Source organism: Triturus cristatus, chromosome 1_1 (genome assembly GCF_964204655.1).
Source record: "Triturus cristatus chromosome 1_1, aTriCri1.1, whole genome shotgun sequence".
Lineage (NCBI taxonomy): Eukaryota > Metazoa > Chordata > Amphibia > Caudata > Salamandridae > Triturus > Triturus cristatus.
Genome location: NC_140579.1, coordinates 318,863,925 through 320,017,357, shown reverse-complemented (window position 1 = coordinate 320,017,357; position 1,153,433 = coordinate 318,863,925). Strand labels below are relative to the sequence as shown.

The 1,153,433-nt window shown below is 45.2% G+C and overlaps 2 long non-coding RNA genes across 4 annotated transcripts; both read left to right on the top strand.

Annotated features, from left to right (window-relative positions):
- Positions 1–261,649: 261,649 nt before the first annotated feature.
- Positions 261,650–262,121, top strand: LOC146870180 (uncharacterized). The gene is made up of 3 exons (XR_014959253.1): positions 261,650–261,749; positions 261,839–261,930; positions 262,020–262,121. It is a non-coding gene; the product is annotated as an uncharacterized LOC146870180 (long non-coding RNA).
- Positions 262,122–569,594: 307,473 nt separating this feature from the next.
- On the top strand, positions 569,595–1,055,036 carry LOC146870179 (uncharacterized). 3 transcript variants are annotated; one of them, XR_014969777.1, is made up of 3 exons: positions 569,595–569,885; positions 1,044,851–1,045,025; positions 1,054,707–1,055,036. It is a non-coding gene; the product is annotated as an uncharacterized LOC146870179 (long non-coding RNA). The 3 variants fall into 3 exon arrangements; XR_014969783.1 differs by lacking the exons at positions 1,044,851–1,045,025; positions 1,054,707–1,055,036 and adding exons at positions 588,578–588,685; positions 591,355–592,402; XR_014969748.1 differs by lacking the exon at positions 1,054,707–1,055,036 and having other exon boundaries at positions 1,044,851–1,045,180.
- Positions 1,055,037–1,153,433: the final 98,397 nt, after the last annotated feature.

Here is a 1,153,433-nt window from a genome sequence, read left to right as displayed (position 1 = left end):
GTCACTGTATGGCTGACAACACAACACAGGTCACTCATACATACATGTGCAGGCAGGGAAACCTGTGGCATTGGGTACACACACCTTCCCCCTGGAGACAGCATGTTAGGCAGTGCATGACACAACCCCACACTCCCAGGCACATACTGCATCAGTCCAACTACATGTGTGCCCCCCTGCCCTACCCCACCACTGTTGAGGACTTACCACGACATTTGGGGCACCATATAGCCTTGGGTACTGTGTGAGCAACTCGTCCACCAGGACCTCCAGCTCCTCACCCGTGAAGGGACTGGCATGGATCTTTTCTGTCCTTTCCATCACTGTGGACATGAGACAACAGTGGCGGAATTGGGTGGTGAGAGGTCTCAGGGAGCAGTCCCTGGAGGCAGCAGCAGGTGAGGGGTCTCAGGCAGCAGCCCCTGGAGGCAGCAGCAGCAGATGAGGGGGTCTGGCAGCAGTCCCTGGAGGCAACAGCAGGTGAGGGGTCTCATGCAGCAGTCCCTGGAGGCAGCAGCAGGTGATGGGGTCTCTGGCAGCAGTCCCTTGAGGCAGCAGCAGGTGAGGGGTCTCAGGCAGCAGTCCCTGGAGGCAGCAGAAGGTGAGGGGTCACAGGCAGCAGGCTCTGGGAGCAGTGGAAATGTGAGGGTCACTCCCACACATATATAGCCCCCTGGGGGTCGTTTCAAAGGTGCCAAGCTGCAGCAATTGGTGGTCCAGGTCTGCTTCTTTCAAATGCATCCAATGACCGCCTCCACGGTGGCGGAGCACGCCTACCGTGATTTTCATAATTGCATCATGCCACCGCAATCAATTGGCTCTAGGGCAAGCTCCATGGCGGTGACACACCGCAGGGGCCCGGTGTGCGCTTCCGCAATTGTAGCGGCGGACCATGCCAACTTCCATTTCCACATGTCTCCATGCCTATCACTACCGCACTTGTGTGAATGGGGGTGCTGGTTACACACCGCTGGGGCCAGGCGGTAGCTACCTCAATATGGATGGTGGAGCATGCCCACCGCCATTTGGGCATGTCTCCATGCCTATCACTACCACACTTGTGTGAATGGGGGGTGCTGGTGACACACCGCTGGGGCCAGGCGGTAGCTACCGCGATATGGGTGCCATACATTGACACGAGGCACCGCAATTCAGGTGGCAGAGCATGCCCACCGCCATTTTCACATGTCTCCATGCCTATAACTACCACGCCTGTGTCAATGGGGGGTGCTGGTGACACACCGCTGGGGCCAGGCGGTAGCTACCACGATATGGGTGCCATACATTGACACGAGGCACCGCGATTCAGGCGGCGGAGCATGTCCAACGCCATTACCACATGTCTCCATGCATATCACTAGCGCACTTGTGAGAATGGGGGTGCTGGTGACACACCGCTGGGGCCAGGCGGTAGCTACCGCAATATGGATGGTGGAGCATGCCCACCGCCATTTGGGCATGTCTCCATGCCTATCACTACCACACTTGTGTGAATGGGTGGTGCTGGTGACACACCGCTGGGGCCAGACGGAAGCTACCGCCATATGGGTGCCATACAATGGCAATGGCCATCTGGTAAACATCAACAGTGCACAGTGCTCACATGGTCAATGGCACATAATTGTGCACACGATGCCAATGTTCCATTTACTCCACTGATGACTACACATGCCATGTTTGTGTATGTGATTTCGTAGATTGGCCTGTACTTCCTCACATGTCACTTATGAATTTGATGGTCGTGTAGGCAGGACAGTGTTGTCCTGGACTCTACAATGTGTACACATGTCAATGTGTTGAGGTGCAGTGACAATCACAGCAATGCTTGTTTCAATGAATGATGAACTTTTTTGCATGGTCTCTTATGTCTGCCATGCACACATTCATCATTTCTGCGCCGACTGTGGTCATTGTGTTGTGGATGTGTGCCAGGTTGAAATGATTCATGAAGGTGTGACAGGTACAGCAGCTAGGTGGAGACAGTGGGGTTGATTTTTTACACATATGCTGGATGCTATACTCCCAGGCGTGCCCATGTGAAATGTGGCCATATCCCTATGTGCATACACATTGACCAAGGTGGTGTTTGAGGTACTTGTTTTGTGTAAGTTGACATGTGTGCCCTTTGTGTAGCTGAAGGTGTCCCTACATGTAAGCTGGTCTGTAACTCAATTTTGATGGCAGTCTGTTGTAAAGTTTATGCTTCAGATTGTCAGCTGTCTATCATGGCTGTGATGACATCTGAGGATTCTAGAATGGATAAGAGAGCTTGGTGTGGGAGAGAATCTTGAGGAGTGGAGTAAGAGGCAGTTGGGTGGCTGAGCTGTTGTACCTTTATACTTATGAATAAAGAACCTATGGAAATCTACTTATTCTCATCTAATCTTTGATGGAAGAATCTACCATTTAACACTGGCGACGACTGGGAAAAGCAGCTCAACTCCAGCCTGGAAAATCTCCGTTTTAACCAAATCTACATTTCTTTAAAAAAAGACAAAGAGGGAAGACTGGCTTGATACTGAAGTTTTATCTGAGATGCCGTACTGTGAGGTAAACTACAGATACAATCAAGTACTCTCCGTTCCAGGAGCTCTTTCAAGGTTTCAAGTAAGACTTTCACTTTATTTGTAGCGCGCCCTCCAAGACTCACTTCGTAATCATCTCAAACTATTCTTGTCAGCTTTTGACTGGCTTTCAAGTAAGACTTTCACTTTACTTGAAGCGCGCTCTCCAAGACTGCCAAATATCTAAGTTTTTGTTTTCTTTTGTGTTACTACCGAACTTTCTACGGTTAAAGTTGGTTATTTTAAATTATCTTCTGTCTCACGCGCGTAAATGCCCTGTGAGTCTTGTGATGCGCGTGGAAGTCCCGTGAGCCCCTGATGCGCGTGGATCCCTCGTGAGTTACTGATGCGCGTTCATACTTTAGCATTCTCATATGATGTCTCTTCATTCGATGCCCTGTAATCCTTTGAGGTTTGTGGTCTGACGACGTCTTCCCATTGTCACTGGAACGCAACGTTACGCTACCTAGGATTCTTCTATGACCTATGCGCATGCTCGCGCTCTCATTGCAGATTGGTTGGTGTCTTCTCCGTGGTTACTTAGCAATGCAGACGCTCAGTGTTTGTGTTTCATTTGCGTGCTCTACGTAATCCAGAGAAGCCCAATGATAAATCCTGTCCCGCGTTAAATGCCATATGCACGTATTGTAAGAAAAGGGGACATTTTGTAATTGCTTGCAGAATTAAATCGTCCAAACAAGGTATTAATGAAATTGCGGTGGACAATTCGTGTGACCAACATGATTTTGAGTGTGGTCAGATTATTGTCCAGGTTGGTAGTGATGGACCTTTGGATTATATTCTTATTGAAGGTCATTAAACCAAAGTTTTGTTTGACTCTGGTGCAAAAATTACCATTGTATCAAGCAAATTTTTTGATGATAATTTAAGGTCAAAAATCAATCTGTTAAAACCTGACATTCGCCCCACAGCCTATGGTGGGGACCCTATTGATTTGAGAGGTTACTTTATGGGTTTGGTTGAATATGAGGGTCGCCTTACGTCTGGGAAAGTATATGTCTCTAAGAAGGGCGACAGTATAATCAGTTGGTGGCATCAGAAAGATCTAGGCGTCATGTTGGATCCTAACAGCTCTCCTCCTATCTTACTCAAAAAGAGGGAAACTGTTGAATCTGTAGATCATCATTCCCTTCTGCAAACTCAACTGATGGAGGAATATCCACAAGTGTTTGGTGACAAACTTGGATGTTTGAAAGGGTATTGTCACAAAATAAAACTGTCTCCGGGGTCCGTCCCAGTGTCCAGTAAGGTACGTAATGTTCCTTTCACTGTTAGGGAGGAGATGTTGAAGGAGTTAGAGAAGCTCAAATCACAGGGGATTATTGAGGAGGTTGAAGGAACGTCATGGTTGGCTCCGGTTGTGGCCGCAAGGAAGGCTGATGGTTCTTTGAGATTGTGTGTGGACCTCAGACAACTCAACAAATGTGTTCTTGTTGATAAATATCCTCTTCCAAATATAACAGAGCTGTTAAGCATGGTGAGTGGTGCTAAAGTGTTTAGCACGATAGATTTAACATCTGCGTACCATCAAATTCTGCTTGATCAGTCATCCAGAGATTTAACTGCATTCGTTACCCCGTTTGGTACCTTTAGATTTGTAAGACTTCCTTTTGGTCTTGTCTCTGCCGCTTCTGTTTTCCAAAGAGTCATGGAAAAGGTGTTAGTCAACGTTTCTGGGGTTTGCGTCTATCAGGACGATATTTTAGTCTATGCATGTGATGAATTAGAACATGGGAAAAGGGTCCGACAAGTGTTGGATAGACTTTCCGCTCACAATCTCACTATTAAGCGTGAGAAGTGCAAGTTCGGCCTTGATAAAATTGATTACTTGGGTCACACGGTAACAGCTGATGGTGTTGTCCCCAAGGCCGAATTGGTAAGCACTATTAAAGATCTAATTGCCCCCTCTTCAAAGGAAGAACTCATGCGCTTCCTGGGGATGGCGGAATATTACAACAAATTTATTAAGAATTTTGCAGAAGTTACTTTCAACATGAGAAATTTGCTTAAAAAAGGAGTAAAATTTGTCTGGAATGATTTGTGTGATAAGGAATTCATAGATATAAAGTACAAGTTACAGAATGCGCCTAATCTCCGTAATTTTGATCCAGCTAAATGTTCAATTATCTCGACTGATGCTAGTCTCAAGGGTCTTGGTGCTGTCTTATATCAAGGTGGCACGAATCCTGACAACACCATTATGTTTGTGTCAAGGAGTCTGAAGGGTGCAGAATCTAGGTACTCGGTCATTGAAAGAGAAGCCCTTGCTGTCTACTGGGCTATTAAGAAGTTTAAAAAATTTCTTTGGGGAACTTCGTTTGTAGTTAGGACGGATCACAAACCATTGTGTGAGGTACTAACGAGTAAGGGTATTGACTCAATTTCTCCGAGAATCTCCAGATGGATTGTTGGGTTGCAAGGTTTTAATTTCTCAGTTAGGTATGTTCCAGGTTCAGAGAACTTGGTTGCCGACACACTTTCAAGATTGGTCCCTGTTACCCAATCTAGTGACAGTTTAGATTCTGATTTTAGTCATTCCCATGATTTTGTGTGTGAAATTGATTACAAAGTAATTTCTCAAGATTCCTGGCTAAACGCTTGTCATGAAGATCAAGTTATTCAAGAGGTTTTGAAACTTATCCATGAGGGTTGGCATTGTAAGGAAGAAGGAAGTCAAGCTGTTAAAGATTTTTGGTCAGTTAGGGAACAGTTGTCCTGTTGTGAGGGAATGTTATGGAGAGGTCACCGACTAGTTCCTCCTTTGTCTCTAAGGAAATCTCTTCTAGATCTAGCTATGAGGCTCACTTAGGGATTTCTAAAACCAAAGAACGAGTGCGTTCTACTTACTGGTGGCCTGGGATGGACATTCAAATTGAGCGTTTGGTAAGGGAGTGTGTCCAATGTTCTCTAAGTGAGAAGAGTTTAAAGATCAGGACTCAGCCCATGGAAAAAAGGTCGCGCCCCAGTGGTCCTTGGAAGGACATAGCTCTAGATATTTTGGGACCAGTCCATGGTGATGGGTCGGATACTTTTGTTATTGTTGTCATGGATCTCTACTCTAGGTGGCCTGAAATTTCTTTCACTAGAAACACTAATACTAAAAGCGTTATCGATTTTCTGAAAGTGTTAATTTCAAGGGAAGGTATACCACAGACTTTGCTGACTGACAATGGTGTCCAGCTGGTGTCAAAGGAAATGGAAGACTTCCTTGTTAATTGTGGTATTGTTCACAAAAAATGTGCCTTATATCACCCTGAATCTAATGGCACTGTTGAAAGGTTTAATAGGGTCCTAAAAGACACTATTTCCCTGGCTAAACAGAATTGTCTTGACTGGAAGGAGGAGGTTTTTAGGAGAGTTGGTGTCTATCGCTTTGCGCCTCATACCATGACTGGAAGGTCTCCCTTTTCCTTGTTCAGGGGGAGGCAACCTGATACTTTTTTGGAACCACCGTGGGTTAATAAATGTATCTCGGCCAAGGGTGGTGTTCCGGATGTAAGCTCGTGGGAGGAAAGGGAGGATTATAAGTGTTTGAAAAGTAAAGAAAATTATGATGCGAGACATGCTGTTAGATCTACTAAAGTTTCTGTTGGTGACTTTGTCAGGATCAAAAGACCTGGTTTCTGTGTTTCTGGTGCCAAATTCACGAAACCTTTAAAGGTAATTAAGGTCTTTGGCAATGCTGTGAGGACTTCTGACCACAGAGTGTGGAATTTAAATAGAGTCGCTGTATGTGGCAAGATGCGTCATGTGAGTGATCTTTCAAAAAATATTGATAGCAATGATGGCTCACGAACCTTAAGGAAATCTAACAGAATTTCTCATACTCCTTCATATTTGAACGACTATGTAGTAAAATGATTTAGTCATATTTATATGTTAATTGTATAGTGTTCTTTTCTTTCTTTGACTTTTCGTCCAAATGTTAGTGTGTAAAGGAGGGAGATGTGTTGTAAAGTTTATGCTTCAGATTGTCAGCTGTCTATCATGGCTGTGATGACATCTGAGGATTCTAGAATGGATAAGAGAGCTTGGTGTGGGAGAGAATCTTGAGGAGTGGAGTAAGAGGCAGTTGGGTGGCTGAGCTGTTGTACCTTTATACTTATGAATAAAGAACCTATGGAAATCTACTTATTCTCATCTAATCTTTGATGGAAGAATCTACCATTTAACACAGTCATTGTTGTTGTTGTGTCATCCAGAACGTGAGATGCTGCGCCCATCCCATGATGTATTGCATTGACATGTGTCCACTTTCATCTCAACTAGGAGGAGGCCAAATCTGATTCGTCACTTGACAGTGCTGGAGGACATGGAGAATGTGGCAATCATCCAGAAATGACATCTGGATAGAGCCACCCTAAAAACTCTTTGTGATCTATTGGAGCCCCACCTGCAGCCTCGTCGGACATATCCAACAGCTTTCACCCCAACTTATAAGGTGATGGTGGCCCTGCATTTTTTTGCCACTGGATCGTTCCAAGAGATAGTGGCCAGCACTGGTGGGATGTCACAACCGATGTTCAGCATGGTGCTGCGTGATTTTCTGTCCGCCATGATGATATACAAGGTCAGATACATCCATTTCCCCAGGGATGCTGAATTGCCAGCTGTGAAGGAAGCCTTCTATCCCCTTGGACACATTCCCCATGTTGTTGGTGCCACTGATTGCACCCATGTCGGGCTTGTGCCACCACAGGCAAGTGAGCATGTTTACAGGAATCGCAAACATTACCACTCCATAAATGTGCAAGTGGTGTGCCTGGCAGATATGATCATCTCCCACGTGATTGCCAAATTCCCAGGCTCGGCCCATGACTCCTACATCCTGCAGAACAGCATTGTGCCCCAGCTGATGGCTAATCTGCTTCCCGAGAGTGCATGGATTGTGGGTGAGTATGCTTAGTCGTATGGCGTGCTGGGTGTGTGACCTGCTGCCCTCTGCCTCAGCGACATTGCAGTGTCTAATTGTGTTTGTCATACCTAGGTGACTCTGCATATCCCAACTGTCCCTGGTTGCTGAGCCCACTGCGGAATCCCAGGACCCCGGCTGAAGTCCGCTACAATGAGGCCCATGGGAGGACACGTCGTGTGGTGGATTGTACTTTTGGTCTGCTCAAGTCACATTTCCGCTGCCTGGACAAGACCGGAGGTGAACTGGCATACTCGCCCAGGAAGGTGTGTCAGATTGTAGTGGCATACTGCATGCTCCACAGCCTAGCCATTCGCAAGGAGATTCCCCTGCTCCTGGATGATGATGAGGACCCAAGGCCCCAGCCTGCAAACCAACCCGTGTCCAGTGATGAGGACAGTGGAGAGGAGGAAGGTGTTGACCTGCATGAACTGCTCATCAGCCGCTACTTCACTTGAAGGTGGGTGACAATGTACAACATACCCATTGTCTGCTGATATTGCTGTTGTTGTGAAGGGGTATGTGAGAATTATAACAGCAGCCAGTTGTAGACTCTGCAGTGGTTGGCAATGTTTCTGGGACAGGTCATTTGGGAACATCTACAGGACGTGTATGTTGACACTTGTTGCCCATTGTGACGTGTGCATGTTGGGTTATCTTGATGGTACGTGTTGTGTGATGTCTCTGATGCCACACCCAGACCAGTGAATGTTGTTCTGTTGTGTTTTGCTAGGTGCCTTCAACTTCTCCTTGCCTACATACAGTCCATACTCCTGGTACATTGTGATCATGTTGAAAACTGTACATCCTGTAATAAAGACAGAGCAGACACGACAACATGTGTATTTAAGGATTTTTTATTTGCAATGGTGACATGTGAGGGGCGGTGTACATTTCCATTGAGGTGGTGGAGCAGTGAGTTGACAGTTATGGTAAATGAGATAATCAAGTAGTCACCACATTGATGTGGTGACCCAGTCCAACAGACAGATGCCATTCACAAGGCAGTGTGGGGAAGGACAGCCCAAAAAGTCAATGCAGTGGTGAAGAGGGTTGCCATAAGGGCTGGCTCCGTGACTGGCGTTTGACAGGTGCTTTGCCTCCAGATACTTCCAGGGTCTTCTTAGGACAGCCCCTACGTCGCTTGGCAGGAGGGGGGCCTGCTGCAGGGCCAGTGGGGACTGAGGACTCACCCCTCTCTGTGGGCGCAGGGGAGGATGGTGAACTGTCATCCTGCGGCCCACCAGAGGGAGGTGGAGGTATTGGTTGTGGCACAGGCCTGTCCCTCAGTACCGCCACTTGCTGGCCCAAGAGGTCCAAAATTTGACCCGTTCGGGTGTCAATGGACCTCATCAGCAGGATGAGCTTGTGTAACAGTTCATCCGACTGGCCTGTTCGTCCCTGGGCCTGTTCATATGCGCCAAGGACTCTGGTGATGTGTTCCAGGGATTGGGTCCCAGCCTCCTGATGTCTGTGGGTGACCCTGCCCTTCCCACCTACCCTGCTGCCACGGACTTGTTGCCTCACCACTGTGGGCACCCGCTTCCTCTCCCTGCCCTCCTTAGTCGGTGGTGTGGGGTGGTCATCCTCTAGGACTGGGATGGTGTTGCAGGCAGCACTGGTGGTGGTGATGGTGGTAGTGGCGGTGGCCGCACAGGCCGTAACAGCAGGGGTCTGCAGTGAAGTTGTTATTGCCACAGATGTGGTAGGAAGGACGATGGTGTCCTGGGACATGTTGCTCCCTGGCACACCAGATGGGCTGGCTTCGAGCTCATCGTCCAGAGAATCCTGGGAGTCAACATCCGAGAGTCCATGTACCAGGGGGGGAGGGACTGGCTCTGCAGGTTGCTTGTGTTGTCCTCTGCAGTGAGTTCTTGGTCACCTGTGGATCAGATGGGAAATGGTCATTGTAGTGCACCCCGCAAGCTTTGTGTTAGCTATGTGTCATTCACCGTTTGTACACTGCGCAATTGACTGATCATCACATTGTTTCCTATGTGCACTACTGTGCTTCCTGACATGATGCAGTGGTACATGCATTACTTGTCCCCAGTGTGAGGTGTCAATGCATACCATGCGACCCGTGCATGATTTATGATTACAGGGACCTGTTGCCATCTAGGGACTGGCACAACAAGTTTTTCATTGCGAACTCTTTGTTGATTTGTTTGACCTGGCAGACGTCACATCTGGCCATGGACTGGCCATTGTCATCACCTGCATACCTTTGTCCTGTCATGTGCATATCTTGATTTATACCACCACACATGCTTTCTTATTTCTCAAATGGTCCTTGCTGCACTTGCCCCATGGCGATGCACATGTCAATAGGTGCTGTGCATGATTGTGCCCAGACTTTCTTCTATATGTGCATTGGTGTGTCACACTTTGGCAGCTGTGACAGTTTCCTTAGCTTACCTGTGTGCACACTGTTCATGGCAATGGGGTCGGTGTGCATATTTGTGCAATGGGAGGACTGGATTTGTCATATGGCACCATTTCTTTTGTGACAAATGTGTGGGTGCTTGCCTGTTACGTGCTCGCATTTGGCTTTGTGATGTGACACATCTGTGTGTGCGTGGTGGAGGCTTACATCCTGCTCAGTGGTGTCATAAGACCGAATGATATGTCTACCTACCTGTGAGTTTGTTAGGTGTACTGCAATGGCTTCCAACTGCTTCTGGGTGGGGGGGTGCTCCATCCTGCTCAGGTATGCACCAGGGGGCATGGTTGGAGTAGTGGTACAGGTCTCCAACCCACAAACACCCTCCCAGGGAAGATGGCTACCTACCTGTAAGTTTGTTTGGTGTACTGCAATGGCTTCCAATTGCTTATGGGTGGGGGAGTGCTCCATCCTGCTCAGGTGTGGGCCAGGGGGCATGGTGGGAGTAGTGGTACAGGCCTCCCACCCACAAACACCCTCCCAGGGAAGATGGCTACCTACCTATGCGTTTGTTTGGTGTACTGCAATGCCTTCCAACTGCTTCTGGGTGGGGTGGAAGGAGGGCTTCATCCTGCTGAGGTGGGGGGCAGGGGGCATTGTGGGAGTAGTGGTACAGGCCTCCTACCAACACCCTCCCAGGGAAGATGGTTACCTACCTGTACGTTTGTTTGGTGTACTGCAATTGCTTCCAACTGCTTCTGGGTGGGGTGGAAGGAGGGCTCCATCCTGCTGAGGTGGGGGGCAGGGGGCATTGTGGGAGTAGTGGTACAGGCCTCCCACCAACACCCTCCCAGGGAAGATGGTTACCTACCTGTACGTTTGTTTGGTGTACTGCAATGGCTTCAAACTGCTTCTGGGTTGGGGAGTGCTCCATCCTGCTCAGGTCTGGGACAGGGGGCATGGTGGGAGTAGTAGTGCAGGCCTCCCACCCACAAACACCCTCCCATGGAAGATGGCTACCTACCTGTAAGTTTGTTTGGTGTACTGCAATGGATTCCAACTGCTTCTGTGGGGGGGGTGCTCCTCCCTGCTCAGGTGTGAGACAGGGGGCATGGTGGGAGTATTGGTACAGGCCTCCCACCCACAAACACCCTCCCAGGGAAGATAGCTACCTACCTGTAAGTTTGTTTGGTGTATTGCAATGGCTTCCAACTACTTCTGGGTGGGGGAGTGCTCCATCCTGCTCAGGTGTGGAGCAGGGGGCTTGGGGGGAGTAGTGGTGCTGGCCTCCCACCCACAAACACCCTCCCTGGGAAGATGGCTACCTACCTGTAAGTTTGTTTGGTGTACTACAATGGCTTCTAAATGCTTCTGGGTGGGGTGGGGGGAGGGCTCTATCTTGCTGATGCTATGGGAAAAGGGGGCTTGGTGGGAGTTGTAGTGCTGGCTGCCTGTGGACATGCCCCCATGGTAATGTTGCTAGCTACGTTTGGGGTGGATGGGAGTGAGTGAATGTTGGATCTGTGAAACATGTTTTTGTGAGTGTGTGGTGCAAATGAATGAAATTTGTCCTAGGTGGTGTAGCTTTGTAGTTGTGCAAGACAGTACATGTCAGTGTGGTGGTAGTCATTTGTTTGTACTTACCAGCCTCCACTCCCCCAGTTACTCCTGTAAGACTCTCTGGATGCAGTATGGCAAGCACCTTCTCCTCCCATGGTGTGAATGGTTTCGGTGGAATGGGACGGCCACCGCCAGTCCTCTGAGCCAGCTCACAGTTCTTGCTTCACCTCTCTTTGACAATCCTCTTCAGATCATGACACTGCTTCATGATCTCCTTTTTGGATCTTGGGGTGGTCCCTACTGCATTGACCCTTTGGACTATCCTTGCCCACATTTGTGTCCCTGTGGCTAATGGTGTCTGATGGACCAGGCTACCAAACAGTTGTGGCTCCACTCTGACTATCTCATTTACCATGACTGTCAACTCACTCTCTGTGAATTTGGGCATTTTATGTGTTGATATGTTGTGTGGTTTGCAAAGTGGTTGTGGGTGCAGGGGTGTGAGTGGTGGGTGTGGTTGTGATGTGTATGGTGTGTGATGTGCAGGGTGTTAGTGGTACAGGTGTGGAAGTGGTGGTGGTGCTATGTGTGGTGTGAGTAGTGCTGGTGTGTTGCTTTCCCTATCCTTTGTTGAGGGTTGGTGGCTTTCAGTCTTGGAATGTTGCAAAGGATTGTGGTCAGGGAACGGGCTGGTTTTATACTCAGCTATGTGGGTGTGTCCAAATGGGGTATTGCTGTCAGGTGTGGTGTGTGTGTGTTTTCCTGGGAAATTTATTTTTCTTTTTGCCACGTGGTTGTGTCATTGGGGTGTGTTTTGTGTATTTGGGGGGCTTGGCTAGTTTGGTGTGTGCACTATTTAGCCTTATTGTGGGGTTTTTCCTTCGTCCGCCATATTTTTCACGGATCGTCCGCAGCGGTGGCTATGCTGCAGCTCTTCCGCTGGCTCTCCCATTCATCCCAGTGTGCGACCGCGGCGGTCAGAAACAGCAGAACGTTTCGCAGGACCATCGGGGATATCCTAGTTTCCTGTGCGGTGTCTCCGCTATGCTTGTGGCGGGTTGGTGTTTTTCCTCAGCGTATCCGACCGCCACGGACGGATTTTGGCAATAACCGGCCGCTACGGTTGGTTTTGCTTGGCCCCGTGCTGCCGCGGTCGGTGATTTTTGACGGATGATCCTAATTTGGCTGCCGGTTTTTCCACGGTGCCGGTGGGGGGTTGTTTTCCACTTCCATGGCGGTCGGGGTGGTTTTCCGACCGCCATCCTAATAGGCCCCTATTTTGTGTCATCTTTTCCATGTCTGTGGCTGGTATTGGGTTGGGGACTGTGGCCTCAGGGGCGTATGTTCCCTGAGTTTCTACCTCTGGGCTACTCTATTCACCCTGGAGTGGGGATCATGGACACCGTATACTTTAAGCAAACTTGCTTCAAGACTTAAAATGTTTTTCATCTTATTTGGACTCATTTAAGCAGATATTTCCAGGCATTACCCTGTTTAACCAGCTCACACATCTGGGCTATAATTACAACTTTCCTCAATGTGTTCACGAGGGCTTCAGGAAGGCTTAGGGAAGTGCTAACTCACTGCTTCTATGACAGTTATTCGATACAGATGTCTTCTCTTCATTTTGGAATATACAGCAACAGTTTTCTCTACCATCTACAGTCTTCAGATCCCTGCAGATGAGGCATTTCATCATTAGTCTTAAGGAAAAAGATCTGAGCTGTATTGTTAACCCCTGTCTGGACCTTATGAGAAATGATCCTCTAAAGAGAAACATCAGGCTTGCTTATAAGGCAATGTATTTGTCATTCCATGGTAACGTGGTTCATCTTTTCCAGCTGAGGGCAGATAAGTGGAGAGCTTTTCTCAGTACTTTGGTAATGGCTGCGGACCTCAGGCATAGCAACGTGTTGTTTCACTCTGCCTTGAATGTTTCTTGTGTCAAGGTACACCATTTGAAACGTATCAACTGTTGATATTACACCCTTCATCAGCTCTACATTATGAAGTTACGACCATAGGACCGTTGTTTTCACTGTGAATTGGCGGGAGCCTATGTGGCTAGTGTCTTTGCAACTTGTTCTGCATTGCTTTTCTACTGGGAATTTGTCTTTCGCAAGCTCTATGTTTTCTGAAACGTGGAGGTTGTGGCTGATCCAAAGCTAATTATGTTGGGACATTCACCAGCTGTTCCCCCCTACCTATTGGGCTTATACTTTTATTGTATCTTGCTAGCAAGACTGGTTCTGGCACGATTTTTGCTTTCTAGTGAGTCACCTGATCTATTGATCGGTTGGCGTGGATTTCTGAAAATAAGTAGACTGCAGATGTTTTTAATCAATAACGATTCTTGGAGGAGAAAGCTCAGTGAGATTTCGGACCCTGTCCGGGGAGGGAAACAGTCAGAACACCGCTGCCTCAGCCAAGCATGTTCCAAGTACGTAAGCGCTACCACGCTTGCCTTAACCACGCATATGCGTGGTTAAGGCAGTGCGCAGGCTCGCTGCTAGCTACTGGCTGGCGGATGCAGGAAGCTGCCAAGCAACAGGAAGGATCGGAAGAGGTTGTGACGCGGTCAGGGGAAAGCGGGTCTGGGGCCAGGTTTTGAGGGGTAGTTTGTATGGTTGAGGGGGTGGAGGGGGTAGGGGTAGTTTTCAGGGCTGAGGGCTTGGGGTAGTTTTCAGGGCTGGGGGAGTTCGGGTTAGTTTTCAGGGCTGGTGAGTTTCGGGGAAATTGTCAGGACTGGCGGTGTTTGGGTTCGTTTTCAGGGCTGGATGGGTTGAGGTAGTTTTCTGGGCTTGGGGTCGGGTTAGTTTTCAGGGCAGGGTAGTTTAAAAGGCTGGGGGATCGGGTAGTTTTCAGGGCTCGGGGGTCAGGTAGTTTTCAGGGCTGGGGGTTCATGGTAGTTTTCAGGGCCTGGAGGTCGGGTCATTTTCAGGGCTGGGGCATCATTTTAAGGGCTGGGGGAGAGGTTACTTTTTATTAGGGAGGGGGTTGTTTTAGGGATCAGGGCGGGGACAGGGATCGTAAGGGTAGTTTTTAGGGCTCAGGGGTGGTCGGGTAGTTTTTAAGGATTAGGGGAGGGCAGGGTAGTTTTTAGGGCGCAGAGGGACATTGGGTCGTTTTTAGGGGGTAGGGGAGGGCGGTGTAGTTTTTAGGACTGGAGACAGGGAAGTTCCTAAGGCTGGGGGGAGGGGTTTGGTTTTCAGGAGGGAGGGGGTAGTTTAAGGACACAGGGCAGGGGTCAGGGGGTTAAGACTTACCTGTCAAGTTTTGACCATGGATATGTCTTTACCATACATGCCTTAACAACGCATTATTTGTTGTAAAGCATGCATGGTAAAAAGCCATATTTGTGGTTAGGACTTGAGTTGCTGAGACTGCGTGGAAAGTGTGGTACTGTGTGGAATGTGTGGTAAAGGCTTGCGTAGTTCCATCACACAACCTTCTGAAGCTGGTTGGCCAAGGTAGCTTTATTACATGACTTGCCTGCCTAGTTATATTTTCTTTTTTTCCTTTTTTCTCTCTTTTATTTCTCCACGGTGCTCTCCTCCACCTATCCATTGCTATTTGTTATATGGATCTGTTTATCCTTTTCTGTTTTCTTTGTTTCAATTTATTTTTGGAATAAAATGTATTATTCTGATTTGTTAACTGGGTTGCTTCTCGATTAAGGTTGATAAGCAATGTATTTGGTCCCCTTGTTTCTGCTATTTTGTTGCTTTCTTGATCAGTTTGAAATCAATAAGAAATAATTTTTTTTAAAAATAGATAAACCTGGCTGCTCTGTGCCAAGCTATCAGAGGGTAAGCACAGGTTATCTTTTATTGTGTATCTGGCTTACCCAGACTAAGATAGTAGTTCCTGCCTGACCTGGGTCCATACCTCAGCGAGCTAGGAATCCTATTCCTAACATTCCCCATTACCACTCAACCTTCCATTAACCCGTAGCCTTTCTTGGGACCTCTTCTGGACCTAGCATTTAGATCAATATGACCCCTGAGTTCCTAACTTTCAATGGAGTAAGGGACTATGTCAAATAAAACTTTATACTTACCTAAATAAACTTTGAGACAGAGCAAACATTAGTCCCATACATTAAGTCATAAATATATATACAAATAGACTTGCACTGTTTCAAATGCACTAAACAGGAGATAGAGTATCCGAGGTCAATGGTTCTGGCCAAGAGAGAGTAACATATCATTGAATGCTTGTGGTACTTTCTCTCAGTCAGTTCTTCTTTTGCAGATCTTTGGATGCACACACATGATGATGCAGGAAGATGTTGTCCTGAGCAATACAACACTCTATGGGTCAAGGTGATAGTTTTTGAGCTTATGTGGAATAGCCTTAGTGAACATAGACATCTTGTGGGCAGGCCAGGGCACGTTCTCAATGATGGAAGGTTGCATATTTATCAGATGTTTTTCACAGGGTCCTCTGGACCCTTTGAAGGATTGGTGCAAAAAGAAAAACATTTCTCTGTTATACAATGTACCATTGGTAGAGCTGCGCGAGTATGTGTCAGATTTTCAAGACTAACTTGTATTATCCCTGTCTCTATGGACACAGATTTCTTTGAGATGAATACAAGCATGCCAAAGGTTCCAAAAGTCGTTCCCAACCTCAAAAGTTCAACGATTCATGAGCTCCTCTCTCTGTGCAGCACTCTCTTGGACATTTCATCTCCATCTCGTGACCTCCTGTGATTAGTATGTAGGCTTCAACATCAGGGTGAAGGCAGCACAACAGACCTGAGATCCCAATAAACCTGGACCTGATCAGGATGATAACTTTCCTAACTCTGGTTACAGGTACCTACTACAGCACATACTAAACTGAACAACTCTGTTTTATTCAACAGGAGAAGATGTAACTTCTCATTTTCTCGAATCTTGTACGATGGATTTTCATCTTTTCAATGTGTCCCCTACCACAGTTTACTCTCCTTTAGCCAGTCAGTTTCCAAAGCACCACCCACAATTCAAAGACACTTTACATATCCCAAATAGGTTGCAGTCACACATTTACTACAGGAGATGTAGACTACAAAACTAAACATGTCGCCGTGAGCACTAATGTAGACGGCTTTCAGTGCAGTATAGCTCATTCTTTAAATAGCTAGATCGTCAGGTCCCTTCAATAAACTAACCTTAAGCACCAAGCACCTAGTTAGCAATGCAAATGTGGTACCTCCATTTCAATTCTAAATGATCAAATCAGAATCTGTTTTCTCACTTTGTAGTTACAGTTCCAAAGCAATAATGCAACTGAATGTAAAGTAAATGCCTTCCACATATCAAATAATTCACTTGTTTTGAATATCACTTTAGGAGAAGTTTAGCTGTGAATGGCAAGGCTGCTTGCCATCAAACGGGTTGGAAACAAATGTCGGAGGCAATGTTAGGTTAAGGGAAGGTAAGTATCCAGCTTCTTAACACAAGAACATATATGACCAGATGGCGGGGCCCTTTGCATCGGTAAGGTTTTCCTGCAAATGCAGGCCTGCCTTGTGACATAAATGCACCAACCATGACAGTGCGTTCTGGGAAGTGGACAAGAGCACTCTATCCGATAATTCTCCATCAGGAGGGAAACTGTCCTTCACGGTGGTCGGTTGTAAGTTTAAACTGTTTAGGGTTGCACTGCACTGATTGCAGTGGGCTGCTGTCCAACTGGAAATGGCTGAAACTACAAGCTGCAGTTCCACTCCACGTCTATGAACGCAGACCAGCATCAACCTTAATGTGGTGTTCCCAGAAGATATGCGCTGCCTTTTTTCCCAAAGTGAGGACTAAGCCTGATGCCCTGCAGAAACTTTGCTGGAGACAAAAAAAAACTAATCTCACACCTTAAGAAGACTAAAAACTAATGGAACTGCAAAAGTCAATTTTACAAGGGAGCAACAATTTCTGCTAAGCAGCTCACGTTTTCTTCAGCCTTCAATTCACAACAAACGCTTACTGGAAGGTGGTTGTTACCAACATGCAAAATACTACTTCCAATATCTATCTATCTATCTATCTATCTATCTATCTATCTATCTATCTATCTATCTATCTATCTATCTATCTATCTATCTATCTATCTATCTATCTATCTATCTATCTATCTATCTATCATCTATCTATCTATCTATCTATCTATCTATCTATCTATCTATCTATCTATCTATCTATCTATCTATCTATCTATCTATCTATCTATCTATCTATCTATCTATCTATCTATCGATCGATCGATCGGTCTGTCTGTCTGTCTGTCTGTCTGCCTGCCTGCCTGCCTGCTGCCTGCCTGCCTGCCTGCCTGCCTGCCTGCCTGCCTGCCTGTCTGTCTGTCTGTCTGTCTGTCTGTCTGTCTGTCTGTCTGTCTGTCTGTCTGTCTATCTATCTATCTATCTATCTATCTATCTATCTATCTATCTATCTATCTATCTATCTATCCTTTTCCTTTCCCAGTAGTTCCTTGGCATGGTGTGATTAAGAGCCAACCACTTGTCTAGGAGGGCCTATGTACTAGCAGAAGTATGCCTCGCACAGAGGTTCCCATATATTCCCATGCAGTCCAGAGCTTTGGCAAGCAGCTTCCTTATGCCAGAGAGCGCAGTTAGTTCATGCATAGTCCTGGTGTATTCCCTAGGGTTTGTGGGTTCACAAGTCAATTGCTCTTTTCGATTATATAGCCATCTTCTGTATCTTGATCTTCCCGCACACTTAGGGCCTGATTCTGATGCGGTTAGGAAAGCATTCCCACCTAGGGCTTGATTACGATGCAGTTAGGAAGGCCTCCTAACAGCATTTGCTCCTTCCAAATCGGATCGGGAACGTGTCTTCCCGACGAGGGCCCAACTACGATGAGGTTAGGAACATATGCTCCCATTGAAGTCAATGGGAGTTCAACCAAATTGTATCTGGAAGCATCCGGATGCATCATACTCGGTCGGTCGGACTCTCCCGATCCGAGTGGGTCGGAAACCATTTCCAAACCGATTTGGTCGGGAAGCTTTCCAAACCGCATCAGAATCAGGCCCTTAATGTGAAGCCCTTGTCCTGGGCTCGGGAGAAACCTTGACCATGGGATATCAACTTTTCCTGGGAGCAGCAGATCTTCATCAAACAGGCACATTTGCCTGGGTAAATAACTACTGATGGCAAACATTGAGGCAAATGATTCCAGTGTGTGAGAAGTTGGCTTTGCTCCAGTCCAAATTCAACCATTTGCAATATATGTTTTTGTACTTTTACTTGGTTTGTGATTGGTCAGTGAACACACACCCGGTTTAATGACTTACAGTTTTGCTGACAGGATCACAATCTTATATTTAATGATCTTAAACACTCCATGTTTTGTGTGAATAGGTTGTTCGGTGTTGCAACTGTATTTATTCAATCTATTTTAACTCGTATTTTATTTGTTTTCCTGTTTTTTGGCTGGACATTGACATCTTATTGTAAATGTCATAATTGTGCTAAACTGTACCTCGTCTCAACCTTCTATTTGAATTGAGCTATGACTGCTTGAGGGATGCGCTCACTTAAAGCTAGCATAGGTAGTGCTTATATAAGACATTGCCTAACTGTTGGACTGACTGGTGTAATGAAGAGCTGTAACAGCTCTATTTTACCTTCTTAAACTGAGGCAACGGTTACTTGCCACAGCTACTCTAATGGATTTTGATGCTCCTAGCTGAAAATTATCAGCATGTTGAAATATTTTAGAAGTAAAGAACATGACACAAAGCGTACACAAAGTAACATAGCAACAGAATGAAAACATACTAGGCCACAACACACGAGAGTATAACAAAAACTCTATACCTTAACTACAATACAATACAACTACATCACATTGCAATAACGCAGCATAAAATTCAGAAGCACAAAAAATACATAACTAATCTTTGCCTTAACAGAATAATGTTTCAAAGAACAAGGGAACCCCAGTATTGTGATCAGGGGTAGTTAAGTACGTAGGAAAACAATGATTTGTTCCTGATCCGCGCTGAATTGCTGCGCTCCGCCTGCAGTTACCTTCAAAGATTTACTTCCCTGCAACCTTGCTTGGCGCAGTCCGACCACCCGCCCGGGACTCACAGGTTTGTTTTCATCAGCTGTGGCCCCCGTGTCCTCCCCATCCATGAATTATTGCCCAGCTCGACCTCTAATGATTCGGCGAGTACGGCCCTATTGCTAACTTCCAATGTGGCCTCAGAGTAATCGGAAGGCGTGCTCCTGATTGAATTGATATCCCTTGAAGATTCTCCATACCGACTTAACCGCCAACTCTGATTCTACCTGCTCACACTTTTTTCATCCTGATGATGATCTCACACTAATGAGATCGAAACACCGTCGACCGTTACAACCAAAACTCTATTACTACAGCTAACTAAATTGGAGTTCTGTGCAATATTCTTGTCAATGCGATGTCAATTTTAATGTCACAATCACCCCTCACGTCACACACTTCCACTTCTTGTGTGAGCACCAGAAGTATTTCTAGAATTATACTATGATACTCCGTTTATGCTGTTAATAAATGTGATGTCATACCAAACCTTGTGTCCCAGCATATACTGCATAATTAGTCCCGCCTGGACTACTTTGATTTGTTTTACCTGACTAAAGCTCTCTAAAATACTTCAGTAGCCTAGGCTACACGATGACCGAAGTGGTCTCATCTTGACCGATGTTAACAGAATAATGTCACACATCAAATATACACACCCATTTGCATCACATTTATTTACATAATTTTTATTGAGTGTTATATTTGAGATTACAGGCTAAACATTCAATCAACTTAAACTTCAACAATGCCACCATAGTTTAGGCAAGGGCAAATACAAGGAGGGTGTGGCCAGAGCCATAACGCCATCCATTGTGTAACCATGGCCAACTGCCTTGATACTAGGCCTGGGCAAAAATTTCGTTCCGTTCGCGGAAATTGCGATAATTTGACATTTTTGCGTTCCGCGGAGAGCGCGAAAATGTCAAAAATTCCGGTTTCCGCAGCTTGGCGATAATTTGTTTCTTGCTCGCGCTGTAAAATGATACATTCTCGCGCGCGCGCGATCGCCTTACCTGAATCCCTGCGTTCGCCGATAAGTTTTCTTGATCCGGTCGCGTTCTCCATGAGATGTTGTATTGTTTTTAGCCATTTGCGCTGTCTCGCGACAGTTCGCGCCCGCAGTGACGTCATGCGTCGCGCGATCACGTCTTTCTTCTCGCGATCATGCACCGCGAGAACAACTCAAAACAAGATGGCCGCGCCCGCAAGCAACCACATGGGTAAGTTGGCGACCCGCAACCATGCAGAAAATCTCGCGAACATGCCGGAAAAAAACTTCCGCATCTTTGCGATATTTCTGCTTGTTTGCGATAATTTTAAACATTCTCGCGATAATTTGCGAAGGTTAATTCCGCAAATTCCGCCCACCCCTACTTGATACATTATCTTCCATATTCATCATTGGACATATCAACAAATCAATATAATGTAGAAGGACGAAGAATACAACAACCTGAAGCAAGCTTGAGTTTATCTTGCTCTCAGCCGGTTTCGGACCCCAGAATAATTTCTCCTGACATGCCTATCTTGCTATTTATTGCAGTGCCTCGGTGCTGAATACCTATTAAGGGGCTACTTTCGCTTATGCATGGTGCGTTAAGTCTCTCCCAAAGTAGAAAACCTGTAGAGTTTAGTCCTAACAAGTAAGGCACCAGCTACCCGTCCATAGGGGAGGCGAATATCTGATTTGGCGTATACATTTTCTGAATAAGTATCCTATTTAGACATTTGCCCACTCTCGGCTCTCCTGCACCGAGGACCTGACAATACTGTTTTCTCTACATACGACAACATCAATATGTCCCTCAACCAGACTTGACTCAGGGAAGCCATTGCTGCCTTCCAGGACGTAGCTTAGTGTTTCCTAGCAAAGATCCACACCAAGTCAATGAAGGAACATACATGTTTGGATGAGTTTATATGGGTCATCAATCCTAAAAGACATGTTGCAGGGTCTTTCGGTATTAACCTCCATGTCAGCCCGATCAGACCAGTAATCACTTCATCCCAAAAAGTTGACACTCCTGAACAACTCCACACCATATATAGAAAATCCACCTGTTCCCTTCTCGCATTTGGGACATTTAGTCAAAGCGCCTGAATACATATGGCCTATATGCTTCGATGTCAAGAAAGTACAGTGAAGTAAGTATGGTGAACATAGTTACATTGGATGTACTGGAATGTGGAGCTTCCAGAAACTGATTAACATATCCCAGAGATTTTTTCAATTGTACCTCAAATATCTCAGTTCCCATATGTTATTCCCACCATTTTTTATCTATCACATTTTCCTTACAGAGTGTTGTAGACGTTCTGAACACAAGCAAGTGACCACCTCTTTCTGTCTGCTTGAATTAATATTACCTGAAGCAGGCATGATCTATTAGGTTTTCCACCTCTGATGTCTCAGTTGTCATTTGCTTGTATCACCAGTGCTCTATATTCTAAGATTTGCCCGGGGCCCACCTCATAGGTATGCCGCAAATCATCGAATGATCGTAAGACATCGTCCGTGTATAGACCTACAGGAGCAAATTTAATTTGCAAAAAAACTATTTTTATCAAAATGTGGAAAAATCTTCATTTAAATAGCACACATATTAAACGAAAATGTTGTATTAGGTAATCATACTTAGATGTTATAAGCTTATGGGTGAAGTAAATAGGTGTTGATTAAACTTAGCCTAACTTCTGATGCCATCTTAACGGAAGTTTCAGATTAAAATTGAAAGGCCCGTTTTTGACATTGAGCAGCTGTTTTGCACACGTTTTCTCTTTTGCTGCAAAAGCTGCAACTTTCCAGAAGCCTTCTGTTAGTTACTGAATAGGCATTTGTGTTGTATTAGACAAATGATAGTGAGGTTCTCACCAGAAGGAGAGGAACCAACAAGAAGGAGGACTCATGAGAAGAACTGTCTAGAACTGTTTCCAGCACCAATTTGTCATTTGTGATAATATATTCTATTTGGCTTGACCCCACTCTTTTCCAGACAACCAATCCAAAATCGGAGATCTGATTTTTTATTTCCTGTGTCCCTGGGTCAGCAGTATCGGTGATCCATTGTGTGGGCCATTGTAAATGGGCCTATTCGTAGTGCATTTTGTAATTAAGAGACCCTAGCCTCCTTCTGTTAGTGAGGTATATAATGTTATACAATGTTGTAATTGCGAATCTGCGTCTACAGCCCCCACAAAAAACAGCGTTGAGTAGAGACTGTAGTTCACGAAGAAAGTTTTTGTTGAGGATTACTGATATGTCGAAGAACAGTTATAGCAGCATTTTAGATATTGCCACTCTGCCTATTGTAGACAATGGCAACACATTCCAGAAAGGTTTTGATTGTCAGATTGTTGCTATTGCTTTACTCAGATTGCCATTGATGATGTATTTTTCTGTATGATATATGTTTACCCCTAAGCATCTAATAGTTTCCAAGGCAAATCATAAGCCCAATAGGGGAAGTAGTGGCAGAGTCCCTTGCCCTGTTTTAGCAAGGGGGCACAAAATGATTTATCCCAGTTGACTTTCAAACCAGACGCTATGCCAAAGTCATCCAACAGGGTCATCAGGGAAGTTAGAGTGTTCCCTTCCCTAGTCTCATCTTGGGGATAAATCAGTGCGTTGTCAGCATTTATGGAGATTATATACAATTTGGTGCCTATTGATATGCCCATTCTGGGTCACATGCATGAAGTGCACATGACAGTGACTCCATTGGCAGGCGAAATGTGATGGGCAACATTAGGCAACCTTGTATAGTACTCCTTCTAATCTCAATTGAGTTTCAGATCACACTAGCTTTTCAAATTCGTGCTAATGGTTCGGTATATAGTAGGTGCACCCATACCAGGAACTCAGGGACCAATCCCAAAAGGCGCAGCACGCCCATTAAGAATGGCCAGCTTGAGGCGTGAAATGCTTTTTCGTTATCTAAGGATGCGACCCAATGAATTACCCTGTCGCTTAGAACAGTATTGTTAGAATTTGGGTAGGTGGTTGTCCTAGTCAAACAGCAACCACAATCCTTGTCAGGGTAAGAAGCAGGCAAACCCTAAATGTATCTGTTCTCACCGTCTGGTAGCTTGACACAGAGCAGTCAGGCTTAACTTTAAAGCCAGTGTGTAAAGTGTTTGTGCAACAATTCAAACAGTACTTCCACACAAGAAAGTTCCACACCATGTTAGAAAAAAATGCTCAATATAATAAATAAAACAAGACCACAATGACAAAAATCCAATAAGTAGAACTTGAGACATTTAATTTCAAAGTTTTTAGGTAAAAATAATGTTAAGGAGGAAAAAGCATTATTTGGAATATCTGGGCATGCTGGACCAGGACAAATTCAAATGTTCAGGCCAATCCTGATGGAGTGCAGGCTGGCTGCAGAGGCCCAGTTAGACCCACTGAACAAAATTACCTTAATCCTGGCTGCAGAGTAAGTGCATGGATCAGCGTTGAAATTGTGTTGTGCAGCTGATGCAATGTGTCGATTTCGAGACGCAACAAGAGTCCGGTGTGAGGTCATGATACATCGATGCCAAAGATCCTGTTGATGGGGCTTGCAGTCTAAAGTCTGGTGTTGTGGATAAGAGGTGCAGCAGAGGCCTGTTTTTTTTAAATTATGGTAAAAGGTGTTTCCACCAAGCACTGCCTTACCAAGTACACAAAATAGTGCAAGTCATGAATGCTTTGTGATACAGTCTAATACGTCTTACGAAGTCAATGTTTTGTTGCAGACTGAGTACCAAGTTATCTGGTTAGTGGGACATGAATTTACAGTAACCCTGGGCGTAGTTCGCGTAGCCGCGCTTCGCGAAGCTTCAAGAACATGTACTTGCACTACGCGACCTTCGCGTAGCTTCGCGTGCTTGCGTAGTTGCTTGGTTAGCCCGTTCGCGATGGCTTTTTCTTGTTCGTGAGCGCGGTGAGCGTGTTCGGGGAGCTGTTTGCATGCTCGGGGGATATATCTCACGATCTTACCCATGCGGTCACCAACGGGCGCGGCCATCTTGTTTTTCTATTGTCCCGCCCGCTTGTGATGCCTTATTTCCTGTTCCGGGTCGCGGATAGCGTGTTCGCGATGTGCATTGATGTGTTCGGGAGCGCATTTTACTTGTTCGCGATGAATAGTACATGTACGCGAGAAATATCGCGCAAACTTACCCACGCGGTCGCGAATGGGCACGGCCATCTTGTTTTTCACTCTATTCTATGGTTCTGGGCCTACTTTTGTATCCTCCCTTTATCTGTTCAATCCTTTGTCTTTAAAACATTTATTCTGACTTTTTTTTAGTTATTATCTATCTCTCTCTTTGCCTAAGTTTATATTTTGCATTTTATTTCTACTTTTACTGTGTTTTTGTTACTTTTATAAAGTTCTTTCTATCTTCTTCCCCCTAACTTTTTTTTCCCCTTCTAACTTTTCTTTTCCGCCTCCCACCCAGCCCAGAACCATGGCCAAGGGCAGACCGAGTGGCAAGGGCAAGGGACCCGCAGGAGCAGAGAAGGGCCGCCTGCCTTGCGGCAGAATGCGTCCTGCAGGGGTGCAGGCCCGGCAACTGTTTGGGGAGGAGGAGGTGGCGCCCTTGTTTTTTTCATCCAGCGCCACCTCCCCTTGACCATGGCAGCAGGCGGCAGGCCCGGTTTCGGGTACGCTACCCAGGAGCGGCACCGTCTGTGGGCGAAGGTGCGCCGGGCCGTGTTCCGGTGCTCTGGGGTACGGCGTACCCACAATCAACTAGCCCACCGGTGGTCCGACATCCTGGACCGGGAGCAGGACCTGTTGGACCTGCTAGGTGTCGAGGTCATCGGGCTTGGTGAGTAACTTATTGTGTATAATATTATTGAATTTGATGAACAAGATTACTGCTGCGTGCCAAGCGTTGCTGGTAAATTAAGTTCCAAAAAGCAAAAAGTTCTTTGATTTAACTAGGACCCAGGTGCTCGGTGGTACTCTTACTTGTTTGCAACTTAGTTTGCGCTAGCTTGTGCTGATGCTGATTATATAAGAGTTTATTTTACAGAACTGAAGTTAGGTAATGCGATTTGCTAGAGAGACTCTAGTCCTTCCATTGTCCTACTGTGAAATAGTGGTGGATGGATATTGGATACTAGGTTTAGTTTGTTAGTATTAGTTAATAATTGTTTTATGCGGTCTGCGTGACGCCTCCTCTGTCACTGAGTGCTGCTTACCCCAGTCCTCCGTCGAACCTTTTGTACTTTGTTTAGTGAGTGGTAGGCTTAGCAGCATGGTCAGTCAGTAGCAGAACTAGATCAGAATCTTGCAACCAACCCACAATTGTATGTATGCACTAATGTATGCATGTGTCCTCCATCTCGCCTATACATTTGATGGCTGAAATAAAAAAGGAAATGCAGACTTAGTGAACAATTGGCCCGTCTGGAATAGGTGGTGTAGGTCAGGTGGTACTTACTAGGCTTCGTTAGTATTTGTAATCAGAATGATTATGGAACACTGGAGTGTTCCTAAATAAGTAGACGATCCGTGAATGCAGGAAGAAGCCAGTAGTCGATCCATCTGATTAGATAGGTCAATTTTATTGCAATTGTTGTTTCCTAAAATGTTGTTTGACTTATTTTTCCAAATGATTTATTATTATTTCTTTCACAGCACTCCTTAATGTTTGTCTCTTTCATTATTATATTTTACATGATCATCAGCACCACCCAGCGGCAAGAAGACGGGGTCGGAGTCGGTGGGGGAACCAGAGGACCGCTCCTCTACCAAGGCTCCTGCTGCTGGCCCCAGTAAGTCCTCCAGTGGTTATATTGACATTTATATTTCCCTAACTTTTACTGCATCTTTTTTTTCCGAACTATAAATTATGGTTCCACTTTCTAATTCTATTTTTTACAAAAGCTTACTTCTTTGACCTTGACAATCTGTTTCCAAATTCTGTTTATCCCTGCCTCTAACTAATTTGCTTCTAACTGCCTCTGCTATGACTCTCTGTACTACTACTACTACTACTATTATATTACTCTGTCTGTAGCGAAGCTTGCACAGTTGCCCACTCTTTATAGAAGGTTTTCTTTGGAATAATACAACTCTGATTGACCAATAGCTCTAGCCACTGTGTCCTGTCCTTTGGGTTGTCCTCTTCAAGTCTTCTCAATGTTGAGGCTTTGACAATTACCACAAACAAAATGGCCAACCAGATATTTGACTAGTATTTTTGATCGGATAGTACATGATACAACTCTTGTCTAGTGATTCTGCAGAGCCACATACAGAACTATGCACAACAAAATAGGATGTTGCTGATGGGAGGTTGGACCTTACTGATCACACCTCAGTCCGAAGAACCCAGGATCCCCTGACCGACTAGCTATAGTGTGAGTGTCTCACATCAGGGTCCCACTCCCGACCCCCCCACGAAGAAGATACACAATGTTGATGATGACTGAGACAGACAACCCAGAACACAATAACACCATTTTGCTCACTCACTTGTGTAAGTCCACCCCACCACACCAAATACCACAGAGTCTATGTGTAAGTTCAAAAGGTTTATTTGAAACAAGTATCAAACTCTGTACATCGTTAATATGAAATTTAATTTACTACAGCCATAGTCAATAAGCCAGCAAAAAGACAAAGATTAAAACAGTAAACATTTACAAGTGCATGACAACAAGAACAAGAGCCAAGATCTTTAGAATTCCGGAAGACCCCTCACCGTAGAACGTAGAAATACTGGTTACATCATCTTGCATCATAACATGTTCTGTAAATCTCTGGTTTGTAGAAGGGAATTATATGAGAAAAATGCTGCGAGTTAGCCGTTAGATAGTATACTGGTGAATGCTAGCATTTTGCAGTCATGGCAAAAAGTGTAACATGTATGTGATGGCTAAGCAATATGAACTAAACAAACTCAATAAGTGTTTTTTTTTCCGACCTCTTCACTTGTACGCAACAGTCAAGTGGCCTCAAAGGCATCTACTGCACATGTCAATAAGCTGGCAGGTATAATTAAATATGCGCAAAAAGAGTAGTAGTCGACATGATGAATCTAAAAGGGTTACACATGGCTCAGGCTAACTTTCAAAAGAGTAGAGTAGGGCTAGATGACCCTAGGAAGTGGAACCATATCACTACTACTAGTGTCTGTCTACTGACTGTACTTACTGTCTAGTGCGGATGTATGTTGTATTAACTTTTTTTTTAATGTTTCAAGTGAACACTTAAAATAGGGGGAGGTTTCCAGGCATCTAAAAATTTGTGATGGTTTTTTCTAGGCACACTACCATCCACCAGTGCCGTCGGGGCCAGCGATGCGGCCATTCCGGAGGGGGCAGGCGAACTGGCGGCACCTGCAGGAGAGACAGGGGGGGATCCAGCAGCAGTGGCCGGCGGCGGTAAGTTATATTCATTACTTCTTGACATTACTACTGGATGGAAGTGTGTTCACTATTTCACTGTAACGTGCGACTTATTATTATACAACGGTTGAAGAAGACACAATTTACTTAGCATTAGCAGCTTGAGTAGAGTAACCAATGGCCTCTTCTATTTGACTCCAAAATCAGCTGTGAAGGTTTTATGGAGAAGACAAACTCAGATCAGATGACCTTGATGGATGTGTTGAACAAAGAGGGAAAGAACTAAGGGTGGAAGGACGGACGAGATAAATAATATGACTAACTGGCAGAGAAGGATATTTTGTTGAAAGCATGCATAGGTGGCTGATAGTAATCAGATAAGATGCATGGGTTGTTGAAGGATGGGTGGAAGGTGAAAGAATGCCTGCCTGGGTGGGCGACACAGTATGGGTGGATAGTGCTAGATAGCAAAAATCAGCGTTGTTTGGTTCAAACTCAAAGCCAAGGCAAGTAAGGAAGGAGCGAAGCATGGGTGGTTGTTGGTGAAACCAACTAAGTATGAGAGATATAAAAAAGAAGGATAAACGTTTACTTTAATGGATGTATGCCTGGATGTACTATCATCAATATAGACAGTATAGGTGGAAAGTGTCACTGGAGATTCTTACTTTGAAGAAAATGTAAAAGAAACTGCGCGACAGTAGCAAAGCCTAGGGGAATATAGGTAGTATTTATCAGAATACAGTACACTTGCAGTAGTTTGCAAGCACGTCATATATATTTATATATATATATATATATATATATATATATATATATATATATATATATATATATATATATATATATATATATATATATATATATATATATATATATATATAATCAAGCGGAAGCCCCTTCCTCCCACTCTGGGGACCACTCCCTACCTATTATTATTAATGTATGTTCGATTGGGGCAGCCAGCCTGCAAAGAGTGGGCTATCTGTTGTTTATGGTTATTGGTTACACAATCAATGAAAGCAAAGTACCCTCTGCAGTAGCGGTTGGTGGTGGGAGTGTTGGTGGGCGGTGACATGGGGAGGGGACTGGTGGGTGGCACTGGCGAGTAAACTGTGTATTACGGCCAAATACAGGTAATAATCAACATAATAATACAGAAAATTGTTTTCAATGTGCGCACTGCACCGCCGAATGCGATGCAGTGCGTGCAACATTTTTTTTTAATGTATTGTTTAATTACCTGTGATTGTCCTTAATCCATAGTTTACTATCCCCACCCTGCACCTTCCCACATCACCGACTCACCGCCCGGCAGCACTCCCACCACCGACCGCTACTGACCTGATGTCGTATCGTATTAGCACCTATAATCTGAATATATAAGCAATGATCATTGGATCAGATAAATAATCAGCCTTTTTGTAGTACTCATGGCAGGGTGTAAGTGAAATTTTATAAAGCCAAGGATAGCTGTCAAGTATGATACTCGACAGCTACCCTGCTTGCACGGAATGCCGGATACAAGGTTTATATGGCACGTCCTATGGGAATCTCATTACTCCGAATGCGTCCCATCATTGAAACCGCATGAGGGTCCAATTGTATTAATTTATACATGGGATGACATAACACAAGGAATGTAATAATTTTCATATGCTCTATTAATTCTGTCTGCGACGTAACGAGCCACACAGGAGCACATACTGCCCTAGGAGTATCTTACCATATCTATATTCTACTCTTTTTGAAAGAGCCCTGATGAAGTTCCTGTACGGAACGAAATGCGTTGGCTGTACTTTGCTCGTGTCTGAGTGATCGTGGAAAAAATCTCAAGAATTAAAAGAAGAGAGATCTTATACTGTTTGGACTATTTGATTTAATGTGTCCGGACACAAGGAGTGCACCTTCCACCTTTGGCTTTATGTTTTGACTCATGTTACATCTCTGGATGACAGATGTAGGAAGTGGTTTTGCACCAATTTAACGGGTTGTCTTCATTAATTGTGTATTGGTTGAGCTGGACCTTGGTCGGTCATTCTTGTTGCTTCTGTTTTGTAAGTGAAATTTTGCATGCCATTTGCCCTCATGTAACAGAGTATGCCCAGTGCCAACGGCCGTAATGCGGCATACAAAAATATGAGCTTCCCCACCTGCAGACAGTAGTAGTAAATAAAACTAACGTGAGTCTGCATCATGTGGCTCATATCTGTTTCTCTTGGGTGCAAGCTTAGCTGACTGAAGTAGCATGCCGGCTACAACAAGGTTATATAATTGGGCTAAACTACAGATAAGAACAACACGACTGGTGTACCGGAGTACATAGTATGATTATATTTATAATGTCGGAAACTCCCACAAATGTTAGAGTCCAAGGAAGTAGGAGTAGAGATACTTACCACCAAATCACAAATGTTATGAACTGTGCTTGCTAGTGATACTGTGACACTATGTTTTGAATGATTTTAGTGTTTCTGTTTTTTTAAGAGTATTGGCTACAACATGTTCTTTTTCTTTCTTGATATAGATACTCCTTCCACATCCGCTAGGGCCTGCCGCCGGAAACTGGAGGCCATCTGCGAACATTATCGCCGGCTGGTGGCTCAGGCGGAGGAGGAGGAGGAGGCGGTTGCAGCTGCAGCCTCCTCCAATGCCCCGGGCCCCAGTCAGGCCCTGCCTCCACTTTCACGGCGCCGTGGTCCGGCATCCGCCCGCCACCGCGCCTCGATCTCACGCACTGCTGCCCCCCACCCTGCATGTTACTGCAGGGCATTTCGCCGCCAGCTGCTCCGCCAGATGGCCCGCTTAGAGGAGAACATGGAGGAGCGGGTAAAGATCCTGGTTGACAAACACCTTAAGGCCCGCTGAAAATAGAGGACCTCGTCATTTGCCCCTTTTTTAATTCGTTTTGTTGGTGGCTGGGTTTTTGGGCGTTGGGGATTCTTTCGGACATTTGGGACTCTTCAACTTTCGGTTTCGTTTAGTTTTGGACATTGGTTGGGGTTAGGGAGGGGGATGGGTTAGGTCAGAGTGGGATAGTTTATTTTTGTTAGGGGGGATTAAATTTTATTCTATTTACTTATACGATGTTAATGTTTTGTGGTGGGTTACAGTTTTCAGAATTCAATCTAAGTTACATGGTTTGTTACTTTGTTTCCGTGCTGCTGCATGCCCACAGCCAGTGTTTGATTTAAAAGATCTGCCGATTTTGTAACACACAAACCAATGGATGCAGTACCCCTCACTGGCTTATTTTTAGTTGTCATAATAGTACTGTCAGTCTCTCCTCCTAGTCCATACCTCTCACCAAACTTATCTTACCTGTGATTGATGAAGTTCGGCACACTGATGGCTGCATGGTTGGTTTCCCAAATTAACGGACAAGATGCCATTATTGTGGTGGTAGTAGTAGACACTGGCAATAGCATTTGAAAAAAGAAATAGAAAGTCACTTGACTGAGAGACTGTGGGAGGAGTAGTGGAACAGAACACAAAGTAAACTACAGCATGGGTGGGCAAGCAAAAGAAGATCCTTGCCCTGCTTTAGTTGAAATTCAATTAGTGTTGCTTTCACCACATCTGCCCCAGCAAGCGTGTGATCAATTGGTGTACATTTAGCAAGACATCACACCTCAATATAAATCACACAGTGGGGTTGTGGGAAAGGTTTGAGAAAGAAAAACAGACAGTATGCATGGACACAACAAAAGTAAAACACAATCTTGTAAGACAAGACGACCATGATCCATTATCAAATAAATCAAAGTATAAAGAGAGAAAAAGCAAATGCATGCATGCTGAGGAAGAGAGCTTGATGGTTAATGATAATGAGTTGTACTTACAATGACTACTAATACCCAATGAGACAGTACAGTCAGGGAAGAAATTTAAATTTGCCTTGCCTGTCTGCCGCCCTCAGAGCTCAGACCGAACCCAATTACATGCTGTACCGGGCTTACTTTTATTTTTCAAGCTAGCAAAGGAAATTAAAAAATAGTTGTAGGGATCAATTACCAAACAAACCACAACACACAGTCGTAATGATTGAAGAGAAAAAAGCAATCAAATAAATTTAAAGACGAATGATGAATGATACTAAAGTTGCTGTATTATCCTGGTCCAAATGTGGAATTGCATCATTCTCGTCATTCCTCTTGGTCCTCCCTTCCATGGACACTCCGCACATCAATCTTGGGTACCACTGCCTGCCTGATGCGGATTGGTAAGGTAAGTGTGAGTCGTTTCTCCCACTATAGCACAGGTTAAAGGCCGGCCTGTAAGTGTAGACGGAAAAACAAACGGGGTATTTGAAAAATTACTGCATTTAAAACAATAAACTCAATTACAGTGGAGTGCAAGACGAGAAGACAACACTCTGGAGAGAACACTTTCAGACTGAGGCAGCTTGTATAGGATACATAGTCTCTACTCTACAGCATTAAGGTACAGCAACAACGGGACAGGACTCAGGAGCCAGCACAGCCACAGAACAGGAGAACCGCGGCACAGGCCAGGCACCCTACCCCTTACTTACATTTTGACCGAGCCAGAGAAATGTCATATGCACTGCAGCAACCTAGCATTTTCCAAATGAAGTGACTAAATCAATGCGCCACTGTCCCACATACCACTACACTCTACTCCAGTCCACACGCACATCTAGCCTAGGTCTGCTGTGGTTCTTGTTCAAACTGTTTACCTTTTAGGTCAGGCCATGAAACGCAGTTATTCCATCAATTTTCTCCGATCCAACTGACTGTGTGCAAAGATAGTATGCTCAGCAGCATCATGATGATGACCGTGTGGTACGTATTCTCCAACACCAACTCAGTCTGTAGTGACTGATGATTAAGTTTATAATATATTCCATATTACAAAATTGCAACGGATAATGGCCGGCACCTGCAGTGGTAGGAGTACAATGTGGTTATTATTAAACAACAAGGAAACATTAACTGTCACCACACCCAATGCATGCCACCATCATTCAAAATAATCACTCATTACCTGTCTTGGTGTTCTCTTTGGCTGTCTGATCTGATGCCTGCCTAGCCTTCTGGCAGTCAGTGATGAGTTTCTTTCGGCTTGGAAACAAAATGGAATATAGCTGGAGTCACGTTTCACTTCTTATGGAGGGACTGTTAGAGGCAACATGTATTGTACTATTCTCCATCTCCATCCAATGTCTGGCTTGCTTGAAATGTACTTAGGGAGAGTAAGGAAGATGGAGCAGGACCCTGAGGAGTGGAGTGGACAGTTATGCACAGACGTGCAACTCCAATAGGGAAATAAAAAGAGGAGACTGTTGATGGATTTATTATGATTAGATTTTGAACCAGAAAAACAGATACACAGTCACACACAAATAAAGGAAGGGAGAACAATTTGAAAGCCTAGTTGTCAGGGAAGAGGAGCTCATCCTCAAACTCTGGTAGTTCGGACAGAAGTACTTCTAACAACCCACTACTTATGTCATCGAAGTCGCTCTCCTCTTCCTGCTGTGATTCACGTATTTTGTACTCCGGTGGCATAAAGTGTTGATTCATTTTGATCATGGTTAACCTCTCAACGCTTTTGGGCGAGAGACTGGTCCTTTTGACAGTAACAATGGCACCAGCAGCACTGAAAACACGCTCTGAAGAGACACTTGCAACAGGGCAAGCCACACACTTTATCGCCAGCCTGCTGAGCACTGGCCATTGGCTTCTTTTCCCATACCAATACACCAATGGGCTTTGCTCCATGAAGACCTCTGTTGTGTCATCTAGATAGGCCTGAATCATCCGCTCAATGTTCAGGGGTGCTCCGATTTCCTGGGCCTCTTTTGCCTTTGCATCAGTCATGGACGTACAATACCCTTTCCGTAGAAACCAATCACCTGCCATTTTTTTAAATGTGCCTGATGATCCTGTTGGTGCTGTTGATGTTATTGCTGGCAGTGTTGTTGACTGCTGGGAGGCAAACGCACTGCTCTTGGACTCTGAAGTAGAAATTGACTGTGGGTGCCCTGCAGTACTTTTTCTGCCCTGGGGGGAGGGTCTCTAATTAAGATCCTTTCGTTTTCAAAGTCAGTGGCTTCCTTAGCTATCAAAGTTTTGTACTGGGCAACATCCACTTCTGAAAAAGGAATTACTTCATTACTGTGCAGCAATAATTTGTAACGTGGATCCAAAATTGAGGCAGTAATGTAATGTGGATGTGACACAATGTTATTTTGAATCCTTGTATTGTCAGATAAGCGAGCGACTAAGGTGCCTGCCAAATAATATGCGTCTACTTTGTCATCCACACCTGCGTACATTTCTAACACCTCCTTCAGCTCTTGCTCTAGCATGTACAACAATGGGATAGCTTGGCCCATAGTACAGTTCTCCCTGCTCACTTCACGTGTGAAGACCTCAAAAGGAAGTAGCATCTCTGTCAGGCATTTGACGAGGTCCGATTGGGCCATCTCAACTCTCATGCCTTTCACTGTAGGATCCCCTGACCTTTTCATGACATAATCATTAAGTGGTATGTACTGCTCAAACAGACGCTCAAGCATGTAATACGTTGAGTTCCAACGTGTTGGCACCTCCTGGATGAGTGCTTTGACTGGCATTTTATGCTCACGTTGATTGACCCTCAGCTGCTTCCGGGCTTTAAAAGAATGGTTGAAATGTGTGCATATTCTTCTGCAGGTGGTCAGTAAGCTCCTGACTTTGCTTTCATTTTTCAGAAAGTCCTGAACAACAATGTTAATGCAGTGTGCCAAACATGGCACCCTGAAATAGCCACCATCTTTCATGGCCCTAACTACATTACTGCCATTGTCCGTGGCAACAAAACCAATGGTAAGCCCTCTTGGTCGCAGCCACTCAAACACCTTCCTGTTAAACTCATCCAAAATGTTTGCAGCAGTATGAGATTTCTCCATAGCAAACATGGCTACAGTTGCATGTTTGCGAGTGTCTTTAAAAATCTCAGCGGTGTCAACAGCACCGTCAGATATCTTATCTTTAACATCCGAAAAAGAGACCCAGTGTGCAGTGATGCACATGTAATCAGTGGTTTGGCAACTGGTCCACACGTCTGTTGTCAGGTGTATACTCTGAACAGCACTCTGTTTTAAGGCTTTTCCAAGCAATTCCAGCACGTCGTGATGTAGTGCTGGAACAGCAACTCTTGCGAAATAGTAGCGGCTGGGAACTCTCCATTTTGGGCAGATGGTGGTCACAAATTCAAGAAAACCCACCCCTTCAACAAAAGAAAAAGGGAGAAGGTCCAGTGCTAAAATTTTAGCCAGCTTTGCATTGTACAAACGTGCTATCGGGTAGTTGCGTTCGTACTGCCCCTCCGGCCTACTAAACATGCTAAGAATGGTAGGCTGCATGGTATTCCTTCCTGTGGTCAAGGTCGCACTTTTTTGGCCAGCTGTACTCCTTGGTGTCTCAGGCTGACTCTTACTCTTGTGCCAATGAGATGTGGCTGAGGATGTGGGCATTACCACTGCAGTGCTGGGGACAGGGCTACTTTGTGTACCACTACCACAGAGAATATCTCCCTCTTCTTCCTGTTCCACCGTGAGCGGACTTTGTACTCATTTATGCCCAACAGCAATGGTTCCACTTTTGATAAGACTAAGGTGCTCCTCCCACTGGATTGCGTGGTGTTTTTTCAGATGTGTCATTTGGCCTCCGGTACCATAGTTTGTACCAAGCTTACCACGACTAACAGAGGTATGACAAACGGAGCATATAGCAATGTTCTCCTCCTTTCAGCTAACCGTAAAGAAGTCCCACACTGGGGAGATTAACTTTTGTCTCCTGCTGGAGGTGCCACTCCCACTTCCAATGCCGGATGAACTAGGGGGTGTGTTGAATTTGACTCTGTGCAGTACCACTACCTACTTCTGCTGAGGTGGTGCTTGTGCTGGATGTAGGACGCTGCCGGCCCTTTGCTAATGTAAATATGGAAGATGGAGGTCTTGTTGGTGTTACCTGTGTTGGAGGTATGCGTGCTACATCCCTCGCAGCCATTTTGGATAGTGTAAAAATGTTGGTCTCCATCTCCTCATGCCCGGGAGTGATGTTTGTGATGACTGGCTCATCATCATCATCATCATCCTGCTCTTCTACATCAACATCCATAAGTGTAAGGCTTTCTGGAACCTTCCTTTTCCCATGCCTGCTCTTGTGATGTGTTTCCCTCTCAGACTCAGTTTGTGGCTTCCAAGTGGCATCTAGATCATCAGAAGGGGGGCTTGGTGAAGAACTTGATGTACTAACCCTCCTTTTCCTTGCTGGGGATTTGGAAGCCAATGGAACTTCTAAAGGAGTGGCTTCCTCTTCTTCCTCTGCATGAGGCTCAATTTCCTGAACTGCCCCTACTTCGGGAGGAACAACAGCTACTATTGCGGGCGGTGGCTGCGGCTGCGGCTGTTGACCACTTATCTACTGTGTTCCCTCCTGCGTTGATTGTGTACTACTTTGAGATAGCGATAAGTTTAGTTCAGGCTCAGCATCACTGCTTTCCACCATAAGGCTGGCTACCTCTTCCACACTCATCTGCTTGGGCCTGGGTTGGTGGGTTGGGCCCACTGATGTGGAGGTGCTGCCCCCAGCTTGGCTCCCCGACACCGCTGCTGCAGGCGTCATTTTTGGTGTCCCAAAAAAGGTTTTGGGAGGCACACCAGACTTAAGTAACACTTCCTTCTTCTTCTGTTCCTTCTTCTCCATGGCAACTTTCTTGGTACCGGAGGACCTGCTACCTGCTTTCTTTGGGGGCATCTTCAACAGATGTCAAAACAGCACTCAGTTGCACAAGTTGCAGAGATGCCTGGTCAGGTCACTGACACGTCACGTTGTGTACAGCAGCAGGACGTCGGTCTGGCACCACAACGGTGGATGATGATGACACACCTCCTCTGTCTTTTGTGCACCTAAAAGCAAAAACGCCAGAAGAACATCAGTCAAAAGATCCTTAATATAATATATAACGTATTAGTGTCTGGTGGGTGGTCACAATTATTAAATTTTATGAAGTCAGTGAACAACAACAGTATAGCCAGCCATTAAGAGACTGACAAGGCCAGGGATCCTGTTGTATTTGTACTGTGTACACTCAGGAAGAATAATAGCAAAGAACAAAAACATAAATGTAGTCTAGCCTGTTTGCCCTAAATAAAAATGTGTGCGTCTTATGGGATGGATGCAGCATCAGGGAGCAACAACAACAAACATATACACAAAAACTAAAAGCATTTATTTACAACACCCAAAAAGTGAAATCTACCCCCGTAAAAAAGTAAAGGCCACATTTTACAATTCAATCCAAAGCCATACATGATGTTGAAATTTAACGCACAACACAAAAACTGTTGTTTAAATTCCATGCACCCGTGATGATTGATGAGTAGTACCCCTGGGCCTACTGTACGACTAGGTCACAAGCTTGGAGGCCTATTCAAAAAGCACAATGCCTGCCACCCACCACAAATAACCAACAAGTGATTACAAAGGACAGGAACAGGAAGTTGTAGTGTCTGTGGGACTTACTTCCTCTCTCAAAATTGTTTTACAAAAAATAAAAGCTTCTCCGTGCTCCAAAACTACAAATGACAACCTGAGTAGTTTTTTTTGCAAAATGCACAAAATCAGCGTTTTCGAGAAGGATATATGTTGCTCGCGAGATATTGTTTGCGAGATTGCAAATGCTGCGTGTTCGGGATCGCGAACTGTACAAAAAGGCTTTATCGCGAACACGCATATTGAGAGCGCGAAAATGATGAAAACTGTAAGTCCGTGTTGTCGCGCTGTGCAGAGTTACCAAAAGTACGCGAGCTGAATCCCTAGGGTTACCTACTGGCTAAAAAGCCCTATTTATTTAACACACACCCAAAAAATGCTATTCCACCCCAAAAAAACACCTTTTGCAATAAAATCCAAAGCCATCCATGGTGTAAAAAAAAAAAATCAACAGACAAAACAAACTGTAAATTTAAATAACGCACCAAAGATTTGAGGATGACTACCTCTGGGCCTACTGGCAGACTAGGCCACAAGCTTGGAACCGAATGACAAAAGCAAGCACACTGCTTGGATGGCTCCACTAAATGGCCGCCACACACCCACATCAACAAGAAATGGAAGACAGTCAATGTACGCCTATGGCAAAAGCACAATGCCTGCCTTCCTAAAATGGCCGCCACACACATGCTCAGGCCACCCACCACAAATAACCAAAAAGTGATTACAAAGGACAGGAACAGGAAGTTGTAGTGTCTGTGGAACTTACTTCCTCTCATAAAAATATTTTCAAAAAAATAAAAGCTTCACCGTGCTCCAAACCTACAGCTGAATGACAACCTGAGGAGTTTTTTTAGAAAAATGCACAAAAAAAGCGTTTTCGAGAAGGATTTATGTTGCTCGCGAGATATTGTTTGCCAAATTGCAAATGCTGCGTGTTCGGGATTGCGAACTGTACAAAAAGGCTTTATCGCGAGCGCGAACACGCATATTGAGAGCGCGAACATGACGAAAACGGTAAGTCCGCGTTGTCGCGCTGTGCAGAGTTACCAAAAGTACGCGAGCTGAATCCCTAGGGTTACCTACTGGCTAAAAAGCCCTATTTATTTAACACACACCCAAAAAATGCTATTTCACCTCAAAAAAACTAGTTTTGCAATAAACTCCAAAGCCATCCATGGTGTAAAAAAAACAAATCAACAGACAACACAAACTGTAAATTTAAATAACGCACCAAAGATTTGAGGATGACTACCTCTGGGACTACTGGCAGACTAGGCCACAAGCTTGGAACAGAATGGCAAAAGCAAGCACACTGCTTGGATGGCTCCACAAAATGGCCGCCACACACCCACAAAAACAAGAAATGGAAGACAGTCAATGTACGCCTATGGCAAAAGCACAATGCCTGCCTTCCTAAAATGGCCGCCACACACATGCTCAGGCCACCCACCACAAATAACCAAAAAGTGATTACAAGGGACAGGAACAGGAAGTTGTAGTCTCTGTGTCCCTAGGGTTACCTACTGGCTAAAAAGCCCTATTTATTTAACACACACCCAAAAAATGCTATTCCACCCCAAAAAAACACCTTTTGCAAATAAATCCAAACCCATCCATGGTGTAAAAAAAAAAAAATCAACAGGCAAGACAACACAACCTGTAAATTTAAATAACGCACCAAAGATTTGAGACTGACTACCTCTGGGCCTACTGGCAGACTAGGCCACAAGCTTGGAACAGAAGAATGGCAAAAGCAAGCACACTGCTTGGATGGCTCCACAAAATGGCCGCCACACACCCACAGCAACAAGAAATGGAAGACAGTCAATGTACGCCTATGGCAAAAGCACAATGCCTGCCTTCCTAAAATGGCCGCCACAGACATGCTCAGGCCACCCACCACAAATAACCAAAAAGTGATTACAAAGGACAGGAACAGGAAGTTGTAGTGTCTGTGGAACTTACTAACTCTCATAAAAATATTTTCAAAAAAATAAAAGCTTCTCCGTGCTCCAAACCTATAGCTGAATGACAACCTGAGGAGTTTTTTTAGCAAAATGCATAAAAAAAGCGTTTTCAAGAAGGATTTATGTTGCTCGCGAGATATTGTTTGCCAGATTGCAAATGCTGCGTGTTCGTAATCGCGAACTGTACAAAAAGGCTTTATCGCGAGCGCGAACACGCATATTGAGAGCGCGAACATGACGAAAACTGTAAGCCCTATTTATTTAACACACACACAAAAAATGCTATTCCACCCCAAAAAAACACCTTTTGCAATAAAATCCAAAGCCATCCATGGTGTAAAAAAAAAAAAAATCAACAGACAACACAAACTGTAAATTTAAATAACGCACCAAAGATTTGAGGATGACTACCTCTGGGCCTACTGGCAGACTAGGCCACAAGCTTGGAACAGTCAATGTAAGCCTATGGCAAAAGCACAATGCCTGCCTTCGCATAATGGCCGCCACACACATGGCCAGGAGGACACAACAACAACAAGCATAAGCCAAGGGGAACAAAGAAAAGAAATGCAGGCCTTTATGGAAAAAGAAGCACAGACTACTAAACTACCACCACAAAATTACCACAAGCCACATGGGCACTCACAGTCACAACAGGCCATGGAAAACAATGAACTGAAGCAGGCCTATATATATTTGACCGGACAAAGGAGGCCTGCTAAACAACACAGCTTTAATACAAAAATGAAAATCAACAGGGCTACGAAAGGATTGGAAAGAAGTTACACATCAAGCACACACATCCAACAAAGGCATTTCACACACACACACACACACCAACAGTGAAATACACCACTGCCACATTTAGCATTTCAAATAATCCTATGCCATCCATGCCCTACATGATGTTGAAAATTCTACAGACACCACAAAACATGGACCCATGGGTACCCTACTGGCTGAAATTGCAGAGAAAAACAACTAGGCCCCTATTGAAAGCACAAGCCACCCGCCACAACAATAATTTTAAAAAACAATGAAAAACCCAGAAAAATGTAGGTAATACAAGCCCCAATGAAACAAACACACCAATTCTCCAACTTACTTGTAGTAAATTAAATCTCAAATCAAAAAGTCCTCAAATAAATCCAATCCAATGGTATGATGCAGCAGACAGACACAAAAAGTGATCCTTCCAGCTCCAAATCCAAATGAAAGTGAACAGCACATGCACAAAGCACTGGGAGGAGCCTGCTGGACAGGAACAGGAAGTTGTAGACTCAGGGGCACTTCCTTCCTCTTGAAAAAAAGAGTTAAAAAAATTAAAGGACTCCTCCTTACACAAAAGACTACAGCAAAATCACAATCTGAGGAGTTTTTCTGAGCAAAATGATCATTTTAGAGAAGGTTTTATGAAGATCGCGAGATATTCTTCGCCAGATTGTAGTTTTGCATGTTCGGGATCGCGATCTTACCAAGACAGCCGCCGAAAGTCAGCTTGCGCGCCCGAATGACGTGTTCGCACACTCTCGCGGGCTTGGGTAGCCATATTACAAATCTCGTGGCGCTCGCGAACGGACAGAAAAGCAAGTTGGCGATCGCAGAATCACGGTAAGATGTTACCGCGCGCGCGAGAATGAATATTGAGCGTGCGAGGAAGCTAAACCACTACGCTACGCGCTAGATTGCGTAGCAATCTGCAACTTCGCGCTCTGTGCGAATCGCGAAGTTGCCCTAAACTTCGCAAGCTCCGCGAACGGAGCGTAGTTTAACACCCAGGCTTAATTTACAGGTGAGGATAAAAAAAACTAATAGGTATTGAAGATCTTCTTTTTCTGATAGATCAACCAAGATCCATATAGATATGAGAGGATAATTTGCAGGGTAAGAGTATAATTTTGCAGATAAGATTTTAAGGGCAATGTTCTGTGAAAAAGTGAACCAATTTTGAAAGAACCAGGAAGTGGCAGAATGAGTTACAGGAGGCTAAAAAAAGCAAAGGTGCCAGCACTTATACTAAATTATTTTTTTTGCAACAAACACATTAATATAACTGATACCAGTGACTTTCGGGAAGGTGGTGCTGTCACATGTTAGTGTGGTCTATGTGTCTATTAAGGCTGCTGAAGGAGCAGAGTAAAGGTATTGTTATAGACAAACAGTTGGCGTGGTCCCTACCTCCAAATTAATGATTACCTTGATACAATTATCATTAGAAGAATTTCATTTTGTGAATTATTATATTGCTTCGAAAAACAAGTAGCTGGAATTTTCGTAGCTATTTTTCCCCATGTAGAGCTACCATGATTTAGTTCTGCTAGCAGAATAGTAAGAAAAATGAAGAGCAAATGATGCCTATCCTGATTTGTGCCAGGAGGTTTCTCACGCCCTGTGAGGAAATGCCCCTTAGTGAGTGCTCCTCCTAATTTTTTCCTGAATTCTACTGCCGAAATTTAGGCTCTGCATACTGGGGCACTGCTGTCCAGTGCCCAGTGTATGTGCTTTGGCCACTAAAACAGATAAAACTTTTCTAATCCCTGATTGGTGTTATTTACCTTTTCTATAAGATCATAGTATATGGCGTGGAAATGCATGAATGGCATGAAAATGTAAATATCACCCGTGGACTACATCACTTAATAAGTAATCCACTGGTGTGACAAAGTAAAACATGGCTTCAGGCTCACTAATGTAGCCTGGCTGCTACAGTTTAAAACCTACAGTGCAACCTGTTAAAATAACTTTTTTGAACAGATAAAAACCTCCCTATTAAATAGAAAAGTAGAGTAGAGTTTGAAATACTAATACTGTATCTCGGGATAGGAACCAAGTAGAAAATAATTAAACCATTAGTTTTAATAATTATCAAAAACCAAATTTAATGGTGAATTAGGATTTGTTTTATTAATACCAATGAAAGGTATCTTTTTCCTACCTGAGGTCCAGGAGGCTACATTGTATTGACTCTTCAGCTTCTCCCAGCCTGTGCTCAGCTGAAGTATAGGTGTGAAGTGCCTCCCAAGGGCAAACAATAGATAGACTTGCGTAGGCAGGATGGCGCCTCAAAACTACACATAACATTCAGAGTCAGAGTTGTGGGCATCCTGGTTGACATCACACTGTCAAATCCTGATTGACAGATCTGTTGAGCTCCATCTAACAGCTGGGGCACATATGAAATAGAGAGAACAGGATGCCAAGACAATTCTTGTGTATAGCTGCTAAAGGAGTCTGCTTTTCTCCTACTAGACTTCTGTTTATGAGTTTGCTCTGGGCACAGTGCCTTCTACAAATCGGATTTTAGAGTTAGATGTATAAGGACGCTAGTGATTCCCCCATGACACTCCCACATCCATCCCTCACAGCCCACATTTAGTGTGGTCAAAGACTTTCGCCATCTTCTAAATGCCCTGACATGACATTGTGGGCCTGTTTGCAGTACTACAAACAGGAACTACTGAAAACATGTGTGGGGTTGCCCCAGGGAGTTTTCACTCTTGTGGTTAGGGAGTGGTAAGAAGTCATTCCCACCCACTAGCTAGTGCCATGCCTAATTGTTTCACCCTGTCAGAAAATTGCTAGACTTGCAAAAGGATACCAGGTAGTCTGAACGTGCTGCAATTGGCATCTGTGACCTGTGAGAAGGACCTGAGAAGGTTGGACCCCTACTTCTTGAAATCAAAGGACAGAAAGCTTCTCACTGTGCATAAGGCTGATTCCCTGGGTGGCTCAAAAACATAACCAAGCTGAAGATTAAATTCCTTTGAAGAATTTCAGCTGACCAATGGCAACTGGACCTGGACTGTGCTTTGTTGTTGCCCTCTGCCTGACACCCTGCGAGCATTTAGGTTCTCCCCTAAGGTCCTGGGGGCCTTAGAAGTGTACTCCTATGGTTGTTTTGGCACAAATGGAAGTTTGATAACTTTTTCAAAACATTAGCTCCAGAGCACCAGAGGACCGATTGCGAAAAAGTATGTATCTACAATTGCTTTGGAATGAATGTTAGGTTTGACCTATATGAAGAAGAGTTTTTCTTCAGAAAAAAGTAGATTGGGACTTTGAACCTTTTTCGAACTACCCTACTCCCAGGCCATAGGAGGCCAGTCTACTTGGTGCATCAGACCTGTGTTCCATCGCAGTCTGTCTCAAATCACACATAGGTCCTGGTCTACCATGGCCATTGACTACCATTGGTTTATCACAATTCTTGGCTTTCTTCCCCTTTGAACTCTATAAAAAAAAAGTCACATGTCTGGTTCCCCTTACTGGATTTTGGTAGTTATAACATCATTTTGCTTACTAAGGTTTTCTCTTTTTTTATATAAGTTAGAGTGGAATTTTGGTTGTGTTGTGTTTTTCAATTTGTATCTGTTTTGGTATTTTTAAATGTTTTACACTTTTTCTCTAAGTTAAACCCGTCTACTTACTTATTGTCAAACGAAGTATGCAACTGCAAATGCAAGCCTTTTATATTGAGGGGAAAATTACACTGCAGGTTATTTATTTCAGTACTACTGGTAGGGAAGGAGAGGAAGGAGTGATGGTGATGGACATGGAGTTCTTTTTTAGGTCAGTGAGACTAGTAAATAAGAATAAATTAGAGGGCTTGGACATCTACATATTTAACTGTGGCAGGCAGAAGGACCTCGTGTTCGACCACATGAAATGCTGCTGAGAGATCCATCAGTTCTCAGATTAAACCACTCCTATTTTAGACCATTGTTTTTTGCTTCACAATATAACAGACAAAGGGTTCAATCTCCAGTGCTTACTGACCGAACAATAAAAACATATCCCACACTCTGTTCAAACAATACAATTGAAAGGCAAAGCTTATTTTTAACATGAAGGGAGATTCTGGTTTCATCTTGTGTGCAGAGATTCTACTCTAAATTATAGATATGGTGTAAGAGAGTCTGCCAGTTATTTCATGAAACCCAAATTTTCCATTGGCAGGTCTCACAAAATCAAAATACTGGCTGGTATGCCACTGCTCTGAAACATTGAACTGATGCCTATGAAGTTTAAATTGATGGTAGTTTGGGATGGGACTGCGATCGTCCCGTGAACTGATAAGTTCATCATCCTGTGCAGAATGAAGCTTTAATTATGTCTTAGTGTTAGTTTATATGGAAGCCCCAAACATTATCTGCAGTTAGGAAAAAAAACAATGGGGCGGGTAGCTTACTTGCTGCTGAATAATTTAACTTCGTATAGAACTGCGTAATGCCATCGTTGGGTTTCTGTTTAGACCAATTCCTTTTTTTATTCATATTTCATCACATTCAACAATATGTCCAACGGGACGCATGTTTATGTTTTGCATTTGTCACCGTTTTAATAAGAAAGCAAGTCTGATGTCAGTCACATTGAAGTACAGTGCCTCGTTTTCTGCGGCGGTGAGATTCATTGGCACAGGAGCCCTGGTAACACAAACCTTGGTGGGCCAGCACATATCTCTTTCTTCCTCGTACTCCAACATGGTAGAGCATTAACAATTCATCAACAGACCGTAACCATGGCTGGAATAGACAGCGCGCTGGAAGGTGGCTATCCATTCTGTGTGGCTCAAGTTCATTGTGTGGAAAGCTATCGAGTTGCCTGACTCACAGGAGGGCCTGGACTCAGAACGGCAGAGCCCAGAGCTCAGCCTTCCGGGAGGCAACCTTAGCCACAGCCACTTCACAGTGTGAGCAAACCTATCCATCTGAAGGACAGGGACACCGATCCCAACATTCACCGGGTAAACAGACCGTAAATTACTTGCGGCAAGACTAATTAACAAATACTGGGGCATTTCTACAAGACTAGGCGATAATTATCGCTCAGCGCTCTTAGCGCGAGGATAATTATCGCCGGCCAACGCTGAATTTTATCGTGGAGATAGCGTGCCATCAGCAACGCTTATCTCCAAAGCGATAAAATTCAACGCGCAAGCTGCCAACTGTGCGATTATCGCTGGAAATACAGCGATAATCGCACAACGTTTGGCGAAAGCTTGCTGATAGGGCAATGCAGACTTGCTCATGATATCCACCTTCCATAGGATATCATGGCTAAGTCAGTTGAAAAGCAGGTGTAAGGAAAGTAGCGGTAACCATGGTTAGCGCTACTTTTCTTATCGCTATGCTTGTCGGTTAGCGACATTTCTCCAGTTATTTCAGGAAGGAACGCCCACTTTGCATCTCATTAGAGATGCAAAGCTGGGCGTTCAGAAAACAGGTGCTAAGGCAAGGATTTATGCGATAGCGTGACCTTGCTGATATAGCGATAAAATTATCGCCGCTTTTCGGCCGAAAATGGCCGCAAAAGCGGTGATAATTTTTTAGCGCCGCCTTGTAGATATGCCCCACTACTAACATAAAATCACGGACAAGTTTAGTTAATGTGACGTCATTCACATAACACAAATGTCAAATTATTTCTTTCTTCTGCTGGAAACGTACACACACAATAGCTGAAATCTCCCAATATTAGTTTTACGAAAGAGTAAGTATATGCAAACTTTTGTGAGGAACTTTCACTTTATCTTTGAGTAGGAAGACAAACCTGGGGTATCCTAGAGTGTACTTTTATACCTTAAATTCAAATATGGGAACTGAGGGGCATATTAGCAAGGGCAATATCGCAGCTTCCGCTGCACTTTTTGCCGCTAAAGCGGCGATATTATTATCACCCTATCAGCAAGCTGTCGCTAGCAACTGTTTGCGACAGCTTTCTCGTGAAAGCGACCGTGTTGGGTGCCGCTTTGCATGTCAGCGATATTAATTGCTAATGACATGCAAAGTAGGCGTTCCCGACCCCAAGACCAGGAAAACAGCCTCTAACAGGCCTATCGCCTATTAGCAATGAGGCCCTGGCCCCGGTTAGCGATGTTAAAAGTCGCACTAACCAGGGTCATCGCTGGATTTTTAACACCTGCCCAAAACCTGACTAGTGCATACTTAACATGGGTGGGTGGATTATGCTGATACGATCACAGGGTTGCATCAACAAGGTTTCCCCTGTCCCCCATGCAACATCACTGGGCCATATTAGTAACATCATAGGGCCATATTTGCAAGAAACTGCGATGTTTATCGCAGTTTCTTGCTAATATGGCCCTATGGGGCATATTAGCAAGGGCAATATCGCCGCTTTAGCGGCACTTTTTGCCGCTAAAGCAGCGATATTATTATCGCCCTATCAGCAAGCTGTCGCTAACAACTGTTAGCGACAGCTTTCTTGTGAAAGTGACTGTGGGCTCCAATTAGCACTATCTAGGTTTGAGTTATTCTACCGCGAACATGAGCTCGAGGTTAATGTGGGGAAGACTAAATTTATGGTCCTCCGTGGCCCTCGTCCTGTCAAAGCTAGGGTTGATATGGGTGGTGTAAGGCTGGAACAGACTTCCACCTTTACATATTTGGGGGTCACTTTTAGCAACAACCTAAGTTGGAGGCCCCAGACAGAATTGCTTAGCCTTAAGCACTCACAATTAGGGGGCGCCTTACTTAAAGAACATAGGCAATCCTGCACAAAACCTGTAGCACCATTGATACAAATCTATGGGTCTAAAATTCTCCCAGCAGTTATGTGTGGTGCTGAGTTATGGGGGTTCAGTAATTTGGATTCTTTGAGGGTGGCACAAACAACTTTTTGAGGTCATTAGTTGGGCTACCCCTATCTACCCCACGTATCCCCCTGTTATTCGATTTAGGCTGTCAGCCTATTGAGGATATGGTCCGATATAGGCCTCTGGCGTTCTGGCGACGCCTTTGGACTACACCAGAGCTATCCCTTTATGTTAAGGCGTTGCTTGAGGTAAAAGACATGGGGGGTTCTTATAGAATTAGCTGGCTGTCAGAAATTAAACTTATTCTGATAGAAATGGGCATGGGCGATTTGTGGTCTAACCCCGTGTCGGCCGTCTTTCCCCCCAAAAAAATCTTTAGGGAAGCCTATTGGCAATGGTCATTACACAAACGCCATACTCTTTTGACTGGTAGCTCCTTGACTACAACTTATTTGTCTATTAAGGATCAACCCTCTCTTGAGGCATATTGGGATGTAATAACCAAAAAGCAGGATCGGAAATTATATCACCAATTTAGAATTGGGTCCCTTCCACTATGCTCCTTTACCTCAAGTTGGACCACAAATGGCACTGATAAATGCCCAACCTGTAAAAACATGGTTGAAACAGTTGATCATTTTTTATTTATTTGTCCGGAATACCATCAACCTAGAAGAGTTTGGTTGCGACCTGTGTGTCGTGAACTAGGTGTCAGATCAGCCCAGGCCGCTAGACGAATTCTACAGACAGATACATCTTCTCTTGTGGTTATTGGTTTAGCCAAATATGTTAGTTGGGCGTGGCTTTTACGGAGTAGACGAAATATCTCCAATCCCCCGTTCTTATATACTGAAGCTTAGCATTATCCTTATTACCGTGGTGTATGTTATAATTATCTTCAAGTCGATGTCAATTGAAATGTTTAATATTTTTTTATTACTGTTTTTTAACTTGTTATTTATTAAATGGTCTTTTTGTCCATAATGTCAATAATCTTATTCTAATTTTTAACTGTTCTGATGAAATATTAACTTGTCTTTTAAGATGAAATATTCGAAATAAAGACTGTTTTGACTGACTGACTGTGTTGGGTGCCGCTTTGCATGTCAGCGATATTAATTGCTAATGACATGCAAAGTTGGCGTTCCTGACCACAAGACCAGGAAAATAGAGGCTAACAGGCCTATCGCCTATTAGCAATGAGGCCCTGGCCCCGGTTAGTGATGTTAAAAGTCGCGCAAATCGGGGTCATCGCTGGATTTTAACACCTGCCCAAAACCTGACTAGTGCATACTTAACATGGGGGGGTGGATTATGCTGATACGACCACAGGGTTGTATAAGCAAGGTTTCCCCCGTCCCCCATGCAACATCACTGGTTTTGTAGCGATGTTGGCCCATTTCTCCTGCTATCGCTGGATTATTTATTGCCATGGAGCTAATTGCTGCTAATACAGCATTAGAGTGGCGATATATTCAAGCGATAGCAGGAGATAATTATTTTGCGCTAAGCGCGATCTGCGATGTTTATCGCAGTTTCTTGCTAATAATGCCCTATATTCCCTACACTTTGAAAATGGTATTATTATTATTATTAGTTTACGTAACGCAAGAGTCCTTCCTGCCGTGGCGTAAAGCGGGCCTCTGAAGCCACCGCGAGGGAGGGGGGGTGGAGAAGAGAGGGTAGGCGCACCCCTTCAGCGTGCTTCAATTCATCCTATGGCCAATGTATTTCTGTGAAATATGGGTGAGTCGGAGGGGGGTGGGAGGTGCATAAGTTTTCAACTGCTTTGTTGTGCAGAAGAACATATGAACTTTCAGCAATTTCCTTCACCTGCTTATTTAGACAACGCCACTGCCAGTGGACGTCTTTGCTTTTTCAATTCAAGACTTTTTTAGAGCCCCTTCCACTTTTGTTTCCAAGACCTGCAATGATATATAAATGCAAAGACTGCATATGCTTTTGTTTGGAACGTTCCACACTTTACCAATATTACCCATAGTCATCACTTGTCCTGATTTGGGACCAAAATCTTTTTCCCTTACGTGTGATGTGGATCGTAATGTCTTTGTTATAGGGAATTTCAGCTGAAAATCCAAGCATTCACATTAGTCCATTAAATCGTTTAGTTTAGTGTAGAGTCATGCTTCAGGCTAATAGGTTGGCATGTTCATTAAATAGGATCGGTTAGGTGACTAGTCCTCCTTTCTTTCTCCAAAGGTCATTGAATCAAAGCAAAATCTACTTTCACACAATCAGGGCCTGATTACGACTTTGGCAGTGAGGTGCCGGGTCCGTCCTACCTCCATACCACCAAAGCCGTGGTCAGACCAACCGCCAGATTAGCAGTTTCTACCTGCCTGGCCGGCTGGTTTTTGGCATTCTCATGGCGGTGCCTCAGAAAATAGGCACCTCAATGGGAACACCAAAAACAGTTCCTTCACATCATGGACTGGCATGTCCATGCTATGCAGGAACTGGGGTGCATGTACACGGGGGGCACATGAATGCATTCTCATGCGGAGGAGGCACAGGGGTCCCTGCATGGCCCCCTTTGTTTCTTCTTTGCCACAGTGTTCTTGGAGTAGGAACCTCCATGACGCCTCCGGCAGAGAGGAAACGCGTAATATGCTTGGTGGGACCGCGGCAGTCCCGCCAAGCATATTGAGGCTTTCTGACAACTGCAACACTGCCAGGTAATGGCTGTTCCCTCACGGCTGTGGCGGCCTGCCCATCTGAAGGGTAATAGGGCAGTTGGGAGACCACCACCACCATGCCCCCACAAGTCTGGCAGTCCGTGGACTGCCAGAGTCGTAATCGGGCCCTCTGTGATAATTGCCAAGATCATGGTAAATTTCTAGCATGGATCTCAAACCTTTGATCTGCAAATTTCTATATATTGGAGCAAAGGTCATGCACTTCAGTAGTGAATGAATAAGGGGTACTGGAACTAAAGAATGAAGACAACAATGTGATTAATTTTTAAATAATCATGGCTCGGAGGGAAATGAAAACAGGAATAGTTTCTCAGCTCTGAGTGGCAATTGTCGCTGTGCGTCTAGTGTATTAGTAGCTGTTGGACTTTGCCATTTTTGGCTAAAGTTCCTTAAACTTTTTGTTATCCCCTACACCTTTTTTCTGACATGGTGTTGCCAACTTAGATGCTTTGGGCACTTTGCCACTGCTGATCAGTGTCAAAGTGCAAGTGCTTCCTGTGTAAAGTGTAATGGTAATTGGTTGTCCATGATTGGTATGTTTGCCTTACTAATAAAGTCCCCAGTAAAGTGCACTATGTGTGCCAGGGCTGGTAATGCAAATGCTATATGTGGGCCTGCAGCACCAATTGTGCCACCCACACAAGTAGCCTTAAAGAGAGAACTCAGGCCTGCCACTGCAGTGCCTGCATGCAGTTTGTTAAACTCCCATGTTGTTCTCACAAGTGCACCCACTTGCCAGACCATACCCTTTTCTTTCTATGCACATCAGATACCCCTATGGTAGGCCCAAGGTACCTCCCTGGGCAGGGTGCAGTGCATGTGAAAGGTAGGATATGTACTGAGGTGTGTACCATGTCCTGGCAGTGAAATACTCTATTTTTCGTTTTTCACTGTTGAAAGGCCATCTCGCCCATAGGACAGACTGGGAAGGCTGTGTAATATGTTTCCAGCCTATCTTCCTAAAGGCTTAAGATGGAGAGGTGAAGTTTAGTATGCCTAAACTCACAATTCAATGACACATCTTTTTGTGAAGGTGGTTTTTGCATTATGTGTTAGAAACCACTCTTTTAGAAGTGGCTGGGTTTTTGTGCTCTAACATTTGTGTGTCTCTGCCTGGTTGTGGATTGACTGTCTGGATCTGAAAGTGATAGGATCTGTGGAATGTCTTGACACAGGGGAGGAGGTGAGACAGCAACAGGCTGACCTGCATCTGGAGTGTAGGGGGGGGAGTAGCCCCTGGAGGTGAAAAGTCCTGGGCTGCAACCATAAAACAATGGCTCCATCCCCTGCTGAGTGATTGAGGATCCAGACCCCCACTATCAAAGGAATAAGGTGTCACTGGCAAGGAGACACCCAGAACTGGTTTAGACAGGGGTCAGTGCCCCCCTGAACACAAAGACTTAAAATACATTTAGAGGTAGAACTTTGAGAGCTGAAACCCCTGGGAATTTTAATTGGATTGTTCAAGACTGAACAAGACTGAAACTACTTTGTGGTCAAGAGGAACCTCTGCCAAGGAAGACACAGCTGAAGAGACTGAAGGAAAGGATAGACCCTTGCTGTGTGTTCTGGGGCTGACCTGCAGTTTACTGCTTTAACCAACTAGAGGCTAAAGGGACTTTGCTGTGTGCTGTGTCCCCCTGCATGAAAGGACTTTGCTGTGCTGTGTCCTGAAGTAGCTTAACCCCAAGGGCCCGAGGTGAGCTGGCTCCCTGTTGTGGAAACGCAGGAACACACAAGTTTCCAGAAGTGTCTCAGCGACACTGTGTGCATGTGCTTTGTGCAGCCTGAGACCTTCGCAAGCTGTGCCCTGTGATCATGGGCACCTGGAGTCCAAGCGAATAGTGTGCCTATATCATGATGATTGTATTTAGATTATTCACTTCATAAAGGTGAGAGAGCAGCATTCCTAAAAACTTAATAACAAGCATTGGCAATGCCAATGGGTCTGACTTTAAAGGAAGGTTTTGTGGTAATGTGAAGCATACCAAAATAATTGTTAGAAATGGGGGTCTTTAGTTGGCAATGTTTTGCTAATTTATCCAAATAGGGACCCTTCCTTCTAGTCAGGATAGGGGGATACACTACTGAAGTTATGTTATAATGGACTTATACCGCGCACAAATACTCAAGAGTGTCCTGGCGCGCAAAATAAAGGTGATCCAATGCAACACGGCTTCAGCACGACTCTGGAAATAGGAAAGTTTTCAATTGTTTTTTAAAAAGTCTAAGATCCTGGATATTACGTAATTCCTGAGGCAAGGCGGTCCATGCCATAGCTGTTTTGACAGACAGAGACTGGCCCCCCAGCCGAGTTCTGCGGAAGCGTGGAATCACCAACCCGTCGGTGGGTGGCTGAACGCAGCACTCTATTTGGGACATAGAAAGCAAAACGCTTCCAAATATACATAGGACCAAGATCATGCAGCGCTCTATGCGCCAGGGTAAGAGCTTTGAATTGCACTCTCTGGGTAGCCAATGCAAGTCGCGCAAATATTTTTTTACGCTAGATCTCCCAGAGGTGTTAAACAGAAGTCTCGCAGCGGCATTCTGTATAGTCTGTAGTTTTTTAAGTAGGTAGCATGGAAATCCCCACATACAGAGCATTGATGAGGGCACGAAAAACCATTTCCTTAGCTGAACGCGGCTGCAAAGGAAGGAATCTTCTTAAAGACTGATGCCGAAACATATTCCAGAGAGTATCTTGATTTGTTGAGTAAACCGTAAGTCCTCTTCAAACCAAACCCCCAAGTTTTTTGCTGGGGCACCCTCAGAATTAGGACGAGGAAAGTCATGGGCCATAAAGATTCTCTAAAGGCGGATGGAAAACGGCCATACAATAGGACCTCTGACTTATCCTCGTTACATTTCAATTGGGTGGAGGCCAGCCACCTGAACACCGCGGATAGGCAGTTGTGGGCAGTCTCTGTTAACAGATCGGGGTCCTTCCAAGTGAAGAGAAGCTGGGTGTCATCAGCATATGCAATTGTTTTTGCACCCATCTCCTCAGCCAGATAGGTCAGAAGGGTCAGATAGATATTAAAAAGCAAAGGGCTCAAGGTAGAGCCCTGCGGGACACCGGTGGACATCTTCTTAGCGGTAGAGGAGAAAGGAGGCATCCATACCTGCTGGGTCCGATCTTCCAGAAAGGATTTCAACCAGTCCTAAGCTGGACCAACAATGCCGATGTTCGAGAGGCGAGCAAGAAGCAATTGATGGGGCACCGTATCGAAGGCAGCAGAGAGGTCAAATAAAATCAGGGCCGCTCTGCCGCCCTCATCTAGGCACTCCCAAATTGCTTCGGCCATTTCCACCAAAGCAGTCTCAGTACTATAGGATGCCCTGAACCCAGACTGTGCAGGATGGAGAAGACCAGATGTTTCCACATAGGTCTCCAGCTGACGAAAAACAATCTTCTCACAGACTTTGGACATGGCTGGAAGAAGAGAGATAGGGCGATAACTAACAAGCTTTGTTGGGTCTAAGGAAGGTTTCTTCAAAAGTGGAAGAAGTTTAGCCTGTTTCCAGCTCCTCGGAACAACAGCAGTCTGTAGGGATAGGTTTATAATCCTATTGGCCTCAGGAAGAACCACCTCAGTGACCCCTGCAAGCACCCTGGCAGGAATGGGGTCAGACGGGGACCCCGACTTGAGGGATTTGAGGATGGCCAAAGTATCGGGACCGGCTACGGGCACGAACTTCGTAAATAGATGGGTGAAGACAGTGGACACTAAAGACAACGAAAAGAGAGGATCACTTGGTGAAAGGGGATCCGATCCAAACTGTCTTGGATAGTCTGAATTTTTTCTATGAAGAAGGAGGACAGCTCCTCGCACCATTCAAATGAGGCTGGGAGGGCCGTTTGTTCAGAGACAGGAGACAGGAAGTAGCCCCTGCTCACCCCTTTGGTGCTTGTCATGAGCAGTCAGGCTTATCTCAGGGGCAGTGTGTACATAACCAACAGGAATACAGTGAAAACACCACAAAAGAACACCACATCAGTTTCAGAAAAATAATCAATAATTTATCCATGCAAACAAGGCAAAAACCGATACAGATTCACCATACACTTCTCAGAAATATCAATACACAACACTAGACTTGAAATACAGTTCCTTGAAGTCTATAGCTCCATCCAGGGCTATCACGGTGTCGTGAACAATAAATCCAAACAGGTCTGGCTGACCGTGGCATCTCGGTCAGCAATGGCGTCGGGAAGACCCGCAAAACAGTGCCTTTAGAAATGCAGGGCATCGGCGACCTCTCATTGAGTCCAGAAGAGCCTGCATCCACAGCCATCGGCTCAGGAAGTTGGTGCAGGAGTCATCAGGCCCTTGAAGTCACACGTGTTGCAGATCAAACTCCTCGGGTTGAAGTCGGGAGCCCCGGTGTCGGCAGGCATCGGGCTGCAGTGCAAGGTGCAGCGGTGCAGCCCCCATAGGTCGTGGTCCAGGCAGTGGCTCGGTGACGGTCATCCAGTGGTGTCAGTGAAACCAGGGCGGCGGTGCAAAGTGATGAGGTGCTGGCAGGTCACAGTGCAAGCAGCAGTGTCATCATTGTGAAAGCACTGTTGTCGGCTGACAAACAGGAGTGAATAGAACCGGCATAGGTAGGCCAAGGCTGCAGTGGGGATGGGGGCGGTGCATCGTGTAACTTATGAGTGGTGTTCTTGAACCACAGTGAAAGCAGCGGCGTTGATGTTGATGTGGAGCATCATTGTCGGTGATACCAGGGTAGTGGTGTGAAGCTTGGGGGTGCAGAGTGCAGTGCCCACAGGTCGTGGTACAAGCAGTGGCTTGTTGGTAGCGTCAAGCGCCATTGTTAGTAAGACCAGGGTTGCAGTGTGAGGTGCAAGGGTACCGTCTGTGATGGCTGCAAAGGCACAAATTCGGTAGTGGTGTCAGTGGCGGCGTCAGGTTGCTGTTTCTTTCTGTCGTAGCACAAAACACACTGTTGCCAGTGCTTTTAGCAGATGAACTTGAAGTCTTTGTTGTTCCTGAGACTGCTTGAACAGGGGACAAGCTCTATCTCAAACCCTTGGAGAAACTCGCACAAGGAAGTTGCAGAATGTTCAGTCCAGTCCTTTCACTGCCCAAGACAAAAGCAGCCACTGCAGGCCAACACAGCAAAGCACACAGCAAAGTGGTAGTTCCTCCTCACAACTTCTCCAGCTCTTCTTCTTGGCAGTCTTCTTGGTCCAAAAAGAGTTCTAAAGTTCTGGGTTCTGGGCCCCAATATTTTTGCTACATTTCTCTTTGGTCTCTTGGACAGAGAGTGTCTGGGCTTAGTCCAACCCAGTTTGATCCTCTGTGGCCCAGCTTCTTGGCAGGAGGTGGAGACAGCATTTTTCAAGGCAGACCAGGCCCATTCATGTGCAAGAAATCTACTTCACTCCTCTAAATGAAGCCCTGGTCTTTTCAGCCCAGCCCAGCCCCGACTCATCCGGAAATGACAGGACACACCTCGACCACCCCAGTGGCTGTCTGAAGAGAATGCACATCCCCAAACCCTTTCATCCCGAAGCCAGACAGTCAATCCACAACCCAACTGAGGCACACAGGATGGCTAAGAAAGAATATACAGACTTTCGAAAAGTTGTATTTTCAAACACACAATATAAAAATCATCTTCACCAAAAGATGCATATTTATATTCTGAGTTCAGGCATACTAAACTCCATCTTCCCATACTGTCCCAATGGGAAGTTATACTTACAAGATGTTATAAGTAAACTCCCATTCTATCCTATGGGACAGATAGCCTTTCAATGGTGAAAAACAAAATACACTGTATTTCACTATCAGGACATGTCACACACACCAGGACATGTCCTACCTTTCACATACACTGCACACACCCATAGGAGTACTTTGGGCCTACCTTAGGGGTGACATACAAAAACAGCATTGGCATAGCCAATAGGTCTGGCATTTGGGACCTTATAAGTATTTAATTTTGCAGCACAACATCCTTGGTGCAACATCAACTGTTGCATGGCTAAACACTTATAATGTCGCAAAGGCGAGGCCTATTGGCTATGCCAATGCTTGTTAACTCTGGCTATGTGTACTGCAGAGTTTATATTATCACTTTCAGTTTCTATTCATAACTCATTGTTTGGAATACCACAAAATGGCTTTTTGTTTTGCAAGTTGGGCACCATTCATGTTTGAGAATTGGGGGCCGATTCCGATCCTGGAGAAACCGGGTACGAACCGTCGGTCGGAGCGTTTTCTCCATCCGACTCGTACCCGGGAAATAAACATTACAAACATGCAAGTACGATTCGAACGGAAACACCATTTCCGTACGAACCGTAAAAAACACCGACCGACGAAAAAATACATACCAATGTGATCCGAGACAGCGCCGACGTGACGTCGGGACGCATTCAGGCTGCATTTCACGAACCAGGAAGTACGATCCGCACCGACGTCACCCCGCACGGATAAAAGGGGTGTGTGCCTATCACTCCCAGCAGTGCCAAGACATATGAGGGGTGGGTGCAGAGTCCTCCCAGCAGTGCCCAGACACAGGAGGGGTGTGTGACTATCACTCCCAGCAGTGCCAAGACATATGAGGGGTGGGTGCAGAGTCCTCCCAGCAGTGCCCAGACACAGGAGGGGTGGGTGCCTATCACTCCCAGCAGTGCCCAGACACAGGAGGGGTGGGTGCACAGTCCTCCCAGCAGTGCCCAGACACAGGAGGGGTGTGTGCCTATCACTCCCAGCAGTGCCCAGACATATGAGGGGTGGGTGCAGAGTCCTCCCAGCAGTGCCCAGACATAGGAGGGGTGGGTGCAGAGTCCTCCGAGCAGTGCCCAGACACAGGAGGGGTGGGTGCAGAGTCCTCCCAGCAGTGCCCAGATACAGGAGGGGTGGGTGCAGAGTCCTCCCAGCAGTGCCCAGACATAGGAGGGGTGGGTGCCTATTACTCCCAGCAGTGCCCAGACACAGGAGGGGTGGGGCAGAGTCCTCCCAGCAGTGCCCATGGAAAGAAAAGGGTGCAGTACCCACAGATACAATGCCCACAATTGTCAGTCAGGTGCTCAAAGACCCTGCAGAACACGTAACATGTGTGCGCAGCTGGGAGTACACACATGCATAGTGTGTAAAAGGGAACATGTCCACATGAAGTAACTTCAATATACTCCACACACAAGTACAGTGACCACCAAGGATGCCACAAATGATGCAGGTGGAGACATTGCCCAGCATGCATGGCCAAAGTAGAATGGATCCATCACACACCAAGGATATGTAGACACAGCTCAGCACAACATTTAGGAAACACCCTGCAGGGAAGATGTCAGGGTCCACAGAGGAAGGAACACACCTTGGGACAATGTCACCATGCAGTAAGAGCATACATGAACAAAGTTATTTCGCAAATACCTTGTGATGGCACACAGATACCAGGGTCCATCCCATGAGCAGCACACTACTACATTTGCCAGACACCTAACACATTATCCCCACCCCAAACATGGAGCAGCACCACCAACAGCAATACCAGCAAAGCAGTAGTGTGCAAAGGGAAAAAAAAACATAGCTTTATTCAGAATTAAAAAAAGAATTGTCATTAAAAGTTGAATATGTACAAGGCCCATAGGGCAGTCCATAGTCCAATTCCTGGTGGGGGACACATAGGGACGCGTGTCCCCTAGCTTGCCTGCACAGTTCATACCTCCTTTGCTTCCACAGGGGAGGGGGCATCATGTGGGGGGGAAGGACCAGGCACCGCAGGGACAGGAGGGGCAAGGGTAGGTGTTGTGGGTGCAGGGACAGAGGACTCCACCACAGGGGGTGGGGCAGCACCAAAGGTGGAGGTGAGAATGGCGCTGCACACGGTTGCGAGGTCCTCCAGCGTCTCCCCTGCACCCGAAGGAACCACAGGCCCCAAGGAGGGGGGGGTCGGAGGGATGGGTTGCAGTGCTACTGGGGGAGGGTGTGGACAGGGGGGGGGACTCAACCACCCTGACCGGGGACTCCTTTGACCGCTTGCGGGGTGGTGTCACTTTGGGGCTCAGGGACAGAGCGGCCATGAAGGATTCTTTGGTGGAATCCTGGCCAGGAGAGCTGAGGGGAGTGGATTTGGAGGTAGTGGGTTGTGATGAATGTGGACTCCCACTGTGGCTGCGTGTCTTCCGTTTGCCCCCCGACCCAGTGGGTGTGCCTACTTCACCCTGTGTGTGCGTGACAGGAGGTGTGCGCTTGGCCTTCCCTGGTGGTGTGGTGCCTGTGTCTGGTGTGGTGCGTGCATGGGTACGTCTGGGTGTGCTTTCGACAGGCATGGGAGTGGGAAGTGTGGATGGTGCAGGGGTAGGGGGGGGACGTAGCGCTGCAGGAGACCCACTGCTGCAGTCAGTGTCAACCAATGGACCTCAGCAACTGGCGTTGGTCAGACTGCGCAGCTGAGATGCCCTCCATGTATGCCTCCATCTGGGTGAGCACTCGTATTTGGCCATGGAGGACATTAAGCATCGCAGCCTGACCAACCTGCAACTGGCGCAGGATGTCCACAGACTCAGCATTGGCGGCAGCAGTGGAGACAGGGGCAGGGGGTGCGGTGCCTGGCAAGAAGGAGACACGTGGTGACCTAGCACGGCGGGAAGGGACCAGAGCAAGTGGGAGGCCGGTGATGGGAATCGAGGGGGCAGGTAGAGATCGAGTGCTGCTGTCAGCTGTGGGAGCAGCCTCCGCCCCCTCTGGGAGATCAGCCTCGGACCCGTCAGCGTCATAGTCGGTGGTGTTACTGGACAGGTCCTCCCCCTCACTCCCCTCGGCCTCCGTGCCACTCGATGCGCCAGACAAGACAGCACTGCTGCCACTGGTGCCTGCTCCCTCCTCACGGTACGTGCCAGTGTCTCCCTCGGAGTCCCCCGACGATGCTGTGGGCAAGGTGAAGAGACAGGAAATAATCAGACACCTGTATACATTTGTCACATGAGTTAAATCTACATAGATCACAGTGCATAGCCTGAAAAGCAACATGAGTAACATCTACAACACAAGGGTCACATGTAGGCCCTGCAACACACAGCTGGTTGACCCACCATGCCACTGAGAAACAATGGAGAGCATGACCCAACAGCAAATTACTTGATATCAAATAGGACAGAGGAGCCAGGCTCTGGGGACAATCGTGCACAGCATCTGTACCACACAGCGTTGACAAAAAAGGGATGAACAGGAACCATGTCTATTAACTTTTTGCACATGCTGCAAAGCTAACACATTAAAACATGCACAATATGACTGGGTCACTGCACCTTGAGTGTATGTCCAGACAAACATCACACACAGGCCAGACCTAGCAGGGAGACTTCAGAATTGGACATGTAGGCCTTTTCCGCACAAAGCACCCCCTACCTGAGACAATGTGATTGAGACAGAGGAAGTACTTACACCTCTTACTCTGGGATAAAAACACATGGCCTGCACTAAATCCTGATTGTACACAAACTACCCCTGGTGCGCCTGTCCACATATATCATTGACAATCAACCATCATCAGATTGTCGTTCCAAGACACACAGGCACTGCCCACTGTGAGTATGCACAAGCAAAATTGGGTCACACTGTACAGTGGACACATGTAGCACAGTTTACGTCAATACAGATGAGGCCAGGGTACAATGCCACAGAGCCCAACCTATGCCGAAGACACAGAGAATGTCCACAAAGTTGGATGACACACATGATACCTAGGAAAAGGTGCCCCAGGGCACGGTAGTGGCCACACACCTCCATGGTCCTGGATGGATATGACTGCAACTGAAGCAACCGTCCCTGCACTATGCATTACTCCCACTCATGGACATCATGTCAGAGGGCACAACATTGGACATGCATGCTGGAAGGCAGTACACTTTAAAGACACACTCCTATGTTGGGACTCAGCATCAGTGCCAACTGACATGGACCCCACAATGACTGAACTGGCCAGGGCACAGCCAAGGTCCCAAAACCTGTTACACTCCACCCCCACACATGATGCTGCAAGCATTGGGCACTTGGATTAACTGCCAGCCTAGATTACCTTGTGCAAGAGTGACTACACACAGACCAGGGAACACATGGCAAGGAGGGGAAAGGAGGAAGAACAGCACCGGTTTACTTTGGGGAACTGGTTATGCACTGCACATGTAAACCCTGGCAGTGTATCCATGCAACTGCGCACTTCCAAAAGCTGGGGACACACAACAAACACACATGTACCTACCCCTTCCTGCTGCTGCTTCTCCTGTAAGCGCCTATCCTAGTCGGGGAAGACCACCGCCAGCACACGCTTCTGGATGTGGGTCAGACGCCGGCGCCCATGGTTCTTCCGGCTCTCAGGTGAGTCCTCCAGCAGGACCCGTGTAATCCTCCTCGTCCAGCACCGGATATCCTGCCAGCGTTTCCTCACCTGAGCTAGGTGCCGCTTCCGACCCTCCGTCATCCTCACGGCACTGACGGCTTGCTTCCATATCTCCCCCTTGGCATGGACGCCTACCTGTGAGGATGCAAAAGTGAGAATACTTTAATTCACCTGAGCAATGACACAGAGACACACATATTAACAATTTGTCTTGTTTGAACAGGCCATGGTATGAAGGCAACTCATTGCACATTTGTCATAGGGACATAATCCACTGTGGAAGGCAAAGTACACAGGTGGCATGAGGGGTGCCACACAATCATTGACCCTGGATCACACTGTGCATCACAAGCTACACAAGGATTATGTACAGCACCTCAAAGCAGTCACATGCCCCAGCCCACTGATGCTACCTCAGCAGAGTACACAGACACACACAGGCACAGGACAATCACCTGCCATTGCCAACTGTGGGTACAAACCTCACTCTGCCCATGTGCCACTAGACTGGGGGGTGTTACAGGTGTGGGGCTGGCTCAGCATGGCAGTCACACAGCACTGCTCCCTGCTCACATCACATGGGCAGGGTATATCCATCCCTCATGCAGCTGGTGTGCAACACTCCCCATATGCACTCACCCACATGACAGGGGACTTACACACACACCAATGTCCAGGGGACGAACACATCTTTTGGACACTCACAGCACAGGTACACTGAACAAACACACATCTATGGGTACTGTCACCTGTCACACTGGGGGGACCACAGAATCACATCAGGACTGTAGCAACAACATTCCCAGGAGGAGTAGCCAGGCAGAATGTGGCATGCACCATGCATTGATTGTCACAGTAAGCACAATGCAAGTGAGGAGTGCACACAGGAACCATAGCATGCTCTGCATGGGAGACATGAGGCCTTCCCCACCCTGGGACACACTCGAAACAACATTGCATCTCTGTCACACAGGGACACAATGCCAGAAGTTACAGTCACAAAAAAGGGGCACAGTCTAAGCTAGTGGAGTCTGCACGCACCTGCTCCCCTGGTCGACCATACAGCATGGTGTACTGTGGGAGGATCACATCCACCAACGCCATATTCTCCTCCATGGTGAATGGCTGGGCCCTCTCCACAGACCTGGACATGGTGCCAGAGGAATCACGAGCAGCAGCAGTGTTGTGGAATGAAAGGATGTGCAGGCAAGTGCTCTCTCATGGGACCTGGCTGCCTTATATCTGCCTTGCTGGACTGTTTCATTTACAGGCGTACAGAGTGATTGGTCAGTCACATTAGCATCCTACGTTTCCTCCAATCCCTTTAAAGCTACCCCAGTGAGTGGCTTTGCATGGTTTAAAAATTGAGCATGATGTCAAGTCAACAACACAGCACTATACTCCTGAGGTGTGAAGCTAATAAAAGTATGATGAGCTGTGTACACATGTCATGTATGATGGTGCCCTATGTGCCACACATCCCCTTCACTCCTTTGACATGTGTGCATGTAGTACAGACTTGTTGAGCTATGCGTCACTGGCATGGCACAGTCACTGACACCCACAACTGTCCCCTGATGCCAGGTACATGGAATATTACCCCTGACATGTGAATGCCCGCGTTGCACGCTGTAACTATGTCATGTGTGTGTCATGTGTTCCCATAGGTTTGCTGTAGGTGTTTGGTCAAATGTAACTGCAGTTGCTGCAACCAACATGTGTCTGTGTGTAGATGGCCATGGCACACTGTTACGCACACCAGCCCACATGTGTAATCCGACGTAAGGTGTGTATGTATGCATCGACACGGAGTTTCAAAACAAGGACATATCTGCATACTCTCAATGTATGTGTGATCAGTCTTGACATGTAATCCTTCATGGCAAGGTGTGTGGTCTGTCCTTTTTCTATGACATGTGACCTGTGCCTCTAGTGTTCCGCAACCTGTCTGTACAATAAACATCCTTCTTCTGCACATGTGTGGATGTCTGTAACTCCTGCAATGCGTCTGCCTGTTCACTTACACTGGCCCACAGTTAGTTTCATGGCATGGCATATTGAGGTTGAGAATCAACCTTTGTAGCTGGCTCTTGGTAGGAGTGTCACCTGCCTGGCATAAGTGTCCAGGGCATATTGCACAGACCTGACTCTGTATGTAGCATATGTGTATTGCCTGTTGAACATGTGTTCAGTACATTGACATTGGTGGTGTACTGTACTCACTCTTCGTTGTCCCTCCTAATTCACTGCAGGGCTCCGCCTCTCCCTCGACCAATTCCGGACTTGGCTGACCTGAGGGAACATGACTGTATATGCCGCTACCGCTTCCCCCAACATTTGATTGAGGACTTGATGACACGGCTGGCACCACACCTCCAACCCCTACACAGGTATCCTACTGCACTGACACCCAAGATGAAGGTGATGGCAGCCCTACATTTCTTTGCCACGGGTACCTTTCAACATACCATTGCCCATGTTGGTGGCATGTCCCAAACCATGTTCAGCCGTGTTCTGCATGATTTTTTAAAGGCCATGTTGGATCACCTGGATGAGTTCATAAAATTCCCAACTCCTGAGCAGTTGACAGGTGTCAAGCGTGAGTTCTATGCCCTGGGAGGGATGCCCCATGTCATTGGGTCCATAGATGGAACACATGTGGCTTTGGTACCACCAAAGGCATAGGAGGTAGCATATAGGAACCGCAAGCATTACCACTCAATTAATGCCCTTGTGGTGTGTCTTGCCAACATGGTGATTTCACATGTCTGTGCTCGTTTTCCAGGATCAGCACACGATGCCTACATCATGAGGCGTAGCAGGGTGCCTGAAATGATGCTGCAGCTGCGCAACAAACTAGCATGTATTGTTGGTGGGTGTACTCTGGCAGTCCTGTATTTAACGTCATCTTCCTGTCTTACTGTTTCTCCTGACCCACTGTTGTCCATGATGTTTCCATGTAGGGGACGCTGGCTATCCCAGCATGCCATGGCTGATCACGCCTCTCCGCAACCCCAGCACGGCTGCCGATCACCGCTACAACAACGCCCATGGGCGGACCAGGCGAGTGATAGAGAGGACGTTTGGCCTCCTGAAGAGCCGATTCCGTTGCCTCCACAAGACTGGTGGCGCACTTCTCATATGCACCGGTGAAGGCCTGCAAGATCTTCCTTGTGTGCTGCATGCTGCACAACATGGCAGTGGAGAAAGCTGTGCCACTCATCCTGGATCCAGATGCGCAGGACCATCCACCCGTGGAGGATGAAGGGCTTGGTCACGAGGCAAGTGATGTGGAGGAGGAGGAGGCGGTAGAGGACATCCGGAGTCAGCTCATACGCAACTTCTTTGCTTAGTGGTGAGTTCCAGTGTCTGAGTGTGCACCCATTGGGCCGTGTGTGGCATGTGTTGCAATGTGTGTGTCCATCTGCATGTCTGCCAAGTGAGTCAGAGGTGTGTTTGGATGTGTCACTCGAGTGATGGTGCAATGGAAGAATGTTTTTCCAGAGTCCTCATTGTCACCTAGCATGTTGACAACCTTATACGTGTCGAGTACATGCACATGCATGCGGATGTGCTTATTTTGGCTGACTTCTGGTGTGTCTCTCATCCACAGGTACTTGCGCATGCTGTCTGCTGGTGGCATTGTTGTGCTCCTGCTATTCCTCATGAACACAGCAACATGTGCTGAATCAGGGTTACATGCACGGACAAGTTTGAAAATCTCCTTAGGGTAAGGGATGCAGCACGGCTTTTTGGGAGTGGTATTTTTTTTGAATGTGTGTGCGCTGCTCCTGTTCATGTTTGGATACTTTACATACATGTTGAATCAACATGGGGCACATGACATGGAGCTGAATTCACCTGAATTAATGGTCAGACTTGGTGACAGTCATCTGTAATGGGATTGTGGATTGTGATGAAGCCATCAATGTGTGTAACACTGCCCTCGGAAACATACGGGTTGCACCGGGTTGACATGGTGTGTGAATTCCCCATTAGGGGCTCAATGGTGTATAGCAGCCTCTCCGTGAGCAGCAGGGGGTGTTTAGCTGTAACCCGTCACTTGTGTGCCAGTTCTATGGATTTCCATTATCTGTGGTGCAAAGGGGGGTGCCAGTGTTGGTCCCACGTGTTCATCCACATGACCTGTGTATGTGTTGACAGAGTTGCATTAGCATTCCGACACACATGAGTAATAAAGGTGTCCCTCTGCCTCCAAGGTGCCTCATCTCTGTCAATGGTGGTCTGTTGCCACTGTGCATGCAGCATGTCTGGCATTGTTCTCAGAGCTGGTGCATATGAGTCTATGTGTAGAGTAGCAAGATGCAAGCTGTTTGTCAGGGATTAGAATCTGTATTGTGCATGATGTCCATGGCTGTGCAGGTATTGTGGCATGTCAGTATCCACAACGGCCACTGTGCTGCATGTGAATCCATTGTGTGTGTGTGTGCCATGTTGAACGAGATATTCCTTCCTTGACATACCCCTTTTGCATAGTTCCTTCCTGAGATCCTTGTGTTTGTGTGCTACTTGTGGCATTGTTTTCTTGACATGGCGCATGCTGCTGCAGGCCCTGCAGCAAGGGCACCCAGTGTCCACGCAAACGAGCTGGTGTCCATCATGGATTGCTTGCTGACAGGTGCTATGCTGATCAGCAGCATCTGTGCCTCATGCTGCAGCACACTCTGCATTATGCACAAGATCCCCAGTTCCATCCACCTCAAGGCAAGAGGGAGACCATCCCCCAGATCAACTACGACATCCGTGTCTAATCCTACCCTGCACTCTACGGACATGTGCGTTACAACTCCCATCATACTTGTCCACATCCAGGGTGCATCTGCACAGCTCTGCTTCTACATCCGGCGACCAGGCCACATCAACGTCCAACAGAGATGGGGGGAATGGATCACTGCCAGCTGCAGGATGACCTTCTCAATCCACGCACACACTCAGGATGCAGCCCACAACCACAAAACAACCTTGTGGCAGTGTGCTCCAACACCCCATTGTGCCATCTCCATGCATCCAACCTTGGCCGGCCCACCATTCTCCACATCCACCTGACTCAAGCATGCAGGACATGGTTCTGCCACGTGTCTACACATACCTGGGACTCCCACCCCAGGACACTCCACATGATCCCTGATCTCTGCGCATGACTGTTGCTCTTCTAAATAGGTCTGTAGGCACAGTTGTGCGGGCACCCCCTCAGCTGGTTGGGCCCATCATGGGTGAGTATGGTGCTCCATGTCTGTATTGGATGATACATTGTGACCCATGTGTGTCCTGTGCCAGACTCAGACCCCAGGGTATGGATGGTTGGAGTAACTTCTGAAATCAGGCATGGTTTGACTTTACAGCACACACATATAGTGGAATAATGCAAAATGACAGCATCATCTCGTGATTGTGATGATTTTTATTTGTGGTGGGGCACGTGTTTGGGGGGGATGACAAGAGGTGCTTGGCGGGAGTGTAGAATCCAAAGTTCACAGGGGGAGTTGGTATCCTTGCCATTGAAAGTCATCAGAGTCTATGCCACAGTCTTTGTCAACATTGGTCAGACTATGACCAGCAAGGCCATGTGGCAGAGAATGTCATTTGCTGATGTGCTGCTGTTGGGCCAGAGGGCCAGGTGCCAGGCCAGGTGACCTGGGAGATGGTGATGTTCTGCTGACTCTCACGGTCTTTTGCGTGGACGACCCACCCTCCTGCGGGGACCCTCAGAAGCAGGCCGTGACGATGCTTGTGATGCTCCATCGGATGAATCCTCCTCCTCCTGATCCCTCCCTGTGGGTGGTGATGTTCTTCGCCTGGTGGCACAGGGAGGGTTGCCCATGTTTTCGGCAATCCGACGGAGTACATGGGTCATGTCCGTTTGCACCGCCACGAGCTCAGCCAGTCTTGCCTCCACCCGTCCTTGGTGTCGCCGTTGACTGGCATGTTGCTTGGCCTGCAAGGTTTTCATCTCCTCGAGGGTGGACACAACCTGGCTGATGCCCCTGGTGTCACGCCGGTATGAGTCGAGGATGTTGCTGACGTGTGACATTACCGGTTCCTGAGCCAACTGGTCAGGTTCTCGCCTCCGCCGTCCTCCACTCCCACCACCCCTGCCCACTTGCGCCTGGCCTGCCGTTGTGGGCACATCGGGTCTCCTGGGACCCCTGAGGGATGGCATTTGCGGTGTCGCCTGCCTCCTCCTGGGTGCCCGGAGAACCTTGTCCCTCCTGGACAGACTGGCTGTGTTGTTGTGTGCGGGCAGGGCTCCTGGGTGTCTCCTGGGATGTGGCAGGAATGGGGGTGGTGGTTGGCACAATTGTACCTGACGCAGGTGCTGCAGGTGGTTGGACACCACAGGGGCCAGGTTGGTCTGGGTCATCCATGGAGTGGTGAGAGTCGTCGCTGCCGGTGGGGTCCTCTTCACGCAGAGCCTGGTCCTGTGAGTCTTCCCCCCAGTGTTGGGGGGAGATCGATGACGTTGACCTGTGTGTGAGAGAGACAGTGTTAATTGTGTTACATGCGACATCCATGTTTCATTCATTTTTGAGTTGGCACTGTTCCTCTGGGTGGTTGGATTTGGCTAGCATACCTCTCACAGTGCACTTGTGCATGGGTATGTCCCTTGGCCACAGCTTTCGACACTTTACCTATGTGTGACACAATCTTAGTTGATGCATCTTTTGGGATCGCAGTCAGCAGTGTAGTGAGCGGGCGTAGCAAGCCATGCAGAGCCGCCTTACGTGTTGCACTATACGTGGCCAAATGGTGTTTTTTCCATGCTATTTGAGAATGCAGGTAGGTAACTTAAGCATTTGAGACAGGGTTCTGACAACCACAGTGGGTGGGTATACTGGGTGTAAGGTTATGTTTGTGCCTGCAGCACGGATGTACTCGTGCACAGATTGACACATGGCCCAGTGTTTATCAAAGGTTGAAGGGGGGGTTCACGCACTGCCAAACCTTGTCTACATGCACACAGTCCACCCGCTGATGAGCGGACATGGCCACACCACCCAAGGGTTATTTGTTCTCCCTCTGTCTCCCTTTCTCCCTCCCTCTGTCAGCCTCCTCCCACTGTCCCGTCTCCCTCTGTCTCCCTTTCTCCCTCCCTCTGTCAGCCTCCTCCCACTGTCCCGTCTCCCTTTCTCCCTCCCTCTGTCAGCCTCCTCCCACTGTCCCGTCTCCCTTTCTCCCTCCCTCTGTCACCCTCCTCCCACTGTCCGTCTCCCTCTGTCTCCCTTTCTCCCTCCCCCTGTCAGCCTCCTCCCACTGTCCATCTCCCTTTCTCCCTCCCTCTGTCACCCTCCTCCCACTGTCCGTCTCCCTCTGTCTCCCTTTCTCCCTCCCCCTGTCAGCCTCCTCCCTCTGTCCGTCTCCCTCTGTCTCTCTTTCTCCCTCCCTCTGTCAGCCTCCTCCCACTGTCCCGTCTCCCTTTCTCCCTCCCTCTGTCACCCTCCTCCCACTGTCCGTCTCCCTCTGTCTCCCTTTCTCCCTCCCCCTGTCAGCCTCCTCCCTCTGTCTGTCTCCCTCTGTCTCCCTTTCTCCCTCCCTTTGTCAGCCTCCTCCCACTGTCCGTCTCCCTTTCTCCCTCCCTCTGTCACCCTCCTCCCACTGTCCGTCTCCCTCTGTCTCCCTCCCCATGTCATCCTCCTCCCACTGTCCCGTCTCCATTTCTCCCTCCCTCTGTACTGTCCGTCTCCTTCTGTCTCCCTTTCTCCCTCCCCCTGTCAGGCTCCTCCCTCTGTCCGTCTCCCTCTGTCTCCCTTTCTCCCTCCCTCTGTCAGCCTCCTCCCACAGTCCCGTCTCCCTTTCTCCCTCCCTCTGTCAGCCTCCTCCCACTGTCCCGTCTCCCTTTCTCCCTCCCTCTGTCACCCTCCTCCCACTGTCCGTCTCCCTCTGTCTCCGTTTCCACCTCCCTCTTTCAGCCTCCTCCCACTGTCTGTCTCCCTTTCTCCCTCCCTCTGTCAGCCTCCTCCCACTGTCCCGTCTCCGTTTCTCCCTCCCTCTGTACTGTCCGTCTCCTTCTGTCTCCCTTTCTCCCTACCCCTGTCAGCCTCCTCCCTCTGTCCTTCTCCCTCTGTCTCCCTTTCTCCCTCCCTCTGTCAGCCTCCTCCCACAGTCCTGTCTTCCGTTCTCCCTCCCTCTGTCAGCCTCCTCCCACTGTCCCGTCTCCCTTTCTCCCTCCCTCTGTCACCCTCCTCCCACTGTCCGTCTCCCTCTGTCTCCCTTTCCCCCTCCCTCTGTCAGCCTCCTCCCACTGTCTATCTCCCTTTCTCCCTCCCTCTGTCACCCTCCTCCCACTGTCCGTCTCCCTTTCTCTCTCCCTCTGTCAGCCTCCTCCCACTGTCCATCTCCCTCTGTCTCCCTTTCTCCCTCCCTCTGTCAGCCTCCTCCCACTGTCCGTCTCCCTTTCTCCCTCCCTCCGTCACCCTCCTCCCACTGTCCGTCTCCCTCTGTCTCCCGTTCTCCCTCCCTCTGTCAGCCTCCTCCCTCTGTCCGTCTCCCTCTGTCTCCCTTTCTCCCTCCCTCTGTCACCCTCCTCCCTCTGTCCGTCTCCCTTTCTCACTCCCTCTGTCACCCTCCTCCCACTGTCCGTCTCCCTCTGTCTCCCTTTCTCCCTCCCTCTGTCAGCCTCCTCCCACTGTCCGTCTCCCTTTCTCCCTCCCTCTGTCACCCTCCTCCCACTGTCCGTCTCCCTCTGTCTCCCTTTCTCCCTCCCCCTGTCAGCCTCCTCCCTCTGTCCATCTCCCTCTGTCTCCCTTTCTCCCTCCCTCTGTCAGCCTCCTCCCACTGTCCGTCTCCGTTTCTCCCTCCCTCTCTACTGTCCGTCTCCTTCTGTCTCCCTTTCTCCCTCCCCCTGTCAGCCTCCTCCCTCTGTCCGTCTCCCTCTGTCTCCCTTTCTCCCTCCCTCTGTCAGCCTCCTCCCACAGTCCCGTCTCCCTTTCTCCCTCCCTCTGTCAGCCTCCTCCCTCTGTCCCGTCTCCCTTTCTCCCTCCCTCTGTCACCCTCCTCCCACTGTCCGTCTCCCTCTCTGTCCGTTTCCCCCTCCCTCTGTCAGCCTCCTCCCACTGTCTGTCTCCCTTTCTCCCTCCCTCTGTCAGCCTCCTCCCACTGTCCCGTCTCCCTTTCTCCCTCCCTCTGTCACCCTCCTCCCACTGTCCGTCTCCCTCTGTCTCCCTTTCCCCCTCCCTCTGTCAGACTCCTCCCACTGTCTATCTCCCTTTCTCCCTCCCTCTGTCAGCCTCCTCCCACTGTCCCGTCTCCGTTTCTCCCTCCCTCTGTACTGTCCGTCTCCTTCTGTCTCCCTTTCTCCCTCCCCTGTCAGCCTCCTCCCTCTGTCCGTCTTCCTCTGTCTCGCTTTCTCCCTCCCTCTGTCAGCCTCCTCCCACAGTCCTGTCTCCCTTTCTCCCTCCCTCTGTCAGCCTCCTCCCACTGTCCCGTCTCCCTTTCTCCCTCCCTCTGTCACCCTCCTCCCACTGTCCGTCTCCCTCTGTCTCCGTTTCCCCCTCCCTCTGTCAGCCTCCTCCCACTGTCTGTCTCCCTTTCTCCCTCCCTCTGTCAGCCTCCTCCCACTGTCCCGTCTCCGTTTCTCCCTCCCTCTGTACTGTCCGTCTCCTTCTGTCTCCCTTTCTCCCTCCCTCTGTCAGCCTCCTCCCACAGTCTCGTCTCCCTTTCTCCCTCCCTCTGTCAGCCTCCTCCCACAGTCTCGTCTCCCTTTCTCCCTCCCTCTGTCAGCCTCCTCCCACTGTCCCGTCTCCCTTTCTCCCTCCCTCTGTCATCCTCCTCCCACTGTCCGTCTCCCTCTGTCTCCCTTTCCCCCTCCCTCTGTCAGCCTCCTCCCACTGTCTATCTCCCTTTCTCCCTCCCTCTGTCAGCCTCCTCCCACTGCCCGTCTCCCTTTCTCCCTCCCTCTGTCAGCCTCCTCCCACTGTCCGTCTCCCTCTGTCTCCCTTTCTCCCTCCCTCTGTCAGCCTCCTCCCACTGTCCGTCTCCCTTTCTCCCTCCCTCTGTCACCCTCCTCCCACTGTCCGTCTCCCTCTGTCTCCCTTTCTCCCTCCCTCTGTCAGCCTCCTCCCTCTGTCCGTCTCCCTCTGTCTCCCTTTCTCCCTCCCTCTGTCACCCTCCTCCCTCTGTCCGTCTCCCTTTCTCACTCCCTCAGTCACCCTCCTCCCACTGTCCGTCTCCCTCTGTCTCCCTTTCTCCCTCCCTCTGTCAGCCTCCTCCCTCCCTCTGTCTGTCTCCCTGTGTCCACCTCTGTCTCCGTCCCTCTGTCTCCCCCTCTCCCTCCCTCTGTGTGTCACCCTCTGTCACCTCAGCCCAGCTTCCTGGGCACACACAGTTTGCAGGTCTTTCAAAGGCCATTAGCTTGTTCATGTGGGTTTGTTTCTTATCTCCGGGCACCCATTGGGCGGAGTGTCTGAGTCTGCGCTGCTGCTGTGGTGGTGTGTGCTGACACTCTTTCAGGGTGATGCGTCTTCATTAGCTGCTGTTATGTGCAAATTGTGCCTTCATACCCATGTCATCCTGCAACGCGGCCACCATTAGCAGGCAACACAGTAATGTGTGGGGACACACTGTTTGTATGGCTGTGCCCTAGGCCATATGGGCTGAGGGCATTGTTGTGTGCTTCAGTGTTGCTCTATGTTAGTTTTGAGGCCCACCCTCCCGGCATCGGGGACATCCTGTCTTGTGTTGGTGTTTTGTGTGGCCTGTGACTTGGCATGGCCTTGCTTGGGGCATGGGGCATGGAGGCGCTAGTGGCATGTGTGTGTTTTTGGAGTGTGGTTGTGTCTGGTGCTGGCTTTGGGGGGGTTGCGTGCATTATTGGTATTTTGGTTGTGTATGGTGTTCCCCCCATGTGAGGTGAGTTGTTTGTGTACTCACCAGGCTCTCGGACTCCTTCTACTCCGTCTACTCCCACCGGCAGCAGCGTGGCCATCACCTTCTCCTCCCAGGGATGGTACTGTACCAGTCTGCGGGGCGGCCCTCCTTCAGTGATGTTGGCCTGGTTGTGCTCGTCCGTCATTTTGCGGAGGACCGTCCTCCGCAGATCGTACCACCTGGCTTGGCACTCATGCCTGGTCCTTCTGGTGGACCCAACAGCATTCACAGAATTGACAATCCTCTCCCACATGGCTGATTTTTCGGCTATGCTGGTCCGTCTGACCAATGTTCCAAAGAGCTGTGGCTCGACTCTGACGATTTCGTCGACAAGGACCTCCAGCTCCTCCTTGGTGAACTTTGGATTCTTGTTAGTGGGCATGGTGTGGGGTGTGGGTGTGGATGGTTGTTGGGGTGTGGGTGTGGATGGTTGTGGGGGTGTGAGTGTGGTTGTGCAGGTGTGTGTGTGAATGTGATGAGGGTGTGTTTGTGATGGTGGTTGTGTGAAGGAGTGCAAGTGTAAGGTGTATTGATGTATGTAGTATGGTGCAGTGCGTTGTCTCTGTGGTCTGGCAGTAGTGGATCTGTTGCAAAGGATCATGGTTCGTGTGTGCTGGGCCTTTTTATTGGTCCATTTGTGTGTGTGGCTGTGTTTGAACTTTGAGTGGGTGTGTAATAAGGAGTGGTAGTGGTTTGGGCCTCTGTTTAGCTGTTTGTCAGTTGCATGTCAGTGTATAGGATGTATTTGGGCTTGTTGGACATGTTTTGTGGTGTTGTGTGCATCGAATTGACTCTCCTTGTGTTTTTTTGGTTTGTCCTGGTTCAGTACGTTTTTTGCATCTGTACGGTGCGTACATGGGCCATGTTGTTGTACAGTGCTGTCCTTTGCTATGGCTTAGTACGACTCGTACATGCGCGATGTTGGGTGAGGGTGCTGGTGTGGGGGCCTGGGGTAGGGTGCGTACAGACACGGGCAGGGTGTTGGTCTGCACCGTCCATCGGTGGTGGTGTTTCGCACCGTACATACAGGGGGGGCTGGGTGTACGCTCCGTACATACACTGGTGGGGTGTTGGTATGCTCCATTCATACACGGGTGGGGGTACGGTCCGTACATACACGGGTGGGGAGTTGGTACGCTCCATGCATTCACGGGTGGGGGTACGGTCCGTACATACACGGGTGGGGGTACGGTTTGTACATACACTGGTGGGGTGTTGGTACGCTCCATTCATACACGGGTGGGGATACGGTCCGTACATATACTGGTGGGGTGTTGGTACGCTCCATTCATACACGGGTGGGGGTACGGTCCGTACATACACTGGTGGGGTGTTGGTACGCTCCATTCATACACGGGTGGGGGTACGGTCTGTACATACACTGGTGGGGTGTTGGTACGCTCCATTCATACACGGGTGGGGGTACGGTCCGTACATACACTGGGATGTGGCAGGAATGGGGGTGGTGGTTGGCACAATTGTACCTGACGCAGGTGCTGCAGGTGGTTGGACACCACAGGGGCCAGGTTGGTGTGGGTCATCCATGGAGTGGTGAGAGTCGTCGCTGCCGGTGGGGTCCTCTTCACGCAGAGCCTGGTCCTGTGAGTCTTCCCCCCAGTGTTGGGGGGAGATCGATGACGTTGACCTGTGTGTGAGAGAGACAGTGTTAATTGTGTTACATGCGACATCCATGTTTCATTCATTTTTGAGTTGGCACTGTTCCTCTGGGTGGTTGGATTTGGCTAGCATACCTCTCACAGTGCACTTGTGCATGGGTATGTCCCTTGGCCACAGCTTTCGACACTTTACCTATGTGTGACACAATCTTAGTTGATGCATCTTTTGGGATCGCAGTCAGCAGTGTAGTGAGCGGGCGTAGCAAGCCATGCAGAGCCGCCTTACGTGTTGCACTATACGTGGCCAAATGGTGTTTTTTCCATGCTATTTGAGAATGCAGGTAGGTAACTTAAGCATTTGAGACAGGGTTCTGACAACCACAGTGGGTGGGTATACTGGGTGTAAGGTTATGTTTGTGCCTGCAGCACGGATGTACTCGTGCACAGATTGACACATGGCCCAGTGTTTATCAAAGGTTGAAGGGGGGGTTCATGCACTGCCAAACCTTGTCTACATGCACACAGTCCACCCGCTGATGAGCGGACATGGCCACACCACCCAAGGGTTATTTGTTCTCCCTCTGTCTCCCTTTCTCCCTCCCTCTGTCAGCCTCCTCCCACTGTCCCGTCTCCCGCTGTCTCCCTTTCTCCCTCCCTCTGTCAGCCTCCTCCCACTGTCCCGTCTCCCTTTCTCCCTCCCTCTGTCAGCCTCCTCCCACTGTCCCGTCTCCCTTTCTCCCTCCCTCTGTCACCCTCCTCCCACTGTCCGTCTCCCTCTGTCTCCCTTTCTCCCTCCCCCTGTCAGCCTCCTCCCACTGTCCATCTCCCTTTCTCCCTCCCTCTGTCACCCTCCTCCCACTGTCCGTCTCCCTCTGTCTCCCTTTCTCCCTCCCCCTGTCAGACTCCTCCATCTGTCCGTCTCCCTCTGTCTCTCTTTCTCCCTCCCTCTGTCAGCCTCCTCCCACTGTCCCATCTCCCTTTCTCCCTCCCTCTGTCACCCTCCTCCCACTGTCCGTCTCCCTCTGTCTCCCTTTCTCCCTCCCCCTGTCAGCCTCCTCCCTCTGTCTGTCTCCCTCTGTCTCCCTTTCTCCCTCCCTTTGTCAGCCTCCTCCCACTGTCCGTCTCCCTTTCTCCCTCCCTCTGTCACCCTCCTCCCACTGTCCGTCTCCCTCTGTCTCCCTCCCCATGTCATCCTCCTCCCACTGTCCCGTCTCCATTTCTCCCTCCCTCTGTACTGTCCGTCTCCTTCTGTCTCCCTTTCTCCCTCCCCCTGTCAGCCTCCTCCCTCTGTCCGTCTCCCTCTGTCTCCCTTTCTCCCTCCCTCTGTCAGCCTCCTCCCACAGTCCCGTCTCCCTTTCTCCCTCCCTCTGTCAGCCTCCTCCCACTGTCCCGTCTCCCTTTCTCCCTCCCTCTGTCACCCTCCTCCCACTGTCCGTCTCCCTCTGTCTCCGTTTCCCCCTCCCTCTGTCAGCCTCCTCCCACTGTCTGTCTCCCTTTCTCCCTCCCTCTGTCAGCCTCCTCCCACTGTCCCGTCTCCGTTTCTCCCTCCCTCTGTACTGTCCGTCTCCTTCTGTCTCCCTTTCTCCCTACCCCTGTCAGCCTCCTCCCTCTGTCCTTCTCCCTCTGTCTCCCTTTCTCCCTCCCTCTGTCAGCCTCCTCCCACAGTCCCGTCTTCCGTTCTCCCTCCCTCTGTCAGCCTCCTCCCACTGTCCCGTCTCCCTTTCTCCCTCCCTCTGTCACCCTCCTCCCACTGTCCGTCTCCCTCTGTCTCCCTTTCCCCCTCCCTCTGTCAGCCTCCTCCCACTGTCTATCTCCCTTTCTCCCTCCCTCTGTCAGCCTCCTCCCACTGCCCGTCTCCCTTTCTCCCTCCCTCTGTCACCCTCCTCCCACTGTCCGTCTCCCTTTCTCTCTCCCTCTGTCAGCCTCCTCCCACTGTCCATCTCCCTCTGTCTCCCATTCTCCCTCCCTCTGTCAGCCTCCTCCCACTGTCCGTCTCCCTTTCTCCCTCCCTCCGTCACCCTCCTCCCACTGTCCGTCTCCCTCTCTCTCCCTTTCTCCCTCCCTCTGTCAGCCTCCTCCCTCTGTCCGTCTCCCTCTGTCTCCCTTTCTCCCTCCCTCTGTCACCCTCCTCCCTCTGTCCGTCTCCCTTTCTCACTCCCTCTGTCACCCTCCTCCCACTGTCCGTCTCCCTCTGTCTCCCTTTCTCCCTCCCTCTGTCAGCCTCCTCCCACTGTCCGTCTCCCTTTCTCCCTCCCTCTGTCACCCTCCTCCCACTGTCCGTCTCCCTCTGTCTCCCTTTCTCCCTCCCCCTGTCAGCCTCCTCCCTCTGTCCATCTCCCTCTGTCTCCCTTCCTCCCTCCCTCTGTCAGCCTCCTCCCACTGTCCGTCTCCGTTTCTCCCTCCCTCTCTACTGTCCGTCTCCTTCTGTCTCCCTTTCTCCCTCCCCCTGTCAGCCTCCTCCCTCTGTCCGTCTCCCTCTGTCTCCCTTTCTCCCTCCCTCTGTCAGCCTCCTCCCACAGTCCCGTCTCCCTTTCTCCCTCCCTCTGTCAGCCTCCTCCCACTGTCCCGTCTCCCTTTCTCCCTCCCTCTGTCACCCTCCTCCCACTGTCCGTCTCCCTCTGTGTCCGTTTCCCCCTCCCTCTGTCAGCCTCCTCCCACTGTCTGTCTCCCTTTCTCCCTCCCTCTGTCAGCCTCCTCCCACTGTCCCGTCTCCCTTTCTCCCTCCCTCTGTCACCCTCCTCCCACTGTCCTTCTCCCTCTGTCTCCCTTTCCCCCTCCCTCTGTCAGACTCCTCCCACTGTCTATCTCCCTTTCTCCCTCCCTCTGTCAGCCTCCTCCCACTGTCCCGTCTCCGTTTCTCCCTCCCTCTGTACTGTCCGTCTCCTTCTGTCTCCCTTTCTCCCTCCCCTGTCAGCCTCCTCCCTCTGTCCGTCTTCCTCTGTCTCCCTTTCTCCCTCCCTCTGTCAGCCTCCTCCCACAGTCCCGTCTCCCTTTCTCCCTCCCTCTGTCAGCCTCCTCCCACTGTCCCGTCTCCCTTTCTCCCTCCCTCTGTCACCCTCCTCCCACTGTCCTTCTCCCTCTGTCTCCCTTTCCCCCTCCCTCTGTCAGACTCCTCCCACTGTCTATCTCCCTTTCTCCCTCCCTCTGTCAGCCTCCTCCCACTGTCCCGTCTCCGTTTCTCCCTCCCTCTGTACTGTCCGTCTCCTTCTGTCTCCCTTTCTCCCTCCCCTGTCAGCCTCCTCCCTCTGTCCGTCTTCCTCTGTCTCCCTTTCTCCCTCCCTCTGTCAGCCTCCTCCCACAGTCCCGTCTCCCTTTCTCCCTCCCTCTGTCAGCCTCCTCCCACTGTCCCGTCTCCCTTTCTCCCTCCCTCTGTCACCCTCCTCCCACTGTCCGTCTCCCTCTGTCTCCGTTTCCCCCTCCCTCTGTCAGCCTCCTCCCACTGTCTGTCTCCCTTTCTCCCTCCCTCTGTCAGCCTCCTCCCACTGTCCCGTCTCCGTTTCTCCCTCCCTCTGTACTGTCCCTCTCCTTCTGTCTCCCTTTCTCCCTCCCCCTGTCAGCCTCCTCCCTCTGTCCTTCTCCCTCTGTCTCCCTCCCTCCCTCTGTCAGCCTCCTCCCACAGTCTCGTCTCCCTTTCTCCCTCCCTCTGTCAGCCTCCTCCCACTGTCCCGTCTCCCTTTCTCCCTCCCTCTGTCACCCTCCTCCCACTGTCCGTCTCCCTCTGTCTCCCTTTCCCCCTCCCTCTGTCAGCCTCCTCCCACTGTCTATCTCCCTTTCTCCCTCCCTCTGTCAGCCTCCTCCCACTGCCCGTCTCCCTTTCTCCCTCCCTCTGTCAGCCTCCTCCCACTGTCCGTCTCCCTCTGTCTCCCTTTCTCCCTCCCTCTGTCAGCCTCCTCCCACTGTCCGTCTCCCTTTCTCCCTCCCTCTGTCACCCTCCTCCCACTGTCCATCTCCCTCTGTCTCCCTTTCTCCCTCCCTCTGTCAGCCTCCTCCCTCTGTCCGTCTCCCTCTGTCTCCCTTTCTCCCTCCCTCTGTCACCCTCCTCCCTCTGTCCGTCTCCCTTTCTCACTCCCTCTGTCACCCTCCTCCCACTGTCCGTCTCCCTCTGTCTCCCTTTCTCCCTCCCTCTGTCAGCCTCCTCCCTCCCTCTGTCTGTCTCCCTGTGTCCACCTCTGTCTCCGTCCCTCTGTCTCCACCTCTCCCTCCCTCTGTGTGTCACCCTCTGTCACCTCAGCCCAGCTTCCTGGGCACACACAGTTTGCAGGTCTTTCAAAGGCCATTAGCTTGTTCATGTGGGTTTGTTTCTTATCTCCGGGCACCCATTGGGCGGAGTGTCTGAGTCTGCGCTGCTGCTGTGGTGGTGTGTGCTGACACTCTTTCAGGGTGATGCGTCTTCATTAGCTGCTGTTATGTGCAAATTGTGCCTTCATCCCCATGTCTTCCTGCAACGCGGCCACCATTAGCAGGCAACACAGTAATGTGTGGGGACACACTGTTTGTATGGCTGTGCCCTAGGCCATATGGGCTGAGGGCATTGTTGTGTGCTTCAGTGTTGCTCTATGTTAGTTTTGAGGCCCACCCTCCCGGCATCGGGGACATCCTGTCTTGTGTTGGTGTTTTGTGTGGCCTGTGACTTGGCATGGCCTTGCTTGGGGCATGGGGCATGGAGGCGCTAGTGGCATGTGTGTGTTTTTGGAGTGTGGTTGTGTCCGGTGCTGGCTTTGGGGGGGTTGCGTGCATTATTGGTATTTTGGTTGTGTATGGTGTTCCCCCCATGTGAGGTGAGTTGTTTGTGTACTCACCAGGCTCTCGGACTCCTTCTACTCCATCTACTCCCACCGGCGGCAGCGTGGCCATCACCTTCTCCTCCCAGGGATGGTACTGTACCAGTCTGCGGGGCGGCCCTCCTCCAGTGATGTTGGCCTGGTTGTGCTCGTCCGTCATTTTGCGGAGGACCGTCCTCCGCAGATCGTACCACCTGGCTTGGCACTCATGCCTGGTCCTTCTGGTGGACCCAACAGCATTCACAGAATTGACAATCCTCTCCCACATGGCTGATTTTTCGGCTATGCTGGTCCGTCTGACCAATGTTCCAAAGAGCTGTGGCTCGACTCTGACGATTTCGTCGACAAGGACCTCCAGCTCCTCCTTGGTGAACTTTGGATTCTTGTTAGTGGGCATGGTGTGGGGTGTGGGTGTGGATGGTTGTGGGGGTGTGGGTGTGAATGGTTGTGGGGGTGTGAGTGTGGTTGTGCAGGTGTGTGTGTGAATGTGATGAGGGTGTGTTTGTGATGGTGGTTGTGTGAAGGAGTGCAAGTGTAAGGTGTATTGATGTATGTAGTATGGTGCAGTGCGTTGTCTCTGTGGTCTGGCAGTAGTGGATCTGTTGCAAAGGATCATGGTTCGTGTGTGCTGGGCCTTTTTATTGGTCCATTTGTGTGTGTGGCTGTGTTTGAACTTTGAGTGGGTGTGTAATAAGGAGTGGTAGTGGTTTGGGCCTCTGTTTAGCTGTTTGTCAGTTGCAGGTCAGTGTATAGGATGTATTTGGGCTTGTTGGACATGTTTTGTGGTGTTGTGTGCATCGAATTGACTCTCCTTGTGTTTTTTTGGTTTGTCCTGGTTCAGTACGTTTTTTGCATCTGTACGGTGCGTACATGGGCCATGTTGTTGTACAGTGCTGTCCTTTGCTATGGCTTAGTACGACTCATACATGCGCGATGTTGGGTGAGGGTGCTGGTGTGGGGGCCTGGGGTAGGGTGCGTACAGACACGGGCAGGGTGTTGGTCCGCACCGTCCATCGGTGGTGGTGTTTCGCACCGTATATACAGGGGGGGCTGGGTGTACGCTCCGTACATACACTGGTGGGGTGTTGGTATGCTCCATTCATACACGGGTGGGGGTACGGTCCGTACATACACGGGTGGGGAGTTGGTACGCTCCATGCATTCACGGGTGGGGGTACGGTCCGTACATACACGGGTGGGGGTACGGTTTGTACATACACTGGTGGGGTGTTGGTACGCTCCATTCATACACGGGTGGGGATACGGTCCGTACATACACTGGTGGGGTGTTGGTACGCTCCATTCATACACGGGTGGGGGTACGGTCCGTACATACACTGGTGGGGTGTTGGTACACTCCATTCATACACGGGTGGGGGTACGGTCTGTACATACACTGGTGGGGTGTTGGTACACTCCATTCATACACGGGTGGGGGTACGGTCCGTACATACACTGGTGGGGTGTTGGTACGCTCCATTCATACACGGGTGGGGGTACGGTCCGTACATACACGGGTGGGGAGTTGGTACGCTCCATGCATACACGGGTGGGGGTACGGTCCGTACATACACGGGTGGGGGTACGGTCTGTACATACACAGGTGGGGGTACGCTCCGTACATACACTGGTGGTTGGTACGCTCCATGCATACACGGGTGGGGTGTGGGTATGCTCCATTCATACACGGGTGGAGGCATGGTCCGTACATACACAGGTGGGGGTACGCTCCGTACATACACTGGTGGGGTGTGGGTACGCTCCATACATACAAGGGTGGGGGTATGCTCCATACATACACTGGTGGGCGTTTGGCGCGTACATCTACGGCCGGGGGGCATTTGGCTCGTAGATGCGGGGGATGGGAGGGGGTTCGGCGCGTACATACGAGGGCTGGGGGGGTGTTCTGCGCATACATACGGGGTCTGGGGTGGTGTGTTCGGCGCGTATGCGGGCACATGTCTCCATGGTTGCTATAGAAGTTCGGTCCGTACGGTGTTTTCTCCATACAACCATTAAGTGGGTCGCACACCGCTCGTCATACTAGCAAGTAGCCCCATAGGATTCTGGACAATGAAGTAGCAGCGGCGAGTACACCTATGCTACGAGCGTTAAATAAATGCCATCCCTGGACACGTGTTTCGAGGTAGTTGCCTCTCGTCAGCAGGGAGCAGGTCTGTGTGTGGGGTGCCGGTAGACTGCCAAATATACAAGGTTAAATACCTTTCACGGCGCGCGGGTGCCTGATCCTGACTCGTCAGCCAATCGCTCGAGGGAGCTTTAAATTCAACCATTAAGTGGGTCGCACACCGCTCGTCATACTAGCAAGTAGCCCCATAGGATTCTGGACAATGAAGTAGCAGCGGCGAGTACACCTATGCTACGAGTGTTAAATAAATGCCATCCCTGGACACGTGTTTCGAGGTAGTTGCCTCTCGTCAGCAGGGAGCAGGTCTGTGTGTGGGGTGCCGGTAGACTGCCAAATATACAAGGTTAAATACCTTTCACGGCGCGCGGGTGCGGGATCCTGACTCGTCAGCCAATCGCTCGAGGGAGCTTTAAATTCAACCATTAAGTGGGTCGCACACCGCTCGTCATACTAGCAAGTAGCCCCATAGGATTCTGGACAATGAAGTAGCAGCGGCGAGTACAACCATGCTACCAGTGTTAAATAAATGCCATCCCTGGACACGTGTTTCGAGGTAGTTGCCTCTCATCAGCAGGGAGCAGGTCTGTGTGTGGGGTGCCGGTAGACTGCCAAATATACAAGGTTAAATACCTTTCACGGCGCGCGGGTGCGGGATCCTGACTCGTCAGCCAATCGCTCGAGGGAGCTTTAAATTCAACCATTAAGTGGGTCGCACACCGCTCGTCATACTAGCAAGTAGCCCCATAGGATTCTGGACAATGAAGTAGCAGCGGCGAGTACACCTATGCTACGAGTGTTAAATAAATGCCATCCCTGGACACGTGTTTCGAGGTAGTTGCCTCTCGTCAGCAGGGAGCAGGTCTGTGTGTGGGGTGCCGGTAGACTGCCAAATATACAAGGTTAAATACCTTTCACGGCGCGCGGGATCCTGACTCGTCAGCCAATCGCTCGAGGGAGCTTTAAATTCAACCATTAAGTGGGTCGCACACCGCTCGTCATACTAGCAAGTAGCCCCATAGGATTCTGGACAATGAAGTAGCAGCGGCGAGCACACCTATGCTACGAGTGTTAAATAAATGCCATCCCTGGACACGTGTTTCGAGGTAGTTGCCTCTCGTCAGCAGGGAGCAGGTCTGTGTGTGGGGTGCCGGTAGACTGCCAAATATACAAGGTTAAATACCTTTCATGGCGCGTGGGTGCGGGATCCTGACTCGTCAGCCAATCGCTCGAGGGAGCTTTAAATTCAACCATTAAGTGGGTCGCACACCGCTCGTCATACTAGCAAGTAGCCCCATAGGATTCTGGACAATGAAGTAGCAACGGCGAGTACACCTATGCTACGAGTGTTAAATAAATGCCATCCCTGGACACGTGTTTCGAGGTAGTTGCCTCTCGTCAGCAGGGAGCAGGTTTGTGTGTGGGGTGCCGGTAGACTGCCAAATATACAAGGTTAAATACCTTTCACGGCGCGCGGGTGCGGGATCCTGACTCGTCAGCCAATCGCTCGAGGGAGCTTTAAATTCAACCATTAAGTGGGTCGCACACCGCTCGTCATACTAGCAAGTAGCCCCATAGGATTCTGGACAATGAAGTAGCAGCGGCGAGTACACCTATGCTACGAGTGTTAAATAAATGCCATCCCTGGACACGTGTTTCGAGGTAGTTGCCTCTCGTCAGCAGGGAGCAGGTCTGTATGTGGGGTGCCGGTAGACTGCCAAATATACAAGGTTAAATACCTTTCACGGCGTGCCTCGAGCGATTGGCTGACGAGTCAGGATCCCGCACCCGCGCGCCGTGAAAGGTATTTAACCTTGTATATTTGGCAGTCTACCGGCACCCCACACACAGACCTGCTCCCTGCTGATGAGAGGCAACTACCTCGAAACACGTGTCCAGGGATGGCATTTATTTAACACTGGTAGCATGGTTGTACTCGCCGCTGCTACTTCATTGTCCAGAATCCTATGGGGCTACTTGCTAGTATGACGAGCGGTGTGCGACCCACTTAATGGTTGAATTTAAAGCTCCCTCGAGCGATTGGCTGACGAGTCAGGATCCCGCACCCGCGCGCCGTGAAAGGTATTTAACCTTGTATATTTGGCAGTCTACCGGCACCCCACACACAGACCTGCTCCCTGCTGACGAGAGGCAACTACCTCGAAACACGTGTCCAGGGATGGCATTTATTTAACACTCGTAGCATAGGTGTACTCGCCGCTGCTACTTCATTGTCCAGAATCCTATGGGGCTACTTGCTAGTATGACGAGCGGTGTGCGACCCACTTAATGGTTGAATTTAAAGCTCCCTCGAGCGATTGGCTGACGAGTCAGGATCAGGCACCCGCGCGCCGTGAAAGGTATTTAACCTTGTATATTTGGCAGTCTACCGGCACCCCACACACAGACCTGCTCCCTGCTGACGAGAGGCAACTACCTCGAAACACGTGTCCAGGGATGGCATTTATTTAACGCTCGTAGCATAGGTGTACTCGCCGCTGCTACTTCATTGTCCAGAATCCTATGGGGCTACTTGCTAGTATGACGAGCGGTGTGCGACCCACTTAATGGTTGAATTTAAAGCTCCCTCGAGCGATTGGCTGACGAGTCAGGATCCCGCACCCGCGCGCCGTGAAAGGTATTTAACCTTGTATATTTGGCAGTCTACCGGCACCCCACACACAGACCTGCTCCTTGCTGACGAGAGGCAACTACCTCGAAACACGTGTCCAGGGATGGCATTTATTTAACACTCGTAGCATAGGTGTACTCGCCGCTGCTACTTCATTGTCCAGAATCCTATGGGGCTACTTGCTAGTATGACGAGCGGTGTGCGACTCACTTAATGGTTTTCTCCATACAGTTGTAAAATCGAAAGGACGGGAGTGATCGTACTTGCGCGGTCGGACTTCATTTTTCTGATTCGTACGGTAAATCGTCCGGGGATGTGTCAGACACATTTTCCGACCCGAGGACGTGTGGGGAAATGTTCCGGATGTGATTCGCATGGAGTTTTTCCCATGCATGTCGTACTTGGCAGTTTGTACGCTACCTGTACGATTCGTACGGAAAAAATCCGGATACGATTCGTACGGGGGAAATTTTCCCAGGATCGGAATCGGCACCTTGATGTGTTATATTGTATGTCGTGACTTCATACGATTCTTCCCTCGACTAAGTATTCCACTGCACATTCTTTAATAGCATGCTCAAAACACCTGTTCATGCCGATGCCCTTTTAATGCGTTTTGAATGTTCTAGTTGGATTAAAGTGCTGACTTTCGTTCCGCGCGTCACGTGCAAATGGTGAAAGTCAGAGCATGCTGGCGCATCCTCGGGCTTCTGTGGTAGTGGTAGGTTTGCCGCCCAGGCGGTAAAATTATTTTCAAATGACTTGGGGCTTTCTAATCCGAAACATAACGGTTTCTGAAGAAGGAAAGAGCAAATGGCGGGAGGGTGGTGGTTGCGGAGGCCTGCCTCATTGGGGAACGGTGACTGATTTCGTCTCCCATTCCTTTTGTTAGGCCTGGAATAATAAAGACAGAAAGAGTCTGGCGCGGTGGGGAATGGGCCGAGAATCCTGTGAGCTCACGTGGAAAAAACCGGCCATGTTCCCGCCCACAGCTTTCTAAAGATAAATAGGGTGACGCGCACAAAGTGTTCAGGCGCTCATGGACACTGGCTCAAGCGATTTGAATTTAATTAGCATAGGCAGGAGAAATCTTCCTGGGATCCTCAAGGAAGAAAGGGAGGGGGCCCAGGGAACGAAGGGGAGAAGGAAAGAGGTTGGAAGAGGGAGAAAAAAGGTTGGGAGAGTGAGGATTGGAACCAGTGAAGAGGGTTAAGGCAGAAGCGGAAGTAACGAGTAATAGCGGGTGAAAACAGACTACAAAACAAGACGCAAAGTAAAACAAGATGCGCGGCTGCAAGACCCGCTCTGTGGTGGGGGTGGGGGAGGAGCATTGAGGCGCGAGCAAGACAGAGAGGCGGAGCGAGGTGCGCGCGCTTGGGAAAGCAGTCTGCTCTCCCAAGCGAGAGCGAGAGGAAAGTCAGATGGCTGCTATGCGCGTACCTGTGCGCCTAACTGCACGCTCTCAGCCAGACGAAAACGTGTACTCGGATTTTTAAAGCCCACTCACTGAATCTCTCGCCAGACCTAAAAAAGAAGGTTAAGGCTTGGCAAGTGGGTGCACTTGCCAGGTGAACATGGCAGTAGAAACAGCACTCAGACACAGCAGTGGCAGGTCTTAAACCTTTAGCGAGGCAGCGTGTGTTAGTGGCACAATCAGTGCTGCAGGCCCACTAGCAGCATTTGATTTACATGCCCTGGGCACACACAGTGTACTGTACCAGGGACTTAGTAATAAATCAACTAAGCCAATCAAGGAAACACTAATCCATAATAACAATTTACACTTGCAATTTAACACTGAACAGCAGTGAGAAAATGTGTTGAGACACTAAACCAGCAGAGTAAAAAACCAGGAGGTCAGAAAGCAAAAAGACAGGGGAAACATGCCTAAAGATGCCAGGTCTAACAATAATAATATAATAATATTGTATATTATTATATATATATCATAATATTGGTTAGCTTAAAAGGTCAGATCAGAGTTGCACTTTCAAGCCCCCTAAAACTCCATGTTGGGTATTAACCAACCTACTCCCATCTGTGCTTCTGACAGGAAACGCAACGTAAATGATCTAGTTATCTTAGACACTGTAATAGCATTCCAGTATCATGTGTGTGCCCCTGAACATTCAGGTTTAGGTACCTGGATAAATAAATAAAATGATCACATTTGCAAGAAGGCAAGCAATGTTTTTGTAGAATGACAAAATGTCAGCCAATCAGAACATGTACTCCTGGCTTCCAACTTGAGGGTGGAGACAAAACCCCTCTCTAGTGATGATCACATAATTGTCTACTTACAGTTGCGCTGTCATGCCAGACAATAAAATTCGTGTGGTTTGGTAACTTACATGACAACACACTTCGTAGAGATTTTCAGGTCAAACCCTGATAGCACTGGCAGGAATTGTTGTCTATGTAAACACTGACGATGGGTTGTCCAACTCATTTAATAGGGGTTCACCCCAACTACAAAAGAAAAGTATTGTGGAAAAAATTAAAGCCTTCTACTTCAATGTATGCATGAATCATGCATTGTTGCATTTTATATATTCTGTGTCAGCAAGATGGCTCAATGAGACCTCGCCAGGAAGACCCAGCTTTTTAGTCTTCCAAGGTAAATACATCGAGCTCGATTAAATTAGGTCATAATGGCATCTGGTATTTACCGCACTTGGGGGCATATCAGCAAGCTGGCGATAAAAAATTATCGACGCTTTAGCGTCCGTTTTCGGACGAAAAGTGGCGATAATTTTATCGCTTAATCAGCAAGGTCACGCTAACGCGGGATTCCTTGCTTTAGCTCCCTTTCCCATAACGCCCATCTATGCATCTCTAATGAGATGCAAAGTGGGCGTTCCATCCCAAAATAACTGGAGTAATGTCGCTAACCGACATTTCTCCAATTATCAAGGGAATCGCTAACAGGCATAGCGATAAGACAAGTAGCGCTAACCACAGTTAACGCTACTTTCCTTACGCCTGCTTTCACCATGACTTAGCCATTATATCCAATGTAAGGTGCATATAATGGCTAAGTATGCCCTGCCTTATCAGCAAGCTAACGCCAAAATGTGTGAGATTATCGCTGGATTTCCAGCGATAATCTCACTTTTGGCTGTTAGTGCGAGGAATTTTATCGCTTTTGAGATAAGCGTTGCTGATAGCACGCTATCTCAGCGATAAAATTCCACGATAGCCGGCGATAATTATCCTAGCGCTAAGTGCGCTTAGTGATAATTATCGCCGGCCCTTGATGATATGCCCCTTGGAATGGGATTTGAAGCACAATATAAAAACAAGTTAAATGTATGCCTGCTTTCTTGTCTGCAGTTTCCGTCATTCATAAAGGTCTACATGCCATGTTAATTGTAGAGAAAATTACATTTTGTAACCGGTGGGAGCAAAGTGAATCAGTATAATCGTGAATGACTTCAGGGAACAGCATGTTCTTCATGTTGGCATATTTCAGATTATGTGACTCACCACTTACCATTACTCGAGTTTCCTCCGAATCCGAACAGAGACGTTCAATTGTAATTCCAATTAAAGAGCTGGCTTTTCTGAGCTTTCATACACAAGCATGCTTCAGGTAATCTTTAAACATTCATTTTAGAACAGCTGGAGTATCCAAGTTGATATAAGGATATCTCATACTAAAGGTAAGGCTGGTTTTCGGAGGGAGCATATTATCTCTGTCGCAGCAGGGGCGGCCTTAGGCATGTGCAAGCTGTGCACCTGCACAGGGCCACCAAACCCCAGGGGCCACCACGAGGAATCGGATACAATACATATTCGTGGCAGATGCTACTTAGCAGCTCAACTTTTTGTCTTAAGACAAGAGAAGCGTCCTCGGGAGGAATGCTCACAGATTTCTCAGTGCATGTAGGGTGTAAAAAATACGATTGTTGGTAGTCTGGGGTATGAGGCCAGGTCAAACAGCAACCACAAGCACAAGCAAAACCCCAAATTAACCTGTGCTCAACCCCTGATAGCTTGGCACAGAGCAGTAGAGTAATCTTTAATAAATATAACAAAACCAAAACCAAAAGTATAGAATTTGTAGAATCGGATATATTGAATTTGAACTTTTTTAAAGAAAAAAGCTCTAAAAGGCATAAAGCACCAAGGGCCTCATGTAGGAAGCCAAATACCGGTCGGTAACGGCCGATTTTCGGTAATTATACCGTTACCGACCGGTATTTTGGCCATTGGTATGTAGGGGGACAAACTTTGCTTTCGGAATTTACCGAATCGGTAAAATTACCGATTCGGTAATAATACCGAATCGGTAATGTTACCGAATCGGTAACTTTTCCGAATCGGTAATTTTACCGATTCGGTAAATTCCGAAAGCAAAATCGAGATGTAGGGGGAGTGTGTGTGTGTGTTTAAGAGTCGGTATTTACCACCAACTTATAGTTGGTGGTAAATAATGAATGTATGTGTAAATGCATTTTTACGCGCGTAGCAGTGTGCAATGTGGCATACATACATGCCCTTAGGGCATGTATGTGTGCCACATGTGCACACATGGCCGAATCAGGGGTGCAACAGGGTGTCAATGTGACACCCTGCCACCCTTGTATGTGTTCCCCCCATTACCGAATCGGTATTTACCGATTCGGTAATGAGGCATACCTTCCCATCAATGGGAAGGTATGCCTCATTACCGAATCGGTAAATACCGATTCGGTAATTACCGACTAGTAACGATTCGGTAAAAAATACCGACTCATTACCTACATACCAGTTACCACTTCTAAAATACCGATTCGGTATCGTTCGGTATTTTAGAAGTGGTAACTGGTATGCTACCTACATGAGGCCCCAAGTGTGGATATCTGGTCATGCAAGACTGGGCCAAAGTCACAAGTTTAGCAAACACCAATGGAGAGCGGGTCGGCTACAGGAACCGAGGTAGGGCCGTTGAACAAAAGTACCTTCAATCCTGGTTTGCAGATCAATGCGTGGATATACGTAGAAGATGTGTTGTTCTGCCGATGCGGTGAGTTGGTTCTGAGATGCGGTGAGGCTGTGGTGCGAGGTCCTGTTGCGTCGATGTTGAGGATCCTGTTGACAGGGCTTGCAATGTGAATTCTGGTGTTTGGGATGTGACACGCAGGCAGGGTAATGTGTCAGTTACAAAGAGCTGCAAGGCTGCAATGGGGAGTCCATAGCCAAGGTTGCATCCAATAAGAGGTGCGTAGGCCTGCACCGAGGTGCATCACGCAGTATCGGTTCAGATTTGGACTTTGTGACAGGTCCAATCCACACAGCAGCGGCAATGTGTAATTTCTGCTCGGGTTTGCTCCACACAACAGAGGAGATGTGTCAGTTCTGCAAAATCCACAGTCTGGCAGAGCACCTTAGGCCCACTTCCAAGGGTCCAGGGCTGGCGTGGCACCATTTGGCAGGTTATACTGAAAGATGGCAGAGTCCAGGAGCAGATGCAAGGTTGTTAGAAGTCTGTTATGCCTCTGAGGTTTTAGATCAGGAGGCCAGCTGTTAGAAATGGGATCTCTGGTTGGCTAAGGCTTGCGCCAAAGTCAGGCAGAGACCACCACTCTAGTCAGGGCAATGGAGTTACACGCCAAAGATAAACCCTGCTCACCCCCTTGGTAGCTTGGCACGAGCAGTCAGGCTTATCCCGGTGGCAATGTGTAAAGCATTTGCACACGCACACAGCAACAACATCCCAGGTACACCACAAAAGGAACTCCACACAAGGTTGTATCAAAAATAGCCTTTGCATTCTCATAACACATTAGAATAGTAAACACATAATATACATGGTGCAACCTGGCACTAGGACATATTTACATGGGATTATATACACCTGACAGGGCCCACTGGACCACTGTCAGAACCATCACAAAGCGAATTTAGCAAAAGTAATACATCTCATAAACGTACAACCAGTACCCACTGGTAATCACTGTACTTAGCATCAGCCTGTAACATAAACCACATTATGCAGAGTATCACATTTAGGCGTGAAATACATTCTGTGCCAACCTCACCAGCATAAACACATTATGCCATCATCTCATAAGTCTAAACGCATTAGACCCTAACCTCCTAAGTATAACTCACATTTAGGAAATAATCTCAGTGGAACATAATCTCACTAGCATAAACCATAATATGCAAACCAACCTCATATTCATAACAACCACATTTAGAGGTATAAAACAGGGTGCGTAAATCATACTACGTGAATCACATTTTCTAGCACCACATAAATCACATTTAACACATAGTCTCCTAATAAAGACCATAGTAGACATAAATCACATTAGGGCCTGGCGTCCTACAAACCTCCCAGTCCCCTTGGCTAACTGGCCATCTCAAAGGGTCTCAATCGCCCTGTGTCCGGAATGTCAGGGCTGCTGCCTAGCAGCTGAATTCAATTGCGCCATTGCGCAAACCTAAACGGTGCAGCTGGCACTAAGTGCTGCGCAGCTGTGAAGATATGGGGCAAATAAGTGCATCTCTCTCCTAACTCAGACATGTCCCTCAAAGAAAAGAATGGCCTAAACTTTGCAGCTGCCCACTACTTGCTGGGCAGCTGGGAATCTCAAAATGAGGCCTGGCACCACTATGCCGCTTCTGTACCTCTCAGGGACTCCTAAATCAATCTGCGCCAACCGTGGCCGCTGCCCTCGATCAGAGGCGGGGCAGCGGGGAAAAATGGCCTGAGCCCTGCTCTGGGGCTCTTGAACAATGACACGTGCCCTCTCGGTGCAGTTGCCCGCTATCAGGTGGGGCAGCTGGAGAAATAAGGGTGGGCACCGTCCAGCACTAACAAGGGGCACGTTGGAGTCCGGCTCGGAGACTCTGAAATCACCAATAGTGCCCAAGCTGTTGCAGCGGCCCGCAACTGCGGCGCCGCTGTGAATATGAGCACGGCACTGGGGGTGGGTACTGACTCTGTGCCCCTACGCCCCCCTCCATCGAAGGATTCATCCCCACTCAGCGGGCTGCTTGGAGACGTCTGCGGCTCCTCCAGCGAAGCTTCTCTCTTTGCTGGGACCGGCATCGCAAGATGCCGCGCCGGGTCTCGACCACGCTACCTTCACCCGGGCCCCCTCCTGGGACCTGGGACTTCTCTATGGAGCCCGCGAGGCTCCATCGACACTTCCTTTCCGGTGCCGGGGCTCCACACAGCTCACAGGAGCACCGCGCAGGCCCGCAACTCTGGCGCCTCTTCCGGCCCTGCCGCCGGCCCCGCCCACGTCACAAGCAGACATACCTGACTTCCGGGTGGCCACGGCTAGGGCCACAGTGGCAACAATCTCTTCGGGCGACAATGAAGGGTAGGCTCCCTCGAAATTCAAAACACACAGCGGGGTGGGCACCCGCAGCCACGCTCAATAAGCGGGGTGGTCACCCATAACTTGGATATAAAAATAGGTAATTGTGGCATAAACAGCGGGGTGGGAACCCACAAGATCCCAACAATGCGGGGGAATCCCTACGCCGGGGATTTCTTCTAAAAGGGATCGCAGCCTAGTGCTGCAGTCTCAAAAACGGAGCGCTCCTCAGCAACAGAGAGCCAAGCACTCTCCCAAGTAAAAGTGAAGCGCTCACAGGATAAATACAGTGCTCTCCATCAGCTGGGCATTTTCAAAGATAGTGCTCCCAGGCGCTAGATGAAGAAAAAGGGGTAAAAGCACAAAGTCCCTTTAAGGTCCTGGAGGTCAGGAAAAGCAAGAGGGGTCCCAAGAGTCCTTTTGGCATAAAGGGGCAATGCAGGGCCCAGGGAGACAAGCCCTCATGGCAGCCCCCCCGGGCCCCAGCAGCAGCACGCCCCAGCAGGAACAGCACACCAAGATTGAGCAGGAACATTTTCATGGGGCCACAGCCCCTATATTTATACTACAAAATCCCATTGTGTCACAGCACAGGGCTTGAGGATACCAGTCAGAACTGGTTTAGGGGGGATTTGGAGCACTTTGTTTTGCCCAGCTCCTCTCCCCTTTGTCAGGTGGGGGCGCAGTGATCAGACACACCACAGGAGGCGGAGCCGGCATTGTGGAGGGAAGGTACAGCCCTATTCAGATCCCAGGTGCAACTCCTCCCTCCCATCTGCATGCAGATCTCTCTATTCACCACTGGGCTGACTCCCCCTGCCTCCTGGAGCAACCCACACCTTTCAGCTCCTCTCAATCACAAGCCAGACATGCAATTCACATCAGGCAGGCAGGCACACAGTACACAGAAATGCCAACTTCTAAAAGTGGCATTTCTCCACCAGACACCATAAATCTGTGCACACCATTGCGCAGCATTTATCCTCATGAGTTCATACATACTAAACTCACCCCTGCACTCTTCTCATACCAGGAATTACCATGGACACACATATCCCCCGTGCATTCCTATGGGAGGGCAGGCCGATCTCACCACATGCACTCAGAGCGCGCACACACTTTACTCTGGGCCACAGTGCTAAAGTGCCCAGAGGCCTAAAACCACTACCACTATGTCAGAGCTTAAGGAAAAAAGTTCACGGGTGAACCTGCCAAAAAGGGCCAAGTCCAACACAACCCCCTTCCAGCCAAAACGCAGGGCAGACCAATCACCACTGTGATGGACTTCCCTGCTTGGGGTGATAAAACGAAGACGCGGGCCCACACTGCAGGGACACCCTCTGGTTCTACGCCACTCTGAACCAACTTGGTTTCCTCAGAAAAAAAATTCTCAGGCAAAACTAGGCTACACCACTGGTACTCCCTAGTTGTCCACGGCCAGGACCAGGCCCTAGACCATCCAGATACCTTTGGTCCTTGCCAATCCACAGAGTGGGGGGCAGTAAACCCTGGCATCCAATAGCCATTCTCCATTCTCCACTCTCCCTCTCAGTGTAGTTCCAAACTACCACTGATCGTTCAACCTAGGGTCCGCACCCTCAGGCTGACCAGAGGTCACGGGCAAAGCGTCTCCTCACCCTACCTCTACTTCTGGGGTTCCGCACCCTCCCAGGGGAATCACCTACCAGAACACAACTCTCCCATCATTTCAGGACCTATCTCCATCAACTTGACTACCACCTGGGATCCACATTCACCGGATGCACCTGTGTCAGAGGTGAGGACTCCCTCCCTCTGCACCCCCTTCCAGAGTTCTGGACCCTCCTACTGTAGAGCAGGGTCCCTTCACTTAAGATGGGCCCCGCCTGCTCTCAGGGTAGTACAACCACACTCAGCCAGGGACCCTAAAGATCCTGGCTAGGCCTGCACCACCCCTTCTGGGAAACACAGGGTCTCTTCACTTAAGATGGGCCCCACCTGTGTTCACAGGGGTACCCCTAGAAGGCAAACCAGCCAGGACACTGATTACAGCCGCCCTGCCGTCCAGGTCAGGTAAACACCTGAACATGGCTCCCCAACCCAGGGACGCTACCCTTTGGTCAGATGCCCGGCGAACCAGGACTTCATGGGGAGCACGCATGCCCCCACGAGGGTGACACATAACTAATGTGTCGTGTGAAAGTCTACCTGGCGCAAATCTCACGACCTCCTGTCCATCTGACAGTGCGTGTAGATCCCCCAGGACAGAAGTGGTGTCACCATGGCCAATCATTGGCGACTTAGCCCTTCTGGCTGGCCCCTGACCCACTGGCTCCCACTGGGGACTCTTTCCCCCTCTCACCCCTCACACTGGACTTTTGCACCCTCCCAACTGGAGCGGTACTGCCAGACACCAGGACTGCTGGAGCTCTGATTACAGACACTCCATGTCCTCTAGACACTGGGAGATCCTCCTCAAATGGTCTACAAGTACAGCCTTGGCTCCCAACCTGGAGTTTCCTGAAGAAACCATCCAGGCCCTGAGACGGGGTTTCGGGCACCTGGAGACACGCAGTCCCACTCACTCCTTCTCCTCTGAGACAGGACATGAGCCCCTACACACCTCCCTCTACACCGGGACCTAGCTGGGCTACTCTAAACCTCTTTCACCACTCTTGGCTGGAAGACACCTCAGCCACTCTTTTTGGAATCACTCCCCAATGCCTCTTCAGATCCTCTAACACGGGGAGATCCCCCACACAGAACAGTCAAACAGGACAGACTAGGCTCCCAACGTGGTGTTCCTTCTAAGAACCATCCAGTGTCGGAGTCTGAGGCACAGATCACGGCCCAGTCTCACACCTTCCCCTGTGGGACAGGATGTGAGGCATTGCAACCTGGTCACTGTGAGGTCACCTAACTCTGAACCTCTTCCACCACTCTGGGTTGGAAGATACCTGCACCATTCCTCTACGATCACTCCCCCATGCAAGCTCCTTATTTCAGAGAACTCACACCCAATCGTCCAGTGCAACACACCACTCATCCACACACACACCCCGCAGACCGGTGAGACAGTTCCTTACTGCCCCTGAATCTCAACCTGCACCCCTGTTACTGAGCACCAGGTACCATACTCTGGGAACGGGAAGGGGACTTCATGCACTGGACTCACTTCTGCTACCACCACTGGATCCCACCCTTACTGGTGAATCCAGACAACTCATACTGCATTTAGGGGATAATCTACCCTCCCGAGCTTGTTACTCAATACCAATTAAGTCCCCACTGTAGGCCAACCCCAGAACTAACAGACAGCACAGGGGCAGTCACTCCTTCAGCATCATGCCAACCCAAGAACCCGCATCATGGTCCAAGGGCAGTCCCTCCTTCAGCTTCAGGCCAACCCAATAGCAGTCTGCACAATGGCAGTCACTCCCCCACATTCTCTGGTTTCTGTCCTTGGCAGGACACCCAACTCATAGTGCACAAGAAACACATTTCCAAAGAAATGACACTTAAAACAAACTCAGAAACTATAATCCCTTTCCATGTGACTATCTAAAATGCAGAGTTTTGTAATGCAGCCGGTTGTCGCTGTGCTACTACGCAAATGCAAGTCCGATCCTCACCGCTGACAACCAATGTTAGAAATGGGATCTCTGGTTGGCTAAGGCTTGCGCCAAAGTCAGGCAGAGACCACCACTCTAGTCAGGGCAAGGGAGTTACACACCAAAGATAACCCCTGCTCACCCCCTTGGTAGCTTGGCATGAGCAGTCAGGCTTATCCCGGTGGCAATGTGTAAAGCATTTGCGCGCGCACACAGCAACAACATCCCAAGCACACCACAAAAGGAACTCCACACAAGGTTATATCAAAAAAGCCTTTGTATTCTCATAACACATTAGGATAGTAAACACATAATATACACGGTGCCACCTGGCACTAGGACATACTTACAAGGGATTATATACACCTGACAGGACCCACTGGACCACTGTCAGAACCCTCACAAAGCGAACTTAGAAAAAGTAATACATCTCATAACCATCACATTTAGGTGTGAAATACATTCTGAGCCAACCTCACCAGCATAAACACATTATGCCATCATCTCATAAGTATAAACGCATTAGAACCTAACCTCCTAAGTATAACTCACATTTAGGAAATAATCTCAGTGGAACATAATCTCACTAGCATAAACCATAATATGCAAACCAACCTCATAATCATAACAACCACATTTAGAGGTATAAAAAGGGGTGTGTAAATCATACTACGTGAATCACATTTCCTAGCATCACATAAATCACATTTAGCACATAGTCTCCTAAGAAAGACCATAGCAGACATAAATCACATTAGGGGGCCTGGCGCCCTACAAATCGCCCAGTTCCCCAGGCCAACTGGCCATCTCAAAGGGGCTCAAATGCCCTGTGTCCAGATTGTCAGGGCTGCTGCCTAGCAGCTGAATCCAATTGCACCATTGCACAAACCTAAACGGTGCAGCTGGCACTAAGTGCTGCACAGCTGTGAAGATATGGGGTAAAGGAGTGCATCTCACTCCTAACTCACACACGTCCCCCCAAAGAAAAGAATGGCCTAAACGTTGCAGCTGCCCACTACTTGCTGGGCAGCTGGGAATCTCAAAATGAGGCCTGGCACCACTGTGCCGCTTCTGTCCCTCTCAGGAACTCCTAAATCAATCTGTGCCAACCGTGGCCGCTGCCCTCGATCAGAGGTGGGGCAGCGGGGAAAAATGGCCTGAGCCCTGCTTTGGGGCTCTTGAACAATGACACATGCCCTCTCGGTGCAGCTGCCCGCTATCAGGTGGGGCAGATGGAGAAATAAGGGTGGGCACCGTCCAGCACCAACAAGGGGCACGTTGGAGTCCCGCTCGGGGACTCTGAAATCACCAATAGTGCCCAAGCTGTTGCAGCGGCCCGCAACTGCAGCGCCGCTGTGAAGATGAGCCCGGCACTGGGGGCGGGTACTGATTCTGTGCCCCTATGCCCCCCCTTCATCACAGGATTCAGCCCCACTCACCTTGGAGTAACTCTGGATGCAGGTCCTGTCCTTCTCACCCAGGTAAGAGGGTAGCAGGCAAAAGGCAGGAGCCCAACCGAGTGCTGTCCAGAAGAGTGTCAGTCAGTCAGTAGCACATCAGTCCTTTTTCCTGGCAGAGTATCCACAGATCTAGAAGTGTACTGAAGTGGTTGTGTCTGAGGTCCATCTTTTATAGCTTGGTGCCCTGGTTCTGGATAGTGGGAGATGTTTCTTAGACAGTGGCTTTGAAGTGGAAGGATTCCCTGCCTCCCCCGCTATGGCCCCAAGCAGGCTGGAGTGATAATGCAGGGTATTTCAGCCCTTGGTGTGGAGACAGGACACAACCTATTCCAGCTTACATGAGGCTGTGTTCAGCTACTCCCCCCCATCCAACCAGTGTTGGCCCATTCAGTCACATCTAAGCTTCCATTGTGTGTGGCTGTCTAGAAAAACACGAAAAGTACAGCTGCCAACTACACCCAGTCATGTGACAAGAGACAGCTGCAGGCACCACATGGCTAAGGCATGAAAATGCCAACTTTCTGAAAGAGGGCATTTTCAGAATTGCAACTTACAATTCTACTTCACCTTAAGTTAGGATTTTAAATTGTTATGTTATGTTAGGAGATTTTACGCACATTTCACCCAAAGGTCTCAAAGCGCTAGCCTATCTCGAGAAGCAGTTGAGGAGAGGGAGTAAAGTGAGCAGGCAGGAAGGAAAGAACTCAGAACAGCCAGGTCTTAAGATCCTTACGAACTTTTCTATGGTCGGTCTCCATACGTAGATGCAGAGGGAGGGAGTTCCATAGGGTGGGGGCAAGATGTGAAATTGATCTCCCGCCATTTCTGGCGGTACAAATCATGAATGACATGAGTAGATGTTTATTGGCGGATCTGAGAGCTATGAAGGGGTTAAACCGGATCAGTTTATTTGCAACATAATGTGGTCATATTAATTGTTATGCGTTTCCTGATGGTAAGCCAGTGGAGATCTCTCAAACTTGGTATCGAGGGGAATCAGCAGGATAGATTTAATACCAGTCTAGCAGCTGTGTTTTGGAGGACCTGCAATTTGGTTAGGAGCTCTTCATTGATGGAGGCCATTAGGGTGTTTCCATAGTCTAGCCGACTGATAATTAATCCTTGAACAAGCGGCAATCGGGATGACAGTGGAACCCATTTGAAGATCTTAGGAAGACTGTGCATTAGTCCATAACAGATGCTGGCCACATGATTGACATGATCAGTCAGAGAGAGGTTACAAACTACCGCCTTGGGAGATGGACATGAGCCGAGATTTGAAGGCCACCAATCACTCAACCACAAGGTTTGGGCTTTGCCGAAGAGGAGGATTTCTGTCTTTCCGAAAATTGTGATTCCAGAGACACCAAAAGTGAACCGGTTATCTCTTCTGTGAGAAGTTGACCTGGTATATGCTGGTCACTAGTTAAAGTGGCCACCTTGCACCAGTACAATTCGACTCTTATGGTAGATAGGTTTAAGACAACCTTTTAAAGAAAGCTATCCTAGTGGTAGCTGTGGGGAGCAGCCTTCAGGCTAAGTCTCAGAGGAATGTAAAGCAGCTTGTTTTACCTTATAATCTCTTGAATCACTAAATGAAAGGACACCACACAGGTATATATATAAAATATATATGTATTTATTACTAGACACACTCTACTAATCTCTTTATGAGATTAGAAGTCAAGGACATATGCACAAATCAACATTTCACAACAAGTTAAGCACTTATGTGGCTGGGGCCCTAGGGGCGTACCAGACCATATACTAAAAAAGAGGTATAAGAAGAACGACTTGAGAAGGGAGAAGGCCTAAGGTCTTCAGAAGCGCTGGGGCCTCACTAATCCACCCAAGGCAGGTAAGTAAAGGACCCATGAGAGACGCATGCCGTGTGAGAACACAGCCGCGAATCCCAATAGTCTTCAATGGAGCAAGTCCTGGTTGGACTTTTAAAGTGTTAGGGTACTTCGGGAGAGTCTACAAGCAAGTCACTTACAGGGTAAGTAGTTCTAGAGCCAACACACACAGGAGCACCAGAGTACTCAAGTTACCTCACCCAGGGAAGCCGGGGGCAAGGTGTCTTTTGGTGTTGGGTCGCGGCGTCGTTTTCAATGGGATCCAAAGAAGACTTGCTGCTTGTGAAGACAGGAGAAGTGTCCGGTGGAATCCAAGGCTGGATTGTGAAGAAAGAAGACCTGAAAGCAGAGGAGACAGTGTTCAAAATCACTTGCCAGTGACCCGGGGCCAGGAAGCTGGATGTCCACAGTAGTCGGGTGATTTCAGGTGATCATGGGTGTCTTGACTCTTCAGCCACGAGGTTAAGAAGGCATCGACAACAACCACGAGCTGGATTCGGTTTGTCACACGAAGTCTGCAGCTTACTGAGGTGTCACAACCGGATTGGAGCCAACAAGCCTTGGCAACAGCAAGTCTTGTGGAAAGTGAAGAAAGTCAGCGGTGCAGACCAGCAAGGTCTGAGGGACTCACCCAGCGAGGGTAAGTCAGGACAGGACTGGATCAATCAGGGGGGCCCTTTGGTTCTGTAGAAAAGTCTTCTGGGGACCCACAAACCAACCGGCAAGGGATCGCAAAGACACCTCGGGAGGAATCACTCACCAGGAGTCCACGGTCACTAGGGACAAGGTAGGCCTCTGATCTTCGGAGGAAATCCTGCTGGAGGCTTGGGCCACACGTGGTCTAATGCACAAGTTCATAAAACATTGTGAAGGGGTTGCACTTGACAATAGTGCACGGTACCCAGGTATTGCTGTTCCTCGTCACTCGTGGAGTCCACTTGCCTCAGCTTCGCTGCAGACTCACGATGGCCGTAGAGAAGTCAGGAAATCCACTTCCGGGGCTGCAGGACTCCGGCAGGAGCGGGAAAGTTTGCGGCCATTGATGCAAAGTTTTGGTGCCTGCCAAGCAGGGGAGTTACTCCTTGACTCCAAGGGAGATTCTTCAGTCTTCCAAAGGTAGTGGAACGTCGAAGGTCCAGGATTCTTCTTCAGAGCGTCATCCAGGGATATCTAGTTTGCAATGGCAAGGGTGTCCTAACTTATACTACAAGGAGGGGAGGGACTAGCTCTGTGACCACTCCTACGGGAGGATCAGGGGAGTGGGTGGCTACACCCACTTCCCTTTGTCCAGTTTCACACCAGAGCAGGGGCTGGTAGCCCCTGAACCAGTTTGAGCTGGCATATGCACAGAGGAGCCTACTGCTCCCCCAGTGCAGGACTTCAAAGCACTCTAGGAGTGCACCCGTCCAGCCCCAATACACTAAATCCTGTCTGGAAGGTGGTTACACCTACCTGTGACAGAATGCCTATTGTTGGGCCTCCTCAACTGCAAGTTTCAATCAGCAACAGGAGGGCAGCCCAGTGTCTGTGCTGGTGGCATCCATTTTGTGATGCCAGGGCTCTTCAGGATTCTACCATGTTTCCACAGTGGGTACATGTCTACCCCTCTAGAAGGGTGGGATCATACTCCCACACCAGTTACTGGTGTGGGGGAATGATTCCAAAGCGTTTGACATCAAACACAACATGTTTTAATGCAGCCATCCCAAAGTTAGCATTTACCGCTAGGTAATAATGCACTTAAGAGTATATGGTTTAACCACATCCACAAACAGCTACAGAGAATGGACTCTGAGAGCTGTAGAGGGGCCCTGCTCAGGCAGAGGCACCCCCTCACATGGAAACCAAACACCCTGCCCTCAGGATTGATAGGGCCTGCCTTAGGGGTGACTGATAGGTTTATATGTGTGTGTAAGGTGAGATATAGGGAACCTATACCTCAGTGAGGAGTGCTAACACTACCTCACCCAGGCTGCAGTAGCAGGCCTGTGGTATCAGATTTAGTCTGCTTCCCAGGGGTGACATAATACATGCTTCAGCCCCTGGTAGGCCTGTGAAGTACCTATGCCCTTGGTACCTAAGGTACCATATACTAGGGGCTCAGAAGGTACCACAGTATCCAATCACTAGTGCATCTAATATGCACTCCAAGTTGTTTAGAGAGAACAGACAGGCTGGGGCCCTGATTAGCAGGGACCCAGCCAGACTATAGCCAGAAACCAGTGTAAACATCAGAAAAAAAGTGGGGGCAACATAAGTGCAGATCCTACTCTCCTACATCAACCCCCCCCCAAACGCAGGGACACTAAACTAACCTTGACCAGTTGAGTCTTCGTGTTCTAAGTGGAAATACCTTGAGAGTCCATCTGCATTGGCATGTTGGGTCTCAGGTCTATGTTCCACTGTATAGTCCATCCCCTGTAGGGAAATGGACCACCTTAAAGTTTTGGGTTTTCACCTTTCATCTGGTTAAGCCATAGGAGGGGCTTGTGGTCAGTCTGAGCTATGAAGTGAGTGCCAAACAAGTATGGTATCAGCTTCTTCAGGGCCCACACCACAGCAAAGTCCTCCCTCTCTATAGCTGACCAACATTTCTCTCTAGGGGTCAACCTTCTGCTAATAAAAGCTACTGGCTGGTCTTGACCTTCATCATTCAGTTGAGACAGTACAGCTCCCACACCCAGCTCAGAAGCATCTGTTTGGACAATGAACTTTGTGGTGTAGTCTGGACTCTGTAAGATGGGGGCAGTGCACATGGCATGCTTTAGGTCTTCAAATGCCTTCTGACAGCTAGCTGTCCACTGAAACTGTTTTGGCATTTCCTTTGAGGTAAGATCATTTAAGGGGGTCACTATAGATCCATATCCCTTAACAAACCTCCTATAGTACCCAGTCAGGCCTAAAAATGCTCTCACCTGTGTCTGGGTGGTTGGAGCAACCCATTCCATGATGGTTTGGATTTTGCTCTGTAAAGGCTGAACCTGGCCTCCATCTACAAGGTACACAACCTGACTCTGCCCTATCTGGCACTTGGTGGCCTTGATAGTGAGGCCTGCTTTTTGCAGAGCCTCCAAAACATTTCTGAGGTGGACCAGGTGATCCTGCCAGGAGGAACCAAAGACAGCAATATCATCAAGATAGGCTGAGCAATAGGTTTCCATCCCCGACTTTGTTCACCAACCTCTGAAAAGTGGCAGGTGCATTCTTCAGACCAAAGGGCATCACCACAAAGTGGTAGTGCCCACCAGGGGTTGAAAATGCTGTTTTGGCATTGGCATCCTCAGCTAACCTGATCTGCCAGTAGCCAGCTGTTAGGTCAAATGTACTCAGATACTTGGCTGAGGCCAAAGAATCAATCAGTTAATCTGCCCTTGGAATTGGATAGGTATCAGTCCTGGTGACTGCATTGAGGCCTCTGTAGTCTAAACAAAACCTCATTTCTTTCTTACCACCCAGGGTATGAGGTTTAGGCACAAGGACTACTGGACTAGCCCAGGGGCTGTCTGAAGGCTCAATCACACATAGTTCCAAAATTTTCTGGACTTCAGTCCTGATACAGTCCCTGACATGGTCAGGTTACCTGTAGATTTTACTCTTGACAGGCAGACTGTCTCCAGTGTCCACCTCATGGGTGCACCAGGAGGTCTGAAGGGGTCAGGCTAAACATATGTCTAAACTGTTGCAAAACTTGTCTGCACTCAGTTTGCTGATGATCAGTGAGGCTGCTTGCCAAAGCAACACCATCTACTGACCTATCATCAGGGTTCTGTGAGAGAAGGTCAGGGAGAGGGTCCTCATCAGTTGCCATGAGCAAGCCCATGTCAGCCCTGTCAAAATATGGTTTCAATCTGTTGACATGGAGAACCCTAAGGGGGCTCCTGGGAGTTCCAAGATTCACCAGATAGCTGACTTCTCCCTTTTGCTCAACAATTGTATGGGGGCCACTCCACTTGTCTTGGAGAGCTGCTGGGGCCACAGGCTCCAACACCCACACTTTCTATCCTGGCTGGTACACAATCAACACAGCCTTTTGGTCATGCCAAGTTTTTTGTAGTTCTTGGCTGGCCTCCGGGTTTTTAGTTGCCTTCTTCATGTATTCAGCCATCCTGGAGTGGAGACCAAATACATAGTCCATCACATCCTGTTTGGGAGGTTTGAGAGGTAACTCCCAGCCCTCCTTCACCAAACATAATGGACCTCTTACAGGATGCCCAAACAGAAGTTCAAAAGGGCTGTAACCAACCCCCTTCTGTGGAACCTCTCTGTAGGCAAACAGAAGGCAGGGAAGTAAAAGGTCCCATTTTCGCCTAAGCATTTCTGGGAGGCCTTTAATCATTCCCTTTAGGGTTTTGTTGAAGCGTTCAACTAACCCATTGCATTGTGGGTGATAGGGAGTAGTGCATTTATAAGTTACACCACACTCCTTCCATAATGCTCTTAGATATCCTGACATGAAGTTGGTACCTCTGTCAGATATGACCTCCTTTGGGAAACCCACTCTGGAGAAAACTCCAATGAGGGCTCTTGCCACCAGAGGGGCTGTGGTGGTCCTCAGGGGAATTGCTTCTGGGTACCTGGTGGCATGATCCACTACCACCAGGATAAACCTGTGCCCAGATGCTGTTGGAGGGTCAAGGGGACCAACAATGTCAATCCCTACCCTTTCAAAGGGCACCCCCACCACAGGTAGTGCCAACTGACTTGCCACTGGCTTGGCAAGTGACACAGGAGTGACAAAACTCTTTGGTATCCTCTGACATATGTGGCCAATGAAAATGTGGAACATGCCTGTCCCAGGTCTTGTTTTGGCCCAAGTGTCCTGCAAAAGGGATGTCATATGCTAGGGTCAAGAGGAACCCCCTAAACTTCTGAGGTATTACCAACCTCCTGGTGGCTCCAGGGGTTGCATCTCTAGCCTCAGAGTATAGGAGCCCCTCATCCCAATAAACTTTATGGGACCCACTAGCACTCCCAGCAGCCTCAGCAGCAGCCTGCTGTCTGAGGGGTTCAAGAGAGGGGCAGCACTGTTGCTCCTTGCTCAGATCTTCCCCCGAAGGTCCCCCTTCCCCCAAGAACTCAACCTGATCAGGCTCAAGTCCCTCTGGGGCAGTCCTTCTTCAGGACCTGCTTCTCCTCCCTCAGGAGGGTCATCTGTGATCTGAGACAGAGGGGAAGGCACTGCCTTAGCCCTACTGCTCCTCCTCTTGGGTAGCACCTGGTCCACACTTTCAGGATCCAGAGCTGGTTCAGTTTGATGCATTTTGGCCTGTGACCTGGTCACAGCAAACACCTCTGCAGGTATGCCCAACATCTCAGCATAAGTTCATAACTCTACTTCAGACCAGGCTGAAGTCTCTTGATCATTGCCCAATAGGCATTCGACAGGGAGGTCTGCACTGACTGCAACCTTCTTAAGGCCAGTTACCCCTCCCCAGGAGAAATTCACAACTGCCAGACTATGGTTGGTCCTGACATTGCTTGCATTGGTAACCTGGTACATTTCACCCAGGATGATCTGCCCAGGGTCCACAAGGTCCTCTGCCACCATGGTGACACTAGCACCTGTGTCCCTGAATGCCAAAGCCTGTTTGCCATTTATTACAGGCTGCTGCTTGCATTTGCCCAGATTACTGGGGCTCACTAGGAAGGGCATATCAATGTCTCCATCACAAATCAGCAATGCCTGAGTGGGTACTCTGACTAGGCCAGAGTCCACTTCAGAACCCAGGGTCAACCCTACTACACCCATATTCTGATTACCAACTCCACCAGTAGCTGTATTAGGGGGAACAGTTGCCTTAGGGGCAGGAGTGGTGGTGGTTTGGTCTTTGGACTTGTTACAGTCAGAAGTCCAGTGCCCATTCTGTTTACAGAATTTGCACCAGGGCTTCTTTTGGCCTTTCCCTTTGTTAGACTGTGAATCCCCACCAGATGCAGATTTGTGGGGCCCTTGTTAAGACTTCTGGTCTTTTGACTTATCTGCACCTTTCTCAGAGCCTTTAGGATCCTGCTTCTTAGTGTCACCCCCTTGGTTCTGGGTTTTCTGCCTCACCCTGGTTCTGACCCATTTGTCTGCTTTCTTTCCCAATTCTTGGGGAGAGGTCAGATCAGAGTCCACCAGGTACTGATACAACAACTGGTTTTGGCAATTATTAAGGATCTGTTCTCTCATCATAAGATTATACAATCCCTTAAAATCAGTAACTCTACTACCAACCAGCCAACCCTCCAGAGCCTTGGTTGCACAATCTACAAAGTCAGTCCAGTCCTGATTCTGTGCTTTCTGGGTGTCTCTGAACTTCAACCTGTACTGTTCAGTGGTTAAGCCAAACCCATCTATTAATGCACTCTTCAGGACTTCATAGTCATCAGCATCCTCTTCTCTAACAGTGAGGAGCTTGTCTCTGCCTTTATCTGAAAACGAGAACCACAAGATTGCTACCCACTGTTTCTGGGGGACCTGTTGTACTCTACAGGCCCTGTCCATGGCAGTTATCCATTTGTGGATATCAACCCCACTCTGGTAGGGAGGAACAACCTTTGACAGGTTCCTATGGTCTGGAATGTATTCTCTGACTCTAGGGACACTGTTGCTGCCACCAGGGGGTTCTAACCCCTCTTTTCTAGAAGTTCTCTGGGGCTCAAAGGCTTCTCTGTCTAATGCCAACTGCTTGGCCTTGAGGGCAACTCTTACTTCCTCATACTGCAGCAGTTTGTACATTCTTTCAGAGGAGGTCTCTCTTCTATTAAAGTATGGGTTCCTCTGCTGGACAGATTCTCTGCCAGAGTGATAGGAGTGGTCAGATTCCCTTGAAGGGGACCTAGGCCTCTCTTCCACTCTGTCAGCTCTCTTAGGGAGAATTCCTCTGTCCTTTTCAGACCCTTGTTGGTCTGGCACTTCAACCACAGAGTCCAGGTCATCTTGATCTTCATCATCTGACCCAGAGACTATAGCTGACCCACCCCCTGATTCAGACCCCTTAGCTCCTAGAATATCAAGGACAAGTCGATTTTGCATTACCATAGCACGCATGGCAACCATTTCAGTATTTACCAATAAGAATTCTCCAGTGGTGCTTGTTGACAAGCGATCCACTACTGTTGAAAGTTTTCTAATTTTGTTTGCATTCAGAGATATTCCCACTGCGGGTATCAGTGCTCCAAAAATGTCACCCACAATTTCAGTCCAAGATTCTCTCTTACTACATGCTAAATAACTACCTAAACTATGTACATCATCTTCTCCTCTATCCATGTGAAAAATCTTTGGAAAAACCAGGCCAACATAACATGTGCCATACCAATGGTCTGGCAAACGATAATATGCCCTGTTCCCACAAATGAAATACAGTCCTGGAAAGACTGGATCTCTTCCACCTTTAAATCCCCATCCTCCCATGATTCGGTATGTATCATGGCACTCACTATTCCCTCGAAAATAATTGTCATACGCCGTCTGATTCCTTCTTATACACAATTTCCCTTTCTGAGGCCAATCTAAAGCCATAGTTGAACTCGTCTCTCCTCTTAAATGTTTCTCCGTTTGTACATCCCAAACCGTTTTCTCCACTTTCCCTTCTGAAACATTCCTTTGCCTTTTCAATCTCCTTTCTTCAACCATATCCAAAAATGTCTTCCCCTCTTTCTTTAAACTGCAAGTCAAGTTATTTCTAAATATATATTCTAAGGTTAGTTCATTTGTCTCTAAGAAAAATTCACCTAATACCTTTGCAGGTTTTACTTTGTTTAGTTTGTTAATTGCGGGTACTTGTGAAAATATAGTATCTACATCTGAGAAATAATACTCTAATTTACCTGTTTGATAAAATAAACTAGCTATTACACTGCATGTTATTCCATATTTTACAGGAAGGTGATGATAAGTCACTCCTTCAGATACAGATGCAGGTAATTGCATACATACGTAGCAATCCCTTACATCCATAGTTTTTACATATTCATACAACAACTTTGAAAACACATTGTTAGAAAAATCTGTTATTGACCTGTCTTTATGTAAATAGTTTTTATCTATTCTAGTTGGAACTACCTTTTGATCTTTACCTATATTAGTTATGTTATCACTATGTTCTTCTAATGTATCTACAGTAACTTTAAATGAAATTAATAGAGCAAGAATACTCCAAAGAAGCATTAATAATCCTGTACAACAACACATTTTGCACCATCTTCTAAAAAAGGTACATCTACTTTTGCTACGTTCTATTTTTGCCATCTTTCTAAAATGAGCCGTGTCTTTTGACTTAGCCTCTTCTACTTCACAACTAGTTCCTAACCCAAGGCTTCTAAGCACCTACGTGGTTCTACCAGTTTTTGTCTTTTTCAGTATTTTATTGTTTTTCCATCAGTAATTTTCTTGTCTCATTCAGTTTGGCATCTCATCATCTTTCACCTTCCCTTCATTTTCAACATACAGGTTGTCCTGAACATCCGCTTCTTCTCCAATATCGGACAAGATAACTCTCAGGATTTCCGATTCTTCGTCTTCCTCAACCACTTCCGGTACAACCACCTCTGCATTTCCTTGGCTATCCGCCTCTTCCTTCACTTCAGGCAGGGCCACATATGTCCATTCCGGTGATTTATACTTCTGGTTAGGTTTTCTTGTTCTTTTGTTTTCTTTGACTACTGTCTGTTCTTCTTCTTTCGATTTTTACTGACTCGTTACTTCATTCACCTGTTCAGCTCTTGGCGAATTTACACGTGTCAGCCGATATCTCAGTCTCTTTATTTTGTTTGGCCACACCTCGTCTTTGGCCGCTCTTTTCAATTTACTCCCTTTATCATTCTTTTCAGTTCTCCAAGCTCTCTTTCTCAGAACTCGGCCTTCTGGTATTTCATCTTCGCTTTCCTCAGATTCTGTTTCAACTTGCTATTTACCTTCAACGAGTTCTTTTTCCACCTCTTTTGTTTTCCCTACTTCTGTCCCTCCTCGAATCTCCGTCACGCAATCTTCCTGCTGACTACTTGTTCCTGCTTCTAACTGGATGTTGGAGTTCCCTACACCTCCTCGGGGGTCTTCCGCAATAATCTTTCCCTTTCTCTCTGTATCTGGCACCTGTCCATCTAAAGGTGTTGTTTCAGGTGGAATTTCTCTCAATCTTTCATCTGGCACTTCCTTCTCACAGATTTCTTTTATTGTCTCTCCACTGTCCTTTTCTTTGTTCTTCCTTTGTTCTTTCTTGGATGAATGGGCTCTTTGTTCTGTCTCTGAGTCTGAATTGGATTAAAAAATCTGCAATCTTTTCCTCAGGGAGTTACTTCTGGGGACCAAAGTTAACCTTGGATCTGTCTCCCCCCTTTCAGAGTTTTCTCCTTCTTTATCTTTTGGCTATCCGTCATCTGACTCAGTACTGGATTCTGATTCATCAAAATACTCATTTTCTTTACAATCAACTGGATTTGGAATTCTCAAAGTATGACTTGCATGGATCCAGTTCTTCAATCCAGCACACTTCACAGCTGTTGTTGTAGTCAAGATGACTTGCCTTGGTTTTCCCCACCTGGGAACCAAACAGTTTCTTCTTCTGTGTACTTTTATCCTTACCCAGTCCCCTGGGCTCAGATCATGAGCTGGCTTCTTTTCAAGAGTGGTGGCATCCGCTCCAACCTGATGAAACACAGAATGAACTGCGTCAGCCAGGCTTTTACAGTATTCCAATACCATGTCATCAGTTATTGTCATCATTTTGTTGACTGGTATAAATACATGTCTCATTGCGCGTCCCATGAGGATTTCATGAGGACTCAAACCAGTAGTTCTGTCTGGTATTGATCTAATAGTCATGAGTACTAGAGACAAGACATTGGGCCATTTCATACCTGTGGCTAAACACATTTTCCCTATTCTGTTTTTGATAGTACCATTCATTTGTTCTACTACACCAGAAGCCTCTGGTCGGTAGGCACAATGCAGTTTTTGTCGTACATTCAACGCTTCACAAATCAATTTTATGATCTCATTATGAAAATGTCCTCCTCTGTCTGATTCAATTGTTACTGGTAACCCAAACCTAGGTATAAATTCCCTCAACAATAATTTTGCCACTGTCATTCCATCATTTCTTCTTGTTGGGAACGCCTCTACCCACCTTGAGAATAGGCACACCATCACCAAAACATACCTCAACCTGTTACAAGGAGGCATCTCAATGAAATCTACTTGCATTCTGGTGAAAGGCCCTCCCTCTCGACCTATTGTTCCTAGACTCACCACTGTCTTTCTTCCGGGATTGTACTGCTGACAAATTAGACACCTTTGACAAATAATTTCCGCCACAAGCCTAAACTTGGCATTATACAAAGTCTGTTTAAAAGACCTAATCATGGCTTCTCTCCCTATATGTCCCTGTCCATGATACATCCGTGCCATGGCAGACATCATGCTATCAGGCATTACTGGTCTTCCATCTCGATAGACCCACACATGATCTTTCTCTCTTGGTGCACATCCTGCTTTTACCCACTGTTTTACTTCTTCCTCTCCTGCTTCGTCCTGTAATTGTCTTACTTCATCCCATGTTCCCACAGTGTTAGTAAACATTGGGAAACAAGAAACCAATTCTTTTTCCTTTGCCCGATTGATTGAATTCTGATTTCGTGCACAATACTGTGCCATGTCATTGGCGAATTTATTTCCAGTGGCAATGTAATCACCACTGTGACTATGAGCAGCACATTTTACCACAGCCAATTGCCTAGGCAGCTGTATTGCCTCAAGCAACTTTCCAACCACTTCAGCATTCTTAATGGGAGTCCCACTTGAGGTCAGAAAACCTCTTTGCAGCTAAATTTGGCCGAAATCATGGACCACCCCGTAGCCATACTGGCTATCAGTTATCACAGTAACACTCACCCTTTTCCCAATCTTACAGGCTCTGGTCAGGGCAATACGTTCAGCTACTTGGGCCGACCTTACTCCTTTCAAATAGGATGCTTCCATCACTGCTGCAACTGTACATACTGCATATGCTGCACTTAGCACGCCATCATCTGCTCTCAAACAAGATCCATCAACAAACATGACATAATCACTTTCTGGTAAAGGGTCATCTTTTATGTCAGGCATTGGTTTTGTACAAAAATCAAGTACATCCAAACAATCATGATCTGCTTCATCTCTTACCTCCACATGCTCTACATCATGCAACAATGTTGAAGGATTCACATTCACACATCTCACAAGACTCACATTTGTTGCGCCCAAAATGACCTTTTCATACTTAGTCAGTCAGCTGTGCGTCATATACTGAGTACGACTCCTTTTTAGAAGAATCGCCACATCATGAGGCACAAACGCTTTCACAGGGTATCCCATCACAATTCCTTCACTCTGTTCCAAACTTCGACATGTAGCAGCTACTGCTTTCAGATACCCAGGAAGGGCTACAGCTACTGGGTCCAACATAGATGAAAAATATGCAATTGGTTTCCTCAGTTTTCCATGCTTCTGCACTAGAACAGAGAGTGCACATCCATTTCTCTCACTGCAATACAGATCGAACTCCTTCTCATAGTCAGGCATACCTAATGCTGGCGCTTCACACAATCCTTCTCTCAACTTCTTGAATGCTGCCAACTCCTCTTTGTTCAGATCAATTGGATCGCTCACATCACTTCTTGTCAGTCGTACCAAAGGTTTTGCAATCAGTGAGAAATTGCCTATCCATGGACGACAATATCCAACCATTCCCAGAAACATTCTCACTTCTCTTTGGGTCATTGGTGGACTCATTCTTTTTATGATCCTGATTCTATCTATGGTTATTTTCCTGTGTCCTTTCTCAATGCTGTGTCCCTAATATTGGACTTCTCTTTTACAAAATTGTAATTTTGATGGTGACACTTTTAGTCCTCCATCTGCCATATGATTTAACAAAGCTACAGTGTCTACCTCACAAGCTTCACGAGTTTTCGATGACACAAGTAGGTCATCGATATACTGGACTAGTACTGAATTCTCAGGCATTTCTAGACTCTCCAAAGACTTTTTCAGTAGCTGATTAAATATTGAGGGGCTTTCTGTATACCCCTGTGGAATTCGGCACCACGCCAAAATACGTTCACCGAAACGAAATGCAAAAATTTGCTGACTGTCATGGTGCAATGGGATGGAAAAGAAAGCATGGCACAAATCAATCACTGTGTACCATTCTGCGTCATGAGGGATCTAATACAAAACCACAGATGGATTCGGTACAATGGGACAACATGGTACAACAATTTTGTTTATCTTTCTTATGTCTTGCACTATTCTGAACTTCCCACTAGGCTTTTTCAGTCCCATTATTGGTGAATTACATGGGCTACTCATTATTTCTCTCAAAATTCCTTATTTTATCATTTTCTCAATCACAGGAGTAACTCCTTCGATTATTTCAGGGGTCAATTTATATAATGGGACATTTGGATAACTTACTCCTTCTTTTACAGTTATCTTTACGGGATCTACATTCCTCATCAATCCTACATCCTCTCCTGTGAAGTCCCAAACTTCTGCTTTTACTGATTGTTTCAATTCTTTTGGTAGTTTGTCAGGGTTGAATACAGCATAGGTTCCTGTAACCTCTTTCTCTCTATCTGCCAATGTCATTTTATACAACACATCATCATCTGGAGTTTCAAAGGCTATTCCGTCCGGAGTACAAAATATAGTGCAATTCATCTTGTGATACTGTAAAATTTGGAACCGTGTAGGTGGCATGGTCCCACCATGCCAATTCTGGTACCAACGAACCGCAAATGAGTAACGCGGTATGTATGAGTGTTTTCGTCATGTTTCACTGATGAATTCACCGTTCATACGATGCCATATATTGAACCCTTTGGGTTCCATTTTAGAATAGTAGCCATTTTGTGGTTGCCCTCACATAGGCTGCGCACTAAGGCCCTGCCTAGGCCTGAAAGACACGTACACCTTCTGTGACTTCTCTATGACCTGTGCAAACTGACTCCGCTGCCCGAGGTCAATCCTGTCCGGCCGATTCCTTTCCTCGCGGCCTAATGTGATTAGCATCAGGGCTCGGCCCATCATAAAGCCCCTGTTCGCACACGATCTCTGACTAAGCTATTTTCACACCTGACTCTGTTTCCTACTTTATGGCTTGTTTTACGAGCAGGAGGTGCCCGTTTTAATGGGGTCCGCTGTTATCTGATGAGGGTTCTGAGCCTTGCTGGGTACAATGACTGCATGCTTAATGAACTGAAATGTGGGATTGTCATTATGGCTCTGCTGTTCCTTTGAAACGAAAATATGAGAATGACCACTTGTAAAATAGGGGCGGTGTTGCCCAGAAGCGTAATATTCTGTATATAAGAAAGGACTGTTTTTTGGTTCAGGAGCAGTCTCCTGAGAACATACATCGTGTTGTACTTCTCGGATACCTGTGATTGGTCTGCAGCCAATAAATACGATCTTTGATTTCACCTAGAAGACTCTGTGTTTCTGTGGGTCTGAAACAGGAAGAATCCGAAGGCTTAGGGTGTGTTCCCCTGCACCGCTGGGTTCTAAAAACCCGGTACTTCAGTTGGCGCCCAACTCGGGGCGATTTCAGTGGTACCGGTCCAAGCCAGAGTTTCGTGAGGGACTTCGTGTGGAAATTCTGGAGGAAGGCCGCCACTTCATCGACCCCTGCATGTCGACGTGGTCCGAAAGTCTTTTCTGCGAGGTTCTCCGCGTCCCGACGGCTACGAAGGACTGCTGCCCTGATTAATCGCCCTGTTTTGGACCCTTGACGATTTGGTAGAGCGAAACAATTGAGAGAGTCTTCTGGTGAAGTCATCGATACCTCAGTTAAGTATAAGTGGAGCGTCTCCCAGTTTGTTTGGTATCCTTCGGGATTTTGGTATCCTTCGGGATCGCTTTGATTTGGGTCTTGCAAGTGCCAAAGCCAGAGGACTCGTGTATTCATGAGACTATCGTATTCGATAATCCTTTGAAGTTTGAAACTAGACTAGTGAGCGAAGATGCCTGGTTCTAGTATATTTGGAAATTTGTTTTGTTTTGGTTGTAAAAGGGATTCCCGATTAGAGGATTCGTGTCCGGTTCCTCCAATTGGAACTCCAACTTATGAGCTTTATGTGAAACATGGCGTGGGCCCCATTACGTATAATGAAGTATGGATCCGATACACCAGGAAGGATGGTGTTTTAAAATGGCCCCAAAATGGTAGTTTCGACACAGAGATTCTAGATAATTTAGAAGTTAAATTGTTTAAGAAGAAAGCCCGGCCGGCGATGTTTGATTCTTTCAGCCTATGGCGAAAGGAAGCCAAACAAAAAGAAATTAAATTAGCAAAGAAGAATAAAAGAGAGAGAGGTATGTCGATAATGCAAGCAGCTTTGCAGTTTAAGGATAATGAAGAGGACCAAATGAATGAGCAGTTGCACAGGCAACGCAAACTAGTCATTGATAAATGTTACCCTGTTTTGCCACCCCTTCAACAAGATGAGTCAAAAGAAAAAGAGAAAGACCCCCTAATGTCGCATTTGCTAAGTTCGCCACCCCCGTATGCGCAAAATGCTACAGCGCCTCCGCAACCAGTAAATGTACAGCCTCCAGCTAATGCACCGCAAGCTTTCCCGCAGCCGCCAGCTCCTCCTCAGCCGGCTCCTGTCCCGGTAGCACAGCCTTCCCAAGGGACGCCGATTTTGCTACCTACCACTTCTGCGCTCCCTGCGACTTTACCTAGCACATCAGCTGCCTCCCTTGCTGCCCTACCTGTTACTACTCCTGTATCTGTATCTACACCCGTTTTTCTTCCCTCTGCTTTTCACCCGGTTCTTGCCTCAACTTCTCCTTCTGCACGACAACGAATAGCTAGTGCAGTCACTAGTCTTATATCACCCCTCTTTGGGTCGTCTACTACGACCCCTGGTCCACAACGTAAGCAGTTACGTAGTCAAATACCTGGTTCTAGAGAGAAAGAAAAACTGGACCGCATGGCATGTAGATGGATTGTTTATCCTTCCAGATATGATGTAGAATCTGTTGTTAACGTTTTTCATCAGTGGGAAGCGCCACAACAGAGATACGTTTTTGAGAAAATGTGTGAAAACCTATGTGAGGAATTGGAAGATAATGATTTAGACTCCAGTCCGCAAGAGTTGTGTCAAGTGTGATTTGAATTTGGAAAAGGTACGATTGTGGGTTCTGATGTTGAGAAAGCAGTGGCGACACTGCTGTCTTTCAGGAATGGGGATTGTCAGCAGTCGTTGTTTGAACAGGAATTCCCTGAAGGGAAACAGGTAAAAGCGCGACAATACCCGATGCGTGAGGTTCCTCCAGTCTGGAGACCTGGTGATGCACAGGCTAATCCACCCGTTCTGCCACATTTTCAGCGTGTTTGGGTACATGTTCCCTGGAAACGATCTGAAGTTTTAGCGCTTAAGCAGACTCTACCTGACCCCCGTAAGAACCCTGCAGGATATTATAAGGAGTTATCACAGACTGCAGAATCGTGTGTCCTGAACCTGGCTGACATAGATATGTTGTTCGGAAATGTTGTTCCACAGCCTTTATGGGGATTGATTCGTAATGCAGATCATGCTGCAGAACTAGGTGACACATGGGCTAATATCATTAATGCAGACAATAGACAGGTTGGTGGTGCCAAGCCTGAGCCCGCGGTAGCAGAACTCCCTGGTAGAATAATTAACTATATGAAAACTTTAATGCCCGCTATACGTGTACATTGGGATAAATTATCCGCATGCAAACAGAAGAAAGATGAAACAGTGTCCTATTTCTTCACCAGGTTTGAAGAAACATTTATCGACCACAGTGGTCAGGACATGAGTACAGAAGGTGGCCAACGGTTATTTGTTGAAAAATTTGTGCATAATTTGCTTCCGGAGTTGTGTAAAAAATTAAAAGATTCGGAGAGTTCTTGGGCCGTTTCCTCTTCAGCGCAAATACTGGCTACTGCACAGTATTACGAAAATAGGGATAAAGATGAGAAGGATAGAACAGACAAGAAAACGAAAGAGTTGAAAACAAAGGTTCTTTTACAGCAGGCTTATCCGCCACGTGGCGGTCAGAATAATTATAGGCAAACCCAGGGTATCTATCAGCAACCCCAACAATTTCAGAATAATGAGCAAATGTATGGGTATTATCAACCACGTGTCCCTGTAGGTCCCAATCAGTGTTCATATTGCAAGGAGGAAGGTCATTTTAAAAATAATTGCCTTCGATTGTTGCAGCGCACGAATAATGCTTATGGCGCAAGAGGTAGAGGTGGCCAGCAAGCCCCAAGAGGTAGAGGGCGTGGAAATGTTCCCCAGAACGCGCGTTCTCTTCCGCCTCAAAATACGATGAATAGTTTTGATCAGCAAGCCAATGCAACTGGCAAGACAGCGCAGTACTATAATAATGACTATTATGTGGAAGATGATAATACGGAAGGTAATGATTACTAGGACAGCCATAGACAGAGAGAGGGAGTTGTTTCAGTGCCAGTGGATCAGAGCGGACCGTATGTTAAGGTGACCACAGCGGGTGTAACAGAGCCCTTTCTGCTGGACACTGGTGCTGCAAAGAGTTCTATTATGCGCTCAAAACTCCCTGGCGCGCCTTTGTCTGGCGAAATGAATATTTCCGTAGGTTTTTCTGGTGCCCCGGTTAGAAACCCGATCTCAAGTCCTATGGCCCTTTCTGTTGGACCTTGTGAGCTGAAAGCACCCCTTATCCTAACGACAGGATGTAATGAAAACCTGTTAGGATTGGATCTGTTAAAGAGATTACATGCGACATTATATTGTTCCCCCTCGGGAGTACAACTTACGCTGGGTAAGGAAGTGATTTCTCCCATGTATTTGTCAAAGAATAAACTACCAGCTGAATTGTCGTCTCTTCCTGATGCCCTTTGGGCCACTGGCCCTAATGATGTGGGCCTTTTTAGAAATACCCCCCATATGTTGTCACTTTGAAAACCAATGTTAAATTGCCCCGCATTCCCCAGTACAAGATCTCTAAGGAAGGTGAAAAAGCGTTGTTAGCAATTATCTATGATTTAATTGAGAAGGATGTGATTGAAGAGACAAGAGGCAACGTTTGCAATAGTCCGGTTCTGCCTGTTTTAAAACGTACTGACCCTTCTCAGCCACCTGTTTACAGATTTGCGATCGATCTTAGAAAGGTCAATAAGGTAGCTGTGCCACAGTTTCCAGTGGTTCCTGATATAACTGCCTTGTTGACTATGATCCCAGCTTCCGCTGCTTGGTTCTCAGTGATTGATTTAAAGAATGCTTTCTTTAGCATTCCGATTGCAGAGGAGAGCAGGGATATTTTTGGCTTTTGTTTAGGAGGTCGAAGCTTCCGTTTTAAACGTGCTCCACAGGGCTACAGTGAAAGTCCATCAATATACAGTCAGGCTTTAAAAGCGCAGCTTGATGCCCTTGTATTACCTAAAGGTGCTACCCTTATCCAGTATGTTGACGATTTACTAATCGCCGCGGATACTGAGGAGATTTGTAAAGGAGCTACATCATCATTGTTGCGTCATTTGTCTGCCTTTCATCACAAAGTGTCTCTCTCTAAACTGCAATATTGTCGACAAGAAGTGACCTATTTAGGTCATCTCTTATCGAAGGAGGGAAGGAAGCTGACCCCAGAAAGAATCCAAGCCATTGCACAGTTAAGCGTGCCAAGGACAAAGAGAGAAGTGCGTGCTTTCTTGGGCATTACTTCATACTGTAGGCACTGGATCCCGAGTTTTTCTTTGCTGGCAAAACCATTGCTAGCATTAACATATAAAGATATACAGAACCTTGTCCCATGGTCTGAAGAGTGTCAGAAAAGTTTTTGGGAATTACGCAAGGCATTATGTTCAGCTCCTGTGTTGGGTACCCCCGACTATAGTAAGCCTTTTACCTTGTATGTTTATGAAAAGGACGGTTGCGCATTGTCAGTGCTAACACTGACTTTTGGAGACAGACCGCGTCCATGCGCGTATTTTTCGTCGACTTTGGACCCTGTAGCGAGGGCATTGCCAAGTTGTTTAAGAGCCACAGCGGCAGCAGCTGCGTCTACTCGACAGTCTGCTGGACTAGTGATGAATAATACATTGATTGTAATGGTTCCCCATGCGGTGGACACATTGTTAAACAGGACCAAGGCACAGCATTTAACTAATGCTCGATTGTCAGGGTATGAATTGACACTGTTAGCAAACCATGTGCACATAAAAAGGTGCAACACGCTGAATCCAGCCACATTATTGCCAATTTCAGCAGACACAGATGAGGTTGAAAAGCATGATTGTCTGTTCAGAACAGAAGAAGAAACAAAAGGGAGAGTGGATCTTAAAGATTCTCCCCTGGTTGAATGTGATGGTACCTTATGGGTGGATGGTTCATGCTTCAAGCTTCCGAATGGTGATACGACTGCCGCTTATGCTGTCACGACTCTGCACACAATTGTTGAAACTGCACGCATACCACATAATTCAGCCCAAGCAGCAGAATTAATTGCACTTACAAGAGCATGCGTGTTGTCGAAAGGAATGAAAGTGAACATATATTCTGACAGTCAGTATGCTTTTGGTGTGGCCCATAGTTTTGGGCGTTTGTGGAAAGAACGTGGTTTCCTGACCTCGCAGGGAGCTAAGATTCAGAATGGTCAGTTAGTGAATGATCTCCTTGAGTCACTGACCTTACCGTTACAAGTCGCGATTGTGAAATGCAGCGCACACAAGAAGGATACCGATGATGTTGGGCGTGGTAACGCATTTGCTGACGAAACCGCGAAAGAAACAGCAAAAGATGTGACAACCCGAATGTATGTTGCAGGCCCTGCAAGATGGGTTGGTGATGTTGGAATGTGTGAAGACACGATAGAGAGTGTGACGTCCCTTCAAGCTGAAGCCACAGAGAAAGAATTGAGTATGTGGAAAGAGAGAGTAAGGGTAAATTAGATGAAAACGGTTGTTGGATTGATTTGTCAGAACACCGGCGATGGTTGTTACCTGATGCATATGTGCTTCCAGTGGTTACGATGGCGCATGGAATGGCACATATCAGTGTGAAAGGGATTTGTAAGTTGTTGGCTCCAGTATGGCAGAATGCTGGAATCCCTAAGTGTGCGGAGAATGTGGTCAAAAATTGCATGGTATGTCTGAAATACAATCCTGGTAGGGGAACCCCAACTCCACCTGGTCATTTTGCGCCTCCATCATATCCATTTGAAGTTCTGCAACTAGACTTCATCCACATGGAAAGATGCAACAATTTGAAATATGTACTGGTTGTTGTTTGCGCCTTTTCAAGATGGATAGAAGCATATCCCCTAAACGACAATACGGCCTTATCCACAGCTAAAGCCCTTGTCAAAGAATTTTTCCCTAGGTTCGGAATGCCGAGGATGGTATGGAGTGATAACGGGAGTGAATTTGTAGGTCGAGTGATGAAGGATGTGTGTGAGGGACTAGGCATTAAGCAGAAGTTCCACGCTGCAAATCACCCCCAATCAGCTGGATTAGTAGAGTGCTACAATGGCACTTTGAAACTTAAGTTGGCCAAAATTCAGGCGAGCTCCGGTCTTAAATGGCCTGATGCTCTGCCCTTAGCACTCCTATCAACAAGAATGACTGTGCATTCACGAGTGGGACTTAGTCCGTATGAGATTGTGTTTGGCCGTCCGGCCAATGTATGGGGAGTGCCAAGGCCGACAAAATTCAGTGAAATTGAACATCCAGTACTGCTTGATTATCTGTATGAATTGACGGCTAAATTGCGTGTCTTACACCAACAGGTTCACGATACTCTGCCCCAGGCCTCTGAAGCTCCAGGACACCCTATTAATCCTGGAACGTGGGTGCTAATTAAGAATTTTCAACGTACGAAAAATGATGCGCCCCGTTGGATCGGCCCCCACCTAGTCCTGCTATCAACAAGATCAGCGGTTCGAGTGAAAGGGAAAAAGAATTGGATACACTGCATACATTGCAAGAGGATCCCTGTGCCCCTACCGTATGATCGGTGGGTCCAGTAGGGGATCGCTGACTCCGAGGCTGACACTGTGCCTAGTTTTGTGCCTTTTAGCGATGCACGTGTAAAGGGAACAAATACAGAGCAAGAAAGTGACGACATTCTGCAAGAAGCTACATCGCCATCAATCCGATTGGACACCACAGAACCTGAACTTTTGTTTCAGGACCAGACAGTACCTGGCAGACATCGCTATAATTTGAGGCCAAGAACTATGGACAAATAAAAATTCTTTTTCTTTGATATTTTCAAAAGTGCAGCTCTCTCATCTGAAAAACTTTTTGACGTTTTGTTTTTCGAACCACCATCCGGGTTCAGCTGCAGGGTCGCGGTGCCAAGACTTTGGGGTACAAGCCAAAGACGTTAGGTCTACGGTTCTGGTTGGTCTAGGGCGTTCCCTGAACTGACAGGTGTACTCCTTAGCAGAAGATACTCATCCGCCGCGAGCAGCACGATTAGAGGATGGAGTTTTTCAGGATGAAGAGGCCCACCGAGGAAATACATTTCAAGAGCAGAATATGTAAAATAATGAATAGCAAATGTTTTGTAGTATTATGTCTGTTTGTGCTATCTAGCATAATGATGTTTTCTGTAGGTTGTGTACTATTGTCCTTCCAAGTGTCATTTGCACCCACTGTACAGCCCACACCTCTTCCTACTGTTTTTCCGCACTCTTTTCACCCTCTGCCAGAACACGAACAAGCTAGACGTGCTGAATTTGTAAACAATTCGTTCATTCAACTCCTACACCAGCACCAACTAGTTATGAATACAACAAACTGCTGGGTGTGTGGTTTGATGCCACACACCATTAATAAGGGTATCCCATATCTAGTACTGCCGTTTAGCTATAATGGTTCATCATGGGCATTCCAGACCATGTTTCTTTTTGCGCTTGAAACCTACTCCCAGCGACCACCGCGTTCCACTAGACTTAACTCGAACAATAAAGCCTTGATGAGAGGAGTTGCAGATATGAGTAGAGATATCGATGCATATACATCTATTCCCAAGGATGAGTTGCGAGCTTATGTAGGTTGGAACGCGACTGGGTATAGCATCAGTTTGGGCGAAAAACAGCGCAAAAGTTCATCTCCAATTTGGGTTGTACCACACATGGGTCGCCTTTGTTTACAAGGCAATGGTCAAAATCCAAGAGCTCAACTAGGGAAGAGTAACTGTACTGAAACATACACTTTTCCATCACAGTTTTCCCCTGCGTTTTTAGCTGCCAAGGGTACATACTTTGTCTGTAGTGATCGAGCATACACATGGTTGCCCCCTGATTTCTCGGGCACGTGTTATGTTGCAAATTTGCTACCGCCAACATTTACTGCTGCCTCTGATTATCACAAGACCAGAGTTGTGAGAGGCGTTGTTAGTAAGGAAGATACTGCCAGTCAGGAAGCGGGAGACTTTTTCCTGGGTTTCCTGCCGTTTTGGGGACCAATGGTCAATAGTCGGAACCTGAGACAACTGACTCGTGTAGTTGAATCCACTGTTAATGTAACGGCCGGTGCCCTTGTTAACTTGACAGCTGAGCTTCAAGCGGATCGCCTCATGACGTTGCAGAACCGTATGGTTCTAGATGTCATACTTGCAGACCGTGGTGGGGTATGCAAGGTTATCCAATCGAGCTGTTGTATTTTCATACCAGATAACGCTCCGACAGTCTACCGGGCCATTTCCAAACTACATAAGATTTCCGAATCCATTCACGTGGATAAAGGGGATTGGTCAATGATGGGGTGGTTCTGGGGACTGATATCAGCTTGGGGATGGAAGATTCTAATAGTCATTGGGATGATCTTAGCCATTCTTTTCCTGTTCTGTTTATGCATACAGTGTGCTCCTGTAATGTGTAGCCTCTGTGTTACATCATGTGTAAGGAAACCTGTATCAAGGGACAAGCTGAGCAGTAGGATGATGCTACAGCAACATCTCCATGACTTTAAGAACATAGACTTGGACTCAGATTAGTATAGTTCTTGCCTATGTAAGGGCAAAAGGAGGGTCTGTGGTACTGTAAAATTCGGAACCTTGTATGTGGCATGGTCCCACCATGTCAATTCTGGTACCAACAAACCGCAAATGAGTAACGCAGTATGTATGAGTGTTTTCGTCATGTTTCACTGATGAATTCACCGTGCATACGATGACACATATTGAACCCTTTGGGTTCCATTTTAGAATAGTAGCCATTTTGTGGTTGCCCTCACATAGGCTGCGCACTAAGGCCCTGCCTAGGCCTGAAAGACACGTACACCTTCTGTGACTTCTCTATGACCTGTGCAAACTGACTCCGCTGCCCGAGGTCAATCCTGTCCGGCCGGTTCCTTTCCTCGCGGCCTAATGTGATTAGCATCAGGGCCCGGCCCATCATAAAGCCCCTGTTCGCACACGATCTCTGACTAAGCTATTTTCACACCTGACTCTGTTTCCTACTTTATGGATTGTTTTACGAGCAGGAGGTGCCCGTTTTATTAGGGGTCCGCTGTTATCTGATGAGGGTTCTGAGCCTTGCTGGGTACAATGACTGCATGCTTAATGAACTGAAATGTGGGATTGTCATTATGGCTCTGCTGTTCCGTTGAAACGAAAATATGTGAATGACCACTTGTAAAATAGGGGCGGTGTTGCCCAGAAGCGTAATATTCTGTATTTAAGAAAGGACTGTTTTTTGGTTCAGGAGCAGTCTCCTGAGAACATACATTGTGTTGTACTTCTCGGATACCTGTGATTGGTCTGCAGCCAATAAATACGATCTTTGATTTCACCTAGAAGACTCTGTGTTTCTGTGGGTCTGAACCAGGAAGAATCCGAAGTCTTAGGGTGTGTTCCCCTGCACCGCTGGGTTCTAAAAACCCGGTAGTTCAATCTTGCACAATAAATCCCTACCTAACAAGTTCACAGGACTGGTATCGCACACTACGAATCTGTGCATTTCAGAAAATTTCCCCATACTAACTTTCACTGGTTCTATAAGGTAAGTTTTAATCTGTCTGTTGGAGACCCCAACTACTTGGATCGTTTCATCCGAGAGAGGAAGATTCTTAACATCAGCTGATCTAACAGTTGATCGAGTAGCACCAGTATCAACCTAGGAAAGTAATATTTTCATTATTAACTTTTCCATCTACAAATGGGCCTGTCTGGTCTACTTCTAGAGTTGCGCCAAGTACGCACTCTTCTTCCTCCCTTTGGCACCGTCAATAACCCTCTTCTGAATCGCTTTCATCGTGTTGTAGCCAATACTGTGAAGCAGCGCTAGCGCATTGCGGCTTATTTCCCTGTTCTTCGTTGTAGAATCCATTCTCCTTACTATAATTCTGGCAATTTTTGTTCTGTGGAAAAGGTGGTTTTGGCAACTGATTCTGTTGTGTTACACCCTGCTGTTGTCGTTGCTGTTGGCCACTCACCTCATTCTGCACCTGTGGATTCAAGGATGAATTTTCATCATTAGTACTTGGTGGATTCTTACACTCGGATTTCCAATGCCCTATCCTACCGCAATTATGACACGGAAATTTCTTTTTAGCTTCCTCAATATTCCCAGGATTAAATCTTGGTTTTGACCCAGCTTGTTCCACTAATTGTGCTTCCTGTCTCTCTGCTACTTTTACCTGTGCCCACATTGCCTTCTCTTTTAGTTTTCGCTGTTTTGCTTCAATTTAATCACTAAAATAATTAGCATGTCTCAATACTTCGTCTATTTTCTTGTTTTGCCAATCTACCGTATGCTGTTTGATCATTTCACTAATTTCTGGACGAAGACCATATACAAACCTGTATACAAAATGGCTCAAATCCTTGTCACTCAAATTTTCATCTCCACTGAATTGTTTAAAGGCTAAAATTAACCTCTCGTAATAGGCATGTACTGATTCTTTGCTTTCTTGATGCGTTCTGTCAATTTTCACCCAATCTGTCTCCTTAGGGGGTACTTTGTTCTTCAAGAATGCCATAACCTGTTCATATTTCTTCATTACCTCAGGGTCTGGAGCTCCTGTCTTTGGATCCCTTGGGTATTCCTGTGTCGGCCAATCTATTACTATTTTACATTCTGTCGATAGATCTGCTGGTACAATTATGTCAAACAGGCTATTCAAATCAATCCACAATACTTTGGATAATTTCACAAATCTGTCCACCTGTCTATACCACTCGACGGGCTTTTCACGCAGTCGAGGGAAGTCATTCGTAAATGACAAAATATCCTGTCTAGTCCATGGGACATGCACATATCCTCCTCCTGGAATCTCTCTCATAGGGTATTCTGTCACAACCTTCTCTTTTTCTCTCATAGGATAGGCTGAAAACGTTTTGTCTGAAACTTCGTCTCGCTTACGATACCATCTGCTCTTCCATTTGTCCACATCTCCCCATTTTCTCAACAAAATAATTATATCCTTAATCTGACCTATTCGTCCTGTGGTATTCATGTTTTCAATGTCTTTTTCGGTGAAATCTACTCAATAGGGTTTCTGTAAGGCTTTTACCTTTTCAATATCAATACCCATCTCATTTGCCACTTCTTCTAATCTTTCATGAAAACTTTTCGCTCTCCATGTTACTCTTTTGCACAGAAATAACAATTCCTCATCTTGGTACGTTTTTAACTTCTCTGTCGGGATAGTTCCTACTATTAATTCTTCCAGTACCATTCGTAATTATGCTACATCTATTGACTGGGATTCCTTGTCTTTCTTTTGCAAGCTTCTCAACCATTCACTCAACTCCTCTGTAGACGGTCCTACCGGCTTCTCTACATTTCCTTGTCCAAAATCTTTTTGTGTTTCTGACATAGTCTCTATCATTGTCATACGTTTCTCTGCACAGTACTGATCTACAAATGGGTTGTTTGAAAAATTTGGTTCAAGCATACTCATTGTCTGTCTCCATGGATTCTCACTCTGACTCATTCTTGGTTGTTCAACCAGTTTATTACTTTTATAAGGGACTGTCAAACAATGTTCGCTGTCTTTCTGTTTGTCAAAAATAGGCATTACTGGACCTATCGTTACTGGTACAGTTACCGCTTCCAGATTCTTAGTCAATTCTCTTATTTTCTCCGTTAATTCTAGGGTTGTTTTGGCTAATTCTGCTGAATTTTCTCCATCCAGTTTTCCTCCAGACTTCTTTTCTACCTCTCTAATAGGATTGTTTCTTCCCAAATCTTGGAACTCTGGTTCCGATTTTATGATTCGTACTGTTTCTTTCATTGGGGCACTCGGAGTTAATATTTCTGGTTCTGATCGGTATGCTGGTGGATTCTTATAGAACATATCATCAAGAACATCACCCTCGGACTCATTCACTCCATACCCTCTCGTGTCCACATTATGCCTCTTTTCTACACACTTTCGTCCTACATTCTCTCCTGCAGTTCTTACGGGAAACAAACCCTCAGTCATACTCGCATTCCGCCACCTTCTCATTCGATCATCATGCGTCTCATGTCCGAATGATCTGCCAAACAAGTACCTATATCCTCTACCATTTCTCTGTCTTTCTCGGTCATGCATTTCATCTTCCCACTCCGTCAAAGCCTCAAATTGAGTCGGTCTAGGTCTTGGTTCTAAATTCATCATTTTCTCTCTCAAATTTCTCAAAACGGTCAAATTAAATGAACCATGTTCTGGAAAAGCCAACACTCCGTCCTTCTCTGTATACTTAACCCAGTTGTCTAACCAAATACAGGTGTGATATCCATATTTCGCAATCATTAAGGATGCAGGGGTTTTTGGTGGAGGAAGTAACTGCCCTTCCCTAGTTTTGATCGGTTTGTCCTTCTTAAACCACTTCTTAATTTTACCAAACCATGACTTTTTCTCTATTTCTGGTGGATTGTAATACATTTTCCTTCTTTTTCGTGTCTCACTAGTTTCTCCCTATGACTGTACCACTACTCTGTCCAATCGCAGTGCGACTCACACTAACGCACTAATCCGGAGCGTCTACGTCACCCTGTATTTCTCCACTCCTAGTGCGGCGCACACTAACGCACCAATCCGGAGCGTTTTGCAGTTCTGACCGACTGTGCAATCCCAGCGCGGTCGTTCTGACGTCAGCAGCCGCTGCGGTAGCTCCTGCTTCTGTCTACCCCTCCTTTACAAACTCCGCTGTAAGTTTTTGTTTCAATTTCTACAATCCTGTTAGTAACAACATAAAAACGTCTCCATTGTCCGCTTCGCTAACCAAAGAATAGCAATAAACCTTTCTCACGAGAATTCCGTCTTTCCCGAGAGCATCGCTTACCTCTGCCCTACTACGGAATCGTTACTTCCGTTGATAAAGTAGCACATCCCTCTACTTCACCCTTCTAACAAGCATTAGCTAACTGTTTCTCTAGTATTTAAGACACACAGTTGGAGACCCAATGCTCCTGAGAAATAAACCCAGAGTTTCGCAATTAACCCAAATGTTATTTTGTTCACGCACTTTCACACTAGAAAATGTAGTACATTCACGCAGAATCCTGTCTTTCCCGAGAACAGCAAACAGTCTGTTCTACTACAGAATTATGACATATGCTAACAAAGCAGCGCTTACCTCTCCTTTGTCCTTCTAACAAGCTCAGTGAGTACCTATTACCTTTCCAGTGATAAGCGTTATCGGAATGCCAGTTGGATCCCTGGTACCTAAGACCGGAATTTCACAGGTAACCTTCGCTATCATACACACTTGTCTCGCACAGAAAATATCTCTAATGGCAACACACGGCGATGTCACCGAATCGAACCCAGACAATGCGTCGTGCAACTTCAATCGTCACACGTTTTCTCCAGTGTACCTACAGGATAACAACAATTCCGTCTTTCCCGAGAACAGCGCTTACCTCTGCTCTACTACGGAACTGTTACAAACTTCCGACTTCCTTCATCCCAGAAGTCGTGCAAACAACATAAAACTCAACACGACTCAACATAGAGTGTTAGTACATAAATCAATATCAATAACCAATAATCAATAAGCTATTTACAAGCAATAATCACCAAACCAAAACAATAAAAACCATCGTCTTGCTACCAGAAAACTGTTGCACCGCAGAACGTCAAATTCCCCTTTCGGCACAGACCAACTACCTCGGCATCCAATTCACTGAAATACATTCATTGGTGGGGCCCATAACACCAATATACTTACACTCAGTTGACCTGTTTTCTGAGGGAAAATACGTTTCTCAACGCTGACATGAGAGTAATATCTTTACCTTACCCTTAAACACATTGCCCTCAGACTTCTAAGATATCCCTCTCATAAGGAGATGGATCATTTAGTTGTTATACGTGGTTTTAATGAATAATGCTGGTCTATCTATACATTACTTCCTTCCCACATTTCTCTTATTCAAATAACTGACACAACACATTTGACAATTAATCAAATATTCTTTATCTAAATTATATTGCAAGAAAATTAGAAATCATCATTAGCATTTCAGAGCATCATATTTACCTATTCTGGCTAAAGTCGTCCTCTAAGTCAATCAGTCAAAGAAGAATTTATTCGGCAAAGTTAGGCCGCAATTCATTCTTTCAAAGATTCAGGATAACAGCTGTCCAGCAGTGTCACCGTCCTCTTCGTCAGCATAACGTCAGGAAATCGAGTTCGTCAAAGAAGAGCGTTTTTTTAGTTCAATTCCCTACCTACTTTTATAATGAAAATAATATCAAAATGTATCAAGATTGGGGTTTAGAGAGTCCGGATTGGTCAATTTGGGGTTGTGAGGTGAAGTTCTAACATAGTCCGCAAAATGAGGTCATCGCACTTGCTGGTTCCGGTTTTTACATCAAGCATTGTCCTTTCTCTTGGATGGGTTCCCGGAGCGTCCTTGGAAGGTACATGTTCTCCCGGGGTCAGGTCCAGGCCACTGCTGCTGGCGGTGACGTCTGCGCACTTCACCCAGAACCTCGTGTTGTCAGGGCAGTCACGTTTAACGTCCTGTTCAGCCATCTTGTATAGGCCAAAATGGTCAACTTAAGCAAAAGAAACACAAAAACGTAATTAAAAGATAGAAATTACTAATAAAATGTTATCCCCTTGCTAATACCCATATGTGTGTGTATTTATCTAGCAGAAGCAACACTCAGAGCGGTTTATACTCACTAAATAAAGCACAAATCACAAATACATCACTTAAAGCAACATATAACATGTAATATTCTAATTTTCTACTATTAATATGCGTACACAAGTTAATTCACAATTAATATAGCCATGCAAAGTGCAATTCCCACGTGTAATTCTCTTGTTAATATAGTTGGTGAGTTATCACTTCAAACCAATTAATAATATTACAATTAATTGATTATTCAGATTAATATAAACATGCAGAATGGGGGGGTATACAACATTTTGTACTACCCGCTCCAGCACTAACACTACCTCACCCAGGCTGCAGTAGCAGGCCTGTGGTGTCAGATTTAGTCTGCTTCCCAGTGGTGGCATAATACATGCTTCAACCCCTGGTAGGCCTGTGATGTACCTATGCCCTTGGTACCTAAGGTACCATATACTAGGGGCTCATATGGTACCACAGGATCCAATCACTAGTGCATCTAATATGCACTCCAAGTTGTTTAGAGAGAACAGAGAGGCTGGGGCTCTGATTAGCAGGAACCCAGCCAGACTATAGCCAGAAACCAGTGTAAACATCAGAAAAAAAGTGGGGGCAACATAATTGCAGATCCTACTCTCCTACATCTTCACATTTGGAAATTACACTCACAAAATGTAATAAGGCAAATCCAACGTTATCCTATGAGAGAGATGGGCCTTGCAGTATTGAAAAACAAATTTAAGAGGTTTTCACTATCAAGATATGTAAAGCCTAAAAGTGCATGTCCAACTTTTTTTAAAAACTTCGCCCTGCCCTTGGGGCTGTTCACGGCCTACACTAGAGGTGACCTATGTGTGTTCAAAAAGGAGGGTCTGGGCCTGGTAAAAGTTTTTTTTTGCCAGGCTGACATGGCAGGTTAAAACTGCACACACAGGCTCTACAGTGGCAGGTCTGAGACATGTTTAATGGACTATTTAGTTCAGTTCAATTTGCATTTATTTAGACCATTGGTCCTCAAACCTTACATATATGATTAAAATACATCTAAAATTGCATAACCTTAAATACACTAAACACATCTTAAAACACATACAATTAATACACCCTCCATTAAATAATTACGTCTGGGTGGCTTAAAAAACTCATTTAAAACCAATAAGAAGAAGTGCCTTTACTCTTTGCATGAACTTCCCAATAGCAACGGCAATGTCTAAGTGGCTCATTTGAGTCACCAAAATTACAGCCTGAGCCCCAGATTTTATCTCATATTTCCTAAAAATCGGTCTTAAAATAATAATTCGAATATCAAGAAACTTCTGGCAATCTATTAAGATATGTAACAAGTCACATGAAGTGTCCAAAGTGCAAATACATCTTCCCATCTTATCAATCATTGAGCTTTTTACCACATTATTTACATAACACTGGTTTACCCCAATTCTTACCTCTAAAACCTCTCTTCGCAAACGGCAATCGGGTAACCTGTCAACGTAGGGAAAGCATTGTTCATTTTTCCATGCCATAGTCATAAAGTGTACAGAGGTTTTGTTCGCTAGGTAGTTTTGATCCTGTGCCTGCGATATTTCGTTCCCCAACGTCCTAAGTACCTTCTTATCACAATTAATCATGTAAGTGATGGGGCGCAATTTAACCTTCATCGTACAACACAGTTTCGTCATGATAGCTCTAGTCTCTTTTGCCCATTTTATTTCGCTGTTCTGAATTTCGTTTTAACACCATTGTGATATTTTGGTGTTCTCACCTACCCCTAGGCGTTGCCAAAAACGGACAAGAGCCATACTGGCTAGAATGCCCCATGAAATCAATCCTAATTCAAGTTGTATTGCCTGTACCATTGCTGACAAGGGGAGTGAGAATAGGTTTTTTAAATATTTGCCTTCCTCAATATCCCAGCCCTTTTTGCCGCTCAAGTATAGAAGTTCCGCGCCATACAAAAACTGCGGAGTGAAGTACTGGGAATTTTAAGCCCAGCGGTGCAGGGGAACACACCCTATGACTTCGGGTTCTTCCTGTTTCAGACCTACAGAAACACAGAGTCTTCTGGGTGAAGTCAAAGATCAGTTTATTGGCTGCAGACCAATTACAGGCATCCTAGAAGTACAACAGCGTGTATGTTCTCAGGAGACTGCTAAAAGTTACAGAAACGGGCTTCTCCTTAAATACAAAATATCCTGCTTCAGGCATACATTCCTTGTTTTATGATATGGCCATATAAATGTATACATTACAAACGAAAAGGCAGAGTCATGATGACCATCCCACATTCCAGTTAAGCCAGCCCACAATTATTTACCCAGCAAGGCTCAGATCCCACATCAGATATCAACAGGTCCCAATAAACACGAGCATCTCCTGTTTGGAAAACAAGCCATAAAGCAGGAACAGTCAGGTGTGAAAGAGATTAGCTGGAGGCTCGTGTGGGATGAAAAGGCTTTATGGTGTGTCAAGTCCTGATGCTAATCACAGGTGGCCGAAGGACGGGGAGCTCGTGGGACCGGACTGATCTGGGGCAGCGGAGCCAAGCTGCCCAGGTCACAGAGAAGTCAGAGGAAGGCACGTGTGCTCTAAAGGCCCGTATTTGCTCGTAATATGTAGCCTATGTGAGGGCAACCATAAGATGGCCACCGCTCTAAGATGGAACCCACGTAGTCAATGTATAATAACGTATACATAGTGCATTCATAGCTAAAACGTTACACAAAGCACTTGTACATACCGCATTGACCATTCGCGGTTCGCTAATACCGGGATAGACAGGGGTAGGGCCCTGCCTCCTACGCGGTCCCAAATTCTAAAGTACCACAGACCCTCCTTTTGCCCTTACATAGGCAATAACTATGCTCACATTAATCCGAGTCTAGGTCAATATTCACGAAGTCATGGAGATGTTGCTGTAGCATCATCCTATTACTTAGCTCGTCCCTCGATACAGGTTTCCTTACACATAATGTAGCACAGAGGCCACATATCGCAGGAGCACACTGGATGCACAGACAGAACAGGAAAAGGATGGCTAAGACCATTCCAATGACCATCAGAATCTTCCAACCCCAGGCACATATCAGTTCCCAGAACCACCCCACCAGTGACCAATCTCCTTTATCCACGTGTATGGATTCAGATATTTTATGCAGTTTGGAGATGGCTTGATAAATTGTTGGAGCGTTATCTGGTATGAAAATGCAACAACTAGATTGGATGACCTTACATACCCCACCGCGGTCTGCAAGTATGACGTCTAGAACCATGCGGTTCTGCAAAGTCATGAGGCGATCCGCTTGGAGCTCAGCTGTCAAATTACCAAGGGCACCAGCCGTAACATTAACAGTGGATTCAACCACACGAGTCAGTTGTCTCAGGTTCCTACTATTGACCATAGGTCCCCAAAATGGCAGGAAACCCAAAAAGAAGTCTCCCGCTTCCTGACCGGCAGTATCCTCCTTACTAATCACGCCTCTCACAACTCTGGTCTTGTGATAGTCAGGGGCAGCAGTAAATGTTGGCGGTAGCAAATTTGCGATATAACATGTGCCCGAGAAATCAGGGGGCAACCATGTATATGCTCGGTCATTGCAGACAAAATATGTACCCTTGGCAGCCAAAAACGCAGGGGAAAACTGCGATGGAAAAGTGTATGTTTCAGTACAGTCACTTCTTCCATGTAGCTCTTGGATTCTGACCATTACCTTGTAAACAGAACCGACCTATGTGGGGTACGACCCAAATTGGGGATGAGATTTTTCGCTGTCTTTCACCCAGACTAATACTATACCCCGTCGCGTCCCACCCTACATAAGCTCTCAATTCTTCTTTGGGAATAGATGAGTATGCATCGATATCTCTGCTCATATCGGCAACTCCTTTCATTAAAGCTTTATTATTTGTGCTAGGTCTGATGGAACGCAGTTGTCGCGGGGAGTAGGCGTCTAGTGCAAAGAGAAACATGGTCTGGAATGCCCATGACGATCCATTGTAACTAAAGGGCAGCACTAGATAAGGAATACCCTTATTAATGGTATGTGGCATTAAACCACACACCCAGCAATTGGTTGTATTCATGACTAGTTGGTGCTGGTGCAGGAGCTGAATAAACGAGTTGTTTACAAACTCAGACCGTCTAGCTTGTTCATGTTCAGCCAGAGGGTGAAAAGAGTGTGAGGAGACAGTAGGAGGAGGTATAGGCTATACAGTGGGTGCAATGGGCTCTTGAGAGGAGAAGAATACAAATCCTACAGTAAACACAATCATACTACATAATATAAACAGACATAAAAATACAAAACGTTTGCTCTTCATTATTTTACATATTTTTGCTTTAAAGTTCATTTCCTCAGCGGGTCTCTCCATCTTGAAAAACTCCATCCTCTAATCGTGCCGCTCGCGGCGGGTGAGTATCTTCTGCTAAGGAGTACGCCTGTCAGTCCAGGGAACGCCCTAGACCAACCAGAACCGTTGACCTAACGTCTTCGGCCCATACCCCAAAGTCTTGGCACCGCGACCCTGCGGCTGAACCCGGATGGTGGTTTGAAAAACAAAAATCAAGAAAGTCCTTCAGATGGGAGCGCTATGGTATCAAAAAACAAAAAGGTAAGGAAAAGAATATTTATTTGTCCATAGGCCTTGGTCTTAAGTTATAGTGGAGACGGCCAGGTACTGTCTGATCTTGAAACAAGAGTTCAGGTTCTGTGGTGTCCAATCGAATTGACGGTGGCACAGCTTCTTGAAAAATATCGTCACTCTCTTGTGTTGAAGTTGTGCCTCTCACGCGTGCATCACTGAACGGCACAAAACGAGGTACAGTGTCTGTTTCAGAGTCAGCGATACCCTCCTGGACCCACTGGTCATACGGTAGAGGCAAAGGTATCCTCTTGATGTGGGCGCCGTGGATCCAGTTCTTTTTCCCCTTTACTCGAACAGCTGATCTTGTAGACAGAAGTACGAGGTGAGGGCCAATCCAACGGGGCTCATCGTTGCTTTTGCGCTGGAAATTCTTGATGAGCACCCATGTGCCAGGGTCGATAGGATGTCCTGGAGCCTCAGAGGCCTGGGGGAGAGTATCATGCACCTGTTGGTGTAAAACATGCAATTTAGCCGTCAATTCGTACAAATAATCAAGCAGTACTGGATGTTCGATTTCACTGAATTTCGCCGGTCTTGGCACACCCCATACATTGGCCGGGCGGCCAAAAATAACCTCGTATGGGCTAAGTCCCACTCGTGAGTGTACGGTCATTCTGGTGGACAGGAGTGCTAGAGGCAGAGCATCAGGCCATTTAAGACCGGAGCTCGCCTGGATTTTGGCCAGCTTGAGTTTCAGAGCGCCATTGTAGCGCTCTACTAATCCAGCTGATTGGGGGTGATTTGCAGCGTGAAACTTCTGCTTAATCCCTAATCCCTCACACACATTCTTCATTACTTGGCCCACAAATTCACTCCCATTATCACTCCACACCATTCTTGGCATTCCAAACCTAGGGAAAAATTCCTTCACAAGGGCTTTGGCTGTGGATAGAGCAGTGTTGTCTTTTAGGGGATATGCCTCTATCCATTTTGAAAAAGCGCAGACAACCACCAATACATATTTCAGGTTGTTGCACCTTTCCATGTGGATAAAATCTAGCTGCAAAACTTCAAATGGATATGATGGAGGCGCAAAATGACCAGCTGGAGTTGGGGTTCCCCTACCAGGGTTGTATTTCAAGCATACCATACAATTCTTGACCACATTCTCTGCACACTTGGGAATTCCAGCATTCTGCCATACTGGAGCCAACAACTTACAGATTCCTTTCATACTGATATGTGCCATTCCATGTGCCATAGTAACCACTGGAAGCACATACGCATCAGGTAACAACCATCGCCTATGTTCTGACAAATCAATCCAACAACCATTCTCATCCAACTTACCCGTACTTTCTCTCCACTTTCTCAACTCTTTCTCTGTGGCTTCAGCTCGAAGAGACTTTACACTCTCTATTGTGTTTTCACACATTCCAACATCACCAACCCATCTTGCAGGGCCTGCAACATACATTCGAGTCTTTACATCTTTTGCTGTTTCTTTCGCGACTTCATCAGCAAACGCATTACCACGACCAACATCATCAGTGATTTTCTTGTGCGCACTGCATTTCATAATCGCAACTTGTAACGGTAGGGTCAGTGACTTAAGGAGATCATTCACCAACTTGCCATTCTGAATCTTAGCTCCATGCGAAGTCAGGAACCCACGTTCTTTCCACAATCACCCAAAACTGTGCGCCACGCCAAAGGCGTACTGGCTATCCGTATATATGTTCACTTTCATTCCTTCAGACAACACGCATGCTCTTGTAAGGGCAATCAGTTCTGCTGCTTGTGCCGAATTTTGTGGCACACGTGCAGTTTCAACAATCGTGTGCAAAGTCGTGATAGCATATGCAGCAGTCGTATCACCATTCGGAAGCTTGAAACACGAACCATCCACCCATAAAGTACCATCACACTCAGTCAGGGGAGTATCCTTAAGATCTACTCTTCCTTTCGTCTCTTCTTCTGTTCTGAACAAACAATCATGTTGCTCAATCTCATCTAGGTCTGCTGGAATTGGTAATAGTGTAGCTGGATTCAACGTGTTGCATCTCTTTATGTGTATATGATTTGCTAACAGTGTCAGCTCATATCCGGATAATCGCGCACTAGTTAAGTGTTGTGTCTTGGTCCTGTTTAACAATGTGTCCACAGCATGTGGAACCATAACAATCAATGTATTATCCATTACTAGGCCAGCAGACTGTCGAATAGACATAGCTGCGGCGGCTTTGGCCCTCAGACAACTTGGCAATGCCCTCGCTACCGGGTCCAAGGTTGACGAAAAATATGCGCATGGACGCGGTCTATCGCCAAAAGGCTGTGTTAACACTGATAATGCGCAACCATCTTTTTCATGAACATACAATGTAAAAGGCTTGCTGTAGTCAGGGGTACCCAACACAGGAGCTGAACATAATGCATTACGTAATTCCCAAAAACTTTTCTGACACTCTTCAGACCATGGAATAGGATTCGGTGTGTCTTTGCATGTTAATGCTAACAAAGGTTTTGCCAGCAAGGAGAAATTTGGTATCCAGTGCCTACAGTATGAAGTAATGCCCAAGAAAGCACGCACTTCTCTCTGTGTTCTTGGCACACTTAATTGTGCAATGGCTTGAATTTTCTCTGGGGTCAGTTTCCTTCCCTCCTTCGATAAGAGATGACCTAAGTAGGTCACTTCTTGTCGACAATATTGCAGCTTTGAGAGAGACACTTTGTGATGAAAGGCAGACAAATGACGCAACAATGACAATGTAGCTTCTTTGCAAATCTTTTCAGTATCCGGGGCGATTAGTAAATCGTCAACGTACTGAATAAGGATAGCGCCACTTGGTAAAACCAGTGCATCAAGCTGCGCTTTTAAAGCCTGACTGTATATTGATGGACTTTCACAGTAGCCCTGGGGAGCGCGTTTAAAGCGGAAGCTTCGACCTCCTAAACTAAAGCAAAAAATGTCTCTGCTCTCCTCTGCAATTGGGATGCTAAAGAAAGCATTCTTTAAATCGATCACTGAAAACCATGCAGCGGAGGCTGGAATCATAGTTAACAAGGCAGTTATATCAGGGACAAATGGAAACTGTGGCACAACAATCTTATTAACCTCTCTAAGATCAATCACAAATCTGTAAACAGGTGGCTGTGAAGGGTCCGTTCGTTTTAAGACAGGTAAAACAGGACAATTGCAAACGTTGCCGCTTGTCTCTTCAATTACACCCTTTTTAATCAAATCGCTGACAATGGCTAACAATGCCTTCTGACCTTCATTGGAGATCTTGTACTGGGGAATACGTGGCAATCTGACATTGGCTTTTAAAGTGATCACGTATGGCGGTATTTCCAAAAGACCATCATCATTGGGACCAGTAGCCCAAAGGCCATCCGGAAGGGATGACAACTCAGGTGGCATTGCATTTTTAGACAAATACATCGGGGAAATCACTTTCTTACCTAATGTAAGTTGTACTCCCGAGGGAGAACAATATAGCGTTGCATGCAATCTTTTTAGCAAATCTAATCCTAGCAAATTTTCACCACAACCTGTCGTTAGGATGAGGGGTGCTTTTAACTCGCAAGGTCCAACAGAAAGTGACATAGGACTAGAAATCGGGTTCCTAACTGGGGCGCCAGAAAAACCTACTGAAACATTCATTTCGCCAGACAAAGGCGCGCCAGGGAGTTTTGAATGCATGATTGAACTCTTTGCAGCACCAGTATCCAGCAGAAAGGGCTCCGTTACATTTGCTGTAGTTACTTTAACATAAGGTCCGCTCTGATCCACTGGCACTGAAACAACTCCCTCTCTCTGTCTACGGCGGTCCTAGTAATCATTATCTTCTACATTGTCGTCTTCTGCATAATATTCATTATTGTAGTACTGAGCTGTATTACCAGTTGCGTTGGCTTGCTGATCAAAGCTATTTATGGTATTTTGAGGCGGAAGAGGACGCGCGTTCTGGGGAACATTTCCACGCCCTCTGCCTCTAGGAGCTTGCTGACCACCTCTACCTCTTGCGCCATACGCATTACTGTTACGCTGCATTCATTTAGGGCAACTATATTTAAAATGACCTTCCTCTTTGCAATATGAACATTGGTTGGGACCTACAGGGACTCGTGGTTGATAATACCCATTCATTTGCTGATTATTCTGAAACTGTTGGGATTGCTGATAGATACCTTGTGTTTGCCTATAATTATTCTGTCCTCCACGTGGCGGATAAGCCTGCTGTAAAAGGACCTTTGTTTTCAGTTCTTTCGTTTTCTTATCTGTTCTATCCTTCTCATCTTTGTCTCTATTTTCATAATACTGTGCAGTAGCCAGTATTTGCGCTGAAGAGGAAACAGCCCAGGAACTTTCTGAGTCTTTTAATTTCTTACACAACTCGGGAAGTAGATTCTGCACAAATTTAGCAACAAATAACCGTTGGCCACCTTCAGTGCTCATGTCTTGACCACTGTGGTCGATAAACGTTTCTTCAAACCTGGTAAAGAAATCGGACACTGTCTCATCTTTCTTCTGCTTACATGCGGATAGTTTATCCCAATTTACGCGCATCGCAGGCATTATAGTTTTCATGTAGGTAATAATTCGACCAGGGAGTTCTGCTACCAAAGGATCAGGCTTCGCGCCGCCAACTTGTCCAGCGTCTGCAGCAATAATATTAGCCCATGTGTTACCCAATTCTGCAGCGTGATCTACATTGCGAATGGATCCCCATAAAGGCTGTGGAACCACATTCCCAAACAGCATGTCTATGTCAGCCAGATTCATGACACATGATTCTGCAGTTTGTGATAACTCCTTATAATATCCTGTAGGGTTTTTACGGGGGTCAGGCAATGTCTGCTTAAGTGCTAACACCTCAGAACGCTTCCATGGAACATGTACCCAAACACGCTGAAAATATGGCTGAACAGGTGGGTTAGCAGCCAAATCACCAGGGGCCATATGTAGGAAGCCCAATACCGGTCGGTAACGGCCGATTTTCGGTAAAAATCCTGTTACCGACCGGTATTCAGGCTTTTGGTATGTAGGGGGCACGTTTCAGGATTCGGTAATTTACCGAATCGGTAAAATTACCGAATCGGTAATTTTACCGATTTGGTAAATACCGAATCCCGAAATGAGATGTAGGGGGAGTGTGTGGGTGTTGTGTGGATTCGTTATTTACCACCAACTAAAAGTTGGTGGTAAATGACGAATGTCTTTGAAAAAGCATTTTTTCGCACTTAGAAGTGTGCAATGTGGCAGACATACATGCCCTTAGGGCATGTATGTGTGCCACATGTGCACACATGCAGGAATCAGGGGTGCAACAGGGTGTCACTGTGACACCCTGCCACCCTTGATTGTGCTCCCCCCGTTACCGAATCGGTATTTACCGATTCGGTAATGGTAACTGGCTTCCCATAGATTCCTATGGGCCTCCTGGCCCATAGGATTCAATGGGAAGCCAGTTACCATTACCGAATCGGTAAATACCGATTCTAAAATACCGACCCATTCCGATTCAGTATTTTTTACCGACTGATTACCTACATAGCATTTACCACTTCATAAATACAGAATCGGTAAAATTCAAATTAATCAGGGCAGCAGTCCTTCGTAGCCGTCGGGACGCGGAGAACCTCGCAGAAAAGACTTTTGGACCACGTCGACATGCAGGGGTCGATGAAGTGGCGGCCTTCCTCCAGAATTTCCACACGAAGCTCCTCACGAACCTCTGGCTTGGACCGGTACCGCTGAAATAGTTCCGAGTTGGGCGCCAACTGAAGTACTGGGAATTTTAAGCCCAGCGGTGCAGGGGAACACACCCTATGACTTCGGGTTCTTCCTGTTTCAGATCTACAGAAACACAGAGTCTTCTGGGTGAAGTCAAAGATCAGTTTATTGGCTGCAGACCAATTACAGGCATCCTAGAAGTACAACAGCGTGTATGTTCTCAGGAGACTGCTAAAAGTTACAGAAACGGGCTTCTCCTTAAATACAAAATATCCTGCTTCAGGCATACATTCCTTGTTTTATGATATGGCCATATAAATGTATACATTACAAACGAAAAGGCAGAGTCATGATGACCATCCCACATTCCAGTTAAGCCAGCCCACAATTATTTACCCAGCAAGTCTCAGATCCCACATCAGATATCAACAGGCCCCAATAAACACGAGCATCTCCTGTTTGGAAAACAAGCCATAAAGCAGGAACAGTCAGGTGTGAAAGAGATTAGCTGGAGGCTCGTGTGGGATGAAAAGGCTTTATGGTGTGTCAAGCCCTGATGCTAATCAAAGGTGGCCGAAGGACGGGGAGCTCGTGGGACCGGACTGATCTGGGGCAGTGGAGCCAAGCTGCCCAGGTCACAGAGAAGTCAGAGGAAGGCACGTGTGCTCTAAAGGCCCGTATTTGCTCGTAATATGTAACCTATGTGAGGGCAACCATAAGATGGCCACCGCTCTAAGATGGAACCCACGTAGTCAATGTATAATAACGTATACATAGTGCATTCATAGCTAAAACGTTACACAAAGCACTTGTACATACCGCATTGACCATTCGCGGTTCGCTAATACCGGGATAGACAGGGGTAGGGCCCTGCCTCCTACGCGGTCCCAAATTCTAAAGTACCACAGGAGGTACAATGGCAGAATAAGCTTTTAACACTGGTCTATCTGACATCGCACCGTAGGTTTTGTTAAACAATTTCAAACCGCTAATTGATGCTGATGTTCTTAATTTTAACGCATCTAGATGGGTATGCCATTTCAAATTTCTTTCAATACACATTCCCAAATACCTATATTCTGTAACTGTTTCTACTTTCTCGGTCCCCAAAAACCATACGAATCCAGCTTTCCTCCGGCCAAATCTCAGGGCTTTAGTCTTGTCCATATTAACCACAAGTTTTTTCTTGGCGCAATAATCAATAAATATCTTTAGTTTCCTTTGCAAGCCGATTTCGGTCTGATCCATGATCACCAGGTCTTCCGCGTAGAGCAAACATGCAATATGCTTACCATCTTGTTTTGGGCTTGCCCCGTTAGCGGTCTCTAGGGTCAATGGTAAATCTGCCAAGAACAAGGAAAACAGCAGGGGGGCCCATACGCATCCCTGCCGCAACCCATTTCCAATCTCAATCTTCCTGGTTAAACTTCCATCCACATCTAAAATTATCTGGGCCCAATTCTTTGTGTGGAGCATTTGAATCAGACTTAGCAAATCTTTTGGGATACCATGGCTAATTAAGGCCTCCCACAATAGCTCCCGGTCCACCAGATCGAAAGCTGTGCGGAAGTTCACAAAACAACAAAATAAATTTCTCCGCTGTTCGATCGACTTCCGCGCTCTGGACCAGAGAGCAAAACAATGGTCAATTGTGGAATGGCCTGCTTTAAAACCCCCCTGTTCTGGGGGTATAATCTGATTTTCCTCCGCCCACTCTTTAAGTAGTCCCAAAATGACTTTTGCAAAGACTTTCTCCCCTACATCTAGGAGATTTATCAACCTATAGTTCTTCGGTAGTTTCCGATCGCCTTTCTTATGAATTGGTCTCATAATTGCACCCCTCCAACTTTCTGGTACAATTCCTGTCTCCAAGATCACTTGGTACATCTTTGCGAAAAACTCTGCCCACCATTCTGGTCTAGTCTTTATTATTACTGCTGGAAGATTGTCTGGGCCAGCGGCACGGGTGGGGTTCAAATTTGCTATAATTTTCTTTATATAACTGGAGGAAAATTGTTCTTTTAGGTCGTCCCTCACCAGTGACCAAGCTGGCATTCCAGCCTTATCTTGTATTGGCCAGTTCCCATATATCTCTCCCAGGTAACCCACCCAATCGTCCTCAGGGACCATACAGTCTAGGTATCCTGCTTTTCTACCCGCACTTTCTTGGACCAATTTCCAAAAACCTTTTACATCTCTGGTTTCAATTACCTCCAACATATTTGCCCAGCAGTTATCTTTATAAGTTAGTTTTTTGTTTCTAATTAATGTTTTATATCTTACCCTGAGTGACTGGAGGGACTGAGATATTTCCACATACAACCTACCCCTTAGCCTTCTTTCCTTCTGCCTGATCTGTGCCTTTGCTACTCGGCATTCATCATCAAACCAGGCATGCATATTTTTATTAGCTCTCTGGCTTCTAAGCCCTGACTTTCTTGATTTAAATTGTATCTTTAGGGTGTCCACTAGCTTACTTATGATGGTTTCGAACCAGATACTTCCATTTCTAGAATGGATTTCTTCTACCGGGATCATCAGCTGGGTTTGTTTTAATTTCTCAATGTGTTCCTGTGTTATCCTGGTTGTCAGCCGTTTAGGGTAAACCACATGTACCTGTAGAACCCTTTCTCTCTTCTTACTGCTTGCTAAATATAATTCTGTCCTCAGAGGGTAGTGGTCACTGCCTTCCATTTTCACCACCTCAAAATTTTTGATTAGCCCAAAATGCCAAGTATGGGCAAACACATAATCTATTGGGCAGAGTTGCTGGCCCTTCATAAAAGTGAGACTTGCTGGCCGATCCAACTGCATTCTCCCATTTAGACATACCATGCCTAATGAACCCATCAACTGAGAAAATGTTATATTCTGTGGAGAGGTCTCTCCTCTAGGAAAGTTGGCCACTTCAATAATATAAGATGTTAGTAGTTCCTTGTGCCAGCTAGCCACCCTTCGGGGATCTAATCTATGATTAAAATCCCCTAACACCAATAATATATCCTTCTGATAATTTTCACTTACGAACGCTATATCTTCTTTTAACTTCCCCAGGTTCTCCTTATATTCATAGTCTTTTCCCTTCTGTATATATACATTTATAATGCATATTCCATCATAACAGGGATCCAACTTCTGAAGCAGAACCCTACAGCCTAGTGCCCAAACACAGTTTAGCTTCACATTTTCGACCTTCCTACCTATCTGTGTAGAGATTAGTGTTAGTTGCCCCCCTGATGGCCTCCCCAAGGTGTTTTTCTTTGCTGCTTTTGAGTGTTGGGTGAATCCTTCTATAACTAGGGTTTCTAGGGTATCGTCACACAGCCAAGTCTCCTGCAAGCACACAATATCGTTACTTTTGATGAATTTGTCAACATTATCTTGAATCGATATTTTCTTTTATCCGTTTATATTCCACGATAGGATTGATAAGCTGTGTGACGACCCATGCTCCTAGTCGATTTCGCTCAGGAACCCCTCCTCATCATACTCCCTAAATTCTGGGGTTGCTAGGGCATTGTACCTGTTTCCAGCAAGTATATCTCTTTCATATCCTGCAATTTCATTATCAGTTATAGTTATTGCAAGATCCTCCTTCTTATTCCAACTTGAGTTGATTAATCTTACCTGCCGTAACCCTAATCCTGCATGTTTCGTAAGGAAGTGCTGCCCCTGGATTTCCTCCATTCTTACCAGTCTAATCCCCTCCTTTTGCAGCTCATTTTTTGCTTTTTCCACTGCGGCTTTTACCAAGGCAGAGTAAAAGAGAACCTTGGTTACTTCTCCCCCTTTACTACTCATAACGAACCCTACTTCTCTAAGGTCCTCTGTGCCAATGCTGCAGAGGCGTGCACATTTTGACAAGGAGAATAGGAGCTGTGATTGATTTAATGGGTTTAGTTTCCTAGCTTTTTTCCCGCCTTTACCCTGTCTGGAAGGTTCCAAGAAAACCCATAAATCAGGGGTACATTCTTGCCTTACACCATAGGGAGCCCCCGTTAATCTAGTTTCTCTTCTCTTTGACAGGATGTCTTCTTTATCTTTTTCCATAAGGGCCTTGCTACGCCTAGGGCTTCTAGATCCCAACTGGGCAATTATCCTCTTTTCTGTGTGTTTCCCCTCCGTTCTATTCGATGTTGGCATCAGATTTCTTTTACTATTCTTTGATCTTTCTAATGGATTCCAGCATTCTTTTTGTTCAGCTAGGGGCTTTACCTTATTCTGCTTTGCTCTTTGCGTCACTTTCCTCTCTTGATCTTCTTTTTTATTCCTTTCCTCTTTCCCTCTTCTCCCCTTCCTTTCTGGTTGTTTTAACAATTGTCTATTTCTAGAGGCGACCATCTCCCCCCTAAACCTCGGGAAACCCCTCATATTATATCTTCTTTCGCCCCATTTCCTTTCAATCATGGGCTGTCGAGATATATAAACACTCGGTTCCTCTTTTTGTAGATTGGGAGCCCTTAGCACAACTTCATCTTTCTCTTTACTACCTGCACCGTCCTGTTCTTCACCAACCGGTCTAACTAATGCCGGCATTAATCCTTTGATTTGTGTCAACTCTCCCAACATAGATTTAAACTGCTCCCCTTGTGTTTTTAAAATTTCATGATTTACTACAGATACCTCTAATAGGCCTTGCAGGGTTTTTTGGAGGATCCACATAACCTCAAGCATGGAAGTACTCGAGGCTCCTGTGACCTCCAACCCATGCAATGGAGAGTGCAGAGATTCACTCCCCATACCAAAAGAGCACTCTATGCCAGCGTTCTCCTTGGTTTGAGCAATTGTCCCATCTTTGCCTTTCATACTTAGTTCCTTGCTGCTTGGTGTTTCATCTTCGCCTTCGCTCTCAGTTTCATGCTCAAATAACTGCTGAAACATTTTTGGTGAAGAGGACAGCCGTGGGTTCAAAGAAGCTCCAGAAATATTAAAGATGGTCTGCATTGAAGAGCCTAACTCCACCTCGCCTATGGGCTCCGAGGTTGGAGGTACCAGGGTGCTTGTTTCCTTATCCATCGTGTCCATCGTGTCCTTCCCCTTAAAATGTCTTCCCAAAAAATCTTTGAGTTAGACACTGATGAACCACTGATTTTACTGACTGAGGTGTTAGCGTCAAGGATTTAGTATTTCTAGATACTGTTTTCTTCTTTCCGGTTGGCTCGCTTGTCGCCCCCTTTGGCTTACAAACACTGCTCACTTCGCCTACCGCTTGAATGTTCGTTTCATTCTTTTTCCCATTTTTTGGAGCCTTACGGGCTCTTGCTTTGGCTGGTGCCATCTTTTAGTTCCTTTCTTCTTTACCCGCCCTCAGTTCACCAATTCTGTAACCTGTTCACGGCTTTCTCCCTACTAAAACCTTCCCAACACAGTAGCTATTTGCTGCCACAATCACTTTTAAATTTGAGGTCCTTAATTATTTATTTTTTTAAATTAAAAAAAACAGGAACATCCCTTACTCAGATTAATTTATACAAAGTCAGCTGCTCCTCTCTTACGGTTACCGCTGCGCGTATTCGCTCTCCCAGCCCCTTGCTGCTCTCCTGTTAATGAGGTGCTGTCTAAATCTGCTAGTACCGTCAGCACTCCTTAGGTCCGCGTTTTTTGGGATTTGAGATTTCTTCTCCCGGCGCGGGGCTTCACAGACTTCATCAGTAAGCTCCTAAGTTCCTGTTTCACCACCCGGCCCTCGCCTGCACCTCCCTCTGGCCTTCCGCTGGGCACCTCGGGCCCCCGTACATCGACGTTCAATTCAGTGGCCCAGGAGCCGTCTCGGCGTGATCCTCAATGTGATCCTTGGGTGCGCCACACTCGCAGCGCCGTGTGGAGAACAAAGGGAAGCGTCTCCAACCGCAGCAGTGAAGCACTCGCGGCTTTACCGCGCCAAAGGAAATGTTTTGCGGCTCCAGCCGCAGCAGTGAAGCACTCGCGGCAGCTCCGCGCCAAAAAGGAAATGTTTTGCGGCTCCGGCCGCAGCAGTGAGGCACTTGCGTCAGCGCCGCGCCAAAAGGAAATGCTTTGCGGCTCCGGCCGCAGCAGTGAGGCACTTGCGGCAGCACCGCGCCAAAAGGAGATGTTTTGCGGCTCCGGCCGCAGCAGTGAGGCACTTGCGGCCGCGCCGAAAGGAAATGTTTTGCGGCTCCGGTCGCAGCAGTGAGTGGGAGATGGGTCAGTTTCCACGTCTCTTGCGCCTGGGCTATTTAACTGGGTGGCACCATCAGTGCTGCAGACCTACTGTAGTATTAAATTTACAGGCATAGGACATGAGGAGTGCTTTTTTACTGAGGACTTATAAGTAAATTATTCATGGCAATTGGGGATACACCAAAATTACCATGTTTAGAGAAGAGAGCATAAGCACTTAAGCACTGGTTAGCAGTGGTAAAAAGTCCTAAGGCCAGCAAAAACGAATTCAGCAAAACATAGAAAAACACAAAAAGTTTGGGGATCACCCTGCAGGAACCAAAGATGTGCAAAAGATGTGCAGATGTGGTGCAAGTGATGTTATGGTACAGGTCATGCCCCGTGTATGGTGTCCTTGTTACACCTGACGTTGATATAACTGATTCAGCCGTTGTCTGTCTTAGGAGAAAGCCAGCATATTTAATGTGCATTAAGTCTGACTCCTTGACATTCCAGTGTGGAGTAAAAGCCCACTGGCATTACAATTCTGCTGGTGTTGCTTGTGAGCATGTAGAGGACTCACGAACCTTGAAATAACATACAAGTTTCCACGCACAATATCTAATAACAGAGAATGCAATAAGCAAGCCCCTTCTCTTAAAGGTACAATGTCATTCTCAAGGCAGTTTGTAGTCTTTGTGCCATTTTAAAAACACACACGCGGTTCTATTCACACAAGTCCATAAAAAAGAGCGGAATCGTTGCTGATCGATTGCAGGTTTTCTCATATAATTAGTATGTGTATTTTTCAGTAAAATCAATGACTCATCACATATTAATAATCGCGCGATCGATCTTTTCCACTTCATTTCTTCCAGTGGGTAATGCTTTAAATAAAAGGTGAAGACAGATGAAATGATTATTTGTAATTTCGTGCGACACATTTTTTATGGCGGCACTAGCAGCTTTAGTATCTCTTAGGGTGATTTGTTGCAGTGTACAATATGGCGCACAATGCTTGTCTCTTTGGATTGATGTGTTTTTCAAAATGTATTATTGACACGGGTTGACCTCTGAACACGCCTTGTCAGCGGGAGACATATCTATTCCATTGTTTCAGAAGACAATATAACAAAAGGCACATCTCTTTATAAAATTGGAGCCCGCTGAGATATTTGTAGATTTTTGGAAAAGGAGAGGTATAACTGAATATAGCGCAGGTCTGTTGTAAAGAGAGCTAACCTCCGGTCACAAAAAACTGTAATTTTGACTCAAAAGAACAATTTTCTTGTGCCTCAGTCATTTAAACGTAAAATTGTATTGACAATCATATGTTTGCTGCTGAATATATATGTGCATTTATTATACTGCCGTCCTTCAACGGCTTAGCAATAAAACACATTGAGAATATTCATATTGTTAAAAAAACACAAAAACATAACATTTTGAGGCAGATGCGTTCCAATAAGTCAGTCAAATGTAGCTACTGCTGCACCTGGTGCTACAAGCAAGCTGCACACTCGCTAACTCTAACTGCAGCACTAGTGCTCCTGTGTGTCTCCAGACCTCCTTCAGTTCATGTTCTGGTTTTGGTATTTAGACAGAATATTGGAAACACAAATTTCGTGAGGCAAAATATTCTGTCAAGAATATCGGAGACAAAAATATTGTGAAGATAAGTTTCTATAGGTAAGCAAAGTTTTACTATCTATAACTTCACACATATGTACCAAGACGATATATATATCTCTTCAAAGTACGTAGATGTGGAGTTAAGAAAGGTATCTCTTTAGTCACCTATTTGCACTTACCTTCTCGATTTTTTTGTCCTCGATATTATTGACACAATATTCTGTCCACACGATTTTTAGGTCTCGCGAGCCAAAGGCTCGAAGAGACATTTTATATCTGGGCTTTTCAAAGTGCTGCCATGGCCTAAAGCTACAGTGCACGTGAACGTGCACGCGCGCAGCGCCATGTGTCTTTCCTCCGTAGCGATCGTAATCACGATCACTTTCACTTTCGCGGGCTCCTCTGTTGCTGGCATTCCCCCCTCCCTTCTCGCCCAGCCCTTCTTGTTCTTCGTGCCTCTACTCTCTCTGCCCCCTTCACTATCTCTCTTTGTTCTCTCGTCCTCCCGTCTCTCCACCCGCCAATCCGTCTTCTTTCCTGAACTGTGGCGTTTTTTCTGAGACTCACCCGACCCCTCCCTCTCTCAGACCCTGTCTTGAAGAGAAAACCTTTTCATGCATTGCTGCGCCAGCTTGTTTGAGGTTCTTCGTGACAGCTTAAAGGCATTGTCTTTCAGTCCATTTCCCTTATACGTAGGCGCTGCTTTTTGTTTTAACCCTATGCCCCCGTCTGTTTCTTGTTTGTTCTTTCACCCTGTGCTGCTCTGTTGATTTTCCAAAGCCGTCTGAAATTCGTCTGTGTGTTGAGCACCTCCTGATTGTTTCATCCATTGCTGTGTTTCTGCAGCCAGAGCTGTGCTTGTAGTCGGTCTGTGCGGAGTTCCTGCAGTCAGTCCATGTCATGCTCCTGCAGTGAGTGCGGCGCTCCTAAAGTCAGTGCGGAGCTCCTGCAGTCTGTGTCATGCTCCTGCTGTCAGCGTGGAGTTCCGACGGTCTGTTTCAAGCTCCTGCTGTCAGAGCAGAGATTCTGCAGTCTGTGTTATGCTCCTGTAATCTGTTTGGAGTTCCTGCAGCCAGTGCGCAGTTCCCGCAGCCAGTGCGGAGCTCCTGCAGTCAGTGCGGAGTTCCTGCAGTCAGCGCGGAGTTCCTGCAGTCAGCGCGGAGTTCCTACGGTCTGTGTTAAGATCCTGCAGTCAGTGCGGAGATCCTGCAGCCAGTACAGAGTTCCTACTGTCTGTGTCAAGCTCCTGCAGTCAGTGTCAAGCTCCTGCAGTCAGTTTCAAGCTCCTGCAGTCAGTGCGCAGATCCTGCAGTCAGTGCGCAGATCCTGCAGTCAGTGCGCAGATCCTGCAGCCTGTGTCCTGTTCCTGCAGCTAGGGCGGAGCTCCAGCAGTCAGTGCAGAGTTCCTGCAGTCTGTCATGCTCCTGCAGTCAGTACAGAGATCCTGTAGTCTGTCATTCTCTTGCAGTCACCGTGGAGATCCTACCGTCTGTGTCCTGTTCCTGCAGTCAGCGCAGAGTTCCTGCAGTTAGTGCAGCGTTCCCGCAGTCTGTTTCATGCTCATGCAGCCAGTGCAGAGACCCTGTAGTCTGTGTTCTGCTTCTAAAGTTTCTCCTGAAATCTTTTACACTATGCTCTTGCAGTCATTATAGTGCACATGCAGTACATCTTGTGCTCTTTCAGTCATGCTATGCTCCAGTAATCTGTGTCAAACTCTGCAGTTTGTGCTGCAGTCCAGCAGTTTTCTGTGCTTTTACAGTCTCTGGAAAATAACAGTATTTGGGCACACAAACAAAACTGATGGACAATCAGAGGCCGAGTCTCCGTAAAAAGGCTGATCAACAAGAGAGGAGGTAAAGATCCTGTTTGTACTCCTTTTTTCGCTTTCTGGTTCTGGCAACAGACCGCTTTAGCCGTCTCTCAAATATTCTCACTCATTTTTAAATAAGATAGAAGAGGATTCAGAGGAATACGCCTTTCCCCTACTTTGCTGCTAGCTGGCAGATGTCAATTCTGCCTCTAAGAGAGTTCTTGTATTGAAATGTATTAAATAATAATGAACGTTGAAGATATCTTGAAAAGAAGCGTTCTCCTACCAAAGGTACAACCTGGTGCATGTTAGGCATAAACCTGCTTGAAGTATGGTTATAGATCAGAATACGGTCAAGTGTCATTTGCAAATAGTTTTTTCTGGATGTGAAATAAAAAAAGGTTACATCAAATAAACAAATTACTTTATTTAAGCAAGCATTTGCAATGCAATAGGTGCCGTTTTTGTGAGAGTTTAAGCTGTTAGCATTGTAAATGACAATGCGTTTTATTTATGTTTTAACCAAACAAACAAAACATAAAAAAAAAAGGGATTGTCATTTACAATGTCAATAGCTCAAACTCGCGTAAATGCGAGACCTATTGCATTGCAAATGCTTGTTTTGTTACTGTCAGAGATCCCTGGTTTTCCCTCTGATATTGTTGCTGTTTGGCTGTTCTATGCATCCACTTCATGGTCAGATACCATGCGCTTAGTGCGTACCCTCAAACCTTGTGCTTAATTATACTTCAAGTTTTAGACCTGCTCGAAGGATTGAGCTCATTACCTTTACCTCAGACCTTAAATGCTTGTACACAACATGGTCAGACATAAATCCAAAGACAGACTGATGATTCACTCAATCCAGCTAACACCCGATGGAGCGGCTTGCTTTGAACGCTTTAGGGTCCTTCCCCTGCTAATGTATGGCTGCTACAATATAGGCATTCACATTCTTCCCTATTAGCATTTATAAGTGTACAAATAACTTCCTACACGTACGTTTTGCAGGACACCTTATGTGCTCCAGCTCCTCCCTGCCTTTTGTCAAATAATAGATCTGTCTCACAAGTGCCACTGAAAACTAAAATCAAATATTGCAAAAATGCTAAAAGCCAGCTGTACACTACCGAATTGCATGAATAGAGTGGAGTCATGGAGTCCTTGGTAGGTAATGAGCACCTGTCCTTCTCTAAAACCATTTCCCTAGCCTGAAGCCCATAGGAAAATGCGAAATTGGCAGAATGGCTAGTTCAGCCCTGGATGGCCCCTCACAGTCAATTCTGCACTTCTTGCATTTGTAGTGTGAACGTCTGCAAGAAGTCCATCTCGACAAACGACTTGAAGCTTTCCTGTCTGCATCCTGCTGCAAACCACATTGTCCCATAGCTCAAGAATCTCTACTTACAAGTGTGAAACTGTGTTCCAATGGTATATTCTTCTAAGCACCTTAAGCCTATGAAAAAAGAATCCTATGTTGAAAGATCTTAGCTAGTGTATCGTACCCAGGAAGATCAATGAAGATGCTTTTTAACTTAGGTCACAGTTTTCTAAGGGACAAATTATAGAGCAGGGTCCAGGGCCATTAACTCTATTCTGCTCTAATTGACAGATGATAATTCCTTTGATGCACACATAACAGAGATTTTGGATCTCAGTAGAAAGCGGAACACTTAAGCCATCCTGCATTAAAAGGGGCACAGACAACATTAGGGAAAATGTATGATTGGTGTCTCAAAGAATCTTACAGACTTGAGAGGTGCCCAAGAATAAAGAGCACAAGCAAATATGTGCATTTTTGTACTGTAGTCTATCACTGACCACTGATGTACTTCTAAAGTGCTAAGGTGACACACAGCAAACTCAATCAACTCAAATAAAAAATTAGTTTTGTCTCAGTTTGAAAGGACAAATATGGAGTTGAAGTATGAGTATAGAGGTCTAGAGATTTAAAGTCATTCTCAGTTTGAACCACACATCTTCTTCCCCCTGTAGTACACATTGACCAAACTGAGATATTTGTTTCCAAATCTGTGCAATGGCATACATGGAGAATGTTGTATTCTCAAATAGGCAGAGTATAGAGCAAAGTGACACTTAATAGCCCGGAGAATAAAAGTGACAAACTAATATTTACAATAGGGAGATCATTCACTTGTCTAGTTGGAGCAACACGCCCCCCGCAATACATGCAGTGCCAGATTCTAAACAAATGGGTTATAGTCTTACTGGACCAACAATAGTTCTTCTCACTTACAGCAGGGTACTCCCCCGCTTTACCCAGACTACTAGAGTTGTGGAAGCCTGCTTGAAGATATACTCTGCCAGGATCCAATCTCACAGTTGATGGAGTTGGATGTGGTGCACCTAATGGAATCCCCTCTCTCACACATGCCAGTAATACACAAGCACACAAGAATGGGGTCAATGGAACTTGTCAGGATGCTGTGGCAGTGTGTTTAAGAAGTGTTTTTACCATTCCCAGGAGACTCCAAGAGGTAAAAATTAGACAAATTTGTGTTACCCAAAATGTTATTCAATGATGTTCATGTGATGCAAGGTTCACACATTTTGAGAGATTTAACAAGTTTAATACATTTCTTTTCCTTGGGTCTACTGTTAACTAGTGAGGATGAGATTCCCTCAAGCGGTAGTCATAAAAAGCAGCAGTGAAGGCTTGCCTTCCAAGAATTTAAAGCATGTATTCCTCCATGAGAGGATCTACTCTCACTCTATCAGTTTCTCATCAAATAGTGTTGCAGGTCAGTACAGCGCTTTTGAGGGTATGTTCAGAGATACATTAATGGTTTTTGTATCCAAATGTATTTCTTTATTTAGTTATGCAGTTTTGCATAGCGCTGACATTACCCAAGGACGTTACAGCACTTTACAATAAAAGAAGAGGGCTTTCAGAGTAAAAACAAAAAATTACAGAAGGGAGAATAAGGTGAAGTTGAGAGAGGGATATGAGTGTCAGAGATGAAGAGGGAAAACAGTTCAGTGTGACTGAGTGGAAATAGCTTTGGAAAAAAGGGGTTTGAGATCATTTATGAACGATGCCAAGGACCAGTAACAAAATATAAGGCTGATGAGAGAGATTTCCATGTTGTTGTATCGCCGCCTGAGAAGGAATAAGCCACTGTATGCTCTTTTTTGAAAGCTGGGGACATTAAGAGAAACATTTCTTTACTGCATAGAGACCATTGGACACCTGATAAACTCAAACTCTGCTTGTTAGGTAGCCAAAAATGTCTGAGTGAATAATCTTATTAGTGATACTGGAGGTTGGGAATAGAGATAGGTTCTTGCATGGCTCTGGAGAGAACACACCTCATCATCGAGTCTTCCATAGCAAACTGTATCACACGCTGAAGTATTCCCGTTATATGGAATGAGGACTAGATTGGGCTCTGTGGTAAGGATGTCACAGCTTCTGCACTATCTGTTTAAAAGCAGTGACTACTGACATTACATCAGGCTGTATAGTGGCCCCAGGAGAAATTTGTATTACGCCAGCATAATTCATGTACTTTTGGGAACTTTGTGTTGTGCTTATTACAAGAAAGTCCCAAAATTATGTCATTATGTCACATCACGTAATTATGCCACCATTCTGAGCTCAAGTATTGTATTGTATTGTATTGTAATTGCATTTATATAGTGCTTACTAACCCTGACGAGGCGTCAAAGTGCTTTTTTGGCGAGAAGCATGCTACTCCAGTACCCATAGAGGATTAGTGTTGAATAAGTATGGTGAAATATGAAAGTAATTTTAAGTGATGGATAGGTTAGTCAGTTATTTGGATTCGGAAGGATAGCAGAAAGATAGAGGAGGAAAAAAGATTTTTATTTATATAGCGCTTGTTACCCCTGATGGTGTTTGAAGTGCTTTTTTTTGGCGTGTAGTACGCTACTCTGGAACCCATAAAGGATTCGTGGTGAATTAGTATAGTGGAATATGGAATTTGGGGAGTGAACATGTTAGTCTTTTAGTTTGATTGAAAAGGATAGTGGAGGGATAGGACAGTGAAGGATTTCGATTTATTTTTGAGGTTATCGCAGTAAGAGGAGGTTTTTGGGTGAGTAAAAAGGGGTTTGGAGGGGAAGGGTCAGAGGGAAGAGTTTAGAAGAATTTGTTTTTGGGGGCTTGGTATAGTAAAAGAGGCATCACATGATGCAAGGAGGGGTAGAGTAGGGGAGAGTCTAGCAAGGGTTATTTTGGGGATCATAGTGGTGGTATGAGGTTTGGGATAAATGAGAGAGTGGATGTAGAGGATGTATTGAGAGACGTATAGGCTGAAAAATATGGCAGTCACTGGAAAGAGTAGCATAAAGAAGTTTGAGATGAGTCAGAATGTTGGGCTAGAAGATATATTGAGAGAAGTATAGGCTGAGAAATAGGGTAGTTCATAGGAAATGCTAAATTAGAAGAAAGTGATACATATATAGATCCATAAGTACATTGAAAGTATATAGATGCGCAAAGGAGGTAAGTATATGTTGACTAAAGATATTGATAGAGGTGCAGGATGAGAAATATGGTAGTGCATTGGATATGCTTTTTCAGGAGAAAATTAACAAACACACAGATCTAAGTACATGGAAGTTACATATATGCACAATGGCAGCAAGTACATGTAGACCAAAGATGCACCATATAAACTCCGGCTTTCAAGTGTTATTCTACTTTTTTTTCACAACATAATTCTTTTACATGTTTATACAAAGCAATAAACAAAGATAGGGACATATCTATAGTGAAACTAAATGCTTATAAACAGAGGGATATGCAGTACATTTCTGTTTGCATATGGTGCTTATGTGGGGAAGAGCCAATTCTTGAGTAGTTTTCTGAAGATAAGGTGGCTGTCGGTGGATTTAATGTTGGGGGTAAAGAGTTCCATACTTTGGCTGCATGAACAGAGAAGGATGCGCTACCCATGTGTCTTTTTTCTAGTGTCTTGGGATTTTGAGGCGAGGTGCCCCTTTTGAGGAGAGGTTTCTTTGTAAGGGTGGGCGTAGTTCGCGAAGTAGCACTTCGCGAAGCTACGCAAAGTGAAGTTCGCACTACGCGAGCTACGCGTAGCACTTCGCGAACTGCGAAGTAACATGTTCGCACTGTGCAAGATGTTGTTTTCAATGATTGCACAGTGCGGACAAGCAACCGGCACTGTGCAATCATTGAAAATGGCATCTTGCACAGTGCGAGCTGTAGTTTTCTGCTGCTCGAGTAGATTTTTACTCGAGCTGCAGCTTTCTCAACGCGAACTGGTAGTTTCTCATCGCGAGCGGTCGCGAGCATACGCGACCCCTCGCAATGAGAAACCTGACCTCCTCGCGTTGGGAATCTCGCCGGGAGGTTTATTTTCCATGCTCGCGATCGCGAACAAGGGAAAAAGTCTCGCCAGGATGTCATTTTGCTTGCTCGCGGTCGCCAACTTGACGTTGAGGACCGCGAGCAAGCAAAAAATGACCGCAGCACTACGCAACACTACGCTACGCGTGTTCGCACTGTGCTACGTGCAGTTCGCGTAGTGCGAAGTAGCGCGAACTTCGCAAACTACGCGAGCGTAGCGTAGTGCTTCGCCCAGGCCTATTTCTTTGTTGAATGTGTTTGGTGATTTTATTCTTGATGAAGAGCGGTTCCATTCCATGCATTGCTTTGTGGGTGATACAAAGCAGCTTGAACGTTGATCTTCTGTTAACCGGTAACCAATGTAAGGCTTTCAAGGCAGGTGAGATGTGGTCTCGCGGTTTGATATGCAAGAGTAGTCTGGCAGCCAAGTTCTGAATCCGTTGTAGTCTTTTCAAGGTTCTTTAAAGGTGATCCGTGGTAGAGGCTATTGGCGTAATCGAGTTTGGACAGAACAAGGGAGATGGTAGCTTGGACATTGTGTGGAAATCCCAAATGAGGGAAAATGTATTGCAGCATTTTTATAGTTACAAAGCTTGATCTTGCTCGTTTGTCCACTTGTGCATTCATCGATAGCTTGAAGTCCATAGTCATTCCGAGGTTTCTTACTTCCTTCGATACTTTAGGCAGTGATCCCAGTTCATCAGGCCAGGCAGCAAGCGGGTCATAATGTTTCCAATCGGCACACGTGAGTATTTTCGTTTAGGAAGCATTCAATTTGAGATGGCTCCAAGTCATCCACTGATCCACAGCTCTGAGACAACTGAAAATAGGGATTTTCCAATGTCTTTGGGGCATTCCAGCTGAAGAAGTATTTGCCTGTCATCTGCATAGTTATAGAACGTGAGATGAAATTGATTGATCAGTATCGTTAATGACTTCATGTCGATGTTGAAAAGCATGGGCAAGATGATAGAGCCTTAAGGGACCCCTGCTTTTGTGGAGTATGGTTTAGACGAGAAAGGTGGGGTATGGATGACATTAGTTCTGTTTTGAAGGAAGGACTCAATCCAATCTAGAGCAGTTCCCTCTATGCCGGCTTCATAGAGTCTTTGTTTCAGAGTGTCATGGTCAACTGTGTCAAAGGCAGCCGAGAGGTCGAAGAGGAGTAGCGCAGCAACCCCGTTGAAGTCTACTGTGTTCTACAGGTCTTCCCAGATAGCAAGGAGGGCAGATTCAGTGCCTCTTCCCGGACGGAATCCTGTTTGGAAGTCTGAAAGCATGTCTTTCTCTTCAATCTCCCTGCTCCCATTCCCAGCAAAGGTCATCGAGAAGATAGTTAACACCTAGCTCACCCGTCACCTCGAAGACAACAACATCCTGGACCCCTCCCAATCAGGAAGCCGCAGCAACCACAGGACCGAGACCGCCCTCATCGCCGCCACAGACGACATCAGGATCCTTCTAGACAACGGCGAGGCGGCGGCCCTCATCCTCCTGGATCTCTCCACCGCCTTCGACACCGTCTGCCACCGCACACTACGCACACGACTCCAAGACGCAGGGATCCGGGAGAAGGCCCTGGACTGGACCACCTCTTTCCTCTCCGGCAGAACTCAGAGAGTCTGCCTCCCCCCGTTCCGGTCCGAGGCCTCCGAGATCATCTGCGGCATCCCACAAGGATCTTCCCTCAGCCCAACGCTGTTCAATGTCTACATGGCACCACTAGCACGCATCGCCTGACAGCACGACCTCAACATAATCTCTTACACTGATGACCCGTGGCTGATCCTCTCCCTCACCAAGGACCCTCTCACCGCCAAATCCAACCTCCACCAGGGAATGAAGACAGTCGCCGACTGGATGAAGGAAAGCTGACTCAAGCTGAACTCAGACAAGACGGAGATCCTCATCCTCGGGTCCAACCCCTCAGCATGGGACAACTCATGGTGGCCCGCATCACTGGGGACCCCCCCGCCCCCCACCGACCCTGCATGCAACCTGGGAGTCATCCTCGACTCAAAACTCACCGTGACCAAACAAGTCAACGCAGTCTCCTCCACCTGCTTCAACACCCTCCGCATGCTCCGCAAGATCTACAGATGGATCCCAACAAACATGAGGAAAACAGTCACCCAGGCCCTAGTCAGCAGCAGACTTGACTACGGAAACGCCCTCTACGCCGGAGCCTCGTCCAAGCTCATCAACAAACTGCAAAGAATCCAGAATGCCTCTGCACGCCTGATCCTCGACGTCCCGCGCCCGAACACATCACCCCCCACCTGAGGAACCTGCACTAGCTCCCCGTCGACAGGAGAATCTCCTTCAAGCTCCTGATCCACACACACAAGGCACTCCACAAGACCAGACCAGCCTATCTCAACAGTCGACTCTCCTTCTACGTACCTAACAGGAAACTCCGCTCTGCCGACCATGCCCTAGCCACGGTCCCGCGCATCCGTAGAACCACTTTCGGAGGCAGGTCCTTCTCCCACCGCGCTGCCAAGACCTGGAACACCCTCCCCCTCTACCTACAACAAACCGAAGACCTGCTGACTTTCAGGAGACAACTCAAGACCTGGCTCTTCGACCAGTAGCAGCAGCACCCCTCCCCCCCAGCGCCTTGAAACCCTTACGGGTAAGTCAATCAATCAATCAATCAAGAAATTTGTATAGCGCGCTACTCACCCGGAGGGTCTCAAGGCGCTGGGGGGGGGTCCGCTACTGCTCGAACAGCCAGGTCTTGAGTTGCTTCCTGAAGGAGAAGTGGTCTTGGGTGAGTCGGAGGTGGATGGGGAGGGAATTCCAGGTCTTGGCTGCCAGGTAGGAGAAGTATCTTCCTCCCATGGTGGCTCTTCGGATGCGTGGAACGGCGGCGAGGGCGTGGTTGGTCGATCGTAGTTGGCGGGTGGGAGTGTAGAAGGTCAGGCGGTTGTTGAGGTACCTGGGGCCTAGGTCATGGAGGGCTTTGTGTGCGTGGGTGAGGAGGCGGAACGTGATTCTTTTGCTGACGGGGAGCCAGTGCAGGTCTCTCAGGTGTCCGGAGATGTGGCTGTGGCGGGGGGTGTCCAGGATGAGTCGTGCGGAGGCGTTCTGGATGCGTTAGAGTCTTTTCTGCAGTTTGGCTGTGGTTCCGGTGTAGAGGGTGTTTCCGTAGTCTAGTCGGCTGGTGACAAGTGCCTGGGTGACCGTCTTCCTGGTTTCGGTGGGGATCCATCTGAAGATCTTTTGGAGCATGCATAGGATGTTGAAACATGAAGACGAGACGGCGTTGACTTGTCTGGCCATCGACAGGGAGGAGTCTAGGATGAAGCCCAGGTTGCGCGCGTGGTCCATTGGTTTGGGTGCGCTGCCTAGGGCCGGGGGCCACCAGGAGTCGTCCCAGGCTGATGGTGTTGATCCAAGGATGAGGACTTCCGTCTTGTCTGAGTTCAGTTTCAGGCGGCTGTTCTTCATCCACTCGGCTACTACTTTCATCCCTTTGTGAAGGTTAGTTCTGGCGGTGGCAGGGTCGTTGGTGAGGGAGAGGATCAGCTGGGTGTCGTCGGCGTAGGAGATGATGTTGAGGCTGTGTTGACGTGCAATGGCTGCGAGGGGGCTCATGTACACGTTGAAGAGGGTGGGGCTGAGTGATGAACCTTGTGGTACGCCGCAGATGACTTCGGTGGCCTCCGATCTGAACGGGGGAAGGCGGACTCTCTGGGTTCTTCCGGCGAGGAAAGAGATGATCCACTCCAGTGCCTTTTCTTGGATTCCGACGTTGCTGAGGCGTTGAACCAGGGTGCGGTGGCAGACAGTATCGTACGCTGCAGAGGGTCCAGGAGGATGAGGGCCGCTGTTTCCCCGTTGTCGAGCAGGGTTCGGATGTCGTCCGCGGCTGCGATGAGGGCGGTCTCGGTGCTGTGATTGGCTCGGAAGCCAGACTGTGAGTGGTTGAGGGATCCGTTCGTCTCGAGGAAGGCGGGCAGCTGTCTGTTGACGGTCTTCTCGATGACTTTGGCAGGAAACGGGAGCAGCGAGATGGGGCGGTAGTTCTTGAGGTCGGTGGGGTCTGCCGATGGTTTCTTTAGGAGGGCGCTGAGTTCGGCGTGCTTCCAGCTCTCCGGGAAGGTGGCGGTGTTGAAGGAGCAGTTGATGATGTCCCGGAGTTGGGGTGCGATGACGGTGTCGGCCTTGTTGAAGACGTGGTGAGAGCATGGGTCGGTTGGTGATCCGGAGTGGATGGTGTTCATCGTCCGGATGGTGTCTTCGGTGTTGACTGGGGTCCAGTTGCGGAGGGTGGTGGTGGGGGGCGTTGGTTCTGTGGTTGGGTGCGTGGTCTGTTCGCCGAAGCTGTTGTGTATGTCTGTGATCTTGTTGTGGAAGAACGTGGCGAGTGAGTCGCAGAGGTCTTGTGATGGAGTGATGTCGTTGTTTCCGGCGCTGGGGTTGGACAGCTCTTTGACGATGCTGAAGAGCTCCTTGCTGTTGTGTGCGTTATTGTCTAATCGTTCCTTGAGTGCTGTCTTCTTGGTGGTGTGGATCAGCTGGTGGTGTTTGCGGGTGGCGTGCTTGAGGGCAGTCATGTTGTCTGTGTTCGGGTTCTTTCGCCAGGCTTTCTCGAGGGTGCGGCAGTTCTTCTTGGAGTTCTTGAGGTCGTCGTTGATCCACGGGGCTTTCTTGCTTCCGGGCCTGCTGGGATGGGTTTTCAGGGGTGCGAGGTCGTCGGCGCAGTTGGTGATCCATTGTGCGAGGTTGTGGGCTGCTTGGTTGGGGTCCGTTGATCTGGCGGGAGGGTTTTGGTTCAGTGACACGGTGAGCTGGTCGGTGGTGATCTTGTTCCAGTTCCTGCGGGGAACCTGTTGCGGGAGGTGGTGAGTTGTGTTCTTTCTGAAACTGAAGTGGACGCAGCTGTGGTCTGTCCAGTAAAGTCCGGTTGAGTGGCTGAAGGAGATGTGCTTGCTGGAAGTGAAGACTGGATCAAGCGTGTGTCCAGCGTAGTGGGTGGGGGTGTTCACCAGTTGCTTGAGTCCGAGGTTAGTGAGGTTGTCCAGTAGGGTGGTGGTGTTGTTGTCGTTGTTGTTCTCCAGGTGGAAGTTGAGATCCCCTAGGAGGATGTAGTCGGCGGAGGGGAGGGCGTGTGGGCTGATGAAGTCTGCGATGTCTTCGCTGAATTGTGTGCGGGGTCCTAGGGGTCTGTAGATGAGGGTGCCTCTGAGTGTGGTCTTGGGGTCGGTGTGTATCTGGAAGTGAAGATGTTCGGCGGCTGTGAGGGTGTCTTCGGAGTTAGACGAGATGCGTATGGTGTTTTTGTGGACGATGGCGATGCCTCCTCCAGTCTGGTTAGCGCGGTCCCTCCGGATGATCTTGTAGCCGTCTGGGATGGCTATGGCGATGTCGGATGATGAGGAGGCGTTCATCCAGGTCTCCGTGAGGATGCGACATCCGGGGATGTGGTGTCGAGCAGGTTCCAAAGTTCCACGGCGTGTCTGTGGACGGAGCGGGTGTTGAGCAGGATGCACTTCAGGTGGTTGCTGTAGGTGCTTGGCTTGGCGGGTGTGGGTGGGTTGCGGGTCCGGATGCAGGTGAATTTGCAGGATTGGCAGGTGAAGGGTCCGTGGGTGCGTCCTGGGGTGGCTTGGTGGCATCCGGGGAGGCGTCTGGTGTTGAGTGCGCTGAGGGTGGCGGCGTCGTTCGTCCGGCGGGTGGGATGGCATCTGCGGGGGCCAGGGGGTCTGGCGCTGGGCACGGTCCAGGCGCAGACGGGCTTGCCTTTGGCGCGCCTTCGGCGCACATAGGGCACGCCCGCTGCGCGTGAACGCTGCGCGCACGCGCGGACTCTGCCATAAGTGGAGAGTGGAGGGGGGCGGAGCGAGGGAGGAGCAGCTGGGAGGCGGGAGCGGGGTGGCGAGTGGGGAGGGGAGCGATGCGAGGAGAGGCTGAAGGAGCGGGGGTGGGGCCACGGGGGAGCAGCGGCAGGGAGCGGGGTGGGTCAGCGGGAGCACGGAGAGGAGAGGACCGGAATTCAATCAAGGGCACAACAGTGGACAGGGGGCACAACAGCACGGAGAGAGCAAAAGCAATCAGGGGCACGGAGAGAGCAGAATACAATCAGGGGCAACAGCACGGAGAGTACAGAATTACAATCAGGCACAGTAGTGAAACCAGGGGGGGGAACAGGGGCACAACGGCACGGAGAGAGCAGAGTACAATCAAGGGCACGGAGAGAGCAGAATACAATCAGGGGCAACAGTCAGGGGCACAAGCACGGAGAGAACAGAATACTATCACAGAATACAGGCAAAGCAAACAAAAGTTACTAGTGGTGGCGGCAGTGGTGGCGGCAACGGGGACTGGGCACACGCAGGTGGGCCACGCGGCGGGTGGAGCGACCGGCACTGACCAGGTCAGGTCAGGTCACAGCTCCCCGCCTCGCGGACCCCACCTAAATACTCAGTGGGAGGGAGGAGCAGCTGGGAGGCGGGAGCGGGGTGGCGAGTGGGGAGGGGAGCGATGCGAGGAGAGGCTGAAGGAGCGGGGGTAGTGCACTCTACAAATTATATGATTGATTGATTGATTGAATGAATTGTGACATCTGGGCGAAAGCTGCTCTTTCTATCAGTTTGCCCAGGAAAGGTCCATTTGAAATGGGTCTGTAGTTCTCAGGGTTCAGCGGGTCCAAGTTTGTTTTCGTCAGTAAATGGCGTATGTGTGACTTTTTGAGTTTTTCTGGAAATATTCCGGTAGTAAAGGAATCATTGATGATTCTTTTTACTGGAGTGGCAGCAGTGGTTGTTAAAAGAATTGTCTTGAAAGTTTGTGGTGGACACGGGTCAGAAGGGCTGTTGGCAGGTCTGCTTGCTTTGACCAGCTCCATAAATTCATTGTGTGAGATGTGTTAGAAGGAACGGAGAGGCTGGGTTAGAGTATTCTAAGATTGTTGTAAGTATAGTGCAGGAACACAGGAAAAAACTGAAAAAATCAGAACCCAAATGGCTTTTTTTAAGACCTGACAGCCTCAGGGTGGTCTTCCCCAAACATTTTGCCTGATTACCTCCGCTTTTTGCTCACTCTTGCAAAAGTGCCCTGATGTAGACGTTTAAATAATTGGCACAAATAGGCTGGAACACCCATCTCCAACAAAATGGCCCATAGCTTCTCCCTCTGGACCAGGTCAAATGCAGATCGAAGATCTACAAAGATCAAATAAAAACTGCCAGCCCCCAAAGTCAACGTCTTCCAGAATACCATCTGTAATCTAAACAGTTGGTTGATGGTGGAAACTTTGGCACGAAAACCTGCTTGTAGGGAGGTCAGGATGTGATGATCGTCCATCCAACACTGCAAACTTGATAGAAGAATGCGGGCCATTAATTTCTGGAAGACGTCAATAAGACTGATGGGGCGGTAGTTGACCGGGTCCAGGGGGGATGCCTTTTTATGGATGGGAATAATCTCCGCGCCCAGCCAAGTTAGAGGAATTTCCATACCCAGGAGTATGGCGTTAAAATATAGGCACATGTAAGGGACCCAAACCTTCTGCTCACTCAGAAACAGGTCTCCCGGTATGTGGTCCAGTCCAGGGGCTTTCCCTGTGGCCAGACTTTTAAGGGCTCCCTGAGTTTCCTGCAGGGTTACTGGATAGTAGTACGGGTCATTAGTGACCTTTGTGTCTGGAGCAGGTGTGACTGAGTCTGTTGGGGTCACAGTATTAGTATGCAAGAAGAGGGGTTTAAAGTGCGCTATCCACACATCTTCACTCAGATTAGGTGTAATAGCACTCGACCCCTCGGACGAACCTGATCTAACAGGTTCCAAAATGCCCTGTAATCACCTCCATCTAGGGCATCTTTTATGTTATCCCATCTACGGGCCTCCCATTCTGATTTGGACTCCACTGTAATGCTTTTGTAAGCGAGTCTAGCCCCTCTTATACTCTCAACTGTGCCAGTTTTGACTTCTCTAACAAGGGCGCGTTTTGCCTCCCTATAGGATTTGTTAAACCACTGCTCCTGGATTCTTGGCCGGACCCTCCCGTGAGCTGGGATATAGAGATAATCAGCTAGGGAGGTGAATAAATTAGAATGGATAAGCTCAAACGCCCGAAGGTAGGAGCAATCATAAGTAACCGGCAAAAAGGAAGCCTCTGCAAAGGACGAGGCAACTAGTTGGTAGAGCTCAGATACTTTATCTGATGCCAATGCAAACTTAGCCCATTTAATACGTCTGCCTCCTGCTACAGTGATTAAATTGGGGTTTGGGTAAGGATCGTACTCCCCAACTCCAAGTTTACTGCCCAATGCTGAATGAAGTTCTAGAGACAAGAGATTGTGGTCACTATCCACTCTCTCAATTACAGTGAAGGTCTTAATTTGGGACCACAATTCAACATTGACCATAATAAAGTCAATGGTCGTAGTTTTGCCCGCTCTATTGTAAGTGGGCTTCCCTGGGGAGTCGACAGGAAGTCTGCCATTGCAAGCTCTAAGGGGATGGGAAACTAAAAGCTTATTTATCTGCAGCGCCAATGGAGTCAGGCGCTTTGCTGGATACAATAAGCACTCCTGAATATGCCAGATAGAATCCTCCTCTGCAGCTACAGACGGGATCCCCAACAATGGTTCAAAATGACAATTAAAATATTGTTAATAACATCTTTTTAAAATTATTTTTATATATTTTACTATATATTTCAATTGTATATGTTATAACCTGTTTGTAAAATTATTGTTAATGTTTTTTTAATATAGCTTGTAAGTGTTCAGTAGTTTTAAATGTATTTTAATAGCTTTTTGTCATTTTTAGTACCAACGCGAATTGTGGGATTTATAGGGGTGCTGGGTGGGAAGTAAATTTATTATAATTAATTAACAATTACTTTTTCATTAATATCAATTATGTAATTTATAAATATTTATGTTAATTGTATACTACAAAATAATTTAAGTTAAGTTTTAGTTGCAGGTTGTGGGTTTTGTAGGGGTATAAGGTGGGAAGGACCTTAATTATAATTAATTAATTTTTGTATTATCATAATTATATATAAAGGTCAAGAGTGTGCAGTAAATTAATCATAAGGATTAATAATGTAAATTTAATTGACAATTAATTATGTAAATTGTGTAATCAAGATATTTATTAGATGTGAGTTGTTGGATTTGTAGGGGTAGAGGGTGGGATTGTAATTAAATACAAATAATGTAGTTATTAATTAATCATTAGTTGATAATTAATTATGTATATTATGTAATTAAGATTGTTTCATTTATTTATTAGGTAACCATAGCTGGTTTTGTAGGAATAAAAGATGGGAAGGTAATTAAATGTAACTATTTTACTGTTAGTTAATTACTATTGATTTTTTACTTGATAATTAGTTATGTAAAAAGTGTAAATATTATAATTGTAAACATTTATTTTTAGGTGTGTGTTGTGTAGTTTATATAGTTTTAAAAATATATTCCTTTCTTGAAGTGAACTACTCTGGGGCCCATTATGATGTCGGGCTGAAAGCCATCCAACAGCTCATCTGAAGCTTTCCGCCCAACATCAAAGGTTTCCGTCCGAGCGCCGTATTATGATACTGACGGTCGGAGTGAAACCCGTGGGGGAATACCTCTCCGCTTCCAATGGGCTTACAGAGCCCATTGGGGTGTCAGTCGAACAGATAATCCCCAAATAGCTGCAGTGCATGCTGAGACACTGCCGTTGGGAATCTGATGTCCGTTTCCGATAGCCTTTCCATGTAGGCCTTTCCGACATGGAAAGACTGTTGGAAAATGACTTTGGGGGTCCAGATCAGGGCCCGTGGCTTCTGCTATGAGTCCTGAGGGGCAACTATGGTGCACCCCAAACATCCATGCATCATGTGGCAAGCATTGCATGGATGTTTTAAAAGTGATTTTTTTTCTATTGAGGCTGGTGCTGCAGCTCGCAGCACAAGCTGCAATTGAAGACATAAGAATCATAATAAAGAAAGCGGGACTGCCGACTCTTTGTCGGGTGTTCCTGTTTCCGCTATGAGCATTGACTGACATCATAATGGGCCCCTCTGTTTCTATGTTGCAGAGTGCACTGGGAATAGACAATTTTACCCCTCCATAATCCAACACTTTCCCTACTGTTGAACTGACTGGAGTGGGAATAGTACATTTTACCCCTCTGCAATCCAACACTTTCCCTACTGTTGCACTGACTGAAGCGGGAATAGTAAATGTTACTCCTTCGCAATCCAACACTTTCCCAACTGTTGGACTGACCAAAGTGGAAATTCTAATTTTGACACCTCAGCAATCCAACACTTACCCTACTGTTTCCTAGACTACAATTGAAGTAGGGATTGTTACCCATTCATGAGTCCAACGCGTTCCCTATTATTGCAGTGGAGTGGGAATATTAATTTTTCCCCCATCTCAGTCCAATGCTTTCTCTATTGTTGCATAGATTGGGGTGGGAATAGCAAATATGACACCTCCTGAGTCCAACACATTCTCTACTGTTGCAGAGTATGGAGTGAGAATAGTAATGTTTACCCTTCCTCAGTCCAACCCTTTCCCTACTATTGCACCAACTGGAGTGGGAATAGTTCTTTCTCCCGTATCTTAATTCCACACTTTCCATACAGTTACATAGGTTGGAATGGGAATAGTAATTTTTTCCTCTGCTGAGTCTAGCACTTTCTCTACTGTTGCATAGATTGGAGTGGGAATAGTTATTTTTACACCTCCGCATCCAACGTTTTACCTACTGTTGTTGTCATTGGACTGGGAATGGTAATTTGTACTTCTTCTGAATCCAACGCTTTCCCTACTGTTGTATAAATTGGAGTGCACAGAGTATATTCATTAGTTGTTGAATTTTATAATTTAGTTTATCTTGTTTAAATGTTTATTGTTATGTTTTTGTGTATTTAAAATTATAATATTTTTAATTAGTAATGTTTTAATAATCAATATATTTTTAGTAAATTACAATTTTTTGTATTGTTTACTTTTTTATTTGTAATTAAAGTGATATGTTTAAAAAAAAATGTTATTCTCTCTTTCTCTCTCTCTCTCTTTCTCTCTCTTTCTCTCTCTCTATATATATATACATATAGATATATATACATATATATATATATATATATATATTCACTGAAAAAAACATAGGTTTCAGAGACGTTATAGTTAGAAATTAGCATTTAAAAAACCTTAGAAATTCACAGAAAAAACCATAGGTTTCAGGGGTGTTATAGTTAGCTGCCCATTTCACTCGTACAAAACCATAGAAATTCCTCCGTTATAGTTAGTTCTGCTAACTATAACTCACGCGCCCGCAATGCACTGCTGATGATGTCACATATTGCATCATTCATGACATGGTCAGTGATATCACTGATGACATCACTGATGACATCTCAAATTACATCACTGATGACATCACTGATGACATCATCCACTGAATGTGGTTTAGTTTGAAATTTAAATATGTATTATATATATACCAATCTGTATTGAAGATTGAGTGGATATATAACTGTCTGGAAGGAGGATTTAGTAGCTGTCTGACTGTCTTTTTAAGTGAGTAATTAAAAGTGTCTCACTTAATACATGGATTAGTAACTAAACTATGTGAATGTGTGCAGCACTGTCTCTGTTGTTGTATAACATGCTGCCTCAGTTGGTCACTAACTACATGAGTGTGTATATTAGTTATTGATTAGTTGGGTGAGTATTTGTATGGGACACTGAGTTTGTGTGTGGTTGGATGGGGTGTGTGTAACTCTATGCATAGATGTGTGAATGGTTGATTGACTAGGTATATGGGTTTAAGAGTGCATGTGGAAACAGTTGTTTGGGTGACTGAGTGTATTTATTTGTGTGTTGGTGAGCGAATATATGTTTTAGTTGTACATCTTCAACAAAGTAAAAAAATAAAAGGCATTGTATGTGAGAGTTGGTGTATATAAATAAGTTTGTGTAAGAGTCAGTGATTGTGAGAGTAAATATATGAATGAGTGTATAATTGTAATGGTGCTTTTTTAACATATTAACGATGAGTTACTATGTGTTTGAATAAATGAGGTATCATTGGATAATTGTGTAAGTGAGTAAATTTAAGTGCGATACATTTTTTTCATGAGTGAGTAGGATGACTGCATAACCGACTAAGATGACTGCTGATGTGTCAATGTCTATATATGTGTATAAGTGCATTTGATAGTGTTCTATTAATTAATGACTGCATGTATAGATGATTCTGTTGTTGAATGGGTAGTTGTGTGTGTAGACTTAGGAATCAGTGAGTGGGTATGTAGTAACTGGTATTGGTGTGTCAATGGTTTGAAATATGGTACTCTGTATTTTACAGTGAGTGATGAAAGGTTATACTAGTGTATGATGTGGTGTATCGGATTGTCAAGTGGATGATGTCATCAGTGATGTCATTTGAGATGTCATCAGTGATGTCACTGACCATGTCATGAATGATGCAATATGTGACATCATCAGCAGTGCATTGCGGGCGTGTGAGTTATAGTTAGCAGAACTAACTATAACGGAGGAATTTCTATGGTTTTGTACGAGTGAAATGGGCAGCTAACTATAACACCCCTGAAACCTATGTTTTTTTTCAGTGAATTTCAAAGGATTTTTAAATGCTAACTTTTAAGTGTGATAGTAGTTATATCTATTTTTTTGGACTGATTTTCTACAGTTTTTTAACTGTTTATTTATAAATATTTTATTCATTAAATAACATTTTTCTGAAACTTGCAAAAAACATTTTTTAATTAAAACTGAAATATTGATTAATTTTCTTGTTTTCATTTTTTATTTTAATATATTTATACTCAAAGTACACATCACGGTGAGTGCGCGCATTCTAGCCGCCATTTTAGAAAAGTCATGAAGGATCCACGTATGGTGTGCGATGGCAGCGTGTTTTTCAGTTACATCATATACATTTAATATCACATGATATGCACGATCGGTATGCGACTAGTCTGCGACTACTGCTCCCGTGCATTCGCGACACATGCGCATTACGGTACGAGATGTTTGCGCGCTTGCGGGTCCCGCGTGACATCAAATACGTGCTGGGGCGCGCTGGGTGCGCGACTCCCACAAAAATAATTAATGTTCCAAAATGATATGTATGTGTCTTTAATATACATATTAAGGCAAGAGATTATGTAAGGTATTCATCAAAATAATATATTTATACTTATAAGAAACTTTTCGCGAAGTCGGGTGCGTGCGTCGTGAGTGCAGAAAACCAGGTCAGCAGAGCTGCTGTAGAGCCAGAGAACCAGGTCAGCAGAGCTGCTCTAGAGCCTAAGAACTAGGTCAGCAGAGCTGCTCTAGAGTCAGAGAACCAGGTCAGCAGAGCTGCTGTAGAGCCAGAGAAACCAGTTCAGCAGAGCTGCTTTAGAGGGAGAGAACCAGGTCAGCAGAGCTGCTTTAGAGCCAGAGAACCATGTCAGCAGAACTGCTTCAGAGCCATAGAACCAGATCAGCAGACCTACTCTAGAGCAAGAGAACCAAATCAGCAGAGCTGCTTTAGAGCCATAGAACCAGGTCAGCAGAGCTGCTTTAGAGCCAGAGAACCAGGTCAGTAGAGCTGCTCTAGAGCCTAAGAACCAGGTCAACAGAGCTGCTCTAGAGCCAGAGAACCAGGTCAGCAGAGCTGCTGCAGAGCCAGAGAAACCAGGTCAGTAGAGCTGCTTTAGAGGGAGAGAACCAGGTCAGCAGAGCTTCTATAGAGCCAGAGAACCATGTCAGCAGAACTGCTTCAGAGCCATAGAACTGGGTCAACGGAGCTGCTTTAGAGCCAGAGAACCAGGTCTGCAGAGCTGTTGTAGAACCAGAGAACTAGATCAGCAGAGCTGCTCTGTAGCATAAGAACTATGTCAACAGAGCTGCTCTAGAGTTAGAGAACCAGGTCAGCAGACCTGCTGTAGAGCCAGAGAAACCAGGTCAGCAGAGCTGCTTTAGAGAGAGAGAACCAGGTCAGCAGAGCTGCTTTAGAGCCAGAGAACCAGGTCAGCAGAGCTGCTCTAGCTGACACTGACTGACTGACACTGACTGACTGACACTGACAGACTGACACTGACTGACACTGATTGACACTGACTGACACTGATTGACTGACACTGACTGACTGACACTGATTGACTGACACTGACCGACTGACACTGATTGACTGACACTGATTGACTGACACTGACTGACTGACATTGACTGACATTGACTGACACTGACAGACTGACACTGACTGACATTGACTGACACTGACTGACTGACACTGACTGACACTGACTGACTAATCTCTACTGCTCTACTACTGACTCTCTACTACTCTCTCTCTACTACTCACTCTCTACTACTCACTCTCTACTACTCTCTACTACTCACTCTCTACTACTCTACTACTCTCTACTACTCACTCTCTACTACTCACTCTCAACTACTCACTCTCTACTACTCTACTACTCACTCTCTACTACTCACTCGCTACTACTCTCTACTACTCACTCTCTACTACTCACGCTCTACTACTCTCTACTACTCACTCTCTACTACTCTCTACTATTCACTCTCTACTACTCACTCTCTACTACTCACTCTACTACTTTCTACTACTCTCTACCACTCACTCTCTACTACTCTACTACTCACTCTCTACAACTCTCTACTACTTACTCGCTACTACTCTCTACTACTCACTCTCTACTACACTCTCTACTACTCTCTCTCTCTCTACTACTCTCTACTACTACTCTCTACTATTCACTCTCTACTACTCACTCTCTACTACTCACTCTACTACTCTCTGCTGCTCTCTAGCACTCACTCTCTACTACTCTACTACTCTCTCTCTACTACTCACTCTCTACTACTCTCTCTCTACTACTCTCTACTACTCACTCTCTACTACTCTCTCTCTACTACTCACTCTCTACTATTCACTCTCTACTACTCACTCTCTACTACTCGCTCTCTACTACTCACTCTCCACTACTCACTCTCTACTCCTCGCTCTCTACTACTCTCTACTACTCACTCTCTACTACTCACTCTCTACTACTCTCTACTACTCTCTCTGCTACTCACTCTCTACTACTCACTCTCTACTACTCTACTACTCTCTACTACTCGCTCTACTACTCACCCTCTACTATGCTCTACTACTCACTCTACTACTCTCTCCTACTCTCTACCACTCACTCTCTACTACTCTCTCTCTACTACTCTCTCTCTACTACTCACTCTCTACTACTCACTCTACTACTCTATACTACTCACTCTGTACTACTCTCTACTACTCACTCTGTACTACTCACTCTCTACTACTCACTCTCTACTACTCTCTACTGCTCACTCTCCACTATTGATTCTCTACTACTCGCTCTCAACTACTCTCTACTACTCACTCTACTACTCACTCTCTACTACTCTACTACTCTCTCTACTTCTCACTCTCTACTACTCTCTCTACTACTCACTCTCTACTACTCACTCTCTACTACACACTCTCTACTACTTGCTCTCTGCTACAGGCTCTCTACTACTCTCTAGTACTCACTCTAATACTCACTCTCTACTACTCTCTACTACTCACTCTCTACTACTCCACTACTCTCTACTACTCACTCTCTACTACTCACGCTCTACTACTCTACTACTCTCTACTACTCTCTCTCTACTACTCACTCTCTACTACTCTCTACTACTCACTCTCTACTACTCTCTACTACTCACTCTCTACTACTCTCTCTACCACTCTCTACTACTCACACTCTACTACTCTCTACTACTCACTCTCTACTACTCTCTACTACTCACTCTCTACTACTCTCTACTACTTTCTACTACTCACTCTACTACTCACTCTCTACTACTCTCTACTACTCACTCTCTAATACTCACTCTCTACTACTCACTCTCTACTACTCACTCTACTACTCTCTACTACTCACTCTCTGATACTTTCTCTACTACTCTCTACTACTCTCTACTACTCACTCCCTACTCTCTATTACTCGCTCTCTACTCTCTACCTCTCTACCTCTCTCTCTACTACTCTCTACCTCTCTACCTCTACCTCTCTACCTCTACACCGCTACCTATACACCTCTACCTCTCTACCTCTCTGTACATGCACACATATGCACATATATATGCATATATATGCATTTATATATATATGTATGTGTGTATATATATACATATATAAACATATAATCTGCATATCTATATAAATATAAATTCATGCAAACATATACATATACATATATGCATACATATGCATGGTATGTATATGAAAGTTTGAAAAACACTAATAAAAGCGAAGCTAAAAAGCCACCTAATTATAAACAGAATTGCTTTAACTTAAACGAGGGCGAGACCTATTGCATTTTCAATGCTTGTTTACTTTGGTTCCATCAAAAAGGCATTCAGATGTGACACATTTGCCATAAATGTTGAATGGTAGCACTCTAGTTCCTCATTACATCACTGTAGCTAAGCTACTGCTAACCAGGGAAGTCTGCTGCTGGTATTCAAAGTGCATGTTTCAGTCTGCATGTCAGAACTTTTTAATGAAATAGAAGAGGATTTGAGAAGTCAAAATGTGGCCTAAGTTTTCTTTCTGCAGCACTAATCATAATTTCTATGGCAAAATGAACCCCCTCATTTTGTTCCTTTGCAAATTAAATGTTTTGAATGTTACCACTTTATTCCAATCAAGATGGCTTCAGGTGTGCCATACCTTTGTCATAAGTAAGACTGTTAGCGCTCTAGTTGTTCTTTAAAACACTCTGGGATTTCTGTCATTGGGCTATACTTGGGCTACATCTCGGTGATATTTGTGCTACATTTGGGCTCTTTTGTCTCTGGTGGCCATCTTGGGAACCTTGTTATGAAGGTTCCTAATTTCCTCATTTACTGCAGTCTCCTCAGTAGGCATACTGTCAGTTTTTTACTTTGATTCAATGAAGAAGGCATTCAGATGTGTCACACATTTGCCATAAATTCAGAATTTTAGCACTCTAGTTGCTCATTAGATCACTGTAGTAAAGCTACTGCTCACCAGGGAAGTCTGCGGCTGGTATTGAAAGTGCATGTTTCAGTCTGCATGTCAGAATTCTTTAATGAAATAGAAAAGGATTTGGAAAGTCACTCAAAATGTGCCCTAATTTTTCTTTCTGCAGCACTAATCATACATCCTATGGCAAAATGAACCCTCTCATTGTGTTCCTTTTTAAATTAAATGTTTTAAATGTTACCACTTTATTCCAATAAAGATGGCTTCAGGTGTGCCATAACTTTGTCATAAGTAAGACTGTTAGCGCTCTAATTGTTCTTTGGAACTCTCTGGGAAGCTGCAGTAGAACACAAAGGAATCAACTGACAGTCTCTGCCCTTGTTGGATGTACATGTTTTACTGAGAATGTCAGACTTCATTCTCACATGACTGAGAAAGATAATGTGAATTTACAGAAAATATGCTCTCAGTTTAGCTTATGGATCATCTTCCGAACCTCTGTGGGAAAAGCATGTGAAAATAGTTTTCTCTCAAACATGATTCATGATATCCCAGCAGAAGGCTTTTTCATATGGTAAAATCACCTTAGAACATACCACAATTCCTAAAATGAGTATGGTACCATCAACAAATGATTTATAATGTAACTAAAGTCTTAAAACCTTCTATTAACTGCAATGCTTTTTAATGAGGTGCTGTCATGTATATTGGTCCCAAGATGGCTGACAACACTTCTTGGATGAAGTACTGACAGCCAATCAGATCTCACAATGAGATGTGTGGTTAGGCTCCGCCCAGATATATATATGATTTTACTTTTGATTTTCTCAGGAACTACTGAACAGATTGACTCCATACATGCAAAAGGCACATCCCTGACCTGAGGACTACCTCTTTGCCAAATTTCAAGTAATTCTGTTCAGCCGTTCGGGCTGTACCTTCGACTAAAGGGCCTATGGGAAAATGCATGGGGAAAACGCGTTTTGGGACCCCCCTTTTTTCTCGGCCCCCGCTTGACGAATCCCCCCGAGACTTTCAGGGTAGGAGCTGAGCGGAGCGCCCCATTAGTTTTGAGAATTTCGCAAGGATTCGTCAACTGACGCCAAAGTTATTCAAAATAGAATTTTGAGATTTCCTATGGAAACACGGTCCTAACTATAACTATCTACTGGCGAACGCCAGTAGATTATATATATATATATATATATATTCACTGAAAAAACCATAGGTTTCAGGGGTGTTATAGTTAGCTGGACTTTTCACTTGTACAAAACCATTGAAATTCCCCCGTTATAGTTAGTTCAGCTAACTATAACTCACGCGCCCGCAATGCACTGCTGATGACGTCACATATTACATCACTCATGACATGGTCAGTGACATCACTCATGACATCACTGATGACATCTCAAATGACACCACTGATGACATCACCCAGTGAATGTCTGTTTTTCTGAAAATTAAATATGTTTTATATATGTATATCTCAAGGTCGATGGAAGAATAAATGGGTATATAAGTGTCTAAATGGATGATTTGTTTTTGTAAAATTGATTGTGTAACTGACTGATTAAGTGTATTATAGTGAATACATGGCTTAGTGAGTAATGTTTAAATATGTAAATATCTGTATCAGTCTCTCACTTTGTGTATAAGTGGCTGCATGGGTTGGTGAGTAGCTACATGGGTTATTAGTTGGTTTTTTGAGTATCAGTCTGAGTGTCTGCATGGTTCGGTGGGGGGTATTACGTAGTGTATAGGTGCATGAATGAGTGACTCACTGTTTGTATGTGTTGAACACAGCATGTGTGCAGGACTGTATGGGTGGATGAGTGTGTGTATGGGTGTGTTAGTGAGTGAATGACTGTCTCAATAGTGTCTTTATGAGTAACTACATATGTTTTAAACTAGTATATGTGACTATTGGTGTATATATGTGAGTATATGTGAGAGTGAGAGATTGAAAGAGTTCCTGTATGAATAAGTATGTGTTTCTATAAGTGATTGTTTAACCCCTTCCCCGCTCATGACGGAACCGCTCCGTCATGAGCCACGGTTGCCGTGTGCTCATGACGGAGCGGTTCCGTCATGCCACGACCGTTGGCGGCCGCTCCGCCTACGCGGCGCTGTTTCCCCGCCTGTGCGGGGGGACAACGCAACTGGGCGGAGTCATGACGGAACCGCTCCGTCATGAGCACAGCTCAACCGCGCTGCCCCCCCGCACCCCCTAGCGCTGCGGCAGAATTCCCGTCGCAGCGAAGGGGTTAAAAGACTAAGTATGTGTAAGTTTCCGTAGAAGTAAGTGTGTATAACTGTATATGCAAGTAAATGTATGTTTGATTCTTTATTAGCATGAGTGACTATGTGTGTGAGTAACTCTATGGATGAGTGGCATTGTGTAACAGGATATATAGGTGTATGAGTACATATGATGAGTGAGTACATGTATGAGTGACTGTATAGGACTGTTGGTGAATGAGTGGATGTGTATGTGGATCTTAGAATTACTGAAGAGGTTGTTGTAACTGGTATTGGTATGTCCATTGTTTTGAAAATTTTAGTCTCTATTTTTGAATGTGTGTATCAAAGGTTATATTAGGGTGAGAGGAGGTCTGCCACTCTATCACAAGGATGATGTCATCAGTGATGTCATCAGTGATGTCATTTGAGATGTCATCAGTGATGTCATGAGTGATGTCACTGACCATGTCATGAGTGATGTAATATGTGACTTCATCAGCAGTGCATTGCGGGCCCACGAGTTATAGTTAGCTGAACTAACTATAACGGGGGAATTTCAATGGTTTTGTACAAGTGAAAAGTCCAGCTAACTGTAACACCCCTGAAACCTATGGTTTTTTCAGTGAATTTCTGAGGTTTTTTAAATGCTAATTGCTAACTATAACGTGCCAGAAACCTATGGTTTTTTCTGTGAATTTCAAAGATTTTTTAAATGCTAATTTCTAACTATGCCTACAGAGATAGGACATGTGAAGAAAGAAGAAAAAATGCACAGAAAGAAACAAAAGAATTGCAGAAAGAAGCAACAGAAGTCCTCAAAGACGAAGAAAAGTGCAGGAAGAAGGATAACGTGCAGAAAGAACAAAAAGAAGAGCAGAAAGAAGCCTTGTTGCAAAATCATCCTGTACCCTCAACTTTTTCAGACGGATACTGGTGGTAACTGAGTCTGACTAACCAGTCCTAGAGCCAGTGCTAGGTTAAAAGACACTTAGAATACAGTGAAAACACCTACATACACTAGGGAACATTATGCGTTGGGGTCCCCCTGTGATTAGCATGACCTCCTCTGTAAGCCCCTAGTATATAATAGGGCATGGGGATTAAAACTACCTCTTAAAACAGGCCACATGGCGTTTTTGCACAGGTTAACTCAGGCCCCGTCCCCTCCCTTCACCACTGTGTAAACACGCCCTGTGTCCGTTTTTAGTTGGGAGATTAAGTTCATTTGAATCCTGAGGGTCCCTAGGGTTCAACTAGGCCACTAGGTACCTCCAGTAAGTGCTACAGAGCTGCGTTGCAGAGAGGTGTAAAAAGTGGCACGGCCTGGACCACCTCTCTGCAATGCAGCTCAGTGGCGCTTACTCGAAGCACTTGGTGGGCTAGTTAGCCCCCAGGGGCCCTCAGTATTGAAGGGAAATTATATCCCCAATTTAAAACGTGCCATAGTGCGTGTTTGCACACGTCACCTCAGGCCCCGTCCCCTCCCTTCACCACTGTGTAAACGCGCCCTGTGGCTGTTCTAAGTTGAGAGATTAAGTCCCCTTGAATCCTAAGGGTCCCTAGGGTCAAACTAGACCACTAGGTACCTCCAGTAAGCGCCACAGAGCTGCGTTGCAGAGAGGTGTAAAAAGGGGCTTGGCCTCAGAACACCTGTCTGCAGCGCAGCTCCCTGGCGCATACTGGAGATGCCTGTTGGGGGCGCGTTTGCAGAGTGCTGCACGGAGGGGGCATGGCCTCCGGCACGATGCCAGTCTTTTATTTATATTAATTTTTTAAGAAGGGGGGCTGTGTGGTTCCCCTTCTTATTCTAATTTATTGGCCCTGATGACCCCATCCCCCAGGGCCTGTCTCCTAATTATATTTTTTTGACCCTAATCCCAAGGGCCGGCCACTGTTTTTTATTATTTTTAAAAAATATATATTTATAGACACACCTAGGACATGCTGGACAAACCGTACGTACCTATCACCATGACAATTTGCGTGATATTCATTAAAAGGCGACTATGCATACAATGAATCCACGTGGAATGTATTTACACCACTAGTGAAGCTCTGACATGTCTGATGCCCTACCGTGCCTAATTCCGGTAGACACCCTTGTCGTTTATTTATACAAACATGGGTAGCTATTGATGGGCATATTTAATACACATGCACACCAAGCCATTCAAAGGGGATTCGACAAAAATTCAACCAAAACTATGCAAGAAACCCCCCTCATGGTTAATAAAACACACATCCACTGCCGGATGTGTAATACTTTTTATTTTACTCTCTGGAAAGGGGACGAACATCACTTGAGAGTCACAGCGCGCTCCTGACAGAGCCCAATGCTGTGTTACACCCACCATTGCCTGCTGAGTGCCACACACCTCTGTGTTGTATTCCACTAGCTAGTGCATACGCTATGACACTCTCTAGCCCATGTGCACTGTAACACCACCCCGTGAATATGTCATGCCACACTTGTCTTCGCATGGGTTATATTGCCCCATCTAACGTGCCTTCCTCGATGCCTATGATATAACGCACAGTGCTATGCCATACATATTACAATCTGGGATCCATATCTTTGTCACAGTGCATATGCAACGTTACACTCCACAGCACATATTTTATATTACAACTTTAGAGATTAGTTAGGTTACACAACACTGCCCTGTGCATATTACACTCCAAGGCGCATATCGCATAGCACGTGCTAGTGCCTGTGCTATTTCACGCTCTCCAATGAATCTGTCATTGCGCACAATGTATTGCATATTATATTTCACGCCCGGTTCATCTTATATCACACTTTTTGGTGCATAGTTTATACCATGCACTATATCTAGTTTTCATTTTCAATCATGCTCTCAGGACTATGTTCTATATAACACTGTGTTCACCTACCCTTTTCACGGGCATTACATTTTGCGATAGGGGGTGGAGGGTCAGGGGGTGTTTCTGCCAAGTGAGCCCGGAGTCACAGTCACAAACGTCCTCTTTTTCCTGAATAAAAGTGAGATTGTGCTGCATACATGTTCATATTTTAAGTAGTTCGCACAGACACAATGTTTTAAAAACAATAAAATTCCTAATACCCGCCTTCTCTGAACAGTTAGCTTGCTGCCCCATCCCCCTCCTCCCTATCCTCTGTTGTGTGAATCCATGGACTAGCCTCCTCCCTCCTGCCATGCATGGTCTGATGTGCTGCCACTGCCCTCAATTTAGTATGATGTACCAGTCCACTCCTCCTGCCCTCCATTGCCCAATTCTATGCCCCATCATTGACCTCCTGCTTAAACTCTGTGCTTAGCTTGCTGCCCCTATTCTCCTTCCCCCTGCCCTCCGATGTCTTTGTGCATGCCCCTGCTCCATCCTTTTTGCCCACCATGTTCCATGGACCTGCCACTCCTATCTACTCTGAGTGTTCTGTTGAGCTGCCACTCCCCTCCCACCTGCCTAGCATTGTCAGATGACTGTAACCTGTCCCTGCCACCTCCACCCTGCCTGTCCACATGCCATGCCCCTATCCTCTTCCTCCTGTCCTAAATGGTCCATTGTACTGCCACACCCTTCTGCCCTCCCTGGTCTGTTGTGCTGCAACTGCTCCTCCTGCCTGCCCTGTGTGGTCTGTTGTGAGGCCCCTTCCCCTGAACTTTCTTGTCTGTGCACAGGTCCTGACCCTCCCTTCTATCCTCCATCATCCTTTGTGCATGCCCCTGCACCCTCCTTCTTGCCATTCATAGCCATTGTGCTGCCACTAACCCTCCCACTTGCCATGCATGGTCTTCTGTGCTGCCATGGCCCCTCCCACCTTCCCTGTGTGGTCAGTTAGCTGCCCCTGACCCCCTCCCACCTTCCCTCCATGGTCTGTGTGTATGCCATCACAGTCTCACTGTTGCTCTTCATGGTGTGTCTTGCTTCTAGTGCCCATCCTGCCTGACCTCCATGGCTATCTTGCTGCTCCTGCCCTGCCCCCTTGCCCCCAGCCCTCTGTTTACATGTGCAGACCCCTACTCCCTCCCTCCTGGCTTGTCTGTTCCATTGTAATGCCCCTGATCCGTCCCTCCTGCCCTTTATGGTCTGTAATGCTGCAGCGTTCTCTCCTGTCTGTCCATTATGGTCAGCTAGCTACCATTGCCTCTTGCCCCTCTGTTCTCTGTTGTCCATGTGCATGGTCCTGTCCCCTCCCTCTTGCTTTCTATGGATTGTTGTGCTGCACTCCCGTCCTGCATGCCCTGTGTGGTGTATTGTGCTGCTGCAAACCCTGATGCCTGCCCTGCAGGGTCAGTTTGGTGCACCTCTCCATGTCCCTCTTGTCCTCTGTTATCCAAGTCCATGTCCCTATCCCATTTCCTTCCATAATCCAATGTACCATACTTGCGAACATTTTGAACTTGGTAAGAGGGAGATTTTGAAAAAAAACTGGGGTATTGATTTTCCCCTTTGAGTTACATTGAAAAAGAGGAGATTGTAGACAGGAGACAGATCAAATAAAGCCCATTTGAGCTTAAAAACATTGGACGTTTCCTGGCTGAATCGGGTCTGTTGGCATGTATGGTTGTACTACCATTGCCTCTTCCTTCTGCCCACAATGGTCTATTACATTGCCACAGCCTCTCTTGCAAGTCCTGTATTGTTGGCCTTTTGCCCCTGCCCCCCTTTCCACTGCCCTCCATAGTCTGTTGTGCTTCCACGGCCCTTCCTGCCTGCTCAGTGTGGTTAAATTGTTACCTTTGCACCCTCCTACCTGCCTTCAATTTTCAGAGTCCGTGCCCCTGGCCTCTGCCTCTCAACAGTATCCTAATGAACAACTAGATTGCTAACATTCTATATTTATTACAAAAGTGTGGAACGCCTGACATCATCTTGATGTAATCAAAACTGTAATACCTAGAGCATTTCCTTTAGAAATTACATATATGAGAGGGTCTTATTGGCATCAAAATTATGGATAGTGCTCTAAAAGACTAAAATAAGGACATATTTTCTGAGTTTTCAAATAGCGACAAAGCACTTTTGAATTATTTGTTATCTTTATGTTTTTTTATCCAGTTGACCACTTGATTAAATGTTGCACTTAGGGGAGAGGATGTGGTGTTACTTCCAGAAGTGCAGACTTTGCAACTGGGGAACCAGGATGAAGTTTCTGCTTCAGCTCGACATTCTGAGATTCTGGTCAAATCACTTAGTCTCCCCATGTCTACAACCAAAATGAATTTGTTCTTGTGTGATGTAACCAATGCTCATGTAAAGCACTCCTATACCTGACAAGTCTGCACTATATAACACTGCAAAAACACAAAATAATAAGTGCTTTGCACACTTCTGTCATTGGGCTATATTTGGGCTACATCTGGGTGATTTTGGGCTACATTTGGGCTCTTTTGTCTCCGGTGGCCATCTTGGGAGATTTATTTGTTATGAAGTTTCCTAATTTCCTCATGTACTGCAGTCTCCTCAGTAGGAAATGCTTTCAGTTTTTTACTTTGATTCCATCATGAAGGTATTCAGATATGTCACACATTTGCCATAAACTCTGAATGTTAGCACTCTAGTTGCTCATTAGATCACTGTAGTAAAACTACTGTTCACCTTGGAAGTCTGCTCCTGGTATTAAAAGTGCATGTTTCAGTCTGCATGTCAGAATTTTTTAATGAAATAGAAGATGATTTGAGAAGTCACTCAAAATGTGCCCTCATTTTCTTTCTTCAGCATTAATCATATTTTCTATGGCAAAATGAACCCCCTCATTGTGTTCCTTTTTAAATTAAATGTTTTAAGTGTTACCAGTTTATTCCAATCAAAATGGCTTCAGGTGTGCCATACTTTTGTCATAATGAAGACAGTAAGCGCTCTAGTTGTTTTTAAGAACATTCTGGGACATTCTGTCATTGGGCTATACTTGGGCTACATCTGGGTGATATTTGGGCTACATTTGGGCTCTTTTGTCTCTGGTGGCCATCTTGGGAGACTTATTTGTTATGAAGTTTCCTAATTTCCTCATTTACTGCAGTCTCCTCAGTAGGAAATACTTTCAGTTTTTTACTTTGATTCCATCAAGAAGGCATTCAGATGTGTCACACATTTGCCATAAATTCAGAATGTTAGCACTCTTTTTACTCATTAGATCACTGTAGTAAAGCTACTGCTCACCAGGGAAAACTGCTGCTGGTAATGAAAGTGCATGTTTCAGTCTGCATGTCAGAATTTTTTAATGAAATAGAAGAGGATTTGAGAAGTCACTCAAAATGTGCCCTAATTTTTCTTTCTACAGCACTAATCATACTTTTTATGGAAAAATGAACCCCCTCATTTTGTACCTTTTTAAATTAAATGTTTTAAGAGTTACCACTTTAATCCAAGCAAGATGGCTTCAGGTGTGCCATACGTTTATCATAAGTAGGACTGTTAGCGCTCTAGTAGTTCTTTGGAACACTCTGGGAAGCTGCAGTAGAACACAAAGGAATCAACTGACAGTCTCTGCCCTTGTTGGATGAACATGTTTTACTGAGAATGTCAGACTTCATTCTCACATGACTGAGAAAGATAATGTGAATTTACAGAAAATAAGCTCTCAGTTTAGCTTATAGATCACCTTCCAAACCTCTGTGGTAAAATCATGAGAAAATATTTTTCTCTCAATCATGATATCCCAGCAGAAGGCTTTTTCACATGGTGAAATCACCTTAGAACATACCACAATTCCTAAAATGAGTATGGTACCATCAACAAATGATTTATAATGTAACTAAAGTCTTAAAACCTTCTATTAACTGCAATGCTTTTTAATGAGGTGCTATCATGTATATTGGTCCCAAGATGGCTGCCAACACTTCTTGGATGAAGTGCTGACAGCCAATCAGATCTCAGGATGAGATGTGTGGTTAGGCTCCGCCCACATATATATATGCTTTTAAATGCTATTTTCTCAGGAAATACTGAACAGATTTACACCAGATTCCATCATGAAGGTATTCAGATATGTCACACATTTGCCATAAACTCTGAATGTTAGCACTCTAGTTGCTCATTAGATCACTGTAGTAAAACTACTGTTCACCATGGAAGTCTGCTCCTGGTATTAAAAGTGCATGTTTCAGTCTGCATGTCAGAATTTTTTAATGAAATAGAAGATGATTTGAGAAGTCACTCAAAATGTGCCCTCATTTTCTTTCTTCAGCATTAATCATATTTTCTATGGCAAAATGAACCCCCTCATTGTGTTCCTTTTTAAATTAAATGTTTTAAGTGTTACCAGTTTATTCCAATCAAAATGGCTTCAGGTGTGCCATACTTTTGTCATAATGAAGACAGTAAGCGCTCTAGTTGTTTTTAAGAACATTCTGGGACATTCTGTCATTGGGCTATACTTGGGCTACATCTGGGTGATATTTGGGCTACATTTGGGCTCTTTTGTCTCTGGTGGCCATCTTGGGAGACTTATTTGTTATGAAGTTTCCTAATTTCCTCATTTACTGCAGTCTCCTCAGTAGGAAATACTTTCAGTTCTTTACTTTAATTCCATCAAGAAGGCATTCAGATGTGTCACACATTTGCCATAAATTCAGAATGTTAGCACTCTTTTTACTCATTAGATCACTGTAGTAAAGCTACTGCTCACCAGGGAAAACTGCTGCTGGTAATGAAAGTGCATGTTTCAGTCTGCATGTCAGAATTTTTTAATGAAATAGAAGAGGATTTGAGAAGTCACTCAAAATGTGCCCTAATTTTTCTTTCTACAGCACTAATCATACTTTTTATGGAAAAATGAACCCCCTCATTTTGTACCTTTTTAAATTAAATGTTTTAAGAGTTACCACTTTAATCCAAGCAAGATGGCTTCAGGTGTGCCATACGTTTATCATAAGTAGGACTGTTAGCGCTCTAGTAGTTCTTTGGAACACTCTGGGAAGCTGCAGTAGAACACAAAGGAATCAACTGACAGTCTCTGCCCTTGTTGGATGTACATGTTTTACTGAGAATGTCAGACTTCATTCTCACATGACTGAGAAAGATAATGTGAATTTACAGAAAATAAGCTCTCAGTTTAGCTTATAGATCACCTTCCAAACCTCTGTGGTAAAAGCATGAGAAAATATTTTTCTCTCAATCATGATATCCCAGCAGAAGGCTTTTTCACATGGTGAAATCACCTTAGAACATACCACAATTCCTAAAATGAGTATGGTACCATCAACAAATGATTTATAATGTAACTAAAGTCTTAAAACCTTCTATTAACTGCAATGCTTTTTAATGAGGTGCTATCATGTATATTGGTCCCAAGATGGCTGCCAACACTTCTTGGATGAAGTGCTGACAGCCAATCAGATCTCAGGATGAGATGTGTGGTTAGGCTCCGCCCACATATATATATGCTTTTAAATGCTATTTTCTCAGGAAATACTGAACAGATTTACACCAGATTCCATCATGAAGGTATTCAGATATGTCACACATTTGCCATAAACTCTGAATGTTAGCACTCTAGTTGCTCATTAGATCACTGTAGTAAAACTACTGTTCACCATGGAAGTCTGCTCCTGGTATTAAAAGTGCATGTTTCAGTCTGCATGTCAGAATTTTTTAATGAAATAGAAGATGATTTGAGAAGTCACTCAAAATGTGCCCTCATTTTCTTTCTTCAGCATTAATCATATTTTCTATGGCAAAATGAACCCCCTCATTGTGTTCCTTTTTAAATTAAATGTTTTAAGTGTTACCAGTTTATTCCAATCAAAATGGCTTCAGGTGTGCCATACTTTTGTCATAATGAAGACAGTAAGCGCTCTAGTTGTTTTTAAGAACATTCTGGGACATTCTGTCATTGGGCTATACTTGGGCTACATCTGGGTGATATTTGGGCTACATTTGGGCTCTTTTGTCTCTGGTGGCCATCTTGGGAGACTTATTTGTTATGAAGTTTCCTAATTTCCTCATTTACTGCAGTCTCCTCAGTAGGAAATACTTTCAGTTTTTTACTTTGATTCCATCAAGAAGGCATTCAGATGTGTCACACATTTGCCATAAATTCAGAATGTTAGCACTCTTTTTACTCATTAGATCACTGTAGTAAAGCTACTGCTCACCAGGGAAAACTGCTGCTGGTAATGAAAGTGCATGTTTCAGTCTGCATGTCAGAATTTTTTAATGAAATAGAAGAGGATTTGAGAAGTCACTCAAAATGTGCCCTAATTTTTCTTTCTACAGCACTAATGATACTTTTTATGGAAAAATGAACCCCCTCATTTTGTACCTTTTTAAATTAAATGTTTTAAGAGTTACCACTTTAATCCAAGCAAGATGGCTTCAGGTGTGCCATACGTTTATCATAAGTAGGACTGTTAGCGCTCTAGTAGTTCTTTGGAACACTCTGGGAAGCTGCAGTAGAACACAAAGGAATCAACTGACAGTCTCTGCCCTTGTTGGATGTACATGTTTTACTGAGAATGTCAGACTTCATTCTCACATGACTGAGAAAGATAATGTGAATTTACAGAAAATAAGCTCTCAGTTTAGCTTATAGATCACCTTCCAAACCTCTGTGGTAAAAGCATGAGAAAATATTTTTCTCTCAATCATGATATCCCAGCAGAAGGCTTTTTCACATGGTGAAATCACCTTAGAACATACCACAATTCCTAAAATGAGTATGGTACCATCAACAAATGATTTATAATGTAACTAAAGTCTTAAAACCTTCTATTAACTGCAATGCTTTTTAATGAGGTGCTATCATGTATATTGGTCCCAAGATGGCTGCCAACACTTCTTGGATGAAGTGCTGACAGCCAATCAGATCTCAGGATGAGATGTGTGGTTAGGCTCCGCCCACATATATATATGCTTTTAAATGCTATTTTCTCAGGAAATACTGAACAGATTTACACCAGATTCCATCATGAAGGTATTCAGATATGTCACACATTTGCCATAAACTCTGAATGTTAGCACTCTAGTTGCTCATTAGATCACTGTAGTAAAACTACTGTTCACCATGGAAGTCTGCTCCTGGTATTAAAAGTGCATGTTTCAGTCTGCATGTCAGAATTTTTTAATGAAATAGAAGATGATTTGAGAAGTCACTCAAAATGTGCCCTCATTTTCTTTCTTCAGCATTAATCATATTTTCTATGGCAAAATGAACCCCCTCATTGTGTTCCTTTTTAAATTAAATGTTTTAAGTGTTACCAGTTTATTCCAATCAAAATGGCTTCAGGTGTGCCATACTTTTGTCATAATGAAGACAGTAAGCGCTCTAGTTGTTTTTAAGAACATTCTGGGACATTCTGTCATTGGGCTATACTTGGGCTACATCTGGGTGATATTTGGGCTACATTTGGGCTCTTTTGTCTCTGGTGGCCATCTTGGGAGACTTATTTGTTATGAAGTTTCCTAATTTCCTCATTTACTGCAGTCTCCTCAGTAGGAAATACTTTCAGTTTTTTACTTTGATTCCATCAAGAAGGCATTCAGATGTGTCACACATTTGCCATAAATTCAGAATGTTAGCACTCTTTTTACTCATTAGATCACTGTAGTAAAGCTACTGCTCACCAGGGAAAACTGCTGCTGGTAATGAAAGTGCATGTTTCAGTCTGCATGTCAGAATTTTTTAATGAAATAGAAGAGGATTTGAGAAGTCACTCAAAATGTGCCCTAATTTTTCTTTCTACAGCACTAATCATACTTTTTATGGAAAAATGAACCCCCTCATTTTGTACCTTTTTAAATTAAATGTTTTAAGAGTTACCACTTTAATCCAAGCAAGATGGCTTCAGGTGTGCCATACGTTTATCATAAGTAGGACTGTTAGCGCTCTAGTAGTTCTTTGGAACACTCTGGGAAGCTGCAGTAGAACACAAAGGAATCAACTGACAGTCTCTGCCCTTGTTGGATGTACATGTTTTACTGAGAATGTCAGACTTCATTCTCACATGACTGAGAAAGATAATGTGAATTTACAGAAAATAAGCTCTCAGTTTAGCTTATAGATCACCTTCCAAACCTCTGTGGTAAAAGCATGAGAAAATATTTTTCTCTCAATCATGATATCCCAGCAGAAGGCTTTTTCACATGGTGAAATCACCTTAGAACATACCACAATTCCTAAAATGAGTATGGTACCATCAACAAATGATTTATAATGTAACTAAAGTCTTAAAACCTTCTATTAACTGCAATGCTTTTTAATGAGGTGCTATCATGTATATTGGTCCCAAGATGGCTGCCAACACTTCTTGGATGAAGTGCTGACAGCCAATCAGATCTCAGGATGAGATGTGTGGTTAGGCTCCGCCCACATATATATATGCTTTTAAATGCTATTTTCTCAGGAAATACTGAACAGATTTACACCAGATTCCATCATGAAGGTATTCAGATATGTCACACATTTGCCATAAACTCTGAATGTTAGCACTCTAGTTGCTCATTAGATCACTGTAGTAAAACTACTGTTCACCATGGAAGTCTGCTCCTGGTATTAAAAGTGCATGTTTCAGTCTGCATGTCAGAATTTTTTAATGAAATAGAAGATGATTTGAGAAGTCACTCAAAATGTGCCCTCATTTTCTTTCTTCAGCATTAATCATATTTTCTATGGCAAAATGAACCCCCTCATTGTGTTCCTTTTTAAATTAAACGTTTTAAGTGTTACCAGTTTATTCCAATCAAAATGGCTTCAGGTGTGCCATACTTTTGTCATAATGAAGACAGTAAGCGCTCTAGTTGTTTTTAAGAACATTCTGGGACATTCTGTCATTGGGCTATACTTGGGCTACATCTGGGTGATATTTGGGCTACATTTGGGCTCTTTTGTCTCTGGTGGCCATCTTGGGAGACTTATTTGTTATGAAGTTTCCTAATTTCCTCATTTACTGCAGTCTCCTCAGTAGGAAATACTTTCAGTTTTTTACTTTGATTCCATCAAGAAGGCATTCAGATGTGTCACACATTTGCCATAAATTCAGAATGTTAGCACTCTTTTTACTCATTAGATCACTGTAGTAAAGCTACTGCTCACCAGGGAAAACTGCTGCTGGTAATGAAAGTGCATGTTTCAGTCTGCATGTCAGAATTTTTTAATGAAATAGAAGAGGATTTGAGAAGTCACTCAAAATGTGCCCTAATTTTTCTTTCTACAGCACTAATCATACTTTTTATGGAAAAATGAACCCCCTCATTTTGTTCCTTTTTAAATTAAATGTTTTAAGAGTTATCACTTTAATCCAAGCAAGATGGCTTCAGGTGTGCCATACGTTTATCATAAGTAGGACTGTTAGCGCTCTAGTAGTTCTTTGGAACACTCTGGGAAGCTGCAGTAGAACACAAAGGAATCAACTGACAGTCTCTGCCCTTGTTGGATGTACATGTTTTACTGAGAATGTCAGACTTCATTCTCACATGACTGAGAAAGATAATGTGAATTTACAGAAAATAAGCTCTCAGTTTAGCTTATAGATCACCTTCCAAACCTCTGTGGTAAAAGCATGAGAAAATATTTTTCTCTCAATCATGATATCCCAGCAGAAGGCTTTTTCACATGGTGAAATCACCTTAGAACATACCACAATTCCTAAAATGAGTATGGTACCATCAACAAATGATTTATAATGTAACTAAAGTCTTAAAACCTTCTATTAACTGCAATGCTTTTTAATGAGGTGCTATCATGTATATTGGTCCCAAGATGGCTGCCAACACTTCTTGGATGAAGTACTGACAGCCAATCAGATCTCAGGATGGGATGTGTGGTTAGGCTCCGCCCACATATATATATGCTTTTAAATGCTATTTTCTCAGGAAATACTGAACAGATTTACACCAGACCTGCAAAAGGCACTTCCTTGACCTTATGGCTACCTCTCTGCCAAATTTCATGTGATTCTGTTCAGCCGTTCGGGCTGTAGCTGCGACTAAAGGTCCTATGGAAAAACGCATGGGGAAAACGTGTTTTGGGACGCCCCCTTTTTCTCGGCCCCTGCTTGACGAATCACCCCGAGACTTTCAGGGTAGGAGCTGAATGGAGCGCCCCATTAGTTTTGAAAATTTTGCGAGGATTCGTCAACCGGCGCCAAAGTTATTCAAAATAGAATTTTGAGATTTCCTATGGAAACTTGGTTGTAACTATAACTATCTACTGGCGACCGGCAGTAGATTATATATATATATATATATATATATATATATATATATATATATATATATATATATATATGCCATCCACGACCTGTTCATTGATAAAAACAGGCTCCGACATACCTTTTCTTAATCCACTCTGCCACTCTGTTTTATTCACGTATCATAGCCAATGTGACGCGTTTCGGCTGAGGCCCGGCCTTTTTGACACAAACTGTGCACCATATTGAGCTCACATTATGGTGCTGATTCCAATCCTGTAAAACCCGGTTACGATTCGTCGTACGGAGCGTATTCTCCATACGACTTGTACCCGGGAAATCCACCGTACAATCCAGCAAGTACGATTCGTACAGAAATAGCATTTCCGTACGATTCGTACAAAACACCGTACGGCTAAAAAAGTCTGATCCTGGACAGCGCGTACGCGATGTCCGTACGGAGTCAGGCAGCGTTTTACGGACCAGCAAGTACGATTCGTCCCTACGTCACTCCGCACAGCTATTTTTTTACAGCAGCCAAAAAAAGCCGGATAACTGAGTCCGATGCAAAAACGGAGCCCCGGTACACGACGGACAGCCATGGACCCCATCCTACATGTCATCCCGGCCCTCTTAGCCTATGACCTGGTGCACTGAACCCGACGCACACGCCGCAGAAGGTGAGAACAACACCCAGGGGCCAAGGGGGTGTGAGGGGCAGGAAACATACCCCCTACCCAAATTAAAACCTACAATATTGAGGACATACATTACCTCCAGGGTCTGGTCACTCCGGGGGGCGTGTCCACCAATCCCTGCATCACGCAACAACAATAGTGATACGCACCATACTCACACATCCATAGCATGGGTACAGTTCGTAGCACTATATTAGTGGTGCTGAGGGGGTACGCGTGGTACAGACCTTACACACGCCCTCAGAGCGTGTGTACGGTCCGTATCACCATTGTAGTGGTGCCATAGGGGTACGCGTGGTACGGACCGTACAAACGCCCTCAGAGCATGTGTACGGTCCGTAACACCATTGTAGTGGTGCCGTAGGGGTACGCATGGTACGGACCGTACTCACGCCCTCAGAGCGTGTGTACGGTCCGTATCACCATTGTAGTGGTGCCGTAGGGGTGCGCGTGGTACGGACCGTACACACGCCCTCAGAGCGTGTGTACGGTCCGTATCACCATTCTAGTGGTGCCGTAGGGGTACGCGTGGTATGGACCGTACACACGCCCTCAGAGCGTGTGTACGGTCCGTATCACCAATCCCTGCATCACGCAACAACGGAAGTGGACGTGTACGCGTACCCCTACGGCAACACTACAATAGTGATATGCACTGTACTCACACATCCATAGCATGGGTACGGTCCGTAGCACTATATTAGTGGTGCCGAGGGGGTACGCTTGGTACAGACCTTACACACGCCCTCAGAGTGTGTGTACGGTCCGTATCACCATTGTAGTGGTGCCGTAGGGGTACGCGTGGTACGGACCGTACACACGCCCTCAGAACGTGTGTACGGTCCGTAACACCATTGTAGTGGTGCCGTAGGGGTACGCGTGGTACGGACCGTACTCACGCCCTCAGAGCGTGTGTACGGTCCGTATCACCATTGTATTGGTGCCGTAGGGGTACGCGTGGTACGGACCGTACACACGCCCTCAGAGCGTGTGTACGGTCCGTATCACCATTGTAGTGGTGCCGTAGGGGTACGCGTGGTATGGACCGTACACACGCCCTCAGAGCGTGTGTACGGTCCGAATCACCAATCCCTGCATCACGCAACAACGGAAGTGAACGTGTACGCGTACCCCTACGGCAACACTACAATAGTGATACGCACCGTACTCACACATCCATAGCATGGGTATGGTCCGTAGCACTATATTAGTGGTGCCGACGGGGTACGCGTGGTACAGACCTTACACACGCCCTCAGAGCGTGTGTACGGTCCGTATCACCATTGTAGTGGTGCCATAGGGGTACGCGTGGTACAGACCTTACACACGCCCTCAGAGCGTGTGTACGGTCCGTATCACCATTGTAGTGGTGCCGTAGGGGTACGTGTGGTACGGACCGTACACACGCCCTCAGAGCGTGTGTACGGTCCGTAACACCATTGTAGTGGTCCCGTAGGGGTACGCGTGGTACGGACCGTACTCACGCCCTCAGAGCGTGTGTACGGTCCGTATCACCATTGTAGTGGTGCCGTAGGGGTACGCGTGGTACGGACCGTACACACGCCCTCAGAGTGTGTGTACGGTCCGTATCACCATTGTAGTGGTGCCGTAGGGGTACGCGTGGTATGGACCATACACACGCCCTCAGAGCGTGTGTACTGTCCGTATCACCATTGTACTAGTGCCGTAGGGGTACGCGTGGTACGGACCATACACATGCACTCAGAGCGTGTGTACGGTCCGTATCACCATTGTAGTGGTGCCGTAGGGGTATGCGTGGTATGGACCGTACACACGCTCTGAAGGTGTGGATACGGGCCGTACCACGCGTACTCCTACGGCACCACTACTATAGTGATACGGACTGCACCCACACATACATAGCGTGGGTACGGGCCATATCACCATTGGATTTTGTCCGTAGGGGTACGCGTGGTACGGACCGTACACACCCTATGAATGCAGGGGTATGGTCTGTATCACACGTACCCCTACGGCACCAGTACATTTGGGATACAAGGCGTACACACGCCGCGAATGTTGGCCTACGGCCTGATGCAGCATATTACCTTTATTATGGTGTGTGTAGGCCCAGGACACCAGTGTACTGCACCAAGGGGGTGGGTGGCTGCATAGGATTCCCAGCAGTGGACAGACATGTGAGGGCTGGGTGCAGAAGACTCCCAGCAGAGGACAGACACATGTGTGTGGGTGCAGAGGAATCCCAGCAGTGGACAGAGACATGGGGGTGGGTGCAGAGGACTCCCAGCAGTGGACAGAGATATGGGGGTGGGTGCAGAGGACTCCCAGCAGTGGACAGAGACATGGGGGTGTGAGCAGAGGACTCCCAGCAGTGGACAGAGACATGGGGGTGGGTGCAGAGGACTCCCAGCAGTGGCCTGCAATAAGAGGGGTGGGTGCATATCACTCCCAGCAGCGGACAGACATGTGAGGGGTGGGTGCAGAGGACTCCCTGTAGTGGACAGAGACATTGGGGTGGGGGCAGAGGACTCCCAGCAGAGGACAGAGACATGGAGGTGGGTGCAGAGGACTCCCAGCATTGGCCTGCAATATGAGGGGTGGGTGCAGAGGACTCCCAGCAGTGGCCTGCAATATGAGGGGTGGGTGCATATCACTCCCAGCAGTGGACAGACATGTGAGGGGTGGGTGCAGAGGACTTCCAGCAGTGGACAGAGACATGGGGGTGGGTGCATATCAACACCAGCAGTGGACAGAGACATGGGGGTGGGTGCAGAGGACTCCCAGCAGTGGACAGAGACATGGGGGTGGGTGCAGAGGACTCCCAGCAGTGGACAGAGACATGGGGGCAGGTGCAGAGGACTCCCAGCAGTGGCCTGCAATGTGAGGGGTGGGTGCATATCACTCCCAGCAGTGGACAGACATGTGAGGGGTGGGTGCAAAGGACTCCCAGCAGTGGACAGAGACATGGGGTGGGTGCAGAGGATTCCCAGCAGTGGGCTGCAATATGAGGGGTGGGTGCAGAGGACTCCCAGCAGTGGACAGAGACATGGAGTTGGGTGCTTATCAACACCAGCAGTGGACAAATACATGGGGGTGGGTGTAGAGGGCTCCCAGCAGTGGACAGAGACATGGGGGTGGGTGCAGAGGACTCCCAGCAGTGGCCTGCAATATGAGGTGTGGGTGCATATCACTCCCAGCAGTGGACAGACATGTGAGGGTTGGGTGCAAAGGACTCCCAGCAGTGGACAGAGACATGGGCTTGGGTGCAGAGGACTCCCAGCAGTGGACAGAGACATGGGGGTGGGTGCAGAGGACTCCCAGCAGTGGCCTGCAATATGAGGGGTGGGTGCATATCACTCCCAGCAGTGGACAGACATGTGAGGGGTGGGTACAGAGGACTCCCAGCAGTGGACAGAGACATGGAGGTGGGTGCAAAGGACACCCAGCAGTGGACAGAGACATGGGGGGTGTACATCATTATCAGATGACCACAACTCCATGGGTGTATGTACGCATCCCTAACTTTGGACAATAATGATAGTGCCATAACAACACATCACTGACAGCAGTGTCCCACTCCCAGGAGGATGGTTGTCACTCCCCCACTGCATGACACACCAGATGTGGGTGTGAGGACAAATAACACATGCATACCCGCCCCTGGTGGATGCAGCACAATACACACACTGAGATCATGCCACAAGACTGTATAGTCATGTCACTGCCTACTAAACTAAGAGAGCCAAAGGGAACACACACTTTCAAGCACATCCCAGGACTGATACGAATGTTCAGGTGCTGGGCTAGCCACCAAGATGTTGTCTCTCAAGGAAGGACTAGGGTGGAGTTCCCACAGATACAATGTCCACAATTGTGAGTCATGTGCCCAAATACCCTGCAGAACAAGTACCATATGTGTGCTGGGCCGGGAGTACACACATACATAGTGCTGAAAAGGGAGAATTTCTCCATAAAGGCATTTGGACATACTCAATACACAAGTACAGTGACTAGCAAGGATGGCACAGACGATGCAGCCGGAGACATTGCTGAGCAGGCATGGCCATAGTTGAAGGGATCCATCACCAACAAAGGAAAGGTAGACACAGGTCAGCACAACAATTGTGCAACTCTTTGCATGGAAGATGTCAGGTGCCACAGAGAAAGGAACACTCCTTGGGACAATGTCTCAAAACCAAAATAACACACACTACCAATGATTATTTGTAGAGACCTTGTGATGGCACGCAGATACCATGGTCCACCTCATGACCATCACACTAGAACATTTCTCAGAACCATAACACATTACCACAACACCAACTCCTGGAGCCTCAGCACCAACATCAATACCTGAAATGCAATAGTGTTCAAAGTAAAAATAAAATGCTTTATTCAGCATAAAAAACAAATAATGAAATCACACTATATACAAAGGCCAATGGCCAGTCCATAATAGAAGTCCTTGGGGGGACACATGGGCACGCGTCTCCCCTAGCTTGCCTGCACAGTGGAACCCTCAGGTTCGTCGACCGGGGGGGGCATCATGTGGGCACCGCAAGGAAAGCAGCGGGAAGGGCAGGTGTGGTGGGGCAGCGCCAAAGGTGGATGTGAGCACGTCACTGCACACTGCTGCCAGGGCGTCCACGGTAAGCCCTGCACCGGAAGAAACCCCAGGGCCAAGAGAGGGGGTGTGGCAGAGGGATGGGGTGCAGCGCTCTTGGGGGAGGGGGTGGACATTGGGTGGGACCCAACTACCCTGCCTGGGGACTTCCTCGCCCGCTTGCGGGGTGGTGTCACAGCGGTGGTGATGGGCAGCTCACCCATGTCGACCTCTTTGGGTGTCAGTTTGGCAGGGGAGCCAAGGGGAGTGCTTTTGGAGGGACTGGGTTGTGAGGCCTGCGGACTCAGACTGTGGCTGCGTGTATTTCTTTTTGCCCCTGACCCAGTGGGTGTGCCTACATCCCCCTGAGTGTGCGTGCCAGGAGGTGTGCGCTTGCCCTTACTTGGTGGTGTTCTGCATGTGTCTGGTGGGGTGCGTGCTTGGGAATGTCTGGGTGTGCATGGGACAGGTATGGGAGAGGGAAGTGTGGATGGGGCTGGGGTAGGGGGGACGAAGCACTGCAGGATACTCACTGCTGCCGTCAGTGAAGAGTCCATGGACCGCAGAAACCTGCGTTGTTCAGACATCAATGCTGACATTCCCTCCATGAACGACACCATCTGTGTCAGCAGTGTGGTGTGGCCATGGAGGATAGTCAGCACCGATGCCTGCCCAACCTGCAACTGCCGCAGTATGTCCACAGACTCTGCACTGAGGGCAGCAGGGGTGACAGGGGGCAGGGGGTGCAGTGCCTGTCCCGAAGGAGACATGGTGGTACCCTGCATGGACAGAAGGGACCGGAGAAACTGGGAGGGCGGTGATGGGAATGGAGGAGGCGGGGACAGATGTTGGACTGCTGCCAGGTGTTGTAGAAGCCTCCGCCCCCTCGATGAGGTCAGCCTCGGACCCATCTGCGTCGTAGTTGGAATCGCCACCAGACAGGTCCTCCGACTGACTCCCCTCGCCCTCCGTGCCACTGGCTCCCGCAGACTCGCCAGCAATGGTGGCACTGGTGCTGGGTCCCTCATCCAGGTCCGTGCAGGTGTCTCCCTCGGTTTCCAATGATGATGCTGTGGGCAAGGTGAAGATACAGAAAAACATCAGTCACCTGTATACATCTGACACATGAGTACAAAACCAATAGGTCACAGTGCATATCAGGCAATGCATCATGAGTAACAGCTAGATTACTCCACACATATGTGAGCCCTGTACTCCCCAGTTGGTAGACCCACCATGCCACTTGGACACAAGGAAAAATAGGACACACCAGCCCAAAACTTGAATGAGAAATACACTGAGGAGCTAGTGTCTGGGAACAGGTGAGCACAGAAATACAATGAAGTCATGCCACCTCTTGTTTACCCTGAAAGAAACAGTAGTGGTGCACCCAAGGCAAAGCAACACACCTCAATACCAAAGGTGTCCCCACACTCAGAGACCGGTAAGTACTTTTGAACACAAAACGAAAAAAAGTTGGTCCCTTGGGAATCACAATACTTTACACAATCGACATGGTCAGAATATGGGAATGTGCCATTTTGTTATCAGAACACACATGTGCCTTCATAACAGATGGCTCCCAAGGAGGTGCACACAAAACTACATTTACCCAGTCATTGAAAAAGCTGGCAGCCTTCTTTAAAGAAGCCACTCTTAGAAATAAATGTTGTTGCAGAAAGTACATATTCATGGGCCCACGGAGGTCTTGATGACTTGACATTCGTAAGTTGGTATCACCAACAACCAAGGACTTACCCAATTTCCACAACAATGGGGGAACATGTATATGTAAAATCTGGAAAACAGTCTCATTAGAACAGTGCCTTCTTTTAAATTGTGCCAGCGTGTTCCCTGAAAGTGTAAAGGTGGTTTGTTGTGCACTTCCTTGGGAGACATCTGTCATGCAGGCACATTATTGTTCTTAACAACAAAACATCAAACTAAAGCATTTAAAACCTGAAGGCCTGTTGAGTGTTGTGAGTGCCAAGGTACAATACCTTGTGACTAACAACTTGAATTATGTCAGTTGTCACATGGCCATCCGTTACCTGATGACACAGTTGCCAACACATCTGACCCACTGCCTGTCATGTGGAGTGGCACACATGACCAAACCCAGGACAATGCCTGAGCTAATGGGCCTGCAATTGTGTCGTAAAAAGGCATACCTGCACTGAGGAGACACCCCCATGGCAAGCCAGAATGTCCACACAGATGTCAGCACACAAAGACCAAACTACGTAGCATCTGGACCACATAATGGTGCAAAAAATGTATGAGCAGGAATCATGTATTTAAACAATTGACACATGCTGCAAAGCACAAACATTAAACCCTGCACAACATCACTGGGTCACTGCACGTTGAGTCTCTGTCCAGCCAATTATCACACACTGGTCAGACCTGGCAAGGAGACATAAGGTTTGGCCATGTAGGCCTCGCCCGCACAAATCCCCCATACCTGAGACAATGTGATTGAGACAGATCAAGAAGTGACACATCTTAATCAGGGTTTACAAAAATGTGCAGCAAGAATTCCCAAATGTACTCCACATCACCTCGTGAGGCTGCCAACACATATTTGTGACAAACAACCAGAAAGTTGTGAATAGACACACAGGCACTGCCCAGTGTGAGTATGCACAAGCCAAAAGGGGTTTCCCTATCTAGTCGACACATGTAGCACAATTTGGATAAATACAAATGAGGCCAGGGAACAATGCCACAGAGGCAAACATATGCTGAACACACTGAGAATGGACACAGTGTTGGATGACACACATGATTACGAGGCAAGGGTGTCTCAGGGGACTGTAGTGGGCACACTTCTCCTTGTACCTGGAATGATCTGACTGTAACATGAGTAACCGTCCTGGCACTATGCACATCTCCCACTCATGCACATCATGTCTGAGGCCACAACATTGGTCATGCATGCTGCAAGTGTGTTCATTTGAAACCTCACACTCCCATGTTGAGACTCATCATCAGTGCCAACAAATATGGACCCCCAACAGAGTGAACAGGACAGGGCACAGGCAAGGTACCAACACATGTCACAGACCACACTCCCACATGATGCAGAAAGCATTGTGCACTTGGATCAACTGGCAGGCTGGATGGCCATGTGCAATTGTGATTACACACAGATCAGGGGACACATGTCAAGCAGGTGAAGGGACAAATAAGAGCAACGGTTGACTTTGGGGAACAGAATATGCACTGCACATATAAACCCTGGCAGTGTATCCAGGCTACAGAGCACGTCCAAAAGCTGGGGACACACAACACAACAAACAGACATGTACCTACCCCCTCCTTGCTGCTGTCCCTCCTGTAACTGTCTATCCAGGTCAGGGAAGACCACTGCCAGGATACGCATCATGTGGGTGGTCAGGCGTCGGCGCCCGCCGTGGGGGCGTGGAGGTGAGAGACCCAGCTGGACCCGGGCGATCCGCCGGGCCCAGCACCGGATGTCCTGCCATTGTTTTCAGACATGGGCTAGGCGCCGACTGCGACCCCCGCCACTCTCACGGCCCTGACGATCTCCTTCCAGATCCCCCCCTTCTCGTAGGCAGTTACCTGTGAGGATGACAAACTGAGACAACATCACTACACCTGCTCCATGTCACAGAGACACACATTTGAACATCGATGATATGTTGAACAGGGCATAGGATGCTGCCAAGGAATAGCATCTTACTCATATAGACATTGGCCTCTGTGGAATCCCCAATGCACTACATGGCATTGAAAGTACACAGGTGGCAGGAGGGGTGCGACACACTCCCTGATCATGGCACACACTGTGCATCACATGCAACACCAGGCTGATGGACAGCACCTCAAAGCAGTTACATGCCCCAGGCCACTGACGCAACCTCAGCAGAGTACACAGACACACACAGGCACAGATCAATCACCTGCCATTGGCAACAGCAGATACATACCTCACTCTGCACATGTGCCACTTGCCTGTGGGGTGTCACAGGTGTTGGGCTAGCTCAGCAAGTCAGACACACAGCACGGCTTACTTCTCACATCAGATGGGTAGAGCTGTTGCCTCCTCCATGCAGCTGTGGTGCAACACTTCACATAGACACTCAACCACATGACAAGGAACCTTCACACACATCAATGTCCAGGAGGGCGTACACATCACTTGGACACTCTCACCACAGCTCCACTCAACTCATACACATCTGTGGGTACAGTCACCTGTCACACCGGGGGGACCAGTGAATCACCTCAGGACAATAGCCAAAAAATGCCACCAAGGATTTGCCAGGCTGAATGTGTCATGCACTCTGCAGTGAATGTCACAGTAAGCACAATGCAAGTGAGGAGTGCACACAGGAACTGCATCATGCTCTACATGACAGACCTAAGCCTTTCCCCCCCGAGACCCACTCTAAACCACATTGCATGTCTGTCACACCTGGACACAATGCCAGAAGTGACAGTCATAAAAAAGGCGCACAGTCAAAGGTAGTGGAGTCAGCACTCACCTGCTCCCCTGGTCTCCCATACAGGCTAGGGTACTGTGGGAGGAGGACATTCAGCAATGCCTCATTCTCCTCAAGTGTGAATGGCTGGGCCCTCTCACCAGTCCGCGACATGGTGCCAGAGGAAGCACAGAGAGCAGCAGTGTGGTCGACAGGAAAGTTGTGCAGGCAAGTGCCCTCTCATGGGTTCTGGCTGACTTATAACTCTCTTGCTGGGGGCTTTCATTTACAGAAGTACAGAGTGATTGGTCAGACTCATTTGCATCCTACGTTTCCTCCAATCCCTTTAAACATACACCAATGACACGAATTTGCATGGTTCAAATTTTGAGCATCATAGCAAGGCAAACACCACTTTGCAACATTGTAATTTTTGGGCCAACTGACTATTCAAGCCCACATGATGGCCACATTGCAACTGAAATCTCTGTATCCATGACAACCGGCATGCATTTTGGGCCTAATACTTGTCCCCTATGTAATTTTTGATTAAAAAAAACATGTATGATGCGTTTCACACGTACCCGTACATGTACGGCACCACTACAATAGTGATACGGACCGTACACACGCTCTCAGAGTGTGTGTTCGGTCCGTATCACTATAGTAGTGGTGCCGTAGGAGTACGTGTGTGTGTACGGTCCGTACCACGTGTACTCCTACGGCACCACTACTATAGTGATACGGACCGTACACACACTCTGAGAGCGTGTGTACGGTCCGTATCACTATTGTAGTGGTGCCGTAGGAGTACGCGTGGTACGGACCGTACACACACGCGTACTACTACGGCACCACTACTATAGTGATACGGACCGTACACATGACGTGTGTACGGTCCGTACCGCGCATACTCCTACAGCCCCACTACTATAGTGATACGGACCGTACACACGACGTGTGTACGGTCCGTACCACGCGTACTCCTACGGCACCACTACAATAGTAATACGGACTGTACGCTCTCAAAGCATGTGTACGGTGAGTTCACATGCTTACACTGGAGGTGCACACGTAAGGACCTTGATGAATGCATCCATTTTCCGACTTCTGAGGAGTTGACAGGTGTCAAGGGTGATTTCTATGCCCTGGGAGGGATGCCCCATGTCAATGGGTCCATTGATGGGACACATGTGGCTTTGGTACCACCACAGGCACAGGAGGTAGCCTATTGCAACCGTAAACATTACCACTCTATAAATGCCCTTGTGGTGTGTCTTGCTAACATGCTGATTTCCCATGTCTGTGCACGTTTTCTAGGGTCAGCACACGATGCCTACATCATGAGGCGTAGCAGGGTGCCAGAAATGATGCTGCGGCTGCACAACGAACGAGCATGTCTTGTTGGTGGATATAATCTGTTTGTCCTGTGTGTTGCGGTATCTTTGGCTCTTACGGCATCTCCTGACCCACTTATTTACATGATGTTTCCATGTAGGGGACTCTGGCTATCCCAACATGCTATGGCTGATGACGCCTCTCCGCAACCCAAGATCAGTTGCAGATCACCGGTACAACAATGCACACGGGCAGACCAGGCGAGTGATTGAGAGGACGTTTGGCCTCCTGAAGAGCCGATTCCGGTGCCTTCACAAGACAGGCGGGTCCCTCCCATATGCACCGGCAAAGGTCTGCAAAATCTTCCTCGTGTGCTGCATGGTGCACAACATGGCAGTGGAGAAGGCAGTGCCACTCATCCTGGAGCAGGATGAGCAGGAACATCCACCCGTGGAGGATGAAGGGCTTGGTCACGAGGCAAGTGAGGAGGAGGAGGAGGATATCCGGAGTCAGCTCATATGCAACTTCTTCTCATAATGGTGAGTCACTGGGTCTGAGTGTGCACGCTTGGAGCCTTGGGTGGCATGTGTTGCGATGTGTGTGTCCAGCTGACTGTATGCTAAGTGACTTAGATGTGTGTTCTGATGTGTCACTCGAGTGATGATGATGTCATTCCACACATTTTAGCTGAGACACTTTCTTTTAAATTAGCATGGGGACAACATTGTTCCTGTTTAGTAAATGACCATGTATGCGGAGAAAAATATTTTAGCTGACTTCTTGTGTGTCTGTCATTCCCAGGTTCTTGCGCATGTTGTCTTCTTGTGTCATCGTTGTCCTCCTGCTATCCTCATGAGTATTGCAACGTGTGCTGAATCAGCGTTCCATGCATGGACATGGGGAAATGTCATTTTGGGTAAGGATTGCAGCAAGGCATTTTGGGTGTGGTATGTGTTTGGAATGTGTGGGGATTGCTTCTGTGCATGTTGTGTTACCATGCATACATGTCGACTCACCATGGGGCACATAACATGTAGCATGACTCCCATGAATTGATAGTCACCCTTCGTGACAGTCATCTGTAATGGTGTTTTGATTCTGATGAAGGCATCATTGTGTGTACAACTTCCCTCTGAAACATACGGGATGCTACGGGTGGACATAGTGTGGGACATCCCCATAACAGGCTCAATAGGGAATTTCAGCCTCTCTGTGTGCAGCAGGAGGTGTTTGGCTCATCCCCTTAACTTGTGTGCCAGTTCATTTGGATTTACAACATCTGTGTTGTGAAGGGGGTGTCCAGCGTAGGTCCCACATGTTCAGTCAAATGACCTGTGAGTCTGTTAATATTGATGCATTTCCCTTAGTGTGAGCCTGAGTAATAAAGGTGTGCCTCACCCTCCAAAGTGCCTCATCTCTGGCAATGCAGGTCTCTTGCCACTTTGCATGCGTCATCTCTGGCATAGTTGTCAAAGATTGTGCATATGAGTCTTTGTGTTGTTTGGCAACATGCATGCAGTTCTTCATGGCTTATAATATCTATTGTGCATGAAGTCCATGGTTGGGTAAGTATTTGGGCAGGTTGCTCCCCCCAACGGGCCGTCAACACCTGCTGAGGGTGGGTCTCCTGTGCGCAGCTCGGCCTTCTGTTTCCCGATCCTGTGTCAGTCATCTTTGGTGATTGTTCATCCATTTTCTCTGGGTGAGCCATGAGTAACCTGACACTCCTTCCTTTACATACGCCTGTTGCAGTTGTCCTTTCTGACATCCTTGTCTTTGTGTGCTAATTTCGGCCTAGTTTCCAGTACATGCCGCCTACTGCTGCGGCCCCTGCGGCAAGGGCCCACCAAGTTCCTGGATTCTGTGACCCACACGCCTCCCTTCCTCCCTCCACCCATTCATTAGGCTGTCATCAGCTTGTCTGTGCCACTGTAGCCAAAGGCAGGACCGTCAGCGCATGCAACGTGCACATTGCACGACCCTCATGTCCTTGCATGACCCACATCACACAACAGTCTCATGTTGCAGCCACCCTCCAAGCAATGTTCAACCGAAAATCAACCGCATGCTCTCAGGTATACCCTAAGCAAACACACGACACCTTTGCATGCTGAGTGTGCAACTCCAACTGCCTACACAGCGCTGCCCCACCTTCCAGGCCCTGTCACACCAACCAGGTCATGTCCCTCCTACTCCACACCGGCTCCGTCCACCAGCACGCCATGTGACTCTGTTACCTCCTCAACACAACAGGCCCACATATCACCTTCATGACAGTGACCTGGATGAAAGCATCCTCAGCACACAACTTCTTTATTGCTATCTCAGACGGATACAAGAGCACCCGCAGGGACGGCACTAACAATCCCGGAGGATGAATTGATATCTAATCCCAAGTACGCACTCAGGGTCACAAATCCGGTTTAGCACAAACCCCCTGCAAACCCTCAGAGTAACACTCATCTACAGATCTCCAGGCCTACATCCACAATTCCGCAAAGCCATCAACACGTCCATCGTCACGCACGCCCTCACATCCACAGGATACATGTGGCTGTGGGCCAGGAACTTCTGGCTGGATGAGAACCACACCAGCATCCATCATTGGTCCATCCACATTAGCATCCACGTCTCTGACGAGCAACACACTGCCACACACCCCGTACCAATCCCCCTAAGATGCTTGATGTAAGTCAACACAGACATGCTGTGTGGGACACTGGAACCAACACCACCGCCACACCCTGCAACCTCACACACTGGATCAGCAACTGATCCAACAATCTAGCCACGTTGACGGACTTTCCTGTGACGCACATCAACAATTAAGCCACCTGTGACAAGGCAGACCTACTGGACTCATACACTTCTAGCAGGACTCTTGTGCACAGATTGCAACACAAATAACCATCAGTGGCCTTACAACCCTGGAAAACGGCACACACAGCCATCACCATATCATCAGCAAGGACAATTGGAGATCCTTCAGATGGGGCCGAGGCCATAAAACCGCACGACATCAAGGAGCTCATCAGCATCGTGAGTGCACTGACATCAGCTCTCCATCCAAAAGATACCCCACCCTTGCAAGGCTGAGCCAATCCCTTGCAACTTTCTACCACTGCAAGCTCATGGACATACACGCAAGCCTTGGCACACAGAGGCAGATCGCACTATTATACGCGGGACTATCCACCCTCAGGTTTTGTACTTCCATCATCAGCAGATACAACACCCGGCTCATGTGCAACATCCCCTGGGGATCTCCATCAGGCCCCTTCCCACACAACATCTCAACCACATCATTCCCCATCCTTGTAGCCCACGTCCAGCACGTCATGTATGTATCACTGGAGTTAGCCACATTCCATGGTAGATAGAGGCATGCAGTGACCCAGGCCCTTCTTAGACAATGGACGGCAGGAACGCTGGCTCTCAAGGAACATCACCATGCTTCCCTAGCCAGCAAATGTCATCAGGAAGACAGTCAACGAGCAACTGACAAACTTCCTCCACGCAAAGAGCTCCAGGCAACCTGCACAAGACCGTCTTCCACAGTAATCACCCCACTGCAACCGTCATCATTGCCACCAACACCGACAACTTTTCCCTGCTCAACAATGGTGAGGCCACCCCAGTTGACCTCTCCACAGCATTATGCATGATGTGGTCACACACTGTCAGCTCACATATCTCCAACACTGGTATCCAGGGGATGGACCAGGATGAAATCACCAAGTGGCTCACCAGCAAGGCCATGGGAGTGGGACTCAAGCCTTCAGCATGTAGTACAGTGGCGTCATCTGGCACATGGCCCAGGGCTCATTTCTCAGCGTGTCAATCTTCAATGTGTCCATGACCCCCCTCTCCACCATCACATGCGCACACAACCTCATCATCATCTCGTATGCCATTGACAGCCAGCTGCTCCTCACCCTCACCAAAGACATAGCCATTGCCAGTTCCAACCTTCAAGAAGGCATGAGGTCCGTTGATGAATGGCTGAACATCAGGCACCTGAGGCTGGACTTGTACAGGACTGAGGTAATCATCTGAGGATTGTCCCCTTACAGCTGGGTCAACTCCTTGTGTCCCACCCGCCAGGGCACTGCACCAGCACCCAGTGGCCACACACACAAGATGGTGTGCATCATGGACTTGTCGCCCACAATTGCCATGCAACTCACCAGTATCTGTACCTCATGCTGCAACACCCTCCGCATGATGCACATGATCCACAGATAGATCCACTCCAAGGCAAGACAGACCGTCCCCCAGGTCCACGACACCAGCCGTGTCAACTACAGCCCCGCCCTCTACGGATCAAGTACTGCCAAACTCCCGGAAAACTTGTCCACATCCAGGGTGCATCTGCACACCTCAGCTTCGACATCCCGCGCCCCAGTCACATCACCGTCCACCTGAGATAGCTACAATGGATCACTGTCTGCTGCAGGATGACCTTCACACTCCTCACCCACACTCAGGAGGCAGTCCACAACCCCAGACCCCAAACCAACCTTGGACGTCTGTCATCCAAGTCCCCGTTGGGCCAACTCCGTGCATCCAACCTTGCCCTGGCCAACATTCTTCACATCCACCGAACTCCAGCATGCAGGACATGTGGGATTCAGGCCAGTATATGAAGTTAGCATAACGTATCTAGGGTTGTGTTCCCCCATATGTCCATAGAACCGCTTCGTAAGATGGCCTATTCTCCATAGTACTCGGCATTATAGAAAGGGCCGAAAAGCCACAGTTCAGCCATATTGGATCACGACTGACTAGGCCTAGGTCACGTGACTCTCTGTTAACACTATCTGTATGATTTAGCTTGTACCAGCCTAAAGACAGGGTGAATTGTATTTACGGCCGAGGCTCAAGGTCACATCTGCTGAAGGGAGTACTAAGCTAAATTCCTCTGTGCCCGAGACGAAAGGGAGTCACCCGGCCGACCTTCTTTGAACAAGATAGTAACCTTATACGGGCAGATGGTATGAGCTCATTTAGGAGCTCTAGGACTAACTGGTACATTTCCACTTGCAATGCTTTGTATGCCAAATCTGTAATGTATATAAGTGTTGTTCTGTCAAGGAGCCAGCAGTCTTCGTCGGCACACCTTCTGGGTGAGGTTCAATGAGGCTCCTCTATGTAGAGTTCTGTTGTGGCCAATAAACGCTTGAACCTTCCTCGTTGCCAACTGCTTATTATTGACTCGATATTGCGGGCCACTGGTAAGTGTGGCCCTTGGGATTACTATCAGATTACTTCAGTTGGCGACCACGAAGGGACCCCGTGAAAGGGTCTTCTCCCTCCCCGTAAACGGGTGAGAGGATCAGGGGCGTCTTGGCCGGGTGGGCGGAGGGGAGTCTACGTCCGCTCCGCGCTCCCGCTCGGGGCACCCTCTGCTGCTAGTGACCCTTCACCGGGGTCCTACGGGCTGGACCTAGGAGCTGATCGTATTGATGGTAAGAAGTTGGCAGCGAAGAACGAACATTCGTACCTGGGTGCACCCGGTGAGTAGTTTGTTTATTTGAAACGTGCGCTGTTGAGCGGTGCATTGGTTTGAAGCACGCGCTGTTGGGCGGTGCACTTGGAGCAGTTAACTGTATTGGATTTGAGGGGTCGTGAGGACCCTAGGAGAATTACGGAGGTCTTGCAGGATGGTCAGGTAGGGACTGACTGTAGAGACTCCGCGGATCTTTTGTGATATTTTGAGATACTGATCAGATGCCTAGTTGTTACCTGTGAGTAATACGCGGCCGGATTGCACTCGGAAATGCCTGTGGCCCTAACTGAGTAGCCATGAGACACATCTGAAGTACGGCTTGGTCTACATCAGAATAGTCTCAGTGGTGAACCAGGAAGGTCATGGGATGGTCCGTAGTCCAGTCCGTGGTCACTCCTGTCTGACCGTATTCTGCCAGTACGGCTTGTTGTGATCCTCGTTGATCCTTTTTGAATAATTCCCCACGAGCGGGAGTCGACGGGCTCCGTTCGTTTGTTTGGATGCATCAAATGTTGGTAGGTTGACCTGCAGAAAGTGACGTCGACATACATGTTATTTGTGGTGTAAAGTTTGTTATGTGGTATTTGTGTTTGTCTAACTAACCAACATGTCATGTTTCAGCAAATTGAATTGTTTTGGCTGTTGTTGTCGGACCAGCAACTCTCGGTTGGCCGAGAGTCAGCCTGCCCCTCCAGAGGGCAGTCCTAGTCATTTCATGTATGTGAAGCACGGAATTGCTCCCATATTGTTCAACACCCTGTGGCACAAGTATACCAAAGGTAATAAAGAGTTGCAGTGGCCGAAGACCGGTTCCTTTGACGAAAAGAAAGTTGCCTTCTTACAGGAGCAACTATTCTCCAGGCGCAGCAGACAATCTATGTTTGATGCCTTAAACGCCTGGCAGAAAGAGGCCAAGCAAAGACGAATGAGGGGAGAAAAGTTGGCGAGAGCCAAGGCAGGGCAGACCGTAACTCAGAAGGCTGTAGCCTATGACAGAGCAAGGGTAGAGAAAGGAATCGATTGTATGAATCGGGAATTTAGGTTAAAAGTTGACAAAAGTTATGTGGCCCGACCCAATGCAGAAGATGAGATAGAAGACCTGCTGGATATGCGACCGCCACTCCCGTATGTCCCGCAACGGTTGTACCCGGAGGTGACAGCTGCTGTTGTATCGGCCGGGGCACCGGCTGTTGACCCCGCACCGGTGCCAGTTGCTTCCGTAGCAACTTCAGTCACGTCAGCACCTCAGCCCCCCTCCCTTGCGCCGGTCCTTGATCATTCCCGGCTGTCCTCTTCTGTCTCGGACAGTATGGCCCTATGGCCCAATTTGCTGTCGGCCTCGACAGCTGACACAACACAGCTGTCACCGGGGGCCATGTATTCCCCTTCCACCCTGACCTCTTCCTCCGCGAGTGCAACTCCCTTTGCAGCTGTTTCAACTCCAGTACATCCGACCGGTTCATTAGATGGCAGGAAGTTGTTCACTCGATCAGCCTTAGGAACCGAGGAGAAGGAGGCCATTGCAGTCCAGGCATCCCAGTGGATGCGGCAACCCATCTATACCCTGACCGACATATGGAACACCATGCGAGATTATGAACCAGTAATGCAGCAACACGCGCTGGCCCATATGGCCCAACGCCTTATCTCGTTATGGGAACAAGCCTATAAAGGGGATAGGGCCCCGGCCATCCTGTATGACATTTGCACCCAGGCGCATAGGTCTCAGTTGAGTCCAGAAGCGGTGCATGGGAACGTGAACACTTTAGTCAATTACAGAATGCGCCTGCCCACAGCTAGCTCTGTAGGGGTACAGCAATTCCCGATGCGTGAGGTGCACCCCATCTATCACCCCGAAGTAACCGAGATAATAGACTCGCAAGGAGCGGTCACCCGCGCAAGGGTGGCCGCCCGTTTTCAGGAGCAATGGGTATATACCCCCTGGAAACGGAGTGAGGTACTTTCTTTGAAAACTCAGTTGCCCGACCCCAGGAAGAACCCTACCGCATATTATAAAGAACTGACAGAAGCCGCCTCCTCGGCAGTGATGACACTGGCTGACATTGAGCTCTTCTTTGCTCTGTTGGTATCAGTGGATGTATGGCGGCAGGTACATGACCAGGATCATGTGGCGGAGTTCGGAGGAACGTGGGAACAGTTGAGAGATTGGGATAGGGATCGGAAGCCAGGGGATAAGCCTAGAGGTGAGATATTGGCTTTACCGGATAAAATAATAACCTATATGCATTCCCTAATTCCCCACCGGAAGGTGGATTTGGACAAATTGACTGCATATAAGCAGAAGAAAGACGAGAATGTGTCCGACTTCTTCACGAGGTTCGAGGGAGTTTTTATCGATTTTAGTGGGCAAGACCTGTCCAAGGAGGGTGGCATACGTTTGTTTGTCAACAGATTTGTAACTAATCTGTTGCCTGAGATATCGGCCCGACTTCAGGCTGCGGAGAGTACTTGGACTACGTCAACCCCCTCGACCATTCTAAGCATGGCCCAATATTATGAGCTCCGGGAGAATGAGAGTAAGGAGAAGACGGAGAAGAGGTCAAAGGACTTGAAAACCAGGGTTTTGTTACAGCAAGTTGAGAGGGGACGCGGTAGGGGTAGGGGAACACAGAATTACGCCCCGCGAGGGGCGGGGCCCGGACAAGGTGGGGGAAGAACGGATTTAGGAATAAACCAGTGTGCCTTCTGTAAGCAGGAAGGGCACTGGCGAGCACAGTGTCCACTGCTGCAGGTGCAGAACGGGGTTTCGAGAGGTCAAGGAAGAGGCTGAGGAGGTGGTCGCCGGGGTGGATATACGAGACAAAACCGGGTGGAGCAAGGTGAGGCTAGCCAGAATTGTTTTGATCATGGTCAAGGAAAGCAGTACTATAATGAAGGATGCGTAAGTAGTGACTCGGCAGGCTACGGTGAGGCATAGGGAAGCCGAGGACAGAGTGAGGGACGCATGTCAATTCCGATCGATCAAAACGGACCTTATGTACATGCTCGTCTAATGGATGCATCGGGTAAGTTTCTAGTTGACACTGGGGCTATGAATAGTTCTGTTTCACACGCCCTCGTCCCTGGGGCTGCTCTGTCTGGCCAGAATAATGTGTCTGTCGGTTTCTCCGGAACTCCAGTGGTAAGCCCCGTCTCCCAACCTCTTTCTCTTAACCTGGGGCCGATTTCAATTGACTCACCGTTCCTTCTGACCTCGCAATGTGGAGAGAATCTTTTGGGTATGGACATACTGAAGAGGCTGTATACCCGCATTTATTGCTCTCCTGATGGTGTTTACCTAACGATTAGGAAACCCCTGCCTCCCTCTGCGCAATGTTTCTCTAAAACGGACCCTTTGCCCCCCAAGCTTGCCAAGATTCCACAGAGTCTCTGGGCTACTGGAGATACGGATGTAGGGTTGTTGAACATAACACCCATTTCGATCACTCTGAAGCAAAATGCTCGATTACCCAGAGTTCCGCAGTATAAGATTGCCCCCGCAGGGGAGCGGGCATTACTGTCCATTGTTCACGATTTGATCCGTACGGGGGTGGTGGAAGAGACGGCTTCTAACACGTGCAACAGTCCTATTCTTCCTATTCTTAAACGGGCCCCGATAGATCAGAGTCCTGATTATGCTGACACTTATCGTTTTGTGATTGACCTGCGAGAAATCAACAAGATTGTTGTACCCCAATATCCTGTAGTGCCTGACATCACTACTATCCTGACTATGATACCCCCGATGGCTAAATTTTTCTCTGTTATAGATTTGAAAAACGCTTTTTTCAGTATTCCCATACATCAAGATAGCCGTTATCTTTTCGGATTCTCCTTAGGGGGTCGCAGCTTCAGATTTTGTCGCGCCCCACAGGGCTATACAGAGAGTCCTAGTATCTATAGCCAAGCACTTAAAACCTTGTTGGACACATTAACATTGCCCCCCGGAAATGTTTTGGTGCACAATGTGGATGATCTTCTAGTGGCCTCTGATACTGAGCATGGTTGCCGACTGGCGACGTCTGCATTGTTACAGCACCTGGCAGACCATGGTAACAAAGTGTTGTTGTCTAAATTTCAATATTGTCGACCGGAGGTGACCTATCTCGGTCATCTCCTGTCGAAGGAGGGACGACGGCTAACCCCTGATCGTATTCTAACCATATCTAACATGCCTGTTCCTTGCACGCAACGTGATGTCCGCGCTTTGCTTGGTATAACTTCTTACTGTCGCCAATGGATCCCTAACTATTCCCTATTAACTAAACCTTTCTGGCATTTAACGACTAAAGACGTGCATGAAACTTTACCTTGGACAGCTGAATGTCAGAATGCTTTTGTTGCTCTGAAATCTGCTCTTTGCTCTGCTCCTGTGCTTGGCACCCCTGATTACCGGAAGCCTTTTGTACTCTATGTGCATGAGGTGGACGGTTGCTCGCTTTCAGTGTTAACAGAAGGATTTGGTGGTAAGCAAAGACCTTGTGCATACTTTTCGGCGGTATTGGATAACGTCGCCAGGGCACTTCCTAGTTGTCTGAGAGCCACGGCTGCGGTTGCGGTGGTGATCCGACAATCGGAAGGGCTCGCCCTGAATACGGACCTGACAGTGATGGTGCCCCACGCTGTGGACATATTATTGAACAGGACACAGACTCAGCACTTAACTAGTGCGCGTCTTACAGGGTACGAATTGACCCTGTTTGCACCACACATTACTATAAAACGTTGCGTCACCTTGAACCCTGCTACGCTACTACCCCTTCCCCCGGAGGATCATTGTCAAGATATACATGATTGCATATTTCGGACAGAAGAGGAAACGAAGGGGCGGATAGATTTGACAGACATTCCTTTATCTGACAATCAAGGGGAATTGTATGTCGATGGCTCATGTTTTCGGCTACCTAATGGCACTACGACTGCCGCTTATGCAATAACCACGTTGCAAACAGTAGTTGAGATGGCTAAGGTACCTTATCGATCGGCCCAGGCTGCCGAGTTAGTCGCACTACTAAGGGCTTGTGAATTGGGTGAAGGGTTGAGGAAAAATGTCTACACCGATAGCCAGTACGCCTTCGGCGTAGCACATAGCTTTGGAAGATTATGGGCGGAGAGAGGTTTCCTTACATCTCATGGACAAAAGATACAGAATGGTCAATTGGTGTTGAGATTGTTAGCCGCCCTGACCCTGCCCCAAGCTATAGCAGTTGTTAAGTGCAGTGCACACAAAGCCGTAGTTGATGATGTGGGAAAAGGTAATTCCTTTGCAGACAGAATCGCTAAGGAGACTGCCCAATCTAATACCACCTCCATGTTTGTAGCAAGTTCTCATACTGGGATGATAGAAGCGGAGGCATTCAGTAACTTTATAGACAGCATAAGAGACTTGCAATCAGAAGCGACCCCTGAAGAACTACAATACTGGCAGGAGCAGATAGGGAAGCTGGATGGCAATGGATGTTGGGTTGATCTATCTGAAAGGTGTAGGTGGCTGCTACCGAACGCCTTTGTGACTGTCGTTGTGTCCATGGCACACGGTCCGGCACATGTGGGAATTCAAGGCATTTGCGCAATCCTGGATCCTGTGTGGTATAATACCAACATTCACAGGGCTGCGAAGCATTTAGTTCAGAATTGCATGATTTGTCTACAGCATAATCCAGGGGGTAGCATCCCTGTTTTGACTGGTAGTTTCGCGCCACCCACCTTGCCCTTTGAGGTACTACAAATGGACTTCATTCAGTTTGAACGGGTTAATAATCTTAAGTATGTTTTGGTGGTGGTCTGTACGTTCAGCAAGTGGGTGGAGGCGTACCCTACCAAGGAGAATACTGCCTTAGCCACTGCGAAGGCCTTGGTAAAATAATTCTTTCCCCGCTATGGGGTACCCCGGGTGATTTGGAGTGACAATGGGACACATTTCAATGCTGATTTGGTTAAACATGTTTGCAAGAGCCTGGCGATACAGCAGAAGTTCCATGCGGCTCGCCATCCCCAATCAGCAGGATTGGTGGAAAAATATAATGGAATCCTGAAATTGAAGCTGGCCAAGTTGCAGGACACCACAGGTCTAAAGTGGCCCGATCTCTTACCTCTAGCTTTACTATCTGTAAGGACCACTCCTCACTCCCGTAGTGGAATATCACCATATGAGGTGATATTTGGTAGACCCGCCAATGTATGGGGCGTGCCTCGACCAAAATCCCTTAGAGACATTGAGTACCCTATGTTGGCAGACTACCTTTATACACTAACTAAAGATCTTCGTTCCATTCATCAACAGATAACAGCAGCCCTGCAGCCTCTGCCGGAGGGTCCCGGACACGGTGTGGAGCCTGGACAGTGGGTTCTAGTTCGGAACTACCAACGGAAATCGAGTCTAGACCCATGCTGGACCAAGCCTTTCCAGGTGCTTCTGGCCACAAGGATGGCTGTGAAGGTCGAAGGGAAGTGGCACTGGATACATGTGTCCCACCTCAAAAAGGTTCCTCTCCCCTTGCCGGATGACCAGTGGGACCAAAGTGAGGTGTTGAGACCCGAAAGTGGCAAGTCAGCCGGAGAGTCACCTTCCCCGGACGCCCAGGGAGAAATGGATGGGCGAGAGGAGGGTGTCTTAAGTTCAGCGACATCTGTAAAAGGTAATCAGGCATTTGGGGCCACAACGGGTGACAAGAGAAGTCTCACACCCAATCCTTTACCTGACCCCACTGTGCCTGTTCTTTTCGTAAATCCTGAAACACCGGGTCAGAGATCTGGGTAGCCTCTGGGAATAAGTAAAAACACTGGACTGAACCCGTTGAGAGCTTGGAACTTTTTGATATTGCTCTGTTCAGAAAGAAGAGAGACATTGGTAGACTGGTGGGGCCCAGGTGGAGTTTTCCTTTTCTTTGAAATTACCTGGAACAATAGGAGTCTGCCTGTGAGGCTCTATAACAGACACAGGAAAGAAGCACCCTCCGGCAGGTTGGACTGCTTGTAGATTTTCTGTTTTCCCGAGCTTATAACTGGACTTTTAGTGAGAATGTACCCTTTTGGCCGTTTTGTCCCTTCGGTGATGCACAAGCATGATCTGTTCATTTCAATGCCATTGTCATATTTAGGCAGTTGTGAAGCATGGTTCAGATTATTGTCAATGATGTATGAACATTATGCTGTTGATGGTCACCGATTTTCAGAGAAAGACTATGATTTGATTCTGGCCTATATAGAAAGACATCAGGGATTCACACCAAACGCTGAAGGTACGGACGGTACTCTGGATCCTACCGCTTGCATGAATGTATATATGGAACATGAGAATGACACCTGGTTAAGGGATGAGGTATCGGATTTCGTATCCTTCAATTTTACTGAATATTTTAGATATTTCCAGGAGCGGAATGTGTCAAATGACAAAGTCATCCCGGTCCCTGTGCTGAACAGCACGTCCTCCTTTTGCATACATGGTACTGGCCATTTAACTGTTGGTTACAGTAGATGTAACTATAGCTATAGCTTACGCACGTTTAGCAGCCCGCCTATACTCACCCCCCCGAATGTATATTTTGTATGTGGAGAAAATGCTTACACTTGGCTTCCAAGAGGATGGTCAGGTAAATGTTATTTGTCCTTCCTATATCCTCCCGTTTATATAGCACATTCGGATTATCACCGGTCTCATTCACTGAATCGGCGAAGCTTAAACTCAGTAAACACTGACGGAGATGCCACTGACCAGACTGATACCCCTGCCCAACATTTTGTTGATATAATAAAGGGAGTCCTGCCTATATAGGGACCCATTATAACCAGTAAAGAAATTAGGAGACTGTCCCGAGTGGTGGAAGGAGTAATAAATACCACTGCGGGTATACTGACCAATATCACAGTCGAGCTTCAAGCGACACGACTTGTGACGCTTCAGAACCGCCTTGTTTTAGATGTCATTCTAGCTGACCATGGGGGAGCATGTAGAGTGATTGGCAGCTCCTGCTGTGTATATATACCTGACTCCGCCCCCTCAGTCCATCTGGCCATACAGAAGTTACATCGGTTGGCATCCGAGATTCACACGGAGACCGGAACCTGGTCTATTTCAGGCTGGTTTTGGGGTCTCCTTACCACTTGGGGTTGGAAGATCTTCATGTGCCTTTTAGGAATAGGGGGTTTTCTTTTCACTTGTTGTATCTGCATCCAATGTGGGCCCGCCTGTTGTTCCTATTGTGCCACCCAAGTCCGCCTTGCCTTACCAACTCCTAAAACCGGTCCTAGTAAGATGAATGCTCAACTAGTCCAGAAGGAGATGCAAGATATAATGCAAATAGACGAGGGAATTTTCGAAGAATAGCTACATTATGCTAAAAAGGGCCGTTCTGTGGGATTCAGGCCAGTATATGAAGTTAGCATAACGTATCTAGGGTTTTGTTCCCCCATATGTCCATAGAACCGCTTCGTAAGATGGCCTATTCTCCATAGTACTCGGCATGATAGAAAGGGCCGAAAAGCCACAGTTCAGCCATATTGGATCACGACTGACTAGGCCTAGGTCACGTGACTCTCTGTTAACACTATCTGTATGATTTAACTTGTACCAGCCTAAAGACAGGGTGAATTGTATTTACGGCCGAGGCTCAAGGTCACATCTGCTGAAGGAAGTACTAAGCTAAATTCCTCTGTGCCCGAGACGAAAGGGAGTCACCCGGCCGACCTTCTTTGAACAAGATAGTAACCTTATACGGGCAGATGGTATGAGCTCATTTAGGAGCTCTAGGACTAACTGGTACTTTTCCACTTGCAGTGCTTTGTATACCGAATCTGTAATGTATATAAGTGTTGTTCTGTCAAGGAGCCAGCAGTCTTCGTCGGCACACCTTCTGGGTGAGGTTCGATGAGGCTCCTCTATGTAGAGTTCTGTTGTGGCCAATAAACGCTTGAACCTTCCTCATTGCCAACTGCTTATTATTGACTCGATATTGCGGGCCACTGGTAAGTGTGGCCCTTGGGATTACTATTAGATTACTTCAGACAAAGTTCTCCCACCTAGCCAAACATACCTGGGACTCCCACCCCGGGAACCTCGACATGAGCCATGACCTCTACGCCTTAATGATACTCTTCCAAATTGGTCTGTCCGCACAGTATTGCAAGCCCCTCCTCAGCAGCTTGAGGCCATCACGGGTGAGTATTGTGCTCCATGTCTGTATTGGATGATACATTGTGACCCATGTGTGTCCTGTACCCGACTCAGATCCCAGGGTATGGATGGCTGGAGTTAGTTCAACACTCAGGCATAGTTTGACATTTCCCCACACGTATGTTGTTGACTCATGCTAAATGACTGCAACATCTAATTAAAGAAATGTAGTTTTATTCTCGGTGGTGGGCGTGTTTTGTGGGGAAAAATAGGTGCTATACAGTGTGCCTAGAATCCAAAGTTCACAGGGGGATATGGGATCCTTGGCATTTGAAGTCATCAGAGTCCAGACCACAGTGTTTGTCATCATTGGTCAGACTGTGACCAGCAAGTCCATGTGGCAGAGAATGTCAGTGAATGAGGTGCTGCTGTTGCACATGAAGGCCAGGTGCCAGGCCAGGTGACCTGGGAGATGTGGATGGTCCGCTGCCTCTCACGGTCTTTTCCGTGGACGACCCACCTTCCTCGCGGGACCCTCAGATGCAGGCCTTGACGATGTTTGGGATGCTCCGTTGGACGAATCCTCCTCCTCTTCCCTCCCTGTGGCTGGTGGTGGTCTTCGCCTGGTGGCACAGGGAGGGTTGGCCATGTTGTCGGCGATCCGACGGAGTGAACGGCTTATGTCCGTTTGCACCGCCAAGAGCTCAGCTAGTCTTGCCTCCATCCGTCCTTGGTGTTCTTATTGACTGGCGTGTTGCTCGGCCTGCTTGTTCTTAATCTCTGTGAGGGTCTCCACTACCTGGCTGATGGCCCTGGTGTCACGCCGGTATGCGTCCATGATGTTGCGTATGTGTGACATACCGGTCCCTTCAGCTGGCTGGTCAGGTTCTCGCCTCCGCCTGCCTCCACTCCCACCACCCCTGCCCACACGAGCCTGGCCTGCCGTTGTGGGCACATCGGGACTACGGGACCCCTGAGGGATGGCAGTTGCGGGGTTGTCTGCCTCCTCCTGGGTGCCCGGCGAACCTTGTCCCTCCAGGTCAGACTGGCTCAGTTGTTCAGTGCGGGCAGGGCTCCTGGGTGTCTCCTGGGATGTGGCAGGAATAGGGGTGGTGGTTGGCACAGATGTACCTGAAGCAGGTGCTGCAGGGTTTGGACACCAGAGGGTCCAAGTGGGTTGGGGTCATCCGCGGAGTGTTGAGAGGTGTCACTGCCGGTGGGATCAGGTTCCTCCCGAGCCTGGGACTGTGATTCTTCCCCCCTCCATTGTTGGTGGGAGATGCATGACGTTGCCCTGTGTGAGAGAGAGAGACAATGTTAATGCTGTTTCATGCGACATCCAAGTTTCATACATATTCAAGTTGGCACAGTTCCTCCAGGTAGTTGTATGTGCCTAGCATTCCCCTCAATGTTCACTTGTGGATGGGTATGTTGCGGGGGTTCTCCTGAGTGTTTGACATGTAGATTTTTGGCTTGGATGCTTCTTTGGCTATGGATTGATCTTGTTATGTCCATTGTGAGAGTGGGTAAATCCATTTCCTGCCCCGGGGGTGAGTGCTTGTGTAACGGGTGTGTGTGACAGGGCCTGCTGGTGGGTGTAGTGTGATTTGGAATTGGGTCTCCCAGGTCATGTATCTGTCCCCTCAAGGTGCATGCTGCCATGACAGTGAGTGTGAGTTCCTGTCCTAGATATCTGAGCTTGTGGTGTTGGTGTTTGAGTTTACAGTGGTCACAGGAGGGCCTTGTGCTGCCTACAGCAGGGCCAAGTGTCAGCTACCTTGTCAGTACTTTGCCAGTCCCTGTGCATTGAGCATGGTGCATGGGTATGTACCTGGACCATATGCGCTGAGGTCAATGGTGTCTGATTCTGAGTTGAACAATGTGTTTTGTGAGGCCCACCCTCCCAGCATCCCGGACATCCAGTCTTGGGTTTGTGGTTCGTGTAGCCTGGGACATGGCATGGCCTTGCTTTGTGAATGGGGCATACACATGTTAGTGGCATGAGCGTTGTTTTTGAGTGTGGTTGTGTCCGGTGAGGGTTTGGGGGTAGTTGCGTGCATTTGGTGTAGTTGGGATGTGGATGCCATTACCCCCATGTTACGTAAGTTGTTTGTGTACTCACCAGGCTCTACAACTCCTTTGACTCCGTGTACTCCCACCGGCGGAAGCAGGGCCATCACCTTCTCCTCCCAGGGATGGTAATGAACCGGTCTGCGGGGCAGCCCACCTCCAGTGATGTTGCTCTGGGTATAGTCCTCGTTCATTTTCCGCTTGACTGCCCTCCGCAGATCCTACCACCGGGCTTGGCATTCATTCCTGGTCCTTCTGATGGGCGCAACAGCATTCACCCTATCGACGATCCTCTGCCACAGGCATGATTTTTCGGCTATGCTGGTCTGTCTGACCAATGTTCCAAAGGGCTGTGGCTCGACTCTGATGACTTCGTTGACAAGGATGTCCAGCTCCTCCCTTGTGAACTTTGGATTCTTGTCTGTGGGCATGGTGTGGGGTGAGGGTGTGGATGGTTGTGGGTGTGAATGTGAACGTGTGTGGGAATGTGAAGAGGGGGTATGTGTCAAGGAGTGTGTGTGAAGGTGTATATGTTAAGGTGCATGGGTGCAGTTGTTGGGGTATGCTCTGTAGCTGCAGTGAGTCTGTTGCAAAGGCTCATGGTTTGTGTGTGTGGGCCCTTTTTATTGGTCCATTTGTGGGTGTGCCTGAGTTTGAATTTTTTGTGGGTGTGTTATAAGAGGTGGTTGTGAGTTTGGGCCTCTGTTTGCCTGTTTGGATGTGCCAGGTCAGTCATTTTGACATATTTTCTACTGTAGACGTGTTTTGTGGTGTTGTGCAAGTCGAATTGACCCTCCTTGTGCTGTTTTACAGTGTCCTGGTTCAGTACGAGTCGTTTTCGCGTATGTAAGGTGCATACATACGCGATGTTGTTGTACCGTGCTCGCATATGCAATGTTGTTGTAAGGTCCGTACATACGCGATGCTGGGGGACGGTGCTGGGGTACGGTGCGTCCAAGTACGGGGCTGGGGTATGGTGCTGGGGTACGGTGCGTCCAAGTACAGGGCTGGGGTATGGTGCTGGGGTATGGTGCGTACAAGTACGGGGCTAGGGTACGGTGCTGGGGTACGGTGCGTACAAGTACGGGGCTGGGGTACGGTTCTGGGGTACAGTGTATACAAGTACGGGGCTGGGGTACAGTGCTGGGGTATGGTGCGTACAAGTACGGGGCTGGGGTGCGGTGCTGGGGTACGGTGCGTCCAAGTACGGGGCTGGGGTACATTGCTGGGGTACGGTGCGTCCAAGTATGATGCTGGGGTACGGTGCTGGGGTATGGTGCGTCCAAGTACGGGGCTGGGGTATGGTGCTGGTGCATGGTGCGTACAAGTACGGGGCTGGGGTATGGTGCTGGGGTACGGTGCGTACAAATACGGGGCTGGGGTACGGTGCGTACATGTATGGGGCTGGGGTACGGTGCTGGGGTACGGTGCGTACAAGTACGGGGCTGGGGTACGGTGCTGGGGTATGGTGTGTACAAGTATGGGGCTGGGGTACGGTGCGGACATGTGGGGGGTACGGTGCTGACATACGGGGGTACGGTGCTGACATACGGGGGTACGTGCAGACATACACGGGGGAGGGGGGGCTGTCCGACTCGTATCCTGGGCACAAGTTTACCCGGGATACGAGTGGTACAGAGTTCGCTCCGAACGGGACGTTTTACATACGCTTGTGTATTCGGAAGGGCGGTACGGATCGTACTTGTACGTTCGGACTTCAGTTTTACGATTTGTACGGAAAACTGTCCAGGTACGTCTCGTAGACCTTTTCCCGAAGCGATTCGTATGTATTTTTCACGTACGAATCGTACTTCACCTGTGTGACGGGACTTGTACGATTCGTACGTAAAAATATACGGATACGAGTCGTACGGGAATTTTTTTTACCTGATCGGAATCGGCACCTATATGTTGTCCAGCAGAGCATGTGATGCAAAGACATGAAAGAATCACTGCTAGTGCATCTGTTTTTTTTGTCCAAATACTAGTCTAATTTCTATGTCTCTGAAATCCCTACAAGTATCGTCAGTCCACAACTACTGCAACAAATAAATGCAATACTACTAGTGACTGCATAATTCGTTGTTTTAAACACAGAAAACCTCTGGTTTAATACCTATAACCAGTGTCGGGTCTAATGCAGAAAAAAACCCAGCTCATGCAAAACAACTGGCAGTTACAAGTATGGAGCATAAATCACAGTATATGGGTCACGCTCCAAGCCTATCAAGTTCATCAGTGTGAATACAGTATGCCCAAATTAATAATTAGACCATTAAAAAACAGAAGTTATATATGTATATATTACTCTCCACAACCAATTGTCCCTTCTGTAATACAGGGCCCTTGGGAGGTGGTGTGCTGTGCCGGCGGGACACGCCCGACAGTCAATCCATAAACAAAGTTCAATAAAGCACGCTCTCAGGAAAGTTGCACACTCCAAAAGAATTAATTTGTTTCTGTAATGCATTGCGACTGAATCAACAGTCTTTTTCACACGCAGAATTGGAAACAAAGTCAGGTTTATATATCCAGTCGGTTACATTGTGATACACTGATGAGAGATTCAATACCAATAAAGCATGATAGTCAATTGACATAAAAAAACTGTGCCAATCTCTACCCACTTTGACATAATTTCCTGGGGTTTGACCCTAAACAATCACACAGTGCACTGTTCTGCGAAAATCCAATGTCTAAGAACGTTTGTTCCCCTGGGCAGTGCTATGAGCACACCTCTGATTTGTGTCTAGGAAAACCAGTTCCCAAAAAGGCTTTCCCTACCCACTAGGGGAAGGTGCTACTCTGAATACCTGGACAATGGAAAGAGCAGCCCTAGGTGTGAGTTAGTATACTTCTCTGTAATGAGAGTCAGAAATCAAACACAGTTGTGGAGGTATGTTTATTTTAAGCTTGGGTTTGAGAGATAAGAAGTATGCTGTGTGAGATTCCGCTGGTATAGTCTTCATATACTGTTTAAACTACATTGACATACGTTGAAATATTAAAGTTAAACGTGTGTGCAGCCAGTTGTTTTTGCAAGTTATGGTTTTTATAAACACAAACAAGAATCTTATTCATGAATAAGTATCAAGGTGTGAGGACAGGTACAGTTTAGACATCTTAAACAAAGAGGAAGCTAACACACATTAACAGTTCTCTGACTTTACCTACCCCATCTCCTGCCTACATGCAGAAGTCTGGGATTGTACAGCTGCGTGGCTCATGAAATCACCGTGAAGACACAACATGGAAGAACAGTTCCTCAGTATTACATTTACACCCCCATAAACTGCCTTTCGAATAGCTGTTAAAAATGTTGCTATAACTTTGCTTTTCAACATTTATTTGCATTATTGCAACCACTTCTTCTTCCTGCTGTATCATGATGCTTGAAAAATAATCATTACTTCTTGGGGAAATACACAAATGCACAATTTAGTACATGCCTGACAGCAAGCAGGGAGCATATTTACACAGAAACAAACAGCTAATAATGCAATAACTATAACTATTATTACATTTGATATTGTCCAACCCCAGGCTTCAATTAGTGAAAAAATATTATCCTGAGTTCAAATTGTTTTTATCTTTTATTCATGACTTTATCATTGATGCATCTCTGTAGGGTGAACTTTCTCCTCCAACGGAACAACCCACTACCACTCAGGCCAGAAAACCAGGTGATCACTGCTTTAAATAGAATATACCAAGAATGAGTAAGCATCAAACTCCGAGGCAACAAATGCATTCCGTGTTGTGTTGCAGAAAGAAGTTTTAGACACATCGAACAATCTGAGAAATTTAATTCATGGTACTCTTGGAATGGTGAGTGTGCAGATCTTCAGTAAATGTGGTATTATTTAAACCCAGTAATTTTGGAAAGAATAGATCATACAAGTATATGACAGTGGCTGTTAAGGTAGTGATGATGATCCCGGCAAATGGGACACACATTTTATTTGTTACAATGGTTCCTTTCTATCCTGCTGGTCTCTCCTGAGCAGTTGGGCCATTTTCTTCTTCATTCTTTACCATCACTAGGCTGTAAGAGGTCACCAGTACTACGTGGCTCTGGATCCGACAGTTAACTATTGTTGTTTGAGTCAAGAGGATGGACTTACTATAGGATGTGTTACCGTTAACTAGAGAACCCAAAATTATGCAAGTTACCATGGGTACAGGTATCTATTAAGGAACAAGTGGTCCCTTCATACAATTAATGGACAAAATAGCATACATAGAGGAATAAAAACGTATATGTCAACAAATTTACAGAATAGAAAAATGCAAGTATTTATTCAATTATATAAAATAAAGGAAAATCAGGTGGTCGAAAAATAATTGCAGGGTCTTTTCCTGTCTCCCTGTTGTTGTGTAAGAACAGCAAGTGCCCACCCATCTTATACATGAACAAATAGGTGACATTTCATTAGTATAATCAGACATTCCAAGAGCAGGAATGTCCCAAAGTACCTGTTTGATTTGCAGAAAACTATTCTGATTTTCAGTTAACCATGGTAAAGGTTGTGGGGTTTTTCAAGGGTTTTGGAAAGAAGGGGAGCATTAGGGATCCATTGCCTGCAATAACCAGCCATACATAGAAAGGTACTTGTGCTGCAGGAGGTTGAATGTCCAATATAGCTACCAATCTTTGAGGGCCAAGTCTCCTTTCCCCCTTCGACGGGATGTGTCCTAAATAGGCATACTCCTGTTTAACAAATTGTAGTTTAGTGGGAGATACGTTGTGGCCATGTGCACCACTGAAATATAATAGGGCAATGATGTCAGAGGCGCAGTCTGTTTCTTTAAGTTGTTGTCATTCTTGTTCTGATTGTGTTCTTCCTGTGCCTGCCTCTCAGCATAGCATTGGGTAATGGCCAATACTTTCCTCCCCATGTTGGATCATAGGTATCGATAATAATCTTAATAGGTTTCTGGAGACCATATACGAAACAGCTGGACAGAGCCTATTGAGCCCCGTCATTAGCATTCGATTATTGGAAGAGAGCTCCTTTTGTATCCAGGAGAAGAAAGATGACAGATTCCTGTCCTTTCCTTGTTTACAATTTTTTTTAATTTGTCCAGTCTAATCTATCATGGGACACTAATGTTTGCAACCTATTCATCGGTTTCCCTGGCAGGGATGCAATTTCATCATTTTACTTGGCCATCAGGCTTTTGTGCATCTCTTCTATTGCTAATTGTAGTCAAAGCTAAGTCTTCAAAATTCTCCTTCTTACACTTTTTCCATAAATCAGGTGGAAGAAAACATTTGGTCTATATTATTCAATATTAGCTGTCATAGCCAAAGTATTTCTCTGTTCTATTAAACCATTCATCAGGGTTTTTTTTTTATGTCAGGATGATCTTTGGATAAAACTATCCATTCCATCTTGGTCGAAGGGACAGGGACATGGTACTGGGGGTTGCTGGCATCGAACCCTGGCCAATGATACTGGCAGATTGAGATTGATATGTGTCAATCCACTCAATTTATATGGACAAAGCATACGCATCCCTACATTCAGCATCTGTCAGGGTAAATGTGTCAGATCTACTATCATAATGGGTGAAATTAGGAGGCATCACAAATCTTGAGGCTGGCACTGCTATTGCTGCACTGAATTATAGTTAATACATGATGTATGTATTACGGTCCCTAATTTTTGTATTGCATAATTTGTCACAATGTTATCACAGGTACCAAAATGCCTGTCTTGTTTCTTGGAGTATTTTGGGGTTTCCTTTTGCCAGCAATCCTTAACAAATACTTTGACTCTATCTTGTACTCTTTGGGAATTGACACTTATCATAAATTTCTTTGCTGGTCCGGTCCCCCTTAAGGTAGTTGAACAGGAGAGAAAGGAGATCCTTTGTCCTTCTCTGGTGTTTGTTAAATATTTTTCAAGGGATACATTTTGGGATCGGGTACTATTGACACAGTTTGTATTTGCCCTGGTGGATTATCTTGTAATTTCCCTACTTGATCAGTAACCACCCATTAGGATGGCAGTTCTGGTCTTTTAGTAAATATGTGCTAATTTCTTCAGCAACCTTTGGCACATTTCTATCTATTATAGTCCCTAGTTTTCACTCTTTCCAACTTCTTACTTCATTCATATGTTTTTGCCTTATGTATTTTTCCCACTTATTCAGTCCATCAAACTGTAACAATCTCACTTTCCTCTTTCCTTTCCCAAACATTCATTCCCTTAAATAATTCAATTTATCAAAATCAAAAGTGCCATTCAATGGAAACTGTAATGAAAGATCCTTTTCGGTATATTCATGCAATAAATGCAAAATCAATCCAGTCTCCATTCCCTGTTTCATCATTTCCCATGCCTGACTTCCTTTGAACCAGACATAGTTGTACTTCATCTACATAATGATTATTTATCCCACACAATTACTGCAATACAACCCATTTTTCACTACTTCTATAAGATAATTTTTTTAGTGTGGTAATGGTGAATCTTCTTTGTCACAATGCAAATGCTTCCCTTCACACCACTAGCCACAAAAAATCAACAACGTGTGGGACCATCACATAACACAGTATAACACACTGTATTGTCCCTGTAATTCCTGTAATCATATTTAATATTAGATGTCTCTCATATAAATTCACATCACTACACACATCCATGGTACTTCTTACCAGGTTTTGATGATGTGTTGCCTCTGAGTTCTTTTACATCCAGCCATGTCAACCTCATGTCTCAGGGTACTGAAAAGCCCCACAGACTGCAACCACAGGGAATGCAATCCCCTCTGTGTGTATGTACTTCAAAGTCAGTTGGTTCTTCAACCAGTCCCTTGTCCCTGGCTTCTTTTGGTCCATCTGGATTGACTTGATGGATCCAGGACGAGACCCTAGTTTGTCAACGTACAAATCAGGTATACTTGTCTGTTATGAGAGACAGCAATCAAACACAGTCATGGAGGTGTGATTATTTCATGCTCGAGCTTGGGAGATAAGAAACAAACAGATAAATAGTCAGGGGTATACTCTGCATCTTCTTGATTATTTAGTTTGGTTTGTTTTTCACATTAGCTTAATTGTTTTTAAGTGTCAGGTTGATCTCATGATTTATCAGTATGCCTAAACATCTCAGCTATGCTTTCAGAAGAGTATTCTAATAGTCATGATTCCATACCATTATTTCTGTTTTATCCTCATTTATTACATATCCTGATAGGGCTCTAAATCCCCTGGGCAAGTGTTCAAATCTCCGTACAGACTCTGTGTTTTGTTGTGCATACTGTTATGCCATGAGCATATCTGTGGATTCTCTTTTCTCATGGATATGCTACATGTCAAGCTTCTATTAACAAATATTTTTGCTGTTATGTTTGTGTAAAGGTATTTGATTGCGGGGTAATCCAAACGTTTGTAAATAGGTCTACAAATATTGTCAGTTAACCTGATCAAATAGTTAAGCTACATTGTGAGCCTGATAATTAGTGAACTAATTATTGCCTATGGTAGTCTTGAATAAAACTCTGTTGATCGTTGTGTGTGATTGCCCTGTTACCTTTGCCAGTCATCTATCTGAGATTACTGCAAATATTTAATAATCTATGTTTAGCAGGGAGATTGTGCTGTGGGTTTCACAGTGTCTCTAGTTTTCATTCAGTTTTAGTATGACCGCTATCATAGCTTCTCCTCAAGACACTGGACATTTTAATCCTTTGAGTAGGATATTGTTAGACAAACATCTTCATTGGTGGCGTATCTCATTAACTACCTTGTACATTCTACCTGGTATGCCACCTGTTGTCACTGCTTTACTTTTCTTTAATTTAGTGACATCAGCTCCTATTTCGTCTTTTGTCATCTCTTAAATTAGTGTCATTCTTTGGCAACACTCAGTGGGGGGGGATGGAGTGGATCTAACAAGTCTTTTATATTATGTGCTTCTGTTGTTCTTGTCTTACTGAGAGACCCTAATTGAATTCTTGGAATACATTACCAACTTCTACACTCTAGGTTAGCAGGCCATCCTGTATCTCCCGAATACATATAATGTAATTGTCAGATATCTGTATTTTGCATTTCCACATGAAAAGAATTCCCATTTTTTCCCTTATATTTAAAATGTTGCAGATTATCGGCTTCACTCTCCTCTCTTATTTTTTTCTCAATTAGCTGTCTACTCCTCTGCTTGCTTTTATCTAATTCATGGTTGATCTGAGCTTGTTCGTTAGCATTTTGAGGATCTCTTATGAACATTTCAAGCAATTCCAATTCAATCTGTAATATTTTCACCTCATTCTTTTAAGCCCTTATGCGTTCTGTTGACAATTCAGAAATTATGCCTTCTATATAAGTTTGTAGGCATCCCAGACCATCTCCTATAAGCATCTGTCAATATTTATATTTAAGTTTTCAACCATATTTTATTCCAATGCCTGTATATATCTCAGGTCACTAAACACTACCTTTCCCATGACCATCTTTTAATAAGAAAGCTTCCCGCTACTTCTAGCTGGAGTCATATTGTTTTGTGATTGACAGTCTGCAGGTATGCATTGAATCTGCTTACTGTTTCCTAGAGATATGCGGTCTACAAACCAATAATCTATTCTCAATAAAAGGCCATACTTTTTACTGTCCAAGGAGTGTACGCTTTGTTGTTCCTTCTTTTGTCACCATATATCCCATAGCCCTATATCTCCTAACTTATTTTTTAAGTAACTGCAATTGTGTGGTTAATTAACTGCATAAGAGTTTCTTATCCATCTAAACTTTTTTTCATTAACATGTTAAAGTCAACCCTGAATATAACTTGAACTGTATATGAAAGAGTAATCTTAGTGGTTCTGAGTCGTCAACCTTGGGTACATAATATCCTAAGCAAGTAACTTGAGAATGGCCTATATTAATTACAGCAATACCCCATCTCCTCCCTTCATCGATTTCTTACCATAACACCTGTATACCTGAGTTTACTTGCATTAAAATAGCTACTCCATTAATTATGCATGGGTGAGTAGGACTAGTGAACGCACATATGATCTCTACGATCGATCTAGCATTAAGTCACCTGATAGATTTCAGGTCTCTGAACAACGTTGTCCTCGTTCTTTACAGGAAACATTGGCTTCACAGTCCGGTGGCGGAGACCGTGGGAAAGGACGGGGTGCCCAAGGACGTGAGCAATCCCGTCAGACTGATTGTAAAGGCAAGCAGGACGAATCTGCACGTCAAAGACCACCGTTTCAAGAGAAGAAGGTTGCTGCGCTAACAGCGCGGTATGCCACAGATAGTGCGGACGCAGCTTCAGAACCTGACATGGGCACTAACGCTGCTCAACAGCGCGGCGGAAGTTAGAGTAGTGCGACAAGCACTGCGCCTATATCTGGTGGCGACAGCAGCTGACACTTTCATTACTGTGGAAACTGCTGACACTAGAGTGGCTCCCCTTGACAGACTGTATAATATAGTCCTTTTAATTGAAGGTGACATACAACGCATGATTCAAGGAATTTTTGGGGATAATCTGACCTCTTCGTACGATATTCTATTGGCAGAGACAGACTGGCCCCCGGCTTTCATTTTGGATGCTCCTAGAGGGGAGGAGGTAATCCTCCCGTCCTTTGCGCACGCAGTGCCAAAAGACCAAGCTAAAAAGTTCACCGAGGAGTGGGCTCTGGTGCTAGCACCGGCTTTGTATCGTAATCAGGTAGGCTGGGATAAATTGTCCCCCAGCCATGAGATTCCGTTGCGGTCCACGCCCCAGCCACAACCCCAATATCCCATGCATCGCGAAGCAAGACCTCACGTCGCGGCTATCCTTGAATTGGAATATCAAGGTGTTATTGAAACATGTGTGTCACCAATGAATAATCCTTTATTCACTGTGACGAACCCTGATGGGTCGTACCGCCTGGTTTTGGGTTACCGGCATTTAAACTCTCATTGCCGGACATGCGCAGTACAGAATACCCACAGTTCGGCTCTCATCGATAGTCTCGTGAGAAAACGGTTTAAAACCACACTTGACATTTCCAATGGCTTTTACAGCCATAACCTGTCCTCTCTTAGTAGTCAATGGACAGCATTTACCTCGGGCGGCAAACAGAAACATTTCAAAAGATTACCGATGGGATATAAAAACAGCCCTGGGGTCTTTGCCGCTCATGTGGTCTCTCTGTTAGAGAGCATTGACCCTGATGCGTACTCGTATGTGGATGATATTTATCTCACAGATGACGAGTTATGGCCGCATCTGTGTCGCGTTGATCGCGTAATTGTTTTGTTTGCAGACTTCGGTTACAAATTCAACTTTGCGAAGTCTCACATTGCAGAATATACAGTGTTGTTTTTGGGATACGAACTCAACAATGAAGGTCGAGGGTTGGCTCCGCACTTCCTAGAGAAATGCGCGTTCCTACGTGCTCCTACGACACTGAAGAAATTACAATCTTTGCTGGGCTTTCTGAATTTCGGTCGCACGTACATTCCTGATTATGCCCAGCGTATCAAGCCGCTTTATGCCTTGGCACAACCTACTTTTTCCAAATCATGCTGGCTGCCGGAGCATTCAGCAATATTGCAATCTTTGCAAGCTGACCTCCTTGCTTCGAAATACTTACTGACGCGTGATAACCACACTAACCTGATAATAAGAATTGTGCCAGGCGCAGTGGGTTTCACGTACCTAACGTTCAATGAGGGCGACACTGTCCCCATTGCCTACAAATCGCAACTGTACACTTCGGCTGAACTGCGATTTTCCGCTGTCGAGAAAGTTTTGACGGCAGTGTAGATGGCGATTCTTACAGAACGTGCGCTATCGCAAGGGAAACGAATGTTGGTGGTCACACCATATCCTGCCCTTGAGGCAGTGACCAAAGCGAGTGTACCAAATTCTAAAGCTTTGCATCCACCGTGGATACAATGGGCCACTTCCTTGACATTGCCCGACGTCACATATATCTTTGACGCAGCACTACAGACTCAGGAGTTCTTACAGTATGAATTCGTTCATCCAGCTCCTCTGTCCTTGCGCCCGCTCGAGGATTACCATTGTGTCATTTACACTGACGGTTCTGCGCAACCGGCGACTGGATCGAAGCATGCCTATTCAGCGGCCTGCGCAATTGTGGTCGGTACTTTCGTGAATGGTGAATTCCAATCTGATGTCGTGCATAAGCAGTCATTGGGTGATTGTACCGCACAGTTGGCAGAGCTCCGTGCTCTGGTTCTCGCAGTGGAGTTTGCTGATTCTCGGGTCAGCACTCTTATAGTGAGTGACTCGCTTTATTGTGTTCAATCTTACAACGACAATCTACATTTTTGGTCTCAAAATGAATACCGTGAATCCAAAGGTAGCACAATTAAGCATAAAATGCTTTGGGTTCGAGTGGCAGAACTTAAAGAACATCTGCCTCTCGTGAATGTTATTCACACTCTTGGTCACCAACGAGTTGGTGTCCATGCTGTCGGCAACAGCCTAGCTGATGAGGCAGCAAAAACAGCAGTGGCGACATACTTAGTAGCAGCAGTTACAAGATCATAAAGTAAGATCGATGATGACATCTTGGCAGCTATTGCTGCTACAGAGAAGGGAACAAATTACCCAAGAGGTTATCCGTCTCGTTACCATTATCGCTTAAGTCCTGATAACGTCCCGTTAGTGAGGATTAACGACGTTGGTGACAGATTGATTCCCAACGTAGACTGCAGCCCATCTTTGATATTAGCGGCTCACGGGGGCATGGCGTCTGCCCATGCCGGCGTTGCAGCTACTGTATCTCTGTTACAACAACGTTACTGGTGGTGGGGTTTATATAAACAAGCTTGCTGTTCTTAACTGTGACATTTGCCAGCAGATAAAACCTTCAACTGCGGCGCGCCCACCACAGACTCAGTTGTACATATCTAATAAACCACTAGAGTGCGTTTATTTAGATCATTGCGGTCCATTCACCTCTGATACTGCGTACAAGTACATCTTGGTTGCAGTGGATTCGTGCACACGTTTTCTGTGGGTATGGCCACAAAGGAGTGCTGATGCACGTACTGTCATCAGGGATTTGCGTGTCTTTGTGGGAAGTTTTGCATGTGGTACCTTTCATTCTGATCAGGGCCCTGCGTTCGCCTCTAAGGCGTACAAAGAAGCCATGAGAAATTTGGGGGTCCAAGTCAAATTTCCGTCTCCCTACCGACCTGAGGGTAATAGTGTGGTGGAGCGAATGAACCGTGACTTAAAGCAATCTTTTACAGCTAGGGTTTTAGGTACTGGCCGGAACTGGCTAGCCCACTTGTATAATGTACAACGTGCACTTAATTATCTCCCTAGAAGGTCTCTGGGTGGGTGGACCCCATACATGATGCTCTTTGGCAAACAAATGTTGGTCCCGGACCTTGATGGTCTAGACATGGCGGCGTCAGCCGCACCCTTTGACGTAGATGATCACTGTGCTGTATTGCAGAATCTACAAGAAGCCAGAGACAGTCTAGCGAAGGAACACGTGCCCTCAACATCTGATGCTGCACTTCAGATTCCGGTAGTCGGCTGGCTATCTCGAGTTGGTGATCTGGTCCGTGAGAAGGTGGAGAACAAGAAGGAGTTCGGACCCTCTTATCGTGCACCAGTTCCGGTGCTTGGAGTGCAGGGTACACGAACAGTCATTTTACCTCCACTTCCTGGTCGCAAGGATACCAGGTACATCTCCATTGACAATGTCAAGCTACAGCGAGTGGCCGATTCTTCTTAGTATGACTCCAGCAGTTTCTTGCTCTGCAATGCTGAGAAATTCAGTTTTGGCACCAGCTTCCACCACCTTGCCTGATGTTGCCATCGAGATGCATACAGTTACTGGTCCTTTGTTGCCACCGACAGCTGGTGGTCTACCAGAAGATATTGAGTATGCTTATCCTGCGGATGTCCTGTTGCCTGTTTTACAATCCACCACAGTTAACCAGTCGCGCTACTCCTTTGACACTAATTCAATGACTTCCATTGCCCCATCAAAAGTTTCAATTTTTGTTGTCTGGTTTAAAAGAAATTTTTTAATTCCCCCTTGGACTTAGATTTGGCTGGTGCTCATATGTATTTTTCTGTTTATGTCCATTGGATTTGTGGTAGTGTTTTTTAGACTTATAAATGGACACTACCTGAAAGAAAGATCTACAATTAGACTCATTGATGGAACTTTGGCTCCCCACTCCTCATCACATATCATGAAAAGGGACCAGACTTTTGTGAACATTACTGCCTGACCTGTACTGGATGGGATCGCGTGGGATGCTGTTAAATTTCAAATTCATGGTCCCACTGAAGTAATCAATGTGCCAAATGTATTTCGTGTTTCTATGGGTGATGTAGTTAAGCAAAACATCCGCTCGGATGATTGGGATGTTCAAGCCATAGAAGCACTGTTTTCTGATTTGAAATATTATGCTGCATTTGATGCTGAGGATTTGTATTTAGATACTGCTAATTATGATGAGCAGTTCTGCCATCAACATTATGGCAATCATTTCCTACACAAAGCAAATACATTTAGAAATGTTGTAAATAATATGGAATGGGAACACTGTCCAGCACCTAGGCTGGGCAGCTCCACCACGTTAGTGGATAAATTCACATATTTTTCTGATTTCAGTGTGTCGAATCCTGCCTCCTTTTACTTTAAAGTGGCGGCTGAGTCTGCCTCGAAAGTTAGACTGACACACACTAAATTGTTGTATTCCAAGTCCTTTATGGACGAGTTGGCAATCGGAGGTTATGATCTGTGGGAAGCTACTATCTATATTAAATCGGTTTGGGGTTCTAAACCTTGGCAGATACAGGGAACAGAAGCTTTGCATCGTGCCTGCCTCATCCCGAACCACATGTTATTTTTGAATTCGTCAATTTTTCAGACCACCTGTTTTGGATTGGCTACTTCTAAAAAATGTAATTCTTCCTCCACTCCGGATCTGGGTGCTTATCCTAATTGGGAAAATCATACGGATCTGTCCCTTGCTACGTTGCAGTCATACATTTCTAACACTTCCTTCAATATTTCCAAATTAAATCCGAAAGGGTGGTTAATATGGCAAACGAGCGCAGATTCCTGTCAACATCGGTTTCTGGATTTGAATCCGGGGTATAAGCAAGTTTGTGTGGACCCCCGTTTTGAATCCTCTCATACTGTAACTACCTACTCAGTAGGGAAGTTATGCCAATCTTGGCTGCAACATTCCACCTTAGCATCTGTTAAACTTCATTTAGTACAATTGAACGACAAAATAGATTTGAATGATTTTGTTAAGGGTCCTGCGGTTGGCAGGTCCAAAAGATGGGTATATGCTGTTTATAACGAAGTTTGGAAGCTATCACAGATTGAGGCTGCATCCAGATTACGAGCTATTGATCAAGCAAATATGGAGAAAGTATTGGCTGTTATAGATAATAGCATTAACACCCTGTATTCCAGAATTTATACGTTAGATAATATTGTTTCATCTGTTGTTGACATTGTGCAGGACGATTTGTCTGTTTTGTATCATGGTCAAAATCAATTGCGTTCTATTATGCAGTTTGCATGGACATTGCAAACGTTAAAGGCTGGGAAAGTCCCTTTGGATTACATGAATACTTCATCTTTGTTCCTTCCTTTCAATTTAACTGCAAAACAACAGTTCATGTCCATGAAAGATGCAACATACTCATTGCTGCACATTGAAAAGTTAGAACCTTTACCTTTCTCTGTTGCCGAATTAAACTTCGCTGTGTGGCTTATCCACGGGTTAATCATATTACCGTTTCCCCTGTTTAAATTCAGTTTCTGCATGAAACATTATGCGATTGGCAGATATGAACAACTAGGTACTGCCTTCCTGCATGAAGTTTGGTCACTCCCATTCACGTACAGATGCGTGATGGACGGAAAAGAGGTTTACTTAAAAGGTGAAGAGTGCACTTCCACTCCGGATCACTCTGTGGTGTGTCGGCACATTCAATTGCATGGTGCATGTAATGTGCACGCCCCTAATTTGGCTTGTGTCCTGAAAGGGATCCCGGTGCCAGTTATAACACCGTCTTTTACGCTGCTGGCTAATGGTAGTTATTTGCTGTTAAAAAATGAAGCTTGCTGTGGGATGTTAGTGGGAATTCCCTACATAGTGACTGTATCACAGAGAATAGTCTGCTGTAATAACGTCCTTTTCCCACCCCCGCATGGACGGCTCGATGTATCCATCTGGCCTTCCATTCCAACCTTAAAAGCAGAGTTCAACAAGATGAGCAGAATAAGGGCTCTATTGTCTCAAAAAGAAGTCGCGTAGACTTCATCCCGGAAAACATTTGTCCTTCACGTAGCCAACACGCGCACCGAGGTGCAGGCGCTTTTGAATACTGATCTCCCACTTCATTTTGGGGCCCTAATTCAGACTATCTTTAATGCCTCGTCAACAAGTGGCCTGGCACATTTTTTCAAAATTGTGGGCTCCGGCCTCATGACCTCCTTCCAAACTATTTTTGGTGTGATCCCGACATTTTTTCATTCTATTTTTTCCAGTGTCTTCGGAGGTCTCCCGTTGATTCTCGCCCTCGTAGCTGGGGTGCTGTTGTTGGTCTGCGTACTACGCTATGGATGCACAACTTGCGTCACACGACAGCATGTCCCGGCTGCTCCATCTTCGTAACCGGATGCTTGAATACTATGGAACACTAACACTGGCGACATTGAGCATAGCCTATGGGTTGTCCTTCTGGTTTCCCTACTTTACTTGCGTACAGCCTGTTTTTCATTGCCTAGAGTGTCCATTCCAATAGGTTCTGGATTTGTGCTTGTCGAACTCGGTGTCTCACGCCCCGGATTATGATCGACTAATGAGTCATGAGTTGGACTGTTCTGGTGTCAGGATTATGGCCTGTTGAGCAGCACATGGAGTCCTAGGGAATTGGGACATCGGAACGGCTGCAGCTGAATTCTTGGCGAGAAGTTATCTTGAAGAACACGCCAGTTGTCCTCTGAGGGTACTAGAGGCTCCAGTTGTTGAGGAACATGAGTGTTCATTCCCCTTGTTGAATTGGATGGCAGATAATTTTGCGGAACATTCCAATGATTTCCTCTTGGAAGCCATTGCAACTTATTGTGCTTATACCTTGATGGATTAGTTTGAATATCATCCAAAATTACCGTGGAATGCCTTTTTGTTTTTTCGTTGAAAATCCATCGATTCGTTTTTTTCCCCTTTAAATGTTTTTTTTTTCTCTCTTTTTCTCTTCGAACTTTTCACTTAGCTTATGTGGATTCACACGTTGTGCCCTTGGTTCCGTTCTATCGAACTTGAACTCTGCGTTCTTAAAATTGCGCCCCTTCTGGTTAGTGGTCCGATCAAGGGGGGGTGTAGAGAGGACTGCTATTTATATGTGTACATTGCTAAGTTAGCACAACCGCGTTAGATGTTAGAAAGCCATCTTGCCACTTTTGCTGCTTTTGCACACGACACTGCAGTTACATGTTATTATTCGATAAATGCTTGCTCGCCTTTGCTTCAAAATAGAACTGTCTGTTGTTCACATCCCTAACAGTGAGCTGCGACCTTGGTCTGAACATTGTGTAAAGAAACAGTCTGGGTCCCTTGACGGTGCATGTTGTTGGGTTCAGGTTGATCGGCCCACTATTTAGCCATAACACGCACGCAGCTGCAAATACCTGAAAGTCGAGTGCTTTTAATATTGCAGGCTGCATGCATTATACACATTAGGAAGAAGAGCTTTCCCAGGAGCAGAGTATACCTGATCCTGTGATGTGATTCCACTAAGCTGATCTTTACGGTATGGGGTTCCCCATTCAAGCCTAGAGACCTTCTATTAGTCTAATAATATTAATAATATTAGTTCACTAGCGAAAGGAAGGTGGCTGTAATCCACTGTCATTTTATTATGATTTCTCCTTTCATTTTCTATGGTATTGTAACTATGCTGATGGTTTTGATCTTAATCATTTGTCTGCTTATGTTAGCCAAAGTACTGCATCTTAGGACACGAGGTTTATAAAATAAACTCTTGAAACTTTACCGTGTCTCTGTGTACTCTTGTTGTGGCCTGATATGAGAATAAATACGAACAGGTATTTCTGATTCCCACCATTCCTGAGAATACACTAACAGGCACATGCATCATCATAGGGTTTTGCGATTCCTTAATTGCGATTATTAAGGAATCGCAATTAAGGAATAGCAAAACCCTATGCATGTAGGAATCGCTAAAGAAATAGCGATTCCCACAAATTCCTTAATTGCGACTAGCAAATTGCGAGTCGCAATTAAGGAATGTCTTCCCATTCATTCCTATGGGCCTCCAGGCCCATAGGAATGAATTGGAGATTGCGGGAGCAATTTGCGAGTACCAGTAGGTACTCGCAAATTGCTCCCGCAATTTCGATGGTGCAAGGGTGTCAAAATGACACCCTATTGCACCCATGTATGTTAACTCTGCACATATGTTGCATACACACATGCTCTAAGGGCATGTGTGTGCGCAACATGAAACTTAGAAAAATGCAAATAAGTGCATTTTTCTAAGTTTTAGCAAATTACCATGAAGTCCAGCTTCATGGTAATTTGCTCACGCTAATAGCGAAATCGCTATTTTAAAAACTGTAATGCATTGCATTTAAGGAATCTCAATTAGGGATTCCTTAAATGCAATCGCTATTTAAGGAATCGCTATTTTGAGATTCCTTAAATAGCGATTTTTGCATTTGGGATGATGCATCCCAAATGCAAAAATACCGGTCGCAAAGGGGCAGATTCTGAGAATCTGCCCGTTTGTGACCGGTTGTGTGCTTGATGCATGTGCCTGTTAGTCGCTTGTTCTGGGTTGTCTATACATTGGGACCGCCGAGATAAAACTTGGATAATGAATGGGACACTGATGGTGGTCGGATAAGGGGTTCTGGGTTCTGAGGTGAGCTTTTGGTACACCACAATTCACTGAGGTCCTGGTTTCCTGTGCATAGTTCTGTGCATAAGCAGAATCCCTGCAACAAGACATGTAACATAGATACCACTAGACACTCCTTTTCAGGCACCAAAAGTCACAGCTGCTGCATCATGGGATATGTAGTCAGGTGCACAAACAGCGGAGTCACTCTCTGACTTGAACCGAAGAACATTGTTCAGCCACTGAGCAAGCATCTCACACATGCATTTTTTTAATGTACCACATAGATGCACCTGTGTCAGTCCAGGACACACATGAAATAGCAGGGGAAGATTAGGACCTTGACCAGATGGAGGCAGAGCTGGAGGCCCAAGCAGAGTCGCCGCCAGATACATCAGAAGGCCAGGATAACACATCCCAGCAGGCAACAGCGCCAGCAACAACTCCTGTCAGCAGGGTCTTAGAGCTGAGCCCAATGCAGCACTTGCAGAGGCTGCAACAGGCAGGGCCTTATGCACACTTCCAGGTAGGCATTGGTGACCAGGCAGAGGCCAGCGGCCTTGAGAAGGCAAGGCTGCAAATTCAGCACCAGCAACAAAAACAGTTGTGTGTTATCAACAGCAAGCTGACCCAGGGTTTCACAAAAATATCCCACCAAATGTCAGAAAGCCAGGCCCAGCTTGATGCCAAGTTAGATGCCCTGACTGGTGTGATGGGCCAACTCTACACTGAGCTGGTGGAGGATAGGAGACAGCAGAAGCATAATGAGAAGAGCAGTGCAAGCAGAATGGGGACATTAACCTGGGCAATTACTAGCCTGGCCCAGGCAACCACCCTCTACTCAAGACGAACACTATGCCTGCAGGTGGAAATTGGCTACAACAGTGGAGATGTGGCCAGAGGTCTGCATATCATGACTGCTGCTCTTGAGGCAATACAGACCTCCAGTGTTGTCACTAGGGCAATGAGGTATGCTCCTGTTAGTTAGGTATCCAGCAACAGCAGCGTCTCCACTGCCAAGACACACATGCTGCATAGCAGCCACAGCAGGCAGCCCACATCCTCACAGGATAAAACCCAACAAGTCACCAGAAGAGGCAGGAAGTGACTGGACATTGCATGTGGACCATACTATTGCCCCCTGGCCCATTGTTGGCAGCTGAATAAGCGCCCTTTGTCAAACTGTTTCCTCTGGCAATAATGGGTTTCCCATTTTGTGAAATCTATTACTAGTCTTGTAATTTGTGGAGGGTGTAATGTGAATAGATACATCTTAACGTTGAAAATATTGCCTGGCTATGTGGTCCCTGCATTGTCCACCTTCTGCTGTTTTACATTGCTTGGGTGGGTGTTGAACAGGTAGCGCAGGGTCATCGTCCTCTGAGTCAGAGTGAGAAGCCTCCATGGGTAGGCCTGTCTTGCAGGCAATGTTGTGAAGAATTGCACATGTTGCTACTATTTTGCAAGCTGTTACAGGCTCATACTGCAAGGCCCCACCGCTTTTAAGAAGGCTTTGAAAGTATGATTTAAGGATGCCGAAGGTGCGCTCAATCATACTCCTGGTGCGTCTGTGTGCACTGTTGTACCTTCTCTCATGTGGGCTGTTGGGATTTGAGTAGGACGTGAGGATCTACAGCCACAGGGCAAACACACAGTCACCTGGTGAGAAACATATGAGGTTGAGACAACTTAGATTGCGTAATGTTCATGTGCTTAACTTACAGACAGAAAGGAACCAGAAAGTAGTCTGACCATTCTATTATGACTGAGTAATCTATAGTGGGTAAGTCTTCCTTAGAGATCCTTACATCCATGATTGCACCTTTCCTAAGTGCAGGTGTATGGCAGTGTTGGGACAGATCATTAAAGCAATGAATGAGGTAACAAACATTAACAACATTGTCTCCAGAGTCACCACAATGAGGGTAAAAATCCCTTAGGAAAATATTGAATTTAGAGACAATGAGTTGGTTGGTTGGTAATAGGCTTAAGAAAGATTCATTAGTAAGCCTAGGCGAAGTTCGCGTAGCTGTGTTACGCGAAACTCCGCAAAGTGGTAAAAAACTCTGCAGCGCTACGCGGAGTTCTGTGAGCATGCAGAGTTGCTTGTTCCGCATGCTCATGAGACATTGTTGATGTTCGGCAACACGGATTGCATGTTCGGGGAGAAATATAGCGCAAACTTCACCACGCGGTCGCCAATGGGCACGGCCATCTTGTTTTCTACTCTTTGTATGGTTCTAGGGCCTGTTTTTTAATCCTGTCAAATCTTTTCAATCCTTTGTTTCTAAAACTTTTTTTCTGATCTTTTTTATTTAATAACTATTCCTCTCTCTTCCTAAGTGCAGTGTTTTGTACTGTTGTTTTATTGCTTTTTTTTAACTTCCCTACTTCTTCTCCTGACTTTATCTGTTACTTCTACATTTTCTACCCGACTGCGACCAGCGCCAGGAACCCTGGATCTCTGCACCGCCAACGCTACGACCTAGCGGCGCTCCACGTTCTCAACCCAGGCCATAACATCTGTAAGCTAGCATCACCAGCCGACACCCACGGACCCTTCAGCTGTCACCACTGCCGGCACACCTGCAGCACCGCCAAGACCACTGACCCAGCGCAATCCGCCCGCAAGAACACAACCGAACCGAAGACCCTGCTATGCATCCTCCTCAACATCTGATCCCTCCACAAACACGCCACTGAAATCTGGGACCTCCTCGACAGCACTACCCTGGACGTAGCATTCTTTACCAAAACCTGGACCAACAACACCTCGGGACCAGACATCGCCACTGCCATTCCCCAAGGATACAAGATCTCCAGGAAGGACTGCCCCACCCGCCCGGGAGGAGGAATCGCCATCGTCGTTCATTTAGTACAATTGAACGACAAAATAGATTTGAATGATTTTGTTAAGGGTCCTGCGGTTGGCAGGTCCAAAAGATGGGTATATGCTGTTTATAACGAAGTTTGGAAGCTATCACAGATTGAGGCTGCATCCAGATTACGAGCTATTGATCAAGCAAATATGGAGAAAGTATTGGCTGTTATAGATAATAGCATTAACACCCTGTATTCCAGAATTTATACGTTAGATAATATTGTTTCATCTGTTGTTGACATTGTGCAGGACGATTTGTCTGTTTTGTATCATGGTCAAAATCAATTGCGTTCTATTATGCAGTTTGCATGGACATTGCAAACGTTAAAGGCTGGGAAAGTCCCTTTGGATTACATGAATACTTCATCTTTGTTCCTTCCTTTCAATTTAACTGCAAAACAACAGTTCATGTCCATGAAAGATGCAACATACTCATTGCTGCACATTGAAAAGTTAGAACCTTTACCTTTCTCTGTTGCCGAATTAAACTTCGCTGTGTGGCTTATCCACGGGTTAATCATATTACCGTTTCCCCTGTTTAAATTCAGTTTCTGCATGAAACATTATGCGATTGGCAGATATGAACAACTAGGTACTGCCTTCCTGCATGAAGTTTGGTCACTCCCATTCACGTACAGATGCGTGATGGACGGAAAAGAGGTTTACTTAAAAGGTGAAGAGTGCACTTCCACTCCGGATCACTCTGTGGTGTGTCGGCACATTCAATTGCATGGTGCATGTAATGTGCACGCCCCTAATTTGGCTTGTGTCCTGAAAGGGATCCCGGTGCCAGTTATAACACCGTCTTTTACGCTGCTGGCTAACGGTAGTTATTTGCTGTTAAAAAATGAAGCTTGCTGTGGGATGTTAGTGGGAATTCCCTACATAGTGACTGTATCACAGAGAATAGTCTGCTGTAATAACGTCCTTTTCCCACCCCCGCATGGACGGCTCGATGTATCCATCTGGCCTTCCATTCCAACCTTAAAAGCAGAGTTCAACAAGATGAGCAGAATAAGGGCTCTATTGTCTCAAAAAGAAGTTGCGTAGACTTCATCCCGGAAAACATTTGTCCTTCACGTAGCCAACACGCGCACCGAGGTGCAGGCGCTTTTGAATACTGATCTCCCACTTCATTTTGGGGCCCTAATTCAGACTATCTTTAATGCCTCGTCAACAAGTGGCCTGGCACATTTTTTCAAAATTGTGGGCTCCGGCCTCATGACCTCCTTCCAAACTATTTTTGGTGTGATCCCGACATTTTTTCATTCTATTTTTTCCAGTGTCTTCGGAGGTCTCCCGTTGATTCTCGCCCTCGTAGCTGGGGTGCTGTTGTTGGTCTGCGTACTACGCTATGGATGCACAACTTGCGTCACACGACAGCATGTCCCGGCTGCTCCATCTTCGTAACCGGATGCTTGAATACTATGGAACACTAACACTGGCGACATTGAGCATAGCCTATGGGTTGTCCTTCTGGTTTCCCTACTTTACTTGCGTACAGCCTGTTTTTCATTGCCTAGAGTGTCCATTCCAATAGGTTCTGGATTTGTGCTTGTCGAACTCGGTGTCTCACGCCCCGGATTATGATCGACTAATGAGTCATGAGTTGGACTGTTCTGGTGTCAGGATTATGGCCTGTTGAGCAGCACATGGAGTCCTAGGGAATTGGGACATCGGAACGGCTGCAGCTGAATTCTTGGCGAGAAGTTATCTTGAAGAACACGCCAGTTGTCCTCTGAGGGTACTAGAGGCTCCAGTTGTTGAGGAACATGAGTGTTCATTCCCCTTGTTGAATTGGATGGCAGATAATTTTGCGGAACATTCCAATGATTTCCTCTTGGAAGCCATTGCAACTTATTGTGCTTATACCTTGATGGATTAGTTTGAATATCATCCAAAATTACCGTGGAATGCCTTTTTGTTTTTTCGTTGAAAATCCATCGATTCGTTTTTTTCCCCTTTAAATGTTTTTTTTTCTCTCTTTTTCTCTTCGAACTTTTCACTTAGCTTATGTGGATTCACACGTTGTGCCCTTGGTTCCGTTCTATCGAACTTGAACTCTGCGTTCTTAAAATTGCGCCCCTTCTGGTTAGTGGTCCGATCAAGGGGGGGTGTAGAGAGGACTGCTATTTATATGTGTACATTGCTAAGTTAGCACAACCGCGTTAGATGTTAGAAAGCCATCTTGCCACTTTTGCTGCTTTTGCACACGACACTGCAGTTACATGTTATTATTCGATAAATGCTTGCTCGCCTTTGCTTCAAAATAGAACTGTCTGTTGTTCACATCCCTAACAGTGAGCTGCGACCTTGGTCTGAACATTGTGTAAAGAAACAGTCTGGGTCCCTTGACGGTGCATGTTGTTGGGTTCAGGTTGATCGGCCCACTATTTAGCCATAACACGCACGCAGCTGCAAATACCTGAAAGTCGAGTGCTTTTAATATTGCAGGCTGCATGCATTATACACATTAGGAAGAAGAGCTTTCCCAGGAGCAGAGTATACCTGATCCTGTGATGTGATTCCACTAAGCTGATCTTTACGGTATGGGGTTCCCCATTCAAGCCTAGAGACCTTCTATTAGTCTAATAATATTAATAATATTAGTTCACTAGCGAAAGGAAGGTGGCTGTAATCCACTGTCATTTTATTATGATTTCTCCTTTCATTTTCTATGGTATTGTAACTATGCTGATGGTTTTGATCTTAATCATTTGTCTGCTTATGTTAGCCAAAGTACTGCATCTTAGGACACGAGGTTTATAAAATAAACTCTTGAAACTTTACCGTGTCTCTGTGTACTCTTGTTGTGGCCTGATATGAGAATAAATACGAACAGGTATTTCTGATTCCCACCATTCCTGAGAATACACTAACAGGCACATGCATCATCATAGGGTTTTGCGATTCCTTAATTGCGATTATTAAGGAATCGCAATTAAGGAATAGCAAAACCCTATGCATGTAGGAATCGCTAAAGAAATAGCGATTCCCACAAATTCCTTAATTGCGACTAGCAAATTGCGAGTCGCAATTAAGGAATGTCTTCCCATTCATTCCTATGGGCCTCCAGGCCCATAGGAATGAATTGGAGATTGCGGGAGCAATTTGCGAGTACCAGTAGGTACTCGCAAATTGCTCCCGCAATTTCGATGGTGCAAGGGTGTCAAAATGACACCCTATTGCACCCATGTATGTTAACTCTGCACATATGTTGCATACACACATGCTCTAAGGGCATGTGTGTGCGCAACATGAAACTTAGAAAAATGCAAATAAGTGCATTTTTCTAAGTTTTAGCAAATTACCATGAAGTCCAGCTTCATGGTAATTTGCTCACGCTAATAGCGAAATCGCTATTTTAAAAACTGTAATGCATTGCATTTAAGGAATCTCAATTAGGGATTCCTTAAATGCAATCGCTATTTAAGGAATCGCTATTTTGAGATTCCTTAAATAGCGATTTTTGCATTTGGGATGATGCATCCCAAATGCAAAAATACCGGTCGCAAAGGGGCAGATTCTGAGAATCTGCCCGTTTGCGACCGGTTGTGTGCTTGATGCATGTGCCTGTTAGTCGCTTGTTCTGGGTTGTCTATACATTGGGACCGCCGAGATAAAACTCGGATAATGAAAGGGACACTGATGGTGGTCGGATAAGGGGTTCTGGGTTCTGAGGTGAGCTTTTGGTACACCACAATTCACTGAGGTCCTGGTTTCCTGTGCATAGTTCTGTGCATAAGCAGAATCCCTGCAACAAGACATGTAACATAGATACCACTAGACACTCCTTTTCAGGCACCAAAAGTCACAGCTGCTGCATCATGGGATATGTAGTCAGGTGCACAAACAGCGGAGTCACTCTCTGACTTGAACCGAAGAACATTGTTCAGCCACTGAGCAAGCATCTCACACATGCATTTTTTTAATGTACCACATAGATGCACCTGTGTCAGTCCAGGACACACATGAAATAGCAGGGGAAGATTAGGACCTTGACCAGATGGAGGCAGAGCTGGAGGCCCAAGCAGAGTCGCCGCCAGATACATCAGAAGGCCAGGATAACACATCCCAGCAGGCAACAGCGCCAGCAACAACTCCTGTCAGCAGGGTCTTAGAGCTGAGCCCAATGCAGCACTTGCAGAGGCTGCAACAGGCAGGGCCTTATGCACACTTCCAGGTAGGCATTGGTGACCAGGCAGAGGCCAGCGGCCTTGAGAAGGCAAGGCTGCAAATTCAGCACCAGCAACAAAAACAGTTGTGTGTTATCAACAGCAAGCTGACCCAGGGTTTCACAAAAATATCCCACCACATGTCAGAAAGCCAGGCCCAGCTTGATGCCAAGTTAGATGCCCTGACTGGTGTGATGGGCCAACTCTACACTGAGCTGGTGGAGGATAGGAGACAGCAGAAGCATAATGAGAAGAGCAGTGCAAGCAGAATGGGGACATTAACCTGGGCAATTACTAGCCTGGCCCAGGCAACCACCCTCTACTCAAGACGAACACTATGCCTGCAGGTGGAAATTGGCTACAACAGTGGAGATGTGGCCAGAGGTCTGCATATCATGACTGCTGCTCTTGAGGCAATACAGACCTCCAGTGTTGTCACTAGGGCAATGAGGTATGCTCCTGTTAGTTAGGTATCCAGCAACAGCAGCGTCTCCACTGCCAAGACACACATGCTGCATAGCAGCCACAGCAGGCAGCCCACATCCTCACAGGATAAAACCCAACAAGTCACCAGAAGAGGCAGGAAGTGACTGGACATTGCATGTGGACCATACTATTGCCCCCTGGCCCATTGTTGGCAGCTGAATAAGCGCCCTTTGTCAAACTGTTTCCTCTGGCAATAATGGGTTTCCCACTTTGTGAAATCTATTACTAGTCTTGTAATTTGTGGAGGGTGTAATGTGAATAGATACATCTTAACGTTGAAAATATTGCCTGGCTATGTGGTCCCTGCATTGTCCACCTTCTGCTGTTTTACATTGCTTGGGTGGGTGTTGAACAGGTAGCGCAGGGTCATCGTCCTCTGAGTCAGAGTGAGAAGCCTCCATGGGTAGGCCTGTCTTGCAGGCAATGTTGTGAAGAATTGCACATGTTGCTACTATTTTGCAAGCTGTTACAGGCTCATACTGCAAGGCCCCACCGCTTTTAAGAAGGCTTTGAAAGTATGATTTAAGGATGCCGAAGGTGCGCTCAATCATACTCCTGGTGCGTCTGTGTGCACTGTTGTACCTTCTCTCATGTGGGCTGTTGGGATTTGAGTAGGACGTGAGGATCTACAGCCACAGGGCAAACACACAGTCACCTGGTGAGAAACATATGAGGTTGAGACAACTTAGATTGCGTAATGTTCATGTGCTTAACTTACAGACAGAAAGGAACCAGAAAGTAGTCTGACCATTCTATTATGACTGAGTAATCTATAGTGGGTAAGTCTTCCTTAGAGATCCTTACATCCATGATTGCACCTTTCCTAAGTGCAGGTGTATGGCAGTGTTGGGACAGATCATTAAAGCAATGAATGAGGTAACAAACATTAACAACATTGTCTCCAGAGTCACCACAATGAGGGTAAAAATCCCTTAGGAAAATATTGAATTTAGAGACAATGAGTTGGTTGGTTGGTAATAGGCTTAAGAAAGATTCATTAGTAAGCCTAGGCGAAGTTCGCGTAGCTGTGTTACGCGAAACTCCGCAAAGTGGTAAAAAACTCTGCAGCGCTACGCGGAGTTCTGTGAGCATGCAGAGTTGCTTGTTCCGCATGCTCATGAGACATTGTTGATGTTCGGCAACACGGATTGCATGTTCGGGGAGAAATATAGCGCAAACTTCACCACGCGGTCGCCAATGGGCACGGCCATCTTGTTTTCTACTCTTTGTATGGTTCTAGGGCCTGTTTTTTAATCCTGTCAAATCTTTTCAATCCTTTGTTTCTAAAACTTTTTTTCTGATCTTTTTTATTTAATAACTATTCCTCTCTCTTCCTAAGTGCAGTGTTTTGTACTGTTGTTTTATTACTTTTTTTTAACTTCCCTACTTCTTCTCCTGACTTTATCTGTTACTTCTTCATTTTCTACCCGACTGCGTCCAGCGCCAGGAACCCTGGATCTCTGCACCGCCAACGCTACGACCTAGCGGCACTCCACGTTCTCAACCCAGGCCATAACATCTGTAAGCTAGCATCACCAGCCGACACCCACGGACCCTTCAGCTGTCACCACTGCCGGCACACCTGCAGCACCGCCAAGACCACTGACCCAGCGCAATCCGCCCGCAAGAACACAACCGAACCGAAGACCCTGCTATGCATCCTCCTCAACGTCTGATCCCTCCACAAACACGGCACTGAAATCTGGGACCTCCTCGACAGCACTACCCTGGACGTAGCATTCTTTACCAAAACCTGGACCAACAACACCTCGGGACCAGACATCGCCACTGCCATTCCCCAAGGATACAAGATCTCCAGGAAGGACTGCCCCACCCGCCCGGGAGGAGGAATCGCCATCGTCCACAAATCCACCCTCTGCCTGAGCACACACCCCGACGAGCCCACAGACCTGATGGAACACCATCACTTCAAGATACTGGCCAGCCCTACCTCCACCCTCCAAGGAACCCTCATCTACCGACCCCCCGGACCCCGCGGACTTTTCGCCAACTCCATCACGGACATCATCTCCCCGCATGCCATCGCGTCTACCAACTACTCCCTACTGGGCGACCTCAACTTCCACCTCAACAACCAACTGGACCCCAGCACGACATCCCTCCTGGACAACCTCCACAACATTGGACTCTGCCAGATTGTGACCGAACCCACACACTCAGCAGGACACACCCTCGACCCCCTCTTCACAACAGGAAACTCCATCACCTTCAGCCACACCACCGAACTCCCATGGACTGACGATCGATGCCTCCACCTTCAGAACACCCACCATCCACAGACACCAGCACCTGCTCCCACGAAGAAACTGGACCAGAATCACCGATGACCAGCTAACCTCATCACTCAGCAACTCCACCCCAACCATCGCGGAAAACGAAGACGCCAACACCGCAGCCCAAACCATGCACAGATGGATCTCCGACAGCGCTAACACCATAGCCCCCCTCACGAAAAACGACAGCACCCATGCCAAGAAAGCTAGATGGCCCACCACCGAACTTCCAAACGCCTGGAGGAACACCAAATCCACAGAAGCCACAACAACTTCAGAGCCACCACCAACTCCCACCACCAACTCATCAGAAAAACGAGGAAAAAAGCGATTGAAGACAGAATCTCCACTCATGCACACAACAGTTAGTCCACCGACATCCCTCCGTCACAAGACCTCTGCGATAAACTCAGCTCCTTTTTCCACCACAAAATCAAGAGCATATACGACAACTTCGATGAAGACAACCAACACGCTGAACCCTCACCAATCACTCCCGACACCCTGAAGCCAGCGATTGACAACTGGACAGCCCTCATCACCAAAGACACACTGAAGACGATGAAGTCAATCCACTCCGGGGCCCCCACGGATGCCTGCCCACACCACATTTTCAACAGAGCCACCGACACCATCGCACCCATGCTCTGCCACACCATCAACAGCTCCCCGGCAACCGCCTCATTCCCTGATGACTGGAAACACGCTGATATCAACCCCCTACTGAAGAAACCCTCGGCAGACCCCACTGACCTAAAAAACTACAGACCCATCTACCTGCTCCCGTTCCCAGCGAAAGTCATCGAGAAAGCCATCAACAGCCAACTCGCCACATTCATCGAAGACCACAACATCCTCAACTTCCGAAAAAACCACAGTACGGAAACCGCCCTCCTCACCGCAACAGACGACATCCGTACCTTACTGGACAAAGGCGAAACAGCAGCCTTCATCCTCCTCGACCTCTCAGCGGCATTCGACACAGTCACTCATCGCACCCTAATATGCAGACTCTATGATGCAGGGATCTAAGACAAGGCCCTCGTCTGGATCCACTCCTTCCTCTCCGGCAGAATGCATCGGATCAGACTCCCCCCTTTCCTCTCGGACCCTACACCTACCACCTGTGGAGTCCCCCAGGGGTACTTCCTCAGCCCTACGCTCTTCAACATCTACATGGCTCCGCTCGCCCCCATCGTCAGAACCTACAGACTCAACATTGTGTCATACGCAGACGACACCCAACTCATCCTCTCCCTATCCAACGAACCCAACACCGCCAGAAACAACTTTCAAGAAGGCATGGAAGCCGTCACCAAATCGATGAAAAACAGCTGCCTACAACTAAACATCCACAAAACGGAAGTACTCATCATGGGCCCAAACCCAGATGCCTGAAATGACACCTGGTGACCCCCCGCCTACGGAAGCCCGCCCACCCCCACGGACCATGCATGCAACCTGGGAATCATCCTGGACTCAGAGCTCAAAATGGACCGCCAGATTAACTCCGTCTCACCCTCCTGCTTCCACACCCTCCGCCTCCTACGTAAGACCTTCAAATGGATCCCCCTCGAACACAGAAAGACCCTCCCTCACGCCCTGGTCACCAGCAGGCTCAACTACGGCAACTCACTCTATGCCAGAATAAACAAAAACCTCACTGCAACCTACAGAACATCCAAAACGCCGCCGCAAGACTTGTCCTCAACCTGCCAAGACACTGCCACATCTTGCAGCACCTGCGCACACTCCCTGGCTCCCCATCGAAGCTACAGTCACCTTCAAGATGCTAACCCACGCTCACAAGGCCAGCCACAACACTGGACCAACATACCTGAATAGCCGACTCAAATTCCACGCACCCCATAGGACCCTACGATCAGCCCAGATTTCCTACATCATGGTCCCCGGCACCAGAAATACCAGATTGGGAGGACTCTTCTTCTCCTTCCGCGTGGCCAGAGCCTGGAACGACCTTCCGCTCCACCTCAGACAGATAACATCGCTCCCCATCTTCGCAAGAAACCTCAAAACCTGGCTCTTCGACAGACCCCCTCCTTGATGGACTGGAACCTGCGAACCCCCCCAACACCCTCCAGCGCCTTGAGACCCTTACGGGTGAGTAGTTGCGCTAAACAAACAACTGATTTGATTTGATTTGATCTTTTTTATTTATTAACTATCCCTCTCTCTTCCTAAGTGCATATTTTGTGTTAATTTCTACTTTTACTGCGTGTTTTGTACTGTTGTTCTATGACTTTTTTTTAACTTCCCTACTTCTTCTCCTGACTTTATCTTTTACTTCTACATTTTCTTTTTGCCCCCACCTCCCCCAGAACCATGGCTAAGGGTAGTGCAGCTAGGAGACGCTTTTGTTGCGGAAGAAGGGGTGCAGGTGCGTGCCTTGTTCTCTGAGGTGGAGGTGGCCGCTATTGTTTTTGCATACAGCGCCACCTTCCCTTAACCTTGGCAGCAGGTGGCTGGTCTGGCTCTGACTATGGGATCCAGGAGCGTCACCCCCAGTGGGCGAGGGTGCGCCGGGAAGTGTTTCGCTGCTCTGAGTTCCAACGCACCCACAACCAGCTGACTCCCCGGTGGTCTGACATCCTGGACCGGGAGCATGACCTGCTGGACCTGCAAGGTGTTGAGGTCATGGGGCTTCGTGAGAAGCTAATTATATTACTGTTGTGTGTTCTGCTCTGTTTTATTGCAAATTTGATTTATTTCTCAAATAGAAAGAATGCTGCTGCTGTTTACATGCAGGTAAGTTACGCTTAAAAATCTTTTATTATGTGATCGTAATTCTTCTAGACAGGTGCTCGGCGCTACTACTCTTACTTGTTTGCAACTTTGCGCTCGCTTGTTCTGATTTTATGTAAGAGAGGTTAGAGAACTTAAGTTAGGTAATTAAGTTAGGTAAAGCTAGAGAGACTTCTTCTCTTTGTCCTGTCACTAAGATAGTGGTGGTAGGTAGGTAGTGATTATAGTCACTTAGGGCCAGAAATACAACAGATTTTTGCATGCGCAAATGGGTTTTAAGCCTGTTTGCGCATGCAAAATACCTGTGGGCCATGTACTAACCCTGTTTTGCAAGTCACTAATTAAATAGCGACTCGCAAAATATGGTTAGCGACTCACTATTAGGAAGGGGCGTTCCGAGGGTGTTCCTTCCTAATAGCAAGTCTGAACTCTATTAAAGAATGTTTTGCAACCGCAATTGCGGTCGCAAAGCACTTGCAGTTTACCACCCTCTTCAAGAGGGTGGTAAACCATTCACAAATGGGCAGGGGTCCCCAAGGAACCCTTTCCCCTTTGTGAATGGGTGCGCAAATATTTTTTTCAGAGCAGGTAGTGGTCCCAGGGAAACAAAAGTGTTTCTTTCATTTTTTTTTATGCATTCCGTTTCCTTTAAGTAAAACTGCCAGCATTAACAAAAACTGCTTTTTTTAAAAGCAGTCCCAGACATGGAGGTCTACAGATCCCAGCAGGCCACCATCCCTGGGAGTGCCATCATCCATTCCAAATAGGGTCGCAAATTGCGATTGCCTCATTAATATGTATGAGGCATGCAATTTGCGACCCAATTGGGAATCACAACCAGAGTCTCAGAAACTGTTGTACATTGGCAATAGCGACTCGTAATTGCCAGTGGTTGTACATATGGCCCTTAGTATTAGTTGGTAATTTTTTTGCCGTCCACGTGACGCGTCCTCCGTCACATGCTGCTGACTCCAGTCCTTAGTAGAACCTTTTGTAGTTTGTTAGTGAGTAAATAATATTGCAACTCATCAGCACATCAGCCGCAACCAACTAACAATTTGTTCTATGCAAAATGCAGGCGTCCTTCTAATTATTTTTGAGGACTAAAATAAATGGAGATGCAGACTTAGTGAACAATTGTCCAATCAAAGGGGGTTGATTCATTGATGATTGCAAATGAGATCAGAACTTAGAAGAAGCAAATATAATATTGGGAAATTCATTCACATGTCTTTGGAACAGGTGTGCTAGGTGGTACTTAGGTTTGGATTCTGGAATCAGAATGGAACACTAGATTAATAAATAAAATAACTATATGGTACGCGATTGCTATACTACTATTCGATCAGATAGGTTAATTTTATTGCAATTGTCAAATTCATTTTAGTGCATTAAAAAAAATAGTTGTTATTTGTTTCACACCAATACATTTTTGTCTCTTTATTATGTCTTACATGACCAGCATCCAGGGGCAAGAAGAAGACAACGGGGTCTGAGGCGGGAGCTGAAAATGCATCGCAGGGCCAGGATCGCTCCTTCACAGATTGCTCTGCTGCTGGCCCCAGTGAGTTATCCTGTTGTTAAAATAAATAATACAATTTCCGTATCTTCTACTGCACCTTATTTTTTTCGAACTATTATTTCCATTTCCTAATTTTATTTTTTTACCAAATCTTCTTCGATCTATCTCTTTCTAAATTCTTCTTATCCCTGCATTACCTACCTACTTAGGTATTACATTTCTAGTGTCTGAATTTTTTACATCAATCTAACTGCCTTTGCTCTGACTCTGTACTACTATTAGTCTGTGTGTAGCTTGCCCAGTTGGCCACTCTTTTTCTTTTTAAAAAGTTTTAAAACTCAGATTCACCAATAGCTCTAGCCACTGAGTCCAATCCTTTGGGTTGTCCTCTTCTAGGGAGACTTTTCAAAAATTGTCACCAACAAAATGCCCAACCCGATATTTTACTATTTTTGATAGGAATGGACATACTACTGTTGTCTACTCTAGTCTAGTACCCGATGTGTACTAGTTATGTGTATGGTGTGTGTATGTATTGTATTTTCAATCTTTCTACTGAAAAATAAAATAGAGGGAGGCGTATATGGCATCAAAAAAATGTGTAATGTTTTTTCTAGGCATACTGACCATCAGTGCCGGGGCCAGCGGCAAGGCAGGAGATGCCAGCCAGGAGGGACAGATGCGGCAGCTGCAGGGGTGGGTGAGCCAGCAGCAGTGGTGGGCTGTGGTAAGTTATATTCCTTAATTATTGACAATATACACTCGTTGAAAGGGTGTACATTGTACTGTTGAGAGAGACTAAGTTGATGTGAACAACGGTTGAAGAAGACACCATTTACTTAGCATTAGCAATAGCATTAGCAGCGGGAGAAACTAATGGCCTCCTCTATCTGATTTCAACTCAGCTGGAAACGTTTTATGAAGAAGACTGAGTCTGACAATCTTGAAGGATGGGTTGAACGAAAAGGGAAAGAAGGATGGAAGGAGGAAGGATGGGTGACATGTAATATATGACTGGCAGAGAAGGATGCATGGGATGCATAGGTGGCTGATAGGAATCGGCTGCATGGGTGGTTGAAGAATGGGTGAAAGGTGAAAGAAAGGATGCATGCCTGGGTGGGTGGAACTGTATGAGCGATAGGAATCCTCCGAGGGGGTTTAACGGGTTAAACTCAAAGGCAAGCAAGGAAGGACACATGGGCGGTGGTTTAAAAAAAATACAAATGTATGTTGTTGGTAAAAGGTTTGTTGAGAGATTCGGAATGGTAGCTATGTTTCCTTTGAATGGATGGATGCCTGGATGGTATTCAATCATAGCATAGGTTGAGACTGTCACTGGATGAAGACAATGTAAAAGAAAAATAAACTGTGCCAGAGTAGCAAAGCCAAGGGTAAAGAATAGAATAACATTAGAATAAACAAATATAATGCTAGAAGAGCAATGCAATGATAAATGGAAAAAATGCTGGGAAGAGGAACCAGGACTGCTATTTTCAAGGTTTTTGATTTAAGATTGTATTTCAGAATACTCCCTTGACTCACAGTAACTTGCAAGCACAGAATATATATTGTGTATGTGTGTACCCATACCAACCCATTATCAATCGCCTCCTCCGACTCTGAGGCCCACTCCCTGCGTATGTCAATTTTGACTGTGTCAGCCTGCCATGGGTGGCCTATCGGCTGCATGGTTACACAATCAATCAATTGTACCTCACGTCGGCCCATATATAACCATTCAGATCAGATATCATCTGCCTTGTTGTAGTGATCAGGGTGAAAGTTAAATTGAGCAGTTGCTATTGATGTAACAGAGAATGGCCCTAATAGAAAAATAGGATAATTGTGTAGTTGAAGGATGCCCCACCCGCAGACTGTAGTAAATAAGGATAACGTGAGTCTGCAACACAAGTATGTCTGTCTGGGGTGCAAACTGACTGAGCTGGCATGCCTACAAGTTTAATCTAGCTAAACAAGAAAGAGAGACGAAGAAGACTTGTCTTCTCCATAGTGCCTAGTAGTAATACCTGAAGCTCCCACAAATGTTAGAGGCTAAGGATTTGCGGGGAGACCACAAATGGTATGTACTGTGCTTGCTAGTGCTACTGTGCCACTATAATTATGTGTTACTGTTTTGCTAAGTGTATTGGGTACAATTGTCTTTTTTCTTTCTTGCTTTTGCCACTTCTTTGCAACCGAAACAACAACCCAACAGGAAGGAGTTAGCAGCCATGGGCCGGCAATGGAAGCTGAAAGCCATTCGTACCAAATAACAGGGGCTGGTAGCTCTGGAGGAGAAGAAGGCAGCAGCAGCTTCAGTCTTCTCCAATACCCTGGGTCCCAACAAGGCCCCTCAGTGCCTCCAATGGCATAGCTCTGTGCTATGGCAGCCGCCTGCCGCACTTCTTTGAACACAGCTGCCCACCCTTGTGCATGCAACTGTAAGACATTTAAGTAACCTTGGGCAAAGTACTACGCTACGCTCGCGTAGTTTGCGAAGTTAGAGCTACTTCGCACTATGCGAATTGCACGTAGCACAGTGCAAACATGCGTAGCGTAGCATAGCGGTCATTTTTTGCTTGCTCGCGGTCCTCAATGTCAAGTTGGCGACCGCGAGCTATCAAAATGACATCCCGGCGAGACTTTTTCCACGTTCGCGATCAGCAACATCAAGTTGCAGATCGCGAGTGTAGGAAGGTGGAATCTGACTAATGGTTGCCCCCAACTTTTTGCCTGGTATTTGAGTGGTTTTTTACTAGTCTGGCTGGGATCCTGCTATCCAGGACCCCAGCCTATCTGCTTTCTCCCTAAAACTGATGTGAGTACTCTAGGTACAAACCTAATTGGATGCTGGGCATGCCCTACCTGTCCCTTGTAGATGGTACCCTAGGTACCCAGGGCATGGGTCCCTCAGTAGGCCTACCAGGGCTGAGCACCTATTGTGCCACCCTGGGACAGCAATACAAACTGACACCACCAGACCACTACTGTAGTCTGGTTAAGGTGGTGCTAGCACCCCTTACAGGGATATAGGTACCCTATATCCCACCCCATTACAACACATGTACTCTCATAGGTCACCCCTATAGCAGGCCTTGCTAATCCTACAGGGCAGGGTGCTGAGGTATGTGTGAGGGGGGACCCCTACATGAGTAGGGCCTCTCTGCAACCTTCGTAAAATCGTTACTGGGTTGTTTGTAGTGTAGCCATACCATATACTCTTAACCGCATTATAAGTCTATCGCGATACCGCAATAACTCGAGAATGGCTACACAGGACCATATCGTGTTTGGTGTCAAACATGTATGAATCATACCCCCAGTCCAGCCATGGGCATGAGGGTACGATTCCCCCCTGCTAGAGGGGCGATATGGGAAAAGCGGTAGAATTTAGACACCAATTTAAACAAAAGTTTCACAAAATGGCTACTACCCGCCACCTACACGACCCTGGCTGGCTGTTGCTGTGGAAAACCCCAGCCTTGCCAGCTGGACAATAGGGCTCCTGTGGCAGGGAGGTGCTAGCATCTCCCCAGACAGGATAATGTGGATTGGAACAGGGTGGGTGCACCAAATGCCCTTTCAGAGTTGCACGTAGGCAGCTGCAGAGACCTAATTCTGCATACACCGCTTGGAACAGGTTCAGGTGCATCCTGCCCCTCGCCCAGGTGGGAAACACACAAAGGGGAGAGGGTGTAGCCACCCTTTCCCGCCTCACCACTCAGTGGTGGACACTACTCTGGACACTCCCCTAATCTTGGGGATAAAGGTGAATAACGTGGCCCCAGAGCCTCAGATTAATCTTGAACTTTACAGTCTTGACCTTCGACTTGCTGCTTCCCAGCTGACGGAAGAAATCTCCCTTGGGATAAAGGAGTTATCCCCCTGCTTGGCAGGCACCTGAAACACTGCAAGTGACCCGGTTGGAACTTTGCTGCTCCGATGGACTTTGACGACTTCCAGCACCCTTGAGGTGGGTTTCCAGCGCATCCCAGAGGCCAGTGAGTGTGCTCAACGAGTTTGGGCACCGTGGACCGCGTGGGTGCCGAGATCCCCAATACCCCAGGACACCGGCCACCTCTTGCATAGCACACAACACTGACCAGTGGGGAAGTTGTGCTTTGGCTCGTTTTTGAGCCAACCACTCTACAGCAATTGTGCCAAAGACCAGCACCCTAGCTCCCTCCAGTGGCCCGTGGGTGCCCTTTTACGCATGCCAAATTGCCGCCTCCCGCGGTCTCTTGTCTCTCAACTTGTGGGCCCTAGCGGAGGTCTATCTCAACAAACAAGAGTTCCCCTTGTTGCTCCAGGCCTGCTCTACAGTCTCTCCAAAGGAGACCTCACCCAGACCTCGTGGGTCTGCACTGTAGCTGATTTGTTTATTCTTTGTGGGTTGCGGTTGCCAAGGCTTAGTGGATCCAATCCGGACACTAACACTGCAGCGACCCTCATGCAATGTGGGACAGAGCCCGTGGCTGCAGATCCAAGCAACAGCACCTTTCACCTGAAGCACCCGACATCGAAGGGCTCCTTGCTTTGAGCCTCCTGGTCACTGTGCCATGACCCAGACTCTGTCCCCTCTGCTTTCAGGTTCTCTTCTACAATCTTCACATCTTTGATCTTCACTGCATCGTCGACGCTTTTGGCTAGCAGCACTTTTGAACATTTTCCTATAGAAAATCAGCCCGCGACCCGACACCAGAATCGACCTATGCACCCGGCTTCCCTGGGGCAGGTAACAGTGGTACCTCGGTACTCTCGAAGGTAGTGGGCTCCTCAAAAGCTTAAGTCTAAAGTTTTAACTTTGTACTCCTGCTAGAAGTGACTTTAATCTGTATAATTTAAACCGCAACATTCTCCATAGGCTAACATTGAGATCACGATAGCAGCTCTTTGCACTTCACGCGTCTCCCGTGGGTCCCCTTCCTCATAACTGTGGGTGGATTCTGAAGGGGCAAGCGATCCTGAATGCCCTAGGCATTGCCTGTAGAATTGTCGTGGTTATTATACCACTTTTTTTATATATGGTTTGGTCCCCCCCTGGGGCCCATTGATTTCTGTGCTATTTATTGTGTTTATAAATGCTTGTTTGAAGTGTAACTTTGCCACTAGTCACATAAAGCGACTGTGGGATTCTGTCTAGAATAAATACATATATTTTATATATATACCTGTGTGGGCTACTCTTTCATTTGGTTATTCAAGAGGTTATTATGGTAAAACAATAAGCTTAACACTCCTTCAAGTCTTAGCCTGAAGGCTGCTCTCCACAGCTACCACTAGGATAGCTTTCTTTAAAGGTTGTCTTAAACCTATCATCAATAAGAGTCGAATTGGACTGGTGCAAGGTTCCCTATAACTAGGAACAGCATATGCCAGGCCAACTTCTCACAGCGAGCGTGGAAAATAAACCTAGTGGCGAGATTATCAACGCTGGGAGGTCAGGTTTCTCATTGCGAGTGGTCGCATATGCTAGCAAACTCTCCCAATGAGAAACTACCAGTCCACGTTGAGAAAGCTGCTGTTCGAGTACAAATCTACTTGAGTGGCAGAAAACGACCGCTTGCACTGTGCAAGATGCTGTTTGCAATTATTGCACAGTGCGGACAAGCATACAGCACTGTGCAATCATCACAAACAGCATTTCCTACGACACTACGCAGTTCGCGTAGTGCCACACGTAGCTCGTGTAGTGCGAAGTGCACTTCGCGTAGCTACGCGTAGCGCTACTACGTGAACTACGCCCAGGGTTAAGCACCCGATGCTCCTCCGGATGGTGCGTGTAGAGGAAATGATAAAGGCCCTGGAGAGTAACAAGATCCGGTGAACCCGCTGCTAGAACTCCATTCCCTTACCCCTTTTTTAATCCTTTTTTTGGTGGGTGGGAATTGGGTGTTGGGGAAAAGTTGGAGTTTATGGACAAAAGTCATTGGACTCCTATGGACATTGGTTGGGGTTAGGCTGAGGGGTGGGTCAGGTGTTGTGGTTTTTTTATTAGTTTATTTATTAAGGGAATAAATTCTTTATAGTTTACATATGATGTAAATGTTTTGTGGGGCGGTTACTCTTTTACTTCACATGGTTTCCTTTGCTGCAGCAGGGCCGCAGCCAGTTTTTGATTGAAATAATATGCTGATAGGGTAACACAGCAACAGATAGATGAGGTACCCTCACTTGTGACTTGTCCTACTAGTACTGTCAGTGTCTCCTCCTAGTCTTTGCAGTCTGCAACTAAAACCCCTATGGACTCGGAAGGATGTGGGTGTGTAATTTAATGAATTGATTTCCATATTATTAATTATGCCTCCCCCAAAATTCTTCTTTTACCTGTGATTGATGTTTATTTATACTTAGGCGAAGCGATAGCTGCATGGTAATGGTTTGGTTTCCCAAGGTGCCATGGTGGTGGTAGTAGTAGTAGTAGTAGACACTGAGAGTAGCATTTGCAAAAAAATAAAATGAGACAGTCAGTCACCTGAGGGAGACTCATGAAAGAGTAATAGAATGACAGTACACAAGAAGACTGCCAAACAAGAAACCATGATGATGATAAGCATTGCTAAAGTAAAAAAAAACAGAATGCCTGGAGGGCTAGCCTATTTCAAAACAAACTGGAGTCGACTCTAGCTATAATGATGAAGCAGACAGGCTCCTTCGTAACCTTTAGTGCTTCCTGGAACTAGGATGATGATTGATGATGACTCGATGCTGTCAACCAATTATATTATTATGATGGATTATTTATGTTCCTCTGGGGAAAAAATTGAATATTGAATTCTGTGCATGGGTGGGCAATCTAATATTGCCAGTGTGGGCTAAAGTGAAGTATATATATTTAGATCAGAAGAAGATCTTCAGCCTGCCTGGAGACAGTGTTGCTTTCACCGCATCCGCCCCAGCAAGTATGTGATCAATATTGGTGTAAATTAATTTAGTCACACCTCAATATAAATCACACAGCCCGGGGGAAGAGGGTTAGGGTTTGATGAATGCTTGGGAAGGGGGGTTTAAGGGAAAAGTTTGACAAAGACAAACACTACACATGGAGAACACACAATCTTGGCAGCCAACCATCATAAATCTGTTAAGGGAGAAAAAGGAAATTCATGCACGATGATGATGATGATGACTTGAATTGATGAGTAGTACTAGAGTAGTAGTACAGGGCAGAAGTATATTATTAATTATTATTATTTTGCAATTGCCTTGCCTGTCTGCCCTCAGAGAGACCCAAGTTACATACATGTTATGTTCTTTTGTACTAGGCGTCCTTTTAAAGCTAGCAGAGAAAATAAAAATATCTGTGGGAGTCAAATATAAGCAAACACAATAAACAACATCACACACAGTCATAATGATCGAAGAGAAATATGTGAATCAAATGAAATGATACTATAATTATGGTCAAATTGGGAGTTGCATCTCAGCATTCCTCTTGGTCCTTCCTTGAACTATCCACCCATCAATCTTGGATGCCTGCCTGGTGGATGCGGTTTAGTAAGGTAAGTGTGAGTTGTTTTTCCCAGTATAGCACAGGGTAAAGGCCGGTCTGTAAATGGAGATGGAAAAACAAAAAGGAGAAAGTAAAGTTAAACTGCATAAATTAAGGAGGGGTGCAATATCAAAACCTTCAGAGGTGGCATGGCTAAATCATATCTACTCTGATTCCAGCAGTTATCTCCAACAACAGGAGCAGGCCCACTCCACTCCACTCCTCTTAGCTTACAATTTGAGCCAAACAGCACTGAGCACACATACACACACACAGCAACATAGCATTGTCTGAATTAAGAAACAAAATCAATGCACCGCTGTCAGTCATACCACCACACTCGCCTACACCACTATACAGACATACCACCACACTCGCCTCTACCACTATACAGACATGTAGGTCTGGTGTTGTTGTTGATTACCTTTTAGGCCACTTCATGAAACACCCGAGTTATTTATTCCATCAATCATCTCCGATCCTACTGATTGACTGCGAGTATGGTATGGTCATCATGATGTCCAACTCTGTAGTGTGCTGAGTGAGTCCAGAATCAAAAATGCAATGGATCGGGCTGTAGTAGTACAATTTTGTTATTGAACAACAAGAAGGGAAACATTGACTTGAGTCTCTTTTATTGTGTGTAGATTAAATACTAGTAGACATCCTGCACAACAACACAAACACCAATCACTCAGAGTCAGCATGTAATGCATCCCATCATTTACCTGTTCTTCCAGGGACGTCCCGCTTGGCTCGGAAAGGAGGACAGATATAGTCAGGTTCTTTGGAGAGACTCGACGAGGCAGGCACACATTTCATAGTTTTTGTGCTATTCGAGGACTCGAGGAGTGGACTTACTTCTTCCCTGACTGCACAAAGTTGCAACTCCAATCCGGCAATAAAAGAGTAAGCCGGTGGTGATGGATTTGTTGTGATTCAAACCAGAAAGATAGTGACACACAAAAATATTAAAAGTAAATATTATTCCTTAGCTATATCTTTTTGATGGGCTTTTTTTGGGGCATCAAACAAGAAAGAAAGTAACTCGAAAGCCTAATTGGCAGGGAAGTAGAGCTTGTCTTCAAACTCTGGTGGTTCAACCAGAAGTAGGTGATCTAACACACTACTCCCATGGCCTGAGTCACGTCATCATGTTCTCGCTGTGCTATTTCAGGTATGGTGTAATCAGGTAGTATAAAGTGCTGATTCATTTTGTTCATGGATAACCTATCCACGTTTTAGGGCAAGAGACTAGTCCTTCTCACTGTTAGAACGGCACCAGCAGCACTGAAAGCATGCTCAGAAGGGACATTTGCGACAGGGCGAGCCAGATAGTTTATCGCCAGCCTGCTGACCACTGGCCATTGGCACCTTTTCCCATACCAAGAGAGCAATGGGTTTTGATCAAAGTAGACTTCTGTTGGGTTATCCAGATAGGCCTGGACTGTCTGCCCAACGCTCATGGGTGCTCCACATTGCTTGGCCTCTTTTGCCTTCGCCTCTGCACTGGACTTAAGCCCTTGCTGTAGAAACCATTCCTGTGCCTATTTTCAGGCTGATGCTCCTGTTTTTGTTGTTGTTGTTGATGTTGTTCTTGGTGTTGTTGGTGGTTTTGGATGCTGTGAGCCAACAGCACTGCCCTCAGGCACTGAAGTTGAACTTAAGCCGGCCGCCCTGTAGTACTTGTGGTGTCCTGGAGTAGTGGGCCTCTCATTCCTGACCGTTATTTTTCTAAGTGACTGGCTTCCACAGATATCCAAGTTTTTTAGTTGGCAACCTCCCCGTCTGAAAAAGGAATGAAAGTCTGCAGTAATGTTTTTTACTGTGGATCCAGAATTGTGGCACAAATGTAATGGTTGGATGACCCAATGCCTCTTTGCACCCTTGTATTTTCAGATAAGTGAAGGGTTAAGCTCTCCACCAACTCATATTCTTCTTATTTTTCCTCCACATCTGCGTACATTGCAGACACCCCCTTCATTGGTTCCTGTTTCATGTGCAACCATGGGATAGCATGGCCCATAGTACAGTCCTCCTTGCTGACTTCACATTTGAAGACCTTGAAAGGAAGTAGCATCTCTGTCATGAATTTAACTAGGCCCTATTGGTCCATCTCAATGATCATGTCTCTCACAGTAGCATCCCGTCTTTGCATGCCATATTCATTGATTGGTCTGTTTTGCTCAAACAGACATTCAAGCATGTGACAAGTTGAATTCCAATGTGCTGGCACCTCCTGGATGAGTGCTTTTACTGGCATTCTATTATCACTTTGAATGATCCCTAGCTGCTTTCGGGCTTTACAAGAATGGCTGAAATGTGTGCAGATTCTTCTGCAGGTGGTCAGTTAGTTGCTGACTCTGTCTTTTTTTTCAGAAATTCTTGAACAATGATGTTAATGCAGTGTGCCAAACACAGGACCCTGACATAGCCACCATCTGCCATGGCCTTAACTATATTACTACCATTGTGCTAGGCAACAAAACCAATGTTAAGCCCTCTTGGCCGTTGCCATTCAAAGACTTTGCTGTCAAAGTCTTCCAAAATGTTTGCAGCAGTATGAGATTTCTCCATGGCGACCATGGCTACAGTTGCATGTTTCTGAGTGGCATTAAAAATAAATATCAGCAGTGTCACCAACACCTGCTGCAGATATCTTTTCTCTAACCCCACAAAAGAAATCCAGTGTCCAGTGATGCACATGTAATCAGTGGATTGGCAACTGGTCCACATGTCTGTTGTCAGGTGGATAGTATGAACAGCACTCTGCTGCAAAGCTTGTCCAAGCAATTCAAGCATGTCATGATGTAGTGCTCGAACAGTAACTCTGGCAAAATAAGACCGGCTGGGAACCTTTTATTTAGGGCAGATGGCTGCCACAAATTCAAGAAAACCCACCCCTTCCACAAAAGAAAAAGGGAGGAGGTCCAGCACTAACATTTTAGCCAGCTTTGCGTTTCATAAATGTGCTGTTGGGTGTTTGTGTTTGTACTGTCCCTCTGACCTAAACATGCTGATAATGGTAGCCTGGATTTCTTTATTTTCTGGTGCCACTGATGCAGGTGCCTTCTTGATGCCAGATGTTAGGCTCAATGCAAGTGTTTTTTTTGCAGTACTCTCTTGCCTGGAACTCTGGGTGTCTCAGCCTGACTCTTGTGCCATTGTGATGTTTCTGTTGAGGATGTGGGCAATACCACTGCACTGCTAGGGACAGGGCTGCTTTATGTACCAGAGAAAATGTCTCCCTCCTATTCACCTTCCACGGTGATCGGATTTTCTACTTCTAACACCTTGTCCACAAATGGAGCATATAGAAATGTTTACCTCCTTCTTGCTAACCGAAAAAAGTCCCAAACTGGGGAGGTCAGTTTTCTGGTGCTGCTGCTGCCACTTGCAATGTCATATGAACTGGTAGGTAGGCGTAACATTTGACTCTCTGCAATACCTATTTCTACTGAGGTGGTTGTGGTAGATGTAGGTCGCTGCCGGCGAAATATGGAAGCTGGAGGTGGTGATGAAAAGTACAAAAAAATGTAGGTGCAATGCCCAATCAAACAAACAACACAAATTTGCCAAATTACTTGTCAAATCTCAAATTCAAAAGTGCTCAAATCCAATGATATATGAGGCAGCAGACACAAAGGTGCCAATTACGATCCGGTAAAAAATTTCCCCGTATGACTCGTATCCGGTCTTTTTACCGTACGAATCGTACAAGTGCCGTACAAACTGCCAATTACGATTCGCATGGGAAAAAGACCATACGAATCGCATTGGGAATCATTCCCCACACGTCCTCAGGTCGTAAAAAGTGTCCGACACGTCCTCGGACGAATCACCGTACAAATGTGAAAAGTGAAGTCCGACCGCGGAATCACGATCCATCCCGTGCGTCAGAAGTTACAACCGTATGGAAAAAACACCGTCCGCACCGAACACCCATAGCAACCATTTAGACATGTGCCCGCATACGCGCTGGCCTCCCCAGCCCCTGTACGTACGCGCCGACCCCCCAGCCCCCGTACGTACGCGCTGACCCCCCCAGCCCCCGTACGTACGCGCCAACCCCCCCAGTCCCCGTACGTACGTGTCGATCCCCCCGTGTATGTACACCCGTGTACGTGTCCTACCCCCCCGTGTATGTACACCCGTGTACATTAGAGTCGTACCCCCACCCATGTATGTACACCCATGTACGTGTCGTACCCCCGTGTATGTACACCCCTGTACGTGTCGTACCCCTCCGTGTATGTACACCCCTGTACGTGTCGTACCCCCCGTGTATGTACACCCGTGTACGTGTCCTACCCCCCGTGTATGTACACCCGTGTACGTGTCGTACCCCTGTGTGTGTACACCCCTGTACGTGTCGTACCCCCATGTATGTACACCCGTGTACGTGTCGTACCCCCCGTGTATGTACACCCCTGTACGTGTCGTACCCCTCCGTGTATGTACACCCCTGTACGTGTCGTACCCCCCGTGTATGTACACCCGTGTACGTGTCCTACTACCCGTGTATGTACACCAGTGTACGTGTCGTACCCCCCCGTGTATGTACACCCGTGTACGTGTCGAACCCCCGTGTATGTACACCCCTGTACGTGTCGTACCCCCGTGTATGTACACCCGTGTACGTGTCATACCCCCGTGTATGTACACCCCTGTACATGTCGTACCCCTCCGTGTATGTACACCCCTGTACGTTTCGTACCCCCGTGTATGTACACCCGTGTACGTGTCGTACCCCCGTGTATGTACACCCGTGTCGAACCCCCCGTGTATGTACACCCCTGTACGTGTTGTACCCCCCGTGTATGTACACCCCTGTACGTGTCGTACCCCTCTGTGTATGTACACCCCTGTACGTGTCGTACCCCCCGTGTATGTACATCCGTGTACGTGTTGTACCCCCCGTGTATGTACACCCGTGTACGTGTCGTACCCCCCGTGTATGTACACCCGTGTACGTGTCCTACCCCCCGTGTATGTACACCCGTGTACATTAGAGTCGTACCCCCACCCGTGTATGTACACCCGTGTACGTGTCGTACCCCCCGTGTATGTACACCCCTGTACGTGTCGTACCCCTCCGTGTATGTACACCCCTGTACGTGTCGTACCCCCCGTGTATGTACACCCGTGTACGTGTCCTACCCCCCGTGTATGTACACCCGTGTACGTGTCGTACCCCCCATGTGTGTACACCCCTGTACGTGTCGTACCCCCCGTGTATGTACACCCGTGTACGTGTCGTACCCCCTGTGTATGTACACCCCTGTATGTGTCGTACCCCTCCGTGTATGTACACCCCTGTACGTGTCGTACCCCCCCGTGTATGTACACCCGTGTACGTGTCCTACTACCCGTGTATGTACACCAGTGTACGTGTCGTACCCCCCCTGTGTATATACACCCGTGTACGTGTCGAACCCCCCGTGTATGTACACCCCTATACGTGTCGTACCCCCGTGTATGTACACCCGTGTACGTGTCGTACCCCCCGTGTATGTACACCCCTGTACGTGTCGTACCCCTCCGTGTATGTACAACCCTGTACGTGTCGTACCCCCCGTGTATGTACACCCGTGTACGTGTCCTATCCCCCCGTGTATGTACACCCGTGTACGTGTTGTACCCCCGTGTATGTACACCCCTGTACGTGTCATACCCCCGTGTATATACACACGTGTACGTGGTGTAACCCCGTGTATGTACACCCCTGTACGTGTCGTACCCCTCCGTGTATGTACACCCCTGTACGTGTCGTACCCCCGTGTATGTACACCGCTGTATGTGTCGTACCCCCCCCGTGTATGTACACCCGTGTACATTAGAGTCGTACCCCCACCCGTGTATGTACACCCATGTACGTTAGAGTCGTACCCCCACCACAACATCCTAAGTACGGAGCGCACCCCAGGCCCCAACATCACAACCACATGTACGAGTCGTACCAAGCCACACACAAGGACAGCACTGTACAACAAAATGGCCCATGTACACCCCGTACACACGCTAAAACGCACGTACACAACCAGGACAAACCAAAACAACACAAGAATACACCATTCGAATGACACAAAGCCACTAAACATGTCCAACAACCACTAAAACAACACATTCACTGACCTGCAACTGCCAAAAACAAACAGAGGCCTAAAACACAACCACTCCTTATAACACACCCACCCAAACTTCAAACACAGCCACACCCACCAATGGACCAATAAAAAGGGCCCACACACACAAACCATGAGCCTTTGCAACATACTCACTGCTGCCAGACCCCACAGACAACCTACAGCACCATACTAGAAGCTTTACCACACCTTACACTTGCAGACCTTCACACAACCACCTTCACAAACACCCCCTCATCACATTCACACACACACCTGCACTACCACACCCACACACCCACAACCATCCACACACCCCCCCCCACCATCCACACCCACAACCCTCACCATGCCCACTAACAAGAATCCAAAGTTCAGTAACCGAGAGTTGGAGGTCCTTGTCGATGAAATCCTCAGAGTCGAGCCACACCTCTTTGGAACATTGGTCAGACAGACCAGCATTTCAGAAAAAACAGCCATGTGGCAGACCATCGTCGATGCTGTCAATGCTGTTGCGGACACCAGAAGGAACAAGCAGGAATGCCAAGCCAGGTGGTACGATCTGCGGAGGAGGGTCCGAGCCAAGATGACGGATGAACACAACCAGGCCAACGTCACTGGAGGAGGGCCGTCCCGCAGGCCCGTACACAACCATCCCTGGGAGGAGAGGGTGATGGCCATACTGACGGTGGAGGCAGTCGAAGGATTAGGAGGACTCCGAGACCCGGGTGAGTATACAAACAACGCACCTCACATGGGGGGAACGTCATCCACAACCAAACTCACAAACAGGCACGCAACCACCCCAAGCTATCGCATGACTCAACCACACTCCATGAACACGCACATGCCACTGGCGCCACCATGCCCCATGCACCCAGCTGGATAATGTCAAGTAACAGGCCACAGAAGACACCAACACATGACACGGTAACCCGGATGGCGGGAGGGTGGGCCCCAAAAATCACATAGTGCAACTCAGAAGCAGACAACAATGCCCTCTGCCCATATGGCCTAGGTCACAGCCAGACAAACAGTGTGTCCCCACACAGGAAAGACTCGCCAGCAAATGGCGGACGCCTTGCATTAACACATGGGGGTGAAGGCACTGTTTTGCACATGACAGCAGCTAATGAACAGCCAACACTGTGAAAGAGTGGCAGCACACACCACCACAGCAGCAGCGCAGACACACACACTACACCCAATGGGTGCCTGGAGATCAGAAACAAACTCACAGCAACAATCCAAGGGCCATTCAAAGAACTGCTAACAGTGTGTGCCCAGGAAGCTGGGCTGAGGTGACAGAGGGTGACACACAGAGGGAGGGAGAGGGGGACAGAGAGGGAGGGAGAGGGGGACAGAGAGGGAGGGAGACACAGGGAGACGGACAGAGGGAGGAGGCTGACACACAGAGGGAGGGAGAGGGGGACAGAGAGGGAGGGAGAGGGGGACAGAGAGGGAGGGAGACACAGGGAGACGGACAGAGGGAGGAGGCTGACACACAGAGGGAGGGAGAGGGGGACAGAGAGGGAGGGAGAGGGGGACAGAGAGGGAGGGAGACACAGGGAGACGGACAGAGGGAGGAGGCTGACACACAGAGGGAGGGAGAGGGGGACAGAGAGGGAGGGAGAGGGGGACAGAGAGGGAGGGAGACACAGGGAGACGGACAGAGGGAGGAGGCTGACACACAGAGGGAGGGAGAGGGGGACAGAGAGGGAGGGAGAGGGGGACAGAGAGGGAGGGAGACACAGGGAGACGGACAGAGGGAGGAGGCTGACACACAGAGGGAGGGAGAGGGGGACAGAGAGGGAGGGAGAGGGGGACAGAGAGGGAGGGAGACACAGGGAGACGGACAGAGGGAGGAGGCTGACACACAGAGGGAGGGAGAGGGGGACAGAGAGGGAGAGAAAGGGGGACAGAGAGGGAGGGAGACACAGGGAGACGGACAGAGGGAGGAGGCTGACACACAGAGGGAGGGAGAGGGGGACAGAGAGGGAGGGAGAGGGGGACAGAGAGGGAGGGAGACACAGGGAGACGGACAGAGGGAGGAGGCTGACACACAGAGGGAGGGAGAGGGGGACAGAGAGGGAGGGAGAGGGGGACAGAGAGGGAGGGAGACACAGGGAGACGGACAGAGGGAGGAGGCTGACACACAGAGGGAGGGAGAGGGGGACAGAGAGGGAGGGAGAGGGGGACAGGGGAGATCAAATCAGCCTTGTGGTGTGTGGGAATGTCTGCTCGTCGGCAGGTGGAGTGCGTGCATGTAGACAAGGGTGGCCAGTGCCAGCACCCCCCCTCTCCTCCATGGCAAAACACAGGGCCATGTCACAACCTGTGCACGAGCACAACGACAGCTACCTGCATCATTGAAGTGTGTGGAACAACTTCATGTGCCCACGTACAGTGCAACACGGAAGGCGCCAATGCACGGCTCGCCACACCTGCCCACTCCACTGCTGACTGCAGTCACACTTGACGCATCAAGTAAGACTGTGCCACACATAGTTAAAGTCGCCAAAGCTGTGCCCAAGGGACACACCTATGCACAAGTGCACTGTGAGTGGAATGCAAGACAGATCCAAATTCCCAGAGGAAATGTTCCAACTTTGAAACTAATGAAACATGGATGTTGCATGGAACAAAATTAACATTGTCTCTCTCACACACAGGTCAACCTCGTGGTTCACCCCCCAACACTGGGGGGAAGACTCACAGGACCCGGCTCTGCGGGAGGCCGATCCCACCAGCAGCGACGACTCTCACCACTCTGTGGACGACCCCGACCAACCTGGCCCCTCTGGTGTCCATCGACCTGCAGCACCTGCGTCAGGTACAATGGGGCCAACCACCACCCCCACTCCTGCCACATCCCAGGAGACACCCAGGATCCCTGCCCCACCACCACAAAGCAGCCAGGCTGGCCAGGAGGGACACGGTGTCCCGGGCACCCAGGAGGAGGCAGGCGACAATGCCAATGCCACCCCTCAGGGGTCCCGGAGACCCGATGTGCCCACAAGGGCAGGCCAGGTGCAAGTGGGCAGGGGTGGTGGGAGTGGAGGACGGCGGAGGCGCCAGCCTGACCAGTTGGCTGGGGATCCGGTATATTCCCATGTCTGAAACATCCTGGACACATACCCGCAGGACACCACGGGCATGGCCCAGGTTGTGTCCGTCCTCGAGGGGATCAAGACCCAGCAGGCCCAGCAACATGCGGAACTACATGCCTGTCTACTGCAACACCAACGGAGGATGGAGGACAGACAGGCTGAGCTCGTGACGGTGTTCACGGGAATTCACACTACACTCCGTCGGATGGCCGACAACATGGGCAACCCTCCCTGTGCCAGAAGGCGTAGAACCCAAGATACATAAGGATATGTACCATCCACCCGGACGTCCGATTGTATCCGGATGTGGTTCACTACTTGAACCACTGTGTAAATATATTGATTTTTTCCTGAAACCGATGGCTGAAAAGACTGAAACGTACCTGAGGGATACCATGCAAGTGATCACTTTGTTGGACCACAAGCCCTTTGATCCAAATGAGCAATTACTTGTCACCTGTGATATTGTCTCATTGTACACTAGCATTCCCCAAGAACCAGCATTGGGAGTCATGCGCGAAGTTTTGAACTCACGACCTGCTCCAATGAAGGTGCCTACAGAATTCATTTTGGCACTCCTTACCATCGCTATGAAGAAGAATTTCTTCTATTTCCAAGGGCACTACTACATGCAAACGAAGGGTGTGGCTATGGGGGCTGCCTTCGCTCCGGATCTTGCCATTCTCTATATGGACAACTTTGAGAAACTGTACGTTCTGAATAATAACCCTTTTCATCAACATATTGACCTATGGATGCGATATATCGACGATATATTGATAATTTGGAAAGGGAATACAGCACAACTTAACCTGTTTCATGAATGGCTAAATCAATGTGATCCAGACATCCAGTTCACCATTCTATCTGATGCTCAGGAGATACCTTTCCTTGATCTGAAGATCTTCAATGAAGATAATCAACTTTTGACCACACTATACAGGAAACCCGCAGAACGAAACTCTCTTTTGAGATACACCAGTTACCATCCACGTGGCCTGCGTGACAATCTTCCGGTAGGCCAATTCCTACGGATTCGAAGAAATTGTACTAAACGTACAGATTATCTGGCTGAATCGGAGGACTTTAGTACCAGACTGGTCGCAAGGGGATACCCTAAACGTTTGGTGAAGTAGGCTTAGAAGAGGGCCTGGTTTAATCCAAGAGAAACCCTATTAGTGGCCAAAGAACACGACAACTCAGTTTCCAAGAGGATGATTTGTGTTACAACTTTCTCCACCAGGAGCAACGCCATCAAGAAGATAATAAACAACCATTGGAATCTGGTCTCCACCGAAATTGAACAACCCCACTTACCCATGCATTCCTTTAAGAAGGCCATGAGTATAAAAGACCATGTAGTGCGTTCTTACTTGGAGGACCCAGTGGAACCAACCATTCAGTCACTTTGGAACCTACCTCCTATCAAAGGACACTACAAATGTGGGTCTTGCAAAGCATGCTCAACCACTATACAAACCAAGGAATTCATTTATAAACATCATACAATCACTTTGCGTGCCCATGCGAATTGCAATTCCATCAATGTTATCTATGGCATCTTGTGCCCTTGTGGGTATCTATATATTGGCCAAACACAACAAAAAATTAAAGCTAGGATATTCCAGCATCAGAGCAGGATCAGATGCCATGTTGCAGGTGCCCCTCTGGTTGAACATTACAATCAATCAGGACACAGCCCGGACCAATTGCAGTGGCTGGTCATTGAAAAAACAGAATTGGGCCCAAGAGGAGGTGACATAACCTCGATTCTTACTGTGAGGGAATCCAAGTTGATGATTCGCTTAGACACGATCAACAACGGCCTGAATGAACTGGACCCTAGCAACGCCCAATTAGCCTGTCTGAACTGACTGAGGGATGTATTGTTGAGGCTGTTGTGGCCCCGGTTCGGGCACGTTCATTACTGCAATAGCTTTATGTAACCGAATATGTAAGCAGGATGTGTATTCTTTGTTAAATTCATAGGATGATATGGTTTTTCCATTCCGCTTTGCCTGTTAAGACCTGTACATTATTCTATGATCATCTGAATATGAATATGCCCGATATTATGACCATATGGCGATCAATAAACTCTCATGCCCGGCAAATTTACTAGACCCATGCGGTTTGCCCAGTTTAGAAGATCATTGGTCATTTGACCTGTTTTAACTAGATCTCCTTATCATACTTACACATAGGGTCTTTGTTTACCTACCATGTGACTCTGCCCAAAATTGTGTTTCTCTGGGCTTAGCAATGGATATAGCAACTGACACTCTTGAATATTAAGTAATTGACACTGTAACATGTATAATTACTAACCTGGAGATGATTATGTATCCATTTTTCTTTTTTTGATTCGATGCGAAAGATTCAGAAATGTGCACGCTCCATCTGGCATGTTCTCAAATTCAAGTGAGATATTACTGTTGCTCCACCTTCCGTGTAGAACAATGATAATTCTCTATTACCGATTTTATTATTTTAATTGTGTTTGATTGTGTTATGTATAAAAATGTTGTGACCCCTGATATTGTTTTCCATGTGTGGCCCAACGACAATAGCACTGCTTAAAAATAATTTTTGTATTTTTCTATGCCCACCGCTCGTTTAAATACAACCCGGTGCTGTCTTTCTTCTAATACACTAATGTGGCCAGCATCTAGCGGCTGCCCCGCTCGGCACGTCCCGTGGCGAACGGCGTCCTTTCGCACAGACATAAATCACCGGCTCTCGCGGCACTTTTTTCTTCGCGCCTCTGAAATAATGAGCTCCATGAACATTTAAACGGTAAGCACGACTTCCCCAACCCTTTGAAAACTAGGGAACTATTCTCTTTTATTTCCGTGACCAATAGACAGTATAATTCAAGTTCTATCGGGCCATTTTCCATTTAACAATGTTACAACCCAAAAGGTTTATTCTTTTCAATTGCTAAACCGCTTTTTGACTACTGCCTTTTCCTTTTACCTATCGGGATAGCAATGGTTTATTTTGCTTGTGGATTTGAGACTTATACATTTCCCTTGAGGTTTTTGTAGCCCCCCCCCCCTTTTTTAATGGTCTCCTTTGCCCCACGCTAGGGATGCACTGACTCTGTAGCTTCTACTATTCTTTCAGTGAGTCAGGTTTTAGATTTTGGTTCCTTGCCCTCAGTGCTTTATCTCCCCAGTATTCAAAAATTTCCTTCACATTGGTTGCTTTTTTGCTTTACCCTCAGAGGTCTATACCTACAGTGATTCAATTCACTCCCCAACCGATGGTTAATTCCACGGCCAGTGACGCTGTTTTCAATTGATTTATCCTGAATCACTTTAACGTAAGTTGCATGTAATGGCACTTTCAACGCTGTGAGCTTTATCGAATTATATATTGAATATTCTTACACATGACACCTTATTTTTTCAGGTGTCTTCTCACTCTCACCACCCGTGGAGCGAAACTGCCCTTTGTCTGTGACGTCCATCTAGTACCTTTTCAGGTTCTTCTCCTTCCAATTGGTAAATAGGGGATTACTTCCCGCAGAGTCCTTTTGAGTGTTTTTTTAGGACTTCAGTCACTTTTTAATATGTAACTATCCCATTTCCAGGTGCCTCCTTTCCCTTTCTTCACCTGAGTCCTGATGAAGACCCCGTCTGTAAGGACCCAACTAACCTACATGGGATTAGGGGTCGAAACGTCGACACACTACATGTACCAGTACCAGCAATTGTGTATTTTACACTGTGTTTATCTTGAAATGTACATGGTCTTTTCAAACGAATGTATAATTGAAGATTTTTTCTCTGCTCAATTAGTTGGCAATGAATTTTAAGCCTAACAATTGATTTGTGATACTGTAAAGAAATTTTTGAAGTCACTACCTACACCTCTCCCCCCCCCCTCCTCACCCCCTACCTCCCCCTTGACCCTGGGCACCGTGTTGCGATGTATTTTTGCAAAACTGTCGTAGATTGATTATTACCAAGAAATGGTAACCTTGCTAAAGTGTGATTAAATAACACTTCAGCATCACTTGATTATTCTTGATTGCATTTTGTTTGTTCTTTCCTTTTTTATCTTGTTCTAGTAATATTTATGCTCTGGGACCACCCTCCTATACTGCTAGACACCCAGGTCCCAGTGATCCTTGGGTATACCCTTTGTTCTAACGAGAAGGCGTAGAACATCACCACCCACAGGGAGGGATCAGGAGGAGGAGGAGGAAACATCCGATGGAGCATCCCAAACATCGTCACGGCCTGCTTCTGAGGGTCCCCGCAGGAGGGCGGGTCGTCCACGGAAAAGACCGTGAGGGTCGGCGCTACAGCACCATCTCCCAGGACACCTGGCCTGGCACCTGGACCACTGGAGCAACAGCAGCACAGCATCAAAAGACATTCTCTGCCACATGGCCTTGCTGGTCACTGTCTGACCAATGTTGACAAAGACTGTGGCATGGACTCTGAGGATTTCCAATGGCAAGGACACCAACTCCCCTACTGAACTTTGGATTCCAAACACCCGGAAAACCCCTCATGTCATACCCCCCCCCCACTAAAATAAAAAGTCACACCATGAAGAGAAGATGCCTGCTGGTTGCATTATTACCTTACATGCGTCTTGTAAAGTCTAAACATGCCTGAGTTCTCTTTTGACTTCAACCATCCACACCCTGGGGCCTGAGTCTGGCACAGGACACACGGGTCACAGTGTATTAGGCAAGACAGACATGGAGCACCATACACTGCCGTTGTGGGCCCAACCAGCTGAGGGGGTGGCCGCACAACCGTGCCGACAGACATATTGAGTACAGCAACAGTCATGCGCAGAGGTCAGGGATCATGTCCAGTGTCCTGGGGGGCACCCAGGTATGTGTAGACAGGTGGCAGAACCATGTCCTGCAAGCTTGAGTCCGGTGGATGCAGATAATGGGGGCCTGGCCAACGTTGGATGCATGGGGATGGCACATGTCACAATACCCACACAGTCATGGACATCATGCACAATACACAGTCTCATCCCACACACACAGCTTGCATCTTGCTACTCGACACATAGACACATAGCCACTATCAGGGAAAACCATGCCAGACATGCCGGATGCACCATGGCAACACACCAGCATTGACTGAGAAGAGGCACCTTGGAAGCATAGGGACACCTTTATTAGTCATGTATTCGGGAATGCAGAGGCAACTCGGAGTACACATACACAGGTCATGTGGAGTAACATGTGGGTCCAACACTGGCACCCCCCTTCTGCAGCACAAATGCGTGATAGCCATGGAACTGGCACACAAGTGTCGGCTAACAGCTAAACACCCCCTGCTGCTCACGGAGAGCCTGCCATACACCATTGATCCTCTGATGTGGAAGTCCCACACCATGTCAAGCCAATGCAAACCGTATGTGTCCGAGGGCATCATCACAATCCACTATCCCATAACAGATGACTGTCAACTAGTCTGACCATCTATTCAGGTGTACCCAGCTGCATGTCATGTGTACCATGGTGATGCAACATGTCTGCAGAGGAACCAAACATCGACAGGGGCATTGTGCATACATCGTGAACAACTGCCACACCCAATACACCCCTGATGCATCCCTTACCCTAAGGAGACTTCCAAACGTGTCCGTGCCTGTAACGCTGAGTCAGCACACGATGACGTGTCCATGAGGAATAGCAGTGCCACAACAATGCAAGCAGCACACGGCATGCGCAAGTACCTGGGGAAGAGAGACACACAAGAAGTCAGCCACAAAAAGCACAGCCACCTGCATGTGCATTTACTCGACACATGTATGGATGACAACATGCTAGGTCACAATTATGACTGGCGAAATACAACCATCACTGGCACCATCACTCCAGTGACATACCCACACACACCTCTGACTCACGTGCCATACATGCATGTGGAGACACACATCACACATCACTTGATTATTCTTGATTGCATTTTGTTTGTTCACACGGGGACCAATGCGTGCACACTCAGACACTGGTACTCACCACTAAGCAAAGAAGTCGCGTATGAGCCGAGTCCGGATGTCCTCTTGCGGCTCCACATCCTCCACATCACTAGCCCCATTGCCAAGACCTTCGTCCTCCACGGGTGGATGGTCCTCGTCATCTTGATCCAGGATGAGTGGCACAGCTTTCTCAACTGCCATGTTGTGCAGCATGCAGCAGACCATGAAGATTTTGCAGACCTTTGCCGGGGCATATGGGAGGGCGCCGCCGGTCTTGTGTAGGCACCTGAATCGGCTCTTCAGGAGGCCAAACGTCCTCTCTATCACTCGCCTTGTCCGGCCATGGGCGGTGTTGTAGCGGAGCTGGGCCGGCGTGATGGGGTTGCGGAGAGGTGTGATCAGCCATGGCATGTTGGGATAGCCAGCGTCCCCTAAATGGAAAGCACATGGACATAAGCAGGACAGGAGAAGCGGTCGTGCTGGAAGTCTACGCAAAATACAGGACAGACAGAGTGTACCCACCAACAACACATGCTCGTTCGTTGCGCAGCTGCGTCATCATTTCAGGCACCCTGCTATGCCTCATGATGTAGGCATCGTGTGCTGATCCTGGAAAACGAGCACAGACATGTGAAATCACCATGTTGGACAGACACACCACAAGGGCATTGATGGAGTGGTAGTGCTTGCGATTCCGGTACGCTACCTCCTGTGCCTGTGGTGGTACCAAAGCAACATGTGTCCCATCTATGGACCCAATGACATGGGGCATCCCTCCCAGGGCATAGAATCCACGCTTGACCCCAGTCAACATTTCAGGGGTAGGAAAATGGATGAAGTCATCCAGGTGAATCAACATGGCCTCTAAGAAATCATGCAGCACACAGCAGAACATGCTCTGGGACATGCCACCAACATGAGCTATGGTATTTTGAAAGGTACCCGTGGCTAGAAAATGTAGGGCTGCCATTACCTTCAGCTTGGGTGTCAGTGCCGTAGGATACCTGTGCAGCGGTTGCAGGTGTGGTGCCAGTCTCGCCGTCAAATCCAGAATCAACCGTTGGGGGAAGCGGTAGCACCGGATACAGTCATTCTCCCGCATGGCAGCCAAGTCCGGAATTGGTCGGGGAAGAGGCGGCGCTCTGCAGTAATTTGGAAGTGACAAGGAAGAGTGAGTGCACCACAACAACAATTATTTTGTACTGAGCACATGTTAATCTGTCTACACACATATGCTACATACGGAGTCAGGTATGTGCCACATGCCCTGGACACGTATGGCTGCCAGGTGACACTCCTACCAAGACCCAGCTACACACGGAGATTGTGAACCTCCACATGCCATGGCATGGGATTAGCTGTGTCCCAGTGCAAGTGAACAGCCAGACGCAACACAGGAGTGACATACATCCACACATCAGCAGAAGTAGGATGTCGATTGCAGAGACTGGTAGCGGAACACTAGAGCCACAGGTCACATGACATTACACTAGGACAGCCCACACACCTTGCCATGAAGGTGTACATGTCATGACTCACCACACATTCATAGAGAGGATGCAGACATGTCCTTGTTACGCTACTCCGTGTCCCATGCATACATACGCACCTCACATCCGATACCACATGTGGCATGGTGTGCGAAACAGTGTGCAATGTCAATCTACACACAGACACATGTTGGTTGCTGCAACAGCTGCAGCTTTTGAGGGTGCTCCAACATCAACCTAATGGGAACCCCCACACATACATGACATAGTCACATCGTGCACCGTGGGTAGTGACATGTCAGGTGTGGTGACCCCTGTACCGGGCATCAGGGGACACTTCCGTGTGTTGGTGTCCGTGCCATGCCAGTGACGCTCATCCCAAGTGTGCAGTACGACATGCACACATGTCAAAGGAGTCAAGGGCATGCCTGGCACACATTGCACCGTCACACATTACATCTTTACACATCTCATCATACATCTGGTGCCTTCTCGACTCAGGAGTAATGTGCCACATCACAGCCTGTCACACCTGTGCCCCACACATGTAGTACTGCCCAGACAATGCCTTGATGTCCATCCATGGACAAGTATGTCAGCCCTATTCCTTCCTGTGTGCTGCCTGTCACCACTGTGATGTGTGAAAACCACCGTACTACTGCTAAGAGGGCCTGTGTACGTTCCCATATCACTATGGGAGTGCTGCCGTATGTGTACCCATAGTGATGGTGAGCGTACAGGCATGTGTACGGTCAGTAAGTATGCATACGCAAGAACACCCATAGTGGTACGGCCCGTACAGGCGTGCGTACGTTCACTATCACCATGGGTGTCCTCGCGTATGCGTACTCGCAGTGGTACGGCCCGTACACACGCCTGTATGCTCACTATCACTATGGGTGTCCTCGCGTATGCGTACTCGTACTGGTACGGCCCGTACACACGCCTGTACGTTCACTATCACTACGAGTATGCATACGCGAGAACACCCATAGTGGTACGGCCCGTACACACGCCTGTACGTTCACTATCACTACGAGTACGCATACGCGAGAACACCCATAGTGGTACGGACCGTACACACGCCTGTACGTTCACTATCACTACGAGTACGCATACGCGAGAACACCCATAGTGGTACGGACCGGACACACGCCTGTACGTTCACTATCACCATGGGTGTCCTCGCGTATGCGTACTCGCAGTGGTACGGCCCGTACACACGCCTGTACGTTCACTATCACTACGAGTACGCATACGCGAGAACACCCATAGTGGTACGGACCGTACACACGCCTGTACGTTCACTATCACTACGAGTAAGCATACGCGAGAACACCCATAGTGGTACGGACCGTACACACGCCTGTACGTTCACTATCACTACGAGTACGCATACGCGAGGACACCCATAGTGATAGTGGACGTACAGGCGTGTGTACGGTCCGTACCACTATGGGTGTTCTCGCGTATGCGTACTCGTAGTGATAGTGAACGTACAGGCATGTGTACGGGCCGTACCAGTACGAGTACTCATACGCGAGGACACCCATAGTGATAGTGATCGTACGCACGCGTGTACGGGCCGTTGCTATGCATTTGGGGTGCCCTAGGGGCCCGGAACGCACCGTACCTGTGGGTGAAGCTCAATTTTACATAGGGGACACATGAGGGACAAGTATTAAGGCCTACATGCATGCTGGTTGTCATGGAGACCAACTTTTAAGTTTGAATTTGTTCTGGAAGGTGCACAGCAGAAGTCAGTTGGAATGAATCTACTTTGTTGCAATGTGTTTGTGGGGTTGACATTATGCTGAAGAAAAAAACACAATAAGAACCCACTGACTGTGCTAGGTTTGAAGGGATTGGAGGAAACATAGGATGCAAAGGTGAGTGACCAATCACTCTGTACTCCTGTGCATGAAACAGGCCAGCAAGGCAGATATAAGGCAGCCAGGTCCCATGAGGGAGCACTTGCCTGCACATATTTCGATTCTACCACACTGCTGCTGCTCCTGATTCCCTGGAACCATGTCAAGGTCTGTGGAGAGGTCACAGCCATTCACCCTGGAGGAGAACCTGGCATTGCTGGATGTGATCCTCCCACAGTACCCCCTGCTGTATGGGCGACCAGGGTATCAGGTGAGTGCAGAGCTACTAGCACAGACTGTGTCCCTTTGTGTGAGACTGTGACTTCTGCCAATGTGTCCAGGTGTGACACACATGCTATGTACTGTAGGGGGGGTCCCAGGGAGGGGGAAATGCCTGATGTCTCCCAGCAGTGCCCAGAGGCAGGAGGGGTGTGTGCAGAGTCCTCCCAGCAGTGCCCAGAGACAGGAGGGGTGGGTGCCTATCACTCCCAGCAGTGCCCAGAGACAGGAGGGGTGGGTGCCTATCACCCCCAGCAGTGCCCAGAGACAGGAGGGGTGGGTGCAGAGTCCTCCCAGCAGTGCCCAGAGTCAGGAGGGGTGGGTGCCTATCACTTCCAGCAGTGCCCAGAGTCAGGAGGGGTGGGTGCCTATCACTCCCAGCAGTGCCCAGAGACAGGAGGGGTGTGTGCCTATCACTCCCAGCAGTGCCCAGAGACAGGAGGGGTGTGTGCAGAGTCCTCCCAGCAGTGCCCAGAGTCAGGAGGGGTGTGTGCCTATCACTCCCAGCAGTGCCCAGAGACAGGAGGGGTTGGTGCAGAGTCCTCCCAGCAGTGCCCAGAGTCAGGAGGGGTGGGTGCCTATCACTCCCAGCAGTGCCCAGAGACAGGAGGGGTGGGTGCAGAGTCCTCCCAGCAGTGCCCAGAGTCAGGAGGGGTGTGTGCCTATCACTCCCAGCAGTGCCCAGAGACAGGAGGGGTGGGTGCAGAGTCCTCCCAGCAGTGCCCAGAGACAGGAGGCGTGGGTGCAGAGTTCTCCCAGCAGTGCCCAGAGACAGGAGGGGTGGGTGCCTATCACTCCCAGCAGTGCCCAGAGACAGGAGGGGTGGGTGCAGAGTCCTCCCAGCAGTGCCCAGAGTCAGGAGGGGTGTGTGCAGAGTCCTCCCAGCAGTGCCCAGAGTCAGGAGGGGTGGGTGTGATGCACAGTGTGAGCCTTGATAATTGATTGTGTCTTTGCCCTCATTCCACCTGTGTACTTTCACTGGCACGTACTGCTTTTGCCCTTCCCCAGAGGAGTATGTCCCTATGGCAAAGGTGCAATGCGTTGGCTGCATGGCATGCCTTGTTGTAACCAGCTATTTTGTTCCCATATGTGTCTCTGTGACATGTTGCAGGTGTATTGATGTAGTGTCACTTGTTCATCCTCACAGGTAGGCGCCTCTGCCAAGGAGCAGATCTGGCTGACCGCCGTCAGTGCCGTGAGGAGTGCGGATGGTCGGAAGCGGCGCCTGTCCCAGGTGAGGAAACGCTGGCAGGATATCCGGTGCTGGACGTGGAGGATCGCACGGGTCCTGCTGGGGGACTCACCTGAGAGCCATAAGAACCGCGGGCGCCGCCGTCTCTCCCACATCCACAAGCGTGTGCTGGCGGTGGTATTTCCAGACTTGGACAGGCGCTTACAGGAGATGCAGCAGCAGGAAGGGGGTAGGTACATGTGTGTTTGTTGTGTTTCACCAGCATTTGTAAGTGCACTGTTCCATGGATGCACTGCCAGGGTTTAATGGTGCTGTGCAGATCCTGTTACCCACAGAATTGCAGTGCTCTCCTGCCTCCCTTCCCCTCCTTGCAATGTGTTCCCTGGTCTGTGTGAAGTCACTCCATCACAAGGTTATGTAGCCTGGCACCTTCTCCACGTGTACAATGCCTGCAGCATCATGTGTGGGGGTGGTGTGTAACAGGTTTTGGGACCTTGCCTGTGCCCTGTCCAGTTCTGGTCTTGTGGGTTCCATGTCAGTTGGCACTAATGCTGAGCCCAGACATGGGACTTAGTCTCTCAAGTGTGAGGCCTTACAGCACGCATGTCTTATGTGGTGGCCTGTGACATGATGTGCATGAGTGTGCGGTACGCATAGTGCGGGGATGGTAGCGTGTGTTGCAGTCATTCCCATTCAGGAGCGTGGAGTTGTGTGGCCACTACTGTCCCCAGGGGCATATTTTCCTAGGTATCATGTGTGTAATCCGAATATGTTGACAATCTCTGTGTCTACAGCATAGGTTGTGCTCTGTGCCATTGTTCCCTGGCCAAATGTATATTGACGTGAAATGTAGTACAAGTGTCCACTGTACAGACTGACCTGATTTTCCTTGTTCATACTCACGGTGGACATTGCCTGTGTGTCTTGTTACAATCATCTGATGATGCCCATTTGTACATGATTATTTGGACAGGCGCACCTTGGGTATTTTGTGTGCAACCTTGATTTGTTGCATCCCATGTGTATTTCACCCAGACTAAGGGATGTAAGTGCTTCCTGTGTCTCCAAATATTAGTCTCATGTAGGGGGTGGGTGGTGCGGGCATGGCCTTCATGTCACAACCTGATATCTCCTTGCTAGGACTGGCCAGTGTGTGATGTTTGTCTGGACATGCACTCAAGGTGCAGTGGGCCAGTCATGGTGGGCATGTTTTCAGTATAACCTATGCTGCATGTGCCTCTTGTTCCTGGATATGGTCCCTGCTCATCCCTATTTCCTGCCACGCTGTGTGGTGCAGATGCAGTGCTGGATTGTCCCCAGGGCCTTGCTCCTCAGTCAAAATTCCATTCCATCTCATTTGCTATTGTGTCATGCTCTCCATAGTTTTTCGGTGGCATGGTGGGTCAAACAACTGTGTCTTGCATGCCCTACATATGTACCTTGTTTTGTAGATGTAACTCTTTTTTTGTTTCAGGCTATGCACTGTGACCTATGTAGATTGGACTCATGTGACATATGTATACAGGTGTATGATTAATTTCTGTCTCTTCACCCTGCCCACGGCATAGTCGGGGGACACGGAGGGAGACATGGGCACAGACGGAGCAGAGGGACCGAGCACCAGTGCCAGCGGTGACATCGGGGCTGGCACATCAAGTGGGACTGAGGCGGAGGAGAGTGAAGCCGGGGACCTGTCGACTGGCACAACAGAGTATGAAGCTGACGGGTCCGAGGATGATCTCTCCGAGTGGGCGGCGGCTGCACCAGCAGCTGACAGTGGCACTCCATCTCGCCCCGCCCCCTCCATTGCCATCAGCCGCCTCCCACTTGCTCGTGTCCCTTCCCAACGTGCCCGGTCACCACATGTCTCCTTCCTGCCAGGCACTGCACCCCCTGCCCCTGTCTCCACTGCTGCCGCCAATGCCGAGTCTGTGGACATCCAGCGGCAGTTGCAGGTTGGTCAGGCTGCGATCCTTAATGTCCTCCATGGCCACAGCCAAGTGCTGCACAACATGGAGGCATACTTGGAGGGCATTCATTCATCGCAGGCTGACACACACAGGTTGCTGAGGGCGATAGACTCGACACTGACTGCAGCAGTGGGTCTCCTGCAGCGCTACGTCCCACCCCCTACCCCTGCCCCATCCACACTTCCCATTCCCATGCCTGTCCCACGTACACCCAGACGTCAGCATGCACCCACCACAACACACACAGGCACCACACCAGCAGGAAAGGTCCACCGCACACCTCCTGACACGCACACACAGGGTGAAGTAGGCACACCCACTGGGTCGGGGGGCAAACGTGTGACACGCAGCCAGAGTGGGAGTCCGCATTCAACCCAATCCACTCCCTCCAAATCCCCTCCCCTCAGCTCTCCTGGCCACATCTCCCCCAAAGACTCCTTCATGGCCGCTCTGTCCCTGAGCCCCACAGTGACGCCACCACACAAGCGGTCAAGGAAGTCCTCGGTCAGGGTGGTTGATTCCCCCCCCTGTCTACACCCTCCCCCAGTGGCGCTGTGACCCATCCCTCTGACCCCCCCCTCCTTGGGGCCTGTGGTTCCTTCGGGTGCAGGGGATTCCCTGGAGGACCTTGCTAAGGTGTGCAGCGAGATCCTGGCCTCCACCTTTGGCCCTGCCCCACCCCCTGTGGTGGAGTCCTCCATCCCTGCACCCACGACGCCTACCCTTCACCCTCCTGTCCCTGCGGTGCCTGTTTCTTCCCCCCCACATGATGCCCTCACCCCTGTGGAAGACGACGGAATGTAACTGTGCAGGCAAGCTAGGGGACACGCATCCCACTGTGTCCCCCATCCAGCTGTGACTTCTGGACTGCCCTATGGGCTTTGTAAATATTGAACTTTCTACGAACATACAATTTTTGATCATGCTGATTAAAGCCATTTTTGTTTCCTTTGAACACTACTGCTTTTCTGATATTGCTGTTGGTGGGGCTGCTACATGATTTTGGGTGGTAATCATGTGTTGGTTGTGTGGGAAATGTAGCAGTGTGCTGGTCATAGGGGGGACCCTGGGATCTGTGTGCCATCACACGGTGTTAGCTAGGTTTCTGTGTTCATGTAAGCAGTTGCTGCATGGTGAAATTGTCCAAAGGTGTATTCCTTCCTCTGTGTACCCTGACATCTTCCCTGCAGGGTGTTCCCAATATTTAGTGCAGAGCTGTGTGTACATTAGCTGGGTGTGTGACGGACTCCTTCTACTTTGCACATGCATTCTGAGCGATGTCTCCACCTGCATCATTCGTGGCATTCTTGGTAGTCATTGTACTTGTGTATGTGGACTATTGACATGACTTCATGTGTACATGTTTTCTTTTCTGCGCTATGCATGCGTATACTCCCAGCCTCGCACACATGTGGTACATGTACTGCAGGGTCTTTGTGCACCTGACTGAAATTTGTGGCCATGGTATCTGTGGCTACTCCACCCTTTGCGTTTCATGGGCACTGCTGTGAGTGTTAGGCACACACCCCTCCTGACTCTGGGCACTGCTGGGAGGACTCTGCACACACCCCTCCCGACTCTGGGCACTGCTGGGAGGACTCTGCACACACCCCTCCTGTCTCTGGGCACTGCTTTGAGTGTTAGGCACCCACCCCTCCTGTCTCTGGGCACTGCTGGGAGGACTCTGCACCCACCCCTCCTGTGTCTGGGCACTGCTGGGAGGACTCTGCACACACCCCTCCTGTGTCTGGGCACTGCTGGGAGGACTCTGCACCCACCCCTCCTGTCTCTGGGCACTGCTGGGAGTGATAGGCACCCACCCCTCCTGACTCTGGGCACTACTGGGAGGACTCTGCACACACCCCTCCTGCCTCTGGGCACTGCTGGGAGGACTCTGCACACACCCCTCCTGACTCTGGGCACTGCTGGGAGGACTCTGCACACACCCCTCCTGTGTCTGGGCACTGCTGGGAGTGATAGGCACACACCCCTCCTATTTAACAATATGTACGCTTAGTCCATACACGTGTGTGGGTTTGCTCCATGGGGGTACGGGTCGTACTTACACTGTTGGGGTGGGAGGTACGCTCCATACGTACGCGGGTGAGGGTACGGGTCGTACTTACACTGTTGGGGTGGGGGTACGCTCCATACGTACGCGGGTGAGGGTACGGGTCGTACTTACACTGTTGGGGTGGGGGTACGCTCCATACGTACGCGGGTGAGGGTACAGGTCGTACTTACACTGTTGGTGTGGAGGTACGCTCCATACGTACGCGGGTGGGGGTACGGGTCGTACTTACACTGTTGGGGTGGGGGGTACGCTCCATACGTACGCGGGTGAGGGTACGGGTCATACTTACACTGTTGGGGTGTAGGTACGCTCCATACATACGCGGGTGAAGGTACGGGTCGTACTTACACTGTTGGGGTGGAGGTACGCTCCATATGTACGTTGGTGGGGGTACGGGTCGTACTTACACTGTTGGGGTGGGGGTACGCTCCATACGTACGCGGGTGAGGGTACGGGTCGTACTTACACTGTTGGGGTGGGACGTATACGTCCGCGGGTGAGGGTACGGGTCGTACTTACACTGTTGGGGTGGGGGTACGCTCCATACGTACGCGGGTGAGGGTGCGGGTCGTACTTACACTGTTGGGGTGGGGGTACGCTCCACACATACGCGGGTGAGGGTACGGGTCGTACTTACACTGTTGGGGTGGAGGTACGCTCCATACGTATGCGGGTGGGGGTACGGGTCATACTTACACTGTTGGGGTGGGGGGTACGCTCCATACGTACGCGGGTGAGTGTACGGGTCGTACTTACACTGTTGGGGTGGGACGTATACATCCGCGGGTGAGGGTACGGGTCGTACTTACACTGTTGGGGTGGGGGTACGCTCCATATGTACGCAGGTGAGGGTACGGGTCGTACTTACACTGTTGGGGTTGGGGGTACGCTCCATGCATACAGTGGTGGGGGTACGGTCCGTACATATCCGTACCCACGCTATGTGATGCTTGTGCGACCCGTACCCAGGCCTTTGCCACATGGGTACAGCCGTCCCGCCATTGTTGGGGTGACGTAGGTGTGGGCGTGGTACGACTCGTACCCACGCTCTTAAGGCGTGGGTACTGGACGTACCTGTATTGTTGTGTTGCCGGTTCGCATCGTCAAGCACTTCCGTTGTGGCGGACGCTGGCTTTGCTGGACACGCCCCCATCCCCTCGTGGTGACCAGGGCATGGGGGTCAGGTATGTCCAGGGCATGTGTGCTGTGTGACATTGGTGGTGGTTTTGTGGCCTGCCCCTGGTCCTGCCCCCCCCTTTCCCCCCCTTTCCCCCCCTCCCTTTGTTGTTCTGACCTTCTGCGGCATCTGCGTCGTTACCTGTAGAGGAGGTCGACTGCTATGAGGGCCGGGATGACACGTAGGTTCGGGTCCATGTCTGTCCGTCGCGTGCAGGTACTCCTTGTTCGCGTCGTCCTGATTTCCCGGCAGTTTTTGGCAGCCGGAAAATATTCACCGTGCGGGATGACGTCGGTGCGAATCGTAATTCCTGGTTCGTGAATGGCAGGCTGCGTGCGTCCCGACGTCACGTCGGCGCTTTCCCGGATCGCATTTGTATGTTTATTTTCGTCGGTCGGGGTTTTGTACGATTCGTACGGAAATGGTGCTTCCGTGCGAATCGTAATTCCATGTTTGTACATTTTGACGACCGGGTATGCGTCGGACAGAGAATTTGCTACGTCCGACGGTTCGTACCCGGTTTTTACAGGATCGTGATCGGCACCAAAGAGTGATCCTTCCAGCTCCATATCCAAATGGAAAGTGAACAGGAGATGGACAAAGCACTGGGAGGAGCCTGCTGGACAGGAACAGGAAGTTGGAGACTCTGGGGCACTTCCTTTGGTTGTATGTTGGAACAACAAGTTCCACAACCATGACTTCCCTAACAACGAGGGCGCAACCACGACCTCGCCTAAACCACGATTTCTTTTACCACGCGTTCCTTTACTACGATTTTTTGTGTTTGAGGAATGCGTGTTAATAAAAATGCTTTTCAACTACTACCCTGACCCCCCAAACCCTTGTGCCCCATAAAAACAAATTCCCCCCACACTCTATTAACAAAAACTTTCACCCATACCCCCTAAAAACAAATCCCAATTCCCTACCCCCTAAAAACTAACTCAACCCCCTTATAACTAATTCCTCCACCCTAAAAATATTTACCCTCACCTCCTAATAACAAACTCAACCCCATAAATTCTAATTCCCCCCACACCCTATAAACAAACATAGCCCCATAAAAACTAATCCCAAACCCCCACCCCCTATAAACGAACTCAACCCTCATAAAACTAATTCCCCCTCCCTAAAAATACTGACGATCCCCCAAACCCTCCTGCCCTATAAAAGCAAATTCCCCCCACATCCTATTTACAAACACTTTCACCCATACCCCCTAAAAACAAATCCCAAACCCCTACCCCCTATAAACTAATAAATAATCAGGATCACCCCCTCCTAAAAACGAACTCAACCCCTTTTAAACTAATATAAAAATAGGTAAAAGTGTTCCTTAAAATGGAAAAACCGCACATCAGAATATAACAATGTATATGTTCCAAAAAGTCCTTTGGAGTGTACCGTAATCTTATGTAAGTTAGATCGGGGTGCTCAAAGCAGCTATCGACATCTACTACCTAGAGACATCATCAGCATATTAAAAACATAACATGCATATATTTGAAACCAAAAGAAGCCTGAATACCACACCCTTGTATTAATTTATCAGTCCAACATCAGTATATGTTGATTAACAAACGCAAGAAAACATGTACTTATTGGTACATATGAAACTGAAGAGTCGCTTTGGAGAACCGTTAAGAAGAGTCAGGTACAATCGTATCATGGAAGTGTACCTCTAATATTGACAGCGTGGTGGAAGGTTGCCGTGTACTAATCGGATCACACTCTTGTCAGAAGATACATATTATCTATAGATTTACTCCGGTGCGGCACTGTATGGGTTACTTTATATGCCCTTTAAAGGAATTATAATGCTATTTTCTCAGTGGACACTCATTATTTAGATTTACAGGTTTCTTCAGCCATTCCATATTAGGCCTGACTGGATGTTTCTCCAATCGTCGTTGTGACTAGCAATCATCGGTGTTTTCAAATTGTTGATCGCCTTGAAAAAGTCTGAGTACAGACGAAACACGTGTCGGCTAGATCGTGTGCTGGGAATCCTTTTAAAACAATAAAGACGAGAATCTACGAACTTGATTGGGTTTGGATTTTCTGTTGGACACGAAGATTACTTATTGATTGAATTGACCTCTTCAGTTTCATATGTACCAATAAGTACATGTTTCCTTGCCCTTTTAAACTAATTCCCTCATCTTAGAAACAAATTCTATCACACATACCACCTAAAAACTAAACCCCAACCCCAAAAATCTAACCCTAAACCCCCCAGCCCCTGAAATGTAACCCCTCCTACCTGTTCCTCTGCGACGCTCCTCCCAACTCCGCCCTGCCCGAACACTAGACCGAATCAGCTTTGGCTGAGTCGTTGTTCGGGCATGTAGTTGTTCAACTAGCGTGACTCCGGAACTCATTGTTCAAGATGTTTCCCCTTCTTTCCTCTTAAAAAAAGTAAAAAAAGAAAAAGGACTTTCTGCACAAAAAAGTACAGCCAAATGTCAATCTGAGGAGTTTGTTTAGTCCAAATTGTCATTTCGTGAAGGTTTTGATGCTGCTCCGGAGAGAACCTTTGACAGGTTGCAGATTCTGCGTGTTAGGGATCGCGTTCATAACAAATCTTCCGCCTTAAGTCCGATGGCGTACCCGAATGATGTGTTCGCAATCGCACACTCTCGCGAGACTGTGCGGCCAGCTACCAAATCTCGTGGCACTCGCGAATGGATGAGAAATCTCGTCGGCGATCGCAGGCACCTGGTAAGACGCTATAGCGCATGCAAAAAAGACAAACACAAAAAAAACCTCCACTTCATTGCGTAGTGCAGAGTTTTCCGACAACTCACCGTTCTATGCGGAATGCGGAGTTGCCAAAAATCTGCAAACTCCACGAGCGGAGTGGAGTTTTATGCCTAGGGTTACTCATTAGTAATTGGATTACAATGAACCAGGGATCTGGATAATAATTGAACTCCTCCATTGGATAAATCTTCCCAACCATAGTGTTTGATGTAGTAGTCCAAAGGAAGAAGGAATTAAATGAAGTGTTATTGAGCCATGTTTTAGTAAGTACAAGAAGGTTTGAGATTTGTTTAACAATATAATCAGCAATTTCCATTCTGTGTTTCGTGGCTGAGCCTTGGTCATTTAGATGACACCCCATTAAAGGAGTCACTTATTTGGTGAAAAGTGTGGCAATCAATTCTAATTTAAACTGAATTAGGATGTTGTGATCAGCTGCCCTCAGTAGTCATGCATATTGTGGTGGCCTAAGAATAGAGATAATTGAAATTTCTATGTTGGAATCAAGACCTATGATAGCTAGATGAGAGGAGGAGCACTGGCAGTCAGTAGGTTCCAAGAGGGCACAAATGTCATCATTGGAGAGGTAAGGACTTGGAACATAATTTAGAGTTTTGTACGCAGGATAATCAGTCACAACATTAATGGAGTACAGTTTCTGCAAACTCTTGGTCTGCCCACTATATTTTGAGTCAGATTGACTGCCAAGTTTAAGTTGATGGAGTAAAATGCACTCTGTTGGTGTAAACCAACCTCCAACGGCCTGAGGGTGTATGGGCCATTGGTGGTACACCATCCATCACCATAATTAGAGTGGGGGTCAAATGGTGGTAAGGGACAGTGAAAACTAAACAACTGATCCCAACACTATGAGAGAAAACTCACATGTTGTTGGGGCCATTAGTTTTTACTTTTCCAAAATCAAACTCCAGCTTTGAGCATTTGTTTTGGAAAAGGAAAAATAAGTTTGGGTTAAGCATCCATTGCCAATTACATACGCACACCACATGTTTATGTGGCTTTGTATGAACCACTGCGATGGCGTATCATGCAAACTCAGAGTTCAAATCAGGGCCATCTGTGAACTCTAAATTTGGTTGGTGGAGTAAAGGCAGAGTGGTGAACATAAAGTGCTCTGTGTCCTTGAATGTCTTTACTCCATCCTCCAAACTCTAAATTGGGCTTTTAGTCTATAGGTACAGGGATTAAGGCTATTCATATTTGCATGTTGTTTTGACAGGTACCATGTGGGGGTTAATAAAAGTCCTTTGGAAAGCCGAGAGGAGTGACTAATCAATACAGCAAGGGATAACTTAAAAATCATAGTGTTATCTGATTAATTTTATGTCCAAGGAGAAACCAGAGTTATTCATGTCAAGGAAATGGTTGGGGTTTGATGTGATAGTGGTTGAGCTATTCATGGTAGTGAAATTATGAATAGGAATAGAAGAGACCCTCTAGTTGCAGTTGTAACTCATCCTCCAGAGACATAAGCAGCTTATACTGTGGTGCAAGTACATCTGACTTAACTAAACCAACCCCAGATGCCTCTCTTTCTGGGTAGGGGCATCATCTGGGCAACTGCTCTTCCTTCAAGGTTTTTCTGATGGAAGACTAAGTTCTCGTGATTACAGTCTTCACTGGACACCTACCTGAAATGTTTTCCCCATCAGGCAAGCTATATTAAATCATCCCCTAGACCAATTGACCAAGTGATCCACTCTGGACCTGTCTGCAGCTCTATGCCAGTGACCAGGTACATAAAGCCCTCACCAGTCTCATTGGCACTCTGACAATAGAGTCCATGAATAATCTTGAATGGATCTGAAATAAGAGCATGAAGCATTGGTTGGACAGCACTAGCGTCACTCATGGCAGCTATCTTAGTGCTATCTACTAAAGGTTCATGATAGTTCCAGCTGGTGGGAGCTTTTGATGGCTTGAATCCTCAATTGATTCCTTCTTAGATATGTATTGATACTAACATTATTCACATAGTGGGATGAAATGGGCCATAATAAATAAGTAAATATTGATCATTTGAAGTCCTTAAATAATCCTCTGTGACTCTCAGTGATTCTGTTGGCATGTAAACGGCCTACTTACTTCTGACCTTGCAGAACTTCTTACTGTAGCCTGCATGAGTGAATTTCCCAAAACTGGGTTTTGGTAGGAGAATATCATTGCCTGATTATCATTTGCGTTCTTATTAATTATTATGTACACAAATATGACCCAGTAGGGGTTGGCAGAAAAACTTCTCCCAAAGGAGCAATATTTTTGTAAAAGATCTTTACACCATGATAGTTATGTCAAATGAACAAACATTAGTGCTTTAAAACGAAAATGAATTTAAAGCTATTACTGAATATGTGCTTAGAAGATGGGATATCATATGTTCTTAGATAATGATACGAGAGGATCCTGCAATTAAAATAATTTGATGTTTGCCTTAGGAATTTCCACTCCTCAGCTCTGTTGGAGAACTAACAAACACCATAAAGAAGAGAGAAACTTTGTTTTTCCATGTATGCGTTGATGGTATTGATGGAGCAGGGTTTTCGTGAAATAAATCCTGCTCAGATTGAACTCCTCAATGTGTGACTCATTAACTAAATGTGTTGGGAAACAAACCATGCAAAACTAAAAGGGGTAAAATGAAAATTACACATGCATGTGCTGTGAGTGTTAGAGTAGGCTGCAAGTGCACATGAAAAAGTTGAGTTTTTTTTTTTTACTAACTAGAAAATAATAAGCAGCACGTAGAAGAGAAAGCGAATGAAAGCATCCAAAAAAGCATTTTATAGTGGAGTTTATAAAATGATAAATAACACTTGTATTTGTTTTCCCTAGAAGTGTAATTACTTCCCTGCAGAAAAGGCCCAAGAGTTTTCCTAGAGTTAACATGGCGTATTAAAAATTTAGAAGGGAGAAAGAAAATGTGATGTGTCCATTGCAAGTTCCTGATGATGGCCAAGTTTGCGCAGAAAGGAACTGATAAAAAAAAAGAAATTAAGCTTCCTCGCCAGGCAGTGCCATGAGGACATTTGTACCAAAAACGATACATGAGTGAGATGGAGAAATGGGCAAAACGGTAAACAGACATAATATCGAATTAAAAATATCGACAGGACAGAATATCGAGTTTTTAATATAGAATGGACAGAATATCGAATTGCCAAAATATAATGGTGAAGAATATCGAAAATCAGGTAAGAAATAAAATATTGATTTAAATAATATAGAAGTAAGTAATATCGACAGTCATAATATAGTTGTTAATAATATCAATTTTTTTTATAGTGTTTTAAGTGTTAGTATATGTGTTAAAAGTATGTATAAATTTTGGAATGTAAGGTTGAATATTTTTAAAGTAATTATTTTATGTGATTTAATTTTTGTGTAATTTAATTCCGTAGCGGGTTGTGGGTTTATAGGGGATTAGGGTGGGAAGTAATTTAATTATAGTACATTAAATAATAATTTTTAGGAATTATTAATTATTTTTAATAAATAGGGTGGGAAGTAATTTAATTGTTATTAGGTAATTATTAATTGGTATTGAAAATTAATTGGTTGTTGATTAATTATTAATTGGTAAATAATTTGTATTAATTGGTATTAATTGTTTAATTGATAATTATGTTAATTGTATTAATTTATTATTTGTAGCGGGTTGTGGGTTTATAGGGGAATATGGTGGGAATTAATTTAATTGTAAATAATTAATTATTGAAATAATTTTTGTATATTGCTAATTAATTTATTCCTAAATACTTATTAATTGGTATTAATTTTATTTATTAGGTTTTCAGGTTTCATACGTCTTTATTTCGATTGTTATATCATAAAAGACAATTGCATAAAAAGATATTAAGATCAATCAATCATACAAGCAAATGATTTAAAACACCATATTAGTGCATAGCAATGCACGATTTAAGAAAGAATTAAACAGTATTTAAAGACGCAGTATAAAGTGGAGTAAAACCCAATGTTAAAATTGAAAAACCAGGATAATTTAAGAATGTCTGGCTCTAATAACCCAAGCCCACCCTAGGTACTTTGCTACCCCAATTACAACCAATTCTGAGGTGTTAGTTCTTAGGGCCCACAATGCCTCTATGCATCTACTGATGTTCATCCGTTGGAAGATGGGCCTAATCCAATTGTACCTTGGGGCATAATAAGCGGGACAAGCAAAGAAGAAGTGGCCCACACTCTCCTTTTGATCGTTACACCAGGGGCAGTACTCATTCGAACTACCAGCCCATTTTTGGGAAAAAGACCTTACTGGCAAACAAACTACTCTAAACAGGTGGTATAATTTTTTGTCCAGACTCTTGGTGATAACATCCCAGTAATTCTCCAGGGAGGGATCTAATTTATGCACCAGAAATCTGCCAGAAAGGGAAGCGCCATCGGAACACACAACGGATTGATGTCTAACTGATGCCCAGTACAGTGACTTGAAGGCTTGCTTGGAAGGGAAAACAGAACTCCCCGGGGAATCCCACAGTTGGATAAGACCCATTTCATCCAGGATTTTTTTCACTTCACGCAACCAAGGGATGTTGCTAGAACCCAGGATAGATCTTACTTCCGCAAGTTCAGTAGCAAAGAGACTTAGATCCGGCGATATCCAAATCCGTCTCCACAACGTAACCAACCGATATCGTGCCATCTCTTTGATAGACTTACAACCCATGTCCAACAAGAGAGGTTTTATTGGGGTGGATTGGGGTAGTCCTACCAAATTACGTAAAAATTTGTTTTGGACTGTTACCAAAGGGGATAGGTCCAAAAAAACCCACAGGTCAGCCCCATACAGTATAGCTGAACTAATTTTTGCGTCATAGATCTTAAGTGCCGGTATTACCCTTTTGGTAAGAGACATTTTTTGCTCCTGGATCAAACAGCCCATGAGGCGTGCAAATTTTAAGCGAAGAACATCAACCTGGGGCTTCCAACGTAGCCGAGAGTCTAGAGTTACTCCTAAATGAGTCATAACCTCCACCTGTTCCAGACCCACACCATTCATGCTTACACAACTCTTTATGGGGCGAATTTTTTTTAGAACCATAAATTTAGTCTTGCTCACATTTATTTTCAGATCATTTAATTTACAAAAATCCTCAAATCTGTTTAGGGCCATTTGGAGGCCCTTACACGTCTTTGATAGGATTAAAGTGCCATCTGCAAAGATGAGCAAGGGAAATTTAGTCCCACCCAGGGTCGGTGCATCAGTAGGAGTGTCTGCAAATAACTTCACCACCTGGTCAATAAACAGTAAAAAGATGGTAGGTGCTAAAATGCACCCCTGGCGGACACCCCGTGTTACGGGGAAACTATCCGTCACCTGACCTTGACCTCCCCACCTCACCCTAGCAAAATTGCCCTCGTGTAATCTTACCAGGAGTTCAAGGAGTTCTTGTGGCATTCCTAAGGTGCCCAGAACAGCCCACAATTTTGCCCTGGGCACCAGATCGAAGGCGGACTTTAGGTCCACAGCACCACCTTCCAGTATATCAGAATAAATCTGAAGACCTGGTCAATGGTGCTGGTACCTGACCTAAAGCCAGCCTGCATCGGAGAAAGGATGCTCTCCGACTCCATCCACCCCTGAACCCTGGCGAGGACTATCCTGGCAACAATTTTTTGGAGGGAGTCAATGAGACTGATGGGGCGGTAGTTTACGGGAGCCGAGCGGTCCCCCTTTTTAAATATAGGAAGAATTTCCGCCCCCTTCCAAGACTCAGGGATCCTAGCCCCCTTAGCAATGGCATTTGCAAGCTGTGTAACGTAGGGAACCCAAAGGTGGGGGTCGATTTTAAGTAAGTCTGCGGGGATGCAATCCATCCCAGAGGCTTTTCCCGCTCGAACCGAACAAAGTGCAGTCTTAGAGTCATCATTCGTAAACACCAGGGGGGGGGGCGGCAAAGGTGCGCAGATCCCCGGGTCAACAAGAGGTTTATAGTCTGGGTCCCTAAACTGGGTTGAATAAAAGTCCACCCATGCTTCTACTGGTACATGATTTGCAGGGGTTTGGGAGTCGGGGTTCCTGCCCCATTTCACGACTTCCCAAAACTTTGTCTGGTTAGACGAAAGGCAAGCCTCAAGCAAGTTTGTCCAGTGGGCTTCGTCCCACTCCCTCTTCACCTCCCACTGGACCTTTTTGTACCGTTGGCGAGCCATTTTAATATTGGTGGTCACCCTAGACTTGATGGCTTTTATTAGCCCACTATGAGCTTCCCTGTCCTTTTCTATTATACCATTTCCTACTAGAACTGGGAGTTGTTAGTTTCCCTAGCTTAGGTGGTAAGGTAAGGAGGGCCTTGAGTTTAATAAAACACTGCTCGTGCAAATCACTAATCCGGTGGATAACACCCTCGTTCGGAGATAGGTTCGCTATGGCATTCAAGGTAGATGATACTTCCAATGATATGCCGTTAAGCAGGGTGGAGTCCTCCACAACCCTGCTCCATTTAACCCTTCTTCTATCATTGGTTAGAATAGCCTCAGCAGTGATGCACGAGGCTACAGGGATCTAACAAGTCCACCAGGGAGCTTTATACTTAAGGACAAGGGGTTATGATCACTCTGGGGACGGTCAATGACAGCCATGTCTTCCAAGAGAGACCAGTACTCTATTTTAACCAGAATGTAATCAATTCTACTTTGGCTAACCCCATTGTCAAATGTGGATTTACCAGCCTTGTCAGATATCGTCAGACCGCACTCCAAACACAGCCCTGCCCAATGCAGAGCCACTTCTGTGGCCTTTTTGATATTATTTAATGACAGGGATGGGATATTCCACACAGCATCCTCCTCAGACCCCAAATCCTCATCATCGCTTAACAGGGGTTCGAAAGTACAGTTTAGATCCCCCCCAATAAGTATTAATTTATCCCTCCCAATAAGTTCAAGGTAAGAATCCAGCTCCTCTAAGATGACCGGACATCGCCCACCGGGATGTCCTCGAGCGTATATATTAATAACAATGATTTCCCGATGTTTCTCCTTGATTAACTTAATTCCCAGAAGATCAGGGTTATTAACCAAAATTTCCACTGGTCTATAACTAATGGACTGCTTAACCCAGATTACCAGGCCCCCGGAAGCTCTACCCTTAGTACCCTTGATTGCTGGTTTAAAAAAATTAAGAAAGCATTCCTGAAATATCGGTTCAGGGGCCCAACTCTCTTGAAATAATAAGATATCATAGTTGTCTATGAAATCTGTCCAGTCTTCTGAGTCAATTCGTTCCTTTAGGCCAGCGATATTCCATGAGGCTATTTTAAGTGAAGAGTCCAGCATGGTTGGAGCAGCTTGATTCATGTCCCTATGCTCTGATATTGTCTCCCCACCCTCGGGTGGTGGAAAACCAACCGACGGACTACCCCCTAGCACTCGCTCGGGGACCTTGACCGGCTCATAAAGCCCATCACCCTCACTGAATAGGAATGCAACCCCAATAGTGGGGATGCTACAATGACTCGCTCTGCCAGGTTCGGGACTAAGTCAATCGATACCCTCCAGGCCAGAGAGTGGTTCGAAACGGTTGTGTAATTGGGGAAGAAAAGGTGAGTATGGAAGCCTAACAACCGGTACACTCCCAACTTTTCTTCTGGACATTAGGGGGTTGAAAAACGGCACTGTGTTTCTTTTGGGATAAAAATAACTGAGGCCTAAAGACTGCACATCGCCCATCCTCCCAAATCTAGCATCCCTACATATATGGTCCACCACCCAAGGGTCCCTGAAATTTATCACAATGCAATCCCCCTCCAGGTCCTTCGGGCAGTGCCCCACCCAGTGTACTCTACTCACACTCAATATTTCTGTGCCAGAGGATGGGGAAAGGGGTCTGTTTTTATTTAACCAAAAGACCACCTTGTTTTTAAGATCCCCTTAGGATTCAGTTGTATCTTCCCTTAGGGTTGAGACGCCTGTTAGGACAATCGTATAAAGAGTGGCCTCAGGGGGTAAATCAGTGCAGGGGGGACCCTGTTTGTTGAGCTTCTGTGGGGCCACAGCGGGATTAGTTTGATTGTTATGATGACTCCCCTGTACTCTATTGCTTGACTTAGTATGTGATATCGACTTGGGACCACCCCTTGAAGAATTCAAAGCAGGGGCAGCAGCAGTGGATTTGGAGGTGCTTGGTTTGGGCAATGTGGTAGGTTTGGAGCTAACCTTCGTGGTGGGCAAGACTTGTGCAGCAACACCTGCTTTGCTATTAGATGTTATATTAGTATTTGAGCTCCCTCTCCTAGGGGCCACGCCTGCAAAGTTGGTTAAAACAGTTTGGGTATTAGATTGTTTAGCGGTAGCTGGAAGGGACTGCTTGATAGTACCTACGGCTCCTTGGGGGTTTAGAATATCAGATAAAGTGGATGATACCTTTTGTGCATTTATTAGCTTGTATAACATGCCCATATTACCATTAACCAGGTTCTCAAGAGCGTCCAGTTTCGAGTTCATAAGTCTAGTGCGCTCTAATAGTGGAAGCATAAGTGTTTTTAATAATATTTCTATTTTACTTATAAGGTAATTGTTACTGGAACTGGTAGCCAAGTTCCTAGGTGATTCATAGGGGGAAATAGGATAATTGCTTATGATCATAGGGGACTGATGACAGGTAATAGTTTCCGGAGCACTGGTGGGCTGGAGTGTACTATTTACTTTCGGGATTTTTTTAGTTGCACCCCCCCTCTGGCGGCCCTTCCTTCTCTTTCTCTTTCCAGGTATGTTCATCTGTGAGTCCCCGTTAGTAGAGTCCAGTAAGGCTGGGCTTGCTGATAGCACACTATCCCCTCCTCCACTACCAGGCGAAACACTGGTGTGGGAGTTGCTAACTGATGAATTCAAAAACTCCCCCTCCACCACGGGATGAACATCCACCAGAACGGGAACCGATAACTGGGTGGCGCTCATAGCGGGTGCTTGGGGGCTTGGCGCTACGGCAATGCAACCTAGAGAAGAGCGTTTCCCAGTAATAAGATCTAGAGAAAGCCGTTTCTCCGCAAAGGCTAACTCCTTTTCCAAAATGCCCGTTGCTCTGATTAGAAAGGCATCTAGAGGGCCAGATACCACCCCACTAGATGTCTGCAAATTCACAGAACGTTCTTTCCCTGAACGTAAGGGCATGTTTTATAGGGGGGCTAAAACACCCAAGGATGGTAAAATACAAACAAAACCAGCAAAAATCCACAATACCACCCTATGTACAAAATTAGGCTATGGTACAAACACAACAAAACAGATCGAGGGGGGTGGGCCAACCCAACCACAACCGACCACGGACGGCCACAGACGGTCCCGCCCTTGTCCCGGGCTTCTCCCGGGACCCTCCCGCGTGCTCCCGTGCAGCGGAAGCAGACGCCACTAACATAGAAAGTATGTGACGTGCAGGGGGCGGGGCTAGCCGGGAGAGCGGGCCAGGTGATGCAGATTGGCCAGGCAGGGACTCCTGGGAGATGGAGTCCCTGCAGAGACGCTCGCAGCCCTGCAGCGATGCCCCAAGACTCCCCAGTCGTCACAGCCACTGCACAAGCACAAGTCCCCCGCCGACTTCCTCTGCGATGCGGGACCCGCGAAGTGGGTCCGGCGAGCAGTGGGGCAGCAAACTAAACAAGAGCCCAGTACAGGATTCCAAAAGGCAAAGGTCCGTGTAGCAGAAGGTCCAGGCAGCAAGAGGTCCCCTATTTATTAATTGTTGGTATTGAAAATTAATTGGTTGTTAATTAATTATGAATAGGTTAATAATAATAAAAAAAATGGTATTTATAATAAATGAAGTATTACATATTGTGTGATTGGTAATTAATTTTAATATTTTTATTTGTTATTAATAATGTATTTATTTTTAATAAAATATTACATTATTATTTCCCTACTATTGCACTCACTGGAGTGGGAATAGTAATTTTTACCACTACGCTATCCAACGCTTTCCCTACTATTGCGCTCACTGGAGTGGGAATAATAATTTTTACCCCTACGGTATCCAATGTTTACCCTACAGTTGCACTCACTGGAGTGGGAATAGTAAATTTTACCCTCCCGCTATCCAACGCTTTCCCTACTGTTGCACTCTCTGGAGTGGGAATAGTAATTTTTACCCCTACGCTATCCAACAAATTCCCTACTGTTGCACTCTTTGGAGTGGGAATAGTAATTTTTACCCCTACGCTATCTAACACTTTCCCTACTGTTGCACTCTTTGGAGTGGGAATAGTAATTTTTACCCTCCCGCTATTCAACGCTTTCCCTACTGTTGCACTCTCTGGAGTGGGAATAGTAATTTTTACCCCTACGCTATCCAACGCTTACCCTACAGTTGCACTCACTGGAGTGGGAATAGTAATTTTTACCCCTACGCTATCCAACGCTTTCCCTACTGTTGCACTCTCTGGAGTGGGAATAGTAACTTTTACCCCTACGCTATCCAACGCTTTCCCTACTGTTGCACTCTTTGGAGTGGGAATAGTAATTTTTACCCCTACGCCATCTGATGTTTTCCCTACTGTTGCACTCACTGGAGTGGGGATAGTAAATTTTGCCCTCCCGCTATCCAACGCTTTCCCTACTGTTGCACTCTCTGAAGTGGGAATAGTAATTTTTACCCCTACGCTATCCAACGCTTTCCCTACTGTTGCACTCTCTGGAGTGGGAATAGTAATTTTTAGCCCTACTCTATCCAGTGCTTTCCTTACTGTTGCACTCTTTGGAGTGGGAATAGTAATTTTTACCCCTTCGCTATCCAACGCTTTCCCTACTGTTGAACTCACTGGAGTGGGAATATTAATTTTTTACCCTCCCACTATCCAACGCTTTCCCTATTATTGCACTGTCTGGAGTGGGAATAGTAATTTTTACCCTCCCGCTATCCAACGCTTTCCCTACTATTGCACTTACTGGAGTGGTAATAGTAAATTTTACCCGCCCGCTATCCTACGCAAAAAATATTGAATTTTTTTAATTAATATTACGTTAATATATATGTATTATATATTTTTTTTTACTTAGATTAATTATTTATTAATTTTAAAGTATGTTTCAGTTAATTTTATGTTTTATTTAATTAATTTTACATTAATTTCAATATTGTGACTAACTATATTTTTTACAACGATATTTTGGATTCTATATTTTTGTACTTACCTGTTTAGAGACAGGGCTTCGATATTTTGGTATTCTATATTTTTCCTTCGATATTTTGGCAATTCGATATTCTCCTTCTCGATATTTCTTCAGTGATCCGGGCAAAACAGGGAAGCCAGATACTAGAGTTTCCCATGCTGGAAGGTGATTACAATGTGTGAAGTTAAACAAAGGGAAATTTTTAACATTAGGCACGTCGAGAGTGGTATGACTGTACACCCCCTGTTTTGACCAATAGAAACTAATAAAACAATGTGAGATGATACAATGAGGGTTGGACCTTTAGTGCATTTAGAGTATAGCTAGTAGTAGCAAGTGTGTGGGGTTAGGAGTGCGATTTTCTTACTTTGTGAGAGGAGAGAGACTTGTTGCTGTTTCCTAATTCTATTGGCTGGCTGTTATTCTGCTGATCATGACTCTTTGACTTTGCTCCTTAATTGTTCTTGAGGGGCCTAGCTTACTTTCATTGCCAGAGGGTAGCTTTCAAATTTCTAGAACCTTGTATGATCGGTTAGTATGATACTCTGAATTTGCATAAATGCATTTGCAAATGTCTTCATCTTTTTGTCTCTTCCCCTATCCACTCACTCTTTGAGCAGTTAATGATATGTACTATTGGTGTCTATTTGCTGATGTATTGTTTGATGACCTATGGTTCGTGCTGTATTGTCCTTGATGAGCAATTCGTAAATATTTAGATAAAGACTTTAAAACTTTTAAAGAGTTTGTCATTATTAGTGTCACTGATATTTGAAACGATTATTCTTATGAACAAATTCTGATATTATTTTGACAATCCCTAATTAACTATAAAAGATTCATCGCCAAGAGAAGGATTAATAAGATGAACAAATTGGCAAGTTTGGTTTAAACTCACCCAACGTTCAAGGGACTGTGGGATTATTGATTTGGGTCCAGATGATAACGTTTTTTCAGTTCCTGGCACTGGATCAGTATTCAACAATGTGAACCACTTGACTTGAGGTCCAACGAACCCATTTAGAGGTTGAGTAAATAATTTCAAGACTGATCATTGTGTTTTTGAGTAAATAGTTTGAGAGTCGTTATTGTCTATAAAGTGAGTAAATCTATTTGATCAGCTAAAAACTATAACATGCAGGTTGTATTACAAAGGGGCACTTGCTTTGTGTGTATGCATAAATGCATATATGCATATGTGATGGTCTGTGCAACTATACATGTAGATGTGTTTGAAACATACAAGTGTATATGAGGGTTGTGCCCATCTCTTGAAAAATGCTTGCCCTGGCATAATGGAGGTACTTATTGGAAAAACCATGACATTGTAGACACCCCTGACAAGATTCTGACACTGGCATAATACTGGTAATGTGTGTCTCCTAGGAGGTGCTCATGTAAGGCACCTTTCTCCAGTAAGTCTCGTGCACCTTCAATTGTGGGTTGAATAAGGGTAGACAGGCCTATGTTACATCCCACCCTGGCAGACAAGGGTGATATTATTTCTTCTCTTCTCACACCAACTTAGCCGGTCTTATTTTGCACTTTAAAACCAAAGATCGTTTGAAAAATGTTACATTGCAGGTTCAATAGAAACTCGGTAAAAAATTTGAGGTACAGTACCCGACTATCATAACCAAATAACTGACTGATAGAAATAGTGTGCACTAAATTGTGTTAATAAAAGTATCACCCTATTGGAGTTGATAATAAAGAATCTAATGCCAGTGGGGGTATCTTCATATTAGCAATATTTGAGAAAATAGGTCTGGTAGATGTTGTTGTTTGCTAACGATATTCTGACATAGGAACAGTTTTTTTTTACTATGAATACAAATTCCTCTGGTTCTCTCGCGTCCGCTTAAAACATATCCGTGATACAGTCTCATAAAGTAGTAATTGTGTATGATCTATAGATAAATGCGACAGTATGCACTGATTCAATGCTGCAAAATGAATAAATAGCATTATACATAGAGGCATGAGGGATGCCTAGAGCATGTTCTGGCCCGCTCGAGTACAGCTCTTTAGAGAGATGTACTCCACTCTCCTTTGATTACAGGGCGTATTACGGTTACTAGTAAATTGCTCTGCAGGTAAATAATGCATGCCAAATTACTCTATAATAATTGTTACAAGCCAAAGCTAATTTGCAGTCCTATTACAAGTGCGCATATTGGCTGTTTGAAAGTGTTTATGTACTAGAACCATACTGTGCAATATACTGACATACTTTGGCAAAAACATTCCTCGTGTTAGCAGCAAGGAGTTATTTAAAGCTTTGAGATAAATGTATTGAGAACATTGTTTTCACTGAAAACATAGTTGTGCCGAGTTGTTTTTTGTAAGGTGGTATTTAACCAATTTTTCAGTTTTGCTTTTTATAAGCCATGCTTTGCCCTCCTTCAAACATCATTAGTTCTAAAAACAAAGATATGAATGATATAAATTCAGTCGTTGGAACATGAGGTTAATTTTGATATACATTTAACAAAAGTATAGATTTTATCCCAAATAGTATCGAAGTGTTACTGCAAGAATTTGTCTTCTTTTATGAAAGCCTTCTTTTCCTTTTCCTCTGTGTTAGACTTGGTACAATTGGCGCGGGTCTCCCTTCCATTTTTTGCTGTTTACTCCTGTGTTTTTGCTATGTTTTTGCTGGTCTAGATGCTTTGGGAACTTTGCCACTGCTGTTAAGTGTCAAAGTGCAAGTGCTCCCGGTGTAAACTGTTGTTATGGATTAGTGACTCCATGATTGGTTATTTGATTTACTTGTCAGACCCTAGTACAGTGCACCATGTGTGCCCAGGGCCTATAAATCAAATGCTGCTGGTGGGCTTGCAGCACTGATACTGCCACCCACAGAAGCAGCCTGTAAAATGTGACTCAGGCCTGCCATTGCAGAGCCTGTGTGCAGTCTGGGACTGCCATGTTGACTTTGCAAGTGAACACACTTGCCAGTCCCTAAACCTTCCCTTTTCCACATGTTAGTCACCCCTAAGGTAGGCCCAAGGTACCCCTGTGGGCAGGGTGCATTGTATGAAAGGTAGGACATGCCCTGATGTGTGTGGCATGTCCTGATAGTGAACTACTGCCAATTTTGTTTTTCACAATTGCAAATCTATCGATTCCCATAGGCCAGAATGGGCAGTTAGTTTATAACATCTTATAAACATAACTGGCCCTAGGAACAAGATAGGAAAATAAAGTTTAGTATGCCTGAACTCAGAATGTTAAAGTGCATCTTTTAGTGAGGGTGATTTTTGGGTAGTGGGTAGTTTCTTGCCTAACCATCCAGTGTGCCTCTGCTAGGTGTGTGTATTGCATGTCTGGCTTGTGAGTGACTGGAGCTGGGAGAGGGCAGCGGCTCCGGCAGTATGATGAGTCAGGGCTGGGCTGAATGGGACCTGGGTTGAATTTAGAGTAGGGGGAGGAGATTTCTTTTCACCTGCCTGGGCCAGGTCTGCTTCCAACAATGCTGTCTCCACCTCCTGCCAAAAAGCTGCACCAGTGAGGACAAAACTGGTTTTGGCTGGGTACAGACACTCTCTACCTTCAGAAAACAAATAAATTGTGTGTATAAAAAGGGGGACCCAGACCACACACAGAACTATTGATCACTTCTTGGAAACCAAGAGGAAACCTTTGCCAAGGAGAAGAACCAGATAAGCTGATCAGGAATACTGCCCCTGTGCTGTTTGCTGTCTGGGGTTGGCCTGCAGGGTCAGCTTGCTGCCAAGGAAAGGAGAAGAAGGTCTTTGCTGTTTGCTTTGTCACATGCTTGAAGAAAAGATCTCCAAGGGCTTGAAGGTGTCTGAAGTCTCAGGGACACAAAGACTTCACCACCAGCTCCCCTGAGTTTACTTGCTGGGAATTCTAACCTGCAAAGAGGTGCCTGCTGCTGTTTAGGACCTCTAAAGACTGCTTTTTGCCGGGAGCTGGAAGATCGATGCAACGAGAAGAAGCGACGTATCGCTGAGCCACAGGAAGAAGCGTGCCACATTCGCACTTGGTTCCGATGCCTTGCCGAGCAACCAGGAAGAAGCGTGCCACATCCACACCGGGTCCCAAAGCATCGCCGAAAAATCCGTTGCAGCACCTGCCGTGGGGCTGCAAAAGAGCACGCCATCTTGTCGCATCGTAACCGGAACGCAGTAAGAAACCGACGCATCCCCTCCTCTGTGGTAACTGACGCATCACCTCCCCTGCGCTGCAGTAAGGAACTGACACATCCCCTTCCCGAAAGCAAGGAACTGACGCATCACCTGTGACCCTTTTGTTTGTTCTGCGTGACGCATCTAAGGTACTTTGTTGGAAAAGTGTTGCATTTACAACTTGCATTGAACTGAACTATTTCTACCATTTGAAATCCTTATTTTAGGATTACTTATTTTTTTTAACTGGTGTGCTGTCCATTTGTAGTGTTTTAACTGTGTTACTGTATGTGTTCACAAATGCTTTACACACCGCCTCTGAGATAAGACTCTCTGCTCATGCCAAGCTACCAAGGGGGTGAGCAGGGGTTATTTTAGGATTGTATCCCCTTTACCCTGAGTAGAAGAAAGGGACCCTACGTGGACAAAGGTACATACCTCTGCCAACTAGAGACCCCCATTTCTAACATTGGTGGTCAGCAGTGAGGATCCTGGACTTGCATTTGTGATTTACATGCAGTGATTGGTATACACTACTAGTGAGTGCAGACCATTACGCAACCACATATATTTTGGTAGAGATTTTCCCTGGAATTTTTTGCATCTTGAGAACTGCCAATTTTCACCATGAGCAAACAAGGATCCACTGCATCTGTTGATATTGAATTTGAAGAAGAGAGGGTTGATAACTACTCTGTGTCACAACTTAAAACTTTTAAATCTCCATAAAAGGCCTCACTAGGAAGGAGGAGTTCCAAAAGGTGCTGAGGGCCTGGTTGGAAGCAAGGAATGCCAGTGGGAAGACCGAGGATCCTATGGTGGAGGGGGAGAATTTAGAAGGGCACCAGGATGGGTTAGTTGACCTAACTGGTGGGGGAGTGCTTCCCAAGGAGTCTGTTTCTAGAAGAGTTGGAGGACAGGGAGAAAATCAGAGTGCAAGAGATGGAGCTTGCTAAGCTCAAACTGGGGAGCCAGGGTGACATAGAAAATAAGAAATTGGAGTTGGAGAGCAAGAGATTGGTCATGGAGGAAAAGAAGATGCTTTTAGCGCATGAGAGATTGTTGAGGGAGCTGGAGCTGAAGGCGAAGCACTTAGAGATCACTCCCTCTGGTGACAGCACACCGTCAGTGCCTGTAGAAGGAAAAGTATATATTCCCAAGGATGTGATTAAGAATTTCCAGAAGCATGAGGACATTGGGCAGTGGTTTAAGGCTTATGAGGTAGCCATGATGTCCCATAGAATCCCTGAGAAAGATTGGGGAGCCGGGTTGTGGGGCAGCTTCATAGGTGAAGGAAGGGAAACCTTGCTAGCATTCCCCAAAGAGGATCAGGTGACTTATGCCCCCATGAAGGAAGCCGTAGTAGCCAGGTTTGGGTTGACCCCAGAGCTTTATAGGCAGAAATTTAGAAATTGCAAGAAGCTGGAGTCTAGCACCTGGATGGAATATGTGTCTTTTTTTTTGCAGAGCATTGGATGGTTGGATGAAGGGCAGCAAGGCAAATGATTTTCAGGCGCTCTATGATGTGATTGCATGGGAGCACTTGTCCAGTAGTTGTTTTCCAGAGCTACGCCAGCATCTGATAGCAAGCTGACTGATCCCAGGAAACTTGCTGTAGAGGCTGACTACATTGTCAGTACCTGGGTCCAAAAGGGTCTTGTGGGAGACTCCGCCAAAGGTGGGCAGGGTCCCTAGCAGAAGAGTGGAGGGGAAAAGGGTAAACAGGAGGAGTTCCAAAAAGGGCCCAAATTAATCTCCAAGTGAACCAAGTTAAGGGTTCCCAGCCTCCAGCCGACAAAAGACCAAGGGTCCAGCCAGGTAAGCCTGCGCAGAACGGTCCCAAAACCTGTTTTAGCTGTGGTCAGGTGGGTCACTTCAGGGGAGAACCTAAGTGTCCCAAACCAGTTGCCACTACACCCACTGCTGCACCACCCCGGGGAAATGGCTCGTGTAGCCTTGGGGGAGGAGTTGGGTGCCCAAGGTGGGTGGGGTCCCACAGAGATGTCCCTGGTCTCCTTAGGAGACAGTGAGATGGTCCCTAGGGCTCATCTGCCTGATAACACTATAAAGTAAAGGCAGTGGGTGACCATCAATGGCCATAGTGTGGAGGTTCTGAGAGACACCGGAGCCAGTGTGACAGCTGTCATTTGTCGGCTGGTGTCTGAAGAGCAGGTGGTCCCCAACACATTCTACCCTGTAGTTGCCGCTGAAAACTCAGAGTGCCTCTTAAAAGTGGCACAGCTTCCGTTTGAGTGGGGGGTCTCAGGTACCTTGAAAGTAGCTGTGAGGCCAGCCATGCCTGTTGACTGCCTGCTAGGCAATGATTTGGAGAGCTCCCCTTGGGTGAAGATGGAGCGGAGGTCTAATTTGGAGATGGAGGGTCTGCCTGAGTGGGCGAGTGTGACCACTCTGTCAATAGCAGCCGGTAAGGGTATTCAAGAGGACCTGGAGCCTGAAAGAGTAGCCCACGTGCCTGCCTTAAAGAGAAGAGTCCAGGAGGAGGCAAACCTTGAGGAAGATGCCCTGGAGCCTACAGTGGAACAAGTGGCTGAACTGGGGGACCTGCCTGAGCTGACCCTGAATTGGTGCCATATAACATACCCATGAGTGAAAAACGGGCATTAGACAACTTATGTGATAAACCACACATAGTCATCAAACCTGCAGACAAGGGCAGGGGCATAGTGGTCATGTATGCTGACAAATATGATGCCAAAGTCTTACTCCAACTCAGCAACACCTCCCACTACAGGTCCTTAGCTGCTAACCCTCTCCCTGACATTTGCAAACAAATACTTACAGTTACCACCCAAGCCCTGCACTCGGACATCATTTCTAAAAAAGAACATGCATTCTAAAATAACCCACACCCATGCACCCCAGTTATCTATGTACTGCTGAAAATCCACAAGACAATGTTTACATACAATTGGATTAAACATTGGTAATAATTCTACAATGTGGAGTAAGAAGTACCTCGTTCACTATCTCCACTGTTACTGTATCATTGAGGTTGATATAGTAGTGACATTTCATGCAGGCTATGTTGGTACATGGTATGTATTAATTAGGATAAGAGGAAAGAAAAGAAAACAAATCATATAAACAAACAGTCTCTATAGTACAATCACATGTGGTGACAACAGAAAAGGCAGCTTTTTCTAATGGTGCCCCATGTGTATTCGGGGAAAAAACATTGTGAACACATGTGAAATTTCAGCAAGAGCATAACGCGAGATATGCCCGATAGATGGACATTTTATTTGGGTTGGAACTCAGATGAAGATAGTAAGGCCAGAATAGGAGGGCCTGCAGAGGTCAAAAGTCAAAATAACAATGAGGTGGACTGGTCAAGGGGTCAAGGTGCGGTGAGGACTGTGTTCCACTCATCTAATGCATTTAAGCCACTATTGCCTAAGTCGTAGCGTGCGCTCCACCTGCACCTGCATTTGTTCAGCAGGAGTTGCAAGTTGCCGCCTCTAAGTGGAAGTTCCGGGTGGTCAATTACTTGCCAAGTGAATTCTATTTTTGATTATTTTTTTTTTCTTTGAAATGTCCAAGAGGTGCGGTCTCAACATTACATCGTATGCTGCTTTGGTGCTGGAAAATCTGCTGCTTTACCATCTGGGTGGTTTGTCCAATATATAGTAGTTTTTGAGTTAGTAAGTGTTTCCTTCTGCAATAAAGTCCTTGGTATTGTACGTCACGTTGCATGCGGAACAGGTTTGGCATTTGTAATGGCCGAGGATTGGCGGTAGTCCCTAAAGGGCGGTCACAGTCTGGGTTTTCTTTTCATTTTTGGGCCAGGTAATGGCATGGACCAATTTGTCAGACAGGTTGCTGCCTCTCTTATATGAAAAGAGGGGGGGGTTCCTTGAAGGGGGCATGAGTGCGTAACATGGGCCAATTTCTTTTTATCACCCCACTAATCATGTTGCTTGAAGGACTGTAGGTTGATACAAATGGGATGCGCAAGTTGATCCGTTTTGTTTTGGGGGAGAATAGTACCTCCCTGTGGCAGTACCATGCCCGTTTGGATGCTCGGGAGACAATGCGCTTAGCGTAGCTCCTGTTGAACTTTTTCCCCGAGAGGATGGCTGCCTCTCGGAAGTAGTCCTTACGCCATTTGCAGTTTCCCCGGATACGCAGAAATTGGCCATAGGGAAGGCCATCTTTAAGGCCTCTGGGATGGTAGCTTGAGTAAATCAAGAGGGTGTTACGTTTTGTGGATTTGCAGTATAGGCTGGTGTCTAGGGTTCCTTCTTCGGCATGAAGGGTGAGATCGAGGAAGGGGAGGTCGTTGGTTCTTACATCAGAGGTGAATTTGAGATGATTTTGACAGCTGTTGAGCCAAGATATGAAGGCTGTCCAATCTTTGTGTGTGCTGTGCCAGAGTAGAAGTATATTGTCGATGTAGCGATGCCAGAGATTGATATTATTTAGGAAGGGGTTTTGTGCAGCTAAGAAATAAGTACTTTCAAGGAGGTGTACATAAAGGATGGTAAAGTTGATTGCGAAGCATGCCCCAATGGCGACACCTTTGATCGGTAGAAAAAAGGTGGCTTTGTAAAGGAAATAGTTATCTGTGAGTGCAATGCGTATAAGGTCCATGAGGAAATCAGAGGGGATGCGGACTGGTCTGGGATGTGCATCTAGGAGAAGTTTTATAATAGTAAGGCCATCTGAGTGAGGTATGTTGGTGTACAGTGATTCGATGTGTAGTCCTATCATGAGGTCATTGTCACTATCAAAGGGTCTGTCTTCAATGATGTTGATGAGGTGTGTGCTGTCCTTCACAAAAGTGTTGGTCAGAGGGACAAATTCCTACAGAAAGGAGTTAATTTATTTACCCAGTGTTGCAATATGGACCCACACCCGGAAACTATGGAGCGTCCCAGGGTTGGTGGAGTCTATATGGATTCACCGTACACCTCAAGATGCCCTGTACCTGGATCAAGTTCAATGCCTGAATAACTAAATTTGCCAACTGGATGAAAACCAACTGCCTAAAGTTTAACACTGACAAAACTAAAATTCCCATACCACAAAAATGCTTAGGAATATGTCTACTAATCAGCACCCGGAAAACAATTATGCATGCCCTGGTCACAAGCAGGCTGCATTACAGACTATGCAGGGGCGTAACACAGGCCCTGCAGCCCCCGCGGTGCGGGTGGCCCCCACACTCCAGGGGCCCCCTCACTCTCAGCGAGGGAGACGGCTGCGCCTTCAAGCAAGCCTCTACAGTCTTCGCAAATTAGTGCTCCTGCGCGCATGGCCTCCCCAAGTCCCCATAAATTAAACTGTGCACACACGCCACGGTGACGGCCTCTAGGCCTCCGAGTCTTCCCTCTCTCTCTGTCTCGCTCCTCAGCTAGTGAAAACCGAGACTTCAAGAAACAGGTATTAACCCTCTCTTTCCTCCTTTCGTTTAATGCTCCCCTGTGAAATGGATCTAAAAAAGAAAAAAAAAATTTCTGACACAAGTGCAGCCTCAGGGTGGAGAGAAATAAAACATTCTAATTGTGAAAAATAAATAACTAATTAAAGCAAGATAGAGTGGTTGCAAGGTGGCCAGATTGATTTATTTACACCTAAACACATTAGCGCCACTTTACAGTGTTTGCCAGTGAAGTGATACTTTTGTTTTCTCCTCTCTCTTTGAACAACATTGTTTTCCCTGTGTGAGTAATTGCACCTTGCCTGGAGGTACTGAAATACCTGCTTGATGGGTGAATTGGAAAACAAAGGGGCATATTAGCAACGCTTTGCGATAAATATTGCAAAGCGCGCTTAGCGTCAATTTGTTTACCGCTGGCTATCGCTGGTTTTAATCACGGAGATAGCACGTTATTAGCAACACGTATCTCCAAGGCGATCAAAAAAACAGCGATAGCGGCGAAATGACTGATCATCACTGGACATCCAGTGATGAAATTCCTGCGATAGTGAAATCCTTGGTAATAAGCTAAGGTGATCTCAGCCTGACAATCCACCTCCCATTGAAAAGATGTCTGAGTCAGGTTATAATCAGGCATTAGGAACCAGCGATAATCGTGGTTAGCGCGACTTTTTTTATCGCAACTCGGGCATTGGTAATAGGGGGAAGTTGTGATTACGACTGTTTCCATTTAGTTTTAGTGAGGAACACCTACTTTGCATGTCATTAGCGATAAATATCGCTCACATGCAAAGTGGCAAAAAAAACGGACGCTATTGCCAGTAAACTGTCGCTAACAGCTGTTAGGGACAGCTTGGTAATAGGGCGATAAAAATATCGCTGCTTTAGCAGCAAAAGGTGCCACTAAAGCGACGATATTGCCCTTGATAATATGCCCCAAAATCTGTACAGCGACTGTGTGTTATCGAATGTGGTCTTTTTAAACCATACTGCTTATGTTTTGAAAAGATATAAGCAATGGGCACTGAAACAGGTCCCTTCCGGGCCCTGTAGTCATGGCCTTACCTTTTCATGTAAAAGCACTCACTAATTCCAGAATAATGAGTGTAAAAGGAAAAAAGTAACCATGTTGTTCCTGCTTACATTTGACATGCTTTACTTAATCTTGCATTCCCTATGAGTGTTTGCCTTTTCTAGGATGTACATTTTTTTTAGGCAGCATATTGCTCTTGTCTAGTGCGTAATTAGAATTGAGTCACATCCAGGTGTTTATAGCGGGTCAGTGCAGTGCAAGTTTCTCTAAGTGGGGCAGTATGGTGTTCAGTGGGGGAGAGGATGTGGCGCTATGGTCAGAGCTGCTGAAGTGGAACTGGTGAACCAGGTTCAGCCTTTATGACCAGGCTCCCAGACCACTCTCCTGAGGGAGCTCATTCCTGTGCTACACCTTAGAAGGTGCCGCAAGATCTTAAAAGCCCTAGTGTCTTAGCATCAGCAGGTGGACCCTAGCGGTGCCAAGTGTGGATTAACCTTGAAGGCCTGTCCACCACTATCCATGAAGTTCACCTCCAGTCTTGGGGACAGACCTATGAAGCAGCACACCATAGAGTGGCGGTGACTCTGTCACTGAGGTCACAGGACCCTTGAGCAGGGTGGCTCTAGGGCAGTGCGACTGCACAAGGCACTAACTTCAGGTGGGGGCGTCATGTTGTTAAGTATAATATGGTTTTAAATGCCCTTGCTGCCTTCTTCCTGGCCTCCAACATTTTTGTGCAACAATGAAAATGTCTTGACAATTCCAGTGATTAATGTTCTTAGTAGAGAGAGATGGTGTTTTGTCTAGTGGAAGGTTTGACTCATGAAAAGAAATGGCAGAGGTGTAATGTGCATGCTGCTAAGAACATGTGCCATGCAGATCACAAAGTGCACATAATGTGACTAGGTCAGTGGGTCACTGCTTTTGTCAGAGAGACCCTATTGTTACTTGCAGTTAATAAGTTAAAATCCTAACATAGAACAGTGAGCTATTAACTGTCATTTAAGAGCTGCATGCAAACTCCAAGTTATAAATTAGAGCGTTATGTTTTTTTCCCCAGTCTTCGACTATCCTAATGTTGCAAAAAAGGGTTCATTTGGGTAGAAATCAATTCTGATTATTAAAGAGAACCCCCAACCATGGTATTATGTTTTTAATTCTGAGTTTGTGTTTCTTCAGACCAATCACTATTAAACTATGCTGCCTACTAGTATGGTTGTCATGTGACTCCTACACTTTGTAGTCCTTTGTCTTATGTAACATTTCCTACACAGTGATTTACACTAGGCCTGGGCGAAAATTTCGTTCCGTTCGCGGAAATTGCGATAATTTGACATTTTCGCGTTCCGCGGAGAGCGCGAAAATGTCAAAATTTCCGCATTCCGCAGCTTGCCAATAATTTGTTTCTTGCTCACGCTGTAAAATAATACATTCTCGCACGCGTGCGATCGCCTTACCTGAATCCCTGCGTTCGCCGACAAGTTTTCTTGATCCGGTCGCGTTCTCCATGAGATGTTGTATTGTTTTTAGCAATTTGCGACAGTTCACGCCCGCAGTGACGTCATGCGTCGCGCGATCACGTATTTCTTCCCGTGATCATGCACCGCGAGACAACTGAAAACAAGATGGCCGCGCCCGCAAGCAACCACATGGGTAAGTTGGTGAGCCGCAACCATGCAGAAAATCTCGCGAACATGCGGGAAAAAAACTTCTGCATCTTCGCGATATTTCCGCGTGTTTGCGATAATTTTTAAAATTTTCGTGATAATTTGCGAAAGTGGATTTCGCAAATTCCGCCCACCCCTAATTTACACACATATGAATGATTTTCTCTGTGTAATAGGTGTGATGTAAAGTGCTCTGACAACCTACACTGGTATTAATGGTGCTGTACATTTTCTGATACTTTATTATTTTGAAATTTGTACACATGCTAACAGTCTCTGCAAAGATTTTTCCTTATTAGTACTAGTGGATCATACAACTGCAGCAATGAGAAAGGTGACCAGTCAACCTTTGCAAAGGGCTCTCCACTTCACAGCAGCACAAGTCAAAGATTTTAGCAAATTTTGATGTGCTTGAGCTATAAACAATTTATTAGTTAAAATCGTCAGATTATGCAGCAGATGATGTATTATGTGGCAAATATGGCAAATCCGTAGTTATGTGGAAAACATTTGCAAACTAGGATATTTTGCCACTCTTTTGGAAAAAGGGAGGAGAAGTGCTGATGACAAAAACTCCATGGCTGGGAGACAAATGGCTTGCGATTCCACTTTTAAGGATATTTGGGACATTCTGTGATTGGAAACGTGTACCACTTTGTGAATGTATTTTAATGTCAATAACACATATTTAACCTTAAATAAACATGTGTATCTATTGGTTAAATTAAATAATGTAATAAGCTGTAACCGGTTAGTGAAATGGGAAACTAATCCAAAAAACTGGGATATTTTGCTCTTTCTGCCACACCTCTCACGCTACCCACTGACCCAATCCATTGGTTATTCTCGCTCTCTGATTCTCCTCCCACAGTTTCTCTACTTTTTTTCCCCCACTTCGACCACTGCCTGGCACTAACATGCATTAGAGACAACTGTGGGCTTTTACCACTGGGTCTCTTAGAGAATGACACCTCAGGTCCATACACGGGGGCTACACACAGCACGTTTCTGGGTTCTCCGCACAACGTGTTTGCTATTTGACCCCAGACTTCTGCAGCTTGTGTTGAGGAAATTAAACATCCCCTTGTGCTTGTATAAAACATAGCTGCCAAATGGCATTGGCACCATGTCGTGTCCATTCGTAGCTTTTATCCAACAACACTTTGCATGTTGGAATGTTTAACCCCTTACTTAGATGGTCACAGCACAACTCCCAGAATGCAAGGCGCTGTTGGCTTAAAATCCAGGCCTGGCTGGCGGTGTCACACGTGACGATAGAGCCATTTGGAGGCAATGGTGAATCTGTAATTTAGCAGGCGTGTCTATACTCTTAGTAAATTGTAAATACCGCCAGTGTTGACACACTGAGGTCTGAGGCCTCTGTTTGTTATGAAGTAGGCCCAGTCTGGTGGTTCATGTCAGTCCTTGTGAGGGAAGCTGCTGGACATGTTTTTACCATGCACTTTGAAAGTATTTTCACCTTGATGCAAGAAGAAAGTTGGATTGTTTTACAAAACATGCTTGATTTTTGTATATTGCTGGACTGGTGATTGCTTTATTTTGCGCTTTGAAAGTATTTGCACTTTTTCTTTTGCTTTGCCAACTACAGTTTGAATAGATTGTCATTAGGTACTTGCTGATATGGTTTGTTTTTATTGTACATGCAGTGTGATTTATGGTGCTGCTTGCACTTGTCTGTAATACGTGTACCTTAAATCTTGTATTTAGCATTGTTTACACTACAGAAATGATAAATTAAAACAGACAAACATCTGCATCAATGTTCTGAAGCATCCAAACAGTTTTCTTCCTCAGCCTTGTTTGCCTGCCTGTTTTGCAGTGCTTACTAATAAAGACATTATGATTGAAATTGCTTCCTCAGTTCACGTTATTATCATGCACAACCCTTGACAGTCACTAGTGTGTGGCATGCAGATAATTCACCAGTCTATTTCTCTTGACTTTCGCAGGATACTGAGTTATAGCTTGTGTACTTCTCATGTATATTGTCAGTCAAGTTTTTATGATATTGCAGTTTTGGGTTGGTCTTTCAAAGTTTCAAGGTATTGTCAATTCTATTTCAGACCCTTCATAGTTGTTCTTTGTTTTTCAGCCAAAGGCAGTTCCTGAGACAATAGGATCACTCCTTGGCATTGTTCTGATTGCTGCCTCAGTTAAATAATCTGCTTTTGACAGTATTGATACAAATGGCATAGCTTGCATGTTAAGAGTGTTTCCCACTTTCTCATTAGAACTTAGAGAAAGACAATATAGAGGCATTTCATTTAAATGTTGGAGGTTTCAAATCAAAATTTGCTAGATTTTTGGGTGGTAGGGCAAAGTGGTAGATGGTGGGTTATGCCGCCGGGGGAGGGGGGCCCCCTCCATGTGCTTTGCAGGGGGGCCCCCTCAAGTTTCGTTACGCCACTGAGACTATGCTGGGATCAACAAAAAAGCAGAGGGCTGTAGATAATTCAGAACCCTCAAATTCTCGTGCCACATTCACATCACACCACACATGAAGGAGCTCCACTGGCTCCCCACACACAAATGTGCACAGTTCAAACTCCTCACCCACACTTTCAAATCACCTAGCATACTGTAACAATCATATCCGCTTTCACAAACCTTCCAAACACCGCCACTTGCAGGGACTCCAAATTGCAGACATAACACGCATACAGATAACCATACTTGGCAGTCAAGCCATCTGCTGGATTGCTCCGAAAGCATAGAATGGCTTGTCACTACACATAGGAGTCTCCTCACATCTTGAACTACTCAAGAAGCTGAAGCTCTGGCTTTTCAAGTAGTGCCACCAGGCCCTGGGTTTGGCTATACTCACACCTGCTCAGCACCAAGATACCCTCCCAGATGATGGTGCGCTCTACAATTCGGCCTAACGTAACCTAACGCAACATAACATAACAGGAAATGTGCACATGCCAAAGTGCACACAGAGAAATATTTTAGTGGCTAAAATAATCCTGTTGAGGTAGACAGTAATAAAAAAAATCAACAATTGGTTCCTCTTGTTTCCTCTAAATAAAATTCCTGATGTCACAGGTTGGACAATAAGTGCTTTATTTCCATGAACAACAAAAGCAGTTGCGGTCAGTATGACTTATGGTTGGGGGGGCGAGGGGGTCGTGCATGTAGGGGTGGGTTGCCCTGTTTTTTTGTGTGTGTTTTTTAAAAATAATTAAGCTTGTCTTTCCGCTGCCAGCCTAGGTCCTACGTCTTCTCTGCTCTCCTGCTCTCCAGGAACAGGAAGCAGAAGCAGGCAGCCTGGCTCCCTCCCTTCCCATAACCAATCACAACGCTACAAGCAATGTTGTGATTGGTCAGGGTGCCGCCCAGCCAGCGGCTTATGGGGAGGCCATTTTTTCCATGTAGGCTGCTACATGGAGAAAAGCCAGAGTGCGCATGACTGGTTTGGGCAGCCCAAGTGCCTATGTGCCATCGGGAGTGGGCAGGCACATGCCCTGCTCTCAGAGCAGCCCTGTCCAACCACCCGCCCACAACCAAACATAAGGTGGTAATAACGGAAAGTTATTACCATTTTATGTTTCTGCTTCTCACACTGCGAGAAGCAGTGGGGTGATGCTCATCCGCCCTAGTGGAGGAGCCGCCCCTGAACAAAAGCAGATGTCAGGCCACACAACAGGTGCAGTGTCCCAGTTTGCACCATGGTGCACCTTTAACTGGGTGTGCCCAGCAAACACTCGGGCAGTGCAGCTGATTACAGTGAGGGTGAAAATTCTGACAGTTCGTGCCCGCACTATGAAGAGTGTTACCGAAAAAGAAAGTCAAAGTTTGAAACTTCAGCTTTGTCTCTCAATTGAAGTGGATTTGCCCTCGTTGTTAGGAGATAACAGGACAGTAAGTGGATACTCCTTAGAAATACCAAAGTGCCCTAGTTGAGTAAATGCCCTTTGCACACACCCTCATCTTTCCCTGCGGGCTTTTTATGTGATATGGCCCTTGTGCTCCTGTTTTGCGATTCATCACCTGACATGGAGATTGGTTCTTCGTAGGTGTAGGCCATCTTATGTATGTATGGCATGTAAGTCTAACATACATGCATGCATACACACATACACTCACAGACAGAGCTCCAGCTCACAGAGACAACCTGCACTTACGTTGTATTTCGTCAATTATTCACTTTTTACTCACACATAAGTAATTCATTGTTGGTGGGCGTAATTTAGATTTAAGTGCAGTTTTTCCTTCAGTGATCCGGCTCGAAACGCTTTTCGGAACACATATATTTTCTAAAGAGATAAGCAAATACCTGGTTCAGATCAGATCTAATCCTTCATCAGAAGTGACGGATTAGTTGAGAGCACATTGATTGATGAGGAGCTGTTAAAGTGACCAGTCAGAAAATAGCACATGATCAATAACCTTCAATTTGGCCATTTCATCTACTTGAGGTGAATCCACGAATCCCTGATAGAATTTGACAGACAATCTCTCTTTATGAGAGGAACGCTCAGCGAGAGTGGCCGCAGATTGGATTTGATCTGAGGCACTTGTCAGGCAGCCAGTGAAATGAGGATAAACACAATAAGGCTGATGGCGAAGCCCCAAAAATGGGCATGTTAAAGAGCCCAGTCAATTCAACCTTTCCATTTACTTTCCACAAGTAGTCATTGTTAATATTTCTATTGATTTCTTTTCAGCATTTCAGTATATTGATGTGCAGCTGCATAGCTACTTTGCCACAGTGCACATATTGTATGTAACAAACTGAATATACAGGAAATCTGCTTTGTTTCTTAAAGTTGGTAATATGGTCTTTTTGTCTTATGAAAAAAAATGACACCCATGGGCATATCAAAACTCACATTACACTGTGAATTAAATTTTTAGATAAAGAATGCCCAAGTGAATTTGCTTCATGAGTGAAGTGCTGTAAAGGGGTGTGCCTGAAGTGCCATAAGCCGATGGCCCTTGCTCCACCTTGCATTATGCACACATATAGTCTGGAATTGCCAGGGTGCGAGGTTCCTCGGAAAAGTCGTTTGAGGTAGGACCTTGGCTTGAGCTAGGTAGGTTGTGTCTCTCCTGCAGGTTTAGGGGTGGTCGAACAGAGGTCAAAGGGCAGTGGCTGCCTGTAACTGTACCTAAGGAGCAGCAAGAGGTAACGTGAGATGATGGAGTTAAGGCTTGTATCAAACCAGGGTCCGTGATATGACGGCTCTCAATACAGAGCGCACACATAGGGGAATCCAAGCATTTGTTTTTCTGGCGATTGACTCTCTAGAGTGAATGGATTAACACAGAAAGTCTCCAAGTTAGTGCATGGGTTGTAAAAAGCACAGCTTGAAAACACAGAGAGGCAATTACTGCTCTGTATTTCTGAGCTGTGCAGAATATGAGACCGCAGAGTCTCTGTTTCTGGATGAATTGTAAGGCAGCCCACCATGGGTTGGTTGATTGTTACTTAGAGTATTCACAAATATCCTTCTAAGGAGATTATTGCATTATGTCCTGCAGGCACTCTTCATTTACTGCCATTTAGTATGAAGCTAACAGTAGCTTAGCATGGTAGTACTCTATTTAATAATGTGTAATTTAAGGTGAATGCATATGTCTCCATTAAATTGTAGGGCACATCCTGTACAGGTTGACCTGCTTTCTTCTGTATTGTGAATGTGGACCAAGGCCGTACTATGCCATTTTACGCATTTACTGACTTTGTGCAGAGACAATGAGTGCAAGACCTTGTGAGATTGTATAGTTTTCTTTTAAGTGAACTACAAAGATTCCAACATTGTGGGCCTTATTACAAGTTTGGCGTCTCTCCAGTGGTGGCGGCACCTTGCTGTCCGCTGGAGGACCGCCAAAGCCGTGGTGCACCAGTCCATTGGATTACAAGTGTAATCCTGGTCGGGCGGTGCATGGGTGTTCTGACGGTGGTGGTCTGTTAGGCTGATAAGAGAGCCTAAGATGCAGACCGTCGCCATGAGAGCGCGGACTGCATATTTCACCATGGTGTGGCATGCATGCCACACCCTGAAGGAACTGAAGGGGCAATACTAGGGGGCACACCACATGTGCACCCCTACATTCATCCTCCAGGTCCAGGAGTGGCAGGTGACCCTACTAGGGCCACTTTAGTTGCCTCTCTGCCACCCTTTTCATGGCGGGCGAAAATCAACTCACAATATGCTCGGAGTTGCTGCAGCTGCGCTGGCAGTGGCTCCTGACCACTGCGTGGATGCCGCCGGGTCCTGAATCCCTGGCGGTCGCAACGGTCCTGTATCTTTCCCACTGCACACTCATAATACTGCGGTTGGGCCCGCGGTGTAGCAGTGGTCGGACTGCCACTACAAGTACAGCGATGGGACCGCCGTACTCGAAATAAGCCCCTATATGTCTTATCTCCTGTAATGCAGGCATTTTTTCAATGAGCAGACCCACCTCTGTATCTTTTTCCCCTCATCATGCTGCAGACCAAGTATTCCGTTTAACTAACTTATTTATTGCCTTTCTGATCCCAATCAGGGTCAGACCTGCCTGGTAGGTCGCTCCCCCCCCGCTGCAGCTCCGCCTGCACCCCCGCTGACACCTACTGCCGCCGCTGAAGTCGAGGCCCTCCACCACCCGCAGGCTACAACCTGCACCTCATCCCTGGTGGCCAGTGGTGGCCTTAGGTTTGTATCTGCTCTGTTGTGCCTGTAACTCTGTCTGCCCATCTCTCTCCTGTACTCCACTGCCCTCGTTCGGTTCACCTGCTCCTCTTCTGTACCCCCTGCTGTACCCCCTGCCCCCCGCTCGCCGCTTTACTTCTGTGCCTCCATTTTGATTCTGTACCCCTTTACTCACTTCTGTGCCCCCTTTTTGATTCTGTAGCCCTTTACTTACTTCTGTGCCCCTTTTTTCTTGATTCTGTACCCCTTTGCCTTGTCTCCTTCCCGCGACCGCTCCGCTACTCTGCTCCCGTCCCTGCCGCTGCTTCCCCTGTGGCCCCACCCCCTCCATGCCCATTCGCTGCCCCTGACACACGCCTCCCACCTCCCAGCTGCTCCTCCTTCCCCACCTCCCCATATATGGTGGCCGCTACGCGGTGAGGAGAGCGACCCTGACCTTGCCTGGTATGTCGCTCCCCCCCGCTGCAGCTCCGCCTGCACCCCCGCTGACGCCTACTGCCGCCGCTGAAGTCGAGGCCCTCCACCACCCGCAAGCTACCACCTGCCCCTCATCCCTGGTGGCCAGTGGTGGCCTTAGGTTTGTATCTGCTCTGTTGTGTCTGTAACTCTGTCTGCCCTTCTCTCTCCTGTACTCCGCTGCCCTCGTTCGGTTCACCTGCTCCTCTTCTGTACCCCCTGCTGTACCCCCTGCCCCCCGCTCGCCGCCTTACTTCTGTGCCCCCTTTTTGATTCTGTACCCCTTTACTTACTTCTGTGCCCCTTTTTTGATTCTGTACCCCTTTACTTACTTCTGTGCCCCCTTTTTTTTGATTCTGTACCCCTTTGCCTCGTCTCCTTCCCGCGACCGCTCTGCTTCCCTGCTCCCGCCCCTGCCGCTGCTTCCCCTGCGGCCCCGCCCCCTCCACGTCCATTTGCTGCCCCTGACACATGCCTCCCGCCTCCCAGCTGCTCCTCCCTTCCCACCCCCCCATATATGGCGGCCGCGCCGCTGGCACGCCGAAGGCACGCCTAAGGCAAGCCCGTCTGCGCCCGTCCGCGCCTTGACCGCGCCCAGCACTAGACCCCCTGCCCCCCGCACCAGCCATGAAGACCGCCTCTGCTATGACACCAACACCCTCGTCGCTCTCAACCCAGGAAGGACCCACACCTGCTGCAAGGCTGTCCCAAAGCGCACCCACGGTCGCTTCGCCTGCCAGAACAGCAGCTTCTCCTGCCTCGAAAACGCCGAGGCACCCACAACGACGGAACCCAACCAGCTCAGATGCATCCTGATCAACACCCGCTCTGCACGCAAACACGCAGTCAAGCTCTGGGACCTACTCGACACCGCATCCCCGGAAGTCACCTTCCTGACCGAGACCTGGATGAACGAAGCCTCCTCACCAGACATCGTCATAGCCATCCGCGACAGGTACAAGATCACCCGCAGAGACCGCACCAACGGAGCCGGAGGAGGAATCGCCACCGTCCACAAGAACACCATCAGGGTCTCAACAAACACCAACGACACTCTCAGCACCGCCGAACACATGCACTTCCAGATCCACACAGACCCCAAGACCACCCTAAGAGGCGCCCTCCTCTACAGACCGCCAGGACCCTGGCCACAATTCTCCGACTCCATCACCGACCTCATCAGCAAGCATGCGCTGACCTCCACCGACCACATCCTCCTCGGAGACCTGAACTATCATCTGGAGAACAACAACGACAACAACTCCTCCACCCTGATCGACAACCTCGCCAACCTCGGACTAAAACAGCTCGTCACGATGCCGACCCACATCTCCGGTCACACTTGATGCCATCTTCTCCTCAAGCCCCCATGTCGCCTTCAGCCACGCCTCCAAACTCACCTGGACAGACCACCACTGCATCTACTTCTCCTTCCAAAAACCCCTCACACACCACCGCACCCTACAGATCCCCCGCCGCTGCTGGGGCAAAGTCACTGAAGAACAACTACAAACAAACCTCACACTCAACCCACCGACCAACCCCACCAACCCCGACAATGGTGCACTCACCCTCAGATGCTGGATGGACGACTGCGCCAACACCTTAGCCCCGCTGAAAAAGCCCACCAACAGAGACATCAGCAAAAGAGCCAGCTGGTTTACCCCGGAACTCCTAGCTTCAAAGCACACCTGCCGGAAATTGGAGAACAAATGGCACAGCGACAAGACGCCGGACAGCCGCGCTGCTCACAAAGACACCATCCGCAACCACCACCACCTCATCAGGACCGCCAAAAGGACCTCCTTCACAGACCACCTTGACAACAACGCACACAACAGCAAGGAGCTCTTCAACATCGTGAAGGAACTCTCCAACCCCAGCTCCAGAGCCAACGACATCCCGCCATCGCAAGACCTGTGCGACTCCCCCGCCACCTTCTTTCACCGAAAGATCACCGACATCCATGACAGTTTCAACCCCTGGACGACCCCTACAGGCCTCGACACGCCAGACCCACCGCACCCCACCGACCACGACCCCCTGACAACCTGGGCCAACGTGAGCATCGAGGACACAATCAAGACCATGGGCACAATCCACTCCGGATCCCCTTCTGACCCTCTCCCACACCACATCTTGAACAAAGCCGGCAGTTCCATCGCACCCCACCTGTGCAACATCATCAACCTCTCCTTCGAGACCGCTACCTTCCCTGAGAGCTGGAAGCACGCAGAGATCAACGCCCTACTGAAGAAACCCAAGGCGGATCCGAGCGATCTCAAGAACTTCCGGCCCATCTCCCTGCTTCCGTTCCCAGCAAAGGTCACCGAGAAGATAGTTAACATCCAGCTCACCCGTCACCTCGAAGACAACAGCATCCCGGACCCCTCCCAATCAGGATTCTGCAGCATCCACAGCACCGAGACCATCCGCATCGCCGCCACAGACGACATAAGGATCCTGCTAGACAATGGCGAGACGGCGGCCCTCATCCTCCTGGATCTGTCCGCCGCCTTCGACACCCTCTGCCACCACACACTACGCACGCGCCTCCACAACGCAGGGATCCGAGACAAGGCCCTGGACTGGACCACCTCCTTCCTCTCTGGCAGAACTCAGAGAGTCCGCCTCTCCATGTTCCGGTCCGAAGCCTCAGAGATCATCTGCGGCGTCCCACAGGGATCCTGCCTCAGCCCGATGCTGTTCAACGTCTACATGACACCACTAGCACGCATCGCCTGACAGCACGAGCTCAAGATAATCTCCTACACCGACGACATGCAGCTGATCCTCTCCCTCACCAAGGACCCCCTCACCACCAAATCCAACCTCCACCAGGGAATGAAGACCGTCGCTGACTGGATGAAGGAAAGCCAACTTAAGCTGAACACAGACAAGACGGAGATCCTCATCCTCGGGCCCAACCCCTCAGCATAGGACGACTCCTGGTGGCCCGCATCACTGTGGACACCCCCGGCTCCTACCAACCACGCACGCAACCTGGGAGTCATCCTCGACTCGAAACTCGCCATGACCAAACAAATCAACGCAGTCTCCTCCACCTGCTGCAACACCCTCTGTATGCTCCGCAAGATCTACAGATGGATCCTGACAAACACAAGGAAAACAGTCACCCAGGCCCTAGTCAGCAGCAGACTCGACTACGGAAACGCCCTCTACACCGGAGCCGCGTCCAAGCTCATCAACAGACAGCAAAGAATTCAGAACGCCTCTGCACGCCTAATCCTCGATGTCCCGTGCCGCGACCACATCACCCCCCACCTGAGGAACCTGCGCTGGCTCCCCATCGACAGAAGAATCTCCTTCAAGCTCCTGGTCCACGCACACAAGGCACTCCACAAAACCTGCCCAGCCTATCTCAATAGTCGACTCTCCTTCTATGTACCCAACAGGAAACTCCGCTCCGCTGCCCACGCCCTGGCCACGGCCCCGCGCATCCGTAGAACCACATCCGGAGGCAGGTCCATCTCCCACCGCGCCGCCAAGACCTGGAACACCCTCCCTCTCAACCTACGGCAAACCGAAGACCTGCTGACCTTCAGGAGATGACTCAAGACCTGGCTCTTCGACCAGTAGCAGCAGCACCCCCTCCACCCCCCTCCCTCAGCGCCTTGATACCCTCACGGGTAAGTAGTGCGCTTTACAAATGAACTGATTGATTGATTGAGAGCCAAAAGCATCCCCGGCAAATATTTTCACACCAACCCTCATAGTGCACATAGAGCAAGATTCTCCAATGCACAGTGGGCTTAGAGGATTCTATTCCCCCCAAGACATGTTTTGTTGTAGAACTGATTCAATTGATAGATATTGGAGTCATGACTCCAATGAATGGCTCAATGAATGATTAAATAGTTGGCGGGTGAGGAGTGGGTGGATGAATTACTTCAAGAATAGGTGACAATGAATCAAGAGTTTTAGCTATATGGAACAAATGGTCTCAATGCACAGACCAAGGGTGGGTGCTCCGGGTTTCATTCGCTTCTGCATTAAAACAACACCCTCTCCAAACACCTCTACCATCAATCCTTTTGAAACATGCATAGCCTGGGTATATTTATTCCAGTGTGCTGATTTAGCACCCCAGAGATTTAAACAGAAAGCACTAAGATTTGATCCAAATTGGGAGACAGAAATGAATAACTATGTGCTGGCCAAATTTCACAACATGAAACCAGGAAAGCTTGCATCAATCTCCGCTTCTACTTGACCATATTGTGTGACGCTAGGCAATTACTTTTTTCACAGTGTCTCCTATCACATGAAAGCACCATTAAATACATCAATTCAGGTATGTGCTGCACAAGAACAGTCATCAGGACAGTGGCGGATGGCATGAATGTTTTTAAGTTCATTATTAGAATCAGTTCTAACAATAGTCACTCAATGTAATGGTATAATTGAATATACTATAACACAAAACAACCCGGGTCTGGTGCTGAGTCAACAGGGATAAACAAAAGGCATATCTACTGGTTCCGACATCTCTAGTTAGACAAGAACCCTTCTGGGAACAGAACCCATCAATCACCGAGGAGTCAGTGTGTTGTCATCATCTGGGTCTGTCTCTCTTGCTACACCGCGACAAGTCTGGATGGAACGACCTGTTTGCGAGTAAAGAGAAATGGCATACGAGGGTTGCAGTCAGATCTCCACTAGAGATGACAAAGACCAAAAATTGAATTCTCGCTCACGTGAAAGGGGTTCTAAAAGTGCAGCACTAAATCAAAAAGAGTGAATAAAACTGGCTAGGGGAACTCAAAAGTGCTTTAATTGGTAGAGTGCCTCTGCCAGAATTAAAAAGCAAAATGGCAACCTAGCATAAATACATTGTCATTATGCTCGTTGTCCATAGTATATGGTCGACATGTTTCTGCCCGCTGCGATCTAGATAGTATCAAGGGCATTCATCAGGACCTAATTTGCTGCTACTATGTAAAAAGTGTGAAATTATAAAAATATAACAGACATTCCTACCACCGGTTGAACTCTACGGATGTCAGAACCGGATACCTAGGAAAGTAAAGAGACAAGGATAAGAAAATGCAAGGAGTTATCAATGTCGACTGAACCAGCAAACAACAGTATGTGTATACCGTCTTAGATAACACAAACAATGTGTCATATACATCCACTTATTTATTAGATTGTACTTACCCCAGAATTCTGGGTAATACCCTCACCTCAACCTGGTTTCTACTCAGGGAAGGGGGCCCCGCTCTGATAGAGAGGAGAAGAAAAAGAAAGAAGGCTATTAAAAACATGCCCAAATCTTTATACTCCCCATCTAAATGGCTAAAAAGTATAGAATTTGTCCATATAAGTTCAAGGAAGGTGGAGGCAAATGTTGGTGGCAGTGAAGCATTTACAAAGCTCTAGCAAATTGCTTGAGATCAAAGAGGGAACTCTGACACTTAAGCCTGAGAAATAGTATGGAAAACAATGTTAATTCAAGACCCAAAAGTCCTCTCCTGCAAAGTGCCATTGTTAGAGGCTACTAAATTATCTCAAACAGATTCTGACTAGAAAAAAGGCAAATTCGCAGTGTGAGTGATGCTTACCTCTCCGTCGGTACCCCGGGGCGGTCTATAAGTAAAGACCGGAGGTGCCGACGTGAGCGAGAGGGAATGTTTTATAGCCAGCTAGAACACGAAACAGGTGGGTCTGTTGTCGGGGTGACTCCGGCGCCGCCTGTTGTGTTAGAAACGGCGCGAGGACCCAGCTCACGTCGTGCAGTATGCGCATGTGTGGTAGGTGTAATGTTGCTAAACCTGCGAGTGCGCATGTGTTGTGTTGAAGACACTACTCTGGAACAGCTCCCAGGCTATATGGCGCTTGTAGTTTGTTTTCTCACATTAGCACGGGACAGATTTCAGACAAAGGAGGGGTTCTCATATTAGTTAGCTAAAGTGAGTGACCCGATATAATCAAATTGTAAATTCTTACGTGTGGAAGTAACAAGAAAGTATTAAAGGGACATCATACAAATAAAGTCAGCTTTGCATGGAAAGATGGATATTAACTGTGCCCCTCGCCTGCGCGCATATCATGTCTGTATGTATACCATCTAACCCAGCTCAGCCAAAACAGGAAACGTAGGGCCTCGCCAAAACAGAACAGAGGACCCAGCTCACGCCGTGCAATATGCGCATGTGTGGTAGGTGTAATGTTGCTAAACCTGCGAGTGCGCATGTGTTGTGTTGAAGACACTACTCTGGAACAACTCCCAGGCTATATGGGGCTTGTAGATTGTTTTTTCACATTTGCACGGGACAGATTTCAAACAAAGGAGGGGTTCTCATATGTGTTAACTAAAGTGAGTGACCCGATATAATCAAATTGTAAATTGTTACGTATGGAAGTAACAAGAGAGTATTAAAGGGACATCATACAAGTAAAGTCAACTTTGCATGGAAAAATGTATATTAACTGTGCCCCTCGCCTGCACGCATATCATGTCTATATATATACCATCTAAACCAGCTCAGCCAGAACTGGAAACGGTTGGGCTTGCCACTACAAAATATAAACCCTAGAGGTTAAAGACGAGACCCGTTATAACTAGATTATTTACCCAACATGTCAGCCATGGGAGATTGTATTAAGAAACGGCGTGTTGGCAGAGGGAAAAGGTTCTCGGATAAATTCCATTATGTGTGTGTTGACTTGTTTGAAAAAGACCTTCAAGTAAACAAATCATATGCTGTGCACAAAACTCGCAAATGGAGAAGAGGGGCTGGACCTATCAAGCAGGATAAGATCTGTAAAACAAAGTGTTGGCCCAAGGTGAAGTAGATTAGGGACACCCTGCTGACTACCCACAAAACTCATAGCAAAAGCCAGGGAATATCGTCATTGAGTCCTGTCACATCTGAATGTAGACGATAAACCCATTTCTGTTCTCTACAAAGGAGAAAACGTTGGATGTCCATAATGTGTTGGGGAATATAGGGTTGTTCGAGTATTACCCAACGTAGATCTGTTTCTCTGTGACCTGCCGAAATAAAGTGGTTGGTGAGTTTGGTGGCACTCTTCTTGCACCGAATAGTGCTCTTATGCTCTGCAATCCTAAGTTTAATTTTGCGAGAGGTCATCCCCACATAGTTCATTTCACAGGGGCACTTTATGAGATAAATAACTCTCTCACTATTGCAGTTGGTGTGTTTGTCAAGCCGCCAAGGTCTATTTGTCCCAATATTAACCTCTGTGGTGTGTGATGTCTGGGGGCACACCGAACAGTTCCCACAGGGAAAATGGCCTTTCACTGGAGGTAAGCCCCACAAGGGCACAACCTCAGATCTCTGGGGTGCTCGGGGGCGTGTATGTATCAGTTGATCCTTGATGTTGTGACTCCTTTTGTAGGCAAATAGAGGAGGAGGCAAAGTCTTCCCTTCAATTTTGACAACTTTCCAATTCTTGAGGATGCTCTTCTTCAGAGCATTGGAGTGGCTGGAAAAAGTATTAACACAAGTAATCCTGTTTTCTTCAGTGTTAGGATTACAAATTCGTTTCTCCAGAAGAGCCTCCCTGTGATTGTTGAAGGCTCTCTTCATAGATGTTCTTACGGCTCTCTTGGGATATTGTCTATCCAGTAGTTGAGAAGATAGTTGGTTGGCATGCTCAAAGTATTTTGAAGTTGTAGAGCAGTTGCGCCGAATACGGAGAAATTGCCCAAAGGGCAAGTTCTCTCGTAGAGATCTCGGATGAAAACTCTGAAAGTGTAACAATGAATTCCGAGCCATCGGTTTCCTATATAGTTCTGTGATCACGATGCCATCCTGAGAACTGATCAAGAGATCTAAGAATGGAAGGTTCTCTTTCGAAGCCACACAGGTAAATTTCAGAAAACTATTTCTGTTGTTTAACCATGAGTGGAAGTTCTCAATTGTTTCCATAGGACCTCTCCAGATGACTAGAATATCGTCTATGTACCGTTTCCAGGACAGGATATGGCCTAGAAACGGATTCGTGATAGACAATACCTCAGCCTGTTCAAAATGATGAACATAAAGATTGGCTAGAGAAGGGGCAAAAATACTCCCCATAGATGTTCCGGAGATCTGTAGGAATAACTGATCCTCAAACTGAAAGAAATTCTCCTTCATCGCCAGTGTCGCGCAGAACATGATGAATTCGACAGGCGTTGGACTCTGCAAATCTGTAGTTTCCAGAAGTGTTCGTATAACAGCTAGAGTCTCATCCTGTGGGATGCAGGTGTATAGTGACTCCACATCAAAACTCACGAGGAAGTCTTGTGTGGAGTCAAATGGCATTCCCTCCAGGATGCGCAGAAGGTCCTTCGTGTCCTCAACATATGTGGGCATTGTTTTCACTAACGGTTTCAGAAAAAAGTCCACAAAGGTAGACAGGGGTTCAAGGAGTGACCCTATCCCCGAGATAATAGGTCTACCTGGGGGGGGTAACACTCCTTTATGTATTTTCGGTAATACATAGAAATAGGGGACCACTGGAAAAGTGGTTCTCAAAAATAATGCCTCATGGTTCGTGATCCAGCCTTGTTCCAAGGCATCATCTACTCTCTCTTTAATGGTGGCCAAAAGCCTCTTGGTGGGATCTAGTTTGAGAGGTTGGTAAAAGGTACCATTGGTAAGTTGTCTCATGCACTCACTCCGATATGCTGCTGTGTTCATGATAACTGTAGCGCCCCCTTTATCCGCGGGTTTGATGGTAATTGACTTGTCTGATGATAAAGTCTTGAGAGCGAAGTTTTCATTCTTGGACAGGTTCATAAATTGTCTATTCTCAAGCTGGAACAGTGCTTCAGCATCCCTTAAAACAGCCCTCTCGAAGGTGAGTATTTCCCGAGGAATAAGATGTGTCGGTGGGTTGAAGGTGGACTTGGGGCGCAAACCAGTGTTGGTGGTATTCTCATCATCGGCCTCTTGTGGTTTGTCGCCGAAGAAAGCACGTAGTCTCACCTTTCTAAAGAAAACCGCTAACTCTTGTCGGGTTTGAAATGAATCTCCTTTATAAGTTGGGACATACCCAAGACCCTTCTCCAGGACGGTAATCTCATCCACAGTGAGAAGGCGGTCGCTTAGATTCACAATCAGGCTGTCATGTTGCTCGGGCATGTTTTTAATAGCCTTCTTTCTTTTTCTTCTCCTCTCTATCAGAGCGGGGCCCCCTTCCCTGAGTAGAAACCAGGTTGAGGTGAGGGTATTACCCAGAATTCTGGGGTAAGTACAATCTAATAAATAAGTGGATGTATATGACACATTGTTTGTGTTATCTAAGACGGTATACACATACTGTTGTTTGCTGGTTCAGTCGACATTGATAACTCCTCGCATTTTCTTATCCTTGTCTCTTTACTTTCCTAGGTATCCGGTTCTGACATCCGTAGAGTTCAACCGGTGGTAGGAATGTCTGTTATATTTTTATAATTTCACACTTTTTACATAGTAGCAGCAAATTAGGTCCTGATGAATGCCCTTGATACTATCTAGATCGCAGCGGGCAGAAACATGTCGACCATATACTATGGACAACGAGCATAATGACAATGTATTTATGCTAGGTTGCCATTTTGCTTTTTAATTCTGGCAGAGGCACTCTACCAATTAAAGCACTTTTGAGTTCCCCTAGCCAGTTTTATTCACTCTTTTTGATTTAGTGCTGCACTTTTAGAACCCCTTTCACGTGAGCGAGAATTCAATTTTTGGTCTTTGTCATCTCTAGTGGAGATCTGACTGCAACCCTCGTATGCCATTTCTCTTTACTCGCAAACAGGTCGTTCCATCCAGACTTGTCGCGGTGTATCAAGAGAGACAGACCCAGATGATGACAACACACTGACTCCTCGGTGATTGATGGGTTCTGTTCCCAGAAGGGTTCTTGTCTAACTAGAGATGTCGGAACCAGTAGATATGCCTTTTGTTTATCCCTGTTGACTCAGCACCAGACCCGGGTTGTTTTGTGTTATAGTGATTCAGTTAAGGGGATTTACAACCTGCTGGTCTTTAAAAAATTTTTCCCTTGGGCCTTCTCCCCCTTTGTTCTGTTGTTATTACTATAGAGCGGCTTTCGGCCGTAGGTCCTTACTTTTGTCCAAGGAGTCCTTTTTCCTTTGAGAGAGGATTCAGAACGCTCTTTGGTTTCCTTTGTATATGTTTTTTGTCCTGTTTTCTTAGGTGGATGGCAATATTGGCTCTTTCTATTTAATCATTCTTTTTGAAGCTTCACTTTTAGCAAACTCTGGACACTCCTCTCTAACAATGTCAGAGAGACAGGGCCTCGCTTTTGATGATGCAATAGCATTAGACATCCTCCAAACACCATCTATTATTGATTTACCTCCTAATACTACTGTTATCAATAATGATGATTGGAGCAAAGTCCTTTTTCTTAAACGCTCACATGCACGGACACAGGTACATGGGGCCATTATGACTGAATATTTACGGACAGACTGTGCTCCTACCGGCCTCATAGTAAACAATGCACCGAGACTGTTCCTAGAGGACAAGATATTCCTCAGGGACTGGTCTTTGGTGGCATGGCGGTGCACACGTGATTGGCTAATCCTGATAATCACAACAGCTAAGAGGATTGCGGACAATATTCTAGTTGAGATACAACATCTAGAGTCTCAGATAAAATCAGTACTAGTCACGGCTACCTTTAATAAACAGTCTAAAGAAACTGATAAAACCAGCAAAGAGTTTAGAGACAACATTCTTGCCAACAAAATCATAAAATTCAAGAAGGATTTGGCCAAATTCTCTATGACCAAAGTGTACCCCTACACGAGTGACTCCTATGTCCCTCCCACATATAACCAACAGAGTGGTAGGACTGGTTCGAACTACTCCACATCTGGGAGTGATGGTAACTCATCTGACTCAGATCCAGGCTTGCACCAATCTTCTAGTGGCCGCAACTGGAGGAGAAGAGGACCTAGGAGAGGTAATTTCTTTGGAGGTCCCCCTCAGCCTCAATGGTGGCCGCCTGGCCCCTACAATTTTCAACAACCTTATTTTCAACAGCCTATGTACCCGGGTCCATTACATCCTGACAGTTTCCAACAACCGCCTTTTTTAGGACAAGGCCAACGCCGCTCCAGAGGCAAAAGAAGAGCCGCCCAAACGACTGTCCATTGGAGCCCTCCATCGTCCCGGACGCGGAGCAACTTGAGAGATCCAACAGCACCAGGCCCGAGCAACATGACAGCCTGATTGTGAATCTAAGCGACCGCCTTCTCACTGTGGATGAGATTACCGTCCTGGAGAAGGGTCTTGGGTATGTCCCAACTTATAAAGGAGATTCATTTCAAACCCGACAAGAGTTAGCGGTTTTCTTTAGAAAGGTGAGACTACGTGCTTTCTTCGGCGACAAACCACAAGAGGCCGATGATGAGAATACCACCAACACTGGTTTGCGCCCCAAGTCCACCTTCAACCCACCGACACATCTTATTCCTCCGGAAATACTCACCTTCGAGAGGGCTGTTTTAAGGGATGCTGAAGCACTGTTCCAGCTTGAGAATAGACAATTTATGAACCTGTCCAAGAATGAAAACTTCGCTCTCAAGACTTTATCATCAGACAAGTCAATTACCATCAAACCCGCGGATAAAGGGGGCGCTACAGTTATCATGAACACAGCAGCATATCGGAGTGAGTGCATGAGACAACTTACCAATGGTACCTTTTACCAACCTCTCAAACTAGATCCCACCAAGAGGCTTTTGGCCACCATTAAAGAGAGAGTAGATGATGCCTTGGAACAAGGCTGGATCACGAACCATGAGGCATTATTTTTGAGAACCACTTTTCCAGTGGTCCCCTATTTCTATGTATTACCGAAAATACATAAAGGAGTGTTACCCCCCCCAGGTAGACCTATTATCTCGGGGATAGGGTCACTCCTTGAACCCCTGTCTACCTTTGTGGACTTTTTTCTGAAACCGTTAGTGAAAACAATGCCCACATATGTTGAGGACACGAAGGACCTTCTGCGCATCCTGGAGGGAATGCCATTTGACTCCACACAAGACTTCCTCGTGAGTTTTGATGTGGAGTCACTATACACCTGCATCCCACAGGATGAGACTCTAGCTGTTATACGAACACTTCTGGAAACTACAGATTTGCAGAGTCCAACGCCTGTCGAATTCATCATGTTCTGCGCGACACTGGCGATGAAGGAGAATTTCTTTCAGTTTGAGGATCAGTTATTCCTACAGATCTCCGGAACATCTATGGGGAGTATTTTTGCCCCTTCTCTAGCCAATCTTTATGTTCATCATTTTGAACAGGCTGAGGTATTGTCTATCACGAATCCGTTTCTAGGCCATATCCTGTCCTGGAAACGGTACATAGACGATATTCTAGTCATCTGGAGAGGTCCTATGGAAACAATTGAGAACTTCCACTCATGGTTAAACAACAGAAATAGTTTTCTGAAATTTACCTGTGTGGCTTCGAAAGAGAACCTTCCATTCTTAGATCTCTTGATCAGTTCTCAGGATGGCATCGTGATCACAGAACTATATAGGAAACCGATGGCTCGGAATTCATTGTTACACTTTCAGAGTTTTCATCCGAGATCTCTACGAGAGAACTTGCCCTTTGGGCAATTTCTCCGTATTCGGCGCAACTGCTCTACAACTTCAAAATACTTTGAGCATGCCAACCAACTATCTTCTCAACTACTGGATAGACAATATCCCAAGAGAGCCGTAAGAACATCTATGAAGAGAGCCTTCAACAATCACAGGGAGGCTCTTCTGGAGAAACGAATTTGTAATCCTAACACTGAAGAAAACAGGATTACTTGTGTTAATACTTTTTCCAGCCACTCCAATGCTCTGAAGAAGAGCATCCTCAAGAATTGGAAAGTTGTCAAAATTGAAGGGAAGACTTTGCCTCCTCCTCTATTTGCCTACAAAAGGAGTCACAACATCAAGGATCAACTGATACATACACGCCCCCGAGCACCCCAGAGATCTGAGGTTGTGCCCTTGTGGGGCTTACCTCCAGTGAAAGGCCATTTTCCCTGTGGGAACTGTTCGGTGTGCCCCCAGACATCACACACCACAGAGGTTAATATTGGGACAAATAGACCTTGGCGGCTTGACAAACACACCAACTGCAATAGTGAGAGAGTTATTTATCTCATAAAGTGCCCCTGTGAAATGAACTATGTGGGGATGACCTCTCGCAAAATTAAACTTAGGATTGCAGAGCATAAGAGCACTATTCGGTGCAAGAAGAGTGCCACCAAACTCACCAACCACTTTATTTCGGCAGGTCACAGAGAAACAGATCTACGTTGGGTAATACTCGAACAACCCTATATTCCCCAACACATTATGGACATCCAACGTTTTCTCCTTTGTAGAGAACAGAAATGGGTTTATCGTCTACATTCAGATGTGACAGGACTCAATGACGATATTCCCTGGCTTTTGCTATGAGTTTTGTGGGTAGTCAGCAGGGTGTCCCTAATCTACTTCACCTTGGGCCAACACTTTGTTTTACAGATCTTATCCTGCTTGATAGGTCCAGCCCCTCTTCTCCATTTGCGAGTTTTGTGCACAGCATATGATTTGTTTACTTGAAGGTCTTTTTCAAACAAGTCAACACACACATAATGGAATTTATCCGAGAACCTTTTCCCTCTGCCAACACGCCGTTTCTTAATACAATCTCCCATGGCTGACATGTTGGGTAAATAATCTAGTTATAACGGGTCTCGTCTTTAACCTCTAGGGTTTATATTTTGTAGTGGCAAGCCCAACCGTTTCCAGTTCTGGCTGAGCTGGTTTAGATGGTATATATATAGACATGATATGCGTGCAGGCGAGGGGCACAGTTAATATACATTTTTCCATGCAAAGTTGACTTTACTTGTATGATGTCCCTTTAATACTCTCTTGTTACTTCCATACGTAACAATTTACAATTTGATTATATCGGGTCACTCACTTTAGTTAACACATATGAGAACCCCTCCTTTGTTTGAAATCTGTCCCGTGCAAATGTGAAAAAACAATCTACAAGCCCCATATAGCCTGGGAGTTGTTCCAGAGTAGTGTCTTCAACACAACACATGCGCACTCGCAGGTTTAGCAACATTACACCTACCACACATGCGCATATTGCACGGCGTGAGCTGGGTCCTCTGTTCTGTTTTGGCGAGGCCCTACGTTTCCTGTTTTGGCTGAGCTGGGTTAGATGGTATACATACAGACATGATATGCGCGCAGGCGAGGGGCACAGTTAATATCCATCTTTCCATGCAAAGCTGACTTTATTTGTATGATGTCCCTTTAATACTTTCTTGTTACTTCCACACGTAAGAATTTACAATTTGATTATATCGGGTCACTCACTTTAGCTAACTAATATGAGAACCCCTCCTTTGTCTGAAATCTGTCCCGTGCTAATGTGAGAAAACAAACTACAAGCGCCATATAGCCTGGGAGCTGTTCCAGAGTAGTGTCTTCAACACAACACATGCGCACTCGCAGGTTTAGCAACATTACACCTACCACACATGCGCATACTGCACGACGTGAGCTGGGTCCTCGCGCCGTTTCTAACACAACAGGCGGCGCCGGAGTCACCCCGACAACAGACCCACCTGTTTCGTGTTCTAGCTGGCTATAAAACATTCCCTCTCGCTCACGTCGGCACCTCCGGTCTTTACTTATAGACCGCCCCGGGGTACCGACGGAGAGGTAAGCATCACTCACACTGCGAATTTGCCTTTTTTCTAGTCAGAATCTGTTTGAGATAATTTAGTAGCCTCTAACAATGGCACTTTGCAGGAGAGGACTTTTGGGTCTTGAATTAACATTGTTTTCCATACTATTTCTCAGGCTTAAGTGTCAGAGTTCCCTCTTTGATCTCAAGCAATTTGCTAGAGCTTTGTAAATGCTTCACTGCCACCAACATTTGCCTCCACCTTCCTTGAACTTATATGGACAAATTCTATACTTTTTAGCCATTTAGATGGGGAGTATAAAGATTTGGGCATGTTTTTAATAGCCTTCTTTCTTTTTCTTCTCCTCTCTATCAGAGCGGGGCCCCCTTCCCTGAGTAGAAACCAGGTTGAGGTGAGGGTATTACCCAGAATTCTGGGGTAAGTACAATCTAATAAATAAGTGGATGTATATGACACATTGTTTGTGTTATCTAAGACGGTATACACATACTGTTGTTTGCTGGTTCAGTCGACATTGATAACTCCTCGCATTTTCTTATCCTTGTCTCTTTACTTTCCTAGGTATCCGGTTCTGACATCCGTAGAGTTCAACCGGTGGTAGGAATGTCTGTTATATTTTTATAATTTCACACTTTTTACATAGTAGCAGCAAATTAGGTCCTGATGAATGCCCTTGATACTATCTAGATCGCAGCGGGCAGAAACATGTCGACCATATACTATGGACAACGAGCATAATGACAATGTATTTATGCTAGGTTGCCATTTTGCTTTTTAATTCTGGCAGAGGCACTCTACCAATTAAAGCACTTTTGAGTTCCCCTAGCCAGTTTTATTCACTCTTTTTGATTTAGTGCTGCACTTTTAGAACCCCTTTCACGTGAGCGAGAATTCAATTTTTGGTCTTTGTCATCTCTAGTGGAGATCTGACTGCAACCCTCGTATGCCATTTCTCTTTACTCGCAAACAGGTCGTTCCATCCAGACTTGTCGCGGTGTATCAAGAGAGACAGACCCAGATGATGACAACACACTGACTCCTCGGTGATTGATGGGTTCTGTTCCCAGAAGGGTTCTTGTCTAACTAGAGATGTCGGAACCAGTAGATATGCCTTTTGTTTATCCCTGTTGACTCAGCACCAGACCCGGGTTGTTTTGTGTTATAGTGATTCAGTTAAGGGGATTTACAACCTGCTGGTCTTTAAAAAATTTTTCCCTTGGGCCTTCTCCCCCTTTGTTCTGTTGTTATTATAATTGAATATACTACACTAAATGCGTTGCAACGGCCACATTTTAAAGATTATTTATAAATGTACTTGACTTTCAGGGGCAAGACACAGCAGACCCCCCTCATCTGCCTTCTCCCTGAATCCCTGAAGGTCAGGGCTGCTTGTGAGGACCCTGAGGGAGAAAGGAACCACCTAAATGCCAAAGAAATGGTTTTAAAGTGAGTATGGTCTGAGTAGGCATGCTTTAAAACCATTGTTATATATTGTTTGTTTGTAAAGCGCTTCAGGAAGGAAATGTACTCGGCCTAACACCAGAACAAAACCTGGCGCCCACAAGAAATAAAGCAACTCCTCACCCTGTCAGCCCAGTGGGAAAATGTGCATTGCCCTCTATGGCCAGTCAGGGCCTGATCCCCGTTTACCCTTTTCTGCATTGTTTAACAGAGATCAGGGGCGGCTCTAGGCTCATGGTGGCCCTGTGCAGGGAGCGCAGGTAGGGGGCCCCGGAAGAGGGGGTCCGGACGGGGCGGAGCTCAGGAAGGTGTTTTAATAAAAAGTCCAGAAAAGGCGTTAGATGACCAGTAACATGGTAACAGAAAAACGACGTTTACTTTTTGAGTGCTCATCATTTGGATACTTTGTTTTAGAATCTGGGTCTCTGGAGGGACCCCTTTCAACAAGAAAAACACGTTGCGCGTCCGTAAGAGAGTTCGGCCACAAAGTAGGATCCCTCCAATCACATAAATCATATTCAAAACACGGGTCTGTAACATGGTCTTGCTCTTTGGCTTCCTTTTCAATACCAGCATCATCCGTCTGTAAACTCTGACCCTCCTTCAGAATGCCAGATGTTGATGGACCGATGAATGATGTTTCAGTTTCTCTGTCTGAGGGTCTTTTGTAATAATCCTCATCCTGAGTTGGTAATTGCTGCATGTTTGTATCAATTTCAGAGTCACCTTGTTCATTTTCATTGGTCTGCTCATGAGTATCATTCTGCTCATGGATATCATCATTTTTTTGTTCTTCTTTATGGTCATCAGCGCCTGTTTTACCTAGTGCATCAGCAGTACTCTGGCCAGAGGATTCTCCATCTTTAGGTTTCCCTTGGGTGATAAAGTTCAGGATTGCTCCTTCCTGTGACACTACGAAAGCCTGCTGAGCCATCTTTCTCTTTCGTTTCGAATAACCAGATTTGTGTACTCGAATTCTCTTCATTTTGCTTGCAATGCAGCGGGCGAGGCTAGCAGTGGGTAGGGAAAAAAAGAAGACAATCAGCAGTGGCGGCTGCTGAAAGATTTTGATGTGTCATTTTTATTTTCTTGCAAAAACAACAGTTGATGGACAGAATGCAGAACAATGTCATACATTCACCCCAGTACAGAGATCTGGGCCTAAATCCATCGTTTTTTTGCTCACCACACCACCCCAGTTCAGACATGGCCATATGCAAATCAGCCTTGACCCTGTGCCTCATGGGAACAGTCCAGCCCGAACTGCCAAGCCATGTCTTCCCTGGACTACACAATGAAGGACCAGCATACCTTAATGAACAAGTGAATTTCCACCAACCTACCAGGAAAATATGTTCCAGAACCATCTCCCTAGCAGCCACCCAATGCAGCCGCTGATAAAACAGTGGAGGCCGCTACTTCTCCCACCTGGCAGTAAAGACCTGAAAACCCTCCCCTGCACCTCGGAGCCTCACCATCGCTCCAGCAGTTCAGGAAGGACCACAAGACCTCGCTGTTCAACCAACAAGCAGCATGATCCAGCAGCATGAATCCCACACCGCCTCGAGACCCTTATGTGTGAAGTAGCTGAGCTTTACAAACCCTGACTGATTGATAGTAATTACCCTTCCCACTACATGTCTGACACATTATGAGGACTAGCCACATATGGAAGGTTTATTTGAAGAGTGTTATAAAACTATAGGGTAGATCATGTGACTTGGCATACAAGGTCTGTTTTATCAGTCCACTGAGAACAGTAGAGCCTGGAGAATAGTTCATGATCTATTTGAGAAGTGACCTTAGTAGGAAGAGAGTAAGCTACCTTGAAATCATGGCACACAGAGACCTGTCTCAGTACGTCACTAACTGATCCTGAAGACAGCCTACGGGTAACCAAAGACTCGTCCACTTTACCACATTGTCAAAAGACAAAATACAATATATTTAATTAAGGTTTCTTGTATAGTGCCATATTCCAGCAACCAGTTCTGCTCGCTTTACAGAGCACCTATTACACAAGGATTAATTACAGTGAGTCCTAAGGCTATGAAAAGGCACTAGAGGTTCACTGAAGCAAAATTAATGTGCAAGGAACATCCAGTCAGGAGACAACTTTCAAGCAGACGTACGAATCACTAGCACAGCGTACCAACGACCCCATGGGCCGTGGCATAAGCAAGGAAAATGGCCCCTTTGGCTGCTGCTCAGGAAGTAGAATATAGCAATTATCAGGGTTCAATGGGCCCCTGAGGGTTTTGGGTCTCAGTACCACTGTACTTGCTGAACCAATGGTAACTATGCCCCTAGTATGGACAGAGAAGGCTGCTTCACCAATTGCAAACTGAGGACTAGTTAAACTAGTTTTCTCTGCTAGTCACATGACAAGCACTGGAATGTAATTAAAGAAATGATCAAGAAGCCAGTCTCCTACCAAGGTCTCTGCAAAAGGGCATTAGATTGAGTTAACATGGGTAGGCACTGCCATCCTATTCCAGGCGTCCATCCATAGGTGCTTGCATTTCATGTCTGCCTCAACACCATATAAACAGACCTATCCAAATGCCAAGTACATTCGAACACTCGATGTTTTAAAAGATTTGTGCAGGCAGATCCACTCATTAGATCACAAGTATCAGCTTCATACTCTGTTTTCATGATTGTTGATAAGTAATTGTAATAATTTTAATGAATCGTTAACATTACGTCTAACACCTCGTACCCAGCTCTCCTCTTCCCCCCAATACGACGGTGCCTCCCAAGTTACACCTCCAAAAGTCACCATGCCTCCCCTCAGCCACAAGTAAACACCGCCCCTGCACTCCTGACTCACATTTCCCTCAACATACAGCGCCGATCTGTACCACTCCCTACCCCTGGTGCACAGTGACCACCTCTCCGACCCGCGCCCTCTCAGAGATGAATCGTGAGAGAGAGGCTCTCTCTCACGATTCATCATGCCCTCCCTTCCCATGACCACCAGAATACCTCCAGCTCGCCACCTCACATGGCTTACCTCCACCCAGACCCAAAGCACACACCATCTACAATAACATCCTCACCCAACCTTCCCCACGCCCCCGGCTCCTCACCCCAACGGGCTGGGATACATTCCTATGCCTGATCTGCCCTCCTCCCCAGGGCTCCCCACACCCTCGTCCAATGGCTCACCTTCCCTCGGGTTCACTCTGCAGTGGCACACGCTGACCTCCTCACTCCCCCTCCCCATGCCCTGACCTTCGGGCTCCTCACCTCGCAGCTGGCACCAAAGGTTGCACACTGGCATGCTATCCTCTGCAAGGCGGCCTTTCTTGTCCAGGGTCTCTAGGCGCGCCGGTGCATGGCCTCGGCCGGTCTCGGTGCTGCTCGCTGCACGCCGGGCACGGGTGCTGCCACCCCTCCTGCCGCCAGTGATGCATGGTGCTTCTGTAACCCCTTCGCTGCAGGACTCGCGGGCACTGCGCATGCGCGCGCATGCGAGCCTCCGGAGGTGCCAGATCTGGACTATTAAGACAAGCTCGATTCTCCTGGAAAAAAAGTTCTAAACAAGCACAAGACCTACCAGAAGAGCCCGAAACAAGGCCGACCCCACACAAAGACGAGACTGGGTTAGAAAGGAAAAGAGTATAAGAACAACCATTCAGCGTGCATCACATTAGATTTAGCACGCCTCAGTCGTTCACGCGCCAAATCCCTGCCAGGGGCCGCCACCAGGGGCGGCTCTAGGCTCATGGTGGCCCTGTGCAGGGAGCGCAGGTAGGGGGCCCCGGAAGAGGGGGTCCGGACGGGGCGGAGCTCAGGAAGGTGTTTTAATAAAACGTCCAGAAAAGGCGTTAGATGACCAGTAACATGGTAACAGAAAAACGACGTTTACTTTTTGAGTGCTCATCATTTGGATACTTTGTTTTAGAATCTGGGTCTCTGGAGGGACCCCTTTCAACAAGAAAAACACGTTGCGCGTCCGTAAGAGAGTTCGGCCACAAAGTAGGATCCCTCCAATCACATAAATCATATTCAAAACACGGGTCTGTAACATGGTCTTGCTCTTTGGCTTCCTTTTCAATTTCAGCATCATCCGTCTGTAAACTCTGACCCTCCTTCAGAATGCCAGATGTTGATGGACCGATGAATGATGTTTCAGTTTCTCTGTCTGAGGGTCTTTTGTAATAATCCTCATCCTGAGTTGGTAATTGCTGCATGTTTGTATCAATTTCAGAGTCACCTTGTTCATTTTCATTGGTCTGCTCATGAGTATCATTCTGCTCATGGATATCATCATTTTTTTGTTCTTCTTTATGGTCATCAGCGCCTGTTTTACCTAGTGCATCAGCAGTACTCTGGCCAGAGGATTCTCCATCTTTAGGTTTCCCTTGGGTGATAAAGTTCAGGATTGCTCCTTCCTGTGACACTACGAAAGCCTGCTGAGCCACCTTTCTCTTTCGTTTCGAATAACCAGATTTGTGTACTCGAATTCTCTTCATTTTGCTTGCAATGCAGCGGGCGAGGCTAGCAGTGGGTAGGGAAAAAAAGAAGACAATCAGCAGTGGCGGCTGCTGAAAGATTTTGATGTGTCATTTTTATTTTCTTGCAAAAACAACAGTTGATGGACAGAATGCAGAACAATGTCATACATTCACCCCAGTACAGAGATCTGGGCCTAAATCCATCGTTTTTTTGCTCACCACACCACCCCAGTTCAGACATGGCCATATGCAAATCAGCCTTGACCCTGTGCCTCATGGGAACAGTCCAGCCCGAACTGCCAAGCCATGTCTTCCCTGGACTACACAATGAAGGACCAGCATACCTTAATGAACGAGTGAATTTCCACCAACCTACCAGGAAAATATGTTCCAGAACCATCTCCCTAGCAGCCACCCAATGCAGCCGCTGATAAAACAGTGGAGGCCGCTACTTCTCCCACCTGGCAGTGAAGACCTGAAAACCCTCCCCTGCACCTCGGAGCCTCACCATCGCTCCAGCAGTTCAGGAAGGACCACAAGACCTCGCTGTTCAACCAACAAGCAGCATGATCCAGCAGCATGAATCCCACACCGCCTCGAGACCCTTATGTGTGAAGTAGCTGAGCTTTACAAACCCTGACTGATTGATAGTAATTACCCTTCCCACTACATGTATGACACATTATGAGGACTAGCCACATATGGAAGGTTTATTTGAAGAGTGTTATAAAACTATAGGGTAGATCATGTGACTTGGCATACAAGGTCTGTTTTATCAGTCCACTGAGAACAGTAGAGCCTGGAGAATAGTTCATGATCCATTTGAGAAGTGACCTTAGTAGGAAGAGAGTAAGCTACCTTGAAATCATGGCACACAGAGACCTGTCTCAGTACGTCACTAACTGATCCTGAAGACAGCCTACGGGTAACCAAAGACTCGTCCACTTTACCACATTGTCAAAAGACAAAATACAATATATTTAATTAAGGTTTCTTGTATAGTGCCATATTCCAGCAACCAGTTCTGCTCGCTTTACAGAGCACCTATTACACAAGGATTAATTACAGTGAGTCCTAAGGCTATGAAAAGGCACTAGAGGTTCACTGAAGCAAAATTAATGTGCAAGGAACATCCAGTCAGGAGACAACTTTCAAGCAGACGTACGAATCACTAGCACAGCGTACCAACGACCCCATGGGCCGTGGCATAAGCAAGGAAAATGGCCCCTTTGGCTGCTGCTCAGGAAGTAGAATATAGCAATTATCAGGGTTCAATGGGCCCCTGAGGGTTTTGGGTCTCAGTACCACTGTACTTGCTGAACCAATGGTAACTATGCCCCTAGTATGGACAGAGAAGGCTGCTTCACCAATTGCAAACTGAGGACTAGTTAAACTAGTTTTCTCTGCTAGTCACATGACAAGCACTGGAATGTAATTAAAGAAATGATCAAGAAGCCAGTCTCCTACCAAGGTCTCTGCAAAAGGGCATTAGATTGAGTTAACATGGGTAGGCACTGCCATCCTATTCCAGGCGTCCATCCATAGGTGCTTGCATTTCATGTCTGCCTCAACACCATATAAACAGACCTATCCAAATGCCAAGTACATTCGAACACTCGATGTTTTAAAAGATTTGTGCAGGCAGATCCACTCATTAGATCACAAGTATCAGCTTCATACTCTGTTTTCATGATTGTTGATAAGTAATTGTAATAATTTTAATGAATCGTTAACATTACGTCTAACACCTCGTACCCAGCTCTCCTCTTCCCCCCAATACGACGGTGCCTCCCAAGTTACACCTCCAAAAGTCACCATGCCTCCCCTCAGCCACAAGTAAACACCGCCCCTGCACTCCTGACTCACATTTCCCTCAACATACAGCGCCGATCTGTACCACTCCCTACCCCTGGTGCACAGTGACCACCTCTCCGACCCGCGCCCTCTCAGAGATGAATCGTGAGAGAGAGGCTCTCTCTCACGATTCATCATGCCCTCCCTTCCCATGACCACCAGAATACCTCCAGCTCGCCACCTCACATGGCTTACCTCCACCCAGACCCAAAGCACACACCATCTACAATAACATCCTCACCCAACCTTCCCCACGCCCCCGGCTCCTCACCCCCACGGGCTGGGATACATTCCTATGCCTGATCTGCCCTCCTCCCCAGGGCTCCCCACACCCTCGTCCAATGGCTCACCTTCCCTCGGGTTCACTCTGCAGTGGCACACGCTGACCTCCTCACTCCCCCTCCCCATGCCCTGACCCTCGGGCTCCTCACCTCGCAGCTGGCACCAAAGGTTGCACACTGGCATGCTATCCTCTGCAAGGCGGCCTTTCTTGTCCAGGGTCTCTAGGCGCGCCGGTGCATGGCCTCGGCCGGTCTCGGTGCTGCTCGCTGCACGCCGGGCACGGGTGCTGCCACCCCTCCTGCCGCCAGTGATGCATGGTGCTTCTGTAACCCCTTCGCTGCAGGACTCGCGGGCACTGCGCATGCGCGCGCATGCGAGCCTCCGGAGGTGCCAGATCTGGACTATAAAGACAAGCTCGATTCTCCTGGAAAAAAAGTTCTAAACAAGCACAAGACCTACCAGAAGAGCCCGAAACAAGGCCGACCCCACACAAAGACGAGACTGGGTTAGAAAGGAAAAGAGTATAAGAACAACCATTCAGCGTGCATCACATTAGATTTAGCACGCCTCAGTCGTTCACGCGCCAAATCCCTGCCAGGGGCCGCCACGAATATGTATTGTATCCGATTCCTCGTGGTGGCCCCTGGGGTTTGGTGGCCCTGTGCAGGTGCACAGCTTGCACATGCCTAAGGCCGCCCCTGCCGCCACGAATATGTATTGTATCCGATTCCTCCTGGTGGCCCCTGGGGTTTGGTGGCCCTGTGCAGGTGCACAGCTTGCACATGCCTAAGGCCGCCCCTGCAGAGATTAGTCAATTAATTAATTCACACTGAAGTGCAAATCGTTCTCCTGGAGGAAGCACCATGTTTCTGACATAACACCCGGGCACTGCACATCGCATTGAGAACATTTAGGGAAGCTGTCAAACACATTGTTCATGGGAAAAACATAATCAAGCTTCACCATGTTACCATCTGCTGGCGTTGCAGAGCAGTAGTGTACGAATTAATAGGCTGACTGATATCAAGACTCAGAAAACAACACAGCTACTAGGCGTCTAAAAGAGTGCATGACATATACATTACTCCGATTTGTGCAAGTGCACATGATTCCAGTATTTATGAATGAAATAACAGGCTCAGGGTGTCTGACCCCATTCAGGCACAGTGCAGGGGGGGGGGTCATGTTCCTCTGGCATCCTGTGCTCTGCCCTACTATGGCTCTGCAAGTGGGCCAAATACATCCTGTGCACACTTGACTCTCAGGGTAGCAAAAAGACAAGCAGTAAAAGACTTCTCAGGAAGGCAGCTTGGAGGCTCAGAACTCAAACAGTGAAACAAGTAACACAGTAACTCACTGTCCAGCCTATTTGCTTCTGGAAAAAGGAAGTACTTTAATGCCTCAGCAGAACAGAATACTACATGCATTATTGGTAGTTCAGGTACTGATTGCTACGATCCCACCTATGTGCTTAAGTCAAGGTCCACCTCATCCTCACCATCCACATGTATCTATCTCAATTCATAGGGTCTCACCAATATCCTTCTTAATTTAGGAGGGACAACTATTTCATCAGCCACTAAGAGGTGATATTTAGACATCGGTGAAAGTTCACTAAGCAATCAATTATGATGTGTATGTGATTTAGTTAGTTCATTCAGTTCTTGAGCAAAAGAGTTTCCTCTGGCAAGTTCTAACTTCATAATGGTAGCCTTATCTTTGTGTGATCAAGACCCAGTCGCTCAGTCTTGCACCCTCAGGCCGGTGTTACCTGTTCACTGGAGAGATGTACTAGCCATTATATCACATCACTACAATGCATGTCATTACAACGCATGTCACTACAACGCATGCCATTACAATGCAATATAAGGTAAGTAATGGGGAATATATTAATTTTTACCCCTACACTATCCAATACTTACCCTACTGTTGCACTCACTGGAGTGGGAATAATATTTTTTCCCCTACACTATCCAACACTTACCCTACTGTTGCACTCACTGGAGTGGGAATAGCAATGTTTACCCCTACACTATCCAACACTTGCTCTACTGTTGCACTCACTGGAGTAGGAATAGTAATTTTTACCCCTACACTATCCAACACATACCCTACTGTTGCCCTAAAAAGTAATATGCATTGTAATGGTATGGTTGTAATGGTATGCGTCGTAATAGAATGCGTTGTAAATGTAGTTTCTAAAAATGCGTTGTGATGGCATGCGATGTAAAATCATGTGTTGTAATGGATGTTGCGATGTAAAAACTGCGTTGTAAAGGCATGCATTGTAAATGTTTGCGTTGTAACATCATACATTCCTCACAACTTGAGGAACCATGAACATGGTTGAGCTTTTCTTCCTGGACAGTCTTTCCTCCTGCAGGGTCAGACACTCACATTTCGCTCCTGAGCTTCTATTCTCTAGTACGTTGTACAGCCTTCAGGTGATAACCCCTGTTCTCTTGGAGACTAACTGCATTGCAATCACCAGCCTTAGTCTCAATCCAACTCTGCATAGCCCTCCCTTTTTAGTGTAAGAACGTGGAAATGAAACTGAGTAGAGTAGTTTGAATCCTGGTTTTATATTCATTTTAGGCCTCATTCCCAGCACAGAACAGGAAAAAGATCTACTCAGGACAATTAATCTACAAAATTCAGTATTTTTATATTTTTGCTCCATGTAAGTAACCCAGGACATGGAACATAGTCCATGTAAGGAATAGAGAGCACTCTCTTGGTGAGGGCTTTGGACCTTGAATTCATCATAGACAGGCCTAGGTGTCAGTGTATATGCTAGATTATCATGACAGCTTGGACAACAAAGCTCAGGATACAAGTTTCACTTGGAGATGGGTCATTCAGGCAGAGGTGCGAACCTGTTTTATAGGGGAGATTCTATTCTCCAAAAATAATATTTAAAAGTCAAACTGAGTTATACAAACAAAAAGCTAAGGGGCATATTAACAAGGGCTTTATCTCCGCTTTTTTGGCTTTAAAAGCCAAAGAAGCGGAGATAAAAATATCGCCCTATCAACAACAGGGTGCTAACATGCAAAATCGCATGTTAGCACCCTTTTCACTCCGCTTCCCTTTGCATCTCTAATGAGATGCAAAGTGGGCATTCTAGTGCAAAATAATAGGAGAAATGTCACTAAACAACATTTCTCCTATTATCAAGCTTCACACTAACCCTGTTAGAGACAAATAAAGCAGTGCTAACCACGGTTAACGCTGCTTTTTTACGTCTGCTCATTTTCAGACTTAGCCATGTAATCCAATGGGATGTGGATTACATGGCTAAGTCCACCATGGGCTCTCAACAAGGATATCCCTATCCTTGTCGTTTTATCACTGCATTACCAGCGATAACCTCCCAAAATGCCGCTATCGCTGGATTTTTTATCGCCTAGGCGGTTAGCGTTATTAATAACACGATAACCAGACGATACTATCCAGCGATAGCGGGCGTTAAAAAAATTAACTCTAAGCGCCCTTAGCGTTAATTTTCCCTGTTATTTGTTAATATGCCCCTTTGTTTTTTGTTTTGGTTCATAGCTGAGCTAAAAAACATTATTTCACGCACCAGATTATGCATCACAAAGCACACAAAAAGTCCATAAGTACTGGAATTTATATAAGTTGTCTAACCACTTAAGATATGATCAGGGCCACTGAAATTATGTGGCAGGAATGGACCAAATTATGTGGCAGGGTTAAGTAAATTATGCAGCAAGAAAAGGCAAATTATGCAGCATAATGTGGCACATGTTGTAATATTATTACTTCATTATTTAGACATTTTCATTTCATTTCATTTCATTTCATTTAATTAGTCTTAATTTCGATAAAAATTTCATCATAAAAGACATTTGACAGCCAAGATAAAAAAATACAATCAAAATAGTTAAAAAAAAAAGAAGATCACGAACACAATGTCATTTAGATAGTCAGTTGCCTCCTATGTCTGATTATCCAAACCCAGCCTAAAAATTTGGCCACTGCGACTACAACACATTCGGCTGAATCATATCTTAAGATACTGAGGGCAACATATCCCTGTCTTGTTCCCAGGGTGCGACAGATGGGTTTCAGCCATTTAGCCCTGGGTGCTGCATATGCTGGACAAGCAAAAAATATATGCCCAACTGAGTCAACACAGCCTAAGCACCAACTACAAGAATCGCAAGACCCACCCTTCCATTTTTTTGTAAATAAATTGGTGGGAAGGGAGCCGACCCTGAATTGGTGATAGAGTTTTCTATCGCTGGGTCTGGTAATAATGTCCCAGTAGTCTTCTAACAAGGGGACTGATTTATGTTCAAAGAACCTACCAGACAATGACTCAGGGGAAACTGAGGAAATATGTTTTTGGGTTACCGTAGACCAATAGAGATCTTTAAATTGTTTTTTTGGTGGAAAAGGATTGTTAGCTGGGTCTGTCCATAGGATACCTAACCCCATAGATTCCAATAATAGTCGAACGTGCTTGCACCAGGAGATGTCGCCGGCTCCCAGGATAGAGCGGACATCCAGAAAAGCTTTAGCGTAGAGGCCTAATTCTGGTGTTGTCCACAGTCTCCTCCAAAAAGCCAGTGGCTTGAACCTGGCGATATCATCAAAGGAGTGGCAACCGAGATCCAGCAAAAGCGGTTTCACTGGGGTGGAGCTGGGGAGGCCCGTAAGTTTTCTAAAAAATTTGTATTGTGCTGAGACCAGGGGAGAAAGGTCAGCAAAACCCCAGAGTTCCGCACCATACAAGATTGCTGAATTAATTCTTGCTTCATAAATTTTGATGGGGGGACCTATCATTTTTTGTCTGGGATTGCTTGTGTTCCTTGGCCAAACACCCCGAAAGTTGAGCAAATTTAAGAGAAAGTACGTCTATTTGAGGCCTCCAGTTCAGTTTATTTTCAAAGACAACCCCCAAGTAAGTCATAACATTGGTTCGTTCCAATATGTCCTTGTTCATACACACCTGGCCTTTCACGGTTTTCCCTTTATTAAAAACCATATATTTGGTTTTAGAGACGTTGACTAGCAAGTCATAATCAGAGCAGAATGTGGAAAATACATTTAGAGCCGACTGCAACCCTGACAAAGTCTGGGATAAAAGTAGGGTGTCGTCGGCAAACATAAGGAGGGGCATTTTGGAACCACCCAACGTGGGGGCGTCCGTTGAAGTATTAGAAAAATATTGCATGACTCTATTTATAAATAATAAAAATAGAGTTGGCGCAAGGACGCACCCTTGTCGGACACCTCTACTAACATTAAATCTGTCGGTAACCTGACCTTGGTTCCCCCAACGCACTTGACCAAAATTATTTTCGTGCAGCCTAACGATGATGTTTAGAAGATCCAGAGGCATCCCAAGCGCCGCTAATTCGCCCCATAGTTTGGTCCTAGTGACTAGGTCGAATGCAGACCGTAGATCTACAAAAGCAGCATATATTGTGCCACCACAGAGATAAACCGTTTTCCAGACAATCAGTTGAAATTTGAATGCCTGGTCTATGGTGCTAGTGCAAGATCTAAAACCTGCCTGCAGTGGCGAGATGATATCTTCCTGTTCGACCCAAGACTGGATCCTAGCCAGGATCATTCTTGCAACTATTTTTTGGACCGAATCTATGAGGCTTATTGGGCGGTAGTTCCCTGGACATGAACGGTCACCTTTTTTAAAGATGGGCAGAATCTCGGCACCCTTCCAAGATTCTGGGATGGCAGCCCCCTTGGCAATAGCATTTGCCAAGAAGACAATGTAGGGCGCCCAGTTGCTAAGGTCGGATTTAAAAAGATCCGCGGGGACACAGTCAATTCCTGGAGCCTTGCCACTAGGTACCTTCAATAAGGCCATCTTAACCTCTTCAATATCAAATATAAGGTTCGTGGAAGAGGTCAAATCCCAACTTAGAGGGAGAGCAGGCTGAGCAGCCAAGTTACTTTCCGAAAACTGGGATTTGTAGTGTGATACCCAGTTATCCGGGGAAACATTGTTGGAGGGGACCTGTGCACTGGGTGTATTACCCCACTTCAAAATATGCCAAAACAGGGTGAGGTTCCTATGTTTGCTAGCAGACAAAAGGTCGCTCCAGTGGTCATTGTCCCAATCACGTTTCGCCTGAACTTTGGCCTTGGTGTAAACTTTCCTTGCGGATTTAATATTTGCCTGGTTTTTAGTATTAATGGCTATTTTTAATTTACTATAAGACTCCCGGCAGTTTTTATTATACCTGGAGCCTGGCTTAGAAATGGTGGGTATCGTGGCCTTACAGGGTTTGGAAAAGAGGGACTTGAGGTCAGAAAATAATTTTGTATGTATATTTGTAGATTTACCAACGACATCATTGATATCCCGAAGAAGCTGGAGATCTTCCAGCGCGGTGGAAACTTTATGACTAATCTCAGAGAGTATTACACTATCGAGGGCAACCTTTTCCCAGCGCACTCTCCGTTGATTGTTGGTTAAGAGGGCTTTGGCAGTCACAATCTCGGAATGAGCACTTCTGTAACGGGGAAAGACCAGAAGTGACAGGACTAGAGGGTTGTGGTCACTCTCTGGACGGTCACAAACCACTGTGTCACTTAGGGAGGACCAGAACTCCACTTTTATTAAAGCATAATCAATTCTGCTACTGCGACCACGACCATCTGAGAATGTTGCCTTACCATTCACATCGGAAATGGTACGTCCGTTGGCAGCCCTAAAACCGCGCTCCATACATAGGCTCATCCACTGGACAGCGGCTTCTGTCCACCGCTTGATGGGTGGAAGATCAAGAGGGGGAATTTTTAAAGTAGAATCAACTTCCAGGGTCAGGGATTCCCAATCAGGGAGCATCGGCTCAAAACAACAGTTCAAGTCACCTACTATTACAACATTGGAACGGGGGTCAACAGTGTCCAGAAACCCATCCAGTTGTATGAAGGTATTAGTGCCACGTCCACCAGGGAGTCCCCTGTTATAAACGTTGATGATTAAGATTAAAGGTTCATCATTGCAGTGGAGAGAAATGATCAGTAGATCGGGATTGTCAATTGCCATTTCTGTGAGTTGATACTTCAAGGTTTGCCTAACCCAAATGCAAAGTCCGCCAGAGGGGCGGCCCCTCGCACCACTAGAGGCCCCCTTTGAGAAGTTCACATACCCAGGATAGAAGATCGGGTCAACAGCCCACGTCTCCTGAAAGGCCAGGATATCGTGGGAAGTTACCCACGCAGACCAGTCCTCTATGGTTAATTTACTGCGGAGACCAGCAATATTCCACGAGGTCAGGGTGAGGGCAGGGGAGCTATGGGGGGCTGAGGGCAGTGGGGTACGCAATGGACTCAAGGCACCTTGAATGTTTGCAGTATTTACAGATGCCGTACTCACAAACACAGGGACACAAGAATCAGTGGAAAGGGTGGGAGATTTAACAATGAGCGACTCACCATCAACTGCTACCGACTTGGTTTTTAAGACGTTGGCACTGCTGATGCTGGGGGGCGGATAGGTGTTCAAACTCGCCATAACGGGAATAGAAAGGTTGGAATCCTTGTAATGGGCAGCCTGAGCAGCACGGACAAAGCCAAAAGGAAAAGCACCCCGATCCATATTGATTCTCCTAGACCCACTCCAACCAGCAAAACAATAGGGAACTGGGCCAACAAGGGGCCTAGACACACAGCCCTCCATGTGGGAATTAGAGAATGGTCAATCAACCCCGTCTAAATTGCTCAGAGGAGCATAAATGTTGGACAAAGGGAGGTGAAAGTCAGAGCCTGGCGAGCGGCGGAAGCCCCTATTGACCCTTTCCCAACCAGATGACATGGCACCATGTAGAGCACCTGAGTCACGGGGATAAAAATGTGACAGATCCAGGGCGGATATACCAGTGGCGCACAAAGTATTTGGCTGGGAACATATGTGACTCACTATCCTGGGGTCCCGAAAATTAATGATCACACAATCACCCTCCACTCTTTTGACCCCATTTCCCAACCAACACACTCTACGAACAGTCAAGATTTCAGCACAGGAAGTAGCCGGTAAAGGTCTATTTCGATTTAACCAGTGGATGACCTTGTTCTTCAGTTCACTGTGGGACTCGGACTTGTCCTGCAAGAGACATGGAACTCCCACTAAAATGACAGTATATGGATACGACTCTGGTGGGAGATTAATGCAAGGAAATTTTAAAAAGGAGCCAGTACCTTCACTATTAGAATGTCTGGTTATGGGGATACTAGTGACAGCGTTACTATCCTTGTCAATGTTGGAAACGTTACTGGTAGATGGGTGAGAAGCATTCGCCGTATGGGCATCAAGGGTTGGCTGATCAGTGGGTACACAAACCATGGGGGTATTGCCGCTAGAAGCAGCCCCTGCCTCAATAACTGTTTCAGGTGCTAATAGGGTCTTAGAAGTGGATGGGATCACAATGTGTTTCTCTAATAGGGCCAGGTTTGTAATCATCATACCCTCTAATTTCTCTAATGAACGCGAGAGCCGATTGACTCTTTCGTATAAGGGTAGAAAAAAAGACTTAAATAGTTCTATGGGCTCGACATAGTCGGGAGTCAGGGGGAGGGAGTTGGACAGGATACCAGAGGGTTGAGATGGCACGGGGCTCTCGACGACAACAGGGGCGCTAAGTGGTAATTTATGAAGAGAAATATGACGAGATTGGGTGGTTTTGGACGGTTTGGACACTATAGCATGTTTACCCTTAGGGTGCACACCCCCACGTTTGGACTTCCCCTGGATAGGGCGGGACTTACTGGCCAATGACTTGGTAGTAATACCTAACGGCTCGTTGATGGGCTGAGGGTGGATGTCGCCAGCAGTTGGGAGCGGACCACTGGAAACAGAAGCATTTAAAGTAGCAGGTAAATTGACCAACGAACACGGGGCAGGGGGTGTCGCTAATCCTAGATCATTACAAGGTAGTTGGTCAAGAATAGAATGGGGTAATCCACATACAGGAGAGGGAACAGCCATGATGTTGCCAAGTGACGATCTCTTGGCAGAAAGTTCAACAGACAGTCTTTTTTCTGTTAAGATTATTTCTTGTTCGAGGACCCGGGCTGCTCTGGTGATAAAATTGTCCAATGTTCCAGTGACACAACCCCCTACGCTGTCCCGCGCAGTCTTTCTACCTGACCTCAATGATGTCATTCTTGAGGTGAGAAGCACACGGTAGAGGGGGCTTCCAGGGAGAATTAAAGTACAAAGTACTGGGGATTGAGTGGCACTGGCGATGGCACGAGCGAATATGTTGGCCCGACCCGACCACGGCCGTCCACGAACGGCCACAAACGGCCCGCTCTTTGCCCGGTCTTCGCCCCGTGCTGCGACCCGCGTGCGTCCCGCTAGCGCGCCAGAGGAGGAGCCTGGGATAGTGCTGGAGGCAGGAGGGGGCGTGAACGGGAAGAGGAACCAGGTGAGACAAATCAGAGGGGCGCTGCGCACCGTGGTCCTCGCAGTCCCGCAGCAGTAGAAATCCGCAGCCTGCCCCCTTGTAGCAGCGTAGCGTCCAGGTAGGTCTGCAAGCACCAACAAACATGCACGAAGTGAGCACCAGCCAGGGTTTTATACTGAAGAGGCCGGCGAGTGGCTCCCGCGAAGCGGGGGCCGCGAGGCGCTGCGTGTGTGGAGGAAGCCTAAGACGGGAAGAGGAACTAGGTGAGACAAATCAGAGGGGCGCTGTGCACCGTGGTCCTCGCAGTCCCGCAGCAGTAGAAATCCGCAGCCTGCCCCCTTGTAGCAGCGTAGCTTCCAGGTAGGTCTGCAAGCACCAACAAACACACACAAAGTGAGCACCAGCCAGGGTTTTATACTGAAGAGGCCGGCGAGCGGCAGCCACAAAGCGGGGGGCGCGAGGCGCTGCGTGTGTGGAGGAAGCCAAAAACGGGAAGAGGAATCAGGTGAGACAAATCAGAGGGGCGCTGTGCACCGTGGTCCTCGCAGTCCCGCAGCAGTAGAAATCCGCAGCCTGCCCCCTTGTAGGAGCGTAGCGTCCAGGTAGGTCTGCAAGCACCAACAAACTGGAATCTTTCATCACCAGCACAATCACCTCTCCTGCCCTTCCTGTTCACAAATCAGCACTGATCAACTTGCTAGACCTCAGCAGGTTAGACTTCTGCTTCAATCGTTCTTCGATGTTTCTCTTGCGACCCGAACATTCTTCTGAAGGACCCATTGTGTCACTGGGCCACCGGGGACCCTTTCTTACGGGCCAGAATTATCTCTAGTCCCCTGGAGCCACACTTCCGGTCAACACATACCAGACATTTTTAAACTTGGTAGTACTTTCTGGGTATTGGTTGCACTTTATTAGTACCAGTTTAACACCTAAACATAAGCAACAAAAAGCTGACCATTCAAGTATTGAAAAGGGTCTTTCACCGCGCTGGAACACGTTTCAATGTATTTTTTGTAATTTTTTAACCGTTTGTGCTAGAAACATTTCATTTTGTTAAAATCTGCAGATTATGCTGCAGATAATGGATTATATGGCAAATGCGGGAAATCTAGAATTATGCGAAAATTGCTGCACAATCCCATCATTCCATTGGCCTTGGATATGATGTAACTTTTTCCATGGCCCCAGTACTTTTTTATGTCTGGGTTTGTTGGCTTTAAAAGTTATTGTGCCATGTCACTGCTAATAGTGTGCCTCTCTGTAAAATGAATAGAGTGTGTTGGGTTAATCTAATTATTACTCAAAGTTTCATCAAGGCCATGGTTGGTGGCATGAACATGTTATGTGTTAGCTTTAATTTACATGTAGGCTGCAGTATGTATTTACACCACCAACATATATGGCCCAAATGTATGGCTCCAAATTGAATCACTGTGCTGTGCTAGGTTGCTGTTTAAAAATACTGCATTGTCAAGTCTAGCAAAAGATTCTTTGACATGTAGGAAAACCTCTTTCTATAAATATATATTAGCTATGTCAGTCCTAAACTGTGCCTTAGAATCCCAGAAGGCTAGCTTTTTAATTTATAAAAATGGTCCATAAAAGACACTTGGAATGTATACCCTCAAAGTGAGTAATTACAATCTCTTTTCACTGTGTAGGTAAAGCTGTATTTTCCGTGACCAGACTTTATTATATTTTGCAGACTAAGCATGGGAAAATTATAGAGCTATCATTAAAAGTTATTTTCCATTTTGGTTTAAAAATCTAATTCACCGATAAAAGTAGTTTGTAATAAGGTTAGTGCAAAAGTATCTTTATAAAACTGTACTCTGTGCTGCCAAATTCACTGCCCTGCTCCAGCTATTGAACACTCATCCTTTGCTGGATTGTTACCAACCCTTTGTCTGGAAGATAATTGCATGGCCTCTGGTGGCAAGAAGTTAAGAGTGGTGTTAATAGTGGCCACATAGCATGGATTAGCCATCTGGATGTGAGCACAAACTGCTAACAGTACCTTTCCCAATTTTTCCTGTGAAGTCGAAATGCCAAATGGGGCTGCCAGAATCTGCATCTATTAATTCCCAGAGCAACTCTAGACTTTCTTTCTTTGCCCCTGGTGAGAGTGAAAGGAATAAATGGAGGACCAAATTTCCAGAAAGCTGGGAGAGGGCTACAGAGAACTTAGTTGAGTGACGCTGAGAAGATTTGTAGTAAACTGAGAAGGACATTTCCAAAAATAAGAGTTAGTAAACAGTGAAAAGGTAGCCAGTATTGTTTGTGAGAAATTATGAAATCGCTGGCTACTGCACAACTTAAGAAAAACACCATTGCAACACCTCCAAGGAACAGTCTTAGTCATGGGACAGATCAATCTTTCAGAAAGAAGCCTCTGTTTTAAAACTGTAAAGAAGAAGACCTGAGGACTTATGGCTCCTGCTGGCACCCTGGGAAAGGACTGCTTTCCAAGGTCAAATGATTGGCTTCCTAATACCTGCTACAGGAATATAAACATAAAAAATATAAAAAGAAGAAGGCCAAGAAGGTCAAATTGACCACTGTGGTGAGAATCGGCAGAGTCACTGTCTGAAGGGAAACTGGTTGCCTAGAAGCATGAGATTTGGGGTACACGACTCACTAAGAGGTAGTGTCATAGTGATCCATTTGCTTACCAACAACAGATACTCTACTACCATATACTCACCTGGGCCCATAAACTCACACTCACAATTGAGTAAACTGCTGGAGTCAATGTTTTTATAATGTTCACAATATCCAGGATTAGTTATTCAATTCTCCTAACCAACCTCTTCACTGATCAAAAAGTTATTTGATCTGGTCGGTGGACCATTATTTTAACTAATTGATGGTGATAATTAACTTAATTCTAACTTTTGTATACCGTGAAGTAAATAACCACAGACTCAGGAAAGTTTTAAATCTTTATCTAATTGATATGCATGTGAACCACTTCAAAAACACAGTACAGTTGATGCAGCGTGGAATGTCAAATCCTCCCTTCATCACAGACCAAAATATTGCAATAGCACATTAACTCAATACATTCATTGGTGGGGCCGATAACACCAACACTTACACTTCATTGATCTGCTCTCACGGGAGGGATAAGTTTCCATACGCTGACATGAAAGGAATATCTTTTTACCTAAACTCTAATATACATTGAATACCTTTATTAACTCCAAACCTCGCAATATTCCCCTCATTTGCAGATGAATCAGTTAGTTGAATTTTGGTATTTGGTAATTCAATTCTTTTTATTTATACTCTTCTCTTAATATAATTTCTTCAAAAAAACGACTCAACACATTTGTCTATTAATCAAATCATCGTTTATCTAATTAATTGCAAAATTTAGAAAATCATCGCCCAAACTGCAGAACATCATATTTACCTAATCTGGATATTGGTCGTCCTGTAAGTCAATCAAGTCATGGAAAATCTGTAATTCATCAAAGTCAGGCCACAATTCAGTCTGTCAAAGATTCATGGAAACAGCTGTCCAGCAGTGTCACCGTGCTCTCCGTCAGCAAAACGTCAGGAAATTCGCAGCAAGACAAATCGAACAAACGAACGCGCCAACTCACTATTCTACCAACTTTTATAAGGATTTTAATGTCAAAATGTATCAAGAATGAGTTTTAGACAGTCCTGATTGGTGGGTTTGGGGTCATCCGGTGAAGTTCTCACATAGTCTATTTGATTAAGTCATCACACTTGCTGGTTCCGGTTATAAAGACAGTCCTTTGTTTTGTGGTCCTGGCAACTCTCCCAGTACGACCTTGGTTGGTACATCTTGCCTGGGGTCAGGACGAGGCCACTGTTGCTGGCTGTGGCGCAGGCACACTTCACCCAAAACCTCGTGAAACGGTAGCAGTCACGTCGAGTGTCTCAGTCATCCATCTTTTCTTAGGCCCAAATGGTCAACTTAAGTAAAACAAACACAAAACGTAATTAAAACATTGAAATGACTAATAAAATGTTAAACCCTCACTAATTCCCCTATGTGTAAGTAATTATCTAGCATAATAGCAACATTCAAAGCGTTTATATTCACCCAGTGATGTCATCTGGTGCAACTTACAATTACGTCACAAAAGCAACATATATCATGCAATATTCTAATTTCCTACCATTAGTATGCGTACATATATTAATATACAATTAGTTTAGCCATGCAAAATGCAAATCCCACGTGTAATTCTTTTGTTAATATAATTGGTGAGTTACCACTTCAAACGGATTAATAATATTACAATTAATAGATTATTCGGATTAATATAAACATGCAGAAGAATGGGGGGGTATACAAAATGCTGTACTACCCGCTCCAGCAATCCCCCTTTGGTGATTTTATCACCACACCAACAACATTTTGTATCCCTTTTACGGAATTTCAAAGTGATTTCTTGTTTTTATTCATATTTCAGTTTCCCCTGTTCCTTCTCTTTTTGCTGATTTATATATGCTTTCCTTAAACTCCTCCAATTCTATCTCTTCAAATTCTCTTTCTTGTTTCTTATCTCTTCTCCGTAAATTTTCTCTTCTTAACTTTTTCTGATTTTTATCCTTTTTACGACAAATACACCCTAATTTAATTATTAATACTATGAAAATCACACATGTTATTGGAAATAATATCTTACCTAAAAAAGTACTACCTAGTTTTTCTATGAAATCTTTAATAGCTGATAATTTGTTTCCAATCTTTTCCCAAACACCTTCAACCTCCAGTGGTGCAATTTCATCATGCAAATTCTGTAATATTTTTAAAATAAATTTTTAAATCTTTACTTTCGTCAGGAATGTAAGTACAACAGTGTTGAACTTTCAGCATTCCACATACTCCACCCTCTTTTGCCAATAATATATCAAGGGCAAGTCGATTTTACATTACCATAGCACGCATGGCAACCATTTCAGTATTTATTAATAAAAATCCTCCAGCGGTGCTTGTTGACAAGCGATCCACTACTGTTGAAAGCCGTCTAATTTTGATTGCATTCAGAGATATTCCCACTGCTGGTATCAATGCTCTAAAAATGTCACCTACAATTTCTGCCCAAGATTCTCTCTTACTACGTGCTAAATAACTACCTAAGCTATGTACACCATCTTCTCCTCTATCCATATGAAAAATCTTTGGAAAAACAGGCCTACATACCATGTGCCATACCAATAGTCTGGCAAACGATAATATGCCCTGTTCCTACCAATGAAATATAATCCAGGAAAAACTGGATCTTTTCCACCTTTAAATCCCCATCCACCCATGATTCGGTATGTATCATGGCACTCACTATTACCTACAAAATAATTATCATGTGCAGTTTGATTCCTTCTAATACACAATTTCCCTGTCTGAGGCAAATCTAAAGCCATAGTTGGACTAGCTTCACCTTTCAGATGTTTTTCCATTTCTACATCCCAGACTGTCTTCTCCACTTTTCCTTCAGAGGCTTTTCTTTGCATTTTCAGTCTCCTTTCTTCAACCATATCTAAAAATGTATTTTCCTCTTTCTTTAAACTGCAAGTCAAATTGTTTTTAAATATATATTCTAATGTTAGTTCTTTAGTCTCTAAGAAAAATTCACCTAACACCTTTGCAGGTTTTACCTTATTTAACTTGTTAATTGCCGGTACTTGTGAAAATATATTATCTACATCGGAAAAATAATACTCTAATTTCCCTGTTTGATAAAATAGACTAGCTATTACACTACATGTTATTCCATACGTTACTGGAAGGTGGTGATAAGTCACTCCCTCCGATACAGAGGCAGGTAACTGCATACAAACGTTGCAGTCCCTTACGTCCATTGTCTTTACATATTCATACAACAATTTCGAAAACACATTATTAGAAAAATCAGTTATAGACCTTTCTTTATGTAAATAGTTTTTATCTATTCTAGTCGGAACTACCTTTTGAATCTTCCCTATATTAGTTATGTTTTCACTATGTCCTTCTAATGTATCTATAGTAACTTTAAATGAAATCAGTAGAGCAAGTATACTCCATAGAAGCATTAATAATCCTGTACAACAACAGCACATTTTAACCCATCTCTTCACAAATTTACATCTATCTTTTCTACTATCTATGTTTGCCATCTTTGCTAAAATGGACTGTGTCTTTTGACTTAGCCTCTTCTACTTCACAACTAGTTTTCGAACCCAAGGCTCTAAGCACCTACTTGGTTCTACCAGTTTTTGTCTTTTTCTGTATTTTATTGTCTTTCCATCAATAGTTTTCTTATCTCATTCAGTTTGGCATTTCATCATCTTTCACTTTTCCTTCGTGATCTGTATACAGAATGTCCTGAACATCCTTTTCTTCTCCAATATCGGACAAGATAACTCTCAGGATTTCCGATTCTTCGTCTTCCTCAACCACTTCTGGTACAACCACCTCTGGATTTCCTTGGCTATCCGCCTCTTCTTTTACTCAGGCAGGGCCACATACGTCCATTCTGGTGATTTATACTTCTGGTTAAGTTTCCTTTTTCTTTTTCTTTCTTTAACTTCAATTGTTTCTTCTTCTTTTGATTTCTCCTGACTCATCACTTCATTCACCTGTTCAGCCTTTGGTGAATTTACTTGTGTCAGTCGATATCTCAATCTTTTTATTTTATTCGGCCAAATGTCATCTTTTGCAGTTCTTTTCAATGTACTCTCTTTATCGTTCTTTTCAGTTCTCCAAGCTCTTTCTTAGAACTCGACCTTCAGGTATTTCATCTTCGCTTTCCTCTGACTCTGTTTCAACTTGCTTTTTACTCTCAACAGTTTCTTTTTCCACCACTTGATTTGTTTTCCCTACTTCTGTCCCTCCTCGAATCTCCGTCACGCAATCTTCCTGCTGACTACTTGTTCCTGTTTCTAACTGGATGTTGGAGTTCCCTACACCTCCTCTGGGGTCTTCCGCAATAATCTTTCCCTCTCTCTCTGTATCTGGCACCTGTCCATCTAAATGTGTTGTTTCAGGTGGAATTTCTCTCAATCTTTCATCTGGCACTTCCTTCTCATGAATCTCTTTTATTGTCTCTTCACTGTCTTTTTCTTTGTTCTTTCCTTGTTCTTTCCTGGAACATTGTGCTCCTTGTTCGGCTTCTGGGTCTGAACTGGTCTCAGAAATCTGTAACCTTCTTCTCAGGGAACTACTTCTGGGGACAAATGTTAAACTTGGTTCTGCTTCCCCCTTTCAGGGTTTTCTTTGGCTTTTGGCTCTCCGTCATCTGACTCAGTACTAGATTCTGATTCATCAAAATACTCTTTTTCTGTGCTGTCCACTGGATTTGGAATTCTAAAAGTATGGCTTGCATGGATCCAGTTTTTCAATCCAGCACACTTCACAGCTGTTGTTGTGGTCAAGATGACTTGTCTTGGTTTTCCCCACCTTGGAACCAAACAGTTTCTTCTTCTGTGAACTTTTATCCTTACCCAGTCCCATGGGATAAGATCATGGGCTGGCTTCTTTTCAAGGGTGGTGGCATCCGCTCCAACTTGATGAAACACAGAATGAACTGGGTCAGCCAGGCTTTTACAGTATTCCAACACCATGTCATCAGTTATAGTCATCGGCTTGTTGACTGGTATAAACACGTGGCACATGGCTCGTCCCATGATGATTTCATGGTATCTTAACCCTGTAGTTCTGTCTGGAATTGATCTAATAGTCATGAGTACTAGAGGCAAGACATCAGGCCATTTCATACCTGTGGCTAAACACATTTTCCCTATCCTATTTTCAATAGTACCATTCATCTGTTCCACCACACCAGAAGCTTCTGGTCGGTATGCACAATGTAGTTTTTGTTGTACATTCAATGCTTCACAAATCAGTTTTATGATTTCATTATGGAAATGTCCTCCTCGGTCTGATTCAATTGTCACTGGGAACCCGAATCTAGGGATGAATTCCCTCAAAAGTAATTTTGCCACTGTCATCCCATCATTTCTTCTTGTTGGGAATGCCTCTACCCATCTGGAAAACAGACAGACCATAACCAAAACATACCTCAGTCTGTTACAGGGACGCATCTTAATGAAATCTACTTGCATTCTGGTAAAAGGCCCTCCTTCTCGACCTATTGTTCCTAGACTCACTACTGTCTTTCTTCCTGGATTGTATTGCTGACATATTAGGCATCTCTGACAAAGACTTTCTGCTACAAGTTTGAATTTTGCATTATACCAGGTTTGTTTAAAGGACCTGACCATAGCATTTCTCCCTATGTGTCCCTGTCCATGATACATCCGTGCCATGGCAGACATCATGCTATCAGGCATGACTGGTCTTCCATCTCGATAAACCCACACTTGATCTTTCTCTCTTGGTGCACATCCTGCTTTTACCCACGGCTTCATTTCCTCATTTCCTGCTTCTTCCTGCAATTGTCTTACTTCTTCCCATGTTCCCACAATGTTAGTAAACATCAAGGAGCAAGAAACCACTTCTCTTTCCTTAGCCCGATTAATGGAATTCTGATTTTGTGCACAGTATTGTACCATGTCATTCGCAAATTTATTTCCAGTGTCGATATAATCACCACTGTGACTATGGGCAGCACACTTTACAACAGCCAATTGCCTAGGCAGCTGTATCGCCTCATGCAACTTTCCAACCACTTCAGCATTCTTAATGGGAGTCCCACTTGATGTTAAGAATCCTCTCTGCAGCCATATATGGCCGAAGTCGTGGACCACTCCAAAGCCATACTGGCTGTCAGTCATCACAGTCACTCTCACACACTTTCCAATCTTACATGCTCTAGTCAAAGCGACAAGTTCAGCTACTTGTGCCGATTTTACTCCTTTCAGATATGATGCTTCCATCACTGCTGCAACTGTGCATACCGCATATGCTGCACTTAACACTCCATCATCTGTTCTCAAACATGACCCATCCACAAACAGAACAAAATCACTTTCTGGTAAGGGTACATCTTTTATGTCAGGTCGAGGTTTTGTACAGAAATCAAGTACATCCAGACAGTCATGATCTGCTTCATCTCTTACTTCCACATTCTCAGCATCAGGCAGCAATGTTGAAGGATTCACATTCAAACATCTCACAAGACTTACATTTGTTGCACCTAATATGACCTTTTCATACTTAGTCAGCCGACTATGGACCATATGTAGGTAATTTCTATTTACCGATTCCTAAATACCGAATTTTACCGATTCGGTATTTAAGAATGGTTAAATAGAATGTAGGTAAAAAATCTGTAAATTTTAACGATTCGGTAATATTCGTTATTACCAATTCGGTATTTACCGAATCGGTAATAAGGAATACCTTCCAAGTCATTCCTATGGGCCTGGAGGCCCATAGGAATGAATGGGAAGCCATTCACTATTACCGATTCGGTAAATACCGAATCGGTAATAGGGGGAGCATATTCAAGGGTGGCAGGGTGTCACATTGACACCCTGTCGCACCCCTGAATCGTGCATGTGTGCACATGTGGTGCACGTACATGCCCTAAGGGCATGTATGTTTGCCACATGGCATTTCTAGAAAAGCACACAATTGCTTTTTAAAAGGTATTTGGTATTTACCACCAACCTGTAGTTGGTGGTAAATAACGAATCCTTAAAACAAAAATGCACTCGCTTGAGTGCTCCCTACATAGGATTTAAGGATTCGGTAATTTACCGATTCGGTATTTTACCGATTCCTTAAAATAACGAATCGGTAAATTACCGAATCCTTAAATCCAGCCTCGTACATCTCAATTGCCTAAATACCAGTCGGTAACGGGAAATTTACCGATTTTCAGCCGTTCCCGACTGGTATTTAGGTACCTACATATGGCCCTATGTCTCATATACTGAGTACGACTCCTTGTTAAAAGGATCACCACATCATTAGGTACAAACACTTTCACAGGATATCCCATCACAATTTCCTCACTCTGTTCCAAACTCTGACATGTAGCAGCTACTGCTTTCAAAAACCCAGGTAGGGCTACAGCTACTGGGTCCAACATTGATGAAAAATATGCAATTGGTCTCCTCAGTTTTCCATGCTTCTGTATAGAACAGAGAGTGCACATCCATTTCTCTCACTGCAATACAACTCAAACTCTTTCTCATAATCAGGCATACCTAATACAGGTGCTTCACACAACCCATCTCTCAACCTTTTGAATGCTGCCAATTCCTCTTTGTTGAAACCAATGGGATCTTTCACATCACTTCTTGTCAGTCGTACCAAAGGTTTTGCGATCAACGAAAAATTGCTGATCCATTGACGACAATATCCAACAATTCCCAAAAACATTCTCACTTCTCTTTGGGTCATGGGTGCTCTCATTCCTTTTATGATCCTGATTCTGTCTATTGTTATTTTTCTCAGTCCTTTTTCAATGTTATGTCCTAAATATTGTACTTCCTTCTTACAAAATTGTAATTTCGATGGTGGCACCTTTAGTCCTCCATCTGCCAAATGATTTAGCAAGGCTATTGTGTCTACCTCACAAGCTTCATGGGTTTTCGATGCCACAAGAAGGTCATCGATGTATTGAACTAACACCGAATTTTCTGGCATTTCTAGACTTTCCAAGGACTTCTTCAATAGCTGATTAAATATTGAGGGGCTTTCTGTATACCCCTGTGGAATTTGGAACCAAGCCAAAATACGCTCGCCGAAACGAAATGCAAAAAGTTGCTGACTGTCATGGTGCAATGGGATGGAAAAGAAAGCATGGCATAGGTCAATCACTGTATACCATTCTGCATCATGGAGAATCTGATACAAAATCACAGATGGATTTGGTACAATGGGACAGCATGACACAACAATTTTGTTTATCTTTCTCAGATCTTGTACTATCCTGAACTTCCCATTAGGCTTTTTCAGTCCCATTATTGGTGAATTACATGGACTACTCATTATTTCTCTCAAAATTCCTTGTTTTATAATTTTCTCAATCACAGGATTTACTCCTTCAATTATTTCTTGTGTCAGTTTATATTGAGGGACATTTGGATAACTTACTCCTTCTTTTACTGTTATTTTTACTGGATCTACATTTCTCATTAATCCTACATCTTCTCCTGTGAAATCCCAAACTTCTGCTTTTACAGACTGTTTCAATTCTTTAGGTAATTCATCAGGATTAAATACAGCATAGGTTTCAGTAACCTCCTTCTCCCTATTTGCCATTGTCATTTTATACAACACATCATCATCTGGGGTTTCAAATGCTATTCCATCCGGGGTACAAAATATAGTGCAGTTCATTTTGCACAATCAGTCTCTACCTAACAAATTCTCAGGACTAGTATCGCACACAACAAAGCGGTGCTTTTCAGAAATAATCCCTATGCTAACTTTCACCGGTTCTGTAAGGAAAATTTTAATCTGCCTGTTAGATACACCAACTACTTGGATCGTTTCATCCGGGAGAGGAAGATTCTTAACATCAGCTGATTTAACAGTTGATCGAGTAGCACCAGTATCAACTAGGAAAGTAATATTTTCATTATTAACCTTTCCATCTACAAATGGGCCTTGTGCCAAGTACGCACTCTTCTTCCTCCCTTCGGCACCCTCAATAACCCTCTTCTGAATCCCTCTCATCGTGTTGCAGCCAATACTGCGAAGCAGCGCTAGCACGCGTGTTTTTTTTACCTGTTCTCCTTTGTAGAATCCCGTTTCACTACTATACTTCTGGGAATTTATGCTCTGTGGAAAAGGCGGTTTTGGCACCTGATTCTGTTGGGTAACAACCTGCTGCTGTCGCTGCGGTTGACCACTCACCTCATTCTGCACCTGTGGATTCAATTATGCATTTTCATCGTTAGTACTTGGGGGAAATTTACACTCGGATTTCCAATGCCCTATCCTACTGCAATTATGACACGGAAATTTCTTCTTAGCTTCCTCTATATTTCCTTTACCTTTCCAAGGACTACATTTTTGTCTTGATCCTGTATTATTCACTTGTTCTGCTAATTGAGCTTCCTGTCTCTCCTCTACCTTTACTCGTGCCCACATAGCCTTTTCTTTCAATTTTCGCTGTTTTGCTACAATCTCATCACTGAAATGATTAGCATGTCTCAGTACTTCGTCTATTTTCTTATTTTGCCAGTCTACAGCATGCTGTATTATCATCTCACTAATTTCTGGACGTAGACCATATACAAATCTATATACAAAATGACTTAAATCCTTTTCACTCAGATTTTCATCTCCACTAAACTGTTTAAAGGCAAATATTAACCTCTCATAATATGCATGTACTGACTCTTTGCTTTCCTGATGTGTTCTGTCACTTTTTACCCAATCTGTCTCTTTAGGAGGTACTTTGTTTTTCAGAAACGCAATAACCTGTTCGTATTTCTTCATTACCTCGGGGTCTGGAGCCCCTGTTTTTGGATCCCTTGGGTATTCTTGTGTTGGCCAATCTATCATGATTTTCCATTCTGTCCCTAGATCTGCTGGTACTATTATGTCAAACAGGCTGTTTAGATCAATCCACAATACTTTGGACAATTTTACAAATCAGTCCACCTGTCTATACCACTCGACGGGTTTTTCACGTAGTCGAGGGAAGTCATTTGTGAATGACAAAATATCTTGCCTAGTCCATGGGACATGTACATATCCTCCTCCTGGAATTTCTTCCATAGGGAATTCTGTTACTACCTTCTCCTTTTCTCTAACAGGGAAAGCTGAAAAGGTTTTATCTGAAACATCATCTCGTTTTCAATACCATCTACTTTTCCATTTGTCCACATCTCCCCACTTTCTCAACAACATATTTATTTCCTTAATCTGACTCATTCGTACTGTGGTATTCATATTTTCAATGTCCTTTTCAGTGAAATCTATTCGATATGGTTTCTGTAGGGCTTTTACCTTTTCAATATCTATACCCATTTCATTTGCCACTTCTTCTAATCTTTCATGGAGACTTTTTGCTCTCCATGTTATACTTTTACACAGGAATAACAACTCCTCATCTTGGTAGGTTTTTAATTTCTCCATAGGAATAGTTCCTACAATTAACTCTTCCAGTACAATTCGTAGTTTGGCCACATCTATTGACTGAGATTCTTTGTCTTTCTTTTGCCAGCTTCTCAACCACTCACTTAACTCGTCTGTAGATGGTCCTACCGACTTCTCTACATTACCTTGTCCAGAATCTTTTTGGGTTTCTAATATTGACTCCACTGTTGTTACACGTCTTTCTGCACAAATCTGGCCTACAAACGGATTATTTGAAAAATTTGGTTCAATCATACTTATTGTCTGTCTCCATGGATTATCATTTTGACTCAATTTTGGTTGTTCAACCTGTTTTTTGCTTTTATAAGGGACCGTTAAACAATGTTCGACATCTTTTTGTTTATCGAACATAGGCATTACTGACCTATCGTTACGGGAACTGTTACAGCTTCCAGATTTTGGTCAATTCTCTTATTTTCTCTGTTAATTCTAAGGTTGTTTTTGCTGGTTCAGCTGAATTTTCACCATTTATTCTACCTCTGGACTTCTTTTCTACCTCTCTAATGGAATAGTTTTTCCCCAAATCTTCGAACTCTGGTTCCGACTTTATGATTCGTAATGTTTCTTTCATTGGGGCACTTGGGGTTAATATTTCTGGTTCTGGCCGATATGGGGGTGGATTTTTATAAAACATGTCATCAAGAACATCGTCCTCTGATTCATTCACTCCATACCCTCTCATTTCCACATTATGGTGCCGATTCCGATCCGTTAACAAAATTTACCATCCGACTCGTATCCGTATTTTTTTACGTACGAATCGTACAAGTACCGTACAAACTGCAAAGTACGATTCGTACGTGAAAAATACGTACGAATTGCGTCGGGAAAATGGTCCGAGAGGGAGCCGTAAATTTTTACGTCCGAATAGCGTTGGGAAAAATGTCCGATAGGGAGCCGGACATTTTTACGTGCAAATCGTAAAACAGAAGTCCGAGCGTGCAAGTAATATCCGTACCGCCCGTCCGAATACACAACCGCATGTAAAAGGCCCCGTACGGAGCGAACACTGTAGCCTACATGTACACGGGTAAACTTGTGCCCGAATACGAGCCGTACAGCCCCCCTCACCCCGCACATGTCAGCACCGTACCCCCGTATGTCAGCACCGTACCCCACATCCGCACCGTACCCCAACACCGTAGCACAGCCCCGCACCTGTATGCACCGTACCCCAACACCGTAGCCCAGCTCCGTACCTGTACGCACCGTACCCCAACACCGGAGCACAGCCCGTACCTGTATGCACCGTACCCCTAAACCGTAGCCCAGCCCCTTACCTGTATGCACCGTACCCCAACACCGAAACACAGCCCCGCACCTGTACGCACCGTACCCCAACACCGTAGCACAGCCCCGTACCTGTACGCACCTTACCCCAACACCGTAGCACAGCCCGCACCTGTACGCGCCGCACCCCAACACCGTAGCACAGCCCGCACCTGTACGCGCCGCACCCCAACACCGTAGCACAGCCCGCACCTGTACGTGCTGCACCCCAACACCGTAGCACAGCCCCGCACCTGAACGCACCGTACCCCAACACCGTAGCCCAGCCCCGTACCTGTACGCACCGTACCCCAACATCGTAGCACAGCCTGCACCTGTACACGCCGCACCCCAACACCGTAGCACAGCCCGCACCTGTACGCGCTGCACCCCAACACCGTAGCACAGCCCTGCACCTGTACGCACCGTACCCCAACACCGTAGCCCAGCCCCGTACCTGTACGCACCGTACCCCAACACCGTAGCACAGCCTGCACCTGTACACGCCGCACCCCAACACCGTAGCAGAGCCCGCACCTGTACGCGCCGCACCCCAACACCATAGCGCAGCCCCGCACCTGTACACACCGTACCCCAACACTGTAGCACAGCCCGCACCTGTACAGGCCGCACCCCAACACCGTAGCACAGCCCGCACCTGTATGCGCTGCACCCCAACACCGTAGCACAGCCCCGCACCTGTACGCACCGTACCCCAACACCGTACCCCAGCACCCTCAACCAGCATTGCGTATGTACGGACCGTACCTACGCGGAAAAGACTCGTACAGAACCAGGACACTGTAAAACAGCACAAGGAGGGTCAATTCGACTTGCACAACACCACAAAACACGTCAACATGACAAAATACATCTCTATGACTGACCTGCCACATCCAAACAGGCAAACAGAGGACCAAATCACAACCCCTCTTATAACACACCCACCACAAATTCAAACACAGCCACACCCACAAATGGACCAATAAAAATGGCCCACACACACAACCCATGAGCCATTGCAACAGACCCACTGCTCACAGACACCACAGACAAACAACTGCACCTTACTCACACCTCAACTACACCTTCACTTACACACCTTCACATAACCTCCTTCACAAACACCCCCTCTTCACCTTCACACACACACCGTCACATTCACACCCACACACCCACAACCATCCACACTCACACCCCACACCATGCCCACTGACAAGAATCCAAAGTTCACAACGGCGGAGCCGGAGCTCCTTGTCAACGAAGTCATCAGAGTCGAGCCACAGCTGTTTGGAACATTGGTCAGACAGACCAGCATAGCCCAAAAAACCAGCCTGTGGCAGAGGATCGTCAATAAGGTGAATGCTGTTGCGCCCATCCGAAGGACCAGGCATGAATGCCAAGCCAGGTGGTGCGATCTGCGCAGGGCAGTCAAGAGGAAAATGAATGAGGAATACGCCCAGAGTAACATCACTGGAGGCGGGCTGCCCCAAAGACCCGTACATTACCATCCCTGGGAGGAGAAGGTGATGGCCACGTTTCCGCCGGTGGGAGTACACAGAGTCAAAGGAGTCGCAGAGCCTGGTGAGTACACAAACAACTCACGTAACATGGGGAGAATGGCATCCACACCCCAACTACAACAAATGCACTCACCTACCCCCAAGCCCTCACCGCACACAACCACACCCTAAAAACCACGCTCATGCCACTAACGTCTCCATGCCCCATTCACAAATAAAGGCAATGCCATGTCCCAGGCCACACCAACCACAAACCCAAGACTGGATGTCCGGGATGCTGGGAGGGTGGGGCTCACACAACACATTGTGCAACTCAGAACCAGATACCAATGCCCACAGCCCAAATGGCCTAGGTACATACCCATGCCCAATGCACAGGGACTGGCAAAGTAATGACAAGGTAGCTGACACTTGGCCCTGCTGTAGGCAGCACAAGGCCCTCCTGTGACCACTGTACACTCAAACAACAACTCCACTAGCTCACATACCCAGCACAGGAACTCACACACACTGTCATGCCAGAATGCACCATGAGGGGACAGACACATCACCTGGGAGACCCAATCACAAATCACACTACACACAACAGCAGGCCTGGTCACACACCCCCCCCTCACACAAGCACACACCCCCGGGGCAGGCAACGGATTTACCCACTCTCACAATGGACATGTGACACAACAAGACCAATCCATAGCCAAATAAGCATCCCAGCCAAAAATCTACTGGCAAACACTCAGGAGCACATACCAATCTGCCCCTCGCAACATACCCATCCCCAAGTGTACATTGAGAGGAATGCTAGGCACATCCAACCCCCTGGAGGAACTGTGACTACTTGAATATGTATGAAACATGGATGTGGCATGAAACAGCATTAACATTGTCTATCTCACACACAGGGCAATGTCATCGACCTCCCCCCAACCATGGGGTGGAACAATCACAGTCCCAGGCTCAGCGTGAAGATGATCCCACCGGCAGCGACGACTCTCACCACTCCATGGATGACCCCGACCAACCTGGCCCCTCTGGTGCCCAAGCCCCTGCAGCACCTGCGTCAGGTACATCTGTGCCAACACCCACCCCCATTCCTGCCACATCCCAGGAGACACCCAGGAGCCCTGCTCGCACCGAACAACACAGCCAGTCTGACCAGGAGGGCCAAGGTTCTCCGGGCACCCAGGAGGAGGCAGACGACCACGCTAATGCCATCCCTCAGGGGTCCCGTAGACCCGATGTGCCCACAACGGCAGGCCAGGCTCGTGTGGGCAGGGGTGGTGGAAGTGGAGGCAGGCGGAGGCAAGAACCTGACCAGCCAGCTGAGGGAACCGGCATGGCACACATGTGCCACATCCTGGACACATACCGGTGTGACACCAGGGGCATCAGCCAGGTTGTGTCGAGCCTCACAGACATCAAGGGGACCCTCGACGAGATGAAGAACCTGCATGCCGAGCAACATGCCAGTCAACAACAACACCAAGGACGGATGGAGGCAAGACTGGCTGAGCTCCTGGCGGTGCAAACAGACATGAGCCGTTCACTCCGTCGGATTGCCGACAACATGGGCAACCCTCCCTGTGACACCAGGCGAAGACCAGCACTAGCCACAGGGAGGGAGGAGGAGGAGGAGGATTCTTCCGACGGAGCATCACAGACATCGTCAAGGCCTGCATCTGAGGGTCCCCGGAGGAAGGTCGGTCGTCCACGGAAAAGACCGCGAGAGTCATTCGACCATCCACATCTCCCAGGTCACCTGGCCTGGCACCTGGCCCTCTGGCGCAACAGCACCACCTCACCCAATGACATTCTCTGCCACATGGACTTGCTGGTCACAGTCTGACCAATGATGACCAACACTGTGGTCTGGAGTCTGATGACTCCAACTGACAAGGATGCCATCTCCCCCTGTGAACTTTGGATTCTATGCACCCGGTAGAGAACCTTACTTCATCCACCAAAAGACTTACCACACCAAAAATAAATACTTAATTTTGTCATGAGATGTTGCTGTCATTTGGCATTATTCACCAACATATGTGTGTGTAAATGTCAAACTATGCCTGAGTGTTGAACTAACTCCACACATCCATACCCTGGGATCGGAGTCTGGTACAGGACACACATGGGTCACAATGTATCATTCAATGCAGACATGGAGCACAATACTCACCTGTGATGGCCTCAAGCTGCTGAGGGGGTGCTGGGGAAACTGGGAGCCTCATTTGGAGGTTCCCGGGGAGGGAGTCCCAGGTATGTGTTCCCAGGTGGGAGAACTATGTCCTGCATGCAGGAGTATGGTGGATCAGAAGAATGGTGGCCAGGTAAAGGTTGGATGCACGGAGATGGCACTACGGGGTCTCGGATGACAGTGGTACAAGGTTGGTTTTGGGTCAGGGTTGTGGCCTGCCTCCTGAGTGTGGGTGAGGAGTCTGAAGGTCATCCTTCAGCACACAGTGATCCATTGCAGCTATCTCTGCTGGACGGTGATGTGGCTGGGGCGCGGGATGTTGACGCTGAGGTGTGCAGATGCAGCCTTGATGTGGACAAGTGTCCCTGGATTTTGGATGTGGCTGCTCTGCTGAGGGCAGGGCAGTATTTGACACGGATGTTGTCGTGGACCTGGGGGATGGTCCATCTTACCTTGGAGTGGATCTATCTGGGGATCATGTGCATAATGCTGAGGGTGTTGCAGTGTGAGGTACAGATGCTGGTGATTACCATGGCAAATTAGAGCAAGCAATCCATGATGCACAACATCTTGTGTGCGTGGACACTGGGTGCCTGTGCGGGGCTTCTGTGGGTGGGACACAAGCAGTTGAGCCAGCTGTAAGGGGACAATCCTCAGATGTTGACCTCAGTCCTGTAGAAGTCCAGCCTCAGGTGGCTGCTGTTCTGCCATTCATCTATGGATCCCATGCAATCTTGAATATTGGAACTGGAAATGTCTGCGTCCTTGGTGAGGGTGAGGAGCGCCTGGCTGTCAATGGCATACGAGTTGATGATGAGATCGTGTGCGCATGTGATGGTGGATAGGGGGGGCCTGGACACATTGTAGATTGACACGCTGAAAGATGATACCTGTGCCATGTGCCTCACGACTAAAGCATACTAGATGCAGAAGCCTTGAGTCCCACTCCCATGGCCTTGCAGGGGTACAGATCCGGTGGGGAGTAGGAGGAACATGACCTGGTGGGTGTGACAGGTCCTAGAAGGCGTGGCAGCGCTGTGTAGGCAGTCGGAGTTGCACACTCATCATGCAAAGGTGTTGTGTGTGCGCTCAGTGCATGCCTGAGAGCAGGCGGGAGATGTGTGGATGGACCTTGCTTGGAGGGTGGCTGCAACATCACACTGTAGTGTGATGTGGGTCATGCAAGGACCTGAGGGTCGTGCAATGTGCACATTGCATGTGTCGACGGTACAGCCTTTGGTACTGCGTGGCCGCAACTGTGGCACAGACAAGCCGAAGACAGCCTGTTGGAAACGGGCCTTTTTACAGGGTTATCCCCAAACTTTTTGCTTCTTCCTCCTTTATTTTTTCTGACCCGTGGTTGTTGGCAATAGGACTCTGGGCACTTTACCACTGCTGATCAGTGCTAAAGTGCATATGCTCTCTGTATAAATTGTTATATTGATTGGTTATCCATGATTGGTATATTTGGTTCACCTGTTAGCCCCTAGTAAAGTGCACTGCGTGTGCCAGGGCTGGTGATTCAAATGCTACTAGTGGGCTGCAGCACTGATTGTGCCACCCACAAGAGTAGCCCTAAAATGATGTCTTAGGCCTGCTTGCAGTGCCTATGTGCAGTCCAGGACTGCCATGTCGACCTGGCCAGTGCACCCACTGACCAGGCCTTATCCTTCCATTTCTATACATGTCAGGCATCCCTATGGTGGCCCTAGGTACCCCCCTGGGCTGGGTGCAGTGTATCTGAAAGGTAGGGCATGTACTGAGGTGTGTAACATGCCCTGGTAGTGAATTACAGCCATTTTCGTTTTTCACTGCTGAGAGGCTATCTTGCCCATAGGATAGAATGGGGAAGGCTGTTTACATGTCTATCTTCCCATAAGGGCAAGATAGAAAATCCAAGTTTGGTATCTTTGTGTTCAGAATTTAATTATACATCTTTTTAGCAAGATGGTTTTTAAATTCACTGTGTGAGAATAGCACTTTTTAGATAGTAGCTATTCTCCTGTTTAACCTTCCTGTGTGCCTGTGTGCTGGTTGGCTGACTGGTGTCATGTGATGGGCTAGGTGGCTCCAGGAGCCTGGATGAGTCAGCAGCAGGGTGAATAGGGAGATCTGCTTTAGATGGGTGGGAGGAGTAGTCCCTGGGTTTGAATAGGGCTGCCCCTGCCAGCACAATGCTGGCTCCACCCCCTGCTGGCCTCTGCCTCTGCTGGCACAAAGAAGGCTCCACCTCCTGCCGAGTGTCTAACGACCCTGCCCCTCACTCTGAAAGGAACCAGGTGCTCCAGAGCAGAGCACACCCAGGAACCGGTTTGAGCAGGGGAATCCCCCCACTGGAACAAAGAGAGACAAAGACTTGGAGGGGTATAAGAAGAGGACCCCAGACACCTAAACTTTAGATCACTTTGAAACTAAGAAGAAACCTCTGCCAAGGAGAAAGCTGAAAAGAACTGAAGAGGAGAAGACTGCCTGCTTGCTGTTTTGCTTTGCTGCCAAGGACAGGTGAAGGACTTTGCTATGTCCCCTTCTTTTGATTCTGATCTCCAAGGGCCTGAGAAGAGCTGGCTCCCTGTTAAGAAGTCCCAGGAACAAAAGGACTTCACCACCAGCTCCCCTGGAACTCTGCTGAAGGAGTTCTGACCTGCCTTGGAGTGCTTGCCCAGTCTTGGGGCCTCAGGAGGTCATTTTGCTGTGTTTGGGACCTGGGAAGCAGAAGCGTGAAAAAGAGTAACTGGTACCCAACGCATCATCCGATTGCGTGTCGCAAGAATGAGAGTGCGAGGAAAATTTCATCGCGGCGTCATCGCAGCACCCGGAGTCCCCGCATCGCCGAGTGCGTCGAGCATCGTCCCGGTACGTGAAGATTCCTGATGCTGCGAGGGTCGTCGCAGAACCAGTTGAGAGCCGCACCACTGCCGGTGCGTGAAAGTATCCAGTCGCTGCGTGTGTCGACGCAGAGTCCCGGCCCGTGACGCATCGAGGGTTGCGACGCCCAAAGTCATCGCATCCTCCCCCTACAGATCGGAGCTGGCGCATCCACCTCTGCTGCGTGAAGCAGGGCTGCTGCAAAGCCTCCCCAAGATCTCAGAAGTATCGCATCACCTTTGCCATCTTCCTTGTGATAGCTTTTGGGAACCTTATCGCAACTACAGGTACTGTTGGGCACGAGAGTGTCGCATTTTGTGCATTGAGAGTCGCATTGTGCAGGACACTGACTTTTACATCCTGGAGTCATTTCTGCAAACTCTTGAACTATGTTTGAAGTAACCTTTTTAATTGTATGTTGGTTTGTCTGTAGTATTTGGTCTTGTGAAGTTTTTAGTAAAGATACCTTATTTTTCTAAAACTGGTGTGGAGTAAATCTGTGGTGTTTTCACTGTGTTACTGTGAGTGTTGGTACAAATACTTTACACATTGCCTTTGATAGCCTAGACTGCTCAGGCCAAGCTACCTAGAGGGTGAGCAGGGGTTATCTTAACAGTGTATCCCCCTTTCCCTGACTAGAAGCAAGGGTCCCTACTTGGACAGTGGTACCTACCCTGCCAACTAGAGATACCCAGATCTAACATTGGTGGTCAGCGGTGAGGATTGAACTTGTATTTGTACTTGACCCACAGTAATTGGTGTACATCACTAGGAGTGCAGACCAATAGACAACCACATACTGTATTTCTCTATTTTTGAGTAACTCTTCAAGAGCATCATGTTTCAGGTGGCAACAAGTGAGAGGGCAGAATGGGAGTTTTCCATTGAGGATCTGTATTCATACAGAGTTGAGGAGCTCAAGCAATTCTGCAAAGACCTTGGTTGCCCTGTGAAAAGCGGATCTAGAAAGGATGTGCTACAAAGAGTCTTTAAGGCCTGGTGGGAGGCCCAAGAGGAAGATGATACAAATGAAGAGAATGGTTTTGTTCCCCAAGATCTGCCCATGGGCAGACCAGTCTCAAGGGCTGGCAGCTCCCATTCCAGTAGAGGGCTCACTCCAGAGGAGTTGGAGGAGAATCAAAGGGTGAGAAACCATGAATTAGAAATAATGAAAATGAAAGTGAAGCAATTGGAAGTAGAAAAGGCGTTGGAGGAGAAGAAATTGCTTCTGGCTCATGAGTTGAGGATGAGGGAGCTTGATTTGGAGCTCGAGAGGCTTGAGGCCATGAGTGTCTCAGCTGAAGAAGAAAAATGGGTAGCTCAAGAAGTGAGCTTTGCTGAGTTGGAGGTGGAGTCCAGCTCAGATGGTGGCAGCAAGATTGTAGTTTCTAGTGCTGAGAGAAAGGTACAAACACCCAGAGATGTGGCACCTGACTTGAAGGAGGGGGTTGACATACACCAGGGGGTTCAGGTGTATGATGTTGTTCCAGTGGAGTGCAGTGTCCCTGAAGTAGATTGGGGAACTGGCACAGGGGACCATATTCCTAGTGGTGGGAGGGACACTCTACTGACCCTAGATGAGAGGTACAGGGAGAGGGGTTCCCCCATGGTAGAAACCTTGGTGTGTGAGTGTGGAGACCGCCCAGAAGAGTGTGAGTTGTGTGACAGAGACAGTCAGATACTGTCTTGCCAATCTCAGGAGAGTGGTGTGGGGTACTTGTGTGAGGCACTGGAGGGTGAGGCAAACGGTAGCTTGGTTAACAACTGTGGGGGGCTGTGTGATTCATTTGTTGGAGAGCATATTTTAAGTCCCTGTTTTCCAGAGCTATGCCAACACCCGGTGGAGTGTGAGTTCTCTGGTTCCAGAGAGCTTGCGTTGGAGGCAGACCTTTGGTTGGATGTCAAAAGGTCTGGAGAGGCATTGGGGAGTGATCCCAAAAGGAGTGGCCCGGATATCTTCCAGACCTGTGAGGTGGAAGAGGTTCAGTGTAGCCCAGTTAGGTCCCAGTGTAGTGGGAGGGGTGTAGGGGCTCACATCCTGTCTCAGTGGAGAAGGGGTGAGTGTGGGACTGTGGGTCCCAAGGTGCCTGAAACCCAGTCTCAGGACCTGGTGGGTTCCTTAATGGAACACCAGGTTGGAGGCCTAGACAGTGCTAGTAGGCCATTTGAGGAGGATCTCCTAGTGTCAGGAGAACCTGGAGCCTCTATAAACAGAGCTCCAGTGGTTCTGGTGTCTGGCGGTACCGCTCCAGTTGGGAGGGTGCAGAAGTCCAGACAGAGGGGTGAGAGGGGGATGTGTTCCCCAGTGGGAGAACCAGTGGGTCAGGGACCGGTCAGAAGGGCTGAGTCCCCTAGGAGTGACCATGGTGACACCACTTCTGTCCTGGGAGATCTTCGCGCACTGTCGGGTGGACAGGGGCCGGAAGATCTGCGCCAGGCAGACTGTCACAAGACACATGAGTCATGTGTCACCCTCGGGGAGATACTGTGTGAGTCCCCAGAGGTCCTGGCATGCCAGGCAGGTGTGCAACCGCAGGGTTTAGTCCCTGGGTTGGGAGGCCAGGTTCAGGATCTGCCTGACCTGGGGGGAAGGACATCTGTAAGCTGTGTCCTGACCGGTTTGGCTTCCAGGGGTACCACTCCAGTGGGGAGGGTGCAGCTCTCTGGAAGGGGGTGCAGAGGGAGAGAGTCCTCGCCTCTGACCCCGGTGCAACCTGAGGGTTTAGACCCTAGGTTGTGAGACCAGTTGCTGGAGAGAGGTCATGAACTGGAGGGAGGGACATCTGTAAGCAGTGTCTCTACCAGTTTGTCTTTGAGGTGTACCGCTCCAAGTAGGAGGGTGCAGAATTCTGGAAGGGGGTACAGATGGAGGGAGTCCTCGCCTCTGACCCCGGTTCACCTGGAGGGTTTAGACCCTAGGTTGGAGGGCCAGGTCCGGGGTGTCCCCCCTGACCTGGGATCCCAGTTACAGGATAGAACCCCTGAACTGGTGGGCGAATGGTGCAGGACACCTGCCACAGGTGCCCTGACTATTCTAGAAGGGGGTACCGCTCCAGGTGGGAGGGTACAGAGCCCCAAGGAAGAGGAGGACTGGGTATGGAAAAGCCTACCCCAGCCTCCTGTCCAGCCACCGGATACAGGCCCGGGGCTGGTGGGTCAGTGCCAGGTTGTCAGACCCGACCTGACAGGAAAGGAAGTGGACAAAGGGTGCAAAGCACCTGGGGCTACTGCCCCCCACCTTCTGACGCCACAGGGGATTGAGGGCCCTGAGAGGCATAAGGCCGGGGTCTCATCCCTGACCACTGTCACTGGTCACTGTGGCCTGCTGTCTGTCTGTTGGGACACACCTGTGAGCAAGTTGAGGCTAGGTGCTGCACAGGTGGTGTCCACAGGTGAAGAGAAGGGTTCCACATGGGTTGGCTTGGTAGACCCTGAGAGTATGGATGGAGAGATCCAACCGGGTTCAGGAAGGCGTAGATCAGGAATAGTGCCCTGCTGTTTGGGCCAGTTTCCGTGTTCTATCGCCCTAAGAAGGGAATCCCATCGAGGTATCGCTTGGTCTACCCTGGCTTTAGGCTGGAAGGGGGTTGTGTTGGAAACGGCACTTTTTTGCAGGGTTCTCCCCAAACTTTTTGCTTCTTCCTCCTTTATTTTTTCTGACCCGTGGTTGTTGGCAATAGGACTCTGGGCACTTTACCACTGCTGATCAGTGCTAAAGTGCATATGCTCTCTGTATAAATTGTTATATTGATTGGTTATCCATGATTGGTATATTTGGTTCACCTGTTAGCCCCTAGTAAAGTGCACTGCGTGTGCCAGGGCTGGTGATTCAAATGCTACTTGTGGGCTGCAGCACTGATTGTGCCACCCACAAGAGTAGCCCTAAAATGATGTCTTAGGCCTGCTTGCAGTGCCTATGTGCAGTCCAGGACTGCCATGTCGACCTGGCCAGTGCACCCACTGACCAGGCCTTATCCTTCTCTTTCTATACATGTCAGGCATCCCTATGGTGGCCCTAGGTACCCCCCTGGGCTGGGTGCAGTGTATCTGAAAGGTAGGGCATGTACTGAGGTGTGTAACATGCCCTGGTAGTGAATTACAGCCATTTTCGTTTTTCACTGCTGAGAGGCTATCTTGCCCATAGGATAGAATGGGGAAGGCTGTTTACATGCCTATCTTCCCATAAGGGCAAGATAGAAAATCCAATTCTTTGTGTTCAGAATTTAATTATACATCTTTTTAGCAAGATGGTTTTTAAATTCACTGTGTGAGAATAGCACTTTTTAGAAAGTAGCTATTCTCCTGTTTAACCTTCCTGTGTGCCTGTGTGCTGGTTGGCTGACTGGTGTCATGTGATGGGCTAGGTGGCTCCAGGAGCCTGGATGAGTCAGCAGCAGGGTGAATAGGGAAATCTGCTTTAGATGGGTGGGAGGAGTAGTCCCTGGGTTTGAATAGGGCTGCCCCTGCCAGCACAATGCTGGCTCCACCCCCTGCTGGCCAGGCTGAGGACTCTGCCTCTGCTGGCACAAAGAAGGCTCCACCTCCTGCTGAGCGTCTAACGACCCTGCCCCTCACTCTGAAAGGAACCAGGTGCTCCAGAGCAGAGCACACCCAGGAACCGGTTTGAGCAGGGGAATCCCCCCACTGGAACAAAGAGAGACAAAGACTTGGAGGGGTATAAGAAGAGGACCCCAGACACCTAAACTTTAGATCACTTTGGAACTAAGAAGAAACCTCTGCCAAGGAGAAAGCTGAAAAGAACTGAAGAGGAGAAGACTGCCTGCTTGCTGTTTTGCTTTGCTGCCAAGGAGAGGGGAAGGACTTTGCTGTGTCCCCTTCTTTTGATTCTGATCTCCAAGGGCCTGAGAAGAGCTGGCTCCCTGTTAAGAAGTCCCAGGAACAAAACGACTTCACCACCAGCTCCCCTGGAACTCTGCTGAAGGAGTTCTGACCTGCCTTGGAGTGCTTGCCCAGTCTTGGGGCCTCAGGAGGTCGTTTTGCTGTGTTTGAGAGCTGGGAAGCAGAAGCGTGAAAAAGAGTAACTGGTACCCAACGCATCATCCGATTGCGTGTCGCAAGTACGAGAGTGCGAGGAAAATTTAATCGCGGTGTCATCGCAGCACCCGGAATCCCCGCATCACCGAGTGCGTCGAGCATCGTCCCGGTGTGTGAAGATTCCTGACGCTGCGAGGGTCGTCGCAGAACCAGTTGAGAGCCGCACCACTGCCGGTGCGTGAAAGTATCCAGTCGCTGCGTGTGTCGACGCAGAGTCCCGTCCCGTGACGCATCGAGGGTTGTGGCACCCAAAGTCATCGCATCCTCCCCCTACAGATCGGAGCCGGCGCATCCACCACTGCTGCGTGAAGCAGGGCTGCTGCAAAGCCTCCCCAAGATCTCAGGAGTATCGCATCGCCTTTGCCATCTTCCTTGTGATAGCTTTTGGGAACCTTATCGCAACTACAGGTGCTGTTGGGCACGAGAGTGTCGCATTTTGTGCATTGAGAGTCGCATTGTGCAGGACACTGACGTTTACATCCTGGAGTCATTTCTGCAAACTCTTGAACTATGTTTGAAGTAACCTTTTTAATTGTATGTTGGTTTGTCTGTAGTATTTGGTCTTGTGAAGTTTTTAGTAAAGATACCTTATTTTTCTAAAACTGGTGTGGAGTAAATCTGTGGTATTTTCACTGTGTTACTGTGAGTGTTGGTACAAATACTTTACACATTGCCTTTGATAGCCTAGACTGCTCAGGCCAAGCTACCTAGAGGGTGAGCAGGGGTTATCTTAACAGTGTATCCCCCTTTCCCTGACTAGAAGCAAGGGTCCCTACTTGGACAGTGGTGCCTACCCTGCCAACTAGAGACTCCCAGATCTAACACAGCCAAATGAATGTGTTGAGGGAGGAAGGGAGGAGCACCTTTGATGTGTGTGTGTTGCCAAATCTGGAAACTACATGTGCCCTTGCTGCAGTGGCTGCAACAGCAGGCGGCATGTCCTGGGAATTATGCCACAATATCCACACAGCCTAGGATGTCAGAAAGGACTACTGCAACAGGTGTATGTCAAGGAATGAGTTACCGGTTTGCAATGGCACACCCAGAGACAAAGGATTAACAATCACCAAAGATGACTGACACCGGATCATGAAACTGAAGGCCGAGCTGCGCACAGGAAACACACCCCAGAAGGTGATGACGGCCCATGGAGGGGACTAACATGCCAAAACACATACACAGCCATGGACATCATGCACAATAGAGAATCAAATACATGAAGAACAGCATGCAGGTTGCTGATCTACACATAGACTCATATGCACAATCCTTGACAACCATGCCATAGATGCCGCATGCACAGTGGCAAGAGACCTGCATTGACAGAGATGAGGCACCTTGGAGGCTGAGGAACACCTTTATAACTCAGGCACACACCTATGCAAAAGCATCAACATTAACAGACTCACAGGTCTATTGGATTAACATGTGGGACCTACACCGGACACCCCCTTTGCACCACAGATGCTGTAAATCCATTGTACTGGCACACAAGTGAAGGGGTTGAGCCAAACATCCCCTGCTGCACACGGAGAGGCTGCAATTCCCCATTGAGCATCATATGGGGATGTCCCGCAATATGTCCACCCGTAGCCTCCCGTATGTTTCAGAGAGAAGTTGTACACACATTGATGCCTTCATCACAAACCACAATCCCATAACAGATGACTGTCACGAAGTGTGACTATCAATTCATGTGAGTCATGCCACATGTCATGTGCCCCATGGTGAGTCAACATGTATGCATAGTAACATAACCTGCACAGGAGCAGTGCCCACACATTACAAACAACTACCACACCCAAAAAGCCTTGCTGCAATCCTTACCCAAAGGAGAATTTTCACCAATTCCGTGCATGTAACGCTGATTCAGCACACGTTGCATTACTCATGAGGAATAGCAGGAGCACAACGATGCCACAAGCAGACAGCATGCTCAACTACCTGGGGATGAGAGACACACAAGAAGTCAGGAAAAACATAGTCATCCGCATGCATGGTCATGTACTCTACATGAATAAGGTTGACACCATGCCAGTTGTCAATTGAGTGTATCAGCTAAAATGTGTGGAATGACATCAGCACTCGAGTGACACATCAGCACACACCTCAAAGTCACTTAGCATACAGTCAGCTGGACACACACATTGAAACACATGCCACACAAGGCTCCAAGCGTGCAAACTCAGACCCAGGGACTCACCATTATGAGAAGAAGTTGCGTATGAGCTGACTCCGGATGTCCTCCTCCTCCTCCACCTCCTCCTCCTCACTTGCCTCGTGACCAAGGCCGTCATCCTCCACGGGTGGATGTTCCTGCTCATCGGGATCCAGAATGAGTGGCACAGCTTTCTCCACTGCCATGTTGTGCAGCATGCAGCACACGAGGAAGATTTTGCAGACCTTCACCGGTGCATATGGGAGGGACCCGCCGGTCTTGTGGAGGCACTGGAATCGGCGCTTCAGGAGGTCCTCTCAATCACTCGCCTGGTCTGCCCATGGGCGTTGTTGTAACAGTGATCTGCAGCTGTTCTCGGGTTGCGGAGAGGCGTCACCAGCCATGGCATGTTGGGATAGCCAGAGTCCCCTACATGGAAACATCATGTAAAGAAGTGGGTCAGGAGATGCCGTCACATACTAAGATACCGCAGAATACTGGACAAACAGAGTCTACTCACCAACAAGACATGCTCGTTCGTTGTGCAGCTGCAGCATCATTTCTGGCACCCTGCTACGCCTCATGATGTAGGCATTGTGTGCTGACCCTGGAAAACGTGCACAGACATGGGAAATCACCATGTTAGCAAGACACACCACAAGGGCATTAATGGAGTGGTAATGTTTACGGATACGGAAGGCTACCTCCTGTGCCTGTGGTGGTAGCAGAGCCACATGTGTCCCATCAATGGACCCAATTACATGGGGCATCCCTCCCAGGGCATAGAACTCACCCTTGATACCTGTCAACTGCTCACGAGTTGGAAAATGGATGAATTCATCCAGGTGCACCAACATGGCTTCTAAAACATCATGCAGGACATGGCTGAACATGGTCTGAGACATGCCACCCACATCAGCTATGGTCAATTGAAACGTACCTGTGGCAAAGAAATGTAGGGCTGCCATCACCTTCATCTTGGGGGACAGGGCAGTCGGATAACTGTGTCGCGGTTGGAGGTGTGGTGCCAGCCTGTTTGTCAGGTCCACAATTAACCGTTGGGGGAATCGGTAGCGGCGTATGCAGTCACGTTCCCTCATGGCAGCCAAGTCTGGCATTGGTCGGGGGAGAGGCGGTGCCCTGCAAAAAATTGGAAGGAATAACGAAGATTGAGTACATTACTACACCAATGTCAATGAACTGAGCACATGTTCAACAGCTAATACACATATGCCACATACAGAGTCTGGTCTGTACAATACATCCTGCACACGTATGCCAGCCAGGTGATACTCCTACCAAGAGCCAGCTACAAACATGGATTGTCAAGGTCTACATGACATGCCATGAAAGTAGCTGTGGGCCAGTGTGAGTGAACAGCCAGACACATTACAGGAGTGACATACATCCACATATATGCATTTGAAGGATGTCATCTCATACAGACAGCTGCCGGCAAGCTAGACGCACAGGTCACATGTCATAGAAAAAGGACAGACCACACACCTTGCCATGAGGGGGTACATGTCAAATATGATCACACAGACATTGAGACTACGAAGATATGTCCTAAGCTCACAAGTCCCTGTTAGATGCATACAGACACACATCACGTGTTATTCCACATGTGTCCTGGTGTGCGTAAAAGTGTGACATGGGATCTACACACAGACACATGTTGGATGCAGCTACAGCAGATGCCGTTGATGGAACACCAACAGCAAGATCATGGGAACACATGACACACACACAACATAGTCACATCGTGGCACGCTGGTAGTGAGATGTCGGGTGTCATCATCCGTGTACCTGGCATCAGGGGACATTTGCGGGTGTTGGGGAATGTGCCATGCCAGTGATGCAGTGCTTGACAAGTTTGAAATTCATGCACACATGTAAAAGGTGTGAAGGGGAAGTGCGCCACATGGTGCTCCATCACACATGACATGTGTACACAGGTCATCACACAACTATTGGGTTAAAACATGAGGAGACATGTGCCAGCTCACTGCCTGACACACCTAGGCCCTACACATGATGCACTGCACTGACAATGACTTGATGTCCATCCTTGTGCGAGTCATACACCTCCATTCCTTTCCTGTGCGCCTCCTATCACCAGTGTAAGCTGTGAAACGCACCATACACACGCTCTGAGGGCGTGTGTACGGTCGTATTACAATATGGGGTTTGGGTAGGAGTACGCGTGTGTGCAAGGACCGTACACACGTACGTGTACACACTGGTCCTATCCCCATGGTAGTGTTGGCGTAGGCGTATGCCATAGAGATACGGGCCGTACATACACGGGTACGAGCCGTATCTCTATGGCGTACGCCTACGGCAACACTACCATAGTGTTACGGGCCCTACACACGTGGGTACGGCCCGTAGCACTAGGGTAGTGTTGGCGTAGGCATACGCCATAGAGATACGGCTCATACCCGCGTATGTACGGCCCATAGCACTATGGCGTACGCCTACAGCAACACTACCATAGCGCTACGTGCCCTACACACGTGGGTACGGCCCGTAGCTCTATGGTAGTGTTGCCGTAGGCGTACGCCATAGAGATATGGGCCCTACACACGCGTATGTACGGCCCGTATCACAATGGCATACACCTATGGCAACACTACCATAGTGCTACGGGCCGTACCTGCGCGGGTACGGCCCATATCACTAGGGTAGTGTTGGCGTAGGCGTACGCCATAGAGATACGGGCCCTACACACACGTGTACGGTCCGTATCACAATGGCGTACGCCTACGGCAACACTACCAAAGTGATACGGGTCCTACACACGCGTGTAAGGACCGTATCACTGGAGTAGTGGTGCCCTAGGGGTACGTGTGGAACGCACCGTACCTGTGTGTGGATAGTGAAATTACATAGGGGACACATGAGGAACAAGTATAAGGGCCTAAATGCATGCTGGTTGTCATGGAGACCAAGTTTCCAGTTCCAAATTTTTCATCAGGTGGCCAGCAAAAGTCGGTTGGAGACAATATACTATGTTGCAAAGTGGTTGTTGACTTGACATCATGCTCAAATTTTGAACCATGCAAAGGCCCTCACTGGGGTAGGTTTAAAGGGATTGGAGGAAACGTAGGATGCAAATGAGATTGACCAATCACTCTGTACTCCTGTAAATGAAACAGCCCAGCAAGGGAGATATAAGGCAGCAAGGACCCATGAGAGAGCACTTGCCTGCACAACCTTTCATTCCACACCACTGCTGCTGCTCGTGATTCCTCTGGCACCATGTCCAGGTCTGTGGAGAGGGACCAGCCTTTCACCCAAGAGGAGAATGAGGCGTTGCTGGACGTCATCCTCCCACAGTACCCCTGCCTGTATGGGAGACCAGGGGAGCAGGTGAGTGCTGACTCCACTAGCTGTGACTGTGCCCCTTTTTTGTGTCTGTCACTTCTGGCATTGTGTCCAGGTGTGAAAGACATGCAATGTTGTTCATGGTGGGTCCCGGGGGGGGAATGCCTTATGCCTCCAATGCAGAGCCTGATGTGGTTCATATCTGTACTCCTCACTTGCATTGTGCTTACTGTGACAATCACTGCATGGTGCATGCCACATTCAGCCTGGCTAATCCCCTTGGGAATGTTGTTTCCATAGTCCTGATGTGATTCTGTGGTCCCCCCAGTGTGACAGGTGACTGTACCCACAGATGTGTGTGAGTTGGGTGTACCTGTGGTGATAGTGTTGAAATGATGTGTACAGCCCTTGGACATTGGTGTGTGTGTAAGTCCCCTGTCATGTGGGTGAGTGTCTATGTGGAGTGTTGCACCAAAGCTGCATGGAGGATGCATATGCCCTACCCATCTGATGTGAGCAGGGAGCCGTGCTGTGTGTCTGACGTGCTGAGCTAGCCCCACACCTGTGACTCCCCCAATCAAGTGGCACATGTGCAGAGAGATGTTTGTACCCGCAGTTGTCAATGGCAGGTGATTGTCCTTTGCCTGTGTGTGTCTGTGTACTCCGCTGAGGTTGCGTCAGTGGCCTGGGGCATGTGACTGCTTTGAGGTGCTGTCCATAATCCTGGTGTTGCCTGTGATGCACAGTGTGAGCCATGATCATTGATTCTGTTGCACCCCTTATGCCACATGTGTACTTTAAATGCCACGTAGTGCATTTGGCCTTCCCCAGAGGATAATGTCCCTATGACAAAGGTGCAATGAGTTGGCTGCATACTATGCCCTGTTCAAACAAGCACAATTGTTCTAATGTGTGTCTCTGTGACATGGAGCAGGTGTATTGATGTTGTCTCACTTTGTCATCCTCACAGGTAGCCGCCTACGCCAAGGGGGAGATTTGGAAGTGGGCCGTCATGGCCGTGAGGTCGGTGGAGGGTCGCAGTCGGTGCCTGGCCCATGTGAGGAAACGCTGGCAGGATATCCGGTGCTGGACCAGGAGGATCGCCCGGGTCCTGCTGGGGGACTCACCAGAGGGCAAGAATCGCGGGCGCCGGACCCACCAAATGAAGAGTGTCCTGGCGGTGGTCTTCACTGACATGGATAGGCGGTTACAGGAGAAGCAGCAGCAGGAAGGGGGTAGGTACATGTCTGTTTGTTGTGTGTCACCAGCTTTTGGAAGTGCTCAGTCGCCTGGATACACTGCCAGGGTTTATATGTGCAGTGCATATCCTGTTCCCCAAAGTCAACCGGTCCTGTTATTCCTCCCTTCCCCTCCTTGACATGTGTTCCCTGGTCTGTGTGTAGTCACTCTTGCACAAGGTAATCTAGGCTGGCAGTTAATCCAAGTGCCCAATGCTTGCAGCATCATGTGTAGGGGTGGTCTGTGACATGTGTTGGGACCTTGCCTGTGCCATGTCCAGTTCAGTCATTTGGGGGTCCATGATTGTTGGCACTGATGCAGAGTCTCAACATAGGAGTGTGAGGCTTAAAATGAACTGCCTTGCAGCATGCATGACCGATGTTGTGGCCTCAGACATTATGTGCATGAGGGGGAGATATGCATAGTGCGGGGATGGTTGCTCCTGTTGCAGTCAGATCTATCCAGGACCATGGAGCAGTGTGGCCACTACAGTCCCCTGAGACACCTTTTCCTAGGAATCATGTGTGTCATCCAACACTGTGGACATTCTCAGTGTCTTCAGCATAGGTTGGCCTCTGTGGCATTGTACCCTGGCCTCATTTGTATTTACGTAAAGTGTGCTACATGTGTACACTGTACAGGGTGACCCAATGTGGCTTGTGCATCCTCACACTGGCCAATGCCTGTGTGTCTGTGTACAACTATCTGATGATGGTTGTCTGTCAATAATATGTGTGGTCCTCCCCACGAGGGGTAGTTAGAGTGCAATTAGGATTTAATGGAGCCCATTTTTGTGATCCCTGATTAAGAGGTGTAAGTCCTTCCTCTGTCTCAATCACATTTTCTCAGGTGGGGGGGGGTTTGTGCGGGCAAGGCCTACATGTCCAAAGCTTCTGTCTCCTTGCCAGGTCTGGCCTGTGTGTGATGATAGTCGGAACAGACACTCAACAAGCATTGACCCAGTCATGTTGTGCAGGGTTTAATGTTTGTGCTTTGCAGCATGTGTCAAAAGTTAAAAGACATGGTTCCTGCTCATCCATTTTTGGCAACGGTGTGTGGTCCAGATGCTGTGCTCGACTGTCCACAGACACTAGCTTCTCTGTATAATTCGATATCAAGTTCTTTGCTGTTGTGTCATGCTCTCCATTGTTTCAAAGTGGCATGGTGGGTCAACCAACTGTGTAGTGCAGGGCCTACATATGTGCATAGTATTGTGGATGTTACTCATGATGCTTTTCATGCTATGCACTGTGACCTATGTAGTTTGGACTCATGTGTCATATGTATACAGGTGTCTGATTATTTCCTGTCTCTTCACCTTGCCCACAGCATCGTCGGGGGACACCGAGGGAGACACCGGCACAGATGTGGAGGAGGGATCCAGCACCGGTGCCACCAGTGCTGGGGAGTCTGGCGCAGCAAGTGGCACGGAGGGCGAGGGGAGTCAGGCAGAGGACCTGTCCAGTCCCAACACCGACTATGACGCTGACGGGTCCGAGGCTGAGCTCCCAGAGGGGGCGGAGGCTGCTCCCACAGCTGAAAGCAGCAGTACATCTCTCGCCCTCCATTCCCATCACCGCCCTCCCACTTACTCGGGTCCCTTCTGTCCGTGCTAGGCGACAACATGTCTCCTTCGTGCCAGGCACCGCACCCCCTGCCCCTGTCTCCCCTGCTGCCGTCAATTCCGAGTCTGTGGACATCCTGCGGCAGTTGCAGGTTGGTCAGACATCGCTGCTTAATGTCCTCCATGGCCACACCAGACTGCTGATACAAATGGTGTCGTACAGGGAGTGCATGTCAGCAGCGATGTCTGACCAACGGATGTTGCTGAGGTCCATGGACTCGTCACTGACGGCAGCAGTGGGTCTCCTGCAGCGCTCCGTCCCCCCCTACCCTTGCACCATCCACACTTCCCACTCCCATGCCTGTCCCAAGCACAAACAGACATCCCCATGCATGCACCCCACCAGACACAGGCAGCACACCAACAGGGAAGGCCAAGCGCACACCTCTAGTCACGCACACACAGGGGGAAGTAGGCACACCCACTGGGTCGGGGGGCAAACGGCAGCCACGCAGCCACAGTGGGAGTCCGCAGTCCTCACGACCCACTTCCTCCAAAACCACTCCCCTTAGTTCCCCTGCCCAACAGTCAGACAAAGAGTCCTTCATGGCCAGTCTGTCCCTCAGCCCCAGTGTGACACCACCCCGCAAGTGGTCGAGGAAGTCCCCAGGCAGGGGAGTTGAGTCCCCCGCCCTGTCCACACCCTCCCCCAGTAGCACTGCAACTCATCCCTCTGACCCCCCCCTCCTTGGGGCCTGTGGTTCCTTCGGGTGCAGGGGAGACGCTGGCAGACCTTGCAACCATGTGCAGCGCCATCCTAACCACCACCTTTGGCGCTGCCCCACCCCCTGTGGTGGAGTCGTCCGTCCCTGCACCCACAACACCTACCCTTGCCCCTCCTGTCCCTGCGGTGCCTGGTCCTTCACCCCCACATGATGCCCCCCCCGTGGATGGAAAGGAACTCTGAACTGTGCGGGCAAGCTAGGGGAGATGCGTCCCAAAGTGTCCCCCCCACGGAATTCACATATGGACTGGCCTATGGGCCTTGTATATAGTGTACATTTCAAATCCAATCTTTTTTTATGCTGAATAAAGCATTTTGTTTTTCATTTGCACATGAATGCTTTTCTGGTATTGCTGTTGGTGCTGCTGCTCCCTGAGCTGGGGTGGTGATAATGTGTTAGGTGTCTGGGAAATGTTGTAGTGTGCTGCTCATGGGGAGGACCCTGGTATCTGCGTGCCATCACAAGGTCTCTGCAAATAATCTTTGGTCATGTAATTTCTTACTGTATGGTGACATTGTCCCAAGGAGTGTTCCCTCCTCTGTAGCACCTGACTTCTTCCCTGCAGGGTGTTTCCCAATTGTTGTGCTTACCTGTGTCTACATTTCCTTGTTGTGTGAGGGATCCCTTCAACTTTGCCCATGCCTGCTCAGCACTGTCTCCGCCTGCATCGTCTGTGCCATCCTTGGTAGTCACTGTACTTGTGTATGGAGTATGTTGCCATGGCTTCATGTGGACATGGTCCCTTTTCCGCACTATGCATGTGTGTACTCCCAGCCTAGCACACATGTGTTACTTGTTCTGCAGGGTATTTGGGCACCTGACTGACAATTGTGGGCATTGTATCTGTGGGTACTCCACCCTTTTCCTTCCATGGGAGGCAACAACTTGTTGGCTGCCCCAGCACCTGTACATTCCTATCAGTCCTGGAATGTGGGTGACCGTGTGTGTTCCCTTAGGCTCTCTTAGTTTAGTGGGGTTTCACATGAGGATACAGTCTTGTTGCATGATCTCAGTGTGTGTATTGTGCTGCCACCGCCAGGGGTGGGTATGCATGTGTAATTTGTCATCACACCCACATGTGGTGTGTCATGCAGTGGGGGAAGGACATGCATCCTCATGGAAGTGGGACACTGCTGTCAGTGATGTGTTGTCATGGCACTATCAACATAGTCGCACATTGTTGATGCCTTCATGCACCCATGGAGTTTTGCTAATGGGAGGATGATGTACACACCCCCATGTCTCTGTCCACTGCTGGGAGGCCTCTACACCCACCCCTCATTTGTCTGGGCACTGCTGGGAGTGATAGGCACCCACCCCATATATGTCTGGGCACTGCTGGGAGTGATAGGCACCCACCCCTCATATGTCTGGGCACTGCTGGGAGTGATAGGCACCCAACCCTCATATGTCTGGCCACTGCTGGGAGTCCTCTGCACCCACCCCTCATATGTCTGGGCACTGCTGGGAGTGAAAGGCACCCACCCCTCATATGTCTGGGCACTGCTGGGAGTGATAGGCACACACCCCTCATATGTCTGGGCACTGCTGGGAGTCCTCTGCACCCACCCCTCATATGTCTGGGCACTGCTGTGAGTGATAGGCAACCACCCCTATGTCTCTGTCCACTGATGTGGATCGTAGCACAACACCCACCCACCCGCCCACATGCTCTGTAGGCCTGGGTACGGGCCGTACCCCTACGGCACCCCAACAATGGTGGGACGGCCTGTACCCACGCTCTTCAGGCCTGGGTACGGGCCGTACCACCATTCTTGGGGTGACGTAGGGGTACGCGTGGTGCGACCCGTACCCACGCTCTTCAGGCCTGGGTACAGGCCGTACCACCATTGTTTGGGTGACATAGGGGTACGCGTGGTGCGACCCGTACCCACGCTCTTCAGGCCTGGGTACGGGCCATACCACCATTGTTGGGGTGACGTAGGGGTACGCGTGGTGCGACCCGTACCCACGCTCTTCCGTCCTGGGTACGGGCCGTACCACCATTTTTTAGGTGACGTAGGGGTACGGCCCGTACCCAGGCCTACAGAACGTGGGGACGGGCCGTACCACCATTGTTGGGGTGACGTAGTTGTAGGCGTGGTATGACCCGTACCCACGCTCTTCAGGCCTGGGTACGGGCCGTAACCCCAATGTTGGGGTGACGTAGGGGTAGGCGTGGTACGACCCGTACCCACGCTCTTAAGGCGTGGGTACGGTGCGTACCACAATTGTTGTGGTGACGGGACGCGTCCACGTCCACTTCCGTTGTGGCGGGACGCAGGCCTTGGTGTACACGCCCCCCCCGGAGTGACCAGTCCCTGGAGGTACGGTATGTACAGGGCATGTATACATTTTGCCTTGGTTGGGGGTTATGTTTCCTGACCCTGCCCCCCACCTTTGCCCCTGGGTGTTGTTCTGACCTTCTGCGGCGTCTGCGTCGGTTCCTGTGCACCAGGTGATAGGCTATGAGGGCCGGGATGACACGTAGGATGGGGTCCATGGCTATCCGTCGCGTACAGGTGCTCCTTCCTCACGTCGTCCTCAATTTCCCAGCAGTTTTTGGCTCCCGTAAAAAAAATGCTACTTGCGGAGTGACGTAGGCACGAATCGTACTTGCTGGTTCGTAAAACGCTGCCTAACTCCGTCCGGACGTCACGTACGCGGTGTCCCGGATCGGAATTGTGGGTATATTTTAGCCGGTCGGTGTTTTGTAGGAATCGTACGGAAATTGTATTTCTGTATGAATCGTACTTGCTGGTTTGTAAGGTGGTTTTCCCGGGTACGAGTCGGACGGAGAAAACGCTCCGTACGACTGTTCGTACCCGGGTTTTACTTGATCGGAATCGGCATCTATGTCTCTTTTCTGTGCGTTTTCTTCCTTCATTTTCTCCTGCAGTTCTTACGGGAAACAAACCCTCAGTCATACTCGCATTCCGCCACCTTCTCATTCGCTCATCATGATTCTCATGTCCGTATGACCTACCACATGTATCTATACCTTCCGCCACTTTTCTGTCTTTCTCGGTCATGCATCTCATCTTCCCATTCTGTCAATGCTTCAAATTGTGTCGGTCTAGGTCTTGGTTCTAAGTTCATCATTTTCTCTCTTAAATTTCTTAAAACTGCCAAATTAAATGAACCATGTTCTGTAAAAGCCAAAACTCCGTCTTTCTCAGTATTCTTGACCCAATTGTCTAAACAAATACAGGTGTGATATTCATATTTCGCAACCATAAGGGATTCGGGGGTTTTTGGTGGAGGAAGTAATTGTCCTTCCCTAGTTACAATTGGTTTGTCCTTCTTAAACCACTTTTTAATTCTACCGAACCAGGACTTTTTCTCCTTTTCTGGTGGATCGTAATACATTTTCCTGTCTTCCGTGTATCGCTAGTCTCTCCTTACAACTGTACCGCTATTCTGTCCAATCGTAGCATGACTCACACTAACGCACCAATCCGGAGCGTCTACGTCACCTTTGCAATTCTCCAATCCTAGCGCGGCATACACTAACGCACCAATCCGGAGCGTTCTACGTTTCCGACTGACTGGCCAATCCCTGCGTGGTCGTTTTGACGTCAACAGCCGCTGCCGCAGCTCCTGCTCCTATCTACCCCTCCTTTACAAAATCCACTCGGTAAGTTTTGTTTCAAATTTACAATTCTGTTAGTAACAACACAAAAACACCACCATTGTCCGCTTCGCTAACCAAGGAATGGCAATAGACCTTTCTCACGAGAATTCCGTCTTTCCCGAGAGCAGCGCTTACCTCTGCCCTACTATGGAATCGTTACTTCCGTTGATAAAGTAGCACATCCCTCTACCTTACGCTTCTAACAAGCATTAACTAACCGTTTCTCCAGAATTAAGACACATGGTTGGAGACCCAATGCTCCTGAGAAATAAAACTAGAGTTTCACAATTAACCAGAATGCCTTCACATTCACGCACTTTCATACGAGAAAATGTAGTACATTCACACAGAATCCTGTCTTTCTCGAAACCAGCGAACAGTCTGTCCTACTACAGAATTATGACATACGTTGACAAAGTAGCACTTCCCTCTACTTTACCTTTCTAACAAGCTTAGGGAGCACCTATTACCTTTCTAGTGATAAGCGTTATCGGAATGCCATTTGGAGTACTGGTACCTAAGACCAAAACTTCACAGATGACCTTCGCTACCATACACTTCTTTCATACAGGAGATATATCTAATGGAAACACACGACGATGTCACTGAATCGAACCCAGACAATGCGTCGTGCAACTTCATTCGTTACACGTTTCCCCTGTGTACCTACAGGGCAACAACAATTCTGTCTTTCCCGAGAACAGCGCTTACCTCTGCTCTACTACGGAACTGTTACAAACTTCCGACTTCCTACATCCCAGAAGCCGTGCAAACAACATAAAACTCGATGCGACTCAACATATAGTGTTAATACATAAACCAATACCAATCAATAATCAATAATCGATAAGCAATGTACAAGCAATAATCACCAAACCAAAACAATAACAACCATCATTCTGCTACCAGAAAAACTGATGCAGCGTGGAATGTCAAATCCTCCCTCCGTCACAGACCAAAATATCGCAATAGCACATTAACTCAATACATTCATTGGTGGGCCCATAACACCAACACTCACACTTCATTGATCTGCTCTCACGGGAGGGATAAGTTCCCATACGCTGACATGAAAGGAATATCTTTTTACCTAAACTCTAATATACATTGAATACCTTTATTAACTCCAAAGCTCGTGATATTCCCCTCATTTGGGAATGAATCAGTTAGTTGAATTTTGGTATTTGGTAATTCAATTCTTTTATTTATACTCTTCTCTTAATCTAATTTCTTCAAAAAAACAACTCAACACATTTGTCTATTAATCAAAACATCGTTTATCTAATTAATTGCAAAATTTAGAAAATCATCGACAGAACATCATATTTACCTAATCTGGCTATTAGTCGTCCTCTAAGTCAATCCAGTCATGGAAAATCTGTAATTCATCAAAGTCAGGCCGCAAGTCTGTCAACGATTCATGGAAACAGCTGTCCAGCAGTGTCACCATCCTCTTCGTCAGCATAACGTCAGGAAATTCGCAGCAAGACAAATCGAACGGACGAACGCGCCAACTCACTGTTCTGCCAACTTTAATAAGGATTTTAATGTCAAAATGTATCAAGAATGAGTTTTAGACAGTCCTGATTGGTGGGTTTGGGGTCATCCGGTGAAGTTCTCACATAGTCTATTTGATTAAGTCATCACACTTGCTGCTTCCAGTTTCAAAGACAGTCCTTTGTTTTGTGGTCCTGGCAACTCTCCCAGTACGACCTTGGTTGGTACATCTTGCCTGGGGTCAGGACGAGGCCACTGTTGCTGGTGGTGGCGCAGGCGCACTTCACCCAACACCTCGTGAAACGGTAGCAGTCACGTTGTGTGTCTCAGTCAGCCATCTTTTCTTAGGCCCAAATGGTCAACTTAAGTAAAACAAACAGAAAACGTAATTAAAACATTGAAATGGCTAATAAAATGTTAAACCCTCACTAATTTCCCTATGTGTAAGTAATTATCTAGCACAATAGCAACATTCAAAGCGTTTATATTCACCCAGTGATGTCATCTGGTGCAACTTACAATTAAGTCACAAAAGCAACAAATAACATGCAATATTCTAATTTTCTACCATTAGTATGAGTACATATATTAATATACAATTAGTTTAGCCATGCAAAATGCAAATCCCACATGTAATTCTTTTGTTAATATAATTGGTGAGTTATCACTTCAATGGATTAATAATAATACAAATAATAGATTATTTGGATTAATTTAAACATGCAGAATGGGGGGTATAAAAAATGTTGTACTACCCGCTCCAGCCCAGTCACCATCATAGAGAAAAATTCAATTGATCAAATTCAAAGAAACATTTACCTCAGACTCAAGCAATAATCAATGCTCAGTAAGGGAGAGGACAGAGAGAAAAGATCATTCTCACATAATGAGAAATTTATAATTACCAAGAACGGTGTGAAGACCAACCCACTGGCCAAGGAGCTGCTAAGGGTCCCACAGGATAGGTCAGGCAACAAAGACTTCAGAAAAGGATTCAGGACAGGATAGTAGACCTCTCTAAAATACCGACGATTTTGCCGCACCCCCTCTGACACTCTCTTCCTCCTCGAGATTCTTCTGCGATTTTCTGATCTAACCCAATTAAATTAGGATAGAAATTTTCTGCTTCAGGTTCTGTATTCGGCTCTTCATCAGCATCTCACAGCATCTCGCCCAGCAACAGCATCTGCCGCTACACAGACAGCATCCCGAGCTCTGCTAACTAACTAACTAAAGCTATCTTAATTATACCTTTCGTTCTGCATGGTCCACACACTAAAGTTTCAATATTGTAAAAATACGAAATCTAATTGGTCAGGCAAGGGGGGAAGATCATCATACCATGCTTACATGTCATTAAAATCAGTACCACTATTGTTCACAATCCTGTCTCCTTATTTTTATTCATAAGTTTTTTATGTCACACACGTGTTCACATTTTATTTGAAACAATTTTATAACAATCTGTATTCAAGTCCACATTCGCTGAACTTTTCACCATCCATTCCCAGTGTAAAACACATTGCGACCTTGGCTTCCATTCAACCTCTATGTCATCATTCCGTGTTAACTTTCAATGGACATGCACAGTCTTCCCTTTAATCAGCTCACTTCAGTTATACATGAGAGGCCCAAATGCACACTAATAATAAAGACAGAAAGACAAATATTTATTTCACAAATAAAATGGTCAAACTGTATATCACCTACCTCTACTCTATTCCCCTTTACTTATTAACACTTTCCCCGCATTAGCATTAGTAGAATAGATTGTTTTCATTTTAGCTAAGCAGATGCCATGCACGCGAGTCTCCAAGACTCCATTTTAGTGCTTTCTGCTCATGCGCAAGAGTTTCCCTCCAAGCGATAGCTCGTCATACTGCGTAGATGCAGTTGACGCATGCGCAGTAAAGATTTCCTGTTTTAGAGCGGTTTTAGTCCTTCATTCATTTTATCCACGTTAGTAAACACATAAGCAAGCTTCACTAACCTGCGTATTCATGTGGGTCACGTTAGATTTACACAAAACAAATGTAATAACTTGTTAGTGAGTTAAAGGAGCGGATTGCCTCCAAGCAAGTCTCTTTTCTACGAGTCCTTGCTCCATCAATCCCCTCTCTGATGGCATTTTGAGCCATCACAAAATGACCCATCCCACCTCAGATGCCAACTTTCAGTATTTCTCATTTTCAGTCTCCTCTTTTTCTTTCTTATTTTCATCTTTGTCTTCTAAATCTCTCATCTTTTTGTATATTCTCCCTTTCATTTCCTCCATTTGTATCTCCTCGCATTCCCTCTTTCTTTTCTTTCCTTTTTCCATTCACTTCATATTTTCTCCCTTTTCCCTTGTTTCTGTAACACTTACACCAAATCATTATTGCTAAAATATTATCATTATACCAACTACTGGAAGAATTATTTGACCTAAGATACTTTCCCTAAATCAGAAAACCAAGTTCCTATTGAATAAATACTCTTTGTTAGTCTTTCCCATACACTGTCAACCACCAGTGGTTTCAAATCTTCATGAAGTTTTGTAATATTCTTAATATACCCTCTGATTTCCCTACTTTGATCAGGAATGTAAGTGCAACAATGCTGAACTTTCAGCATTCTACAGACTCCGCCCTCTTTTGCCAATAAAATATCAAGCGAAAGTCGATTTTGTAAAACGATAGACCTAATTGCAACCATTTCTGTTTTTATCATCAAGAAACCCCCAGCAGTATCCATCGAGAGACGATCAAATACTGTCGACAATTTACAAATTCTATGTGAATTCAGAATGATTCCCACTGAAGGTATCAATGCACCAAATATATCACCTACTATTTCTGAAAAGCTAGCTCTATCTCCGTGTTAGTCCATTAGTGTCTTCATTGGTTCCAGTGATTCTTTTTACATGATACCTTTTTGGAAATACTATCCCAAAGTAGCAGCTTCTATACCACCTTGCAGGCAACTTATAATAAGCATTATTCCCACACACATAGTAAACCCCAGGAAATACCGGATCAGTTCCCCCTTTAAGTCCCCAACCTCCCAAAATTAGGAAGTTATGTTCACACTCACTGAAACCAATGAATACGTTATTATATTCTGTCTTTAACCTATGGAGGCAGGTTTTTCCTGTCTTCACAAAGTCCAGGGACATCGCAGCATGAGCCTTGCCAGTTGTATAAATTCCCTCTTTCCCAGCCCATGGTGGTACATGGGTTTTCTGTTCAGCAGCTTTCTTTTGAAAATCCTGTCTCCTTCCCTCAACTAAATTCAAATACACTTTCTCTTCTTCACGTAATATACATGTTAAATTATTCTCGTGTTCCTTTACTATATCTATTGATTTCATTGTCAGGAAGAATTCACCCAGAAACTGTGCATCTTGGCTACAAAGTACTGGATTCATATTCTTTCGAATAGGCAGCTCTGAAAATACTACATCTAAGTTTGAATAATAATACTGAAGTTTTCCTGTTGCATAAAACAGACTTGCTAGAACACTACATGATATACCATATTTAAAAGGTAAATGGTGATATGTAAGCCCTCTGACAAAGACACTGGTAATTTCATACAGACATAACAATCACTAATCTACATTGTATCTACAATTGAAGTAACAACTTTGTAAAAACATTTAAAGACGGGCTTCTAAATCTACCTGATCCTCACTAAATTCCTGTCTCACTAATCTGGTTCTTCTTCTTGTTTGAATAACAACTTCAGGTATGTTATCCACTGGTATCTATTCCCCCTAACTTGCGCTCGGTTGTTCCTCATCTATTATTATTGTTATTATTATTCAGCTTATAGAGCGCCTGGTTACTCCAACGGAGTGTCCCCGCGCTAGATCACCAACAATGCCTCGACAGCTGGTCTGAACCTCCCTCCCTCCCTCCAGCCAGAGTCCCCAGAAGAACAGGCAAAAGGCCAACTTTTGGCCCCCCGGGGAGTGCTGGAAGAGCCATGTTTTTAGTTCTTTCCAGAACAAAATCTCCGATGGCACATCCTTAAGTCAACAGCTAGGTCATTCAAGGCCTTAGCCGCAAGGAAGCCAAAGGAGCTCCCTCCAGCCCTTACACTAGGCACAATCATCTGTGCCGTGCCCAAGGACCTTAGGTAATGAGCAGGTCTATATGCGGCGAAAAGGGGGTGCCAAAAATGAGGCCCTTTCTTGTTGAAGATCATGTGGCCAAAACACAAGGCCTTAAAGGTGACTCTAGCCTGTTTGGGGAGCCAACGTAATTCCCTCAAGGCCTCCCCCACGAGGACCGCCTAGAAATATTCAGAATTAACCAAGCTGTAGCATTCTGAACCTTCTGCAAGATGTTCAGATTTCTTGTGTTCACCCCTAAGTACAGGATGTTGCAATAATCTAGACGGGACGTAACAAGAGCCTGTACAACGGTTCGTTTGGCATCTAGTGGAAGTGAGTCCAGGATTTTTCACAGAATTTTAAGAATGCCAAAGCAGACTCCAGCCCCAGCTGAAATCTGCTCTGAATAGGAGAGTGTGTCATCGAACCATACTCCCAGATTCTTGACCTTAGCCTTAGGGGTCGGAGTAGGTCCAAGCTCCTCTGGCCACCACAAATATCTTTCCCGAGCTTCATCCAGTTAGCAAGCTCCCCCAAGCAGACCTTAAAATCAGATGCTGTTTCTGCCTCCTTTTGCTCCAGGGTAACAATCACCTATTACTTCAGAACCTATAACTCTAGATTCTCTGACTTCACAACCTTCAGCTGTTTCAACTGGTTCAATCAGTTGCTGTTCTTCTTCAGTGGGGCCTGGAACTCTTTTGGTATGACTTGCATGAATCCAATTGGGTAAACCTGCACACTTCACTGCTGTAGTAGTGACCAGTATGACTTGACTTGGTTTATCACACCTGGTTGCTAGGCACTACATCCTGGAGTGTTTCTTCACTACCACCCAGTCTCCAGGATTCAAATCATGCACCTGTGTTGGCTGTCTGGCAACTGTGTCTTCTCCAACCTGATGAGAGACAGAACGCACTAGGTCAGCCAATCATTTGCAATAGTCCAATACCAGATCATCAGTTATACTCATCAATTTATGTCCAGGAATAAATGCTTGTCGAATTGCCCTTCCCATAAGTATTTCATGTGAACTCAATCCTGTTTTTCTGTCAGGAATACTTTGAAGTCCTATCAATACAAGAGGCAATGCGTCTGGCCATTTCAGTGATGTGGATGCACACACTTTTCCTAACCTTGACTTGATTGTGCCATTTAGTTGCTCAACCACTCCAGATGCATCTGGACGGTCTGCACAGTGCAGATTTTGTTCAATATTGTATGCTTCACAGATTAATCAAATTATTTCATTATTAAAATGAGGTCCTCTATCTGATTCCAAGGTGACAGGAAAACCGAAGCGAGGTATCAACTCCCTCAACAGTAATTTAGCAACTGTTGGACTGTCATTTCTCCTAGTGGGATATGCCGCCGCCCATTGTGAAAACAAACACACTATGACAAGGACGTACTTCGTTCTGTTGCTTGGAGGCAACTCTATGAATTCAAGCTGCAGTCTTGTGAATGGTCCCTCTGCCTTTCCAATTTTTCCCCAACTGACCACTCTCTTTCTGCCTGGATTTAAATGCTGACAGATCAAGCATCTTTGGCAAAGGCTTTCTGCGACTACCCTAAACTTTGGGTTGTACCAATTTTGTCTCAATAGTCTAATCATGGCATCCCTACCAACATGTGTGTCCCCATGATACATTCTTGCCATTTGAGAGAGTAGGCAGTCTGGCATGACTGGTCTGCCATCTGTGTATACCTATACATCATCTTCTGTCCTTCTTTTGCAGCCTGACTTTATCCATATTTCCTTTTCTCTTGCCTCAACTTCATCCAGCAACTGTCTAACCTCACTCCATATTTCTAGAGCTGAGAAAAACATAAGTTGGCAGCTGTTTTCACTTGTTTAAATTTTTCTGTTAAGTGCCATATTTTTTCTTTCATAATATTGAGCAATTTGGTCGGCATATCTGTTACCTGCCGGCCACATAGTCATTTACTGACTGGTGAGCAGCACATTTGACCACTGCTATTTCTTTTGGCAATTGTATTGCTTCCAATAATTCTTTTACATTTTTACCATATCTAATAGGAGATCCTGAAGAAGTCAGAAATCCCCTCTGCATCCAGAGCTGGCCGATGTCATGCACAACCCACAAACCATATTGACTATCCGTAAATATGGTTATTCTAGAATTTTTCCCAATTTTGCATGCCTTTGTTAAGCCACCTATTTGGCTACTTGTGCAGACTTGGCTCCCGGTAAACAGGATGCTTCAATGACCTCGGATATCTTAGATACAGCGTAAGCTGCACTAAGTTCTCCTCCCTCTGTTCTCATTCATGACCCATCTACAAAAAGTTCATGATTTGGCTCTTCCAAGGGAACTTCTTTTATATCCGGTCGGGGCTTGGTACACATCTCAGTCACATCTGGACAATCATGATCCACTTCACCTTTCACTTCTTCACAACATGGGTCTGGCAATAATGTGGCAGGATTCATTATCGTACATCGTATTACTGTCACATTTTCCGCTCCCAGAATCACTCTTTCATACTTAGTCGTCCGACTAGGGGTAAGGTGCTGTGATCTAGTTCTTGTCAAAAGAATCTCAAATGAATGTGGGACATAAACTTTAACTGGATGTCCCATCACAATTGACTCACTTTGCTTCAGACTCATACAAGTGGCAGCTACTGTTTTTAAGCAGCCAGGTAGAGTTGAAGCCACAGGATCCAAAGTTGCTGAAAAATATGCTACTGGACGTCGGCTTAATCCATGCCTTTGAGTCAAAACTGAAAGTGCACAGCTTTCTCTCTCGCAACAGAACAGTGCAAATTCTTTTGTATAATCAGGCATGCCAAAGGCAGGGGCTTTACTGTCAGGGCCACGCTCGTCTTACCGTAGGCTGGCGAGGCGATCTCGCAGAGATGACATGAGCATCCACCACCGTCTCCACCTACCCCTAGTAGAAGTCGAGACTAACAAAGATGTAGATGGGACTGGGGGAAGATGCCAGGGAAACAAAGGATGGTTTGTGGAATGAATGGGATGGTGACTTCTTGTTCCTTATGACCCCTTAAGAGACGCCACCTGGAAATGGAGAGTAGAGAAGGATTATCACCAATGAAACATGCACACCCCCACTCTCTGCCTGAACACCATCTCACAGATGCAGCAGAATAATCACCTTGTGGAAGGTACCAGGAAATGACAATAGCAAGGTCAGTAGGTCAGTAACGTGGACTGCAAAGCATACTAGCGCTCCTGCACGCGTGGTCAACCAGATAACAAGCAAGCGCTCCTGCGCACAGAAAATCTGGAAACCCAGCAAGCGCTCCTGCGCATAGAACAAACAGAAAAACAAGCGAGTGCTGCTGCGCGTAGAAAAATCCCAAAAGTAACTTAGCGCTCCTGCGCATGGAAAACTCTGACACCCAGCAAGCGCTCCTGCGTGTAGAGAGTCCCCAAAAGTAACTTAGCGCTCCTGCGCATGGAATAACCACAAAAAAACAAGCAAGCGCTCCTGCGCTTATAAAGACCCCAATGTACTTTCGCGCTTCAGCGCATGGAATAACCAAAAAACAAGCAAGCGCTCCCACGCATAAGAAACCCTGACCCCAGCAAGCGCTCCGGTGCATGGAAGCCAGGAAAATACCAAGTGCTCCTGCCCTGTGCTCTAATGTCATGGATTCCGAGGACAGCGTGTAGCGAGAAATGGCAAGAAACAGAAGCGTACCTTAATAGCAGAAACGCGCCGAGCGCGATTCTCTCTGACAGCAAAGTCACGGTAGCGGTGGTTCGAGGACGTCCTGTATGGCGAAGGCGTTAATCCAAAGCACGGACGCAACGGGAACCGTGCTGGTTATGCGGATTCCCCGGATGCGCCGTGATTAAGGTGACGTCAGCTTCCGGTCTCTAGATGCTAGACTGCTGTTCTTGCGCCACATACCAAAGGCGAATTCAGCCTCCCGCAGCCATTCGAGGAGACGGGGAGACGGAATCGTGACACTTACACAGACAATTTTGCAATTTCACAAACGCTTCCACGCACTCATAATTCCACACAATTGGGTTCTTTGCTCTTTTCTGAGTCAACTGAATCAATGGTTTTGCCTGCATGGAAAACCCAATAATCCACTGCCTACAGTACCCAACTTCTCCGAGAAACATTCTCATCTCCCTTTGTGTTTGAGGTAGTTGTATTTGCTTGAATATTTTTATTCTCTCTGGGGTTACTTTTCTAACTCCTCTTTCTATTTTGTGGCCAAAATATTTAACTTCTTGTTGACAAAACTGCAATTTCTCTGGGGGCACCTTGTGTCCTCCTTCGGGTCAAATGGTTCAGTAATGCAATTGTGTCAGTGACACAATCCTCTGGTGTCTTTGATGCCACCAGTAGGTCATCAATGTACTGAACCAAAACTGAATGTCTGTGCATGACCAATGTTACTAGACTTTTCTTCATGCCAAGACACGGTCTTTAAACCTAAAGGCGAACAAATATTGGCTGTCTGGGTGCAAAGGAATAGAGAAAAAGGCTTGGCACAAATCAATTACTTTAAACCAGCCTGCATTCCGTATCTGATAAAGGATTACTGCTGGATTTGCCATTACTGGGCAACAAGGCACTAGAATTTTGATGATCTTTCTCAAATCTTGCCCTTTTCTGTATTTTCCGTTAGGCTTTTTAAGTCCCATTAGTGGCAAATTACAAGGACTACTCATTAGTTCTTTTAAAATGCCTTGTTTAATCATTCGGTCAATTTCTCGAGCAACTCCTGCTTTCACTTCTGGACTCATTTTGTATTGTCGTGTGTTTGGATAAACCGCACCTTCTTTCACTGTCAGTTTCACTGGGTCTACATTTGACATCAGCCCAATATCTTTTCCTGTAAAATCCCACACTTCTGGATTTACTGTGGTTCTCAACTCTTCTGGCAATTCACTTTCAGTTATCAGTGAAAACCTCTCATCTACTTCAGTACCTTGCTTAGCTAGCATCATTTTGTATACAACGTCTTCATCAGGGGTTTGGAAAGCAACACTATCTGGTGTACAGTAGATTGTGCAATTCATTTTGTGCAATAGATCTCTTTCCAGTAGATTTACTGGACTGGAATCACAAACTACAAATCAATGCATGTCTTTAAAATTTCTAATATGTACTTCCATTGGTTTTGTAATTGGGGATCTAATCTGTTGATTCGACACACCTACAACTTGGATAGATTCTCCAGAGAGGGGTAGGTTTAGGATGTCTGCTGTTCTCACAGTAGACCGGGTAGCACCAGTATCCAATAGAAAAGCAATATCACTAACTTCCACTTTCCCAAAATGGACCTGACTGATCTACCGACAAGGATGCGCCAAGCACGCACTCCTTTTCCTCCCCCCTCAGGCACCGTCATTGCACAAATTCCAATTCGTCATTATTATTCAGTAAAAATTATTGTGAAACCACAGAATTTTTCTTAACACTTTCTACATGAAATCCTGCGTTCGCACTGTATTTTTAGGTTTCACAAAGTTTGGCATAGGAGCTGGTGGCACCTGATACTGTGGAGTAACTACCTGCTGTGGCTGATACATAATCACCTCATTCTGCATCTGTGGGTTAAAATTTTGGTTTGGGCCATTATTATTCTGAATATTCTTACACTCGTTCTTCCAATGTCCAAGCTTTCTGCCCACATGACAAGGAAACTTCTTCTTTGCTTCCTCCCTATTCATTCATCCTCTTACTTTACCACCATTCGCCATTTGATCATTCTGATTATGTTCTTTCACCTGATTATCAGTTTGGGTATTTAACTTATTTTCCTGTTGTTCTGCCACTTGTGCCCACATCATTTTCTCTTTTAGCTTTAGACACCTTGCCTCAATGTCATCTCCGCAATATTTGGCATATTTCAAAATTTCATCTATCGACTTGATCTGCCACCACAACATGTGCTGCTGAATCATCTGACTAATCTCTGGTTTCAGACAATACACAAACCGATACACAAAATGTCCCATATCCTTATAACCAATGTTCTCAAAACCAATATACTGCTTAAACACTTGCAGTAACCGCTCATAATAAGCATGTACAGACTCATTTGGCTCCTGAGTTGTTCTATCCTATTTTAACCCAATCTGTTTCTTTAGGAGGAATCTTCCCTTTCAGAAAAGTAATTACTTGGTGATGTTTCTTCATCACCGCCTCTGAGGGTGCTCCTGTTTTCGGGTCTCTAGCATGCTCCTCACTTGGCCAATCAACTGTGATCTTACACTCTGTCCATAAGTCAGCAGGTTCCACAATATCAAACAAACCATCTAGATCCTTCAACAGAACCTATGAAACTTCCACAAATCTTTCAACCTGTTTGTGCCATTCAACTGGTTTCTCTCTCAACCTAGGGAAATCATTTGTAAATGACAAAATATCCTGTCTACTCATCGGATCATGAACATATCCACCACTAGGAACCTCTCTCATTGGACACAATCTCTCTACCTTTTCTGATTCTTTTAATAAGAATGCAGATCACAATTCCTTTTTTTGTGCTTCCTCCTCTTTCTTGTCCGCCTAGTCCTCCACTTGTCAATGTCTCCCCACTTCTGCAAAATATTCATTAATTCTTTTAGCGGTAGTTTCTTAGCAGACACATTCATTTTCTCCAAATCCTTGTCAGTAAACTACACTCAATATGGTTTCTGTAATAATTTTGATATCCCTATATCTATATGCTCCTACATATGAACAACAACTCCTCTTCATTGTAATGGTTCAACCTTTCTATTCCCACATTTCCAGCTATCATCTCTTCCAATTCCACTTTCAATCTGTAAATATCTAAGTTCTTTGGTGTTGAACTTCGTTTTTCTATTCCCTGTGCCCATCTTTCCAAATCTTCAGGAGTGACCGCTGTTGAACTTCTAATTCCTGAAGTTAACAATAGACCCTCTTTCTTTTGAATTTACGGGTGTGACTCTTTTCGGAGTTTCAATTATAGGTTCATTAATGAAATGACTGAATCGCACTCACTAGCCTGATCATCAGATATTACTACCTCTTTTCTGGGATTATTCAAAGGAATCGTTGCAGCTTGAGGTTTTGTGCTACTCTCCATACAATGGGATAACAGGGCCTATAGTCACTGGTACTGTCAAAGCTTCAGTGTTTAAATTCAATTGACTTGTTTTCTGTACTACTTCTTCCCTAGTCTTATTCAATACTTCTCCTACTTTGTCTTGTAGTACCCTATTAACTGATGTATCATGTAAAATTTGAGAAATTAAGGGTGTTCCCATTACCGGTGCACCTGGGGTGTCTCTACTGGGTCCTTCTTGGTACGGTAGAGGATTTTTAGTTAAAATTTCCTCAAACAATTCGTCATCTGATTCACCATATCCTGTCACATTCATGTGTTTTGTTTTCTCCCTGGACTTGCTCCCCGACTGTTCTTCAGCCATGAACACTGGATATAAACGTTCTGTTACCATTGCTTTTCTCTATTGCTTCATCTGACCTTCACGTGATTCATGCAAATATCTGGGGGAAAATCCTCTATATCGCTTACCACCTCTGCATTTCTCTTGTTCAAATGACTCAGTCTCCCATTCTTCCAGAGTCTCATACTCAGTTAACTAGGTCTTGGTTCCAAATCATTCATTCTCATTCTTAAATTCTGAAGAATTCTCCCATTAAACGTACCGTGTTCTGGAAAAGCTAGAACTCCTTCACCTTTTGTATATTTCATTCTATTCTCCAACCATACACTAGTATGATATCATCTTTCCATCATCATAAAGGAAGCAGGTGTTTTTGGTTGGCGGAATAGGAATTCCCTCTCTAGTCAACACAGGCTTATCTTTCTTAAAGTAATTCTTAATTTTCTTTATTAACGACATTTTTCTTTTTTCTCCATACAATCTAGATGAACAATATATGAAAGAGTATTCCACGAACCCTTGAACTCTGCTATCTGTGCGACTCACACCAGCAATCAAATCAGAATCCAATATAAATTATTTTTAACCAATGCAAATAAAGCTTCTATCTAATAACCAATCAAAGCTCAAGCTTGCGCTGTTTGTTTAACCAATACTAGCGCAGCCTTTTGTGACGTCAGTATCGCTCCTCACTACTGACCCCTCCTTTACAATCTGTTTCTGTCTCACGCCCGTTGTTTCAACCAATCCTAGCGCGGCTCCCTGTGACGTCAGTACCACTCCGGCGACTGACCCTCCCTTCACAAGGTAATACGAAAACATATTGCTTAATACTTTTAATTAAATTCTTCATTAATAACAACATAAAAACATTCGCTACTCTGTCTGTTCCACTAAACAAAGGATAGATTCCAACTTACTCTGGAGTTTCAGAATTACTCCACTTATACTGCGAGAAAAAAACCTCTGTTTACCCTTCATCCAAGCTTGAGAGAACCTGTTACTCCTACAGGGTTACCCTTACTAGGAAAAAAGACCAAAGTTTCATCAGCGAACCTTCTGCTATCACTCACACTCAACTTTTATACGAAATAGTCCCTAGTTTAATACTGCCAGCCCTACATAGCTTCTCAGTATTATTCCAACAGACGAGTAACCTCACTGCAGTGTGGCTTCTGTCACCACCCGCTATTCATTTTCCCGGGATCCTGGACAACATAAAACAAGACGCTAACTCTTTTGTTAAACATAAATCAATAATCAATAACCAATATTTATCACCAAACTAGTCAATAATAACCATAACTCTGCTACCAGAAAACTGATCCAGCGGTGTACCAACAACAGATACTCTACTACCATATACTCACCTGGGCCCAAAAACACACACTCACAATTGAGTAGACCGCTGGAGTCAATGTTTTTATTATGTTCACAATATCCAGCATTAGTTCGCCTAAAAAACCTCTTCACAGATCAAAAAATTGTTTCCTCTGGCCGATGGACCATTAGTTGAACTAATTGATGGTGATAATTAACTTAATTCTAACTTTTCTATACCTTGAAGTAAATAACCACAGACTCAGGAAAGTTTAAAATCTTTATCTAAATTATGTGCAAATGAACCACTTCAAAAACACAGTACAGTCACCATCATTTGTAGGAGAGAAAAATTCAATCTATCAAATTCAAAGAAACACTTACCTCGTACTCACGCAATAATCAATGCTCAGAAAGGGAGAGGACAGAGAGAAAAGATCATTCAAAAATAATGTTAAAATTATAATTACCAAGAATGGTGTGAAGACCAACCCCCTGGCCAAAGAGCTGGTAAGGGTCCCCCGGCATAGGTCAGGCAACAAAGACTTCAGGACAGGATTCAGGACTGTATAGTAGACCTCTCTAAAATACCGACGATTTAGCCGCACCCCCTCTGACATTCTCTTCCTCCTCAAGATTCTTCCGGGATCTTCTGATCTAACCCAATTAAATTAGGATAGAAATTTTCTGCTTCAGGTTCTGTATTCAAACTCTTCATCAGCATCTCACAGCATCTCTCCAAGCAACAGCATCTCCCACTACACAGACAGCATCCCAAGCTCTGCTAACTAACTTACTAAAGCTATCTTAATTATACCTTTCGTTCTGCATGGCCCACCCACTAAAGTTTCAATATTGTAAAAATACGAAATCTAATTGGTCAGGCAAGGGGGGGAAGATCATCATACCATGCTTACATGTCATTAAAATCAGTACCACTATTGTTTGCAAACCCGTCTCCTTATTTTTATTCATAAGTTTTTTAGTTCACACATGTATTCACATTTTATTTGAAACAATTTTATAACAATCTGTATTCAAGTCCACATTCGTTGAACTTTTCACCATCCATTCCCAGGGTAAAACACGTTGCAACCTTGGCTTCCATTCAACCTCTATGTCATCATTCCGAGTTAGCTTTCAATGGACATGCGCAGTCTTCCCTTTAATCAGCTCACTTCAGTTATTCATGAAAGGCCCAAATGCACACTAATAATAAAGTCAGAAAGACAAATATTTATTTCACAAATAAAATGGTCACACTGTATATCACCTACCTCTACTCTATTCCCCTTTACTTATTAATACTATCCCCGCATTAGCATTAGTAGAATAGCTTGTTTTCATTTCAGCTAAGCAGATACCATGAACGTGAGTCTCCAAGACTCCATTTTAGTGCTTTCTGCTCATGCGCAAGAATTTCCCTCCAAGCGATAGTTTGTCATACTGCGTAGATGCAGTTGACGCATGCGCAGTAAAGATTTCCCGTTTTAGAGCTGATTTAGTCCTTTGTTCATGTTATCCAGTTCAGTAAACACATAAGCAAGCTTCACTAACCCGTGTATTCATGTGGTGCGTATTAGTTTTACACAAAAGAAATTTAGTAACTGTTAGTGAGTTAAAGGAGTGGATTGCTTCCGAGCAAGTCTCTTTTCTACGAGTCCTTGCTCCATCACTAGCCGGTGGAGAAATTTGGGATCTAGCAATTTTATTTACCTCTGGAGGTCAAGGTGCTAAGGCTTGCCCATGGACCATATACCCAGGGCAGGCAAGAAATCTCGGTTCGCCTAACTTGCAGCATTTGATAACAAAGGAACAGGCTTCACCTGAACCTTGCCACAAAGGTGTCCTTGCTCTTAGATTCCTGACTGATACAGCTTCCATCCATGCCCCACTGGTGGATTTTGGAAACTAAAAAAGTGACTAAGTCTGATGGTAAAACCTTGGAACGGGTTGAGGTGGCAAAATAACCATATAGGTTATTTTCAAGTTCAGAGAGGGCATGGCAGCGGTGGCACAATGGATGACGGATAATTACCTCCAACTTAATGCTGGGAAAACCGAGGTGCTCCTCCTTGGCCGAAACACCAGCCTATGGAACGAGCACTGGTGACCGTCATCCCTTGGCACCACTCCACTCCCTAAAAACTGTGTAAAAAATCTGGGAGTCTGGATGGATGCTAACCTTAGCTTCCAGTCACACACTAAAAAGGTGGCAGCCACCTGCATAGGTCTCCTAAGGAACCTCAGGCCTATACTCGGACTCTTTGACTCAAAGGCTCGCCAGCTAATTGTCCAGGCAACCATCTTGTCACGCCTGGACTATGCGAACGTCCTCCTCCTGGGAGCAAACAAAGCAGAAACGGCTAGGTTCCAACGAATCCAGAACGCGGCGGCTAGAACGCTGGTCGGTCTCCCACGCAGATGCTCAGCCAGAGCCACCATCCGCAAACTCCACTGGCTGCCCGTGGAACACAGAGTTAAATTTAAAGCTCTCATCACGATCTTTAAAATTGTCAAACAGGGAAATCCCCCTCTGCTGCGAAACCTGGCCCGACCCTATGTCCCTGGCCGTGAACTACGCTCCTCTAACCAACTTCTTTTGGAAGTACCCAGAACTAAGCTCTGTCGCACTGGAGGTCGCTCCTTTAGCGTTCTCGGTCCCAAACTATGGAACGATCTCCCGCTCAGCATACGTTCCATAGACTGTCTCCCAGTCTTTCGCAATGCAATCAAGACCCTCCTCTTTCCTGCTCTCTAGGACCCTTATCTACTCCCCCGTCTAGTAGGTGTGAGCATGTCTCTCAGCGCCGGGACGCCCCATTGCTGGGGTAGCTGTTGCGCTTCACCAAACCTAGAAATTAGAAATAGGTGAAAAAACCTTGGTGGCTGTGCAGCCTGGTTTTAAGTGTGGGGCCAAAACAGAAGGCATCAGTATTACAACTGAATGACAACGTATGTGACTTTAAGGGATCCTCTGCAGCTTCATCTCCTTGCTTTTCCCCACCGGAGAACATAAAGCTCCAGAAAATAAGTCAGAAGCTAAAAACTTTAGTGCAGCCTTCTTGGCTTATCCAACTTCTGCTCTATCATAGGCAGCCTGAAATCACACCTAAATCCTGGTTAAATACAAACTGTAACTGCAGATTAGCACTTCATATTTGCTTGGCACTTTTTGCCATAAACATTTAAAAATTCATAGCCTCAGTTCTCCTTATTCAATTGTAATTACTTTGGTGTCTTTTTGCTTGATTATTTGAAATCAGTTTGGGAATTTAATTAAACTGTGTTCTTGATTGTAAAAGTGTTTGGCACAGCCTAAATTTAACATGCATGTCTATGAAAAATTGCCTGCTGTTTGTGATTCTCTTGATACCTAGCATATTCAGGGGTTTTATTCAGTGGGCGGTCGTTCTCTCCTTTACAAATTAGTAACCCACTTTCAGACAAATTCCTTTAATGTGAATCAACTAAATTACTTGACTGTAGAATATAAGACAGCTATAGCACCAGTAGTCACTATTTAGCTTGAGAATTTGTCCACTAAAGAGTTAGGCGTGCATGAGCATCTACTTTTTGATTTTGAAAAAGTAGTTTATTCATAGCCACAGACACTGCTTAGGTGAAAAGAAGCACAGATACTCACCAAACGTTTAAGTGGGAATTGATAGGGTTATAAGTTAAGTGGAAGCTATGGTCTCATAAATGCCTGGGCAATGAAGCAGGGCCTTTAGTGGAACTGCTTGATTATCTAGATATTCACACTTCTTCCTGATACCTCTGCACATTGAGCTGTTTTTTTGATCTAGAAAGTATTAACAAAATATTCTCTATTAGGTTCCACGTATCTGCATTCTGTAGAATGTCTCTGTCTGCACTCTGCCCTCATCATAGTAAAGAGTTTCACCGGTGCAGAATTCCTGTTTCCTCTTTCTGTCAATCCTTCCCGGTCTCAGTATAAAGGCACACCTGCAAAGTATCCTACACTCCTCTGCCTGCTAACTATCCCACTACCAACTACTTCCCTGCATCTGTTATATTGCACTATAGAAAGGGGTTAGATGTTTCTTCACACCTTATCTTTGTTTGAATTTGGGTATCTATTGTTTGGAAATTCCTTTTCAGGTTCCAATGTGTGAATCTCTGTCTCATCTGGCCCTGGATTAAGAGTGATATCCAGGAAATGGGATAAGATTACCAAGTCTAATTGTACCAATGCCTTAGCCATGAATCGGCCAAAACTTGGAAATTGTGTTATATTAGCCAACTCTCAGGTAGAAGACTGGATATCAGGGGCTCTGGATCTAAATGCTCCAGTAGCTGACATGTTAGCATGGAGAACTCGACCCGCTACAGAATTGTTCAATGAGGAGCTAGCCACACTCAGAAATAATTGTAAGTACTGTGAGCGTATCGGGCATAAAGATTTGGTGGTAGCATCTCTTGTTCAGCTGTGAATATTTATCAAAGGCTCATCAGGAAGGTGGAATACGAGTTTTATGCCAATAAAATTGAGCTGGATCAAAACGCTTTCCAATACGTTTTTACTATTGTAAAGTCTTAAGACTATTTGGACAGAGTCTGTTCACTTATTCCTCCTTCGGAGGACAGAAGTAGTGCCTTTGCCAACTTCTGTTAGGACAAAGTAGCATCCATTTATTCCTCCTCCCGGAGGTTGTCTGAAATGCTCCAGATCTTGAAGCATAGTTCGAGCCATTGACAGGCCATTCTAGACTATTACTGTTTGTTTAAACCTTTGGACCTTGACGAGTTACAATCTATTTTTCTATCTGTTAAATCTGGATCTCCTTGTGACCTGGCCACTCCTGCTATTTTGGAGTGAGTAATAGATGAGCTTCCTCACATTTCGTGCTGTTGGCATAACAACCGGTATAAGCATATATCAAACGTGTATATAATGCAATTGAGAATCTCTCTTCAAATTAGGATCTTGCACAATAGCCCACACGAGGTCACTTATTTTGCTAAATGTCAACTGCACTACCCCACCACATGACTATATTGCATTTCTTCCCATTATCGAATGACTATAACCCAAAGATCTTTACCCAAACAGATCAAGTCAATTGGCCTGTTGAGCATCCTGATTCTGGCTTGCAGCCTGCGCACCTGTCTCACTTTCACCACATCCCGTTTGTTGACTGTCCTCCTCAGTGTCATCTTCCTCTTTGCTATGCCAATAAGCTTTAAAACGTGTGAGTGTTGCAATAAGTCATATTGGCATACCATTCCGAAATTGTCGATACTCACTTAGTAATTTTCTCTGCGATTTTGGCACCGCGAAGTTTAGTCCCAAAAGCGCCACCATGGGGGAGTTTGGTATTGCCACTCCTACCATTCCTTGTAGTTTTGCCATTACTTCCACCCAGAATACATGTATCCGAGCGCAGAACCAAGCCTGGTGACAAAATCCACTGTTCCCATCGCCGCATCGTACGCATTGGTCGTCCTCTCGCAGCCCATATCGACATAGTCGGGCTGGGATTTAGTATACTCTATGGAGGTATTTCAAATGCACCAGTCGATGCCTACCATCATGCGATATGGTCTTAATCGCTGAGCAGCAGTATGTCCACTGTTTGGGGCATATCAACAAGGGCTTTATCTCTGCTTTTTTGGGTTTAAAAGCCAAAAAAGCAGAGATAAAACTAGCGCCCTATCAACAACAGGGTGCTAACACGCAAATTTGCATGTTAGCACCCTTTTACTCTACGCTTCCCCTTGCATCTCTAATGAGATGCAAAGGGGGCGTTCCAGAGTAAAATAATAGGAGAAATGTCGCTAAGCGACATTTCTCCTATTATCAAGAATGTCGCTAACCCTGTTAGAGACAAAAAAAGCAGCGCTAACCGCGGTTAACGCTGCTTTTTTACGTCTGCTAATTTTCAGACTTAGCCATGATATCCTATGGAAGGAGGATATCATGGCTAAATTTGCCTGTCCCTATCAACAAGGTAACGTGTGATTATCGCTGGGTTTCCAGCGATAATCTCACGTTAGCCTGTTAGTGTGTAGATTTTTATCGCTATTGAGATAAGCGTTGCTAATAGCACGCTATCTCAGCGATAAAAATTCACGCTAGCCGGCGATAATTATCCTCACGCTAAGAGCGCTGAGCGATAATTATCGCCGGTTGTTGTTGATATGCCCCTTTGTCACTTATTGTTACGCTCAAATCTTCCTGCCACTCCAGATGTCCCTTCCTGCTAGTACAGTAATTATTTTTTGGCAGTATTTTGTACAATATAGAGATCCCGTGAGCTGTGGAAGTCGCCTGTAACAAAAATGTTAAAGAGAGTGTTTCAGGTGGTTATGCCCGCTATGAATATCGTGCACAGCGATTGGTGTGCTCTATGGCAATTATATGTGACGCTTAATGACGTGCCAGATACAATTTCTAGGCTCTCTCCCCAGGGTCAGAGGGTCCCATCCTTGAACAAGCCCCCATAGTATGTATTTTCGCCTGCTTCAGTGCTCGCACCATTCTACAGGGAGCTTTGGTGAATACGGTAGCGTCCTGACTTTCAGTCGCTGCTTTCTGAAATAGATAATGTATGGTGCCGATGGGGTCAGGTACTCGAAAACTGCGCCGCGCCGTAGTTAGCAGGTAGCGTGGGAGTGATATGGGAGCAGCGGTGTCTCTTTCTAAGTACAAGTGTGGTCATTCTTGGAGTCTGTTAAACCAATAATTTGTGTGCATGATTTCTACAGTCCTGTAATATTTTTAAGTCTGGAGCATCTAGTCCTCCCATACTATAGGGGAGAGTCAATATGCTCCATCCTATGCGTGGTTTTTTCCCTGCCCAAGCCAATCGGACCATGAGCGTGCGTAATGTGGAAAACACTGCGCTTGGAAGCAATATCAGTATATCAACAAATAGAAATAGAAATCTAGGGTGTACAATCATCTTCATCTACATGGCCCAGTAGTAAGAGAGGAAGCCGTATCCAGTGGTCTACTTCTTCAGTCAGTTGTTGCACCGCTTTCCCATCGTTTTCCTTAATTACCATTTCAAGGTTTGAGTGCATCTGTATTCCTAAGTATCTCACTGGTTGGTTAGTCCAAACAAGAGACAATGTAGTTTGAACTGGTATAGTAGAGGCTGTGAGCGGAAATATTATTGATTTTCCCCGGTGTCCACCAAAACGTACCAAGTCCTGCAGCACTGGCGCAAAATTCAGCTTGAGGTTTCTAAAATACAATAGGGTGTCATCCACGTATGCTGAAATTATTAATCTATAATTGGGGAACTGAATAGCACGGTGTGAATTATATTCGTGTAAAGGGCCTGCTGAGGGCAGTGCCACCAGTGCGTATATCAGAGGGGCGAGTGGGCAACCCTGACAGCGTCCCACGTGTGATTACAGTAGAGGCTGACAGTATTCCGTTCATGTACAGTTGTGCCGTGGGGTTCGTGTATAAGACTTCCGCCAGTTTAATGTAGACTTCCCCTACTCCTCCCCGACGCAGCACCGTCAGCATCAAAGGCCATTCTACAGAATCAAATGCCATCTCAGCATCTAGGAACACCGCTGCAGCCCGAATTGCCAGGTCGATTAATGTAACAGCAGCAAACAGAATTCTGAGGTGATGAGTCAGAGTTGATCCAGGGACAAACCCAGACTGTTCAGGTCTGATAATGCGTGGGAGCAAGGGGGCTAGTCTATTCGTTAGCATCTTAGTGAACAATTCCACGTCAGTGTTTAGTAGTGACAAGGGTCGATAAGAAGAGCAATGCTCCGTAGACTTACCTGGTTTTATACAGCTATTAGCATCGCTTCACGCATACTTACAGGAATAGTGCCATCACGGACCATCTCTTCAAAAAGGTTCACCAGGTGGGGGATCAGTTTGTCCTGATATGTCTTATAGAAGGCCACAGTTAAGCTGTCAGTTCTAGGTGCCTTATCGCTAGGCACCGCCTTCAGCGCCACAGTTATTCCTGTGGGGGGGAGAGGAGCTATCAGTCATTCCCTATCCTCATTAGTGAGTCACTGCATTTTAATGTGGGCCAAGTAGTCCGTGTCATCCTCCCCTGTCAAAGTTGGGCAACAAGTGTAAAGATCAGAGTAATATTCACAGAATCTATCAAATACTTGCAGTGCTCCAACAATAGACTCATCCTTCATCCCCGCACTTGAGGCACTTCATTTACAGTTCTGCTTGGTCGAGCAAAGGTGGCCCCAGGTCTCTCTCTCCCTCACCATATACCCTGTCAGTGGCGTATTTACCCAAGTGCATGATCTCAGCTTGGGCTAGCTCATTGTATTCCTCCAGCATAGTCTTAATCTAGGCCTGCAAAGTTAGGGTTGGCCCCTGCATTAGTTTAAGTTCCAGTACCTTCAACTCCCCTTCTAATTTCAGCAATCGGCCCCTAATTGAGTTTAGCACTCCCACCCGCATGATTTGAAATCGTAATGCCCTGAATATATGCATTGAAAGCCTCCCAGAGAATGGACCTCTTAGTATCACTGCCTGTATTATCGGCAAAGTATTCATCAATTGCTTGTGCAAGGTTGTCGTGAAACACTGGGTAAAGTAGTGAGAACTGTGGGAACCGCCATGGCTTCACCCTAGGCTGCATATCTTTAATACGCAAAGTGAGCTGCACTTGGGAGTAGTCAGAATAGGTTCTGGGGAGATGTCTGCAAGCCTCTAGGTGCAGGAGTAAAGAATAGAATATTAGCCAATATTAAATGTGCTTGTGAACATCGTAGACCGTAGAGTAATCTGTGTACTCTCTGTCTTGGGGATTAGTTTGTCGCCAGATGTCCACCAGACCGCTAGTCTCAGCTATAGCAGTGATAGCGTCTGCTGCCACTGCAGGTCTACATGTTGGGCCTTTGGATCTGTCAAGTTCAGGGGTCAGTAGTAGTACACAGTTAAACTCCCCTCCACTTATGTGCGGTATATGACTGTATGCTAACCTTTTATTGTGCAATGCATGGTAAAATTGCGGGTTGTCGTAATTTGGGCTGTATGCGCCTATTAGTAATGCTTCAAATTGGCCATGTATGCAGTGCACACCCACGAAGCTACCGTCTATGTCAGAGTTTACCATTAAAGTGTAATGCTAGAGTTGCGTCGGACCCATATCAGCACCCCGCGTGCATGTGAGGTGAACCCAGCAGCCAAACAAAGTCCTCTGATTCTATGTTGCCTTAAAAGACTGGTCTGGGGTGACAGGTGGGTTTCCTGCAGCATGGCCACATCGAAATTATGCCCTTGGTGATAGGAGACTATTGTACATATTTTGCGGTGATCATTTAGGCCATTCATGTTCCACGTAAGAAAGCGTAGGGCTGTGCACCACTTGGACACTGAGTTAGTGTAATCAGGTAAGTCCCCCATTGGTTCTGCCCTTTATCTGTTTGTCCGTGCAGGCCTCTTGTCCTTCCCATCGATAATACCTACAGTCGCAATGCAATCCCATAAGTACCCTGTGCTCCCCACCCACTCCCTCCCACTCTGTGTCTCTAAACATTAGGTACAGCTTACAAGTAACCCCCAACCCAACTCCCAAATGAATGACAAAGAAAAAAGCAAAGAAAGAAAGATAGAAGAAAAAGTAAATCCTACACATCCTATTCAAACAAACAGTGTGGTAACACTCAGGGGCAAAGAGTGCTGTATTTTCTTTGTTCACATAGTTCCACATGTGCTTATCCTTGCTGTATTACACCTATCGCTGCTCAATCGCATCTTAAAATATATACATCACTGCCCCCCAGCAACGTCCAGATGGGTAATGCCGCTCGCCCCCGCACCAGCGGGGGCGAGCGGTCGTCAGGGCCTCAGGTACAAGTAAAGTAATCTGGTGCATATTGCATATAGAGAGCTAACCAATGTCTTGTGCAGGTCCAACAAAGGACCAACTGGGTAGTGAAGCACCCAGTCAGTTGATTACTCATCTTGTTGGTTGAGGGTACTGGAGGTCTCTACACGTTTCTTGGTTACCTCCATCTTCTTGATCATTTGTTGTAGGCTTTGTAGGTCGGCGAAGAATCTGGGCTTCCCCTCCACCGTCCCTCAGAATTGTGCTGGGTATAAAATAGCATACTCTAGGTTAAGTTCGCGAAGCTTCCTCTTTGCCGGGACGAATTGATGCCGTGCTTCCTGCACTTGGGGAGAGAAGTCCGGGTACAGAGAAATATCAGAGCCTTCATAGCGAACCGTCTTAAGCTCCCTAGAATGGTGCAGAGCAGCATCTCTCTCTCGGTAATTAAGTAGTCTCACTTTGATGGGGCGAGGTGGAGCGCCAGAGACCGGCTTCGGGGTGAGAGATCGGTGGGCACACTCCACTTTAAACATATGTGAAAAGGTATCTCGGCCCAGGAGCTCTGACAGTAGAGTCTAAATAAAAGTTTCCATATTGCCAGTGGCAGCGGATTCTGTTAAGTCAACTGTGCGTAAATTATTACGCCTGGAGCGCGCATCTAAATCTTCAGTCTTACTCTGCAACGCTGCCAGCACCTTGTCAACCTTTTTGTGCACTTCCAGGGTCTGTGCTTGTGAGTCCTCGACATCCGAAACATGTCGCTCGACACTGCTCAGTCTTTCAGAATGCTTATCCATTCTTTCAGACATTCAGTCCATGCGATAGGAGAGAGAGTCGATCTTACCGTCGATTGTAGCTAGGCTTTGCTGCAAAGTTATCAATAGTTGATTTACATGAGTTTCTTGTTCACCCCTGCCTCCCCATCCTCTTGATCCTGTGTGAGACTGTCTTCGTTGTATGTTCTCGGTGATTTATGCTGATCAAAGCTCAGCTTGGGTTGGCTTCTATCAAGTTTCCCCATCTTGTTCAAGATTCAGACGTAGCAGTTGCCCCACTCCACCACCCCAGGATGTAGAGCCGGTTCCTCGCAGTAGGGCTCCCTGGTATCAGGGGTACATCTAGTATCAAAATGCGATCGCGTTCTTCCCCTCAGGCCAGTAACATAGACGTGGGTATATCAGAAGGTCACCCAGAGACTTGTGTAGCATTATATTAGGACCGCTAGTAGAGTCCAGCACTCCCCTCAGACAAAGACTCCACACAGGAAAAAGAAATGCCAACCTTCGGGCTGTGGGTTTGCACTCGTACCACTGGAGTCCAATCCAATCCATAGCAATCATGGATGAGGGGAGCCAGCACAGCACAACGCCTTCGCATATAACATGCAGATCCGTTCATGCACCACAGCAATCCGGGCCTTCAGGCTCTCGCCACTGCCCCGCCCCACCTTCCAGGATCCAAAGACAGTATCACGCTGCAGGGTTCTCTAGGATTAGGGATGCAGTTAATATCCAAGTGCAGTCAGGTTCTTCCATGCAGAACTGAGAAGCAGGTGCAAGTTCATCAGTAGGTTGCTCGGAGGCCCGTGGAGTGTCACAGCGAGACTGCTGATAGAGTCCAGTGCTCCCTCCAGCCAAAGACTCTACAAAGAATAATAAACACTGCCCTTGGGGCAGTGGGTTTGCCCTATTGCCGCAGGATCTCCGGCCAGTCCGCAATAGAGTCGGCTGAGGGCAGCAAGCGTGGTGCATCCACACGCACACTCTGCGTGTATTAGGAAGCTCCGTCACACCACATCAGCAATCCAGGCCCTCTAGTGCACACATCACGCCCATGCTGAAGTGCGGCGGAGACGGGCAGGGCTGCTGCCAATCCTTCGGCGCTTGGGAGGTTATTAGGCCTTCACAAGGACCCTCCAGGGAGACGGGGACAACAGGCAGACCGGTGCAGAGTTGCAGTCTTCCGCCAGAGGGCAGGCCTGGCACACCCCGCGTTCAATCGGCCGACTGGGCCGCATCAATAGCATGTCTCCTCCGGAGTCGTCCGTCCTCCCAGAGCATCAGAGAGGAACAGGTCACATCGGCTGGGGCTTAATATTCATCATCCTGTAGATTCTTCTTTGAAAGGCAGCGATATTTAGGATATTTGGAGGATATTTCTGAGGCCGCCCCCGAGAGCACTCTTAGAGTGCGGCCATATTGGAGTCAGGCAAGCTACGCCCCCCAGCTTCTTCCAGTGTTTAGAGAGCTTATCAATAACTCTTTTACTACAGCTCAAGCTCCATCAAAGTGGAAGCATGCTTATGTGGTGCGGCTGTTGAAAAAGTCTTCTCTTCATCCCACTAGAGCCGAGAACTATAGGCCAATCTCGCTGCTCGCTTGTCTTACGAAAGTGGCAGAAAAATGTGTTAACCAACAGCTTTCAATGTTTATTGAAGCTAAGAACCTCCTCCACAGAACTCAATTTGGCTTTCATCCCTGTTATATTACAGAGTCAGCTCTGCTGCTCACTTCTGAGCCCATGCGTCTTATTCTGGATCAGGGTGGAATAGCAGCGCTGTTGCTATTGGACCTGAGTGCAGCTTTGACACCAGCGCACTGCAATGGCTTGCATCTTTCTTGCAGGGCCTTTCTTTTGAGGTCATGCTAAAACCCTTTAGCTTGTGGGTTCTGACCCTGCAGCAAGGAGTTCCGCAGGGCTTCTCTTTGAGCTGTACCCTTTTCAATCTTTATCTGCGCCTCCCGGCTGATATCTTCGAGCGTCATGGGTTTAACATCGTATCGTACGCTGATGATATGCAGCTGATTGTCACCTTAAGACAGAATTCTGCTAGTGTGGCAGTTTCTTTGAAAGCCTGTCTATCACAGTGGATGGACCTCAATTGCCTAAAATTAAATGCAGGCAAGACTGAGGTCCTTATTTTGGGCAAGCAGCCATCAATCTGGTCTTCCGATTGGTGGCCATCTACCTTAGGTCCCCTTCCTTCACCACAGCCTGGGGTTAAAAACTAGGCATTTGGGGGCATATTTACAATGGGATTGTGCCTCCGAAATGTCACTTTTTCCAATGTTTTGGTGCCGCAATGCCCTGCTCCATATTTACAAAGTAGCTTTAAGCTACTTTGCGTGGCTTGTCCTCGCTTTGTAAATATGGTGCCCTTTCACGCAGACATGTGTGTGAAAGGGGTGAGCAATGGGTGTTGCTGTTGGTTATCCACCACACTGCAGCACCACCCATTGCTTTTTGATACTGCACCAGATTTACAAGGATGTATAAATCTGAGCCAGCGCCAAAAACTAACGCCATTCAAAGGAGGCATTAGAATGGTGCAACAAGGAGAAATACTTTTATTTCTCCTTGTTTTTTCTCTTTCTCTGTTTCCTATATTCTGCAGCACACATAGAAAGAGCAAATTACCTTTAAAGATTGTTTATGTGCAGGAAAGTGTTCCTTCCTGCACATAAACAATCCTTCCCTCTATCACAGACACCCTTGCACTATGGCACAAGAGTGTCTGTGTTGCCACCAAGCAGCTATTTTTAGTGTAAGCGCAAGGGAAAACACAGGGGTGCATTGTATTTGTGTAAATATGGCACATTTTGCAAGAACTGCATTGCTTCTTACAGTCATGACAACCCCCAATGACTGCCAGTGCGAAGCTCCAGCGACAACCAGCTGCACACACTACAGTGAACCTTCCATGATGCTCGGCCACCATAAACCTTCGCCTCATGGCCTCCTCCAACGTGAATGGAATTCTTCGCACTGGACTTGAAAAGGTAACTTTTCATCAGGCCTAACCTAACCGCTGGATCCGGTCTGTGCTCCATTGTGGTCAGCATAAACTTGTGACTTCCCCTTGTATTGCGCAACCATTTGCTATTTCTGGTTTTTGGTGCTACTTTCACTAAAAACTTAAAAATTCGATGTCTTCAGTTTTGTATCATTTTTTACTTAAACTTGTTTCGTAATTTGTTTCTGAGTGTTCTTCTGTCTTCTGTTGTGTTTTCCTAAAATCTCCTTACCACCCTAATGCACTGCCCATGACTGAATCCTTCAAAACCCTTACTACCGCCATACACTACCCATCAATGCACCCTAGAAACAATTTACTGCCAATATGCACTATTCAATGCTGAGGCCTAAAAACTCCTTACTAGGTACCCACACTGATGCTTAAATGTACCTTGATACCCCTATTCACTACCCGTCCCTGAGCCCTAAAAGGCCTTACTATCCCAATAAGCTGCCTAGATCTGAATCTTAAAATCCCTTACTACTCCAAACACTACCCATTGCTTAATACTAAAAATATCTTCCCATTCTTAAAAAGGAACCATTCTTGAACCATACAAATTTAAAACCACCCCTGAAACTCATCCCTAAACCCTAAAATTTCCTCACCATCTTTAAGCCCAACTTTAAATGATAAATTAAAAAATGAATTACATTTTTGAATCCCACATACTTTCTTTGAATAAATATTTTAGTTTTTTTAACATTAATATGTATTTACTATTAACTAATATTAAATCCTGATTTATAAAACAACATATATCAATTTTGTATTAATATATTTCCTACTTAAATATATTTATGAATAAATTAAAATGACTAAATGAATGTATGATAATTACCAAATTTTATGTTTTATTAATTTTAGAACACATTTTCATTCACCTTTCATAATCACTGTATATGTGTAAATATTTATGCAAATACATATGCGTACATAATTATTTAGTACCTACTGGCGGTCGCCAGTAGGTACTTATAGTTAGGGCCTTTGATCCATAGGAAAATTGTAACATTCTATTCCCAATAACTTTGTCTCCGGTTGACGATTCTTCGCAAAAATTTCAAAACTAATGGCCCGTTCCAGTCAGCTCCTATCCTGAAAGCTTGGGGGTGATTCGTCAAGCGGGGCCCGAGAAAAAAGGGGGGTCCCAAAACGTGTTTTCCCCATGTTATTTCCCATAGGAAATTGTAGAGACGGCTACAGCCCGAACAGCTGAATGGAATTACACCACATTTTGCAAAAAGGTAGCCCTTGGTTCAGAAAGCGCCCTTTTTTTTTTAAATGGTGTAAATCCGTTCAGTAGTTCCTGAGCAATTAAAAAAATAGTGGTGAAAAAATCATTTTCCCATAGGAAACTTTAGACACTGTTATAGCAAAAACTGCTGAACGGATTTACGCCAAATTTGGCAAAAAGGTACTGCTGGCTCAGAAAGCGACCTTTTCAAAAATGGTGTAAATCCGTTCAGTAGTTTTTGAGAAATTAAGAAATAAAGATAGTGATATCTAGAGGCACGGTGGATCCGCGCACCCTGTGCACACCCTCCTGATCACGAGCTTCATGTTAATTGGCTGTCAACACTCCAAACCAGGAAGTGTTGGCAGCCATTTTGTGCCTCGGTAGAACAGAGGCAGAAGAAAACCGAAAAACAAATGTGGAAATCAGGAAATGGGGGCAGGGTAGAAACACCCTGACCCCCTAGGTGTGCTTAGGGGGTCCCACAAGGACCCCCATGGTGAAAAAAAGCATTTCTTTTTTTAAAATTGGCCGAATAGACGCTGGGTGCGCGCATCCAGCCGCGAAAATGAAAAAAATGAGTCCGCGCTATGTTATTAATGCCCGGGTGGGCATGTCCTGGGAGCATGTGTAAATAGTATTTGCGGGGGCCCAGGGGGACCCCCGCAGCCCCAGGGACCGCCATCCCCCAGGGCTTCTTTTTCCTCTGTGAAATGTACACCATCTCTTCTGTATATGACATCCATATTAAAACACAGATTGTTGTTGTATATGGACCCCATACTATGGTCTCTGAGATAAGCAGAAACAGCTTTATTGACATTTTTTCTAGCTTTCTCAATCTGTGGACAAAATTGATTGGACCTGTTCCATTTCTGTCTTTGGTATATGTTAGAGTACACAAAGGCAGTTTGGGGGAAAAGCAACATCAATTCTGCAAAGGTGTCCTTCATTAGCATTTCCAGAGCTAATCCGAGGTCATTGCCACCACAGTGCACAATCATGAGGTCAGGTGGTTGGAGATGCAAAAAGGATTTAACCAATGGCATCAATTGGTGCCACTTTAATCCTCTCTGTCCAATCCATTTAATGTCTACATTTTGCAAAGCTAGGTCTTTGTCAATACCTCTGCTTTCAGCATACCTTTTGCACCAGAAAATATAGCTGTGTCCAATTATCCACACAGAAAGCATCTTGAAAGGATTTCTGTAGGTAAGCAGAAGATGTCTGCAGCTGGACAAGATGCTGTTTTTAAGAAAGTAGAGATTTGATTGGCTGTTTAACAACACTCTACATTCAAATATAGGGGGCATTTTACTTTGTTTAGAAAGCATGTTTCTTATTGGTTATTAACAAATGTTGGAAACGTACAGCAGAAAGGATAAGGTCAAGCACTGCAAAGCCAACCACACCTGCTATTGTCATTTGCAACATTGTGTGGTGAACTTGTGACCTGGCAGCTAAGTTGAATGTTGCATGACCTGTTGCTATGGAAACTGACATTAAGGACAAGGGGTGAAGATGTCAGTTGAAAAGCTTTATTCTCTATGACCAATGGAAATTCGTTTTTCAATTTGAAAAACACTGGGAAGCAACGCCATTTGTTGTTTATGTCTATATGTATGGAAAAATAGAGGGAAAGTTTGCTAATACTGGTTCACCCTTGCAGAGTGTGTTGATCTACATTCTCTGTGTGAAAAAGAAATTCCTGAGTGAGTGTGTGAGATTTTTCATTCAACAGATTTATTTTAAGGTGAGTTACATATTTTTGAGGTTAATTTAAAAAAGATTTGACATTTTTATGAAACTGTGTTGTTTGAAAATATATTATAAAATGCAAAGATGTATATTGGGATTATTTTTATTGTACTTGAAGTTTGCTTAAAAAACAATATGTAGAGTAAAATATATATTTAAGTGTGTTGGGAGATATAGTTAAATGAAGGCTCTTATTTACTATTGATTGATTAAATATGTAGTAAGAAGGTGAAATTTCAAAAATATTCATATAAGGTGTAGTTTATAAGGCATGATTATTTCTTCTGCGTAAAGAGGTATAGTTTAAAAATCTTGCATTATTATAGATAGTGTGGTAAAATGAGGTAGAATTGTGCAGTTTGTAAAATGATCATATAAGCTGTTAATAATTATGAATCTGTTATCAGTTGGTACAGTTTGTGCAGTTTAAAACATCCTTATTAAAAAGTGTTCTTTATTACTCTTCTTCATTAAGTCTGTTGAGAGGTACAGTTTGATAAAGTTGCATATTTGTAGATTTAAAGGACAATATGTAGCTGCAAAGGAAGTCAGTACATTTTATTCTTTCTGGTATGTAGTAGTTGGTATGTCATGAGTCAGGTATTTGTTTACATTATATTTATATCTGTATGAATTAATGCAAGGTAGCTGATACATTAGAGGATTGCACACATGGTGAAAATGTGATTTTATAAGTGTATGACAAGTGATTTTGTGGTGGTATAATGTCTAATTTCGTAGTTAGTATATAAGTAAATGTGCACAATCTATGCGGTTCCTTTACCTCCAGCACACTAGTGATTCACTCCTGTAACAATCCATACAGTAGTCATGTAGATAAGCAACCACACTATCAGACCCTGTCCACTGCTCCTATCATCCTGACTGCACTATGTCTGTATCTACTCTCTGTGATGAAACACAAGCACTTGAAAACTCACTCTCCTGTCACCTACCAGCACTGTCACTATCTAGTCACTGTCCATACATCTGTAGAATGCCTCGGGCATTAAGACACATAGTGCTACAGTTAAATGTGTGCAATGTATGCAGGCCCCTAACCCCCAACAGAGTACTAATTCACCCTTGCTATAAGCCAGGTACTATTCAAGTAGTGCCCCAATTACACTGTCACTCTTTATCCAGTCCTGCAGTCATCCTGACAGAACCATGTCCTTATTTATTGTATGTGCCAACACACAAGCACTTAAAAACTCACTCTTCTGTCAACTCACAGCACTCTCACTATCTAGTCAGTGTCCATACACCTGTGGAATACCTAAGGCATTAAGACACATAGTGCTACAGTGAAATGTGCGTAATGTATGCAGGCCTGTAACCTCCAACAGACTGTTGATTCACCCTTGCAATAAATAGGTAGTATTCATGCAGTGCCCCAATCAGGCTATCAGTCTATGTCCACTACTGCAATTATCCTTACAGAAGCATGTCCTTATCTAATCGCTGTGCCAGTACAGAAGCACTTAAAAACTCACTCTTCTGTCAACTCATAGCACTCTCAGTATCTAGTCAGTGTCCATACACTTTTTTGAATGCCTCAGGCATTAAGACACATGGTGCTACAGTGAAATGTGCGCAATGTATGCAGGCCTGTAATCCCCAGCAGACTACTGATTCACCCTTGCAATAAGCCACGTAGTATTCATGCAGTGTCCAATCAGAGTATCAGTCTCTGTCCACTCCTGCAATCATCCTAACAGAAGCATGTCCTTATCTAATTTCTGTGCCAACACAGAAGCAGTTAAAAACTCACCCTCCTGTCAACTACCAGCACTCTCGGTATCTAGTCACTGTGCATACACCGGTAGAATGTCTCAGGCATTAAGACACATAGTGGTACAGTGAAATGTGCACAATGTATGTAGGCCTGTAACCCCCAACATACTACTGATTCACCCTTGCAATAAGTACAGTAGTATTTATGCAGTGCCCCAATCAGCCTATCAGTCTCTGTCCACTCCTGCAATTATCCTGATAGAAGCATGTCCTTATGTAATAGCTGTGATAACACAGAAGCACTTATAAACTCTACCAGCTGTCAACTACCACCACTTAAACTATCCACTCAGTATCCATGCACTTATAGAATGTCACAGGCATTAAGACACATAGTGGTACAAGGAAATGTATGCAATGTATGTAGGCATGTAATCCCCAGTAGACTTCTGATTCACCCTTGCAATAAGCCAGGTAGTATTCATGCAGTGCCCCAATCAGCCTATCAGTCTCTGTCCAGTCCTGCAAATATCCTGACAGAAGCATTTCCTTACCTAATCGCTGTGCCAACACAGAAGCACTTAAAAACTCACTCTTCTGTCAACCACCAGCACTCTCACTATCTAGTCACTGTCCATACACCTGTAGAACACTTTGACCTCCTGAGGCGGAAGCCGGGAGAGTCTAGCTAGCGTTTTTAAAATTGTCTTACTGTGTAATTAAAGTGCTTTTAAACTTTATTTTACCATTTCGAGAGTGTATGCAAGGTGATTGTCAACTTTCCTACCTCGATCCCCCTCTGCCACGGGATACTGTCTCGAGTGGACGCCCTGCCCCGGGACACGCAGGCCACGCCCACCATCTGACAGGCCACGCCCCTTTTAGACGAACGAACGCTCAAATAGCGCGCCAATCCTAGCGCGAGGCAGAACACTTTGACCTCCTGAGGCGGAAGCCGGGAGAGTCTAGCTAGCGTTTTTAAAATTGTCTTACTGTGTAATTAAAGTGCTTTGAAACTTTATTTTACCATTTCGAGAGTGTATGCAAGGTGATTGTCAACTTTCCTACCTCGATCCCCCTCTGCCACGGGATACTGTCTCGAGTGGACGCCCTGCCCTGGGACACGCAGGCCACGCCCACCATCTGACAGGCCACGCCCCTTTTAGACGAACGAACGCTCAAATAGCGCGCCAATCCTAGCGCGAGGCAGAACACTTTGACCTCCTGAGGCGGAAGCCGGGAGAGTCTAGCTAGCGTTTTTAAAATTGTCTTACTGTGTAATTAAAGTGCTTTTAAACTTTATTTTACCATTTCGAGAGTGTATGCAAGGTGATTGTCAACTTTCCTACCTCGATCCCCCTCTGCCACGGGATACTGTCTCGAGTGGACGCCCTGCCCTGGGACACGCAGGCCACGCCCACCATCTGACAGGCCACGCCCTTTTAGACGAACGAACGCTCAAATAGCGCGCCAATCCTAGCGCGAGGCAGAACACTTTGACCTCCTGAGGCGGAAGCCGGGAGAGTCTAGCTAGCATTTTTAAAATTGTCTTACTGTGTAATTAAAGTGCTTTTAAACTTTATTTTACCATTTCGAGAGTGTATGCAAGGTGATTGTCAACTTTCCTACCTCGATCCCCCTCTGCCACGGGATACTGTCTCGAGTGGACGCCCTGCCCTGGGACACGCAGGCCACGCCCACCATCTGACAGGCCACGCCCCTTTTAGACGAACGAACGCTCAAATAGCGCGCCAATCCTAGCGCGAGGTAGAACACTTTGACCTCCTGAGGCGGAAGCCGGGAGAGTCTAGCTAGCGTTTTTAAAATTGTCTTACTGTGTAATTAAAGTGCTTTTAAACTTTATTTTACCATTTCGAGAGTGTATGCAAGGTGATTGTCAACTTTCCTACCTCGATCCCCCTCTGCCACGGGATACTGTCTCGAGTGGACGCCCTGCCCTGGGACACGCAGGCCACGCCCACCATCTGACAGGCCACGCCCCTTTTAGACGAACGAACGCTCAAATAGCGCGCCAATCCTAGCGCGAGGCAGAACACTTTGACCTCCTGAGGCAGAAGCCGGGAGAGTCTAGCTAGCGTTTTAAAAATTGTCTTACTGTGTAATTAAAGTGCTTTTAAACTTTATTTTACCATTTCGAGAGTGTATGCAAGGTGATTGTCAACTTTCCTACCTCGATCCCCCTCTGCCACGGGATACTGTCTCGAGTGGACGCCCTGCCCTGGGACACGCAGGCCACGCCCACCATCTGACAGGCCACACCCCTACCTCCGCCACTATTTATCATGTGTTTCCACCGGAAGCGCAGCGGACGGGCGCAGCGGGGGCGCCGTTTGCGCGCCGAAGGCGCGCCTAAGGCAAGCCCGTCTGCGCCCGTCCGCGACCAGACCGAGGCCGGGGCCAGACATGCTGCCGGCGAGGGATCTCAGGGTGAAAGGATAGTGTGGTCAGGTGAGGACCTAAAGGCTCTGGCTCCCCCCTTTAATTGCTGTCCGCACTCTACAGACCCTCTAACCTTCGCCCCTCTTCAGATTTGTAACACTTGTGTGTCAGTTTTTGGCAATGTAAATTCTGTGAGGCTTCCTAGTCCCAAAACTCCACTTCAGATAGGCATTAGAGCCGGACTACTGAATTGTAGATCCCTGGCCAAACATGCTGATGATGTCTGGCTGTTACTTGAAGAACAGGAATGGGATATCCTGTTTTTAACAGAAACATGGATGAAGGAAGGCAACTTGACCTCCATTGCACTGGCAGTCCCTCTGGGATTTAAAATATGCCTCGCCAACCGTTCTGGGACAAAAAGAGGCGGTGGCGTAGCTATCATTTTTAAAGAGCACTTAAGACTAACCTCCTCAGCACCTACGACTACTCAAGGAATTGAAGGCCTCCACTTCTGCTTTCAGGCAAGTCCTCAGCTCTCATTAGCAGGACTGGTGATTTATCGCCCACCGGGCGGCGCAGATTTGAACTTATCTATCCTACTGGACATGATTGTTCAGAGCTCGCTCCTCCACCCCCATTTTATTGTGGTGGGTGACTTTAACATCCACATGGATAAATCCGACTGTGCCATGGCAGAGCTACTTAGAGCTACTTTAAGCACGGCCAGTCTTAGACTGATCAATGAGGGCCCTACACATAGGGGGGGCCATACTATTGATCTTATCTTTTCTAATATCAAAAATGTGCTGGCCGAGGATCCACTCCCTCTGACCTGGTCAGATCACTCACTTGTCCCTTTCACACTGAACTTGGCGCACGACATTTCTGCGTCCAGTAAATGTTACTTCCTAAAAAGACAATGGAAGAAGCTGATCCCCGAGACTATGGGCCCTATCCTGGAGAAGACTACCCCATCCCTGACAAACAACGCCAATATTGATGCTCAACTCTTCAACGAGTGGGTTGGAAAGATGGTTTCCTCTATTGCGCCAGCTTCCCGTGCACTATCGAAAAGAGACTCTCCCTCAGCACCCTGCTTTTCGCAGGCGCTAAGAATAGAGAAATCAGCTTGTAAAAAGCTGGAGAGACTCTGGAGAGCAAACTATGGTCTGGAGGAAAAGATCAGGTACAAAGAAGCTTCTAAAAATCTTCGGAAAGCTATTAGAAAAAATAAAAAACGTTTTTATGCAGACTCGATTCTACAGGCAGAACAGTCTAGCAAACAGATTTTCAAAATAGTACAGTCTTTTTTTACACCTAAGTGCATTGAGAGGGAGGTTGCTCCAACAGTTATGCTTTGCGAGCAAATTTCTGAGTTCTTTGATCAAAAAATTAAAAAGGTCTACGACTCCTTTGGACCAGAAATAAAAACAGTGAAACAGGACCTCGCGAATAAGAGCGAGCTAAGTGAGACTTTCACCCAGTTTTTCACTATCCCCGTGAGTGAGGTACGGCAAGAATTGCTCCGATGCAAATCTGGTTCACCCGACGACCCCTGCCCTGCAAAATTATGGAGCTCTATAGCCGACTTCGTAACTCCTACACTTCATCATATCTGAAACTCCTCCATTGCTTCGGGCATATTTCCGGATACATGGAAACATGCTACCCTCCTGCCCTTAAAGAAAAAGCCTAACGGGGACCCGGAAGATCTCACTAATCTCCGCCCGATATCCCTACTAGCCGCCCCGGGAAAAATATTGGAAAAAGTCATACAACGACAGCTGAGTAAATTTGTAGAAGTAAACAAAATTCTCCATGAAACACAGTCTGGCTTCCGGCCCGGCTTTAGCACGGAAACAGCGCTTATTGAGGTAGCCGAGTCAGTTAGGTGGTCGATGGATGCAGGGAACTCAGCTATGCTGGTACTCCTGGATCTGTCGGCCGCCTTCGATACGGTGGACCACGCCAGACTACTCAGCCGGTTGGCCGAGATAGGGATTCAGGATAAGGCGCTGGATTGGGTACACTCCTACCTATCTCAGAGAACCCAGAAGGTGGCACTTGGAACAATCTCGTCATCACCCAAGCCCCTTGGCTGTGGAGTCCCGCAGGGGTCGGCCTTAAGCCCCCTTCTGTTCAATGTCTACCTTGCTCCTCTCTTTACGCTAATTGCCAACTGGGGTGTCAAGGCAATTTCATATGCCGATGACACACAGTTGGTATTTCCGTATTCCGAGATCACGCAAGAGTCCTTTTCTAACTTCAAAGGCTGTCTTCAAGACGTAGTCCACTGGATGAACGCTAATAAATTAAAACTTAATGCCAATAAGACAGAGGTTATCTTTTTTGGCAAGGGCTCCCCGCCCGCGTCAGATCTTTGGTGGCCGTCGGAGATGGGTCCTGCCCCGTCACCCAGTCACACGGCAAAAAATCTTGGAGTGAGTTGGGATGATTGCATGTCCTTTACCTCCCATATCCAACAAGCTGCCGGATGTTGTATGAGCAAACTGAGAAATCTGCGTAAAATCCTCAGACTCCTACCAGAAGACTGCCGAAAAACGGTTATCCACGCCACTGTGACCTCAAGGCTGGATTATGCCAATGGACTCTACCTAGGCCTACCAAAATACCTGACACAAAAGCTTCAGGTAGTTCAAAATGCGGCTGCGAGACTGTTACTGCGAATTCCACTCAAGCAGTCAGTCTCTCCGCATCTTCGATCCCTACACTGGTTGCCAGTTGCCAGCAGAATAAAGTTTAAAGCACTAACGCTGGCTTTTAGATCCTTGCATGGCTCCTGCCCAGTATACCTGAAAAACCGTCTTCCCAGATACTCCCAAGCCCGCGCATTGCGGTCTAACTGCCGTGTTCAACTGACAATCCCACGCACGAAAAAGGCTCGACTCGGGGGTCGGACTTTTTCGGCTAACGTCTCCGCGCTGTGGAATACCCTGCCACAAGAAATTCAGCAGGCCCCTTCCGAATCCTGTTTTAAGACACTGCTAAAAACTTGGCTTTTTAACCAACCACGCTAGCTTTTTAATTTAATTTTTAATTCTAATTTTTATTTTTTATTGCTATTTTTAACTACTCCCAGGTCTTCTGTGTTCTACTAGCGCCGGGACACCTCCTCGCGAGGTAGCTGTCGCGCTTTATAAAACCCAGTATTATAGAATGCCTCAGGCATTAAGACACATAGTGCTACAGTTAAATGTATGCAATGTATGCAGGCCCCTAACCCCCAGCAGAGTACTGATTCACCCTTGTTATGAGCCAGGTAGTATTCAAGTAGTGCCCCAATTAGACTGTCACTCTCTGTCCAGTCCTGCAATCATCCTGACAGAACCATGTCCTTATTTACTGTCTGTGTCAACACACAAGCACTTAAAAACTCACTCTTCTGTCAACTCACAGCACTCTCACTATCTAGTCAGTGTCCATACACCTGTGGAATGCCTCAGGCATTAAGACACATAGTGCTAGAGTGAAATGTGCATAATGTATGCAGGCCTGTAACCTCCAGGAGACTTCTGATTCACCCTTGCAATAACTAGGTAGTATTCATGCAGTGACTCAATCAGCCTATCAGTTTCTGTCCAACCCTAAAATTATCCTGACAGAAGCCTGTCCTTATCCAACGCTGTGCCAACACAGAAGCAGTTAAAAACTCACTCTTCTTTCAACTACCAACACTCTCACTATCTAGTCAGTGTCCATATACCTGTAGAATGCCTCAGGCATTAAGACACATAGTGCTAAAGTTAAATGTGCGCAATGTATGCAGGCCCCTAACCCCCAGCAGAGTACTGATTCACCCTTGCTATAAGCCAGGTAGTATTCAAGTAGTGCTCCAATTAGACTGTCACTCTCTATCCAGTCCTGCAATCATCCTGACAGAACCATGTTCTTATTTACAGTCTGTGCCAACACACAAGCACTTAAAATCTCACCCTTCTGTCAACTCACAGCACTCTCACTATCTAGTCAGTGTCCATACACCTGTAGAATGCCTCAGGCATTAAGACACATAGTGCTACAGTGAAATGTGCGTAATGTATGCAGGCCTGCAACCTCCAGCAGACTTCTGATTCACCCTTGCGATAACTAGGTAGTATTCATACAGTGCCCGAATCAGCCTATCAGTCTCTGTCCACTCCTGTAATTATCCTGACAGAAGCATGTTCTTATCTAATCGCTGTGCCAACACAGAAGCACTTAAAAACTCACTCTTCTGTCAACTCATAGCACTCTCAGTATCTAGTCAGTGTCCATACACCTGTAGAATGCCTCAGGCATTGAGACACATAGTGCTACATTTAAATGTGTGCAATGTATGCAGGCCCATAACCCACAACAGAGTACTAATTCACCCTTGCTATAAGCCAGGTACTATTCAAGTAGTGCCCCAATTACACTGTCACTCTCTATCCAGTCCTGCAATCATCCTGACAGAACCATGTCCTTATTTACTGTCTGTGCCAACACACAAGCACTTAAAAACTCACCCTCTTGTGAACTTGAAGCAGTCTCACTATCAAATCACTGTCTATACACCTGTAGAATGTCTCAGGCATTAAGACACATAGTCCTACAGTGAAATGTGTGCAATGTATGTAGGCCTGTAATCCCCAGCAGACTACTGATTCACACTTGCAATAAGCCAGGTAGTATTCATGCAGTGCTTCAATCAGCCTATCACTCTCTGTCTACTCCTGCAATCATCCTGACAGAACCATGTCCTTATTTACTGTCTGTGCCAACACACAAGCACTTAAAAACTCACCCTCTTGTGAACTTGAAGCAGTCTCACTATCAAATCACTGTCTATACACCTGTAGAATGTCTCAGGCATTAAGACACATAGTGGTACAGTGAAATGTGTACAATATATGTGGGCCTGTAACCCCAGCATACTATTGATTCACCCTTGCAATAAGCTCAGTAGTATTCATGCAGTGCCCCAATCAGCCTATCAGTCTCTGTCCACTCCTGCAATCATCCTCACAGAAGCATGTCTCTATCGAATCGCTGTTTCAACACACAAGCACTTAAAAACTCACGCTCCTGAGAACTACCGGCACTCTCACTATCTAGTTACTGTCCATACACCTGTAGAAAGCCTCAGGCATTAAGACACATACTGCTACAGTGAAATGTGTGCAATGTATGCAGGTCCGTAACCCCCAGCAGAGTACTGATTCACCCTTGATATAAGCCAGGTAGTATTTAAAAAGTCACCTTCCTGTCAACTACCAGCACTCTCACTATCTAGTCAGTGTCTATACACCTGTAGAATACATCAGGCATTAAGACACATAGTGGTGCAGTGAAATGTGTGCAATGTATGCAGGTCCCTAACCCCCAGCAGAGTACTGATTGACCCTTGCAATAAGCCAGGTAGTATTCATGCAGTGCCCCAATCAGACTCTCACTTTCTGTCCACTCCTGGAGTCATCTTGACAGAAGCATGTCCTTATCGATTCTCTGTGCCAACACACAAGCACTTATAAACTCTCCCTGCAGTCAACTACCAGCAGTGTAAATATCCAGTCACTATCCATGTACTTGTAGAGTGACTCAGGCATTAAGATAAGCAGTGCTACAGTGAAATATACACACTCTATGTAGGCCTCTAACCACTAGCAGGCTACTAAATCACCCTTGCAATAAGACAGGTAGTATTCATATAGTGCCCCAATCAGCCTGTCATTCTCTGTCCACTCCTGCAATCATCTTAACTGAACTATGTCTTTATGTAATCACTGTACCAAAACCTAGGGATTTATAAATTCAGCATTCTCTTTTGTTGCAGTACTCTAATCATTCAGTCAGTATTTATGTACTTATGCAATGACCCTGGTAGTAATACATCAATATTACAAACACCTATCCAGTATTCATGCAGTCCTCTAAACACATAAACACTAGATATTTTGTCCTTCATTTTTCAAACTACTACCTCTGTATTGCAGAAAATGGGTTGTGATTTCTAAACAAAGCATATAAATATTGTTTATGTTGAAGATATTTGTTTAATAATACAATACATTATTTTATAGATTTATTTTAATAATATTATATATATTTTTTTGTAAACAGATGGTGTTCATCATCATTACAAAAAAAGTCACCATGACTAAAAAACAGAAAGAAGGAAACAACAAAAAAAGGAGGATTATTTGAAGAAAACACAACAGCAACATTTAGATGAAGAACAACATGTGGGAAAAAAAGAAATCTTGCGGTAAGAGAACCAAAGAATTTATTAAAAGACTTTCACAACCTAGAAACAGTGTGCACAATGTGGAAAGTAGAAACAATGCCTCAAGAAGAAAGAACAATAACAAGAAAAAAGGAGAAATTAATGGGAAATTAAGTTTTCAAGAAAACATATATGGTAGAAGGAGAAAGAATCATTTTACTGAAATAAGAAAAAGAATGTTTTATAATAGAGTTATCTTCAATTTGTAGAAAGATGTGAGGAAATATAAAAAAATCTGCATTTTATAAAAAGAAAAAACAGATTGAAACTATTGTTGAAAAGGCTTTTGAACTGAAAAGGAAATTATTCATTTTAGTATTAAATAGAATTCGATCATTAGATAAGCCGATATCTTTTATGAAGGCCAAAAGTAAAAGGAAGAGATTAATTAACAGAAGTAACATTTGTGATTTTTTTGGGGTGAATGGAAACACAGTTCAAGTTCCGAGCCTTTTTTTAATGAAGACAGTTATTTTCAAACCAACACATTGTTGCATGCAGTTGATACCAGTGGTCGTGCTTATGAGGTTAAAATTGGTTTTCCAATTGAAAAAGAAAAAATGGTTCCTAGAAATGTAGAGGAACTGGTAGCTAATGAGGTTCTAGGGAGATGTACTAAAGCCCCAGTTTATACTTGAGATTGTAGTAGCATATGCAGTATACGTCAGGAATCTATTGATATTTTTTGGAATTTCTTACGAGTTTATAGTAAAAAAAGTCTTAAACAAAAGATTAAGATGTTGCAAGGTCTAGATCCTTGCAGAGTGAGAAAAAATACTGGCTTGCAAGGTCATTCTCTGGCTTATCTTTCTAGAAAAGTATGTCAAAGTGTTTTTCATCATTTTAGAATGTTAGCAGTGCATCATTCTCAAATGCGGAAGTTAGTCAGAAGATTGTATTACGCAAAAAGTCCAGCAATATTTTTAAATGAATTAAACAGTGCACTTGTGCATGGGTCAGTATCAGATGTAAAAAAAGTTTTTGATGAAATAGAGTTTCGTTACTTTGGTCCTGAAGAAGAGAGTAGACAAAGTGAGACTTTGATAGAAGTAGGTATTGAAGAAAACGTGGAAAAGATTACTACAGAGAAATTTGAAGAAGAAATGTCAAAGTTTAAGGTAATTTCGTGTGAAAGGCCAAATTATAAATGTATTTGTTGTCGACGAACTCACTATAAGAATCAGACTAGGACTGTTGATCTGTATTTAAAAAATGAAAAAGAAAATAATGATAAGTGGAAGGAATTTGCAACTTATTTGTTGGTAGAGGATTGCTTTGATTTGGGTACTAATCAATGTATTTGCAAATATTGTTATAACAAATTAAAGGATAATAAAATGCCGGGAAGAGATGTGCATAATGATGTGAAGGTGGTAGATATTCCTCAAGAACTGATGGATTTAAACACGTATGAGTGTATTCTGATTCAATCTGTGCACCCGTTTCAGGCTATTGTTCGTATGGAGCCTAAAACAGGTAAATTACCTCCCACAGATTTACAGAGAGGATTAAAAGGAAGAGTTGTATATTTACCTCTAGATTTAAAGAAAACTATTGAAACTATTGGTGTAGAGAAAGATGAAAGTGAATCACTAAGTATTCTAGTGAATGGTGTTCCTACTAAGAGTAAGAAAATCTGGCAGGAATTAGTGGACGTCAGGAAAGTGCAAAAGGCAACATTGTATCTTATAAAAAACAATGATTTGTACAAGAATGTGTATGTTGAAGAAGAAGAAATACTTTTAGGCGATGATAGCGAAATGTTAAGTGGTCAGATTGAGAAAGTGGACATGTCTAAATTTATGAACATTATAGTGTACATCCTTTACATTCTAAAGAAGTGTTGGGGAATACTATTGAATTATTCCAAATGAAGAAAGCGAAGGGGAATCCCTTAAGTGTTTGGGAAAAGACTTTGGAATCTCATTGTTTTCCCCAGCTGTTCCCAACTGGAAAAGGTAGACGATATGACGAACGATCAATACAGATTCCTGCATCAGAATATCGGACAACAAGATTGTATGCAGAAGATCCTAGATTTCGACAATGTATCCCATATATATTTCATCTTTTGTTTGAGAGTGACTTGTCTGGACTTTCATATGCAGTCAACCATATATTAAAAACAGGAGTACATCTTTGAAATGTTTCTGTAAAGGAATTTATGGAAAAAGTACATCAGAAAGATGATCATTTGGAATCTCAACTGATTAATTTGATGGCATGTCAGCGTTGTAGTAACGAGTATTGGTATCGTCGTCATGGAGAACTTAAATAAATGCTAAGGATTTTAAGAACTCCAAAGTGGTTTCTTACCCTAAGCTGTGCTGAATACGCTTGGGATGATTTACTTCAATTTCTTCGAGAATTTCTTCTTTCTTGTTCAAATTTAAACATTCAAAACATTAAATTCAAGACTCCTGGAGAATTGTGTTCTTTGGATCCTGTTAATGTATGCAGATATGATGTCTTTTATCTGCAAAAAAAAGAATCCTCCTCATGGAGAAGTTATTGATTTTTTTCGGAGAAAGGAGTATCAAGCTAGAGGTGCTCCTCATATACATATGCTTCTATGGATCAAGGATGCACCCAAATTTGGAACTGATTCGGATGACACTGTTTTATCTTTTATTGAAGATTATGTTACATGTGCTATACCTAAAAGAACAGAAGAAAACACCTTAAGGCAACAAGTGTTACGATTCCAAAGTCATCGATGTGGGAAATACTGTCGACTGAAATACAAGTCAAAGGAAAAGTTTTATACCAAATGTCGTTTTGGATTTCCACATCCAGTAATATCCAAAGGAAGAGTGAACAGTTTCATGTCAGCGGTTAGACATACCATCAATAGAAAATCTCCCAAAAATATGTACAATTTGAGAAGAAGTGAAGAATCGAAGTATATAAATGATTATAATCCAGTTATTCTGTCAATGTGGAATGCTAATATGGATATTCAGTATGTTGTGGATAATTCCATTGCTGTGGCTCGGTATGTAACATCATACATAACAATGTCAGAAAAGACAGAGTTGAAAGAATTGTGGGAAGAAATTTCCCACGAGAAGAGTCTCAGTAAGAAAACGTACAGGTTTAGTTTGAAGATGCTGTCACATCGAGAAATTGGATTGTACAAATGTTCGGATCTGTTATCGTCTACAAGTTTATATTCAAAGTCAAGAGGAATTATTTGGGTTAGTCTAGGTCTTGCTGCAACGCGAAATCAAGTACTTAAACCTATCCAGGAAATTGAATATTTAGCATTAAATGAACCAGAAAACACAGATATAGTCAAAACAAACATGTTGGATACATACTATGCAAATAGAAGTCCTCATCTTGAGAACACATGTCTCTATGAAGTACTGCAATATTACAGTTTTAAGAGAAATACGAAAGAGAATATAAATGAAGGAAAATATGCAGTGATTGGTTCAGAAGGATGTTTGGTGAAACATACTAAAGGAAATTTGATTAATCATAGGAAACTGACCTGTGATACTCCTGATAAAAGAGAATTGTACTATTTTGCACTTTTACAACTCTTCAAATCTTGGCGTACGGAACTGGAATTACTTGGAGATTTTAAGTGCTATGAAGATTCTTTAAATGCATGTAAAGATAGAATGCACAGTTTTTGCAAATTATCTCAAAATGTTGAATGAAGAAATTGATCAAGAAGCTACTATTACAGCAGAGATTGCTAGAGACAGTTCTCAAGATATTCAAAGTTCTGCTCCACTGAGTCAGGAACCTCTAGGACAACCAATGCTTGAAAATGAAGCAGCCATCGCCATGAGTGAAGTGGAAACAGCAATGCATCAAGCTCAAGAAGATATGATGTACTTGGGAATCTTGGCAGAACAACTAAATGTTGAACAGAAAGAAATATACCAGCAAGTGAAAGAACAGATCGACCATGGTTTTCTTCATGAAAAGAAAGAACATACATGCAAATCATTTCAACCTATCCGAATGTATGTCAGGGGTCAAGTTGGTACAGGAAAAAGTTTATTAATTAAAGTTTTCACCAGTTATCTACAGAAAACAATGGACTCAGATTTGTCTTGTGTTGTAACTGCTCCAATTGGGTTGGCAGCACACAACATTAAAGGAATTACATTGCATCGTTTACTTATGCTACCTGTAGACCATGAAAATAAATTGGAATATCACAAGCTATCTGGAGAAGCTTGTTATGAAGTTTCAAGGGTGCTAAAGAAAATTAAACTTCTAATTATTGATGAGGTGAGCATGGTCTCAAACTTAATGCTTGCCTTTGTGCATTTAAGAGTGCAGCAAATTTTAAAAACAGAATACAATGTGTTATTTGGAGGAAAACACGTCATATTTTTTGGTGATCTACTTCAACTCACTCCTGTAAAAGGACAACCAGTATTTAAAACACTTCAGCATGAAGACACCAGAAAGTCTTTGGGAAGCATTGGAAACGTTAACATTTGGTCATATTTTGAATACAAAGAACTTACTAAAAGTATGAGACAGGCAAATGATATAGATTATGGAACTATTCTTCAAGATATAAGAATTGGAGTATTGACAGAACATGGCAAACAAGCTTTGTAAAGTCGGCTACTTACAACCTTGTTTGCAAATGAAGACATAGTTCCTAAAAAAAATTTACAAGAAAACTGCAGAAAAAAAATCTGTAATGCCGACACTATGAGAGTGTTCTACATTCAATGAAGAACTTTTAAAGCTTGAAAACAAACAAATAATAAAAATGGAAGCCATTGATAAAATGGAGCATGAAGGAGTTATCATTATTTTAACAGAAAAATTACAAACAAAATTGGATTCTTTAGAAAAATCTATATCTAAAACTGCTGGTTTAGAATTTGTTTTATATGTATGTGTAAATTGTCGGGTCATTTTACGGCATGATTTGAATGTGGAATAAGGTTTAGTAAATGGAGCAATGGGAAAAGTGGTTGAATTTGTCAATTATCAAAAAAGAGATGGGATTGAATCTTTTAAAATCAAATTTGATCAGATTGAAGAATTAAAGCAAATTGGTCATTGTTCTGCTCGTTTTTTGCGAGTTAAAGATTTGTATGTTCGTAGGAAACAGTTTCCTCTTTCCTTGGCATATGCAGTGACTATTCATAAGTCTCAAGGTTTAAGTGTAGACAGTGCTTTGATAAACATTGGGAGTACCATATTTAAAGAGGGTATGGCATATGTTGCTTTGTCACGAGTCAGAACTTTATCTGGATTGTATTTGATTGATTTTGATGAGAGAAAGATTAGTGCAGATTCAAATTGTGTAGGAGAGTATAATCGGTTAAGAAGTCTACATGTTCTCAATTTAGGTGAATATCCTGTATATGAAAAGCGTGTAGTTGGTAGAAAACAGAGATATGAGAATATCTGTAGTGAAGTTAAAGAGAAGGAAAAAAATCAAGATAATGTTGAGATTCCAAGCAAAAAGCACAAGGAGACTATTGAGGAGATTGTTGGGTATCAATTAGAAAATAGTTCAGGTTTCAACTGCTATGCAAATGCAGTGGTAAATGTTGTATTTTCTTTAGAATATCTGCATCAGCAAATTATGGAGCATCGAGGAAAACGGTTTCATTCTTTGTTGCATTCTATTTTTGAAAAATTGAAAACTGATAAAAGTAAAATCCAAAGTGTTTCAGATATTCGGAATCTTCTGGATATATGTAGTGGTTGTACGTAATTTACACAGAATGTGCAACAAGATGCTCAGGAATTTCTAATGTATATGCTTGCTGTATTGGAAGATGAAGCAATAGAAATTGAGAATCTATTTGGACTTCATTATAAATGGGAACATCAATGTGAAAATTGTATATTTACTTCTACCACTAACATACACACTGAGAGATTCATATATTTGACAATACCGGACTGTAAAGCAGTATCTTTCAACAAATTAGTTAAAGCAGCAAATCAAAACATGGAGTGTAGCCAATGCAAATCAGAAATGTTATCAACGTTATTTATAGAAAGATTTTCTCACTTTACATCAACAATTTGGGTGAGGTTTTAAGTTCAATCAATATAGATATTCCTAGAGCCGGCTCAAAATTGATTCCCGCGTTACTATATGCTGACGACACTGTTTTACTGGTGAGAACCGCAAGAGGTTTGCAAGCGCTTTTAAATGGTTTTAATGATTTTATGGTCTCTTTAGACTTATTAATTAATTTTAAAAAATCATATTCCATGACAATCGGTGCTGGAAGAGCCAAAAGGGTTAAATTCTATTGTAATGGCCAGGAACTTACAAAAGTACAGACTTTCCCATATCTGGGGATCCTCTTTGATGATAAAAGTTCCTGGGTTATGCAACGCTCCCAATAAAAGAACATTTTTGCTAGAGCCACAGGAGCGTTGTTGGGTTTTGCAAAGCGTTTGGGGTGCAGACCCCTACCAGCATTATTGAAAATTTACAGAGCTAAGTGCATACCTATGGCTCTATATGGTAGTGAGGTATGGGGCTTTAAGACCTCAGCTGAAATGCAAATAGTGGAAAATTGTTTTTTCCGTAAACTGCTATCCCTTCCTCCTTCCACTCCAATTTTCAACATTCACGAAGACCTCGGGATGGGTTATCTTACTGATGAGATTTCTGTCACGCCATTACTTGGCTGGCTTAGAGTGTGGGCTCAGCAACCCCCAAATTTAGGACAAATTATCATACAAGATTGCCTATCCCTTGATGGGGCTATGTCGATCCCTTGGTTTAGTTATGTTAGAAATAATCTGAAGTCATTTGGGTGCCCTAAATTGTTTGATAGGCCATGCGCTTTGAGTAAAATGAAAATAAAAACCTTGAAGAGTCAATTCTTGAGCAAAGCCATGTCACTAAGGGAAGAAGAAGAATTAGGAAAGCCGACAGTTAGGAGGTTTGTCATGCTAAGTACAGGCAGAGGGATTCAATCTTACCTGACCTTCATTAATAAACCTTTTCATCTGTTTTTATTGATAAGGTTTAAACATGGCATGCTTCCCTGGCTTTTGGCTTACCCTAAGGGTTTTTTCAAAGAAGGAACCCTGGGGCCTTGCCCCTGCGATAATACTTCCGAACAAAATTTGTTGCACATGGTTTTCTTTTGTGAATTTTACTCTTTACTCCGTAAAAAATACATTGTGCCTATCCTGAAGAAACTAAATTTTGTACAAGTGAGGCCTGCATTGGTATATTTGCAAATGCTTGACTCCCCGGTAGTATGTTTTGGGGTAGCAAGCTTCATTACAGGTGCTATTAGACGCAGAAATAGGGTTTAATCCCATTATTAATGATTTCCAGGCCCTCAGAGAACCGTTTTTTAATTATGATATTTGGAATGTGATGTAGAAATGTTTTTAGAGAATTGTAATTAATTAGATGTATTTATTGGACATACTTTTATTGTGTTTTGCGCCAATGTCTTCTTTTATAGTCCTTGTGAATTTCTTTTTGTATCTGCCCGTACCATGAATTATTGTACCGTGCTTTGATGGTTTTAAATTTTAACCGAATAAAGCAAAACTTTTGACTATAGAAAGATTTGGACAATATATAATTCTAATGATACAATGTTGTACAGTTGATGGAAGAAAATTGGAAACTTTAATTAATTTTTTTGTAGCAAGTCAACTATCAATATGGGGAAGAACTTTTGGAGCAGTAGCAATTATTTTCCTCGATGGACCTTCAACAACATCTGGACATTACACAGTCTATTTAAAATGCAATAAAGGATGAACATATTGTAATGATGCTCATTTTGTTTTTAAATATCGTTTGCCTAAGGAATTACCAAATTCGTACCTAAAATTTTTAAAGCCAAAGTTCTAACAACATAATTCAGCCTATTGAGAATATGTTAATATGTATTAATACCAATACTTTTGACAATTTCAGTATGAAGGATTTTAGTAATATCATTTGGCCTACAGGAAAGATATTAATATAAATTAAGCAGTTTTTTAGAGATATTCTGTCAGCAAATATTTTAAATGACATCATTTAGAGTATATGGAAATTATAAAGAATTGTTGATTGAGTTATTGTTTATCTTCTCTGATATTATATACGAAAGTTGCATTACATACTATGTTATTCAGGATGTTATTTATATGCAATGTGAGAGATAGTTGACTATGTTTAAAATATTTTTGACACATATTTTCTTTTTTTTAAACAATCTTATTGATTGTTGTTTTTTTCCCTTTGTTATGTGATGAGTAACATTGAAATCACTAGTAATAGTGAAAATCAATATATTCTGAGAACAGCAAAAAAGGCAAACTAAATAATTTATATAATGGTAAAATTATGTTGTGTTGTAAAAATTATAAGATTATATATTATAACTTTATTTTTTCTTCTCTTTTACAGCTCCTAATTCTAAATACGCACAATGACTCTGTTATTAAGATACGAAGTGGTCCAGTCAAATGTGCACAATCTATGCAGGCCTCTAACCCCCAGCAGAGTAGTGATTCACCCTTGATATAAGCCAGGTAGTATTCATGCAGTGCCCCAATTAGATTGTCAGTCTCTGTCCAGTCCTGCCATCATATTGTCAGAAGGTGTCCTTATCTAATCTCTGTGCCAACAAAGAAGCACTTATAAAGTCTCCCTGCAGTCAACTGCCAGCAGTGTAAGTATCCAGCCACTATGCATGCATTTGTAGAATGACTCAAGTATTAAGACACGCAGTGCTACAATCAAATGTGCACAATCTATGCAGACCTCTAACTCCCAGCAGAGTACTGATTCACCCTTGCTATAAGCCAGGTAGTATTCATGCAGTGCCCCAATTAGATTGTCAGTCTCTGTCCACTCCTGCAATCATACTGTCAGAAGGATGTCCTTAAAGAATCTCTGTGCGAACACAGAAGCACTTATAAAGTCTCCGTGCAGTCAACTACCAGCAGTGTAAGTATCCATCCACTATGCATGCATTTGTAGAATGACTCAGGTATTAAGACACGCAGTGTTACAATCAAATGTGCACAATCTATGCAGGCCTCTAACCCCCAGCAGAGTACTGATTCACCCTTGCTATAAGCCAGCTAGTATTCATGCAGTGCCCCAATCAGCCTATCAGACTCTGTCCACTCTTGCAATCATCCTGACAGAATCATGTCCTTATCTAATCTCTGTGCCAACACACAACCACTTAAAAACTTACCTTCCTGTCAACTACCAGCACTCTCACTATCTAGTCACTGCATACACCTGTAGAATGCCCCAGGCATTAAGACACTTAGTGCTACAGTGAAATGTGTGCAATCTATGCAGGCCTGTATCTCCCAGCAGACTACTGATTCACCATTCCAAAAAGCCAAGTAGTATTCATGTAGTGCCCCAATCAGACTGTCATTCTCTGTCCACTCCTGCAATAATGCCCACAGAATCATGTCTTTTATCTAATCTCTGTGCCAACACAGAAGCACTTAAAAACTCACCGTCCTGTCAACTACCAGCTCTCTCATTATCTGCTCAGTATCCATACACCTGTAGAATGCTTCAGGCATTAAGACACATAGTGCTACAGTGAAATGTGCGCAATGTATGCAGGCACCTAACCCCCAACAGAGTACTGATTCACCCTTGCTATAAGCCAGGTAGTATTCATGCAGTGCCCCAATTAGATTGTCAGTCTCTGTCCACTCCTGCAATCATACTGTCAGAAGGATGTCCTTATAGAATCTCTGTGCGAACACAGAAACACTTATAAAGTCTCCGTGCAGTCAGCTACCAGCAGTGTAAGTATCCAGCCACTATGCATGCATTTGTAGAATGACTCAGGTATTAAGACACGCAGTGGTACAATCAAATGTGCACAATCAATGCAGGCCTCTAACACCCAGTAGAGTACTGAATCACCCATGCTATAAGCCAGGTAGTATTCAAGTACTACCCCAATCAGACTATCAGTCTCTGTCCACTCCTGCAATTATCCTGACAGAACCATATCTTTCTTTAATCTCTGTGCCAACATACAACAACCTATAAACTTACCCTACTGTGAACTACCAGCACTCTAACTATACAGTCTAGGTATCCTCATGTCTATTCCATATACTTCTCAATCACTTATCCACCACTATATATATCCTTTTACTCTGTCAATACCAATAGTATCTTCTAATCCTATCACTCCGCCAATACCTCAGCATTCATAAATTGACCATGTATTGTACTTGCAGCACTGTAATCATTCCAGTAACTAGTAAGGTATTTATAGAGTGGCTTAGCTACTAATACAAGTACTCCTCATTTTTTCGTGTTTTAATGCATGCTGCATTCCACAGCACACATTGAAAGACAAAAATGCCTTTAGAGATTATTTTTGTGCAGGAAGGTGTCCCTTCCTCCACAAAACAATCTCTCCATGACACAAACATTCTTGCACCATGATGCAAGGGTGCCTGCAGTAGCACTTGGCAGCTGTTTGTGCGCCAGTGCAGGAAGAAGCACAGAGTTGCGACATATTTATATAAATATGTCACATCTCTGTGCTTCGGAAGTGCAGCAGCACAGTGCAGCAAAAGAGCTTGCAGTATCATGCTGCAGTACTTCCTCATAGATCTGCACTTATACATTCACCATACACTACTAATGCATTCTTTCACTCAATCATGCTCTACACATATATTCAACCAAACTTTCACACATTACCATGCAATTATAGTTCTTTCTTTAACCAGATAAGGTAGTTCTGATAAGAACTTTTCTTTTCTTCTTTTTCCTTTTGTATTTTTTTGGGTGTTTTCTCAAAAAATGAAAAAAAAACGAACAAATAAAACAGGAAACATTTGGAATTATGTATCATTCCAAAAAAACAAAAAATTAACAATGATGATTCCGTTGCGCAGCACAAACTGCATTTACTGACTGCTCACTGAAGCATATTAGTTTCTTGCACTTCATACAATGTTGTTCAAGAAACGCAAATTCTGGCCTAATGTCCGGTGCAGGTGTTGCTGAGGACGCCTCAGATGTAGTTGCTGCAGCAGGTGAGGGGTTCATAGGTGCTCGCCTCATTTCCTCCCAAGCCAGGTTCATAGGATGTATGGTTCTTAGATGTTTATACATTGTGGCAGTGCCGCAAGAATACTTCTTTTCACTACATCTAGAGAGGACCCGGTCACAAATTTTGCATGTGACCTTTGTTGTGTTAACTTTCTTCTGTCCTGGAGGATAAGTGAAGAATTTCCATACAATAGACACCGGCCTCTGTGGACGTGGTGCCTCTTTCAAAAATTCTTCTTCAGAAGAAACTTCCTCCTGCTGCTGCTGTCCAGAAGCCATTTTTTTTTAAGCACCCAAAAAAACAAGCAAAAAAGGGTTCTTCAAGGAAAAGAGATGTCTCTCTAAATAGGTTCCAACAAGAATGATAGAAATGGGTGGGGTTCTTCAATAGTTACAGTGGGAAATGTTAAGAACGAATCAAATCTTTTTTTTTTAGGTCACATGGGATCCGCTCACCGTGCGCTTACGAAGCACGCACCCTACACAACTTCGCGAAAATATATTTAAAAGTAATATAACTTTATTACAAATAGAAATATATTATTTTTATGAATACCTTACATAATCTCTAGCCCTAATATTTATATTAACGACACATACATATCATTTTAGAACATAAAATATTTAGCGGGAGTCACGCACACAGCGCGCCCCACATATGATGTCATGCGAGGCCAGCCACCGCGCAAGCGTCGCGTACCGTAATGCGCATGTGTCGCAAATTAGCGGGAGCAGGAGTCGCGCATCAGTCGCATACCTATCGCGCACAACACGTAATATTACACATATATCACGTAACTGGAAAACGCGCACCCGTCACACACCATACACAGATCCTTCACAACTTTTCCAATATGGCGGCTGTAATACGCACACCCGTCGCGTTAGGTATGCTTAGGGTGCGCGACTCCAAAATTTCTTTTTTTAAAAAAAAGAAAACAATATAAATATATTGAAATAAAAAAATAAAAAAAATAATTACAGTATATTTCAGTTTTCATTTTAACTTTTTTTTTAAACAGTTTTCAGAAAAGTATATAATATTGTTTAATAAATAATATATTTAACTTTTTTTTAAACAGTTTTCAGAAAAGTATATAATATTGTTTAATAAATAATATATTTAAAAATTAACAGTTTAAAAAAATCTTCAAATTCTGTACAAAAACACAGGTATAACTACTTTTATAATTAAAAATTAGCATTTAAATAACCTTTGAAATTCACTGAAAAGACCATAGGTTTCAGACACGTTATATTTAGGAATTAGCATTTAAAAGACCTTAGAAATTCACTGAAAAAAACATAGGTTTCAGACACGTTATAGTTAGGAATTACCATTTAAAAAACCTTAGAAATTCACTAGAAAAAACATAGGTTTTAGGGAGAGTTATAGTTAGTTGGACATTTCACTCGTATAAAACCATAGAAATTCCCCCATTATAGTTAGTTCAGCTAACTATAACTCACACCCCCGCAATGCACTACTGATGACGTCACATATGACATCACTCATGACATGAGTACAAAACAATATCCACAAGGAACTCACTCATAAATCATAATACACAATTTGTGACTAAATATATCACTCTGATTTAGTCCCAACCTAATATGACTTTTCTTTAATAAAAAGCCTATCAAATCCGTTATACATCCATTTTCATAATAAGCCCACACAGAAGGACTATTTCTTTTTTTGTAAAACCTAACCTCAGCCGAGGTAGGTGTTATTTTATTCTAAGGTTCATTAGTTTCATAAGCATTACATCAAAAATACATTTATAAAATTGAAAATATATACAATTCAGTATTTACAGGGATATGTGACCCCAAGTGAAAAACCATAACCTATTGCAGTGCATGTGTATAACAAAAGAGAAAGAAAAAGAATTAAAAAGGTTATTGGTAATTTATATAAGGACAGATTTTTGTGATTTGTAAATGATTCAACCCAAAGCTGTCTCTTTTATATGTGTTGTCGACGGCGTTTCGACCCACTCTAGATACCGGGTCTCTTCAGGACTGTATTTCTGGGGACTGAAACAATTTGAACTAACGTTAGTAACCTTAGTGATATAATAAGTAATAAAATATGTGGGCTTAGGAAGGCAAGGACGATCTCTTACCAATATTTGCACACTTGTGTCCAATGCATCCAGTATGCAGCGGTAAAGGAAGGACACTTTTAACCTATAGTCAAAAGTAAAATGGTTGAGTGCACGCGCTACATAATATGTAACAGTGCTCACCCAAAGTGATAAGGGAAGTGAAACTTACTTCAGTTCACTGTCTCACTCAGTGATGGCCAAGAATCGGGTCATAATATTCCAGTGTATTTTCATCGAGACTATAACCTCTCAAACGGTGATTTCTGCAATTATTGCAATGGAGGTTAGCACATATCATGTGCGTCATTCAATACATATACATAATTATAACTGAATGAAACTTACTTAATTTTCTGAACCTTGCATGAAATGAGAGAGGATGTCACTGGTGTGATGGGGTACTCCCGTAATGACTGAAGCGTCTATCACTGGGGGGTTAAAATACAAACATGAGGGAACGTAATAGAGCAGCTATAATCATTTCACGAACTTGTCTAAATCATTATTTACCCTCGTGGGGCGATAAACTTACAATAATGAGAACGACAATCCAGCAATCAACGATGTAGCTGCGCGGGACGCAATCCGTCTGATACCAGCGGTTACCCGGAAGTGGTCTGTCCCATTATATTGAGTTCACGTGAGGCTACAGAGCTCACGACATAGAAGAAGGCTGAATGGCAGCCATCTTGGAACGGGCAAGGGCGTATGATAATCCATGAGAGTTATTTTACTTTTAACCGTCTTCATTTGTACCTACAAGTAGACGGGCTAAAGACATAACCACTTTATCACAATTAATCCCTATTTGGATAATCTTATAAAGAAGGAATACCATGCAATTTTTTATTTTATTTAATTAAGGTGTGTAACCTTACTGGTACTTCCTCAGAGTTTCACCAAAAATAATTAAAAGATAGAATTTGTTTTTGTGTGTTTAGTGTTAATTATTTAAACAGGAGATGAAGAAAAAAGAAAAAGGGAGAGAAAGGAAGGGGAAGGGAGAGAAAAGAAGGAATGGGAGAACAGCTACATCGTTGATTGCTGGATTGTCGTCCTCATTAATGTAAGTTTATCGCCCCACGAGGGTAAATAATGATTTAGACAAGTTTGTGAAATGATTATAGCTGCTCTATTACGTTCCCTCATGGTAGTATTTTAACCCCCCATTGATAGACGCTTCAGTCATTACGAGAGTACCCCATCACACCAGTGACATCCTCTCTCATTTCATGCGAGGTTCAGAAAATTAAGTAAGTTTCATTCAGTTATAATTATGTATATGTATTGAATGACGCACATGATATGTGCTAACCTCCATTGCAATAATTGCAGAAATCACCGTTTGAGAGGTTATAGTCTCGATAAAAATACACTGGAATATTATGACCCGATTCTTGGCCATCACTGAGTGAGACAGTGAACTGAAGTAAATTTCACTTCCCTTATCACTTTGGGTGAGCACTGTTACATATTATGTAGCGCGTGCACTCAACCATTTTACCTTTGATTATAGGTTAAAAGTGTCCTTCCTTTACCGCTGCATACTGGATGCATTGGACACAAGTGTGCAAATATTGGTAAGAGATCGTCCTTGCCTTCCTAAGCCCACATATTCTATTACTTATTATATCACTAAGGTTACTAACGTTAGTTCAAATTGTTTCAGTCCCCAGAAATACAGTCCTGAAGAGACCCGGTATCTAGAGTGGGTCGAAACGCCGTCGACAACACATATAAAAGAGACAGCTTTGGGTTGAATCATTTACAAATCACAAAAATCTGTCCTTATATAAATTACCAATAACCTTTTTAATTCTTTTTCTTTCTGTTTTGTTATACACATGTACTGCAGTAGGTTATGGTTTTTCACTTGGGGTCACATATCACTGTAAATACTGAATTGCATATATTTTCAATTTTATAAATGTATTTTTGATGTAATGCTTATGAAACTAATGAACCTTAGAATAAAATAACACCTACCTCGGCTGAGGTTAGGTTTTACAAAAAAAAGAAATAGGCCTTCTGTGTGGGCTTATTATGAAAGTGGATGTATAACGGATTTGATAGGCTTTTTATTAAAGAAAAGTCATATTAGGTTGGGATTAAATCAGAGTGATATATTTAGTCACAAATTGTGTATTATGATTTATGAGTGAGTTCCTTGTGGATATTGTTTTATACTCAGTACCTACCCGGTTCACAAGGACATAAGGGTTGCTTTTGTTGCTTTTGAATATCACTCATGACATGGTCAGTGACATCACTGATGACATCTCAAATGACATCGCTGATGACATCACTGATGACATCATCCAGTGACTGTGTGTTTCTATAAAGTTTTAATATGTTTAATTGATACAGGGCAAGGCGTATTGAAGAATGAGTGGGTGTATAAGTGTCTGAATGGATCATTTAGTAGGTGCGTGACTGACTCTATAAGTGAGTGAATTAACTTATCTTACTGAATGCATGGGTTAGTGAGTAAACTGTGTGAAGGTCTGTATCCGTCTGTCTGTTGGTGTGTAAGTGGCTGCATGGGTTTGCGAATAGCTACATGAGTGTCTAAATGGGTTATTGATTGGTTGTCTGAGTATCTGTATGGGCTCCTGAGTGTTTATGTGGGTGGGGTATATATGACACTGTACATAGATGTGTGAGTGGGTGATTCACTGTGTGCATGGTTTCAAGAGTGCATCTGTGATGGACTGTATGGGTGGGTGAGTGTGTGTGTAGGTGTGTTAGTGAGTGAATGTATATCTCAGTTGTATATGTGTTAGTAACTGCATATGTGAAAGGCAGTATACATGTATGTTGGAGTATATAAATGGCTATAAGTGAGAGTGTGTTACTGTGAGAGTGGCTGTATGGATGAGTCTGTGCTTGTATCAGTGATTGTATAGGAGCATAAGTATGTGTTAGTATTTGTATGAGTAAGTGAGCTGGTGTGTGTATAACTGTATAAGTGAGTAAATGGCAGCGTGATTAATTATTTGCATGACTGACTAGGTGTGTGAGTACCTCTATGGATGAGTGGCGGTGTGTGAGTTTCTATATAGGTGTATGTGTGCGTATGATAGTCCTGTACTGAGTGACCATAAGCATGAGTGACTGTACGGGTGAGTGAGTGGATTTGTGTGTAAAGCTAAGAATCAGTTCGTGGGTATGTAGTTTTTGGTGTTGGAGTGTCTATGGTTTTGAGAATGGCAGTCTGTAAATTAGAGTGGGTGTATCAAAGGTTATATGAGGGTGTGAGAAGATGCATTAATTTTCCACATGAATGATGCCATCAGTGATGTCATTTGAGATGTCATCAGTGATGTCACTGACCATGTCATGAGTGATGTAATATGTGACGTCATCAGCAGTGCATTGCGGGGGCGCGAGTATTGTTAGCTGAACTAACTATAACGGGGAATTTCTATGGTTTTATACGAGTGAAATGTCCAACTAACTATAACTTTCCCTAAAACCTATGGTTTTTTCAGTGAATTTCTAAGGTTTTTTGAATGCTAATTCCTAACTATAACGTGTCTGAAACCTATGGTTTTTTCAGTGAATATATATATATATATATTATCTACTGGCGGTCGCCAGTAGATAGTTATAGTTAGGACCGTGTTTCCATAGTTAATCTCAAAATTCTATTTTGAATAACTTTGGCGCAGGTTGACGAATCCTCGCGAAATTTTTGAAACTAATGGGGCGATCTGCTCGGCTCCTACCCTGACAGTCTCGGGGGGATTCGTCAAGCGGGGGCCGAGAAAAAAGGTGGGTCCCAAAACACATTTTCCCTATGCATTTTCCCATAGGACCTTTAGTCGAACGGCTGAACAGAATTACTTGATATTTGGCAAAGAGGTAGTCCTCAGGTCAGGCATGTGCCTTTTGCATATATGGTGTCAATCTGTTCAGTAGTTCCTGAGAAAATTGAATTTAAAAGCACATACATATCTATAGCAGCGCACCGTCCGTGCACCGTACGCGCACGGTGAGCGCACCCTAACGTGCGCGAGCGTAATTCTGATTGGTGGATTCATGACAGTCAACATTCGAATCGGTCGAAATCAGGAAGTGTCGGCCGCCATTTTGTGTGTTGTGTGTGTGACAGGGAAAAAGAAAGGTGGAGAACGTGAAAAGGGGGCAGGGTAGAGAGTTCCTGACCCCCTAGCCTTTGTCAGGGGGTCCCTGAAGGACAACTAAGGGTGACATTTTTTTTTTTTTTTTTCAAAAAATCGCAGGGGTGCGTGCACGGTGCGCCCACCCCCAGCCGCCATTTTGAGTTTTAGAGGTAGAAGAGAGCTAAAAACACAAGTGGAGAACGTGAAGAGGGGGCAGGGTAGAGAGTCCCTGACCCCCTAGGCCTTCTCATGGGGACCATGAAAGACCTCTTAGGTCTCAAAAAAAAAAAGAAAAAGAAAATAAAATATAGCGGGGTGCGCGCACGGTGGCAAAAAAACCATTAAACAAACATATTTAAGTTTTTAGATGTTGGTTGGCTCTAAAACGAGCCGTTGTGTTCATTAAGTGTTTTTTGGTACCTACAAGTAAGTACCGATGCAGAGTCTAAAGTTCAAGAGGAAGACTCTGTTGCCTTCATCTGTGAAATGAACACCGTCTCCTCTATAAATGCCTTGCATGTTGTAACGCAAGTTGTTGTGGTATATAGAACCCATACCATAGTCTCTGAGGAAAGCAGAAACAGACTTATTGACGTGCTTTCTTGCTTTGTCAATCTGCGGACAATATTGGTTGGACCTGTTCCACTTTTGCCTTTGGCATATATTAGAATATACAAAGGTAGTTTGTGGAAAAAGTGACATCAATTGCACAAAGGTGTCATTAATGAGCGTTTCCAGACCTACCCCAGTTAAAGTGCCTAGGTCATTTCCACCACAGTGCACAATTATAAGGTCAGGCTGTGGAAGATGTAGAAAGGATTTCACCAAAGGCATTAATTGGTGCAACTTTAACCCTCTCTGACCAATCCATTTAATGTCTACATTTGGCAAAGCAAGGTCTTTAAAAATACCTCTTTTTTCTGCATACTTTTCACTCCAGAAGACATAGCTATGACCTACAATCCACACTGTGAACATCTTTCAAGGAGATCTGGATGCACTCAGAAGGTGTCTTTCAGTAGAATGGTAATATGAAAAGAAAGATAGTTGTAAAATGGAGGCTTACATACTTTTTTTAAATAAAAATAACTAATTGGCTGTTTCACACCATTCTACACTAAAAACTAGGTTGTATGTTTAAATTTTAAAAAGCATGTTTTGTATTAGTTCAGATAAATTTGTTCCCACAGAACATTACTTTGGATTTGCTGTTAGGTTTGAAAAGTCAAGCACTCTTGCTCTTTGGATTAGAAACATTGTGTGCTGAACTTCTGACCTCTCTGCTCACACCAGTGTTCCATGACCTGTTGCTATGGTAGAAGGCAGAAGTCATGTTGGGGGTAGGGATCATTTGGAAAGGGTTGAAATTTGCAACCAATAGAAATGTGTGTTTCCTTTTGAAAAAATGTGGGAAGCACTGTGATTTGAAGTTAACATGTATATGTGTGAAAAAAGAGAGGGAAACATTGCCATTTACTGGTTCTGCTGAGAGGTGTACAGTTCATAGATTCTGGTTCTGATAATCTGCTGTGTGAGTGCCTCATTTCTTTCTCAACTAACTACTTTTAAAGATGAGTTATGAATTTGAGAGGGGATGTATGTGGTGCATATTGATAAAAAAAAATGTAAATGAGATTCTTGTTTTCAAGTTGTGTTTTACATTTTATGTTTTGGACGATATTTAACTGCCTTGAACTTGTCAGATATTATGGAGTATGTCTTCACCATAAGTAAAGGTGTACTGGTATCACCCAGGAATATGCCTAGAATCACACCATGAGTCTGTGTGCACAAAGGAATTGTTGTCAGAGATTTAATTTTTGGTGGTCTGGTTCTTTAGGATTTGCATTCGTTGGAAAGGGGCTGCTTTTTTTGTTGAAGTGTGATGGCTAGCATTCAGCACAAATCAATATCTCACAAAAAAGAGGCAAATGCTAACACATTTGAAACCAACAGGGTAGATTTTCCTTCCACTCCTGCCATGGGTGAGGTAGATCCTACATGTTCAAAATTGCAATTAACCCTTACCCCACATGTACTCTTACATACATCTGTGCAGTCTTCATGCAGTTCTGCAAGCGTCCATGCAGATTTCTCTTGCACCTGACAATACACAGTCTCCAGAAGCACGCTCTTATCACACAGGCAGTTGCTTCTCCTGCACTCGCATGCTAAGTATTCAGCACTGTGTGGTATTTCAGATAGTAGTGTGTAACGCTAACACATTCAACATCACCAAGGCTCATTTCATTTGCTCTAGTCTAATCACTCACTCAGGTTCCACATGCTCATGCTCTCAAGTAGCTGTTAGGACATGTGCTGTTTTCTGCCTCTCTAAACTATAAGGAAAATGTGTCAGGCTCTTACAGTAATTATCACTTGCAAAACCACAGTGGTAAATGTGCTTTGAAATTGCCAATGAAAAATCGTTTTCTGCCTAGAATCACACCATGAGTCTGTGTGCACACAGGAATTGTTGTCATAGATTTAATTTGTGTAGCTTTCATTGTGTAAGACTTGCAGTCGTAGGAAAGGGATAGCTCATATGATATGGTTTGAAAAGCTCATAAAAAAGTAATATATATATAAATTACATAAAGGTATTTTTTTTATTTTCTTTCAGGTATTGCTGAACAAGACTGAAATAAATTAAAGATGCCTATAAAATCAAGAAAGAGAAAAGAACAGCAACGACATGTAAATAGTTGAAGAACCTCATGTTGGAAAAAAGAAAAAGCCTTCTGGTAAGCAGACTAAGGATTTTTTTTAAAATATCCTCAAGCCAAGAAAAAATGTAAAAAATATATCCACTGGAAATAGTGTTTCAAGTAGAAAACAACAAGTCAATCGACAGAATATACTAAATGCTAATGTACAAACAGAAGTAAGAAAGAATGACTTAAAAAGAAAAATAGATTTTAAAAACATTCGTAGAAAAATATTTGAGAGAAGAGTGATGTTCAATTTGCTAAAGGATGTGAAAAAATATAGGGAGAAAGCCAAATTTTATAAGAAAAAAAACATATTGAATCAATTGTTGCAAAGGCTTTGGAATTAAAAAGAAAACCATTCATTTTAATTTTGAACAGAATCCGTACATTAGATAAATTAGTGAATGTAATGATGTCAAAAAGCAAAAGAAAAAGAGAAGTGAGAAAAAAAAACTTTTGTAAAGTGTTCTTCGGAGAATGAAAGCATAGTTCAAGTACTGAACCATTTTTTAATGAAGAGAGTTATCTTCAAAGTAATAGTTTGCTGCATGCAGTTGACACCAGTGGTCGAGCTTATGAAGTTAAGGATTGTTGTGTGATGGAAAAGGAGAAAATGCTTCCAAGAAATGAGGAAGAAGTGTTAGCTGATGAGGTTATGGAGAGACGTCCTAAAGCCCCAGTGTACACTTGGAATTGTAGTAGTATTTGTACTGTACGACAGAAATCTATTGATAAATTTCGTGACTTTCTAAGAGAATATAGTAAAAAAAGTGTTAAACAGAAGATTACGGTGCTTCAAAGACTAGATCCATGCAGAGTGAGAGAGAATACTGGTTTGCAAGGACATTCTCTGGCTTGTCTTTCTAGGAAAGTTTGTCAAAGTGTTTTTCACCATTTTAGGATGCTGGCTGTTCATCATACTGAAATGAGAAAGTTTGTGAGAAGATTGTATTTTGCTTCAAGTCCAGCACTAAAGTTACATGAGTTGAATAGTGCTCTGTTCCGTGGATCTGTAACAGATGTGAAGAAAGTTTGTGAGGATATTGAGTTTTGTTACTTTGGTCCAGAGCAAGAAAGTGCAGGAAATGACACAGTTATTGAAGAAAATGTGGAAGAGAATGTAGAACTTACTGTTAGTAAAACATTTGAAGATCAAATGACAAAATTTACTATCATCTCTAATGAAAGACCAAATATTACTTGTATTTGTTGCCGGAGAAGCCATTACAAAAATCAAACAAGGAATGTTGATCTCTATAAAAAAAGTGAAAAAGAAAATAATTCTAAGTGGATGGATTTTGCTACATATTTATTTCTGGAAAATTGTTTTGATTTGGGTGAAGATCACCGTATTTGTATATACTGTTATAACAAGTTAGAAAAAAATAAAATGCCTGCTAGAGCTATACATAATAATTTAGAATTGGTTGATATTCCTGCAGAACTTAGTGATTTAAATACGTATGAGTCTATACTAATTCAATGTGTCCATCCGTTTCAGACTATAGTTCGTATGGAGCCCAAAACAGGCAAATTACCTCCTACAGATTTACATAGAGGTTTAAAAGGAAGAGTTGTCTATTTGCCATTAGATTTGAAAAAAAATATTGAAACAATTGATGCAGATAGTTTGGAAACTGAACCATTAGTTATTCTGGTTAATGGTGTACCTACAAAGAATAAGAAAATTTGGCAGGAGCTGGTGGATGTACGAAAAGTACAATGAGCAAATTTATATTTGAAAAGAAATAATAAATGGTATGAAACAGTTTATATGGAAGAAGATGAAGAAGATTTACTATCAGACACAGGAATACCAACTGGGCAAATTGAAAAAGTGGATAAGTCAAAAGAAGAAGAAATTTATGAACATTTCAGCATACATCCTCTTCATTCTAAAGAAGTTATGGGAAACACTATTGATCTATTTCAGATGAAAAAAGCAAAAGGAACTCCCATGAGTGTATGGGAGGAGAGCTTGGAAGCTCGTTGTTTTCCCCAGCTGTTTCCTACAGGAAAAGGTGGACGATATGATGAACGTCCAGTACAGATACCTGCTTCTGAGTATCGGACTACAAGATTATATGCAGAAGATCCAAGATTTCGTCAAAGTATTCCTTATTTGTTCCATCTTTTATTTGAAAGTGACTTGTCTGCACTATCTTATGCTGTAAATCACAACTGGAGTACATCTACATAATGTGTCTGCAAAGGATTTTCTGAACAAAGTGCAACATCGAGATGATCATTTGGAATCTCAATTGATTAATCTGATGGCTTGTCAGCGTGGGACTAATGAATATTGGTACCGACGCCATGGAGAATTGAAATGTATGTTACGGAATTTAGGAACTCCTACATGGTTCCTTACCCTAAGCTGTGCTGAGTACGCTTGGTATGATTTACTGGATTTTCTTCGAGAGGCAAATTCAAATATTGAAAACATCCAATACAAGACAGCAGGAGAATTGTGCTCATTGGATCCGGTTAATGTTTGCAGATATTTCAATCATAGATTTGAGGCTATGATGTCCTTCATCTGCAATAAAAAAAATCCACCTCTTGGAGAAGTTGTGGATTTCTTTTGGAGAAAAGAGTACCAAGCAAGAGGTGCTCCTCATATTCATATGCTGTTGTGGATCAAGGATGCCCCAAAATTTGGAACAGATTCTGATGATGCAGTTTTATCTTTCATTGAAGAATATGCAACATGTGCTATACCTAAAAGCACAGAAGAAAAAAACTTAAAAGATCTAGTTTTACGTTTCCAAAGTCATCGGTGTGGAAAATACTGTCGACGAAAGTACAAGAGTAAAGATAAATTCTACACAAAATGTCGATTTGGATTTCCACGACCTGTTCTTTCAAAAGGAAGAGTAAACAGTTTTATGTCAGCTGTGCGACATACCATTACAAGAAAATCGCCTAAAAATACCTACAACCTAAGAAGAAAAGAAGAGACAAAATATATAATTGACTACAACCCAGTCATTTTATCCATGTGGAATGCTAACATGGATAGTCAGTATGTAGCTGACAATTCTATTGCTGTTGCTCGGTATGTCACATCTTACATCACTAAATCTGAGAAAACGGAATTGAAAGAAATGTGGGAAGAGATTTCTCACGAGAAGACTGTCAGTAAAAAGCTATACAGTTTCAGTTTAAAGATGTTATCGCATCGAAAAATTGGGTCATACGAATGCTCAGATAGGTTATCATCTGCAAGTCTGTACTCCAAATCCAGAAGAATAATTTGGTTAAGTTTAGGCCTTGCAGGAATGCGAAATCGGGTATTGAAATCTATTCGAAAAATTGAATATTTAGCAGAGTACGAACCAGAAAGTACAGACATTTTAAGAACAAACATGTTGGACACATATTACCCAAAGAGAAGTCATCATCTTGAGAACATGTGTCTCTATGAAGTGCTGCAGAACTACATTTTTAAACGGAATACCACAGAACACATCAACAATGGAAAATATAAAGTCATTGGTGAGGAAGAATGTTTGGTAAAACAAACAAAAGGAAGTTTGATTAATCACAGAAAGCTGAGTTGCGACACTACTGACAAGAAGGAATTTTACTACTTAGCACTTTTACAGTTGTTTAAACCATGGCGTTCAGTGGATGAATTACTTGGACATTTTCAAAGCTATGAAGATTCCTTTAATGCATGCAAAGATAGCATAGAATGCAGTACTTTCACAACTTATGTACAAATGTTAAATGAAGAAATTGAACAAGAAGCAACAATTGCAACTGAAGTAGCTAGAGACAGTTCTCAAGACAGTCAAAGTTCTGGGACGCTCAGTCAAGATCCTCTAGGACAACCAATCGTAGAAAATGAAGCTGCAATAGCCATGACTGAAGTGGAAACAGCTATGAATCAAGCTCAGGAAGATTTAATAAACTTACCAAATTTGGAACAACAACTGAATGATGAACAACAACAAATTTATGAGGAAGTCACAAAACAAATTGATCATGGATTACTACATGAAAATAAAGAGTGCTCATGCACATCATTTGAACCAATCAGAATGTATGTGAGTGGACAAGCTGGAACTGGAAAAAGTTTCTTAATTAAAGTAATTACCTACAGAAAAAAACTGATTAAACTTTGTCTAGTGTTGTTACTGCTCCAACTGGGTTAGCAGCATATAACATAAAAGGAATTACCTTCCATCATTTGCTAATGTTACCAGTAGAGCATGAGAACAAAATATAATACCACAAGCTAACAGGAGAAGCATGTTTTGAAGTTTCAAGAGTATTGAAGAAAATGAAAGTTCTCATTATTGATGAGGTAAGCATGTTATCAAACTTAATGCTTGCCTTTGTGCATTTAAGAATGCAGCAAATTCTAAAGACAGACTATGACGTGTTATTTGGAGGAAAATATGTTATAGTTTTTGGGGATCTACTGCAGCTCACTCCAGTTAAAGGACAACCAGTATTTCATACTCTTACACATGAAGACACGAAAAAGTCATTAGGAAGTATAGGTAATGTGAATATTTGGACATACTTTGAGTACAAAGAACTCATTACCAATATGCGGCAAGCAAATGATGATGATTATGCAAGTATTCTCAAAGATATCAGAATTGGACTACTCACAGAACATGGCAGAAAAGCTTTACAGAGTCGATTGCTATGTAATTTGTTTCCAACAGAACAAATAGTTCCAGAGAAAATATACAAGAAAATTGCAGGAAAAAATACTGTAATCTGCTTAATGCCAACACTACATGAATGATCTATATTCAATCAAGAACTTTTGTAATTGGAAAATGAAGAGATTATAAAACTGGAAGCTGTGGATCAAATACAGCATGAAGGAATAACTATTATATTGATAATCAAATTGGCAACTAAATTGGATTCTCTAGAGAAAAACATATCGAAAACAGCTGCTTTAGAAAATAATCTGTATGTATGTATGAACTGTCGAGTAAGTTTAAGACGTATTTGGATGTAGAAAAAGGTTTAGTGAATGGAGCTATGAGTAAAGTTGTGGGTTTTGTTAATTACCAGAAAAAAGATGGAATTGAATTTTTAAAAATAAAATTTGATCAGATTGAAGAGGTTAAAGACATTAGTCGTTGTTCAGTTCGTTTCTTGCTTGTGAAAGACTTATATGTACGTAGGAAGCAGTTTCCGTTTTCTCTAGCATATGCTGTAACTATTCACAAATCTCAAGGATTAACTGTAGATAGTGCTTTTGTAAACATTGGATCTAGTGTGTTTAAAGAAGGTATGGCATATGTTGCTTTGTCACGCGTGAAAAAAATATCTGGTTTATTCATGATAGACTTTGATGAGTCAAAAGTTAGTGCTGATGCAAACTGTGTAAAGGAGTATAATAGATTAAGAAGAAGCTTTGCTCCTCATTTAGGTCAGTATCCTGCGTTTGAAAAACGTGTTGTTTGTCGGAAAAGGAGAATTGAAAATATCTGTAATGAGGATGTACAGAAGAGTAAACAAATAGAGACTGATGTGATTGCAAGCAAAAAGAAAAAGGACAATGCTGAAGAGGTTGTTGGTTGTCATTTTGAAAATAGCTCTGGTGTCAACTGCTACACTAATGTAGTGCTAAATCTTGTATTTTATCTTGAAAGTTTGAAAGAGCAGATAATACTAAATCATGAAAAAAGATTCTGTTCTCTGCTGAGTTTCCTTTATGAGAAGCTGAGTAATGATAAAAAACTAAAATAGAAAGTGCTTCTGATGTTAGAAATCTTTTAGATGTATGTTCTGGATGTATACAGTTTACAGAAAATGTTCAGCAAGACGCACAGGAATTCTTAATGTATATGCTTATGGTACTGGAAGATGAAGGGGTAGAAATAGAAAATATGTTTGGTCTCTCTTATAAATGGGAACAATGTTGTGAAAACTGTTTGAACACATGCAGCTCTAATGTTGATTCTGAAAGGTTCATATATTTAACATTACCAGAGAGTAAATCAGTGACTTTTAGTAAATTAGTTAAAGATGCATATCACAACATGGAATGTTCTCAATGTAAATCAGAAATGTTATCAACGTTATTTTTAAAGAAATATGGACAGTATGTAATTTTAATGATGCAATGTTGTTGAGCTGATGGAACAAAATTGGACACTTTAATAAAGAAGTTTACAGGAAATCAATTATCAATATCAGGAAAGACTTTTGTTGCAGTTGCAATAATTTTCCATGATGGACCTTGTATAACTTCTGGTCATTACACAGTTTATCTAAAATGTGAAAAAGGCTGGACACTGTGTAATGATTCACAATTGATTTTCAAGCAACGTTTGCCTGCAGAATTACCAAATTCCTACTTAATTTTTCTAAAACCAAAATTTTAGATACAAATTGCAGCATCTGCAGAAACCATTATTGCGATTTTATTGGATTACCACTGGATATTTCACCAAAAAAGAATTTAAAAATTACCATTTGGCCTCATGGAAAGGTAACTGTTTCTATTGTGGACTTCTTTGACAGATATTATTTTGGTGTATGTGCTTAAGCAACAAGATTTACAGACGTTATTTATTGCAAATAGTTATTATTCTTAGAAGATATTTTTAATATATATGTTACATTTCTATCAAGGTGTGTTTTACTGAGGATAGATCCAGGGCTTTTTTTAAACAATCTTTCAGATTGTTAATTTTTTTGCCCGCTGTTATGTGATGAATGCAATTGATATTACTATTTTCAGTGAAATTCAATATATTCTGAAAACAGAAAAAAAGGGCAAAAAATTACTTTGTTAAATATGAAAATATGTGTACTGTATTCTAAAATGTATTGTTAAATATTACTACTTTTTTCTTTTTTTTCAGATCGAGAATGAAAATTTAGGAAATGTAATCCTTTTTTCTAGCAATTAAAAAAACCATTTATTTCTAATTAAGTTATTTTGTTGGTCAGGTAAGTTTAAAATATCTGTATTTCTCACCCCTTCACTTTCATGCTCCCTTTTCTTCACTTCTCCTCACTCTGCTTTCTCATTCCCCTTCTCTCTCTCTTCTTCCTCTACTGCTCTTTCATAACTCGCTCACTCCTTCTCCACTACTCCCCTAGGTTTACTGCCTCCATCACGATTTTTTCAACCATGTTTCTCTCCCTGTTTCCATATGTCTCAGTCATTCTAACTGCCTTACTCCTTCTCAGTTCCTTGCTCTCTGTCTCTGTTTCTGTCTCTCTCCCTTTGTCTGTCTTGCCCTTAATTTCCTTAACATCTCTGTTTCTACCACTTCTCCTCTCTCCATCACTCATTTTCCATCTATGTTATGTTTTTTAACCTTCTCCGTCATTCTCCTTCCCTCACCTTCCCTAACTGTCACTATCCTTTACTAATAGTCACTCCTATTCTCCTACTTCACTTCCTCTTGTCTGTATCTCACACCCATTCATCTTTTCGCATTCTTTCCTTCACTCTCCCTCACTCTCCTTTGCCCATTAAAATCCTGACTCCCTTTCTCTCACTCCAGTTTCCTAAATCCCTCCATCCCCTCACTCCCCATCTCTCACTTCCCCTTACCCCCTTTTCTAATCCTCATACCCCTTATCTCACCATCACTCCACTTCTCTTACTTTCAATCCCTTTACCCTGCTGTACTTCATCCGCTTCATCTGTTACTCCCTTTTCCTATCTCCGTCCCTTACTCCCCCTCCATCACTCTCCATTACTCACTGCCATTCCCTTACTCATTTACTCTTCTTACCTGTATCCTCTACCCTTAGTCCTTTTGTTGCAGTCAGTCTTTCACTTCCCTTTCATGACTGATCATAATTTCCTTTTCTCACTCATTCTGTCTGTCCTTTCCTCCTCTTCACTCAGTCATTTCAATCATTTCAATCATTCTTGTATATACTACACATTCATTCAATCAAAATAAAAAACAGTATATTAGGAATATAGCTCTTTTTGGAGAAGTGAAGTGAGTTCTTGAAAGAACTGTTTTTTTTGTCTTTTTTTTGTTTTATATTTTTTTTAGGTTTCAAACAATTTTTTATTTTTTTTGGATTTTTTTACAGCACCAAAACAAAACTGGGAATCAAAAAACTGCTCAACAGGAACAAAACAATAAAATAAAAATTATGACCTGGAGCATGTGTGCTGCTGTATACGGTTTTCAATTAAATTTATGCTACTCTCTCCATAGCAAATTACCTCATTGCACATATTGCAATGAATGTGCACTTTTTGGAACAGGGGCCGGATGTCAAGAGGCCTGGTGCATGCTGAATCTGCAGCCGCAGATGATGTGCTCGGCTGAGAAGGTCCAGGTGGAGGGTTCTCCCTTAGGGCTCTTGTGGTTTCACGAGCAAACCAAATTGGATGCATTCATTTAAAATGCCTGAGCATGCAATAAATGTTGAAGGAGTATTTTTTGGCTGGATCCCCTCTAGACAGGACACGTCCGCAAATTGTACAAGTGACCTTTGGCGCATTCACTTTTTTTTGCCCGTCTGGAAAAGTGAAATAATTCCAAATGAAAGAGTGCTTCTGTTTGTTCTTTCTTGGTGGTTCTTTAAAGGTCTCCTCACTGTCTGAAGATGACTGGTGTTCTGCCATTTCACTGGAGTAGCTCTTCAGCAAGCTTCTCCCAGGAAATTAGTAGAAAAGGTAGGGGAGTGGGTGTGGTGTTTGAAGATTCTGAAACAGAAACAAATATGAACCAATGAAAAGTGTTGTTTTGTAATCACATGACTTGCCATGCGCGCACGGTGCGCGCACCGTACGCATACCGTACGCGCACGGAGCACGCACAGAGCACGCACGGAGCATGCACACATGCACACTCGGAGCACGGACGGAGCACGCATGCATGCGCACTCGGAGCACGCAGGTGCGCGCACCGTATGCGCACGGTGCACGCACGAATGCGCGTACAGAGCACGCGCGTAGGGAGCACACGTGCATGCGCGTACGGGGCACGCGTGCACGGAGCACGCACGACGTACGCATGCACGCTCGGAGCACGCAGGTGCGCGCACCGTACACGCACGGTGCACACACGCATGCACGTACGGATCACGCGCGTAGGGAACACGCACGCATGCGCGTACAGAGCACGCGCGCATGGAGCACGCACGACATACGCATGCGCACGTGGAGCGCACACCGTGCGCGCACGGTCAAAAACCCTTAAAAAAATACTTTTGTGGGCCGATTACGATCCTGGAAAAACCCGGTACAAACCGTGGGTCGGAGCTTTTTCTCCGTCCGACTCGTACCGGGTTGTAAAACTTTACAAACATGCAATTACGATTCGTACGGAAACACCATTTCCGTACGAATCGGAAAAAAGACCAACCGACAGAAAAATACATACAAATGTGATCCGGGACACCGCGGACGTGACGTCCGGACGGAGTTAGGCATGTTTTTACGTACCAGCAATTACGATTCGCACCGACTGCAGTCCGGATGGGAAAATTTTTACGGCACCTAAGAAGTGCCGGAAAAGCTAAGTACGCAGCGATGCGAGCTGATTAGGGGGCCCGGTACGCGCCGTACCCCCCCTGCCCCCCGTATGTACGGAGCGTACCCCCGTACCCCCAGCCCCCCGTATGTATGGAGCGTACCCCCCAGCCCCCGTATGTACGGAGCGTACCCCCACCCCCGTATGTACGCGCTGGGGGTCCGCACTGTACATACGGGTGTGGGGGTACGCTCCGTACATACGGGGGGCTGGGGGGTACGGGGGTACGCTCCGTACATACGGGGGGCTGGGGGGTACATTCCGTACATACGGGGGGCTGGGGGGTACGGGGGTACGCTCCGTACATACGGCGGGCTGGGGGGTACGCTCCGTACATACGGGGGGCTGGGGGTACGGCGCGCCCATCCGCAGGGCGGCTGGGGGTACGACGCGCCCATCCGCTGGGGGGCTGGGGGTACAGCGCGCCCATCCACGGGGGGGCTGGGGGTACGGCGCGCCCATCCGCGGGGGGGCTGGGGGTACGGCGCGAACATACAGGGGGCGGGGGGGGTACGGCGCGTACCGGGCACTTGTTTGGACATCTCCATGGTTGCTATGGGAGTTCGCTCCGGACGGTCTTTTTTCCATACAGTTGTACAATCGGATGGATGGGACGGATCGTACTTGCGCATTTGGACTTCAGTTTTCCCATTTGTACGTAAAAATGTCCGGGGACGTGTCGGAGACTTTTCCCGACCCGAGGACGTGTGGGGGAATTTTCCCAATGCGATTTGTATGGACTTTTTCCCATACGAATCGTACTTGGCAGTTTGTACGGCGCTTTTACCATTTGTACGGAAAAAAGTCCAGATTCAATTCGGTTGGGGAAATTTTTTCCAGGATCCTAATCGGCACCAAAGTGTTTATAAGTTTATAGAAGATATTAACTATGCTGTTCAACTTCATCCAAATAAAAAAAAAAAAAGAGCTGAGCCATTCAATATTACAGGATACAGTCAATCTATAACTATATACATAGGTAGTTTATTGTAAAATAAATATATAAAAAATATAATAATACATACATAAATTAGCATGTAAAAAACCTTACAAATTCACTAAAAAAACCATAGGATTCACACACGTTATAGTTAGGAATTAGCATTTAAAAAACCTTGAAATTCACTGAAAAAAACATAGGTTTCACACACGTTATAGTTAGGAATTAGCATTTAAAAAACCTTGCAAATTCACTGAAAAAACCATAGGTTTCACACATGTTATAGTTAGCTGGACATTTCACTCATAAAAAACCAATGAAATTCCCCCTTTATAGTTAGTTCAGCTAACTATAACTCGCGCGCCCGCAATCCACTGCTGATGATGTCACATATTACATCACTCATGACATGGTCAGTGACATCACTCATGACATCACTCATGACATCTCAAATGACATCCTAACTATAATGTGTGTGAAACCTATGGTTTTTTCAGTGAATATATATATATATATATATATATATATATATATCAGTGAAAAAACCATAGGTTTCACACATGTTATAGTTAGCTGGACATTTTACTCGTAAAAAACCAATGAAATTCCCCCGTTATAGTTAGTTCAGCTAACTATAACTCGCGCGCCCGCAATGCACTGCTGATGACGTCACATATTACATCACTCATGACATGGTCAGTGACATCACTCATGACATCACTGATGACATCTCAAATGACATCACTGATGACATCACTGATGACATCATCCAGTGAATGTGTGTTTTTCTGAAAATTAAATATGTTTTATATATGTATATCTCAAGGTCGATGGAAGAATAAATGGGTATATTACTGTCTAAATGGATGATTTCTTTTTGAAAAATTGATTGTGTAACTGACTGATTAAGTGTATCATAGTGAATACATGGCTTAGTGAGTAATGTTTAAATATATAAATATCTGTATCAGTCTCTCACTTTGTGTATAAGTGGCTGCATGGGTTGGTGAGTAGCTACATGGGTGTCTATATAGGTTATTAGTTGGTTTTTTGAGTATCAGTATGAGTGTCTGCATGGTTCGGTGGGGGGTATGACGTAGTGCATAGGTGCATGAATGAGTGACTCACTGTTTGTATGTGTTGAACAGAGCATGTGTGCAGGACTGCATGGGTGGATGAGTGTGTGTATGGGTGTGTTAGTGAGTGAATGACTGTCTCAATAGTGTCTTTATGAGTAACTACATATGTTTAAAACTAGTATATGTGACTATTGGTTTATATATGTGAGTATATGTGAGAGTGAGAGATTGAAAGAATTCCTGTATGAATAAATATGTATTTCTATAAGTAATTGTTTAAAAGACTAAGTATGTGTAAGTTTCCGTAGAAGTAAGTGTGGTGGTGTGTGTATAACTGTATATGCAAGTACATGTATGTTTGATTCTTTATTAGCATGAGTGACTATGTGTGTGAGTAGCTCTATGGATGAGTGGCATTGTGTAACAGGATGTATAGGTGCATGAGTACATATGATAAGTGAGTACATGTATGAGTGACTGTATTGGACTGTTGGTGAATGAGTGGATGTGTATGTGGATCTTAGAATTACTGAAGAGGTTGTTGTAACTGTTATTGGTATGTCCATTGTTTTGTAAATTTTAGTCTCTATTTTTGAATGTGTGTATCAAAGGTTATATTAGGGGAAGAGGAGGTCTGCTACTCTATCACAAGGATGATGTCATCAGTGATGTCATCAGTGATGTCATTTGAGATGTCATCAGTGATGTCATGAGTGATGTCACTGACCATGTCATGAGTGATGTAATATGTGACGTCATCAGCAGTGCATTGCGGGCGCGCGAGTTATAGTTAGCTGAACTAACTATAACGGGGGAATTTCATTGGTTTTTTACGAGTAAAATGTCCAGCTAACTATAACATGTGTGAAACCTATGGTTTTTTCACTGAATTTCTAAGGTTTTTTAAATGCTAATTCCTAACTATAACGTGTGTGAAACCTATGGTTTTTTCACTGAATTTCTAAGGTTTTTTAAATGCTAATTCCTAACTATAACGTGTGTGAAACCCATGGTTTTTTCAGTGAATTTGCAAGGTTTTTTAAATGCTATTTTTTTTTTTTCTTCTATTTTTTTTAACATATTTTTATTTTAATTTTCTTACCTTTTATAAAGACTATGGTTAAATTTTTAAAATTCTTTAATATGTTTTTTTTTAATATATTTTTTAAAATAAACATGTAAAATTTATTTGCATTCCTTTTTTTCTATTTTTTTTTTTTTTTTTTAGTACGCGTACCGTAAGCTTACGGTAAGCGTACGGTTTACGCAACGCCCGTAATTTCCCTACGCTGCTTGCGTATAGTTACGCAATTTGCGTAGCCGCGCGTACTCCGCGTGGGACGCGTGCGCGCGTACGCTACACGCGCACGTTACGCGGAAGTGTCGGGTAGTGACTGTTATGCGCATGTGCGCGTGAGCGTGTCTTTTTTACGCGCATGCGTAGTTTTGCCGTAAGCGTACCGTAAGCGTACCGTAAGCGTACGGTAGGTCATGTGATCATGAAACACAACTTTTGATTGGTTGAAACTACTTTCAGTTCTAGAACTCTCCTACACCACACCCATTCCTCTCATTTCTGCTTGTGATCCCTTAGGAGAAGGAGCTGGGTTGTCTTTGTGATACGATGGCAGAACAGCAGAGCTCTTCTGAGAGTGAGGCTAGCACTAGCAGCACTGTTTTGAGGCAGAGAGCGAGGAAACAAAAGCCCTCTTATGTATGGGATTATTTTACTTTTCCTGAAGGCCAGCAAAAGGTGAATGCACCCTTAGTAACTTGCAAGCTGTGTCAGCGTGTACTTTCAAGAGGTAATCCTGACAGGAAGTATTCCTTTGGGAATCATACCATGAAGAGACACCTCAAGGATGTACACAGAAGGACACATGGTCATCTTTTTGGAGGTAACTCTTCAGAAAGACAAGCAAGTACATCCACAGCAGCTCAGCCTGGACCATCATCTGCAGAGCTGACTCCTTCTTCTGCAGGTCAGGTGAGCCCTTCATCTGTGGGGGGAGCATCTCCTTTTGCTGGCCCTCTGGAAATGAACCCTCGATTTCGGAGGGTTGATATTCGATGCGCCTTTTGTCAAGATCTAATTTGCCATAGGGAGACCAGTGTTTCCCTAGTGAACAACAAAATAGATCAGCACATTTGTCGCTTTGAATAATTTTCCCATTCTTTCTTTCCTCTGTCCCTGCATGAACACAACGGTTCTTTTAAGAGCCAACCTTATCTTTCATCTTTTTTTTCCATGTTTTTAAAAACTTTTTTTTAATTTTTTTTTACCGTACGCGTACGGTACGCGTCCTTTTTTTTTTTTATTTTTTTTTAAAAACACTAAAAATCAATTATCACATTACAAGGTCCTTGAGAGACTACAATTATTATTATTGACTTACCATACCCACTCAAAAAAATATTTATTCATTTTTTTTTTAAAAAATAGCTTTAAAAATGGTTCTAGTTTTCGAAATTTTTCTATATCAATCTGAAAAAAAAGAAAAAAGTATTAATATTTTTTAAAACATTTTATAATACAGTACACATATTTACATATTTTTCAAAAAATATTTTTGCCTTATTTTTGCTGTTTTCAGAATATATTGCATTTCACTATAAATTGTGAAAGCAATTGCATTCATCATTTTACAGCGGGCAAAAAAAAATAACAATCACAAAGATTGTATTAAAAAAGCCCAGAATCTCTTTTTACTTAAACTTAACATTATAGAAATGCATAATATTCTAAAAAAATATCATCTAATACCAATACTTATTTCTTTAAAATACCGTCTGATATGTTTGTTTCAGAAGTATAATCACAATATTATATCTCAAATAACTCCACAATACATCTGATTCCATTTCCTTTAGGCCAAATAGTAATTTTAAAATTTTTTTGGGAATAAATTTCCAACGGTAATCCAATAAAATTCTAAAGTTTAATTTGTCCAGATCTCACCGATTCTCTGTAACATTTTGGTTCACGAAAAATTTTTGAATAATTTATTAAGTCCACAATAGAATTGGTTACTTTTCCGCATGGCCAAATAGTAATTTTTTAAATCATTTTTGAAAAAATTTCCAATGGCAGTCCAATAACATTCCAAAATTTAAATTGTGCAGATGTTACCGATTATCTCTAAATTATTGGTTTTTGAAAGTTTCATTAAAAATTAAAAAAGTCCACATTACAATTGGTTATCTTTCCATTAGGCCAAATGATAATTTAAAAAATCTTTTTTTTACAAAATTGCAATGGTAATCCAGTAAAATGGTAAAATTATTTTGTCCAGATCTTGCCAAATCTCTCTAAAATTTAGGTTTCAGGAAGATTAGATAGGAATTTGCTAAATCAAAAGGCAAACGTTGTTTGAAAATCAATTGGGAATCATTACACAGTGTCCAACCTTTTTCACATTTAAGATAAACTGTGTAATGTCCAGAAGTAACAGTAGGTCCATCATGGAAAATTATTGCAACAGTTACAAAAGTTTTTCCTGAAATTGATAATTGCTGTCCTGTAAACTTCTTTATTAAAGTATCCAATTTTGAACCATCAGCTCTACATCGTTGCATCATTAAAATTACATACTGTCCGTATTCCTTTAAAATTAATGTTGAAAACATGTCAGATTTACACTCACCACATTTCATGCTATGATTAGCATCTTTAACTAATTTTGCAAAAGTGACTGTTTTACTCTCTGGCAATGTCAAATAAATAAACCTTTCATTATCAACATTAGAGCCACATATATTATAACAATTTTCACAACTATGTTCCCATTTATAAGAGAGACCAAAAAAAATTTCAATGGGAACTCCTTCTTCTTCCACTACCTGAAGAAAATACATCAAAAATTCATGTGCATCTTGCTGTTCATTTTGAGAAAACTGTGTTCGTCCTGAACATATATCTAAAAGTTTTCTAATTTCAGTAGCACTTTCTATTTGAGTTTTATCTTTACTCAGCTTTTGAAAAAGGAGACTCAGCTCTGAACAGAATCTTTTTCCCTGATTTACTATTATCTGCTCTTGCAAACTTTCCAGATAAAATGCAACATTCAGCACTACATTTGCGCAGCAGTTGACACCAGAGCTATTTTCAAAATGACATCCTACAACCTGTTCTTCATTTTCCTTTTTCTTTTTGCTTGCAAATACATCACTCCTCTTTTTTTTCCTCTTCTCTACATCTTCATTACAGATATTCTCATTTTTTCTTTTACGAGAAACTACACGTTTCTCCAACACAGGATACTGACCTAAATGAGGAGCATAGCTTCTTCTTAATCTATTATACTCCTTTACACAGTTTGTATCAGCACTAACTTTTGAATCATCAAAGTCTATCATGAATAAACCTGATAATGTTTTCACTCGTGACAAAGCAACATATGCCATACCTTCTTTGAACACAGTTGAACCAATGTTCACAAATGCACAATCTACAGTCAATCCTTGAGACTTGTGAATAGTTACAGCATATGCTAGCGAAAACGGAAACTGCTTCCTACGTACATATAAGTCTTTTACAAGCATGAAACGAACTGAACAACGACAAATGTCTTTAACTTCTTCTATCTGATCAAATTTTATTTTTAAACATTCAATTCCTTCTTTTTTCTGATAATTAATAAAACCCACAACTCTTCCAATAGCTCCATTAACTAAACCTTTTTCAACATCCAAATTTCTTCTTAAAAATACTCTACAGTTCATGCAAACATATAGATTTTTTTCTAATCCAGCTGTTTTGGAGATGTTCTTCTCTAGTGAGTCCAATTTATTTTTCGGTTTGCCTGTTACTGTGACAGTAATTCTTCCATCCTCAATTTTGTCCACTGCTTCCAATTTCCTGATCTCTTCCTTTTCCAATTTCAAAAGCTCCTCATTAAATATTGAGCATTCAGGTAGAGTTGGCATTAAGCAGATGACACTTTTGTTTTCTGCAATATTCTTGTATATTTTCTCTGCAACTATTTCTTCCTTTGGAAATAAATTATGTAGCAGCCGACTCTGTAATGCTTTTTTGCCAACTTCTGTGAGTAGTCCAATTCTGATATCTTTCAGAATACTTCCATATTCTTCATCGCTTGCTTGCCTCATATTAGTAGTAAGTTCCTTGTACTCAAAGAAGGACCAAATATTTGTATTTCCGATGCTTCCCAATGACTTCTTCGTGTCTTCATGTGTGACAGTATTAAATACTGGTTGTCCTTTAACTGGAGTAAGTTGCAAAAGATCTCCAAAAACTATGACGTGTTTTCCACCAAATAAAATGTCATAGTCTGTCTTCAAAATTTGCTGCATTCTTAAATGCACAAAGGCAAGCATTAAGTTTGATACCATGCTCACCTCATCAATAATGAGAACTTGCATCTTCTTCAATACTCTTGAAACTTCCAAGGATGCTTCTCCAGTTAGCTTGTTGTATTGTATTTTGTTCTCATGCTCCACTGGTAACATTAGCAAACGATGTAAAGTGATTCCTTTTATGTTATATGCTGCTAACCCAGTTGGAGCAGTAACCACACAAGACAAAGTAGAATCCGTTTTTTGCTGTAGGTAGCTTCTGATGACTTTTATTAGGAAACTTTTTCCAGTTCCAGCTTGTCCGCTTACATACATCCTGATTGGATGAAATGATGTGCATGAGCACTCTTTTTTTTCATGTAGAAATCCGTGATCAATTTTGTTTTTGATCTCTTCATAAATTTGTTGCTGCTCTTGATTCAGTTGTCTTTCCAAATTTTCTAAGTCTATAAATTCTTCTTGAGCTTGATTCATAGCCGTTTCCACTTCATTCATGGCTATTGATGCTTCATTTTCAACGATTGGTTGTCCTAGGGGATCTTGACTGAGTGTTCCTGAACTTTGGCTGTCCTGAGAACTGTCTCTAGCTATTTCTGCTGCAATTGTAGTTTCCTGTTCAATTTCTTCATTTAACATTTGCAGATAAGTTGAGAATGTACTGCATTGTATGCTGTCTTTGTAAGCATTAAAAGAATCTTCATAGCTTTGAAATTCTCCCAGTAGTTCATCCTCTGTACACCATGGTTTAAACAACTGTAAAAGAGCCAAGTAGTAAAATTCCTTCTTGTCAGTAGTGTCACAACTCAGCTTCCGGTGATTTATCAAACTTCCTTTTGTTTGCTTCACCAAACATCCTTCTTCACCAACGACTTTATATTTTCCATTGTTGATGTCTTCTGCGGCTTTCCGTGAATAAATGTAGTTCTGCAGCACTTCATAGAGACACATGTTCTCCAGATGATGACTTCTCTTGGGATAATAAGTATCCAACATGTTTGATTTCAAAATATCTGTACTTTCTGGGTCATTCTCGGCCAAATATTCAATTTCTCCTACAGATTTCAGTACCCGATTTCTCATTGCTGCAAGGCCTAAACTTGCCCAAATTATTCTTCTTGACTTCGAGTAGAGACTTGCAGAAGATAACCTATCTGAACATTCGTAGGATCCAATTTCTCGATGCGATAACATCTTCAAACTGAAACTGTACATCTTCTTACTGACAGTCTTCTCGTGAGAAATCTCTTCCCACATTTCCTTCAATTCTGTTTTTTCTGATTTTGTAATGTAAGACGTTACATATCGAGCAACAGCAATGGAATTGTCAGCAACATACTGTATATCCATGTTAGCGTTCTACATGGATAAAATGACTGGGTTGTAGTCATTTATATTTTTTGATTCTTCTTTTCTTTTTAGGTTGTAGGTATTCTTAGGTGATTTTCTTGTGATAGTATGTCTCACAGCTGACATAAAACTGTTGACTCTTCCATTTGAAAGAACAGGTCTTGGAAATCCAAATCGACATTTAGTGTAGTATTTATCTTTGCTCTTGTATTTCCGTCGACAGTATTTTCCACACCGATGACTTTGGAAACGTAAAACTTGCTCCTTTAACTTTTTCTCTTCTGTGCTTTTTGGTATAGCACATGTTGCATATTCTTCAATGTAAGATAACACTGCTTCATCAGTATCTGTTCCAAACTTTGGGGCATCCTTGATCCACAACAGCATATGAATATGAGGAGCACCTCTTGCCTGGTACTCTTTTCTCCAAAAGAAATCCTCTACTTCTCCAAGAGGTGGATTTTTTTTATTGCAGATGAAGGACATCATAGCCTCAAATCTATGATTGAAATATCTGCAAACATTAACCGGATCCAATGAGCACAGTTCTCCTGGTGTCTTGTATTCGATGTTTTTAATGTTTGAATTTGCCTCTCGTAGAAAATCCAGTAAATCATCCCAAGCGTACTCGGCACAGCTTAGGGTAAGGAACCATGTTGGTGTTCCTAAATTCCGTAACATGCATTTTAATTCACCATGGCGTCGGTACCAATATTCATTTGTCCCACGCTGACAAGCCATCAGATTGATCAGTTGTGTTTCCAAATGATCATCTCGGTGCTGCACTTTCTCCATAAAATCCTTAGCAGACACATTTTGTAAATGTACTCCACTTTTTAAAATGTGATTTACTGCATAAGACAGTGCAGACAAGTCGCTTTCAAATAAAAGATGGAACAAATAAGGAATACTTTGTCGAAATCTGGGATCTTCAGCATATAGTCTTGTAGTCCGATACTCAGAAGCTGGAATCTGTTCTGGACGTTCATCGTATCGTCCTCCTTTTCCTTTAGGAAACAGCTGGGGAAAACATCGAGCTTCCAAGCTCTCCTCCCATACACTCACGGGAGTTCCTTTTGCTTTCTTCATCTGAAAGAGATCAATATTGTCTCCCATAACTTCTTTTGAATGAAGAGGATGTATGCTAAAATGTTCATAAATTTCTTCTTCCTTTGACTTGTCCACTTTTTCAATTTGTCCAGTTGGTGTTTCTGTGTCTTCTTGTAAATCTTCTTCTTCTTCTTCTTCTATATAAATTGATTCATACCATTTGTTATTCCTTTTCAAATACAAATTTGCTTTTTGTACTTTCCGTACATCTACCAGCTCCTGCCAAATCTTCTTATTCTTTGTAGGTACACCATTAACCAGAATAATTAATGGTTCAGTTTCCAAAGTATCCGCATCAATAGTTTCCATATTTTTTTTCAAATCCAAGGGCAAATACACCACTCTACCTTTTAAACCTCTCAGTAAATCTGAAGGAGGTAATTTACCAGTTTTGGGCTCCATACGTACTATGGTCTGGAACGGATGAACACATTGAATGAGTATAGACTCATATGTATTTAATTCAGAAAGTTCAGCAGGAATAGCATCCAATTCTAAATTATTATGTACAGCTCTGGTCGGCATTCTATTTTCCTCTAACTTGTTGTAACAGTATTTACAAATACGCTGATCTTCACCCAAATCAAAACAATTTTCTAGAAATATATATGTGGCAAAATCCTTCCACTTATAATTATCTTCATTTTCACTCTTTCTGTAGAGATCAACATTCCTAGTTTGTTTTCTATAATGAGTTCTGCGGCAACAAATACAAGTAAAATTTGGTCTTTCATTAGAGACTATTGCAAATTTTGTTATGTGATCATTAAATGTGTTACTTACAGAGGGTTCTACATTCTCTTCCACTTCTTCCTCATTTACTGTGTCCTTCTCTGCACTGTTTTGTTCAGGACCAAAGTAACAAAACTGAATTTCATCAACAACCTTCTCTACATCTGATACCGTTCCTCGGAACAGAGCCCTATTCAATTCATTTAACTTTATTGCTGGACTTTTGGCAAAATACAACCGTCTCACAAACTTTCTCATTTCAGTATGATGAACAGCCAGCATCCTAAAATGATGGAAAACACTATTGCACACTTTTCTAGATAGACAAGCCAGAGAATGACCCTGCAAACCAGTATTCTCTCTCACTCTGCATGGATCCAGACTTTGAAGCACCTTAATCTTCTGTTTTATACTTTTTTTACTATATTCTCTTAGAAACTCTCGAAATTTGTCAATAGATTCCTGACGCACAGTGCAAATACTACTACAATTCCAAGTGTACACTGGGGCTTTAGGACGTCTCCCCATTGCCTCATCTGCCATCACTTGTACCTCATCTCTTGGAACCATTATCTCCTTCTCCATTATGCAACCATTTTTTACTTCGTATGAACGACCTCTGGTGTCAACTGCATGCAGCAAACTATTACTTTGAAAATAGCTCTCTTCATTAAAAAAAGGTTCACTACTTGAACTATGCATCCACTTTCCTAAAAACACTTTACAAAAGTTTGTTCTGTTCACTACTCTTTTCCTTTTGCTATGTGATTTCAGTACATTAACCATTTTGTCTAATGTACGCATCCTATTCAAAATTAATATGAATAGTTTCCTTTTTAATTCTAATGCCTTTGCTGCAATGGCTTCAATTTCTTTTTTTCTCTTATAAAACTTTGCCTTTTGCTTATATTTCTTCACATCCTTTATCAAATTGGACATAACTCTCCTCAGAAACATTTTTCTACGTATCTCTTTAAACGCTGTTTTTCTGTTTAAGTTTATCTTTTTAGTTGCAGAAGGTATATTTGCATTAACTAAATTCTCAATTTTTTCCTGTCCTTTTCGATTGAAATCATTCTTTCCAGTACAGACATTTTGTACATTTTTCCTTTTTTTGAATATGTTCCTTAGAAAATCTTTTTTTTGCTTACCAGAAGATTTTTTCTTCCTCCCAACATCAGCATCTTCTACTAACTTTGATCCTCTAGTTGTCTTCAAATATAGTTTTTTTTTAGCGTTTTTTGAACTCTGGATTTTGTAGGCATCTTAAATTTTGTTCACTGCTCTTCAGCAATACCTGAAAAAAACTAAAAAAAAAAATCCTTTATTTTATTTAAATATATTACTACATTTCTTTTCACAATAGTCACAAAACGAAATTTCTTTGCCAATTTGAATGCACACTTACTGCTCTTTTTTTTGGGCAAGTGAAAATCACTTTTACAGACTGACACATTATGAAACCACTTTTCAGATTTTTTAAAAAGCCCATGTCCAGACTGCTACACTCCAGCAAGGGCAACCAGTCTTAGTGATGCTGAATGTATTTGCATTACAGACTGAAACCTCAAAACCCCACTCGCTTCTAAATACTGTGCATGATTATACATGGAAAGGAGCTGGGTGTGTGCTAAGAGTCTGCTTCTTCCCCCAAAAAATCGCTCCCCCTTTTTCCTACTAATGCAACTGTGAAATCACCAGAGCAAAACGCAATAAATCTCTGCCTGTAATTCCTATTTCCACACAGAGTCATGTTTTCACATTAGTCCCAAAACGAAATTTCTTTGCCAATTTGAATGCACACTTACTGCTCTTTTTTTTTGGCAAGTTAAAATCACTTTTACAGACTGACACATTATGAAACCACTTTTCAGTTTTTTAAAAAAGCCCATGACCAGACTGCTTTTTCAGACCACCACCATGTGTATCCTCAGTGACTGCCTACACTCCTTCAAGGGCAACCAGCCTTAGTGATGCTGAATGTATTTGCATTACAGACTGAAACCTGAAAACCCCACTCGCTTGTAAATACTGTGCATGATTATACATAGAAAGGAGCAGGGTGTGTGCTAAGAGTCTGCTTCTTCCCCCAAAAAATCGCTCCCCCTTTTTCCTACTAATGCAACTGTGAAATCACCAGAAAAAAACGCAATAAATCTCTGCCTGTAATTCCTATTTCCACACAGAGTCATGTTTTCACATTAGTCCCAAAACGAAATTTCTTTGCCAATTTGAAAGCACACTTACTGCTCTTTTTTTATGGCAAGTGAAAATCACTTTTACAGACTGACACATTATGAAACCACTTTTTTGATTTTTTTAAATGCACATGTCCAAACTGCTTTTTCAGACCACCACCATGTGTAACCTGGGTGGCTGCCTACATTCCAGCAAGGGCAACCAGCCTTAGTGATGCTGAATGTATTTGCATTACAGACTGAAACCTGAAAACCCCACTCGCTTGTAAATACTGTGCATGATTATACATGGCAAGCAGATGGGTATGTGCTAAGAGTCTGCTTCTTCCCCCAAAAAATCGCTCCCCCTTTTTCCTACTAATGCAACTGTGAAATCACCAGAAAAAAACGCAATAAATCTCTGCCTGTAATTCCTATTTCCACACAGAGTCATGTTTTCACATTAGTCCCAAAACGAAATTTCTTTGCCAATTTGAAAGCACACTTACTGCTCTTTTTTTTTGGCAAGTGAAAATCACTTTTACAGACTGACACATTATGAAACCACTTTTTTGATTTTTTTAAATGCACATGTCCAAACTGCTTTTTCAGACCACCACCATGTGTAACCTGGGTGGCTGCCTACATTCCAGCAAGGGCAACCAGCCTTAGTGATGCTGAATGTATTTGCATTACAGACTGAAACCTGAAAACCCCACTCGCTTGTAAATACTGTGCATGATTATACATGGCAAGCAGATGGGTGTGTGCTAAGAGTCTGCTTCTTCCCCCAAAAAATCGCTCCCCCTTTTTCCTACTAATGCAACTGTGAAATCACCAGAAAAAAACGCAATAAATCTCTGCCTGTAATTCCTATTTCCACACAGAGTCATGTTTTCACATTAGTCCCAAAACGAAATTTCTTTGCCAATTTGAATGCACACTTACTGCTCTTTTTTTTTGGCAAGTGAAAATCACTTTTACAGACTGACACATTATGAAACCACTTTTTTGATTTTTTTAAATGCACATGTCCAAACTGCTTTTTCAGACTACCACCATGTGTAACCTGGCTGGCTGCCTACATTCCAGCAAGGGCAACCAGCCTTAGTGATGCTGAATGTATTTGCATTACAGACTGAAACCTGAAAACCCCACTCGCTTGTAAATACTGTGCATGATTATACATGGCAAGCAGATGGGTGTGTGCTAAGAGTCTGCTTCTTCCCCCAAAAAATCGCTCCCCCTTTTTCCTACTAATGCAACTGTGAAATCACCAGAAAAAAACGCAATAAATCTCTGCCTGTAATTCCTATTTCCACACAGAGTCATGTTTTCACATTAGTCCCAAAACGAAATTTCTTTGCCAATTTGAATGCACACTTACTGCTCTTTTTTTTTGGCAAGTGAAAATCACTTTTACAGACTGACACATTATGAAACCACTTTTTTGATTTTTTTAAATGCACATGTCCAAACTGCTTTTTCAGACCACCACCATGTGTAACCTGGGTGGCTGCCTACATTCCAGCAAGGGCAACCAGCCTTAGTGATGCTGAATGTATTTGCATTACAGACTGAAACCTGAAAACCCCACTCGCTTGTAAATACTGTGCATGATTATACATGGCAAGCAGATGGGTGTGTGCTAAGAGTCTGCTTCTTCCCCCAAAAAATCGCTCCCCCTTTTTCCTACTAATGCAACTGTGAAATCACCAGAAAAAAACGCAATAAATCTCTGCCTGTAATTCCTATTTCCACACAGAGTCATGTTTTCACATTGGTCCCAAAACGAAATTTCTTTGCCAATTTGAATGCACACTTACTGCTCTTTTTTTTTGGCAAGTGAAAATCACTTTTACAGACTGACACATTATGAAACCACTTTTTTGATTTTTTTAAATGCACATGTCCAAACTGCTTTTTCAGACCACCACCATGTGTAACCTGGGTGGCTGCCTACATTCCAGCAAGGGCAACCAGCCTTAGTGATGCTGAATGTATTTGCATTACAGACTGAAACCTGAAAACCCCACTCGCTTGTAAATACTGTGCATGATTATACATGGCAAGCAGATGGGTGTGTGCTAAGAGTCTGCTTCTTCCCCCAAAAAATCGCTCCCCCTTTTTCCTACTAATGCAACTGTGAAATCACCAGAAAAAAACGCAATAAATCTCTGCCTGTAATTCCTATTTCCACACAGAGTCATGTTTTCACATTAGTCCCAAAACGAAATTTCTTTGCCAATTTGAATGCACACTTACTGCTCTTTTTTTTTGGCAAGTGAAAATCACTTTTACAGACTGACACATTATGAAACCACTTTTTTGATTTTTTTAAATGCACATGTCCAAACTGCTTTTTCAGACCACCACCATGTGTAACCTGGGTGGCTGCCTACATTCCAGCAAGGGCAACCAGCCTTAGTGATGCTGAATGTATTTGCATTACAGACTGAAACCTGAAAACCCCACTCACTTGTAAATACTGTGCATGATTATACATGGCAAGCAGATGGGTGTGTGCTAAGAGTCTGCTTCTTCCCCCAAAAAATCGCTCCCCCTTTTTCCTACTAATGCAACTGTGAAATCACCAGAAAAAAACGCAATAAATCTCTGCCTGTAATTCCTATTTCCACACAGAGTCATGTTTTCACATTAGTCCCAAAACGAAATTTCTTTGCCAATTTGAATGCACACTTACTGCTCTTTTTTTTGGCAAGTGAAAATCACTTTAACAGACTGACACATTATGAAACCACTTTTTTGATTTTTTTAAATGCACATGTCCAAACTGCTTTTTCAGACCACCACCATGTGTAACCTGGGTGGCTGCCTACATTCCAGCAAGGGCAACCAGCCTTAGTGATGCTGAATGTATTTGCATTACAGACTGAAACCTGAAAACCCCACTCGCTTGTAAATACTGTGCATGATTATACATGGCAAGCAGATGGGTGTGTGCTAAGAGTCTGCTTCTTCCCCCAAAAAATCGCTCCCCCTTTTTCCTACTAATGCAACTGTGAAATCACCAGAAAAAAACGCAATAAATCTCTGCCTGTAATTCCTATTTCCACACAGAGTCATGTTTTCACATTAGTCCCAAAACAAAATTTATTTGCCAATTTGAAAGCACACTTACTGCTCTTTTTTTTTTGGCAAGTGAAAATCACTTTTACAGACTGACACATTATGAAACCACTTTTTTGATTTTTTTAAATGCACATGTCCAAACTGCTTTTTCAGACCACCACCATGTGTAACCTGGGTGGCTGCCTACATTCCAGCAAGGGCAACCAGCCTTAGTGATGCTGAATGTATTTGCATTACAGACTAAAACCTGAAAACCCCACTCGCTTGTAAATACTGTGCATGATTATACATGGCAAGCAGATGGGTGTGTGCTAAGAGTCTGCTTCTTCCCCCAAAAAATCGCTCCCCCTTTTTCCTACTAATGCAACTGTGAAATCACCAGAAAAAAACGCAATAAATCTCTGCCTGTAATTCCTATTTCCACACAGAGTCATGTTTTCACATTAGTCCCAAAACGAAATTTCTTTGCCAATTTGAATGCACACTTACTGCTCTTTTTTTTTGGCAAGTGAAAATCACTTTTACAGACTGACACATTATGAAACCACTTTTTTGATTTTTTTAAATGCACATGTCCAAACTGCTTTTTCAGACCACCACCATGTGTAACCTGGGTGGCTGCCTACATTCCAGCAAGGGCAACCAGCCTTAGTGATGCTGAATGTATTTGCATTACTGAGTCCAACCTCAAACCCTTAAACTATTCTTTTTTTTTCCAGTACACCTTAATTTATCGTGAAAACATAGTCCATAATTTTTTACATGTTCCTCACATTTAAATTTCTCCCAAAACAGAAAATGATAAACGCAACTTCAACAAAAAGAATTTCCATTTCTATTATTAATTTCTTAATTTACCATATACATCTCCTCTCAAACTCTAACCTCACCTTTAAAATTAGTTAGTTGTGAAAGAAATGTGGCACTCAAACAGCAGATTATCAGAGCCAGGATCTCTGTTCTGTTCACCTCTCTCCTCTCAGCAGAACCAGATAATGGCAAACTTTCCCTCTATTTTTCCACACATATACATGTAAGTTTCAAATCTCAGTGCTTCCCCCTTTTTTTCAAATGTAATCACACATTTCTATTGGTTGAAAACCAACCCTTTTCCAAAAGTACCCTGCCCCCAACTTGACTTCTGCCTAGTACCCTTCCCCCAAATTGACTTCTGCCTGCTACCATAGCAACAGCTCATGGAACACTGCTGTGTGGAGTTAGGTCAGAAGTTCGCCACACAATGTTTCAATTCCACAGAGCAAGAGTGCTTGACTTTTCAAACCTAACAGCAAATCCATAGTACTGTTCTTTGGTAACACATTTTTTTGTACCAATACAAAACATGCTTCTATTAATTTACACATACAGCCTAGTTTTTATTCTAGAATGGTATGAAACAGCCAATCAGTTCTTTTTGTTTTGAAAAAAATATGTATGCCTCCATTTCCAAACTGTCTTTCTTTTCATATTGCCATTCTACTGAAAGACACCTCCTGAGTGCATCCAGTTCTCCTTTGAAGATGTTCACAGTGTGGATTGTAGGGCACAGCTATGTCTTCTGGAGTGAAAAGTTTGCAGAGAAAACAGATATGGTGAGAGACCTTGCTTTGCCAAATGTAGACATTAAATGGATTGGTCAGAGAGGGTTAAAGTGGCACCAATTGATGCCATTGGTGAAATCCTTCATGCAAATCCAACACCCTGACCTCATAATAGTGCACTGTGGTGGCAATGACCTAGGCACTTTGACTGGGGTAGGTCTGGAAATGCTTATGAAGGACACCTTTGCACAACTGTTTTCACTTTTCCCTAAAACTGCCTTTGTGTTTTCCAACATATGCCAAAGGCAAAAATGGAACTGGTCCAATCATTTCTGTCCGCAGATTGACAAAGCAAGAAAGCACGTCAACAAATCTGTTTCTGCTTTCCTCCGTGACTATGGTATGGGTGCCATTTACCACAACAACTTGCGTTATGACATGCAAGACATTTATAGAGGAGATGGTGTGCACTTCAATGATGAAGGGAACAGAGTCTTCCTCTTGAACCTTAGACTCTGCATCGGTACTTACTTGTAGGTACCACTAAAAAAATGACTTCATAAACACAACAGCTCTTTTTAGAGCTCCCTAATATCTAAACTCTTAAATCTGCATTTCATTTCTTTTTTAATTTATTTTTTCTTCCGTACGCTTACCGTAAGCTTACCGTACGCGTACCCCGTGATTTTTTTTAAAATCAATAAATGTTTTTTTTGTACTTTACAGTCCTTCTTTGACCCCCTCACAAATGTAAGGGGGTCTGTAACTCTCCTCATTGCCCCCTTTTCTTGTTTTCACTCTTTTTTTCTGAGTGAAACACACAAAATGGCGGCTGCCGCTTCCTGGTTTCGGCCGATTCGAATGTTTACTAAGATCTAACAGCCAATCAGAATCGCGCTCGCGCACGCCACCGTACGCGTACGGTAAGCGTACCGTAAGCGTACCGTAAGCGGGCTCAGATATATATATTGATTTAAAGGCTATTTTCTCAGAATCTACTGAACAGATTTACACCAAACCTACAAAAGGCACTTCCTTGACCTACGGACTACCTCTCTGCCAAATTTCTAGTAATTCTGTTCAGCCGTTCGGGCTGTAGCTCGTTCTAAAGGTCCTATGGAAAAATGCATGGGAAAAACGTGTTTTGGGACCCCCCTTTTATCTCAGCCCCCGCTTGACGAATCCCCCCGAGACTTTCAGGGTAGGAGCGGAGCGTAGCGCCCCACCTATTTTGAGAAATTCGCGAGGATTCATCGACCGGCGCCAAAGTTATTCAAAATACAATGTTGCGGATTTTCTATGGAAAAGGGGTCCTAACTATAACTACCTACTGGCGACCGCCAGTAGGTAATATATATATATATATATATATATATATATATATATATATATTACCTACTGGCGGTCGCCAGTAGGTAGTTATAGTTAGGACCCTGTTTCCATAGGAAAACCGCAACATTCTATTTGGAATAACTTTGGCGCCGGTCGACTAATCCTCGTGAAATTTTCAAAATAGGTGGGGCGCTACGCTCCGCTCCTACCCTGAAAGTCTCGGGGGGATTCGTCAAGCGGGGGCTGAGAAAAAAGGGGGGTCCCAAAACGCGTTTTTCCCATGCATTTTTCCATAGGACCTTTAGACACAGCTACAGCCCGAACGGCTGAACAGAGTTACTTGAAATTTGGCAGAGAGGTAGTCCTCAGGTCAAGGAAGGGCCTTTTGTAGGTCTGGTGTAAATCTGTTCAGTAGTTCCTGAGAAAATAGCCTTTAAATCAATATATATATCTGTGGCAGCTTACGGTGCGCTTACGGTAAGCTTACGGTAAGCTTACCGTACGCGTACGGTGCCGTGCGCGAGCGCGAATCTGATTGGCTGTTAGATCTTAGTAAACATTCGAATCGGTCGAAACCAGGAAGTGGCGGCCGCCATTTTCTCTCTAGCACTCTGAGAGGGGGTTAAAAAACAAAGGCCAAAAACATGTAAAGGGGCTGTTTAGACAGCTCCTAAGCACCTAGCCATGTTGAGGGAGTCCTCAAAGATCCCCCAAGGCCAAAAACGGAATTTTAATTTTTTCGATAATTTCGCCGATTACGCTTACCGTACGCGTACGGTAAAAATTAATAAAAAAAAAAAAATATCCATACTCTCCCCACCCCATGTGCAAATGGTGTCCGAAGGGCACCAATTGTGCATGGCAGATTTCATATGTGAAAAATTAAAATATTACCTTTCACAACGAAGCGCATCATATGTCCTCCATGTGCGCACGTGCGCGAAGCGCATCGTGCGTACATGGCCCATCTAGCGTAACGTGGGCACGCGGTGCGCGTAGCGCACCGCGTGCCCACCGTGCGTGCACGGCACTAACTGCGTAAAGTGGGCGCGCGAAGCGCACCGCGTGCTCACTGTGCGTGCATGGTGCGCGAAGCGCACCGTGTGCGCACGGAACGAACTGCGTTAAGTGGGCGCGCACGCCACGAATGGCGTAAAGTAACTTAGCATTTAAAAAACCGTACAAATTCACTGAAAAAACCATAGGTTTCACACACGTTATAGTTAGGAATTAGCATTTAAAAAACCTTAAAAATTCAGTGAAAAAACCATAGGTTTCACACATGTTATAGTTAGCTGGAAATTTTACTGATAAAAAACCAATGAAATTCCCCCGTTATAGTTAGTGCAGGCAACTATAACTCACGTGACCGCAATCTTCTGCTGATGCTAATACTGTATTTAGACACTTATTTGCCCATGTCTTCTTCCATTAAATTTTAGCTATACATATATTACAAATATTTTTTTTTCATAAAGACACATATGTCATCAGCAGAGGATTGCGGTCGCGTGAGTTATAGTTGCCTGCACTAACTATAACGGGGGAATTTCATTGGTTTTTTATCAGTAAAATTTCCAGCTAACTATAACATGTGTGAAACCTATGGTTTTTTCACTGAATATATATATATATATATATATATATATATATATATATATATATATATATATAATATAATACAAAAAGGGTTACAAGTAAATTGCCCGGCGCCCACAGTCTCAGACACTGGTCCCCACCAGTGTTATTTATATACACTCAACACAAACAAATCTGAGAACATTACATATTCATAATCTCAATAATAAAGGGAGATTCATCTTCTTATTCATTCATTTTTTGATGTTTTATTCTTATTTCCTTTCAAGTCAAGTTTGCAAAGAGATATCACAGGAATGCCAAGACGTGTTTCGCGCACACTGCGCTTCTTCAGGGCTGTCATATAAACAAAAGTTGATATACTTTAGAATCATATAAAGGTTCAAACAAATTCTTGTGATTAAACATATACATGTTGCTATTGTATTCTTGTCCTAATTTGTGGTTTAAACAAATTAATCAAACAAATAAATCTCCACACAAAGAAAAATGGGGTTGCATAATTGTGATACATATGGTCTTTGGTTTGACTAACCTTTCCATAATTACACATCAGTTGTTCCAAGATTAAAATATGCAATTATAGTTTTACTTAGGACTGGAGCATTTTTTTATTTTTGTTTTTTTTACCTCAAAGCTCTTGTCACTCCCACTTCTTGATATATTTCTCAAAGAAAATCCTCCGTAAAGATGTTGATTCCCCTTATTTGAAACAGGTTCCTATAATAACATGTACTTTTTTTAGACCCAGTTTGTTAGACTATTAATTCATTAAAAGGTGTTCAAATAATACAAAACCTTTCTATATTTTAGAGCAAAATTTATTAAGACCACAACAAATAAACTTCTCTTAGTTGATCCTTCACAAAATCCATCCTCTTAAGGAGGCAGTCTTCTAATTTCTAGGTAACCAATTTTATAGTAAAAATAAAGTATCAGTCTAGATTTTGAAGGTAAGACTAACATTCACGAAACAAATATGCAGTTCTGCAAAGATTCTACTAGGAACAAAATCTTAGTGTTAAGGCCTACTTCTTACCGCTAGGTTGCCAGCGTCCTTCAATCAGTATCTCCGTCAGGTATCGCGGGTAACGCAATGCTGTTTGTTTCCGCTTTATATACTCCTCCCCTAATTACCGTGTTGAATATTTTAGGCGGGAAAAAGGGAGCATTATCTATATTCTGTGTAATTTATCGAAAATTGCAAAACCATCTTATTAGTGTATGTTTTGATATAAGTATCTTTCATAGAAAACCGGATATAAAATTCAAGTTGTTGTCAAAATTATGTCCTTTGTGAAGGTTGAGCGGTTGAGAGGAATAATATTAAAAAATTATTTTAGTATTTATTTATTTGTTTCCATGTTAGAACCGAACCCCCAACAAATACTCCTTGGTACTTATCAGTTTTAATGCGGTGAGCTATCTGATTTGACGAGCGAGTCTGTTTCATCAACATATTTCTATTCCAATAAATTGCACAATTATAATTTGTTAGCTTAACAGCAGTTTTTCACATCCAAAACAACAAAAATAGAAAATTAGAGTTGTTGTCAAAATTAAGTCTTTCGTAAAAATTGAACGGTAGAGAGAAATACTATTAAAGAATTTTTAGAAAGTATTTAATTATTGATCTTCATGTTCAAACCGAACCCCCAACACTTACTCTTTGGTAGATGTCAGTTAATGCGGTGAGCTATCTGGTTTGACGAGTAAGTCTGTTTCATCATCACATTTCTATTTCAATAGATTTCACAATACTATTTTGTTAGCTTAAAAGCAATTTCTCACATCCTACCAAAATTAAGTCTTTCGTGAAAGTTAAACGGTTGAGAGAAATAACATTCCAATTTATTTTAGTTTTTAATTATTGGTCTCCATGTTAGAACCGAACCCCCAACAATTTCTCCTCAGTAGTTAACACTTTTAATGCAGTGAGCTGTCTAATTTGACGAGTGAGTCTGTTTCATCAACACATTTTCTATTCCAATAAATTTCACATTATTCATTTGTTAACTTAATAGCAGTTTTTCACATCCTAAGAAATAGTCCTCAAAGTAGCACTCAGTAAAAGTATATAACCAGGGAGTTGTTGTGCTGCTGGTAGGATGTGAGAAATTGCTTTTAAGCTAACAAATTAGTATTGTGAAATCTATTGAAATAGAAATGTGTTGATGAAACAGACTTACTCGTCAAACCAGATAGCTCACCGCATTAAAACTGACATCTACCAAGGAGTAAGTGTTGGGGGCTCGGTTTGAACATGAAGATCAATACTAAAATACTTTCTTAAAAATTTTTAATAGTATTTCTCTCTACCGTTCAATTTTTACGAAAGACTTAATTTTGACAACAACTCTAATTTTCTATTTTTGTTGTTCTGGATGTGAAAAACTGCTGTTAAGCTAACAAATTATTATTGTGCAATTTATTGGAATAGAAATATGTTGATGAAACAAACTCGACCGTTAAATCAGATACCTCACCGCATTAAAACGGATAATTACCAAAGCGAATGTGTTAGGGGTTCGGTTCTAACATGGAGACAAATACCTAAATACTAAAATAATTTTTTAATATTTTTCCTCTCAACCGCTCAACCTTCACTAAGGACATAATTTTGACAACAACTTGAATTTTATATCCGGTTTTCTATGAAAGATATTTATATCAAAACATACACTAATATGATGGTTTTGCAATTTTCGATAAATTACACAGAATATAGATAACGCTCCCTTTTTCCCCCCTCAAATATTCAACACGGTAATTAGGGGAGGAGTATATAAAGCGGAAAGAAACAGCATTGCGTTACCCGCGATACCTGACGGAGATACTGATTGAAGGACGCTGGCAACCTAGCGGTAAGAAGTAGAACTTAATACTAAGATTTTGTTCCTAGTAGAATCTTTGCAGAACTGCATATTAGTTTTGTGAATGTTAGTCTTACTTTCAAAATCTAGACTGATACTTTACTTTTACTATAAAATTGGTAACCTAGAAATTAGAAGACTGCCTCCATAAGAGGATGGATTTTGTGAAGGATCAACTAAGAGAAGTTTATTTGTTGTGGTCTTAATACATTTTGCTCTAAAATATAGAAAGGTTTTGTATTATGTATGTGAGAATCACAATTATCAGATATTTCCCATAGGATCTGTTGTCGCAGCTACAGCCCGAACCGCTGAACGGAATGACACCAAATTTTGCAAAGACGTAGTCCTCAGTTCAGACTCATGCCTTTTGCTTAAATGGTGTAAATCCGTTCAGTAGTTTCTGAGAAAATTAGATTTAAAAGTACATATATATCTATGGCCGGGGAGGATCTGCGGACCCCACCGTAAGCGCATCCTCCCCGAACCGAGCACGCACCCTCCCGATCGCGCGCTGAATGCTAATTGGCTGTCGAGTGTCTTTCCACATTCGAAACCAGGAACTGTTGGTGGCCATTTTCTGCCTCGGTAGAAGCGAGGCTGAAGAAGCAAGGGGAATAAGTGTGTAAAACATATAAAGGGGTAGAGTGGAAATACTCTGATGCTCTAGACCTGCTTAGGGGGTCCCAGAAGGACCCCCTGGGGCCCCCCTTTTTTCTTTTTTTTTAAACGGCAAAATGCGCGCATCCTATCGCATTGGGTGCTCGGATTCTCTCTCGTTGGGTGCACGGATCCACGGGAAAAAAAATTGAAAAAAGACAAGAAATCATTGGTTTTGTGACTACTTTCTACACTGAAAGGTAGGGTGTATATTTCTGTTTTTTAAAGGTATGATTCTTATTGGTTAACAAAAACAGATTGTAAGGAACATTATATATGATAAGCTGATATGTTGAAAAGTCAAGCACACTTGCTGTCTTGTTTAGTAACATTGTGTGCTGAACTTGTGACCTGTAAGCTCAGTGCAGTGTTCCATGACCTGTTTCTATGGTAACAGGCAGAAGGCAGATTGGGGAAAGGGTTGAAATGTATTTCAGTTGGAAAGGGTTGAAATGTTTAACCAATAGAAATGTGTGTTTGCTTTTGAGTTTATGTGTGAAGGATTGTGATTTGATGTTTGCATGTATATGTGTGGAAAATGAAAGGGAAACTTTTCCATTCTTTGTTTTTGCTGAGAGGTGCACAGTGCAGAGATTCTGTAGAAGAAAATCTGGTGTGTGACTGATATACTTCTTAATCTATAAAACAACTTGAAAGGTGAGTTATTTAATTGTGAGGGGATGTATGTAGACTATTTTGATTTTAATCAGACTAGTGTAAATGTGCTAGTACTTATATAGCACACAGCTACCCCGGACCAGGGTCTCCCGGCGCTGTATTAATACCACTAGGGAACCCTTCCTGGCTTTCCCTGTGAAATGTCCACTCCTGGGCATCCCCAGGGTGAAGCCAGGCATCCCCAGCACTGTGGGGCCGTTGTGGAGATTAAGCAAGCTATTGCCCAGAGTTGCAGCGTGGGACCCATGATTAGAATAGGCACTGAGGCGAGAATAACCGGTCCGTGGAATTTATAGCCCAAGACCCTGCCGCGACGGGAATCGAACCCTGGTCCCGGACCAGTGCTCTGCATCGAGGTCTGCTGGTCTAACCATTGAGCCACACTTCTCCACTAATGTATTTCTCCTGCAAAAGTGTAGGGAGTACTTTTTTCTCTAAAATCTTATTGACAGTGTGTGTGCATGTAGAAACCATTCTGTGATAAGCATTTGTGTTTTTCATGTGTTTGCAGACAGATAACTGTGCTGTTTTTATATTTTTGTAGAATGAGAAAGCAGTCATTGTTTATGAATTTGTGAAATGAGTTATGTTTCTATATTAAAATGTAGTACTCCTTCTAGATGAAGAAATGTGTTTTGGTATAGTGCAAGGGATAGTGTTGTTTGTCTAGAATCACACAGTGAGTATGTGTGCATTTGGGAACCACTGTGAGAGAAGCATTTGGTAACATCGTGTATTTGCTGACAGACAACTGTTTTAAAACCTGTCATGTTGTCAAGTTTTAGTAGCATTAGAAGCCAGTCTTTGCTTATAAAATAAGTCATGCTTTGACACTAATGTGTACTTTAAAATGTAGATTGTGTGTAGTCTCCTTACCCCTTGCACAGTAGTGAATGAGTTTTGGTAAGCTGCTAGGGATAGTGTTGCTTGTCTAGAATCACACTGTGAGTCTGTGTGCATTTGGGAACCACTGTGAGAGAAGTATGTGGTAATATTGTGTATTTGCTGACAGATAACTGTTTTAAAACCTGTCTTGTTGTCAAGTTTTAGTAGCATTAGAAGGCAGTTTTTGCTTATGCTTCGATTAAATGAGTCAGGCTTTGACACAAAAGTGCAGTCCTGAAATATGTGTGATTGTGTGAAGTTCCTTTACCACTTCCATTGTAGTGAATGAGTTTTGGTAAACTCCTAGGGATAGTGGTGCTTATCTAGAATCCCACTGTGAGTTAGTGTGTATTTGGGAACCACTGTGAGAGAAGCATTTGGTAACATTGTGTATTTTCTGACAGATAACTTTTTTAAAACCTGTCATGTTGTCAAGTTTTAGTAGCATTAGAAGCTAGTCTTTGCTTATGCGTTGATTAAATGAGTTAGGCTTTGACACAAAAGTGCAGTCCTGAAATATGTAGATTGTGTGCAGTTCCCTTACCACTTCCACAGTAGTGAATGATTTTTGGTAAACTCCTAGGTATATTGGTTGTTGTCTAGAATCACACTGTGAGTCTGTGTGAATTTGGGAACCACTGTGAGAGAAGCATTTGGTAACATTGTGTATTTGGTGACAGATAACTGTTTTAAAACCTGTCATGTTGTGAAATTTTAGTAGCATTAGAAGCCAGTCTTTGGTTATGCATTGATAAAATGATTCATGCTTTGACACTAAAGTGCAGTAGTGAAATATGTAGATTGTGTGCAGTCCCCTTACTCCTTCCACAGTAGTGAATGAGTTTTGGTAAGCTGCTAGGGATAGTGTTGCTTGTCTAGAATCACACTGTGAGTCTGTATGCATTTGGGAACCATTGTGAGAGAAGCATTTGGTAACATAGTGTATTTGCTGACAGATCACTGTTTTAAAATCAGTCATGTTGTCAGGTTTTAGTAGCTCTAGAAGCTATTCTTTGCTTATGCATTGATAAAAATGATTCAGGGTTTGACACTAAAGTGCAATACCATGTACTATTCTCTTCACTGTGCCAGAACTGAAAATGTAAAAGTTTTAACCAAGCACTGTCCTAGCAGTAGTCTGATGATTTAGTCAGTTTCCAAGTACTCATGTTGTGAACCATACATTACCACATAGATTGCTTCAAATGTCTATGCAGTATGCATGCAGTCTTTTAACATACTATACACTTGTCTTTCACATTTTCAATTCCCTAATCAGTATCCATACACTTCCAGGAAACACCCTGTAACTCGTGCCTTTTGCTTAAATGGTGTAAATCCGTTCAGTAGTTTCTGAGAAAATTAGATTTAAAAGTACATATATATCTATGGCCGGGGAGGATCTGCGGACCCTACCCGCAACGTAAGCGCATCCTCCCCGAACCGAGCACGCACCCTCCCGATCGCGCGCTGAATGCTAATTGGCTGTCGAGTGTCTTTCTACATTCGAAACCAGGAACTGTTGGTGGCCATTGTCTGCCTCGGTAGAAGCGAGGCTGAAGAAGCAAGGGGAATAAGTGTGTAAAACATATAAAGGGGTAGAGTGGAAATACTCTGATGCTCTAGACCTGCTTAGGGGGTCCCAGAAGGACTCACTGGGGCCCCCCTTTTTTCTTTTTTTTTAAACGGCAAAATGCGCGCATCCTATCGCATTGGGTGCTCGGATTCTCTCTCGTTGGGTGCGCGGATCCACGGGAATTGTTTTTTAAAAAAGACAAGAAATCATTGGTTGTGTGACTACTTTCTACACTGAAAGGTAGGGTGTATATTTCTGTTTTTTAAAGGTATGATTCTTATTGGTTAACAAAAACAGATTGTAAGGAACATTATATATGATAAGCTGATATGTTGAAAAGTCAAGCACACTTGCTGTCTTGTTTAGTAACATTGTGTGCTGAACTTGTGACCTGTGTGCTCAGTGCAGTGTTCCATGACCTGTTTCTATGGTAACAGGCAGAAGGCAGATTAGGGGAAGGGTTGAAATGTATTTCAGTTGGAAAGGGTTGAAATGTTTAACCAATAGAAATGTGTGTTTGCTTTTTAGTTTATGTGTGAAGGATTGTGATTTGATGTTTACATGTATATGTGTGGAAAATGAAAGGGAAACTTTTCCATTCTTTGTTTTTGCTGAGAGGTGCACAGTGCAGAGATTCTGTAGAAGAAAATCTGGTGTGTGACTGATATACTTCTTAATCTATAAAACAACTTGAAAGGTGAGTTATTTAATTGTGAGGGGATGTATGTAGACTATTTTGATTTTAATCAGACTAATGTATTTCTCCTGCTAAATTGTAGGGAGTACTTTTTTCTCTACAATCTTATTGACAGTGTGTGTGCATGTAGAAACCATTCTGTGATAAGCATTTGTGTTTTTCATGTGTTTGCAGACAGATAACTGTGCTGTTTTTATATTTTTGTAGAATGAGAAAGCAGTCATTGTTTATTAATTTGGGAAATGAGTTATGTTTCTATATTAAAATATAGTACTCCTTCTAGATGAAGAAATGTGTTTTGGTATAGTGCAAGGGATAGTGTTGTTTGTCTAGAATCACACAGTGAGTATGTGTGCATTTGGGAACCACTGTGAGAGAAGCATTTGGTAACATCATGTATTTGCTGACAGATAACTGTTTTAAAACCTGTCATGTTGTCAAGTTTTAGTAGCATTAGAAGCCAGTCTTTGCTTATGCATTGATAAAATAAGTCATGCTTTGACACTAATGTGCTGTACTTTAATATGTAGATTGTGTGTAGTCTCCTTACCCCTTGCACAGTAGTGAATGAGTTTTGGTAAGCTGCTAGGGATAGTGTTCCTTGTCTAGAATCACACTGTGAGTCTGTGTGCATTTGGGAACCACTGTGAGAGAAGTATGTGGTAATATTGTGTATTTGCTGACAGATAACTGTTTTAAAACCTGTCTTGTTGTCAAGTTTTAGTAGCATTAGAAGGCAGTTTTTGCTTATGCTTCGATTAAATGAGTCAGGCTTTGACACAAAAGTGCAGTCCTGAAATATGTGTGATTGTGTGCAGTTCCTTTACCACTTCCATTGTAGCGAATGAGTTTTGGTAAACTCCTAGGGATAGTGGTGCTTATCTAGAATCCCACTGTGAGTTAGTGTGTATTTGGGAACCACTGTGAGAGAAGCATTTGGTAAAATCGTGTATTTTCTGACAGATAACTTTTTTTAAACCTGTCATGTTGTCAAGTTTTAGTAGCATTAGAAGCTAGTCTTTGCTTATGCGTTGATTAAATGAGTTAGGCTTTGACACAAAAGTGCAGTCCTGAAATATGTAGATTGTGTGCAGTTCCCTTACCACTTCCACAGTAGTGAATGATTTTTGGTAAACTCCTAGGTATAGTGGTTGTTGTCTAGAATCACACTGTGAGTCTGTGTGCATTTGGGAACCACTGTGAGAGAAGCATTTGGTAACATTGTGTATTTGGTGACAGATAACTGTTTTAAAACCTGTCATGTTGTGAAATTTTAGTAGCATTAGAAGCCAGTCTTTGGTTATGCTTTGATAAAATGATTTATGCTTTGACACTAAAGTGCAGTACTGAAATATGTAGATTGTGTGCAGTCCCCTTACTCCTTCCACAGTAGTGAATTAGTTTTGGTAAGCTGCTAGGGATAGTGTTGCTTGTCTAGAATCACACTGTGAGTCTGTATGCATTTGGTAACATAGTGTATTTGCTGACAGATAACTGTTTTAAAATCGGTCATGTCAAGTTTTAGTAGCTCTAGAAGCTATTCTTTGCTTATGCATTGATAAAAATGAGTCAGGGTTTGACACTAAAGTGCAGTACCATGTACTATTCTCTTCACTGTGCCAGAACTGAAAATGTAAAAGTTTTAACCAAGCACTGTCCTAGCAGTAGTCTGATGATTTAGTCAGTTTCCAAGTACTCATGTTGTGAACCATACATTACCACATAGATTGCTTCAAATGTCTATGCAGTATGCATGCAGTCTTCTAACATACTATACACTTGTCTTTCACATTTTCAATTCCCTAGTCAGTATCCATACACTTCCAGGAAACACCCTGTAACTCCCTTTGCAGTCCTCTAGTGACCCATTCAGCACCATGTACTAATCCATTCACTGTGCCAAAACCCAAACACTTATAAATTCACTAAGACACTCTCTTTGCAGTACTCTAATCATTCAGTCAGTGCCTAAGTATTCATGCACTGAGCCAGGCCTTAGCACATGGACTGCTTCAAACCCCTATCCACTATGCATGCAGTCTTCTAACCACCTAGACACTTGTCTTTCACACTTTCAATTCCCTAGTCAATATCCATACAGTCCAGCAAACATCCTCTCACTCCCTTTGCACTCCTCTAGTGACCCATTCAGTACCAAGTACTAATCCATTCCCTGTGCCAAAAGCCTACCACTTATAAATTCACCTAGGCACTCTCCTTGCTGTACTCTAATCATTCAGTCAGTACCCAAGTACTCATGCAGTGAGCCAGGCCTTAGCACATGGACTGCTTCAAATGCCTATTCACTATGCATGCAGGCCTGTAATCACCTACATAGTTGTCTTTCACACCTTCAATTCCCCAGTCAGTATTCATACACTTCTAGCAAACACCCTGTCACTCAGCCAGTGTGTCTCCTTATAGTACTGTAATCATTCAGTCAGTTAGCATGTAGTCTTTTAGTGAGGTAGGCTTTAGGGCATGAACTGCTGCAAAGTAGTATGCACTATGCATGTAGTGTTTTAACGATCGTCACACTTGTGATTCAGGGCTATAGTTTCTTAGTCAGTTTTTATATAAAATGTGTTTGTACAGTAATGGAAAAGTATACATTTGAAAGTTATTAATATACATTAATTTGTGATTATTTTTTACAGATACAACACAGGAGTGTTTCTCATCTGTTTGCACTCTTCTCGTGCAAGATTGTTTGGCTGAAGGGTCCTTCGGTGTTTCATCATACTTGCTGTGCCGTACGAGTATTTTTTTATAGGATCTCCTTGCAACAGAACTCTTTTACAAATCTTGCACGTGACCAAGGTGGCATTGGTCTTTGTTTGCCCCTCGGGAACAGTAAAAAATGTCCACACCACTGAAGGAAAACGTTGTGGGCGTGGTGCGTCCTCCAAAAATTCATCCTTAGATTCGGTGAATATTTTAAAGCGACAACATTTACAGTTTTTGTAAGTTAAACTTATAAAATTTTGTTAGCTGTAAGCATTTTAAATATCTGTTATTTGTATCTTGTGGTATTTTGTTGAGAATAGCATGTTGGTTTTTTTTTAACAATCTTTGTGATTGTTTTTTTTTTGCCCGCTGTTAAGTGATGAGTACGATTGAAATCACTATTTTTAGTCAAATTTAATATATTCTGAGAACAGCAAAAAAGGCAAACAAATTACTTTGTGGAAATTATGCTGTGTTGTTAAAAATTTATTATTACATGTTCTAATTTTTTTTTCCGTTTCTTTCACAGATCCAAATTTTAAAATAAGCAATTTATATGAATTTAGATTGGAATGAAATTCTGAAAAAAATGTATACCATTTTTTATTCCTATTACTGTGAAGGTAAGTTTAACTAAGTCTCAATATGCAGAATGAGGAGGTCTGCAAGAGGCTACAAAGTTGAAACACGTTTCTAAAAACACTCCGTTTATACCTATGTAGTTTTGAAATCTGACCATAATCAGCTATCATGTGACCTGCAAAAAAAGAGATTTGTGGGGTTCATAATATTTCCTATTTTAGCTATTGAAGGACCGCAATTATTTCAATCATTCTTCTTTGAACATCTTTGCAGACAAAACTCTGTGCTTACCTTCTATCATTCGCAAGGAATTTTAAAAACGGAAATATGTCACTTTTTGTAACATTGTTATTGTGCAAGATACTCTTTCATATTTACAAAGAAAGGAAAAGGCACTCTGTGCACTTTTTATAGTCCATGTAAATACAACCTCAGCATGCACACCACTTTGTGTTGAAAGGATGTTCTATAAGTGTTGTTGTGCATGATTGCACTTAATACTCATAGGACAAGACACATGTCTAGATTTATCAATCAATCAACAAAGCTTTATTTCGACATGTAATATCATAAAAGCACTTTTCACACATAAAAACAGAATTCATGGAGAAACATTTTAAGACAAGTCGTAAAAAAATCTTTTTGAATGCAATAAATAATTTTAAAAAGATAATAAACTTAAACAGCTTTGTAGAATATTAAGAAACATTTGAGCTAGTCAAATGGCCTTCTGTCTGATCAACCATGCCCAGCCGAGGAATTTAGCCACTCCGCACACTATGGTAGTATTAGGGTCTGGCTTAAGAATTCTGAGTGCACAGAGTGGTCCCTCGTACCAAGCTGCAGGCACACAGGCTTGAGACATTTCTGTCTGGGTTTTACATAGGCTGGACATGAAAAAAAGAAATGGGGAATATTTTCAGTAACACCTGGACAGTTTGGGCAATCAGCAGAGGTCTGGTGCGGGGGATTCGATCTACTTGTGCGGTCACGAAGAGGGAGGGTCCCAAATCTAAACTGAATAAAAAGAGATCTATCCCTAGGCTTCGTAATAAAATCAAGATAAGGTTCCAGGCGGGGAACAGATTTATGCTGGCGAAACGCCTCAGTTAAGCTACCTGGGTTTGGATCCCTCTGCTCCTGGAGATTAACCCATGCCCAAAAGGCTCTCTTTGTTTCTTCCTTTGATAACAGTACACCAGGGTCCCAAGCAGTTATGAGGCCTCTAGCAACCAGAAGCTTCTTTATATTGGCAAGCCAGCCTATTTTGTGAGCTCCTTGGAGGTTCATAACTTCTCTAAGGCCTTCAGCAAATCTGGAGAGTTTAGGGGTACGCCATACCCGCGACCAGTATAAGAGTGGACAGAGGGTAACTAGATCTTTAATAGATCGCCGTCCCAGATCACTTAGTAGTGGCTTAGTAGGGGTGCCCCTTGGGAGTGAAACCAACTCCCTAAAAAACTTGTTTTCTCCAGAAACAAGTGCAACTACACAGCTAAACCCCCATAGTTCAGCGCCATAGAGGGCACAACCTACATCTTTTGCAGCATAAATTTCCATAACTCGAGCAACGGGTTTAGTGGTGGAGGTGCGAATTTCCCTCCCTAGAGCTCCTATTACCCGCCTATGGTTTAATACCATTTTGTCAATGTGAGGCTGCCATTTGAGTTTGTCAGAAATTCTGATCCCCAAGTAGTCGAACTCTTTGACCCACTCCAATGGCTTCCCATCGAGGGTTAGGGTAGATCTAGATGATCTACTCGGGTTAAAATAAAGGAGTTTGGTTTTGGCTGTGTTAATGGCAAGGCCTCTCAACTTACAAAACAAGGAGAAGCGATCCAATAGCTTCTGTAATCCTGCTGGTGTTTTTGATATTAAAAGCGTGTCGTCCGCAAAAAGTAGCGTGGGGACTTTATCACCCGCCAGGACAGGGACATCAGCATTGGTTTCAAGCAGAAAAGATACCACACCATTCACAAAAAGTGTAAAAAGTGTGGGGGCCAATACACAGCCCTGGCGAACCCCTCTATCCACCGGAATTTTGTCTGTTTTTTGATCTTGAGACCCCCATCTGATACGGGCAGCATTACCTTCGTGCATCCAAATCAAAAGAATCAGAATATACGGAGGAATCCCCAACTCCTTCAAAGTCAGCCACAGGCGATCACGAGGGACCAGGTCAAAGGCGGTCTTAAGATCAATGAACGCCAAATAAAGGCCTCCCTTGCCAATAGTGACCACCTTCCAGTATTGGAGCACCAGCCTGAATGCCTGGTCAATCGTGCTTGTGCAGGTCCTAAAGCCCGCCTGAAACTGTGAGATTATATCATTATCATCTGCCCATGAGTGGATCCTCTCCAGAAGGACCCTACCAGCCAGCTTCTGCCCAGTGTCAATAAGACTAATTGGGCGGTAGTTGGCTGGGTCCCCCCTTGGACCCCTCTTGTAGATAGGGATTACTTCAGCTCCCTTCCAAGAATAGGGTACCGGCGAGCCTTCTAGCAGAGCGTTAATAAAAAATACAAAATAAGCAGCCCATCCCTCAATGTTAGCTTTATATAAGTCACCCGGAATACCATCTGGGCCCGGGGCCTTGGCGGATACAATCTTCTTGATAGCTGCCTCAACCTCCCTTTTCTCTATCCTAATGAATGAGACCTGGTCAGGATCAAAATCCATGGTCCCGACTCGGGGCCCAAGATCACATGTTTGATCATCCCCTACGTATAGCTTCTTGAAATGCTTGAACCATTCCCTATCTGTTACGTGGTTGGGGATTTGGTCCGATTCGGAGCTTATAGATCTTCTCACTAAGGACCAAAAAAGCTTACCATTCTTTGAGTGGCAGGCAGTTTTCAAGCTGTCCCAGCGCAACTCTTCCCATTCCTTCTTTGCAGCTGTAAGGGTCTGCCTATACAACAGTCTTGCCAGCCAGACATCACCCGGATTATTGGATTTGATGGCAAGAACCAGGCTAACTTTTTTGGATCTACAGTTCCTATTGAACCATTTCTGGGCTGGCTTAACACTTGTGGGATGCTTTTTGCTATGATCAAGAAATAGGGTGCCGATCGAGTCTATAGTGTCTAGATAAACTTTTGCTGCGGCAGCAGGGCCAACCCTTTCCCTGCAAACTGCAGAGAGCTTAAGAGTCTTATCAGCAAGAATTTCGTGAAGAGTAGCTAATTTTAGGTCGCTCAAAATAAACTTAGACCATTTGAGGTACCTACTGCAGTTAGATGGTAAGACTGTCTTAGTCAGCATTTGTGTTACAGAAGTGGGGGAAGACTCCTTCCTGTGCCACATTGCCATCATTTTAAGAGAGAGGGCATTGTGATCACTATTTATTGTTGGTATAATGACCATATCTATAACATATTGCCATGCCCTCCTATCAACCAGTATATAATCGATTCTGCTCTGGCAGGGGACCCTGTTGAAGGTATTGGCTCCCATTATATCAGATATAGTACGCCCGTTAACAGCTCTTAATCCAAATTCTATCGATAAAGCATTAATTTGGATAACAACCGGTGACCATCTCTTGACTGGCTTAAGTGATAAGAACGGAATGCCCCATCTAGCATCTTCATCATGGATACCCAAAATATCATCAGTTGCAAGGGGCTCAAATGAGCAGTTAAGATCGCCGGCAACCAGGAGAAGGGAATCAGAGGGGCAGCAATGAAGCATGTCTGAAAGAGCTGAAGTAGTAGGAGATTTTGCACCCCCTTGAGTTCCTCGGGCATATACATTAAAAAGTTCCCAGGTGGGATTGCTCTTAGAGGACTTGATGGAGAGTCTCATTACATCTAATGTAGTACACATATGATGAGTGATCTTAAGGTTGAGTTCTGCCCTGACCCATACCATAAGTCCTCCTGATGGACGGCCTCTACCTGATGAAATTGCTGGTACAAAGTGACAGGAAAAGCCCGGCTTGTACAACGGCTCAAGGCTCCAGGTTTCCTGGAACAAACACAGTTCATAACCATCAATAAAAGTATTCCAATCCTGAAGAAGAAGCTTGCTACGCAGACCTGCCACATTCCAAGAGGCAAACTTAAGATGGCTAGGAGAGGCATTGCAAACAATTGGAACACTTGGAGAATGGTCCACAGATATATCGATGGTATTAATGACCCTCACTGGTGTTAAGACGATAGTAGATGGTTCTAAACCCGGGACTTTGACAGTATAATAGGGCCAGAGATCGGACAACCTGAGAGGGATAAAGGACTATTTGATACTCTGTCGCCCCGTAATCAGTCCACAGTCTCCAGACTGCTAAATCGCTTTTGGATGGGGATAGAGTCTAGGTGTAATACAGGTCTAAACCGATCCTCTTGCAATAATCCCCTCCCGTTCCGCTGTACCAATGTCCACCCATCCATTAATGAGCTGAAGTGGCCAGGGGGGTAAAAGTAGGTCAGGGGAAGAGAGCGAATGGATGCTCCTAAGCTTGAATGTCTCCAGTTGCAGATATACTCGACTATTTTGGGGTCGTTGAAGTTGATTAAAATACAGTCCCCTCTTATATTCTTAGGCAGGTGACCTACCCATGGGACCCTCCTGACCATGAGTATCATGCACACTGTGTGCATTGGCAATGGTCTATTTTTGTTGAGCCAATGCACAACCTTGTTCTTCAAAGTTATGGGAGATTCAACTTCATACTTGCCTAGTTCAGGGACCCCTGTTAAGATAACCACAAATGGAGATACTTCCGGTGGAAGATGTGGAATATTTTCCCCCCTGGAAACCTGGGAAATAGGAATCCTATCATCCTCCTTAGGGTGAGGTGTATGACACTGGGAGGGATTAGTTGCAGCAGGCGCAACTGTGCCCTCATTAGCTACAGTTGTGATGTGAGAAACCAGGGGCAATGCTGGGGGATCTTTTGGAGGAACCGAGACATTTTCTACTCTAGGAGTATCCATCAGTCTGGAAACCCTAGACTGAGGGACAAATTTTAAAGAGTCGATAATTCCCCCAAGACCTTGCTCAATCCTTAGTAAGTGTTGTTCAATCTTACAGATTCGATCCTCCACAGGGCGAAGGAGGAGCCTAATGGTATCAAAAATATTAAGTAACTCAGGGGCCGATCCCTCAGTCTTACCATCTTCACTTATCCCCCCACTTGTAACCTGATATACCAATGTGGTGGCTAATAAATGATCAGAGGGAACTACTTTATCGGCTATGGAAACCATAGCGGGCTGTTCCAGATGAACAGGGGGCAATCCAAGGTCTCTAGTATTGCTCGCAGCCTTCTGTTTCTATCTGCCAGTCTTGCTCTTGCCGCCTTTATTAGTAGAGGGACCTTGCTTATTTTTGGGGATAGCCCCAGGATGCCTCTCGCGCAATCGCCGAGTGCTAGACTCCGGTGCTATACTGGATGCGATTGGCAGCAAACAGGGGGATATCAGCAAGGAATCAGAGACCGTGGACTGATCCCCCAAAGAGACAGCAGTTGTTCCACTAGGTGGTAAATCAGGGGTCAAAGAAACTTGACTTGAACAAGGAGCAGCACCACCATTTTGGACTTGATAAACAGGGGACTGAACATTAGCAAAGTGGCCCATTGAAGACCTCATAGCCACTGCCAGATCTTGTGAGACTCTGCGCTCCAGCAATGTGATCTCTTGGTCGATGACACAGTTAACCTAATTGATAAACTGGTCCATAGTTCCTGTGACGTGAGCGTTAACCCCTCTACCTCTGTCTCTAGCCTCTTTGGGTGGCATAGTGAGGCCAGCAGATCAATATGGTAAATTTAGGGACAATGTGGTCACAGGTCAAACGATCTCCCAACCAACCAAAAAAAAAAAAAAAAAAATTGGGATAGCCCGTCCCAGCCTTTACCAGACTATAGCAGGCTAAAACGAGCTCCCGTGCTTTGGGGTGCAATCAAAAAACAAGTTGTTAAGAAACTTCTCCCCTCAAATGGAGAAGTAAACAATATTAGGATAAAGTCTCCCCCAAAGACTCCTGTCTCCTTACGGCAGGCACAACACCAAGCGCCCCAAATAGGTGTGGAAATATGAGCACACGGGAAATAGACAGGACAACGCAAGACTTAATAAAATAAAAATACATAAAAAGAAAACTAAAGAAAAAGCCTGAGTCCTATAGGAGACAAGCAATACACATCTAACGTTGTCCCAGAGTCAATGAGCACAACAGTACCTTATATTATTGAGGTGGAGAATGTCAATAAAGAGGGGGAGCCCAGCCCAGTCAGTACCAGGCAGTGACTGGCAAGGACGGGCCCGCCCTTGGCCCGGGCGCTGCCCGCACCGTCCCACGCTGCGGGCGCGAGGATCCGCTTTAGCTGCTGCTGGCGCTGCCGTGCACCATCACCGGCGTGCGTCTGGGGGTTGGGATGCCGGGTAATGAAGTTCAGAAAGCCGTTCCCCTCACAGTGGAAGAGGACCTGCTGGCACTGGACCCCTGGCAGGGTCTGGATCCCAGGCGATAAGAGGGTACGTTATTAACTTTTAAAAAGTCCCGCTCTGTAGAAACGTGTCCCGCGCTGTGGGGTGCGAGGATCCGCTTTAGCTGCGGCTGGCGCTGCCGTGCACCGTCACCGGCGTGCATCTGGGGGTTGGGATGCCAGGTAATGAAGATCAGAAAGCCGTTCCCCTCACGGCAGAAGAGGACCTGCTGGCACTGGACCCCTGGCAGGGTCTGGATCCCAGGCGATAAGAGGGTACGTTATTCACTTTTAAAAAGAACCGCTCTGTAGAAATGCGTCCCGCGCTGTGGGGCGTGAGGATCCACTTTAGCTGCTGCTGGCGCTGCCGTGCGCCGTCACCGGCGTGCATCTGGGGGTTGGGATGTTGGGTAATGAAGTTCAGAAAGCCGTTCCCCTCACGGTGGAAGAGGACCTGCTGGCACTGGACCCCTGGCAGGGTCTGGATCCCAGGCGATAAGAGGGTACGTTATTAACTTTTAAAAAATCCCGCTCTGTAGAAACGCGTCCCGCGCTGCTGGGCGCGAGGATCCGCTTTAGCTGCTGCTGGCGCTGCCGTGCGCCGTCACCGGCGTGCATCTGGGGTTTGGGATGCCGGGTAATGAAGTTCAGAAATCCGTTCCCCTCTCAGCGGAAGAGGACCTGCTGGCACTGGACCCCTGGCACGGTCTGGATCCAGGCGATAAGAGGGTACGTTATTAACTTTTAAAAAGTCCCGCTCTGTAGAAACGCGTCCCGCGCTGTGGGGCGCGAGGATACGCTTTAGCTGCTGCTGGTGCTGCCATGCGCCATCACCGGTGTGCGTCTGGGGGTTGGGATGCCGGGTAATGAAGTTCAGAAAGCAGTTCCCCTCACGGCGGAAGAGGACCTGCTGGCACTGGACCCCTGGCAGGGTCTGGATCCCAGGCGATAAGAGGGTACGTTATTAACTTTTAAAAAGTCCCGCTCTGTAGAAACGCGTCCCCTAGATTTATCAGAAAACATAAATGTCGATATGTGTGTGAATGCTGCACCATTCTAAAATTGGTGTAGGAAAGCACAACAAGGAGAATTGTTTTAATTTCTCCACATTTTTATATCTTTAATGTATGCTGAAATGTTCAGCATACATTGAAGGAGAAAAATACATTCTCTTATTGTTTTGTGCAGGAAGGTGTGTCTTCCTGTAGAAAAACATACAGCACATGACACAGATATCCTTGCACTATGGTGCAAGGGTGCCTGTGTCACCACATGGCTGCAGTTTAAGCAGCCGTGCAGAGAGAAGCATAGATTTGCAACATATTTATGTACATATGTTGCATCCCTGTGCTTCGGAAGTACTACAGCACACAGCAGTTAAAGAGGTTACTGTGTGATGCTGCAGCACTTCCTCATAGTTCTGCACTTATACATTGACCATACGCTACTAATGCATTAATTCAGTCAATTACGTACTACACATACATTCATCTAAACTTTCACACACTAACAAAGAAATTAAGCTCTTTTTTAAACCAGGAAAGTTAGTTCTTAGAAGAACTTTTTTTTCTTCTTTTTTTTTTTAATTTTTTTGTACTTTTTGGAACAATTTTGTTATTTTTTTGTTTTTTTCAAAAGGAAAAAAAGAGAACAGGAGGAACAAAACAGTCAACTTCTGCAAAAAGAAAAATAAACACAAGTTTAGCACTTGTGGTTTTGCTGCGCTCGGCAGATTAGTTCAATTGACTGCTCGCCGTAACATAGTAGTTTGTTGCATTTAATGCAACTAATTTTTAGTTTTCCAAATTCTGGACGTATGTCCGGGTGAGTGCTTGATGGTGATGCTGCAGAAGTGCTTGCCACTGCTGGCTGAGGCTGCTGTAGGAGTCTTCTGCATTCCTGCTTGGTCAGTTTCACGGAATGCAGAGTCTTCAGGTGTTTTAACATACTTGCAGTCCCACAAGAGTATTTTTTTGATGGATCTCCTCTGGAAAGCACTCTTTGACATGTTTTACATGTCACTTTAGTTAAATTAGTTTTATTTTGTTCTTCTGGGAAGGAAAAAATTTCCACACCACAGAGGTGTATCTTTCTGGGCGTGGAGGTTCCACAACAAATTCCTCATCGGACGAATGGTCTGATTCTGATGGTGGCTGCTGTGCAGAAGCCATTGTCTTCAGAAAAATTGCAGCTGTGGAAATCTTCCCCAAAAAGTTTCTTCTAGTTCTAAGGTGTGAGAAGTTCCTCCAAAGAAGCTCAAAGAATGATTGAAATGGGTGGGGTCTTTCAATAGTTAGAATAGGAAGTGTAATGAACCAATCAAATCTCTTTTTTTGCAGGTCACATGGGATCCGCGCACCCTGCGCTTACGCAGCACGCACCCAGCGCGCATCCGCGTAATTGAATAAAAAAAAATTACAGGATTAGATGTAAAAATATATTAGTTTTAAAACTAGTTTAGAGTTTGTCTTCAATTAATATTCACATGAAATACATATATATATATGTTTTTTTAAATGTTAAATATTTCGCGGGATCCGCGCACCTACCGTGTCATAGACGCAGATGACACATCATGGAAGCGCGTAAACGTCACGTTATGTACATCGAATGTGTCGCGTATAGGCAGAGAGTCGCGTACCTGTCGCATTGCGATCGCGCACTAAACACGTACCCAACACATGCCATGTGTGGATACTATTGCATAGGGATCGGGAACGGTGCGCTTATGGTGCGCGGATCCAAAAACATGGAAAAAAATATATAAAACAAAGTTTTGAACATATAGTTAAAAAAATATTTTGAAAAATATAAAAAAATATGTTTGCATTAAATTCAAATAATATTTTTTACTTTTTTAAAGAATTAATTGAAAAAATAAGTTTAAAAAATGGTGATAAAAAAGTATTTTTTTTTTTATAATGAAATTGACACACTGAATTTGAAAATATAGAAATCCAATCAAAATCATTAAACATGATATCTTCAGAGATAAGTTAAAGATAGAAATTAGCATTTAAAAAACCTTTGAAATTCACTGAAAAAAACATAAGTTTCATGCACGTTATAGTTAGGAATTGGCATTTAAAAACCTTAGAAATTCACTGAAAAAACCATAGGTTTCAGGGGCAATATAGTTAGCTGGACATTTCCCTCGTACAAAACCCTAGAAATTCCCCCGTTATAGTTAGTTCAGCTAACTATAACTCGCGCCCCCGCAATGCACTGCTGATGACGTCACATATTACATCGCTCATGACATGGTCAGTGACATCACTGATGACATCTGAAATGACATCACTGATGACATCACTGATGACGTCATCCAGTGAGTGTGTGTTTCTGTAAAATTTAAATATGTTTAATATATATATAGGGAAAAACCTATGGAAGAATGAGTGGATGTATGAGTGTGTGAATGGATGATTTAGTAGGTGCGTGACTGACTCTATAAGTGAGTCATTAAATGTATCTTACTGCAGACTAGTGACTAAACTGTGTGAATGTCTGTATCTGTCTGTCTGTTGGTGTATAAGCGGCTGCATGGTTTTGTAAATAGCTATATGAGTGTCTCTATGGGTTATTGATTGGTTGTCTGAGTATCTGTATGGGTGCCTGAGTGTTTGTGTGGGTGGGGTGTGTGTGACTCTGTGCATACATGTGTAAGTGGGTGAATCTGTGGGTGCATGGTTTTAAGAGTGCATCTGTGATGGATTGTATGGTTGGGTGAGTGTATGTATGGGTGTGTTCATGATTGAATGTATATATTAGTGGTACATGTGTGAGTAACTGCATATGTGAAAGGCAGTATATATGTGTGTAAGAGTATATAAGTGGGTATATGTAAGCGTGTGTGATTGTGAGAGTGGCTGTATAGATGATTGTATGCTTGTATCAGTGATTGTATAAGAGCGTAAAAATGTGGTACTATTTTTATGAGTAAGTGAACTTGTGTGTGTATAACTGCATAGGTGAGTAAATGGGAGTGTGATTAATTATTTGCATTACTGACTAGGTGTGAGAGTACCTCTATGGATGATTGGTGGTGTGTGAGTGTCTATGTAGGTGTATAAATGCATATGATAGTCCTGTACTGAGTGACTGTAAGTATGAGTGACTGTACAGGTGAGTGAGTGGATGTGTGTGTAGATCTAAGAGTCAATGAGTGGGTATGTAGTTATTGGTATTGGAGTATCTATGGTTTTGAGAATGGACGTTTGAAATTTTTATTGAGTATATCAAAGGGTGTGAGAAGATGCACTAATTTATCACATGGATGACATCATCAGTGATGTCATCATTGATGTCATTTCAGATGTCATCAGTGATGTCATCAGTGATGTCACTGACCATGTCATGAGTGATGTAATATGTGACGTCATCAGCAGTACATTGCGGGGGCGCGAGTTATAGTTAGCTGAACTAACTATAACGGGGGAATTTCTAGGGTTTTGTACGAGGGAAATGTCCAGCTAACTATAACGCCCCTGAAACCAATGTTTTTTTCGTGAATATATATTCACTGAAAAAACCATAGGTTTTACAGACGTTATAGATAGGAATTAGCATTTAAAAAACTTTTGAAATTCACTGAAAAAAACATACGTTTTACAGATGTTATAGTTAGGAATTAGCATTTAAAAAACCTTTGAAATTCACTAAAAAACCATAGGTTTCAGGGACGTTATAGTTAGTTGGACATTTGACTCATATAAAACCAGAGAAATTCGCCTATAATAGTTAGTTGAGCTAACTATAACTCACGCGCCCGCAATGCACTGCTGATGATGTCACATATTACATCATTCATGACATGGTCAGTGACATCACTGATGACATCACTAATGACATCTCAAATGACATCACTGATGGCATCACTGATGACATCATCCAGTGAATGTGTGTTTCTGTAAAGTTTAAATATTTTTCATATATATCTATGTCAAGGTGTATTGAAGAATGAATGCATTTACAACTGCCTGAAGGGATTATTTAGTAGGTGCGTGACTGACTGTATAAGTGAGTGATTGAACGTGTCATTCTGAATGCATGGGTTAGTGACTACACTGTGTGAAAGTCTCTATTAGTCTCTCAGTTGGTGTGCAAGCAACTGCATGGGTTGCTCAATAGCTACATGAGTATCTATATGGGTTATTGATTTGTTGTCCCTGAGTATCTGTATGTGTCCCTGAGTGTCTGTATGGGTGGGTGGGGGGTTGTGTATGTCTCTGTGCATAGATGTCTGAGTGGGTGATTCACTGGTTGTATGGATTCATAAGCGCCTCTGGGAAGGGCTGTATGGATGAGTTACTGTGTGTATGGGTATGTTGGTGAGTGAATGAATGTCTCAGTGGTATATGTGTGACTAACTACATATGTTTTAAGGCACTATATGTGAGTGTTGGAGTATATAAATGACTAATGCAGAAAAACAGTTGATGGACAGAATACAGAACAATGTCATACATTCACCCCAGTACAGAGATCTGGGCCTAAATCCATCGTTTTTTTGCTCACCATGCCGTTCCAGTTTGAACCCAGCCATATGCAAATCAGTCTTGACCCTGTGCCTCATGGGAACAGTCCAGCCCGAACTGCCAAGCCAGGTCCTCCCTGGACTGGAAACAAGCATCCTAGGACCGATTTCGGGGTTTCACCCCTCTTCAGCCAGGATAGCTTGATTCCAGTGGCATGGAGAGCAAGGGACCCACGTCTGGGCATACCCTTCCCACTCGGGGTGACAAATGCAGAAAAACAGTTGATGGATAGAATGCAGAACAATGTCATACATTCACCCCAGTACAGAGATCTGGGCCTAAATTCATCGTTTTTTTGCTCACCATGCCGTTCTAGTTTGAACACAGCCATATGCAAATCAACACTCCGTCCATCATTTCCTTTGGTTTTGCTTTGTCCGCCATAAGTTGGCAGGGTATGCTCAGACGTGAGTCCCTTGCTCACTTTGCCACTAGATTCAAGCAAGCCTGGCTGTAGACGGCTGAAATGCTAGAAACCGGTCCTAGGAAGCTTGTTTCTGGTCCAGGGAAGACATGGTTTGGCAGTTCGGGCTGGACTGTTCCCATGAGGTACAGGGTCAGACTGATTTGCATATGGCCATGTCTGAACTGGGGTGGCGGAGTGGGCTAAAGAACGGTGGTGGATTAAACCCAGATCAGTTGACTGGGGGTGAGTGCTTGCAATGTTCAACACTCCGTCCATCATTTCCTTTGGTTTTTCTCTGTATATAAATGACTATACATGAGAATAAGTTATTTGAAGAGTTCGTGTATTAATGAGTGTCTGCTTGTATCAGTAATTGTATAAGACAGTAAATATGTGTTAGTATCTCTATAAATAAGTGATATGATGTGTCTATAAATAACGGACTTGGTGTGTATAACTGTATACATGAGTAAATGGATATGTGATTCATTCTTTGCATTACTGACTAGGTGTGTGAGTAACTCTATGGATGAGCGGCGGAGTGTGACTGCATGTACAGATGTATGAGTGCATATTATACTACTGTATTGATGAGTAACTACATGTATAAGTGACTAGATGTGTGTGTAGACCTAGGAAACAGTGAGTGGTATGTAGTATATGGCATTGTTGTGTGTATAGTTTCAAAAATTGTAGTCTGCATTTTAGAATGGGTGTATCAAAGTTTATATTAGGGCATCAGTATGTGCATCAGATTATCACGTGGATGATGTCATCATTGATGTCATTTGAGATGTCATCAGTGATGTCATCAGTGATGTCAATGTAATATATGACATCATCAGCAGTGCATTGCGGGCGCGCGAGTTATAGATAGCTCAACTAACTATAACAGGCGAATTTCTCTGGTTTTATGAGTCAAATTTCCAACTAACTATAACGTCCCTGAAACCTATGGTTTTTTCAGTGAATTTCGAAGGTTTTTTAAATGTTAATTTCATATTTTAATGTTTATAAAACCTATATTTTTCTATTTTTTTGTATTATTTTGGAACTCTATTATACTTCTTTTTTTTTTACTTTAAAAATTAAGTAATGTTTTATATCTTCCCCCAAAAATATGTATATCTTTTTTTGGGGAGAAAACTGCACTCCCATGCCGGTAGTGTATTGTTAGACTCGGGGATCTCTGATTGGCGCAAGGATGTCCTTGTGTCAAGCAGGGACCCTCTCCTCCACGTCAGGGCAAAGGATAACCCCTTTTGGAATGACCCTTGCTCACCCTCTAGGTGCGTGGCGTGAGCAGCCAAGGCGATTCTTCAGGCATTGTTGGTTAAGCAATTATAATCACGCACACAGTAAATACCTTAATCTCCCCCAGAAACGGACACCAGGCTTAGGTATGTGAAAATACGCTTCTTTATATAAAAATAAATAGGCAGACTTAATACAAGACCAGTAACGTTTTTCTTTATGCCACCAGATCGTAAAGCAGGCAAATATTCTTTGTTCGCGGTTTCAAAGGGACATTTTGCAGTCTCTCGCAAATGTTACTTGTGGTTCCAGTACTTACAGAAAATCGGCTCCTGCGGACGGGGAAATAAGGCGTTGCGGGCCCCGAGCCCGATACTGGAATTCTTAAGAACGTGTGGGGAGAGTCGGCACGGGTCGGTGCGACGCTCAGCTTGGGGAAGTGTTCTTGGGTCCTCAATCAGCGGGTGTGGGCAGGTAGGCAGGCGCGGCCAGCGACCCTTAGCACGGCGGTGCAGGAGGGGGTCTCCACAGAGGGGGCGGCGCGGCCTGGGGTGTTCCGATGATAACGAAGCGGGGTAACAGGGCATGGTCCGTGCAGCTGGTGACCCGGCAAAGATCACGATCGTCGGAAGGATTCCGGCGGGAGGGGTGACAGCGCTTTCAGCGCGCTCCAGTGGCAGGCGGTGACAGGGGCGCAGGCAACCTAGCCCGGGGACAGAGAGCGGCTCCGAACGGAGCGGGGCTCTCACGGGGTTGCGGCAGGCACGCTCCTGAGTGTCACGGCCCTAGGAGGGGGCGCTGAGGGGCGCAGTCTCTTTCCAGCGGGATGCAGACACGGCTCGAATTGGAGGACGAGCAAAAGCACAGAGAACCCACTGGTCCTGTGGTTCAGTTCAGGGGGCAAGCTCAGATCAAGCCCTTGGAGAATGTTCAAGCACAAAGCAGCAAAGTCTTTTCAGCAAGTCTTTTTCCTCTCCTTTCTCAGCAAGGCAAGCAGCAGGCCAGTCCTTCCAGCGTCTTCTTCTCCTCCTAGTCGGGCAGAGGTTCTTTGTGGTAAACAGGATTCTGATTTGCAAGGAGCAGGGCTCCTACTTTTATACCACATTTCTTTTGTTCTTTCAGGCCAGGGGGGCCTTCGCATAACCGTTCTCAGTAGTGAGCACTTTGTTGGGGGTACCCTTATTTCTGCTTTCACTGTGAGGGGCAGGCACATCAGCCGCTCCACAGGAGGTGGAGCCGGCATCCAGGGGACAAGTACCTTCAGGAGCCCTTGTGGACAGCGCTTCGCCCGTCCTGGGCCAGGTGCAGGCTGAGTCATCAGTCGCTCCCCAGGGGGCGGAGCCAGCATTGTGGTGGTGGAGCACTGCCCTATTCAGAGTCCAAGGGGCACCCCCACCTCCCACCAAGGTGTTCTCCTGCCATTCGCTACCTGTCATCCCCCCAGCCCTGTCACTCACATAGCCCAGACCGTCAGATACACGCACAGAAGAGGTGGCTGAAATGATTAAGCGAGTAAATACTGACTTTCTAAAAGTCGTATTTACAAACCCAGGATAGTAAAATAAACTTGGCTACAAGAAGTATTTTATCATTCCGAGTTCAGGCATACGAAAAATATCTCTCTACCATGTTCCCTGAGCCTGCTGGGATTATAAGGTGTAATAATTCCAGCAGCTCATCTGGCCTAATGGGAACAGGTAGCCTTGCAATAGTGAACCACGAATATGGCAGTAATTCACTACTAGGACAGGCCACACAACCAGGGCTTGTCCTACCTTACACCTACAACGCACCCTGCCCGCGGGCCTACCATAGGGGTGACTAACATGAGGCTAAGGGAAGATTCTGGAGGCTGGCAAGTGTGGGCACTTGCCCAGCCGGCGGGACAGTACGGGACTGCACGCGGGGACTGCAGTGGCAGACCCAGGACACATTTTACACGGCCACTGTTGTGGGTGGCGCAACCAGCGCTGCAGCCCACTAGCGGCATTGGCATTCACAGGCCCTGGCACTCCGGGTGCACTTTACTGGGGACTGACAGGGAATCCAATAAACCAATCATGTATATCAATTCTGAACACTTTATCTAGGGAGCACTTGCGCTGCGGTCACGGATTAGCCGTGGCGCGGCACCCTGAGCGGACAACACCAGCAAAACAATCGAGGCACACCATCAAAAAGTGGAAGGGAAACTCACGCCAAGGTGCCAGGTCTAACATGTATCAAGCTCCATCACCACGCGAATCCTATCCGCCATATTGCTAAACTCGGAAAGGATGCGCATTTCGTATCCGACGGATTCGTGGCACTGCGTCCCATGTAACATCATATATGTATGAGTTCGCGCCAGCTGCTACATAGGTATCCGACGGGTGTGCAGTCAAAAGCCATGCGTTACGTCATGTACGTATGGGGTCGCACCCGCTGCGTGTTGCGTATGCGACGAGTGCACGCTGCTGGCCCTGTGTTACATCATAGACATATGGTGTCACGCCGGGTACGCCATTCCCTCATTTTTTTTAATGTCTCAAAACTATATCTAATTAACTTTAAACTGTATATGAGAGTAAGCGATAATCTAAAATATTTTAACCATCTATATATTTCTAACTGTAATAAACTTATATTATGATAAATATATTTTCTCAAAATCTTGTCGGGTTCGGCCTCCTTGCACCCTCGATGCGCGATTGCCATGTGACCTTAAAAAAAAGCATTTGATTAGTTCATAACATTTCCTATTGTAACAGTTGGAGGACCCCACCCATTTTAGTCATTCTCTCTACAGCGTTTAATGAGACACACCCTTTCTGCTTAGAGAGCCTTTTTGAGAAGTTTTTTTGCTGTGTACACATATCTTCTACTACACACAACATGCAATGATCATCTTGATCAATATTCATGGTCTGTACATTAGCCATTCACGTGTGATGGCCATGCATCTCAAACATTACATCAAAAATCAAATGTATGTTCCACGATGCCCCTGGTGTGTGTGTGTGCACAATATTGTGCTGCCTTTCGGCCTGGGTATTGCTGGCCCGAAGGGGTATCATCAGCCACGGGCAGAGTGCACATCCTAGATCACATGTGACAAACAGTAAACAGTAATGTGTACATTTTTATTACTGTATTCTCTGTTGTCAGGCTTTACCAGTATAGTAGTGTCATATGTGAGACTTTCAGATTGGCGTTTGGCATGCATTGCTTGACTATAATGAACGTTATCACTAGATATGACGTAGCCTCACTGCTGATCCTCCCTCCATCCGAGCACATTCACATGTGTGCGCTTCGCGATAGCAACACTTTCAATAATACTGCACACCATTGACATGAGTGTCTGCGGATATCCACAACCTTGACAACGACATGTGAGGTTGGCCATTCAATGTTTTCGAACAGCATCTCATTAGCGATAGTTGCCGCCCTCCCGGTATATGCAACATTAATGTAAATTGCGCATACTGCGACGTCAAAACTGCAACAGAAACACACATAAGTACACTTCCTGGCCAGGCAGGAACTGAACAACGCCCAGGTCCCCGGAACTATTATTCACACCCCTACGCTCGCATGGCGTACCCAAGCCCAGCCCACTTTGCGTACGTATAAATAGGATAACGATGACAACACATGTCCCAGTTCTTCAACACTGCCTCAGGTGATATGGCCGCATCCACCTCGCATATCACAATGCGCAATAAAAAAAGGGATCCATAAGGCGTGCACCATTGTCGCAATCAACACTGCACATGAATTGTGAACCCTGCTGCCTATCGTGTTTGGACACACAACAATGACAGCAGGTGAGCAGTGGGGCCTGGGTGCACAGGGGCTGCAATTGAGCACGATGCTGCGGGAGGGGTGGGGTGCATCAGCCTGGGTGCGCAGGTACAAACAAGCGATATTGCCCTGCTTAATAATGTGTTCTATGACCTCATTCAGTCACATGTCTGTCTCATTTTAAGGACCTGCTGGACCGTACTGTAGGCCTGTAGGAAGGATGCACTCAATTGGTGTTCTCTATTAACTTTGAAAGAAACCTTCATTTACTTCAAGACTTTTCCAACATTATATTTTTTCTCCCTTTTCAGACACTGGGTTAGTGGAGCCAAAATGGGCGGAGTGGGTGCTCACCCTGTGATGATGCCCTGGGCATTCTGACACCTTCCACCGTGGTATCAAGACACCGTTCCCGACCGGAGACCTGCTGGGCCACCCTAATAGCGGCACCCCGGAGTTGGAGCTCGCACCGGCACGTCCTTGGACACACTGGTTGTGGCAGGTGAGCAGTCAAGCCTCGGCGTGCAGGAGCTGATATTGAGCACAGTGTGAAGAAAGGGGCTGGGGTCAGCAAGCAATGTTGCCATAGATAATAATGTAATCTTTAGCCTCATTCATATCTCTGTTTCATTTTAAGGACTTTCTGGACCGCACTCTTTCTCGCGGACCCCAGCGTCCCAGACACACGGGTGACGGGGGTGAACAGTGAGGGCTGGGTGCAGTAGGCCAGCGCTCTGTCTCCCCCTCCCTCTGTTCTTTTCACTCTCCCTCCCCTTCTCCCTTCCATCCACTCACTCTCTGTCCCATTCTCACTTTCCTCTGTTCATTCTCACTACCTTTCTTTTTCTCTTAGACATGGCACACATACTTATGTTATTTTTTTGTCTTGCAGGTTTTGTACGCTGCTTCCGGAGGAGTCCCACCCACTTCTTTCATGTTTTACTGTTGTTCAAATAAACTTACATTTCCATTTATTTGTGTTGAGTTAATAAAAGTTATTTTTTTTACCAATAAATAATTGAGTGTATGTTCTTTTTCTGACAGCACTTGTCTGTAGTTTATTGGGAAAATTGGAGGTTGATAGTAGGTTATAAGGGAAATTTTGTTTAATTTTCCGGTGCACCTACCAAATATGAACCAACAGACTATTACATAAATAAAGCCTGGGTAATTGTACAACAGCAAGAGTTCTATGAGTGTATCACTTTATAACACCATGAGTACTGCCTGTGTGATTTCAGAACCAATAAGGCACTGCCTAGAGCCACTGAGGCTTCAAGGACTGGCGAGGCCCACCCTGCATATTGAAATAAAGCCCCGGAGGTTGCCGATCACCGGTCTTGAGTTGGGCTCGAAGCCCCCCGAACAATTCGTAGACAATACCTGCGGAGGTGTCAATCCTCTAGTCAGTGAAATGTCTCTGTGCCCTCCCGCGCCTACTTTACATTTGAGATTAAGATCCCCAGTGCTCCAGAGACCCCGCAATATAATAATAGGATTGGCCGTGGAACATTGCCCACCAGTGGGCTCATTTAAATGAACGGGTGAGACCCCGCTTCATTTATTTTTCCTCCATTTTTACCATCCGGTTCCGCTTTATTGAAACAATACGAGGTTTTCCTAATCTCGCTTCAATGAGGCAAACAAAAATGTACTATCACAGGGTGCAAGCAATGCTCCCGCCCTGTAATAGCAGACATAAATGTCCCGCGCTTGCACACCCCGGGACATTTTATGACCTGCGTCTGGGAGTTAGTGCTCCATGGGACCATGATGCTATGTTTAATGCATAACTACAGAATTAGTATAAACGCATACTAACACTACTTGCACACGTGTGGTACAGCAACAAGAGTGTAGTGAAGAGGCAGAGGATGCCCAAAATCAAAAAATATAAATCCTACCAGAGGTAGGATCACATAGTTCGATCAGCCAACAACCCAGGGATGAGTAGAAACAGATTCACCAAGACAACGGGTCTTCAGCACACGACCCTGGGATGAGTAGAAACAGATTCATCAAGAAAACGGGTCTTCAGCACAACGCAAGCAAGCGCAAAATCTTGGTGAGTGCTGCCTTCTTTTCACCTTCTCCCGCTCGTCACCAAATTTATGTAGGAAGACAGCAGTGGATCCGATAAGTAGATTTATTGCAGGAAAAAAATACAGCTTAAACAGCCACCAACAGGACCAGACACCAAGGCATCCGTCTTCTCCAGCACCGTGTACAAACTCCCCAAGATCCCCCTCATGACAGCCCTACATTCTAACATTACATACTTACATTATAGTATCATTAGATAATAACATTGTACTATGACTTACATTGAAATAGTACACAAAGCACATCACTTTACAGCAATAAGCTCACGGTTTAATCCCCGAGTCTTCAGACCAGTAGGGGTGAGTAGTTTGCTTCCCACTCCCTGTATAGCATAGACGCAGACTAACACTACTTACAGTTATACTACAGCAGCCAGAATGCTACAGCGCCCACAGCCCATCACTTTACAACAATCAGCTCAGTTTGATCCCCGAGTCTTCACACCGGTAGGCGTAGTACTTCACTTCCCACTTCCGGTATAGTATAAACGCACGGTAGAGCTCAGTAGTTTGCTTCCCACTCCCTGTATGGTATAACCACCTACTAACACTACTTCCACAGGTATCCTACAAACACCAGAGCACATCACTTTACAGCAATGACCTCCCGGTTTAGGCTCTAGGTTTCATACCCGACTGTAGCAGCATCTCATCTCCCCACCATGTCACTCTGAGCAACACCGCACTTTCAGCCCAGTAGATGTGACTACTTCTCTTCGCACTCCCCCACAGAGGTTACAGTGCTCCTATCCTTCTGTTTCCTACTCTTTTCGCCCTTTTTCCCCCTTACTCGCTTCAATGGAATCACAAAATGGCAGCCAACACTTCCTAGTTGCAACCGCTCACAGTGCTCACAACCAATAAGCAGCAAGCTTGTGCTCGTAACGCCTCAGCCAATCAAATGGCAGAATTCCCAAATATCGATATCTGTAAATTTGGAGATTTCTCCAAAACTACTGAACGGATTTACACCAAATAAATAAAAGCGTGCTTTCTAGACCAAGACCCTTCTCCCTGCCAAATTTGGGGCAATTCCGTTCACCCGTTCGACCTGTAGCCTTGTCTAAAGTTTCCTATTGAAATTAACAAGGAGAAAACATGTTTTGGGACCCCCCTTTTTTCTCGGCCTCCCCTTGATGAATCGCCCTCAAACTTCCCACATAGGAGCTGATATGAACAAAGAATTAGTTTGGAATCTTTCATGAAGATTCATCAAACGACGCCAAAGTTATAGGCAAAACAAAAAATGCTCTTCCTATGAAAACTTGGTCCTAACTATAACGACTGCCAGTAGGTAATATATTTATAGAGGAAGGCATACGCTGAAATGAGTCATGCCAAGTATTCAATAAACCTACCTGTCCACAGACCGCTGCTGTTCCCTATTGTTTCTTAGTGAGGCAACTTTGGTTGATGTTTTACATGCGCCCACTGCACGTTGAGGGAACCCGTCCTAACGAGTCCAGATTCAAGTGGTACAGGTGTGTTGGCTTCAAGGAATTGAATCAATCTGGACCGCTTTGGCCACAAGAGGAAAAGTGTTTGGCCTGCATGGGGTCTTGACTTCATGGCGAGCCGCTGAGTATTTACTGGTATGTGGGGAGCACCACGTTTATAGCCAAAAAGAGGGTACTCGAGCACATGCATGCAATAAACAAAAAGGATACCCACTACATGATTGCCAGACATTTTGAACTATTCCACCTTTCGAACAGCTCCATTCTCAGTTACTTTGTTCTCGAGCAAGTGCACACAGACCCCAGAGGAGGTAACAGAATTCTGCAACTTCACAAACGCGAATCCAAATGGATAATAAAACTCAAAACTAAGTATCCTAAAGGCCATAATCTGGACGAGGAATTAAGCACACATTTACTTAACGAACGATACATGCTTTGAAGTGTTGCAACCCTGCAACCACCCCAAGGGAGAGGGAGAGTACAATAAAGCAGAGGACGAGGAAGAGGAAGAGGGAGAGGAGGAACAAACAGAGACGCAAGCGAAGAAAACAAAAGGAATCAAAGCGGCAACATAAAGGAGTCCATGGGAAACAAATCGAGAGGCTCAAGAGTCAGGAAATAATGGATCCGGACATGGTAAATAAAACCATTGTAAATCTCAGTAACAGACATTTAACTTACTTGGAAAAAAGAACGCTATGCCTGGGCCTTACTTTCTGTCCAACAGACATTTTTAACTACACTGAGACACGTATTGACTTATACAAATTTGTCAGAAAAGCTAAGCTTAAGAAATGGCATTTATTGTACAAACGAGACAATGTTAACCAAATTCCCGGAAGTAATTCCATTAGTCACCCTGTATTTAATTTGACCATCGAAGATGCAGAAACATTGCAAGACTTGCATGATCTGTCCATGGGGTATGGACCTTCGATGACTGCTCCCAATGAAATAAGGGATCCAGACATTCAAACTGATTCAACGGTTTCTACCAAATTCAAACCACGATCCATATTTTGCCCCAATTTACCCCACGATAAAATCAACACTTTCCACGACGTTGTTACACAATCGCTTCTCAAATTGAAGCATCAAACACGCAATAATGTCCCATTCAACCTCTCCACCAAACAAAAAGCGCTACTTAAAATGCTAGCAGATGACACTAATATCATTATTCGTCCTGCAGATAAAGGGGGAAACATCGTACTTTGGGACAAAGACATGTAAATTACCGAGGCCTCTAGACAACAGAATGATCAAAGATTATACATGAAAACCAGTATGGATATTTACAATGCAAGCATTTTTGAAACCTGGAATAAACTCAAGGAATGGGAACAAAAATGCTACATCACCTGGGAAGAATACTGTTTTCTCAATTGAGATTATTCTAAACTGTCTATACTGTATCTTCTGCCCAAGACTCAGAAGAATCCCAGTGTACCACCTGGCAGACCAATAGCATCATCTATTGGTAGTGTATTGGAATATGTCTCTAAATACGTTGATCACTTTCTTCGGGGGTATGTTATTTCTCTCCCGTCCCACGTTAGAGACACAAAAGTCTTCCTATCTAAAGTTTACGGTATTTCATAGGAGCCTACTGACCTCATGATCACTTTAGATGTCAACTCCCTCTACACGATAATCGATCACACACAGGGTATTGCAGCATGTCACCACTATTTGAAAAAGAGACCCATGGAATATCTGGAACATACAGAAATGATCTTAGAGATGATGCACCTATGCCTATTCAATAACATCTTCATGTTTAATGGTACCATCTTTAACCAAACCCTCAGTGCAGCGATGGGTACTTGTTTTGCCCCGAGTTTTGCCAACCTATACCTGGGCAAGTGTGAAGAAGACATAAGGATTGACGCTAACCTCACCTGACATTTCAGCAAAGTCAAACTTTGGTTTCGCTATATTGATGATCTTTTCTTAATTTGGACTGACACAGAGAAAGAAGCCACCAAATTTATAGAGAGACTCAACATCAATAGTTACAACATCAACCTCACTAGTGATATGAGTAGACACAAAATTGAGTTCCTTGACCTGTTAATAACTGCACAGGGAAACACTCTCTAGACCAGCTTATTTAGAAAGACTACAGCAAGGAACACTCCCCTTCACGCTCTCAGCAGTCACCCAGTGTTGGAAATTCTCCACTCCCACACCGGTAAGGGTTGGTGGTAACGGGGTCTTTCCAGGACATACAGTGGTAGCTTGGCTCGAGTGGTCAGGAATCAGGCACCGTGCTAAGCATACGACATACCCATACAATAACCATGCGTGCATCCGTTCCAAAAACGACTCTACACCGTAACAATTATGAAAATATCTCTGTTTATCTTCTTTTTCTCTTAGTTGCTGATTAGATAAATAATAACACAATCACAATATACAAGGCTTTTTAAATAGTGCAGGTCAAATAAATACTGTCTTAATGATTCAATAAATAGGGGTGATCATAAATAAGGAAGGCATAAATATAAGTGCAATACATACAGGCAATTAAATATTCTGAGGCAATAAATACTGCAAACCAATAAATATTGTGCGACGATAAATACTGTGGAACAATAAATACAGTGAAGCAATAAATAGGTTAAATACAATAAATACAGTGCCCTCAATAAATAATTAAAAGCTGACAGTGACACTTATAGAATCAGATCACATTTAGATCTCTATGGGCTGATTTGGCCCAGGCACAGCTTGTAGTTATGTGGATGGCTTGAGGGTGTCTACTCCCTGGCTTGGACAAGGCTGAGGCCTAAACTGAGGTAGATCAAGGGGGGAATACTAGTGACCTGGCTCTCTCACTCTACACAACCCCTCTGAATTAGTCTCAGCTCACCCCTGGCACAGTCCAGCTGGTTCCAGCACCTCTCCAACCCCTAGAGTAGTCTCTTAGGATTCCACAGGGCCTTTGGCACCCTCTATTCCACTTACTGCCCTTTTTCTGAAGCTCCGACGCCGCTGGAGTCGTGTCGACGCCGTAATGCGGTTCCGGTTCGATGTCGGCGGCCTCGGCACAATGTCAGTTCTTGACGACGCCGGTAGGCGGTTCCGGTTCGATGTTGGCGGCCTCGGCTCGATCTCGACCTCCGATTCGATGACGTCGGCAGTCTTGGCTCGATGTCGACTTCGGGCGGCTCCGGTCCGATGGCGACCTCAGTTTCGATGACGTCGGCCGGCCTTGGCTCGATGTCGACTTCCGGCGGCTCCGGAGTGCGATCCTCACTCCTGACCTCCGGTGCTCCTCTCCTCAGGTTTCCGGCGACTCCGGAGTGCGACCTCCACTCCCGACCTCCGGCACGATTCTCTCAGGTTCCGGCGACTCCGGAGTGCGATCTCCACTCCCGACCTCCGGCACGCTTCACCTCGGTCTCCGGCGACTCCGGAGGGCGGACTTCACTCCCCCGTCAACGCCGCTCACTCGACCTCGGGTGACTTCCTCCTCGACCTCTGGTACTCCTCACGACCTCCGTCGGCGCCCTCTCTCGACCTCTGGCGGCTCCGGGTACGACGTCTGCTTTTCCAGTCAGCGCCGCTTCTCCACCTCGGGCTCCGGGTCTCAGGCTTCTCGACGTCGGACTCCAGGGAAACCAGTATCCAGGTCAGGATCTTGCTGTTCTTGGATTCTAAGGCCTGTTCCTGCTGTCCAGGTCCTTAAGATGGTTTTTCTTGCTTCTTCCCACACAGGGCTCCAGGCTGGGCTCAGTCAGTAGGGACTAGTATCAAGGGTGGGTTTATGGACCCACTCCAGGCACAAGTTTCCACCCCTTCTGCCTCACTCCTTCCTCCTTCAGGTTTCTGCTGCTCACTCTTCACCAGTCAGGTGCCAACTGCCAGCTCCAACTGCCAACTCTCTGTCTTAGCTTCCCAACATTCTAAACCGCCTCCAACTGTCACAAGGTTCTGGAATGTTCTGGAAGGTGCTAGTAGGTTCCAGTGGGTGCTGGTGATGTCACAGGTGGCCACCATTTTGTGCTCCAGGCCCTCAGACAGAAGTTCCAGGGGTAGATAAAATGGCTCCCTGAATCTGCAGCAACACTAAAAAATCTGGTGGTTCCCAAAAAGGAAAAATTCAAACAGGGTTTGAGGCAAAAGTGGGACAAAATAAATAATGATGAGGAGGGACCACCCAAAGGGCTGACAGGTCTAACACGCGTCCCCCCCAGCTGAAAGTGGGGAGAGCTACCCAACCCCTTGGGAGTTCTCATCACTAAGGTGGAAATACCTTGAGAGACCGTCTGCATTGGCGTGCTCCACTCCAGGCCGATGTTCCACCTGAAAGTCCATTCCCTGTAGGGAAATAGACCACCTCAACAACTTGGGATTCTCCCCCTTCATCTGCATCAGCCAACGAAGGGGTCTGTGGTCGGTCTGAACCAGGAAGTGCGAGCCAAATAGGTATGGCCGCAACTTCTTCAGAGCCCATACCACTGCAAAGGCTTCACGCTCTATTGCACTCCACTTCTGTTCCCTGGGAAGTAGTCTCCGGGATAGGAAGACCACGGGTTGATCCAGACCCTCTTCGTTGAGTTGCGATAACACTGCCCCAATGCCATGTTCTGATGCATCTGTCTGGACAATGAACTCCTTGGAAAAGTCTGGGGCCCTTAAGACCGGGGCCTCGCACATGGCTTTCTTCAATCTCACAAAGGCCTGCTGACAAGCCTCCGTCCAGACTACCCGTCGAGGTTGTTTCTTGGACGTGAGCTCCGTGAGGGGGGCTACGATGGTACCGTATCCCTTCACGAAGCGGCGGTAGTATCCCGTGAGGCCCAGAAAAGCTCGGACCTCAGTCTGTGTCTTGGGGGGTTCCCAGGCCATGATGGCCTCGATCTTCGCCTGGAGGGGTTGCACCGCTCCCCTACCCACCAAGTGTCCAAGGTACACTACCGACCCCTGCCCGATCTGGCACTTGCTGGCCTTGATCGTCAATCCAGCTTGTCTCAGGGCCTGGAGAACAGCTTGCAGGTGATGCAAGTGATCCTCCTAGCTGTTACTGAAGACGGCTATGTCATCCAGATAAGCAGCAGAGAAACTCTCCATTCCGGTGAGGATCTGGTTTACCAGGCGCTGAAACGTGGCAGGTGCGTTCTTGAGCCCAAAGGGCATCACACAGAACTGGTAGTGGCCATTGGGCGTGGAGAAGGCTGACCTTTCCCTTGCTCCATCAGTCAAAGAGATCTGCCAGTACCCAGAAGTAAGGTCAAAGGTACTCAGATATTGGGCAGCTCCCAGCCGGTCAATCAATTCATCCGCCCTAGGGATCGGATGAGCATCAGTTTTGGTCACTGAATTCAGTCCCCGGTAGTCCACACAGAACCTCAGTTCCGGTTGGGCACCCGGTGGTGCAGCTTTTGGTACTAACACCACCGGACTGGACCAGGGGCTGCTAGAAGGTTCGATCACTCCTAGCTCCAGCATCTTAGTGACTTCACTGTTAATGCTGGCCTTCACCTTGTCTGACATCCGGTAGATCTTGGACTTCACAGGTGGGCTGTCTCCTGTGTCCACGTCATGGACGCACAGGTGAGTCCTACCCGGGACAAGGGAGAACAACGAAGAGTACTGTCCCAGGACCTGGCGACAGTCCTCCTGCTGTTCAGGAGTTAGAGATGGGGAGAGAATCACTCCCTCCACCGACCCATCCTTCTCTTGAGACGCAAACAAATCGGGGAGAGGCTCGCTTTCCGCGTCCTCTGCTCCGTCAGTCACCATCATCAAGATGACTTCGGGCCTCTCGTGGTGGGGTTTGAGGCGGTTGGCGTGCAGCACCCGTAGGGGCTGACGAGGGGTCTTCAGGTCCACCAAGTAGGTAGCCTTACCCTTCTTCTCCAACACCTCAAAGGGTCCTGACCAGCGATCCTGGAGGGCACTAAGCCCTCCTGGTTCGATCACCCACACCTTCTGGCCAGGCTCCAACTCCACCGGGTGAGCATTGTGGTCATACCACGCCTTCATCACTGCTTGGCTGGCTTCCAAGTTGTCAGAAGCTTGCTTCCACAACTTAGCCATTTGGCTCCGGAAGGCCAGCATGTAGCTCACCACGTCCTGGGGAAGCTTTCTGGGAGTTCTTTCCCATCCGTCTCTCACCAGGTTGAGAGGTCCACATACAGGGTGCCCATACAGAAGCTCGAAGGGGCTGAAGCCCACTCCCTTCTGTGGCACTTCCCTGTAAGAAAAGAGTAGATAGGGTAGGAGGACGTCCCATTTCCTCCGCAGGCTTTCAGGCAGACTTCTGATCATGCCCTTCAAGGTTTTGTTAAACCTCTCCACCAGACCATTGGTCTGGGGGTGGTAAGGAGTTGTGAACCGGTAGGTCACTCCACACTCCTTCCACATGGCCCGCATGTACGCTGACATGAAGTTGGTCCCCCTGTCGGACACAACTTCCTTGGGAAAACCCACTCGGGTAAAGATTCCCATCAGGGCCCTAGCCACAACAGGTGCTGTTATGGTCCTCAGAGGTATTGCCTCTGGGTACCGTGTGGCATGATCCACCAGAACCAGGATAAACCTGTGACCAGCTGACGTTGGCGGATCTAACGGACCCACAATGTCGATGCCCACCCTTTCAAAGGGGGTGCTAACGACAGGAAGTGGTTCCAGGGGAGCCTTCAGCTTCACCCCTGTTTTCCCACTGGCTTGGCAAGACACACATGTCCGGCAGTAGGTATCGGACGACACTTTCATCTGAGGCCAATAAAAGTGTGGGACAAGACGGGCGAAGGTCTTGTCTTGCCCCAAGTGTCCTGCCAATGGGATCTCGTGAGCCAACTCCAGAAGGAAGGCTCGATAACGTTGAGGGACTACCAAGGCTCGTGACGATCCGTGTAGGGGTGCCTTGGGTTCACTGTAGAGGAGGCCATCCTCCCAGTAAACACTGTAGTTCCCTTCAGCGTTCCCTGCTGCCTGGGCTTCGGCCTGTCGCCTCAGCCCCTCAAGGGTAGGGCACTCCCTCTGGCCCTGGCAGAATTCCTCCCTGGATGGGCCTCCCTCCACGTGCCACTCGGCCGGGATGGGTAGGTCCTCCAGTTTGGTAACGTCCCCCACCGCAGACTCCTGGTCCACCACCTCCGGTGGCCTATCCGTCCTACGGGGGGTGGACGCCGAGGCAGGCTCCTCCTGTCCTTGGTTCTTCCCTTGACTGGCAGCTGGCTGGGCCTTTGTTCCAGGCTCCAGCCGAAACGAACTCCCTCTCCGGGTAGTCGCGGACCCTGTGCTCACACAGGCCCAGTCAGGTGTACCCAGCATCTCAGTGTGAGTCCGGTATTCCACCTCCTTCCAAGCGTTGTGCTCCATGTCATTCCCCAGTAGACAATCGACTGGCACGGCAGGGCTTACGGCAACTCGAAGTGAACCTGCAACCCCCCCCATTCAAAGGGAACCTCGGCCACTGGATAGTGGCCTGTTCTGCCGTCAGCCATCGCGGCTGGGTGGAGTACATCGGGAATTACCTGCTCTGGAGACACCAGTTGACTACGTACCATAGTCATACGGGCTCCTGTGTCTCTCAGAGCCTCCCCTCTTTGGCCGTTGATGGTGACCCACTGCCCATACTTTACGGTATTTGCGGGCACCTGGATCTTAGGAACCATCTCCCGTTCTCCCAGGGACACTAAAGTGACACCCGCCCACTCCCTTCCCTTAGTTAAGGGCATCTCCTCCTCGAGCACTGCACTAGCTACTCCGGGGGCCTTTCCTCCAATGGGAGGGGGTGGTCGTTTCAGGCACTTCGGATCTCCCTTATAGTGTCCAACGCCACCGCACTCGTAGCAATGGACAACCCTTGGCTGCTGACTCTGGCCAGGATTAGGGTTTCTGGGTGGGTTAGCCCTAGGGGTGAATCCTGTTCCCTTTCCTTGGAAATTATTTTGGGGGCCTTTGGAGAACTCCTTTTTCTTTTCCCCTCCCTCTTTCTTCTGAGGGGCGCCCTGTCCGGCCTTTTGAGTATCCCCTCCAGTCCCCCTTGTGGACACCCGGGTACTAGCCCAAATGTCCGCCTCCTCAGCAAGCTTCCGGGGACTGGTCAGCTTGCTATCCACCAGGTGTTGACGCAGTTCAGGGAAACATTTCTCGAGCAGGTGTTCCTTCAGTACTAGATCAAACAACCCCTCGTAGTTCCTCACTTCACTGCCCTGAATCCAACCCTCTAGTGCCTTCTTTGCATAGTCCAGGAAGTCCACCCAATTCTGTGTGCCCAGTTTGTGACTACCCCGGAACTTCTGTCTGTACTTTTCGGGTGTTAGTCCAAACTTTCTTATGAGCGCCACTTTCATGGTGGGGTAGTGGGTCTGCTCATCCTCCTCGAGGGCCAATAATGCATCCCTACCAGCTGGAGGCATGTACTTGTACAATCCCCCTCCCCAGTACTTCTCTGGAACCCCATGGGCCCTGAACGAGACCTCATAGGCCGCTAGCCACTTGGCGATATCGTCACCCACCCCATAGCTAGCTACTATGTCCTTTGGCAGGTAGGGTTTGGGTTCCCTGGTGTACTCTCGTTCTTCGCTGCCACCGTTAGGTACAGGGTGTGCCCCGATTCTCAGGATCTGAAGATATATCTCTTTCAGCCTTATCTCATGAGCCATCCTCTGTTCCTCCTTCTCCTTTTCCAGCCTTGCTAAGTCCCATGTGAGCTGTCTTTTCTCCCTCCGGTCTGTTAACTCCACTTCAGACAAGCCACCGCTAGAGGCACTGCTGCCCTTCCTGGAAAGTGTCCTGGGCCCCGCTGACAGGTTCCCCACCTCAGGTTGGTACAAACCAGCTCCCTCACTGTCGGGCTCTCTATCCCTGTCCTCCTCCTCAGCCTTGCTCTCTCGGCGTGCCTCCCCCCAAGCCCTTAAGCTGGTTTGGAGTGCACCCTTCTTGGCTCCTGGGGGACAATACACCCCCTCCCGCTGACAAAACTCCCTGAGTTGGGCCACAGTGTACGTTTCTAAATTCTCCAGTACAAACTCCATCTTGCCCACTCAGGTCAGAGGACAGTTATTTGCAGTAACAATGCAGGGGGGTACCTTATATAATACCTCCTCCCACCACCAGAGTAAATTTGGAAAAAACAAAAACCCACAATTAGGAAGGCCGCTTTGAGAAAACTCCCGGTGTAGGCCTATGGACTACCCACAGTTATTGTTGAGTATACGTAGGCACAGCTCTATCCCACCACTGAACACCAATTAATGTTGGAAATTCTCCACTCCCACACCGGTAAGGGTTGGTGGTAACGGGGTCTTTCCAGGACATACAGTGGTAGCTTGGCTCGAGTGGTCAGGAATCAGGCACCGTGCTAAGCATACGACATACCCATACAATAACCATGCGTGCATCCGTTCCAAAAACGACTCTACACCGTAAAAATTATGAAAATATCTCTGTTTATCTTCTTTTTCTCTTAGTTGCTGATTAGATAAATAATAACACAATCACAATATACAAGGCTTTTTAAATAGTGCAGGTCAAATAAATACTGTCTTAATGATTCAATAAATAGGGGTGATCATAAATAAGGAAGGCATAAATATAAGTGCAATACATACAGGCAATTAAATATTCTGAGGCAATAAATACTGCAAACCAATAAATATTGTGTGACGATAAATACTGTGGAACAATAAATACAGTGAAGCAATAAATAGGTTAAATACAATAAATACAGTGCCCTCAATAAATAATTAAAAGCTGACAGTGACACTTATAGAATCAGATCACATTTAGATCTCTATGGGCTGATTTGGCCCAGGCACAGCTTGTAGTTATGTGGATGGCTTGAGGGTGTCTACTCCCTGGCTTGGACAAGGCTGAGGCCTAAACTGAGGTAGATCAAGGGGGGAATACTAGTGACCTGGCTCTCTCACTCTACACAACCCCTCTGAATTAGTCTCAGCTCACCCCTGGCACAGTCCAGCTGGTTCCAGCACCTCTCCAACCCCTAGAGTAGTCTCTTAGGATTCCACAGGGCCTTTGGCGCCCTCTATTCCACTTACTGCCCTTTTTCTGAAGCTCCGACGCCGCTGGAGTCGTGTCGACGCCGTGAGGCGGTTCCGGTTCGATGTCGGCGGCCTCGGCACAATGTCAGTTCTTGATGACGCCGGTAGGCGGTTCCGGTTCGATGTCGGCGGCCTCGGCTCGATCTCGACCTCCGATTCGATGACGTCGGCAGTCTTGGCTCGATGTCGACTTCGGGCGGCTCCGGTCCGATGGCGACCTCAGTTTCGATGACGTCGGCCGGCCTTGGCTCGATGTCGACTTCCGGCGGCTCCGGAGTGCGATCCTCACTCCCGACCTCCGGTGCTCCTCTCCTCAGGTTTCCAGCGACTCCGGAGTGCGACCTCCACTCCCGACCTCCGGCACGATTCTCTCAGGTTCCGGCGACTCCGGAGTGCGATCTCCACTCCCGACCTCCGGCACGCTTCACCTCGGTCTCCGGCGACTCCGGAGGGCGGACTTCACTCCCCCGTCGACGCCGCTCACTCGACCTCGGGTGACTTCCTCCTCGACCTCTGGTACTCCTCACGACCTCTGTCGGCGCCCTCTCTCGACCTCTGGTGGCTCCGGGTACGACGTCTGCTTTTCCAGTCAGCGCCGCTTCTCCACTCCGGCCTCCGGGTCTCAGGCTTCTCGACGTCGGACTCCAGGGAAACCAGTATCCAGGTCAGGATCTTGCTGTTCTTGGATTCTAAGGCCTGTTCCTGCTGTCCAGGTCCTTAAGATGGTTTTTCTTGCTTCTTCCCACACAGGGCTCCAGGCTGGGCTCAGTCAGTAGGGACTAGTATCAAGGGTGGGTTTATGGACCCCACTCCAGGCACAAGTTTCCACCCCTGCTGCCTCACTCCTTCCTCCTTCAGGTTTCTGCTGCTCACTCTTCACCAGTCAGGTGCCAACTGCCAGCTCCAACTGCCAACTCTCTGTCTTAGCTTCCCAACATTCTAAACCGCCTCCAACTGTCACAGGGTTCTGGAATGTTCTGGAAGGTGCTAGTAGGTTCCAGTGGGTGCTGGTGATGTCACAGGTGGCCACCATTTTGTGCTCCAGGCCCTCAGACAGAAGTTCCAGGGGTAGATAAAATGGCTCCCTGAATCTGCAGCAACACTAAAAAATCTGGTGGTTCCCAAAAAGGAAAAATTCAAACAGGGTTTGAGGCAAAAGTGGGACAAAATAAATAATGATGAGGAGGGACCACCCAAAGGGCTGACAGGTCTAACACCCAGATATTCTTAAGTGGAGTATCCCTTAACGCGAGCTGCTGAGAGCGAGGAGAAATTGTAGCACCACCGCTGAATTTATCCAAGAACAAGACATCATGGTCAAGAGGTTTCTAAACAGAGGTTATCCGTTGTGGGTTCTCACAAAGGCAGTAAATAGAGTCAATCAAATTGACCGTGCCCAAACCCTCAATACCAGGATAGAAGACAGTAATGACAGTCCCAAAAGCAAACAGGAAGAAAACAGAGTCATCTTGACCTATAATGGCAACTCTAGACAAATCCAAAAAATACTTGCAGATAAATGGGATTTACTTACCAGTGATCTCATCATTGGTGAAAACTTCCACCGTAGACCTAGAATCACGTACAGAAAACGCTGTTGTCTCAGGGACATTCTCATACACAACGACATAACTCTAAAGTCTTTTATAAGTGAACACAGCTTGAAAGGTTTTTACCCTTGCAGACACTGCAAAGCCTGCCGCAACAGTTTCATGACCAAGTTTATCACTATCCCAGGCCAGAGATCACCTAAAACCATCAATCCATTCTTGACCTGTAGTACAACTTACTGTGTATATGTATTAGCATGTCCTTGTAAGCTATGGTATGTGGGGAGCACCACGTTTATGGCCAAGAAGAGGGTGCTCGAGCACTTGCATGCAATAAACAAAAAGGATACCCACTACCCGATTGCCAGCCATTTGGAACTATTCCACCTTTCGAACAGCTCCCTTCTCAGTTACTTTGTTCTCGAGCAAAGCACACAGGCCCCAGAGGAGGTAACAGAATTCTGCAACTTCGCAAACGTGAATCCAAATGGATAATAGAACTCGAAACTAAGTATCCTAAAGGCCATAATCTGGATGAGGAATTAAGCACACATTTACGAAACGAATGATACATGCTAAGAAGTGTTTAACTCGCTACCACTGTTTCTGAACTATGCTGTATGTTTGTATTTTAATAATCACGACCTACTATGTTGTTAATAGTATGCTTATATTAGACTTTAACATCACTTTCTCTATTCTCTTTACACAGTCTGCAGACTGTCCCATCCGTTCCGGCCTCCCTACCCTTTTCTTCCCCGTCCTGTGGGTCCACTTCAGTTAAGACTCTATATTTTATTCTTTCATCCTTTTTTTCAGTGCTTTTTTCACTACTTTTCACTTATGGCACTATAGGAGGCTTTAACTTTGCGCTTGAACATTAACACTAATGCCTGATGGAACAGTCTCATAAATTAATCACTATGGTTAGGTTATACTACAATGACACGACATGACATTTGTTTACTATAATTTGTATAGACACTGGCCTCTAAATATGTTTCCTCACCACTATGGTGTGCACATATTCTTTCCACTTGTGTGGCCAGCATGGTGTGGTAAATCGTGCATTGGACACAAGATAGACTTGGCCACCCTATTTAGGTATCCTTATATTATGTACTAAATCGTACATTATTGACCAGCTAGGATACTGATCATAAACACAGCAGGGCCCTATTCATCTTGTCATTTACAAACATACTAGATTATTAGTGACACAAGATGCACTATAAACTTGCAATCACTTTGCCGAGTTAATAATGGCCGCCGCAGAGTCATACGTTTATTAATCACACTATCATGTCTAGATTAATCACTCATTACCATGGGACTAATATGTTTGATTACAGCACGACAGACTGAACATTGGTTTTATTATTTTTTATTATAATGTGCTTTATACCGCATACTACATGTCCTTCTAGAAACATAAATGCATCCTATGAATACATGCATGATATACAAGTAACCAATGTGCCTATTTGGTAATGGCTGCCGCAGTTTCACTGATTGTACTGCCGTGTAGAGTCCGTCATTTATGTTGCGTTATCGACTACGTAATGCCTCCTCACTGTGTGATTCACTGTGAGAACAAGACAGCTTGCCTGTCGAAACGCGTTACCGAACTGATTAAACCTTCCTGGTCTACTTTCCGAGTGTGCGTCCTTCTTGAGAGAATTCTGTGTGGAACAATTAAATCGCCGGGAGACCTGTCCGGTGTGACGCACCACCTGTCAACGGAGCACGACTCCAGCAACAAAGGCCGTTCTGTGGAGTTATTATCTACTGGCGGTCGCCAGTAGATAGTTATAGTTATGACCGAGTTCCCATAGGAAATCTGAAAATTCTATTTTGAATAACTTTGGCGCCGGTTGACGAATCCTCGTGAAATTTTCAAAACTAATGGGGCGCTCCGCTCAGCTCCTACCCTGAAAGTCTCGGGGTGATTCGTCAAGCGGGGGCTGAGAAAAAAGAGGGGTCCCAAAACACGTTTTCCCCATGCATTTTCCCATAGGACATTTAGTCGAAGGTACAGCCCGAACGGCTGAACAGAATTACTTGAAATTTGGCAAAGAGGTAGTCCTCAGGTCAGGGATGTGCCTTTTGCATATATGGAGTCAATCTGTTCAGTGGTTCCTGAGAAAATTGCAGTTAAAGTACATAAATATCTATAGCCGCGCACCGTGCCGTGCACCAGCGTAATTCTGATTGGTGGATTCATGACAGTCAACATTCGAATCGGTCGAAATCAGGAAGTGTCGGCAGCCATTTTGTGTGTTGTGTGTGCGACAAGGAAAAAGAAAGGTGTGCGCACCCCCAGCCGCCATTTTGAGTTTTAGAGGCAGAAGAGAACTAAAAACACAAGTGGAGAACGTGAAAAGGGGGCAGGGTAGAGAGTCCCTGACCCCCTAGGCCTTCTCAGGAGGAACATGAAAGACCCCTGAGGTCTCTAAAAAAAAAAAACAATTAAAACAAATATCGCGGCGTGCGCGCACGGTGCGCGTACGGTGCGCGCACGGCGGCAAAAAAAACATAAAAAAATAGAATTAAAAATCAAGTTTAAGTGTTTAGATGTTGGTTGGCTCTAAAAAGAGCCGTTGTGTTCATTGAGTGTTTTTTGTACCTACAAGTAAGTAACGATGCAGAGTCTAAAGTTCAAGAGGAAGACTCTGTTGCCTTCATCTGTGAAATGAACACCGTCTCCTCTATAAATGCCTTGCATGTTGTAACGCAAGTTGTTGTGGTATATAGAACCCATACCATAGTCTCTGAGGAAAGCAGAAACAGACTTATTGACGTGCTTTCTTGCTTTGTCAATCTGCGGACAATATTGGTTGGACCAGTTCCACTTTTGCCTTTGGCATATATTAGAATATACAAAGGTAGTTTGTGGAAAAAGTGACATCAATTGCACAAAGGTGTCCTTAACAAGCATTTCCAGACCTACCCCAGTTAAAGTGCCTAGGTAATTTCCACCACAGTGCACAATTATAAGGTCAGGCTGTGGGAGATGTAGAAAGGATTTCACCAAAGGCATTAATTGGTGCCACTTTAACCCTCTCTGACCAATCCATTTAATGTCTACATTTGGCAAAGCAAGGTCTTTCAAAATACCTCTTTTTTCTGCATACTTTTCACTCCAGAAGACGTAGCTATGACCTACAATCCACACTGTGAACATCTTTCTAGGAGATCTGGATGCACTCAGAAGGTGTCTTTCAGTAGAATGGCAATATGAAAAGAAAGATAGTTGTAAAATGGAGGCTTACATACTTTTTTTTTAAATAAAAAGAACTCATTGGCTGTTTCAGACCATTCAACACTAAAAACTAGGCTGTATGTTTAAAATTTTAAAAATTTTAAAAACATGTTTTGTATTGGTTCAGAAAAATGTGTTCCCACAGAACATTACTTTGGATTTGCTGTTAGGTTTGAAAAGTCAAGCACTCTTGCTCTTTCGATTAGATACATTGTGTGCTGAACTTCTGACCTCTCTGCTCACACCAGTGTTCCATGACCTGTTGCTATGGTAGCAGGCAGAAGTCATGTTGTGGGTAGGGATCATTTGGAAAGGATTGAAATTTGCAACCAATAGAAATGTGTGTTTCCATTTGAAAAAATGTGGGAAGCACTGTGATTTGAAGTTAACATGTATATGTGTGAAAAAAGAGAGGGAAAGATTGCCATTTACGGGTTCTGCTGAGAGGTGCACAGTTCAGAGATTCTGGCTCTGATAATCTGCTGTGTGAGTGCCACATTTCTTTCTCAACTAACTACTTTTAAAGGTGAGTTATGAATTTGAGAGGGGATGTATGTGGTGCATTTTGATATAAAAAATATAACTGTGATTCTTGTTTTAAAGTTGTGTTTTACATTTTATGTTTTGGAAGATATTTAACTGCCTTGAACTTGTCAGATATTATGGAGTATGTCTTCACCATAAGTTAAGGTGTACTGGTATCACCCAGGAATACTGTTTTCTGCCTAGAATCACACCATGAGTCTGTGTGCACAAAGGAATTGTTGTCAGAGATTTAATTCGTGGTGGTCTGGTTCTGTAAGACTTGCATTCGTAGGAAAGGGGCAGCTTGTTTTCTTGAAGTGTGATGGCTAGCATTCAGCACAAATCAATATCACACAAATGAGAGGCAAATGCTAACACATTTGAAATCAACATGGTAGATTTTCCTTCCACTCCTGCAATGGGTGAGGTAGTTCCTACATGTTACAAACTCCAATTAAAACTTACCACACATGTACTCTTACATACATCTGTGTCAGTCTTCATGCAGTTGTGCAAGTGTCCATGCAGATCTCTCTTGCACCTGACAATACACAGTCTCCAGAAGTATGCTCTTAAAACACAGGCAGCTGCTTCTCCTGCACTCCCATGCTAAGTATTCAGCACTGTGTGGTATTTTAGATAGTAGTGTGTAACGCTACCACATTCAACATCACTAAGGCTCATTTCCTTTGCTCTAGTCGAATCACTCACCCAGGTTCCACATGCTCATGCTCTCAAGTAGCTGTTAGGACATATGCTCTTTTCTGCCTCTCTAAACTATAAGGAAAATGTGTCAGGCTGTTACAGTAATTATCACTTGCAAAACCACAGTAGTAAATGTGCTTTGAAATTGCCAATCAAATATCGTTTTCTGACAAGAATCACACCATGAGTCTGTGTGCATAAAGGAATTGTTGTCAGAGATTTAATTTGTGTTGGTCTGGTTCTGTAAGACTTGCATTCGTAGGAAAGGGGCAGCTTATTTTCTTGAAGTGTGATGACTAGCATTCAGCACAAATCAATATCACACAAATGAGAGGCAAATGCTAACACATTTGAAATCAACAGGGTAGATTTTCCTTCCACTCTTGCAATGGGTGAGGTAGTTCCTACATGTTAAAAACTCAAATTAAAAATTACCACACATGTACTCTTACATACATCTGTGCAGTCTTCATGCAGTTGTGCAAGTGTCCATGCAGATCTCTCTTGCACCTGACAATACACAGTCTCCAGAAGTACGCTCTTAGCACACAGGCAGCTGCTTCTCCTGCACTCCCATGCTAAGTATTCAGCACCGTGTGGTATTTTAGTTAGTAGTGTATAATGCTACCACATTCAACATCACCAAGGCTCATTTCCTTTGCTCTAGTCTAATCACTCACTCAGGTTCCACATGCTCATGCTCTCAAGTAGCTGTTAGAACATGTGCTCTTTTCTGCCTCTCAAAACTATAAGGAAATTGTGTCAGGCTGTTACAGTAATTATCACTTGCAAAACCACAGTAGTAAATGTGCTTTGAAATTGCCAATCAAATATCGTATTCTTCCTAGAATCACACCATGAGTCTGTGTGCACAAAGGAATTGTTGTCAGAGATTTAATTTTGTTGGTCTGGTTCTGTTAGACTTGCATTCGTAGGAAAAGGGCAGCTTTTTTTCTTGAAGTGTGATGGCTAGCATTCAGCACAAACCAATATCACACAAATGAGAGGCAAATGCTAACACATTTGAAATCAACAGGGTAGATTTTCCTTCCACTCCTGCAATGGGTGAGGTAGATCCTACATGTTACAAACTCAAATTAAAACTTACCACACATGTACTCTTACATACATCTGTGCAGTCTTCATGCAGTTGTGCAAGTGTCCATACAGATCTCAATTGCACCTGACAATACCCAGTCTCCAGAAGTACGCTCTTAGCACACAGGCAGTGGCTTCTCCTGCACTCCCATGCTAAGTATTCAGCACTGGGTGGTATTTTAGTTAGTAGTGTGTGATGCTACCACATTCAACATCACCAAGGCTCATTTCCTTTGCTCTAGTCTAATCACTCACTCAGGTTCCACATGCTCATGCTCTCAAGTAGCTGTTAGGACATGTGCTCTTTTCTGCCTCTCTAAACTATAAGGAAAATGTGTCAGGCTGCTACAGTAATTATCACTTGCAAAACCACAGTAGTAAATGTGCTTTGAAATTGCCAATCAAATATCGTGTTCTGCCTAGAATCACACCATGAGTCTGTGTGCAGAAAGGAATTGTTGTCAGAGATTTAATTTGTGGTGGTCTGGTTCTGTAAGACTTGCATTCATAGGAAAGGGGCAGCTTGTTGTCTTGAACTGTGATGGCTAGCATTCAGCACAAATCAATATCTCACAAATGAGAGGCAAATGCTAACACATTTGAAAACAACAGGGTAGATTTTCCTTCCACTCCTGCAATGGGTGAGGTAGATCCTACATGTTCAAAACTCCAATTAACCCTTACCACACATGTACTCTTACATACATTTGTGCAGTCCTCATGCAGTTGTGCAAGTGTCCATGCAGATATCTCTTGCACCTGACAATACACAGTCTCCAGAAGCATGCTCTAAGCACACAGGCAGCTGCTTCTCCTGCACTCCCATGCTAAGTATTCAGCACTGTGTGTTATTTTAGATAGTAGTGTGTAACGCTACCACATTCAACATCACCAAGGCTCATTTCCTTTGTTCTAGTCTAATCACTCACCCAGGTTCCACATGTTCATGGTCTCAAGTAGCTGTTAGGACATGTGCTCTTTCTGCCTCTCTAAACTATAAGGAAAATGTGTCAGACTGTTACAGTAATTATCACTTGCAAAACCACAGTAGTAAATGTGCTTTGAAATTGCCAATCAAATATCGTTTTCAGCCTAGAATCGCACCATGAGTCTGTGTGCACACAGGAATTGTTATCAGAGATTTAATTTGTGTTGGTCTGGTTCTGTAAGACTTGCATTCGTAGGAAAGGGGCAGCTTGTTTTCTTGAACTGTGATGGCTAGCATTCAGCACAAATCAATATCTCACAAATGAGAGGCAAATGCTAACACATTTGAAAACAACAGGGTAGATTTTCCTTACACTCCTGCAATGGGTGAGGTAGCTCCTACATGTTCGAAACTCCAATTAACCCTTACCCCACATGTACTCTTACAAACATCTCTGCAGTCTTCATGCAGTTCTGCAAGTGTCCATGCAGATATCTCTTGCACCTGGCAATACACAGTCTCCAGAAGCATGCTCTAAGCACACAGGCAGCTGCTTCTCCTGCACTCCCATGATAAGTATTCAGCACTGTGTGTTATTTTAGATAGTAGTGTGTAATGCTACCACATTCAACATCACCAAGGCTCATTTCCTTTGTTCTAGTCTAATCACTCACCCAGGTTCCACATGTTCATGGTCTCAAGTAGCTGTTAGGACATGTGCTCTTTCTGCCTCTCTAAACTATAAGGAAAATGTGTCAGACTGTTACAGTAATTATCACTTGCAAAACCACAGTAGTAAATGTGCTTTGAAATTGCCAATCAAATATCGTTTTCAGCCTAGAATCGCACCATGAGTCTGTGTGCACACAGGAATTGTTATCAGAAATTTAATTCGTGTTGGTCTGGTTCTGTAAGACTTGCATTCGTAGGAAAGGGGCAGCTTGTTTTCTTGAACTGTGATGGCTAACATTCAGCACAAATCAATATCTCACAAATGAGAGGCAAATGCTAACACATTTGAAAACAACAGGGTAGATTTTCCTTACACTCCTGCAATGGGTGAGGTAGCTCCTACATGTTCGAAACTGCAATTAACCCTTACCCCACATGTACTCTTACAAACATCTCTGCAGTCTTCATGCAGTTCTGCAAGCGTCTATGCAGATCTCTCTTGCACCTGACAATACACAGTGTCCAGAAGCACGCTCTTAGCACACAGGCAGCTGCTTCTCCTGCACTCCCATGCTAAGTATTCAGCACTGTGTGGTATTTTAGATAGTAGTGTGTAACGCTACCACATTGAACATCACCAAGGCTCATTTCCTTTGCTCTAGTCTAATCACTCACCCAGGTTCCACATGCTCATGCTCTCAAGTATCTGTTAGGACATGTGCTCTTTTCTGCCTCTCTAAACTATAAGGAAAATGTGTCAGGCTGTTACAGTGATTATCACTTGCAAAACCACAGTGGTAAATGTGCTTTGAAATTGCCAATCAAACATCGTGTTCTGCCTAGAATCACACCATGAGTCTGTGTGCACACAGGAATTGGTGTCAGAGATTTAATTTGTGTTGGTCTGGTTCTGTAAGACTTGCATTCGTAGGAAAGGGGCAGCTTGTTTTCTTGAACTGTGATGGCTAGCATTCAGCACAAATCAATATCTCACAAATGAGAGGCAAATGCTAACACATTTGAAAACAACAGGGTAGATTTTCCTTCCACTCCTGCAATGGGTGAGGTAGATCCTACATGTTCAAAACTCCAATTAACCCTTACCACACATGTACTCTTACATACATCTGTGCAGTCCTCATGCAGTTGTGCAAGTGTCCATGCAGATATCTCTTGCACCTGGCAATACACAGTCTCCAGAAGCATGCTCTAAGCACACAGGCAGCTGCTTCTCCTGCACTCCCATGATAAGTATTCAGCACTGTGTGTTATTTTAGATAGTAGTGTGTAATGCTACCACATTCAACATCACCAAGGCTCATTTCCTTTGTTCTAGTCTAATCACTCACCCAGGTTCCACATGTTCATGGTCTCAAGTAGCTGTTAGGACATGTGCTCTTTCTGCCTCTCTAAACTATAAGGAAAATGTGTCAGACTGTTACAGTAATTATCACTTGCAAAACCACAGTAGTAAATGTGCTTTGAAATTGCCAATCAAATATCGTTTTCAGCCTAGAATCGCACCATGAGTCTGTGTGCACACAGGAATTGTTATCAGAAATGTAATTCGTGTTGGTCTGGTTCTGTAAGAATTGCATTCGTAGGAAAGGGGCAGCTTGTTTTCTTGAACTGTGATGGCTAACATTCAGCACAAATCAATATCTCACAAATGAGAGGCAAATGCTAACACATTTGAAAACAACAGGGTAGATTTTCCTTACACTCCTGCAATGGGTGAGGTAGCTCCTACATGTTCGAAACTCCAATTAACCCTTACCCCACATGTACTCTTACAAACATCTCTGCAGTCTTCATGCAGTTCTGCAAGCGTCCATGCAGATCTCTCTTGCACCTGACAATACACAGTCTCCAGAAGCACGCTCTTAGCACACAGGCAGCTGCTTCTCCTGCACTCCCATGCTAAGTATTCAGCACTGTGTGGTATTTTAGATAGTAGTGTGTAACGCTACCACATTCAACATCACCAAGGCTCATTTCCTTTGCTCTAGTCTAATCACTCACCCAGGTTCCACATGCTCATGCTCTCAAGTAGCTGTTAGGACATGTGCTCTTTTCTGCCTCTCTAAACTATAAGGAAAATGTGTCAGGCTGTTACAGTAATTATCACTTGCAAAACCACAGTGGTAAATGTGCTTTGAAATTGCCAATCAAACATCTTTTTCTGCCTAGAATCACACCATGAGTCTGTGTGCACACAGGAATTGGTGTCAGAGATTTAATTTGTGTTGGTCTGGTTCTGTAAGACTTGCATTCGTAGCAAAGGGGCAGCTTGTTTTCTTGAACTGTGATGGCTAGCATTCAGCACAAATCAATATCTCACAAATGAGAGGCAAATGCTAACACATTTGAAAACAACAGGGTAGATTTTCCTTCCACTCCTGCAATGGGTGAGGTAGATCCTACATGTTCAAAACTCCAATTAACCCTTACCATACATGTACTCTTACATACATCTCTGCAGACTTCATGCAGTTGTGCAAGCGTCCATGCAGATCTCTCTTGCACCTGACAATACACAGTCTCCAGAAGCATGCTCTTAGCACACAGGCAGCTGCTTCTCCTGCACTCCCATGCTAAGTATTCAGCACTGTGTGTTATTTTAGATAGTAGTGTGTAACGCTACCACATTCAACATCACCAAGGCTCATTTCCTTTGTTCTAGTCTAATCCCTCACCCAGGTTCCACATGTTCATGGTCTCAAGTAGCTGTTAGGACATGTGCTCTTTCTGCCTCTCTAAACTATAAGGAAAATGTGTCAGACTGTTACAGTAATTATCACTTGCAAAACCACAGTAGTAAATGTGCTTTGAAATTGCCAATCAAATATCGTTTTCAGCCTAGAATCGCACCATGAGTCTGTGTGCACACAGGAATTGTTATCAGAAATTTAATTCGTGTTGGTCTGGTTCTGTAAGACTTGCATTCGTAGGAAAGGGGCAGCTTGTTTTCTTGAACTGTGATGGCTAGCATTCAGCACAAATCAATATCTCACAAATGAGAGGCAAATGCTAACACATTTGAAAACAACAGGGTAGATTTTCCTTACACTCCTGCAATGGGTGAGGTAGCTCCTACATGTTCGAAATTCCAATTAACCCTTACCCCACATGTACTCTTACAAACATCTCTGCAGTCTTCATGCAGTTCTGCAAGCGTCCATGCAGATCTCTCTTGCACCTGACAATACACAGTCTCCAGAAGCACGCTCTTAGCACACAGGCAGCTGCTTCTCCTGCACTCCCATGCTAAGTATTCAGCACTGTGTGGTATTTTAGATAGTAGTGTGTAACGCTACCACATTCAACATCACCAAGGCTCATTTCCTTTGCTCTAGTCTAATCACTCACCCAGGTTCCACATGCTCATGCTCTCAAGTAGCTGTTAGGACATGTGCTCTTTTCTGCCTCTCTAAACTATAAGGAAAATGTGTCAGGCTGTTACAGTAATTATCACTTGCAAAACCACAGTGGTAAATCTGCTTTGAAATTGCCAATCAAACATCGTGTTCTGCCTAGAATCACACCATGAGTCTGTGTGCACACAGGAATTGGTGTCAGAGATTTAATTTGTGTTGGTCTGGTTCTGTAAGACTTGCATTCGTAGGAAAGGGGCAGCTTGTTTTCTTGAACTGTGATGGCTAGCATTCAGCACAAATCAATATCTCACAAATGAGAGGCAAATGCTAACACATTTGAAAACAACAGTGTAGATTTTCCTTCCACTCCTGCAATGGGTGAGGTAGATCCTACATGTTACAAACTCAAATTAAAACTTACCACACATGTACTCTTACATACATCTGTGCAGTCTTCATGCAGTTGTGCAAGTGTCCATACAGATCTCAATTGCACCTGACAATACCCAGTCTCCAGAAGTACGCTCTTAGCACACAGGCAGTGGCTTCTCCTGCACTCCCATGCTAAGTATTCAGCACTGGGTGGTATTTTAGTTAGTAGTGTGTGATGCTACCACATTCAACATCACCAAGGCTCATTTCCTTTGCTCTAGTCTAATCACTCACTCAGGTTCCACATGCTCATGCTCTCAAGTAGCTGTTAGGACATGTGCTCTTTTCTGCCTCTCTAAACTATAAGGAAAATGTGTCAGGCTGTTACAGTAATTATCACTTGCAAAACCACAGTGGTAAATCTGCTTTGAAATTGCCAATCAAACATCGTGTTCTGCCTAGAATCACACCATGAGTCTGTGTGCACACAGGAATTGGTGTCAGAGATTTAATTTGTGTTGGTCTGGTTCTGTAAGACTTGCATTCGTAGGAAAGGGGCAGCTTGTTTTCTTGAACTGTGATGGCTAGCATTCAGCACAAATCAATATCTCACAAATGAGAGGCAAATGCTAACACATTTGAAAACAACAGTGTAGATTTTCCTTCCACTCCTGCAATGGGTGAGGTAGATCCTACATGTTCAAAACTCCAATTAACCCTTACCACACATGTACTCTTACATACATCTGTGCAGTCCTCATGCAGTTGTGCAAGTGTCCATGCAGATATCTCTTGCACCTGGCAATACACAGTCTCCAGAAGCATGCTCTAAGCAAACAGACAGCTGTTTCTCCTGCACTCCCATGATAAGTATTCAGCACTGTGTGTTATTTTAGATAGTAGTGTGTAATGCTACCACATTCAACATCACCAAGGCTCATTTCCTTTGTTCTAGTCTAATCACTCACCCAGGTTCCACATGTTCATGGTCTCAAGTAGCTGTTAGGACATGTGCTCTTTCTGCCTCTCTAAACTATAAGGAAAATGTGTCAGACTGTTACAGTAATTATCACTTGCAAAACCACAGTAGTAAATGTGCTTTGAAATTGCCAATCAAATATCGTTTTCAGCCTAGAATCGCACCATGAGTCTGTGTGCACACAGGAATTGTTATCAGAAATTTAATTCGTGTTGGTCTGGTTCTGTAAGACTTGCATTCGTAGGAAAGGGGCAGCTTGTTTTCTTGAACTGTGATGGCTAGCATTCAGCACAAATCAATATCTCACAAATGAGAGGCAAATGCTAACACATTTGAAAACAACAGGGTAGATTTTCCTTACACTCCTGCAATGGGTGAGGTAGCTCCTACATGTTCGAAATTCCAATTAACCCTTACCCCACATGTACTCTTACAAACATCTCTGCAGTCTTCATGCAGTTCTGCAAGCGTCCATGCAGATCTCTCTTGCACCTGACAATACACAGTCTCCAGAAGCACGCTCTTAGCACACAGGCAGCTGCTTCTCCTGCACTCCCATGCTAAGTATTCAGCACTGTGTGGTATTTTAGATAGTAGTGTGTAACGCTACCACATTCAACATCACCAAGGCTCATTTCCTTTGCTCTAGTCTAATCACTCACCCAGGTTCCACATGCTCATGCTCTCAAGTAGCTGTTAGGACATGTGCTCTTTTCTGCCTCTCTAAACTATAAGGAAAATGTGTCAGGCTGTTACAGTAATTATCACTTGCAAAACCACAGTGGTAAATCTGCTTTGAAATTGCCAATCAAACATCGTGTTCTGCCTAGAATCACACCATGAGTCTGTGTGCACACAGGAATTGGTGTCAGAGATTTAATTTGTGTTGGTCTGGTTCTGTAAGACTTGCATTCGTAGGAAAGGGGCAGCTTGTTTTCTTGAACTGTGATGGCTAGCATTCAGCACAAATCAATATCTCACAAATGAGAGGCAAATGCTAACACATTTGAAAACAACAGTGTAGATTTTCCTTCCACTCCTGCAATGGGTGAGGTAGATCCTACATGTTACAAACTCAAATTAAAACTTACCACACATGTACTCTTACATACATCTGTGCAGTCTTCATGCAGTTGTGCAAGTGTCCATACAGATCTCAATTGCACCTGACAATACCCAGTCTCCAGAAGTACGCTCTTAGCACACAGGCAGTGGCTTCTCCTGCACTCCCATGCTAAGTATTCAGCACTGGGTGGTTTTTTAGTTAGTAGTGTGTGATGCTACCACATTCAACATCACCAAGGCTCATTTCCTTTGCTCTAGTCTAATCACTCACTCAGGTTCCACATGCTCATGCTCTCAAGTAGCTGTTAGGACATGTGCTCTTTTCTGCCTCTCTAAACTATAAGGAAAATGTGTCAGGCTGTTACAGTAATTATCACTTGCAAAACCACAGTGGTAAATCTGCTTTGAAATTGCCAATCAAACATCGTGTTCTGCCTAGAATCACACCATGAGTCTGTGTGCACACAGGAATTGGTGTCAGAGATTTAATTTGTGTTGGTCTGGTTCTGTAAGACTTGCATTCGTAGGAAAGGGGCAGCTTGTTTTCTTGAACTGTGATGGCTAGCATTCAGCACAAATCAATATCTCACAAATGAGAGGCAAATGCTAACACATTTGAAAACAACAGTGTAGATTTTCCTTCCACTCCTGCAATGGGTGAGGTAGATCCTACATGTTCAAAACTCCAATTAACCCTTACCACACATGTACTCTTACATACATCTGTGCAGTCCTCATGCAGTTGTGCAAGTGTCCATGCAGATATCTCTTGCACCTGGCAATACACAGTCTCCAGAAGCATGCTCTAAGCAAACAGACAGCTGTTTCTCCTGCACTCCCATGATAAGTATTCAGCACTGTGTGTTATTTTAGATAGTAGTGTGTAATGCTACCACATTCAACATCACCAAGGCTCATTTCCTTTGTTCTAGTCTAATCACTCACCCAGGTTCCACATGTTCATGGTCTCAAGTAGCTGTTAGGACATGTGCTCTTTCTGCCTCTCTAAACTATAAGGAAAATGTGTCAGACTGTTACAGTAATTATCACTTGCAAAACCACAGTAGTAAATGTGCTTTGAAATTGCCAATCAAATATCGTTTTCAGCCTAGAATCGCACCATGAGTCTGTGTGCACACAGGAATTGTTATCAGAAATTTAATTTGTGTTGGTCTGGTTCTGTAAGACTTGCATTCGTAGGAAAGGGGCAGCTTGTTTTCTTGAACTGTGATGGCTAACATTCAGCACAAATCAATATCTCACAAATGAGAGGCAAATGCTAACACATTTGAAAACAACAGGGTAGATTTTCCTTACACTCCTGCAATGGGTGAGGTAGCTCCTACATGTTCGAAACTCCAATTAACCCTTACCCCACATGTACTCTTACAAACATCTCTGCAGTCTTCATGCAGTTCTGCAAGCGTCCATGCAGATCTCTCTTGCACCTGACAATACACAGTCTCCAGAAGCACGCTCTTAGCACACAGGCAGCTGCTTCTCCTGCACTCCCATGCTAAGTATTCAGCACTGTGTGGTATTTTAGATAGTAGTGTGTAACGCTACCACATTCAACATCACCAAGGCTCATTTCCTTTGCTCTAGTCTAATCACTCACCCAGGTTCCACATGCTCATGCTCTCAAGTAGCTGTTAGGACATGTGCTCTTTTCTGCCTCTCTAAACTATAAGGAAAATATGTCAGGCTGTTACAGTAATTATCACTTGCAAAACCACAGTGGTAAATGTGCTTTGAAATTGCCAATCAAATATCGTTTTCTGCGTAGAATCACACCATGAGTCTGTGTGCACACAGGAATTGTTGTCAGAGATTTAATTTGTGTAGCTTTTATTGTGTAAGACTTGCAGTCGTACGAAAGGGACAGCTTATATGATAGGTTTTGAAAAGCTCATAAAAAATATAGTAACATATTTAAATTACATAAAGGTATTTTTTTTTTAGTTTCTTTCAGGTATTGCTGAACAACACTGAAATAAATTAAAGATGCCTATAAAATCAAGAAAGAGAAAAGAACAGCAACAACATCTATATTTGAAGACAACTGGACAACAAAAATTATTTGAAGAACCTCATGTTGTTCTGGTAAGCAGACGAAGGATTTTATAAAAAATATCCTCAAGCAAAGAAAAAATGTAAAAAATATATCCACTGGAAATAGTGTTTCAAGTAGAAAACAACAAGACAATCGACAGAATATACTAAATGCTAATGTACAATCAGAAGTAAGAAATAATGACTTAAAAAGAAAAATAGATTTTAAAAACATTCGTAGAAAAATGTTTGCTAAAGGGTGTGAAAAAATATAGGAAGAAGTCAAATTGTATAAGAAAAAGAAACATATTGAATCAATTGTTGCAAAGGCTTTGGAATTAAAAAGAAAACTCTTCCTTTTTAATTTTGAACAGGATCCGTACATTAGATAAATTAGTGAATGTAATGAAGTCAAAAAGCAAAAGAAAAAGAGAAGTGAAAAAAAAAAACTTTTGTAAAGTGTTCTTAGGAGAATGGAAGCATAGTTCAAGTACTGAACCATTTTTTAATGAAGAGAGTTATCTTCAAAGTAATAGTTTGCTGCATGCAGTTGACACCAGTGGTCGAGCATATGAAGTTAAAGATGGTTGTGTAATGGAAAAGGAGAAAATGGTTCCAAGAAATGAGGAAGAAGTGTTAGCTGATGAGGTTTTGGGGAGACGTCCTAAAGCCCCAGTGTACACTTGGAATTGTAGTAGTATTTGTACTGTACGACAGGAATCTATTGATAAATTTCGTGACTTTCTAAGAGAATATAGTAAAAAAAGTGTTAAACAGAAGATTAAGGTGCTTCAAAGACTAGATCCATGCAGAGTGAGAGAGAATACTGGTTTGCAAGGACATTCTCTGGCTTGTCTTTCTAGGAAAGTTTGTCAAAGTGTTTTTCACCGTTTTAGGATGCTGGCAGTTCATCATACTGAAATGAGAAAGCTTGTGAAAAGATTGTATTTTGCTAAAAGTCCAGCACTAAAGTTACATGAGTTGAATAGTGCTCTGTTCCGTGGATCTGTATCAGATGTGAAGAAGGTTTGTGAGGATATTGAGTTTTGTTACTTTGGTCCAGAGCAAGAAAGTGCAGGACATGACACAGTTATTGAAGAAAATGTGGAAGAGAATGTAGAACCCACTGTTAGTAAAACATTTGAAGATCAAATGACAAAATTTGCTATCATCTCTAATGAAATACCAAATATTACTTGTATTTGTTGCCGGAGAAGCCATTATAAAAAACAAGGAATGTTGATCTCTATAAAAAAAGTGAAAAAGAAAATAATTCTAAGTGGAAGGAGTTTGCTACATATTTGTTTCTTGAAAATTGTTTTGATTTGGTTGAAGATCAGCGTATTTGTAAATACTGTTATAACAAGTTAGAAGACAATAAAATGCCAGCTAGAGCTGTACATAATAATTTAGAATTGGTTGATATTCTGCAGAACTTAGTGATTTAAATACGTATGAGTCTATACTCATTCAATGTGTCCATCCGTTTCAGACTATAGTTCGTATGGAGCCCAAAACAGGTAAATTACCTCCTTCAGATTTACAAAGAGGTTTAAAAGAAAGAGTTGTCTATTTGCCATTAGATTTGAAAAAAAATATTGAAACAATTGATGCAGATAGTTTGGAAACTGAACCATTAGTTATTCTGGTTAATGGTGTACCTACAAAGAATAAGAACATTTGGCAGGAGCTGGTAGATGTACGAAAAGTACAAAGAGCAAATTTATATTTGAAAAGAAATAATAAATGGTATGAATCAATTTATATGGATGAAGATGAAGAAGTTTTAGTAGCAGACACAGGAATACCAACTGGGCAAATTGAAAAAGTGGATAAGTCAAAAGAAGAAGAAATTTATGAACATTTCAGCGTACATCCTCTTCATTCTAAAGAAGTTATGGGAAACACTATTGATCCATTTCAGATGAAAAAAGCAAAAGGAATTCCCGTGAGTGTATGGGAGGAGAGCTTGGAAGCTCGTTGTTTTCCCCAGCTGTTTCCTACAGGAAAAGGTGGATGATATGATGAACGTCCAGTACAGATTCTTGCTTCTGAGTATCGGACTACAAGATTATATGCAGAAGATCCAAGATTTCGTCAAAGTATTCCTTATTTGTTCCATCTTTTATTTGAAAGTGACTTATCTGCACTATCTTATGCAGTAAATCACATTTTAAAAACTGGAGTACATCTACATAATGTGTCTGCAAAGGATTTTCTGAACAAAGTGCAACAGTGAGATGATCATTTGGAATCTCAGTTGATTAATCTGACGGCTTGTCAGCGTGGGACTAATGAATATTGGTACCGACGCCATGGAGAATTGAAATGTATGTTACGGAATTTAGGAACTCCTACTTGGTTCCTTACCCTAAGCTGTGCTGAGTACGCTTGGGATGATTTACTGGATTTTCTTCGAGAGGCAAATTCAAATATTGAAAACATCCAATACAAGACAGCAGGAGAATTGTGCTCATTGGATCCGGTTAATGTTTGCAGATATTTCAATCATAGATTTGAGGCTATGATGTCCTTCATCTGCAATAAAAAAAATCCACCTCTTGGAGAAGTTGTGGATTTCTTTTGGAGAAAAGAGTACCAAGCAAGAGGTGCTCCTCATATTCATATGCTGTTGTGGATCAAGTATGCCCCAAACTTTGGAACAGATTCTGATGATGCAGTTTTATCTTTCATTGAAGGATATGCAACATGTGCTATACCTAAAAGCACAGAAGAAAAAAACTTAAAAGAGCAAGTTTTACGTTTCCAAAGTCATCGGTGTGGAAAATACTGTCGACGAAAGTACAAGAGTAAAGATAAATTCTACACAAAAAGTCGATTTGGATTTCCACGACCTGTTCTTTCAAAAGGAGGAGTAAATAGTTTTATGTCAGCTGTGCGACATACTATTACAAGAAAATCGCCTAAAAATACCTACACCCTAAGAAGAAAAGAAGAGTCAAAATATATAAATGACTACAACCCAGTCATTTTATCCATGTGGAATGCTAACATGGATATTCAGTATGTAGCTGACAATTCTATTGCTGTTGCTCGGTATGTCACATCTTACATCATTAAATCTGAGAAAACAGAATTGAAAGAAATGTGGGAAGAGATTTCTCACGAGAAGACTGTCAGTAAAAAGCTATACAGTTTCAGTTTAAAGATGTTATCGCATCGAGAAATTGGGTCATACGAATGCTCAGATAGGTTATCATCTGCAAGTCTGTACTCCAAATCCAGAAGAATAATTTGGGTAAGTTTAGGCCTTGCAGGAATGCGAAATCGGGTATTGAAATCTATTCGAGAAATTGAATATTTAGCAGAGTACGAACCAGAAAGCACAGACATTTAAAGAACAAACATGTTGGACACATATTACCCAAAGAGAAGTCATCATCTTGAGAACATGTGTCTCTATGAAGTGCTGCAGAACTACATTTTTAAACGGAATACCACAGAAGACATCAACAATGGAAAATATAAATTCATTGGTGAGGAAGGATGTTTGGTAAAACAAACAAAAGGAAGTTTGATTAATCACAGAAAGCTGAGTTGCGACACTACTGACAAGAAGGAATTTTACCACTTAGCACTTTTACAGTTGTTTAAACCATGGCGTTCAGAGGATGAATTACTTGGACATTTTCAAAGCTATGAAGATTCCTTTAATGCATGCAAAGATACCATAGAATGCAGTATTTTCACAACTTATGTACAAATGTTAAATGAAGAAATTGAACAAGAAGCAACAATTGCAGCTGAAGTAGCTAGAGACAGTTCTCAAGACAGTCAAAGTTCTGGGACGATCAGTCAAGATCCTCTAGGACAACCAATCGTAGAAAATGAAGCTGCAATAGCCATGACTGAAGTGTAAACAGCTATGAATCAAGCTCAGGAAGATTTAATAAACTTACCAAATTTGGAACAACAACTGAATGATGAACAACAACAAATTTATGAGGAAGTCACAAAACAAATTGATCATGGATTACTACATGAAAATAAAGAGTGCTCATGCACATCATTTGAACCAATCAGAATGTATGTGAGTGGACAAGTTGGAACTGGAAAAAGTTTCTTAATTAAAGTAATTAGAAGCTACCTAGAGAAAAAAACTGATTCAACTTTGCCTTGTGTTGTTACTGCTCCAACTGGGTTAGCAGCATATAACATAAAAGAAATTACCCTCCATCGTTTGCTAATGTTACCAGTAGAGCATGAGAACAAAATACAATACCACAAGCTAACAGGAGAAGCATGTTTTGAAGTTTCAAGAGTATTGAAAAAAAAGAAAGTTCTCATTATTGATGAGGTAAGCATGGTATCAAACTTAATGCTTGCCTTTGTGCATTTAAGAATGCAGCAAATTCTAAAGACAAACTATGACGTGCTATTTGGAGGAAAACGTGTTATAGTTTTTGGGGATCTACTGCAGCTCACTCCAGTTAAAGGACAACCAGTATTTCATACTCTTACACATGAAGACACGAAAAAGTCGTTAGGAAGTATAGGTAATGTGAATATTTGGACATACTTTGAGTACAAAGAACTCATTACCAATATGCGGCAAGCAAATGATGATGATTATGCAAGTATTCTCAAAGATATCAGAATTGGACTACTCACAGAACATGGCAGAAATGTAATTTGTTTCCAAAGAACAAATAGTTCCAGAGAAAATTGCTGAAAAAAATACTGTAATCTGCTTAATGCCAACACTACATGAATGCTCTATATTCAATCAAGAACTTTTGAAATTGGAAAATGAAGAGATTATAAAACTGGAAGCTGTGGATAAAATACAGCATGAAGGAATAACTATTATATTGACAAGCAAATTGACAACTAAATTGGATTCTCTAGAGAAAAACATATCAAAAACAGCTGGTTTAGAAAAGAATCTTTATATATGTATGAACTGTCGAGTAATTTTAAGACGTAATTTGGATGTAGAAAAAGGTTTAGTGAATGGAGCTATGGGTAAAGTTGTGGGTTTTGTTAATTACCAGAAAAAAGATTGAATTGAATTTTTAAAAATAAAATTTGATCAGATTGAAGAGGTTAATGACATTAGTCGTTGTTCAGTTCGTTTCTTGCTTGTGAAAGACTTATATGTACGTAGGAAGCAGTTTCCATTTTCTCTAGCATATGCTGTAACTATTCACAAATCTCAAGGATTAACTGTAGATAGTGCTTTTGTAAACATTTGTTCTAGTGTGTTTAAAGAAGGTATGGCATATGTTGCTTTGTCACGCGTGAAAAAAATATCTGGTTTATTCATGATAGACTTTGATGAGTCAAAAGTTAGTGCTGATGCAAACTGTGTAAAGGAATATAATAGATTAAGAAGAAGCTATGCTCCTCATTTAGGTCAGTATCCTGTGCTTGAAAAACGTGTTGTGTGTCGGAAAAGGAGAATTGAGAATATCTGTAATGAGGATGTGCAGAAGAGTAAACAAACAGAGACTGATGTGATTGCAAGCAAAAAGAAAAAGGACAATGCTGAAGAGGTTGTTGGTTGTCATTTTGAAAATAGCTCTGGTGTCAACTGCTACGCTAATGTAGTGCTGAATGTTGTATTTTATCTTGAAAGTTTGAAAGAGCAGATAATACTAAATCATGAAAAAAGATTCTGTTCTCTGCTGAGTTTCCTTTATGAAAAGCTGAGTAATGATAAAACTAAAATAGAAAGTGCTTCTGATGTTAGAAATCTTTTAGATGTAGGTTCTGGATGTACACAGTTTACTCAAAATGTCCAGCAAGATGCACAGGAATTCTTAATGTATATGCTTATGGTACTGGAAGATGAAGGGGTAGAAATAGAAAATATGTTTGGTCTCTCTTACAAATGGGAACATAGTTGTGAAAACTGTTTGAACACATGCAGCTCTAATGTTGATTCTGAAAGGTTCATATATTTAACATTACCAGAGAGTAAACTTTTAGTAAATTAGTTAAAGATGCACATCACAACATGGAATGTTCTCAATGTAAATCAGAAATGTTATCAACGTTATTTTTAAAGAAATATGGACAGTATGTAATTTTAATGATGCACCGTTGTAGAGCTGATGGAACAAAATTGGACACTTTAATAAAGAAGTTTACAGGAAATCAATTATCAATATCAGGAAAAACTTTTGTTGCAGTTGCAATAATTTTCCATGATGGACCTTCTATAACTTCTGGTCATTACACAGTGGCCGTTTTAAGTTGGGAGATTAAGTCCCCTTGAATCCTGAGAGTCCCTAGGGTCCACCTAGACCACTAGGTACCTCCAGTAAGCGCCACAGAGCTGCGTTGCAGAGAGATGTAAAAAGGGGCACGGCCTAGACCACCTCTCTGCAACTCAGCGGTGCTTACTGGAAGCACCTGGTGGGCTAGTTAGCCCCCAGGGGCCCTCAGGATTGAAGGGGAATTATTTCCCCAACTTAACATGTGCCATAGGGCGTGTTTGCACACGTCACCTCAGGCCCCGTCCCCTTCCTTCCCCACTGTGTAAACATGCCCTGTGGCCGTTTTTTAAGTTGGGAGATTAAGTCCCCTTGAATCCTGAGGATCCCTAGGGGCAAAATAGCCCACTAGGTACGACCAGTAAGCGCCATTGCAGAGAGGTGTAAAAAGGGGCACGGCCTGCACCACCTCTCTGCAACGCAGAGCAGTGGCACTTACTGGAAGCACCTGGTGGGCTAGTTGGCCCCCAGGGTCCCTCAGGATTGAAAGGGAATTATTTCCCCAACTTAAAACGCGCCTCAGGGCGTGTTTGCACACGTCACCTCAGGCCCCGTCCCCTCCCTTCACCACTGTGTAAACGCGCCCTGTGGCCGTTCTAAGTTGAGAAATTAAGTCCCCTTGAATCCTAAGGGTCCCTAGGGTCAAACTAGCCCACTAGGTACCTCCAGTAAGCGCCACAGAGCTGCATTGCATAGAGGTGTAAAAAGGGGCATGGCCTCAGAACACCTGTCTGCAACGCAGCTCCCTGGCGCACACTGGAGATACCTGTTGGGCTAGTTGGCCCTCAGGGACCCTCAGTATTGAAGGGGAATTAATTCCCCAACTTACAACTGGCCAGCGGGCGCGTTTGCAGAGTGCTGCAAGGAGGGGGCGTGGCCTCCTGCGCGATGCCAGTCTTTTATTTATTTTATTTTTTTAAGAAGGAGGGCTGTGTGGCCCCCCTTCTTTTTCTAATTTACTGGCCCTGGGGACCCCATCCCCCAGGGCCTGCACCCTAATTTTTTTTGTTGAAAAAAATTAATTTGGCCCTCCAAAGGCCTTTATCAGCCCCGGGTACCCCAACCCCCAGGTCATGGCCTTTTTTTAATTTAAATTCTTTAGGAGGGGGTTGCGTTGCCCCCCTCCTCAAGCCACTTATGGCTCCGGGGCCGGCCTTTGTTTTTTAATATTTTAAATATATATATATTTATAGAAACACCTAGGACATGCTGGACAAACCGTATGTACCTATCACCATGACGATTTGCGTGATATTCATTAAAAGGCGACTATGCATAGAATGAATCCACATGGAATGTATTTACACCGCTAGTGAAGCTCTGACGTGACTGACGCCCTACCGTGCCTAATCCCGGCGCCCCGGCCGGTGGGTACTCTCCAAGTAGACACCCTTGTAGTTTATTTATACAAACATGGGTAGCTATTGACGGGCACACTTAATATACACACACACCAAGCCATTCAAAGGGGATTCGACAAAAATTCGACCAAACTATGCAAGAAACCCCCCTCACGGTTAATAAAAAACACATCCACCGCCGGATGTGTAATACTTTTTATTTTACTCTCTGGAAAGGAGACGAACCTCACTTGAGAGTCACAGCGTGCTCCTGGCTGAGCCCAATGCTGTGTTACACCCACCAGTGTCCGCCGATTGCCTCACACCTCTGTGTTGTATTCCACCAGCTAGTGCATATGCTATGACACTCTCTAGCCCATGTGCACTGTAACACCACCCCGTGAATATGTCATGCCACACTTGCCTTCGCACGGGTTATATTGCCCCATCTAACGTGCCTTCCTTGATGTGTATGTTATAACGCACAGCGCTATGCCATACATATTACAATCTGGGATCCATATCTTTGAACACAGTGCATATGCAAGGTTACACTCCCCAGCACATATTTTATATTACAACTTTAGAGACTAGTTATGTTACACAACACTGCCCTGTGCATATTACACTCCAAGGCGCATATCGCATAGCACGCGCTAGTGCCTGTGCTATCTCGCGCTCTCCAATGAATCTGTCATGTGCACAATGTATTGCATGTTATATTTCACGCCCCGGTTCATCTTATATCACACTTTTTGGAGCATAGTTTATACCATATACTACATCTAGTTTTCATTTTCAATCGTACTCTCAGGACTATGTTCTATATAACACTGCGTCCACATACCCTTTTCACAGGCATTAATTTTTGCGATGGGGGTGGAGGGTCAGGGGGTGTTTCTGCCAAGTGAGCCCGGAGTCACAGTCACACACGTCCTCTTCTTCCTGAATAAGAGTGAGATTATGCTGCATACTTGTTCATATTTTAAGTAGTTCGTACAGACACACATTTTAAAAACAATAAAGTTCCTAATACCCACCTTCTCTGAACAGTTAGCTTGCTGCCCCATCCACCTCCTCCCTATCCTCTGTTGTCTGAATCCATGGACTAGCCTCCTCCCTCCTGCCATGCATGGTCTGATGTGCTGCCACTGCCCTCCATTTAGCATGATGTACCAGTCCACTCCTCCTGCCCTCCATTGCCCAATTCTATGGCCCATCATTGACCTCCTGCTTAGCCTCTGTGCTTAGCTTGCTGCCCCTATTCTCCTTCCCCCTGCCCGCCGATGTCTTTGTGCATGCCCCTGCTCCATCCTTTTTGCCCACTATGTTCCATGGACCTGCCACTCCTATCTACTCTGAGTGCTCTGTTGAGCTGCCACTCCCCTCCTACCTGCCTAGCATTGTCAGATGACTGTAACCTGTCCCTGCCACCTCCACCCTGCCTGTCCACATGCCATGCCCCTATCCCCTTCCTCCTGTCCTCCATGGTCCATTTTACTGCCACACCCTTCTGCCCTCCCTGATCTGTTGTGCTGCAACTGCTCCTCCTGCCTGCCCCGCGTGGTCTGTTGTGAGGCCCCTTCCCCTGAACTCTCTTGTCTGTGCCCAGGTCCTGACCCTCACTTCTATACTCCATGGTCCTTTGTGCATGCCCCTGCACCCTCCTTCTTGCCCATCATAGCCATTGTGCTGCCACTAACCCTCCCGCTTGCCATGCATGGTCTTCTGTGCTGCCATGGCCCCTCCCACCTTCCCTGTGTGGTCAGCTAGCTGCCCCTGACCCCCTCCCACCTTCCCTCCATGGTCTGTGTGTATGCCACCATAGTCTCATTGTTGCTCTCCATGGTGTGTCTTGTTTCTAGTGCCCATCCTGCCTGACCTCCATGGTCATCTTGCTGCTCCTGCCCTGCCACCTTCCCCCAGCCCTCTGTTTCCATGTGCAGACCCCCTATTCCCTCCCTCCTGGCTTGTCCATTCCATTGTAATGCCCCTGATCCGTCCCTCCTGCCCTTTATGGTCTGTTATGCTGCAGCTTTCTCTCCTGTCTGTCCATTATGGTCAGCTAGCTACCATTGCCTCTTTCCCATCAGTTCTCTGTTGTCCATGTGCATGGTCCTGTCCCCTCCCTATTGCTTTCTATGGATTGTTGTACTGCACTCCTGTCCCGCATGCGCTGTGTGGTGTATTGTGCTGCTGCAAACCCTGATGCCTGCCCTGTAGGGTCAGTTTGGTGCACCTCTCCATGTCCCTCCTGTCCTCTGTTATCCGAGTCCATGTCCCTACCCCAATTCCTCCTGCCTACCATGATTCAATGTACCATACTTGCGAACATTTTGAACTTGGTAAGAGGGAGATTTTGAAAAAAACTGGGGTATTGATTTTCCCCTTTGAGTTACATTGAAAAAGAGGAGATTGTAGACAGGAGACAGATCAAATAAAGCCCATTGGACGTTTCCTGGCTGAAACGGGTCTGTTGGCATGTATGGTTGTACTATCACTGCCTCTTCCTTCTGCCCACAATGGTCTATTATATTGCCACAGCCTCTCTTGCCAGTCCTGTATTGTTGGTTTGTTGCCCCTGCCCCCCTTTCCCCTGCCCTCCATAGTCTGTTTTGCTGCCACTGCCCTTCCTACCTGCCCAGTGTGGTCAAATTTTTGCCTCTGCACTCTCCTACCTGCCTTCAATTTTCAGAGTCTGTGCCCCTGGCCTCTGCCTCTCAACAGTATCCCAATGAACAACTAGATTGCTAACATTCTATATTTATTTCAAAAGTGTGGAACGCCTGATGTCATCTTGATGTAATCAAAACTGTAATACCTAGAGTATTTCCTTTAGAAATTACATATATGAGAGGGTCTTATTTGCATCAAAATTATGGTTAGTGCTCTAAAAAACTAAAATGAGGACATATTTTCTGAGTTTTCAAATAGCGACAAAGAACTTTTAAATTATTTGTAATATTGATGTTTTTTAATCCAGTTGACCACTTGATTAAATGTTACACCTTGGCAAGAGGATGTGGTGTTACTTCCAGAGCTGCAGACTTTGCAACTGGGGAACCAGGTTGGAGTTTCTGCTTCAGCTCAACATTCTGTGATTGTGGTCAAATCACTTAATCTCCCCTTTTTCTTTCTGCAGAACTAATCATAATTTCTATGGCAAAACGAACCCCCTCATTTTGTTCCTTTGTAAATTAAATGTTTTAAGTGTTACCACTTTATTCCAATCAAGATGGCTTCAGGTGTGCCATACTTTTGTCATAAGTAAGACTGTTAGCGCTCTAGTTGTTCGTTAGAACACTCTGGGACATTCTGTCATTGGGCTATACTTGGGCTACATCTGGGTGATATTTGGGCTACATTTGGGCTCTTTTGTCTCTGGTGGCCATCTTGGGAGATTTATTTGTTATGAAGTTTCCTAATTTCCTCATTTACTGCAGTCTCCTCAGTAGGAAATACTTTCAGTTTTTTACTTGGTTCCATCAAGAAGGCATTCAGATGTGTCACACATTTGCCATAGATTCTGAATGTTAGCACTCTAGTATTTCATTATTTGTAATCTTTATGTTTTTTTATCCAGTTGACCACTTGATTAAATGTTGCACCTTGGCGAGAGGATGTGGTGTTACTTCCAGAGCTGCAGACTTTGCAACTGGGGAACCAGGTTGGAGTTTCTGCTTCAGCTCAACATTCTGTGATTGTGGTCAAATCACTTAATCTCCCCATGTCTACAACCAAAATGAATTTGATCTTGTGTGATGTAACCAATGCTCATGTAAAGCATTCCAATACCTGACAAGTCTGCACTATATAAAACTGCAAATACACAAAAAATAAGTGTTTTGCACACTTCTGTCATTGGGCTACATGTGGGCTACAGCTGGGTGATATTTGTGCTGCATTTAGGCTCTTTTGTGTCTGGTGGCCATCTTGGGAGATTTATTTGTTATGAAGTTTCCTAATTTCCTCATTTACTGCAGTCTCCTCAGTAGTAAATGCTTTCAGTTTTTTACTTTGATTCCATCAAGAAGGTATTCAGATATGTCACACATTTGCCATAAATTCTGAATGTTAGCACTCTAGTTGCTCATTAGATCACTGTAGTAAAGCTACTGCTCACCAGGGAAGTCTGCTGCTGGTATTTAAAGTGCATGTTTCACTCTGCATGTCAGAATTTTTTAATGAAATAGAAGAGGATTTGAGAAGTCACTCAAAATGTGCCCTAATTTTTCTTTCTGCAGCACTAATCATACTTTCTATGGTAAAATGAACCCCCTCATTGTGTTCCTTTTTAAATTAAATGTTTTAAGAATTACCACTTTATTCCAACCAAGATGGCTTCAGGTGTGCCATACGTTTGTCATAAGTAGGACTGTTAGCGCTCTAGTTGTTCTTTAGAACACTCTGGGAAGCTGCAGTAGAACACAAAGGAATCAACTGACAGTCTCTGCCCTTGTTGGATATACATGTTTTACTGCGAATGTCAGACTTCATTCTCACATGAGTGAGAAAGATAATGTGAATTTACAGAAAATATGCTCTCAGTTAGCTTATAGATCACCTTCCAAACCTCTGTGGGAAAAGCATGAGAAAATAGTTTTCTCTCAAACATGATTCATGATATCACAGCAGAAGGCTTTTTCACATGGTAAAATCACCTTAGAACACACCACAATTCCTAAAATGAGTATGGTACCATCAACAAATGATTTATAATGTAACTAAAGTCTTAAAACCTTCTATTAACTGCAATGCATTTTAATGAGGTGGTATCATGTATATTAGTCCCAAGATGGCTGCCAACACTTCTTGGATGAAGTGCTGACAGCCAATCAGATCTCACGATGAGATGTGTGGTTAGGCTCCGCCCAGATATATATGTGATTTTACTTTTGATTTTCTCAGGAACTACTGAACGGATTTAAACCATTTAAGCAAAAGGCACATGCCTGACCTGAGGACTACCTCTTTGCCAAATTTCAAGTAATTCTGTCCAGCCGTTCGGGCTGTACCTTCGACTAAAGGTCCTATGGGAAAATGCATGGGGAAAACGCGTTTTGGGACCCCCCTTTTTTCTCAGCCCCCGCTTGACGAATCACCCCGAGACTTTCAGGGTAGGAGCTGAGCGGAGCGCCCCATTAGTTTTGAAAATTTCACGAAGATAAGTCAACCGGCGCCTCAGTCCTAACTATAACTATCTACTGGCGACCGCCAATAGATAATATATATATATATATATTCACTGAAAAAACCATAGGTTTCACACATGTTATAGTTAGCTGGACATTTTACTGATAAAAAACCAATGAAATTCCCCCGTTATAGTTATTGCAGGCAACTATAACTCACGCGACCGCAATCCTCTGCTGATGACATATGTGTCTTTATGAAAAAAAAATATTTGTAATATATGTATTGGTAAAATTTAATGGAAGAAGACATGGGCAAATAAGTGTCTAAATACAGTATTAGCATCAGCAGAGGATTGCGGTCGCGTGAGTTATAGTTGCCTGCAATAACTATAACGGTGGAATTTCATTGGTTTTTTATCAGTAAAATGTCCAGCCAACTATAACATGTGTGAAACCTATGGTTTTTTCAGTGAATATATATATATATATATATATATATATACATATATATATATATATATATTCACTGAAAAAACCATAGGTTTCAGGGGCGTTATAGTTAGTTGGATATTTCCCTCGTACAAAACCCTAGAAATTCCCCTGTTATACTTAGTTCAGCTAATTATAACTCGCACCCCCGCAATGCACTGCTCATGACGTCACATATTACATCACTCATGATATAGTCAGTGACATCACTGATGACATCACTGATGACATCTCAAATGGGCGTGATTATAGTTAGCAGAACTAACTATAACAGGGGAATTTCTAGGGTTTTGTACGAGGGAAATGTCCAGCTAACTATAACGCCCCTGAAACCTCTGTTTTTTTCAGTGAATTTCTAAGGTTTTTTATATGCTAATTCCTAACTATAACGTGCATGAAACCTATGTTTTTTTCAGTGAATATATATATATATCTATTCACTGAAAAAACCATAGGTTTCACACACGTTATAGTTAGGAATTAGCATTTAAAAAACCTTGCTAATTCAATGAAAAAACCATAGGTTTCACACATGTTATAGTTAGCTGGAAATTTTACTGATAAAAAACCAATGAAATTCCCCCGTTATAGTTACTGTAGGCAACTATAACTCACGCGACCGTAATCCTCTGCTGATGCTAATACTGTATTTAGACACTTATTTGCCCATGTCTTCTTCCATTAAATTTTAGCTATACATATTTTACAAATTTTTTTTTTTCATAAAGACACATATGTCATCACCAGAGGATTACGGTCGCGTGAGTTATAGTTGCCTACAGTAACTATAACGGGGGAATTTCATTGGTTTTTTATCAGTAACATTTCCAGCTAACTATAACATGTGTGAAACCTATGGTTTTTTCATTGAATTAGCAAGGTTTTTTAAATGCTAATTCCTAACTATAACGTGTGTGAAACCTATGGTTTTTTCAGTGAATTTGTACGTTTTTTTAAATGCTAAGTTACTTTACGCCATTCGTGGCGTGCACGCCCACTTAACGCAGTTCGTTCCGTGCGCGCACGGTGCGCTTCGCGCACCGTGCGCGCACAGTGAGCACGCGGTGCACTTCGCGCACCGCGCGCCCACTTTACGCAGTTAGTGCCGTACACGCAAGGTGGGCACGCAGTGCGCTAAGCGCACCGCGTGCCCACGTTACGCACCGTGCGCACATGGAGGACATATTATGCGCTTCCTTGTGATAGGTAATCTGTTAAATTTAATTTGTAAGTGATGACAATAATATGCCATGCACAGAGAGTGTTTTTTTTTTTTTATTAAAATTTTTAGCGTAAGCGCACCGTACGCGTACGGTAAGCGTAATCGGCGAAATTTTAAAAAAATAAAAATTTACCGTTTTTGGCCTTGGGGGATCTTTGAGGACTCAACTAACATGGCTATGTGCATGGGCGCTGTCTAAACAGCCCCTTTATATGTTTTTTGCCTTTGTTTACAGCCCCCCCCCTCAGAGTGCGAGAGAGAAAATGGCGGCCGCCGCTTCCTGGTTTCGGCCGATTCGAATGTTTACTAAGATCTAACAGCCAATCAGAATCGCGCTCGCGCACGCCACCGTACGCGTACGGTAAGCTTACGGTAAGCGTACTGTAAGCTGGCTCAGATATATATATTGATTTAAAGGCTATTTTCTCAGAATCTACTGAACAGATTTACACCAAACCTACAAAAGGCACTTCCTTGACCTGAGGACTACCTCTCTGCCAAATTTCTAGTAATTCTGTTCAGCCGTTCGGGCTGTAGCCCTGTCTAAAGGTCCTATGGAAAAATACATGGGAAAAACGCGTTTTGGGACCCCCCTTTTATCTCAGCCCCCGCTTGACGAATCCCCCCGAGACTTTCCGGGTAGGAGCGGAGCGGAGCGCCCCACCTATTTTGAGAAATTCGCGAGGATTCGTCGACCGGCGCCAAAGTTATTCAAAATAGAATGTTGCGGATTTCCTATGGAAACAGGGTCCTAACTATAACTACCTACTGGCGACCGCCAGTAGGTAATATATATACATATACATATACATATATATATATATATATACACACACCCACTCAACTAAAACAATACAAGTATGTTTAGTCTCAAAAAGCACAGTCTGTCATTGTAGCCTCCAGCATAAAGGGAGCTACTTTGTGTCTAGATGTTTTTCTTGTGAAAAAAAACACTCTCACTATAGTGAAGAGTCCGTTGATGGCTGACATGGTCTGAACTACTGCCCAATGCTGTAAGCTGTAGTGGGTAGAAGAAAATGTGCCTGACACAAAAAAGATCAATGGATGAAGAGGACTGGCAGAAAGCCCCTACAATTAGCCAGCACCTGAAACAACCGGCTCAAAATAAGCACTGGCCACAGACTACATAGGAGCGATAGTCAATGTAAAGGCAATTTTATCCTAGCCCTATGTGTGGCCTCTCTTCCATTTTCATCCTCTGGGATAATACCACATTATAGAGAATCGATAAAGAGGAGCAGACAGGGAAGCCCTGGAGGCTACGACTATTCACCTGCTTAATGGCTGCTCAATGCCGCGGCTGCCATTAGTAGGTCCTGGAAGGGAGAGGGCTGCAGGGGATGGGTGGAGGGGAGTAGGAAGGGTTCTGGAAAGGCGAGTGGTGCGATGAGCAGGTAACAAGCTGTAGGGAGGAGGCAAGAGCAACAGCGTCAGTGGTAAAACATAACAGATGCAGAGATGCAGCAAATGGAAAATGAGAGACTGTGGCAAAATAGGTCGTGACAGATAAAAAAAAGTGGCAAAGTGAACAGGGCAAAGGAGAGAAGAGAAAAAGAGAGAAAGGCATAAGAGAAACACAGCAACAGTAGCAGTGATCAGAAGTAGATGAAATAGTGGCAAAATAGAAAAACTGCGGCACAGAAAACAGGGCAGAAATTCATGTCTGGCGTTTGCACAAAAAACAAAGGGGCATATTATCAAGCAACGGCATTAAAATTATCGCCGCTTTAGCGGCAGAAAACTGCCGCTAAAGTGGCGATAATGGGCTTGATAATATGCCGCAGAGAATTCCAATAGAAGCCCATGTTGACACCAGAACATGGGCTTCTATGGGAATTCTCTGCGCATATTATCAAGCCCATTATCGCCGCTTTAGCGGCAGTTTTCTGCTGCTAAAGCGGCGATAATTTTAACGCCGTTTCTTGATAATATGCCCCAAAATCTCGGTATAGTTGTTAAGAAAACCTTTACAGAAGGAAATAGTTTACTTGCAGGTTGATAAAATCCACTATAAGTTTTGGCATTTAGATAGAGAACAGTGTGGAAAATCAGGGGCTGACTCTTAAATGCCTCGGCGCTTTCACTGGTGGGACTTCCTACAGTTGGGGGAGGAAACCTTACTGCCCAGCAGCTGACCGTAGCTTCGCAGATCTGATGAGGGAGTAGGGAGTGCGAGGGATGAGCAAGGAGGGGGTGAGAGGGAAACAGAGAGCAGGCAGCATAAGTCTGTGGAGTAAAGAAAAGAAGCCATCAATAATTAAATATACAAATACATTTTGTCTGCCGGCTGCGAGAACTGTCTCCTACGGCACTGAGGCTACCTTTCTGCCCAGCAGCTGGTCGAACGGGCGGACACTGGTATATTGTTTAGTACTGAAAGAACGGGTTTAGTATTTGAAGGAAGAAATGGCGCTCAGCTAGTTAACGTAAATGTGTCTCTAGTTACAACCAATCAATCAATCAGTGACACTTGTAAAGCGCGCTACATACCCGTAGGGTCTCAAGGCGCTAGGCTCAAGGCACAACAAATTGGTATGGTGCTAAACTGGGAAGGGGAAACCCTAAAACCCCTTAATTTGTGCAGGGAAAACCCTACCACATGATAAAGATCAACAAAACCCGTGCACACATACAATATTACAATCGGCAAAGTAAATGCGTAAAAACAGAATGGAGCCAAATCCAACGAAGATGTCTAGTCTTCTTTAATAGGTTGTGAACAAAGGAGCCAGCCGACACGTGTTTCATCAGAGAGTCAAAGTTCTCTGAATCTTCAGGGCTGTTTGCTCTAATTCCAGAACAGCATAATCCCTACACCGGTGATAATTTCAACCATTATACATGGCACCGACTAATGCCCCACCGGGTTGGAATTATCACTCGATACCCTCAAGACCAACACTGACATTGTCATCAAACCTGCAGACAAAGGGGGTGGAATAGTCTTACAAGAAATCAATAACTACAAAAATGAAATATTAAGACAACTGGAGAATACAGACCACTATTGTAAACTCCCCACCAACCCCACTACCGAACTACAGAAACTCATCCTACAGGTGACCACATGTGGTCTAGACCAAGGTTTCCTGTCCAAACTAGAGTATCAGTTCCTCAATGCCAAGGCACCATGCACGCCTGTCATCTACACACTCCCCAAGATTCACAAGGATATACTCAATCCACCCGGGCGACCCATCGTTTCAGGATGCGGCTCTATTCTTGAGCCCCTTGGTCTTTATGTAGACTTTTTCATAAAAGACTTCGTACCTTCCACCCCTTGCTATGTGAGAGATAGAATGCAAATGATCACTTTAGTTGAAAACCACATCTTCGACCCCTGCACTGATACTCTTTGCACTCTCGATGTGGAATCACTATACACGAACATTCCCCAAATAGACTCGTTACGTGTCATCGAGGGTATCTTGGACACACGCTTCAGACCGCACGCAGTCCCCACCGTCTTCATTTTACAACTACTTGAGATCTGTCTCACAATTTTTTTTTTCTTATTTGATGCCCATTTCTACCAGCAAACTAAAGGTACATCAATGGGAGCTGTTTTTTCCCCAAATTTGGCCATTCTGTACATGAACGCTCTTGAAACCAACCATATACTGGTACAGCAGAACCCCTTTTTCTCTGCAATTTCTCTATGGAAACGATACATAGACGACATTTTTATGATCTGGCATGACACCCAAATTATGCTTGAACATTTTTTACATTGGCTCAATAACAACTGCGGTGGGATTAAATTTACTCTTACACACAATAAAACATCTATTGCATTTTTAGACCTGAATATAGTACATAAAGAAGGTCATCTAATCACCAGTCTTTTCAGGAAGCCTACTGAACGCAACACTCTGCTCAAGTATAGCAGCCACCACCCCAGAGCATTGAGAGACTCCTTACCCTATTCCCAGTTTTTACGCATACGACGTAACTGCACCCTTAAAGAAGACTGTGTCACAGAAGCCAAAACGTTAAGCAACAAATTGGCCACCAGGGGATACCCCAAGAGATTGATACGTACTGCCCTCAAAAGAGCATGGTACTGTCCTAGAGATTGCATACTAGTACCTAAACCTAAGAAAACGCAAAACCGCATTGTATGCGTCACTACTTTTTCCCCCTCTTCGAATAAATTTCGAAAAAGTGTACTCAAACATTGGAGTGTGATAAACGCTGGTATACTTAATCTCGATAGACCTCTTTTCGCATTCAAAAAGAGCAAGAACATCAACGATCACCTAGTAAGAGCTGCACTTCCTAGTCTGCCCAATACTGGCACTCTCCATGACCACTGGGGTCTCCCACCCCTGACAGGACACACGAAATGTGGAAACTGTACGGCATGTAGATTCACTTCAGACTGTAAAGAATTTGTATTTGGCACTGTTCGACATGTACGCAGGGACTTCAGTAACTGTAACACAAGCAATGTTATCTATGCTTTCTTTTGTCCCTGTGATAAAATCTACATAGGTCAAACTACGCAAAAAATTTGAATCAGAATTTGCCAGCACAGGAGCAGAATTCGATGCAAAACACCAAACACCCCCTTGGTTGAACACTTTGAAGCTCTAGGCCATACTGAAGATGACATACGTTGGACAGTAATTACCGTTGTCAAAATGCCACCGAGAGGTGCTGACCTCTCCCAATTGCTTAATAAAGAGGAATTGAAATGGATCCTGAAGACCGGCAGCATTCACACAGGGCTTAATCGCCTTGAGGACTGGACCACACTACTATAAATTCCTACAACTTTGACTTTGGCTCTCCCAGTCTTCCATCTTCTGAGACCGCAACTGGATCATTTGGTGAATTCTTTCCATTCTGGTTCAACACACTTGTATTCAGGTTACGCTTTGTGTTAACTGTTTTTCTAACATTAATTTGTATTTTGCATCATCATGATAATCCTATCTGTTCTGTGCTTCCTTTGCTTCTCTGGCACTGGTATATGTTTTTCACCACTCTAAGATGGCGCCTGCACTTAACCGCCCACTCTTACAGCCACACGCCCCTATTCCAATAGGCCTTCTTCCCCTATTGGTCACACGGCCTCACTTGCCGATCACATGACCCTCCACACACGTCATATGATTTCAGTCTCACAACCCGAGTACTTCCTATTCACTCTGATCAGATGCGGCCACGGAATACTATCCTATCCATTGTATGAGGTAAGCACTCGCGATGCGCTTTTTAACCCCCCCATCGCCCCTACTACTCTTAGCGTGCCTAAGCCCCACTGTCACCTGTCTTTACAGACGGATTTCAACTGCGAGCCTTGACCACCCCCAGACTTTCCAATCCCGTAAGTAACCCTCCTCCGTTGTGACCGCACCTCCCCACCCGCTTTCACCTCCTCCTCACAGGCCTTTTATTCTTCACAGGCCATTGATCACTTTCCCTCGAGCGTCATACGCGTCACCTAGCATACACCCGGAAACTTTCCCTGTCCTTGACGACGATTAATCGAAAAACTTTATTACTCGAGGTAACCAATTTTCTCACACTTCTGCATGGTTGCTTTCTTCACCTACTCGTACGGACAACTTTGCATCTTTCTATTATGCGCATTCCTTTACCGCATCACTGTTCTCCTTTTTGAGACAGATTGTTATCAATTGACCAAGCAATTGTCCTTTTTGCGAATGTAACCAGTTGCCATGCTACTCCGTTAGTAGTACTCACTAGATTACCGCTTTTTCAACCTAGGTCACTGTAATTTGCAACGCCGCTTCTTTCGAACTATTAACGCGGTCCATACAATCAGATACACTGGTTAAAGACTTGTTAACGGACATTGATTTAGTCATTTCAGCTTTATGTTGCGCTTACTGTTGTCCTTTCCATCACGGCATCATGTTTATTTGCTTCTTCCTAAACATTGTTTTTGATAACTTGCAATGCTCTTTGCCACAAGCTTCATGGTTTATAATGTATATCACGGCATCCTTTTCCCTACCATGTTTAGTGGAACTTGTAACATGCAATGCTCTATGCCCTGTTATTTAAGAATAACCATGACCAATACCCTTTCCTTGGTATTGATGTGACTTTCACTGCCAATCCTTTTGTCCAGAGATTTCCCTATCTGACTCATATCCTTGTTTCCAATTTGTTTCCCCGAATGATTTAATTCCTGTATCTTTTTTGTCTCGTTCTTCCTTCCCATTTTTCTCCATTGTTGTTATGCTGTCACTTATGTAATACAATTCAGGCATTTGTGTACAGGCAATTTTTATTTAATTTGTCCTGATGATGATCCGATATCCTCCTGATAAGGATCGAAACGCCGTAGACATAGTTGTCTACCTTACACACTCTATTTATTGTATATAAATTATTGTGAAGGGGACGTTTTTGTGTATTAGATGTTTCACTATCTGAAGTATTCACTGATTGAAACATCCATGAAATTGCCTGAACCTTTTTTCGCACTTTGTTCTCTATGCGATATGTAAGTCTTAGGATACAGGCTTGTATCCCACTGAGAGTGAACTTACATTCTTTGGATTATTGTTAATAAATTTTGTATATTAAAGGTGCCTCTGTCCGGCTGGACACTGGCTTTAATATAGTAACGATTGAGGCTATATTCATTGTATCTTTAACCGTTTTGCTTTCAGGGACCACTGTTTCCTGTAACATTAAGTTCCCAAGGTCCTTGACCAATCCCTTTGGGTGCCCTTGTTTTTTTCACACCAAGATCATCTGCCGCATTCCCCAGGGCTCATCCCTCAGCGCAACGCTATTTAACGTCTACATGGCACCGCTCGCCCACGTCGCCCGACTGCACGACCTCATCATCATCTCCTATGCCGATGACATCCAGCTGATCCTCTCCCTCACCAAGGACCCCCACACTGCCAAAACCAACCTCCACGAAGGAATGAAGGCCGTCGCCGAATGGATGAGGAACAGCCGGCTGAAGCTGAACTCAGACAAGAAGGAGGTCCTCATCCAACACCCACCGATCACGCATGCAACCTAGGGGTCATCCTCGACTCCACCCTCTCCATGACTAAGCAGGTCAATGCAGATCTACAAGTGGATCCCCACCGAAATGAGAACGGTCACCCAGGCCCTTGTCAGCAGCAGGCTGAACTACGGAAACACCCTCTACGCAGGAGCCTCGGCCAAACTCCTCAAACGGCTGCAACGCATCCAGAACGCCTCTGCACACCTGATCCTTGACATCCCTTGCCGCAGCCACATCACACCCCACCTGAAAGACCTGCACTGGCTCCCTGTCAATAAGACGATAACCTTCAAACTCCTCAGCCACGCACGCAAGGCACTCCACAACACCAGACCAGTGTATCTCAACAGACGACTCAGCTTCTACACCCCCACCAGCCAGCTCCGCTCCGCCGACCTCGCCCACGCCACGGTCCCCCGCATCCGAAGAGCGACCTCCGGTGGCAGATTGTTCTCCCACTTTGCCGCCAAGACCTGGAACACCCTCCCCAACCACCTATGGCAGACCCAAGACCTACTGACCTTCATCAGACTCCTCAAGACCTGGCTTTTCGAGCAATAGCAGCACTCCCCACCCCGCCCCCCCCAGTGCCTTGAGACCCTCACGTGTGAGTAGTGCAGTCTATAAATGCTATGATTGATTGATTGATTGATAATCCAAGAGGGCACATAGCCATCACCCTTCCCTATGTCAAGTGGGAACTTCTGTTTCAATCAACACCTTAGCATGCAGGGAATTGCAGGCCTCCGCACACGGAGTCTTTCCTGGGTCAGTGCAAGTGACTCATCAAACCCAGCCCTCGTCTTTTCATTGCATTCTGGAACTTGCAGTCCCATTTATCTACAAGTACCAGAATGCAAAGAAAAACTGTACTTTTTCGAACCACGGGTGCGTGGAGTTGGAAAACCTGAGAGCTCTGGTGCTGTTGACATACAGCGCTGCAATGTGGCGTATATCTCCGAGCCACCAGTCTGAGAACCTCTGGTTATACAACTGGATGTCACTAGCTTTGCTCAGCCGTTAATGCACGCGCTGCAGGGATCTCTGTGGATTGGGGACGGTAGCAGAATGCTCTGTGGGTGCAGTGAAAGTGCTGTGGAAACCCATGTGCACAGTGCAGGTCGCGGATTCATATTTTGAAAAGTAGTTCTGTTGTCAATTCTCCCGTCTCTTTGCCAGGGGGGCTGGAAGATGGAATCTACCAGGCTGTCTGGGGTGCCACTCTTCACTCGGGTGTGTTGTTTGCTCCAGAGTGCTTCTGTTTTCCCTGAAACGTCCCTTAGCTCCGTGGCATGCCTCTTCCGCGCCGTGCTCCTGTCATTCGCCCACAGCTGCCTGGTGCTCTGGTTGCAGCAGGACCCGGGGCACCAGTTGCCTCCAGTTCTCACCAGTTATATGGGTGTGACGGCCATACAGAGCCAGCCTCTTTTTCCAAAACAGTGCATTGCTTTTCCGTGCCTCGCAGCACTGGAAACTTCTACAGGGACCTGCTTGGACCCAAAACCAGCGAAGACAACAGTTTCCTTGTGCCTTTGCTTCTGCTTGACGTGATGGGTGACATTGCGACTGCCAAGCATTCTAGTGGGCGGGGCTCTGGCCCAGGAGACAGATAATCTAGAAAAACGTGTGTATTGAATGCAGGTAGGTAGGCCAAAGCAGCGAGTGGGAGTCATAGGGGAATGTCAGGGTTCATGGCATTAGATAGTTGTGCTTACAGAAAACCCATACAGAAGCGATGTGCCCTCCCAGGCTCATCAGTTTTCATTGGAGTCTTTCGTTTTGCACTAGAAACCCATCATGGCTACTCAGGCAGACATGTACAAGAATGATACACAGGTGAGCCGGTGAACGTTCCAGTGGCTCACAGGAAACATCACCGGAGGGTCATTTCCAGTTACAAAAGACATTCAGTACATTTGATCAGGGGAAAACTTAATTTTGCCTGCTTGTACAGCACATTCAACCTGTTATTGCCAGGGTGATCATTCTGCCACTGACGCATTTTCCCAGTGGACTGCAAGCAAAGAGGCTGCTTTCAGAGCTGGGTGGGTGTTCAATGTGACCCTGTCATCGAAGTCCGCACGGCCCCATTCTAGTCACTGCTTCCAGCAGCAGTGGACTGGTTTCAGTATTTTTTACAGGGATTATTTTGTTTTAGGCTGCAGTTCTGACTTCTTAAGGCAGATTTTCTATTTATTTATATATGTATTTATTTATTAAGGGCAGGCATTCAACCACACGAGGGATCTTCAATCCTGGTTCTGGGCAAAAAAGACATGGCTACCCCAATGGAGCAAGATACAGGGAGAAGCGAAAAGTGGGATCAGAATTAGATGGAAGAAAACAGCCATGTTTCTAAACGTTTACGAAATGTGAGTAGATTAGAGATGCATTTAAGGAGGGAAGCACGCTCTCGACAGAAGAAGAAAGTGAATAAGGGTCATGAAGATTACAGATCGGGAACCCTCGCGGTACTAACTGCCTCTGCCCATGGGCCACAATTGAGAGGATCTTCTGTGCCCAGAACCTGGCAGGGTGAATCCTGATTTCTCTAAAGCCAGACACTGGTGCCGGAAGTAGGAGTGTGGCAGGTGCAGCAGCACCCTCATTAATTTGCAGAGAATTTGGCAGGAGAATAAGCAATAAACAAGCATTTATTGTGTTTTTTCTTTTTTTTTTGCAGCGAATTACATACTTTTAAAGGCAGTCAGAGGCTGGAACGGTTTGCAACAAACCACTGTTGAGTCCTATGTCAGATGTATGCTTCCATCTCATCTGGAAATGTCCACGTACTTTCACAGTGCGTATCCGGCTCTGCTTTATTCATTTTGGGCATTTGGTACTGCACATGCCTAAATCGCAGGAGAAGCCGGGCACTTTGCTGTGAACACTTTTATTGCAGCAAGGGCATCTTAGACATGAGATGCTGTACTTAAAATAATGTGATTTGCACACATGATCAGGCACTACTGTATGACATACCCAAGTGCAGTTTTACCAATATCTTTAGGAAAATATGCTTCAAAATGCACCATGGGCGCCCATGTTTCGATCAATGTCTTTTGGAAGCAGTCTTCAACAGGGCAGTAGTGTGGCTCATCTAGGAACTCACTCGCTAAGGAGTAGATATTTCTCAAAACCCCTGTTTTTAGTGATCTGTTACCAGTGGTCAGAAGTGCTGCAGCACCACTGAAGCCAGGGGCATCGTGTCTTATCCACAACCACAGCACTACCACAGGTCATTTCCTTCCCGGGAGAAAAGCGCCGTAGTGTACATGTCGTGGCAGTACCAAAGAAACCGGGCACAGGGAAAGGGACATGTTTCAGCCGCAGCGGAGCCAGTAGTTCATCTGCGCAGGTGTTTTTCACCATCAGATTTTGACCCAATGCAGGCGAGAGAGAGAAAGTAAGAAAAGGAAAAAGATAGAGTTAAGATGAACAGTGCCAAATGGGCAAAGCAGAGATGAAAAAGAAACTGTGAGAGAGAGAGATAAACACGCAGCATTGTACAGCATGGAATGGAGACACTAGAGTGACACCCTTAGCTGCATTGGTACTAGATTCAGCAGTGAGCTCCCGCCATGAAATAAAAAGCAAGCGCGCACGCGCCTCGTGCGGCAGCAGGGAGAGGGGAGAGAGGAGGGGGCCTGCGCCGGTTTCCCTTGCGGGAGCGAGCAGCAAGGCATGATAATTGCTAACATATGGCACCACTGCTTGCACCTGCAAGGGAATCGCCAAACGTGCACGCGTTGCTATTGAAAGCGAAGCAACGCGTGCACGTTTTTGCCTTCAAAAGTGAAGCGATGGCTAAAGGTCTTTTTCCTACGCAAAGCATGCACACTGCATAGGCGAGACCTAAAAACGAGTTCTCCCACAGAACAGACAAGGAATAAAAGAATAATGAAACTGTACTTTACCGGTGCACCTCAGCTTCAAAGGGAAGTGACGAGGCATGAAAGAAGACTGACATTGGAGTAAACCAACGGTAAGTAGCAGGCGGGAAAAAAAGTGTTTGTTTTTATAACAAAAGGTCCTGCAGACAGCGCATGCTCACAGGAGCGCAACCTAAAAAATGCAAGAGGAAAGCAAAAAAGCAAAATGGTTGGGGGAAGACCACCCTAAGGCTGACATATCTAACAATCGTATAAAATCACCTGAACAAGTTACAAGACAGAAACCTGCATCTTTCACAAAAAATATGCAGAATGGAAATAGCACAAGCCAGAATACCTTCATTTCATCCAACCTTCTAATGAATGTGGCAGACTGAATGATCTTTTTTTTGTATGGGGGAACATAATGTGTGTCTGCCACTTTTCCACTATATTTTTATTATATGTAGATGACCTATAAAATACTTATTGCAAAGTCGAATGCGAGACTTCTTTGAGTGAAAGCTATATGAAAACTAGTGAATTAACGCAATATGGGGCATATTATCAAGAAACGGCGAAAATGGGCTTGATAATATGCCCTTGAGAATTCCCATAGAAGCCAATGTTCTTGTGTCAACATGGGCTTCTATTGGAATTCTCTGTGGCATATTATCAAGCCCATTATCGCCGCTTTAGCGGCAGTCTTCTGCCACTAAAGAGGCGATAATTTTATCGCCGTGCTTGATAATATGCCCCTATGTTACACAGCCACTGAGACGAGACGCTTTCTTGTTCTGTAGGGAGAGTCATTTCAAGAGACTGATTTGAATAACAAAATAAAAGAGAATTTTTTCAAATGTTATTTTGCTCTCACTTGGCATTTATTTCGTGTAAGGAACAGTTTGTTCATAAAGGTAGTTGTTTCCCAACGCTTGATGTCCCCGAAAGAGAAACCCTTCTGTATCACTGGTCCTCACTTGCCATGTACAGCATGAGGATTCCTTTTTGCTATGTTCGGCTTCTACAAGTACCCTGTGTGTGCACATGTATACATAAATACAAAACTATGCCTATTGACTTTGGGCGATGCAATAAGTATAATTTAACAGTGTGTCGTAAAGCTCATTGGTAGCACTCACTGTTGAGATCCTAAAAAACCGCCCTATTTTAAATTGTGTAGATTTTACATGAATATGGCCACTGGGATTATACGAGTATGCAGCAGGGTTTTTTTTATACATAGTTATGGATTTTCCACACAATCCATCATCTGCATATTCATTTTTCCAGCTAAAACGGATCAAAAGTTAATACAAACATGGGGACAGATATTCCTGTTCACCGGATGGACCTTCCCAAAGATTTCTTCAGTTGGTTATTGCTCCGAGTTAAATTGGTACTTATATGGTAAAATATTTTCCAGTCAGTGTTACTCTGTGTAAAAAGTATAAAATTCTGTAGTAAAAACTACTACAAACTGTGGTGTATTATATCGCATAATTTACGTAACACTGCTGCATAATTTGGCCCTCCTCTGCCACATATTTCTACTGGGTCTTAGTATGCAATATCCAAAATGCACGAATAGCTGCATCCGACGTTTATGTGCTAGTTTTACTCTGGACAAGAGGAGACATTAGTACCTAAAAGCTGTTTGTGTGCCATATTACATGAACTTTCAGACTGATCTTTTTACTAATTTATTGCTTTCATACCTCTCCCCTGCACACTTCTTTTCTCCCTCATTTCAATTTTCCCTCTCTAGTGTACCTACCGAACCTCCATCTTCCTCCACTGGCGGTGTGGAAGGAGGCCATTGACATCTGCGCCCCTTAGTACAGAATTATGGGGAATGTTAAACTTTCTATTTCTCCCCTTCTTGACCTGATTAGTCAGCAGAAACTAAAGGTAGGCACGTGACAGAGGCTTAGAAATGACAGCTCCTTCACTGCATTGGCATCTATCTACTAATCAAAATCAACGGAACTACTTTTTGCGACTACTTTAGTTCTGTTTTCTTCACTGTTACTAATTACACCGACAATGTGGTTTCCTGACCCTCCCAATGTATGCACCACTTAACTTTAAAATAGTGGCTAATTGCATCTACTTTTGAAAGTGCAATTGATGAACGATGTGATCTCTATGATCTCTTTAAGTTTCTATTTGATATTTAAATAATTAGTTTACGTAACCGGGCAAAAGCTACTTGAGTTTGTATTACCACTATCCAGAAATTCGACGAGGAGGAAATAATTGAGTTATGGAGCAAATAAGCAATCGATTCATTGGTTCAATAATGCATTCTCAAGCACTACAATTGTCAATGGGGTCGAGAAGCTATATAAGGCTGCCACAGATCGCACTCCTGAATGATTATGTTTTACTTCGGCCCTGTTAATTAGACGTATGATCCATACCATTAAGGGTGTTATTCCACATGGCATGTAATACTGGCTAAGATTTGAAGAGGGTGCTCAGTCGTACTTTTGTTCTCGCAGATCTCAGTGGGGCAGATTTACAAACCCCTTGCGATACTTTTACGTCGCCGTTGGGTCACTTCTGTGACACTACGACTTCGTAAACAATGCGTCACGTTGTGACACATTTACAATGTGACGCATCTATGGAGATGCGTCACGTTGTAATGCCCTGCGTCACATTATACCTGTCTCAGGTATAATGTATGCAGGGTGGGCGTTCCAATGCAAGAAAGCCTCGTAAAAGAAACACAGTGAAATCTACAAAATTTCACTGAGTCACTTTTACGACGTCACTGCGTCAAAGCCTTATGCCTGCTTGAAGCAGGTGTAAGGATTGACGCAGCATAATAGAAATAGGCATTCTGAAGCATTGCTGGAGTTGCGTCTTGCTTGCAACACGACTCCATCAATGCATTGCCTTTACGCCAATAGATGCGTCACACATCTGTCAATACTTGCGCCACGGTGCGACGCATTGTAAATGCGACGCATCCATGGTGGCGCAAGGGTTTTTTATGTGACGCAAATTAACTGACACATCTGTGCTATCAGAGATGCATCAGTTCTTGTAAATCTACCCCAGTGCATATGTGTAGCTAACTCATCAGCCACTGACCTGGACCATTTAGAAGAAACTCAAGCAGGGCCGGACTGAGAATCCGAAATGGCCCATGCAAATGTATCATACCAGTCCCATGCTATATGTAGAATGCAAGTGAAGCAAGCGAGCCAGACCACTCACTGCAAGGGGTGGTTGTGACTCTTTTTCGCCCAACAATAATTTTTTTTTAAATGGGTCAATTTTATTTTAGAGCACAATTTCAACAAGTGTTGACTGAAAACTGATATTTGCAGCATCGCACATGATGATCTAAAAGCTTTTATAAACAATATGGTCGGACTGGTTGTGTGATGAAGACAACTGTTCCGTGTGGCATAATAGTCACAAATCTAACCACTCCCATTTCTACACAAAAACAGCAGTTATGCAAGTCCTCATCCTTTGACTTTACAGTGCGGGAAAATGTGTCAAGGAACAGATGTCCTCAAGTTGCAAAATGGAGACAGTTACGCTTAAAGTCTGTTTTCGCCAAATGACCAAACTGTGGTCCTGTGAAAAAAACCATTGTCAATATATCACTGTCCTCTTGTTGAGGCAGGTGGAGACTGCTCGGTTTGCAGTCTGTGAGGCCGATTTATGAGAAGACATTCCAGTATGGGAAATATTTTTGCGGACACATTCGTGATTGGTTTGCAGCTGTCTTATTAACATGGATGAGTGAGAGTTTTAGTGTGATTCTGACTTCATGCGTTTCACTAGCTTTCCCTCATCCCTCAGGTCAGGTAGGGAGAGAGGGCATCCAGTGGGTTGGGGAACATTTGCATGTGCCAGACTCAGGAAGGACGGATGAAAACATGAAGATGGAAGACATAAGGTGAGGAGGGGCCAGCACTAAATAGGTGGATAAGGAAGAAGTGAGATATGGAAGGACAAAGAGAGAAATCGGGGAGAAACAGGTGCCTTTCAATTTTCAGTAATTGGGCACATTTGAATGGTGACATCTACCCGACCATAAAAAATAACACAAACATGCAGAGGCTTTAAAAACATTGATTACATTCATACGTTCACAACCTTCAAACCACTAATTCAACAATATAATTTTGTATACATTCTCATAAGTAACAATTTCGGGCTATCCTACAAGTTACACAACTGCTGTAGGTGGTATATTATACTTCACGTAGGTTTTACAAGTTCTGTTCCTAAGGAGCACAGCTATTTCCCGACATACAGAGGTCATGCAGGGCCTGTCTCCATTCCTGGGCCACACGTGGGTATGAACAACAGCATCTGCTTCTATAATTCCCCTTATCACCCTCTATCCAGTCACATTGACCAATGCAAATGAGACAGACCTCCAGCCTCCTGCGGGTACCAATGTAATCCAATCCTGTATGCCTAAGGCTATGAGGGGGGCGGCAGAGCCAAGAGAAAGGTCAGTCTTTGGTGCTCAGACCGGAGATGTCATGTTGTGAGTCACGGAGTCTGGTGCTTCCCACTTAACTATTTCCCATTCAGTGCAATGTCTGCCTTTTCTTTCTTGCTGTATGCCCACGGAGCTGCTACTGCTGCCTGTGGTGCATGCCCGCTATAAAGGGTGGATGAAATGAAAAAGTGATTGATTAGTAATATTTATCTAGCGCAAACAGCCCTGTCCCGGTGCAGGAGGAAGGAAGGCACATACTCCTATATCATTAGCTGATTCACAAATCAGATGGAGGGAGTGTATTAGGAAAAAGGTCCATGTGAATCCCCTGCTTTACAACTAAACAAATACGTCTTTACCTGCTTCCTGAATTTCAGCAGGCTTGGTTACAGCCGGGTGGTTGATGGGAGGGTGTTCCTCGTGTTGGCTTTCACAGCAGCCAGACATGGACCACTTTGCCTGACTTTCTTGAATCTAGGGGCCACAAATAAATTAACCTGCTATTTGGCGATCTCATTTCTCAAAAAGCTCTATATGGTAAAGAAATGAATTCATTACCGTGGCTTGATTGTTGACTTAGTTTAATTGCAGAGGAAAATCTTGAATGTGCATCTTTTATTCACAGGCGTATAGAGAAAGAGACATTTCTTTTAAGTCCTGCGACCAATCTAGCTGCAACATTTTGGAGAAGTTGGGAATGGCGAATACGCTGTTTAAGAGCTCCTATCAGACAGGAGTTTCAGTAGTCGATACGAGAGATTATGCGTGCTAGGACCATGTCTCTTCTGGCCGAGTTCAGTATATGAGGCCTCCATTAAGATTAAGTATAATAGAAGTTCTATCCAAGTGCGATTTGAGACATGAAAATACAGCAGAGAGCGTTAATGTTATGGGTTTAAAAAAAGGTGCATTTACCAATAGCCAGAGCCTTAGAGCCCACCTGAAACACTAAACAGTTTCCCCTTCAAAGAAAAAGTGCATCGGAATGAAGACATACGAAAATTAGGCCTCTGTACAAAATCTTCTGTGCTTTTACTGTAATTGTATTTATATAGCACTTGCTATCTCAGACGAGGCGTCGAAGCACTTCTCTGCAAGTAGCACACTACACTGGAACCCAAACAGAATTATTGGTGTGTTAGTATAGGGAAACATGTTAATTTTAGCAATGGACATGTTACTTTGTTAGTTGGAATAAATAGGATAATGGAGGGATCGAAGAGGGAAGAGTCTAGAAAGGGCTATTCAGGAGAATATAGCAGTAAGATGGGGCACAGGATGACTAAAAGGAGAGCTGGAGAAAGGACAAGTCTCTAGAAAAGAATTAGGGAAACCATTGTAGTAAAATGAGGTTTGGGATACTTGAATGATGAATTCAGAAAGGGTTGCTTGGGAGAACATAGTAGTAAAATAAGGGTGGGTTTGGGTGAGCCAAGCAGGGCTAGAGGGGTTAGAGTCTAGAATGGTTTATTTTGGAGAACACATTAGTAGAGTGAGGTTTGGGATGAGTCAGAGTGTGGAGGTAGAGGATATATGATATATTTTTATGATGCTTTTGATAATGTTATTTCTTTATGTTTGTTTCTAATTTGTGTTTTAGGTTTTCTTTATACCAGTGTAATTATCTGTATTTTCTTTTTTTAATATTGTAAAGTCAATTGCTTATGAACGATTAAGCTGATTTCACAGAGCATTCCTGCTAACTAGCCCACTGAATGAGAAAATATATACAAATCTACACAATAATCAGGGTACCGGTATCTACCAGGGCAGTTGAAGGTCAGTCTTCTATTACAGATTGAAGGAAACTTACAAAGAGATACAGTGGGGGCAAGAGAGTTCAAAGGGAGGGGGGCAAGTGTGGAAGAGAAAGAGAAGGACAGGATGAGGTCTGGAATGGATGCTAGCAGGAGATCGCAGAGAGACAAGTTAGGTTTGCCAAAACACATCTGGACAGAAGCAAAAGAAACATTTGTAAAAAAAAAAGTGTGGAGAGGGGGAAAGAATAGACAGGAGAAGAAAATGAGCCAATTAGGATAGAAGAAAGGAAATATAGAAGTGTGATATGTGAGAGGAGAGAGCAGAGCATGGCAAAGGATCAAGAAATGCGGAAGAGCACTCATACTTTCACTCACTCAAGTTTCCGTACTTTCTCTCATCATCTATTCACGCTTTCACTCATCCATCCATCCTTTCATCCATCCAACCCCTTTCAGTCATCCATCCTTTCTTTCACATATCCATCCTTACACTTTCTTTTGTTGCTTGTATTAACTTCCAGAGACACTACTTGCAGTACTTGCAGAGAGGGTCTCTCAGCATCCTGCTGGCCACCAGTGCTCACCCTTTATCTTAAAAGAGATCGTCACCAACTCCCAGCGTCAGTCAGTCACCATGTACTTCACCTGTGCGTCTCCTGTGGTGCTTTGCAGGTGTGGGTGGACTAGCTTCGGAGCGGAGGTGCACAGGTGATTTATTTGCATATGTGCACTGCTCGGCCCCAGCAGCAACCAAGCTTTTAAAATGGTCTCTGCCTCTTGTAATAGTTTGCGCGCTCAGGATAAGCCAAGCTAGCGAGCAGAGGAACTGCTGTCAGTGGCGCTGAATCAATTTTTAGAGTCGGGGCGCTGGCTAATAACGCGATCTCACCAACGCCACACAGTGGCGGATGGTGCACTTTCAAAGCTAGGGGGTCAAGGTTGATTTAGCAAATGAGACCGAATTACATGTGGGCGACACGGAGGGGGTCCTCTGCAGAGGAAACATAATGAAAGAAAAAGCGGCAAACGCTGCTAATTTTGTTACAGAATTTGTTGAAAAGCAATAAGACTCCCAATCACATGGAGGGTGCACATGACAACTGATTTGCCTCGTACTTCTTTAATATTCACATAACCATCAGGTTTCAGACTTCTGCTGCAGGCCGCATATTTACATCTTAAGCTTGAGTTGGAGGTTTCCTCCTAAGGAGTGTAGTGATTTTTTCGGCAGGGAGCCATAGCGCAGAGATGAAGAGTTGTGGGGGATGATTGCTGAGCAGGATATGCGGACAGGTGTAACCTGCTATGCACACCTTAACAGTGCTACGCCTACAATATCGTGCAGCTGTGTGGAATTTAAAACAGGCCACTCCATCAGTGGATACAACAGTAGTCATAGTGTCCTTTAGTGTGCATTGGACCAATGCTGACCGCTTCCTTTGGTAACACAGCTCCCTGTGACCACAGACATGCCCTGAATGCTGCACCCAAGCTGCGACTGATTTTTGGGAGCTGCTCTCATCCCCCATGGGAGCAGCACTATCTTATCAGCACCCGGCTACCAGCATTAGCCGCAGGGTACTTTAACAGCACCCTAGGAGGTCTGAGGCACGCCTCCGTCTCAAGGATCTAAGGAGTGTTTATACCTTATTCACCCTCCTACAATGGCCTGCCTCTTACTACAGTGAGGGTGAGTGAGTGCCGAGAAGCTAAGGGCAGTGCAATTTATTACAAGGGTCACTCTTCTTTTGGTCCTGCAGCTCTAGCTCAGGAATCCTCATTGCTCTTTGACCCATTCAACACGCTCTACTGGGCTCATCCACTCCTCCCTGCCTGGATCCCTCTGTTCTTCTCCGCATCCCCTTAGTGCTCTCCCCTAGCCCCATGGTCTCTCTCCATGACCTTCCTCACTCTCCTGCTGCACTCACCCTTGGGACATGCACTCTCAGATGAGTTCTGTTGCACTGCTCCAGGGCCAGACTGGCCGTAGCTGGCCCTGGGTTTTTTCCCAGTGGGCGACTAGAGTGGGGGCCGGTTTTGGACCCGTGGGAGGCTATTTTTGTTACAGGCGACCGGTTTTGCAGCATCGATTAAATATCAGCTCCCTGTAACGAAAGCAGTTGCAGTGTGTTCCACGTGCACCCCCCCTCACCCCACACAGCCGGCCAGACTCAAATTGCCAGGGCCGGTTTGAGTTCCCAGTCCAGCCCTGCACTGTTCCCTGGGTCCTTTGCTCTTACCTGGGACCTGCTTTTCACAGGGACCTTCACTCGCCATATCACCCCATTGCAATTTCTCCTCGGACCGTCCCTCACCCCAGTTGTCTTGGTACACTCTCACTGGGGCTCGTGGCACTCTCCACAGGCTCCCAGCAAGGCACTGTTCCCTACGCTCTCCTTGATGCAATTAACAGGCCTGCTCTGCTGTCCACGGTTTCTCCAGAAATTAGGTTCAGGTTTTCAGCTCTACAGCCAGAAGTAGTTTGTGAGAAAAAAAAAACTGACATGCATGTATGCTAATGTTCCAGAAGAGGGAAGCTGTAGGTTTAAAAACAATAATTGGGAGAATGTATTTCTCTGAGTGACTTTTCTATTGTGTTTTTTCGAGCCTATACTGTGCCCAAGAGACCAGGGCTCAGAACGTCAACAGCTGCTATGTACGTAGCAAAGACCTGGAGGTCCCGGGCTTTTTCTGTACATTTTCATGTCTGTAGAAGTCGGAGTGAATGCTGCAGCTAGTTAGCAGCACAGGGAGAGAAAGTAATGTGGAAAAGGAGAGCATTCATGTTTTGGAGTAAACAAATAGCTTCCCACCACTGCCTGAAAGCACACATTCCTGCCGGGGGGGGAAGCAAAAACACATTTGCTTTTTTAATCCCCACCTGGGAAGTGAATCAGATGGCTCCGCAAGGAACAAAGCCATGACCAATCACTGTAAAAGCTTAACAATAAAGCCGTAAAGTGATTGGCCATATTCTGTAGGACTTCCACCCCAAGCTGCCTTTTGAGCACGGGCCTGTGGAAACAGAACTGCTCTGAAAACGACCAACCCAATCGCTGATCTTGTTCTGTTTTTAGTAGTAAACAGAATGAGAGCCATGCAAGGATTGATGTGAGCAGGTGAACCCAGTGCTACAAATGAGACTGGGAGAGCTTTGCTGTGTCTCTCCCTGGCTCCTTAACAGCATGGGTTTAAGAAACCTAAAATATGCATGTGAGGTTTGACACAGTAAGACACCTGCCCAACCTGGCATACGCACTTGGCTTAATAGCTGCTGACCACCAATCAGCAGGATTGACCACGCCCTGCCCTTCCAGACACATGAACAAAATACGCTGCAGTGAATCACTGGCACCTCTAATGAATGTCAAAGGGCTGTCCAGGGTCTACCCTAGGGGTGGCATACATGTATTGAAAGGAAAGGTTTGGACATACCAAAAAGTTTATTTTGCCTGGTTGAAATTGCAGTTTAAAAAACTATATACACAAGGGTTGCAATGGCAGGCCTAAGGCTTTTTTAAAGTGCTTATTGAGTAGGTGATACAATCAGTGCTGCAGGCCCACTAGTAGTATTTAATTTACAGGCCCCGGGAACTGGTAGTGCCACTGTATTAGGGACTTATGAGTAAATTAAATATGCCAATTGGGTAAAAGTCAATCTGACATGTTTTAAGGGGAGAGTACAAGCACTTTAGTACTGGTCTTCTGTGGCAAAGTGACCAGAGTCCTAAGGCCAGCCACAATGAATTTAGCCAAAACAGGAGTTCTGAAAGCAAAATGTTTGGGGGGGGGAAACCACACCAAGTATGCAAGGTCTAACAGAGAGAAAAAGGGAGAGCATGAGTGTGAGAGAGTAAGGTGAAAGAGTGAGAAGAAGAGAGAATAGGAGCAAAGTAGAGGAATTGGGAGAAAAAAAGAGTTATGTAATTATTGACAGAGGAGGAGACAAGAAAGAGACAGTGGGAGAGAGTGGGTTAGTGCAAGAGTGTAAGAGACAGAGTAGGAGAGGGAGAAGAGAGAAGGAAAGCGAAAAAAGAGAAAGATAGAAAGCACAACTACTACAAAGGCACACAGTAAGATCATGCCAATTGGGGACTTTAAAGAGAAGATGAATGTTGAGCAGCCATCACTGGAGAGCTGATTATTTTAAAAACACTCGTGCAGCTGCCATTTATGGAACAATCTCTCTAAATTTCGCTGCTACGTTTCAACCCTCCCCTTTGTAGTGAGTAAAGCAATTATTAGTCCTGCGGTGGAAAAAATGAAATAAATCTAACATCCACTAAAAGCAACTATTAGCTTTTTAGGTAAAAGCTTGACTACACAAATGAAATAACTATGCCAAGGAAAGGCAGGATTAAGAGCTAATGGAATCACAGGAGCTATTATAACGCAGATCTGTTTTCACATTGTTTAGTTTACCGAAATGATGTTTAACTCTAATGCATCCTCATTGGTGCTAGCAGCCTAATCAACAAGACGCATGGAGCACAGTGTGTGCTGGTGTTACTTACAGTGCAATAGGAGGAGATGCTGCTGGTAAGAGGTAAAGGAGACCTCCGCCAGGAGTGCAGCCAATCACACAGAGAGGTTATTTATATTCTCCGCAGCCTCTTCCCGTGGCTGTCAGCGCTCCAATAATAAACTTTCTAATTTGTTGAATAGCACAATACCAGTACAAACAACACAGAAGTTGAACAGGTCTATACTACCTGCCACTCAAAGTTAAAGGGCGGGATATCAAGTTGTGACTAGAACGAGAGTCTCTCATTCAGCTAGGACAATTTCAACAGAGAAACTGAAGAGATTCGAAAAAATCCCATCATCGACCCCATTGGCCAAACTCATCATCTGAGATAGTGACAGCTACCATCCTCCAAAGCGGCAACAACAGGAAAAAATTCCCTTGCCGTATTAAGGGTTGAGCTGTATGTCTCTCAGTCACTTCAATATGTTGAACAATGTACCAACTGCAGGAGATGGGATAAAGTGTATGAAAGGTAAATTATGTGATCTAAAATTATCTACCATGCAGCTATCATACTTTTATTAGAGCTACAATGGTGACAAAATTAAAAAGCGTAATTGGCCTTTGACATAATAGGCCACGATACTACCAAGATTACTAAAAAGCAGGCCAACATGTTTCTGCCCAACTGACCATACTAGATCGGGCATTCATCAGGACCATAAGTAGACATCTATACACTATGAGAAAAACGTGAAAAACAAGAGAAAAGTGATCATACAATTCCTGTTAATCCTTAGATACGAACACAGGAGAGTTGTCACCTAAAAATAAACAATAAAAGTTATTGGTACAGTTTTTTCAGTGAAATTATCACTAGCACAACTTTTAACATTCACAATTGCTTAATACCAAGGTAATGCGCCCAAAATTTGACGCCATCACGATCGTGCAACACTCATAAGCAATTAAAAACTTACCCTGCTCTGCTAGGGTGTGTGCCTCACCTCACTTATTGCAGCACGAGGCGTGAAGCACCGCTCTATGAAGGTAATAGATAAACACACCAGTAAGAAAAACTATTTACCTAACATGGTGCCTCCCTTCTTATAACATAATGCTCCGAGAAATTTTGCAGCAACCCAATGTGGGCCCCAATTGCCTCACTGAAAAGACATTTACACCCATCATTCCAAATTTCTACATGAACTCAATATTTATGGGTAGATAGTGGATAAAGCCCCTGAGTCCCAGAGAAATCGACTTTTTAATAGGTTAGCGTAGAGTCGCCTGATGAATTGAAACGGCAATCGACTCATACAGTTTGTTGAGACCATGCGAATGGCAACCCAATTCTATCATTAGGGCACACTCCTCTCTGGTGCCCATGAGGCTCACTGATACAATATTATTTAAGGTTCCCAAAATTCTAGCATGATCACAGAACCTTTCTTAGACATTATTTCTATATATTCAAGATGGCAACAGAACATTCTCGGAGAAGCTTACCTCTCCGTCGGTTGCTCCCGGCATCCAGGGCTACAATCAGAGGCCCGGAGGGCCGGCATCTCACCATTTTTATTTTCACTGGTGCCTGACGGGCGCATGTTCAATTACGTAACGTAAAACACGCCACGTTTGATGGGAATTGTAGTCGGAGGTCCGGAGTGTCGGCATCTCACCCTTTTCGTCAATGTCTGAACGCACGCTTGACGTTGCGATGCTTCATTACGCAACATATAGCACGCTGTGTTAGATGGGAAGTATAGTTCTCAAATAGGTTAAGTTACGGAGGTGATCCTCGCTATATTTAATACACGCGAAACAAATGCGTGCAGAAAAAATGTATTTCGTTAAAAATCCCGTCATAACACCTATTAAGTTAGTCCCAATTTTATCTATATTGTACCTTAACGTCATCCTTCTGTGGCCAAATAAAATACCTAGCACAATACCGCCTGGAGTATTTTTCCCAATTTAACATTGAGATTTGGGTCAAATTACTATAGTTTTACAATTTAGTGTTGTGTGATAATTGAGTATTTGAGGGAAATATGTGAATAAACATTTGCGACCACAAGATCTGTTGTAATCACGTTTTTCCTGATTTTTAGAAACTAAGGGGCAGATTTACAAGATACTGACGCAACTGCATAGATGCGTCAGTTTCCTTGCACCAGTGCCATATGTCCTTGTGTCACCATGGATGCGCTGTATTTAAAATACAGTGCTCCATGGCGCAAGGATTAACAGATGCGTGAGAAATACTGATGAATCTGTTAGCATAAAAGTGACGCATTGCTGGAGTTGCTCATGAAAGTGACCCAACTCCAGCAATACGCCACAACAGATAGGTGAGTCCCATAGAAAAAGCCTTGCGTCATTCCTTATGCCTGGTCTGAGCAGGCATAGGGATTTTGACGCAGTGAAGGCGTAGAGTGACGCAGTGAAATGTTGTAAACTTCACTGCGTCATTTCTACATTGCTTTTTGTGTGGGAACGCCAACCCTGTATACATTATACCTGGCACAGGTATAATGCGACGCAGGGCTTTACAATGTGGCTCATCTCCGTATATGCGCCACGTTGAAAATTGGGTGCATTGTTTGTGCCACCGTTGCGTCCAAAAAAGTGACCCAATGGAAGCGCAAGGAGGCACAAGGGGCTTGTGAATCTGTCCCTAAATGTGCTTGCTTTGAGGCTACGCCGGGGGTTTGAATATTCGTTTTTTATGCACATTTTTTTGGAGATACCTTCTTGCATTACGCAAAACAAAGGGCCAGATGTATGAAAAGATTTTGTAAATGCAAACCTTGCGATTTGCAAAATCACTGGGTTTGCAACTTCGAAATTCTTTTTTCTAATGTACAGATACCCATTTTTTGAGTCAGAATGCTTTTTTGACTTGTAAAAAGGCTTTTACAACCCACACTGAATCGTAAATTGGAAGTGGGTGCTCCTTCCAAATTGTAACTCGGTATGCAAATATCAATCAATGGTTTCTAAAACTATTCTGGTCACAAATGATTATCCAGTTACCAACACTTAAAATTAGTGACTGATTGACTTTGCCCCCCCCCCACCCTTGTATTGGCAGCGTGGGGGAGAAGGCAGTTGTCCAGCGGACCATTGCCTGGTTGACCAGATGTTTTCCCAGTTGTAACACATTTATTTTTCATAGCAGCACCCAGTCCTTTAAGAAACAATAGCTGCTTTTCAAAAACAATTGGAAATTAAAACATGGGGATGGTGGTCTGCTGTCCTTGAAGGCTACCTTCCTTGTGTTTGTAGCAATCAAAGAACGCAAAATGAGACCTACATGATTTTAAATCATGAGGCAGATCGTTATGCAACCCTCTGCTTACGGTCATTTTGCAATGCAACCATCGTAAAATCAGAGTCAGTTTGCAAAGTCTGTGTGTAATTTGTGACCACTTGTGAGCTGACTCTTAGTACAGCTGGCCCTGGGTGCCCCAAATGAAGTATGTATCAGATTCAGGTAATTCCTAATGTAATATCCATTAATATATTCAGTGTTTTAATTGATGCAATACCTGGAACAGGATTTTCCATGTGTCTCACTGTTTTGTTTTATTCATTGGAAGCAGCATTTTCCTTTATAAATATATTACTTTATAAATATCTGCCTTTGGTAAAAGTGAGTGGTCTATGTGTCTGACAGCAGTTACCGGCTGTTGTTTGCATATGCAGTATTTTGAGCTGTACTTCTCATGTGACAAACTCGGTGGGCCAAAACTTATGAAGTCAATGATAGACTGCAGAGTGAAGGCTGGTAAGATATGAGGGCACTAGTGACGGCTGAAATCAAGAGGTGGAAACACAAGGTGATTTGCGACTGAATCACCTATGCCAGGATTTCCAAAGAGTCTCTCTGACCTAGAGGATCCCAGAGCGGTATTTGTTTAATGTATTACCTGGCTGGTACATGCCTTCGATTAATGGCCCGAGCTGGGTGAGACCAACTCTTTGGAAGTTAAATGTTCATCTGAGTGATAATCACTTTATTATAGGATTACAGATGAGCTACCAGGGTATTTTTTGGTGGCAGTCAAAGGAGTATATGAATGTTGACAAAGGACTCCAACATCAAGGGACAGATGAAAGAATAATGTGACTGCACAAGTGACAGTGAGTTAAGAGTACTTTCTTTTTAATTGAATCAGGTAGAGGAGAGCAGCCTAACAAAAAAAAAAAAAAATATATATATATATCGAACCACACTCCCTCGAAAAGAAGTCGAGCACACACGGATTCAAGTCTCCAACAGCCCCTTTATTTGGCTCACAGATTCATCAGATGCCCGCCAAACATCAGGTAAGTACCACACCCACGTTGAAATAGTCACATATATATATATATAACCTGCTGGCGGTCGCCAGTAGGTAGTTATAATTAGGACCTTGTTTCTATTCAAAAAGCGTTTTTTTTCCCAATAACGTTGGCGTAATTTGACAAATCTTCACAAAATTTTAAAAACTAGTGGCCCGCTCTGGTCTGCTTCTGTCTTGACAGTTTCGGGGTGATTCGTCAAGTGCTATCGGAGAGAAAAATAGGGGGAACCCAAAACGCATTTTCCCCATGTTAATTTCCATAGGAAACTTTAGACAAAGCTACAGCCCGAACTGCTGAACGGAATTACACCAAATTTGGCCAAAAGGTAGGTCTTGGTTCAGAAAGAGACCTTTTTAGGTCTTTCCTAGCGTTGCAGTGCAAATGAGCTGCTCTCGCTTTGTGAGGCATGCAGTATACACTATGGTGTTGAACCTTCGTGGAAGCTCTGCCCACTCTCTGGTCCATCTTCTTCATTGGCTTAGGTTATAAATGCTGCCTTCCGATTGGTTTTAAGCTTGTTAGTCCCTCCCCATGACAGCCATGTCAGTCATATGTATCCTTCCATGGCTACTGGCCCCTTTACAGCACAGACTACTTTCTTCCTGTGCCCCCCCCCGCAGTCCGATGCCTTCTCTCCGCCCCCTCGTGCCTCATCGCTCACATGCATTGCCATTTGCAATGCAAAAGGTCTTGCATAAATGCGAGTCCTATTGCATTGCCAATGCTTGTTTAAATGGGTATTGGAGTGCTTTACATGAGCACCGCTGATGTTACACAATGACACATTTATTTTTTGGTAGGCACGGAGAGATTAAGTGTGCCCCGCATTGACCTCACAAGACAGTGAGAGTCTCCTCCATGGCTGCCATTGGTGATTTTTTTTAATGGGTATTGGAGTGCTTTACTTGAGCACTGCTAATGTTACACAATGACGCACTTATTTTCTGGTACTCACAGGGAGATTAAGTGATTTGCCCAGAGTCATCTATTTCGAGCGGCTGCCGAGGCTCGTTACATCTGGTTCCGCCCCGCATTGATGTTCTTCACTTCTGCCCCGCATTGACGTCACAAGACAGTGAGAGACTCCTCCATGGCTGCCATTGGTGAATTTTAAAAATGACCTTTATCTAATTGGTTGCACTTAATGCCGGCTTTTTGGGAGTTATTTGACTCGAAGGTATTGTTGGAGTGCTTTACATAAGCACTGGTGATGTTACACAACACATTTATTTTTTGGTACGCACTGGGAGATTAAGTGATTTGCCCAGAATCACCGATGTTGAGCGTACGCCGAGGCTAGTTTCATCTGGTTCCGCCCGGCATTGATGTTCACTTCTGCCCCGCATTGACGTCACGAGACAGTGAGAGTCTCCTCCATGGCTGCCATTGGTGAATTATTTAAATGCCCTTTATATAATTGGCTGCACCTAATGCCGGCTTTTTTGCAAGTGCTTCTTGCTAGGAGATGTTGCTGCTGTTTGAGAAACGCCCAAGACAGCAAATATTAGGGGCCGGAGCAGCAGCAGCGGGGGACATCCTGACCCGGAAAAGCAGCTCCTGCCATCCAGTACAGCCCCGGCCCCTCCGGATCAGCACTTACCAGATTCAGCCCAGCAGCGACCCCAGAGCAATCAACAGGTGAGACTGTCCGCATGTTATCCTCAGAGCAGGCATAACCTATGTGCAGCGGGTCGGGCTCACTCTGGATGCGACCATCTGTGACTCACTGGGTGGGTGCCTTCTTTTCTCTCTCGAGTTATGAGGTGTGCGTCTTTCCCTCTGGGGGGGCAGTGTCTGCTTAGATGTGCTGTGCTACCACCTCTCCAGCCCTGCCAAGTCCCACTAACCTTGTTTTGTTACACACGGCTTTATTTTTTCATTTGTTACAATTGCAGTTACTTCACCGGCTCTTTATTAAATAAACATCGTCTGCTGCTGGACTTTTCTGGTTTGCAGGTGTCTGTACAAGTTTAACATTACTAAGTGAAGTTTCTGGCACAGGCAGAGCACACATTCCAGTAGCCCGGCGAGGTGAGGGAGCCCCCGAGCCCTCCTCTTCTCCACTTCTCATCCAGCCCCTTCTTTCCACTAGCCACCCTCAATTACTCCACTCTCTGTCCAGTCCAGTTGTGTCTTTTTTTTGCATTCAGTATTTTTTGTGTTGCAGCCACTAACCTTTATTTCTTAGTTATTTTACTTTTTTTATGGGATCTTGTGGAGTGTCAAACTCTGATTACGCAGATGTTTTACATGCAATCTATTATCATGTTGCCGTTCACCGTTGTCTTTTTATCGTTATTTTGCAGTGAATGTTTATTGCGTTACAATTGGTGCTTGTCATAAAAGGTCACAAGCACAGCTGGGACTTTTGAAAAAAGTCTTTTGATTTGGATTTTGACTTCAGTTCATTTTGCCGCTTCAACTTGTATTTTTAATTTCTTTTCAACAGTATCTGGAGAATGCTCTCGTGCCTTATTCTATTTAATGTTGAGGCTTTGCACATTTTCAGTTCCTGTTAGTTTTCTATTAAAGGGGGTTTTAATATGGCAGTTTGCAGTTTCCTGTTAAATATGTAATAAGACACACATGACACCAAAAACCTTAAGCAAAAACACCAGTGAACATTTCCCGGTGAAAAAATAAAAAATACTGCTCTCACAACAGTATTAAGCAATTATGTTAACATTATTCGAAAACAGGTCATTCGCAGCCCCCATTGCTTTGTTTACCATGTCTGCATTCTTGACTTCTAATGGTGTCTTTATGGGGCCCGGGTCAAGACATCAAATATCTATGGCAGTTGGCAAGGGAAATCTAAGTACTGGTGGTATGTGTTTGCTCTGTGTGTGCCTCCCCACACCTGCTGTGGCACTAATGAGTTTGTGTGTGTGTGTGTGAGAGATTATCCTTATTTTAAACAGTTTTTTACTCACACTGCAGTTTTGGATAAAATTACACTTCATAAATATAACATGGGAGCTAGTTTGATTTATTTTTTACTCCACTCACCTGGGTACCATATGGCATACATGGATGTTTAGTTTAACACACAATCCCACACAATACAATACCACATAATTCAGCAACACACAAATCAACACCACCCAGCATATTACACGCCACATAATACCACTCAGTACAACATAACTCAACTCCACATAATAAAACACTCTGCACCATGCCACATATTTGCATATTCATAATTTCACTCCACTACACACTATTCAACTCATCACATTTCCATTCGCTACCACATAATTTGACAACAAACCATATAATTATAATTAACAACACAATTACATAGCACACCACATACATCCACTGCATACCACATAATCACACATCATACCACAAAATTCTACAAAACACCACATATGTAAACTCCACTACATAACACTTCAAAACACAAAATAGCATTCCACATAATTATGCTTCATAACACACAATCCCCCTTAGCATACTTCCAATTTCATTTAAACACCATAATTACAATCCACATAATTCCACTGCACACCATGCCACATAATTCACTACACAAATCCAATCCACACCACACAAATCCACACCTAACAATTCCAAAACAGACCACATAATTCCCCAACACACCACATATATCTACTACACACAATAACACATAGGGAAAAGATATTTGCATTTACAACGCCAATAGCTCTTACCCTCATTTTTCTCCATGTCCTTACTTTCAAATCTACCTGTAGATCTCACACCATAATATCATTGCTGGCAGCAACTGTTCTTAGCCATATTGTAACATTAGTTCAAAATGCGTTGTTCTTACTTTGATGTCTGACACATATGCTGTGTTAACTATATTTGTGGCTACTGTATATATGGCATTGTTCCTATCCTACATACAATAATGTTGCATTACCAAATGTGTATGTTTTATCTGGGTTTTCATAGTAATACCACATAAAATAACACCACTTAAATTCACTCCATGCCACATTACAACAATCCACATAATTAAATTCGACACATACCACATAATTCCACTCAACAGAATGTCACTTAATACAACAGTATTCAACTCCACAAAAATCTATTCCACACCTCACAATTCAACACTAAACCACATTATTCCACTCCACAACACAATTCCACTATATACCACATATATCCAATCTACAAAACAGAATTAAAAAATATTCCACAAAATTCAACAGCACACCACATAATTAAACTCCACTGCATAACACTCCACAAAACAAAATACCATTCCACATAATTACACTTCATTACTGTTAGATCTGGGGGTCTCTAGTTGGCAGGGAAGGTACCACTGTCCAAGTAGGGACCCTTGCTTCGAGTCAGGGAAAGGGGGATACACTGTTAAGATAACCCCTGCTCACCCTCTAGGTAGCTTGGCCTGAGCAGTCTAGGCTATCAAAGGCAATGTGTAAAGTATTTGTACCAACACTTACAGTAACACAGTGAAAACACCACAGATTTACTCCACACCAGTTTTAGAAAAATAAGGTATCTTTACTAAAAACTTCACAAGACCAAATACTACAGAAAAACCAACATACAATTAAAAAGGTTACTTTAAAGATAGTTCAAGAGTTTGCAGAAAGTACTCCAGGATGTAAAAGTCAGTGTCCTGCACAATGCGACTCTCAATGCACAAAATGCGACACTCTCGTGCCCAACAGTACCTGTAGTTGCGATAAGGTTCCCAAAAGCTATAACAAAGAAGATGGCAAAGGCGATGCGATACTCCTGAGATCTTGGGGAGGCTTCGCAGCAGCCCTGCTTCACGCAGCAGAGGTGGATGCGCCGGCTCCGATCTGTAGGGGGAGGATGCGATGACTTTGGCTTTCATTGCGTAGGTTTCTTATGGGGAAGCTTCACGCACAGGTACGGTGCGACGATCTTCGATTCGGCGCGAAGTGCGGCGCAGCGCAGACTTTTGGCGATGCAACTCTCGATGCGTCGCGGTGCGTGGCGCGGCGTTGACTTCTGGCGCCGCAACCCTCGATGCGTCACTGAACGGCAGTGGTGCGGCCCGCTAACTGGTTCTGCGATGACCCTCGCAGCGTCGGGAATCTTCACGCACCGGGACGATGCTCGACGCATTCGGCGATGCGGGGACTCCGGGTGCTGCGATGACGCCGCAATGAAATTCTCCTCACACTCTCGTTCTTCCGACTCGCAATCGGATGATGCGTTGGGTACCAGTTAATCTTTTTCACGCTTCTGCTTCCCAGCTCCCAAACACAGCAAAACGACCTCCTGAGGCCCCAAGACTGGGCAAGCACTCCAAGGCAGGTCAGAACACCCTCAGCAGAGTTCCAGGGGAGCTGGTGGTGAAGTCCTTTTGTTCCTGGGACATCTTAACAGGGAGCCAGCTCTCCTCAGGCCCTTGGAGATCAGAATCAAAAGAAGGGGACACAGCAAAGTCCTTCCCCTCTCCTTGGCAGCAAAGCAAAACAGCAAGCAGGCAGTCTTCTCCTCTTCAGTTCCTTCCAGCTTTCTCCTTGGCAGAGGTTCCTTCTTAGTTCCACAGTGATCTAAAGTTTAGGTGTCTGGGGTCCTCTTCTTATACCCCTCCAAGTCTTTGTCTCTCTTTGTTTAAGTGGGGGGATTCCCCTGCTCAAACCGGTTCCTGGGTGTGCTCTGCCCTGGAGCACCTGGTTCCTTTCAGAGTGAGGGGCAGGGTCGTTAGACGCTCAGCAGGAGGTGGATTCTTCTTTGTGCTGGCAGAGGCAGAGTCCTCAGCCTGGCCAGCAGGGGGTGGAGCCAGCAATGTGCTGGCAGAGGCAGCCCTACTCAAACCCAGGGGCTACTCCTCCCACCCATCTAAAGCAGATCCCCCTATTCACCCTGCTGCTGACTCATCCAGACTCCTGGAGCCACCTAGCCCATCACATGACACCAGTCAGCCAATCTGCACACAGGCACACAGGAAGGTTAAACAGGAGAATAGCTACTTTCTAAAAAGTGCTATTCTCACACATTGAATTTAAAAACCATCTTGCTAAAAATATGTATAATTCAATTCTGAACACAAAGATACCAAACTTGGATTTTCAATCTTGCCTTCAGGGGAAGATAGGCATGTAAACAGCCTCCCCCATTCTGTCCTATGGGCAAGATAGCCTCTCAGCAGTGAAAAACGAAAATGGCTGTAATTCACTACCAGGGCATGTTACACACCTCAGTACATGCCCTACCTTTCAGATACACTGCACCCAGCCCGGGGGGTTACCTAGGGCCACCATAGGGATGCCTGACATGTACCGAAAGGGAAGGATAAGGCCTGGTCAGTGGGTGCACTGGCCAGGTCGATATGGCAGTCCTGGACTGCACATAGGCACTGCAAGCAGGCCTAAGACATCATTTTAGGGCTACTCCTGTGGGTGGCATAATCAGTGCTGCAACCCACTAGTAGCATTTGAATCACCAGCCCTGTCACACTCAGTGCACTTTACTAGGGGCTGACAGGTGAAACAAATATACCAATCATTGATAACCAATCAATATAACAATTTTCCTTGGGAGCACTTGCACTTTGACACTGATCAGCAGTGGCAAAGTGCCCCAAGCATCTAAACCAGCAAAAACGAAATCCAGCATAGCATCAAAAATACAGGAGGTAGAGGCAAAAAAGTCAGGGGTAACCACGCCAAAGATGCCAGGTCTAACATGTGTCCCCTCCAGCTGAAAGTGGGGAGAACTACCTACCCTCTTGGGAGTTCTCATCGCTAAGGCGGATAAACCTGGACAGACCATCAGCATTGGCGTGTTCTGTACCGGGCGGTGTTCCACCGTAAAGTCCATCCCCTGTAGGGAAATGGACCACCTCAACAGCTTAGGATTCTCACCCCTCATCTGCATCAACAATCTAAGGGGCCTGTGGTCCGTCTGAACCCGGATGTGAGTCCCAAACAAGTAGGGTCTCAGCTTCTTCAGAGCCCAGACCTCAGCAAAAGCTTCCCTTTCAATCGCACTCCACCTCTTTTCCCTGGGAAGTAGCCGCCTACTAATGAAAGCTACAGGTTGGTCCAAGTCCTCATCATTTAGTTGTGAGAGCACTGCTCCCACTCCATGTTCAGAAGCGTCTGTCTGCACTATGAATTCCTTGGAGAAGTCAGGCGCCTTGAGTACAGGTGCTGTACACATGACCTCCTTCAGGGCATCAAAAGCTTCTTGGCAGGCACTGGTCCAAATCACTCTCTTGGGTAACTTCTTGGAAGTTAGTTCTGTCAAGGGAGCAACAATGGTGCCATACCCCTTGAAAAAACGGCGATAGGCTCTCACCGCTGTCTGGGTCTTGGGGGGTTCCCAAGCCCGGATGGTATCTATCTTGGCTTGCAGGGGCGCCACCTGGCCGCTTCCTACCTGGTGTCCCAAATACACCACCGAACCCTGCCCTATCTGGCACTTACTGGCCTTGATAGTGAGGCCTGCACTGTGCAGAGCCTTTAACACTGCGCAGAGGTGTTGCAAGTGTTCTTCCCAAGTGGAGATGAACACAGCAATGTCATCCAGATATGCGGCGCTGAATTTCTCCAGCCCGGACAGTACCTGGTTGACCAGTCTCTGGAATGTGGCAGGGGCGTTCTTCAAACCAAAGGGCATGACACGGAACTGGAAGTGCCCCTCTGGCGTTGAAAACGCAGACCTCTCTTTGGCCCCATCAGTTAAGGCAATCTGCCAGTACCCAGAAGTAAAATCGAATGTCCTGAGGTAGTTGGCAGCTCCCAACCGATCCACAAGCTCATCAGCTCTGGGGATGGGGTGTGCGTCAGTCTTCGTGACCGCATTGAGCCCACGGTAGTCCACACAAAACCTAAGTTCTGGAGTGGCACCTGGCGCAGCAGCTTTTGGTACAAGTACCACTGGGCTAGCCCAGGGGCTGCTGGAGGGCTCAATCACCCCTAGTTCCAACATCTTAGAAACCTCCTTCTTGATGCTGGCCCTGACCTTGTCAGCCACCCGGTAAAACTTTTGTTTCACAGGCATGCTATCTCCCGTGTCCACATCATGGACACACCAGTTGGTGATACCGGGGGTCAGGGAGAACAGAGATGCAAACTGACCCAACACATGGCGACGGTCCCTCTGCTGTTCTGGGGTCAGGGTGGGCGAGAGGACGACTCCATCCACTGACCCATCTTGTTCCTTAGCTTCCAGGAGGTCAGGAAGAGGATCGCTATCCTCCTCCATCCCTGCATCTGTAGCAAGTAGCATTGTTATTTCAGACCTCTCAAAATGGGGTTTGAGGCGGTTCACATGTAGGACCCTCATGGGATCCCTGGGAGACCGCAAGTTGACCAGGTAGGTCACTTCGCTCTTGCGCTCTACCACCTCATATGGCCCAGTCCACTTGTCTTGGAGCGCGCAAGGCTCCACTGGCGCCATCACCCACACCATCTGCCCATGTTGAAATTCCACCAGAGTGGTATCCTGGTCATACCATCTCTTCATCTCATCCTGGCTCGCTTCCAGGTTCGCCTGAGCGAGGGCCCTGAAGCACTGTGTCTGGTTGCGGATGGTGAGCACATAGCTGAACACATCCTGGGGGGTTTTCCCAGGGGATTTCTCCCAACCCTCCTTCACCAGACTGAGAGGTCCTCTAACAGGGTGCCCGTACAAAAGCTCAAAGGGACTGAACCCCAGAGACTTTTATGGTACCTCCCTGTAGGCAAATAATAGGCATGGCAAAAAGACGTCCCACTTCCGTCTCATGGGCTCTGTCAGCCCCATGATCATGCCTTTCAGGGTCCGGTTGAACCTTTCAACCAACCCATTTCCTTGAGGGTGGTAAGGAGTGGTGAACTTATAAGTTACCCCACACTCCTCCCACAGAGACTTCATATACCTGGAGATGAAGTTGGTACCCCGGTCAGATACCACCTCTCTGGGGAAACCCACACGGGAAAACATCCCCATCAACGTACGGCCCACCACCGGGGCTGTGGTTGTCCTGAGAGGGATAGCCTCCGGGTACCGGGTGGCATGATCGACCAGGATGAACCTGTTGCCCAAGGCTGTCCTGGGGTCCAGTGGCCCCACAATATCTATCCCCACCCGCTCGAAAGGGGTGCTCACTACAGGAAAAGGCTGGAGAGGGCCTTTGCACTTCCCTTCAGCCTTGCCACTTGCCTGGCAAGTCTGGCATGATCTACAAAAGGAAGCGACATCCGTCTTCATCCCGGGCCAGTAAAAGTGGGTGGCAAGCCTTTGTTGGGTCTTGTCCTGCCCAAGATGTCCTGCAAGAGGCATGTCGTGAGCCAGACCCAGTAGGAAGTCTCTGAACCCTGCGGGTACCACCAGGGTACGTGATCCACTGGGTTCAGCAAACCTAGGCTCACTGTACAACAAGTCATTCTCCCAGTAGAGAAAGAAGTTCTTTGGATCAGCACCTGCTGCCTGGTTTGCAGCCTGGTGCCGCAGACCTTCAAGAGTAGGGCATGCCTTCTGGCAGAACTCCTCTCTGGAAGGACCACCCTCTTGCTGCCAATGGGTCAGCTCAGGTATGTCTCCCAGCTCAGCTACCTGTTCCCCTGTAGGCTCCAGGGCATCCCCCGCAGGGTCTGCTCCTTCCTGGACCGTGGGAACAGCGGGGTGGACTCACCACACCCCTTGCCCTTCCTCTTTCTGGCTGGGACCTGGGCCACTGTTTCAGGCTCCAGGTCTGCTTCACAACCCTGTCTGGCTGCCATGGACCGAGTGGTCACACAGACCCACTCACGCAAACCCAACATCTCCAAATGAGCCTGGCGTTCCATCTCCTTCCATGGGGATCTCTCCAGGTCATTACCTAGCAGACAGTCTACTGGCATGGATTGACTCACAACAACTCTGAGAGGACCTGAGACCCCCCCCCCCACTCAAAGAGAACATGTGCTACCTTGCAAAGGCGCACAGAGTTGTCAGCTGACACTACAGGGTGAAGTACATCGGGAATGATCAGCTCCTCAGGGACCCACTGACACCTGACCGTGGTCACACTGGCTCCAGTGTCCCGGAGAGCCTCCACCCTCTTCCCATTGATGGTCACCCACTGCCTGTACTTCTTAGTGTTATCAGGGACAGGGGTTTCCTGGACCATCTCTGTGTCTCCTAAAGAGACAAGGGCCATAACTGCTAATCCCTCCAAATCACTAGAAATTAAATCCCCACCAAAAGTTACACTAGCTATACCCGGTGTTGGAGCACCAGAGGGTGCCTGGGATTTCTTGGGACACACAAGGGATTTGTGACCCAACTCCTGACAGTGATAACACTTAATGGGACCCTTGTTATCCGACCTGCCCTTAGGGGGCCAGGTTGGTTTGGGTTTTGACTTGGGGGGCTGGGACTGGTTACCCTGGGAACTGTTTTGGGGCCCTTGTGAGAACTCCTTTTGGTTACCCTTGTCCCCCCCACTCTTCTGCTGGGGACCCTGCCCACCTTTGGCTATGGTACCCACAATTCCTCTGTGGACCCTGGTACTGGTCCAGCGGTCCGCCTCCTTAGCAAGCTCAATGGGGTCCGTCAGCTTGCTGTCTAAAAGATGCTGGCGCAGCTCTGGAACACATAGACTAATCAAGTGCTCCCAACTAATTAAATGTAACAACCCCTTATAATCAGTTACCTTGCTGCCCTTCATCCAACCTTCCAGTGCACGTGAGTACAGATTCACACACTCCATCCAAGTCTCAGATTCTTTCTTCTTGGAGTTCCTAAACTGCAGTCTATACTGTTCTGGAGTAAGTCCATACCTGAGACATAGGGCCTCCTTCATATTGGGATAGGTCATGGTACCTGCTAATTCCAAGGGCTCTAGAGCACTCCTCCCAGAAGCCTCAAAATGTTTCCACAGGCCCGCACCCCAATGCTGTTCAGGCACACCATTCATTCTCAACGCAATTTCATACGAGGTAAACCAGGCATAGATATCCTCACTCCTATTATAATTCTGTACCAAATCCTTGGGGATATATACTTTACCCCCCTGCACTGGCTGTGCGCTGCCACCATTGGAACCGGACTCCGCCTGCTTGGCCTTGATGTCCAGTTTTCTCATGCTCACTTCATGAGCCAGAAGCAATTACTTCTCCTCCACCGCCTTTTCTACTTCCAATTGCTTCATTTTTATTTTCATTATTTCCAATTCATGGTCTCTCACCCTTTGAATCTCCTCCAACTCCTCCGGAGTGTGCCCCCTACTGGAATGGGAGCTGCCAGCCCTTGAGACTGGTCTGCCCATGGGCAGATCTTGGGGAACAAAACCATTCTCTTCATCTGCATCAACTTCATCTTGGGCCTCCCACCAGGCCTTCAAGACTCTTTGTAGCACATCCTTTCTAGATCCGCTTTTCACAGGGCAACCAAGGTCTTTGCAGAATTGCTTGAGCTCCTCAACTTTGTACAAATACAGATCCTCAATGGAAAACTCCAATTCTGCCCTCTCACTTGTTGCCACCTGGGACATGATGCTCTTGAAGAGTTACTCAAAAATAGAATCAAAAATACAGTATGTGGTTGCGCATTGGTCTGCACTTAAACTAGTGATGAACACCAATTACTGTGGGTCAAGTACAAATACAAGTTCAATTCCACCGCTGCCACCAATGTTAGATCTGGGGGTCTCTAGTTGGCAGGGTAGGTACCACTGTCCAAGTAGGGACCCTTGCTTCTAGTCAGGGAAAGGGGGATGCACTGTAAAGATAACCCCTGCTCACCCTCTAGGTAGCTTGGCCTGAGCAGTCTAGGCTATCAAAGGCAATGTGTAAAGTATTTGTACCAACACTCACAGTAACACAGTGAAAACACCACAGATTTACTCCACACCAGTTTTAGAAAAATAAGGTATCTTTACTAAAAACTTCACAAGACCAAATACTACAGAAAAACCAACATACAATTAAAAAGGTTACTTTAAAGATAGTTCAAGAGTTTGCAGAAAGTACTCCAGGATGTAAAAGTCAGTGTCCTGCACAATGCGACTCTCAATGCACAAAATGCGACACTCTCGTGCCCAACAGTACCTGTAGTTGCGATAAGGTTCCCAAAAGCTATAACAAGGAAGATGGCAAAGGCGATGCGATACTCCTGAGATCTTGGGGAGGCTTTGCAGCAGCCCTGCTTAACGCAGCAGAGGTGGATGCGCCGGCTCCGATCTGTAGGGGGAGGATGCGATGACTTTGGCTTTCGTTGCGTAGGTTTCTTAGGGGGAATCTTCACGCACAGGTACGATGCGACACTCTTCGATGCGGCGCGATGTGCGGCACAGCGCTGACTTTTGGCGCTGCAACCCTCGATGCGTCGTGGTGCACGGCGTTGACTTCTGGCGCCGCAACCCTCGATACGTCACGGGACGGGACTCTGCATAAACACACAGCGACTGGATACTTTCACGCACCGGCAGTGGTGCGGCCCGCAAACTGGTTCTGCGACGACCCTCGCAGCGTCAGGAATCTTCACACACCGGGAACGATGCTCGACGCACTCGGCGATGCGGGGACTCAGGGTGCTGCGATGACGCCGCAATGAAATTCTCCTCGCACTCTCGTTCTTGAGACTCGCAATCGGATGATGCGTTGGGTACCAGTTACTCTTTTTCACGCTTCTGCTTCCCAGCTCCCAAACACAGTAAAACGACCTCCTGAGGCCCCAAGACTGGGCAAGCACTCCAAGGCAGGTCAGAACACCCTCAGCAGAGTTCCAGGGGAGCTGGTGGTGAAGTCCTTTTGTTCCTGGGACTTCTTAACAGGGAGCCAGCTCTCCTCAGGCCCTTGGAGATCAGAATCAAAAGAAGGGGACACAGCAAAGTCCTTCCCCTCTCCTTGGCAGCAAAGCAAAACAGCAAGCAGGCAGTCTTCTCCTCTTCAGTTCCTTCCAGCTTTCTCTTTGGCAGAGGTTCCTTCTTAGTTCCACAGTGATCTAAAGTTTAGGTGTCTGAGGTCCTCTTCTTATACCCCTCCAAGTCTTTGTCTCTCTTTGTTTCAGTGGGGGGATTCCCCATCTTAAACCGGTTCCTGGGTGTGCTGTGCCCTGGAGCACCTGGTTCCTTTCGGAGTGAGGGGCAGGGTCGTTAGACACTCAGCAGGAGGTGGATTCTTCTTTGTGCTGGCAGAGGCAGCCCTACTCAAACCCAGGGGCTACTCCTCCCACCCATCTAAAGCAGATCTCCCTATTCACCCTGCTGCTGACTCATCCACACTCCTGGAGCCCCTAGCCCATCACATGACACCAGTCAGCCAATCTGCACACAGGCCCACAGGAAGGTTAAACAGGAGAATAGCTACTTTCTAAAAAGTGCTATTCTCACACATTGAATTTAAAAACCATCTTGCTGAAAATATGTATAATTCAATTCTGAACACAAAGATACCAAACTTGGATTTTCTATCTTGCCTTCAGGGGAAGATAGGCATGTAAACAGCCTCCCCATTCTGTCCTATCGGCAAGATAGCCTCTCAGCAGTGAAAAACGAAAATGGCTGTAATTCACTACCAGGGCATGTTATACACCTCAGTACATGCCCTACCTTTCTGATACACTGCACCCAGCCCAGGGGGGTACATAGGGCCACCATAGGGATGCCTGACATGTACAGAAAGGGAAGGATAAGGCCTGGTCAGTGATTGCACTGGCCAGGTGGACATGGCCAGTAGCAGGCCTAAGACATCATTTTAGGGCTACTCCTGTGGGTGGCATAATCAGTGCTGCAACCCACTAGTAGCATTTGAATCACCAACCCTGGCACACTCAGTGCACTTTACTAGGGGCTGACAGGTGAAACAAATATACCAATCATGGATAACTAATCAATATAACAATTTACCTAGGGAGCACTTGCACTTTGACACTGATCAGCAGTGGCAAAGTGCCCAAAGCATCTAAACCAGCAAAAACAAAATCCAGCATAGCATCAAAAATACGGGAGGTAGAGGCAAAAAAGTCAGTGGTAACCACGCCAAAGATGCCAGGTCTAACAATTACACACACTCCATTACACAGAATCCCACTCCACATAATTCCAATAGACTCAAAAACACAGAATTACTATCCATATAATACAACTGCACATCATGCCACATGATTTCACTACGCAAATCCCCTCAACACCACACAATTCCACATCACATAATTACACAACTAACTAATAAAATCAAAAACACATCATTTCACTACATAACTCCTCTCCACACCACCAGTTAGAGGGCCTCAGGACACAAGTGGACTTCATCCTCCGAGCAGCAGGGTGCCAGAAGCTGGGTTAGCAGCGTACTGTAAAAAGGGGCATGGCCTCTGGACACCTCTCTGCAACGCACCTCTGTAGTACTCACTGGAGGTACCTGGTGGGCTAGTTGGCTACCAGGGACCCTCAGGATTCAAGGGGACTTAATCCCCCAACTAACAAAGCACCTGGTGGTGCGTTTGCTCAGTAGTGCAGAGAGGGGCGGGGCCTGATATAACAAGTTAGCAATCCTGCTGTGTGGGACTTACTGGAGGTAATAAAAGGGGTAGTTGGCCTCCAAAGTTGACGATGGAGGCTAATTACCCCTCCTGTTACCCCCAATAAATCCCACACAGTGGGATTGCTAAAAGGTGTTTGGAGGCCACGCTTACCTTTCACCACCACTCTGAAAATGCGACTGCTATGTTATAGTTAGAAATTAGCATTTAAAAAACCTTTGAAATTCACTGAAAAAATCATAGGTTTCAGGGATGTTATAGTTGGAAATTAGCATTTAAAAAAACCTTTGAAAGTCACTGAAAAAACCATAGGTTTCAGGGACGTTATAGTTAGTTGGACATTTTACTCATACAAAACCAGTGAAATTCCGCGTTTATAGTTAGTTCTGCTAACTATAACTCGTGCCCCACAATGCACTGCTGATGACATCCCATATTACATCATTCATGACATGGTCAGTGACATCACTGATGACATCATCCACGTGAAAATCTGATGCACCTCCTCATACCCTAATATAACCTTTGATACACCCACTCTAAAATATAGACTAACACTTTTGAAACCATAGACACACCAATACCAGTTACTATATACACACTCACTGATTCCTAGGTCTACACACACATCCACTCATTCACCCATACAGTCACTCATACATGCGGTCACTCAGCAATACAACGCTATTATATGCACTCATACACCTATACAGACACTCACACACCCCCACTCATCCAGAGTTACTCACACACCTTGTCACTCATGCAAAGAATCAATCACACTTCCATTTACTCATCTATACAGTTATACACACACCACCTCTCTTATTCATACAGATACTAATGCATACTTACTCTCTTATACAATCACTGATACAAGTACACACTCATCCATACAGTCACTCTCACAATCACTGACTCTAACGTATAGTCATTTCTATACTCCAACTCTCACATACACTGCCTTTTACATATGTAGTAACTTGAACATGTACCACTGAGACATCCAATCACTCACCAAAACACCCATACACACACTCACCCACCCATACAGCTGTTTTCACATGCACTCTTGAACCCATACACCAAGTGAATCAGTCGCTCACACATCTATGCACAGTCACACACCTCCCACCCACCCACCCACACACTCAGGCACCCATACAAATACTCAGGCAACCAATCAATAACCCATATAGACACTCATGTAGCTACTCACCAACCCATGCAGCCGATTACACAACAGACAGACTGATACAGACATTCACACAGTTTAGTCACTAACCCATGCATTTAATAAGACACATTTAATCACTCACTTATATAGTCAGTCATACACCTACTAAATCCTCCATCCAGACACTTATACACCCACTCATTCTTCAATAGACCTTTGCATATATATAAAACATATTTAAACTTTATAGAAACACACAGTCACTGGATGATGTCATCAGTAATGTCATCAGTGATGTCATTTGAGATGTCATCAGTGATGTCACTGACCATGTCATGAATGATGTAATATGTGACATCGTAGCAGTTCATTGCAGGGGCGTGAGTTATAGTTAGCTGAACTATAATGACGGAATTTTTCTGGTTCGCCAGTAGATAGTTATAGTTTGGACCAATTATCCATAGTAAAGCGTTTTTTGATTTGCCAATATCTTTGGCGCCGCTTGACGAATCTTCGCGAAGTTTTCACAACTAATGGGTTGCTCAGGTCAGGTTGTGTTTTGAAAGTTTTGAGGTGGTCCGTCAAGCGGGGGCTGAGAAAAAAGGGAGGGCCCAAAACACGTTTTCCCCGTGTTAATTTCCATAGGGATTTTGAAACAGGCTACAGCCTGAACTGCTGATTGGAATTACACCAAATTTGGCAAAAGGGTCGGTCTTGGTCCAGAAAGTGTGTTTTTTTGTGTGTTTTTTTTAAATGGTGTAAATCCGTTGAGTAGTTGCTGAGAAATTAACAAAATACAAATATATATATATCTGAGCACCGAGGAGGTTTCGTGAACGCTCCTGAGCACGAGCTTTACTCTGATTGGCTGGCAACACTCCAAACCAGGAAGTGTTGGCAGCCATCTTGTGACTCGGTAACCGAGTCACAAGAAAAAGGGTGGAAAAAAGATGAAAAACAATAAAAGGGGCAGAGTCGAAACAACCTGACCACCTAGGCCAGCTCAGGGTGTCCCACAAGGACCCCCAGGGCCAAAAAAAAGCATTTTGTTTTTTAAACTGCCGAATTTGCGCTGGGTGCACGAATCGGGACAGAAAAAAAAACGAAGCACAGGCTCCCGCGCTTTGTTATCTGTAAGACCCCGGTTGGGCCAGGTCCTGGGGGCAATGTGTAATTAATTAGCTGGGGCCTGTGGGGGCCCCCACACCCCTGGGGATGGCTACCTCCCCAGGGCTTTATTCATTATGTGCGGGGGTCATGCAGCCCCCCGCAGCCCTGGGGACCGCCACCTCCTGGGCTTCTATAAAAATGCATGGGGGGCTCCAGTCCCCCCACGCTGCCCCAGGAATGATCACCTCCCTGGAGCATTTATTATTATGGGTCAGGGGGCCTCGCGGGCCCCCCGAAGCCCTGGGGACCGCCACTTCCCGGGGCTTAAATTAAAACAAAGAAGTGTGGGGGGCTCCTGCCCCTACTACACTGCCCCAGGGACCACCCCCTCCCCGGGGCACTAAATATTCAAATGCGGGGGTCTGTTGCAGACCGCTAGCCCTGTGGACTACCCCCAGAGGCATTAGACACTTGGGAGGGGGGCCGCATGGCCCCCCTCCTGGAGCCCTTGATGGCCCTGGGAAATGCCACCCCAGGGCCAACTCCTGCAATTTCCCAGGGTGCTCACCCCCAGGACATTGCCGTTTGCTATGACAGGGCAGGAGCATGGCTCCCACCCTGCCATAGCAAACACTGCTTTGGTTTTTGGATGCAAGAGCAGGAAACCTGCTCTCGCTTCCAAAAACCAAAGCAGATTGCCTTTGCACAAGGGGAGCTGCATGTCAGCAGCTCTGTGCAAAAGCCATTCCAGCTCCTTCCGAAGGTGGGGAGTCGGCTGGGACTGTGGGGGCATTGGGGATCCCCCCACAGTCCCCAACGGTGAGGCCAGGCCCCAGGGGATGGGGTCCCCAGGGCCAAAAGTGGCCCGGGAGGGGACCATTTGGACCCCCTCCCATTTAAGAAAAAACAAAAAAACGGCAGGTCGGCCCCAGGGGATGGGGTCCCCTGGGCCAATAGTGGCCTAGGGAAGGGGGGCCACGTGGCCCCCCTTCCCAATAATAAATTTGACAAACGAGGCCATGCCCTGGGGCTGAAATTTAACTCGGGAGCTCGGGAGGGGGGCCCACTTTTTTTTGTTTATAATAAAGGGGTCATGCCTTGGGGAATAGGGTCCGCAGGACCAAAAAAATGCTAAAAGAAGGGTGGCCACACAGCCCCCTTCTAAAAAAATGATATAAAAAAAAGCCGGTGGACCCGCCCCCTACCTGCACCAATGTGCAAACATGCCCCCTAGCGCATTGTAAGTTGGGGAATTAATTCCCCTTGAATACTGAGGGTCCCTGGGGGCCAACTAGCCCACCATGTACCTCCAGTAAGTGCCACAAAACTGGATTGCAGAGAGGTTGTCTGAGGTGATGCCTCTTTTTACATCACTCTGCAAATGCACCTCTTGGCGCACTGCTGTTGGAGTGATGAGGTCCTCTTGTGCAGTGTTTCTCAAAATATAAATCTAACACATCTAGGTAGAAAAGTACTAAAACACTAAATCTACCAGTGATACAGTGGTAGAGAGGCAGAGAAATAGCTCTTATGTTGTGTTTTCGGATTTACTGCCACATGCATCAACAAAAGGAAATTTGATTCCTAAATAGCGATTTTTAAGGAATCATTGTATAGGAATCGCAATTCCCTATGCATGTAGGAATCTCGACCTAAATTGCGATTCCTAAACATTACCTAATAGCAATTCAAAAAATTGCGAATCGCTATTAGGTAATGTCACTCCATTCATTCCTAGGGGCCTATAGGCCCCTAGTAATTAATGGGTATGTATTTGCAAATTGTGATTACCAAATTGGTAATCGCAAATTGGGAATGCAATTCCAAGGGTGCCAGGGGGCCTAAGGCCCCCCTGATTCACCCTCCAAAAAGGTAAGTGCACCACATGTCACTTTGAAAAATGCACTTTTGTGCATTTGAAAAAGAATGCACAAATTACCATCAACTTGAAGTTGACAGTAATTAGCGCTTCTTAAATGCACATTTTGCATTTAGGAAAGGCTTGATGCATCGCATTTTGGGGATCGCAAATTGTGATTCCCTAAATGCATTTGCAATTTAGGTAATCACAAAAAATTGTGATTACCTAAGTTGCGAATGGAAAGCCTTTGATGCATCAGAAAAGACCTTTTCCCCTCACATACAGGCCAATTCTGCAAACCAGCTCATTTGCAAAGGAAAAAATGCTTGATGCATGGGGCCATTAGAGTATGAAATGCTGTATGTACTCTTACACTTTGGTTGATTTTTATTTAAATCTACTACAAAAGGCATAATGTGGTCTTTTACAGTATATAAGTGAGAACTGAGATATGTGTAACTGGGTTGAAGGAGAGGGTGCTATAATATTAAAAGGTAAGTATTAAATTAAGTTCTGTGTTTTGGTTTGGAATTGTTACATTGAAGTAAGTGCTTATAGATATGTCGGTAGGTAGATGTGTAGATTTAACACTGCAACATAACATAAAAATTATTTTTGTATAATGTGTAAGCCAGTAGTAAAGTAAAAAAATTCAAATATCTTTCTTTTTTTAATAGAACAATAAGTGTTTAGTTACAGACAGATTGCCTATAAAAGCTCATAGGGAAAAGGAACAGAAGCAAATACAGTATCTATGCAGAACTGGGACTCAAAGGGGGCAAAATAAAGAACAAATGGTAAACATAAAAAGAGCTATTGGTAAGTGGACAAACTAATTTTTTTAAAATATATATGTGGACATTTCCAAAGATTATGAAATAAAGTACATACATTCCAAACTATGGGAAAGAATAGCAATGGACACAATCTATGTAGCAAGAACAGGAAAGAATGTAACAAAGATGTAAACATCTTAACCAGGAGACAGAAGCAGTTTAAGGAAATCAGAGCTAGGATGTTTCGTAGTAGAGTGGTTATAAATCTGCTGAGTATTGAAGAAGGAGGCATGCAGTGAAACAGAACGAGTTGAGAGAGCAGCTGATAAGGCTCTTGCTTTGAAGGTGAAGGTTGTTATTTTGATTATAAATATAATGAAGACTCTTGACAAAATAGTGTTGTACTTGAGGAGACAAAACCAGAAAAAAGATTAGTAAATAGAAGTAACTTTTGTACAGCTTTTAGTGGAGAATGCATAAATACTTCTAGTACAGGTTCTTTCTTTAATTAAATAAACGATGTCCAGGATAATTGATTAGTTCATGCTATTGATTACAGACTACGATGTTATGAAGAATGACACTCCTATGGTGAAAGAGGTGATGGCTCCTAAAAATGTAGAACAAGTTATTGGAGAACAGGTTCAGGGAAGGCAGAGTCAGGCGCCTTTACAGAAATGGAATTGTAGTAGTGTTTGTAGTATTCAACAGCAATCCATTGGTATATTAAAGACATTTCTACATATCTTTCCAAGGCTAAGTTTAAAACTGAAAATAACTACTTTACAAGGATTGGATCCTTGCAAGATTAAGAAGCATACACATTTGCAGGAACACTCACTAATTTGTTTATCAAACAAAGTGTGCCAAAGGACCTTTCATCATTTCAAGATGTTAGCTGTACACCGCTCAACAATGTCAACTTGAGTTAGGAGGCTGTACTGTGTGAAAACTCTTGCTTTATGTTTAGGAGAAATGAATAGAGCACTTTTGCATGGCACTGTGGCAGACGCTTTCGAAGTTAACTATTTGAGAGGGGACTCCGAGCAAAAGAAGGAAATCACCACTAGGGCGTGGGGTAAGTTAAATGTTAAAAATCTGGAATCTACTCTCATTGATTCAATGTATATAGCCCCTCAAGATCCTGATGCAGCGACTGGCTGCTACAATAGTTGGATAAATGACGCCTGTCTTAAATTAGCTCCCCCTAAAAAATGGGTTCCAAAAAGGGCACTACCCACCGCCCCCTGGTATTCTGGTGAACTTAGGGACAAAAAACTACCATGCAAGCGGGCCGAAAAAATATGGCGGAAGAATTATGATTCGGCCGACAGAGTAGAATTCAAACTTTCCATTTCCAGCTACAAACAATCCCTTTTGCTAGCTAAGAAGGAATATTTTTCTTCGCAGATCACTAAAGCTAAATCTGACACGAAGGAGCTTTTTAAAACTGTATTTAAACTGTCCAATCCCAGGACGCCTAACGGCCCTGTTGCCCTGGATTTTTGCAAAATCATAGCCACTTTCTTTAAGTCAAAAGTGGAAACTATTTTTCTTTCACTCTCAGAACAGATAGACAAAACCTATGACAATTCAAGTTCTAAAATCTCGCACCCATCAGATAGTACCTTTGATCATTTTTTACCTCTGAACTTTGAGGACATTAATAAACTTATGACCAATATCAAGTCAGGTGCTCCCTCTGATCCCTGCCCCACTTGGATAATTAAGCAGATCGCGGACACTATCTGTAGTGTCTTGACTCCCCTGTTTAATGATATGTTCCGTACTGGTACTTTTCCCAGCTCTTGGAAAAAAGCATCAGTACTTGGACCCTACAGATCCTACGAATTATCGCCCTATCTCTAGACTTCCCCTCCCTCCCAAAATGGTAGAAAAAGCCAAGAATAGGCAACTTAGCGACTTCCTTCAAGATAATGACTCCCTGGATCACTCTCAATTTGGTTTTAGAGCCCTTCACAGCACAGAGCTGGCTCTTCTTAAATCCACAGAGGAGATCAGAGAGGTGATGGACAAGGGAGGAAGTGCGATGCTGATTCTATTAGATCTTTCTGCGGCCTTCGATACCGTTCACCATAGGGTATTGATGAACAGGCTTTCTGAGATAGGGATAGGTGGTCAGGCATGGAATCTGCTGCACTCCTTTCAGAAGGACAGATCTCAAACTGTCGAACTCAACGGTGATATCTCCGAACCTTTTTCCCTACCTTGCGGGGTACCGTAGGGCTCATCCCTGAGCCCCACATTATTTAATATATATGTGGCACCCCTGGCGGGCATCATCAGATCGTATGGGTTTCAGCTTACCTCCTACGCTGACGACACTCAAATTGTGCTGTCGGTGATGGAGGGAACAGAAAAAGAAACAGGGGTTTGTTTTTCGGACTGTATGGGATCCATCTCTACGTGGATGTCGGCTAACTGCCTCAAATTAAACTCAGCCAAAAGTGAGGTTATGAGGTTTGGTAATAACCCTCAGATGTGGACTCCCGACTGGTGGCCAGATAAGCTTGGTCCAAGTCCCACACCCTGCAAAAAAGTTAAAAACTTGGGTGTGATGGTGGATGACAAACTTATGCTGGGGGACCAGGTGAGCAAGGTGACATCGGGATGCTCCTTGGTCCTCAGAATGATTAGAAAAATTAGACCATACCTTTCAGAGGGATGCCTCAGAACTGTGGTGACGGCTCTTATACTATCACGTCTTGATTATTGCAACAGTCTGTACGTTAATATGCAGATACAACATCTAAATCGTTTACAGGTTATTCAAAATGCTGCCGCCAGACTGCTGACTCGGACTCCTAGGACTGTTTCAGTCACGGGCGAATTACAGAAGCTGTATTGGCTCCCTATACGTCTGAGAGCGCGTTTCAAGGCGGCGTGTATAGTGTTTAGGGCTCTGAACGGGATCGGGCCGAAGTTCCTTAGACAAACGTTTTTTTGGTACGTGCCTAGTAGAACTCTTAGATCGACTGAGGCCAAACTAGTACAAACACCCCAGTTTAAAAAAGTTAATTGGGGAGGTAGAAGTTTTGTACATAGCGCTTCCAAGATCTGGAATGAACTCCCATTTATGTTAAGAAGCTCCTCTGATTTCTGCTTCTTCAGAAAACATCTCAAGACTTGGTTTTTCTCACAGTTCTAGTTTCTTGTTACTGTTAGTTGGCAGTGCTTAGCGCCAGGACATCGCAAGGTAATTGTGCGCTTTATAAGCTATAATAACATAACATAACATAACATAGAAAAGGTTTGTGGTGATGTGCAGTTTCGCTTCTTTGGTCCTGAGCAGGAATCTAGGAAAAATGAGGAGTTGTTAAGAGGAGGAGTTGCAGTACATAACACATATATTACAGTTGATAGTTTTAAAGAAGAGATTACAAAATTTAACACAGTGTGGTCTAAAAAAACACAGTATGTTTGTATATGCTGTTGATGCACTTACTAGAAGATTTTAACAAAGACTGCTGACATGTTTAAAAAGTGAAAAAGTAAATAATGATAACTGGCAAAAGTTAGCGGTGTATTTATTTGTTGAGGAACATTTTGCTTTGCCTGTACCGCAGGTTATATGTCAGTAGTGTTACAATAAATTAAAAGATAATAAAATGAACAACACATAGATATTAGATACTCATTTTGTAAAATAATAAAATGCCTGCTAATGTAGAAAAACTATGAAGGGCAAAACCATTTAAAAAAATCAACATTTATGATTCTTTGTAGTATTGCGAATGGCCGTAATTGACTGCTCTCCAGCACTCACTACAACTCTGCAATCCATGCATTATGAAGCAATTCTATGAAAACTGAGAAACCAAATATTGAAGTTGAGATTGGACCTCTGGATGGACTCTTTTCCCTGATGATGGGGCTACTATTGAAGTTGAGGGTTCTTCAGCCTTGCATTGCTGTCTTGGTGGATTTACATGATTGCTTTGCTATGTATTTGGATGGATGTAGGCCTGTAAGAATACTTTTTATTTGTACGCCTTGACAATGTCTTATGACATATTCTGCATTGTGCAAATCTGCTCTGTTTGAGCTAGTCTTAAAGATTGTTCAATATAGATAAATGGCCATGTTCATCTTATTGATTTACTTGAAAAGTGTATTATCCAAGGACATTCCTTTCTTTTCTAGTGACATGATTTCCTGTATTGTTTTTTTTTTTTTTTTTAAATTGTGGTTTTGTAAAGTTGTAAAATAAAATCTTTTTTATTGTAACAAAATGGCAACTGGGACAAGAAGAATTTGAGAAAAGTGTAGTGAGAAAGGTGCAAAAAATATAAGAGGGGAACAAATGTGCATTTATGATTTTGTGCAGCATTGTGAATAGCTGTAACACACTGCTCACCAGCAGTTATAACAACACTACAGTCCATGTAATATGTGACCATTCTTCAAAACTTTGGAGCCATATCTGTTGCAGTAGTCTGCACCTCTGAAGGGACATTATGGCCAGTAATTGCTGTTGCTGTTGCCACTGATGTAGATAGTCCTCCATCTCCCCTCTACTTGATTGCTAGTTAGAGATATTTTCTATGTTAGGTTTTAAGAAGATAGACCATGGATCTTATCCCACATGAATATTTAGTATCCATCTCTCTAGGGTGTATCTTTTCACAGAATGTGCATTGTACTAGTTTTGGAGCAGTTTTTGATTCCTGTTGAGTTTGAGTGAGAATGGGAGTTCTATGGGTGTTTTATAGTTATGTCTATTAATGAGTTCCGATGTTGAAAGTTATAGTTTGAAATTGTTGTTTTTGTTAAATGTGTTGCCAAAATAAAGTTCAACCATTTTGTTACTAAACAGCTAGACTCAAACTTTGTGTAAAATATGTTCAAATGTCTATTTAATATATTGTCATTTGTATTTGTGACTACTAATGTCATTGCGACCTTCGGTGTTGCTGTGAACAAGAAAAATTAGATTTAGTTATTTCAACAAATGTATACAAAAGTGAAAGTTAAGTTAGTATCATACTAAATAGCTACACTGAAATGTTGTGTAAAATATGTCTATATAGCTGTTGTACACTTTGTTAAAAACACCCGGTATTCGCAGTGTGTCCTTGGCAATGGCAATCATAGAACCATACAGGCACTACCTGTGCAATCATCAAGGATGTCCTTTCTCCACCACTCTGCAAATGTGCCTCCTTGCATAGTACTAGTCGGGGATGAAGTCCCCTTGGCTATTGAGGTTATTTTGAGGCCATCTACCCCTCCTGTTACCTCCACCAAGTCCCACACAGTCAGTTTGCTAAGAAGTCTTCGGAGGTCATGCCCCCTTTCTGCACCATTCTGCACATGCATCTCCTGGCACACTACTGGTTGGAGAATAAAGATGTCTTGGCTACTAAAGGATCTTGGGGACCAACAAGCCCTACTGGTACTTTCTGTAAGTCCTACACAGTGTGATTGCTAAGAGCTGTTCAGATGCCTTGCCCCATTTCCACACTATTTTGCAAACACCATTGCTATTTTAAAAAACATAGAAATTCCCTCAAAAACAAAAGGTTACAGGGATGTTATAGTTAAGAATTGGAATTAAAAAAACCTTACATATTCACTCAAAAAAAAGCAAAGGTTACATGGACTTTATAGTTAGGCTCAGATTTCACATGCAAAAACCAGAGACATTCAGCAGTTATAGTTATCTGAGCTAAATATAACAGGCACCCCCTCAATAAACTGCTTATGACCTCACATATCACATCACTCATAAAATGGTCAGTGACATCACTGATGAGATCTCAAATGACATCACTGATGACATCATCCACAGAATCTGTGACCCACTCACACTCCAATATAACCTTTCATACACCCACTCCAGCTTCTACACTAGCATTCTCAAAACCATTGACAGACCCATACCCGTACTTACACACCCTCTCACTGATTCAGAGGACTACACACACTTCTACTCAGTCACAAATACAGCCACACATACACCAACTACCTCACTAATACAGCCACTCACACAGAGTCAGTCACTCATAGAGCTACTCACACATCTGCTCAGTCACCTATAGTCAATCACACAGTCATTTACTCACCTATACAGTCATACACACACCCACTCATTTATTCAGACAGATACTTACACATACTCACTCACTTTTACAGCCACTGACAGAAGCACACACTTATCCATATTGCTATTCTCGTAATCACTCAGTCACACATACAGTCACTCATATACTTCAACACTCACCTATACTGCCTTTCACATATGCAGTTACTCACTCCTATACCACTGACACATCTATTAACTCACTTACACAGCCATACACACACTCACTCACCCATACAGCCCCTTACACACACACTCACTAACCCATAGACCCACTGACTTACCCACACACTCATCCATACAGTTAGTTACACACACTCTCACCCACACAGACATTGAGACACCCATACACGTATTCAGACAACCAATCACTCACCCATACAGAAAATCACGTACCAACTTACACGCCTAAACAACCACTTAGGCACCAACTGACAGACAGATGCAGACATTCACACAACAAGTCACTTACCCATACATTCACTAAGACACCTATTTATTCATTTATACAGTTACTCATGCACCCATGGAATCATCTAATCAGGCACTCATACACCCACTGATTCACCAATGCACCTTGGTATGTATATTTAACACTCATAGATGTTTTAAAATATACTCACAGTCACTTGATGATGTCATCAGTGATGTCATTTAAGATCTAATCAGTGATGTCATGAGTGATGTCACTGACGATGTCATGAGTGATGTAATATGTGAGGTCATAAGCAGTCCAGTGCTGGAGCACGAGTTATAGTTAACTTAGCTAACTTTAACTGCTGAATTTCTCTGGTTTAATGTGTGTGCAATCTGAGCCTAACTATAAAGTCCCTGTAACCTTTATTTTTTTCAGTGAATTTCTAAGGTTTTTTAAATTCTATATCCTAACTATAGCAGCCCTGTAACCTTTGTTTTTTTCAGTGAATATATATATATATGTGATTAAGGCCGCTTGATCGGCTGAAACGCGTTATGGCAGACTTTGGCAACTAAAATACATTTGCACTCACTTGAGTCCATGCTCGTTTTGGCCTGTACTGCAGTTGGAGCTACAGCATGCTACAGCGAGGTGTTGTGATATATGTATATATATCAAAAACAAATGGTCCATGATCGGTGCGCACTTAATTTAGTTGGTGCTCGTGTCGAGGTCAGACTGCACCTCGCAGTTAATTGCTTCATCAATAGATACACTGCACTCCAGAAGTCGTGTAGTTTAAAGCGGCTTTTAATAAAGCATAATTCCCAACACCATTACCACCACCAAACGTTTGGACCAAGAGATGGTCTTTGTTACGTGACATTTCACTTGTATAAAAACATAGAAATTCCGGCGTTATAGTTAGTTCAGCTAACTATAACTCGTGCCCCCGCAATGCACTGCTGATGATGTCACATATTACATCACTGATTCTTCAAGCGGGGGCCGAGATAAAAGGGGGTCCCAAAACGTGTTTTCCCCATGTTATTTCCCATAGGAAATTTTAGACACGGCTACAGCCCGAACTGCTGAATGGAATTAGACCAAATTTTGCAAAAAGGTAGCCCTTGGTTCGGAAAGCACCCTTTTATTTAAATGGTGTAAATCCGTTCAGTCGTTTTTGAGAAACTAAGAAATAAAGATAGTGATATCTAGAGGCACGGAGGATCCGCGCACCCTCTCGATCACGAGCTTCATGCTAATTGGCTGTCAACGCTTCAATCCAGGAAGTCTTGGCAGCCATCTTGTGCCTCGGTAGAACAGAGGCACAAGAAAAGCAAAAAACAAACACGCAAAACAAGAAAAGGGGGCAGGGTAGAGACCCCTGACCCCCTAGGCCTGCTCAGGGTGTCCCACAAGGACCCCCAGAGCCAAAAATATATATATTTTTTTACAAATCGCGGGATGCGCGGAGGATCCGCGGAACCGGCCGTGAAAATAAAAAAAGTAAAGCTCGGGCTCCCGCGCTTCGTTTAAATAAAGCCCCCGGGTGGGCCAGGTCCCAGGGGCAGAAAAAAAGCGTGGGGGGGCCCCAATCCCCCCACACTGACCAGGGGAACACCACTCCCCTGGACTTTGCAGAAAAATTTGCAGGGGGCACATGGCCTCCCCGCAGCCTCAGGGACCACCACCCCCGGGGCTTTTATTAATACATTTGCAGGGGCCACACGCCCCCCCCTGCTGTCCCAGGGACCGCCACCCCCGGAGCTCCTATTTTTTTAAAATTATTCCTGTGTGGGGGGCTAGAGTCCCCACACACCCCGGGGACTGCCACCACCCGGGGGCTCTAATTATTAAAATTGGGAGTCCGTGACAGACCCCTAAGCCCCGGGGACCACCACCCACTGGGGCTTTGCAAATGGTGGGAGGGGGACCATACAGCCCCCCTCCTGGAGCCCTTGATGGCCCTCGGGACCGCCACCCCCAGGGCCAGCTCCTGCAGTGTCCCGGGGTGCCCAACCCTGGGACTCTGCTGTTTGCTATGGCAGGGCGGGAGTCTCGTGGCTCCCGCTCTGTCATAGCAAACTCTGCTTTAATTTTTGGAAGAGAGAGCAGGGAAACCTGCTCTTTCTTCCAAAAACCAAAGCCGATTGCTTTTCCACACGGGGAGCTGCATCTTAGCAGCTCCCCATGTGGAAAAGCAATGCCGGCTCCTGCAGGAGGCGGGGAGCCGGCGGGACCGTGGGGGGATTGGGGACCCCTCCATGGTCCCCAACGGAAAGGGCCAGCCCCGGGGATGGGGTCCCCGGGGCTAGAACTGGCCCGGGAGGGGGCCACGCAGCCCCCCTCCTCAAAAAAAGAAAAGAAACAAAGGCCTGCCTTGAGAGATGGGGTCCCAGGGGCCATAAATGGCCTGAGGAGGGGGCAACGCAGCCCCCCTCCAAATAAATAAAAAAAAACTGGCCATGCCCTGGGGCATGGGGTCCATGGGGCCGATTATGGCCTCGGGAGGGGGGCCACGCGGCCCCCTTCCAATTTAAAAAAAAATAAAAATAAAATAGGGGTCAAGGCCTGGGGGATGGGTTCCCCAGGGCCAATAGAATAGGAAAAGAAGGGGGTTACACAGCCCCCCTTCTTAAAAATAAAAAAAAGACCGGCATCGCGCCGGAGGCCCCACCCCCTCCCTGCAGCACTCTGCAAACATGCCCCCTAGTGCGTTTGCAGATGGGGAACTAATTCCCTTTGAATACTGGGGGTCCCTGGGGGCCAACTAGCCCACCAGGTACCTCCAGTATGCGCCAGGGAGCTGCATTGCAGAGAGGTGTTCAGAGGCCACGCCCCTTTTTACACCTCTCTGCAACGCAGCTCTGTGGTGCTTAATGGAGGTACCTAGTGGGCTAGTTGCACCCCAGGGGCCCTCAGGATTCAAGGGGAGTTAATCCCCCAACTTAAAACACGCCACAGAGCGCGTTTGCACAGTGGTGAAAGGAGGGGGCGGGGCCTGAGGTGACAATAGTGCAAACACACCCTGTGGTGTGTTTTAAGTTGGGGAATTAATTCCTCTTCAATCCTGAGGTCCCCTGGGGGCCAACTAGCCCACCAGGTACCTCCAGTAAGCGCCACGGAGCTGCGTTGCAGAGTGTTGTAAAAAGGGGCGTGGCCTCTGAACATCTCTCTGCAACGCAGCTCCCTGGTGCATACTGGAGGTACCTGGTGGGCTAGTTGGCTCCCAGGGGCCCTCAGGATTGAAGAGGAATTCATTCCCCAACTTAAAACGTGCCACAGGGCGTGTTTGCACACATGTTATTTCAGGCCCGGCCCCCTTCCTTCACCATTGTGCAAACGCACCCCCTGGCGAGTTGTAAGTTGGGGAATTAATTCCCCTTCAATACTGAGGGTCCCAGAGGGCCAACTAGCCCACCAGGTACCTCCAGTATGCGCCATGGAGCTGCATTGCAGAGAGGTGTTCAGAGGCCACGCCTCATTTTACACCTCTCTGCCACGCAGCTCTGTGGCGCTTACTGGAGGTACCTAGTGGGCTAGTTGGACCCTAGGGACCCTCAGGATTCAAGGGGAGTTAATCTCCCAACTTAAAATGGCCACAGGGAGTGTTTACTCGGTGGTGAAGGGAGGGGACGGGGCCTGAGGTGACATGTGCAAACACGGCCTGTGGAGCGTTTTAAGTTGGGGAAATAATTGCCCTTCAAACCTGGGGGCTCCTGGGGGCCAACTAGACCACCAGGTGCTTCCAGTAAGCACCACTGCACTGCGTTGCAGACAGGTGGTCCAGGCCGTGCCCCTTTTTACTAAGGGTGGGCGATAAATTCCGTTCCGCTCGCGGAACTTGCGAAATTTCGGCATTTTCACGTTCTGTGCGGAACACGAAAATTTCTAAACTTACACGTTCCGCGGCATAGCGGAAATATGCAGGGCAGGATTAATTCTGGCACGATGCTCCTGTCACTAAACCTCAACAGGAAGCACTTACAGATATAAATAAAGCAGGTGCCCGAGATGAAGCTTAAATTCAGTAACGCATTAATCAGCACAAAACATTTGTGAGCATGGTCGAGGCTAGGCAGGTGTGCTTTCTCCCTATATCTATCTACCGTCAACAATTTGCTGTAATCCTTGATGGAGCTCTGTGCACCCATGAGTTTCTCGAGCGCAATCCCCATGTAGTTCCTGACACCAGGAGGTTCTGTCTGCTCATCTGCTGCTCTGATCGGTCTCACTCTCTAGCCCTTTATAAACAAGAGGCATGTGAACTGCATGGAAACCCCGCCCGTTTGGCCCCAGCCCACATACCAGTGGTGTGCAACGTCTTCCCGCCCTTTCCCCCACTATGATGGACAGCTTACTCGAGGGACCCCGGCGCCCGTCGGCGCGGTGGTATCGTTACAGACACACATGGACGCTGTAGACAACTCTTCTGGCCCTTTACAAAGCTGTAGTGTAGGAAAAGCACTATACATTTACCCAACGAGGTACCACTTACTGATTAGCCAGTAGAAAGTACTCCAGTTGAGTAGAGGTATTGCACAAAAATGTGGCATCGTCTTGGTTAAAAATGCAGGGCAGTATTCATTCTGGCACGATGCTCCTGTCACAAAAATTAAACCTCAACAGGAAGCCCTTACAGATATAAATAAAGCACTAAGCAGGTGCCCGAGTTGAAGCTCAAATTCAGTAACGCATTAATCAGCCCAAAATCTCCGCGAGCATGCGAAATTTCGCATGTTCGTGGAGATTTTGCCGTTTTACGAAATTTTGCTAAAGGCAATTATGCAAATTCCGCCCACCGGCGGGACCGTGGGGGGATTGGGGACCCCTCCATGGTCCCCAACGGAAAGGGCCAGCCCCGGGGATGGGGTCCCCGGGGCTAGAACTGGCCCGGGAGGGGGCCACGCAGCCCCCCTCCTCAAAAAAAGAAAAGAAACAAAGGCCTGCCTTGAGGGATGGGGTCCCAGGGGCCATAAATGGCCTGAGGAGGGGGGCAACGCAGCCCCCCTCCAAATAAATAAAAAAAACTGGCCATGTCCTGGGGCATGGGGTCCATGGGGCCGATTATGGCCTCGGGAGGGGGGCCACGCGGCCCCCTTCCAATTTAAAAAAAAATAATAATAAAATAGGGGTCAAGGCCTGGGGGATGGGTTCCCCAGGGCCAATAGAATAGGAAAAGAAGGGGGTTACACAGCCCCCCTTCTTAAAAATAAAAAAAAGACCGGCATCGCGCCGGAGGCCCCACCCCCTCCCTGCAGCACTCTGCAAACATGCCCCCTGGTGCGTTTGCAGATGGGGAACTAATTCCCTTTGAATACTGGGGGTCCCTGGGGGCCAACTAGCCCACCAGGTACCTCCAGTATGCGCCAGGGAGCTGCATTGCAGAGAGGTGTTCAGAGGCCACGCCCCTTTTTACACCTCTCTGCAACGCAGCTCTGTGGTGCTTAATGGAGGTACCTAGTGGGCTAGTTGCACCCCAGGGGCCCTCAGGATTCAAGGGGAGTTAATCCCCCAACTTAAAACACGCCACAGAGCGCGTTTGCACAGTGGTGAAAGGAGGGGGCGGGGCCTGAGGTGACAATAGTGCAAACACACCCTGTGGTGTGTTTTAAGTTGGGGAATTAATTCCTCTTCAATCCTGAGGTCCCCTGGGGGCCAACTAGCCCACCAGGTACCTCCAGTAAGCGCCACGGAGCTGCGTTGTAGAGTGTTGTAAAAAGGGGCATGGCCTCTGAACATCTCTCTGCAACGCAGCTCCCTGGTGCATACTGGAGGTACCTGGTGGGCTAGTTGGCTCCCAGGGGCCCTCAGGATTGAAGAGGAATTCATTCCCCAACTTAAAACGTGCCACAGGGCGTGTTTGCACACATGTTATTTCAGGCCCGGCCCCCTTCCTTCACCATTGTGCAAACGCACCCCCTGGCGAGTTGTAAGTTGGGGAATTAATTCCCCTTCAATACTGAGGGTCCCAGAGGGCCAACTAGCCCACCAGGTACCTCCAGTATGCGCCATGGAGCTGCATTGCAGAGAGGTGTTCAGAGGCCACGCCTCATTTTACACCTCTCTGCCACGCAGCTCTGTGGCGCTTACTGGAGGTACCTAGTGGGCTAGTTGGACCCTAGGGACCCTCAGGATTCAAGGGGAGTTAATCTCCCAACTTAAAATGGCCACAGGGAGTGTTTACTCGGTGGTGAAGGGAGGGGACGGGGCCTGAGGTGACATGTGCAAACACGGCCTGTGGAGCGTTTTAAGTTGGGGAAATAATTGGCCTTCAAACCTGGGGGCTCCTGGGGGCCAACTAGACCACCAGGTGCTTCCAGTAAGCACCACTGCACTGCGTTGCAGACAGGTGGTCCAGGCCGTGCCCCTTTTTACTAAGGGTGGGCGATAAATTCCGTTCCGCTCGCGGAACTTGCGAAATTGCGGCATTTTCACGTTCTGTGCGGAACACGAAAATTTCTAAACTTCCACGTTCCGCGGCATAGCGGAAATATGCAGGGCAGGATTAATTCTGGCACGATGCTCCTGTCACTAAACCTCAACACGAAGCACTTACAGATATAAATAAAGCAGGTGCCCGAGATGAAGCTTAAATTCAGTAACGCATTAATCAGCACAAAACATTTGTGAGCATGGTCGAGGCTAGGCAGGTGTGCTTTCTCCCTATATCTATCTACCGTCAACAATTTGCTGTAATCCTTGATGGAGCTCTGTGCACCCATGAGTTTCTCGAGCGCAATCCCCATGTAGTTCCTGACACCAGGAGGTTCTGTCTGCTCATCTGCTGCTCTGATCGGTCTCACTCTCTAGCCCTTTATAAACAAGAGGCATGTGAACTGCATGGAAACTCCGCCCGTTTGGCCCCAGCCCACATACCAGTGGTGTGCAACGTCTTCCCGCCCTTTCCCCCACTATGATGGACAGCTTACTCGAGGGACCCCGGCGCCCGTCGGCGCGGTGGTATCGTTACAGACACACATGGACGCTGTAGACAACTCTTCTGGCCCTTTACAAAGCTGTAGTGTAGGAAAAGCACTATACATTTACCCAATGAGGTACCACTTACTGATTAGCCAGTAGAAAGTACTCCAGTTGAGTAGAGGTATTGCACAAAAATGTGGCATCTTCTTGGTTAAAAATGCAGGGCAGTATTCATTCTGGCACGATGCTCCTGTCACAAAAATTAAACCTCAACAGGAAGCCCTTACAGATATAATTAAAGCACTAAGCAGGTGCCCGAGTTGAAGCTCAAATTCAGTAACGCATTAATCAGCCCAAAATCTCCGCGAGCATGCGAAATTACGCATGTTCGTGGAGATTTTGCCGTTTTACGAAATTTTGCTAAAGGCAATTATGCAAATTCCGCCCACCCCTACTTTTTACACCTCTCTGCAACGCAGCTCTGTGGTGCTTACTGGAGGTACCTAGTGGGCTAGTTGGACCCTAGGGACCCTCAGGATTCAAGGGGACTTAATCTGCCAACTTAAAACGGCCACAGGGCGTGTTTACACGGTGGTGAAGGGAGGGGACGGGGCCTGAGGTGACGTGTGCAAATACACCCTGTGGCGCGTTTTAAGTTGGAGAAATAATTCCCCTGCAACCCTGAGAGCCCCTAGGGGCCAACTAGACCACCAGGTGCCTCCAGTAAGCGCCGCTGCATTGCAGAGAGGTGGTCCAGGCCGTGCCCCTTTTTACACCTCTCTGCAACACAGCTCTGTTGTGCTTACTGGAGATATCTGGTGGGCTAGTTGGACCCAAGGGACACTCAAGATTCAAGGGGACCTTATCCCCCAAATTAAAATGGCCACAGGGCGTATTTGCACACATCACCTCAGGCGCCCCTCTCCCTTCACCAGTGTGCAAACACACCCCATGGCGCATTTTAAGAGGTAGTTTTAATCCCCCTGCCCCATTATGTACTAAGGTCTTACAGAGGAGGTCATGCTAATCACAGGGGTACCCCAACGCATAGTGTTCCCTAGTGTATGTAGGTGTTTTCACTGTATTCTAAGTGTCTTTTAGCATAGCACTGGCTCTAGGCCTGGTTAGTCAGAGTCAGTTATCACCAGTACACGTCTGAAAAAGTTGTGGGCACAGGATGATTTTGGAACAAGGCCTCTTTCTGCTCCTCTGTTGGTTCTTTCTGCACATGTCTTGCTTCTTCCTGCAATTTTCTTCGTCTTTGTGGACTTCTGTTGCCTCTTTCTGCATTTCTTTTGCTTCTTTCTGTGCATTTTTCTTCTTTCTTCACATGTCCTACCTCTGTAGGCATAGTTTGAAACTAGCATTTGAAAAACCTTTGAAATTCACTGAAAAAACCAAAGGTTTCAGGCATGTTATAGTTAAAAATTAGCATTTAAAAAACCTTAGAAATTCACTGAAAAAAACATAGGTTTCAGGGGCGTTATAGTTAGTTGGACATTTCACCCGTACAAAACCATTGAAATTCCCCCATTATAGTTAGGTCAGCTAACTATAACTCTCGCCCCGCAATGCACTGCTGCTGACGTCACATATTACATCACTCATGACATGGTCAGTGACATCACTCATGACATCACTCATGACATCTCAAATTACATCACTGGTGACATCACTGATGACATCATCCATGTGATAATTTCATGCATCTTCTCACACCGTAATATAACTTTTGATACACCCATTCTAAATTACAGACTGCCATTCTCAAAACCATAGACACTCCAAGACCTATAACTACATACCCGCTCACTAATTCTTAAGTCTACACACACATCCACTCACTCACCCGTACAGTCACTCATACTTACGGTCACTCAGTACAGGACTATCATATGTACTCATATACCTATATAGACACTCACACACCGCCACTCATCCATAGACATACTCACACACCTAGTCAGTCATGCAAATATTTAACCACACTCCCATTTACTCATCTATACAGTTATACACACACCAGCTCACTTACTCAAACAAATACTAGCACATTCTTACGCTCTTATACAATCACTGATGCAAGCACACACTCATCCATACAGCCACTCTCACAATCACACACTCTCACTTATAGCCATTTAAATACTCTAACACACATATATACTACCTTTCACGTATGTAGTTACTCACACATGTATCACTGAGATATACATTCACTTACTAACACACCCATTCACACACTCACCCATCCATACAGTCCATCACAGATTCAGTCTTGAAACCATGCACCAAGTGAATCACCAACTCACACATCTATGCACAGAGTCACACACACCCCACCCACACAAACACTCAGGCACCCATACAGATACTCAGACAACCAATGAATAACTCATATAGACACTCATGTAGTTAGTCACAAACCCATGCAGCCGCTTACATACCAACAGACAGACGGATACAGAGATTCACACAGTTTAGTCACTAACCCATGCATTCAGAAAGATATGTTTAATCACTCACTTATAGAGTCAGTCACGCACCTAGTAAATCATTCATTCAGACACTTATACACCCACTCATTCTTCAATACGCCTTTCCCTATAAATATATTAAACATATTTAAACTTTACAGAAACACATAACCACTGGATGATGTCATCAGTGATGTAATCAGTGATGTCATTTGAGATGTCATCAGTGATGTCATCAGTGATGTGACTGACCATGTCATGAGTGATGTAATATGTGACGTCATCAGCAGTGCATTGTGGGGGCGCGAGTTATAGTTAGCTGAACTAACTATAACGGGGGAATTTCAATGGTTTTGTGCAAGTGAAATGTCAAACTAACAATAACGCCCCTGAAACCTATGTTTTTTTCAGTGAATTTTTAAGGTTTTTTAAATGCTAATTTCTAGCTACAACGTGCCTGAAACATTTGTTTTTTTTCAGTGAATATATATATATTATCTACTGGCGGTCGCCAGTAGATAGTTATAGTTAGGACCACGTTTCAATAGGAAATCCGCAACATTCTATTTTGAATAACTTTGGCGCCGGTTGACGAATCCTCGCGAATTTTTCAAAATAGGTGGGGCGCTACGCTCCGCTCCTACCCTGAAAGTCTCGGGGGGATTCGTCAAGCGGGGGCTGAGATAAAAGGGGGGTCCCAAAACGCGTTTTTCACATGCATTTTTCCATAGGACCTTTAGACACAGCTACAGCCCGAACGGCTGAACAGAATTACTTGAAATTTGGCAGAGAGGTAGTCCTCAGGTCAAGGAAGTGCCTTTTGTAGGTTTGGTGTAAATCTGTTCAGTAGATCCTGAGAAAATAGCATTTAAAAGCATATATATATGTGGGCGGAGCCTAACCACACATCTCATCCTGAGATCTGATTGGCTGTCCGCACTTCATCCAAGAAGTGTTGGCAGCCATCTTGGGACCAATATACATGATAGCACCTCATTAAAAAGCATTGCAGTTAATAGAAGGTTTTAAGACTTTAGTTACATTATAAATCATTTGTTGATGGTACCATACTCATTTTAGGAATTGTGGTATGTTCTAAGGTGATTTCACCATGTGAAAAAGCCTTCTGCTGGGATATCATGATTGAGAGAAAAATATTTTCTCATGCTTTTACCACAGAGGTTTGGAAGGTGATCTATAGGCTAAACTGAGAGCTTATTTTCTGTAAATTCACATTATCTTTCTCAGTCATGTGAGAATGAAGTCTGACATTCTCAGTAAAACATGTACATCCAACAAGGGCAGAGACTGTCAGTTGATTCCTTTGTGTTCTACTGCAGCTTCCCAGAGTGTTCCAAAGAACTACTAGAGCGCTAACAGTCCTACTTATGATAAACGTATGGCACACCTGAAGCCATCTTGCTTGGATTAAAGTGGTAACTCTTAAAACATTTAATTTAAAAAGGAACACAATGAGGGGGTTCATTTTTCAATAAAAAGTATGATTAGTGCTGCAGAAAGAAAAATTAGGGCACATTTTGAGTGACTTCTCAAATCCTCTTCTATTTCATTAAAAAATTCTGACATGCAGACTGAAACATGCACTTTCAATACCAGCAGCAGTTTTCCCTGGTGAGCAGTAGCTTTACTACAGTGATCTAATGAGCAAAAAGAGTGCTAACATTCTGAATTTATGGCAAATGTGTGACACATCTGAATGCCTTCTTGATGGAATCAAAGTATAAAACTGAAAGTATTTCCTACTGAGGAGACTGCAGTAAATGAGGAAATTAGGAAACTTCATAACAAATAAGTCTCCCAAGATGGCCACCAGAGACAAAAGAGCCCAAATGTAGCCCAAATATCACCCAGATGTAGCCCAAGTATAGCCCAATGACAGAATGTCCCAGAATGTTCTTAAAAACAACTAGAGCGCTTACTGTCTTCATTATGACAAAAGTATGGCACACCTGAAGCCATCTTGATTGGAATAAACTGGTAACACTTAAAACATTTAATTTAAAAAGGAACACAATGAGGAGGTTCATTTTGCCATAGAAATTATGATTAATGCTGAAGAAAGAAAATGAGGGCACATTTTGAGTGACTTCTCAAATCCTCTTCTATTTCATTAAAAAAATTCTGACATGCAGACTGAAACATGCACTTTTAATACCAGGAGCAGACTTCCATGGTGCAGTAGTTTTACTACAATGATCTAATGAGCAACTAGAGTGCTAACATTCAGAATTTATGGCAAATGTGTGACATATCTGAATACCTTCATGATGGAATCAAAGTAAAAAACTGAAAGCATTTCCTACTGAGGAGACTGCAGTACATGAGGAAATTAGGAAACTTCATAACAAATAAATCTCCCAAGATGGCCACCGGAGACAAAAGAGCCCAAATGTAGCCCAAAATCACCCAGATGTAGCCCAAATATAGCCCAATGACAGAAGTGTGCAAAACACTTATTATTTTGTGTTTTTGCAGTGTTATATAGTGCAGACTTGTCAGGTATTGGAGTGCTTTACATGAGCATTGGTTACATCACACAAGAACACATTCATTTTGGTTGTAGACATGGGGAGACTAAGTGATTTGACCAGAATCACAGAATGTCGAGCTGAAGCAGAAACTTCAACCTGGTTCCCCAGTTGCAAAGTCTGCAGTTCTGGAAGTAACACCACATCATCTCCCCTAAGTGCAACATTTAATCAAGTGGTCAACTGGATAAAAAAACATAAAGATAACAAATAATTTAAAAGTGCTTTGTCGCTATTTGAAAACTCAGAAAATATGTCCTTATTTTACCCTTTTAGAGCACTAACCATAATTTTGCTGCCAATAAGACCCTCTCATATATGTAATTTCTAAAGGAAATGCTCTAGGTATTACAGTTTTGATTACATCAAGATGATGTCAGGCGTTCCACACTTTTGTAATAAATATAGAATGTTAGCAATCTAGTTGTTCATTAGGATACTGTTGAGAGGCAGAGGACAGGGGCACGGACTCTGAAAATTGAAGGCAGGTAGGAGGGTGCAAAGGCAACAATTTAACCACACTGAGCAGGCAGGAAGGGCCGTGGAAGCACAACAGACTATGGGGGGCAGTGGAAAGGGGGGCAGGGGCAACAAACCAACAATACAGGACTTGCAAGAGAGGCTGTTGGAGGCAAGATCTATTACGGGTCAAGGAAGCTAGGGGCGGTCCCCAGATCCCCGGGAGCCACCACAGAACTGAGCAGGAGAGTGAGTCAGGGACAAAAGGGGCACCTTAATTTGAGCCGGGGTGCCTAGGAACGCTTGCTCCAAAAATGAAGAAAACAGACATATGAGACATGGAATTGGAGGCAGAATACAATGGCAGTTTAATGAGAAGATGCAACTTCAAAGAAACCGCAGAATAGAGACATAAAGTACAAAATACAGAATCCAGATAATCATACAGCTGTCATGATATTCTCTGTATCTCAATTAATGTACTGACAGAGAGAGAGAGAAAACACATCTATAAATGCATCATGAGAAAATAGTTACACCAAGGAAAATGTTACCTAGGAACACTCACGTTTACTCTTAGAGCAAGCATTCCTGCAATTACAATACAAAATCTTTTAAATGCAAAAGTAAAGAGAACAATGGTTAAACATAACATGACATTTCATATAGGTAAAATAGAATAAGATACTTCAAGCAAAGCAGAGCAAGACATTTTAAGCAAAGGAAGACAAGAGCTCCCAGCTCTTGGGGAAAACCTGCACTGCCTGTTAACCTACATACAGACGGCGAGGTAGTCCGTCGATATCTGTGGGTGCTCCCTTTTTATATCATTTTGTGGGCTCCTTTGCACGCTACATCTACCTACGTATGCTACCCAAAAGCTTCGTCTGCAGATTTTACCAGACATTTCGTCATTTACCCACTTAATGCTGACAATGGACTGGGTGAAAAGGTCAGTCTCTCAGGCCAATCGCTTATCGTAAGTTCCATAGAGCAAGCAGAAAATAATGGGTATTGTACGGGAATTCAATATATTCATGTATAAAATCTCCTCAGTTCTCCTAACTTGACGCTCTGCGGTTGCCACTTCCTTAAAAGCGGGAAACCTGCCCAGGAAGCAAGTACCAGTCCAGGATGCAGCCTACTGTATGTCGACAGCTTCAGGGGGATGTTGAACTTTGATACCGAGCACGGAGCACTCGGGTAGGGTGGGGGCTACTGGTTTGGAGCAGAAGGCCTCGCAGACCTGCCTTCAGACTGCTATACACTAAAATTGCAGAGCTATGGTCAATTTAACAAAGAGGCCTACATATTGAACAGAAGGGCCTACACAGGGGTTTTATACTGGCTGAGTGGTAAGGATGTCTCAGGATAATTATATAGCAACACAGGACCCGCTGGTCAATTTAATACGGCCTACAAATGCAGCTGGCAGGGCAAGGACAAGGGTCTCATACTTCAGGTGTGGACAGAACGGGCCAGGGGCCCCCTGTGATACAAAATCTACCCTCCTTCAAGCCTGTGGCAATGTAATAGACCATTGTGGGCAGAAGGAAGAGGCAATGGTAGTACAACCATACATGCCAACAGACCCGATTCAGCCAGGAAACGTCCAATGTTTTTAAGCTCAAATGGGCTTTATTTGATCTGTCGCCTGTCTACAATATCCTCTTTTTCAATGTAACTCAAAGGGGAAAATCAATACCCCAGTTTTTTTTCAAAATCTCCCTCTTACCAAGTTCAAAATGTTCGCAAGTATGGTACATTGGATCATGGAAGGAAATGGGATAGGGACATGGACTTGGATAACAGAGGACAGGAGGGACATGGAGAGGTGCACCAAACTGACCCTGCAGGGCAGGCATCAGGGTGTGCAGCAGCACAATACACCACACGGGAGTGCAGCACAACAATCCATAGAAAGCAAGAGGGAGGGGACAGGACCATGCACATGGACAACAGAGAACAGAGGGGCAAGAGGCAATGGTAGCTAGCTGACCATAATGGACAGACAGGAGAGAAAGCTGCAGCATAACAGACCATAAAGGGCAGGAGGGACGGATCAGGGGCATTACAATGGAACAGACAAGCCAGGAGGGAGGGAGTAGGGCTGGGGGCAAGGGGGCAGGGCAGGAGCAGCAAGATAGCCATGGAGGTCAGGCAGGATGGGCACTAGAAGCAAGACACACCATGAAGAGCAACAGTGAGACTGTGATGGCATACACACAGACCATGGAGGGAAGGTGGGAGGGGGTCAGGGGCAGCTAACTGACCACACAGGGAAGGTGGGAGGGGCCATGGCAGCACAGAAGACCATGCATGGCAAGTGGGAGGGTTAGTGGCAGCACAATGGCTATGATGGGCAAGAAGGAGGGTGGAGGGGCATGCACAAAGGACGATGGAGGATAGAAGGGAGGGTCAGGACCTGTGCACAGACAAAGTTCAGGGGAAGGGACCTCACAACAGACCACACGGGGCAGGCAGGAGGAGCAGCTGCAGCACAACAGACCAGGGAGGGCAGAAGGGTGTGGCAGTACAATGGACCATGTAGGACAGGAGGAAGAGGATAGGGGCATGGCATGTGGACAGGCAGGGTGGAGGTGACAGGGACAGGTTACAGTCATCTGACAATGCTAGGCAGGTGGGAGGGGAGTGACAGCTCAACAGAACACTCAGAGTAGATAGGAGTGGCAGGTCCATGGGACATGGTGGGCAAAAAGGATGGAGCAGGGGCATGCACAAAGACATCGGAGGGCAGGGGGAAGGAGAATAGGGGCAGCAAGCTAAGCACAGAGTTTAAGCAGGAGGTCAATGATGGGGCATAGAATTGGGCAATGGAGGGCAGGAGGAGTGGACTGGTGCATCATACTGAGGGCAGTGGCAGCACATCAGACCATGCATGGCAGGAGGGAGGAGGCTAGTCCATGGATTCACACAACAGAGGATAGGGAGGAAGGGGATGGGGCAGCAAGCTAACTGTTCAGAGAAGGCGGGTATTAGGAACTTTATTGTTTTTAAAACATTGTGTCTGTGCGAACTACTTAAAATATGAACAAGTATGCAGCATAATCTCACTTTTATTCAGGAAGAAGACGACGTTTGTGACTGTGACTCCGGGCTTACTTGGCAGAAACACCCCCTGACCCTCCACCCCCTATCGCAAAATGTAATGCCCGTGAAAAGGGTAGGTGAACACAGTGTTATATAGAACATAGTCCTGAGAGCACGATTGAAAATGAAAACTAGATATAGTGTATGGTATAAACTATGCACCAAAAAGTGTGATATAAGATGAACCGGGCGTGAAATATAATATGCAATACATTGTGCGCAATGACAGATTCATTGGAGAGCGCGAGATAGCACAGGCACTAGCGCGTGCTATGCGATATGCGCCTTGGAGTGTAATATGCACAGGGCAGTGTTGTGTAACCTAACTAGTCTCTAAAGTTGTAATATAAAATATGTGCTGGGGAGTGTAAGGTTGCATATGCACTGTGACAAAGATATGGATCCCAGATTGTAATATGTATGGCATAGCACTGTGCGTTATAACATAGGCATCGAGAAAGGCACGTTAGATGGGGCAATATAACCCGTGCGAAGACAAGTGTGGCATGACATATTCACGGGGTGGTGTTACAGTGCACATGGGCTAGAGAGTGTCATAGCATATGCACTAGCTAGTGGAATACAACACAGAGGTGTGTGGCACACGGCAGGCAATGGTGGGTGTAACACAGCATTGGGCTCTGTCAGGAGCGCGCTGTGACTCTCAAGTGATGTTCGTCCCCTTTCCAGAGAGTAAAATAAAAAGTATTACACATCCGGCAGTGGATGTGTGTTTTATTAACCGTGAGGGGGGTTTCTTGCATAGTTTTGGTCGAATTTTTGTCGAATCCCCTTTGAATGGCTTGGTGTGCATGTGTATTAAATGTGCCCGTCAATAGCTACCCAAGTTTGTATAAATAAACGACAAGGGTGTCTACCGGGATTAGGCACGGTAGGGCATCAGACATGTCAGAGCTTCACTAGTGGTGTAAATACATTCCACGTGGATTCATTGCATGCATAGTCGCCTTTTAATGAATATCACGCAAATCGTCATGGTGATAGGTACGTACGGTTTGTCCAGCATGTCCTAGGTGTGTCTATAAATATATATTTTTTAAAAATAATAAAAAACAGTGGCCGGCCCTGGGGATTGGGGTCAAAAAAATATAATTAGGAGACTGGCCCTGGGGGATGGGGTCATCAGGGCCAATAAATTAGAATAAGAAGGGGAACCAAACAGCCCCCCTTCTTAAAAAACTAAAATAAATAAAAGACTGGCATCGTGCAGGAGGCCATGCACCCTCCGTGCAGCACTCTGCAAACGCGCCCCCAACAGGTATCTCCAGTATGCGCCAGGGAGCTGCGCTGCAGCCAGGTGTTCTGAGGCCAAGCCCCTTTTTACACCTCTCTGCAACGCAGCTCTGTGGCGCTTACTGGAGGTACCTAGTGGTCTAGTTTGACCCTAGGGACCCTTAGGATTCAAGGGGACTTAATCTCTCAACTTAGAACAGCCACAGGGCGCGTTTACACAGTGGTGAAGGGAGGGGACGGGGCCTGAGGTGACGTGTGCAAACGCGCACTATGGCACGTTTTAAATTGGGGATATAATTTCCCTTCAATACTGAGGGCCCCTGGGGGCTAACTAGCCCACCAAGTGCTTCCAGTAAGCGCCACTGAGCTGCATTGCAGAGAGGTGGTCCAGGCCGTGCCACTTTTTACACCTCTCTGCAACGCAGCTCTGTGGCACTTACTGGAGGTACCTAGTGGGCTAGTTGGACCCCAGGGACCCTCAGGATTCAAATGAACTTAATCTCCCAACTAAAAATGGACACAGGGCGTGTTTACACAGTGGTGAAGGGAGGGGACGGGGCCTGAGTTAACGTGTGCAAAAACGCCCTGTGGCCTGTTTTAAGAGGTAGTTTTAATCCCCATGCCCTCTTATATACTAGGGGCTTACAGAGGAGGTCATGCTAATCACAGGGGGACCCCAACGCATAATGTTCCCTAGTGTATGTAGGTGTTTTCACTGTATTCTAAGTGTCTTTTAACATAGCACTGGCTCTAGGACTGGTTAGTCAGGCTCAGTTACCACCAGTATCCGTCTGAAAAAGTTGAGGGTACAGGATGATTTTGCAACAAGGCTTCTTTCTGCTCTTCTTTTTGTTCTTTCTGCACGTTATCCTTCTTCCTGCACTTATCTTCGTATTTGAGGACTTCTGTTGCTTCTTTCTGCACTTCTTTTGTTTCTTTCTGTGCATTTTTTCTTCTTTCTTCACATGTCCTATCTCTGTAGGCATAGTTAGAAATTAGCATTTAAAAAACCTTTGAAATTCACAGAAAAAACCATAGGTTTCAGGCACGTTATAGTTAGGAATTAGCATTTAAAAAACCTCAGAAATTCACTGAAAAAACCATAGGTTTCAGGGGTGTTATAGTTAGCTGGACTTTTCACTTGTACAAAACCATTGAAATTCCCCCGTTATAGTTAGTTCAGCTAACTATAACTCGGGCGCCCGCAATGCACTGCTGATGACGTCACATATTACATCACTCATGACATGGTCAGTGACATCACTCATGACATCACTGATGACATCTCAAATGACATCACTGATGACATCACTGATGACATCATCCTTGTGATAGAGTGGCAGACCTCCTCTCACCCTAATATAACCTTTGATACACACATTCAAAAATAGAGACTAAAATTTTCAAAACAATGGACATACCAATACCAGTTACAACAACCTCTTCAGTAATTCTAAGATCCACATACACATCCACTCATTCACCAACAGTCCTATACAGTCACTCATACATGTACTCACTCATCATATGTACTCATACACCTATACATCCTGTTACACAATGCCACTCATCCATAGAGTTACTCACACACATAGTCACTCATGCTAATAAAGAATCAAACATACATTTACTTGCATATACAGTTATACACACACCACCATACTTACTTCTACGGAAACTTACACATACTTAGTCTTTTCAACAATCACTTATAGAAACACATACTTATTCATACAGGAACTCTTTCAATCTCTCACTCTCACATATACTCACATATATACACCAATAGTCACATATACTAGTTTAAAACATATGTAGTTACTCATAAAGACACTATTGAGACAGTCATTCACTCACTAACACACCCATACACACACTCATCCACCCATACAGTCCTGCACACATGCTGTGTTCAACACATACAAACAGTGAGTCACTCATTCATGCACCTATGCACTACGTAATACCCCCCACCGAACCATGCAGACACTCAGACTGATACTCAAAAAACCAACTAATAACCTATATAGACACCCATGTAGCTACTCACCAACCCATGCAGCCACTTATACACAAAGTGAGAGACTGATACAGATATTTACATATTTAAACATTACTCACTAAGCCATGTATTCACTATGATACACTTAATCAGTCAGTTACACAATCAATTTTTCAAAAACAAATCATCCATTTAGACACTTATATACCCATTTATTCTTCCATCGACCTTGAGATATACATATATAAAACATTTAATTTTCAGAAAAACACACATTCACTGGATGATGTCATGAGTGATGTCATCAGTGATGTCATTTGAGATGTCATCAGTGATGTCATGAGTGATGTCACTGACCATGTCATGAGTGATGTAATATGTGACGTCATCAGCAGTGCATTGCGGGCGCCCGAGTTATAGTTAGCTGAACTAACTATAACGGGGGAATTTCAATGGTTTTGTACAAGTGAAAAGTCCAGCTAACTATAACACCCCTGAAACCTATGGTTTTTTCAGTGAATTTCTGAGGTTTTTTAAATGCTAATTCCTAACTATAACGTGCCTGAAACCTATGGTTTTTTCTGTGAATATATATATATATATATCCACCAAAAGAAGCACCCAACATTTGAAGGCCTCACACTTATATATCTTATTTATTCGCAGGCAGCACTTCAACAAACTTCGTACTGCACGGCTCGATTAAAACAGCCACCAATCTCTCATACGTTTCAGGCATCGTCACCCTTGCTCACTGACACGGCTGCTTGAAGACAAAGCGGCACATCTTGCTTAATTAAGTATGCTGATAATGTCCCGCCCATCGGGCGTTAACGCAGAGTGCGTTATGGTTCTTGCAACTTCTATCACAATATACCCATTAGGGGTGCCGCTTTACCATCTTCTTCTTACAGTTTTTAAAGACCACAGTGGGTCGCTGGGCAACTTACGAGGCTGTTGGCAAGCTTACTTATGCCTGACGAATCGTAGCACGTTGTTCCACCTGTACCACTTTAGTAACAGCAACATTGGACCAGCACCTCCGTGGGGGGGCTTTCCCGACCTGGCGCAGGCCGTAGTAAATCCACCAAAAGAAGCACCCAACATTTGAAGGCCTCACACCAGCGTGACTTATATAACTTATTTATTCGCAGGCAGCACTTCAACAAACTTCGTGCAGCACAGCTCGATTAAAACAGCCACCAATCCGTCAAACGTTTCTGGCATCGACGCCCTTGCTCACTGACATGGCGGCTTATGGAGAAAGCGGCACATCTTGCTTAATTAAGTATGTTGATGACGTCCCGCCCATCGGGCGTTTACGCAGAGTGCATTATGGTTCTTGCAGTTTTTATCAAAATAAACCAATTTGGGGGGCCACTTTACCATCTCCTTCTTACAGTTTTTAAAGGCCACAGTGGGTCGCTGGGCAACTTACGAGGCTATTGGCATGCTTACTTATGCCTGATGAATCGTAGCACGTCATTCCATCTGTACCGCTTTAGTAACAGTAACATTGGACCCGCACCTCCGTGGGGGGGCCTTCCTACCCTGGCGCAGGCCGTAGTAAATCCACCAAAAGAAGAACCCAACATTTGAAGGCCTCACACCAGCGTGACTTATATAACTTATTTATTTGCAGGCAGCACTTCAACAAACTTCGTACAGCACAGCTCGATTAAAACAGCCACCAATCCGTCAAACGTTTCAGACATCGTCGCCCTTGCTCACTAACACGGCTGCTTGAAGAGGAAGCAGCACATCTTGCTTAATTAAGTATGCTGATAATGTCCCGCCCATCGGGCATTTATGCAGAGTGCATTATGGTTCTTGCAGTTTTTATCACAATAAACCCATTTGGGGTGCCGCTTTACCATCTCCTTCTTACAGTTTTATATTTAGTATACTATGTATACATGTGAAAATGTTTCAGTCCGGCTGTTTGCCTTTGTGGCACGGAAAAAATGGTTGGAACTGACGTCAGCATGCCAACGAGGTCCTCTTACGGCTCTGATGACGTCATACGGTATCGCGAGCTTAGCCGTGCTGTTATGACGTCCTCGTCGACGGTCCCTAGGAAAGAATTTCCGTGGAATGCTGGTGCAGGGGATATTCACCTAAGTGTTCAGGCTAGTCCTTTGGGAGCAACTGTTATGTTGCCACTCCAGAAACTGCAACCAGTGATCCGAGGGGAAAGACCCTGCAGATGGCACACAAGGTGGGGTGCCCAGTCGAGTGCACCGGCGGGGCAGCGAGGTGACGAGCACCACAACCCAAAAAAAGGTAACGAGGGCGCTGAATAACACAGGATCTTTTCTTTGTATTTGGCAGGAAGAACGAGGTTAAAATGCCCAACTTCCACAATGTAGAATTAGTGCTACAACGGTCTTCAAGAGGACCTGCGATGCCACTTCTGCCTCCCTTAACCTGGAGGCGGCACATGGGTCTCGTGGCTCATTGACCTCTCATGGCACTGCTCCACACTTCATCGAGGACGCTTTCCATTAGCTGTGTTTTCTGATGACTTGTCGCGCCGGCCCCGTCCAACAACAGAACTCCTTTAGAAACAAACATACTCTTCCACTCTCTCACCGGAAGTGAAACCAGGCCACGCGGACACTTTCACAATACAACAGCAGGAAATCCACTTTTCGGTAAAAAAAACACATTCCTTCCTCCTAATTTATCAAATGAACAACTCACTGAAGAACAGGGGCCAGCTTCAATCGGTAAACAGCCGTTACAACGACTTTTTTACTTCGCGATACCATTGCAGCACATGCATTACAACGCATGCGTTGTTCATCGCGAAGACACTACTATGCATTTTTTTTAGAACGCATGGTCATGTATCACGCATGCCTTTACAATGAATTTCGTTAATAAAGGTATGTATGGCAAATGACCATGCATTCTAAAAAACATGTAGACAATCCACGTCAGTGTAAGGAAACAGAGGTTGTTCCGTTTCCTCACAACGACGTGCACCGCCCCTCAGAGACGACGTGAAGCCGGCACCACGAGGAGAGAGGAACCAGGAGGAGTGAGAGGTAAGGGGGATTGTTTTCTTTCTTTCTAGGGTTAAGGGTAGTGCAGTGGTGTTTGGGTAGTGTAGGAGGTTGTGCTGGGGGTAGTGTTTTAGGGTTTAGGGTTGTGCAGTGGTGTTTGGGTAGTGTAGGGGTCATGCTGGGGTAGTGTTTTAGGTTTAGGGTTGTGCAGTAGTGTAGGGGGTCGTGCTGGGGGTAGTGTTTTAGGGATTAGGGTAGTGCAGTGGTGTATGGGTAGTATAGGGGGTCATGCTGGGGTAATGTTTTCAGGTTTAGGGTAGTGCAGTGGTGTTTGGGTAGTGTAGGGGTCGTGCTGGGGGTAGATTTAGGGTTTAGGGTAGTGCAGTGGTGTTTGGGTAGTGTAGGGAGTCGTGCTGGGGGTAGTGTTTTAGGGTTTAGGGTAGTGTAGTGGTGTTTGTGTAGTGTAGGGGGTTGTGCTGTGGGTAGTGTTTTAGGGTTTATGGTAGTGCAGTGGTGTTTGTGTGGTGTAGGGGGTAGTGCTGGGGTAGTGTTTTAGGGTTTAGGGTAGTGCAGTGGTGTTTGGGTAGTGTAGGGGTTCATGCTGGGGGTAGTGTTTTAGGGTTTAGGGGAGTGCAGTGGTGTTTGGGTAGTGTAGGGGGTCATGCTGGGGGTAGATTTAGGGTTTAGGGTAGTGCAGTGGTGTTTGTGTTGTGAGGGGGTCATGCTGGGGGTTGTGTTTTAGGGTTTAGGGTAGTGCAGTGGTGTTTGTATAGTGTAGGGGGTAATGCTGGGATTAGTGTTTTAGGGTTTAGGTTAGTGCAGTGGTGTTTGGGTAGTGTAGGGGTTCGTGCTTGGGTAGTGTTTTAGGGTTTAGGGTAGTGCAGTGGTGTTTGTGTAGTGTAGGGAGTCATGATGGGGGTAGTGTTTTAGGGTTTAGGGTAGTGCAGTGGTGTTTATATAGTGTAGGGGTCATGCTGGAGGTAGTGTTTTAGGTTTTAGGATAGTGCAGTGGTGTTTGGGTAGTGTAGGGGTCATGCTGGGGGTAGTGTATTAGGGTTTAGGGTAGTGCAGTGGTGTTTGTGTAGTGTAGGGAGTCGTGCTGAGGGTAGTGTTTTAGGGCTTAGGGTAGTGCAGTGGTGTTTGTGTAGTGTAGGGGGTCATGCTGTGGGTAGTATTTACCCTCTTCTATGCCCATGACGAGATAGTCTCGTCATGGAGCACGGTTGCGCTGTGCCCATGACGAGACTATCTCGTCATGGACCCCGCCCGCTAATGAAAGGACCGGCACAGGAGGGGGAAAGGGCGGGGCACTGAAGGGGTTAAGGGTTTAGGGTAGTGCAGTGGTGTTTGTGTAGTGTAGGGGGTCATGTTTTAGGGCATAGCGTAGTGCAGTGGTGTTTGGGTAGTGTAGATGGTCATGCTGGGGTTAGTGTTTTAGGGTTGTTCAGTGGTGTTTGGGTAGTGTAGGGGGTCATGCTGGCGGTAGTGTTTTAGGGTTTAGGGTAGTGCAGTGCTGTTTATATAGTGTAGGGGTCATGCTGGAGGTAGTGTTTTAGGGTTTAGGATAGTGCAGTGGTGTGTGGGTAGTGTAGGGGTCATGCTGGGGGTAGTGTATTAGGGTTTAGGGTAGTGCAGTGGTGTTTGTGTAGTGTAGGGAGTCGTGCTGAGGGTAGTGTTTTAGGGCTTAGGGTAGTGCAGTGGTGTTTGTGTAGTGTAGGGGGTCATGCTGTGGGTAGTATTTAACCTCTTCTATGCCCATGACGAGATAGTCTCGTCATGGAGCACGGTTGCGCTGTGACCATGACGAGACTATCTCGTCATGGACCCCGCCCGCTAATGAAAGGCCTGGCACAGGAGGGGGAAAGGGCGGGGCACTGAAGGGGTTAAGGGTTTAGGGTAGTGCAGTGGTGTTTGTGTAGTGTAGGGGGTCATGTTTTAGGGTATAGCGTAGTGCAGTGGTGTTTGGGTAGTGTAGATGGTCATGCTGGGGTTAGTGTTTTAGGGTTGTTCAGTGGTGTTTGGGTAGTGTAGGGGGTCATGCTGGCGGTAGTGTTTTAGGGTTTAGGGTAGTGCAGTGCTGTTTGTGTGGGTAGTGTAGTGGTGTTTGGGTAGTGTAGGGGGTCGAGCTGGGGGTATTTTTTTAGGGTTTAGGGTAGTGCAGTGGTGTTTGTGTATGTAGGGGGTAGTTTTTCAGGGTTTAGGGTAGTGCAGTGGTGTTTGTGTAGTGTAGGGGGTCATGCTGGGTATAGTGTTTTAGGGTTAAGGGTAGTGCAGTTGTGTTTGGGTAGTGCAGGGGTCGTGCTGGGGGTAGTGTTTTTGGGTTAAGGGTAGTGCAGTTGTGTTTGGGTAGTGAAGGAGGTCGTGCTGGGGGTAGTATTTTAGGGTTTAGGGTAGTGCAGTGGTGTTTGTGTGGTATAGGGGGTCATGCTGGGGGTAGATTTAGGGTTTCGGGTAGTACCGTGGTGTTTGGGTAGTGTAGGGAATCGTGCTGGTTTTAGTGTTTTAGTGTTTAGGGTAGTGCAGTGATGTTTGGGCAGTGTAGGGGGTTGTGCTGGGGGTAGTGTTTAAGGGTTTAGGGTAGTGCAGTGGTGTTAGTGTAGTTCAGGGGGTTGTGCTGGAGGTAGTGGTTTAGGGTTTAGGGTAGTACAGTGGTGTTTGTATAGTATAGGGGATAGTGTTTTAGGGTTTAGAGTAGTGCAGTGGTGTTTGTGTAGTGTAGGGGGTCATGCAGGGGGAAGTGCTTTAGGGTTTAGGGTAGTGCAGTGGTGTTTGTGTAGTGTAGGAGTTTGTGCTGGGGTAGTGTTTTAGGGTGTAGGGTAGTGCAGTGGTGTTTGTGTAGTGTAGGAGTTCATGCTGGGGGTAGTGTTTTAGGGCTTAGGGTAGTGCAGTGGTGTTTGTGTAGTGTAGGGGGTCATGCTGTGGGTAGTATTTAACCTCTTCTATGCCCATGACGAGATAGTCTCGTCATGGAGCACGGTTGCGCTGTGACCATGACGAGACTATCTCGTCATGGACCCCGCCCGCTAATGAAAGGCCTGGCACAGGAGGGGGAAAGGGCGGGGCACTGAAGGGGTTAAGGGTTTAGGGTAGTGCAGTGGTGTTTGTGTAGTGTAGGGGGTCATGTTTTAGGGTATAGCGTAGTGCAGTGGTGTTTGGGTAGTGTAGATGGTCATGCTGGGGTTAGTGTTTTAGGGTTGTTCAGTGGTGTTTGGGTAGTGTAGGGGGTCATGCTGGCGGTAGTGTTTTAGGGTTTAGGGTAGTGCAGTGCTGTTTGTGTGGGTAGTGTAGTGGTGTTTGGGTAGTGTAGGGGGTCGAGCTGGGGGTATTTTTTTAGGGTTTAGGGTAGTGCAGTGGTGTTTGTGTATGTAGGGGGTAGTTTTTCAGGGTTTAGGGTAGTGCAGTGGTGTTTGTGTAGTGTAGGGGGTCATGCTGGGTATAGTGTTTTAGGGTTAAGGGTAGTGCAGTTGTGTTTGGGTAGTGCAGGGGTCGTGCTGGGGGTAGTGTTTTTGGGTTAAGGGTAGTGCAGTTGTGTTTGGGTAGTGAAGGAGGTCGTGCTGGGGGTAGTATTTTAGGGTTTAGGGTAGTGCAGTGGTGTTTGTGTGGTATAGGGGGTCATGCTGGGGGTAGATTTAGGGTTTCGGGTAGTACCGTGGTGTTTGGGTAGTGTAGGGAATCGTGCTGGTTTTAGTGTTTTAGTGTTTAGGGTAGTGCAGTGATGTTTGGGCAGTGTAGGGGTTGTGCTGGGGGTAGTGTTTAAGGGTTTAGGGTAGTGCAGTGGTGTTAGTGTAGTTCAGGGGGTTGTGCTGGAGGTAGTGGTTTAGGGTTTAGGGTAGTACAGTGGTGTTTGTATAGTATAGGGGATAGTGTTTTAGGGTTTAGAGTAGTGCAGTGGTGTTTGTGTAGTGTAGGGGGTCATGCAGGGGGAAGTGTTTTAGGGTTTAGGGTAGTGCAGTGGTGTTTGTGTAGTGTAGGAGTTTGTGCTGGGGTAGTGTTTTAGGGTGTAGGGTAGTGCAGTGGTGTTTGTGTAGTGTAGGAGTTCATGCTGGGGGTAGTGTTTTAGGGTTTAGGCTTGTGCAGTGGTGTTTGTGTAGTGTAGGGGGTCTTGCTGTGGGTAGTGTTTTAGGGCTTAGGGTAGTGCAGTGGTGTTTGGGTACTGTAGGTGGTCGTGCTGGGGTACTGTTTTCGTGTTTAGGGCAGTGCAGTGCAGTGGTGTTTGGGTAGTGTAGGTGGTCGTGCTGGGGGTAGTGTTTTAGGGTTCAGGGCAGTGCAGTGGTGTTTTTGTAGTGTAGGGGTCATGCTGCGGGTAGTTGTTCAGGGTTTAGGGTAGTGCTGTGGTGTTTGGGTAGTGTATGGGGTCATGCTGGGGGTAGATTTAGGGTTTAGGGTAGTGCAGTGGTGCTTGTGTTGTGAGGGGGTCATGCTGGGGGTAGTGTTTTAGGGTTTAGGGTAGTGCAGTGGTGTTTGTATAGTGTAGGGGGCCATGCTAGGGGTAGTGTTTTAGGGTTTAGGGTAGTGCAGTGGTGTTTGTATAGTGTAGGGGGTCATGCTGGGGGTAGTGCTTTAGGGTTTAGGGTAGTGCACTAGTGTATGAGTAGTGTAGGGGGTCCTGTTTTAGGGTATAGGGTAGTGCAGTGGGGTTTGTGTAGTGTAGGGGGTGATGCTGGGGTTAGTGTTTTAGGGTTTAGGTTAGTGCAGTGGTGTTTGGTTAGTGTAGGGGTTCTTGCTTGGGTAGGTTTTTAGGGTATAGGGTAGTGCAGTGGTGTTTGGGTAGTGTAGGGAGTCGTGCTGGGGGTAGTGTTTTAGAGTTTTGGCTAGTGCAGTGGTGTTTGGGTAGTGTAGGGGGTAGTGCTGGGGTAGTGGTGTAGGGTTTAGGGTAGTGCAGTGGTGTTTGTGTAGTGTAGGGGGTCGTGCTGTGGGTAGTATTTAAGGGTTTAGGGTAGTGCAGTGGTGTTTGTGTAGTGTAGGGGATCATGTTTTAGGGTATAGCGTAGTGCAGTGGTGTTTGGGTAGTGTAGATGGTCATGCTGGGGTTAGTGTTTTAGGGTTTAGGGTTGTTCAGTGGTGTTTGGATAGTGTAGGGGGTCATGCTGGTGGTAGTGTTTTAGGGTTTAGGGTAGTGCAGTGCTGTTTGTGTGGGTAGTGCAGTGGTGTTTGGGTAGTGTAGGGGGTAGTTTTTCAGGGTTTAGGGTAGTGCAGTGGTGTTTGTGTAGTGTAGGGGGTCATCCTGGGTGTAGTTTTTCAGGGTTTAGGGTAGTGCTGTGGTGTTTGGGTAGTGTAAGGGTTTGTGTTGGGGATAGATTTAGGGACTATGGTAGTGCAGTGGTGTTCGGGTAGTGTAGGGGGTCATGCTGGGGGTAGATTTAGGGTTTAGGTAGTGCAGTGGTGTTTGTGTTGTGAGGGGTCATGCTGGGGGTAGTGTTTTAGGAATTAGGGTAGTGTAGTGGTGTTTGTGTATGTAGGGGGTAGTTTTTCAGGGTTTAGGGAAGTGCAGTGGAGTTTGTGTAGTGTAGGGAGTCATCCTGGGGGTAGTGTTTTGGGGTTAAGGGTAGTGCAGTTGTGTTTGGGTAGTGAAGGAGGTCCTGCTGGGGGTAGTGTTTTAGGGTTTAGGGTAGTACAGTGGTGTTTGTGTAGTGTAGGACGTCGTGCTTGGGTTAGTGTTTTAGGGTTTAGGGTAGTGCAGTGGTGTTTGTGTAGTATAGGTGGTCATGCTGGGGGTAGATTTAGGGTTTCGGGTAGTACAGTGGTGTTTGGGTAGTGTAGGTAATCGTGCTGGTTTTCGTGTTTTAGTGTTTAGGGTAGTGCAGTGATGTTTGGGCAGTGTAGGGGGTTGTGCTGGGGGTAGTGTTTAAGGGTTTAGGGTAGTGCAGTGGTGTTAGTGTAGTTCAGGGGGTTGTGCTGGGGGTAGTGTTTTAGGGTTTAGGGTAGTACAGTGGTGTTTGTATAGTGTAGGGGATAGTGTTTTAGGGTTTAGAGTAGTGCAGTGGTGTTTGTGTAGTGTAGGGGGTCATGCTGGGGGTAGTGTTTTAGGGTTTAGGGTAGTGCAGTGGTGTTTGTGTAGTGTAGGAGTTCGTGCTGGGGTAGTGTTTTAGGGTGTAGGGTAGTGCAGTGGTGTTTGTGTAGTGTAGGAGTTCCTGCTGGGGGTAGTTTTTCAGGGTTTAGGGTAGTGCTGTGGTGTTTGGGTAGTGTAGGGGGTCATGCTGGGGGTAGATTTAGGGTTTAGTGTAGTGCAGTGGTGCTTGTGTTGTGAGGGGGTCATGCTGGGGGTAGTGTTTTAGGGTTTAGGGTAGTGCAGTGGTGTTTGTACAGTGTAGGGGGCCATGCTGGGGGTAGTGTTTTAGGGTTTAGGATACTGCAGTGGTGTTTGAGTTGTGTAGGGGGTCATGCTGGGGGTAGTGTTTTAGGGTTTAGGGTAGTGCAGTGGTGTTTGTTTAGTGTAGGTGGTCATGCTGGGGGTAGTGCTTTAGGGTTTAGGGTAGTGCACTAGTGTATGAGTAGTGTAGGGGGTCATGTTTTAGGGTATAGAGTAGTGCAGTGGTGTTTGTGTAGTGTAGGGGGTAATGCTGGGGTTAGTGTTTTAGGGTTTAGGTTAGTGCAGTGGTGTTTGGTTAGTGTAGGGGTTCTTGCTTGGGTAGTGTTTTTGGGTATAGGATAGTGCAGTGGTGTTAGGGTAGTGTAGGGGGTAGTGCTGGGGTAGTGTTGTAGGGTTTAGGGTAGTGCAATGGTGTTTGTGCATTGTAGGGGGTCGTGCTGGGGGTTGTGTTTTAGGGTATTGCAGTGGTGTTTGTGTAGTGTAGGGGGACATGTTGCAGGTTTTAGGGTAGAGCAGTGGTGTTTGGGTAGTGTAGGGGGTCGTGCTGGGGTAGTGTTTTTGGATTTAGCATAGTGCAGTTGTGTTTGGGTAGTGAAGGGGGTCGAGTTGGGGGTAGTGTTTTAGGTTTTAGGGTAGTACTGTGGTGTTTGTGTAGTGTAGGGGGTCTGCAGGGGGTAGTGTTTTAGGGTTTAGGGTAGTGCAGTGGTGTTTGTGTAGTGTAGGGGGTCATGCTGGGGGTAGATTTAGGGTTTAGGGTAGTGCAGTGGTGTTTGTGTAGTGTAGGGGGTCATGCTTGGGATAGTGTTTTAGGGTTTAAGACAGTACAGTGGTGTTTGTGTAGTGTAGGGGGTCAAGCTGGGGGGTAGTGTTTTAGGGTTTAGGGTAGTGCAGTGCTGTTTGTGTGGGTAGTGCAGTGGTGTTTGGGTAGTGTAGGGGGTAGAGCTGGGGGTATTTTTTTAGGGTTTAGGGTAGTGCAGTGGTGTTTGTGTAGTGTAGGGGGTCATGCTGGGTGTAGTGTTTTAGGGTTTAGTGTAGTGCAGTGCTGTTTGTGTAGTGTAGAGTTTGTATTTTAGGGTTTAGGGTAGTCCAGTGGTGTTTGGGTAGAGCAGGGGTCGTGCTGGGGGTAGTGTTTTAGGGTTTAGAGTAGTGCAGTGGTGTTTGTGTAGTGTAGGGGGTCGTGCTGGGGTAGTGTTTTAGGGTAGGGCAGTGGAGTTTGGGTAGTGCAGTGGTCGTGCTGGGGGTAGTGTTTTAGGGTTTAGAGTAGTGCAGTGGTGTTTGTGTAGTGTAGGGGGTTGTGCTGGGGGTAGTTTTTTAGGGTAGGGCAGTGGAGTTTGTGTAGTGTAGGGGGTCATGCTGGGGGTAGTGTTTTAGGGTTTAGAGTAGTGCAGTGGTGTTTGTGTAGTGTAGGGGGTCGTGCTGGGGGTAGTGTTTTAGGGTAGGGCAGTGGTGTTTGGGTAGTGTAGGTGGTCGTGCTGGGGGTAGTGTTTTAGGGTTCAGGGCAGTGCAGTGGTGTTTGTGTAGTGTAGGGGTCATGCTGCGGGTAGTTTTTCAGGGTTTAGGGTAGTGCTGTGGTGTTTGGGTTGTGTAGGGGGTCATGCTGGGGGTAGATTTAGGGTTTAGGGTAGTGCAGTGGTGCTTGTGTTGTGAGGGGGTCATGCTGGGGGTAGTGTTTTAGGGTTTAGGGTAGTGCAGTGGTGTTTATATAGTGTAGGGGGCCATGCTGGGGGTAGTGTTTTAGGGTTTAGGATACTGCAGTGGTGTTTGGGTAGTGTAGGGGGTCATGCTGGGGGTAGTGTTTTAGGGTTTAGGGTAGTGCAGTGGTGTTTGTTTAGTGTAGGTGGTCATGCTGGGGGTAGTGCTTTAGGGTTTAGGGTAGTGCACTAGTGTTTGAGTAGTATAGGGGGTCATGTTTTAGGGTATAGGGTAGTGCAGTGGTGTTTGTATAGTGTAGGGGGTAATGTTGGGGTTAGTGTTTTAGGGTTTAGGTTAGTGCAGTGGTGTTTGGTTAGTGTAGGGGTTCTTGCTTGGGTAGTGTTTTTGGGTATAGGATAGTGCAGTGGTGTTTGGGTAGTGTAGGGGTCGTGCTGGGGGTAGTGTTTTAGAGTTTCGGCTAGTGCAGTGGTGTTTGGGTAGTGTAGGGGGTAGTGCTGGGGTAGTGTTGTAGGGTTTAGGTTAGTGCAGTGGTGTTTGTGCAGTGTAGGGGGTCGTGTTGGGGGTTGTGTTTTAGGGTAGTGCAGTGGTGTTTGTGTAGTGTAGGGGGACATGTAGCAGGTTTTAGGGTAGAGCTGTGGTGTTTGGGTAGTGTAGGGGGTCGTGTTGGGGTAGTGTTTTTGGATTTAGCATAGTGCAGTTGTGTTTTGGTAGAGAAGGGGGTCGAGTTGGGGGTAGTGTTTTAGGTTTTAGGGTAGTACTGTGGTGTTTGTGTAGTGTAGGGGGTCTGCAGGGGGTAGTGTTTTAGGGTTTAGGGTAGTGCAGTGGTGTTTGTGTAGTGTAGGGGGTCATGCTGGGGGTAGATTTAGGGTTTAGGGTAGTGCAGTGGTGTTTGTGTAGTGTAGGGGGTCATGCTTGGGATAGTGTTTTAGGGTTTAAGACAGTACAGTGGTGTTTGTGTAGTGTAGGGGGTCATGCTGGGGGTAGTTTTTTAGGGTGTAGGTTAGTGCAGTGGTATTTATGCAGTCTAGGGGGTTGTGCTTGGGGTAGATTTAGGGTTTAGGGTAGTGCAGTGGTGTTTGGGTAATGCAGGGAGTTGTGCTGCTGGTAGTGTTTTAGGGTTTAGGGTAGTGCAGTACTGTTTGGGTAGTGTAGGGTGTTGTGCTGTGGGTAGTGTTTTAGGGTAGTGCAGTGGTGCTTGTGTAGTGTAGGGGGTCGTGCTGGGGTTAGGGTTTTAGGGTTTAGGGTAGTGCAGTGGTGATTGGGTAGTGTAGGGGTTCATGCTGGGGATAGATATAGGCTTTAGGGTAGTCAGTAGTGTTTGTATAGTGTAGAGGGTCATGCGGGGGTAGTTTTTTAGGTTTTAGGGAAGTTCAGTGGTGTTTGGGTTGTGTAGGTGGTCATGTTGGGGGTAGTGTTTTAGGGTTTAGCGTAGTGCAGTGGTGTTTGTGTAGTGTAGGGGGTCATGCTGGGGGTAGTGCTTTAGGGTTTAGGGTAGTGCAGTGGTGTTTGTGTAGTGTAGGGGTCATGTTTTAGGGTATAGGTTAGTGCAGTGGTGTTTGGGTAGTGTAGGGGGTAATGCTGGGGTTAGTGTTTTATGGTTTAGGTTAGTGCAGTGGTGTTTGGGTAGTGTAGGGGTTCACGCTTGGGTAGTGTTTTAGGGTTTAGGGTAGGGCAGTGGTGTTTGTGTAGTGTGGGAGGTAATGCTGGGGGTAGATTTACAGTTTAGTGTAGTGCAGTGGTGTTTGGGTAGTGTAGGGAGTCGTGATGGGGTAGTGTTTTAGGCTTTAGGGTAGTGCAGTGGTGTTTGGATAGTGTAGGGGGTCGTGCTTGGGGTAGTGTTTGAGGGTATAGGGTAGTGCAGTGGTGCTTGGGTAGTATAGGGGGTCGTGCTGGGGGTAGTGTTTTAGGGTTTAGGCTAGTGCAGTGGTGTTTGGGTAGTGTAGGGGGTAGTGCTGGGGTGGTATTGTAGGGTTAAGGGTAGTGCAGTGGTGTTTGTGTAGTGTAGGGAGTCGTGCTGAGGGTAGTGTTTTAGGGTTTAGGGTAGTGCAGTGGTGTTTGTGTAGTGTAGGGGGCAGTGTTTTAGGGTTTAGGGTAGTGCAGTGGTGTTTGTGTAGTGTAGGGCGTCATGCTGTGGGTAGTATTTAAGGGTTTAGGGTAGTGCAGATGTGTGTGTTGTGTAGGGGGTCATGTTTTAGTGTAGAAGGTAGTGCAGTGATGTTTGGGTAGTGAAGATGGTCATGCTGGGGTAGTGTTTTAGGGTTTAGGGTAGTGCAGTGCTGTTTGTGTGGGTAGTGCAGTGGTGTTTGGGTAGTGTAGGGGGTAGAGCTGGGGGTATTTTTTTAGGGTTTAGTGTAGTGCAGTGCTGTTTGTGTAGTGTAGAGTTCGTATTTTAGGGTTTAGGTTAGTGCAGTGGTGTTTGGGTAGTGCAGGGGTCGTGCTGGGGGTAGTGTTTTAGGGTTTAGAGTAGTGCACTGGTGTTTGTGTAGTGTAGGAGTTCATGCTGGGGGTAGTGTTTTAGGGTTTAGGTTTGTGCAGTGGTGTTTGTGTAGTGTAGGGGGTCATGTTTTAGGGTTTAGGGTAGTGCAGTGGTGTTTGGGTAGTGTAGATGGTCATGCTGGGGTTAGTGTTTTAGGGTTTAGGGTTGTTCAGTGATGTTTGGGTAGTGTAGGGGGTCGTGCTGGGGGTAGTGTTTTATGGTAGGGCAGTGGAGTTTGTGTAGTGTAGGGGGTCATGCTGGGGTTAGTGTTTTAGGGTGTAGGGTACTGCAGTGGTGTTTGTGTAGTGTAGGGGGTCTTGCTGTGGGTAGTGTTTTAGGGTTTAGGGTAGTGCAGTGGTGTTTGTGTACTGTAGGTGGTCGTGCTGGGGGTAGTGTTTTCGTGTTTAGGGCAGTGCAGTGGTGTTTGGGTAGTGTAGGTGGTCATGCTGGGGGTAGTGTTTTAGGGTTCAGGGCAGTGCAGTGGTGTTTGTGTAGTGTTGGGGTCATGCTGCGGGTAGTTTTTCAGGGTTTAGGGTAGTGCTGTGGTGTTTGGGTAGTGTAAGGGTTTGTTTTGGGGATAGATTTAGGGACTATGGTAGTGCAGTGGTGTTCGGGTAGTGTAGGGGGTCATGCTGGGGGTAGATTTAGGGTTTAGGTAGTTCAGTGGTGTTTGTGTTGTGAGGGGTCATGCTGGGGGTAGTGTTTTAGGGTTTAGGGTAGTGCAGTGGTGTTTGTATAGTGTAGGGGGCCATGCTGGGGGTAGTGTTTTAGGGTTTAGGATACTGCAGTGGTGTTTGGGAAGTGTAGGGGGTCTTGCTGGGGGTAGTGTTTTAGGGTTTAGGTTTGTGCAGTGGTGTTTGTGTAGTGTAGGGGGTCATGTTTTAGGGTATAGGGTAGTGCAGTGGTGTTTGGGTAGTGTAGATGGTCATGCTGGGGTTAGTGTTTTAGGGTTTAGGGTTGTTCAGTGATGTTTGGGTAGTGTAGGGGGTCATGCTGGTGGTAGTGTTTTAGGGTTTAGGGTAGTGCAGTGCTGTTTGTGTGGGTAGTGCAGTGATGTTTGAGTAGTGGTGTGGGTCGAGCTGGGGGTATTTATTTAGGGTTTAGGGTAGTGAAGTGGTGTTTGTGTATGTAGGGGGTAGTTTTTCAGGGTTTAGGGTAGTGCAGCGGTGTTTGTGTAGTGTAGGGGGTCATGCTGGGTGTAGTGTTTTAGGGTTTAGTGTAGTGCAGTGCTGTTTGTGTAGTGTAGGGGATTGTGTTTTAGGGTTTAGGGTAGTGCAGTGATTGGGTAGTGCAGGGGTCGTGCTGGGGGTAGTGTTTTTGGGTTAAGGGTAGTGCACTTGTGTTTGGGTAGTGTAGGAGGTCATGCTTGGGTTAGTGTTTTAAGGTTTAGGGTAGTGCAGTGGTGTTTGTGTAGTATAGGGGGTCATGCTGGGGGTAGATTTAGGGTTTCGGGTAGTACCGTGGTGTTTGGGTAGTGTAGGGAATCGTGCTGGTTTTAGTGTTTTAGTGTTTAGGGTAGTGCAGTGATGTTTGGGCAGTGTAGGGGGTAGTGCTGGGGGTAGTGTTTAAGGGTTTAGGGTAGTGCAGTGGTGTTTGTATAGTGTAGGGGATAGTGTTTTAGGGTTTAGAGTGGTGCAGTGGTGTTTGTGTAGTGTAGGGGGTCGTGCTGGGGGTAGTGTTTTAGGGTAGGGCAGTGGAGTTTGTGTAGTGTAGGGGGTCATGCTGGGGGTATTGTTTTAGGGTGAAGGGTACTGCAGTGGTGTTTGTGTAGTGTAGGGGGTCTTGCTGTGTGTAGTGTTTTAGGGCTTAGGGTAGTGCAGTGGTGTTTGTGTACTGTAGGTGGTCGTGCTGGGGGTAGTGTTTTCGTGTTTAGGGCAGTGCAGTGGTGTTTGGGTAGTGTAGGTGGTCGTGCTGGGGGTAGTGTTTTAGGGTGCAGTGCAGTGCAGTGGTGTTTGTGTAGTGTAGGGGTCATGCAGCGGGTAGTTTTTCAGGGTTTAGGGTAGTGCTGTGGTGTTTGGGTAGTGTAAGGGTTTGTGTTGGGGATAGATTTAGGGACTATGGTAGTGCAGTGGTGTTCGGGTAGTGTAGGGGGTCATGCTGGGGGTAGATTTAGGGTTTAGGTAGTGCAGTGGTGTTTGGGTAGTGTAGGGAGTCGTGCTGGGGGTAGTGTTTTAGGGTTCAGGGCAGTGCAGTGGTGTTTGTGTAGTGTAGGGGTCATGCTGCGGGTAGTTTTTCAGGGTTTAGGGTAGTGCTGTGGTGTTTGGGTAGTGTAGGGGGTCATGCTGGGGGTAGATTTAGGGTTTGGGTAGTGCAGTGGTGTTTGTGTTGTGAGGGGGTCATGCTGGGGGTAGTGTTTTAGGGTTTAGGGTAGTGCAGTGGTGTTTGTATAGTGTAGGGGGCCATAATGGGGGTAGTGTTTTAGGGTTTAGGATACTGCAGTGGTGTTTGGGTAGTGTAGGGGGTCATGCTGGGGGTAGTGTTTTAGGGTTTAGGGTAGTGCACTGGTGTATTTGTAGTGTAGAGGGTCATGTTTTAGGGTATAGGGTAGAGCAGTGGTGTTTGGGTAGTGTAGGGGGTAATGCTGGGGTTAGTGTTTTAGGGTTTAGGTTAGTGCAGTGGTGTTTGGTTAGTGTAGGGGTTCGTGCTTGGGTAGTGTTTTAGGGTATAGGGTAGTGCAGTGGTGTTTGTGTAGTGTAGGGGGTCGTGCTGGGGGTAGTGTTTTAGAGTTTCGGCTAGTGCAGTGGTGTTTGGGTAGTGTAGGGGGTAGTGCTGGGGAAGTGTTGTAGGGTTTAGGGTAGTGCAGTGGTGTTTGTGTAGTGTAGGGGATCGTGCTGTGGGTAGTGTTTTAGGGTTTAGGGTAGTGCAGTGGTGTTTGTGTAGTGTAGGGGTAGTTTTTTGGGGTTTAAGGTAGTGCAGTGGTGTTTGTGTAGTGTAGGGGGTTGTGCTGAGGGTTGTGCTTTATGGTAGTGCAGTGGTGTTTGTGTAGTGTAGGGGGACATGTTGTAGGTTTTAGGGTAGAGCAGTGGTGTTTGGGTAGTGTAGGGGGTCGTGCTGGGGTAGTGTTTTTGGATTTAGCATAGTGCAGTTGTGTTTGGGTAGTGAAGGGGGTCGAGTTGGGGGTAGTGTTTTAGGTTTTAGGATAGTACTGTGGTGTTTGTGTAGTGTAGGGGGTCTGCAGGGGGTAGTGTTTTAGGGTTTAGGGTAGTGCAGTGGTGTTTGTGTAGTGTAGGGGTCATGCTGGGGGTAGATGTAGGGTTTAGGGTAGTGCAGTGGTGTTTGTGTAGTGTAGGGGGTCATGCTTGGGATAGTGTTTTAGGGTTTAAGACAATACAGTGGTGTTTGTGTAGTGTAGGGGGTCATGCTGGGGGTAGTTTTTTAGGGTTTAGGTTAGTGCAGTGGTATTTGTGCAGTCTAGGGGGTTGTGCTTGGGGTAGATTTAGGGTTTAGGGTAGTGCAGTGGTGTTTGGGTAGTGCAGGGAGTTGTGCTGGCGGTAGTGTTTTAGGGTTTAGGGTAGTGCAGTACTGTTTGGGTAGTGTAGGGTGTTGTGCTGGGGGTAGTGTTTTAGGGTTTAGGGTAGTGCAGTGGTGCTTGTGTATTGTAGGGGGTCGTCCTGGGGGTAGGCTTTTAGGGTTTAGGGTAGTGCAGTGGTGATTGGGTAGTGTAGGGGTTCATGCTGGGGGTAGTGTTTTAGGGTTTAGGGTAGTGCAGTGGTGTTTGGGTAATGTAGGGGGTCATGCTAGAGATAGATATAGGGTATAGGGTAGTGCAGTGGTGTTTGTGTTGTGAGGGGGTTATGCTTGGGGTACTGTTTTAGGGTTTAGGGTAGTCAGTGGTGTTTGTATAGTGTAGGGGGTCATGCTGGGGGTAGTTGTTTAGGTTTTAGGGAAGTTCAGTGGTGTTTGTATAGTGTAGAGGGTCATGCTGGGGGTAGTGCTTTAGTGTTTAGGGTAGTGCAGTGGTGTTTGTGTAGTGTAGGGGGTCATGCTGGGGGTAGTGCTTTAGGGTGTAGGGTACTGCAGTGGTGTTTGAGTAGTGTAGGGGGTCTTGCTGTGGGTAGTGTTTTAGGGCTTAGGGTACTGCAGTGGTGTTTGTGTACTGTAGGTGGGCGTGCTGTGGGTAGTGTTTTCGTGTTTAGGGCAGTGCAGTGGTGTTTGGGTAGTGTAGGTGGTCGTGCTGGGGGTAGTGTTTTAGGGTTCAGGGCAGTGCAGTGGTGTTTGTGTAGTGTTGGGGTCATGCTGCGGGTAGTTTTTCAGGGTTTAGGGTAGTGCTGTGGTGTTTGGGTAGTGTAAGGGTTTTTGTTGGGGATAGATTTAGGGACTATGGTAGTGCAGTGGTGTTCGGGTAGTGTGGGGGTTAATGCTGGGGGTAGATTTAGGGTTTTGGTAGTGCAGTGGTGTTTGTGTTGTGAGGGGGTCATGCTGGGGGTAGTGTTTTAGGGTTTAGGGTAGTGCAGTGGTGTTTGTATAGTGTAGGGTGCCATGCTGGGGGTAGTGTTTTGGGTTTAGGATACTGCAGTGGTGTTTGGGTAGTGTAGGGGGTCATGCTGGGGTAGTGTTTTAGGGTTTAGGTTTGTGCAGTGCTGTTTGTGTAGTGTAGAGTTCGTATTTTAGGGTTTAGGTTAGTGCAGTGGTGTTTGGGTAGTGCAGGGGTCGTGCTGGGGGTAGTGTTTTAGGGTTTAGAGTAGTGCACTGGTGTTTGTGTACTGTAGGAGTTCGTGCTGGGGTAGTGTTTTAGGGTGTAGGGTAGTGCAGTGGTGTTTGTGTAGTGTAGGAGTTCATGCTGGGGGTAGTGTTTTAGGGTTTAGGTTTGTGCAGTGGTGTTTGTGTAGTGTAGGGGGTCATGTTTTAGGGTATAGGGTAGTGCAGTGGTGTTTGGGTAGTGTAGATGGTCATGCTGGGGTTAGTGTTTTAGGGTTTAGGGTTGTTCAGTGATGTTTGGGTAGTGTAGGGGGTCATGCTGGTGGTAGTGTTTTAGGGTTTAGGGTAGTGCAGTGCTGTTTGTGTGGGTAGTGCAGTGGTGTTTGAGTAGTGGTGTGGGTCGAACTGGGGGTATTTTTTTAGGGTTTAGGGTAGTGCAGTGGTGTTTGTGTATGTAGTTGGTAGTTTTTCAGGGTTTAGGGTAGTGCAGTGGTGTTTGTGTAGTGTAGGGGGTCATGCTGGGTGTAGTGTTTTAGGGTTTAGTGTAGTGCAGTGCTGTTTGTGTAGTGTAGGGGGTTGTGTTTTAGGGTTTAGGGTAGTGCAGTGATTGGGTAGTGCAGGGGTCGTGCTGGGGGTAGTGTTTTTGGGTTAAGGGTAGTGCACTTGTGTTTGGGTAGTGTAGGAGGTCGTGCTTGGGTTAGTGTTTTAGGGTTTAGGGTAGTGCAGTGGTGTTTGTGTAGTATAGGGGGTCATGCTGGGGTAGATTTAGGGTTTCGGGTAGTACCGTGGTGTTTGGGTAGTGTAGGAAATCGTGCTGGTTTTAGTGTTTTATTGTTTAGGGTAGTGCAGTGATGTTTGGGCAGTGTAGGGGGTAGTGCTGGGTGTAGTGTTTAAGGGTTTAGGGTAGTGCAGTGGTGTTTGTATAGTGTAGGGGATAGTGTTTTAGGGTTTAGAGTAGTGCAGTGGTGTTTGTGTAGTGTAGGGGGTCGTGCTGGGGTAGTGTTTTATGGTAGGGCAGTGGAGTTTGTGTAGTGTAGGGGGTCATGCTGGGGTTAGTGTTTTAGGATGTAGGGTACTGCAGTGGTGTTTGTGTAGTGTAGGGGGTCTTGCTGTGGGTAGTGTTTTAGGGTTTAGGGTAGTGCAGTGGTGTTTGTGTACTGTAGGTGGTCGTGCTGGGGGTAGTGTTTTCGTGTTTAGGGCAGTGCAGTGGTGTTTGGGTAGTGTAGGTGGTCGTGCTGGGGGTAGTGTTTTAGGGTTCAGGGCAGTGCAGTGGTGTTTGTGTAGTGTTGGGGTCATGCTGCGGGTAGTTTTTCAGGGTTTAGGGTAGTGCTGTGGTGTTTGGGTAGTGTAAGGGTTTGTTTTGGGGATAGATTTAGGGACTATGGTAGTGCAGTGGTGTTCGGGTAGTGTAGGGGGTCATGCTGGGGGTAGATTTAGGGTTTAGGTAGTTCAGTGGTGTTTGTGTTGTGAGGGGTCATGCTGGGGGTAGTGTTTTAGGGTTTAGGGTAGTGCAGTGGTGTTTGTATAGTGTAGGGGGCCATGCTGGGGGTAGTGTTTTAGGGTTTAGGATACTGCAGTGGTGTTTGGGAAGTGTAGGGGGTCTTGCTGGGGGTAGTGTTTTAGGGTTTAGGTTTGTGCAGTGGTGTTTGTGTAGTGTAGGGGGTCATGTTTTAGGGTATAGGGTAGTGCAGTGGTGTTTGGGTAGTGTAGATGGTCATGCTGGGGTTAGTGTTTTAGGGTTTAGGGTTGTTCAGTGATGTTTGGGTAGTGTAGGGGGTCATGCTGGTGGTAGTGTTTTAGGGTTTAGGGTAGTGCAGTGCTGTTTGTGTGGGTAGTGCAGTGATGTTTGAGTAGTGGTGTGGGTCGAGCTGGGGGTATTTATTTAGGGTTTAGGGTAGTGAAGTGGTGTTTGTGTATGTAGGGGGTAGTTTTTCAGGGTTTAGGGTAGTGCAGTGGTGTTTGTGTAGTGTAGGGGGTCATGCTGGGAGTAGTGTTTTAGGGTTTAGTGTAGTGCAGTGCTGTTTGTGTAGTGTAGGGGATTGTGTTTTAGGGTTTAGGGTAGTGCAGTGATTGGGTAGTGCAGGGGTCGTGCTGGGGGTAGTGTTTTTGGGTTAAGGGTAGTGCACTTGTGTTTGGGTAGTGTAGGAGGTCATGCTTGGCTTAGTGTTAAGGTTTAGGGTAGTGCAGTGGTGTTTGTGTAGTATAGGGGGTCATGCTGGGGGTAGATTTAGGGTTTCGGGTAGTACCGTGGTGTTTGGGTAGTGTAGGGAATCGTGCTGGTTTTAGTGTTTTAGTGTTTAGGGTCGTGCAGTGATGTTTGGGCAGTGTAGGGGGTAGTGCTGGGGGTAGTGTTTAAGGGTTTAGGGTAGTGCAGTGGTGTTTGTATAGTGTAGGGGATAGTGTTTTAGGGTTTAGAGTAGTGCAGTGGTGTTTGTGTAGTGTAGGGGGTCGTGCAGGGGGTAGTGTTTTAGGGTAGGGCAGTGGAGTTTGTGTAGTGTAGGGGGTCATGCTGGGGGTATTGTTTTAGGGTGAAGGGTACTGCAGTGGTGTTTGTGTAGTGTAGGGGGTCTTGCTGTGTGTAGTGTTTTAGGGCTTAGGGTAGTGCAGTGGTGTTTGTGTACTGTAGGTGGTCGTGCTGGGGGTAGTGTTTTCGTGTTTAGGGCAGTGCAGTGGTGTTTGGGTAGTGTAGGTGGTCGTGCTGGGGGTAGTGTTTTGGGGTTCAGGGCAGTGCAGTGGTGTTTGTGTAGTGTAGGGGTCATGCTGCGGGTAGTTTTTCAGGGTTTAGGGTAGTGCTGTGGTGTTTGGGTAGTGTAGGGGGTCATGCTGGGGGTAGATTTAGGGTTTGGGTAGTGCAGTGGTGTTTGTGTTGTGAGGGGGTCATGCTGGGGGTAGTGTTTTAGGGTTTAGGGTAGTGCAGTGGTGTTTGTATAGTGTAGGGGGCCATAATGGGGGTAGTGTTTTAGGGTTTAGGATACTGCAGTGGTGTTTGGGTAGTGTAGGGGGTCATGCTGGGGGTAGTGTTTTAGGGTTTAGGGTAGTGCACTGGTGTATTTGTAGTGTAGAGGGTCATGTTTTAGGGTATAGGGTAGAGCAGTGGTGTTTGGGTAGTGTAGGGGGTAATGCTGGGGTTAGTGTTTTAGGGTTTAGGTTAGTGCAGTGGTGTTTGGATAGTGTAGGGGTTCGTGCTTGGGTAGTGTTTTAGGGTATAGGGTAGTGCAGTGGTGTTTGTGTAGTGTAGGGGGTCGTGCTGGGGGTAGTGTTTTAGAGTTTCGGCTAGTGCAGTGGTGTTTGGGTAGTGTAGGGGGTAGTGCTGGGGAAGTGTTGTAGGGTTTAGGGTAGTGCAGTGGTGTTTGTGTAGTGTAGGGGGTCGTGCTGGGGGTAGTGTTTTAGAGTTTCGGCTAGTGCAGTGGTGTTTGGGTAGTGTAGGGGGTAGTGCTGGGGAAGTGTTGTAGGGTTTAGGGTAGTGCAGTGGTGTTTGTGTAGTGTAGGGGTAGTTTTTTTGGGTTTAAGGTAGTGCAGTGGTGTTTGTGTAGTGTAGGGGGTTGTGCTGAGGGTTGTGCTTTATGGTAGTGCAGTGGTGTTTGTGTAGTGTAGGGGGACATGTTGCAGCTTTTAGGGTAGAGCAGTGGTGTTTGGGTAGTGTAGGGGGTCGTGCTGGGGTAGTGTTTTTGGATTTAGCATAGTGCAGTTGTGTTTGGGTAGTGAAGGGGGTCGAGTTGGGGGTAGTGTTTTAGGTTTTAGGGTAGTACTGTGGTGTTTGTGTAGTGTAGGGGGTCTGCAGGGGGTAGTGTTTTAGGGTTTAGGGTAGTGCAGTGGTGTTTGTGTAGTGTAGGGGGTCATGCTGGGGGTAGATGTAGGGTTTAGGGTAGTGCAGTGGTGTTTGTGTAGTGTAGGGGGTCATGCTTGGGATAGTGTTTTAGGGTTTAAGACAGTACAGTGGTGTTTGTGTAGTGTAGGGGGTCATGCTGGGGGTAGTTTTTTAGGGTTTAGGTTAGTGCAGTGGTATTTGTGCAGTCTAGGGGGTTGTGCTTGGGGTAGATTTAGGGTTTAGGGTAGTGCAGTGGTGTTTGGGTAGTGCAGGGAGTTGTGCTGGCGGTAGTGTTTTAGGGTTTAGGGTAGTGCAGTACTGTTTGGGTAGTGTAGGGTGTTGTGCTGGGGGTAGTGTTTTAGGGTTTAGGGTAGTGCAGTGGTGCTTGTGTATTGTAGGGGGTCGTCCTGGGGGTAGGGGTTTAGGGTAGTGCAGTGGTGATTGGGTAGTGTAGGGGTTCATGCTGGGGGTAGTGTTTTAGGGTTTAGGGTAGTGCAGTGGTGTTTGGGTAATGTAGGGGGTCATGCTAGAGATAGATATAGGGTATAGGGTAGTGCAGTGGTGTTTGTGTTGTGAGGGGGTCATGCTTGGGGAACTGTTTTAGGGTTTAGGGTAGTCAGTGGTGTTTGTATAGTGTAGGGGGTCATGCTGGGGGTAGTTGTTTAGGTTTTAGGGAAGTTCAGTGGTGTTTGTATAGTGTAGAGGGTCATGCTGGGGGTAGTGCTTTAGTGTTTAGGGTAGTGCAGTGGTGTTTGTGTAGTGTAGGGGGTCATGCTGGGGGTAGTGCTTTAGGGTGTAGGGTACTGCAGTGGTGTTTGTGTAGTGTAGGTGGGCGTGCTGTGGGTAGTGTTTTCATGTTTAGGGCAGTGCAGTGGTGTTTGGGTAGTGTAGGTGGTCGTGCTGGGGGTAGTGTTTTAGGGTTCAGGGCAGTGCAGTGGTGTTTGTGTAGTGTTGGGGTCATGCTGCGGGTAGTTTTTCAGGGTTTAGGGTAGTGCTGTGGTGTTTGGGTAGTGTAAGGGTTTTTGTTGGGGATAGATTTAGGGACTATGGTAGTGCAGTGGTGTTCGGGTAGTGTGGGGGTTAATGCTGGGGGTAGATTTAGGGTTTTGGTAGTGCAGTGGTGTTTGTGTTGTGAGGGGGTCATGCTGGGGGTAGTGTTTTAGGGTTTAGGGTAGTGCAGTGGTGTTTGTATAGTGTAGGGTGCCATGCTGGGGGTAGTGTTTTAGGGTTTAGGATACTGCAGTGGTGTTTGGGTAGTGTAGGGGGTCATGCTGGGGTAGTGTTTTAGGGTTTAGGTTTGTGCAGTGGTGTTTGTGTAGTGTAGGGGGTCATGTTTTAGGGTACAGGGTAGTGCAGTGGTGTTTGAGTAGTGTAGATGGTCATGCTGGGGTTAGTGTTTTAGGGTTTAGGGTTGTTCAGTGATGTTTGGGTAGTGTAGGGGGTCATGCTGGTGGTAGTGTTTTAGGGTTTAGGTTTGTGCAGTGGTGTTTGTGTAGTGTAGGGGGTCATGTTTTAGGGTACAGGGTAGTGCAGTGGTGTTTGGGTAGTGTAGATGGTCATGCTGGGGTTAGTGTTTTAGGGTTTAGGGTAGTGCAGTGCTGTTTGTGTGGGTAGTGCAGTGGTGTTTGAGTAGTGGTGTGGGTCGAGCTGGGGGTATTTTTTTAGGGTTTAGGGTAGTGCAGTGGTGTTTGTGTATGTAGGGGGTAGGTTTTCAGGGTTTAGGGTAGTGCAGTGGTGTTTGTGTAGTGTAGGGGGTCATGCTGGGTGTAGTGTTTTAGGGTTTAGTGTAGTGCAGTGCTGTTTGTGTAGTGTAGGGGTTGTGTTTTAGGGTTTAGGGTAGTGCAGTGATTGGGTAGTGCAGGGGTCGTGTTGGGGGTAGTGTTTTTGGGTTAAGGGTAGTGCACTTGTGTTTGGGTAGTGTAGGAGGTCATGCTTGGGTTAGTGTTTTAAGGTTTAGGGTAGTGCAGTGGTGTTTGTGTAGTATAGGGGGTCATGCTGGGGGTAGATTTAGGGTTTCGGGTAGTACCGTGGTGTTTGGGTAGTGTAGGGAATCGTGCTGGTTTTAGTGTTTTAGTGTTTAGGGTAGTGCAGTGGTGTTTTTATAGTGTAGGGGATAGTGTTTTAGGGTTTAGAGTAGTGCAGTGGTGTTTGTGTAGTGTAGGGGGTCGTGCTGGGGGTAGTGTTTAGGGTAGGGCAGTGGAGTTTGTGTAGTGTAGGGGGTCATGCTGGGGGTAGTGTTTTAGGGTGTAGGGTACTGCAGTGGTGTTTTTGTAGTGTAGGGGGTCTTGCTGTGGGTAGTGTTTTAGGGCTTAGGGTAGTGCAGTGGTGTTTGTGTACTGTAGGTGGTCGTGCTGGGGGTAGTGTTTTCGGGTTTAGGGCAGTGCACTGGTGTTTGGGTAGTGTAGGTGGTCGTGCTGGGGGTAGTGTTTTAGGGTTCAGGGCAGTGCAGTGGTATTTGTGTAGTGTAGGGGTCATGCTGCGGGTAGTTTTTCAGGGTTTAGGGTAGTGCTGTGGTGTTTGGGTAGTATAAGGGTTTGTGTTGGGGATAGATTTAGGGACTATGGTAGTGCAGTGGTGTTCGGGTAGTGTAGGGGTTCATGCTGGGGGTAGATTTAGGGTTTAGGTAGTGCAGTGGTGTTTGTGTTGTGAGGGGGTCATGCTGGGGGTAGTGTTTTAGGGTTTAGGATACTGCAGTGGTGTTTGGGTAGTGTAGGGGGTCATGCTGGGGGTAGTGTTTTAGGGTTTAGGGTAGTGCACTGGTGTATGTGTAGTGTAGAGGGTCATGTTTTAGGGTATAGGGTAGAGCAGTGGTGTTTGGGTAGTGTAGGGGGTAATGCTGGGGTTAGTGTTCCGGGTTTAGGTTAGTGCAGTGGTGTTTGTGTAGTGTAGGGGGTCGTGCTGGGGGTAGTGTTTTAGAGTTTCGGCTAGTGCAGTGGTGTTTGGGTAGTGTAGGGGGTAGTGCTGGGGTAGTGTTGTAGGGTTTAGGGTAGTGCAGTGGTGTTTGGGTAGTGTAGGGGTCATGCTGGGAGTAGTGTATTAGGGTTTAGGGTAGTGCAGTGGTGTTTGTGTAGTGTAGATGGTCATGCTGGGATTAGTGTTTTAGGGTTGTTCAGTGGTGTTTGGGTAGTGTAGGGGGTCATGCTGGTGGTAGTGTTTTAGGGTTTAGGGTAGTGCAGTGCTGTTTATATAGAGTAGGGGTCATGCTGGAGGTAGTGTTTTAGGGTTTAGGATAGTGCAGTGGTGTTTGGGTAGTGTAGGGGTCATGCTGGGGGTAGTGTATTAGGGTTTAGGGTAGTGCAGTGGTGTTTGTGTAGTGTAGGGAGTCGTGCTGAGGGTAGTGTTTTAGGGCTTAGTGTAGTGCAGTGGTGTTTGTGTAGTGTAGGGGGTCATGCTGTGGGTAGTATTTAACCTCTTCTATGCCCATGACGAGATAGTCTCATCATGGAGCACGGTTGCGCTGTGCCCATGACGAGACTATCTCGTCATGGACCCCGCCCGCTAATGAAAGGCCTGGCACAGGAGGGGGAAAGGGCGGGGCACTGAAGGGGCTAAGGGTTTAGGGTAGTGCAGTGGTGTTTGTGTAGTGTAGGGGGTCATGTTTTAGGGTTTAAGCGTAGTGCAGTTGTGTTTGGGTAGTGTAGATGGTCATGCTGGGGTTAGTGTTTTAGGGTAGTGCAGTGGTGATTGGTTAGTGTAGGGGTTCATGCTGTGTGTAGTGTATTAGGGTTAAGGGTAGTGCACTTGTGTTTGGGTAGTGTAGGAGGTCGTGCTTGGGTTAGTGTTTTAGGGTTTAGGGTAGTGCAGTGGTGTTTGTGTAGTATAGGGGGTCATGCTGGGGGTAGATTTAGGGTTTCGGGTAGTACCATGGTGTTTGGGTAGTGTAGGTAATCGTGCTGGTTTTAGTTTTAGTGTTTAGGGTAGTGCAGTGATGTTTGGGCAGTGTAGGGGGTTGTGCTGGGGGTAGTGTTTTAGGGTTTAGGGTAGTGCAGTGCTGTTAGTGTAGTTCAGGGGGTTGTGCTGGGGGTAGTGTTTTAGGGTTTAGGGTAGTACAGTGGTGTTTGTATAGTGTAGGGGATAGTGTTTTAGGGTTTAGAGTAGTGCAGTGGTGTTTGTGTAGTGTAGGGGGTCATGCTGGGGGTAGTGTTTTAGGGTTTAGGGTAGTGCAGTGGTGTTTGTGTAGTGTAGGAGTTCGTGCTGGGGTAGTGTTTTAGGGTTTAGGGTAGTGCAGTGGTGCTTGTGTAGTGTAGGGGGTTGTGCTGGGGGTAGTGTTTTAGGGTTTAGGGTAGTGCAGTGGTGATTGGTTAGTGTAGGGGTTCATTCTGTAGGTAGTGTATTAGGGTTTAGGGTAGTGCAGTGGTGTTTGGGTAGTGTAGGGGGTCATGCTGGGGGTAGATTTAGGGTTTAGGGTAGTGCAGTGGTGCTTGTGTTGTGAGGGGGTCATGCTGGGGGTAGTGTTTTAGGGTTTAGGGTAGTGCAGTGGTGTTTGTATAGTGTAGGGGGCCATGCTGGGGGTAGTGTTTTAGGGTTTAGGATACTGCAGTGGTGTTTGGGTAGTGTAGGGGGTCATGCTGGGGGTAGTTTTTTTAGGGTTTAGGGTAGTGCAGTGGTGTTTGTTTAGTGTAGGGGGTCATGCTGGGGGTAGTGCTTTAGGGTTTAGGGTAGTGCACTAGTGTATGAGTAGTGTAGGGGGTCATGTTTTAGGGTATAGGGTAGTGCAGTGGTTTTTGTGTAGTGAAGGGGGTAATGCTGGGGTTAGTGTTTTAGGGTTTAGGTTAGTGCAGTGGTGTTTGGTTAGTGTAGGGGTTCTTGCTTGGGTAGTGTTTTAGGGTATAGGATAGTGCAGTGGTGTTTGGGTAGTGTAGGGGGTCGTGCTGGGGGTAGTGTTTTAGAGTTTTGGCAAGTGCAGTGGTGTTTGGGTAGTGTAGGGGGTAGTGCTGGGGTAGTGTTTTAGGGTTTAGGGTAGTGCAGTGGTGTTTGTGCAGTGTAGGGGGTCGTGCTGGGGGTTGTGTTTTAGGGTAGTGCAGTGGTGTTTGTGTAGTGTAGGGGGACATGTTGCAGGTTTTAGGGTAGAGCAGTGGTGTTTGGGTAGTGTAGGGGGTCGTGCTGGGGTAGTGTTTTTGGATTTAGCATAGTGTAGTTGTGTTTGGGTAGTGAAGGGGGTCGAGTTGGGGGTAGTGTTTTAGGTTTTAGGGTAGTACTGTGGTGTTTGTGTAGTGTAGGGGGTCTGCAGGGGGTAGTGTTTTAGGGTTTAGGGTACTGCAGTGGTGTTTGTGTAGTGTAGGGGGTCATGCTGGGGGTAGTGTTTTAGGGTTTAGTGTAGTGCAGTGCTGTTTGTGTAGTGTAGAGTTCGTATTTTAGGGTTTAGGGTAGTGCAGTGGTGTTTGGGTAGTGCAGGGGTCGTGCTGGGGGTAGTGTTTTAGGGTTTAGAGTAGTGCAGTGGTGTTTGGGTAGTGTAGGGGGTAGTGCTGGGGAAGTGTTGTAGGGTTTAGGGTAGTGCAGTGGTGTTTGTGTAGTGTAGGGGATCGTGCTGTGGGTAGTGTTTTAGGGTTTAGGGTAGTGCAGTGGTGTTTGTGTAGTGTAGGGGTAGTTTTTTAGGGTTTAAGGTAGTGCAGTGGTGTTTGTGTAGTGTAGGGGGTTGTGCTGAGGGTTGTGCTTTATGGTAGTGCAGTGGTGTTTGTGTAGTGTAGGGGGACATGTTGCAGGTTTTAGGGTAGAGCAGTGGTGTTTGGGTAGTGTAGGGGGTCGTGCTGGGGTAGTGTTTTTGGATTTAGCATAGTGCAGTTGTGTTTGGGTAGTGAAGGGGGTCAAGTTGGGGGTAGTGTTTTAGGTTTTAGGGTAGTACTGTGGTGTTTGTGTAGTGTAGGGGGTCATGCTGGGGATAGTGTTTTAGGGTTTAGGGTAGTGCACTGGTGTTTATGTAGTGTAGGAGTTCGTGCTGGGATAGTGTTTTAGGGTGTAGAGTAGTGCAGTGGTGTTTGTGTAGTGTAGGAGTTCATGCTGGGGGTAGTGTTTTAGGGTTTAGGTTTGTGCAGTTGTGTTTGTGTAGTGTAGGGGGTCATGTTTTAGGGTATAGGGTAGTGCAGTGGTGTTTGGGTAGTGTAGATGGTCATGCTGGGGTTAGTGTTTTAGGGTTTAGGGTTTAGGGTTGTTCACTGATGTTTGGGTAGTGTAGGGGGTCATGCTGGTGGTAGTGTTTTATGGCAGTGTTTCCCAAACTGTGGTCCTCGGAACCCCAGGGGTCCGTGACACATTCCTAGGGGGTCCGCAGGAAGCAGTTTTAAAAGCATTGCAAAGTATCTTGTAAAATTAGCAGTTTCCAAACAACAATAAAAGTGTCAAGATAACACCAGTGATTAATGTACCTGCTGGAGAGAGATGAGAGTTTTGTCCAGTGGCAGCTTTGACTTATCTAATGTAGCACAGAGGGTTAATATGACTACTGCAAAGAAGGTGTACCATGCATTTTTTTTAAAGTATTTTTCTTGCATAGTTCAGTGGCTTACTGCTTTTGTCACAGAGATTCTTTTGTTACTGTGCAGTTCATAAGTGACAATCGTAATCTAGCACAGTGACCTATAAACTGTCATCGAAGAGCTGCTTACAAACTGCAAGGTACAAGCTAGTGACTTATGTTTTTTCCCAGTCTGATGCTGCTAAAACTGTGTATTTAGGTGGAAATGCATTTTTATTGTTAAAGTCAATGCTAACCACTGTGTTATGTTCTGAATCCTGACTTTGTGCTTCTCCAGACTAAAAACTCTTTAAAAATGCCTACAAGTATGAATGACATGGAAATTCTACACCTTTTAGTCCCCTTTGCCTTATGTAACATTTTCTATACATTGATTTACATGTATGAGTCACTGTTTCTATATGTGTGTGTAATGCAAAGTACTCTGACATCCTACAATGGTATGAGAGATGCTATAAAAAATAAAATACATGTGACAGAGGGGCTATGGAGAGAGAGGCACTGTTGGAGGGTGATAGTGGGGGAATCATTGAAGAACCCCCAAAAAGATGGTCGTATCATGGTGCATAGTAAGGTCTGCCACTTCAGAAACGCAGGGTTGCACCATAGTTACAAGAATATGGTGCAGCCCTGTGTTTCCCCTGCGTTGGCGCTACACTTAATAGTGTAGTGCCAACGCAGGTACCCTTGCACCATAGTGCAAGGGTGTCTGCATGCAGGGGATGATTGCTTTTGTACAGGAAGGGCCCCCTTCCTGCACATAAACAATCTTGAAATGCTGTTTTGTCACTTCTATGTGTGCTGCTTAATGCAGCACACATGGAAGTTACAAAATGTAATTTTTTTTAAAGATTGTTTATATGCAGGAAGGGTCACCTTCCTGAACATAAACAATCCAAGACGTTTTGCAAAACGAGGAGAAACAAAGCATTTCTCCTTGTTTCACCAAGTTAAGACCAGGTTTTCCCTGGTCTTAATTATGGCTTTGCCTCCCATTTATACTGCCCTTGTAAATTGGGGGCAGCGTCAAAATCAATGGGTGTTGCAGTGGAAAGCCCACCGCAACGCCCACTGCCCACCCCTTTCACTTGAAGCATTGGGTGAAAGGGGGTCTTATTTACAAGGCACTGTTAAGCCAAGTAATGGGCCAGATGTACGAAATTTTTTGCGGCCGCAAATGGTAGATCCTCCCGTTTGCGGCCGCAAAAAAGGGTAAAATGCATGTACGAATTCTATTCTACGAGTCAGTGACTCGCAAAATAGCATTTGCGACTCTCGCTATTAGGAAGGGGCGTTCCTTCCTAATAGCGACTCAATATGGGATGTACTGATGTTTTGTGGTTGCATTTGCAGCCGCAAAACACTCGCAGTCTACCACCTACTTCAAGTAGGTGGTAAACCACTCGCAAAGAGGAAGGGGTCCCCAGGGGATCTCTTCCCCTTTGTATGTGGGAAAATATTTTTTAAGAGCGGGCAGTGGTCCCAGGGACCACTGCCTGCCCTAAATAGAATGAAACTGCAAGGTTTCATTTTTCTTTTTTTAAATGCATCCCGTTTTCCTTTAAGGAAAACAAGCTACATTTGAAAATGGTGGTCTGCTGGTGACCCTGGCAGGCCTCCATCCCTCTGAATGCTACCCATTCCTAAAGGGGTCGGAAATTGCGCCTGCCTCATAAATATTAATGAGGCATGCAATTTGCGACCCCATTAGGAATTACAAACAGTGTCTGAGACACTGTTGTGCATTCCAATCAGCGAGTCGCAAATGCACCGCAATTTGTGACTCGCTAATTGACGGGTCGTACATCTGGCCCTAAGTGGCTTAACGCTGCCTTGTAAATAAGGCGAAGCCCCTCTCGCCACATGAATGTTGCAAAAAGTGTTGTTCCCATGGTGATAGGGGCTTGTAAATATGCCCCTAAAATCCTTAGTAATTCGATTATTTGTTTTCTGTGCACACATGTGTTCATTTTTTTCGAATTACTGTTTTAATGTTTGAAATTTAAATCCTACAAATTGCTTGGGGGTGCCCGGATTCCAGTGGTGACTCAATGGGGGTCCTCTGGAGTCAAAAGTTTGGGAACCACTGTTTTAGGGTTTAGGGTAGTACAGTGCTGTTTGTGTGGGTAGTGCAGTGGTGTTTGAGTAGTGGTGTGGGTCGAACTGGGGGTATTTTTTTAGGGTTTAGGGTAGTGCAGTGGTGTTTGTGTATGTAGGGGGTCATGCTGGGTGTAGTGTTTTAGGGTTTAGTGTAGTGCAGTGCTGTTTGTGTAGTGTAGGGGGTTGTGTTTTAGGGTTTAGGGTAGTGCAGTGATTGGGTAGTGCAGGGGTCGTGCTGGGGGTAGTGTTTTTGGGTTAAGGGTAGTGCACTTGTGTTTGGGTAGTGTAGGAGGTCGTGCTTGGGTTAGTGTTTTAGGGTTTAGGGTAGTGCAGTGGTGTTTGTGTAGTATAGGGGTCATGCTGGGGGTAGATTTAGGGTTTCGGGTAGTACCGTGGTGTTTGGGTAGTGTAGGGAATCGTGCTGGTTTTAGTGTTTTAGTGTTTAGGGTAGTGCAGTGATGTTTGGGCAGTGTAGGGGGTAGTGCTGGGGGTAGTGTTTAAGGGTTTAGGGTAGTGCAGTGGTGTTTGTATAGTGTAGGGGATAGTGTTTTAGGGTTTAGAGTAGTGCAGTGGTGTTTGTGTAGTGTAGGGGGTCGTGCTGGGGGTAGTGTTTTATGGTAGGGCAGTGGAGTTTGTGTAGTGTAGGGGGTCATGCTGGGGGTAGTGTTTTAGGGTGTAGGGTACTGCAGTGGTGTTTGTGTAGTGTAGGGGGTCTTGCTGTGGGTAGTGTTTTAGGGCTTGGGGTAGTGCAGTGGTGTTTGTGTACTGTAGGTGGTCGTGCTGGGGGTAGTGTATTCGTGTTTAGGGCAGTGCAGTGGTGTTTGGGTAGTGTAGGTGGTCGTGCTGGGGGTAGTGTTTTAGGGTTCAGGGCAGTGCAGTGGTGTTTGTGTAGTGTTGAGGTCATGCTGCGGGTAGTTTTTCAGGGTTTAGGGTAGTGCTGTGGTGTTTGGGTAGTGTAAGGGTTTGTGTTGGGGATAGTTTTAGGGACTATGGTAGTGCAGTGGTGTTCGGGTAGTGTAGGGGGTCATGCTGGGGGTAGATTTAGGGTTTAGGTAGTGCAGTGGTGTTTGTGTTGTGAGGGGTCATGCTGGGGGTAGTGTTTTAGGGTTTAGGGTAGTGCAGTGGTGTTTGTATAGTGTAGGGGGCCATGCTGGGGGTAGTGTTTTAGGGTTTAGGATACTGCAGTGCTGTTTGGGTAGTGTAGGGGGTCATGCTGGGGGTAGTGTTTTAGGGTTTAGGTTTGTGCAGTGGTGTTTGTGTAGTGTAGGGGGTCATGTTTTAGGGTATAGGGTGGTGCAGTGGTGTTTGGGTAGTGTAGATGGTCATGCTGGGGTTAGTGTTTTAGGGTTTAGGGTTGTTCAGTGATGTTTGGGTAGTGTAGGGGGTCATGCTGGTGGTAGTGTTTTAGGGTTTAGGGTAGTGCAGTGCTGTTTGTGTGGGTAGTGCAGTGGTGTTTGAGTAGTGGTGTGGGTCGAGCTGGGGGTATTTTTTTAGGGTTTAGGGTAGTGCAGTGGTGTTTGTGTATGTAGGGGGTAGTTTTTCAGGGTTTAGGGTAGTGCAGTGGTGTTTGTGTAGTGTAGGGGGTCATGCTGGGTGTAGTGTTTTAGGGTTTAGTGTAGTGCAGTGCTGTTTGTGTAGTGTAGGGGGTTGTGTTTTAGGGTTTAGGGTAGTGCAGTGATTGGGTAGTGCAGGGGTCGTGCTGGGGGTAGTGTTTTTGGGTTAAGGGTAGTGCACTTGTGTTTGGTTAATGTAGGAGGTCGTGCTTGGGTTAGTGTTTTAAGATTTAGGGTAGTGCAGTGGTGTTTGTGTAGTATAGGGGTTCATGCTGGGGGTAGATTTAGGGTTTCGGGTAGTACCGTGGTGTTTGGGTAGTGTAGGGAATCGTGCTGGTTTTAGTGTTTTAGTGTTTAGGGTAGTGCAGTGATGTTTGGGCAGTGTAGGGGGTAGTGCTGGGGTAGTGTTTAAGGGTTTAGGGTAGTGCAGTGGTGTTTGTATAGTGTAGGGGATAGTGTTTTAGGGTTTAGAGTAGTGCAGTGGTGTTTGTGTAGTGTAGGGGGTCGTGCTGGGGGTAGTGTTTTATGGTAGGGCAGTGGAGTTTGTGTAGTGTAGGGGATCATGCTGGGGGTAGTGTTTTAGGGTGTAGGGTACTGCAGTGGTGTTTGTGTAGTGTAGGGGGTCTTGCTGTGGGTAGTGTTTTAGGGCTTAGGGTAGTGCAGTGGTGTTTGTGTACTGTAGGTGGTCGTGCTGGGGGTAGTGTTTTCGTGTTTAGGGCAGTGCAGTGGTGTTTGGGTAGTGTAGGTGGTCGTGCTGGGGGTAGTGTTTTAGGGTTCAGGGCAGTGCAGTGGTGTTTGTGTAGTGTTGGGGTCATGCTGCGGGTAGTTTTTCAGGGTTTAGGGTAGTGCTGTGGTGTTTGGGTAGTGTAAGGGTTTGTGTTGGGGATAGATTTAGGGACTATGGTAGTGCAGTGGTGTTCGGGTAGTGTAGGGGGTCATGCTGGGGGTAGATTTAGGGTTTAGGTAGTGCAGTGGTGATTGTGTTGTGAGGGGTCATGCTGGGGGTAGTGTTTTAGGGTTTAGGGTAGTGCAGTGGTGTTTGTATAGTGTAGGGGATAGTGTTTTAGGGTTTAGAGTAGTGCTGTGGTGTTTGTGTAGTGTAGGGGGTCGTGCTGGGGGTAGTGTTTTATGGTAGGGCAGTGGAGTTTGTGTAGTGTAGGGGGTCATGCTGGGGGTAGTGTTTTAGGGTGTAGGGTACTGCAGTGGTGTTTGTGTAGTGTAGGGTGTCTTGCTGTGGGTAGTGTTTTAGGGCTTAGGGTAGTGCAGTGGTGTTTGTGTACTGTAGGTGGTCGTGCTGGGGGTAGTGTATTCGTGTTTAGGGCAGTGCAGTGGTGTTTGGGTAGTGTAGGTGGTCGTGCTGGGGGTAGTGTTTTAGGGTTCAGGGCAGTGCAGTGGTGTTTGTGTAGTGTTGGGGTCATGCTGCGGGTAGTTTTTCAGGGTTTAGGGTAGTGCTGTGGTGTTTGGGTAGTGTAAGGGTTTGTGTTGGGGATAGATTTAGGGACTATGGTAGTGCAGTGGTGTTCGGTAGTGTAGGGGGTCATGCTGGGGGTAGATTTAGGGTTTAGGTAGTGCAGTGGTGTTTGTGTTGTGAGGGGTCATGCTGGGGGTAGTGTTTTAGGGTTTAGGGTAGTGCAGTGGTGTTTGTATAGTGTAGGGGGCCATGCTGGGGGTAGTGTTTTAGGGTTTAGGATACTGCAGTGGTGTTTGGGTAGTGTAGGGGGTCATGCTGGGGGTAGTGTTTTAGGGTTTAGGTTTGTGCAGTGGTGTTTGTGTAGTGTTGGGGGTCATGTTTTAGGGTATAGGGTAGTGCAGTGGTGTTTGGGTAGTGTAGATGGTCATGCTGGGGTTAGTGTTTTAGGGTTTAGGGTTGTTCAGTGATGTTTGGGTAGTGTAGGGGGTCATGCTGGTGGTAGTGTTTTAGGGTTTAGGGTAGTGCAGTGCTGTTTGTGTGGGTAGTGCAGTGGTGTTTGAGTAGTGGTGTGGGTCGAGCTGGGGGTATATTTTTAGGGTTTAGGGTAGTGCAGTGGTGTTTGTGTATGTAGGGGGTAGTTTTTCAGGGTTTAGGGTAGTGCAGTAGTGTTTGTGTAGTGTAGGGGGTCATGCTGGGTGTAGTGTTTTAGGGTTTAGTGTAGTGCAGTGCTGTTTGTGTAGTGTAGGGGGTTGTGTTTTAGGGTTTATGGTAGTGCAGTGATTGGGTAGTGCAGGGGTCGTGCTGGGGGTAGTGTTTTTGGGTTAAGGGTAGTGCACTTGTGTTTGGTTAGTGTAGGAGGTCGTGCTTGGGTTAGTGTTTTAAGGTTTAGGGTAGTGCAGTGGTGTTTGTGTAGTATAGGGGGTCATGCTGGGGGTAGATTTAGGGTTTCGGGTAGTACCGTGGTGTTTGGGTAGTGTAGGGAATCGTGCTGGTTTTAGTGTTTTAGTGTTTAGGGTAGTGCAGTGGTGTTTGTATAGTGTAGGGGATAGTGTTTTAGGGTTTAGAGTAGTGCAGTGGTGTTTGTGTAGTGTAGGGGGTCGTGCTGGGGGTAGTGTTTTATGGTAGGGCAGTGGAGTTTGTGTAGTGTAGGGGATCATGCTGGGGGTAGTGTTTTAGGGTGTAGGGTACTGCAGTGGTGTTTATGTAGTGTAGAGGGTCTTGCTGTGGGTAGTGTTTTAGGGCTTAGGGTAGTGCAGTGGTGTTTGTGTACTGTAGGTGGTCGTGCTGGGGGTAGTGTTTTCGTGTTTAGGGCAGTGCAGTGGTGTTTGGGTAGTGTAGGTGGTCGTGCTGGGGGTAGTGTTTTAGGGTTCAGGGCAGTGCAGTGGTGTTTGTGTAGTGTTGGGGTCATGCTGCGGGTAGTTTTTCAGGGTTTAGGGTAGTGCTGTGGTGTTTGGGTAGTGTAAGGGTTTGTGTTGGGGATAGATTTAGGGACTATGGTAGTGCAGTGGTGTTCGGGTAGTGTAGGGGGTCATGCTGGGGGTAGATTTAGGGTTTAGGTAGTGCAGTGGTGATTGTGTTGTGAGGGGTCATGCTGGGGGTAGTGTTTTAGGGTTTAGGGTAGTGCAGTGGTGTTTGTATAGTGTAGGGGATAGTGTTTTAGGGTTTAGAGTAGTGCTGTGGTGTTTGTGTAGTGTAGGGGGTCGTGCTGGGGGTAGTGTTTTATGGTAGGGCAGTGGAGTTTGTGTAGTGTAGGGGGTCATGCTGGGGGTAGTGTTTTAGGGTGTAGGGTACTGCAGTGGTGTTTGTGTAGTGTAGGGGGTCTTGCTGTGGGTAGTGTTTTAGGGCTTAGGGTAGTGCAGTGGTGTTTGTGTACTGTAGGTGGTCGTGCTGGGGGTAGTGTTTTCGTGTTTAGGGCAGTGCAGTGGTGTTTGGGTAGTGTAGGTGGTCGTGCTGGGGGTAGTGTTTTAGGGTTCAGGGCAGTGCAGTGGTGTTTGTGTAGTGTTGGGGTCATGCTGCGGGTAGTTTTTCAGGGTTTAGGGTAGTGCTGTGGTGTTTGGGTAGTGTAAGGGTTTGTGTTGGGGATAGATTTAGGGACTATGGTAGTGCAGTGGTGTTCGGGTAGTGTAGGGGGTCATGTTGGGGGTAGGTTTAGGGTTTAGGTAGTGCAGTGGTGTTTGTGTTGTGAGGGGTCATGCTGGGGGTAGTGTTTTAGGGTTTAGGGTAGTGCAGTGGTGTTTGTATAGTGTAGGGGGCCATGCTGGGGGTAGTGTTTTAGGGTTTAGGATACTGCAGTGGTGTTTGGGTAGTGTAGGGGGTCATGCTGGGGGTAGTGTTTTAGGGTTTAGGTTTGTGCAGTGGTGTTTGTGTAGTGTAGGGGGTCATGTTTTAGGGTATAGGGTAGTGCAGTGGTGTTTGGGTAGTGTAGATGGTCATGCTGGGGTTAGTGTTTTAGGGTTTAGGGTTGTTCAGTGATGTTTAGGTAGTGTAGGGGGTCATGCTGGTGGTAGTGTTTTAGGGTTTAGGGTAGTGCAGTGCTGTTTGTGTGGGTCGAGCTGGGGGTATTTTTTTAGGGTTTAGGGTAGTGCAGTGGTGTTTGTGTATGTAGGGGGTAGTTTTTCAGGGTTTAGGGTAGTGCAGTGGTGTTTGTGTAGTGTAGGGGGTCATGCTGGGTGTAGTGTTTTAGGGTTTAGTGTAGTGCAGTGCTGTTTGTGTAGTGTAGGGGGTTGTGTTTTAGGGTTTAGGGTAGTGCAGTGATTGGGTAGTGCAGGGGTCGTGCTGGGGGTAGTGTTTTTGGGTTAAGGGTAGTGCACTTGTGTTTGGGTAGTGTAGGAGGTCGTGCTTGGGTTAGTGTTTTAAGGTTTAGGGTAGTGCAGTGGTGTTTGTGTAGTATAGGGGGTCATGCTGGGGGTAGATTTAGGGTTTCGGGTAGTACCGTGGTGTTTGGGAAGTGTAGGGAATCGTGCTGGTTTTAGTGTTTTATTGTTTAGGGTAGTGCAGTGATGTTTGGGCAGTGTAGGGGGTAGTGCTGGGGGTAGTGTTTAAGGGTTTAGGGTAGTGCAGTGGTGTTTGTATAGTGTAGGGGATAGTGTTTTAGGGTTTAGAGTAGTGCAGTGGTGTTTGTGTAGTGTAGGGGGTCTTGCTGGGGGTAGTGTTTTAGGGTAGGGCAGTGGAGTTTGTGTAGTGTAGGGGGTCATGCTGGGGTTAGTGTTTTAGGGTGTAGGGTACTGCAGTGGTGTTTGTGTAGTGTAGGGGGTCTTGCTGTGGTTATTGTTTTAGGGTTTAGGATACTGCAGTGGTGTTTGTGTAGTGTAGGGGGTCATGCTGGGGTAGTGTTTTAGGGTTTAGGTTTGTGTAGTGGTGTTTGTGTAGTGTAGGGGGTCATGTTTTAGGGTATAGGGCAGTGCAGTGGTGTTTGGGTAGTGTAGGTGGTCGTGCTGGGGGTGGTGTTTTAGGGTTCAGGGCAGTGCAGTGGTGTTTGTGTAGTGTAGGGGTCATGCTGCGGCTAGTTTTTCAGTGTTTAGGGTAGTGCTGTGGTGTTTGGGTAGTGTAAGGGTTTGTTTTGGGGATAGATTTAGGGACTATGGTAGTGCAATGGTGCTCGGGTAGTGTAGGGGGTCATGCTGGGGGTAGATTTAGGGTTTAGGTAGTGCAGTGGTGTTTGGGTAGTGTTGGGAATCGTGCTGGGGTAGTGTTTTAGGGTTCAGGGCAGTGCAGTGGTGTTTGTGTAGTGTTGGGGTCATGCTGCGGGTAGTTTTTCAGGGTTTAGGGTAGTGCTGTGGTGTTTGGGTAGTGTAAGGGTTTGTGTTGGGGATAGATTTAGGGACTATGGTAGTGCAGTGGTGTTCGGGTAGTGTAGGGGGTCATGCTGGGGGTAGATTTAGGGTTTAGGTAGTGCAGTGGTGTTTGTGTTGTGAGGGGTCATGCTGGGGGTAGTGTTTTAGGGTTTAGGGTAGTGCAGTGGTGTTTGTATAGTGTAGGGGGCCATGCTGGGGGTAGTGTTTTAGGGTTTAGGATACTGCAGTGGTGTTTGGGTAGTGTAGGGGGTCATGCTGGGGGTAGTGTTTTAGGGTTTAGGTTTGTGCAGTGGTGTTTGCGTAGTGTTGGGGGTCATGTTTTAGGGTATAGGGTAGTGCAGTGGTGTTTGGGTAGTGTAGATGGTCATGCTGGGGTTAGTGTTTTAGGGTTTAGGGTTGTTCAGTGATGTTTGTGTAGTGTAGGGGGTCATGCTGGTGGTAGTGTTTTAGGGTTTAGGGTAGTGCAGTGCTGTTTGTGTGGGTAGTGCAGTGGTGTTTGAGTAGTGGTGTGGGTCGAGCTGGGGGTATTTTTTTAGGGTTTAGGGTAGTGCAGTGGTGTGTGTGTATGTAGGGGGTAGTTTTTCAGGGTTTAGGGTAGTGCAGTGGTGTTTGTGTAGTGTAGGGGGTCATGCTGGGTGTAGTGTTTTAGGGTTTAGTGTAGTGCAGTGCTGTTTGTGTAGTGTAGGGGGTTGTGTTTTAGGGTTTAGGGTAGTGCAGTGATTGGGTAGTGCAGGGGTCGTGCTGGGGGTAGTGTTTTTGGGTTAAGGGTAGTGCACTTGTGTTTGGTTAGTGTAGGAGGTCGTGCTTGGGTTAGTGTTTTAAGGTTTAGGGTAGTGCAGTGGTGTTTGTGTAGTATAGGGGGTCATGCTGGGGGTAGATTTAGGGTTTCGGGTAGTACCGTGGTGTTTGGGTAGTGTAGGGAATCGTGCTGGTTTTAGTGTTTTAGTGTTTAGGGTAGTGCAGTGATGTTTGGGCAGTGTAGGGGGTAGTGCTGGGGGTAGTGTTTAAGGGTTTAGGGTAGTGCAGTGGTGTTTGTATAGTGTAGGGGATAGTGTTTTAGGGTTTAGAGTAGTGCAGTGGTGTTTGTGTAGTGTCGGGGTCATGCTGGGGGTAGTGTTTTATGGTAGGGCAGTGGAGTTTGTGTAGTGTAGGGGGTCATGCTGGGGGTAGTGTTTTAGGGTGTAGGGTACTGCAGTGGTGTTTGTGTAGTGTAGGGGGTCTTGCTGTGGGTAGTGTTTTAGGGCTTAGGGTAGTGCAGTGGTGTTTGTGTACTGTAGGTGGTCGTGCTGGGGGTAGTGTTTTCGTGTTTAGGGCAGTGCAGTGGTGTTTGGGTAGTGTAGGTGGTCGTGCTGGGGGTAGTGTTTTAGGGTTCAGGGCAGTGCAGTGGTGTTTGTGTAGTGTTGGGGTCATGCTGCGGGTAGTTTTTCAGGGTTTAGGGTAGTGCTGTGGTGTTTGGGTAGTGTAAGGGTTTGTGTTGGGGATAGATTTAGGGACTATGGTAGTGCAGTGGTGTTCGGGTAGTGTAGGGGGTCATGCTGGGGGTAGATTTAGGGTTTAGGTAGTGCAGTGGTGTTTGTGTTGTGAGGGGTCATGCTGGGGGTAGTGTTTTAGGGTTTAGGGTAGTGCAGTGGTGTTTGTATAGTGTAGGGGGCCATGCTGGGGGTAGTGTTTTAGGGTTTAGGATACTGCAGTGGTGTTTGGGTAGTGTAGGGGGTCATGCTGGGGGTAGTGTTTTAGGGATTAGGTTTGTGCAGTGGTGTTTGTGTAGTGTTGGGGGTCATGTTTTAGGGTATAGGGTAGTGCAGTGGTGTTTGGGTAGTGTAGATGGTCATGCTGGGGTTAGTGTTTTAGGGTTTAGGGTTGTTCAGTGATGTTTGGGTAGTGTAGGGGGTCATGCTGGTGGTAGTGTTTTAGGGTTTAGGGTAGTGCAGTGCTGTTTGTGTGGGTAGTGCAGTGGTGTTTGAGTAGTGGTGTGGGTCGAGCTGGGGGTATTTTTTTAGGGTTTAGGGTAGTGCAGTGGTGTTTGTGTATGTAGGGGGTAGTTTTTCAGGGTTTAGGGTAGTGCAGTGGTGTTTGTGTAGTGTAGGGGGTCATGCTGGGTGTAGTGTTTTAGGGTTTAGTGTAGTGCAGTGCTGTTTGTGTAGTGTAGGGGGTTGTGTTTTAGGGTTTAGGGTAGTGCAGTGATTGGGTAGTGCAGGGGTCGTGCTGGGGGTAGTGTTTTTGGGTTAAGGGTAGTGCACTTGTGTTTGGTTAGTGTAGGAGGTCGTGCTTGGGTTAGTATTTTAAGGTTTAGGGTAGTGCAGTGGTGTTTGTGTAGTATAGGGGGTCATGCTGGGGGTAGATTTAGGGTTTCGGGTAGTACCGTGGTGTTTGGGTAGTGTAGGGAATCGTGCTGGTTTTAGTGTTTTAGTGTTTAGGGTAGTGCAGTGATGTTTGGGCAGTGTAGGGGGTAGTGCTGGGGGTAGTGTTTAAGGGTTTAGGGTAGTGCAGTGGTGTTTGTATAGTGTAGGGGATAGTGTTTTAGGGTTTAGAGTAGTGCAGTGGTGTTTGTGTAGTGTAGGGGGTCGTGCTGGGGGTAGTGTTTTATGGTAGGGCAGTGGAGTTTGTGTAGTGTAGGGGATCATGCTGGGGGTAGTGTTTTAGGGTGTAGGGTACTGCAGTGGTGTTTGTGTAGTGTAGGGGGTCTTGCTGTGGGTAGTGTTTTAGGGCTTAGGGTAGTGCAGTGGTGTTTGTGTACTGTAGGTGGTCGTGCTGGGGGTAGTGTTTTCGTGTTTAGGGCAGTGCAGTGGTGTTTGGGTAGTGTAGGTGGTCGTGCTGGGGGTAGTGTTTTAGGGTTCAGGGCAGTGCAGTGGTGTTTGTGTAGTGTTGGGGTCATGCTGCGGGTAGTTTTTCAGGGTTTAGGGTAGTGCTGTGGTGTTTGGGTAGTGTAAGGGTTTGTGTTGGGGATAGATTTAGGGACTATGGTAGTGCAGTGGTGTTCGGGTAGTGTAGGGGGTCATGCTAGGGGTAGATTTAGGGTTTAGGTAGTGCAGTGGTGATTGTGTTGTGAGGGGTCATGCTGGGGGTAGTGTTTTAGGGTTTAGGGTAGTGCAGTGGTGTTTGTATAGTGTAGGGGATAGTGTTTTAGGGTTTAGAGTAGTGCTGTGGTGTTTGTGTAGTGTAGGGGGTCCTGCTGGGGGTAGTGTTTTATGGTAGGGCAGTGGAGTTTGTGTAGTGTAGGGGGTCATGCTGGGGTAGTGTTTTAGGGTGTAGGGTACTGCAGTGGTGTTTGTGTAGTGTAGGGGGTCTTGCTGTGGGTAGTGTTTTAGGGCTTAGGGTAGTGCAGTGGTGTTTGTGTACTGTAGGTGGTCGTGCTGGGGGTAGTGTTTTCGTGTTTAGGGCAGTGCAGTGGTGTTTGGGTAGTGTAGGTGGTCGTGCTGGGGGTAGTGTTTTAGGGTTCAGGGCAGTGCAGTGGTGTTTGTGTAGTGTTGGGGTCATGCTGCGGGTAGTTTTTCAGGGTTCAGGGTAGTGCTGTGGTGTTTGGGTAGTGTAAGGGTTTGTGTTGGGGATAGATTTAGGGACTATGGTAGTGCAGTGGTGTTCGGGTAGTGTAGGGGGTCATGTTGGGGGTAGGTTTAGGGTTTAGGTAGTGCAGTGGTGTTTGTGTTGTGAGGGGTCATGCTGGGGGTAGTGTTTTAGGGTTTAGGGTAGTGCAGTGGTGTTTGTATAGTGTAGGGGGCCATGCTGGGGGTAGTGTTTTAGGGTTTAGGATACTGCAGTGGTGTTTGGGTAGTGTAGGGGGTCATGCTGGGGGTAGTGTTTTAGGGTTTAGGGTAGTGCAGTGGTGTTTGTGTATGTAGGGGGTAGTTTTTCAGGGTTTAGGGTAGTGCAGTGGTGTTTGTGTAGTGTAGGGGGTCATGCTGGGTGTAGTGTTTTAGGGTTTAGTGTAGTGCAGTGCTGTTTGTGTAGTGTAGGGGGTTGTGTTTTAGGGTTTAGGGTAGTGCAGTGATTGGGTAGTGCAGGGGTCGTGCTGGGGGTAGTGTTTTTGGGTTAAGGGTAGTGCACTTGTGTTTGGGTAGTGTAGGAGGTCGTGCTTGGGTTAGTGTTTTAAGGTTTAGGGTAGTGCAGTGGTGTTTGTGTAGTATAGGGGGTCATGCTGGGGGTAGATTTAGGGTTTCGGGTAGTACCGTGGTGTTTGGGTAGTGTAGGGAATCGTGCTGGTTTTAGTGTTTTATTGTTTAGGGTAGTGCAGTGATGTTTGGGCAGTGTAGGGGGTAGTGCTGGGGGTAGTGTTTAAGGGTTTAGGGTAGTGCAGTGGTGTTTGTATAGTGTAGGGGATAGTGTTTTAGGGTTTAGAGTAGTGCAGTGGTGTTTGTGTAGTGTAGGGGGTCGTGCTGGGGGTAGTGTTTTAGGGTAGGGCAGTGGAGTTTGTGTAGTGTAGGGGGTCATGCTGGGGTTAGTGTTTTAGGGTGTAGGGTACTGCAGTGGTGTTTGTGTAGTGTAGGGGGTCTTGCTGTGGTTAGTGTTCTAGGGTTTAGGATACTGCAGTGGTGTTTGTGTAGTGTAGGGGGTCATGCTGGGGTAGTGTTTTAGGGTTTAGGTTTGTGTAGTGGTGTTTGTGTAGTGTAGGGGGTCATGTTTTAGGGTATAGGGCTGTGCAGTGGTGTTTGTGTAGTGTAGGGGTCATGCTGCGGCTAGTTTTTCAGGGTTTAGGGTAGTGCTGTGGTGTTTGGGTAGTGTAAGGGTTTGTTTTGGGGATAGATTTAGGGACTATGGTAGTGCAATGGTGCTCGGGTAGTGTAGGGGGTCATGCTGGGGGTAGATTTAGGGTTTAGGTAGTGCAGTGGTGTTTGGGTAGTGTTGGGAATCGTGCTGGGGGTAGTGTTTTAGGTTTCAGCGCAGTGCAGTGGTGTTTGTGTAGTGTAGGGGTCATGCTGTGGGTAGTTTTTCAGGGTTTAGGGTAGTGCTGTGGTGTTTGGGTAGTGTAGGGGGTCATGCTGGGGGTAGATTTAGGGTTTAGGTAGTGCAGTGGTGTTTGTGTTGTGAGGGGGTCATGCTGGGGGTAGTGTTTTTGGGTTTAGGGTAGTGCAGTGGTGTTTGTATAGTGTAGGGGGCCCTGCTGGGGGTAGTGTTTTAGGGTTTAGGATACTGCAGTGGTGTTTGGGTAGTGTAGGGGGTCATGCTGGGGATAGTGTTTTAGGGTTTAGGGTAGTGCACTGGTGTATGTGTAGTGTAGAGGGTCATGTTTTAGGGTATAGGGTAGAGCAGTGGTGTTTGGGTAGTGTAGGGGGTAATGCTGGGGTTAGTGTTTTAGGGTTTAGGTTAGTGCAGTGGTGTTTGGTTAGTGTAGGGGTTCGTGCTTGGGTAGTGTATTAGGGTATAGGGTAGTGCAGTGGTGTTTGTGTAGTGTAGGGGGTCGTGCTGGGGGTAGTGTTTTAGAGTTTCGGCTAGTGCAGTGGTGTTTGGGTAGTGTAGGGGGTAGTGCTGGGGTAGTGTTGTAGGGTTTAGGGTAGTGCAGTGGTGTTTGTGTAGTGTAGGGGATCGTGCTGTGGGTAGTGTTTTAGGGTTTAGGGTAGTGCAGTGGTGTTTGTGTAGTGTAGGGGTAGTTTTTTAGGGTTTAAGGTAGTGCAGTGGTGTTTGTGTAGTGTAGGGGGTCGTGCTGGGGGTTGTGCTTTATGGTAGTGCAGTGGTGTTTGTGTAGTGTAGGGGGACATGTTGCAGGTTTTAGGGTAGAGCAGTGGTGTTTGGGTAGTGTAGGGGTCGTGCTGGGGTAGTGTTTTTGGATTTAGCATAGTGCAGTTGTGTTTGGGTAGTGAAGGGGGTCGAGTTGGGGGTAGTGTTTTAGGTTTTAGGGTAGTACTGTGGTGTTTGTGTAGTGTAGGGGGTCTGTAGGGGGTAGTGTTTTAGGGTTTAGGGTAGTGCAGTGGTGTTTGTGTAGTGTAGGGGGTCATGCTGGGGGTAGATTTAGGGTTTAGGGTAGTGCAGTGGTGTTTGTGTAGTGTAGGGGGTCATGCTTGGGATAGTGTTTTAGGGTTTAAGACAGTACAGTGGTGTTTGTGTAGTGTAGGGGATCATGCTGGGGGTAGTTTTTTAGGGTTTTGTTTAGTGCAGTGGTATTTGTGCAGTCTAGGGGGTTGTGCTTGGGGTAGATTTAGGGTTTAGGGTAGTGCAGTGGTGTTTGGGTAGTGCAGGGAGTTGTGCTGGTGGTAGTGTTTTAGGGTTTAGGGTAGTGCAGTACTGTTTGGGTAGTGTAGGGTGTTGTGCTGGGGGTAGTGTTTTAGGGTTTAGGGTAGTGCAGTGGTGCTTGTGTACTGTAGGTGGTCGTGCTGGGGGTAGTGTTTTCGTGTTTAGGGCAGTGCAGTGGTGTTTGGGTAGTGTAGGTGGTCGTGCTGGGGGTAGTGTTTTAGGGTTCAGGGCAGTGCAGTGGTGTTTGTGTAGTGTTGGGGTCATGCTGCGGGTAGTTTTTCAGGGTTTAGGGTAGTGCTGTGGTGTTTGGGTAGTGTAAGGGTTTGTGTTGGGGATAGATTTAGAGACTATGTTAGTGCAGTGGTGTTCGGGTAGTGTAGGGGGTCATGCTGGGGGTAGATTTAGGGTTTAGGTAGTGCAGTGGTGTTTGTGTTGTGAGGTGTCATGCTGGGGGTAGTGTTTTAGGGTTTAGGGTAGTGCAGCGGTGTTTGTATAGTGTAGGGAGCCATGCTGGAGGTAGTGTTTTAGGGTTTAGGATACTGCAGTGGTGTTTGGGTAGTGTAGGGGGTCATGCTGGGGGTAGTGTTTTAGGGTTTAGGTTTGTGCAGTGGTGTTTGTGTAGTGTAGGGGGTCATGTTTTAGGGTATAGGGTAGTGCAGTGGTGTTTGGGTAGTGTAGATGGTCATGCTGGGGTTAGTGTTTTAGGGTTTAGGGTTGTTCAGTGATGTTTGGGTAGTGTAGGGGGTCATGCTGGTGGTAGTGTTTTAGGGTTTAGGGTAGTGCAGTGCTGTTTGTGTGGGTAGTGCAGTGGTGTTTGAGTAGTGGTGTGGGTCAAGCTGGGGGTATTTTTTAGGGTTTAGGGTAGTGCAGTGGTGTTTGTGTATGTAGGGGGTAGTTTTTCAGGGTTTAGTGTAGTGCAGTGCTGTTTGTGTAGTGTAGGGGGTTGTGTTTTAGGGTTTAGGGTAGTGCAGTGATTGGGTAGTGCAGGGGTCGTGCTGGGGGTAGTGTTTTTGGGTTAAGGGTAGTGCACTTGTGATTGGGTAGTGTAGGAGGTCGTGCTTGGGTTAGTGTTTTAAGGTTTAGGGTAGTGCAGTGGTGTTTGTGTAGTATAGGGGGTCATGCTGGGGGTAGATTTAGGGTTTCGGGTAGTACCGTGGTGTATGGGTAGTGTAGGGAATCGTGCTGGTTTTAGTGTTTTAGTGTTTAGGGTAGTGCAGTGATGTTTGGGCAGTGTAGGGGGTAGTGCTGGGGGTAGTGTTTAAGGGTTTAGGGTAGTTCAGTGGTGTTTGTATAGTGTAGGGGATAGTGTTTTAGGGTTTAGAGTAGTGCAGTGGTGTTTGTGTAGTGTAGGGGTTCATGCTGGGGTTAGTGTTTTAGGGTGTAGGGTACTGCAGTGGTGTTTGTGTAGTGTAGGGGGTCTTGCTGTGGGTAGTGTTTTAGGGCTTAGGGTAGTGCAGTGGTGTTTGTGTACTGTAGGTGGTCGTGCTGGGGGTAGTGTTTTCGTGTTTAGGGCAGTGCAGTGGTGTTTGGGTAGTGTAGGTGGCCGTGCTGGGGGTAGTGTTTTAGGGTTCAGGGCAGTGCAGTGGTGTTTGTGTAGTGTAGGGGTCATGCTGTGGGTAGTTTTTCAGGGTTTAGGGTAGTGCTGTGGTGTTTGGGTAGTGTAAGGGTTTGTGTTGGGGATAGATTTAGGGACTATGGTAGTGCAGTGGTGTTCGGGTAGTGTAGGGGGTCATGCTGGGGTAGATTTAGGGTTTAGGTAGTGCAGTGGTGTTTGGGTAGTGTAGGGAGTCGTGCTGGGGTAGTGTTTTAGGGTTCAGGGCAGTGCAGTGGTGTTTGTGTAGTGTAGGGGTCATGCTGTGGGTAGTTATTCAGGGTTTAGGGTAGTGCTGTGGTGTTTGGGTAGTGTAGGGGGTCATGCTGGGGGTAGATTTAGGATTTAGGTGCTGCAGTGGTGTTTGTGTTGTGAGGGGGTCATGCTGGGGGTAGTGTTTTTGGGTTTAGGGTAGTGCAGTGGTGTTTGTATAGTGTAGGGGGCCATGCTGGGGGTAGTGTTTTAGGGTTTAGGATACTGCAGTGGTGTTTGGGTAGTGTAGGGGGTCATGCTGGGGGTAGTGTGTTAGGGTTTAGGTAGTACACTGGTGTATGTGTAGTGTAGAGGGTCATGTTTTAGGGTATAGGGTAGAGCAGTGGTGTTTGGGTAGTGTAGGGGGTAATGCTGGGGTTAGTGTTTTAGGGTTTAGGTTAGTTTAGTGGTGTTTGGTTAGTGTAGGGGTTCGTGCTTGGGTAGTGTTTTAGGGTATAGGGTAGTGCAGTGGTGTTTGTGTAGTGTAGGGGGTCGTGCTGGGGGTAGTGTTTTAGAGTTTCGGCTAGTGCAGTGGTGTTTGGGTAGTGTAGGGGGTAGTGCTGGGGTAGTGTTGTAGGGTTTAGGGTAGTGCAGTGGTGTTTGTGTAGTGTAGGGGATCGTGCTGTGGGTAGTGTTTTAGGGTTTAGGGTAGTGCAGTGGTGTTTGTGTAGTGTAGGGGCAGTTTTTTAGGGTTTAAGGTAGTGCAGTGGTGTTTGTGTAGTGTAGGGGGTCGTGCTGGGGGTTGTGCTTTATGGTAGTGCAGTGGTGTTTGTGTAGTGTAGGGGGACATGTTGCAGGTTTTAGGGTAGAGCAGTGGTGTTTGGGTAGTGTAGGGGGTCGTGCTGGGGTAGTGTTTTTGGGTTTAGCATAGTGCAGTTGTGTTTGGGTAGTGAAGGGGGTCGAGTTGGGGGTAGTGTTTTAGGTTTTAGGGTAGTACTGTGGTGTTTGTGTAGTGTAGGGGGTCTGCAGGGGGTAGTGTTTTAGGGTTTAGGGTAGTGCAGTGGTGTTTGTGTAGTGTAGGGGGTCATGCTGGGGGTAGATTTAGGGTTTAGGGTAGTGCAGTGGTGTTTGTGTAGTGTAGGGGGTCATGCTTGGGATAGTGTTTTAGGGTTTAAGACAGTACAGTGGTGTTTGTGTAGTGTAGGGGGTCATGCTGGGGGTAGTTTTTTAGGGTTTAGGTTAGTGCAGTGGTATTTGTGCAGTCTAGGGGGTTGTGCTTGGGGTAGATTTAGGGTTTAGGGTAGTGCAGTGGTGTTTGGGTAGTGCAGGGAGTTGTGCTGGTGGTAGTGTTTTAGGGTTTAGGGTAGTGCAGTACTGTTTGGGTAGTGTAGGGTGTTGTGCTGGGGGTAGTGTTTTAGGGTTTAGGGTAGTGCAGTGGTGCTTGTGTATTGTAGGGGGTCGTCCTGGGGGTAGGGTTTTAGGGTTTAGGGTAGTGCAGTGGTGATTAGGTAGTGTAGGGGTTCATGCTGGGGGTAGTGTTTTAGGGTTTAGGGTAGTGCAGTGGTGTTTGGGTAATGTAGGGGGTCATGCTGGAGATAGATATAGGGTATAGGGTAGTGCAGTGGTGTTTGTGTTGTGAGGGGGTCATGCTTGGGGTACTGTTTTAGGGTTTAGGGTAATCAGTGGTGTTTGTATAGTGTAGGGGGTCATGCTGGGGGTAGTTGTTTAGGTTTTAGGGAAGTTCAGTGGTGTTTGTATAGTGTAGAGGGTCATGCTGGGGGTAGTGCTTTAGTGTTGAGGGTAGTGCAGTGGTGTTTGTGTAGTGTAGGGGGTCATGCTGGGGGTAGTGCTTTAGGGTGTAGGGTACTGCAGTGGTGTTTGTGTAGTCTAGGGGGTCTTGCTGTGGGTAGTGTTTTAGGGCTTAGGGTAGTGCAGTGGTGTTTGTGTACTGTAGGTGGTCGTGCTGGGGGTAGTGTTTTTGTGTTTAGGGCAGTGCAGTGGTGTTTGGGTAGTGTAGGTGGTCGTGCTGGGGGTAGTGTTTTAGGGTTCAGGGCAGTGCAGTGGTGTTTGTGTAGTGTTGGGGTCATGCTGCGGGTAGTTTTTCAGGGTTTAGGGTAGTGCTGTGGTGTTTGGGTAGTGTAAGGGTTTGTGTTGGGGATAGATTTAGGGACTATGGTAGTGCAGTGGTGTTCGGGTAGTGTTGGGGGTAATGCTGGGGTAGATTTAGGGTTTAGGTAGTGCAGTGGTGTTTGTATAGTGTAGGGTGCCATGCTGGGGGTAGTGTTTTAGGGTTTAGGATACTGCAGTGGTGTTTGGGTAGTGTAGGGGGTCATGCTGGGGTAGTGTTTTAGGGTTTAGGTTTGTGCAGTGGTGTTTGTGTAGTGTAGGGGGTCATGTTTTAGGGTATTTGGTAGTGCAGTGGTGTTTGGGTAGTGTAGATGGTCATGCTGGGGTTAGTGTTTTAGGGTTTAGGGTTGTTCAGTGATGTTTGGGTAGTGTAGGGGGTCATGCTGGTGGTAGTGTTTTAGGGTTTAGGGTAGTGCAGTGCTGTTTGTGTGGGTAGTGCAGTGGTGTTTGAGTAGTGGTGTGGGTCGGGTTGGGTTTTTTTTTTTTAGGGTTTAGGGTAGTGCAGTGGTGTTTGTGTATGTAGGGGGTAGTTTTTCAGGGTTTAGGGTAGTGCAGTGGTGTTTGTGTAGTGTAGGGGGTCATGCTGGGTGTAGTTTTTAGGGTTTAGTGTAGTGCAGTGCTGTTTGTGTAGTGTAGGGGGTTGTGTTTTAGGGTTTAGGGTAGTGCAGTGATTGGGTAGTGCAGGGGTCATGCTGGGGGTAGTGTTTTTGGGTTAAGGGTAGTGCACTTGTGTTTGGGTAGTGTAGGAGGTCATGCTTGGGTTAGTGTTTTAAGGTTTAGGGTAGTGCAGTGGTGTTTGTGTAGTATAGGGGGTCATGCTGGGGGTAGATTTAGGGTTTCGGGTAGTACCGTGGTGTTTGGGTAGTGTAGGGAATCGTGCTGGTTTTAGTGTTTTAGTGTTTAGGGTAGTGCAGTGATGTTTGGGCAGTGTAGGGGGTAGTGCTGGGGGTAGTGTTTCAGGGTTTAGGGTAGTGCGGTGGTGTTTTTATAGTGTAGGGGATAGTGTTTTAGGGTTTAGAGTAGTGCAGTGGTGTTTGTGTAGTGTAGGGGGTCGTGCTGGGGGTAGTGTTTTAGGGTAGGGCAGTGGAGTTTGTGTAGTGTAGGGGGTCATGCTGGGGGTAGTGTTTTAGGGTGTAGGGTACTGCAGTGGTGTTTGTGTAGTGTAGGGGGTCTTGCTGTGGGTAGTGTATTAGGGCTTAGGGTAGTGCAGTGGTGTTTGTGTACTGTAGGTGGTCCTGCTGGGGGTAGTGTTTTAGGGTTCAGGGCAGTGCAGTGGTGTTTGTGTAGTGTAGGGGTCATGCTGCGGGTAGTTTTTCAGGGTTTAGGGTAGTGCTGTGGTGTTTGGGTAGTGTAAGGGTTTGTGTTGGGGATAGATTTAGGGACTATGGTAGTGCAGTGGTGTTCGGGTAGTATAGGGGGTCATGCTGGGGGTAGATTTAGGGTTTAGGTAGTGCAGTGGTGTTTGTGTTGTGAGGGGGTCATGCTGGTGGTAGTGTTTTAGGGTTTAGGGTAGTGCAGCGGTGTTTGTATAGTGTAGGGGGCTATGCTGGGGGTAGTGTTTTAGGGTTTAGGATACTGCAGTGGTGTTTGGGTAGTGTAGGGGGTCATGCTGGGGGTAGTGTTTTAGGGTTTACGGTAGTGCACTGGTGTATGTGTAGTGTAGAGGGTCATGTTTTAGGGTATAGGGTAGAGCAGTGGTGTTTGGGTAGTGTAGGGGGTAATGCTGGGGTTAGTGTTTTAGGGTTTAGGTCAGTGCAGTGGTGTTTGGTTAGTGTAGGGGTTTGTGCTTGGGTAGTGTTTTAGGGTATAGGGTAGTGCAGTGGTGTTTGTTTAGTGTAGGGGGTCTTGCTGTGGGTAGTGTATTAGGGCTTAGGGTAGTGCAGTGGTGTTTGTGTACTGTAGGTGGTCCTGCTGGGGGTAGTGTTTTAGGGTTCAGGGCAGTGCAGTGGTGTTTGTGTAGTGTAGGGGTCATGCTGCGGGTAGTTTTTCAGGGTTTAGGGTAGTGCTGTGGCGTTTGGGTAGTGTAAGGGTTTGTGTTGGGGATAGATTTAGGGACTATGGTAGTGCAGTGGTGTTCGGGTAGTATAGGGGGTCATGCTGGGGGTAGATTTAGGGTTTAGGTAGTGCAGTGGTGTTTGTGTTGTGAGGGGGTCATGCTGGGGGTAGTGTTTTAGAGTTTCGGCTAGTGCAGAGGTGTTTGGGTAGTGTAGGGGGTAGTGCTGGGGTAGTGTTGTAGGGTTTAGGGTAGTGCAGTGGTGTTTGTGTAGTGTAGAGGATCGTGCTGGGGGTAGTGTTTTAGGGTTTAGGGTAGTGCAGTGGTGTTTGTGTAGTGTAGGGGGTCGTGCTGGGGGTTGTGCTTTATGGTAGTGCAGTGGTGTTTGTGTAGTGTAGGGGGACATGTTGCAGGTTTTAGGGTACAGCAGTGGTGTTTGGGTAGTGTAGGGGGTCGTGCTGGGGTAGTGTTTTTGGATTTAGCATAGAGCAGTTGTGTTTGGGTAGTGAAGGGGGTCGAGTTGGGGGTAGTGTTTTAGGTTTTAGGGTAGTACTGTGGTGTTTGTGTAGTGTAGGGCGTCTGCAGGGGTTAGTGTTTTAGGGTTTAGGGTAGTGCAGTGGTGTTTGTGTAGTGTAGGGGTCATGCTGGGGGTAGATTTAGGGTTTAGGGTAGTGCAGTGGTGTTTGTGTAGTGTAGGGGGTCATGCTTGGGATAGTGTTTTAGGGTTTAAGACAGTACAGTGGTGTTTGTGTAGTGTAGGGGGTCATGCTGGGGGTAGTTTTTTAGGGTTTAGGTTAGTGCAGTGGTATTTGTGCAGTCTAGGGGGTTGTGCTTGGGGTAGATTTAGGGTTTAGGGTAGTGCAATGGTGTTTGGGTAGTGCAGGGAGTTGTGCTGGTGGTAGTGTTTTAGGGTTTAGGGTAGTGCAGTACTGTTTGGGTAGTGTAGGGTGTTGTGCTGGGGGTAGTGTTTTAGGGTTTAGGGTAGTGCAGTGGTGCTTGTGTAGTGTAGGGGGTCGTCCTGGGATAGGGTTTTAGGGTTTAGGGTAGCGCAGTGGTGATTGGATAGTGTAGGGTTTCATGCTGGGGGTAGTGTTTTAGGGTTTAGGGTAGTGCAGTGGTGTTTGGGTAATGTAGGGGGTCATGCTGGAGATAGATATAGGGTATAGGGTAGTGCAGTGGTGTTTGTGTTGTGAGGGGGTCATGCTTGGGGTACTGTTTTAGGGTTTAGGGTAGTCAGTGGTGTTTGTATATTGTAGGGGGTCATGCTGGGGGTAGTTGTTTAGGTTTTAGGGAAGTTCAGTGGTGTTTGTATAGTGTAGAAGGTCATGCTGGGGGTAGTGCTTTAGTGTTTAGGGTAGTGCAGTGGTGTTTGTGTAGTGTAGGGGGTCATGCTGGGGGAAGTGCTTTAGGGTTTAGGTTAGTGCAGTGGTGTTTGTGTAGTGTAAGGGGTCATGTTTTAGTGTATAGGGTAGTGCAGTGGTGTTTGGGTAGTGTAGGGGGTAATGCTGGGGTTAGTGTTTTAGGGTTTAGGTTAGTGCAGTGGTGTTTGGGTAGTGTAGGGGTTCATGCTTGAGTAGTGTTTTAGGGTTTAGGGTAGTGCAGTGGTGTTTGTGTAGTGTGGGAGGTAATGCTGGGGGTAGATTTAGAGTTTAGTGTAGTGCAGTGGTGTTTGGGTAGTGTAGGGAGTCGTGATGGGGTAGTGTTTTAGGTTTTAGGGTAGTGCGGTGGTGTTTGGATAGTGTAGGGGGTCGTGCTTGGGGTAGTGTTTTAGGGTATAGGGTAGTGCAGTGGTGCTTGGGTAGTGTAGGGGGTCGTGCTGGGGGTAGTGTTTTAGGCTTTAGGGTAGTGCAGTGGTGTTTGGGTAGTGTAGGGGGTAGTGCTGGGGTAGTGTTGTAGGGTTAAGGGTAGTGCAGTGGTATTTATGTAGTGTAGGGAGACGTGCTGAGGGTAGTGTTTTAGGGTTTAGGGTAGTGCAGTGGTGTTTGTGTAGTGTAGGGGGTCATGCTGTGGGTAGTATTTAAGGGTTTAGGGTAGTGCAGTGGTGTGTGTGTAGTGTAGGGGGTCATGTTTTAGGGTATAGGGTAGTGCAATGGTGTTTGGGTAGTTTAGATGGTCATGCTGGGGTTAGTGTTTTAGGGGTTAGGGTTGTTCAGTGGTGTTTGGGTAGTATAGGGGGTCATGCTGGGGGTAGTGTTTTAGGGTTTAGGGTAGTGCAGTGCTGTTTGTGTGGGTAGTGCAGTGGTGTTTGGATAGTGTAGGGGGTAGAGCTGGGGGTATTTTTTTAGGGTTTAGGGTAGTGCAGTGGTGTTTGTGTATGTAGGAGGTAGTTTTTCAGGGTTTAGGGTAGTGCAGTGGTGTTTGTGTAGTGTAGGGGGTCATGCTGGGTATAGTGTTTTAGGGTTTAGTGTAGTGCAGTGCTGTTTGTGTAGTGTAGGGGTTGTGTTTTAGGGTTTAGGGTAGTGCAGTGGTGTTTCGGTAGTGCAGGGGTCGTGCCCGGGGGTAGTGTTTTTGGGTTAAGGGTAGTGCAGTTGTGTTTGGGTAGTGAAGGAGGTTGTGCTGGGGGTAGTGTTTTAGGGTTTAGGGTAGTACAGTGGTGTTTGTGTAGTGTAGGAGGTCATGCTTGGGTTAGTGTTTTAGGGTTTAGGGTAGTGCAGTGGTGTTTGTGTAGTATAGGGGGTCATGCTGGGGATAGATTTAGGGTTTCGGGTAGTACCGTGGTGTTTGTGTAGTGTAGGGAATCGTGCTGGTTTTAGTGTTTTAGTGTTTAGGGTAGTGCAGTGATGTTTGGCCAGTGTAGGGGGTTGTGCTGGGGATAGTGTTTAAGGGTTTAGGGTAGTGCAGTGGTGTTAGTGTAGTTCAGGGGGTTGTGCTGGGGTAGTGTTTTAGGGTTTAGGGCAGTACAGTGGTGTTTGTATAGTGTAGGGGATAGTGTTTTAGGGTTTAGAGTAGTGCAGTGGTGTTTGTGTAGTGTAGGGGTCGTGCTGGGGGTAGTGTTTTAGGGTAGGGCAGTGGAGTTTGTGGAGTGTAGGGGGTCATGCTGGGGGTAGTGTTTTAGGGTTTAGGGTAGTGCACTGGTGTTTGTGTAGTGTAGGAGTTTGTGCTGGGGTAGTGTTTTAGGGTGTAGGGTAGTGCAGTGGTGTTTGTGTAGTGTAGGAGTTCATGCTGGGGGTAGTTTTTTAGGGTTTAGGTTTGTGCAGTGGTGTTTGTGTAGTGTAGGGGGTCTTGCTGTGGGTAGTGTTTTAGGGCTTAGGGTAGTGGAATGGTGTTTGAGTACTGTAGGTGGTCGTGCTGGGGGTAGTGTTTTCGTGTTTAGGGCAGTGCAGTGCAGTGGTGTTTGGGTAGTGTAGGTGGTCGTGCTGGGGGTAGTGTTTTAGGGTTTAGGGTAGTGCAGTGGTGTTTGTGTAGTGTAGGGGGTCATGCTGGGTGTAGTGTTTTAGGGTTTAGTGTAGTGCAGTGCTGTTTGTGTAGTGTAGGGGATTGTGTTTTAGGGTTTAGGGTAGTGCAGTGATTGGGTAGTGCAGGGGTCGTGCTGGGGGTAGTGTTTTTGGGTTAAGGGTAGTGCACTTGTGTTTGGGTAGTGTAGGAGGTCATGCTTGGGTTAGTGTTTTAAGGTTTAGGGTAGTGCAGTGGTGTTTGTGTAGTATAGGGGGTCATGCTGGGGGTAGATTTAGGGTTTCGGGTAGTACCGTGGTGTTTGGGTAGTGTAGGGAATCGTGCTGGTTTTAGTGTTTTAGTGTTTAGGGTCGTGCAGTGATGTTTGGGCAGTGTAGGGGGTAGTGCTGGGGGTAGTGTTTAAGGGTTTAGGGTAGTGCAGTGGTGTTTGTATAGTGTAGGGGATAGTGTTTTAGGGTTTAGAGTAGTGCAGTGGTGTTTGTGTAGTGTAGGGGGTCGTGCTGGGGGTAGTGTTTTAGGGTAGGGCAGTGGAGTTTGTGTAGTGTAGGGGGTCATGCTGGGGGTATTGTTTTAGGGTGAAGGGTACTGCAGTGGTGTTTGTGTAGTGTAGGGGGTCTTGCTGTGTGTAGTGTTTTAGGGCTTAGGGTAGTGCAGTGGTGTTTGTGTACTGTAGGTGGTCGTGCTGGGGGTAGTGTTTTCGTGTTTAGGGCAGTGCAGTGGTGTTTTGGTAGTGTAGGTGGTCGTGCTGGGGGTAGTGTTTTAGGGTTCAGGGCAGTGCAGTGGTGTTTGTGTAGTGTAGGGGTCATGCTGCGGGTAGTTTTTCAGGGCTTAGGGTAGTGCTGTGGTGTTTGGGTAGTGTAGGGGGTCATGCTGGGGGTAGATTTAGGGTTTGGGTAGTGCAGTGGTGTTTGTGTTGTGAGGGGGTCATGCTGGGGGTAGTGTTTTAGGGTTTAGGGTAGTGCAGTGGTGTTTGTATAGTGTAGGGGGCCATAATGGGGGTAGTGTTTTAGGGTTTAGGATACTGCAGTGGTGTTTGGGTAGTGTAGGGGGTCATGCTGGGGGTAGTGTTTTAGGGTTTAGGGTAGTGCACTGGTGTATTTGTAGTGTAGAGGGTCATGTTTTAGGGTATAGGGTAGAGCAGTGGTGTTTGGGTAGTGTAGGGGGTAATGCTGGAGTTAGTGTTTTAGGGTTTAGGTTAGTGCAGTGGTGTTTGGTTAGTGTAGGTGTTCGTGCTTGGGTAGTGTTTTAGGGTATAGGGTAGTGCAGTGGTGTTTGTGTAGTGTAGGGGGTCGTGCTGGGGGTAGTGTTTTAGAGTTTCGGCTAGTGCAGTGGTGTTTGGGTAGTGTAGGGGGTAGTGCTGGGGAAGTGTTGTAGGGTTTAGGGTAGTGCAGTGGTGTTTGTGTAGTGTAGGGGATCGTGCTGTGGGTAGTGTTTTAGGGTTTAGGGTAGTGCAGTGGTGTTTGTGTAGTGTAGGGGTAGTTTTTTTGGGTTTAAGGTAGTGCAGTGGTGTTTGTGTAGTGTAGGGGGTTGTGCTGAGGGTTGTGCTTTATGGTAGTGCAGTGGTGTTTGTGTAGTGTAGGGGGACATGTTGCAGGTTTTAGGGTAGAGCAGTGGTGTTTGGGTAGTGTAGGGGGTCGTGCTGGGGTAGTGTTTTTGGATTTAGCATAGTGCAGTTGTGTTTGGGTAGTGAAGGGGGTCGAGTTGGGGGTAGTGTTTTAGGTTTTAGGGTAGTACTGTGGTGTTTGTGTAGTGTAGGGGGTCTGCAGGGGGTAGTGTTTTAGGGTTTAGGGTAGTGCAGTGGTGTTTGTGTAGTGTAGGGGGTCATGCTGGTGGTAGATGTAGGGTTTAGGGTAGTGCAGTGGTGTTTGTGTAGTGTAGGGGGTCATGCTTGGGATAGTGTTTTAGGGTTTAAGACAGTACAGTGGTGTTTGTGTAGTGTAGGGGGTCATGCTGGGGGTAGTTTTTTAGGGTTTAGGTTAGTGCAGTGGTATTTGTGCAGTCTAGGGGGTTGTGCTTGGGGTAGATTTAGGGTTTAGGGTAGTGCAGTGGTGTTTGGGTAGTGCAGGGAGTTGTGCTGGCGGTAGTGTTTTAGGGTTTAGGGTAGTGCAGTACTGTTTGGGTAGTGTAGGGTGTTGTGCTGGGGGTAGTGTTTTAGGGTTTAGGGTAGTGCAGTGGTGCTTGTGTATTGTAGGGGGTCGTCCTGGGGGTAGGGTTTTAGGGTTTAGGGTAGTGCAGTGGTGATTGGGTAGTGTAGGGGTTCATGCTGGGGGTAGTGTTTTAGGGTTTAGGGTAGTGCAGTGGTGTTTGGGTAATGTAGGGGGTCATGCTAGAGATAGATATAGGGTATAGGGTAGTGCAGTGGTGTTTGTGTTGTGAGGGGGTCATGCTTGGGGAACTGTTTTAGGGTTTAGGGTAGTCAGTGGTGTTTGTATAGTGTAGGGGGTCATGCTGGGGGTAGTTGTTTAGGTTTTAGGGAAGTTCAGTGGTGTTTGTATAGTGTAGAGGGTCATGCTGGGGGTAGTGCTTTAGTGTTTAGGGTAGTGCAGTGGTGTTTGTGTAGTGTAGGGGGTCATGCTGGGGGTAGTGCTTTAGGGTGTAGGGTACTGCAGTGGTGTTTGTGTAGTGTAGGGGGTCTTGCTGTGGGTAGTGTTTTAGGGCTTAGGGTACTGCAGTGGTGTTTGTGTACTGTAGGTGGGCGTGCTGTGGGTAGTGTTTTCATGTTTAGGGCAGTGCAGTGGTGTTTGGGTAGTGTAGGTGGTCGTGCTGGGGGTAGTGTTTTAGGGTTCAGGGCAGTGCAGTGGTGTTTGTGTAGTGTTGGGGTCATGCTGCGGGTAGTTTTTCAGGGTTTAGGGTAGTGCTGTGGTGTTTGGGTAGTGTAAGGGTTTTTGTTGGGGATAGATTTAGGGACTATGGTAGTGCAGTGGTGTTCGGGTAGTGTGGGGGTTAATGCTGGGGGTAGATTTAGGGTTTTGGTAGTGCAGTGGTGTTTGTGTTGTGAGGGGGTCATGCTGGGGGTAGTGTTTTAGGGTTTAGGGTAGTGCAGTGGTGTTTGTATAGTGTAGGGTGCCATGCTGGGGGTAGTGTTTTAGGGTTTAGGATACTGCAGTGGTGTTTGGGTAGTGTAGGGGGTCATGCTGGGGTAGTGTTTTAGGGTTTAGGTTTGTGCAGTGGTGTTTGTGTAGTGTAGGGGGTCATGTTTTAGGGTACAGGGTAGTGCAGTGGTGTTTGAGTAGTGTAGATGGTCATGCTGGGGTTAGTGTTTTAGGGTTTAGGGTTGTTCAGTGATGTTTGGGTAGTGTAGGGGGTCATGCTGGTGGTAGTGTTTTAGGGTTTAGGTTTGTGCAGTGGTGTTTGTGTAGTGTAGGGGGTCATGTTTTAGGGTACAGGGTAGTGCAGTGGTGTTTGGGTAGTGTAGATGGTCATGCTGGGGTTAGTGTTTTAGGGTTTAGGGTAGTGCAGTGCTGTTTGTGTGGGTAGTGCAGTGGTGTTTGAGTAGTGGTGTGGGTCGAGCTGGGGGTATTTTTTTAGGGTTTAGGGTAGTGCAGTGGTGTTTGTGTATGTAGGGGGTAGGTTTTCAGGGTTTAGGGTAGTGCAGTGGTGTTTGTGTAGTGTAGGGGGTCATGCTGGGTGTAGTGTTTTAGGGTTTAGTGTAGTGCAGTGCTGTTTGTGTAGTGTAGGGGTTGTGTTTTAGGGTTTAGGGTAGTGCAGTGATTGGGTAGTGCAGGGGTCGTGTTGGGGGTAGTGTTTTTGGGTTAAGGGTAGTGCACTTGTGTTTGGGTAGTGTAGGAGGTCATGCTTGGGTTAGTGTTTTAAGGTTTAGGGTAGTGCAGTGGTGTTTGTGTAGTATAGGGGGTCATGCTGGGGGTAGATTTAGGGTTTCGGGTAGTACCGTGGTGTTTGGGTAGTGTAGGGGGTAGTGCTGGGGGTAGTGTTTAAGGGTTTAGGGTAGTGCAGTGGTGTTTTTATAGTGTAGGGGATAGTGTTTTAGGGTTTAGAGTAGTGCAGTGGTGTTTGTGTAGTGTAGGGGGTCGTGCTGGGGGTAGTGTTTAGGGTAGGGCAGTGGAGTTTGTGTAGTGTAGGGGGTCATGCTGGGGGTAGTGTTTTAGGGTGTAGGGTACTGCAGTGGTGTTTTTGTAGTGTAGGGGGTCTTGCTGTGGGTAGTGTTTTAGGGCTTAGGGTAGTGCAGTGGTGTTTGTGTACTGTAGGTGGTCGTGCTGGGGGTAGTGTTTTCGTGTTTAGGGCAGTGCACTGGTGTTTGGGTAGTGTAGGTGGTCGTGCTGGGGGTAGTGTTTTAGGGTTCAGGGCAGTGCAGTGGTATTTGTGTAGTGTAGGGGTCATGCTGCGGGTAGTTTTTCAGGGTTTAGGGTAGTGCTGTGGTGTTTGGGTAGTATAAGGGTTTGTGTTGGGGATAGATTTAGGGACTATGGTAGTTCAGTGGTGTTCGGATAGTGTAGGGGGTCATGCTGGGGGTAGATTTAGGGTTTAGGTAGTGCAGTGGTGTTTGTGTTGTGAGGGGGTCATGCTGGGGGTAGTGTTTTAGGGTTTAGGATACTGCAGTGGTGTTTGGGTAGTGTAGGGGGTCATGCTGGGGGTAGTGTTTTAGGGTTTAGGGTAGTGCACTGGTGTATGTGTAGTGTAGAGGGTCATGTTTTAGGGTATAGGGTAGAGCAGTGGTGTTTGGGTAGTGTAGGGGGTAATGCTGGGGTTAGTGTTTTAGGGTTTAGGTTAGTGCAGTGGTGTTTGTGTAGTGTAGGGGGTCGTGCTGGGGGTAGTGTTTTAGAGTTTCGGCTAGTGCAGTGGTGTTTGGGTAGTGTAGGGGGTAGTGCTGGGGTAGTGTTGTAGGGTTTAGGGTAGTGCAGTGGTGTTTGTGTAGTGTAGGGGATCGTGCTGGGGGTAGTGTTTTAGGGTTTAGGGTAGTGCAGTGGTGTTTGGGTAGTGTAGGGGTCATGCTGGGAGTAGTGTATTAGGGTTTAGGGTAGTGCAGTGGTGTTTGTGTAGTGTAGGGAGTCGTGCTGAGGGTAGTGTTTTAGGGCTTAGGGTAGTGCAGTGGTGTTTGTGTAGTGTAGGGGGTCATGCTGTGGGTAGTATTTAACCTCTTCTATGCCCATGACGAGAGAGTCTCGTCATGGAGCACGGTTGCGCTGTGCCCATGACGAGACTATCTTGTCATGGACCCCGCCCGCTAATGAAAGGACCGGCACAGGAGGGGGAAAGGGCGGGGCACTGAATGGGTTAAGGGTTTAGGGTAGTGCAGTGGTGTTTGTGTAGTGTAGGGGGTCATGTTTTAGGGTATAGCGTAGTGCAGTGGTGTTTGGGTAGTGTAGATGGTCATGCTGGGATTAGTGTTTTAGGGTTGTTCAGTGGTGTTTGGGTAGTGTAGGGGGTCATGCTGGTGGTAGTGTTTTAGGGTTTAGGGTAGTGCAGTGCTGTTTATATAGTGTAGGGGTCATGCTGGAGGTAGTGTTTTAGGGTTTAGGATAGTGCAGTGGTGTTTGGGTAGTGTAGGGGTCATGCTGGGGGTAGTGTATTAGGGTTTAGGGTAGTGCAGTGGTGTTTGTGTAGTGTAGGGAGTCGTGCTGAGGGTAGTGTTTTAGGGCTTAGTGTAGTGCAGTGGTGTTTGTGTAGTGTAGGGGGTCATGCTGTGGGTAGTATTTAACCTCTTCTATGCCCATGACGAGATAGTCTCATCATGGAGCACGGTTGCGCTGTGCCCATGACGAGACTATCTCGTCATGGACCCCGCCCGCTAATGAAAGGCCTGGCACAGGAGGGGGAAAGGGCGGGGCACTGAAGGGGCTAAGGGTTTAGGGTAGTGCAGTGGTGTTTGTGTAGTGTAGGGGGTCATGTTTTAGGGTTTAAGCGTAGTGCAGTTGTGTTTGGGTAGTGTAGATGGTCATGCTGGGGTTAGTGTTTTAGGGTTGTTCAGTGGTGTTTGGGAAGTGTAGGGGGTCATGCTGGCGGTAGTGTTTTAGGGTTTAGGGTAGTGCAGTGCTGTTTGTGTGGGTAGTGTAGTGGTGTTTGGGTAGTGTAGGGGGTCGAGCTAGGGGTATTTTTTTAGGGTTTAGGGTAGTGCAGTGGTGTTTGTGTATGTAGGGGGTAGTTTTTCAGGGTTTAGGGAAGTGCAGTGGTGTTTGTGTAGTGTAGGGGTTCATGCTGGGTGTAGTGTTTTAGGGTTAAGGGTAGTGCAGTTGTGTTTGGGTAGTGCAGGGGTCGTGCTGGGGTTAGTGTTTTTGGGTAAAGGGTAGTGCAGTTGTGTTTGGGTAGTGAAGGAGGTCGTGCTGGGGGTAGTATTTTAGGGTTTAGGGTAGTGCAGTGGTGTTTGTGTAGTATAGGGGGTCATGCTGGGGGTAGATTTAGGGTTTCGGGTAGTACCGTGGTGTTTGGGTAGTGTAGGGAATTTTGCTGGTTTTAGTGTTTTAGTGTTTAGGGTAGTGCAGTGATGTTTGGGCAGTGTAGGGGGTTGTGCTGGGGGTAGTGTTTAAGGGTTTAGGGTAGTGCAGTTGTGTTAGTGTAGTTCAGGGGGTTGTGCTGGAGGTAGTGTTTTAGGGTTTAGGGTAGTACAGTGGTGTTTGTATAGTATAGGGGATAGTGTTTTAGGGTTTAGAGTAGTGCAGTGGTGTTTGTGTAGTGTAGGCGGTCATGCAGGGGGTAGTGTTTTAGGGTTTAGGGTAGTGCAGTGGTGTTTGTGTAGTGTAGGAGTTTGTGCTGGGGTAGTGTTTTAGGGTGTAGGGTGGTGCAGTGGGGTTTGTGTAGTGTAGGAGTTCATGCTGGGGGTAGTGTTTTAAGGTTTAGGTTTGTGCAGTGGTGTTTGTGTAGTGTAGGGGGTCTTGCTGTGGGTAGTGTTTTTGGGCTTAGGGTAGTGCAGTGGTGTTTGAGTACTGTAGGTGGTCTTGCTGGGGTACTGTTTTCGTGTTTAGGGCAGTGCAGTGCAGTGGTGTTTGGGTAGTGTAGGTGGTCGTGCTGAGGGTAGTGTTTTAGGGTTCAGGGCAGTGCAGTGGTGTTTGTGTAGTGTAGGGGTCATGCTGCGGGTAGTTTCTCAGGGTTTAGGGTAGTGCTGTGGTGTTTGGGTAGTGTAGGGGGTCATGCTGGGGGTAGATTTAGGGTTTAGGGTAGTGCAGTGGTGCTTGTGTTGTGAGGGGGTCATGCTGGGGGTAGTGTGTTAGGGTTTAGGATACTGCAGTGGTGTTTGGGTCGTGTAGGGGGTCATGCTGGGGGTAGTGTTTTAGGGTTTAGGGTAGTGCAGTGGTGTTTGGGTAATGTAGGGGGTCATGCTGGAGATAGATATAGGGTATAGGGTAGTGCAGTGGTGTTTGTGTTGTGAGGGGGTCATGCTTGGTGTACTGTTTTAGGGTTTAGGGTAGTCAGTGGTGTTTGTATAGTGTAGGGGGTCATGCTGGGGGTAGTTGTTTAGGTTTTAGGGAAGTTCAGTGGTGTTTGTATAGTGTGGAGGGTCATGCTGGGGGTAGTGCTTTAGTGTTTAGGGTAGTGCAGTGGTGTTTGTGTAGTCTAGGGGGTCATGCTGGGGGTAGTGCTTTAGGGTGTAGGGTACTGCAGTGGTGTTTGTGTAGTGTAGGGGGTCTTGCTGTGGGTAGTGTTTTAGGGCTTAGGTTACTGCAGTGGTGTTTGTGTACTGTAGGTGGTCGTGCTGGGGGTAGTGTTTTCGTGTTTAGGGCAGTGCAGTGGTGTTTGGGTAGTGTAGGTGGTCGTGCTGGGGGTAGTGTTTTAGGGTTCAGGGTAGTGCAGTGGTGTTTGTGTAGTGTTGGGGTCATGCTGCGTGTAGTTTTTCAGGGTTTAGGGTAGTGCTGTGGTGTTTGGGTAGTGTAAGGGTTTGTGTTGGGGATAGATTTAGGGACTATGGTAGTGCAGTGGTGTTCGGGTAGTGTAGGGGGTAATGCTGGAGGTAGATTTAGGGTTTAGGTAGTGCAGTGGTGTTTGTGTTGTGAGGGGGTCATGCTGGGGGTAGTGTTTTAGGGTTTAGGATACTGCAGTGGTGTTTGGGTAGTGTAGGGGGTCATGCTGGGGTAGTGTTTTAGGGTTTAGGTTTGTGCAGTGGTGTTTGTGTAGTGTAGGTGGTCATGTTTTAGGGTATAGGGTAGTGCAGTGGTGTTTGGGTAGTGTAGATGGTCATGCTGGGGTTAGTGTTTTAGGGTTTAGGGTTGTTCAGTGATGTTTGGGTAGTGTAGGGGGTCATGATGGTGGTAGTGTTTTAGGGTTTAGGGTAGTGCAGTGCTGTTTGTGTGGGTAGTGCAGTGGTGTTTGAGTAGTGGTGTGGGTCGAGCTGGGGGTATTTTTTTTAGGGTTTAGGGTAGTGCAGTGGTGTTTGTGTATGTAGGGGGTAGTTTTTCAGGGTTTAGGGTAGTGCAGTGGTGTTTGTGTAGTGTAGGGGGTCATGCTGGGTGTAGTGTTTTAGGGTTTAGTGTAGTGCAGTGCTGTTTGTGTAGTGTAGGGGGTTGTGTTTTAGGGTTTAGGGTAGTGCAGTGATTGGGTAGTGCAGGGGTCGTGCTGGGGGTAGTATTTTTGGGTTAAGGGTAGTGCACTTGTGTTTGGGTAGTGTAGGAGGTCATGCTTGGGTTAGTTTTTTAAGGTTTAGGGTAGTGCAGTGGTGTTTGTGTAGTATAGGGGGTCATGCTGGGGGTAGATTTAGGGTTTTGGGTAGTACCGTGGTGTTTGGGTAGTGTAGGGAATCGTGCTGGTTTTAGTGTTTTAGTGTTTAGGGTAGTGCAGTGATGTTTGGGCAGTGTAGGGGGTAGTGCTGGGGGTAGTGTTTAAGGGTTTAGGGTAGTGCAGTGGTGTTTTTATAGTGTAGGGGATAGTGTTTTAGGGTTTAGAGTAGTGCAGTGGTGTTTGTGTAGTGTAGGGTGTCGTGCTGGGGGTAGTGTTTAAGGTAGGGCAGTGGAGTTTGTGTAGTGTAGGGGGTCATGCTGGGGGTAGTGTTTTAGGGTGTAGGGTACTGCAGTGGTGTTTGTGTAGTGTAGGGGGTCTTGCTGTGGGTAGTGTTTTAGGGCTTAGGGTAGTGCAGTGGTGTTTGTGTACTGCAGGTGGTCGTGCTGGGGGTAGTGTTTTCGTGTTTAGGGCAGTGCACTGGTGTTTGGGTAGTGTAGGTGGTCGTGCTGGGGGTTGTGTTTTAGGGTTCAGGGCAGTGCAGTGGTGTTTGTGTAGTGTAGGGGTAATGCTGCGGGTAGTTTTTCAGGGTTTAGGGTAGTGCTGTGTTGTTTGGGTAGTGTAAGGGTTTGTGTTGGGGATAGATTTAGGGACTATGCTAGTGCAGTGGTGTTTGGGTAGTGTAGGGGGTCATGCTGGGGGTAGATTTAGGGTTTAGGTAGTGCAGTGGTGTTTGTGTTGTGAGAGGGACATGCTGGGGGTAGTGTTTTAGGGTTCAGGATACTGCAGTGGTGTTTGGGTAGTGTAGGGGGTCATGCTGGGGGTAGTGTTTTAGGGTTTAGGGTAGTGCACTGGTGTATGTATAGTGTAGAGGGTCATGTTTTAGGGTGTAGGGTAGAGCAGTGGTGTTTGGGTAGTGTAGGGGGTAATGCTGGGGTTAGTGTTTTAGGGTTTAGGTTAGTGCAGTGGTGTTTGGTTAGTGTAGGGGTTCGTGCTTGGGTAGTTTTTTAGGGTATAGGGTAGTGCAGTGGTGTTTGTGTAGTGTAGGGGGTCGTGCTGGGGGTAGTGTTGTAGGGTTTAGGGTAGTGCAGTGGTGTTTGTGTAGTGTAGGGGATCGTGCTGGAGGTAGTGTTTTAGGGTTTAGGGTAGTGCAGTGGTGTTTGTGTAGTGTAGGGAGTCGTGCTGAGGGTAGTGTTTTAGGGCTTAGGGTAGTGCAGTGGTGTTTGTGTAGTGTAGGGGGTCATGCTGTGGGTAGTATTTAACCTCTTCTATGCCTATGACAAGATAGTCTCGTCATGGAGCACGGTTGCGCTGTGCCCATGACAAGACTATCTCGTCATGGACCCCGCCCGCTAATGAAAGGACCGGCACAGGAGGGGGAAAGGGTGGGGCACTGAAGGGCTTAAGGGTTAAGGGTAGTGCAGTGGTGTTTGTGTAGTGTAGGGGGTCATGTTTTAGGGTATAGCGTAGTGCAGTGGTGTTTGGGTAGTGTAGATGGTCATGCTGGGGTTAGTGTTTTAGGGTTTAGGGTTGTTCAGTGGTGTTTGGGTAGTGTAGGGGGTCATGCTGGCGGTAGTGTTTTAGGGTTTAGGGTAGTGCAGTGCTGTTTGTGTGGGTAGTGCAGTGGTGTTTGGGTAGTGTAGGGGGTCGAGCTGGCGGTATTTTTTTATGGTTTAGGGTAGTGCAGTGGTGTTTGTGTATGTAGGGGGTAGTTTTTCAGGGTTTAGGGTAGTGCAGTGGTGTTTGTGTAGTGTAGGGGGTCATCCTGGGTGTAGTGTTTTAGGGTTAAGGGTAGTGCAGTTGTGTTTGGGTAGTGAAGGAGGTCCTGCTGGGGGTAGTGTTTTAGGGTTTAGGGTAGTGCAGTGGTGTTTGTGTATGTAGGGGGTAGTTTTTCAGGGTTTAGGGTAGTGCAGTGGTGTTTGTGTAGTGTAGGGGGTCATCCTGGGGGTAGTGTTTTGGGGTTAAGGGTAGTGCAGTTGTGTTTGGGTAGTGAAGGAGGTCCTGCTGGGGGTAGTGTTTTAGGGTTTAGGGTAGTACAGTGGTGTTTGTGTAGTGTAGGACGTTGTGCTTGGGTTAGTGTTTTAGGGTTTAGCGTAGTGCAGTGGTGTTTGTGTAGTATAGGGGGTCATGCTGGGGGTAGATTTAGGGTTTCGGGTAGCACCATGGTGTTTGGGTAGTGTAGGTAATCGTGCTGGTTTTAGTGTTTTAGTGTTTAGGGTAGTGCAGTGATGTTTGGGCAGTGTAGGGGGTTGTGCTGGGGGTAGTGTTTAAGGGTTTAGGGTAGTGCAGTGGTGTTAGTGTAGTTCAGGGGGTTGTGCTGGGGGTAGTGTTTTAGGGTTTAGGGTAGTACAGTGGTGTTTGTATAGTGTAGGGGATAGTGTTTTAGGGTTTAGAGTAGTGCAGTGGTGTCTGTGTAGTGTAGGGGGTCATGCTGGGGGTAGTGTTTTAGGGTTTAGGGTAGTGCAGTGGTGTTTGTGTAATGTAGGAGTTCGTGCTGGGGTAGTGTTTTAGGGTTTAGGGTAGTGCAGTGGTGCTTGTGTAGTGTAGGGGGTTGTGCTGGGGGTAGTGTTAGGGTTTAGGGTAGTGCAGTGGTGATTGGTTAGTGTAGGGGTTCATGCTGTGTGTAGTGTATTAGGGTTTAGGGTAGTGCAGTGGTGTTTGGGTAGTGTAGGGGGTCATGCTGGGGGTAGATTTAGGGTTTAGGGTAGTGCAGTGGTGCTTGTGTTGTGAGGGGGTCATGCTGGGGGTAGTGTTTTAGGGTTTAGGGTAGTGCAGTGGTGTTTGTATAGTGTAGGGGGCCATGCTGGGGGTAGTGTTTTAGGGTTTAGGATACTGCAGTGGTGTTTGGGTAGTGTAGGGGGTCATGCTGGGGGTAGTTTTTTAGGGTTTAGGGTAGTGCAGTGGTGTTTGTTTAGTGTAGGGGGTCATGCTGGGGGTAGTGCTTTAGGGTTTAGGGTAGTGCACTAGTGTATGAGTAGTGTAGGGGGTCATGTTTTAGGGTATAGGGTAGTGCAGTGGTTTTTGTGTAGTGTAGGGGGTAATGCTGGGGTTAGTGTTTTAGGGTTTAGGTTAGTGCAGTGGTGTTTGGTTAGTGTAGGGGTTCTTGCTTGGGTAGTGTTTTAGGGTATAGGATAGTGCAGTGGTGTTTGGGTAGTGTAGGGGGTCGTGCCGGGGGTAGTGTTTTAGAGTTTTGGCTAGTGCAGTGGTGTTTGGGTAGTGTAGGGGGTAGTGCTGGGGTAGTGTTGTAGGGTTTAGGGTAGTGCAGTGGTGTTTGTGCAGTGTAGGGGGTCGTGCTGGGGGTTGTGTTTTAGGGTAGTGCAGTGGTGTTTGTGTAGTGTAGGGGGACATGTTGCAGGTTTTAGGGTAGAGCAGTGGTGTTTGGGTAGTGTAGGGGGTCGTGCTGGGGTAGTGTTTTTGGATTTAGCATAGTGTAGTTGTGTTTGGGTAGTGAAGGGGGTCGAGTTGGGGGTGGTGTTTTAAGGTTTAGGGTAGTACAGTGGTGTTTGTGTAGTGTAGGACGTCGTGCTTGGGTTAGTGTTTTAGGGTTTAGGGTAGTGCAGTGGTGTTTGTGTAGTATAGGGGGTCATGCTGGGGGTAGATTTAGGGTTTCGGGTAGTACCATGGTGTTTGGGTAGTGTAGGTAATCGTGCTGGTTTTAGTTTTAGTGTTTAGGGTAGTGCAGTGATGTTTGGGCAGTGTAGGGGGTTGTGCTGGGGGTAGTGTTTAAGGGTTTAGGGTAGTGCAGTGGTGTTAGTGTAGTTCAGGGGGTTGTGCTGGGGGTAGTGTTTTAGGGTTTAGGGTAGTACAGTGGTGTTTGTATAGTGTAGGGGATAGTGTTTTAGGGTTTAGAGTAGTGCAGTGGTGTTTGTGTAGTGTAGGGGGTCATGCTGGGGGTAGTGTTTTAGGGTTTAGGGTAGTGCAGTGGTGTTTGTGTAGTGTAGGAGTTCGTGCTGGGGTAGTGTTTTAGGGTTTAGGGTAGTGCAGTGGTGCTTGTGTAGTGTAGGGGGTTGTGCTGGGGGTAGTGTTTTAGGGTTTAGGGTAGTGCAGTGGTGATTGGTTAGTGTAGGGGTTCATTCTGTAGGTAGTGTATTAGGGTTTAGGGTAGTGCAGTGGTGTTTGTGTAGTGTAGGGAGTCGTGCTGAGGGTAGTGTTTTAGGGCTTAGGGTAGTGCAGTGGTGTTTGTGTAGTGTAGGGGGTCATGCTGTGGGTAGTATTTAACCTCTTCTATGCCCATGACGAGATAGTCTCGTCATGGAGCACGGTTGCGCTGTGCCCATGACGAGACTATCTCGTCATGGACCCCGCCCGCTAATGAAAGGCCCGGCACAGGAGGGGGAAAGGGTGGGGCACTGAAGGGGTTAAGGGTTTAGGGTAGTGCAGTGGTGTTTGTGTAGTGTAGGGGGTCATGTTTTAGGGTATAGCGTAGTGCAGTGGTGTTTGGGTAGTGTAGATGGTCATGCTGGGGTTAGTGTTTTAGGGTTGTTCAGTGGTGTTTGGGTAGTGTAGGGGGTCATGCTGGCGGTAGTGTTTTAGGGTTTAGGGTAGTGCAGTGCTGTTTGGTTAGTGTAGGGGTTCTTGCTTGGGTAGGTTTTTAGGGTATAGGGTAGTGCAGTGGTGTTTGGGTAGTGTAGGGAGTCGTGCTGGGGGTAGTGTTTTAGAGTTTTGGCTAGTGCAATGGTGTTTGGGTAGTGTAGGGGGTAGTGCTGGGGTAGTGTTGTAGGGTTTAGGGTAGTGCAGTGGTGTTTGTGTAGTGTAGGGGGTCGTGCTGAGGATAGTGTTTTAGGGCTTAGGGTAGTGCAGTGGTGTTTGTGTAGTGTAGGGGGTCATGCTGTGGGTAGTGTTTTAGGGCTTAGGGTAGTGCAGTGGTGTTTGTGTAGTGTAGGGGGTCATGCTGTGGGTATTATTTAAGGGTTTAGGGTAGTACAGTGGTGTTTGTGTAGTGTAGGGGGTCATGTTTTAGGGTATAGCGTAGTGCAGTGGTGTTTGGGTAGTGTAGATGGTCATGCTGGGGTTAGTGTTTTAGGGTTTAGGGTTGTTCAGTGGTGTTTGGGTAGTGTAGGGGGTCATGCTGGCGGTAGTGTTTTAGGGTTTAGGGTAGTGCAGTGCTGTTTGTGTGGGTAGTGCAGTGGTGTTTGGGTAGTGTAGGGGGTCGAGCTGGCGGTATTTTTTTATGGTTTAGGGTAGTGCAGTGGTGTTTGTGTATGTAGGGGGTAGTTTTTCAGGGTTTAGGGTAGTGCAGTGGTGTTTGTGTAGTGTAGGGGGTCATCCTGGGTGTAGTGTTTTAGGGTTAAGGGTAGTGCAGTTGTGTTTGGGTAGTGAAGGAGGTCCTGCTGGGGGTAGTGTTTTAGGGTTTAGGGTAGTGCAGTGGTGTTTGTGTATGTAGGGGGTAGTTTTTCAGGGTTTAGGGTAGTGCAGTGGTGTTTGTGTAGTGTAGGGCGTCATCCTGGGTGTAGTGTTTTGGGGTTAAGGGTAGTGCAGTTGTGTTTGGGTAGTGAAGGAGGTCCTGCTGGGGGTAGTGTTTTAGGGTTTAGGGTAGTACAGTGGTGTTTGTGTAGTGTAGGACGTCGTGCTTGGGTTAGTGTTTTAGGGTTTAGCGTAGTGCAGTGGTGTTTGTGTAGTATAGGGGGTCATGCTGGGGGTAGATTTAGGGTTTCGGGTAGCACCATGGTGTTTGGGTAGTGTAGGTAATCGTGCTGGTTTTAGTGTTTTAGTGTTTAGGGTAGTGCAGTGATGTTTGGGCAGTGTAGGGGGTTGTGCTGGGGGTAGTGTTTAAGGGTTTAGGGTAGTGCAGTGGTGTTAGTGTAGTTCAGGGGGTTGTGCTGGGGGTAGTGTTTTAGGGTTTAGGGTAGTACAGTGGTGTTTGTATAGTGTAGGATAGTGTTTTAGGGTTTAGAGTAGTGCAGTGGTGTCTGTGTAGTGTAGGGGGTCATGCTGGGGGTAGTGTTTTAGGGTTTAGGGTAGTGCAGTGGTGTTTGTGTAGTGTAGGAGTTCGTGCTGGGGTAGTGTTTTAGGGTTTAGGGTAGTGCAGTGGTGCTTGTGTAGTGTAGGGGGTTGTGCTGGGGGTAGTGTTTTAGGGTTTAGGGTAGTGCAGTGGTGATTGGTTAGTGTAGGGGTTCATGCTGTGTGTAGTGTATTAGGGTTTAGGGTAGTGCAGTGGTGTTTGGGTAGTGTAGGGGGTCATGCTGGGGGTAGATTTAGGGTTTAGGGTAGTGCAGTGGCGCTTGTGTTGTGAGGGGGTCATGCTGGGGGTAGTGTTTTAGGGTTTAGGGTAGTGCAGTGGTGTTTGTATAGTGTAGGGGGCCATGCTGGGGGTAGTGTTTTAGGGTTTAGGATACTGCAGTGGTGTTTGGGTAGTGTAGGGGGTCATGCTGGGGGTAGTTTTTTAGGGTTTAGGGTAGTGCAGTGGTGTTTGTTTAGTGTAGGGGGTCATGCTGGGGGTAGTGCTTTAGGGTTTAGGGTAGTGCACTAGTGTATGAGTAGTGTAGGGGGTCATGTTTTAGGGTATAGGGTAGTGCAGTGGTTTTTGTGTAGTGTAGGGGGTAATGCTGGGGTTAGTGTTTTAGGGTTTAGGTTAGTGCAGTGGTGTTTGGTTAGTGTAGGGGTTCTTGCTTGGGTAGTGTTTTAGGGTATAGGATAGTGCAGTGGTGTTTGGGTAGTGTAGGGGGTAGTGCTGGGGTAGTGTTGTAGGGTTTAGGGTAGTGCAGTAGTGTTTGTGCAGTGTAGGGGGTCGTGCTGGGGGTTGTGTTTTAGGGTAGTGCAGTGGTGTTTGTGTAGTGTAGGGGGACATGTTGCAGGTTTTAGGGTAGAGCAGTGGTGTTTGGGTAGTGTAGGGGGTCGAGCTGGCGGTATTTTTTTATGGTTTAGGGTAGTGCAGTGGTGTTTGTGTATGTAGGGGGTAGTTTTTCAGGGTTTAGGGTAGTGCAGTGGTGTTTGTGTAGTGTAGGGGGTCATCCTGGGTGTAGTGTTTTAGGGTTAAGGGTAGTGCAGTTGTGTTTGGGTAGTGAAGGAGGTCCTGCTGGGGGTAGTGTTTTAGGGTTTAGGGTAGTGCAGTGGTGTTTGTGTATGTAGGGGGTAGTTTTTCAGGGTTTAGGGTAGTGCAGTGGTGTTTGTGTAGTGTAGGGCGTCATCCTGGGTGTAGTGTTTTGGGGTTAAGGGTAGTGCAGTTGTGTTTGGGTAGTGAAGGAGGTCCTGCTGGGGGTAGTGTTTTAGGGTTTAGGGTAGTACAGTGGTGTTTGTGTAGTGTAGGACGTCGTGCTTGGGTTAGTGTTTTAGGGTTTAGCGTAGTGCAGTGGTGTTTGTGTAGTATAGGGGGTCATGCTGGGGGTAGATTTAGGGTTTCGGGTAGCACCATGGTGTTTGGGTAGTGTAGGTAATCGTGCTGGTTTTAGTGTTTTAGTGTTTAGGGTAGTGCAGTGATGTTTGGGCAGTGTAGGGGGTTGTGCTGGGGGTAGTGTTTAAGGGTTTAGGGTAGTGCAGTGGTGTTAGTGTAGTTCAGGGGGTTGTGCTGGGGGTAGTGTTTTAGGGTTTAGGGTAGTACAGTGGTGTTTGTATAGTGTAGGATAGTGTTTTAGGGTTTAGAGTAGTGCAGTGGTGTCTGTGTAGTGTAGGGGGTCATGCTGGGGGTAGTGTTTTAGGGTTTAGGGTAGTGCAGTGGTGTTTGTGTAGTGTAGGAGTTCGTGCTGGGGTAGTGTTTTAGGGTTTAGGGTAGTGCAGTGGTGCTTGTGTAGTGTAGGGGGTTGTGCTGGGGGTAGTGTTTTAGGGTTTAGGGTAGTGCAGTGGTGATTGGTTAGTGTAGGGGTTCATGCTGTGTGTAGTGTATTAGGGTTTAGGGTAGTGCAGTGGTGTTTGGGTAGTGTAGGGGGTCATGCTGGGGGTAGATTTAGGGTTTAGGGTAGTGCAGTGGCGCTTGTGTTGTGAGGGGGTCATGCTGGGGGTAGTGTTTTAGGGTTTAGGGTAGTGCAGTGGTGTTTGTATAGTGTAGGGGGCCATGCTGGGGGTAGTGTTTTAGGGTTTAGGATACTGCAGTGGTGTTTGGGTAGTGTAGGGGGTCATGCTGGGGGTAGTTTTTTAGGGTTTAGGGTAGTGCAGTGGTGTTTGTTTAGTGTAGGGGGTCATGCTGGGGGTAGTGCTTTAGGGTTTAGGGTAGTGCACTAGTGTATGAGTAGTGTAGGGGGTCATGTTTTAGGGTATAGGGTAGTGCAGTGGTTTTTGTGTAGTGTAGGGGGTAATGCTGGGGTTAGTGTTTTAGGGTTTAGGTTAGTGCAGTGGTGTTTGGATAGTGTAGGGGTTCTTGCTTGGGTAGTGTTTTAGGGTATAGGATAGTGCAGTGGTGTTTGGGTAGTGTAGGGGGTAGTGCTGGGGTAGTGTTGTAGGGTTTAGGGTAGTGCAGTAGTGTTTGTGCAGTGTAGGGGGTCGTGCTGGGGGTTGTGTTTTAGGGTAGTGCAGTGGTGTTTGTGTAGTGTAGGGGGACATGTTGCAGGTTTTAGGGTAGAGCAGTGGTGTTTGGGTAGTGTAGGGGGTCGTGCTGGGGTAGTGTTTTTGGATTTAGCATAGTGTAGTTGTGTTTGGGTAGTGAAGGGGGTCGAGTTGGGGGTGGTGTTTTAAGGTTTAGGGTAGTACAGTGGTGTTTGTGTAGTGTAGGACGTCGTGCTTGGGTTAGTGTTTTAGGGTTTAGGGTAGTGCAGTGGTGTTTGTGTAGTATAGGGGGTCATGCTGGGGGTAGATTTAGGGTTTCGGGTAGTACCATGGTGTTTGGGTAGTGTAGGTAATCGTGCTGGTTTTAGTTTTAGTGTTTAGGGTAGTGCAGTGATGTTTGGGCAGTGTAGGGGGTTGTGCTGGGGGTAGTGTTTAAGGGTTTAGGGTAGTGCAGTGGTGTTAGTGTAGTTCAGGGGGTTGTGCTGGGGGTAGTGTTTTAGGGTTTAGGGTAGTACAGTGGTGTTTGTATAGTGTAGGGGATAGTGTTTTAGGGTTTAGAGTAGTGCAGTGGTGTTTGTGTAGTGTAGGGGATCATGCTGGGGGTAGTGTTTTAGGGTTTAGGGTAGTGCAGTGGTGTTTGTGTAGTGTAGGAGTTCGTGCTGGGGTAGTGTTTTAGGGTTTAGGGTAGTGCAGTGGTGCTTGTGTAGTGTAGGGGGTTGTGCTGGGGGTAGTGTTTTAGGGTTTAGGGTAGTGCAGTGGTGATTGGTTAGTGTAGGGGTTCATTCTGTAGGTAGTGTATTAGGGTTTAGGGTAGTGCAGTGGTGTTTGGGTAGTGTAGGGGGTCATGCTGGGGGTAGATTTAGGGTTTAGGGTAGTGCAGTGGTGCTTGTGTTGTGAGGGGGTCATGCTGGGGGTAGTGTTTTAGGGTTTAGGGTAGTGCAGTGGTGTTTGTATAGTGTAGGGGGCCATGCTGGGGGTAGTGTTTTAGGGTTTAGGATACTGCAGTGGTGTTTGGGTAGTGTAGGGGGTCATGCTGGGGGTAGTTTTTTAGGGTTTAGGGTAGTGCAGTGGTGTTTGTTTAGTGTAGGGGGTCATGCTGGGGGTAGTGCTTTAGGGTTTAGGGTAGTGCACTAGTGTATGAGTAGTGTAGGGGGTCATGTTTTAGGGTATAGGGTAGTGCAGTGGTTTTTGTGTAGTGTAGGGGGTAATGCTGGGGTTAGTGTTTTAGGGTTTAGGTTAGTGCAGTGGTGTTTGGTTAGTGTAGGGGTTCTTGCTTGGGTAGTGTTTTAGGGTATAGGATAGTGCAGTGGTGTTTGGGTAGTGTAGGGGGTCGTGCTGGGGGTAGTGTTTTAGAGTTTTGGCAAGTGCAGTGGTGTTTGGGTAGTGTAGGGGGTAGTGCTGGGGTAGTGTTTTAGGGTTTAGGGTAGTGCAGTGGTGTTTGTGCAGTGTAGGGGGTCGTGCTGGGGGTTGTGTTTTAGGGTAGTGCAGTGGTGTTTGTGTAGTGTAGGGGGACATGTTGCAGGTTTTAGGGTAGAGCAGTGGTGTTTGGGTAGTGTAGGGGGTCGTGCTGGGGTAGTGTTTTTGGATTTAGCATAGTGTAGTTGTGTTTGGGTAGTGAAGGGGGTCGAGTTGGGGGTAGTGTTTTAGGTTTTAGGGTAGTACTGTGGTGTTTGTGTAGTGTAGGGGGTCTGCAGGGGGTAGTGTTTTAGGGTTTAGGGTACTGCAGTGGTGTTTGTGTAGTGTAGGGGGTCATGCTGGGGGTAGTGTTTTAGGGTTTAGTGTAGTGCAGTGCTGTTTGTGTAGTGTAGAGTTCGTATTTTAGGGTTTAGGGTAGTGCAGTGGTGTTTGGGTAGTGCAGGGGTCGTGCTGGGGGTAGTGTTTTAGGGTTTAGAGTAGTGCAGTGGTGTTTGGGTAGTGTAGGGGGTAGTGCTGGGGAAGTGTTGTAGGGTTTAGGGTAGTGCAGTGGTGTTTGTGTAGTGTAGGGGATCGTGCTGTGGGTAGTGTTTTAGGGTTTAGGGTAGTGCAGTGGTGTTTGTGTAGTGTAGGGGTAGTTTTTTAGGGTTTAAGGTAGTGCAGTGGTGTTTGTGTAGTGTAGGGGGTTGTGCTGAGGGTTGTGCTTTATGGTAGTGCAGTGGTGTTTGTGTAGTGTAGGGGGACATGTTGCAGGTTTTAGGGTAGAGCAGTGGTGTTTGGGTAGTGTAGGGGGTCGTGCTGGGGTAGTGTTTTTGGATTTAGCATAGTGCAGTTGTGTTTGGGTAGTGAAGGGGGTCAAGTTGGGGGTAGTGTTTTAGGTTTTAGGGTAGTACTGTGGTGTTTGTGTAGTGTAGGGGGTCATGCTGGGGATAGTGTTTTAGGGTTTAGGGTAGTGCACTGGTGTTTATGTAGTGTAGGAGTTCGTGCTGGGATAGTGTTTTAGGGTGTAGAGTAGTGCAGTGGTGTTTGTGTAGTGTAGGAGTTCATGCTGGGGGTAGTGTTTTAGGGTTTAGGTTTGTGCAGTGGTGTTTGTGTAGTGTAGGGGGTCATGTTTTAGGGTATAGGGTAGTGCAGTGGTGTTTGGGTAGTGTAGATGGTCATGCTGGGGTTAGTGTTTTAGGGTTTAGGGTTGTTCACTGATGTTTGGGTAGTGTAGGGGGTCATGCTGGTGGTAGTGTTTTAGGGCAGTGTTTCCCAAACTGTGGTCCTCGGAACCCCAGGGGTCCGTGACACATTCCTAGGGGGTCCGCAGGAAGCAGTTTTAAAAGCATTGCAAAGTATCTTGTAAAATTAGCAGTTTCCAAACAACAATAAAAGTGTCAAGATAACACCAGTGATTAATGTACCTGCTGGAGAGAGATGAGAGTTTTGTCCAGTGGCAGCTTTGACTTATCTAATGTAGCACAGAGGGTTAATATGACTACTGCAAAGAAGGTGTACCATGCATTTTTTTTAAAGTATTTTTCTTGCATAGTTCAGTGGCTTACTGCTATTGTCACAGAGATTCTTTTGTTACTGTGCAGTTCATAAGTGACAATCGTAATCTAGCACAGTGACCTATAAACTGTCATCGAAGAGCTGCTTACAAACTGCAAGGTACAAGCTAGTGACTTATGTTTTTTCCCAGTCTGATGCTGCTAAAACTGTGTATTTAGGTGGAAATGCATTTTTATTGTTAAAGTCAATGCTAACCACTGTGTTATGTTCTGAATCCTGACTTTGTGCTTCTCCAGACTAAAAACTCTTTAAAAATGCCTACAAGTATGAATGACATGGAAATTCTACACCTTTTAGTCCCCTTTGCCTTATGTAACATTTTCTATACATTGATTTACATGTATGAGTCACTGTTTCTATATGTGTGTGTAATGCAAAGTACTCTGACATCCTACAATGGTATGAGAGATGCTATAAAAAATAAAATACATGTGACAGAGGGGCTATGGAGAGAGAGGCACTGTTGGAGGGTGATAGTGGGGGAATCATTGAAGAACCCCCAAAAAGATGGTCGTATCATGGTGCATAGTAAGGTCTGCCACTTCAGAAACGCAGGGTTGCACCATAGTTACAAGAATATGGTGCAGCCCTGTGTTTCCCCTGCGTTGGCGCTACACTTAATAGTGTAGTGCCAACGCAGGTACCCTTGCACCATAGTGCAAGGGTGTCTGCATGCAGGGGATGATTGCTTTTGTACAGGAAGGGCCCCCTTCCTGCACATAAACAATCTTGAAATGCTGTTTTGTCACTTCTATGTGTGCTGCTTAATGCAGCACACATGGAAGTTACAAAATGTAATTTTTTTTAAAGATTGTTTATATGCAGGAAGGGTCACCTTCCTGAACATAAACAATCCAAGACGTTTTGCAAAACGAGGAGAAACAAAGCATTTCTCCTTGTTTCACCAAGTTAAGACCAGGTTTTCCCTGGTCTTAATTATGGCTTTGCCTCCCATTTATGCTGCCCTTGTAAATTGGGGGCAGCGTCAAAATCAATGGGTGTTGCAGTGGAAAGCCCACCGCAACGCCCACTGCCCACCCCTTTCACTTGAAGCATTGGGTGAAAGGGGGTCTTATTTACAAGGCACTGTTAAGCCAAGTAATGGGCCAGATGTACGAAATTTTTTGCGGCCGCAAATGGTAGATCCTCCCGTTTGCGGCCGCAAAAAAGGGTAAAATGCATGTACGAATTCTATTCTACGAGTCAGTGACTCGCAAAATAGCATTTGCGACTCTCGCTATTAGGAAGGGGCGTTCCTTCCTAATAGCGACTCAATATGGGATGTACTGATGTTTTGTGGTTGCATTTGCAGCCGCAAAACACTCGCAGTCTACCACCTACTTCAAGTAGGTGGTAAACCACTCGCAAAGAGGAAGGGGTCCCCAGGGGATCTCTTCCCCTTTGTATGTGGGAAAATATTTTTTAAGAGCGGGCAGTGGTCCCAGGGACCACTGCCTGCCCTAAATAGAATGAAACTGCAAGGTTTCATTTTTCTTTTTTTAAATGCATCCCGTTTTCCTTTAAGGAAAACAAGCTACATTTGAAAATGGTGGTCTGCTGGTGACCCTGGCAGGCCTCCATCCCTCTGAATGCTACCCATTCCTAAAGGGGTCGGAAATTGCGCCTGCTTCATAAATATTAATGAGGCATGCAATTTGCGACCCCATTAGGAATTACAAACAGTGTCTGAGACACTGTTGTGCATTCCAATCAGCGAGTCGCAAATGCACCGCAATTTGTGACTCGCTAATTGACGGGTCGTACATCTGGCCCTAAGTGGCTTAACGCTGCCTTGTAAATAAGGCGAAGCCCCTCTCGCCACATGAATGTTGCAAAAAGTGTTGTTCCCATGGTGATAGGGGCTTGTAAATATGCCCCTAAAATCCTTAGTAATTCGATTATTTGTTTTCTGTGCACACATGTGTTCATTTTTTTCGAATTACTGTTTTAATGTTTGAAATTTAAATCCTACAAATTGCTTGGGGGTGTCCGGATTCCAGTGGTGACTCAATGGGGGTCCTCTGGAGTCAAAAGTTTGGGAACCACTGTTTTAGGGTTTAGGGTAGTACAGTGCTGTTTGTGTGGGTAGTGCAGTGGTGTTTGAGTAGTGGTGTGGGTCGAACTGGGGGTATTTTTTTTAGGGTTTAGGGTAGTGCAGTGGTGTTTGTGTATGTAGGGGGTTGTGTTTTAGGGTTTAGGGTAGTGCAGTGATTGGGTAGTGCAGGGGTCGTGCTGGGGGTAGTGTTTTTGGGTTAAGGGTAGTGCACTTGTGTTTGGGTAGTGTAGGAGGTCGTGCTTGGGTTAGTGTTTTAGGGTTTAGGGTAGTGCAGTGGTGTTTGTGTAGTATAGGGGTCATGCTGGGGGTAGATTTAGGGTTTCGGGTAGTACCGTGGTGTTTGGGTAGTGTAGGGAATCGTGCTGGTTTTAGTGTTTTAGTGTTTAGGGTAGTGCAGTGATGTTTGGGCAGTGTAGGGGGTAGTGCTGGGGGTAGTGTTTAAGGGTTTAGGGTAGTGCAGTGGTGTTTGTATAGTGTAGGGGATAGTGTTTTAGGGTTTAGAGTAGTGCAGTGGTGTTTGTGTAGTGTAGGGGGTCGTGCTGGGGGTAGTGTTTTATGGTAGGGCAGTGGAGTTTGTGTAGTGTAGGGGGTCATGCTGGGGGTAGTGTTTTAGGGTGTAGGGTACTGCAGTGGTGTTTATGTAGTGTAGGGGGTCTTGCTGTGGGTAGTGTTTTAGGGCTTAGGGTAGTGCAGTGGTGTTTGTGTACTGTAGGTGGTCGTGCTGGGGGTAGTGTATTCGTGTTTAGGGCAGTGCAGTGGTGTTTGGGTAGTGTAGGTGGTCGTGCTGGGGGTAGTGTTTTAGGGTTCAGGGCAGTGCAGTGGTGTTTGTGTAGTGTTGGGGTCATGCTGCGGGTAGTTTTTCAGGGTTTAGGGTAGTGCTGTGGTGTTTGGGTAGTGTAAGGGTTTGTGTTGGGGATAGTTTTAGGGACTATGGTAGTGCAGTGGTGTTCGGGTAGTGTAGGGGGTCATGCTGGGGGTAGATTTAGGGTTTAGGTAGTGCAGTGGTGTTTGTGTTGTGAGGGGTCATGCTGGGGGTAGTGTTTTAGGGTTTAGGGTAGTGCAGTGGTGTTTGTATAGTGTAGGGGGCCATGCTGGGGGTAGTGTTTTAGGGTTTAGGATACTGCAGTGGTGTTTGGGTAGTGTAGGGGGTCATGCTGGGGGTAGTGTTTTAGGGTTTAGGTTTGTGCAGTGGTGTTTGTGTAGTGTAGGGGGTCATGTTTTAGGGTATAGGGTAGTGCAGTGGTGTTTGGGTAGTGTAGATGGTCATGCTGGGGTTAGTGTTTTAGGGTTTAGGGTTGTTCAGTGATGTTTGGGTAGTGTAGGGGGTCATGCTGGTGGTAGTGGTTTAGGGTTTAGGGTAGTGCAGTGCTGTTTGTGTGGGTAGTGCAGTGGTGTTTGAGTAGTGGTGTGGGTCGAGCTGGGGGTATTTTTTTAGGGTTTAGGGTAGTGCAGTGGTGTTTGTGTATGTAGGGGGTAGTTTTTCAGGGTTTAGGGTAGTGCAGTGGTGTTTGTGTAGTGTAGGGGGTCATGCTGGGTGTAGTGTTTTAGGGTTTAGTGCAGTGCTGTTTGTGTAGTGTAGGGGGTTGTGTTTTAGGGTTTAGGGTAGTGCAGTGATTGGGTAGTGTAGGAGGTCGTGCTTGGGTTAGTGTTTTAAGATTTAGGGTAGTGCAGTGGTGTTTGTGTAGTATAGGGGGTCATGCTGGGGGTAGATTTAGGGTTTCGGGTAGTACCGTGGTGTTTGGGTAGTGTAGGGAATCGTGCTGGTTTTAGTGTTTAGGGTAGTGCAGTGATGTTTGGGCAGTGTAGGGGGTAGTGCTGGGGGTAGTGTTTAAGGGTTTAGGGTATTGCAGTGGTGTTTGTATAGTGTAGGGGATAGTGTTTTAGGGTTTAGAGTAGTGCAGTGGTGTTTGTGTAGTGTAGGGGGTCGTGCTGGGGGTAGTGTTTTATGGTAGGGCAGTGGAGTTTGTGTAGTGTAGGGGATCATGCTGGGGGTAGTGTTTTAGGGTGTAGGGTACTGCAGTGGTGTTTATGTAGTGTAGGGGGTCTTGCTGTGGGTAGTGTTTTAGGGCTTAGGGTAGTGCAGTGGTGTTTGTGTACTGTAGGTGGTCGTGCTGGGGGTAGTGTTTTCGTGTTTAGGGCAGTGCAGTGGTGTTTGGGTAGTGTAGGTGGTCGTGCTGGGGGTAGTGTTTTAGGGTTCAGGGCAGTGCAGTGGTGTTTGTGTAGTGTTGGGGTCATGCTGCGGGTAGTTTTTCAGGGTTTAGGGTAGTGCTGTGGTGTTTGGGTAGTGTAAGGGTTTGTGTTGGGGATAGATTTAGGGACTATGGTAGTGCAGTGGTGTTCGGGTAGTGTAGGGGGTCATGCTGGGGGTAGATTTAGGGTTTAGGTAGTGCAGTGGTGATTGTGTTGTGAGGGGTCATGCCGGGGGTAGTGTTTTAGGGTTTAGGGTAGTGCAGTGGTGTTTGTATAGTGTAGGGGATAGTGTTTTAGGGTTTAGAGTAGTGCTGTGGTGTTTGTGTAGTGTAGGGGGTCGTGCTGGGGGTAGTGTTTTATGGTAGGGCAGTGGAGTTTGTGTAGTGTAGGGGGTCATGCTGGGGGTAGTGTTTTAGGGTGTAGGGTACTGCAGTGGTGTTTGTGTAGTGTAGGGGGTCTTGCTGTGGGTAGTGTTTTAGGGCTTAGGGTAGTGCAGTGGTGTTTGTGTACTGTAGGTGGTCGTGCTGGGGGTAGTGTTTTCGTGTTTAGGGCAGTGCAGTGGTGTTTGGGTAGTGTAGGTGGTCGTGCTGGGGGTAGTGTTTTAGGGTTCAGGGCAGTGCAGTGGTGTTTGTGTAGTGTTGGGGTCATGCTGCGGGTAGTTTTTCAGGGTTTAGGGTAGTGCTGTGGTGTTTGGGTAGTGTAAGGGTTTGTGTTGGGGATAGATTTAGGGACTATGGTAGTGCAGTGGTGTTCGGGTAGTGTAGGGGGTCATGTTGGGGGTAGGTTTAGGGTTTAGGTAGTGCAGTGGTGTTTGTGTTGTGAGGGGTCATGCTGGGGGTAGTGTTTTAGGGTTTAGGGTAGTGCAGTGGTGTTTGTATAGTGTAGGGGGCCATGCTGGGGGTAGTGTTTTAGGGTTTAGGATACTGCAGTGGTGTTTGGGTAGTGTAGGGGGTCATGCTGGGGGTAGTGTTTTAGGGTTTAGGTTTGTGCAGTGGTGTTTGTGTAGTGTAGGGGGTCATGTTTTAGGGTATAGGGTAGTGCAGTGGTGTTTGGGTAGTGTAGATGGTCATGCTGGGGTTAGTGTTTTAGGGTTTAGGGTTGTTCAGTGATGTTTAGGTAGTGTAGGGGGTCATGCTGGTGGTAGTGTTTTAGGGTTTAGGGTAGTGCAGTGCTGTTTGTGTGGGTAGTGCAGTGGTGTTTGAGTAGTGGTGTGGGTCGAGCTGGGGGTATTTTTTTAGGGTTTAGGGTAGTGCAGTGGTGTTTGTGTATGTAGGGGGTAGTTTTTCAGGGTTTAGGGTAGTGCAGTGGTGTTTGTGTAGTGTAGGGGGTCATGCTGGGTGTAGTGTTTTAGGGTTTAGTGTAGTGCAGTGCTGTTTGTGTAGTGTAGGGGGTCGTGCTGGGGGTAGTGTTTTATGGTAGGGCAGTGGAGTTTGTGTAGTGTAGGGGGTCATGCTGGGGGTAGTGTTTTAGCGTGTAGGGTACTGCAGTGGTGTTTGTGTAGTGTAGGGGGTCTTGCTGTGGGTAGTGTTTTAGGGCTTAGGGTAGTGCAGTGGTGTTTGTGTACTGTAGGTGGTCGTGCTGGGGGTAGTGTTTTCGTGTTTAGGGCAGTGCAGTGGTGTTTGGGTAGTGTAGGTGGTCGTGCTGGGGGTAGTGTTTTAGGGTTCAGGGCAGTGCAGTGGTGTTTGTGTAGTGTTGGGGTCATGCTGCGGGTAGTTTTTCAGGGTTTAGGGTAGTGCTGTGGTGTTTGGGTAGTGTAAGGGTTTGTGTTGGGGATAGATTTAGGGACTATGGTAGTGCAGTGGTGTTCGGGTAGTGTAGGGGGTCATGTTGGGGGTAGGTTTAGGGTTTAGGTAGTGCAGTGGTGTTTGTGTTGTGAGGGGTCATGCTGGGGGTAGTGTTTTAGGGTTTAGGGTAGTGCAGTGGTGTTTGTATAGTGTAGGGGGCCATGCTGGGGGTAGTGTTTTAGGGTTTAGGATACTGCAGTGGTGTTTGGGTAGTGTAGGGGGTCATGCTGGGGGTAGTGTTTTAGGGTTTAGGTTTGTGCAGTGGTGTTTGTATAGTGTAGGGGGTCATGTTTTAGGGTATAGGGTAGTGCAGTGGTGTTTGGGTAGTGTAGATGGTCATGCTGGGGTTAGGGTTTTAGGGTTTAGGGTTGTTCAGTGATGTTTAGGTAGTGTAGGGGGTCATGCTGGTGGTAGTGTTTTAGGGTTTAGGGTAGTGCAGTGCTGTTTGTGTGGGTAGTGCAGTGGTGTTTGAGTAGTGGTGTGGGTCGAGCTGGGGGTATTTTTTTAGGGTTTAGGGTAGTGCAGTGGTGTTTGTGTATGTAGGGGGTAGTTTTTCAGGGTTTAGGGTAGTGCAGTGGTGTTTGTGTAGTGTAGGGGGTCATGCTGGGTGTAGTGTTTTAGGGTTTAGTGTAGTGCAGTGCTGTTTGTGTAGTGTAGGGGGTTGTGTTTTAGGGTTTAGGGTAGTGCAGTGATTGGGTAGTGCAGGGGTCGTGCTGGGGGTAGTGTTTTTGGGTTAAGGGTAGTGCAATTGTGTTTGGGTAGTGTAGGAGGTCGTGCTTTGGTTAGTGTTTTAAGGTTTAGGGTAGTGCAGTGGTGTTTGTGTAGTATAGGGGGTCATGCTGGGGGTAGATTTAGGGTTTCGGGTAGTACCGTGGTGTTTGGGTAGTGTAGGGAATCGTGCTGGTTTTAGTGTTTTATTGTTTAGGGTAGTGCAGTGATGTTTGGGCAGTGTAGGGGGTAGTGCTGGGGGTAGTGTTTAAGGGTTTAGGGTAGTGCAGTGGTGTTTGTATAGTGTAGGGGATAGTGTTTTAGGGTTTAGAGTAGTGCAGTGGTGTTTGTGTAGTGTAGGGGGTCTTGCTGGGGGTAGTGTTTTAGGGTAGGGCAGTGGAGTTTGTGTAGTGTAGGGGGTCATGCTGGGGTTAGTGTTTTAGGGTGTAGGGTACTGCAGTGGTGTTTGTGTAGTGTAGGGGGTCTTGCTGTGGTTATTGTTTTAGGGTTTAGGATACTGCAGTGGTGTTTGTGTAGTGTAGGGGGTCATGCTGGGGTAGTGTTTTAGGGTTTAGGTTTGTGTAGTGGTGTTTGTGTAGTGTAGGGGGTCATGTTTTAGGGTATAGGGCAGTGCAGTGGTGTTTGGGTAGTGTAGGTGGTTGTGCTGGGGGTGGTGTTTTAGGGTTCAGGGCAGTGCAGTGGTGTTTGTGTAGTGTAGGGGTCATGCTGCGGCTAGTTTTTCAGTGTTTAGGGTAGTGCTGTGGTGTTTGGGTAGTGTAAGGGTTTGTTTTGGGGATAGATTTAGGGACTATGGTAGTGCAATGGTGCTCGGGTAGTGTAGGGGGTCATGCTGGGGGTAGATTTAGGGTTTAGGTAGTGCAGTGGTGTTTGGGTAGTGTTGGGAATCGTGCTGGGGGTAGTGTTTTAGGGTTCAGGGCAGTGAAGTGGTGTTTGTGTAGTGTTGGGGTCATGCTGCGGGTAGTTTTTCAGGGTTTAGGGTAGTGCTGTGGTGTTTGGGTAGTGTAAGGGTTTGTGTTGGGGATAGATTTAGGGACTATGGTAGTGCAGTGGTGTTCGGGTAGTGTAGGGGGTCATGCTGGGGGTAGATTTAGGGTTTAGGTAGTGCAGTGGTGTTTGTATAGTGTAGGGGGCCATGCTGGGGGTAGTGTTTTAGGGTTTAGGGTAGTGCAGTGGTGTTTGTATAGTGTAGGGGGCCATGCTGGGGGTAGTGTTTTAGGGTTTAGGATACTGCAGTGGTGTTTGGGTAGTGTAGGGGGTCATGCTGGGGGTAGTGTTTTAGGGTTTAGGTTTGTGCAGTGGTGTTTGCGTAGTGTTGGGGGTCATGTTTTAGGGTATAGGGTAGTGCAGTGGTGTTTGGGTAGTGTAGATGGTCATGCTGGGGTTAGTGTTTTAGGGTTTAGGGTTGTTCAGTGATGTTTGGGTAGTGTAGGGGGTCATGCTGGTGGTAGTGTTTTAGGGTTTAGGGTAGTGCAGTGCTGTTTGTGTGGGTAGTGCAGTGGTGTTTGAGTAGTGGTGTGGGTCGAGCTGGGGGTATTTTTTTAGGGTTTAGGGTAGTGCAGTGGTGTGTGTGTATGTAGGGGGTAGTTTTTCAGGGTTTAGGGTAGTGCAGTGGTGTTTGTGTAGTGTAGGGGGTCATGCTGGGTGTAGTGTTTTAGGGTTTAGTGTAGTGCAGTGCTGTTTGTGTAGTGTAGGGGGTTGTGTTTTAGGGTTTAGGGTAGTGCAGTGATTGGGTAGTGCAGGGGTCGTGCTGGGGGTAGTGTTTTTGGGTTAAGGGTAGTGCACTTGTGTTTGGTTAGTGTAGGAGGTCGTGCTTGGGTTAGTGTTTTAAGGTTTAGGGTAGTGCAGTGGTGTTTGTGTAGTATAGGGGGTCATGCTGGGGGTAGATTTAGGGTTTCGGGTAGTACCGTGGTGTTTGGGTAGTGTAGGGAATCGTGCTGGTTTTAGTGTTTTAGTGTTTAGGGTAGTGCAGTGATGTTTGGGCAGTGTAGGGGGTAGTGCTGGGGGTAGTGTTTAAGGGTTTAGGGTAGTGCAGTGGTGTTTGTATAGTGTAGGGGATAGTGTTTTAGGGTTTAGAGTAGTGCAGTGGTGTTTGTGTAGTGTCGGGGTCGTGCTGGGGGTAGTGTTTTATGGTAGGGCAGTGGAGTTTGTGTAGTGTAGGGGGTCATGCTGGGGGTAGTGTTTTAGGGTGTAGGGTACTGCAGTGGTGTTTGTGTAGTGTAGGGGGTCTTGCTGTGGGTAGTGTTTTAGGGCTTAGGGTAGTGCAGTGGTGTTTGTGTACTGTAGGTGGTCGTGCTGGGGGTAGTGTTTTCGTGTTTAGGGCAGTGCAGTGGTGTTTGGGTAGTGTAGGTGGTCGTGCTGGGGGTAGTGTTTTAGGGTTCAGGGCAGTGCAGTGGTGTTTGTGTAGTGTTGGGGTCATGCTGCGGGTAGTTTTTCAGGGTTTAGGGTAGTGCTGTGGTGTTTGGGTAGTGTAAGGGTTTGTGTTGGGGATAGATTTAGGGACTATGGTAGTGCAGTGGTGTTCGGGTAGTGTAGGGGGTCATGCTAGGGGTAGATTTAGAGTTTAGGTAGTGCAGTGGTGTTTGTGTTGTGAGGGGTCATGCTGGGGGTAGTGTTTTAGGGTTTAGGGTAGTGCAGTGGTGTTTGTATAGTGTAGGGGGCCATGCTGGGGGTAGTGTTTTATGGTTTAGGATACTGCAGTGGTGTTTGGGTAGTGTAGGGGGTCATGCTGGGGGTAGTGTTTTAGGGATTAGGTTTGTGCAGTGGTGTTTGTGTAGTGTTGGGGGTCATGTTTTAGGGTATAGGGTAGTGCAGTGGTGTTTGGGTAGTGTAGATGGTCATGCTGGGGTTAGTGTTTTAGGGTTTAGGGTTGTTCAGTGATGTTTGGGTAGTGTAGGGGGTCATGCTGGTGGTAGTGTTTTAGGGTTTAGGGTAGTGCAGTGCTGTTTGTGTGGGTAGTGCAGTGGTGTTTGAGTAGTGGTGTGGGTCGAGCTGGGGGTATTTTTTTAGGGTTTAGGGTAGTGCAGTGGTGTTTGTGTATGTAGGGGGTAGTTTTTCAGGGTTTAGGGTAGTGCAGTGGTGTTTGTGTAGTGTAGGGGGTCATGCTGGGTGTAGTGTTTTAGGGTTTAGTGTAGTGCAGTGCTGTTTGTGTAGTGTAGGGGGTTGTGTTTTAGGGTTTAGGGTAGTGCAGTGATTGGGTAGTGCAGGGGTCGTGCTGGGGGTAGTGTTTTTGGGTTAAGGGTAGTGCACTTGTGTTTGGTTAGTGTAGGAGGTCGTGCTTGGGTTAGTATTTTAAGGTTTAGGGTAGTGCAGTGGTGTTTGTGTAGTATAGGGGGTCATGCTGGGGGTAGATTTAGGGTTTCGGGTAGTACCGTGGTGTTTGGGTAGTGTAGGGAATCGTGCTGGTTTTAGTGTTTTAGTGTTTAGGGTAGTGCAGTGATGTTTGGGCAGTGTAGGGGGTAGTGCTGGGGGTAGTGTTTAAGGGTTTAGGGTAGTGCAGTGGTGTTTGTATAGTGTAGGGGATAGTGTTTTAGGGTTTAGAGTAGTGCAGTGGTGTTTGTGTAGTGTAGGGGGTCGTGCTGGGGGTAGTGTTTTATGGTAGGGCAGTGGAGTTTGTGTAGTGTAGGGGATCATGCTGGGGTAGTGTTTTAGGGTGTAGGGTACTGCAGTGGTGTTTGTGTAGTGTAGGGGGTCTTGCTGTGGGTAGTGTTTTAGGGCTTAGGGTAGTGCAGTGGTGTTTGTGTACTGTAGGTGGTCGTGCTGGGGGTAGTGTTTTCGTGTTTAGGGCAGTGCAGTGGTGTTTGGGTAGTGTAGGTGGTCGTGCTGGGGGTAGTGTTTTAGGGTTCAGGGCAGTGCAGTGGTGTTTGTGTAGTGTTGGGGTCATGCTACGGGTAGTTTTTCAGGGTTTAGGGTAGTGCTGTGGTGTTTGGGTAGTGTAAGGGTTTGTGTTGGGGATAGATTTAGGGACTATGGTAGTGCAGTGGTGTTCGGGTAGTGTAGGGGGTCATGCTGGGGGTAGATTTAGGGTTTAGGTAGTGCAGTGGTGATTGTGTTGTGAGGGGTCATGCTGGGGGTAGTGTTTTAGGGTTTAGGGTAGTGCAGTGGTGTTTGTATAGTGTAGGGGATAGTGTTTTAGGGTTTAGAGTAGTGCTGTGGTGTTTGTGTAGTGTAGGGGGTCGTGCTGGGGGTAGTGTTTTATGGTAGGGCAGTGGAGTTTGTGTAGTGTAGGGGGTCATGCTGGGGTAGTGTTTTAGGGTGTAGGGTACTGCAGTGGTGTTTGTGTAGTGTAGGGGGTCTTGCTGTGGGTAGTGTTTTAGGGCTTAGGGTAGTGCAGTGGTGTTTGTGTACTGTAGGTGGTCGTGCTAGGGGTAGTGTTTTCGTGTTTAGGGCAGTGCAGTGGTGTTTGGGTAGTGTAGGTGGTCGTGCTGGGGGTAGTGTTTGAGGGTTCAGGGCAGTGCAGTGGTGTTTGTGTAGTGTTGGGGTCATGCTGCGGGTAGTTTTTCAGGGTTCAGGGTAGTGCTGTGGTGTTTGGGTAGTGTAAGGGTTTGTGTTGGGGATAGATTTAGGGACTATGGTAGTGCAGTGGTGTTCGGGTGGTGTAGGGGGTCATGTTGGGGGTAGGTTTAGGGTTTAGGTAGTGCAGTGGTGTTTGTGTTGTGAGGGGTCATGCTGGGGGTAGTGTTTTAGGGTTTAGGGTAGTGCAGTGGTGTTTGTATAGTGTAGGGGGCCATGCTGGGGGTAGTGTTTTAGGGTTTAGGATACTGCAGTGGTGTTTGGGTAGTGTAGGGGGTCATGCTGGGGGTAGTGTTTTAGGGTTTAGGTTTGTGCAGTGGTGTTTGTGTAGTGTAGGGGGTCATGTTTTAGGGTATAGGGTAGTGCAGTGGTGTTTGGGTAGTGTAGATGGTCGTGCTGGGGTTAGTGTTTAAGGGTTTAGGGTTGTTCAGTGATGTTTAGGTAGTGTAGGGGGTCATGCTGGTGGTAGTGTTTTAGGGTTTAGGGTAGTGCAGTGCTGTTTGTGTGGGTAGTGCAGTGGTGTTTGAGTAGTGGTGTGGGTCGAGCTGGGGGTATTTTTTTAGGGTTTAGGGTAGTGCAGTGGTGTTTGTGTATGTAGGGGGTAGTTTTTCAGGGTTTAGGGTAGTGCAGTGGTGTTTGTGTAGTGTAGGGGGTCATGCTGGGTGTAGTGTTTTAGGGTTTAGTGTAGTGCAGTGCTGTTTGTGTAGTGTAGGGGGTTGTGTTTTAGGGTTTAGGGTAGTGCAGTGATTGGGTAGTGCAGGGGTCGTGCTGGGGGTAGTGTTTTTGGGCTAAGGGTAGTGCACTTGTGTTTGGGTAGTGTAGGAGGTCGTGCTTGGGTTAGTGTTTTAAGGTTTAGGGTAGTGCAGTGGTGTTTGTTTAGTATAGGGGGTCATGCTGGGGGTAGATTTAGGGTTTCGGGTAGTACCGTGGTGTTTGGGTAGTGTAGGGAATCGTGCTGGTTTTAGTGTTTTATTGTTTAGGGTAGTGCAGTGATGTTTGGGCAGTGTAGGGGGTAGTGCTGGGGGTAGTGTTTAAGGGTTTAGGGTAGTGCAGTGGTGTTTGTATAGTGTAGGGGATAGTGTTTTAGGGTTTAGAGTAGTGCAGTGGTGTTTGTGTAGTGTAGGGGGTCGTGCTGGGGGTAGTGTTTTAGGGTAGGGCAGTGGAGTTTGTGTAGTGTAGGGGGTCATGCTGGGGTTAGTGTTTTAGGGTGTAGGGTACTGCAGTGGTGTTTGTGTAGTGTAGGGGGTCTTGCTGTGGTTAGTGTTCTAGGGTTTAGGATACTGCAGTGGTGTTTGTGTAGTGTAGGGGGTCATGCTGGGGTAGTGTTTTAGGGTTTAGGTTTGTGTAGTGGTGTTTGTGTAGTGTAGGGGGTCATGTTTTAGGGTATAGGGCTGTGCAGTGGTGTTTGGGTAGTGTAGGTGGTCGTGCTGGGGGTGGTGTTTTAGGGTTCAGGGCAGTGCAGTGGTGTTTGTGTAGTGTAGGGGTCATGCTGCGGCTAGTTTTTCAGGGTTTAGGGTAGTGCTGTGGTGTTTGGGTAGTGTAAGGGTTTGTTTTGGGGATAGATTTAGGGACTATGGTAGTGCAATGGTGCTCGGGTAGTGTAGGGGGTCATGCTGGGGGTAGATTTAGGGTTTAGGTAGTGCAGTGGTGTTTGGGTAGTGTTGGGAATCGTGCTGTGGGTAGTGTTTTAGGTTTCAGCGCAGTGCAGTGGTGTTTGTGTAGTGTAGGGGTCATGCTGTGGGTAGTTTTTGAGGGTTTAGGGTAGTGCTGTGGTGTTTGGGTAGTGTAGGGGGTCATGCTGGGGGTAGATTTAGGGTTTAGGTAGTGCAGTGGTGTTTGTGTTGTGAGGGGGTCATGCTGGGGGTAGTGTTTTTGGGTTTAGGGTAGTGCAGTGGTGTTTGTATAGTGTAGGGGGCCCTGCTGGGGGTAGTGTTTTAGGGTTTAGGATACTGCAGTGGTGTTTGGGTAGTGTAGGGGGTCATGCTGGGGATAGTGTTTTAGGGTTTAGGGTAGTGCACTGGTGTATGTGTAGTGTAGAGGGTCATGTTTTAGGGTATAGGGTAGAGCAGTGGTGTTTGGGTAGTGTAGGGGGTAATGCTGGGGTTAGTGTTTTAGGGTTTAGGTTAGTGCAGTGGTGTTTGGTTAGTGTAGGGGTTCGTGCTTGGGTAGTGTATTAGGGTATAGGGTAGTGCAGTGGTGTTTGTGTAGTGTAGGGGGTCGTGCTGGGGGTAGTGTTTTAGAGTTTCGGCTAGTGCAGTGGTGTTTGGGTAGTGTAGGGGGTAGTGCTGGGGTAGTGTTGTAGGGTTTAGGGTAGTGCAGTGGTGTTTGTGTAGTGTAGGGGATCGTGCTGTGGGTAGTGTTTTAGGGTTTAGGGTAGTGCAGTGGTGTTTGTGTAGTGTAGGGGTAGTTTTTTAGGGTTTAAGGTAGTGCAGTGGTGTTTGTGTAGTGTAGGGGGACGTGCTGGGGGTTGTGCTTTATGGTAGTGCAGTGGTGTTTGTGTAGTGTAGGGGGACATGTTGCAGGTTTTAGGGTAGAGCAGTGGTGTTTGGGTAGTGTAGGGGTCGTGCTGGGGTAGTGTTTTTGGATTTAGCATAGTGCAGTTGTGTTTGGGTAGTGAAGGGGGTCGAGTTGGGGGTAGTGTTTTAGGTTTTAGGGTAGTACTGTGGTGTTTGTGTAGTGTAGGGGGTCTGTAGGGGGTAGTGTTTTAGGGTTTAGGGTAGTGCAGTGGTGTTTGTGTAGTGTAGGGGGTCATGCTGGGGGTAGATTTAGGGTTTAGGGTAGTGCAGTGGTGTTTGTGTAGTGTAGGGGGTCATGCTTGGGATAGTGTTTTAGGGTTTAAGACAGTACAGTGGTGTTTGTGTAGTGTAGGGGATCATGCTGGGGGTAGTTTTTTAGGGTTTTGTTTAGTGCAGTGGTATTTGTGCAGTCTAGGGGGTTGTGCTTGGGGTAGATTTAGGGTTTAGGGTAGTGCAGTGGTGTTTGGGTAGTGCAGGGAGTTGTGCTGGTGGTAGTGTTTTAGGGTTTAGGGTAGTGCAGTACTGTTTGGGTAGTGTAGGGTGTTGTGCTGGGGGTAGTGTTTTAGGGTTTAGGGTAGTGCAGTGGTGCTTGTTTACTGTAGGTGGTCGTGCTGGGGGTAGTGTTTTCGTGTTTAGGGCAGTGCAGTGGTGTTTGGGTAGTGTAGGTGGTCGTGCTGGGGGTAGTGTTTTAGGGTTCAGGGCAGTGCAGTGGTGTTTGTGTAGTGTTGGGGTCATGCTGCGGGTAGTTTTTGAGGGTTTAGGGTAGTGCTGTGGTGTTTGGGTAGTGTAAGGGTTTGTGTTGGGGATAGATTTAGAGACTATGGTAGTGCAGTGGTGTTCGGGTAGTGTAGGGGGTCATGCTGGGGGTAGATTTAGGGTTTAGGTAGTGCAGTGGTGTTTGTGTTGTGAGGTGTCATGCTGGGGGTAGTGTTTTAGGGTTTAGGGTAGTGCAGCGGTGTTTGTATAGTGTAGGGAGCCATGCTGGAGGTAGTGTTTTAGGGTTTAGGATACTGCAGTGGTGTTTGGGTAGTGTAGGGGGTCATGCTGGGGGTAGTGTTTTAGGGTTTAGGTTTGTGCAGTGGTGTTTGTGTAGTGTAGGGGGTCATGTTTTAGGGTATAGGGTAGTGCAGTGGTGTTTGGGTAGTGTAGATGGTCATGCTGGGGTTAGTGTTTTAGGGTTTAGGGTTGTTCAGTGATGTTTGGGTAGTGTAGGGGGTCATGCTGGTGGTAGTGTTTTAGGGTTTAGGGTAGTGCAGTGCTGTTTGTGTGGGTAGTGCAGTGGTGTTTGAGTAGTGGTGTGGGTCAAGCTGGGGGTATTTTTTAGGGTTTAGGGTAGTGCAGTGGTGTTTGTGTATGTAGGGGGTAGTTTTTCAGGGTTTAGTGTAGTGCAGTGCTGTTTGTGTAGTGTAGGGGGTTGTGTTTTAGGGTTTAGGGTAGTGCAGTGATTGGGTAGTGCAGGGGTCGTGCTGGGGGTAGTGTTTTTGGGTTAAGGGTAGTGCACTTGTGATTGGGTAGTGTAGGAGGTCGTGCTTGGGTTAGTGTTTTAAGGTTTAGGGTAGTGCAGTGGTGTTTGTGTAGTATAGGGGGTCATGCTGGGGGTAGATTTAGGGTTTCGGGTAGTACCGTGGTGTATGGGTAGTGTAGGGAATCGTGCTGGTTTTAGTGTTTTAGTGTTTAGGGTAGTGCAGTGATGCTTGGGCAGTGTAGGGGGTAGTGCTGGGGGTAGTGTTTAAGGGTTTAGGGTAGTTCAGTGGTGTTTGTATAGTGTAGGGGATAGTGTTTTAGGGTTTAGAGTAGTGCAGTGGTGTTTGTGTAGTGTAGGGGGTCGTGCTGGGGGTAGTGTTTTAGAGTAGGGCAGTGGAGTTTGTGTAGTGTAGGGGTTCATGCTGGGGTTAGTGTTTTAGGGTGTAGGGTACTGCAGTGGTGTTTGTGTAGTGTAGGGGGTCTTGCTGTGGGTAGTGTTTTAGGGCTTAGGGTAGTGCAGTGGTGTTTGTGTACTGTAGGTGGTCGTGCTGGGGGTAGTGTTTTCGTGTTTAGGGCAGTGCAGTGGTGTTTGGGTAGTGTAGGTGGCCGTGCTGGGGGTAGTGTTTTAGGGTTCAGGGCAGTGCAGTGGTGTTTGTGTAGTGTAGGGGTCATGCTGTGGGTAGTTTTTCAGGGTTTAGGGTAGTGCTGTGGTGTTTGGGTAGTGTAAGGGTTTGTGTTGGGGATAGATTTAGGGACTATGGTAGTGCAGTGGTGTTCGGGTAGTGTAGGGGGTCATGCTGGGGTAGATTTAGGGTTTAGGTAGTGCAGTGGTGTTTGGGTAGTGTAGGGAGTCGTGCTGGGGTAGTGTTTTAGGGTTCAGGGCAGTGCAGTGGTGTTTGTGTAGTGTAGGGGTCATGCTGTGGGTAGTTATTCAGGGTTTAGGGTAGTGCTGTGGTGTTTGGGTAGTGTAGGGGGTCATGCTGGGGGTAGATTTAGGATTTAGGTGCTGCAGTGGTGTTTGTGTTGTGAGGGGGCCATGCTGGGGGTAGTGTTTTTGGGTTTAGGGTAGTGCAGTGGTGTTGGTATAGTGTAGGGGGCCATGCTGGGGGTAGTGTTTTAGGGTTTAGGATACTGCAGTGGTGTTTGGGTAGTGTAGGGGGTCATGCTGGGGGTAGTGTGTTAGGGTTTAGGTAGTACACTGGTGTATGTGTAGTGTAGAGGGTCATGTTTTAGGGTATAGGGTAGAGCAGTGGTGTTTGGGTAGTGTAGGGGGTAATGCTGGGGTTAGTGTTTTAGGGTTTAGGTTAGTTTAGTGGTGTTTGGTTAGTGTAGGGGTTCGTGCTTGGGTAGTGTTTTAGGGTATAGGGTAGTGCAGTGGTGTTTGTGTAGTGTAGGGGGTCGTGCTGGGGGTAGTGTTTTAGAGTTTCGGCTAGTGCAGTGGTGTTTAGGTAGTGTAGGGGGTAGTGCTGGGGTAGTGTTGTAGGGTTTAGGGTAGTGCAGTGGTGTTTGTGTAGTGTAGGGGATCGTGCTGTGGGTAGTGTTTTAGGGTTTAGGGTAGTGCAGTGGTGTTTGTGTAGTGTAGGGGCAGTTTTTTAGGGTTTAAGGTAGTGCAGTGGTGTTTGTGTAGTGTAGGGGGTCGTGCTGGGGGTTGTGCTTTATGGTAGTGCAGTGGTGTTTGTGTAGTGTAGGGGGACATGTTGCAGGTTTTAGGGTAGAGCAGTGGTGTTTGGGTAGTGTAGGGGGTCGTGCTGGGGTAGTGTTTTTGGGTTTAGCATAGTGCAGTTGTGTTTGGGTAGTGAAGGGGGTCGAGTTGGGGGTAGTGTTTTAGGTTTTAGGGTAGTACTGTGGTGTTTGTGTAGTGTAGGGGGTCTGCAGGGGGTAGTGTTTTAGGGTTTAGGGTAGTGCAGTGGTGTTTGTGTAGTGTAGGGGGTCATGCTGGGGGTAGATTTAGGGTTTAGGGTAGTGCAGTGGTGTTTGTGTAGTGTAGGGGGTCATGCTTGGGATAGTGTTTTAGGGTTTAAGACAGTACAGTGGTGTTTGTGTAGTGTAGGGGGTCATGCTGGGGGTAGTTTTTTAGGGGTTAGGTTAGTGCAGTGGTATTTGTGCAGTCTAGGGGGTTGTGCTTGGGGTAGATTTAGGGTTTAGGGTAGTGCAGTGGTGTTTGGGTAGTGCAGGGAGTTGTGCTGGTGGTAGTGTTTTAGGGTTTAGGGTAGTGCAGTACTGTTTGGGTAGTGTAGGGTGTTGTGCTGGGGGTAGTGTTTTAGGGTTTAGGGTAGTGCAGTGGTGCTTGTGTATTGTAGGGGGTCGTCCTGGGGGTAGGGTTTTAGGGTTTAGGGTAGTGCAGTGGTGATTAGGTAGTGTAGGGGTTCATGCTGGGGGTAGTGTTTTAGGGTTTAGGGTAGTGCAGTGGTGTTTGGGTAATGTAGGGGGTCATGCTGGAGATAGATATAGGGTATAGGGTAGTGCAGTGGTGTTTGTGTTGTGAGGGGGTCATGCTTGGGGTACTGTTTTAGGGTTTAGGGTAATCAGTGGTGTTTGTATAGTGTAGGGGGTCATGCTGGGGGTAGTTGTTTAGGTTTTAGGGAAGTTCAGTGGTGTTTGTATAGTGTAGAGGGTCATGCTGGGGGTAGTGCTTTAGTGTTGAGGGTAGTGCAGTGGTGTTTGTGTAGTGTAGGGGGTCATGCTGGGGGTAGTGCTTTAGGGTGTAGGGTACTGCAGTGGTGTTTGTGTAGTGTAGGGGGTCTTGCTGTGGGTAGTGTTTTAGGGCTTAGGGTAGTGCAGTGGTGTTTGTGTACTGTAGGTGGTCGTGCTGGGGGTAGTGTTTTCGTGTTTAGGGCAGTGCAGTGGTGTTTGGGTAGTGTAGGTGGTCGTGCTGGGGGTAGTGTTTTAGGGTTCAGGGCAGTGCAGTGGTGTTTGTGTAGTGTTGGGGTCATGCTGCGGGTAGTTTTTCAGGGTTTAGGGTAGTGCTGTGGTGTTTGGGTAGTGTAAGGGTTTGTGTTGGGGATAGATTTAGGGACTATGGTAGTGCAGTGGTGTTCGGGTAGTGTTGGGGGTAATGCTGGGGTAGATTTAGGGTTTAGGTAGTGCAGTGGTGTTTGTGTTGTGAGGGGGTCATGCTGGGGGTAGTGGTTTAGGGTAGTGCAGTGGTGTTTGTATAGTGTAGGGTGCCATGCTGGGGGTAGTGTTTTAGGGTTTAGGATACTGCAGTGGTGTTTGGGTAGTGTAGGGGGTCATGCTGGGGTAGTGTTTTAGGGTTTAGGTTTGTGCAGTGGTGTTTGTGTAGTGTAGGGGGTCATGTTTTAGGGTATTTGGTAGTGCAGTGGTGTTTGGGTAGTGTAGATGGTCATGCTGGGGTTAGTGTTTTAGGGTTTAGGGTTGTTCAGTGATGTTTGGGTATTGTAGGGGGTCATGCTGGTGGTAGTGTTTTAGGGTTTAGGGTAGTGCAGTGCTGTTTGTGTGGGTAGTGCAGTGGTGTTTGAGTAGTGGTGTGGGTCGGGTTGGGTTTTTTTTTTTTAGGGTTTAGGGTAGTGCAGTGGTGTTTGTGTATGTAGGGGGTAGTTTTTCAGGTTTTAGGGTAGTGCAGTGGTGTTTGTGTAGTGTAGGGGGTCATGCTGGGGGTAGTTGTTTAGGTTTTAGGGAAGTTCAGTGGTGTTTGTATAGTGTAGAAGGTCATGCTGGGGGTAGTGCTTTAGTGTTTAGGGTAGTGCAGTGGTGTTTGTGTAGTGTAGGGGGTCATGCTGGGGGAAGTGCTTTAGGGTTTAGGTTAGTGCAGTGGTGTTTGTGTAGTGTAAGGGGTCATGTTTTAGTGTATAGGGTAGTGCAGTGGTGTTTGGGTAGTGTAGGGGGTAATGCTGGGGTTAGTGTTTTAGGGTTTAGGTTAGTGCAGTGGTGTTTGGGTAGTGTAGGGGTTCATGCTTGAGTAGTGTTTTAGGGTTTAGGGTAGTGCAGTGGTGTTTGTGTAGTGTGGGAGGTAATGCTGGGGGTAGATTTAGAGTTTAGTGTAGTGCAGTGGTGTTTGGGTAGTGTAGGGAGTCGTGATGGGGTAGTGTTTTAGGTTTTAGGGTAGTGCCGTGGTGTTTGGATAGTGTAGGGGGTCGTGCTTGGGGTAGTGTTTTAGGGTATAGGGTAGTGCAGTGGTGCTTGGGTAGTGTAGGGGGTCGTGCTGGGGTAGTGTTTTAGGCTTTAGGGTAGTGCAGTGGTGTTTGGGTAGTGTAGGGGGTAGTGCTGGGGTAGTGTTGTAGGGTTAAGGGTAGTGCAGTGGTATTTATGTAGTGTAGGGAGTCGTGCTGAGGGTAGTGTTTTAGGGTTTAGGGTAGTGCAGTGGTGTTTGTGTAGTGTAGGGGGTCATGCTGTGGGTAGTATTTAAGGGTTTATGGTAGTGCAGTGGTGTGTGTGTAGTGTAGGGGGTCATGTTTTGGGTATAGGGTAGTGCAGTGGTGTTTGGGTAGTTTAGATGGTCATGCTGGGGTTAGTGTTTTAGGGGTTAGGGTTGTTCAGTGGTGTTTGGGTAGTATAGGGGGTAGTGTTTTAGGGTTTAGGGTAGTGCAGTGCTGTTTGTGTGGGTAGTGCAGTGGTGTTTGGATAGTGTAGGGGGTAGAGCTGGGGGTATTTTTTTAGGGTTTAGGGTAGTGCAGTGGTGTTTGTGTATGTAGGAGGTAGTTTTTCAGGGTTTAGGGTAGTGCAGTGGTGTTTGTGTAGTGTAGGGGGTCGTGCTGGGGTTGTGTTTTAGGGTTTAGGGTAGTGCAGTGGTGTTTCGGTAGTGCAGGGGTCGTGCCCGGGGGTAGTGTTTTTGGGTTAAGGGTAGTGCAGTTGTGTTTGGGTAGTGAAGGAGGTTGTGCTGGGGGTAGTGTTTTAGGGTTTAGGGTAGTACAGTGGTGTTTGTGTAGTGTAGGAGGTCATGCTTGGGTTAGTGTTTTAGGGTTTAGGGTAGTGCAGTGGTGTTTGTGTAGTATAGGGGGTCATGCTGGGGATAGATTTAGGGTTTCGGGTAGTACCATGGTGTTTGGGTAGTGTAGGTAATCGTGCTGGTTTTAGTTTTAGTGTTTAGGGTAGTGCAGTGATGTTTGGCCAGTGTAGGGGGTTGTGCTGGGGATAGTGTTTAAGGGTTTAGGGTAGTGCAGTGGTGTTAGTGTAGTTCAGGGGGTTGTGCTGGGGTAGTGTTTTAGGGTTTAGGGCAGTACAGTGGTGTTTGTATAGTGTAGGGGATAGTGTTTTAGGGTTTAGAGTAGTGCAGTGGTGTTTGTGTAGTGTAGGGGTCGTGCTGGGGGTAGTGTTTTAGGGTAGGGCAGTGGAGTTTGTGGAGTGTAGGGGGTCATGCTGGGGGTAGTGTTTTAGGGTTTAGGGTAGTGCACTGGTGTTTGTGTAGTGTAGGAGTTTGTGCTGGGGTAGTGTTTTAGGGTGTAGGGTAGTGCAGTGGTGTTTGTGTAGTGTAGGAGTTCATGCTGGGGGTAGTTTTTTAGGGTTTAGGTTTGTGCAGTGGTGTTTGTGTAGTGTAGGGGGTCTTGCTGTGGGTAGTGTTTTAGGGCTTAGGGTAGTGGAATGGTGTTTGAGTACTGTAGGTGGTCGTGCTGGGGGTAGTGTTTTCGTGTTTAGGGCAGTGCAGTGCAGTGGTGTTTGGGTAGTGTAGGTGGTCGTGCTGGGGGTAGTGTTTTAGGGTTCAGGGCAGTGCAGTGGTGTTTGTGTAGTGTAGGGGTCATGCTGTGGGTAGTTTTTCAGTGTTTAGGTCAGTGATGTGGTGTTTGGGTAGTGTAAGGGTTTGTGTTGGGGATATATTTAGGGACTATGGTAGTGCAGTGGTGTTCGGGTAGTGTAGGGGGTCATGCTGGGGGTAGATTTAGGGTTTAGGGTAGTGCAGTGGTGTTTGTGTTGTGAATGGGTCATGCTGGGGTAGTGTTTTAGGGTTTAGGGTAGTGCAGTGGCGTTTGTATAGTGTAGGGGGTCATGCTGGGGGTAGTGTTTTAGGGTTTAGGATACTGCAGTGGTGTTTGGGTAGTGTAGGGGGTCATGCTGGGGGTAGTGTTTTAGGGTTTAGAATAGTGCAGTGGTGTTTGTTTAGTGTAGGGGGTCATGCTGGGGGTAGTGCTTTAGGGTTTAGGGTAGTGCACTGGTGTATGTGTAGTGTAGGGGGTCATGATTAAGGGTATAGGGTAGTGCAGAGGTGTTTGGGTAGTGTAGGGGGTAATGCTGGGGTTAGTGTTTTAGGGTTTAGGTCAGTGCAGTGGTGTTTGGTTAGTGTAGGGGTTTGTGCTTGGGTAGTGTTTTAGGGTATAGGGTAGTGCAGTGGTGTTTGTGTAGTGTAGGGGGTCTTGCTGTGGGTAGTGTATTAGGGCTTAGGGTAGTGCAGTGGTGTTTGTGTACTGTAGGTGGTCCTGCTGGGGGTAGTGTTTTAGGGTTCAGGGCAGTGCAGTGGTGTTTGTGTAGTGTAGGGGTCATGCTGCGGGTAGTTTTTCAGGGTTTAGGGTAGTGCTGTGGCGTTTGGGTAGTGTAAGGGTTTGTGTTGGGGATAGATTTAGGGACTATGGTAGTGCAGTGGTGTTCGGGTAGTATAGGGGGTCATGCTGGGGGTAGATTTAGGGTTTAGGTAGTGCAGTGGTGTTTGTGTTGTGAGGGGGTCATGCTGGTGGTAGTGTGTTAGGGTTTAGGGTAGTGCAGTGGTGTTTGTATAGTGTAGTGGGCCATGCTGGGGGTAGTGTTTTAGGGTTTAGGATACTGCAGTGGTGTTTGGGTAGTGTAGGGGGTCATGCTGGGGGTAGTGTTTTAGGGTTTACGGTAGTGCACTGGTGTATGTGTAGTGTAGAGGGTCATGTTTAAGGGTATAGGGTAGAGCAGTGGTGTTTGGGTAGTGTAGGGGGTAATGCTGGGGTTAGGGTTTTAGGGTTTAGGTCAGTGCAGTGGTGTTTGGTTAGTGTAGGGGTTTGTGCTTGGGTAGTGTTTTAGGGTATAGGGTAGTGCAGTGGTGTTTGTGTAGTGTAGGGGGTCATGCTGGGGGTAGTGTTTTAGAGTTTCGGCTAGTGCAGAGGTGTTTGGGTAGTGTAGGGGGTAGTGCTGGGGTAGTGTTGTAGGGTTTAGGGTAGTGCAGTGGTGTTTGTGTAGTGTAGAGGATCGTGCTGGGGGTAGTTTTTTAGGGTTTAGGGTAGTGCAGTGGTGTTTGTGTAGTGTAGGGGGTCGTGCTGGGGGTTGTGCTTTATGGTAGTGCAGTGGTGTTTGTGTAGTGTAGGGGGACATGTTGCAGGTTTTAGGGTACAGCAGTGGTGTTTGGGTAGTGTAGGGGGTCGTGCTGGGGTAGTGTTTTTGGATTTAGCATAGAGCAGTTGTGTTTGGGTAGTGAAGGGGGTCGAGTTGGGGGTAGTGTTTTAGGTTTTAGGGTAGTACTGTGGTGTTTGTGTAGTGTAGGGCGTCTGCAGGGGTTAGTGTTTTAGGGTTTAGGGTAGTGCAGTGGTGTTTGTGTAGTGTAGGGGTCATGCTGGGGGTAGATTTAGGGTTTAGGGTAGTGCAGTGGTGTTTGTGTAGTGTAGGGGGTCATGCTTGGGATAGTGTTTTAGGGTTTAAGACAGTACAGTGGTGTTTGTGTAGTGTAGGGGGTCATGCTGGGGGTAGTTTTTTAGGGTTTAGGTTAGTGCAGTGGTATTTGTGCAGTCTAGGGGGTTGTGCTTGGGGTAGATTTAGGGTTTAGGGTAGTGCAATGGTGTTTGGGTAGTGCAGGGAGTTGTGCTGGTGGTAGTGTTTTAGGGTTTAGGGTAGTGCAGTACTGTTTGGGTAGTGTAGGGTGTTGTGCTGGGGGTAGTGTTTTAGGGTTTAGGGTAGTGCAGTGGTGCTTGTGTAGTGTAGGGGGTCGTCCTGGGATAGGGTTTTAGGGTTTAGGGTAGTGCAGTGGTAATTGGATAGTGTAGGGTTTCATGCTGGGGGTAGTGTTTTAGGGTTTAGGGTAGTGCAGTGGTGTTTGGGTAATGTAGGGGGTCATGCTGGAGATAGATATAGGGTATAGGGTAGTGCAGTGGTGTTTGTGTTGTGAGGGGGTCATGCTTGGGGTACTGTTTTAGGGTTTAGGGTAGTCAGTGGTGTTTGTATATTGTAGGGGGTCATGCTGGGGGTAGTTGTTTAGGTTTTAGGGAAGTTCAGTGGTGTTTGTATAGTGTAGAAGGTCATGCTGGGGGTAGTGCTTTAGTGTTTAGGGTAGTGCAGTGGTGTTTGTGTAGTGTAGGGGGTCATGCTGGGGGAAGTGCTTTAGGGTTTAGGTTAGTGCAGTGGTGTTTGTGTAGTGTAAGGGGTCATGTTTTAGTGTATAGGGTAGTGCAGTGGTGTTTGGGTAGTGTAGGGGGTAATGCTGGGGTTAGTGTTTTAGGGTTTAGGTTAGTGCAGTGGTGTTTGGGTAGTGTAGGGGTTCATGCTTGAGTAGTGTTTTAGGGTTTAGGGTAGTGCAGTGGTGTTTGTGTAGTGTGGGAGGTAATGCTGGGGGTAGATTTAGAGTTTAGTGTAGTGCAGTGGTGTTTGGGTAGTGTAGGGAGTCGTGATGGGGTAGTGTTTTAGGTTTTAGGGTAGTGCAGTGGTGTTTGGATAGTGTAGGGGGTCGTGCTTGGGGTAGTGTTTTAGGGTATAGGGTAGTGCAGTGGTGCTTGGGTAGTGTAGGGGGTCGTGCTGGGGTAGTGTTTTAGGCTTTAGGGTAGTGCAGTGGTGTTTGGGTAGTGTAGGGGGTAGTGCTGGGGTAGTGTTGTAGGGTTAAGGGTAGTGCAGTGGTATTTATGTAGTGTAGGGAGTCGTGCTGAGGGTAGTGTTTTAGGGTTTAGGGTAGTGCAGTGGTGTTTGTGTAGTGTAGGGGGTCATGCTGTGGGTAGTATTTAAGGGTTTAGGGTAGTGCAGTGGTGTGTGTGTAGTGTAGGGGGTCATGTTTTAGGGTATAGGGTAGTGCAGTGGTGTTTGGGTAGTTTAGATGGTCATGCTGGGGTTAGTGTTTTAGGGGTTAGGGTTGTTCAGTGGTGTTTGGGTAGTATAGGGGGTAGTGTTTTAGGGTTTAGGGTAGTGCAGTGCTGTTTGTGTGGGTAGTGCAGTGGTGTTTGGATAGTGTAGGGGGTAGAGCTGGGGGTATTTTTTTAGTGTTTAGGGTAGTGCAGTGGTGTTTGTGTATGTAGGAGGTAGTTTTTCAGGGTTTAGGGTAGTGCAGTGGTGTTTGTGTAGTGTAGGGGGTCATGCTGGGTATAGTGTTTTAGGGTTTAGTGTAGTGCAGTGCTGTTTGTGTAGTGTAGGGGTTGTGTTTTAGGGTTTAGGGTAGTGCAGTGGTGTTTCGGTAGTGCAGGGGTCGTGCCCGGGGGTAGTGTTTTTGGGTTAAGGGTAGTGCAGTTGTGTTTGGGTAGTGAAGGAGGTTGTGCTGGGGGTAGTGTTTTAGGGTTTAGGGTAGTACAGTGGTGTTTGTGTAGTGTAGGAGGTCATGCTTGGGTTAGTGTTTTAGGGTTTAGGGTAGTGCAGTGGTGTTTGTGTAGTATAGGGGGTCATGCTGGGGATAGATTTAGGGTTTCGGGTAGTACCATAGTGTTTGGGTAGTGTAGGTAATCGTGCTGGTTTTAGTTTTAGTGTTTAGGGTAGTGCAGTGATGTTTGGCCAGTGTAGGGGGTTGTGCTGGGGATAGTGTTTAAGGGTTTAGGGTAGTGCAGTGGTGTTAGTGTAGTTCAGGGGGTTGTGCTGGGGTAGTGTGTTAGGGTTTAGGGCAGTACAGTGGTGTTTGTATAGTGTAGGGGATAGTGTTTTAGGGTTTAGAGTAGTGCAGTGGTGTTTGTGTAGTGTAGGGGTCGTGCTGGGGGTAGTGTTTTAGGGTAGGGCAGTGGAGTTTGTGGAGTGTAGGGGGTCATGCTGGGGGTAGTGTTTTAGGGTTTAGGGTAGTGCACTGGTGTTTGTGTAGTGTAGGAGTTTGTGCTGGGGTAGTGTTTTAGGGTGTAGGGTAGTGCAGTGGTGTTTGTGTAGTGTAGGAGTTCATGCTGGGGGTAGTTTTTTAGGGTTTAGGTTTGTGCAGTGGTGTTTGTGTAGTGTAGGTGGTCGTGCTGGGGGTAGTGTTTTCGTGTTTAGGGCAGTGCAGTGCAGTGGTGTTTGGGTAGTGTAGGTGGTCGTGCTGGGGGTAGTGTTTTAGGGTTCAGGGCAGTGCAGTGGTGTTTGTGTAGTGTAGGGGTCATGCTGTGGGTAGTTTTTCAGTGTTTAGGTCAGTGCTGTGGTGTTTGGGTAGTGTAAGGGTTTGTGTTGGGGATAGATTTAGGGACTATGGTAGTGCAGTGGTGTTCGGGTAGTGTAGGGGGTCATGCTGGGGGTAGATTTAGGGTTTAGGGTAGTGCAGTGGTGTTTGTGTTGTGAATGGGTCATGCTGGGGGTAGTGTTTTAGGGTTTAGGGTAGTGCAGTGGCGTTTGTATAGTGTAGGGGGTCATGCTGGGGGTAGTGTTTTAGGGTTTAGGATACTGCAGTGGTGTTTGGGTAGTGTAGGGGGTCATGCTGGGGGTAGTGTTTTAGGGTTTAGAATAGTGCAGTGGTGTTTGTTTAGTGTAGGGGGTCATGCTGGGGGTAGTGCTTTAGGGTTTAGGGTAGTGCACTGGTGTATGTGTAGTGTAGGGGGTCATGATTAAGGGTATAGGGTAGTGCAGAGGTGTTTGGGTAGTGTAGGGGTAATGCTGGGGTTATTGTTTTAGGGTTTAGGTTAGTGCAGTGGTGTTTGGTTGGTGTAGGGGGTCGTGCTGGGGGTAGTGTTTTAGAGTTTTGGCTAGTGCAGTGGTGTTTGGGTAGTGCTGGGGTATTGTTGTAGGGTTTAGGGTAGTGCAGTGGTGTTTGTGTAGTGTAGGGGATCGTGCTGGGGTAGTGTCTTAGGGTTTAGGGTAGTGCAGTGGTGTTTGTGTAGTGTATGGGTAGTTTTCTAGGGTTTAAGGTTGTGCAGTGGTGTTTGTGTAGTGTAGGGGGTTGTGCTGGGGGTTGTGTTTTAGGGTAGTGCAGTGGTGTTTGTGTAGTGTAGGGGGACATGTTGCAGGTTTTAGAGTAGAGCAATGGTGTTTGGGTAGTGTAGGGGTCGTGCTGGGGTAGTGTTTTTGGATTTGGCATAGTGCAGTTGTGTTTGGGTACTGAAAGGGGTTGAGTTGGGGGTAGTGTTTTAGGGTAGTACTGTGGTGTTTGTGTAGTGTAGGGGGTCTGCAGGGGGTAGTGTTTTAGGGTTTAGGGTAGTGCAGTGGTGTTTGTGTAGTGTAGGGGGTCATGCTGGGGGTAGATTTAGGGTTTTATGTTAGTGCAGTGGTATTTGTGCAGTCTAGGGGGTTGTGCTTGGGGAAGATTTAGGGTTTAGGGTAGTGCAGTGGTGTTTGGGTAGTGCAGGGAGTTGTGCTGGTGGAAGTGTTTGAGGGTTTAGGGTAGTGCAGTACTGTTTGGGTAGTGTAGGGTGTTGTGCTGAGGGTAGTGTTTTAGGGTTTAGGGTAGTGCAGTGGTGCTTGTGTAGTGTAGGGGGTCATGCTGGGGGTAGGGTTTTAGGGTTTAGGGTAGTGCAGTGGTGATTGGGTAGTGTAGGGGTTCATGCTGGGGGTAGTGTTTTAGGTTTTAGGGTAGTGCAGTGGTGTTTGGGTAGTGTAGGGGGTCATGCTGGGGATAGATATAGGGTTTAGGGTAGTGCAGTGGTGTTTGTGTTGTGAGGGGGTCATGCTGCGGGTACTGTTTTAGGGTTTAGGGTAGTCAGTGGTGTTTGTATAGTGTAGAGGGTCATGCTGGGGTAGTTTTTTAGGTTTTAGGGAAGTTCAGTGGTGTTTGTGTAGTGTAGGGGGTCATGCTGGGGGTAGTGTTTTAGGGTTTAGGGTAATACAGTGGTGTATATGTAGTGTAGGGGGTAGTGTTTTAGGGTTTAGTGTAGTGCAGTGGTGTTTGTGTTGTGTAGGGGTCATGCTGTGGGTAGTGTTTTAAGGTTTAGGGTAGTGCAGTGGTGTTTGTGTAGTGTAGGGGGTCATATTTTTGGGTATAGGGTAGTGCAGTGGTGTTTAGGTAGTGTAGGTGGTCATGCTGTGGTTAGTGTTTCAGGGTTTAGGGTTGTGCAGTTGTGTTTGGATAGTGTAGGGGTTCGTGCCGGGGTAGTGTTTTAGGGTTTAGCGTAGTGCAGTTGTGTTTGAGTAGTGTGCGAGGTCATTCTGGCGGTGGATTTTGGGTTTGGTGTAGTGCAGTTGTGTTTCGGTAGTGTAGGGAGTCGTGCTGGGGGTAGTGTTTTAGGGTTTAGGGTAGGGCAGTGGTGTTTGTGTAGTGTAGGGAGTCATGCTGGGGTAGTGCTTTAGGGTTTAGGGTAGTGCAGTGGTGTTTGGGTAGTGTAGGGGGACATGCTGGGGGTAGTGTTTTAGGGTTTAGGGTAGTGCAGTGGTGTTTGGGTAGTGTAGGGGGACATGCTGGGGGTAGTGTTTTAGGGTTTAGGGTAGTGCAGTGGTGTTTGTGTGGGTAGTGCAGTGGAATTTGGGTTGTTTAGGGGGTCATGCTGGGTGTAGTGTTTTAGGGTTTAGTGTAGTGCAGTGCTGTTTGTGTAGTGTAGGGGGTTGTGTTTTAGGGTTTAGGGTAGTGCAGTGGTGTTTGGGTAGTGTAGGGGTCGTGCTGGGGGTTGTGTTTTTCGGTCTAGGGTAGTACAGTGGTGTTTGTGTAGTGAAGGAGGTCGTGCTTGGGGTAGTGTTTTAGGGTTTAGGGTAGTGCAGTGGTGTCTGTCTAGTATAGGGAGTCATGCTGGTTTTAGTGTTTTAGTGTTTAGGGTAGTGCAGTGATGTTTGGGCAGTGTAGGGGGTCATGCTGGGAGTAGTGTTAAAGGGTTTAGGGTAGTGCAGTGGTGTTAGTGTAGTTTAGGGGGTTGTGCTGGGGTAGTGTTTTAGGGTTCAGGGTAGTACAGTGGTGATTGTATAGTGTAAGGGGTAGTGTTTTAGGGTTTAGAGTAGTGCAGTGGTGTTTGTGTAGTGTAGGGCCCGTGCTGGGGGTAGTGATTTAGGGTTTAGGGTACTGCAGTGGTGTTTGTGTAGTGTAGGGGTCGTGTTTTAGAGTTTAGGGTATTTGCAGTTGCGTTTGGGTGGTGTAGGTGGTCACGCCTGGGGTAGTGTTTTAGGGTTCAAGGCAGTGCAGTGGTGTTTGTGTAGTGTAGGAGGTCATGCTGCGGGTAGTGTTTCAGGGTTTAGGGTAGTGCTGTGGTGTTTGGGTAGTGTATGGGTTTGTGTTGGGGGTTAGATTTAGGGATTATGGTAGTGCAGTCGTGTTCGGGTAGTGTAGGGGGTCATGCTGGGGGTAGTGTTTTAGGGTTTAGGGTAGTACAGTGGTGTTTGTGTAGTGTAATGGTTCATGCTGGGGGAAGTGGCTTAGGTTTTAGGTAATTGCAGTGGTGTTTGGGTAGTGTAAGGGGTCATACTGGGGGTAGTTTTTTAGGGTTTCTGGTAGTGCAGTGGTGTTTGGGTAGTGCAGGGGGTCGTGCTGGGTATAGTGTTTTAGGGTTTAGGGTAGTGCAGTGGTGTTCGGGTAGTGTAGGGGGTCATGCGGGGGTAGTGTTTTCGGGTTTAGGGTAGTGCAGTGGTGTTTTTGTAGGGTAGGTGGTTCTGCTGGGGTAGTGTTTTAGGGTTTAGTGTAGGGCTGTGGTGTTTTTGTAGTGTAGGGCTCATGCTGGGGGTAGTGTTTTAGGGTTTAGGGTAGTGCAGTGGTGTCTGTGTAGTGTAGGGGGTGCTGCTTGGGGTAGTGTTTTATTGTTTAGTGTAGTGCAGTGGTGTTTGTGTATTATAGGGGTAGTGCTGGGGACAGTGTTTTAGGGTTGAGGGTAGTGCAGTGGTGTTTCTGTAGTGTAAGGGGTAGTGTTTTGGGGTTTATGGTAGTGCAGTGGAGTTTGTGTAGTGTAGGGGGTTGTGGTGGGGTAGTGTTTTAGGGTTTAGGATAGTGCAGTGGTGTTTGTGTAGTGTATGTGGTCGTGCTGGGGTAGTGTTTTAGGGATTAGGGTAGTGCAGTGGTTTTTGGGTACTATAGGAGGTAGTGCTGGGGTAGTGTTTTAGGGTTTAGGGTAGTGAAGTGGTGTTTGTGTAGTATAGGGGGTCATGCTGGGGGTAGTGTTTTCGTGTATAGGGTAGTGCAGTGGTGTTTGTTTAGTGTAGGAGGTAGTGTATTAGGGTTTAGTGTAGTTCAGTGGTGTTTGTATAGTGTAGGAGGTTGTGCTCGGGTAGTGTTTTGGGGTTTAGGGTAGTGCAGTGGTGTTTAGGTAGTGTAGGGGGTCGTGCTAGGGATAGTGTTTTGGGGTTTAGTGTAGTGAAGTTGTGTTTGGGTAGTGGGGGGGGTCCTGCTGGGGGTTGTGTTTTAGGGTTTAGGGTAGTACAGTGGTGTTTGTGTAGTGTAGGGGTCTAGCTTGGGGTTGTGTTTAGGGTTTAGGATAGTGCAGTGAAGTTTGTGTAGTGTAGGGAGTCATTCTTGGGGTAGATTTAGGCTTTAGGGTAGTGCAGTGGTGTTTGTGTAGTATAGGGGGTCGTGCTGGGGGTAGTGTTTTAGTGTTTAAGGCAGTGTAGTGGTGTTTGTGGAGTGAAGGGGTCGTGCTGGGGGCAGTGCTTTAGGGTTTAGGGTTGTGCAGTGGTGTTTGTGTAGTGTAGGGGGTTGTGCTGGGGTAGAATTAGGGTTTAGGGTAGTGCAGTGGTGTTTGGGTTGTGTAGGGAGTCGTGCTGGCGGTAGTGTTTTAGAAGAGTGCAGTTAGGTTTGGTAGTGTAGGGTGTCGTACTGGGAGTAGTTTTTTAGGGTTTAGAGTAGCGCAGTGGTGCTTGTGTAGTGTAGGGGGTCCTGCTGGGGGTAGTGTTTTAGGGTTTACTGAATTGCAGTGGTGTTTGGGTAGTGTAGGGGTAGTGCTGGGGCTTAGGGTTTAGGGTAGTGCAGTGATGTTTGGGTAGTGTAGGGATCGTGCTGGGGTAGTGTTTAAGGGTTTAGGGTAGTGCAGTGAAGTTTGTGTAGTATAGAGGATCGTGCTGGGGGAACTGTTTTAGGGTTTAGGGTATTGCAGTGGTGTTTGTGTAGTGTAGGGGGTAGTGTTTTAGGGTTTAGGGTAGTACAGTGGTGTTTCTGTAGTGAAGGGGGTCGTGCTGGGGTAGTGTTTTAGGGTTTAGTGTAGTGCAGTGGTGTTTAGGTAGTGTAGGGGTCATGCTGGGTTAGTGTTATAGGGTTTAGGGTAGTGCAGTAGTGTAGGGGGTCGTGCTGGGGGTAGTGTTTTACGGTTTAGGGTAGTGCAGTGGTGTATAGGTTGTGTAGGGGGTCATGCTGGGGTAGTGTTTTCGGGTTTAGGGTAGTGCAGTGGTGTTTGGGTAGTGTAGGGGGTCGTGCTGGGGGTAGATTAAGGGTTTAGGGTAGGGCAGTGGTGTTTGGGTAGTGTAGGGAATCATGCTGTAAGTGGTGTTTTAGGGTTTAGGGTAGTGCAGCGGTGTTTGTGTAGTATAGGGGGTTGTGCTGTGGGTAGTGTTTTAGGGTTTATGGTAGTGCAGTGGTGTTCGTGTAGTGTAGGGGTAGTGCTGGGGTAGTGTTTTAGGGTTTAGGGTAGTGCAGTGGTGTTTGGGTAGTGAAGGGGGTCATGCTGGGGGTAGATTTAGGTTTTAGGGTAGTGCAGTGGTGTTTGTGTTGTGAGGGGGTCATGCTGGGGGTAGTGTTTTAGGGTTTAGGATAGTGCAGTGGTGTTTGGGTAGTGTAGGGGGTAATGCTGGGGTTAGTGTTTTAGGGTTTAGGGTAGTGCAGGGGTGTTTGCGTAGTATAGCGGTTGGTGCTTGGGTAGTGTTTAAGGGTTATGGGTAGTGCAGTGGTGTTTGTGTAGTGTGGGAGGTAATGCGGGGGTAGATTTAGGGTTTAGTGTAGTGTAGTGGTGTTTGGGTAGTGTAGAGCGTCGTGATGGGGGTAGTGTTTTAGGGTTTAGGGTATTGCAGTGATGTTTGGGTAGTGTAGGGGGTAGTGCTGAGGTAGTGTTGTAGGGTTTAGGGTAGTGCAGTGGTGTTTGTGCAGTATAGGGGGTTGTCCTGGGGGTAGTATTGTAGGGTTTAGGGTAGTGCAGTTTTGTGTAGTGTAGGGGGTAGTGTTTTAGGGTTTAAAGGTAGTGCAGTGGTGTTTATGTAATGTAGGGGTCGTACTGGGGGTTGTGTTTTAGGGTTTAGGGTAGTGCAGTGGTGTTTGGGTAGTGAAGGGGGTCATGCTGGGGGTAGATTTAGGTTTTAGGGTAGTGCAGTGGTGTTTGTGTTGTGAGGGGGTCATGCTGGGGGTAGTGTTTTAGGGTTTAGGATAGTGCAGTGGTGTTTGGGTAGTGTAGGGGGTAATGCTGGGGTTAGTGTTTTAGGGTTTAGGGTAGTGCAGTGGTGTTTGCGTAGTATAGCGGTTCATGCTTGGGTAGTGTTTAAGGGTTATGGGTAGTGCAGTGGTGTTTGTGTAGTGTGGGAGGTAATGCGGGCGTAGATTTAGGGTTTAGTGTAGTGTAGTGGTGTTTGGGTAGTGTAGAGCGTCGTGATGGGGGTAGTGTTTTAGGGTTTAGGGTATTGCAGTGGTGTTTCGGTAGTGTAGGGGGTAGTGCTGGGGTAGTGTTGTAGGGTTTAGGGTAGTGCAGTGGTGTTTGTGCAGTATAGGGGGTTGTCCTGGGGGTTGTATTTTAGGGTTTAGGGTAGTGCAGTTTTGTGTAGTGTAGGGGGTAGTGTTTCAGGGTTTAAGGTAGTGCAGTGGTGTTTATGTAATGTAGGGGTCGTACTGGGGGTTGTGTTTTAGGGTTTAGGGTAGTGCAGTGGTTTTTGTGTAGTGTAGGGGGACGTGTTGTAGGGTTTAGGGTAGTGCAGTGGTGTTTGGGTAGTGTAGGGGGTCATGCTGGGGTAGTGTTTTTGGATTTAGCATAGTGCAGTTGTGTTTGGGTAGTGAAGGGGTTGTACTGGGGGTAGTGTTTTAGGGTTTAGGGTGGTACAGTGGTGTTTGTGTAGTGTAGGAGGTTGTGCTCGGGTAGTGTTTTGGGGTTTAGGGTAGTGCAGTGGTGTTTGGGTAGTGTAGGGGGTCGTGCTAGGGATAGTGTTTTGGGGTTTAGGGTAGTGAAGTTGTGTTTGGGTAGTGGAGGGGGTCCTGCTGGGGGTTGTGTTTTAGGGTTTAGGGTAGGACAGTGGTGTTTGTGTAGTGTAGGGGGTCTAGCTTGGGGTCGTGTTTAGGGTTTAGGATAGTGCAGTGAAGTTTGTGTAGTGTAGGGAGTCATTCTGGGGGTAGATTTAGGCTTTAGGGTAGTGCAGTGGTGTTTGTGTAGTGTAGGGGGTCGTGCTGGGGGTAGTGTTTTAGTGTTTAAGGCAGTGTAGTGGTGTTTGTGGAGTGAAGGGGTCGTGCTGGGGACAGTGCTTTAGGGTTTAGGGTTGTGCAGTGGTGTTTGTGTAGTGTAGGGGGTTGTGCTGGGGTAGATTTAGGGTTTAGGGTAGTGCAGTGGTGTTTGGGTTGTGTAGGGAGTCGTGGTGGTGGTAGTGTTTTAGAAGAGTGCAGTTAGGTTTGGTAGTGTAAGGTAAAAATCCGATTGGCCGCACTCTGCTCGTACTACCAGCGTGTTACCCCAAAGCATTGTTGTTCATGAAGTAGCGTCGGCGGGTACGCCTATGCCAAAAGTTTAAAATGAAAATGAGTGTCGCGTTAGCCATCCCTGGACACGTGTTTCGAGGTAGTTGCCTCTCGTCAGCAGGGAGTAGGTATGTGTGTGGGGTTGCTGCGTAGGCTGCCGAAAAATATTCTCAGGTAAAGTACCACTCAAGGCGCGCAGGTGCGTAGCCATGGGCTCGTCAGCCCCACCGGCTCAAGGGAGCCTGAATATAAACAAAAATCTGATTGGCCGCACTCTGCTCGTACTACCAGCGTGTTACCCCAAAGCATTGTTGTTCATGAAGTAGCGTCGGCGGGTACGCCTATGCCAAAAGTTTAAAATGAAAATGAGTGTCGCGTTAGCCATCCCTGGACACGTGTTTCGAGGTAGTTGCCTCTCGTCAGCAGGGAGTAGGTATGTGTGTGGGGTTGCTGCGTAGGCTGCCGAAAAATATTCTCAGGTAAAGTACCACTCAAGGCGCGCAGGTGCGTAGCCATGGGCTCGTCAGCCCCACCGGCTCAAGGGAGCCTGAATATAAACAAAAATCCGATTGGCCGCACTCTGCTCGTACTACCAGCGTGTTACCCCAAAGCATTGTTGTTCATGAAGTAGCGTCGGCGGGTACGCCTATGCCAAAAGTTTAAAATGAAAATGAGTGTCGCGTTAGCCATCCCTGGACACGTGTTTCGAGGTAGTTGCCTCTCGTCAGCAGGGAGTAGGTATGTGTGTGGGGTTGCTGCGTAGGCTGCCGAAAAATATTCTCAGGTAAAGTACCACTCAAGGCGCGCAGGTGCGTAGCCATGGGCTCGTCAGCCCCACCGGCTCAAGGGAGCCTGAATATAAACAAAAATCCGATTGGCCGCACTCTGCTCGTACTACCAGCGTGTTACCCCAAAGCATTGTTGTTCATGAAGTAGCGTCGGCGGGTACGCCTATGCCAAAAGTTTAAAATGAAAATGAGTGTCGCGTTAGCCATCCCTGGACACGTGTTTCGAGGTAGTTGCCTCTCGTCAGCAGGGAGTAGGTATGTGTGTGGGGTTGCTGCGTAGGCTGCCGAAAAATATTCTCAGGTAAAGTACCACTCAAGGCGCGCAGGTGCGTAGCCATGGGCTCGTCAGCCCCACCGGCTCAAGGGAGCCTGAATATAAACAAAAATCCGATTGGCCGCACTCTGCTCGTACTACCAGCGTGTTACCCCAAAGCATTGTTGTTCATGAAGTAGCGTCGGCGGGTACGCCTATGCCAAAAGTTTAAAATGAAAATGAGTGTCGCGTTAGCCATCCCTGGACACGTGTTTCGAGGTAGTTGCCTCTCGTCAGCAGGGAGTAGGTATGTGTGTGGGGTTGCTGCGTAGGCTGCCGAAAAATATTCTCAGGTAAAGTACCACTCAAGGCGCGCAGGTGCGTAGCCATGGGCTCGTCAGCCCCACCGGCTCAAGGGAGCCTGAATATAAACAAAGATCCGATTGGCCGCACTCTGCTCGTACTACCAGCGTGTTACCCCAAAGCATTGTTGTTCATGAAGTAGCGTCGGCGGGTACGCCTATGCCAAAAGTTTAAAATGAAAATGAGTGTCGCGTTAGCCATCCCTGGACACGTGTTTCGAGGTAGTTGCCTCTCGTCAGCAGGGAGTAGGTATGTGTGTGGGGTTGCTGCGTAGGCTGCCGAAAAATATTCTCAGGTAAAGTACCACTCAAGGCGCGCAGGTGCGTAGCCATGGGCTCGTCAGCCCCACCGGCTCAAGGGAGCCTGAATATAAACAAAAATCCGATTGGCCGCACTCTGCTCGTACTACCAGCGTGTTACCCCAAAGCATTGTTGTTCATGAAGTAGCGTCGGCGGGTACGCCTATGCCAAAAGTTTAAAATGAAAATGAGTGTCGCGTTAGCCATCCCTGGACACGTGTTTCGAGGTAGTTGCCTCTCGTCAGCAGGGAGTAGGTATGTGTGTGGGGTTGCTGCGTAGGCTGCCGAAAAATATTCTCAGGTAAAGTACCACTCAAGGCGCGCAGGTGCGTAGCCATGGGCTCGTCAGCCCCACCGGCTCAAGGGAGCCTGAATATAAACAAAAATCCGATTGGCCGCACTCTGCTCGTACTACCAGCGTGTTACCCCAAAGCATTGTTGTTCATGAAGTAGCGTCGGCGGGTACGCCAATGCCAAAAGTTTAAAATGAAAATGAGTGTCGCGTTAGCCATCCCTGGACACGTGTTTCGAGGTAGTTGCCTCTCGTCAGCAGGGAGTAGGTATGTGTGTGGGGTTGCTGCGTAGGCTGCCGAAAAATATTCTCAGGTAAAGTACCACTCAAGGCGCGCAGGTGCGTAGCCATGGGCTCGTCAGCCCCACCGGCTCAAGGGAGCCTGAATATAAACAAAAATCCGATTGGCCGCACTCTGCTCGTACTACCAGCGTGTTACCCCAAAGCATTGTTGTTCATGAAGTAGCGTCGGCGGGTACGCCTATGCCAAAAGTTTAAAATGAAAATGAGTGTCGCGTTAGCCATCCCTGGACACGTGTTTCGAGGTAGTTGCCTCTCGTCAGCAGGGAGTAGGTATGTGTGTGGGGTTGCTGCGTAGGCTGCCGAAAAATATTCTCAGGTAAAGTACCACTCAAGGCGCGCAGGTGCGTAGCCATGGGCTCGTCAGCCCCACCGGCTCAAGGGAGCCTGAATATAAACAAAAATCCGATTGGCCGCACTCTGCTCGTACTACCAGCGTGTTACCCCAAAGCATTGTTGTTCATGAAGTAGCGTCGGCGGGTACGCCTATGCCAAAAGTTTAAAATGAAAATGAGTGTCGCGTTAGCCATCCCTGGACACGTGTTTCGAGGTAGTTGCCTCTCGTCAGCAGGGAGTAGGTATGTGTGTGGGGTTGCTGCGTAGGCTGCCGAAAAATATTCTCAGGTAAAGTACCACTCAAGGCGCGCAGGTGCGTAGCCATGGGCTCGTCAGCCCCACCGGCTCAAGGGAGCCTGAATATAAACAAAAATCCGATTGGCCGCACTCTGCTCGTACTACCAGCGTGTTACCCCAAAGCATTGTTGTTCATGAAGTAGCGTCGGCGGGTACGCCTATGCCAAAAGTTTAAAATGAAAATGAGTGTCGCGTTAGCCATCCCTGGACACGTGTTTCGAGGTAGTTGCCTCTCGTCAGCAGGGAGTAGGTATGTGTGTGGGGTTGCTGCGTAGGCTGCCGAAAAATATTCTCAGGTAAAGTACCACTCAAGGCGCGCAGGTGCGTAGCCATGGGCTCGTCAGCCCCACCGGCTCAAGGGAGCCTGAATATAAACAAAGATCCGATTGGCCGCACTCTGCTCGTACTACCAGCGTGTTACCCCAAAGCATTGTTGTTCATGAAGTAGCGTCGGCGGGTACGCCTATGCCAAAAGTTTAAAATGAAAATGAGTGTCGCGTTAGCCATCCCTGGACACGTGTTTCGAGGTAGTTGCCTCTCGTCAGCAGGGAGTAGGTATGTGTGTGGGGTTGCTGCGTAGGCTGCCGAAAAATATTCTCAGGTAAAGTACCACTCAAGGCGCGCAGGTGCGTAGCCATGGGCTCGTCAGCCCCACCGGCTCAAGGGAGCCTGAATATAAACAAAAATCCGATTGGCCGCACTCTGCTCGTACTACCAGCGTGTTACCCCAAAGCATTGTTGTTCATGAAGTAGCGTCGGCGGGTACGCCTATGCCAAAAGTTTAAAATGAAAATGAGTGTCGCGTTAGCCATCCCTGGACACGTGTTTCGAGGTAGTTGCCTCTCGTCAGCAGGGAGTAGGTATGTGTGTGGGGTTGCTGCGTAGGCTGCCGAAAAATATTCTCAGGTAAAGTACCACTCAAGGCGCGCAGGTGCGTAGCCATGGGCTCGTCAGCCCCACCGGCTCAAGGGAGCCTGAATATAAACAAAAATCCAATTGGCCGCACTCTGCTCGTACTACCAGCGTGTTACCCCAAAGCATTGTTGTTCATGAAGTAGCGTCGGCGGGTACGCCTATGCCAAAAGTTTAAAATGAAAATGAGTGTCGCGTTAGCCATCCCTGGACACGTGTTTCGAGGTAGTTGCCTCTCGTCAGCAGGGAGTAGGTATGTGTGTGGGGTTGCTGCGTAGGCTGCCGAAAAATATTCTCAGGTAAAGTACCACTCAAGGCGCGCAGGTGCGTAGCCATGGGCTCGTCAGCCCCACCGGCTCAAGGGAGCCTGAATATAAACAAAAATCCGATTGGCCGCACTCTGCTCGTACTACCAGCGTGTTACCCCAAAGCATTGTTGTTCATGAAGTAGCGTCGACGGGTACGCCTATGCCAAAAGTTTAAAATGAAAATGAGTGTCGCGTTAGCCATCCCTGGACACGTGTTTCGAGGTAGTTGCCTCTCGTCAGCAGGGAGTAGGTATGTGTGTGGGGTTGCTGCGTAGGCTGCCGAAAAATATTCTCAGGTAAAGTACCACTCAAGGCGCGCAGGTGCGTAGCCATGGGCTCGTCAGCCCCACCGGCTCAAGGGAGCCTGAATATAAACAAAAATCCGATTGGCCGCACTCTGCTCGTACTACCAGCGTGTTACCCCAAAGCATTGTTGTTCATGAAGTAGCGTCGGCGGGTACGCCTATGCCAAAAGTTTAAAATGAAAATGAGTGTCGCGTTAGCCATCCCTGGACACGTGTTTCGAGGTAGTTGCCTCTCGTCAGCAGGGAGTAGGTATGTGTGTGGGGTTGCTGCGTAGGCTGCCGAAAAATATTCTCAGGTAAAGTACCACTCAAGGCGCGCAGGTGCGTAGCCATGGGCTCGTCAGCCCCACCGGCTCAAGGGAGCCTGAATATAAACAAAAATCCAATTGGCCGCACTCTGCTCGTACTACCAGCGTGTTACCCCAAAGCATTGTTGTTCATGAAGTAGCGTCGGCGGGTACGCCTATGCCAAAAGTTTAAAATGAAAATGAGTGTCGCGTTAGCCATCCCTGGACACGTGTTTCGAGGTAGTTGCCTCTCGTCAGCAGGGAGTAGGTATGTGTGTGGGGTTGCTGCGTAGGCTGCCGAAAAATATTCTCAGGTAAAGTACCACTCAAGGCGCGCAGGTGCGTAGCCATGGGCTCGTCAGCCCCACCGGCTCAAGGGAGCCTGAATATAAACAAAGATCCGATTGGCCGCACTCTGCTCGTACTACCAGCGTGTTACCCCAAAGCATTGTTGTTCATGAAGTAGCGTCGGCGGGTACGCCTATGCCAAAAGTTTAAAATGAAAATGAGTGTCGCGTTAGCCATCCCTGGACACGTGTTTCGAGGTAGTTGCCTCTCGTCAGCAGGGAGTAGGTATGTGTGTGGGGTTGCTGCGTAGGCTGCCGAAAAATATTCTCAGGTAAAGTACCACTCAAGGCGCGCAGGTGCGTAGCCATGGGCTCGTCAGCCCCACCGGCTCAAGGGAGCCTGAATATAAACAAAAATCCGATTGGCCGCACTCTGCTCGTACTACCAGCGTGTTACCCCAAAGCATTGTTGTTCATGAAGTAGCGTCGGCGGGTACGCCTATGCCAAAAGTTTAAAATGAAAATGAGTGTCGCGTTAGCCATCCCTGGACACGTGTTTCGAGGTAGTTGCCTCTCGTCAGCAGGGAGTAGGTATGTGTGTGGGGTTGCTGCGTAGGCTGCCGAAAAATATTCTCAGGTAAAGTACCACTCAAGGCGCGCAGGTGCGTAGCCATGGGCTCGTCAGCCCCACCGGCTCAAGGGAGCCTGAATATAAACAAAAATCCGATTGGCCGCACTCTGCTCGTACTACCAGCGTGTTACCCCAAAGCATTGTTGTTCATGAAGTAGCGTCGGCGGGTACGCCTATGCCAAAAGTTTAAAATGAAAATGAGTGTCGCGTTAGCCATCCCTGGACACGTGTTTCGAGGTAGTTGCCTCTCGTCAGCAGGGAGTAGGTATGTGTGTGGGGTTGCTGCGTAGGCTGCCGAAAAATATTCTCAGGTAAAGTACCACTCAAGGCGCGCAGGTGCGTAGCCATGGGCTCGTCAGCCCCACCGGCTCAAGGGAGCCTGAATATAAACAAAAATCCGATTGGCCGCACTCTGCTCGTACTACCAGCGTGTTACCCCAAAGCATTGTTGTTCATGAAGTAGCGTCGGCGGGTACGCCTATGCCAAAAGTTTAAAATGAAAATGAGTGTCGCGTTAGCCATCCCTGGACACGTGTTTCGAGGTAGTTGCCTCTCGTCAGCAGGGAGTAGGTATGTGTGTGGGGTTGCTGCGTAGGCTGCCGAAAAATATTCTCAGGTAAAGTACCACTCAAGGCGCGCAGGTGCGTAGCCATGGGCTCGTCAGCCCCACCGGCTCAAGGGAGCCTGAATATAAACAAAAATCCGATTGGCCGCACTCTGCTCGTACTACCAGCGTGTTACCCCAAAGCATTGTTGTTCATGAAGTAGCGTCGGCGGGTACGCCTATGCCAAAAGTTTAAAATGAAAATGAGTGTCGCGTTAGCCATCCCTGGACACGTGTTTCGAGGTAGTTGCCTCTCGTCAGCAGGGAGTAGGTATGTGTGTGGGGTTGCTGCGTAGGCTGCCGAAAAATATTCTCAGGTAAAGTACCACTCAAGGCGCGCAGGTGCGTAGCCATGGGCTCGTCAGCCCCACCGGCTCAAGGGAGCCTGAATATAAACAAAAATCCGATTGGCCGCACTCTGCTCGTACTACCAGCGTGTTACCCCAAAGCATTGTTGTTCATGAAGTAGCGTCGGCGGGTACGCCTATGCCAAAAGTTTAAAATGAAAATGAGTGTCGCGTTAGCCATCCCTGGACACGTGTTTCGAGGTAGTTGCCTCTCGTCAGCAGGGAGTAGGTATGTGTGTGGGGTTGCTGCGTAGGCTGCCGAAAAATATTCTCAGGTAAAGTACCACTCAAGGCGCGCAGGTGCGTAGCCATGGGCTCGTCAGCCCCACCGGCTCAAGGGAGCCTGAATATAAACAAAAATCCGATTGGCCGCACTCTGCTCGTACTACCAGCGTGTTACCCCAAAGCATTGTTGTTCATGAAGTAGCGTCGGCGGGTACGCCTATGCCAAAAGTTTAAAATGAAAATGAGTGTCGCGTTAGCCATCCCTGGACACGTGTTTCGAGGTAGTTGCCTCTCGTCAGCAGGGAGTAGGTATGTGTGTGGGGTTGCTGCGTAGGCTGCCGAAAAATATTCTCAGGTAAAGTACCACTCAAGGCGCGCAGGTGCGTAGCCATGGGCTCGTCAGCCCCACCGGCTCAAGGGAGCCTGAATATAAACAAAAATCCGATTGGCCGCACTCTGCTCATACTACCAGCGTGTTTAGGGTTTAGGATAGTGCAGTGAAGTTTGTGTAGTGTAGGGAGTCATTCTGGGGGTAGATTTAGGCTTTAGGGTAGTGCAGTGGTGTTTGTGTAGTGTAGGGGGTCGTGCTGGGGGTAGTGTTTTAGTGTTTAAGGCAGTGTAGTGGTGTTTGGGTAGTGTAGGGGGTCATGCTGGTGGTAGTGTTTTAGGGTTTAGGGTAGTGCAGTGGTGCTTGTGTAGTGTAGGGGGTTGTGCTGGGGGTAGTGTTTTAGGGTTTAGGGTAGTGCAGTGGTGTTTGTGGAGTGAAGGGGTCGTGCTGGGGACAGTGCTTTAGGGTTTAGGGTTGTGCAGTGGTGTTTGTGTAGTGTAGGGGGTTGTGCTGGGGTAGATTTAGGGTTTAGGGTAGTGCAGTGGTGTTTGGGTTGTGTAGGGAGTCGTGGTGGTGGTAGTGTTTTAGAAGAGTGCAGTTAGGTTTGGTAGTGTAAGGTGTTGTACTGGGAGTAGTTTTTTAGGGTTTAGAGTAGCGCAGTGGTGCTTGTGTAGTGTAGGGGGTCCTGCTGGGGGTAGTGTTTTAGGGTTTACTGAATTGCAGTGGTGTTTGGGTAGTGTAGGGGTAGTGCTGGGGCTTAGGGTTTAGGGTAGTGCAGTGATGTTTGGGTAGTGTAGGGATCGTGCTGGGGGTAGTGTTTAAGGGTTTAGGGTAGTGCAGTGAAGTTTGTGTAGTATAGAAGGTCGTGCTGGGGGTACTGTTTTAGGGTTTAGGGTATTGCAGTGGTGTTTGTGTAGTGTAGGGGGTAGTGTTTTAGGGTTTAGGGTAGTACAGTGGTGTTTCTGTAGTGAAGGGGGTCGTGCTGGGGTAGTGTTTTAGGGTTTAGTGTAGTGCAGTGGTGTTTAGGTAGTGTAGGGGGTCATGCTGGGGTAGTGTTATAGGGTTTAGGGTAGTGCAGTAGTGTAGGGGGTCGTGTTGGGGGTAGTGTTTTACGGTTTAGGGTAGTGCAGTGGTGTATAGGTTGTGTAGGGGGTCATGCTGGGGTAGTGTTTTAGAGCTTAGGGTAGTGCAGCGGTGTTTGTGTAGTGTAGGGGGTTGTGCTGTGGGTAGTGTTTTAGGGTTTATGGTAGTGCAGTGGTGTTCGTGTAGTGTAGGGGTAGTGCTGGGGTAGTGTTTTAGGGTTTAGGGTAGTGCAGTGGCGTTTGGGTAGTGAAGGGGGTCATGCTGGGGGTAGATTTCGGTTTTAGGGTAGTGCAGTGGTGTTTGTGTTGTGAGGGGGTCATGCTGGGGGTAGTGTTGTAGGGTTTAGGATAGTGCAGTGGTGTTTGGGTAGTATAGGGGGTAATGCTGGGGTTAATGTTTTAGGGTTTAGGGTAGTGCAGTGGTGTTTGCGTAGTATAGCGGTTCGTGCTTGGGTAGTGTTTAAGGGTTATGGGTAGTGCAGTGGTGTTTGTGTAGTGTGGGAGGTAATGCGGGGGTAGATTTAGGGTTTAGTGTAGTGTAGTGGTGTTTGGGTAGTGTAGAGCGTCGTGATGGGGGTAGTGGTTTAGGGTTTAGGGTATTGCAGTGGTGTTTGGGTAGTGTAGGGGGTAGTGCTGAGGTAGTGTTGTAGGGTTTAGGGTAGTGCAGTGGTGATTGTGCAGTATAGGGGGTTGTCCTGGGGGTAGTATTTTAGGGTTTAGGGTAGTGCAGTTTTGTGTAGTGTAGGGGGTAGTGTTTTAGGGTTTAAGGTAGTGCAGTGGTGCTTATGTAATGTAGGGGTCGTACTGGGGGTTGTGTTTTAGGGTTTAGGGTAGTGCAGTGGTGTTTGGGTAGTGAAGGGGGTCATGCTGGGGGTAGATTTAGGTTTTAGGGTAGTGCAGTGGTGTTTGTGTTGTGAGGGGGTCATGCTGGGGGTAGTGTTTTAGGGTTTAGGATAGTGCAGTGGTGTTTGGGTAGTGTAGGGGGTAATGCTGGGGTTAGTGTTTTAGGGTTTAGGGTAGTGCCGTGGTGTTTGCGTAGTATAGCGGTTCATGCTTGGGTAGTGTTTAAGGGTTATGGGTAGTGCAGTGGTGTTTGTGTAGTGTGGGAGGTAATGCGGGTGTAGATTTAGGGTTTAGTGTAGTGTAGTGGTGTTTGGGTAGTGTAGAGCATCGTGATGGGGGTAGTGTTTTAGGGTTTAGGGTATTGCAGTGGTGTTTCGGTAGTGTAGGGGGTAGTGCTGGGGTAGTGTTGTAGGGTTTAGTGTAGTGCAGTGGTGTTTGTGCAGTATAGGGGGTTGTCCTGGGGGTAGTATTTTAGGGTTTAGGGTAGTGCAGTTTTGTGTAGTGTAGGGGGTAGTGTTTTAGGGTTTAAGGTAGTGCAGTGGTGTTTATGTAATGTAGGGGTCGTACTGGGGGTTGTGTTTTAGGGTTTAGGGTAGTGCAGTGGTGTTTGTGTAGTGTAGGGGGACGTGTTGTAGGGTTTAGGGTAGTGCAGTGGTGTTTGGGTAATGTAGGGGGTCATGCTGGGGTAGTGTTTTTGGATTTAGCATAGTGCAGTTGTGTTTGGGTAGTGAAGGGGTCGTACTGGGGGTAGCGTTTTAGGGTTTAGGGTAGTACAGTGGTGTTTGTGTAGTGGTGGGGGTCTGCTTGGGGTAGTGTTTTAGGATTTAGGGTAGTGCAGTGGTGTTTGTGTAGTGTAGGGGGTAATGCTGGTGGTAGATTTAGGGTTTAGGGTAGTGCAGTAGTGTTTTTGTAGTGTAGGGGGTCATGCTAGGGGTAGTGTTTTAGGGTTTAGGGTAGTGCAGTGGTGTTTGTGTAGTGTAGGGGGTCATGCTGGGGGTAGTGTTTTAGGGTTTAGGGTAGTGCAGTGGTATTTGTGTAGTCTAGGGGGTTGTGCTTGGGGTAGATTTAGGGTGTAGTGTAGTGCAGTGGTTTTGGGGTAGTGCAGGGAGTCCTGCTGGTGGTAGTGTTTTTGGGTTTAGGGTAGTGCACTGGTGTTTGTGTAGTGTAGGGGGTCATGCTGGGGGTAGTGTTTTAGGATTTAGGGTAGTGCAGTGGTGTTTGTGTAGTGTAGGGGGCCATGCTGGGTATAGTGTTTTAGGGTTTAAGGCAGTGCCGTGGTGTTTGGGTAGTGTAGGGGGTCATGCTGGTGGTAGTGTTTTAGGGTTTAGGGTAGTGCAGTGGTGCTTGTGTAGTGTAGGGGGTTGTGCTGGGGGTAGTGTTTTAGGGTTTAGGGTAGTGCAGTGGTGATTGGTTAGTGTAGGGGTTCATGCTGTGGGTAGTGTATTAGGGTTTAGGGTAGTGCAGCGGTGTTTGGGTAGTGTAGGGGGTCATGCTGAGGGTAAATATAGGGTTGAGGGTAGTGCAATGGTGTTTGTGTTGTGAGGGGGTCTTGCTGGGTGTAGTGTTTTAGGCTTTAGGATAATGCAGTGGTGTTTGTATAGTGTAGGGGGTCATGCTGGGTGTACTGTTTTAGGGTTAAGGGTAGTGCAGTGGTGTTTGGGTCATGTAGGTGGTCATGCTGGGGGTAGTATTTTAGGGTTTAGGGTAGTGCAGTGGTGTTTGTGTAGTGTAGGGTGTCAGATTGGGGATAGTGTTTTAGGGTTTAGGGTAGTGTAGTGGTGTTTGTGTAGTGAAGGGGTAGTTTTTTAGGGTTTAGGGTAGTGCAGTGGTGTTTGAGTAGTGTAGGTGGTCATTCTGGGGGTAGTGCTTTAGGGTTGTGCAGTGGTGTTTGTGTAGTGTAGGGGTCATGTTTTAGGGTATAGGGTAGTGCAGTGGTGTTTGGGTAGTGTAGGGGTAATGCTGGGTTTAGTGTTTTAGGGTTTAGATTAGAGCAGTGGTGTTTGGGTAGTGTAGGGGTTCGTGCTTGGGAAGTATTTTAGGGTTTAATGTAGTGCAGTGGTGTTTGTGCAGTGTGGGAGGTAATGCTGGGGGTAGATTTAGGGTTTAGTGTAGTGCAGTGGTGTTTGCGTAGTGTAGGAGGTAGTGCTGGGGTAGTGTTGTAGGGTTTAGGGTAGTGCAGTGGTATTTGCGTAGTGTAGGGAGTCGTGCTTGGGGTTGTGTTTTAGGGTTTAGAGTCGTGCAGTGGTGCTTGGGTAGTGTAGGGGGTTGTGCTGGGGGTAGTGATTTAGGGTTTAATGTAGTGTAGTGGTGGTTGGGTAGTGTAGGAGGCAGTGCTGGGGTAGTGTTGTAGGGTTTAGGGTAGTGCAGTGGTATTTGTGTAGTATAGGGGGTCATGCTGGGGGTAGTGTTTTAGGGTTTAGGGTAGTGCAGTTGTGTTTGTGTAGTGTAGGGGGAAGTGTTTTAGGGTTTAGGGTAGTGCAGTGGTGTTTGTGTAGTGTAGGGGGACATGTAGTAGGGTTTAGGGCTGTGCAGTGTTGTTTGGGTAGTGTGGGGGGTCGTGCTGGGGTAGTGTTTTTGGATTTAGCATAGTGCAGTTATTTGGGTAGTGAAGGGGTTCTTGCTGGGGGTAGTGTTTTAGGATTAAGGGTAGTACAGTGGTATTTGTGTAGTGTAGGGGGTCTTCTTGGGATAGTGTTTTAGGATTTAGGGTAGTGCAGTGGTGTTTGTGTAGTGTAGGGGGTCACGCTGGGGGGAGATTTACGGTTTAGGGTTGTGCAGTGGTGTTTGTGTAGTCTAGGGGGTTGTGCTTGGGGTAGATTTAGGGTGTAGGGTAGTGCAGTGGTGTTTGCGTAGTGCAGGGAGTCCTGCTGGTGGTAGTGTTTTAGGGTTTAGGGTAGTACAGTTCTGTTTGGGTTGTGTAGGGGGTTGTGCTGTGGGTAGTGTTTTAGGGTTTATGGTAGTGCAGTGGTGTTTGTGTGGTGTAGGGGGTAGTGCTGGGGTAGTGTTTTAGGGTTTAGGGTAGTGCAGTGGTTATTGGGTAGTGTAGGGGTTCATTCTGTGGGTAGTGTATTAGGGTTTGGGGTAGTGCAGTGGTGTTTGGGTAGTGTAGGGGGTCATGCTTGGGGTAGATTTAGGGTTTAGGGTAGTGCAGTGGTGTTTGTGTTGTGAGGGGGTCATGCTGGGGTAGTGTTTTCGGGTTTAGGGTAGTGCAGTGGTGTTTGGGTAGTGTAGAGGTTTGTCCTGGGGTAGTGTTTTAGAGTTTAGGGTAGTGCAGTGGTGTTTGAGTAGTGTGGGAGGTCATGCTGGGGTGTATTTAGGGTTTGGTGTAGTGCAGTTGTGTTTGGGTAGTGTCGGGAGTCTTGCTGGGGGTAGTGTTTTAGGGTTTAGGGTAGTGCAGTTGTGTTTGTGTAGTGTAGGGAGTCATGTTGGGGTAGTGCTTTAGGGTTTAGGGTAGTGCAGTGGTGTTTGGGTAGTGTAGGGGGTCGTGCTGGGGATAGTGTTTTAGGTTTTAGCGTAGTGCAGTGGTGTTTGTGTGGGTAGTGCAGTGGTGTTTGGGTAGTGTTGGGGGTAGTGTTGGGGTAGTGTTATAGGGTTTAGGGTAGTGAAGTGGTATTTGTGCAGTGTAGGGGGTCGTGCTGGGGGTAGTGTTTTAGGGTTTAGGATAGTGCAGTGGTGTTTGTGTAGTGTACGGGGTAGTTTTTCAGGGTTTAGGGTAGCGCAGTGGTGTTTGTGTAGTGTAGGGGCTCATGCTGGGGGTAGTGTTTTAGGATTGAGTGTAGTGCAGTGCTGTTTGTGTAGTGTGAGGGGTTGTGCTTTAGGGTTTAGGGTAGTGCAGTGGAGTTTAGGTAGTGTAGGGGTCGTGCTGGCGGTAGAGTTTTTGGGTTTTGGGTAGTGCAGTTGTTTGGGTAGTGAAGGGGGTCGTGCTGGGGGCAGTGTTTTAGGGTTTCGGGTAGTACAGTAGGGTTTGTGTAGTGTAGGAGGTTGTGCTTGTGGTAATGTTTTAGGGTTTAGGGTAGTGCAGTGGTGTTTGTGTAGTATAGGGGGTCATGCTGGGGGTTAGATTTAGGGTTTCGGGTAGTACCGTGGAGTTTGGGTAGTGTAGGGAGTCGTGCTGGTGGTAGTGTTTGAGTGTTTAGGGCAGAGTAGTGATGTTTGGGCAGTGTAGGGGGTCGTGCTGGGGTTAGTGTTTAAGGGTTTAGGGTAGTGCAGTGGTGTTTGTGTAGTGTAGGGGGAGGTGTTTTAGGGTTTAGAGTAGTGCAGTGGTGTTTGTGTAGTGTAGTGGGTCATGCTGGGGATAGTGTTTTAGGGTTTAGGGTACTGCAGTAGTGTTTGTGTAGTGTAGGGGTCGTGTTTTAGAGTTTAGGGTAGTGCAGTTGTGTTTGGGTAGTGTAGGGGGTCGTGCTGGGAGTAGTGTTTTTGGGTTTCGGGTAGTGCAGTTGTGTTTGGGTACTGACGGCGGTCATGCTGGGGGTAGTGTTTTAGGGTTTAGGGTAGTACAGTGGTGTGTGTGTATTGTAGGGGGTCGTTCTATGGGTAGTGTTTTAGTATTTAGGGTAGGGCAGTGGAGTTTGTGTAGTGTAGGAGTTTGTGCTGGGGTAGTGTTTTAGGGTGTAGGGTAGTGCAGTGGTGTTTGTGTAGTGTAGGAGTTAATGCTGGGGTAGTGTGTTAGGGTTTAGGGTAGTGCAGTGGTGTTTGTGGAGTGTAGGGGGTCTTGCTGTGGGTAGTGTTTTAGTTTTTAGGGGAGTGCAGTGGTGTTTGAGTAGTGTAGGTGATCGTGCACGGGGTAGTGTTTTCGGGTTTAGAGCAGTGCAGTGCAGTGGTGTTTGGGTAGTGTAGAGGGTCGTGCTGGGGTAGTGTTTTAGGGTTCAGGGCAGTGCAGTGGTGTTTGTGTAGTGTAGGGGGTCATGCTGCGGGAAATGTTTCAGGGTTTTGGGTAGTGCTGTGGTGTTTGGGTAGTATAGGGGTTTGTGTTGGGGTAGATTTAGGGATTATGGTAGTGCAGTGGTATTTGGGTAGTGTATGGAGTCGTGCTGGTGGTCGTTTTTTAGGGTTTAGGGTAGTGCAGTTGTGTTTGTGTAGTGTAATGGGCCATGCTGGGGGAAGTGTCTTAGGTTTTAGGGAATTGCAGTGGTGTTTGCGTAGTGTAAGGGGTCATACTGGGGGTGGTGTTTTAGGGTTTAGGGTAGCGCAGTGGTGTTTGTGTAGTGTAGGGGCTCGTGCTGGGAGTAGTATTTTAGGGTTTCCGGCAGTGCAGTGGTGTTTGGGTACTGCAGGGGGTCGTGCTGGGTGTAGTGTTTTAGGGTTTAGGATAGTGCAGTGGTGTTCAGGTAGTGTAGGGGGTCATGCAGGGGTAGTGTTTTAGGGTTTAGGGTAGTGCACTGGTGTTTGTGTAGGGTAGGGGGTACTGCTGGGGGTAGTGTTTTAGGGTTTATTGCATTGCAGTGGTGTTTGTGTAGTGCAGGGGTAGTGCTGGGGATAGTGTTTTATGGTTTAGGGTAGTGCAGTGGTGTTTGGGTAGTGTAGGGTGTAGTGCTGAGGTTAGTGTTTTAGGGTTGAGGGTAGTGGAATGGTGTTTGTGTAGTGCAGGGGGTAGTGTTTTAGGGTTTAGGGTAGTGCAGTGGTGTTTGTGTAGTGTAGGGGGTTGTGCTGGGGTAGTGTTTTAGGGTTTAGGGTAGTGCAGTGGTGTTTGGGTAGTGTAGGCGGTTCTGCTGGGGGTAGTGTTTCAGGGTTTTGGGTAGTGCAGTGGTGGTTGTCTAGTGTATTAGGTCGTGCTGGGGGTAGTGTTTTAGGGTATAGGGTAGTGCAGTGGTTTTTGTTTAGTGTAGGAGGTAGTGTTTTAGGGTTTAGGGTAGTTCAGTGGTGTTTGTGTAGTGTAGGGGGTTGTGCTAGGTGTAGTGTTTTGGTATTTAGGGTAGTGCAGTTGTGTTTGGGTAGTGTAGGGGATCCTGCTGGGGGTAGTGTTTTCGGTTTAGGGTAGTAAAGTGGTGTTTGTGTAGTGTAGGGGGTCTAGCTTGGGGTCGTCTTTTAGGGTTTAGGGTAGTGCAGTGGTGTTTGTGTAGTGTAGGTGGTCATTCTGGGGGTACATTTAGGGTTTAGGGTAGTGCAGTGGTGTTTGTGGAGTGAAGGGGTCGTGCTGGGGGTAGTGTTTTAGGGTTGTGCAGTGGTGTTTGTGTAGTGTAGGGTGTTGTGCTGGGGTAGATTTAGGGTTTAGGGTAGTGCAGTGGTATTTGGGTAGTGTATGGAGTCGTGCTGGTGGTCGTTTTTTAGGGTTTAGGGTAGTGCAGTTATGTTTGGATAGTCTAGGGTGTCGTGCTTGGGGTAGTCTTTTAGGGCTTAGGGTAGTGCAGTGGTGCTTGTGTAGTGCAGGGGGTCCTGCTGGGGGTAGTGTCTTAGGGATTACTGTAGTGCAGTGGTTTTTGGGTAGTGTAGCGGGATAGTGCTGGGGGTATTGTTTTAGGGTTTAGGGCAGTGCAGTTGTGTCTGGGTAGTGTAGGGGTCGTGCTGGGGTAGTTTTTTAGGGTTTAAGGCAGTCAGCGGTGTTTGTTTAGTATAGGGGGTCATGCTGGGGGTTGTGTTTTAGGGTTTAGGGTAGTGCAGTGGTGTTTGTGTAGTGTAGGGGGTTGTGCTGGGGTAGTGTTTTAGGGTTTCAGGTAGTGCATTGGTGTTTGTGTAGTGTAGAGGGTCGTATTTTAGGGTAGTGCAGTGGCGTTTGGGTAGTGTAGGGGGTCATGCTGGGGGTTTTGTTTTAGGGTTTAGGGTATTGCAGTGGTGTTTGGGTAGTGTAGGGGTTCATGCTGGGTGTAGTGTTTTAGGGTTTAGGGTAGTGTAGTGGTGTTTGTTTAGTGTAGCTTGTCGTGCTGGGTGTAGTGTTTTAGGGTTTAGGATAGTGCACTGGTTTTTGTGTAGTGTAGGGGGTCATGTTTTAGGGTAGTGCAGTGATATTTGGGTAGTGTAGGGGTTCATGCTGGGGGGTAGTGTTTTAGGGTTTAGGGTAGTGCAGTGGTGTTTGGGTAGTGTAGGTGGTCATGCTAGGGGTAGTGTTTTAGGGTGTAGGGTAGTGCAGTGGTGTTTGTATAGTATAGGAGGTCATCCTGGGGTAGTGTTTTAGGGTTTAGGTTAGTGCAGTGGTGTTTGGGTAGATCGACAACAATAGATCTCGCCAAGTGTTCAGCACATGCACTGCGTCGCTAGACGAGACCTAAAAGCATTGCACCAAGATGGCTGCCAACACTTCCTGGATTGAAGTGTTGTCAGCCAATTAGAGCCAAGCTCGTGTTTGTGTAGTTAGGTCCCACCCAGATATATAAACACATTTTTCCTTTAATATCTGTCATTTGAGATGTCATCACTGATGTCATGAGTGATGTCACTGACCATGTCATGACTGATGTAATATGTGATGTCATCAGCAGTGCATTGCGGACGTGCAAGTTATAGTTAGCTGAAATAACTATAACGGGGGAATTTCAATGGTTTTGTACGAGTGAAATGTCCAGCTAACTATAACGCCCCTGAAACCTATAGTTTTTTCAGTGAATTTCTAACGTTTTTTAAATGCTAATTCCTAACTATAACGGGCCTGAAACCTATGGTTTTTATCTTGAATTTCAAAGGTTTTTTAAAAGCTAATTTCTAACTGTGCCTACAGAGATAGGACATTTGAAGAAAGAAGAAAAAACGCACAGAAAGAAAAAAAAGAAATGCAGAAAGAAGCAACCGAAGTCCTCAAAGACGAAGAAAGGTGCAGGAAGAAGGAAAACGTGCAGAAAGAAGAAACAGAACAGCAGAAAGAAGCCTTGTTGCAAAATCATCCGGTACCCTCAACTTTTTCAGACCGATAATGGTGGTAACTGAGTCTGACTAACCAGTCCTAGAGCCAGCACTATGTTAAAAGTAGGCCTGGGTGGTAAATTTCGTTCCGCTCACGGAATTTGCAATATTTTGACATTTTCGCGTTCTGCGGAGAGCGCAAAAATGTCAAAACTTTCGCAACCTGCCGTGAAACGGAAGAATTTTTCTTGTTTGCGCTTTAAAAATGCATTCTCGCGAGCGCGGTCGCGACTTACCGGGTCCCTGCGTTCGCCGACGAGCTTTCCTATCCGTTCGCGCGCGCCACAAGATGTTGGATTGTTGGTAGCCGGTCGCGCTATCCCGCGAGAGTTTGCGATCGCGAACATGTCTTTGCGATCGTGAACAGGAAATAAGCATCGCGAGAAAGATGGCCGCGCTCATTAGCGACCGCATGGGCAAGTTGGAGATATATTTCTCCGCGAGCACGGAAAAACACATCGCGAACGGGCGGGAAAAGCAAACTCCACATCTTCGTGAAAGTTTCGAATTCTCGCGGAGATTTTGCGCAACTTTTGCGATAATTTGCGAAAGTCAATTTTGCAAATTCCACCCACCCTTAGTTAAAAGACACTTAGAATACAGTCAAAACACCTACATACATTAGGGAACACTATGCGTTGGGGTCCCCATGTGATTAGCATGACCTCCTCTGTAAGCCCCTAGTATATGATAGGGCAGGGGGAATAAAACTTCCTCCGTAAAGGCGCCACAGGGCGTTTTTGCACACGTCACCTCAGGCCCTGTCCCCTCCCTTCACCACTGTGCAAACACGCTCTGTGGCCGTTTTATGTTGTGAGATTAAGTCCCCTTGAATCCTGAGGGTCCCTAGGGTCCAACTAGCCCACTAGGTACCTCCAGTAAGCGCCACAGAGTTGGATCCCAGGGACCCTCAGGATTCAAGGGGACTTTGTCCCCCAACCTAAAATGCCCACAGGGCGTGTTTGCACACGTCACCTCAGGCTTCCCCCCCTCCCTTCACCAGTGTGCAAACGCACCCCATTGCACGTTTTAAGAGGTAGTTTTAATCCCCTTGCCCTATTATGTACTAGGGGCTTACAGAGGAGGTCATGTAAATCACAGGGGTACCCCAACGCATAGTGTTCCCTAGTGTATGTAGGTGTTTTCACTGTATTCTAAGTGTCTTTTTACATAGTATAATTCTTGTTAGGCAGAGGGGTTTCTTTTCTTGTGAGTATTACATTGAGATGGCAAAGGTTCTCAGTCTTTTAGTGAGTGCCTAACCAGGCCTCTCAGACCAGTCCTGGTGCTGCTCTCATAGTATGAGAGGAGCGTCTGAATTGTGTGGGGAGTCTAGGAGCCTGTGCTGGACCTTGGGCATCTTCCAGGAAGAGATGAGCACCGAGGTGGTCGGCACAGGAGTGGCAGGTAAGTATTTTTTTTTAAATTATTATTTGCCACCCTCCCACCAAACTACTTTATTTTGCCAGTAGCCACACCTGTAGACACTAGCATAAATGAGGCGCTCTGAAGAGAACAAAAGACAACTTTCAGCACTTCACAAAACCAATAAACAAATAAAAAGGCAGGTACTAATACTAATGAAAATACAGAATAAGGAATCAAGATTGTCAGCAATTGGTTCGTTCATTTGGGTTAAATCTATCAACTCAATAAATACATTCAAACTAGGTCACAACATGGATCTAGTCTCTGGTTAAAAAGATAAATACAGTTTTAGGGATACTGGGGATATCAAAATTTGACGTCAATGGAGCAGAGGTTATAGAAGCCTAACAGATCACACCAATCAAAGGGTTTACCTTGGTACGTTATTATTTTTTTTGTATCTCAAAAAACCTCAGCTGGGTTCAAGGCAGTTTTCTAAAGCTCGCACGTGTCTCTTGTAGTCAGATAGGCTATCTCTGAGCTCCAATTGAATCTTTCAGTTTTTGGCCCAAAAGCCAGACAAGATAACACTATTTCCTAGCTGCCAGAATAGCTTCACCACTAAAGTAACTCGTTCCTTGCTCTCGTGCCTGTTGTTAGCTTCGAACCTAGTTACTTCTTGGTTCTAAACGTTCTCCATCTGGGTAAGGTTAAACTCTGTAGCCAGGCAGGAATGAATGAGGCCAGATTCATTCACTGCAAGCCTTTGCATAAGCTTGGTTCTTCACAGCAAAAATCTCCAATTGTTAAAAACCTGCCAAACTGACCCTCTGGAGGAGCACCCTCCCTCAGGTAACCTCAGTATTTTGCCCCAGTTCTCCATACTTAAAAAAAATGGCTACGTACCAAACGTTTCTTGATGCTTGGAAAGTAACTATTGGTCTCTTTGCAGTCCCTAGGTACTCAAGGCAGGGTCTAGGAACGAAGATACAGATTTTCAAAATATCGTGCATGCTGAGGTGCGTAACTAACAGTTGTGTTGTGTTGCACACCTTTGTTTACATCAGCAACATCATATTTAATATTCAGGAGGAGAATTATATTTTGATTTCTGAGTTGAAAAAGCACAAACAAAATCTGTTTGTCACCCCAAAACTCCCACTGTCTATGAAAATGGCTTTGTAGAACACCATTTGCAGTGGCATCAGCACATAGGAATGCAGAGAAGTGTAAGAAATGGTGGAATGATTAGCAAACGCAAGAATGATGGAGGAGAAAGTGGTTTAGAGATGCTTGGTGGAATTAAGGGCAGACGCGATCAACCTCGAGAACACAACCACCTCTCAGAGTAAGTAATTTAAACATTAATGAATTGTATTTAATGTAGTCATGTACTATATTGTGATTTTATGTGTGTTAAATGTTGAATTGTATGTGTGTTAAATGTTGAATTTTAATAGCTGATATACATTTCATGCTGTGATAATAATTACTGTATTTGTCAATTTTTTTTCAAACGTTTGCTCAATTTGTTTTATCTAAATACCTGAAAAACTTGATATGTTAATAAAACCCTTTTCATGGAATCTATAGCCAATATTTCATCATTGAGTTTACATAGTGACGTATTTACCAAGTTTTATAGGTAACTATTGTCAAAATAAAATTACAATAATTTATATAGTAATGCTAGGTTCTTTTCTTTATATTTGAAAGCTATTCATTTGATACCAATTTTTTAGGTAATTACAAAAATAATACCTTTCTGTTTTATGGTATTTAGCAACAAAAGTGTTTCATATATTTGCTAAATGTCTATTCCTCTACTACAACTAATTCAATAAATATTAAAGATAGAAACATTGTAAAGCTTCTTTTTGTTCTCCAACATTTTGCTAAATTCATGCATGAGTACTATAGAGCATATTTACTTCACAAACACCGAATGAAGCAGCTAAAGTTGCTGCACTGTGTAGTGGCAAGGGGAAACAGCAGGACATTGCCATGCCGACTAAGATATGAAATTTCTGCTCTATCCCCATGCATGAGTTCATTTTGGACTGCCTGGTGCCACTTATACATCCTTGCATCACCATGCAACGATGTGTACATGATGCCAAGCATAGATAATCTTGGAAGGATTTGTTTCTGTTAAAAAATACGGTGCTCAAAGATAGTTTAAAACTTTTACCATATAGCTTTTGGGTTGTACAGAATAGCATACATGTAAGGTTTGTAAGGTTTACAATAAAAGAAAAACCTTTGATGAATTTTATCCATGCCTCATGGAGACATACATTTTGTAGGCAAAACCCTGTCTACCTTTTTAATAGATATGGCTTTGTGTCAAAGTCCATGAGTGGTTGCATGGGACTGCTCATGTAGCACCAAGTGGGTGTCCCCTTCACACAGAGTACTTCAAAGTGCTACTTAGTGTTAGTTTACAGCTAATTGCCAGTGCAAACAAGATTTGCACTGGATAGTATATTCCAGTGCAATACTGTGCCAGTTGTTGTGGAACATTTAGAAATACTGCACTGGGGGAAAGCTATGATAAACCTGGGCAGGAATTCTAAAACAAATATTAGTATTTTATATATAAACTATTCCTATTTGTTTATAGGTATAAGACAATCGAAGTCACTATCTTTTCCAATTTATGCAGAATCATTGTCGTGTCTGCGCTTAGAAGTAGATGCTGTTTGACCTTATTTTTCTAAGAATTGTGAAGGCATCAAGTCATTTGATTGATGACATAGATGCAACACTTAATGCAACATTAATCTGGATCAGATGACTACTCATCACCATGTCAAGATTTAATGAGAACACATACATGCATGTACACAAAATAATGCAGTCTGAGTTGACATCCTTTTATCTTATATGTTTATAAGGAAACATTGGCAATGCACACCTTGATGCACATAATCTATGTTATACATTCCTAAACTTATGTCAGAAATTCCAATTTCTATTAACATTAACTCTATAAAGACTGCTCCTTGATCACTTGTCAGGAAAGGTCCTTTGCCTAGATTATCACCACAGATCCTGCCAGGGACGGTCTCATCTACTGCCAGCACACTTCGCAGACATTACATCTCGCCTGAAGACTGAAGCTGATAAAGCCAACTCACGGAAGAAGACTAACTGACTGCTACTTCAGTGTGTGTTTGCCCTTCTCAGGGAACACTGTCTTCATGCTGCCGCCGTTAAAAACAGCCTTTGCTGTCAAAAAGGTATGTAGTGCATCTCTTGTAGTGGTTTTAGACATACTGAGAAACAGATTATTCCTTTAGTAATAAAAACTTTTAACTTAAAAGTGTTCATTCTTTTTGGTACAGTGTATGTGATACTGTGAATAATGAAATAAGGTGTGTTACTGTCACCACAATACCATTGATCCTTTGAGGGATTGTTAATAATCCAAAAGCAATACTTCTATGTCAATTACATATTGAAAAGTGTTTTGCTGGGCTACAATAAACTGTTTTTCACATTCATCGCTGGTGCATTGTACCAAGTTCACCTGTGGCACTCATGGGATGGAAAGCACACCTTGCAAAATCACGTAAGTCACAACTTGCGCAACAAGTAGACTCACTGAAGGCAGAGTACATGTGCTGGGTTCATGGATGTTAGGGACTTCTGTCCCTTAGGCTCAAGTTAATAGGCCACCCAACTAGCCCTTGGAGTCACTTTGGGTTCTGGGTTCAACAGATGCAGGTCCAGTCCTTCTCACCCAGACAAAAGGGCAGCAGGCAGCAGGCAGCACAGCAGGGCAGCAGTTCCTTCAGTGCAACAGACCAGCAAAACGGCAGTCCTTCCAACAGAGCAGCGCAGCATTCCTTCTTCCTTTTCAGAAAATCCACAGGTCCAAAAGTTTACTGAAGAGTTGGTGTCTGAGGTCAGGTATTTATATCCAGTTTGCCTTCGAAGTGAGGGGGACGCTTCTAGAGTCATTCCCTCAAAGTGAGCAGGTGCCATGCCCTGGCTCCAGACTAACTACAGGGGAAATGCAGTCCTTTGGGTGGAGGCAGGACACAGCCTATTTAGGAGAAAGTGGGACTGGGCCCAGCCCCTCCCTCCTTTTCTGCCAGTGATGGCCCATCCAGCCACATCTTTGTTCTCTATTTTGTGTGGCTTTATAAGAGGAACACACTAAACCCAACTGTCAACTACACCCACTCATGTGACCCAGAGACAGGCTGCAGGCACCAAATGTTTAAGGCAAGAATGTTTAAGGCAAGAAAATACCAACTTTCTAGTAGTGGATTTTTAAAAATTATTATTTAAAATCTGACTTCACCATAAATTTGGGTTACCTGCTCCAATTTGGAATTTACAGCGTATTAACCCCTTCGCTGCCAGGCCTTTTCCCCTCCTGTGCCACGCCTTTTTTGGCTATTTGGGGTAGTGCGCACTGAGGAACCTGTAACTTTTTGACCACATAAGGTATCCACGCCAAATTTGCGTCCTTTTCTTCCAACATCATGGGGATTCTAAAGGTACTTAGGGTTTGTGGATTCTCCTAGAGGGGTCACAGAAATGAGCCAAAATACAGCAAAATTTTGTTTTTTTTCGGAAAAATTGGAAAAACGGGCTGCAAATGAAAGCATCTGGGTTTTTCCCTGCAAATGTTATCAAAAAAGGGTTTGTGGGGTTGAAATCACCATTTTCCCAGCTTTTCGGGGATACCAGACTTTTGTCAGAAACCCAACATTTTTTACACAGTTTTGGCATTTTTCTGGGACATAGCCTAATTTTTCTATTTTTTGTGCTTTTGACCTCCTTCCAGTTAATGGCAGTAATGGGTACAAAAGCAATAATGGATCCTGGAAAGCTATACATTTTCGAGAAGAAGAGAAAATTCTGAATTCAGCAAGGGGTCATTTGTGTAGATCCATCAAGGTTTTTTTATAGAAACTAACAGTTAAATATGGGATAAATTGAAAAATAGCTGAAAAAACAGCCTTTTGTGTCAACGTTTTCACCTGTAACTTCTTCTAATTATGACAGGTCTTTGAAAGCAATATACCATTACATCTGCTGGACATTACTGGTTGTGGGGATATATAGGACTTGTAGGTTCACCAAGAACCCGACGAACCCAGAGCCAAAAACTGAGCAGCAACTTGCAATGGTTTTTTATTATGTACCGGGTATATAGTAATTATTCTGTAAAAATGTGTACATGGAAAAATCGGTATGAAAGACACCTATGTATTTCTGAAATGGGAACAAAATATAGAGTTTAGAAACAGTAGATATTTGCACATTTCTGAAATTGGGAATACTCCTACTAGCATGAGAATTATCAGTCATTTTTTAGAATGACTTCTTTTTTACACAATATCTTTCATTTGGAAGGCAGAAATGAATAGAAAGTCAATAGATAATAACAGTTCCTTTACAAATCTGAATTACCCTAAGTCTCTTGATAAAAATGGTACCTCACTTGTGTGGGTAGGCATAGTGCCCGCGACAGGAAACGGCACAAAATGCAACGTGGTCACAACTCAATATCGCAGTGAAAATGTACCCTTTTTTGGCAAAGTGCCTAGCTCTAGTTTTTGAACCCTAGCTCTGCGGGCACCTTGGGAAACCTATCAAACCTATATATTTTTGAAAACTAGACACCCAGGGGAATCCAGGATGGGGTGACTTGACTGCCTACCATCAGGGTCTGTTACCCAGAATTCCTTGCAAACCTAAAAAATTGTCCAAAAAAACAAATTTTCCCCACATTTCTGTGGTGGAAAGTTCAGGAATCTGCGTGGATCCACAAATTTCCACCCACCCGGCGTTCCCCAAAGTCTTACGAGAAAAACGGTACCTCACTTGTGTGGGTCGGCCTAGTGCCCGCGACAGGAAACGGCGCAAAACGCAACGTGGTCACACCTCAATTTCGCAGTGAAAAATGACCCTTTTTTGGCAAAATGTCTAGCTGTAGTTTTTGAACCCTAGCTCTGCGGGCACCTTGGGAAACCTTTTTTTCACAAAAAGCAACCACTATTGAATTGGCGAAATACCAGATTCAGAGTAGTGGAAAGATGTTGTTCAACTATCTACTTGACAGGTGGAATATCAAAGATATTGAAGTAAAAGCCTCACTCACGTAATAGTGACATGCTTCATCATAGGCAATTACTCCACACCCAGAGAAGATGGTACTCTCTGGGCGGACTCAACCAAAGATATACTGGGAGTTCCTAGATAAATGAACCACTGGTTAGGCAGGGAACCAGATCAGATTAAAAATACCTATGAGTGTACCCTATTTTAAATTATTTATTATTGGGCACTCATGATATCAGTAAAAACTTATTGTCGGGGTTTCTTTGAACTCGATTTGTTCAATTGTACCCGCTACCGTATGCCAACATGTTTCGGCCCGTCTTGTAGCCCAATCGGGTCTTGGGGCCTTCGTCAGGGCGATATCTTTCTTTTCCTTATGCTATAAGGTCCCTGCGATTAAGCTGTACATGTGCTTACATGCAACTCATTCGTACGTGAGGCCTAATGCACTCACCTGTCCGTATGTGCCTTCCGACTTCAGTAGAATTTTTCTATTGGACATGGGACACAAAGTTAACATGTGTTTCTTTGACGACACAACAACATGAATCTATCTACAGCCCGTCTTGTGCTCGTAGTCGTTGGTTCTTAGTTGTAGTGATGGTGTACCACCTGACTATGTGCTCTCTATGTTAGGGCTTAGTGTAATACATTAATCATTCCAGTTTGCTCACCGCCACATCACATCCACATCTATACACCACACAACGTGATCATCATACTGCTTGTGATTGACTATGAGTGAAAAGGATTGTGGCTATAATGTATTTTCTAGTCATCAATCCTATAGCTCTCTATTCAGGCACTAAGACTAGCTATAACAAAAGGGACAGCAAACAAAACATATACAAATAGGGGGAAAGTTCACCCTGCAACACAGGATTTGAAGAACTAAGCAGGAATACTGGCACGGAAGCGAAATAAGAATAAATACGTCCCTGAATATATTTCCCTAAACCGTAAAAAGATAGTAACGCGGTAATAAGGTTCCGTGAACTAGAATCTTGTAGAGAACGAGATGTTTATCATTAGATCGGTTTTGAACATGCTAATAGTTGCCTTTATTTATCTCTGATGCAGTGTTTGACTACAGGACTGCACCTAACACACGAGATCTGCATGATGCCAGTAGGCACAGGGCAGTAGGTGAGCGCCGGAAGTTCTTAATAATCGACTGGATGAAAGAGATATACATGATCACTATGCATGGTGATATATTTAAGAAATGAATAAACAACACAACAAGGGAATGGGTGCCTGAATAGAGAGCTATAGGATTGATGACTAGAAAATACATTATAGCCACAATCCTTTTCACTCATAGTCAATCACAAGCAGTATGATGATCACGTTGTGTGGTGTATAGATGTGGATGTGATGTGGCGGTGAGCAAACTGGAATGATTAATGTATTACACTAAGCCCTAACATAGAGAGCACATAGTCAGGTGGTACACCATCACTACAACTAAGAACCAACGACTACGAGCACAAGACGGGCTGTAGATAGATTCATGTTGTTGTGTCGTCAAAGAAACACATGTTAACTTTGTGTCCCATGTCCAATAGAAAAATTCTACTGAAGTCGGAAGGCACATACGGACAGGTGAGTGCATTAGGCCTCACGTACGAATGAGTTGCATGTAAGCACATGTACAGCTTAATCGCAGGGACCTTATAGCATAAGGAAAAGAAAGATATCGCCCTGACGAAGGCCCCAAGACCCGATTGGGCTACAAGACGGGCCGAAACATGTTGGCATACGGTAGCGGGTACAATTGAACAAATCGAGTTCAAAGAAACCCCGACAATAAGTTTTTACTGATATCATGAGTGCCCAATAATAAATAATTTAAAATAGGGTACACTCATAGGTATTTTTAATCTGATCTGGTTCCCTGCCTAACCAGTGGTTCATTTATCTAGGAACTCCCAGTATATCTTTGGTTGAGTCCGCCCAGAGAGTACCATCTTCTCTGGGTGTGGAGTAATTGCCTATGATGAAGCATGTCACTATTACGTGAGTGAGGCTTTTACTTCAATATCTTTGATATTCCACCTGTCAAGTAGATAGTTGAACAACATCTTTCCACTACTCTGAATCTGGTATTTCGCCAATTCAATAGTGGTTGCTTTTTGTGAAAAAAAGTTACTCAGGGAGAACGCAACCACGTTGTTTATTCTCTCCCTCTCTGTTTGTGATAAAAGACCTTGGGAAACCTAGCAAACCTATACATTTTTGAAAACTAGACACCCAGGGGAATCCAGGATGGGGTGACATGACTGATCAGTTAGTTCAAATTCTTTATTTCGATGGTTTAAAAAATCATCATAAAAAGTACATATTCTAAAATACAGTAACACATATATCTATACATTTCATTATTATAAAATAACCATCAACCAAACTGTTTCAATTCCTATAAAATACAATATTGAATTAGAAATAGATTAATCTCTAGTGTTCCTTAATCTTACTGCAACTTTTAAAAAACTTATTATTGAGCACAAAGTATGCATATCATTAGCTCTTTGTAAGAACAGCAGGGCTACTTTCGCATGACGAAATTTTCCATGTTTTAAAATATCGACCAGAAACATACGCCTAGGGGAACGATAAAATGGACACAATAATACAAAATGAAGGGTGTCCTGCGGAGACAAGTTGTCGCAGCCGCAGGCACCCTTCTGCTCAATAGTTGCAGTAAAACCAGGCGGATAAGATAAAATATTATGCAACAAATTGAGCCTAAAACGACACATTAAAAATCTCTCCTGCTGGTTATGCAGCAAGAATAGGTAGGGTTCCATACCCACTGTATCTTTAACTAGGCGATGCACTACAACTGAACGTTTTGATGTTAAAGCTTTAGTTTCCCTGAGCATCTCCCATTTATCCAGCAGTAATCTTTTAATTTGTAATTTGCTACTTCTTGAGATTAGAGCAGAGGTACTAAACAGGGTGTGCTGGCCTACAGATTCTAAGGAGATTTTGACATATTTCAGCCATGGGATTTGCATCCATTTGTCCCTTTCTAAACAGTCAGTGAGTATTTCCTTGCTTAGTTCAGCATCCGGGTTAACCCAGATGCTAAGCCAAGCCAGAACTGGTCTAATCTTAACCTGATCTGCGATATATGGAATACCGAGTTCAGAGTGTGCAATTTCAGCTGGTGTTGCGGGTGGGATCTTCAGGATTCTACGGATAAACTTGTCTTCTTCTAATTGTAACTGTTTAACATCCTTGAAGCCCCACACCTCGGCTCCATATACGGCTTTAGCTATGCTTATTGAGCTATATAAGCTCATTACTTGCTCAGGGGACCAACGACCCAATCTTTGGGCAAAGTTCATAATTGCACCACATGACGAAACCAATTTGGTACAATGTTCTTCCAGCAATATGTCAAATTGGATTTTCCCATCAAATAGTAGGCCTAGATACGGAAAGGAAGCTACAGTACCCATGGTATGTGTCCCAATGTTAAATACCGTTTTTTTGGTTGGTTTCTTGCCTGCGATCAGCGCAAAGGATTTACTCAAATTTACGGAAAGATCTAGTTTTTCCATAAAGTTTACGAATCCATTGATCAATGCTTGAAGACTTTGCGGTGTCCGAGCGAGGAGGACCGCGTCGTCCTCATACAAAAGGACTGGTATTTGGTGCTGTCCTACCCTGGGACAATCAGTTGCCTGGGCTATGAGTGATGACTCCAGGTCGTTGATATATAGTGAGAATAGGAAGGGGGCAAGAATGCACCCCTGCCTTACTCCACTGGAACATGGGAAGGAATCAGTTTGCCCGCCCTCCATACTATAGCGAACTCTCGCTGTAGTGTTCCAGTGTAGCTCTCTCAAGATGTTTATCAATCCCTGGTCAATCCCCAAGGCGTTCATCTTTTCCCAGAGCTTGCTTCTATTCACATTGTCAAAGGCCGCCGCCAGGTCCATAAACCCCATATAAATGGTACCATTACTTGCCTTAGTGTATTTGGCGACCAGTAGATATAAATTTAAGCACTGTTCACTGGTCGATTTTCCCGCTCTGAAGCCATACTGGGTGTCTACTATTGTGTGGTGCTCTTCAGTCCAGGCCATTAAACGATTTAAGACCACCCGCCCCAGTATTTTGGCGGAGACATCGATCAGTGATATCGGTCTGTAGCATTGGGGGTTATCCTTATTTCCTTTTTTGAAGATGGGTACAATTAAGGCAGTGGACCACGACCTCAGGAGTCCTGTTTTAATGGCTGCATTTATCACTCTCGTTAAGATTGGCGCCCACAGGTCGACATTACTTATGTACAGATCTGGGGGAGTGCCGTCTGGCCCAGGGGCTTTGTTTGGTGTCAGCCGTTTAATTGCCTGCGTGATCTCCGTAAGTGTAAAATCCTGCACCCGACTCCTATTTCCAACCCATTCCCCTTCTTGTTTAGAGTCTTTTGAGTGATTATAGAGACTCTCAAAGTGAGATACCCATTGCTGTGGGAGAATATTTGTACTAAGGACCGGGGTGGTACAGTCATGAAAACAGGGTCTGTTTATGATCCTCCAGAATTCACTAAAGTCCCTGTTTTCACCAGCCTCTCTTAAATCGGCCCATAGTTCTGCTTTTAAAGTGGTCTTCCTTTCTCTAGTCTTAATTCTATAGATTTTTCTGTACTTTGCCACTTCCACTATGTCCCTTGGGTTTGCCTTAAGACTTGCTTTTAAGTTTCTTAATGCTCGTGCACAATTTACATCAAACCATCTTGGGTGTGTCCCTGACTTCCTAGGACCTTTTGCCACTAATGGTTTATCAGCGAGTTTAGTTAGTTCCCTGAAAGCGGCAACTAGGTTGACTCCCTCTACTTGGAAATCTAAACATTCCTAGACCCATCTTCTCCCCTTTACGACCAATGTGATGTAAAATTCAGGGGCATTAATTTTTGCCCATTTTAAACGTCTTCCCTGGTCTGTAGGTTGTAAAAGGATGTCCAACTGCTTAAACATTTTAGTGTAGCCCTTGTACAATATTTCCATGGACAAAGGGTTATGATCGCTAAAGGGACTCCATTTAGTATTTACCTTCCCAATCCAGTGTTTGGCAAAGGTAGATATCAAAATGTAGTCTATAATAGACGAACATCCCCTTCCTTTGAAAGTCGGTGTCAAAGTGCCCTCTGGTCCTGGGGTTACCAAATCAATGGTATGTGCTAGTGAATGACTAGCTATTAATTTTGTTAATAGTGTGCCCTCAGAGCTATGCTCAAAATGTGGCCCTTTTCTGAGTGGGCAAAGATCCCAGTTTAAAGTTACCGGTATCAAGCGTAAGCAAAGATGGCAATTTAGATCCCCCATTAAAAGGACAAATGAGTGTTCCCCACCTTTCCCAAGGTCGGTTTCCTGCTTTAGTCTAACATCTAGTTCCTCTAGCACAGTATTGGTGCCACTTCCTGAACCAGGGTTGTAGATATTAAATAATTGTACCCTCAACCCCTGGCCCTGAAAAGTTACTGCTTGCAAGTTATCCGAGGTCCAAGATGGCTCAGTCCATCTCCCCTTTAAGTTAACATCAACATATATTATTAGGCCTCCTCTTGCTCTACCAGCCCTACTCTCTTGCGCTGGAACAAAAAAGGACTTATAGCCCTCCAGATGATAGATATCGGGCTCAACTGCCCAGGTCTCCTGAAGGGCTATTATTTGAGAGTCCCTTAGTTGGTTCCAACAGTCTGCGTTAGCTATTTTTCCAGCTAGTCCTGCTATGTTCCAAGACGTTATTTTCACATTTCCTCCCTGTGTCTCGGTGAAACTTTTGTCATGGGAATCTGGTTTAGCTACCCCCCTCCCTTCAGGCAGGGGATCTTTCCTCTTCCCAGACTGTATTTGCGGAGAAGTTTTTTGGGGATTCGGTATATGCCTTCCCTCAGGTGTTAATTCACTTGTATTCATGGACATCTTTATTTCCTTCCCTGCTGGGCATATCTCTACGTTAGTTAGTCATTCATTTTCATCTAGGGATAGGAGGGGAGTAAATCTGTTCTTCCACTGTGGGCCGTCCAGACTTAATGGTGGTAGATGGCTATGTTCATGATTCCTTATCAGGCGTCCATCTATTCCTCCTTCCATCCTACCTAGGTTATGGGCCGAGGGGTACGTAGTTCTACTTCTAGGATAAAAATAGCCCAATGGCATGGTCCTTATAGTGCTGGTCATATTTTTGTTATAATTGCCTAATATATACTCCACCAGATTTGGGTTTCTGAAATTTGCAATAATGCAATCCCCTTCAATATCCTTCTCTCTGTTGCCCAACCAAGGTACTCTTCTCACATGGATGATTTCTCCCCTTTCCCTCCCTTGAAGGGGTCTATGTATGTTTAGCCAGTTAATGATCTTGTTTTTTAACTCTTGATATGGTTCCCTTTGGCCCACCCTGAGTTCTGGAACCCCGGCAAAGACCACAACATAGGGACTAGCTTGAGGAGGTAAATTTACTCCGGGGGGAGAAGGATACATTTTATCCCTGCTAACAAGGGCTTTCTGCTGTACGTCAACCGGGCAATGAGACGTAACCTGTCCTTGCTGCATCTGGGGTCTTCTGAGCTGATCCTGATTTTTAGGGTAAGAACCTTGCATATGTACAACTGGGCATCTATCCTGTGAGTGGTCTGTGCTTATGGGTGGGGCATGAACCTGAGCGGTAGTACATGGCTCGTTTCTTGTGCAAATATTATTTGAAGGAGGAGGCCTTTGGGGGACATTCACAGTTGATGTTATACTTTCAGAAGCGATAGGATTAGTGATTTCCTTCGGCCTTGTCTGTTTTTGGAGCTCATTAGTAATTCTGTCTAATTTGCTAATCAGTGGTTTTATTTGGGCAGTAATGAAAGATTCCAGATGTTTTTGTAAATCAGTTATAACTGGTTGTAACCATACTGGCGGGCTTAAAGGGCTTGGTACAGCTATTTCTATGACCTCATCCTCTATTGTTTGTTTCTTCCCACCCTTGTTGACGGAATTTGGTTTCTTTAATTGCTTAAGCTTTGAGCCTCTTTTGGGCAACCTTGGCTTACTTAAATTTGGTCTTTTTGCTGCCTTGCAAGCAGATGGTTCAACCTCTGCTATCTGCTGGCCACACGGCAAATTCCCATATGAGATGTCCAAGCTATTATCCTGCAAGCTATCACAAAGATTTACATCTAGGGCTTGTGGAGATCTGCTTTGCATGTGCATGTGTGAGTTATTTGTGGGGGTCATTGACAGGCGTCTCTGGGTACGCTCAATTTCCCCATTCACTGCCCCAACGACCTTCCTTAACATTAAATCTATGGCCGTTGGGGGAGCCGAGTAGCCAGCTGCAATATCAGTATCGGATTGGCTATGTGTGGTAATCAACGGGGTATTTGCTTTACGCTTAGTTGACCTTGTTTTGGGTTTCGCAGCCATAGCGCACTTTCAATTAGCAACCCCCTTTCTCCCAATATGGTCAAAGCAAAATGGCCACATATTGATCAGTATTTAACATTTAGTATTTGGCTGGCCAGACACCCAGGGCATGTCGTATGTATCAATTTATAAAATGACCGATCATGCACCACAGTCTCGTCCAGTTTATAGGTGCTATAGAGTCTGTACACCACTCCAATTTTAGCAGGTGGAACAAAGAAGTCTTACATGTATATCGGACCAAATACCTGGGATATTCGCCAATGGGTGTGGCCCAGCCCGGCCCGGCCTCCTTGTGCCTCTGAGGGCCACAGAGGGCCCGCCCTTTGCCCGGGCTTAGCCCGGCGCCCGCCCGCACGCGTCCCGCGACGCGGGAGAGATGCAGCAATTTATGGCGCCTCCAGGCGCGAGGATTAGGCTTCCGGGTTCCGTTCCGTTCCCAGCGTGCTAGGGACGCTGGGCAGTGTAGTGCCTCCGCTCTGCGGCCGCGATGGACTGCGGTACACCGGCAGCAAGGAAAACAAACTTCGGTTGTTGCACCGGGGACAGCAACACTTGCGTGGCAGGTGAGTGCAATATCTGAGCTTCTGGGTTGGTTTCCAGCAGTATTTAAACCCCCGCTCCCCCGAAGAGATGCAGCAATTTATGGCGCCTCCAGGCGCGAGGATTAGGCTTCCGGGTTCCGTTCCGTTCCCAGCGCGCAAGGGACGCTGGGCAGTGTAGTGCCTCCGCTCTGCGGCCGCGATGGACTGCGGTACAGCGGCAGCAAGGAAAACAAACTTCGGTTGTTGCACCGGGGACAGCAACACTTGCGTGGCAGGTGAGTGCAATATCTGAGCTTCTGGGTTGGTTTCCAGCAGTATTTAAACTCCCACCAGGGTCTGTTACCCAGAATCCCTTGCAAACCTAAAAAATTGACAAAAAAAACACATTTTCCCCACATTTCTGTGGTGGAAAGTTCCGGAATCTGCGTGGATCCACAAATTTCCACCCACCCCGCATTCCCCAAAGTCTTACGAGAAAAACGGTACCTCACTTGTGTGGGTCAGCCTAGTGCCCGCAACAGGAAACGGCGCAAAACGCAACGTGGTCACACCTCAATTTCGCAGTGAAAAATGACCCTTTTTTGGCAAAATGTCTACCTGTAGTTTTTGAACCCTAGCTCTGCGGGCACCTTAGGAAACCTAGTAAACCTATGCATTTTTGAAAACTAGACACCCGTGTGCTTCCAGGGAGGCATGGCTTGCGTGGATCCCCCAACGTTTCCTTACCCAGAATCCCCTGCAAACCTCAATTTTAGCTGGAAAAATCACATTTTCCACACATTTTTGTGTGGGAAAGTTGTGGCATCACCGGGCTCACTCAAATTTCCCACCACCCAGCGTCCCCCCGGGTCTCCCGGTAAAAATGGTGCCTCACTTGTGTGGGAGGCCCAAGTACCCGCGACAGGCAAGGTCCCAAAACGCAGTGAGGCGACATCAAAATTGCCTATCTCAAAACCACCTGGTTTTGCAAGGGGGGTCACTTGGGTTTTTGGCCCCGTGCTCAGCGGCCACCTAGGGGAACCTACCAAACCCACACATTTTTGAAAACTAGACACCCGGGGGATTCCAGGGAGGTATGGCTTCCATGGATCCCCCAATGTTTCCTTACCCAGAATGCCCTGCAAACCTCAAATTTAGCTGAAAAAATCATCTTTTTCACACATTTTTGTGTGGGAAAGTTGAGGCATCACCGGGCTGACACGAATTTCCTACCACCCAGAGTTCCCCCGGGTCTCTCGATAAAAACGGTGCCTCACTGTAATGATGTCGGCACGACGTGCGCGCCGATCGTCATTACAGTGAAGGGGGGGGGGCTCGGGAGCTGGAGAAGCTCTTCCCCACCTCCCGAGGCTTTTTGGCAGAAAGGGAATCCCTCTGGTGCCCGCACCAGAGGGATTCCCTAGGGTATGCCTCATGACGAGCTGTACTCGTCATGGGCACAGTGCGACTGTGCTCCATGACGAGTCCAGCTCGTCATGGGCATACAAGAGGTTAAATGTAGAAGGTGACTCCAGTGTTATCCTAGGGTTGAGGTAGGACTTACAAGTTTGAAAATCAAATGTAAGAGTTTTTTTACTACCAGGATATGTAAAATGTTAAAGCACATGTCCTGCTTTTTAAATACATTGCACCCTGCCCTTCAGGGCTGTCCAGGGCCTACTCAAAGGGTGAATTATATGAATAAAAAATAAAGGTCTTTTGGGCCTTGCAAAAGTTTTATTTTGCCAGGTTGAACTGGCAATGAGAAACTGCACACACGGGCTGCAATGGACGGCTTGAGGTACGTTTGAAGGGCTTTTTAAGTGAGTGGCACAAGCAGTGCTGGAGGCCACTAGTAGCATTGAATTTACAGGCCCTGGCCACACATAGTGCTACCTTACTTGGGACTTTCAAGTCAAATATGCCAATTTGGTATAAGCCAAACATACCATGGTTTAAGGAAAGAGCACAGGCACTGTGCAGAGTCCTAAAACCAGCAAACATTAAGTCAGCAAAACAGAAAGTCTGAAGGCAAAACAATTAGGGGGATAACCATCCCAAAGATGCCTGGACTAACACCGACCATTCATGTTACTGCATCGACCACTTGAGGGGAGCGCCACCGCAAAGCACCGGCCTGATGGCAACAGGATTTTTGCACAACAGTAATGCTCATCTGTGACACTAATCCTGCTCTTCGTGCTACATTGATGACCGTCCGTGATGCTTTTCTGCTCCTCAGAGCCCCCTCCACTTCAAACAGGATTGTCTGTGCTGGACTGAGAAGGTAATATTTCCATGGGACTAACCTGATGCCTGTATCCGACCAGTGCTCTATTGCAGTCAGCCTGAGCTTGTCACTTTCTCCAGGTCTTGCACAACCAGATAGCCACGAATGGGGCTTTGGACTTTTTTGGTACTATTTTCACTTAAATCTTTAAAATTGCAAATCTCCACTTCTACTGTTTGAATTCTCATCATTTTGGTCTTGTTTTATCTATTATAATCTACTAAATTTTTGGTGTGCGGTGCTTTTTGCGTAGTCTTTTCATTTTATTATGGTTTGAAGTGCTGCATAAATACTTTACACATTTGCCTCTGAGTTAAACCTGACTGCTCTGTGCCAAGCTACATGAGGTTTGCGCACAGGTTAATTTGAGGTTCACTTGTGACTGCACCCTGACAAGGATTGCGGTTGCTGCTCAAGTAGTGTTTCATACCCCTCAACCAGTAATTCAGTTTCTTACAGTGTGTCATCAGCGTAGGTATCAATGACATCTATTCCTCATTCCTGACCTTCCGTCCTCAGCAAGCATGCCAATAGTTCCATTGCTAATACAAAAATAATAGGTGATTATAGGCACCCTTGTCTTGTACCTCTTCCTATATCTAGGGTCTCCACTATCACCCTGTCTGTGCAAATTCTTGATGCCAAACCTGAGTATATTAGGTGCATTGACTTCAAGTACTCCAGTCCTAAACCAATTCTGCAAAGGATTTCCAACAAGTATCACCAACTAAGATGGTCATAGGCTTTCTCTATGTCTAATGAAGATACTCATCACATGGCTTCATGTCTGTTACTCCAATCCATCACTCTGAACAAACATAGCGCGTTAAATTAAACATTTCCCTCCAGAATCAAACTCTTTTGAACCTGGTAGACTACAGCTATGGGTTTCTGAAAGTTAGTCAGCAACTTTACAAGCCCCTGATAGGCGAGGCTTTAGAAGGCGAGAGGTTCATATGCCCCTACTCAGGGGGGTCGTTTCTTTGTTTGGGCAGAACAAGTATCGTGCTTCTCTCATGGAGGTGGATAACATCTTATTTTGCCTCACCTTCTCTTATACGCGTGTACCAAATGAAGAGCCAACAGTGACCAACATACCAAACGAAGCCCAATGGGCAAGCCATCTAAACCTGGTGTCACCAGCAATCAGCAGTTGTACTTCCTACACAGCTATTGGTTCATCTAACTATAAACATGGCACTGCAGTAATAGTAGGAACTTGTTTTGCATTTAAATAGTTATGTGATACCCTCCACCACTAAAGGAGTTTTATATACCATTTTGTAGTGTTCCTTAAAAACATAATTAATCTGAGTCTGAGTACTTGCAATAACACCATGTGGGTAATGAACAGTTCCAATCGGTGTTCTAGAACTCTCAGGCTTTAACAGTTATGCAAGCATTCTGATTGCTTTATCTGTTTCTGTATGTTGACAGGCCACATATTCCAGAAAATAACTATGTTCCAATTTTACATCTGAGTTGCTGTGGCATCTGTGGGAGAGCGGTGCTCCATGTCTTGAATTAAGACTTCCAGGGCTGTTAAGTCTGTCCAAAACATATATATAGTGCCACATGCATTAATTTTTTAACTACCCTTATAACTAGGTTGAAGACATCCCATTCAACCAAATTGACTGTTGCTGAGCCCTCATTTTCCTCCAAATACTGTGATATGTTCCCTAAGTTAGTCTTGAAAGTTGGATCAGAAAATACCTGCATCTGAATTCTCCACATGGATATTCCTGGCCAGCCCCTCCCACACTTCAGAGATCATTTAAAAAGATCATGATCAAACAGTAAGTGACCCAAACATTCAAATAAATCACTTTTGTTCCAGCTTTAGCAATATAGAAGAAGAGATCTATTCTTATGTATAAATCATGCAATTCAGAGAAGAACCAGATGCATTAATCTCAATATATCAGTCAGTTGAGTTTTCTCCCACCGCTTTCTCAAGTGTTGGGTGGCTTTAGTAACCTGCGCCCCAGATACTGCCAATCTAAAGCTATGTCTAGTACACAATTAAAATATCTCCCTCAAATAAAGGGTACCTGTTGTGAACTAGAACCAGAATAGGAGTACTCAAAAATGAAGCATAAGCTACATTTAGGGTGTAGACAGATACCATTGCTAAAGTCTCACTACCCAGCATTCCCTCTGCAGCCTTATAGCTTCACTCCATATCTAGCCTAGTGTGCTGTAATGTAAAGGAGACATGAGGGACAATCAATATGAGTATTCCACTAGGATACACCAAATATATGGTTCCAATTGATATTCCCTGCCATCTCTTGGCCAACCTAGTCAAGTACTGTATGGGGAGGTGTGTCTCTTGTAGCTATGCAAGTGTATGGCCCTGCGTTTTCAATCCATATGTACTCTCTTTATCTGTTACTAATGCCCCACACATTCCAAGTTATACAAATAAAAGTTTTAAGGACCATTTTGACATACCCAAACTTACCCTCATGCATACCATACACATCTTGCTGGCTTGCCTACTACGTTGGTTTAGACAGTTTTGCTGGTACCTGTTGGCACTACATGAACTTGGCTCCCCATCGGTCAAACTCCCAACTCCCACTCCCTGGCAGAAACAATAACATTTGCACAGCCACCGTAACAATGTGTTAAAGTCATGCAAACAAAATGCCTTTTTTCAGAAAAAGAAGGAGCCAATGGTCAATTTTATAAACATCACACTCTTTTTTGACTTGCCTCTGAAATAACCATATCCCCAAAGTCACTCACGGATCTCTCCAATGTGGGGCTGCCTCTCTCCCCAACTCAGTATGACTCTTGGTCCTTAGTTTCACTGCTATTTATTGCAATCTGTAGATGAATAGATAGTCGGCAATAATTGGGGTTATGTCGTCACCTTCCCCAATCAATGCATCAATGCACTTGGGACACTATCATCAAGGTTCCCTATTATTTCATGATTCACCATCATCCTATCTGTTATGTTATGACACTTCTACCACCATTAGTACTCGTTCAATGGCAGCTGGCTCCTTAGTGTGTCTGCTCCTTCACCTTTAAGGTAATCATCTTCAGGGTAGGAGCCATAACCATCAATCATCCACAAGGGACCTGTTTGTTGCTGTCAAATTCCTTCCTGACTTTAGCAAAGCCCAGGCCTTTCTGGGAGTCATAAGGAAACAAGTCTGTTCCCCAGCAATCACTCTAAGCGTAGCAGGAAACATAAGTGCATACCTCAGATTCATTTGATGTAATTGTCTTTTAATATCAAGAATAAAATCCCTTTCCATCTGTACCTCAACTGTATAGTCTGTGCAAATGCTAACCTTATTATTCTCTACAATCCAGGCCGTGTTATATTTTAAGACCTGGAGGATATGATCTCTATCGTGATAGTTAGATAGTCTTGCTGCAACTTTCGTAGGAGTAGCCCTGGGAAATGGCATGCACCAGCAATCTAGCCTCTGGAAATGGCACTGGTCAGTACTCTATGTCTCCACTCCACTGAAAAGAAATTACAATATTTACCTTCCAGTAACGTGTCAACCATTCTTCCAGGAATAAATCCATGCTTCATCCTTCACCTCTTTCTGACAATCCTACAATCTGTATATTGTTGGAACGTGAGCGACCTTCCAAGTCATCTGTCTTCATCCTGAGAAACCATATTTCTTCTCCCAGGTCATTGTTTTGACTCTGCATCTCTTCTTCTGACATGCTCATTGCTGCCATACTAGACTTGTTACTCACGACCGTTTCTTTAATTTTCTTTAGATTTGCTCTCATCAAGCCCCCACAATTGCCATTCTATTATGCTTAGATTCACTGGTGGTTTTGATATCTGTTATCGCCTGCAAATTCTTATCAGATTTGTCTGTATGGTTTCTCTTCATTTGGGTCAAAAAGGCATCTGACTCACTCCCCCCCCCGAGCATGCGGAAATCAACTCTCTTGTGGTGCCACCCACTTTGAGGTTCTTGAGTTTTAACATATTGAGCAAGTGCTGTTACTTTGGACACCATAACTCATTATGAAGCCTCCATGTTTACTCCCCAACATGGACTTGCTTGTTATCCACCTGGCTCCAAGTACTTGAGGAAGAACCCTCATCAGAGCCCTGCTGCCCAATATCTATGAACACAGTAAAATCAAAGTTTGTATTGTGGTTGGCTCCACATTCACTGTATTATGCCTACTGCAATTTGTCTTCTATAATGTGGTTACGTGTGCTTCATTCTGCATCAACTGACCAGGAAGCACCAAGTCACGATTATTGTGACTTTCACCATTAATTACCATCAGCACAAACCGATGGTGACTACCTCACATGATGATAGCCACTGTATTAAAATGTGAATGCAGCAGGAATGCAGGCACGTGGGCCATCTGATCATTGTGCCTGTTGGAAAGTGGGTTGTTAGTAATGGCAAATGTCTGCCACTGGAAATAAAGCCACTAATACAATATAGGGTTCAGCACATGCCTTAGAAAATTATTCCCATGCTTAACCCTTGGTAGCTTGGCTGCGAGCAGGCAGGTTTAACTTCAAAGACAGGAATGTAAAGCATTCAAAAACACCAATTCAGTAAATAATTAAGACACAGCTCACAATTAAATCCAACACCAATTTATAAAAATAGGATATATATTTATCTCTAAAATCACACCAAAATGAAACATATGCAATGTAGGGAACCAGAGATATGAATTTATAAAGATTTAGCACTATACAGCACATAGAAACCTATAGCGCCTTATCGGGACATCTGGATGTGATAGACTGGGTCAAAGTCAAAGTTTCAGGCCAACCGCAATGGAGCCCTGCACAGCTACTGCTCGTGGTAGGTCTCGGTCAAAGTTTTTACCTTCTGACTTAAAACCTTTTCTGGAGCTTTTTTTCCCAGGTTCACCTACTTGCCTTGCGACCAGCTGCTGGTCAGCCTTATGGAAGTCCAACCTCTGGATCTTTCCAGTGGGACAAACCAGGGATCCAGCTTGGCTTGCGGTTGAAGGTGGGTGCTGGGCTCTCACTTTTAGTCCCGGTCACCTTTCCTATTTTCAGACTTAGAAACCTTTACAGAGCTTTTTCTTCAGGGGTCCCTCGATGCTCTTCACCATGCCGGCTATGGTGAGGGTTCACCGGCTTGGGTTTCAGCTTACTCCTGGTCAAACTCTGGAAGTCAGAACTCCGGAGCTTTTCAGCGGGACGAACCTGGACGGCAGGCTGGCTCATGGTTGGCTGGCCAGGTCGAGTCGGTCCACTTATGGAGCTTTTTTCCAAAGTTGCTCCAAACTTCTGGAACTTCTTCCTGCAGTTCCCCAAAGGCTCCCAACATGTCCAAAACTTACTTCAAGGGTCTGGAAGCTCCAAGATGGTCTTTGAAAGTTTGGAACACTGTCCACTTGGAAAAAACCCTTACAAATCCACTGGTAGTACTCCAGGCTGAGGATGCTTAGTGGTGATGTTCCAGGTGAGCTCTGTTAACCTGTAGCTTGCAGGGAGTCCACTCTTTAGTCCTTTTGGAGCAAGTTAGGTCCACAGGGCTGTAGTTGAGGTTGTGTAGCAAGCACAACCTTCAGAGTGCAGGGCCCAGTTGGTGCCAATGAAACTCCGCAACATGGACCCTTCTTCTCTCTTAAGTTTGAAGCAGCGGATCTGAGAGGCTCTGCCCCTCTCAGATACTTATTCCACTTTCTCTGTGTCAAGCAGGAGTGCACTTTTGTTCAATGCGGTGCAGGGCAAAACCCCAGGGTATGACCAAATCCTCCAAAGTGTGGCACTATTTTCTCCCAAAGAGCACCATTTCTTCAAAAATTAATAATGGCTGATTTTCCAGCAGGTAGAGAAGAGCTGGCTAAACCCACCTCCAGGGTGGTTAACCTCCATGGTCTCTCCTTCCTCAATTCCACCATCTGGCTGGGTTCAAAGAGGAGAAGTGTAAATTGAAACTGACTGTGAGAAAGTGCCATCTTTCTTGCATGGTATGCCCCCACGTTTTGCTGAATTGCTGAATGTACTTTGACTGAGTGTGCCCTGGACTCCTGCCAATCAGGTGCCCAGGGCCTATGTTCCTTCCCTAAAAACCTAAAACCCAAATTGGCAAACTCTGGCCACATATCAGCCCCTGGTAAATGGTACCCTAGGTACCCAGGGCCTTGTGACCATTGAAGGCCTCTAAGGGCTGCAGCACTCATTGTGCCACCCTTAGAGGCCCTGTACCCTAACACACACACACTGCCCTTGCAGGCTGAGTGTCTGGGTACAGGACAAAACATCCCTGTGTGCCATGCCCACCACCTACACTGCCCTGGCATACATCAGCCACCCCTCTAGCTGGGTGCCCTATCCCAGTGGTGTGGGCACAGGAGCAGGAGCCCTGTGCCCCTACAGTACCCAGGTCCATTCCTGGGCACTGTAAGTGCAGTGCTGCCATTTAAGAGTACATGGTGCTGAGAGATCGTCAAACATGAACTCCACAGCACCATAATGGCAACACTGAAGACTGAGAAGTTTGGTATCAAACTTCTCAGCACATTAAACCCGCACTGATGCCAGTGTGGGATTTAATGTACCAAGCACCCCAGAGGGCATCTTAGAGATGCCCCCTGAAACCTAACCTACAATCCACGTCTGGTCTGAGAGGCTGCCTAGGCTGCCACACAGCAGACATGTTGCTGGACCCCTGGGTAGGAGAGCCCCAGCTCTCCTGGGCCTGCAACAATGCACATCCTGGGTGAGGTGCTAGATCTCCTCCCCCAGGATGGGCAGGGGGAAGCTTCAAAGGCATGCCGCCTCTGTGAGCTTCCCCAGGCCACTGCAACCCCCCACTCTGGTGGGAAGCTTGGCCGGAAACCCCAAATAAGGACAGGGGATGTGCCAGCCTGCCAACCCCACCCCTCAGGTGGTGGAGGCAAGGTGAAACACATCTCCGGGCTCTTGCCATCTTGAAGATGGGGAGCCCTGCCCAATCAGGACTAGGCTACTGCCCCCCTCCCACAGGAGAGAGGCAGGATAAGGTGTGTACCCACCCCAGGAGAGGGACCCATTGGTCCCTGCCCTTCACCTACCTGTAACGCCCCTAAATCTAGTAATTAGGGGCACCCTGAACCTTCCTTCCCGAGATTCCAGATTCCAAAATACAAAGAAGTGCAAGAAGAAAGAAGACCTGCCCTGCAGCTGCTAAGAAGAGGAAGACACCAACTGCTTTGGCCCCAGCCCTACCGGCCTGTTGACCCTCGAACCTGCTCCTGCTCCAACCCGGCACCTCTTGTGGCCAGCAACCTCACAAACCCCAGAGGACCTGGCTACCTTTTGGCTCTAAGCCCCTGGGACTCCCATGAGTAGAGGCTCTACTCAAAATCTACTTCTAATCCATGACATCAGCCCGGAACCGCGAACCCTTCACACTCTGCACCCGCCAAGTCTGGCCTGTGTCAGAGTGAACAAAGAACTCGAGGACGACCCCACGGCGACTGTGACCCCGAGTCCGGCACCCAAGGACTTCCCTCGACGCTCCTGACGACGCCTGCAGCCTCAGAAACAGGTGCCCCCCCCAACCGCGATCAACAGAGGGTAAGATTTCCCGACACTCCGAAAGGCACCCCTGCACCCGGCGCCCCGCGGCCCCCTGTGCCCAACTCCGGGGTACCTATCTATCCTCCAACTACCCAACTTACCTCTCGAAGTGGTGGTGGCACCTGAAGAATCTTCGTCCCCAAGCTTGCAGTCTTTTTCACAACCGGAGCTTTCCCATTGAAATCAATTGAGCGCCCGAAGGCTCAAAAGCACCTTGCACCCAGCCGCCCGAGTGGCCCTGGTAGTGTAACCTCTACACCTATCTACTTCCCCATTTGCCCTGAGCAAGTGACCAGGAGCCCAGCTCCCACAGCTGCGTGGCCTGCTAGTCAGCAGCCACCAACCAAGGCCCCCCTGCCTCCCATAGTATAACATTTGGCCTAACTCTCTCTGCACCCGGCTGCCCCTGTGCCGCTGAGGGTGTAACAACTGTTACACAAATAATTTTACTCCAACTAACCATTCAATGGTCATTATTGTTACATGTAGATGGAATGATATGATGAACAGGGGAACTTATAACTTCACCACTAGGTGAGCAAGGAAGCAATTCCTTTTAGTTTAGGTACCCTCACACACCCTAGTGGTGTCATGCTTCATCATCGGGTCACCCCGACGCCTAAAAGTCGGGGTGGGCTCGACCACAGTGTTGGGAGCTCTTTGAAGAAATTACAGACCAGGGAGGCTATAAGATAAAAAACCTCAGGCAGATCCCCAGTTTCCCTTTATTTTTGGGTCTGTCTGGGTTGATTAAAAATAATAAGAGTAGGGGTATATATAGGAGTATTATGGTCCTATGACCCTAGTGCCAACATGTTTCAGTCCACTGTGGCCATAAAGGTCCAGGACTTTCTTCAGGGCAAACGAGGCCACCCTGGGATTCAGAAGGGGGAATTCCCTATTCTGTTTTATTATGGACAAGGGTAGAGTAGATACTCCTTGTATGAAAGACTGATCTATTAATCTGTCTTGCGTTGTACATCCATCTGAAAAAGAAAACACAAAGAAACACATATCCAACTTATACAGATCGGTTTTCATCATGGTGTTTCCAAAATGATGTGTCTCAAATTCGTGTTTGGAATGCAGAGCCACACCTATATGTGCCAGGTGGTCAGAGAGGCATAATAGTGTGCAGCTATATCCACATATGTGTCACTCAAAAATTGTATCTGTGCACAGTTAATCGGCGTGTCAGATATATTGTGCGGTGGCGAATTTGCTCGCATTCTACCTGAAACCAGTCGCCAAAAAGTGGATCCTATCAATGAAAAGAAACTCTCGTAGAATCATCCCACACACATCTCATTCTCACCGTCTCTGTGATTCAACACAGAATTTAAAAGCATGCGTGACTATTAAAACCTATGGGTAACTGTGAAAGTATCTCTCACACCTGCATACTTGCTTACCCGGACTTCGGATGGTAATCGTTTCTCAGGGGATGGAAGGGCTAATGGAGTAGCTCTGTAGTCAAACCCTAACATGCGCCCCAGAGGATGAATATGAAGAGAAGGGAATTGAGAATTATCATTAGGGCATCCGAGACAAAATGTATCTACAGATGATTCCTTCTCCAATGGGGGACCTAATTCTAAGCTAATAGTCCTAGAGTATCAAACTTACTTCGTCAAGAGTCCTGCTCCGCTTCCCCACCTACTTGGACCCGATCCCCGGCGTTTCGCGCCATGTTACGGGGCTCGGGAAGTTTATACTTCCGTATTGGTTTAAGCGGAGAGCTGGATTGGTCAATGCGGGCATGTGATCAATGACGTCACCCGAAACAACGGGATAGGTCAAATACGCTCTGTGACCCGGGGCGTCAGTAAATAGACGCGCGAGTGCGTAAATACGGAAAACGTAAATATAATCAACAAATGTGAATTTTAATCTGTTTGTTCATATTAGCGCCCTTATTTTAAAAGACCAGATATATAGAATGTAGTATTCATCTCTGGGGCTCATACCCTTACGTTGCGTGTAGTTACTGACAGACACGTGATCACAACGTGTGTGTACTTCGTCCAATCAGGATCGAGGGCGATTTTAGTAACCAGTCCAAATGACTGATGGGAGATGTAGTATATATATATACTGATAGTAATGTAACTAATGACTGGTAGGATACATAGCCAACGCTAGTCATTATTCCTGATCCCATCAATTGTTGAAAGAGTGTTTTAGGGTATTGAAAGTAGTATTTTACACTAGGAGACAGAGATGTCACAAGGGACACTACGCAGGTGTAGTATTTACCTATGGATATCTCACAATTAGAAGATAGTGAACCCTTGAAGGAGTGTGGTATATGTATTACATGAATCTTAAGGTTTGTGTATGATGATAGTGAAACCCAATCTCCAAAGAGGGATAGTGACGTGTGGAAGACTCTCACATGTTTATAGATCACTATTCAAGGTACATACAGTGGTCATGAAGAGGGATATACTACATCTACTTGTTCAGTTGGTTCCAGGGTATGTAATCATTGAGCCCCTTCTCATGGGTCTTTAGGCGATAGACCCATCGTTGTTCACGCTCTAAGAGTTTTTGCTGCAAGTTCCCCATAGTTGTGACCTTTTCTAGTACTGTCCACTTCAGCTCTGTGTCCTTATGTTTTTTCTCCTGATAATGGGCAGTTAGCCTAGTCGCTGTGACTGATCTACGTATGGTGCTTCTATGTTCGCTGATGCGAACTTTGATCTTACGACTAGTCATACCTATATATAACAGTTCACACGGGCATTTTATCATATAGATCACGGATTCAGAGTTACAATTTGTATGTGACCTCTGTTCCCATGGAGAGTTTAAGCCCAGATCCAATGTTTTGGTGTGTTCTGTAAATGGGCAGGCAACACATGACCCACACGGGTAGTGTCCTACAACAGGCGATAAACCCCATAATGTCTGCTGATTAGTTGGTTTAGGTGTAAAGGAGTTGGTATGTACCAGGGCATTCCTCAAATTAGAATTTTTTCTAAATGAGAACATAGGTTTCTCAAATGATAGTCTGTTAGATGTCAATATTGACCATTTTTTGTTAATTATTTTTTTCAGGTCATTAGATGAGGAGTTATATGTTGTCACACATATAAGTTGATCTGGTTGCTCTTTTGTGTATGTTTCTAACAGAGCTTCCCTTGGTGTATTACGCGCTCTTTTGTTTGCTCTTTGTATAATCTTGTTAGGGTACATCTTCTGTTGGAGTTTGTTACTAAGAATAGCTGCCTCTTTTTTGTATGTCTGAATGTTGGAACAGTTTCTGAGAATCCTCAAGAATTGGCCTACTGGCAAATTCTCTCTTAAGGATCGCGGGTGGGCACTGTCGAATCTTAATAAACTGTTCCTGTCCGTAGGTTTAGTGTACAGCGAGCTTTCAAGAGTGCCATCTTTAGCTGTGAAAGTAACATCCAGAAATGAAATGCTTTCTTTATTCACATTCATAGTGAAATGAAGGTGCGGGTTCAGCGAGTTGATCCATGTTTTAAAATTTTCAAGACTAATTAGATCACCTCTCCAGATCATCAGGACATCATCAATATACCTGTACCATTTGCAGATATTTCTACTGAAAGGATTATGAGTCCATATATGTAGGTCTTCAAAATAACTGACGTACAGGCAAGCCAGACTTGGGGCGAATGTACTCCCCATTGATGTCCCATGTATTTGTAGATATAATTGATCTTCAAAGGTAAAAAAGTTTTCTGTCAATGCCAGATGTATAAGGGGATCACCCACTCAATAGGAGCTGCCCACAGCCACTCCTCTTGTCTGAGGATCTCTTGGATTACTCTAATACTTTCCGCCTGAGGTATGTTTGTGTATAGAGCTTCTACGTCCAAACATACCAAAAAATTATCTACTGGATTGTATTCTACTTGTGTCAGAAGATTGAAGAGGTGTTTGGTGTCTTGGACATACGATTTGATCTTCTTCACCAGGGGGCGTAAGAACCAATCTGTATATTTTGACAATGGTTCCAAAATAGAACCAATCCCTGAGACAATGGGTCTCCCAGGAGGAGGGGTCTTCCCTTTGTGTATTTTGGGGATGGTGTAGAACAGAGGAGTTCTAGGGTTCTCCTGATTCAGAAATTCATATTCCTTCTTCGTAATCCATTCTTTGGTCAAGGCATCTGCTGTTAATGTCATGATAGTAGTTTTTATCCGTTGTGTAGGATCCCTATTGATCTTTCTGTAATATTTGGTGTCTGCCAGTAGATTCAGACACGCCGTTCTGTAAGCGTTGGTACTTTGTATCACGGTAGCTCCACCTTTATCCGCTGGTTTTATGACTATATCCGTTCTGGATTGTAAGGTGGTCAGAGCCGCACGTTCTTTCTTGCTCAAATTGTTGAACCCGTTTCTCTTGGGTTGGAGTAGTTCAACTTCCTTGCTGACTGCTTCTTCGAAAGATAATACTTCTGGAGGCATCATATTGGTAGGGGGGAGGAAAGAAGATTTTGGTCTCAAACCCGTGTAGGTATTATCTTCAACGGGTCTCTCTTTGTCCTGAAAAAAAGTTTTCAGTCGTATTTTTTTGAAGAATTCGCCTAATTCACATCGAAGGCGGAATTTGTCCAGGTAGGTTGTAGGGACGAATCCCAAACCCTTATCCAGAATTGTTTGTTCGTCTGTGGTAAGGATGACATCTGTGAGGTTTACAATTAATCCCTCGTGTTGCTTGTGCTCGGCTGTTGTTCCCTGGTGTTGCTCCTGGTGTTCACTGAGCTCCGCTCTTCTTCCCACTGTATTCGTTTCCCCCTTCTTCCTCGTCTCCCTCTTCTTCCGCCCTGACCTAAAAAATGTTGGTTGAAGTCCGGCTGATAGTATGGTCCTGCTGGGAATTGAGGGGGACCGTGATATTGGACTGGTCCAAAGGGGGCTGGCCAAGGAAACATCTGTTGGTGTTCGTATCTTTGATTGTAATTCCCCCTACGTGGTCTCCTTGCCCTTCCTCGCCAGCTCTTATTTGATCCATCACTTGACCAGTCATCATACTCTGAGTCAGATGATCCTGTCTGTTCGCTTCGTGTGGATCCCGAGTCAGATGGGACTTGGCTTTTGTAGTCGTCTTTAATATAAGGATAAACCTTCTCATGGCTGAATTTCTTCAGATCTTTCTGCAGTTTGTTGATCTTATTTTGCATCAGGTACTCTTTATGTTCATTTACTTCTTTATTCACCTCTTCTAGTTTCTTTTTGTACAGGGTTAATTTAATCTCTGTCAATAATGAGTCCTCACTGATCTTTATTTTTATCAGTAGGGCCTCTGACAATCGTTTGGCTGTATTGATTATCAAAATAAGCCAATCACGTGAGCATCTCCAAGCGATAAGAGACCATTCTTTCTTAAATTGTGGATCATCAAGGAAGATTCTTGGAGCATTTGTCACCAGTAAGCCTGTGGGTGCCACATTGCCGCGGAGGTATTCTGTCATTATTGCCCCGTGTAATAGTATTTTCATCTGACAGCGTTTCAACTCCTTCAGTTCATCCCAATTTTGGGCTTGGGTAAGGGTCTGGTTAATATTAGTGTCGGACAAAAGTGATGGACCCGCTAAGATTGCGGAGGCCTCTTCATCAGAATATCCAATACCGAATAGTTCGGCCATCTTATGGATATGGTGTATGGGGTGATTAAAATATGGTGAGAGCTCCCAACACTGTGGTCGAGCCCACCCCGACTTTTAGGCGTCGGGGTGACCCGATGATGAAGCATGACACCACTAGGGTGTGTGAGGGTACCTAAACTAAAAGGAATTGCTTCCTTTCTCACCTAGTGGTGAAGTTATAAGTTCCCCTGTTCATCATATCATTCCATCTACATGTAACAATAATGACCATTGAATGGTTAGTTGGAGTAAAATTATTTGTGTAACTGTTTATACTGGGAGGTGTTACTCTGACCTATAATCCTCTCTACCCTTTGGGCATGAGAAAACACTTTTCTCAATAGCCTTTGTATACATAAGGTGTAACAACTGTGCCTACCTGACCCTGGGAGTCCCCTGAGTCTATGCCCAGAACCTTAATTCTGCCAATCGAGTACTTACCTTAAAGCCGATAACTCAATTTTCTCCATAAGGTAACATTGACTGTTTTTTCCTGAAATTTGTTCTGTGTGGACTTTTCAAAACTTAAAATATTCACCAAAAATCAGCCGAGTAACGAAAACAAAAATATTCACCTGCTATTAGGTGAGCTCCCAGTGCTGGATCGTGGCACCCAGCACTGACTCTGAAAAATATTCACAACTGTACTTACCAGTAACCCAATTTTCTTCCATAGGAAACCATTGACTGTTTTTCTGTGAAATTTCTTGTGTCGATTTCTGCAAACTTGAAATATTCTATAAAAATCGTATAAATTGTGAAAACGTAATTACTTACCTGTTTTGGATAAAGGTTCCAGTACTGAGTCTAGGTACCCAGTACTGGATTACAAAAGTAATGAGAATATACTATACCTGCAACTTGAATTTTCTTCCATAGGTAATCATAGACTGTTTTCTATGAAATATTTTCTAAGTGTCAACTTTTAAAATAGCAAAATATTGTCTAAAACTCATAACAGTAACTAAGTTGACTTATATCACTTGATTCTAAGTACTGACCCAGGACTGAATCTAGGACCTAGTCCTGGAATCCCAAAAGTAATCCTAAAAGTAATCTGTTGCAAATAACTTGAAACTTCCATTGAACTTAATGCATGATTGTGTTTAAAATTGTGTTGCCTATTGCAACCACTTGTAACTTTCTACAAAAGTCAATTGCATATTCCAAAAGTATTTATATAAAGCATCTCATTCTGAGAAAGTATGTTTTAATACCTATTGTTGGTTCTAAAATAAAACTAGCATATATTTTTTATATATAAACCATTGGCCTAGAGTTCAGTTATTGAGTGTGTGAGACCATTTGCTGACTGAGTGTGTGCAACAAATGCTTTTACACTGTCCTCTGATACTGCCTTACTGCTTGACCAAGCTACCACTTTAGAGAGTAAGGTTATATCTAACTTTAGCCTCTGCCACACCTGTGGGGACTGTGGACTCTGTACACCCTGTACCTATTTGGGAACAGTATATACACTTTCTCACATTAGTGGATCAGCGGTGGGATACAAACTTGCATTTGCAGGACTACTTGGTTACCATCTGATCACATGACAGAACTCTTAAAATTGCCTTTAGAATTCTGATTGGTCTTTTCCAAAATACTAAAAGTGTTGCTAGGGCCTTGCTTAAGGCCCATTAGAATTTTAGAAAAATAAAAGTCACTATAGTCAGGGTAAAGGATTAGAACTGTCAGGTTAGAATGACTCGAACAAACCCAGCTATTAGTGAAAATAATAACATGGACCTGGTGGAGGAGCTCGACCTCACACCTTACTTACACTTGTCTTTCAAGGAATTGAGGTCCCTATGCAAACTTACAAATATACCAATGGGCCTGAATCCAACCAAACTAGGGCTCCAGGATCTCTTGGCTGTGTATGCTAAGGACCACCCATCTGAACATGGTAATGGCCAGTGAGATGAGGAAAGGGAAGAAGAGGTGGTGGATAATACCCCCCCACACACTATTCCCTAGGGAGGAGATGGCCCCCATACCCTTCAATCCAAGAATTAGCATCTGGGTACCTAGAGATCACACAGGTGACTCTGGTACCAGAGAGATCACTGGGGGACCCACCAGTGAAGAGGACAGCCTTGTAAGGCTGGCCAAAAGATTAGAGCTAGAGTCCAGGCTCCTGGCTCTAGAAAAAGAAAGGAGAGAGATGGGTTTAGCACCCATCAATGGTGGCAGCAATAATAAAAACAAGGATAGGGAGGAAACTTCTGATCCTAAAATCCCCAAAGGGATTGCCCCTACATTTGTGGAAGGTGATGACATCACCAAATTGTTCACAGCCTTTGAGAGGGCTTGTGAAATAAAAAGAGTAAAGAAACCTCTCTGGGGGGCACTCCTGTGGGAACTGTTCTCTGGTAACTGCAGAGACAGGCTTCCGACCCTCTCTGGGCCAGAAGCAGGATCCTATGACCTCATGAGGAAGACTCTGATTGAGGGATTTGGATTCACTACTGAGGAGTATAGAATTAGATTCAGGGGGGCTCACAAAACCCAGACCCAGTCCTGGATTGACTTTGTAGACTTCTCAGTAAAGACACTGGATGCTTGGTTAGCTGGACATGATGTGCAGGATTTTACTGGATTGTACAATTTATTCATGAAGGAACATATATTAAGTAACTGCACAAATGAAAAGTTGCATCAGCATTTGGTAAACCTAGGTCTAATTTCTCCCCAAGAATTGGGAAAGAAGGCAGACCACTGGGTCAAGACTAGGGTGACAAGGACAGCCACTGGGGGTGACCAGAAGAAAGTGGTCACAAAGCCTCCCCAGGGGAAAGGTGGTGAGAATCCCCAAGATAAAATGTCTGAGTCTTCCAAAGGGCCCCAAAAACCTGTTCAGGGGGGTGGGACCCAAACTACTCCCTATGTGCCTCAACCCTATAGGGGGAAGAACTTTGATCCCTTAAAGGCCTAGTGTAATAACTGTAAGAGGTCAGGACACCTAACTGTAGATAAGTCTTGCCCCCACAGCAAAGCCCCTAAGGCACCCAGTACAGCTACTCCTGGGGCAGCAAGCATACAGATGGGATCAGAAGTGTACCCTGAGCAAATCTGGGAACACAATGAAGCAAGTCTAGTCTCACTGGGAGAAGTGGAGTTTGCCACTGTAGCTGTGTGGCCACCCAACTTAAATAAATATTTGCAGTACCCCTGGTTGAATGGAACTAGGGTAGAAGCTCTGAGGGATACAGGTGCCAGTGTTGCTATGGTGAGAGACACACTGGTTTCCCCTGAGCAATATTTGATTGGGAAGTCTTACCCAGTCACCAATGCTGACAGTGTCACCACTAGTCATCCCATGGCCATGGTGACATTAGGCTGGGGGGGGGGGGTTACTGGCCTATAACAGGTAGTGGTCTCTCCAAAGTTGCCAGCTGCCTGTCTGCTTGGAAATGATCTGGAAACCTTAGCCTGGGTTGAGGTTGAGCTAAAGGCCTATGCAGCCATGCTGGGCATCCCTGAATTGGTGTGTGTGCAAACCAGAGCACAGAGCAAGAGGAAGGGTGAAAAAGTAGGTTTGGAGCCTGAAATGATGGCCCAACCAAAAAAGAGAAAAGGTAAGAAGACTGGGAAACCAGTTTCTGTACAGCAAAACATTCAGGACCCCTCTCCACAGGGAGAGGATTTGGATACCCCTGAGGGAACTGAGCCCATGGAGCTTGACCCTTACCAGGTTGAACTCTTGGGCCCAGGGGGACCCTCTAGGGAAGAGCTGTGCCAGGGTCAGTGAGACTGTCCCACTCTTGAAAGCCTGAGGCAGCAAGCTGTTGCAGAATCAAAGGGAGATGTCAGTAGTACCCACAGAGCTTATTGGGAAGAGGGATTACTGTATGCTGAGGCAAGAAACCCCACTCCTGGAGCCACCAGGAGGGTGGTAGTGCCACAGAAGTACAGGGAGTTCCTCCTAACTTTGGCTCATGACAGCCCCCATGACATCTGGGGCAATCCAAAACTTGGGAAAGGCTAGTGAGTCACTTTTACTGGCCCCAGATGCACCAAAAGGTGAAGGAGCTCGTCAGCTCCTGTGTTACCTGTCAAGCCAGTGGCAAGACAGGTGGCCACCCAAAGGCCCCCCTCATCCCACTACCAGTGGTGGGGGTACCCTTTGAAAGGGTAGGAGTGGACATTGTGGGTCCACTTGAACCTCCCACAGCCGAAAAAAAATATTCTAGTAGTAGTGTATCATGATACTAGGTACCCTGAAGAAATTCCACTTAGGACTACTACAGCTCCTGCAGTAGTCAAGGCCCTCCTGGGTGTCTTCACCAGGGTAGTGTTTCCTAAGGAGGTGGTTTCAGACAGAGGTTCCAACTTCATGTCTGCTTACCTGACACACATGTGGAAGGAGTGTGGAGTGCAGTACAAGTTTACTACACCCTACCATCCACAAACCAATGGCCTTGTTGAGAGATTCAACAAGACATTGAAAGGTATGATCATGGGTCTCCCTGAAAAACTCAAAAGGAGATGGGATGTCCTGTTACCATGCCTTTTTTTCGCTTCCAGGGAAGTACCACAGAAGGGAGTAGGATTCTCACCCTTTGAACTTCTGTTTGGTCATCCTGTGAGGGGACCATTTTGTCTTGTAAAAGAGGGCTGGGAGAGGCCTCTTCAAGAGCCCAAACAAGACATAGTGACCTATATGCTTGGCCTAAGGTCCAGAATGGCTGAGTACATGGAAAAAGCATCCAAGAACCTTGAGGCCAGCCAGGAGCTCCAGAAGCACTGGTATGACCAAAAAGCTGCACTGGTTAAATTTTAACCTGTGCAACAGGTGTGGGTTTTGGAGCCAGTGGCACCAAGGGCCCTCCAAGATAAATGGAGTGGCCCTTACCCTATCCTAGAAAGAAAGAGTGAGGTCACCTATTTAGTTGACCTGGGCACTAGCAGGACACCCAAAAGGGTTATCCATGTGAACCTCCATAAGCTCTACAATGACAGGGCTGACATCACCATGCTGATGGTGACTGATGAGGAACAGGAAGCAGAGAGTGAACCTCTCCCTGACCTCCTCTCCTACAGCCCACAAGATGGGTCAGTAGATGGTGTGGTCTTTTCAGACACCCTCTCTGCCCAACAGCAGACTGACTGCAAGCAAGTCTTGCAACAGTATGCTAGCCTCTTTTCCCTGACCCCTGGTCTGACAAACTGGTGTACCCAAGATGTGGACACTGGTAACAGTGCACCTGTCATGAACAAAATCTATTGCCAGTCAGACCAAGTCAAGGAAAGCATCAAAGCTGAGTTCAGCAAAATGCTGGAGTTAGGGGTCATTGAACCCTCTGAGAGACCCTGGGCTAGCCCAGTGGTTCTGGTCCCCAAACCTCATCAACAAGGTCAAAAGAGAGAAATGAGGTTCTGTGTGGACTATAGAGGGCTCAGCTCTGTCACCAAGACAGATGCTCACCCTATTCCAAGAGCAGATGAGCTGATAGATAAATTAGGGGCAGTCCAATTCCTCAGTACCTTTGACTTAACTGCAGGGTGCTGGCAGATTGGCATGGCCCCAGGAACAAATGAAAAGACAGCATTCTCCACCCCTGATGGGCATTATCAGTTTACTGTGATGCCCTTTGGGTTAAAGAATGCCCCTGCCACCTCCCAGAGGTTGGTGAACCATGTCCTGGCTGGGCTGGAGTCCTATAGTGCAGCTTATCTTGATGATATTGCTGTCTTTAGCTCCACCTGGCAGGATCACCTGATCCACCTTGGGAAGGTTTTAGAGGCTCTGCAAATTGCAGGTCTCACAATCAAGGCATCCAAATGCCAGATAGGACAGGGCACTGTGGTGTACTTGGGCCACCTTGTAGGTGGAGGCCAGGTACAACCCTTACAACCCAATATCCAGGCCATCCTGGACTGGGTGGCTCCAACAACCCAGACCCAAGTTAGGGCATTCCTTGGCTTGACTGGGTACTACAGGAGGTTTGTGAAGGGATATGGGTCCATTGTGACCCCCGTCACAGGACTCACCTCCAAGAAAATGCCCAAGAAGGTTAACTGGACAGTTAGTTGCCAAAAGGCTTTTGACACCCTGAAAGAAGCAATGTGCTCAGCACCAATTCTAAAAGCTCCAGATTATGCCAAGCAGTTCATAGTGCAGACTGATGCCTCTGAGCTAGGGATAGGAGCAGTCCTATCCCAGACCAATGATGAAGGCCAAGACCAACCTGTTGCTTTTATAAGCAGGAGGCTACTCCCCAGAGAGCAGCATTGGAGTGCCATTGAGAGGGAGGCCTTTGCTGTGATTTGGTCCCTGAAGAAGTTGAGGCCATACTTGTTTGGTACTCACTTCCTGGTTCAAACTGACCACAGACCTCTCAGATGGCTGATGCAGCTGAAAGGGGAAAATCCAAAACTACTGAGGTGGTCCATCTCCCTACAAGGAATGGACTTTGAAGTGGAACAGAGACCAGGGACTGCCCATGCCAATGCTGATGGACTTTCCAGGTTCTTCCACTTAGATAAGGAAGACTCCATAGGGCAAGGTTAGTCTCATCACCTTTCGTTTGGAGGGGGGTTGTGTGAGAAAGTGCCATCTTTCTTGCATGGTATGCCCCCACTTTTTGCTGAATTGCTGAATGTACTTTGACTGAGTGTGACCTGGACTCCTGCCAATCAGGTGCCCAGGGCCTATGTTCCTTCCCTAAAAACCTAAAACCCAAATTGGCAAACCCTGGCCACATGCCAGCCCCTGGTAAATGGTACCCTAGGTACCCATGGCCTTGTGACCAGGGAAGGCCTCTAAGGGCTGCAGCACTCATTGTGCCACCCTTAGAGGACCTGTACCCTAACACACGCACACTGCCCTTGCAGGCTGAGTGTCTGGGTACAGGACAAAACAAAGAGTCGACATGGCACCCATCCCCGTGTGCCATGCCCACCACCTACACTGCCCTGGCATAAATCAGCCACCCCTCTAACTGGGTGCCCTATCCCAGTGGTGTGGGCACAGGAGCAGGAGCCCTGTGCCCCTACAGTACCCAGGTCCATTCCTGGGCACTGTAAGTGCAGTGCTGCCAATTAAGAGTACATGGTGCTGAGAGCTCGTCAAACACGAACTCCACAGCACCATAATGGCAACACTGAAGACTGAGAAGTTTGGTATCAAACTTCTCAACACATTAAACCCGCACTGATGCCAGTGTGGGATTTAATGTACCAAGCACCCCAGAGGGCATCTTAGAGATGCCCCCTGAAACCTAACCTACAATCCATGTCTGGTCTGAGAGGCTGCATAGGCTGCCACACAGCAGACATGTTGCTGGACCCCTGGGTAGGAGAGCCCCAGCTCTCCTGGGCCTGCAACAATGCACATCCTGGGTGGGGTGCTAGATCTCCTCCCCCAGGATGGGCAGGGGGAAGCTTCAAAGGCATGCCGCCTTTGTGAGCTTCCCCAGGCCACTGCAACCCCCCACTCTGGTGGGAAGCTTGTCCGGAAACCCCAAATAAGGACAGGGGATGTGCCAGCCTGCCAACCTCACCCCTCAGGTGGGGGAGGCGAGGTGAAGCACATCTCCGGGCTCTCGCCATCTTGAAGATGGGAAGCTCTTCCCAATCAGGACTAGGCTACTGCCCTCCTCCTACAGGAGAGAGGCAGGATAGGGGGTGTACCCACCCCAGGACAGGGGCCCATTGGTCCCTGCCCTTCACCTACCTGTAACGCCCCTAAATCTAGTATTTAGGGGCACCGTGAACCTTCCTTCCTCGAGATTCCAGATTCCGAAATACAAAGAAGAGCAAGAAGAAAGAAGACCTGCCCTGCAGCTGCTAAGAAGAGGAAGACACTGTTAGGTTCTAGCTGTAGCGTGCTTCGTGGAACTTTCATGTGGAGGTTCCAGTGTATGTTCCAGAAGCTAGGAAGGTGACAGTTGGGGAGAGAGATGAGGAGAGAGCTGGCATATTGGCTGTCCCTGTGTCCTGCTGGATTAATAAAGAAGTAATTCAACTCAAGGTTCCTGTGACTTCTTTTCACTGTCGACGATTGGCCAGCAGGACATCCACGCGTGCAACCTTCAGTCTGCAGACGACAGAGCCCTAGAGATCGTTTTACGATAAGCAGCTTCCATGTGCCGATGTCGTGCTGAAGTATCTGGACAGCAGTGGGGCTACTATCTCGTGTAAATTTCTACAATTTCGAGGTATGTGACCTAAATCAAGGATAACGAACGTTGTCTCTCGCCCAGCATTCACGCGCTCCTCCTCGCATTTCTCAATTCCTGCGTATGATGTATACGCTCTTCACGCATTCAGCTGACTTCACCCGGAACTCGTAGCGCGTCTGCTCGTTGCTTAGCAACGCGCGCACGAATTCGACTTTCCGTCTTCTTAGTCCCTAGACAAGCAATAGCGCATTTCTGACTCAGCGATGCGCATGCTAACATAATTATAGAGACTGTCTACACACTTCAACCTCAAGATAGCAGATTTTATTAAAGTTGCCAAAAATTTTCAACCAGTTGATGTTCACCCATTTTAATCGTGTTGTGCTATAATTATATCAACATTTTACCCATCTCATGACAAAATACTTTTAGCATTCAACACAACCAACTATTTTTATTTTTGTACGCTGTGAACTACTGCTGACAACATGCAACAATCTATATCTGCTCCTTCAGAATTTTCTCCAAGCTCATCCTCTCCAGAGTTGGACTGGGAGAAATGGAAAGAAAGCTTTGAAGCATATCTCGACGCGCTTGATGGCGATTCCTTCACACAAAAAAGGAAATTTTCAATTTTAAGACACTGTCTTGGATCCGAAGGTCGCACCATCCTTAAACATACCCCAAAAGTTGTAGTTTTTTTGAGCGGAGATGAATGCTATCAAGTCTCTAGATAATAGATTCAAAGCATGCAAGAATATAACACTAGAAAGACACAAATTTAGAAAAAGAGCACAGCTCTCTGGTGAATCTGCTACTACCTATGTTGGCGCATTGCGTATTTTAGCTGAATCGTGCGATTATAAAAATGTTGAAGAAGAAATGATAAGGGATCAGTTGGTAGAAAAAACTAATAGCAAAAAGGTTCAAGAAGCTCTTTTAAACAAGCCTAATTTGTCCCTACAGAAAGCGCTCGAAATAGCTACAAGGATTGAAAGTACTTCTTCTCATTTGGAACAAATGTCTATCTCCAGTCTAGATAATCAAGCTCAGGCCGTCTCTTCTCTGAAAACCAAGCCAAATTCCTTCTCAAAAGATAAGCGCAAAGAGAAAAAAGATGGACAACTTGACACTGACAAAAACACCAGAGCTAATAAACGTTGGGAGTGTTACCGTTGCGGGAGTAATTCCCACCTGGGCAATGCCAGGTTTTGTCCTGCCCTCAATAAAATTTGCAGTAAATGTCAAAAGAAGGGACATTTTGCAAGTGCTTGCAGATCCAATAGCAAGGCGTCTTTGAGCAAACCAAACACGTCATCCACAAGAAAGGTTATGAACATTGAGCAATCCTCGGACACATCTTCCTCTAGTGAAGAAGAACAGATTTGTATGTTGTCTGACGCTCAAAATGCGGATGTGATTGCTATAATTGAGTCAGAGACTAAACGACCCATATGTATGCTAACTGTAAATGGTATTAACATCAAAGTACTGGCGGATTCTGGATCTCCATTTACTTTAATTTCAGACAAAATATGGGAAGAATTTTTCGTAGCTAAAGGCCATGTGTTAAGACATTCTTTAGTAAAACCTATAGCGTATGGTGGAAAGAACATAAATGTTATAGGTGAATTTAATGCTAATTTATGTTTTAAGGGTAATAGTGCTAACACAATTGTTTATGTTGCTAAGGATGACACATGTCTTTTGAGTTGGAGGAACCAAGGTAATCTAGGAAATATCTTAGATCCTAGTGACCCTGAACAAGTGATATTAAAGAAAGACTTGGTTCTAGTACATGCACTTACGAATGAAACTTGGGTAAATACTCATCCTGAGATTTTTAATGATAAGCTAGGGTTAATTAAAGGCTTTAAACACAAAATTAGGCTAATTGAGGGAAGCAAACCTGTGGTGCATAAAGTTCGGAAAGTACCATTGGCCCTGCGTGAGGCACTTAAGAAAGAACTAGATAAACTCTGCGCGAGTGAAGTCATTGAGCCCATAGAATCTTCTCATTGGGTTTCCCCCATAGTTTTAGCGCGTAAGGCCAATGGTTCTCTTTGCATGTGTGTTAACCTTCGAGAATTAAATCGGAACATCTGGATAGATCAACATCCCTTACCAAACATTACCGAGATGACTAGCACCCTCAAGAATGGGAAAAAGTTCCGTTTGTTAGACATGACCTCGGCCTATCACCAGGTTGAGTTGCATCCTGATTCGCGGCATTACACTGCTTTCATCACCCCAGAAGGATTGTTCCAATTTAAACGCATGCCATTTGATCTTGCATCTGCCTCGGCAGTTTTCCAAAGAATTGTCGAATGCATGTTTAAGAACATTCCTAGGGTGATGGCGTTCCAGGATGACGTTTTGGTTTATGGTTCGGATCAAAGTCAACATGATGAGACGTTGTCTAAAGTACTCAATGTTCTAAAAGAAAAAGGTGTTACCTTAAGTGTAAACAAATGCAAAATGGACGTTTCCTCAGTGGATTATTTGGGGTATAAATTATCTGAAAAAGGGATCGAACCAAAAGATAGCCTAGTTAGAGCCATAGAAAATTTCAGTCTCCCAATGGACAAAGATCAATTGAGATCCTTTATGGGACTCATTGAATTCTATGCTAGGTTCGTTCCCAACTGCTCATCCAAAACTTTTTACATAAGGAATCTCCTTAAGAAGAGTGTCATTTTCAAATGGTGTGAGGAATGCAATAAGGAATTTCAAAAGATTAAATATGAGGTTGCTCATGCTATTCCTCTGAAACCTTTTGATATCAATGACAGGACCATAATAATGACAGATGCTAGTCAGAAAGGTCTTGGTGCGGTATTAATGCAGCGCAGGGATGGAAGGGAGGATGTCGTAGCTTTTGCTTCAAGAGGTCTAAAGGGTGCAGAAGGAGCATACTCAGTAATAGAGCGCGAAGCTTTAGCTTGTTGGTGGGGAATTGTTCATTTTAAGCACTACCTATGGGGCTCTAAATTTACTGTGAGGGTTGATCACAAACCTTTGGTACAACTCTTCACTACAAAAGGAGCGGAGAGGGCAACACCCCGTATTGCGAAATGGCAATATAGACTGTTAGAATATAACTTTGAGGTGGAGTACGTTCCGGGAAAAAAGAACATAGTGGCGGATTGCCTGTCTGGGTTGCCAAGTATTGAGGACATAAAAGAAGTAGATGAGGTGGAGGAAGGAGATCTATTTTGTTTTGCCATTTTTAATCCTTGTAGCGCTATTTCAGAAAATGAATGGAGAGAGGCTTACTCTAGTGATGTGGACATCAAGAAGGTAATGGACACGAGTCATACAGGATGGAATAATGAATCACCTCTTGATGATTCTATTGGTAAATTCAAACATATCTTTGATGAGTTGTCAATAATTAATGGGTTTTTATTTCGTTCTACTTCTCTTGTAGTTCCAACAGCTATGAGGAATAAGGTTCTTACCCTGGGTCATGAAGGACATATAGGGATACGTGCTATGAAGAGAAGGGTTAGGGAGCAATTCTGGTGGCCGGGTCTTGACAAACATGTTGAACATTTTGTCAGGGATTGTATGCAATGTGTTGTCAGCGACAAAACTCAGGTTACTGTTCCCAGCCCTGTTCAAGCTGTAGAAGTTCCTTCAAAACCATGGTCCAGGTTGGCTATTGATCTCATAGGTCCCTTAAAGTTGTCGGATCATGGTGTGTCGGAGTATGGTATTGTTGTTATGGATTATTACAGCCGTTGGCCAGAATTAAAGTTTGTGAAGGTTCCCACAACGTCTTGTATCATAGAATTCTTAGAATTTCTTTTTGCAACAGACGGGGTTCCTGACGAAATTGTTTCTGATAATGGTTTTTAAAATTCACAGACATAAAACATACCAAAACTTCTCTTTATCACCCTAGGAGTAACGGCCTGGTGGAAAGGTTCAATAGGGTGATTAAGGACAACATACAGCTCTCTAATTCTAGTAATCTTGATTGTAAAAAAGAACTTAAAAATGTGTTATGGGCTGTACGCACCACTCCTAATTCTGACACAAAAGTTTCTCCTTTTGTTTTACTCAGAGGTCGGATTCCTTCTTCTAAAATGTTGAGAGGATGGATGGGGGGTTTTAGCGTGCCAGTAACAAAATTACAAGAGGTTGACAAGAAAAGAGTTGAAGCTCAAAAAAAGTACGTTCAATCTAGTACAAAACAGATCAATGTGAAAGTGGGAGATTGGGTGTGTGTAAAGTGTTCCAGAATTTTACCTATAGGATCATCTAAGTTTTCTCATCCTCAACTTGTAGTGAGGGTCAATAAAAGTGCTGTACAATTGGAAGATGGAAGGTGGTGGAATAGGGGCAAGATTTCTGTTTTCAACCACCACAATTCATCTTGTGTTAATTGGCCTACTTCTTATCCTAGCCAAACCAGTACATGCCTCGATCCCCACATTCGTGAGCGTTCGTCCAGGTCAACAAAATTGCCTAGCAAGTTTCGTGATTATGAAATGTATTAATGAACAATTTAATATCTTAGAATTTTAGTTATTAATTTTTGATTTGTGGAAATATTGATGTATGTAATTTATTTTCAGTTGTATAGGGGAAAGATGTGTTAGGTTCTAGCTGTAGCATGCTGCGTGGAACTTTCATGTGGAGGTTCCAGTGTATGTTCAAGAAGCTAGGAAGGTGACAGCTGGGGAGAGAGATGAGGAGAGAGCTGGCATATTGGCTGTCCCTGTGTCCTGCTGGATTAATAAAGAAGTAATTTAACTCACGTTCCTGTGACTTCTTTTCAGACACCAACTGCTTTGGCCCCAGCCCTACCGGCCTGTCGACCCTCGATCCTGCTCCTGCTCCAACACGGCACCTCTTGTGGCCAGCAACCTCACAAACCCCAGAGGACCTGGCTACCTTTTGGCTCTATGCCCCTGGGACTCCCATGAGTAGAGGCTCTACTCAAAATCTACTTCTAATCCCTGGCATCAGCCCGGAACCGTGAACCCTTCACACTCTGCACCCGCCAAGCCTGGCCTGTGCCGGTGTGAACAAAGACCACGAGGAAGACCCCACGGCGACTGTGACCCCGAGTCCGGCACCCAAGGACTTCCCTCGATGCTCCTGACGACGCCTGCAGCCTCAGAACCAGGTGCCCCCCAACCGCAATCAACAGAGGGTAAGATTTCCCGACACCAAAAGGCACCCCTGCACCCGGCGCCCCGCGGCCCCCTGTGCCCAACTCCGGGGTACCTACCTATCCTCCAACTACCCAACTTACCTCTCAAATTGGTGGTGGCACCTGAAGAATCTTCGTCCCCAAGCTTGCAGTCTTTTTCTAAACCGGAGCTTTCCCATTGAAATCAATTGAGCGCCTGAAAGCTCAAAAGCACCTTGCACCCAGCCGCCCGAGTGGCCCTGGCAGTGTAACCTCTACACCTATCTATCTACTTCCCCATTTGCCCTGAGCAAGTGACCAGTAGCCCAGCTCCCACAGCCGCGTGGCCTGCTAGTCAGCAGCCACCAACCAAGGCCCCCCTGCCTCCCATAGGATAACATTGGGCCTAACTCTCTCTGCACCCGGCTGCCCCTGTGCCGCTGAGGGTGTAACAACTGTACCTACCTGACCCTGGGAAACCCCTGAGTCTATGCCCAGAACCTTAACTCTGCCAGTCGAGTACTTACCTTAAAGCCGATAACTCAATTTTCTCCATAGGGTAACATTGACTGTTTTTTCCTGAAATTGTGGACTTTTCAAAACTTAAAATATTCACCAAAAATCAGCCGAGTAACAAACGAAAATATTCACCTGCTATTAGGTGAGCTCCCAGTGCTGGATCTTGGCACCCAGCACTGACGAGAACATACTACACCTGCAACTTGAATTTTCTTCCATAGGGAATCATAGATTGTTTTCTATGAAATATTTTCTAAGTGTCAACTTTTAAAATAGCAAAATATTGTCTAAAAATCATAACAGTAACTAAGTCGGCTTTTATCACTTGATTCTAAGTACTGACCCAGGACTGAATCTAGGATCCAGTCCTGGAATCCCATAAGTAATCCTTAAAAGTAATCTGTTGCAAATAACTTGAAACTTCCATTGAACTCAATGCATGATTGTGTTTAAAATTGTGTTGCCTATTGCAACCACTTGTAACTTTCTACAAAAGTCAATTGCATATTGCAAAAGTATTTATATAAAGCATCTCATTCTGAGAAAGTATATTTTAATACCTATTGTTGGTTCTAAAATAAAACAAGCATATCTTTTTTATATATAAACCATTGGGCTAGAGTTCAGTTACTGAGTGTGTGAGACCATTTGCTGACTGAGCGTGTACAACAAATGCTTTACAATGTCCTCTGATACTGCCTTACTGCTCGACCAAGCTACCACTTTAGAGAGTAAGGTTATATCTAACTTTAGCCTCTGCCAAACCTCTGGGGACTGTGGACTCTGTACACCCTGTACCTATTTGGGAACAGTATTTACAGAGCCACTTTCTCACACTGACTTCCTCTGCCTTTTTCCTACTTCCATTTACGAATATGGTTTATGACCCCTCCCCCTGCTCTGGCATTCCAATGTAGCAGAACCCTGCCCTCCCAGAAGAGCTGTCTTACTCAAGGGGCTTTTTATCACCTCATCAAAGGAGCCGGGCTAATCCACTTAACTCTGACCTATCATAACAGACAACTGAAAGGCTGAATTTTGGCTTACAGAAAAGAAAGTTGTATAACTTCTTGTATGTACACTTTAGGAGAAATTCAACAATACCATCGTGTTGGATTTATCAATACCATTCTAGGAAGTCTTTGAATGGCATTTTTATGATTCTCCTAGCGGGAATTATTAGTTAACAACTTCCTGCCATGTTAACTTATGTGGCAGGTGATTTGCCATGATAAAAGTGACTTGGGACATTTTTTCATCAGCAGGACTTATAAAAATATATTTTATCATGACCCTGCATGTATATGCTTATCAGTGTGTGTGGCAAGAAAAGTTTTAAAGCCTGGGCAAAGTGGGCTTTGGCCCAGGGTCTCCCTAATAGAGCCAGCTCTGTGGAGATTCTTGCTCTGATGACCTTGAATAATTTTTAAACAGATTTGTTTTAAATACTATTTTCCTTTCATTTATTTTTAGTGTGGGTGATGCATGAGTCTATTACAGACATTTTGCAGAGAAATGTTGTGTTTGTTTCATACAACATCCATAAAAAGGGTTTGTTTTAGATCAAAGAGAAAATTATATATGAGAAATGGGAGGGAGTTACAGAGATTATTTGCACTAATATTGATGAGGTGCTGCTGTGTTACAATATTGAAAACACAGGTCACTATCCTGAATATTAGATATAAACATATGTAGAATTTAGAGGAGTGTGTCTGTGCACTGTCAGTGACTTGGCCAAAGAGGGCATGAAAGAGTTGAAAGAGGATCATAAATTTAAAGCTGTTCCAAAAAGGGTCCTACAAAATATGTTTTGCTCAGGGCCCACAAAATCCTTAGGATGTCCCTGTGTGTGGCTCTTTCTTTGTGGAACTGTAGGGGCCTGTTTTATGGTTTGGTGGTTTATACTATTGATTTCCCAAATATTACCACAAACATTGTATGCAGCAAGCACAAATGCATGCAGTCTCCCATACGAGGGCCACTTGAATTATGTGGCAGGGCAGAGCCAAATTATGTGGCAAGGTTGACTAAATTATGCTTAAATAAAGGCAAATTATGCAGCATAATGCAGCACATTATGTGGTAGTATTATTACATTATTTTTTCATTTTTACACTTGTTAAAACTGTCTGGACATAGGTTGCAACTTATTAGTATCAGTTTAACACCTAATTATAGCAATAAGCAACAGAAAGGTGACTAGTCAACTTTTGCAAAAATGCCTTTGACTACGGTGTAACACGTGTTGCTGTGTTTTTGTATCTTTTGAACCTTTTGAGCAAGATTTTTTTTTTTGCTAAAATCTTCAGAATATGCACCAGATGAGGGTTTATGTTACACATGCAGCAAAATCCATAAATATTTGAAAAACACTGTGGCTGCACAATTGCATAATTCCAGTGGTCCTGCCTATACCTTGCAAAACACCTATGCAGCTTGTGTTTACAAGTTCCAAACTGCTCGGATTTGTGAATGTACTTATTTTAGGGGTGGGCAGAATTTGCGGAGTTGCGCCACGCAAAGCTCCGCGAGATGGTAAAAAATCTCCGCGAGCACGCAGAGTTCCGCGAACACGTGGAATTGCTTGTTCAGCCCTTTCTGGATGCTTTTTTCCTGTTCGTGAATGCTGTTTGCGTGCTCGGGGGGAAATATCTCGCGGAACGCGAAATTACCCAAATTCTGCAAATTCCACGAGCTGAACAGAATTTACCGCCCAGGCCTACTTATTTTAGCGATTTGGTTCACTAATGGGGGGAGCTTATATTTTGGTGCCCAGACATTTTTTCTGTCCCTATACGACTCTGGTAAAATTATGGCAAAATAGGTGTTTCAAGGGCAGCGTTTATTGGAAGATTTGGGAAATGCCATAATGTGCTAACTGTAGGGAGCCATCCGTCCACTATCCCTAAATGTTGCAGTATGCACCCTAGGAGTACTGGCCCCTGACACTGGCAATGAAGGGGTCTTACCCTGCTGCTGGTAGGTGCTCTGCTCAGTACCTGCATTTGGTGCTCATTGCTGCCTGGTGTGCTCATCGGCACCTGTCACGGTGGTTGGCTGTCGCAGCCTGAGTGAAGACCGGCAGGGCGGCAGTCACGGAGAAGCTCCTGGCAAGCAGTATGTGGAGTCCTGGGCTAAAATGCAGCCCATGTGGAAACGCTGGAGTGTCTCGCCTTAGGAGGAGGTGCTGTGAGACCTGGTGCAGTGCTGCTAGGCACCAGTTCAGTCACCGGAGGCAGATCTGCAGTTGGTGGGCATGGCCTTGGCAAGGACCGTGAAGAGTGCGGCCGGGATTCCTGCATGCATGGTGACCCATGACATGGCGATCATCCGCTTGAGGAGGTGAGCTGCTGCTGGCGACCTGGGGAGAAAGAGGATTTCCCTCTTGTGGCTGGGCGAGAAAGCGCACCCCCTAGTCGGCTTGGGAGAGTGTAAAAGGCGCGAGGAGCACGTGGGAGAGCTGACAACCAAGGAAATCCGCAAGAGCCATACCATTAACCGTCTCTACTTCTCCCCATTCCCTGCCTGTGCTAAAGTGGTGGGTGAGAGTGCAGGATATTGTTGTAAGTAGTGTCGTCGTGGATAATATCGGGCACCAATGAGAGACGTTGTGTCTGATCCCCATTTCTCAGCCTACAGAATTATCGATTCAAGCACATGATGAGGCGGAGCCAATAACAGAACACTGCTCACACCCTGCCATCCCAGCGCTACCGCCGTTCAGCCAACTGACTGACCTGGCAACAGCAGTGCCAAGATGGAGAAAGTGGATTGCGCGGTTCCAACATTATTTTTGCGCCATGTGCGAAATGAACGGCGCAGTCAAATGATTGATGATGTTGCACATGGGAGGGGAAAAAATGTATAAGCTGTTTGAGTTCTTACTAAATACTGGGGCAGATAATGACTTTGAAGCGGCTGTGAGTGCGTTGATTAGACGCTTCAACCCTCAATCAAATCTGAATTATGATCATTTCAAATTGAGGCAGGCATGCCAACAGGTAGCCGAATCCGTTGACATGTTTTTTGCGTGACTACGCAAGTTGGCCAGCGCATGCACTGGTATAGACAAACAAGTGGAGATCAGAGCACAACTCATACAGGGTTGCCTCTCTGCCAACCTCAGAAAGATGATTCTGAGACAAACTGGAACTTCTCTGGATGACATACTCATCATAGGATGATCTAATCAGTTGGCTGACGCCAGGGTGGACGAAATGGAGTCCGCATTGGCCAGGGTCCCTGTGGCCCTGGGAAGTGCAAATCAACAGCTTGGTGAAGGTGGAAATATGGCCGGATATAGCACCTGTCAGAGGAGGCCGAGGAAAGTGACATGACACAGATGGTGCAACAGCAGATGGAGGACAAAGAGGAAGTGTTTACAATCTCATTTACAGTCCACAACAATCAGAAGAAGAGTCGACGCCCATGTGCCAAGTGGGAATTGGCAGGGTGCTGATAACAGCCCTCATTGACACAGGTGCTTCTGTAAATGTCCTAGATTCTGAACATTTCCTTCAGCTGAAACCCCTACCAGAACTCATGCCTACCTAGGCGAAGATATACACTTACGGGGGCGCCACCCCCATTCCCCTGCAAGGAGTAGTAGAAGTAGAGATCAAGCATGGGAAGATGACATCACAGACAAGATTCCACGTCACCAGAGAAAGTTCGGGCACCCTGTTTGCTGCCATCCAGCGGACGACTTAGGTCTGGTTCTGTTTGCCAAACAAGTCCACCAGTCGCACGCTGATGAGATCATGGCTGAATTTCCAGAGCTCTTCGAGGGATTAGGGTACCTTAAAAATGTGCAAGGGAAGCTACATATTGACTGGACTCTCAAACCGGTAGTTATACCACACGGGCGTGTCCCTTTTCATCTTCGTCAACTGGTAGAGGCCAAACTGGATAAGTTTGAGCAAGAGAACATGATAGAGAAAATATCCTGCCCCACCCTGTGGGTATCGCTATTAGTAACTGCATCAAAACCGAAACAGCCGGGGGTAATGTGTGGACATGAGACTGCCCAATTAGGCGATATGACAAAGGCACACCACTCCAACAATTTACAAAATTGTAGCTGATATAAATGAAGCTAAGTGGTTCTCCAAAGTGGATCTTAACTTGGGGTACCACCAGTTAATGCTACAAGAAACAAGTCAATACATAACAACTTTTTCAACACATGTAGGTCGGAGACGATTCGAGAGACTTAGCTTTGGGATGTTGAGGTTCCGTGAAAACTGAACCCATGTTTCTGAGCTAATGGTACCGTGACGATCCTGGCATTAGCGAATTGCAAATAATGAGTCTAATATAAAGCAAGCGTTTTCGCAACGCTGCACTGAAGGATTCGTCATGTATTACTGATTCTTGTGCTCGAACCTACGGGTTCCATTTCGTGCACGACGTCCATTTTGTATCATTGCCCTCACATAGTCAGTGAATGAGCGATGTCCGAACAATGACCCTGATTAGGTAACCTCGAGGGCACGTAGTCCCTAGTGCGCGTTCTGCTGACTTCTGCATGACTTGGCGAAAGCTGACCCTGTCGCCTGAGGCGGACCCTGCCGTACTGGTTTTCTGTCCTGTCCTGCCTGAGCCAAGCTACTGACCCTGACACAATAGACCACGCTTCTTTTATTAGCCGACGAATATGTCTTATCTGACTCTTCTATTTTCTGCATCTGTTCCTGCTTTTCCCTTTAGCCTTTTATGATGAGGAGGTGACCAATTTTATTATGGGGCGGTCCGGCCTTTCAATAGAGGGATGTCAGAAACATGTGATTGAAGGCCAGACACCTGGAGATGGGAATGTGATATTGTGTGATCTTATTGTTTGGAATACAGAAACGGGAATAATTGTAAACTTGCAGGAATGTTTGCCCGAAGCAGAATATTCAGTATTTAAGGAGCAACCTGCTTTGTACAAATCGAGCAGTCTCCTTAGAATCTATCTTGCATGATACTTCTGTGACTTCTGTTCCTGACTGCAGTCATTAAAGACGATCTTTTGATGCCAGAGGAAGAACCCTGTGTCTCTGTTTGTTAAGTACGCCAAAAACAGGTGAACCCCGAAGGTTTCAGGTGTTGTCCCCTGGCACCGCTGGGTATTAGAAATTGCCCAGTCCTTCAGTTGGCGCCCTAGCGTGGTGCGACATCGAGCGGTTCCGGTCCTAGCCTGAAGATTGTGAGGAGCTTCGTGTGAAATTTCCGAGGGAGGTGCACCCCACTTCATCGATCCATGTATGTCGCATAAGTGGTCCGAAGGTCTTTTTCCGCGAAGGTTCCCGCTTCCAGACGGCTGCAAAGGACTGGCGCCCTGACTGTCGACCTGTTTTGGAGCCTGGCGTAGTCCTTAGTATGGCGAGACGATAGACGGGTCTTCCTGGTGACGTCATTGATCTTTCAGTTAAGTATACGTGGGTCGCTCCCAGTCCTTAGGTTTAACTCGAGTTCTTTGGTCCTTAGTTTTGGTTTGCATGGTTCCATTGCATTTGGTTTAGTTTGGTCCTTAGGATTATTTGGTAGCTGCAGTTCCCAAAAACCGAGGGTCTCGTACATTTACGAGTGTATCGATAGAGATAGCCCCTTGAAGTTTGAAACTCGGTTAGTGAGCGAAAATGCCTAACCGTAGTCTTGGTTTCTTGTCTTGTCTTGGATGTTGCAACAAGGATTCCCGATTGGAGGACTCTTGTCCGATACCTCCGGTTGGAACTCCGACTTATGAGCTCTATTCGAAGCATGGTGTGGGCCCTATCACGTATAACGAGGTATGGGTCCGCTATACGAGGAAAGATGGTGTTCTCAGATGGCCTTTACATGGTAGTTTTGAAACTGTAATTTTGGATTATTTGGAGGCGAAGTTATTTAAGAAGAAAGCCCGGCCGGCGATGTTTGACTCCTTTCGTCTATGGCGCAAAGAAGCCAAGCAGAAAGAAATCAAACAGGCTAAAAAGGATAAGCGAGAAAAAGGTGTCTCGATTATGCAAGCTGCTAGGCAGTTTAAGGAAGATGAAGAAGAGAAAGCGACCGAGATTTTCACTAGACAACATAGCATGGCAATTGATAAGTGGTACCCTGTTTTGCCATCATGTCCCGATAAGCCGAAAGAGGACCCCGAAAAGGATCCTCTGATGTCTTATTTACTGAAGTCACCACCTCCTTATGTACACAGCGCTACAGCCCTTTTTGTTCCCCCTGCTGTACAACCGGCTGCTGGTCAGCCCGTGGTAGTTCCTCCTCCACCTCCTGTTCCTCAGCAAGGTTATGTTCCGCCGGCACCCCCTCTTCCTGGGTTGCCTTTTTCGTCTTTAACTGCTACACCTCACCTTACTACGCCTGTCACTCCTGTTTCTGTTACCCCTTTTGCTCCTTCGCTTTCGCTGAATGCTGTTTCTCCCGCCCTTATGTCTACTTCACCTTCCGCTCTTCGGCGAATAACCAACACTGTCCCTAGTTTTCTGTCTCCTCTTTTTGGGTCGCTAATTGCGCCCGTCGTTTCTGACTCCATGCAGAGACGTAGCCAGCTCCCTGAGTCTAGGGAACGAGCATTATTAGATTTGATGGCTCATAGATGGATTTTGAAACCCGATAGGTATAGTTGTCGTATAGTTTCCGATACATTTTCCCAGTGGAATGAATCGACTCAGAGATATGTGTTTGAGGAGATGTGTAAGTTGTTGCGAGACGAATGGGACAACGACGAATTAGACTCAGCCCCTGCTGAAATGCTTGAACTCCAGAGTCAATTTGCGAAAGGTATGATTGTGGGCTCTGATGCTAGACATGCGTTGGAACAGCTTCTTGCCTATTGGTCTGTATTACCGTCTAGAGTTTTGTTTGCGAATGATTCTTTGGCAAAGAAGACGTTAGGACAGTATCCTATGAGCGAGGTTCCGCCAGTATGGCGTGATGCAGTACAGGCTGATGCAGGGAGAGGTACATTTTCAGAGAGTTTGGATACATGTCCCATGGAAAAGGTCTGAAGTACTAGCATTAAAACAGACTTTGCCAGACCCACGTAATAATCCCGCTGGTTACTATAAAGAATTGTCCCAGACAGTAGACGCCTGTATTATGAACATTGCAGATATTGAGATGTTGTTTGGCAATGTAGTGCCACAACCGGTATGGCCGAAAATCCGCCATGAGGATCATCCGAACGAGTTAGGTGGTATCTGGACTGCTATTTTAGCGGCGGATGCTCTCCAAGTAGGATGTGCAAAACCTGAACCCCTAGTAGCGGAGTTACCAGGTAAGATAGTTAATCTAATGAAGACGCTGATGCCAGCGTTGAGAGTAAACTGGGATAAATTGTCGGCCTGTAAGCAGAAGAAGGATGAAAGTGTGTCCGACTTTTTCACGCGATTTGAGGAGACTTTTGTGGACCACAGCAGCCAAGGTATGAGTTCAGAGGGAGGCCAGAGACTATTTGTTGATAAGTTCGTGTTTAACTTGCTGCCTGACTTGTGTAACAAGTTGAAAGACTCAGAAAGTGCTTGGGCTGTCTCTTCAACGGCTCAGATTCTAGCCACAGCCCAATATTACGAGAATAGAGATAAGGAAGAAAAAGAATGTGTAGAGAGGAAAACGAAGGACCTGAAGACTAAGGTGTTGTTGCAGCAGGCGTATCCGCCTCGCTCGAATCAGAACGATTCACAGCAACGTACGCAATTTCAGCAACAGATACCGTTTCCGAGAGTACAACTGAGACCGGAGTACCTCGTTTCTAGGCCATTGTTAGGATTGAATCAATGTGCATACTGCAAGGAAGAGGGTCATTATAAGAACGAGTGTCCTGCTCTGCGACAGCGTATGAATGGTGTGCCAGTTCAGAGAGTTTGTGGTTTCCAACAAATCTCTAGAGGTAGAGGACGTGGTGTCACGCCTTCTCAGAATGAGCGTTCTCTTCCATCACAAAGTTCTCTTAATTGTTTTGACTAATCGAAGGTGCAATTTGATAGATCTCCGCAGTACCATGTAGATGACTACTATGTCGAGGGCGAGAGTACTGCGTATAATGACTGCTAGGATAGCCATGGACAAAGAGAGGGAGTAGTGTCAGTTCCAGTTGATCAGAGTGGGCTTTACGTTTCAGTAGCTTTATCAAGTGTGGTTGAGCCTTTTCTGTTGGATACTGGTGCGGCAAAAAGTTCAATAAAACATTCTAAACTCCCTGGCGCACCCTTGTCTGGCTTAACTAATGTCTCAGTGGGATTCTCTGGCGCCCCTGTTCGTAATCCAGTCTCTAGTCCTTTGTCCCTTTCAATTGGACCATGTAAGTTAGAAGCACCGTTGATTTTGACTACTGGTTGTGGTGAGAACTTGCTGGGTTTGGACCTGTTGAAACGATTGTATGCGACATTGCATTGTTCCCCATCGGGAGTACAGCTTACATTGGGCAGGAAAGTGATCTCTCCTATGTATGTGGTGACAGATAGGCTTCCACAAGAATTGCGTTCGCTCCCCGAATCTCTTTGGGCTACGGGTCCTAATGATGTGGGTCTTCTGGAAATTCCCCCATATGTTGTTCAGCTCAGACCGAATGTCAGGTTACCGCGAATTCCGCAGTATCGAATTTCGAGCGATGGTGAACGAGCACTCTAAGCGATTATCCACGATTTGATCCAGAAGGGTGTGATCGCAGAAACACGAGGTAACGTGTGTAATAGTCCTGTTTTGCCGATTTTGAAACGTACCGATTCTTCCCAACCTCCTGTGTATCGTTTCGTAATTGATCTTAGAGAAGTAAACAAGATTGTGGATACGCAGTTTCCTGTGGTTCCCGATATCACAGCTTTATTGACATTGATTCCTGCTTCAGCTACCTGGTTTTCGGTGATTGACTTGAAGAATGCCTTCTTTAGCATCCCGATAGCAGAAGAGAGTAGGGACATTTTTGGTTTCTCCTTGGATGGTCGTAGCTTCAGATTCAAGCGCGCACCTCAAGGTTATTGTGAAAGTCCTTCGATATATAGTCAGGCTCTGAAAAGTCAGCTTGATACCTTTGTATTGCCTGTCGGGGCTGCTTTGATCCAGTACGTAGATGATCTTTTAGTGGCTGCTGATGACAAGACAACTTGCAAAGCAGCTACGATATCTTTGCTACAGCATTTGTCCAATTTACATCACAAGGTGTCACCTTCTAAGCTGCAATATTGTCGCCAAGAGGTAACCTATTTAGGTCATCTCTTGTCAAAGGAGGGAAGAAGGTTGACCCCAGAACGAATTAGAGCAATTGATCAAATGACTGTGCCAAACACTCAAAGAGAAGTACGTGCCTTTTTGGGTATCACATCAAACTGCAGACAATGGATCCCAACTTTTTCGTTGTTAGCAAAGCCTTTGTTAGCTCTCAGGTGCAAAGATGTTTCGAATCCTCTGCCATGGTCTGATGACTGCCAGAAGAGTTTTTCTGAGCTACGTGATGCGTTGTGTTCAGCTCCTGTGTTGGGTACCCCCGACTACAGTAAACCATTTACACTATACGTTCATGAACGAGAGGGTTGCTCGTTGAGCGTGTTGACACAACAATTTGGTGATAAACAGCGTCCGTGTGCGTATTTTTCTTCAACCTTAGATCCAGTAGCAAGAGCATTGCCGAGTTGCCTTAGAGCGACAGCGGCAGCTGCTGTGTCTATTCAACAGTCTGCTGGTCTGGTCATGAATAATATGTTAGTGGTAATGGTTCCACATGCAGTAGATACTTTATTGAACATAACAAAAACTCAACATCTCACGAGTGCTAGGTTGTCAGGCTATGAGCTGACACTCTTGGCAAGTCATATTCAGATTAAGAGATGTAATGCGTTGAACACAGCCACATTAATGCCGACTACTGTAGAATCGAGTGATTCAGAACCACATGATTGTTGTTTGCGAACTGAAGAAGAAACGAAGGGTCAGATCGATTTGAAAGATACCCCGTTGTCAGATCCGGATGGTACTTTGTATGTGGATGGTTCGTGCTTTAAGTTGTCGAACGGTGATGTGACTGCCGCTTATGCTGTGACGACATTGAGTACGGTTGTTGAGACTGCGAGAGTAAGTCAGAATTCTGCACAAGCTGCAGAGTTAATTGCGCTGACGAGAGCGTGCGTTTTGGCCGAGGGAAAGAGAGTGAACGTCTTTACCGATAGCCAGTATGCGTTTGGTGTTGCACATAGTTTTGGACGATTATGGAGAAAAAGAGGATTTTTGACGTCCCACGGGACAAAAATACAGCATGGACAATTGGTGAATGAGCTTCTGGAATCACTTACTTTGCCAAAGCAAGTTGCGATTGTGAAGTGTAGTGCTCATCGGAAGGTCACGGATGATGTTGGTCGTGGTAATGCATTTGCAGATGAGATTGCGAAAAAGACGGCAAAGAACATGACGAGTCGAATGTATGTTGCAAGTTCTGCAAGATGGGTTACGGATGCTGGAATGTGTGAAGACATGATTGAGAGTGTGAAGTCAATTCAGAATGAGTCTACTGAGAGTGAGAAGAATGTGTGGAAAGACAGTACGGGTAAATTGGATTCGACTGGTTGTTGGATCGATCTGTCAGAACATCAAAGATGGATGTTACCTGATGCGTATGTGCTTGCAGTAGTTACAATGACACATGGAATGGCACACAATAGTGCGAAAGGAATTTGCAACTTATTGGCCCCGGTATGGAAGAATGATGGAATTTCTAAGTGTGCGGAGAGGGTGGTTAAGAATTGCATGGTGTGCCTGATGCATAATCCTGGCAAGGGAACTCCAACTCCAGCTGGTCATTTTGCTCCCCCGACTTGTCCCTTTGAGGTTATCCAATTAGACTTCATTCATATGGAAAGGTGTAACAACCTTAAGTATGTCCTTGTTGTAGTTTGTGCATTTTCACGATGGATTGAAGCCTACCCCTTGAAGGATAATACAGCCCTGTCCACAGCCAAAGTCCTTCTCAAAGAGTTTTTCCCTAGGTTTGGCATGCCACGGATTGTATGGTCGGATAACGGAAGTGAGTTTGTGGGAAAGGTCATGAAGAGCGTGTGTGTGGGTTTGGGGATTAGACAGAAGTTCCATAGTGCAAATCACCCACAGTCCGCAGGTCTTGTTGAGGGTTATAACAGGACTCTGAAATTGAAGTTAGCCAAGATCCAAATGACCACTGGGTTGTCATGGCCAGATGCATTGCCTCTGGCTCTTCTATCCACTAGGGCGACTGTTCACTCTCGAATAGGGCTTAGCCCGTATGAAATTGTGTTTGGTCGTCCTGCGAACGTTTGGGGAGTCCCTAGACCTAAAGAATTCACCCAGCTTGAATATCCCATGTTGATCGATTACCTTTATCACTTGACTGCTAAACTAAGTGCCATTCATCAACAGGTTTTTGAGGCTCTGCCAAAGCCAACAGAGGGACCAGGATACAAGTTACAGCCTGGCGATTTCGTGGTCATAAAGAACTTTGGGAAATCAAGAAGCTTGGAGCCAAGATATATCGGACCGTTCCAGGTCCTGTTGTCAACACGAACTGCTGTTCGATTGGCTGGAAGAAAGCATTGGGTACACGCTGCCCATACGAAACATGTACCGCTTCCTTTACCGTATGACAAATAGATTAGACAGGGAATTGGCAATTCTGAGACAGAGTGTGTTCCTAGGCTTGTCCCGTTCAGCGATGCACAATTTAAAGGTCTTGAGTCTGCTAACCTGAAGAACACTGCTGCTTCACCTGGAACTGTGCCTTTGCCCCTGGATTCGAACAATACTCCGTTCAAACATTCACCTGAACAATTGAACACTGTTTCGCCATCTGGTCCCTTGTTCGAAGAACAGACACAACCTGGAAGACATCGTTACTCTTTACGCTCCCATTCCAAGGACTAATAAAGTGAATACCCTTTCATGTTTTCCTTTGCCCCCTCTGCCCTGACAACTCATCTTTGGACAATTGTATTCTCCTCAGCCAGGAAGTTTGCTGTGTGCGTTGTTTTTTTTATTTTTTTTTATATTTAGAACAGGCCATCCTGGTTCGCCGTAGGGCCGTGACATGTGCCTAGTTTTGATTTGCAGGTAACCAGACGCTAGGTCGGTTCCCCCGGTTGGTCTTTGGGAACTCCCAAGGCTAACGGACGCATTTCCGAACAGGTACAAACCAACCGCCACGGACGGCTCGAGTAGAGGATGGAGCTTCCTGCGCTGCGAGGTGTTAATACTATGATTGAGCGTAAAGTGAAATTGCATGAAATACTGCACAACAAATGTTTCCTGATCCAGTGTGCCCTAATGTTTTTGATTGTCTTGGTAACTCTGATGGGTGGAATTGTCTTTGGTGCCCAGTTAATTTTTGTACCTACTATGTCTACGGTGCCTCCTCACGTTTCCTTTCCTGTTACGACTGCTTCTTCGCACTCTTTCCACCTTTTACCTGAACACGAACAAGCGAGACGTTCTGAGTTCGTGAACAATTTGTTTATTCAACTCCTGCACCAACACCAACTAGTGATGAATATGACTAATTGCTGGGTATGTGGTTTAATGCCGCATACCGTCGATAAAGGTATCCCGTATCTAGTTCTGCCTTTTAGCTATAATGGGTCATCGTGGGCATTCCAGACTATGTTCCTCTTTGCGCTTGAGACCTATTCCCCGCGACCACCACGCTCCACAAGATATAGCTCTAGCAATAAAGCCTTGGTAAGAGGAGTTGCCGATATGAGCAGAGATATTGATGCATATTCTTCCATTCCTAAGGACGAGTTGCGAGCTTATGTGGGTTGGAATGCGATTGGGTATAGCATTAGTCTGGGTGAGAAACAGCGCAAGAGCTCGTCTCCGATTTGGGTCGTACCACACTTAGGTCGTTTTTGTGTGCAAGGCAATGGTCAGAATACGAGAGCTCAGCTAGGGAAGAGTGACTGTACTGAAACGTACGTTTTTCCATCACAGTCTTCTCCTGCGTTTTTGGCTGCCAAGGGTACATACTTTGTCTGTTATGACCGAGCAAACAAATGGTTGCCCCCAGATTTTTCGGGAACATGTTATGTTGCTAACTTACTGCCGCCTACATTTACGGCTGCCTCTGATTATCACAAGGCCAGAATTGTGAGGGGCGTTGTTAGTCAGGAAGACACTGCGGGTCAGGAAGTGGGAGACTTCCTCAAGGGTTTTCTGCCGTTTTGGGGACCTATGGTTAACAGTAGGAACCTGAGACAACTGACTCGTGTAGTTGAATCCACTGTTAATGTAACGGCTGGTGCCCTTGGTAACTTGACGGCTGAGCTTCAAGCGGATCGCCTTATGACGTTGAAGAACCGTATGGTTCTAGATGTGGTACTTGCAGATCGAGGTGGAGTGTGTAAAGTGATCCGATCGAGTTGCTGTGTTTTCATTCCGGATAATGCTCCGACAGTTTATGAGGCCATTTCCAAGTTGCATAAGATCTCTGATTCTATACATATGGATGAAGGGGAGTGGTCGCTAACTGGATGGTTTTGGAACCTATTATCTGTGTGGGGATGGAGGGTTCTGATGATCATTGGGGCTGCTTTAGCTCTCCTGTTTTCGTGCTGTCTCTGTGTCCAGTGTGGTCCTGCCTTATGTGGTTTTTGCGCCACAACGTGTGTAAGAAGGCCACCTGTTACTAGAGAGGTATTGATGGAAAGGATGATGCTTTAGCAACATCTCAGTGATTTGATGAAAATAGGTATCGACTTGGATATCGATTAGTGCTTGCCTATGTAAGGGCAAAAGGAGGGTCTGAGGTTCCGTGAAAACTGAACCCATGTTTCTGAGCTAATGGTACCGTGACGATCCTGGCATTAGCGAATTGCAAATAATGAGTCTAATATAAAGCAAGCGTTTTCGCAACGCTGCACTGAAGGATTCGTCATGTATTACTGATTCTTGTGCTCGAACCTACGGGTTCCATTTCGTGCACGACGTCCATTTTGTATCATTGCCCTCACATAGTCAGTGAATGAGCGATGTCCGAACAATGACCCTGATTAGGTCACCTCGAGGGCACGTAGTCCCTAGTGCGCGTTCTGCCGACTTCTGCATGACTTGGCGAAAGCTGACCCTGTCGCCTGAGGCGGACCCTGCCGTACTGGTTTTCTGTCCTGTCCTGCCTGAGCCAAGCTACTGACCCTGACACAATAGACCACGCTTCTTTTATTAGCCTACGAATATGTCTTATCTGACTCTTCTATTTTCTGCATCTGTTCCTGCTTTTCCCTTTAGCCTTTTATGATGAGGAGGTGACCAATTTTATTATGGGGCGGTCCGGCCTTTCAATAGAGGGATGTCAGAACATGTGATTGAAGGCCAGACACCTGGAGATGGGAATGTGATATTGTGTGATCTTATTGTTTGGAATACAGAAACGGGAATAATTGTAAACTTGCAGGAATGTTTGCCCGAAGCAGAATATTCAGTATTTAAGGAGCGACCTGCTTTGTACAAATCGAGCAGTCTCCTTAGAATCTATCTTGCATGATACTTCTGTGACTTCTGTTCCTGACTGCAGTCATTAAAGACGATCTTTTGACGCCAGAGGAAGAACCCCGTGTCTCTGTTTGTTAAGGACGCCAAAACAGGTGAACCCCGAAGGTTTCAGGTGTTGTCCCCTGGCACCGCTGGGTCTTAGAAATTGCCCAGTCCTTCAATGTCCTCGGCAGCGGAGGTATTGCAGGACCCCATACGGGAAAAACTCTCTGGTCAAGTGGGAGTCATAAATGTCAGTGATGATATGTTGATTTTCTTGCACACATTGGAAGAACATCATGAGCATCTGAGGGCAACCATGCAGTGCTTGGTGGAGCAAGGACTGACACTACACAAAAATACATTTTCTTTTTATGAAATGAAGTTGAATTCTCTGGCAACTGGTTCTCCACTGTGGGCCTACAGGTAGGTCCGCAGAAGGATGAGGCAATCAGAGCAGCCGCCATTCCACAGAATCTGATGGAGGTGCGCAGCTTTCTTAGGATGGCCAACTATTGTGGAAGGTTCATTTCCTAGCTAGCGACCATCTCAGAATTGTTGAGGGTATTGACCAAGAAAGACACTCTTTGGGAGTGGTCATGTGCAGCACTGCAAGCATTAAATGAAGTCAAGAACTAACTGTTGCAAGGGACCACGATGATCTATTTTAGCCCTAGGAGCAAAACAAAGCTCATTGTGGATGCCAGTCCGGTGGAGCTAGGGGCAGTCTATTTCATATGCCAGCTGAGCGCTATCGGCCATGGAGACTAGTTACACGCAAATTGAGAGAGAGGCCCTAGCTGTCCGCTGGGTGTGCCAGCATTATCACATTTATTTGTGTGGTCACAAGTTCCTTGTCATCACTGATCACAAGCCGCTGGTGCCATTGTTTGGCGGCATGAAGTGAAATGGGCCACCCCGGATAGAACTGTGGGCTGTCCAGCTACAGCAAAACAGCTTTGATGTGGCATACCGCCCGGGGGTGAACAACCCTGCAGTCTATCTGTTGCGTCACCCCATTGCAGCCTATCCCAGGACACAGCAGAGAATGGATAACAGGGTGAAAGGATTCATTGGAATGATCACCGACCTGGCGTGTCCCAGAGCACTTTCAGAGAAGCCACCAAGGTGACAGCTGTATCCAAAATGCCAAGGAAGTGGTGAAAGAGCATCCAAGGAAACATTTTCCTGAAGGAGTCGACGGTCTCACAGATGAGGAGAGCGAGGCGAGAACGCAAATGTGGAGATGCAGAGATGCATTAAGCGAAAGCGCCAACAGACTTTTGTTGAGAAGTCTGCAGATGATAATCCCTCAGAGCCTCTAGAGCAGCATGGTGGAGTTAGCTCATTAAGGCCACTAGGGGGTAGCCAAGACAAAGGCCCATCTTTGTAATAAGGTGTGGTTTCCAGGAATGGATCGCTTGGTGGAAGAAATTGTAAAAAATTGCCCTTCATGTCTAATCACAAGCAATGATCCCCCGACGACGCCTGTTATCACCGAAAGTCCTTGCACCAAACTGTGGTCCTTGGTGAGCATGGATTTTGGGAGCTTTCCTTACAATCGCATCACGCTGGTAGCTATGGATTGTAACACCAAGTTTCCTGTGGTTGAACTGATCCGCTCAACAGCGTTTGAGTGTGTTAAATGAGTATTAGAAAGAATCGTTGCAATGTTAGGGCTGCTCAATGAAATAAAGACTGATAATGGTCCGCCTTTTCAAGGCCAATAATTTCAAAAGTATCTCCATCATCTCAACATTAAATACTGCCGGATAACCCCTCTTTGGCCCCAAGCTAATGGGGAGGTTGAGAGATTTATATGGACACTTAATAAGGCTCTTCATATAGGTGCAGATCAGGGAGTTGAGCTTGAAGGGTGTCTACATCAATTCCTGATGGCCTATAGGCAAACTCCTCATTGCACAACAGGGTGTGCGCTTTGTGAGCTCCTCATGAGAGGGCCTGTGTGAGATATGGTTCTGGTGAGTTCTAAATGGGAACCGGGAATGTTGGATGACACTGCGGTCCAAGACAAAAGAAGGATGGACAATGACCGAGCCAGCGGGAAAAGGAGAGCCAAGCAGCAGGATATCCAAGTGGGAGACCAGATCATTATTAAAGATAGGCAGCCTGGATGGAAGTTTTGAACACCATTTGAGTGGGTAGTATGGGATTGCCAAGGTGCGCTGGACGAAGGTCACAGCAAGTAGCGGAGGAGTGGTAGTTTCAAGAAATGCCTCTTGGTTCAAGAAAATTCCAGGAGTACAGCATCAAGAAGATGAAGAGGAAAACGATGTGTTCATGTGGGAGCAGAGTGCCATGGAATGGAAAACATGTCCTGACAGTCCGGAAAGAGACAACCAGGAGATTCCACAGCAGAACCTGCCTGGGGGTTGATGACACCCCCTGCAGCTAACACTCTGGTGAGGGGCAACGTGCCAGTGACACAACGATGACATCCCTGCCATCTGAGGGCCAATCCTATGCTCTGACGGAGACTGAGAGACTTTGTCTGCTAAGTAAGGTGCTGAACATATGAGTGTTGTCCACCATGAGCACTCATGTATATTCTATGTATTTTTCTTTATTATTTTCAATCAAAGGTTATGAGGGATGTAGTGAGCCATCTAGCCACTATCCCTAAATGTTGCAGCTTGCACCCTGGGGGCCAGGCTCGACCCACAGGTGATAAATATGGGGGGGTGCTCACCACTCATGGCTAGTGCACCTACGCACTCACTAGTTGTGATGTGCAGTTATTTATGCCCGAAGCATCTAGGCCCTACACTCACTCCAGCCCTAGAGGTAGTGCCTCTTTACACTAACCTTGTGGTTAATCACAAATATTCTCATCCAGTTTTCTATATCTAACTTTAGTCCAGCAAAAGGCCACAGTAAGGGGTCGATTCCGATCCTGTAAAAAGGCCCTATGAATCGTCGAACGGAGCGTTTTCTCCGTACGACTCGCACCCGGTAAACCGTCCCTACAACCTAGGATGTACGATTCGTACAGAAAACCTATTTCCGTGCGAATCGTACAAAAGACCGTACGTGGAAAAAATACCTACGATCCTGATCCGGAACAGCTTGTACGCGACGTCCGGACGTATTCAGGCAGTGGTTTCCGGCCCAGCAAGTACGATTCATCCCTACGTCACTCCGTACGGCCCTTTTTTTATGGGAGTCAAACGCAGCCGCAAAAGCAAAGTTCGACGCGAACCGCTATGCAACGGAGCCCCGGTACGCGACGTACACGCCATGCACCCCATCGTACGAGTCATCCTGGACCTCTTGGCCTACGACCTGGTGCACCGCACCCGACACACATGCCGCAGAAGGTGAGAACAACACACAGGGGCTGGGGGGGTGAGGGGCAGGAAACATACCCCATACACAAACCCAAACTTATAATATGTAGGCCATACATTACCACCAGGCTCTGGTCACTTGGGGGGGCTTGTCCAGCAATCCCTGCATACCGCAACAACGGAAGTGGACGTGTACGGTGCATACCACACGTACCCCTATGGCACCATGACAACTCAGGTACGGACCGTATCCACGCATGAATGTGTGGGTACGGTGCCTACCACACGTACCCCTACAGCATCAGTACATTTGGGATACGAGGCGTACACACGCCATGAATGTGGGCTTAGAGGACTGGCCCAGCATGTTAACATCATATTGGTGTGTGCGTAGGTCCAGGCCAGCAGTGTACAGCTCCAAGGGGGTGCATGGGTGGGTGCATATGACTCCCAGCCGTGTCCAGACATATGAAGGGTGGGTGCATATGACCTCCTGCAGTGGACAGACATATAAGGGGTGGGTGCATATCACTACCAGCAGTGGACAGACATATGGGGGTGGGTGCATATCACTACCAGCAGTGTCCAGACATATGAGGGGTGGGTGCATATCACTACCAGCAGTGGACAGACATATGGGGTGGGTGCATATCACTACCAGCAGTGTACAGACATATGAGGGGTGGGTGCATATGACTCCCAGCAGTGTCCAGACAAATGAGGGGTGGGTGCATATCACTAACAGCAGTGGACAAACATATGAGGGGTGGGTGCATATCACTACCAGCAGTGTCCAGATATATGAGGGGTGGGTGCATATGACTCCTAGCAGTGTCCAGACATATGAGGGGTGGGTGCATATCACTACCAGCAGTGTCCAGACATATGGGGGTGGGTGCATATGACTCCCAGCAGTGGACAGAGATATGAGGGGTGGGTGCATATCACTACCAGCAGTGGACAGACATGTGGGGGGGGTGCATATCACTAGCAGCAGTGTCCAGACATATGAGGGATGGGTGCATATCACTACCAGCAGTGGACATACATATGGGGGTGGGTGCATATCACTACCAGCAGTGTCCAGACATATGAGGGGTGGGTGCATATGACTCCTAGCAGTGTCCAGACATATGAGGGGTGGGTGTATATCACTACCAGCAGTGTCCAGACATATGAGGGGTGGGTGCATATCACTACCAGCAGTGTCCAGACATATGAGGGGTGGGTGCATATGACTTCCAGCAGTGTCCAGACATATAGGGGTGGGTGCATATCACTACCAGCAGTGGACAGACATATGGGGGTGGGTGCATATCACTACCAGCAGTGTCCAGACATATGAGGGGTGGGTGCATATCACTACCAGCAGTGGACAGACATATGAGGGGTGGGTGCATATCACTACCAGCAGTGGACAGACATATGGGGGTGGGTGCATATGAATCCCAGCAGTGTCCAGACATATGAGGGGTAGGTGCATAGGACTCCCAGCAGTGGACAGATATATGAGGGGTGGGTGCATATCACTACCAGCAGTGGACAGACATATGGGGGTGGGTGCATATCACTACCAGCAGTGAACAGACATATGGGGGTGGGTGCAGAGGACTCCTAGCAGTGGACAGAGATATGGGGGTGGGTACATATGACTCCCAGCAGTGTCCAGACACATGGGGGTGGGTGCATATGACTCCCAGCAGTGTCCAGACATATGGGGGTGGGTGCATAGGACTCCAAGCAGTGGACAGACATATGAGGGGTGGGTGCATATCACTACCAGCAGTGGACAGACATATGGGGGTGGGTGCATATCACTACCATCAGTGTCCAGACATATGGGGGTGGGTGCATATCACTACCAGCAGTGGACAGACATATGGGGGTGGGTGCATATCACTACCAGCAGTGGACAGAGATATGGGGGTGGGTGCAGAGGACTCTCAGCAGTGGACAGAGATATGGGGGTGGGTGCATATAACTACCAGCAGTGGACAGACATATGGGGGTGGGTGCATATCACTATCAGCAGTGTTCCAGACATATGAGGGGTGGGTGCATATGACTCCCAGCAGTGTCCAGACATATGAGGGGTGGGTGCATATCACTACCAGCAGTGGACAGACATATGGGGGTGGGTGCATATCACTACCAGCAGTTTCCAGACATATGAGGGGTGAGTGCATATGACTCCCAGCAGTGTCCAGAAATATGAGGGATGGGTGCATATCACTACCAGCAGTGGACAGACATATGGGGGTGGGTGCATATCAATACCAGCAGTGTCCAGACATATGGGGGTGGGTGCAGAGGACTCCCAGCAGTGGACAGAGATATGGGGGTGGGTGCATATCACTACCAGCAGTGTCCAGACATATGAAGGGGTGGGTGCATATGACTCCCAGCAGTGTCCAGATATATGGGGGTGGGTGCATAACACTACCAGCAGTGGACAGACATATGGGGGTGGGTGCAGATGACTCCCAGCAGTGTCCAGACATATGGGGGTGGGTGCATATCACTACCAGCGGTGGACAGAGATATGGGGGTGGGTGCAGAGGACTCCCAGCAGTGGACAGAGATCTGGGGGTGGGTGCATATCACTACCAGCAGTGGACAGACATATGAGGGTGGGTGCAGAGGACTCCCAGCAATGACCCACTCCCAGGAGGATGGATGTCTTTCACACACTGCATGACACACCACATGTGGGTGTGAGGACATATAACACATGCATACCCACCCATGGCGGATGCAGCACAATACACACCCTGATTTCATGCCAACAAACTGTATAGTCATGTAACTGCATACAAAACTAAAATAGCCAAAGGGAACACACACTGTCACGCACATCCCAGGATTGATAGGAATGTCCAGGTGCTGGTCCAGCCACCAAGATGTTGTCTCTCATGGAAGGAATAGGGTTCAATGCCACTAGATACAATGCCCACAATTGTGAGTCAGATGCCCAAATACCCTGCATAGCACGTACCATTTGTGTGTTAGGCCGTGATTACACACATGCATAGTGCTGAGAAGGGACAATTTGTCCCTGATGCCATTCCTAGATACCCAAAACACAAGTACAGTGACTAGCAAGGATGGCACAGATGATTCAGCAGGAGACATCGGTGAGCAGGCATGGCCATTGTTGAAGGGATCCGTCACCAACAAAGGAAATGTGGACACAGGTCAGCACAACAATTGTGCAACTGTTTGCAGGGACGATGTCAGGTGCCACAGAGGAAGGAACACTCCTTTGGACAATGTCTCCAAAGGAAATGAACACACACTACCAATGATTATTTGCACAGACATTGTGATGGCACACAGATACCATGGTCCACCTCATGACCATCATACAAAAACATATCTCAGAACCCTAACACATTACTAGAACACCAACTTCATGAGCCTCATCACCAACATCAAGTACATGAAATGCAATAGTGTTGAAAGTAAAAGAAAAGGCTTTATTGAGCACAGAAAAATATTAAATTAATAAGACTATGTACAAAGGCCAATGGCCAGTCCATTTCTCGAGTCCAAGGGTGGACGTAGGGGACCGTGTCCACCTCTACCTTGCCTGCACAAACGAACCTCAAGGTTTGTCGACCGGGGGGGCATCATCTGTGGCAGGACCAGGCACCGCAGGGACAGGAGGGGGTTGGGTAGGTGTGGTGGGTGCAGGGGTGGACGTCTCCACCACAGGGTGTGGGGCAGCGTCAAAGGTGGAGGTGAACACAGCACTGCACACTTCTGCTAGGGCCTCCATCCTAACCCCTGCACCTGAAGATACCCCAGGGTGCGGTGGCCGAGGGATGGGGGACTTCCTCGCACGCTTGTGGGGTGGTGTCACAGTGGGGGTGAGGGCCAGACCAGCCATGTAGCTGTCCTTGGGTGACAGTTTGGCAGGGGAGCTAAGGGGAGCGGTTTTGGAGGAACTGGGTTGTGAGGACTGCGGACTATGACTGTGGCTGTGTGTCTGTCGTCTTCCCCCAGACCCTGTGGGTGTGCCTACATCCCCCTGAGTGTGCGTGCCAGGATTTGTGCGCTCTGCCTTACTTGTGGGTGTGCTGGATGCGTCTGTTGGGGTGCGTGCCCGTGACTGTCTGGGTGTGCGTTGGGCAGGCATGGGAGAGGGCAGTGTGGATGAGTCCGGGGTAGGGGGGGACGGAGCACTGCAGGGCAGTAACTGCTGCCGTCAGTGAAGAGTCCATGGACCGCAGAATCCTGCGTTGGTCAGACATCGTTGCTGACATGCCTTCCATGAACGACACCACCTGTGTGAGCAGTCTAGTGTGGTCATGGAGGACATTCAGCATCGATGCCTGCCCAACCTGCAACTCTCGCAGTATGTCCACAGACTCTTCACTGAGGGCAGCAGGGGTGACGGAGCAGGGGGTGCAGTGCCTGGCACGAAGGAGACACGGTGGGACGCTGCACGGACAGGAGGGATGGGAGCAACTGGGAGGGCGGAGATGGGAATGGAGGAAGCGGGGACAGATGTGGGGAGGCTGCCAGTTGGTGTTGCAGCCTCCGCCTCCTCAGGGAGTTCAGCCTCGGACCCGTCGGCGTCGTAGCTGCTCTCGGCTCCAGACAGGTCCTCCAACTGACTCCCCTCGCCCTCCATGCCACTGGCTCCTGCTGACTCCACAGCACTGGTGGCACTGTCGCTGGGTCCCTCCTCTAGGTCCATGCAGGTGTCTCCCTCATTTTCGGTTGATGATGCTGTGGGCAAGGATAAGAAACCAAAATGCATCAGTCACCTGTATACATCTGACTCATGAGCACAAAACAATTGGTCACAGTGCATATCCGGCAATGCATCATGAGTAACAGCTACATTACTCCACACATATGTATGCCCTGTACTGCCCAGTTGGTAGACCCACTATGCCACTTGGACACCATGAAAAAAAGAACACACCAGGCCACAACTTGAATGAGAAATACACTGAGAAGCTAGTGTCTGTGAACAGGTGAGCACAGCAATACAATGAAGTTATGCCACCTCTTGTTTAAACTAACACACCTCAATACTCAAGGTGTCACCACACTCAGAGACCTGTAAGTATTTTTGGAACACAAAACAAAAAAATTTGGTTACCTTGGGACTCACAATACTTTACACAATCAACATGTTTTGAATGTGGAAATTCGCCATCTCGTGAAAAGAACACTCATGTGCCTGGATGAAATATGTCGCACAAGGCAGTGCACACAAAAGTACATTTACCCTGTCATTGAAGAAGCTGACACCTTTTCTAAGAAGCCACAGTTAGAAATAAATGGTGTTGCAGAAAGTACATATACATGTGCCCACGGAGGTCTTGATGTCTTGACACTCGTTAGTTCGTATCACCAACAACAAAGGAGTCTCACAAAATCCAGACCACAGTGGGAACATGTTTATGGAGAATCTGCAACACCAATTAATTCTAACAGTGACTTCTTTGAAAAGGTGCCAGTGTGTTCAATGAAAGTGGAAATGCTCTTTGGTGTGCACCTCCCTGGCGAGATATCTTTCATGCAGGCACATCATTGTTCTTAACACAAATCATCAAATTACCACATTTAAAACATGAAGAACTGTTGACAAGTGCTGTGAGTGCCAAGGTACAATTTATTTAGAGTAACAACTTGAATTATGTCATTTGTCACATGGCTATCCGTCACCTGATTACACAGTGGGCTACACATATGACCTACTGCCTGTCATCTGGAATGGCACACATGTCCACACCCAGGACAATGCATAAGCTAATCGACCTGCAATTGGTTTGAAAAAAAGCCTAGCAATACTGTGGGGACACCCTCATGGCAAGCCAGAATGTACACACAGATGTCAGCACACAAAGTCAAAACTGCGTTGCATCTGAACCACACGCAGGTGCCAAAAAAGTATGAGCACGATACATGTTTGTAAAAACTGACACAGGCTGCAAAGCACAAACATTAAGCACTGGCCACCATCACAGGGGCACTGCACGTTGATTTTCTGTACAGCCAATTCTCACACACAAGTCAGAACTGGCAATGAAAAATCAGGGTTGCACATGTATGCCCCTCCCGCACACCCCCCCATACCTGAATCAATGTGACTGATACAGATCAAGAAGTGACACCTCTTATTCAGGGTTACAATAACTGTGCTTGAAAACTTGCTTCATTAACACAACATCACCTCGTGGGGCTGGTAACACATATTTGTGACAAACAACAATCAACAGATTGTTGTGAATAGCCACACAGGCACTGCCCAGTGTGAGTATGCACGAGCAAAATGGTGTATCCCTGTCCAGTGGACACATGTAGCACTCATTTGAAAAATACAAACTAGGCCAGGTAACAATGCCACAGAGGCAGACCTATGCTGAACCCACGGTGAATGTGCACAGTGTTGGATGACACACATGATTAGGAGGCCAGGGTGTCTCAGGGGACTGTAGTGGGCACACTGCTCCGTGATCCTGGAATGAGCTGACTGTACCATGTTCAACCGTCATGGCACTATGCATATCTCCCACTCATGCACATCATGTCTGAGGCCACAACATTGGTCATGCATTCTGCAAGGGGGTTCAGTTGAAAGCTCACACTCCTATGTTGAGAATCTTCATCAGTGACAACAAATATGGACCCCCAACATAGTGAACAGGTCATGGCACAGGCAAGGTACCAACACAAGTCACAGACCACCCTCCAACATGATGCAGAAAGCTAAGTGCACTTAGATTCACTGGCACCCTAGATGACCATGTGCAAATGTGATTACACACAGAGCAGGGGACACATGTCAAGGAGGGGGACGGATGAAAAAGAGCCCCAGGTGACAATGGGGAACAGAAAATGCACTGCACATATCAACTCTGGGAGTGTATTCATGCGAAAGAGCACTTTCAAAAGCAGGCGACACATAACACGACCAAAAGCCATGTACCTACCCCCTCCTTGCTGCAGTCTCTCCTGTAACTGCCTATCGAGGTCAGGGAAGACCACCGCCAGGACACTTCTCATGTGGGGGGTCAGGCGTCGGCGGCCGCCGTGGGGGCGAGGACTGTCGAGCCCCAGCTGGACCCGGGTGATCCGCCGGGTCCAGCACCGGATGTCCTGCCACCTCTTGCGGACCTGTGGCAGCTGCCGGCTATGCTCCCCCACAGTTCTCACGGCCCTGACGATGTTGTTCCAGATCACCCCCTTCTCGTAGGCAGTTACCTGTCAGGATCACAAAGTGACACAACATCAATACACCTGCTCCATGTCCCAGAAACACACATTAGAACATCTTTGAAATGTTGAACAGGGCATAGGATGCTGACATGAATTGCCTCATTCACAACAAGAAATAGCCCTGTGTGCAAGCGCCAATGCACTAATGGCATTGAAAGTCAACAGGTGGCATGAGGGGTGCAACACACTCACTGATCATGCCACACACTGTGCAGCACATGCAACAGCAGACTGATGGCCAGCACGTGCCAAGCAGTCACATGTCCCACTCCACTGACGCACCCTCAGCAGACTAGACAGACACACCCAGGCACAGATCACTCGCCTGTCATTGACAACAGCGGATACAACCCTCACTCTGCACATGTGCCATTTGCAAGTGGGGAGTCACAGGTGTCGTGCTAGCTCTGCAAGTCAGACACAAAGCACGGCTTACTTGTCACATCAGATGGGTAGATCTGTTGCCTCCACAATGCAGCTGTGGTGCAACACTTCACATAGACACCCACATGACAAGGAACATTCACACACATCAATGTCCATGTGTACTACTATTGCGATCCCCTTACGGGTACGCACTAGTAGTACACGTACGTGTACTACTAGTGCGTTCCCATAAGGGGATCACAATAGTAGTACACGTACCTGTACACACTAGTAGTACACGTACGTGTACTACTAGTGCGTACCCGTAAGGGGATCGCAATAGTAGTACACGTACGTGTACGCACTAGTAGTACACGTACGTGTACTACTATTGCGATCCCCTTACGGGTATGCACTAGTAGTACACGTACATGTACTACTAGTGCGTATAGGTATATGTGCTACTATTGCGATCCCCTTATGGGTACGCACTAGTAGTACATGTATGTGTACTACTAGTGTGTACAGGTACGTGTACTACTATTGTGATCCCCTTATGGGAACGCACTAGTAGTACACGTACGTGTACTACTAGTGCGTACCCGTAATAGGATTGCAATAGTAGTACACGATCCCCTTACAGGTACGCACTAGTAGTACACGTACGTGTACTACTAGTGCGTACCCGTAAGGGGATCGCAAAAGTAGTACACGTACCTGTACGCACTAGTAGTACACGTACGTGTACTACTATTGCGATCCCCTTATGGGTACGCACTAGTAGTACATGTATGTGTACTACTAGTGTGTACAGGTACGTGTACTACTATTGTGATCCCCTTATGGGAACGCACTAGTAGTACACGTACGTGTACTACTAGTGCGTACCCGTAATAGGATTGCAATAGTAGTACACGTACGTGTACTACTAGTGTGTACAGGTACGTGTACTACTATTGTGATCCCCTTATGGGAACGCACTAGTAGTACACGTACGTGTACACGTACGTGTAAAAAAGTGGGTCAGGGGATGCCGTAAGAGCCAAAGATACCGCAACACACAAGACAAACAGAGTATACCCACTAACAAGACATGCTCGTTCGTTGTGCAGCTGCAGCATCATAGTACGCACTAGTAGTACACGTACGTGTACTACTAGTGCGTACCTGTAAGGTGATCGCAAAAGTAGTACACGTACCTGTACGCACTAGTAGTACACGTACATGTACTACTAGTGTGTACCCGTAAGGGGATCGTAATAGTAGTACACGTACGTGTACTACTAGTGCATACCTGTAAGGGGATCGCAATAGTAGTACACGTATGTGTACTACTATTGAGATCCCCTTACGGGTACGCACTAGTAGCACACGTACGTGTACTACTAGTGCGTCCCCGTAAGGGGATCGCAATAGTAGTACACGTACCTGTACGCACTAGTAGTACATGTACTGTAGTCCAACTGTGTCATGCACAGCAGCAGTGGTATGGCACAATCAACACCCTCACCTGTCTCCTGATGCCAGGGACAGGGACACTCTATCAACTGACCTGTCACGATCAGCGTGCCCCTTTGGGACTATGTCAGGTGTGTGTCATGTGTTCCCATGAGCTTGATGTCAGTGTCCCGTCAACTGCATCTGCTGTTGGTGCATCCAACAGGTGTCTGTGTGGAGATAGGCATGGAACACATCTATGCACACCATGCCACATGTGGATTCACACGGCTGTAGGGTCTGTGTACATCGGACATCATATTTTCCCAGTCATACATGTGTGCGTTGTCTCAATGGCTGTGTCTTTGTGTTGTCACGTGTACCCCTTCATCGCACTGTGTTTGATATGTACATTTGAAATTCCATGTGACCTGTGCGTGTGCCTTTCAGTCAGCGGTCTGGATGAGATGACATCCTTCCAATGCAGCTATGTGGTTGTGTGTCACTCCGGTGATATCTGTGGCTCTTCACTCAGACTGGCCCCAAAATCATTTCAGGGCATGTCATGTTGACTTGACAATTAACAGGTGTATCTGGCTTTTTGTAGGAGTGCCAGCAAGCTGGCATATGTGTCCTGTATGTATTGCACACACCCGACTCCATAGTTACCTGATGTGTATTAGCAGTGTAGCATGTGCTATGTTCATTGACATTGATATTGGCAGACTCTCAATCTTCATTCTTACAAACAATGTCTTGCAGGGCACCGCCTGTCCCAAGACCAATGCCAGACTTGGGTGCCATGAGGGAACGTGCCTGCATCCCATGTCTGTGCACGTTTTCCAGGATCAGCACATGATGCCTACATCATGAGTTGTAGCAGGGTGCCACAAATGATGCTGCAGCTGCACAACGAACGAGCATGTCTTGTTAGTGGGTATACTCTGTTTGTCTTGTGTGTTGCGGTATCTTTGGCTCTTACGGCATCCCCTGACCCACTTTTTTACATGATGTTTCCATGTAGGGGACTCTGGATATCCCAACATGCCATGGCTAATGACACCTCTCCGCAACCCAAGAACAGCTGCAGATCACAGGTACAACAATGCACACGGGCAGACCAGGTGAGTGATTGAGAGGACGTTTGGCCTCCTGAAGAGCCGATTCCGGTGCCTGGACAAGACAGGTGGGTCCCTCCCTTATGCCCCAGAGAAGGTCTGCCGAATCTTCCGCGTGTGCTGCATGCTGCACAACATGGCAGTTGAGAAGGCAGTGCCACTTTTCCTGGATCCGGATGAGCAGGAACATCCACCCGTGGAGGATCAAGGGCTTGCTCACGAGGCTAGTGATGAGGAGGAGGAGGAGGATGATATCCGGAGTCAGCTCATACGCAACTTCTTCTCATAATGGTGAGTCACTGGGTATGAGTTTGCAAGCTTGTAGCATTGAGTGGCATGTGTTGCAATGTGTGTGTCCAGCTGACTGAATGCAAAGTGACTTGGATGTGTGTTCTGATGTGTCACTCGAGTGATGATGTCATGCCACACAGTTTTGCGGAGAGACTTTCTTTGCAATTTACATGTGTCAAACATTGTTCATGTTTGGTAAATGTCCATGTGTGCGGTGAGAATTGTTTTAGGTGACTTCTTGTGTGTCTGTCATTCCCAGGTATTTTGCGCCTGTTGTCTGCTCGTGTCCTCCTGCTATTCCTCACGAGGATTGCAATGTGTGCTGAATCAGCGTTCCATGCACGGACATGTGGGAAGGCCAGTCTTGGTGGTGGTACAGGTTTGGAATGTGTGAGGACTGCTTCTGTGCATGTTGTGGTACCATGCATACATGTCTTCTCACCATGGAGTATATAACATGTAGCATCACTCCCATGACATGATAGTCACCCTTCTTGACAGTCATCTGTATTGGAGTGTGGCGTCTGATGAAGGCATCAATGTGTGTAAACCTTGCCTCTGAAACATTGCAAATGCTACGGGTGGACATAGTGGGGGACATCACAACAACAGGCTCCATGGAGAATTGCAGCCTCTCCGAGTGCAGCAGGATGTGTTTGGTTCATCCCCTTAACTTGTGTGCCAGTTCATTGGGATTTACATCATCCGTGTTGTGAAGGGGGTGTCCAGCATATGTTCCACATGTTCTGTCAACTGACCTGTGAGTCTGTTAATATGGATGCATATCCCTTTGTGTGTGTATGTGGAATAAAGGTGTTCAGCACAATCCAAAGTGCTTTATCTCTGTCACTGCAGCTCTCTTCACAGTTTGCATGCGTCATCTATGGCATAATTGTCAAAGATTGAGCATCTGTGTGTATGTGTACTTTGGCAACATGCATGCAGTGCTTTATGGCTAATGATCTCTATTGTGCATGAAGTACCTGGTTGGGTATGTATTTGTGCAGGTTGCTCCCCACATGAACGCCTGCTGATGGTGTGTCTCCTTTGCGCATCTCCGCATTTTGTTGCCTGATCCAGTGGCTGTAATTTATGGTGATTGTTCATATATTTTCTTGTAGTGACCCATGAGTAACCTGACACTCCTTCCTTTACATACACCGTTTGCACTGTACCTTTCAGACCTTGTCTTTGTGTGCTACTTTTTGCCTAATTTCTAACCCGTTCCGCCTGCTGCTGCCTCACCTGTGGCACCGCCCCACCGAGTGCCCTGATTCTGCAACCCCTGCGCCTCAAAAATGCTCTGCCCTTCCCCCTCCACCCATTCGAAATGCAGGTAGCAGCTTTTCTGTGCCACTGTAGCCCCAGCGCCGTGCCAAAGGCAGGAACGTCTGCACCTGCAACATGCACAGTGCACGACCTTTTAGTCTTTGCATGACCCACGTCACACAACAGGCTCATGCTGCAGCCACTCTCCAAGCAATGTCATTGTGACAATCATCCTCCTGCTATCAGGCAACCCATAATCACACACACGACACCTTCGCATGCTGAGTGTGCTACTCCAACTGCCTACACAGCGCTGCCCAGCCTACAAGACCCTGTCAGAACAACCAGGTAATGTGCCTCCTACTCCACACCCGCTCCGTCCACCAGCACGCCATTGGACTCTGTTACCTCCTCAACACAACAGCCCCACACATCACCTTCATGACAGTAACCTGGACAAAAGCATCCTCAGCACATGACATCTTCATTACCATCTCAGACGGATACAAGATCACCCGCAGGGACGGCAACACCAATCCAAGGGGATGAATTGCTATTTATTCACAAGTACACCCTCAGAGTCACAAATCCGGGTTTGCAGCAACTCCATGGTAACCCTCAGTGTAACACTCCTCTACAGATCTGCAGGCCTACATCCACTATTCCGCTAAGCCATCAACACGTACATCTCCACGCACGCCCTCACCTCCACGGGCTACATGTGGCTGGGGGCCAGTAACTTCTTGCTGGAGGGGAACCACACCACCATCCATCATTGGTCCATCAACATTTGAATCCATGTCTCCGACAAGCAACACACTGCCCCACACCCCGCTACCGATCCCCCAAAGATGCTTGATGTAAGTCACCACAGACAAGCTGTGTGGGACACTCAAAACAACACCCCCGCCACACCCTGCAACCTCACGCACTGGATCAGCAACTGATCAAACAATCTTGCCACATTGACGGACTTTCCTGTGAAGCACAACAACAGTTAAGGCACCTGGGACAAGGCAGACCTACTGGATTCCTACAGACTTAGCCGGACTCTTGTGCAAACCTTGCAACACAAAGAGCCATCATTTGCCTTACAGCCCTGGAAAACACCACACACAGCCATCACCATATCATCAGCAAGGACAAGTGGAGATCCTTCAGATAGTGCCGAGACACCCAAACACACAACATCAAGGAGCTCATCAGCATTGTGAGTGAACTGACAGCAGATCTCCATCCAGGACACCCCACCCTTGCAAGGCAGATCACATCCCTTGCAACTTTGTACCACTGCAAGCTCATGGGCATACACGACAGCCTTGGCACCCAGAGGCAGACAGCACTATTATCCGCAGGACAAACCCCCATCAGGTTATGGACTCCCATCAGCAGCAATGACACAACCTGGCTCATGTGCAACATACACTCTGGCTCTCCATCAGGCCCCTTCCCACACAACATCTAAACCACATCATTCCACATCCTTGAAGCCCACGTCCAGCGCGTCCTGAATGGCTCCTTTGAGTTTGCCACATTCCATGGGTGCAGGAGGCATGCAGAGACCCAGGCCCTTCTTAAACAACGGACGGCAGTACCGCAGGATCTCCTGGTACATCACCCTGCTTCCCTACCCAGCAAATGTCATCAGGAAGACACTCAACAAGCAAATGACAATTTTCCTCCATGCAACCATCTCCAGGCAACCGGCACCAGACCATCTTCCACAGTAATCACACCACTGAAACCGTCAGCATTGCCACCACCAACGACAACTTTGCCATGCTCAACAATGGTGAGGCCATCACCCTTGACCTCTCAATCGCATTCTACACCATGTGCTACCACACTGTCAGCTCACACATCTCCAACACTGGTATCCAGAGGAGGGCCCAGGGTTAAATCAGACAGTCGCTCACTAGCAAGGCCCAGGGAGTCTCCCTCCACCCTGCAACATGTAGTACACTGGGGTCGTCTGGCCCATGCCACAGGGCTCTTCTCTCAGCGTGACGATCTTCAATGTCTCCATGACCCCCCTCTCCACCATCACATGCGCACACCACCTCATCTTCATCTCGTATGCCATTGACACCCAGCTGCTCCTCAACCTACCAAAGACCCAGCCATTGCCAGATCCAAACTTCAAGAAGGCATGAGATCCGTTGAGGAATGGCTGAACTTCAGCCACCTGAGGCTGGACTTGGACAGGACAGAGGTCATCATCTGAGGTTTGTCCCCTTACAGCTGGGTCAACTCCTTGTGTCCCACTGGTCTGTGCACCGCACCAGCACCCAGTGATCACGCACGCAAGCTGGTGTTCATCATGGACCCATCGCTCACAATTACCATGCAACTCACCACCATCTGTACCTCATGCTGCAACACCCTCCACATGCTGCAAATGACCCACAGATGGATCCACTCCAAGGCAAGACAGACCGCCCCCCTGGTCCACGACACCAGCCGGCTCAACTACAGCACCGGCCTCTATGGAGAACAACAGCAAAACGGCAGGAGAAGTTGTCGACATCCAGGGTGCATCCGCACACCTCATCTGCAACATCCCCCGCCCCAGCCACATCACCGTCCACCTGAGATAGGTACAATGGCTCACTGTGTGCTGCAGGATCACCTTCAGACTCCTCAACCACACTCAGGAGGCAGTCCACAACCCCAGACCCAACACCGACCTTGGGTGTCTGTCATCCAACACCCCGTTGGCCCAACTCCATGCATCCCACCTTGCCCTGGCCACCATTCATCACATCCACATAAAAAATGCATGCAGGAGATAGTTCTCCCACCTCGCCAAACAGACCTGGGACTCCCTCCCGGGTACATCAACATGACCCATGACCTCTACACCTTCATGATACTCTTCCAAATTGGTCTGTCTGAGCAGTATTGCAAGCACCCCCTCAGCAGCTTGAGGCCATCACGGGTGAGTATTGGGCTCCATGTCTGTATTTTGTGAAACATTGTGACCCATGTGTGTCCTTGACCAGACTCAGATCCAAGTGTATGGATGGCTGGAGTTTGTTCCACACTCAGGCATACTTCGACATATCCCCACACGTATGTTGTGGACTCATGCTAAATGACGGCAACATAAAATTTCATGTCTTCATTTTTTATTTATAGCTCTGGAGCGTGATTTGGGCACAGAAAAAGGTGCTATGCAGGGACCATAGAATCCAAAGTTCACAGGGGGAGATGGGATCCTTGGCATTTGAAATCATCAGAGTCCAGACCACAGTGTTTGGCATCATTGGTCAGACTGTGACCAGCAAGTCCATGTGGCAGATGATGTCAGTCAATGAGGTGATGCTGTTGCACATGAAGGCCAGGTGCCAGGCCAGGTGACCTGGGAGATGTGGATGGGCCGCTGCCTCTCATGGTCTTTTTCGTGGACGACCCACCTTCCTCGCGGGACCCTCAGATGCAGGCCTTGACGATGCTTGGGACGCTCCGTCGGACGAATCCTCCTCCTCCTCCCTCCCTGTGGCTGGTGGTGGTCTGCGCCTGGTGGCACAAGGAGGGTTGCCCATGTTGTTGGCGATCCGACAGAGTGAATGGCTTATGTCCCTTTGCACCGCCAGGACCTCAGCCAGTCTTGCCTCCATCCGTCCTTGGTGTTCTTGTTGACTGGCGTGTTGCTCGACCTGCTGGTTCTTGATCTCTGTGAGGGTCACCACTACCTGGCTGAACTCCCTGGTGTCACGCCGGTATGCCTCCATGATGTTGTGGATGTGTGACATACCGGTCCATTCAGCTGGCTGGTCAGGTTCTCGCCTCCGCCGTCCTCCACTCCCACCACCTCTGCCCACACGAGCCAGGCCTGCCGTTGTGGGCACATCAGGTCTACGGGACCCCTGAGGGATGGCAGTGGCGGTGTTGTCTGCCTCCTCCTGGGTGTCCACCGAACTTGTTCCTCCTGGTCAGACTGGCGCAGTTGTTCACTGCGGGCAGGGCTCCTCGGTGTCTCCTGGGATGTGGCAGGAATGGGGGTGGTGGTTGGCACAGATGTTCCTGAACCAGGTTCTGCAGGGGCTTGGACACCAGAGGGTCCAGGTCGGTCGGGGTCATCCGCGGAGTGTTGAGAGGCGTCACTGCCGGTGGGATCAGGTTCCTCCGAGCCTGTGACTGTCATTCTTCCCCCCCCATTGTTGGGGGGATATTCATCACGTTGCCCTGTGTGTGAGAGACAGACGATGTTAATGCTGTTTCATGCAACATGCATGTTTCATACACATTCAAGTTGGCACTGTTCCTCCAGGTAGTTGTATGTGCCTAGCATTCTCCTCAATGTTCACTTGTGGATGGGTATGTTGCGGGGGACAGATTCATATGTCCTCCTGAGTCTTTGACATGTCGATTTGTGGCTTGGATGCTTCTTTGGCTATGTATTGGTCTTGTTGTGTTGCATGTCCATTGTGACAGTGGGTAAATTCATTGCCTGTCCTGGTGGTGTCTGCTTGTGTAAGGGGTGTGTGTGACAGGGCCTGCTGGTGGGTGTAGTGTGATTTGGCCCTGGGGCTCCCAGGTGATGTAGCTGTCCCCCCATGGAGCATGCTGCCATGACAGTGAGTGTGAGTTCCTGTCCTAGATATCTGACCTTGTTGTCTTGGTGTTTGTGTTTGCACTGGTCACAGGAGGGCCTTGTGCTGCCTACACCAGGGCCAAGTGTGAGCTATCTTGTCAGTACTTTCCCAATCCCTGTGCATTGCGCATGGTGCATTGGTATGTAGCTGGGCCATATGGGATGAGGGCAATTGTGTCTGATTTATGATTCAAACATGCGTTTTGTGCCACCCACCCTCCCAGCATACCGGACATCCATTCTTGGGTTGGTGCTTCATGTCGCATGGGACATAGCATGGCCTTGCTTTCTCAATGGGGCATACACATGTTATTGGCGTTAGCGTAGTTTTTGACTGTGGATCTGGCCGGTGATGGCTTGGGGGTAGTTGCGTGCATTTGGTGTAGTTGGGGTGTGGATGCCATTACCCCCATGTTACGTAAGTTGTTTGTGTACTCACCAGGCTCTGCAACTCCTTGGAGTCCATGTACTCCCACCGGCGGAAGTATGGCCATCCCCTTCTCCTCCCAGGGATGGTAATGTACTGGTCTGCGGGGCGCACCACCTCCAGTGATGTTGCTTTGGGCGTAGTCATCATTGATTTTGCGCTTGACCACCCTCCGCAGATCGTACCACCTGGCTTGGCATTCATTCCTGGTCCTTCTGATGGGTGCAACAGCATTCACCCTATCGACAATCCTCTGCCACAGGCGTGATTTTTCAGCTGTGCTGGTCTGTCTGACCAATGTTCCAAACAGCTGTGGCTCAACTCTGATGACTTCATTGACAAGGATCTCCAGCTCCTCCCTTGTGAACTTTGGATTCTTGTCTGTGGGCATGGTGTAGGGTGAGGGTGTGGATGGTTGTGGGTGTGTGGGTCTGAATGTGACGGTGTGGGTGTGAATGTGTAGAGGGGGTATGTGTGAAGGAGGTTGTGTGAAGGTGTATATGTTAAGGTGGATGGGTGCAGTTGTTGGTGTGTGCTCTCTAGCTGTAGTGAGTCTGTTGCAAATGCTCATGGTTTGTGTGTGTGGGCCCTTTTTATTGGTTCATTTGTGGGTGTGGCTCAGTTTGAATTTTTGGTGGGTGTGTTATAAGGGGTGGTTGTGAGTTTGCACTCTGTTTGCCTGTTTGGATGTGTCCAGGTCAGTCCTTTCCATTTTTTGTGCAGTGTAGACATGTTTTGTGGTGTTGTGCGAGTCGAATAGACCCTCCTTGTGCTGTTTTACAGTGTCCGTGGTTCAGTACGGTACAGGGGTGCGAGTCGTAAAGACACGCACCCCCATGCAATGTGTATGTACGGTGCGTACACCGCCATTGCTATGTACGCTGCATACACCGCCATCGCTTATGTACGGTGCAAACACCCCCATCGCTATGTACGGTGCGTAACCCACATCGCTATGTACGGTGCGTACACCGCCATTGCTTATGTACGGTGCGTACACCCCCATTGCTATGTACGGTGCGTACACCGCCATTGCTTATGCACGGTGCGTACACCGCCATTGCTATGTACGGTGCGTACACCGCTATCGCTTATGTACGGTGCGAACAACCCCATCGCTATGTACTGTGCGTACACCCCCATTGCTATGTACGGTGCGTACACCACCATCGCTTATGTACGGTACGTACACCCCCATTGCTATGTACGGAACGTACACCACCATCACTTATGTACGGTGCATACACCGCCATCGCTTATGTATGGTGCGTACACCCCTATCGCTATGTACGGTACGTACACCCCCATTGTTATGTACGGTGCGTACAACCCCATTGCTATGTACGGTGCGTACACCGCCATCGCTTATGTACGGTACGTACACCGACATTGCTACTGTACGGTGCGTACACAGACATTGCATATGTACAAGTCATTCCCCGTGTATGGGACGGACGTTTTCCGTACAAATCGTAAATCGGAAAGCCGGTCCGGATCGTACTAGTACGGTCGGACTGAATTTTTACGATTCATACGGAAAAGTGTCCGGGTACGTCTTGTACAACTTTTCCCGATCTGATTCGTACGGATAGGGCTGATCCGTATGTACTTTTTCCCGTACGGCTCGTACTTCACGGGTCGGACGTGACTCCCCGATTCGTACGGAAAAAAATACGGATACGAGTCGTACGGGAAAAAAAAATACAGGATCGGAATCGGCCCCTAAGTGTGTGAATAGGATGGGGATGTGTCCCAAATGCGCTCATATTTTCATAGGCGGATAACGAAAAGCTTATTCCAATTCTTGAAATTTTTTCTATGCGAAAAAAAGGTAGAAAAGTAAAACGTGTGTATGTGCATTTCACAATACTTACTCCTGTGTGGACGCCTGGACAGGAGTTAGTGTTGCTTGTGATGTGGGTCTATCATGGGAGTTTACAACATGCATGTGCATTTTGAAGGGATGATTCTTGAATTTCAGTGAATCCCAGAAAGCCATAAATTAGCGCAAATCGTAAAAATAACATTAGGAGTTTTACATTTTTGGCAGTCGGGCTCTTGTGCTGCTATTACCAAAGAGGATGACGGACGGACCGTTTGGGCAAATCAAACATTCACCTGTGCTGCTATTGAGCCGTGGAAATTATATTTTTATGGCAATTTCTTCCAAACGCCCACTATTGTCACACGTTCGGGGATTGTCTCTGGTAATCGCTCCCTAATTGCTTCAGTACACGAACATTTTACATTAAATCTTGAACGCTCTCCACAAAGACATGGCTTCTCTGTTGATTGCCAAGAATTGCAGCAACAAAGAATGAGCGTGATAAATGCTTCGAACTCTCTCCTCGGTGTTTATGCTATCACGTCCACCCATACAGGAAGCCCCTTGTTGGCAAATAAATTCACAAAGATCCCTAGATGAATGGCATCCTCTGATGATTGTATTTACATTCAGTGTGCACTGCTCTGTCATGTTCCCTAGTTTTGTCTTTGGAACTGAAACTCAACCTGTGTTTTTTAACAGCAGAGCTAACTTCCCTTGTGAGGGTAGATTCGAAACGCCCATACTATGTAGGACACCAGAACGGTACATTCAGAGTCGGGTCATTATGGGGCATATCAACAAGGGCTTTATCTCTGCTTTTTTGGCTTTAAAAGCCCAAAAAGCAGAGATAAAACTAGCGCCCTATCAACAACAGGGTGCTAACACGCAAATTTGCATGTTAGCACCCTTTTACTCTACGCTTCCCCTTGCATCTCTAATGAGATGCAAAGGGGGCGTTCCAGAGTAAAATAATAGGAGAAATGTCGCTAAGCGACATTTCTCCTATTATCAAGAATGTCGCTAACCCTGTTAGAGACAAAAAAAGCAGCGCTAACCGCGGTTAACGCTGCTTTTTTACGTCTGCTAATTTTCAGACTTAGCCATGATATCCCATGGAAGGAGGATATCATGGCTAAGTTTGCCTGTCCCTATCAACAAGGTAACGTGTGATTATCGCTGGGTTTCCAGCGATAATCTCACGTTAGCCTGTTAGCGTGTAGATTTTTATCGCTATTGAGATAAGCGTTGCTAATAGCAAGCTATCTCAGCGATAAAAATTCACGCTAGCCGGCGATAATTATCCTCACGCTAAGAGCGCTGAGCGATAATTATCGCCGGTTGTTGTTGATATGCCCCATTATCTCTTGAGCAAACTCACGGCAACTTAATCTAGGCTCTTACACAAATCTGCAGGCTTCTTTGGAACCAATGAACTCTCGTGATTGTAGGTAATGTAATCATTTTTTAGCCCACAATTTCTTTTCTTGTCGATGATACTGCCCTTTTCATCGTATTTTTTCTCCTTCGGTCACCCACCAAACTGCTCGTGGTCATCCTAATCTTATTCCCTCCGCCTAGCTGCATATTCTAATAAAAAGGATCGCGCGCTTCCATTTTTAGACGTCGGCCTTTCATGCATTAATTGGCTTTTACACTATGGTCCCTGCTTTGCCTTCACCGCGTGCAAGGGAAAGCAGACAATTCTGCATGCTCGCCTCAACTCGCCCTCGTCGCTGCCTGTACCGCAGTCTTTCATCCTGTCGGCAAATCGTCTCATCTTCGCGCTCTTTTCTCCTCCTCGCCTCCTGAGCCCCTTTGACAACCTCCTGGCTGCCCCTCCGCTGAAATATTTACTATATTTTGACTTTTTTTTAACCACTAATCACAACGACGTCGCTAGTGTCTTTGATTCATGGCTGAATGGGAGCTCTTCCGGCTGCCAATATTCATCATGCGCCCCTGAGTGTCCTGTGTTAGATAATATTTACGCGCTGCCAGCTGCTTCTAGACACAGCTCGGATTAGCTGCGGGGTCCAATAGGTATTTATCAGTTTGCCCCAGTTGGAGCCTGGCAGTGATAGGACACAAGAGTTTTTCAGGAGTAAACGCGATCCTAGATTTTGTCTTTGAACAGCAGTTGCGTCCAGATGTTTTCATCATCAGTGGAGCCTCTCGGTTCAGAACATATTTTTCAAGCTGAAGGTTTAAAAAGTATGTATTTAGCTTAGTGTTTGAAATAAATTAAAAAGAACGGCGTACTAACAAAATAGATTTATGGCACATAAAGTTTAGGGCAGTAGAATCCTACTGGCCGCGGCTGCCGGCAGTCAACGTCCACGGCCTTATTCCCACTATGGGCAGCAGCGAACCCTTATGAAGGCTCTGGGCTGTGACGTACACACCCATGGCATTATCAGCTAACATTCGTAAGCCTGTTGTGTGGAGGATGTACCATACAACATCACCACACATGCAAGAGAAGCAATGGCTAGTGAATGGTGGCAACCGCACTCTGTCTGAACTTTCCTAGTCCTTTGGTTTAATGAACATGCCTAGAGAGGGTGGGATCAATTATGCAACTATATGCATTAACAATTTTTTAATTTAATTCAATGAATTTATTCTTTTATTTATTTCACCGTTTTAAACCCTTTTGAACGCAACTAGTGAAAAGCCTTTAGCTCCATAGGCAAGCAAAAGCGGGGCAGGGTTGAAGGGCAGTTTGCTTTCACCTTGAGGCGAGGAGAGATGATCTTGTTTGTCTGCCACTCTTCAGTCACTGCACGAAGGATGGCTCTTCCCTCACACTAGGGAAGAGGTCTTCAAACTTTTGTCGGCTTAGCCCCTCCATCTAAACCTTTATACACGTCGAACCACCCACCACCACCACCACCACCTGACAAAAATGTTCCTGACAAAAATGTTCTGGATGCTGGTACTCTGCATCATTCCCTCCTGCAGAGCCCAGGTTGTATAGGGCAAATACAATTAAATAAAGTAGGAGTGTTTAGTAACCTGAAGTTTTTGTAGTGCTTGTGCTTATTATATAGTTCAAATGAAAAGTTTCCAAGAAAAAAATAGCACAAAAAATTACATTGGTGCTTTATTTTTCACATAAAACACAGAATTTTGAATAGGTTAGTAAAAACACTCCCAAAACACAGGTGAGGGGTGTGCCTGTTTTTGTCCACAGAGACAGTTAATGTGTGGATGGATTCTTGCTTCTGCCATCCTTAGGTTGTGCTCCTCTTCCAGTCTTGAGCAGTACCTAGAAACAGGAGTGCTCACAAAATGTTGTAATATATTTTTTGCAGTTTTATATAGCGCAAACATGGCCCAAATGTATTGGAGCACTTTACAGGAGCATCTTTTACATTACAAAAGCACACATCCATTTTTTGTAAGTACAGGGATATTAAGCGATTTGCCCAGAATCACAGAATGTTGAGTAGGCACCAAGAATTGAACCTGGTTCCCCAGCTCTACAGTCATCAGCTCTGGCTGTTGTGCCACATCCTTGCCCCTAGACAAGATATCAGAAAAAGGGATTCCACCAAACATGCTGTCTGACACAATTGAAAAATCTGTGATTATGTGGCAAGGTGTTGCTATGCCAATAGGAGGCCAGCCACAGTTTTCCAAGAAGGCGTAGGGGACATTTACATCATACACATGATATAAGTGATTCAAGAGGATATATGGGAGACATCCATTACAACGCGGGCACTGCATCGCAATGCCTTTACATCGCGGTCATTACAACTCAAGTCGTTACAACGACTTGCGCTGGATGGCGCTCTAACCTAAGGAATAGTATGATTTACTATTCCAACACCTTCCCTATTGTACGTAGACTGGAGCTGGAATAGTAAATCATACTATTCCTAAGTCCAGCGTCCTCCAGCGCAAGTCGTTGTAATGACTTGCATTGTAACGAACGCTATGTAAAATAGCGTGTTGTAAATGTATGCGATGTAACTTCATACATTCGGATATATACATCTTTATTCTCTAGCAGCATCAAGAGTCAATGTGTTAGCATAGTTGGCTTATTAAGAAGATCGCCTTCCAAAGCTTCAGATATAGCTACACAAGAAAGCATTTCAATTTGGTCTAGGAAAAAAGTGAGGACAGATGGTAGGCATACTTCACAATATTTGTTATATTAGGGTTGTGGACTCAGCTCTAGGAATTGGAACATGTTAAACAAGCACCAGCGACTTTAATCAAGGTCAAATTCATTTTTCATAAGTCACTTGTAAATTAAGTGATTTTGCCCAGGATCACATGATGTTGAGCCGATGCCAGGACTCGAAGCCGGGTTCCCAGAACCAAAGTCAGCACCTATGGCATTAATGTCATATCCGCTCCTCCTTGAAACATCCAACGTTCCTACTAGCAGTGGGACAAAGGGGAAAGGAGCAAGGCTTTACAAAAAATAAAACAAAAAGCTCTTCACTCTTACCTGCCAGAGAATGGAATCTTCAGGAAGGATACAACCTTTGTAAATTCCTTGCCGTGAAATGCAGTAGCTGCGAGGGTACAAACCAGGATAAGCTTGAGGGGGAAGGGATCAGGAGCGAGGCGAATGGCAGCAACCAGATGTGAAATTCAGCAACCACGAGGCAAAAGGCAACAGTGAAGAAGTGCTGTTTCATCAGCAAAGTTGATGTACTTTGCAACTTTATGAATACAAAATTCGCGGCACTCCATGTCATCTGTCCTGTTGTCCCGTTCATTGGAGGAACATCAGTGCTCACGTCAAAGCAATGCTTTGCTGCAGGAACTACATGCTGATTGGCGGTTTTGAGTGACTACTCCAAAGAGAGAGCCCAACTCCAGCAAGCAACCAGGGGCGCAACTAGACCCAAACTTCGATGGGGGTGGGGGCTAAGACTCCCAGCCAGGGCTGGCCCTAACACTGGTTGTGCACGGTGCAGCATTCTTTTTTTGCGCCCCCTCACCCCTTTTCTCCTTCTCCATGAATTCCCTCACTACCGCTCACTAACAATGCACCTCATCTCTCTATAGCCCCTTTTCTGACCAACATTTCACTTTTTTATAGGGCTACTAGTAGTTTACTAACAATCAGTTCTGTGATCTGCATGGTACACGTTCTTTGTCGCAGGCACATTAGCCCTCTGCGCTGTGTGGGTGACAGGAGTGCCCATGTGAGTGCATGGTGAGTGAGGTAACAGTGTGAGAGTAGGGTGAGAGGAGTGACTGCGGGTGAGTGAGGTGACCATATAAATTTGGGCGCGGATTAAGTGCAGAGTGGGACAAATTAATGCATGGTTAGTGATGGGCTTGTTTGAGTGAGATTGTCGAATGAGCAGTGAGGGGAACAGGTGAGTAAAGTATCACCTGAGCAGGGTGAGTAGTGTGCTCATGTGACTGCAGGGTGAGGTACAGGGTGAACAGCGCAAGAGCATTGTGAGTGCAGAGTGATCACTGTGAGTGAGCGGTGTGCTCATGTGAACACAGGGTAAGTGGAGGGAGAATGGTGTGAGTTCATGGCAAGTGGCACAAGTGCAGTGTGGTCACTGTGAGTGCAGGGTGAGCGGGTGGTGTGAGTGCATGGTGATCAATGTGAGTACATTGTGATCCCTGTGAGTGAAGGGTGGGTGTGAAAGTGAAGGGCAGAAATGAGGAGTGAGTTGTCTGAATACAGGATGCATTCACAGACACAGTTGAAGTAACTCAGCATGTTATTGAGGGCTGGCGTAGGGTTTCAGATATAAGTTAAACTATTGCTTTTATGGCATTATTCAGGGTACAGGGATTGAGGGTGAAGGAAATAAATATTGTGCTCATCCTGCAATAAACGTCCAGTCTTGTGATTAGGGTTGTCAGCTCATCATAATGATGCCCAGACTGTACAAAAATAAGCAGTCCCCTAAACCATATTTTCAGCACTTTTCTGTGCCTACTTGGAACAGCAAAAATAAATAGAAAGCATTTTTAATTGTGTTCTAGGGCTGCCTGAATGATCCATGACTGATAATTAAAGGGAACAAAGATTGAAAAGTCACATTACAAATAAATACATGCTATTTTATTTATAACCCTATTTAGTGTCAAGACATGGCCTTTGCAGGCTCTTTAAATAACACATGGCTGGCATTATCCTTTTGGTAACGCTACTTTATATTCCTTTTCAAGAAATGCATTCTCACACTAAGACAGTAAAAAGTAAAATCCAAATGTATGGAATAGGCAGAGTGGGGGCCCAATGGGTACTGGAACAAGAAAACAAACAGCCTCTGTAACCAGTTTACAAAGGCATGTAAATAGGTACATGGTCTTTAAAAACTGGTTAAAAACTCAGGCGTGCTGGAGATGACTCCAGACACTGCCCAGCCGAGCCCCCAGCAGGTCAAGCTGCAGCAGCAGCCTGGGCTGAGACACACGACGGCGGGGCCTGAAGCCCTTTCAGTCTGATGAGCGTTGCGCACCTAGAAGCAACAATGGAAGGTGAAGTGGTGAGGTGGAGTGTGCGCCCCTCTGAGGGGATGCTGTGACCCCCAGGGGGGCACGCCCCGCAGTTTGAAGACCTATGTGCTAGGGTCTAGTGAGTTTATGAATTTAGGATCATGTATCCTCAGTGATCGAACACCATGGTTTCGACAGTTGAGTAATAGTTGTTGGATCAAGAAAGGGATTGATGACCAGGGAACTACAGCAAGTATGTGATGAGGGCCATCTTTTGCAGACTTCCAGGTGATTGTTTCAGCAGGTTTTGTGTATAATGCATGGTATCTGAAACACAATCCTTGAGGTGGAGGTTATCAGGGCTGGTTTAACATGATCATTTTCCCACAAATTCAGTTGTATGCTGATAGATTTTGGAGTCTCTCCTTCGCACCCATCCATTTTCTCGGGGAGACACGTGCATGTCATTGTACAGTACTTCAAAAATCCATCACCAGGCCTGTCGTCATCTCTTACTGTTGTGAATTCCGCAAATATGTGTGGATTTCAAAGCACAGAAATACACGTTTTGACACTAAGAGCAGAGCTCCGATTCCAGATGGTAGGAATGGGCAAACCTATTTGTTTTAGACTAAGGGTGAAAAATGTATAAAGTCATCCAAGACTGGTTTGCTGAACAGTAGAAAGAAAAGAACAGCAAAACAATTAGCATAACAATGGCAGGTGCCATTAAAAAGGGGAAAGGAGAGTAACCAGAGGGTCATGTAGATAAAGAAATGAAGAGGGAAGCAAGAAAGCCTTGGTGAGGATTATAGCAGATGGGAAGGAAATGAGAAGAGTTGTCAGTGCAAGAAGCATTCTGTGCAACAGATTTTACTATGTCCAAATGGATGTAGATCCCAAAGCACATAGGCAAAAACTAATTTTCTCAGTTTTTCCTTTACTCGTTTTTTTTGACTGTTTTAAATGCTTTGCTAAAACATGATCAATGTTTATCAACTTCCTATGGACATCATTATCTCTATTGTTTTAATGTATTGCTTTTTATGTGTTTCTATCTTTGCACCTTCGTCACACGAGAATATGTCTTGAATTCAGCTTGTGCTACCAAAGCTTCAAAAAGCAATACACAATTATTGGTTTGACTCCTTAAATCAATCGGGTAGGATTGTTCTAGGAGCATAGCCAAAAAATGCCCCCAAACCTAGACAGCCAAGTTGAGCTATACTAACATAACAGTGAATTCCCATGTAGCACATCACTGCAGGTAGAATGTTAGTACATCACTGCCAATATCTATTTATATCATCACCCGTTTCCAATAAACATAAAGATAACAGGGCGTAGTTGGCATATCAGAGTAATATCCGAATTTAGTTTCCAATTAGTATATATGTGCCAGTTCCCAGTTAGCATATTACTGTCAATGCCCAGTTAGTACACCTTTGCCAGTTTCCAGTTACAAAACCACTGTCAGTTGAAAATTATACCACTTCAAGTGTCAATCAAGCAGATCCTTCGCAGTTTTTCGTTAAGCGTATCCTTAGTATTCTGCAGTAAGCACATCACTGCATGTTTACAAAGTTAAGTATATATACATGGTATCTTCCAGTAAGCACATCACTGCATGCCCACTCTGAACTATTCATTGCTAGTTCATTAATAATAATTTACTACCCCTCCTAATACTCATTCTAATTAGAGCTTTAAGTTAATTCTTCTTGTGAGCTTCTAGTTATCAAGCCAGATGCCAGTTGCCAGATCACCTGCAATCTCAACTTAACACCTTAGGGCCTTTTAACTTATATTATTCTGATGATGAAAGAGGCAGTCATGTATTTGAAGTGAGTTGGTGAAGAGGAAAGGCTCATCTCCACTGTCTCTAATTAAGATGCTCCGCATGCAGGATGTGCAGGTGAAACTGTCATTCATAATGTAGCAGTGACAAGCACACAACTGGGTAAAGTGGCGAGGGCATTGCCTCCGGGGGAGAACACAGGGGGAAGATCATAGCCAAGAGGCTTTGCATCACCATCAAGTGCTCAACTCCTTCTCAGGCAAGGTTGGTTCTGTTAATGCAGTGACTGTACGGTGTAGCTGAAAGGTGCAGGCACCTGGCTCAGTGAATATGCCCTAGAAATGATCTGGTGCCAGTTTTGGTCCCCTTTCCCCTTTTCCCTACTCTTATGGTTCATATGAAAGGATAAAAGTCATTTTCTACATCCTGAAATGCGAAATGCATTAGGCCATTTTAACAGTGTGTACATACACTGAGAGCCTGATTCACAAAATGCTGAGTGGACCTAAGATTAACTTACCTGTGTGAAAACTTGAATTGCTGGTTGCAATTTCAAATCCTGCTTTACAGAATAAAAAGTTTCTTCTTCTTTGATAGCTTTATTTCGGTCGGTGACCATAAAAGCACAGATAAAATATATACATAGACATAAAATACATAAATAATTCGGCATTTGCGATAAAAAGTTATTAAACAACAGTTATCAAAGTAGCAACATAAGCCATTCTAATTCCATTCTTTGTTTCGGCCGTGGCCAAGAGAAAGAAAAAAATATACAGTACACATATTCAATCACTGTTAAAAGATAAAAAATTTTAAGAAGGACCCAACGCCTTTAGAATACGGTTACGCGTATGCCAAACATTGGTAAGAAATTTTGTTAGTGCGAAGACAGTTGGGCCAGAGACATCAGATTTTAAAATCCTATACATTGGTGCATATTCCCTGCAGCCCATATTCCTTATCAACGGGAGGAGCCAGTATTTTCGAGCTACCTTGTAGGCTGGGCAGAAAAAAGCCACATGCAAATCAGTTTCCTCCGTAGCATCACAAGCCGGACACTGCATTGTGGTAGGAGCCGATGGCCAGGTGCTTGTAAAGGACCGGAAAGGCAGTGTGCCGTATCTCCATTGGAGAAACAGCTTCCGGGCCAGTACAGGGGAGATAGGATCCAATACCTTCTCAAACCTATAAAGATCCTTGCTTTGCAGAAACACGGAGGATAAGGACCCTTCTGGCTGGGTGGCTTGGGCCCTGGCTAATTTGTGTTCGTGATATACGTTAGCCAGGGACTTTTTGGAAATATTTAGTGCGGCTTTCGCTGGCACAGTCCATAAATCGGGGAGCCCTATTTCCATGCAAGTGGCTTGGATGTTTTTGACCCAAGGGATATTGAGCACTTTCGGGTGATTCAGAAGTTCGACCAGTTCCGCCCTATATTCTGCGAGATCATTGCTACTCCACAGCCTACGCCAGAATGCTAAGGGTCTCAGGCTTATTTCGTCAGCTAACGGTCGTAGGCCCAAATCAAGCCTCAGGGGGAGGAGCGGGGTGCTGGGCGGGAGTGCGGCTATCTGTCTTATAAACTTATTTTCCGTTAATGACAGACTCCGGCAAGGCGTGTGGCCCCATAATTCCGCCCCATACATTATCGCTCCCCTAGCCTGGGCCTTATATATCTGGATTAGTGCCCCCAATGGGCGGTATGATGAACCAGTCATCATCCTGGCGATACCCCCAGTGGTTTGCGTAAGTTTGAGGTTAGCCCTACTCTGGTGAGATCCCCAAGTCATGGTTTCGTTGAGAGTCACACCAAGGTATTCAAAGGTGGCCACTCTCTCGAGCCGTGCAGCTCCCAATTGCGGATTTGGCCGCAATTTTTGCCTCGGATTCAAAACCATGAATTTAGTTTTTGCCGCATTAATTTCCAGCCCCCTATCAATACAGAAGGCCACGAAGGAGTCAAGAATCCTCTGTATACCCATAGGGGTTTTGGATAGCAGCAGGGTGTCGTCCGCAAACATAATTGCGGGCACCCTGCTGCCATTTAGTTTCGGGGCGTCAGTATATTCAGTGGCATTCAGATGGGCGATTACCCCGTTGACGAAGAGGCAAAACAGGGTCGGTGCCAGCACACAACCCTGTCTTACCCCCCGGCCAACGGGGAATCTATCAGTCAGTTCCCCCGACCTCCCGCACCTCACTCGGGCGTAATTATTGTGGTGCAGCCTCTGTAAGATCAATAGGATGTCCGGGGGAACACCCATCTCTGCCAGGACGCTCCAAAGTTTCCCCCTGGGCACCAGATCGAAGGCGGCCCGTAAGTCCACAAAAATTGTGTACAGACTACCGCCCTCGAATTTTGCTGCCCTCCAATAGATTAGGTTCAATCTAAAAACCTGGTCCACTGTGGATACCCCCTTCCTAAATCCCGCCTGGTAGGGACTAAGGGCACCCACCTCCTCCATCCAGTCCTGGAGCCTATTCAGCAACACCCTACCAAACAGTTTCTGTGCCACGTCTATTAAACTGATTGGTCTGTAGTTGGCTGGGAGGAGAGGCGAGCCCTTTTTAAAGATGGGGACCACCTCTGCTCCCAGCCAAGTACTAGGGATTTCCATGCCACCAAGAACTCCATTGAAAAGGGCGGTAAGGTAAGGGGCCCAAACAATGGGTTCCTGTTTAAACATATCCCCTGGTAATCCATCCAGTCCCGGCGCCTTTCCAGAAGCCAGTCCTGAGATGGCAGCGGTGACCTCGCCCAGCGTTATTGGCTCCCCTTCACAGTCCGGCCAGCCCACCTCATCAGCAGCAGGAGATTCTCCCGGCTCAGAGCTGTATAGGGTCTGGAAGTGAGCCTGCCACACCCCTGGGGCAATATTGGGCTCTAGTGCCGATTGTAAGTTCCCCGACCCCCCGTTCACAATCCTCCAGAACAGACGTTGGTTTTGGGTCGCTAGGGCCTTGGTGAGTTCTTCCCACTGGTTTTCCTCCCATTCTACCTTAGCGTGGGCAGTGAGTTTCTTATAAGCTCGCCTGCTTTGTTTAAGGCTATCCCCCCTAAACCCTCCTTGATTAGTCTAAGGAGTTCTGTTTTTGCCCTTCTGCAAGCTAGGTTGTACCATGATGTTTTGCCTTGTCGCCCCCCTTTTACTTTTCGTGGACTGCAGGTGAAATGAGGTGCCGCAGCTTTTATGAGGTCCTCATGGGCCTTGAACAATTTGCCCTGGGAGTCTTTATTGTTTGCCTCAGTGCCCAAGCACCCCACAGTTTCCAAGATGGGGATTATCCCATCATAGAGCCTGGGGAGTTTATTCTTGCTTGTAGCCAGGTGCTCCCACCTGATCCTTCTCCTGTTATTGTCAAGGAGAAGCGCGGGGTTGTTCCCTTCCGCATTAATCGCGAGGGCTTGGGGGCCAGGGTGAACAAGGTCAAGCTCAAGTGCGTTATGGTCACTATCGATCCTTTCCGTCACCCTGAAATCCTGGATTGTCGGCCACTTCACTATTTGAGCCAAGACATAATCCAGACGGGTCTCTCTTCCCGGTCTGTTGTAGGTGGTTTTGCTGGGTATGTCGGATTTCATTCGCCCATTGCAAGCTCTGATTCCGAACTTTAGGGTGAGGGCTGTAATTTGTAGTGCTAGTGGGGTCCAAGCCTTCGGAGGTGGAGCTTCCACTAAAGGCACTGCCCATCTGGCCTCTTCTTCCGATGATAACCCGTCCAGGAGGCCAGGGAGTGGCTCAAAATGAGAATTAAAATCCCCTCCCACTACATAGAATGAATCACTCGGTAGGTCAGATATAAAGTTGGAGAGTTCATCTATGGTCGGTGATTCCTTTGCAATTCCCATTGGCCTAGAATAAATATTAATAAACACAAGTTTAACTTGGTTGGGCCATGATAGTGAAATCGCAAGGATGTCTTCAGAGTTAGTCGACAGCCGCATTGCCACACAGCCCAGATGAGAAGCGACCCAGGTCGTAAGCCCTCCTGACGGACGGCCTTTGCCTTCCCACCTCGCTGGAATGAAGAATGACATGTAGCCTTGGTGACCATAGTCCTCTCTGGCCCAGGTTTCCTGGAACATACATATGTCTCCAGTCTTGATATAATTTGCCCAGTCCGGGTCACCCAGTTTATTAGCCAATCCAGCATCGTTCCAGCAAATTAGCCTCAGATGATCAGTGGTATTAGATGCCGTGCCAGGGGGGTTAGAGGAGATGGTTCCAGACTCTACTGCAATCGGGGATTCTGGCGCATTACCAACAGTAGGGACCGATGGTTCGGAAAGTCCACTGGAGCCGTTCTCCACAGGTGTTGGCTTATTCAATATTCCAGAGGCATTGGCAACATTGTGGGCAGATAGATCATCCAGGATCACTGGGTTGTTCGGTGGCCCAGGGATTTTACCCACAATCGGGGTGAATGGCTTGGAAAAACTGCAGGAGCCGCACTTTTGGGTCATTGGCATATGAGCGGAAAGTCAATCAACCCCATCCAAACCATTCAAACAGTTGAAACGGTTAAAATGAAAATAGGGTGTATCCTGCAATTGGAGATTTGGGCGTTGTACATAGTCCTTATGTCTGCATCTATGTTCCACCCTTATCCACTCATCCTGTGATGGAACATGGTGCATGCGGATAGGGGGGAAAAAGAAGGATACTGGAAGGGTCTGAATAGTAGAATCCAGTGATCTATTTGTTCCTTCGCAGATGTGCAGAACAGTGCCCGGATCCTTAAAACTTACCAGATACAATCCCCTATTAATTAGAAATTAGAGGGGCGCTGCCGGCTTCTTGATGGCCGCCATTAATCCCTGTCTGGAAGCTTTGAGGGGCAGAGTCTATTGGTTGTAAAGGCCTATGAGTTGAGTTACTGCACGGTGCCTGGACTGAAATAGCCATTAATGGCTGCAGGGGGGGGCAGTAGGCACGCTCTGAGGGGGGACTTTATTAGCACCCTGTGGGACTCCTATTTTAGGAGGGTTTCCTGCGGGGGGTGAGGTCCCATATATTTAGATTGCTTGCTAACTAAGGTGTTCAAGGTAGTAAGAGATGTCTCTAGTAGAGTGAGCCTAATCTCCACTTTTTTCAGGCTATCGCTAATGGGCTGCAGAAGGGAACAAAGTAGGAATTCTATACTCTCTATGGATGTGAGGGGGGGATTTATATTAGATGTATTGGCCACTGGGTCGTTATTAGTGACAGCTATGTTGGAACCGGGGGCCTTGGAGGGAAAAGCAATAGGCACAGTCTCATTGTCCCTCCCAGATTGTAAGACGTTTGTATGTTTTTTGCCAAAATCTAGATGGAGTGGCTTGGCTTTCCCCCTCCCCCCCATTGACTTCCTACTACGTTTGCTTGGAGGAGGCCTATGCAGCTCCAGCACAGCACTTTGTTTTGGGTTACTTTTCTTAGTTGCGTGCAAAGGGGGAGTTTGGGTAACCAAATTAACAGGGGTAGCACATGTCGTAGGAGGAGTTGTGTCTGTGAGCCTTCCAGGGGCCAACCCAGGGGAACTAGAAATTTCCCGAAATAAGAGGGGGAGGTCCTCAAGAGTCAGAGGATTTAAGCTATTGGGGGGCGTACCTTCCTTACAGAATAAAAAGTTTCATATTGTACCAAATTCAGATTTTACCAACCACAAAAAAAAATTTGTTTGGCTGATTTGATACAGTGACGAGACTATTGGATGGGCTGGTAAAATGAACGTTCTCAGGGTAGAACTAAGGAATGGTCGTGCAAAATGATTGGAAAACCCTACAAAGTCAGACACTCGTAAGTTTTCAAAACACATGTCAATCAACATTAGGGATGAGCTTTTTATTTAAGGTGAAATCTAAATCTGAAGAAAAAACGGATTCATGTTGGCTGGTGAACGGCCTGAACAACGCGTGCCAGAACAACGCAAGCGCAATCACGCTTGCCTGACCAACGCATCTGCCTTAACCAGGCATATGAGTAATTAAGGCAGATACTGTTCTAGTGTTCAGTATGGGCAGCGAGCAGAAGAAGAAGCGTTGGAAGATCTGGACGCGTACATGTAAGCAGGGCTAGGGTCAGGTTTAGGGGGTAGTTTTTAAGGGTGGGACCACTTTTAGGGCTCAGAGCAGAGGGTTTGGGTACTTATAGGAAGGGGACAAGGTTTTAGGGCTCAGGGCGGGTGGAGGGGGGTGGCGTGGTTTTAAGGTGCGGGGCTGAATTTGGGGGGGTGTTTTTGGAGTGGGGCAGTTTTATGGCTCAGGGCGGGGGGGATTGGGGTATTTTTTTTAATTGGGGGCAGCCTTTTACGCCTCAGGGAAGTGGAAGGGGTTGGGGTCATTTGATGGACAGCGAAAGATGTAAGTTTTGGGGGAGGGGTCGGGGGAGGGGGTAGTTTTAAGAGCAGGGCAGGTTTTAGGCCTCAGGCTCAGGGCCGAGGTAGGAGTAAAGAATTCTAGGGCTTAGGGCAAAGAGCGGCCGTAGGGGTAGAGGTGATCTTAACCATGCATACCCCTTACCACTAATGCCTTTACAACAAAAATGCATGGTAAAAACCCCTTACCACTCATGCCTTTACTACAAAATTGTATGGGAAAGGCATGTGTGGTAAAGGAATGCATGGTTAAGACACATTCGTGATTTGGGTTGCGTGGTAGAGGCACACGTGGTTTAGCCATACCTCTGTCATGCAACCATGTAGGTTGATCACAACCATTAGTAGATAGTATGGTAGAGACCATAGTCAGATGTGGAGATTATTCAACACACAATTGAACCTATTGAAACTAGATACTACCATTGGTGAGAAGTTAGCCAATAGCCCTTCATAATTTTCCGCATATCTAAGTCACTAAAAGATGAATTAACAACAAGTCATCTTTCTGAAAAGGAATATTCTTTGCGGCTCAAAAAAAATCAGTCTTCATCAATTGCAATAAATATAAGGCTTGTAGGATAGAAGATTCTTGTACCACATATGTGAGGCCGTTGAATGATAAAAAGAGGTATATTAACAAAAGTTTAAATTGTAAAACAGATCATGCCACGTATCTTCTAACCTGTACTGGTACAAAACATGGAAGTGATTTTAACCAAGATCAAAATTACCCAGTAGCCCACCATTTTCAGAAAGTTCACAACATAAAGGGACCACATTTAGATATTTTGTCATTGATAATGTAATAACATTTATCAGAGGAGGTAATAGAGCACCACTACTCAAGCATCTAGAATAAAGATACATAATAGAGTTAGACATATGGGAACCTAGAGTGCTCAATAAGGGCAAGGAATTGTCGGTATACATAGCAAATGATTAAGTTGTGTATATTCATATTAATGCTTTCTGCCCTCTTCTACTGTGCTACAGTTTTGTTTTCTATTAACTTTCCCATTCCACCTATGGTACCTCACATTTTTTGTTCTTTCACAGACACATATCACTTCTTCATGAAAATAGTATTGAATTTTTGTTGTATTCCTCCTGTTACCCATTTATCATGGAGAGGATGAGGTATTATGACCAAGTGCTCACTTGTGCAGGATTTATTAATAATCAACTATGCACATTTTTTTGGATCACAGGCTGTGGATCCTATAATTTTTTTAACATACTATTAATGATTATTTTATGGCAGTGAGCTATTTTGGACAAAAATACTTTAATATGTACTGGGTATGAGCTGGATGTTAACAATTGCAATATTAGTGTAATTTCTAGGTTTATGACCAGCATGTAACCATGAGAACTACTCAATTACCTTGAACTGGGTTTCATAGTAGTTTTCTTACTTTTTTATTTCTGTAAAATGTTTGTGATGTTCACTTCATATTTATAGTGTCACACACAATTTTGCATTGTCGGCCGGACAAAACCTGCAATTAACTGTGTTCTAAAGTCAGCCATTACAGAATGATATATTGAGAAGCCATCTCAGGCTTACAATATGATGCGAATGAAGTCTATTTTTTAAGAGTATGATTGGAGGTGTGCAAAACGTGCTCAATTTGCAATGCCTAATTAACAGAATTGCAAAACAATTATGCAAATGTCTGGATAATTACGTGAACTGCATCTCTTGTACCTCATGCTAAAAAATGAAATCAGAGATGCATTTTGCATTAAAAATGACTCTGGAGAAGCATTTCACGTAAAACAAAGTCAGCAAAAACAGCAAACGACAGTGTGGAAGCATGCAGACAATTTGTTCATTTCCAGCATGCTGCTGCCTAGCTATATACCTCATGCGTCCTATTTCCTAGGTCCATCCACCTTCATTCACACAATTCTTGTCTTCCTTTACTCTTTTTCAGATTTACTTTCACCTTTTGTTATTTTTTTACTTCCCTTGCTTGTCTATTTTTGTATTAGCATCCCTTTTCCTCTATTTCAATAGCCCAGCTATGGCATTGGCAGACAGCACAGTTGCGCCCTCCCACACCCCTTGTGGTCAACGGCAGAGCAAGGGAGTGATTCTGCCACTTTTTAGGTCTCGCCTGACGAGACTTTTAGTGAGGGCTCAAAAAATGCTACCATGGCCAGCCTAGAGCTACAGTGCATGTGCGCGGGCACGCGCTTAGGAGCAGAGGCACCATATGGCAAACCTCATCATGCTCATTAAGTGCCAGTGATTACTTTCACTTTTGCCCGCAATCACTTTTGCAGCGCCCCTTTGATGTTCTCGTTCAAAGAACATCAAACATCAAAGAAGATGTTGTTGTGTTAATGCTTTGCTGCGTCCCTTTGACTTACAATGTGCTTTCTCTTTCCACAAACTCGATGTTTGTGCTCCTTTATTTTGATATGCTTTTAGTATTACTGTCACGCATAGAACCACAACCACACACACAACCACAACCACACACAACCACACAACCACACACACACAACCACAACCACACACACAACCACAACCACACACACAACCAAACATACAACCACACACACACACACACCTACACGTGTTACCATCCTTGCGGGGACTATGTGTGAACACCTGCCTTGTGGGGACTAACCTTTCCCAATGGTTTAAAAATATGCCAATAACAGAAATATGTTAAGAAAAAATTCATAAAACAGGATCCTGCTTCAAATTTGCAAATATATCTTTTTTTAATCGTGTGCACAGAACCATCCTTGTGGGGTCTTGAACATGTGTTACCATCCTTGTGGGGACTTAGTCAATAATTATCATTTGTGATTGAATGCCTTCATAAACAAATGGCTAAATGTAATTTTTCAGTGCTGTACTTAAATTACATGATAGTTTAGTCATATATAAAAAACTCATTGTGCCCTACGAGCACACAGAACATGGATTGTGATGATAATTAATTTCTCGGTGGAAGCCGATAGCATATGAAGTCCCTGGAAAGAGATTTACAGATATTTAGCCTGTTACTGAATGCTCACAAACTTTCAAGAATAAGGAAACAATACAACGTTAAGATTATTTAGAGGCCAAACATCCTGCAATGTGGTGGGATAGGAAAGTCAAGTTGAGATTACCTAGTTCATATTCATCAACCTCACCACTAGTCATCATTTTCTTTGCATGTTATGCAATGATAACCTCCAAAGATTGTGTATGTTATTATAGTAATGTTCTACAGCTGACAGATAGAGTAATTGATGAAAATCATTTTTAAGCCACTGGAGAGATAGGGCGTGATTATTTTAAAATTGTGTTTCAATGTAGTCACTCCCAAGTTCCTATAGGCATAGTGTGTGTTTATATTTATGTTCAAGTCCTGCCTAGATTATGTGTGGTTATACTAATACTTAAGTTCCCAATGAGGTGGTATTTGATGCTAGTTATGTTTTAGTCACATGAGATAGTTTGTCATTATAGGGACGCCAGGTTCTCGCTCAGATAGTGTGTGATTATAGACATGTTGAAATCCATCAAAACAGTGTCTGATTATCATCATGTTTGATTATAGTCAGGTCCCTCTACAGACAGTGTACAATGACAGTCATGCTGCAGTTCATGCAAATATAGAGTGTTATTCAAGAGGTGCCCAGGTCCCCACAAAGATAGTGTGTGAATATTGGCATGTTCAAGTCCCCACAAAGATAGTGTGTGATTATTGGTGTGTTTAAGTCCCCGCAAAGATAGTGTGTGATTATTGGTGTGTTCAAGTCCCCGCAAAGATAGTGTGTGAATATTGTCATGTTCAAGTCCCCGCAAAGATAGTGTGTGATTATTGTCATGTTCAAGTCCCCTCAGAGATAGTGTGTGATTGTCATGCGGAAGTCCCCGCAGAGATAGTGCGTGATTATTGGCATGTTCAAGTTCCCCCAGAGATAGTGTGAGATTGTCAGGTTCAGGTTAGTTCAGAGAGAGTGTGTCATAATTATATTCAAGTCCCCACATAGAAAATGTTATAATAGTCATATTCAAGTCCTTGTAGAGACAGGATACGATAATAGTCATACTGATGTTCATGTAGAAATAGTGTCTCATTACATTAATGCTCAGGTCCCCACAAATAAAGCGTTTAATTATACTCACCTTGAAGACCATATTGAGATAGCATGTGGTTATATTCATTTTGAAGGTCCCTCAAATATATAGTGTGATAATAGTTATGTTCAAAACCCCACAGAGATAGAGAGTGAACATAGTTATGTTCAAGTCCCCACATAGAGAATGTTATAGTAATGCTCAGGTCCCTGTAGTGATAGTAGGTTATTTTAGTCATACCCAGTTGCGTGCACAGATTATAGTCTTGCTCAAGTCCTGCAGGGATTGTTGTGTTGTATGATTATAGTGAAGCCTAGGCCCCCATAGAGATAATGTGTGATAATAGGGTTGCCCACATCCCCACAATAGTGACTGTAGACCTGCAGCGAAAGTGTGTGACAACTATCAAGTACAAGTCTCTCAATGGAAAAATTATATGAGAGACACACTCATTTCCCTGCAGAGATAGTGTGTGAAGATGATAATGTTCAAATTCCCACAAAGCAGTAGTGTAATTACATTGATGCCCAGGTCCCAAAAGAGACACTGTGTGATTATACACATGGCAAGGTCACCAGTGAGATAGTGTGTGATGATAGCCATGATCAATTCCTCAAGAAGATAGTGTGTGATGAATTATATTGATGCCCAGCTCCCCACAGAGATAGTGTGTGATTTTGAGGATGTCTAGGTCCTTACTGAGATGGTGTGTGAGAATGGTGTTACCAGGTTCACCATAGAGAAGGCAGGTGCAGTGTCCTACTGCAAAGATAGCACGTGATTGTTTAAATTGATGCCCAGGTCCAAACAAAGATAGTGTGTGATTATTGTGATGGCCAGGTCCCCACAGAGATAATGTGTGATTATAGGTATGCCCAGGTCCCCACAGAGATAATGTGTGATTATATGTATGTCCATGTCCCCACAGAGATAGTGTGTGATTATAGGGATGTCAAGGTCTCCACAGAGATAGTGTGTGAGTATAGGGATTCCCAGGTCCCCACAGAAATAGTGTGTGATTATAGAGATGCCCAGGTCCCCACAGAGATAGTGTGTGTTTATAGGGATGTCAAGGTCCCCACAGAGATAGTGTGTGATTATAGGGATGCCCAGGTCCCCACAGAGATAGTGTGTGATTATAGGGATGCCCAGGTCCCTACAGAGATGGTGTGTGATTATGTTGATGGCCAGGTTTCCACAGAGACAGTATGTGATAATGAGGATGCCAGGTCCCCACAGAGATAGTGTGTGATTATAGTAATGTTCAAGTCCCCACAGATATTGTGTATGATAATAGGGATACCCAGGTCCCCACAGAGATAGTTTGTGATTATAGGGATGGCCAGGTTTCCACCGAGGTAGGTTGTGATTATATTGATGGTCAGGTTTCCACAGAGATAGTGTGTGATTATAAGGATGCTGAGGTCCCCACAGAGATAGTGTGTGATTACAGAGATGCCAGGTTTCCACAGAGATAGTGTGTGATTATAGAGATGCCTGGTCTCTACAGGCAGCGATAGAGTGTTATTATAGTATTATAGGGATGCCCAGGTCCCCACACAGATAGTGTGTGATTATAGGAATGCCATGTCCCCACAGAAATTGTATGTGATTATATTGATGGCCAGGTTTCCACAGTGATAGTTTGTGATTATAGACATGCTCAGGTCTCCACTGAGATAGTGTGTGATCATAGAGATGCCAGGTCTCCACAGACATAGTGTGTGATTATAGAGATGCCAGGTCTCCACAAAGATAGTGTTCTATTATAGGGATGCTCAGGTCTCCACCCTGATAGTGTGCGACCATAGTCAAATTCAAGTCTCCACAATAATGTGTGCAATGATGCTATGTTGAAGATACCAAACAGATTATATTAGTCTGATGGATCTGTACACTCATGTATTCACTTGAAGGATCAGTGTTTGACCTCCCACTCACAGTTTGAATCCTGATGTTTCCACTCAGCTCAACTTATAATTCCTTGAGGTAACTATAACTGGTGAATTACAGTGTTGTTTTTAGTTTAAAATGGCATGTTAACTGTCTTTTTCACCTAAGTATAATGTAGCTTTAGCCTTTGGTTTATTCAGTGAATTTCTAAGGTTTTCATTTTTCCCATTTTTTCATGTCCCTTAAACCTTGTTTTTAGGTCTCGCCTGAGCCAGCGCATGCGGTGCACTGGCGAGACTTTTAGTAAGTGGGCTTAAAAAAGCTCACCACATGCTTTTTGTGTGGCCTAGAGCGTGCGGTTACGCGCACAGTTACGTGCACAGGTGCCATCTGGCTTTCCTCTCGTCATGGCTCATTAGGCGCATCGCTTCCGGGCACCCTTAATCACTTTCATGCGCCTCTCTCATCGCCCACTCACTCGCTCTCTTTTTGCCTCTTCATTAATGCGCCAGTCCCATATTGTATTTGTGTTTTTTTTCCTATATATTATGAGGTTTTCTTTTTTAAAGAAATAAGGTACTTCTGCTGCAATGCCTCCTATTCATGCCTTCAAATCAGTGGTGTCTTTGACTCCACCATTGCATGCTTGTTTTTTAATTTCACACCTATAACGGTGAAAAAGTCCAAGACCGTTTTGACCCAACCTAGCGTGTTATGCATCGTTGTAAGTGCAGGAAATCAGGTCACGGCTATCTTTTAAAATATCACTTATTAAATATGCTGTTTGTGTGTGTGCATTTGTTTCTTGGTTTTTCTGCTTGTGTAACAGGAATTTAGCAAATGATATTCACTCCTGTGCAAAGCACAAACTGCTTCAGTTTATATAATAATAACATATATAATTAATATGCAATGAGGCAAAACGTTTTTTTTTAATGCACCATTGGAAATATTCTATTATGTATCCCGTAGTTGACATTTACCTGATGACATTTTACCAGCCTTTTTCTTTTTAATTTAAAGTGAGAACAGGCAGTATCTACAGCTTGTGCGCAGATCACAATAACTCGACTGTACCTCGTTGCATTTCCACCTGCGCTATAAACAGCTAACGCCACCCCCCTCTCTGTGGGCTCGAGAACTTTTGCGTGCCCTGCGCTCACAGTATCGGACCCGTCTGCCTTGGAAGTTCACCAAGCTTATCTGACTTCTCCACTGGGTTGGTGACCTTCAGGCAGTGTAACCAGGGCTGCATTCCCTGGCAGGGACCGAGATTACATTTCATGCCCTTGCATGGAGCTTTCTGCCATGTGAATGTGCGCAGGGAGCATTTTTTTTTTCTTTGAATGAGCTTGGAGAAATTTCATTCACAAAATGGAGGACATTGGAAAGACTATAAGTCCCATTTGGGCCAGCTGTGGTGTAGTATTTCACCGAGCTCCCTTTTCATAGGCAGCTGACCTCATCCTGAGAAGAGGAAAAATCCAGTCCACTGCAATATGAGCTGCTTTGAATTTTTCTAGACCAGACCTACCAAGCTAGGAGAGGATTCTGAGCTAGGGAACTCTGATAATTGGTACTTTGCGACATTTTTTAAGTTCCTTTGACACTTCTGTCTGTGCTCTGTGTGACTCACGTACATAGATATTTCCAATTTTTATTTTATTTGTTTTGTTTATCTAAGACCTCGTCTCTTGTAAAGGATTTTGAGATAAAGCTTCATTAACCATGCCTCTTTTAAAGATAACCCTTACCATTCTCATCCCACTGAAAGCACTAATGCTTAGGACTGCCAAAGGGACTCTTTTCCTCAGACCCTGCGCTTTGATAGCACCGGTGCTTGTGCTATAAAATCTATGCATAGGTTTCGAAGCTAGAATTTTGTTTGTTTTCATGTCAGCTGATGCATTTGAAATCATTAGTTGGTGGCAGAGACTGGAGATACTGTGTTTTTTCTTTCCCATAACACTTTATTTTAAAACTTCGGAACAGGCGCTTGTGACTTGGGGCCCAGCATAGTTGTTTGTATAGGGGTCCGTAAAAAATGCTGACATGCCTGGTGCTGCTAGACGCTCCTCATGCTCTGCTTTGCACCCTTCTAACCCTCTGCTGTTGCATGGCTAAACACTTATAAGGTCCCAAAGGCGAGACCTATTGGCTATACCAATGCTTGTTATATATATATTTATGTGTGTGTATGTGTGTGTTAGAAATTGGGGTCCTGGTTGACTGGGGTCAAGCAGCAATCAATCCTAGTCCACGTACATAATGAAACTTGAGGGGGCCCCCCTGCAAGGTACATGGAGGGACCCCGCTCCGGATTTACTCCAGAGCTCCCAGGCCAGAGAACTGTGCTGAGGGGGTTCCCTGCAGCTCAGGGCCCCCTGCAGCTCGGGGCCCCCTGCACCACCGGGGCTGCGGGCACCTGTGTTACACCACTGTCCTAGTCAGGTTAAGCCATCAACGTACCTTTAAAGTAGTCTTTGCTCATCATCTGGTAGCTTAGCAGAGAATGGTCAGGCGTAACTTAACATGCAATGTGTAAACCATTTGTGAAACACTTTAAATAGCAACATAGTGCAAACACCACAAAATAATAAAACAAGACCAAAATGACAAAAATCCAATAAATAGAACATGAGATATGAATTTTAAAAGAATGAACTGCAAAATATTGCTTAGAAGTAATAAGCACCTATTTGGCATATCTGGTCGCACCGGACCAGGACAAAGTCAAAAGTTCAGGCTGACCGCGATGGAGCACAGGCTGGAAACAGGGACCCCCTGAGGCCCACTGAACAAAAGTACTTTGATCCCAGTTGCGACAACGAAGATGAGGGGTTCAGCCAAGCAATGCATCTGTGTTGATCCTGCAGTCGAGGTGATCAATTTTCTCCACCCAACAGTGGCGATGCATCAGTTCTGTAAACAATGCAGCGTTTCGGAAGTGTGATGTTCCATAGATGATGCACTGTTTTTCTCCATGCTACTACGATCTTTTCTATGCAGTGGCGGCAATGCAGTGGATCTGACAGTGAAGCGCTGGTTCCGAGTGCAATGCACTTGTCATGTTCCCGCAACAGTGGCGATGTCCGGATTCTGCTCTCTCAGCAAAGGATGCTTGGGTTCCCCATGGAGCAGTCCCTTATGCCCACTTCCAATGATTCAATTGGAGCAGGGTAGTTGGAATTCTTTTATGTCCCTGAACGTTCAGTTGAGGAGGCTAGTCAGCTACCCCTTGGAGTCACTCTGGATTGAAGTTGTGTTGGTCCGATCTTTAGCACCTAGGCAACAGAAAGTAGCAGGGCACACAGCAAGGCAGCAGTTCTTTCAGAGTAGCAGCCCAGCAGAGTAGCAGAGTAGCAGTCCTTCAGCACACCAGTTCATCTTCTTAACAGAGTGGTTACAGGTCCAGAAGTGTAATAAGTTGGTGGTGTCGGAGGTCCAGTACTTATCCCCAGTTGTGCCTTTGAAGTGGGGTAGACTTCAAAGAAGGGTCTTTGAAGTGCACAGAGGTCTTCCCTTCCTGCCCTGTCTCCAGACTCAGTACAGGGGATATGCAGCCCTTTGTGTGTGGACAGGACACAGCCTATTCAGGTGTAAGTGTTAGACTGTGCCCAGCTCCTCCCTTCCATCCTCCCAGGAAGACCCATTCAGTCATAGCTAAGCTCCCTTTATGTGTGGGTATCTAGATGGAGTACACAAAGCCCAGCAGTCATGCAACCCATACTCTGACCAGAGACAGGCAGCCGACACCAAATAGCTAAGAGCAGAAAAATGCCTCTCTAAAAGTGTCATTTTTAAAATATTAACAATAAATCCAACTTTAAAGAGGATTTATCATTACCATTCCATCTGTACTGAACAGAGCCACATAAACACAGTCTCCTCCGTCTACTTCCTCACCTCCACCTGCTTTGTAAGATCTCCCAATGGCTCCCTGTACCCACCAGATGTACCATCACTCAAGTCCTCATCACCAGTCGCCTGGACTATGGTAACACTCTTTATGCAGGAATCACATCACACCTCCTTAAGAGACCTTAGACCATCCAGAACTCGGCAGCCAGACCCATCCTCGACCTCCCCAGAGAGACTCACATCACCCCCACCTGAAGAAACTCTACTGGCTCCCTGTACACAAGAGATGCCAATTCAAGATCCTGACGCACACCTACAAAGCCCTTTACAACCAAGGACCAGCATACATCAACCACCACCTGAGCTTCAACCATCCCTCAAGACCACTTTACTCTGCCTCTCTCTCTGCCACCACACCTCTGCATCAGCCGCAGCAACAGTGGAAGTCGTTCCTTCTCCTACCTCACCACAAAATCCTAGAACAGACTCCCCATTTACCTGAGGACACATCACTCCCTCTAGGAATTCAGAAGGGGATTCCAGACCTTGCTCTTCAACTGAAATCCCAAGCAGACTGGATCTAACGCTTGGAACCCTCACAGGTGATTAGCGTGCTCTACAAATCCATGGGTGATTGACAAATCAACCTTCTCTCTATTAGGAATTACAGCTTATTAAATGTAATAAGGAATCCTCAATGATATCCTATGAGAGAGGTAGGCCTCACAGTAGTGAAAAATGAGATTGGAGGTTTTTCACAACCAGGACATATAAAACTTTCAATCATATGTCCTACCTTTTAATTGCATAGCACCCTGCCCTATGGTCTACCTTAGTGGTGACATATGTAATAAATGGGGTGATTAAGGCTTGGCAGGGGGTTTTAAATGCCAAGCCAACATGGCTGTGTAACACTGCCTGCAGGCTGCAATAACAGGCCTGGGACAAGGTTTAAAGGGCTACTAGGTGGGTGGCACAATCAGTGCTGCAAGCCCAATGGCAGCATTTAATTTACAGGCCCTGTATATTTGATATTCCACTTTACCAGGAATTTACAAGTATATCAAATATGCCAATAAGGTATATATCAAATAAACTATGTTTAGGGGCTTGAGCGCAAGCACTTTTGCACTGGTTAGCAGTGGTAAAGAGCACAGAGTCCTAAGTCCAACAAAAACCAATACAGCAAAATTGGAGGTAAGCAGGCAACATCCTTGGGGGAAGACCACCCCAAGGCTTTCAGGTCTAACACGTGCCCCTCCTAGTTGTAAGTGGAGAGAGTTACCTAAACTCCTGGACGTTCCCTTCACTAAGATGGAATATTCCTGAGAGACCATAATTATTGGCATGGTCTCCCCAGGTCAGTGTTCCACAGTAAAGTCCATTCCCTGTAGCAAAAATCCCTCATTAGTGAGATCTCGTCAGCAGGGGGGCACTAGTGGACGCCAGGCAAGATGGCCACACTATAGTGCAGCTTGGCCCGGCTGATCTCTCATCCGCCTAAAATCTGCCTAATATTGCAGCATCGTAGCCTGTAAACAGCTGTCCCACATTGCACTAGCACCCTGCAACCTGCGGAGGAATCCTGGCTATCTGCTGGCAGCGTGACGGCTGAAAATTAGATTTTTGCGTTCTGCCTGATGAGCGACAAGTTGGCAGCCGCTGCAGCCTGACAAAGATTCTCCCCACTGCAGCAACTCTACGCGCGGTCGGCGAGGGGTTAATCTGCCGGTAATTATCCTGCCGATCGGAGGGTGCTGGACCGATCGCCAGTGTGGCCAGAGGACCGAAGTGTGGACTACTCACTTTTGCACCCTTTGGAACTGACCAGGGGCCTTCAGCGGAGTGTGCCGGCCAGCCGAGTCCTGGGGCTGCTGCCACTGCTACGGTGCTCATTCAAGGAGCCCAGGACGGCGACGATTATTGCTATCCTCACTCGCTGTGCTGTGAGGGGAGGGGCAACCCGGACTGCAGCTTCTGCGCTCTAAGGCACCTGAAGATATGTGGCCTACCTCACTGCATAGACTGATGCAGACTGAGCCGGATACTTGCCTAGGGGCATGTCAGACCCCCGCTGTGTTTGCGCCTGAGGACTGGAAGGCTGGTAGAGCCGACTGCAGGCAGTGGTGAGTGGGTAGCGGCTGGGCTCCTAGTCCTCCGCTGCAGCGGTGGGTGAGGGATGGAGCGTATGGCCGCGAGTGTGGCTGAGGCGGGGTGGCGCTCGTGTCTCCCTGCGCGACCGGTGATGGCATCCATATTCTGGATAGATCTGGGAGGCCTCCCCCTCAACATGTACTCTAGCTGATTTCTCTTCGGACTCCCCATACGATCCAGGCCTGGCACCCGCTGGGCCTTCTGTGTGGCTGAAGGCGCGTCTAGTTGCGCATTGACTCAGGAGGTGTAGCAGTTCTGATACACACAGCAGCTGTACCCTGTAGGCGACATTGTGGACTGGGCTGCTCTGCGTTAGATCGCCTCTCAGGGCTGATAATTCCCGTGCCTGGTGTATGTTGTATATCACCTGGGACTGATTCGCTGTTGAGCTTGATAAATCTGCATTGCCCAGAGAGTGGTTGTGCCCCAGAGAGTGTTTCATTGTGCCTGCGGTGTGCCACGACTATAACTGCTGGCTGGGGGCTCGAGCCTCAGGGACCCGGCAGCGGAGAAGTGGGACTCACCTTCATTTTGTCAGCAGCAGACATGGGCAGAACTGACAAGACGCAGCCTCACCTCATGTTGAAGGCACGCAAATCCACTAAATCGCAGCAAAGGGCGGCCTCTGACTCCGCGGTGGACGCCCAGGGCGAGGGCCCCCCCACGCTGGACGCAACTCTACTCACCATGTAGAAGAGTCTCCAATCTATTGAAGGGACTATGGCTGCGGTGAACCACAGGTTAGACCATATGTCATCCCAGCTCGTGAAGCAGAATGCAAGGATGGGGGAACTTGAGCAACGCGTCTCCACAACCGAAGATGGCCTCGGAAAAGTGACGGACAAGGCACTCCACATAGAAAAAGTCTTAGCGCTCATCCAAGCAAAAAATGAAGATTTGGAGGCGAGGTTGCGCCGCAACAACATCCGTGTCACAGGCCTTCCTGAATCTACCAACACTGGCAGGATGGAGACCTTTTTCGAGTCCCTGGTCAAGGACATATTTGGTCCTGAAAATCTCTCTCCGATGTTTATAGTGGAGCGTGTCCATCACTCGCTGGCTGCAAGACCTGTTCCTGGTGCCCCACCTCGCCCTATAATCGCCCACCTACTGAACTATCAGGACCACGATGCAATATTGAGGCTCGCGAGAGAAAAGGGCACAATTAATCACCAGGGGAATACTCTGTCCTTATTCCCTGACTTTACGGTGATTGTCCAGTCAGCGAGGTGAGTGTTTGGCACAGTTAAAAAATTCACGCAGTCTGAAGGCATTCCATATGCCATGCTGTATCCAGCCCGCTTGCGGGTGGGCCCAGATGGGGATTGCAAAATTAACGTTTCCCAAGACGGCGATGGAGCACGTCAAGAAGTTGAAGCGGAGGAGGTCTGCGATGCCCGTGGATCAGCCTGTGGGTAGTATGGGTGAGTAAGTGGTTGTACTGGTGTGTGAGTGGGTGTGTGGATTGCTGTATGGGTGAGTGAATGACTGTCTGTGGCTCTGTCAGTGGTGTATGAGTGAGTGAGTGGGTATGTGAGAGGCTATATATGCAAGTGATGCAGTGTGTGAGTGGCTGTATGGGTGAGTGTGTGCTTGTGTTAGTGACTGTATAGGTTAGTGAGTACTTGTGCTAGGTCATGTATGAGTAAGTGAATGGGTGTGAGTAACTGTATGGGTGAGTGGGTTGCTGTGTGAGTGACTGTATGGGTGAGCGAATAGGTGTATGAGTAGCTGTATGTGCGACTGGCTCAGTGTGTGAGTTATGTTATGTTATGTAATTTGTAAACGCATGGCTGTCCTGGCAATGGGACGTCCCAGTGCTTGTATGTGTGGCTGTGGCTGTATGGGTGACTGAGTGGGAGCATGAATTGCTGTATGGGTGAGATAATGGTTTTGTGAGTGGGTGTATGGGTGAGTGGATGTGTGAGTGGCTCTATTGATCAGTGAGTGGATGTGTGAGTGCTTGTATGGGTCTGTCAACTGGTATGTGAGTGGTATGTGGGAGTGGGTGTATGAGGCTTTCTATGGGGGTGTGCATGGTTGTGTGAGTGTTTCTGTCGATGATGTCATTAGTACATTTTATAATATATATATATATATGTAATTATCTACTGGCGGTCGCCAGTAGATAGTTATAGTTAGGACCGTGTTTCCATAGGAAATCAGAAAATTCTATTTTGAATAACTTTGGCGCCGGTTGACGGATCCTCGCAAAATTTTCAAAACTAATGGGGCGCTCCGCTCAGCTCCTACCCTGGAAGTCTCGGGGTGATTCGTCAAGCGGGGGCTGAGAAAAAAGGGGGTCCCAAAACACGTTTTCCCCATGCATTTTCCCCCTAGGACCTTTAGTCGAAGGTACAGCCCGAACGGCTGAACAGAATTACTTGAAATTTGGTAAAGAGGTAGTCCTCAGGTCAGGGATGTGCCTTTTGCATATATGGTGTCAATCTGTTCAGTAGTTCCTGAGAAAATTGCAGTTAAAAGTACATAAATATCTATATGCTCACACCGTGCGCGCACGGTGCGCGCACCTTAACGTGTGCAAGCGTAATTGTGATTGGGGGTTACATGTCAGTCAACATTCGAATCGGTCAAAATCAGGAAGTGTTGTCCGCCATTTTGTGTGTGACAGTGAAAAAGAAAGGTGGAGAACGTGAAAAGGGGGCAGGGTACAGAGTTCCTGACCCCCTAACTTTTGTCAGGGGATCCCTGAAGGACCATGAAGGATGAAAAAAACATTTATTTATTTTTTTAAATAGCGGGGTGCGCGCACCGTCGCGAGGTGCGCACACGGTGCGCGCACGGTGGAAAGAAATCATTAAAAAAATAGAATTAAAAATCAAATTTAAGTGTTTAGATGTTAGGTGGCTCTAAAAAGAGCCGTTGTGTTAATTGAGGAACAGAGGAACAAAAAAATGAAAAAAACTTATAGGGTGCCGCATGTGTGCTGCTGTATCTTGCTCTCTATTAGGGGAATGCTGGTGTCCCCATAAGAGAGAGAAGAGCATTGCACGCATTGCACCGTATATGCACCCTCTTGAACAGAGGGTGTATATCCAGAGGAACAGAAGCAGGTGAAGCTGCCGCCGCAGATGAAGTGCTCGGCTGAGCTGCCGATGATGTGCTCGGCTGAGCTGCTGCGGATGTGCTCGGCTGAGCTGCTGGAGGGTTTTCTCTAGCAACTCGAGCATAAGCCACAGGATGTACTTCTCTAACATGCCTGATCATAGTGAAGATATTATAAGAGTATATCTTTTTAGGATCTACTCTTGATAAGACACCACCACAAATAGTGCAGGTGACTTTTGGAGCATTCACCTTCTTCTGCCCCTCTGGAAAAGTGAAAAATTGCCATATAAAAGAGTTTTTCTGTTTCCTCTGCCTCTGTGGCACAAGGGTCTCCTGCTCACTCCCAGAAGATGACTGCTGCTCTGCCATTCTCAAGTACTGGAGTACTGGAAAAGCTGCTCAGCTCCTTCTCCCAGGGAATCAGAAGTAATAATGAGGGGAGTGGGTGTGGTTTTGGAAGTTTCTGGAACTGAAACTACTATAAACCAATGAAAAGTGTTGTTTCTTAATCACATGACCTGAAACTACTATAAACCAATGAAAAGTGTTGTTTCTAAATCACATGACTTGGATGAGTGGAGGTGTATGTAGACCTAAGAGTTAATAAGTGGGTATGTAGTTATTGGTATTGCAGTATGTATGGTTATGAGAATGGAACTCTGAAATTTTGAGTCGGTGTGTGAGAAGATGTGGTAATTTATCACATGGATGACGTTATCAGTGATGTCATCAGTGATGTCACTGACCATGTCATGAGTGATGTAATATGTGACGTCATCAGCAGTGGATTGCGGGCGCGCGAGTTATAGTTAACTGAACTAGCTATAACGGGGGAATTTCAATGGTTTTGTACGAGTGAAATGTCCAGCTAACTATAACATGTGTGAAACCTATGGTTTTTTCAGTGAATATATATAAATATACATATACATATATATATATATATATATATATATATATATTACCTACTGGCGGTCGCCAGTAGGTAGTTATAGTTAGGACCACGTTTCCATAGGAAAACCTCAACATTCTATTTTGAATAACTTTGGCGCCGGTCGACGAATCCTCGCGAATTTCTCAAAATAGGTGGGGCGCTACGCTCCGCTCCTACCCTGAAAGTCTCGGGGGGGATTCGTCAAGCGGGGGCTGAGATAAAAGGGGGGTCCCAAAACGCGTTTTTCCCATGCATTTTTCCATAGGACCTTTAGAACGAGCTACAGCCCGAACGGCTGAACAGAATTACTAGAAATTTGGCAGAGAGGTAGTCCCTAGGTCAAGGAAGTGCCTTTTGTAGGTTTGGTGTAAATCTGTTCAGTAGATTCTGAGAAAATAGCCTTTAAATCAATATATATATCTGAGCCCGCTTACGGTACGCTTACCGTACGCTTACCGTACGCTTACCGTAAGCTTACGGTGGCGTGCGCGAGCGCGATTCTGATTGGCTCTTAGATCTTAGTAAACATTCGAATCGGCCGAAACCAGGAAGCGGCGTCCGCCATTTTGTCTCTCGCACTGAGTGTTGTTTATCAAACATGATGGCCAAAAACATGTTACGGGGCTGTTTTGACAACTCCCTCCCACATAGTCATGTTGAGGGAGTCCCCAAACATCCCCCAAGAGCAAAAACGGTTTTATTTTTTTTTCGGCAATTTCGCGGGGTACGCTTACCGTACGCTTACCGTACGCTTACCGTAAGCTTACCGTACGCTTACGGTAAAAAAATAAAAATAAAAAAAACACTATCCACACTTACCCCACCCCCTGTGGTTTTGGTGGCCGCAGGCCACCAAATGTGCAGGGCTTATTAATAGAGAAAAAAAACGTAATTTTGGCAACATGAAATTATAAAATCGAAATAAAAAAAACACTATCCACATTGACCTCACCCCCTGTGCTTTTGGTGGCCGAAGGCCACCAAATGTACAGGGCTTATTAAAGTTGATAAAAACCGTGCACGGAACGAACTGCGTTAAGTGGGCGCGCACGCCACAAATGGCGTAAAGTAACTTAGCATTTAAAAAACCGTACAAATTCACTGAAAAAACCATAGGTTTCACACACGTTATAGTTAGGAAATAGCATTTAAAAAACCTTGCTAATTCACTGAAAAAACCATAGGTTTCACACATGTTATAGTTAGCTGGACATTTTACTGATAAAAAACCAATGAAATTCCCCCGTTATAGTTACTGTAGGCAACTATAACTCACGCGACCGTAATCCTCTGCTGATGACATATGTGTCTTTATGAAAAAAAAATATTTGTAATATATGTATAGCTAAAATTTAATGGAAGAAGATATGGGCAAATAAGTGTCTAAATACAGTATTAGCATCAGCAGAGGATTGCGGTCGCGTGAGTTATAGTTGCCTACAGTAACTATAACGGGGGAATTTCATTGGTTTTTTATCAGTAAAATGTCCAGCTAACTATAACATGTGTGAAACCTATGGTTTTTTCAGTGAATATATATATATATATCACCGCTCCACATGCACTGTGTCAGAGTCACTCACGGTCGGGTGCTAATGTTGCGGCGGTGCTTGCCACAATTTATTTTAAACTCAAATATTCCACACATTCAAGGAAATAAAGCACTCTTTATTGCCAGAACAAACGCATTTCGGCGGTCTGCCTTCTTCGAAGAAGGCAGACCGCCGAAACGCGTTTGTGATGTCACTGACCATGTCATGAATGATGTAATATGTGACATCATCAGCAGTGGATTGCGGGCACACGAGATGTAGTTAGTACAACTAACTATATCGGAGGAATTTCAAAGGTTTTGTTCGAGTGAAATGTCCAGCTAACTATAACACCCCTGAAACCTATTGTTTTTTCAGTGATTTTCTAAGGTTTTTTAACTGCTAATTCCTAACTATATCAGGCCTGAAACCTATGGTTTTTTCAGTGAATTTCAAAGGTTTTTAAAATGCGAATTCCTAACTATATCAGGCCTGAAACCTATGGTTTTTTTCAGTGAATTTCAAAAATTTGTAAATGACAATTTTTAATGTATTAATCGTTATACTGATTTTTTTTATACTGATTCACTTCATTTTTTAAACTATTTATTTTTAGATATTTTTTTTTAATTACATTATAATTACATTATACATTACAATACAAAATATACTTTCTCAGAATGAATTACTTTAGTTTAAGTACTTTGCAAATAGGCAATAGACTTTTAAGTACAGTAGTTACAGTTGTTGAAATGGGCAACACAATTTCAAACACAATGCAACAGTGAGCTCAATGTGAATTTCTAGTCAAATGCAATTAGTTACTTTATGGATTACTTTTCTAACCACAGGACTAGATCCTAGATTCAGTCCTTGGATATCTCCTGTAAACAGTTGAGTAAAAGCGTTTTGCTTACAGTAGTGATTTTTAAGGAATATTATTGTATTTTAAAAGTTGACACAGAAATCTTTTCACATAGAATCACCAATGTTATCCTATGGCAGAAAATTCACTTAGCAGGTACGTAGTGTTATCGTTACTTTTTCTTACTCAGTGGTGGATCCTGGATCCAGCACTGGTGAATCTCCTGTAAACTCTTGAAAGAATGTGTTTAAGTCATACAGACGATTTTTTAGGAATATTTTTAGATTGTGAAAATGGACACTTAGAAACTTTTCTGCTGAAAACCACACAATGGATTCCTATGGAAAAAAATACAAGTTACTGGTAAGTACGCTTATAATTACTTTTCAGGGTCAATGCAGGGCTAAAATATGCAGCCCTGGGTTCTATCCTGATAACAGGTGAGTAAATCGGAATTCGTAGCTCGGCTGATTTTAGAGGAATATTTGTACGTTTCAAAATTGGACACTCAGAAACTTTTCTGGTGAAAACCACACAATGGATTCCTATTGAGGAAATTACAAGTTACTGATAAGTACGCTTAGAATTACTTTTCAGGGTCAGTGCTGGGCTAAAAGATGCAGCCCTGGGTTCTCTCCTGATAACAGGTGAGTAAATCGGAATTCGTAGTTCGGCTGATTTTAGAGGAATATTTGTACGTTTCAAAATTGGACACTTAGAAACTTTCTGGTGAAAACCACACAATGGATTCCAATTGAAGGAAATACAAGTTACTGGTAAGTACGCTTATAATTACTTTTCAGGGTCAGTGCTGGGCTAAAAGATGCAGCACTGGGTTCTCTCCTGATAACAGGTGAGTAAATCGGAATTCATAGTTCGGCTGATTTTAGAGGAATATTTGTACAATGGTGAAGGAAGGGGGCGGGGCCTGTGGTGTCGTGTGCAAACACGCCCTGTGGCGCGTTTTAAGTTGGGGAATTAATTCCTCTTCAATCCAGAGGTTCCCTGGGGGCCAACTAGCCCACCAGGTACCTCCAGTATGCGCCAGGGAGCTGCGTTGCAGAGAGGTGTAATGAGGGCACGCCTCTTTTTACAACACTCTGCAACGCTGCTCTGTGGCGCTTAGTGGAGGTACCTGGTGGGCTAGTTGGCCCCTAGGGGACCTCTGGATTGAAGAGGAATGAGTTCCCCAACTTAAAACACGCCACAGGGTGTGTTTGCACACACATCACCTCAGGCCCCACCCCCTACCTTCACTACTGTTCAAACGCACCCCATGGCGCATTTTAAGTTGGGGGATTAAGTCCCCTTGAATCCTGAGGTCCCCTGGCGGCCAACTAGCCCACCAGGTACCTCCAGTAAGCACCACGGAGCTGCCTTGCAGAGAGGTGTAAAAAGGGGCATGGCCTCATTGCACCTCTCTGCAATGCAGCCCCCTGGTGCATAGTGGAGGTTCCTGGTGGGCTAGTTGACCCCCAGGGACCCCCAGTATTCAAGAGGAATTAGTTAGGGGGCGCGTTTGCAGAGTGGTGCAAGGAGGGGGCGTGGCCTCCGGCCCGATCCCGTCTTTTTTTAAATTTGTTTAGAAGGGGGGGCTATGTAGCCCTCCTTTTTCTAATTTATTGGCCCTGGGGACCCCATCCCCCAGGGCCTGACCCCAAATTGTTTTTTTTAAAAAAAAGAATAAAATAGGGAAGGGGGTCGCGTGGCCCACCTCCCGTGGCCAATCCCGTGTCCCGGGGACCCCATCCCACGGGGCATGGCCAATTTTGTAAAATATTTTTCTTTTTTGGAGAGGGGCTGTGTAGCCCCCCTCCTCAGGCCACTTCAAGGCCCCGGGGACCCCATCCCCCGGGGCCGGCCATTTTTTGAAAATTGGGGAGGGGGGCCACGTGGCCCCTCACCCGGGCCACTGGTAGCCCCGGGGACCCCATCCCCCGGGGCTGGCCCTCACCGTTGGGGACCACGGGGGGTCCCCAATCCCCCCACGGTCCTGCCGGCTCCCCGCCTCCTGCGGGAGCCAGAATTGCTTTTCCACATGGGGAGCATCTAACATGCTGCTCCCCATATGGAAAAGTAATCTGCTTTGCTTCATTGAAGCGAGAGCAGGTTTCCCTGCTCTCGCTTCAATGAAGCAAAGCCGCCCAGCCATTGCAAACAGCAGTGTCCCGAGTGTGGGCACCCCAGGACACTGCAGGAGCCAGCCCTGGGGGGTGGTGGTCCCCAGGGCCTATACAAGGCTCTGGGAGGGGGGCCACGCGGCACCCCTCCCACATTGTGAGGTTGCCCTGGGGGGGTGGCGGCTCCCGGGGCTGGGGGGGCCTGAGAGCCCTTCCACCCATTTTAAAGTTGCCCCGGGGGGGTGGCGGTCCCTGGGGCTGAGGGGGCCTGAGAGCCCCCCACTCATTTTTAAGAAGCCCTGGGGGATGGTGGTCCCCGGGGCTGCGGGGGGGCCATAAGCCCCCCATCTATTTTATGTTAGTGCCCCGGGGGGTGTCAGTCCCGGGGGCAGATTGGGGCCCCCCCACACTTCATTTTTAAATCAGCCCCTGGGATTTGGGTCCCCCGGGGGCAAATTACCATATGTAGCGCGGGCTCGCGCTCATTTTTTTGTATCGCATCCAGCGCGCATCCTCCCGTTTAAAAAAAAAAAATTCAAAAACTTGGGCCTTGGGGGTCCTTGTGGGACCCCATGAGCAGGCCTACGGGGTCAGGGTGTTTCTACCCTGCCCCCTTTTCGAGTTTTGCGCCTTTTTGGGGGGGGGGGGGTTTGCCTCAGTTCAACCGAGGCACAAAATGGCTGCCAACACTTCCTGAGTCAGAGTGTTGGCAGCCAATTAAAATATAGCTCGTGATCGGGAGGGTGCGCGGATCCTCCGAGTCCATAGATATATATATACGTTTAAATAATTTTCTCAGGAACTACTGAACGGATTTACACCATTTAAGCAAAAGGCACGAGTCTGAACTGAGGACTACCTCTTTGCCAAATTTGGTGTAATTCCGTTCAGCAGTTCGGGCTGTAGCTGCGGCTAAAGGTCCTATGGGAAAATGCATGTGGAAAATGCGTTTTGGGACCGCCCTTTTTTCTCGCCCCATACTTGTTGAATCACCATGAAACTTTCAGGATAGGAGCGGACCGGAGCTGGACAAAAGTTTGGAAAATTTCGCGAAAATTCGTCAATCGGCGACAAAGTTATTCCAAATAGAATGTTGCGGATTTCCTATGGAAAATAGGTCCTAACTATATCTACCTACTGGAGACCGCCAGTAGGTAATATATATATATTCACTGAAAAAATCAAAGGTTACAGCTGACATTTCACTTGTACAAAACCAGAGACATTCATCCGTTATAGTTAGCTGAGATAACTATAACTTGCGCCCCCGCACTGCACTGCTTATGACTGCACATATTACATCATTCATGACATCATTCATGACATGGTCATGAACACCTTAATCAGATGGCACCTACTTTATATTTAAGCAAGGTGGACAGGTGCCTTTCTTTTATCATTAGGGAGATCAAAGAAAGCCATACAGCAGCTTCCTTTGACTTTAAAACAGGCTGAATGTGTGCAGACCAACTGTGCACTGAGGCCTGTGAGGCTGCTCTTCACTGCACACAGCCCAACCCCTGCTTGGCCCCTCCCAGCTACTGACTTGGTGCCAATTCCCCTGGGACAGTTTCTTTTTGTGGCTGCTGCTGGCCTCTGAGCCTGAACATTATGGCGGCCACCGAGATCACACGGCAGATAGTGAGCTGTGCATGATGGAGCCACGGGGTCGGTCTGGATGGCAGACTTCAGGGGCTGTACAGATGGATAAAATGCGACACTTGAAGGTGCATGGATGCAGGTGCCAAGCATGGCATTGGGCATGCTTCAGAGCTCTGGAGGGAGCACAGCTAGAAGGGATGGAGAAGAACAGTAGAAACTGACCACGACCCCCAACCCCTAAACAAGGACACTCTTGAGAATGAATGGCAGGCAGCCTTCCCCAGCCGCACACACAGCCTCGGACTGCCAATGGTCACAGCACCCAGCTGCTGTTACCCAGGGGGTCCAGTCCTGCTAGTGTTTTGCCCGCACCCTGCCACCTGTGGCATTTTCCCTTCCCTTGATCTGTTTGTTGACAGATGTGACTGCTCTGGTGCTGCGGTAGGTCTTGATTTGCCCTGTGCTAGGTCTTGCTTTGCCCTGCTATCACGTGAGGTTCTCACAAGTATTGGGTCTGCCTTACCTTGGCACTACTGGCTTGTGCCTTGCAACTTTACTTTCCGCAATGCCATATTGCTGTGCTGGCCCTACACTGGTGCAGGTCTGAATCACAGGGTAGTATGGCAGTATGCCTGGTGCACCCTGCACCTCGCCGTGCCCAGTGGAGCTCTGCCATGGCCTGGCGAGGCTCTGGCCATGCCCTGGTGGAGTTTTGGGTCACGTTCGGCCTTTGTGCTGTTATTGGTTTACCTTTATGCCAATTCTGTCAGCTTCATCGTACCTTTCTGGGTTAAAGCCAAGCAATGCCTTGTTTTGGTTATGGTTTGATGCTACTCAGGGTCCCACTGTGCTAAGGCTGTTCCTCGCTGGTACTTTTGGTCTGTCAATGCCCTGCAGATACTGCAGGATTAGCCTGCTGCTCGTCTGTATGTGAACTGGCGCTACTGTGTTTCTGCTTCAGTGTTCTGGTGGTGCCCAGTTATTGCACTGGATCTGGCAATCCACAGGGTCTACTTGTGTCATGGTGCTATAGTGTTATGATAGGTTTGTATGGGTGTTGCTGTGTCTGGTAGTGGCTTGTACTATTCTGTATTTGAACCTCTCTGCTTTTGGTAGAACACTGGTGTGGCACTGGTTTAACCGTGCCCATTAGTACAGGGTCGGTGGTGTTATAGTGTTTCTGGGTGTTACTGTGTGTTGGTGCCCTGGCACAATTATTTGTTAATGCTGCTCTTTCAGTGGTGCCCTCGTGTGTATGATAGGTGCGGTACCCTGAGCTGGGGCCTTCAATGGCAAGCCTCCATCACCAAAATATAGGTCCCTACAAGGTTCAATGTCATGTTTAACAACACCTTTGCTATGCTGTTTTCAGACAACTACACAATAATTACAGGAAATGTTACATTACTTCCAATAGGTCTACAAGTATTAGTAATCAAAACATTCTGTTTGTATCTTAAAAGCACTGGGTGAAAGCATCACGTGTGGCAACTCCACGTCACAGCTATAAAGGTATACAGCTATAAAGGTATCAATCTGTGCAAGAGTGAAACGCAAGCCCTCACACCGTGGCGGGTGTATATATGAACAATGTGCCTTGGAATTGTGTACCCCTGAGATAAATCTCCCTGGCGGGGCTCGACTGACTACCTTAGAGTGCCTGCTCAGTATTGTGCTCCGGCTCTCGGCGCAAGGGCTTCATGACATTTGCTGGTGCAGCAGCATTCTCTATCCTCATTAAGCCTTTTTGTGTTTATGCTCCCCCTTCCCCCAACAAAAAAAGCTATAACAAACAAACATTAGAGCAGGCAGGAAAAATTTGCAGCATTCCAAAGACAAACAAAATAGAGGACTTTTATGTTAGTTCTTTTTTTAATATGGTCGTTCAGTTGTACATAATGTCTTCTTGGTTATATATAAGGTAACAAAAATGCTTATAACACTGTTTATAATAACTTTTCAATATGCTGCACAAACATAGCTTAAAGACATTGGGAAAGACAAAAGCTCTGGCTAAACGTAAGGTCCTAAAGGTGAGCCCTATTGGCTATGCCAATGCTTGTTTGAAATAGCAGCGAATTTTTGCAAGTAGGAGATGATTAATTTTAAAAAATGCATCCCAATTCAAAAAGACCCAAAAAAGAAGATGGTGAGAATTTGAAATGCTCAAGGAAAAATAATGGCTAGAAGCTGAAATATGAATTTAAAACGAAATAAAGCATTGGTGCTTTCTAATAAAAACAAAACAAGGATTGGTGTTAAACTTTCTGCACGCCTGTGCATGTGAAATCACTGTGCTGTTCCGTTCAATAAATGCAGTTGTACAAGGTGCTTAGCCCTTATTAAATCACGAGGGTGCCTCAGCTACTGGCATTTTTATTTTCTAGCGCGAACTTGACGCAAGGGCATTACATGGCTGGGCTGTGTTTTTTCCACTACCAAGAGAATAAATACATTTCCCATAATCATGGGAGGTTTAGCAAACCCTGGGACTCGAACCACGATTCTAATGTCCAAAGTAAGCTGCTGTAGCCTTTGTAGGAATGCTACTGCTCATCATTTACTGCACTTGAAAACAATACTTTATAGCGTTTTTCGTGAGCTTGGACAAACGTGTTTGCTGGAATCACAGACACGCATCTTTGCTGTGAGCAGAGAGAAAAAAGCTTTCAAGATCTTCAGCCTTTCAGCAAGGCGCACCCACTGCTACTTGCTCCAGGCCTCCTGCTCTGTCTGCTCACACAGCCAAGGTGTGTGTATTAGGCTGCAGGAGCGCCCATCCCCCAATCTCTGACAGTCACGGCCAGCAGGTATCAGCAACGTTGATTACTTGGCCCTTTGTTATGCAGATGTGTGAATCAGCACATCTTTGGCTGACCATGGAAACGTCCTGAGCCCTTTTTTTTTTCTTTGCACAGGAAGGCTGGGCAGAGCCTTTGGAATTCTTTTAACAGGAAACGAAAGAACCATGTAATTTTAAACTGAATGTCTGCAAAACCGCGGATATCAGGATATATTTAGAGGCACATGTCAATCATTTGCAGAGAATAATAAAGACACTGCACAGGAAGGGTCTGATATTTTTAAGCCCTTCTCAGATTGAAAATTTACAGTTATTTGGTATGTTGGTTATTTTATCAATAGCTTTTTATCTTTAACTATGGTTTTGTACAGGTTGTTTCTTAAATTGCTACAATTACATTGCACAATAGAAATCCAAATAAACGAAAACTCTGTTTAAATAGTGATTTTATTCTGTTCGAGGCCAGTGTATCGTCACTATCACTACATTCGGTATTTGTGCCCTTTTAACAAGTGGTTTGCTCTTCTTTTCTGTTGCAAGGACACTTAGGGACAGATTTTCAAACATTTTGTTGTGGGATAGCATCACAAAAGTGACGCTAACCAGCACAAAATGTATTTTTTCCAAATGTACTTGAAAGCGTAAAAGTTGTTTTGCGGTGAAAAATACCCTAAAAGTAGCGCAAAGCAGCGCCAAACACTGTTTTTCGTTACTTAGCGCCAAGGGGGCGTTACATGGGTGGTACATGGGCATTCCTGTGCAACCATTCCTGTCTTTTGAAACAAAACCCCATCCACAAAGAATTGTAGACAGGGCTTTGCACCAAAAATTAACACCACTCCAAGAGAGGCGCTAACAAGAGAAATGTCTAGCCTGGTATGTTGTATAGGAAGGGTATCCTACCTATACAAAACCTATGCTAGACTCACGCGCACCCCCTGGATCTATAGAACTAAAGTGTGTGCATGGCACTCAGTAGCTGAAATTAGCACTGGCACTAGGGAGAGGGAAGGGATCAGCCATATCTCCAGTGCTTTAAGTTGGCCGGGTCTCACAGGTGCTGAGCACCGGCAGTTTTTTAAAGGGGGTCTCAAAACGGATCTCTATCAGTCTCTGTTTTGTGCCCTGGCACAGGCGGTCTGTTTTTCCCGGACTGCAGTGACAGCAGCACATCAATGTGCACGTGCTCGCACTTCTCACTAGTGGAGAAGTTACGGCATGTTGTCATGCCAGGTGAGCGTTGTAGGGGAAGGGAAATCCTTTAAAGAGTCATTTGCTCTCTGGATTTCCCTTTTCTTTTTGAAACTCGGGAGCAGCAACATTGTTGTGGTGTCACCAGGGCTTTAAGTGGAAGGTTTTTCAATATTTTATACAAGTTATAGTTGCTGCTTATTTATCTTATGCAACTAAAAACTATTGACACAGCCAATAGTCCTGACTTGTTGTAGGAGTGATGTTACTTGCTGCATCATCTATCTGGCTGCAATGACAGAAACAGCAAAATACCAGTCGGGCGCTACACTATGCTAAGCACAGATTTTAAGCTTAAGTCTTTTAAGCCACGCCCTTGGCCCGTCCCTTTAAGGGACCACACAGTTATTTCATCCCACTTCAAGCCATGCATATCTCTGAAGATATTGTGTTCTTCTCCCTCCCTGTCACTCAACGGAGCACCGCCTCTTTGGGTGCTGCATTGCGTTTATTTTTTTTAAATCTGCCCATAGGGATAGATTTTCAAACATTTTGCACTGGTTTAGCATCACAAAATTGACACTAACCAGCAAAAAATGTTTTTGGGGAAAGATACTTTCCAGCGGAAAACTTGTTGGGCTGGCAGCAGGTAAAGCGTCTGGCTTGGATGGGCTCCCAGGAGACCTATTTAAACAAGAGCCAGATGTGTGGGCTTCATATTTGCTGGTGATTTTTAACGCAGTCTTGAGGGGCATGGAGGTGCCCTGTACTTGGCTGGGCGCAGAGATTGTCCCTATATATAAGAAGGGGTCGCCTCTGCTCCCAGCCAACTACAGGCCCATCAGCCTCATTGATGTTTCACAGAAACTATTTGGGAGGCTGACATTAGACCGTCTTCAAACTTGGATGGAAGAATCCTCCATCCTGAGACCCTTCCAGGCGGGATTCAGGAGGAGAGTTTCAACAACGGACCAGATCTTCCGTTTGAACCTCTTGTTCTGGAAAACTGCAATAATCGAGGGTGGAAGCTTATACACGGTCTTTGTAGACTTGCATGCCGCCTTCGATCTGGTACCAAAAGCTAGATTATGGTCAGTGTTGGCGGACTTGGGCATCCCTGCAGACATTTTGAATATCCTGATAAGGTTACATCAAAATAACTTTGCGCGGGTTAGGTATGGCAGGAATGGGACCCTTTCAGAAAGATTCCCCGTTGACAGGGGGTGAGGCAGGGCTGTGTGCTTGCACCTACCCTCTTCTGCCACTTTGTCAACGGGGTAATCGCCCACTTGGTTAAAATGGGGGACATTGACGCTCCAAAGCTTGGCGGCAGTAGGGTGCCTGCCATTATGTTTGCGGACGACACCCTGCTGCTGTCAAAATCCCCAATGGGAATACAACGCGTTCTGGATGGCTTCTCGTTATTCTGTGCAGAGCGGGGGTTGGAGATCAATGCCCTGAAAACAAAATACATGATTCTTAACCCCCCGCCATCAACACGTCCCAACCCCACTATAGGCACAATGAGACTAGAGAGGGTTTTCACATTTGAGTATCTAGGGGTGACTATCAACCAAAATATGACCTGGGATACACATCGGACAAAGGCCAATAATAAGCTGGTACAGCTAACGGGTGGTATTTGCAGGTTACCAAACAGGTCGACCTACAAACCCATTGGCCCAGCCCTCCAAATTTACAGCATGCAGGCCAGGGGTGCAGTTACCTATGGGGGGGAAATGTGGGGACATTTACCGGCCCAAAATCTCAACATCACTGAAAACAAATTCATCAGACAGCTGGTGGCTTTACCTCCATCTACCCCGCTTCTCCCTTTGAGACTAGACCTCGGTCATAGATCAATTGAAGAAGAACTGGGTTTAAAGCCACTAAATTTCTGGCGACGAATTTGGAGCACACCGGAGCTCTTGAGCTACAGGATGGAGTTACAGGAGATCTTACTCTTACCAAAGATAACAAACATTCCCTGGTTAAAATATATCAAACGAATGTGCGAGAGCTTAGGAAGGCCGGAATTATGGTTAGATCCTGTAAATTCTTGCAGAAATGTACCACGTAAAGTTTTATCAAAAGAATATTATGATTTTAAACTAACCTCCCTATTAGGAAGCACAAAGTTGGGTTCCTTAACCAATTCTTTTATCCAATTTAAAGATTCATATCACCTGGAACTTGTGCTGGACCGAATCAGCCCTGTTATGACTAGAAAACTATTCTTACAGTGGAGATATGGCACTCTCCCCCTCAGGTCATTCACCAGTACGTGGTCCAAGCCCCCGTCTACCGAGCAATGCCCTGCATGTTTAGATTGCCTGGAAAGCGAAATCCATGTGATATTCTTTGGTACTGCTTATAGCAAATCTAGAAAATATTGGCTCGTTCCCCTGCTTAAAAACCTAGGGTTCAGACAGTGTTACACAGCCTATAGAGTACTAAAGACCGCTGCATCACCTTCAATTGTGTTTGCGGTAGCCAAATTTTTAACAGCGATGTGGCACACTCGTACCCGTCACATGAACTAGGTCGTAGTTTTGACTTAAAGTTTTATAATTTATCGTACTGGTGATTTTTACTGAATTGTACTTTTACTTGATTTTAATAGACAAACTGCCAATGTAATGCATTGCAATTCATGTTTTACGGCTTTTAATAATCTTACTGTTATGCATATATTTTATGATCTCATTGATCGAAATAAAGATTTTTGAATTGAATTGAAAATAAAGGCACTTGAGTCAAGAATCAGGGAGGTGGCATCATTTGCAATGGTGCCACTGAAGTTTGCGCTTGGTTGGGAAGTTGGTGGATAACAGTGCCACCCAGGATGTAGTTCACAATGATGAGGAGTTTGAAGGTCAAGTGTTCCATGTTGCTCGTGGTGGTTTCCAAGGTGGGTGAGAATTGAATGGATTCTTGGAAGATAACAGTGATTCCGCCGGTCTGTTTGTCTTGTCCTGAGATCTTGTATCCAGGGGGACTGACATGGCAATAACGTGAGCAGACGATGAAGTTAAAAAGGTTTCGTCTGGAAGAGAAGGTTTGGTGAGTGGTTGTGTAACAGATCCCAAATTTCATTGGTGTGTTTAGTGAGGGAACAAATGTTGAAAAGTATGAAGGATATGGAGCGGTGTGGTGAGGTGTAGTAGGGGGGTCAGGTATGTTTGGGTGTGTGTTGAATATGTTGGGTTTGTGAGGGAGGAGTGAGATGGGTGTGGGAGAGTGTATGTGAAATGACAGATGGTGCACAGAATGCACCTTCAGTGTTGGGTGGCGAAGCTCAGCAGCAGCACTGGCAGATATGACCAGGGCTCAGGCGTGAAGGGTCATGGTGGGGTGGTGATGGAGGGGGAGGAGGTTGGGAGGAAGGTTAGGGGTCCAGGAGATAGGCTTGGCTTTGATATGCTTTCAGCACGGCACGTCTGCGTTACAGCCTCCATTAGGTGAAGACAGTTTGACAGGAAGCCAGTCATGTCACTTCCTGGGCAGATGGATGATGGTAAATCAACTAAGGTCACTTTATGTGCAGATGGATGAAGGGAAATTACTTTCCTTGCTTGGCTTCTTCTTTTAAAGACACCTTTGGTGGGAAAGCAGTGATGTTACTTCCTTTGCAGAATAATGCTGGGAAATCCAGTGATGTCCCTTCACGTGCAGATAAATGATAGGAAATCCAGTAATCACTTCCTTGCAGTTGGATGATGGGAAATCCTGTGATGTCACTACCTGTGCAGATGACTGAAAGTAAATCATTGATATGTAGGATTGTGAATTGGAATTTTAAAGGGGCGCTATAAACACACCCTTTCCAAATTGTGATTCGTAATGTATTTCTAAACACATTTTGCAATTCAGTAACCAGTTACCTAATCGCTAATTGAGTTTGGTACATTTGTAAAAACTATTCAACAGTCACAAACCCTGTGATGTATCAAAAAGCAGGGTTTGTGACCGCTAAATGGCATTGTACATCTGGCCCTAAATCTCTAATTGGAATGTTTTGAAAGGAGCATCACAACTATGTGATAAACAGCATGACAGCTGTAATTTCATAAGCATGCCAGTTACCAACATTGTGCACATACTTTTCATTCAGTTTGCATAACAACATTAACATTTATATAAATAATAAATGACACATGAAAAACTGCATGACGAATTGTCACAAACAGCATGAGTGTTGGTAATCCCTTAGCAAGATAATCTGTAACTTCTAGCGCATAACTAAATCTCTGTTTGGTCACCTACAGAGTATCGCGGAACCAGTCTGTAAAGACCTTCAGCCCCTCATCAGAGATAATAAGAGCTATTGAATTACCCATATCATGCCACACCATCTTCCCTATGCCAGACTTCATAGTTAAACTGCAACTGAGGCTAAATGCAGTTCCTAACATAACCCTTTGTTTTAACAATTTTTAATCAGAGTAACTTTGTATTATTAATGTCTGCGTCTATATCCAGGAAATCAGCAAATATGGATGCGCAGACAACTACTTTGCATGCCTTAGCTGCAGAATTTAGGCCCTTGTATAGAAAAATTATTTTTGTGTTGTGTGTTTAATGTACACAGAATAGAATATGAATGTGTGCTTACAATGTATTGGTGCTGGTGTAATGTGAAATTATACAAACATTGTTTGTGTTTCACTATTTGACAGAAGTACTCGTGCTTATAGGATTTGCAGACAGGCAAAATGAAAATGTATGCTGCACATGAAAAATATATACAGCGCAAAAAATACTCAGTTAAGGCTCAGGTTCAATGAAAAACGCTTATGAGCTATATTATACAGAATCTGGGTGTTCGGTTCCGTTTTCCTCTCAATGTTTGTGAAGATTTCATGAGAAGAGCTTGAGCGTGATTATAAAAATTAGGGCCATTAACCCTGAATGGCCATTAATATAATTCCAAATGCTGTGGACTGTAATGTATGTTTTTGAACATAATTTGTTCACATTGTTTTGGTAGCTCTGTTTATTGAAAACATGTATACAACTACAAAAACTTTGCAACAGTTTTTGCTGCAGTCACACATGTTTAAAGCTTGTATTCTACCAGTACGACTTACTCTAGGGGTAACTATGTTGTGAAATTAGATTTTGACTACACCTTTATTTCACAAAGTTTAAATAAGATATTAAAGTAGATATCTATTTTGTTTTATTTTTGCAAACGTAGCCTCAGGCCAGAGCTTTCACCACTGCAGCTCTCCGTTTCCTACCAGATGCACCTGTCATACATGTCCCTGAAGCTCACTTTTCTCTGCTTGTGGGAAAGCAAAGAATCGTTGCTCCTAAAAGTTTGTTAACACTTGGAGGTTCAGAGGTGGTCTGGGGGATGGAAGCCGTTGCTAAGCAACTGTACATATGTTAATGTAATCAATTAAATGTTGTTTTGAGCTACTGCTGAAAGCAGGGCGTGCCATGCAGCCGAGGTCAGGTGAAGAAATGTGGCATTTAGCACGGTGTTATACGTAGTTGCTTTCTAGTTGGGCTATCAGTCCTCTTCGTGTAACTTTGAAACCAATTACTATTTCCACGTAAATCGAATATTTTTTAAAATTGGCAAACTCTAAAGAAGTCCAGCTGCCCGCAGAACCAACATGGAAAGTGTAAAATGATTGAAACCTATATTTCTTTCTGGCACATTTGTCCCATAAGCAAGTAGGGCACATCTCCAAATGCAGGTTTATTGACAGAATGTGCTTAGAGGGAACTTAAGGAATGGTTAAGATTCAGAACACTTAAGCAATACATTTTATTATAGGTGCAAGACTTTAATATTCTATCTTCATGAAAGCACAAACGTAGCAATTGCTAAATATGTGTACAAAGTTTTTCATATAAAGGACATCCTTCCAACTTCAGACTTAACTTCGATTCGGACGTGAAGCTAGAATACCACCTTTATTGACTTCCAATTATGAAAAAACGTTACATTTCTGATGGCCCAGTGAATATGCTGTTTCTTTTACTATAGGTTATGAGTGAACAACATTTATAAGTACGCAGTGTCATTTCGACTCAAGTACAAAAAATGGGCCTTGCCACAGTTAATATTGTGCGCATATTTTGAACATGCTTTTGCAACCTGCTTTTTAGTAGATTGTAATAGCACATGGAAAGGGTGAAGTGCAAAAACGAAATGCGTGCATTACTGCCATGTTTTAAAACAAATTGGTAAATCTAGTATAAAAATTCACCCACATTTGTGCTGCGGTATTTTTTGCGCCCGCTACTTACAATAGGATCTAAATGATACCTTCAGTGTCATGTTTCAGATTTTCTCACCATCGATTTTGCAGAGCAGTCATAATTTAGCTTTCGCTGAAAAGCTTTGCAGGGCATAAGAATGCATGGATTAATTACTTGTAATCTCCATGTAAATTTTTTCCCCCACATTCTGACATCAGAGAAATTGCTTTGAAGGACTGCGCTCTAGGAAAAACACTGCGACTCAGATCTAAGAAATTATTAAGCAGCACAGTGGAGCAGCCGCAAATACTGCACAGCATGGGAAGGAGAGCGCCATATTCACAGAAATATGGCAATCTCCTCCCATCTGCCTCTCACCGGTGCAGAAAAGTGCTGCTGTGCACCACACACACACACCTTTGCACCATGGTGCAAGGGTGCTTCCGTGAGTGTAGCATTGGTTTTGTAGTAAAAGGAAACACTTCTGTACAAAATACTATGCTTAGACTAACTTTGAAACTGTTCCCACCTTGCATGTGTGCTGTGCAGTGCAGCACAGATGCAAAGTAGGAAAAGAAAGGAGAAATGAAAGCATTTCTCTGTGATAGTGCCTGGTTAAGGTGGGAGTTTTTTTATGATGCAAAACCCTGTCTACCTATTTCATTAAATAGGGTTTTGCATCAGAAACCTTTGGTGGTTGCATGGGAATGCCCATGCACCACCCATGGAAGGTCCCTCTTTGTGCTAAGTTATGCAAAGCAGCAACGTGTGCTGCTCTGCGCTATCTTCAAGTTATTTTCCAGTGCAAAAAAAGTTTTGCGCTGGAAAGTAAATTTGTAAAAAAAACTGATTTTGCGTTGATTTGGGTGACACCTTTGTGATGAAAACACAGCGCTACATCTTAGTAAATATATCCCCCAATCTCGTGGTTTTGTTTTGGGGCAATATTGCTGCACAATTCAGAGTGTTTCTGCTCAGAATGAGGGATGATAATATGTGCAATCAGAGCTATCACACTAAATTTCCATACTTTCTGCTAGCAGTTTCACCATGTAAATATTGGCAGTAGACAAAATGTGAACATGGAAAATACACAGGCATTCTCAACTAGAACATAACTGAGACTATCAGGAACTGATGCAGTGCTTTCCCAAATCTATTCACTCACTCACCCAGCCATCATCTAAAAGGTCATACTCCATTATGTATTTTAATATCTAAACAAGGGCAAACCAAAGTAAAGATTCAGGATACCTGGCAATAAAGTGTAACAATGTGCATTGATAACTCTCAGTTATTTGCAAAAAAAAAATCAGATCAGTTGATATTGTTTTGCAGTGCAATGCACTATCATTTCGGCAAATGCAGATAAGGTCAAACAGCAATAGTGAACTATTCTTGGATTTGAAACTGACCCAAATTGCATTTAACAATGTTTATCAAACCACTAACACATTTTCAAACACAAAAGTCTTAATTCGATAGTAAATAAAATTTAATTTTTTTATAAATAGAGAAAAGGTTAATGTGCATAAAAATATGTGGATAAATGCATGATTCAGCCGTTTTCCCTTTTAAAGGTCCGTTTTATCTGCTGTAATTGTGCTATTCTGGTGCAGTTGGTGTGTTTAAATGCAAAGTGTGTTTAAGGCTGCAGTACCGGCTCCTGTCTACAGGGGCAGAGCTGAGCAAAAAAATAAACACACTTGGGGAAACACAGGTCCCCACAAGGCAATTTTTAAAAAAGTTGTAAAAATCGACACAGATGTGTCTGAAGTCATTTTTTATCATTTAGAAGACATTGCCTTGTGGGGACTTGGGTTCAGGTCCCCACAGTGCAATCAAGTCCCCACAGCGTGAGTGTGTTATCACACCCAAGTCCCCACAAGGATAGTAACACAAACCCAACCACACACACACACACAACCACACACATACACACAACCACACACACACAACCACACACACACACACACACACACAACAACCACACACAACCACACACACAACCCCACACACAACCACACACAACCACACAAACAACCACACACACACAACCACACACACAACCACACACACACAACCACACAACACAACCACACACACAACCACACACACACAACCACACACACACACAACCACACACAACCACACAACCACACCCACAACCACACACAACCACACACAAAACCACACACAACCATACACACAACCGCACACAACCACACACACACAACCACACAAACAACCACACACACAACCACACCCACAACCACACACACACATAACCACAACCACACCCAACCACACCCTCAACCACACACACACAACCACAACCACACACACAACTACACACACAACCACAACCACACACACAACACACACAATCACAAACACAACCACACACACAACCACACACAAAACCACACACATACACAACCACACACACAACCACACACACAACCACACACACAACCACAACCACACACACAACCACACACAACCGCGCACAACCACACACACACAACCACACAAACAACCACACACACAACCACATCCACAACCACACCCACAACCACACACACATAACCACACCCAACCACACCCACAACCACACACACAACCACAACCACAAAAAGACACACACCCACACACACAATCACAACCACACAAACACACAACCACACACACAACCACAACCACACACACAACCACACACACAACCACAACCACACACACAACCACCCACACAACCACAAACACACACAACCACAACCACACACACACAACCACACACACAACCACACACACACACAACCACACCCAACCACAAACACAACCACACACAACCACACAAACAACCACACCCACAACCACACACACACAACCACACACAACCACACAACCACACACACACACAACCACAACCACACAAACACAACCACACACACAACCACAACCACACAAACACAACCACACACGCAACCACAACCACACACACACAACCACAACCACACACACACACAACCAAATACAACAACACACACAACCACACACACAATCATAACCACTCACACAACCACACATACAACCACACACACAACCACACACACAACCACACACACAACCACACACACACAGCCACACAAAACCACACACAACCACACACACACACACAACCACACACACAACCACACACACACAACCACACACACACACAACCACACACACAACCCCCCACACACACAACCACACACACACAACCACAACCACACACATAACTACACACACACCCACACCCAAACACACCCAAAGACACATCCACACACACACACCCACAACCACACACACACACACACACACAACCACACACGCAACCACAACCACACACACAACCACACACACACACAACCACCCACAACCACAACCATATACACAATCACACAAACACAACCACACACACAACCACACACACAACCACAACCACACACACACACAACCACAACCACACACACAACCACACACACAACCACACACACAACCACACACACAACCACACATACAACCACACACACAACTACACACACACACACAACCACACACATCCACACACAACCACATACACAACCACACATAACTACACACATAACCACACACACACAACCACAACCATACACACAACCACACACATACACACAACCATACCCAACTGCACACACACAACCACACACACAACCAAAACCATAACCACACACACACAACCACACACACACAACCTCCCACACAACCACGCACACAACCACACACAACCACAACCAAACACACAACCACACACACAACCACACACACACAACCACACACAACCACACACACAACCACACACAACCACACATACAACCACACACAACCACACACACAACCACACACAGCTACACACACACACAACCACACACACAACCACACCCAACCACACCCAACCACACATCCACATGCACACCCACACCTGCACCCACAACCACACCCACCCACAACCTCACACACAACCACAACCACACAGACAACCACAACCACACACAACCACACACAACCACACACACAACCACACACAACCACACACACAACCACAACCACACACACAACCACATATACAACCATACACACAACCACACACACACACACAACCACACACAACCACACACACATACAACCACACACACACATACAACCACACACACAACCACACATACAACCACACACACAACCACACACACACAACCACACACACAACCACACACACAACCACACACACACAACTACACACACACACACACACAACCACACACACATACACACAAAACCACACACACAACCACACACACAACCACACAACCACACACACAACCACACACACATAACCACACACACACACAACTGCAACCACACACACACAACACACAGAACCACACCTAACCACACATCCACACACATGCCCACAACCACACCCAGACCCCCAACCACACCCATACTCACAACCACACCCACACACACACAACCACACACACAACCACACACACACACAATCACACACACAACCAATCACACACACAACCACACACACACATAACCACACACATACACAACCACAACCACTCCCACACAACCACACACACAACCACACACACAACCACACACAACCACACACCCACATACACACCCACAACCGCACCCAGACCCACAACCACACCCAGACACACAACCACAACCACACACACAACCACACACACAACCACACACACACAACCACACACACAAAACCACACACACACACACAACCACACACACGACCACCCACACAACCACACAACCACACACACACACACAACCACAACCACACACACACAACCACACACACAACCACACACCCAACCACACCCAACCACACATCCACACACACACCCACAACCACACCCAGACCCACAACCACACCCACACAGACAACCACAACCACACACACAACAACACACACACACACACACAACCGCACACACCACCACACACACACAACCACACACACACACACAACCACACACAACCACACACACAACCACACACACAACCACACCAAGCATTGGAATAGCCAATAGGTCTCGCCTTTGGGACCTTATAAGTTTTTAGCCATGCAACAGTTGATGTGGTTGCACCAAGGATATTGTGCTGCATAACTAAATACTTAGAAGGTCCCAAAAGCGAGACCTATTGGCTATGCCAATGTTTGTTTAACGGTGCTGATGTGCATCACTAATTGCTTTTTGTGCAGCATGACCCCCTCCTCATGCTGGCAGTAAATAGGTGTCCAGGAAAAGAGTACAGCCTGGTGGAGCGCAAGTTGTGGGCTGAGAGTGCAGGCCAGACACATCAGTGATGTCATAGAACATGTCATGAGTGATGTAGTATGTGAGGCCGTGAGCAGTGCATGGCGGGGGCACAGGCTACTATTTTCTCTGCTAACTGTAACTGGTGAATTTCAGTATTTAGTTTTGTATAAAACTTTATTTCTGTCACTGACATATTCATCTAGCAATAACATTACTTTAACCTTTGTTTTTTTCCAATTAATATGAATATGCATATTTATACATATATATTATCTACTGGCGGTCGCCAGTAGATAGTTATAGTTAGGACCGAGTTCCCATAGGAAATCTGAAAATTCTATTTTGAATAACTTTGGTGCCGGTTGACTTATCTTCGTGAAATTTTCAAAACTAATGGGGCGCTCCGCTCAGTTCCTACCCTGAAAGTCTCGGGGTGATTCGTAAAGCGGGGGCTGAGAAAAAAGGGGGGTCCCAAAACACGTTTTCCCCATGCATTTTCCCATAGGACCTTTAGTCGAAGGTACAGCACGAATGGCTGAACAGAATTACTTGAAATTTGGCAAAGAGGTAGTCCTCAGGTCAGGTATGTGCCTTTTGCTTAAATGGTGTAAATCCGTTCAGTAGTTCCTGAGAAAATCAAAAGTAAAATCACATATATATCTGGGCGGAGCCTAACCACACATCTCATCGTGAGATCTGATTGGCTGTCAGCACTTCATCCAAGAAGTCTTGGCAGCCATCTTGGGACCAATATACATGATAGCACCTCATTAAAAAGCATTGCAGTTAATAGAAGGTTTTAAGACTTTAGTTACATTATAAATCATTTGTTGATGGTACCATACTCATTTTAGGAATTGTGGTGTGTTCTAAGGTGATTTTACCATGTGAAAAAGCCTTCTGCTGTGATATCATGAATCATGTTTGAGAGAAAACTATTTTCTCATGCTTTTCCAACAGAGGTTTGGAAGGTGATCTATAAGCTAACTGAGAGCATATTTTCTGTAAATTCACATTATCTTTCTCAGTCATGTGAGAATGAAGTCTGACATTCTCAGTAAAACATGTACATCCAACAAGGGCAGAGACTGTCAGTTGATTCCTTTGTGTTCTACTGCAGCTTCCCAGAGTGTTCTAAAGAACAACTAGAGCGCTAACAGTCCTACTTATGACAAACGTATGGCACACCTGAAGCCATCTTGGTTGGAATAAAGTGGTAATTCTTAAAACATTTAATTTAAAAAGGAACAAAATGAGGGGGTTAATTTTGCCATAGAAAGTATGATTAGTGCTGCAGAAAGAAAAATTAGGGCACATTTTGAGTGACTTCTCAAATCCTCTTCTATTTCATTAAAAAATTTTGACATGCAGACTGAAACATGCACTTTCAATACCAGCAGCAGACTTCCCTGGTGAGCAGTAGCTTTACTACAGTGATCTAATAAGCAACTAGAGTGCTAACATTCTGAATTTATGGCAAATTTGTGACACATCTGAATGCCTTCTTGATGGAATCAATGTAAAAAACTGAAAGTATTTCCTACTGAGGAGACTGTAGTAAATGAGGAAATTAGGAAACATCGTAACAAATAAGTCTCCTAAAATGGCCACCAGAGACAAAAGAGCCCAAATGTAGCCCAAATATCACCCAGATGTAGCCCAAGTATAGCCCAATGACAGAATGTCCCAGAGTGTTCTAACAAACAACTAGAGCGTTAACAGTCTTACACACAACCACACACACACACACACACACACACACACGCATACACGTGTTACCATCCTTGTGGGGACTATGTGTAGATACCTGCCTTGTGGGGACTAACCTTTCCCAATGTTTTAAAAATATACCAATAATGGAAAAATGTTAAGAAAAAATTCATAATACAGGATCCTGCTTCAAATTTGCAAATATCTTGTTATTTAATCACACGCACAGTACCATCTTTGTGGGGACTTGAACATGTGTTACCATCTTTGTGGGGACTTGCTGTATAATTATCATTTGCTATTGAATACAGTCATGTACACATGGCTAAATGTTTATTTTATCAGTAAAATATGCACATAACATCATAATCTTTTCATAATTCAATGAATTCATTTATTCTATGGGTACACAATAGATGAATTGTGTTAATAAAGTGCCAGATATTAACATATAGCAAGATTACAGAAAGTAATTTAAAACTGTATGCAACTCTTTGCTTAGTGCTCAAATTCTTCAGAGACAAGCAGGAGGGGGAGTAACTTGCATTATTTTCTGTAGCGTCATTATACGAAATTACAGCAAAATTATGCAAAATTTTGCTGAATTACGCAATTAGCATATCCCAGCATTTAGGACTTTTTTCTGAGTGCAAAATGCACAAAATGGACCTGAGGATGCATTTCATGCTAAGACAATAGCTAAGAAAATAGATCTAAATGTAACAGAAACCGAACAGCAGCAGTCCACATCCACGCATGCTCGCTATATTCGTTCTTCTGGTGCTCCTGCAACAGGATGTCTGTGCCAAATTACTCATAAGTACGCAAACGGGCAGAGTAACGTAAAATTGCTGAAATTGCTCTCATAGTGTGTGGGGATTATCATGGCCAAGTCCATACAGTGATTGTGTGTAACTATAAATGTATTCAAGTCCCCACAGGGATAGTGTGTTATTATAGTGATGTTCAAGTCCCCACAGAGATGGTGTGTGATTATTGGAAAGTTCAAGTCCCCACAGTGATAGTGTGTGGTTACTTTGATTTTCAAGTCCCACAGAGCTAGTGTGTTATTATAGTAATATTCAAGTCCCCACAGAGATAGTGTGTGATTATTGGAATGTTCAAATCCCCTCAGTAATAGTGTGTAGTTACACGGAACGTTCAAGTCCCAACAGAGATAGTGTGTGGTTATGAAGATTTTCAATATCTCACAGAGATCATATGTGAAGGTAAGCATGTTCAATTTCGCACAAAGACAGTGTGTGTAGATAACATCTCTACACATATTGGACCGGATTCACAAAGATAGTGTGTGATTATAGTGGTATTCAAGTACCTACCAACAGAGTGTCTGGAGAACATTATGGTAACGTCCATACAACGATAGTATGTAAAGGTAATGATATTCAAGTTACCACAGGGATAGTGTGTGATTACAGCGATGTTCAAATCCCCAGAGATATGTGTGATTATAGTGATGGTCAAGTCCCAACAAAGATAGTGTGTGATTATAGTGATTTTCAAGTGCCCAGAGAGATAGTGTGTGGTTATAGTGATGTTGAAGTCCCCACAAAGCGTGTGTGTGATTATAGTGATGTTCAAGTCTCCACAAAGAAAGTGTGTGATTATAGTGATGCTCAAGTCTCCACAAAGATAGTGTGTGATAATAGTGATTTTCAAGTCCCCAGAGAGATAGTGTGTGATTATAGTGATTTTCAAGTCCCCAGAGAGATAGTGTGTGATTATAGTGATTTTCAAGTCCCCAGAGAGATAGTGTGTGATTATAGTGATTTTCAAGTCCCCAGAGATATAGTGTGTGATTATAGTGATGTTCAAGTCCCCACAAAGATAGTGTGTGATTATAGTGATTTTCAAGTCCCCAGAGAGATAGTGTGTGATTATAGCAATGTTTAAGCTCCATAAAGATAGAGTGTGATTATTGTGCTGTTCAAGTCCCCGCAAATATAGTGTGTAGTTACTGGAATAATCAAGTCCCCATAGATATATTGCATTGTTATTGGGATGTTCAAGCCCTCAAAGAGATAGTTTCATGTCCAAGACTCCACAAACAGTGTGTGAAGATATTGTTATTTTTTTGCAACATTTTGTTATTGATTTTACAGACTGTTGCTAACACCACTGCATTGCGGCCACCGACACTGATGTATGAAGTGCTCAAAAATGTATTACACAGAAGGAATAAGAAGAGACATATAAAGAAAACGAACATACACATAACAAACTATCTTGACCCGCACCATACCTCCTGAACATTCTAGGTCATAGTTTAAGCAACCCTACCAATGCTAGTACTATTTAAACAAAACTGAGTTCACAGATATGCAGTGCTAAGAACTAAAAACAGTATCACCAGTAATATACCCAATGTTCCTTCACAATAACCATACCTTCACACACCCACCACTGTATGAAAGTATAGGTAGAGCATGTGCTACATACCTAGATGTACAATATATGCCCAGTGCCCTCCTCTGTTGTCCTACCTCTCTGTCAAATTTGATAGTGGTCATGCATGTGTGTCAGTATTCACTCCAATCCCATGTGATATGCCTTTGCTGCCTTTTCTGTTTGATCCCTGTCACCTATACCTATGCCTGGGGTAGAGGGGGAAAATGGGGGGTGAAGATACTGTTCAATCTCCACACAGATAGTGCATGCAGATAAGGATCCTTAAGTCCCCACTTCAGGCCCGCACGTGGTTTTAGATTATAATGGCGTTTAAGTCCTTACTGACAGAAGGCCCAATTCACAAAGCTAAACTTAGAACTGATTTCTAAGTTTAGACCTGAAGTCTAAGTTTAGGCCTGAAGTCCAGGTTTAGAGCTGAAATCTAACTTTAGACTTCAGGTTGAAATTTAGACTTAAGGCCTAAAAAGAGGACCTGTAAGTTTACAATTGTTAGCTATTCACAAAGGTATTTTTCTAGTAGCATCTTCACGACTGCTAAGAGTCCCCACATAAAAATATAGGACTGTCCTATCTTGTTATGTGCGCAGACTCCACAGTTGTAAAGATACTTCTAGTAAAATACCTTTGTGAATAGCAAGCACATTAAAACATACACAAAATTGTACGTTTACCTTTGCGAAACAGGCCCTTAGACTTCAGGTCTAAACTTTGACTTCAGTTCTAAAGTTATACTTCATGTATAAACTTCGACTTCAGGTGTAAATTTACCTTTGTGATTTGGGCTCGAGTATGTTGAGATGGTCATTGTCAAGTCCATACAGTAATAGTCTGTAAAGGTAAGGATATTCAAGTCCCCATAGAGATAGTGTGTGATTATAGTGATGTTAAGGTCCCCACAGAGCTAGTGTGTGATTATAGTGGTGTTCAGGTCCCCACAGAGATAGTGTGTAACTATAGACATGTTCAAACCTCTACATAATGTGTAATAGTGGTGTTCTCCTTCCTAGGGAGAAAGTGTGTGAAGATAATCATGTTCTCATTCCCAGAGCAAAAGTGTGTTGCGATGATGTTTGAGTCCCTATACAGATCGTATTAGAACATAATCATGTTCAAGTCCAAACAAAGATCATGAGAGACAAGAGTGGTGTTCAAGTGGCCACAGATGTTCAAGTCAAAGATAGTGTGTGATGATAATCATGTTCAAGTTTAGAGCCAGTGTTTGATTACGGTAATCTTCAAGTCTCTATAGAATTACTGTGTAATTATAGTGATGCCATTTAAAGTTAAGTCAGATTTAAGTGATACCTTTACCATATTGTGTTATGATAGTCATGTTCAAATTCCCAAAGCCATAGGGCCCAAATCACAAACTGTATTTTTCAGTACGTAAAGTAGTACTACAGTACTACAGTAGTACTGCTTACTAAAACATGCAATTCAAAAACCTATGGAGCCCATTCACAAATAATATTACAAATGAATAAATTTGCATGTCTAAGTTTACTCACTTTTGAGCAACTTTTTGCTTAGGGCTCTTCACTATTTATGAGTGTAATGTTACTCAAAAGTCCTCGCCTTCTAAATTTATAGGCTGGAGCCTAATTTATGAGTTTAAAGTTACTACTTGTAATGTTAAATACATTGGAGGAGATCTCCACCATTAAGGTCAAGGTCTCACAGGGTAAAGTGTAGGGAAAATGTTTAACGTGTATTTTGTTTAGAAAAAATAGAAAACATATTTGTGTTAATTAATAATGTGAATTAATGATAATTAATTTTATATATTTATTTTAAACGTAAAATAATAAAAACAATGTCACAGAATCATTAAATTAATTTTAAATTAAACATTTAAGTATTCTGAATTTTTTTAATTTAAAAAATATTTCATCTGAAGTTTAATTATTAAAAAATCGCACTGAAAGTAAGAAAATGTTATTATGTATTTAAAATTATTAAAGGCATAGTATATAATTAAATAACAGTAATTTAATTATGTTTAATAAACTCTTGATATTTACAAAAGATTAAAACATTATTTTAAATTAAATTAATAAATATGCTTCATTTTTAAAACCTTTGTTAAAAAATACATAGAATTTACTTATATTTTAAAAAGAGTAATCCTGCATGTCGCATTGAATCCATGGATCCACGAAACTTCAAATAAAAGAAATTTTTTTTTTATTTGACAAAGGTGGCCCCTCTGAGCCTCCCGCCACTCCCCAACAAGGCACAGGGGTCAAGGCACCCGTACCCAACTTTCTATCATTCTATTTTGTTTTTGTTTTTAGGACTAAGATGATGGGTGCAATTTTCTGTCAGGTTCAGCTAGTCAATCACAATGCTTGCTTAAGCTTGGGGATCCACTGATCCATCGTGGATCATTAGCATTGTTAAATATATATACATTTGAGTCGCCTTCTTGTCAATTTTCTGTAATTCCGCTCAGCCATTTTGGCTGAAGCTGTGTCTAAATTTTCTATGGAAAACTACATGGGAAAAACATGTTTTATGAATCACCGTTTTTCTCACCCCCGCTTGATGGATCACCTTTAAGAAGCTGAGGTGGATGAAACGTTTTTTGGGGAACGATTCATAAAGATTAATCAAAAAGCACCAAAGTCATTATTAGACCAAAAAAATCCATATCCTGTTCCTATGGATACGTGTCTCCATCTATAATTAGCTAGTGGGGAACACTGGGTAATATATACACATGTACATATATAAAAATGATGTTCAAGTATGATCAGAGATGTGTGTAATTATGGGCATGGACATATTTTAAAAATATATATAAATACATTTCCCTAACTATGATCTTTTTAATAAAATAAAATAGGCAGGGAACAACTATGAAACCTACTTACCCATATTTAAGGTGCTTATACAGAACACAGCCAAAGTGGAGTGCAAACTACATGGCTGCACTTTACTTTTGGAAAGGCATCAACAGCTGGCAATATACTGCCTTGCGATTGGCATATACTGTAGTATACCGCAGGCCAGCACATAACTATTTGTATTGTGACTTATAACTTTAACAATACTTAAGAAATTTAGAGCCACTACCAAAGTGACCTTTTCTACCCCATGTTCTATATTCTTGCCAAATGTAACCTACATTAGTTCAGACACTTTCATCCTATGTCTGTTTAAGCTAGACCCTACTACAAAACATGCCACTCCACTCTACACCACACCACTCTGCACCACTCCTATCTACACCATTCCACTTTATGCTATTTGTCTCTATGCCACTTCACTCTACACCACTCTATTCTATGCCACTCCAGTCTCAGTCATTCCACTCTGTGCCACTCCACTCTACCCTATTCCACTCTCTGCCACTCCACTCTACTCTGTTTCAGTCTACAGCACTCCATTCTATGTAACTCAACTGTATGCAACTCGACCCTGTGCCACTCCAATCTACATTATTCCACTCTATGTAACTCCACTCCAAGCCACGTCTCTCCATGCTACGCTATACCACTCTACAGCACTTCACTGTATGCCACAACATTGTATGCGCCACAACATTGTCTGCTATTCCAGTCTACACCATTCCACTCTATGCTATTCCAATGTACACCTTTCCACTTTATTCCTCTCCACTGTATGCCATTTCACTGTAAACCATACCACTATACGTGACTCCACTCTACGCTACTCCGCTGTATGGCACTCCAATGTACTCCACTCCACTCTAGACCTCCCCACTCTAGACCACACCACTCTAGACCACTCCACACTATGCTATTCCAATCTATGCCCCTTGACTTTACGCCACTCTACTCGACTCTACTTTACTATAGAACACTCCAGTCTACCCCACTCCACTCAATGCCACTCCACTTTACAACACTTCACGCTATGCTATTCCACTCTTCACCACTCCACATTACACCACTCCAGTTTGCACCACACCAGTCTATTCCACTCCACTTTATGACATTTAATTCTACAACACTCCACTCTATGCAATTCCATACTGTGCCACTTACTCTACGCCACTAAATTCTATGCCACTCCAATGTATGCCACTCCCCTCTATACCACTCCACTCTACACTATTTGAAACTACTACACTACAATCAACACTACTCTACTGTATGCCACTCCATTTTATGCTATTCCATTCTATGCCAATCAATTCTATGCCACTCTACGCCACTCCACTCTATGCCACTCCACTCTACGCAACTCCTCTTTATGGCACTTCACTCTATGCCATTCCACTGTACACCACCTCTACGCTATTCCACTCTACGACACTCCACTCTGTCTCACTCCTCTCTATGCTGATCTACGTTACGGTATTTACCTCTATGCCACTCCAATTTATGCCATTCTACTTTGTTACTGCGCTCTGTACTATTCCAATCTATGCCACTGGAGTCTACGGCACCCCATTTTTTTGCACTTCACTGTACACCATTCAATTCTACACCACTCCACTCTAAGCTTTTCCACTCTGTGCCACTCCATGACACTCTATTGTATGCCACTCTACATCACTCCCCTCTAGGCCACTCCTCTCTATGCTACTCCACTCTACACTATTTGACTATACACCACTCCATTCTATTCCCCTCTATTGATACAAAAAACAGAAGCACATTCCCCCCACTAATATAATCTAAATAGGCAATAAGTCCATAAATATAAATGTGTCCACAGACCGAAAGAGATAGTTAGATTATTTTTCTTTCATTTTCATTTATTTATCTAAAATGATACTATACATAATAGAAGAATCACTATTAGTTAATTACATATAAAACTAAACATTGTAAATTCAATCATGACATAATAAGTGATTTGGAGAACACAATCATATGCTCAACACAAAATACTATAAAATACAATACATATATCAAATTCATACATATAAAGACCACAATAAACAACAAAACACAATGCAATATAGCATACATAAAATACACTAGGTCAAACAAAAAGGCGCCGACGCGCGTTTCGGAGATCCCAAAATATTTTGCAATGAGCTCCTTCCTCAGGGCACAATTGACATATGCATCTTAATCACGATGTCCAAATAATTAGTTAGAAACTAAATGCTAATTTACATGTCGGGCTTCAGGCACATAAGCACATGGTCGGTCTGTGGAACACAAAAACCAAAATTTTAGAATGATAAGGTAATCCACAACACACAAGAACACTTTTGTTACAAGGATACAATCCCCACAGAAAAAATGAAGATAAGAAAGAACCGTCACCATAAAGTTGTGTGCAATATAGAATTTATAGTGACATGATAGGAGCAATAAAACATTCTTTGTTGAAAGAACAAAAAATATAGAGAAAGAAAATTTAGCGACCAAAAAGTCATGCTTGAAAAAGTTTCATACTTAGGAGGAGAGAAATATCTCAGCAAGGCTGGTAATTAATTGGTGTGAGCATAGCTTGGACACCTAATACATCATTAAGAAGCTGGAAACTCAAGCCAGTGGACGCCTAATCAACTAAAAAAGGAAAAATAAATCATATATACTATGTCTAAGGAAAGGGAAATCTTCGTTCCGTCCTATATAAACAGAATTGACTCGTCTCAGACGTGTCCTGAGTACTAGAGGACTTTGTTTTGGGGGTTTGCTTTTAGAGCCGATTATGATGCCCGATGGACCCTGCGCCCCTTTGACTTTGATCGTTATTTGCTCTACTGATATCATCCACTAGCCCTTTTTCAATCTTTAGGAGCTTTTTATTGGTGAGTTTCCACTATGTCCTCTAGTACTCAGGACACGTCTGAGACGAGTCAATTCTGTTTATATAGGACGGAACGAAGATTTCCCTTTCCTTAGACATAACTGTATAATGTTGTATATATACCTGTTATCCAGCTACCCTTGATCTTTCTGACCCTGAGGTTTATTAGTCTTCTATTTCTGTACACTGATCAACTTGCAAGTTTATAGGCACCCACCATAGACCCGGCTGTATATCTGCACAACTTTGTGCGGCATGTACTTTATTGCTTTATTTTTTGTGGATATATTACTTTTCTTGACTACTGATTTATTTTTCCTTTTTTAGTTGATTAGGCGTCCACTGGCTTGAGTTTCCAGCTTCTTAATGATGTATTAGGTGTCCAAGCTATGCTCACACCAATGAATTACCAGCCTTGCTGAGATATTTCTCTCCTCCTAAGTATGAAACTTTTTCAAGCATGACTTTTTGGTCGCTAAATTTTCTTTCTCTACATTTTTTGTTCTTTCAATAAAGAATGTTTTATTGCTCCTATCATGTCACTATAAATTCTATATTGCACACGACTTTATGGTGACGGTTCTTTCTTATCTTCAATTTTTCTGTGGGGATTGTATCCTTGTAACAAAAGTGTTCTTGTGTGTTGTGGATTACCTTATCATACTAAAATTTTGGTTTTTGTGTTCCACAGACCGACCATGTGCTTATGTGCCTGAAGCCCGACATGTAAATTAGCATTTAGTTTCTAACTAATTATTTGGACATCGTGATTAAGATGCATATGTCAATTGCGCCCTGAGGAAGGAGCTCATTGCAAAATATTTTGGGATCTCCGAAACGCGCGTCAGCGCCTTTTTGTTTGACCTAGTGTATTTTACGTATGCTATATTGCATTGTGTTTTGTTGTTTATTGTGGTCTTTATATGTATGAATTTGATATATGTATTGTATTTTATAGTATTTTGTGTTGGGCATATGATTGTGTTCTCCAAATCACTTATTATGTCATGATTGAATTTACAATGTTTAGTTTTATATGTAATTAACTAATAGTGATTCTTCTATTATGTATAGTATCATTTTAGATAAATAAATGAAAATGAAAGAAAAATAATCTAACTATCTCTTTTGGTCTGTGGACACATTTATATTTATGGACTTATTGCCTATTTAGATTATATTAGTGGGGGAATGTGCTTCTGTTTTTTGTATTGATTATTCCCTGACCCCTTTCCCCTCCTACTTACCGACTCAGGGTCCCTCGAAGTTTTTCTATTCCCCTCTACTGTACACGACTCCACTCTACATCACTCCAGTCTATGCTGTTCCTCTCTTCACCGCTCCACTCTATGCCACTATAGTCTAAACCATACCAACCCACACCACTCCTCTCTAAGACGCTAGACTCTACGCTATTTGACTCTATGCCACTATACTCAAAGCCACTCTCCTGTAAGCCATTCCACTCCATGCCACTGAACTGTACGCCAATCCACTCTATTCTATTCCACTCTATGCCACTCCACACTATTCCACTCTATGTTTCCCAATTCTACGCAACAACATTTTATGCTTTTCCACTCTACGTCATTTCACATTACACCACTCCACTCTATGCCTCTCAACTCTATGCCACTCTGCTGTATGCCACTCCACCCCATACTCCACCCCATACCACTCTACAGGTCACACCGGGCGGCAGCGGTTAACTCCTTGAGCCGTTAGTATGTGACCGTCTGCTGCTGAGAGCGAAAAGCAACCCTGCTTGACAATTGCCTGATGCAAATCTGGGAACGGCAAGCCTGCCGGAGAAGCAAACCAAGGTTCGAGCGGAGCAGAGATTCCTGGTTGCTGGTGTAGGGGCTGCTGTGCCTCGAGGTTTTGCGGAGCTCCGGTGGTGTGAGGCAGCGCGAGAGCTCCGGCGTTGCAGGGAAGCCGGCGCGAGGTCCGGTGACAGAGCCAGCACAAGCTTCAGCTCCCCACAGTATTGAGAGCCTCTTACTAAGTAGAACAGCATACAACCTCGACCCCCGGAAGCTTTGAGGAAGGGAGAGTCAGGAGAGGCTAGAAGTTTCCTCTATTGCACAGGAGAATCCCGGGTAAGAAAGTTCCATTTCTCGCATATAGAGAAAGGTGCCCCATTAGAAAGAATCATCCGAGATAAGCCCTTCAGATATACTCTAAGTGGGAGGTAAGAATTGTGCCCCCGCGAACCGGAGTTGAGACGGCAACAAGGTCAGAGGGTTGTGAGCGGCTGGGCTGGGAGCGGCAGAGTGCGTGGAAGAAACCAAAGTAACTGAGCCACGATATGGAGGCTGAGCCGTAGCTGGAGCCATCCCCCTCCCTGCCAGGGGGGATTGCCACCAAGCCCTATGTACTGCGACTGCAGGGTGTAATGCGGCAGGGAGCAGTAGGAGCCACAGATATGGTTAATGCAGCAGGCATTACTACAGCTCTAAAGGTAAAGTTGCTGTTACATTTTTTATCAAACCCAGCGAATAACATAAAGGTTGACAAGATGGTAAGGTGATTTGCCTGACACTTATTGAACTTAAAGTGGGTTTGGCACCGCGGAGGTTTTAGTGGTTGTGGTGCCAGACGGTGTCTGGAGCGACTCTACAGACACATCTACTCTTGTCGACCTTAGCCTGAGGTACCTGTTGTTATAATATATACGAGTGGTCAGATGGTGGGATAAAGATAGAGCGGGATCGTCCCCCATAGAGAGATCACGGTGAGTCCTGTGTTACCTCAATATTTTAAGTACCCGGACTTGTACCACTAAGAGCCTGGTATTGGAGCAGGCCCTTGTGAAACCTGAGAAAAATAAGTGGCGCTTGTGGACTTTGAAGAAAGTGGTTGTAGAGTAGAGAAGAGTAAAGGGAAATGCCTCCAAAAGAGAAGTCACGCGGGATCAAAAAGTCTCTAAAAGCTGTAGTGCCAAGAAAAGCAAATAAAAAGTGCCAGCAACAAAAGTCATTGACATTGGAGAGGATCAGCATAGATTCCGTGGAGGAAACATCGACACCAAATAAACATGACTGTCCACCATCCCTAGTAGAAGAAGCGAGTGGAGCTTCCTTAGGGCAATCTATAAAGAAATTTGTGGGGAAATATTATAAAAAGAAGCCTGAAATATCTGAATATTCCCCGCAATTGGGGGAACTCATGATAGAGACAGCACGAGCGACCAACGGACTGGAACTGGAACAGGTGTAATAATGGATGTAACAAATGATTCCTTCCAGCCACTATTTTTGAAACAAGGGGGAATAAATGAAGGGAAAATGTTTGAGCTGGAACCTAGATTATCATCATCACCTCGTCTATCCTGGAATGGAAGGAAAGGGGAGAGCCCTAGAGTACATAAAACACCACAACGGGAATCTAGTAGTCAGGAGAAGAGGGGAATTGTAACTCCCCAACAAAGCTTTAACTCCCCAGATACCCTACAATCATCCTTGGCGCTTGACATGATTGCGTCCTCGGAATCATCTCTATTAGAGGTGATGTTTTTAATGCAAAAAACTCTCCAGGCAATATTAGAGGCTTTGGTTGAGAATAATGGACAAGGGAAATCCCATAAAATCCAACTACAACTGATTGCAGAGGAGCTGAAACAAATTAATAACTGTATGCCAAATATAGTACGCCCAGTAGTGGAGAAAAGGGAGCAAGAGGTAAATGTATCCCTATATAACAACGAGAATAAAGCCACGCAGGTGAATGAAGTTATACAGATTGAAAATCCCCCGACAGTATACATCTCAAAGTGCCCTATGCGGGTAATAAAGAGGAGTGCATACAAAAGATCTAAAAGGGATACAACCATAAAGAAGAGCAGAAAGCTCAGAAATAAGCCACAGAAAATGAAAGGAAAGACAAGGAAGGTATACCAAAATCAAACCCAGAGTATAAAAAAGGGTGTCGTAATTTTAGGAAGTGAGGGACCACTGACAGATGAGATCATAAACATAAAGGCTCAAGGGAAGATTCAGAATAGGAAAGTGATGAGTACATCAAAGAAGTTGAACACCCTGTGTGGAAGTGTGCAAACCCAAGGCTTTGCAACACAGGAAAAAGCAGAAAGAATGGGGAGCAGGGTGGAGGGTGTACCAGCAGGGTCAAGAATGAATGATGAGTCCCACTTAGATAGAACAGGATTGAGAAGAGAGCCTGCTTCCATAATTAAGAGAAGCACAAGGATGCACGACAATATTGAGGACTTATGTATGTTTATGGAACCATGGGGTCAGAGGGTGGGGAAAAAGCGACAAAGGAAAATAAAACCCCTAAATCGTGCAAACCTATTGCAAATCCTGGTTAAATGCCCAACACTAGGAGAGGTTACATCTGAAGAGTTAAAACAAATAGGTTTTGTAACAAGTTTAGAAGGAAATGAGGTAACTAAGGTGTTTTTTTATTCAGAATTTGTAAAGCAGTCGGTGGTAAAAGCAGAGAGAGATCTGGAAAAGGAGGGTATAAGATTTGTGCAGATCAATGAAGTTGAGAGAGATGGGAATAAGTCCGGGATCTCTGTGGCCCTTCTTCACCATGCAGGACTTTGCCCAGAGCAAGTACAGTATGAAGCATTAGGCGTCCACGATAGAAGAATCTGCACAGATAAAGATCAAGGAGGGTTAAAAGTAACAATACCGAATACCCCATACGAGCCAATGTTGAGTAACCGATATGATCTCCTAATCGATTATTCAAATAGTTGGGAGGACAATCTGTCCAGTGTGTTAAGTGAAGTGGACTAGGATTCAGGGTACTCGCACAGCCTACGGACTCTGTCTTGGAATATTGGGGGATATAAGAGACAGCTAGCACAAGACACCTTTAGAGAAATGGTAGGTGTCTACGACATATTGTGTCTGCAGGAGTCCTGGTTGTGTGAGGTACCCATTCCAATAGATAGTTTTTTTATGGTAACTAAGGAGGCAATACGAATTAACTTGGGCCGACCCTCAGGGGGCTTAATTACTCTGGTATCAGTAAAAAAAGCCAATAAAATAATTAAGCTAAATGTGAATTGTAGGTGGTTACTGGCATGCCAGGTAGAACTATACAGTGGGACCGAGATAAAAAGACAAATTATTGTGATAAATGTATATATTCAACCAGGAGTAATAACAGATTACGAAGTTCAATTGCGCATGCTAGAGAAAGATTTGGAATCTATATGTATGACGAAAGCAGCATATTCGATAATGATCTTAGGAGATTTTAACCATACATTAGAACCATCCCTTAGTGCTAAATTGTTTAAGGAAATTTTGGCTACCTCACATATTCCTCATGCTAACTTTGGCGGCGTAGGTAGTGCCGCACGAGATAAATATTTGGTACAGTTCCTTGGATCAATAGGACTATTCTGTGCCAATGGACGGACGACTTTGGATTGCCCGGCAAAGAAGACTTTCCGCTCAGGGAATCAGAACTGCCCAATTGATTATGCTTTCATTGATGTATGGCACTTTAAGGATGTGGAACAATTTGAGGTACTGCAGAGTGAGGGTAGTGACCATTGGCCCTTAGAATTGTTAATCAAGATGGAAGAGGATACAGCAAGAGAAAGAGTGATCCCCTTGCAGATTGAATACCCCAGACGCATAACCACCCGTATAACCGAGGAAAGCCTGCAATTGGTTAATAATTTGTTCATTGATTATACTACTATTGGTAATGTACCACATAAAGGAAAAATTCTAATATGGTACAAGCGGACTATCGAGCAGGTGGTAAATTGCCTAAAAATAAAAGTTAAAAAAGGGCCCACCCATAAAAACAACGGAAATTTAAAGAACTGGTTTAATAACGAGTGCAGAAATTTGAAACTTAGGGTACGGAAATGGGAAAGACAGTTAAAGAAAAAGCCAGATAAGGAGACAATGGAGAGCCTTCGAGTGGCGAAATCGGAATATAAAAATAAAATAAGAGAAAGGAAACTAGAAGATAAATAAAAAAATTGGCAAACAATGTTAGAAGTGATAAACACAAACAATATAAGAGCCTTCTGGCATTTAGTAAAAGAGGGCAAGGTACAAGGGGAAATGCGATGCTTGGTGGGTGAGGATGATTGGGTTACCCATCTGAGCAATCTATACAGGGGTAAAGTTTTGAAGAATACCCTGAAAGTAAAGCCAGAGGAGCTAGAACAATTAAAACAACACTTTTCCTTTCAAAATATAAAAAAAACAATTCAATCTTTAAAGCTAACAAAAGTTCAGGACCAGACAATCTTCCCGCTATTATTCTGAAAAATACAGATTGGTGGGCAAGCTTCTTAAAAACAACCTTCCAACAAATTCTTGCGGTGGGGTCTTTCCCAGAAAGTTGGACGGGAGCAATTATGAGACCAATCTATAAAAAGGATGATGCTGCCCCAGAACTATCGCCTCATAAGCTTGCTGGATGTGGGAGAGAAGGTCTTCTCCAAAATATTATTAGGGGTAGTGAAAGCCTGGGCAGAACAGCATGACCTGATACCCATAGAACAGGGGGGGTTTAAAGAAGAGCATTCGACCATTGATCACTGCCTCAGTTTATGGGCATTAGCAAGAAAGGCAATAGAAGTGCGTGGTAGCTTGTTTTGCTGTTTTGTTGATTTCCGAGCCGCATTTGTTTGACTTGGTAGATTGCAATATATTGTGGAGTATGTTGGTAAAGCTCGGAATCAACAAAGCAGTTCTTTCATTAATCCAGGATATGCACTCTAAGAATTGGGCTAGATTAATCCTGGATGATCTTGGGACATTATCTAAGAAGATTCCAATATTGAAAGGACTGAGGCAGGGCTGTGTTTTAGCCCCTTTGTTATTTTCCCTGTTTGTATCTGACCTACCATCTACATGTCTGCTATAAGCAGATGACTTAGTGATAACAGACATGACAGAGTTAGGTTTACAAAAGAAAGTAGATACCCTTTTAAAATACTGTAATAAGAAAAGCCTCAAGGTTAATCTAGAAAAGACCAAAATAATGGTATTTGGAAAAAGAAAAAGTTCCTTCTACTGGAGACTGGGGGATGTTAGAATTGGTATAGTAGATAAATATAAATATCTGGGAATGGGGTTTGATAGTAGATTAAATTGGAAAGACCACATTCAGACCTTAAAAGCGAGGTCCCTTTCCACAGTCTGGGTCTTAAACAATTTAAACAGAAGTATGGAGGCCCATCACTGCGACCAATACTCTCAGCCTTTACTGCATCGGTCCAATCACAATTTTTACATGGTGTTGAGGTTTTATTTATGGGGGGTAAATCAGATTGGAACCAAGAGGAGGGAAAATGTGTGAAACAGCTTCTCGCCCTCCTATCTTCAACTATGTTACAGGCTGTGCAAGTAGAATGTCATCTCACAGCCTGGAACTATCGGGGAATGCAAGCGACATTTAATTTCTAGAAAAGATTGAATGGAGAAGGCCCCCCCAAAATAGCATATCTCTGTAAGAAAGAAATAGAGAATAGCGATCTTACTTGGGCAGTCCAAGCAAGGAACAAATTAGATAAGTTATGTGTTAAACTTACTCTAGAGCAAGATCTTTGGAAATCAATGCAGCAGATCCCTAAGCGGGAGTTACGGGCTATTGTTAACGCGGAGGCACGAGAAGAAGACTTATGCTACTTGAAGTGCAAATCTTCAGCCCAGTTTCTGTTAAATGGATGGATCAATGATGATGTTTTCCCCTATATAGAAGCTATGCCTAACCCAAAGCTCAGAAATGTAATATTGAAATTTAGAGTTGGCCTGAACCCAAGTAATATTAATTGGAAGATAAAACTACTTATGTCGAACGACCAAGGCCTGTGCTCATGTGGCCTACAAGTAAAATGCAGTAGCAAACATTTTGCTGGATTGTTTGCGCTTTTTAGAAGAACGGAATTTTTTTTTAAAACCTATTTTTATTGTTTATGAAAGCTTCAGTAGAGACCAAGCACTTAGTTTACGGACAAATACGAGGTTTTTAAATGTGGCATGTGCAATAGGAAGATTTTTAATTGCTATACAGAAGTCAATGAGTGAAATGACATAGGTTGAAAATTCAATCTTACCTATGATCTGGGGTCTATGCAAGATTTTGTATAAATGTATAGCTAATGTATAAGCAACCCCTTGCTCCCTTGGTGATGAACTAAGTGCCCTTATACGTGAGCTTTTAATGATATATTTTAGCAGGCTTTTATTGTGTAGTATACTGTTTTATGGTAAAACCTTGGGACAAATCATGTATTAAGTATTTGTAAAGTGTAATTTTTTTATGGTTAAATATGCCAAATAAAAATATTCAAATGAATGACTCTACGCTATTCCACTCTACATCACTGGACTCTATGCCATTTTATACCATTCCACTCTACTCTAGTCCACTCTATGCCACTCTACTGTACACCACTCTACTCTGTCACTCAGTTCTACGCTATTCCACTTTACTCCACTTCACTCTGAGCCACTCCTTGCTACACAGTTCCACTCTATGCCACTCCACACCACTCCTCTCTATGCTTTTCCACTCTACTACAATTGACTCTATGCTACTCTATGCCACTCCACTCTATACTAGTCCTCTCTACACCACTCCACACTACGCTATGCCACGCCACTCTACACTATTCCGGTGTAGGTCATACACTCTACACCACTCCACTCTATGCCACTCCACTCTACACCACTTCATTCTATGCCACTCCAATTGATGCTAATTCACTCTACGCTGCTCACTCCACTCTATGCTTCTCTGTTGTACAATACTACACTCTATGCCACTCCACCGTCTGCCATTCCACTGTACGCACCTCCACTCTGCACCCCTCCATCCTAACCCACTCTTCTCTACCCCACTCCATTCTACACTATTCAACTCTACTCCACGTCACACAAGATACTCTATGCTACTCCACTTTACATTATTCCACGCTATGCTACTCCACTTCACACCACTCCACTCTAGGCCAATCCACTGTTCTCCACACTATGCCACTCCACTTTACCCTACACAACTAGACTCCACTCTACGCCACTTCATTCCATTCCACTCTACACTATGCCACTACCCTCTACGCCACTATCCTCTTCATCACTCCAGCCCACACCACTTCACTCTATGCCACTGCACTCTACGCCGCTACACAGTACACCAGTTCACTACCTCTCTGCTCTACCACACTCTACTGTATGCCATTCTACACTACGCCATTCCAAACCAATAAATAAGAAAAAAACAATCATGAATTTACTTGATATTTAAAAAAAATGAAGAAATAAATGAATAAAACAAACATGCAAATCCAATGAAAAAAACAAAGGTTGAATCTTAGTTATAGTTAGGAAAAGATGTTTTATTCTTTCTATAGAAACCAAACTTAAACTACAAAAATATTATACCTTCAATTTCCATTTTATGCACCATCTTTAAATTACTATAACTCACACACCTCCGCACACGGTGTTGTAAACTCACTAACCACACAGTACATGAACTACAACTCGCCCTGCTGCCATGCACAGTGCTCTCATAAAAGATGTAATTGGAAATGTGATGAGTGTTATAAATTATATAATTTAACAAAGTATAAGTGATGTAATATGAAAGCTTATAAGGTGTGCATGGAGAAGGCTTAAGTTATAGTTTATGTACCGTGTGGCTAGTGAGTACACAACACTGAGTACAGAGGTGCGTGAATTATAGTAATTTGAAGGCGGTGCGTAAAAAGATTGGGGGTAGCTAATTCAAAATACACTTTGTAAGAGGTTAGAACACTGGCATTGAGGACTGGTTAGCAGGCCTCAGAGCACTCACAGGGGCTTATTTACAAGCCCATTGTGCGTCACTTTTATTGACACACCGGTAGTGCAATGGGTTTTCCATATTTGCAAGGCCATGTAAAGTCATAGTGCGCGAATATTCAAGGCCTTGTAAATATGTTTACCTTTCAAGCATAAGTCTACGTGAAAGGGGCATTCCATGGGTGTTGCTGTGAGTGTTCCCACGCAATATCCATGGAACTTGATAAATTCCCAGATTTACATTTTGTAAACCCAAATGCGTTAGAAACCTACGCCTCCCCAGGGGAGGCTTAAGGAGGGGCAACAAGGAGAAATACTTTTTTTTTCTCCTTGTTTTTTCCTCTTTCTAATGCTGCTGCATTGTGCAGCACATATAGAAAGAGGAACATGCCTTTAATTATTGTTTTTGCACAGGAAGGGATGCCTTCCTGCACAAAAACAATCATTCCCTCAGTGCAGGTACCTTTGCAAAATGACACAAGGATGTCAGCGCTGGCGCACGACTGCTGTTTGTGCGCCGGCGCAGGGGAGAAGGACAGGAATGTGCCATATCTTCTAGATATGGCACTTTCCTGCCCTTTTATTTTGATGCACAGCAGCGCAGCAGGAAGGTTTGCTGAGCTGCCATGTGTCAAAATACTGTAAATGGACCCTCAGAGTTGAAAACCAACAACATCGGTCCAAAGCTTTGGGGGTGATCATGCAAAAAGAAGCATGTCCTTCCATTTAGAAAATGTATAGCATTATATTGCGTGAGGGCATACCTTGCATATTAAAAGTCACAAGAGACAGCAGGAAGAGATTGGTTTGAACAGACAATGTTTCCCTGTAACATTTTCTGTGCAAACCTTCCTTCCACAAACAGACCATAGCTGAAATTGTGTCATGCAAAATTTTACAAATTTTGCATTATTTAAATATCAGGCATTTTACCAACACAGCTTCAATTTTGGCTAGGTCAAGTAAGATATTCAATGTTGCAAAACCGGGTGAATCTCCTCTTTTAGCTGATAGGTCAATTTGTACGTATAAGCAAAAGGCGATTCAAGTAGAAAAGTGATGAAATGTAGCCTACTGACTTGCATTTGAAACTCATCTAAAATGATATACATTCTTTTGAAATGTTCTAGGAAAAATAAAATGTAGATTCCAGAAACGTAAATTAATAGTTTTTTTGATTATGACATGTAGCAAATGTTGCTTTTAAACTTTGTGCACTTGTACCGATAAACTGGATGTGCTGTTATGACAGACACATATGCCAGAGTGCCCATGCTCCCATTAACCTGTGCGGATGCCTTGACCTTTGTCACTCTTTTCTTCACAATATTTATCAGTGTTCAAATGAAAAATCCTGCACTTCATTTTGCTTCGCTTTAAAATTGCATTATTACGTTTTTCTGTTTGGGAGCACTAAAGGCAGTTTTAAGTGCTCAACCACATTCTGCTGCTGCGAAGTTTCCGGCCTGGCAAACCTGCTGTCTACTGGCGCTCTGTCTGCGCCCTTAACCAAGGTGTGTGTATTCTGTTGCAGCTGCGCCCATCCCCCAATTTGTGACAGTAACTGACTGGAGGTGGTTTCCGCAGAGCAGGTTGCCCGGCCGGCCTTTTGTTATGCAAGAATGTGCATTTGCACATCTTTAGCTGACCTTGGGCAGTGCCTTGCCTACCTTTCTGTCTCCCATTAAGAACAGGTGGCAACCTATTTGAGATCATTTTAAGAAGAAGCCTAGGAAACAGTTAATTTTAAACCGTAGTGACATCTTAGAAGTGAAATTGTATATGTTTAAAAAAAAAAGTATACAGAGCAATAAACAGATTTCACAAGAAAATCCGCATTAAAGTCAGTTATCGCTCTTACACGTGTAATTCATTTTGACAGTTAAAATGAAGCAAGCTTTAATTTAATTGCATTGCTTTCATTTTAGGAGGTATTTGCGGCCTTTATTTTTTAAATATAAAATTCAATATTCTGTTCAAGTTTCAGCTTTACTAAGTCAGATGCAAAGCTTTTTTTAAATTATTGTTTTATGCAATTTGAGTTAAGTACAACAAAACAAAAAAACAAGAAGTTACCAATCGAATTTCCCATAATTATGTAGGTGAGTTTTGTTGGTTACAAGCATGTGTTCATAGCAGTTCTATAAGTGGTATGAGAGTATAGTCCTGGAGTGTTGGGGATGGATCGCGATTCATTTGGAATGGCAAGTAGGTGCTGAGGGGCTCCAAATATGTTTAGGGTGAGTTTTCGTAAACATCAGCGCCCAATACTCCTCCAGCCTTTCGAAGTGCATAATTAAATAAAAGCCCAGTAGCATCTTGAGAAAGGATGGATGTTTTTATTAGCGGTGCGCAAAGTTATTGCAATGTAATTGTTTTTGAAGGTCTGCAAGATAAAGATTCCCGTTCATGTACCAATGCCTTCCACGCACAGATGCCAGCAGAAATATGCACACATCATGACTTTTATAATACAAAGGTGAATATGCTTGCGCTTTGAGAAAAAAAAAATGATGGTGCTGCAGTTGAACTCGCTAGAAAATGACTATCTAGACTATGATGACCTCATGAAGGGATTGATTGGGATCAGATGGGGGAGTCTGGTTGTGCCCGTTGATCCTCTTCTTTCTGACCAGCCCAGAGCAGCATGTTCTGGACGAATCTACTTTGCTGAGCAATTTTATCACCTTGGATCTAATTTTTCCAACTTACATCTTCTTTCTCCCCTCTGCTGTCTGATACTGTGATTTCCTCATTGGCCGGCCATTTTATTGAGGAACATAGACCGCAGTGTAAGATGTATTCAGATGTCCATACTAAAAAATGATTGGACCTGCAACTAAGGTCAAGCAATCCTATTAAGATCATCTATTGATAGGCAGAGTTAAAGTCTGGGTGTAGTGCAGAAGCCTAACTGATCAAATAGGTCATGTGATTTCATGCAGTTTTGTAACTAAGCATTTCACATCTTTCCAGTACGTTTCCGGGAAATGATTAATTACTGTTGGACCAAAGGTTATTGAGTTCTGCAGTATACAGAATTGCTTTTTTAAATATATGTAGAATCTAGCCTGCTTTAAAAGCTCAACGTGTACAAATATAAATTGAGAAACATTAAGAATATTAAGTCAGAGATGACATGTATAGAAAGAAGTTCCACAGCTAAAGAGTAGATGTGAGCCTCACTGTAATTGTTGGAATTAGTTGAAGTTATGAGTTAAGAAAAGTTCAACATCAAGGTGAGCAAGCCTAATTTAGCAATAAAAATATATGAGGTGAAAAATGAGGACAAATCATTTGTCGTCTCAGAGTGGCATTAGCAAACTAATATGCACTGTGTGATCATTTTGTATTTAAGACTTGGGTAAGGGATTTATACACATTAAGAAAACTCTTTTTGACGACTGTTCATGCAGTAATATTAATGTAAAAGTAAGCACAGTTTTCAGATTTACATATTCCTAAATTCAGTTGGAGTGATAGCTCAGGGTGCAGCACCCGACCGTGTCATTACTTCTCTAGGCACCAAATAATACCCAGGTTAGCTACTCAAGAACTAGGGTGGGAGTAGTTTAAATATTTCTTTGAAATTATTGAAGCAGGGTCACCCACAGTAGTTGTTTCCTAATAATGCTCTAAAGTGTCAAATGATTGGACTGCAAAAGCAGGAAAATGGATGAGCATTCATTTAGTTTTGTTGTTGTGAAGTCTTTGAGTTATGTAGGCTGTAGTTAGTTTATTGTGATTCATTAAATTATAATATTATATTGGGATGACATTAAATTAAGAAAGAATGTCTGAGAATATTTGTGAGCTATTTATCCATTTTTTTGCATTTATCTTTTCATTTATTTTAGTTTTCTGCATCTTTTTCTTATTGGATTTTTAGACAATTAGGAAAATTATGGATCTGCAGTTTAGCCGTGTTTTTTAAATCTGTTATAGTTCATGCTATTACTTAAAATTGAGTACTCTATGATATTCAAATCACACAACTATCTAGTCTTGCTCATACTGGTTCGGTAAGTTTCTACTCTGCCATTAAATGTTTTTGGCACACAGAGATGCCATTTTCTTTTGTCCTCCAGCACACCATTTTTCCCATGATTGCTTATTGGAAGCTGACCAGTATGTAAAGTCCCACCTGCCACAGAAGTCATATGCGAAGCTTTGATGTGAAGATTGGGCTTTGTTGAATTGAAGAAATAAAATGAACCATTCACAATAGATATGTAATGCTTGCTATAAATGCTTGGCAGTTAAGGTAATTATCTGGTGGCAAAAGTATCAGTGATTCACTTTTTATTTCTGTATAATAGGAGGAAATCTTGATTCTGTGTGTTGTATTTTGTTTTTTGCAAAGGCTTTAAACTAATTCAAGCAAACGTTTTCTATTATGCCCAATTGTAGTTCTTGAATGTTCTGGTCATTGTTTTAGGAAATCTTTATTACTTTAAATAAGGTTTAGTACAAGTGTGCCTACAACAGCCATAGTTTAATTGGCAGACACAAAATTCAAAAGTGGTCTTTTTTTAAGCTTATTTGTTAAATGTCGGGCAATTGCCTCTATCACTGCAACTGTATGTTTTTCAGTGCTTTATCAGGGGTTTTGTGTATCATTTCGTGCTGGCTCTTCTTTAAAACAAGAACGAAAATATATTAAGGAGACGGAGATAATTAGCGACGGGGTGAAATTATTTGTGTGACATGGACATTCAGGCTACATACCCTTTTTCCCCTTTTTTGAAAGGTGCAATTATGAGCATTTAAGCCCTGAATTGATATTGACCAGGAGAGGAAAACACAGCAATTAATAAATAAAGTGCTAAAGATGCTCGAACACAATGCAATTACGTTGGTGATGTTAAATAATTTTGGAAATTCTGCGTTCTACTTCTAATGTAAAATTCCTGAAATTACACCATTATGCGGTAAAAATGTGCAATGCAAGTCATGTATATGTCTCACAGAGATAGCATCTGATGATAGTGATGCCGGGTCCCCAAAGAGATAGTGTGTGAGGATAGTGACCCCGGATCCCCACAGAGATAGTGTGTGAGGATGGTGATGCCCGGTCCCCACAGAGATAGTGTGTGATGATAGTAATGCCGGGTCACGAAAGAGATAGTGTGTGAGGATAGTGACCCCGGATCCCCACAGAGATAGTGTGTGATGATAGTGATGCTGGGTCCTCACAAAGATAGTGTGTGATGATAGTGATGCCTAAATCCCCACAGAGATATTGTGTGATTATCGTCATATCCATGTCGCGCAGAGATAGAGTTTGATGATAATCATGTTGAACTCACTAAAGATAGTGTGTGATTAAAGTGATGCACTAGTCCTCACAGAGATAATGTGTAATGGTAGGCATCCTCATGTCCCTTCAGTGATAATGTGGGATTATAGTTGTCGGGAGAGCATTATTATTTGAGGTGGATGTTAGTCCACCACAAGTAATAATGTCACTAATCATGTTGGGTCTAATAAAGGTTTAAGTACTTTAAACCTGAGCTCAACCCCTGGAAGCTATGGTAGATAGCAACTAAGCTTAACATAAGAAAATCTCTGTGTTCTACAGAGATAATGTGAGATTAGAGAGATGCCCTGGCCCCCCCAGAGATAGTGCGTGAATACAGCTATACTCATGTCCCCACAGAAATGGAATGTGATAGTGATGCCCAGGCTCCCAGTGAGATAGTGTGCTATAATAGTCATTTATAAGTTCCCAAAGAGATAGAGTGTGATGATAATTATGTTGTAGTCACTAGAGGTAGTGTGTTGATAGTGATGCCCAGAGATGGTGTGTGAATATAATTATGTTCAAGAGCCCATAGAGATAGTCTGTGATTAGAGTCATGCTCAAGACTCTGTAGAGATCATGTGTGATGGAAGTGATGTCCATGCCCCAGTGAGATAGTGAATTATTGTTGCCATGTCCCCACATAGTGTGTGATTATAATAATGTTCAAGTCACTAGAGATAGTCTGAGATGGTAGTGATGCCTAGATCCCCACAAAGATCCTGTGTGATAATAGTCATTTTCAAAGCTCTGAGATTGTGTGTGATGTGAGTCATGTCCATGTCCCACAGAGATAGTGTCTGATGACTGTGATGCCCAGCTACCCAAAAGACAGTGAGCGATGACAGTGATGCCCAAGTACCCACAGAGATAGTTTGTGATTGTAGTCATATCCATACCCCACAGAGATGGTGTGTGATAATAATCATGTTGAATTCACTCTAGATTGTGTGTGATTAGAGTGATGCTCTGGTCCCCACAAAGATAGTGTGTGATGGTAGGCATTCTAACGTTCCTGCAGTGATAATGTGTGATTATGATGACTGTGAGAAGAACAATTACCTTACCTTCAACAACACTTTATCTGGTAGAATCTCTAGCTAGCTGCAGATTCCTTATCTTAGAATATTCCCCCAGATAAGGATAACACCTTATGCGGTAGAGACAATATTTCACTGCAGAATCCTTATCTTAGAATATTTGAGCAAGGTGTACGTAGGTGCATGGCATCGTCAGTGTAGTCTGCACCAGAATTGACAAGCACAGTGTCTAAATAGTCGCCAAATCAGTGCACTGACCACACGTTCTTGACTGTTCTAACACACCAGAAGCACAGAGCCAAACTGAGGTGGAATGACCAGTGTGCTAGGGAGAGGGCATGAAGGAGGATGGGAGAGTCTGTAAGGAATCTGCGGCTAGATAAAGTCATTACCAGATAGGCATTAATGAAGGTAAGTACCTTGTTCAGCTGATAGACTTCTAGCCGCAGATTCCTTACCTTAGAGCAGATACCAAAGCAATCTCTCCCCAAAGGTGGGTCTGCGTACTAAGTTGCATTAAGAAGTCCTGGAGAACCGACAGGTGAAATGCCCATCACCACACAGACCTGACTGTCTAGGCAGTAGTGTTTGCCAGCGAAGCCCACGTAGTAGCCCAATAGATATCCAGATCTGGGACTCCTCTCACCAGGTTGCAGCTGTATCTCTGGCGAAAGGAGCTCTTAAACCCTCAAGGGGCTGCTTCTCAGCCGTTGTGTAGCAGATTTGAATATAGTAAACTTTGTGAGTAAGGTCAAATCTGTCACCGCTCCATCTCCGTGGATTCAGATGGAGAGTTTGCAGGTTCAGGTGCAGATCCTGCCCTGTTGCTGCGACAGGAGATCTTCCTTCCAAAAGGGCAGCCTGATTGAAGCACAGATACTTGTGCTCAGGAGCTCAGTGATACCATGCTCTCCTCACCCAATCTGAGGCCACTAAGATGATTTGGGCCTGGTCGTTCTTGATCTTCTTGAGAATTTTGGACATTGTATCAGCTTAAAAGCATACATGAGTCCTGAGCTCCACTCAAGATAAAATGTGTCTCTGAGTGGGAGCTGCTTTGGAAACTACAGAGTACATAAGTGCTGACATTGTGCGGTCTCGACAGTAGCGAACAGATCTAACCACGGTTTTACTCAATCTCTGAAGAGACATTACACCACGTACGGATGAACACGCCATTCATGATCCATGAGACATCGATGGTTGAGTTCATCTGCTCTCGCGTTTAGAGAACCTGCCAGATGTTGCACCCTCAGGAAAATGTCCTGATGTTCCAGTCATGTCCAAAGGTGGAGGGCCAGAGGTGCAGGGCCTCTTGTTGCAGAGTCCACGACCCCACCCGCCCTGCTTGTCGCAGTACCACATATGCAAGATTAGTGCATGGAGAAAGGGGGAGTTATAGTAAATGTATTGTGACAGTTGATGCAAGAAGAATGTGTCATACAGTGGAGTGGTGTCTCGTATAGTACAGGGCTGTGGAGTGTATTACACTGTAGTGGCATAGCGTACAGTAGAGTAAAGTGTTATAGAGAGGAGTGATGCCTCATACAGTTGGGTGGTCAGGAGCATAGCTTGGTCAGGTAACTATGAGGGGGTAACCTTCATTTTTCCCAACATCAAGCTATGCATCTTGTGAAAATACATAATATGAGAAGTAGGGCATGAGGGGGCTTAAGAAGGAGTGCCTTAGTAGTAATTAAAACATAATATTTTCAAACTAACCAGCATTTTGTAAGAACTTCAAAACAGAGACATGATTGAGTGTTCATGTGTTTTTGTCTGTGTGTATGTGAAAATCCCAGGTGAAACCCAACAGACACCTTACTCTGCCCAATCAATTGAAAGCACTTGTACCCAATCATTTACTACAGAATGTACCCATTTACAACATAATGGATATTTTAAGGGTGTGTAACACCCCAAACCCTCCCCTGAATCTTCCCCCCATGGGAGTGGTATGGCCTGTTGTAGAGTGTGTGAAACTGTCAAAGAGTGGTGTACAGTGTAATGACACAGAGAGGAGTACAGTGTTGTACAGTTGAGTGAGGTAGAGGAGAAAAGGGTGAGGTACAGTGTGCTACAGAGGAGTGGTATTTAGTGTTGTCAAAAGCAGTGCCATAGAGTGTGTTGAGTGAAGCGGTATAGAGTGGAGGGGCATAGAGAGGAATGGTGTAGATTTGAATAGCATAGCGTGAAGTGGCATCCAGTGAAATAACATACAGTTGATTGACATACAGTGGAATGGTGTGGACTGGAGTGGCATAGAGTGGATTAGCATATACTGGAGTGTCATTGACTGTAATGGCATACTATGGAGTGGGTTAGAGTGGAATTACAAACAGAGGAGTGGGGCACAGCGGAGTAGCCTACAATGGAATGCCATAAAGTGGAATAGTGTATAGTGGAGTGGCATAGACTGGAGTGGCACATAGTGGAATAGCATACATTTGACTGCTGAACAGTGCACCACCGAAGAGTGTAAAAGCATACAGTGGAGTAGGGTACAGTCAAGTGGCTTACCCGGTGGTGAATAAATTGAAGTGACATACAGTAGAGTAGGGAAGAGTGAACTAGCATAGTGCAAAGTGGAGTTGCATACAGTGGAATAGCGTAGCGTAGATTAGATTGCTGTATAGTAGATTAGCATACACTAGATTGGCATACAGTGGAATAGCATGAATCAGAGTGGAGTGGCATAGAGTGGAGGGTGGTAGAGTTGAGTGGCATACGGGGGAGAAGCATGCAATGAAGTGAATAAAAGAGTTGCTTAGAGTGGGGTGGCATACAGTGTAATAATGTACAATACACTACCATACACTGAAATAGCATACAGTGGAGTAGTGTACAGTGGAGGGGCACACAGTGGAGTGGCGTACACTAGAGTGGCATAGATTGAAATAGCATATAGTGCAGTGGCATACAGTTCAGTGGTGTAGAGTGGAGGGGCATAGACTAGAATGCAGTACAGTGCATTAATGCACAGTGGAATACAGTTGAGTGGAGTGGGGTAGAGTGAAGTGGCATACAGTTGAAAAGAGTGTGTCATATAGAGATTCTGGTTTGAGGAGGCTCACAATCCCTGTGGGAGTCACATGGAGGAGCAGAGACTGTTGAAAGTCTCTGGTTGAAGCCTGAAGAGGTTTTAATTTTGCCCTCTCCCAGACCTGCTCGGCCTCATTTTGGATTTCTGGTTTGGGCGGTCAGCCCCCAGCCCCCGACACGAGACCTTGAAGGAGGCAACAGTGTCTGCAGCTTGGCCCTGCTGTATGGAGGCCTTTTGATACACTTGCTTTTAGCAAACTTCTTTTTTGCTCTCAGGAAAAAGAGGTAGGTGATTGAGAGAATGGTCAGGACTGCTTGAAAGTAGTTACATAGGCTCAGTTTATCCCTTTTCCCCATCCACAATTTCTTTCTTCAGGATGTCCCTGGGCTTAACATCAAGCAAGAAATAGAAGTAAGATGGAAGGAATAATGCAAGGGAAAGGTTCCATGAAAGATGTGGGTTGGTGGAGTACATGAGCTGTGGGAAAAACTGCTCTTGGTAAGGAAATATTTTGGGTCAGTTGATTGGCAGAGCGTGCTGGTCAGAAATCTGTGCAGATGGATTTGGGGCTCAGATCATTGGAAGGAGTGAATAGCTGTGAAGCAGCACCAGTCCAATTATCTTTAGTACTTTGTTGTAATACTCACCCAACACATCACAGAACAATGCATGGCCAATAATACCCTCCTTATATGACCCTCCTAACTAGAGTTCACAGCTATGCAATCTAAATGGATGCTCATCACATGGTTTTCCAGTCACATCCAGCCTTTGTCAGCTCAGTCCGCCATTCCCTGCATCTCAGTCATGCTGTGCACTGCGCACAACTATGACCTGCTTTTCACCTGCTTTGTGGTAGAAGTCATGTATCTTCTTCGTGTACATTGTAGTGAATGCATTTGTTCACATGCACTGAATGTCCGGCAGGAGAGGAATGGTGGAAGAGCTAACAGGTTAGCTTTCTGGGCTAGGTACCACATTGAGCTGTCAGATGCTGAACCTACCAAAGAGACCCCCTTAAATCTGTCAGCTTGCCAATCTCGCGTGGAGAGCAATGCAGAGTATCAAATGACATACAGGCAGGGCGAGGGAGGAGACAGTGATCAAGAATCCTGGTGGTAAGGGAAGTTAATGAAACAGAATGGATGAGAAAAAGTAGTTTAAATTAGACCGAAAATGGAGACAAGTTATGGGGCATGAAAAGTGGGGACAAACAGGATGCAGGTAGAGACATTGGATAATGATTGTGAACTTCGGAACAAGTGTGTGCAGAATGTAGTTTGTCATAACCCTTAGTGAACATATCATTAGTTTTACATTTGACTAATAACAAACATCTTTTGGTATGAACCAATGAGGGCATGATGTAGGATGAATGCAGCCCATCGAGAAATAACAAGGACATCCCTATACTCCGTTGCTTCCTCTCGAGCCACCTTTATCTCCAGGGCCTGTCTTTGTTGAATACACAGAGACTCCTGCATAACTACACACCTGGAGATTGTACATGGCATGTGGCATGCAAGCACCAACTGACACAGTGCCTTCTCAGAGGAGAGTAATGTGTGTCATTACCACATATTACTCTGTCTTAACACTAAAGATGGTTCAAGGTAAAAACTGTAAAAAAAAGCACCTTCATCAACTGACGGTGCTGGCTCACTGCCAAGAATTGGATATGCAAGCTGGTGCTCCATTCCATCCCGGGGAAGAGTATGCATGTGAACAAATGTCCTTAAACACTGCTGTGGTGTTCCAAAATGTGGATCTGAGTCCTAGCCATTACGAAAATGCATGAAGACCACGCTTAAGCTCTCCTGACCCACCATGCTGCCAATTTGCCTGCATGGAAGTTCCCAACCAGACCAAAAGGTGAGGAGATTTGTACCTAGTATCTACACGCCTCTTCTCAATAGAGGATACAGGAGGATAGCACAAAGAGCCACCATCTACATGTGCAAGTGAGCTGAGTGGCGATTCCTTAGCAAACACACTTCCTCTCTACCTTTTATCATTTTGTTCCCTTTACCTTGAGCCCTGACATTTTGTAGAGAGACCCATCACCAGAGTAGCCTGGGTTCTAGCCAGATGAAGACGACACTGCGAAAGACTTAAACGGTCCTGGTTTGAGCCCTTGTGTTTGTGGAAACACAAATCCTATATTTCCATTGGTCCAGTTGAGACCTCCTCCTTCACAACAAGGTTGCTGATCCCTAGCTGCAGAACTGCAGATCCTGAGTCAATAGGACTGCTTAATAAGTGCATCTCTTCCTGAAATATTCCAGTGTTTGCAATGATTAGTGATCATGAACAATATTATTGTGGAATGCTGAATGGAGTGATTTACCGCTGTCTTTTCACAATATTACAGTATTGTAGTTCATACAATATGTATATTTTCTTGTACAATTTTACCTTTCAGTTTACTATACATATGTATTCGGTGGCATACAGAGTGTTAGGGTCCAAATACAAGCTTGGAAGATGCCCCTCAGGGAGCAGGACTAACAGTGTTACCTCCTCACTTACCATTCACTTGACAAGCAGAAACGTTCTACAGAACTGTTCTTTATCCAGGTACATGCCTATTAAACAAAGTGTTCAAGTGATGAAACAAATCAAATCAGGTTCACATACAACTGATGTCCAGCTAATGTTTTTCGTAAGATTCGACCCTTTTATTAGTTCCTCGGTTAGTGAACCAGTTCATTCTACTGTTTCTGCTATTCCTGGCAATTATCATGATATCTCTTTGCTGCCATTCTGCCCTAAGATTGCAAAGAAGGTTTTTGATATGCCACTATCAGAAATTATTTAAAAAAAAATCTATTTAACCCCAACCAAGCTGGGGTTGGAGTGCATTATGGGACAGAAGTTGCTTAGTTGGCTATATATAATGAACTATGAATGGGTTCGGACCAGGAAGGAACTGCAGCTCTCACATTACTTGATCCATCCGCCACATTTTCTACAGTCAGGAACTCCATCTTGGGTAGCAGGTGCAGGTGTGATGGGATGTGCCCTTGATTGTGTCCATTAATTTTCACAGATAGTTATGCCTCACATCGCATCCATTCACAAAACCTCTGGTGAGTGGAGTATCACAAATCATTCACTAGTTGTTGGAAGCTTTGGATTGCAATTTCCAAAGAACTTTCTTTTCTTCCTCATTATAAAAGGTTACCTCTTTCCGTTTTCAATCACTGAAAGCTTTGAGGAAATTTCTGCCATATCTTCCAGAGAATCTGGATAGTGCAATTATTCAAACCTTTAGATAGGTCTTCATAAATTATGGTAATGCTCTCCATTTAGGGTTACCCTCCTATGTAGCACAAAGACTCCAGCTTGTGCACATTTGCGTAGCCCATTTTTTATTTGAGCTTCCAAAGTTTGCTCATATTTCTAACCATTTTCAATACCTGAATTGCCTTTTGATAAAGAAAAGTACATTTCCAAAGCCTCTGCATTCAATTTAAAGTACTTCATAGATAAGGACCAGGATTTGTCAGACTGCATTATTCTTGGTACTCTCCTGTTAGAACTTTATGATCGTCATCTACTTGCCTCCTTCAAATACCCAAAATTGAAAAGAGTTGTCAATGAGGCAAGAAGCATTTAAGTGGAAGTCACGCCAGCTAACCTTGAGAAAGGTAACAAGCCTACTAAGGTTCAGGAAACTGTTCAAAATGTGGCCATTTACACAAAAACATGGTAAAAGTTTCCTCCAATTTAAGTACCAGGGAACCCATGGCTAATCGCAGACTACGTAAAAAGGTAAATTAACCTGTCCTGTGCCTTTTTGATGAAAAAATGTCCTGCAAATAAAGCCTCGTGAGCCTCATTGGTCTCGTTCCTGTATAGGGAAATGGAACCTCTCTGTGACTTCCATATCTTTATATTGTACATCAGGGATACTTTATCACATATGTATTACTCCTCTTGAAGACATTTGTGCTTCACTCTTTTTTCTATGTTTTTCGCAGTAGAAACCCATTCCTGTCAGGCTTCTATCTTTGTATAAAGTCCTGGGAACTATTCTGGTCCTCGTTTTGGTTTGAGTCTTTTCTCTTGTGAGTTTTTCTGTGCCTTAAATTTTGAACCATCAAAGAGAACACCTTATATCTGTCAGCTCGCCAATCTAGCTTGCTGCTAACCTTGCTGCTCTAGACCCTTCCTTTCCTTGTTAATTAACCCACTGTCAACCAACAGGGAAGTGAGCTAAACAGTTGAAAGCTTACTGAGGGAGGTGATGGGAAGTTAGAGACTCTGAATTCAACAGTGCACACAATACCCGTTAATAATGGTCTGTCCAGTCAACACTTACATTTATAAAGCAAAAACATATTACACTACTATTTGATACCATTGAAATAAAACATATGAAATGCAAGCCTAGTCACTAACACCATATAATCCCACTCATTTCTACAAGAGCAATACTACTCCGGGAAATCTAGACAAGTTAAGGCACACTTGTGATGCAGTGAGCGGTTTCTCAGTGGGCATGGAGGTGATTCTCTCTCACATCCCTCTGCTGGTCCTTTAAAATATGTCACAGGCAATGTTTAATCCCCAGTCCTTGTTCACACAGCAGCACATTATGTTCAACTTGTGCAGCAATTTGAGTGATGAGTGAATGCTATATGGAGCATCTGTTATGCCCTGCCACTCAGCCCCACCTACGCCTGAAGTCATTTTGGCGAGTGCAGATTGTCGCAGGTGTGCCGGTTAGTTGATGTGGAACACTAGTTCGTTGTAAGAACAAAATAGATTCTACAATAATGACTCTAGTATCCCCAGGACACACATTAAGCATTGTCATATGTGACAGACACACTTGTAATCATCAAGGCACCAAGCACAGCTCAGTGTCCTAATGCAGCTGCGGGATGTGGTAAGTGTGGCCCAGCACAGCACCCATCGGTAATTAGATAGGACTTACAACCAGTGATGGGCAAATCATAGTCCCTAGGCCTCTTGCTGTTTCCACCAGCAGCCTCACAATTACCTTCTAGGCCAACGGGGGGCCAAGGATCATCTTAATGACAAGTGATGGTGACCTAGGATGCCAATTCATAGACATGGATCCAGGGCTGATCCTGGGGTCCTGCAGCTCTACTTCTCCCAAACACTCTGCAGTGCAATCACTGCTGGTAGACATCTTCAGCCTACTTCCTTCAGGTAGTTCCTCCATCAGGGCTACAGCTGGACTCTGCTTTGGGCAGACCCCTATGGCAGGGACACCTCCAATGACCCTCTCTTAGCCTGCAGGCTGACTCCTCATTCATGGCAGGCCATCAGTTTTGTCAGTAGCAGATCTCAGATGTAATCACCTCACTTAGCTAAAAAGCTGGTTGTAAGGGACATAAGCCCTGGTCTTCGGGGATTCCTGCATGACTGGGAAGTAATGCTTCTACTTGTCAGCAAGAAGTCCTGGAACAATGACTTTTCACATCAAGGTCATTAGACTTTCCCCCCATCTACAGGCACAGGTACAAGCCCTGCCATATCAGCCTGTTCCACTTACACACTGCCACCACTGCCAGTCTGAAATGATAACATTTATTAAGGAGGGCACTCTGGGTGCCCACTAAAAAGGGCATGCTTGGTGCGCTCCTTCAAACCACAGACACCCACTATGGGTTGTAATGTCACTAACTAGAAGGGGTCCTCAGTGTATGCACTTAAATGATGTGTGCACTGGGGCAGAAAAAAGGTCAGCAGGGCAGGTATGCATGCTCGCAAATCATGCAAGGGACCTTCCTGTTACAACAGGACTTCTTGATCTATATGCATGTTCCCATGTGTCAACAGCAATTCCTGCTCTCCATCATGCATCTTCCGTGTTTTCTCTTTTTTCCATGAAATTCCCAATGTATGTGCTTTACTCTGTTGTTGATCTCATGTCCTACTCAATCTAGACGTGTCTTAATTGTCCCTTCTTTACCGTTGTACGTCCAGATCTCCTTTTCATTTACAGCAATCGCGTTTTTTGCAGACTGAAATTTTACATCTGTCCTCTGGAAATGGTGTTCCCTTAGTTTTCCTGTTTGTCAAACATCTTTTGAATTGTCTGCATTGTGCTTGGTCTCTGTATTTTAGCAGACGCTATCTTGTACAATATAAATGAGGGTTTGTTTTGCCTGCCCTCTTACATTTCTTGCCACCATGGCACATGCATTTTTGTTTCCCTCTATTAAATGCAGTTCTACAGGTGTCAGAATAAAAAGATAAATTAATTAATTAATTTCCCATTTTTGTTGTAGTGTCACATTTTCCTCCTAGCTTCTTTCCGACGATTCAACATTTTTCCTAGCAAGGATGAAAATCTATTGCAATGCACTTGTGCCACCAAAATGCTGTGCGTTTTGCATTATGTTTAAGAAAACCCTGCACTTCTTAAGCATGAAGGGAAAGGAAGAGGAGTTGGCTTAGTACACTCATATTTCCTGGGATTTAATATAGCGAAGCAGCAACTAAATCGGCTGCCAACAGGTTATTCGAAAAGACGCACAGAATTACCCGTTTAACCAACAAAAAATAAAGTGAATATCTTTAACAATCCTGCGTGAAAACATCGCTGCAAATAATGTATTCCTTTAATTGGGAGCAATCATAAGGATTTGGAATTGTGGCTAGCAAAAAACATCTCTGAACTGGAAGCTTTGACGAAGGAGTGCCTCCGTTCAGGTGTATGTGTTCCAATCTTTTTGCTTTTAGAGTCGCAAGTCGGTCACTCCCAAATACAAGCTTCCGTCTTTTAACTTTCCAGACGTGCTTTCTGTTCCAGCTATTCCCATCCCCCAGTCTGGAAGTATTGGCTGTCTCCAGCCGGCTTCTGCATACCGTCTCTTGTCATGATAATGACGCTTTTCTTATGCGTGATTAGCACCTCTCTTGCAGCCTGTCCTAAACAGCTGCTTTGGGTGAGCGCTCAGTTGCAAGGAAAGAATCAGGTTTCTCAAGCAACATTTTTTTGTTGAAGCACGTTTTTGTGCTGGAACTTTTAAATTATATTCCTGTTTTATGTAGTTTAAAAAAATCATGTGTATCTGGAGAAAATCACATAACTTCCTTTATCTGCTAACATTGATGACCTTATTCATGCGGAAACTGGCCTTTACAAACTTGTATTATAAGTAGCGTGCAGAAGTTACTTTTACTCTAAAACTGAATTTTAACACAGCTAGGGTGAATGGTTGACCCTGTGGACTTTTAATTCTAGAGGAGCACAAAATCGCAAAATTTCCCACCCTAAAATGCCAATGTTTTGGAAATTGCGCTTCAAGGCAATATGGTACATAACTTTTTTACCCTGACAGTGAGAGCAGATTTTGTTTTGAATTCGAGATGCTGGCAAAACAGGTGTGTCTTCAGTGGTTTTTGAGGGCTAGTAAGATGGGTCTGTTTCCAGTGCTCTTTACAGGCCCGCTACAGGTGCCTAGAATGGGGCGCTGCAGGTACAACCCCACAAGAATTTGGCAAAGCGGCGCATTAGTAGCAGCATCTGACTTCGATCAGATGTAGATTTTAGATTATGCATCAGCATAAGGACGCTTTCACATTTAAGTGCAATAAATGCTGATAATATCTCATCCTTTGAGCAGAAAGTTGTTCCATGCATTCATCAAGCACCATGTTATGTTATAATAGAGAGATGTACTATGCACAGGAGTTAGCTGCTGGTCCCGGTGTGCCTATACACATTCTATGTGTATTCCACAGCTCAGCTGCAATGAAGGTTGGGGGTAGTGCATCACCTTAGAAACTGTCAGAGCAGCAACATAAATAAATACCAGCATTTGTAAAGTGCACAGCTTCCTCCGGAAAGGTGTCCTGGCGCTGGGGGTCGTCTGGAAGATTAAGCAAGCTATTGCCCAGAGTCACATGGTGCTGGGCTAACCTGCTGCTGGGGATCGAACTGTGAACCCTGTGGTCCAGAGTGAGGCACCCTAGCCACTGCGCCACACTTCTTCCTTTACATACACAGCCGATCACCTGCAAGAGTAGGAAAAGCTGCTCTACACCGGTCAGGCTCTCAGAGAGAGGTCCTGTCGGTTAGGTGGAAAAAACAGGGGCAGGCCATGAGGCTCAAACCCTAGGAGATGGAGGAGGCTGCACACATTGTGTGTTGCACAGTGATTGATGGCCTGTAGTGGACACTTGGATGGCAGAGGCTGCACACATTGGGTGCTGCAGAGTAAGAGATGGAAAGTGGCATGCACATAGATGGCATAGACTGCACAAATTGTGTGCAGCACAGTGAGTGATGGAATGCAGTGGGCGCATGGACAAAGGATGCTTCAAATATTGTGTGCCGAAGAGTGTTTAATCGAAAGTGGTCTGCACATGGATAGAGGAGGATGCACTTATTTTGTGCTTCACAGTAAATGATGGGAGATAGTGTGCACATGGATAATGCGGCTGCACATATTGTGTGTTGAACAGTAAATCTGCACATGGATGGCGGTGGCCACTCACGCCGTCTGGTACTCCGTGATGGAATTTAGTGTGTACATGGCGGAGGCTACACACACTGTGTGCTGCGCAGTGACTGATGGAATGTAGTGTGTGTGTAGATGAACAAGGCTGCTGACATCCTTTATTGTAGACTGCGTGATGGAAAACAGTGGGAACAGGCATAGAGGAGATTGCACATATAAATTCCTGCAGTTCCACAGATAAAATGCTCTGTGCACATCGAATCTGGAGGCTGCTCACATTGTGTGCTGCACAGTAATTGATGGGAAGCAGGAGGCACATGTATGGAGGGAGCTGCATTTATCATATGATGCACAGTGAGAGATGGAATGCTCTGTGCGCATGGATAGAGGAGGCTGCTCACATTGTGTGCTACACAGTAAGTTTAGGACAGATTTATGCATTTTACGTAATGCAGTGCAGCAACCAGGCAAACTGTATTGACTGTCAATGCAAGAGTCAGTGGCTAAAGTGGGTGTTTGAAATGTAAAAAAAAATAGGATTCTATTAATGGTGCATGTCTATGCTTTTCAAAGAAAATATCCACCCAAAAAAAAAAAGTGAAACATCAGTAGATTCATTTGTTTCTAAAAAAAGGAAAAAAAAGGTTATATACATTTAAAAAGGCCATTGTATTCATGTATTATGTTTTCTAATTGGTATGCTTCTTCAAAATCACTATCCTCTTTGTTGCTAGATGTAATCCAATTGCTGAAGTGTGTTTAATATGCTAAGTGTGTTTAAGGCTGCAGTACCACCTCCAGTCTACAGGGGCAGAGCTAGCAAAAAAATAAACACACTTGGTAAAACACAGGTCCCCACAAGGCAGTTTTTTAAAAAGTTGTAAAAATTGGCACAGATGCTTCTGAAGTCATTTCCAATCATTTAGAAGACTTTACCTTGTGGGGACTTGGGTTCAGGTCCCCACAGTGCAATCAAGTCCCCACAGTGTGAGTGTGTTATCATACTCAAGTCCCCACAAGGATAGTAACACAAACCCAACCACCACACAACCACACACAACCACACACACAACCCCACACACAACCACACACAACCACACAAACAACCACACACACACAACCACACACACAACCACAAACACACACACACAACCACACAACACAACCACACACACAACCACACACATACAACCACACACATATACACAACCACACACAACCACACCCACAACCACACACAACCACACACAAAACCACACACACCCATACACACAACCGCACACAACCACACACACACAACCACACAAACAACCACACACACAACCACAACCACACCCACAACCACACACACACATAACCACAACCACACCCAACCACACCCTCAACTACACACACACAACCACAACCGCACACACACACAACCACACACACAACCACAAACACACACACAACCACACACACAACCACAACCACACACACAACACACACAATCACAAACACAACCACACACACAACCACACACACAACCACACATATACAAAACCACACACACAACCACACACACAACCACACACACAACCACAACCACACACACAACCACACACAACCACACACAACCACACACAACCACGCACAACCACACACACACAACCACACAAACAACCACACACAAAACCACATCCACAACCACACACACATAACCACACCCAACCACACCCACAACCACACACACAACCACAACCACAAAAAGACACACACCCACATACACAATCACAACCACACAAACACACAACCACACACACAACCACAACCACACACACAACCACAAACACAACCACAACCACACACACAACCACCCACACAACCACAAACACACACAACCACAACCACACACACACAACCACACACAAAACCACACACACACAACCACACCCAACCACACACACAACCACACACAACCACACACACAACCACACCCACAACCACACACACACAACCACACACAACCACACAACCACACACACACACAACCACAACCACACAAACACAACCACACACAACCACAACCACACAAACACAACCACACATGCAACCACAACCACACACACACACAACCACAACCACACACAACCAAATACAACAACACACACAACCACACACATAATCATAACCACACACACAACCACACATACAACCACACACACAACCACACACACACAACCACACACACAACCACACACACACAACCACACAAAACCACACACAACCACACACACACACAACCACACAACACAACCACACACACAACCACACACATACAACCACACACATACACACAACCACACACAACCACACCCACAACCACACACAACCACACACAAAACCACACACAACCATACACACAACTGCACACAACCACACACACACAACCACACAAACAACCACACACACAACCACACCCACAACCACACCCACAACCACACACACACATAACCACAACCACACCCAACCACACCCTCAACCACACACACACAACCACAACCGCACACACACAGAACCACACACACAACCACAAACACACACACAACCACACACACAACCACAACCACACACACAACACACACAATCACAAACACAACCACACACACAACCACACACACAACCACACACATACAAAACCACACACACAACCACACACACAACCACACACACAACCACAACCACACACACAACCACACAAAACCACACACAACCGCGCACAACCACACACACACAACCACACAAACAACCACACACACAACCACATCCACAACCACACCCACAACCACACACACATAACCACACCCAACCACACCCACAACCACACACACAACCACAACCACAAAAAAGAAACACACCCACACACACAATCACAACCACACAAACACACAACCACACACACAACCACAACCACACACACAACCACACACACAACCACAACCACACACACAACCACCCACACAACCACAAACACACACAACCACAACCACACACACACAACCACACACACAACCACACACACACAACCACACCCAACCACACACACAACCACACACAACCACACGCACAACCACGCCCACAACCACAAACACACAACCACACACAACCACACAACCACACACACACACAACCACAACCACACACACAACCACAACCACACAAACACAACCACACACGCAACCACAACCACACACACACACAACCACAACCACACACACACACAACCAAATACAACAACACACACAACCACACACACAATCATAACCACACACACAACCACACATACAACCACACACACAACCACACACACACAACCACACACACAACCACACACACACAACCACACAAAACCACACACAACCACACACACACACACCCACACACACAACCACACACACACACAACCACACACACACACACAACCACACACAACCCCACACACACACAACCACACACACACAAACACAACCACACACATAACTACACACACACCCATACCCAAACACACCCAAAGACACATCCACACACACACACACACACACACACACACACAACCACACACACAACCACACACACAACCACAACCACACACACAACCACACACAACCACACACACACACAACCACCCACAACCACAACCATACACACAATCACACAAACACAACCACACACACAACCACACACACAACCACAACCACACACACACACAACCCCAACCACACACAACCACACACACAACCACACACGACGACAACCACACACACAACCACACATACAACCACAACCACACACACAACTACACACACACACAACCACACACATCCACATACAACCACACACACAATCACACATAACTACACACATAACCACACACACACAACCACAACTATACACACAACCACACACATACACACAACCACACCCAACTGCACACACACAACCACACACACAACCAAAACCATAACCACACACACATAACCACACACACACAACCACCCACATAACCACACACACAACCACACACAACCACAACCACACACACAACCACACACACAACCACACACACACAACCACACACAACCACACACACAACCACACACAACCACACACACACAACCACACACAACCACACATACAACCACACACAACCACACACACAACCACACACAGCTACACACACACACAACCACACAAACAACCACACACAACCACACCCAACCACACATCCACACACACACCCACACCTGCACCCACAACCACACCCACCCACAACCACACACACAACCACAACCACACACACAACCACAACCACACACAACCACACACAACCACACACACAACCACACACACAACCACACATACAACCATACACACAACCACACACACACACACAACCACACACAACCACACACACATACAACCACACATACACCCATACAACCACACACACAACCACACACACAACCACACATACAACCACACACACAACCACACACACGAACACACACACAACTACACACACACAACTACACACACACACACACAACCACACACACACACATACACACAACCACACACAACCACACCCACAACCACACACAACCACACACAAAACCACACACAACCATACACACAACTGCACACAACCACACACACACAACCACACAAACAACCACACACACAACCACACCCACAACCACACCCACAACCACACACACACATAACCACAACCACACCCAACCACACCCTCAACCACACACACACAACCACAACCGCACACACACAGAACCACACACACAACCACAAACACACACACAACCACACACACAACCACAACCACACACACAACACACACAATCACAAACACAACCACACACACAACCACACACACAACCACACACATACAAAACCACACACACAACCACACACACAACCACACACACAACCACAACCACACACACAACCACACACAACCACACACAACCGCGCACAACCACACACACACAACCACACAAACAACCACACAAACAACGACATCCACAACCACACCCATAACCACACACACATAACCACACCCAACCACACCCACAACCACACACACACAACCACAACCACAAAAAGACACACACCCACACACACAATCACAACCACACAAACACACAACCACACACACAACCACAACCACACACACAACCACACACACAACCACAACCACACACACAACCACCCACACAACCACAAACACACACAACCACAACCACACACACACAACCACACACACAACCACACACACACAACCACACCCAACCACACACACAACCACACACAACCACACACACAACCACCCCCACAACCACAAACACACAACCACACACAACCACACAACCACACACACACACAACCACAACCACACACAACCACAACCACACAAACACAACCACACACGCAACCACAACCACACACACACACAACCACAACCACACACACACACAACCAAATACAACAACACACACAACCACACACACAATCATAACCACACACACAACCACACATACAACCACACACACAACCACACACACACAACCACACACACAACCACACACACACAACCACACAAAACCACACACAACCACACACACACACACACCCACACACAACCACACACACACACAACCACACACACACACAACCACACACAACCCCACACACACACAACCGCACACACACAAACACAACCACACACATAACTACACACACACCCACACCCAAACACACCCAAAGACACATCCACACACACACACACACACACACACAACCACACACACAACCACAACCACACACAACCACACACACACACACAACCACCCACAACCACAACCATACACACAATCACACAAACACAACCACACACACAACCACACACACAACCACAACCACACACACACACAACCCCAACCACACACAACCACACACACAACCACACACGACGACAACCACACACACAACCACACATACAACCACAACCACACACACAACTACACACACACACAACCACACACATCCACATACAACCACACACACAATCACACATAACTACACACATAACCACACACACACAACCACAACTATACACACAACCACACACATACACACAACCACACCCAACTGCACACACACAACCACACACACAACCAAAACCATAACCACACACACACAACCACACACACACAACCACCCACACAACCACACACACAACCACACACAACCACAACCACACACACAACCACACACACAACCACACACACACAACCACACACAACCACACACACAACCACACACAACCACACACACACAACCACACACAACCACACATACAACCACACACAACCACACACACAACCACACACAGCTACACACACACACAACCACACACACAACCACACACAACCACACCCAACCACACATCCACACACACACCCACACCTGCACCCACAACCACACTCACCCACAACCACACACACAACCACAACCACACACACAACCACAACCACACACAACCGCATACAACCACACACACAACCACAACCACACACACAACCACACATACAACCATACACACAACCACACACACACACACAACCACACACAACCACACACACATACAACCACACATACACACATACAACCACACACACAACCACACACACAACCACACATATAACCACACACACAACCACACACACGAACACACACACAACTACACACACACAACTACACACACACACACAACCACACACACACACACATACACACACAACCACACACACAACCACACACACAACCACACACACATAACCACACACACACACAACTGCAACCACACACACACAACACACAGAACCACACCTAACCACACATCCACACACATGCCCACAACCACACCCAGACCCACAACCACACCCATACTCACAACCACACCCACACACACACAACCACACACACAACCACACACACACACAATCACACACACAACCACACACACACATAACCACACACATACACAACCAACTAGAGGGCTAACAGTCTTACTTATGTCAAAAGTATGGCACACCTGAAGCCATCTTGAATGGAATAAAGTGGTAACACTTAAAACATTTAATTTACAAAGGAACACAATGAGGGGATTCATTTTGCCATAGAAATTATGATTAGTGCTGCAGAAAGAAAAATTAGGGCACATTTTGACTTCTCAAATCCTTTTCTATGTCATAAAAAAATTCTGACATGCAGACTGAAACATGCACTTTGAATACCAGCAGTAGACTTCCCTGGTGAGCAGTAGCTTTACTACAGTGATCTCATGATCAACTAGAGTTCTAACATTCAGAATGTATGGCAAATGTGTGACACATCTGAATGCCATCTTGATGGAACCAAAATAAAAAACTGAAAGTATTCCCACTGAGGAGACTGCAGTAAATGAGGAAATTAGGAAACTTCATAACAAATAAATCTACCAAGATGGCCACCAGAGACAAAAGAGCCCAAATGTAGCCCAAATATCACCTAGATGTAGCCCAAGTATAGCCTAATGACAAAATTTCCCAGAGTGTTCTTAAGAACAACTAGAGCGCTTACTGTCTTACTTATGACAAAAGTATGGCTCACCTGAAGCCATCATGATTGGAATAAACCGGTAACACTTAAAACATTTAATTTAAAAAGGAACACAATGAGGGGGTTCATTTTGCCATAGAAATTATGATTAGTGCTGAAGAAAGAAAAATTAGGGCACATTTTGAGTGACTTCTCAAATCCTCTTCTATTTCATTAAAAAATTCTGATATGCAGACTGAAACATGCACTTTTAATACCAGCAGCAGACTTCCGTGGTGAGCAGTAGCTTTACTACAGTGATCTAATGAGCAACTAGAGTGCTAACATTCAGAATTTATGGCAAATGTGTGACATATCTGAATACCTTCTTGATGGAAACAAAGTAAAAAACTGAAAGCATTTCCTACTGAGGAGACTGCAGTAAATGAGGAAATTAGGAAACTTCATAACAAATAAATCTCCCAAGATGGCCACCAGACACAAAAGAGCCTAAATGCAGCACAAATATCACCCAGATGTAGCCCACATGTAGCCCAATGACAGAAGTGTGCAAAACACTTATTTTTTTGTGTATTTGAAGTTTTATATAGTGCAGACTTGTCAGGTATTGGAATGCTTTACATCAGCATTGGTTACATCACACAAGATCAAATTCATTTTGCTTGTAGACATGGGGAGATTAAGTGATTTGACCACAATCACAGAATGTTGAGCTGAAGCAGAAACTCCAACCTGGTTCCCCAGTTGCAAAGTCTGCAGCTCTGGAAGTAACACCACATCCTCTCGCCAAGGTGCAACATTTAATCAAGTGGTCAACTGGATAAAAAAACATAAAGATTACAAATAATTTAAAAGTTCTTTGTCGCTATCTGAAAACTCAGAAAATATGTCCTCATTTTAGTTTTTTAGAGCACTAACCATAATTTTGATGCAAATAAGACCCTCTCATATATGTAATTTCTAAAGGAAATACTCTAGGTATTACAGTTTTGATTATATCAAGATGACGTCAGGCGTTCCACACTTTTGTAATAAATATAGAATGTTAGCAATCTAGTTGTTCATTGGGATACTGTTGAGAGGCAGAGGCCAGGGGCACGGACTCTGAAAATTGAATGCAGGTAGGAGAGTGCAGAGGCAACAATTTGACCACACTGGGCAGGCAGGAAGGGCAGTGGTAGCACAACAGACTATGGAGGGCAGTGGAAAGGGGGGCAGGGGCAACAAACCAACAATACAGGACTGGCAAGAGAGGCTGTGGCAATATAATAGACCATTGTGGGCAGAAGGAAGAGGCAGTGGTAGAACAACCATACATGCCAACAGACCTGTTTCAGCCAGGAAACGTCCAATGTTTTTAAGCTCAAATGGGCTTTATTTGATCTATCTCCTGTCTACAATCTCCTCTTTTTCAATGTAACTCAAAGGGGAAAATCAATACCCCAGTTTTTTTTCAAAATCTCCCTCTTACCAAGTTCAAAATGTTCGCAAGTATGGTACATTGGATCATGGTAGGCAGGAGGAATTGGGGTAGGGACATGGACTCGGATAACAGAGGACAGGAGGGACATGGAGAGGTGCACCAAACTGACCCTACAGGGCAGGCATCAGGGTTTGCAGCAGCACAATACACCACACAGCACATGCGGGACGGGAGTGCAGCACAACAATCCATAGAAAACAATAGGGAGGGGACAGGACCATGCACATGGACAACAGAGAACAGATGGGAAAGAGGCAATTGTAGCTAGCTAACCATAATGGACAGACAGAAGAGAAAGCTGCAGCATAACAGAGCATAAAGGGCAGGAGGGACGGATCAGGGGCATTACAATGGAACAGACAAGCCAGGAGGGAGGGAATAGGGGGTCTGCACATAGAAACAGAGGGCTGGGGGCAAGGTGGCAGGGCAGGAGCAGCAAGATAACCATGGAGGTCAGGCAGGATGGGCACTAGAAACAAGACACACCATGGAAAGCAACAATGAGACTATGGTGGCATACACACAGACCATGGAGGTAAGGTGGGAGGGGGTCAGGGGCAGCTAGCTGACCACACAGGGAAGGTGGGAGGGGCCATGGCAGCACAGAAGACCATGCATGGCAAGCGGGAGGGTTAGTGGAATCACAATGGCTATGATGGGCAAGAAGGAGGGTGCAGGGGCGTGCACAAAGGACCATGGAGGATAGAAGGGAGGGTCAGGACCTGGGCACAGACAAGAGAGTTCAGGGGAAGGGGCCTCACAACAGACCGTGTGGGGTAGGCAGGAGGAGCAGTTGCAGCACAATAGATCAGGGAGGGCAGAAGGGTGTGGCAGTAAAATGCACCATGGAGAACAGGAGGAAGGGGATAGGGGCATGGCATGTGAACAGGGAGGGTGGAGGTGGCAGGGACAGGTTAAAGTCATCTGACAATGCTAGGCAGGTGGGAGGGGAGTGGCAGCTCAACAGAACACTCAGAGTAGATAGGAGTGGCAGGTCCATGGAACATAGTGGGCAAAAAGGATGGAGCAGGGGCATGCACAAAGACATCGGAGGGCAGGGGGAAGGAGAATAGGGGCAGCAAGCTAAGAACAGAGGCTAAGCAGGAGGTCAATGATGGGCCATAGAATTGGGCAATGGAGGGCAGGAGGAGTGGACAGGTACATCATGCTAAATGGAGGGCAGTGGCAGCACATCAGACCATGCATGGCAGGAGGGAGGAGGCTAGTCCATGGATTCAGACAACAGAGGATAGGGAGGGGGTGGATGGGGCAGCAAGCTAACTGTTCAGAGAAGGTGGGTATTAGGAACGTTATTGTTTTTAAAATGTGTGTCTGTGCTAACTACTTAAAATATGAACAAGTATGCAGCATAATCTCAATTTTATTCAGGAAGAAGAGGACGTTTGTGACTGTGACTCCGGGCTCACTTGGCAAAAACACCCCCTGACCCTCCACCCCATCGCAAAATGTAATGCCCGTGAAAAGGGTAGGTGGATGCCGTGTTATATAGAACATAGTCCTGAGAGCACGATTGAAAATGAAAACTAGATGTAGTATATGGTATAAACTATGCACTATGCACCAAAAAGTGTGATATAAGATGAACCGGGGCGTGAAATATAATATGCAATACATTGTGCGCAATGACAGATTAATTCGAGAGCGCGAGATAGCACAGGCACTAGCGCGTGCTATGCGATATGCGCCTTGGAGTGTAATATGCACAGGGCAGTGTTCTGTAACACAACTAGTCTCTAAAGTTGTAATATAAAATATGTGCTGGGGAGTGTAATGTTGCATATGCACTGTGACAAAGATATGGATCCCAGATTGCAATATGTATGGCATAGCGCTGTGCGTTATAACATACACATCGAGGAAGGCACGTTAGATGGGGCAATATAACCCGTGCGAAGTCAAGTGCGGCATGACATATTCACGGGGTGGTGTTACAGTGCACATGGGCTAGAGAGTGTCATAGTATACGCACTAGCTGGTGGAATACATAGAGGTGTGAGGCAATCGGCGGGTACTGGTGGGTGTAACACAGCATTGGGCTCAGCCAGGAGCATGCTGTGACTCTCAAGTGAGGTTCGTCACCTTTCCAGAGAGTAAAATAAAAAGTATTACACATCCGGCGGTGGATGTGTTTTTTATCAACCGTGAGGGGGGTTTCGTGCATAGTTTGGTCGAATTTTTGTCGAATCCCCTTTGAATGGCTTGGTGTGCGTGTATATTTAATGTGCCCGTCAATAGCTACACATGTTTGTATAAATAAACGACAAGGGTGTCTACTTGGAGAGTACCCACCGGCGGGGGCGCCGGGATTAGGCACGGTAGGGCGTCAGACACGTCAGAGCTTCACTAGCGGTGTAAATACATTCCATGTGGATTTATTCTATGCATAGTCGCCTTTTAATGAATATCACGCAAATCGTCATGGTGATAGGTACATACGGTTTGTCCAGCATGTCCTGGGTGTTTCTATAAATATATATATTTTTAAAATAATAAAAAACAAAGGCCGGCCCCGGGGGATGGGGTCCCCGGAGCCATAAGTGGCCTGAGGAGGGGGGCAACGCAGCCCCCTCCTAAAGAATTTAAATTAGGAAAAGGCCATGACCTGGGGTTGGGGTCACCGGGGCCGATTAAGGCCTTGGGAGGGTCAAATTTATTTTTTTCAACAAAAAAACTTAGGGTGCAGGCTCTGGGGGATGGGTTCCCCAGGGCCAGTAAATTAGAAAAAGAAGGGGGGCCACACAGCCCTCCTTCTTAAAGAAATAAAATAAATAAAAGACCGGCATCGCGCTGGAGGCCACACCCCCCTCCTTGCAGCACTCTGCTAACGCGCCCCCTGGCCAGTTGTAAGTTGGGGAATTAATTCTCCTTCAATACTGAGGGTCCCTGAGGGCCAACTAGCCCAACAGGTATCTCCAGTGTGCGCCAGGGAGCTGCGTTGCAGACAGGTGTTCTGAGGCCACGCCCCTTTCTACACCTCTATGCAACGCAGCTCTGTGGCGCTTACTGGAGGTACCTAGTGGGCTAGTTTGACCCTAGGGACCCTTAGGATTCAAGGGGACTTAATCTCTCAACTTAGAACGGCCACAGGGCGCGTTTACACAGTGGTGAAGGGAGGGGACGGGGCCTGAGCTGACGTGTGCAAACACGCCCTGTGGCGCGTTTTAAGTTGGGGAAATAATTCCCCTTCAATCCTGAAGGACCTTGGTGGCCAACTAGCCCACCAGGTGCTTCCAGTAAGTGCCACTGCTCTGCGTCGCAGAGAGGTGGTGCAGGCCGTGCCCCTTTTTACACCTCTCTGCAATGGTGCTTACTGGACGTACCTAGTGGGCTATTTTGCCCCTAGGGATCCTCAGGATTCAAGGGGACTTAATCTCCCAACTTAAAAAACGGCCACAGGGCATGTTTACACAGTGGGGAAGGAAGGGGACGGGGCCTGAGGTGACGTGTGCAAACACTCCCTATGGCACGTTTTAAGTTGGGGAAATAATTCCCCTTCAATCCTGAGGGCCCCTGGGGGCTAACTAGCCCACCAGGTGCTTCCAGTAAGCGCCACTGAGCTGCGTTGCAGAGAGGTGGTCCAGGCCATGCCACTTTTTACACCTCTCTGCAACGCAGCTCTGTGGCGCATACTGGAAGTACCTAGTGGGCTAGTTGGACCCTAGGGACCCTCAGGATTCAAATTAACTTAATCTCCCAACTAAAAACGGCCACAGGGCGTGTTTACACAGTGGTGAAGGGAGGGGATGGGGCCTGAGTTAACGTGTGCAAACAAGCCTTGTGGCGCGTTTTAAGTTGGGGAAATAATTCCCCTTCAATCCTGAGGGCCCCTGGGGGCTAACTAGCCCACCAGGTGCTTCCAGTAAGCGCCACTGAGTTGCGTTGCAGAGAGGTGGTCCAGGCCGTGCCACTTTTTACACCTCTCTTCAATGCAGCTCTGTGGCACATACTGGAGGTACCTAGTGGGCTAGTTGGACCCTAGGGACCCTAGGGACCCTCAGGATTCAAATGAACGTAATCTCCCAACTAAAAACGGCCACAGGGCGTGTTTTCACGGTGGTGAAGGGAGGGGACAGGGCCTGAGTTGACGTGTGCAAACAAGCCCTGTGGCGCGTTTTAAATTGGGGAAATAATTCCCCTTCAATCCTGAGTGACCCTGGGGGCCAACTAGCCTTCAGGTGCTTCCAGTAAGCACCACTCCGCTGCATTGCAGAGAGGTGGTCTAGGCCGTGCCCCTTTTTACATCTCTCTGCAACGCAGCTCTGTGCCGCGTACTGGAGGTACCTAGTGGTCTAGTTGGACCCTAGGGACCCTCAGGATTCAAGGGGACTTAATCTCCCAACTTAAAACAGCCACAGGGCGTGTTTACACAGTGGGGAAGTGAGGGGACGGGGCCTGAGGTGATGTGTGCAAACACGCCCTGTGGCGCGTTTTAAGAGGTAGTTTTAATCCCCTGCCCTATTATATACTAGGGGCTTACAAAGGAGGTCATGCTGATCACAGGGGGACCCCAACGCATAGTGTTCCCTAGTGTATGTAGGTGTTTTCACTGTATTCTGAGTGTCTTTTAACATAGCACTGGCTCTAGGACTGGTTAGTCAGACTCAGTTACCACCAGTATCCGTCTGAAAAAGTTGAGGGTACAGATGATTTTGCAACAAGGCTTCTTTCTGCTCCTCTGTTTGTTCTTTCTGCACTTTATCCTTCTTCCTGCACTTTTCTTCGTCTTTGAGGACTTCTGTTGCTTCTTTCTGCATTTCTTTTTTTTCTTCCTGTGCGTTTTTTCTTCTTTCTTCACATGTCCTATCTCTGTAGGCATAGTTAGAAATTAGCATTTAAAAAACCTTTGAAATTCACTGGAAAAAACCATAGGTTTCAGGGGCGTTATAGTTAGCTGGACTTTTCACTTGTACAAAACCATTGAAATTCCCCCGTTATAGTTAGTTCAGCTAACTATAACTCGCGCGCCCGCAATGCACTGCTGATGACATCACATATTACATCACTCATGACATGGTCAGTGACATCACTCATGACATCACTGATGACATCTCAAATGACTTCACTAATGACATCACTGATGACATCATCCTTGTGATAGAGTGGCAGACCTCCTCTTCCCCTAATATAACCTGTGATACACACATTCAAAATAGAAACTACCATGTTCAAAACAATGGACATACCAATACCAGTTACAACAATCTATTCAGTAATTCTAAGATCCACATACACATCCACTCATTCACCAACAGTCCTATACAGTCACGCATACATGTACTCACTCATCATATATACTCACACACCTATACATCCTGTTACACAACGCCACTCATCCATTGAGTTACTCACACACATAGTCACTCATGCTAATAAAGAATCAAACATCCATTTACTTGCATATACAGTTATACACACACCACCACATTTACTTCTACAGAAACTTACACATACTTAGTCTTTTAAACAATCACTTATAGAAACACATACTTATTCATACAGGAACTCTTTCAATCTCTCACTCTCACATATACTCACTTATATACACCAATAGTCACATATACTAGTTTAAAACATATGTAGTTACTCATAAAGACACTATTGAGACAGTCTATCACTCACTAACACACCCATGCACACACTCATCCACCCATACAGTCCTGCACACATGCTATCTTCAACACATACAAACAGTGAGTCACTCATTCATGCACCTATGCACTACGTAATACCCCCCACCGAACCATACAGACACTCAGACACTCATACTGATACTCAAAAAACCAACTAATAACCTATATAGACACTCATGTAGCTACTCATCAACCCATGCAGCCACTTATACACAAAGTGAGAGACTGATACAGATATTTACACATTTAAACATTACTCACTAAGCCATGTATTCACTAAGATACACTTAATCAGTCAGTTATACAATCAATTTTTCAAAAACAAATCATCCATTTAGACACTTATATACCCATTTATTCTTCCATCGACCTTGAGATATACATATATAAAACATATGTAATTTTCAGAAAAACACACATTCACTGGATGATGTCATCAGTGATGTCATTTGAGATGTCATCAGTGATGTCATGAGTGATGTCACTGACCATGTCATGAGTGATGTAATATGTGACGTCATCAGCAGTGCATTGAGGGCGCGCGAGTTATAGTTAGCTGAACTAACTATAACGGGGGAATTTCAATGATTTTGTACGAGTGAAAAGTCCAGCTAACTATAACGCCCCTGAAACCTATGGTTTTTTCAGTGAATATATATATAGTTATTGTTAGGTCAATTGTTTCATAGGAAAAGCACTTTTTAAGTTACTAATAACTTTTGCACCATTTAACGAATCTCCACAAAGCTTTTCAAAAAGGTGCTACTCTGACTAGTTTGTGCATGAAAAGTTTAAGAGTGATCCGTCAAGCGGAGGCAGAGAAAAAAGTGAGCCCCTAAATGCAATATCACATGCGTTTTCCATAGACTTATTTAGACAAGGCACCAGGAAAACCTAGTGAATGAGTATCAAAACAGCTCCCTACGGCAACGTTAAAGTCTCCGCATAAAATAAGAGGGCCAGGCCAAGAGGCCAATTCTAGCTCTAGATCTCTAAAAAGTAGGGGATCATCCAGATTTGAACCATAAATTGCGCAGATTATAAAACCAGATTTCAGTTGAGCTATAGCCCATCTGCCATGTTTATCGGCCAATGTACGACTAGGATCGCCTATTATAGATTTTACAAGAATAGCAACTCCTCGTGTTTTAGATGTTTGTGAGGTGGCTGTGATAACATTATACCCCGGAATGTTTAACAATTCTTTATCACAATCTGCAATATGCGTCTCCTGTAAGCATAGAATATCAACGGGATCTTGTCGTAGTAGTTGATATAATTGTGCCCTTTTATTTCTGTCGTTAAGACCCGCGATATTCCAGCTACGAAGTTTTACTCTCCCCATCTAAGATGAAAAATCCCCATCCTGACCATCAAAAAACAGTAAACTATGTAAGAACAAGAAACAAAACACAATTCATAATCTGATTCCCTCTTATTACTACAATATATTATATATTCCATATACAAAAAACTTGGCATTGTCTTATTTGTGCGAAATTGCTCATTTTTATGCTTTTCCCCCCCACTCCTCCCCCCTATCCCCCCCTCCCCGGACACCAACCACCAGGGCATTTAGACTCTAAAGAGTCTGTGATGGTGGAGAGACATTCCCTGACCAGTACCAATAAAAATAAACTTACACGGTGAAGACCAGTAAGACTGAATAGGTGCAAAAATAGTGATTTTTGATATTTGAATAAGAAAAATCCAAAAAAAAAAGAGAGAAGAGGAGGAAAAAAACCGAAAGAAAAAAAAAACGATAGATAGACATATAAAGGTATTTCGTGGATAATAACAGTAGCAAACTAGAGCAGGGTAGCTATTCCAATATCCATAGCTATATTATATTATCATGATTACAATAGTTATATCTGAATATATAGTAAATATATAATAACTGTAATCAAGCTGCTACAAATCCTTAAAGTTCTAAAGCTTACAAAGTCCTGGACTGATCCCCTACCAAGACATATACCAAATATCGAACTCCAATGGGCAAAGAAGCAGTAGAGCAAAAAGCATCCTAACCCATTCTTCACTCCTAGACTCAGCATTTCCAAGCATTTCCTAACATACAATTATTCAATTACTAGCATGAAAAAAAGGCTTAAAGCTTCAGGACAGACTATCCAGAAACTCCTTGGCTTTAATTTCTGAGGTGAAAAATTTAGCCTGACCATTATAAATGACTTTAAGCTTGGCAGAATTGTTAAGATACACCTGAGCTTTTTTTTCTTGGAAAGGTTTGATCAATTGGCGAAGACGCCATCTCCTCTCCACAGTGGTGTGGCAGAAATCGGGCCTCACAAAGTAAGAGATAGCGTCTCTGCTGCGCCGAGCTTCGGGTCTTGCTTTCTCAGCAATAGCCTGACGGAGTAGAAAATTTCCGAAAAACACCAAAACTGCACGAGGGAATCCCCCTTGTGATGAGGCCTTTAAAGTAAATGGGGTTCTGTGAACGCGTTGAACTTCCAAGTCCCAATTCCAGGATGCAAGCTCAGGGAGTGTGTCCTTAAACAGCTGAATTATAAAGGAGCGTATATCATCGCCCTCAATTTTTTCCAGAATTCCGAGTACGCGGAGGTTGTTGCGCCGAAGGCGATTTTCCATACCCTCCATCTTCCATCTAACATCTTTCAACTCGGCTTCGTGGGCTTCCACTTTCTCCTGAGTCACCGTGGCTTCAGCTTCGTTCGTCACTATTCGATCTTCGATCTCCGTCAGTCTTATATTGGAAGCTGCAACAGTTTTTGAGAGTTTTTGAACTACACCCTGTACCTTATGCAGGGCTAATTGTGCCCTACGACCATCCCTGGAGGTCTGTTCCCGATGGGAGGCAATAGCCTGCAGTACTGTATCCATCACAGAAGTCAATGTAGTACTTTGCGGGTCAGTGGCGGACAGCTCAGGATGAGATATGGAGGTATAATCCTGTGAATTTAGAACTGTTGCTGGAGAATAATCCCAGGCTAACCCTGAAGCACCGTGATGACTCCTTCTCTTCCTCAGAACAGTTCTCCTGCTTCCCCTAGACTCTCCCTGGGTTGGGTCATGATCACTTTCAGTTGCGCTAGTGTCAGAACCAGTGTTAACTTCTGAGTACAAATCTGAGTCTTGTGACCACCTAGGGTCTTCCAGAACTTCAGATATCGAATAAAAATCCGACGGGTCTCTGTCTGTGTTGAGTGAGTCAGAAGCAGCATGGTCCTTACAAGCCTTCCCCCTAGGACACAGAGACCCATGTAGAATATTTTTAGAAGTGTTTGGTGCGGCACCAATCTGAGGCAAACCGATAACAGTCCCTTGTTTAGAGGAGGAGGCCACCGGCAGTTGTGTTGCAACTGCAGCAACTGTAGCTGAAACTTCACCAGTAGATTCATCTTCATCAACATCTAGTGCAATTACAGCATTTATTTGGGGAAATGCTGAGCTAATGTCATTTATGTCTAAATTAAAGTTCTCCGGCAGCACAGATAAAGATGCGGCTAAGCTAACCATGGGGGAGGGGATAAGGACAGAAACAGCAGGAGATGCAGTGTCCACAGAGGAGGGATATAAACCTTGTATATCCCTACCTTCAAGATTTTCAATCCTTTGTCCTCCCGCCGCTTGCGGGTGAATGATCTTCTCACCCCCTGAACTGCCCGGTATACAGCTTGCCGGCTCAATATCAATTGATTTCACTGCAGCTTTTTCTCGCTGGATTTGCTCGAGAGCACCACCTCCAGGCAGCGCACTCAGGTCCGACGAAATCACTGCTGTGGATGTCGGCAGATGAACGGGGGAGGGAGAAGAAACAGCACCGGGCGTTTTTCGTAGAAGCTCCATCACTGAGGGGCCAGGTCCTGGAGTAGGCGGTAATTGTTTGGATGATTTTGCTAACTTCGCCGGAGCAATATTCAGGCTGCCGGGTCCTTCCAGGTCAGGGATCTCACCACGCTTCAGCGCCAGCTCCCGGAGTTTTAGAAGCGGCCACTGCTGCGGCGTTCTTCGATGCCATTGCCTTGCTGCAATCCAACCTCACAGCGTCTAGGGAGCAGGAAATGCTTTGTGTACTCGCTGTAGCGTTTTGTGGACTAGCAGTAGTGACAGGAGTACCAGCGAGATTTCTACCCAGCTGCGAATGTCTGATAGCTCTCAACACCACAAAGCCAATCAAAGACGCCAGGATATGCAGGTGAGAACGAGAGCATAATACCACGGCCGTAATTTCGTCTTGTGGAGCTGTAACAAACGATCCGAGCCCCTCCATCCGGCTCGCGATAATCCCGTGGCGTTTTTTTTTCCCCCTCAGGGTTAGTTGAAAAGTCTCACCACTTCTACTTAAATATTTACTCCCTGTTCCAAATCCAAGTTAAGAAGTTCATTGCGTTTCTAATTCCGTTTCATTTTCCTTCTGAAAATGCAATAATGCACCCCTCAGTCCACCAAAATCAGTACTGGTCAGAGGAGCATCTCACAGCGGTCTAGAACGCCGCCGCCAACTTGTCCATGATTAAGACAATTGTCAATGAGGTGTCAGTTTGGTCAGACGTAAGCCTAGGGTATACAGGGCCCTGTGCCAATTGATGGATAGCCATAATTTACTTGATGTCTGGGGATTGAGGAAGAAAAATGATGATGGATTTACTTATTTCTCATACCCACACAACAAGTATGTTCGAATTGATTATATTATGTCATCATTAGAGGATCTGCTTCTGCTTGATATAATCAAGTCTCCAAAAACAATTTCGGACCATAATGCACTTACCCTTACTTTTGAGTTGCCAAGCTGTGAGAAGCCGAAAGTGCAATGGTCCTTTGATAGAAAGCTTCTCGTTAACCACCAATATATAGCCCATATAACATCATGGGCCTAGGGGTTTTTCGACTGCAATCAGTTTAGTGCTCCTAGACTGATTGTATGGGACTGTTTTAAAGCAGCATTAAGGGGGGAGACTATTGCGTTTGTGGCTAGGCGCAAAAAGATAGAGGACAACATCAATATGAATCTAATGCGCGAATTGTCTAATCTTGAGATTCACCATGCTGCCCAGATACAACAGGGAGTTCCAATCCTTGATACTCTCCAAAAAATACTAGTATTAAAAGCTGAAATTAACAGCACTTTAACCCGAAAAGCCGTTGAAATATACGAAGTCAATAAAAGCAGATTATATGAAACTGGAGAGAATGTAGGCAGATATCTAGCCCTTCGAACACGACAAAAACAATCTCAAAATAAGATCAAGTGGATTGAGTATGAGGGCCAGGAATATTCCTCTTCACATGATATCGTGGAGGTATTCCGAAAATACTATCAGAAGTTATATCATAGCGATAACTCATATTCTGATGGCGTTATAAAAACCTTTCTTAATAACTGGTTATCGGGCCAAGATTTCAATCCCTCGGTTGACGAATTAGTCAAAGAAGATCTTGAAAATGAAATTTCAATCTCGGAGTTGGAGATTGCACTCTCTGATCTTGCAAATGGTAAAGCAGCAGGCCCGGACAAAATTCCGCTTGATCTGTATAAGGTGTTAGGTAAACAAATACTCCCCTATTTATTGGATCTGTTTCTGGGGGTTCAGTATCATTCAACCCCACCTGAATCCTGGAAACATACCAATATAGCAATTTTTGCGAAAAAAGGTAAACCCCCGCATCTCCCATCCTCTTATAGACCCATATCTCTAATAAACTCCGACTCAAAACTTTATGCCAAGATCCTAGCTAATCGGTTGAGTGGGATCGTCGAGCATCTTGTCTCCCCGTGGCAGCATGGCTTTATCCCCGGTAGGGGCACTACGGATCACATCCGGAGAGTCATCACCCTATTTGACATCATGGGCACCACGGGGGGGGAGATGTCGATGATCCTTCTCGATGCAGAGAAGGCATTCGATCGTGTTTCATGGAGCTTTCTGTGGAGTGTCTTGGAATCTAATAACTTCGGAAATAAGTTTATTAGAGCTATAAAGACCTTATATATAGATCCTAAGGCAAAAGTCTCCATCTGTGGTACCGAGTCGGAGTTTATTGAGATACAGAGGGGTACGAGGCAGGGTTGTCCCTGCTCTCCGATATTATTTGCCCTTTATATTAATCCCCTAATTGTAAAATTGCTTTCTTCACCCGGTATTCGGCCTGTTGATATAGGTGTGTTCTCAACGAAAGTTTTGGCGTATGCCGATGATGTGGCTGTTCTAACAACAAATCCTGCTGACGCAGTTCAGGAAATCGAACTAATTACCCAGGCCTTTGGTACCTTTTCAGGTTATTCCCTTAACAGGGATAAAACAATGGTTCTCTGTGCAAACAATACGGTTTTGGATAGTCCCCTTAAAGTGAAGCAAGCCACCTATTTAGGTGTCTGTCTGTCTTCTGATGTGAGGGAAATTGACCATCTTAACTATACTCCCCTGATTAACAAAATAAAGACTGACCTCAGGAGAGTAGATAATTTACATCTTTCTATAATTGGCAGGGCTAATTATTTAAAAATGAATATCTTTCCAAGGATACTCTACTTGTTTCGAGCAATCCCGATCTTACCTGGAGGTAGTTTTATTAAGATCATTGACTCCTCCATGTCTAAGTTCATGTGGAGCTTTAGAAAGATTAGAAGAGCACTACCATTTTTGACTCTACCCCAGGAGAGGGGCGGGCTAGGTATTCCCAGCTTAACATTATACTTATGGGCAACACTTCTTCAACATATGGGCCCATTACTGAATTTTAAATCAGCCACTTCGATTACTATGGAACCCTCTATCCCTTCCATTTATGAGCTGAGTCTTGGGACTAAATGCCAAGGCCTATTTTTAAGGCAGGTTGAACCATCATATTATAAAAATAATTAAGCTAAAGGTAGTCACAGATGCTTGGAAGGTATGGAAATCTGTATCCAAACATTTAGTTATTCCAAAATTTACAAAATATACCCCCTTATGGCGTAGCTCTATTATCTCTATTAGTCTTAACGACTCAACCTCCCGGAGGTGGGACTCCTTAGGTATTAATACAGTGGGTGACTTTCTTGGTCAGGAAATCACTTCGTCATTTGGATGGCTGCAGCAGATATTTACTATTCCAACTACCGATTTTCTGAAATACCTTCAGGTGTTTACAAGCATTTGCAACTGTATCCCTAGAATTAAATTGGATAATATCAATCTGTTGTCTATTATTGGTAAACGCTCTACTAGAATTGGCACTCTCTATCAATTGCTGATCCAAAACACTGTAGATGACGTAGAGCGGGTTGAGCAGGCTTGGGCCACAAGGTTAACTAATCCAAATGTTGACATTGACCTATGTTTGGCCCTCTCATCTAAACTCTTTATTGCCTCGAACCTTAAAGCCCAATACTACAGAGTTCTCTATAATCTTTATTTTACGCCTGCAAAGTTATTCTCCTGGGGCTTACGGGCTGATGATAGCTGCCCCAGATGTAGCCAACTCCAAGCGAATTTAATCCATATGTTCGCGGATTGCCCCAAATTAGGTTTATTAAAGGCTACGATTATGGGATTCTGGGCTCAGGTATTTGGTCACGACATCCAAGAATCAGTAACTCTTTATTTAATGGGACATGATGATTCTCTTGGTCATAGTATTGAAGAACAAAGGATACTTTTTTTGGGCACTGCTATTTTTCGTATTATTCTTGCTGCGCGGTGGAAGGACTCTGAACTACCCACTTTTCAGATGTCGCTTAGCCGTTTCTTGGCAACCTATAAACAGGAGCTTTCAATATATAGTTCCAGAGGTAAAAAAAACAGGCTTCTTGGGGCCCAGATTTGGGCTCCTATCTCCAAATGGTATTCAAATCAGAGGTTTAATGACATACCTCCCTCGACTTGATTGATGTATTTTCTTCTTGTTTTTTTTCCTTATTTTTGTATAACTAATTTAACCTAAGTTTCCTTGCTGGATCTTATATCTATGTAAACCGTTCGTATGATCTCCTGTATCAAATTTGCTGTTGTTTTTTTGTATTTGACGATATATTCGTTTTTTTTTATTGACTGAATATGTATTGTTGAACCTTTTTTGTTTGAATTGTGCTCAATAAAAATATAAATAAAAAAAAAAAATTTAAAAAAAAGGAAAACCTAGTGAATGGAAAACACCAAGTTTGCCAGGAAGCTAGATCTTGGTCAGCCAATTGATGATGTTTGTGTTTTGGTGTAATTCCATTCAGTAAGTTTTGAGAATTTAAGGTTAAAATAATTGTATGTCTAGACGGTTGGGTCCATGAGAGTCTGGAGAGACTCTTGTAGGAGCGTCTATTTAAAAATTGAGTGTTCTGATTGTCCCAGGACGCTTAATTTTCCTTGCTCCCATGGAAGTCAGACTCCCCCAGGAGCAAGCTCTCTCATCGACTGCCAGCAACATGTGAAAATTATTGCTGGCAGCCATTGCAAGATTTGGGGACTTAGTCCCCTGTCCTGAAAATGTTTTATGTGTATATATATATATATGTGTATGTATATATATATATATATATTACCTACTGGCGGTCGCCAGTAGGTAGTTATAGTTAGGACCACGTTTCCATAGGAAAACCTCAACATTCTATTTTGAATAACTTTGGCGCCGGTCGACGAATCCTCGTGAATTTCTCAAAATAGGTGGGGCGCTACGCTCCGCTCCTACCCTGAAAGTCTCGGGGGGATCCGTCAAGCGGGGGCTGAGATAAAAGGGGGGTCCCAAAACGCGTTTTCCCCATGCATTTTTCCATAGGACCTTTAGAACGAGCTACAGCCCGAACGGCTGAACAGAATTACTCAAAATTTGGCAGAGAGGTAGTCCCTAGGTCAAGGAAGTGCCTTTTGTAGGTTTGGTGTAAATCTGTTCAGTAGATTCTGAGAAAATAGCCTTTAAATCAATATATATATCTGAGCCCGCTTACGGTACGCTTACCGTACGCTTACGGTAAGTGTATGGCGGCGTGCGCGAGCGCGATTCTGATTGGCTGTTAGATCTTAGTAAACATTCGAATCGGCCGAAACTAGGAAGCGGCGGCCGCCATTTTGTGTATTTCACTCTGAAAAAAAAGAGTGAAAACAAGGAAAGGGGGCAATGAGGAGAGTTACAGACCCCCTAACATTTGTAAGGGGGTCAAAGAAGGACAGAAAAGTACAAAAAAAACATTTATTGATTTTAAAAAAAATCACGGGGTACGCGTACGGTAAGCTTACGGTAAGCGTACGGTAAAAAAATAAAAATAGATAAATGAAAAGCAGATTTAAGAGTTTAGAAATTAGGGAGCTCTAAAAAGAGCTGTTGTGTTTATGAAGTCATTTTTTTAGTGGTACCTACAAGTAAGTACCGATGCAGAGTCTAAGGTTCAAGAGGAAGACTCTGTTCCCTTCATCATTGAAGTGCACACCATCTCCTCTATAAATGTCTTGCATGTCATAACACAAGTTGTTGTGGTAAATGGCACCCATACCATAGTCACGGAGGAAAGCAGAAACAGATTTGTTGACGTGCTTTCTTGCTTTGTCAATCTGTGGACAGAAATGATTGGACCAGTTCCATTTTTGCCTTTGGCATATGTTGGAAAACACAAAGGCAGTTTTAGGGAAAAGTGAAAACAGTTGTGCAAAGGTGTCCTTCATAAGCATTTCCAGACCTACCCCAGTCAAAGTGCCTAGGTCATTGCCACCACAGTGCACTATTATGAGGTCAGGGTGTTGGATTTGAATGAAGGATTTCACCAATGGCATCAATTGGTGCCACTTTAACCCTCTCTGACCAATCCATTTAATGTCTACATTTGGCAAAGCAAGGTCTCTCACCATATCTGTTTTCTCTGCATACATTTCACTCCAGAAGACATAGCTGTGCCCTACAATCCACACTGTGAACATCTTCAAAGGAGAACTGGATGCACTCAGGAGGTGTCTTTCAGTAGAATGGCAATATGAAAAGAAAGACAGTTTGGAAATGGAGGCATACATATTTTTTTAAAACAAAAAGAACTGATTGGCTGTTTCATACCATTCTAGAATAAAAACTAGGCTGTATGTGAAAATTAATAGAAGCATGTTTTGTATTGGTACAAAAAAATGTGTAACCAAAGAACAGTACTATGGATTTGCTGTTAGGTTTGAAAAGTCAAGCACTCTTGCTCTGTGGAATTGAAACATTGTGTGTCGAACTTCTGACCTAACTGCACACAGCAGTGTTCCATGAGCTGTTGCTATGGTAGCAGGCAGAAGTCAAGTTGGGGGAAGGGTACTAGGCAGAAGTCAAGTTGGGGGAAGGGTACTTTTGGAAAAGGGTTCGTTTTCAACCAATAGAAATGTGTGATTACATGTGAAAAAAAGGGGGAAGCACTGAGATTTGAAACTTACATGTATATGTGTGGAAAAATAGAGGGAAAGTTTGCCATTATCTGGTTCTGCTGAGAGGAGAGAGGTGAACACAACAGAGATCCTGGCTCTGATAATCTGCTGTTTGAGTGTCACATTTCTTTCACAACTAACTAATTTTAAAGGTGAGTTTACAGTTTGAGAGGGTATGTATGTGGTAACTTAAGAAATGAATAATAGAAATGGGAATTGTTTTTGTTGTAGTTACACATGGTGGTTTCATAATGTGTCAGTGTGTAAAAGTGATTTACACTTGCCCCGAAAAAAAAAAGAGCAGTAAGTGTGCTTTTAAATTGGCAAAGAAATTTCGTTTTGGGACTAATGTGAAAACATGACTCTGTGTGCATAGAAGAATTATAGGCAGAGATTTATTGCGTCTTGCTCTGGTGATTTCACAGTTGCATTAGATGGAAAGGGGGAGCGAATTTTTTGGGGAAGAAGCAGAGGCTTAGCACACACCCATGTGCTTGCCGTGTATAGTCATGCACAGTATTTAGAAGCCAGTGGGGTTTTCAGGTTTAAGTCTGTAATGCAAATACATTCAGCATCACTAAGGCTGGTTGCCCTTGCTGGAGTGTAGGCAGACACAGAGAATACACATGGTGTTGGTCTGAAAAAAAAACAGCTTGGACACGTGCAATTAAATAAATCAAAAATAGTGGTTTCATAATGTGTCAGTCTGTAAAAGTGATTTCAAATTGTAAAAAGAGATTTTCATTTGGCCCGAAAAAAAAAGAGCAGTAAGTGTGCTTTCAAATTGGCAAAGAAATTTCGTTTTGGGACTAATGTGAAAACATGACTCTGTGTGCATAGAAGAATTATAGGCAGAGATTTATTGCGTCTTGCTCTGGTGATTTCACAGTTGCATTAGATGGAAAGGGGGAGCGAATTTTTGGGGGAAGAAGCAGAGGCTTAGCACACACCCATGTGCTTGCCATGTATAGTCATGCACAGTATTTAGAAGCCAGTGGGGTTTTCAGGTTTAAGTCTGTAATGCAAATACATTCAGCATCACTAAGGCTGGTTGCCCTTGGTGGAGTGTAGGCAGTCACAGAGAATGCACATGGTGGTGGTCTGAAAAAAAAACAGCTTGGACACGTGCAATTAAATAAATCAAAAATAGTGGTTTCATAATGTGTCAGTCTGTAAAAGTGATTTCAAATTGTAAAAAGAGATTTTCACTTGGCCCGAAAAAAAAAGAGCAGTAAGTGTGCTTTCAAATTGGCAAAGAAATTTCGTTTTAGGACTAATGTGAAAACATGACTCTGTGTGCATAGAGGAATTATAGGCAGAGATTTATTGCGTCTTGCTCTGGTGATTTCACAGTTGCAATAGATGGAAAGGGGGAGCGAATTTTTTGGGGAAGAAGCAGAGGCTTAGCACACACCCATGTGCTTGCCATGTATAGTCATGCACAGTATTTAGAAGCCAGTGGGGTTTTCAGGTTTAAGTCTGTAATGCAAATACATTCAGCATCACTAAGGCTGGTTGCCCTTGGTGGAGTGTAGGCAGTCACAGAGAATGCACATGGTGGTGGTCTGAAAAAAAAACAGTTTGTACATGTGCAATTAAATAAATCAAAAATAGTGGTTTCATAATGTGTCAGTCTGTAAAAGTGATTTCAAATTGTAAAAAGAGATTTTCACTTGGCCCTAAAAAAAAAGAGCAGTAAGTGTGCTTTCAAATTGGCAAAGAAATTTCGTTTTAGGACTAATGTGAAAACATGACTCTGTGTGCATAGAGGAATTATAGGCAGAGATTTATTGCGTCTTGCTCTGGTGATTTCACAGTTGCATTAGATGGAAAGGGGGAGCGAATTTTTTGGGGAAGAAGCAGAGGCTTAGCACACACCCATGTGCTTGCCATGTATAGTCATGCACAGTATTTAGAAGCCAGTGGGGTTTTCAGGTTTAAGTCTGTAATGCAAATACATTCAGCATCACTAAGGCTGGTTGCCCTTGGTGGAGTGTAGGCAGTCACAGAGAATGCACATGGTGGTGGTCTGAAAAAAAAAACAGTTTGTACATGTGCAATTAAATAAATCAAAAATAGTGGTTTCATAATGTGTCAGTCTGTAAAAGTGATTTCAAATTGTAAAAAGAGATTTTCACTTGGCCCGAAAAAAAAGAGCAGTAAGTGTGCTTTCAAATTGGCAAAGAAATTTCGTTTTGGGACTAATGTGAAAACATGACTCTGTGTGCATAGAGGAATTATAGGCAGAGATTTATTGCGTCTTGCTCTGGTGATTTCACAGTTGCATTAGATGGAAAGGGGGAGCGAATTTTTGGGGGAAGAAGCAGAGGCTTAGCACACACCCATGTGCTTGCCGTGTATAGTCATGCACAGTATTTAGAAGCCAGTGGGGTTTTCAGGTTTAAGTCTGTAATGCAAATACATTCAGCATCACTAAGGCTGGTTGCCCTTGCTGGAGTGTAGGCAGACACAGAGAATACACATGGTGGTGGTCTGAAAAAAAAACAGCTTGGACATGTGCAATTAAATAAATTTTTAAAAAAGGTTTCATAATGTGTCAGTCTGTAAAAGTGATTTTCACTCGGCCCGAAAAAAAAAGAGCAGTAAGTGTGCTTTCAAAATGGCAAAGAAATTTCGTTTTGGGACTAATGTGAAAACATGACTCTGTGTGCATAGAGGAATTATAGGCAGAGATTTATTGCGTCTTGCTCTGGTGATTTCACAGTTGCATTAGATGGAAAGGGGGAGCAAATTTTTTATGGAAGAAGCAGAGGCTTAGCACACACCCATGTGCTTGCCATGTATAGTCATGCACAGTATTTAGAAGCCAGTGAGGTTTTCAGGTTTAAGTCTGTAATGCAAATACATTCAGCATCACTAAGGCTGGTTGCCCTTGCTGGAGTGTAGGCAGACACAGAGAATACACATGGTGGTGGTCTGAAAAAAAAACAGCTTGGACATGTGCAATTAAATAAATTTTTAAAAAAGGTTTCATAATGTGTCAGTCTGTAAAAGTGATTTTCACTCGGCCCAAAAAAAAAAGAGCAGTAAGTGTGCTTTCAAAATGGCAAAGAAATTTCGTTTTGGGACTAATGTGAAAACATGACTCTGTGTGCATAGAGGAATTATAGGCAGAGATTTATTGCGTCTTGCTCTGGTGATTTCACAGTTGCATTAGATGGAAAGGGGGAGCGAATTTTTGGGGGAAGAAGCAGAGTCTTAGCACACACCCATGTGCTTGCCGTGTATAGTCATGCAAAGTATTTACAAGCGAGTGGGGTTTTCAGGTTTCAGTCTGTAATGCAAATACATTGAGCTTCACTAAGGCTGGTTGCCCTTGCTGGAGTGTAGCACTGTGGACATGAGCTTTTTAAAAAATCTGAAAAGTGGTTTCATAATGTGACAGTTTGTAAAAGAGATTTTCACTTGCCCAAAAAAAAGAGCAGTTTGTGTGCATTCAAATTGGCAAAGAAATTTTGTTTTGTGACTATTGTGAAAACAAATGTAGTAATATATTTAAATACAATAAAGGATTTTTTTTTTAGTTTTTTTCAGGTATTGCTGAAGAACAGTGAACAAAATTTAAGATGCCTACAAAATCTCGAGTTCAAAAAACGCTAAAAAAAAAACTATATTTGAAGACAACTGGAGGACCAAAGTTAGTAGAAGATGCTCATGTTGGGAAAAAGAAAAAATCTTCTGGTAAGCAGAAAAAACAATTTCTTAACAAAATATTCAAAACAAAGTAAAATGTACAAAATGTCTGTCCTCGGAAAAATGTAACAAAACATAGAGAACAGCAAAAAATTGAGAATTTAGTTAATGCAAATATACCTTCTGCAATTGAAAAGTTTAACATAAACAGAAAAACAGCGTTTAAAGAGATACGTAGAAAAATGTTTCAGAGAAGAGTTATGTCCAATTTGATAAAGGATGTAAAGAAATATAAGCAAAAGGCAAAATATTACAAGAGAAAAAAAGAAATTGAAGCCATTGCAGCAAAAGCATTAGAATTAAAAAGGAAACTATTCATATTAATTTTGAATAGGATGCGTACATTAGATAAAATGGTTAATGTACTGAAATCACAAAGCAAAAGCAAAAGAGTAGTGAACAGAACAAACTTTTGTAAAGTGTTTTTAGGAAAGTGGATGCATAGTTCAAGTAGTGAACCTTTTTTTAATGAAGAGAGCTATTTTCAAAGTAATAGTTTGCTGCATGCAGTTGACACCAGAGGTCGTTCATACGAAGTAAAAAATGGTTGCATAATGGAGAAGGAGATAATGGTTCCAAGAGATGAGGTACAAGTGATGGCAGATGAGGCAATGGGGAGACGTCCTAAAGCCCCAGTGTACACTTGGAATTGTAGTAGTATTTGCACTGTGCGTCAGGAATCTATTGACAGATTTCGAGAGTTTCTAAGAGAATATAGTAAAAAAAGTGTAAAACAAAAGATTAAGGTGCTTCAAAGTCTGGATCCATGCAGAGTGAGAGAGAATACTGGTTTGCAGGGTCATTCTCTTGCTTGTCTATCTAGAAAAGTGTGCAATAGTGTTTTCCATCATTTTAGGATGCTGGCTGTTCATCATACTGAAATGAGAAAGTTTGTGAGACGGTTGTATTTTGCCAAAAGTCCAGCAATAAAGTTAAATGAATTGAATAGGGCTCTGTTCCGAGGAACGGTATCAGATGTAGAGAAGGTTGTTGATGAAATTCAGTTTTGTTACTTTGGTCCTGAACAAAACAGTGCAGAGAAGGACACAGTAAATGAGGCAGAAGTGGAAGAGAATGTAGAACCCTCTGTAAGTAACACATTTAATGATCACATAACAAAATTTGCAATAGTCTCTAATGAAAGACCAAATGTTACTTGTATTTGTTGCCGCAGAACTCATTATAGAAAACAAACTAGGAATGTTGATCTCTACAGAAAGAGTGAAAATGAAGATAATTATAAGTGGATGGATTTTGCCACATATATATTTCTTGAAAATTGTTTTGAATTGGGTGAAGATCAGCGTATTTGTAAATACTGTTACAACAAGTTAGAGGAAAATAGAATGCCGACCAGAGCTGTACATAATAATTTAGAATTGGATGCTATTCCTGCTGAACTTTCTGAATTAAATACATATGAGTCTATACTCATTCAATGTGTTCATCCGTTCCAGACCATAGTACTTATGGAGCCCAAAACTGGTAAATTACCTCCTTCAGATTTACTGAGAGGTTTAAAAGGTAGAGTGGTGTATTTGCCCTTGGATTTGAAAAAAAATATGGAAACTATTGATGCGGATACTTTGGAAACTGAACCATTAATTATTCTGGTTAATGGTGTACCTACAAAGAATAAGAAGATTTGGCAGGAGCTGGTAGATGTGCGGAAAGTACAAAGAGCAAATTTGTATTTGAAAAAAAATAACAAATGGTATGAATCAATTTATATAGAAGAAGAAGAAGAAGAAGAAGATTTTCAAGAACACACAGAAACACCAACTGGACAAATTGAAAAAGTGGACAAGTCAAAGGAAGAAGAAATTTATGAACATTTTAGCATACATCCTCTCCATTCGAAAGAAGTTATGGGAGACAATATTGATCTCTTTCAGATGAAGAAAGCAAAAGGAAATCCCGTGAGTGTATGGGAGGAGAGCTTGGAAGCTCGATGTTTTCCCCAGCTGTTTCCTAAAGGAAAAGGAGGACGATACGATGAACGTCCAGAACAGATTCCAGCTTCAGAGTATCGGACTACAAGACTATATGCTGAAGATCCCAGATTTCGACAAAGTATTCCTTATTTGTTCCATCTTTTATTTGAAAGCGACTTGTCTGCACTGTCTTATGCAGTAAATCACATTTTAAAAAGTGGAGTACATTTACAAAATGTGTCTGCTAAGGATTTTATGGAGAAAGTGCAGCACCGAGATGATCATTTGGAAACACAACTGATCAATCTGATGGCTTGTCAGCGTGGGACAAATGAATATTGGTACCGACGCCATGGTGAACTAAAATGCATGTTACGCAATTTAGGAACACACACATGGTTCCTTACCCTAAGCTGTGCCGAGTACGCTTGGGATGATTTACTGGATTTTCTACGAGAGGCCAATTCAAACATTAAAAACATCGAATACAAGACAGCAGGAGAACTGTGCTCATTGGATCCGGTTAATGTTTGCAGATATTTCAATCATAGATTTGAGGCTATGATGTCCTTCATCTGCAATAAAAAAAATCCACCCCTTGGAGAAGTAGTGGATTTCTTTTGGAGAAAAGAGTACCAGGCAAGAGGTGCTCCTCATATTCATATGCTGCTGTGGATCAAGGATGCCCCAAAGTTTGGAACAGATACTGATGAAGCAGTGTTATCTTACATTGAAGAATATGCAACATGTGGTATACCAAAAAGCACAGAAGAGAACAAGTTAAAGGAGCAAGTTCTACGTTTCCAAAGTCATCGGTGTGGAAAATACTGTCGACGGAAATACAAGAGCAAAGAAAAATACTACACTAAATGTCGATTTGGATTTCCTAGACCTGTTCTTTCAAATGGAAGAGTCAACAGTTTTATGTCAGCTGTGAGACATACTATCACAAGAAAATCACCTAAGAATACCTACAACCTTAAAAGAAAAGAAGAATCAACAAATATAAATGACTACAACCCAGTCATTTTATCCATGTGGAACGCTAACATGGATATACAGTATGTAGCTGACAATTCCATTGCTGTTGCACGATATGTAACGTCTTACATTACGAAATCAGAAAAAACAGAATTGAAGGAAATGTGGGAAGAGATTTCTCACGAGAAGACTGTCAGTAAGAAGCTGTACAGTTTCAGTCTGAAGATGTTATCGCATCGAGAAATTGGATCCTACGAATGTTCAGATAGGTTATCTTCTGCAAGTCTCTACTCGAAGTCAAGAAGAATAATTTGGGCAAGTTTAGGCCTTGCAGCAATGAGAAATCGGGTACTGAAATCTGTTGGAGAAATTGAATATTTGGCTGAGAATGACCCAGAAAGTACAGATATATTGAAAACAAACATGTTGGACACATATTATCCCAAGAGAAGTCATCATCTGGAGAACATGTGTCTCTATGAAGTGTTGCAGAACTACATTTATTCACGGAAAGCTGCAGAAGACATCAACAGTGGAAAATATAAAGTTGTTGGTGAAGAAGGATGTTTGGTGAAGCAAACCAAAGGAAGTTTGATAAATCACCGGAAGCTGAGTTGCGACACTACCGACAAGAAAGAATTTTACTACTTGGCTCTTTTACAGTTGTTTAAACCATGGCGTACAGAGGATGAACTACTGGGAGAATTCCAGAGCTATGAAGATTCTTTTAATGCTTGCAAAGACAGCATACAATGCAGTACATTCTCAACTTATCTGCAAATGTTAAATGAAGAAATTGAACAGGAAACTACAATTGCAGCAGAAATAGCTAGAGACAGTTCTCAGGACAGCCAAAGTTCTGGAACACTCAGTCAAGATCCCCTAGGACAACCAATCGTTGAAAATGAAGCATCAATAGCCATGAATGAAGTGGAAACGGCTATGAATCAAGCTCAAGAAGAATTTATAGACTTACAAAATTTGGAAAGACAACTGAATCAAGAGCAGCAACACATTTATGAAGAGATCAAAAACAAAATTGATCACGGATTTCTACATGAAAAAAAAGAGTGCTCATGCACATCATTTCATCCAATCAGGATGTATGTAAGCGGACAAGCTGGCACTGGAAAAAGTTTCCTAATTAAAGTCATCAGAAGCTACCTAAAGCAAAAAACGGATTCTACTTTGTCTTGTGTGGTTACTGCTCCAACTGGGTTAGCAGCATATAACATAAAAGGAATCACCTTACATCGTTTGCTAATGTTACCAGTGGAGCATGAGAACAAAATACAATTCAACAAGCTAACTGGAGAAGCATCCTTGGAAGTTTCAAGAGTATTGAAGAAGATGCAAGTTCTCATTATTGATGAGGTGAGCATGGTATCAAACTTAATGCTTGCCTTTGTGCATTTAAGAATGCAGCAAATTTTGAAGACAGACTATGACGTGTTATTTGGTGGAAAACACGTCATAGTTTTTGGGGATCTTTTGCAACTTACTCCAGTTAAAGGACAACCAGTGTTTAATACTGTGACACATGAAGACACAAAGAAGTCATTGGGAAGCATTGGAAATACAAATATTTGGTCCTTCTTTGAGTACAAGGAACTTACAACTAATATGAGGCAAGCAAACGATGAAGAATATGGAAGTATTCTGAAAGATATCAGAATTGGACTACTCACAGAAGTTGGGAAAAAAGCATTACAGAGTCGGCTGCTACATAATTTATTTCCAAAGGAAGAAATAGTTGCAGAGAAAATATACAAGAATATTGCAGAAAACAAAAGTGTCATCTGCTTAATGCCAACTCTACGTGAATGCTCAATATTTAATGAGGAGCTTTTGAAATTGGAAAAGGAAGAGATCAGGAAATTGGAAGCAGTGGACAAAATTGAGGATGGAAGAATTACTGTCACAGTAACAGGCAAACTGAAAAATAAATTGGACTCACTAGAGAAGAACATCTCCAAAACAGCAGGATTAGAAAAAAATCTATATGTTTGCATGAACTGTAGAGTATTTTTAAGGAGAAATTTGGATGTTGAGAAAGGCTTAGTGAATGGAGCGATGGGAAGAGTTGTGGGTTTTATTAATTATCAGAAAAAAGAAGGAATTGAATGTTTACAGATAAAATTTGATCAGATAGATGAAGTTAAAGATATTTGTCGTTGTACAGTTCGTTTTATGCTTGTGAAAGACTTATATGTACGTAGGAAGCAGTTTCCGTTTTCTCTAGCATATGCTGTAACTATCCACAAGTCTCAAGGATTGACTGTAGATTGTGCATTTGTGAACATTGGTTCAACTGTGTTCAAAGAAGGTATGGCATATGTAGCTTTGTCACGAGTCAAAACATTATCAGGTTTATTCATGATAGACTTTGATGACTCAAAAGTTAGTGCTGATACAAACTGTGTAAAGGAGTATAATAGATTAAGAAGAAGCTATGCTCCTCATTTAGGTCAGTATCCTGTGTTGGAGAAACGTGTAGTTTCTTGTAAAAGGAGAAATGAGAATATCTGTAATGAAGATATAGAGAAGAGGAAAAAAAAGAGGAGTGATGTAATTGCAAGCAAAAAGAAAAAGGACAATGAAGAACAGGTTGTAGGATGTCATTTTGAAAATAGCTCTGGTGTCAACTGCTACGCTAATGTAGTGCTGAATGTTGCATTTTATCTGGAAAGTTTGCAAGAGCAGATAATAGTAAATCAGGGAAAAAGATTCTGTTCAGAGCTGAGTCTCCTTTTTCAAAAGCTGAGTAAAGATAAAACTCAAATAGAAAGTGCTACTGATATTAGAAAACTTTTAGATGTATGTTCAGGACGAACACAGTTTTCTCAAAATGAACAGCAAGATGCACACAAATTTTTGATGTATTTTCTTCAGGTAGTGGAAGAAGAAGGAGTTCCCATTGACATTTTTTTTGGTCTCTCCTATAAATGGGAACATAGTTGTGATAATTGTTATAATATATGTGGCTCTATTGTTGATAATGAAAGGTTTATTTATTTGACATTGCCAGAGAGTAAAACAGTCACTTTTGCAAAATTAGTTAAAGATGCTAATCATAGCATGAAATGTGGTGAGTGTAATTCTGACATGTTTTCAACATTAATTTTAAGGGAATACGGACAGTATGTAATTTTAATGATGCAACGATGTAGAGCTGATGGTTCAAAATTGGATACTTTAATAAAGAAGTTTACAGGACAGCAATTATCAATTTCAGGAAAAACTTTTGTAACTGTTGCAATAATTTTCCATGATGGACCTACTGTTACTTCTGGACATTACACAGTTTATCTAAAATGTGAAAAAGGCTGGACACTGTGTAATGATTCCCAATTGATTTTCAAACAACGTTTGCCTTTTGATTTAGCAAATTCCTATCTAATCTTCCTGAAACCTAAATTTTAGAGAGACTTGGCAAGATCTGGACAAAATAATTTTACCATTTTACTGGATTACCATTGCAATTTTGTAGAAAAAATATTTTTAAAATTATCATTTGGCCTAAAGGAAAGATAACCAATTGTAATGTGGACTTTTTTAATTTTTAATGCAATTTTGAAAAACCAATAATTTAGAGATAATCGGTAACTTCTGCACATTTTAAATTTTGGAATGCTATTGGACTGCCATTGGAAATTTTTTCAAAAATGATTTAAAAAATTACTATTTGGCCATGTGGAAAAGTAAGCAATTCTATTGTGGACTAAATAAATTATTCAAAAAATTTTCGTGAACCAAAATGTTACAGAGAATCGGTGAGATCTGGACAGATTAAACTTTAGAATTTTAATGGATTTCCCTTGGAAATTTATTCCAAAAAAAAAAAAAAAAATACTATTTGGCCTAAAGGAAATGAAATCAGATGTATTTTGGAGTTATTTGAGATATAATATTGTGATTATACTTCTGAAACAAACATATCAGACGGTATTTTAAAGAAATAAGTATTGTTTTTAGATGATATTTTTTTTGAATAATATGCATTTCTGTAATGATAAGTTTAAGTGAGAAGAGATTCTGGGCTTTTTTAATACAATCTTTGAGATTGTTATTTTTTTTTGCCCGCTGTAAAATGATGAATGCAATTGCTTTCACAATTTATAGTGAAATGCAATATATTCTGAAAACAGCAAAAATAAGGCAAAAATATTTTTTGGAAAAAAATGTAAATATGTATACTGTATTATAAAATGTTTTAAAAATATTAATACTTTTTTCTTTTTTTCCAGATAGATATAGAAAATTTTCGAAAACTACAAACATTTTTAAAACTATTTTTAAAAAAAACAAATGAATAAATATTTTTTCAGTGAGTATGGTAAGTCAATAATAATAATTGTAGTCTCTCAAGGACCTTGTAATGTGATAATTGATTTTTAGTGTTTTTTAAAAAAAATAAAAAAAAGGTTTTAAAAAACATATGTAAAAAAAAAGATGAAAGATAAGGTTGGCTCTTAAAAGAACCGTTGTGTTCATGCAGGGACAGAGGAAAGGAAGCATGGGAAAATTATTCAAAGCGACAAATGTGTTGATCTATTTTGTTGTTCACTAGGGAAACACTGGTCTCCCTATAGCAAATTAGATCTTGACAAAATGTGCATCGAATATCAACCTTCCGAAATCGAGGGTTGATTTCCAGAGGGCCAGCAAAAGGAGATTCTCCCCCCACAGATGAAGGGCTCACCTGACCTGCAGAAGAAGGAGTCAGCCCTGCAGATGATGGTTCAGGCTGAGCTGCTGTGGATGTACTGGCTTGTCTTTCTGAAGAGTTACCTCCAAAAAGATGACCATGTGTCCTTCTGTGTACATCCTGGAGGTGTCTCTTCATGGTGTGATTCCCAAAGGAATACTTCCTGTTAGGATTACCTCTAGAAAGTACACGCTTACACAGCTTACAAGTCACTAAGGGTGCATTTACCTTTTGCTGGCCTTCAGGAAAAGTAAAATAATCCCATACATAAGAGGGCTTTTGTTTCCTCGATCTCTGCCTCAAGACAGTGCTGCTAGTGCTAGCCTCACTCTCAGAAGAGCTCTGCTGTTCTGCCATCGTATCCCAAAGACAAACCAGCTCCTTCTCCCAAGGGATCACAAGCAGAAATGAGGGGAATGGGTGTGGTGTAGGAGAGTTCTAGAACTGAAAGTAGTTTCAACCAATCAAAAGTTGTGTTTCATGATCACATGACCTACCGTACGCTTACGGTACGCTTACGGTACGCTTACGGCAAAAAGTACGCATGCGCGTAAAAAAGACACGCGCTTGCGCGCATGCGCATAACAGTCACTCCCGGCACTTCCGCGTAACGTGCGCGTGTGGCGTAAGCGCGCACGCGTCCCACGCGCAGTACGCGCGGCTACGCAAATTGCGTAACTATACGCAAGCAGCGTAGATAGATTACGGACGTTGCGTAAACCGTACGCTTACCGTGAGCTTACGGTACGCGTACTAAAAAAAAAAAAAAAAAAAAAAATCTGGAAATAAATTTTACATGTTTATTTTAAAAAATATATTAAAAAAAAAATATTTAAGGATTTTAAAAATTTAAGCATAGTCTTTATAAAAGGAAAGAAAATTAAATTAAAAATATGTTTGAAAAAAATGAAGAATAAAAAAAAAATATTAGCATTTAAAAAACCTTGCAAATTCACTGAAAAAACCATGGGTTTCACACACGTTATAGTTAGGAATTAGCATTTAAAAAACCTTGCAAATTCACTGAAAAAACCATGGGTTTCACACACGTTATAGTTAGGAATTAGCATTTAAAAAACCTTAGAAATTCACTGAAAAAACCATAGGTTTCACACACGTTATAGTTAGGAATTAGCATTTAAAAAACCATAGAAATTCAGTGAAAAAACCATAGGTTTCACACATGTTATAGTTAGCTGGACATTTTACTCGTAAAAAACCAATGAAATTGCCCCGTTATAGTTAGTTCAGCTAACTATAACTCGCGCGCCCGCAATGCACTGCTGATGACGTCACATATTACATCACTCATGACATGGTCAGTGACATCACTCATGACATCACTGATGACATCTCAAATGACATCACTGATGACATCACTGATGACATCATCCAGTGAATGTGTGTTATTCTGAAAATTAAATATGTTTTATATATGTATATCTCAAGGTCGATGGAAGAATAAATGGGTATATAAGTGTCTAAATGGATGATTTGTTTTTGAAAAATTGATTGTGTAACTGACTGATTAAGTGTATCATAGTGAATACATGGCTTAGTGAGTAATGTTTAAATATGTAAATATCTGTATCAGTCTCTCACTTTGTGTATAATTGGCTGCATGGGTTGGTGAGTAGCTACATGGGTGTCTATATAGGTTATTAGTTGGTTTTTTGAGTATCAGTCTGAGTGTCTGCATGGTTCGGTGGGGGGTATTACGTAGTGCATAGGTGCATGAATGAGTGACTCACTGTTTGTATGTGTTGAACACAGTATATGTGCAGGACTGTATGGGTGGATGAGTGTGTGTATGGGTGTGTTAGTGAGTGAATGACTGTCTCAATAGTGTCTTTATGAGTAACTACATATGTTTTAAACTAGTATATGTGACTATTGGTGTATATATGTGAGTATATGTGAGAGTGAGAGATTGAAAGAGTTCCTGTATGAATAAGTATGTGTTTCTATAAGTGATTGTTTAAAAGACTAAGTATGTGTAAGTTTCCGTAGAAGTAAGTGTGGTGGTGTGTGTATAACTGTATATGCAAGTAAATGTATGTTTGATTCTTTATTAGCATGAGTGACTATGTGTGTGAGTAACTCTATGGATGAGTGGCATTGTGTAACAGGATGTATAGGTGTATGAGTACATATGATGAGTGAGTACATGTATGAGTGACTGAATTGGACTGTTGGTGAATGAGTGGATGTGTATGTGGATCTTAGAATTACTGAAAAGGTTGTTTTAACTGGTATTGGTATGTCCATTTTTTTGAATATTGTAGTTTCTATTTTTGAATGTGTGTGTCAAAGGTTATATTAGGGGAAGAGGAGGTCTGCCACTCTATCACAAGGATGATGTCATCAGTGATGTCATCAGTGATGTCATTTGAGATGTCATCAGTGATGTCATGAGTGATGTCACTGACCATGTCATGAGTGATGTAATATGTGACGTCATTAGCAGTGCATTGCGGGCGCGCGAGTTATAGTTAGCTGAACTAACTATAACGGGGCAATTTCATTGGTTTTTTACGAGTAAAATGTCCAGCTAACTATAACATGTGTGAAACCTATGGTTTTTTCACTGAATTTCTATGGTTTTTTAAATGCTAATTCCTAACTATAACGTGTGTGAAACCTATGGTTTTTTCAGTGAATATATATATATATATATATATATATTACCTACTGGCGGTCACCAGTAGGTAGTTATAGTTAGGACCACGTTTCCATAGGAAAACCTCAACATTCTATTTTGAATAACTTTGGCGCCGGTCGACGAATCCTCGCGAATTTCTCAAAATAGGTGGGGCGCTACGCTCCGCTCCTACCCTGAAAGTCTCGGGGGGATCCGTCAAGCGGGGGCTGAGATAAAAGGGGGGTCCCAAAACGCGTTTTCCCCATGCATTTTTCCATAGGACCTTTAGAACGAGCTACAGCCCGAACGGCTGAACAGAATTACTCAAAATTTGGCAGAGAGGTAGTCCCTAGGTCAAGGAAGTGCCTTTTGTAGGTTTGGTGTAAATCTGTTCAGTAGATTCTGAGAAAATAGCCTTTAAATCAATATATATATCTGAGCCCGCTTACGGTACGCTTACCGTACGCTTACGGTAAGCGTACGGCGGCGTGCGCGAGCGCGATTCTGATTGGCTGTTAGATCTTAGTAAACATTCGAATCGGCCGAAACCAGGAAGCGGCGGCCGCCATTTTGTGTATTTCACTCTGAAAAAAAAGAGTGAAAACAAGGAAAGGGGGCAATGAGGAGAGTTACAGACCCCCTAACATTTGTAAGGGGGTCAAAGAAGGACAGAAAAGTACAAAAAAAACATTTATTGATTTTAAAAAAAATCACGGGGTACGCGTACGGTAAGCTTACGGTAAGCGTACGGTAAAAAAATAAAAATAGATAAATGAAAAGCAGATTTAAGAGTTTAGAAATTAGGGAGCTCTAAAAAGAGCTGTTGTGTTTATGAAGTCATTTTTTTAGTGGTACCTACAAGTAAGTACCGATGCAGAGTCTAAGGTTCAAGAGGAAGACTCTGTTCCCTTCATCATTGAAGTGCACACCATCTCCTCTATAAATGTCTTGCATGTCATAACGCAAGTTGTTGTGGTAAATGGCACCCATACCATAGTCACGGAGGAAAGCAGAAACAGATTTGTTGACGTGCTTTCTTGCTTTGTCAATCTGTGGACAGAAATGATTGGACCAGTTCCATTTTTGCCTTTGGCATATGTTGGAAAACACAAAGGCAGTTTTAGGGAAAAGTGAAAACAGTTGTGCAAAGGTGTCCTTCATAAGCATTTCCAGACCTACCCCAGTCAAAGTGCCTAGGTCATTGCCACCACAGTGCACTATTATGAGGTCAGGGTGTTGGATTTGAATGAAGGATTTCACCAATGGCATCAATTGGTGCCACTTTAACCCTCTCTGACCAATCCATTTAATGTCTACATTTGGCAAAGCAAGGTCTCTCACCATATCTGTTTTCTCTGCATACTTTTCACTCCAGAAGACATAGCTGTGCCCTACAATCCACACTGTGAACATCTTCAAAGGAGAACTGGATGCACTCAGGAGGTGTCTTTCAGTAGAATGGCAATATGAAAAGAAAGACAGTTTGGAAATGGAGGCATACATATTTTTTTAAAACAAAAAGAACTGATTGGCTGTTTCATACCATTCTAGAATAAAAACTAGGCTGTATGTGAAAATTAATAGAAGCATGTTTTGTATTGGTACAAAAAAATGTGTAACCAAAGAACAGTACTATGGATTTGCTGTTAGGTTTGAAAAGTCAAGCACTCTTGCTCTGTGGAATTGAAACATTGTGTGTCGAACTTCTGACCTAACTGCACACAGCAGTGTTCCATGAGCTGTTGCTATGGTAGCAGGCAGAAGTCAAGTTGGGGGAAGGGTACTAGGCAGAAGTCAAGTTGGGGGAAGGGTACTTTTGGAAAAGGGTTCGTTTTCAACCAATAGAAATGTGTGATTACATGTGAAAAAAAGGGGGAAGCACTGAGATTTGAAACTTACATGTATATGTGTGGAAAAATAGAGGGAAAGTTTGCCATTATCTGGTTCTGCTGAGAGGAGAGAGGTGAACACAACAGAGATCCTGGCTCTGATAATCTGCTGTTTGAGTGTCACATTTCTTTCACAACTAACTAATTTTAAAGGTGAGTTTACAGTTTGAGAGGGTATGTATGTGGTAACTTAAGAAATGAATAATAGAAATGGGAATTGTTTTTGTTGTAGTTACACATGGTGGTTTCATAATGTGTCAGTGTGTAAAAGTGATTTACACTTGCCCCGAAAAAAAAAAGAGCAGTAAGTGTGCTTTTAAATTGGCAAAGAAATTTCGTTTTGGGACTAATGTGAAAACATGACTCTGTGTGCATAGAAGAATTATAGGCAGAGATTTATTGCGTCTTGCTCTGGTGATTTCACAGTTGCATTAGATGGAAAGGGGGAGCGAATTTTTTGGGGAAGAAGCAGAGGCTTAGCACACACCCATGTGCTTGCCGTGTATAGTCATGCACAGTATTTAGAAGCCAGTGGGGTTTTCAGGTTTAAGTCTGTAATGCAAATACATTCAGCATCACTAAGGCTGGTTGCCCTTGCTGGAGTGTAGGCAGACACAGAGAATACACATGGTGTTGGTCTGAAAAAAAAACAGCTTGGACACGTGCAATTAAATAAATCAAAAATAGTGGTTTCATAATGTGTCAGTCTGTAAAAGTGATTTCAAATTGTAAAAAGAGATTTTCATTTGGCCCGAAAAAAAAAGAGCAGTAAGTGTGCTTTCAAATTGGCAAAGAAATTTCGTTTTGGGACTAATGTGAAAACATGACTCTGTGTGCATAGAAGAATTATAGGCAGAGATTTATTGCGTCTTGCTCTGGTGATTTCACAGTTGCATTAGATGGAAAGGGGGAGCGAATTTTTGGGGGAAGAAGCAGAGGCTTAGCACACACCCATGTGCTTGCCATGTATAGTCATGCACAGTATTTAGAAGCCAGTGGGGTTTTCAGGTTTAAGTCTGTAATGCAAATACATTCAGCATCACTAAGGCTGGTTGCCCTTGGTGGAGTGTAGGCAGTCAGAGAATGCACATGGTGGGGGTCTGAAAAAAAAACAGCTTGGACACGTGCAATTAAATAAATCAAAAATAGTGGTTTCATAATGTGTCAGTCTGTAAAAGTGATTTCAAATTGTAAAAAGAGATTTTCACTTGGCCCGAAAAAAAAAGAGCAGTAAGTGTGCTTTCAAATTGGCAAAGAAATTTCGTTTTAGGACTAATGTGAAAACATGACTCTGTGTGCATAGAGGAATTATAGGCAGAGATTTATTGCGTCTTGCTCTGGTGATTTCACAGTTGCATTAGATGGAAAGGGGGAGCGAATTTTTTGGGGAAGAAGCAGAGGCTTAGCACACACCCATGTGCTTGCCATGTATAGTCATGCACAGTATTTAGAAGCCAGTGGGGTTTTCAGGTTTAAGTCTGTAATGCAAATACATTCAGCATCACTAAGGCTGGTTGCCCTTGGTGGAGTGTAGGCAGTCACAGAGAATGCACATGGTGGTGGTCTGAAAAAAAAACAGTTTGTACATGTGCAATTAAATAAATCAAAAATAGTGGTTTCATAATGTGTCAGTCTGTAAAAGTGATTTCAAATTGTAAAAAGAGATTTTCACTTGGCCCTAAAAAAAAAGAGCAGTAAGTGTGCTTTCAAATTGGCAAAGAAATTTCGTTTTAGGACTAATGTGAAAACATGACTCTGTGTGCATAGAGGAATTATAGGCAGAGATTTATTGCGTCTTGCTCTGGTGATTTCACAGTTGCATTAGATGGAAAGGGGGAGCGAATTTTTTGGGGAAGAAGCAGAGGCTTAGCACACACCCATGTGCTTGCCATGTATAGTCATGCACAGTATTTAGAAGCCAGTGGGGTTTTCAGGTTTAAGTCTGTAATGCAAATACATTCAGCATCACTAAGGCTGGTTGCCCTTGGTGGAGTGTAGGCAGTCACAGAGAATGCACATGGTGGTGGTCTGAAAAAAAAACAGTTTGTACATGTGCAATTAAATAAATCAAAAATAGTGGTTTCATAATGTGTCAGTCTGTAAAAGTGATTTCAAATTGTAAAAAGAGATTTTCACTTGGCCCTAAAAAAAAAGAGCAGTAAGTGTGCTTTCAAATTGGCAAAGAAATTTTGTTTTAGGACTAATGTGAAAACATGACTCTGTGTGCATAGAGGAATTATAGGCAGAGATTTATTGCGTCTTGCTCTGGTGATTTCACAGTTGCATTAGATGGAAAGGGGGAGCGAATTTTTGGGGGAAGAAGCAGAGGCTTAGCACACACCCATGTGCTTGCCATGTATAGTCATGCACAGTATTTAGAAGCCAGTGGGGTTTTCAGGTTTAAGTCTGTAATGCAAATACATTCAGCATCACTAAGGCTGGTTGCCCTTGGTGGAGTGTAGGCAGTCACAGAGAATGCACATGGTGGTGGTCTGAAAAAACAGCTTGGACATGTGCATTTAAATAAAAGAAAAAAAAGTGGTTTCATAATGTGTCAGTCTGTAAAAGTGATTTCAAATTGTAAAAAGAGATTTTCACTTGGCCCGAAAAAAAAAGAGCAGTAAGTGTGCTTTCAAATTGGCAAAGAAATTTCGTTTTGGGACTAATGTGAAAACATGACTCTGTGTGCATAGAGGAATTATAGGCAGAGATTTATTGCGTCTTGCTCTGGTGATTTCACAGTTGCATTAGATGGAAAGGGGGAGCGAATTTTTGGGGGAAGAAGCAGAGGCTTAGCACACACCCATGTGCTTGCCGTGTATAGTCATGCACAGTATTTAGAAGCCAGTGGGGTTTTCAGGTTTAAGTCTGTAATGCAAATACATTCAGCATCACTAAGGCTGGTTGCCCTTGCTGGAGTGTAGGCAGACACAGAGAATACACATGGTGGTGGTCTGAAAAAAAAACAGCTTGGACATGTGCAATTAAATAAATTTTTAAAAAAGGTTTCATAATGTGTCAGTCTGTAAAAGCGATTTTCACTCGGCCCGAAAAAAAAAGAGCAGTAAGTGTGCTTTCAAAATGGCAAAGAAATTTCGTTTTGGGACTAATGTGAAAACATGACTCTGTGTGCATAGAGGAATTATAGGCAGAGATTTATTGCGTCTTGCTCTGGTGATTTCACAGTTGCATTAGATGGAAAGGGGGAGCGAATTTTTGGGGGAAGAAGCAGAGTCTTAGCACACACCCATGTGCTTGCCGTGTATAGTCATGCAAAGTATTTACAAGCGAGTGGGGTTTTCAGGTTTCAGTCTGTAATGCAAATACATTGAGCTTCACTAAGGCTGGTTGCCCTTGCTGGAGTGTAGCACTGTGGACATGAGCTTTTTAAAAAATCTGAAAAGTGGTTTCATAATGTGACAGTTTGTAAAAGAGATTTTCACTTGCCCAAAAAAAAGAGCAGTTTGTGTGCATTCAAATTGGCAAAGAAATTTTGTTTTGTGACTATTGTGAAAACAAATGTAGTAATATATTTAAATACAATAAAGGATTTTTTTTTTAGTTTTTTTCAGGTATTGCTGAAGAACAGTGAACAAAATTTAAGATGCCTACAAAATCTCGAGTTCAAAAAACGCTAAAAAAAAAACTATATTTGAAGACAACTGGAGGACCAAAGTTAGTAGAAGATGCTCATGTTGGGAAAAAGAAAAAATCTTCTGGTAAGCAGAAAAAACAATTTCTTAACAAAATATTCAAAACAAAGAAAAATGTACAAAATGTCTGTCCTCGGAAAAATGTAACAAAACATAGAGAACAGCAAAAAATTGAGAATTTAGTTAATGCAAATATACCTTCTGCAATTGAAAAGTTTAACATAAACAGAAAAACAGCGTTTAAAGAGATACGTAGAAAAATGTTTCAGAGAAGAGTTATGTCCAATTTGATAAAGGATGTAAAGAAATATAAGCAAAAGGCAAAATATTACAAGAGAAAAAAAGAAATTGAAGCCATTGCAGCAAAAGCATTAGAATTAAAAAGGAAACTATTCATATTAATTTTGAATAGGATGCGTACATTAGATAAAATGGTTAATGTACTGAAATCACAAAGCAAAAGCAAAAGAGTAGTGAACAGAACAAACTTTTGTAAAGTGTTTTTAGGAAAGTGGATGCATAGTTCAAGTAGTGAACCTTTTTTTAATGAAGAGAGCTATTTTCAAAGTAATAGTTTGCTGCATGCAGTTGACACCAGAGGTCGTTCATACGAAGTAAAAAATGGTTGCATAATGGAGAAGGAGATAATGGTTCCAAGAGATGAGGTACAAGTGATGGCAGATGAGGCAATGGGGAGATGTCCTAAAGCCCCAGTGTACACTTGGAATTGTAGTAGTATTTGCACTGTGCGTCAGGAATCTATTGACAGATTTCGAGAGTTTCTAAGAGAATATAGTAAAAAAAGTGTAAAACAAAAGATTAAGGTGCTTCAAAGTCTGGATCCATGCAGAGTGAGAGAGAATACTGGTTTGCAGGGTCATTCTCTTGCTTGTCTATCTAGAAAAGTGTGCAATAGTGTTTTCCATCATTTTAGGATGCTGGCTGTTCATCATACTGAAATGAGAAAGTTTGTGAGACGGTTGTATTTTGCCAAAAGTCCAGCAATAAAGTTAAATGAATTGAATAGGGCTCTGTTCCGAGGAACGGTATCAGATGTAGAGAAGGTTGTTGATGAAATTCAGTTTTGTTACTTTGGTCCTGAACAAAACAGTGCAGAGAAGGACACAGTAAATGAGGCAGAAGTAGAAGAGAATGTAGAACCCTCTGTAAGTAACACATTTAATGATCACATAACAAAATTTGCAATAGTCTCTAATGAAAGACCAAATGTTACTTGTATTTGTTGCCGCAGAACTCATTATAGAAAACAAACTAGGAATGTTGATCTCTACAGAAAGAGTGAAAATGAAGATAATTATAAGTGGATGGATTTTGCCACATATATATTTCTTGAAAATTGTTTTGAATTGGGTGAAGATCAGCGTATTTGTAAATACTGTTACAACAAGTTAGAGGAAAATAGAATGCCGACCAGAGCTGTACATAATAATTTAGAATTGGATGCTATTCCTGCTGAACTTTCTGAATTAAATACATATGAGTCTATACTCATTCAATGTGTTCATCCGTTCCAGACCATAGTACGTATGGAGCCCAAAACTGGTAAATTACCTCCTTCAGATTTACTGAGAGGTTTAAAAGGTAGAGTGGTGTATTTGCCCTTGGATTTGAAAAAAAATATGGAAACTATTGATGCGGATACTTTGGAAACTGAACCATTAATTATTCTGGTTAATGGTGTACCTACAAAGAATAAGAAGATTTGGCAGGAGCTGGTAGATGTGCGGAAAGTACAAAGAGCAAATTTGTATTTGAAAAAAAATAACAAATGGTATGAATCAATTTATATAGAAGAAGAAGAAGAAGAAGAAGATTTTCAAGAACACACAGAAACACCAACTGGACAAATTGAAAAAGTGGACAAGTCAAAGGAAGAAGAAATTTATGAACATTTTAGCATACATCCTCTCCATTCGAAAGAAGTTATGGGAGACAATATTGATCTCTTTCAGATGAAGAAAGCAAAAGGAAATCCCGTGAGTGTATGGGAGGAGAGCTTGGAAGCTCGATGTTTTCCCCAGCTGTTTCCTAAAGGAAAAGGAGGACGATACGATGAACGTCCAGAACAGATTCCAGCTTCAGAGTATCGGACTACAAGACTATATGCTGAAGATCCCAGATTTCGACGAAGTATTCCTTATTTGTTCCATCTTTTATTTGAAAGCGACTTGTCTGCACTGTCTTATGCAGTAAATCACATTTTAAAAAGTGGAGTACATTTACAAAATGTGTCTGCTAAGGATTTTATGGAGAAAGTGCAGCACCGAGATGATCATTTGGAAACACAACTGATCAATCTGATGGCTTGTCAGCGTGGGACAAATGAATATTGGTACCGACGCCATGGTGAACTAAAATGCATGTTACGCAATTTAGGAACACCAACATGGTTCCTTACCCTAAGCTGTGCCGAGTACGCTTGGGATGATTTACTGGATTTTCTACGAGAGGCCAATTCAAACATTAAAAACATCGAATACAAGACAGCAGGAGAACTGTGCTCATTGGATCCGGTTAATGTTTGCAGATATTTCAATCATAGATTTGAGGCTATGATGTCCTTCATCTGCAATAAAAAAAATCCACCCCTTGGAGAAGTAGTGGATTTCTTTTGGAGAAAAGAGTACCAGGCAAGAGGTGCTCCTCATATTCATATGCTGCTGTGGATCAAGGATGCCCCAAAGTTTGGAACAGATACTGATGAAGCAGTGTTATCTTACATTGAAGAATATGCAACATGTGGTATACCAAAAAGCACAGAAGAGAACAAGTTAAAGGAGCAAGTTCTACGTTTCCAAAGTCATCGGTGTGGAAAATACTGTCGACGGAAATACAAGAGCAAAGAAAAATACTACACTAAATGTCGATTTGGATTTCCTAGACCTGTTCTTTCAAATGGAAGAGTCAACAGTTTTATGTCAGCTGTGAGACATACTATCACAAGAAAATCACCTAAGAATACCTACAACCTTAAAAGAAAAGAAGAATCAACAAATATAAATGACTACAACCCAGTCATTTTATCCATGTGGAACGCTAACATGGATATACAGTATGTAGCTGACAATTCCATTGCTGTTGCACGATATGTAACGTCTTACATTACGAAATCAGAAAAAACAGAATTGAAGGAAATGTGGGAAGAGATTTCTCACGAGAAGACTGTCAGTAAGAAGCTGTACAGTTTCAGTCTGAAGATGTTATCGCATCGAGAAATTGGATCCTACGAATGTTCAGATAGGTTATCTTCTGCAAGTCTCTACTCGAAGTCAAGAAGAATAATTTGGGCAAGTTTAGGCCTTGCAGCAATGAGAAATCGGGTACTGAAATCTGTTGGAGAAATTGAATATTTGGCTGAGAATGACACAGAAAGTACAGATATATTGAAAACAAACATGTTGGACACATATTATCCCAAGAGAAGTCATCATCTGGAGAACATGTGTCTCTATGAAGTGTTGCAGAACTACATTTATTCACGGAAAGCTGCAGAAGACATCAACAGTGGAAAATATAAAGTTGTTGGTGAAGAAGGATGTTTGGTGAAGCAAACCAAAGGAAGTTTGATAAATCACCGGAAGCTGAGTTGCGACACTACCGACAAGAAAGAATTTTACTACTTGGCTCTTTTACAGTTGTTTAAACCATGGCGTACAGAGGATGAACTACTGGGAGAATTCCAGAGCTATGAAGATTCTTTTAATGCTTGCAAAGACAGCATACAATGCAGTACATTCTCAACTTATCTGCAAATGTTAAATGAAGAAATTGAACAGGAAACTACAATTGCAGCAGAAATAGCTAGAGACAGTTCTCAGGACAGCCAAAGTTCTGGAACACTCAGTCAAGATCCCCTAGGACAACCAATCGTTGAAAATGAAGCATCAATAGCCATGAATGAAGTGGAAACGGCTATGAATCAAGCTCAAGAAGAATTTATAGACTTACAAAATTTGGAAAGACAACTGAATCAAGAGCAGCAACACATTTATGAAGAGATCAAAAACAAAATTGATCACGGATTTCTACATGAAAAAAAAGAGTGCTCATGCACATCATTTCATCCAATCAGGATGTATGTAAGCGGACAAGCTGGCACTGGAAAAAGTTTCCTAATTAAAGTCATCAGAAGCTACCTAAAGCAAAAAACGGATTCTACTTTGTCTTGTGTGGTTACTGCTCCAACTGGGTTAGCAGCATATAACATAAAAGGAATCACCTTACATCGTTTGCTAATGTTACCAGTGGAGCATGAGAACAAAATACAATTCAACAAGCTAACTGGAGAAGCATCCTTGGAAGTTTCAAGAGTATTGAAGAAGATGCAAGTTCTCATTATTGATGAGGTGAGCATGGTATCAAACTTAATGCTTGCCTTTGTGCATTTAAGAATGCAGCAAATTTTGAAGACAGACTATGACGTGTTATTTGGTGGAAAACACGTCATAGTTTTTGGGGATCTTTTGCAACTTACTCCAGTTAAAGGACAACCAGTGTTTAATACTGTGACACATGAAGACACAAAGAAGTCATTGGGAAGCATTGGAAATACAAATATTTGGTCCTTCTTTGAGTACAAGGAACTTACAACTAATATGAGGCAAGCAAACGATGAAGAATATGGAAGTATTCTGAAAGATATCAGAATTGGACTACTCACAGAAGTTGGGAAAAAAGCATTACAGAGTCGGCTGCTACATAATTTATTTCCAAAGGAAGAAATAGTTGCAGAGAAAATATACAAGAATATTGCAGAAAACAAAAGTGTCATCTGCTTAATGCCAACTCTACGTGAATGCTCAATATTTAATGAGGAGCTTTTGAAATTGGAAAAGGAAGAGATCAGGAAATTGGAAGCAGTGGACAAAATTGAGGATGGAAGAATTACTGTCACAGTAACAGGCAAACTGAAAAATAAATTGGACTCACTAGAGAAGAACATCTCCAAAACAGCAGGATTAGAAAAAAATCTATATGTTTGCATGAACTGTAGAGTATTTTTAAGGAGAAATTTGGATGTTGAGAAAGGCTTAGTGAATGGAGCGATGGGAAGAGTTGTGGGTTTTATTAATTATCAGAAAAAAGAAGGAATTGAATGTTTACAGATAAAATTTGATCAGATAGATGAAGTTAAAGATATTTGTCGTTGTACAGTTCGTTTTATGCTTGTGAAAGACTTATATGTACGTAGGAAGCAGTTTCCGTTTTCTCTAGCATATGCTGTAACTATCCACAAGTCTCAAGGATTGACTGTAGATTGTGCATTTGTGAACATTGGTTCAACTGTGTTCAAAGAAGGTATGGCATATGTAGCTTTGTCACGAGTCAAAACATTATCAGGTTTATTCATGATAGACTTTGATGACTCAAAAGTTAGTGCTGATACAAACTGTGTAAAGGAGTATAATAGATTAAGAAGAAGCTATGCTCCTCATTTAGGTCAGTATCCTGTGTTGGAGAAACGTGTAGTTTCTCGTAAAAGGAGAAATGAGAATATCTGTAATGAAGATATAGAGAAGAGGAAAAAAAAGAGGAGTGATGTAATTGCAAGCAAAAAGAAAAAGGACAATGAAGAACAGGTTGTAGGATGTCATTTTGAAAATAGCTCTGGTGTCAACTGCTACGCTAATGTAGTGCTGAATGTTGCATTTTATCTGGAAAGTTTGCAAGAGCAGATAATAGTAAATCAGGGAAAAAGATTCTGTTCAGAGCTGAGTCTCCTTTTTCAAAAGCTGAGTAAAGATAAAACTCAAATAGAAAGTGCTACTGATATTAGAAAACTTTTAGATGTATGTTCAGGACGAACACAGTTTTCTCAAAATGAACAGCAAGATGCACACGAATTTTTGATGTATTTTCTTCAGGTAGTGGAAGAAGAAGGAGTTCCCATTGACATTTTTTTTGGTCTCTCTTATAAATGGGAACATAGTTGTGATAATTGTTATAATATATGTGGCTCTATTGTTGATAATGAAAGGTTTATTTATTTGACATTGCCAGAGAGTAAAACAGTCACTTTTGCAAAATTAGTTAAAGATGCTAATCATAGCATGAAATGTGGTGAGTGTAATTCTGACATGTTTTCAACATTAATTTTAAGGGAATACGGACAGTATGTAATTTTAATGATGCAACGATGTAGAGCTGATGGTTCAAAATTGGATACTTTAATAAAGAAGTTTACAGGACAGCAATTATCAATTTCAGGAAAAACTTTTGTAACTGTTGCAATAATTTTCCATGATGGACCTACTGTTACTTCTGGACATTACACAGTTTATCTAAAATGTGAAAAAGGCTGGACACTGTGTAATGATTCCCAATTGATTTTCAAACAACGTTTGCCTTTTGATTTAGCAAATTCCTATCTAATCTTCCTGAAACCTAAATTTTAGAGAGACTTGGCAAGATCTGGACAAAATAATTTTACCATTTTACCGGATTACCATTGCAATTTTGTAGAAAAAATATTTTTAAAATTATCATTTGGCCTAAAGGAAAGATAACCAATTGTAATGTGGACTTTTTTAATTTTTAATGCAATTTTGAAAAACCAATAATTTAGAGATAATCGGTAACTTCTGCACATTTTAAATTTTGGAATGCTATTGGACTGCCATTGGAAATTTTTTCAAAAATGATTTAAAAAATTACTATTTGGCCATGTGGAAAAGTAAGCAATTCTATTGTGGACTAAATAAATTATTCAAAAAATTTTCTTGAACCAAAATGTTACAGAGAATCGGTGAGATCTGGACAGATTAAACTTTAGAATTTTAATGGATTTCCCTTGGAAATTTATTCCAAAAAAAAAAAAAAAAATACTATTTGGCCTAAAGGAAATGAAATCAGATGTATTTTGGAGTTATTTGAGATATAATATTGTGATTATACTTCTGAAACAAACATATCAGACGGTATTTTAAAGAAATAAGTATTGTTTTTAGATGATATTTTTTTTGAATAATATGCATTTCTGTAATGATAAGTTTAAGTGAGAAGAGATTCTGGGCTTTTTTAATACAATCTTTGAGATTGTTATTTTTTTTTGCCCGCTGTAAAATGATGAATGCAATTGCTTTCACAATTTATAGTGAAATGCAATATATTCTGAAAACAGCAAAAATAAGGCAAAAATATTTTTTGGAAAAAAATGTAAATATGTATACTGTATTATAAAATGTTTTAAAAATATTAATACTTTTTTCTTTTTTTCCAGATAGATATAGAAAATTTTCGAAAACTACAAACATTTTTAAAACTATTTTTAAAAAAAACAAATGAATAAATATTTTTTCAGTGAGTATGGTAAGTCAATAATAATAATTGTAGTCTCTCAAGGACCTTGTAATGTGATAATTGATTTTTAGTGTTTTTTAAAAAAAATAAAAAAAAGGTACGCGCACCGTACGCGTACGGTAAAAAAAAAAAAAAAAAAGGTTTTAAAAAACATATGTAAAAAAAAAGATGAAAGATAAGGTTGGCTCTTAAAAGAACCGTTGTGTTCATGCAGGGACAGAGGAAAGGAAGCATGGGAAAATTATTCAAAGCGACAAATGTGTTGATCTATTTTGTTGTTCACTAGGGAAACACTGGTCTCCCTATAGCAAATTAGATCTTGACAAAATGTGCATCGAATATCAACCTTCCGAAATCGAGGGTTGATTTCCAGAGGGCCAGCAAAAGGAGATTCTCCCCCCACAGATGAAGGGCTCACCTGACCTGCAGAAGAAGGAGTCAGCCCTGCAGATGATGGTTCAGGCTGAGCTGCTGTGGATGTACTGGCTTGTCTTTCTGAAGAGTTACCTCCAAAAAGATGACCATGTGTCCTTCTGTGTACATCCTGGAGGTGTCTCTTCATGGTGTGATTCCCAAAGGAATACTTCCTGTTAGGATTACCTCTAGAAAGTACACGCTTACACAGCTTACAAGTCACTAAGGGTGCATTTACCTTTTGCTGGCCTTCAGGAAAAGTAAAATAATCCCATACATAAGAGGGCTTTTGTTTCCTCGATCTCTGCCTCAAGACAGTGCTGCTAGTGCTAGCCTCACTCTCAGAAGAGCTCTGCTGTTCTGCCATCGTATCCCAAAGACAAACCAGCTCCTTCTCCCAAGGGATCACAAGCAGAAATGAGGGGAATGGGTGTGGTGTAGGAGAGTTCTAGAACTGAAAGTAGTTTCAACCAATCAAAAGTTGTGTTTCATGATCACATGACCTACCGTACGCTTACGGTACGCTTACGGTACGCTTACGGCAAAAAGTACGCATGCGCGTAAAAAAGACACGCGCTTGCGCGCATGCGCATAACAGTCACTCCCGGCACTTCCGCGTAACGTGCGCGTGTGGCGTAAGCGCGCACGCGTCCTACGCGCAGTACGCGCGGCTACGCAAATTGCGTAACTATACGCAAGCAGCGTAGATAGATTACGGACGTTGCGTAAACCGTACGCTTACCGTGAGCTTACGGTACGCGTACTAAAAAAAAAAAAAAAAAAAAAAAAATCTGGAAATAAATTTTACATGTTTATTTTAAAAAATATATTAAAAAAAAAATATTTAAGGATTTTAAAAATTTAAGCATAGTCTTTATAAAAGGAAAGAAAATTAAATTAAAAATATGTTTGAAAAAAATGAAGAATACAAAAAAAAATTAGCATTTAAAAAACCTTGCAAATTCACTGAAAAAAACATGGGTTTCACACACGTTATAGTTAGGAATTAGCATTTAAAAAACCTTGCAAATTCACTGAAAAAACCATGGGTTTCACACACGTTATAGTTAGGAATTAGCATTTAAAAAACCTTAGAAATTCACTGAAAAAACCATAGGTTTCACACACGTTATAGTTAGGAATTAGCATTTAAAAAACCATAGAAATTCAGTGAAAAAACCATAGGTTTCACACATGTTATAGTTAGCTGGACATTTTACTCGTAAAAAACCAATGAAATTGCCCCGTTATAGTTAGTTCAGCTAACTATAACTCGCGCGCCCGCAATGCACTGCTGATGACGTCACATATTACATCACTCATGACATGGTCAGTGACATCACTCATGACATCACTGATGACATCTCAAATGACATCACTGATGACATCACTGATGACATCATCCAGTGAATGTGTGTTATTCTGAAAATTAAATATGTTTTATATATGTATATCTCAAGGTCGATGGAAGAATAAATGGGTATATAAGTGTCTAAATGGATGATTTGTTTTTGAAAAATTGATTGTGTAACTGACTGATTAAGTGTATCATAGTGAATACATGGCTTAGTGAGTAATGTTTAAATATGTAAATATCTGTATCAGTCTCTCACTTTGTGTATAATTGGCTGCATGGGTTGGTGAGTAGCTACATGGGTGTCTATATAGGTTATTAGTTGGTTTTTTGAGTATCAGTCTGAGTGTCTGCATGGTTCGGTGGGGGGTATTACGTAGTGCATAGGTGCATGAATGAGTGACTCACTGTTTGTATGTGTTGAACACAGTATGTGTGCAGGACTGTATGGGTGGATGAGTGTGTGTATGGGTGTGTTAGTGAGTGAATGACTGTCTCAATAGTGTCTTTATGAGTAACTACATATGTTTTAAACTAGTATATGTGACTATTGGTGTATATATGTGAGTATATGTGAGAGTGAGAGATTGAAAGAGTTCCTGTATGAATAAGTATGTGTTTCTATAAGTGATTGTTTAAAAGACTAAGTATGTGTAAGTTTCCGTAGAAGTAAGTGTGGTGGTGTGTGTATAACTGTATATGCAAGTAAATGTATGTTTGATTCTTTATTAGCATGAGTGACTATGTGTGTGAGTAACTCTATGGATGAGTGGCATTGTGTAACAGGATGTATAGGTGTATGAGTACATATGATGAGTGAGTACATGTATGAGTGACTGAATTGGACTGTTGGTGAATGAGTGGATGTGTATGTGGATCTTAGAATTACTGAAAAGGTTGTTTTAACTGGTATTGGTATGTCCATTTTTTTGAATATTGTAGTTTCTATTTTTGAATGTGTGTGTCAAAGGTTATATTAGGGGAAGAGGAGGTCTGCCACTCTATCACAAGGATGATGTCATCAGTGATGTCATCAGTGATGTCATTTGAGATGTCATCAGTGATGTCATGAGTGATGTCACTGACCATGTCATGAGTGATGTAATATGTGACGTCATCAGCAGTGCATTGCGGGCGCGCGAGTTATAGTTAGCTGAACTAACTATAACGGGGCAATTTCATTGGTTTTTTACGAGTAAAATGTCCAGCTAACTATAACATGTGTGAAACCTATGGTTTTTTCACTGAATTTCTATGGTTTTTTAAATGCTAATTCCTAACTATAACGTGTGTGAAACCTATGGTTTTTTCAGTGAATATATATATATATATATATATATATATATATATATATATTATCTACTGGCGGTCACCAGTAGATAGTTATAGTTAGGACCGTGTTTCCATAGGAAATCTGCAACATTCTATTTTGAATAACTTTGGCGCCGATTGATGAATCCTCGCAAAATTTTTCAAAATAGGTGGGGCGCTCTGCTCCGCTCCTACCCTGAAAGTCTCGGGGGGATTCGTCAAGTGGGGGCTGAGAAAAAGGGGGGGTCCCAAAACGTGTTTTCCCCATGCATTTTTCCATAGGACCTTTAGTCCAAGCTACAGCCCGAACGGCTGAACAGAATTACTTGAAATTTGGCAGAGAGGTAGTCCTCAGGTCAGGGATGTGACTTTTGCAGGTCTGGTGTAAATCTGTTCAGTATTTCCTGAGCAAATAGCATTTAAATCAATATATATATCTATAAGCGTGCTCCGAGCGCGTACGGTAAGCTTACCGTACGCGCTTAATTCTGATTGGTGGTTACATGACTGTAAACATTTGAATCGGTCGAAATCAGGAAGTGTCGGCCGCCATTTTGTGTGTCTCACACTGAGAAACAAAGGTGGAGAACGTGAAAAGGGGGCAACGAAGAGAGTTGCAGAGCCCCTAGCGTTTGTCAGGGGGTCCAAGAAGGTCCCAAAAGTATGAAAAATACATTTAGTTTTTTGTTTTTTAAATCGCGGGGTGCGCGTACGGTAAGCTTACCGTACGTGCACGGCAGAAAAAAAACAATAAAAAAAACAGAAGTAAAAATCAAATTTAAGTGTTTAGATATTAGGGGGCTCTAAAAAGAGCCGTTGTGTTTATGAAGTGTTTTTTTTGTGGTACCTACAAGTACCGATGCAGAGTCTAAAGTTCAAGAGGAAGACTCTGTTGCCTTCATAAGTGAAATGTACACCGTCTCCTCTATAAATGCCTTGCATGTTGTAACGCAAGTTGTTGTGGTATATAGAACCCATACCATACTGTCTGAGGAAGGCAGAAATAGATTTGTTGACGTGTTTCTTGCTTAGTCAATCTGTGGACAAAATTGGTTGGACCAGTTCCACTTTTGCCTTTGGCATATATTAGAATATACAAAGGCAGATTGAGGAAAAAGCGACATCAATTGCACAAAGGTGTCCTTAACAAGCATTTCCAGACCTACCCCAGTTAAAGTGCCTAGGTCATTTCCACCACAGTGCACAATAATAAGGTTAGGCTGTGAGAGATGTAGAAAGGTTTTCACCAAAGGCATTAATTGGTGCCACTTTAACCCTCTCTGACCAATCCATTTAATGTCTACATTTGGCAAAGCAAGGTCTCTCACCATACCTCTTTTTTCTGCATACTTTTCACTCCAGAAGACATAGCTGTGACCTACAATCCACACTCTGAACATCTTTCAAGGAGATCTGGAAGCACTCAGGAGGTGTCTTTCAGTAGAATGACAATATGAAATGAAAGACAGTTGTAAAATGGAGGCATACATATATTTTTTAAATAAAAATAACTCATTGGCTGATTCAAACCATTTTACAGTTAAAACTAGGCTGTATGTTTACATTTTTAAAAGCATGTTTTGGTTCAGAAAATTGTGTTCCCACAGAAGATTAATTTGGATTTGCTGTTAGGTTTGACAGGTGAAGCACTCTTGCTCTTTGGAATAGAAACATTGTGTGCTGAACTTCTGACCTCTCTGCTCACACCAGTGTTCCATGAACTGTTGCTATGGTAGCAGGCAGAAGTCAAGTTGGGGGAAGGGTTCATTTGGAAAAGGGTTGAAGTTTTCAACCAATAGAAATGTGTGATTTCATTTGAAAAAATGTGGGAAGCACTGAGATTTGTAATTAACATGTATATGTGTGAAAAAAGTGAGGGAAACATTGCCATTTACTGGTTCTGGTGGGAGGAGAGAGGTGTACAGCTCTGAGATTCTGACTCTGATAATCTGCTGTGTTCTCCTCTCTCTGCTTTTCTCATTTCCGTTGTACTCCCTCAAGGACCTTGTAGGGTGAAAAAAAATAATTAAAAAAATTAAAAAAAATGCGCGTACCGTACGCGTACGGTAAAAAAAAATTACAAAAATTAATTTAAAAAAGTTGTGAGGTAAGGTTGGCTCTTAAAAGAGCCGTTGTGTTAATACAGGGACAGAGGAAAGAAAGAATGGGAATATTAACAAGGACCACAGATGTGCTGGTCTATCTTATTGTTTATTAGGGAAATACTGGTCTCCCCATGAACAATTAGACCATAACATCTGGTGCACCTCATGTGTACCCTCTGAAATCGAGGGTTCGTTTCCAGAGGAGCAGAAGAGGGTGATGCTCCCACCGCAGAGGAAGTGCTCGGCTGAGCTGCCGAAGATGTACTCGGCTGAGCTTCTGCGGGTGTGCTCGGGTGACTTACTGAAGGGTTTGCTTCAGTATGTCGAGCAAAAGTCCTGGGATGTAAATCCCTAATGTGTCTCACCATAGTGTGATTACCAAAGGAATACTTCTTCCTTGGGTTACCTCTAGATAAGACATGCTCACAAAGTGAGCAGGTGACTAATGGAGCATTTACCTTTTTCTGCCCCTCTGGAAAAGTGAAATACTCCCAAACAAAAGAATTCTTTTGTTTCCTCCTTCTCTATCTGATGATGCTGCTGCTCTGCTCACTCTCAGAAGAGGTCTGCTGCTCTGCCATTGTATCCCAAAGACAATTCAGCTCCTTCTCCTAGGGAATCACAAGCAGTAATGAGGGGAATGGGTGTGGTGTAGGAAGATTCTGGAACTGAAAGTAGTTTAAACCAATCAAAAGTGTTGTTTCTTGATCACATGACCAACCGTACGCGCACGTTAAGCTTACCGAGCGCGTACGGTAAAAGTACGTATGCGCGTACGAAAGACACGCGCACGCGCGCATGCACATTACAGGCACGCTCGTACACTTCCGCGTAACGTGCGCGCGTGCGCATATGAAGCATGCGCTTACGCGTCGCGTAGGAAGTACGGACGCGTACGCAAATTGCGTAAGCATGCGCACATGGAGTATAAATATTACGTACGCTCACCGTACATAAAGCGAAGCGTGCGCTTACGGTAAGCTTACCGTACGCGCACGGTAAAAAAATTAAAAAAAATAAAAATAAAAAAAAGATCAAGGTTTGTTGAAGATATTAACTATGTTATACAACTATATCTAACCATTTATTTAAAAACGGTGAATCTTTCTATATTGAAGAATGCATTAAAACCATGAATATATACATAGGTAGAAGAGTGTTTAAAGGAAAAAAGAAAAAGAAAAAAAATGATGTAAAAAAACAAACAAATTCAATGAAAAAACCATAGGTTTCACACACATTATAGTTAGGAATTAGAATTCAAAAAACCATGCGAAAACACAGAAAGAAACATAGGTTTCACACACGTTATATTTGGAAATTAGCTTTTAAAAAACCTTGCAAATTCACTGAAAAAACCATAGGTTTCACACACGTTATAGTTAGGAATTAGCATTTAAAAAACCTTGCAAATTTACTAAAAAAACCATAGGTTTCACACACGTTATAGTTAGCTGGGCATTTCTCTCGTAAAAAATCATTGAAATTCCCCCGCTATAGTTAGTTCAGCTAACTATAACTCGCGCACCCGCAATCCACTGCTGATGACGTCACATATTACATCACTCATGACATGGTCAGTGACATCACTCATGACATCACTGATGACATCTCAAATGACATCACTGATGACATCACTAATGACGTCATCAATGTGATAAATTACCACATCTTCTCACACCCTTATAAAACCTTTGATATACCAACTCAAAATTACAGAGTTCCATTCTCATATCCATAAAAAATATCATATGAATTTATACACACACCTATATAGACACTCACACACTACCAATCATCCATAGAGGTACTCTCACACCTAGTCATTCATACAAATAATCACACTGCCATTTACTCACCTATGCAGTTATACACACTCAAGTTCCCTTGCTCACAAAAATACTATCACATTTTTATGCTCTATTAGAATCATTGACAAAAGCACACACTCATCCATACAGTCACTGTCACAATCACACATTCTCACATCTAGCCACTTATATACTCTTACACACATATATACTGCCTTTCACATATGTAGTTAGTCACAAATGTACCACTGAGATATACTTTCAATCCCTAACACACCCATACATACACTCGCTCAACCATACAGTCCATCACAGATGCACTCTTAAAACCTTGCACCCATAGAATCACCCACTCACACATCTATGCAGAGAGTCACACACAGCCTACCCACACTAACACTAAGGCACCCATACAGATACTCAGACAACCAATCGATAACCCATATAGACACTCATATAGCTATTCACAAAACCATGCAGCCACTTATACACCAACAGACAGAAACATACAGACATTCACACAGTTTAGTCACTAGTTTGCAGTAAGATACATTTGATGACTCACTTATAGAGTCAGTTACGCACCAAAGAAAATCATACATTTACACACTTGTACACCCACTCATTCTTCAACAGGCCTTTCCCTATATATATTAAACATTAAAATTGTTCAGAAACACATACTCAATGGATGATGACATCAGTGATGTCATCAGTGATGTCATTTGAGATGTCATCAGTGATGTCATGAGTGATGTCACTGACCATGTCATGAGTGATGAAATATGTGACGTCATCAGCAGTGGATTGCGGGTGCGCGAGTTATAGATAGCTGAACTTACTATAACGGTGGGAATTTCAATGGTTTTTTACGAGAGAAATGTCCAGCTAACTATAACGTGTGTGAAACCTATGGTTTTTTCAGTGAAAATATATATATATATATATATATATATATATATATATTATCTACAGTCGGTCGCCAGTAGATAGTTATAGTTAGGACCTAGTTTCCATAGGAAAAGCGTTTTTTCTTTTCCCAAACACTTTGGCGCTGGAGGATGAATCTTCGCGAAATTTTCAAAACTCGTGGGTAGCTCTGGTCAGCTCTTGTCTTGAAAGTTTCAGGTGATTTACCAAGTGGAGGCCGAGAAAAAAGGGGGGTCCCAAAACGTGTTTTCTCCATGTTATTTTCCATAGGAAACTTTAGACACGGCTACAGCCCGAACTGCTGAACGGAATTTCACCAAATTTCTCAAAAAGGTAGCCCTTGGTTCAGAAAGAGCCTTTTTTGTTAAATGGTGTAAATCCATTCAGTAGTTCCTGAGAAATTAAAAAAAAAGAGGTCAGAAAATCAATTTCCTATAGGAAACTTTAGACACGGCTACAGCTCGAACTGCTGAACGGAATTACACCAAATTTGGCAAAAAGGTAGTGCTTGGTTCAGAAAGCGTCCTTTTTTTTAAATGGTGTAAATCCATTCAGTCGTTACCGAGAAAATCAAAAAATAATAGTTTCGATATCTAGAGTCGCGGTGGATCCACGACCTCTCCCGACCACGAGCTTCATTCTAATTGGCTGTCAACACTCCAAACTAGGAAGTGTTGGCAGCCATCTTGTGCCTTGGTACAAAACACTCAGGATTCAAGGGGGATTAATCCCCCAAATTAAAACCCGCCGGGGGGGCGCGTTTGCACAGTGGTGAAGGATGGGGGGGCCTGATTGGACATGTGTGTACTTATGCAATCACTCCACCAAAACCCAAGCACTTATAAATTCACCATGGACTCTCTTTGCAACACTCTAATCATCCAGTCACTACCCATGCACTCATGCAATGACCCATGCACTAACTCATGCAATGTTACAATACCCTGAGCAGTACCCATGCAGTCCAGCCATTGCCCTGTCACTACCCATGCACTCATCCAATCACCCAGCGAGCACCATGTACTTATCCAATCACTCCGCCAAAACCCAGGCACTTATATATTCACCATGCACTCTCCTTGCAGTACTCTAATCTTGCAGTCAGTACCCATGTACTCATGGAGTGACCCAGACACTAACACATGCACTGCTGCAATCCCCTGTGCACTACCAATGCAGACCTCTAACCACCTACACAGTACTGATTCACTCCTCCAATTACCCTGCTTGTACCCATGCACTCCAGAAATTCCTCTGTCACTACCCATGCACTCCTCCAATCACCCATCCAGCATCATGTACTTATCCAATCACTCCGCCAAAACCCAAGCAGTTATAAAATCACCATGCACTATCCTTGCAGCACTCTAATCATCCAGTCACTACCCATGTACTCATGCAATGACCCAGGCACTAACTCATGGCAAATACAGAGGAGGTCATGTTCATTACAGGGGTACCCCAACGCATAGTGTTCCCTAGTGTATGTTGATGTTTTCACTGTATTTTAAGTGTCTTTTAGCATAGCACTGGCTCCGGTCCTAGTTAGTCAGAGTCAGTTACTACCAGTTCCCGTCACTAAAATGTTGGGGGCACAGGAGGACTTTCTGCTCCTCTGTTGGTTCTTTCTGCACATCTCTTTCTTCTTCCTGCACTTTTCTTTGTCTTTCTGGACTTCTGTTGCCTCTTTCTGCATTGTCTTGCTTCTTGCTGCACTTTTCTTCTTCTTTCTTCACATGTCCAAACTTTGTAGGCATAGTTAGAAATTAACATTTAAAAAACCATTGAAATTCACTGAAAAAAAACATAGGTTTCAGGCATGTTATAGTTAGAAATTAGCATTTAAAAAAACCATTGAAATTCACTGAAAAAACAATAGGTTTCATGCACGTTATAGTTAGAAATTAGCATTTAAAAAACCTTGGAAATTCAGTGAAAAAAACATAGGTTTCAGGGACGTTATAGTTAGTTGAACATTTCACTCGTACAAAACCATAGAAAATCCCCTGTTATAGTTAGTTCAGCTAACTATAACTCGCGTCCCCGCAATGCACTGCTGATGACGTCACATATTACATCATTCATGACATGGTCAGTGACATCATTACTTGAAATTTGGCAAAGAGTTAGTCCTCAGGTCAGGGATGTGCCTTTTGCATATATGGTGTCAATCTGTTCAGTAGTTCCTGAGAAAATTGCAGTTAAAAGTACATAAATATCTATATGCGCGCACCGTGCGCACACCGTGCAGTGCACGAGCGTAATTCTGATTGGTGGTTACATGTCAGTCAACATTCGAATCGGTCGAAATCAGGAAGTGTTGTCCGCCATTTTGTGTGTGACAGTGAAAAAGAAAGGTGGAGAACGTGAAAAGGGGTCAGAGTACAGAGTTCCTGACCCCCTAGCTTTTGTCAGGGGGTCCCTGAAGGACCATGAAGGGTGAAAAAAACATTTTTTTTTAAATCGCGGGGTGCGCGCACGTTGCGCACACGGTGCGCGCACGGCGGAAAAAAAATCATTAAAAAAATAGAATTAAAAATCAAATTTAAGTGTTTAGATGTTAGGTGGCTCTAAAAAGAGCTGTTGTGTTAATTGAGGAACAGAGGAACAAATAAATGTCAAAAATTATAGGGTGCCGCGTGTGTGCTGAGGTATCTTGCTCTCTATTAGGGGAATGCTGGTGTCCCCATAATAGAGAAGAGCATTGCACACATTGCACCGTATATACACCCTCTTAAACAGAGGGTGTATATCCAGAGGAACAGAAGCAGGTGAAGCTGCCGCCACAGATGAAGTGCTCGGCTGAGCTGCCGATGATGTGCTCGGCTGAGCTGCTGCGGATGTGCTCGGCTGAGCTGCTGGAGGATTTTCTCTAGCAGCTCGAGCATTAGCCACAGGATGTACATCTCTAACGTGCCTGATCATAGTGAAGATACTAAAAGAGTATTTCTTTTAGGATCTCCTCTTGATAAGACACCACCACAAATAGTGCATGTGACTTTTGGAGCATTCACCTTCTTCTGCCCCTCTGGAAAAGTGAAAAATTGCCATATAAAAGAGTTTTTCTGTTTCCTCTGTCTCTGTGGCACAAGGGTCTCCTGCTCACTCCCAGAAGATGACTGCTGCTCTGCCATTCTCAAGTACTGGGGTACTGGAAAAGCTGCTCAGCTCCTTCTCCCAGGGAATCAGAAGTAATAATGAGGGGAGTGGGTGTGGTGTTGGAAGTTTCTGGAACTGAAACTACTATAAACCAATGAAAAGTGTTGTTTCTTAATCACATGACCTGAAACTACTATAAACCAATGAAAAGTGCTGTTTCTAAATAACATGACTTGCCGTGCGCGCACCGTGCGCGCACCGTGCTTGCACAGAGCACGCACGCATGCGCTTACGGAGCACGCGCATGCGCACGGAGCACGCGCGTACGGAGCACGCATGACGTACCCCAGGCACGTGGAGCCCATACACATGCGCACACGGAGCATGTACGCATGCGTGCACCGTGTGCGCACGGTCAAAAACACTTAAAAAAATTAAAATTAAAATTAAAAGTGTTTATAAGTTTATAGAAGATATTAACTATGCTGTTCAACTCTATCCAAATAAAAATTAAAAAAAACTGAACCATTCCATATTACAGGATAAAGTTAATCTATAACTATATATATAGGTAGCTTATTGTAAAATAAATATTTAAAAAATATAATAATACATTCATAAATTAGCATTTAAAAAACCTTGCAAATTCACTTAAAAACCATAGGTTTCACACACGTTATAGTTAGGAGTTAGCATTTAAAAAACCTTGCAAAGTCACTAAAAAAAACATAGATTTCACACACGTTATAGTTAGGAATTAGCATTTAAAAAACCTTGCAAATTCACTGAAAAAACCATAGGTTTCACACGCTGTAGTTAGGAATTAGCGTTTAAAAAACCTTGCAAATTCACTGAAAAAACCATAGGTTTCACACATGTTATAGTTAGCTGGACATTTCACTCATAAAAAACCAATGAAATTCCCCCCGTTATAGTTAGTTCAGCTAACTATAACTCGCGCGCCCGCAATCCACTGCTGATGACGTCACATATTACATCACTCATGACATGGTCAGTGACATCACTCATGACATCACTGATGACATCTCAAATGACATCACTGATGACATCACTGATGACGTCATCCATGTGATAAATTACCACATCTTCTCACACCCTAAGTGATACACCGACTCAAAATTTAAGAGTTCCATTCTCAAAACCATACATACTGCAATACCAATAACTACATACCCACTTATTAACTCTTAGGTCTACATACACCTCCACTCATTCACCTGTACAGTCACTCATACTTACAGTCACTCCATACAAAACTATCATATGCATTTATACACCTATATAGACACTCACACACTACCAATCATCCATAGAGGTACTCTCACACTTACTCAGTCATGCAAATAATCACACTCCCATTTACTCACCTATGCGGTTATCCACACTCAAGTTCACTTACTCATAAAAATAGTATCACATTCTTACGCTCTTATAGAATCATTGATACAAGCACACACTCATCCATACAGTCACTCACAATCACACACTCTCACATCTACCCACTTATATACTCTTACACGCATATATACTGCCTTTCACATATGTAGTTAGTCACAAATGTACCACTGAGATATACATTCAATCCCTAACACACCCATACATACACTCACTCAACCATACAGTCCATCACAGATGCACTCTTAAAACCATGCACCCATAGAATCACCCACTCACACATCTATGCATAGAGTCACACACACCCTACCCACACAAACACTCAGGAACCCATACAGATACTGAGACAAGCAATCAATAACTCATATTGACACTTATATAGGTATTCACAAAACCATGCCGCTACTTATACACCAACATACAGACACATACAAACCTTTACACAGTTTAGTCACTAGTCTGCAGTAAGATACATTTAATGACTCACTTATAGTGTCAGTTACGCACCACAGAAAATCATCCATTTACACACTTGTACACCCACCCATTCTTCAACAGGCCTTTCCCTATATATATTAAACATATTAAAATTGTTCAGAAACACATACTCAATGGATGATGTCATCAGTGATGTCATTTGAGATGTCATCAGTGATGTCATGAGTGATGTCACTGACCATGTCATGAGTGATGTTATATGTGACGTCATCAGCAGTGGATTGCGGGCGCGCGAGTTATAGTTAGCTGAACTAACTATAACGGGGGAATTTCATTGGTTTTTTACGAGTGAAATGTCCAGCTAACTATAACATGTGTGAAACCTACAGTTATGTGTTTCTGTAAGTGATTGTTTAAAAGACTAAGTATGTGTAAGTTTCCGTAGAAGTAAGTGTGGTGGTGTGTGTATAACTGTATATGCAAGTAAATGTATGTTTGATTCTTTATTAGCATGAGTGACTATGTGTGTGAGTAACTCTATGGATGAGTGGCATATTGTAACAGGATGTATAGGTGTATGAGTACATATGATGAGTGAATACATGTATGAGTGACTGTATAGGACTGTTGGTGAATGAGTGGATGTGTATGTGGATTTTAGAATTACTGAAGAGGTTGTTGTAACTGGTATTGGTATGTCCATTTTTTTGAAAATTTTAGTCTCTATTTTTGAATGTGTGTATCAAAGGTTATATTAGGGTGAGAGGAGGTCTGCCACTCTGTTACAAGGATGTCATTTGAGATGTCATCAGTGATGTCATGAGTGATGTCACTGACCATGTCATGAGTAATGTAATATGTGACGTCATCAGCAGTGCATTGCGGGGGCGCAAGTTATAGTTAGCTGAACTAACTAGAACGGGGGAATTTCATTGGTTTTTCACGAGTGAAATGTCCAGCTAACTATAACATGTGTGAAACCTATGGTTTTTTCAGTGAATTTTGCAAGGTTTTTTAAATGCTAATTCCTAACTATAACGTGTGTGAAACCTTTGGTTTTTTCAGTGAATTTGTACGGTTTTTTAAATGCTAATTTTTGTATTATTTAATTTAAAAAAACATTTTTATATTAAAAATAAAATTCCTATGTATTCATTTATATATTATCTGTATCTTTTTATTTGTTTTTGCTTTTTTATAAAATTTCAATTAGGATAAAGTTGAACAGTTTTTTTATTTTTTGCAATTAATTTTTCTCCACTTTTTTTTTTTTATATAAATTCTTGGAGTGCGCGCTCTGAGCACAATTTCGTACGTTTTTTATGAATACCGCCGTACGTTATTTACATACGCAAATATACGTTATAGAGCGCGCTCCCAGTACGTATGCGTACGTACGTACGCATGCGTGCGTGCGTCCTTCGCGCTCCACGTGGTTTACTTCCGCATACGCTAAAATTACGCGCAATAACGGTCGCGTATACGCGTCTTCAACGTATGCGCGCTACGTACGCGCATATGACGTATGCACATGCGCTCGTACGCGTTTGCGCATACTTAATCACGAGGTGCGCGCTCGGAGCTTGCGCAGTGCGCGCACCTCGGGTTATATGCATAATAAAACAACACTTCTTATTGGTTATCATTACTTTCAGTTTCTGATTGTTTCAACACCACACCCAATCCCCTCATAGCAAGTCATGTGATCAAGAATCATCACTTTTGATTGGTTTGAAGTACTTTCAGTTCCAGATTCTTCCCAAACCACACCTACTCCCCTCATTATTAGTTCTGATTCCTTTGGAGAAGGAGCTATTCTGTTGTTGAGAGACAATGGCTGAACAGCAACCATCTTCAGACAGTGACCAGGACACTCTTGAGAGGCAGAGGAACAGGAAGCAGAAAGACAGCTTTATATGGCAGTTTTTCACTTTTCCAGAGGGACAAAAAAAGGTAAATGCACCTAAAGTGTACTTTGTCAAAAAGTCTTGTCACGTGGGAATCCTAACAAGAAATATTCTTTTAGCATTCACACTATGTTGAGGCATGTTGACAAAATGCATCCAGTGACTTTTCGTCGAGCTTCTGGAGCAAACCCTCCACCTGCTCTACCGACGACATCTGCAGCAGCTCAGCCGAGCACATCTTCGGCAGCTCAGCCGAGCACCTCTTCTGCAGTGGTGCCTTTGCCTTCTTCCACACCTCGTTTTGGACCACCTTGTTTTGCTAGGTTGTCCACATGCTGCACTGATTGCGGTAAACTTATTTCTGTGTGTGAGACCAGTCTTGATCTCATTCAGAGAAAATTTGATGCCCATGAGTGCAAGAAGGCCATAGATGTTTTTTCTTTTTTTTTCGTTTTTCTCTTCCTGTTTCCCCCCATTAACTCAAGGGCTCTTTTAAGAGCCACTTATAAACTAAACCCCCAAAATTTTTTTGGGAGGGATTTTTTTTTTTTTTTTTTGAGGTGCGCGCACCATGCGTGCACCCAAGGTTTTTTTTTTTTTGGGGGTTTTTTTTTTAAATTTAATGTACAAAAAGAGGTGAAGAAATGGAAGCATGAAAAGGGAGGATTGAGTAATACTAATATTTTTCACTTATTTTAAAAAAAAAAAAAAAACATTCGAAAAAAATCTTTTTAAAAGTATTTTGCAAGGGAACAGAATTTTTTTTTATTTTTTCTTTCCAGTTCTGCAAAAAAAGAAAAAAAGTATTAATATTCAATCATACATTACAAAAAGTATTACATGTTTTTACATATTTTACTAAGCAATTTTTTGCCCTTTTTTTGCTGTTTTCAGAATTTTTTATTTTTCACTTAAAATAGTGAAAACAATTGTATTCATCATTTAACAGCGGGCAAAAAAAAAACAATCTGAAAGATTGCTTAAAAAAAGCCCTAAAACTTTCCTCACTAAAATATACCTTGTTAGAAATATTACATATATATTACAAGTACTTCTCTAGATGAATAAAAAATTTCTAGACAAACCGTCTTTAAACCTTGTCGCAAAAGCACATATGCCAAAATAATTTCTGTCAAAGGAGTCCACAATTGTTTTTATTACTTTTCCTTTAGGCCAAATAGTAATTTCAAAATCCTTTTTAAGTGATATCTTCAATTATAATCCTTTAAAATTACAAAAAATGCTTTCTTCAGATGCAGTTTTTAGTTTTCAAAATTTAGGTTTCAGAAAAATTAAGTAAGAATTGGGTAAATCATAAGGCAAACGTTGCTTGAAAATCAATTGGGAATCATTACACAGTGTCCAGCCTTTTTCACATTTAAGATAAACTGTGTAATGCCCAGAAGTTACAGTAGGTCCTTCATGAAAAATTATTGCAACTGTAACAAAAGTTTTTCCAGAAATTGATAATTGCTGTCCTGTAAACTTCTTTATTAAAGTGTCCAATTTTGAACCATCAGCTCTACAACGTTGCATCATTAAAATTACATACTGACCATATTTCTGTAAAAATAATGTAGAAAACATGTCTGATTTACATTCAGAACATTCCATGTTGTGATTGGCATCTTTAACTAATTTACTAAAAGTCACTGATTTACTTTGTGGTAATGGTAAAAATATGAACCTTTCTGAATCAACATTACTACTACATGTGTTCATACAGTTTTCACAGCAATGTTCCCATTTGTAAGAGACGCCAAATAAGTTTTCTACTTCTACTCCTTCATCTTCTAGTACACTCAAAATATATATTAAGAATTCCTGAGCATCTTGCTGGACATTTTCTTTAAACTGTGTAGAACCACAACATACATCTAAAAGATTTCTAACATCAGTAGCACTTTCTATTTCAGTTTTATCATTACTCAGCTTCTCATAAAGGAGACTCAGCAGAGAACACAATCTTTTTCCATGATTTACTATTATCTGTTCTAGCAACTTTTCAAGATAAAATACAACATTCAGCACTACATTTGCATAGCAGTTGACACCAGAGCTATTTTCAAAATGGCAACCAACAACCTCTTCAACACTGTCCTTTTTCTTTTTCCTTGCTATCACATCACTGTCCTTTTTTTTTGTTCTGTTCATCCACATTACAGAAATTCTCAAATCTCCTTTTCCGACAAACAACATGTTTTTCAATCACAGGATACTGACCTAAATGAGGAGCATAGGTTCTTCTTAATCTGTTATACTCCTTTACACAGTTTGTATCAGCACTAACTTTTGAGTCATCAAAGTCTATCATAAATAAACCAGATAATGTTTTCACTCGTGACAAAGCAACATATGCCATACCTTCTTTGAACACAGTAGAACCAATGTTTACAAAAGCACCATCTACAGTCAATCCTTGAGACTTGTGAATAGTTACAGCATATGCTAGAGAAAACGGAAACTGCTTCCTACGTACATATAAGTCTTTCACAAGCATGAAACGAACTGAACAACGAGAAATGTCTTTAACTTCTTCTATCTGATCAAATTTTATTTTTAAACATTCAATTCCATCTTTTTTCTGGTAATTAATAAAACCCACAACTCTTCCCATAGCTCCATTCACTAAACCTTTTTCTACATCCAAATTTCTCCTTAAAATCACTCGACAATTCATGCAAACATATAGATTTTTTTCTAATCCAGCTGTTTTGGAAATGTTCTTCTCTAGTGAATCCAATTTATTTTTCAGTTTGCCTGTTAATGTAAAAGTAATTCTTTCATGCTGAATTTTGTCCTCTGCTTCCATTTTCTTAATCTCTTCCTTTTCCAATTTCAAAAGTTCCTCATTGAATATTGAGCACTCACGTAGTGTTGGCATTAAGCAGATTACAGTATTTTTTTCTGCAATGTTCTGGTATATTTTCTCTGCAACTATTTCTTCATTTGGAAATAAGTTATGTAGCAACCGACTCTGTAATGCTTTTTTGCCAACTTCTGTGAGTAGTCCAATTCTGATATCTTTCAGAATACTTGCATAATCTTCGTCGTTTGCTTGTCTCATATTGGTAGTGAGTTCTTTGTACTCAAAGAACGACCAAATATTCGCATTACCAATGCTTCCTAATGACTTCTTCATGTCTTCATGTGTCACAGTATTAAACACTGGTTGTCCTTTAACTGGAGTGAGCTGCAGAAGATCCCCAAAAACTATGACGTGTTTTCCTCCAAATAACACATCATAGTCTCTCTTAAGAATTTGTTGCATTCTTAAATGCACAAAGGCAAGCATTAAATTTGAAACCATGCTCACCTCATCAATAATGAGAACTTGCATCTTCTTCAACACTCTTGAAACTTCGAGGCATGCTTCTCCAGTTAGCTTGTGGTATTCTATTTTGTTCTCATGTTCCACTGGTAACATTAGCAAGCGATGTAAGGTAATTCCTTTTATGTTATAGGCTGCTAACCCAGTTGGAGCAGTTACCACACAAGACAAATTTAAAGCTGTTTTTTGCTGTAGGTAGCTTCTGATGACTTTTATTAAGAAACTTTTACCAGTTCCAGCTTTTCCACTCACATACATCCTGATTGGTTCAAATGATGTGCATGAGCACTCTTTCTTTTCATGTAGTAATCCATGATCAATTTTTTTGCTGACTTCTTCATGAATTTCTTTTTGTTCTTCATTCAGTTGTTGTTTAAGATTTAGTAAGTCGATTGAATCTTCCTGTGCTTGATTCATAGCCGTTTCTACTTCAGTCATGGCTACTGCAGCTTCATTTTCTATGATTGGTTGTCCTAGGGGATCCTGACTAAGTGTTCCTGAACTTTGGCTGTCTTGAGAACTGTCTCTAGCTACTTCAGCTGCAATTTTTGCTTCCTGTTCATTTTCTTCATTTAACATTTGGACATAAGTTGTGAAAGTACTGCATTCTATACTGTCTTTGCTAGCATTAAAAGAATCTTCATAGCTTTGAAATTCTCCCAATAGTTCGTCCTCTGAACGCCATGGTTTAAACAGCTGTAAAAGAGCCAAGTAGTAAAATTCCTTTTCGTCAGTAGTTTCGCAACTGAGCTTCCTGTGATTTATCAAACTTCCTTTTGTTTGCTTCACCAAACATCCTTCCTCACCAATGACTTTATATTTTCCATTGTTGATGTCTTCTGTGGCTGTCCGTGAATAAATGTAGTTCTGCAGCACTTCATAGAGACACATGTTCTCAAGATGATGACTTCTCTTTGGGTAATATGTGTCCAACATGTTTGATTTCAAAATATCTGTACTTTCTGGGTCATTCTCGGCCAAATATTCAATTTCTCCAACAGATTTCAGTACCCGATTTCTCATTCCTGCAAGGCCTAAGCTTACCCGAATTATTCTTCTGGATTTCGAGTAAAGACTTGCAGATGTTAACCTATCTGAGCATTCGTAGGATCCAATTTCTCGATGCGATAACATCTTTAAACGGAAACTGTACAGCTTCTGACTGACAGTCTTCTCGTGAGAAATCTCTTCCCACATTTCCTTCAATTCTGTTTTCTCAGATTTAGTGATGTAAGATGTCACATACCGAGCAACAGCAATAGAATTGTCTGCCACATACTGAATATCCATGTTAGCATTCCACATGGATAAAATGACTGGGTTGAAGTCATTTATAAATTTTGACTCTTCATTTCTTTTTAGGTTGTAGGTATTTTTGGGAGATTTTCTGGTTATAGTATGTCGCACAGCTGACATAAAACTGTTGACTCTTCCTTTTGAAAGAACAGGTCTAGGAAATCCAAATCGACACTTTGTGTAGAATTTATCTTTCGTCTTGTACTTCCGTCGACAGTATTTTCCACACCGATGACTTTGGAAACGTAAAACTTGCTCTTTTAACTTTTTCTCTTCTGTGCTTTTAGGTATAGCACATGTTGCATATTCTTCAATGAAAGATAACACTGCTTCATCAGTATCTGTTCCAAACTTTGGGGCATCCTTGATCCACAACAGCATATGAATATGAGGAGCACCTCTTGCCTGGTACTCTTTTCTCCAAAAGAAATCCACTACTTCTCCAAGAGGTGGATTTTTTTTATTGCAGATGAAGGACATCATAGCCTCAAATCTATGATTGAAATATCTGCAAACATTAACTGGATCCAATGAGCACAGTTCTCCAGCTGTCTTGTATTCAATGTTTTTAATGTTTGAATTTGCCTCTCTTAGAAAATCCAGTAAATCATCCCAAGCGAACTCGGCACAGCTTAGGGTTAGAAACCATGTAGGAGTTCCTAAATTCCGTAACATGCATTTTAATTCACCATGGCGTCGGTACCAATATTCATTTGTCCCACGCTGACAAGCCATCAGATTGATCAGTTGTGTTTCCAAATGATCATCTTGGTGCTGCACTTTCTCCATAAAATCCTTAGCAGACACATTTTGTAAATGTACTCCACTTTTTAAAATGTGATTTACTGCATAAAATAATGCAGACAAGTCGCTTTCAAATAAAAGATGGAACAAATAAGGAATACTTTGACGAAATCTTGGATCTTCTGCATATAGTCTTGTAGTCCGATACTCAGAAGCTGGAATCTGTTCTGGACGTTCATCGTATCGTCCTCCTTTTCCTGTAGGAAACAGCTGGGGAAAACATCGAGCTTCCAAGCTCTCCTCCCATACACTCACGGGAGTTCCTTTTGCTTTCTTCATCTGAAACAGATCAATAGTGTCTCCCATAACTTCTTTTGAATGAAGAGGATGTATGCTAAAATGTTCATAAATTTCTTCTTCCTTTGACTTGTCCACTTTTTCAATTTGACCAGTTGGTGTTTCTGTGTCTTCTTGTAAATCTTCTTCTTCTTCTTCTATATAAATTGATTCATACCATTTATTATTTTTTTCAAATACAAATTTGCTCTTTGTACTTTTCGTACATCCACCAGCTCCTGCCAAATCTTCTTATTCTTTGTAGGTACACCATTAACCAGAATTACTAATGGTTCAGTTTCCAAAGTATCTGCATCAATAGTTTCCATATTTTTTTTCAAATCCAAGGGCAAATACACCACTCTTCCTTTTAAACCTCTCAGTAAATCAGAAGGAGGTAATTTACCAGTTTTGGGCTCCATACGTACTATGGTCTGGAACGGATGAACACATTGAATGAGTATAGACTCATATGTATTTAATTCAGAAAGTTCGGCAGGAATAGCATCCAATTCTAAATTATTATGTACAGCTCTGGTCGGCATTCTATTTTCTTCTAACTTATTATAACAGTATTTACAAATACGCTGATCTTCACCCAATTCAAAACAATTTTCAAGAAATATATATGTTGCAAAATCCTTCCACTTATAATTATCTTCATTTTCACTTTTTTCATACAGATCAACATTCCTTGTTTGAATTTTATAATGACTTCTGCGGCAACAAATACAAGTAATATTTGGTCTTTCATTAGAGGTGATAGTAAATTTTGTCATTTCATCCTCAAAATTTTTAGTAATAATGAGTTCTACATTCTGTTCCTCATTTTTCTCATTTACTGTGTCCTTTTCTGCACTTTCTTGTTCTGGACCAAAGTAACAAAACTGAATCTCATCAGTAACCTTCACTACATCTGATACAGATCCACGGAACAGAGCATTATTCAACTCATTCAACTTTACTGCTGGACTTTTAGCAAAATACAATGTTCTCACAAACTTTCTCATTTCAGTATGATGAACAGCCAGCATCCTAAAATGATGAAAAACACTTTTACACACTTTTCTAGATAGACAAGCCAGAGAATGTCCCTGCAAACCAGTATTTTCTCTCACTCTGCATGGATCTAGTGTTTGAAGCACCTTCATCTTCTGTTTTACACTCTTTTTACTATATTCTCTTAGAAAGTCACGTAATTTATCAATAGATTCCTGACGCACAGTACAAATACTACTACAGTTCCAAGTGTACACTGGGGCTTTTGGACGTCTCCCCATAGCCTCAGCAGCTATTACTTCTTCCTCATTTCTTGGGACCATTTTCTCTTTTTGCATCACACAACCATCCTTAACTTCATATGCTCTACCATTGGTGTCAACTGCATGCAACAAACTATTACTTTGAAGATAACTCTCTTCATTAAAAAATGGTTCAGTACTTGAACTGTGTTTCCATTCTCCCAAGAACACTTTACAAAAGTTACTTTTTTTCACTTCTCTTTTCCTTTTGCTTTGTGACTTCATTGCATTGACTAATTTATCTAATCTACGCATCCTATTCAAAATTAGAATAAAAAGTTTTCTTTTTATTTCCAAAGCCTTACTTACAATATTTTCTATAAAAAAAAAATTCTGAATAAATTTTGTTTTTTTCTTATATTTTTTCACATCCTTTAGCAAATTAAACATCACTCTTCTATGAAACATTTTTCGACGAATGTTTTTAAAATCTAATTTTCGTGTTAAATCAGTTTGACATACTTCTGATTATACATTAGCTTTTTGTTTTTGCTGTTGACTGTGTTGTTGCTTTGTACATAAAACTCTCTTTGTTTTACAGTTATTTTTGCCATTTTTTCGTTTTTTGAAAATCTTTTTTAAGAAATCTCTGCTCTGCTTACCAGTAGACTTTTTCTTTTTGGCATCATCAGCTTCTCCTGCTATTTTTTTTCCCAGTTTTGTCCAGATATACTTGTTGTTGCTTTTCTTTCCTCTTTCTTGTCCTTAAAGGCATTTTTTTTTCACTGTTGCTCAGCAATACCTGCAAGGAACTAAAAAAAAATCCTTTTTGTAATTATAATTCATTAAAATATTTTTTTTTACTTTTCATTTATTTCAAATGTTTTTCCATTTGTCTCTCATTTGTGATTTACTAATTTGTGCACAGTGCTAACCACCACAGTTGAAAAAAAACAAGCTGCCCCTTTCCTGCAAGTGCATTTTTTAACAGAACAACTGCAACACAAATTATATCTGTGGCCACAATTCCTGTGCGCACACAGCCTCATGGTGTGCTTCTAAGCAGAAAACAGAATTTGATTTGCAAATTCAAAGCACATTTACTACTCTGGTAGATCAAGTGATAATTGCTGTTACAACCTTACACATTTTCCTTGTAGATCACAGAGGCAGAAAAGTGCACATTTCCTAACAGCTACTTCATACCATAAGTATCTGCAACCTGGGTGAGTGTTTAGAGTAGAGCAAAGAAAATGAGGCCTTGGTGACGTTGAATGTGTTTGCATTACACACAGTCCTGAGTAGTACGCATGGGAGTGTTGGAGAAGCTGCTGCGTGTGTCCCAAGAGTGTGTTTCTGCAGAGTATGTATTGTCAGCTGCAAGAGACATGAGCAAGGAGATTTCCAGAACTGCATGAAGACTGCAGGGATGTACGTAACAGTGCATGTGTGCTAAGGGATAATTTGTGTAAACACAACAGGCTGCCCCTTTCCTGGGACTGCAATTCTTACTGAACAACAACTTCACAAACTAAATCTCTGCCCACAATTCCTGTGCGCACACAGACTCATGCTATGTTTTTTGGAACAAAACAGTGTCCCTGAATAGTACCAAATTACTGTTACAGCCTGACACATTTCCCTTATCATTTACAGAAGCAAAAAAGAGCACATGTCCTAACAGCTCCTTAAGACCATGACCATGTGTTACAGGGTGAGTGATTAGACTAGATCAATTTAAATGAGGCCTTGGTGATGTTGAATGTGTTTGCATTACACAGTGCTATCTGAAACAGCACACAGAGCTGAGTACTACACATGAGAGTGTTGGAGAAGCTGCTGCGTGTGTGCCAAGAGTGTGTTTCTGAAGACTGTGTATTGTCTGGTGCAAGACAGATGAGCAAAGAGACTTCCAGAACTGCATGAAGACTGCAGGGATGTATGTAACAGTGCATGTGTGCTAAGGGATAATCTTCACAAATTAAATCTCTGCCCACAATTCCTGTCTGCACACAGACTCATGCCATCATTTTACGCACATAACACAGGCTGCCCCTTTCCTGGGACTGCATTTCTTACTGAACAACAACTTCATAAATTAAATCTCTGGCCACAATTCCTGTGTGCACACAGAGTCATGCCATCATTTTAGGCACATAACACAGGCTGCCCCTTTCCTGGGACTGCATTTCTTACTGAACAACATCTTCACAAATTAAATCTCTGCCCACAATTCCTGTGCACACACAGACTCATGCCATCATTTTAAGCACATAACACAGGCTGCCCCTTTCCTAGGACTGCATTTCTTACTGAACAACAAATTCATAAATTAAATCTCTGCCCACAATTCCTGTGTGCACACAGACTCATGCCATCATTTTACGCACATAACACAGGCTGCCCCTTTCCTGGGACTGCATTTCTTACTGAACAAAATCTTCACAAATTAAATCTCTGCCCACAATTCCTGTGTGCACACAGAGTCATGCCATCATTTTAGGCACATAACACAGGCTACCCCTTTCCTGGGACTGCATTTCTTACTGAACAACATCTTCACAAATTAAATCTCAGACAACAATTCCTGTGCGCACACAGACTCATGCTATGTTTTTTGGAACAAAACAGTGTCCCTGAATAGTACCAAATTACTGTTACAGCCTGACACATTTCCCATATCATTTACAGAAGCAGAAAACAGCACATGTCCTAACAGCTCCTTAACACCATGACCATGTGTTACAGGGTGAGTGATTAGACTAGATCAATTTAAATGAGGCCTTGGTGACGTTGAATGTGTTTGCATTACACATTGCTATCTGAAACAGCACACAGAACTGACTAATACACATGAGAGTGTTGGAGAAGCTGCTGCGTGTGTGCCAAGAGTGTGTTTCTGAAGACTGTGTATTGTCTGGTGCAAGACAGATGAGCAAAGAGACTTCCAGAACTGCATGAAGACTGCAGGGATGTATGTAACAGTGCATGTGTGCTAAGGGATAATTTGTGTAAACACAACAGGCTGCCCCTTTCCTGGGACTGCATTTCTTACTGAACAACATCTTCACAAATTAAATCTCTGCCCACAATTCCTGTGCGCACACAGACTCATGCCATCATTTTACGCACATAACACAGGCTGCCCCTTTCCTGGGACTGCATTTCTTACTGAACAACAACTTCATAAATTAAATCTCTGCCCACATTTCCTGTGTGCACACAGAGTCATGCCATCATTTTAGGCACATAACACAGGCTGCCCCTTTCCTGGGACTGCATTTCTTACTGAACAACATCTTCACAAATTAAATCTCTGCCCACAATTCCTCTGTGCACACAGACTCATGCCATCATTTTAAGCACATAACACAGGCTGCCCCTTTCCTAGGACTACATTTCTTACTGAACAACAACTTCACAAATTAAATCTCAGACAACAATTCCTATATACACACAGACTCATGCTGTGTTGGTAGGCACAAAACACAGGCTGCCCCTTTCCTGGGTTATCAATTCTTACAGAACTAATGCTTTTTTCAAATGTGCTGCCATTTTCCCCTCTTTTCTTTCAAAGTGATTTCTGCTAAATGCTAACCATCACAATTAAAAAGAAGCTGTCCTTTTCTTTCAACTGCAAGTCTTACTTTTCAACAGCAACACAAATTAAATCTCTGTCAACAATTCTTCTCTGCACACAGACTCATGGTTTGATGGTAGGCACAAAACAGTATTCCTCATTGTTACCAGTACACATTAACTTATGGTGATAACATACTCCATAATATTTTACATATTCAAAACAGTTAAATATCTCCCAAAACAGAAAATGTAAATCACAACTTTAAACAAATAATCACAATTCTTTTTTTTTATATCTAAATTAACTACAAACACCCCCTCTCAAACTCATAACTCACCTTTAAAATTAGTTAGTTGTGAAAGAAATGTGGCAGTCACACAGCAGTTTATCAGACCAGAATCTCTGAGCTGAACACCTCTCTCCTCTCAGCAGAACCAGTTAATGGCACAGTTTCCCTCTCTTTTTTCACACATATACATGTTAATTTCAAATCTCAGTGCTTCCCACATTTTTTCAAATGAAATCACACATTTCTATTGGTTGAAAACTTCAACCCCTTTCCAAATGTACCCTTCCCCCAACTTGACTTCTGTCTGCTACCATATAGCAACAGGTCATGGAACACAGGTGTGAGCAGAGAGGTCAGAAGTTCAGCAGACAATGTTTCATTTCCAAAGAGCAAGAGTGCTTGACTTTTCAAACCTAACAGCAAATCCAAACTAATGTTCTTTGTTCACACATTTTTCTGAACCAATACAAAACATGCTTTTTAAAATTTAAACATACAGCCTAGTTTTTAGTGTAGAATGGTTTGAAACAGACAATGAGTTCTTTTTATAAAAAAAAGTATGTGTGCCCCCATTTTTCAACTGTCTTTCATTTCATTTTTCCTTTCTACTGAAAGACACATCCTGAGTGCATCCAGATCTCCTTTGAAGATGTTCACAGTGTGGATTGTAGGTCACAGCTATGTCTTCTGGAGTGAAAAATTTGCAGAAAAAAGAGGTATGGTGAGAGACCTTGCTTTGCCAAATGTAGACATTAAATGGATTGGTCAGAGAGGGTTAAAGTGGCACCAATGAATGCCTTTGGTGAAAACCTTTCTACATCTCCCACAGCCTAACCTTATTATTGTGCACTGTGGTGGTAATGACCTAGGCACTTTAACTGGGGTAGGTCTGGAAATGCTTATTAAGGACACCTTTGTGCAATTGATGTCGCTTTTTCCACAAACTGCCTTTGTATATTCTAACATATGCCAAAGGCAAAAGTGGAACTGGTCCAACCAATTTTGTCCGCAGATTGGCAAAGCAAGGAAGCACGTCAACAAATCTATTTCTGTTTTCCTCAGAGACTATGGTATGGGTTCTATATACCACAACAACTTGCGTTACAACATGCAAGACGTTTATAGAGGAGATGGTGTACAGTTCACTGATGAAGGCAACAGAGTCTTCCTCTTGAACTTTAGACTCTGCATCGGTACTTACTTGTAGGTACCAAAAAACACACAATAAACACAAGGGCTCTTTTTAGAGCCACCTTATATCTTTTTAATTAATTGCGATTTTTTTTTAATTTTTTTGTTTTTAAATTTTTTTTCGGGTGTGCGCTGTGTGCGCGCACTTGGCGATATTTTTTTTCAAAATATAAATCTTTTTTTTTTTCCCTACAAGGTCCTACTGTGACCCCCTTACAATCCCTAGTGGGTCAATATCTCCCCACTCTGCCCCCTTTTCAAGTTCTCCCCCTTTGTTTATCACCCCCTCTTTATGCGGGAGACAAAATGGCAGCCGCCGCTTCCTGATTTCCACCGATTCGAATGTTTACTGACATCTAACAACCAATCAGAAGTGCGCTCGCGATCGGGAAGGTGCGCGCACAGGACTTGCTCAGTGCGCGCACGCTGCGCGCTTACAGATATATATATTGATTTAAATGCTAATTTCTCAGGAAATACTGAACAGATTTACACCAAACCTGCAAAAGGCACTTCATGAACCTTATGGCTACCTCTCTACCAAATTTCACATAATTCTGTTCAGCCGTTCGGGCTGTAGCTGCGACTAAAGTCCCTATGGAAAAATGCATGGGGAAAACGCGTTTTGGGACCCCCCTTTTTTCTCAGCCCCCGCTTGACGAATCCCCCCGAAACTTTTAGGGTAGGAGCTGAGCGGAGCGCCCCATTAGTTTTGAAAATTTCGCGAGGATTCGTCAACCGGCGCCAAAGTTATTCAAAATAGAATTTTGAGATTTCCTATGGAAACACGGTCCTAACTATAACTATCTACTGGCGACCGCCAGTAGGTAATATATATATATATATATATATATATATATATATATATATATTCACTGAAAAAACCATAGGTTTCAGGGGCGTTATAGTTAGCTGGACTTTTCACTCGTACAAAACCATAGAAATTCCCCCGTTATAGTTAGTTCAGCTAACTATAACTCGCGCGCCCGCAATGCACTGCTGATGACGTCACATATTACATCACTCATGACATGGTCAGTGACATCACTCATGACATCAATGATGACATCTCAAATGACATCACTGATGACATCACTGATGACATCATCCAGTGAATGTGTGTTTTTCTGAAAATTAAATATGTTTTATATATGTATATCTCAAGGTCGATGGAAGAATAAATGGGTATATAAGTGTCTAAATGGATGATTTGTTTTTGAAAAATTGATTGTATAACTGACTGATTAAGTGTATCTTAGTGAATACATTGCTTAGTGAGTAATGTTCAAGTATGTAAATATCTGTATCAGTCTCTCACTTTTTGTATAAGTGGCTGCATGGGTTGGTGAGTAGCTACATGAGTGTCTATATAGGTTATTAGTTGTTTTTTTGAGTATCAGTATAAGTGTCTCATGTCTGTATGGTTCGGTGGGGGGTATTACGTAGTGCATAGGTGCATGAATGAGTGACTCACTGTTTGTATGTGTTGAAGACAGCATGTGTGCAGGACTGTATGGGTGGATGAGTGTGTGCATGGGTGTGTTAGTGAGTGAATGACTGTCTCAATAGTGTCTCTATGAGTAACTACATATGTTTTAAACTAGTATATGTGACTATTGGTGTATATAAGTGAGTACATGTGAGAGTGAGAGATTGAAAGAGTTCCTGTATGAATAAGTATCTGTTTCTATAAGTGATTGTTAAAAAGACTAAGTATGTGTAAGTTTCTGTAGCAGTAAGTGTGGTGGTGTGTGCATAACTGTATATGCAGGTAAACAGATGTTTGATTCTTTATTAGCATGAGTGACTATGTGTGTGAGTAACTTTATGGATGAGTGGCGTTGTGTAACAGGATGTATAGGTGCATGAGTACATATGATGAGTGAGTACATGTATGAGTGACTGTATAGGACTGTTGGTGAATGAGTGGATGTGGATGTGGATCCTACAATTACTGAATAGGTTGTTGTAACTGGTATTGGTATGTCCATTGTTTTGAAAATTTTAATTTCTATTTTTGAATGTGTGTATCAAAGGTTATATTAGGGGGAGAGGAGGTCTGCCACTCTATCACAAGGATGATGTCATCATTGATGTCATCAGTGATGTCATGAGTGATGTCACTGACCATATCATGAGTGATGTAATATGTGACGTCATCAGCAGTGCATTGCGGGTGCGCGAGTTATAGTTAGCTGAACTAACTATAACGGGGGAATTTCTATGGTTTTGCACGAGTGAAAAGTCTAGCTAACTATAACGCCCCTGAAACCTATAGTTTTTTCAGTGAATTTCTAAGGTTTTTTAAATGCTAATTCCTAGCTATAACGTGCCTGAAATCTATGTTTTTTTCAGTGAATTTCAAAGGTTTTTTAAATGCTAATTTCTAGCTATGCCTACAGAGATAGGACATGTGAAGAAAGAAGGAAAAACGCACAGAAAGAAAAAAAAGAAATGCAGAAAGAAGCAACAGAATTACTCAAAGACGAAGAAAAGTGCAGGAAGAAGTATAACGTGCAGAAATAACAAACAGAAGAGCAGAAACAAGCCTTGTTGCAAAATCATCCTGTACCCTCAACTTTTTCAGACGGATACTGGTGGTAACTGAGTCTGACTAACCAGTCCTAGAGCCAGTGCTATGTTAAAAGACACTCAGAATACAGTGAAAACACCTACATACACTAGGGCACACTATGTGTTGGGGTCCCCCTGTGATTAGCATGACCTCCTCTGTAAGCCCCTAGTATATAATTGGGCAGGGGATTAAAACTACCTCTTAAAACGCACCACAGGGCGTGTTTGAACACGTCACCTAATGCCCCGTCCCCTCCCTTCCCCACTGTGCAAACACGCCCTGTAGACGTTTTAAGTTGGGAGATTAAGTCCCCTTGAATCCTGAGGGTCCCTAGGGTCCAACTAGACCACTAGGTACCTCCAGTAAGCGCCACAGAGCTGCGTTGCAGAGAGGTGTAAAAAGTGGCACGGCCTGCACCACCACTCTGCAACGCAGAGCAGTGGTGCTTACTGGAAGCACCTGGTGGGCTAGTTGGACCCCAGGGTCCTTCAGGATTGAAAGGGAATTATTTACCCAACTTAAAAATGCGCCACAGGGCCTGTGGGCATTCTGAGTTGAGAGATTATGTCCCCTTGAATCCTAAGGGTCCCTAGGGTCAAACTAGCCCACTAGGTACCTCCAGTAAGCGCCACAGAGCTGTGTTGCATGGAGGTGTAAAAAGGGGCGTGGCCTCAGAACACCTGTCTGCAACGAAGCTCCCTGGCGCATACTGGAGATACCTGTTGGGCTAGTTGGCCCTCAGGGACCCTCAGTATTGAAGGGGATTTAATTCCTCAACTTACAACTGGCCAGGGGGTGCGTTTGCAGAGTGCTGCAAGGAGGGGGCGTGGCCTCCGGCGCGATGCCGGTCTTTTATTTATTTATTTTTAAGAAGGAGGGCTGTGTGGCCCCCTTTCTTTTTCTAATTTATTAGCCCTGGCGACCCCATCCCCCAGGGCCTGCACCCTAATTTTTTTTGTTGAAAAAAATTCATTTGGCCCTCTCAAGGCCTTAATCGGCCCCGGGGACCCCAACCCCCAGGTCACGGCCTTTTTTAAATTTTTTAATTCTTCAGGAGGGGGGCTGTGTTGCCCCCCTCCTCAGGCCACCTACGGCCCCGGGGACCCCATCCCCCGGGGCCGGCCTTTGTTTTTTATTTAAAAAAAATATATATATTCATAGAAACACCTAGGACATGCTGGACAAACCGTATGTACCTATCACCATGACGATTTGCGTGATATTCATTAAAAGGCGACTATGCATACAATGAATCCACGTAGAATGTATTCACACCGCTAGTGAAGCTCTGACATGTCTGACACCCTACCGTGCCTAATCCCGGCGCCCCCGCTGGTGGGTACTCTCCAAGTAGACACCCTTGTCATTTATTTATACAAACATGGGTAGCTATTGACGGGCACATTTAATACACATGCACACCAAGCCATTCAAATGGGATTCAACAAAAATTCGACCAAACTATGCAAGAAACCCCCTCACGGTTAATAAAACACATATCCACCGCCGGATGTGTAATACTTTTTATTTTACTCTCTGGAAAGGAGACAAACCTCACTTGAGAGTCACAGCGTGCTCCTGGCTGAGCACAATGCTGTGATACACCCACCAGTGCCCGCTGAGTGCCACACACCTCTGTGTTGTATTCCACCAGCTAGTGCGTATGCTATGACACTCTCTAGCCCATGTGCACTGTAACACCACCCCGTGAATATGTCATGCCACACTTGCCTTCGCACGGGTTATATTGCCCCATCTAACGTGCCTTCCTCGATGCCTATGTTATAAAGCGCAGCGCCATGCCATACATATTACGATCTGGGATCCATATCTTTGTCACAGTGCATATGCAATGTTACACTACCCAGCACATATTTTATATTACAACTTTAGAGACTACTTAGGTTACACAACACTGCCCTGTGCATATTACACTCCAAGGCGCATATCACATAGCAAGCGCTAGTGCCTGTGCTATCTCGCGCTCTCCAATGAATCTGTCATTGCGCACAATGTATTGCATATTATATTTCACGCCCCGGTTCATCTTATATCACACTTTTTGGTGCATAGTTTATACCATATACTATATCTAGTTTTCATTTTCAATCGTGCTCTCAGGACTATGTTCTATATAACACTGAGTCCACCTACCCTTTTCACGGGCATTACATTTTGCGATGGGGGGTGGAGGGTCAGGGGATGTTTCTGCCAAGTGAGCCTGGAGTCACAGTCCCAAACGTCCTCTTCTTCCTGAATAAAAGTGAGATTATGCTGCATACTTGTTCATATTTTAAGTAGTTCGCACAGACACACATTTTAAAAACAATAAAGTTCCTAATACCCACCTTCTATGAACAGTTAGCTTGCTGCCCCATCCACCTCCTTCCTATCCTCTGTTGTCTGAATCCATGGACTAGCCTCCTCCCTCCTGCCATGCATGGTCTGATGTGCTGCCACTGCCCTGCATTTAGCATGATGTACCAGTCCACTCATCCTGCCCTCCATTGCCCAATTCTATGGCCCATCATTGACCTCCTGCTTAGCCTCTGTGCTTTGCTTGATGCCCCTATTCTCCTCCCCCCTGCCCTCCGATGTCTTTGTGCATGCCCCTGCTCCATCCTTTTTGACCGCCATGTTCCATGGACCTGCCACTCCTATCTATTCTGAGTGTTCTGTTGAGCTGCCACTCCCCTACCACCTGCCTAGCATTGTCAGATGACTGTAACCTGTCCCTGCCACTTCCACCCTGCCTGTCCACATGCCATGCCCCTATCCCCTTCCTCCTGTCCTCCATGGTCCATTTTACTGCCACACCCTTCTGCCCTCCCTGGTCTGTTGTGCTGCAACTGCTCCTCCTGCCTGCCCCGTGCGGTCTGTTGTGAGGCCCCTTCCCCTGAACTCTCTTGTCTGTGCCCAGGTCCTGACCCTCCCTTCTATCCTCCATGGTCCTTTGTGCATGCCCCTGCACCCTCCTTCTTGCCCATCATAGCCATTGTGCTGCCACCAACCCTCCCGCTTGCCATGCATGGTCTTCTGTGCTGCCATGGCCCCTCCCACCTTCCCTGTGTGGTCAGCTAGCTGCTCCTGACCCCCTCCCACCTTCCTTCCATGGTCTGTGTGTATGCCATCATAGTCTCACTGTTGCTCTCCATGGTGTGTCTTGTTTCTAGTGCCCATCCTGCCTGACCTCCATGGTCATCTTGCTGCTCCTGCCCTGCCCCCTTGCCCCCAGCCCTCTTTTCAATCAATCAATCAATCAATCAAGGAATTTATATTGCGCACTACTCACCCGGAAGGGTCTCAAGGCGCTTGGGGGAGGGGGTCTGCTACTACTCGAACAGCCAGGTCTTGAGCTGTTTCCTGAAGGCGAGGTGGTTCTGGGTCAGCCGTAGGTTGATGGGCAGGGAGTTCCATGTCTTAGCCGCCAGGTAGGAGAAGGATCTTCCCCCGGCGGTGGCTCTCTTGATGCGAGGGACGACGGCGTGGGCGAGGTTCGCGGATCGTAGCTGGCGGGTGGGCGTGTAGAAGGTCAGGCGGTCGTTGAGGTACCTTGGGCCCAGGTCGTGGAGGGATTTGTGTGCGTGGGTGAGGAGTCTGAAGGTGATCCTCTTGTTGACAGGGAGCCAGTGCAGGTCTCTCAGGTGGCTTGAGATGTGGCTGCGTCGGGGTACGTCCAGGATGAGTCGGGCGGAGGCGTTCTGGATACGCTGAAGTCTTCTCTGAAGCTTGGCTGTGGTACCGGCGTAGAGGGTGTTTCCGTAGTCTAGTCTGCTGGTGACAAGGGCCTGGGTGACCGTCTTCCTGGTCTCGGTCGGGATCCATCGGAAGATCTTACGGAGCATGCGGAGGTAGAGGAAGCAAGTTGAGGAGACGGCGTTGACTTGTCTGGTCATCGAAAGGGAGGAGTCGAGGATGATGCCCAAGTTGCGTGCGTGGTCCGTAGGCTTGGGTGCGGTGCCTAGGGCCGGGGGCCACCAGGAGTCGTCCCATGCGGAGGGCGACGGTCCCAGGATGAGGACTTCTGTCTTGTCCGTGTTCAGTTTCAGGCGGCTGATGTCCATCTATTTGGCGACGTCTTTCATCCCTTCGTGTAGGCTGGTTTTGGCGGTGTCGGGCTCTCTGGTGAGGGAGAGAATCAGCTGGGTGTCATCGGCATAGGAGATGATGTTGAGGTTGTGTTGTCGTGCGATGGCAGCGAGGGGTTTCATGTAGATGTTGAAGAGAGTGGGGCTGAGCGATGATCCTTGCGGGACGCCGCAGATGACTCCGGTGGCTTCCGAGAGAAATGGAGGGAGGCGTACTCTCTGTGTTCTGCCGGAGAGGTAGGAGATGATCCATTCCAGGGCCTTCCCTTGGATGCCAGTGTCGTTGAGGCGTTGGACTAGGGTGCGGTGGCAGACAGTGTCAAATGCTGCGGAGAGGTCTAGGAGGATGAGTGCCGCTGTTTCACCGTTGTCGAGCAGTGCTCGGATGTCGTCGGTGGCTGCGATGAGGGCGGTCTCGGTGCTGTGGTTGGCTCTGAATCCGGACTGTGATGGGTCGAGAGATCCGTTCGTCTCGAGGAAGGCGGTCAGTTGCTTGTTGACGATCTTCTCGATGACTTTGGCAGGGAAGGGAAGGAGCGAGATGGGGCGGAAGTTCTTGAGGTCGGTCGGGTCCGCTGTTGGTTTCTTCAGCAGTGTGCTGAGCTCGGCGTGCTTCCAGCTCTCCGGGAAGGTGGCTGTGTCGAAGGAGGTGTTGATGATGTGTCGGAGGTGGGGTGCGATGGTAGAGGCGGCCTTGTTGAAGACATGGTGGGGGCACGGGTCTGTCGGCGATCCGGAGTGGATGGTGTTCATCATGCGTGTTGTGTCTTCGGGGGTCACCTCGGTCCATGTCTGGAGGATGGCGGCGGGGTACGTAGGTTCGACCGAAGGGTGTGGGGGTGAAACGCCGAAGCTGTTGTGGATGTTGGCGATCTTGCAGTGGAAGTACGAGGCGAGGGAGTCGCAGAGGTCCTGTGAGGGAGTGATGTCGTTGTTGCCGGTGCTGGGGTTGGAGAACTCCTTGACGATGTTGAAGAGCTCCTTGCTGTCATGGGCGTTCTTGTCCAGTCGTTCCTTCAGAGATTTCTTCTTGGTGGTGCAAATGAGCTGGTGATGTCTGCGGGTGGCGAGTTTGAGGGCGGTCATGTTGTCGGTGGTCTTGTCGAGGAGCCAGGCCTTCTCGAGGGTGTGGCAGGCCTTCTTGGAGTTCTTGAGTTCGTCGGTGAATCAGGGGGCCTTCTTGCTTCTGGGCCTGGTGAGTGGGTTCTTCAGTGGGGCGAGGTCGTCGGCACAGGAGGTCAGCCACTGCGTGAGGTCGAGGGCTGCTGTGTTAGGGTCCGTTGTCCTGACAGGTGGGTTCTGGCTGAGGGAGGTGGCGAGCTGGTCGACGGTGATCTTGCTCCAGTTCCTGCGGGGAACCTGCTTCGGGTGGTGGTGGACCGTGTTCTTTTCGAAGCTGAAGTGGACGCAGCTGTGGTCAGTCCAGTGGAGTCCGGTGGAGTGGCTGAAGGTGACGTGCTTGCTGGATGAGAAGACGGGGTCGAGCGTGTGGCCGGCGTAGTGCGTGGGGGTGTTGACCAATTGCTTGAGTCCGAGGTTGGCCAGGTTGTCCAGCAGGGTGGTGGTGTTGCGGTCCTTGTTGTTCTCCAGGTGGAAGTTGAGGTCCCCGAGGAGGATGTAGTCGGCAGAGGGGAGGGCATGGGGGCTGATGAAGTCCGTGATGTCTTCGCAGAACTGTGCGCGTGGTCCCGGGGGTCTGTATATGAGGGTGCCTCTGAGGGTAGTCTTGGGGTCGGTGTGGATCTGGAAGTGCAGGTATTCGGCGGCGTTGAAAGCGTCGATGGAGTCAGTCGAGATGCGAATGGTGCTTTTGTGAACGATGGCGATGCCTCCTCCGGTCTGGTTGACGCGATCTTTCCTGATGATCTTGTAGCTGTCCGGGATGGATATGGCGATGTCGGGGGCTGAGGAGTCGTTCATCCAGGTTTCCGTGATGAAGGCGACGTCTGGAGATGTGGTGTCGAGGAGGTTCCAGAGTTCCACGGCGTGTCTGTGGACGGAGCGGGTGTTGATCAGGATGCACTTGAGGTGGTTGCTGTTGTCCGTCTTGATGGGTGCGGTGCCTGTTCGGAGGCAGGAGAAGTTGCAGCATCGGCAGACGAAGGGTCCATGGGTGCATCGCGGGGACGCTCTGTAGCATCCGGGGGCTCGGGCGGTTTTGAGTGCGATGAGCGTGGCGAAGTCGTAGGTCCTGTGGGGGGGCTGGCGGGCGCGGGGGCCAGGGGGTCTGGCGCTGGGTGCGGTCCAGGCGCGGACAGGCGCAGACGGGCTTACCTTTGGCGCACCTTCGGCGCTCATTCGGCGCTCCCGCTGCGCGCGTCCGCTGCGCGCGTCCGCTGCGCGGTCGCTCAGGGGGCGTCATAAATCAGGAGCTGGGAGGGAGGGTCAGCTGGGAGGCGGGAGCGGGGTGGCCAATGGGCAGGGAGGGGAGGCGGGACTGCAGGCGGAGGCGGGAGCAGGAAGCAGGAGACCGGGGCAGCGGCGGCAGGAAAAACGGTGGCAAAAACGGAGGGGAAGTGACCGGGGCAGCGGCGGTGGTCAGCGGCCGAGGAAGGGGCAGCAGCGGCAGGCGAAGAGTGGCAGGCGGTACCTACGAGGTAGCAGGCAGAAGGCAGCGGTGTGGAGGAGGTAAGTGGCGGCAGTCACAGCGGTAGGCAGGCGCCAGGCAGGCCAGCGGCAGAGCAGTGAAGTAGGAGCGACCGGCTGTGGGGGCACAGGGGGTCACCTCTTTTCCATGTGCAGACCCCTATTCCCTCCCTCCTGGCTTGTCGGTTCCATTGTAATGCCCCTGATCCGTCCCTCCTGCCCTTTATGGTCTGTTATGCTGCAGCTTTCTCTCTTGTCTGTCCATTATGGTCAGCTAGCTACCATTGCCTCTTTCCCCTCTGTTGTCTGTTGTCCATGTGCATGGTCCTGTCCCCTCCCTATTGCTTTCTATGGATTGTTGTGCTGCACTCCCGTCCCGCATGCCCTGTGTGGTGTATTGTGCTGCTGCAAACCCTGATGCCTGCCCTGTAGGGTCAGTTTGGTGCACCTCTCAATGTCCCTCCTGTCCTCTGTTATCCGAGTCCATGTCCCTACCCCAATTCCTCCTGCCTACCATGATCCAATGTACCATACTTGCGAACATTTTGAACTTGGTAAGAGGGAGATTTTGAAATAAAACTGGGGTATTGATTTTCCCCTTTGAGTTACATTGAAAAAGAGAAGATTGTAGACAGGAAACAGATCATGTAAAGCCCATTTGAGCTTAAAAACATTGGACGTTTCCTGGCTGAAACGGGTCTGTTGGCATGTGTGGTTGTATGACCACTGCCTCTTCCTTCTGCCCACAATGGTCTATTATATTGCCACAGCCTCTCTTGCCAGTTCTGTATTGTTGGTTTGTTGCCCCTGCCCCCCTTTCCACTGCCCTCCATAGTCTATTGTGCTGCCACTGCCCTTCCTGCCTGCCTAGTGTGGTCAAATTGTTGCCTCTGCACTCTCCTACCTGCCTTCAATTTTCAGAGTCCGTGCCCCTGGCCTCTGCCTCTCAACAGTATCCCAATGAACAACTAGATTGCTAACATTCTATATTTATTACAAAAGTGTGGAATGCCTGACGTCATCTTGATGTAATCAAAACTGAAATGCCTAGAGAATTTCCTTTAGAAATTAAATATATGAGAGGGTCTTATTTGCATCAAAATTATGGTTAGTGCTCTAAAAAACTAAAATGAGGACATATTTTCTGAGTTTTCAAATAGCGACAACGAACTTTTAAATTATTTATAATCTTAGTTTTTTTATCCAGTTGACCACTTGATTAAATGTTGCATCCAAGGGGAGAGGGTGTGGTGTTACTTCCAGAGCTGCAGACTTTGCAACTGGGGAACCAGGTTGGAGTTTGTGCTTCAGCTCAACATTCTGTGATTCTGGTCAAATCACTTAATCTCCCCATGTCTACAACCAAAATGAATTTGATCTTGTGTGATGTAACCAATGTTCATGTAAAGCACTCCAATACCTGACAAGTCTGCACTATATAAAACTGCAAATACACAAAAAATAAGTGTTTTGCACACTTCTGTCATTGGGCTACATTTGGGCTACATCTGGGTGATATTAGGGCTACATTGGGCTCTTTTGTCTCTGGTGGCCATTTTAGGAGATTTATTTGTTATGAAGTTTCCTAATTTCCTCATTTACTGCAGTCTCCTCAGTAGGAAATGCTTTCAGTTTTTTACTTTGATTCCATCAAGAAGGTATTCAGATATGTCACACATTTGCCATAAATTCTGAATGTTAGCACTCTAGTTGCTCATTAGATCACTGTAGTAAAGCTACTGCTCACCACAGAAGTCTGCTGCTAGTATTAGAAGTGCATGTTTCAGTCTGCATATCAGAATGTTTTTATGAAATAGAAGAGGATTTGAGAAGTCACTCAAAATGTGCCCTAATTTTTCTTTCTTCAGCACTAATGATAATTTCTATGGCAAAATAAACCCCCTCATTGTGTACCTTTTTAAATTAAATGTTTTAAGTGTTACCAGTTTATTCCAATCAAGATGGCTTCAGGTGTGCCATACTTTTGTCATAAGTAAGACTGTAAGCGCTCTAGTTGTTCTTAAGAACACTCTGGAACATTCTGTCATTGGGCTATACTTGGGCTACATCTGGGTGATATTTGGGCTACATTTGGGCTCTTTTGTCTCTGGTGGCCATCTTGGTAGATTTATTTGTTATGAAGATTCCTAATTTCCTCATTTACTGCAGTCTCCTCAGTAGGAAATACTTTCAGTTTTTTACTTTGATTCCATCAAGAAGGCATTCAGATGTGTCACACATTTTCCATAAATTCTGAATGTTAGCACTCTAGTTGCTCATTAGATCACTTTAGTAAAGCTACTGCTCACCAGGCAAGTCTGCTGCTGGTATTCAAGGTGCATGTTTCAGTCTGCATGTCAGAATGTTTTTATGAAATAATAGAGGATTTCAGAAGTCAAAATGTGCCCTAGTTTTTCTTTCTGCAGCACTAATCATAATTTATATGGCACAATGAACCCCCTCATTTTGTTCCTTTGTAAATTAAATGTTTTAAGTGTTACCACTTTATTCCAATCAAGATGGCTTCAGGTGTGCCATACTTTTGTCATAAGTAAGACTGTTAGCGCTCTAGTTGTTCTTTAGAGCACTCTGGGAAGCTGCAGTAGAACACAAAGGAATCAACTGACTGTCTCTGCCCTTGTTGGATGTACATGTTTTACTGAGAATGTCAGACTTCATTCTTACATGACTGAGAAAGATAATGTGAATTTACAGAAAATATGCTCTCAGTTTAGCTTATAGATCACCTTCCAAACCTCTGTGGGAAAAGTATGAGAAAATAGTTTTCTCTCAAACATGTTTCGTGATATCACAGCAGAAGGCTTTTTCACATGGTAAAATCACCTTAGAACACACCACAATTCCTAAAATGAGTATGGTACCATCACCAAATGATTTATAATGTAACTAAAGTCTTAAAACCTTCTATTAACTGCAATGCTTTTTAATGAGGTGCTATCATGTATATTGGTCCCAAGATGGCTGCCAATACTTCTTGGATGAAGTACTGACAGGCAATCAGATCTCACGATGAGATGTGTGGCTAGGCTCCGCCCAGATATGTATGTGATTTTACTTTTGATTTTCTCAGGAACTACTGAACAGATTGACACCATATATGCAAAAGGCACATGCCTGACCTGAGGACTACCTCTTTGCCAAATTTCAAGTAATTCTGTTCAGCCGTTCGGGCTGTACCTTGGACTAAAGGTCCCTATGGAAAATTGCATGGGGAAAACGTGTTTTGGGACCCCCCTTTTTTCTCAGCCCCCGCTTGACGAATCCCCCCGAGACTTTCCGGGTAGGAGCGGAGCGGACGCCCCACCTATTTTGAAAATTTCGCGAGGATTCGTCAACCGGCACCAAAGTTATTCCAAATAGAATGTTGCGGATTTCCTATGGAAACACGGTCCTAACTATAACTATCTACTGGCGACCGCCAGTAGATAATATATATATATATATATATATATATATATATATATATATATATATATATATATATATATGCACAGAAACACCTTCTCCTTGCCGAAAACATGAGAGGGACACAGCGGAGCACGGTGAGGCAGTCTTTATTACTCTTTAAGGCATGACGCGTTTCGGAAAAATCTTTTTCCTTTCTCAAATGCCAGAGTTCTCATAGCTGTTTAGACTGCTTGTATGTTTTAAAGTAGTCCAGCCTCTCCTTAAATAGAGTGAGCACACCTGATCCCCATGAATTCTAGCACCACCCATGCAGCTTGAGATGTAAAAAACTAAATTTCCCACAATGCAGCGCGATGTCAGGCTGTGGCGGGTGATACTTGTGGCCTGGATTGTAGTTACTCACAGTGAGTCAAGGGCCAATTTGAGAGCGTGGTCAGGTGAAAATTGCAGCTTGAATTGAAGAAAACTGCCTCGCTTGCCCCTACTTCCAGCCGCACTTCCCCACTTTGGGCCAAAACCGGAGACGACGGCACAGTGTCCACGGCTCTCCATGCAATGATGGACTGGCTTGGCCAGCAGTTCTTCTTCCCTCGTAGGTCGGGTGGCGGTTCTCAGCTACCGATTCCTCGGAAAAATGAAAGTGTTGCCACTGGTGCCATTGTTGCTGAGAACACTTGAAAGGAAGGGACCCTCTTGCGTGCCAAGGGCCAGCATGCTAAACATGCACAGAAACACCTTCTCCTTGCCGAAAAGATGAGAGGGACACAGCGGAGCACGGTGAGGCAGTCTTTATTACTCTTTAAGGCATGACGCGTTTCGGAAATATCTTTTTCCTTTCTCAAATGCCAGAGTTCTCATAGCTGTTTAGACTGCTTGTATGTTTTAAAGTAGTCCAGCCTCTCCTTAAATAGAGTGAGCACACCTGATCCCCATGAATTCTAGCACCACCTATGCAGCTTGAGATGTAAAAAACTACATGTCCCACAATGCAGCGCGATGTCAGGCTGTGGCGGGTGATACTTGTGGCCTGGATTGTAGTTACTCACAGTGAGTCAAGGGCCAATTTGAGAGCGTGGTCAGGTGAAAATTGCAGCTTGAATTGAAGAAAACTGCCTCGCTTGCCCCTACTTCCAGCCGCACTTCCCCACTTTGGGCCAAAACCGGAGACGACGGCACAGTGTCTACGGCTCTCCATGCAATGATGGACTGGCTTGGCCAGCAGTTCTTCTTCCCTCGTAGGTCGGGTGGCGGTTCTCAGCTACCGATTCCTCGGAAAAACGAAAGTGTTGCCACTGGTGCCATTGTTGCTGAGAACACTTGAAAGGAAGGGACCCTCTTGCGTGCCAAGGGCCAGCACGCTAAACATGCACAGAAACACCTTCTCCTTGCCGAAAAGATGAGAGGGACACAGCGGAGCACGGTGAGGCAGTCTTTATTACTCTTTAAGGCATGACGCGTTTCGGAAATATCTTTTTCCTTTCTATATATATATTTCAGACCCTAACCCCCTAGAAGCTCATTGAGAGTACCCAGAGGACCCCCCAAGGGTCAAAGCAACAACAAAAAATCAGCAAAAATTGCTGTTTTACCATGGGATTGTGGAAAGAAAATTGCAGCTTGGTTGCATTTACTATGTTTATGCCCTGGGGAGTCAACCACCAGAGCTGTATTCATAAAGGGGAGTTGGGCTGAGTGGCTCCACTTTCTGATCCAATAAATGCCCCGGGAACCCAAAGCCAGGGCCATAATGATAAAAAAGGGGAAGGGCCATCCGCCCCGTTCCCTGACCCTCCAGATGCACCGGGGAGCCAACTTCTAGGGTCAAAATTACTTTTCACTGGGAGGGGGATAGCACAACACCTCTCCCTGTGCCTCTAATGGTCCCTTGGAGTCCACCCCAGGGTCCACATCTTACAAAATGCAGAGGGGGGCATGTGGCCACTGACCCTGAGTCATTAATAGCCCTGGGGACCCCATTGCCCTGAACCTGCTCACATGCTATATCCCAGGGAGCCCACCCCCTGTATGTAGTGGTTTCCCAACCTGCCTCGGTGTGGGCAGGGAAGCCTGTGATTGCTGTCTCATGTTGGAAGCTTTTTCAAAATTCCCACCAAGCAGAAGCAAACATGAAGTCTTTTCCCAGCGGGTGGAAGTTTTCAAAATGCACCCACAACCTGGGAGCAGACGTTTGATCTGTATACCTGCCAGCACTGATGCGGGCAGGGACAAAGATCAAAATATTGCTCCTGCTCGGAGGGAGCAGCATTAATAGCTGCTCCCTCTGGATTGGAGCAATGCTGGCTCCTGCTGCATGTGGGGAGATGGCTTGGGGCTGTGGGGGCCTTGTGGCTCTCCCCGCAGCCCTCAAAAAGTATATGGTGAGTGTCCTGGGTGGGGTGCCCAGGGCCAGTACCGGCTCATGTAGGGAGGCCACACTGGCCCCTCCCCTTAATTTTGTAAAATGGTCCTGGGGGATGAGGTCCCAAGCGCCTAACAAGGATCGGGTGGGGACCACATGGTCCCTCAACTTTCATAAAGAAGGCCTTGGATGAAGGGGTCCCCAGGGCCTAACAAGGCTGGGGGAAGGGGATTGCTCGTTCCCTCCCCTCCCCTTCATTTTTTGAAAAACTCCTGGGTGTTGAGGTACCCAGGGCCTAACAAGGCATGGGGAAGGAGGCCGTGCAACCCCAGCCTCCTTATTTAAATGAGTGACCCTGGAAGATAGGGTCCACAGGACCATGCAGGGCAGGTCCTGTGGCACCCCCACCACGCACAGCCAAAGGCTGTGTGCAGTGTGGTGTTGGCTGCCTTGGGGGGTTGGCAACAAGGCCTGACCACAGGCTAGGCTTTGCGTCCAACCACCCACCATACACGGCCGAAGGCCATGTGCAGCATGGGTTTGGCTGCATGCAGGGGTTAGCCAACCCTCCACTGTGCAAAGCCAAAGGGCACAGTGTGGGGTTGGTTGCCTGTGGGGAGTTCGTCGCAAGCCAAGCCCTGCAGCCATCTGCTCACAGCCTGAGAAGTGGATTTACATATGGCAATTAAATATTACTTTAAGTTAAAAAAAAAAAAAAAAATTACTGAGAAAACCCAAAAGTGAAAATAACATTATAGTTAGGTGTGATAAAAGATCTTTTAAAAAAAAAACCTTTGGAAATTCAAATGCCAGATGTCATTTGATATGTCATCAGTAATGTCATAAATGATGTAATAGACATGTCATGAATAACTATGTGAGGTCATAAGCAGTGCATGGCGGGGTTGCATGTTATAGTTAGGTCTACTAACCATAGCTGGTGGATTTCTGTGATTTGTTTATTTCAAAATGTTAATGTTGTCACTGATACATATATAGATGCATACACACATAGGGGGAGGATGTGGACAGAGCTGCCGACTTTGGAACTGGGGAACCTGGTTCGGGTCTCTGCGTCATCTCAACAACTTGTGATTCTGGGCAAATCATTAAGGGCCTGATTTAGATTTGGATGGATGGGTTACTCCATCACAACTGTGACCGATATCCCATCCACCAAATTTTAAATGCCATTATTTACTATTGGATTTAGATTTTGGTGAAATGGATATCCTTCACCATTGTGATGGAGTAACCCATCTGCCGAAATCTAAATCAGGCCCTTAATCTCACCTTGCTTAGCAAAAATTAATGCGTCCTTTTGTAATGTTACTGGTGCTCATCTAAAGTGCTCCAATACATTCGGGTTGAGTTTGCACTACAGAAAACTGCACAAGAAATAATACTTACACACACATATATATATATATATATATATTCACTAAAAAAAACATAGGTTTCAGGGGCGTTATAGTTAGCTGGACATTTCCCACGTACAAAACCCTAGAAATTCCCCTGTTATAGTTAGTTCAGCTAACTATAACTCGCACCCACGAAATGCACTGCTGATGACGTCACATATTACATCACTCATGACATGGTCAGTGACATCACTGATGACATCACTGATGACATCTCAAATGACATCGCTGATGACATCACTGATGACGTCATCCATGTGATAAATTAGTGCATCTTCTCACACCCTAATATAACCTTTGATACACCGACTCAAAATTTCAGACGGCCATTTTGAAAACCAAAGATACTCCAATACCAATTACTACATACCCACTCATTGACTCTTAGGTCTACATACACCTCCACTCACTCACCTGTACAGTCACTCATACTTACAGTCACTCCGTACAAGACTATCATATGCATTTATACACCTATATAGACACACACACACCGCCAATCATCCATTGAGGTACTGACACACCTAGTCAGTTGTGCAAATAATTAAACACAGACCAATTTACTCACCTATACAGTTAAACACACTCAAGTTCACTTACTCATAAAAATACTAACAAATTTTGACACTCTTATACAATTACTAATACAAGCACACACTCATCCATACAGGCACTCCCTCAATCACACACTCTCGCATATAGATAGTTATATACTCTTACACACATATACACTGCGTTTCGCATATGTAGTTACTGACACATGTACAACTGAGATATACATTCAATCACTAACACACTCATACATACACTCACCCAACCATACAGTCCATCACAGTTGCACTCCTAAAACCATGCACCATAGAATCACCCACTCACACATCTATGCACAGAGTCACACACACCCTACCCACACAAACACTCAGGCACCCATACAGATACTCAGACAACCAATCAATAACCCATATAGACACTCATATAGCTATTCACAAAACCATGCAGCCACTTATACACCAACACACAGACACATACAGACATTCACACAGGTTAGTCACTAGTCTGCAGTAAGATACATTTAATGACTCACTTATAGAGTCAGTTACGCACCTAGAAAATCACCCATTCACACACTTATACACCCACTCATTCTTCCATAGGCCTTTCACTATAAATATATAAAACATATTTAAACTTTTAAGAAAAACACACATTCACTGGATGATGTCATCAGTGATGTCATCAGTGATATCATTTGAGATGTTATCAGTGATGTCATCAGTGATGTCACTGACCATGTCATGAGTAATTTAATATGTGACGTCATCAGCAGTGCATTGCGGGGCGCGAGTTATAGTTAGCTGAACTAACTATAACAGGGGAATTTCTAGGGTTTTGTACGAGGGAAAAGTCCAGCTAACTATAACACCCCTGAAACCTATGTTTTTTTTTGTGAATTTCTAAGGTTTTTTAAATGCCAATTCCTAACTATAACGCCCCTGAAACCTTTGGTGTTTTCAGTGAATTTCAAAGGTTTTTTAAATGCCAATTCCTAACTATAACGTGCATGAAACCTATGGTTTTTTCAGTGAATTTCACAGGTTTTGTAAATGACAATTTTGAATGTATTAATTGTCATACTGATTTTTTTGATACTGATTTACTACATTTTTTAAACTAATTATTTTTAGATATATTTTTTTAATTACATTATAATTACATTATACATTACAATACAAAATATACTTTCTCAGAATGAATTACTTTAATACTTGGCAAATAGGCAACAGACTTTTAAGTACAGTAGTTAAAGTTGTTGCAATGGGCAACACAATTACAAACACAAAGCAACATTAAGCTCAATGTGAATTTCTAGTTAAATGCAATTAGTTACTTTATGGATTACTTTTCTAACCACAGGACTGGATCCTAGATTCAGTCCTTGGACATCTTCTGTAAACAGTTGAGTAAAAGCGCTTTGGTTACAGTAGTGATTTTTAAGGAATATTATCATATTTTAAAAGTTGACACTTAGAAATGTTTTCACATAGAATCACCAATGTTATCCCATGGCAGAAAATTCACTTAGCAGGTAAGTAGTGTTATTGTTACTTTTTCTTACTCAGTGGTGGATCCTGGATCCAGCACTGGCCAACCTCCTGTAAACAGTTGAAAGAATGTGTTTAAGTCATACAGACGATTTTTTAGGAATATTTTTAGTTTGTGAAAATAGACACTTAGAAACTTTTCTGGTGAAAACCATACAATGGATTTCTATGGAAGGAAATACAAGTTACTGGTAAGTACGCTTAGAATTACTTTTCAGGGTCAGTGCTGGGCTAAAAGATGCAGCCCTGGGTTCTCTCCTGATAACAGGTGAGTAAATCAGAATTCGTAGTTCGGCTGATTTTAGAGGAATATTTGTACGTTTCAAAAATGGACACGTTGAAAATTTTCTGGTGAAAACCACACAATGGATTCCTATGGAAGGAAATACAAGTTACTGGTAAGTACGCTTAGAATTACTTTTCAGGGTCAGTGCTGGGCGAAAAGATGCAGCCCTGGGTTCTCTCCTGATAACAGGTGAGTAAATCGGAATTCGTAGTTCGGCTGATTTTAGAGGAATATTTGTACGTTTCAAAAATGGACACTTAGAAAATTTTCTGGTGAAAACCACACAATGGATTACTATGGAAGGAAATACAAGTTACTGGTAAGTACGCTAAGAATTACTTTTCAAGGTCAGTGCTGGGCTAAAAGTTGCAGCACTGGGTTCTCTCCTGATTACAGGTGAGTAAATCGGAATTCGTAGTTTGGCTGATTTTAGAGGAATATTTGTACAATGGTGAAGGAAGGGGGAGGGGCCTCAGGTGACCTGTGCAAACACGCCGTGTGGCGCGTTTTAAGTTGGGGAATTAATTCCTCTTCAATCCTGTGGTCCCCTGGGGGCACACTACTCCACAAGGTACGTCCAGCATGCGCCAGGGAGCTGCATTGCAGAGAGGTATTCAGAGGCCAAGCCCATTTTTACAACACAGCTCCGTGGCGCTTACTGGAGGTACCTGGTGGGCTAGTTGGTCCCCAGGGTCCCTCAGGATTGAAGAGGAATTAATTCCCCAACTTAAAACGCGCCACAGTGCGTGTTTGCACAGATCTCACCTCAGGCCCTGCCCCCTACCTTCACCACTGTGCAAACGCACCCCGTGGGGTGTTTTAAGTTGGGGGATTAAGTCCACTTGAATCCTGAGGTCCCCTGGCGGCCAACTAGCCCACCAGGTACCTCCAGTATGCGCCAGGGAGCTGCGTTGCAGAGAGGTGCTCAGGGGCCACACCCCTTTTTACAACACTCTGCAACGCAGCTCCGTGGCGCTTAGTGGAGGTACCTGATGGGCTAGTTGTCCCCTAGGGGACCTCTGGATTGAAGAGGAATGAATTGCCCAACTTAAAATGCGCCACAGGGCGTGTTTGCGCAGTATAACCTCAGGCCCCGCCCCCTACCTTCACCACTGTGCAAACTCACACCGTGGCGCATTTTAAGTTGGGACATTAAGTCCCCTTGAATCCTGACGTCCCCTGGTGGCCAACTAGCCCACCAGGTACCTCCAGTAAGCGCCATGGTGCTGCATTGCAGAGAGGTGTAAAAAGGGGCGTGGTCTCATTACACCTCTCTGCAACGCAGCCCCCTGGCGCATACTGGAGGTTCCTGGTGGACTAGTTGGCCCTCAGGGGCCCCCAGTATTGAATGGAAATTCATTCCCCCTCTGCAAACGCGCCAGGGGGCGCGTTTGCAGAGTGATGAAAGGATCGCAATCCCGTTTTTTAAAAAATATTTCTTTTTAAGAAGGGGGGCTGTGTAGCTCCCCTTCTTTTTCTTATTTTTTGGCGTATCCCGCGATTTTGCACCTTTCTTTTGTGCTTTCTTGTGCCTCGGTTCTACCGAGGCTCAAGATGGCTGCCAACACTTCCTGATTCAGAGTGTTGGCAGCCAATTAGCATTCAGTGTGCGATCAGGAGGGTGCGCGCTTGGTTCGGGGAGGTTGCGCTTACGGTGCGGGTAGGGTCCGCGGATCCTCCCCGGCCATAGATATTTATGTACTTTTAATTCTAATTTTCTCAGGAACTACTGAACGGATGTACACCATTTAAGCAAAAGGCACGAGTCTGAACTGAGGACTACCTGTTTGCCAAATTTGGTGTAATTCCGTTCAGCAGTTCGGGCTGTAGCTGCAACAACAGATCCTATGGGAAATTGCATGGGGAAAACGCATTTTGGGACCCCCTTTTTTCTCGGCCGCCGCTTGACGAATCACCACGAAACTTTCAGGGTAGGAGTGAGCGGAGTTTGGAAAAATTTGCGAAGATTCGTCAATCGGTGCCAACGTTAATCCAAATAGAATGTTGCGGATTTCCTATGGAAAATAGGTCCTAACTATAACTATCTACTGGCGACCGCCAGTAGATAATATATATGAGGTCAATTGGTCTATACTATTGTATCCTATTTAGGAATATATATCTTTGTTATTTTACAGTCATCCATCAAGTTGATCTGTTCTTCCTTTTCTTTTTTGGACAATACCTATGTATTTATATGGTGATTTTTGTTTGAAAAGTTTAAATTGAAATTTAAGATTGTAAATGGAGGTGTACAGAAAATGTGAGAAACGTGAGTTTAGTCTGTTCTTTGAGCAGTTTTTTGGGTTAAGTACACACTTCTATGTCTATGCACTTACCGTTGTCATGACGATTTTGCAAGTAACTCTGCATTTAATGGCTGTTGAAGGTGAAGCCCGTCGTAGTGACAAAGGCTGCTTGCCGTCGAAATGCGTCGTGGCCTTCTTGTGAAAATAAACCACTTCTTGCTTTATCCTCACGGAGTCTACGTCTGTCATCATTTCCCTTGGCAGAGTTGGTTGCATATATATATATATATATATATATATATATATATATATATATATATATGCAAAAAAGAAGCAGAGAACTCTGGGTAGTTCTCAAGTTTAGGTGGAAAGCAGCTCCTGTATGGAGCACTCTCAACACCAGCGACACTCTACATCTGCTCACCTCAAATGTCTGTTTTTCTATCAAAATCTTTAAGCATAGGATTAGCACAGTGCCCTCCACGCCGAGATTGAAAAGGACAAAGTCTTGTGGCATTTGTACAGCAAAGTCTTTAAGCATAGGACTAGCACAGTGCTGTCCTTGCCGAGCTGTAAAATGACAAAAGCCAATTACCACTCCAGGCACAGTATTACAGCTTTGAGTTGGTAAAATACCAATCAAGCCAACCTGAAATGAGTAAAAGCAACCCCTGACACAGTGTTTCGCTCTAATTAGAGCTCTTCAGAGAGGTATAGCTTTGTCCAGACACAAGGGAGCACCCAGTATAAGTCAAAGAAATACCCTTTCAGGCATAGAGTGACGAATAAATTATGCAAAAAAGAAGCAGAGAACTCTGGGTAGTTCTCAAGTTTAGGTGGAAAGCAGCTCCTGTATGGAGCACTCTCAACACCAGCGACACTCTAGATCTGCTCACCTCAAATGTCTGTTTTTCTATCAAAATCTTTAAGCATAGGATTAGCACAGTGCCATCCACGCCGAGATTGAAAAGGACAAAGTCTTGTGGCATTTGTACAGCAAAGTCTTTAAGCATAGGACTAGCACAGTGCTGTCCTTGCCGAGCTGTAAAATGACAAAAGCCAATTACCACTCCAGGCACAGTATTACAGCTTTGAGTTGGTATAATACCAATCAAGCCAACCTGAAATGAGTAAAAGCAACCCCTGACACAGTGTTTCGCTCTAATTAGAGCTCTTCAGAGAGGTATAGCTTTGTCCAGACACAAGGGAGCACCCAGTATAAGTCAAAGAAATACCCTTTCAGGCATAGAGTGACGAATAAATTATGCAAAAAAGAAGCAGAGAACTCTGGGTAGTTCTCAAGTTTAGGTGGAAAGCAGCTCCTGTATGGAGCACTCTCAACACCAGCGACACTCTATATCTGCTCACCTAAAATGTCTGTTTTTCTATCAAAATCTTTAAGCATAGGATTAGCACAGTGCCAGCCACGTCGAGATAGAAAAGGACAAAGTCTTTTGCCATTTGTACAGCAAAGACTTTAAGCATAGGACTAGCACAGTGCTGTCCTTGCCGAGCTGTAAAATGACAAAAGCCAATTACCACTCCAGGCACAGTATTACAGCTTTGAGTTGGTAAAATACCAATCAAGCCAACCTGAAATGAGTAAAAGCAACCCCTGACACAGTGTTTCGCTCTAATTAGAGCTCTTCAGAGAGGTATAGCTTTGTCCAGACACAAGGGAGCACCCAGTATAAGTCAAAGAAATACCCTTTCAGGCAAAGAGTGACGAATAAATTATGCAAAAAGAAGCAGAGAACTCTGGGTAGTTCTCAAGTTTAGGTGGAAAGCAGCTCCTGTATGGAGCACTCTCAACACCAGCGACACTCTAGATCTGCTCACCTCAAATGTCTGTTTTTCTATCAAAATCTTTAAGCATAGGATTAGCACAGTGCCATCCACGCTGAGATAGAAAAGGACAAAGTCTTTTGCCATTTGTACAGCAAAGTCTTTAAGCATAGGACTAGCACAGTGCTGTCCTTGCCGAGCTGTAAAATAACAAAAGCCAATTACCACTCCAGGCACAGTATTACAGCTTTGAGTTGGTAAAATACCAATCAAGCCAACCTGAAATGAGTAAAAGCAACCCCTGACACAGTGTTTCGCTCTAATTAGAGCTCTTCAGAGAGGTATAGCTTTGTCCAGACACAAGGGAGCACCCAGTATAAGTCAAAGAAATGCCCTTTCAGGCATAGAGTGACGAATAAATTATGCAAAAAAGAAGCAGAGAACTCTGGGTAGTTCTCAAGTTTAGGTGGAAAGCAGCTCCTGTATATATATATTCACAGAAAAAAACATAGGTTTCAGGGGTGTTATAGTTAGCTGCCCATTTCACTCAAAACCATAGAAATTCCTCCATTATAGTTAGTTCTGCTAACTATAACTCACGCGCCCGCAATGCACTGCTGATGATGTCACATATTGCATCATTCATGACATGGTCAGTGACATCACTGATGACATCACTGATGACATCTCAAATGACATCACTGATGATATCATCCACTGAATGTGGTTTAGTTTGAACTTTAAATATGTATTATATATATACCAATCTGTATTGAAGATTGAGTGGATATATAACTGTCTGGATGGAGGATTTAGTAGCTGTCTGACTGTCTTTGTAAGTGAGTAATTAAAAGTGTCTCACTTAATACATGGATTAGTAACTAAACTATGTGAATGTGTGCAGCACTGTCTCTGTTGTTGTATAACATGCTGCATCAGTTGGTCACTAATTACATGAGTGTGTATGTTAGTTATTGATTAGTTGGGTGAGTATTTGTATGGGACACTGAGTTTGTGTGTGGTTGGATGGGGTGTGTGTAACTCTATGCATAGATGTGTGAATGGTTGATTGACTAGGTGTATGGGTTTAAGAGTGCTTGTGGAAACAGTTGTTTGGGTGACTGAGTGTATTTATTTGTGGGTTGGTGAGCGAATATATGTTTTAGTTGTACATCTTCAACAAAGTAAAAAAATAAAAGGCATTCTATGTGAGAGTTGGTGTATATAAATAAGTATGTGTAAGAGTCAGTGATTTTGAGAGTAACAATATGAATGAGTGTATAATTGTAATGGTGCTTTTTTAAGATATTAACGATGAGTTACTATGTGTTTGAATGAATGAGGTGTTGTTGGATAATTGTGTAAGTGAGTAAATTTAAGTGCGATACATTTTTTTCATGATTGAGTAGGATGACTGCATAACTGACTAAGATGACAGCTGATGTGTCAATGTCTATATATGTGTATAAGTGCATTTGATAGTGTTCTATTAATTAATGACTGCATGTATAGATGATTCTGTTGTTGAATGGGTAGTTGTGTGTGTAGACTTAGGAATCAGTGAGTGGGTATGTAGTAACTGGTATTGGTGTGTCAATGGTTTCCAATATGGTTCTCTGTATTTTACAGTGAGTGATGAAAGGTTATACTAGTGTATGATGAAGTGTATCAGATTGTCAAGTGGATGAGGTCATCAGTGATGTCATTTGAGATGTCATCAGTGATGTCATCAGTGATGTCACTGACCTTGTCATGAATGATGCAATATGTGACATCATCAGCAGTGCATTGCGGGCGAGGGAGTTATAGTTAGCAGAACTAACTATAACGGAGGAATTTCTATGGTTTTGTATGAGTGAAATGGGCAGCTAGCTATAACACCCCTGAAACCTATTGATTTATCTGTGAATTTCTAAGGTTTTTTAAATGCTAATTTCTAACTATAACGTCTCTGAAACCTATGTTTTTTTTCAGTGAATTTCAAAGGTTTTTTAAATGCTAACTTTTAAGTGTGATAGTAGTTATATCTATTTTTTTGTACTGATTGTCTACAGTTTGTTAACTGTTTATTTATAAATATTTTATTCATTAAATAACATTATATATTTTTTTAATTAAAACTGAAATATTGATTAATTTTCTTGTTTTCATTTTTTATTTTAATATATTTATATTATTTTCTTTAAAAAAAAAATCCAATTTTTTTCGGAGTCGCGCACTCAAAGTGTACACATCACAGTGGGTGCGCGCATTCTAGCCGCCATTTTAGAAAAGTCATGAAGGATCCGCGTATGGTGTGCGACGGCTGCGTGTTTTTCAGTTACATCATTTACATTTAATATCACGTGATATGCGCGATTGGTATGCGACCAGTCTGTGACTCCTCCTCCCGCGCATTCGCGACACATGCGCATTACGGTACGTGATGTTTGCACAGTTGCGGGTCCCGCGTAACATCATATACGTGCTGGGGCGTGCTGGGTGCGCGACTCCCGCAAAAAAAATGAATGTTCCAAAATGATATGTATTTGTCTTTAATATACATATTAAGGCAAGAGATTATGTAAGATATTCATCAAAATAATATATCTGTACTTATAATAAACTTATATTATTTTTAAATATATTTTCGCGAAGTCGGATGCGTGCATCGTGAGTGCAGAAAACCAGGTCAGCAGAGCTGCTGTAGAGCCAGAGAACCAGGTCAGCAGAGCTGCTCTAGAGCCTAAGAACTAGGTCAGCAGAGCTGATCTAGAGCCAGAGAACCAGGTCAGCAGAGCTGCTGTAGAGCCAGAGAAACCAGGTCAGCAGAGCTGCTTTAGAGGGAGAGAACCAGGTCAGCAGAGCTGCTTTAGAGCCAGAGAACCAGGCCGGCAGAGTTGCTTTACAGCCATAGAACCAGGTCAGCAGAGCTGCTTTAGAGCCAGGGAAGCAGGTCAGTAGAGCTGCTCTAGAGCCTAAGAACCAGGTCAACAGAGCTGCTCTAGAGCCAGAGAACCAGGTCTGCAGAGCTGCAGCAGAGCCAGAGAAACCAGGTCAGTAGAGCTGCTTTAGAGGGAGAGAACCAGATCAGCAGAGCTGCTCTAGAGCCAGAGAACCATGTCAGCAGAACTGCTTCAGAGCCATAGAACTGGGTCAGCGGAGCTGCTTTAGAGCCAGAGAACCAGGTCAGCAGAGCTGTTGTAGAGCCAGAGAACTAGATCAGCAGAGCTGCTCTGTAGCATTAGAACTAGGTCAGCAGAGCTGCTTTAAAGCCAGAGAACCAGGTCAGCAGACCTGCTGTAGAGCCAAAGAAACCAGGTCAGCAGAGCTGCTTTAGAGAGAAAGAACCAGGTCAGCAGAGCTGCTTTAGAGCCAGACAACCAGGTCAGCAGAGCTGCTCTAGCTGACACTGACTGACTGACACTGACTGACTGACACTGACTGATTGACACTGACTGACACAGATTGACTGACACTGACACTGACTGACACTGATTGACTGACACTGACTGACTGACACTGACTGACTGACTGACACTGACTGACACTACTCTACTACTGACTCTCTACTACTCTCTACTACTCTCTCTCTACTACTCATTCTCTACTACTCACTCTCTACTACTCTCTACTACTCACTCTCCAGTACTCACTCTCAACTACTCACTCTCTACTACTCTACTACTCACTCTCTACTACTCACTCGCTACTGCTCTCTACTGCTCACTCTCTACTACTCACTCTCTACTACTCACGCTCTACTACTCTCTACTACTCACTGTCTACTACTACTCTCTGTACTACTCACTCTCTACTACTCTCTACTACTCACTCTCTACTACTCACTCTCAACTACTCACTCTCTACTACTCTACTACTCACTCTATACTACTCTCTACTACTCACTCGCTACTACTCTCTACTACTCATTCTCTACTACACTCTCTACTACACTCTCTCTCTACTACTCTCTACTACTACTCTCTACTATTCACTCTCTACTACTCTCTACTACTCACTCTACTACTCTCTGCTGCTCTCTACCACTCACTCTCTACTACTCTACTACTCTCTCTCTACTACTCACTCTCCACTACTCTCTCTCTACTACTCTCTACTACTCACTCTCTACTACTCACTCTACTACTCTCTACTACTCACTCTCTACTACTCTCTCTACTACTCACTCTCTACTATTCACTCTCTACTACTCACTCTCTACTACTTGCTCTCTACTACTCACTCTCCACTACTCACTCTCTACTACTCGCTCTCTACTACTTTCTACTACTCACTCTCTACTACTCACTCTCTACTACTCACTCTCTACTACTCTCTCTGCTACTCACTCTCTACTACTCACTCTCTACTACTCTACTACTCTCTACTACTCGCTCTACTACTCACTCTCTATTATTCTCTACTATTCACTCTACTACTCTCTCCTACTCTCTACCACTCACTCTCTAATACTCTACTACTCACTCTCTACTACTCTCTCTCTACTACTCACTCTCTACTACTCACTCTACTACTCTCTACTACTCACTCTCTACTACTCTCTACTACTCACTCTGTACTACTCACTCTCTACTACTCACTCTCTACTACACTCTACTGCTCACTCTCCACTACTCATTCTCTACTACTCGCTCTCAACTACTCTCTACTACTCTCTTTACTTCTCACTCTCTACTACTCTCTCTCTACTACTCACTCTCTACTACTCTCTCCTACTCACTCTCTACTACACACTCTCTACTACTTGCTCTCTGCTACTCGCTCTCTACTACTCTCTAGTACTCACTCTACTACTCACTCTCTACTACTCACTCTCTACTACTCCACTACTCTCTACTACTCACTCTCTACTACTCACTCTCTACTACTCAACTACTCTCTACTACTCTCTCTCTACTACTCACTCTCTACTACACTCTCTCTACTACTCACTCTCTACTACTCACTCTCTACTACTCTCTACTACTCACTCTCTACTACTCTCTCTACTACTCTCTACTACTCACTCTCTACTACTCTCTACTACTCACTCTCTACTACTCTCTCTCTACTACTCTCTACTACTCACTCTGCTACTCACTCTCTACTACTCTCTAAAACTCTCTCTCTGCTACTCACTCTCTACTACTCTCTACTACTCACTCTCTACTACTCACTCTCTACTATTCACTCTCTACTACTCACTCTCTACTACTCGCTCTCTACTACTCACTCTCCACTACTCACTCTCTACTACTCGCTCTCTACTACTCTCTACTACTCATTCTCTACTACTCACTCTCTACTACTCTCTCTGCTACTCACTCTCTACTACTCACTCTCTACTACTCCACTGCTCGCTCTACTACTCACTCTCTATTATTCTCTACTATTCACTCTACTACTCTCTCCTACTCTCTACCACTCACTCTCTAATGCTCTACTACTCACTCTCTACTACTCTCTCTCTACTACTCACTCTCTACTACTCACTCTACCACTCTCTACTACTCACTTTCTACTACTCTCTACTACTCACTCTGTACTACTCACTCTCTACTGCTCACTCTCTACTACTCTCTACTGCTCACTCTCCACTACTCATTCTCTACTAGTCGCTCTCAACTACTCTCTACAACTCTCTCTACTTCTCACTCTCTACTACTCTCTCTCTACTACTCACTCTCTACTACTCTCTCCTACTCACTCTCTACTACACACTCTCTACTACTTGCTCTCTGCTACTCGCTCTCTACTACTCTCTAGTACTCACTCTACTACTCACTCTCTACTACTCTCTACTACTCACTCTCTACTACTCCACTACTCTCTACTACTCACTCTCTACTACTCACTCTACTACTCTCTGCTGCTCTCTACCACTCACTCTCTACTACTCTACTACTCTCTCTCTACTACTCACTCTCCACTACTCACTCTCTACTACTCTCTACTACTCACTGTCTACTACTCTCTACTACTCTCTACTACTCACTCTCTACTACTCTCTACTACTCACTCTCTACTACTCTTTCTCTACTACTCTCTACTACTCACTCTGCTACTCACTCTCTACTACTCTCTAAAACTGTCTCTCTGCTACTCACTCTCTACTACTCTCTACTACTCACTCTCTACTACTCACTCTCTACTACTCTCTACTACTCACTCTCTACTACTCTCTACTACTCTCTAATGCTCACTCTTCTACTCACTTTCTACTACTCTCCACTACTCACTCTCTACTACTCACTCACTACTGCTCTCTACTACTCACTCTCTACTACTCACTGTCTACTACTCACGCTCTACTACTCTCTACTACTCACTGTCTACTACTACTCTGTCTACTACTCACTCTCTACTATTAACTCTCTACTACTCAATCTCTACTACTCACTCTACTACTTTCTACTACTCTCTACCACTCACTCTACTACTCACTCTCTGATACTTTCTCTACTACTCTCTACCACTCACTATCTACTCTCTATTACTCGCTCTCTACTCTCTACCTCTCTCTACCTCTCTCTCTACTACTCTCTACCTCTCTACCTCTACGCCTCTACCTATACACCTCTACCTCTCTACCTCTCTGTACATGCACACATATGCACATATATATATGCATATATATGCATCTGCATTTATATATATGTATGTGTATATATTATCTACTGGCGGTCACCAGTAGATAGTTATAGTTAGGACCTATTTTCCATAGGAAATCCACAACATTCTATTGGGAATAACTTTGGCGCCGGTTGACGAATCTTCGCAAAATTTTCGAAACGTTTGGCCAGCTCCACTCCGCTCCTACCCTGAAAGTTTCATGGTGATTCATCAAGCAGGGGCCGAGAAAAAAGGGGGTCCGAGAACGCATTTTCCCCATGCAATTTCCCATAGGATCTGTTGTCGCAGCTACAGCCCGAACTGCTGAACGGAATTACACCAAATTTGGCAAAGAGGTAGTCCTCAGTTCAGACTCGTGCCTTTTGCTTAAATGGTGTAAATCCGTTGAGTAGTTCCTGAGAAAATTAGAGTTAAAAGTACATAAATATCTATGGCCGCGGAAGATCCGCGGACCCTACACGCACCGTCTCCGAACCCTCCCGAGCACGAGCTGAATGCTAATTGGCTGCCAACACTCTGAATCAGGAAGTGTTGGCAGCCATCTTGTGCCTCGGTAGAACCGAGGAACAAGAAAGCACAAAAAAAAGGGGCAAAACGCGACAAGGGGGCAGGGTAAAACACCCTGACCCCCTAGGCCTGCTCAGGGGGTCCCACAAGAACCCCAAGACCCCAAAAAAAATATATTTTTTTTTTATATCGCGGGATGCGCTTAGGGTTCGCGCATCCCGCTAATGAAAAAAAAAACAAAGTGCGGGCTTCAGCGCTTCGTTTTGATGTAGCCCCCGGGGGGCCAAGTCCCGGGGGCAATTTCTTTATTATAATGGGGGGCCCAGAGGGGTTTTAATTTAATGTATGCGGGGAGGCTCATGGGCCCCCCGCAGCCCCGGGGACTGCCACCCCTGGGGCTTAATAAATAAATAAAATACCTGTGTGGGGGGCTCGAGCCCCCCACACGTCCCGGGGACCACCACCTCCCTGGGGCACTAATTATTTAAAGTAGGGGGTCTGTTACGGACCCCCAAGCCACCACCACCCCCCCGGGGCTTTGACTTAATGGGAGGGGGGCTGCGCGGCCCCCCCTGGTGCCAATGATGGCCCTGGGGACCGCCACCCCCCAGTGACTGCCACCCCGGGACACTGCTGTTTGCTATGGCAGGGTGGGAGCCTCACGGCTCCCATCCTGCCATAGCAAGCTGATTTGGTATTGGGAAGAGAGAGCAGGAAACCTGCTCTCTCCTTCAAATACCAAAGACGATTGCTTTTCCACACGGGGAGCAGCATGTTAGCTGTTCCCCATGTGGAAAAGCAATGCCGGCTCCCGCAGGACGTGGGGAGCCGGCGGGGCCGTGGGGGGATTGGGGACCCTCCCACAGCCCCCAACGGAGGCCAGGCCCCGGGGGATGGGGTCCCCAGGGCCATAAGTTGCCCGGGAGGGGGGCCACGTGGCCCCCTCCTAAAAAAAATTTAAAAAAGGGCCATGCCCCGGGGGATGGGGTCCCCGGGGCAAATTATGGCCTGGGGAGGGGGCCACGCGGCCCCCTTCCCGTTTTTTTTTTTATTAAATCAAAATTGGGGGCAGGCCCTGGGGGATGGGGTCCCCAGGGCCCAAAAAGAAGAAAAAGAAGGGGGGCTACACAGCCCCCCTTCTAAAAAACAGAGGGGGAAAAAAAAAGGGATCGGGCCGGAGGCCACGCCCCCTCCTTACACCACTCTGCAAACGCGCCCTCTGGCGCGTTTGCAGAGGGGGAACGAATTCCCCTTCAATACTGGGGGTCCCTGAGGGCCAACTAGCCGACCAGGAACCTCCAGTATGCGCCAGGGGGCTGCGTTGCAGAGAGGTGTAATGAGGCCACGCCCCTTTTTACACCTCTCTGCAACGCAGCTCCCTGGCGCTTACTGGAGGTACCTGGTGGGCTAGTTGGCCACCAGGGGACCACAGGATTTAAGGGGACTTAATCTCACAACTTAAAACGCGCCACGGGGCGCGTTTGCACAGTGGTGAAGGTAGGGGGCGGGGCCTGAGGTGATACTGTGCAAACACGCCTTGTGGCGCGTTTTAAGTTGGGGAATTAATTCCTCTTCAATCCTGAGGGTCCCAGGGGACCAACTAGCCCACCAGGTACCTCCAGTAAGCGCCACGGAGCTGTGTTGCAGAGTGTTGTAAAAAGGGGTGTGGCCTCTGAATACCTCTCTGCAATGCAGCTCCCTGGGGCATACTGGAGGTACCTGGTGGGCTAGTTTGACCCCAGGGGACCACAGGATTGAAGAGGAATTAATTCCCCAACTTAAAACACACCAAGGGGGGGGCTTGCACAGGTCACCTCAGGCCCCTCCCCCTTCCTTCACCATTGTACAGATATTCCTCTAAAATCAGCCGAACTACGAATTCCGATTTACTCACCTGTTATCAGGAGAGAACCCAGGGCTGTATTTTTTAGCCCAGCACTGACCCTGAAAAGTAATTCTAAGCATACTTACCAGTAACTTGTATTTCCTTCCATAGGAATCCATTGTGTGGTTTTCACCAGAAAATTTTGAAAGTGTCCATTTTTGAAACATACAAATATTCCTCTAAAATCAGCCGAACTACGAATTCCGATTTACTCACCTGTTATCAGGAGAGAACCCAGGGCTGTATCTTTTAGCCCAGCACTGACCCTGAAAAGTAATTCTAAGCGTACTTACCAGTAACTTGTATTTCCTTCCATAGGAATCCGTTGTGTGGTTTTCACCAGAAAAGTTTCTAAGTGTCTATTTTCACAAACTAAAAATATTCCTAAAAAATCGTCTGTATGACTTAAACACATTCTTTCAACCGTTTACAGGAGGTTGGCCAGTGCTGGATCCAGGATCCACCACTGAGTAAGAAAAAGTAACGATAACACTACTTACCTGCTAAGTGAATTTTCTGCAATAGGATTACATTGGTGATTCTATGGGAAAAAGTTTCTAAGTGTCAACTTTTAAAATACAATAATATTCCTTAAAAATCACTACTGTAACCAAAGTGCTTTTACTCAACTGTTTACAGGAGATGTTCAAGGACTGAATCTAGGATCCAGTCCTGTGGTTAGAAAAGTAATCCATAAAGTAACCAATTGCATTTAACTAGAAATTCACATTGAGCTCAATGTTGCTTTGTGTTTGAAATTGGGTTGGCCATTGCAACAACTGTAACTACTGTATTTAAAAGTCTGTTGCCTATTTGCCAAGTATTTAAACTAAAGTAATTAATTCTGAGAAAGTATATTTTGTATTGTAATGTATAATGTAATTATAATGTAATTAAAAATATATATAAAAATAAATAGTTTCAAAAATGTAGTAAATCAGTATCAAAAAAATCAGTATAACAATTATTACATTCAAAATTGTCATTTACAAAACCTTTGTAATTCACTGAAAAAACCATAGGTTTCAGGCCTGATATAGTTAGGAATTAGCATTTAAAAAACCTTTGAAATTCACTGAAAAAACCATAGGTTTCAGGGGCATTATAGTTAGGAATTGGCATTTAAAAAACCTTAGAAATTCACTGAAAAAACCATAGGTTTCAGGGGCTTTATAGTTAGCTGGACATTTCCCTCGTACAAAACCCTCGTACAAAACCCTAGATGTCATCAGTGATGTCATTTCAGATGTCATCAGTGATGTCATCAGTGATGTCACTGACCATGTCATGAGTGATGTAATATGTGACGTCATCAGCAGTGCATTGCGGGGGCGCGAGTTATAGTTGGCTGAACTTACTATAACGGGGGAATTTCGAGGGTTTTGTACGAGGGAAATGTCCAGCTAACTCTAAAGCCCCTGAAACCTATGTTTTTTTCAGTGAATATATATATAAACATATATAAACATATAAATATAATCTGCATATCTATATAAATATAAATGCATGCAAACATATACATATACATATATGCATACATATGCATGGTATGTACATGAAAGTTTGAAAAACTCTAATAACTCTAATAACTCTTGCCAAAGTGTCAGGCACCACGCGGTGCCTGCCACATTGTGCATGGCAATGTATGACGTGCCTCTTTGGCATTGCGGCGGGTGCTGCCTACAACACCGTCCGCCACAATGTTAAAGATGCAAATGCGACCGCCAGGGTGGTGGTCCCATCCTAATTAGTGGTGCGGGACCGCTGCACCACTGCTGGACGGTCCCAGCACCATTAGGGTTTGTCCGCCCGCCATCATAATAGGTGCCATAGAGAGAAAAGTTGAAGAGGCTTCCATTTCATAGTTGCTTTCTATGAGAGTTGTGTGCCAATCTTGTGCTTAGTTTTTACAAATCTTAACAGTGTCAAAACTATTGAGAAAGTGTCAAAACAACAATATAATCTACAAACTCAATTCACTGGTATGTATATAACTTTTTAATTAAACAAAATGTACATTAGAAATTAAGATGTATTTGGGAGTTTGATTAAAAAGAGTATCACAGTGATGTGAAAAAAATATATCAGATGAACTGTATCTGGCAGAGGGAATGTGCTTAAGATGTTAGTACTGTTGAAAATTACCATGAGCAATGCCTTTAAAAATGACAATGTTTTAAATGTCTAAGCATTGTGTGCACTATAGATACATCAATGTTATTTGCATTCTGTGAGTTGTGGTAGTTTTAGTCATTTTATCAAACAGGAGTTGTGTAGACAGAAATAAAAAATAAGAAAATGTGCTGTATCTGTATCTGAATTATAAAGTCGTAATACTTGTTAGGAATGTATTAGGAAGTGTTTGTCAATGTGGTTTTTAACTTATATGACCGGTTTGTATATACTTAGATGGTGAGATATGGTTTTTGTGGTTACAGATAGTTTTATGTACGATGAGACTGTTGAGTTGACTTAAAGATGCAGAGAACCATATATTTTTGGAAATATGGCCTGAAGGTGTATATCTACTTTGAAATCATATATATATGTTTACATGGTGATCTATGTTCTTCAAGGCTGTTGGAAATTTCATGTATATAATGAGGGTGGTGCATTGTTTTCAACATGCTCTATTTAAAATTGGGGAGGGTTAATAGTGCAGAATGTCTTTTGAGAGTTTTTGTGCTAGCTTCTCTTGGCATGTGACTTTTCTTTGAGAAATGCTGAATATATGTTTTAAAGACACAAGAAATATTTGCAAAATTATGTAGGTATGCCATAAAGAAAAGGTTTTGTACTTTCAAAAGTTGAGAATTGTTGTTTTCAGTTTTAGAACTTACTGATGCATGTGCATGCTGAGTAACAGAGCAATGTATACTCTTAGAGAGGCAGGTATGCAATTATATATCAAGTGTGATATCTAGCCTTATTCAGTCACCCAGGCACTACACATGCACTCTTTCGATCACACAGGCACTGATAATGTACTCATTGAACTACGCAGGCAACACCCATGCGTTAATCCAATCACACAGATAGTAGCAATATAGTAATGTGAATACACAGGCACTAACTATGCAGATATTGAACCAATGATGTAGTTCCTACATACTCAAGGAATCATGCAGTCACTACCTATATTCTGAGGGAATCACCTAGGCACTATCTATGCACTAATCCAATCATCCAGGGAGTATTATTGTACTCAATCAGAAACGCATGTATTCACAAGTTTTAGTGAGGAATATGTGCTCTTTTAAAATGCATGTGGTGAATTATATATGTAAGCTGTCACACACGGTTTGCATGTACTGGGAAGAATAGGGAGCTATATGCTATGATACAGAAACTGTGCAGATTTTTATATGCAGTGTTTCTCAAAATTTAAATTCGACACATCTAACACATCTAAGTGGAAAAGTATTGAAACACTAAATCTACATTTGACACAGTGGTAGGGATGCACAGAAATAGCTCTTATGTTGTGTATTCGGATTTACAGGGTTGAAACACTGTATGCACTTTTACACTTTGGATGATGTTTATTTTAAAAATTAGTACAAAAGGAATAAAGTGGTCTTTTAGGCTGTATAAGTGAGAACTGAGATATGGTGCAGCTGTGTTCTAGGAGAGGGTGCTATATTATTAAAAGGTAAGTAATAAATTACGTTTTGTGTTTTGGTTTGGGATTAGTATATTGAAGTAAGTGCTTGTAATTATGTAGGTAGGTTGATTTGTAGATTTAAAACTGAAACATTACATAAAAACTGTTTTGCCATCAATCAGACAGAATGCCTACTAAAGCTCGGAGGAAAAAGGAACAGAAGCAAATGCAGTATTTATGCAGAACTGAGACACAAAAGGGGCAAAATGAAGAAAAAGTGATAAAAGAAAAAGGACCTACTAGTAAAGAACAAAGACATTTCTTAAAAATATATGTGGACATTTTCAAAGGCTACAAAATAATGAAAATAAAATTCAAACCATGAGAAAGAATAACAGTGGATAAAATCTATATAACAAGAACAAGAAACAATGTAACAAAGACAGAAGCAGTTTAAGGAAATTAGAGCCAGAATGATTTGTATTAGAGTAGTTATACATCTACTGAGAAACATCACGAAGCCCAGAAGAAGGAGAGAGGCACTGAAACAGAAAGAACGAGTTGAGAGAGTATTTGATAAGGCCTTTACTTTGAAGAGGAAGCTTTTCATTTTGATTATAAATAGAAGGAAGACTCTTAACAAAATGGTGTGGTGCATGAGGAGCCAAACAAGAAAAAATATTTAGTGAATAGAAGTTACTTTTGTACAGGTTTTAGTGGAGAATGCATACATAGTTCTAGTACAGATTCTTTCTTTAATGAAGAAAGCTATCTCCAGGATAATAGATTAGATACTAACACATACTCACTCACCTATACAGTCACTGACACAAGCACATACTCACCCATACAGCCACTCTCAAAATCACTCAGTCACACATACACCCACTCACTCATATACTCAGAAACCCACCTATACTGCCTTTCACATATGCAGTTACTCACCCATATACCACTGACACATTCATTCTCTCACCAACACAGACATACACACACTCACTCACCCATGCATCCCCTTAAAGACACACTCTCTAACAGATAGAACCTCTGACTCACCCACTCACTCATCCATACATGCAGTTACACATCCCCTCGCCCAACCACACAAACATTGAGACATCCATACACGTAATCAGGCAACCAATCACTCACCCATACAGAAGCTCATGTACACACTCACACACCTATACTACCACTTAGACACCAAATGACAGATAGATGCAGAAATGCACACAACAAGTCACTCCCCCATACATTAACTGAGACAGCTAATCACTCACTTATACAGTCAGCCACACACCCACTGGATCATCTATACAGGCGCTCATACACACACTGATTCACCAATACATCTTGGTATATATATTTAACACTTATTAACATTTTTAGATCACTCACAGTCACTGGATGATGTAATCAGTGATGTCATTTGAGATGTTGTCAGTGATGTCACTAACCATGTCATGAGTGATGTGAGATGTGAGGTCATAAGCAGTGCATTGCGGGTTTGTGAGTTAAAGTTAGCCCAGCTAACTATAACTTTTGAATCTCTCTGGTTTTGTACGAGGGAAATGTTAGCCTAACTATAATGTCTCTGTAAGCTTTGTTTTTTCAGTAAATATGTATATATACACATATATCTATTCCAAAGTGCCTATTCCTCTGTGTTGGTACTCTACAACTGCGGTGTATGTACGAGTGAGGCGCCCATATAAATCATGTTACTCTTTACGTACATTGAAGACATGCAATCCAGTGCATCAAAACGATAAGGCACATGGTATATTCACAGATATTAATCCAGTGCAATCACCTAACCAGCAACACAAAGTGTTTTGGTGTCTTGCAAACCTGGGTTAAGGGTCGAAACAACCTACGTAAGCAACAATGAAAAAGACAAAAGTGTAAACATAAACGACGGGTTGAAGGCTCACAAATGCTAGTTCACGAAAGTGAGAACGGTGGCCATTTCTAAATGTGTTAAATGTAATACACAATGCATAGTGTTCCCCACATCATTCCTCTCACAATACACAGTAATCTAGGCCACTTGCATCGAAATTGACGGGTATAAACTTCTGACATTAAGTGATTGGGGAAACACAAACTTTTTGATAATACTGGTACATAGTCAAATGCACTTTTTGATAATACTGGTACATAGTCAAATGCATAATTAGAGGGCAGCCTTTACATAATATCACATGCTGCCCCAGTGGGAATATCTGAGTGAGCACATCATTCCAGTGACAACCTATGCAGCCCCTGTGGGCTAAGAAAAGTGGATACAGATAGCCAATCTGTACTTCTACTTGTACGACAGAATCATCCGTCTCAGAGAACCAGAGTGTGTCTCATAATACTATCAAACTCATAAACTGCTAAAACATTGCAAAGTCAACATGCATTTGTAGGGGTAACAGCAATTCAGCCCCAGTGGGCAATTGACTCATATTTCTTGGGGGCAAAATGCCTCTTTGTTTGTGGTCACAACTATTTTTTCTTGACTGGTGCTGCTGTTTTTTTTTCACTCTGTGCACTGGGACACTGCTAACAATTCCCCACTGCATTTGCTCTGACCCCTAAAACATTTTGAAATTGGCTGATACCCTACTTAGCATATTTACCTTTCCTTGAAGCCCATAGAATATGGTGCTAGACGTACACTCATGGCTTGGGAAATTAAACATCAGCTACAGAACTACTGTGCCATTTGCTAGTGTAACCAGGCAAAAACTATCCTAGGCCTGCCATTGCAGTCGGCAGCTCGAGGTAAACCTTGCATTACATACTTGAAGCTGTCTTGAGGCTAATAATTTTTATATACCTCTGTATTACTCACAAGTTGTAAAAAGATTTTGCACCAATCACTTCTCTCTATCATTTAGAGTACCATGATTTATCTCTCTTTTGCAGGTGTCCTCTACATCTCGTCTATACGGAGGATCTGTAAATTGGCACTAGACGTTGTATTAACTCCAACCTGTATGTGAATTTTATTGCTTTTTTTCTTTATTTGTCACTAGTTTTTTGACACAATAGGTTCTATGCAGTAGCAATACCATCAACAGACAGGTCCTGAAGAAAGCTGTGGACCATTTATCCAGAAGGCTAAAACATGTCGACCGTTTTTTCAAGCAGCTATTTTTGAAACTGCTTGTTTGCACTGTTTTTAATAAGGATTACAATAAATATCCTAATAAATAATTTTTTCTCTTGTACATCCTTTTTTACTTTCACTTTTGCACTGTACCTGTTATTCTCACATACACTTTGGGGATCTCTATTATGGTTCTGTGCGAGCCTAATCTCTTCTTCTCTACTCAACCCTTTTTTGCATGAAACAATCCACTGAATTTTCCCTCTATGATCAAGAGGGTTAGTGGAAGGTAGGGTGGATACCCAAATGATGATAATGATGACGTTGGTGAATGATGGGAATCCACCCATTTGCATGGGTCTCTTTACTCTGTAATCTTGTATATTCCTTTGTGGCTTACTCTTAATGACATAGGTGTTTAGTTATCATTCTCCTCTAGCAGGCAACTGTTAGATTAGACCCCAGATTATCTATTTGTTGTTGATCATATGGAATTGGGGATTTTATCCGTGGCAGGTATATAAAATCCCTTGGACCCTTTATCACCTTTGCGTTCTCGTTGGTTTAAAAATAACACATCCCTGAATACAGAGCCACAGTGCACCATTTGCTTTCCAATCCACCCATCGAGAAAACAAAAGTAGTGCTTCACTGAAAAACTCTGTAAAGTGACGCTAATGTGTGAATAAAATGGCCACTTTGTGACCGCTCTATCCTGCTTTCTTTAGTTGTTTTTCACATTTTTAACCATTTATTTTTCTTTTCCCAAGCCTGCACTTTGGAATAGAAAATTGTCTGAAGAAGATGAAATTTCCAGCAAAAGTGTTTTTCTTTTTTGGATCCATTTCATGGAGAAACAAATAAATGAAAGGAGAGGAAAGAGAGAGTAATAACTGTTTCTTGAAGTCATGGTTTTCAGTAAGTGAAGAGGACCGAAACAGAAAGAGAGGAAGGAAGAATAAGAAAGAGGGGGTGAGGGGAGGCAGCTGCCAGCAGCAGAGCAGAAGTTCACACTGTCCTTGTCTTCTGTGGGCAGGAGGAAAAGACAGAGTCTTTTTCCTACTCTGCCCACCCGCCCATCCCCGAACGGCCACGAATGCCGAGCCTCTTTTGTATGCCTTCGCTATTTATACCGTCCTGAGACGCATGTTTAAAATAAAAAAGTTGCCGCCCACTTCTACCCCTGTCCACAGGTATATAGAACTCAACTCCCTCTAAAAAGCAAACCAATATGTTTCACAGATGGATCATCAGTCACACCCTGCAACCCTAGTGCAACGCTTTGTAATTTCCAACATTGCATGAACAGGAATACCCCCTGAGCATAGGGCCATGTAATTCTCCTCCTGGGTTCAGCTCTACATATTCTGCCCAACAATTTGGCCGAGTGGCATGGCATGTGTTGTAGCCTGGCTTGGGAAAACCAGGATTTTGGGAGTAGGACATCTTTAATCCGCAGAGCTCTATGCAGCATGGGATCTACAACATAGTGAGATTATTGTGCTCCATAAAGACCTAACTGGTGCCCCTCAACAACAACAAACTGCAATGCTACACTGCACCTTGGAGAGACACTATGATCTCCTGCAGGCCCAGAGCTAGAACCCACAGGTGACTTTAGAAGAGCACCAAGAACATCACCAATGGGAGAATGAGGAATATAACCAGTGGCACAATGTCTCATTCAGACCCTAGTCAATGAGCCCCCAGCAACTGCACCAGGACCAACTAATGCCCCTGTTCAAGCTGGTAAACATCATCTACGTGCAGGGCCACCCAACTCCTTCCACCTGCTCCCAGTTCACAAACTAGACATTGTATTTCCTAGTAAGCGACACAGCTTGTGTACATAGACTAGCAACTCCACCACAGTACACACATACTGAACTAATCTCCACGACCGTCCCTCACATTCAACCCACATGTAATTCACAAATCACTGAAATGTAAGCATACATAGGCCCGTAACTGCACTTCATTTCGCAAATATTTTTATTGTGTGCTGCTATCATGTTTTGAGCCCTGCCATGTTTACCTGGAAGAATATGTAATATGATGGGAAATTGAGTGAAAATTGTATGGGCACATGCTAACATGCATACCACTTTTATAGTAAAATCAACAGAAACTCTTTCTCACTAAAAGCACACATTGCAGACATGAGGAACAAAGAAGTTCGAAGAATATGAATCAAAAATATTTATTTATTTAATGGATTTATGTAGAGTATGGTCCCCAAAGATATAGATGTGCTTTACATGATACAATCATTGCGACACAAGGTCTTTTATAAAAATTAGTGAACAAGGCAAAAGAGGGAGAAGAGGAGGGGTGAAGAGATACAGTACAAATTAGGTGACTGGTAAAGGAGGTATAATGACTAATGAGGAAGAGGACAAACAGAGGAATGGGAGGAGTTATAGTGGGGAGTGAAAATCTATGGGAAGGGAGAAGGGGGAGAGGTGGAGAGGTGGAGATGGAACTGAACTGGGGGAGAAGAAAATTAGTTGAAAGGAAAATCTATAGAAAAGTGAAGAAGAGAGGGTGGTGAGGGAAGAATGAGGGACTATCGGTTAAATTTGCATGTATACTGCACAGCACTGATACTAAAAGTGGAGACATGATTGGAATCCTGTTGTACAGTGCAGAGATTATTGGGTCAGGTACAGTCTAACAGGTGTGTCTTTCACAGATGATGGAAGGAGAGAAGGGTTGATGCAGTGATTTCAGTAGGCAGGGAGCTCCAGAAAATTGAGTCTACTCCTGAAGAAGAATGTTGCAGAGCATGTGAAATTTGAAACAAGAGAATTTAAAAAGGAAGGTTTCTTTGATTCCGAAATTCTTGGTTCCTCTTGAGCAGGTTTATTAAATAGGGTGGTTATTTCGAACAAATTGCTTTGAAGCTAGACGACCTAGCTTGAAGTTGATTCTGGCCTCAAATGGAAGCCAGTAAAGTTCAGTGATTATGGGGTGGGGGGTCTTTTTAGACAAAAGCAGCCTTGCTGAGGCTTGTAAGACATCTTTTTGTGGCATAAGCATGACTTGAGATGCTCCTCCGAGAACCACATTACCAATGTCCAGTTTAGAGGGATTTAGAGATGTGTAGCAGTTTTTATGTGTTTGGTGGTAGTAGGATTGGTTTCAGAATGTTATTATCTGAGGTTAAAATGTAGTGCTTTTGACAACTTTATTTCTGTATGGGACCATGGTTAGAGAACAGGCTAATGCTATTCCAAGTGAGGCTACCGATGATGCAAAAGTGGAGATGAAATCTTGAAGTTTGGTGTGCTTTACCAGATCTGGGATGAATGTTTTTTTTGGATTTTTGTGAAAATAGAAAACAATCAATTTTTTGGGGATTAAGATTAAGGAAGTTATTTCTCATCCATATTTGGATGTTGAGTAAAACTCCTCTTTCCATGAGGATGTCTAAAAATGTTGACATTTTTATGTAAATACGTGTGTTGTCAACATATTGGTGGATAGAGACGCTTGATTCTGTGCAGACTTTGGCTAGTTGGTCTATATAAATGTGGAAGAGCATGGGGTTTGTAGGAATACTCCTAGGACTCTATAAATAGTAGGGGATGATTCAGAAACACTGCCAGTGCTTTTTATGTTTTGGGAGCATTTGTAGAGGAAGGATGAAGACTATTTAGTGACTGTGTTTTAAAATTTAAAGCAGTTTTCTCTGGAGTGATCAATTGTGGTGAAGGCTGCTGTTAGGTTGAGTAAAACAAGCAGACAGATTCACTGCTATCCAGTATTCAGTGCATGCCATCAAGGACTTTTGAAGATGCTGTTCAGGTCCATGACCCATTCGGAATTCAGTTTGATGGACTGATAATACATTTTCACTATTAATGAATTCAAGATTTCTAGCCAGATACATTTTTCAAAAGTCTTTCCCAAACAAGGAAGGTTTGAGATTCCTGAATGCATTCCTAGTGCTATTGACTTGGCTGTGACAGTTTTAGGAGAGACCATGGATGAAGTAGTTGAGTGAAGAGATTTTGTTAGGAAAAAAGTTCAAGATGGTCTTGCATTTATTGTAAAATATCAAATTGCCTTAGTACATGTTCAGTTGCACTCCTTTCTTACCTCAGGAAACCATAATGGAAAAACAAAACATATTGAGAACACTCGATCAAACCAGCAGTACTCATCTACACTGGTAGGATATGCTTTTAAAATACATTGCATTACAGACATAGAACAGCAATGGGTAGCAATGGGATACCTGCTGGTAAAGCGGGCTATAGCGGTACTCTGGGGATCCAACAAACGCTAGCAAACCACACAGTTCAAAGAGAGAGTCCAAGGGAATAAGTTTAGAGACCACTACAGGATTATATCCCCAAACCACTAATATCATTAAACCATGAAAATCCTAGGGTCTATGCAGTCACTGGTAATGCCTGTGGGCAAAGGAGCAAAAGCCCATAAATAAAGAACACAAGAAAAAAAGAAAAAAGGAGAAGAACATCACCTCCAGGTCATAGACTAAACTTGTGTGATGATGATCAACCTATTTGGTAGAAGTTGGCAAACACAGTGTGTCTAAGGCCAAATCCCTTTTAGGACGTAATCCCTCACTCACCAGTGGTGACATGCTTCATCATAGGGACTCTCCTCCCAAAGGAAAATCCTAGTTCCTTTGAGGGCTACAACCCCCTCACTGAGAGGGAGGAGCTCAGGGATGTTTTAGTTTCTAATTTCAAAGGATCGACTAAATCCACATATGATGAACTAACATGTATGAGTGAGGATGCAGTGCAAAAAATGAAAAAATGAGTATGTGATAACAATTGTGAATTAAAAATGGCTAGGAGGCATCAAAACCATGCTTTAATCAGAAGATGCCCACTGTCAAGATTAAAAAAGCAGTGAGTGCACCTGCGGTATGGATTTAAACCGCTATGGTGTAAACTTAGATGCTCAACATGTTTCAGCCCAAGAAGACCCAAACTGAATCAGGCTTTCATCAGGACCCTACATACAAGCTACTGCTAAACAACGTGAAAAAACTGAAAAGGATATGTGGCCAACGCTACATCATTGGCTTCTCATAACAACTGCTGATACCTGTAATTGAAGGTAAAAGACATGTATAAGATTATATGCCCAAAGAGATCAATCATATGAATACACACTGAAACCAGTCTGCACAACCAATCTTAAGAAAAAAGAAGAATATCCACCTTACCTGCCAATGCTGGGTACAGGACCTCACCTCTACCTGGCAACCGCTCAGGAGGGCAGCACCGCTCTACAAAAAATATGTTAACAGTTTGTAGAGTACAAATTACCAATGAGTAAAACACTCAAAGATAACACAAAGCCTGGTAATTAAGTGGTAAAGATGCCCACCTATGCCAATCAATAAGAGCTATGCTTCGTGTATATAGCTTTTAAAAGCAAGGAGGGATTCATACACTGGATTACCAGAATACTGATAGTCAAAAAACTATTATCGTGGGCCAGGATAAGCAGCCAAAGACCACTAATCATGTAGCCATTACACCCAATCATATGAAAGGACCATACATGAACGTCCTCCGTAGGAACAAAGATATTAGTGTTGGAGGAACCCATGTTCCCATGGTTTCATGCTTAATTTGAGAAATGGACTATCGTAATACCCAACACTGCCCCAACACTGCCCCCTCACTGCGAAAAATGGAAGGTGCCATACCACTAATCACAGAGGTGAAACAACGTCTAGCTCCCGACAGTCTCCCAGATCAAGGCGTTCTTCCGAGGGATCTAAAGTAGGTACTGCAAGTGGACCAAACAATATCATCACACCCACCTGTCCGTCGGTACTACTGGCCTCAGTGAGCCTGCTGCCGGAGGTGAGTGTATCGCCGAGGGACACGCTCTTAAATACCCTCTTGATAGGATGTTAAGCGGTGTCCGGTGTTGTGAGACTCGCGCACGCTCAGTGATCTTAACTCTTAGTAGTCATGCATGAGACTGAAGATACTACAGTGCGCACATGCGCCGTGTTAGGTGCGTCCTCGAATACTACCAACAGAGGTACTATGCTCATGCATCTAAAGGAACTACGTCAACACTCTGAAAAAGAAGCATGGTCATCTATCAGAATGATCCTAACGTAGTGTCTTTTCGGTAAAACTGAAAAAAAAACGTGAGACCACCACAAAAGAAGGATGTTAAAATTACAAACCAGTGGTGTAATTGAAATCTTCACCCAATTGCAAAACGAGGTATTGGTGATGGAGCGTTCCAGCGCGCTAAGATAGATATAAATGTAGATATGAGGAACAAAAATGTGAACCTCACAGCGGCGGACACATCATACATTGAACACAGAAACTGTAAAACTGTTCCCAGAGCCAGACATCCACAAGGCACATACTCATGAAGAGGAACAGCACTATGATATAGTAATAAAAATCTGAGTGAATCCCAGCAGGACTCAAATAGGAAGAAAGGTCAATCCATGTAACTAACAGATGTAGAAGTGTTAAATACTGGACAGTATTACGGGACCAACTGAAACCCTACCTTGGGTGTCCTAAATACTGAAGGATGACAATGGACATAATTGAGTACTGGATTACAGTTCCTCATAAAGAGGCCCAAGGAATATCATCATTCAGACCAGATTGATGGGTATCCAGTTTATAAACCCAACGTTGTTCCTTCTTAAAAAGAAAAGCAGAGACGTCTGTCATGTGTGAGGGAATACATGGATGTTCTAACACAGTCCATTTAAGATCTTGAGTAGTATGAGATGCCGTCACAAAATGCTGAGTTAGTTTAGTAGAGATTTTTTTGCAACGGACTGTACTATTATGTTCCAGGATCCGTGTCTTAACTCTCCGTGTCGTCATCCCAACATACCGGAGTGAGCAGGGACAAGTTATCAAATAAATTAGATTACTGCTGTTGCAGTTCGTGTGATCATTCAAGATCCACGGCCTTGATGTTCCAATGTCAATCTTGGTGGTATGTGCAGTCTGTGCACATGCAGTACAGTTACCACAAGGGAAGTGACCCTGTACAGCTGGTAGACCCCACAGTGTGTCTTGATGGTGCGTGGCAGTCTCACGTGGACGGGTGTGTATGAGTCTATCCCTGATGTTAGTGCTCCTTCTGAAGGCAAAGAGGGGACGTGGTAGAGGTGTATTACCAATGTTAAGTATCTTCCAGTTTGTCAGGATGCACTTCTTGATCTGGTTCGAAAAACTGCAAAAGGTGTTGACACAAGTCAGTCTACTCATCGCCTCCTTAGGGCTGTTAGATTCGAGCAAAGCTGCCCTGTTGTTATTCGCTGCACGTTTTAAAGATTGTTTAACCAATCTCTTGGGATAGTGTCTGATGACAAGCTGATTAGACAGTACTTTCGCATGTTCATGGTACTTATCAATCGTCGAACAGTTCCTCCTAATGCGTAAAAATTGTCCAAAGGGCAAATTTTGACGCAAAGCTTTGGGATGGAAACTGTCGAATAACAGAAGTGAGTTTCTCGCCATGGGTTTCTTGTAAAGTTCGGTGCCCAAGCCTCCGTCAACCGGAAAGATCAAAACATCCAGGAAGGGTAAACCTGTTTTACTGAACTCACAAGTGAACCTCAGGTAGGTGTTACGGGTGTTCAACCAACCCTGAAAATCGTTGATGGAAGACTCTGAACCTGTCCAAATGACGATAACGTCGTCAATATACCGTCTCCATCAACGTATGTGATGTCTATAGGGATTGAGGTCACCCAGAATGTGTTCTTGTTCAAAACTATGAACATAGAGGTTCGCTAGACTTGGGGCGAACACACTGCCCATAGAAGTGCCGGACACTTGTAAGAACATCTGTTCCTCAAACCTGAAAAAGTTCTCCTTCATGGCAATCCGGGCACAGTTCATGATGAAGGATACTGGAGTAATGGAGTCAGAAGCCCTCTCTAGAAGTAAGGTCTCAATCTTCGATAGGGTCTCATCTTGGGGAATGCAGGTGTACAGCGATTCTACGTCAAATGAGACAAGGAACTCGCTGCTAACATCGAATTCAATAGTATCAATCAAATTCAGAATGTCCTTGGTGTCTTTCAAGTAGGTAGGCATCTCTAAAACAAGAGGATGCAAAAAATGATCCACAAAGGTGGACAAGGGTTCCAATAAAGCCCCAGGCCGGAAATGATGGGACGCCCCGGCGGGGGTCTCTGAGCCTTATGCACTTTAGGTAATGCATAAAAATAAGGGACAACTGGGTGGATTTTGGTGAGAAACCCGGCTTCTGGTCCCGTAATCCAGCCATTAGATAGTCCTTCCTCCACCATGGTTTTGATCTCTAATTCCAGTCTTTTGGTGGGATCTTCCCATAGGGGTTTGTAAAAATTGGTGTTACCCAATTGCTTAAGGCATTCAGAGCGATATGCAGAAGAATCCATTACTACAATAGCTCCGCCTTTATCGGCTAGCTTAATCGTGATCGTATCATCTGTTGCCAAAGACTGCATAGCGCATCGTTCTCTTTTGTTCAAATTCTGATATTGTCTGGTGTTATTAGTACAGAGTTTGGAGAACTGGCTTAAGACAGCCTTCTCAAAGGTAAGGACCTGGGGTGGAAACTGGTTGGCAAGTGGATTGAACGTGGATTTGTTCCTCAAGCCTGTGTTGGTTTCAATGTCATCATTATGTTCAGATGGCTTATCCCTAAAGAAAAAATCAAGACGGATTTTGCGAAAAAACTGCGCCAGTTCCTGTCTAATCTGAAAGGTGTCACCATAAAAGGTAGGGACAAAACCCAAGCTTTTATTGAAAAGAGCATGTTCATCATCATTAAGGATGCGGCTACTGAGATTAATCACTATGTTGTTTGGTAACTGGGGCCTGCTTGCGCTTCCGTCATGCTCCTGGTCGAGTGTGCGGGTGGATTGTCTTCCCAGTGTATAGATTGGTTGTGCAGACTGGTTTCAGTGTGTATTCATATGATTGATCTCTTTGGGCATATATCTCATACATGTCTTTTACCTTCAATTACAGGTATCAGCAGTTGTTATGAGAAGCCAATGATGTAGAGTTGGCCACATATCCTTTTCAGTTTTTTCACGTTGTTTAGCAGTAGCTTGTATGTAGGGTCCTGATGAAAGCCTGATTCAGTTTGGGTCTTCTTGGGCTGAAACATGTTGAGCATCTAAGTTTACACCATAGCGGTTTAAATCCATACCGCAGGTGCACTCACTGCTTTTTTAATCTTGACAGTGGGCATCTTCTGATTAAAGCATGGTTTTGATGCCTCCTAGCCATTTTTAATTCACCACTTGTTATCACATACTCATTTTTTCATTTTTTGCACTGCATCCTCACTCATACATGTTAGCTCATCATATGTGGATTTAGTCGATCCTTTGAAATTAGAAACTAAAACATCCCTGAGCACCTCCCTCTCAGTGAGGGGGTTGTAGCCCTCAAAGGAACTAGGATTTTCCTTTGGGAGGAGAGTCCCTATGATGAAGCATGTCACCACTGGTGAGTGAGGGATTACGTCCTAAAAGGGATTTGCCCTTAGACATACTGTGTTTGCCAACTTCTACCAAATAGGTTGATCATCATCACACAAGTTTAGTCTATGACCTGGAGGTGATGTTCTTCTCCTTTTTTTCTTGTGTTCTTTATTTCTGGGCTTTTGCTCCTTTGCCCACTGGCATTACCAGTGACTGCATAGACCCTAGGATTTTCATGGTTTAATGATCCAACAAACGACCATTGACGGTTAGGTGAGTGGCAGAGATGGATAGATGTATGATTGCGGAGAGTCTGTAAACGACGGGGCTGCCCTAAGAAGTGGGACAAAAAATGGGGAGGATGGAATGCTTTTAGGGGAGTAATCTGCACTTCTCCAACAGAAGATATGGCGATGAGGAGAAATCAGGACAACGACCTTCCAATTCCTTAAATATCTGTGGTATGCAAACACTGCTGTATTCTACTGCATGACAATTTAACTGAAATATGATACTGTAATAATGACTCTGTGCTCTAACTTTAATAAAAATTGTTATATAAAAATACATTGCAAAAAGAAATTAAAAATGAAATGAATTCTGAAAAACAAACACTATATTTACTTTCGAAAAGAGCAACATGTACCTAATCTCGTACTCAATCATGTGTCATATGTCATCAGATATGCTGAGACTAGTGTTAGGAAAGTGGTTTAACACAGTGCTTACAGAATGACAATTTACTCAATACTTTAATTAACGGGAAGTGAGCTTGGCTACATTTGGGGAATTAAAACAGGTTAAATATTTCTAGTTAAATTATTTTTTTATGGTATTATTTTTAGATTCCTAATTTTCAAATCCTAGTCATATGGCCTGGGAGAAGGTGCCTCTTTTGACATGGTTAACCCCCACTTTTTGCCTGGACATTGATGTGGGTTTGATTGCAGTGCACAGGGTCCTTGCCAATCAGGTCCCGTGTGCCAGTGCTTCTTCCTTAAAAACTATTCCTCAATAGGCCCTTCAAGCTCCCTGTAAGTCCCGAGTAAAAGGTACCTGGGTACCAAGGGCATGGGGACTGAGGAGGGTCCCCTAAGGAGCCCTCACCTAGGTCATGCAGACAGCCACTACAGCATGCATGGCCTGGTGCAGATAAAATGACAGAATCGACACGACACAATACCTGCGCACCATTCCAGCTAGCACTGCCTAAGATATAGGCAAGTCACCCGTCTAACAGCCTCACCGGCCCGAAGGCAGGGTGCACTATATCCCGGGTGTGGGCACATCTACATGAGCTGAACCTCCGGTGCCCCCAATGACCACCTATATTTTACTTACCTCTGCTGTCATTGGTCTTCCTCCTGCAACCTACAGGGCGACGCCTGCAACCTGTTTTCCAAAAACAGAATCCTTGTTAAAAAGAATTGGACGCACTATGCTGAATTTGCACCCTGCACCCAGCCACTCCTGTGCCGCTGGTGGTGTATGTTTGTTGCTGCTTTGTGCCCCCCAAGTGCTGGTCCTAACCCTCAAAGGTTGGACCCTGTAACTGATCTACTTAACTGCAAACAGTGTGGTTCAAAGCACCCACAGTCTCCATTGAAACGAATTGTGTTGAAGTCTGATTTTGACCTTTGCAAATAGCCGCCCCTGTGCTGCTGGTTGTGCAGTTCTGGTACTCACCTGACCCTTGCCCTTTGCTGACCCAAAGTTACCTTTGTAACCGCATCATTGTTTTTCTCAATAGGATAACATTGAACTGCTCAGAAATTGTTGTGTCAACTTGTAAAAGTGAAAACTATTTATTTTACAAACGTTCTTTCCTTATTGTGAAGATCTTGGTCTTAAAATAAAATACAAAACGTGTTTTTTAAAAATTGGTTTGGATCTCCTTTTTGTCGTGTATCCATTATTGGTCAATGTTGTGCAATAAATGTCTTACACTCCTCTGTGTTAAGCCTAAGGCTGCTCGCCCACACTATCAGTAATAGAGCACTTTAGGTTTTACATTGAGCCCTGTACACTTTTGGGGAACCCCTGAACTCTGTGCACAGTATAACCACCTAGTGGCATACCATATACAGAGCCAACTTCCTACATGGTCTGAATGTTCCATTTCTACATTTTCAAAAGAAGCTGAGATTTCAAAGTGCCAGGTACAAGGGCATTGCAGTATTCAAATTAGTAAAGAAAAGGGTATAGTCAGGTATGTACCTCTTGTTACACTCCTTGAAAGGTGCCCCTATGTTTGCTTTGCCAACCGTTGTGGAGAATGCAAGGAAGTGACAGATAGACAACAGATGGCAAATGTCATCTATCGCGTCAGATGCAGCACTGAATTAAAGTGTAGAGAGAAAATGCTACCGGTGTCCAATACCTATCATCGATTCTTTAGCAATAGTTGATGTGCAGCGAAATGTCAGCCTTCCTTCATTCAGAGGCCTCTTGAGGCCAGATGAGGAATGGCAGACATATTTGCCGAACCCATTTAGGATGGGATTCGCACAGATGGGCACGGTGGAGGTGAGAGGGTGAAAAGTCACCCCAACGACAGTGCAAGAATAGTTTTGTTTCCCAATGAAAATGGGTGAAACTGAGAGTGTTTCAAGGCATGGCGCAGCCCTAGGCTAAGTGTCTCTGCAGCCTCTTCTACCTCGGTCTCGTGGGTCTGACAGCTCTGCTTGAGGCAGACCCACCAAAAAACACCACCATTGGTCCTGCTTTTAGCGAAGACAGGAGTGTACTTCTAATATGCATTTAAGTAATTAACCTTCAATGGAAGAGACTGTCCGAATGGGAGGGATAAATACAAGTTCATCCGATGCCACTTGATCTGTTCTCTTCCTTTGTGGCTAATTAACGTTTACTGAGTCGTTCTCGTCATTTTAAAACGCAGGATCATCCTTCGCTTGGGTTCGCCCTCCAAAGAGATCATCCGCTCCCATACGGGTGGGAGATTCTGTGCTATCTACAGTGCAGGGAACTCAGCATAATACCTTATTAGTATCTCAATTTGAAATATTTTGTTTGGAATTTATGCTAATTGCAAAGGCCTATGAAATAATGCATAATGCATTGCTACCCTGGGAGTGCATGGGCACAGCAGGTGCCCGCATAAGTATGACAGGCAATCGTATTTAACTTGCTTTTAAAGCGCTTTAATCCTTCACTCCTGTTGCAGCGGTAATCCCACGGTAATCTCGCTTTGGCAAATCTAGGAAATGTAACACCATTACCTCTGATTACCGTTACCCTGATTGCCGCTAAAGGTCAATGGATCTTTGCCACTGTTTATGACCAGGGAGCTTCTACATAAACATGAGCAATTCATAAAATGCAAATAAACATTTTAGCCAATAATGAGAGTTATGAGCAGTTTTAAAGGGATTTATTTTCCAATCAAAATTTAAGAATCTCTGACTCTTCATTCAGTAGTCAGGTATCAATCAGGTTACAGAATTGATAACAGAAAAATTAGGTTAGCACAAAGCATCATAATTTGCAAACAGCGCGTTCCATAAAGGAAATAATCCCTATTCTAAGACAATGGGGCTCAAAAGATGTCAGTCAGAACTTCTGAAAAGTTCCAGAAACAAGAGTGAGTTAGCATAAGCCAATCAATAATTAATAATTTCAGAATCTCCCATGAAGGGAAACAAAGAATAGAGCAAATAAGCCTTGGCAAAGCCAATTAGTCAAAGCAAAAATCAGAATGAAACTAAACCTACATCTAATCTGCCTACGTTCTGCTCTCCATCAAAGGTCTGCCCTCTCCTTCACTGCATCTATAAATCACTTCTGCCATCTCCTTCATTTCTGCGTCGGAGTCTGAAACTCGTCTGCAGCTTTGCGTCTCTAAATCTTTGTCTGTCTGTCTCTCTCAAAGGGCTCTGAAAGTCTTCCTGCCTGCATTCTTAAAAGCGTCCTCTCTCCTCCTCTCTTCTCTCTCCTCTGCTCTCCCCCTCTGCTCTCTCGAACTCCCTCTGAAACTCCTAACTAGGAATGCGTTTATCAAATAATAATGTTACAAAGCATGTGACGTGACTTTCTCTTCCTCCAACTGTAATCCAGCATTCTCCAAAAGGATGCCTCCACCCATTTGCAGATTTCATACGTCATCTCTCAGACAGGCAAAGATCCTTCCCACGGTACATTCTGCATCTTATTTAATACAATTTCATCTCCTAACCTTCCTTTTAAAAGAGACATGTTATTTCTAACTACACACATAACATGAACTGCAAAATAACCTTTTTAAACTAAGCAAGAAACATTAAACTTGGTAATGCACTTTTGAAATACGTGATTTTCTGTTCTCACTAAAGCAAAGAATTAAATGAGGCTTTGTTCAACATTTCCAGCAACTAGAGAGATAAGGCTCAGACCGAGGTCACAGCTGCAAATCATGCCACTGTTCTCTTCGCACGGAGAGAAAAACATTCCTTTGCTTATCTTTAAGGTCGACAGAAACTAACAGACCAAGCTAAATCACCAGCTGATTCTGTTTCTACATTATAAAATGTTGTGCTAATTCAAATGCAAATTATTTCTACTAATGCACATTTAACAGTTTTAACAAGTTAGAGTCACATTTTCATAGTGAGAACAACATTTAACTAAACACATTTAAATCAAACTATGAATTACTTGCACATGGGTAACATAAATTGCTAAATTAAAGTGTCTGTCTGAAGTCTGTGAATTTCAAGAGCTCATGTTTTCACTCTGTGGCGCAGAAATGTGTGTGTCACCTTTTAAATGCAGTTCTTTATTTCTGAAGCAAAGACAGGGTTTCCATTAGTAAAGAAAGCACAGGTTTAGGCTCTTTCACTTATATATTTCAGTAATTACTTTTTGTTATGGGCGATCTTTTTTTGAAGTGTGTGGATTCGTTCCTTATTGACTGAAACATAATTAGAATACTTACAGTGAACTATGGTTGTGTTGCAAGTGTTTATCATTTCATCTCAGGTGATACCTTAGTTAACTTTTTTGCTGCAGAATTCTAGAGGGCTTGCTTTGAGTTTTAAAAAGAAGATAACTGCCCCCTTCTCTTCAACAATTCAAAAATACACTCTCACACCAGGAAAGTATACACAAGGATTAAATGCTAGAGAATCTTGACATAAAATTTGAAACTTAAAGACACAGCTCATCTTGACGTCGAACTGGAAGGACTATCTCATGGATCAAAGTGTCAACTGAAAGCAACTTCCTTCTAATATTGAGCACAAAGGGGATTGTGAGCCAGTGACTACCATCTAATTCACATACGAGCACCCACCCTGGAAGGTGACTATTGCAATTAAACAAATGCTAGACTACACACCAAAACGTGTCATCATGATAAAGACTGAAAGAAATGGTCAAAACATAATCGTCCAAGCAACATCCTTCAAGGCACTACCAACAATAGCATCAAGCAACTTCAAATGTGGCCACCCACACAATCAATCAGTAACCCGACAAGACAAAAAGCTGCTGAGAATGTCTAAGCCACTTCTTCCTAACAAAAAGTTATAGAACCACAACAAAGAATTCTATGTCAGGACCGGAGGCTCCTATTATGCTTCTCATTTCTTTACTAGAAGCTCACAGCAGCCAATGAAAACACAAATAGAAAACCATGTGATAACCATAGAGTCCCAGGGTACATAAGGTCCCTGCATGAACATAGAGTCCTCTTTCTTTGCTGCTCCGCAGCCAGTTAAGTGCCCTTTACTTTCCTTACGGTGGAAGTGTTGTATGGATGAAACGTGGTGTCTTTATAAAGTTAGATTGCTAGCGATCTTGACGATTACAGGCTAGTGCTTTATGAGAGATTTCCTGTTTGCCTGTTGCGGCTAAATTTCGTTCGAATATGTCTTTGGATACTGCCCCACCTCTCATGAGCAGGGATCGCCTCTCATGAGCAGCGATTGCCTTCTTAGTATTGTGGTACGAGTCATCATCAGTGCGAGTCCTTATTACTGTCAATACTGTCGGAGCGCTTGCCTTCGCGCTTCGTGTAGCAACGTGTTATCTTGGTTGCAGTAGAGTCTGGTGAGTTATCTCAACGTGTTCTCAGTATTTCGGTAGAGTCCGCCTCAGCGCTTACCTTCGCGCTCTGCGTCTTCAAAGCTCCGATGCTGGTTCACGGTCGGGTAGTGGAGCAGGAGGTCCCGAGGAGCGAGGACGCGCGTCTGACAGACGCGCGGTCCTCTTTTGATTGCCACGAGCCTTGGCAAGTGCGCATGCGCGGCGGCCATATTTGCCTGTGCTTTAGCATTTCGGTATTGAGTGAACGCAGAGACAGCGTTTTATGTCTCAGACCCTCGTGCTTTATGAATAAAAAGCGCGCAAAGGCTCGTTTTTAGCTCCTCTAACGCCCCATTTGTTGCACATACTGTGGGGCTGTATAATCATTCATAGGCTCTGTCTAGAGTGGATATTTGCAGCAAGCTCCTCCTCCCTCCACGTCCTACCTTGAGTCCAACTCACCTTAGGTGACTTATTGGAGCTTGCTTGGGGTTACCACTCCCCCTGACCTCTTCCACTTATATTACCTACCTGGCCTAATCCTTGCAGCCGCAGGCAGTTCTCCAGGGTCAGTAATTCCACGCTTGGTGTGCTACAATGTCTGAATACTACGAGGAGGACTATTACTACTATGAAGAGGAACCCTCTGGGTTTGTAGAACAAGACCTCGTTGAGGCTTTAGATGCGGACGTCCAGCACTCCGTGAATTCAGTGATGGTAAGGGCGATTGCACCCCTAAAACGCCATCTGTGCTCCTATGCCAAGCAGCAAGGCTGGCTTCCTTCGTCAGGCTCTCGAGCTAGATCTGGGGGCAAAGGGAAAGCAAACCCCCACTCGGTGGATTTTGCTAAATTGGCCAAAGCAATGGCGGAACAGGAGCGCTCTGCGTCCAGTAGAGAAGCTACGATCACGGAGATTTCACAGGAGGATGCTGATCAGGACACCTCCTAGGATCCTTCTACTGACCAGGAGGAGGCTCCTCGTCCCTCCAAAAAAGCTAGGAAGGAGAAACACTCTGAACCGGATCCGTCCCCTAAGGTCCTCACCTTTGAACCCGCCGAGATCATCCATCCTAATTCCACGGCTTGGCTGCCACCCCAGGAGTTGGCAGACTATGTGCACTCACACCTGCGCCAGGTGTTTGAGAAGGACGTGCGGGCACGACTCCGGTCTTTGTGCCTTAGGCCCGATCTCACTGACAAAGTGGCAGAAACGCCAGAGGTGGACCCATCAATGTTAACATATCTAAAGAAATATTCTAAGGACCCCAAGAAGGGCCTTGACAGATCTTGGAGGTCCTGTCAGGATAAGCTGTTGGATGTTTCTGGGCCCCTGACCAAAATTCTTGAGCTCGGCTTTAGGGCCAAGAATCGTCCCGTACCGTGGATCCGGATGAGCTGATTGGTTGGGCTCAGAGAGCGATGTGCCAACTTGGCAATGCCAACTGTGCACTGTCAGCGGAACAACGCCGTTCCATTCTATTAAAGTTGGATCCCAAATTGGCCGAGTTAGCCACATCGTAATCAGGGCCCCTGGCTCAAGGCCTTTTGTTTGGGCAACCCTTCTTGAAGGAACTGACCAAGTTTGTGGCCACCTTCAGCGGGCTGGATAAGGCCCAAGGCTCACTCAGACGGGCGTTCCGCCCGGTTTTTGGCAGGGCCGGATGGTTTCGTGGGAGCTTGTTCGGCCGAGGGAATTCTCAAGGCGCCCAGCGTGGCCAGAGAGGAGGTTATCAAGACAACTCCAATACCTCCTTCTTCTACCCTACTCGACGAGCCAGGAACAGGTTTCGCAAGGGTGGCAGATTTGGTGGCAACTCCAGCAATCAACATGATGCCGGAAACTCAGGTGAGCCTGATTCCTTATTCCGAGGTGCAATTGGGGGGCAGAGTAGGCTGTTTTCTCAGCAACTGGCGCGAGATCTCTCAAGATGCATGGGTATTAGAGACTGTGCAAGGGTACAAGCTAGAGCTGTACGATTCCCCAACACAGAGCATTCGCCCTCCCCCCTGTCTTTTTCCCAAAGAGATCAGACCTTTATCTCAGCAGAGATCATGTCCTTAGTAAGGAAGGGCACGATAGTGGTTTCCTCTCTTCACCCTCAGGGTTTTCTAAGCAATGTCTTTCTAGTGGAGAAGAAAGGGGGTGGATCCAGACTGGTTTTAAACCTCAAAGATTTCAATTTGTGGATTATTTACAGACACTTCAAGATGGAAGGTATCCATCTATTACACAATCTCCTCCAAGAAGGGGACTGGATGGTCCGGCTGGACCTGAAGGATGCGTATTTATCCATTCCCATCTTTCCCCCTCATCATCGGTTTCTCCAATTTTTGTGGCAAGGAGTTTGCTACAAGTACAAAGTCCTCCCGTTCGGCCTGTCGTCAGCACCTTGGTGCTTCACAAAGCTTCTGAGGCCGGTGGTAGAGTCCCTCAGAGCGCGGGGGTCCGCCTCATAATATATCTGGACAACATTATCATTTTGGCAACAATACCCCAGTTATTTCAAGTACATCTCACTTGGGCGATCAACCTGTTACAGAATTTGGGGTTCATTGTGAATCCACAGAAGTCAGTACTGTCTCCGTCCCAGTCACTCGAGTTTCTCGGTTTCCTCGTCAATTCGGTGACTTGCCAGCTTCTGCTTCCGATGCAAAAAATCAGGAGTATCAAACAGGAACTGAAGTCTACACTTCACAGCAGACGATCTCCCTGAGATCATTGGCCCGTATAGTGGGTTTGTTGGCATCTTCCATTCAGGCGATCTTCTCGGGCCCCCTTCACTACCGAGCCCGGCAGCGGCTAAAAATCCGCCATCTCCAAAGAGGCCTCAGTTACTCAGAACAGATTCCCCTCTCAGACGAGGCGAGGCTGGAGATGAACTGGTATTTAAACCACATGGAGGCCTGGAACGGCGGAGCGCTATTCGGATCAGCCCCGGATGTGATAATCGAATCCGATGCCAGCCGGTGGGGTTGGGGTGCCCATTGCGGCCAGTTGTCCACGGGTGGTCGTTGGTCGCCGGAAGAGCTACGGTTACATATCAACTGCCTGGAACTATTGGCTGGTTCCTTTGCAATCCGATGTCTTTCTCCTCAGAAGACGGACTGTTGTATTCTTCTTTGGATGGACAACATATCGGCAGTTCGGTATGTCAACCAACTGGGCGGTACCAGGTCCCAAATGTGGGCGGAAATTGCCAAAGATTTTTGGCACTACTGTCTTCATAACAGAATCTCGTTAGTAGCGGAATATCTACCGGGCTGCAACAACGAGGTGGCAGATTAGCACTCCCGCCATCTACAGGATTTCAGCGACTGGATGCTGTCTCCCCGAGTATTTCAAAACCTGAGTCACCTGTCGGATAGACTTGTTTGCATCTCGCCTCAACAGGCAGGTTCCTCAATTTTTCAGTTAGAGGCCGGACCCAGAGACTCTGGCCACAGATGCATTCCTACAGGAATGGCCGCAGGACCTATGTTACGCTTTTGCCCCGTTTATGATGATCCCCAGGGTGCTAGCACGAGCCAGGGTTTATCGGGCGGAACTCGTCTTGATCACTCCTCTGTGGAGAGCACAGGCGTGGTTCCCGGTCGTACTAGAAATGTGTTGTGCAGTCCCAGTTCTTCTTCCCCGGATGGAGAACCTATTGTTGGACTCTCGACAGAATCCTCATCCATTGATGATATCGGGCCAACTTCCTCTAGTGGCCTGGCGGGTTTCAGGGACAGATGGAAAATCCCAGGCCTTTCTCGCGAGGCTGACAGATTTATCACAGAGGCCTGGTCAGCCAACACACATTGGAGATATGCTTCCTCTTGGGAGAGATGGTGTGATTGGTGCTCTCAATGGGACGTGGATCCCTCTACAGCACATGTCTCGTTAGTGGTAAATTTTCTGGCCTCTATGGCGTCCTCAGGTTTGGCATACAGAACAGTCAATAACTTTCGTTCCGCCATATCGACAGGTCATCTGCCTTTAGAGGGCAAACCCATAGGTGAACATCCATTAGTGTGTAAGCTGCTTAGAGGCATTCGAATGGTGAAACCCCCACTTCCTAAATATTCTCAGTTGTGGGATGTCTCCGTTGTCCTTAAATTCATGGAAGCTTGGCCCTCAAATAAATACTTACCCCATAAGCAACTCTCTGCTAAGTTGACAATGTTACTATGTCTGGTCTATTGTAAAAGAGCCCCGACGTACGGGCATTGGATTTAGCGGGGCGTAGATATTTCCCAGAAGGAGTAACCTTTATCCTGTCCAGACGAACTAAATTCAACACTGCATCCGTCACTTACCCAGCTTTTCCGAATAATCCCAAGCTGTGCGTGGTACAATGCATTAAAGATTATGAGGTGAGTACCGCAGAATTTCGTATTGATATGCAAGGTCAATTGTTGATTGCTCTGCAGAAACCTTTTCGCCCGGTGGCTCCGGCTACCTTGTCTCGTTGGATGCGCTGGCTTATGGATGAAGCAGGGATAGATTTTTCCAAGTTTAGGGCACATTCAGCCCGAGGAGCTATGGCCTCGAAAGCATATTCATCAGGCGTTAGCCTGGCAGAAATCATGCACGCAGCTGATTGGTCTACTGAGCATACTTTTCAAAGCATTTTATTATAAGCCTATTGTGGATGTAGCTTCTGTTGTGGTGGCTAAGCTTTGAACAAGCATAATCGGAGCCTCCGGTCCTGACATAGAATTAAAAATGTGCGAACATTCGTGACAAGAATTTTCAATTGTATTAAGGACAACGGAGGCGAGGATTATCCCACCCGGAAGACATTTTATTGCTCAGATATGTATGTTTATTCATGCTCGTATATTGCATAAGTTGATTGTTACCCCCCTTCTTTTGTGCTGGTTATGTAATGTTGACCTTTACCGAATGATTGGAATGGCTTTTACGGGTTGTCCTTCTTTTATTTCAGGGACTGATAGCAAATGAAGCCTGAGTAGGGTTCAGCTGAGATTGGATGGTATGCAGTACTTTGGTTTGCGCAAGAGGGAGTTACCTGGACCGGGATCAGTTCAAGCTTGCAGCCCCGTTGGGCCCCAGTTCTTGGTTGAAGAAGTCCTGGTCTACCGATGATCCTTCAGGAGCAGGTCGTGAATGGACTTAACTGTTATGTTTACAAAAAAAGAGGACTCTTTGTTCATGCAGGGACCTTATGTACCCTGGGACTCTATGGTTATCACATGGTTTTCTATTTGTGTTTTCATTGGCTGCTGTGAGCTTCTAGTAAAGAAATGAGAAGCATAATCCTCGCCTCCGTTGTCCTTAATAGAATTGAAAATTCTTGTCACGAATGGTCGCAAATTTTTAATTCTTCTCACCTGCAACATTGCATGTGCAAACGCGAACATTATTGCTAACAGACTAGTGTTAAGCAGTGTGATAATAGGGATGGCCCATGGAAGAAAACTCACTTATTGCTCAAAATCCAATTAAAACTATGCACTAGGCACTTCAGATAGAAAGCATTCTCACATGTCTAGGCAGAAAAGTTTGAGTAATCCATTTCAGTGGTGTGCTACCTCAGTGCCATACTTAGGGGAGCAGATTAATTGTGATGAAAAAAGTGTGATTTGAGCGAATTATGGATCGGGAGGCTTAATTTGCATCCTAAACTTGATCATGAGATTTTGATCCCTCACTCAGAATTTCTAGTTTACATACTCATAGCTGCCTCTGTAAATTGTCCCCATGGTGCTTACTAAAATGGGGGTTCTCCCTTGAAACCTCTACGTTTTTATTGAGGTTCTCATCCCTCTGAACGAAGCCTTTTTTTGGAACAGAAATCTTTTTCAGGCTTGTATGGGCAGATAAGTAACTTGAGGTTGAGCTGGGAGATGATAATGTCACAATATGATAGGAATGGCTGTGACCTACTAGATCGTGAACTATAGATTACATGGCCAGGCACACATTGGTAAAAACTAGAACTATCTAACACAATCCTCATTTTAAAGTAGAGAGGCATCTCCATATCCCCATATCCAAAAGTAGAGAGCATATCCATATCTCACCATTGTCATGGCTGGACTGATGCCTAGACTAGCAACCCATGTGAATACCATAGCAGCTCCTAATTGGGTCTGGCATCACCGAGCAACTATTGGAGGCAGTGAAAAAGTGCACTCACCTGAACGCCCATTGGAATATAGTCCACGCGTGTCTTTATCCTTCTAACCAAAGGCGCTCCACCAGCGTCTTCAGTTTTAGCTGCTATGTACAAAAGATATCTGGCCGAGAGGTGGTGGTCACCTTCTTCTTGCTTTCCCAGTTTAAGGCACTTGGCGAAATAATGTCACAGGACTTGTTTTTGAATTTCCAAATTCAAAATATGTTGGAATCTTGTTCTCCCTCTTATCAGGCAGAGACTCAGATGCGCCCTGTACTTCTGCAGGTCACTGCTTATGGAATTCCTATCTACTGGTTCCTTCATCAGTTCAAGTTTAATTAAAACAAGGTTAGGGGGATGCTGTCAGCCAGGTGACACTGGGAATGAGATCTTGAGTCCATATTGACCAATGAGCAATTTTCGTTTTCTGTTGCTCACAGACAAATATATTTTTACTAGACAGTAAGTTGCAGGCTTCTACACCATACATTTCTTCGCACAATATATTACACCAAAGTAAAGCGTAAATCCTTTGACTTGAAGTTGGATACTGATTAGGCTACTACCATCACAATGAGGCTGATTTTCTGCACATGTCTGATGATGTTCCTACATCGGCTTTACATAGTCTCATTTCTGTCATACATGATATACTGCTGTTTAATCCCATCTTCTCTGCTGCTCCTTTTGCACTAATTTAAGGATGTCCCAAATTTCATCCGTTGATATACATCAATTGCACTAATACTGATAAAGACACAAGTGTCCTTACATTTGGGGAGAACTGATTCCAAAAGCTAAACAATGCCTCAGATAACAGACTGTACTGTAGTGATGTTGAAGATACATATGCTCACATATTGGCTCATGCCCTAAGCTTAAAGTATCCCTTGTATGTATGCTTGGTTGGTGTTAGAAATTGGGTTGCTAGTTGACTGGGGTGTGAGCCCTGGTCAAGCAGCAACCACAATCCTAGTCAGGGAAAGACACAAGCAAACCCCAAATTAACCTGTTCTCACCCTGAGGTAGCTGGCACAGAGCAGTCAGGCTTAACAGGGAGGCAATGTGTAAAGTATTTGCGAGACACTTCAAACAGTAAAAACATTTAAAACACCACAAAAAAGATCCCACACCAGGTTTAGAAAAATAAATTACATTCTAATAAGTCAAACAAGACCAAAACGACAACAATCCAATTAGTGGAACTGGAGATATCGAATTGTAAAGTTTTAAGGTAAATTAGAACATTGTAATGTTGACCGCTTTGTTAAAGGAAATGAAGTGCTCTGGGCTTCTACTGGCTGGTAGAAGCCCGCATGCCAACACACCAGTGTTTTTATTCTTTTCACAGCTGTTGCTGCAAATAAAGGCCGCTTGGGCCCTAAGGGATTTAAGCCCCCTCGGGCTCTGAGAGGCCTTTGTTTTTACAAATTAGAACATTCTGCTCTCTGGGGGCAGAATGTTCTAAAAGTCTTAGAGCCCTCATAGCGGGCTCTACCAGCCATTAAAGGCCTGCTCCCTTGTTATAGTCCCTCACCTTTGGCTCAGGCTTTTAACACTGGAGCAGGCCTTTAATGGCCAGTAGGAGGCTATACTAGAACATTGAAATGTTGGGAGATGCATTGAAAATAGTGGCATGCTCAGGGCTTCTAATGGATGGTAGAAGTCTGGAGCATCAACATTCTAATGTTTTCCTTTCACAGCTGTTGCTGTGAACAAAGACCTTATGGAGCCCGAGGGGATTTCAACCCCCTCCGGCTCCGTGAGGCCTTTGTTTTACAAATTAGATCATTCTTCCCTTTAGGGATGGTATGTTCTAATAGCCTTAAGGGCCTCCATAGTGGGCTCTGTAGGGTTCTAGTTATGTGGAACTTCTAATAGGAGTGTTGGTTAAGATTCCTTTTGGTGATTCTGAGGCGACGGTTGAGCTGACTTGGCATTTTCTATCAAGGTGGTTGTCTAAGCTGCCTTTATGGAGATTAAATCTTCTTCTACCGCCCACTATGTGTACAAGCCTCATTCTTACATGAATTGACAATGATGGGGAGAAGAAGGCAGCGCTCACCTGTTCATGTCGCATCCTGAGTGTAATTGCTCGCCTTCAGCTCGGGCCTTTAATGCTGGAGCGGGCCTTTAATGTCCAGTAGAGCCCGCAATGGCAGCCTCTAAGACTATATCAGAGCATTCGCATGTTGGCAGCTCCATTGAAAACAATGGAGTGCTCCAGGTTTCTAATGGCTGGTAGAAGCCCTAGCATCAACAATCCATTGTTTAAGAAAGGCCTCAAGGAGCCCGAGGGGATTTCAGTCCCCACAGGCTCTGTGAGGCCTTTGTTTTATTTGTTAGAACATTCTGCCCTCTAGTGGTGCAATGCTCTAATATCACAAAAAAGATGGAGGGGGTACAAGGAGCAGGATATAAGTCCAGTGACTCGTGCTCCTGAAAACTAGAGTTGCAGCTCGTGGAATGCAGTTCCACCAAGAGAGAAGTATAATAGCAAGTTAAAGGCTGGAGTCATTCTCAAACTGTCGTGTCTGGGGATAGTGTGTCCTTGTCTTGATGCCCTCACACACACCAAAGGATGTCATGCTTCATCATTGGGTGTTGCTCCGCGTCGGGCTGGTGCTGCATTGCCCTACGGGTCCCCCGAAGGGTCACTTTAGCGGAGATCATTTAAGTGATATAGCCATAAGGGTGTGTGCGGGTCAGAGTGGCAGTGGTGTCCTAGTGTAAGGTTACAAAATGGCTGGAGGGGTGGCTAGTGAATTTAATAAGGAATAACCCCTCTGTAATCAGTAAAACCCGAAGGTTGTGCTGCTTGAGGGTGGTACTGACCCTCAGTAGCTAGACAAATGCCATACCCATAGTGGACATGCTGAAGGTCAACATGTTTCACGCAGTTGGTGGTCTTAGGGAGAGATCCTTTGCGCTTCTTCAGGACCAATATGAAAGAGCAGTGAGTGCTAGTACAGTGTAGAGGCCTCTCAATCCGACGTAGTGCCAATTATTATAGTAGAGTAATCTATATAAATCGGGATAAATGTCCCATGAGGTATGGCTGAGGGAATCACCGAAATAGTTATCGTAGGAACAGGAGGTCTATCAACCTACCTGAGGCGGCAAGAGGTCAGGTAGGTTGACAGAACTCTTTGCTGTTGCATAGCATCAGTTTTTGGCGCTGCCACAGACATATACATCTTTGTAAATCTGGGACGGCATCAAAAAGCAATGGCTGTTGCGATGGAATGCCCAGAGCAACAGTCATTTCATGCTCCTTTCACACAGCTACCTGCTTGAAAGGGTACCATGTTTACAAAGCGGCATTAAGCCACAAAAAGTGGCTTAACGCCACTACGTAACTATGGAACAGGGCATTGCACCACAGGAACATGGTTAAAATTGAGGTTCCTGTGTGGCAATGCCCTTGTAAATATGCCCCTTAGAATGGGCACTGATGTATATTATAACAATGTGCTCCTCCATCAACTTACAACAACCAAACTGTAAATGCAACAGCAAGGGTCACCCTACCAATGAACATTATTTGGTGATTAGATTCACAATGTATAGGTTTACACAGGGCCGGTTCTAGGATATTTGGGGCCCTGGACAGAAGAGGAATGTGCGAGACCCCTCTAATTTGCACAGACTTGACCCCTTCAGGGCTGTCTACATCTCAATAGATGCCCCTGCTCCTGAAGATGCAGCCCTACCTCTCAGCTACATACAAGCACCTCTTAACAGCTCATCAAGGGCTGAAGGTGTGAGGGATGCTTATTTCCAGAGAGGGATAATACTGCTAGGGACCCTGCGTGGGTGGGGGGAGGAAGCCTAATTGCAGGACAAAACTGAGGAATGTGCTTTCTTGCAACTCTGACTGCCCTCCGGGGTTCGTCTCACTACACATAGCAGTGAGGCCAGGGGAGAGGCCCCCCTAAGGTTGCACACTTGCAGAGAGGCACCTTTTATGCCGTGCCCTCACTGTGTCGCATTGGTGCAAGGCCCCAAGTTGGTGGGCCGACGGCAGGGCCCTGGGCAGCGGTCCACACTGCCCAAGCCCAGCGCCGGCCCTAGGTTTACATGCACAAGTCAGTAGCCTGTATGAATTCCAGAAATAAATTGTGGTGTAAGAGCAGGTCAGCCTTACCTAAGAGTCATGAGGAAGGAGGTGAAGGGCAGGCCCCCATACCTTGATACTCCTTAGTTTCTGTTACACAGGTGCTCATGTTAACTTTCCATTTTATTAATATCGTCCTTTGCAGGAAATCTCTTAAATGAGGGAAAACGTTTTACAGTATAGACTCATGCCATCAACAAAAAAAAACAACCTTAAGGCTGATTCATAGCAAGGTGGCAGTCATGGAAATCCAGCCTGCGCTGGAATCCTACAAAGGGTTTTTCCATATTGAAGAGCGTCAGTGCTTAATTTGTGCCAGTGGTATCCGGTGCTAAGCACCAGCACTTATTTTATGAGGGATGGTACTACAGCTGAGCTTTCTTTCTCTTCATGCGGTATCATGGTCCGTCAGGCCATCCCCAGATAGAACGTCCTCAGACCAAAGTGCTCTGTAATGTATGCCATGACAATATGTGCACTTTACTTATGCCTAGTAGGATTACGAAGTTATGTGAGACACGAGGTGTGAGAGCTAAGGGTCCGGTATGCTTGCACTCTGTGTCAGGATGCTACTCTGCGCCACACGTTTGATTAATGTCAGGAATGCTAAAACCAGTAGTGCAGCAAGTGCCTGCTCTTCCTGCATAGGGACACTATTATGGCATTAATAAATAGCCTTGGAAAATGCTTGCATGAGCCTTAAAGTACCTTGGTTCGTATGAGCCTAAATTAAATATACAGTACGTACCAGACACTAATGCACTCCAATGCAGGCAGCGTTTAACATCATTGTTTTCAAGTTGCAGGTCATGCGCTGCAACATCTTGTGAGACTTCAGGAGTTACAACCGCCATCTCATACAGATCGTGCCCTGAGTCACGCGCTTGTGATTAGCGCAATTCTGACTCTGAAGCAGTGCAGAGACTTCCGGCTGAACCAAGGGAGGAAGTGTGCTTCGGAACCAGTTCTCATCTTCGTTTCAGTAGCAATGATTAGAACTGCATGACTACCAGTGTGCATGTCCTGGCAAAAGCATTTTGCCCAAGCAAGAGTTGACTGTATTATCGAGGAGTGCCTTTGAGCAGCGCTAGTCAAAAGGCTCCTTGATTGTTTTTTGGCCGAGTTAGCCACATCGTAATCAGGGCCCCTGGCTCAAGGCCTTTTGTTTGGGCAACCCTTCTTGAAGGAACTGACCAAGTTTGTGGCCACCTTCAGCGGGCTGGATAAGGCCCAAGGCTCACTCAGACGGGCGTTCCGCCCGGTTTTTGGCAGGGCCGGATGGTTTCGTGGGAGCTTGTTCGGCCGAGGGAATTCTCAAGGCGCCCAGCGTGGCCAGAGAGGAGGTTATCAAGACAACTCCAATACCTCCTCCTTCTACCCTACTCGACGAGCCAGGAACAGGTTTCGCAAGGGTGGCAGATTTGGTGGCAACTCCAGCAATCAACATGATGCCGGAAACTCAGGTGAGCCTGATTCCTTATTCCGAGGTGCAATTGGGGGGCAGAGTAGGCTGTTTTCTCAGCAACTGGCGCGAGATCTCTCAAGATGCATGGGTATTAGAGACTGTGCAAGGGTACAAGCTAGAGCTGTACGATTCCCCAACACAGAGCATTCGCCCTCCCCCCTGTCTTTTTCCCAAAGAGATCAGACCTTTATCTCAGCAGAGATCATGTCCTTAGTAAGGAAGGGCACGATAGTGGTTTCCTCTCTTCACCCTCAGGGTTTTCTAAGCAATGTCTTTCTAGTGGAGAAGAAAGGGGGTGGATCCAGACTGGTTTTAAACCTCAAAGATTTCAATTTGTGGATTATTTACAGACACTTCAAGATGGAAGGTATCCATCTATTACACAATCTCCTCCAAGAAGGGGACTGGATGGTCCGGCTGGACCTGAAGGATGCGTATTTATCCATTCCCATCTTTCCCCCTCATCATCGGTTTCTCCAATTTTTGTGGCAAGGAGTTTGCTACAAGTACAAAGTCCTCCCGTTCGGCCTGTCGTCAGCACCTTGGTGCTTCACAAAGCTTCTGAGGCCGGTGGTAGAGTCCCTCAGAGCGCGGGGGTCCGCCTCATAATATATCTGGACAACATTATCATTTTGGCAACAATACCCCAGTTATTTCAAGTACATCTCACTTGGGCGATCAACCTGTTACAGAATTTGGGGTTCATTGTGAATCCACAGAAGTCAGTACTGTCTCCGTCCCAGTCACTCGAGTTTCTCGGTTTCCTCGTCAATTCGGTGACTTGCCAGCTTCTGCTTCCGATGCAAAAAATCAGGAGTATCAAACGGGAACTGAAGTCTACACTTCACAGCAGACGATCTCCCTGAGATCATTGGCCCGTATAGTGGGTTTGTTGGCATCTTCCATTCAGGCGATCTTCTCGGGCCCCCTTCACTACCGAGCCCGGCAGCGGCTAAAAATCCGCCATCTCCAAAGAGGCCTCAGTTACTCAGAACAGATTCCCCTCTCAGACGAGGCGAGGCTGGAGATGAACTGGTATTTAAACCACATGGAGGCCTGGAACGGCGGAGCGCTATTCGGATCAGCCCCGGATGTGATAATCGAATCCGATGCCAGCCGGTGGGGTTGGGGTGCCCATTGCGGCCAGTTGTCCACGGGTGGTCGTTGGTCGCCGGAAGAGCTACGGTTACATATCAACTGCCTGGAACTATTGGCTGGTTCCTTTGCAATCCGATGTCTTTCTCCTCAGAAGACGGACTGTTGTATTCTTCTTTGGATGGACAACATATCGGCAGTTCGGTATGTCAACCAACTGGGCGGTACCAGGTCCCAAATGTGGGCGGAAATTGCCAAAGATTTTTGGCACTACTGTCTTCATAACAGAATCTCGTTAGTAGCGGAATATCTACCGGGCTGCAACAACGAGGTGGCAGATTAGCACTCCCGCCATCTACAGGATTTCAGCGACTGGATGCTGTCTCCCCGAGTATTTCAAAACCTGAGTCACCTGTCGGATAGACTTGTTTGCATCTCGCCTCAACAGGCAGGTTCCTCAATTTTTCAGTTAGAGGCCGGACCCAGAGACTCTGGCCACAGATGCATTCCTACAGGAATGGCCGCAGGACCTATGTTACGCTTTTGCCCCGTTTATGATGATCCCCAGGGTGCTAGCACGAGCCAGGGTTTATCGGGCGGAACTCGTCTTGATCACTCCTCTGTGGAGAGCACAGGCGTGGTTCCCGGTCGTACTAGAAATGTGTTGTGCAGTCCCAGTTCTTCTTCCCCGGATGGAGAACCTATTGTTGGACTCTCGACAGAATCCTCATCCATTGATGATATCGGGCCAACTTCCTCTAGTGGCCTGGCGGGTTTCAGGGACAGATGGAAAATCCCAGGCCTTTCTCGCGAGGCTGACAGATTTATCACAGAGGCCTGGTCAGCCAACACACATTGGAGATATGCTTCCTCTTGGGAGAGATGGTGTGATTGGTGCTCTCAATGGGACGTGGATCCCTCTACAGCACATGTCTCGTTAGTGGTAAATTTTCTGGCCTCTATGGCGTCCTCAGGTTTGGCATACAGAACAGTCAATAACTTTCGTTCCGCCATATCGACAGGTCATCTGCCTTTAGAGGGCAAACCCATAGGTGAACATCCATTAGTGTGTAAGCTGCTTAGAGGCATTCGAATGGTGAAACCCCCACTTCCTAAATATTCTCAGTTGTGGGATGTCTCCGTTGTCCTTAAATTCATGGAAGCTTGGCCCTCAAATAAATACTTACCCCATAAGCAACTCTCTGCTAAGTTGACAATGTTACTATGTCTGGTCTATTGTAAAAGAGCCCCGACGTACGGGCATTGGATTTAGCGGGGCGTAGATATTTCCCAGAAGGAGTAACCTTTATCCTGTCCAGACGAACTAAATTCAACACTGCATCCGTCACTTACCCAGCTTTTCCGAATAATCCCAAGCTGTGCGTGGTACAATGCATTAAAGATTATGAGGTGAGTACCGCAGAATTTCGTATTGATATGCAAGGTCAATTGTTGATTGCTCTGCAGAAACCTTTTCGCCCGGTGGCTCCGGCTACCTTGTCTCGTTGGATGCGCTGGCTTATGGATGAAGCAGGGATAGATTTTTCCAAGTTTAGGGCACATTCAGCCCGAGGAGCTATGGCCTCGAAAGCATATTCATCAGGCGTTAGCCTGGCAGAAATCATGCACGCAGCTGATTGGTCTACTGAGCATACTTTTCAAAGCATTTTATTATAAGCCTATTGTGGATGTAGCTTCTGTTGTGGTGGCTAAGCTTTGAACAAGCATAATCGGAGCCTCCGGTCCTGACATAGAATTAAAAATGTGCGAACATTCGTGACAAGAATTTTCAATTGTATTAAGGACAACGGAGGCGAGGATTATCCCACCCGGAAGACATTTTATTGCTCAGATATGTATGTTTATTCATGCTCTTATATTGCATAAGTTGATTGTTACCCCCCTTCTTTTGTGCTGGTTATGTAATGTTGACCTTTACCGAATGATTGGAATGGCTTTTACGGGTTGTCCTTCTTTTATTTCAGGGACTGATAGCAAATGAAGCCTGAGTAGGGTTCAGCTGAGATTGGATGGTATGCAGTACTTTGGTTTGCGCAAGAGGGAGTTACCTGGACCGGGATCAGTTCAAGCTTGCAGCCCCGTTGGGCCCCAGTTCTTGGTTGAAGAAGTCCTGGTCTACCGATGATCCTTCAGGAGCAGGTCGTGAATGGACTTAACTGTTATGTTTACAAAAAAAGAGGACTCTTTGTTCATGCAGGGACCTTATGTACCCTGGGACTCTATGGTTATCACATGGTTTTCTATTTGTGTTTTCATTGGCTGCTGTGAGCTTCTAGTAAAGAAATGAGAAGCATAATCCTCGCCTCCGTTGTCCTTAATAGAATTGAAAATTCTTGTCACGAATGGTCGCAAATTTTTAATTCTTCTCACCTGCAACATTGCATGTGCAAACGCGAACATTATTGCTAACAGACTAGTGTTAAGCAGTGTGATAATAGGGATGGCCCATGGAAGAAAACTCACTTATTGCTCAAAATCCAATTAAAACTATGCACTAGGCACTTCAGATAGAAAGCATTCTCACATGTCTAGGCAGAAAAGTTTGAGTAATCCATTTCAGTGGTGTGCTACCTCAGTGCCATACTTAGGGGAGCAGATTAATTGTGATGAAAAAAGTGTGATTTGAGCGAATTATGGATCGGGAGGCTTAATTTGCATCCTAAACTTGATCATGAGATTTTGATCCCTCACTCAGAATTTCTAGTTTACATACTCATAGCTGCCTCTGTAAATTGTCCCCATGGTGCTTACTAAAATGGGGGTTCTCCCTTGAAACCTCTACGTTTTTATTGAGGTTCTCATCCCTCTGAACGAAGCCTTTTTTTGGAACAGAAATCTTTTTCAGGCTTGTATGGGCAGATAAGTAACTTGAGGTTGAGCTGGGAGATGATAATGTCACAATATGATAGGAATGGCTGTGACCTACTAGATCGTGAACTATAGATTACATGGCCAGGCACACATTGGTAAAAACTAGAACTATCTAACACAATCCTCATTTTAAAGTAGAGAGGCATCTCCATATCCCCATATCCAAAAGTAGAGAGCATATCCATATCTCACCATTGTCATGGCTGGACTGATGCCTAGACTAGCAACCCATGTGAATACCATAGCAGCTCCTAATTGGGTCTGGCATCACCGAGCAACTATTGGAGGCAGTGAAAAAGTGCACTCACCTGAACGCCCATTGGAATATAGTCCACGCGTGTCTTTATCCTTCTAACCAAAGGCGCTCCACCAGCGTCTTCAGTTTTAGCTGCTATGTACAAAAGATATCTGGCCGAGAGGTGGTGGTCACCTTCTTCTTGCTTTCCCAGTTTAAGGCACTTGGCGAAATAATGTCACAGGACTTGTTTTTGAATTTCCAAATTCAAAATATGTTGGAATCTTGTTCTCCCTCTTATCAGGCAGAGACTCAGATGCGCCCTGTACTTCTGCAGGTCACTGCTTATGGAATTCCTATCTACTGGTTCCTTCATCAGTTCAAGTTTAATTAAAACAAGGTTAGGGGGATGCTGTCAGCCAGGTGACACTGGGAATGAGATCTTGAGTCCATATTGACCAATGAGCAATTTTCGTTTTCTGTTGCTCACAGACAAATATATTTTTACTAGACAGTAAGTTGCAGGCTTCTACACCATACATTTCTTCGCACAATATATTACACCAAAGTAAAGCGTAAATCCTTTGACTTGAAGTTGGATACTGATTAGGCTACTACCATCACAATGAGGCTGATTTTCTGCACATGTCTGATGATGTTCCTACATCGGCTTTACATAGTCTCATTTCTGTCATACATGATATACTGCTGTTTAATCCCATCTTCTCTGCTGCTCCTTTTGCACTAATTTAAGGATGTCCCAAATTTCATCCGTTGATATACATCAATTGCACTAATACTGATAAAGACACAAGTGTCCTTACATTTGGGGAGAACTGATTCCAAAAGCTAAACAATGCCTCAGATAACAGACTGTACTGTAGTGATGTTGAAGATACATATGCTCACATATTGGCTCATGCCCTAAGCTTAAAGTATCCCTTGTATGTATGCTTGGTTGGTGTTAGAAATTGGGTTGCTAGTTGACTGGGGTGTGAGCCCTGGTCAAGCAGCAACCACAATCCTAGTCAGGGAAAGACACAAGCAAACCCCAAATTAACCTGTTCTCACCCTGAGGTAGCTGGCACAGAGCAGTCAGGCTTAACAGGGAGGCAATGTGTAAAGTATTTGCGAGACACTTCAAACAGTAAAAACATTTAAAACACCACAAAAAAGATCCCACACCAGGTTTAGAAAAATAAATTACATTCTAATAAGTCAAACAAGACCAAAACGACAACAATCCAATTAGTGGAACTGGAGATATCGAATTGTAAAGTTTTAAGGTAAATTAGAACATTGTAATGTTGACCGCTTTGTTAAAGGAAATGAAGTGCTCTGGGCTTCTACTGGCTGGTAGAAGCCCGCATGCCAACACACCAGTGTTTTTATTCTTTTCACAGCTGTTGCTGCAAATAAAGGCCGCTTGGGCCCTAAGGGATTTAAGCCCCCTCGGGCTCTGAGAGGCCTTTGTTTTTACAAATTAGAACATTCTGCTCTCTGGGGGCAGAATGTTCTAAAAGTCTTAGAGCCCTCATAGCGGGCTCTACCAGCCATTAAAGGCCTGCTCCCTTGTTATAGTCCCTCACCTTTGGCTCAGGCTTTTAACACTGGAGCAGGCCTTTAATGGCCAGTAGGAGGCTATACTAGAACATTGAAATGTTGGGAGATGCATTGAAAATAGTGGCATGCTCAGGGCTTCTAATGGATGGTAGAAGTCTGGAGCATCAACATTCTAATGTTTTCCTTTCACAGCTGTTGCTGTGAACAAAGACCTTATGGAGCCCGAGGGGATTTCAACCCCCTCCGGCTCCGTGAGGCCTTTGTTTTACAAATTAGATCATTCTTCCCTTTAGGGATGGTATGTTCTAATAGCCTTAAGGGCCTCCATAGTGGGCTCTGTAGGGTTCTAGTTATGTGGAACTTCTAATAGGAGTGTTGGTTAAGATTCCTTTTGGTGATTCTGAGGCGACGGTTGAGCTGACTTGGCATTTTCTATCAAGGTGGTTGTCTAAGCTGCCTTTATGGAGATTAAATCTTCTTCTACCGCCCACTATGTGTACAAGCCTCATTCTTACATGAATTGACAATGATGGGGAGAAGAAGGCAGCGCTCACCTGTTCATGTCGCATCCTGAGTGTAATTGCTCGCCTTCAGCTCGGGCCTTTAATGCTGGAGCGGGCCTTTAATGTCCAGTAGAGCCCGCAATGGCAGCCTCTAAGACTATATCAGAGCATTCGCATGTTGGGAGCTCCATTGAAAACAATGGAGTGCTCCAGGTTTCTAATGGCTGGTAGAAGCCCTAGCATCAACAATCCATTGTTTAAGAAAGGCCTCAAGGAGCCCGAGGGGATTTCAGTCCCCACAGGCTCTGTGAGGCCTTTGTTTTATTTGTTAGAACATTCTGCCCTCTAGTGGTGCAATGCTCTAATATCACAAAAAAGATGGAGGGGGTACAAGGAGCAGGATATAAGTCCAGTGACTCGTGCTCCTGAAAACTAGAGTTGCAGCTCGTGGAATGCAGTTCCACCAAGAGAGAAGTATAATAGCAAGTTAAAGGCTGGAGTCATTCTCAAACTGTCGTGTCTGGGGATAGTGTGTCCTTGTCTTGATGCCCTCACACACACCAAAGGATGTCATGCTTCATCATTGGGTGTTGCTCCGCGTCGGGCTGGTGCTGCATTGCCCTACGGGTCCCCCGAAGGGTCACTTTAGCGGAGATCATTTAAGTGATATAGCCATAAGGGTGTGTGCGGGTCAGAGTGGCAGTGGTGTCCTAGTGTAAGGTTACAAAATGGCTGGAGGGGTGGCTAGTGAATTTAATAAGGAATAACCCCTCTGTAATTAGTAAAACCCGAAGGTTGTGCTGCTTGAGGGTGGTACTGACCCTCAGTAGCTAGACAAATGCCATACCCATAGTGGACATGCTGAAGGTCAACATGTTTCACGCAGTTGGTGGTCTTAGGGAGAGATCCTTTGCGCTTCTTCAGGACCAATATGAAAGAGCAGTGAGTGCTAGTACAGTGTAGAGGCCTCTCAATCCGACGTAGTGCCAATTATTATAGTAGAGTAATCTATATAAATCGGGATAAATGTCCCATGAGGTATGGCTGAGGGAATCACCGAAATAGTTATCGTAGGAACAGGAGGTCTATCAACCTACCTGAGGCGGCAAGAGGTCAGGTAGGTTGACAGAACTCTTTGCTGTTGCATAGCATCAGTTTTTGGCGCTGCCACAGACATATACATCTTTGTAAATCTGGGACGGCATCAAAAAGCAATGGCTGTTGCGATGGAATGCCCAGAGCAACAGTCATTTCATGCTCCTTTCACACAGCTACCTGCTTGAAAGGGTACCATGTTTACAAAGCGGCATTAAGCCACAAAAAGTGGCTTAACGCCACTACGTAACTATGGAACAGGGCATTGCACCACAGGAACATGGTTAAAATTGAGGTTCCTGTGTGGCAATGCCCTTGTAAATATGCCCCTTAGAATGGGCACTGATGTATATTATAACAATGTGCTCCTCCATCAACTTACAACAACCAAACTGTAAATGCAACAGCAAGGGTCACCCTACCAATGAACATTATTTGGTGATTAGATTCACAATGTATAGGTTTACACAGGGCCGGTTCTAGGATATTTGGGGCCCTGGACAGAAGAGGAATGTGCGAGACCCCTCTAATTTGCACAGACTTGACCCCTTCAGGGCTGTCTACATCTCAATAGATGCCCCTGCTCCTGAAGATGCAGCCCTACCTCTCAGCTACATACAAGCACCTCTTAACAGCTCATCAAGGGCTGAAGGTGTGAGGGATGCTTATTTCCAGAGAGGGATAATACTGCTAGGGACCCTGCGTGGGTGGGGGGAGGAAGCCTAATTGCAGGACAAAACTGAGGAATGTGCTTTCTTGCAACTCTGACTGCCCTCCGGGGTTCGTCTCACTACACATAGCAGTGAGGCCAGGGGAGAGGCCCCCCTAAGGTTGCACACTTGCAGAGAGGCACCTTTTATGCCGTGCCCTCACTGTGTCGCATTGGTGCAAGGCCCCAAGTTGGTGGGCCGACGGCAGGGCCCTGGGCAGCGGTCCACACTGCCCAAGCCCAGCGCCGGCCCTAGGTTTACATGCACAAGTCAGTAGCCTGTATGAATTCCAGAAATAAATTGTGGTGTAAGAGCAGGTCAGCCTTACCTAAGAGTCATGAGGAAGGAGGTGAAGGGCAGGCCCCCATACCTTGATACTCCTTAGTTTCTGTTACACAGGTGCTCATGTTAACTTTCCATTTTATTAATATCGTCCTTTGCAGGAAATCTCTTAAATGAGGGAAAACGTTTTACAGTATAGACTCATGCCATCAACAAAAAAAAACAACCTTAAGGCTGATTCATAGCAAGGTGGCAGTCATGGAAATCCAGCCTGCGCTGGACTCCTACAAAGGGTTTTTCCATATTGAAGAGCGTCAGTGCTTAATTTGTGCCAGTGGTATCCGGTGCTAAGCACCAGCACTTATTTTATGAGGGATGGTACTACAGCTGAGCTTTCTTTCTCTTCATGCGGTATCATGGTCCGTCAGGCCATCCCCAGATAGAACGTCCTCAGACCAAAGTGCTCTGTAATGTATGCCATGACAATATGTGCACTTTACTTATGCCTAGTAGGATTACGAAGTTATGTGAGACACGAGGTGTGAGAGCTAAGGGTCCGGTATGCTTGCACTCTGTGTCAGGATGCTACTCTGCGCCACACGTTTGATTAATGTCAGGAATGCTAAAACCAGTAGTGCAGCAAGTGCCTGCTCTTCCTGCATAGGGACACTATTATGGCATTAATAAATAGCCTTGGAAAATGCTCGCATGAGCCTTAAAGTACCTTGGTTCGTATGAGCCTAAATTAAATATACAGTACGTACCAGACACTAATGCACTCCAATGCAGGCAGCGTTTAACATCATTGTTTTCAAGTTGCAGGTCATGCGCTGCAACATCTTGTGAGACTTCAGGAGTTACAACCGCCATCTCATACAGATCGTGCCCTGAGTCACGCGCTTGTGATTAGCGCAATTCTGACTCTGAAGCAGTGCAGAGACTTCCGGCTGAACCAAGGGAGGAAGTGTGCTTCGGAACCAGTTCTCATCTTCGTTTCAGTAGCAATGATTAGAACTGCATGACTACCAGTGTGCATGTCCTGGCAAAAGCATTTTGCCCAAGCAAGAGTTGACTGTATTATCGAGGAGTGCCTTTGAGCAGCGCTAGTCAAAAGGCTCCTTGATTGTTTTTAAGAGAACTGGTGGTGACAGAAAGATTTTGATTATCGCATTGGTTAAACCCTTAGTGAATGCATGAGAATTGGACGTTCAGATGTGCATCATTGAGATATAGACTTGGGGCAAGTGATAAATAATGGATCTGAGTACAAGCAACACGCTTGTTTGTTACCTGGACCGGCGCTTTCTGACCTGACGTTGCCTATTTGAGCTTTGGGCATTGGCTTGTTGGTTTGCTGCTCTTCTTTCAGCGAATGGTTGTGTATTACTAATCTGCCTTCTGAGTTTGGTTTACTATAAGGGCCATATGAACATTTTTTATACACTCTAAGGTCCCTCACCCATGAGGTTGTAATTCTCTCTGAGTCCTCACGGTGGGTTTCACAATGGAGTCATCCAGGCTCCCTTTTGAGTCATTTGGCAGATCTCCTTCGACATCTTTGGTTTCTATGTTTAATGGCATGTGCCCCTTGTGTCTCCTTTGTTTTAAATTTGCTCCCTAACACATGCCTCTCTGGAAAATTGATATTGATGTCATAACCCTTGGCTACTTTTGGGACATGATATGTTAATAAAAATGTTCACCGTTTTTTGCAGAGCGGTGCTCCTTTCCTGAGCTGTCACCAGGTAGAGGTGTGGTTGCTTACCCAGCAGTGGCGGGTAAGGCACTTTTTTGTTTCACTTTACACAACCAGTTTTCAACCTGTACTATATGTTTATGATTACCGGTATGAATCAATTCTGTTTTGATTCTTCTTTTTGATAATAGGTAACTCTTCCCTATGAAACAGACAGATTAAGAACAGTTTCTGTCCTTGTATACTTTTTTGTTGTATCACTTACACTGATCTAGCTGCAGCATCATAGGTCCTGACGAAAGCCTCGCCTACATATAGGTTTATAGCTGAAACATGTTGACCATTATTTTCTATCTCACTGTCGCGGTTTAAATCCGTACCGCTGGTGCACAGTTTTTTAATCCTGGTAAGGGGTGTATCTAAATAAAGTATTCTTTTTACGCTCTTTAGGCTAGTTTTAACCTCACTATCCTCACACTTTTTGTTTCTTTGCACTGCGCCCTTATTCACACAGCTGTGTCTTGATATGTGGATCTAGAATATCCTACCAGCTATTCAAAACATCCCTGAGCTCCTCCCTGTCAGAGAGGGGGTTGTAGCCCCCAGAGGAACTAGGTTTTTCCTCTGGGAAGAGAATCCCATATGATGAAGAATGTCAACTCTGGTGAGTGAGGGATTTCGTCCTGAAAAGGGAAGTGCCGACAGCAAGTTCTGTGGCGTATAATCATTGGTTCTGTATTGTTCATGTTTTTGTTTACAAACTATCTAGTAGTGGTTCGCCACACTCTCTGATTTTTGTAATAGACCCAAGGATTTCGTACTGTTTAGTGATTAAGGGCCATATGTAGGTAGCATACAAGTTACCACTTCTTAAATACCGAACTTTACCGATTCGGTGTTTTTGAAGTGGTAACTCGTATGTAGGTAATCATTTGGTAAATATTACCGAATCGGAGACATTCGGTAATTACCGAATCGGTATTTACCGATTCGGTAATGAGGCATACCTTCCTATTGATTGAATCAATGGGAAGGTATGCCTCATTACCGAATCGGTAAATACCGATTCGGTAATGGGGGGAGCACATTCAAGGGTGGCAGGGTGTCACATTGACACCCTGTTGCACCCCTGATTCCTGCATGTGTGCACATGTGGCGCACATACATGCCCTAAGGGCATGTATGTCTGCCACATGGCACTTTTAGTCCAGCAAAATATTGCTTTTTGCAATGAATTTGGTATTTAGCACCAACATATATTTGGTGCTAAATACCGAATTATTTTCCCTACACATCACTCATTTGAGTGTCACCTACATCTCATTTCAGGATTCGGTATTTACCGAATCGGTAAAATTACCGATTCGGTAATTTTACCGATTCGGTAAATTACCGAATCCTGAAATGTTCCCCCTACATAGCAAAAGCCTAAATACCGGTAGGTAAAGGTATATTTACCGAAAATCGGCCGTTACCGACCGGTATTAGGCTACCTAATTTAGGCTACCTACATATGGCCCTAAGTGTTGGGGATTAAATCTTGTGTGGTCTTAAAAATCTCCCTAGGACTCTCCGGCTTTGAACCATTTTTTTTTGTTTGGTAGTTATATATATTCTGCCTGCTGCAAAGAACGTGTACCATGCAGATGACAGAACAGTATTTCATGTGCAATGCTCAGTGGATTGCTGCTTTTGTCACAGAGATCGTTTTGTTACTGTGCAGTTCTTAAGTTACAATCATAATCTAGCACAGTGAGCTATGAACTGCTATCAAAGCACTAGATGCAAACAGCATGGTACAGGTAGGAAATGTATATTTTTCCCCAGTCTTTGATTATCCTAATTTTACTAAAAAGTGTTTGTTTGGGCTAAAAAATAAATTGTTATTAGAAAAGTCAACCCTAACTACTGTGTTACGTTGCAGGAGTCGTATTAGTCGTTTAAGCCAATTTTTTCCAAATTAGTGCTTTGAATGCACTTTTGCATTTATTTTTTTCAACATTCAACAGGGAAGTTCTATCAAGATCTTACTTGAGGAAGGCTCCCTTGCTGAAACTGAGATTGAGCATTACATCTGGCTTTCAGCAGGGCCAGTTGAGGATGTGGTTGGATCCAATACAGTAAGTGAGTGGAGCCAATGGAGGAAGTGGGTGGAGCTGAGGAAAGTGGGTGTGGCGTCCTCAAAGAAATTTAGCACCTGGACTTAATATTTTACAAATTAAGCACTGAAGAGCGTCATATTTGGTACTCTCACTCTGTCAACCAGCATTGCTAGTTCTCATTAAGCCCTGCTCTTTAAATAGTCTGTTGCACACTTCTGCTTGTCTCCCCAACCACACGCGAACACGACTGTTAATTAAGAAACGCGTCTTGCACGGAAACCTCTCAGGCAGCCGCCAGGGTGACTATCAGGCTGGCACAGTGTCCACGTGGGTTAAAATGACTGGGAAACTTAACTTCATCATTCCTCTCCTACCACTCATCTGATTAAGTCTCACTGCGGACAGAGACGTTTTAAGGCATGGGCAAAGTGGGCTCTGGCCCAGGGCCCCAGCCTTTCAGGGAGGCCCCTTGGAGCCAGGTCTGTGCTGCAGATTCTTGTCCGAATGACTTTGAATAATTCTTAAACATATTTTCTAAATACCGTTTTCCATTAAAATATTTTAAATAAGGGTGATGTGTGAGAGTGCATTACAAGTATTTTGCAGAGAAAATGTTGTGTTTATGTTTCATGCAACATCCCTAAAAAGAAGTTTCTTTTAGACCAAAACAGGACCTCACATATGAGAAATGGGAGGGTGTCACACAGAGATTATTTGCAATAATATTAGTTAGCTGCTGCTGTGATACAATATTGAAAACACATAATTATATCTGAATATTAGATATAAACACAGTTAGAATTTCAACAAGTGTGTCTATGCACTGTCACATGTCCAAAGAGGGCATGAAATAGCTAAAAATGGATCATAAATTCGAAGCTGTTCCAAAGAGGGGCCCCAAAAATACCTCTGGCCCAGGGCCCCCAAAATCCTTAAGATGTCCCTGACTGCAGAGGGGAATTAAAACTTAAAACCAGCCTTTTGATGGGAGAGGCTGGATTGAACTGGCAGGAGTCCAGGTGACCTGAATCTGACGCGCAGCTCGGCTGTGGCACTCCCAGGGCACTGCTCGGCTGCTTCAGGCTGTCAGGTGTTTTTTTAAGGCTTCTAAAGCAGGGCGGGCGCCATTCTTCGGCCGGAGTGCCCAGACAGCGGCCCTGTTCGAGGTCACATCGAAGAGGTGAGCCCGGTGCGAACGAGCACTCTGGCGTCACGCAAAATGATGCCCCTCCCCTGCAGAATGTGACGAGGGCCTAAGGCTCCCATATCTCTTAGATGTTCATTGCTTATGTGCTGGATGGAGGCCACCGAAAGAGTTGGGGACCCCCCCAGAGCCGCAGCAGCTGCAGGAATCTGCCTTAAGCCACTGCGTGTCACGTGAAGGGGTCCACAATTGTTTTTTTTTTGGCAGTTTTATGTTTAATATGACGTTCCTGTGCAAGTGCTGTCAATGTTCATGTTTTTGATTCATCTATTCTTAGCAACGCTTTCCTGTAAGAATTCTGGTTGTCGAGGACCAACATTTCTTTTGCTACCAGTTCTCATACTGAAATCTGCCTGGCGATGTGCAAGCAAAACATAGAAAAGCAGACAAGGAGGCTCGCTGCAGCATGGACGCGACGCGCAGACACCAATCAAGGCTTTGTACCTGAGTTGTGGCTGGCACCAGTCAGACACCCAATTTTGTCACTGGCTCCAGAAAACATGAAAGCGTTACAGGACAGGGTGGCGAATAATATAAGGTTCGCCAAGAAGGAGTGATGGGGGCAGTAGCGGGGGCTGCGGGGTCGATCGGTCATTTTGTAAATATTTTTAAAACAAGCATTGGCAAGCCCAAAAAGTCGGGCTTTAAATGAATGTTGTATTGTAATGTGAAGCATTACAAGTAAAGAGCATGCAAATAGATATGTATTTGTGTGGAAAGAAAGAACTGTACAATACTATTGGTGTAGGTTAAAAGGTCAGGTGACAGTTACACTGTCAATCCAGACCTACAAATCCATGTAGGATAATCTCTACCCTCCTCCCATTTGTGCTGCTGCCAGAGGAAAACAGGATACATTATCTAGTAGTATAGTATTTCAATGCTATGTGTGTGCCCCTGAAAGTTCAAGCTTGGAAAGCTGAAAAAATAAACAAAATGGTCACAGCTGTGGAGGGCAAACATATTTTTCTGTGGAAGGACACAGCCTCTTCTTAATCATAACATGTAGCCCTGGCTCTCAACGTGTGCGGAGCCAATGACCCTCTCTAGTGATGCTCACATAATTGTCTGGCAACAGCTGTGCTGTCACATATGAGCATACAAAATAAGCATGGATTTCACCGAGGCACAGTCCCTGAGTTTAGCAGATGATTTTCTTTGAAGCAGGGGTTTTTTGGATTGTAAAGGGCCGCCTCATTCATTTTCATAATTTGTTGGTAAATGAAGTGTTTCTAGCTGGTTTGTTGGATGTAGGAGCCAAGAGGACAATTTAGAGTTTGGCATATGCACTGTTCCACCAAACTCACAGTTCCCGCTGTCCCATTTAGAGGTGGAGGAACCGATTGGCTTCTGAAAGTGAATCTGCGGCATGTGTCTCTGCGTATTTATTCACTCACCCATAAGCAGAGCAGTTTTCAGGGCTTTTCAAAAGGGATAGTAAGACTTAATCTCCTTCAGGTTTAGTTGCTGGCATTTGAAAGGAAATTCCCTAATGCGGTAACTAGACGCAGTTTTGAAACTCAGAAAATCAGTCGCATGACATGGTTTAATTTCTTTTGAAAAGACAGATTAACATCAAGGTAGACCCCCAGATCCTTGACTGCTGCGTTCGTGATCTGTGTGGAGCCAGGGTATAGGAACCCCCTCATGTCTGACGAAACTTGTTTATCCAGGCCAAATACCACAGGCTTGATTCACAAAGATAACGTTAGACCAAAGTCTAACTTTACGACTTTCGGTAGTCCCAAAGGTGCATGTACAAGTAAGTAGTAAATGCCCTTTGTGAATACAGAAAGTCTAACTTTATGACTTTTAGTATCCACAAAAGGCATCTACGAGTAGCAAAGGCCCTTTGTGAATACTGAAAGTCATAAAATCAGACTTTCATCTCACTTTACCTTTGTGAATCGGGCCCTATTACTTCAGTCTTAACGTGGATAAAGTTTTAGAGCGTTTTCTCTCACTTTCACTGTTTTGAAAGTTGCGCAATTATGATTTTGGTCACATTCAATCTAGATGTGTATCATCTGCATACATCATAAAATGGTTTCCACACAATCTTATGAATTTTGTCTGGGGTGTTATATAAATATTTAAAAAGTGTATGGCAAGCTCTGAGATATTCCCAATTTAACAGGATAGTCATCAGGTAATAAGGAGCCTATTTTTATGTGTAGTGTTAGCCAACATCATTTGATTTTACTGAATTTCTATTAATAATACACTTACATATAGGGGATTTCAGCCAGCTCTCTTCATCCATTGGTTTGTTTGGGTGTCATACACATTTTGCTTCCACCCATTACAACATGGGGCAATAGGTCACCCTCCTTCAGTCACTGTTAGAAATGGGGTTCTTTATATGGCAGTGGCTTGCAACCTGTCCAAGTAGGGATCCTTCCTTCTAGTCAGGGTAAGAGGATTACACAGCTAACATAATCCCTGCTCCCCCCTTGGTAGCTTGGCACGAGCAGTCAGGCTTATATCAGTAGCAATGTATAAAGTATTTGTACATAAACACACAGTAACACAGTGAAAACACTCCGAATGGCCACCACATCAGTTTAGAAAAATAGCCAATCTATATCTAAATAAAACAAGACCAAATTGACAATAATCCAACATACATTAGCAAAGATATCACTTTTAAAATGCTTAAAATAGTTCTTTCCTAGAAGACTATTGATGTGTCCCTTTTAACACAAAGTATCTGGGATGGCGCAAAATGAAAGACGAAAACATGTGCAAGGGAGGTGAGGCGCCAGAAAGCAAAACAATGCATTGGTTTCTTATGCACAGGAAAGGTGTAGCGTTGGTTCCTTGCTCCCAGGGTAGGTGATGCATTGGTTCCTTACTGCTTCGAAGGAGAGGTGAATCATCGGTTCCTTACTGTGAGAGGAAGTGATGCGCCGGTTCCTTGCTAAGTGGGGAGGAGATTTGTGTTTTTCTTCGGACACGCGGCCATGGTTCCTTACTGAAGCACCTCATTTATGCAGACGTGGCACACAGGTGCGATGCATGGAAAATCCAAATGCGCTGGAGCTGATGCATTGGCGGTGAAACAGGTGCAGCATTGATTCTTCCAGCTGCGAACATGTGATGCGTAGATTCCTTCAGCAGCACAGCAGGGCCTGCATCGGAGTTGGAGCCTGTATCTCAGACATGGGAGACAAAGGACTCTGGACTCATGCTTCGGCAGATCTCTCAGCTGCGTACAGACGCGGCATCAATTCTTTTCTGCAGCAACGCGGCAAATACATTGATTTTTGCAACCGCACACTGAGCTTGCAGTGGAAAAAAACAGTGCTGAAGGGTTGCATTGATTTTTATCTCTTCTTGCAGCAGAAGCCACCTCCAAAGGCCCGAGCTGAAATTGCCACCACTTGGCAGGTCAGAACTTCCAGCAGAGGATAATTCTTTGATGAATCTGAGACTTCTTAACAGGAGGCAAGCACTCACAAGCCCTTGGAGAATCTTCTCAAGCAGGATATCAAAGCAAAAGTCTGGTCCTTAGTCTCGCCAATACAGAAGCAGCAACTGCAGGCCAACCCAGCAAAGCAAACACACCCAAGGGGCAGTACATCTCATGACAGCACTCCAGCTCTTTCTCTTGGAAGAGACTCCTCTTGATCCAGAAGTGTTCTAAAATGTGGGGTTCCAGGTTCAAAACGTATAACCCTTTTTGGCCTTTGAAGTAGGCATACTTCAAAACAAAGTCTATGTTGTCCACAAGATCCTGCATTTCCCTGCCTTGGCTCTAGACACACTACATGAGGGTGGAGACAGCATTGTGAAAGGCCAGACACAGCCCTATTCAGGTATCAGTGACACCTCCTCTCACCGCTCTAGCTCAAAAAGGCCCATCAGCCTGGTGATGGGCCATCAGGTTATGCAGGGCACACCTCAGCTCCCTTTGTGTGACTGTCTAGAGTGAATGCAGAAACAGCCCAACTGTCAGTCCAAACTAGACGTGGATTCCACAGGCAGGCAGGGACACAGAATGGTATACCAAGAACCAGCCCATTTTTTAAAAGTGCCATTTTCAAACACACAATTTAAAAACCACCCTCACTCAAATATGTATTTTTAAATTCTGAGCCCAGGGAGCCAAAACTCCAAACCTCTATCTCTTCCCAGTCGAAAGGTACACTTCTAAGATATTACAAGGCAGCTCCAATGATAACCAATGGGAGAGATAGTCCTTGCTATAATTAAAAACAAAATTGGCAGTATTTCACTATCAGGACATGTAAGACCCACCAGTACTTGTCCTACCTTTTACTACACTGCACCCTTCCCACAGGGCTACATTGGGCCTACCTTAGTGCTGCCCTACATGTAGAAAAAGGGAGAGCTTGGGCCTGCCAAGGGGTTCCACTTGCCAGGTTGACATGGCAGTTTAAAACTGGCTACACATACACTGCAGTGACAGGCCCAGGCCTGAGACATATCTGCAGAGCTACTGATCTGGGTGGCACAATCAGTGTTGCAGGCCCACTAGCAGCATTTGAATTATAGGCTATGGGCACACACAGTGCACTTTACTAGGGTCAGACCAGTAAATTAAATATGCCAAACATAGATAACCAATTACAAACACAATTTACACAGGGAGTGCTTGTAGTTTAGCACTGAACAGCAGTGGTAAAGTGCCCAGAGTTCTAAAACCAACAGAAATGAAGTGAAGCACATAGTGAAAAAGACAGGCGGTCAAAAGCAAAAAGACAGGGGAAACACATTCCAAAGTTGCCAGGTCTAACACATGTCCCCCACAGCTGAAAGTGGGGAAAGCTACCCAACCTCATGGAAGTTCTCTTCACTAAGGTGGAAGAACCTGGAAAGACCATCAGCATTGACGTGTACTGTGCCAGGGTGGTGTTCCACAGTGAAATTCATTCCCTGTAGGGAAATGGACCACCTCAACTGTTTAGAGCTATCACACCTCATCTGCATTAACCATCTGAGGGGCCTGTGGTCTGTCTGCACATGGAAGTGGATCCCAAACAAGTAGGGTCTTAGCTTCTTCAGGGAACAGACCACAGCAAAAGCTTCCCTTTCATTTGCGCTCCACCTCTGTTCCCGGGAAAGTAGACTTCTACTGATGAAAGCTATGGGTTGATCTAGGACCTCTTCATTTAGCTGTGAAAGCATGGCTCCCACACCATGCTCTGATTCATCAGAATGCACCACAAACTCAGTGGAGATGTCAGGAGCCTTGAGCACAGGCGCAGTGCACATGTCCTCCTTCAGGGCATCAAAAGTGGTCTGGCATGCCCCAGTCGAGATCACCTGACGTGGATGCTTCCTTGAAGTCAGGTCCGTCAAGGGTGCAACAATGGTGCCATGCCCTTTGACAAATCTGCAGAAGTACCCGGTGAGTCCTGAGAAGGCCTGTCTGGGTCTTGGTGGCTGCCCAAGCAAGAATGTTGTCAATCTTGGGTTGTGGGGATGCCACCAGGCCGCATCCTACCTGGTGCCCCGGGTACACTGCAGACCCCTGCCCCATCAGGCACTTTCTGGCCTTGATAGTCAAGCCTGCCTTCTGCAGGGACTTCAACACTTCCCCGAGGTGTTGCAAGTGATCTTCCTAACTAGAATTGAACACTGCAATGTCATCCAGGTAGGTGGCCCTAAAATCCTTCAGCACAGCCAAGACTTGGTTGACCTACCTCTGAAAGTTAGCAGGGGCATTCTGCAACCCAAAGGGCCTAACCTGGAACTGGTAGTGCTCCTCTTGCATTGAGAACGCTAATCTCTCCTGTGCCCCCTCAGTCAAGGCAATCTGCCAGTATCCAGACATCAAATAAAATGTAATGAGGAGCTTGGTAGTTCCTAGCCGATCAATGAGCTCATCAGCTGGGGGATGGGGTGTGCGTCAGTCTTAGTGACAGCACTGAACCCACAGTAGTCCAAGGAGAACAGCAGTTCTAGATTGAATCCGGGTGTACTAGCTATGGGAATCAAGACCACTGGTCTGGACCAAGAACTGCTGGAGGGCTCAGTCACCCCTAGAACTAACATCTTGGACACCGCCTCCTTGATGCTAGTTTTCACTCTCTGTGTTAACCTGTATATCGGGAAACAACCTTTACAATGCAATCATTACATCACACTACATTTACAACGAAGTCATTACATTGCAACATCCTTTACAACTCATGTCACTACAACGCATCCATTACATTGCATGTCACTACAACGCATAACACTACATCGCATGTCACTACAACGCAGGCATTACATCACATGTCATTACAATGCATACCATTACAACGCATAGTACCCCTACACTATCCAACACTTACCCTACTGTTGCACCCCCTGGAGTTAGAATAGTACTTTTTACCCCTACACTATCCAACACTTACCCTACTGTTGCACCCCCTGGAGTTAGAATAGTAATTTTTACCCCTACACTATCCAACACTTACCTTAAATGCAATGTAATGGTATGCGTTGTAATGGTATGCATTGTAAAGGTATAATGCGATGTAATAAAATGCATTGTAAGTCTAGTTTTAAAAAACTCGTTGTAGTGGTATACGATGTAAATGAATGCGTTGTAAAGGATGTTGCGATGTAAAAACTGCATTGTAAAGGCATGCGTTGTAAATGTATGCGTTGTAACGTCATACATTCCTGTATATCTTGTGCTTTCCCCGCTATCAATATTGTGTGTGCACCAATTGGTGACACCTGGGTTGAGTGAGAACAGGGTAGAAAAATACCCCAGCAACTGGTGACAATCACCCTGCTGCTCTGGAGTTAGTGCAGGGGATAGGACCGTGCTTTCCACTGACCCATCCTGGTCTTGGCAGACAGGAGGTTGGGGAGAGGTTCACCCTCCTCTTCCACCACATCATCAGTAGTGAAGAGCATGGTAAACTCAGACATATCTAAGTGGGGTTTGAGGCACTTCATGTGCAGGACTCTCAAGGGGTTCTTAGGAGTCCGCAAGCCCAGCAGGTAGGTAACATCACTCTTGCGCTCCTTCACCTCATAGGGACCTGGCCACTTGTCCTTTAGAGCATGGTGGGCTCTACTGGCATATCACCCACACTTTCTGACCAGGCTGAAACTCATGTGACCCTCCTAATTCACATGCATAATATTTCCTAGGATTCCTCTCTCCAGGTTTCCCTGCAGAGGTCCATGGTTTCTTTTCCCTTGGGGGATGGGAGTCTTTACCCTGGGAACTAGTTTGGGGCCCTTTTGAGACCTCCCATTGTTTACCCTTGCCCCCCTCACTCCTCTGATGGAGACTGTTAGACCTGTCAGCCCTAGGGTGGTCTCCCCCTGAATTTTTCATCGTGCCTCATTTTTTCCACCCTCATTTTTGTGTTGGACTTAGGTCTCCGGGCGCCTTTTCATTGCCAATCAGTGTTAAGGTGCAGGTGCTCCCTTCCCCTAAGATGGCTGCCACAGGCCCCTGCTACTGCGGAGTGGCCTTTCTAGTAGCACCCTAGCTGCCAGGAGCTGGCTGGGACCCCACAACAATGTTGCGACACCAGCCCGCCTTTTTTGTCCTATACCTAGAGTGGGGAAGCTCCTGGAATGTGCTGGAACCTTCTAGAAGAAGGGTGGGGTTTTACTTTTGCCGCCTTAGGAGGTGGTCACCTGACCTAGGGCTACTTAACAGAGGGAGGGAATTTTTTCTAGTTAGTTGGGGTAAAGCAGACCTGGGGAACCCACGCAGGAGTTTTAGGCGGTAGGGCCTAGACAGGGACTTATGCCTCTGAAGGTGACAGGGTTTAGGCACTGCCCTTTAAGTGAGTGAGGGATCCTGTACTACCCACTGATCTGGCCCAGCGATAGGGAGACCCCGGAATGACCTGCCAAGCCTGACTAGGAGGGAACTAGTCACCAACTCACCCCCCCCAAGGAACAGAACTTTTAAGGGCGCGAGAACCAACTGCGCCACCAAGACTGCGAAACATAAGACTGAAGTAAATTGCTGAAACTGACTGCTGCAACTCCCAAGCTGAGAACTACTGCTGGACTGCTGGGGGATCAACCAGGTACTAGCGCTGTGACCCCTGCGCTCCCCGACCTTGCCTGGGATCCCCCTAGTCAGTCCTGTGCCAGGCGCTGGTCGCCGAAGTCGCACCTTAATTTTAGCCCCCCCCTGCTGTGGGGATTCGAGGTGCACTCACCGCTGCGGCCCGGGGCCGGGAAACTGCCCCCCTGTCGTCACCGGGGCCCGCGGAGAAGCCCGGGGCCCCGCCGCTGCCGTCGCAGCCGAGGTGTAGTGGTCCGAGGGCAGAGAAGGCAGCCGAGAAGCAGCGAAGGCCGCGTAGGCCTGAAGCCCCGCACTAGCATCACCTGACGGGGGCGGACTGCCAAGCGCCGCCCCCGCCGTAACCCCATTGGTGGACTGGGCCGCGCCCCCGCAGACCGCACTGCCATTGGCGGCTGCGGGCGCGACCCCGGAAGCAAGGCCGGAATCCCCCGAAGTGCCCGTGACGCCAGCGGAGCTCCCCGGTCACGTCTGACCAGACCGGGAGCCCCGCGCTATGTCCCCCGCTCCCAGCGCCGCTCCACTAGGCGGGAGAAGCCCGCGAACAAGGCCCTCGGCCCGGATATCGCCGGACGGCCTAGACGTCATCAGGAGGTCCTTCGCCGGGGAGAGCGCCGCAGCGCGAAGCACAGAGGAGGAGGGGATCCCCTCCCACCAGAGAACCCGTCGCCGGGGCCGAGGGAAGGCCAGAGACTCAGGTAAACTCCGGGGAGGAGGGCGGGAGGCCCCCCTGAGGCCCGGAGCACGCCCCTCCCCCGGAGAGACTCCCCACAAGGCCCCCGCTTCCCGCAGAGCCTGCCAGAACTGGGCCCCGGCCCCCGCTTGTGCCTAAACTCCGCCTAATGAGAGAGCCCGGTGGAACTGCCATTTTCGACTCGCCAAGAGTCTGCCAGGCGCACTACGTGCAGGGCGCTGATTCCTAAGCGCTATTCCTGTAAGCTGCAGGGCGGGGTTAAATGCCATATTTGGGAGTGCTTGTCAACTGCTGTGGGCGGCACGATATTCCAGGTGCCTGGTTCCTAGTGCGAATGAATTGCCCTGTGTAGCGCCAGGTGCCCTGTTCAGACAACCTGATTGCTAAGCGCTATTGACCTGCTGTGTGCGGCACTATATTCCTAGGGCCTGGTTCACCATGCTAGTGAACTCCCATGTGTAGCGCTATGTGCAATGTTTATGCAACCTGATTTTTAAGCGCTATTAATTGTTGTGCGCAGCTCTATATTCCCAGAACCTGACGTTTTACTGTTTTAAGGGTTGCCAATTTAAAGGGTAATGAGTTGCCTTTGAACTGAAATGCCTCTGCATGTATAATGATACTGCCAGTGAGAATCTAATGAATTGCATTTGAACTAGATAAACCTGATTGATTTTTAAGTGAACCTACTGTGTGGTGTCAATTATTGTGTGCGCTTTCTGCTTCAGGGGATGTGTGTGCTGTATGGTTGCTTCACACGTAAGCCTTCGGGTGCCCAACCGCTCGAGTCACGCTACGCCTTTAGGGCCCGGTGACCCCAGGTCTTACATTGTTGGCGAGCGGTGGGATAAGGACCTGTGACCATACAGCACCCTCCAGTGAAGCGGAGGGCGCCGCAATTAGACGCCTTTTGTGGTTAAGCTCTTCAACTGTTGATTACTGCATTAAGTGAATTCCACTGTCCAGACTGAGGGTGTAGAATCCCAGTAGCCGGAAACTGTCCCCCACATCCTAGGATTTTTTTTTTTTTTTCCTCTTCTTCCTTAGTATCTAGGTCCCCGTCTGTCACGATGGAGTTCCGGTTAGCTGATCTTGAGGGGTACACTGTGAGGCAGCTGAGGGAATTCGGGCAGGAGATGGGGGTGCCTGGGGTGCGGAAGGTCAAAGGACCGGAACTCCGCATCGCATTAAGGGCATGGGTAGAAGCCCACCCAGAGGGAAGAGGGGATGAGGGACAGGAGGCGCAGGATGCCCCTCAGGAGGAGAGCGCGCAGGAGGTACTAGACCTGATCAATGGGGATGTGTCCGAAAAGGGGCCACCAGGGAGACGTTCTGGGGCCAGCAGTAGGGCAGGGTCCAGGAGAAGCGCGTCTCCAAAGGAATATGAGGACAGGAGGGAGGAGAGGCAGTTGATGTGGGAGCTAGCCAAGTTAGAGCAGGAAAGAGAAAACAAGAGATGGGCAATGGAAGAAAAGAAGCTGGCGCACGAGCTTCAGCTTAAAGAGTTGGAGCTGCGCGCTCTCCAGTTGAATGCGTCCAATAGGGACAATGGTGGCAGCGTACCAAAGACTCCCCAGGAGTCAAAATTCTATTTGCCCAAAGACGTGATTGCCAGTTACACGAGGGGGGATGACATCGCCAAGTGGCTGGAGGCATACGAGGTGGCCTTGACAGCCCATGGAGTACCTGAGAGTAGCTGGGGGGGTGGCCTGTATCGCTACATACCTCCCGATGTCAGGGACACCCTTTTGTATTTAGCAAAGGCAGATCAGGTCAGGTATGCCCCCATGAAGGAAGCCCTGCTTAAGAAATTTGGCATCAACCCCGAGAGGTATCGGCAGAAGTTCCGTGGCAGCCATAAGCTGTCCACGCAAACGTGGGTGGATTTTTTTGATTACGCCCGTAAGGTGCTAGATGGTTGGGTGCGTGGCAGCGAAGCACAGGATTACGAGGGCTTGTACAATCTTTTTTTACGGGAGCACCTCTTGGATAAGTGCTTTCCGGAGCTGCGCCAACATCTGGTGGACCGCAAGATAACGGACCCCCGTGAGCTTGCGGAGGAGGCAGATATTTAGGTGAGCACCCGGGTGTCTCACAAGGGCCCCGGGGGAGATGGCTCGAAAGGCGGACAGGGTTTCCCCCAGAAGAGAGAGCGGGGAGATAAAAAGGTGGAGTTCTCAAAAGGCCCCCAAAATAAGTTTGGGAAAGGAGTAGGAACCCCACCCCCGTCCAATTCCCCAAAACCCACTTACCCTGACAGGAGTCAGCAGCCAAGGATTGTGAGGTGCTACGAATGTGGGGAGATTGGACACTACAAGGGAGATCCCAAGTGTCGCAAGCGACCCCCAGCCCCAACGGGCGGGAAGAGCCCCGGGGTAAGTAGTGTAGCGCTTGGGGTGGAGCTGCCCTTAGATAGGGAAGGGGAGTGGACAGGCCTGGCCCTGGTTTCACTCGGGGATAGAGAGATGGTTCCCGTAGTGTCCCTACCCCCGAATACTGCTAAATACCAGCAGAAGGTGAGAATTAACGGGGAGGGGGTGGAGGCTCTGAGGGACACAGGGGCCAGCATGACCACTGTCGTGAGGCGGCTGGTGTCCCTAGAGCAAGTAATCCCAGAGGAGTTCCATCCGGCCGTATTGGCTGACGGCAGTGTGAGTCACTATCCAGTGGCTCAGGTTCCCTTTGAGTGGGGAGGAGTCAAAGGCCTGCTGAGAGTTGCGGTGAGCCCTGCCTTGCCTGTGGGGTGTTTGCTAGGGAACGACCTGGAGCACACCGAGTGGAGAGAAGTAGAGTTTCGAGCTCACACAGAGATGCTGGGGTTACCAGGGTGGACTTGCGTAAGCACGTGGTCCATGGCTGCCCGGCATGGAACTCACCCTGGGTTGGAGCCTGGAATCATGGCCCAACCCAAAGCCAAACATGGAAGGAAGAAGGTGGTGGAGGACATGCCCCGTGAGATGGATGGGGAGGCCGCAGAGGTGCCCCCGGAGTCCGCGGAGGTAGATGTCGTTCCTGTGGAGGACTTGCCGACCCTTGCTGACTGGCATGTGGAAGGAGGACCTACGCGAAAGGAGTTTTGTCAGGCACAAAGGACGTGCCCCACTCTTGAAGGCATGCGGCGGCAGGCCGAAGCCCAAGTGGCCAGTCAGGAACTGGGAGGTTATCATGTGTATTGGGAGGATGGACTCCTATACAGTGAGCCCAGGGTGCCGGTACATGGATCTTCGAGGGCCATAGTGGTCCCCCAATGTTACCGGGCCTTCCTGCTGGAGTTAGCTCACGAGATACCCTTAGCCGGACATCTGGGCCAGGACAAAACCTTTGCACGGTTTGTCCCCCATTTTTATTGGCCCAGGATGAGGATTGCCTCGGACACCTTTTGTAAGACCTGCAAGTCTTGTCAGGCCAGTGGCAAGACTGGGACTAAGTTGAAGGTCCCGTTGGAACCGCTCCCCGTGGTCGGGACCCCTTTTGAGAGGGTCGGTATCGATATTGTTGGGCCATTGGACCCTCCGACCGCAGCGGGACACCGGTTCATCTTGGTTTTGGTGGACCACGCCACAAGGTACCCAGAGGCTATTCCTCTGAGGACCATCACTGCACCGGTGGTGGCGCGGGCACTGTTGGGGATTTTTACCCGAGTGGGATTCCCCAAGGTCGTGGTGTCGGACAGGGGCACGAATTTCATGTCGGCCTACATGCAGGCCATGTGGAAGGAGTGTGGAGTGACCTATAGGTTCTCCACCCCTTACCACCCCCAGACTAACGGACTTGTAGAGCGCTTCAACAAGACGTTGAAAGGAATGATCCGGAGCCTGCCAGAGGGCTTGAGGCGTAAGTGGGACGTCCTCCTCCCTTGCCTGCTGTTCTCCTACCGTGAGGTGCCGCAGAAGGGAGTCGGGTTCAGCCCTTTCGAGCTGCTCTATGGCCATCCCGTTAGGGGGCCCCTCAGCCTAGTGAAGGAGGGGTGGGAGAAGACTTCGCAGAAGCTTCCCCGTGATATTGTCAGCTACATGCTGGCATTCCGCAGCCAGATGGCCAAGCTGTGGAAGGCGGCCTCAGAGAATCTAGAGGCTAGCCAGGCCGTCATGAAGGAGTGGTATGACCGCAACGCTCGGACGGTAGAGTTGGACGCTGGACAGAAGGTGTGGGTCATGGAACCTGGGGAGCTTTGTGCCCTCCAGGACTGGTGGACTGGTCCATACGAAATTGTGGAGCGACGAGGCCAGACCACCTACGTAGTTGACCTGAAGACCCCCCGTCAGCCCCATCGGGTGCTCCACGTCAACCGCCTGAAGCCGCACCATGAGCGATCGGGAGCTTGCTCTCCTCATGGTGACGGATGGGAGCGAGGAGGAAGAGAGTGAAGCTCTTCCTGACCTTCTTGCGGTCCAAGAGAAGGATGGTTCGGTAGAAGGTGTAGTCCTCTCCCCATCCTTGACCCCAGAGCAACAGAGGGACTGTCGCCATGCCCTGGGACAGTTCACCTCGTTGTTCTCCCTCACGCCTGGAATCACTCATCTGTGTACCCATGATGTGGACACAGGGGACAGCCCCCCGGTGAAGAACAAGTCTTACCGGCTCTCTGACCGAGTGAAGGATAGCATCAAGCGTGAGGTGGCAAAGATGCTGGAGCTGGGGGTGATAGAACCTTCCAGCAGCCCGTGGGCTAGTCCAGTGGTGTTGGTGCCGAAAGCGGCCCCACCGGGTACGACGCCAGAACTTCGGTTCTGTGTGGACTACCGGGGTTTGAACTCTGTCACGAAGACAGATGCTCACCCCATCCCACGGGCAGACGAGCTGGTGGACCGGCTGGGAGCAGCCCGGTACCTCAGCACCATTGACCTGACATCCGGATATTGGCAGATTGCCATGGCCGATGGAGCACGGGAGAAGACAGCGTTCTCCACCCCCGAGGGCCACTACCAGTTCCGAGTGATGCCCTTTGGGCTCAAAAATGCTCCGGACACATTCCAGCGGTTAGTGAATCAGGTACTATCTGGCCTGGAGTCCTTCTCAGCGGCATACCTGGATGACATAGCTGTCTTCAGTAGCACCTGGGAGGACCATCTGCAACACCTCCAGGAGGTATTGCAGGCGCTGCAACGCGCTGGCTTAACCATTAAAGCCAGCAAGTGCCAGATTGGACAGGGATCTGTTGTGTACCTGGGACACCTGGTGGGCGGAGGTAAGGTGCAACCCCTCCAGGCCAAAATAGAGACCATCATGGCCTGGGAGCCCCCCAAGACCCAAACTGCGGTCCGAGCTTTCCTCGGCCTCACTGGGTATTACCGCCGGTTTGTCAAGGAATATGGCACCATCGTAGCCCCCTTGACAGAATTGACGTCCAAGAAACAACCTCGCAAGGTCATATGGACAGCTGCTTGCCAGGAGGCATTTGAAACGCTGAAACAAGCGATGTGTACCGCTCCAGTACTCGCAACCCCAGATTTCAGTAAAGAGTTCATTGTACAGACGGACACCTCAGAGCACGGCATAGGTGCGGTGCTCTCGCAGCTCAACACAGAAGGCCAAGATTAACCTGTGGCCTTCATCTCCAGAAGACTCCTCCCTCGGGAACAGCGATGGAGCACCATCGAGCGGGAAGCCTTCGCGGTGGTCTGGGCTTTGAAGAAGTTGAGGCCATACCTCTTTGGATCTCACTTCCTGATTCAGACGGACCACCGCCCCCTTCGCTGGCTCATGCAGATGAGAGGCGAAAACTCCAAGTTGCTGAGGTGGTCCATTTCCCTACAGGGGATGGACTTTCGGGTGGAACATCGGCCCGGAGTTGACCACGCCAATGCTGACGGTCTCTCCCGGTTTTTCCGCCTTAGCGATGAGAACTCCCTAGAGGTTGGGTAGCTCTCCCCTCTTTCGGCTTGGGGGGACGCGTGTTAGACCTGTCAACCCTAGGGTGGTCTCCCCCTGTGTTTTTCATCGTGCCTCATTTTTTCCACCCTCATTTTTGTGTTGGACTTAGGTCTCCGGGCGCCTTTTCATTGCCAATCAGTGTTAAGGTGCAGGTGCTCCCTTCCCCTAAGATGGCTGCCACAGGCCCCTGCTACTGCGGAGTGGCCTTTCTAGTAGCACCCTAGCTGCCAGGAGCTGGCTGGGACCCCACAACAATGTTGCGACACCAGCCCGCCTTTTTTGTCCTATACCTAGAGTGGGGAAGCTCCTGGAATGTGCTGGAACCTTCTAGAAGAAGGGTGGGGTTTTACTTTTGCCGCCTTAGGAGGTGGTCACCTGACCTAGGGCTACTTAACAGAGGGAGGGAATTTTTTCTAGTTAGTTGGGGTAAAGCAGACCTGGGGAACCCACGCAGGAGTTTTAGGCGGTAGGGCCTAGACAGGGACTTATGCCTCTGAAGGTGACAGGGTTTAGGCACTGCCCTTTAAGTGAGTGAGGGATCCTGTACTACCCACTGATCTGGCCCAGCGATAGGGAGACCCCGGAATGACCTGCCAAGCCTGACTAGGAGGGAACTAGTCACCAACTCACCCCCCCAAGGAACAGAACTTTTAAGGGCGCGAGAACCAACTGCGCCACCAAGACTGCGAAACATAAGACTGAAGTAAATTGCTGAAACTGACTGCTGCAACTCCCAAGCTGAGAACTACTGCTGGACTGCTGGGGGATCAACCAGGTACTAGCGCTGTGACCCCTGCGCTCCTCGACCTTGCCTGGGATCCCCCTAGTCAGTCCTGTGCCAGGCGCTGGTCGCCGAAGTCGCCCCTTAATTTTAGCCCCCCCCTGCTGTGGGGATTCGAGGTGCACTCACCGCTGCGGCCCGGGGCCGGGAAACTGCCCCCCTGTCGTCACCGGGGCCCGCGGAGAAGCCCGGGGCCCCGCCGCTGCCGTCGCAGCCGAGGTGTCGTGGTCCGAGGGCAGAGAAGGCAGCCGAGAAGCAGCGAAGGCCGCGTAGGCCTGAAGCCCCGCACTAGCATCACCTGACGGGGGCGGACTGCCAAGCGCCGCCCCCGCCGTAACCCCATTGGTGGACTGGGCCGCGCCCCCGCAGACCGCACTGCCATTGGCGGCTGCGGGCGCGACCCCGGAAGCAAGGCCGGAATCCCCCGAAGTGCCCGTGACGCCAGCGGAGCTCCCCGGTCCCGTCTGGCCAGACCGGGAGCCCCGCGCTGTGTCCCCCGCTCCCCGCGCCGCTCCACTAGGCGGGAGAAGCCCGCGAACAAGGCCCTCGGCCCGGATATCGCCGGGCGGCCTAGACGTCATCAGGAGGTCCTTCGCCGGGGAGAGCGCCGCAGCGCGAAGCACAGAGGAGGAGGGGATCCCCTCCCACCAGAGAACCCGTCGCCAGGGCCGAGGGAAGGCCAGAGACTCAGGTAAACTCCGGGGAGGAGGGCGGGAGGCCCCCCTGAGGCCCGGAGCACGCCCCTCCCCCGGAGAGACTCCCCACAAGGCCCCCGCTTCCCGCAGAGCCTGCCAGAACTGGGCCCCGGCCCCCGCTTGTGCCTGAACTCCGCCTAATGAGAGAGCCCGGTGGAACTGCCATTTTCGACTCGCCAAGAGTCTGCCAGGCGCACTACGTGCAGGGCGCTGATTCCTAAGCGCTATTCCTGTAAGCTGCAGGGCGGGGTTAAATGCCATATTTGGGAGCGCTTGTCAACTGCTGTGGGCGGCACGATATTCCAGGTGCCTGGTTCCTAGTGCGAATGAATTGCCCTGTGTAGCGCCAGGTGCCCTTTTCAGACAACCTGATTGCTAAGCGCTATTGACCTGCTGTGTGCGGCACTATATTCCTAGGGCCTGGTTCACCATGCTAGTGAACTCCCATGTGTAGCGCTATGTGCAATGTTTATGCAACCTGATTTTTAAGCGCTATTAATTGTTGTGCGCAGCCCTATATTCCCAGAACCTGACGTTTTACTGTTTTAAGGGTTGCCAATTTAAAGGGTAATGAGTTGCCTTTGAACTGAAATGCCTCTGCATGTATAATGATACTGCCAGTGAGAATCTAATGAATTGCATTTGAACTAGATAAACCTGATTGATTTTTAAGTGAACCTACTGTGTGGTGTCAATTATTGTGTGCGCTTTCTGCTTCAGGGGATGTGTGTGCTGTATGGTTGCTTCACACGTAAGCCTTCGGGTGCCCAACCGCTCGAGTCACGCTACGCCTTTAGGGCCCGGTGACCCCAGGTCTTACAGAGACCATGCCCACCCTTGATGGATTCCCCCATATACAACTTCTTTTGGAAACTGGTGCTGAGCTAGCAGTCCGCCTCGTTAGCAAGCTGGCTGGAGTCAGTCAGTTTGCTGTCAATCAAGTGCTGGCACAGCTCTGGAAAACAATGATAGGACAAGTGCACCCATGCAATCAAATTGTAGAGCCCATGATAATCTGTTACCTCACTGCCATTCACCCAACCATCCTGTGCTCTGCAGTAAAAATCAACAAACTCACCCTAACTTTGGGAACCCAGTTTAGTACTCTCTCTAAACTTTATCCTGTAACTCTCTTTGGTGAGACGATACCCCCTGCCCAACCCTTCGTTCATGGCTGGATACCTCGGTGCTAAGGGCTACAAGGTGTCCCTCCCCTCCACAGTGAAGCAGTTCCTCAGACTTGCCCCCCAATCTTTCTTAGGGAACCTTGGTGACCTCAGTACTACCTCATAGCCCCTAAACCACTGGTCAATGGCATCCCCCACAACATAATCCTTCCCTACATCCTTGGGTATGTGTACCTTTCCCTCTGAGGGCACAGATGTTCTCATTGACACATTGCAAAAGAGACACAAATGTTGATGTATAACCCTTTCTTCCTTTTAGTTATTGTTAAATTAAATTATTTTGAGTCTTGAATCCTACGCCTAGGATCTACTTATTTTTTGATCATGTGGAGATGGGTATTTTTACATTAATAACTAGTACATTTCCATCTCTGATTCATCTTTGAGTTCTTTTATCAACGTATGTAAGAATTGTTTGCATTTGAATCCCTGTCTTTTGCATTCTGAATATAAATGAAATTATTTTTGATACACCTGGTAACTATAATTTATTTACTGAATTAATCATGTAAGCTTTAATGTATTTGTTCTGTGGTATCATATGTTGTCACTTTATAGAAGATATACTAAAAAAATGTTTAACAAAATAGTTTTGGAATGAATCTCTTGCTGGCAGGTTTGCCTGTTACAATTTCTAAAAGTGCCATTTGCAAATACACGGTTTAAAAACCTCCTTCACTAAAAGATGTATTTTTAAATTCTGAGCTTAGGGAGACCAAACTCCAAATCTCTATCTATTCCCAATTGAAAGTTACAGTTGTAAGATGTTACACAGCAGCTCCAATAATACCCTATAGGAGAGAGAGTCCTTACCATAGTGAAAAACAACATTGGCAGTATTTCACTATCAAGAAAAATAAAACACACCAATACATGTCGTACTTTTCACATACACTGCACCTTGCCCATGGGGCTACCTTGAGTCTACCTTACTGGTGCCTTACATGTAGCAAAAGTAAAGTTTGAGCCTCGCAATTGGTTGCACTTGCCAGGTTGACATGGCAGTTTAAGACTGCCCACACAGACACTTCAGTGGCAGGCCTGAGACATGTTTGCAGAGCTACTTATGTGGGTGGCACAATCAATGCTGCAGGCCCACTAGTAGCATTTGAATTACAGGCCCTGGCAACAGACAGTGCACTTTACGAGGGTCTTACCAGTAAATCAAATATGCCAATCATAGATAACCAATTACAATCACAATTTACACAGAGAGCACTTGCACTTTAGCACTGACCAGCAGTGGTAAAGTGCCCAGAGTTCTAAAACCAGCAAAAACGAAGAGCGGCACATAATTAAAAAACAAACAGAGGTCAGAAGCAAAAAGACAGGGGAAAAACACACCAAAGATATGAGGTCCAACAGCCAGTAGCTATCATCACTTTGAGTGACTGCATTTTTTTCTATCACATTAAGCACATCAGCACACAAGGTAGTTCCATTCAATGCCAGTGTTTTTGTTTTCACTTTTTTACTTTATTATTATGCAATGGTTGCATTTGTGTGTGGAGCTTGATATGAGAGCAGGATGCTGTTTACCAGATATTAGGACAGAGCACATTCCAGCTTCATCAGTTTCTCCTGCAAATACTTTTAAAAATTCCTTTGGAATGGCCTTTGTTTATCTGACTGCTGCGGTTTCACAGACTAGTAGATTATGTTCTTTTGGAATACTTTATATTGTTATTCTCTTTTTAGGATACATGCAATGAAGTGCATTCTTAACTGAACTCTCATATGTTATGAGGACCACAGTTATACTTATAAATCAATTTATTCTGTATATTCTGCATGTCTGGCTTTCTAATTTGCTTTCATTGTGCTTCAATGTTGTGTTCATATAGACATGTAATTAATATATTACTTATAGAGGCTGTGCTGTTTATTCCAATATTATGATCTATCTATCTATCTATCTATCTATCTATCTATCTATCTATCTATCTATCTATCTATCTATCTATCTATCTATCTATCTATCTATCTATCTATCTATCTATCTATCTATCTATCTATCTGTCTATCTGTCTATCTGTCTATCTGTCTATCTGTCTATCTGTCTATCTGTCTATCTGTCTATCTATCTATCTGTCTATCTGTCTATCTGTCTATCTATCTATCTATCTATCTATCTATCTATCTATCTAGCTATCTAGCTATCTAGCTATCTAGCTATCTATCGATATCTATCTATGTCTGTCCATCCTCCATCTGTCCGTTCACCATTTCAAGCCTCTCTATGGTTTTAACACTCTATATTTGTAATACAAATTTACAAAAACATTACAAAAATTCATTAGCAGAGGCAGGAGGCTGTCAGCCCATGTCCGAGTAATTGACTTTTTAGGTCTGGTGTTACTCAAGACCCTTTTATTTATAAAAATGATGTGCATAATATTGTTAATTATAGATGTTTTCAGCCCGACTTCATCCATTAGTATGTGGTTGTGTCCATCACATTTTCTGTCCACCCACTCTATCCAACATACATCATGGGTCAGCCACCACCACTTGCTAGATATCAATCAATTTAAATAAAATAAACCTATGCTCAGTCGTTGGTAATGTGACACAAAACAGTCAGGATTAAATCAAATGCGGTGTGTGAATTATTAAAGCAGTATGAAAACAGTAGAAAAAGTCGTGCAAAATACAATATAACTCCACAACAAGTTTTAAAATAAAGAGAAAGTTGTTATGAGCAACAGAGGGCCGAAGCAGTATATACCCAATTAGGGTAATAAGAGATATAGGAGTATATCTACAAGAAAAAACGCTCTGCTGTTTCGCCGCAGCAGAGCATCAAATCGTTTACTGCTGCGGTACGACACTTCCTAAAGCCATGTCAGCATTGTATTTACTATATAGAGCTACATGGCATTAGGAAGATTTAGCGGCTGAAAAAAGTAATGTTGAAGTCAGAGTCAAGTAGATAAAAAAATCAGACTACGGTACAATAAGTGATGTTAGACTAATTAGTGGTGATAAAATACAAGCTAGCTGACCTATCGTCACTTTTCAGCCTAGCAGGAAAAAAAAAACAGAAGAGAGAAAAAAATTACGCTTACCTGAAAGTAGCCATGGAGCAGTCAGGAGTGGGAACACACAGGACAACAACCCCACCAACCCCACTACCAGCCTGGATGATCAGTCAGAATGCCAGGGTAAGAGTAAATGTAAGTTCAGTCAGGAGGAGAATGAAATCTTGATCACAGAGGTGACGGAGCACTAACACCAGCTTTTTGTCAGTTCGTGTCATTGGGAAGGAAAAAGGCCATATGGCAGTCCATAGTGAGCATGATGAACTGTGTCGCTGAAGCCAAGAAGACAATCATGGACTGTAAGAACGGCTGGCATGATGCCAAACACAAAACTAAGGCAAAACTGGCAGCAAATCAACAGGAGGCATTGCAGATCAGAGGTGGTAGTCCAACACCCCAAGAGGAGCTGGACCCCATGGAGGAGCTGGTATCCTCTGTCATCTTTGAGGAGTTGGTGGTTGGAGCTGCCGGACAGGACAGTGCTGACTATGACCTACTACAACACCTACAGGGTAAGTCCCAACAAGGGCCAATTGGGGGAACCATGTAATGTCATGCAGTCCAAGCAGCCATATTCCTGCGTTCTGCGGCACTGTATGCAGGACAAATGGTAGCCACCTAGCTTATCCATAGTCAAACATGAAATCAATGGTGGGCTCATGGGCATTTGGATAATATGTTGGCGTAGGGCAGCCTTACAAGCCTCCAAACTGTGCTATCCTTCCTCAAAATGAAAGGGCAGCAATGTTCCATTTCCACAAGATACCCCACATTCCTGGTTCAACTGTCTTTGCTGGTGCACAAACTGCATACATACACCAAAGGAAGCACCCCTGCACCATGGTTCAAGGGTACCTGCATTAATGCTACCCACTGAATGTGCACCAGCAGAAAGGAAAGCACAGGGATGCTCGTAAACACAGCGCAGGCCTGCATTTTCCTATTCACACAGCTTGGCTCAGCAAGATGGTTCCTTGCGCTGTGCTGCACCAAATGTCTATGAAATATGTCCCTCTATCTCACCAGGGCCAATGCACCTCCAAATTCCTAGCATACAATTGGTATCTCACAGGAGAAACAACACCTGAGGGGTGGGGGATATGTGTGCTATGGGTAGTGCATACACATAGGGACATTTCAAGACTCCAGCTCATACTCTCCTCGATCAAACTACATGGTACGCAGCTGTTCTGACATGGATGCTCAAACCACGCAGGTGTCAGCTGCCATAGTATGGACCACCTCAACTCCTGTCATTTACAAATATATGACTGGGTGTGTGGGTGATTGCAAGTTGTGTACACCAGTGGACCATGCAGTGCCAAGCTGCATCATTTCATACATGTATCTATGGGCTGCACTATTTGGAATTTGCGCACACCCCTGTGCCACTGCAAAAAGAATAGCAGTGAGCCAACGCAAGGGTGTCTGTGTTGGTGCTTGGCTGTTATTATCAGTGCCAGCTCAAAGGAAAACACATGGGGTGCACTGTATCCTTGTTAATACGGTGCTTCCCTGTGTCTGTGGAATGACGCAGGGGGGCGCAGGTGCACTGCTTTCACAGCCTCGTTGTGCCATTTCTTTGTGAACATGCCCCTCGATAGGTACATGTCACCATTCCCAGCACTACTGCTATCTGGGGTGTTGCCTGACACATGTCAATCTAAAACAGCCTGCCATTTCAGCCCATTGGAGATAGCCACACACAATATAGTTGTAGTAGACACATGAGAATCAGTGTAATTAGGCTCCCATCACTGTGTGGCAGTCAGTTGGCTGCCAGGACCAAATTTGGAACAGCCAGAGGGGGCATGTGTACATACAAGTGCATGGGTTTGATGAAAACTATGTGTGACACCCTACAGATACAAAAACAACAATTGATGGACAGAATGCAGAACAATGTCGTACATTCACCCCAGTACAGAGATCTGGGCCTAAATCCATAGTTTTTTTCTTCACCATGCCATTCCAGTTTGAACCCAGCCATATGCAAATCAGTCTTGACCCTGTGCCTCATGGGAACAGTCCAGCCTGAACTGCCAAGCCAGGTCCTCCCTGGACAGGAAACAAGCATCCTAAGACCGGTTTCGGTGTTTCACCCCTCTTTAGCCAGGATAGCTTGATTCCAGTGGCATGGAGAGCACGGGACCCACGTCTGGGCATACCAGTCCCTCTCAGGGTGACAAATGTAAAAACAACAATTGATGGACAGAATGCAGAACAATGTCGTACATTCACCCTAGTACAGAGATCTGGGCCTAAATCCATCGTTTTTTTGCTCACCATGCCATTCCAGTTTGAACCTAGCAATATGCAAATCCGTCTTGACCCTGTGCCTCATGGGAACAGTCCAGCCCGAACTGCCAAGCCAGGTCCTCCCTGGACTGGAAACAAGCATCCTAGCACCGGTTTCGGGGTTTCACCCCTCTTCAGCCAGGATAGCTTGATTCCAGTGGCATGGAGAGCACGGGACCCACGTCTGGGCATACCCATCCCACTTGGGGTGACAAATGCAAAAACAACAATTGATGGACAGAATACAGAACAATGTTGTACATTCACCCCAGTACAGAGATTTGGGCCTAAATCCATTGTTTTGTTGCTCACCATGCCATTCCAGTTTGAACCTAGCAACATGCAAATCCGTCTTGACCCTGTGCCTCATGGGAACAGTCCAGCCCGAACTGCCAAGCCAGGTCCTCCCTGGACTGGAAACAAGCATCCTAGCACCGGTTTCGGGGTTTCACCCCTCTTCAGCCAGGATAGCTTGATTCCAGTGGCATGGAGAGCACGGGACCCACGTCTGGGCATACCCATCCCACTTGGGGTGACAAATGCAAAAACAACAATTGATGGACAGAATACAGAACAATGTTGTACATTCACCCCAGTACAGAGATCTGGGCCTAAATCCATCGTTTTGTTGCTCACCATGCCATTCCAGTTTGAACCTAGCAACATGCAAATCCGTCTTGACCCTGTGCCTCAGGGGAACAGTCCAGCCCGAACTGCCAAGCCAGGTCCTCCCTGGACTGGAAACAAGCATCCTAGCACCGGTTTCGGGGTTTCACCCCTCTTCAGCCAGGATAGCTTGATTCCAGTGGCATGGAGAGCACGGGACCCACGTCTGGGCATACCCATCCCACTTGGGGTGACAAATGCAAAAACAACAATTGATGGACAGAATACAGAACAATGTTGTACATTCACCCCAGTACAGAGATCTGGGCCTAAATCCATCGTTTTGTTGCTCACCATGCCATTCCAGTTTGAACCCAGCCATATGCAAATCAGTCTTGACCCTGTGCCTCATGGGAACAGTCCAGCCCGAACTGCCAAGCCAGGTCCTCGCTGGACTGGAAACAAGCATCCTAGGACCGGTTTCAGGATTTCACCACTCTTCAGCCAGAATAGCTTGATTCCAGTGGCATGGAAAGCACGGGACCCACGTCTGGGCATACCCATCCCACTCGGGGTGACAAATGCTTTGTTCGCCCTAAGTTGGCAGAGTATGCCCAGACGTGGGTCCCTTGCTCACCTTGCCACTGGATTCAAGCTAGCCTGGCTGGTGACGGCTGATTAGCCAGAAACTGGTCCCAGGATGCTTGTTTCCGGTCCAGGGAAGACATGGCTTGGCATTTCGGGCTGGACTGTTCCCATGAGGCACAGGGTCAGACTGATTTGCATATGGCCATGTCGGAACTGGGGTAGTGGAGTGAGGTAGTGGAGTGAGCTAAAGAATGATGATGGATTAAACCCAGATCAGTTGACTGGGGGTGAGTGCTTGCAATGTTCAACACTCTGTCCATCATCCCCTTTGGTTTTTCTTTCACACCCTGCAGATAGCCAACTCTGGTCATGATGATATGGTATGAATGACTGAATGACTGTGATTGAAATCTGACTACTATGACAGGATCAATCAACTTAGAGCAGGCACACAGTCAAAGTGACGACAATGCAGAGATCCAGTTATCTGAAAAAGAATTACAATGCTATTTTCAATCCATAAATTTGCGTAACAGTTGTCCTATCCATCAATGAGGAACTTAAAGTGTAATACAATGCACTTTGTTTGTCAACTGCATAAAACATCTTAACATGTAGAAGACATCACCAATAGCACTTCCCCGTCTCATTGCAGATGATGAACCCTCATTTCCTGGCCAGCACCCTGTCCCGGACATGAGTGATGACGGCGACGATGACAACCTAACACCCATCGACCATGACACCCTCCAAGAACTCCTGGACTCCATTGGCATTGGGACACCATCTCTGGACAGAGTGAGGGTCAGCAGCATTGTGGCATCTCCACGTACCCCACCTAACAACCAACAGGCACCAACTGCCACCCCACCAAGATACCGGGACTCCGAGCATCCACAAATTACCTTCTAACAGACTGCAGTTGGAGTCCAGCGGGAGTTGACAGATCAGGTAAGTCTGGGATGGAGACTGTGATGGCCACTCTAGATGGAGTCTGTGGGTGCCTCAGTCCCAATAGGGACAACACTGCTGCCATCAGAGGCACCTACTGACTGCTCTGTGGCCTCTAGCAGTCCTTGGCTGACAGTGCTGGTGTCATGAGGCAGAGGCACCATCAGCTGTCCCTCCAAAGTGGCACCAGTGATGTGGCCAAAGAGCTGGGAGCAATCAAAACAATCTTGGAGACAATAGAGTGGAAGCAGGACTTCCACAGGGCTGCCATGGTAGCCTACCACTGTGATGTTGCTGCTGTGTTGCCAGATCAGCAGATACTCCTCAATGCTGTGCTGCCTCATATGTTGGCACAGATGAATGCTGCTGCAGGGACAGGATCCACATATTCTACCCCTGATGAGTCTGTGCCTCCCTCAGCTGCTGCATCTACAACGCCACCCTCACAGGAGACACAAAACATCAGAGAAGAAGATGTGGACAGTACCTCTTTCCAACGTAGAAATCTGTGGTAGCATATATAGCCACATAGCCTGTTTCACCATATCCCTGTGCTTATCAACATGCCAGGGAACATATGCTGTCACTGTCCTCATTTTGACTTCACCCTGTTCACCTCAACCATTTATGGAATGCCAATGTGATCTATCCTCCGTAATGACATTGTGGTTACCCTCCTTACTGAAGCACGCAGCTCCTCAACATGCCCCATATCATGTTCCAAACATGGACACTAAATGGACATCCACTGCCTCTAAACATCCTTTGGGGTTGTTGTCAAATGAACATTTGCATGGAGCCACTTCATCATTTGCACTTGTAAGTAAATGCAGTGATATTTACTACCTGCATGTTGTGAGTCTCCTAGAGTCAGGACCATGTTGACCATTGTCCATTCTGGGAGGCAACTACACCAACTACGTATACACCGTCTCATTCAACCCAAGACTGATATATCAATGTATTCCTACATGATTGACTGCCTTGTGGTCTGTGATGTACTTGTGATGTACTTACCAACCAGTAATTTAATTATGTACATGACGCAACAGGTCGACACATCTCTCCTTTTTGTGTTCTTCTTAGGACTACTCCTGATGAAGGGTTATGTAAAACCCAAAATGCATTGAGTATACTTCACGAGTCCTTGGCTTGATTTCTTTGATGAATTTCATATCCCGTGAATAAAACGAGGAATATGACAACAATGAACAACTTGTCAGTTTACTTTTGAGTTTGAACAGTGTTTATTCTGCAACTTCGTTGCAATTTCGGCTGTGCTTAGAGGGACACTACTCAACTGGAATAGTGCATTCTTCATTTGTCTACACGTCCTGGTTTAGGTGACGTTCACCTCTAAGGCACGCCCCATCCAGTTTACTTTTGTATAAATTCAGGTGTGCGTGGTTTTCCATTCATTGTTCACTTACCAACCAGTAGGCCATTCCCATTGGTCCCATTCTAGAACGCTCATTGATGGCAGAATGCCAGAAGATGAATGAGTCATGTGTACTGCCTGGGTACTTGGCAAGGACATTGATCAAAAGGACCAGATGGTGTACGATTGCCTGCATGTTCCTGGAATTGGTGTGCTTCCTGTTGTGGTATATATGGGATGTAGGTGCAGAAGGTACAAGTTGCATGTGTGCAGTCCATTGCTCTCAACATATGTGGGAATTCTGCAATGGCATAAAAGCCTTGCTTGTTGTCCTGCTGTTGCTGCGACGTGTTGAGGAAATAGCAGTACTGGGGCGTGAGGTGTATGATGGCATCCAGGATGGTGGAGAGGAACCTGGAGAAGGTTGCCTGGGATACTCATGCCACTCTGGCTGTGGTGGGTTGAAAGATTTCAGACACCAGCATGCGTAGTCCAGGCAGTAGCTTGGCCTGCGGAGGGATGTTGGTGCAGTGCAGCGATGATGCCTGCACCATTGGTGCAATCTGGAGCAGAAGGTGGAAAATGTATTCCCTCCTTTGCTTGTAATGGGCAATAACCTCCACCTCTCTGAGAGCAATGAGGGTTATCCTCTGGCGGTAAGTCCCTCCCTTCTTATGTGCATCCTCTGTGGTGGTGGTGGTTTCCGTGGTGCCCCTCGCTGCAATAGCAGTTGATCCATGGCATAGTTGATCTTGCCAAATTGCTTTGGGTCTGTTCTGCTTTTCTACCAGTTTGCTAGCGTTATTTTTTAGACCAGCTTTTCCTTAGTGGTAAAAAACTGCCACTAATGTGACTTAGCAGCAGTTTTTGAAGAGTAGCCGTGTTTTCAGAAAATCCTTGTACATATGGCGACAACAGTTTTTTGAGGGTTTTTCTGAGAGAACACCTACCTTGCATATCATTTTCTGAAAATGTCGCTAGCAGAACTGGCATAGAAAAAAATAGGCACTAACAGTGGAAAATTGACGCTAAGAGACTCTAGTGTCACTTTGTAAATATGATGCTAAAAATGAAATGCTGCAGCATAAAAAAGTGATGCTGCTGCAGCGTTAACCCCATGTAAATATGCCCTATAATTTTTTCATGAATTAAAGTGAAAGAGCTTGAAAAAAGTAAAGAGCCAAGTGTAAGTCAACCACCGCTGTAGAACAGGACCAAGGTGTAATTTCAGGTGTACCCTGAGACAAAATGGTCAAAAAAGTTTCTAAGTCTCAGTTCAGAAAGGAACTTTGTCACTTCCGTGAAGATTTCTTTTTAAATTTCTTGTAAGTCCTAATGCAGAATGGGACTTTGTCACTATTTGAGATGGAAAATCCTCTCCGTTAGGGACACCACTGAAACTGTAGCTGCTGCCATGGAACCAAAAACAAATTCCTGAACCAGGTTAGACTCACTTGATCTCTGAAGCAAATTGGACTCACTTGCTTTCTGAAGCTTTTGAGAATTATCCCTGACAATTTTTCCAAGTCCCAACTGACAATAGGACTTAGCAACTTTTTTTGGAGTTGCGAGGTCTCTGCATGGCACCAAGCTGAATTCCAATCCTTCACTGTGGAACTGAGAGTTGAAAACTTTTCTACTTTGGAGGAAACGTTTCTAAACTTTCTTCTGGTGTCCAAACAGCACTGAGTTTAAATCTAAGATCCCCTAGAATCCCCTAGCACTTAGAGACTCCAGGGCGTCATGCAGAGTCCAACTGCAAAGCCCAGTCGCAGCCCAGTTACCACTAGTCCACAGCAACGTTTCACAAGAATGCCCTCTTCAGCTTTTGCATATGCCACCCAGGGTATCAGCCCCATGATCCTAGGAGCTCTTTCTGTCCTTGGATTTCAAATAATGTAGGCCCAATCCGCTGAGGTCCATCTCATAGGTCACAGATGTTCTAAGGAAGGCTTGTGAGGGTCCAGATGTGTAGGATTCCCAAGCTTGTGGGTGGGGACAGTTTAAGACACTTCTAGGTTTTATCTGACCAATGGAGTAAATTTTGCCAGGTTCTAGCATCTATACGTTTTTAGTAGTTCTCATTTACTTTACTGCACACAGGCCCACAATGGAATGTGGTAGGGCTAATCCAAGATGACCAAAATCTTCAGCCACACAAATCCTGGGCTTTAAGTGATGAGGGTGGATAAGGGAGAGTACTATGGGAATTACATTTCTAGTCACCTCCAGCATCTAATGCTAAAATCAAGTTTGAATGAGACCCTGGACCCACAACAGTAAATGAGACAGAAGTCTAGCAAGACAAAGCAGAGTCCTTCAGTAACCAGGCAGAGGATGCACAAGAATTGTAATCTGGAACTCGTTGAATCCTTTTTAGGAATAAATGTTTTACATGTGCCTCAGAGGCCGACTGTCATGCAGGATTTGAAATTGTTGTGCCTACAGGAGTGAAGTAGCCACACCCTAAATATTCTGCTGAGCTCAGGTGGATCATCACTGTCCATTTGAGTCAACCTGTCAATAAAAGTAGTCTATTGCTTTTTAGCCTATACTGGCTAAGGCAAGCAAATACAACTATTCTGAAAGCTATATTTTGTATCTAATTAGAAAACAATCAGAATTTACCAATGAAGTGGATTTTTGAAACATTTGGGCAAAATTCTTGAACTTTTTCTGTAGTTGTTTCCTATTAGATTATACAGAAATGACCATTTAGTATGCTTTACTAGTACTTTATATGGAAACAGCTAAACACAATAAAGTGAAAACAGCTTTCTGATGTATTCACTGTAGGCACAAGCTAGCATTAATTTAGGCATGCAACACTTCTTAGCACTATGCACCCTACCTTATGGGCAATTAGGAATTTTTTAGGATAGGTTTTATAGCACTCAGTAGAAGATTTTTAGGCCTGTAAAGACATTCTGTTATTTACGTCTCGCAGCAAACACGAGGGCTTGCAGGCTGCAGGACACCAGCCCTTAATGGAGGTTTGAGTCATGTTTTCAGGGTCATAACGTGGATGGCAGAATACTCTGCTTCAGTCCACTTTTGAAATTGAATTTTACATTCTATTGATGTAGTTTTTATACCAAATAGAATACTCCTATAGCAAATTTACATATACAAAAAAAGGGTTTTAAGACAATTTCAACTTTGTTTTCGGGGTTAGCAAACATACACTGGGCACTGGATTGCATTTTCCCTGTGTTAGAGTTCAGAAGGTGAGTCTTAAAAAATGAAGAACTGGACATGACCTCTCAAAAAAGGGAAAGAGTCATTTGCAACATTCCTCATCCTTGTATAGTGTTTAAAGCATCTTAAAACGTCCTAAATATGTCGTTCATTTCCAATTGCGAGCCTGCAATTTTCCTGTGTTTATCTTTTTCTGTTTTCATTTCAGGCTTACCTTGTTCAGTGGCCAGTAATGAGGCCAACAGACTACCAGATTTGTTGCTTCCTCGTGTATCATGATGGCATAGGTCTTTTAGTTATAACTTTTCTATTTCTCCTATAAAATAGCAAACGTTTAGAATTTACTGATCAATGTACCTTCCCTACACTGCTCTCTAATACTGCCTAGTTCTAATAGTCAAAGCTCGTTTTCCAGGGTAGACATTTCCCTTCAGTAATGTATCCCCCATCTCATTGGATGCCTTTATGAATTGAAGTCTTATCGAGAACCTTAAAGGCTTCACATTATGAGGGATGGCTAACCGCTGAGAATTTCACTAAACTAATGATCTATGTGACCTCTGTGACCGTATTACCAAAGACTGCATCATGCATTTCCATTGGCAGCAGTTTCCAAGAAGGGACCAGAGTCAAAGACCTTGCCCATTGAATTGAAAACAAAAGAGGGATATGGTCTGAAAGAGTTTCACATGAATATTCTGTTCTATTAGTCTGGCCCTTTGTTCCAAAACAGTGTTTAAATGTATCTATCCAAGCGAGAAAGTTATATGCAGGGGAACTGAATGAATAATCCAGTGAGGTAGGGTGCATCTCTTGCCATAGGTTGGGATAGAAAAGTCCCTCAAATGATGGTCGATGTATACCCCGGCCCTTAGTGCCCCAGCTGCAATGATGTCTGGATCCCTAGTGCTGATTTGTGATTGTCATGGGCAAACACAAATTATATGTGTGCACCATGACATAGGCCTGTCTCATTAATTGCAGTCTTTTGGGATCAGGTCGGGCACCCAAAGTGCTATCATCATATTGGGGAAATGCTATTGCCTTTGCCAGGAGTTAAGCAGCGTGAGCGTGGTGGTGGTGGCAGCATACCATGTAGTGATCAGTAGAAGTGAACTGACCTTTTTACCTCTGTGACTGGAGTAAAGTTCTGCTGCTGTGTGCTTAACTCACCCTTGGCCTACATCAGGTTGGCATGTAGTGCTGTGCAGCGCATGCATGTTATCTGCATGTGCTGGGTGTATGTGTGCCTATGAATGGTACAATACATGGAAGATGTAGTGCTGTACACTGCAACGTGTGTTACATGAATGTGCTGGCTGTATGAGTGCCTATGAATGGTATGCTACATGGAAGATTCTGGTTTCCATTTTCAAAGACCTGGGGCTAACTGTAGGAGGTAGAGGAATCCCCCTAGACAAATTTGTTGACTGCTGTATTCCTGTGAGCTGAGAGCGACACAATGGAGGAAGGGAGAGCCAGGCTCTTTCATATTCTCAAAGGGTGCTCTTTGATTCAGAGAGACATAACTGGGAAGGGATCTGAGTGCATCTCAGGAACGAGATGGGGCTGATAAGAGTAGGGCTGAGGCCCTGGGGCTAGCTTTTGATACACATCACTGTGGCATGCCAATGTGAACCTCGAGTCCCTCTCATGGCCTGTGTTGGAAAGCTGTCAGATTTGGAGGCAAACCTACTGTGACAGACTACTTTCTCAAAGAAAGGAAAGGCAGAGGAGAGGGCACTACAAAAGGAAGGAGATCCCCGAACAAAAAATTCATAGACTAACACCCTAAATAACATGTTATGACTGGAAACGGACTATAAGAACGGGAGCTTGAGGCTTCAAAAATAGTTAACTGTCAAGCAGCCAGTTCGACTACACAAAGGGGAAAAGCTCTGCAAGACTTCTGCCTGTGGCTCGGGCTGGAGGCTAAGCCCTGCCATTCTCTCAGCAGGGTGAGAGGACATTACCCAGAGAATTGCATCACACGTTGCCCCTCCCAGCACTGATAATAGCAGTACCAACACAATTACTACTCATCACACTCCAACAAGTGTAATACTGAAGCCAAATCCAGCCACCCAGAGCTACAAGAATGGCTTGGGCGGCATTCAATAGTAATTGTTTATGTATATTGAATTAAAAACGAACTGTTGTTGTGCTCATCTTTAAATTAGATGGACAGCACCACCACGTGGCAGACTTTTACAAGCCCCAGTGTTGCCAATTAAGTGTGGGTGCCAGGTCCTGGAAACCACAGCCTCAAATTAATCACTGGGTTGCATTCTCAGAGAGTCCAGTCGTGCATGTGCTGCTGGCCCCAGGGTAATTGGCCTGCAATATGGAGCTTCAGCACTGCAACACTTTTGACTTTAACAAGAGTCGGAGTGGGACATCTGAGACTCTGACTACTATTGGGTCTTAACCAGAATGCTGAATATAGTGAATGAGGAGCAACCACTACTACTAGTGAGAGGGGAATGTAGCACATTACAATGCATGCTTTGACCATGTGGTAGGTAACAATGCGGTCGTTACAACGACCGCATTGTTACCACGTGTGGCATTAAATCACAAGTCGTTTCAAAGACTTGTGCTAGGTGGCGCGCTGGACTTAGGAATAATATAAATTACTATTCCTACTCCAGTTAGCGCAACAGCAGGGAAGTTGTTGGATTTAAATCCAACACATTCTCTTGTGTTGCATGCCACCCAGCACAAGTTGTTGAAATGTCTTGCAATGTAATGCCATGCGTGGTAACCACGCAGTCGTTGTAATGACCGCGTTGTTACCCACCTGTGTGGTATTGACAGCGTTGTAAACGCTGTTTCCCGTGAGTGGTTAGTGGGACTCAGGAACCTGCCTATTAAAATTCTAGAGCCCTGACCTGCGCGCGCAACTAAATTCATTTTATTTATTTAATTGTTTACTTGCCTCCGTTCATCCATGTTCCGGTGTTTACTACCCCAACCCTGCCCCTCCCCCGCCCCACCGCCCCGCAGCACTCCCACCACGGGCTGCTTCTGGAGCTACTTATGTATGTATGATGTTCTGACCCCATACATCATACATACTCCAATGTGGCAGCCATTCCTGCATTTCTAATGCATTGAACGTGCTAGCAGACGCAGGCAGTGAAGTAGATGACCTATCTATGTCCTCTCTGTTGACACAGTAAAAGTTTCCTTCCCATATTACAAATTAATCTCCCAGTTTCATGAGGAGTTTCATTAGCCTTTGTAAAAATGTACCAGAAAATATACAGGCGGCATAAATACAGACCAGCCAATCAGCTCTCTATATCAGTAAGTCAGTATTTACTTCATTTTGATTAGCATCAGCAATCATAATAGTACAATAAAAACATCAATAAATTCATGATCATAACATAAAATTCAATAAAAATACAATGTCATATGTAAGCAAAATACACCCTGCTTAAAATCTAGATAAACAGCAACATATTAATATTTTATTTAAAAATTGCAATTCTCAAAGCCCTGGTCTAGCTTGCTGAAAATTCAAAGGCACGAGTAATAAACGAATATATTGATGTCACAGATCAGCCTATTTAGGACAAATGTGCAAATTAATACAATGTGTAAAATGTCTAGCGCAGAGCATGCATCACATGTGCAAACAGGGGGATTGGGGGTCTGATGGCTTATTCCGTCCCGCTAGCAATTGATGGAACATATTCAGACGAAAGTATGTTAAAAACTTTCTGTGCATAATCGACATATCCAATGTTCGGTAATTTTACCATTGATCTCACCATAAAAGAATGTCTATAGCAATGTTTGTGCTATGAGTCTAAGGTTCTCGCTTCTTGGGTATATACCTTAAATGCTCTCTTGACCCATGTGATTTCTGATTTTGAAGTTAGTTCTGGTGAATTATAAAGATGGGGTTTACCCAAATTTGTCAGTGTCATTTTTATATAACTCAACAAAGGTATGTGCAGGTTATAATCCATATTCAGACATTCTCTCAATATCCATCTGTTTAATTCGAACTCGTTTTTGACCCATATCAAAAACCATAAAAGTATGGGGCGCAAATGTATGTGGTCAGCAATAAAGGCTGCACCTATCTCATCATACATTATTTCTGCAGGTACATTCTGTGGAATTCGTAACAGTTTTCTAAAGATATTATTTTCTGCCTCTTGAATAGTAATGGAAGACTTTTAAACCCAGAGCTCCGCTCCAAAGAATACAGTTGGAGCACACTTTGCATGAAGAGGTGAATACAGACTTTATAGTGGCTGTAGCCTAGTAACCTGGAAAAGGCTTCAATACTGAAGGTGACCCTATTAAAAGATTGATTGTGTGATTTCAATAAGGGATCCCGGGACAATTTATCATCCAGCAAGATGCCTAAGTAGCAGAACATGTCCACCTTACCTATATCATGATTCTTTATTACATACTTTTTAGTTTCAGTATTTCTGGGTTCGATCAGTGCTTAATTTGAGCCGGTGCTTTCCAGTGCTCAGCACCGGCAGTCAATAGGTTTCCGGTGCTCAGCATCGGCACCTAATTATCAAAACCATACTTGAAACAGTCTACCACATGGTGGCGCTGCTCATCTAATTTAGAGATGAGCAGAACAACGGTTGTTTAGGAATACAATATACATTAAAATTGCTTATACCTGCCTCTCCAGCCATTCCTTTAGCTTTGGAGACTTTTGTAGTTGTTTTGGCAGAGATGACAAGGGAGATGGGTGGTGCAAGCTCCAGTGGCTTCCTGGTCAGAACCCTGGCACTTAATATTTTACAAACTAAGCACTGGGTTCGATTATCATAGTATGTGATTTGGAGTAATTGATTTTTAGGCACAGATTTTCCATAATATCATAAAATCGGCATAATTAAAGTTGTAAGCCATCGACTGTACGGGAGATAAGAACAGAATCATTCATGTACAGCAAGGCGGGGATCATTTTCTGTCCTACCTTCAAAACATCTTTACAATGTTCCCTTAAAAACTGATCTAATTGATTAATATGTAAAAGAAAAAGCATAGGTGCTAAAAGACAGCCCTGCCGGACCCCCTTTCCTAACTGAAAGTGCACAGTGCATTCCCCCAATGGGCCATATCTTACGGAGGCTTCAAGCCCTGTTTGCAAATCATGCAAAAATGCCAGTAGGGCCTCCTCCACCACTGTGTCAAAAGCTTTGCTGAGGTCCATGAAGGTGAGCTCTTTACTTTCCCTTTTGACCAGTGTGCATTTATTAACTAAAATAAATAAATTCAAGTTTTGTTATATAGTGACTCGACCCATCCTAAACCTGTATTGAATTTCTGACAAGACAATCTTATTATTAGCCCAATTTGTTAATCACTTCAGCAAGACCCTACCCAAAACTTTTACTTACGCGTCTATCAAAGAGATTGAACGGTTTCACACTGGATCAGCTCGGTTTCCTTTTTCCCTTTTTTAAAAATTGGTACTATAACTAATTGCTTCCATGATGAGGGAATATGGCCTCATGCTGCCAAATTTAGATGTTGGGTGATTAATGGGGCCCACAGATCTGCGCATGATTTTTAAAGATTGCCTGGAACCCCATCTGGGCCTGGAGCCTTCCCAGGGATCAATTCCATTATGCCTTCCCTCTCTTCTTCCAACTAAAAATAGACATTTGTTTCTTTCCAGAGGTGCAATAAGAGTAGAATCACTTTCACTCGCATATATATAACCAAAGTGATCTACACACTTTTGCACAGATATAGTTATACTCAGATCCGGTACTGTTTCCTCTTTAAATAATGGCTGGTTAACGAGTTTCCAGAAGGCTGCACTGTTTCTAGTACTAAAAACCTCCTTAAGCTTATCCAAGCTTCTCTCTTCATGACACTCCAGTGAGCCAATGCTTATGCCATCCTAGCCACTTTTATGCTGCATGTCGACCTTAGGTTTGATTTAAGGGTTGTCTTTAGGTCTTTATAAGCCTTTGTGCAGTTCTTATCGAACCATTTAGGTCCTGAGCTAATTGTCTTGGTGTTATGTCTAGTCTTGGCTCGCTGGACCTCAGTACAATAGTAGAGATTGAGTCCACAATGGCTCGATCTTGCGCATCAGTATTCAGACACATCTCAAATGCCAGGCTACACTTCTGGACCAGATTTCTCAGAAAGTCCTCCGGGATTATATTACCCCAGCTAACAAGCCTCCCTTGTGTTTTAAGTGTAAGCGGATCTTTATAGATGATGGAAGTTTTAGTTGCAAGATCACACCAGTCAAATTCTGCCGTGATTGGATTATGGTTACTGAAGATACTCCATACAATTCTAAATCTCACCAGAAACTAAATCAAGCATGCGGATGTGAAAATATAATCAATAGTTGTATTATTACCTGTACCCTTAAACATGGGTACTGCCGCAGGGGAGTCGTACACTTCTTTAGATAAAAGATTAATAAGGTTTAATTCTGAGACCATAAGGTTAAGATTATCTCCCTGACCTGAGTGCCTAAATGAATCTGCTCAGAGACTTCACAATGTTCCTGATCCTTCTTTTTCTTAACACATGTCTCGCAAGAATGTAAGTTAAAATCCCCAACCAGCAGGACTATTGGCGAGAAGGACCACTCTAGCAATGTTTTTTTGTAGAATCTTCTTAGCTCTATGTCCAGAGCTATCTCTGTAGATGGGGAATTGTAGATATTGATTATCAGCACTCTAATATTGTGGGGAAAAGATAGTAACACACCCAGGATAATTCCGTAGTAAAATACTATTTGTTCTGTGGTGCAATCTAATCATAAACCTATGAACGTTGCCAGGCCCCCCTTTGCTCTGCCATGGGGGGAGGCCTCAGCATTAGCATGGAAGGCCTTAAACACATTCAAAAACAAAATCCTCTCTACGTCCCAAGTTTCTTTAAAACACTCTATGCCATATGTTTTGCATATGTCCATCCCCGCCCATCTGCTAATAGTGAGCTTGACCCTGCAGTTTTCCAACTAAGTATGATCAAGTTACTTTTTGAAGTGTTCAAAAGCACTCCTTCCCCAGTCATCATCCCTGTTATTTCAGTAACACACAAATGCACCTCCTCTCTGGGACCACACTGAGGGGGACGATTTTCTTCTCTGAGAAGTCAACCTACATCTGCAAGGGCAGGAGAGAGGAGTTGGCCTAACGGCTAGGGCGCTCGGCCTCAGACCTGGGGAACTGGGTTCGAAGTATCGGTGATGACGCTGAACTTCCTGTGATTCTGGGCAAATCACTTAATCTCCCTGTGCCTAACAAAAAATGAATGTGTGTCCTTATGTAACGTAACAGGTGCTATGTAAAGTGCTCCGATACCTGATTGGATTCGGGTCAAGTTTGCACTATATAAAAGTCTGCAAAAAAAAAAGGGCATCACATTGGATGTATGTAGGTATACCAGAAAAACTGGCCAGGCTCACGGGCCTCCACCTGTTGCTGTTGAGGCCACAAGGGGATTCCCCCTAGGTACATTAGGTGCCCTAATAGGAGCCAAGATCGCTTGATCATTTGATTTAAAAAATAACCCAGAGGCAATAAAACAATGTCACTGGATTCCACCTAGATACTCAAATTCCCACGTAATAAGCTTTTCGCCTTCCCGGTTCCAATCCATTCCACCTGCCTTAATGTCAAGCTGTTATTGCCCAATCTAGGTGGAAAACTTCCATAGCGGCCCAACCAGTTCACAGTCTTGTTGAATAACTGCTCAAATGACTCCTTTTGACCCCTCCTTAGGCCAGGAACACCAGCAAGGATGATCAATAAGCGCCAACAGGCTGGGGGAAAATCTATAACGGGTTGTAGTTCCACTCGGGCTTCTTACCTATCTCCATTTTCTATGCTTCCTTGACCCTTTATTACCATGGGGAGAGATTCTTCAGATCAGGTTTTGTTCTGAAGAGCTATGGTGCCCCTCTGGGTATATGGATTTCGAAGAATGTTAGGGTGATTCCCACCTTTTTTAGAGACTCCAGGGAAGACATTTGCGATATCAGCTGGAGGACAAGGTGGTGGGATCCCCTGAGAATAATTCTCAAGCCTACCTAAGGGTGTTTAGGCACCTGCTCTTCTGTTATCCATCTTATCGCAAAGAGAACATGCTAGCTCCCAGTTGCCCACTTATTTCTTAATATCCATTATAGCACTATATAAAAGATCCTGTTTGGTAAATATTGCTAGTAGTTCATCCCGTAGAGGCGATGTAATTTTAGCCAAGACCTCCCCCTCCATCGACCAGTCACCTTTCAAGTTCTGTCCTTCCTTTTCCCCGTCTTGTTCGGGGAGTAGCAGGGGAGGATCCTCCTCTATTGAAACTGAGGCAACATCAGGGGACTTTAAAGGTAAGGAACTTTGAGTAACTTTTTTATTGGCCTTAGATATACGTATTCGCTTTGGTCGCTTAGCCTGCCTGAAATGGCGTGGACTATAGGGAGAACTTTCTCTCAGTGGTATCAATATAGCACTTGGTCTTTGTGCCACTGTATCCAAAGATAATTGCTCTTGAGTAATTGGTAAGGAAACTATAGAACTGTCAACCACAGCAGCAAAAAGGGACAGCCTTCTCTCAATATGATTAACCTCATTGTTAATTGCCGTCATACCACGTTGTAGCATCCTATCTAATGAGGTGGGCGTGGAGCGTGTTTGAGCAGTATTCAGCACCCCCAATTTCCTGGCACTTCTTAGGTCATAGAGTTGGTGAGCCTCCTTCTGATAAAACAGACCAGACACCGCAATCTACAACATCTCACGCTATTCATACTCACTCCTCGAACTGCTGCTTTCTGCCGCACTGCTACTCTACGTCAATGTCCATCAGCCGCCGTCGTCTGCTGCTCACCATCTGATGATTCACCATCACTTAGCGTCTATGGGCCTCAAGGATCACTTATCCTAATCCAAATCTTCCCTTGCTATCGGAAATAACCATCCGTCTCTGCTACCAACTGATAGGGCCGGATTCTTGTCTAACCAATTATCTACAAGAACCCTCTCAGGTCGCCAGGATCTTTTTACTTGCTAAATAGCGTGGAGGGAGTAAACACAATTATCAGAATATATCTACCGCAATTTGACATCATTAAAGGATAGAGGATTCAGAATCTAAAGTTTCCGAGATTTTATTATGAGCAAAAACATCTGAACATAAAGGCACCTCAATACAAGGAACAAAAGATAAATGGGCACTAATACAAAAGCCAACCTACGAGGGATTCGCATTCAACTAAAAATAAAAAGAATTACAGATTCTAAAAGCATCAAATAAAGAATTGTTATACTGATATGAATTTTTGGAATCATTAGTCAAAACATTTCTGTCCCTACTCTATTCTAAAGTGGTGTCCCTGATGGAGCGGGTAAAATTAAAATTTTTAGTATACCCAATCCATTTATATAAGTTTATGTTAAAACGACTAAATAATTAATTTTAATGATTAAACAGTGTGCTGTGATGAACTAACCAACCTTATTAATCAAGAGAATATACGTGGGAATGCATTAGCATGGCTAAAAATAATAAGTGAATTAAGTTTGTACGCGTATTAAATTTACATGTTTAGCTTAAGCAGTGTTAATGTGATTTGCGCTTAAATAAACCAGCATTAACGGCTTTAAATGTCACATATGGCTAGATAAATGCATACACATAAGGGTATTAGTAAGGGAATAACACTGTTTTAGTCATTTCTATGTATTAATTAAGTTTCTTGTGTCTCTTTATTTAAGTTGACTATTTCGGCCTACTAAAAGATGGCTGCCGACTGAATCCTCACTAAAGTACATGACTTCATGCACTGAGCAATGGAGGAAGGCGCCTGCACTGACTAAGTAGTGTCCTCTCCTTGAACCTCTGAACCAGGTCCATGAAGACTACTCTTGGTGAGATGCCAATGTCCCTGAACATGGAAGAAATGTTGCCATCTGGGAACCAAAAGCCACCTATTCACAATAGACTGATACTTTCCTGACCTGGGAACGATTTTCTCATGCGCCTAGTTTATACATCATCCGTATGTGAAATTTTGAAAATGTTGCTTAAAGCATAAGGGACTGGGCTGAATTCAGCCAATCAAAGACCTGGAAATAATGAAAATGCTACATGAATATGTATATTTTGGTATAAATAGTAGTAGTCTAGAGAGGGAAATTAAGTTACCACCCAAAGAGCTCGAGACGCACCCTGATCGATGCTACTCTATGCGGCACTCCACGCTGACAGCAGAGGACGGGACGGTAGAATCTCTGATGAATTTCTGAGGACCAGTTTCTGACTTAGAGAACGACAATTAGCCAGAATAGGTCATTATGACAAAAGATAATATTGTATTTGTTAGGATTTTAACCTCCAATTTAATTAGATAAAGAAAAATCATTGTTTGAAGAACTGTGTCGGGTGGTTATTTCTTGTAATGTTTATTGATTAAAATAAAATTTGAATGGTTATCTATCAAATACCAACTCAACTAAATGATCCGATCGTCCTCCGGATGGAGGAATTGTTAGGGTGATTTAATAGATGTGGTTTTCCTCCATCCAAGTAAAGAACTGTAGTTCGGAAATTTGAAGATCCCTCTGAAGGCGCGGATAGGATTGATGTGGAATGAATGTTGGTGTTATTGGCCCCACCAGCATGTGATGTGTGTATGTGTGTGTGTTAGAGTCGGGGATCTCTGGTTGGCGCAAGGTTGCCCTTGTGTCAAGCAGGAACCCTCTCCTCCACGTCAGGGCGCAGGATAACCCCTTGCGAATGACCCTTGCTCACCCTCTAGGTGCGTGGCGTGAGCAGCCAAGGCGATTCCTCAGGCGTTGTTGGTTAAGCACTTACAATCACACACACAGTAAATACATCAATCCCCCCAGAAACGGACACCAGACTTGGATATATATAAAAATACGCTTCTTTATGTAAAAATAGGTATATATATCTCAGCAGACTTATCACAAGACCAATAACGTTTTCACTATGCCACCAGGTTGTAAAGCAGGCAAATGTTCTTTGTTCGTAGTTTCAAATGGAGACCTTGTAGTCTCTTGCAAATGTTACTTGTGGTTCCAGTACTCACAGAGATCGGCTCCTGCGAACGGGGAAATAAGGCGTTGCGGGCCCCGAGCCCGATACTGGAACTTCTTTCGTGATGTGAAGAGTCGGCACAGGTCGGTGCGACTCTCAGCTTGGGAAGTGTTCTTGGGTCCTCAATCAGCAGGTGTGGGCAAGTAGGCAGGCGCGGCCAGCGACCCTTTAGCACGGCGGTGCCGGAGGGTCTCCACAGCGGGGGCGGCGCGGCCTGAGATGTCCGGGGATAGCGAAGCGGGGTCGCAGGGCACGGTCAGTGCAGCTGGATGACCCGGCGTAGATCACAGTCGTCGGAGGGTTTCTGGCGGGAGGGGTGATAGCGCGGTCAGCGCGCTCCAGTAGCAGGCGGTGACAGGGATGCAGGCGACCTGGCCCGGGGACAGAGAGCGGCTCTGGACGGAGCGGGGCTCTCACGGGTTTGAGGCAGGCAAGCTTCTGAGTGTCACGGCCCTAGGAGGGGCGATGAGGGGCGCAGTCTCTTTCCAGCGGGATGCACACGCGGCTCGAATTGGAGGACGAGCAAAAGCACAGAGAACCCACTGGTCCTGGGGTTCAGTTCAGGGGGCAAGCTCAGATCAAGCCCTTGGAGAATGTTCAAGCACAAAGTAGCAAAGTCTTTTCAGTAAGTCTCTTCCTCTCCTTTCTCAGCAAGGCAAGCAGCAGGCCAGCTCCTCCAGCGTCTTCTTCTCCTTCTAGTCGGGCAGAGGTTCTTTGTGGTAAACAGGATTCTGATTTCTTAGGAGCCAGGCTCCTACTTTTATACCATGATTCTTTTGTTCTTTAGCGCCAGGGGGCCTAGGCCTGGCTCAGTCCAGTTCTGGAGCACTTTGTTATGGTGACTCTGCTCTTTCCTTTCAGCAGCAGGGCAGAGACATCAGCCGCTCCACAGGGGGCGGCGCAGGCTTTGTGGTGGCAGAGCACAGGTCTATTCAAGAGTCAAGGTGTACTCCTCCCACCCATCCAGGTGTCACCTCTCTACCCACCACCTGGCAGCCAACCTGTCTCTGGGGATCCCCCCACCCTGCTCCTTACTGTTGCCAGGCAGAACACACACACACAGCAGAGGCGGACTGAGATGGTCAGGTCAGTAAATACTAACTTTCTAAAAGTAGTATTTACAAACCCAGGATATTAAAATAAACTTGACTACAAGAAGTATTTTATTATTCTGAGTTCAGGCATACTAAACTTGACACTCTACCATGCTCTCTGAGTCCACTGGGGTCACAGCGTTGGCGTGATCCCAGCAGCCCATTCTGGCCTATGGAGAGCAGGTAGCCTTCAATAGTGAAAAACGACAAGGGCTGTAATTCACTACTAAGACATGCCACACACATCAGGGCATGTCCTACCTTATGCCTACAATGCACCCTGCCCATGGGCCTACCAGAGGGGTGGCTAATATGTAGGTAAGGGAAGGTTTAGGGACTGGCAAGTGGGGGCACTTGCGCAGTCAGCGCGACGGTCCCGGACCGCGCGCAGGTTCTGCAGTGGCAGACCCTAGACACATTTTACAAGGCCGCTTCTGTGGGTGGCGCAACCAGCGCTGCAAGCCCACCAGCAGCATTGGCGTTCACAAGCCCTGGCACCCCTGGTGCACTTTACTGGGGACTGACAGTGAATCCAACAAACCAATCATGAACATCAATTACAGGTACACTTTACCTAGGGAGCACTTGCACTGCGGCACGGATTAGCCGTGGCACAGTGCCCTGAGCGGACAACACCAGCAAAACAATCGAGGCACACCATCAAAAAGTGGAAGGGAAACTCACGCCAAGGTGCCAGGTCTAACACGTGTCCCCTCCAGCTGAAATGTGGGGAGAACTACCCTTGCCCAGGGGGTTCCTCGTCACTAAGGCGGAAATACCTGGACAGACCGTCAGCGTTGGCGTGATCTGTACCAGGACGGTGTTCCACCGTAAAGTCCATACCCTGTAGGGAGATGGACCACCTCAACAGCTTCGGGTTCTCACCCCTCATCTGCATCAACCATCTGAGGGGCCTGTGGTCCGTCTGAACCCAGAAGTGAGACCCAAACAAGTAGGGTCTCAGCTTCTTCAGCGCCCAGACCACAGCAAATGCTTCTCGCTCAATTGCACTCCATCTACTTTCCCGTGGAAGTAACCTCCTACTGATGAAGGCTACGGGTTGGTCCCAGCCCTCCTCAGTCATCTGTGAGAGAACAGCCCCTACACCATGATCTGAAGCGTCTGTCTGTACTAGGAATTCCTTGGAGAAGTCAGGGGCCAAGAGCACGGGCGCCGTGCACATGGCAGTCTTCAGGGTGTCGAAAGCTTTCTGACAGGTGTCAGTCCAAATCACGTTCCTGGGCTGCTTCTAGGAAGTCAGCTCTGTCAAGGGGGCAACAATCGTTCCATAGCCCTTGACAAACCTCCTGTAGTACCCAGTGAGCCCCAGGAAGGCCCTCACTGCGGTCTGCGTCTTGGGGGGTTCCCAAGCCAGGATGGTCTCAATTTTGGGTTGCAAGGGTGCCACCTTGCCACTCCCCACTTGGTGTCCCAAGTACACCACGGAACCCTGCCCGATCTGGCACTTGCTTGCCTTGATCGTGAGGCCTGCTCGGCGCAGAGCCATCAACACTTCCCAGAGGTGGCGCAGGTGTTCGGGCCAGGTGGCACTGAACACTGCGATGTCATCCAGGTAGGCGGCACTGAACGCATCCAGCCCAACCAGTACCTGGTTGACCAACCTCTGAAAGGTGGCAGGGGCATTCTTCATCCCAAATGGCATGACTCGGAACTGGAAGTGCCCATCTGGTGTAGAGAATGCTGACCTCTCTTTGGCCCCATCGGTCAAGGCGATCTGCCAGTACCCAGACGTTAAATCAAACGTGCTGAGGAACCGGGCAGCCCCCAGCCGATCAATGAGCTCATCAGCTCTGGGGATGGGGTGCGCGTCAGTCTTCGTTACTGAATTGAGTCCTCTGTAGTCCACACAGAACCGGAGTTCAGGTGTGGCTCCCGGCGCAGCAGCTTTGGGGACCAAGACCACGGGGCTGGACCAAGGACTGCTGGAGGACTCAACCACCCCTAGCGCAAGCATTTTGGAGACCTCCTCCTTGATGCAAGCTCTGACCCTGTCAGTTACCCGGTAAGCCTTGTGCTTCACAGGTAAGCTGTCTCCTGTGTCCACATCATGGACGCACCAATCTGTGACACCAGGAACCAGGGAGAATCTATCTGAAAACTGTCCCAGCAAGTGGCGGCAATCTTCCTGTTGTTCGGGCGTCAGGGTGGGTGAGAGGTTAACTCCATCCACTGACCCATCTTTCTCAGAGGCCACTAAGAGGTCAGGAAGAGGCTCTGTCTCCTCTTCCATTCCATCATCAGTGGCCAGCAGCATGCCCACTTCGGTCCTCTCTAAGTGGGGCTTAAGGCGGTTAACATGTAGGACCCTCAAAGGGTTCCTGGGAGACCGCATGTCCACCAAGTAGGTGATAGGACTTTTGCGCTCCACAACCTCAAATGGACCTGTCCACTTATCCTGAAGTGCACAAGGCTCCACTGGGGCCAAGACCCACACCTTTTGTCCAGGTTGAAGCTCTACCAGAGTGGCATTCCGGTCGTACCACCGCTTCATCTCCTCCTGGCTGGCTTCCAGATTTGCCTCAGCAAGTTGCCTGAAACGCCGAGTCTGGTTTCGGAAGGCCAGCATGTAACTGTATACATTCTGGGGAGGTTTCCTGGGAGATTGCTCCCAGCCTTCCTTTACCAAACTCAGAGGTCCTCTTACCGGGTGACCATACAGAAGCTCAAAGGGGCTGAATCCTAGAGACTTCTGTGGCACCTCTCGGTAAGCGAAGAGCAGGCATGGCAAGAGGACGTCCCACTTACGCCTCATTGGACCGTCCAGGCCCATGATCATGCCTTTGAGGGTTCGGTTGAATCTCTCAACCAACCCATTTCCTTGGGGGTGGTAAGGAGTGGTGAACTTGTAAGTTACCCCACACTCCTTCCACAGGGATTTCATATACGTGGATATGAAATTGGTCCCCCTGTCGCTCACCACCTCTAGAGGGAATCCCACTCGGGAGAAAATTCCCATCAGTGCCCGTCCCACCACGGGGGCCGTCACTGTCCTCAGAGGGATGGCTTCAGGGTACCGGGTGGCATGGTCCACCAAGACCAGGATGAACCTGTTGCCCAGGGCTGTCTTGGGGTCCAGAGGCCCCACAATATCAATACCCACTCGTTGGAATGGCGTACCGACCACAGGGAAAGGTTGCAGAGGAGCCTTGTGCTTCCCTCCGCTCTTACCACTTGCCTGGCAGGTCTGACAGGTTCTGCAGTAGGAATCTGAATTCTTGTGCATTTGGGGCCAGTAAAAGCCTGTCATAGGTCTTGTCCATCCCCAAATGTCCTGCTAACGGCACATCATGAGCCAGCCCCAGTAGGAAGGTTCTGAACTTCTGGGGTACCACCAGCACACGGGCTGACCCAGGTTCAGCAGCCTTAGGCTCGGAATACAGGAGGTCACTCTCCCAGTACACGTAGTGTGTTTTGGCCTGAACACCATTGGCCTGGTCTGCAGCCTGTTGCCGCATACCCACGAGAGAAGGGCATTCTTTCTGCTCCCTGCAGAATTCCTCCCTGGAGGGACCTCCTTCTTGCTGCCAATGGGTCAGCTCAGGCAGGTCTCCCAGCTCGGCAATCTGTTCCCCGGTAGGCTCCAGAGCATCCCCCTCAGGGTCTACTTCCTCCTGGGCCGTGGGAACTTTGGGGGCCGGTTTCCCGCGCCTCCTGCGCCTTCTCCCTAAGGCCGGTTCCTGGACCTCTCCCTCAGGCTCCAGGACCCTCTCAACACCCCTACTGGCTGCCATGGACCGGGTGGTCACGCACGCCCAGTCGGGTAGACCCACCATCCTCAGATGCGTGGTCTTCTCCACCTTTTCCCAAGGGGAGCTCTCCAGGTCATTCCCTAGCAGACAGTCTACAGGCATGTCAGTTCTCACAGCGACTTGTAGAGTACCAGAGACCTCCCCCCACTCAAAGGGAACTTGAGCCATTGGACAACGACTCTCTATGTTGTCAGCATTGACAACCCTACAGTAGGCATTGGGTACAATCTGCTCTTGAGACACCAGGTGTTGCCTCACCGAGGTCACGCTGGCTCCTGTATCTCTAAGAGCCTCCACCTTCTTTCCATTGATGGTCACTACTTGCCCATATTTCTTAGTGTTAGAGGGTAAGTAGGTTTCAGGGACCATCTCACTGTCTCCTAGCGAGACTAGGGTCATCTGCCCGGGACTCCCACCCTCCTGGACTGCTACCTCCTCCCCAAAATTAATACTAGCTACTTGCCGGGGGGGAGCACCAGTGGGTGCGGTCTTACCAAACAGGCGACACTTAGGATCAGAGGCAATGTGACCCGGGTCACCACACCTATAACAATTGAAGGGCCCCTTTGGAACAGGTCTACCTGTCGGGGCCCCGTTCTGCTGCGGGGGTGGGGGAGGCTGAGAACCCTTCTGCTGGTTCCCTTGGGGAGTACTTTGGGGGCCTTTTTGGAACCCTTTCTGTTTACCCCTGTCCCCCCCACTCTTCTGCTGGGGACCCTGCCCACCTTTGGCGGAGTCTCCCACTTGACCCTTGTGGACCCTGGTGCTGAGCCAGTGGTCCGCCTCCTCAGCAAGCTTCCTCGGGTTGGACAGCTTGCTATCAATCAGGTGCTGGCGTAGCTCAGGAAAACATTGACTGGACAAGTGCTCCCATGCAATTAAATCAAGCAGCCCTTGATAATCATTCACTTTGCTACCCTTCACCCAACCATCCAGTGCTCTGCAGAAAAAGGTTAAATACTCCACATACGTACTCTCAGGGATCTTCTTAGTCTCCCTGAACCTGTCTATATAGCTCAGGAGTTAACCCATACCTGGTCATTAAAGCTTCCTTCATATGGGGGTATGAGGCTTGGAGATCTAAGGGTAAATCTAACAGTGTGTCACGCCCTTCAGCAAGGAACCTTCCCCACAACCCCGCTCCCCAGTCTTTCTCAGGGACCCGGTGTGAAGACATGGCCACCTCGTAGGCTCTAAACCACTGCCCTATGTCATCCTTTCTAAAATACTCCTTTACTACATCTTTGGGGATGTACACCTTGGACTCTACCTGCACCGGTGGAGTGCTGCCACCAGAAGGAGTGGTATCCAAACTTTTCGCCTTCAGCTCCAACTCCTTCAATCTTATATCATGATCCATTTGGCGTTGTTGTGCCTCCAGGGCCAACTTCTGCTTTTCCATTTCCATTTGTCCTGCCAACTTTGCCATCTCCATTGCATGCGCCCTGTCTGCTGCCCTGTCTGCCAGCTCCTCTGGCGACCGGACTCTGCTGGGCTCCTCAAGGTTGTCGGGTGGAACGATGTCCCCCGCATTCCGTGGGACTCGTGACTCCTTCCAGGCTCTCAGCGCCTTGGCGTACTGGGTCCTCCTCTTGAATCCAGCATGGGGGACTCGGAATTTTACACTGTAGCCTTTCAATTGCTCCATCGAGTAGCCTTCCAGTCTCTCCCAATCCACCTCATCTATTCCAGAAATCACAGAGAGTGCTCTCCCAGCGGAGAGTGAGCTAGGCATGGTTGCAGTAATGGCAGATGTCTCAACAAAGTTCGAAAATGAAAACCTGTGGCTGCGTTACTTGGTCTGCTCTCACTATCTGGTGATTAATAATTCACTGTATGCAAATTACAAGTGCAAATCCGAAATCCCAGCCGCTGCCAACAATGTTGTAATCGGGGATCTCTGGTTGGCGCAAGGTTGCCCTTGTGTCAAGCAGGAACCCTCTCCTCCACGTCAGGGCGCAGGATAACCCCTTGTGAATGACCCTTGCTCACCCTCTAGGTGCGTGGCGTGAGCAGCCAAGGCGATTCCTCAGGCGTTGTTGGTTAAGCACTTACAATCACACACACAGTAAATACATCAATCCCCCCAGAAACGGACACCAGACTTGGATATATATAAAAATACGCTTCTTTATGTAAAAATAGGTATATATATTAGCAGACTTATCACAAGACCAATAACGTTTTCGCTATGCCACCAGGTTGTAAAGCAGGCAAATGTTCTTTGTTCGTAGTTTCAAATGGAGACCTTATAGTCTCTTGCAAATGTTACTTGTGGTTCCAGTACTCACAGAGATCGGCTCCTGCGAACGGGGAAATAAGGCGTTGCGGGCCCCGAGCCCGATACTGGAACTTCTTTCGTGATGTGAAGAGTCGGCACAGGTCGGTGCGACTCTCAGCTTGGGAAGTGTTCTTGGGTCCTCAATCAGCAGGTGTGGGCAAGTAGGCAGGCGCGGCCAGCGACCCTTTAGCACGGCGGTGCCGGAGGGTCTCCACAGCGGGGGCGGCGCGGCCTGAGATGTCCGGGGATAGCGAAGCGGGGTCGCAGGGCACGGTCAGTGCAGCTGGATGACCCGGCGTAGATCACAGTCGTCGGACGGTTTCCGGCGGGAGGGGTGATAGCGCGGTCAGCGCGCTCCAGTAGCAGGCGGTGACAGGGATGCAGGCGACCTGGCCCGGGGACAGAGAGCGGCTCTGGACGGAGCGGGGCTCTCACGGGTTTGAGGCAGGCAAGCTTCTGAGTGTCACGGCCCTAGGAGGGGCGATGAGGGGCGCAGTCTCTTTCCAGCGGGATGCACACACGGCTCGAATTGGAGGACGAGCAAAAGCACAGAGAACCCACTGGTCCTGGGGTTCAGTTCAGGGGGCAAGCTCAGATCAAGCCCTTGGAGAATGTTCAAGCACAAAGTAGCAAAGTCTTTTCAGTAAGTCTCTTCCTCTCCTTTCTCAGCAAGGCAAGCAGCAGGCCAGCTCCTCCAGCGTCTTCTTCTCCTTCTAGTCGGGCAGAGGTTCTTTGTGGTAAACAGGATTCTGATTTCTTAGGAGCCAGGCTCCTACTTTTATACCATGATTCTTTTGTTCTTTAGCGCCAGGGGGCCTAGGCCTGGCTCAGTCCAGTTCTGGAGCACTTTGTTATGGTGACTCAGCTCTTTCCTTTCAGCAGCAGGGCAGAGACATCAGCCGCTCCACAGGGGGCGGCGCCGGCTTTGTGGTGGCAGAGCACAGGTCTATTCAAGAGTCAAGGTGTACTCCTCCCACCCATCCAGGTGTCACCTCTCTACCCACCACCTGGCAGCCAACCTGTCTCTGGGGATCCCCCCACCCTGCTCCTTACTGTTGCCAGGCAGAACACACACACACAGCAGAGGCGGACTGAGATGGTCAGGTCAGTAAATACTAACTTTCTAAAAGTAGTATTTACAAACCCAGGATATTAAAATAAACTTGACTACAAGAAGTATTTTATTATTCTGAGTTCAGGCATACTAAACTTGACACTCTACCATGCTCTCTGAGTCCACTGGGGTCACAGCGTTGGCGGGATCCCAGCAGCCCATTCTGGCCTATGGAGAGCAGGTAGCCTTCAATAGTGAAAAACGACAAGGGCTGTAATTCACTACTAAGACATGCCACACACATCAGGGCATGTCCTACCTTATGCCTACAATGCACCCTGCCCTTGGGCCTACCAGAGGGGTGGCTAATATGTAGGTAAGGGAAGGTTTAGGGACTGGCAAGTGGGGGCACTTGCGCAGTCAGCGCGACGGTCCCGGACCGCGCGCAGGTTCTGCAGTGGCAGACCCTAGACACATTTTACAAGGCCGCTTCTGTGGGTGGCGCAACCAGCGCTGCAAGCCCACCAGCAGCATTGGCGTTCACAAGCCCTGGCACCCCTGGTGCACTTTACTGGGGACTGACAGTGAATCCAACAAACCAATCATGAACATCAATTACAGGTACACTTTACCTAGGGAGCACTTGCACTGCGGCACGGATTAGCCGTGGCGCAGTGCCCTGAGCGGACAACACCAGCAAAACAATCGAGGCACACCATCAAAAAGTGGAAGGGAAACTCACGCCAAGGTGCCAGGTCTAACAGTGTGTGACTGAGGAATCATTCCGTCTGTGGAAGCAGGGGGAGATTTTGTGTTCTGAACTGCACCAGTATTCTTGGTAGCTAGAGATGTTTTTAATTGTTTTGGTTTGATGATTTGGCATGTATATATAGCTTTTTGATTATTGATTGGTATAAATGTATGTATTAACACTATATGTTGAAGTCGTATTGAGTTCCATGTTGTTTGTACGGCTTTTGGGATGTAAGAAGTCAGTGACAATTCCGTAGTAGGACAGAGGTAAGCGCTGTTCTCGGGAAAGACGGGATTGTGGTTGCCTGTAGGTACACGGGAAAACGCGTAAAAATTGAAGTTGTGCGTCGCATTGTCTGGGTTCGATTCGGTGACATCGCTGTGTGTTGCCATTAGAGACAATTTCTGTGTGAGAGAAGTGCATATGATAGCAAAGAGTTATCTGTGAAATTTTGGTCTAAAGTACCAGGAAACCAATTGGTATGCCGCTAACGCTTTTTACTAAAAAGGTAGCAGGTGTTCTCTGAGCTTGTTAGAAGGACAAAGTAGAGGTAAGCGCTGCTTTGTTAACATATGTTATAATTCTGTAGTAGGACAGACTGTTCGCTGTTCTCGGGAAAGCAGGATTCTGTGTGAATGAATGGTATTTCCTTGTGTGAAAGTGCGTGAATGAAATAGCATTTGAATTAATTGCAGAACTCTGGTTTATTTCTCAGGAGCATTGTGTTTCCACATATGTGTCTTAATACCAGAGACAACAGTTAATTGATGTTTGAAAGAAGGGTAAAGTAGAGTGATGTGCTATTTTGCCAACGGACGTAATAATTCTGTAGTAGGGCAGAGGTAAGCGCTGCTCTCGGGAAAACAGGATTCTCGTGGGAAAGGTCTTTTGCTATTCTGTGGTTAGCGGCGCAGACAATGGAGATGTTTGTACGTTGTAACTAACAAGTATTGTAAAATTGAAACAAAGTCTATCGTGTAGTTTTGTAAAGGAGGGGTAGACTGAGGACAGGAGTCAGGAGCAGAAACTGCTGCAGCGACTGTAGACGTCAGAAGGACCGCGCTGGGATTGGACAGCTAGTCAGTGACGTAGACGCTCCAGGATTGGTGCGTTAGTGTGAGTCGCGCAGGGATTGGGAGTTGTGACAGCGACGTAGGCGCTCCAGGATTGGTGCGTTAGTGTGAGTCGCATAAGGATTGGAGATTGTGACAGTGACGTAGACGCGCCAGGATTGGTGCATGAGTAAGAGTCGCGCTACTATTGGATTAGAGATCGTACAGTGGTAGAAAGGACTAAAGGGTTCATAAAAGACAGAAAGATGTATTATCATTCACCTGAGAAAAAGAAAAAATCTGTGTTCAGTAAAATAAGAAATTTGTTCGTGAAAGACAAGGAGATTGTGACTAGGTAGGGACAGTTACTCCCTCCGGCAAAGACCCCTGCATCCTTCATGGTTGCGAAATATGGGTACCATACTTGTATCTGGTTAGACAATTGGGCAAAGTATACAAAGGAAGACGGAGTCCTAGCATTTCCAGAGGATGGGTCTTTTAATTTGGCAATATTAAGGAACTTACGGGAGAGGATGATGAGCTTAGATCCGCGACCTAGGCCTACACAGTTCGAGGCATTGACAGAATGGGAAGATGAGATGCATGAGAGAGAAAAGCAGAGAAATGGAAATAGATATCGGTACATGTTTGGACGGCCAAATGATCGTGAAACTCATAGTGATCGAATGAGAAGGTGGTGGGATGCTAGTATGACTGAAGGATTATTTCCTGTTTGAACAGAAGGAGTAAGTGGAGGAAGGAAATGCCTAGAAAAAAGAAATCATGTAGAAACCCGGAGGTATGGGGCTAACGAGACCGACGATGATGTCCTAGATGATATGTTTTACAAAAGCCCACTACCGTACCGGCAGGAACCAGAAATGCCAACCTCAGGCACACCAGTGAGGGAGACTCTGAGAATCATTAAAACAGAAGTTGTGACCCCAGAAGTAAAAAGAAGAAATTCACCTAAAGAAAAGGGAAATAAGGATGAGAGTGAAAACTCTAGAGAACTAGCAAAAACCACATTAGAACTGACAGAGAAAATAAGAGAATTGACGAAAAATCGAGAAGCAGTTACAGTTTGTAACCATAGGTCCTGTTATGCCTATTTTTGAGAAGCAGAAAGACAGTGAGCATGGACTAACAGTTCCGTATGTGAACCAAAGACAGGCAGAACAGCCCCTGATGAAAACGAAAGAAAGTTCCTGGGGACATGCTATGGGTAAAAGTGAACTACATGGGTCAAAGAACCCATTTTATTGTCCTGATACTGTCGAGAGAAGCAGAATGGTAGAAGGATCGATATTAGAACCACAGAGATTGACAGAACCAGGAAATGCAGAGAAGTCAGTGAGCATAGCTACTGAAGAATTGAATGACTGGCTAAAAGGTTTGCAGGACAAAGAAAAAGAATCTCATACCATTGATGTAGCAAAATTAAGGATGATGTTAGAAAAACTGATTGTAGGGACCATCCCCAGAGAAAAGCTGAAAAATTACCAAGATGAGGAACTACTGTTCCTCTGTAAAAGTGTCACTTGGAGAGCAAAGAATTTACATGACAGACTAGCAGTAATAGCGAGTGAAATGGGAATTGACATGGACAAGGTAAAGGCTTTACAAAAGCCCTACCGAGTGGATTTTACAGAAAAGGACATAGAGAATCTGAACGCGGCAGGGCGGATAGGGCAGGTTAGGGACATAATCACGGTATTGAGGAAATGGGGAGATGTGGACAAATGGAAGAGCAGGTGGTATAGGAAGCGGGATGACACCTCAGACAGAACATTTCCAGCATTTCCTGTGAGAGAAAAGGAGAAGGTGGTGATGGAGTTCCCTATGAGAGAGATCCCAGGAGGGGGATATGTGCATGTCCCATGGACCAGACAGGACATTTTGTCATTTACAAATGACTTCCCTAGATTACGGGAAAAGCCGGTCGAGTGGTACAGACAGGTAGACAGATTTGTGAAATTATCAAAAGTGCTGTGGATTGGTTTGAATAGTCTGTTTGATATAATAGTGCCAGCAGACTTGTGGGCAGAATGTAAGATAGTCATAGACTGGCCCACTAAAGAATACCCGAGAGATCCCAAAACAGGAGCCCCAGATCCGGAGGTCATGAAGAAATACGAACAAGTTATGGCCTTCCTGAAGAACAAAGTGCCTCCAAAAGAAACAGATTGGGTTAAAATAGATCGAACACATCAGGAAGCGAAAGAGTCAGTCCACGCATACTATGAGAGGCTAATTCTGGCTTTCAAACAGTTTAGTGGGGATGACAGTCTGGGAGAAAAGGACCTGAGTCATTTTGTGTACAGATTTGTGTATGGTATGCGTCCCGAGATTGGGGATATGATCAAGCAGCACACCGTGGACTGGCAGAGCAAGAAAATAGATGAGATTCTGAGGCATGCTAAATTCTTTAGTGATGAGATTGAAGCAAAGCAGCGAAAACTAAAAGAAAAGGCAATGTGGGCTCAAGTGAAGGTTGCAGAGAGACAGGAAGCTCAGCTGATAGAACAAGCCAATAATCCAGGCATTAAAACAAAGTTTGGTCCAGGAAAGGGAAAGGGTAATATAGAAGAAGTCAAGAAAAAGTATCCCTGTCACAATTGCGGCAGATTAGGGCACTGGAAATCCGAGTGTAAAAATCCACCTCTTGCTAATGATGAAAATCCGTCATTAAATCCACAGGTGCAGTGTGAGGGAAGTGGCCCATCACTGCAGCAGCAGAAGGCTGTTAATCTACAGAATCAGGTGCCAAAACCACCCTTACCACAGAGCCGAAGTACACAGAGATATAGTAAAGAAACGGGATTCTACAATGAAGAACAGGTAAACAAACCGCAACGCGCGAGCGCTGTGTCACAATATTGGATGCAAAATGACGAAAGTGAGCCAGAGGAAATTTATTGATGGTGCCGAAAAGAGGAAGCAGAGTGCGTATTTGGCGCATCTCTAGAAATAGATCAGACAGGACCATTTGTAGATGGGAAAGTTAATGATGAAAACATTACTTTTCTAGTAGACACTGGAGCTACACGATCCACTGTCAGATCAGCCGATGTTAGAAATCTTCCTCTTTCGGATGAAACAATCCAAGTAGTTGGCGTGTCTAACACCCAGATTTAAACGTATTTTACTGACCCTGTAAAGGTCAGAATAGGGAAATTTTCAGACATGCATAGATTCGTGGTGTGTGATACCAGTCCTGTGAATCTATTAGGAAGGGATTTGTTGTGCAATATGAATTGCACCATATTCTGTACACCAGATGGAATAGCCTTTGAAACACCAGATGAAGATGTTCTATACAAAATGACCATAGCTAACCGAGAGCGTGAGGTCGCTGGAACCTATGCAATATTCAATCCCGATGAATTACCCCCAGAATTGAAACAGACAGTGAAAGCAGCGGTCTGGGACTTCACTGGGGAAGATGTAGGCCTGATGAGAAATGTAGACCCAGTGAGAATCGCTGTAAAGGAGGGAGCTGTTTACCCAAACATTCCACAATACAGACTGACCCCAGAAATAATAACGGGGGTAACCCCTTTGATTGAGAAGATGATCCAGCAAGGAGTGTTGAGGGAGATAATGAGCAGACCATGTAATTCGCCTATTATGGGACTGAAAAAGCCAAGTGGGAAATTCAGGATTGTGCAAGATTTGAGAAAGATTAACAAGATTGTCGTCTCATGTTGTCCAATTGTTCCAAATCCCTCAGTAATTTTGTAGCAGATCCCACACGATGCAAAATGGTACACAGTAATTGATTTGTGTCATGCTTTCTTTTCCATTCTGTTGCATCATGACAGCCAGCCACTTTTTGCATTTCGGTTTGGAAACCGTATTTGGGCATGGTGCCGAATCCCACAGGGGTACACAGAGAGCCCCTTCATTTTCAATCAGTTGTTAAAGAAATCTCTGGAAAGTCTTACTATGCCTGAGAATTCAGTTTTAGTCCAGTACATTGACGACCTACTGGTGGCGTCAAAGACACGTGAGGCTTGTGAAACAGACACCATAGCTTTGCTAAATCATTTGGCAGATGGAGGACTTAAGGTGTCTCCAACAAAATTGCAATACTGTAAGAAGGAAGTGACATACTTGGGTCATAATATCGAGAAAGGCCTGAGAAAAGTGACCATAGACAGGATCAGAATCATTAAAGGAATGAGAGGTCCAATGACCCAAAGAGAGGTGAGAATGTTCCTAGGAATGGTTGGTTATTGTCATCAGTGGATAAGTAATTTTTCCCTGATTGCCAAACCATTGGTGAAATTGACAAAAAGTGAGGTAAAAGATCCCCTTGAACTGAACAAAGAAGAATTGGCAGCATTTAAACAGTTGAAAAACAGTCTTTGTGAAGTGCCTGCACTGGGTATGCCAGACTATGAAAAGGAGTTTGAGCTATACTGTAGTGAGCGAAATGGGTGAACACTTTCAGTGTTGATACAGAAACATGGAAGACAACGGAGACCAGTGGCATATTTCTCGTCAATGTTAGACCAGTGGCGATAGGTCTGCCAGGATGTCTGAAAGCCGTAGCGGCTACATGCCGAAGTCTAGAGCAGAGTGAAGGAATCGTGATGGGGTATCCAGTAAGAGTGTTTGTACCCCATAGTGTGGCGATCCTTTTAACAAGGAGTCGAACACAGTTCATGTCACATAGTCGGCTGACTAAGTATGAGAAGGTCATTCTAGGTGCAAACAATGTGAGTCTGGAAAGATGTGTGAATGTGAATCCAGCTACACTTTTGCCTGATGCAGAGAGAGTGGAGATAAGAGAGGAAGTTGATCATGATTGTCTGGATGTGCTTGATTACTGTACGAAACCTCGTCCTGATATAAGAGATCTACCACTGCCAGAGAGTGATCATGTGTTTTTTGTGGATGGATCCTGTTTGAGAACGGATGAAGGAGTATTGAGCGCAGCCTATGCAGTATGCACAGTTTCAGCAGTTATAGAGGCATCGCCCTTGAAAGGAGTTAGATCCGCTCAAGTAGCAGAAATAGTGGCATTAACCAAGGCATGCAAGATTGAGAGGAATGCAAGAGTAACTGTGATGACTGATAGCCAGTATGGCTTCGGAGTTGTCCACGATTTCGGCCAACTATGGCTGCAAAGAGGTTTCCTGACCTCAAGTGGAACTCCCATAAGGAATGCAGAAGTGGTTGGAAAATTGCTGGAGGCAATACAAATGCCCAAAGAGTTGGCTGTGGTAAAATGTGCTGCTCATGGACAAGGTAGTGATTACATCACTACCGGAAACCGCTTTGCCAATGACATGGCTCAGTATTGTGCCCGAAACAAGTATTCCATTAATCAGTCAAAGGAAAAGGAAATGTCTTTTTGCTCCATAATGTTTGCTAACGTTGTGGGAACATGGGATGAAGTGAGGCAATTGCAGGATGAGGCAGTGGATGAAGAAATGAGGCAGTGGGTAAAAGCAGGATGTGCACCCAGGGAAAAGGATCATGTGTGGGTCTATCGGGACGGTAGACCAGTAATGCCTGATAGCATGATGTCAACCATGGCACGGATGTATCATGGCCAAGGACATCTGGGAAGGGATGCCATGATAAGGGCCTTTAAGCAGACCTGGTATAATCCAAAATTCAGGCTGATTGCAGAGAGTCTCTGTCAGAGATGTTTGACATGTCAGCAGTACAATCCTGGAAGAAAAACAGTGGTGAGTCTGGGTACCATAGGCCGGGAGGGAGGACCTTTCACCAGAATGCAAGTAGATTTCATTGAAATGCCTCCTTATAACAAACTGAGGTATGTTTTAGTGGTAGTATGTCTGTTCTCTAGATGGGTGGAGGCCTACTCAACCAGAAGAAATGATGGAATCACAGTGGCCAAGCTGTTGTTGAGGGAATTCATCCCAAGGTACGGGTTCCCAATAACCATAGAATCAGACAGAGGAGGACATTTCTACAATGAGATCATGAAACTAATTTGTGAAGCATTGGGTGTACAACAGAAGCTGCATTGTGCCTACCGACCAGAGGCTTCTGGTGTGGTTGAGCAAATGAATGGTACTATCAAAAATATAATAGGAAAAATGTGTTTGGCCACAGGTTTGAAATGGCCTGATGTCTTGCCTCTGGTTTTGATGACCATTAGGTCTACTCCAGATAGAACCACAGGTTTGAGTCCACACAAGATCATCATGGGACGCGCCATGAGACACGCGTTTGTGCCAGTCAACAAGCTGATGACTATAACTGATAACATGATTTTGGATTACTGTAAAGGCCTGGCTGACGCAGTTCATTCTGTGTTTCACCAGGTTGGAGCGGATGCCACCACACTTGAAAAGAAACCAGCCCATGATTTGAGCCCAGGGGACTGGGTGAGGATAAAAGTACACAGAAGAAGAAATTGCCTGGTTCCAAGGTGGCTAAGGCCAAGACAGGTCATCTTGACCACAACAACTGCTGTGAAGTGTGCAGGACGGAAAAACTGGATACATGCTAGTCACACTCTGAGAGTTCCAAATCCAGCAGACGGCATTGGGAAAGAATACTTTGACGAATCAGAATCAAGTGATGAGTCAAGCAATGAGAATATAAAAACAAAAGAAAATCCTGAAAGGGGGGAGAATGAGTCAAGACTAGTTCAGACCCCCAGAGAAGAAATTCTGAGAAAAAGATTGCAGATTTCAGATACTTCAGATTCTGGAGATGAGCAAAACGCTAGTGGTGAACACAGAAAGAAGAAAAGAAAAGAACATCCAGTCAGAAGTAACTTTTGCACCAGATGAAAGAGTAGAAGAAATTCCACCTGAGAAAATACTGGAAGAAGAAGAAGGGACAGTTGCAGAAAGAGAGGGACAGATTGCGGAAAATCCCCGAGGAGGTGTAGGGAACTGCAACACCCAGATAGGTGAAGGGACAATTAGTCAGCAAGAAGATTGCGTGCCGGAGACCCAAGGAGGGACAGAGGTAGGGCCAACCCAAGAGGTGGAAAAGGAGACTTCTGAAAAAGAAAAATCAAATGAAACAGAATCTGAAGACAGTGAAACAGAGATACCAGAAGGTCGAGTTCTGAGAAAGAGAACTTGGATCGAGGAAAGAAACGGCAAGGACGGCAAAGCAAGAAGGAACGCCAAAGGAGATATTTGGCCAAATAAAATTAAGAAACTAAGATACAGATTGATACGAGCTAAACCCTCCGAGGCTGAACAAGTGAATGAAGTAACTAGTCAGCATCCAGAGAAAGAGGGAGAAATAGAAGTATCAGAAGCAAACAAACGAGCAAGAAAACCAAACCAGAAGTATAAGTCACCTTAATGGACGTATGTGGCACTGCCTGAACAACGAGAAGAGGCAGATAGTCAAGGAAATCCAGAGCAGACTTGGCAGAAATTGATAAAAGAAGAAGAAACTGGGGAAATCCTGAGAGTTATCTTATCCGACATTGGAGAAGAAGCGGAAGATCAGGAAATCCTGCATGTGGATGATGAGAAAGAAGTGAAAAACGACGAAAGGCCAAGCTGAGTAATTTCAGGCGATCCTTGTAGGAATACACAGGATTGAATAAGAAAATCGAAGTATTTGGACAACCTGATAAGTTTTAGCTCTTGTAGGAAAGCTATAAGAGGCGGAGTAGAAGAGGCTAAGTCAAAAGACACGGTTAGATCTAACAAGATGGCTAACATAGATGATAATAAGAATAGATGTACCTTCATGAGAAGATGGTGCAAGACATGTTGCTGTTGTACAGGACTATTAATGCTTCTTTGGAGCGTACTCGCTCTTTTGATCTCTTTTAAAGTAACTTTAGATACACTAACAGGACATACTGAGAATATGACTAATATAGTGAAAAACTCACAAAAGGTAATACCGGTTAGAACAAGCACAGAGCATGTGCATCAAGATAGGTCAATAAATGATTTCTCTAGTAATGTGTTTTCAAAATTGTTGTATGAATACGTTAAAACAATGGAAGTAAGGGATTGCTACGTCTGCATGCAATTACCTGCATCTGTTTCAGAAGGGGTGACTTATTATCACCTCCCAGCAACTTATGGAATAACATGTAGCGTCTTAACTAGTATATTTTATCAAGTAGGAAAATTAGAGTATAATTTGTCTAACATAGATAATATTCTTGGACGATTGCCCATGAATAAAGAATTAAATCCAGCTAAAGAAGCTAATACATTAGGAGAAATTTTTATAGAAACTAAAGGACTAACTCTAGAGTATATTTTTAAGAACAATTTAACTTGCAGTTTGAAACCAGAAGAGAAAACATTCTTGGATATGGTTGAGGAGAAAAGATTGAAAATACACAAGAATGCAGAAGGACATAAAGAAGGGAAAACATTTGGGCGATAGATGGGAACCAGGAAACGAAAGGTGATGTTAGACCAACCAAAGCTATAGATTCACCACAGAAAGGCAAATTATGCATCATGAGAGAAAGATCTCAATATGATTATATATACATAGGGACAAGTGAGTGTCATGATACATACTTCATTGCATCTGGATGGGGATTTAGAGGTGGAGAAGACCCAGTTTTTCCTGGATTGTATTATATTTGTGGGAACAAGGCTTATTACAGGCTGCCTGACCATTGGTATGGCACATGTTATGTAGGCCTGGTCTTTCCAAAGATCTTTCACATGGATAGAGTAGAAAATAGTGGACCAAATAACCTATTAATGCGTAGCAGAAGAGAAACTTGGTTAGAAATTGTAGGTGATATTTTTGGAGCCTTGATACCAGCAGTGGGAATATCTTTGAATGCAAATAATATTTGGAAGCTGTCCACCATAGTGGATCGTTTGTCCACAAGCACAGCTGGAGGATTTCTATTAGTAAACACTGAATTAGTTGCCATGCGTGCTATGATTATGCAAAATCGACTTGCCCTTGATATTTTATTGGCAAAAGAGGGTGGAGTCTGTGGAATGCTGAAAGTTCAACATTGTTGCACTTACATTCCTGACGAAAGCAGAGATTTAAAAGTCTATATCAAAAATATTACAGAATTGCATGATGAAATAAAACCACAGGAGGTTGAAAGTATCTGGACTAGAATTAGTAATAAGATGGCTGCTATAAAGGCTTTCTTAGGTAAATTAGGTAGTACTATAATAGGGAAAATATTATTTCCATTAACCTGTGTAATTTTCGTATTATTACTACTTAGATTAGGATGTATATGTTGTAGATATACAAGAAATAAAAAGAAGGCTAAAAGAGAAATTTACAAAAATAGGGAAAAGAAACCAGAAAAAGATCTCAATGAAATAGAAATGGAAGAGTGGAAGGAGAGTATGTATGATAAAACCAAGAGAGAAGATGAAAGGGAAACAGAATTTTAATTAAGCAAAAAGACATTTCAAATTTCTGCAAATGGGAAAATAAATTGAAATTTGGTGGTGATAAAATCAACAAAAGGGGGGATTGATGGAGCGGGTAAAACAAAAAATTTTAGTATACCCAATCCATTTATATAAGTTTATATTAAAACGACTAAATAGTTAATTTTAATGATTAAACAGTGTGCTGTGATGAACTAACCAACCTTATCAATCAAGAGAATATACGTGGGAATGCATTAGCATGGCTAAAAATAATAAGTGAATTAAGTTTGTACGCATATTAAATTTACATGTTTAGCTTAAGCAGTGTTAATGTGATTTGCGCTTAAATAAACCAGCATTAACGGCTTTAAATGTCGCATATGGCTAGATAAATGCATACACATAAGGGTATTAGTAAGGGAATAACACTGTTTTAGTCATTTCTATGTATTAATTACGTTTCTTGTGTCTCTTTATTTAAGTTGACTATTTCGGCCTACTAAAAGATGGCTGCCGACTGAATCCTCACTAAAGTACATGACTTCATGCACTGAGCAATGGAGGAAGGCGCCTGCACTGACTACGTAGTGTCCTCTCCTTGAACCTCTAAACCAGGTCCATGAAGACTACTCTGGGCGAGATGCCAATGTCCCTGAACATGGAAGAAATGTTGCCATCTGGGAACCAAAAGCCACCTATTCACAATAGACTGATACTTTCCTGACCTGGGAACGATTTTCCCATGCGCCTAGTTTATACATCATCCGTATGTGAAATTTTGAAAATGTTGCTTAAAGCATAAGGGACGGGGCTGAATTAAGCCAATCAAAGACCTGGAAATAATGAAAATGCTACATGTATATGTATATTTTGGTATAAATATTAGTAGTCTAGAGAGGGAAATGAAGTTACCACCCAAAGAGCTCGAGACGCACCCTGATCGATGCTACTCTATGCGACACTCCACGCTGACAGCAGAGGACGGGACGGTAGAATCTCTGATGAATTTCTGAGGACCAGTTTCTGACTTAGAGAACGACAATTAGCCAGAATAGGTAATTATGACAAAAGATAATATTGTATTTGTTAGGATTTTAACCTGCAATTTAATTAGATGAAGAAAAATCATTGTTTGAAGAACTGTGTCGGGTGGTTATTTCTTGTAATGTTTATTGATTAAAATAAAATTTGAAGGGTTATCTATCAAATACCAACTCAACTAAATGATCCGATCGTCCTCCGGATGGAGGAATTGTTAGGGTAATTTAATAGATGTGGTTTTCCTCCATCCAAGTAAAGAACTGTAGTTCGGAAATTTGAAGATCCCTCTGTAGGCGCGGATAGGATTGATGTGGAATGAATGTTGGTGTTATGGGCCCCACCAGCGTGTGATGTGTGTATGTGTGTGTGACTGAGGAATCATTCCGTCCGTGGAAGCAGGGGGAGATTTTGTGTTCTGAACTGCACCATCCCTACTTAGCATTCCCTCCCAAGCAAGAGAATCATGGAAAAGGTGTCAGGAGTGAAACTTTCTAAGAAGTCTTCACTTAGTGAGAGCTCGATCTATGATACTCCTTCTAGCTTCCCGCCTAAACCTCATCTGCTCAACCCACGGGAGACTGTCCCTAATACAAAACCCCAAAATCGTAGAACACGCCCTTCGGCACACCTCTTCAGCCAGGTCTTCCCCCGGTAAATTTTCAACCAGAGCTGTTCATCTTCCATCGTCCGTTAGCTTGACCTTGGGTCCCAGGCACCTTCCATACTAAGAGTTACAGTTGCACATTCCAATGCACTCCCCTGTGGACTTCTCACTGTATATCAACTCCTAAAACAAAGACCTATTCTCACTAACGAGCTAAATGTCCTTGCACCTGCAACAGAAACATGGGAACGAAAAGAAAAGCTCTTCGCATCTTGAAGTTTTACATTTCACTGAAACTCAAGCCTTAACCAAGAAATCCCTGTCGGTCTATAAAATATAGCTAAAATAAGAAATGAACAGGCCTTCTCTTCTACATATGCAGTTAGGCCTTGCAAATTTAAACACACTACGAAATCACATTCTAAGCATTAATTCAACATGATCATCTTGTAAATAAGCAACCTACTTTTTAATTCTAACGTGGCACACATTTAATCCATTACATTGATTTGTGAAAACTAATCATCTACATTATACTAAATACATTCATGATAACTTGCAACGTTAAACTTCGCAAAACGTTATTACACGTCTAACACTTCTATGTTAAACGATTATAGCAAATACATTTCTATGGCGCTTCTAAACATACATCGATTATATGCGGGTGCCGACTAACGGTGAATATGATGCACCCCTAAAAATCTCAGAATCACATGGCGCTCTATCAGTTCCCCCCTTTGATGACAATTGTCATCACACCATCACAACCTCATTCCCTTTGGAGAAAGAACTGACCTAAACAGTGCTTGTTGCCATTCTACTCTGTCGGAACCCCTCCATACTTTTAAGGTTCTGATATTGACTGTCCTGCAGTCTCGCCATTCTTCTCTCATTCACTCTGAGAGTTCTCTCAACCTTATTTTCCCTGTACCACTTACAGGCTCTAATAAGTCCCCACAAACAGATCACACAAACCACAACAATCACTAGTGGCTTCAGCACAAATCCGAGGAACCCTTTTCCCATGTTTGCAAACCAAGTCCCAATGCGACCAAATCCTTTACCAATCTTTTCCCACACATTCTCTTCAATCAAATCTGCAATCTCCTGGTGAATCGTGGTAATGTTGTCTATATATCTCTCCAAATCCTTGCTATTGTCTGGAATATGCGTACAACATTCGTGGACCTTCAACAATTTACAGACTCCGCCCTCTTTTGCCAATAACACGTCTAAAGCAAGACGATTTTGCAAAACCATTGTTCTTATCGATAACATCTCTCCATCAACCAACAGCAATGACCTCGCCGTATTCATTGACAATTCATCAACCACAGTTGCCAACTTTCTTATTTTCACGTCATTCAAGACCACGCCCAAACTTGGTGTCATTGCTCCAAAAATATCACCAATTACTGCTCCTGCACTCGCAGCTCTTCGCACTTTAGAATGATGTCCTGTCTCTAACAAATTTAAATCTTCTGTATGGTAAATCTTCGGAAAAATGATAGCCAAATAGCATGTACCATACCAATTCACAGGCAATCTCACGTAAGCATTCTTTCCGCATACAAAATACACCGTTGGAATCACTTGTACCGGACCTTGCAAAAAGTTCTTAGCAGAATCTTCCATAGTAAAGGTATGGTCACACGTACTCTGTCCTACTGAAACATTGTCATAATAGGTCTGAGGACGTCCCACACACAAATTCCCCTTCTGTACTTGATCTAATGCTATAGGGTCCATAACTTCCCTTGGATCTGTGTAATCTCTCCTCCTCAGTCCAATCTACTGGACTCTCTCCTGTGTTTCGTGTCTGGGTTAGTTTTCTATATCTATCCTCAATTTGACCAATAAACTTCTTTTCAGTTTCTGACAATAAGCATGTCAAATTATGTCGATGAGCATAAGCTGTATCTAAAGTCGTAGTCGGTATGAAATAAGTCCGAAGTCTATCTTCTGACTTATAAAAATCATACTTATTCAAGTGTTTATATGCCGGAACTTCAGGAAGTACTGCATCATAATTAGAAAATAAATACTTCAACTGTTTCCTCTCATAGAACAGGCTAAGCAATAAGCTGCAAGAAATCCCATATGTTAGTGGAAGGTGATGGTATCTAATACCCTCGTCTACAGAAGAAGGCAACTGCATACACACATAGCAATCCTTCGCAACCATCGCGTCAACATACTCATACAACAGCTTTGCATAGGCATTAAGCTTGAAATCACCTCTAGACAGGTCTACATGAAATCTACGACTCTCTTCAAGTGTCAAAGCTCTTTGAGCTCCTATAGTAACCCCTTTTTGCCTGGAAGTGGTAGGTGTAGGTGTCCCCTGTACCTCCTCCTCCTGCTCGTGTGACACTATATATGAGGCTACAACTATCGCAACTATAGCAGCTATCACTACCCCTAAAAGTGTACCTATCACTAATTTAGCCCTATGGTGAGTATTTCCAGCTTCTGCCATCTTCGTAAAGTTCTCAGAGTTCAGTTTAATGACAACAGGTAAAAGTCTCTTTCTCATCCAAAGTTTCTTGTCAACTCAGTTCAGTCACCACCTTGAAGCTGGAAAACCCCTAACAATTTTCAGTTCCTTATTTACACAGTCCAGAAAAAGACTTCCCTAGCCCTCTTTCATTTTTTCCAACGGAAAATCCCTAAATTTATTCTTCTTCCACTCGGGCCTAGGTTATCTTCTTTCAGACTTATATACAACCAAAGCTCGCCATCAGTCCAGAACAATATTCGGTCCCAACAGCTCTAGGACCCCCTGCAAGATTTCAATTCGAAGTGTCATCAACTCCTGAGGTGCTGGCATAACAACAAAAGTTGGAAAGACTAAGGTGTCCAAAATCAGTTCACGAACTTTACTCAGAAGCGGTGGACTAAGAATATTGAGGGTCAATATACCATCGATCTCCAATCCTGGGATTTTCAACAACACTTCTATCTTCAGGTTCGGAGAACTGCTGACTAGTGTCAAGGATCTCAGCCTCCCCGTGCTCGGTATGCCTGGCATCAGTCACAGCGTATGTCCACTCTGGTGAGGCGTACCTTTGACATGGCACTCTTGCTCTCCTCGACTTTCTCAGACCACCTTGAGCTTGCTCTTCGTCACTCTGCTCCGATTCAGACGTTTCGGAAACTGGGGCAAGATCTCTCCCTGGTGCCAATCGCAAGTTTACCCGTCTCTGACTCATGGCCCAAACTCTTTCTGCTTCTGTGGCACTTCTGCTCTCCCTTTGAGTACCCTGTGCACTACTTCCTTCTTCAGCAGAATTTGACTCTACTCCACCCACAGCAACACTTTCTTCGTCTGAGTCAAATTCGGGACTTCGACTTGCACATCCCCTTTCAGCTTGGTCTAGTGCTCCACAAACTGCGTCAGCAACCCTCACAGCTTGACTTGCCCTCTCAGATGGCTCTGCCACCTCAGCTAGATTTTCATTCACGAGAGGGGCTGCATCTTTCAAGGGTGCTGGAACTCTGCAGGTATGGGAGGCATGCACCCAGTTCGGCAATCCCCCACACTTCACTGCTGTATTCGTAACCAAGAACTCTTTCTCATGTGTTTACGCACAAGTACCCAATCCCCTGGGCACAAGTCATGGCACAGGTCACTTGCGGCTGGAACAGCTGCTGCTTGCACCTGCTGAGACACAGAACGGACTACGTCAGCCAGGCCTTTACAGTAGTCGAGAATCAAATCATCAGTGATGTTAATCAAAGCAGTGGCAGGTATCGCTGGCAAACGCATCGCTCTCCCCATGAAGATCTCATGAGGCAACAATCCAGTCCTCCTATCAGGCACACTACGGAGACTCATGAGAACTAAGGGTAATGCGTCTGGCCATTTCAAAGATGGCGAAGAACACACTTTTGCCATCTGGGCTTTCAAAGTCCCATTAACTTGTTCCACAATCCCAGAAGCCTCTGGTCGATAACTGCAATGCAACCTTTGGTCTACATTCAAGGCAGCACAAAGCAATTTCATGATCTCACTATGGAAATGCGTTCCTCTGTCTGACTCAAAAGAAGTCGGAAAGCTGAACCTCGGGATAAGCTCTCTCAGTAGTAGCTTGGCTACGGTGAGTGTGTCACACCTACGTGTTGGGTAATCCTCCACCCATCTAGAAAGGACACATACTACAACTAATATGTAGCTCAACCCATTGCACCTTGGCATCTCAATGAAATCCAACTCCATTCTGTTGAAAGGCCCACCTGACCTCCCAATATGACTCAGAGTCACAACCGTCCTTTTCCCTACATTCATTTGTTGACACGTAACACATCTCTGACACACAGCTTCGGCTACTGCACAAAACTTTGGATTGTACCACGTTTGGCGAAACACTCGCACCATCGCATCTCTGCCAAGATGTACAGCACCATGTATCAATCTTGCCATTGGATTCAACAGACATTCCGTTGAAATCGGTTCTTTCTTGGCTTCCCTCAACATGCCTTTCAGTGAATGTGCATCCCTGTTCTGCACAAAATCGAGCAACTTCATCTGCATAGTTATTACCTAATGACACAAAGTCATTCCCCTTGGTGTGTGCAGAACACTTAACAACTGCGATTTCCTCTGGACCTTGCAATGCTTCCAACAATTGCCTCACATAATCCCCATTCCTAATGGGTGAACCAGAAGATGTCATAAACCCTCTCTGTGAGCATAGCTTTCCGAAGTCATGAACGACACCAAACCCATACTGACTATCGGTATAAATCGTTATACGGATCTTCTCAGCAGCCAAACAGGCACGGGTCAAAGCAATAAGTTCAGCCACCTGTGCGGAGTATACTCCTTCTAAATAAGCGGCTTCAACCACTCCAGTGAGGGTACATACAGCAAACGCTGCTTTCATTTGACCAGCACTGTCCATTAAGCATGAACCGTCCACAAAGAAAATTTCATCTGAGACTGGAAGCGGCTCATCAACAATGTCAGGTCTCGGTTTGGTGCACAATTCAGTCACATCAAGACAATCATGGTCCTCACAGTCTTCATCGTCTACATTTGGGATAGGCAACAGTGTGGCAGGATTTAAAACAGAACACCTCTTCAGCGTCACGTTATCTGCAGCAAGGATGACTTGTTCATAACGCGTCAACCTATTATTCGTGAGGTGCTGTGTTTTAGTCCTGGTCATCAACAGTTCAATAGAATGTGGTACATAAACAGTAAGCGGATGACCCATTACAATGCTCTCACTTCTTTCGATACTGACACCTGTTGCGGCAACGGATTTGAGACATCCGGGCAACGCAGAAGCTACTGGATCTAAAGTAGCTGAAAAGTAGGCAACTGGTCTACGGACCATGAGTCTGAGTTAAAACTGCCAATGCACAACCTTCCCTTTCGCAGCAGAATAAGGCAAATGCCTTGTTGTAATCAGGCATGCCCAAAGCTGGAGCGCAACACATAGCTTCTCTCAGCCTCAAAAATGACCTTAAACAGTCTTCGTCCCATGGTACCAGATCACTCACATCCTTACGCGTCAGCCGCTGTAAAGGCTTCGCTTCAAAGGAAAAGTTTGGGATCCATTGGCGACAATAACCAACCATTCCCAAAAACATTCGGACTTCTCTCTGAGTAGTGGGCACAGGCATTTTCAGAATAGCCTCAATGCGATCTGGTGACACCTTTCTCTTGCCTTTCACAATTCTGTGACCCAAATACTGTACTTCACTCAAACAGTACTGCAATTTGTTCGGAGACACTTTATGCCCATTCTCCGCCAAATAATTCAACAGAGCAACGGTATCGATCCTGCAAGCATCTTCAGTTTCTGACGCAACAAGCAGATCGTCAATGTACTGCATTAGAACAGAGTTCTGTGGCAACACAAGACCTTCAAGATTTTTCTTCAAGATCTGATTAAAGATAGACGGGCTCTCTGTATACCCCTGTGGGATACGACACCACGTTAACACACAATTTTCCAGCCGAAAAGCAAAAAGAAATTGGCTCTCCTCATGCAGAGGAATCGAGAAAAATGCTTGCCACAAGTCAATATCTGTGGACCATTCAGCTTCACATGGGATCTGAAACAGGATCACAGACGGATTTGTTACCACTGGACAACATGGAACGACTATCTCATTGATTTTTCGCAAATCTTGTACAATCCTGAATTTCCCACTCGGCTTCATTAGTCCCATAATAGGCGAATTGCATGGGTTACCAATGATCTCCCTCAGAATTCCCTGCTTGATCATAGACTCAATTACAGGTTTAATCCCTGCAATAGTTTCAGGTGACAACTTATACTGGGGCGTCCTCGGGAACTCTACATTTGGCTTAATCTGGATTTTCACTGGGTCTACTCCCTTGAGTAATCCGATCTCCTCTCCACTGAGGTCCCATACGTCAATTGACACTGAATCCCTCAGATCAAGTGGCAGTTCCTCCACCGTCAATGCTGGGTACATTTCCACACACACATTCTGATTCGCAACCTTAAAGGTCGCATCGTCATCCCTCGTCTGTACCTCCACTCCCTTCGGTGTACAATAGATAGTGCAGTTAAGCTTGCACAATAGATCTCTACCTAAGAGGCAAACTGGACTAGAATCACACACCACAAACTGGTGTCCATCGCTGAAATTCCCTATCTTGACTGGGATTGGCTCCGTCAATGGACTAGTCAGTTTCTTATTTGCCACGCCAGCGACTTGGATTGATTGTCCAGAAAGGGGTAGGTCTGGGACCACTGCAGATCTTACAGTCGATCGAGTAGCGCCCGTATCAACCAAAAAGATCATAGGTTGACCGTCAATATCTGCTTCCACAAAGGGTCCCCTCTGATCTACCTCTAAGACAGCTCCAAGCGCACAATCCTCTTCTCCTCTCGAGCATGGTCGTGCCAATGGGTCTAGATCGTTTCCCTCACTCCCTTCAAACATAGGCATCTGCAAATATGTCCGAGCTCCCAGTTGTATATTCTGTATCTTGGGTGGTTGGGGAACCTGCATCTGCGGAACACCCGTCCCCCCTTTGACCATCTTAGGTCGAGTCACTGTAGGGACCATGTCCACTACAGGAACCTGGACTATCTCTCCTTCCTGCTGTATCTGGTTCAACGGGTTCAAAGGACACTTGCATCTCCAGTGTCCAATCTGGTGACAAAGATGACATGCTGTAGTCATATTCAATGTCGCCACATCCATTCCTGTCTTAGGGTCTATTGACTTTGGCCTTCCCTGACCCTGGGCATTCTGAATTCCTCCTTGATTGTTTCCCTGTTTCCTTCCCAACGTTCCCCCATTAGGCTGTCCCTGGGCTATTTGCATCTGCACAAGCATCAATTTATCTTTCAACTTCCTGTGCTTGGATTCTATCTCATCACTACAGTATCTAACATAGCGTAAAATCTCATCTACAGGCTTATTCTGCCAACAAATCAAATGCTGCTGTATCATGAGACTAACCTCTGGCCTCAATCCCAACACAAACGTAGAAACAAACTGTCCCATGTCTTTTGTATCCAACACATCTAGACCACTGTACTGTTTAAAAGCCTGCAAAAGTCTCTCATAAAACTCATGCACAGTCTCCTTCGGCTCTTGCACTGTCCTATCTATCTTCACCCAATCGATGTCCTGAGGTGAGATTTTCGACTTCGACCAAGTAATCACTTGTTCGAACTTTTTCATCACTATAGGCGACGGACCATTCGAAATCGGGTCCCTGTCAGGCTCCGAAGTCGGCCACTCAACAGCAATTTTACATGCCGACCACAAATCACTCGGAACCACAATGTCAAATAAGGTGTTCAGATCAATCCACAATACCTTTGAGATTTTGACAAAGCGATCGACTTGCTTATACCACTCCACAGGTTTCTCCCTAAGTCGGGGAAAATCATTTGTGAAGGCAGCCAAATCACCCCTACTCCAAGGTACATGTACATATCCTCCATTCTGCACTTCTCGTAAAGGGTAATTCCCTATCGCCATCATCCCTCCACCCAGAGGTGGTGTCTCTCATATTATTCTCTTAGAGCTTTTCTTCTTGGACCATCTTTCTTCCCACTTGTCAAGCATAATCCATGCACGCATTGCTATGATTAAATCTTTGATATGGGTTCTCAATCCCATGACTCTTTTCTCTTCTAGTTCCTGGTCACTGTACTGCAATCTATGACTTCCTTGCAATGATTTAGTTTTAGACAAATCCACATCATACCGCTTGGCCAATTCCAACAATTTCTCATGAGCAGTTCGTGCTTTGCAAGTCACATCCTTCGCTACAAACAGTAATTCATCTTGTTCGTACATTAAGATTCTCTCAAGAGGTAAATTTCCACTTATTATCTCATCCACCTCTGCCTTCAATCTTACAACATCTAACATTCTCCCTTTCAGGGCTCCCTTCAGTACTTCTCGACAACCTACACCATCCCTTTCATTGTACTCACATTCTCGTTCCTGTGACCTACTCTCTTCTGACATACTCATAGGAACAGAACGATTCACTATTGTGCCTCGTTCGCTTTCTGCTGTTATCAAACTCTGGTTCTGGTTTCTCACTGGTGGTGTCCACATTCGGAAATCTGATCTTGACTCGGCCAAAGACCTTGTCTCACTGGTCTCGGCTCTTTAGCGTTAGCGGAATCCATCTGGTATTTAGAGGCTATCCTGTACATTTTATGGAATGTTATGTTATGTTATGTTACACCATTTATAAAGCGCACAGATGCCCCAGCAAAGGGGCGTCCCGGCGCTGACAGCAGTTTCCAGAGGAGTTCCGGTTAGGCCATGGGGAAAAGAAAAGTCTTGATAGCTTTCCGGAAGGATGTCAACGAGTCTAAGCTGCGGATTTTCAGAGGAAGAGAGTTCCACAGCTTAGCAGCAAGGAAACGAAAGGACCTGCCACCTGCTCTGGTTCGCTTAACACGTGGGACAGACGCCAGAACCAGTTAGGAAGATCGCAGTAGGCGGGCCGGAACATAGGGAGTAATCAGGCCCGACAGAATCTCAGGTGTGGAAGACTTTAAAATTTTAAAGGTAAGACATAAAGATTTGAATTCGACTCTTTTTAGGATAGGGAGCCAGTGAAGGCGGCGGACCGCGTCCGTACCAGAGCACGTTCTAGAGAGTCCAAGTAAAGTTTGTGCGGCAGTGTTTTGAACACGCTGCAGACGGTTCAATTCCGCTTTATTGACTCCTAGCAGCAGGGAGTTCGCATAATCTAGTCTAGCTAAGATAGTGGCCTGGACTATAAGTTGGCGTGTGGTCGCGTTAAAAAACCCCAGAATGGGCTTTAGACCACGTAAAAGGCCAAAACAGGTGCCTGCAGTTTTTTTGGTGTGATCTTGGAAATCCAAGGTGGAATCGAGCCAAAGACCAAGGTTCTTTACCACCTGCTTGGGGGTGGGGGCCGTGCCCAAGGAGGAAGGCCACCACTGAGTGTTCCAAAGTCCCTTGTCCTTCCCCACCAGTAACACCTCGGATTTACTGGCGTTGAGCTGAAGACAGTTCTCCGTCAGCCAGCCAGGCACCGCCTCAAGTCCTTTACGGAACTGGGGGGCACCGTTGGTCTGATCATCAGAGAGGGCCACCACCATCTGGGTGTCGTCCACATATGAAACCAAACTAAGACCATGGTCGCGTGCGACTACTGCCAGAGGCTGAACATAGAGGTTAAACAGAGCCGGACTTAAGGCCGAGCCCTGCGGGACTCCCTGCTTAATATGCTGGATGGAAGAAGCAAAAGGGGGAGCATATACCTGGAAAGATCTATCTGACAGGAAAGAGCGGAACCATTCCAGAGCTAGATCTTTTACTCCAGCTTCCTCAAGCCGGCGCAGCAAGATCTTATGAGAGACCGTGTCAAACGCGGCACTCAAATCGAGCAAAATGAGTGCCGCAGTTTGACCTTCATCTAGAATGGACCGCAAATGCTCACTAACCGCCAGGAGAGCTGTTTTGGTGCTGTGGCCAGCGCGGAAGCCATTCTGAGACCGGTCCAGGATCTTACTATTGTTTACAAAGTCAGAGAGGACTTTATTGACGTGGGCCTCAGCCACTTTAGCAACCCAGGGCAAGAGAGAGATTGAACGAAAGTTTTCGGGTTTAGTGGGATCCAGTAATGGTTTCTTAAGCAGTGGGAGCACTTTAGCTTGCTTCCAGGGCGTAGGGACCACTGCCATGCTGAGAGAGGAATTAATGGTCTGCAATAGTGGAGTGAGAAGTACAGGTAGGCACTCCCTAAACCGAGCCGGTCTCCTGGGGTCAAGAGGAGAGCCAGACTTAACTTTGGCACTCAAAGTGAAAAACTCCTCCTGAGAAATGGGGGGAATGACCTTTAGTATGGCATTAGAGATTGATGTTAAAGGCTTCTCTAAAACCCTAGAACAGTTGGGGAAGGTTTTATAAATGGTTTCTACTTTTTGTACAAAGTAGGAGGCCAGATCTTCACAGTTTGTGCCGAAGTGATAGGAGAGGTAGATGGATCCTTCCTCTTTTTAAAATCACTCAGAATCTTGAAAATACATTTGGTGGGATTGTTGCTAGAAGCTATCTGGTTTGTGATAAAGGCAGCACGTGCTAACTGTATGGCTTTATGATAACATTTGATAGCATCCTGATACAGTTTTTTTTCTACAGGGTAGTAGTTCCTCCTCCAGGCTCGTTCACGTTGTTTACACACAGTCCGCATGGCCGCCAAGGAGTCAGAGTACCAAGGATTGGAACCAGAGTCACGGCCCTTGGACCATTTAGCGGGAATAAGAGAGTCTAGTGCCGCACAAATCCACTCAAAAATAGTCTTATAGGCTTGTTCTGGGTTGGTGTCAAGGCAAGGAGTACGGGAGGCCAGGAGGGCCAACAGATCGTCCAGCCTGAGTTTGTGCCAACAACGTTTGAGAGTGGCCTTGGAGGGAGCTCTAGGCATGGCCCCCACCTGGGGGAGAGAGATGGTAATGAGGTGGTGATCGGTCCAACAGACCGGACTGGGTTGTTGAACCAAGAGGGAGGAGATATTGGAGAAAACTGGATCTAGTAGGTGTCCAGCCACATGGGTGGGACTCAGTACCAGTTGCCTTAGTTGACAGGCTTCAAAATCTGCAATCAGGGAGCTAACTTCTGAGTGTGACAGGAAATCAAAATGGATATTTAGGTCACCAATAAGGCTAAAATTGGCTGATCTCATAGCCCATACATGGACGGCTTCCATGATCGCTACTTTGAATTCTGCTGAAGGGCCAGGAGGGCGATAGACCAATAAGCCAGAGAAGGAGTAGTTAGCATTGAGAGAAAGGGTAAAACGGGCGCACTCGCACCCTGCCACGTTCTCCTTGACAAAAATACAGTGCAGGGAAGATTTAAAAATCACAGCCAGACCCCCACCTCCAGTTTCTCTATTAATGGTTAGAATGGTATATCCCAAAGGAAGAGCGAGGCCGGGTTCAATTACTGTGTCTTTGTTGAGCCAAGTTTCAGAAATAAAAAATACATCCGGCGAATCGTGCTCAATGAGATCATGAATCTCACTATAGTGCTTGACTAGAGAACGCACATTCAGATAAAGTATTTTAAAAGGGGTCTTAATCCGATTTGAGGGTGGAGGAGGCAGAGCAGGGTATGAGTTATACCTACAACTATTACAACAGAAGGGCCCCTCCAGCACTACTCTGGGTGGAGATTGACAAGGATATACACTTTGGCCGATGGATATTAGAGATTCTCTAGTGTATTTAAGCAACCTAGGGCTTAAACTAGCAGCATGTCTGGCGTCTGGCGACGTCCAGGCGTGGACGGGCGCAGACGGGCTTGCCTTGGGTGCGCCAGCGGCGCGCCCGCTGAGCGCGTCCGCTGCGCGCGTCCGCTGCGCGCCCATGGTAGCATCGGTTTAAGTGCTGCCAGGCGAGAAAAGACTGGTGCGGGTACAAACTTCTCCCAAAACGGCGTCCCCCCGGTAGCTGTGACTGAGGCCGGGGTGCCGATCGAGTTAGACCGCCTGTCCCAAACACCCTGCACAAGCGGCAAAGGTAAGCTGGATGTGGCGAAGTTTAAACCATTTTAAAAGCGAAGCAAATAGAACTGATAAAAAACTCAGATAAAACACAATGTGCAAAGCAAAACGAGCGTGCATACAGTTAAGTAACTTCAAAAGTGATAATGAGCGCAGACACTACCTCCCGGCTCAAGCCTCAGGAGACAAACTGTGTCGCGCCCGTGGTAGCATCGGTTTAAGTGCTGCCAGGCGAGAAAAGACTGGTGCGGGTACAAACTTCTCCCAAGATGGCGTCCCCCCGGTAGCTGTGACTGAGGCCGGGGTGCCGATCGAGTTAGACCGCCTGTCCCAAACACCCTGCACAAGCGGCAGAGGTAAGCTGGATGTGGCGAAGTTTAAACCATTTTAAAAGCGAAGCAAATAGAACTGATAAAAAACTCAGATAAAACACAATGTGCAAAGCAAAGCGAGCGCGCATACAGTTAAGTAACTTCAAAAGTGATAATGAGCGCAGACACTACCTCCCGGCTCAAGCCTCAGGAGACAAACTGTATCCATTTTGTATTTCTGGCAGCCATTTTGTTTACCCTTGTGCTCTGTTTAAAGGACTGGTTATACTTAGACTCTGCTACTCTGCACATGCACAGAAGAATCTAACTGTCCATACATCTGTTTTTAGTCTGTAACTATCAGATTGTTTCTACCAGAGTCAGCAACTGCTAGCTCCTCCTTTACTGTTGACTGTGCATTTCTGTATGACCATCTATGTATGTAACTCTTCTCATGTATACTTGTACCGCCCTCTTTCTGAGACCCTGTGTGGGTATAAAAGGCCCATGGTTCTTCTACTCTGTGTGCTACATTCATTCAGCACCACAGGGTGCTGGGTGAATGTGGTTCCACTTCATGAAGGTTTATTAAACTTTGTATTTTCTATTCCAGTTTCTGTGCCAACTTCTTCTAAGTATCTGAGGATTCTGTGCAGAGAAGGGCGAACCCCTTGCACTGGTAGGCCTAGCTGAGGTCTCCTTCCAACAAATTGGCGCCCAGCTGTGGGGCTCATCGGTGACTCGGATGCCCAAAGGATTGGTCGCGACGAAGGATTGGAATCTCGCTGTGGACGCGATCGCTGCCCAATAAGACCAGAGTCTTGGCAACCACGGCGTTTTTCCTTTCCTTCTGATCTGACCATCCAGGTGGTGCCGGTCCTCGACTGAGATCTCTTCTGTTGATTCGCCGTGCAGTGACCATTTGGTCGATTTTAGAACTTGGCAGTTGCAACCTGGACACCAAGTGATTAGTAAGTGTCTGTGGCGCTTGCTGTTGGTTTTGATGCCTGGGATTGGTAAGGTAGTTTAGTAACGCTTACTGTGGCTTTTGGATTTGGAGATTTATGTTGGCCAACTTGGTTTGTTATGATATATTGATATATGGGTTGCAACCTATAGAGGCAGGTAATGAGGAGAATTTTCTCTATCTGAATTGATTTGAATGGCACATCGTACTAAAGGTACCTTAAGTGCTACTTTGATTATAATACTGCATATTCTGCACTATTTTTGGCATGCCTGTTTTTAGCACATGTTGCTTTTGTAGTGGTACCAAGTTGAGAGTAAGGTGAAGCACAACCGCCCCCCCCCCCCCGGAGCGGACGCCTAATAGGGATGTATATTAAGTATGGTCTTTCTTCTATAATGTACAGCGCATTATGGAATAAATACACTTGTAAGGATTCTGAGTTGCGTTGGCCTATGTATGGATCATTTGATTTACGAAAGATTGAGTATGTGGAACAATGTATGTTTAAGCAAAAGACTAGGCAAGAGATGTTTGATTATGTACGAATGTGGGAGAAAAAGTGTGTGAATGAATGAATGTGTTGCTTTCTTGGATGTACCATTTCTTTTGTATATAATTAGCCGGCTCCCCTAGAGGGGATACTTAACTAGGTTTAGGTATATAAAAGTATTTCTTCTTTGGTGACTAGTACCCCGAGGAACTAAATATGTACATAGAAAGGATCCTGGTCTGTGCACTTAGTAACATTAATAAGTGGTGAGATGCAGAGCGTTTTTTCTGGTGTTCTGCCAGCCAAATCTAGTGAATATGACTTGCAACTAGTATTTACAAATGGTTTGGTTTAAGTACAGTCTGTGGGCTGTCTTTTGTTTCTGTCTTAAGTGTTGATCTGTGGGTTAAATGTGTGTTTAAATGTTGTGGTGTGGTAAATTGTGTTTTGGATGTTGCTAGCACTGGAAAAAGCGTGTGGTTGAATGACTGTGAATATGTGAAAGAATTCTGATAAGTGAAATTGTTAAGGAGTAAGTTTAATTTGGTCTCATCACCATCAATGCGTCGCAAAAAGGAAATTGAGAGGGGTGTAGTTAGAGAGAGAGCATCCCCAGTGATTTGATGACACCCTTAATGTACAAAAGTATTAATGAAGAGTAATTAGGGACCGGTTAAAAGTTTAGCTTGAGAAAATTGTGGGTATTTCGAATTTGCAAATTGTTCCTATGCAGCTTTGTGTTCTTGGTGGTTCAGTGAGCCAATGTGCTGGGTCCAGATGGTTGTAGGTTCTAATTTAAGCTGAACCTGCTAATCAGAGAATTGAAAATAAAATTATGACCCCCTGAAAAGAAATTGTATGTCAAAATTAATTTTTCCATAGGGCAAATTATTGCAGTTTAGAATTAGGAAGGCTTTTTGTCTTTGACAGCTTCAGGGCTGTGCGAGGCAGATTTTGACCTTGCAGCCTGTAAGGTGGGGGCTAGAAATAGGAGCGAGTGAACCAGGAGGTGAAATCACTGCTTAGAAAGCTTCTCTGACATGAAAATGCGTAATGCTTGCAGCAGGAGAGCCTTGGAAAGAGGTGGGGGCCAGGGGTGCTCGCAGTGGCTGGTTCTGCGCTGAGGGGCTATTTTTAGCTTCTCTGATAAGACAGGGCAGCTGAGAAACGAAACTCAAGGAGCCTTCCTTGTTCCTATTTTGTGCAAGACCAGTTAGAATTTCCATGGAAGACTGTTTTTTTTTTTTTTAAACTGTTGCATTAATCCTAGACAAAAAGTAAAATGATGCTCTTGCTTGAAATTTTAAGGGCTATATGCCTATATAAAAACGATTTTCCAATTAAGAATTAATTTTCACAGTGGAAATTGTGGCCCAAAGCTAACATGGAATATCAGCGAAGTAATTTTACTTTTAGAAAGTTAAAATTAAGATGACCTGTGTGTCAGAAGCGACACAGTCAGTTCAGCTGACAGCTGGTCATCATAAAGATGACCTACTGTCAGATGGGGGTGAGTAAAGCAAGGAAATCAGTTATTGATTTTAAGCCTGACAAATTAAGCAGGCCAGAATGTTCGACTCTGAGCTGTAGGTTCAGTAATTGCGCATCACTGCTCATTTATATATGTTATTGTAATTTGTCTATGCTTCCTGTGCTTGGTGTACTGATGGCTTGGCATATGTATTTTTATTTTATATATGTTTTGTTTTTGTGTCGTATTGACAATTCTATATTATTACTAGTACAAGTTCTCCTATGAGGTAGGGAGATGGCCGTGACGACGTCTATCTTTGCGCAGCAGTTGGCAGGAACTTGTTCAAAATTACTAAATTCCACAGATATGATATTATCATTATCATGCTGTCAAAATGGCAGACAACACGTTATCAGTGTATGTCTAATTGGTATTGGAGATGAATACAAAAAAAAAGTTATGCAAGACTAAAATGTGTGTCACCTGTGGTTTGCCATGACTGCCCTTCTCTTATAGACAGGCAGCCGTCGGTCATATGTTTCCAGATTGGATATTAGAACATTGGAATGTGGAGCACTCCATTGTAGACAATGGAGTGCTCCATGCTTCTACGGGCCGGTAAAGGCCCGCAGAGCAACATTCCAATATTTTACAAAAGCCTCTCGAAGCTCGAGGGGATTTAAATCCCCTCGAGCTTCGAGAAGCCTTTGTTTAATTTGTTGGAACATTCTGCCCTCTAGTGGCAGAATGTTCTAATATCAGTAACACAATTAGAACTAAGGGAAGGTCCAAGGGAAAAGTTTATAGACCTGCAGGTTATATTTCCCTCTTGTCAACACAATAACCACAAAAACAACCTGGGTCTGGTGCTGAATCAAAAAACTGAACCAGGGAACATCATTTACAACTGTTCTGACATCTCTTTAGGTGAGAACCCTTCTAAGACAGGACCCATCAATCACAGAAGGTGGTGGATTTGTCATCATTTGGGTCTGTATTCCTCAGTGTAACGAACATGGTCTTGACATATCGACCAGGTACCGCACAGAGAGAACGCAACAAAGGAGGGTTGCTGCCAGATCTCAATATGTGTCAAAAAGCGATAGTATGCCCAAAAGTTGTGAAGAGGGTCCTAAAATAAGCAGCACTAAATAATAATAGTGAAAAATAAAAATGACTAGAGGAGCTCAAATGTTCTTTATTTAGCAGAGTGCCCCTGTCATATTTAAAAAGCAGTATGGCAATTTAGCACAAATTTTTATGCGTTTGTCCATATTGGTAGGGTCGACATGTTTCTGCCCACTATGATCTATAAGTATCAGGGCTTTCCTCAGGACCTTAGATGCTGCTATTTAAGTGAAAAAAGTGACAAAAAGAATATATACAGTGAAAAATACTTCAAGAAAAGAATCCTACCGCACCGGTCAATTCTTACATTTAAAGATATCGAAACCGGATACCTAGGAAAACAAACAGTTGGTAGTAATATTGCTCCTGGTGTGCTTAGATTCAGCAATCGGTCAAAACTAGAGCATTCAGTGATGCTTCAAAGCACTTAATAATTGAATTAAATTGCACTTACCCATAGTTATTGGGTTGCGCCCTCACCTCAACCTGGTCCTTACTCAGGGAAGGGGGCCCTGCTCTATTTAAAAGGAAGACAAAATCAGGCTCCTAGTTATGATGCCCAAAGTGTAGCCTCCTAGTTAATTTGGCTAGCAGAAATGAGACTTAGACAGTGTACTCTCACAAGGGATGGAAAACATGGCCATGATCTGAATATTGGATTAACTCCAGCTATGTAGTATTTGAAAAAAGCAAATTGTTTTTTACTAAAATAAAACTAACTGTCTGGAAAACTGTTTGTAGAATGCATTGTTATTCTAAATACCCACGAGGGGGTATACTCAATGGTCACGTTTCATAATCTCTAACACAACAAGTGACTTAGTTGTTTGCAGGAACAGAAAGTGCAGCTAGTATCTCGCACTCTAAAATAGTTGGAGAGAAAACAAGAGGGATGGGGGAGCGCCAAACCTACCTCTCCATCGGTACCCCAGGGCGGTCTTTGAGTAAAGACCGGAGGTACCGACGAGAAAGTCTACGCGCTTTTTATGGCCCAGGAAACTTAATTGACTGCAGGTTCGTTTTTTCGCAAAGGTGGCCAAGTTAATGCCTGTTCTAAATTCTGCTCTAGTGGGCATGTGTAGAAAATACACCGCTAGACTATGAAGGAACTTTTCTCGCACGCATGTGCGAAACAGAGACACTAATCATCAATGGTATGTGATCCTCCGTGCTTACTAGATAGCATTCGAACGCGCGCATGCGTGTATAAAGTACACATTAGTGTACGAGCTGTCCTAAACCCTACGAAACGAAGAATGGCAAAGACAATTGAAGGGACAGGGCCAGGTTCTATCTGGATAACAGGTAATACACTCAAGTGTGCACCGGATTTATAACAACAGCCAAGGAATGTCGGCATTCAACCCCATGGTATCCGAGTGTAATCGATATACACATCGTTGTTCTCTGCGTAGCAGGAAATGTTGGACATCTGTTAAGTGTGAAGGAATGGGAGGTTATTCTAAAATAACCCAGTATAGGTCAGTTTCTTTGTGGCCTGCTGCAATGAAATGATTCGTGAGTTTCGTCGCACTTTTTTTACACCGAATAGTGCTCTTATGTTCTGATATTCTTATCTTGATCTTTCGAGATGTCATGCCCACATAATTCTTAACACTTGAAATGTCTGTTTTAAAAAAGACTGCCACCATGATCATGTTACAACCCTGAGAAGCGCCTTTTCTGCTGATGAGCAAAACAGTTGTTGCTGTTGTTTTTTTAGGCCACAAATGGAACAGGAATGTTTACTTAGCTAAGACTTCCTCAGAGTGAAAACTCTGCATTTTAGAATTCTGTAAAGGGTTTCCACAAATGAGGTTCAGTATTTTGGGTAATGAGAAAATATCTGACAGGATTTCCTTTTCTTGAAGTTTTCTTTTTATAAGCTCATTCTTGTGAATGGTGGCGCAAAAAGTTGTCATGTTTTCAAATTAAGTTTCAGTTCTTAGGGCTGTGAATGGATGCGTTTAAATATGATAGGCAAAGGGATGCAGCTTGCTTTTCATATGTGGACTCATCGAAATGATTAGATTTAAAAAAAAAAAAAAAAAAAGAGACATTTTTTATTTTTTTGATTATATTAAAATGTTATTTAACATAGGTGCATTAAATTCGTTTTTTACTATTCATGATGCCTAATCATGATGCTGTGACCTCCTAGCATCCAAATTGAATTTAAGCTGTGCTATACAGCAATAGGGGGTCACTTACATGTGAAATGTCACTTTACAAAACTTATTTTTATAAGGGTATTCATTATACATTTCTGATGCCACATCTCTGGGATATGTAGAGGACATTCTGGGGATTACTAATATGTAAAAACATTGTAGGATATTCATTTTTAAGTGCCCTACACATCAAAGTCGAAATTGAGTAAAATTCATTATTTAAATGAGATTTCTCCAGTCAGAGCAGCTTTTAAAGTGCCTTAGGCTCCAGTAAATGCACATATGTAAGCATAGACTTAATAGCTGACATCTATACTGCTAGACAAGCACTCAGCACACTGCTTACAAATATAACTATGTACAAAAACTGGCAGAAGTTATTACGATTACCTCTGAATTGCTGGTAGACACGATTGGAGTGGGTTTTGCTGTTCAGCCTTCGGTCTCTAGGGTCACTTTGACTTGGGAGCACCGCATGAAAATCTTGCATACAAGATGGAACAGCTGCATAGGTTAAAGGCCGAACTCCTACATTTAGAAGCCTGGCAGGGCTCAGAGCAATATGTGTTTTGACATTTCGACATTTGAGAAACGAAATGGCAGGGCATGGAAAGAAAGAGGTTTTGCTTACCTTTTTTTTTTGGCAAAAGCAAGTTTTTGTGCACTCAATGAACATAGTATAATGGTATATGTGACCTCTCTTTAAAAGACAATGGCTCTGCCATATATATAGCACTAATGCTTTTAGGGCTGAATTCAGGAAGCAATGGGATTTAGTTTGAATTCATGCGGCCTCATGTTGCACTACTATATTTGCTAAGGGAATATGTTCTTTAGCTAGCTCACTGTGCTATTTAGCTCCTCAGAGTTTGTTTATGCCCAGTTGCTATACATTGGGGTTGATAGTGTTGACAGAATGAACCTATTACAGGTTTCCTACTGTCAAAAATGGGGGAGGAGGCTAGCTGCTCTACAAATTAAGGGTAGGCAAATTTATGTGTTCTCTCTCTTTTTCTCAATTTCTTTTGAGCCTGTCTAAACTGTCTGTGAAATAGCCATGAGACATTTAATTGGCTATTCAGTAATACTGTTTTAAACATTATTAGCATTAATAAAATGAATAAATATATTTTGCTATGTTACTACCCATCCTCTCTGATGGAATTATGAGAGGATGAGTAGTCTAGATTGCTGCTTCCTGATTTGATCTTTAAGGGGAACTAGCTGTGGGTAGTTTTTGTTCGAAAATTCTCAGGTGACAACACCACTATTGTTTGTTATTCTCATGCTACATACAGTTTTGCAAGGGCATTGCTATTTTTTATTAGCTAGTCTGTGTAAATAAACTGACAGTCCTTACTAGAACTGATGTTGCATAGTTTGGATTGTGAAAAAGTAGAATGCAGGGAAGATGCCCATGTGATCCTTAGCAAACATTTTTGAGGAAAATATTGTTTTATAGGAGTCTGTTAGTCACAAGATGTTCCGCTGGAGAACATGTACCCATTATGTTGAAGTTTTTAGTTCTTTATGTAATAGGAATCCTTGTTAAATTAGCAGTGTTAGATTTTCCTGTTGCTCCTATAACATGAGAGCATGGTCCTAAGTATACAATGTAGGTGCTTTTATTAAGAAAAATCATTTTAGAAGTGTCTGCAGTCCTGTACAAGTAATGCAAAGTCTATGAGTAAAAGTGTAGAACATTTCCTTTTTCTTGAGGGTCTTTAGATGATTAAGATAGGAATATACAGATGAAACGATTTGGAGTATGTCTGTATTGTTTTTCTTTCTTCCTTGACTGCTTGGCATTGGGTGACGTATTACTCTTGTCAGTTCACCAAATAGTTCCTTTTATACTTGCCAATAGGTCCAGGCTGTTGTTTTTTTGTTTTTACTCTCACATAGATGAACGTGGCTCCAGGGTGCCTTGTTAATATATGGGGCATCCCTAGACTAGGAAGTATTCTGAGATTATCCTCTCTGTTGATAGATTATTTATGTGCCTTGTCTAAAGACCTTTTGTTCTGTCCACCAATAGATATTTGCTGCTTTACAACCATTGCCAGAGGGGCGAGGACATCAGATCCAGCTTGAGGAGTCAGCACCAGTCCAGCTTGAAGTCAAAGTGAAGGTAACCAGCACAGGCATTGCTGGCAACCAGGACCTCAGTGAAGGTAGAAGGCCGGAAGCACTGGGATGTGAAGTGTGTACCCCTGCCACTGTCTTGGGCGAAAGACGGGGTCACAAATCAGAAAGGAGAAATCGTGGATCAAGCTTTTGATGCCCAGCCGAGAGTCACAGACCTACCAGGAAGGCGAGAAAGTTTTTGCTTGAGGTAACCCCCTTTGAAACAAGGGTTGCTTCAGAGATCCTAGCATCAGGCCTCTGAATCCTGGTCCTAAAGTAGCTGTAAAGTTTTCACCTTTGTTGATCAAGAGAAACCTGGCCAAGCTGAATGCAATCTATGGCCCCAACGAAAGAGCAGTGTGCCAGTAGAGCAATACAGGAGTTAGGGAAGGACTTGAGTTCAGGGTACAGGTGCTGTGTCTCTGGTGCCTGTTAGATTAAAATGAAGAAAACTGGTGCACTGCCTGAGACACTGGACAGGATCGCTGAGCGCATTTGCCCTGGTGGGTGATTGCCCTATCCTGAAAGAAGAAACTTTTCCCTTGCAACTAGGCCATGATTCCTGAGTTGCGAGTTGTGCAGCTCCACCGTGGGAACAACAAGAGCCTGCCTGTGAGGCTCAAACGGACACAGGGAGAAGACTCCCCTCTGGTTGGTTGTACAGCGGCTTTAATTTCCCAAGGACTTCTTTTTCTTTTTTTGTTGAAAATGTACCCCATTGATCGTCCCATTTTTGAGGAGGAGCAGCTCTTTGCAGCTCTTCGTCCTAATTCTCATGGTCCTGTGTAGTCCTCCTGGTCCTCTGGATCCAGGATCATTTTTGTAATAATATGTCTGACTGCTTTCATAATTGTATTAGGAATAATGTTTATTCTATGAGAGAAAAGTTCATCTGAGCAGTAGAGAGATGGTGCATTTCCTTAATAATAATCGATACTCTAGCCCTCATAAAGGAAACACTGGAAAAGTCTAACGAAAATGTTTTTATTAGATATGTACTATTATCTACTTTGATATTGAAATGGATGGTAACTGAAATGCATAGGAGCCTTGAAAATGTTTTTACTGGATGGTTCTAGGATTTGCTTAGGACTAGAAAGCTAATAATTCTGTTTCTGATAATAGTAATTACTCTCTCCTGCTATCTGTATGACCCAATTCTCTGTTCCCTTTGTACTTCTGCTTATACCTTATACATACCCGCTTAACAATATTTAGAATGAGAAATGCCCACCTAGCAATGAATTAGGATATTGATAAATTTATGAAAAATGAAGAGAAAAACAAATATATTAAAAATTAATATGCATATTTTTCATTTTCCTACTGGATTATGGGAGATGTCTTCAGCTAACGTTAAAAGGGTCGTCTGTTGTAAATTGGCTGCGATTAAATTAGCGTTAGCGGAATCCATCTGGTATTTAGAGGCTATCCTGTACATTTTATGGAATCCATTTTGTATTTCTGGCAGCCATTTTGTTTACCCTTGTGCTCTGTTTAAAGGAGTGGTTATACTTAGACTCTGCTACTCTGCACATGCGCAGAAGAATCTAACTGTCCATACATCTGTTTTTAGTCTGTAACTATCAGGTTGTTTCTACCAGAGTCAGCAACTGCTAGCTCCTCCTTTACTGTTGACTGTGCATTTCTGTATGACCATCTATGTATGTAACTCTTCTCATGTATACTTGTACCGCCCTCTTTCTGAGCCCCTGTGTGGGTATAAAAGACCCATGGTTCTTCTACTCTGTGTGCTACATTCATTCAGCACCACAGGGTGCTGGGTGAATGTGGTTCCACTTCATGAAGGTTTATTAAACTTTGTATTTTCTATTCCAGTTTCTGTGCCAACTTCTTCTAAGTATCTCAGGATTCTGTGCAGAGAAGGGTGAACCCCTTGCACTGGTAGGCCTAGCTGAGGTCTCCTTCCAACACCCTAGAGGAGTCTGCTGTGGCTGGCAATGGCTTACTCCATTCTATAGGCTTCGGAGTCTGCTCCATTCCACTCACTGACCCACTTCCCTCGGCCACACTCCTCACTCCTACAGCTGACTGTACTGAGCTTCCAAACTTCTCTTGATCTGGGTCGTAAACAGAAACAATAGGTCCAATAGTGACCGGTACCTTTAGAGCATCCGATAACCTCGCACCTCTCCCAACCTCTACGCTAGCTACAGACTGATTCCTCGTACCCTCAGCTCCTGTCGAGATCTTTCCTTCTACTCTCACGTCTGACTGGGTTGGTACTCCCCTAGTCCCTTCCATCTGAGCTGACCTCCCTTCCGGGGCATCTGGGTTGTATGGAGGTGGTCTCTCAGATAATAACCTCTCTAGTAGGCTATCATCAGTATCATTGTCATCCTCATCATCTGCTCTCTTTTCCTTTGAATTATCAGTCTTTACTAATAAGGGATACAATCTGTGTTCTTCTATTGCCTGTACTCTCCATCTTTTCTCTTCTGCATCCCATCTGGCATCCTGGAATGCCTTAATCGACTTTTTCACCCTTTCCTGGTTTCTATCTCTTCTCCTATCATGCGCTGCTCTAATCCACGCAGGCAATGCTTCAAATTGAGTTGGCCTTGGCAAAGGTCGTAAAGCCGCCATCACAGACTTCAACTGGTACAACACTTCCAACCTGAATTAACCATATCTCAGGAAAGCTTATTCTCCTTCACCTTGGGTAATTTTATGCCAATTTTCAAGCCAAATTATAGTATGCAACCCCACATTTGTTGCCATGTAATGTGACGGAGTATCCTCGGGAGGGGCTTCTTCTCCCCCACAAGTAACCACATGTTTGTCACCTCTACACAACTCTCGGAAAACTTTAAAGCATTTCATAATGACCAAATTCTGAACGCAAACAATTTTTTAATTTTTTTTAATTTTTTTCTCGTTTACTTCCTTGTATCAATCCACCAACGACAACGCGACGCACCCCAACCGACCTATCGCAGCGCGACACCCTCTGACGTCACTTTTCCTCCCCTCGCAGCAATTCCCCTCCTTTACAACTCACGTCTCCCCCTTGCATTCGTCCCATTCATACGCTGAAATAACCGTTTGTCCCAAACAAGTTACTTCTCTGACTGTACGTCCACAGTCTCTCGAAGTTGTCGACCTCGGTTGGCAACTGTCCGTCCCCGTCCAGCCAGACAGATCGCCTCTGATAGGTTACAAATACTCAAATCCACATACAACAGCCCACGACCAGCGTCGGTTTGCCATGCACTCACACATTCGCTTCCCCTATCTCGGTCCAGGTGATCAATGGCGCCTCATGATCTCCTTCGGGTGGTCAACAAAATCTACCGCGGGTGTCTTGTACACCCAATCGCTTAAGCTACTCGTCGAGCCTAAGACTTTCCTGGGCTGCGCGTGCTCACAGCCTGATCTCACAATCACTCAACATTCACACCAACTCCGCAAGACATCACACAACAAATCAACACCGCAATCTACAACATCTCACGCTATTCGTACTCACTCCTCGAACTGCTGCTTTCTGCCGCACTGCTACTCTACGTCAATGTCCATCAGCCGCCGTCGTCTGCTGCTCACCATCTGATGATTCACCATCACTTAGCGTCTATGGGCCTCAAGGATCACTTATCCTAATCAAAATCTTCCCTCGCTATTGGAATTAACCATCCGTCTCTTCTACCAACTGATAGGGCCGGATTCTTGTCTAACCAATTATCTACAAGAACCCTCTCAGGTCGCCAGGATCTTTTTACTTGCTAAATAGCGTAGAGGGAGTAAACACAATTATCAGAATATATCTACCGCAATTTGACATCATTAAAGGATAGAGGACTCAGAATCTAAAGCTTCCGAGATTTTATTATGAGCAAAAACATCTGAACATAAAGGCACCTCAATACAAGGCACAAAAGATAAATGGGCACTAATACAAAAGCCAACCTATGAGGGATTCGCATTCGACTAAAAATAAAAAGAATTACAGATTCTAAAAGCATCAAATAAAGAATCGTTATACTGATATTAATTTTTGGAATCATTAGTCAAAACATTTCTGTCCCTACTCTATTCTAAAGTGGCGTCCCTACTTAGCATTCCCTCCCAAGCAATAGAATCATGGAAAAGGTGTCAGGAGTGAAACTTCCTAAGAAGTCTTCACTTAGTGAGAGCTCGATCTATGATACTCCTTCTAGCTTCCCGCCTAAACCTCATCTGCTCAACCCACGGGAGACTGTCCCTAATACAAAACCCCAAAATCATAGAACACGCCCTTCGGCACACCTCTTCAGCCAGGTCGTCCCCCGGTAAATTTCCATCCAGAGCTGTTCATCTTCCATCGTCCGTTAGCTTGACCTTGGGTCCCAGGCACCTTCCATACTAAGAGTTACAGTTGCACATTCCAATGCACTCCCCTGTGGACTTCTCACTGTATCTCAACACCTAAAACAAAGACTTATTCTCACTAACGAGCTAAATGTCCTTGCACCTGCAACAGAAACATGGGAACGAAAAGAAAAGCTCTTCGCATCTTGAAGTTTTACATTTCACTGCAACTCAAGCCTTAACCAAGAAATCCCTATTGGCCTATAAAATATAGCTAAAATAAGAAATGAACAGGCCTTCTCTTCTACATATGCAGTTAGGCCTTGCAAATTTAAACACACTACGAAATCACATTCTAAGCATTAATTCAACATGATCATCTTGTAAATAAGCAACCTACTTTTTAATTCTAACGTGGCACACATTTAATCCATTACATTGATTTGTGAAAACTAATCATCTACATTATACTAAATACATTCACGATAACTTGCAACGTTAAACTTCGCAAAACGTTATTACACGTCTAACACTTCTATGTTAAACGATTATAGCAAATACATTTCTATGGCGCTTCTAAACATACATCGATTATATGCGGATGCCGACTAACGGTGAATATGATGCACCCCTACAAATCTCAGAATCACATGGCGCTCTATCACTGCTATCCCCAAACGTTTTGTTAGTTAGCAATTCAGTAATAATATGAAATCAGCAGTAACAGCTACTCACTGGAACTCCTTGTGAATCGGTTCAGAATACTTTATATCTCATTCTCCTGCATATTTGGTGAGTAGCTTGTTACGTGTGCTGCATGGGCTATTGGACTGCAGGGAGCGGCATTTGTAATCACTGCTCCATTTACTCTTTTTGTTCTCATTGATATTACCACATGCACATATTTACACTTTTGAAAATCTTGTACATTTATTTTTTCTTTTTTAGTATACAATGTTGTGAGCTATGTTGCCGTTTACGCTCTGTACCTGTTAATAGTCGTGTTGTTTCTTCTTGCTACTCGTCATACCTATTTAAGTCTGGTTGTCTCTGAAAAATGCATCTTATATTGCTTAATGACTTTTGTGTCAGGCGCAGCTGATGTTAAAAGCGGGTGGCCTTGTTATTCTTGTCACAGCAATACATTTAGGAAACACTCCTTTGGTTTTCAATATACCAATGAGTGCTTGCGCTGCTTTGGGCGAATTTGTGGGTAGGTCTTTTCATTTTAATTGCAATCTGTTCATAGATAAATGCAAGTTATTGCTTTCAGTATAACTGCTGAAAAAGTATTTTGAAATGTTATTGCATTGTTATTTTGATGTGTATCTCTGTCTTTTAGGTTTGCACAGGACCTTATTTAGAGTTTGGCGTGCATAGACTCTGTCACAACCATGCCAAATATCACATACACTTTATCACAACTGCATAGGATATATTGCCCTAGTAATGAGGCTGACAGGATATCGTCACTTTTGTGATGGAGTAAGCCATCTGCCCATCTCAAAAGCATGTCTGCATGGATCTGTGCCTGCACATGTTAACAAAGATGTGCTTTTATCTTCTCGGGGGCTTCGATGGACCCAATTGTGTATCTGTGAATGGGTGAATCTGCATCTGTGCTGAGAGCTATCACTGTGAGGCATGTCTGTTTTTGGGGGCTTCGATGGTCCCATCGTGCTTCTATCTGTTTGTTGATGTGTGAATCAGCTTGTCTGCTGGGGCAAGAGAGATATCACAGGAAGGCATGTCTGTTTCTTGCTGGCGGGTTCGAATGATACACTACTTTATCTATGCATGTGTGAATCTACAGCTTCAGGCAACGATGACAAGAAGGCATATCTGTTTCTTGTTGGGGCATCTGCGCGTCCAATCGTGTGTTTATGTACATCTGATGCAGGGAGCTGTCCATGTGCTGCAGTGCCGCGTTCTGCTGGGTTAACAGGCTTGGCCCTTTGAAAAGACATGTTACTTGCCGAGATAAGGAAATAGAAATACTTGTGCCTTTATTCAGAGCTCATACCTGCTACACTAACTGCTGGCCTGCCGTCTTGCCGTTTTCTGCATTTGGG